The sequence below is a fragment of the Dendrobates tinctorius genome, unplaced genomic scaffold (genome assembly GCF_039654945.1).
Source record: "Dendrobates tinctorius isolate UK_male_01 unplaced genomic scaffold, ASM3965494v1 ptg000045l, whole genome shotgun sequence".
Taxonomy (NCBI): domain Eukaryota; kingdom Metazoa; phylum Chordata; class Amphibia; order Anura; family Dendrobatidae; genus Dendrobates; species Dendrobates tinctorius.
The window spans coordinates 14,832,501-15,800,000 of NW_027361713.1; the positions used below are offsets into that span (position 1 = coordinate 14,832,501).

The following is a 967,500-nucleotide window of genomic DNA, read 5'->3' on the forward strand; positions in this document are numbered from 1 at the left end:
TCATTAGTTTATAGAATAAAAGAGCAATTTACATTTTACTCAAAAATGTACCTATAAAGAGAAAAATCAGACAAACTAAAAATTTTGCAGTGGTCTCCTAATTTTTACCACAGCTGTATATACCAGGTTGATGGATATTAGTACAGAACTGGGAACTGTCATAATCCAGTCCAGAGTATGTTTTCTGCTGTCTTCTCTCTGGACTGGTCATGCGGAGGTTAATCCCCTCTGCCTCGTTCTGGAGCTCGCTGGGCTATTTCATTCCTCTGCAGTGTGCGGGCCAGCATCAGCTATACTGCATGCTTCCAAGTTAGTGCCTCTGACCTGTATTCCTTTAGTGTCCCTGATTACCTGGACTTGGTGTATGACTTGGCTTGATCTCTGGACTCTGCTTCTGGTTTTTCCGATTCTCATACATAGTAACATAGCAACATGGTAACATAGTTTTGAAGGCTGAAGGAAGACCTTATGTCCATCTTGTTCAGCCTATTTTTAGTGCAGCTGTTCTGCATTGTTGATCCTGGGGAAGGCAAAAAACCCACAGAGTAGAAGCCAATTTTCTCCATAGGGAAAAAAATTCCTTCCTCTAAGCTGGGTCAACCATCTACCTATAATATTATGCTATTCGTAACCTTCTATACTGTTACTCACAAGAAAAGCATCCATTCCTTTCTTAAATTCATTCAGTAAGTTGGCCATCACCACTTCCTCAGGAAGAGAATTCCAGAGCCTCACTGCTCTTACCATGAAGAACCCTCTTCTATGCTGGTGCAGAAATTGTCTTTCCTCCAAACGAAGAGAATGCCCCTTTGTTCTTGTCACAGTCCTTGGTACAAACAGTTCATTGGAGAGATCTCTGTATTGCCCTCTGATATACTTGTACATATATATTAGGTCTCCCCTAAGTCTTCTCTTTTCTAGAGTAAATAGACCTAATTTTGATACCATGCTTCGTGACTGGCTTTTGACCCTCTGGCTTGTACCCTGACTACGGCTTACGTCTTGCGTTTCTGATACCATGTTCCCGGTAGGCCCTGACTTCTTGGTTGTCCCAGACTACACACTTGCTGTCTCCCTTGGTACTTCTGCTCCTCACAGTTGCTGACTTCGGCTAGTCTGCCGACTCTTTTGTTACCTGTGACAACTGTGCTGCTGCTCTGTTACTACACTGTGTGTGTGTTTGTAACCACTCTTCCCTCACCAGCACCCCCTGGTGGAGGTTGCATTGTACTGCACTGCAGCAGCACGTTACAGGAACATTACCCTTGTAACAGTGTCAGCAGCAGATCCCCCCATAACAGTGCTTCATGACCACATATTTTGTTTTTTTTTTTAATTTTCCTCCTCGAAAAAGCTAGGTGCATTGTTGTGAACTCATTTTCTGGTCTGCTTCTGGTGAGGGTGGTGGAGCTGGTTGTGTTGACAGAGGAGTCGTGAGTTTTCTTTCCGGGCTCCCTCTGGTGGTGGCATGAGGTAATGAAGCTGATCTAATTAACAGAGACCTGCCACCTTATAATGAGGACGAGGATAGGACATCCGGAGTCTCTGACTGGATTTAAGACAGCCGACTCCCTCTTTCCATGCTGGTGATTTTTTTCTGCCTCCTGAGGTCCTAGTTTCCAGTTCAGTTCCTGCCTTCTCAAGCTAAGTGTTCTCTGCTATTGTTCACATTTGATTTGGTTTGGTCTATTGAGTGTTTTTTGTGTGGTCAGCCAGCCCCGGCTGTGCTGAATTTCCATTCTTATGTCACTGTTTGTGCCAGTTTGCTTTTGTCCCTTATTAGATTGGCCTCTTTTTGCTCTGTTTTCAGAATATGCCAGAGTGCTGATATAGTGGGTGAAGTCTAGTGACTTCAGGGTTTTTTTTGCTATCAGAAGTGTTGTACATTTTTGCAGGGTTTTTTGGCGTGATTGCAGACAGTATCTTTCCTTTACTGTCCTTTCTAGTTAGTGTGGGCCCCATCGTTTTCTCAGCCTATTTTCCTACCTGTGTTTGTGTTTTCATCTTGTCTCACCGTCAATACATGTTTGGGGGCTGTCTATTCCTTTGGGGTCTGCTCTGGGGCAGTTTAGATTTCCCCTGTCTTGCTTTACGCTTATTTAGTCCTCCGGCTGTGTCAAGGCGTAGGTACGCTCCACGGCTACTGCTAGTTGTGTGGTTAGGATCAGGGGTCTGCAATCTGCTTAGTTACCAACCTCTCTGGTTTTCTGTGGCTTAGTAATAAAAAAGAAGAAGCGGGCGGCACCGCTGTTACCGTGCTAGGATCCGTGGCTTGCAGCAGGCGGTGAGCTCACATGGAGGATTCCCGGGTGCTTGACCTCATAACAAATCACTTGTGGTTTCCAAAGTAAAAAGGTCGCACTCTGCGAGATAATAGTGAAGATTTATTGACACATAATTACATGTCACGTCGGGGATGTGATAACAAGAGTGTCAAATGGCTGACAACGGCCGTTTCGCGCTACTCGAGCGCTTCCACGGGTCCCTTTTGGCATTGCTGTGTGAAAAAGTTCCCACGCAGCATTTGCCATAAAGTGAGACCAGGGACTATTTTTTTATAGTGGCGGAGGAATACAGTGCGGAAGGATACCTACCTCCTGACACTGGATTCCTGAGCCCCGTAGAGAGCGGTCGCATCAGCTGATGCTGCTGCTCTCCACGGGAGATCGGTGTGGGACACTCACTCGTGGATTTCTGCGGATCAGGGAGTATTTGGTGGTTTGTTATTTTCATATTTTTCCTTAGATGACACTGGCTTCGGGGATCAAATAGACAAGTAATGGTGAGTATGTACTCTGTTATATGTACTGTATGTCTATGTATGTATTGTATGACTGTATTGTATGCAGTATGTATGTTGTATGTCTGTAGCATGTTGTATGTATGTATGTAGTATATATGTATGTTGTATGTCTGTAGCATGTTGTATGTAGTATGTAGTATGTTGTATGTAGTATATATGTATGTTGTATGAATGTAGTATATATGTAGCATGTATGTAGTATATATGTACTATGTATGTATGTTGTATGTAGTATGTATGTTGTATGAATGTAGTATATATGAAGCATGTATGTTGTATGTAGTATGTATGTTGTATGAATGTAGTATATATGAAGCATGTATGTAGTATGTATGTTGTATGAATGTAGTATACATGTAGCATGTATGTAGTATGTAGTATATATGTATGTTGTATGAATGTGGTATATATGAAGCATGTATGTAGTATGTAGTATGTATGTTGCATGTAGTATATATGTAGTATATATGTATGTTGTATGAATGTAGTATATATGTAGCATGTATGTAGTATGTAGTATATATGTATGTTGTATGAATGTAGCATGTCTGTATGTAAGTTGTATGAATGTTGTATATATGTAGTATGTATGTAGCATGTATGTAGTATGTATGTATGTTGTATGTAGTATATATGTAGTATGTAGTATATATGTATGTTGTGTGAATGTAGTATATATGTAGCATGTATGTAGTATGTAGTATATATGTATGTTGTATATATGTAGCATGTATGTATGAATGTTGTATATATGTAGCATGTATGTAGCATGTATGTAGTATGTATATATGTAGTATGTATGTTGTATGTATGTAGTATATATGTAGTATGTATGTAGTATGCATGTAGTATGTATATATGTAGTATGTATGTAGTATGTATGTATGTGGTATGTATGTAGTATGTATGCAGTATGTTTTTTTTTTTTACATTCAACACATTAGCCGGATGATGGGACTACTACTGTCCCATCATTGGCTGTGTCAATCACTGTCAGTGTAGCAGGCATCGCCCAATGGGACTTGTAGTCCCATCGGACAATGCCTGCACACACACAAGACCCCCGGCAGGCCCGTACGGACCACCGACAGCCGGCAAAGGCCCCCGAGAGGCCCATACAGACCACCGGCAGCCGGCACAGGCCCCCGGCAGGCTGGCACAGGCCCCCGAGAGGCCCATACAGACCACCGGCAGCCGGCACAGGCCCCCGGCAGGCCGGCACAGGCCCCTGGCAGGCCCGCACAGACCACCGACAGCCGCACAGGCCCCTGAGAGGCCCGTACAGACCACCGAGAGGCCCGCACAGACCCCGCCCTCACACACAGACACGCACAGTGTCCGCCCTCGCACCGCCCACACTCTTCCCCCCTCCTGAACAGGCTGTACAAGGCAAGAGGGTTTTTTCAATTCCGATATTTCTGTTCCATTGACTTGAATGGGACTTCCGGGATCGGAATCGGCGATACCCGATACTTTTTTTTAGATCGGCCGATCCATTCCGATACGGTATTTTTCAGTATCGGCTGGTATCGCTCAACACTACTTATAATAGTTTTTATTCATTGCACCACTTGCATATTGGGTTCACACATCACAAACTACTCATATATTTGGCACATACTGTCTGGTTTTTGGCTGCAGTTCATCAATATTCCATTAGGGCAGACGCACACTGACAAAATAGTAAAAGTTGCTGCTGACGAGCAGATCCTCATTGGCTGCAACCAGTACGTGACACAACGTCACGTCACTACTGGGAACAGCAACGTCGATATCACTGGAAAGGCGATTCTGTGGGATATATGTAGAAACTGTTTTTACTTTAGTCAGAGTTCTAAAATGACTAAGCTAGGTTGTCCAGTAGTGGAAACTCCTTCAATTATTCACAGGATTCCATATTAACTATGTATTCCACTTTATGGAGCAGACAAACAAAAGTCCTAAATGGACATGTGAGCTTATCATAACAGAACTCTGATGTCTGTATATGTCCTCTCTGCTCTCTCCAGCTGGACTGAAAATGAAACTGGATAGACTACTATGGCAATTGTCTACTGATAAGATAAAATAAAACACCCCCACCCTTTAGGATAAGAGCTCAAAGTAAAGCAAACACACTTTTCGGACAGAATTTATTAGTACTCTTCAAGTCAGCATTTCACAGAAATTAGATCAGGGAACACAAGTAAAAAAAGAGAATATGTTCATTAACAATATGAAATGTTGAGAACTGAATTGAACTATTTTACATGAACAGCAGGGTAAAAATATTTGGCGCATAGCTATACTGGAAGGTAATTCATCAGCAGTATTGTAATGAGAAAATTTATGTATGTGTAAATCTGCATGGACCAAAAAGGACCTAAATAAATTGATAAATAGTAGTAGATGTAATATATAGTCCAAAATGAAATTATAGCTCCTTTATTTAAATCATAAAATGGCTGGAGATCACTATAAAAGACTATCGGTCATTTTTGACCGAACAGTACAAGCGTATAAAAAATTGTGGAGCTAAAAGAAAACAAAAAAAAATACCCATAGTAAGAACCCTTCAAATGAGGAAAAGTCAATCAACCACAAGTTTCAGAACCGCATCTTGAATATTTTAAAAAATATTAAAGTTCAAAATCGGTCGATTTTGACCGAACATAACAGCAGGGTTAAACACATACTTTGGCATACAAACTGCTAACTTATCAGACACACGCTTCACACATACCATGTCAGCTAAACACATCATAAACATCACTAAATCTCATTTAAATACTTTACTGCATAGATCTTCACTTTTGTGGCAGTAGGTCCATTGCCCTGCCCACTTACCAGCAAAGCATGGCTCTGCCTGTAATCCTATGCTGGTCATGCTCCTTTCATTACATTTTTAATTTGGCCACAGTGTACTGACTGCCCTACTGACTGTTCTTCTGCTTAGGCAAAAGTGACAAACTAATTAGTATACTGCCCATAAAGTAGCTAGAAAAGATGAAACAATGCTCAAAATTAGATTATTATGAAAAATATAGACATATGCCCCGATTAATCATTGCTGTTTCTTCAGTTTTCTGGAGTAATTTGCTCCAGTTTAGTGGCTTCAGTATTTGATATTAAGGCTGGAAACAGACTAGCGTATGACATTCCATGTGAGGGCTTTGGATGCGATATGCTAATGACTAGTGTTGAGCGATACCTTCCGATATCATGAAATATTGGATCGAATTGGATCGGACTGATACCCAAAAAGTATCGGATATCGCCGATTCCGATACAGGAAACCAATGCAAGTCAATGGGACAGAAATATCGGAATTAAAATAAACCCTTTCTTTCCTTGTAGGTTAATTCTACATGGAGGAAAACAACTAAGAATAATGTAGAATGTATTGGGGGAGGTGGAGGAGACATTAAAGGCATAGAGGTTTAGCCCAATCAAATGGAATAGCAGGAATTATTTTTTTTTTTAAGACATTCGGAGTTATAAAGATATTGACTATGTTAACCTTTGTTATATTTTGTCAGATATGTAAGTTTCACTACTTCCTTGCTCTTCACCTTCTTTTTTACTTCTCCCACACTTTCTCCTTCATGATCCTCAGCAGCAGCATCTTTTTCATCAACTTCTTCTTCACCTTATTCATCTTCTTCTTCACCTTCTTCCTATTATTCTTTTTTTTACATTCTTCATATTCTTCTTATTCAACTATTATGCTTCTTCATATTCTACTTCTTTATCTTATTCCTATTTTTCTTCTTCATCATATTCTTATTTGTGACAGGCATTCCTGTAGTTGTTATCTATAAAAGTTTGAAGATTACACCTTCTATTCTGCCTGTCACAAAAGATTTACAACAGGATTTGTCCGCGTTCAGTTTGGCCTGCAGCAGCAGGCATTTTCCAGGGGCACCACGAGGAGGAGCGGACTCACCCCCATACACGTCTTAGTCTTCTTCTGCTTATAATTTAGATAATATATTTTGCTCTGATTTTTAGTCTTATGCTTAATGTTCTTCTGCTTTTTGTTCTTCTGCTTCTTGGTCTTCTGTCTCTTGTTCTGTATCTTGGCGGTTGTCTTCATGTTCTTTGTCCTCTTGGTCATCTTCTTCAGGGTCATCTTTTTGGTCTTCTTTGGGGTGGTCTTCAGGGTCGTCGTCAGTGAGATCCAGAGTGATTACCAAAAACCATTTCAAAAAGCTTGAACTTGGAAATGTAGCAGAAGGTAAAAGAAGGCTGAGGAACTGCCGAGAATCAGCTGACGGTACTGGAACCCGGATGGGTAGCAGAAGGAAGAAGAGCCAATGGAACTACCGAGGACAAGCTGATGGTACTGGAACCTGGTTACTAAGCAGGAGGTAACTGTGCCAGAAAGCACTACCAAGGACCAGCAGATGTTGCTGGAACTCGGATACCGAGATAAAGGCACCTAAGCCAAAGGCACTGCCGAGAACCAGCTGACAGTGCTGGAACCCGGAGGGGCAGCAGAAGGAACAAGAGCCAATGGAACTACCGAGGACCAGTTGATGGTGCTGAAACCAGGAGGGGCAGCAGAAGGAACAAGAGCCAATGGCACTACTGAGGACCAGCTGACGGTACTGGAACCCGGTTACTAAGCAGGAGGTACCTGGGACCAGCAGACGTTGCTGGAACTCGGATACCTAGATGAAGGCACCTAAGCCAAAGGCACTGCCGAGAACCAGCTGACGGTACTGGAACCCGGATGGGTAGCAGAAGGTACCCATGAAAAACAAAGTTGCAAGGCCGCGAGCTGGCTGCAGTTACCGAAACCCACTGTCGTACAGGGGGTGCTTGTCCTATTGGCACTACGGAACCAGCCTTTATTGCCAGATCCCGCAGCCCACATAGGAAGCACCTAAACTGCAGGCACCATAGAGTCGGCTAACCCGACCGCAACACGACAGGACAACGTATTGTGGCCAAAGTGACGTTGACACTACCCGGAAACAACTGGCGTGCTGGAACCAGGCTGGGCAGGAGGGAGTACCCGTGCCAAAGACACTGCCGATAACCAGCTGACGGTGCTGGAACCCGGACGGGTAGCAGAAGCTACAAGAGCAAATGGCACCACCGAGGACCAGCTGACGGTACTGGAACCCGGTTACTAAGCAGGAGGTACCTGTGCTAGAAAGCACTACCAAGGACCAGCAGACGTTGCTGGAACTCGGATACCGAGATGGAGGTACCTAAGCCAAAGGCACTGCCGAGAACCAGCTGACGTTACTGGAACCCAGATGGGTGGCAGAAGGTACCCCTGAAAAACAACGTTGCAAGGCCGCGAGCCGGCCGCAGTTACCAAAACCCACAGTCCTACAGGGGGTGCTTGTCCTATTGGCACTACAAAACCAGCTTTTATTGCCAGATCCCGCAGCCCTCATAGGAAGCACCTAAACTGTAGGCACCGTAGAGTCAGCTAACACGACCGCAACATGACAGGACAACATATTGTTGCCAAAGTGACGTTGACACTACCCGGAAACAGCTGGCATGCTGGAACCAGGCTGGGCAGGAGGGAGTACTTGTGCCAAAGACACTTCTGAGCAGCAACTGGCGGTGTTGGAGCCCAGGGATTACAGGGATTACAGTAGAAACAGAGTATAGCCAGAGGCCTAATTGGAGCAAGTTTTAAATCTGTAGTTGTGTAAGTGTGGACAGAGCATGAGAAATTGCCGGACACATAGCAGGGGAGCAGCTGACATTACTGAACCCCAATAACACTGGAGCATATGTTGACTGTGCAGCCGGCACTTCTGAGTAGCAACTGGCGGTGTTGGAGCCCAGGGATTACAGTAGAAACAGAGTGTAGCCAGAGGCCTAATTGGAGCAAGTTTTATATCTGTAGTAGTGTGAATGTGTACAGAGCAGACAAAACTGCCGGAAACACAGCAGGGGATCAGCTGACATTACTGAACCCCACTAACACAGGAGCATATGTTGACTGTGCAGACGGCACTTCTGATCAGCAACTGGCGGTGTTGGAGCCCAGGGATTACAGTAGAAACAAAGTGTAGCAAGAGGCCTAATTGGAGCAAGTTTTAAATCTGTAGTTGTGTAAGTGTGGACAGAGCATGAGAAATTGCCGGACACACAGCAGGGGAGCAGCTGACATTACTGAACCCCACTTACACAGGAGCTAGTGTTTCTCTCTGTGCAGATGGCAATTCCGAGCAACAACTGGCGGTGTTGGAGCACAGGGTCAATCATGGTGTAGGCTGAGGCCTAATTGGAGCAAGTATAATATCTGATGTTGGGTGAATTTTGAGGGAGCAGGTGAAATTGACGGACACACAGCCAGGGGATCAGCTGACGTTACTGAACCCCAATAACACAGAAGCAAGTGTTGACTGTGCAGACGGCACTTCTGAGCAGCAACTGGCGGTGTTGGAGCCCAGGGTCAATCATGGAGTAGGCTGAGGCCTAATTGGAGCAAGTTTAATATCTGATGCGGGGTGAATGTGGAGGGAGCAGGAGACATTGCCGGACACACAGCAGGGGAGCAGCTGGCGTTACTGAACCCCACTAACACAGGAGCTAGTGTTTTTCTCTGTGCAGAAGGCACTTCTGAGCAACAACTGGCAGTGTTGGAGCACAGGGTCAATCATGGAGTACGCTGAGGCCTAATTGGAGCAAGTTTAAAATCAGTTGTAGTGTGAATGTGGAGGGAGCAGGAGATATTGACGGACACACAGCAGGGGAGCAGCTGACATTACTGAACCCCACTAACACAGGAGCTAGTGCTTTTCTCTGTGCAGATGGCACTTCTGAGCAACAACTGGCGGTGTTGGAGCACAGGGTCAATCATGGAGTAGGCTGAGGCCTAATTGGAGCAAGTTTAAAATCAGTTATAGTGTGAATGTGGAGGGAGCAGGAGATATTGCCTGGCACACAGCAGGGGAGCAGCTGGGTTTACTGAACCCCACTAACACAGGAGCTAGTGTTTTTCCCTGTGCAGACGGCACTTCTGAGCAACAACTGGTGGTGTTGGAGCACAGGGTCAAACATGGAGATGGCTGAGGCATAATTGGAGCAAGTTTAATATCTTATGCGCGGTGAATGTGGAGGGAGCAGGAGACATTGCTGGACATACAGCAGGGGAGCAGCTGGCGTTACTGAACCCCACTAACACAGGAGCTAGTGTTTTTCTCTGTTCAGAAGGCACTTCTGAGTAACAACTGGCAGTGTTGGAGCACAGGGTCAATCATGGAGTAGGCTGAGGCCTAATTGGAGCAAGTTTAATATCTGATGTTGGGTGAATTTTGAGGGAGCAGGCGAAATTGACGGACACACAGCAGGGGATCAGCTGACGTTACTGAACCCCAATAACACAGGAGCAAGTGTTGACTGTGCAGACGGCACTTCTGAGCAGCAACTGGCGGTGTTGGAGCCCAGGGATTACAGTTCAGGTGGTAGAAACATGAACACAACATGAGACCTGGATACTGTTCCCAACCAATTATTTAATCTGGAAGAGGACTAGCAAATTCCGGCGAGATCCAGGCCTTGTTCATTTTCAGAAAAGTAAGCCGGTCAACGATATCGGAAGATAGTCGCATGCGACGGTCTGTTAGTATACCACCTGCGGCACTAAAGACGCGTTCCGATAATACACTTGCAGCAGGGCAAGCCAGCACCTCCAATGCATACTGGCTAAGCTCTGGCCATGTATCCAGCTTAGAGACCCAAAACTTGAAGGGGGAAGAGCCATCTGGGATTACACTGAGAGTGCAAGACATGTAGTCTGTCATCATTTGACAGAAACGTTGCCTCCTGCTGACTGGAGCTGTCTGTGATGATGTAGACATTTGTGGCGGGCACACAAAACTTTGCCACATTTGGGCCATACTGGTCTTGCCTTGTGCTGTGGCGCTGCCTCTGCTCCCTCTTTGTGCAGAGCTTCCTCCACTGCCTCAACGCACAGAGCTGCTTTGTAAAGCACTAGCAGCACTGCTCTCGGGTGGAATGGAGAACATGATGGAATGCACCAGTGTGTCTTGGTACTCCCGCATTTTACCCTCCCCGTTCAACGGTGTTATGAGGCTTTGTAAGTTGTCCCGGTAGCGAGGATCTAGGAGGGTGTACACCCAATAATCAGCCGTGTTGAGAATGTGGGCGATGCGGCGGTCGTTTCTCAGGCACTGCAGCATGAAATCAACCATGTGCTGCAGACTCCCAACTGGCCAAGAAACGCTGTCCCCTGCTTGAGTCGTCATCTCTGCCTGCTCTGCATCACCCCACCCTCGCTCTACATACTGACTACTAGAGCATTGCGTACCTTCCTCCTCTGGAGAGAGGTCTTCCTCCTCCATTGACTCCTCCTCATCCTCCTCACAAAGTGTGCCCTGCCTAGGCCTTTGTGAGGAACCATGTTGTGCAGACTGTCCAGAAGCAGATGGCATTTGTGACTCCTCATCCTCCACCTCTTCCAAAACCTCCTCCCTTAGTGCTTGCAGTGTTTTTTGAAGCAGGCAGATAAGGGGGACAGTCATGCTGACTAGTGCATCTCTGCACTCGCCATCCGCGTGGAATCATCGAAGGCACGCAAAACGTGGCAGATGTCCTTCATAGAGGCCCACTCAGTGGTGGTGAAGTGTGAAAGGTGCGCAGTGCGACTTGTTTGCGCCTGATGCAGCTGGTACTCCATTACTGCTGGCTGCTGCTCAAACAACCATTCCAACATATGTAACGTTGAATTCCACTTAGTGGGTACGTAACATATGATGCGATGTTCCGGAAGGCGGAATCTCCGCTGCAGAGATGCAATGCGTGATCTTGCCATGCTGGAACGCCGCAAGTGAGCGCACTCTATGAGGACCTTGTGCAGCAGTGCATCAAGATCCGGATAGTCCCTCAAAAAACTCTGCACGACCAAGTTGAGCACATGTGCCAGACATGGGATGTGAGTGAGGTTGCCTAGGCCCAGAGCTGCCACCAGATTTCGGGCCATTGTCACACACTACCAGCCTGGCTGGAGATTCGCTGGCACAAACCACACGTCGCTTTCCTGCTTGATGGCATTCCAGAGCTCCTGCACTGTGTGGCTTCGATTCCCCAAAGAAATTAATTTCAGTACGGCCTGTTGACGTTTGGCCACGGCTGTGCTCATATCGGTCGTAACAGGCTCCTGCTGCGCTGTTTCAGAGGAACTGGAGTAGGAGTAGGAGTCAATATGTACAGACTGGATTCCTGCAATCCGTGGAGTTGGCAGAACAAGTACAGTGCCACTCTCAAGATCCGTACCTGGCTCCACAACATTTACCCAATGGGCAGTGAGGGAAAGGTATCGTCCCTGTCCATGGTTACTGGTCCACGCATCGGTGGTCAGATGGACCTTGCTACTGACGGCGTTTAGTAGCGCATGTTTAATTTTTCCCTCCACATGCTTTTGCAGGGCAGGGACGGCTTGCCTGCTGAAATAAAAGTGGCTGGGCACATTGTTTTGTGGGACTGCCAATGCCATGAAGTTATGGAAGGTGTCAGTCTCCACCAGCCTGAATGAGAGCATTTCAAGGGCCAGTAGTTTTGCAATGCCAGCATTCAGAGCCTGTGCTCGGGGATGGTTTGCCGAGTATGGCCGCCTTTTCTCCCATGCCTGTGCTAACGATGGCTGTAGAGTGGCCTGGGAGTGTGAGGATGATAGGGAACGTGATGCTGTGGGTGGAATGTCACTGGGTCTCTGTACAACAGTGCCAGAGGTTCTTCCATGGTGATCCTGTGGGGAAGCCGAACCAGCTGTGTGTGAGCTGGCGGAAGAGGCTACAACATGAGCTGAAGAGGTGGTAGGAGGTGCTGTAGGTTGGCCTACTTCTTCAGTGTGTCTTTTTAACTCCACCAGGTGCTTGGTCCGCACATTTCCACATATTTGTGGTATTGAGGTTGCTGACACTTTTCCCTCTTTTGACTTTCTGATTACACAGCTTGCATTTGACAAAGCAAATGTCATCTGCAACTGTGTCAAAAAAGGACCACGCACTGCAAGTTCTGGGAGCGCCCGTTTTGGGTTTTGGAAGAGGAATGCTCCTAATGGGTGCCGAAGTGGAGGCTACAGGCAACCAAGTCAGCCCCCTCCCTCTCCCTCCTGTCTTGGCCGTTCGGGGAATCTCTTCCTCAGAGCTGCTCCCACCACCTTCCTGTTCCTCACGCCATGATGGGTCAAGGACCTCATCATCTACACTACACTCTTCAAACACCTGCTTCTCCTGGGTAGTCTCGCCAGCACCGTACGCACCAGAAAGTGGCACCTGAGTCTCATCATCAGATGCGTACTGAGGTGTGCTGACCATTGGCACTGGCCCACCCGGCTCTTCAGATTCAGAGAGACAAAGCTGTTGCGCATCACTGCATACTCCATCTTCTTCACATTCTAGAATGCTGCTTGGCTGTCCCCCTCTTTACAAGCCAACAGATTCAGAGAACAGAACTAGAGAATGAGATGGCTCCTGTCCAGGGCTCTCTGACAGCCTGGGCAATTTGGCAGGTGGTGAAGAGACAGATTGTTGCTCTTCAGTGCTCTGGACCTGAGAGGATGTAGAAGTAATTGAAGTCGATGCGTTAGCTGCCATCCATCCGACAACGGCTTCAATTTGTTCCTCCCGCAGCAGTGGGGTACGGCGAGCTCCTACAAAGCTACGCATAAAGGACTGTTCCCTGTTAAAACTGGGGGATGCTGAGTCACTGGTGCCCGCAGCAGGCAAAGAATCCCCACGTCCTCTCCCTGCTGAAACTCCACGCCTGCGACCACGTGTCTTACTCCCTGCCTTCTTCATCTTGGTAGACTGATAAAGATAGGCAGAAAAGTACTAAGGGCTTTGTGTGTTTATTCCTGAACAGCTGCTAACAGGTATAAGAAACACTAATTTTATAAAGTGTTTGGACTACACTTTAATATGAGCTAATGTGGCCTACACAACGGTAAAGTGGAGGATTTGGTGAACTTTATTTACGTGTGTTTTTCAAAAAAACAAATAGGATGTGACCAAAGATGTAAAAGCGATAGTATCACAAACTTTTTGGAGCTATTACAATGCAGGAAGGTAACCTACAATGCAATAGATGAGGCTCCAAAAATAGGCTAATACTAATCTGGCTGGGGCTGCAGGGCACAAGCCAGCAAAAAGGTTCCTTTATCTACTCCTATATAGTGTTTGCAACCAATCTAGCTGGATACGGATGGAAGCACACTAATAGGAGAAATTCAGGAAAAATAAGCAGCACTACAGCAAAAAAGGACAATGTATGAGGCAGTGACTAGAGTTGAGCGAAACGGGTCGAAAAATTTCAAAAGTCGCCGACTTTTGGCAAAGTCGGGTTTCATGAAACGAAACCCGACCCTAGGATGAGGTCGGCCACGAGGTCGGCGACTTACGCGCCAAAGTCGCGTTTCAAAAGTTTGTTTTGCGCTCTTTTTCAGCCAATCAGGATCCACGGACACTGTGGGCAACGTGATGACATAGGCAGGGGTCACCACCATCTTTCAGAAGGGCATGCAAGTGATTGGCTTGCTTTGGTGGGCATCACAGGGGGTATAAAAGGGCGTGCACGCCGACCGCCATCTTACTTCTGCCGATCTTAGCATAGGGAGAGGTTGCTGCTGCTGATTCTGTAGGGAGAGCGTTAGGCAGGGAAGAAAAAAAAACTACTTCTGCTGCTAGCGATTTTGCCTGTACAACACACCAGTCACTGTGTGTGCAGTGCAAGGGGAGGCTATATTTTGCTGGATCAGCGGTGTTGGTTGTTAGGCTGCCTTCTAAGGCTTCCTGACGGCTGCATTGCTGTTTACCCACTGCTCTGCAAACTGCTTTTTTAAAAGCAATCCCAATTTTTTTTTTTGTCCTGCTGAGGTACTGAGCGTGCATTTTTTCACACCATACAGCGGTGCACACTCCTCACACAGTACCGTGTAACGGCTGTTATCACAGCCACAGTGAAGCTATCTGTGTGTCACTCTGTGAGAATAAGTCGAGGACATGTTCAGTTCTTACAGACCTGCACCTTCTAGTTTTGTCTAGCTTTCAAACAGTTAAATATATTTGCTGTTTGATCACATTCAAAACTATAGAGAGACAGCGAGTGTCAGTCCGTATACTTAAATAACACGGAGCTTGACAATTTTACGTACACCGGACAGCCGTGTATGTGCACGCTCCTCTCATTACCGTGTAACGGCTGTTATCACGGCCACAGTGAAGCTATCTGTGTGTCACTCTGTGAGAATAAGTCGAGGACATGTTCCGTTCTTACAGACCTGCACCTTCTAGTTTTGTCTAGATTTCAAACAGTTAAATATATTTGCTGTTTGATCACATTCAAAACTATAGAGAGACAGCGTGTGTCAGTCCCTATACTTAAAAAACACGGAGCTTGACAATTTTACGTACACCGGACAGCCGTGTACGTGCACGCTCCTCTCAGTACCGTGTAACGGCTGTTATCACGGCCACAGTGAAGCGATAAGTGGAGGACTTGTTCCGTTCTTACAGACCTACACTCTAGGGAGATTCCTATTCTGCCCAATTCTATATACACCTTGTAGTTTGTGATACACTAGCCAATTTCTGCCTGTGACATAGCGCTGTGATATTCAGTGGGCCTCACACAATCCAAAAGTGTCCAGTGTCCACTAGTGTGTACAGAAATTAAAAATCTCCGTGATCCTGTAGTGACTTTTTTCAAACCTGTGACATCGAGCCTGTGACATAGCGCTCTGATATTCAGTGGGCCTCACACAATCCATAAGTGTCCAGTGTCCACAAGTGTGTGCAGAAATTCAAAATCTCCGTGATCCTATAGTCACTTTTTTCACACCTGTGCCATCGAGCCTGTGACATAGCGCTCTGATATTCAGTGGGCCTCACACAATCCATAAGTGTCCAGTGTCCACAAGTGTGTGCAGAAATTCAAAATCTCCGTGATCCTATAGTCACTTTTTTCACACCTATGCCATCGAGCCTGTGACATAGCGCTCTGATATTCAGTGGGCCTCACACAATCCATAAGTGTCCAGTGTCCACAAGTGTGTGCAGAAATTCAAAATCTCCCCTGTCCTATAGACACCTTGTACCTTGTTTTACATTACTATATAGTTTGTTGGATTTTGTCTACATTTCTACCAAAAATGAGGAAGGCTGGTGGAAGAGGCCGTGGAATTGGGCGGGGGTTGGCAGCTGGTAATGATGGTGTTGGTGGTGGATCTGATGGTAGTGGCAAAAGCAAAATAGGACCGAATGCAGGAGGTGTTGAGCCTGCGTCATCGTCTGGCTCCACAAGGCCTCGAAGGCTTACTTTTCTAGGAGTTGGCAAACCGCTTTTAAAGCCAGAGCTGCAGGAAAAAGTTTTGGCTTACATTGCTGACTCAGCCTCCAGCTCTATCGCCTCCTCTTCTGAAGTTGTAAAAAGTAAATGCACTGAGTCATCATTGGAGGCTCATGTTCATGAACCACACCTTTCCTTGTGTCCTTCACCCCAACCAAGATTGAAGGATGACGCAGGCCATACTACTGATTACTCCATGGAGCTGTTTTCACATACCATGCCTGGATTATCAAGTGAAATGGTGAATTACCCAGGCCAAGATGAATCTGACATGGAGTGCACTGATGCACAGCTGCTGATAGATGATTCTGCTGGTACATTCACTCAGAGCACTACATTGTCCTCGCAGTGTACAGAGCCAGATTCTGACCCTGATGAGACTCAGGTGCCCCTTCCCGCACACTATACCACCATACACGGTGACACAGAGGAAGGTGCACATGACATTGAAGAGGAGGTGACAGATGACCCAGTTGTTGACCCAGATTGGCATCCATTGGGGGAAGAGGGTGCTGCTTCCAATAGCTCAGATGAGGAGCATCCACAGCAGACATCGACATCGCAACAGCTGTTATCTGGCAGGCCCGGAGCACTCCAAAGACAGGTTCCAAAAATCAAAAGAGTTGCTGGACAGCTTGTCCAGAGGGTCAAAATATCACAGCGTGCTAGGTCGCAAAATGTCTGCCAAAGTAGGAAGAGTGCAGTGTGGCACTTTTTTGAACAAAATCCTCATGATCAGGCCAAGGTTATCTGTAAGAAGTGCGCAAAGACCTTTAGCCGAGGGAAAAATCTGAAAAATTTGAATACCAGTTGCATGCTTAGACATTTAACCACCATGCACTTGCAAGCATGGACACAACACCAAACCTCAAGTACCACATGTGCAACTGATCACAAAGAAGGTAGTCAGCAACGCTACATTGTTTCCCCCACTGTAAGCCCACCGGTTAGCACAGCAGCAAATGTTGAGGTGTCGTTGCAAGGCCACAGCTATCAGGGAATCCCACTGTTATATCAACGAAAGACTGATTCTAGGCCATCAGAAAGAACACCAACTCCATCACCATCATCAACCCTCTCTCAGTCCACCCTGTCCACCGCTACTTCCACCATATGCAGCTCTCAAGTCCAGCTCACCCTCCCAGACACTATGAGTAGGTCAAGAAAGTACTCAGTCTCTCATCCGCGTACACTGGGTTTGAACGCCCACATTGCCAAACTAATCTCGTTTAAGATGATGCCCTATCGGTTGGTGGAAAGCGCAGCTTTCCGCAAACTCATGGCCTATGCAGTACCACGCTATGACCTACCCAGTCGCCACTTCTTCTCTCGCAAAGCCATCCCAGCCCTCCACCATCATGTGAAAGACCGCATTGTCCATGCACTCAAGCAGTCAGTGAGTGGAAAGGTGCACCTCAAAACTGATGCATGGTCCAGTTGGCATGGCCAGGGCCGTTACGTGTCCATCACTGCGCACTGGGTTAATGTGGTGGATGCAGGGTCCACAGGGGACAGTGGTGGTGGGACAGTGCTGCCTAGCCCACGGTATAGGAAACAGTTGGCTGTAGGCGTTCGACCCTCCTCCTCCTCCTCCTCCTCCAGAAGCGAAAGCTCGTCCACAGAGCGCAGTCGTACGAGCACTCCATCTGCAGCTGCTACTGTTGCACACGAGGTGTCCCCCTATCGAGCAGCTATTAGAAAGCGTCAGCAGGCTGTGTTGCAGATGATGTGTTTGGGCGACAGACACACCGCCGAGGTGCTGGCCGAGTACTTGAAGCGACAAACTGAGTCATGGCTGGGCAGTGTACATCTTGAGGCAGGCAAGGTAGTTAGTGATAACGGCCGTAATTTTGTGGCAGCCATAGCCCTTTCAAAACTCAGCCACATACCTGTCTTGGCTCACACCTTGAACCTGGTGGTGCAGTGCTTCCTCAATAATTATCCGGAGTTAACAGCCCTGCTCCAGAAGGTGCGAAGACTGTGCGCGCACATCCGCCGGTCGCCTGTACACTCTGTTCGTATGCAGAAGCTGCAGCGATTGCTCCACCTTCCCAACCACCACCTCATTATCGACATTGCAACAAGGTGGAACTCCACCCTGCACATGGTTGAGCGGCTGTGCGAGCAGGGGCAGGCCATAATGCATTTGTGGGAGGATACACGGCCAGGCACTTTGAGAGCAGACATGGAGTTGACAGGTGTGCAGTGGTCGAAGCTGAAAGACCTCTGTAAAGTCCTTCAGTGTTTTGAGGAATGCACACGGCTGGTAAGCGCAGACGACGCCATCCTAAGCATGAGCATCCCACTTATGCGTCTGCTCATGCAAACTTTGACGCACCTTAAGGAGTAGGCGTCTGCAGCCAATGTTGACGAGGAGGGAATCCTTGATGACATTCAGCCATTGTCTGCTCAGGGACCTCTCCTGGACGAGGTGGAGGAAGAAGAGGAGGAGGATGATGATGGGGATGATTACTTAGGGGAGGAGGATGCATCTCGTGGGGCAAGTGAAAATGTTGGCGTGGCAAGGTCTGGTACAGGATTTGTGCGTGACTGGAGGGATGTGGATTTGCCAGAAAGTGCTCCTCCAACCAGCACTCGCAGTGCATCATTGACACCGGGAACATTGGCCCACATGTCAGATTATGCCTTGCAGATCCTAAAAAGGGACCCCCGCATTGCCAAAATGATGAATGATGACGACTACTGGTTGGCCAGCATCCTGGATCCACGCTATAAAGGCAAATTACAAAACATCATGCCACAGGAGAACCTTGACCTAATATTGGCTAATAAACAAGCAACTCTGGAAAATCGGTTGCTTGAGGCATTCCCAGCACACAGCAGCGGTGATGGTTCTCACACGAGCCGTACGGGCCGGGGGCAGCTTGGCAGAGGTGTTCGTGGTGCACACAGCAGAAGTGGCGTTGGAGACAGTGGTTTCATGACAATGTTGTGGACTGATTTTTCAAGTACCGCTCACACAACTGGTAATACTGCATCGATGGAAAGTGACAGGAGACAGCAGTTGTCAACTATGGTTACAAACTACTTTTCCTCCCATATCGATGTTCTCCCACACAGGTCATTCCCCTTTGATTATTGGGCCGCTAAACTGGACACCTGGCCTGAATTGGCACAATATGCCTTACAGGAGCTCGCTTGCCCAGCTGCAAGTGTGCTATCGGAAAGAGTCTTCAGTGCAGCTGGATCAATCCTGACAGAAAAAAGGACCCGTCTGTCAACCCAAAATGTAGATGATCTAACCTTCATTAAAATGAACCATGCATGGGTTTCCAAGGATTTTGTCCCACCTTCCCCTGATGACACATAGGGTGACAGAAAAATGGCTTGCTTTGGTCTACCTCTTCCTGGGACTTGACCTATTTCGCCTTTTGCATCAGCTGAATGTCCAACATCAACATATGCCACTTTCTAAAACTCCCTAACTGTGCTGCCTCCCCCCCATGGCCGGGGTCACCACCTAGCGCACGACACCGTGCGAGTGACGTTGCCCTGGACAGGTGGGTAGGCCGACTCTTGGGCGCGGGCACTGGCACAGGGTCCCTCATAGTGCAATCAAGTGTCTCTGACGGTGGTGGTGCACACCCGCCGTCAGACACACCGCCGTACTATGAGGGGCCCAGTGCCAGTACCGACGCCCACGAGTGGGCCCCCCTTGCTTGGGCAGGGCCCCAGCATTTGCAATCTTTACCTCTCCCTGCTCCTCCGCTGTGTAGTCTGGGCCGTCAAATCCATACTGTGCCTGACACCGTTTGAGCCTGCCTCCTGATGTATAGACATATATTTTGAATGTGTACACTATGCTATCCATACATGTTATCCGGGGATACGGTACCCTTTCTCACCTTTGTGCAATCACGTGTAATCCATACTGGGCCTAACACCGTCTGAGCCTGCCTCCTGATGTATAGACATATATTTTGAATGTGTACACTATGCTATCCATACATGTTATCCGGGGATACGGTACCCTTTCTCACCTTTGTGCAATCACGTGCAATCCATACTGGGCCTGAGAACGGCTGGCGAGCTGTTAAGCAAGCTACAGCACCTGTGGTTTGCACACGTAAGTTTTTCATTTTTTCAGGAATGACGGTTAGGCCTAATTCCGGAACTGCGGTTGACCTGCACTTACTGGGAAATCATCGTTCGCGGGTAATAATTGTAATCACAGATCCCCATCACTAACGTTGTTCAGTGGGTTATTTGCACCTGTAAGCGACAAACGCTGGCCTTTTCAGTGTAGCACACATGCAGCCACGGACATGTAAGGGCATGACACACCAGTTATTGGCCAATCTCATGTGCCAGAGCCTCACGTGTCCCTCTAGTAAGCCGGACTCGGACCGCGGGGCATGACGGAGTCTCGTTCGTTAACGGAATTAAGCTTGCAATGTGTGCATCTTTTCTGTAGCTGGCATGGTTGAGGTTTCCAAGGTGGAGTCGAATTAAACCGTAGGCTCCACTCCTGGTGGTGCCCTTCTGGACATTCCTTTAAGGTTCAGCTTTGCAACCATACTGCCCACGTAAAACAAACACTTTGCCTTCATGAACGCTGTTTGGAGGGTCATGACTCGTGGGAATAACGCCGCCCAATCAGTTAACCTGCTAGAGAGATCCTTCGTTGCTCCCAAGCATGACATCACACTCCCTAGGAGGAAGGTAATGCCACTGTGGCGACCGTACTGCTGGGGGCGACACAAGTGCACTGATGCCCAGCCACTGCTCGATGAATCTGCTGGTACATTGACCCAGACCACTACATTCCCCTCGCATGCTACACGGCCTGAATCTGACCCTGATGAAACTCAGGTTACCCTTCCCATATACAGTTCCATCTTACACGGTGACAAAGAGGAAGCTGCAGATGAAAGTGCAGGTTCGGCCCACCCGCCATCAGACACACCACCGTACTATCAGGGGCCCTGTGCCAGTGCCGTTGCCAACGAGTGGGCCCCCCCTGCTTGCTCAGGATCACAGCACTTGCAAGGTTGAAATACTTTGCAGTGAGATGGAAGATGGGAACGACGAGGAGTTCAGACTAGTACAGGGATTCCCTAGCGAGGAGACTTATTTCATTGTTTTCAATGTTGGGACAGCAATTTTTGGGGAGCACTATACTCTGGAGAATGATAGATGGGGCCCACCATACACTGGAACATTCCAAAGGTGGACATCAGACACTGGAGCAGCATTTACAGGGCCCATTATACACTAGAGCATTAGAAATGGGGCCCATTATGTTTGGAGCATTATTTGGGCCCATAAGACAGTGGAGCTTCATCCATGGGGACCAACATATACTGTAGCATTATGTGGAGCTCATCATATACTGTTTCAAACATTATATGGGACCAATGATTCTGTATGGAGAAATAGATGGGCCTTGTCATGAGATGTAAAAAGTGAAGTATTTTTCATTGTACTATACCGCTATTTCTCTGCCGTATCGGAGCATGATGAATTGTGGTATGTGTTAAAGGGGCGCTCTTTCGCCCAGGGCACATGAAAACCTGGATCCAGCCCTACCCCCCCACAACTTTAGCCAAATAACCCCCATTTTTCAGTGCGTAACTTGTATTATGAAGTTAATTAAGGTTGACAAGCTTAAGTAAGAAGAATTGATGCTTTTGGCATTCAAATGGGCACTGTAGGTGTGTTTCCTGTCCTCCTCTCACTGCCGACTTTTATTCCCCATTGACTTACATTGGGTTTCGTGTTTCTGGACGACCCCGACTTTTCCCTATAGTCGGCCGATCTTGCTCGACCCGACTTTTGGAAAAGTCGGGTTTCACGAAACGAAACTCGACCCTAAAAAACCAAAAGTCGCTCAACTCTAGCAGTGACGCACGCTGAGCGGACTACAACCAGAGGTGGCTGCAGAACACACTACAGCGTGAGCTGCACTCACACACAGAGACCTCACAGACAGCCGTGAACAGTGCAGAGAACTGTGCACTAGCACTGAAAGGCTGCAGAAAGGCTCCGCTATCTACTCCTATATAGTGTTTGCAACCAATGTAGATGGATATGGATGCACACTAATAGTAGAAATCAGTAAAAATGAGCAGCAATAAAAAAAAAAAATATGTATGAGGCAGTGACACACGCTGAGCGGCCTACAACCAGAGGTGGCTGCAGAACACACTACAGCGTGAGCTGCACTTACACAGACCTTGCAGACAGCTGTGGACAGCGCTGCAAAGCAAAAGAAAGCTTCACACAGGGGTTGCTAAAGTAGCCTGGGTAAAGCACAATATAGCAAATCGATATCTCTAACTGTCCCTCAGAGTCAGAAGAGCAGCGTCCTGTCCCTAACTGAATTCACAGCAGAGTGAACCCAAAATGGCGGCGGCGGCTTTTATAGTGCATCATGACATCATTTCAGCAGCCAATCACAGCCATGCCAGTAGTTAACATGCCTACATGCCTAGCAGGATGTGCCCACACTTCTTAGGATTCCTCATTGGCTGAATCAAATCAAACTGGCTCATAGCATTATGGGAACTTCCGATTCCGGTATTCGATATGCAAAAAGTATCGGAACTCAGTATCGGAATTCCGATACCATGAATATCGGCCGATACCCGATATTTGCAGTATCGGAATGCTGAACACTACTAATGACCCTTGCTCCAGCTCTGCTGTGACAAGCTGAGTGTTATGATCCTGTCGCATGACTGAATCGCAGCACAGGTGCGGAGGAGATGGAGAAAGTAATTTCTCCATGTCCTCCATTGCCTGTTTTGGCATATATCGGACTGCATTAGGTTAACATCCAATTGCAGTTCGATGTCTCACTCACACCCATAGACTTGTATGGGAGAAAGTGAGTCGAATTTCGCTGCCATCGTTCTCACATGCTGAATCGGCCAAAGAAAATAATCGCATATCTGAGCTGAACCGTGGAATAACACTGGTCCGAGTGCTATGTAATGTTTTATCGCATAGCACTCGGCCATGTTATATGGTAGTGTGATATTGGCTTTATTCTCTTTATGATATGTGCCACTTTTTGAGTTGTCTTTCTTTTTTATATCTTTTTTTTCCCTTGACAACTTTGCTAAATAAAATGTTTTATAGTCACCCCCGACCTTCTGTCTCTTCCCCACTATCCCATAGAATGTAAGTCCGCAAGGACAGGGTCCTCTCCCCTCTGCACCAGTCTGTCATTGTAAATTTGTTTACTGTAAACGATATCTATAACTTTGTATGTAACCCCCTTTCTCACGTACAGCACTATGGAAATAAATGGAATGAATAAATAATAATAATAATATTTTGTGGAATGGAATGACCATGATTTTTAATCACAGCTTTCATGCGTCTTGGCATGCTTTCCACCAGTCTTTCACACTGCTTTGGGTGACCTTATGCCACTCCTGGTACAAAAATGTAAGCAGTTCTTTGTTTGATGGCTTGTAACTATCCATCCTCCTCTTGATTACATTCCAGAGGTTTTCACTGTGGTTCAGGTCTGGAGATTTGGATGGCCATGACAGGGATTTGGGGTGGTGGTCCTTCATCCACACATTGATTGATCTAGCTGTGTGGCATCGCGCATTGTCCTGCTGCAAAAAACAGTCCTCATAGTTGGGGAACATTGCCTGAGCAGAAGGAATCAACTGTTTTTCCATGAAAAACTTGTATGCAGCTGGATTCATACGTCCTTCGCAAAGATTAACATGCCCAATTCCAGCCTTGCTGAAGCATCCCCAGATCATCACCGATTCTCTACTAAATTTCACAGTGGGTGCAAGATACTGTGGCTTGTACGCCTCTCCAGGTCTCCGTCTTACCATTAGACGACCTGGTGCTGGGCGAAGCTGAAAATTAGACTCATCAGAGAAGACTACCTTACTCCAGTCCTCTATCTTCCAATCCTTATGGTCTATGGCAAACTTCAGCCAGGCTCTCCTTTGCTTCTCATTGATGAAAGGCTTTTTTCTAGCTTTACTTGACTATGAATTGTTCTGGCCCAGGGGTGAACCTAGCCTCTCTGCTGCCTGAGGCGAGCAGCAAAATGACACCCCCCCCTCGCACACAAAGTAAATTTAATTTTCATATCTATCCTGTAAAACTGAGTACAATAGTGGACATTTTGATTTAGATAAATAGAAAAAAAAAGGTGTCCAAACACAAGGATGTCAGCACCATCACATGCACATACAAGAACAACACAGAAGTATCCAGAACAAGGGTCATTAATGGCAATGGTAGGCCTGGCACAGGGCCGGACTGGGACAAAAATGCAGCCCTGCCACACAAATCCCACCAGCCCACAAACTATAGCACTCATCATCCCGATCAGTGAATTTTTGCTATACTTTATCACTCTCTTTAGCGAGTTATTTGAAGAGCCACATGCGAATGGCACCACAGTGCGTATGATTGACCACAGCTCCATTTACATGGTGCTCCAAAGCTATGTTACCTAGGATCATGGGGGTCCCAGAGGTCAGGTCCAGAACAAACAAAGTCATCCCCAATCCCCACATAATGCTCCATACAGTATTATGGGCCCCATATAATACTGCATACAGTATAATGGGCACCATATACTACTTCATACAGTGTAATGGACCCCATATATTACTGCATACAGCATAATGGGCCCCATATAATGCCCCATACAGTATAATGGGCCCCATATATTATTTCATACAGTATAATGGTCCCCATATTTTACTTCATACAGCATAATGGGCCCCATATATTACTTCATACAATGTAATGGGCCCCATATAATTCTTCTCCCCAAAACCCGCTGCTCTGGTCTCCTCAGTATATTCTGATCCTCCGCACTGCTTAGCACAGGGACAGCATTACCTTTACGTATATAATTGTCCACTTGGACTGATAGTAATAGTGATTTGTTTGTACCCTGTTGTCTGGGGCTGGCCCTCTTTATGGGGGTGCTCAGGGCATATGATTATACACCAATAAAAAGTATGAGAGGCTCAAAGTGACCAGTGCCACCTAGTTTCCTACCCCCCTTATTCTACTGGTACTGTGGGCACGCTGACTGGTACTGAGGAAAAGAAAGAAAGAACAGAGAGAAAAAAGAAAACAGAGAGAAAGAAAGAACAGAGAGAGAGAAAGAAAGAGGGGAAAGAAAGAACAGAGAAAGAAAAGAAGAACGAACAGAGAAAGAAAGAAAAGAAAGAAGAAAGAAAGAACAGAGAGTGAAAGAAAAAAAGAATGATTAGAGAGATAAAGAAAGATTCTATAAAGATACTATAGCAGCCCAGCTCCCACTGTAGTGCCCACCTGAGCCTCCCGATGCAGGACATATCATGATCCGCTCACATGGCCGGCATCCCCGAGTTCAAGGCGATCCTGCTATCCGCGCTGTTGGAGGAGGACACTGTGATGGATCTGAAGCATTCCCTGAAGTGCCTTCATGGTTCCGTTACAATCTCCTCCCGAAATTACCTCATTTCCAGTCAGCTTCTAGCATGTCACTTCTGGTGGAACGTCACATGCGAATTTTAAAATGCTCCTCGGGGCTCCACCGTGTACTCCTGTGTCCACGGGAAAAGTAAGCTCCCAGCCGGGGCAGTATCTCTCTCAAAATCGGGACTGTCCCGCTGGGAGGAATGAATGCTCCCCACCATACATCTTGTACATGTATGGCTCCGCATACATCCTACACACACTGTTCCACTTTTTATGCCTCGTACACACGGCTCCGTTCTGTACACCTCGCACACACACGGCTCCACTCAGTACACACATGGCTCCACTCCGTAAACCTCGTACACCTTATACGCACGTGGCCACGCTCTGTAAACTTTGTACACAAATGGCTCCACTCCGTAAACCTTATGCACATGCGGTTCCGCTCCATACACCTCACACACACGCGGCGCCGCTCCATACACACACGTGCGACTCCGCTCTGTACACCTCGTACACGTGCGGCTCCGCTCCGTACAACTCACACACTCGCGGCTCTGCTCCGTACATCTCGCACACACGGCTCTGCTACATCCACACTGTAAACCCTCCCTGACCCCACACATAAACTTCACCTCATCCAGGACGATGAGAACCAGCACAGACAGCAGAGTACTGCATAAACCAAGGGCTGATACTGGGTGCTGGGGGAACATTATACTGTGTGGGGGGGTGACGGTAGTGGGGAACATTATACTGCGTGTGGGGGATGGCGGTACTTGGGGAACATTATACTGTGTATGGGGGGATGGCGATACTGGAGGAACATTATAATGTGTGGGGGATGGCAGTACTGTGAGAATATTATACTGTGTGGGGGGGTGACGGTTGTGGGGAACATTATACTGCGTGTAGGGACAGGAAAGGGACATTGCAATATGTGTTTCGTTACTTCCTGTTTTCCATACTTGGGTCATATGTATCTATCAGAGGAAAAGGAACAAAATGCTATGATTCTTAGAAAGTGACAACGAAAAAGCACGAAGATAGTCTCATCTCTGAAAAGGTTACTTCCCCCTGTGCCCAGTAATGGGGAGCCTCCGGCACCGACCTCCACCCGCAGAGCCACACTCCACATAGAGAATAATGGAGCCTCCAGCACCGACCTCCACCCACAGAGCCCCACTCCACATAGAGAATAATAGGGCCTCCAGCACCGACCTCCACCCGCAGAGCTGCACTCCACATAGAGAATAATGGAGCCTCCAGCACCGACCTCCACCCGCAGAGCCGCACTCCACATAGAGAATAATGGAGCCTCCGGGACCGACCTCCACCTGCAGAGCCGCACTCCACATAGAGAATAATGGAGCCTCCGGCACAGACCTCCACCCGCAGAGCCGCACTCCACATAGAAAATAATGGAGCCTCCGGCACCGACCTCCACCAGCAGAACCGCACTCCACATAGAGAATAATGGAGCCTCCGGCACCGACCTCCACCCACAGAGCCGCACTCCACATAGAGAATAATGGAGCCTCCAGCACCGACCTCCACCCGCAGAACCGCACTCCACATAGAGAATAATGGAGCCTCCAGCACCGACCTCCACCCGCAGAGCCGCACTCCACATAGAGAATAATGGGGCCTCCAGCACCGACCTCTACCCGCAGAGCTGCACTCCACATAGAGAATAATGGGGCCTCCAGCACAGACCTCCACTCGCAGAGCCGCACTCCACATAGAGAATAATGGAGCCTCCAGCACCGACCTCCACCCGCAGAGCCGCACTCCACATAGAGAATAATGGAGCCTCCAGCACCGACCTCCACCCGCAGAACCGCACTCCACATAGAGAATAATGGAGCCTCCAGCACCGACCTCCACCCGCAGAGCCGCACTCCACATAGAGAATAATGGGGCCTCCAGCACCGACCTCTACCCGCAGAGCCGCACTCCACATAGAGAATAATGGGGCCTCCAGCACAGACCTCCACTCGCAGAGCCACACTCCACATAGAGAATAATGGGGCCTCCGGCACCGACCTCCACCCGCAGAGCCCCACTCCACATAGAGAATAATGGAGCCTCCAGCACCAACCTCCACCCGCAGAGCCGCACTCCACATAGAAAATAATGGAGCCTCCGGCACAGACCTCCACCTGCAGAGCCCCACTCCACATAGAGAATAATAGGGCCTCCGGCATCGACCTCCACCCGTAGAGCCCCACTCCACATAGAGAATAATGGAGCCTCCAGCACCGACCTCCACCCGCAGAGCCACACTCCACATAGAGAATAATGGAGCCTCCGGCATTGACCTCCACCCGCAGAGGAACACTGTCTCCACATAGAGAATAATGGAGCCTCCGGCACCGACCTCCACCCGCAGAGCCGCACTCCACATAGAGAATAATGGAGCCTCCGGCACAGACCTCCACCTGCAGAGCCCCATTCCACATAGAGAATAATAGGGCCTCCGGCACCGACCTCCACCCGCAGAGCCCCACTCCACATAGAGAATAATGGAGCCTCCGGCACAGACCTCCACCCGCAGAGCCACACTCCACATAGAGAATAATGGGGCCTCCAGCACCGACCTCCACCCGCAGAGCACCACTCCACATAGAGAATAATGGGGCCTCCAGCACCGACCTCAACCCGCAGAGCCGCACTAGAGAATAATGGAGCCTTCGGCACCGACCTCGACCCGCAGAGCCGCACTCCACATAGAGAATAATGGAGCCTCCGGCACAGACCTCCACCCGCAGAACCGCACTCCACATAGAGAATAATGGAGCCTCCAGCACCGACCTCCACCCGCAGAGCCGCACTCCACATAGAGAGTAATGGGGCCTCCAGCACCGACCTCTACCCGCAGAGCCGCACTCCACATAGAGAATAATGGGGCCTCCAGCACAGACCTCCACTCGCAGAGCCACACTCCACATAGAGAATAATGGAGCCTCCAGCACCGACCTCCACCCGCAGAGCCGCACTCCACATAGAGAATAATGGAGCCTCCAGCACCGACCTCCACCCGCAGAACCGCACTCCACATAGAGAATAATGGAGCCTCCAGCACCGACCTCCACCCGCAGAGCCGCACTCCACATAGAGAATAATGGGGCCTCCAGCACCGACCTCTACCCGCAGAGCCGCACTCCACATAGAGAATAATAGGGCCTCCAGCACAGACCTCCACTCGCAGAGCCACACTCCACATAGAGAATAATGGGGCCTCCGGCACCAACCTCCACACGCAGAGCCCCACTCCACATAGAGAATAATGGAGCCTCCAGCACCGACCTCAACCCGCAGAGCCGCACTCCACATAGAAAATAATGGAGCCTCCGGCACAGACCTCCACCTGCAGAGCCCCACTCCACATAGAGAATAATAGGGCCTCCGGCACCGACCTCCACCCGCAGAGCCCCACTCCACATAGAGAATAATGGAGCCTCCAGCACCGACCTCCACCCGCAGAGCCACACTCCACATAGAGAATAATGGAGCCTCCGGCACCGACCTCCACCCGCAGAGCACCACTCCACATAGAGAATAATGGGGCCTCCAGCACCGACCTCCACCCGCAGAGCCGCACTAGAGAATAATGGAGCCTTCGGCACCGACCTCCACCCGCAGAGCCGCATTCCACATAGAGAATAATGGAGCCTCCGGCACAGACCTCCACCCGCAGAGCCGCACTCCACATAGAGAATAATGGAGCCTCCGGCACAGACCTCCACCCGCAGAGCCGCACTCCACATAGAGAATAATGGAGCCTCCGGCACCGACCTCCACCCACAGAGCCCCACTCCACATAGAGAATAATGGAGCCTCCAGCTCCGACCTCCACCCGCAGAGCCCCACTCCACATAGAGAATAATGGAGCCTCCAGCACCTACCTCCACCCGCAGAGCCGCACTCCACATAGAGAATAATGGGGCCTCCAGCTCCGACCTCCACCCGCAGAGCCCCATTCCACATAGAGAATAATGGGGCCTCCAGCACCGACCTCCACCCGCAGAGCCGCACTCCACATAGAGAATAATGGAGCCTCCAGCACCGACCTCCACTCGCAGAGCCACACTCCACATAGAGAATAATGGATCCTCCAGCACCGACCTCCACCTGCAGAGCCGCACTCCACATATATGGCTGCTCTGTGCGCACAGGACCTGGGATGAGGTCACAGGAGGGGAGGAGTCAGGGGTCAAATGATCAGGGGGCCATTACTACTTCCCTCCTGTCATTGTGACCATCAATTATAGCCTCTTGCACGATCGGCCGCAGCACCAGCGTGCAGACTCAGAGGCTAAATTGTAGGTGCTGCAGGTAGAAGAGCACATAATGCCGCCCCCTGCTGCCTGCCGCTTCAGCAAGTCGCTCAACTTGGCTCATTATAGCTGCGGCCCTGTTCTTGCCATGCACTTCACCCCAGCTGCTGTTTGCCGTTCCTTTTGTAGGTCACTCGATGTCATCCTGCAGTTGCTAAGTGACATTCGAATAAAATGACAGTCATCCCAGTCAGTGGAGAGTCGTTTTCACCCTTTGCATGGTCTGTAGCTTTGTTGTCCCCAATGTCTTCTGCTTGATATTGTTGTAATGGACTGCCGTCTTAGAAATTTTAAAGATGGTGGCAACATTTTCAACTCCTTTTGCATGGCTAAAAGTTATTTTTTCATTCCTATTACTTTTGGGATATTACTAGCATTTGTTTTGCCATCCAGCTTGTCTTATTGCAAGAGGATTGTGAACACCACAGCAGGGTTTTTTTATACTTTCCTTCGATAAATAAGATTTGGTTCAGGTGATCACCTAATCAGAAGCACATTAAGTAGAATGGGGTGTACTCTAGTTTAAAAGTAAACTGATACTGGAATGGAATTGCTGTCAGATATGTAGAGAAGCTGATTTTTTTTATAAAACTGTGCAGTGGTCTCTTAGTTTTTGTCAGAGCTGTATATATATATATATATGTGTGTGTGTGCGCTTACATATATATGGTTGTGTATATATATAATGTTTATTTGATAGTAATTGACATATTAGTGAGACAATAAATAAGGGTTAACATATCTCATTTCTTTTTTGGGGGGAGCAGAAGGAAGAACGTCCTCCATCGCCTGTGATTGATTTGGATAATCTGGAAGAATTTGTCCTTCGCCCAGCACCACAAGGTTTAACTATCAAATGTAAGGTTACAAGAGATAAAAGAGGAATGGACAGAGGTTGGTATCCAACCTATTATGTTCATCTTGATAATGAGAAGAAGGTAAGGAACATTATGTGGTACTAAAGACTGTAGAAATGATTATATTTGATATACACTCACTGGCCACTTTATTAGGTACACCATGCTAGTAACGGGTTGGACCCCCTTTTGCCTTCAGAACTGCCTCAATTCTTCGTGGCAGAGATTCAACAAGGTGCTGGAAGCATTCCTCAGAGATTTTGGACCATATTGACATGATGGCATCACACAGTTGGCGCAGATTTGTCGGCTGCACATCCCTGATGCGAATCTCCCGTTCCACCACATCCCAAAGATGCTCTATTGGATTGAGATCTGGTGACTGAGGAGGCCATTTGAGTACAGTGAACTCATTGTCATGTTCAAGAAACCAATCTGAGATGATTCGAGCTTTATGACATGGCGCATTATCCTGCTGAAAGTAGCCATCAGATGCCTGTTCTTAGCTGAGAGGAGTGGTACCCAGTGTGGTCTTCTGCTGCTGTAGCCCATCTGCCTCAAAGTTCGACGCACTGTGCGTTCAGAGATGCTCTTCTGCCTACCTTGGTTGTAACGGGTGGCAATTTGAGTCACTGTTGCCTTTCTATCAGCTCGAACCAGTATGCCCATTCTCCTCTGACCTCTGGCATCAACAAGGCATTTCCGGCCACAGAACTGCCGCTCACTGGATTTTTTTTCTTTTTCGGACCATTCTCTGTAAACCCTAGAGATGGTTGTGCGTGAAAATCCCAGTAGATCAGCAGTTTCTGAAATACTCAGACCAGCCCTTCTGGCACCAACAATCATGCCACGTTCAAAGGCACTCAAATCACCTTTCTTCCCCATACTGATGCTCGGTTTGAACTGCAGGAGATTGTCTTGACCATGTCTACATGCCTAAATGCACTGAGTTGCCGCCATGTGATTGGCTGATTAGAAATTAAGTCTTAACACACAGTTGGACAGGTGTACCTAATAAAGTGGCCAGTGAGTGTATATGTTGCCTAAACTTAATAACCCCCTTATCAGTAGGTTTTCTCATCAGAAATAATCTGAAATTGGAACCTCTGACAATTAGTAGATTTTATAACGAATAACCTCCGACAAGCATTTTAGTTCTATATGTATTACAAAGTTTTACACGGTGGTCACTTAGATGAATGGCTATTGCAATACAAGGATGGCTCAACTCTGCAATAAGAGATACTATATATCTGACTTCTAGTAGACATCAATTGAGTTACCCCCTATAATCTCCAAATGGTCTAAAAGGACATATATGGACAATGGCTGTCTTTACTAGATAGCTCTTATAATGTCTTCCCTTACAATATTATAGATATAACTTTTATATGTTCATTTATGACTATTTTCCTGCCTTCAAGATTTTCTTATTGGCTGGAAGAAAAAGAAAGAAGAGTAAAACTTCCAATTACTTAATTTCAATAGATGCTACAGATTTGTCGCGTGGTGGAGAGAATTTCATTGGAAAATTGAGGTATGTAAATGTTTTTTTTCAACGTACTTTAAACATTTTAACTCAGGGTGTAAATTATAAAAACATTGGCCTATACATTTGTTTGTTTTTCAATATTACAATAAAAATTTGCTTTGCAGGTCCAATCTAATGGGGACAAAATTTACAGTATTTGACAATGGTGCAAATCCTGAAAAAGCCAATTCAGACTGGTCTAATGTACGTCAAGAACTTGCAGCAATTGTATATGTAAGTTAAAAAAAATAACTGATGATTTTATGGTAGATTTACATAATCATAATAAAAAGAAGTGACAGGAATATGTTGTATGAATACAAACATGCACATTTATAGTCAAAACTTTTCAAGGACTTTAACAACTAAAATTGTTTTCAATTTGGTTTATTTAGATTGCTTCTTTTCAGTCTTAGCAGGGCTGGTTTTAGGCAAAGTGGGGCCCTAGGCAGAGTTTAAAATGGAGCCCAAAATGCTAACATATTGCACCATCACACAGAAGCATTTCAATTATATTTACATGCGCTGAGTTCAGGCCGCTAAATGAGTGTGATCGACAATATTGAAGTTGTTCAACACTTGTTTCCAGGCCTCTTTCCACCGTCTGAGAAAGAATGATGGGGACAGAATGATCACTAATGGATCTCTAACAGATCACCATACATTATCCTGTTATCAGCAGCACATCTACAGTTTACACCCAATAGTCCTCCATATAATATAATGTGCCCCATAGTCATCCATACAGTATAATACACTCCCTATAGCCCTCCATATAGTATAATACACTCCCCATAGTCCTCCTTATAGTATAATACACTCCTCTTAGTCATCCATATAGTATAATACACTCCCCATAGCCCTCAATATATTAAAATTCACTGCTCTGTCCTCCATATAGTATAATACACTCCTCATAGTGCTCCATATAGTATAATACACTGCCAGTCATCCATGTAGTGCAATTCACTTCCTATAGTATAATGCACCCTATGGTTCTTCATATATTATAATGTATTCCCCATAGTCCTTGATGCAATATAATGCAGCCCACATGTATTATAATGCAGCCACCCCATAGAGCATAATGCAGCCTCCCCACAGAGAATAAGGCAGCCACCACAGAGTATAATGCAGCCACCAGAGTATAATGCAGCCACCAGAGTATAATGCAGCCTCGCCATACAATATAATGTAAGCCCCCGTAGAATATAATGCAGCTCCCCTCTTATAGTATAATGCAGCCCCTCCATAGAACATATGGCAGCCCCCTCAGAGTATAATGCAGCCCCCAATAGAATGTAATGCAGCCCCTTACATAGTATAATGTAGCCCCTCCAAAGAATACAATGTAGCCCCCTCATAAAGTATAATGAAGCCCCCATACAATATAATCTAGCCCCCATAGAATACAATGTATCCTCCTCATATAGTATAATGTAGCCCCCTCAGAGTAAGATGCATTCACCCCCTTAGAATATCTAATATATAAAGCTCAGGTGTGTGTATGTATGTATGTAAGTGTGTATGTCCAGGATTGGCATCCGAACCGTCGCAGCTACAGCCACAAAATTTGGCACAGTCACACGTCTGGACCCCGAGAGTGTCCTAGGCTATGTTGTGAGGCGAAATTTTAACCCCGCACGTTCCAATTCACCAAACAATTTTGCCCCTATCTGCATAATAGGGAAAAAGTGTGTGTATCTAGCCCGCCCCTCGTTATGATGTCATAATGGTTGCCATGGCGATGCTGATGTCATCATAGGTTGCAAGCCCCGCCGCTCATTATGATGTCATAATGGTTGACTATGGGATGGAGGATGTGTGATGGGTATATGGGCACTGGACTATCGGATGGAGGATATGTATGACGGGTATATGGGCACGGGATTTTGGGATGGAGGATGTGTGATGAGTATATGGGCACTGGACTATGAGATGGAGGATATGTATGACGGGTATATGGGCCCGGGACTGTGGGATGGAGGATATGTAAGATGGGTATATGGGCATGGGACTATGGGATGGCGGATATGTATGATGGGTATATGGGCATGGGACTATGAGATGAAGGATGTATGATGGGTATATGGGCACGGGACTATGGGATGGAGAATATGTATTATGGGTATATGGGCATGGGACTATGAAATGAAGGATGTGTGATGGGTATATGGGCACTCGACTATGGGATGGCGAATATGTATGATGGGTATATGGCCATGGGACTATGGGATGGAGGATGTGTGATGGGTATATGGGCATGGGACTATGGGATGGAGGATGTGTGATGGGTATATGGGCACACGACTATGGGATGGAGGATATGTATGATGGGTATATGGGCACGGGCCTATGGGATCGTGGATATGTATGATGGGTATATGGGCACGGGACTATGGGATGGAGAATATGTATTATGGGTATATGGGCATGGGACTATGAGATGAAGGATGTGTGATGGGTATATGGGCACTCGACTATGGGATGGCGAATATGTATGATGGGTATATGGGCATGGGACTATGGGATGGAGAATATGTATGATGGGTATATGGGCATGGGACTATGGGATGGAGGATTTGTGATGGGTATATGGGCACTCGACTATGGGATGGTGGATATGTATGATGGGTATATGGGCATGGGACTATGGGATGGAGGATAATTATAATTTGTTATAACTAACCACAGTTAGTTACTATGCCCGGGCAGCGCCGGGCTCTTCAGCTAGTAATAAATATAATACAGCCCCCCATCTAATATATAAAGCTCAAAGTGTGTATGTATTTATGTATGTATGTGTGTATGTATGTGTGTATGTCCGGGATAGGCATCCGCACCGTCGCAGCTACAGACACAAAATTTGCACAGTCACACGTCTGGACCCCGAGAGCGTCCTAAGCTATGTTGTGAGGTGAAATTTTAACCCCGCGCGTTCCAATTCACCAAACAATTTTGCCCCTATCTACATACTGGGGAAAAAGTGTGTGCGTGTCAAGCCCCGCCCCTCATTATGATGTCATAATGCCCCTATTTGCATAATGGGGAAACAGTGTGTGCGTATCAAGCCCCGTCCCTCATTATGATGTCATAATTGTTGCCATGGCGACGCTGATGTCATCATAGATTGCAAGCCCCGCCGCTCATTATGATGTCATAATGGTTGACTATGGGATGGAGGATGTGTGATGGGTATATGGGCACTGGACTATGGGATGGAGGATATGTATGACGGGTATATGGGCACGGGACTTTGGGATGGAGGATGTGTGATGAGTATATGGGCACTGGACTATGAGATGGAGGATATGTATGATGGGTATATGGGCCCGGGACTGTGGGATGGAGGATATGTAAGATGGGTATATGGGCATGGGACTATGGGATGGCGGATATGTATGATGGGTATATGGGCATGGGACTATGAGATGAAGGATGTATGATGGGTATATGGGCACGGGACTATGGGATGGAGAATATGTATAATGGTTATATGGGCATGGGACTATGAAATGAAGGATGTGTGATGGGTATATGGGCACTTGACTATGGGATGGCGAATATGTATGATGGGTATATGGGCATGGGACTATGGGATGGAGGATGTGTGATGGGTATATGGGCATGGGACTATGGGATGGAGGATGTGTGATGGGTATATGGGCACACGACTATGGGATTGAGGATATGTATGATGGGTATATGGGCACGGGCCTATGGGATCGTGGATATGTATGATGGGTATATGGACACGGGACTATGGGATGGAGGATATGTATGATGGGTATATGGGCATGGGACTATGAGATGAAGGATGTGTGATGGGTATATGGGCACTCGACTATGGGATGGCGAATATGTATGATGGGTATATGGGCATGGGACTATGGGATGGAGAATATGTATGATGGGTATATGGGCATGGGACTTTGGGATGGAGGATTTGTGATGGGTATATGGGCACTCGACTATGGGATGGTGGATATGTATGATGGGTATATGGGCATGGGACTATGGGATGGAGGATAATTATAATTTGTTATAACTAAACACAGTTAGTTACTATGCCCGGGCAGCGCCGGGCTCTTCAGCTAGTAATAAATATAATACAGCCCCCATCTAATATATAAAGCTCAAAGTGTGTATGTATGTATGTGTGTATGTATGTGTGTATGTCCGGGATAGGCATCCGCACCGTCGCAGCTACAGACACAAAATTTGCACAGTCACACGTCTGGACCCCGAGAGCGTCCTAAGCTATGTTGTGAGGTGAAATTTTAACCCCGCGCGTTCCAATTCACCAAACAATTTTGCCCCTATCTACATACTGGGGAAAAAGTGTGTGCGTGTCAAGCCCCGCCCCTCATTATGATGTCATAATGCCCCTATTTGCATAATGGGGAAACAGTGTGTGCGTATCAAGCCCCGTCCCTCATTATGATGTCATAATTGTTGCCATGGCGACGCTGATGTCATCATAGATTGCAAGCCCCGCCGCTCATTATGATGTCATAATGGTTGACTATGGGATGGAGGAGGTGTGATGGGTATATGGGCACTGGACTATGGGATGGCGGATATGTATGATAGGTATATGGGCACGGGACTATGGGATGGAGGATATGTATGATGGGTATATGGGCATGGGACTATGGGATGGAGGATATGTATGATGGGTATATGGGCACGGGCCTATGGGATGGAGGATGTGTGATGGGTATATGGGCACTGGACTATGGGATGGCGGATATGTATATGGGCACGGGACTATGGGATGGAGGATGTGTGATGGGTATATTGGCACTGGACTATGGGATGGAGGATATGTATGATGGGTATATGGGCATGGGACTATGAGATGAAGGATGTGTGATGGGTATATGGGCACTCGACTATGGGATGGCGAATTTGTATGATGGGTATATGGGCATGGGACTATGGGATGGAGGATATGTATGATGGGTATATGGGCATGGGACTATGGGATGGAGGATATGTATGATGGGTATATGGGTACGGGCCTATGGGATGGAGGATGTTTGATGGGTATATGGGCACGGGAATATGGGATGGCGGATATGTATATGGGCACGGGACTATGGGATGGAGGATGTGTGATGGGTATATGGGCACTGGACTATGGGATGGAGGATATGTATGATGTATGGGCACGGGACTATGGGATGGAGGATATGTATGATGGGTATATGGGCATGGGGCTATGGGATGGAGGATGTGTGATGGGTATATGGGCACGGGACTATGGGATGGAGGATAATTATAATTTGTTATAACTAACCACAGTTAGTTACTATGCCCGGGCAGCGCCGGGCTCTTCAGCTAGTACACTATAATGTAGCTCCGAATAGAATAGAATACAGCCCACCTTCCAATAGAATATAATGTAGCCCCCCATATTATATAACACAGCCTCCCCCATAGAATATAATGTATAATGTAACCCCCATGGTATATAACACAGCCACATAGTATATAGCACAACCCACATAGTGTTTAGCACAGCACCACATGGTATATAGCACAGCACCACATGGTATATAGCACAGCACCACATGATATATAGCACAGTACCATGTTATATAGCACAGCACCACATGGTGTATAGCACAGCCCACATGGAATACAGCACAGCACAACATGGTATATAGCACAGCCCCATATGGTATATAGCATAGCACCACATGGTATATAGCACAGCTCCACGGGGTATATAGCACAGCACCACATGGTATATGTCATGATGACGTGTGGCTGGACACAGCACCTCCAGCAGGGCGGATTCAGATGACATGCGTGACCCTGGATACACTGCCTCCAGTTGGGCGAATTTAAATAATAAAACTTACAGCTGGATACGCCACCTCCAACAGGTGAATTTTGGAAATACACGTATGTCTGGAAACCCCGCCTCCAGTAAGGCGAATTTAAACAATAAAAGGGAAAACCTGGGTAACAATTACAATGGTGGCCCTGCGATAGGGAACAGGGATGTGGAGACCTCCTGCACTGCCCTGAGTCAGTGTCCCTTACACTCCTAATGTTCCCTATGCCGGTTCCGCATCGGGCGCCGATCAGGAACCTAAAACCTTGACTCGCCCTGAACCTAAACCCTCACTAGTGAAGTGGACGGTGCGGAAACTAATCCCACCACTGCACTAAAACACACATAAGGAAAAGAGACAAAACAGGGAAACACCACTTAGCTTTGCTCTGTTGCTTACGATCCCAGCAACAGAGCCCACCACCTGCGTGCATCTTTTCCTCCGACCGGATCCAACACCATAGTGCAGCCTTGGAGCAAACAGAGTCCACCACCTGCGTGCAGCTGTCCAGAAACAGAGTCCAGTATATGAGTCCAGCTTTCCAGCAAAAGAGTCCAACATCTTGAGTCCAGCTTTCCAGCAACCGATTCCAGCATCATGAGTGCAGCTCTACACCATAGCTGCCACTTCACCAAGCCATGCAAGAACTCCTTGCTGACACCATAGCTGCAACTCCACCAAGCCATGCCAGCCCTCCTCGCAGACACCATAGCTGCCACTCCAGGACTCTCACTAAGCTGCCCGGGACTCTCCTTCAGCTCCATCCTTCACCCAGGCTTGCTTCTAACTGAGGACTATCAGCAACAGTGATTGACACACCTGACACTCTTTTATAGAGCAATCACACCTGTTACATAATCACGTGCACAAAACTAAAGTAACCAAAGTGCAATGACCCTAATGACCACTGGGGGGAAACTAGAACTGAAACCACCACAGTGCAATGTTCCTAATGGCCACCGGGGGCAAAAATCAAACTTTAGCACACAGCTAAAGGATAAAAAAAGGTTACTTTGTGCATTTAATCTGTCAGATCCAACCTGGATTATGACAGTATATAGCACAGCACCACATAGCATATAGCACCCCCCTCCCTAGAGTGGCCTCATAGTCTAGTACTCACTGTTACATTAAAAAAAACACACTAATCACCTCTCCTCGTGCCTGTGCTGCTCCCGGCTGTCTCCTGGTTCAGCCTGCTCTGCCTGGCACACAGTGAGTGTGCGATGATGTCATCGCACACCCGCTGTGTCAGAGGCAGAGCGAGGAATGATGGGAGAGAGAGCATCAGCTGATGCTCTCTCCTCCATCATTGCTTTGAACTGTACCAGCGTCATAGACACCGGTATAGTTCAATGCGGCGGCAGTGGGAGTTGGCGCTGGCGGCAGACAGCAGGCGGGCCCGCCTGCCTCATTGGCCCCATAGCGGCTGTGTTATGTGCCACTAGCTGGGGGCCCCGGGGGGCAGGGGCCCTAGGCAGCTGCCTGGTCTGCCTGACCCTGACGCCAGCCCTGAGTCTTAGGCTATAGTCACACTATCAATATTTGGTCAATATTTCATATCAGTATTTGCAAGCCAAAACCAGGAGTGGGTCAAAAATGCAGAAGTGATGCATATGTTTATATTATACAGTACTTTTTCTCTGATTGCTCCTCACCTGGTTTTGGCCTGCAAATATTGATGTAAAATACTGGCCAAATACTGGTTGTGTGACCATAGCCTTAAGAAGCCAATAAATCTTTGTTAGGCGTTGTTCACACATTCCGTATTTGGTCAGTATTTTACATCAGTATGTGTAAGTCAAATTTAGCCTTGTAACTATCAGAGGAAAAGTGTAATTACAACGTGTTCTGTGGTCCCATTTCTATGACTCTACTGGGTGGGCCATTTATATGGATACACCTAAATAAAATGGGAATGGTGAGTGATAGAGTTGAGCGAAACGGATCGAAAAATTTCAAAAGTCGCCGACTTTTGGCAAAGTCGGGTTTCATGAAACGAAAGCCGACCCTAGGATGAGGTTGGCCACGAGGTCGGCGACTTATACGCCAAAGTCGCGTTTCAAAAGTTTGTTTTGCGCTCTTTTTCAGCCAATCAGGATCCACGGACACTGTGGGCAACGTGATGACATAGGCAGGGGTCACCACCATTTTTCAGAAGGGCATGCAAGTGATTGGCTTGCTTTGGTGGGCGTCACAGGGGGTATAAAAGGGCGTGCACGCCGACCGCCATGTTCCTCATGCTGATCTCAGAATAGGGAGAGCTGCTGCTGATTCTGTAGGGAGAGCGTTAGGCAGGGAAGAAGACACCAAAAACTGCTTCTGCTGCTAGCGATTTTGCCTGTACAACACACCAGTCACTGTGTGTGCAGTGCAAGGGGAGGCTATATTTTGCTGGATCAGCGGTGTTGGTTGTTAGGCTGCCTTCTAAGGCTTCCTGACGGCTGCATTGCTGTTTACCCACTGCTCTGCAAACTGCTTTTTTAAAAGCAATCACAATTTTTTTTTTGTCCTGCTGAGGTACTGAGCGTGCATTTTTTCACACCATACAGCGGTGCACACTCCTCACACAGTACCTTGTAACGGCTGTTATCACAGCCACAGTGAAGCTATCTGTGTGTCACTCTGTAAGAATAAGTCGAGGACATGTTCCGTTCTTACAGACCTGCAGCTTCTAGTTTTGTCTAGCTTTCAAACAGTTAAATATATTTGCTGTTTGATCACATTCAAAACTATAGAGAGACAGCGTGTGTCAGTCCGTATACTTAAAAAACACGGAGTTTGACAATTTTACGTACACCGGACAGTCGTGTACGTGCACGCTCCTCTCAGTACCGTGTAACGGCTGTTATCACGGCCACAGTGAAGCTATCTGTGTGTCACTCTGTAAGAATAAGTCGAGGACATGTTCCGTTCTTACAGACCTGCACCTTCTAGTTTTGTCTAGCTTTCAAACAGTTAAATATATTTGCTGTTTGATCACATTCAAAACTATAGAGAGACAGCGTGTGTCAGTCCGTATACTTAAAAAACACGGAGCTTGACAATTTTACGTACACCGGACAGCCGTGTACGTGCACGCTCCTCTCAGTACCATGTAACGGCTGTTATCACGGCCACAGTGAAGCTATCTGTGTGTCACTCTGGAAGGATAAGTGGAGGACTTGTTCCATACTTACAGACCTACACTCTAGGGAGATTCCTATTCTGCCCAATTCTATATACACCTTGTAGTTTGTGATACACTAGCCAATTTCTGCCTGTGACATAGTGCTGTGATATTCAGTGGGCCTCACACAATCCAAAAGTGTCCAGTGTCCACTAGTGTGTGCAGAACTTCAAAATCTCCGTTATCCTGTAGTCACTTTTTTCACACCTGTGCCATCGAGCCTGTGACATAGCGCTGTGATATTCAGTGGGCCTCACACAATCCATAAGTGTCCAGTGTCCACAAGTGTGTGCAGAAATTCAAAATCTCCCTTATCCTGTAGTCACTTTTTTCACACCTGTGCCATCGAGCCTGTGACATAGCGCTGTGATATTCAGTGGGCCTCACACAATCCATAAGTGTCCAGTGTCCACTAGTGTGTGCAGAAATTCAAAATCTCCCTTATCCTGTAGTCACTTTTTTCACACCTGTGCCATCGAGCCTGTGACATAGCGCTGTGATATTCAGTGGGCCTCACACAATCCATAAGTGTCCAGTGTCCACAAGTGTGTGCAGAAATTCAAAATCTCCCTTATCCTGTAGTCACTTTTTTCACACCTGTGCCATCGAGCCTGTGACATAGCGCTGTGATATTCAGTGGGCCTCACACAGTCCATAAGTGTCCAGTGTCCACAAGTGTGTGCAGAAATTCAAAATCTCCCTTATCCTGTAGTCACTTTTTTCACACCTGTGCCATCGAGCCTGTGACATAGCGCTGTGATATTCAGTGGGCCTCACACAATCCATAAGTGTCCAGTGTCCACTAGTGTGTGCAGAAATTCAAAATCTCCCTTATCCTGTAGTCACTTTTTTCACACCTGTGCCATCGAGCCTGTGACATAGCGCTGTGATATTCAGTGGGCCTCACACAATCCAAAAGTGTCCAGTGTCCACAAGTGTGTGCAGAAATTCAAAATCTCCCCTGTCCTATAGACACCTTGTACCTTGTTTTACATTACTATATAGTTTGTTGGATTTTGTCTACATTTCTACCAAAAATAAGAAAGGCTGGTGGAAGAGGCCGTGGAATTGGGCGGGGGTTGGCAGCTGGTAATGATGGTGTTGGTGTTGGATCTGATGGTAGTGGCAAAAGCAAAATAGGACCGAATGCAGGAGGTGTTGAGCCTGTGTCATCGTCTGGCTCCACAAGGCCTCGAAGGCTTACTTTTCTAGGAGTTGGCAAACCGCTTTTAAAGCCAGAGCTGCAGGAAAACGTTTTGGCTTACATTGCTGACTCAGCCTCCAGCTCTATCGCCTCCTCTTCTGAAGTTGTAAAAAATTAAAGCACTGAGTCGTTATTGGAGGCTCATGTTCATGAACCACACCTTTCCTTGTGTCCTTCATCCCAACCAAGATTGAAGGATGACGCAGGCCATACTACTGATTACTCCATGGAGCTGTTTTCACATACCATGCCTGGATTATCAAGTCAAATGGTGAATTACCCAGGCCAAGATGAATCTGACATGGAGTGCACTGATGCACAGCCACTGATAGATGATTCTGCTGGTACATTCACTCAGAGCACTACATTGTCCTCGCAGTGTACAGAGCCAGATTCTGACCCTGATGAGACTCAGGTGCCCCTTTCCGCACACTATACCACCATACACGGTGACACAGAGGAAGGTGCACATGACATTGAAGAGGAGGTGATGGATGACCCAGTTGTTGACCCAGATTGGCATCCATTGGGGGAAGAGGGTGCTGCTTCCAATAGCTCAGATGAGGAGCATCCACAGCAGACATCGACATCGCAACAGCTGTTATCTGGCAGGCACGGAGCACTCCAAAGACAGGTTCCAAAAATCAAAAGAGTTGCTGGACAGCTTGTCCAGAGAGTCAAAATATCACAGCGTGCTAGGCCGCAAAATGTCTGCCAAAGTAGGAAGAGTGCAGTGTGGCACTTTTTTGAACAAAATCCTTATGATCAGGCCAAGGTTATCTGTAAGAAGTGCGCAAAGACCTTTAGCCAAGGGAAAAATCTGAAAAATTTGAATACCAGTTGCATGCTTAGACATTTAACCACCATGCACTTGCAAGCGTGGACACAACACCAAACCTCAAGTACCACATGTGCAACTGATCACAAAGAAGGTAGTCAGCAATGCTTCATTGTTTCCCCCACTGTAAGCCCACCGGTTAGCACAGCAGCAAATGTTGAGGTGTTGTTGCAAGGCCACAGCAGTCAGGGAATCCCACTGTTATATCAACGAAAGACTGAATCTAGGCCATCAGAAAGAACACCAATTCCATCACCATCATCAACCCTCTCTCAGTCCGCCCTGTCCAACGCTACTTCCACCATATGCAGCTCTCAAGTCCAGCTCACCCTCCCAGATACTATGAGTAGGTCAAGAAAGTACTCAGTCTCTCATCCGCGTACACTGGGGTTGAACGCCCACATTGCCAAACTAATCTCGTTTGAGATGATGCCCTATCGGTTGGTGGAAAGCGCAGCTTTCCGCGAACTCATGGCCTATGCAGTACCACGCTATGACCTACCCAGTCACCACTTCTTCTCTCGCAAAGCCATCCCAGCCCTCCACCATCATGTGAAAGACCGCATTGTCCATGCACTCAAGCAGTCAGTGAGTGAAAAGGTGCACCTCACAACTGATGCATGGTCCAGTCGGCATGGCCAGGGCCATTACGTGTCCATCACTGCGCACTGGGTTAATGTGGTGGATGCAGGGTCCACAGGGGACAGCGGTGGTGGGACAGTGCTGCCTAGCCCACGGTATAGGAAACATTTGGCTGTAGGCGTTCGACCCTCCTCCTCCTCCTCCAGAAGCGAAAGCTCGTCCACAGAGCGCAGTCGTACGAGCACTCCATCTGCAGCTGCCACTGTTGCACACGAGGTGTCCCCCTAACGAGCAGCTAGTGGAAAGCGTCAGCAGGCTGTGTTGCAGATGATGTGTTTGGGCGACAGACACACCGCCGAGGTGCTGGCCGAGTACTTCCAGCGACAAACTGAGTCATGGCTGGGCAGTGTACATCTTGAGGCAGGCAAGGTAGTTAGTGATAACGGCCGTAATTTTGTGGCAGCCATAGCCCTTTCAAAACTCAGCCACATACCTTGCTTGGCTCACACCTTGAACCTGGTGGTGCAGTGCTTCCTCAATAATTATCCGGAGTTAACAGCCCTGCTCCAGAAGGTGCGAAGACTGTGCGCGCACATCCGCCGGTCGCCTGTACACTCCATTCGTATGCAGAAGCTGCAGCGATTGCTCCACCTTCCCAACCACCGCCTCATTATCGACATTGCAGCAAGGTGGAACTCCACCCTGCACATGGTTGAGCGGCTGTGCGAGCAGAGGCAGGCCATAATGCATTTGTGGGAGGATACACGGCCAGGCACTTTGAGAGCAGACATGGAGTTGACAGGTGTGCAGTGGTCGAAGCTGAAAGACCTCTGTAAAGTCCTTCAGTGTTTTGAGGAATGCACACGGCTGGTAAGCGCAGACGACGCCATCCTAAGCATGAGCATCCCACTTATGCGTCTGCTCATGCAAACTTTGGCGCACCTTAAGGAGCAGGCGTCTGCAGCCAATGTTGACGAGGAGGGAATCCTTGATGACATTCAGCCATTGTCTGCTCAGGGACCTCTCCTGGACGAGGTGGAGGAAGAAGAGGAGGAGGAGGATGATGATGGGGATGATTACTTAGGGGAGGAGGATGCATCTCGTGGGGCAAGTGAAAATGTTGGCGTGGCAAGGTCTGGTACAGGGTTTGTGCGTGACTGGAGGGATGTCGATTTGCCAGAAAGTGCTCCTCCAACCAGCACTCGCAGTGCATCATTGACACCGGGAACATTGGCCCACATGTCAGATTATGCCTTGCAGATCCTAAAAAGGGACCCCCGCATTGCCAAAATGATGAACGATGACGACTACTGGTTGGCCAGCATCCTGGATCCACGCTATAAAGGCAAATTACAAAACATCATGCCACAGGAGAACCTTGACCTAATATTGGCTAATAAACAAGCAACTCTGGTAAATCGGTTGCTTGAGGCATTCCCAGCACACAGCAGCGGTGATGGTTCTCACACGAGCCGTACGGGCCGGGGGGCAGCTTGGCAGAGGTGTTCGTGGTGCACACAGAAGAAGTGGCGTTGGAGACAGGGGTTTCATGACAATGTTGTGGACTGATTTTTCAAGTACCGCTCACACAACTGGTAATACTGCATCGATGGAAAGTGACAGGAGACAGCAGTTGTCAACTATGGTTACAAACTACTTTTCCTCCCATATCGATGTTCTCCCACACAGGTCATTCCCCTTTGACTATTGGGCCGCTAAACTGGACACCTGGCCTGAATTGGCACAATATGCCTTACAGGAGCTCGCTTGCCCAGCTGCAAGTGTGCTATCGGAAAGAGTCTTCAGTGCAGCTGGATCAATCCTGACAGAAAAAAGAACCCGTATGTCAACCCAAAATGTGGATGATCAAACCTTCATTAAAATGAACCATGCATGGGTTTCCAAGGATTTTGTCCCACCTTCCCTTGATGACACATAGGTTGCCAGAAAAATGGCTTGCTTTGGTTATCCTCCTATTCCGCGAACTTGATCTATTTCGCCTTTTGCAGCAGCTGAATGTCCCACATCAACATATGCCACTTTGTAAACCTCCCTAACTGGGCTGCCCCCCCCAATGGCCGGGGTCACCACCTAGCGCCTGAAACCGTGCAAGTGCCGTTGCCCTGGACAGGTGGGTGGGCCGACTCTTGGGCGCGGGCACTGGCACAGGGTCCCTCATAGTGCAATCAAGTGTCTCTGACGGTGGTGGTGCACACCCACCGTCAGACACACCGACATACTATGAGGGGCCCAGTGCCAGTACCGACGCCCACGAGTGTGCCCCCCTTGCTTGGGCAGGGCCCCAGCAATTGAAATGTTTACCTCTCCCTGCTCCTCCGCTGTGTAGTCTGGGCTGTCAAATCCTTCACTGGGACTGCCACTACAAATTGATTGAACTGAAAGATGATGGTTAAGATGTAGCTATGCCCTGTCCTGCTGTCTGGGCTCTAGCTCCAGATGATCAATGGCTTTCATTTCTTATGGACGTCGACTCACAATGACATGCAGTGGTGGTTTATCATGAGCTTTCACATTTTTCCTACTCACAAACGTGTGACATTCTGGCGCACATTTTAAAATCTGCCCTCTCATGCCAATCAAATAGAATCGCCTACGGCCTGTGGCTTCTGTCTTTTGCACTCCAAAGTTACGTGACAGATCATGATAGCCAGTGAGCACCATGTTTACATCACTCCCTGTGATAAAAATGTGATTGAGATGAGTAACAGTGATGGAATCAATGGAAGTGCGATACAGCAAGACTTTATTCACAAAAAAATGTTTTCACTGTCTCAACACACAAATTAATTGAGGGTCAGCATCGCCTATGAGAATTGTGACGGAGGTTTTTCCCGTGAATAATAATTCCTAGATTTCTGCAATCAATAGCCTTTATGTCACTAATTGTATGCATCTCATTTCCTATTGCGGAGAGGCTGGACTGTATTACTGAGACAGAAATATCTATGAAGATTTAAAAATAACACCAAAAGTATATAGTTGTGTACGCCTCCAATGCATTTCCTTTTTCCCACTTTTTAGATTGCTGTGTAATCCATACTGAGAACACGGAGATTTTACATGTTTAAACTATGCTATATATACCTGCTATCCAGTGATAAAGTACCCTTTCTCAACTTTGTACAATCTGGTTAAATCCATACTGGGCCTGAGAACATCTGAGTCTGCCTCCTGATCTATAGACATATGTTTTTAATGTGTAAACTAGGCTACATATATACGTGTTATCCGGTGAAACTGTACCCTTTATCAACTTTCTACAATGTTGTTGAATCCATACTGGGCCTGAGAACGGCTGCCGAGCTGTTAAGCAAGCTAGAGCACCTGTGGTTTGGACACATAATTTTTTCAGGAATGACGGTTAGGCCTAACTCCGGAATTGCGGTTGACCTGAACTTACTGGGAAATCATCGTTCGCAGGGAATAATCTGAAGCCCAGATCCCCATCACTAACGGAGTTCAGCAGGTTATCTGCACCTGTAAGCGACAAAAGCTGGTCCTTTCAGTGTAGCGTGCATGCAGCCCCGGACATGTAAGGGCATGATAGACCTGTTATTGCTCGATCTAACGTGCCACAGCCTCGCGTATCCCTCTAGTAAGCTTGACGCGTACCGTGGCGCCATGCCGGAGTCTCGGTCGTTAACGGAATAAAGCTTAGAAATCGCTAGCACAACTACAAACACACATACCACACCACACACAGAATCGACAAAGCTTTCAAAGTGTGCATCTTTTCTTTAGGTGGCATGGTTGTGGTTTCCCGGGTGGAGTCCAATTAAGCCACAGGCTCCACTCCTGGTGGTGCCCTTTTGGACATTCCTTTAAGGTTCAGCTTTGCAATCATTCTGCCCCCGGAAACCAAAAACTTTGCCTTCATGGACGCTGTTTGGAGGTTCGTGGGAATAACGCCGCCCGATCAGCAGTCGGCATATGGGTCGCCCTCCCAGGGCTGTGGGGTACTCGGTACCGGGCCGGTGTCAGTGGGATGTGTCACAGCAGCGGTGACCCGGACGGTGGCCCTGGGCCCACGAAAACCTGGAGCCAGCCCTCCCCCCCCACAACTGTAGCCAAATAACCCCCATTTTTCAGTGCGTAACTAGTATTATGAAGTAAATTAAGGTTGACAAGCTTAAGTAATAAGAATTGATGCTTTTGGCATTCAAATGGGCACTGTAGGTGTGTTTCCTGTCCTCTCACTGCTGACTTTTATTCCCCATTGACTTACATTGGGTTTCGTGTTTCGGGACGACCCCGACTTTTCCCTATAGTCGGCCGATCTTGCTCGACCCAACTTTTGGAAAAGTCGGGTTTCACGAAACGAAACTCGACCCTAAAAAACCAAAAGTCGCTCAACTCTAGTGAGTGATATCAACTTTCTGTTTGTGGCACATTAGTATATGGGAGGGGGAAAACTTTTCAAGATGTCAATGTGGGGCATCAAACGGTACAAGGAAGCAGGGCCTGTGAACCATGTAGTGTCTTAAGATGACTTGGAGCAATGGATCTAGTCGCATGGTCCACAGGATTGAGGTGAGTAGGCACATAGTGCCACTGATTATGGCAGGTGGATCTTCTTGTCCTCAGTACCTGGTTGCTGATGTAGACATAAAAGCATCAAATTTCGTTGCAGATGTATGTACTAGGGTACCACCTTGCTATCGGTGTAGAACTCTGCATCTTTGCTCTCCAGATTCATAACATCTGAGATAAGCTCGGCCAACTCAACTGTGAGGACATCATCACAGAGTTCCAGTCTGGGTAACGTGTGTTCACGGAGTGGTGCCAGTTTAGTCTGGCTCATCAGAAACCCGATGTGGCTCTGTTCATTCATGTCTATGGTTTTGAGGTATACTACTGCTGCGATCGCTTTGACTGATGCGTCACAGAAGATACAAAGTCCTTGTGTCTTGACTTCTGTGGATGGCACAGGAGCATACGGTTGTTTTACGCGAAGGTCGGTCAAGGCCTCGAGAGAACTCCTCCACTCTTCCCACAGGTCTGCATTTTCTGTTGGAAGTGGATCATCCCAATCAGACGTGTTTTGGGTGAAGTCTCTTAGCATCATTTTCCCTTGGATAGTTACTGTTAGGCGTCGGGTTCCTGTTGCTGCACAGCGGGAATCCCGAGTCCTGCTCCTGGCGGACTCCCATTCCTCCCCAGCTGCAGAGGAGGTTGCTCAGCAAACTAGTCGGCCCCGGTGCTCTGCCCAGACCAGCTCTGTGGGTTTGCTCGCTGCTGCCACCTCTGGCACAGCTATGGCAATGCATGCTGCTCAGCAGCGAGTTTCTCCAGGGACTAAGTCCCCATGTCGGGCTACTGAGCATGCCCGTGGAGTGATCTCCCATTGGAGATCAAAGGTCACATGCTCAGGTCCTGCGCGTGTTCGGATTGGCCCATCCGAGAAGCCAAGAAGGTCCCGGACGCGTGCAGCTGTAAAAGGTTCGCATGGCCGCTCGGCCATGTGCTAGGATAGACTGTAATTTCAGACTATGAGGAGTGAGTGGTGTATGCACGTATGAATGTCTCTGGTAACTGACTCATTATGAAACCCCTACCCTTGGTACGCATGTGTTGTGCAGCCTAGCCTGCTAGCACCCAGGCTTAGGTGTAGGTAGGTCAGAGTCTGAGTCAGGCATTAGGCCTCATCAGTGACTTAGCACACCTCAGTGCACGTGCTCCACACTCCATTGCCAGTGTCTATAGCAGCGTTCGTGGCAGCGACGCCCCGCGCTCAGAGGGCCTAGAGGGACTCTAACCCCGTGTTCTTGGGGTAGAGTTCTGTGGCCGCTTTCTGTGCGCTCCTTGGCCGGGCTCTGTGAGGTAAACAGGCCCCGGCATTTATGTTCAGCGGTATTGCGGCTCTGTGAGTTAACAGAGTTCGCTCCTGTTCACACGGGGTGACGTAACTCATGTGTGACCTTTCCACCCCACTTTATACTTCCGCCATTACCTAGCAGCAGTGTACCACCTCTGCACAGTGAACCCCGGGCTGCGAACACACCTACTATTATTTTATAATTTGGTGCGTACCGCCAGCCCTAACATTATCCTAGCGCCAGGGTCTGGCTAGTAATGGCGGACGAACAGCGACTGCTGCAGTACATCTGGCAGCTGCAGGGCAGGTTGGCGGCTCTCGAGCATTCAGCCTCAGCTGCGAATGGTACTGCGGTCGCTGTTCAGGCAGCCACAGAGGCTGTCTCCCGTGTGACCACTGCCATCCCTGCCCCAACTTTGTCCCGCCTCCCGCTGCCCGAGAAGTTTTCGGGTGATAGTGCCTCTTGTAGGGGTTTCGTGAGCCAGTGTTCGATACAGCTGGAGCTGCTGGCAGCACGATTCCCCTCCGAGCGGGCCAAAGTGGGATTTATTATTTCCCTCTTGTTGGGCAGGGCTTTAGAGTGGGCCACACCGCTGTGGGAGCGGGGTGATCATATGGTGCAGATTGCTTCACGGTTCTTGGACACTCTGAAGCATGTCTTCCTGGGACCGCAAGTCACCCATGACACCGCGCTCTGGCTGCTGGCATTGTCACAGGGCTCGTCCATGGTCAGTCAATTTACCATTCAGTTCCGGACGCTGGCCTCGGAGTTAGAGTGGCCAGATAAGGTCCTCATTCCGGCCTTCTGGAGCGGTTTGGCTGGCCATGTGAAGGACGCTCTGGCCACCAGGGAGATTCCTGCTACACTGGAGGAGCTTATCACCGTCTCCACCCATATAGACCTTCGCTTTGCTGAGCGAAGGTTGGAGCGGCCCCAGTGTAGGCAGAGGTTTAGGTTGGCACCCAGTTTTGCTAAACCTCTGGAATCTCTCGATCGTGCGTCCGAGCGTCAGGAGGCTTCCCCCAAGGGATCCAGGCCCCAGCCCGCTCGAGCTCCTGTGATTTGTCGTGGTTGCTGGCAGTCCGGTCACTTTGCCAACCAGTGCCCACAGCGGCTGGGAAGACGCTCGCCCCTAATGGCCGTAGGAGGCGGCTCACTAGAATCCTCCAAGTTGTCCTTTAAGGGGACACTTGGGTTTGATTCTTCCACTCTGGCGCTGGAGGTTTGCGTGGATTCCGGAGTGGAGGGCAATTTTATGTCATCTGCCTTCGCTCAACGGCACGCGATACCACTGCTTATGATGTCCAAGCCAGTCACCGTCAGAGTAGTGAATGGCGCGACTCTGCCCTCACAGATTACCCACCAAACCGCTCCACTGTTACTCTCGGTGTCTCCATCTCATCAGGAGACGATATCCCTCCTCGTCATGCCCGAGGGTATCGACCAGGTCCTTCTAGGGGTCCCCTGGTTGCGGTATCACTCTCCCCATATAGAGTGGTCTTCGGGGAGAATTCTTGGTTTGAGTAAGTCATGTGAGGGTAGATGTCTGAGGGAATGCATCCTGGTTGCCTCCACCGAGGTCCCCGCAGATCTTTCCTCGCTTCCCAAACACTATCGACAGTATACGGACGTGTTCTCCATAAAGGCGGCGGAGACACTTCCACCGTATCGCCCCTATGACTGTCCTATTGACCTCTTACCTGGTGCTGAGCCTCCCCGGGGTCGAGTCTATCCCCTATCTCTCCCGGAGACAGTGGCCATGTCTCAATACATCAGGGAGAATCTGGCAAGAGGAAGTCAGTGTCACCAGCGGTGGCGGGGTTCTTCTTCGTCCAGAAGAAGAGTGGGTAACTACGTCCTTGCATCGATTACAGGGGTTTTAACGCCATCACCGTTAAGAATAAGTATCCTCTACCCTTGATATCGGAGCTGTTTGATAGGCTACGGGGAGCGAGAGTGTTTACCAAACTTGATCTGCGGGGGGATTACAACCTGATTCGCATCCGTGATGGGGACGAACAGAAGATGGCATTTAACACCAGTGATGGGCACTATGTATAACTGGTGATGCCCTTTGGGCTCTGTAATGCCCCAGCCATCTTCCAAGACTTTGTGAATGATATCTTCTGGGATATGCTTACCACCTCGGTAGTAGTCTATCTGGATGATATTCTCATCTACTCTCCAGATATTGACTCCCACCGGAGAGATGTTTGCAAAGTTTTCGACCTCCTGCGGGCAAACTCTCTCTATGCCAAGTTGTAGAAGTGTGTGTTTGAGCAGGAGTCCTTGCCTTTCTTGGGCTATTTCATCTCTGCCCAGTGTTTGGCCATGGATCCTGCCAAGCTACAGGCGGTGATGGATTGGCAGGAGCCCCATTCTCTCAAAGCGGTGCAGCGCTTTATGGGGTTCATAAATTACTATCGCCAATTCATTTCCCACTTCTCAACTTTGGTAGCGCCTAGAGTTGAGCGAAACGGGTCGAAAAAATTCAAAAGTCGCCGACTTTTGGCAAAGTCGGGTTTCATGAAACGAAACCCGACCCTAGGATGAGGTCGGCCACGAGGTCGGCGACTTACGCGCCAAAGTCGCGTTTCAAAAGTTTGTTTTGCGCTCTTTTTCAGCCAATCAGGATCCACGGACACTGTGGACAACGTGATGACATAGGCACGGGTCACCACCATCTTTCAGAAGGGCATGCAAGTGATTGGCTTGCTTTGGTGGGCGTCACAGGGGGTATAAAAGGGAGTGCACGCCGACCGCCATCTTACTTCTGCCGATCTTAGTATAGGGAGAGGTTGCTGCTGATTCTGTAGGGAGAGCGTTAGGCAGGGAAGAAGACAAAAGAACTGCTTCTGCTGCTAGCGATTTGGCCTGCACAACACACAAGTCACTGTGTGTGCAGTGCAAGGGGAGGCTATATTGTGGTGTATCAGTGGTGTTGGTTGTTGGGCTGCCTTCTAAGGCTTCCTGACACGCTGGCATTGCTGTTTACCCACTGCTCCGCAAACTGCTTTTTTAAAAGCAATCCAATCTCCCTTATCCTCTAGTCACTTTTGTCACAGCTGTGCCATCGAGCGTGTCACATAGCGCTCAGATATCAGTGGGCCTCACACAATCTACAAGTGTCCAGTGTCCAAAAGTGTACGCAGAGATTCAAAATCTCCATTATCCTCTTGTCACTTTGGTCACAGGCAGCTGTGCCATCGAGCATGTCACATAGCGCTCAGATATCAGTGGGCCTCACACAATCTACAAGTGTCCAGTGTCCAAAAGTGTACGCAGAGATTCAAAATCTCCATTATCCTCTCGTCACTTTGGTCACAGGCAGCTGTGCCATCGAGCGTGTCACATAGTGCTCAGATATCAGTGGGCCTCACACAATGTACAAGTGTCCAGTGTCCAAAAGTGTACGCAGAGAATCAAAATCTCCATTATCCTCTCGTCACTTTGGTCACAGGCAGCTGTGCCATCGAGCGTGTCACATAGCGCTCAGATATCAGTGGGCCTCACACAATCCACAAGTGTCCAGTGTCCAAAAGTGTACGCAGAGATTCAAAATCTCCATTATCCTCTCGTCACTTTGGTCACAGGCAGCTGTGCCATCGAGCGTGTCACATAGCGCTCAGATATCAGTGGGCCTCACACAATCTACAAGTGTCCAGTGTCCAAAAGTGTACGCAGAGATTCAAAATCTCCATTATCCTCTCGTCACTTTGGTCACAGGCAGCTGTGCCATCGAGCGTGTCACATAGCGCTCAGATATCAGTAGGCCTCACACAATCTACAAGTGTCCAGTGTCCAAAAGTGTACGCAGAGATTCAAAATCTCCATTATCCTCTCGTCACTTTGGTCACAGGCAGCTGTGCCATCGAGCGTGTCACATAGCGCTCAGATATCAGTAGGCCTCACACAATCTACAAGTGTCCAGTGTCCAAAAGTGTACGCAGAGATTCAAAATCTCCATTATCCTCTCGTCACTTTGGTCACAGGCAGCTGTGCCATCGAGCGTGTCACATAGCGCTCAGATATCAGTAGGCCTCACACAATCTACAAGTGTCCAGTGTCCAAAAGTGTACGCAGAGATTCAAAATCTCCATTATCCTCTCGTCACTTTGGTCACAGGCAGCTGTGCCATCGAGCGTGTCACAAAGCGCTCAGATATCAGTAGGCCTCACACAATCTACAAGTGTCCAGTGTCCAAAAGTGTACGCAGAGATTCAAAATCTCCATTATCCTCTCGTCACTTTGGTCACAGGCAGCTGTGCCATCGAGCGTGTCACATAGCGCTCAGATATCAGTAGGCCTCACACAATCTACAAGTGTCCAGTGTCCAAAAGTGTACGCAGAGATTCAAAATCTCCATTATCCTCTCGTCACTTTGGTCACAGGCAGCTGTGCCATCGAGCGTGTCACATAGCGCTCAGATATCAGTAGGCCTCACACAATCTACAAGTGTCAAGTGTCCAAAAGTGTACGCAGAGATTCAAAATCTCCATTATCCTCTCGTCACTTTGGTCACAGGCAGCTGTGCCATCGAGCGTGTCACATAGCGCTCAGATATCAGTAGGCCTCACACAATCTACAAGTGTCCAGTGTCCAAAAGTGTACGCAGAGATTCAAAATCTCCATTATCCTCTCATCACTTTGGTCACAGGCAGCTGTGCCATCGAGCGTGTCACATAGCGCTCAGATATCAGTAGGCCTCACACAATCTACAAGTGTCAAGTGTCCAAAAGTGTACGCAGAGATTCAAAATCTCCATTATCCTCTCGTCACTTTGGTCACAGGCAGCTGTGCCATCGAGCGTGTCACATAGCGCTCAGATATCAGTAGGCCTCACACAATCTACAAGTGTCCAGTGTCCAAAAGTGTACGCAGAGATTCAAAATCTCCATTATCCTCTCGTCACTTTGGTCACAGGCAGCTGTGCCATCGAGCGTGTCACATAGCGCTGAGATATCAGTAGGCCTCACACAATCTACAAGTGTCAAGTATCCAAAAGTGTACGCAGAGATTCAAAATCTCCATTATCCTCTCGTCACTTTGGTCACAGGCAGCTGTGCCATCGAGCGTGTCACATAGCGCTCAGATATCAGTAGGCCTCACACAATCTACAAGTGTCCAGTGTCCAAAAGTGTACGCAGAGATTCAAAATCTCCATTATCCTCTCGTCACTTTGGTCACAGGCAGCTGTGCCATCGAGCGTGTCACATAGCGCTCAGATATCAGTAGGCCTCACACAATCTACAAGTGTCCAGTGTCCAAAAGTGTACGCAGAGATTCAAAATCTCCATTATCCTCTCGTCACTTTGGTCACAGGCAGCTGTGCCATCGAGCGTGTCACATAGCGCTCAGATATCAGTAGGCCTCACACAATCTACAAGTGTCCAGTGTCCAAAAGTGTACGCAGAGATTCAAAATCTCCATTATCCTCTCGTCACTTTGGTCACAGGAAGCTGTGCCATCGAGCGTGTCACATAGCGCTCAGATATCAGTAGGCCTCACACAATCTACAAGTGTCCAGTGTCCAAAAGTGTACGCAGAGATTCAAAATCTCCATTATCCTCTCGTCACTTTGGTCACAGGCAGCTGTGCCATCGAGCGTGTCACATAGCGCTCAGATATCAGTAGGCCTCACACAATCTACAAGTGTCCAGTGTCCAAAAGTGTACGCAGAGATTCAAAATCTCCATTATCCTCTCGTCACTTTGGTTACAGGCAGCTGTGCCATCGAGCGTGTCACATAGCGCTCAGATATCAGTGGGCCTCACACAATCCAAAAGTGTCCACTGTCCACAAGTGTGTGCAGAAATTCTAAATCTCCCCTGTCCTATAGACACCTTTTACCTTGTTTTACATTACTATATAGTTTGTTGGATTTTGTCTACATTTCTACCAAAAATGAGGAAGGCTGGTGGAAGAGGCCGTGGAATTGGGCGGGGGTTGGCAGCTGGTAATGATGGTGTTGGTGGTGGATCTGATGGTAGTGGCAAGAGCAAAATAGGACCGAATGCAGGAGGTGCTGACCCTGCGTCATCGTCTGGCTACATAAGGTCTCGAACGCTTAGTTTTCTAGGAGTTGGCAAACCGCTTTTAAAGGCAGAGCATCAGGAAAAAGTTTTGTCTTACATTGCTGACTCAGCCTCCAGCTCTATCGCCTCCTCTTCTTCAGTTGTAAAAAGTAAAAGCACTGAGTCGTCATTGGAGGCTCATGTTCATGAACCACACCTTTCCTTGTGTCCTTCACCCCAACCAAGATTGAAGGATGACGCAGGCCATCCTACTGATTACTCCATGGAGCTGTTTTCACATACCATGCCTGGATTATCAAGTCAAATGGTGAATTACCCAGGCCAAGATGAATCTGACATGGAGTGCACTGATGCACAGCCGCTGATGGATGATTCTGCTGGTACATTCACTCAGAGCACTACATTGTCCTCGCAGTGTACAGAGCCAGATTTTGACCCTGATGAGACTCAGGTGCCCCTTCCCGCACACTATACCACCATACACGGTGACACAGAGAAAGGTGCACATGACATAGAAGAGGAGGTGATGGATGACCCAGTTGTTGACCCAGATTGGCATCCATTGGGGGAAGAGGGTGCTGCTTCCAATAGCTCAGATGAGGAGCATCCACAGCAGACATCGACATCGCAACAACTGTTGTCTGGCAGGCCCGGAGCACTCCAAAGACAGGTTCCAAACATCAAAAGAGTTGCTGGACAGCTTGTCCAGAGGGTCAAAAGATCACAGCGTGCTAGGCCGCAAAATGTCTGCCAAAGTAGGAAGAGTGCAGTGTGGCACTTTTTTGAACAAAATCCTCATGATCAGGCCAAGGTTATCTGTAAGAAGTGCGCAAAGACCTTTAGCCGAGGGAAAAATCTGAAAAATTTGAATACCAGTTGCATGCTTAGACATTTAACCAGCATGCACTTGCAAGCATGGACACAACACCAAACCTCAAGTGCCACATGTGCAACTGATCACAACGAAGGTAGTCAGCAACGCTACATTGTTTCCCCCACTGTAAGCCCACCGGTTAGCACAGCAGCAAATGTTGAGGTGTCGTTGCAAGGCCACAGCAGTCAGGGAATCCCACTGTTATATCAACGAAAGACTGATTCTAGGCCATCAGAAAGAACACCAACTCCATCACCATCATCAACCCTCTCTCAGTCCGCCCTGTCCATCGCTACTTCCACCATATGCAGCTCTCAAGTCCAGCTCACCCTCCCAGACACTATGAGTAGGTCAAGAAAGTACTCAGTCTCTCATCCGCGTACACTGGGTTTGAACGCCCACATTGCCAAACTAATCTCGTTTGAGATGATGCCCTTTCGGTTGGTGGAAAGCACAGCTTTCCGCGAACTCATGGCCTATGCAGTACCACGCTATGACCTACCCAGTCGCCACTTCTTCTCTCGCAAAGCCATCCCAGCCCTCCACCATCATGTGAAAGACCGCATTGTCCATGCACTCAAGCAGTCAGTGAGCGGAAAGGTGCACCTCACAACTGATGCATGGTCCAGTCGGCATGGCCAGGGCCGCTACGTGTCCATCACTGCGCACTGGGTTAATGTGGTGGATGCAGGGTCCACAGGGGACAGCGGTGGTGGGACAGTGCTGCCTAGCCCACGGTATAGGAAACAGTTGGCTGTAGGCGTTCGACCCTCCTCCTCCTCCACCTCCTCCAGAAGCGAAAGCTCGTCCACAGAGCGCAGTCGTACGAGCACTCCATCTGCAGCTGCCACTGTTGCACACGATGTGTCCCCCTATCGAGCAGCTAGTGGAAAGCGTCAGCAGGCTGTGTTGCAGATGATGTGTTTGGGCGACAGACACACCGCCGAGGTGCTGGCCGAGTACTTGAAGCGACAAACTGAGTCATGGCTGGGGAGTGTACATCTTGAGGCAGGCAAGGTAGTTAGTGATAACGGCCGTAATTTTGTGGCAGCCATAGCCCTTTCAAAACTCAGCCACATACCTTGCTTGGCTCACACCTTGAACCTGGTGGTGCAGTGCTTCCTCAAAAATTATCCGGAGTTAACAGCCCTGCTCCAGAAGGTGCGAAGACTGTGCGCGCACATCCGCCGGTCGCCTGTACACTCCGTTCGTATGCAGAAGCTGCAGCGATTGCTCCACCTTCCCAACCACCGCCTCATTATCGACATTGCTACAAGGTGGAACTCCACCCTGCACATGGTGGAGCGGCTGTGCGAGCAGAGGCAGGCCATAATGCATTTGTGGGAGGATACACGGCCAGGCACTTTGAGAGCAGACATGGAGTTGACAGGCGTGCAGTGGTCGAAGCTGAAAGACCTTTGTAAAGTCCTTCAGTGTTTTGAGGAATGCACACGGCTGGTAAGCGCAGACGACGCCATGCTAAGCATGAGCATCCCACTTATGCGTCTGCTCATGCAAACTTTGACGCACCTTAAGGAGCAGGCGTCTACAGCCAATGTTGATGAGGAGGAAGAGGAGGAGGGAATCCTTGATGACATTCAGCCATTGTCTGCTCAGGGACCTCTCCTGGACGAAGTGGAGGAAGAAGAGGAGGAGGAGGAGGAGGATGATGGGGATGATTACTTAGGGGAGGAGGATGCATCTCGTGGGGCAAGTGAAAATGTTGGCGTGGCAAGGTCTGGTACAGGGTTTGTGCGTGACTGGAGGGATGTGGATTTGCCAGAAAGTGCTCCTCCACCCAGCACTCGCAGTGCATCATTGACACCGGGAACATTGGCCCACATGTCAGATTATGCCTTGCGGATCCTAAAAAGGGACCCCCGCATTGCCAAAATGATGAACGATGACGACTACTGGTTGGCCAGCATCCTGGATCCACGCTATAAAGGCAAATTACAAAACATCATACCACAGGAGAACCTTGACCTAATATTGGCTAATAAACAAGCAACTCTGGTAAATCGGTTGCTTGAGGCAATCCCAGCACACAGCAGCGGTGATGGTTCTCACACGGGCCGGGGGCAGCTTGGCAGAGGTGTTCGTGGTGCACACAGCAGAAGTGGCGTTGGAGACAGGGGTTTCATGACAATGTCGTGGACTGATTTTTCAAATACCGCTCACACAACTGGTAATACTGCATCGATGGAAAGTGACAGGAGACAGCAGTTGTCAACTATGGTTATAAACTACTTTTCCTCCCATATCGATGTTCTCCCACACAGGTCATTCCCCTTTGACTATTGGGCCGCTAAACTGGACACCTGGCCTGAATTGGCCCAAAATGCCTTACAGGAGCTCGCTTGCCCAGCTGCAAGTGTGCTATCGGAAAGAGTCTTCAGTGCAGCTGGATCAATCCTGACAGAAAAAAGGACCCGTCTGTCAACCCAAAATGTGGATGATCTAACCTTCATTAAAATGAACCACGCATGGGTTTCCAAGGATTTTGTCCCACCTTCCCCTGATGACACATAGGGTGACAGAAAAATGGCTTGCTTTGGTCCACCTCTTCCTGGTACTTCACCTATTTCGCCTTTTGCATCAGCTGAATGTCCAACATCAACATATGCCACTTTCTAAAACTCCCTAACTGTGCTGCCTCCCCCCCCATGGCCGGGGTCACCACCTACCGCACGACACCGTGCGAGTGCCGTTGCCCTGGACAGGTGGGTAGGCCGACTCTTGGGCGCGGGCACTGGCACAGGGTCCCTCATAGTGCAATCAAGTGTCTCTGACGGCGGTGGTGCACACCCGCCGTCAGACACACCGCTGTACTATGAGGGGCCCAGTGCCAGTACCGACGCCCACGAGTGGGCCCCCCTTGCTTGGGCAGGGCCCCAGCATTTGCAATCTTTACCTCTCCCTGCTCCTCCTCTGTGTAATCTGGGCCGTCAAATCCATACTGTGCCTGACACCGTCTGAGCCTGCCTCCTGAGACATATATTTTGAATGTGTACGCTATCCATACATGTTATCCGGGGATACGGTACCCTTTCTAACCTTTGTGCAATGACGTGCAATCCATACTGGGCCTAACACCGTCTGAGCCTGCCTCATGCTGTATAGACATATATTTTGAATGTGTACGCTATCCATACATGTTATCCGGGGATACGGTACCCTTTCTAACCTTTGTGCAATGACGTGCAATCCATACTGGGCCTAACACCGTCTGAGCCTGCCTCATGCTGTATAGACATATATTTTGAATGTGTACGCTATCCATACATGTTATCCGGGGATACGGTACCCTTTCTAACCTTTGTGCAATGACGTGCAATCCATACTGGGCCTAACACCGTCTGAGCCTGCCTCATGCTGTATAGACATATATTTTGAATGTGTACGCTATCCATACATGTTATCCGGGGATACGGTACCCTTTCTAACTTTTGTGCAATGACGTGCAATCCATACTGGGCCTAACACCGTCTGAGCCTGCCTCATGCTGTATAGACATATATTTTGAATGTGTACGCTATCCATACATGTTATCCGGGGATACGGTACCCTTTCTAACCTTTGTGCAATCACGTGCAATCCATACTGTGCCTGACACCATCTGAGCCTGCCTCCTGAGACATATATTTTGAATGTGTACGCTATCCATACATGTTATCCAGGGATACGGTACCCTTTCTAACCTTTGTGCAATCACGTGCAATCCATACTGGGCCTGACACCGTCTGAGCCTGCCTCCTGAGACATATATTTTGAATGTGTACGCTATCCATACATGTTATCCAGGGATACGGTACCCTTTCTAACCTTTGTGCAATCACGTGCAATCCATACTGGGCGTGAGAACGGCTGGCGAGCTGTTAAGCAAGCTACAGCACCTGTCCAGACAAGTACAGGGATTCCCTAGCGAGGAGACTTATTTGATTGTTTTCAATGTTGGGACAGCAATTTTTGGGGAGCACTATACTCTGGAGAATGATAGATGGGGCCCACCATACACTGGAACATTCCAAAGGTGGACATCAGACACTGGAGCAGCATTTACAGGGCCCATTATACACTAGAGCATTAGAAATGGGGCCCATTATGTTTGGAGCATTATTTGGGCCCATAAGACAGTGGAGCTTCATCCATGGGGACCAACATATACTGTATCATTATGTGGAGCTCATCATATACTGTTTCAAACATTATATGGGACCAATGATTCTGTATGGAGAAATAGATGGGCCTCGTCATGAGATGTAAAAAGTGAGGTATTTTTCATTGTACTATACCACTATTTCTCTGCCGTATCGGAGCATGATGAGTTGTGGTATGTGTTAAAGGGGCGCTCTTTCGCCCAGGGCACATGAAAACCTGGAGCCAGCCCTCCCCCCCCACAGTTTGTAGCCAAATAACCCCCATTTTTCAGTGCGTAACTTGTAATATGAAGTTAATTAAGGTTGACAAGCTTAAGAAAGAAGAATTGATGCTTTTGGCATTCAAATGGGCACTGTAGGTGTGTTTCCTGTCCTCCTCTCACTGCCGACTTTTATTCCCCATTGACTTACATTGGGTTTCGTGTTTCGGGACGACCCCAACTTTTCCCTATAATCGGACGATCTTGCTCGACCCGACTTTTGGAAAAGTCGGGTTTCACGTAACGAAACGCGACCCTAAAAAACCAAAAGTCGCTCAACTCTAGTAGCGCCCTTGGTAGCCCTCACCAAGAAGGGTGCAAACCCCAAGTTGTGGTCAGAACCTGTATCCAAGGCCTTCTCCTCTGTTAAATCCCATTTTGCTAGCGCTCCCATTCTACATCGCCCCGATGTGGATAAACCCTTCATTCTGGAGGTGGATGCCTCTTCCGTTGGTGCTGGGGTGGTCTTGTTCCAGAAGGACTCGCAAGGTCGGAAGCACCCATGCCTCTTCTTCTCCAAGACCTTCACTCCGGCGGAGAGGAATTATTCCATCGGGGACATGGAGTTGCTAGCAATGAAGTTGGCCTTTTCAGAATGGAGACACCTCCTGGAGGGGGCCCGCCACCCTTTCCAGGTGTTCACCGACCACAAGAATTTGGTCTATTTACAAACAGCCCAGCGGCTGAATTCTCGCCAGGCCAGATGGTCCTTGTTCTTCTCCCGATTTCACTTCACCCTGCATTTTCTCTCTGGGGAGAAGAACGTCCGGGCCAATGCTCTGTCCCGCTCCGTGGTGTCATCAGAGGAGGAGGAGCCTCGGCTGATAGTCCCATCTGAGAGCCTGAGGACCGTGGCTCTGGTTGCCCTCGAGTCTGTACCTCCAGGCAAGACTTTTGTCCCTGCTCATCTGCGACAGGAGGTCCTCTCTTGGGCTCATTCGGCCAGGGTGGGTGGACATTTTGGGACCAAACGGACCTCTGAGCTTCTGGCGAGGATGTACTGGTGGCTGCATATGGCCCGTGATGTCAGGGACTATATTCAGGCGTGCGTCTCTTGCGCCCAGAATCAGTCCTCTCGGCAGCGGCCCGCTGGGTTACTCTATCCCCTGCCGGTAGTGGGCAGGCCCTGGGGGATGGTCGGTATGGACTTTGTGGTGGGTCTGCCCAAGTCCAGTGGCAGCACCGTCATTTGGGTGGTCACCTATCATTTCTCCAAGATGGTGCATCTGGTGCCACTCTCGCGGCTACCTTCTGCATGGGGCCTGGCTGCACGGCATGCCGGATAAGATTGTCAGCGACCGGGATCCTAAATTTGCGTCTCGGTTCTGGAGAGAGCTCTGTTCTCTGCTCAACATCGAGCTAAATCTCTCCTCGACCTATCATCCCAAGACGAACGGGTTGGTTGAGAGAGCCAACCAGACCCTGGTGACATATCTGCGACATTTTGTCTCGGCCAGGCAGGCTGACTGGGCATCCTGGCTGCCGTGGGCAGAGTTCGCTTTGAACAACGCTGTGGCCGACTCCACTGGTCAGACCCCATTCCTCTTAAATTACGGCCAGCATCCGCGCGTCCCCGTGCCCATGCCCGTGTCATCCACCGACTCTAGGGTGGCAGACTGGGCGGTGGAGGCACATGACATTTGGGATCGCAAGCAGGATGCTATATGGGCCTCCAAGGAGAGAATGAGGGCCTCCGCTGACGCACACAGGTGTCCTGCTCTGACCTTCGCCCCTGGCGACTTAGCATGGCTTTCTGCCCGAAACATCAGGCTGCGGGCTGAATCTGCTAAGTTCACACCACGCTATATTGGTCCTTTCAAGATCCTTGAGCAGATCAATTCTGTGGTCTACCACCTGGCCATTCCACCACACTTGGCTATTTTTGACACGTTTCATGTGTCCCTCCTTAAGCCGGTTCATAAGTCCCGGTTTTCTGAGCCATCTGCCGGGACATCAGACCTGTCGTCTGACGAGTTTTAGGTCAAAGCCATTGTGGGATGCAAGATGATGCGGGGCAAAATGTTTTATTTGGTGGATTGGAAGTGTCATGGTCCAGAGGCTCGGTCCTGGGAGCCGGTGGAGAACATCCACGCTCCACTTCTCATTGCGGAATTTGAGCGGAGTGAGGCTCAGAGGGGGGCAATATTAGGCATCGGGTTCCTGTTGCTGCACAGCGGGAATCCCGAGCCCTGCTCCCGGCGGTCTCCCATTCCTCCCCAGCCGCAGAGGAGGTTGCTCAGCAAAATCGTCGGTCCCGGCACTCTGCCCAGACCAGCTCTGTGGGTTTGCTTGCTGCTGCCACCTCTGGCACAGCTATGGCAATGCATGCTGCTCAGCAGTGAGTTTCTCCAGGGATTAAGTCCCCATGTCGGGCCACTGAGCATGCCCGTGGAGTGATCTCCCATTGGAGATCGAAGGTCACGTGATCAGGTCCTGCGTGTGTTCAGATTGGCCCATCCGAGAAGCCAGGAAGGTCCCAGATGCGCGCGGCTATAAAAGGTTCGCATGGCCACCCGGCCATGCGCTAGGATAGACTGTAATTTCAGACTATGAGGAGTGAGTGGTGTATGCACGTATGAATGTCTCTGGTGTCTGACTCATTATGAAACCCGTACCCTTGGTAAGCATGTGTTGTGCAGCCTAGCCTGCTAGCACCCAGGCTTAGGTGTAGGTAGGTCAGAGTCAGGCATTAGACCTCATCAGTGACTTAGCACGCCTCAGTGCACGTGCTCCACACTCCATTGCCAGCATCTATAGCGGCGCTCGTGGCAGCGACGCCACATGCTCAGAGGGCCTAGAGGGACTCTAACCCCGTGTCCTTGGGGTAGAGTTCTGTGGCCGCTTTCTGTGCGCTCCTTGGCCGGGTTCTGTGAGGTAAACAGGCCCCAGCATTTATGTTCAGTGGTATTGCGGCTCTGTGAGTTAACACGGGGTGACGTAACCCACGTGTGACCTTTCCACACCGCTTTATACTTCCACCATTACCTAGCAGCAGTGTACCACCTCTTCACGGTGTACCCCGGGCTGCGAATGCACCTACTATTATTTTATAATTTGGTACGTTCCTCCAGCCCTAACAGTTACTGGAGCTACGAATCCCAGGGGGTCGTATAGAGACTATTCACAAAAGACTCCTCTGCGCATGAAGGGTATCTCCTCTTTGCTGATCTGGAAAGTGAAGGCATCTGTCTTCAGATGACAAAGCAATCCAAGGCTCCGCTGCATTGGAAGGGAGTCGATGCTTAGGTCTAGGTCCTTTAGATCACTGGAATAGTCTTGAGTGGGAAAGGCTTTCATCAACTCTTGGCTGTTGGAGGAAATCTTGTGTAACCTTAGATTGTAACCTTAGACTGGGCGAGCATTTCTTGAGCCCTTTTTAGTAGACTGATTGCAGCCTCATTTGTGGACTTCAAACAGTTGTCTACGTAGAAGTCCTTTTCTATGAAGGATCTGACATCTGACCCATACTTTTCTTTGCCCTCTTTGGAGGAATTTCAGAGGTCATAGATAGCGACTGCTGGGGAAGGGCTGTTCCCGAAGATGTGTACCCTCATCCAGTATTCTGTGACATCTTTGTCCGGATTGTTGTCACCAAAAGAATCTCAAGTAGTTTCTGTGTTCCTCTTTGACCAGAAAACAGTGGAACATCTGTTGTATGTCAGCCACAAATGCCACCATATCTCTGTGGAAAGATAATAGTACCTCCAGAAGTCTGTTGTTGAGGTCTGGACCCGACAGTAGGACGTCATTCAGCAAAACATCTTCGCATTTGGCGCTTAAGTCGAATACCACTCGTATCTGACCTGGCTTCTTAGGATGGTATACTCCGAAGATGGGCAGGTACCAACACTCCTCTGAGGGCCGAAGTGCAGGTGCAATCTCTGCCTGGTTGTTTTGGAATATCTTCCCCATGAAGGTAAAGAAGTGTTTCTTCATCTCAGGTGACTTCTGAAGCTTGTGCCTCAGGGAGATGAATCGGCTGTAGACCAGTTCTCTGTTGTTGGGTAGGCGCCTTCTCTGAGGCTGAAATGGTAAAGGTGAGACCCAACTGTTTGATTCGTCTTTGACTATTTGTGTATCCATAATGTCCAGGAACATCCTATCTTCTATGGACATCACTACCTTGTCATCCTCCTTTGTCCTGTGGAAGACCGTACATCCCATGTGGTCTTGTTCACCTTCACAGGCGTGGTCTTCATTGGTAGGTGCTGAGAAAGGGCAAGGTAGTGGAGTGCTGTTTGGCAATTCCTTCACCAGCAGACTATCGTGACATGGCCGGAAGAGAGACGGACGTCCATTTTCTAGTGTGCTGGTAAGCATACTGTTGACTGAGGCCGGCTTGTGTGCTCCTCCTAGACAGACGTCTCCTATGATGACCCATCCATGGTCGATCCTCTGTGCATAGGGGGCGTTCTGGGTAGTATATCTCTTCCCAGGAGTAGAGCTATTGGGGTTCCTGGATCCATCTCAGGTATCAGGTGGGCTATACGCTTTAGATGGGGGTGATGTGTCGCCCGTGAAGGTATCTCTGACCTCTTGTCAGGAATCTGGTTGCACTCCAGGATGGTCGGTAACGATAGGCAGGTTTGGCCATCTATGGACTCCACTTTGTATCCAGTTGCTTTTTTCCCCACCGTCTCAACTGTACCTGAACACGTCCTCAGGGTGTAGGGAGAACCATGGCCTACAATGCTGAAGTTGTCAAAGAAGATGGATCTGGCTAGAGACCTGTTACTTTGATCATCCAGGATTTCATAAATCTTGAAGGCTTTGTCCTTGTGGCCTGCAGGATAGATTCAGACAAGGCAGATTTTTGAACAGGACCTTCCTCCTGTGAGTCCCTTACAGATCTCCGTACATTGAGAGTTGACCATAGGTATGTCTTCGTCAGTGTCTTCCAGCTTCCCATCTTGCTTCTCTGCTTGCGACAACGCTCATGGAGGTGATCCATGGTGCAAGGCTTTGTTGTTATCCATGCTGCTGCATTCTGCACATTTCACGCTAGCTTCACAATTCCTGGCAAAGTGAGAGGTTGTGGCACAACATTTGAAGCAGATGTTGTTCTCCTTGAGGAAACCTTTGCGATCCTCTAAAGACTTCTCCCTGAAGGCTCTGCATTTTAGCAGAGGATATGGTTTCTTGTGTAGAGGACAATGTTTACTGACATCCTGAGGCTTGCTCTCATCTTGAGAGGGTTTATTCACCTTGTGAGGAGGGCCTGTGGAAACAATTTTAGTTTTGTGGACTGCCACGGATGTCTTACCGGGTTTGACACCAGGGGCAGTGGAACATGATAGAGTAAAGTCAAAACTAGGGTCATTTCTAATCCTAGATTGTTTGGTGACAAAATCAACAAATACAGTCAAAGGAGGGAATGATACATTATGATTTTGTTTATATGCTGAACCACATGTTATCCACTTTTCTTGTAGGTTGTAAGGAAGTTTCTGTCTAAGAATGCCAATCCATGCAAGTCTCCTTCCTCCTGGGCAACCTGCAACTCATTCAATAAATCACTCAGTTCTCTAAGCTTTAGATAACTTTAAGGTCCTATCTTAGGAAAATCATCAATTCTTTTATATAAAGCGTTCTCTATTACTTCTACTGTCCCATAGCATTCATCAAGTCTTTCCCACACTTTATCTAGACCTGTGCAAGGATGCTTTACATTAATGTCTCTCAGTCTTTTGGCATGCTCGACTGACTCACTTATGAGCCACTTTACCAGGAGATCTACCTCCTCACTACAAAAAAGGTCAAGACCATGAATGGCTCGCCATGACCGATAGTTCTCAAGTTTGTCAGTGAACTTTACAAGTCCTTTTGTAACCAGTTCTCGGCGGACAAAGAACTTTGCAAAGTCAATTGTGACTCCTTCAGTGCTGGCACGAGCCGGAGTGTTATAGTCTTGTCTAGTGTGTGGTGTATCACCATACCTGTAAGTCGCTTCTGACGCCGGATAGTCTGTGCTGTACCTTCTCGGTGAAGAAGGTGTCTCTTTAAGGCGGAATGGGAGCTGTACCTTCTTCTCAGTGGAACGGTAGCTGTGGTCAACATCTCTGTGCTGGACGTCTCCTCGCTTATGGTAGTGAAGCTCAGGGTTGGATCGCTGGTAATCGGCATGGTCTGATCGATATGATGCTTCGGGGCTGTCATCCACGCCGGAATGTTGACGGACGTACTCTGCGATGCGCTGCGCTGGATCTTGCTGCTCTATATCTGGTCCGAGAATGCTGCTGCATCTCTTAGAATTGGGATACTTCATAGCTTCCAAACACGTAACCTTAGCTATTGCAGCCGCTGTCTCTTTGTTTGCAGCAAGTCTTTCTATTTCTGCCTGCAGGCGTGCGATTTCGGCCTCTCTCTCTGCTTGCAGATGTGCGGTTTCGGCTTGGGACATGCGGTTTCAGCCTCTCTCTCTGCTAGCAGACCTGCAGTTTTGGCTTGCAGACATGCGGTTTCTGCATCTTGATCTGTTTGTCTCAGCTTTAGATGCATCTCTTGTTTGGCAAAGGAGGATCTTGCTTTGGCTGCTTCGGCCTCGGCACGAGCGACAGCAGCGAGCTCTGCTATTGATGACCTGCGAGAACTTGCTTGTGCCCTCATTTTGAGTGAGGATGTGCTTTTTTGAGACATTGCGCGTTTAGCTGAGTACTGCTGAGTATATTGGAGGGAAACTGAGTCTATATGTGGTGCGCTTCCACGTGGCAGGAAAGATGTAGCACTTCTTGGCGGGCTCCAGTAGCATTCTGCGGCTGTATGGCAGCTGCTGTGGTACCCATATGCGGAGCAGTGTGGGTGTTAGCGGTCTCGTACAGTCTATGCAATTAGCGTGTGTGACCAGCGGTCCTTTACTGAGCCCTTGGCTCTTATTCCCTGCGGCTGTATGGCGGCTGCTGTAGTATCCATGTGCGGAGCAGTGTGGGTGTTAGCGGTCCCGTACAGTCTATGCAATCACTGCGTGCGACCAGCGGTCCTTTACTGAGCCCTGGGCTCTTATTCCCTGCGGCTGTATGGTGGCTGCTGTAGTACCCTATGCGGAGCAATTTGGGTGATAGCGGCTCTGTAAAGCCTGTGTAACCACCACGTGCGACCAGCAGTCCGTTTTTACTGTTTTGCCTTCTTCCATGCATGACGCTGTGTGAATTACAGCATACGGCTTAACCTTTCATCCACTCCCAGAAACAAGACTGTATGGTATGGGTGCTTAAGTCTATATTTATTGGGAGGATATGGACATCAATGGGAGATGATAACAGATGGTATAGTAGAACACCGTAGTAGATGAGATCAGGAGGAGTTGTACAAAGTTGTAGATGATATCAGAGATTGTTGAACACAGTTATGGATGATTCAGATATTGTTGTGCACAATGTGGATGATTCAGCAGATTGTTGTACACAATGTGGATGATTCAGATATTGTTGTACACAACGTGGATGATTCAGCAGATTGTTGTACAAAATGTGGATGATTCAGGTAAAAACTATAAGAGACAGATAATGCAGCATATTAGTACTGGTAGATAATATACAATACACAAATACTGGCAGGTAATCACAGCAATACAAGGTACTGTCACAACAGTAGCAATGATACAGGATCCTGTTATATCGGCAGCATGCATTATATAGAAGCTGAGCAATACAACATACACAGCAGCAAAGGAGAAAGATGTCTAAAACAACTAATGGCTGCAAGCTTTGCACTCACTGAACAGAGGAAGCTGAACATGCATTGCAAACATTATGGAGGGCTGCATTATGCCTGCTAACACAGATGCATAACTCATAATTGCATTAACCATACCGGAATCCGTTTGTTATAAGCAATGGTTGTGCAGAGAGCTGAGCAGGTGTGAGCTACTCAGGAGATGGCTGAAAATGGTTACATGTTGTTGACCAGGGCAGGAAGAAGGGGCGGTTCTGAACAGTTAACCATTTAGGAAAGCAGACGATTCCAAACACATGAATAAGAAAGAGAAGGGCAACTTATGATACCTACTGGCGATAGCTGGAACAGCACTTAAAATGTCTTGCTGCACAGAATCTGCAGAACAAAGTGCGACATCCCGTACCTCTTATGTGGATATGGTGAAATGGGAGGGAGTATGAATCCCCACCATCAACCTACCACACATTGACACAATGGACCCAAATCCCTTAATATAACTAAAAAAGCCTCCTTTTTAATAATGGTACTTAATAAGATTTTATAAATTGTATAGAGCTGTCCAATAGTTCTCACTACTGTATATTAATAACCTTATAGATATATCAGTCATCACATAATTAAAGAAAAATAAAAAAAAACAGAGTAAAAAAAATCACAGACGAGCTCAATGAAAAAATTACAATAAAAAATAAAAAACATCAAAACAAGTGAGTGTCAGCTCCAGAAGATGAGAGACCTAAAAACAAAAATAAAAGAATGTCATAAAACACATATTCATTATCAATAAACACTAATATGATGAAGATACTTCATTACGTGATCTGATTAAGTTTAGAGTCAACATTAAGACTACAAGGTCTTAAAGTATTATGCCTTACAATTCATTCAAGTTCCTTTTTCTTTAAAATATGGGTACAATCCCCTCCCCTCCTCATTACACTGGTCAACGCAATTTTTCTAGCAAAAGGTTTTAAAACATATTTTAAGTGAATTTTGGCTGCTGATTACGAATATGAACTCCGTTTTTGGCTATCACATCAGGATTTCGAGATATTTTCAAATTTTGATGAAAATTACTCCTATCAAACGTTTTTTTATGATAAAAACACATGATTTTCGGTACTACATTTTGTATATTTTTAATCAAGTAATAACAAAGATTATAAAGTCTATGTACAGCAAATCAAATATACTTACAGAATTAAACTACAAAATATAAAAATACAAATATATATGGCACACAGATGAATGGCAAATTGCAGTTATTTGAACTTTCTTTTCTTGGCTGATCTGTGATGTGCAGCTTCTGGGTTGTCTCTTATCAAGCTCCAACAATAGTCATAGAATCATAGAATCATAGAATCGTAGAGTTGGAAGGGACCTCCTGGGCCATCTGGTCCAACCCCCTGCTCAAGCAGGATTCGCTAAATCATCCCAGTCAGATGTCTGTCCAGCCTCTGTTTGAAGACTTCCATTGAAGGAGAACACACCACTTCTCGTGGCAGCTTGTTCCACTCATTGATCACTCTAACTGTCAAAAAGTTTTTTCTAATATCTAATCTGTGTCTCCTCCCATTCAGTTTCATCCCATTGCTTCTAGTCTTTCCTTGTGCAAATGAGAATAAAGTTTATCCTTCTACAATGTGACAGCCCTTTAGATTTTTAGTCAGCCATCATATGTGAGTCCCACCGGCCTTGATACTGTTCTTCCATTATTTTAATATTCTGATGAAAACGCTCCCCTTGTTCCTCGCTCACATCCCCAAGGTTCTCAGGAAAAAAGTCCAAATGGCTGTGTAAATAGTGAATCTTGATACTCATTCTACATCCAAGATTTCGCAGACTCATTAGTAGCTCTTCCACAATCTCTTCATAGTTGTCTGCTTTCTTATTCCTTAGAAAATTCTGCACCACATTACAAAATGCATTCCAAGCTCTTTCTTCTGTCTCATTCATTGATGTGATAAAATTTGGGTCTCTCATAAGTGTTCTTATTTGAGGTCCATCAAATATTCCAACCTTTTTCTTCTCTTCACTAAGACCAGGAAAAGTTGAATATATATAGTTAAAGCACACAACTGTTGTGAACGTTGAAAACTGTTTGTTTACTTTCTTATCATAACAAATGGGAATTATGCATGTTCAAAGAAAGCAAAGATATTCTCACATTTATTGGGAAACTAAATGAAAACTAAATTTACCTTAGTGAACCGTATAAACCGGCACTTTTCATACACTACTTATATTTTTCATGGAATTCATGAAAATGGGCTATATACCTATAGCACAAAAACGTGATGTGATAGAGAAATTATAAGATCAGATTTGAATTCAGCACCCTTATATTAGTCTAAAACTGTTCTTAAAGTCCATGTCAGAAAAAAATTTGTTTCTCGGTATGGGATTTCTCAGCAAAATGTTTAGAGACCAGTAAGTCCAACCTCTTCTTCCTTACAGTATGCCGATGTTAATTGATCCTAGTCTTAAAATCACATGTTGGTTCACCGACATACCATAAGGAACAAGGACAATTCAAAAGATAAATGACATAATCAGAGTCACATGCCAAGAAATGTTTGATACTAAACTCTTCGTGTATTATAGGATGAGAAAATTTAGAACCCTTATATATAGATAGATGAATGGATAGATGGATGGATGGATGGATGGATAGACAGACAGACAGACAGACAGACAGACAGACAGACAGACAGATAGATAGATAGATAGATAGATAGATAGATAGATAGATAGAATGCACATGTTTGGGATTATAACTATTTTGGGCATTATTTTTGATAGTGACTTCATCAGTTTTTGGCATTATTTCAGTTATAGTTGTATTTTAGTTTAGTTGTACTTTTGTGTACTCTTTCCATGTATTGTAATGCAAAGAACATAAACTTGTATATAAATATTATGAAGGTTTTTAGTAATTATAATAGCAACTCTTTCTAAAATATAATCATCTACTCAGCGGTTAAAACATAAGCTCATTGTGGTTGCATTTTGTGTAATTTTTAATATAATGCAATGTTGTCATTATAAAAACGAGTTCAGTTAAAAATTGATTGTAAATCATTGTACATTGGTACAGGAAACAAATGTCTTGGGATTTAAAGGTCCTCGGAAGATGACAGTGCTTATACCAGGAATGAATGAAGACTGTGAAAGAGTTCCAATCCATCCACGAAATGTGAGTTAATTAGACTTCATTGCTTAAAGAGGTTGTCCACTTCTTTATCATTGATGACTTATCATTAGGATAGATCATCAATTTATGATAGGCCGGAGCTCGATACCCAGATTCCCTGCTGATCAGCTATATTCAGCGTCAGCGATGGTGGCCGCAAGCAGTAAATTCTCAAGTGTGCAGCTGCTCCATCTCTGATAGTGGCTCGTAGTTGAGCATTTCTGGACGGCGGCTGCGCCGCTGACACCAAATGCGACTAGTCGGCAGTAGTGCTTTGTATCGGAACCCGAACGGGTTCTAGTGATGAGCAAGCACTAAAATGCTTGGGTGCTCATTGCTTGGGTGGAGCAAATTCGAATACTCGGGTTCTCCACCCAAGCAATGAGCCCAATGTAAGTCTATGGGAAACCCAAGCTTTTTTGCCGCTGTAATGTTAAGCAAGATATGTCTGTAAAGTATGATTTTGCTGGAACATTCTAGAATCTCCCATTGCACTCTACTGATGACATTGTAGCCTGTCATAGCTGCAGCATCCCCTCTTGCCCCCTCTTTAGCAGCTGTGTGTGTGTCCTCTCTGCCTACAGCTCTGTCTGCATTGGTAATAGGACACCGACCATTTCCTGTGTAGCTAAGGAATGTTGATTAGCTAAGTGAAAAAATGTCTTTGTTTGAAGCTTCAGATATCAAAGAAACAATTTTCGGATTTAAACGTGCGCTGCTAGACAAAACGACTCCTTTCCAGATTGTGTACTTGTATACTTTTATTTTCCCAACGCGTTTCGAAGTCTCAAACTTCTTCCTCAGGGGATGACATGTACATGTCATCCCCTGAGGAAGAAGTTTGAGACTTCGAAACGCGTTGGGAAAATAAAAGTATACAAGTACACAATCTGGAAAGGAGTCGTTTTGTCTAGCAGCGCACGTTTAAATCCGAAAATTGTTTCTTTGATATCTGATGATCTGTGGTCACGGCGTGGCCATTTGGATGTGCAGCAGCTTTGACCTCTATTCCTTTATGCCTCTAACTCTCCTGCTATTGGTGAGTATAATAGCTTGAACTGTATCTCTTTTACCTGGGTAAGACCCTATTGCGCTCTTTCTCTTTTAGTTTTAACCACTTTGTTTGAAGCTTGCATGGCAAGCATATGAATGAGAGATATTAAAGCAAGCCTAGCGTGGGCTCCGGTCGAGACAGAAAAATGAAACGGACATTTCTGTGATCTGCGCGGACCCAGCTTCGCTACAGTGGCTCTTATGAAGATCTAACTCCCCCAGAAACGGAGATATGGAATACTCCCAAATGGTGTAATGGAGCTACTGCATGTTTGGTTTTTAATTATTGTATAAACTGGGAAAAATGATACCACTGCGTGTTTATATGAGCTTTCCTCATCGAGATATAGTTAGTATAAGTTTTTAGTTAGATTGCAACTTAGAGAAAAGGGGGCTGAACCTCTCCAGCCAACCCCTTCTGTGATGTCACACAGTAGAGGCCATAAGGCATGCCAGTGAACAAACCAGTCAGTTCCAGCTGCAGAGTCCATGCTGAAAGGACCAACCAGATGTCTGGGGATGTATGGCTGCTGCCCATCCCCCTGCCACATGGCTTGCCTAAAGAACATTAAGCAACTGTAAGTTTCATTTCTGCTTTTCATCCCTGTAATTTTATATTTGCAATGTACATATCTGATGTCTCAGCTTTGTAACAACTTTTTATCTATATAATCACTGCCCGCCTTTGGGGAATAAGTCATAAAATTATCAGTCTGTTTTCATGCTCTAAGAAACGAACACGTGCCTTTAAATAATTATGCTACTGAATTGGGTTGGCTTCAAACCCCTCTATTAAGTCTATAACTTAAGCAGAGAAACCAGGAGCTGGTGGCGGCATGGTGTGTTTGGTTGGTTGGGCTAGCTGGCAGTACACAAGGGTCTAATATGCTGATTGGGTGGCTGAGGCCAGAGCATTGATAATTCCCTTACTACAGTGGTCTAATCGCCTGTGCACAACAAGCAGCCTGTCCAGCGACTAATTATCCTAGAAGAAGTTTCCTGACTGACCTGAGGATAAGGGGGCGCCAGAGAGATGCGAGTTCCAAAGTGGAACTGAGAAAGTGGGATATACCGTTGTGGCCAAAAGTATTGACACCCCTGCAATTCTGTCAGATAATACTCAGTTTCTTCCTGAAAATGATTGCAAACACAAATTCTTTGGTATTATTATCTTCATTTAATTTGTCTTAAATGAAAAAACACAAAAGAGAATGAAGCAAAAAGCAAAACATTGATCATCTCACACAAAACTCCAAAAATGGGCCAGACAAAAGTATTGGCACCCTCAGCCTAATACTTGGTTGCACAACCTTTAGCCAAAATAACTGCAACCAACCGCTTCTGGTAACCATCAATGAGTTTCTTACAATGCTCTGCTGGAATTTTAGACCATTCTTCTTTGGCAAACTGCTCCAGGTCCCTGATATTTGAAGGGTGCCTTCTCCAGACTGCCATTTTTAGATCTCTCCACAGGTGTTCTATGGGATTCAGGTCTGGACTCATTGCTGGCCACCTTAGAAGTCTCCAGTGCTTTCTCTCAAACCATTTTCTAGTGCTTTTTGAAGTGTGTTTTGGGTAATTGTCCTGCTGGAAGACCCATGACCTCTGAGGGAGACCCAGCTTTCTCACACTGGGCCCTACATTATGCTGCAAAGTTTGTTGGTAGTCTTCTGACTTCATAATACCATGCACACGGTCAAGCAGTCCAGTGCCAGAGGCAGCAAAGCAACCCCAAAACATCAGGGAACCTCCGCCATGTTTGACTGTAGGGACCGTGTTCTTTTCTTTGAATGCCTCTTTTTTTCTCCTGTAAACTCTATGTTGATGTCTTTTCCCAAAAAGCTCTACTTTTGTCTCATCTGACCAGAGAACATTCTTCCAAAACGTTTTAGGCTTTTTCAGGTAAGTTTTGGCAAACTCCAGCCTGGCTTTTTTATGTCTCGGGTAAGAAGTGGGGTCTTCCTGGGTCTCCTACCATACAGTCCCTTTTCATTCAGATGCCGATGGATAGTATGGCTTGACACTGTTGTACCCTCGGACTGCTGGGCAGCTTCAACTTGTTTGGATGTTAGTCGAGGTTCTTTATCCAACATCCGCTCAATCTTGCGCTGAAATCTCTTGTCAGTTTTTCTATTCCGTCCACATCTAGGGAGGTTAGCCACAGTGCCACGGGCTTTAAACTTCTTGATGACACTGCGCACGGTAGACACAGGAACATTCAGGTCTTTGGAGATGGATTTGTAGCCTTGAGATTGCTCATGCTTCCTCACAATTTGGTTTCTCAAGTCCTCAGACAGTTCTTTGGTCTTCTTTCTTTTCTCCATGCTCAATGTGGTACACACAAGGACACAGGACAGAGGTTAAGTCAACTTTAATCCATGTCAACTGGCTGCAAGTGTGATTTAGTTATTGCCAACACCTGTTAGGTGCCACAGGTAAGTTACAGGTGCTGTTAATTACACAAATTAGAGAAGCTTCACATGATTTTTCGAACAGTGCCAATACTTTTGTCCACCCTCTTTTTAATGTTTGGTGTGGAAATATATCCAATTGGCTTTAGGACAATTCTTTTTGTGTTTTTTCATTTAAGACAAATTAAATGAAGATAATAATACCAAAGAATTGGTGTTTGCAATCATTTTCAGGAAGAAACTGAGTATTATCTGACAGAATTGCAGGGGTGTCAATACTTTTGGCCACAACTGTACATAAATCCCCGCAGTTCTTGGAAGGTTGTTAGCAGTGGTGGGGCATTCAAAATAAGCCCCCTGCGATAAATTGTTAGGGCAAGACTAGCTTGCTATATTTTTGTCACATGGTGCCAGTGGTGGGATACCTAAGATAAGCCCCCACTGTACCTGTGATAGCCATGTGCTGGCAGTGCGTCGCATTCCCCCGTCCGTGACATACCGGTGTCAGCGGTGGGATCATGACATATTGGTGGCAGCATGGTGGGATAATCATAGAGCATTAGTGATCTAGTTTGAGCAATCATCCCTCTCACTAAAAACCTGCACTGTTCCTGCGGGAATCCTGCGTCATAGGTTTTGGAGAACAGACTCAGTGGTTATTAGTCCTGAGACATTTTTATGTATGTGTGAGTATTCCCTCCCTTCTCTTTATTTTTCTTTTCTATCTTTTATTTTGCAACCATGGCTAAGCGGGGAGAATCCTATTATAAGCAGCTTAATAGGGACACCCTGAGGGCCCTGTGCATGGCAAACCAGATCGACGCCACGGACGAAACCAGAGCCCAGTTGATCGCGGATCTGGTGCAATGGGAGGCAAGCCTGGACCCGGTGGATGCAGAAGGCAGCCCCAGTGCCGATGGGGCGGCTGCAGAGGTCCAGATGGTTCTGGTCGGCAAATGGCTCTACAGCAGCTCCCTGCCGAAGACCATGATGGATGTCTGAAGCTGATCCAGCAAGCTCAGGAAAGATCGGAGCACCAAGCACAGGCCGAAAGAGAGGCTGAGAGAGCCGAGAGGGAAGCCCAGAGAGCCCATGAACTTGATATGCTCCGGCAGGGGGAACATCCTCCATAGCCCGCAGAAGTGAGCACAGCAGTGCCCAGAGTCCTAAACCCAGGCCAGAGCATTTTCCCATGATGGAAAAGGACGGGGACTTGGAAATGTTTCTGCGAGCCTCTGAGAAAGCCTGGAGACAGTACCAGCTGCCTAGCGGACAATGAGCCAGTTACTTGACCGCAGGGGTAAATGGCAAAGCTGTGGAGGCGTTTGCTTCTCTTCCGCTAGAAGAAGACAACAAATATGACACCATAAAGCAGGCTCTGATCACCAAATACCGGCTGACACCTGAGGTATACCGAAAGAAGTTCCGGAACCTCCAACGTGGCCCACACAATAGCTATAACGATGTGATGCAAGGACTCAGGACTCACTTTGACCAATGGATCCATGGACTGTCCGTTGATTCCTTTGAGCTGCTACGGGACCTACTGATCAAAGACCAGTTCCTGCATCTTTGCCCAGCTGAGGTCCGACAGTTCATCCTGGACCGCGAACCAACGAATGTGGACAAAGCGGCGCAGATCGCTGACAACTATGAGGCCAACCGGAAGCCAGAGACGCGGAGGCCAGTCACCATCAGCTGGAGAGGGGGGTAAGCCTGCAACCAACCTCAGTGCCCCAGCTAGCCGTCCCTCCGGAGGCCCTGACCCTGTTGCCAAAACCAGGCCTACTACTGACAGTCGCAACTGTTTCAACTGCAATCGGACTGGTCACATCAGTGTCACCTGTCCAGAAAGGCCGAAGAACCCCCCAGCCAAGGCCTCTGGGCCCAACGCCTCTGTTCTTTTGGTGAGAGGTGTGGTTGGGAGGATTGATGACAACCTTCAACCCATCCAGGTGGGGGCCCGTCTTGCTAAAGGCCTCAAGGACACCGGGGCTGAACGAACCCTCATCCGTCCTGGACTGGCGGCCCCTGAAGAGTTTGTGGAGGGGAAAACCCTGACTGTCACCGGGATCGGGGGTACCCACTGTCCCTTGCCAGAGGCCTGGGTATTCCTTGATTGGGGTGCTGAGAGCGGGGTGAGGGAAGTGGGAGTGTCTGAAAACCTACTGATGTTTTATCGGGGACTGACTTGGGGAGGATGGTTGCATACTACGTCCCTGACACCCCTCCCCAATCTGATAATAAGGGTAACATCAACCCTGATGATGATGATGATGATGATGATGATGATGGGAAACTGAATGTGTTACCTGCTAATGCCTTGATGAGTAATGATGCAAGTAATAACCATTCTTTTCCCAGAAATGATGCTGATGGTGATGTAACTGTACCAAAGAAATCTGATAACTATTCTTTTCCTAGGAATGATGATAATGATGTATCTGTGCTGACTGAACCTGTTAACCATTTCTTTGAAATGGTAGATGTGTCCACAGGTACCGAAGTGCTCAGTCCCGTCACTTTGCGGAGTAATAGTAATAGAGGATGGTGTGCACTCAGGTCATTCAAAGAGGAGAGGTGCTGGTGGATTTGACCGGATAGGCCCTAAATATAGGTAAAGAATATAATCCACCGCACACAAAGACTTGATACTTTGCAAAAATTAGTGAATTTTTATTCAAAAAGCATCCAGTCTAGACAAAAAAGTGCCAAAATTTCAATTGCAGTATACACACATTGGTTCTCCAGTAAGCTACCCAACGTTTCGATCCTCCCGGATCTTACTCATGAGGTACTACAAGATAAGGAAAACAATACATAAAAATGGACATCATACAATGAGGGCAAAGGGAAAAACAACACATAAAACACAAAGAGGTCATATACAAAAGGGCAATACTTAGATAATGTAGACTGGCAGTAGGATAAGGGAAAAATTACAAACATTGATTACAATATATCAAACCAGGAATAGAATGACACGTGCCACATATAGATAAATTATAGAAAAAATATTAAAAAAAATACAAAAAATACAAAACTATTGTCCATAAAAGGAGAAAGAACACAGGAGTTCAGAGAGAAAAAAAGACCTATAAAGTTTTTACCTTGGTAACATGAGTGTCAGTATAAGGCACTTCAATGCAATCAAACTAAAGGAACAAAAAGCGCAATAGGGTCTTATCCGGGTAATTGTTAGAAGAATAAATTAGAATCTACTCACCCTTTTCAGGAGAGGTTCAGGCATGTAAGATCCGTAGTCAGCTTGCTGCACGTCCAAAGGTCAGCTCTGTGACGTAAAACTTCAGATTCCTTGGAATAGATTCATGGACTTCAGTGCGCTGCTAGACAAATTCACTAATCCAGGTTGTGAGAAAGATTAACTGTTTATTTCCCAACGCGTTTCAAAGTGTATACCACTTCTTCATCAGGGGATGACATATGATATGTCATCCCCTGATGAAGAAGTGGTATACACTTTGAAACGCGTTGGGAAATAAACAGTTAATCTTTCTCACAACCTGGATTAGTGAATTTGTCTAGCAGCGCACTGAAGTCCATGAATCTATTCCAAGGAATCTGAAGTATAAGGCACTTGAAAGAAAAAAGTGGTCCCCCTTTAAGGTGATCCCAGGTATTGTGTTGTGTGTAAGCAGTTGTAGACAGGTTGCGTCCGTGGCTGCATAAACTTAAAGAAAGGTGTCAACATGAATAATAGGTGAGAATGGTATAAACAGAGTAACCGGATATTTGTAGTATACCTTAGATTTCTATCCAGAATAAAGCAAGGGCTGTGGCAGCAGTCATATAGAATTATGGACCTTATGCAGTCCTTGGGGACAGAGTAAGGATTTTGCTGGCCGTCACTGGCGGCAGACCTATAGAACAATTAGTAACCCAGTAAAAATCATATTGCTGGTGATTGGCAAGGAAACTACTAGTCCATGAAAGGGTCTATACCTTGTAAATGCAGCCGGAGCAGAACAAATGTTATTCTGGCCGTCTCTGGCGGCAAACCTAGGGAGTAAGTGGCACAATGTTAAGGATCCCAATTCTGGCAGTTGGTCTGGTTGCAGAGAGGGAAGTAATTAGAATTACCTGGGAAGTTCCTGGAAGAAGGATTAGAGCCTAGGGTCTGGGCGGCGCTCCCCCGCCTTGCCCTGTTTGTCCGGGTGTGCCAGTGTGACACTGAGCAGCTGAGCGGGGTTAAAATAGGGCGCCACGCACCACCCGACCGGAAGTGCGTCATCCGGCCCGGAAGTGATGCGGCGCCATGTTGTGGTTGGTATCGCGCAGCCGCGGTAGCGGCTAAAGCCGCCAAGTTGGTTGAATTACATCATAATGACGCGGTTAGACATCGCGCATGCGTGGTAGCGGTGACGTCCGCCATGATGGTTGAATAACGCCATCGTGGAGAAGGAGGCGTGTTTAAGGGCTATAGAGGCGTACTTAATGGAAAAATAGTCCACGTAGATGACTATAATTTATCTATATATGGCACGTATCATTCTATTCCTGGTTTGATATATTGTCATCAATGTTTGTAATTTTTCCCTTATCCTACTGCCAGTCTACATTATCTAAGTATTGCCCTTTTGTATATGACCTCTTTGTGTTTTATGTGTTGTTTTTCCCTTTTCCCTCTTTGTATGATCTCCATTTTTATGTATTGTTTTCCTTATCTTGTAGTACCTCATGAGTAAGATCCGGGAGGATCGAAACGTTGGGTAGCTTACTGGAGAACCAATGTGTGTATACTGCAATTGAAATTTTGGCCCTTTTTTTGTCTAGACTGGATGTTTTTTGAATAAAAATTCACAAATTTTTGCAAAGTATCAAGTCTTTGTGTGCGGTGGATTATATTCTTTACTCTGTGGAGTGAGACGGCTGAGCAAAGTTGCTCAAGGAAATGGGGAGGTGCATAGGAACCATGAGGAAGGTAATGCATTGCAACTGACCAGTGCCCCCGAGGAAGGTAACTGGCCCATGAGTAGTACTGCTCCTGTGTTGGGGGTGGATGGGGAGATAGAGCCCATGGCAGCGCCGGCTGGTGGTTCTGTAGAAATCCCTGGGGAAACAGCATACATAGCAGCTGTCACACGCAGTCAGAGTGCCCAGATCGCAGGTAGCACCCTGCCTTCTGGACTCTCTTCTGCTACAAGAGAGACCGAACCAGAGGTGAACCCAGAGCAGGTCCCAGAGGGTCCCAGTGAGGAAGGGACCCTGAAGTCACTTCTGCCTGCCTCCAGCCAGGAGGTCCAGGCTGCTCTGCACTCAGATGCGAGCCTGGAGAAATTGAGAGATCTCCCCGAGACGCCCACCTCCAAGTCTGATAAGGAGAGGGTGTTCTGGGAATGAGGAAGGTTGTACCGGGAGACAGTACCCGGAGAATCCCAAAAGGAGTGGTTGAGGGAAAGATAGCTGGTCGTCCCCTATCAGTTCAGAACTGAGTTGTTGTGGATTGCCCATGAGATTCCACTCGCTGGACACTTGGGGATCAGCAAAACAAAGGCATGGCTGTCTCAACACTTCTATTGGCCCAAGATGGGGACAGATGTAACGCACTACTGCCGCACCTATAACACCTGTCAAAGAGTGGGTAAGGCGGGGCCTGTTCTTAAGGCTCCCCTTATCCCATTGCCGGTGATAGAGGAGCCTTTCCAGAGAATCGTGGTGGACATTGAAGGCCCGCTGGCCGTCACCAGCAGCTCTGAAACGCAATACATTCTCACCGTGGTAGACTACGCTACCCGGTACCCAAAGGCAGTAGCTCTGTCTTCAACAAGGGTGGATAAGGTGGCTGATGCACAGGTGACAATCTTTTCAAGAGTAGGATTTCCCTGGGAGATGCTTACTGATCAAGGGACCCAATTCATGTCTTGCCTAATGGAGGCTCTCTGTAAGAAAATGCAGGTGCAGCCCCTGGTATCGAGTGCGTATCACCCACAGACCAATGGTTTGTGTGAATGCTTCAATGGTACCCTCAAACAGTTATCCCTGTTTGTTATATTTTTCCTTGTGTGTGTTTTAGTGCAGTGGTGGGATTAGTTTCTGCACCGTCTAATGCACTAGTAAGAGATAGGTGCAGGGCGAGCTAGGGATTGAGGTATCCAGCTCAGCGACAGGTGAGGAACCTATATAGGGATCGTTAGGAGTTTAGGGACACTGCCTCAGGGGAGTGCAGAAGATCTCCACGTCCCCGTTCCCTATTGCAGGGCCCACCATTGTAACTGTTTCCCTGGTGTTCCCCTTTTGTCTAAAGTCCCCCAGCCCTGGAGGCGGTGTATCCAGGTTACATGTGTGATTATCGAAATTCGCCCTGCTGGAGGTGGTGTATCCAGCTACACTTGACATTATCACCAACCAAACATTTTTTTCTGGTGAGCCATGGGCCAAATACAGACCTGTGACCAATTGCTGCAGGGCCTCACTGAGGTGAGTGAGGAGCTGCATGGTGTGTTGAAGCAGTTCCAACAGCAGTTATCAGGGTCTGGGGCCTCCCCTCTGGCTCAACCAGAGATCCAATTTGCGGCTTTGGCGAATATGCCCCCTGCAGTTCCTGCTCAGGACTTGCTCATACGCGTGGACGTGCCCAGGCAGGTGGGAGGAGTTGGTGTCCCCATGGTGCTGCCTGGTGTTCCCCGAGGTGAAGGGGTACGTCCCTGTAGTGAGCAGACTGTTGATTTGGTCCTTGGGGCTCATGCCAAAACTTCTGTTGCAGCTCAGAAGCCGCGCCCCCCTGGTCGTGTGGAGGAAGACGACCAGGGAGTGTATATTTCCTCCTCATCCTCAGACGGTACTTTGTCAGCAGAAGTGGTGGTTGGTGAGGTACCTGAGGGCATACCGGTGTTTGTGGACAGTGGAGCAGAAGTCAGTGTGGTGGATGCTCGGTTTGTCCAGACTCATGGTCTGAGGTGTAAGACGCTGGACAAACCCATAAGCGTCCAGGCCATTAACTCTGTCCCACTGAGCCAGAGGGGTTGAACCAAGTCGTAGAAGACATTCAGCTGGGTATCAGACATCATGATGAGTCCCTGTCCTGCTACATCTTGGAGGGAAAGCCAGCAACTATCGTTTTGGGCCCCCCTTGGTCTAAAAAACACAACCCGGTCTTAGATTGGCAGACTAGGGAAGTAGTCAGTTGGGAGCAGTCATGTGAGGGCTGCTGCTTAGGAGCTACTATCTCTGCCGTCTCTACAACAGTCCCCTTCCTCTCCAGTGGGGGCAGCAGAGGTGATGCTGAAGAGTAGAGGCAAGTCTCAACCCTCGCTATTAGCCAACCCTGAGAGGTGCAGACCTCGTAGTAGGATGGGTTGGAGGGTGGTGTTTCCCTTGAATTGCGGGGGTGTGAATGTGGTGACACAGGGGGACGCCTCTGTTGTCAGTTCCAGAAAGAGTTCACTGTATTGTGACAAACAAATGTGTGGCAATAACGTTCAGGTCTGGACCTGTGTGTGAACAAGTATGTATGGGTGGCCACCAAAAACATCCAGTGGAAGTGCGTTGCGAGGGTCTGGAATTCTCAGGTGATTGGGCCGTATCTGGTGTCAGCCATCCTCGGCCTGGAGACTTACCAGCTGGAGTTACCCCCAAACTTGCCCATACACAACTCATTCTCCAGGTCGGCGCTTTGGAGATGGGTGGTTGTTATGATTGAGTCACCGTAGGAGGCAAAAACAGAAATGCTAGCTAAGTCCAGAAAACCAGAGAAGTTGGCAGCTATCGGATTGCAGACCCCTGAAATTATCAACACAACTAGCAGTAGCCGTGGGGGGGTTCCTACGATGCCCTAGACCCCTCGATCACAGCCGGAGAAATAAATAGGCCTAAAGAAAGAAAGGGGAAATCTAAACTGCCCCAGAGCAGACCCCAAAGCAATAGGCAGCCCCCCACAAATAATGACTGTGAAGCAAGAAGAAAACACTAACACAGACAGAAAGATAGGCTGAGCAAAGACGGGGCCCAAACTAACTACATAGGAAAGGACAGGAAGGCTGCTGTCTGCAATCTGTGAAAAACCCTATGAAAATAAGAGCCAACAGACTGACAATGAAAAAGGCCCTGAAGACTCTAGGCTTCAAAAAGCTATGTCAGTACTCAGGCATATACTGAAGACAGAGCTATAGGCACAAGGGGAAACAGCTCACCCCAGCAGGGAATGGCAGAATCCAGAAAAGCAAGGAAAACAAAAACAAAACACAAATGCAGAAAGCAAAGCAAAAAACTTAGCTTTAGGAGAGCAGGAATCAGACTGGTGTCCTAGAAGTCCACAGAGAAATCACCCGCAGGGCAGAAGGGCGTCGTCCGCCTTATATCCAGTCAGAGACTCCACTCAGCCAGTCATCATCATTAGTCTCAGATGCCTGATAATCAGGCTCACTACCCTTCCTTACCAGAAGAGGGAGTTCCTCGGGCCTCAGTGTTGAAGGGAAAAATGAACTCACAACAGTACCTCCCCCTTGAGGAGGGGTCACCGAACCCTCAACCACGCCACCAGGGCGATCAGGGTGAGCCCGATGAAAGGCACGCACCAATCTTTTGGCATGAATATCAGAGGCAGGGACCCAGGAATTATCCTCCTGACCATAACCCTTCCACTTAACCAAATACTGGAGTCTCCGTCTAGCCAGACGGGAATCCAGTACTTTCTCTACCTCATATTCCATGTTACCTTCAACCAATACAGGATTTGGAGGTGCCACCCCCGGAACAACAGGTTCAACAAACCTCTTCAACAAAGACTTATGGAACACATTATGGATTTTAAATGTGACAGGAAGAGCCAAACGAAAAGAGACCGGATTAATAATCTCCAAAATCTTGTAAGGTCCAATAAATCTAGGCTTAAACTTAGGAGAAGCCACCTTCACAGCAATATTTTTTGATGATAACCACACCATATCACCAACCTTAAACTGGGGACCAATGGTCCTATGTCGGTTGGAAAACCGCTGGGCCTTTTCCTGGGAGAGAGATAACTTATCCACCACTTGGTCCCAGATCTGGTGCATTGTCTCCACCACAGTGTCAACACCTTGGCAGGCAGAGGGCTCCACCTGCCCTGAAGAAAATCGAGGATGAAACCCAAAGTTACAAAAAAAAGGTGACATCAAAGTGGCAGAACTAGCTCTATTATTTAAAGCAAATTCGGCCAAGGGCAAAAATGAAACCCAATCATCCTGATCAGCGGAAATAAAACATCTCAAATATGACTCCAAGGTCTGGTTTGTTCTCTCTGTCTGCCCATTGGTCTGAGGGTGAAACGCAGAGGAGAAGGACAACTGAATTCCCAGCTTGGAACAGAAAGTTCTCCAAAATCTAGACACAAACTGAACTCCTCTGTCAGATACAATGTTCTCAGGAATCCCGTGCAAGCGAACCACCTGTTGAAAAAACAGGGGCACCAACTCAGAGGAAGACGGCAACTTAGGGAGTGGTACAAGATGAACCATCTTAGAGAACCTATCACAAATCACCCAAATAACAGTCATCCTTTGAGAGACAGGCATATCAGAGATGAAATCCATTGAAATATGGGTCCATGGCCTCTTGGGGACAGGCAAAGGCATCAACAACCCACTAGAGCGAGAGCACGATTTAGACCGGGAGCACGTCCCACAGGACTGCACAAAATTCCTGACATCACGAGACAAGGAGGGCCACCAAAAGGACCGACTCACCAGATCTCTAGTACCAAAAATACCTGGATGACCAGCCAAAGCAGAGCAATGAACTTCAGACATCACTCTCTTCTTCCACTGGTCAGGAACATACAACTTTCCACTGGGACAACGCTCAGGTTTGTCCTCCTGGAACTCCTCCAGAGCACATCTCAAATCGGGCGAGATGGCAGAAAGAACCACCCCTTCGCCTAAGATGGTAGCAGGCTTGGTCACCACAGGAGAATCAGCAAAGAAGCTCCTAGAGAGGGCGTCAGCCTTGACATTCTTAGTTCCAGGAAGAAAAGAAACCACAAAATCAAAACGTGTAAAAAATAAGGCCCACCTAGCCTGTCTAGGGTTCAAGCGCTTAGCCGACTCTAGGTAAATCAAATTCTTGTGGTCAGTGAGGACCACGACTTGATGCTTAGCTCCCTCCAACCAATGTCTCCACTCCTCAAATGCCCATTTCATGGCCAACAGTTCCCGATTCCCCACATCATAGTTACGTTCAGATGGAGAGAACTTTCAGGAAAAGAAAGCACAGGGATTCATTTTAGATGTTACGGGATCCTTTTGGGACAAAACAGCTCCTGCACCAATCTCAGAAGCATCCACCTCTACCTGGAACGGAAGTGAGACATCAGGCTGCCGCAAAACCGGGGCGGAGGTGAATCTTCGCTTCAGCTCCTGAAAGGAAGAAACAGCCTCCGGAGACCAATTTAACACATCAGCACCCTTCTTAGTCAAATCAGTTAATGGCTTGGCAATACTAGAAAATTTTGCTATAAATTTCCGATAAAAATTAGCAAAACCCAAAAACTTCTGGAGGGCCTTCAAAGAAGTGGGCTGAACCCAATCGTAAATGGCCTGTACCTTGGCCGGGTCCATTTCAATAGTTGACGGAGACAAAATAAATCCCAAAAAAGAAATCCTCTGTACTCCAAAAAGGCATTTAGATCCTTTGACATACAGGGAATTCTCCCTCAAGATCCGGAAAACACAGTCCGAATATGTTCCACATGAGAATCCCAATCCTTGGAGAAAATCAAAATATCATCCAGATAGATAATCAAAAATTTATCGACAAAATCTCGGAAAATATCGTTCATGAAACACTGGAAGACAGAAGGGGCATTAGTGAGCCCAAAAGGCATCACCAGGTACACAAAATGTCCCTCCGGAGTATTAAACGCCGTCTTCCATTCATCCCCATGCTTAATGCGAATAAGATTATACGTCCCTCTGAGGTCAAGCTTGGTAAACCAGCAAGCACCTTTAACTCTAGAGAATAGATCCGAAATCAGGGGTATCGGATGCTGATATTTCACAGTAATTTTGTTGAGGGCACGATAATCAATACAAGGTCTTAATGATCCATCCTTTTTGGCTACAAAAAAAAAACCGGCACCTAAGGGTGACGAGGATGGTCTAATGTGACCCTTCTCCAACGCCTCCTTAATATAGGATCGCATAGCCTCGTGCTCGGGTACAGATAAATTGAAGAGCCGACCCTTGGGAAATTTACACCCCGGGCTCAGCTCAATTGCACAGTCATAACTCCTATGAGGAGGCAGAGACGCAGACTCATTCTCACTAAATACATCATAAAAGTCCGCCAAATAATCAGGAACATCATGCGACTGAGGAGAGGTGGAAAACACCGGAGCCTCATTAAAGGCACACCGACAACCCCAACTCACCACAGACACAGATTTCCAATCCAAAACTGGATTATGAATTTGTAACCAGGGAAACCCCAGAACAATGGTATCATGCAGATTATGCAACACCAAAAACCTGCAATTTTCTTGATGGTCTGGGGCGACCCGCATTACCACCTGGGTCCAAAACTGAGGTTTATTTTTAGCCAAAGGAGTAGCATCAATCCCCCTCAAAGGGATAGGCGTCTGCAGAGGTGTCATCGGAAATCCACAACGTTTAGCAAAATCCAAGACCATTAGATTTAGGGCTGCCCCCGAATCCACAAAAGCCTTGGCGGAAAATGTGGACAGGGAGCAGATCAGAGTAATAGCAAGAAGAAACTTAGGTTGAACACCACCAACAGAAAACATGTGTGCAAAGCGTTTCTCTCGTTTAGGACAGACAGAAATAATATGCGAGGCATCTCCACAGAAAAAACACAACTTATTACGCTTTCTGAACTCCTGACGCTGCTCTCTGGACAAAACTCTATCACATTGCATAGGTTCAGACATTTGTTCAACAGTTGGCAACACCTCTCGTGCAGTTTTGCGTTCGCGCAAACGCCGATCAACCTGAATGGCTAATGACATAGAATCGTCCAGACCAGAGGGAACAGGAAATCCCACCATAGTATCTTTTACGGCTTCTGACAAACCCTTCCGAAAGAGAGCAGCCAAGGCATTATCATTCCAGGTAGTAAGTACCGCCCACTTTTGGAATTTTTGACAGTACAATTCTGCAGAATCTCGACCCTGGTTCAATGCCAGCAGGGTCTTTTCAGCCTGATCAATGGCATTAGGTTCGTCATACAACAACCCCAAGGCTTGAAAGAATGCGTTCACATTAGTCAGAATAGGATCATCTGGTTTCAAAGAAAACGCCCAATCCTGGGGATCGCCACGCAGCAAAGAGATGACAATTTTAACCTGCTGCGCAGAGCTCCCTGACGAGTTGGGCTTCAAGGCAAAAAATAGTTTACAATTATTTTTGAAATTCAAAAATTTAGATCGATCCCCAAAAAATACATCAGGTGTAGGAATCTTTGGTTCAGCAGCATGTGAATGAGCAAGGTAGGCGGAAATTCCCCGCACTTCCGCAGCGAGCTGCTCCACACGATCAGACAATTGCTTTATCTCCATTGAGAGAAAAAAAAATTCCCCCTACGGCCTCAGAGATATAGAGGAAAAAATACACACACTTTTTTTTTTTTTTACAATTCTTTCCTGCTATTGAGTACCCTAGGATCTGCGGTACGGCGGGTGATTCTGTTATGATTGAGTCACCGTAGGAGGCAAAAACAAAAATGCTAGCTAAGTCCAGAAAACCAGAGAAGTTGGCAGCTATCGGATTGCAGACCCCTGAACTTATCAACACAACTAGCAGTAGCCATGGGGGGTTCCTACGATGCCCTAGACCCCTCGATCACAGCCGGAGAAATAAATAGGCCTAAAGAAAGAAAGGGGAAATCTAAACTGCCCCAGAGCAGACCCCAAAGCAATAGGCAGCCCCCCACAAATAATGACTGTGAAGCAAGAAGAAAACACTAACACAGACAGAAAGATAGGCTGAGCAAAGACGGGGCCCAAACTAACTACATAGGAAAGGACAGGAAGGCTGCTTTCTGCAATCCGTGAAAAACCCTATGAAAATAAGAGCCAACAGACTGACAGTGAAAAAGGCCCTGAAGACGCTAGGCTTCAAAAAGCTATGTCAGTACTCAGGCATATACTGAAGACAGAGCTATAGGCACAAGGGGAAACAGCTCACCCCAGCAGGGAATGGCAGAATCCAGAAAAGCAAGGAAAACAAAAACAAAACACAAATGCAACAGGCAAAGCAAAAAACTTAGCTTTAGGAGAGCAGGAATCAGACTGGTGTCCTAGAAGTCCACAGAGAAATCACCCGCAGGGCAGAAGGGCGTCATCCGCCTTATATCCAGTCAGAGACTCCACTCAGCCAGTCACCATCATTAGTCTCAGATGCCTGATAATCAGGCTCACTACCCTTCCTTACCAGAAGAGGGAGTTCCTCGGGCCTCAGTGTTGAAGGGAAAAATGAACTCACAACAGGTGGTGCCTCCGGAACATAAATTGCCTACACCAGCGGTGCTCGTTTGTCATAAACCTGAAGCTCATGTAGTTGCTGGGGTGAACTCTGGATCTGGGCATTCTCACTGTAGGTGGTTTTTTGGTGAGGAGCGGTCTTGAGGGTCCAGAGGCCCCTCATTGAGGGAGGGTACTGTCATGATCCATTTTGGATTGTGATAAATTTTGCACAAGTAACCTTTTTTTACTTCCTTTAAGCCTTTGGCTTAAGGTTAGTTTTGTCCCCGGTGGCCGCTGGGGCTATTACACTGTAGTTGCCTTAGTTCTAGTTTTGCCCCACCGGTGGCCGCTGGAGTTATTACACTGTAGTTGCTTTAGTTCTAGTTTTGCCCCAGGTAGCCGCTAGCGTTATTACACGTAATTACCAAGCAGGTATAAAGGAGTGGCAGCTGGTCTCAATCACCGTTGGTGATATTGTTCATTTCCAACCAACTTTGGTGAAGGAAGGAGCTACAGAGAGGAGTTCCTTGCAGCTCAGTCAGAGATCTGGTGTAGTAGCTTCAGGTGGAAGCTGAATTCGGGTGTCGTACTCTGTTGCTGGGAGCAATAGCAACAGAGCAAAGCTAAGTGGTGTTTTCCCTGTTTGTTATATTTTTCCGTGTGTGTGTTTTAGTGCAGTGGTGGGATTAGTTTCTGCACCGTCCAATGCACTAGTAAGGGATAGGTGCAGGGCGAGCTAGGGATTGAGGTATCCAGCTCGGCGACAGGTGAGGAAACTGTATAGGGATTGTTAGGAGTTTAGGGACACTGCCTCAGGGGAGTGCAGGAGGTCTCCACATCCCCGTTCCCTATTGCAGGGCCCACCATTGTAGCTGTTTCCCCGGTGTTCCCCTTTTGTCTAGATTCGCCCAGCCCTGGAGGCGGTGTATCCAGATTACATGTGTGATTATCAAAATTTGCCCTGCTGGAGGCGGTGTATCCAGCTGCACGTGACAAGGGGGAGGTGTAATGTTACAGTAAGTAAGATATGTCTGTAAAGTATGATTTTGCTGGAACATTCTAGAATCTCCCATTGCACTCTACTGATGACATTGCAGACTGTCACAGTTGCAGCATCCCCACTTGCCCCCTCCTAAGCAGCTGTGTGTGTGTCCTCTCTGCCTACAGCTCTGTGTCTGCATTGGTAATAGGACACCGACCATTTCTTGTGTAGCTAAGGAATGTTGATTAGCTAAGTGAAAGAATGTCTTTGTTTGAACCATGCGGGGCAAGCATATGAATGAGAAATATTAAAATAAGCCCAGCGCGGGCTCCGGTCGCGACAGAAAAATGAAACAGACATTTCTGTGATCTGTGCGGACCCAGCTTCGCTACGGTGGCTCTTACGAAGTTCTAACTCCCCCAGAAACGAAGATATGGATTACTCCCAAATGGTGTAATGGAGCTACTGCATGTTTGGTTTTTAATTATTGTATTCGATAAACTGCAAAAAATGATACCATCTGCGTGTTTATACAAGCTTTCCTCGTCGAGATATAGTTAGTACAAGTTTTTAGTTAGATTGCAACTTAGAGAAAAGGGGGGCTGAACCTCTCCAGCCAACCCCTTCTGTGATGTCACACAGCAGAAGCCATAAGGCATGCCAGTGAACAAACCAGTCAGTTCCAACTGCAAAGTCCATGCTGAAAGGACCAATCAGATTTCTGGGGATGTATGACTGCTGTTGTGAGTTTATTTTCCCCTTCACTACTGAGGCCCGATGAACTCCCTCTTCTGGTAAGGAAAGGTAGTGAGCCTGATTATCAGGCACCTGAGCCTAATGATGATGACTGGCTGAGTGGAGTTACGGACTGGATATAAGGCTGCCGACGCCCTCCTGCCCTGCGGGTGATTTCTCTGTGGGATCCTTGGAGACCAGTCTGAATTCCTCCTCTTCTAATGCTAAGTTTTTCTGCGCTGCTTTTTGCATTTGTGCTTTGACTTTGTTTGCTTTGTTTTTTCTGGATTTCTGCCATTCCCTGCTGGGGTGAGCTGAATTCCTTTAGCTCTGTCTTCTGAAAATACCGTAGTGCTGATATAGTTTTTGAAGCCTAGCTGCTTCAGGGTCTTTTTCCATATCAGCTGTTGGCTTATGTCTTTGATAGGGTTTTTGGCAGATTGCAGACAGCAACCATCCTTTCCTGTCCTGTTTAGTTTAGCTTGGGCCCCATCGTTTGCTCAGCCTATCTTTCTATCTGTGTGAGTGTTTTTTCATCTTGCTTCACCGTCATTATATGTTGGGGGCTGCCTTTTACTTTGGGGTCTGCTCTGGGGCAGTTTAGATTTCCTTTTCTGTCTTTAGGCTATTTAGCTCTCCGGCTGTGATCGAGGGGTCTAGGGCACCGTAGGAACCCCCCATGGCTACTACTAGTTGTGTTGATAGGTTCAGGGGTCTGCAATCTGATAGTTGCCAACTTCTCTGGTTTTCTGGATGTAGCTTCTATTTTTGTGCCTGCCTCCTACAGTGACTCATTCGTAACAGAATCACCAGCCATACCGCAGATCCTAGGGTACTCAATAGCAGGAAAGAATTGTAAAAAAAAAAAAAAGTGTGTATATTTTTTCCTCTATATCTCTGAGGGCGTAGGGGGAATTTTTTTTTCTCTCAATGGAGATAAAGCAATTGTCTGATCGTGTGGAGCAGCTCGCTGCGGAAGTGCGGGGAATTTCCGCCCACCTTGCTCATTCACATGCTGCTGAACCAAAGATTCCTACACCTGATGTATTTTTTGGGGATCGATCTAAATTTTTGAATTTCAAAAATAATTGTAAATTATTTTTTGCCTTGAAACCTAACTCGTCAGGGAGCTCTGCGCAGCAGGTTAAAATTGTCATCTCTTTGCTGCGTGGCGATCCCCAGGATTGGGCGTTTTCTTTGAAACCAGAAGATCCTATTCTGACTAATGTGAACGCATTTTTTCAAGCCTTGGGGTTGTTGTATGACGAACCTAATGCCATTGATCAGGCTGAAAAGACCCTGCTGGCATTGAACCAGGGTCGGGATTCTGCAGAATTGTACTGTCAAAAATTCCGAAAGTGGGCGGTACTTACTACCTGGAATGATAATGCCTTGGCTGCTCTCTTTCGGAAGGGTTTGTCAGAAGCCGTAAAAGATACTATGGTGGGATTTCCTGTTCCCTCTGGTCTGGACGATTCTATGTCATTAACCATTCAGGTTGATCGGCGTTTCCGTGAACGCAGGATTGCACGAACGCAGGATTGCACGAGAGGTGTTGCCACCAGTTGAACAGGTGTCTGAACCTATGCAATGTGATAGAGTTTTGTCCAGAGAGCAGCGTCAGGAGTTCAGAAGGCGTAATAAGTTGTGTTTTTTCTGTGGAGATGCCTCGCATATTATTTCTGTCTGTCCTAAACGAGAGAAACGCTTTGCACACACGTTTTCTGTTGGTGGTGTTCAACCTAAGTTTCTTTTAGCTATTACTCTGATCTGCTCCCTGTCCACATTTTCCGCCAAGGCTTTTGTGGATTCGGGAGCAGCCCTAAACCTAATGGACTTGGATTTTGCTAAACGTTGTGGATTTCCAATGACACCTCTGCAGACGCCTATCCCTTTGAGGGGGATTGATGCTACTCCTTTGGCTAAAAATAAACCTCAGTTTTGGACCCAGGTGGTAATGCGGGTCGCCCCAGACCATCAAGAAAATTGCAGATTTTTGGTGTTGCATAATCTGCATGATACCATTGTTCTGGGGTTTCCTTGGTTACAAATTCATAATCCAGTTTTGGATTGGAAATCTGCCATGCTATGTCTGTGTCTGTGGTGAGTTGGGGTTGTCGGTGTGCCTTTAGTGAGGCTCCGGTGTTTTCCACCTCTCCTCAGTCGCATGATGTTCCTGATTATTTGGCGGACTTTTATGATGTATTTAGTGAGAATGAGTCTGCGTCTCTGCCTCCTCATAGGAGATATGACTGTGCAATTGAACTGAGCCCGGGGAGTAAATTTCCCAAGGGTCGGCTCTTCAATTTATCTGTACCCGAGCACGAGGCTATGCGATCCTATATTAAGGAGGCGTTGGAGAAGGGTCATATTAGACCATCCTCGTCACCCTTAGGTGCTGGGTTTTTTTTTTGTAGCCAAAAAGGATGGATCATTAAGACCTTGTATTGATTATCGTGCCCTCAACAAAATTACTGTGAAATATCAGTATCCGTTACCCCTGATTTCGGATCTATTCTCTAGAGTTAAAGGTGCTTGCTGGTTTACCAAGCTTGACCTCAGGGGGGCGTATAATCTTATTCGCATTAAGCAGGGGGCTGAATGGAAGACGGCGTTTAATACTCCGGAGGGACATTTTGAGTACCTGGTGATGCCTTTTGGGCTCACTAATGCCCCTTCTGTCTTCCAGTGCTTCATGAACGATATTTTCCGAGATTTTGTCGATAAATTTTTGATTATCTATCTGGATGATATTTTGATATTCTCCAAGGATTGGGATTCTCATGTGGAACATATACGGACTGTGTTCCGGATCTTGAGGGAGAATTCCCTGTATGTCAAAGGATCTAAATGCCTTTTTGGAGTACAGAGGATATCTTTTTTGGGATTTATTTTGTCTCCGTCAACTATTGAAATGGACCCGGCCAAGGTACAGGCCATTTACGATTGGGCTCAGCCCACTTCTTTGAAGGCTCTCCAGAAGTTTTTGGGTTTTGCTAATTTTTATCGGAAATTTATAGCAAAATTTTCTAGTATTGCCAAGCCATTGACTGATTTGACTAAGAAGGGTGCTGATGTGTTAAATTGGTCTCCGGAGGCTGTTTCTTCCTTTCAGGAGCTGAAGCGAAGATTCACCTCCGCCCCGGTTTTGCGGCAACCTGATGTCTCACTTCCGTTCCAGGTAGAGGTGGATGCTTCTGAGATTGGTGCAGGAGCTGTTTTGTCCCAAAAGGATCCTGTAACATCTAAAATGAATCCCTGTGCTTTCTTTTCCCGAAAGTTCTCTCCATCTGAACGTAACTATGATGTGGGGAATCGGGAACTGTTGGCCATGAAATGGGCATTTGAGGAGTGGAGACATTGGTTGGAGGGAGCTAATCATCAAGTCGTGGTCCTCACTGACCACAAGAATTTGATTTACCTAGAGTCGGCTAAGCGCTTGAACCCTAGACAGGCTATGTGGGCCTTGTTTTTTACACGTTTTGATTTTGTGGTTTCTTTTCTTCCTGGAACTAAGAATGTCAAGGCTGACGCCCTCTCTAGGAGCTTCTTTGCTGATTCTCCTGTGGTGACCAAGCCTGCTACCATCTTAGGCGAAGGGGTAGTTCTTTCTGCCATCTCGCCCGATTTGAGACGTGCTCTGGAAGAGTTCCAGGAGGACAAACCTGAGCGTTGTCCCAGTGGAAAGTTGTATGTTCCTGACCAGTGGAAGAAGAGAGTGATGTCTGAAGTTCATTGCTCTGCTTTGGCTGGTCATCCAGGTATTTTTGGTACTAGAGATCTGGTGAGTCGGTCCTTTTGGTGGCCCTCCTTGTCTCGTGATGTCAGGAATTTTGTGCAGTCCTGTGGGACGTGCTCCCGGTCTAAATCGTGTTCTCGCTCTAGTGGGTTGTTGATGCCTTTGCCTGTCCCCAACAGGCCATGGACCCATATTTCAATGGATTTCATCTCTGATATGCCTGTCTCTCAAAGGATGACTGTTATTTGGGTGATTTGTGATAGGTCCTCTAAGATGGTTCACCTTGTACCACTCCCTAAGTTGCCGTCTTCCTCTGAGTTGGTGCCCCTGTTTTTTCAACAGGTGGTTCGCTTGCACGGGATTCCTGAGAACATTGTATCTGACAGAGGAGTTCAGTTTGTGTCTAGATTTTGGAGAACTTTCTGTTCCAAGCTGGGAATTCAGTTGTCCTTCTCCTCTGCTTTTCACCCTCAGACCAATGGGCAGACAGAGAGAACAAACCAGACCTTGGAGTCATATTTGAGATGCTTTATTTCCGCTGATCAGGATGATTGGGTTTCATTTTTGCCCTTGGCCGAATTTGCTTTACATAATAGAGCTAGTTCTGCCACTTTGATGTCACCTTTTTTTTGTAACTTTGGGTTTCATCCTCGATTCTCTTCAGGGCAGGTGGAGCCCTCTGCCTGCCCAGGTGTTGACACTGTGGTGGAGAGAATGCACCGGATCTGGGACCAAGCGGTAGATAAGTTATCTCTCTCCCAGGAAAAGGCCCAGCGGTTTTCCAACCGACATAGGACCATTGGTCCTCAGTTTAAAGTTGGTGATATGGTGTGATTATCATCAAAAAATATTGCTATGAAGGTGGCTTCTCCTAAGTTTAAGCCTAGATTTATTGGAACTTACAAGATTTTGGAGATTATTAATCCGGTCTCTTTTCGTTTGGCTCTTCCTGTCACATTTAAAATCCATAATGTGTTTCATTAGTCCTTGTTGAAGAGGTTTGTTGAACCTGTTGTTCCGGGGGTGGCACCTCCGGACCCTGTATTGGTTGAAGTTAACATGGAATATGAGGTAGAGAAAGTACTGGATTTTCGTCTGGCTAGACGGAGACTCCAGTATTTGGTTAAGTGGAAGGGTTATGGTCAGGAGGATAATTCCTGGGTCTCTTCCTCTGATATTCATGCCAAAAGATTGGTGCGTGCCTTCCATCGGGCTCACCCTGATAGCCCTGGTGGCGTGGTTGAGGGTTCGGTGACCCCTCCTCAAGGGGGAGGTACTGTTGTGAGTTCATTTTCCCCTTCACTACTGAGGCCCGATGAACTCCCTCTTCTGGTAAGGAAAGGTAGTGAGCCTGATTATCAGGCACCTGAGCCTAATGATGATGACTGGCTGAGTGGAGTTACGGACTGGATGTAAGGCTGCCGACGCCCTCCTGCCCTGCGGGTGATTTCTCTGTGGGATCTTTGGAGACCAGTCTGAATTCCTGCTCTTCTAAAGCTAAGTTTTTCTGTGCTGCTCTTTGCATTTGTGCTTTGACTTTGTTTGCTTTGTTTTTTCTGGATTTCTGCCATTCCCTGCTGGGGTGAGCTGAATTCCTTTAGCTCTGTCTTCTGAAAATACCAGAGTGCTGATATAGTTTTTGAAGCCTAGCTGCTTCAGGGTCTTTTTCCATATCAGCTGTTGGCTTATGTCTTTGATAGGGTTTTTGGCAGATTGCAGACAGCAACCGTCCTTTCCTGTCCTGTTTAGTTTAGCTTGGGCCCCATCGTTTGCTCAGCCTATCTTTCTATCTGTGTGAGTGTTTTTTCATCTTGCTTCACCGTCATTATATGTTGGGGGCTGCCTTTTACTTTGGGGTCTGCTCTGGGGCAGTTTAGATTTCCTTTTCTGTCTTTAGGCTATTTAGCTCTCCGGCTGTGATCGAGGGGTCTAGGGCACCGTAGGAACCCCCCATGGCTACTGCTAGTTGTGTTGATAGGTTCAGGGGTCTGCAATCTGATAGTTGCCAACTTCTCTGGTTTTCTGGACGTAGCTTCTATTTTTGTGTCTGCCTCCTACGGTGACTCATTCATAACAGACTGCTCCCCATCCCCCGCCACATGGCTTGCCTAAAGAACATTAAGCAACTGTAAATTTAATTTCTGCTTTTCATCCCTGTTATTTTATATTTGCAATGTACATATCTGATGTTTCAACTTTGTAACAACTTTTTATCTATTTAATCACTGCCCACCTTTGGGGAATATATCATAAAATTATCAGTCTGTCTTCATGCTCTAAGAAACGAACACGTGCGTTTAGATAATTGTGCTACTGAAATGGGTTGGCTTCGAACCCCTCTATTAAGTCTATAACTTACGCAGAGAAACCAGGAGCTGGTGGCGGCATGGTGTGTTTGGTTGGTTGGGCTAGCTGGCAGTACGGAAGGGTCTTATATGCTGATTGGGTAGCTGAGGCCTGAGCATTGATAATTCCCTTACTGCAGTGGTCTAATCGCCTGTGCACAACAAGCAGCCTGTCCGGCGACTAATTATCCTAGGTGTAGTTCCCTGACTGACCTGAGGATAAGGGGGGGCGCGGGAGAGCTGCGAGTTCCAAAGTGGAACTGAGAAAGTGGGATATACATAAATCGCCGCAGTTCTTGGAAGGTTGTTAGCAGTGGTGGGGCATCCAAAATAATCCCCTTGCGATAAATTGTTGGGGCAAGACTAGCTTGCTGTATTCTAGTCACATGGTGCCAGTGGTGGGATAACTAAAATAATCCCCCACTGTGCCTGTGATAGCCATGTGCCACCAATATGTCACGATCCCACCGCTGACACCGATATGTCACGGACGGGGGAATGCGATGCACTGCCGGCACACGGCATGTACATGCACAGCTCCTCTTCGTACATGCGCGGCTCTGCTCTGTACATCTCGTACACACAAGGATCTGCTTCGTACACCTCGTACACATGCGGCTCTGCACCATACATCTCGTACACACATGGCTCTGCTCCATACACCTCATACACATGCGACTGCTCTCAATACACCTCGTACACACGTGGCTCTGCTCCATACACCTCCTACACACGCGGCTCTGCTCCGTACACCTCATACACATGCAGCTCCTCTCCGTACACCTCGTACACACGCTGCTCTGCTCCATACACCTCATACACACACGGCTCCTCTCCGTACACCTCATACACATGCGGCTCTGCTCCGTACATATCGTATACACACGGCTTTGCTCCATACACCTTATACACTTGCATCTCTGCTCCATACATCTAGTACACACACGGCTCTGCTCCATACACCTCGTACACACACGGCTCCTCTCTGTACACCTCACACACACACGGCTCTGCTCCGTACGCTTTGTAAACATGTGGTTCCTCTCCGTACACCTCGTACACATGCGGCTCCTCTCCATACACCTCATACACACGCTGCGCTGCTCCGTACACCTCATACAAACGCGTTTCCTCTCCGTACACCTCATACACATGCGGCTCTGCTCTGTACATGTCGTACACACACGGCTTTGCTCCATACACCTTGTACACACACGGCTCCTCTCTGTACACCTCATACACATGCGGCTCTGCTCCATACATCTAGTACACACACGGCTCTGCTCCATACACCTTGTACACAAACGGCTCCTCTCTGTACACCTCGTTCACACACGGCTCTGCTCCGTATGCTTCGTACACATGTGGATCCTCTCCGTACACCTCATACACATGCAGCTCCGCTCTGTACACCTCGTACACACTTGGCTCGGCTCCGTACATCTCATACACACACGGCTCCACTCCGTACACTTCATACACACACGGCTCCGCTCCGTCCAAAATTGTGCACACACAGCTCTGCTACATCCACCCTGTAAACCCCTCCTGACCCCACACAGAACCTTACCTCATCCAGCACCTTGACAACTAGCACAGCAGAGTCCTGCAGACAATGAGGCTCCTGATCCTCTGACCCCTGACTCCTCCCCTCCAGGTTCTGTGCGCACAGAAAGGAACAGCCTAGAACGTCATTGCAGGCTGTGGGGTGCTGCGGTGGGTCTATTTGGGAGGGCGAGGATGGGGTGCATGGGGGGAGTGGCAGCTCAGTGCAGTGCAGGAAGAATAGACTCCCGGGCGGGACAAAAATGGGACTGTCCCGCGAGAATCGGGACAGTTGGGAGATATCATGGTCTTACCTGCCGGGCCCCTGACTTCCCCTGGGCCCGGTTGTAGTGACAACTGCTGCGACCGTGGTAGTTACGCATCCAGGTAGATGACCACATAACGCCCATTAGGTCAGAGAAAATAACACTAATGAAATTTTGAAAAACGGCAGTAGCGTTAGTGAGACCAAAGGACATAACTAAGTTTTCAAAGAGCCCCTCAGTCGTCAGGGACGATGTTTTACATTCATCCCCTTCCCGGACCCTTATAGGATTAGCCCCTCGTAAATCGAGCTTAGAGAACCATTTGTCCCACGTGAGTTGGTTACATAAATCGGGTATCAGGGGAAGAGAGTACTTGTTTTTTACCGTAATTTTGTTCAGTTCCCAAAAGTTGAGGGATGGCTGCAAACCACCATCTTTCTTTTTTACGAAAAAAACCCTGCTGCCACAGGTGAAACAGAAGGTCAAATATGCTCCTTGTGAAGACTCTCTGCTATGTACTCCGTCATGGCTTGATGCTCAGGCCCGGACAAATTAAACAGGTGAGCCTTGGGTAACTTGGCTCCCGGGACTAAGTCAATGGCACAATCGAAAGGTCTCTGTGGTGGAAGTGCCTCAGCCTCACTTTCGGAACACACATCTTCAAAGTCCTTCAGGTATTCCGGAATACCCTCAAGACCGACAGACGACACAGATACAGATTATACAGAGGTGACAAGAGGTACCAGGTTACAACATATACCATTACCCTTACATCCCCACTGAGTGATCTCCCCCGTCACCCAATCAATGATAGGATTATGGCGTTGAAGCCAAGGCATCCCTTGTACTAGTCAAACAGGCAAATTATCTATAATAAACAACTTAATTTTTCCACATGAGTAGAGCCCACTTTCAGAGATAAAACTTCAGACATGAAACAAATTCCGTCCCGGGTGAGAGGAGACAAGTCAATAGCCACAATTTTAACAGGATCCTTAAGCCTGACTGTCCCTATCTTATTAAGAGTCACCACCCGGGCATCGATCAGGTTAATGGTAGAACCGCAGTCAACAAAGGCGGTGGTCATGATAGGACCGCCAGCAAATTCCAGTGCCATCAGGAGGAAAATTTTAGCAAGTGAGGACAAATGTACATGGTAGTCTGGGTAACCTCCTCGATCATTACCCAGACTTAGGCGTTTCCCGATGGCTTAGAAGGACAATAGGAACAGTCTCTTTTCCAATGTCCAGAGGCTCCACAGTCAAAGCATAGTTGGTTGTCTCTGCGTTGTCTTCTCTCTCTTTCCATCATTAAGATAGCCCCAACCTCCATGGGTTCAGGGACAGACATACTGTCACACAGGTTGGAGTATAATGAGGTCTTCTGCTGCATCACTCCTCTAGCATGGAACCTCCGGTCCATACGGACCGCCTGCATCATTTTGTCCTCCAGGATATCGAGGTGCGAATGTAATGCCAGAGCGTCCTGTAAACGGTCAGACAGGCCACTGCGGAACAACCCCCTCAGGGCAGCGTCATTCCAGGATACTTCAGTGGCCCAGCGTCTAAATTCAGAATTGGCTGAGTGTCTCCCCTGTGTCACACTCATCACCTTATCCTCTGCCAGGCGCACTCTATCAGGCTTGTCATAAATGTGCCCCAAAGCCTAAAAGGACAGGTTCACCAAAATATGTTCAGAAGTAGACGGAGAGAGAGAGAAAGTCCATGCCTGTGGAGCCCCCCTTAATAAGGACATAACGATCCCCACCTTCTGTCTTTCTTTACTAGGAGCTCAGGGACGTAACTCAAAAAACAACTTACTTCCCTCTTTAAAAACCCTAAACGATATTTTATCCCGCCACATCTCTCTGCACCTGTTGTTGCGAGTGAACCAGGCTTGTTGCTCCATGGACAGCTTGTGCATAAGTTGGGAGAAGTTATTAACCTGCTCTGTGAGAGCCCATACCAGATCCTTAATAAACTAACACCCCAACACCAGGGAAGAGACTGTATGGTCAGTTATAATGTCAAGAGCCAGACAGTGTGTGTGGTGCATTCACACTAGAGAGAGAGAAGACAGCACTAAAGAAGACAGTGTATACCGAGCACAATCTCCAGAGGGGGAGGGAAGGAGAAAGTAGTAGGCAGAAGCAGCGGTGTGCAGAGACACGGACAAGGACATAGAGTGTCACATGACCAGAGCAGGAAGGTCTTAAAGGCTAGAACTAGTACTCGTGCGAAATCAGGAGCACAAGACTGAAAGTAAGAACCCGCATTGCCGGGAGCGGGGTCAGACTAGCCAAGGTCAGTATCAGGAGGACACCACAGGAGAAACGGAGTGAGACAAAAACATAGGAGACAAGCCAAAGTCATTTACCAAAAGAGCCAAACAACAAGGTACAGAATCAACAGGCAATAGCAAAGTAAGGGACAGACCGGATCAGAACCAGGGAACAACATACATACAGTGCAGGCACAAGGCACAAACACACAAAACACCAGGGTCAACTTAACTCAGACGAGGGCAGGAGTATAACTTACAGAGAATCCTAGTCCAGCTTGGGTATAAATATCCCTCCCAGATCTAAAAGGAGGTCACAACAATTAACCCTGAGAGGGCAGGGCATTAACCCTGTCCAAACAATGACAGGGTCAGCTGCTCAGCCGAAGAACGGAAGTATCACTGACAAAGTGCCCGACTCAACAGTAGGTTAATAATATAGCCCTCACCAAACCAAAAAGAGTCCATACAAAGTTAACCCCAACAAATCCAAGATGGGGAAGGACATCCTGTCCTGAACCATGAAAGAAGAAAGTGTGTCTCCCATAGTGTTTGCCTATCCATTGAATGCAAAGCCTGCCCTGCACCAAAGTGACACGCACCCCAATAAGCCTTTCAACAGACATAATTGAGGGCTTCATGACACAAATGTTCCCATTAGAAGGTTTTCTGGATGGTCACAGGAAAACCCACTTCACATTATTCATTTGGCACTCCAATACTGTTTGCTTATGCATTGAATGCAAGGCTTGCCCTGCACCAAAGTAGCACGCACCACAATAAGCATTTCAATAGACGTACTTGCGGGCCTCATGTCACAAATGTTCCCATTAGAAAAAAGTGTGACTCCCATAGTGTTTGCCTAAGCATTGAATGCAAGGCCTGCCCTGCCACAAAGTTACATGCACCCCAATAAGCATTTGAAGCCAAGTACCAGATGGCCACATGAAACAAAAGTTCCCATTTTTTCATTTGGGACTGCCATACTGTTAGCCTATACATTGAATGCAAGGCCCGCCCTGCCACAAAGTCACATGCATCCCAATAGGCCTTTGAACTCTCATACTGGATGGCCACAGGAAAACCAAGTTTACATTTTTCATTTGTTTCTGCCATTCTGTTAGCCTATGCATTGAATGCAAAGCCTGCCCTGCCACACACTCACATGCACCCCAATAAGCCATTTGTAACAACCCTGCTGGCATCACTGCATGGCGTCCCTTCCCCCGCTCACCAACTTACTCACTGCTCCGGGTCATGCTGTGAATTCTGTTTGCTGCCAGTCCTATGCTCTGTGCTCTGTGTCTCTGTTCTCCTGTATGCTTCCTGGCTATGTGTGTATAGGGGGGTGGCGCCAGAACTCTCTGGTTCTTATGCAGTCAGGGTGCACCTGTTCAATCTGTCCCTGACCAATTACCTAGAGCCCTAGACTATTTAGACCCACCACACCCACTGAACATTGTCTGTGCAATGTCTATACTCAGTTAGTATCTTGCTGCTGAGGAAGCCAGGCCCTGTTCTGTGTATCTCCTTCTCTGTAGATATACTTTTAGCCTTACCTTGTGTTCTTTGTCTGCCCTCCAGGAGGCTGCATATCCTGGTCTCTGTGTCTTGGTCCTAACTTTGCGTTTACTTGTCCTTCCACCTGCCAGGAGGCAGAATATCTTGGTCCTTGAGTCTTTGTCCCTGTACCGTGTCTGAACTCTGTCCTACCCCTGCTTCCTTGTCTTTGGCTTCCTTCACTGCTGTGTCTTTCCTTGTGTCCTCCCTGTCTGAGCCTCTGCACCCTTGCAACTCTGTCTGAGCATCTGCACCCTTGCAGCTCTGTCTGAGCCTCTGCACCCTTGCAGCTCTGCCTGTGCTGCTGCACCCTTGCAGCTCTGCCTGCTCCTCTCCTGCTGCTGCAGAACCACTTGCTGCAGCTTTTCTCCACAGACCTTGAGGTTCAGCTTTGCTCTGCTGCTGCAGAACCTCTTGCTGCAGCTTCTCTCCACAGACCTTGTGGTTCAGCTTTGCTCCTCTCCTGCTGCTGCAGAACCTCTTGCTGCAGCTTCTCTCCACAGACCTTGAGGTTCAGCTTTGCTCTGCTGCTGCAGAACCTCTTGCTGCAGCTTCTCTCTGCAGACCTTGTGGTTCACCTTACTCCGCACTCCTACGGCTCCGCCTACTACGCACTCCTGCCTATTCCATACCTGCATCTCCTGTGTGAACAGGTCCAAACCAGTTCCTTCATATTCCACTCCTTCCTGCCTGTATCCATACCTGCACCTCCTGTGTGAACATGTCCAAACCTGTTCCTTCATATTCCACTCCTTCCTGCCTGTATCAGTACTGGTACCCGCTGTGTGAACAGGTCTCTACATGTTCCCTCATATACCACTCCTGCTTGCCCTGTGTCTCCAAGCCGTGCCTGCTTGCCCTGTGTCTCCAAGCTGTGCCTGCTTGCCCTGTGTCTCCAAGCTGTGCCTGCTTGCCCTGTGTCTCCAAGCCATGCCTGCTTGCCCTGTGTCTCTAAGCCGTGCCTGCCTGCCAGTGTACCAAGCTGTGCCTGCTTGCCCTGTGTCTCAGCCGTGCCTGCTTGCCCTGTGTCTCAGCCATGTCTGCTTGCCCTGTGTCTCAGCCTGCCCGTTAGTCACACCTGTCCAAGTGACTTGTCCCTGAGTGGGATCAGCAGCCACAGCCAGACACCCCCCTGGATCGGCACCCGACAGCTATCTGATGCACAAGCCTGACCTCACCATCAGAGGCTCCAGCGAAGACTGAGGTAGCTGTCGTAGTCACGCCCCATCCAGGGTAGTCTGGTTTGTGGCACAGTGGGGCCACAACCCCCCAGCTCACGCCATTCAGCCAAGGCGTGAGCGTGGCACCTTTGAACACACGTATTGGATGGCCACAGGAAAACCAAGTTCACAATATTCATTTGTTTTTGCCATACTGTTAGCCTATGCATGGGCTGACAAACATTTCCCCCTGTGGGGTACATATTTTTTTACATTTTTTTGATGTGCATCATAAACACACTTTCAAAAAACTTGAGTGGCTGTAGTAGCACGGAACAGGGTCACCCTCGTGTTATAGTGGTGGTGGTCTGGTGGATGATGAGAAGGAGGAGGATGACATCAAAATAGGCAAAATCAGGAAGTGTATACCCATGTGTGGGTGGGAAGAGGTGCATGGGAGTACACTTCCCAAAAAAAGACACTGTATTGGATTAGTTATGATTCGCTGTTATCATTCGGTGGTGTAGAGAAGTCTGGCACAATCCAGCCCTTGCTCATTTTTATAAGAGTCAGCCTGTCTGCATTTTCAGTTGACAGGCGATTGCGCTTATCAATTATAATTCCACCAGCGGCACTTAAAACCCACTCTGACAAAACTCTAGCAGCAGGGCAAGCCAGGATCTCCAAGGCGTAAAGAGACATTTCATGCCACGGGTCCAGCTTGGATGCGCAATAATTAAAAGGCACAGAGGACTCACGGAGGTCATTAGTACTGTCAGCAAGGTAGTCCATCAGCATCTTCCAATTCATTCTATTCCCTGTGACATTACCCCATGCCCCTGGGTCAGGGCGATGGGAGGGTCTGAGAAAACTCTCCTAGAACTTTGCCAGTGTTTATTTTGTGTTGGAATAGAGTTGTGTTTCTCTCTAGCCTGTACTCCTTGGTTGTCCAGCAAACTGTCACGTCTGCCGCCAGTGTTTTCAGATGGGATTTTTTTTAATAATTCCGCAACGAGGGCCCTCTGGCACTGCACTATTTTAATAGACCTGTCTGCCTCTGGAAGCTGAGATTGAAAGTTCTCCCTGTAGCATGGGTCTAGAAGTGTCACCAACCAGTCATGAATGTCACCATAAATTTTCATAATATGAGGGTCTCGGGAAAGGCAGCACAACATAAAGTCAGTCATGCATGCCTGACTGGTAACAAGCAAGCCTTCGTGTCCTCACCAAGTTGCTGCCATGTGTCTGATCATGCTGGTGGTGGTCAGGCTGTTAGTTTTGCCACCCCTTGTGATGTGGGCATGGCAGGTGGTGCAAATGTCCTGTTTGGGGAGAATCTTTAATAAAGCAACCAGACTCAGGAAGACCTAACAGTTGTACTGCCATCTTCCGTTGGGCTGGTGTTACGAGGAATGGTTGCCCACCTTCTGTCTGCGGCCACCACACTGCTTTTCCTGCCTGTTGGGGTGCTATGCCTCCCTCCCCCTGTGTGCTGCTGTCCTCGCTCTGCATGTCCTCCTCCCAAGTTGGGTCAGTTACTACATCATCCACCACCTCGGATTCCACTTGCACACCCTGGTCCTCCTCCTGACTTGCTGGTGTCATGATCCAGGATGGGGTTTGTCTTTGGCCTGTCCTGGTCAGACAAGGGTTAATTGTTTCTGCCTCTCTCTGACAGAGGGCGGCTATTTAGTGCTCACTCGACCTAGGCCCAGTGTCAGTTATACTCCTGCCCTCGGCTGAGTTAGTTGACCTCTTGCGTACGTGTGCCTTGTGCCTGATAACTTGTTGCTTGTTTGGTTTTGATCCGGTTCTGTCCCTGTTACGAGTTCTGCCTGTTCCTCTTGTACTGCGCAACCTCTCTGTGTATGACTCTCTGCCTGTGACTTGACTATTCTCTGCTCGTCCCTCTGGTACCGCACAGCCCTCACCGTGTATGACCCTCGCTTGTTTGACCTGCGTTTTCCTCTCCTCTACTACAGTTGCCCTGCAGTAGGTACATTACATCATCTGCAGCAGTAGGACGCTAAGCCCCGCCCCCTGCAGTCACATGATCGTAGGTCCTGGGACTCCTTACTATTTTCAGTGCCGCAGGTCCTGTCTGCTTGAACCATCTGTTAGGAGTCAGATTTCTGCCCTGACTATGCAGGAATCTAGACCCTCACATCCTGCATTCTCCTGCTCTCTGTCCACTGCAGAAGAGTTTGCTGAGGAGATGGCTTTGCAGCAATTCTCTCCGGAGGCTAAGTCCTTCATCCCATCCTCTGAGCATGCTCGTGGGACGATCTCCCATTGGAGTTCGGGAGTCAGGTGCTCAGGTCCTGCTCCTGATTCCATTGGTCTAGCTCAGAGTTCTGGAGACTTCCGGAAGGTGCCGTTTGCTATAAAAAGTGCGAATGGCTGTTCCGCCAAGCGCTAGTATAGTCATACTTGCTGCAGTGTGTATGTTGATGGATGCTTTGACTGGTGAATGACTCATTTGAAACCCCCTTCCTTGGTTATTACGTCTGTGTGAGGGAATGAGCCATAGCCAGTATTAGCGCCAGCGCCAGCGTGCCTTTGCTCCATTATTGCCTGCTAGCGTCTAACATCACGCCTGCGTTTAGCGGTGTCTCTCTGCGGCACTATCCTCGCCGCGCTGCAGTTGCAGCTTATTTATGCGTTCGCGGTTGCGACGCTTTACTCACAAGTTTATACGGTAGGTCCTTGCGGTTGTAGCGCAGTTAACTAACTACTCCGTTGCTCATCTACCGCTTGTGTGTTGCTGAGTACCTGTGCGTTTAACAGGCTCAGCACTATTGTAGTTATTATTTACTACTTGCAGCTCTGTGACTTCAACAGAGCTTGCTTTGTGCACTCGGGTGTTAGTTAACCCCATGCACAATACCGCCTTAGTGCTCTGTCTTCATCTAGCTGCGGTTTTTCCATCTACCGCACGGTGGACCCCGAGCGGCGAACACGCTTTATTTATATTTTTATTTAGCGTGTTCCGCCGTTCATAACATTATACTAGCGCCAGGGTCTGGCTAGAGATAGCAGAACGGCAGCAACTCCTGCAGTGTGTGCAGCAGCTTGAGGGTCGCTTGGCCACTCTTGAGAGGGCTCTCACAGCTGCGCAGGCCACTGATGCTGCTGTACAGGCACTCACAGACGCAGTAGGGCATATGTCCATGTCCTCCCTTGCACCGACAGTTACCCGCCTCCCGTTGCCCGATAAATACTCTGGGGATGGCGCCTCCTGCAGGGGTTTCATCAGCCAGTGCTCAATCCACCTGGAGCTGCTGGCTGCACAATTCCCTACAGAACGGGCCAAGGTGGCCTTTATTATTTCCCTACTGTCGGGCAAGGCGTTGGAATGGGCTATGCCTTTATGGGAGCGTGGTGACCACGAGATTCGGAACGCTGCTCACTTGCTAGCAGCCATCAAGCAAGTCTTCCTCGGTCCACAGGTCACACACGACACCTCTCTGCAGCTGCTTGCCTTGTCTCAGGGATCCCTCTCGGTTAGCCAATACGCCGTCCGTTTTCGGACAGTGGCGTCCAAGCTGGAGTGGTCCGATAGGGCCCTCATCCCCGCTTTTTGGCAAGGTTTGGCAGAGCACGTTAAGGATGCTCTCTCTACAAGAGAGATCTCTACCACTCTGGAGGAGTTAATTTCCGTCTCCACCCGCATTGACCTCCATTTTTCGGAGCGCGGTATGGAGCGTGCTCACTCCAAGTGGAGAGGTACTCCGGCTCCCAACTTTTTTGAGCCTTTGGAGCCGCCCGAGCCAGAGGTTCTTCCCCCAGAGCCCATGGAGGTGTCTCGCGCCCTTTTTGAGACACGGCCAGCTCAAGTGTCCATTTGTGGTTATCACCATCCCCAGGAAGACAGCGCCCCGCAATGGTCTGACTGTGAGTCGGTCGGCGAGACTTTTGTTCCTCCTCACTTGCGGTCTAAGATCCTCGCGTGGGCACACGCGTCCAATGCGGACGGCCATCATGGCTATATGCAGACCACAAAGTCTCTAGCCGGATCATATTGGTGGCAGCACAGGGCTCAGGACGTGAAAAAGTTTATTCGGGCATGCACCTTATGTGCGCGGGAAAGTCTTCCCAGACGGAGTGTGGCGACGGCCGTCGATACACGGCGGCATTCGCCTGAATCTCCCGCTCCCATTATCTCCCGGGTCTCCCTTCTGAAACCTGGCAACCTGGCCTCCACTGGTGCCGTCCGTGTGTCTCGGTTTTCCGTTTCACCTACCAGGACATCAGGCTCATCCTTGGACGAGTCTGGGACCTGTGCCACTGTCGGGCACAGGCTGGTGGATCGGAAGGTTCAGGGAGGGGGGCTCTAGGAGGGGGGGTAATGTTAGGAGTCAGATTTCTGCCATGACTATGCAGGAATCTAGACCCTCATCCTGCATTCTCCTGCTCTCTGTCCACTGCAGAAGAGATTGCTGAGGAGATGACTTTGCAGCAACTCTCTCCGGAGGCTAAGTCCTTCATCCCATCCTCTGAGCATGCTCGTGGGACGATCTCCCATTGGAGTTCGGGAGTCAGGTGCTCAGGTCCTGCTCCTGATTCCATTGGTCTAGCTCAGAGTTCTGGAGACTTCCGGAAGGTCCCGTTTGCTATAAAAAGTGCGCATGGCTGTTCCGCCATGCGCCAGTATAGTCATACTTGCTGCAGTGTGTACTGTATGTTGATGGATGCTTGGACTGGTGAATGACTCATTTGAAACCCCCTTCCTTGGTTATTACGTCTGTGTGAGGGAATGAGCCATAGCCAGTATTAGCGCCAGCGCGCCTTTGCTCCATTGTCACCTGCTAGCGTCTAACATTGCGCCTGCGTTTAGCGGTGTCTCTCTGCGGCACTATCCTCGCCGCGCTGCAGTTGCAGCTTATTTGTGTGTTCGCGGTTGTGACGCTTTACTCACAAGTTTATATGGTAGGTCCTTGCGGTTGTAGTACAGTTAAATAACTTCTCCGTTGTTCATCTACCACTTGTGTGTTGCTGAATACCTGTGCGTTTAACAGGCTCAGCACTATTGTAGTTATTATTTACTACTTGCAGCTCTGTGACTTCAACAGAGCTTGCTTTGTGCACTTGGGTGTTAGTTAACCCCGTGCACATTACCGCCTTAGTGCTCTGTCTTCATCTAGCTGCGGTTTCTCCATCTACCGCACGGTGGACCCCGAGCAGCGAACACGCTTTATTTATATTTTTATTTAGCGTGTTCCGCCGTTCATAACACCATCACTACAGTATTGGACCCCGTGCTCTCCCGTAGTGTGGGTAAGTCACCCTGCTCAGCGTGGCAGTTTGCCGACGCTGACAGGGTCCTGACATTAGGGTCCTGACATTATAACTGACCATTACCTTTTTTTTCTCCCCTTCTCCTGTGTGTGATGGATCCTATGCGCGCTCTTTCTGAGCAGGTAAAGCACCTGACTCAGATGTCTCAGAAACTCCTGGGGGAACAACTAGCCCTGGCTCAGTCTCAGCAGCTGATCGCAGACACTGTGCAGGGGGTTTTATCATCGGGGGCTCAGGATGTTACATTAGTTTCCCCTGAGATTCCGGTTAAGTTACCGGATACCTTTTCTGGAGATAAAAAAGAATTCAAAGTTTTCAAGGAGGGCTGTAAACTTTTCATTGAGACCGCACTCTTCTGGGGATGAAAGTCAGAGAGTGGGGGTCATTATGTCTCTGTTAAGGGGAGCCCCCCCAGGCTTGGGCTTTCTCCCTTCCGACCACTGCCCCTGAGCGTATGACTGTGGATGCATTTTTTGAGGCCCTGGGGCATATTTATGATGAGCCTGATCGGATGCGTATGGCTGAGGACATGGTGATGAGTGTGTGTCAGGGGAAGCATTCAGCCGAGTGATTTTGCTCAGAGTTCAGATGCTGGGCTGCTGAGGTCTGCTGGGATGATGCCACCCTCCGGGGCTTGTTCCGTAAAGGTCTGTCTGAACATCTGAAAGATGCCTTGGCTCTCCACCCTCCACCTGATTCCCTGGAGGAGGCTATGACACAAGCCGTCCGAATGGATCGCAGGCTACGGGCGAGGGGAGTGATGCAGATTGAGACCCCGTTATTCTCCCAAGGAAGGGGAGCCAGTTCTACATTGGAAACCATGGAGATGGGAACGATCGACCTCAAGGAGAAAGAAAGGAGACGACGGCGCTTTGGAAAATTGTGTTTTCCCTGTGGTGATTCTGGACATTGGAAAAAGGACTGCCCCTCCTGTCCACTGACCAACAAGCGGCTGAGCCAGGGTGATTGTCGTGGAGGTCACCTTGGCTCTCAATGTTGTTGCAAGTGGAACTTTGTTGTGGGAGTGTCTCCACATCCACTTCTGCCTTCATGGATTGCGGATCGTCGTTGAACTTTATTGACTCTGACTTGGTGTCCAGGTGTAAGTTAGGGACAGTTAGGCTGGAGACTCCTATCTGTTATGAATGAGTCACCGTAGGAGGCAAAAACAGAAATACTAGCTAAGCCCAGAAAACCAGAGAAGTTGGCAGCTATCGGGTTGCAGACCCCTGAACCTATCAACAACAACTAGCAGTAGCCGTGGGGGGTTCCTACGGTGCCCTAGACCCCTCGATCACAGCCGGAGAACTACATAGCCTAAAGGCAGAAAGGGAAATCTAAACTGCCCCAGAGCAGACCCCAAAGCAACAGGCAGCCCCCAACATATAATGATGGTGAAGCAAGATGAAAAAACACTCACACAGATAGAAAGATAGGCTGAGCAAATGATGGGGCCCAAGCTAACTAGATAGGACAGGAAAGAAAAGCTGCTGTCTGTAATCCGCCAAAACCCTATCAAAACAAGAGCCAACTTTGAGCTGATAGGGAAAAAAGCCCTGAAGACGCTAGGCTTTAAAAAGACTATATCAGTACTCAGGTATTTTCTGAAGACAGAGCAAAAAGGAATTCAACTCACCCCAGCAGGGAATGGCAGAAATCAAGGAAAAACAATGCAAAACAGAACCAAAACACAAATGCAAAAAGTAGAGCAGAAAACTTAGCTTTTGAAGAGCAGGAATCAGACTGGTCTCCTAGAATCCCTCAGAGAGATCACCAGCAAGGCAGAAGGGCGTCGGCTTCCTTATATCCAGTCAGTTACTCCCGTCACCCAGTCATCATCATCCTGCCCAGGTGCTTGGTAATCAGCCTCACTACCTTCCTTCACCAGAAGAGGGAGTTCATCAGACCTCAATGGTGAAGGGGAAAATAAACTCACAACAGTACCTCCCCCTTGAGGAGGGGTCACCGAACCCTCATCCACGCCACCAGGGCGATCAGGGTGAGCCCGATGAAAGGCATGCACCAATCTTTTGGCATGAATATCAGAGGCAGAGACCCAGGAATTATCCTCCTGACCATAACCCTTCCACTTAACCAAATACTGGAGTCTGCGTCTAGCCAGACGGGAATCCAGTATCTTCTCTACCTCATATTCCATGTTACCTTCAACCAATACAGGGTCCGGAGGTGACACCCCAGGAACTACTGGTTCAACAAACCTCTTCAACAAGGACTTATGAAACACACTATGGATTTTAAATGTAACAGGAAGAGCCAAACGAAAAGAGACCGGATTAATAATCTCCAAAATCTTGTAAGGTCCAATAAATCTAGGCTTAAACTTAGGAGAAGCCACCTTCATAGCGATATTTTTTGATGATAACCAAACCATATCACCCACCTTAAACTGGGGACCAATGGTCCTATGTCGGTTGGAAAACCGCTGGGCCTTTTCCTGGGAGAGAGATAACTTATCCACCACTTGGTCCCAGATCTGGTGCATTCTCTCCACCACAGTGTCAACACCTGGGCAGGCAGAAGGCTCCACCTGCCCTGAAGTAAATCGAGGATGAAACCCAAAGTTACAAAAAAATGGTGACATCAAAGTGGCAGAACTAGTTCTATTATTTAAAACAAATTCGGCCAAGGGCAAAAATGAAACCCAATCATCCTGATCAGCGGAAATAAAACATCTCAAATACGACTCCAAGGTCTGGCTTGTTCTCTCCGTCTGCCCATTGGTCTGAGGGTGAAAAGCAGAGGAGAAGGACAACTGAATTCCCAGCTTGGAACAGAAAGTCCTCCAAAATCTAGACACAAACTGAACTCCTCTGTCAGATACAATGTTCTCAGGAATCCCGTGCAAGCGAACCACCTGTTGCAAAAACAGGGGCACCAACTCAGAGGAAGATGGCAACTTAGGGAGTGGTACAAGATGAAACATCTTAGAGAACCTATCACAAATCACCCAAATAACAGTCATTCTCTGAGAGACAGGCATATCAGAGATGAAATCCATTGAAATATGGGTCCATGGCCTCCTGGGAACCGGCAAAGGCATCAACAACCCACTAGAGTGAGAACAAGGTTTAGACCGGGAGCAAGTCCCACAGGACTGCACAAAATTCCTTGAAAAGAGGCGGATGAATGACCTCATGGAGATCAACATCCGACACTGTGGAGACACCATCACGTGTTTCTCAACGCAGTGATTCTAGAGCACTGCTCCCATCCCTTATGGGAAATATGTAAAACATGCAAATACTTGAGCCGCGGAGCCACCATCACATGTTTCTCAACGCAGGCAGTGACTAGCCAGGTCTTTCACCGGGAAGGAACAACCACGGGAAGGGCAGTCTCCAGTGAAGGAAACCACCTATGCCAAAACATGGTATCCATCCACAGACAGCTGTTTCGGGGTATTGCCCCTCATCAGTGTGGAGTAGGAAACTGGCTAGTGGGAGCAATGCCTAGTAACAGACCATGAAAAGAGGAGGATGAATGACCTCATGGAGATCAACATCCGACACTGCGGAGACACCATCACGTGTTTCTCAACGCAGTGATTCTAGAGCACTGCTCCCATCCCTTATGGGAAATATGTAAAACATGCAAATATATGAGCCGCACAGACACCATCACATGTTTCTCAACGCAGGCAGTGACTAGCCAGGTCTTTCACCGGGAAGGAACAACCACGGGAAGGGCAGTCTCCAGTGAAGGAAACCACCTATGCCAAAACATGGTATCCATCCACAGACAGCTGTTTCGGGGTATTGCCCCTCATCAGTGTGGAGTAGGAAACTGGCTAGTGGGAGCAATGCCTAGTAACAGACTATGAAAAGAGGAGGATGAATGACCTCATGGAGATCAACATCCGACACTGCGGAGACACCATCACGTGTTTCTCAACGCAGTGATTCTAGAGCACTGCTCCCATCCCTTATGGGAAATATGTAAAACATGCAAATATATGAGCCGCGGAGACACCATCACATGTTTCTCAACGCAGGCAGTGACTAGCCAGGTCTTTCACCGGGAAGGAACAACCACGGGAAGGGCAGTCTCCAGTGAAGGAAACCACCTATGGCAAAACATGGTATCCATCCACAGACAGCTGTTTCGGGGTATTGCCCCTCATCAGTGTGGAGTAGGAAACTGGCTAGTGGGAGCAATACCTAGTAACAGACCATGAAAAGAGGAGGATGAATGACCTCATGGAGATCAACATCCGACACTGCGTGTCATGATCTGAAGTGATCTGACAGTTTTAAAAGCACTGAGTGAACTTTTTTTCCTTTTGGCAAGTTGCCAAGGTGACTTGACTGTCCCCGGTGGTGGTTAGTGGTATCGCACCTTAGGTTTTCAGTTTAAAGTTCTCTGTAATTATGATTCAGGTGTGGGGCTCTATAAATGAGTCTCAGGGTGTGTAATCACGGCTGGTGATATTCATTCTTTCATGGATTCTGAGTTGGTGAGAGCCTGGTGGAAGGATGGAGCTGAGGAGGAGTCCTGCGCAGCTTAGCCAGGGGGGACGTGTGTCAGCTATGGTGTCTGGACGAAGGGCTGGCATGGCGTGGTGGGGTCGCAGTGATGGTGTCGGCAGGAAGTGTCTGCATGGACTGGTGGAGTGGCGACTATGGAGAGTGGCACTCACCATGTGGGACTTGGCTGCTGAGCTGGACTCAAGCATGCTTGACTTCGTGTCAGAAGCTGAACTCATCTTTGGGACTCTGTTACTAAGCAGCAGCAACTGGTGGTGGACTCTGCTCCAAGGCTGCACTATGGTGAAGGATCCTGTTATGGTGATGGATCCGGGTGGAGGAGAAGACGCACGCAGGTGGAGGGCTCTGTTGCAGGAGCATAAGCACAGAGCATAAAGCTAAGTGGTGTCCCCCTGTATTGTCCCTTTCCCTCATGTGTGTTGTTAGTGCAGTGGTGGGATTAGTTTCCGCACCGACCTATTCCCTAGTGAGGGTTTAGGGTCAGGGCGAGCAAGGGCGTTGAGGTACGCGTGCGGCGCCCGGTGCGGAACCGGCATAGGGAACGTTAGGAGTGCAGGGACACTGGCTCAGGGGAGCTCAGGAGGTCTCCACTTCCCTTTTCCCTATCGCAGGGCCCACCATTGTTAATGTTTCCCAGGTCCCCCTTATTATTTAAATTCGCCGTACTGGAGGCGGGGTTTCCAGAATTTATATTAACGTGTAATACCTAAATTCGCCAGGTGGAGGCGGTGTATCCATCTGCACGTTTTATTATTTAAATTCGCCCCACTGGAGGCGCTGTATCCAGGGTCACGTGTGTTATGGGTTCGCCTTGCGGTAACATCTGCGTCCAGACACACAGTGACCGTGACATTATCACCAGCCTTACCTTTTTTCTGGTGAGCTTTTGGCCATGTGGAGACCTGTGAGCAATTGCTGCTGGGCTTCACTGAGGTGAGTGAGGAGCTGCATGGTGTTGAAGCAGCTGCGGCAGCAATAATCAGGGTCTGCGGCCCTTCCTTTGGCTCAACCAGAAAATCAAAATGGCGGCTGTGATCTGGCTAAAAGCCCCTAGAGTCGCTGCTGGGGAGCGGGACTTGCTCATGCACGCGGGCGTACCCAGGCAGGTGGGAGGAATGGTGCCCCACGGAGCTGCTTGGTATTCCCCGAGGTGAAGGGGTACGTTCCAGTGATGAGCAGACTGGTGTAGAGTCCGCGGGGTTTACGCCAAATCATCAATACCACCAAAGAAGCCGCCCCCTCCTGGTCATTTGGAGGTAGGCGACCAGCGAGTGTATATTTCCTCCATATTCCGGTGCCCTTCTCCTCCAGGTGTGAGCGGCAGGTGTGCTGCGGGGGAGTAGGGACAAATCTTACCCCTCGCTATTAACCAACCCTGAGAGGCGGAGATCTCATGGTGAAATGGTTGGAGGGTGGTGTCCCTTGGTGAATAGCGGGGGTGTGAGTGTGGTGACAGCAGGGGGATGCCTCTGTTGTCGAGTCCAGAATGAGTTCACCAAAATATGACAAACGAATGTGTGCAATAAACGTTCAGGTCCGGACCTGTGTGTGAACGAGCATGTATGGTGGCCACCAAAAATCATCTGGTGGAAGTGTGTTGTGGAGTCTGATCAGCTCATAGCAAACATATACATACATAACCTCGTTCCCCAGGTCGGCACTGTGGAGATGAGTGGTGCCTCCAGAACGAACATCATTGCCAATTCCAGCGGTGCGTTTGTCATTAACCTGAAGTGTCAGGTAGTGGTGGGGTGAACTCAGGATCTTGGCGTCCCCGCTGTAGGTGTTTCCCTAATGAGGAGTGGTCTTGAGGGTCCAGAGGCCCCTCATTAAGGAGGGGGTACTGTCATGATCTGAAGTGATCTGACAGTTTTAAAAGCACTGAGTGAACTTTTTTCCTTTTGGCAAGTTGCCAAGGTGACTTGACTGTCCCCGGTGGTGGTTAGTGGTATCGCACCTTAGGTTTTCAGTTTAAAGTTCTCTGTAATTATGATTCAGGTGTGGGGCTCTATAAATGAGTCTCAGGGTGTGTAATCACGGCTGGTGATATTCATTCTTTCATGGATTCTGAGTTGGTGAGAGCCTGGTGGAAGGATGGAGCTGAGGAGGAGTCCTGCGCAGCTTAGCCAGGGGGGACGTGTGTCAGCTATGGTGTCTGGACGAAGGGCTGGCATGGCGTGGTGGGGTCGCAGTGATGGTGTCGGCAGGAAGTGTCTGCATGGACTGGTGGAGTGGCGACTATGGAGAGTGGCACTCACCATGTGGGACTTGGCTGCTGAGCTGGACTCAAGCATGCTTGACTTCGTGTCAGAAGCTGAACTCATCTTTGGGACTCTGTTACTAAGCAGCAGCAACTGGTGGTGGACTCTGCTCCAAGGCTGCACTATGGTGAAGGATCCTGTTATGGTGATGGATCCGGGTGGAGGAGAAGACGCACGCAGGTGGAGGGCTCTGTTGCAGGAGCATAAAGCACAGAGCATAAAGCTAAGTGGTGTCCCCCTGTATTGTCCCTTTCCCTCATGTGTGTTGTTAGTGCAGTGGTGGGATTAGTTTCCGCACCGACCTATTCCCTAGTGAGGGTTTAGGGTCAGGGCGAGCAAGGGCGTTGAGGTACGCGTGCGGCGCCCGGTGCGGAACCGGCATAGGGAACGTTAGGAGTGCAGGGACACTGGCTCAGGGGAGCTCAGGAGGTCTCCACTTCCCTTTTCCCTATCGCAGGGCCCACCATTGTTAATGTTTCCCAGGTCCCCCTTATTATTTAAATTCGCCATACTGGAGGCGGGGTTTCCAGAATTTATATTAACGTGTAATACCTAAATTCGCCAGGTGGAGGCGGTGTATCCATCTGCACGTTTTATTATTTAAATTCGCCCCACTGGAGGCGCTGTATCCAGGGTCACGTGTGTTATGGGTTCGCCTTGCGGTAACATCTGCGTCCAGACACACAGTGACCGTGACACAGCGGAGACACCATCACGTGTTTCTCAACGCAGTGATTCTAGAGCACTGCTCCCATCCCTTATGGAAAATATGTAAAACATGCAAATATATGAGCCGCGGAGACACCATCACGTTTCTCAACGCAGGCAGTGACTAGCCAGGTCTTTCACCGGGAAGGAACAACCACGGGAAGGGCAGTCTCCAGTGAAGGAAACCACCTATGCCAAAACATGGTATCCATCCACAGACAGCTGTTTCGGGGTATTGCCCCGACCTGGCTAGTCACTGCCTGCGTTGAGAAACATGTGATGGTGTCTCCGCGGCTCATATATTTGCATGTTTTACATATTTCCCATAAGGGATGGGAGTAGTGCTCTAGAATCACTGCGTTGAGAAACACGTGATGGTGTCTCCGCAGTGTCAGATGTTGATCTCCATGAGGTCATTCATCCTCCTCTTTTCATGGTCTGTTACTAGGCATTGCTCCCACTAGCCAGTTTCCTACTCCACACTGATGAGGGTCAATACCCCGAAACAGCTGTCTGTGGATGGATACCATGTTTTGGCATAGGTGGTTTCCTTCACTGGAGACTGCCCTTCCCGTGGTTGTTCCTTCCCGGTGAAAGACCTGGCTAGTCACTGCCTGCGTTGAGAAACATGTGATGGTGTCTCCGCGGCTCATATATTTGCATGCACAAAATTCCTGACATCACGAGACAAGGTGGGCCACCAAAAAGACCGACTCACCAGATCTCTAGTACCAAAAATACCTGGATGACCAGCCAATGCAGAGCAATGAACTTCAGACATCACTCTCCTCTTCCACTGGTCAGGAACATACAACTTTCCACTGGGACAACGCTCAGGTTTGTCCTCCTGGAACTCTTCCAGAGCACGTCTCAAATCGGGCGAGATGGCAGAAAGAACTACCCCTTCACCTAAGATGGTAGCAGGCTTGGTCACCACAGGAGAATCAGCAAAGAAGCTCCTAGAGAGAGCGTCAGCCTTGACATTCTTAATGCCAGGAAGAAAAGAGACCACAAAATCAAAACGTGTAAAAAACAAGGCCCACCTAGCCTGTCTAGGGTTCAAGCATTTGGCCGACTCCAGGTAAATCAAATTCTTGTGGTCAGTGAGGACCACTACTTGATGTTTAGCTCTCTCCAACCAATGTCTCCACTCCTCAAATGCCCATTTCATGGCTAACAGTTCCCGATTCCCCACAACATAGTTACGTTCAGATGGAGAGAAATTTCTGGAAAAGAAAGCACAGGGATTCATTTTAGATGTTACAGGATCCTTTTTGGACAAAACAGCTCCTGCACCAATCTCAGAAGCGTCCACCTCTACTTGGAACGGGAGTGAGACATCAGGTTGCCGCAAAACCGGGGCAGAAGTGAATCTTCGCTTCAGCTCCTGAAAGGAAGAAACAGCCTCCGGAGACCAATTCAACACATCAGCACCCTTCTAAGTCAGATCTGTCAATGGCTTGGCAATACTAGAAAATTTTGCTATAAATTTCCGATAAAAGTTAGCAAAACCCAAAAACTTCTGGAGGGCCTTCAAAGAAGTGGGCTGAACCCAATCATAAATGGCCTGTACCTTGGCCGGGTCCATTTCAATAGTCGACGGAGACAAAATAAATCCCAAAAAAGGAATCCTCTGTACCCCAAAAAGGTATTTTGATCCTTTGACATACAGAGAATTCTCCCTCAAGATCCGGAACACAGTCCGAACATGTTCCACATGAGAATCCCAATCCTTGGAGAAGATCAAAATATCATCCAGATAGATAATCAAAAATGTATCCACAAGGTCTCGGAAAATATCGTTCATGAAGCACTGGAAGACAGAAGGGGCATTAGTGAGCCCAAAAGGCATCACCAGGTACTCAAAATGTCCCTCTGGAGTATTAAACGCCGTCTTCCATTCATCCCCATGCTTAATGCGGATAGATTATACGCCCCCTGAGGTCAAGCTTGGTAAACCAGCAAGCACCTTTAACTCTGGAGAATAGATCCGAAATCAGGGGTAACAGATACTGATATTTAATAGTAATTTTGTTGAGGGCACGATAATCAATACAAGGCCTTAATGAACCATCCTTTTTGGCCACGAAAAAAAAACCCAGCACCTAAGGGTGAAGAGGATGGTCTAATATGACCCTTCTCCAACACCTCCTTAATATAGGATCGCATAGCCTCGTGCTCGGGTACAGATAAATTGAAGAGCCGACCCTTGGGAAATTTACACCCCGGGCTCAGTTCAATTGCACAGTCATAACTCTTATGAGGAGGCAAAGACGCAGACTCATTCTCACTTAATACATCATAAAAATCCACCAAATAGTCAGGAACATCATGCGACTGAGGAGAGGTGGAAAAAAATGGAGCCTCACAAAGGGCACACCGACAACCCCAACTCACCACAGACACAGATTTCCAATCCAAAACTGGATTATGAATTTGCAACCAGGGAATCCCCAGAACAATGGTATCATGCAAATTATGCAACACCAAAAATCTGCAATTTTCTTGATTGTCTGGGGCGACCCGCATTACCACCTGGGTCCAAAACTGAGGTTTATTTTTCGCCAAAGGAGTAGCATCAATTCCCCTCAAAGGGATAGGCGTCCGCAGAGGTGTCATAGGAAATCCACAACGTTTAGCAAAATCCAAGTCCATTAGGTTCAGGGCTGCTCCTGAATCCACAAAAGCCTTGGCGGAAAATGTGGACAGGGAGCAGATCAGAGTAATTGCCAGAAGAAACTTAGGTTGAACACCACCCACAGAAAATGTGTGTGCAAATCGTTTCTCTCGTTTAGGACAGACAGAAATAATATGCGAGGCATCTCCACAAAAAAAACACAGCTTATTATGCCTTCTGAACTCCTGACGTTGCTCCCTGGACAAAACTCTATCACATTGCATTTGTTCAATAGGTGGCAACACCTCTCGTGCAGTCCTGCGTTCACGTAAACGCCGATCAACCTGAATGGCTAATGACATAGAATCGTCAAGACCAGAGGGAACAGGAAATCCCACCATAGTATCTTTTACGGCTTCTGACAAACCCTTCCGAAAGAGAGCTGCCAATGCATTATCATTCCAGGTAGTAAGGACCGCCCACTTTTGGAATTTTTGACAGTACAATTCTGCAGAATCTCGACCCTGGCTCAATGCCAACAGGATCTTTTCAGCCTGATCAATAGCATTAGGTTCGTCATACAACAACCCCAAGGCTTGAAAAAATGCGTTCACATTAGTCAGAATAGGATCATCTGGTTTCAAAGAAAACGCCCAATCCTGGGAATCGCCACGCAGAAAAGAGATGACAATTTTAATCTGCTGCGCGGAACTCCCTGACGAGTTAGGCTTCAAGGCAAAAAATAATTTACAATTATTTTTGAAATTTAAAAATTTAGAGGATCTTTAGTTCAGCAGCATGTGAATGAGCAAGGTAGGTGGAAATTTCCCGCACTTCCGCAGCGAGCTGCTCCACATGATCAGACAATTGCTTTATCTCCGTTGAGAGAAAAAAAAAATTCCCCCTACGGCCTCAGAGATATAGAGGAAAAAATATACAAACTTTTTTTTTTTTTCTTTTTTTTACAATTCTTTCCTGCTATTGAGTACCCTAGGATCTGCTGTATGGCTGGTGATTCTGTTATGAATGAGTCACAGTAGGAGGCAAAGCCAGAAATACTAGCTCCAGAAAACCAGAGAAGTTGGCAGCTATCGGATTGCAGACCCCTGAACCTATCAACAACAACTAGCAGTAGCCGTGGGGGGTTCCTACGGTGCCCTAGACCCCTCGATCACAGCCGGAAAACTACATAGCCTAAAGACAGAAAGGGAAATCTAAACTGCCCCAGAGCAGACCCCAAAGCAATAGGCAGCCCCCAACATATAATGACGGTGAAGCAAGATGAAAAAACACTCACACAGATAGAAAGATAGGCTGAGCAAATCATGGGGCCCAAGCTAACTAGATAGGACAGGAAAGAAAAGCTGCTGTCTGTAATCCGCCAAAACCCTATCAAAACAAGAGCCAACAGCTGATAGGGAAAAAAGCCCTGAAGACGCTAGGCTTCAAAAAGACTATATCAGTACTCAGGTATTTTCTGAAGACAGAGCAAAAAGGAATTCAGCTCACCCCAGCAGGGAATGGCAGAAATCAAGGAAAAACAATGCAAAACAGAACCAAAACACAAATGAAAAAAGTAGAGCAGAAAACTTAGCTTTTGAGGAGCAGGAATCAGACTGGTCTCCTTGAATCCCTCAGAGAGATCACCAGCAAGGCAGAAGGGCTTCGGCTGCCTTATATCCAGTCAGTAATTCCCGTCACCCAGTCATCATCATCCTGCCCAGGTGCTCGGTAATCAGCCTCACTACCTTCCTTCACCAGAAGAGGAAGTTCATCAGACCTCAATGGTGAAAGGGAAAATGAACTCACAACACCTATCCATGTTGTTGCCATTGACAAAACACCACTGGCTAAGAATGACATCATATTTCTGACAGAGGAGTTTCTCCTTAAAGTGAGTTCCTTGCACCAGGAACGTATTTCATGCTTTGTTATGGACAACCTGCCTGCGGGACTGGTGTTGGGGTTCCCCTGGTTACAATTACATAATCCTGTGATTAATTGGGAATCTCGGGACATTGTTAAATGGGGTCCCAATTGTTCTGAAAGAAGTCTTGCTACTGTGTCTGTGTCGTCCGTTGGTCTGGAAGGTATTCCGGAGTACCTAAAGGACTATACGGACGTTTTCTTCAAAAAAGAGGCTGAAGTTTTACCACCACACCGCCCATTTGATTGTGCCATTGACCTGGTCCCAGGTGCTAAATTGCCCAAGGCCCGCTTGTATAACCTTTCGGGTCCCGAGTGGGCTGCTTTGAAGGAATACCTTTCTGAGAGTCTCCGTAAGGGACACATTCGTCCTTCTGTCTCTCCCGTGGTGGCGGGGTTCTTTTTCGTAAAGAAAAAAGACGGTGGTTTGCGCCCATGCCTTGATTTTCGAGAGTTAAATAAGATAACTGTGAGAAATACGTATCCCCTCCCACTTATTCCTGATTTGTACAACCAGTTGTCCGGAGCTAAGTGGTTTTCGAAATTAGATCTACGGGGAGCGTATAACCTTATCCGGGTCTGGGAAGGAGATGAGTGGAAAACTGCTTTTCTCACTACTGAAGGGTTGTTTGACAATTTGGTCATGCCTTTCGGTCTGACCAATGCTCCAGCGGTCTTCCAAAATTTCATCAATCACGTGTTCTCTGATTTGATTGGACATTTTAGGGTTGTGTATTTGGATGACATACTGATCTACTCACCTGATAAACAGGCTCACATTGGTCATATTCGGACAGTTCTCCAAAGGCTTCGGGAGAAATGTCTCTGCTAAACTAGAGAAATGTTTATTTTTTGTTCAAGAACTGTCTTTTCTGGGATTCATTGTGTCTGCTGAGGGGTATTGCATGGATCATAATAATTTGCAGGCCATTGTCGATTGGGTTCAACCTTGTGATTTGAAAGCTCTGCAGCGTTTCCTAGGATTCGCCAATTATTATCGCAAATTTATAAGGGGGTTCTCACTGGTGGTTAAACCCCTCACAGACATGACTCAAAAGGGGTCCGATATCAAGAATTGATAGCGGTGTTTCAGTTTTTAAAAAAATGTTCCATGTCTGCTCCAGTTCTTATTCAACCAGACCCGTCTGAACCATTTATTGCTGAGATGGATGCCTCAGAGGTGGGGGTGGGGGCGGTGTTGTCCCAAGGACCCGCCACTTTGACTAATTTGAGACCCTGTGCCTTTTTCTCGAAGAAATTCTCCCCTGCGGAGAGAAACTATGATGTTGGGAATCGAGAACTGGCCGTAAAGTTGGCCTTTGAAGAGCAGAGGCATTTTTTGGAGGGGGCTGTCCATCCTATAACCATAATTACGGACAATAAAAACCTAGCTTACATTGAGTCAGCTAAAAGGTTGACTCCTAGACAGGCTAGATGGTCACTGTTTTCTTCACCGATTCCACTTCTCTATCACTTTTCAGCCAGGATCCAAAAATGTCAGAGCTGATGCCTTGTCACGCAGTCTAGATCCGGTGTCCCCCCCCGAACCTCCATCCTCCATTCTTCAGCTTGGGGTGGTGGAGGCAGGTATTTCTAATATGTTGGAATGGGAGATTCGGGAAGCCCAGTTTCTTGCACCTCCGGCTAAGCCGGTGGATAAACTTTTCGTACCAGCTCAATTTTGTCTCAAGGTCCTCCGGGAGTTCCACGACTCAGTTCTGGATGGACATCCAGGGATCTCGGCTACCCGGAAGGCCATCGTTAGAATATTTTGGTGGTCTTCTTTAGCCTCTGATGTTGAGGAATTTGTGTCTGCCTGTGATGTTTGTGCCCGTGCGAAAACCCCCCATAACCGGCCGGCCGGGGAAATGGTACCACTGCCAATTCCTGAGAGACCATGGACCCATTTGTCCATGGATTTCATCACCAACCTTCCCCCTTCCAAGGGTAATACCGTTGTTTGGGTTGTGGTAGACAGGTTTAGCAAGCAGGCACATTTTGTACCCTTGGCGGCTCTACCTAATGCGGAAACGTTGTCCAGATTGTTTGTTGAGCATGTGGTGCGGTTGCGTGGGGTACCCTTGAATGTGGTGTCTGATAGGGGAGTACAATTTGTTTCCAGATTTTGGAGGGTATTTTGCAAGAGGTTGGATATTGGTCTGTCCTTTTCATCTGCTTACCATCCAGAGACTAATGGGCAGACTGAGCGGACCAATCAGTCTCTGGAGCAAATTCTGCATGGCTTGACCTCAGCCCGACAGGATGATTGGTGTACTGCGTTACCTTTGGCCGAGTTTGCATTTAACAACCGCATTAACCAGTCTACGGGTACATCTCCCTTTTTCTGCAACTATAGGTTTCATCCTCATTTTGGAGAGTTTTCCCGTTTGGGCTCTGGGTGTCCTGGGGCGGATGAGAATATCCAGCGGTTGGGGGAGGTATGGCGGGAGGTCCAGAGTAACATTACGAAGGCCCAGGCTAAATATAAGTTTTTTGCAGACAAAAAACGGTCCGGTGTTCCAGGTTGGGGATAAGGTATGGTTATCTACCAAGAATATAAGGCTCAAGGTCCCCTCTGCGAAGCTTGGACCTAAATTTATTGGTCCCTATGAAATTGCTGAAGCGGTTAACCGGTGGCTTTTTGGTTGCATCTCTCGCCATCTCTATGGATCCCCAATGTTTTCCATAGGGCCCTTTTGAAACCTGTGGGGATCCTGTGAGGAGGGATCATCGTCTTCCCCGCCAACAGTTTTGGTAGACGGGCAGTCTGAGTACATAGTAACATAGTTTTGAAGGCTGAAGGAAGACCTTATGTCCATCTAGTTCAGCCTATTTTTAGTGCAGCTGTTCTGCATTGTTGATCCTGGGGGAAGCAAAAAACCCATAGAGTAGAAGCCAATTTTCTCCATAGGGAAAAAAATTCCTTCCCCTAAGCTGGGTCACCATCTACCTATAATATTCTGATATTCGTAACCTTCTATACTGTTACTCACAAGAAAAGCATCCATTCCCTTCCTAAATTCATTCAGTGAGTTGGACATCACCACTTCCTCAGGAAGAGAATTCCAGAGCCTCACTGCTCTTACCATGAAGAACCCTCTTCTATGCTGGTGCAGAAATTGTCTTTCCTCCAAACGAAGAGAATGCCCCCTTGTTCTTGTCACAGTCCTTGGTACAAACAGTTCATTGGAGAGATCTCTGTGTTGCCCTCTGATATACTTGCACATATATATTAAGTCTCCCCTAAGTCTTCTCTTTTCTAGAGTAAATAGACCTAATTTTGATAACTTTTCTGGGTATTGTAGTGAACCAACTCCATTTATCATTTTAGTAGCCCGCCTTTGAACCCTTTCAAGTTCAGTAATGTCTTTCTTGAGCACCGGCGTCCAAAATTGCACACAATACTCCAAGTGTGGTCTGACGAGTGATTTGTACAGAGGGAGAATTATGTTTTCATCTCGTGTCCCCAGACATCTTCTAATGCATCCCATGACCCTATTTGCTTTGGTGGCAGCTGCCTGACACTGGGCACTCCAATTTAGCTTCTTATTGACTAAGATGTCTAAGTCTTTTTCCATGTCTGATTTCCCCAGCAGTTTCCCATTTAGCAAGTAATTATAGCATCTGTTTCTCCTTCCCATGTGCATAACCTTACACTTATCTGTGTTAAGCCTCATTTGCCATTTTTCAGCCCAATTCTCCAATTTACTCAAATCGGTCTGTAGTTGCAAACTGTCCTCCTTTGTGTTAACTACCTTACATAGTTTTGTATCATCTGCAAATACTTATATTTTACTGTGTAAGCCATCCACTTGATCATTAATAAATACCGTATTTTTCGGACCATAAGACGCACTTTTTTCCCCAAAAATTTTGGGGGACGGCGCATGCGCAGCTTCAGATCTCGTGCCGAGATCTCGGGGGACGAGATTCAAATCTCGGCAACGAGATCTCATCCCCCGAGATCTCGGCACGAGATCTGAAGCTGCGCCTGCGCCGTCCCTGGACCGGCGGCCATCTTGCAGGCGTCCATGCTCCCGGAGGCCACCGCAACATGGCGGCGCCCAGCAAGGGGTGTGCGGGGGCCTCAGGGCTGCGAAGAAATGCCGGCGGAGCCGCCGCCCCTGCACCGGAGCACAGCCCGCTGCCACCACCGCAGAGCCCACCTGCCCCTGCCACAGCTGCCCCTGCACAGCTGCCCCTGCCACAGCTGCCCCTGCCACAGCTGCCCCTGCCCCAGCACAGCTGCCCCTGCTGCCCCTGCCACAGCTTCCCCTGCCACAGCTGCCCCTGCCACAGCACAGCTGCCCCTGCCACAGCTGCCCCTGCCCCTGCCCCAGCACAGCTGCCCCTGCCCCAGCACAGCTGCCCCTGCCACAGCTGCCCCTGCCCCAGCACAGCTGCCCCTGCTCAGCTGCCCCTGCCCCAGCACAGCTGCCCCTGCCCCTGCTGCCCCTGCTGCCCCTGCCACAGCTGCCCCTGCCACAGCTGCCCCTGCCACAGCCCACCTGCCCCTCCCACAGCTGCCCCTGCCACAGCTGCCCCTGCCACAGCTGCCCCTACCCCAGCACAGCTGCCCCTACCCCAGCACAGCTTTCCCAGCACAGCCCACCCTCCCCAGCGCAGCTGCCCCAGCACAGAGCCGCCACCACCGCACGAGCCTGGACCACTGAATGACCCCTGTGACTACTTCTCCACCTGTGCCGGATCACTTCCCAGGTAAGCTGAATTCGGACTGTAAGACGGACCCCCATTTGACACATTATTATTTTTTTCCCTATTTTCCTTCTGAAAATAAGGGTGCGTCTTATGGTCCGGTGCGTCTTATAGTCCGAAAAATGCGGTATATTAAATAGTTGGGGGCCCAATACAGAACCATGTGGTACCACACTAGTAACCCTGGCCCAATCTGAGTATGCACCATTAATAACCACTCTTTGTTTTCTATCACTAAGCCAGCTACCCACCCATCTACACACATTTTCCCCTAGCCCAAGCTTTCTCATCTTACTTACCAATCTTCTATGTGGGACAGTGTCAAATGCTTTAGAGAAGTCGAGATAAATGACATCCAATGATTCTCCTTGGTCCATTTGAGAGCTTACATCCTCATAGAAGCTGATCAGGTTAGTTTGACAGAGCGATCCTTCATAAATCCATGTTGATATGGAGTTAAACATTTATTAACATTGAGATATTCCATAATGGTATCCCTTAGAAACCCTTCCAAACTTTTACCCACAACAAATGTTAAGCTTACCGGCCTATAGTTTCCAGGTTCCCTTTTACACCCCTTTTTGAATATTGGTACCACATTTGCTTGCCGCCAATCAAAAGGAACAGACCCTGTTTCTATAGAGTCTTTAAATATAAGGAATAGAGGCCTGTCTATCACATTATTTAACTCCCATAATACCCGAGGGTGAATGCCATCGGGGCCTGGTGATTTGTCAATTTTAATCTTACTAAGGCGGTTCTGCACTTCTTCCTGGGTTAGGCAGGTAATACTTAATGGGGAGTTTACATTATCACTCTGCATTTCCCCTGGCAAATCCTTTTCCTGTGTGAACACTGTTGAGAAAGTCTTAGTTACTCACCGGTTAACGGTGTTTTTCGGAGTCCATGAGAGCACCACCTGAGAGAGGGGATCCGCCCTTCAGGAACAGGAAACCTACAGATACAAAAGGGCGGCACCTCTCCCACGCATCAGTTGGATTACAGAGCACAAGAGGACCACAATGGTTAATAGCAAAATTTATACACAGTGTTTTTTATACAACTATTCCTTACTAGTGTACATATAAGAGAAAGAAGTGCATATCCAAAATTAAACTACAAAAAGGGAGGGAATATACGGGTGCTGTCATGGACTCCGAAAAACACCGTTAACCGGTGAGTAACTAAGACTTTATCGGTCGTCCATGACAGCACCACCTGAGAGAATTACAGAGAGTAATAACTATTTAGGGAGGGACTACAGCCTGCAGTACCCTTATACCAAAAGAGAGGTCTGTGGAAGCACCCAAGTCTAGCCTATAATGATTATAAAAGGTGCTCGGAGAGGACCAAGTAGCCGCCTTACATATCTGGTCAATGGAGACTTCTGATCTCTCGGCCCACGAGGACGCCATGGCTCTGGTGGAATGCGCCCTCAGGTTTGCAGGTGCCGGTCTGCCCTTTGAGGTGTATGCAATTGAAATAGCCTCTCTAATCCACCTAGCTAGAGTATTTTTTGACACTCTACAGCCTTTCCTGGGACCCTGATGGGAGATAAATAGGGCATTTTCCTTTTTCCAGGGGTCAGTAACCGCCAGATATTCTTTAAGGCATTCTCTAACATCTAAGGTGTGTAATTTTTCTTCCTTCTCATTAGCTGGATTAGGGAGGAAGGATGGAAGGACTATTTCCTGTGTTCTATGAAAGCTAGAAACTACCTTCGGTAAGTACGCCGGGTCAGGTCTGAGTATTACCCTATCGTCCATAAACTGTAAATAAGGAGGACGCCTAGATAATGCCTGGATGTCGCTTACTCTACGAGCTGAGGTTAGAGCTACCAGGAAGGCTACCTTGAGGGACAGGTTTTTTATAGAGGCTGATGAGATGGGTTCGAATGGAGCTTCTGTCATGGCCGTAAGGACTAGGTTCAAGTCCCAAGGCATGAATCTATCCTTCACCACTGGCCTGGATCTACCTGCTGCTTTGATGAATCTACTGACCCAGTAATTACCCGCGATGTTGCAGCTAAAGAGGGCCCCCAAGGCTGAAGCTTGTACTTTGAGGGTACTAGTGGAGAGCCCCATTTCTAGACCTTTCTGAAGAAATTCTAAGATTTGATTTATAGGAGCCGAACCCCCAGCGACTACTCTAGAGTTCTTTAGGAATCTCTTCCAAATTCTGACATAGATCTTGGTAGTAGTGATCTTTCTACTTTTAAGTAGAGTGTCAACCAGGTCTGGGGAGAAGCCTTTATCTTTCAGCAGTGTCCGTTCAAACTCCACGCCGTCAGATGTAGGCCAGCCACCTGAGGATGAAAGACTGGGCCCTGGGATAGGAGATCCGGGATCTCCGGGAGGACCCAAGGATCGGACACTGACATGGTCCTGAGGCATGAGAACCAAGCCCTCCTGGGCCAAAACGGAGCGATCACTATAACTTTCGCTCTGTCTCTCCTGATTTTCCTCACCACTAGAGGTAATAGCGATAGGGGAGGGAAGGCGTAGGCTAGCCCGAAATCCCACTTTATCAGCAAGGAGTCTACCGCCAGGAGGTCTTCTCTGGGATTTAGTGAGCAAAATTGTCTTACTTTCTTGTTTTCTCTGGTGGCGAAGAGATCTATCTCTGGCAGTCCCCACCTCTGAACAATCAGGTCGAAGATAGAGTTTTTTAGGGACCATTCTCCTTGCCTTAAGAGATTGCGGCTCAGGAAATCTGCCGTGGTGTTGTCTTTCCCCTTTATATGTAGAGCTGTTAATGATAGGAAATGCTGCTCTGCTAGCTGGAACAGCCGTTCTGCTACATTCATCAGGGATTTGGAACGGGTCCCGCCTTGGTGGTTGATATACGCTACGGTGACCAGATTGTCAGAAAACACTCGCACATGATGGCCCTGTAGATACACAAGCAGTTCTTTAGCCGCCAGCTCTACTGCTGTCAATTCTTTCAAGTTGGATGACATCTCTATCTGATGAAGCTCCCATAGGCCCTGGACCAGAAATTCCCCCATATGAGCCCCCCAACCGGAAGGGCTAGCATCCGTGGTGATTATGCGGGATATGTCATATTCCCAGGGAACCCCTCTGGATAAATTATTCTCATCTAGCCACCATTCTAGGGACTCCCTTGTGTTTCGGGACAAGGTTAGCTGGCCCTCTAAGTAACCCCCAAGGATTTTTTGATGCCTTAAGACCTCGCCCTGTAGAGTTCTTGAATGAAACTGGGCCCACTGGACCGCCGGGATACAGGAGGAAAGTGAACCTAGAAGGGACATGGCTTTCCTGAGGGACATGGTTGGGTTTTTGGAAGCGTTCAGGACCTGACAGTGTAGGCGAACTAGCTTCTCCGGGGGCAGACGGCATTCCTGTTTTACGGAATCTAGGATGAGGCCCAAGAATTGTTGGATTCTCATCGGCTGTAATCGAGATTTTTTAATGTTAAGCAGCCATCCTAACCGTTCTAGGGCAGACATTGCCCTTTGTAGCTGTTCCAAACAATGGTTAGCCGTTTTCCCTACAATCAAGAAGTCATCTAAGTAGGGGACTACTAAAATGTCTGATTCACGTAGATGGGCCATAACTTCCGCTACTACTTTCGTAAACACACGGGGAGCGACTGCTACCCCAAAGGGGAGGGCCGCATACTGGAAATGTTGAACTGACCCATCTAACTGCACTGCCACTCTGAGAAAACTCTGATGATCTGCATGAATGGGTATATGGTAGTAAGCATCTTTCAAATCTAACACCACCATGAAGCAGTTTTGAAACAGTAATTTTATTGTTGAATTAATTGTTTCCATCTTAAATGGACGTGTGACCAGGAAATCATTAAGGGATTTAAGATTTATTATGGTCCTAAAGGAACTGTCTGGCTTGCGGACCAGGAACAAAGGGGAGTAGAAACCTTTCCCCCTTTCTTCAACTGGAACTGTAGTTAGGACCTTTTTACGGCAAAGATCCCGAACTTCAGCTTCCAGGGCAGACTGTTCTGATGAGGATGACCTAAGAGGAGTGACCTTAAAACGATCTTGGGGAACCCGGGAGAATTCTAGTCGTAGGCCCGCAGTTACCACCTCCAGTATCCAGTTGCTATTAGAGATTAATGCCCAGGCCGGGTAGAAGGCAGCTAGTCTCCCCCCTACCGGAGCAACTAGTCATTGGGGCGGCTTTTTAGTGTCCCGTGCTGGACCTTCCTGGCGCCCCCCTCCTCCGAACATGAATCCAGTACCTCTCCTTCTCTTGTCGTCCCATCTGCCCTGATCCCTGGACGGCCTCCTACGGAAATATCCTTTCCTAGTAAAGGGGCGTCTAAAAGAGGGGTTCGGCAGACTGGGGAACTTCTTTTTATCGTCCCCGGCCTTCTCTAAAAGTTCATCCAGGACGGGCCCAAACAGGTATTCGCCCTCACAAGGAATGGAACAGAGTCGAGATCTGGCCTGGATGTCTCCTGGCCAGCATTTTAACCAGAGAGCCCTTCGAGCTGCGTTGGATAAACCTGCGGTTCTAGCCGCCATCCTCGCAGAATCTGCTGACGCATCAGCCAGAAAAGCAGCAGCACTTTGGATAACTGGTAAGGCTTTTCGAATGTATGCTCTTGAAGTTCCATCCTTCAACTGGGAATCCAGCTGATCCAGCCAGACCATCAAGGATCTGGCCGTACATGTGGCCGCTACCGCTGGTCTCAATGCACCCGCTGACGTCTCCCATGTTCCTTTCAGAAAAGAATCCGCTTTTTTGTCTAGCGGGTCTTTTAAGGAGGCCATATCATCGAAAGGTATGGAGGATTTTTTGGAGGCTTTGGCCACTGCCGCGTCCAGCTTAGGGGCCTTGTCCCATTTGGTTACCACTGGGTCATCAAACGGGTACCTTCGTTTGAAGGCAGGTGGCAAAGAACCTCTTTTTTCAGGCTTTTTCCATTCTCTATTTATTAGGTTCTGGACTTTATCATTCAACGGGAAGGATCTACGCTTTCTGGGATCTAAGCCTCCGAACATCACATCCTGTACTGAAAGTTCCGGTTTTGTGTCTGCTACCCCCATAGTAGACCTTACTGCTTTAACTAACTTATCCATCTGGTCTAAGGGAAAGCAGAAACGGCTCGAGTCTTCCTCTGAAGATGATGAAGTGGAGGCCGGGGAATCTGAGGAGATATCGATTCCAGGTGCGGCCGAGGACTCTGAACCAGAGAGGTTAACATCTCTTCCCTTAGAGGAGTCTTTTTTAGATAGGGCCTTCATTTCTGTCCTGATTATTTCCCTCAGGCTTGTGGTGAAGTCCGGTGTTTCTTCCGCCACCTGTATGGACGGGGAAGAGTGTAAGGGCCTGTCAATCTACCCCTAGGGTACCCCTATCCAACCCCTACCGTTTGTCGCACGCATGGCTGACACAACTTTTTAGGGTGGCCGTCTGGCAAAGGGCAATTACAGAGGGCACATTCCCTGTGCTTCTGCTTCCCCGTAGCTTTCCTTGCCTGCGAAGGAACAAAAATAAAACACTGCATCAGGGTACATTCACGGAGATCTCTTACCCATGCAGATGAGGCAGGTACCGGGTCACGGAGGGAGGCAGGAGGGTCCTTTAGCCTGGAGGAACTTCTGTGGCTCTGTTCGCCCGTCCGTCTCTTCTTCTGCTGGCCACTCGCCTGTGAAATCACAGTGGCCTGTTTCTCTGGGCGCTCCTGCGCCTCGTCCTGCTGCTCTGTGGGGGCTTCTGTCGAATCCATTGCTGGGCCTTCAGAAGCACCCCAGCAGCGTCACCTCCTGTCTTTTAATGCCTCCCATCAGTGTCCGGATTAGCAGGGCTGTGGCGCGGCACCTCCCCCCCGGGTCCTCCCCCCCCGCGACTCCCCCCCCCACATGCTCCGTTCCTCCCCCCCCCTCCCCGGGTACCGCGCGCCGCCCCAGACCGCCGAGCAGCGGCGGCGCCACCTGGAAAGCCGGCCGGCATCCGACTTCCGGTTTCGGCGTTCCCGGCCCCGCCCCTTCCGCTGCGTCACTTCCGCAGCGCGATCATGAGCGCGGGAGCGCGCGGAAAGGAGCCGGCACGGCGCCCCCGGCTCCGGAATGCCCGCCGCCCCCCATGCGCCGACCTGCGCCCGCAGCACAGGCGCGACCGCCAGCCCCCGGAGAGAGAGAGAGAGAGAGAGAGGACCAAGCGGAGACCGGGTGGATGCCACAGGAGGGGTTCCAGGGGTCATACATACCTCGTGCCGGCCCTATGGAGACGGTTGTCCACCGGACCCTCTGCTCCGCCTGCTCCAACCACCGTCGTGGAGACCTACCCGGCCCCACCGTGGCGCATCCAGGGACCCGAGCTTGACCGAGGTAGGAGACCCCCCCGCTACCTGGGTCGGTCAGCCGGCCTGGGAATCCCTCGACGACTCCATGATGGACCATCTGTAGGAAGTCCCGTCCTATAGGAACAGGAAACCAACTGATGCGTGGGAGAGGTGCCGCCCTTTTGTATCTGTAGGTTTCCTGTTCCTGAAGGGCGGATCCCCTCTCTCAGGTGGTGCTGTCATGGACGACCGATAAAAAGTATTTAAAACATTTGCTTTTCCCACATCGCTCTCTATGATTTCACCCTCATTGCTCTTTAAAGGGCCGACACCATCAATTTTAATCTTTTTACTGTTTATATAATTAAAGCATAGTTTGGGATTTGTTTTACTTTCCTTAGCAATGAGTCTCTCAGTTTCCACTTTTGCTAAATGTATTTGTTTTTTACACATTTTATTTTTTTCTCTATAACTTTTTAATGTAAGAGGTGGAACGAATTGTTGACTCTAGGTTGGTCCGTCGTGCCCTTCAATATCTGGTACATTGGAAAGGCTATGGTCTGGGCCTTTCACGCCAAGTATCCTGAGAGACCCGGGGGTCCAGTGGCCCCCCGTTGAGAGGGGGGTACTGTCATGATCCAGGATGGGGTTTGTCTTTGACCCGTCCTGGTCAGACAGGGGTTAATTGTTTCTGCCTCTCTCTGACAGAGGCCGGCTATTTAGTGCTCACTCGACCTAGGTCCGGTGTCAGTTATACTCCTGCCCTTGGCTGAGTTAGTTGACCTCTTGCGTACGTGTGCCTTGTGCCTGATAACTTGTTGCTTGTTTGGTTTTGATCTGGTTCTGTCCCTGTTATGATTTCTGCCTGTCCCTCTTGTACTGCACTACCTCTCTGTGTATGACTTCTGCCTGTGACTTGACTATTCTCTGCTCGTCCCTCTGGTACCGCACAGCCCTCTCCGTGTACGACCCTCGCTTGTTTGACCTGCGTTTTCCTCTTCTCTACTACAGTTGCCCTGCAGTAGGTACATTACATCATCTGCAGCAGTAGGACGCTAAGCCCCGCCCCCTACAGTCACATGATTGAAGGTCCTGGGACTCCTTACTATTTTCAGTGCCGCAGGTCCGGTCTGCTTGAACTATCACTACAGTATTGGACTTCGTGCTCTCCCGTAGTGTGGGTAAGTCACCCTGCTCAGCGTGGCAGTTTGCTGATGCTGACAGGGTCCTGACATTAGGGTCCTGACAGCTGGCAATTGTGTCTCATCATTATCCACCTCTTGTGACACGTTCCCACCACTGCCTTTGTGTGTCCGTGGCTGCTCAAATATTTGGGCATTGCTACATGTGATCTCCTCTTGTCCCGCTTCAAGTGGACCAGGCGTGAGGCCCGAATCTATAAATGGAAAAGTGAACAGCGCTTCAGAATGTCCAAGTGTGGGATCAGTTGACTCCGAGTACTCGGCATGGCGGGAGGAAGGAGGATCAGGGTGGGGAATATGCGGTCTAGACTCACGACTACTCAGACTTCACCGTGTGAAAGACATTCTGTCTGCTGGTGGTGGTGGAAAAGTGAGTGGAAACATTATCCGCTATCCAACCAACAACCTTTTGACATTGCTCTCGTTTCAATAGTGCTGTTCTTTGGTCCCCTATGAATTCGAACAGGAAGGTCATGCTTGAAGATGTCGGTGTTTGTTGTGGCACAATTTCAGCTCGCCTAGGGCCTCTGCATGCACCATCACGTCCACTTCTGCGTCCTTTGCCACACACCTTGCCCATTTTAAATGGACTACAATATTTTCCACATTCACTACAAATGGCTGAATTGGTAGCGAACTTGTATGTGAACGGTCTGTGGGAAAAACACACTTTAAAATATCTGAATTGTAGGTAAAAATGTATTTTTGGTTATCGAACTGGTGTCAATATCTAGGGTAAGACACAGCAAAAACAGTAGAATTCAGGCCTGGAATGCCATAGTTTGTAGCCCACATGTGTCTGACCGAGATACCACACTATTCAATATGTCGTCTGGAATTATTTCTTTTTTACCCCAAAACAGAGTATAAACCTAGGGTAACAGACAGCAAATACAGTAGAATGGAGGCCTGAAATGACACAATGTGTAGTCCACAGATAGATCAGGCATCTGACGGAGATACCAGACAGTTCAATATGTGGCCAGTATGTTTGTTTTTTTACAGAAAAATACTGTATAGAATTATGGTAAGACACAGCCAAAAAAGGAGAATGTAGACCTGAGATGCCACAATTTGTAGCCCACAGATAGATCAGACGTCTGACGGAGACGCAAAAAGGAAAATATCCTGCTCAACGATGTAGTGAAACCAATATTTTATTCACCATGCAAAGTGACAGATTGAGGATAAAAGCATCAGCATAATTTAAGATGGAAATGCGATATCAACGCGTTTCTGGTGGACTAGCACCCTTAATCATGATTAAGGGTGCTAGTCCACCAGAAACGCATTGATATCGCATTTCCATCTTGAATTATGCTGATGCTTTTATCCCCAATCTGTCACTTTGCACGGTGAATAAAATATTGGTTTCACTACATCGTTGAGCTGGATATTTTCCTTTTCGCATTGCTGCACATCTAACACAACGAATCCGTGCTCCAATCATCAAGATGCTTGTAACGGTGAGCTGAACTTTTTCTAATCTGACGGAGATACCACATTGTTCAATATGTGGCCAGGATTTATTTATTTTTTACCCCAAAATAGTGTAGAAACCTAGGGTAATAGACAGCAAATACAGTAGAATGGAGGTCTGAAATGCCACAATTTGTAGCCCACAGATAGATCAGGCGTTGGATGGAGATACCACACTGTTCAATATGTGGCCTGTTTGTTTGACTTTTACAGAAAAATATTGTATAAAATTATGATATGAAACAGTTAGAAAAGGTGAAGGCAGGCCTGAAATGCCAAAATTTGTAGCCCTGAGATAGATCAGGCGTCTGACGGAGATAGCACTCTGTTACCGTAAATATGTTGTCTGTATTTTTTTTTGCCACCAAAATTGTTTCAATAAATAGGCTATGACACTACCAAAAAAAATTATTTGGAGGCCTGAAATTGTAAAATATTTTGCTCAATGATATGCGATGTGTGTGGCTGACAAAACACAGTGCTAAATTGATGAACTGTAGCTAAATTTTTTTTGGAATTTATTTCTTTATTATTCTTTATTAGAGAAAAATAACAGCGGCAATACAGCTGAAGAATACATTTTCAGATTAACATTGACTGTAGGGTACACAGTGTATTTCAAGAGAAATAAATTCGACAAACCGTGTCGAACCAGGAGTTACAACAAAAAACATAACGAATTCAACAATGTTATATACCATGCAGTGGGGTGGAGAAGTATAAAGGGAAGAGAATGGTTGTCATATTAATTGAAAACCGAAAGAATCATGTGAGACAATAGTGTTGTTGGTAAGAGATATGATATGTGAAGGTGAGTGACATCCATAAAAGGAGGGGTAGAAATCCGCTGTAGGGATGTCATTGATAGGAAGAGAAGGCCGGAGGAACCCAGGGGTCTGAAAGACTAAGTGAGGGCAAATTTTTCCCTCCAGGAGGTCCAAGCCCTCAGAAAAAGGGTGTGTGAGTGGGTTTCCCAACTAGAGAGTTCCTCCATTCTGTAAATTAGTTTGATTTTTTCAAACCATTCTGAGAGGAGGGGAGAAGATGAACTCTTCCAATGGGACGAAATTAAATGTTTTGCTGCACTCAACATTAGGGCCAAAGGACCGTGTTTTGTTAGCCTGCAGTCTGAAGTGGGGCAAGAAAGTAATACTTCCCTAGGAGAGAGGTTTCTGGATATTAACTTTAGATTCATGAGCGTTTTGTTGACCCCTGGCCAAAAATCTTTCAGCAGGGGACAGGTCCAAAAGATGTTTGACATGTTGCCTAATCCCAAGCCGCATCTCCAACACAATTTAGACTCAATTAATCCAAGATGATGCAGAAACTCGGGTGTCCTATACCATCTTGTGAGGATTTTGTAGTCGTTTTCCTGTAATAAGGTGCATCTGGAGAACCCTTTTGAGTTTGCTAGAACCCTATGTACTTCTGAGTCTGATAATGTAATTCCCAACTCTTTCTCCCATGAAAGTAAGCAAACTGGTTTTGCTGGACTAGAAGGAAACAATATTTTTGCATATTCTAGAGAGCAACCCCGGGATAGGCATAGGTAGTTTCAAGAGCACGTCCTTCCAGGACCAGCCCCTGATCTTCGTAAATTTAGCATTGAATTTTGATAATAGTTCAGAGGCATGGGCCACTTGTATGAAGTTCTTCGGGAACCTACTGGCGTCTTCAGGCCAAATATCTGATAAAGAAACCTTTCCCAATTCTAGTTGAGAAATGGGTTGATTTAGGAGGCAGCACCACATATCAAAAATGTCATCATAGTTGGGATTTAGGAGGTAAGGTATAATATTGGTAGGTGCTAGTGCGGGTAACCCTTCAGCTGTCATACAAGTTTTACTTAGGTCAGCTTAAATTTTTAAAGTGGTCTGGGTAGTCGGGTCCATTTTTAAATGTGCGGAGGGAGATAAGTCATTCCAGATATACTGGTGTATATTCTTCCCCAGGAGGAGTAGCTCTAGATTATCATGGTTCGCAGATTGGTAGGCCCGAGCGAGTCCGAGCCACCTTTTGATGTGAATAGCTTTATGTTTAATCCTCCATATGAGGTTGGGAGAGTAAGAAATCGATGGGAAAATCTTGATTTTTTGAACTTCCAGACATATTGTGAGATAGCTCTCTTCAGAGATGAAAAGAAAGTTTTAGGGAGCGGAATAGGCACCATGGACATTGTGTATATTAGCTTAGGTGCGATGTACATTTTTATTATGTTTATCCTTCCCAACCAGGAGAGGTATGGGTGGTCAAAAGACTTTAGTTGTACCCCGATTGCATTGATCAGTTTTTCAAAATTTTCCTTGTATAGGTCTGGGGGATTCTTGGTGAGAAAAAATCCTAAGTATTTAATGTGGTGTGTCGGCCACTTGAACGGTGTCGTGCTCTTAAGGAAGAGGATGTCCTCTTCCGGGGCAGATATATTTAATGCCTCCGATTTGTCCCAGTTGATTTTAAAGTCAGATAATTCGCTGAATTTGTGGAAAAGCTCAATTAAGTGCTGCATAGCTACTTTGGGGTTAGTGACAAGGATAAGCAGATCATCAGCAAAGGCTGCACATTTCTGCTCAATGTGTTTAACTGTTAATCCCTTGATGTCTGGGTTTTGACATACTGCTTGTATTAGTGTTTCTATTACTAATATAAAAAGAGCGGGTGAGAGTGGGCAGGCCTGTCGAGTGCCGTTTCTAATGTCAAAGGGCTGAGGGTATATTCCATTAATTTTTACCTTAGCAGACGGGTCTGAATATAAGGAAAATATAGCTTTAACAAAATTGTTGGGAACCCCAAACTTTTCCAGTGTCTTTTCCATAAAGTGCCAATTTACACGATCGAAGGCTTTTTCGGCATCCGTCGATAAAAGAATTAAGGGAGTTTTTGTTTTGACAACATGGTTAATGGAGTGGAGGATCCTGGCTGTGTTGTCCTTCCCTTCCCTCCAAGCCTTTACAAATCCAGTTTGGTCAGGGTGGACCAGTTTGGGTATAAGGTCGCTTAGCCTGGTGGCCAGGATTTTTGCCCAGAGTTTGACATCAGTATTCAACAGGGAGATTGGGCGGTAGCTGCTGCACAGCTCAGGACTCTTCCCGTCCTTAGGAATAATAGATATGAAATCTTCCAATGCTTGTTTGGGGAGAGGGGTGCCTTTTAACCCCTTTCTGCCATGTGACGTACTATCCCGTCCATGTGCCCTGGGACTTAATTCCCAGGGACGGGATAGTACTTCACAGCGATCAGCGGCGCCCACGTGGTGAGCGCCGCTGATTGCGGCAGGGTGTCAGCTGATTATCACAGCTGACACCCGGCACAATGTATCAGGGGCGGTCACTGACCGCCCGCGACACATTAACCCCTTGCACACCACAAGCACGATCGCGGTGTAGCGGGGGTTAAAGGGAAGCATCGGCAGGGAGGGGGCTCCCTCCGTGCTTCCCTGAGCCCCCCACAGCAGCGCAATGTGCAGCGCTGCTGTGGGGGGCTCCATCCCTGCAGGTCCCTGAATCCAAGATGGCGATGAGGACCTTCGGGGGCCTGCAGGGAGCTGGCTTCCTCAATGCCTGCAAAGCGCAGGCACGAGGAAGCCTTGTGCAGTGCCTGTGACAGATCGCTGATCTGTCACAGTGATCTGTGATGTGACAGATCAGCGATCTGTCACAGGACAGTGATGTTCCACCTGGGACAATGTAATAAAGTTGAAAAAAAGTGTAAAAATAATTTTAAAAAAATCGCTAAAAAAAATATTCCCTAATAAATTCATTTTTTGGAAATAAAAAAAACAAAAACAATGAAAGTACACATATTTGGTATCGTCGCATCCACAACGACCCGCCCTATAAAACTGTCCCATTAGTTAACCCCTTTAGCGAACCCCTTAAAAAATAAAAATGAAAAACGAAGCAAAAAATAATGATTAATTATCATACCGCCGAACAAAAAGTGCAATAACGCGCGATCAAAAAGACGCATATAAATATCCATGGTACCGCTGAAAACGACATCTTGTGCCGCAAAAAAACGAGCTGCGATACAGCATCACCAGCAAAAAAATAAAAGTTATAGCTCGCAGAATAAAGCGATGCAAAAATAATTATTTTTTATATAAAATTGTTTTCGTTGCATAAAAGCGCCAAAACATAAAAAAACAACATAAATGAGGTATCGCTGTAACCATACTGACCTGAAGAATAAAAGCGCTTTAACAATCTTACTGCAGGTGGAACGGTGTAAACGCACTCCCCAAAAGAAATTCATGAAACGCTGGTTTTTATTCATTCTGCGTCCCAAAAATCGGAATAAAAGCGATCAAAAGATGTCACGTGTTCGAACATGATACCAATAATGTCAGCTCGTCCCGCAAAAAATAAGACCTCACATGACTCGGTGGGTCAAAATATGGAAAAATTATAGCTCTCAATATGTGGTGATGCAAAAACTATTTTTACAATAAAAAGCGTCTTTTAGCGTGCGACAGCTGCCAAACATAAAAACCGCCATAAATAGTAAATCAAACCCCCCGTCATCACCCCCTTAGTTAGGGAAAAATAATAAAATTCAAAGAAAATGTATTTATTTCCAATTTCCCATTAGGGCTAGGGTTAGGGTTAGGGCTAGGGTTAGGGCTAGAGATAGGGCTGAGATTAGGTTTAGGGGCGTGTTGGGGTTAGGGTTGGAGTTATAATTGGGGGTTTCCACTGTTTGGGCACATCAGGTGCTCTCCAAATGCAACATGGCGTCTGATCTCAATTCCAGCCAATTCTGAGTTGAAAAAGTCAAATGGTGCTCCTTCCCTTCCAAGCTCTGCCATGTGCCCAAACAGTGTTTTACCCCCACATATAGGGTATCAGCGTACTCAGGACAAATTGCAAAACAACTTTTGGGGTCCAATTTCTCCTGTTACCCTTAGGAAAATAAAAAATTGGGGGCAAAAATATCATTTTTGCGGAAAAAAATGATTTTTTTATTTTCACGACCAGGCGTTATAAACTTCCGTGAACCACTTGGGGGTTCAAAGTGCTCACCACACATCTAGATAAGTTCTGTGGGGGGTCTAGTTTCCAAAATGGGGTCACTTTTGGGGAGTTTCAATAGTTTAGGTACATCAGGGGCTCTCCAGGGACTAGTTTGTGGAAAAAATACAATTTTTTTATTTTCACGCCCGGGCGTTATAAACTTCTGTGAAGCACTGGGGGGTTCAAAGTGCTCACCACACATCTAGATAAGTTCCTTGGGGGGGTCTAGTTTCCAAAATGGTGTCATATGTGGGGGGCTTCCACTGTTTTGGTACATCAGTTGTTTTCCAATCGCGACATGGTGTCCGATCTCAATTCCAGCCAAAAAAGTCAAATGGCGCTGCTTCCCTTCTGAGCTCTGCCATGCGCCCAAATAGTCGTTTACACCCATATATGGGGTATCAGCGTACTCAGGATAAATTGCACAATACCTTTTAGGGTCCTGTTACCCTTGGGAATATAAAAATTGGGGGTGAAAAGATCATTTTTGTGCAAAAAAGATGATTTTTTTAATTGTACCGCTGTACGTTATAAACTTCTGTGAAGCCCTTGTGGGTTTAAAGTTCTCACCACATATCTAGATAAGTTCTTTGGGGGATCTAGTTTCCAAAATGGGGTCACTTGTGGGGGGTTTCCACTGTTTTGGTACATCAGGGGCTCTCCAAACGTGACATGGCGTCCGATCTGAATTCCAGACAATTTTGCATTGAAAAAGTCAAACGGCGCTCCTTCCCTTCTGAGCTCTGCCATGCGCCAAAACATTGGTTCACCCCCACATATCAGGTATCAGAGTACTCAGGAGAATTTGTACAATAACTTTTGCAGTCCAATTTCTCCTGTTACCCTTGGTAAAATAAAAAAATTGAACCTGAATTATTTTTTTTGTGAAAAAAAGTTAAATGTTCATTTTAAATATTCAAAAAATTCCTGTGACACACCTAAAGGGTTAATAAACTTCTTGAATGTGGTTTTGAGCACCATAAGGGGTGCAGTTTTAATAATGGTGTCACTTTTGGGCATTTTCTATCATATAGACCCTTCAAAGTGGCTTCAAATGTGATGTGGTCCGTAAAAATAAAATGGTGTTGCAAAAATGAGAAATCGCTGGTCAACTTTTAACCCTTATAACTTCCTAACAAAAAAAAATTTTGGTTCCAAAATTGTGCTGCTTTAAAGTAAACATGTGGGAAATTTTACTTATTAAGTTTTTTGTGTGCCGTATCTCTGTGATTTAAGGGCATAAATATTCAAAGTTGGAAAATTGTGAAATTTTAAAAAATTTTGCCAAATTTCTGTTTTTTTCACAAATAAACGCGAGTTATTTGAATGAAATTTTTCCACTAACATGAAGTACAATATGTCACGAGAAAACAGTGTCAGAATCATCAGGATCCATTTAAGCGTTTCATTGTTATTACCTCATAAAGGGACAGTGGTCAGAATTGTAAAAATTGGCCCGTCATGAACGTGCAAACCACCCTTGGGGGTTAAGGGGTTAAAAGTTCATTAAATAGGTTAGCTAAGTGTGGGGCTCCCGAGGATGAGTCTAAGGCCGGGATCACACACAGCGAGATACGGCCGAGTCTCGCAGGTTAAAACCAAGCTCTGGCGCCGGCACTCTGGAGCAGAGCGTGCAGCCGCACAGCAATACATGGAGCTGCACGCTCCGCTCCGGAGTGCCGGTGCCAGAGCTTGGTTTTAACCTGCGAGACTCGGCCGTATCTCGCTGTAGTGTGACTCCGGCCTAAAGAGGAATTTAGAGTAACATTGAGGTCTCCCCCTATTATAAGTAAGCCTTCTTTAAATAGGGATAGTATCTCTAGAGTTTTGGACAGCCACAGGTCTTGCCGCTTATTGGGGGCATAGAGGTTGCACAAGGTTACCATTGTATTGGCCAGTAAGCATTTTACTATACTGTAGCAGCCCTCTGGATCTGAGAGCGTGTCTTTCCATTGGAACGGAAGATTTTTAGATAAAGCAATACTGACCCCTTTAGAAGCAGAAGAGCTGTTGCTGTTGAACCAAATGTTGAAGAGAGAACGGGATGTGTCAGGGGCACGGCCTGTTTTAAAATGCGTCTCTTGGAGGAAGGCAATTTTCGTATTACTTTTCTTTAGGAGGTGCATAATCTGGCTCCTCTTGGCTGGGGAGTTCAAACCCTTCACATTAAAGGAGGCTATTATCATACTATCTACTATGAACCGATCAGTCATTAGGTAGGGTGTGTATGAAACCTGATATAGATGACAAAGATAGTGCCAATGCATGAATTTCGAAATAACAGTGAACACATCACACAAACAAATATTAACAAAAAGGATCTTATCTGCAGCAGGGGGGGACCCAGCTTCAATACGAAAGCAGACAAGACAGTCCATAAGGAGGGTGAACAGAGTGTCCAGCGGTGATCTTCTGCATAACCTAGAAGACTGGATAAAAAACTTAGTTATGAAAGAAATATAAGTGTGATTTGTAAAAAAGGGAACTTCAGAAAAGAAGCGAAAAGAACAGTAACAAAGGAGCAAAAGCCGGCCAGGCCAAAGGGGGATAGGGTGACCTTTCAAAATCCGGGGACAAGGGATGTCCATCCCTCCCCATCTCCCCTCCCATCGGAGGCCAGCCAGCATCATTTCAGCAAGTGGACAGTCATGAGATCAGGCTGCAGAGCGTCCTTGATTTTGCTTCTTGGATTTGAGAGAACTTGTCTTCCTCTGTGTGGACCAGTTCTCCATTTTTTGCAGCTGCGGGTAAGAATAACTCGCATCTAAGGGCATCCAGGAGGAGACTTCAACCGGGGGAATCTTCAGGATCTCCCAGACTTTCTGTAGGTCATCCGGAGAACAGACGGCGATCTGTCTTCCATCTTTTATGATTGAGATGCCAAAGGGAAACAGCCTTCTGTAAGGAAGCTTATGAGATCTCAGTGTGTCCAGCAGGGGTTTCATCAGCCTTCTCTTAGCCAGGATTGAAGGAGCTATGTCTTGGAAAATCTGAAAGGGAGAGTTGTCATAGAGGAGGGGAGCCATTTCCCTTGCCTTGGTGAGGATAGCATTCGTGTCTACAAAGCTGAGTAGACCACATATAATGTCTCTAGGAGGGTCCGGCGGTTTTGGTTTGGGTTTTAATGCTCGGTGGACTCTTTCAATGACTATCTTCTCCATTCTGTCTTGGCCCACCAAGGATGAGAAACTTTCTCTTGTGACTTTTTCAAGGGCTTCTGTGGCATATGTTTCAGAGATGCCTTTAATTCTGACATTCTTTCTCCTACTTATGTTTTCTTGGTCTTCAATCGCCAATAGGGTATTGTTTAATTGTTGTTGGTGGTAGGAAACTTGTTCCTTTAGAGTGTTGGCGTGTTCTACCAGTTCCATTTGGGCAGTTTCAAGTGACTCCACTCAGCCCCCTATGTGTTTTAGGTTGGATCTAATTCCTGCTATTTCCTGTAGCAGAGGCTTCATCGCCTGGGTCAAGGATTTCTTGAGAAATGACCTGGATATGGGGGTACTATCCCGGGGGCGAGATTAAATGTCCGAGCTGTTTTCGCTCGAATCTAAGGTATCAGAGTCTGGTTGATCTGCCATTTGGGTGGTCTGTTTTTTCAGAGAAGGATTCTGAACAGGAGGTTTTTCTTTAGGTATTTGTCAAGGTACACTTGTTTGTGGGTTTTGTTACTGTCAGGAAGCACTTTGGCACGCTCCTCAATTGTTTTAACCATATCGGAATTATGAGCGTGTTTTCATTAAATCACCACTGGAACATCAGCTCAGTTAATGAATCATTATCTGAAGTAGCATGTTTGTCATTAAGAGAACAGAGGTGATGGTTTGAGTAGTTGAAAAACAAGTGTAGTGACTTTAGTCAGCCAGCAAATGGCACAGTCTCACTGCTTTTTAGAAAATGCACGTGGACAACAACAAGATCAAGTTCTTTTTCTTTTGCAAAATAAGTGTAGAGGAAAGAAGCATTTGTTTAGCTTCTTAAATATAAAAAGAAGAAGGTATATGCAGTTATGGGGAGATTTTCTCCTGGGTAGTTGTACGGCCAATGGGGCTGCTGAAGGAGAGAGAGCAGGGCGTCCAACAAGCTCTCTGTTAACTCCTCTCTGAGAGGCAAGAAAGAAGATGGCGTCCCGTCTCCCCAGGCAGTGAGGTATCTGGCGACCAAAAATTAGACCCAAATTAATAAAGAAATTGTCCCACCTTATTTGCTGCTGCTGCTGAGGGGAACCAGAGAGAAGGGGCCGCGGCAATTATTGGTTTTAAAGTCCCAGTTCTGCACTTGTGTGGAGCTTATGGAGTTAATGGCGGTTCTCAGGGTCCACCCCGGGCTTCTGAGACCGTGTCTCCTGCTTCTCTCTGCCGCGTTCCCAGCAGTCCGCCCGCTAGTGCACCAGCCTCCCTCCTCAGCTGAACCCTCCCGGGAGCTTATTAACCCCCGCCGCCGTTAGTACAAGGCAAGCGAGGGGAGCGGGGCCACCGGACTCCCCGCATCTAACCTGCGAGATGGAGGAGCCCGCTGCAGATGGTTCCATCTCCTGTGCGCTCCTCGAGTGCCTGCCTCTCAGCCCGGAGACACTGGCGCTCCCGACTCCCCTCTTCCCCGCCCGTCGAAGGAACTCTGTATATAGGCGACGACTCCCCGTTCAAGGAGGCCCCATCAGATGCGTCCCGGCGGCAGCCTGCACCGCGTCTCCCCTCCATCCAGGCCTCTCCCAGCCCAAGGTCAGCAAGCAGCTCTTCAGGGGGGCCTTTTTCGATGACAGGGTCGTGCCAAGAGGATTCAGGCACACTTCTGGTAGAAGCAGATGAATTTCCAATTAAATTTAATGCTTGTTTTTGTGGTCTAGGGCAGGAGAACTACTCCACGTCCTCTCCCGTTCGTGCCTAGGCCACGCCCCCTGTAGCTAAATATTTTTTTGCCAGCTAAATATTTTTTTTGCCAGCTAAATAAATATTTTTTTGGCAGCTAAATATTTTTTGAGCAGCTAAATATTTTTTTGGCAGCTAATTTTTTTTTGGCAGCTAATTTTTTTTTGGCAGCTAAACATTTCTTGGGCAGCTAAATATTTTTTTGGCAGCAAAATGGTGTCAAAAAATGTTATAAGCAAAAAAAAACCCTGTTTGGGAGAGAATATTCAAATCGCGGCACCCTATGTGCGTAAACACAATATTGTAGTCTTTAAAGGGTGCACAATTTTATGCACTCACCTGATAGAAGACTAATATGACTTTAGATTGTGTATCCTCAAAAATCCTTCCTTCTGGGATACTTCTCAATAGACAGGGCTTGCAGTTTGCCTTGGAACTAAATTTTATACTACTAGGATTTGTACTGTGTTTTTATGATACCTGATGAAGGATATACACTGTATCCGAAACGTGTTGTATCTCCTTTTTTTAACCTATCAAATAAAAAAACATGAAATATCATCTTTGGATGTGAGTCCTGGGAAGCGCTGCCATTCATGGGCTGGATGTGCCTTTCTTGATTTTAAAAATGTTATAAGTCACTTCAAAAAATAATACAGTACCGCAAAAAATGCCAGAATTTTCTGCGCACTCAGATTTGATGTCTGGGATGGGCAAAGTCATTTCAAATTGCTGGATTTTCATGCTGTGGTATTAAAAGGATCCGGCTGTAGTCTGCAGTGTCAACAAGCAAATGGAGAAAAAAAGGGGCTCTGGATTGCTTTGGAATAAAATGATCAGGATTAAAGTGCAAAAAAAATTATTCCTAGCCACTGATACCTGGAGCTAGGTACATATGTAATAGGCAGCAGCAGACAATAATGTACCCTTGTGATGTATGCAATGATATCTATCTACCCACATACAGTGTTTGCATGCCTTGCACTGATGTGTATATACACACAAACACTCCCTGCCTAACTAGCACTGCAATCCATATACCACGTAATTAGCCCTTAGAAGGACTGTTGGTTTAGCTGGATCTGTGGATTCAACGATGGTATACCCACACTAAGTAATAAAAGCACAAATCTCTCCCTATCTCAGCAGCAGCTCTCCCTACATTGTCTGATTCCGGACGTGACTGGGTCGAGCAGGGCGGCAGCAGGTCTCTTATAGACCTGATAATGCTGTGAGGCCAGCCAATCACTGTAATACCACAACAAAGATGACTGCGGCATTACAGTGCGTGGCAGACAATCCCTGCATGTTGATTGGTGCTCTAAAGAGTGCCAAACTTGCAGAGCGGAGACCCGAGCTCCTGCGAAATAATCCCGGAAAAGCTTGGTGCTCATCGGGTATCGCAAGTATAGCGATACTAGTGCGAGTACCGAGAAGTGGGTAACATGTTCGCTCATCACTAATTGTTACCTATATAGTTATGATTTGAAATAGTGCTGACTGCTTGGTGCAAGTGTGTTCTATCTGTGGCACCCAGGAGTATGGTTGCCACAGTGGCCTTACCTCCTTCCAAGTGGGAGTGATGTCATGCCTGGAGGCAAAGAAGGGATCTCTTTATCAGGTAGTTCCAGCACACAACACAGTTCCAGCTCCAGGTCAGCAGAGGGATCTCTAAACCTGATATCTGGGGGGCTGCTCTCTAGAGAGTTAGTGCACAAGCAGGGAAGAGAGAGGATGTGGGAAGAAGCGCTTGGGAGAGGAGCATAGCAGAGCTCATCCCCAAGCTTGAGCACCAGAGACCGAGTGCCGGAGTCCGAGGCTGTGTGGAGTAGAGTTGAGCGACTTTGCCTTTTCTTGGGTCGAGTCGGGTTTCATGAAACCCGACTTTCGCAAAAGTCGGGTCGAACAAAATCGGCCGATTTTTGTGAGAAGTCGAAGGCCAACTAAAACACGAAACCCAATGCAAGTCAATGGGGAAGCAAAGTCGGCAGGGAGTGGAGGCCAGGAAACACACCTACAGTGCCCTTTTGAATGCCAAAAACATCAAATCTTATTACTGAAGCTTTTCAACCTTAATTTACCATATACTAGTTACGCACTGAAAAATGGGGGTTATTTGGCTAAATTTGTGGGGGGGGTAGGGCTGGCTCCAGGTTTTCATGTGACCTGAGCCAAAGAGCGCCCCTTTAACACATACCACAACTCATGATGCTCCGATACGGCAGAGAAATAGCGGTATAGTACAATGAAAAATACTTCACTTTTTACATCTCATGACTGATATCCATTTTAAATTCTCCAATAGCTCCAAAAACGGACAGTATCTTACTCCATACAGTATTATGGCCACCGCATAGTGTGCTATACAGAGTAATGAGGCCCATATATTTCACCATACAGAATCATTGGTCCCATATAATGTTTGAAACAGTATGATGAGCTCCACATAATGCTAATGTTGGTCCCCATGGAAGAAGCTGCACTGTCTTATGGGCCCAAATAATGCGCTATATATAATGGGCCCCATTTCTAATGCTCTAGTGTATAATGGGCCCTGTAAATGCTACTCCAGTGTCTGATGTCCACCTTTGGAATGCTCTAGTGTATGGTGGGCCCCATATATCATTCTCCAGAGTATAGTGCTCCCCAAAAATTGCTGTCCCAACATTGAAAACAATTAAATAAGTCTCCTCAAATAAGTCTCCTCGCTAGGGAATCCCTGTACTAGTCTGGGTGTACAGACGTGATGTCATTGCGCTCTCTGATCAGAATATCACTGTCAGGAAGCGCGGAAGACGTCATGGCGGTGGAGCAGGGAGAGGTAAGTATTTCAACTTTGCAATTGCTGTGATCCAGAGCAAGCAGGGGGGGCCCACTCGTTGGTGACGGCACTGGCACAGGGCCCCTCATAGTACGGCGGTGTGTCTGACGGCGGGTGGGCCGAACTTGCACTTTCAGCTGCACCTTCCTTTTTGTCACCGTGTAAGGTGGTACAGTATATGGGAAGGGTAACCTGAGTTTCATCTGGGACACATTCAGGCTGTGTAGAGTGCGAGGGGAATGTAGTGTCTGGGTCAATGTACCAGCAGAATCATCTAGCAGTGGCTGGGCCTCAGTGCACTTGTGGCTCCCCCAGGAGTACGGTCGCCACAGTGGCATTACCTTTCTCCTAGGGAGTGTGATGTCATGCTTGGGAGCAACGAAGGATCTCTCTAGCAGTTAAACCAACACCCAACACATATCCCACTCCAGGCCAGCAGGGAGACCTCTGAACCTGACTGCTGAGGAGCTGCTGTCTGTGGTCGGGAGGAGGTAAGTTAGGGCAGTTTGTGAAGGGAAGGGGAAGTGTGTGGACGTGAGAAGGGGAGCTGGAGGATGAGCAGAGTTAAGGCTCACTCCTAGCTTGAGCACATGGTCTGGATTCCGGTCTCCGAGTTTGTAGGGACACTGACGTTCCTGCAGCAGAAACCGGAGGAAGTAGCAGCTGTAAATGCTCTGTACCCAACTAAGGCTCGGAGACCCCAGCATCGACGTGTGGGAGCCAGAAGGAAAAGGCTACGGCTGCCTGCCATACGAGAAAGTTCCAAGAGAGAGTCAACAGGGGGAACTTCATTAAACTCAGCACTGGAGTACCTCAGATAAGTGCTAGAATGGAGGCCACACTACCTATCTGCAGAGAAAGAATTCCAAATTGGCTTCCAGGCTGACCAACTCCTTCTCCATCTGTACTCTGAGTCCTGGACGGCATTTACCAAGTACAGGTAAAGGAACTGCACGACTGTGTCTGTCCTCTTTCTCCTGCGCCTGGCGCACGGCTCTGCTACATCCTGCACTGCATACCATCTACCAACTCTTTCATGTGCCCTGCGACAATGGCCATACCTGTGCAGGGCTTCTACATCTTAGCTGCACCACAACTTCGGTCCCAGAGAAGCGCCACTGCAGTGCTGGTCAATCTACTCAGAAACCACAGGTGGAGTCACGTATCATTCACCTATAAACGTAATTCACCCCTTTGCATGGACGCCCAGGGCCACGGAACGGGTCACCACCACTGTGACACATCCCAGGGATACACCGTCCCGGTACCGATTAACCCCACTGACCTGCCTGGCCACCCACACTCCATGTCAGATTCATCTTGGACTGGGGAATTCACGATTTGACTTGATAACCCATGCATGGTATGATAGAAAGAGCTACATGGACTAATGTGAAGTGTGGCCTGCTGCATCATTCACTTTGGGTGGGGGTGCAGGAGACAAGGAAAGGGGTTCTTCCTGACCAGGAGCCAGCACTTGACGACTCAGTGCTTGCATTTTTTGAAACTTCAGAAGAGGAGGGCATGTTTGCTGGAGTCTGTTTCGGGCAATGCAAGCCCAAACCAGTTCCTCATGCTCCGGCTTTAAAAACGGTTAACCTACTCCCAGAAAAGGTAGCCTTCCAGGCGTTCCGTAGACAATGATGCAGGCTCAACACCTCCTGCCTTAGCTGCTATTGTGCTTTTGCCACTACCAGCAGATGCACCACCACCATCAGCACCAGCTGGCCCCCCCACGTCTGCGGCCTCTTCAACCAAACTTCCAAATTTATCACAAAATAGACACAAAATAACATCACATATATGGTACTGTATCAGAAGCGTACAGCTCTATTCAGTCAAAGGATAATTGTCAATCTCCATATATATTCCATCAGTCACACAGAGACACTTCCAGGCTCAGTATGGATTAGACAAGAATATAAAAAGTAGACAAGGTGTACAGTATCATGAGATAGCAGGTATATATAGCATAGTTTAAACATTAACAATGTACGTCTATATATCATGAGTAGTGTTGAGCCACCCCGCTAGTGTTTTGGTTTGTTGCACAGGAGGCAAGTTCGTCGAATGTTCGTCGAACCACACTGAAAACAATGGCAGGGAAACACAAACAAATTACTAACACATACAAAACAATTACAAAACACCTTAAAAGGTTTCCCAAAGCCGAAAAAATGCTCAGAAGCCAAAAATAACATATGGAAAAGGGCAACTACATTTACAAAAGAGGTGGAGGAGTAAAAGGAGGAGGTGGAGGAGACACAGATCTAGGCTTGTCATGCCCTTATGAAGTCAAGAAAGTCTGGACTAAAAATGTAAAAACCAAACCCAAAAAAACAAAATCTGAAAACGAACACGATCATATACCGTCGTACTTCCCACCAATAAATTATGGCAACTGGCGATCGGGTGGCGTTATTCCCATGAACCTCCAAACATCGTCCATGAAGCCAAAGTGTTTGCTTTCCGGGGGCAGTATGATTGCAAAGCTGAACCTTAAAAGAATGTCCAAAAGGGCACCACCAGGAGTGGAGCCTGCGGCTTAATTGGACTCCACCCGGGAAACCACAACCATGCAACCTCAAAAAAAGATGCACACATTGAAAGCTTTGTCGATTGTGTGTGTGTGATGTGGTATGTCCGTTTGTAGTTGTGCTAGTGATTTGTCAGCTTTATTCCGTTAACGAACGAGACTCCGGCATGCCCCTGCGGTACGCGTAAAGCTTACTAGAGGGATACGCGAGGCTCTGGCACATGCGATCGAGCAATAACAGAGCTTTCATGGCCTTCTATGTCCGGGGCTACATGCGCGCTACACTGAAAGGACCATCTGTTGTCGCTTACAGGTGCAGATAACACGCTGAACACCGTTAGTGATGGGGATCTGGGATTCCAATAATTCGCCGTGAATGATGATTTCCCAGTAAGTGCAGGTGAACAGCAATTCCTGATTTCGACCTAACCGCCATTCCAGAAAAAATGCCAAACATTACGTGTCCAAACCACAGGTGCTGTAGCTTGCTTAACAGCTCTGCAGCCGTTCTCAGGCCCAGTATGGATTCTACAAGATTCGAGAAAGTTGAAGTGTACAGTTTCACCGGATAACACGTATAACTCGTATGTTGCATAGTTTACACATTAAAAACCTATGTGTATCGATCAGGAGGCAGGCTCAGACGGTCTCAGGCCCAGTATGGATTAGACCAGATTGTACAAAGTTGAGATAGGGTACATTATCACTGGATAGCAGATATATAGAGCATAGTTTAAACATTTAAAATCTCCGTGTTCTCTGCATGGATTACACAACAATCTAAAAACTAGAAAAAAGGAAATGTATTTCAAGCGTACACCATGATACACTTTTGGTGGTATTTTTAAATCTTCAATTATATTTCTGTCTCAGTAAGACAGCCCAGACTCTATTCACGGGAACAACTTCCGTCACAATTCTCAGAGGCGATGCTGACCCTCAATTAATTAGTGTGTGGACACAGCAAAAACCTTTCTTTGTGAAGAAAGTGTTGCTGTATAGCAGTACCGTTTATCCCATCGCCGTTACTCATATCCATCCAATTTTGATCACAGGGAGAGATGTAAACATGGTGCTCACTGACTATCATGATCTGTCACGTAACTTTGGAGTGCAAAACACAGAAGCCACAGGCCGTAGGCGATTCAATTGGATTGGCATGAGAGGGAGGGCACATTTAAAAATGTGCGCTGGAATGTCACACGTCTGTGGGTAGGAAAACTGTTAAAGCTGATGAGAAACCACCACTGCATCTCATTGTGAGTCAACGTCCATAAGAAATGTAAGCCATTGATCATCTGAAGCTGGATCCCGGCCAGCGGGACAGGGCATAGCTACGTCTTAACCATCATCTTCTATCAGTTCACCAAATTTGAAGTGCCAGTCCCAGTGATGGATTTGACAGCCCAGACTACACAGCGGAGGAGCAGGGAGAGGTAAACATTGCAAATGCTGGGGCCCTGCTGTTGTGAGTTCATTTTCCCCTTCACTACTGAGGCCCGATGAACTCCCTCTTCTGGTAAAGAAAGGTAGTGAGCCTGATTATCAAACACCTGAGCCTAATGATGATGACTGGCTGAGTGGAGTTACTGACTGGATATAAGGCTGCCAATGCCCTTCTGCCCTGCGGGTGATTTCTCTGTGGGATCCTTGGAGACCAGTCTGAATTCCTGCTCTTCTAAAGCTAAGTTTTCTGGTCGGCCTTTTGCATTTGTGCTTTGTCTTTGTTTTGCTTTGTTTTTCTGGATTTCTGCCATTCCCTGCTGGGGTGAGCTGAATTCCTTTAGTTCTGTCTTCTGAAAATACCTGAGTGCTGATTTAGTTTTTGAAGCCTAGCTGCTTCAGGGTCTTTTTCCATATCAGCTTGTTGGCTTATGTCTTTGATAGGGTTTTGGCAGATTGCAGACAGCAACCTTCCTTTCCTGTTCTGTTTAGTTAGCTTGGGCCCCATCGTTTGCTCAGTCTATCTTTCTATCTGTGTGAGTGTTTTTTCATCTTGCTTCACCGTCATTATATGTTGGGGGCTGCCTTTTACTTTGGGGTCTGCTCTGGGGCAGTTTAGATTTCCTTTTCTGTCTTTAGGCTATTTAGCTCTCCGGCTGTGATCGAGGGGTCTAGGGCACCGTAGGAACCCCCCACGGCTACTGCTAGTTGTGTTGATAGGTTCAGGGGTCTGCAATCTGATAGTTGCCAACTTCTCTGGTTTTCTGGATGTAGCTTCTATTTTTGTGTCTGCCTCCTACGGTGACTCGTTCATAACAGAATCACCAGCCATACCGCAGATCCTAGGGTACTCAATAGCAGGAAAGAATTGTAAAAAAAAAAAAAAAGTGTGTATATTTTTTCCTCTATATCTCTGAGGCCGTAGGGGGAATTTATTTTTTCTCTCAATGGAGATAAAGCAATTGTCTGATTGTGTGGAGCAGCTCGCTGCGGAAGTGCGGGGAATTTTCGCCTACCTTGCTCATTCACATGCTGCTGAACCAAAGATTCCTACACCTGATGTATTTTTTGGGGATCGGTCTAAATTTTTGAATTTCAAAAATAATTGTAAATTATTTTTTGCCTTGAAGTCTAACTCGTCAGGGAGCTCCACGCAGCGGGTTAAAATTGTCATCTCTTTGCTGCGTGGCGATCCCCAGGATTGGGCGTTTTTTCCTTTGAAACCAGATGATCCTATTCTGACTAATGTGAATGCATTTTTTCAAGCCTTAGGGTTGTTGTATGACGAACCTAATGGCATTGATCAGGCTGAAAAGACCCTGCTGGCATTGAACCAGGGTCGAGATTCTGCAGAATTGTACTGTCAAAAATTCCGAAAGTGGGCGGTACTTACTACCTGGAATGATAATGCCTTGGCTGCTCTCTTTCGGAAGGGGTTGTCAGAAGCCGTAAAAGATACTATGGTGGGATTTCCTGTTCCCTCTGGTCTTGACGATTCTATGTCATTAGCCATTCAGGTTGATCGGCGTTTGCGCGAACGTAAAACTGCACGAGAATTGTTGCCACCTGTTGAACAAATGTCTGAACCTATGCAATGTGATAGAGTTTTGTCCAGAGAGCAGCGTCAGGAGTTCAGAAGGCGTAATAAGTTGTGTTTTTTCTGTGGAGATGCCTCGCATATTATTTCTGTCTGTCCTAAACGAGAGAAACGCTTTGCACACACGTTTTCTGTTGGTGGTGTTCAACCTAAGTTTCTTCTGGCTATTACTCTGATCTGCTCCCTGTCCACATTTTCCGCCAAGGCTTTTGTGGATTCGGGAGCAGCCCTAAACCTAATGGACTTGGATTTTGCTAAACGTTGTGGATTTCCGATGACACCTCTGCAGACGCCTATCCCTTTGAGGGGGATTGATGCTACTCCTTTGGCTAAAAATGAACCTCAGTTTTGGACCCAGGTGGTAATGCGGGTCGCCTCAGACCATCAAGAAAATTGCAGATTTTTGGTGTTGCATAATCTGCATGATACTATTGTTCTGGGGTTTCCCTGGTTACAAATTCATAATCCAGTTTTGGATTGGAAATCTGTGTCTGTGGTGAGTTGGGGTTGTCGGTGTGCCTTTAGTGAGGCTCCGGTGTTTTCCACCTCTCCTCAGTCGCATGATGCTCCTGATTATTTGGCGGACTTTTATGATGTATTTAGTGAGAATGAGTCTGCATCTCTGCCTCCTCATAGGAGTTATGACTGTGCAATTGAACTTAGCCCGGGGTGTAAATTTCCCAAGGGTCGGCTCTTCAATTTATCTGTACCCGAGCACGAGGCTATGCGATCCTATATTAAGGAGGCGTTGGAGAAGGGTCATATTAGACCATCCTCGTCACCCTTAGGTGCCGTTTTTTTTTTTGTAGCCAAAAAGGATGGATCATTAAGACCTTGTATTGATTATCGTGCCCTCAACAAAATTACTGTTAAATATCAGTATCCGTTACCCCTGATTTCTGATCTATTCTCCAGAGTTAAAGGTGCTTGCTGGTTTGCCAAGCTTGACCTCAGGGGGGCGTATAATCTTATTCGCATTAAGCATGGGGATGAATGGAAGACGGCGTTTAATACTCCGGAGGGACATTTTGAGTACCTGGTGATGCCTTTTAGGCTCACTAATGCCCCTTCTGTCTTCCAGTGCTTCATGAACGATATTTTCCGAGATTTTGTCGATAAATTTTTGATTATCTATCTGGATGATATTTTGATCTTCTCCAAGGATTGGGATTCTCATGTGGAACATATTCGGACTGTGTTCCAGATCTTGAGGGAGAATTCCCTGTATGTCAAAGGATCTAAATGCCTTTTTGGAGTACAGAGGATTTCTTTTTTGGGATTTATTTTGTCTCCGTCAACTATTGAAATGGACCCGGCCAAGGTACAGGCCATTTACTATTGGGTTCAGCCCACTTCTTTGAAGGCCCTCCAGAAGTTTTTGGGTTTTGCTAATTTTTATCGGAAATTTATAGCAAAATTTTCTAGTATTGCCAAGCCATTGACTGATTTGACTAAGAAGGGTGCTGATGTGTTAAATTGGTCTCCGGAGGCTGTTTCTTCCTTTCAGTAGCTGAAGCGAAGATTCACCTCCGCCCCAGTTTTGCGGCAACCTGATGTCTCACTTCCGTTCCAGGTAGAGGTGGATGCTTCTGAGATTGGTGCAGGAGCTGTTTTGTCCCAAAAGGATCCTGTAACATCTAAAATGAATCCCTGTGCTTTCTTTTCCCGAAAGTTCTCTCCATCTGAACGTAACTATGATGTGGGGAATCGGGAACTGTTGGCCATGAAATGGGCACTTGAGGAGTGGAGACATTGGTTGGAGGGAGCTAAGCATCAAGTCATGGTCCTCACTGACCACAAGAATTTGATTTACCTAGAGTCGGCTAAGCACTTGAACCCTAGACAGGCTAGGTGGGCCTTGTTTTTTACACGTTTTGATTTTGTGGTTTCTTTTCTTCCTGGAACTAAGAATGTCAAGGCAGACGCCCTCTCTAGGAGCTTCTTTGCTGATTCTCCTGTGGTGACCAAGCCTGCTACCATCTTAGGCGAAGGGGTAGTTCTTTCTGCCATCTCGCCCGATTTGAGACGTGCTCTGGAAGAGTTCCAGGAGGACAAACCTGAGCGTTGTCCCAGTGGAAAGTTGTATGTTCCTGACCAGTGGAAGAAGAGAGTGATGTCTGAAGTTCATTGCTCTGCTTTGGCTGGTCATCCAGGTATTTTTGGTACTAGAGATCTGGTGAGTCGGTCTTTTTGGTGGCCCTCCTTGTCTCGTGATGTCAGGAATTTTGTACAGTCCTGTGGGACGTGCTCCCGGTCTAAATCGTGTTCTCGCTCTAGTGGGTTGTTGATGCCTTTGCCTGTCCCCAAGAGGCCATGGACCCATATTTCAATGGATTTCATCTCTGATATGCCTGCCTCTCAAAGGATGACTGTTATTTGGGTGATTTGTGATAGGTTCTCTAAGATGGTTCATCTTGTACCACTCCCTAAGTTGCCGTCTTCCTCTGAGTTGGTGCCCCTGTTTTGCAACAGGTGGTTCGCTTGCACGGGATTCCTGAGAACATTGTATCTGACAGAGTTCAGTTTGTGTCTAGATTTTGGAGAACTTTCTGTTCCAAGCTGGGAATTCAGTTGTCCTTCTCCTCTGCTTTTCACCCTCAGACCAATGGGCAGACAGAGAGAACAAACCAGACCTTGGAGTCATATTTGAGATGTTTGGCCGAATTTGCTTTAAATAATAGAGCTAGTTCTGCCACTTTGATGTCACCTTTTTTTTGTAACTTTGGGTTTCATCCTCGATTTTCTTCAGGGCAGGTGGAGCCCTCTGCCTGCCCAGGTGTTGACACTGTGGTGGAGAGAATGCACCAGATCTGGTACCAAGTGGTGGATACGTTATCTCTCTCCCAGGAAAAGGCCCAGCGGTTTTCCAACCGACATAGGACCATTGGTCCCCAGTTTAAGTTTGGTGATATGGTGTGGTTATCATCAAAAAATATTGCTATGAAGGTGGCTTCTCCTAAGTTTAAGCCTAGATTTATTGGACCTTACAAGATTTTGGAGATTATTAATCCGGTCTCTTTTCGTTTGGCTCTTCCTGTCACATTTAAAATCCATAATTTGTTCCATAAATCTTTGTTGAAGAGGTTTGTTGAACCTGTTGTTCCGGGGGTGGCACCTCCAGACCCTGTATTGGTTGAAGGTAACATGGAATATGAGGTAGAGAAAGTACTGGATTCCCGTCTGGCTAGACGGAGACTCCAGTTTTTGGTTAAGTGGAAGGGTTATGGTCAGGAGGATAATTCCTGGGTCTCTGCCTCTGATATTCATGCCAAAAGATTGGTGCGTGCCTTTCATCGGGCTCACCCTGATCGCCCTGGTGGCGTGGTTGAGGGTTCGGTGACCCCTCCTCAAGGGGGAGGTACTGTTGTGAGTTCATTTTCCCCTTCACTACTGAGGCCCGATGAACTCCCTCTTCTGGTAAAGAAAGGTAGTGAGCCTGATTATCAAACACCTGAGCCTAATGATGATGACTGGCTGAGTGGAGTTACTGACTGGATATAAGGCTGCCAACGCCCTTCTGCCCTGCGGGTGATTTCTCTGTGGGATCCTTGGAGACCAGTCTGAATTCCTGCTCTTCTAAAGCTAAGTTTTCTGCTTGGCCTTTTGCATTTGTGCTTTGTCTTTGTTTTGCTTTGTTTTTCTGGATTTCTGCCATTCCCTGCTGAGGTGAGCTGAATTCCTTTAGCTCTGTCTTCTGAAAATACCTGAGTGCTGATTTAGTTTTTGAAGCCTAGCTGCTTCAGGGTCTTTTTCCATATCAGCTTGTTGGCTTATGTCTTTGATAGGGTTTTGGCAGATTGCAGACAGCAACCTTCCTTTCCTGTTCTGTTTAGTTAGCTTGGGCCCCATCGTTTGCTCAGCCTATCTTTCTATCTGTGTGAGTGTTTTTTCATCTTGCTTCACCATCATTATATGTTGGAGGCTGCCTTTTACTTTGGGGTCTGCTCTGGGGCAGTTTAGATTTCCTTTTCTGCTTTAGGCTATTTAGCTCTCCGGCTGTGATCGAGGGGTCTAGGGCACCGTAGGAACCTCCCACGGCTACTGCTAGTTGTGTTGATAGGTTCAGGGGTCTGCAATCTGATAGTTGCCAACTTCTCTGGTTTTCTGGACGTAGCTTCTATTTTTGTGTCTGCCTCCTACGGTGACTCGTTCATAACACCCTGCCCAAGCAAGGGGGGCACACTCGTGGGTGTCGGTACTGGCACTGAGCCCCTCATAGTACAGCGGTGTGTCTGACGGCGGGTGTGCACCACCACCGTCAGAGACACTTGATTGCACTATGAGGGACCCTGTGCCAGCACCCACGAGTCGGCCCACCTGTCCAGGGCAATGGCACTCGCACGGTTGCGTGCGCTCAGTGGTGACCCCGGCCATTAGGGGGAGGAGGCTGTCCAGTTAGGGAGGTTTACAAAATGGCATTTGTTCATGTGGGACATTCACCTGCTGCTAAAGGTGAAATTGGTCAAGTCCCAGGAACAGGCGGACCAAAGAAAACAATTTTTCTGGCAACCTATGTGGTAAGGTGGGACAAAATCCTTGGAAACCCATGCATGGTTCATTTTAATGAAGGTTAGATTATCCACATTTTGGGTCGACAGACGGGTCCTTTTTTCTGTCAGTATTGATCCAGCAGCACTGAAGACTCTTTCCGATAGCACACTTGCAGCTGGGCATGCGAGCTCCTGTAAGGCATATTGTGCCAATTCAGGCCAGGTGTCCAGTTTAGCTGCCTCAAATGGGAATGACCTGTGAGGGAGAACATCGATATGGGAGGAAAAGTAGTTTGTAACCATACTTGACAAGTGCTGTCTCCTGTCACTTTCAATCGATGCAGTATTACCAGTCGTGTGAGCGGGACTTGAAAAATCAGTCCACAACATGGTCATGAAAGCCCTGTCTCCAATGCCACTTCTGATGTGTCCACCACCAACACCGCTTCCAAGTTGCCCCCGGCCCCTACGGCTCGTGTGAGAACCATCACCGGTGCTGTGTGCTGGGAATGCCTCAACCAACCGGTTTACCAGAGTAGCTTGTTTGTTAGCCAATATTAGGTCAAGGTTCTCCTGTGGCATGATGTTTTGTAATTTCCCTTTATAGCATGGATCCAGGATGCTGGCCAACCAGTATTCATCATCGTTCATCATTTTGGCAATGCGGGGGTCCCTTTTTAGGATCTGCAAGGCATAATCTGACATGTGGGCCAATGTTCCCGGTGTCAATGATGCACTGCGAGTGCTGGGTGGAGGAGCACTTTCTGGCAAATCCACATCCCTCCAGTCACGCACAAACCCTGTACCAGACCTTGCAAAGCCAACATTTTCTCTTGCCCCACGAGAAGCATCCTCTTCCCGTAAATAATCATCGCCATCATCATCCTCCTCCTCTTCCTCTTCTTCCTCCACCTCGTCCACGACAGTTCCCTGACCAGACAATGGCTGACTGTCATCAAGGCTTCCCTCCTCCTCTTCCTCCTCATCAACCTCGGCTGCAGACGCCTGCTCCTTAATGTGCGTCAAAGTTTGCATGAGCAGACGCATAAGTGGGAGGCTCATGCTTATGATGGCATCGTCTGCGCTTACCAGCCGTGTGCATTCCTCAAAACACTGAAGGACTTTACAGAGGTCTTTCAGCTTTGACCACTGCACACCTGTCAACTCCATGTCTGCCCTCACAGTGCCTGTCCATGTATCCTCCCACAAATGCATTACGGCCTGCCTTTGTTTGCACAGCCGCTCAACCATGTGCAGGGTGGAGTTCCACCTTGTTGCAACGTCGATAATTAGGCGGTGCTTGGGAAGGTGGAGCAATCGCTGCAGCTTCTGCATACGACTGGAGTGTACCGGCGACCGGCAGATGTGCGAGCACAGTCTTCGAACCTTGAGGAGCAGGCCTGTTAAATCCGGATAATTAGTGAGGAAGCACTGCACCACCAGGTTCAAGGTGTGAGCCAAGCAAAGTATGTGTCTGAGTTTTGAAAGGGCTATGACTGCCACAAAATTCCGGCCGTTATCACTAACTACCTTGCCTGCCTCAAGATGTAGACTGCCCAGCCATGACTCAGTTTGTCCCTGAAAGTAGTCGGCCAGTACCTCTGCGGTGTGTCTGTCGCCTAAACACATCATCTGCAAGACAGCCTGCTGATGCTTTCCACTAGCTGATCGATAGGGGGACACCTCGTTTGCAACACTGTCAACTGCGGATGCAGTGCTCATGCGACTGCGCTCTGTGGACCAGCTTTCGCTTCTGGAGGAGGAGGAGGAGGGTCGAACGCCTACAGCCAACTGTTTCCTATACCGTGGGCTAGGCAGCACTGTGCCACCACCGCTGTCCCCTGTGGACCCTGCATCCACCACATTAACCCAGTGCGCAGTGATGGACACGTAACGGCCCTGGCCATGCCTACTGGACCATGCATCAGTTGTGAGGTGCACCTTTCCACTCACTGACAGCTTGAGTGCATGGACAATGCGGTCTTTCACATGAAGGTGGAGGGCTGGGATGGCTTTGCGAGAAAAGAAGTGGCGACTGGGTAGTTCATAGCGTGGAACTGCGTAGGCCATTAGTTCGCGTAAAACTGCGCTTTCAACGAACCGATAGGGCATCATCTCTAACGAGATTAGTTTGGCAATGTGGGTGTTCAAAGCCAGTGTACGCGGATGAGAGGATGAGTACTTTTTTGTCCTACTCATAGTCTCTGGTAGGGTGAGCTGGACTTGAGAGCTGGATATGGTGGAAGTAGCGGTGGACATGGCGGACTGAGAGAGGGTTGATGATGGTGATGGAGTTGGTGTTCTTTCTGATGGCCTAGATTCAGTCTTTCATTGCAATAACAGTGTGATTCCCTGAATGATTTGCCCTCGCGAAGACAACTCAACATTTGCTGCTGGTGGTGTGCTAACCGGTGGACTTACAGTGGGGGAAACAATGTTGCGTTGCTGACTACCTTCTTTGGGAGAAGTAGCACATGTGGTACATAAGTTTTGGTAGTCCATCCACGCTTGCAAGTGCATGGTGGTTAAATGTCTTAGCATGCAACTGGTATTCAAATTTCTCAGATTTTTCCCTCGGCTAAAGGTCTTTGTGCACTTCTTACAGATTACCTTTGCCTGATCATTAGGATTTTGTTCAAAAAAGTGCCACACTGCACTCTTCCTACTAGGGAAGACAGTTTGAGGCCTTGCATGCTGTGCTTTTTTGACCGTCTGGCCAAGCTGTCCTGCAATTTTTTGGGTTTTTGTAACCCGTTTTTGGACTGCTCCGGGTCTGCCAGATAACAACTGTTGCGATGTCGATGCCCGCTGCGAATGCTCCTCCTCCTCTTCTGAGCTATTGGCAGCGGCACACTCTACCCCCAATGGATGCCAATCTGGGTCAACAACTGGGTCATTCATCACCTCCTCTTCAATGTCATGTGCAACTTCCTCTGTGTCACCGTGTATGGTGGTATAGTATGCGGGAGGGGGCAACTGAGTTTCATCAGGGTCAGATTCTGGCTCAGTACACTGCGAGGACAATGTAGTGCTCTGAGTGAATGTACCAGCAGATAAATCTAGCAGTGGCTGTGCATCAGTGCACTCCATGTCAGATTCATCTTGGCCTGAGTAATTCACGATTTGACTTGATAACCCAGGCATGGTATGTGAAAACAGCTCCATGGAGTAATCTGTAGTGTGGCCTACCGCATCCTTCAATTTTGGTAGGGGTGAACGACACAAGGAAAGTTGTGGTTCATAACCATGAGTCTCCAATGACGACTCAGTGCTTTTATTTTTTAAAACTTCAGAAGAGGAGGCGATAGAGCTGGAGGCTGAGTCAGCAATGTAAGCCAAAACTTGTTCTTGAAGCTCCGGCTTTAGAAGCGGTTTACCTACTCCCAAAAAAGGGAGCCTTCGAGGCCTTGTGGAGCCAGACGATGACGCAGCCTCAACACCTCCAGTATTAGGTGCTATTTTGCTTTTGCCACTACCAGCAGATCCACCACCAACACCAACACCATCATTACCAGCTGCCAACCCCCGCCCACTTCCACAGACTCTTCCACCACACTTCCTCATTTTTTGGAAAAATTTACCCAAATTTACACCAACTCTCTGGTACTGTAAAACAAGGTACAAGGTGGCATCAGTCATCTTCTTTGGTGTGGCGTGCTGGGGTAGTGGCATATCAACCAGGGACAGGAATAGGCTCGACAAACTGATTAGAAGGGCCAGCTCTGTCCTGGGATGCCCCCTTGATCTGGTTCAGGAAGTAGGCGACAGGAGGATACTGGCCAAGGTGAGCTACATGGTGCAGAATGATTCCCATCCCATGCATGAGACCGTGACAAAGATGTGCAGTACTGTCAGTGACCGGCTACTTCATCCTAAATGTGAGAGGGAGCGCTATCGAAAGTCCTTCCTTCCTGCTGCAGTTAGGCTGTATAACCAGCACTGTCCAAAACGGAGAATGACCCAAACAGTGAACTGATAGATCCAAAGTTGTGATAGTCCGGTTATATCTTTTTTTTCGTATATGTACCTACCGTCAATGTAATGCCTTTATGCATCTGTATCTGTACTTGTTCCTGCCTTGCTGCTGTAATGCTCTGAATTTCCCCATGGTGGGACGATTAAAGGATTATCTTATCTTATATAGTACTGGGGAGAATTGGAATGTCTCTACACTTCAGGACACTGTGGGATTTAGTCAGGCCCTGTTTATTTAACACTGCAATATGACAGTCAGATTCTCTATGCTGTTAGAAAGGTTTATAGAGGACTGAGGAGAATTGGAATGTCTCTACACTTCAGGACACTGTGGGATTCAGTCAGGCCCTGTTTATTTAACACCGCAATATGACAGGCAGATTCTCTATGCTGTTAGAAGGGTGTATAGAGGACTGTGTAGAATTGGAATGTCTCTACACTTCAGGACACTGTGGGATTCAGTCAGGCCCTGTTTATTTAACACTGCAATATGACAGGCAGATTCTCTATGCTGTTAGAAGGGTGTATAGAGGACTGTGGAGAATTGGAATGTCTCTACACTTCAGGACACTGTGGGATTCAGTCAGGCCCTGTTTATTAGACACCGCAATATGACAGGCAGATTCCCTATGCTGATAGAAAGGTGTATAGAGAACTGTGTAGAATTGGAATGTCTCTACACTTCAGGACACTGTAGGATTCAATCAGGCCCTGTTTATTTAACACTGCAATATGACAGGCCGATTCTCTATGCTGTTAGAAGGGTGTATAGAGGACTGTGGAGAATTGGAATGTCGCTACACTTCAGGACACTGTGGGATTCAGTCAGGCCCTGTTTATTTAACACTGCAATATGACAGGCAGATTCTCTATGCTGTTAGAAAGGTGTATAGAGGACTGTGGAGAATTGGAATGTCTCTACACTTCAGGACACTGTGGGATTCAGTCAGGCCCTGTTTATTTAACACCGCAATGTGACGGGCAGAAATTGCCTAGTGTAAGACAAACTACAAGGTGTATATAGAATTGGGCAGAACTGGAATCTCCCTACAGTGTAGGTCTGTAAGAATGGAACAACTCCTCGACTTATCCTTACAGAGTCACACACAGCTTCACTGCGGCAGTGATAGCAGTCGCTACACGGTACTGAGAGAGGAGCGTGCACGTATACCGCTGTCCAGTGTATGTAAAATTGTCAAGCTCCGTGTTTTAGTATACGGACTCACACACGCTGTCTCTCTATAGTTTTGAATGTAATCAAACAGCAAATATACTAAACTGTTTGAAAACCAGACAAAACTATAAGGTGGAGGTCTGTAAGAACTGAACAACTCCTCGACTTATCCTTACAGAGTCACACACAGATAGCTTCACTGTGGCCGTGATAACAGCCGTTACATGGTACTGAGAGAGGAGCGTGCACGTACATCACTGTCCAGTGTATGTAAATTGTCAAGCTCCGTGTTTTAGTATACGGACTGACACACGCTGTCTCTCTATAGTTTTGAATGTAATCAAACAGCAAATATACTAAACTGTTTGAAAACCAGACAAAACTATAAGGTGGAGGTCTGTAAGAACGGAACAACTCCTCGACTTATCCTTACAGAGTCACACACAGATAGCTTCACTGTGGCCGTGATAACAGCCGTTACATGGTACTGAGAGAGGAGCGTGCACGTACACCGCTGTCCAGTGTATGTAAAATTGTCAAGCTCCGTGTTTTAGTATACGGACTGACACACGCTGTCTCTCTATAGTTTTGAATGTAATCAAACAGCAAATATACTAAACTGTTTGAAAACCAGACAAAACTATAAGGTGGAGGTCTGTAAGAATGTAACAACTCCTCGACTTATCCTTACAGAGTCACACACAGATAGCTTCACTGTGGCCGTGATAACAGCCGTTACACGGTACTGAGAGAGAGGAGCGTACACCGCTGTACGGTGTGTGAAAAATGAATGCTCAGTAACTCACAAGGACAAATTAATAAAATCTGGATTGCTTTGAAAAAAGCAGTTTGCTCAGCAGTGGGCACACAGCAATGCAGCTACCAGGTAGCCTTTAAAGGCAGCCTAATAACCAACAGAGCTGATGCACCATAATATAGCCTCCCCTTGCACTGCACAGTGACTGGTGTGTTGTACATGCAAAATCGCTAGCAGCAGAATCAGTTTTTGGTATCTTCTTCCCTGCCTAACACTCTCCCTACAGAATCAGCAGCAGGTCTCCCTATTCTGAGATCACCAAGAGTAGCATGGCGGTCGGCGTCCCTGCCCTTTTATACCCCCTGTAACACCCCAAAAAGCAAGCCAATCACTTGCATGCCCTTCTCCAAGATGGTGGTGACCGCTGCCTATGTCATCACGTTGCCCACAGTGTCCGTTCTTCCTGATTGGCTGCAAAAAGGGCGTTCAAGCATCTTTTGAAACGCGACTTTGGCGCTAAAGTCGCCGACCTCGTGGCCGTCCTCACGCTAAGGTCGGGTTTCGTTTCATGAATCCCGACTTTGGCGAAAGTCGGCGACTTTTCAATTTTTTTGACCCATTTCGTCAACTCTAGTGTGGAGGCTAAAGGTCCCACAGCAGAATCCGGAGGACAAGAGGCTGTAGATCCTCTGTTCCTAAGTGAAACTCGATGACACAGCAGCACGTGTGAGCCGAAGACTAGAGTTGAGCGACTTTTGGTTTTTTAGGGTCGAGTTTCGTTTCGTGAAACCCGACTTTTCCAAAAGTCGGGTCAAGCAAGATCGTCCGATTATAGGGAAATGTCAGGGTCGTCCCGAAACACGAAACCCAATGTAAGTCAATGGGGAATAAAAGTCGGCAGTGAGAGGAGGACAGGAAACACACCTACAGTGCCCATTTGAATGCCAAAAGCATCAATTCTGCTTACTTAAGCTTGTCAACCTTAATTAACTTCATAATACAAGTTACGCACTGAAAAATGGGGGTTATTTGGCTACAGTTGTGGGGGGGGGAGGGCTGGCTCCAGGTTTTCATGTGCCCTGGGCGAAAGAGCGCCCCTTTAACACATACCACAACTCATCATGCTCCGATACGGCAGAGAAATAGCGGTATAGTACAATGAAAAATACTTCACTTTTTACATCTCATGACGAGGCCCATCTGTTTCTCCATACAGAATCATTGGTCCCATATAATGTTTGAAACAGTATATGATGATCTCCACATAATGCTACAGTATATGTTGGTCCCCATGGATGAAGCTCCACTGTCTTATGGGCCCAAATAATACTCCAAACATAATGGGCCCCATTTCTAATGCTCTAGTGTATAATGGGCCCTGTAAATGCTGCTCCAGTGTCTGATGTCCACCTTTGGAATGTTCCAGTGTATGGTGGGCCCCATCTATCATTCTCCAGAGTATAGTGCTCCCCAAAAATTGCTGTCCCAACATTGAAAACAATCAAATAAGTCTCCTCACTAGGGAATCCCTGTACTTGTCTGGACTCCTCGTCGTCCCCATCTTCCATCTCACTGCACAGTATTTCAACCTTGCAAGTGCTCTGATCCTTAGCAAGCAGGGGGGGCCCACTCGTTGGCGGCGGCACTGGCACAGGGCCCCTGATAGTACGGTGGTGTGTCTGATGGCGGGTGGGCCGAACCTGCACTTTCATCTGCAGCTTCCTCTTTGTCACCGTGTAAGATGGAACTGTATATGGGAAGGGTAACCTGAGTTTCATCAGGGTCAGATTCAGGCCGTGTAGCATGCGAGGGGAATGTAGTGGTCTGGGTCAATGTACCAGCAGATTCATCGAGCAGTGGCTGGGCATCAGTGCACTTGTGTCGCCCCCAGGAGTACGGTCGCCACAGTGGCATTACCTTCCTCCTAGGGAGTGTGATGTCATGCTTGGGAGCAACGAACGATCTCTCTAGCAGGTTAACTGATTGGGAATAACGCCGCCCACGAGTCATGACCCTCCAAACAGCGTTCATGAAGGCAAAGTGTTTGTTTTACGTGGGCAGTATGGTTGCAAAGCTGAACCTTAAAGGAATGTCCAGAAGGGCACCACCAGGAGTGGAGCCTACGGTTAAATTCGACTCCACCTGGGAAACCTCAACCATGCCAGCTACAGAAAAGATGCACACATTGCAAGCTTAATTCCGTTAACGAACGAGACTCCGTCATGCCCCGCAGTCCGAGTCCGGCTTACTAGAGGGACACGTGAGGCTCTGGCACATGAGATTGGCCAATAACTGGTGTGTCATGCCCTTACATGTCCGTGGCTGCATGTGCGCTACACTGAAAAGGCCAGCGTTTGTCGCTTACAGGTGCAGATAACCCGCTGAACAACGTTAGTGATGGGGATCACTGATTACAAATATTACCCGCGAACAATGATTTCCCAGTAAGTGCAGGTCAACCGCAGTTCCGGAATTAGGCCTAACCGTCATTCCTGAAAACATGAAAAACTTACGTGTGCAAACCACAGGTGCTGTAGCTTGCTTAACAGCTCGCCAGCCGTTCTCACACCCAGTATGGATTACACGTGATTGCACAAAGGTGAGAAAGAGTACCGTATCCCCAGATAACATGTATGGATAGCGTACACATTCAAAATATATGTCTATACATCAGGAGGCAGGCTCAGACGGTGTTAGGCCCAGTATGGCTTGCACGTGATTGCACAAAGGTGAGAAAGGGTACCGTATCCCCAGATAACATGTATGGATAGCGTACACATTCAAAATATATGTCTATACAGCAGGAGGCAGGCTCAGACGGTGTCAGGCACAGTATGGATTTGACGGCCCAGACTACACAGCGGAGGAGCAGGGAGAGGTAAAGATTGCAAATGCTGGGGCCCTGCCCAAGCAAGGGGGGCCCACTCGTGGGCATCGGTACTAGCACTGGGCCCCTCATAGTACGGAGTTGTGTCTGACGGCGGGTGTGCACCACCACCGTCAGAGACACTTGATTGCACTATGAGGGACCCTGTGCCAGTGCCTGCGCCCAAGAGTCGGCCTACCCACCTGTCCAGGGCAATGGCACTCGCACGGTGTCGTGCGCTAGGTGGTGACCACGGCCATGGGGGGGGAGGCAGCACAGTTAGGGAGTTTTTGAAAGTGGCATATGTTGATGTTGGACATTCAGCTGATGCAAAAGGCGAAATAGGTCATGTCCCAGGAAGAGGTGGACCAAAGCAAGCCATTTTTCTGTCACCCTATGTGTCATCAGGGGAAGGTGGGACAAAATCCTTGGAAACCCATGCATGGTTCATTTTAATGAAGGTTAGATCATCCACATTTTGGGTTGACAGACGGGTCCTTTTTTCTGTCAGGATTGATCCTGCACTGAAGACTTTCCGATAGCACACTTGCAGCTGGACAAGCGAGCTCCTGTAAGGCATATTGTGCCAATTCAGGCCAGGTGTCCAGTTTAGCGGCCCAATAGTCAAAGGGGAATGACCTGTGTGGGAGAACATCGATATGGGAGGAAAAGTAGTTTGTAACCATAGTTGACAACTGCTGTCTCCTGTCACTTTCCATCGATGCAGTATACCAGTTGTGTGAGCAGTACTTGAAAAATCAGTCCACAACATTGTCATGAAACCCCTGTCTCCAACGCCACTTCTGCTGTGTGCACCACGAACACCTCTGCCAAGCTGCACCCGGCCCGTACGGCTCGTGTGAGAACCATCACCGCTGCTGTGTGCTGGGAATGCCTCAAGCAACCGATTTACCAGAGTTGCTTGTTTATTAGCCAATATTAGGTCAAGGTTCTCCTGTGGCATGATGTTTTGTAATTTGCCTTTATAGCGTGGATCCAGGATGCTGGCCAACCAGTAGTCGTCATCGTTCATCATTTTGGCAATGCGGGGGTCCCTTTTTAGGATCTGCAAGGCATAATCTGACATGTGGGCCAGTGTTCCCGGTGTCAATGATGCACTGCGAGTGCTGGTTGGAGGAGCACTTTCTGGCAAATCCACATCCCTCCAGTCACGCACAAACCCTGTACCAGACCTTGCCACGCCAACATTTTCACTTGCCCCACGAGATGCATCCTCCTCCCCTAAGTAATCATCCCCATCATCCTCCTCCTCTTCTTCCTCCACCTCGTCCAGGAGAGGTCCCTGAGCAGACAATGGCTGAATGTCATCAAGGATTCCCTCCTCCTCTTCCTCCTCATCAACATTGGCTGCAGAAGCCTGCTCCTTAAGGTGCGTCAAAGTTTGCATGAGCAGACGCATAAGTGGGATGCTCATGCTTAGGATGGCGTCGTCTGCGCTTACCAGCCGTGTGCATTCCTCAAAACACTGAAGGACTTTACAGAGGTCTTTCAGCTTCGACCACTGCACACCTGTCAACTCCATGTCTGCTCTCAAAGTGCCTGGCCGTGTATCCTCCCACAAATGCATTATGGCCTGCCTCTGCTCGCACAGCCGCTCCACCATGTGCAGGGTGGAGTTCCACCTTGTTGCAATGTCGATAATGAGGCGGTGGTTGGGAAGGTGGAGCAATCGCTGCAGCTTCTGCATACGAACGGAGTGTACAGGCGACCGGCGGATGTGCGCGCACAGTCTTCGCACCTTCTGGAGCAGGGCTGTTAACTACGGATAATTTTTGAGGAAGCACTGCACCACCAGGTTCAAGGTGTGAGCCAAGCAAGGTATGTGTCTGAGTTTTGAAAGGGCTATGGCTGCCACAAAATTACGGGCGTTATCACTAACTACCTTGCCTGCCTCAAGATGTACACTGCCCAGCCATGACTCAGTTTGTCGCTTCAAGTACTCGGCCAGCACCTCGGCGGTGTGTCTGTCGCCCAAACACATCATGTGCAACACAGCCTGCTGACGCTTTCCACTAGCTGCTCGATAGGGGGACACCTCGTGTGCAATAGTGGCAGCTGCAGATGGAGTGCTCGTACGACTGCGCTCTGTGGACGAGCTTTCGCTTCTGGAGGAGGAGGAGGAGGAGGAGGGTCGAACGCCTACAGCCAACTGTTTCCTATACCGTGGGCTAGGCAGCACTGTCCCACCACCGCTGTCCCCTGTGGACCCTGCATCCACCACATTAACCAAGTGCGCAGTGATGGACACGTAACGGCCCTGGCCATGCCGACTGGACCATGCATCAGTTGTGAGGTGCACCTTTCCGCTCACTGACTGCTTGAGTGCATGGACAATGCGGTCTTTCACATGATGGTGGAGGGCTGGGATGGCTTTGCGAGAGAAGAAGTGGCGACTGGGTAGGTCATAGCGTGGTACTGCATAGGCCATGAGTTCGCGGAAAGCTGCGCTTTCCACCAACCGAAAGGGCATCATCTCAAACGAGATTAGTTTGGCAATGTGGGCGTTCAAACCCAGTGTACGCGGATGAGAGACTGAGTACTTTCTTGACCTACTCATAGTGTCTGGGAGGGTGAGCTGGACTTGAGAGATGCATATGGTGGAAGTAGGGGTGGACAGGGCGGACTGAGAGAGGGTTGATGATGGTGATGGAGTTGGTGTTCTTTCTGATGGCCTAGAATCAGTCTTTCGTTGATATAACAGTGGGATTCCCTGACTGCTGTGGCCTTTCAACGACACCTCAACATTTGCTGCTGTGCTAACCGGTGGGCTTACAGTGGGGGAAACAATGTAGCGTTGCTGACTACCTTCATTGTGATCAGTTGCACATGTGGCACTTGAGGTTTGGTGTTGTGTCCACGCTTGCAAGTGCATGGTGGTTAAATGTCTAAGCATGCAACTGGTATTCAAATTTTTCAGATTTTTCCCTCGGCTAAAGGTCTTTGCGCACTTCTTACAGATAACCTTGGCCTGATCATGAGGATTTTGTTCAAAAAAGTGCCACACTGCACTCTTCCTACTTTGGCAGACATTTTGCGGCCTAGCACGCTGTGATCTTTTGACCCTCTGGACAAGCTGTCCAGCAACTCTTTTGATTTTTGGAACCTGTCTTTGGAGTGCTCCGTGCCTGCCAGATAACAGCTGTTGCGATGTCGATGTCTGCTGTGGATGCTCCTCATCTGAGCTATTGGAAGCAGCACCCTCTTCCCCCAATGGATGCCAATCTGGGTCAACAACTGGGTCATCCATCACCTCCTCTTCAATGTCATGTGCACCTTCCTCTGTGTCACCGTGTATGGTGGTATAGTGTGCGGGAAGGGGCACCTGAGTCTCATCAGGGTCAGAATCTGGCTCTGTACACTGCGAGGACAATGTAGTGCTCTGAGTGAATGTACCAGCAGAATCATCTATCAGCGGCTATGCATCAGTGCACTCCATGTCAGATTAATCTTGGCCTGGGTAATTCACCATTTCACTTGATAATCCAGGCATGGTATGTGAAAACAGCTCCATGGAGTAATCAGTAGTATGGCCTGCGTCATCCTTCAATCTTGGTTGGGGTGAAGGACACAAGGAAAGGTGTGGTTCATGAACATGAGCCTCCAATGACGACTCAGTGCTTTTACTTTTTACAACTTCAGAAGAGGAGGCGATAGAGCTGGAGGCTGAGTCAGCAATGTAAGACAAAACTTTTTCCTGATGCTCTGGCTTTAAAAGCGGTTTGCCAACTCCTAGAAAACTAAGCCTTTGAAGCCTTATGGAGCCAGACGATGACGCAGGCTCAACACCTCCCGCATTCGGTCCTATTTTGCTCTTGCCACTACCATCAGATCCACCACCAACACCATCATTACCAGCTGCCAACCCCCGCCCAATTCCACGGCCTCTTCCACCAGCCTTCCCCATTTTTTGTAGAAATGTAGACAAAATCCAACAAACTATATAGTAATGTAAAACAACGTACAAGGTGTCTATAGGACAGGGGAGATTTTGAATTTCTGCACACACTAGTGGACACTGGACACTTTTGGATTGTGTGAGCCCCACTGAATATCAGAGCGCTATGTCACAGGCTCGATGGCACAGGTGTGAACAAAGTAACTAGAGGATAAGGGAGATTTTGAATTTCTGCACACACTAGTGGACACTGGACACTTTTGGATTGTGTGAGGCCCACTTAATATCTGAGCGCTATGTCACAGGCTCGATGGCACAGGTTCTGAACAAAGTGACTAGAGGATAAGGGAGATTTTGAATTTCTGCACACACTAGTGGACACTGGACACTTTTGGATTGTGTGAGGCCCACTTAATATCTGAGCGCTATGTCACAGGCTCGATGGCACAGGTGTGAACAAAGTGACTAGAGGATAAGGGAGATTTTGAATTTCTGCACATACTAGTGGACACTGGACACTTTTGGATTGTGTGAGGCCCACTTAATATCTGAGCGCTATGTCACAGGCTCGATGGCACAGGTGTGAACAAAGTGACTAGAGGATAAGGGAGATTTTGAATTTCTGCACACACTAGTGGACACTGGACACTTTTGGATTGTGTGAGGCCCACTTAATATCTGAGCGCTATGTCACAGGCTCGATGGCACAGGTGTGAACAAAGTGACTAGAGGATAAGGGAGATTTTGAATTTCTGCACACACTAGTGGACACTGGACACTTTTGGATTGTGTGAGGCCCACTTAATATCTGAGCGCTATGTCACAGGCTCGATGGCACAGGTGTGAACTAAGTGACTAGAGGATAAGGGAGATTTTGAATTTCTGCACACACTAGTGGACAATGGACACTTTTGGATTGTGTGAGGCCCACTTAATATCTGAGCGCTATGTCACAGGCTCGATGGCACAGGTGTGAACAAAGTGACTAGAGGATAAGGGAGATTTTGAATTTCTGCACACACTAGTGGACAATGGACACTTTTGGATTGTGTGAGGCCCACTTAATATCTGAGCGCTATGTCACAGGCTCGATGGCACAGGTGTCAACAAAGTGACTAGAGGATAACGGAGATTTTGAATTTCTGCACTCACACTAGTGGACAATGGACACTTTTGGATTGTGTGAGGCCCACTGAATATCACAGCGCTATGTCACAGGCAGAAATTGGCTAGTGTATCACAAACTACAAGGTGTATGTAGAATTGGGCAGAATAGGAATCTCCCTAGAGTGTAGGTCTGTAAGAACGGAACAAGTCCTCCACTTATCCTTCCACAGTGACACACAGATAGCTTCACTGTGGCCGTGATAACAGCCGTTACGCGGTACTGAGAGGAGCGTGCACGTACACGGCTGTCCGGTGTACGTTAAATTGTCAAGCTCCGTGTTTTTTAAGTATACGGACTGACACACGCTGTCTCTCTATAGTTTTGAATGCGATCAAACAGCAAATATATTTAACTGTTTGAAAGCTAGACAAAACTAGTAGGTGCAGGTCTGTAAGAACGGAACATGTCCTCGACTTATTCTCACAGAGTGACACACAGATAGCTTCACTGTGGCTGTGATAACAGCCATTACACGGTACTGTGTTAGGAGCGTACACTGCTGTATGGTGTGAAAAAATGCACACTCAGTACCTCAGCAGGACAAAAAAAAAAATTGTGATTGCTTTTAAAAAAGCAGTTTGCAGAGCAGTGGGTAAACAGCAATGCAGCTGTCAGGAAGCCTTAGAAGGCAGCCCAACAACCAACACCACTGATACACCACAATATAGTCTCCCCTTGCACTGCACACACATTGACTGGTGTGTTGTACAGGCAAAATCGCTAGCAGCAGAAGCAGTTTTTTTTCTTCTTCCCTGCCTAACGCTCTCCCTACAGAATCAGCAGCAACCTCTCCCTATGCTAAGATCGGCAGAAGTAAGATGGCGGTCGGCGTGCACGCCCTTTTATACCCCCTGTGACGCCCACCAAAGCAAGCCAATCACTTGCATGCCCTTCTGAAAGATGGTGGTGACCCGTGCCTATGTCATCACATTGCCCACAGTGTCCGTGGATCCTGATTGGCTGAAAAAGAGCGCAAAACAAACTTTTGAAACGCGACTTTGGCGCGCAAGTCGCCGACCTCGTGGCCGACCTCATCCTAGGGTCGGGTTTCATTTCATGAAACCCGACTTTGCCAAAAGTCGGCGACTTTTGAAATTTTTCGACCCGTTTCGCTCAACTCTACCGGATACCCCATATAGAGTCAGTTCCTGAAGGAGAATACAGCTGCCTGTCATGCGAGTGGAGTTCTAACTAAGTAACAGACAGAAAGAGAAACTTGAGTGGAGTTCACAACAGCAAGTACCTCAGAGAATAGCGCTAGAGAGGAGACCTCACAACCTACCTGCATAAGAAAATTTCCAAATTGCTTTCATGCTGACCGACTCCAGTACTATCTGTAACTTGAGCCCTGGATGGTACTTACACAGCACAGTAAAAGGTTAAAGGAAACTTCACTCTGTTGTGTCCTTTGAATTCTTTCTGCAACACCTTCTCAGCACTGCTACATCTCTTGCTAAATACTTCATCACCATCTTCCTCCACATCTTTCATATGCCCTGGGACTAAGCTCTGCCTGTGGAGAGCTATTCCAACTCTGCTGCATCACACCATCAGTCCCAGAGGAGCAGATACCACAGGTGGCCTCGCAAACACTTTACAAACTATTTATTTTTTCCCCTGTAAATATCCCCCTTTTATTGGATGCCCAGGGCCACGGACCAGGTCACTGCCAATATGACACAGCCTCTTTAAGAAGCGGCCCGGTACCGAGTACCCCACTGCCCTGGGGGGCCATCCAACTTGGCTTCACGAACAGGATATCGAAGCCCGGTATCACCGGGTACTGTGTGCCATAGACTGTATTGAACTGTGTGATTGCCGCCATTACCACGCCACACGAGAAGCAAGAAATAGGACTTGCTGTCCTGGGCGGAGCCTGAGAAAGAGCACGAAGAGAAATGCTGCACTTGAGGACATCAGCTGGCAGAGAGAGCAGGGAGCAGGGAACTGAGCCCTGGAATCCCGGTGCACACCATTCATTCCACCTTCAGAGCAACAGCCTGGTAAGCCAGTGGAAAGTCAGAGCCTGGCTAAGATTAACTAACTAGGGGGGAAGGAAATGTCAGACGCAGGAGAAAATTTAGTGGCGGACGCCACCACAGCCCCTATAGCACACCAGATTCCAGCAGCCGGCAGAGCCCCCAGAGCACAGCAAGATCAGGCGACCGCTGCTGCAGTTCCTATAATGCCACTATCAATGCAATTTATACCGAGAGTGGCCAGGCTACCGCAATACTCAAGGGAGTCACATACAGTTGTGGCCAAAAGTATTGACACCCCTGCAATTTTGTCAGATAATACTCAGTTTCTTCCTGAAAATGATTGCAAACACAAATGCTTTGGTATTGTCATGATCCAGGACGGGATTTCGCTTTGGCCCGTCCTGGTTAGACTATGGGTTAATTGTGCTGCCTCTCTCTGCGCAGAAGGAGGCTATTTAATGCTCAGTGGACCTAGATCCGGTGTCAGTTATACTCCTGCCCTCGGCTGAGTTAGTTGACCTTGTGCATACGTGTGCCTTGTGCCTGATATTTTGCTTGCTTGTGTGGTTTTGATCCGGTTCTGTCCCTGTTACGAATTCTGCCTTTCCCTCTTGTACTGCGCTACCTCTCGTGTATGACTCTCTGCTTGTGACCCGACTTCTCTCTGCTCGTCCCCTTGGTACCACGTCGCCCTCTTGTGTATGACCTTTGGCTTTGTCTGACTACCCGTCTGGTTGTCCCTCCTGTACCTCGTTTGCCCGTACTGTTGTGACCTCCATTTTGCCTGACTCTGAGTTGTTGTATGGTGTTCTGTCATATCAGTAAGCAGGACGCTAAGCCCCGCCCCCTTGCAGTCACCTGACCATAGGTCCTGTGCCAGCTTGCTAGCTTCAGTGTCCGCAGGTCCTGTGCTTCTGTACTCTCCAGCTGTTACTGTTCCCGGTACCTCTACAGCACTGGTGAGTCCCTGCTCAGCTGAGGCTGCATGCCGGCGCTGTCAGGAACCTGATATTATAACTGACCCATACCATTTTTTTTTCTCTGCTCCCATTCACCTGTGTGGGTGATGGATCCTATGCACGCTCTTTCTGAGCAGGTTAAGCACCTGACAGAGATGTCTCAGAAACTCCTGGGAAAACAACGAGTCCTGGCTCAGTCTCAGCAGCTGATCGCCGACACTGTGCAGGGGGTTTTTTCATCGGAAGCTCGGCATGTTACATTAATTTCACCGGAGTCTCCGGTTAAATTACCGGATACCTTTTCTGGAGATAAAAATGAATTCAGAGTTTTCAAGGAGGGATGTAAGCTTTTTTTTTCCTTAAGACCACACTCTTCTGGGGATGAAAGTCAGAGAGTGGGGGTCATTATGTCTCTGTTAAGGGGAGCCCCCCAAGCTTGGGCTTTCTCCCTTCCTACCAAGGCCCCTGAGCGTATTACTGTGGATGCATTTTTTGAGGCCCTGGGGCATATTTATGATGAGCCTGATCGGATGCGTATGGCTGAGGACATGCTGATGAGTGTTTGCCAGGGGAAGCACTCAGCCGAGTGGTTTTGCTCCGAGTTCAGACTCTGGGCTGCTGAGGTCTGCTGGAATGATGCAGAACTCCGGGGGTTGTTCCGTAGAGGCCTGTCTGAGCATCTGAAAGACGCCTTGGCTCTCCACCCCCGCCTGATTCCCTGGAGGAGGCTATGACACAGGCCATCCGAATGGATCGCAGGTTATGGGCGAGGGGAGTGATGCAAGCAGAGACATCATTATTCTCCCAAGGAAGGGGAGCCAGTCCTACATTGGAAACCATGGAGATGGGAACCATCGACCTCAAAGAGAATGAAAGGAGACAACGGCGCGTGGGAAAATGTTGTTTTCACAGTGGCGATTCTGGACATTGGAAAAAGGATTGCCCCTCCCTTCCACTAACCAACAAGCGACTGAGCCCGGGTGATTATCGTGGAGGTCACCCAGGCTCTCAGGTACCCTTTTCTGCCTTCTCTAAAATGTTGTTGCAAGTGGAACTTTGTTGTGGGAGTGTCTCCACATCCACTTCTGCCTTCGTGAATTGCGGATCATCATTGAACTTTATTGACTCTGAATTAGTGTCCAGGTGTAAGTTAGGGACAGTTAGGTTGGAGACTCCTATTCACATTGTTTCCATGGACAAAACACCACTGGTTAAGAATGACATTATGCTTCGTACTGAAGAGTTTCTCCTTAAAGTGAGTTCTTTGCACCAGGAACGTATTTCATGTTTTGTAATGAACAACCTGCCTGCAGGACTGGTGTTGGGGTTCCCCTGGTTACATTTGCATAATCCTGTGATTAATTGGGAATCTCGGGACATTGTTAAATGGGGTCCCTATTGCTCTGAGAAATGTCTTGTTTCTGTGTCTGTGTCGTCCGTGGGTCTGGATGGTATTCCGGAGTGCCTGATAGACTATACGGACATTTTTTCCGAAAAAGAGGCAGAGGTTTTACCACCACACCGCCCATTTGATTGTGCCATTGACCTAGTTCCTGATGCTAAATTGCCGAAAGCCTGCTTGTATAACCTCTCGGGTCCGGAACGGGCTGCGATGAAGGAATATATTTCCGAGAGTCTCCGTAAGGGACATATTCGTCCTTCTGTTTCTCCTGTGGAGGCGGGGTTCTTTTTTGTAAAGAAAAAAGACGGTGGTATATGCCCATGCCTCGATTTTCGTGAGTTAAATAAAATAACTGTGATGAATACGTATCCCCTTCCACTTATTCCTGATTTATACAATCAGTTGTCCGGAGCTAAGTGGTTTTTGAAATTAGATCTACGGGGAGCGTATAACCTTATCCGAGTCCGGGACGGAGATGAGTGGAAAACCGCTTTTCTCACTACTGAAGGGTTGTTTGAAAATTTGGTCATGCCTTTCGGCCTGACCAATGCTCCAGCGGTCTTCCAAAATTTAATAAATCATGTGTTCTCTGATTTGCTTGGACGTTTTATGGTGGTGTATTTGGATGACATTTTAATCTACTCTCCTGATAAACAGGCTCACATTGGTCATGTTCGGGCAGTTCTCCAAAGGCTCCGGGAGAACTGTCTTTTTGCTAAAACTTGAAAATTGTTTATTTTTTGTTCAGGAACTGTCCTTTCTGGGGTTCATCATGTCTGCTGAAGGGTATCGCATGGATCCTAATAAGGTGCAGGCCATTGTCGAGTGGGTTCAACCTTGTGATTTGAAAGCCCTGCAGTGTTTCCTAGGATTCGCTAATTCCTATCGTAAATTCATAAGGGGGTTCTCACAGGTGGTTAAACCCCTCACAGACATGACTCAAAAGGGGGCTGATATCAAGAATTGGTCAACCGCAGCGGTAGCAGCATTTCAGTTTTTGAAAAAATGTTTCATGTCTGCCCCGGTTCTTATTCAACCGGACCCGTCTGAACTATTTAATGTTGAGGTAGACGCCTCAGAGGTGGGGATGGGGACGGAATTGTCCCAGGGACCTGCCACTTTGACCAATTTAAGACTTTTTCTCAAAGAAATTCTCCCCTGCAGAGAGAAACTATGATGTGGGGAATCGGGAACTTCTGGCCGTAAAATTGGCCTTTGAAGAATGGAGGCATTTTTTGGAGGGGGCTGTCCATCCTATAACTGTAATCACGGACCACAAAAACCTAGCTTACATTGAGTCAGCTAAAAGGTTAACTCCCAGACAGGCTAGATGGTCACTTTTTTTTTCCCGATTCAACTTCTCGATCACTTTTCGGCCAGGATACAAGAATGTCAGAGCGGATGCGTTGTCACGCAGTCTAGATCCGGTGTCCCCCCCAGAACCTCCATCCTCCATTCTTCAGCCTGGGGTGGTGGTGGCAGGTGTTTCTAATGTGTTGCAACGGGAGATTCGGGAAGCCCAGTCTCTTGCACCTCCAGCTAAGCTGGTGGATAAACTTTTTGTGCCAGCTCAGTTTCGTCTCAAGGTCCTCCAGGAGTTCCATGACTCAGTTCTGGGTGGACATCCAGGGATCTCGGCCACCCGGAAGGCCATTGCTAGAATATTCTGGTGGTCTTCTTTAGCCTCTGATGTTGGGGAGTATGTGTCTGCGTGTGAGGTTTGTGCCCGTGCTAAAACTCCCCATAACCGGCCGGCCGGGGAATTGGTACCACTGCCAATTCCTGAGAGACCATGGACTCATCTGTCCATGGATTTCATCACCAACCTTCCCCCCTCCAAGGGTAATACCGTTGTCTGGGTTGTAGTGGACAGGTTTAGTAAGCAGGCACATTTTGTACCTTTGGCAGCTCTACCTAATGCAGAAACATTGTCCAGATTGTTTGTTGAGCATGTGGTGCGGTTGCATGGGATACCCTTGAATGTGGTGTCTGATAGGGGAGTGCAATTTGTGTCCAGATTTTGGAGAGCTTTTTGTAAGAGGTTGGGTATTGGTCTGTCCTTTTCATCCGCCTACCATCCAGAGACTAATGGGCAGACTGAGCGGACCAATCAGTCTCTGGAGCAAATTCTGCGTTGCTTGACCTCAGCCCGACAGGATGATTGGTGTTCTGTGTTACCGTTGGCTGAGTTTGCATTTAACAACCGCATTAACCAGTCTACGGGTACATCTCAATTTTTCTGCAATTATGGGTTTCATCCTCATTTTGGAGAATTTTCCCGTTTGAATTCTGGGTGTCCTGGGGCGGATGAAATGATCCAGCGGTTGGGGGAGGTATGGCGGGAGGTCCAGAATAACATTACCAAGGCCCAGGACAGATTTAAATTTTTTGCGACAAAAAACGATCCGTGGGTCCAGTGTTTCAGATCGGGGATAAGGTATGGTTATCCACCAAGAATATAAGGCTCAAGGTCCCCTCTGCGAAGCTTGGACCCAAGTTTATAGGTCCCTATGAAATTACCAAAGCGGTTAACCCGGTGGCTTTTTGGTTGAGTCTCCCGCCATCTCTACGGATCCCTAATGTTTTCCATAAGGCCCCTTTGAAACCTGTGAGGTCCGGTGGGGAGGGATCATCAGCTTCCCCGCCACCAGTTTTGGTAGACGGGCAGTCGGAGTACGAGGTGGAACGAATTGTCGACTCCAGGTTGGTCCGTCGTGCCCTTCAATATCTGATATATTGGATGGGCTATGGTCCTGAAGAACGCTCATGTGTTCCTGCTCGATTGGTTCATGCGGATCGGTTGATCCGAGCCTTTCACGCCAAGTACCCTGAGAGACCTGGGGATCCAGTGGCCCCCCATTGAGAGGAGGGTACTGTCATGATCCAGGACGGGATTTCGCTTTGGCCCGTCCTGGTTAGACTATGGGTTAATTGTGCTGCCTCTCTCTGGCAGAAGGAGGCTATGTAATGCTCACTGGACCTAGATCCGGTGTCAGTTATACTCCTGCCCTCGGCTGAGTTAGTTGACCTTGTGTGTACGTGTGCCTTGTGCCTGATATCTTGCTTGCTTGTGTGGTTTTGATCCGGTTCTGTCCCTGTTACGAGTTCTGCCTGTCCCTCTTGTACTGCGCTACCTATCGTGTATGACTCTCTGCTTGTGACCCGACTTCTCTCTGCTCGTCCCCTTGGTACCATGTCGCCCTCTTGTGTATGACCTTTGGCTTTGTCTGACTACCCGTCTGGTTGTCCCTCCTGTGCCTCCTTTGCCCGTACTGTTGTGACCTCCGTTTTGCCTGACTCTGAGTTGTTGTATGGTGTTCTGTCATATCAGTAAGCAGGACGCTAAGCCCTGCCCCCTTGCAGTCACCTGACCATAGGTCCTGTGCCAGCTTGCTAGCTTCAGTGTCCGCAGGTCCTGTGCGTCTGTATTCTCCAGCTGTTACTGTTCCCGGGACCCCTACAGCACTGGTGAGTCCCTGCTCAGCGAAGGCTGTATGCCGGCGCTGTCAGGAACCTGATAGGTATTATTATCTTCATTTAATTTGTCTTAAATGAAAAAACACAAAAGAGAATGAAGCAAAACATTGATCATTTCACACAAAACTCCAAAAATGGGCCAGACAAAAGTATTGGCACCCTCAGCCTAATACTTGGTTGCACAACCTTTAGCCAAAATAACTGCGACAACCGCTTCCGGTAACCATCAATGAGTTTCTTACAATGCTCTGCTGGAATTTTAGACCCTGATAATAAAAGTGTGCCTTCTCCAAACTTCCATTTTTAGATCTCTCCACAGGTGTTCTATGGGATTCAGGTCAGGACTCATTGCTGGCCACCTTAGAAGTCTCCAGTGCTTTCTCTCAAACCATTTTCTAGTGCTTTTTGAAGTATGTTTTGGGTCATTGTCCTGCTGGAAGACCCATGACCTCTGAGGGAGACCCAGCTTTCTCACACTGGGCCCTACATTATGCTGCAAAATTTGTTGGTAGTCTTCTGACTTCATAATGCCATGCACACGGTCAAGCAGTCCAGTGCCAGAGGCAGCAAAGCAACCCCAAAACATCAGGGAACCTCCGCCATGTTTGACTGTAGGGACCGTGTTCTTTTCTTTGAATGCCTCTTTTTTTCTCCTGTAAACTCTATGTTGATGCCTTTGCCCAAAAAGCTCTACTTTTGTCTCATCTGACCAGAGAACATTCTTCCAAAACGTTTTAGGCTTTTTCAGGTAAGTTTTGGCAAACTCCAGCCTGGCTTTTTTTATGTCTCGGGGTAAGAAGTGGGGTCTTCCTAGGTCTCCTACCATACAGTCCCTTTTCATTCAGACGCCGACGGATAGTATGGGTTGACACTGTTGTACCCTCGGACTGCAGGGCAGCTTGAACTTGTTTGGATGTTAGTCATAGTTCTTTATCCAACATCCGCACAATCTTGCGTTGTAATCTCTTGTCAACTTTTCTTTTCCGTCCACATCTAGGGAGGTTAGCCACAGTGCAATGGGCTTTAAACTTCTTGATGACACTGCGCACGGTAGACACAGGAACATTCAGGTCTTTGGAGATGGACTTGTAGCCTTGAGATTGCTCATGCTTCCTCACAATTTGGTTTCTCAAGTCCTCAGACAGTTCTTTGGTCTTCTTTCTGTCAGAGACACCGCACTGAACTTGCTCACTGAGCCAGTGCGCGTGCCCTGAGTAAAGTGAAAGCGTGCTCAAAGCTACCTGTGGAGCGGGCAGCAACCGAATAGATGCGTACTTCAGAGCCGCAGGACCTGAAGCACGTGACTGCTAGAGGCGTGGCCTAAACTCCACAGAGCTAGGAGCTGCAAGACAATTCCTAGCAGAGTAACTGCGAGACAAAGTTACCAAGGGGCATAGACAGGGAGAATAGTCAGGACGTAGCCAATGAGTCACACACCAGAGGGGCGAGCAGAGAGTAGTCAGGTCACAGGCAATGAGTCATACACAGATAGCTGCAAGGTACAAGAGGGGCGAGCAGAGAGTAGTCAGGTCAAAGGCAATGAGTCATACACAGATAATAACGCAGTACAAAAACAACAGGCAAACTCACAACGGGAAACTGAATCGGGTCAGAACCATATAAACAAGCTATAGCAACAAACAGGCACACGGGGGTCAGCACACTAGGCCAAAGGCAAAAGTATAACTGGCAGGGATTGAAGCTACCCAGAGGTTTATGAAGCTCTCCCAGAACCAGAAAGAGGCCACAATCATTAACCCCAAGTGTGCAGGTCAAAACCTGCACAGAGCTCCAGACATTAACCCCCGGTGTGCAGCTCAAAAACCTGCACTGGGATCATGACAGTACCCCCCTCTCAACGGGGTGCCTCTGGACCCCCAGGCTTCCCCGGGTACTTGGCATGGAATGCCTGAACCAAGCGATCTGCATTTACCGAACGAGCAGGGACCCATGAGCGCTCTTCTGGTCCATATCCCTTCCAGTGGACCAGGTACTGCAAAGAGCGGCGCACCCGCCGAGAGTCCACAATATGTCCGACCTCATACTCCAATTGACCCTCCACCAGCACTGGAGGAACAACAGTCTCAGAGTTCTCTTTGACAGATCCTGCTGGTTTCAACAGAGACTTATGGAACACATTAGATATTTTTAAGGAGGCAGGGAGACGCAACCTATATGCCACAGGGTTGACTATCTCCATAATCTCGTACGGACCAATGAAATTTGGTCCCAACTTAACTGATGTTAACTTTAAGTTGATGTTACGCGTGGAGAGCCAAACCTTCTCTCCCACCTGAAACATGTCTCCCGAGGCTCTCTTTTGTCCGCAAAATATTTGTATCTCCCCTGGGCCCGAGAGATATTATGCCGGACTTCAGCCCAGAGGTTTTTTTTAACCGTTGAATGAACCCCTCTGCTCCTGGACAACCGGAATCCACCCGAGAAAACTCCCCAAAATGCGGATTAAAGCCGTAGTTAATCAGGAATGGGGACATGTTGGTGGACTGACTCACCCGGTTGTTAAAAGCGAATTCAGCCAACGGTAATGCATCACACCAATCCTCCTGTCTGGCGGAGGTCAGACACCTGAGAATTTGTTCCAGGGATTGATTGGTGCATTCCGTCTGACCATTGCTCTCCGGGTAATACGCCGACGAGAAGGAGAGTGAGATGCCCAATTTCATACAGAACGCCCTCCAAAATTTGGCCACAAACTGCACACCTCTGTCAGACACAACATTCAGGGGTACCCCATGCAATCGGACCACATGCTGCACAAACAACCTTGACAATGTTTCTGCTGAAGGTAATGCTGCCAAGGGAATGAAATGGGCCTGTTTAGAAAACCTGTCCACCACCACCCAGATCACGGTATTGCCCCAGGAAGGTGGAAGACCGGTAATAAAATCCATGGAAAGATGAGTCCATGGCCTATCAGGAACCAGTAAAGGTATGAGTTCCCCAGCCGGTCGGTTATGCGAGCTTTTGGAACGGGCACACATGCCACAAGCAGAAACAAATTCCTTGACATCGGACCTTAATGAAGGCCACCAAAAACCCCTGGTTACTGCCTCTCTAGTGGCCGTGATACCTGGATGAGCACTCAGCCTAGAATCATGAAACTCCTGCAGAAGTCTAGGCCGCAATGAATCTGGAACTAACAGTTTATCGCTTGGCCTGGTTGCCGGAGCTAGGGCCTAAGCCATTAGGATTTCTTGCTCCAACTCAGTTGAGACCCCCGCCACTACCACCCCTGGGGGAAGAATGGAGGACGGCGGCTCAGGGGGAGACACTGGATCAAAACTTCTGGACAGGGCATTCGCTTTAACATTTTTGGATCCCGGTCGAAAAGTAATTGAGAACTGAAATCGTGAAAAAAAAGTGACCAACGGGCCTGTCTAGGAGTAAGCCTCTTAGCAGATTCAAGGTATGCCAAATTTTTGTGATCCGTGACAACCGTGATAGGGTGATCCGCCCCTTCCAAAAAGTGCCTCCATTCCTCAAATGCCAGCTTGACCGCAAGAAGTTCTCTATTGCCTACATCATAGTTTTTCTCAGCTGAAGAGAACTTCTTGGAGAAGAAGGCACAGGGTTTGAGACTGGTAAGGGTGGATGGACCCTGGGACAGCACAGCCCCCACTTCAGAAGCATCCACCTCCACAATGAATGGTTTGGACGGGTCAGGTTGCACCAACACCGGGGCAGACATAAAACATTTCTTAATTGCTGAGAAGGATTCCTTAGCGAGTACAGACCAATTTTTTACATCAGCTCCCTTCTGGGTAAGATCCGTGAGTGGTTTAACCACTTGTGAGAAACCTTTAATGAATCTCCGGTAATAGTTCACAAATCTTAAGAAGCGCTGGAGCCCCTTGAGATCTCGAGGCTGAACCCAGTCAGCGATCACCAACACCTTCTTAGGCTACTTTCACACATCAGGTTTTCGGCATCAGGCGCGATCCGGCGTCGTGCCGGAATGCCGGATCCGGCAAATGTTTTGTAAAACCTGAAGTGCCGGATCCGGTTTTCTGCCGGATCCGTCTTGTTCTTGACAGACAAAACCGGATCCGTCTCATCCGGTTTTCGACGGATTACGCCGGATCCGGTTTTTAAAATTGACCCTTGTGGCCTTCCGAACGGGATTGGCTACTGGAAAACTAGATATAGCCTGTTCCTACAGCCCTTCTTTGACAGGTTGTAGAGAAGAAAGTGCAGGTTGGAGAGAAGAGCAAGTTACTGGCGAAGATGGATGTTGTCATTGGAAATATTACCACTAGAAGTTCTGTGACGGTTTCAGGGACAATTTTCCACTATACTTTATGTCACCTCAAGGCAGAGTACACTGGGATGACAGAGTGTGAAAGATTTGTGCCCTAAACTTGTGTACCTTCTGGACCAACAGTATATACCTTTGCCAACCAAAGTTGGCTATCTTGTCATGGTCTTACTATTTTTACCTTTAGGCCACAGGTATGTACCTGGTTGTGTTTTATGCAAAGTATTTCACCTGTTAACAAAAGTTGTGTACATTGGTAGGAAATCACCAACAATAAACACAACTTTTTAGGTGAAATACTTTGCTTCAAACACAACCAGGAACACAACTGTGGCAAAAAGCTAAAATTTACCCACAGTTATATACCTGGTTTTGAATACCTTTTTACCTTTGAAATACCCTGTATTTAACCTTTTTTTAAAACATAGTTCGCCGCAGAAAGAAATGACAGACAACCATTGTGAAACGATAATTTAACTTTTATTTAAATTTTTTTTTTTTTTTGTAAAATGTTTTTAAAGTGCAAAAAACTTTTTTAATAAAGGTTTTAAACCCAATGGGCATTTTTATTACAAAAAACACACATTACAAATCTGTGTACTGTGGGGTGGAAATACTGCTGGAGGGGCTGCGGGACACTTCGACACTGGGTATGTGGAGAGAGGACTGGGATCGTGGTGGGGAAGGAACAGTTAGAGGTGAAGGTGTGGAAAAAGATACAGAATGGGTGGACATGTGGGAGGCAGAAGAGGTGGTGGGCGGTGGAGTGGAGGGTTGGGCAGGGACTGTAGGAGCAGATGATGTTGATGGAAAGTTGTATGGGGAAGGAGTTTGGTACGGGGAAGGAGTTTGGTACGGGGAAGGAGTTTGGTACGGGGCAGGTTGCTGGAAGTGGGGAGATGTCTGGTACTGGGGAGGTTGCTGGTACTGGTGAGGTTGCTGGTATGTAATAGGAGGGGGAGGATGGAAAGTGGCTGGAGGGGGTGCAGATGTAATAGGAGGGGGAGGATGGAAAGTGGCTGGAGGGGGTGCAGATGTAATAGGAGGGGGAGGATGGAAAGTGGCTGGAGGGGGTGCAGGTGGAGGAACTACAGTGGTGGGAGGTGGAGGTTGGGAGGTAACCTGCTGTAGAGCACCGTGGCACGAATGCATTACATGCATCTGCTGGGTAGGAGATAGCGTTTCCATGCGCTCCACAACAGACCTGAAAAAGGTGTGGTTTGGCGAAGATCTTGCTTCTGAATGCATGGTTTGCAGAAGTGTCTTCACCTCCAGAATGCTGGAGTTGATCTGCTGAAAGCCTGCGGAGATTTGCTCTGACAAGACTTTGAGACAGTTCTGGAAAGATGCATTCAGATGCAAGAACTCTTGCGCATAACTCTTTTCCTGACCCCTCTGCCGCTGCCGCCCAGTACCCGCAGGTGTACTAGAGGTGGCAGGGGCAGAAGGGTGGGGTAAAGGGAAAGCGATCTCCTCACCAGCAGCTTCATGTAATGTAGGCGGCCACGATGCTCCTGTGCTGGTGGATGGGACAGATGGGTCGAATGTGTGGGAAGGCTGGGAAGGTGCAGATGTACCGGGGCGGTCGAAGTGTCCCTCGGTGCCGGTCTCCTCAGGGATCGCCTCAGAAGGGTCCAATCGTGCAGGCTCCCGAGTGCTGCTCACCGTGCTGTGTAATAAAGAGAAAAAAAAACAATTAAAATACTGACATGGTATGGCCCTGGCTGAAAAAAAAAGTTACATCTAACATTTTTTTCACATGTGGTGTGTAATATTTACCTTCTGGTGAGCATTGTTTCCCGGAGGAATGACAGGGCTTGTGCGTACTTGTACTTGCTCCTGCGTCCTCCAGATCCACTCGGGGCCCGCATCTCTTTATTGAACTCCTTCTTGAAACGATCCCTCACAGACCGCCACCGATTCACAATTCTGTTCCCTGAAACGAGAAAGGAGTGGTTAGTATACAACATCAGTGTTTCACAAACTCCAGTCCTCATGGTCCCCAGGGGTCATGTTTTCAGGATTTCCATAGTAAATAGAAATCCTGAACACATGATCCGTGGGGACCACGAGGACTGGAGTTCGGGAAACACTGGTTTACATCAAGCAACCGGTACTGTATATACTTACGCTCTTTAATCTGGGCCCGAGCTTCGAGGTCCTCCCAGCGGCCCACAAGGAGAGAACAGATTTCCTCCCAGAGTCGTCGGGTAACGATCAGGTCAGCGTGGCGGCGGTCAGCCATATTCCAGAGCGGCTCCCTTTCTCTGACGAGATCGATGAGGCGGTCCACATCAATCCCTCCATCCTCACCGTCAGAGTCGGGAGCACGCTGTGAAGGCTGTTAAAGAAAAAGACAAAAATAACATAATTAGCCTCCACAAAAGAAATGAAATAAAAAGTGCAAAAAAACAAAGCAAAAATATTTATACTTACACGCTGGTGACCGCCGCGTTGCTGTCGCCGACGACCCTGGGAGGCACTGCGAGGACCTCTTGGCCGAGCACCAGATTGGGAAGACTAGAGAAGAAAACAAAAAATGTTATGTCTTTGGATGTAGGCATTTGTTTGCTGTGTGTGGTCTGCAGAACATTGTTTTCTATGTGTTGTGTGTAGTGTGATGTTGTGTTTCTGCGTTTGATGCAAAAAACTTACCAATTGTGAGCCCACTCCAGGTGTCTGTCCACCCCTTCCTTCTTCTTCTGGGAGCTCCTCTTCATCTTGTGATTCCTGTTTTGAAATAAAAGGCAATGAATAGACATATATTACAGAGATGATGGATTTTGGAAATAAAAACTTACCATCAAACGCTGACGATGCGAGGGAGGGCTCCCAGAAGAAGATGTGCTGTCCTGTTGATGGCCAGACTCCATGGCTGTGGGTATTGCTGCTGCTGTTGCTGCTGCCAGTGATGCCATTTCTGCTGCTGCTGCTGCTGCATCTCTTTGGCGGCTGTTGAATAAAGAAAAACAAAGGGCCAATGAATATCTTGATATTCCATGGCCCTAGTTTGGAGGAATGGGGGATTTGATAATTACCGTCTCTCATCTGCTTCTGGACTCCCCTCCTCAGCATGTTCCATTTGCTGCTCCATTTGGGGTGGTGGTGGTGCTGATGGTGCTGCAGATGTCTGCTGCCTTCTCCTGGTTCTTGGCTTGGGTGGCATGTTGGGTGTGGCTGTGGGTCCCACTGTCTTGCTTTTATATATGTCTTGTGGGCAGAGCTACTGAGCATGCTCAGACCAAAAAAACCGGATCCGGCGCATTGCGGCGCTCATAGGCTTTCATTGTGTGAAAAAGCCGGACGCGCCGGATCCGGCGTGTCCGGCTTTTTCGCCGGAGACAAAAAACGTTACAGTAGATGTTTTTTCCAGACGCCGGATCGCGACACATTGCCGGATCCGGCGAAAACCGGATGAAACGCATGGCCATCCGGCGCGATCCGGCGCAAATGCAAGTCAATGGGGGGGAAACCGGATCCGGCATTGCATTTCGCCGGATCCGGTTTCTGTCAAAAGCGCCGGATCGCGCCTGACGGCGAAAACCTGATGTGTGAAAGAGGCCTTAGGATCCATACGAAACCCCTCACAGGACACAATCAACCCCAAAAAAGACAGCTCCTGTACAAAAAACGAACATTTTTCCAATTTGGCGAACAATTGGTTCTCCCTGAGTCTCTGGAGAACAGTCTTTAGATGTTGCAAGTGAGATTGACTGTCCGGGGAATACACCAAAATATCATCCAAATAAATAATAACAAAACGGCCTATCAGATCAGAAAACACAACATTGATGAAATTTTGGAAAATAGCGGGTGCATTAGTTAACCCAAATGGCATTACCAGGTCCTCGAAGAGTCCTTCTGATGTGAGGAATGCCGTTTTCCACTCATCCCCTTCCCGAACCCTTATCAGATTGTAGGCCCCCCACAGATCCAACTTGGAGAACCATTGGGCCCCAGCTAACTGGCTACATAAGTCTGGGATGAGGGGAAGCGGGTAAGAGTTCCTAACCGTTATCTTGTTCAGTTCCCGAAAGTCGAGGCACGGCCGCAAACCACCATCTTTTTTCTTCACAAAGAAGAACCCTGCTGCCACAGGTGACACAGAAGGCCTGATATGCCCTTTGCGGAGACTCTCAGCTATGTACTCCTTCATGGCTAGGCGCTCAGGCCCAGACAAATTGAACAATCGAGCCTTAGGTAACTTGGCTCCGGGTACTAAATCAATGGCACAATCATAGGGTCTATGTGGTGGCAGCGCCTCAGCCTCACTTTCAGAAAAAACATCTTCGAAATCTTTCAGGTACTCCGGAATACCTTACCGATCGACAGACGACACAGACACTGATTTAACAGCGTTAACAAGATGTCCCCGGTTACCACATTTACTATTGCATCCCCATTGAGTGATTTCCCCTGTAACCCAATCAATGGTAGGATTATGGCGTTGAAGCCAAGGCATCCCCAGTACTAGTCCTGCAGGCAAGTTATCTACCACCAGACAACTTAGTTTCTCCACATGAGTGGAACCCACTTTTAGAGAAAAAAGCTCAGACCTGCAACAGATACCGTCTTGGGTAAGAGGAGATGAGTCAATTGCCACAAGTTTAACAGGATCGTGAAGCCTGACTGTCCCTATCTTATAAAGAGTCATAACCTTGGTATCAATCAGGTTCACAGCCGAACCGCAGTCAATAAAAGCAGTAGTCTGAACAGGACCATAACCAAGTTCCAGTTCCACCTGCAGCACCATTTTTGCACATGAGGAAAATTGTACCTGAAGGTCAGGGTAGCCTCCTCGATTACTACCCAGACCTAGTTGTTTCCCGCCATCTTGGAGGATGATGGACAGGAGGGGCAGTCCTTCTTCCAATGTCCAGATTTCCCACAATAGAAGCACAACTGCTTTTCCCGGCGGCGTCTTCTTTCCTTTCCCTCACAGGTGACAGCGTTCCCCTCCATAGCCATAGGAAGAGACTGGGTCTCATCTCCACTGAAGAATAAGGGCGTTTCCCGTTGCATAATGCCTCTAGCCCGCACCCTGCGATCCATGCGAACCGCTTGGACCATGGCATCCTCCAGGGAGTCAGGCGGAGGATGAAGTGCCAAAGCATCCTTCAGACGTTCACACAGGCCTCTGTGGAACAGCCCCCGCAGGGCAGCGTCACTCCAGGAAATCTCCGCTGCCCAACGTCTGAATTCAGTACAGAACCATTCGGCCGAGTGCTCCCCCTGACAGACACTCATCAGGCTCATCATAAATAAGCCCTAAGGCTTCAAAAAATGCATCTACAGACATTCTCTCAGGGGCAGAAGAGGAAAGCGAGAATGCCCAGGCTTGTGGAGACCCCCTAAGCAGGGACATCACCACCCCCACCCTCTGTTTCTTGTCCCCAGAGAAGCGGGGTCTCAAAGAAAAAAAAAAGCTTACAGCCCTCCTTAAATGCCCTGAAATCATCCTTGTTACCAGAAAACATATCTGGTAATTTAACCGGGGATTCAGGTGGGACTAAAATGACATCTCTATTCCCCACCTGCTGGAAGCCAGCGGAAAGTACCCCCTGAACTGAGTCCTCAACCCGCCGTTGGGACTGGGTCAGAGCTTGGTGTTCCAAACTAAGTTCTGCAGTGACTGAGTCAAGCTTTTCACCTGCTCAGATAAAGCACACATTGGGTCCATGCTGCATAAGTGAGGAGAGAAAAAAAAAAATTGTTGGCCAGTTATAATGTCAGAGACACCGCACTGAACTTGCTCACTGAGCCAGTGCGCGTGCCCTGAGTAAAGCGAAAGTGTGCTCAAAGCTACCTGTGGAGCGGGCAGCAACCGAATAGATGCGTACTTCAGAGCCGCAGGACCTGAAGCACGTGACTGCTAGAGGCGTGGCCTAAACTCCACAGAGCTAGGAGCTGCAAGACAATTCCTAGCAGAGTAACTGCGAGACAAAGTTACCAAGGGGCATAGACAGGGAGAATAGTCAGGACGTAGCCAATGAGTCACACACAGAGATAGCTGCAAGGTACCAGAGGGGCGAGCAGAGAGTAGTCAGGTCACAGGCAATGAGTCATACACAGATAGCTGCAAGGTACAAGAGGGGCGAGCAGAGAGTATTCAGGTCACAGGCAATGAGTCATACACAGATAATAACGCAGTACAAAAACAACAGGCAAACTCACAACGGGAAGCAGAATCGGGTCAGAACCATATAAACAAGCTATAGCAACAAACAGGCACATGGGGGTCAGCACACTAGGCCAAAGGCAAAAGTATAACTGGCAGGGATTGAAGCTACCCAGAGGTTTATGAAGCTCTCCCAGAACCAGAAAGAGGCCACAATCATTAACCCCAAGTGTGCAGGTCAAAAACCTGCACTGGGATCATGACACTTTCTTTTCTCCATGCTCAATGTGGTACACACAAGGACACAGGACAGAGGTTGAGTCAACTTTAATCCATGTCAACTGGCTGCAAGTGTGATTTAGTTATTGCCAACACCTGTTAGGTGCCACAGGTAAGTTACAGGTGCTGTTAATCACACAAATTAGAGAAGCATCATATGATTTTTTGAACAGTGCCATTACTTTTGTCCACCCTCTTTTTTATGTTTGGTGTGGAATTATATCCAATTTGGCTTTAGGACAATTCTTTTTGTGTTTTTTCACTTAAGACAAATTAAATGAAGATAATAATACCAAATATTTTGTGTTTGCAATCATTTTCAGAAAGAAACTGAGTATTATCTGACAAAATTGCAGGGGTGTCAATACTTTTGGCCACAACTGTACCCTGAGTGATTTCAAGGAGAGACTGTGCAGTTTATTTGAAGTGTACCCCCTGTCTGAAAGCCAAAAAGTAAATATTCTCCTTGGACTGTTAACTGGTGTGGCTTAAAGAGAATTAAAGTCCAGGCAGGACACTGATAAAGAGACTGTTAAACAAGTTCTGGCTAAGCTGAGGAGTACCTTTGACACTCGCACTGAAGCAGAAATAAAATTGAGGTTCTTTGGGTGCAAGGAAAGGATGCAAGAAAGTATACGGGACTATGCTGTTAACCTCTAGGAGGCATTGCGGGCCATAAAGCAGATCGACCCAGACAGCGTGCGGGATGGAGACAAATTGGTGAAGGAGCAATTTTTTGAGGGACTCCTATCCAGCACCCACAGAACACAGCTGTGCATCATAGCCCTAAAGAACCCTGATCTGAACTTTGCAGACTTTAAAGACAGGGCTATCTGGGTGCTGCATGAACCAAATGTCAGCCGCCAAGCGCCCCCTAGGCGCCCAGCAATTACATACCACCAAGAGGCAGCATCCTTCCCTCAGAGCCCTGTTGAGGCTGATGCACAGACTCTGGATAATGATCCATCTGCAGAGCTACGTCTTCAGATCCAGGAGCTGACCAAAAGTGTGGCTGCCCTAGCCAAAACCGGGAAGTCCATGCAAGCGCCCCCAAAGGAGAAGATCCAGCTGGCTTCCAGTCTAGATGACATCCCGTGGCGATGGCAGAAGAGCATCCCACTGATCAGAGGGAGAGACAACTATCGCTACGACCTGAACGGACGACCCATCTGTCACCACTGCAGCAAAGCAGACCACATTGCAAGATTCTGCCATTTAAACGAGCAACCCCTGGAGCAGAAGGCCAACCCTCAGGAGTAGGACAACCAGGCCCACAAAACTGGTGAGCCAAGTACATTGGAGGGTGACCGGTCCTACCAGTGGTGATTGATGGCATCCCCATGAACGCTTTACTGGACAATTATGCCATATATTCTTTGCAAACGGTATTGGGCTGACTCTGAACTTACTCGCAGCCCTGGTGATGAGCTGACAGTAGTAGCCTGCAATGGTCAGCCTTTGCCACAAGTGTGGTGTAAGGAGGTGACCATTAAGGTGGGGCGAGTAGAGTTAAAAAAACCAAGGTCTGATAATTGTAGATATTGATCGACGAGAATGTAACCCAATAGTGACCTTAGGCACTAATGTGATGGAAAATTGTTTTGCAGAAGTTATTGTTTTATTACAACAGGTAGCCAAAACTCCAGTGAGCAACGGGTCCTATGTGGCGCCCCTGAGGGTTCAGTCGCCACAGAGGTACTGCACCTCCTCCTGAGGTGTGGTACACCCACCATCCAGGTAAGGTGGAGACACAGGACCACACTCCATCACCTGCATCCCACACAACATTGTAGTGTAGCAAAGCACCCTTTGGTGGCTCCCTGCTTGGAACACGAAGCATGCTGGGAGGTGGGTGGAGCGGAGTCTGCACCAAACAGTGGGAAAAGATAGGATTCAGGAGTAGTTGTTCTGAGGAGATCCCCGGAGTGGGATGGAGGAATGAAGTGCTGCAGCCGATCTCAGTGACCTGGGTCCACTGGCAAAGGAAAGAGACTTTGATAAAAAGCCTGATTCTCCATAACAAAGAAGGATTAGTACGGAACGTAAGGAGGAGAGGAGGACTAAGGATTAGGGTTAGAAGAGAACCCTTCCCAAGTTCACAGCGCAAGGCCAGGGTCCAGTCCCCGAGGTTGTATGGATACTAATGGTCCTGCAGCAGACACCGGAGGAATAGAAGTTGTCACCACTTTATTCCCACACAAGACTTGGGGGCACAACAGCATCGTGAGTGAGCCGGGACTAGGTAGTAGGGAGTCCCCGAAGCAGGCTACAGCTGTCTGCCGTACAAGTAGAGTTCATAGGAACATCTGACAGGAGGAACTCCAGTGTAACTCAGTACTGGTAGTACTTCACATAGGCGCAAGAAGGGAGACGTTCAGAAAAGTCATATGTTGGCGGAGTGTTGGAAAGCAGTACTTCATTTTGCCTGGAAGTTGGCTGGGCTCCTGACCCAGAGAATACGGCACGGATGCGGACCCCTGTACTACAACAGACTGTGAGTAAAGTTTTGGAACTACATGCCCTGGTGTCCTCCACTTATTCCCGCGTCAACCAACTCAGCACTGCTACATCTCCGCGCCTGACACTGCACCATCTACATCTCCCCTCACCGTCACCTCACCTACTCTGCCCTGGGACTGCAGCCCTACCTGTGGAGGGCCACACCATCATTGCTGCACTACACCATCTGTCCCAGAGGATCTGCATGCAGCGTCGGCTTGAAACCTCCCTTGCCGAACACCACAGGTGGCGTCAAGAATCATTCATTTACAAACTTTAATTATCACCCACAAGCTCCACACTATAACGCCCTTTTGTATAATGGGCGCCCAGGGCCACGGGCCGGGTCACAGCTGCCGCGACATCTCCCCATGAAACCAACGGACCCGGTACCGAGTACCCCACAGCCCTGGGAGGGCGACCCAACTTGGCGTCACGAACAGGATGACGAAGCTCGGTGCCACCGGGTTCTGTGTGCAGAGGATTTATTGGATTTAAACATTGCTGAAAATGTGCAGAATAACCAAATTGATAGACTGCAAAATAGAAAAATGGCCGCCGGCGCGGTGAAGAAGGGCGTGACAACATGGGTGGTCCTAAGAAAAGACCGTGAACTGTCCTGGGCCTCCCCTGCCTGAACTTCTATGCAACTGCAACATGGCCCACCCCCCGAGGGGTTCATATACTGGCTTGGTATGGAGGAGTAGGAAGAAGACGCTGCACTCAGAAGGAGGAGAGAACGCCGGTGGCGGGAAAAGAGCCCAGGAAGGAGGAAGAATGCCAGAACGCCATGATGGAAGGAAGACAGGGCCCGGGAGAATGTGATGAAGGGAAACCACCTGCCCCCAGGCAGCTCCCGTGGGGCATACGGCCGCTGCGGTACCATCTGCAACGCCACCTCCACCTCCCTCCAAGCCGATGCTGCCACTGGATGCGGCCTGCCAGAAGAAGGTACATGAGAGACCCAGAGCAAGCCGTGGAGCAGGGACTGAGGCCCTACCCGGACCTGGCACAGCCGCACGGGCCCACCCTGGAGGCCCCGGTACCAGCCCGGACCACACTGCCGCCAATTCACGAGGCAGCTCCGGAGTTGGCGTCAGCCATTGTTCGCCACCTTGTACCTGCGCAGGAGCTGGAACATCATCAGGGAGCGCCAGGTATGGTCACTGCTTCTGCCATGATCCTGGTGCTAGGAACTGTACCTGTGGACAGGAATGGTCCTGTGTTGGCCCACACATCAAGCGGCAGCCTCCAAGTTGCACCATGCCAGCAACGCCTGACAGCAGTACCGCTGGTGGACATACTGCCTGAAGCTGAAGAGCAGCAGCCAGTAGTGCAGGCTACAACCCCTGCAGAACCCCAGGCAGCGGTTCCATCAGCCACCATCCCATCTGCGCAGGCAACGTCAGCTACCAGCCTAACTCCTTGGGAGCAAGAATACCTGCAATTTGTGGATAGCCAGCAGGAAGCGGAAAATCAGTTCTTCCCTGGAAGCAGCCCAAGCAACCCGCTTCCACCACCCCAGGAGGGGACCAACACTAAAGTTACAGAATAACTAACTGTTACCCAGGAGGGTATTAGCACCGTTATGCCTACTTCATTTTTGTCCATCATGTTGTTTTTCTGTTGATTCCAGTTTGCCCAGTTTCATTGGCAGCCTTCATATTTGAACTGTAGAGATCATGGACAATGAATGATCCAGAACTGTCCTGTAAATAGTTGCACCTCTTTAGGTGCCCTCTCTTGGTTTTACATAGGTCTTCTATATTTAAGGACTACCTCAATAATTGGCATTTTGCTCTTAGAATAAGGACATTTCAAGACATCTTGGCTGGATCAGTGTCTACTTTACATAATAGCACTTAATAATAATGTTTAGCCTTTTGATAGAAAAAGTAAATAGTGATAGTGTTTAATAAAGACAGATTTTATATAGGATATAGTTGGTAGTGAGAATCTGACTAATAGTGAATGCTTTACAGAGTTTAGACTCTTGCTAAAGTTTGAATAAAGATGTAAAATTTGAATAAAGATTTGAAAATGCAGGTGACGAACCAGGCTTCAGCGGTTGTCACTTAAGGTCTAAAAGTCATAGTAGAAAGTGGAAAATGTGAAAGGAAAAGAAAATGTGATGAAAGAAATGTGTTAATGATAATACTTGAACTGGTAGTGACTTTACTGCCAATAGCACTTTAAATTAGGTACTATATTAAGGCATAGGTAATTAGTTAAAAATTGTTTGTAACGTTCAAGAGTCAGTACCTCCCACATTGGGAAGTTTAGATAGGAACTGTTATGAAGCATTTAAAATTTTATCTGTTCCTTATTTTTGTCTATCTTTGTTTCTCTTGCAGCCTGCGGATGTGCTGTGTTTAACGGGGGGTATGTGGCGCCCCTCAGGGTTCAGTCGCCACAGAGGTACTGCACCTCCTCCTGAGGTGTGGTACCCCACCATCCAGGTAAGGTGGAGACACCTGACCACACTCCAACACCTATATCCCACACAACATAGTAGTGTAGCAAAGCACCCTTTGGTGGCTCCCTGCTTGGAACACGAAGCGTGCTGGGAGGTGGGTGGAGCAGAGTCTGCACCAAACAGCGGGAGAAGATAGGATTCAGGAGTAGTTGTTCTGAGGAGATCCCCGGAGTGGGATGGATCAAGGAAGTGCTGCAGCTGATCTCAGTGACCTGGGTCCGCTGGCACAGGAAAGAGACATTGATAGAAAGCCTGATTCTCCATAAGAAAGAAGGATTAGCACGGAACGTAAGGAGGAGAGGAGGACTAAGGATTAGGGTTAGAAGAGAACCCTTCCCAAGTTCACAGCGCAAGGCCGGGGTCCAGTCCCCGAGGTTGTATGGATACTAATGGTCCTGCAGCAGACACCGGAGGAATAGAAGTTGTCACCACTTTATTCCCACACAAGACTTGGGGGCACAACAGCATCGTGAGTGAGCCGGGACTAGGTAGTAAGGAGTCCCCGAAGCAGGCTACAGCTGTCTGCCGTACAAATAGATTTCATAGGAACATCTGACAGGAGGAACTCCAGTGTAACTCAGTACTGGTAGTACTTCACATAGGCGCAAGAAGGGAGACTTTCAGAAAAGGCATATGTTGGCGAAGTGTTGGAAAGGAGTACTTCATCTTGCCTGGAAGATGGCTGGGCTCCTGACCCGGAGGACACGGCACGGATGCGGGCCCCTGTACCACAACAGACTGTGAGTAAAGCTTTGGAACTACATGCCCTGGTGCCCTCCACTTATTCCCGCATCAACCAACTCAGCACTGCTACATCTCCGTGCCTGACACTGCACCATCTACATCTCCCCTCACCGTCACCTCACCTAGTCTTCCCTGGGACTACAGCCCTACCTGTGGAGGGCCACACCATCATTGCTGCACTACACCATCTGTCCCAGAGGATCTGCTTGCAGCGTCGGCTTAACACCTCCCTTGCCGAACACCACAGATGGCGTCACGAATCATTCATTTACAAACTTTAATTATCACCCACAAGCTCCATACTATAACCCCCTTTTGTACAATGGGCGCCCAGGGCTACGGGCCGGGTCACAGCTGCTGTGACATCTCCCCATGAAACCAACGGGCCCGGTACCGAGTACCCCACGGCCCTGGGAGGGCGACCCACCTGCAAAAGGAGATCAAGGCCCTGATGCAAAGACAGCAGGTAGAGCTATCTGGCGGTGAAGTGGGCAGTGTCAGAGTGAGTGATTCTTTCCCCATTGCAATACCGCCAAGGAGTGAAATGTTAATTTGGTGTCGGGCAGCCATAGGCCTCAGATGAAGAGACCCCAAGAACTGGTAGAACCAGTGTATTCTGATAGTAGGCCCACTGTCCTGACAGCCCGAGGGGTGGTTGATGTCCGCAAGGGGAGGGTACCTGTACGCATCTTAAATTGTGGGAAGGAGGAGGCCACACTACCTCAGTATGCCACAGTTGCTAAGCTGTTCACTGTCAATAACAATGTAGTTCAGACAGCAGAACCCATGGTCTCATCCGACCAGGTGGTGGACAATGGCTCTGCAAAACAGCTGGAGGATTGGTGTCAGCACCTGCACAGAGGCACTGACTCCATCCTTCCGAACCAAAAGAGTGGGGTTTACCGAGTAGTACAAGAGTATGAATGGGTAATCAGCAAACACCTTTAGACTTTGGCCAGGTAAAAGGGGTCCAACATCATATCCCCACTGGAAATCATCCACCCATTAAAAAGATGTACCGGTCTGTACCCCCAGCTCACTATCAATGTGCCAAGAGTATGTTACGAGTAGTGTTGAGCGATACCACCCGATACTGAAAAATATCGTATCGGAATGGATCGGCTGATCTAAAAAAAAGTATCGGGTATCGCCGATTCCGATCCCGGAAGTCCCATTCAAGTCAATGGAACAGAAATATCGGAATTAAAAAACCCCTTTCTTTCCCTGTTGGTTAATTCTACATGGAGAAAAACAACTAATAATAATGTAGAATGTATTGTGGGAGGTATAGGAGACATTAAAGCCATAGAGCTTTAGCCCAATCAAATGGAATCGCAGTATTTTTTTTTTTAAAGACGTTCGTAGTTACAAAGATATTGACAATGTTAAAGTCTCTAATTTTTTTGTCAGATATGTATGTTTCACTACTTCCATGCTCTTCACCTTCTTTTTTTACTTCTCCCACACTTTCTCCTTCATCATCTTCAGCAGCAGCAGTACCTTCTTCTTCTTCTTCTTCTTTTATTCTTCTTCATATTCTACTTCTTCATCTTCTGCCTATTCTTCTTCATCATATTCTTATTTGTGTCAGGCATTCCTGTAGTTGTTATCTATAAAAGTTTGAAGATTACACCTTCCGTTCAGCCTGTCACAAAAGATTTACAACAGGATTTGTCCGCGTTCAGTTTGGCCTGCAGCAGGCCTTTTCCAGGGGCACCACGAGGAGCAACGGACTCACCCCCATACACTGCTTAGTCTTCTTCTGCTTATAAATTAGATAATATCATTTGCTCTGATTGTTAGTCTTATGTTTCATGTTCTTCTGCTTTTGGTTTTTATGCTTTTTGGTCTTCTGTCTCTTGTTGTTCTGCATCTTGGTGGTTGTCTTGAGGTTCTTTGTCCTCTTGGTCATCTTCTTCAGGGTCATCTTTTAGGTATTCTTCCGTGTGGTCTTCAGGGTCGTCGTCTTCAGGGTCATTGTCAGGGAGATCCAGAGTGAGAATCAAAAACCATTTCCACAAACTTGAACTTGGAAAAGTAGCAGAAGGTACAAGAAGGCTGAGGAACTGCCGAGAACCAGCTGACGGTACTGGAACCCGGAGGGCCACAGAATGAACAAGAGCCAATGGCACAACCGTGGACCAGCTGACGTTGCTGGAACATGGTTACTAAGCAGGAGGTACCTGTGCTACAAAGCACTACCAAGGACCAGCAGACGTTGCTGGAACTCGGATACCAAGAAGGAGGCACCGAGGCCAAAGGCACAGCCGAGAACCAGCTGACGGTGCTGGAACCCGTATGGGTAGCAGAAGCTTCAAGAGCAAATGACACTAGCGAGGACCAGCTGACAGTGCTGGAACCCGGTGGGGCAGCAGAAGGAACAAGAGCCAATGGGAGAACCGTGGAGCAGCTGACAGTGCTGTAACACGGTTTCTAAGCAGGAGGTACCTGTGCTACAAAGCACTACCAAGGACCAGCAGACGTTGCTGGAACTCGGATACCAAGAAGGAGGCACCTAGGCCAAAGGCTCTGCCGAGAACCAGCTGACGATGCTGGAACCTGGATGGGTAGCAGAAGGTACCCAGGAAAAAAACAAAGTTGCAAGGCCGTGAGCCGGCCGCAGTTACCGAAACCCACAGTCCTACAGGGGGTGCTTGTCCTATTGGCACTACGGAACCAGCCTTTATTACCAGAACCCGCAGCCCACATAGGAAGCACCGAAACTGCAGGCACCATAGACTCGGCTAATCCGACCGCAACACGACAGGACAACGTATCGGTGGCAAAGTGACGTTGACACTACCCGGAAACAGCAGGCGTGCTGGAACCAGGCTGGGCAGGAGGGAGTGCCCGGGCCAAAGACACTTCCGAGAACCAGCTGACGGTGCTGGAACCTGGATGGGTAGCATTAGCTACAAGAGTCAATGGAACTACCGAGAACCAGCTGACGGTGCTGGAACCCGGAGGGGCAGCAGAAGGAACAAGACCCAATGGGACAACCGTGGACCAGCTGACGGTGCTAGAACACGGTTTCTAAGCAGGAGGTACCTGTGCTCCAAAGCACTACCAAGGACCAGCAGACGTTGCTGGAACTCGGATACCGAGAAGGAGGTACATAGGCCAAAGGCTCTACTGAGAGCCAGCTGATGGTGCTGAAACCCGGATGGGTAGCAGAAGCTGCAAGAGCAAATGACACTAGCGAGGACCAGCTGACGGTGCTGGAACCCGGAGGGGCAGCAGAAGGAACAAGAGCCAATGGGACAACCGTGGACCAGCTGACAGTGCTAGAACACGGTTTCTAAGCAGGAGGTACCTGTGCTCCAAAGCACTACCAAGGACCAGCAGACGTTGCTGGAACTCGGATACCAAGAAGGAGGCACCTAGTCCAAAGGCACTGCCGAGAACCAGCTGACGGTGCTGGAACCCGGATGGGTAGCAGAAGGTACCCATGAAAAACAAAGTTGCAAGGCCGCGAGCCGGCCGCAGTTACCGAAACCCACAGTCCTACAGGGAGTGCTTGTCCTATTGGCACTATGGAACCAGCCTTTGTTACCAGAACCTGAAGCCCACATAGGAAGCACCGAAACTGCGGGCACCATAGACTCGGCTAACCCGACCGCAACACGACAGGACAACGTATCAGTGGCAAAGTGACGTCGACATTACCCGGAAACAGCAGGCGTGCTGTAACCAGGCTGGGCAGGAGGGTGTACCCGTGCCAAAGACACTGCCGAGAACCAGCTGACGGTGCTGGAACCCGGAGGGGCAGCAAAAGGAACAAGAGCCAATGGCACAACCATGGACCAGCTGACGGTGCTGGAACATGGTTTCTAAGCAGGAGGTACCTGTGCTAAAAAGCACTACCAAGGACCAGCAGACGTTGCTGGAAGTCGGATACCATGAAGGAGGCACCTAGGCCAAAGGCTCTGCCGAGAAACAGCTGACGTTGCTGGAACCCGGCTGGGCAGGAGGGAGTACCCATGGCAAACACACTTCTGAGCAGCAACATGCGATGTTGAAGCCCAGGGGTCAATCAGGCAGCAGGCTGAGGCCAACTTTGAGCGAGTTTTATATTGGTTGTACACAACTACTGATTGTAACCGTGATCCACTTTGGCCTCTGGCTCTACTGTCTCTAGTATTTCCCATGGCCTCCAACCACGGCAGTTGCTGCTCTGCAGAGTTGTCTGCACAATCCACACTTGTTCCTGAGTTAATGGGGCTCAGTCACGTCAGTTGATCCCCTGATGTGTGTCCGGCAAGGTGTCCTGCTCTGTCCACATTCCCACAACTATTAATGGGAATGGGGACAGAGCAGGAGACATTGCCGGACACACCACAGGGATCAACTGACGTGACTGAGCCCCAGTAACACAGGAACAAGTGTGGATTGTGCAGACGGCAAATCAGAGCAGCGACTGGCAGGGCTGGAGGCCTGGGGAAATACTAGAAACAGTACAGCCAGAGGCCTAAGTGGACCACGGTTAAAAGTCAGTACAGAGCAGCAACTGGCGGGGCTGGAGGCCTGGGGAAATACTAGAGACAGTACAGCCAGAGGCCTAAGTGGACCACGGTTAAAAGTCAGTAGTAGTGTGATGTTGGAGGCAGCAGGAGACTTTGCCATCCGCACAGCAGGGGAACAGCTGGCGTTACTGAACCCCACAGACACAGGAGCGAGTGTTTCTATCTGTGCGGACGGCACTTCCAGGCTACAACTGGCTGTGTTGTAGCCCAGGATCAATGCTCCGAGCAGGCTGAGGCCTACTTGGAGCAAGGAGAAAAAGCGTTGCAGTGTGAGTTTGGAGGCAGCTGGAGACTTTGCCGTCCACACAGCAGGGGAACAGCTGGCGTTACTGAACCCCACTAACACAGGAGCGAGTGTTTCTATCTGTGCGGACGGCACTTCCAGGCTACAACTGGCTGTGTTGTAGCCCAGGATGAAGCATGCAGCAGGCGGAGGACAACTTGCAGCTGGTTTTATAGAGGTTGTAGACTACTACTGATTGTCACCATGCTCCACTATGGCCTCCGGCTCCACTGTCTCTAGTATTTCCCCAGGCCAACAACCCCACCAGCTAAAGCTGTGAAGTGGCGTCTGCACAATCCACACTTGTTCCTGTTGCTCAGTCCCGTCTGTTGATCCCCTGATGTGTGTCTGGCAAGCTCTCCTGCTCAGTCCTCATTCACACTACTAGTAATGTGAATGTGGACAGAGCAGGAGACCTTGCCGGACACACATCAGGGGATCAATTGACGGGACTGAGCCACAGTAACTCAGGAACAAGTGTGGATTGTGCAGATGCCACTTCACAGCTGTAACTGGCGTGGTTGTTGGCCAGGGGAAATACTAGAGACAGTGGAGCCAGAGGCCTAAGTTGACCAAAGTTACAAATCTGTAGTAGTTTGCATGTGGAGGCAGCAGGAGACTTTGCCGTCTACACAGCAGGGGAACAGCTGGCATTACTGAACCCCCCAGACACAGGAGCTAGTGTGTTTTTCTCTGCGGAGACGGCACTTCTGAACACCAACTGACGTTGTTGGAGCCCAGGATCAAGCATGGAGCAGGCTGAGGCCTGCTGTTTTTTGAATGTGGAGGCAGCAGGAGACATTGCTGTCCACACAGCAGGGGAACAGCTGACGTTACTGAACCCCACTAACACAGGAGCTAGTGTGTTTTTCTCTGTGAACACGGCACTTCTGAACACCAACTGACGTTGTTGGAGCCCAGGATGAGGCATGGAGCTGGCTGAGGCCAACTTGCAGCACGTTTTATAGAGGTAGTAGACTACAACTGATTGTAACCGTGCTCCACTATGGCCTCCGGCTCCACTGTCTCTAGTATTTCCCCTGGCCTCCAACCCCGCCAGTGACAGCTCTGAAGAGGCATCAGCACAATCCACACTTGTTCCTGTGTTACTTGGGCTCAGTCCCGTCAGTTGATCCCCTGATGTGTGTCCAGCAAGGTCTCCTGCTCTGTCCTCATTCACACTACTAGTAATGGGAATGTGGACAGAGCAGGAGACCTTGCCGGACACACATCAGGGGATCAACTGACGTGACTGAGGCCAAATAACACTGGAACAAGTGTGGATTATGCAGACGCCACTTAAGAGCTGTCACTGGCGGGGTTGGAGGCCAGGGGAAATACTAGAGACAGTGGAGCCAGAGGTATAAGTGGAGCAGGGTTAAAAATCAGTAGTAGTTTGAATGTGGATGGAGCAGGAGACTTTGCCGTCCACACAGCAGGGGAGCAGCTGGCGTTACTGAACCCCACTAACACAGAAGCTAGTGTTTTTCTCTGTGCAGACGACACATCTGAGCAACAACTGGCTGTGTTGAAGCCCAGGGATTATAGTTCAGGTGGTAGAAACATGAACACAACAGGAGACCCGGATACAGTTGCCAACCAATAATTTAGTCGGGAAGAGGACTGGCAAATTCTGGGGAGATCCAGGCCTTGTTCATTTTCAGAAAAGTAAGCCGGTCGACGTTATTGGAAGAAAGTCGCGTGCGATGGTCTGTTAGTACACCACCTGCGGCACTAAAGACGCGTTCCGATAATACACTGGCAGCAGGGCAAGCCAGCACCTCCAATGCATACTGGCTAAGCTCTGGCCATGTATCCAGCTTAGAGACCCAAAACTTGAAGGGGGAAGAGCTATCTGGGAGTACACTCACAGGGCAAGACATGTAGTCTGTCACCATCTGACGGAAACGTTGCCGCCTGCTGACTGGAGCCGTCAGTGATGGTGTAGACAATTATGGCGGACACACAAAACTTTGCCACATTTGGGCCATAGTGGTCTTGCCTTGTGCTGAGGCGCTGCCTCTGCTCCCTCTTTGTGCCGAGTTTCCTCCACTGGGTCGACGCACAGAGGTGCTTTGCAAAGCACTAGCACCACTGCTGTCGGGTGGAATGGAAAACATGATGGACTGCACCAGTGTCTTGGTACTCCCGCAGTTTACGCTCCCGGTTCAACGTTGGTATGAGGGTTTGCAAGTTGTCCCGGTAGCGAGGATCTAGGAGGGTGTACACCCAATAATCAGCCGTGTAGAGAATGTTGGCGATGTGGCGGTCGTTTCCCAGGCACTGCAGCATGAAGTCAACCATGTGCTGCAGACTCCCAACTGCCAAAGAACCGCTGTCCCCTGCTTGAGGCGTGATCTCTGCCTGCTCTGCATCACCCCACCCTTGCTGTACATACTGACTACAGCTTTGTGAACCTCCCTCCTGTAGAGAGATGTCTTCCTCCTCCATTGACTCCTCCTCACAAAGTGTCCCCTGCCTAGGCCTTTGTGAGGAAGCACGTAGCGCAGACTGTCCAGAAGCAGATGGCATTTGGGACTCCTCATCCTCCACCTCTTACAAAACCTCATCCATTAGTGCTTGCAGTGTTTTTTGAAGCATGCAGATAAGGGGGACAGTCATGCTGACTAGTGCATCATCTGCACTCACCATCCGCGTGGAATCATCGAAGGCATGCAAAGCGAAGCAGATGTCCTTCATAGAGGCCCACTCAGTGGTGCTGAAGTGTGACTGGCGCACATTGTGACTTGTTGGCGCCTGATGCAGCTGGTACTCCATGACTGCTGCCTGCTGCTCACACAACGGCTCCAACATATGTAACGTTGAATTCCACCTGGTGGGTAGGTCATATATGATGCGATGTTCCGGAAGGCGTAATCGGCGCTGCAGAGCAGCAAGGCGCGATCTTGCCGTGCTGGAACGCCGCAAGTAAGCGCACTCTATGCGGACCTTGTGCAGCAGTGCATCAAGATCCGGATAGTCCCTCAGAAAGCTCTGCACGACCAAGTTGAGCACATGTGCCAGACATGGGATGTGAGTGAGGTTGCCAAGGCCAAGAGCTGCCACCAGATTTCGGCCATTGTCACATACTACCAGGCCCGGCTGGAGATTCACTGGCAGAAACCACACGTCGCTCTCCTGCTTGATGGCATTCCAGAGCTCCTGCGCTGTGTGGCTTCGATTCCCCAATTAAATTAATTTCAGTATGGCCTGTTGACGTTTGGCCACGGCTGTGCTCATATCGGTCGTAACAGGCTCCTGCTGCGCTGTTTCAGAGGAACTGGAGTAGGAAGAGGAGTCAATGTGTACAGACTGGATTCCTGCAATCCGTGGAGTTGGCAGAACACGTAGAGCGCCACTCTCCAGATCTGTACCCGGCTCCACAACATTGACCCAATGGGTAGTGAGGGAAAGGTATCGTCCCTGTCCATGGTTACTGGTCCACGCATCGGTGGTCAGGTGGACCTTGCTACTGACGGCGTTTAGTAGCGCATGTTTTATGTTTGCCTCCACATGTTTCTGCAGGGCAGGGACGGCTCGCCTGCTGAAATAAAAGCGGCTGAGCACAGTGTATTGTGGGACTGCCAATGCCATGAAGTCCCGGAAGGTGTCAGTTTCCACCAGCCTGAATGACAGCATTTCAAGGGCCAATAGTTTCGCAATGCCAGCATTCAGAGCCTGTGCTCGGGGATGGTTTGTCGAGTATGGCCGCCTTTTCTCCCATGCCTGTGCTACCGATGGCTGCCGAGTGGCCTGGGAGTGTGAGGATGACTTGGAACGTGGTGCTGTGGGTGGAATGTCACAGGGTCTCCGGACAACAGTGCCAGAGGTTCTTCCTTGGCGATCCTGTGAGGAAGCCGAACCAGCTGTGTGTGAGCTGGAGGAAGAGGCCCCAACACGAGCTGAAGAGGTGGTAGGTGGTGCTGTACGTTGGCCTACATCTTCACTGTGTCTGTGTAACTCCAGCTCGTGCTTGGTCCGCACATGTTTCCACATATTAGTGGTATTGAGGTTGCTGACATTTTTCCCTCTTTTGACTCTCTGATGACACAGCTTGCATTTGACAAAGCAAATGTCATCTGCAACTGTGTCAAAAAAGGACCACGCACTGCAAGTCTTGGGAGCGCCCTTTTTGCCTTTTGAAAGTGGAATGCTCCTTACGGGTGCCGAAGTGGAGGCTACAGGCAACCAAGTCTGCCCCCTCCCTCTCCTTCCGGTTTTGGCCGTTCGGGGAATCTCTTCCTCAGAGCTGCTCCCACCACCGTCCTGTTCCTCACGCCATGATGGGTCAAGGACCTCATCATCTACACTCCCCTCTTCAAACACCTGCTTCTCCTGGGTTGTCTCGCCAGCACCGTACGCACCAGAAAGTGGTAACTGAGTCTCGTCATCATCTGATGCGTACTGAGGTGTGCTGACCATAAGCACTGGCCCACCCGCCTCTTCAGATTCAGAGGGACGAAGAAGTTGCACATCACTGCATACTCCCTCTTCTTCACATTCTGGAATGCTGCTTGGCTGGCCCCCTCTTTCCAAACCAACAGATTCCGAGAACAGAAGTAGAGACTGTGATGGCTCCTGTCCAGGGGTCTCTGACTGCCTGGGCACTTTGGCAGGTGGTGAAGAGACAGATGGTTGCTCTTCGGTGCTCTGGACCTGAGAGGATGTGGAAGTAATTGAAGTCGATGCGTTAGCTGCCATCCATCCGACAACGGCTTCAATTTGTTCCTCCCCGCAGCAGTGGGGTACGGTGAGGTCCTACAAAGCTGCGCATAAAGGACTGTTGCCTGCTAAAACTGGGGGATGCTGACTCACTGGTGCCAACAGCAGGCACAGAATCCCCACGTCCTCTCCCTGCAGAATCCCCACGTCCTCTCCCTGCAGAATCCCCACGTCCTCTCCCTGCTGAAACTCCACGCCCACGGCCATGTGCCTTACTCCCTGCCTTTTTCATCTTGCTAGACTGAGAAAGATAGGCAGAAAAGTACAAAGGGGGGCCTTAGTGTGCTTATTCCTGAACAGCTGGTGTGTCGACTACACTTTAATGGGAGCTAATGTGGCCTACACAACTTTCAAATGTAGTGTTTGGTGAACTTTGTTGTTTTTTTGGGGGGAAAATAAACTAAAAGGATGTGACCAAAGATTTGAAAGTTAGAGTATCACCAACTTTCTGAAGCTATTACAATGCAGGCAGGTAACCTACAATGCAAAAGATGAGGCTCCAAAAAAATTGGGTAATACTAATCTGGCTGCAGCTGAAGGGCACAAGCCAGAAAAAAGGCTCCTCTATCTACTCCTATATAGTGTTTGCAACCAACCAATGTAGATGGATATAGATGGATGCACACTAATAGGAGAAGAAAAAATGAGCTGCAATTAAAGAAATATATGTGTGAGGCAGTGACGCACGCTGAGCAGCCTACAACCAGACGTAGCTGCAGGACACACTACTCAGCGTGAGCTGCACTCACATACAGTCAGAGACCTCTCAGACAGCCGTGAACAGTGCAGCTAAGTGGGCACTGTCTACTACTAGTGTTTGCAACCAACGTATATGGATATGGATGGAAGCACACTAGATAGAATTTTTTCAAAATAAGCAGCTCAAAAAGAAAAATATGTATGAGGCAGCAGTGAGGCACACTGGGCGGCCTACAACCAGACGTGGCTGCAGGACCCACTCCATAGCGTGAGCTGCACTCACACAGCCCTTGCAGACAGCTGTGAACACTGCTGCTAGGGAAAAGCAAGCTACAGTGGTGGTTTATGTAGCCTGGGTAAAGCACAATATTGTTTTGAGAATCGCTATTTCTAACTGTCCCTCACAGTCTTCAACAGCAGCCTGTCCCTAACTGAATTCACAGCAGAGTGACCAGAAATGGTGGCGGCAGTGGCTTTTATAGTGCATCATGACATCATTTCAGCAGCCAATCACAGCCATGCCAATAGTTAACATGCCTACATGCCTAACAGGATGTGCCCACACTTCTGAGGAATCCCATTGGCTGAATCAAAGCGAGCGGGCTGATAGCATTATGGGAACTTCCGATTCCGGTATCCGATATGAAAAAAGTATCGGAAGTCAGTATCGGAATTCCGATACAGCTAATATCGGCCGATACCCGATACTTGCGGTATCGGAAAGCTCAACACTAGTTACAAGAGATGAAGGAGGCTGGGGTGATCAGAGACAGTTGTAGCCCCTGGGCAGCTCCGCTAGTCCTTGTAAGAAAGAAATATGGTACAATGAGGATGTGTGTTGATAACAGGAAAATTTACAGCATTACCCAGAAGGATGCCTATCCGTTACCTAGGATAGAGGAATCACTAGCTGCATTGAGAACCACTATTTCTCTACCTTAGATCTCACGATTGGGTATTGGCAGGTTTCTGTGGCAGAGGCAGAGAGAAGACCACCTTCACAACACCAATGGGCCTCTCAGAATTCAACTACATGCCATTCGGGCTTTGCAATGTGCCAGGAATGTTCCAGAGGTTGATGGAGTGCTGTCTTGGACACGAGAACTTCGGGACAGTTCTGTTGTACCTTGATGATGTCATTGTCTTCTCCAACACATATGAAAACCACTTGTAGCACCTGGCTGAGATGTTCGAAGCCCTGTCCAACTCTGGCCTGAAAGTGAAGCCGTCCAAATGCCACCTCCTGAAGCCCAAGGTGCAGTACCTGGACCACGTAGTGAGCGTGTGGCACCTGACCCCGACAAAGTCACCGTCATTCGGGACTGGCAGAGGCCCAGCAACATCCATGAAAATACGTCAATTCCTTGGGTTGGTAGGCTACAACCTAAGGTTCATCAAGGGCTTTACTGAAATAGCCACATCCCTGCAAAACCTTCTCGTGGGCCAGCCCAAGAAGGCCAAAGAGAAGAGTCCTACATTTGACTGGAATGATGAAATGGAAAGGTCCTTCACTCTGTTGAAGTTGGCTCTCATGGGAGATGAAGTTCTGGCCTACCCAGACTATGACCAACCATTTGTCCTTTATACTGAAGCCAGCAACGTGGGACTGGGAGCAGTACTGTCACAGGTACAGAAAGGCAAAGAAAGAGTGATCTCCTGCACCAGCAGGAAGCTTCATCCCTCCTAAAGGAACCCTGACAACTACAGCTCCTTTAAACTGGAGTTCCTTGCCATAGTCTGGGCTGTGACTGAGCGATTCAAACACTACCTAGCTGAGGCAAAGTTTACCATCTTCATGGACAACAATCTACTGACTTACTTGGAAACCGCAAAGCTAAGTACGCCAAAGCAGCGATGGATGGCCCGGCTGTCCAACTACGAGTTTACCATCAAGTATCGAGCGGGACATAAGAACGCCAATGCTAATGCACTGTCCAGAATGCCCAACTTTACAGATGGGGGAGAAGATCCAGAAGCACTCGAAGAAATTGAGTTACCTGCCTTTCACTGGCCAATTGCGGCCCAATGCGCCCAAGGAGTGAAAAACAAGCGTAACCTCATGAAAGAGGCCACGCTAAACCCATTGCCTCACCATAAGTTGGCAGAGACACAGGATAGCGACCCAGCAGTCCGCCTGGTAAAGGAAGTACTGAAGCAAGCTGACTCGCGTCCTGGTCCATATGCTCCACAAGAGTTGTGGAAGGAAAGGGGCAGGCTGTTCATCTATGAGCGAAAGCTGTGTCGGAGGAGTGTCAACTCTCGAACTCACGAACTGGTCTGGCAGGTGGAAGCGAGATGCGTCAATGGTCTTGGAAGCATACCACGATGGAGCAGGACACTTCGGATGGAAGAAGTTGGAGGCCCTACTCCGAGAGAGATTCTACTGGGCTGGTACGAGGAAGGCCACTGAAGATTGGTGCCGAGAGTGTGGACCATGCAACCTGCGCAGGAAGGACCATAACCCTCAGCAAGCCCCATTACAGCCAATAATCACCAAGCAGCTGCTTGAGTTGGTAGCCTTAGACCATGTGAAGCTGGACCTAAGCCGTTCAGGCTATGTCTACGCCCTCACCATCATTGACCATTACTCAAGGTTCCTGGTAGTCGTGCCTGTCAAGGATCAAACAGCAAAGACAGCTGCCAGAGCATTTCAACAACACTTTTGTTGACCGCATGGTTACCCTGAATGAGTGCTTACCGACCAAGGCCCAGCCTTTGAAGTAGAAGTGTTCCAGGAGTTCTGTAATTTGTACGGCTGCAAGAAAATCAGGACAACTCCGTATCATCCACAGGCCAATGGCATGTGTGAGAAAATGAACCAAGTGGTAATTGACCTCTTGAAGACCTTGCCCTTTTAAAAGAGAAATCTGTTGTCAGAGAGGTTGCCAGATCTGGTAGATCTCTACAATCAGATACCTGTAAACTCCACCAACTGTACTCCAGCCTACTTGATAACTTGATGAGAGCAAGACCTGGCAAGTCGCCCATTGACTTGGATATGGGAGTCCAGATACCTGAGGTAACATCGCCAGATGGAGATTGGGATACAGAGTGGCAGCAACAGTACTGCCAAGTGCAAGAGTGTGTAGAACGAAGCTTGTCTCAAGCAAGACAGAAGCAGGAAAGAAACTACAGTCAGGATGCCCCTGCAGTTCCCTTGTCGCCTGGAGAACAAGTACTCAAAAGGAAGAGACGAGTACACAAACTTGATGATCAATGGGAAGCTTAACCATATACCATCATGCCTTCTAACTTTGACAATGCCAAGGTGTGCCTTATCAGCAAAGATGGAGGAGAAAACTCCACAGCAGTGTCAAGGGATCACCTAAAAGAAGAAAAGGTCAGCGCTGTACTCGGTGAGTTCCTTTCAATTTGGACAAGAGTGAATCAGGCCATGGTAGTACCCTTCTTGACCTTTCCCCAAGTAGTAGTGCCAGAAAGAGATTTGACTCAAGACCAACCTGAAAATCAACAAGCTCAGGCAGCAAATGCCACACCAGCAGGAGAGCAAGAGAATCCTCACCCTGCCAGCAGTGAATCTGCGGTGAATCTGCCATGCCCACAGTGAGCAGAAGTGGTCCTAGAAAATCAGGTATACCTGTACTTCGTAGAGTGACCCGTAGCATAGCCAGAAAATAGCGCACTAGACCAGTGATAGTTAGCACATTGAATCCAGTAAGGTCACCACCATCACCAGTGCTACGTAGGTCTGTCCGTTCTTCCAAAGCCCAACCCCCTATTAGGTTCTGTATAAAAGTAAACTATGTCAATGGGAAATTTAAATAAGTTAATAATATTTATAACTGCAACCATTAATTATAAGAGCCTACAGAGACTACTATAAGAACTTTTGAGCATTCTTATGGACGATTTGGTCACTGGACTCGTAGTGACCAGGACAATGCTTGTAAATAGTTAGCACTAGAGTTAAGCGACTTTTGGTTTTTTAGGGTCGAGTTTCGTTTCGTGAAACCCGACTTTTCCAAAAGTCGGGTCGAGCAAGATCGGCTGACTATAGGGAAAAGTCGGGGTCATCCCAAAACACGAAACCCAATGTAAGTCAATGGGGAATAAAAGTCGGCAGTGAGAGGAGGACAGGAAACACACCTACAGTGCCCATTTGAATGCCAAAAGCATCAATTCTTATTACTTAAGCTTGTCAACCTTAATTTACGTCATAATACTAGTTATGCACTGAAAAATGGGGGTTATTTGGCTACAGTTGTGGGGGGGGAGGGATAGCTCCAGGTTTTCGTGGGCCCAGGGCCACCGTCCGGGTCACCGCTGCTGTGACACATCCCACTGACACCGGCCCGGTACCGAGTACCCCACAGCCATGGGAGGGCGACCCATATGCCGACTGCTGATCAGGCGGCGTTATTCCCATGAACCTCCAAACAGCGTCCATGAAGGCAAAGTTTTTGGTTTCCGGGGGCAGTATGATTGCAAAGCTGAACCTTAAAGGAATGTCCAAAAGGGCACCACCAGGAGTGGAGCCTGTGGCTTAATTGGACTGCACCCGGGAAACCACTACCATACAAGCTACAGAGAAGATGGACAGATTGTAAGCTTTGTCGATTCTGTGTGTCATGTTGTATGTCCGTTTGTAGTTGTGCTAGCGATTTCTCAGCTTTATTCCGTTAACGACCGAGACTCCGGCATGGCCCCGCGGTACTCGTCAAGCTTACTAGAGGGATACGCGAGGCTGTGGCACGTTGGATCGAGCAATAACAGGTCTAGCATTCCCGTACATGTCCGGGGCTGCATGCACGCTACACTGAAAGGACCAGCTTTTGTCGCTTACAGGTGCAGATAACCTGCTGAACTCCGTTAGTGATGGGGATCTGGGCTTCAGATTATTCCCCGCGAACGATGATTTCCCAGTAAGTTCAGGTCAACCGCAATTCCGGAGTTAGGCCTAACCGTCATTCCTGAAAAAATTACGTGTCCAAACCACAGGTGCTCTAGCTTGCTTAACAGCTCGGCAGCCGTTCTCAGGCCCAGTATGGATTCAACAACATTGTAGAAAGTTGATAAAGGGTACAGTTTCACCGGATAACACGTATATATGTAGTCTAGTTTACATATTAAAAACATATGACTATAGATCAGGAGGCAGACTCAGATGTTCTCAGGCCCAGTATGGATTTAACCAGATTGTACAAAGTTGAGAAAGGGTACTTTATCACTGGATAGCAGGTATATATAGCATAGTTTAAACATGTAAAATCTCCGTGTTCTCAGTATGGATTACACAGCAATCTAAAAAGTGGGAAAAAAAGGAAATGCATTGGAGGCGTACACAACTATATACTTTTGGTGTTATTTTTAAATCTTCATAGATATTTCTTTCTCAGTAATACATTCCAGCCTCTCCGCAATAGGAAATGAGATGCATACAATTAGTGACATAAAGGCTATTGATTGCAGAAATCTAGGAATTATTATTCACGGGAAAAACCTCCGTCACAATTCTCATAGGCGATGCTGACCCTCAATTAATTTGTGTGTTGAGACAGTGAAAACATTTTTTTGTGAATAAAGTCTTGCTGTATCGCACTTCCGTTGATTCCATCACTGTTACTCATCTCAATCACATTTTTATCACAGGGAGCGATGTAAACATGGTGCTCACTGGCTATCATGATCTGTCACGTAACTTTGGAGTGCAAAAGACAGAAGCCACAGGCCGTAGGCGATTCTATTTGATTGGCATGAGAGGGCAGATTTTAAATTGTGCGCCAGAATGTCACACGTTTGTGAGTAGGAAAGATGTGAAAGCTGATGATAAACCACCACTGCATGTCATTGTGAGTCGACGTGCATAAGAAATGGAAGCCATTGATCATCTGGAGCTAGAGCCCGGACAGCAGGACAGGGCATAGCTACATCTTAACCATCATCTTTCAGTTCAATCAATTTGTAGTGGCAGTCCCAGTGAAGGATATGACAGCCCAGACTACACAGCGGAGGAGCAGGGAGAGGTAAACATTGCAATTGCTGGGGCCCTGCCCAAGCAAGGGGGGCACACTCGTGGGCGTCGGTACTGGCACTGGGCCCCTCATATTATGGCGGTGTGTCTGACGGCGGGTGTGCACCACCACCATCAGAGACTCTTGATTGCACTATGAGGGACCCTGTGCCAGTGCCCGCGCCCAAGAGTCGGCCCACCCACCTGTCCAGGGCAACGGCACTTGCACGGTTTCAGGCGCTAGGTGGTGACCCCGGCCATTGGGGGGGGCAGCCCAGTTAGGGAGGTTTACAAAGTGGCATATGTTGATGTGGGACATTCAGCTGCTGCAAAAGGCAAAATAGATCAAGTTCGCGGAATAGGAGGATAACCAAAGCAAGCCATTTTTCTGGCAACCTATGTGTCATCAAGGGAAGGTGGGACAAAATCCTTGGAAACCCATGCATGGTTCATTTTAATGAAGGTTAGATCATCCACATTTTTGGTTGACAGACGGGTCCTTTTTTCTGTCAGGATTGATCCAGCTGCACTGAAGACTCTTTCCGATAGCACACTTGCAGCTGGGCAAGCGAGCTCCTGTAAGGCATATTGGGCCAATTCAGGCCAGGTGTCCAGTTTAGCGGCCCAATAGTCAAAGGGGAATGACCTGTGTGGGAGAACATCGATATGGGAGGAAAAGTAGTTTGTAACCATAGTTGACAACTGCTGTCTCCTGTCACTTTCCATCGATGCAGTATTACCAGTTGTGTGAGCGGTACTTGAAAAATCAGTCCACAACATTGTCATGAAACCCCTGTCTCCAACGCCACTTCTGCTGTGTGCACCACGAACACCTCTGCCAAGCTGCCCCCGGCCCGTACAGCTCGTGTGAGAACCATCACCGCTGCTGTGTGCTGGGAATGCCTCAAGCAACCGATTTACCAGAGTTGCTTGTTTATTAGCCAATATTAGGTCAAGGTTCTCCTGTGGCATGATGTTTTGTAATTTGCCTTTATAGCATGGATCCAGGATGCTGGCCAACCAGTAGTCGTCATCGTTCATCATTTTGGCAGTGCGTGGGTCCCTTTTTAGGATCTGCAAGGCATAATCTGACATGTGGGCCAATGTTCCCGGTGTCAATGATGCACTGCGAGTGCTGGTTGGAGGAGCACTTTCTGGCAAATCCACATCCCTCCAGTCACGCACAAACCCTGTACTAGACCTTGCCACGCCAACATTTTCACTTGCCCCACGAGATGCATCCTCCTCCCCTAAGTAATCATCCCCATCATCATCCTCCTCCTCCTCTTCTTCCTCCACCTCGTCCAGGAGAGGTCCCTGAGCAGACAATGGCTGAATGTCATCAAGGATTCCCTCCTCGTCAACACTGGCTGCAGACGCCTGCTCCTTAAGGTGCGTCAAAGTTTGCATGAGCAGACGCATAAGTGGGATGCTCATGCTTAGGATGGCGTCGTCTGCGCTTACCAGCCGTGTGCATTCCTCAAAACACTGAAGGACTTTACAGAGGTCTTTCAGCTTCGACCACTGCACACCTGTCAACTCCATGTCTGCTCTGAAAGTGCCTGGCCGTGTATCCTCCCACAAATGCATTATGGCCTGCCTCTGCTCGCACAGCCGCTCTACCATGTGCAGGGTGGAGTTCCACCTTGTTGCAATGTCGATAATGAGGCGGTGGTTGGGAAGGTGGAGCAATCGCTGCAGCTTCTGCATACGAATGGAGTGTACAGGCGACCGGCGGGTGTGCGCGCACAGTCTTCGCACCTTCTGGAGCAGGGCTGTTAACTCCGGATAATTATTGAGGAAGCACTGCACCACCAGGTTCAAGGTGTGAGCCAAGCAAGGTATGTGGCTGAGTTTTGAAAGGGCTATGGCTGCCACAAAATTACGGCCGTTATCACTAACTACCTTGCCTGCCTCAAGATGTACACTGCCCAGCCATGACTCAGTTTGTCGCTGGAAGTACTCGGCCAGCACCTCGGCGGTGTGTCTGTCGCCCAAACACATCATCTGCAACACAGCCTGCTGACGCTTTCCACTAGCTGCTCGATAGGGGGACACCTCGTGTGCAACAGTGCCAGCAGCAGATGGAGTGCTCGTACGACTGCGCTCTGTGGACGAGCTTTCGCTTCTGGAGGAGGCGGAGGAGGGTCGAACGCCTACAGCCAACTGTTTCCTATACCGTGGGCTAGGCAGCACTGTCCCACCACCGCTGTCCCCTGTGGACCCTGCATCCACCACATTAACCCAGTGCGCAGTGATGGACACGTAACGGCCCTGGCCATGCCGACTGGACCATGCATCAGTTGTGAGGTGCACCTTTCCACTCACTGACTGCTTAAGTGCATGGACAATGCGGTCTTTCACATGATGGTGGAGGGCTGGGATGGCTTTGCGAGAAAAGAAGTGGCGACTGGGTAGGTCATAGCGTGGTACTGCATAGGCCATGAGTTCGCGGAAAGCTGCGCTTTCCACCAACCGATAGGGCATCATCTTAAACGAGATTAGTTTGGCAATGTGGGCGTTCAAACCCAGTGTACGCGGATGAGAGACTGAGTACTTTCTTGACCTACTCATAGTGTCTGGGAGGGTGAGCTGGACTTGAGAGCTGCATAAGGTGGAAGTAGCGGTGGACAGGGCGGACTGAGAGAGGGTTGATGATGGTGATGGAGTTGGTGTTCTTTCTGATGGCCTAGAATCAGTCTTTCGTTGATATAACAGTGGGATTCCCTGACTGCTGTGGCCTTGCAATGACACCTCAACATTTGCTGCTGTGCTAACCGGTGGGCTTACAGTGGGGGAAACAATGTAGCATTGCTGACTACCTTCTTTGTGATCAGTTGCACGCTTGCAAGTGTATGGTGGTTAAATGTCTATGCATGCAACTGGTATTCAAATTTTTCAGATTTTTCCCTCGGCTAAAGGTCTTTGCGCACTTCTTACAGATAACCTTGGCCTGATCATGAGGATTTTGTTCAAAAAAGTGCCACACTGCACTCTTCCTACTTTGGCAGACATTTTGCGGCCTAGCACGCTGTGATATTTTGACCCTCTGGACAAGCTGTCCAGCAACTCTTTTGATTTTTGGAACCTGTCTTTGGAGTGCTCCGTGCCTGCCAGATAACAGCTGTTGCGATGTCGATGTCTGCTGTGGATGCTCCTCATCTGAGCTATTGGAAGCAGCACCCTCTTCCCCCAATGGATGCCAATCTGGGTCAACAACTGGGTCATCCATCACCTCCTCTTCAATGTCATGTGCACCTTCCTCTGTGTCACCGTGTATGGTGGTATAGTGTGTGGGAAGGGGCACCTGAGTCTCATCAGGGTCAGAATCTGGCTCTCTACACTGCGAGGACAATGTAGTGCTCTGAGTGAATGTACCAGCAGAATCATCCATCAGCGGCTGTGCATCAGTGCACTCCATGTCAGATTCATCTTGGCCTGGGTAATTCACCATTTCACTTGATAATCCAGGCATGGTATGTGAAAACAGCTCCATGGAGTAATCAGTAGTATGGCCTGCGTCATCCTTCAATCTTGGTTGGGGTGAAGGACACAAGGAAAGGTGTGGTTCATGAACATGAGCCTCCAATGACGACTCAGTGCTTTTATTTTTTACAACTTCAGAAGAGGAGGCGATAGAGCTGGAGGCTGAGTCAGCAATGTAAGCCAAAACTTTTTCCTGCAGCTCTGGCATTAAAAGCGGTTTGCCAACTCCTAGAAAAGTAAGAATTCGAGGCCTTGTGGAGCCAGACGATGACACAGGCTCAACACCTCCTGCATTCGGTCCTATTTTGCTTTTGCCACTACCATCAGATCCACCACCAACACCATCATTACCAGCTGCCAACCCCCGCCCAATTCCACGGCCTCTTCCACCAGCCTTCCTCATTTTTTGTAGAAATGTAGACAAAATCCAACAAACTATATAGTAATGTAAAACAAGGTACAAGGTGTCTATAGGACAGGGGAGATTTTGAATTTCTGCACACACTTGTGGACACTGGACACTTTTGGATTGTGTGATGCCCACTGAATATCACAGCGCTATGTCACAGGCTCGATGGCACAGGTGTGAAAAAAGTGACTACAGGATAAGGGAGATTTTGAATTTCTGCACACACTTGTGGACACTGGACACTTATGGATTGTGTGAGGCCCACTGAATATCACAGCGCTATGTCACAGGCTCGATGGCACAGGTGTGAAAAAAGTGACTACAGGATAAGGGAGATTTTGAATTTCTGCACACACTAGTGGACACTGGACACTTTTGGATTGTGTGAGGCCCACTGAATATCACAGTGCTATGTCACAGGCTCGATGGCACAGGTGTGAAAAAAGTGACTACAGGATAAGGGAGATTTTGAATTTCTGCACACACTTGTGGACACTGGACACTTTTGGATTGTGTGAGGCCCACTGAATATCACAGCGCTATGTCACAGGCTCGATGGCACAGGTTTGAAAAAAGTGACTACAGGATAACGGAGATTTTGAATTTCTGCACACACTAGTGGACACTGGACACTTTTGGATTGTGTGAGGCCCACTGAATATCACAGCGCTATGTCACAGGCAGAAATTGGCTAGTGTATCACAAACTACAAGGTGTATATAGAATTGGGCAGAATAGGAATCTCCCTAGAGTGTAGGTCTGTAAGAATGGAACAAGTCCTCCACTTATCCTTCCAGAGTGACACACAGATAGCTTCACTGTGGCCGTGATAACAGCCGTTACACGGTACTGAGAGGAGCGTGCACGTACACGGCTGTCCGGTGTACGTAAAATTGTCAAACTCCATGTTTTTTAAGTATACGGACTGACACACGCTGTCTCTCTATAGTTTTGAATGTGATCAAACAGCAAATATATTTAACGGTTTGAAAGCTAGACAAAACTAGAAGGTGCAGGTCTGTAAGAACAGAACATGTCCTCGACTTATTCTTACAGAGTGACACACAGATAGCTTCAATGTGGCTGTGATAACAGCCGTTACACGGTACTGTGTGAGGAGTGTGCACCGCTGTATGGTGTGAAAAAATGCACGCTCAGTACCTCAGCAGGACAAAAAAAAAAAAAAATTGGGATTGCTTTTTAAAAAGCAGTTTGCAGAGCAGTGGGTAAACAGCAATGCAGCCGTCAGGAAGCCTTAGAAGGCAGCCTAACAACCAACACCGCTGATCCAGCAAAATATAGCCTCCCCTTGCACTGCACACACAGTGACTGGTGTGTTGTACAGGCAAAATCGCTAGCAGCAGAAGCAGTTTTTGGTGTCTTCTTCCCTGCCTAACGCTCTCCCTACAGAATCAGCAGCAGCTCTCCCTATTCTGAGATGAGATCAGCATGAGTAACATGGCGGTCGGCGTGCACGCCCTTTTATACCCCCCTGTGACGCCCACCAAAGCAAGCCAATCACTTGCATGCCCTTCTGAAAGATGGTGGTGACCCCTGCCTATGTCATCACGTTGCCCACAGTGTCCGTGGATCCTGATTGGCTGAAAAAGAGCGCAAAACAAACTTTTGAAATGCGACTTTGGCGCGTAAGTCGCCGACCTCGTGGCCGACTTCATCCTAGGGTCGGGTTTCGTTTCATGAAACCCGACTTTGCTAAAAGTCGGCGACTTTTGAAATTTTTCGATCCGTTTCGCTCAACTCTAGTTAGCACTAATGACCACAGAACAAAAACTCTCAGGAGTGGACGAAGATGTGGACCAAAAGGGAGACCAGCCATGCCTTGTTGCCCGCCCAAGGCCTACGTTGAGGGATTGAGACGGGTTCCCTCACATTGTACTAGTAGAGTGAAAAGGACACCCAATTTAAGGACTTCGCGAAAATGTATATGTTTTTTATTAAAATCTTTTAAATAGTTATGCTTTATTTCTCTTTTCCTCAGGAAGATATTGAAAAAGAGCCTGAGGCAATGAGAGATCACCTATATCACAATAGAAAAAGCCCCACGTGAATCGCTGGTGAAGTTGCACCACAGCGATATGCGTGGGGCTTTCCCACACCCCCTTCTCCTTAGACCCCAGGTGCCCATTGTTCTCCGTGGCACCTCTTTCACACAGGTGCCTCTGTCTTTGGCACGCTATATGCTTGGCCCCAGCCTGGTTTACCTTATTGACTGCCCTCCTTCCGGGAGCTTAGGTATTTCTATTGTAATATAGGTGATCTCTTATTGCCTCAGGCTCTTGTTCAATATCTTCCTGGACTCATTTATACACCCAGGAGACTCTCATTTTATTACCTCAAGGGTACTATTTCTATCTGGCTCCTCGGGATCGTTTATTATTTGTGGGGACGCCCACTATATACATATTGTGCACTTTATGCTATTTTTGCACACTTTTTGCCTAGGTACTTATAGCCTCCACTCTACATATATTGTACAAGATTATTGTAGATCATGCATTAGTGATTATATGGCCATGTGTTTTTTGTGTGCTTCCATCATACATATTGCATAGGCTATTGGATATTATTGTGTTATACAACTGATTGTCTATTTTCCAATTTGCGCAGTGTATTGACCATATGTATTCTTCTGGGGTGCATTACTTGTAATTCAATTATCTTACTGTATTTTCATATCTAGACAGGGGTTTGCCACTTGGTTTTAAATGTGAAGTGGCGGGATGGCTTGTACATTATTTTGATCAAAATTATTTTTACTAAATACCCTTATTATTATTACTTTTATGCATTATTTGTAGTTTATTTTTTACTTTTTATTTTAGGATATTTGTGCTTTTTACATTTTCAAAAATGTATTGGCAGACACCAACAAAGTGGCATCAATTTCACCACAGTAGAAATAATATAATAGGGACCGACATCATCCACTACACCCAATTTAGCAGATGGACATTCTAACAGGAATGTTGAGATTTCCAAAAATAAGTGGCAGACACCAACAAAGTGGCATCAATTTAACCACAGTGGAAGTATTAAAATAGGGACCGACAGGTCTTCCACTACACCCAATTCAGCAGATGGACAGTTTGACACTGTCACAGTCCCACCGCTGACACCGCTATGTCATGGACGGAGGGATGTGACCCACTGCCGACATACGGCTATCACAGGCGCAGGGGGGATTATCTTAGTTATCCCACCGCCGGCACCATGTGACAAAAAAAACCCAGTAAGCTAGTCTTACCCTACCAATTTATCACAGGGGGGTTATTTTGGATGTCCCACCACTGCTAACAATCTTCCATGAAATTTTTCAGTTCCACTTTGGAACTTGCAGCTCTCCGGCACCCCCCTTACCCTCAGGTCAGTCAGGGAACTACACCTTGGATAATTGGTCACTTAGTCAATGAGTTAATTAAGAGGGTCCCTAGCAATCCTCCAACTTAGTAGCAATTATCTTAAAGGCACGTGTACGTTCGTTCTTGGAGCATGAAGACAGATTAATACATTTTTGTAGTTTATTCCCCAAAAGGGGGGCAGTGATTACACAGATAAAAGATGTTATAAAGTTGAGACATTAGATATGTACAATGCAAATATAAAATAAAAGGGATTAACAGCAGAAATTAAACTTACAGTTGCTTAGATGGTCTGTAGGCTACCATGTGGGGAGGGGGAGGGGCAGCAGCCACACATCGCCCTGCATCTGGGGGGTCCTTTAGGCATGAAAACCTCCAGCTTGTATGAATGATTTTTGGCAGGGGATGCCTTAAAGCTTTGCCTTTGTGACCTCACGAAAGGGGCAGTCTGGAGAGGGTCAGCCCCCTACTCTTGGAGTTATAATCTAACTACAAAACTTAAAATAACTCTCTCGTAGAGGGTGCCTCATATAAACTCGCACATGGTATCATTCTTTTTAGCCGGCCAAATACAATAATTCAAAATCAAACATGCAATTGTTATGTTACACCGTAATGGAGAAATCCAGTCCTCTGTTTCTGCTGAGGTTAGAACTTCTCAAGAGCCACTGTAGTGAATGTTATGAGCTCATTTTCTCCTTCACCTTTGATGTCCGATGAACTCCCTCTGCTGGTGAAAGGAGGTAGTGAAATTGATTTGGATGGGAAAAACCTGTCATCTGAACAGGTGGAGTGTGATTGGACATCCGGAATCTCTGAGTGGATATAAGGCCGCCGACGCCCTGCTGGGTTGCTGGTGATCCTCTCAGCTCTGAGCTCTGGCCTCCAGTTTAGTCCTGTCTACTAAAGCTAAGTTTTTGCTCTGCTTTTTGTTCCATGAGATTTTGTCTGGTTTACTTAGTGTTTGTGTTCAGCCAGCCCTGGTTGGGACTGGCTGAACTCCATTTTTGTCTCTGATCAGTTGATCTCTTTGCTTTGTTTTCAGAATTTACCTGAGTGCTGATATAGTGATTTTGAAGTTTAGTGACTTCAGGGCCTTTTCTATCAGACATGTTGGACATTATTTTTGGCAGGGTTTTTGCGTGATTGCAGACAGTTGCTTTTCTTTCCTGTATTATCTAGTTAGTGAGGGCCCCATCATTTACTCAGCCTGTCTTTCTGTCTGTGTTTGTGTTTTCCTCTGTTTTCACCGTCAATACATGTTGGGGCTGTCTATTGCTTTGGGGTTTGCTCTGGGGCAGTTTAGATTTCCCCTTTCTTTCTTTAGGTTTATTTAGTTCTCCGTCTGTGAACGCGGTGTCTAGGACCACCGTAGGAGCACCCCACGGCTACTGTTAGTTGTTGTGAATAGGATCAGGGGTCTGCAATACGCTAGCTACCAACCTCTCCGGTTTTCTGGACTTACCTTGTATTTTTGTTTTTTCCTCCTCCGGTGACTCATTCATAACAAGTGAAGCTGGGTCAGCGCATATCACAAAAATGTCTGTTTCATTTTTCTGCCGCGAACGGAGTGCACACTAGGGCTTCTTTTAATATTCCCCATAGCCGAATTGGCCTCATGGCTAAAAACAAAAGAAATCCTTTCACTTAGCTAATCAACATTCCTTAGCTGGAGAGAATGTCTGTACAGGAAATGGCTGGTGTCCTATTACAGATGCAGGCGAAGCAGTGGGTGAATAAGGGGGGATTGCAGCTGTGACAGACCGATTTCTCATCTGTAGTGTAGAGGAATGGAAGATTCTGGAGTGTTCCAGAAGTCATATCTTACTTAACATTACACCTCCCCCCTTTTGAGTGCGCTACGGAGGCATATCCTGATGGTATGCCGCCATACGCACCTCAGCAGATTCGCCCATGCAGGACAACCCATCGGCATTCCCATGCTTGCTGCCCTTTTTGTGTTGGATGGTAAAGTCGTACTGCTGGAGGTCAGGGCTCCAGCGTAGCAACCTTCCGTTGGTTCCAGACACTGTGTGCAGCCAGCTCAGAGGGTTGTGGTCAGTTACCACAGTGAAGGTGCGCCCGTATAGGTAAGGCTGCAAACATTGCAGAACCCACACCATGGCCAGGCACTCCTTCTCGATGGTGGAGTATGCCACTTCCCTCAGCAAAAGTTTCCGGCTCAGGTACAACACGCGGTGCTCCTGGTTCCCCGAGTCGACCTGGCTGAGCACAGCACCAAGGCCAAACTCGCTGGCATCGGTCTGTACCAGGAACAGGCGACTGATGTCGACTGCTTTAAACACTGGAGAGTTACACAGGGCTGTTTTCAAAGCTTGGAAGGCTGCCTCGCAGCCGGCCATCCAGTTAACTGTTTGGGTTGCCTCTGTTTGGTGAGGTCGGTCAAGGGTTTTGCAAGGGCGCTATAGTCCTGTACAATCCACTTTTAGTACCCTGCAGTGCCCAAGAAGGACTTCATCTGTTTCTTGGTCGTGGCGGTGGGCCAGGACATGATTGTGTCCACTTTCTCCAGCTCCTGACTCATGGAAACCCGCCTACCCGGTGCTCCAGGTTGTGGACCTTGCTCATGCCCATCTGGCACTTTCCCAGCTTGATGGTCAGTCCTGCCTAGTGAAGACGCTTGAGCACCTCCTGGAGATGCTGAAGGTGTTCCTCCCAGGTGGAACTGTAGATGGCAATGTCATCCAGGTACGCCACCGCGTACTCCTCCTGTCCCCGGAGCAGGTGGTTGACCATCCGCTGGAAAGTGGCAGGGACATTTTTCATGCCAAAGGGCATGACTGTGGAATCGTACAGTCCAAAGGGGGTGATAATGGTGGATTTCTCCTGTGCCTCAGGGCTCAATGGAATCTGCCAGTATCCCCAACACAAATCCATGATGGATATGCATTTTGCTTTTGTCAACCGCTCAAGCAGATCCTTGATGCGTGGCATCAGGTGTGCATCAGAGGTTGTGATGGCGTTGAGCCCCCTGTAGTCTACGCAGATCCGGGTGGTCCAATCCTTTTTGGGCACGACAACTACAGGCGAGGCCCACTTGCTTTTGGACCGTCGAATCACCACCAGCTGTAACATCTCATGGATCTCTTGGCGCATGACCTGTTGCACCTCCTCAGAGATCCGATAAGGTGTTCACCCTAGTGGGGCGTGATTCCCGGTTTCCACCTCATGAACCGCTAACTCCGTCCTCCCCAGTTGGTTGGTGAACACGGCCCAGAAGGGTTCCAAGGAGGCCAACAACTGCGACCGCTGGGGTACGGTTAACAAATCACTTATCTCCATGTCCTCAATGGACCCATTGGCCTTGGCTTGGGACAACATGTCCAGGAGGGAATCTTCCTCCTCATCCTCGGGCAGGTTGCAGACCGGTAGGACACAGGCTTCACGTTCGTGGTGCGCCTTCAGCATGTTGACGTGAAAGGCCTTGCTGTTATGAATGAGTCACCGAAGGAGGAAAAAACAAAAATACAAGCTAAGTCCAGAAAACCGGAGAGGTTGGAAGCTATCGGATTGCAGACCCCTGATCCTATCCCGAACAACTAACAGTAGCCGTGGGGGGTTCCTACGATGCCCTAGACCCCTCGATCACAGTCGGAGAACTAAATAGGCCTAAAGAAAGAAAGGGGAAATCTAAACTGCCCCAGAGCAGACCCCAACGCAATAGGCAGCCCCCAACATATAATGACGGTGAAGCAAGATGAAAACACTAACACAGATAGAAAGATAGGTTGAGCAAACGATGGGGCCCAAGCTAACTAAAAAGGACAGGATAGAAAAGCTGCTGTCTGCAATCCGTAAAAAACCCTACCAAAAAATGTCCCAACCGTGTGATAGGAAAACCAGGCCCTGAAGTCGCTAGGACTTCAAAAAGACTATATCAGCACTCAGGCAAATTCTGAAGACAGAGCAAAGAGACAAACTGACTGAACAGAGACAAAAATGGAACTCAGCACACCCCCGACCGGGGATGGCTGAACTCCAAAATACAAGGTAAACAAAACAAAACTAATAAGTTCAATAGCAGAGCAAAAACTTATCTTTGGGAAGCAGGAATCAGACTGGTCTCCAAGAATCCAGCAGAGAAATCACCAGCGACTCAGAAGGGCGTCGGCTGCCTTATATCCAGTCAGAATTTCCTGTTACCCAGTCATCATCTACCAGATCAGGTGTTTGGTAATCAGCCTCACTACCTTCCTTCACCAGAAGAGGGAGTTCATCAGACATCGACAGTGAAGGGGAAAATGAACTCACAACACCTTGCGCCTACCCTGAGCATGGTCAAGCGTGACCACGTAGGTGACCGGGTTGAGCTGTTGGTGGATGATGTTTGGGCCTTCCCAGGCTGACTGAAGCTTATTTGTTGGTACGGGGACCAGCACCCACACTTTTTGACCCACCTGGTAGGTTCGCTCCCGGGTGTTCTGGTCATACCAGTGCTTTTGGTCAGCCTGAGCCTGCGTCATGTTGTCACGCACCAACTGCGTCAAGGTCTGCATCTTGTCACGGAAGCGCATGACATAATCCACGATGGACAATTCTGTGGGGTTCGGTTCATCTTCCCAGGATTCTCTTATCAACCCAAGGGGTCCCCGGACTCACCTGCCACACAGGAGCTCGAAGGGGAAGAACCGCGTTGAAGCCTGCGGAACTTCTCTGTAAGTGAAAAGCAGGTGTGGGAGGTACCGCTCCCAGTCGCGCCATTGGGTCTCAACCAGCGTGCGGAGCATCTGTTTGAGGGTACCGTTGAAGCGTTCACACAAACCATTGGTCTGTGGGTGATATGCACTCGATAACAGGTGCTTCACCTGCATTTTCTCACAGAGAGCCTCCATTAGGCGAGACATGAATTGGGTCCCTTGATCGGTAAGCATCTCCCAGGGAAATCCTATCCTTGAAAAGATGGTCATCAGTGCATCAGCCACCTTATCCACCCTGGTTGAAGACAGAGCTACTGCCTCTGGGTACCGGGTAGCGTAGTCTACCACGGTGAGAATGTATTGCTTTCCAGAGCTGCTGAGGATGGCCAGTGGGCCCACAATGTCCACCATGATTCTCTGGAAAGGCTCCTCTATCACTGGCAAAGGGATAAGGGGAGCCTTAAGAGCAGGCCCTGCCTTACCCACTCTTTGACAGGTGGTACAGGTGCGGCAGTAGTTTGTTACATCTGTCCCCATCTTGGGCAATAGAAGTGTTGAGACAGCCGTGTCTTAGTTTTGCTGACCCCCCAAGTGTCCAGCGAGTGGAATCTCATGGGCAATCTGTAAAAACTCAGTTCTGAAATTATATGGATAGTAAAGATGGTTAGCACTCGACTAAATGATGTAGATATACGGTGCTAGTGAGAAGGGAACTGATAGTCCCGTAAGCACAAATTTGATATAGAGTCACTGCACACGTGAAGTTTGCTCAAGTGGAATATTTTTATTTGTATTTGACGGTGAAGAAGCGACAGCTGACGTTTTGGCCTCACAACGGCCTTTATCATATAGTCGCTGACAAAATAAAATATATACAGTGAAAATCAAAGAAATATATACATAATAATTACAACATACAGAATATAGAACAAGTATCTCACAAAAATGCATATTAAATGAATCACATGCCGTATGATCATTTGGGAACATAGTGTCATGGTGTGTTTTGGGTAGGTGGTGAAGGAGTTAAATCTGAGAGCTTCTCTGTGGATCTGGGGAGGGTTTTTATAGCTTCAGGGGAGAGCCGTCCCCTGTCACTTATACACCTATCCGAGTGTGCTCGACCCTGCTCTGTCCGTGCATCACGCCAATCATTGTCCGTCTGCCTGGTATTCTGACCCTCTTTGTTACGGTTTACGTCTCTGGTTTGCTGACTGCACCTGCTTTGCCTCTGCTGTGAATGACCCTTGGCTTTGTCTGACCTCCCTCCTGAATATCCCTCCTGTACCGCGCTTGCCCGTACTGTGTATGACCTTTGGCTTTGTCTGACCTCTCATCTGTATATTCCTCCTGTACCTCGCTTGCCCGTACTGTGTATGACCTCCGTTTTGCCTGACTCGGAGTTTTAGTATAGTGTCCTGCCATCTCTGAAAGCAGGACGCTAAGCCCCGCCCCCTTGCAGTCACATGACCGTAGGTCCTGTGACTGCTTGCTAACTTCAGCTTCCACAGGTCCTGTGCATCTGTACTTTCCGGCTGTACCTGACCCCGGGCCCCCTACAGTGCGGGTGAGTCCCTGCTCAGCGAAGGCTGCACGCCGGCGCTGTCAGGATCCTGACACATAGAGACACTTTTTAGACAAAAAAAAAAGAGGAGAAAGAAGGCATGGCGGTAGAAAGAGCGCAACTACATAGAGACAATATTGAAGTCATACCCCTTTATAAAAGAGAGGTTGTAGTCACCGGGTAAATAGTTTCACTGCTAGGCAATTTTTCTGCAGTTCATCCTGTAGGTTTGGGTTTGATGGAAGCATAGTTAGATGGGCACCAAAATTGCATATTAATTTTCAAGAGGTATGGTATTCAGATTGCAATGCAAAGAGACATGTAGTATCTCATTATTAGGAGAGACAAAGGTTATAGCTATAACTCATGTAAGCCATACAGTATGAAAAGTGCAGTACAATTTCCTCAAAAAGATATAGTTAATCCTATGGTTATAGCAATAGGAAAAAATGAGATCCATGAGAAGGGTTAAATACCTCAAAGATTAATGGTCCGGATTCTGGAACCCCAAAATTGTTGAGGTGTGACAAAGTTGCATTGAAAAGTAATGTCCGTATGGGGACAAGAAAGGGGAAGCGATATTGATGGTATAGTAGTTGTTCTTATGAGGCATCTATAGTACAGTATATAGAGTGTAGTATATTCTCTCAAATTGATATAGTATCACATATGGCTCTAGCAATGCCTTAATGTATATATAGAAAAAAGGTGAGATCAGTGGAAACAATTGTTAAATACCTCTATGGCCAGTAGTCCAGATTCCAGAGTTATGCAAGTGTGCCAAAAAACTACCATGAAAGAGAAAAAATGCCCATAAATATGCAGGAAGAGAGGGGCTATGTTGGTGGTATAGCGGTGGTTCCTTTAAGGCATATTACTTACGATCATTGCTGGCAGTGGGAGGTGCAGGTACCGCCGTGCCTGTGCAGTGAGTGAGTGCTGTGTCTGTATCAGCACTCTTATCAATGCCCGGGCCGGTCACCTGACCGGAAGTGACATCAGACGCCGGCGCGTGCTCTGTAAAATGAAGCCATGTCGCCCCATATGGGGGAACCACCAAGAAGATGGCGCGGAAAGACCGCACATGCGCAGTAGCGCCTGATGGAAATGCTTCCTATAAAGAGGGGACGTCAAGGGGCGGGAATATCTTTGTACTGATTGCGCTATGAGCGAGCATGTCTGAGAGTGATGCAGGCTCTGTGTGGAGAAGATAATGCCCGCAACTATATTGTGATACATACAATAATGAGGCATATAAGATTAGACATGCAGTATAGTTACAGCAATCTGTTGCCTAATGTACATACATAATAAAAGAGACATTGATCTATTGTAGGAGTCCAAACTGAAAATAAAGGGAGAAAGAGAGGAGAATAGAGTAGAAGATATGAGAATAGAGTAGATGATATATTTTATTGAGTAGAAAGAAATAAAATAGGGGGATAAAAGAAACCTGTGTTTTAACCTGTTGGAAAAAAAATTATTTCTAAAAAGACTGGTAAATGTCGGAAAATGAGGGGAAGAAAAGACTATCATGAGGGAGGTAAAAAATGAATGAAAATAAAAATAAGAGATAAAATAAGAAATAAAAAATAATACTGGAAAAAATTTTTAGAAATAAAATAAAATGAAAAATAAAGTAAAAAATAAAAATGGAGTGATGCATAATGGAGAAGATATATGTAAAAATGAATGAAAGAAAAGAAAAAATGAAACAATAAGGAAAAATTCCTTAAAAGAAGAAAAAGTAGTTAATTATCTTAACGCCATGGAAGGTATCAAAAGAGACTCATGTGAGCAAACGATCAATGGGTCTGAGGGGAAAAAAAGGGGGGTTATCAGATTAGTCAATCAATTTCACGATTGAGACCTTTGGGATGTAGGGTGTCCAGAATATAAATCCAATACATCTCACGTTGCTTAAGTATGCGGACATGGTTACCGCCCCTCTTGGGCCTAGGTACTCTTTCTATGATTTGGTACCTCAGCTGGGACAAATTATGTCGGGCTTCTTTGAAGTGGGCAGGGAGTGGGAGCCATATTTTTTCGCACCTGATGGTCGACTTATGGCTGGAGATTCGGTCTCTAATGGCTTGGGTAGTTTCACCCCCGTACAGTAACCCACAGGGACATTTAATGATGTAAACGACAAAATTGGATTCACAGGTAAAATACTCCCTAATTGGGTACGATTTGCCTGTACGTGGGTGAACAACTTCATTGCCCTTTATGATGTTGGAACAGCTCATGCAGTTGAAGCACGGGAAAGTCCCTGTTCTTTTCTGCCCAGTCAGTGTACGTGAAGTAGCCTGATTTGAATGTCCTAAGTCTGCCCTAACCAACTTGTCATTGATGATTTGTGGCCTTTGTAGACACATTAGAGGTGGGGATTTAAAGATTTCGATTTTCGGGTAAGCTTTGGTGAGTAAAGACCAGTGTTTGTGAATGAGATTATGGACTCTCTGCATGGATGGATGATGGCCTTGGACAAACGGGAGTTTGGGTGGTTTTGGTGTGGTACTTCTGGTACTGTCAGGGTCAGTGAATACTTTCGTCATCTCTGAAGCCAAGAGCATAGAAGGGTAGTGTCTTGCTTCAAATTTCTTAGACATTTCCCGTAGTCTTAACTTTCTAGTTGCGGGGTCTGACACATTTCTGGTGACTCTCTTAAACTGACCGGGGGAGACTGTTACAGGTGGAATTTGGGTGACGGCTGTCATATAAAAGGAGATTATTGCAATCGGTGGGTTTATTGTAAATATCAGAGGTGAGCCTTCCGTTTGGATCCTTGTGTATTGTAGTGTCCAGAAAGGTAATATATTCCGAGTTATGTGAGATTGTAAATTTCCGTTCCTGTCTGACGCTGTTGATTGTGTCGTAAAAAGTGGATAGGCTGGTGGAGTCACCTCACCAAATGCAGAAAATGTCGTCAATATAACGATACTAGATAACTGCAAATTGTTGAAACAGTGTATTGGAGTAAATGTGGTCCCGTTCAAATTTGTCCATGTAGAGATTTGCATATGCGAGGGCTATGTTAAAGCCCATCGCAGTCCCGCATACCTGGACAAAGAAATTATCTTCAAAACGAAAGAAATTTTCACGTAAGACTAGATTTAAAAGGTCCAAACATAACTCTCGTATACCTGGGTCAATGCAGGCTTCATCTAGCGTCAATGAGACTGCCTCAATTCCTTTGTCGTGTGCAATTGATGTATACAAACTGTTGACATCGAATGTACAAAGGATATTATTGGGTGAAACAGAATTGATAGTACGGATTTTGTTGAGAAAATTTCCTGTGTCTAAAATGAAAGATTTGGTAATATGGGTATATGGTGTTAGTAATTTTTCCAAAAAGATGGATAATGGATTAAGAATTGAATCTGTTGAGGCAACAATGGGACGTCCGGGTGGGTTGTGTAGGTCCTTATGAATTTTAGGAAGAGTGTAAAGAACCAGAGTTACTGGATGTTGATCGGTCAGAAATGTTTTAGTTTTTGTATCTATAGTCCTGAGTTGCATATGTTTGTTAAGGATACAGTCGATCTTCCTACGTATGTGATATGTAGGATCACTTTGAATTCTTTTGTAGGTGTTAGTATCAGAGAGCTGTCTCCTAATCTCAGTCACATACTGGCTTTTGTTCATGACAACGATTGCGCCCACTTTGTCTTCAGGTTTAATGATGATGTTTAAATTCTCTTTTAAGGAAGCTATCGCTTGTTTCTCTGCTGCTCGTAAATTATGGCGGACAGGGAGTAGGCCCAAACGTTGTTCATGAATGGTTTGCTTGATGTCTCTGTCAACTAGGTTCACAAAAGTCTCGACAGCGTGGTTCGTCTTGGGTGACATGAAACTACTTGGAGTTCGTAATCCTAAGGAGTCAATGGAGATAGAAGGGCTAATGTCACGACTCGGGGCTATACCTGCGAAGTTGGTCATTTGCGATGATGTACCCTCAAAGTGTACCTTTAGTCTAATGCTCCGATAGAACTGTTGTAGGTCTTTTTCTAGCTGAAAGGCGTCCCATCTAGGTGTTGGGCAAAATGAGAGGCCCAAATTGAGTACTTTAAGTTCTAAGTGAGAAAGAGAATAGTCAGAGATATTAACGACTACAGTAGGTTTGGACTCTTACCTGTTGTGATCAGAGGATCATCTGACGAGTCTGTTCTCCTCCTCTTTGACCGCCTTGTTGGCCTGTTCTTTGGCCTAAAAAAGGAACTCTTGAAAGGGATGTTCCACCAGCATCGCTCCCGGAACCACATGATGAACCTCCAACCAGAGAGGATCCCTCGGAGGCCGTGTAACCCCCTGGTTGGTGACGGTTTCTTGACCGGAAGCGTCTTGGTGCTGAGTCTTCCCATTTATAGACTCTGTTGTTCAAATAGTCTTCTGTATCGCGTTGGAACTTAGACCTTTTTCTTTCCTCTAGGGTTTTTTGGTGTGTTAGTAGAGCAGCGTCCACTTTGTTCTTTAGAGTGTTGAATTCAGTGCTGTTAAGCGTAGAGGATAATTGAGTCTCTATGGTAATTATTTTATCCTCAGTTTCCTTTATGGCTTCTTGAAGATATTCGATTGTGAGTAATATTATATCAAATGAGCATTTATTCAGGATTTTCTGAAAGGTAGCGCAATATTTGGTGTTGTCTGAGAAGAGGGTGGGTCTCAGATGACTGCGAAGACCACGGGGTATTTTCCCTTGTCTGTGATATTCTCCCAAAGTTGCACAGTGTAGATCGTAAGCTATGAGTCTCTTCCTTTCTTTTTCCCAATCTCTTATCTTGATGTCTCTGCTGGGAATATGAAGGAAATCTGCACCAGATCTAATTTTGGATAAAATCGTTGATCCAAGGGCATCATCGTACATGTAGGTTTCTGAAGTCATGGATACTGGGTCGGTACTGATAACCAAAGATCAGATATAATGGATAGTAAAGATGGTTAGCACTCGACTAAATGATGTAGATATACGGTGCTAGTGAGAAGGGAACCGATAGTCCCATAAGCACAAATTTGATATAGAGTCACTGCACACGTGAAGTTTGCTCAAGTGGAATATTTTTATTTGTGTTTGACTGTGAAGAAGCGACAGCTGACGTTTCGACCTCACAACGGCCTTTATCATATAGTCGCTGAAAAAAAAATATATACAGTGAAAATCAAAGAAATATATGCATAATAATTACAACATACAGAATATAGAACAAGTATCTCACAAAAGTGCATATTAAATGAATCACATGCCATATGATCATTTGGGAACATAGAGACACTTTTTAGACAAAAAAAAGAGGAGAAAGAAGGCATGGCAGTAGACAGAGCACAATTACATAGAGACAATATTGAAGTCATACCCCTTTATAGAAGAGAGGTTGCAGTCATCGGGTAAATAGTTTCACTGCTAGGCAATTTTTCTACAGTCTGTAGTTCGTCCTGTAGGTGGGCGTTTGATGGAAGCATAGTTAGATGGGCACCAAAATTGCATATTAATTTTCAAGAGGTATGGAATTCGGATTGCAATGCAAAGAGACATGTAGTATCTCATTATTAGGAAAGACAAAGGTTATAGCTAAAACTTATGTAAGCCATACAGTATGAAAAGTGCAGTACAATTTCTTCAAAAAGATATAGTTAATCCTATGGTTATAGCAATAGGAAAAAATGAGATCCATGAGAAGGGTTAAATACCTAAAAGATTAGTGGTCCTGATTCTGGAAACGCCAAAATTGTTGAGGTGTGACAAAGTTGCATTGAAAAGTAATGTCCCTATGGGGACAAAAAAGGGGAAGCTATATTGATGGTATAGTAGTTGTTCTTATGAGGCATCTATAGTGTATAGAGGGTAGTACATTCTCTCAAATTAATATAGTATCACATATGGCTTTAGCAATGCCATAATGTATATATAGAAAAAAGGTGAGATCAGTGGAAACAATTGTTAAATACCTCTATGGCCAGTAGTCCAGATTCCAGAGTTATGCAAGTGTGCCAAAAAACTACCTTGAAAGAGAAAAAATGCCCATAAATATGCAGGAAGAGAGGGGCTACGTTGGTGGTATAGCGGTGGTTCCTTTAAGGCATATTACTTACGATCATTGCTGGCAGTGGGAGGTGCAGGCACCGCCGTGCCTGTGCAGTGAGTGAGCGCTGTGTCTGTATCAGCGCTCTTATCAATGCCCGGGCCGGTCACGTGACGGGAAATGATGTCAGACGCCGGCACGTGCTCTGTAAAATGAAGCCATGTCGCCCCATATGGGGGAACCACCAAGAAGATGGCGCGGAAAGACCGCACATGAGCAGTAGCGCCTGATGGAAATGCTTCCTATAAAGAGGGGACGTCAAGGGGCGGGAATATCTTTGTGCTATGAGCGAGCATGTCTGAGAGTGATGCAGGCTCTGTGTGGAGAAGATAATGCCCGCAACTATATTGTGATACATACAATAATGAGGCATATAAGATTAGACATGCAATATAGTTACAGCAATCTGTTGCATAATGTACATATATAATAAAAGAGACATTGATCTATTGTAGGAGTCTAAACTGAAAATAAAGGGACAAAGAAAGGAGAATAGAGTAGAAGATATGACAATATAGTAGATGATATCTTTTATTGAGTAGAAAGGAGAAATAAAATAGGGGGATAAAAGAAACCTGTGTTTTAACCTGTTGGAAAAAAAATTATTTCTAAAAAGACTGGTAAATGTCGGAAAATGAGGGGAAAAAAATTATCATAAGGGAGGTAAAAAATGAACGAAAATAAAAAATAAGAGATAAAATAAGAAATAAAAAATACTGGAAAAAAATTTAGAAATAAAATGAAAAATAAAATAAAAAATAAAAATGGAGTGATGCCTAATGGAGAAGATATATGGAAAAATGAATGAAAGAAAAGAAAAAAATGAAACAATAAGGAAAAGTTCCTTAAAAGAAGAAAAAGTAGTTAATTATCTTACCGCCATGGAAGATGTCAAAAGAGACTCATGTGAGCAAATGATCAATGGGTCTGAGGGGAAAAAAAGGGGGTGTTATAAGATTAGCCAATCAATTTCACAATTGAGACCTTTGGGATGTAGGGTGTCCAGAATATAAATCCAATACGTCTCACGTTGCTTAAGTATGCGGACATGGTTACCGCCCCTCTTGGGCCTAGGTACTCTTTCTATGATTTGGTACCTCAGCTGGGACACATTATGTCGGGCTTCTTTGAAGTGGGCAGGGAGTGGGAGCCATGTTTTTTCGCACCTGATGGTCGACTTATGGCTGGAGATTCGGTCTCTAATGGCTTGGGTAGTTTCACCCCCGTACAGTAACCCACAGGGACATTTAATGATGTAAACGACAAAATTGGATTCACAGGTAAAATACTCCCTAATTGGGTACGATTTGCCTGTACGTGAGTGAACAGCTTCTTTGCCCTTTATGATGTTGGAACAGCTCATGCAGTTGAGGCACGGGAAAGTCCCTGTTCTTTTGTGCCCAGTCAGTGTACGTGAAGTAGCCTGATTTGAATGTCCTAAGTCTGCCCTAACCAACTTGTCCTTGATGTTTTGTGGCCTTCGTAGACACATTAGAGGTGGGGATTTAAAGATTTCGATTTTCGGGTAAGCTTTGGTGAGTAAATCTTTCATTTTAGACACAGGAGATTTTCTCAACAAAATCTGACCTATCGAATTCTGTTTCACCCAATAGTATCCCTTGTACATTCGATGTCAACAGGTTGTATACATCAATTGCACACGACAAAGGAATTGAGGCAGTCTCATTGACCCTTGATGAAGCCGGCATTGACCCAGGTATACGAGAGTTATGTTTGGACCTTTTAAACCTAGTCTTACGTGAAAATTTCTTTCGTTTTGAAGATAATTTCTTTGTCCAGGTATGCGGGACTGTGATGGGCTCTAACGTAGCCCCCGCATATGCAAATCTCTACATGGACAAATTTAAATGGGACCACATATACTCCAATACACTGTTTCAACAATTTGCAGTTATCTGGTATCGTTATATTGACGACATTTTCTGCATTTGGTGAGGTGACTCCACCAGCCTATCCACTTTTTACGACACAATCAACAGCGTCAGACAGGAACGGAAATTTACAATCTCACATAGCTCGGAATCTATTAACTTTCTGGACACTACAATTCACAAGGATCCAAACGGAAGGCTTACCTCTGATATTTACACTAAACCCACCGATTGCAATAATCTCCTTTTATATGACAGCTGTCACCCAAATTCCACCCGTAACAGTCTCCCCCGGTCACAGTTTAAGAGAGTCTTCAGAATTGTGTCAGACCCCGCAACTAGAGAATTAAGATTACGGGAAATGTCTAAGAAATTTAAAACAAGACACTACCCTTCTACGCTCTTGGCTTCAGAGATGACGAAAGTACTCACTGACCCTGACAGTACCAGAAGTACCACACCAAAACCACCCAGACTCCCGTTTGTCCATGGCCATCACCCATCCATGCAGAGAGTCCATAATCTCCTTCAAAAACACTGGTATTTACTCACTAAAGCTTACCCGAAAATCGAAATCTTTAAATTCCCACCTCTAATGTGTCTACGAAGGCCCCAAAACATCAATGACAAGTTGGTTAAGGCAGACTTAGGACATTCAAATCAGGCTACTTCACGTACACTGACTGGGCACAAAAGAACAGGGACTTTCCCGTGCCTCAACTGCATGAGCTGTTCCAACATCATAAAGGGCAATGAAGTTGTTCACCCATTAAGTTGTTAAGCCATTAGAGACCGAATCTCCAGCCATAAGTCGACCATCAGGTGCGAAAAAACATGGCTCCCACTCCCTGCCCACTTCAAAGAAGCCCGACATAATGTGTCCCAGCTGAGGTACCAAATCATAGAAAGAGTACCTAGGCCCAAGATGGGCGGTAACCATGTCCGCATACTTAAGCAACGTGAGACGTATTGGATTTATATTCTGGACACCCTACATCTCAAAGGTCTCAATCGTCGAATTGATTAGCTAATCTGATAACCCCCCTTTTTTTCCCCCCTTAGACCCATTGATCGTTTGCTCACATGAGTCTCTTTTGACATCTTCCATGGCGGTAAGATAATTAACTACTTTTTCTTCTTTTAAGGAATTTTTCCTTATGGTTTCATTTTTTCTTTTTTCTTTTCTTTCATTCATTTTTACATATATCTTCTCCATTATGCATCACTCCATTTTTATTTTATATTTTATTTCTAAATTTTTTTCCAGTATTATTTTTTATTTCTTATTTTATCTCTTATTTTCATTCATTTTTTTTACCTCCCTCATGATAATCTTTTTTCCCCTCATTTTCCAACATTTACCAGTCATTTTAGAAATAATTTCTTTTTCCAACAGGTTAAAACACAGGTTTCTTATCCCCCCATTTTATTTCTCCTTTCTACTCAATAAAATATATCATCTACTCTATTCTCATATCTTCTACTCTATTCTCCTCTCTTTCTCCCTTTATTTTCAGTTTGGACTCCTACAATAGATCAATGTCTCTTTTATTATGTATGTATATTAGGCAACAGATTGCTGTAACTATATTGCATGTCTAATCTTATATGCCTCTTTATTGTATGTATCACGATATAGTTGCGGGCATTATCTTCTCCACACGGAGCCTGCATCACTCTCAGACATGCTCGCTCATAGCGCAATCAGTACAAAGATATTCCCGCCCCTTGACGTCCCCTCTTTATAGGAAGCATTTCCATCAGGCGCTACTGTGCATGTGTGGTCTTTTCCGTGCCAGCTTCTTGGTGGTTCCCCCATATGGGGCGACATGGCTTCATTTTACAGCGCACGCACCGGCGTCTGACATCACTTCCGGTCAGGTGACCGGCCCGGGCATTGATAAGAGCGCTGATAAAGACACAGCACTCACTCACTTCACAGGCACAGCGGTGCCTGCACCTCCAACTGCCACCAATGATCATAAGTAATATGCCTTAAAGGAACCACCGCTATACCACCAACGTAGTCTCTCTCTTCCTGCATATTTATGGGCATTTTTTCTCTTTCAAGGTAGTTTTTTGGCACACTTGCATAACTCTGGAATCTGGACTACTGGCCATAGAGGTATTTAACAATTGTTTCCACTGATCTCACCTTTTTTCTATATATACATTAAGGCATTGCTAAAGCCATATGTGATACTATATCAATTTGAGAGAATGTGCTACACTCTATATAATATAGATGCCTCATAAGAACAACTACTATACCATTAATATCGCTTCCCCTTTCTTGTCCCCATACGGACATTACTTTTCAATGCAACTTTGTCACACCTCAACAATTTTGGCGTTTCCAGAATCAGGACCACTAATCTTTGAGGTATTTAATGCTTCTCTGGATCTCATTTTTTCCTATTGCTATAACCATAGGATTAACTATATCTTTTGAGGAAATTGTACTGCACTTTTCATACTGTATGGCTTACATAAGTTTTAGCTATAACCTTTGTCTCTCCTAATAATGAGATACTACATGTCTCTTTGCATTGCAATCTGAATACCATACCTCTTGAAAATTAATATGCAATTTTGGTGCCCATCTAACTATGCTTCCATCAAACCCCTACCTACAGGACGAACTACAGACTGTAGAAAAATTGCCTAGCAGTGAACTTATTTACCCGGTGACTACAATCTCCCTTCTATAAAGGGGTATGACTTCAATATTGTCTCTATGTAGTTGTGCTCCTTCTACCGCCATGCCTTCTTTCTCCTCTTTTTTTTGTGTAAAAAGTGTCTCTATGTTCCCAAATGATCATACGGCATGTGATTAATTTAATATGCACTTTTGTGAGATACTTGTTCTATATTCTGTATGTTGTAATTATTATGTATATATTTCTTTGATTTTCACTGTATATATTTTATTTTTTCAGCGACTATATGATAAAGGCCGTTGTGAGGTCGAAACGTCAGCTGTCGCTTCTTCACTGTCAAATACAAATAAAAATATTCCACTTGAGCAAACTTCACGTGTGCAGTGACTCTATATCAAATCTCTACTGGTATGGGACGACCAGCTGTCTTTCCCTCAACCACTCCTTTTGATATTCTCTGGGTACTGTCTCCCGGTACAACCATCCTCATTCCCAGAACACCCTCTCCTTATCAGACTCGGAGGTGGGCGTCTTGGTGAGGTCTCTCAATTTCTCCAGGCTCACATCTGAGTGCAGAGCTGCCTGCAACTCCTGGCTGGAGGCAGCCAGAAGTGACGTCAGGGTCCCTTCATCACTGGGACCCTCTGGAACCTGCTCTGGGTTCACCTCTGGTTCATTCTCTCTCATAGCAGAAGAGGGTCCAGAAGGCAGGGTGCTACCAGCGATCTGGGCACTCTGACTGTGTGTGACAGCTGCTATGTATGCTGTTTCCCTGGGGATATCTACAGACCCACCAGTCGGCGCTGCTAAGGGCTCTACCTCCCCATCCACCCCCAACACTTTAGGAGCAGTGCTACTCATGGGCCAGTTACCTTCCTCGGTGGCACTGGTCAGTTGCAGGGCATCACCTTCCTCACAGTTCCCATGCACCTCCCCATTTCTTTGAGCACCGACGCTTGCTCCTGTTAGGGGTTCCTCAGCCGTCTCAATCCGCAGAGCGACATGGCTGAGCACTTCGGTACCTGTGGACACATCTACTGTTTTAAAGAAATGGTTAACAGGTTCAGTCGGCACAGATACATCATCATCAGCATCATTCCTAGGAAAAGAAAGGTTATCTGAGTTCTTTGGTACATTTACACCACCATCAGTATCTTTCCTGGGGAGAGAATGGTTATTAGTTGCATCATTACTCATCAAGGCATTAGCAGGGAACACATTCAGTTTCCCATCATCATCATCATGGTTAACGTCCCCCTTATTATCAGATTGGGGAGGGGAGTCAGGGACGTAGTATGCAACCATCCTCCCCAAGTCAGGCCCCAATAAAACATCAGTGGGCAGGTTTTTGGACACTCCCACTTCCCTCACCCCGGTCCCAGCACCCCAATCAAGAAATACCCTTGCCACTGGCAAGGGACAGCGGGTACCCCCGATCCCGGTGACAGTCAGGGTTCTCCCCTCAATAAACTCTTCAGGGGCTGCCAGTCCAGGACGGATGAGGGTTCATTCAGCCCCGGTGTCCTTGAGGCCTGTAGCAAAATGGGCCCCCACCTGGATGGGTTGAACGTTGTCGTCAATCCTCCCAACCACACCTCCACCAAAAGATCAGAGGCGTTGGGCCCAGAGGCCTTGGCTGGGGGATTCTTCTTCTTTTCCCGGACAGGTGACACGGATATGACCAGTCCGATTGCAGTTGTAACACTGGCGACTGTCAGTAGTAGGCCTTGTTTTGGCAACAGGGACAGGGCCTCTGGAGGGACGGCTGGTAGAGGCATTGGGGTTGGTTGCAGGCTTACCCCCTCTCCAGCTGGCAGTGACTGGCCTCCGTGTCTCTGGCCTCCAGTTGACCTCATAGTTATCGGCGATCTGCGCAGCTTTGTCCGCATTCGTTGGTTCTCGGTCCAGAATTAACTGTCGGACCTCAGCTGGGCAGGGATGTAGGAACTGGTCTTTGATCATCAGGTCCCATAGCAGCTCAAAGGAATCAACTGACAGTCCATGGATCCATTGGTCAAAGTGGGTCCTGAATCCTTGCACCACATCGCTATAACTATCGTGTGGGCCACGTTAGAGGTTCCGGAACTTCTTTCGGTATACCTCAGGTGTCAGCCGGTATTTGGCGATGAGAGCCTGCTTTATGGCGTCATAGGTGTTATCTTTTTCTAGCCAGAGAGAAACAAACGCCTCCATGGCTTTGCCTTTTAGCCCTGGAGTCAAGTACCTGGCCCATTGTTCCGTAGGCAGCTGGTACTGTCTGCAGGCTTTCTCAAAGGCCCGCAGAAACGTGTCCAAGTCCCCATCCTTTTCCATCATGGGAAAATGCTCTGGCCGGGGCTTCGGGCTCTGAGTGCAGTTGGGCTCACTGCTCCGGGCTGTAGAGAGCATTTCCCTCAACCGGGCCAGCTGCAGTTCATGGGTTCTCTGAGCTTGGGCCTCTGCTTGGCGCTCGGCTCTCTTGAGCTTGCTGGATCAGCTGCAGACGTCCCACATGGTCTTTGGCAGGGAGCTGCTGTAGGGCCATTTGCAGATAGCGGTCCATGACTTCCTGGCTACCGGTCAGGCCGACCTGCACCAGCTGGACCTCCATGACTGCACCGTCGGCACTGGGGTTGCCTCCTTCATCCACCGGGTACAGGATTGCCTCCCATTGCACCAGATCCACGATCAACTGGGCTCTGGTTTTGTCGGCGGCGTCAATCTGGTTTGCCGTGCATAGGGCCCTCAGGGTGTCCTTATTAAGCTGCTTATAATAGGATTCTCCCCGCGTAGCCATGGTTGCCGAATAAAAGATAGAATAGAAAAACGAAGGGAAGTGATACTTGCAAGTACACACACTTGTCTCAGGACTAGTAAACACTGAGTCTGTTCTCCAAAACCTTTGACGCAGGATTCCCGCTGGAACCATGCAGGTTTTTAGTGAGAAGAATGATTGCTCAAACCAGATCACTAATGCTCTATGATTATCCCACCGCTGCCACCAATATGTCACAGACCCACCGCTGACACCAGTATGTCACGGACGGAGGGATGTGACGCATTGCCGACATACGGCTATCACAGGTGCAGGGGGGCTTATCTTAGTTATCCCACTGCCGGCACCATGTGACAAAAAAAAACCAGCAAGCTAGTCTTGCCCTACCAATTTATCGCAGGGGGGTTATTTTGGATGTCCCTCCACTGCTAACAATCTTCCACGAATCTTTTCAGTTCCACTTTGGAACTTGCAGCTCTCCGGCACCCCCCTTACCCTCAGGTCAGTCAGGGAACTACACCTGGGATAATTGGTCACCAGCCGGCTGCTTCAATGAGGTCTGGCCACCTGGCATGCTGCAGTAAGGGAATTATAAATGCTCTGGCCGCAGCCACCCAATTAGCATATAAGATCCCTTTCCATCACAGCCAGCAGTACCCGGGGCCCAGATCACATTTCACTGCCACCAGCTACGATTCACTTAATCAATGAGTCAATTAAGAGGGTCCGTAGCAAACTCCCAAATTAGTAGCAATTATCTTAAAGGCACGTGTACGTTCGTTCTTAGAGCATGATGACAGACTAATAAATTTTGTAGTTTATTCCCCAAAAGGGAGCAGTGATTACACACATAAAAGATGTTATAAAGTTTAGACATTAGATATGTACAATGCAACAGCAGAAATTAAACTTACAGTTGCTTAGATGGTCTGTAGGCTACTATGTGGGGAGGAGGAGGGGCAACAGCCACACGTCGCCCTGCATCTGGGGGGTCCTTTTGGCATGAAAACCTCCAGCTCGTCTGAATGATTTTTGGCAGGGGATTCCTTAAAGCTTTGCCTTTGTGACCTCACGAAAGGGGCAGTCTGGAGAGGGTCAGACCCCTACTCTTGGAGTTATAATCTAACTACAAAACTTACAATAACTATCACGTAGAGGGTGCCTCATATAAACTCACACATGGTATCATTCTTTTTAGCGGCCAAATACAATAATTCAAAATCAAACATGCAGTAGTTATGTTACACCGTAATGGAGAAATCCAGTCCTCCGTTTCTGCTGAGGTTAGAACTTCGCAAGAGCTACCGTAGTGAAGCCGGGTCAGCACATATCACAGAAATGTCCGTTTCATTTTTCTGCTGTGAACGAGTGCACGCTAGGGCTTCTTTTAATATTCCCCATAGCTGAATTGGCCTCATGGCTAAAAATAAAAGAAATCCATTCACTTAGCTAATCAACATCCCTTAGCTGGAGAGAATGTCTGTACAGGAAATGGCTGGTGTCCTATTACAGATGCAGGCAAAGCAGTGGGTGAATAAGGGGGGGTTGCAGCTGTGACAGACTGATTTCTCATCTGTAGTGTAGAGGAATGGAAGATTCTGGAGTATTCCAGAAGTCATATCTTACTTAACATTACAGACACCCAACCAGGAGTGCTCATATTTCAAACAACTAGTGGCAGGCACCACCAAAGTGGCATCAATTTCATCCCCTTCCCCATTTAGACCTTGAACACTGAACCTAATCACCCTTCCACCACGACCTCTCTTTTTCCCAGTCATGTTGCTCAGATGGTGTGCTATGAGAACAGTATTAGCAACTGAAAATTAGATTTTTTACTCTGCACCACCTCTGCACAGCTGAATTTCAGTGGCACTAAATGAAAAGATGAAATATGGCGTGCTGAATCGAGTTAGTCACAGAAAAAAAAAAATTGTGTGGATGAGGCCTGTATGACAAAGAAGATGTGCTCCAAACAATTTAAAAGTGACATGTCCCCTGCTGTATGAGGTTACTAGCAGAAGAATATTTTGGTCCTGTCGATAAGGCCTGAATAAGATTGAGTAGATGCTACAAACAATTTCAAAGTGACATGTCCCCTGCTATATAACGTTAGTAACAGACGAATATTTTGGGCCTGTCGATAAAGCCCGAATAAGATTGAGTAGAAGTTACAAACAATTTAAAAATGACATGTCCCCTGCAATATGACGTTAGTAACAAAAGAATATTTTGGGCCTGTCGATAAGTTGAGATGTTCCAAACAATTTAAAAGTGACATGTCAGCTGATATGTGATGTTAGTAACAGAAGAATATTTGGGGGCCTGTCGATAAGGCCTGTATAAGATTGAGTGGATGCTCCTAACAAATTAAACGTGACATGTCCCCTGCTATATGACATTAGTAACAGAAGAATTTTGGGGGGCCTGTCAATAAAGCCTATATAAGATTCAGTGGATGCTCAAAACAGTTTAAAAGAGACATATCCCCTACTGTATGACGTTAGTAACATAAGAATTTATGTAGGCGGGAATGGGAACGTACAACAGGATCAATAACCGGGCGGCTATGGGAAGTACAAGATCCAGCCTACAACAACTACTCATATATCCAACACCAATTACCAGAGAGCGTTTGATGCTCTTTCAAAGACACTGTAGATATAACAGAAGCGTGTCTCTAGCTAGGTATAAAAGAGATGCCAACGAGAAATTGGATGCCAAAGAAGCACATATTCTAGAAGATAGGCTCAAAACAATTTCAAACTCAGATCTCGCCTGCTGTGTCACAAGTGTAAAAAAATTAAAATAAATTAATTTTAATGTGCAACAGCTCTGCACACAGAACAATTTCAATGCCGCTAAATGAAAAGGTTGGATATAGCGAGTTGTATCACAATTGTCAAGAGAAAATATTAGATTTTTTTTAATGCGCGGTAAGTGTGCAGACAAGTTCGTATCACCGCCACAACATGGCAATGTGGGATTCAACGGGCAGGGCTGGCGTTAGGGGCAGGCAGATCAGGCAGCTGCCTAGGGCCTCTGCTCCCCCAGGGGCCCTCAGCTAGTGGTACACCACGCAGCCGCTATGGGGCCCTCGTGAGGCCCGTCTGCCCCAAGCGCCGACTCCCCCCGCTGCCACATTGAACTGTATCGGCATAGACGCCAGTACAGTTCAAAGCAATGATGGAGGAGAGAGCGTCAGCTGACTCTCCCTTTCCCATTATTCCCCGCTCTGCCTCTAACACAGCGGGTGCGCGACGATGTCATCGCGCACTCACTGTGTACTTGGCAGACCAGGAGACAGAAGCTGGGAGAAGCCAGCAGCGCGGGCACGAGGAGAAGGTGAGGAGTGTGTGTTTTTTTTTTTTTTTTTAATTTATCAGTGTGAGTGCAGATGGTGGGGACTTTCTCGGGGGGCGCTATATACCGGGCTGTGCTGATATATACCATGGTGGGCTGTGCTGATATATACCATGGTGGGCTGTACTGCTATATACCAGGTTTTGTTGCTATATACCATGGTGGGCTGTGTTGCTATATGCCAAGGTGGGCTGTGCTACTATATATCATGGTGGGCTGTGTTGCTATATACCATGGTGGGCTGTGCTGCTATATTCCATGGTGTGCTGTGTTGCTATATAACAAGGTGGGCTGTGCTGATATATATCATGGTGGGCTGTGCTGATATATACCATGGTGGGCTGTGCTGATATATACCATGGTGGGCTGTGCTGATATATACCATGGTGGGCTGTGCTGATATATACCATGGTGGGCTGTGCTGATATATACCATGGTGGGCTGTGCTGATATACACCATGGTGGGCTGTGCTGATATACGCCATGGTGGGCTGTGCTGATATACGCCATGGTGGGCTGTGCTACTATATATCATGGTGGGCTGTGCTGCTATATACCATGGTGGGCTGTGCTGCTATATACCATGGTGGGCTGTGCTGCTATACACCATGGTGGGCTGTGCTGCTATACACCGGTCTGTGTTGCTATATTCCATGGTGTGCTGTGTTGCTGTATACCATGGTGGGCTGTGTTGCTCTATACCATGGTGGGCTGTGTTGCTCTATACCATGGTGGGCTGTGTTGCTCTATACCATGGTGGGCTGTGTTGCTCTATACCATGGTGGGCTGTGCTGCTAAGTACCATGGTGGGCTGTGCTGCTAAGTACCATGGTGGGCTGTGCTGCTAAGTACCATGGTGGGCTGTGCTGCTAAGTACCATGGTGGGCTGTGCTGCTATATACCGGTCTGTGTTGCTATATTCCATGGTGTGCTGTGTTGCTGTATACCATGGTGGGCTGTGTTGCTCTATACCATGGTGGGCTGTGCTGCTAAGTACCATGGTGGGCTGTGCTGCTAAGTACCATGGTGGGCTGTGCTGCTAAGTACCATGGTGGGCTGTGCTGCTAAGTACCATGGTGGGCTGTGCTGCTAAGTACCATGGTGGGATGTGCTGCTATATACCAGGCTTTGTTGCTATATACCATGGTGGGCTGTGTTGCTATATGCCAAGGTGGGCTGTGCTACTATATATCATGGTGGGCTGTGTTGCTATATACCATGGTGGGCTGTGCTGCTATATACCATGGTGGGCTGTGCTGCTATATACCGGTCTGTGTTGCTATATTCCATGGTGTGCTGTGTTGCTATATAACAAGGTGGGCTGTGCTGATATATATCATGGTGGGCTGTGTTGCTATATACCATGGTGGGCTGTGCTGATATATACCATGGTGGGCTGTGCTGATATATACCATGGTGGGCTGTGCTGATATATACCATGGTGGGCTGTGCTGATATATACCATGGTGGGATGTGCTGATATATACCATGGTGGGCTGTACTGCTATATACCAGGCTTTGTTGCTATATACCATGGTGGGCTGTGTTGCTATATGCCAAGGTGGGCTGTGCTACTATATATCATGGTGGGCTGTGCTACTATATACCATGGTGGGCTGTGCTGCTATATACCATGGTGGGCTGTGCTGCTATATACCATGGTGGGCTGTGCTGCTATATAACAAGGTGGGCTGTGCTGCTAAGTACCATGGTGGGATGTGCTGCTATATACCGGTCTGTGTTGCTATATTCCATGGTGTGCTGTGTTGCTGTATACCATGGTGGGCTGTGTTGCTCTATACCATGGTGGGCTGTGCTGCTAAGTACCATGGTGGGCTGTGCTGCTAAGTACCATGGTGGGCTGTGCTGCTAAGTACCATGGTGGGCTGTGCTGCTAAGTACCATGGTGGGCTGTGCTGCTAAGTACCAGGCTTTGTTGCTATATACCATGGTGGGCTGTGTTGCTATATGCCAAGGTGGGCTGTGCTACTATATATCATGGTGGGCTGTGTTGCTATATACCATGGTGGGCTGTGCTGCTATATACCATGGTGGGCTGTGCTGCTATATACCGGTCTGTGTTGCTATATTCCATGGTGTGCTGTGTTGCTATATAACAAGGTGGGCTGTGCTGATATATATCATGGTGGGCTGTGTTGCTATATACCATGGTGGGCTGTGCTGATATATACCATGGTGGGCTGTGCTGATATATACCATGGTGGGCTGTGCTGATATATACCATGGTGGGCTGTGCTGCTAAGTACCATGGTGGGCTGTGCTGCTAAGTACCATGGTGGGCTGTGCTGCTATATACCAGGCTTTGTTGCTATATACCATGGTGGGCTGTGTTGCTATATGCCAAGGTGGGCTGTGCTACTATATATCATGGTGGGCTGTGCTGATATATATCATGGTGGGCTGTGCTGATATATACCATGGTGGGCTGTGCTGATATATACCATGGTGGGCTGTGCTGATATATACCATGGTGGGCTGTGCTGATAAATACCATGGGGGGTACATTTTACGTTATATTCTATGGGGGAGGCTGTGTTATATAATATGAGGGCCTACATTATATTCTATGGGGAGGTGGGCTGCATTATATTCTATTTGGGGCTACATTATATTCTATGAGGGGCTGTATTATATTTATTATATTCTATGGGGGTGATTGCATCATACTCTATGAGGAGGCTACATTATATTCTATGTGGGGCAGCATTATATTGTATGGGGGCTTCATTATACTTTATGAGGGGGCTACATTATATTCTACAGGGGCTGCATTATACTATATGAGGAGGGCTACATTGTATTCTATGGAGGGGCTACATTATACTATATGAGGGGAGGCTGCATTAATATTCTATGGGGGTTACATTATACTATAAGATGGTGGCTGCATTATACTCTGTGGTGTGGCTGCACTATGCTCAATGGGGTGGCTGCATTATACTATATGTGGGCTGCATTATACTGTATTGAGGACCATGGGAAATACATTATATGAAGAACTATGGGGAGCATTATACTATGGGAAGTGAATTGTACCACATGGATGACTATGGCAGTGCATTATACTATATGGAGCACTATGAGTGTATTATACTATATGGAGGACTGAGCAGTGTATTTTAATATATGGAGGACTATGAGGAGTGTATTATACAATAAGAAGAACTATGGGGCACCTTATATGCGCTGTTACAGTGTCAAAATGGCGCTAAAACAAGATGTCCACTGTGGAGAAACAGGGTCACTGGGTGCTCTCGTCCGCTGGCCCGGCTGCCTTTAGCAAGACTGCATGGACCACGGCTCATACCACTGAACGCCAACTCTATCTCCCTGTGGGCAGAACACTACACAGACAACACAGGGTTAGGGTAAAACAGTGTGGCCAAGCTTTATTGAACCACAACACCCAGTAGCAAACAGAACTATCCCAGCAATTACCCCAAGATGGTGCACATTACAAGGTCTCTCCCCTCTGCTGGCTCATAGGGATGCTAGTGGATGTTATGTTAGAGCTCCCAGGGTCGCTATTCCACCTGTGATAACACACAGAGAGGAGGTCACAAGCGTAGGGAGATAACCGAGAGCAGTCCTGTGTTCTTTCAGCCGGGTCTGACATACCCTCAGCTGGGATCCTGAACAGTTTCTTGTCCGCTAAGTGTTTAGCAGAATGTCCGAGTAGTAGCTCTATGTGATGACATGAGACCCCATCTTTCTGTCTCAGGGTCTTTAATACCCAAGGCAGGTAAGCAAATTTTAGAATTACCCAGTGTCCTTCAGTACACCCTCACAGCCTTCCCTAGCTACATTCAAGTCAACAAACTGATTCAAGAATATAAACAGACATCAGATAAGCACACACTATGTTACATCGTATATCATTGTGCAAGTCAACCTTCTTGACCCACCAGAATCCACACTTAAATCCACAAGCCAAATATACAGACAAAAAGTCAATTCCTCCAGGCCTGGTAGAACATAGCCGTCTGGGCAATTAAGATATACTCTGGTTTCTTCTCATTGCTCCCCCATCTTAATTAACCTGACGTGATAGGCTTCCGGTCATCTTTCTCTACTTGTCTGGACAGTCCGTTAACATGTCTTTAAACAGAGACACGAATGTAAGAGGTCTCACGTTTATGAGAACAAAACTTTGTATCTTCCAATTTCCTCAAAGCATATTCCATTTCGTCCTTGCGAACAAACTCCACAATCCCTGTGCCATCCTTGTGCACATCAGCATAGCAGACATCTCCAGCTTTTCTCATATGATCTTTTAGATCCTGCCAACTTCTCGAGGGGGTAAGCTCTGAGACGAGGACTCTGTATTCAGTTCGCTGAGAAAGTAACCCGCTCCTCCAGCGGAGTTGTCACGTAGACGTCAGACTCAGGGCCTGCTGTTCCGGCTTTAGTCACTAGGAGGCGCCGGACTGGCACGTCGCCGCCAGACTTGGGGCCTGCTGTTCTGGCCTAGGTCACTAGGAGGCGCCGGTCGGTCACGTCGCCGTCAGACTTGGGGCCTGCTGTTCCGGTCGCAGCCACTAGGAGGTGCCGGACCGCCATTTCACCGTCAGACTCAGGGACGGCTGTTCCTGCCTCGGCCACTGGGAATCACCGTGGTTCGCCTGTGAGTGATAGTGGTGACAGAGAAGGGGCTTCTGCGCAGGCATTTGGTGGGCGCAGGCTCTGCCCCTCTGTCAGTCGTCAGGGGGTTACTGCATCACCATCTGGCCTAGTCCTGGGGGCGGTCCTAATGACATCATCAGTCCGGGAACCTGTGAGAGATGACCTGATCCCTCAAATACCTTGGGACTGGTCTTGCAAGCCGCCTGATATATTCTTGGTTCCCCTGTGTGCTACTGTGTAATTTGCTATAGTTAACTCTGACCTCAGCCTGGATTCCTGACCCTTCTATTGCCTGCCGTTTGCATTTCTCCTGATTTTTGACGCTGACCTTGGCTTGGATTCCTGACCCTTCTATTGCCTGCCGTTTTTGTACCTTTGCCTTTCTCCCGATTTTTGACGCTGACCTTGACTTGGATTCCTGACCCTTCTTCTGCCTGCTGTTTTTGTACTTCTGCTTTCCGTCGACCTCCGACTCCTGTCTCCGGACCATTATTACGGGTTTTAGTTTTAACCCCTTGACGACCGTTCTGCTCTGGTCCACTGCGCCCCTAGACAGCTACCCCCTGGGCCTTGCTGCAATTCCAGATCCCTGTATAGGGGTTAAGGGTCTCGGGGTTACTCGGGGCGCTGTCCTACTGCAGCCCAGATTCGCTGACGGTCGTCACATTATATCCGGCCCAAAAAAGGCTGCTTTTGTGTGTATGTCCATCATACATAAAAGCAGTCTCCTGAACTTTTTTTTTTCCTTCTTCTCCTGCCTGAGCTGATTTCTTGCCCTAACACCTGCTTCAGTGCACAGCCTGAAGGAACACTCCCATCTTCCTATACCAGCATGCTGCAGCCTGGAGACTTCAAGGGAAATGCTGGGCGTCAGAAATCCACATTCCTGGGACATCGGCCCCTTGGCAGCTCTGGTCAAAACTTCCCTGGGGCTCAGGTATTGCCCGTAAATGCGGGAAAAGTTTTGTTACCCGTCTCTCTCTCGTTTTCTAAGAAATTTCTGTGTGTAAAAGCTTATGTGGATTGTGGTTCTGCAGGCAACTTTATGGATTTTTTACTTGCAAGGAGTCTTGGTGTACCTCTGCTAAGGCTTAATTCCCCTGTTCAAACCACTGCGATTACTGGTACATCTATTATAAAGGGTGGAGTGGAATTTGTCACTGCAGAAATTGCTATGTCAGTAGGGACATTACACACCGAACAGATGTCATTTTTTGTTATTCACAATTTATCACATGCAGTGGTGATAGGTATGCCATGGTTGCACCAGCATAATCCTGTTATTGACTGGCACCTAGGCGATATCGTGCGCTGGAGTCTACAGTGTCAGAGTAACTGTATGTCGCTGTCAGTGAACCAAATTGAACTTAAAACACCCTTTATACCATATGCATTCGGAGACTATGAGGATGTCTTTTCCATAGTGGAGTCTGAGAAATTACCTCCTCATAGAGAGTATGACTGTCCTATAGACTTGGTCCCAGGTTCCCGTCTCCCCAAGGGTATGTGCACACGCTGCGGATTCCGCTGCGTTTCCGCAGCGGTTTTGGCCGCTGCGAACCCGCAGCAGTTTTAGCTGCGGTGTACAGTACCATTCAAATGAATGGTAAAAAAAAACCGCTGTGTAGACGTTGCGGAAAAATCTGCGCAGATTTGCTGCGGTTTTGAAACCGCAGAAAGAAGTGACATGTCAATTCTTTCTGCGGAATCCGCAGTGGGTTCCTATCTCCACCATTGTGGAGATGGTGAATCCGCAGGACCAAACCGCAGGCAAAACCGCAGATAATCCGCAGGTCTTTTGACCTGCGGTTTTTGCAAAATCTGTACGGATTAATCCGCAGCGGATTCCGCAGCGTCTGCACACACCCTTGGGGGAGAATATTTAACCTCTCTGGTCCAGAGCGTGTAGCCATGAATGACTTACATAGCAGACAGCCTACGAAAAGGCTTTATTAGACTATCCACCTCACCTGCAGGGGCTGGGTTTTTCTTTGAAGAAAAAAAAGATGATGAACTCAGACCATGCATTGATTATTGTGAGCTGAACGCTATTACTGTAAAGAATCAATAAGGAGCATCTAATACCATATGCAAATAGTATTTTATTGAATGGGGCTGCTTGGTGTGACCGGTTACAAAGATATTTTTTGGTGAGACCTTTTATACTATTCAGATTGTTCTAATAGATTGTGTGTGGATACTAGTTTGGCATATGCTATATGTATATATATATATATATATATATGTATATCTAAAGTGGCATAAATGATTCTATACAGACATGGTAATATTGGTATATATGAAGATATTATAAGGTTGTCTCCCTGATCTGTAATTATAGTATCTGTGTCGGACCATATGTCTTGTGTCCTTCACATTTTTAAATAAATAAAATTTTTATATAAATAATAAATAAAAATCTTTTTTTGGAACTTTTGAATATATTCAATAAAATACTATTTGCATATGGTATTAGATGCTCCTTATTCTTTCTTTTTTGTTTACAAGTTTTATTGGTGTATACCTTTTATTATATTTTTATAATCTAGTTTTAACTCCTTTTTCTGGGATTTTTTAAATTACTGTAAAGAATCAGTATCAGCTTCCACTCATCCCTGATCTTTTTAATCAGCTACTGGGAGCCCGTTGGTTTACCAAGCTTAATCTCCGGGGAGCTTACAATCTTGTCCGCATAAGAGATGGAGATGAGTGGAAAACCGCGTTTAACACACCCCTTGGTCATTTTGAGTATCTTGTTATGCCGTTCGGGCTAAGTAACACACCTGCCGTGTTCCAAAACTTTGTGAATGATATCTTCAGGGATATCTGTGGGTTATATGTAGTGGTTTATTTAGATGACATTCTGATTTACTCCGCTGATGTTCTTACACACGCGCAACATGTTCGTACTGTGCTCCAGAGACTTCGAGAACATTCTCTATTTGCCAAGCTGGAAAAGTGTGTTTTTATGGCTGAGGAGGTACATTTTTTGGGGTACATGATTTCCACTAAGGGGTTCCACATGGATCCTGCCAAGATTCGACCCATTAGAGAATGGGTGCAACCCAAAACCCTAAAAGCACTGCAGCGATTCTTGGGGTTTACAAATTACTACCGTAAATTTATCAAAGGCTTCTCGGAGATCGCCAAACCACTCACGGACCTGACCCGGAAGGGGGCAGCCGTGGTTAATTTGAAGCCTGAGGCACTTCAGGCATTTTCTGTTTCAAAGGATTGTTTTTCTGCCAACCCGATATTAATCCAGCCTGATCTAGACCGCCACTTTGTGGTAGAGGTCGATGCCTCTGAGGTTGGAGTAGGGGCAGTGCTTTCCCAAGGCACTGTCTCTCACACTAAACTCCGTGCATACGCCTTCTTTTCCCGAAAATTCTCTTCTACTGAGAAAAATTATGACATAGGGAATCGGGAATTGTTGGCCATAAAATAGGCCTTCAAGGAATGGCGCCACTTCCTCGAAGGTGCTAAACACAAGATTACAGTAGTCACAGATCGCAAGAAACTGACCTACTTGGAGTCAGCTAAATGACTGAATTCTAGGCAGGCTAGGTGGGCTTTATGCTTTTCAAGGTTTAATTTTGCGATCACGTTTCGTCCAGGGACTAAAAATGTAAGGGCTGAAGCCTTATCTCGAAGTTTCTGCCCCTCACAGGCCAAGGACTCGGAACCAGTTTCAATACTGGCCAATGGGATCGTTGCGTCGGCAGTGTCTCTGGACCTTCTGAAGGAGATCCGTAGGTCCTCAGAACCAGCCCCTGACACGACACCCCCCAGAAATTGTTCGTTCCAACCTGTTTCTTCTACAAGTTCTGAAGGAGTCGCATGACTCTGTCCTGGCAAGCCACCCTGGTGTCTATAATACTGCCAGACTATTGACTAGGAGCTTTTGGTGGCGACGGTAGTTAAGGACTGTAAAGATTACTTACTAGCTTGCGAAATATGTGCTCGCGCCAAGTCCCCCCATAATCGGCCTGCCGGCTGGCTCCGGTCCTTGCCCGCTCCAGAGAGTCCATGGACCCACATCTCCATGGACTTCATTACTGACCTGCCGCCCTCATGTATCTGGGTGGTGGTGGACAGGTTCAGTAAGCAATGTCATTTTATTTCCCTTTCTGAACTACCTAATTCAGAAACTTTGAGTAAGTTGTTCATTATTCATGTAATACGACTGCATGGCGCTCTGGTGAATATCGTGTCCGACTGAGGCACCCAGTTTGTTTCTAAATTCTGGAGGGCATTCTGCAAACGCATTGGCGTTGAATTATCCTTCTCCTCCGCTTACCACCCTGAGACCAATGGTCAAACTGAGCGCACCAACCAGTTTCTAGAGCAGTATCTCCGCTGCTACGTCTCGGAACATCAGTCCGATTGGGTGGAACATCTCCAGTTAGCAGAATTCGCCCTAAATAACCAATACCAGGAATCCATCAAAAACACCCCATTCTTCTGCAATCATGGTTTGCACCCACGTTTTGGTTCATTTTTGGCCAAGATGTCGGACCTCCCGGGGGTAGAGAATTCCATACTGTCATGATCCAAGGTGCATCTGTCAAGTAAATGGACAAAGTGAACTTTTTTCCTTTGACTTGGTGCCAAAGTGGGTTGATTGCCCCCGGTGGCCATTAGAATTATTACACGTGGTGTCATTTGTTCTAATTTGCCCGGTGGTAGTGAGTGGTTATTACACTTTAGTTTTAATGTGCACGTATTACAAATCAGGTGTGAGGCTCTATAAAAGAGTTTCAGGGGTGTTCAAAGATTGTTGGTGATAGCTAGTCATTTACAAGGAAGCCTGGGTGAAAGATGGAGTTGAGCAAGAGTCCTGAGCAGCCCAGCCAGAGGGGACGAGTGGCAGCTTTGGAGTCTGCAAGGAGTGCTGGCATGGATTGGTGGAGTTCAACGTTGGTGTCTGCAAGAAGGGCTGGCATGGCGTGGTGGAGTCGCTGTTTATGGTGTCAGCAGGAAGTGCTTGCATGGCTTGGTGGAGTGGCGACTATGGTGAGAGTTGCACTCAGCATGCTGGACTTGGTTGCTGAAAACTGGACTCAAGCATGCTGGACTTTTTGGCAGAAGCTGGACTCATATTTGGGACTTTGTTTACTGGGCAGCTGCAACTGGTGGTGGACTCTGCTCCAAGGCTGCACTATGGTGATGGATCCGGTTATGGTGATGGATCCGGTTGAAGGAGAAGATGCACGCAGGTGGTGGGCTCTGTTGCTGGGAGCGTAAGCAACAGAGAAAAGCTAAGTGGTGTCCCCCTGTTTTGTCATTTTCCCTTATGTGTGTTTAGTGCAGTGGTGGGATTAGTTTCCACACCGACCAATTCCCTAGTGAGGGTTTAGGTGCAGGGCGAGTCAGGGTTTGAGGTACACATGCGTCGCCCAGTGTGGAACCGGCATAGGGAACGTTAGGAGTGCAGGGACACTGGCTCAGGGGAGTATAGGAGGTCTCCATGTACCTATTCCCTATCGCAGGGCCCACTATTGTTATTGTTACCCAGGTTTCCCCTTTATTATTTAAATTCGCCTTACTGGAGGCGGGGTTTCCAGACTACTGTATATATCACGTGTATTACCTAAATTCGCCAGTTGGAGGCGGTGTATCCAGCTGCACGTTTTATTATTTAAACTCGCCCTACTGGAGGCGGTGTATCCAGGGTCACGCGTGTCATGTGTTCGCCTTGCGGTACTCGCTGCGTTCAGACACACGTGACCGTGACATTATCACCAACCCTACATTTTTTTCTTTTCTGGTCAGCCTTGGCCATGTGAGACCTGTGAGTAGATTTGAGCGAAACGGGTCGAAAAATTTCAAAAGTCGCCGACTTTTGGCAAAGTCGGGTTTCATGAAACGAAACCCGACCCTAGGATGAGGTCGGCCACGAGGTCGGCGACTTACGCGCCAAAGTCGCATTTCAAAAGTTTGTTTTGCGCTCTTTTTCAGCCAATCAGGATCCACGGACACTGTGGGCAACGTGATGACATAGGCACGGGTCACCACCATCTTTTAGAAGGGCATGCAAGTGATTGGCTTGCTTTGGTGGGCGTCACAGGGGGTATAAAAGGGCGTGCACGCCGACCGCCATCTTACTTCTGCCGATCTTAGCATAGGGAGAGGTTGCTGATTCTGTAGGGAGAGCGTTAGGCAGGGAAGAAGAAAAAAAAACTGCTTATGCTGCTAGCGATTGTGCCTGTACAACACACCAGTCACTGTGTGTGCAGTGCAAGGGGAGGCTATATTGTGGTGTATCAGTGGTGTTGGTTGTTGGGCTGCCTTCTAAGGCTTCCTGACAGCTGCATTGCTGTTTACCCACTGCTCTGCAAACTGCTTTTTTAAAAGCAATCCCAATTTTTTTTTTGTCCTGCTGAGGTACTGAGCTGCAAACTGCTTTTTTAAAAGCAATCCCAATTTTTTTTTTTTGTCCTGCTGAGGTACTGAGCGTGCATTTTTTCACACCATACAGCGGTGTACGCTCCTCACACAGTACCGTGTAACGGCTGTTATCACAGCCACAGTGAAGCTATCTGTGTCACTCTGTGAGAATAAGTCGAGGACATGTTTCCGTTCTTACAGACCTGCACTCTAGGGAGATTCCTATTCTGCCCAATTCTGCATACACCTTGTAGTTTGTGATACACTAGCCAATTTCTGCCTGTGACATAGCGCTGTGATATTCAGTGGGCCTCACACAATCCAAAAGTGTCCAGTGTCCACAAGTGTCTGCAGAAATTCAAAATCTCCCTTATCCTCTAGTCACTTTGGTCACAGCTGTGCCATCGAGCCTGTCACATAGCGCTCAGATATTCATTGGGCCTCACACAATCCAAAAGTGTCCAGTGTCTGCAGAAATTCAAAATCTCACTTATCCTCTAGTCACTTTGGTCACAGCTGTGCCATCGAGCCTGTCACATAGCGCTCAGATATTCAGTGGGCCTCACACAATCCAAAAGGTGGTATTTCCTGAAGAAGAGGTTGCAAAAAACCTTGAAACGCGTAGAATAAACCACTGTCAAACTTTATTAACCTTCTGGAATTTCATCATTTGGGCAGCGTGGACGAAATCCACGTATTCCTTTGCAGAGCTCTGTTTCAGATAGTCGTGACCGACTTGTGGATCTGCAGCAGCCCTTATCTATACATGCTTTGAATACCTACTACCAGGTGAGCAGTTTTCTGTCAAACTGTTTACTTTATTTGTGGGATAAGACCCTATATTGCGCTTGTGTCTCCCTCTTTCCTCACAATACTAATTGTCCACTAGTGTGAGCAGAAATTCAAACTCTCCCTTATCCTCTAGTCACTTTTGTCACAGCTGTGCCATCGAGCCTGTGACATAGCGCTCAGCTATTCAGTGGGCCTCACACAATCCAAAAGTGTCCAGTGTCCACTAGTGTGTGCAGAAATTCAAAATCTCACTTATCCTCTAGTCACTTTGGTCACAGCTGTGCCATCGAGCCTGTGACATAGCGCTCAGATATTCAGTGGGCCTCACACAATCCTAAAGTGTCCAGTGTCCACAAGTGTCTGCAGAAATTCAAAATCTCACTTATCCTCTAGTCACTTTGGTCACAGCTGTGCCATCGAGCCTGTGACATAGCACTCAGATATTCAGTGGGCCTCACACAATCCAAAAGTGTCCAGTGTCCACAAGTGTCTGCAGAAATTCAAAATCTCACTTATCCTCTAGTCACTTTGGTCACAGCTGTGCCATCGAGCCTGTGACATAGCGCTCAGATATTCAGTGGGCCTCACACAATCCAAAAGTGTCCAGTGTCCACTAGCAGCGTCGGACTGGCCCACCGGAGAACCGGAGGATTCTCCGGTGGGCCCTGGCATCTGGTGGGCCCTGGCACCTGCTGGCATACAGGGCCAGCAGTTGCCTAGGGCCCCCGCTGCTCCAGGGGCCCCCAGCCAGCGGAGCAGCAGTGGGTTTCAGGAGGCAGGAGCCCCTGTCCCCGCTGCTAAAGAGAAATGAATATTCACTGCGAAGCAGTGAATATCATTTCAGGTCTCCACACCCCCAGAGGCCCCGCCCCCAGCCCAGTAAGCTGCTCTGCAGACTACAGCTGTAAATCAGGGCCGGCGCCACCCTCAGTCCTCTCTGCTCCTGGCTCACAGCCAGTGCGCGATGACGTCACTACATCGCGCACCCGCTGTGTGTCTGGCAGAGGGGGCAGCTCCTGACACTGAAGCCGGCTGCCGGAATCAGCATGAGAGCGAGGAGGAGAGGTGAGTATTGTGGTTTTTTTTTTATATATCTCTTTATCTATCTATATATCTCTCTATCTTTCTATCTATCTCTATATCTCTACATCTATCTATCTATCTATATCTACCATCTATATCTCTATCTCTATACCTATCTATCCGTTATCTATCTCTATATCTTTTCATCTATCTATCTCTATATCTATATCTCTCGCTATATCTCTATATCTATCTCTCTATATCTATCTCTATATTTATTATCTATCTCTCTATTACTACCCTAGCCAAATTATCAATAGTAATGCTCACCACAAATGAGTACAAAAATCCAAGATCACCTCCAATTGGAGTACAGATCAACATCCGAGCATTTCAAATGGTAAAATATAATTACTTTTATTAATACAAGTATCAAAACATTAAAAGACATACAAGTTTCCAAGATCAGTGCAAAAAGAGAGGGACCTGCAACTCCCATTATATGTATTTTTCTGCTGCATGGTATAGAACCTCATAGCTACTAAGCAATCAGTTGATGTATGCTCCTGGAAAGCTATACTATAAATGTCTGCTGTTTACTCAAACATGCAGAGTATAATGACTACACAGCACAAGCTCATCGGTTCAGATAAACCAAAGTTATGAAATAACATCCATGGTATACCTATGTAAACTAGTTAGCATTAGAGCTACTGAGGCCATTACCTGAATCCTGGCAGCGTTAATAGAAGTCCCCTGGGAGAAAAATCCCTCCACCCCGACATGCACGTTTCGCTCCCAGCTTCCTCGGGGGGCATGTCTAAGCAATGGGTGTGTTGAGTTTAAATACCAGCCTCAGCCAATCAGAAAGAATCTGTCTTCCATGCTTCAGCCAATGAATCAAACCCTTTCAAAAAGCAATATAGGGATGGTTGTATGGCGCATGTGCCGATCGCGCTCCACTCCACTTCACTAAAAGACATCCTGCCGCGGTCATAATGAACAGCCTCCTATCCCCCATCATCCAGTTGACGATGAGGGACGAACACCGTCAGTGTAACTGCCCACGGCATGCATGTCAGGAGGGTGCCGAACCGCACAACGGTTGAAGCGAAATTCAGTATATTAGTCATTATAAAGCCTAAATGATCATTGTGCGTAAACATAATCACTATAATAACCTGAGCAAAGGGATTTCACAATATGAAAGTATTTGATATAAAAATATGTTGTTAAATGTCGCGGAAATACCCACTAACTCTTCTCACAAAATTCGAAAGGACTAATATACATGCATAACACTTCAAAATGTCCATCAAAATATGCCCCATACTAAATGTGCATAATTATTACAAAGAATGTACAAAATTATCAATCACCAAACTACCGACAAAAAATGCCTGGAAATCCCAAAATACTATATTCTGAACCAAACCGTTGTGAAAAAAATGATCAAAGTCCACCACATATAAAAAGCAGGAAGAAATCCTACATAGATGATTCTGTATAAATCCGTTTTCAATATAGCTGCACTCGGATGGATTCCGATATCTTGCTTATAGATTTTTCCCAGACTCTTCTTACGTCATGGATAAAGCTCAGATAAAAGCAGGAAGAAATTCTGTGTAGATGATCCTGTATAAATGCCGTTTTTAGTATGGCTGCACTCGGATGACTTCCGATATCTTGCTTATTGGTTTTAACCCCAAACTCTTCTTTCATCATGGATGAGGCTCATATCAAAGCAGGAAGAAATTCTGCATAGATGATCCTGTTTAAATGCCGTTTTTAGCATGGCTGCACTCGGATGGATTCCGATATCTTGCTTATTGGTTTTAACCCCAAACTCTTCTTTCGTCATGGATGAGGCTCATACCATTTATAGTATAGCTTTCCAGGAGCATACATCAACTGATTGCTTAGTAGCTATGAGGTTCTATACCATGCAGCAGAAAAATACATATAATGGGAGTTGCAGGTCCCTCTCTTTTTGCACTGATCTTGGAAACTTGTATGTCTTTTAATGTTTTGATACTTGTATTAATAAAAGTAATTATATTTTACCATTTGAAATGCTCGGATGTTGATCTGTACTCCAATTGGAGGTGATCTATCTCTCTATCTATTTATCGATCTCTGTATCTATCTCTCTATCTCTATCTATCTCTATATCTATCTATTATCTCTATATCTATCTAACTATCTATCTCTATATCTATCTCTATATCTATATCTGTTTCTCTCTATATCTATCTCTATATCTCTCTATAGCTATCTATATATTATCTCTATATCCATCTATCTATCTATCTATATCTATCTATCTCTATATCTATCTATATATCTACCTGTTATCTCTATATCTATCTGTTATCTCTATATCCATATCTATCTCTATATCTATCTATCTCTATATCTATCTATCTATCTATCTATATATCTCTATATCTATCTTTCTATCTAACACTATATCTCTATATCTATCTCTATATCTCATTATCTATCTATCTATCTCTATCTCTATCTCTCTCTTTATCTATCTATCTATTGATCTATCCATCTATCTATTATATCTATCTATTATCTCTATTATCTATATCTATCTTTCCATCTATCTATCTAGCTACAGTGGGGAAAAAAAGTATTTAGTCAGTCAGCAATAGTGCAAGTTCCACCACTTAAAAAGATGAGAGGCGTCTGTAATTTACATCATAGGTAGACCTCAACTATGGGAGACAAACTGAGAAAAAAAAATCCAGAAAATCACATTGTCTGGTTTTTTTTTTCATTTTATTTGCATTAGTTGAGGTCTACCTATGATGTAAATTACAGACGCCTCTCATCTTTTTAAGTGGTGGAACTTGCACTATTGCTGACTGACTAAATACTTTTTTTCCCCACTGTATCTCTATCTATCTCTATATCTCTCTCTATATCTATCTATCTTTCTAACTCTATATCTATCTATCTCTATACATATCTCTATATCTAGCTATTATCTCTATATCTATCTCTATATCTATCTTTCTATATCTATCTGTCTCTATATCTATCTCTATATCTATTATCTCTATATCTATCTATCTCTATATATATCTCTATATCTATTTTTATTTATAGCCATCTATATATATTTATCTCTATATCTATCTATATATGTCTATATTATTATTATTATTATTATTATTATTGTTATATCTGTATATCTCTATCTCTATCTATTATCTATCTCTATCTATTATCTATCTCTATCTATATATCTATCTATCTCTATATCTTTCTATCTATAGCTATCTATCTCTATATCTATCTATCTATCTATCCATTATCTATTTTCTATCTATCTCTATATCTATCTACCTATCGATCTATCTATCTATATTTCTTTCTATATCTATCTTTATATCTATCTCTATCTATCTCTATCTATCTCTATGAATCTTTCTATCTATATCTATCCATTATCTACTTTCTATCCATTATCTACTATCTATCTCTATATCTATCTATTTCTACATCTATCTTTCTATCTATATCTATCTAACTCTATATCTATATAGCATTATACCCTATGAGGGGGTGCATTATTCCTTATGAGGGGGGCAGCATTATACCCTATGAGGGGGCAGCATTATACCCTATGAGGAGGCAGCATTATACCCTATGAGGAGGCAGCATTATACCCTATGAGGAGGCAGCATTATACCCTATGAGGAGGCAGCATTATACCCTATGAGGAGGGCAGCATTATTCCCTATGAGGGGGTGCATTATTCCCTATGAGGGAGGCAGTATTATACCCTATGAGGGGGGCAGCATTATACCCTATGAGGGGGCAGCATTATACCCTATGAGGGGGTGCATTATACCCTATGAGGGGGGCAGTATTATACCCTATGAGGGGGGCAGTATTATACCCTATGAGGGGGGCAGTATTATACCCTATGAGGGGGGCAGTATTATACCCTATGAGGGGGGCAGTATTATACCCTATGAGGGGGTGCATTATACCCTATGAGGGGGTGCATTATACCCTATGAGGGGGTGCATTATTCCCTATGACGGGGGCAGTATTATACCCTATGAGGGGGGCAGTATTATATTCTATGAGATGGCTGCATTATATTCTATGAGATGGCTACATTATACTATGTGAGGGGGCTGCCTTATATTCTATGAGGGGGCTACCCCAACTCCTGCTACATAATTAAGACATGTACAACCTTATATTATACCCGGATATTAGCGTGTTTTACCGCATAATTGGTGGTCTGGTATTTAACTCTATGCAGCTACATAGTGGGCCCCAAGAATGATTTTCTCTGGTGGGCCCAAGGTGTTCCAGTCCGACGCTGTCCACTAGTGTGAGCAGAAATTCAAAATCTCACTTATCCTCTAGTCACTTTGGTCACAGCTGTGCCATCGAGCCTGTGACATAGCGCTCAGATATTCAGTGGGCCTCACACAATCCAAAAGTGTCCAGTGTCCACAAGTGTCTGCAGAAATTCAAAATCTCCCCTGTCCTATAGACACCTTGTACCTTGTTTTACATTACTATATAGTTTGTTGGATTTTGTCTACATTTCTACCAAAAATGAGGAAGGCTGGTGGAAGAGGCCGTGGAATTGGGCGGGGGTTGGCAGCTGGTAATGATGGTGTTGGTGGTGGATCTGATGGTAGCGGCAAGAGCAAAATAGGACCGAATGCAGGAGGTGTTGAGCCTGCGTCATCGTCTGGCTCCATAAGGCTTCGAAGGCTTAGTTTTCTAGGAGTTGGCAAACCGCTTTTAAAGCCAGAGCATCAGGAAAAAGTTTTGTCTTACATTGCTGACTCAGCCTCCAGCTCTATCGCCTCCTCTTCTTCAGTTGTAAAAAGTAAAAGCACTGAGTCGTCATTGGAGGCTCATGTTCATGAACCACACCTTTCCTTGTGTCCTTCACCCCAACCAAGATTGAAGGATGATGCAGGCCATACTACTGATTACTCCATGGAGCTGTTTTCACATACCATGCCTGGATTATCAAGTCAAATGGTGAATTACCCAGGCCAAGATGAATCTGACATGGAGTGCACTGATGCACAGCCGCTGATGGATGATTCTGCTGGTACATTCACTCAGAGCACTACATTGTCCTCGCAGTGTACAGAGCCAGATTCTGACCCTGATGAGACTCAGGTGCCCCTTCCCGCACACTATACCACCATACACGGTGACACAGAGGAAGGTGCACATGACATTGAAGAGGAGGTGATGGATGACCCAGTTGTTGACCCAGATTGGCATCCATTGGGGGAAGAGGGTGCTGCTTCCAATAGCTCAGATGAGAAGCATCCACAGCAGACATCGACATCGCAACAGCTGTTATCTGGCAGGCCCGGAGCACTCCAAAGACAGGTTCCAAAAATCAAAAGAGTTGCTGGACAGCTTGTCCAGAGGGTCAAAAGATCACAGCGTGCTAGGCCACAAAATGTCTGCCAAAGTAGGAAGAGTGCAGTGTGGCACTTTTTTGAACAAAATCCTCATGATCAGGCCAAGGTTATCTGTAAGAAGTGCGCAAAGACCTTTAGCCGAGGAAAAAATCTGAAAAATTTGAATACCAGTTGCATGCTTAGACATTTAACCACCATGCACTTGCAAGCGTGGACACAACACCAAACCTCAAGTGCCACATGTGCAACTGATCACAACGAAGGTAGTCAGCAACGCTACATTGTTTCCCCCACTGTAAGCTCACCGGTTAGCACAGCAGCAAATGTTGAGGTGTCGTTGCAAGGCCACAGCAGTCAGGGAATCCCACTGTTATATCAACGAAAGACTGATTCTAGGCCATCAGAAAGAACACCAACTCCATCACCATCATCAACCCTCTCTCAGTCCGCCCTGTCCACCGCTACTTCCACCATATGCAGCTCTCAAGTCCAGCTCACCCTCCCAGACACTATGAGTAGGTCAAGAAAGTACTCAGTCTCTCATCCGCGTACACTGGGTTTGAACGCCCACATTGCCAAACTAATCTCGTTTAAGATGATGCCCTTTCGGTTGGTGGAAAGCGCAGCTTTCCGCGAACTCATGGCCTATGCAGTACCACGCTATGACCTACCCAGTCGCCACTTCTTCTCTCGCAAAGCCATCCCAGCCCTCCACCATCATGTGAAAGACCGCATTGTCCATGCACTCAAGCAGTCAGTGAGCGGAAAGGTGCACCTCACAACTGATGCATGGTCCAGTCGGCATGGCCAGGGCCGTTACGTGTCCATCACTGCGCACTGGGTTAATGTGGTGGATGCAGGGTCCACAGGGGACAGCGGTGGTGGGACAGTACTGCCTAGCCCACGGTATAGGAAACAGTTGGCTGTAGGCGTTCGACCCTCCTCCTCCTCCTCCTCCTCCAGAAGCGAAAGCTCGTCCACAGAGCGCAGTCATACGAGCACTCCATCTGCAGCTGCCACTGTTGCACACGAGGTGTCCCCCTATCGAGCAGCTAGTGGAAAGCGTCAGCAGGCTGTGTTGCAGATGATGTGTTTGGGCGACAGACACACCGCCGAGGTGCTGGCCGAGTACTTGAAGCGACAAACTGAGTCATGGCTGGGCAGTGTACATCTTGAGGCAGGCAAGGTAGTTAGTGATAACGGCCGTAATTTTGTGGCAGCCCTATAGCCCTTTCAAAACTCAACCACATACCTTGCTTGGCTCACACCTTGAACCTGGTGGTGCAGTGCTTCCTCAAAAATTATCCGGAGTTAACAGCCCTGCTCCAGAAGGTGCGAAGACTGTGCGCGCACATCCGCCGGTCGCCTGTACACTCCGTTCGTATGCAGAAGCTGCAGCGATTGCTCCACCTTCCCAACCACCGCCTCATTATCGACATTGCAACAAGGTGGAACTCCACCCTGCACATGGTGGAGCGGCTGTGCAAGCAGAGGCAGGCCATAATGCATTTGTGGGAGGATACACGGCCAGGCACTTTGAGAGCAGACATGGAGTTGACAGGTGTGCAGTGGTCGAAGCTGAAAGACCTCTGTAAAGTCCTTCAGTGTTTTGAGGAATGCACACGGCTGGTAAGTGCAGACGACGCCATTCTAAGCATGAGCATCCCACTTATGCGTCTGCTCATGCAAACTTTGACGCACCTTAAGGAGCAGGCTTCTGCAGCCAATGTTGATGAGGAGGAAGAGGAGGAGGGAATCCTTGATGACATTCAGCCATTGTCTGCTCAGGGACCTCTCCTGGACGAGGTGGAGGAAGAAGAGGAGGAGGAGGAGGAGGATGATGGGGATGATTACTTAGGGGAGGAGGATGCATCTCGTGGGGCAAGTGAAAATGTTGGCGTGGCAAGGTCTGGTACAGGGTTTGTGCGTGACTGGAGGGATGTGGATTTGCCAGAAAGTGCTCCTCCAACCAGCACTCGCAGTGCATCATTGACACCGGGAACATTGGCCCACATGTCAGATTATGCCTTGCAGATCCTAAAAAGGGACCCCCGCATTGCCAAAATGATGAATGATGACGACTACTGGTTGGCCAGCATCCTGGATCCACGCTATAAAGGCAAATTACAAAACATCATGCCACAGGAGAACCTTGACCTAATATTGGCTAATAAACAAGCAACTCTGGTAAATCGGTTGCTTGAGGCATTCCCAGCACACAGCAGCGGTGATGGTTCTCACACGAGCCGTGCGGGCCGGGGTCAGCTTGGCAGAGGTGTTCGTGGTGCATACAGCAGAAGTGGCGTTGGAGACAGGGGTTTCATGACAATGTTGTGGACTGATTTTTCAAGTACCGCTCACACAACTGGTAATACTGCATCGATGGAAAGTGACAGGAGACCGCAGTTGTCAACTATGGTTACAAACTACTTTTCCTCCCATATCGATGTTCTCCCACACAGGTCATTCCCCTTTGACTATTGGGCCACTAAACTGGACACCTGGCCTGAATTGGCACAATATGCCTTACAGGAGCTCGCTTGCCCAGCTGCAAGTGTGCTATCGGAAAGAGTCTTCAGTGCAGCTGGATCAATCCTGACAGAAAAAAGGACCCGTCTGTCAACCCAAAATGTGGATGATCTAACCTTCATTAAAATGAACCACGCATGGGTTTCCAAGGATTTTGTCCCACCTTCCCCTGTTGACACATAGGGTGACAGAAAAATGGCTTGCTTTGGTCCACCTCTTCCTGGGACTTGACCTATTTCACCTTTTGCATCAGCTGAATGTCCAACATCAACATATGACACTTTCTAAAACTCCCTAACTGTGCTGCCTCCCCCCCCCATGGCCGGGGTCACCACCTAGCACACGACACCGTGCGAGTGCCGTTGCCCTGGACAGGTGGGTAGGCCGACTCTTGGGCGCAGGCACTGGCACAGGGTCCCTCATAGTGCAATCAAGTGTCTCTGACGGTGGTGGTGCACACCCGCTGTCAGACACACCGCCGTACTATGAGGGGCCCAGTGCCAGTACCGACGCCCACGAGTGGGCCCCCCTTGCTTGGGCAGGGCCCCAGCATTTGCAATCTTTACCTCTCCCTGCTCCTCCGCTGTGTAGTCTGGGCCGTCAAATCCATACTGTGCCTGACACCATTTGAGCCTGCCTCCTGATGTATAGACATATATTTTGAATGTGTACGCTATCCATACATGTTATCTGGGGATACGGTACCCTTTCTAACCTTTGTGCGATCACGTGCAATCCATACTGGGCCTAATACCGTCTGAGCCTGCCTCCTGATGTATAGACATATATTTTGAATGTGTACGCTATCCATACATGTTATCTGGGGATACGGTACCCTTTCTAACCTTTGTGCAATCACGTGCAATCCATACTGGGCCTAACACCGTCTGAGCCTGCCTCCTGATGTATAGACATATATTTTGAATGTGTACGCTATCCATACATGTTATCTTGGGATATGGTACCCTTTCTCACCTTTGTGCAATCACGTGTAATCCATACTGGGCGTGAGAACGGCTGGCGAGCTGTTAAGCAAGCTACAGCACCTGTGGTTTGCACACGTAAGTTTTTCATTTTTTCAGGAATGACGGTTAGGCCTAATTCCGAAACTGCAGTTGACCTGCACTTACTGGGAAATCATTGTTCGCGGGTAATAATTGTAATCAGTGATCCCCATCACTAACGTTGTTCAGCGGGTTGTCTGCACCTGTAAGCGACAAATGCTGTGTCATGGTTAGGACATGGTTAATGTCCTGTTCTGACAGGGTTAACATTGCCGGCCTCTCTTTGGATCTGGGAGGGGTATTTATGCTCACTCCATACTGGCATTCTCTGTCAGTTATACTGCTATACTGGTGTGTCTGACCCCTGGTGTGTGTGTACTCTGCATTGTTTGTTTGCTTCCTGTGTATGACCCGGCTTGTTCCTTCACTCTGAACTCCGTCTCTCGTTTTTGGTACCATTGTCTTTTCTAGTTCTGACCTCCTGGCTTGGCTATCGTTACGCCGTTACAGTTTACCCCTATTGTACCGTCTAATACCTGTTCTGGTTTTCTGATCTATTGCTACGTCCTGACTATTCTTTCTGTCTAATCCCTTTGGTACTGTCCTGCTATCTCGTGCTTTGACCCGGCTTGATCTGGTGTCTGTCTCTGTCTATGCTCCTTGGTAACATTGTCCTGTAGTTACCCTTCTAGGAGTTTCCCTGCAGCTCCTAGCTCTGTGGAGCTTAGGCCACACCCCCAGCAGTCACGTGATTCAGGTCCTGGAGCATGCATTGTCACCACTGCTGCTCGCTCCGCAGGTATCTTTGTGCACAGTCTTTGTACTCAGGACACGCGCCCTGGCTTAGTGAGCAAGTGCAGTGCGGTGTTCCTGACATTATAACTGACCGTTTCAGTTTTTTTTTCCTCTGAAGGAAAAAAAAAAAAAAAGTGTGTGTTTATCCTCATGGATCCCATACAAGCCTTGGCTGATCAGGTCAAGCACCTGACCCAAATGTTCCATAAACTCAATGTGGAACAGTGCACGATGGCCCATACCCAGCAACAGTTGGTGGTTACTGTGCAGGGGGCTGTCGATGCAGGGGCTTCTAGTTCTGGGGGTAGGGATTTGTCATTAGCGTCCCCCGAATCTCCAGTCAAATTGCCCGATCCCTTCTCAGGGGATAAAAAGGAGTTCAGGTCTTTCAGAGAAGGATGCAAGCCTTTTTTTTCTCTAAGGCCCCGCTCCTCCGGGGATGAGTTTCAGAGGGTGGGGGTCATTATTTCCCTACTTCGGGGGGCTCCGCAAGCATGGGCTTTCTCTCTGTCTTCCTCTGCTCCTGAACGTATGTCAGTGAACTTGTTCTTTGAGGCTCTGGGGCACATTTATGATGAGCCTGATAGAGTGCGTCTGGCAGAGGATATGGTGATGAGTGACACAGGGAAGGCACTCTGCTGAATGGTTCTGCTCTGAGTTTAGACGTTGGACCGCCGAAGTATCCTGGAATGACGCCGCCCTGAGGGGGTTGTTTCGCAGGGGCCTTTCTGACCGTCTGCAGGACGCTCTGGCATTACATCCGCCTCCTGATACCCTGGAGGACGCCATGATGCAGGCGGTCCGTATGGACCGGAGACTCCGTGCTAGAGGAATGATGCAACAAGAGTCTCCCTTGTACCCCAAATTGTGTGACACTTCACCCGTATCTGAGCCCATGAATGTTGGGTCAGTCTCGGTTAAGGAGAAAGAGAGAAGGCACCGCAGAGACAACCTACTATGTTTTTACTGTGGAGCCTCTGGACATTGGAAAAGGAATTGTCCCTCCTGCCCTTCTTCAGAGAAACCTTCAGAGAAACGACTGAGTCTGGGCAACAATCGAGGAGGTTGTCCAGACTCCCAGGTACATTTTTTTCTCACGTATAAAAATGGTCCTCCAGGTTGAATTGGAAATTGCTGGCGGTCCTGTTATGACCACCGCCTTTGTTGACTGTGGTTCCTCCATTAATCTGATTGATGCCCAAGTTGTGACTCTTAATAAGATAGGGACAGTCAGGTTAAAAGACCCTGTTAAAATTGTGGCTGTGGATTCATCCCCTCTTATCCGGGATGGAATTTGTTTTATGTCTGAAGTTTTTTCTATGAAAGTGGGTTCCACTCATGTGGAAAATTTAAGTTGTTTCGTTATGAATAATCTGCCTGCAGGACTGGTATTGGGAATGCCCTGGTTGCAACGCCACAATCCTCTTATTGATTGGGTGAAGGAGGAGATCACCCGTTGGGGATGTAATGATAATGGTCTGTGTTGTAACCCGGTTCCTTTTGTCAACCCGATAAAATCTGTATCTGTGTCATCTGTCGGTCTGGAGGGTATTCCGGAGTACCTGAGAGACCTTAAAGATGTGTTTTCCGAAAGCGAGGCCGAGGCGCTCCCACCACATAGACCATATGATTGTGCTATCGATTTAGTACCTGGAGCCAAATTACCCAAGGCTCGTTTGTTTAATTTGTCCGGGCCTGAGCGCCAAGCTATGAAAGAGTACATTAAAGAAAGCCTTTGCAAGGGGCATATTCGGCCCTCGGTCTCACCCGTGGCAGCGGGGTTTTTCTTTGTAAAGAAAAAAGATGGTGGGTTGCGACCGTGCCTCGACTTTCGAGAACTGAACAAAATTACTGTTAAGAACACGTACCCTCTCCCGTTGATTCCTGATCTATGCAATCAACTCACGGGGGCCAAATGGTTTTCTAAGCTCGATCTACGAGGGGCTTATAACCTTATAAGGATCCGGGAGGGGGACGAATGGAAAACAGCGTTCCTGACAACTGAGGGGCTGTTTGAAAACCTGGTTATGCCCTTCGGCCTCACTAATGCTCCTGCGGTTTTTCAGAACTTTATTAATGTTGTTTTTTCTGACTTGATTGGACGTTATGTAGTCATTTACCTGGATGACATCTTGATTTACTCTGAAGACAGTCAGTCACACTTGCATCATCTGCGTACGGTGCTTATGAGACTCCGGGAGAACCATTTGTATGCTAAGCTAGAGAAGTGCTCATTTTTTATGCAAGAACTGTCTTTTCTGGGTGTAATTGTATCCGGGGAGGGATTCCGCATGGATCCAGGGAAGGTTCAGGCCATTACAGATTGGGTGCAGCCTCATGACCTGAAGGGGTTGCAGCGATTTCTGGGCTTCGCTAATTATTATAGGAAGTTCATTAAAGGGTTCTCGCAGGTGGTAAAACCCTTGACGGACCTCACTCTTAAAGGGGCAGATGTAAAAACTTGGTCTGTGGCCGCAAAAAATTCCTTCCTGGCATTAAAGAAGTGTTTTACTACAGCCCCTGTGTTGGTACAACCCGATTCGTCAAGACCTTTTATCGTCGAGGTCGACGCTTCGGAGGTGGGGGTGGGGGCAGTATTGTCACAGGGCCCCTCTACCCTGACTAACCTCAAGCCCTGTGCCTTTTTCTCTAAGAAGTTCTCGTCGGCCGAGAGAAACTATGATGTCAGTAACAGGGAACTGTTAGCAGTTAAATTGGCCTTTGAAGAATGGAGGCATTTTTTGGAGGGGGCCGCTCATCCCATTACGGTCGTCACTGATCATAAAAACCTGGCCTATATCGAGTCTGCTAAGAGATTGACCCCCAGACAAGCTCGGTGGGCACTTTTTTTTTCTCGCTTTCAATTTACCATCACGTTCCGACCAGGGTCTAAAAATGTAAAGGCAGATGCCTTATCCCGAAGTTTTGATTCTGTGTCCCCTCCAGAACCTCCTTCCTCCATTCTTCAACCGGGAGTGGTTGTAGCCGAAATCTCCTCTGAGTTACAGAGAGAGATTCTGGAAGCACAAGCCCACAGGAATAAACCCCCAGGTAAATTGTTTGTACCCGAACAATTCCGTCCCACACTCCTTCAAGAATTTCATGACTCTATGTTAAGTGCACACCCTGGTATTACAGCTACTCGGGGGGCAGTAGCTAGGGGTTTTTGGTGGCCCTCTATGGGTACTTATATAAAAAGGTTTGTGAATACTTGTGGGGTGTGCGCGCGCTCTAAAAGCTCTCAGGTCCGGCCGGCCGGGGAATTGGTGCCTTTGCCAATTCCGGATAAACTATGGCCACACCTGTCCATGGACATTATCACTAACCTTCCACCTTCCAAGGGCAACTCAGTGGTATGGGTAGTGGCTGATAGATTTTCTAAGCAAGCCCACTTTGTGCCATTACCTGCGTTACCATCTGCTGAAACCTTGGCTCGTTTGTTTATACAGCACATTGTTCGACTGCATGGAGTGCCTGTGAACGTGGTGTCGGACAGGGGTGTGCAATTTGTGGCCAGGTTTTGGAGAGCGTTTTGTATGAAGTTGGGGGTCACGTTGTCATTCTCCTCTGCCTATCACCCGGAATCTAATGGACAAACGGAATGCACCAACCAGTCATTGGAGCAGATTCTGAGATGCCTGGCCTCCTCCAGACAGGAAGACTGGTGTGAGGTATTGCCCATGGCAGAATTTGCATTCAACTGTCGGGTTAATCAGTCTACCGGAAAGCCTCCCTTTCTGGTCAATTATGGGTTTGTTCCGCAGTTTGGGGAATTCTCCCGTATGGATTCGGATTGCCCTGGTGCCGAGGGGATGGTACAACAATTAAAAACCCTCTGGAAGGAGGTACAGGGGAACATCTCCAAAGCCCAGAAGAAGTATGGGGTATTTATGCTCACTCCATACTGGCATTCTCTGTCAGTTATACTGCTATTCTGGTGTATCTGACCCCTGGTGTGTGTGTACTCTGCATTGTTTGTTTCCTTCCTGTGTATGACCCGGCTTGTTCCTTCACTCTGAACTCCGTCTCTCGTTTTTGGTACCATTGTCTTTTCTGGTTCTGACCTCCTGGCTTGGCTATCGTTACTCCGTTACAGTTTACCCCTATTGTACCGTCTAATACCTGTTCTGGTTTTCTGATCTATTGCTACGTCCTGACTATTCTTTCTGTCTAATCCCTTTGGTACTGTCCTGCTATCTCGTGCTTTGACCCAGCTTGATCTGGTGTCTGTCTCTGTCTATGCTCCTTGGTAACATTGTCCTGTAGTTACCCTTCTAGGAGTTTCCCTGCAGCTCCTAGCTCTGTGGAGCTTAGGCCACACCCCCAGCAGTCACGTGATTCAGGTCCTGGAGCATGCATTGTCACCACTGCTGCTCGCTCCGCAGGTATCTTTGTGCACAGTCTTTGTACTCAGGACACGCGCCCTGGCTTAGTGAGCAAGTGCGGTGCGGTGTTCCTGACACGCTGGCCTTTTCAGTGTAGCGCACATGCAGCCACGGACATGTAAGGGCATGACACACCAGTTATTGGCCAATCTCATGTGCCAGAGCCTCACGTGTCCCTCTAGTAAGCCGGACTCGGACTGCGGGGCATGACGGAGTCTCGTTCGTTAACGGAATTAAGCTTGCAATGTGTGCATCTGTTCTGTAGCTGGCATGGTTGAGGTTTCCCAGGTGGAGTCGAATTTAACCGTAGGCTCCACTCCTGGTGGTGCCCTTCTGGACATTCCTTTAAGGTTCAGCTTTGCAACCATACTGCCCACGTAAAACAAACACTTTGCCTTCATGAACGCTGTTTGGAGGGTCATGACTCGTGGGAATAACGCCGCCCAATCAGTTAACCTGCTAGAGAGATCGTTGGTTGCTCCCAAGCATGACATCACACTCCCTAGGAGGAAGGTAATGCCACTGTGGTGACCGTACTCCTGGGGGCGACACAAGTGCACTGATGCCCAGCCACTGCTCGATGAATCTGCTGGTACATTGACCCAGACCACTACATTCCCCTCGCACGCTACACGGCCTGAATCTGACCCTGATGAAACTCAGGTTACCCTTCCCATATACAGTTCCATCTTACACGGTGACAAAGAGGAAGCTGCAGATGAAAGTGCAGGTTCGGCCCACCTGCCATCAGACACACCACCGTACTATCAGGGGCCCTGTGCCAGTGCCGTCGCCAACGAGTGGGCCCCCCCTGCTTGCTCAGGATCACAGCACTTGCAAAGTTGAAATACTGTGCAGTGAGATGGAAGATGGGGATGACGAGGAGTCCAGACAAGTACAGGGATTCCCTAGCGAGGAGACTTATTTGATTGTTTTCAATGTTGGGACAGCAATTTTTGGGGAGCACTATACTCTGGAGAATGATAGATGGGGCCCACCATACACTGGAACATTCCAAAGGTGGACATCAGACACTGGAGCAGCATTTACAGGGCCCATTATACACTAGAGCATTAGAAATGGGGCCCATTATGTTTGGAGCATTATTTGGGCCCATAAGACAGTGGAGCTTCATCCATGGGGACCAACATATACTGTAGCATTATGTGGAGCTCATCATATACTGTTTCAAACATTATATGGGACCAATGATTCTGTATGGAGAAATAGATGGGCCTCGTCATGAGATGTAAAAAGTGAAGTATTTTTCATTGTACTATACCGCTATTTCTCTTCCGTATCGGAGCATGATGAGTTGTGGTATGTGTTAAAGGGGCGCTCTTTCGCCCAGGGCACATTAAAACCTGGAGCCAGCCCCCCCCACAACTGTAGCCAAATAACCCCCATTTTTCAGTGCGTAACTTGTATTATGAAGTTAATTAAGGTTGACAAGCTTAAGTAAGAAGAATTGATGCTTTTGGCATTCAAATGGGCACTGTTGGTGTGTTTCCTGTCCTCCTCTCACTGCCGACTTTTATTCCCCATTGACTTACATTGGGTTTCGTGTTTCGGGACGACCCCGACTTTTCCCTATAATCGAACGATCTTGCTCGACCCGACTTTTGGAAAAGTCGGGTTTCACGAAACGAAACGCGACCCTAAAAAACCAAAAGTCGCTCAACTCTACTTGTGAGTATTTGCTGCTGGACCTCACTGAGGTGTGTGAGAAGCTGCATGGTGTGAAGCAGTATTCAGGGTCTGGGGCCTTTCCTTGGGCTCAACCAGAAAATCAAATGGCGGCTGCGGTCTGGCAAAAAGTCCCTAGAGTCGCTGCTGGGGAGCGGGACTTTATCATGTATGCGGAGGTACCCAGGCAGGTGGGAAGAGTTGGTGCCCCACGGAGCTGCCTGGTATTCCCCGAGGTGAAGGGGTACATCCCTGTGGTGAGCAGACTGGTGTATAGTCCGCGGGGCTCACGCCAAATCTTCCATACCATTGAAGAAGCCGCCCCCTCCTGGTTGTGTGGAGGCAACCAGAGAGTGTATTTTTCCTCCATATTCCTGCGACTCTGGCAAAGTGCCCCCTAGAGTCGCTGCTGGGGAGCGGGACTTGTTCATACAGGTGGACGTACCCAGACAGGTGGGTGGAGTTGGTGATCCCCATGGTGTTGTCTGGGGTTCCCCGAGATGAAGGGGTACGTACCTGTAGTGAGCAGACTGGTGTTATAGTCCACGGGGCTGACACCAAATCTTCGATACCACCGAAGAGGCTGCCCCCTCCTGGTAGTTTGGAGGAAGGCGACCAGCGAGTGTATATTTCCTCCATATTCCTGTCCCCTTCTCCTCCAGGTGTGAGCGGCGGGTGTGCTGCAGGGGAGTAGGGACAAATCTCACCCCTCGCCATTAACCAACCCTGGGAGGCGCAGACCTCATGGTGAAAGGGTTGGAGGGTGGTGTCCCTTGGTGAATAGCGGGGGTGTGAGTGTGGTGACACAGGGGGACGCCTCTGTTGTCGAGTCCAGAATGAGTTCACCAAAATATGACAAACGAATGTGTGGCAAAAAATGTTCAGGTCCGGACCTGTGTGTGAACGAGCATGTATGGGTGGCCACCAAAAAACATCTTGTGGAAGTGTGTTGTGGAGTCTGATCAGCTCATAGCAAACATACACATACATAAACTCGTTCCCCAGGTCGGCGTTGTGGAGATGAGTGGTGCCTCCAGAACATGTATTGCCAATACCAGCGGTGCGTTTGTCATAAACCTGAAGTTTCAGGTGGTGGTGGGGTGAACCCAGGATCTGGGCGTCCCCGCTGTAGGTGTTTCCCTTATGAGGATTGGTCTTGAGGGTCCAGAGGCCCCTCATTAAGGAGGGGGTACTGTCATGATCCAAGGTGGATCTGACAATGGACAAAGTGAACGTTTTTTCCTGTGGCTTGGTGCCAAAGTGGGTTGATTGCCCCCGGTGGCCATTAGAATTATTACACGTGGTGTCGTTTGTTCTAAGTTGCACCGGTGGTGGTGAGTGGTATTACACTTTAGTTTTAATGTGCACGTATTACAAATCAGGTGTGAGGCTCTATAAAAGAGTTTCAGGGGTGTTTGATGATTGTTGGTGATAGTTAGTCATTTACAAGGAAGCCTGGGTGAAAGATGGAGCTGAGCAAGAGTCCTGGGCAGCCCAGCCAGAGGGGATGAGTGGCAGCTTTGGAGTCTGCAAGGAGTGCTGGCATGGATTGGTGGAGTCCAACGATGTGGTCTGCAAGAAGGGCTGGCATGGCGTGGTGGAGTCGCAGTTATTGGTGTCAGCAGGAAGTGCTTGCATGGCTTGGTGAAGTGGCGACTATGGTGAGAGTTGTACTCAGCATCGTCATAACCGGATCCATCACCATAGTGCAGCCTTGGAGCAGAGTCCACCACCAGTTGCAGCTGCCCAGTAAACAGAGTCCCAAAGATGAGTCCAGCTTCTGCCAAAAAGTCCAGCATGCTTGAGTCCAACCTTTCTGCTGGACTTGGTTGCTGAAAACTGGACTCAAGCATGCTGGACTTATTGGCAGAAAGGTTGGACTCAAGCATGCTGGACTTTTTGGCAGAAGCTGGACTCATATTTGGGACTCTGTTTACTGGGCAGCTGCAACTGGTGGTGGACTCTGCTCCAAGGCTGCACTATGGTGATGGATCCGGTTATGACGATGGATCCGGTTGAAGGAGAAGATGCACGCAGGTGGTGGGCTCTGTTGCTGGGAGCGTAAGCAACAGAGCAAAACCAAGTGGTGTCCCCCTGTTTTGTCATATTCCCTTATGTGTGTTTAGTGCAGTGGTGGGATTAGTTTCCACACCGACCAATTCCCTAGTGAGGGTTTAGGTGCAGGGCGAGTCAGGGTTTGAGGTACGCGTGCGTCGCCCGGTGCAGAACCGGCATAGGGAACGTTAGGAGTGCAGGGACACTGGCTCAGGGGAGTACAGGAGGTCTTCACGTCCCTATTCCCTATCGCAGGGCCCACCACTGTTATTGTTACTCAGGTTTCCCCTTTATTATTTAAATTCCCCTTACTGGAGGCGGGGTTTCCAGACTACTGTATATATAACGTGTATTACCTAAATTCGCCAGTTGGAGGCGGTGTATCCAGCTGCACATTTTATTATTTAAATTCGCCCTACTGGAGGCGGTGTATCCAGTGTCACGTGTATCATGGGTTCGCCTTGCGGTACTCGCTGCATCCAGACACACGTGACCGTGACACATACGTCACTTATGGACAATCTGGTCGGAGGTGAACACAAACTTGAAAGGGTCCGAGGTCAGGCAGGCTTCGGCCGCAAATAAACGTCGGTCCATGGGGCCGCACCTAGAAGTTGGGGACAAAGTTTGGCTGTCTACCAAGAACATTAAGCTTAAGGTGCCATCTACCAAACTGGGTCCCAGGTTTATTGGTCCCTATGAGATATTAGAGGTGATTAACCCAGTAGCCTTTCGTTTAAAGCTCCCTCAGTCCTTCAAAATACCCAATGTTTTCCACAAATCCCTCCTCAAGATGTACCGCTCCCCAATTCATCCCGTCCATTCCCCTCCTCCTCCAGTTTTTGTCAAGTGTGCCTTGGAGTACGAAGTCCAGGGTATCCTTGATTCCCGTTTGGTGAGAAGGTCCGTGTAATATTTGATGCATTGGAAGGGCTATGATCCAGAGGAGAGGTCCTGAGTCCCCGCTAGTGACATCCATGCCAAGGTTAATTAGAAGGTTTCACCTCCTTCACCCTGACAAACCAGGTTTTGAGGGTCCGGAGGCCCCTCTTGGAGGGGGGTACTGTCACGTCGCCGTCAGACTCAGGGCCTGCTGTTCCAGCTTTAGTCACTAGGAGGCGCAGGACTGGCACATTGCCGCCAGACTTGGGGCCTGCTATTCCGGCCTTGGTCACTAGGAGGCGCCGGTCGGCCACGTCGCCGTCAGACTTGGGGCCTGCTGTTCCGGTCGCAGCCACTAGGAGGCGCCGGACCGCCACTTCACCATAAGACTCAGGGACGGCTGTTCCTGCCTCGGCCACTGGGAGTCACCGTGGTTTGCCCGTGAGTGATGGTGGTGACAGAGAAGGGGCTTCTGTGCAGGCATCTGGTGGGCACAGGCTCCGCCCCTCTGTTAGTCATCAGGGGGTTACTGCATCACCATCTGGCCTAGTCCTGGGGGCCGTCCTAATGACATCATCAGTCCGGGAACCTGTGAGGGATGACCTGATCCCTCAAATACCTTGGGACTGGTGTTGCAAGCCACCGGATATATTCTTGGTTCCCCTGCGTGCTACTGTGTGATTTGCTATAGTTAACTCTGACCTCAGCCTGTATTCCTGACCCTTCTATTGCCTGCCGTTTTTGTACCTTTGCCTTTCTCCTGATTTTTGACGCTGACCTTGGCTTGGATTCCTGACCATTCTATTGCCTGCCGTTTTTGTACCTTTGCCTTTCTCCCGATTTTTGACGCTGACCTTGGCTTGGATTCCTGACCATTCTATTGCCTGCCGTTTTTGTACCTTTGCCTTTCTCCCGATTTTTGACACTGACCTTGGCTTGGATTCCTGACCATTCTATTGCCTGCCGTTTTTGTACCTTTGCCTTTCTCCCGATTTTTGACACTGACCTTGGCTTGGATTCCTGACCCTTCTGCCTGCTGTTTTTGTACTTCTGCTTTCCGCCGACCTCCGACTCCTGTCTCCGGACCACTACGGGTTTTAGTTTTAACCCCTTGACAACCATTCTGCTCTGGTCCACTGCGCCCCTAGACAGCTACCCCCTGGGCCTTGCTACAATTCCAGATTCCTGTATAGGGGTTAAGGGTCTCGGGGTTACTCGGGGCACTGTCCTACTGCAGCCCAGATTCCCAGTCGGTCGTCACAGGAGTCCACCATAACCTCCCCCTGCTCTCCTGCATGACCTGGCAAACTCCACACGTAAACAACAAGAGCAAAATTTGTACCCATTGCTTCCACTCACAGCATTTTCCGCCTCCTGTGGATCCTGGAAGGTGATGAAGGCGAATGATGGGGACCTGCCTCCCCCATGATTCTTCAGCTTGATGGAACGGATCCTCCCATACCTATGGAACAACTCCTCCAGCTCCTTCTCTTGTTCATTGGCCAGTAAATTGCCCACAAAAATACACACATTTCACAAGTGTCAGCACCCCCAGTCCTGGAGAAGGCCCCTTGGCAGTCTGGTAAATGGAGTTCTGGTGGTACAATATCTGGGCTGGTTAGGGTGATGGAAGACCCAGTGCTCCGAGGTCCCTGGGCCTCGATATCACTGACCTTGACTAGCTGACAGTGGCTATGGAGGTTGGCTGGTGTAGAGTGGTAAACCTGCCATATAGTGTGAACAGGTTATATCACTTCATCCTTTGTTGGTGTTTCCCGGGGGTAGTGACCCTCAGACCCTGGTGGCTTGTCTTGACAGACATTGACTGGATTTGCCAGCAGAGGGGCTCCAGGCATGGGGCCCTGGCCTTGGAAGCAATCTTTGGCAATGTGTCCAAGGCATGTATAGCAGTGCCGTGGGTTGGGCAACTCACGGGTGCTGCTGGTAATCCTTTGGCCTGATAGTCGGTCAAATCCTTGGTTTAAGGGTCTTCTTGGATTGGTGGGCATTCTCATTTCTCCAGTGGGGTCGGTTGGCTGTAAACTCGTCAGCCCATCGGGCTGCGTGCTCTGGGGTGTCGGGTTTCCGGTCAGCTACCCACTCTCGAATTTCAGGGTCCATCTTCTCCAAAAGTTGCTCAAGCATGATCACATCCCAAAGGGCAGCAGCAGAGTGGGCAGCCCTACCGTCAAGCCAGCGGTTGCAGTTTCTCCGGAGTTGACTGCCAAATTCTACATAGGAGACAGCCTGGAGAGACAATGTCCGGAACTTTGTGCGATATCTCTCAGGTGTAATGGTAAAAAGTGCCAGCAGGGTGTCTTTAATAGTTTCATAATCCTGGCAGTATTGAGGCCCAAGTGACTGGGCAGCATCCCGTGCCCGACCAGTCAAACTAGTCCACAGGTATTTAGCCCAATCAGCTATGGGCACCTGGTGCATCAGCATTAGAGTCTCAAAATCTTGCAGATGTTCATCGACTTCAGTGTTTGACTCATTAAACACTGGCACATCTCTGTAGCGGAGCTGCATTCCTTGTTGGGGAAGTACATTGGGGGTAGAGTTCGATGCTGGCTGTAGGGGTACTGGAACTCCCAAGACTAATTCCATAACACAAGCTCTTTCACCAATTGAGGCTCCAGGTCCCAATGCAACCAACAACTCTTGGATTCGGGCTGCAGGTGTCTGGGTAGATTCCAGACTGGCACAGGGTCCTGGTTCTGGCAATTCCTCTGAGTACATCTCAGCAGAGTTTTCATCCTCCACAACGTTCTGGGTATCCCAACGAACTAATTCCATGATCAAATCCGAACGAGTGTCCGTGGTCCGGTATTCAATACGTCGTAGCTGGCACAGCTCTTATAGTTGTCGTTTTTTGCTACAGCTATACATCCACTCCGGTCCTCTTCCCAAGGTTGAGTTGGTGGGGTTGGACATGGTGCAGTCTGAAACCTACTGTGTATGCCTCATCAATGGCCTGCTGGGTCTGTCTGTATGCCTCCCTGGTTGTGAAGCCCTGAACAGTGTCTACGAACACCAGTCCCCTGCAGCTCCCCCGATTCCGCCGGGCTGAGTAGTATCCCACCGCTGCCACCAAGTGTGGAGAAACGGGGTCAGTGGGTGCTCTCGTCCGCTGGCCCGGCTGCCTTTAGCAAGACTGCATGGACCATGGCTCATACCACTGAACGCCGGCTCTATCTCCCCGTGGGCAGAACACTACACAGACATCACAGGGTTAGGGTAAAACAGTGTGGCCAAGCTTTATTGAACCAGAACACCCAGTAGCAAACAGAACAATCCCAGAAATTACCCCAAGATGGTGCACATTACAAGGTCTCTCCCCTCTGCTGGCTCATAGGGATGCTAGTGGATGTTATGTTAGAGCTCCCAGGGTCGCTATTCCACCTGTGATAACACACAGAGAGGAGGTCACGACAAGCATAGGGAGAAAACCGAGAGCAGTCCTGTGTTCTTTCAGCCGGGTCTGACATACCCTCAGCTGGGATCCTGAACAGTTTCTTGTCCGCTAAGTGTTTAGCAGAATGTTCGGCTAGTAGCTCTATGTGATGAGATGAGACCCCGTCTTTCTGTCTCAGGGTCTTTTATACCCAAGGCAGGTAAGCTATTTTTAAGAATTACCCAGTGTCCTTCAGTACTTCACAGCCTTCCCTAGCTACATTCAAGTCAACAAACTGATTCAAGAATATAAACAAACATCAGATAAGCACACACTATGTTACATCGTATATCATTGTGCAAGTCAGCCTTCTAGACCCACCAGAATCCACACTTAAATCCACAAGCCAAATATACAGACAAAAAGTCAATATCTCCAGGCCTGGTAAAACATAGCATTCTGGGCAATTAAGATATACTCTGGTTTCTTCACATCCACTATTTATATTGAGAGGGGTATGTGATTTCAGCAGCCAATGACACAAGCCGTAGTTTCAGGACATTGTGGGTGTTTCCTGCGCATTGGCTATCCGCAATGTGTACACATAAAGTTAGGGGGGAAAAAATGACTGCCATGCTGTGTTTCCAAGAACGCCGTGCCTCTGTGCTCTTCAAACCTCCTCCCCTCATCAAACACGTGCCAAACGCTCATGATACTCCACCATTATCGTTGCTAAAGTGTTGAAAATATTTTTGTGGCAACGAAAATATTTTCCCGCACTTTCACTGAATCTTACCGATTTTTACCGATTTTTATAAAATTCTGCTCGGGTTTCCAATCACGAATCCGAATGTGCCATATTCGTGCCGAATTTATGTTTGGCAATCGTTTTCCGAACAAATTCGCTCATCATTGCTGCAGACCTTCCCGCTGGGAAGTGATGTGTCGGCTAGTTCCACTGCGGATGAGGAGGAGTAGAGGAAGGAACTGGAATATGAGGAGACTGAAACCTTGATGGAAGTTGGGCCCACTATTCTTGGTGTGGGTAAGATGTGTGATGTCCCAGCCTTAGACTCTGTCCCAGACTCCTCCAGGTTTATCCAGTGTACCATTTGGGAAATGTAGCATCCCTGTCCACAAGAAATTGTCCACGTGTCTGTAGTTAGGTGGACCTTCCCTGTGACTGCGTTGGCCAGATCACAGTTGTTATTGTGTAACACATGCTTATGTAATGCACTGAAAAAAAAGTGTGGTGGCTGGGAATCGAAAATCGTGGGGTTGCCACCGCCAAAAGGACATGGAAAGACTTGGTTCCCACAAGCCGAAATGGTGACATTTCCAGGGCAAGCAATCTGGGTGTTTAGCGTTTGAGCCTGTGGGTGGGTAGATATTTCTGCTTCCTGTGAAATTTCTGGGGAAAGAACAACTGAACGCTACGCTGAGACAATGAACTGAACGTGGTTACTGACTGTTGTGTCTGTGCAACCGAAGGTTGTGATCAGGAGGCTTCAGCACCTGCTTTCTGGACAGCAGATTGGGAAGGCCATAGCACAGGGGAAGGGGCAGTGCTTTCACCCTCAGACACAGATATTGCACCCAGGCATTCTGCCTGCCTTCTGGGGCGCTAGGCTGCCAAGTGCTTCTGCGTGCTGGTGGTGCTCAGGTTGGCAGTGTTCTTGCCTCTTCTCAGCTTGGTATGGCAGATGCTGCAAATTACAGTTGTTTTGTATGATGGACTTTCAGTAAAAAACCGCCATACAGGGAAGCAACGCAACTGTCCCGCTCACGCCCTGACTGGTGGGTGTGAGCCAGGGGGTTGTAGCCCCACTGTGCCACAAAGCAGTCTACCCTGGAAGGGGTGTGACTATAGCAGCTGCCTTGGTTTTCACTGGAACCTCTGATAGTGAGGCCAGGTTTGTGCGGAAAGCAGCTGCCAGGTGCCACTCCAGGGTGGTGTCTGTCTGTGGCTGCTGATCCCACTTGGGGAGACATTAGCATGGCTGAGATACTGGCAGGCGGACATGGCAGAGACACGGGCAGGCAGGCATGACTTGAGACACTGGCAAGCGGGCATGGCTTGAGACACTGGCAAGCGGGCATGGCTTGAGACACTGGCAAGCGGGCATGGCTTGAGACACTGGCAAGCGGGCATGGCTTGAGACACTGGCAAGCGGGCACGGATTGAGACACAGGGCAGACAGTCACGGCTTAAGACACGGGGCAGACAGGCATGGCTTGAGACACAGGGCAGACAGGCATGGTTTGAGACACAGGGCAGACAGGCACAACTTGAGACACAGGGCAGACAGGCACAGCTGGAGCACAGGGCAGACAGGCACGGCTTGAGACACAGGGCAGACAGGCACGGCAGGGACACTGGGCAGGCACAGCTGGGACACTGGGCAGGCAGGCACGGCTGGGACACTGGGCAGGCAGGCACGGCTGGGACACTGGGCAGGCAGGCACGGCTGGGACACAGGACTGGCAGGCACGGCTGGGACACAGGGCAGGCAGGTGTGGTGTAAGAAGGAACAGGTAGAGACCTGTTCACACAGCGGGTGCTGGTACTGGAATAGACAGAAGAGAGTGGAGTATGATGGAACAGGTTTGGACCTGTTCAAACAGGAGGTGCAGGTACGGGTACTGACAGGAGGGAGTGGAGAATGAAGGAACAGGTTTGGACCTGTTCACACAGGAGGTGCAGGTAAGGATACAGGCAGGAAGGAGTGGAGAATGAAGGAACAGGTTTAGACCTGTTCACACAGGAAGAGCAGGTACGAGTACAGACAGGAAAGTGTGGAGAATGACGGAACAGGTCTGGACCTGTTCACACAGGAGGTGGAGAACCGCAAGGTTGCGGTGAGGAGCTGCGGTTAACAGCAAGAGTCTCTGCAGCAGCAGAAGCAGAACCGCAAGAGTGTGGAGTAGAGTTGAGCAAAACGGGTCGGTAAATTTTAAAAATCTCCGACTTTCACCAAAGTCGGGTTTCATGAAACGAAACCCGACCATAGCATGAGGTCGGCCATGATGTCGGCGACCCGAGCGCCAAAGTTGCGTTTCAAATGATGCTTCCAGCGTCTTTTTTCAGCCAATGATAGAGGACGCACACTGTGGGCAATGCGATGACACAGGCAGCGGCCAGCACCATCTTAGAGAAGGGCATTGAAGTGATTGGCTGGCTTTGTGTGGCATCGCAGTGGGTATAAAGGCTGTGAACGCCTACCGCCATCTTACTTCTGCCGATCTTACAATAGGGAGAGGTGCTGCTGCTGATTCTGAACAGGGAGAGCGTTAGGCAGGGAAGAAGAAAAAAAAAAACTGCTTCTGCTGATAACGCTTTTCACTGTACAGTTAGTGTGCAGTGAAAGGGGAGGATTTTTGTTGTGTGCAGCAGTACTGGTGGTGATTAGGCTGCCTTTTAAGGCTACCTGCTAGCTGCATTGCTGTGTACACACTGCTGTCCAAACTGCTTTTTTCAAAGCACTCCAAATTTTATTATTTTGTCCTGGTGAGTTACTGAGCGTCTATTTTTTCACACATCGTCTAGCGGTGTACGCTCCTCACACACTACCGTGTATTCCGGCTGGTATCACGGAGAAATAGAAGCTCTCTGGGTGTGACTCTGGAAGAAAAAGCCGAGGAGTTTATCATGTTTTTCCAGACCTACACCTTAGAGTTGTGTCCGTTTTTCAAACAGTTTCGTGTATCTGCTGTTTGATTACAGTCAAAGCTAGACAGTGACAGCGTGTGTCAGTCCGTACACAAATACACGGAGCTTGACAATGTTCCATACAGACACCGTCTAGCGGTGTACGCTCCACACACACTACCGTATATTCCGGCTGGTATCACGGACAAAAAGAAGCTATCGGGGTGTGACTCTGGAAGAAAAAGCCGAGGAGATTGTCCGTTTTTCCAGACCTACACCTTAGAGTTGTGTCCGTTTTTCAAACAGTTTCATATATCTGCTGTTTGATTACAGTCAAAACTTTGACAAAGACAGCGTGTGTCAGTCCGTATACAAATACACGGAGCTTGACAATTTTACATACACACCGTACAGCGGTGTACGCTCCTCACACACTACTGTGTATTCCGGCTGGTATCACGTACAAATAGAAGCTACCTGTGTGTGACTCTGGAAAAGAAAACCGAGGAGTTTGTCCGTTTTTCCACACCTACACCTTAGAGTCGTGTCCGTTTTTCCAACAGTTCCGTATATCTGCTTGTTGGATTACGGTCCAATGCAGACTGTGAGAGCATCTGTGACTAACATAATATATACGTTTATTTAATTTGTTTAATACACCTTACACAGCTGGACGCTCCTCATACACTACCATCTCTCTGCTGGTATTTTGGTTACATTTTCCCAAACATGAGGAAGTATGGTGGAACAGGCCGTAGACGTGGGCAGGGGTGTGCGGCTGGTACTGATGGTGGTGGTGCATCGGCTGGTTCTGGCAAAAGCACAATAGCAGCTAAGGCAGGAGGTGTTGAGCCTGCGTCATCCTCTGGCTCAAGAAGGCCTGTAAGGTTGCCTTTTCTTGGAGTAGGAAAACCGCTTTTAAAGGTGGAGCATAAGGAACAGGTTTTGGCGTACATTGCCGAAACAGCCACCAGCTTTATTGCCTCCTCTTCTGAACGGTCGAAACCTGCAAGCACGGAGTCGTCAGTGCAGGGTTCTGGTCATAAAAAACCCCTTTCCTTGTGTCCTTCACCCCCACCAAAAGTTAAGGATGCGGCAGCCCACACTGCAGATTACTCTATGGAGCTCTTTTCACATACCATGCCTGGGTTATCCAGTCAAATCCTGAATTCCCCAGTCCAAGATGAATCTTACATGGACTGCACTGATGCACAGCCACTGCTAGATGATTCTGCTGGTACATTGACCCACAGCACTACATTGCCCTCGCAGTCTATTGAGCCAGAATGTGACCCTGATGAAACCCAGGTGCCCCTTCCCGTATACCATACCACCTTACACGGTGACACAGAGAGAAGGTAAAGAGGAAGGTGCAGACGACTTTGAAGAGGAGGTGATGGATGACCCAGTTCTTGACCCGGATTGGCATCCATTGGGGGAGGAGGGTGGCGCTGGCAATAGTTCAGATAAGGAGAAGGATCCGCAGCAGGCATTGACATCACAGCAGCGGTAATCTAGCAGGCCCGTAGCTGTCCTAAAACGTGGAACAAAAACTAAAAGAGTTGCAGGACAGCTTGACCAGACAGTCAACTTAGCATAGCGTGCAAGACCAGAAAATGTTTACCATAGTAGGAAGAGTGCAGTGTGGCACTTCTTTGTCCAAAATCCTACTGATGAGGCAAAGGTTACCTGTAAGAAGTGCGGAAGGACCTTTAGCCGAGGTAAACAACTCAGAAATTTGAATACCAGTTGCATGCTTAGACATTTAATCAACATGCACTTGCAAGCGTGGACACACTACAAAACCTCAGGTAGCACATGTGCACCTGCTCCGACTGAAGGTGGCCAACAACGCTCCATTGCTACCCCCACTGTAAGACCACCGCCACCATTAAGCACACCTCCTCTTCCTCCTCTTCCTCGGACTTGCCCAATTACGAGCTTTGCAGCAGCTGAATGTCCAGCCAACACATCTACATACGCCAATTTTTAAACCTCCCTAACTGGGCTGCCCACCCCTCCCCCAATGGCTGGGGTCAAGACCTGGCGCACCCCGGCAAGTGTCGTTGCTGTGAACAGGTGGATGGGCCCACTGTTGGCCGCGGGCAATAGCACAGGGTCCCTCATAGTACAATACAGTGTCTCAGACGGTGGGAGGGCCCACTCGCCGTCAGACACACCAGCGTACTATGAGGGGCCCTGTGACTGTACTGTCGACCACGATTGTGCCCCCCCGCTTGGTCATGGCCACAGCACTTGCAAGTTGCAATACTTAGCTCTCCCTGCTCCACCATTGAGTAGTCTGGGCAGTTAAATCCTTCACAGGGACGGCCACTCGAAATTTGGTGTATTGATCAATGATGGTTAAGATTTAGCTATGGCCTGTCCTGCTGGCCTCTACCTTCAGATGATCAATGGCTACCATTTGAAATGGACGTCAACTTACAAGTGGATGCAGTGGTGGTTTATGATCACCTTTCACAGTTGTGATAGTCACAGACGTGTGACATTCCTGCCACCATTTTTCAATGTCTCCTCTCATGCAAATCCTGTAGAATCGCCTACGGCCTGTGGCTTCTGTCTTTTGCACTCCAAAATGACCAGACACATCATGATAGGAAGTGAGGAACATGGGTACATCTCTCCCTGTGATCACAATTTGATGGAGACGAGTAACGGTGATGTGATCCACGCTACTGCGATAAAGCAATCCTTTCTTCACAAAGAACCTTTTTCACTTTCTCCACAGACACAGTAATTGAGGGTCTGCATCGCCTCTGCAACATATACCGAGAGGTTTCCCCGCGATGATTAATTCAAAAATTTCTGCTAACACTCGACTTTGCGTCTATACTTGTATCCATGTAGTTTCCAGTATCGGAGATACTTGACTGGTTTACTGAGATTGAAATGTATATGAAGATTTAAAGTATCACAACACTGTATACTGATGTACGCTATGAATACCTTTCCCTTATTCTACTTTTTTAATTCTGGTGTAATACATAGTGAGCCTGTGAGTGTCTGTGTTTGATTCCAGAAGTATAGACGGAAATTTAACCCTAGACTGGACACACCTGGTATGTGCTGATACAGTACCTTGTTTCAAAAATTTGTATTAAGGTATCATCTGTAGCGTAACCTACTGTGGGGGGGACCCTCTTCTTGCCGCAGACAAATACGAGACTGAGACAGAGTTTGTATTGAACAGGTCCGTTTTTAAGTGCACATCCTTCTGTCAACAACAGCAATTCACCTCAGCCATTTCACATTTCTCTGTACACAGGCCCCGGTACCTTCACTTCCTTTGTAACTATAATCGTGGCGTCCTCTGAGGCTCTTCCACTGTGGCTGGCCTAGGCCCAACCACCACAGCGCTGCACCAGTCTGAGCACACCGTCAGTATGATAGCCCCAGGCCGTCTTCGTCTGCGGCTACCGTTCTCTGGGCCACCCCCCATGACCGACTCAACTGTCAGTCCTCTCTGGAGCCTTTCCACTGTCTCTATTTCCTCAGCAGAACTTCCTCTTTACTGTGCTCCCTTCGCTGACTGACTCTTCCAGAACCTTCCCTCAGCCTTTTATACTTCCAGTTCTGGTAACTCCGCCCACCATCACCTAACAGTTTCTCTGACCAATGGCAGTTATTCAGTCCCACTCCTACACTCTCCACTGCCCTCCAATGGGCAAGCTATAACACTGCACCCTTTCTCTTTATCTTAGCGGTTTCACACCTACCCTGCGCTACACCTCTGCTTCTCACTACAGGCTGGTTTGTCTGTCAGTCCACCTTCCCTACATCATCCATAGTGAGTGAGCGTGTGTGGGTTACGCCTTCTATATATACCGTGAATAGGAGAAACAAATATTTACACTATACTCGATACAGCTTGTATCTTGTTATACAGTACCTTTGTTTTACATTTAGCATTACGGTCCAATCCATACTGTGTAAGCCTCTGAGAGTGACTACGGGACTATTTATATGGAGATTTCAATTGTCCCCTAAAAATATATACTTGCTATCTTGTTATCCAGGAACTTTTTTACAACATTTTTTATTATGGTCAAAACCAAACTGAGTGAGCGTCTGAGAGTGACTACGGAAATATATACCGATATTTTCAATTTGGCCAACACTGTATACAGTACAACACTTCCGATACAGTAACCTTTTTAGCTATTTAGATTCTGGTGTAAGGCTGAGTTCACACGTGGCTTTTTTTTGCGTTTCCGTGGCGGGTTTAGCCGCGCGATTTTGCAGCGAAAACGTGAAAAATAAGCATCCCATGCATTCCTATGGGATTCCGCAATGCTGTGCTAATGCTGCGGTTTTTACCGCGGCGGAATCGCTTCGCGGTAAAAACCGCAGCATGCTCATTAATTTTGCGGAATCGCAGCGATCCCGCACCCATAGGAATGCATTGTTCCGCTTACTTCCCGCATGTGGCTGTAAGTAAGCAGAACATCTGCGGATGGTACCCACGGTCCGGAGGAGAGGAGACTGTCCTCCGGGCTTTGGGTACCATATCCCTGTAAAAAATAGAATTTAAAATAAAAAATATTGTTATTCTTACCTTCCGGCGTCCCGCGCAGCCTTCCCGCTTCTCTCCACGCTCTCGTTCCCAGTAATCCTTTGCAAAAATGCCCGAGATGACGTCCGTTCTCACGGGATCGCGAAGTCTCGCAGTCATTCTCGCGACCTCATCACGAATTAACGCGAGACATCGCGATCCCGCGAGAACGGACGTCATCGTGGGCATTTTCGCAAAGGATTACTGGGAACAGCTGCGCGGGACGTCGGAAGGTAAGAATAACACCATTTTTTTTTTTTTTTTTTTTGCATTTTATCTTTTACTACTGATGCTGCATAGGCGGCCTCAGTAGTAAAAAGTTGGTCACACTCGTCAAACACTATGTTTGACGAGTGTGACCAACCTGTCAATCAGTTCTCCAGGCGATGCTACAGACCGCTTGGAAAACGCTAGCATTTTGCAAGCTAAATACGCTTGGAAAATGCTAGTTTTTCTGCGGGAAAATCACGGGAATTTAAAATGCGATTTTTCCCGCGGAATGGAATTCCGGAATTCTCGCGGTAATTTCCGCAAGAGTTTCGGTATGTGTGCACTTAGCCTTATCCATAATGAACCTGTAAACGTCTGTCTGTTACTCCGGCAATATATTTGGAACTTTAAGATTACCCCAACACTGTATACAGCTGTACGCTTGTGTTACATAACCCATTTACAGCTTTTCATATTCTTGTGTAATCCATACTGGGCCTGAGAGCGTTTGTGTCTGCCTCCTGAAATGTATACGGAGAATCAGAATGTTTACACTATACTATATATACCTTGTATCTGGTGATACTGTACCCTTTTTCAACTTGTTATTTTATTGGGTAATCCATACTGAGCCTGTGAGCGTCTGTGTATGCCTCATGAAATATATACGGATATTTACTGTTATCCATAGACTGTATAGAGATGTACGCTTAAGATACAGTACCATATATCTGCTGGTAGTTTGGGTCCATTTTCAAAAACATGAGGAAGTATGGTGGAAGAGGACGCAGATGTGGGCGTGGAGGGCCACCTGGTACTGATGGTGCATCTGCTGGTAGTGCCAAAAACACAATAGCAGCTAAGGCAGGAGGTGTTGAGCCAGTGTCATGGAGTAGCTCTGGAAGGCCTGTAAGGCTCCCTTTTCTGGGAGTAGGTAGACTGCTATTAAAGCCGGAGTATCAGGAACTGTTTGTGGCTTACATTGCTGAAACAGGCTCCAGCTCTATCGACTCCTCTTCTGAAGTTGTAAAAAATTCAAGCACTGAGTCATAACTGCAGGCTTCTGGTCAGGAGCAACCCCTTTCCTTGTGTCCTTCACCCACACCAAAAGTGAAGGATGTGGAAGCACACACCTCAGATTACTCCATGGAGCTCTTTTCACATACCATGCCTGGGTTAATTAAAAATAGGGCCCATCAGGTACTGGAGCAATGTAAATGGGGCAGATCAGACACTGGAGCAGCATCTAAGGGGTCCATTATACACTGGAGCATTACAAATGGGGCCCATTATATATGGAGCATTATTAGAGGCCATCATAAACTGGAGCATCATCCATGAGGCCGATCATGTACTGGAGCAATGTAAATGGGGCAGATCACACACTGGAGCAGCATCTAAGGGGCCCATTATACACTGGAGCATTACAAATGGGGCCCATTATATATGGAGCATTATTAGAGCCCATCATACACTGGAGCATCATCCATGAGGCCCATCATGTACTGGAGCAATGTAAATGGGGCAGATCAGACACTGGAGCAGCATCTAAGGGGAACATTATACACTGGAGCATTACAAATCTGGCCCATAATATATGGAGCCTTATTAGAGCCCATCATACACTGGAGCATCATCCATAAGGCCCATCATGTACTGGAGCAATGTAAATGGGGCAGATCAGACACTGGAGCAGCATTTAAGTGGCACATTATACACTGGAGCATTACAACTGTGGCCCATTATATATGAAGCATTATGTGGAGCTCATCAGATACTGTATGGAACATTTTATGTGACTAATTATTTGGTATGGAGAAATATATGGGGCTCATTATTCTGTATGGTGCACAATGTGGTGGCCATAACACTGTATGGAGTAATATACTGTCCTGTTTTTGAGCTATTGTACAATTTAAAATAGATCAGTCATGTCATGTAAGCAGTGAAGTATGTGTCATTGTACTATACCTATATTTCTGTGGTGTATCGGAGCATCATGAGTTGTAGTATGTGTTAAAGGGGCGCACTGACACTCATTGGCCCAGGGCAAACGAAAACCTGGAGCCAGCCCAACCCCCCCCACAACTTTAGCCAAATAACCTCCAGTTTTCAATGCGTAACTATTATTAGGAAGTAAATTAAGGTTGACAAGCTTCAGTTATAAGAATTGATGTTTTTGCCATTGAAATGGGCACTGTAGGTTTGTTTACTGTCCTCCACTCCCTGCTGACTTTGCTTCCCCATTGACTTGCATTGGGTTTCGTGTTTCAGTCGGCTTCCGACTTTTCCCTATAGTCGGCCGATTTCGTTCGACCCGACTTTTGCGAAAGTCAGGTTTCATGAAACCCGACTTGACCCGAAATAAGGCAATGTCGCTCATCTCTAGTGTGGAGCACAAGCAGGGCCACAAGAGTGCAGAGTACAGGCAAAGCCTAAAGGGTACAGAGCAGACAGAGTCAAAAGAGAGAGGAGTACGGGCAGAGCCGCAACACTGAGGAACACAAGTAGACAGGGAGGACACAAAGAAAAACAGCAGGGAAAGAAGCCAAAGGCAAGGAGACTGACAGACAGAGGTAGGACAGAGTTCAGAAAAGGTAATAGTGCAAGACAAGGAACAGGACCAAGGACTAGTGTTGAGCATTCCGATACTGCAATATCGGGTATCGGACGATGTTCGCGGTATCGGAGTTCCTATACTGAGTTCCGATACTTTTAGAACATCGAATACCGGAATCGGAAGTTCCCATAATGCAATGAGCCAGTTTGATTTTATTCAGCCAATGAGGAATCCTAAGAAGTGTGGGCACATCCTGTTATGCATGTTAGGCATGTTAACTAATGGCATGGCTGTGACTGGCTGCGAGGAGACCACCCAGCTGCTCCTCCCCCAGACACACGCTGAGCAGTGATCTATGGAAAGTGAAACTAGTGAGGGAGGAGGAAACGACCAGTTCTCATTTCAGTGCTAGAACACCCCCCCCCCCCCGGACGTTTATCTCAGAAGCAAGAGATGATATCTTGGAAACCGTGCAGACTAGCCACAGAAGGTAAATTACTTATTGTCAGCATTCTGCAGTCCAGATATGCACTGAGATTATATGAAAAGCCCGGACAACCTGTTCTGTTATGTATTTCTGCCAAGTTGGATCGCCTGCCAGGGCTGATGGGGTAATCGGTACCGGGCCCATTGGTTTCAATGGGAGATGTCACGGTAGCTGTCAATAGTATAACGTGGCACAGCTGTGTCGGTGCACAAAAGAAGGTTCCCACACCAGTATAGAATAATCAAAAAAATTTTGGCACTCAACTCTTTGCAAAGATTAAGAATTTTTATTTGCAGTCATAAATATAGACGTTTCGGCTGTATCAACTAGCCTTCATCAGTAAACAAGACTGCTCCTATCGCTATAATTTTCTGGACATTATATTGTATGACCAATAGTAAATTAGGTGCTATTGGAAGTGATACCATCCACCATGTAAGAACTGGTATATAAACCTGTAGATTTCAAAGAGAAGGGGTGCTAGAGAAATATTCCAAACGAGATCATATACAGGATTATTAGATCTGTGACTTTGAAAAGCTCCAAAGGTTGCACCAACCAGAAGTTGGCATAATCAACCTGCCACACCAGCGGCGGATGCTGCGTTTCAACAGGTCCTGCTGCCACCCACCAATGACAGACATTTGAAACTACAGCCAGCTGCTGTTCTTACTGCTCGAAATTGGGGTTTTCTATGAATCACAGGATTTAACAATCCCACAAGTAATCCCCTTTGGGACAATTCCCTTCAGGCATAGCCATAGGATGTTTATGCCAACTTCTGGTTGGTGCAACCTTTGGAGCTTTTCAAAGTCACAGATCTAATAATTCTGTATATGATCTCGTTTGAAATATTTCTCTACTACCCCTTCTCTTTGAAATCTACAGGTTTATATACCAGTTCTTACATGGTGGATGGTATCACTTCCAATAGCACCTAATTTACTATTGGTCATACAATATAATGTCCAGAAAATTATAGAGATAGGAGCAGTCTTGTTTACTGATGAAGGCTAGTTGAAACATCTATATTTGTGACTGAAAATAAAAATTCTTCATCTTTGCAGCGAGTTGAGTGCAAAAATTTTTTGGTCACGGTTGCTGTGACCCGGTCCGTGGCCCTGGGCGTCCATTGTAAAAGGGAAATGTTGAACGTGTGGATGATGATTAAAGTTTATGAGTGAATGATTCGTGACGCCACCTGTGGTGTTCGGCAATGAAGATGTTAAGCCGACGCTGCAGACAGATCCTCTGGGACAGATGGTGTGATGCAGCTTTGATGCTGTGGCCCTCCACAGGTAGGGCTGTAGTCCCAGGGCAGTGTAGATGGAGAGGTAGTGAAAAGACGTAGATGGTGCAGTGCCAGGCACAGAGATGTAGCAGTGCTGAGTGTGTTGGCGCAGGAATAACTGGAGGACACCAGGGCATGTAGTTCCAAAGCTTTACTCAGTCTGTTGTGCATACAGGTGCCCGCATCCGTGCCGTGTCCTCCGGGTCAGGGGCTCAGTCAACCTCCAAGCTAGATGAAGCACTCCGTTCCAACACTCCGCCAACATGTGCCTTTTCTGAACGTCTCCCTCTATTGCTACACAACCCCTTTAACATAGTCAATATCTTTGTAACTCCGAACGTCTTAAAAAAAATTTAATTCCTGCTATTCCATTTGATTGGGCTAAACCTCTATGCCTTTAATGTCTCCTCCACCTCCCCCAATACATTCTACATTATTCTTAGTTGTTTTCCTCCATGTAGAATTAACCTACAAGGAAAGTAAGGGTTTATTTTCATTCCGATATTTGTGTCCCATTGACTTGCATTGGTTTCCAGTATCGGAATCGGCGCTATCCGATATTTTTGGGGTATCTGTCTGATCCAATCCGATCCGATATTTCCCGATATCGGGAGGTATCACTCAACACTACCAAGGACACAGAGACCAGAGTAAACACAGATACTAAGCAAGGCTAGAAACTACAGCACAGGGACCAGGAAATAGTGCCTCCTGGAGAGCGGCAAGATACGTACAAGACAAAGCTAGGACAAAGACAAAGAGACTAGGATATTCTTCCTCCTGGAGGGCAGATAGAGAGAACCAAGCAGGGCTAGGAGTAAGACCTCCAGAGAAGGAGATACATAGAACAAGACCTGGCAGCTCAGTAACAAGACAATAACTGAGTTCACACATTGCACAGGCAAGGTTCCAGTGGGTGGATCAGCCCTAAATACTAGAGGGCTCTTGATAATTGGTCAGGGACACATTAGACAGGTGCACCCTGACTCGATAAGAACCAGAGAGTTCTGGCACTGCCCCCCTCTGCACAGAGCCAGGAAAAATGCACAGAGCAGACAGGAGACAGAGCATGGAGCTCTCAACAGACAAAAATCACAGCATGGCCTGGAGCAGTGAGAAAGTTGGTGAGTGGGGAATGGGAGGTCATGCAGCAATGCCAGCAGGGTTGTTACAGTACCCTTCGCCTGTTATCTCCACCTCTTCAGACATGAACTGACCTTTCCCGACCTGGCTTTCTCCTGCCAGTGGGTGCTCAAATGTTTTTCATTATTGCACTCCACCTCCTGTTTATCCTCTTTAATGGTGCACAGTGTGAGGCCAGAATAATTACAAGGGAACGTAAACAGTTCCTCAGATTGGCCAGTATTGGAGTCATATTTGACCTGTGACTCTTGATGGGGGGAGCAAGGAGGACCAGGTTGAGGATTGTGAGGCCCAGCCTCTTGGCTACTGGGACTGGACCATGTAGAAGACTTGGTGGTGATGCTTCTCAACACACTGGATCCTTTGCCTGTTATCCAACCCACAATATCCTCACACTTGTCTGGAGGTTCCCCTTAGGTGGACCGCTGTCAATGAAAGGAGGTGCCTTTCAGCCCAGAAAAATATTCGTCCTGAAATAGACTTTAGGCCGTTGAATTTTGTGACCCCCTGGTGTTTCAGGTGAGCTACCTCAGACATATTGTTGGAGTATATCTTGACATGATGACCCTGGACTAGATCTGTTGCTGTCAGGAGGGCCTCCTTCATGGCCTTTAGCTCCCTGAAGTTGGAAGATCTTGAACTTACTTCCTGACTCCATAGCCCCTGGAATGGGGTCCGGGATACCATTGCTCCCCAGCCCTTTTTTGCTGGCATCTGTCGTCACTGTGACTAGGGGGGATTGAGACCAACTCACACCTTTGCTCAGATTCCTGGGGTCTATCCACCAAGCCAAGGAAGCTCTTATTCTTCCTGGAGTCAGAACTCTTCTGTTCAAAGAGCAATGGTGTCCATTCCAGCTCCCCAGGATGTGGGACTGAAGCACTCTGGAATGAGCCTGCACCCAAGACACTGATTGTATGCAGGACGTTATTGACCCCAGAACTGACATGGCTGACCAGGGGGTCGGGGACCTCTGTTTTCTGAAGTCCAGGATTTTTGAAATTATAGAATTCTGATGATCTTCCGGAAGGAAGGACATCTGTCTTCTTGAGTTTAACAGTACTCCCAGAAGTCTTCTCCTTTGAGAGTGTTGGATCTGGGATTTTTTTATATTCGGAATCCAGCCTAAAGACCGAAGAATGTCCAGAGCCTGAGTTACCTGGCTCACCATGGCCTGGTAGGAGGTACCTATTATCAGCAGGTTGTCTAAGTAAGGCACAATGCAGATGCCCTGATTCTGAATATGGGACACGGCTTCCGCTATTACCTTCGAGTATATATGTGGGGCAGAGGATATGCCAAAGGGGAGCATGATGTATTGGAAGTGCTTTGTCTCTAGACCCTCTTGAACTGCAAACCTTAGATATCCCTATTCATCCTGGCCACAGGAGGTATGAAAATATGCATCCTTGAGGTCTATGGTGGCCATGAAGGAGTGAGGGCCTATCAAAGGAATGGCGGTTTTTACAGATTCCATTTTGAACCTTCGGTATGTGATGTGTCGATTGAGGTCCTTTAGATTTATTATTATTCTTGCCTCTCCTGTGGGCTTTTTCACCAGAAATAGCCTGGAATAATGGCCCTTTCCTTGTTCTTCCACAGGAACTTGGGAAATGGTGTTTGCTTGTAATAGGGCCTATATGCCCGATTTTAGAGCTGTCTGAGCCTCCCGAGATGGCAGGGAGGTGACTCTCAGACCCCGGGGGGAGACTTGAACTCTAAGAGAAGGCCCTATTTGATGACGTTGAGGACCCAAAGGCAGCTGGACACCGACTGCCAAGTGTGGAAGAAATTTGAGAGTCTCCCCCCCCACCAGGTCGGAGTCATTTGTTTCTCCTGTTGCTGTTGCTGCTGCCGGGGGACAAGGATATTGTTACCACTCCCCGTAGCATAGCTCCATCTTCCTGTTTTCCTCTTCCCTCATGATTGGGAAGTCTGACTCTGGGGGGCTCGAAAAAAATTTCTTCCTGGGGGTCTTTTGTTCAGGGAGAGCCATCTTCTTATCTGTGGCCTTTTCAATAATTTAGTCTAGAGCTGGTCCAAAGACGTGTTCACCCTTGAAGGGGATGGAGCAGAGTCTAACCTTAGAGGTAACATCCCCACTCCACATCTTAAGCCGGAGCACTCGTCTGGCAGAGTTAGATTGAACTAGAGACCTGGCAGAAGCACAAATCATCTCCATGGATGCCAGGAACCCTGTAGCTTTCTGGAGTATGGGAAGGGAATCAAGGAGCTCACCCCTTGAGGTCCCCTGGGAAATATGACTCTCTAGCTCCTCAAGCCACTGGAAGAGGGATCTGGAGACACAAGTTGTGGCGATACCCGACTTTAACACCAAGGCAGAGGTCTCCCAAGCCTTCCTTAGAAGGCTCTCTATTTTACGGTCCATCAGATCCTTAGCTGGGATGCGTCATCAAAGGGAAGGACTGTCCTTTTTACTACCCTTGCCACCTGGACGTCCACCTTCGGGATGTCCCATTTATATGCATTGCCCTCCAGGGGGAACCTGTGCCAAAGTTCCGATCGAGAGAATAGCGCTCCTCTGGGTATTCCCATTCCTGGGAGATCATATCCACTATGCTTTATGCACAGGGAACCCCGCCTGTTTAGCCCACTCCAGTCCTCCAAACATCCTATCTTGGGCAGACTGAGGTACTGGCTCATCTTCTAGCCCCATAGTGGCACGAACTGCACTAAACAGCTCCTCCACGCATTCTGAGGACAAAAAAAGATATCTTCTAGCCTCAGGGATTTTAGGGGCTACCGACTCTTCCCATCTTTCAGAGCATGAGTCATATGAGTGTTCTGACTCAGAAGCTGAGTCTTCTGGCTGAAATCTCCATTTTTTTTGAGGGAGATAGGCCCATTGATGGAGGAGGAGGGGGGAGGAGGGGAAAAGGCGGCTAAGGAGACTTGAACCTCCTGTTTCACCAAGCTGCGGATTTCATCAATCAAGGAGGGGTGCTCGGCTCTGACCACTCTATCCGTGCATGCCTGGCACCACTTCTTTTTCCATGATGTTGAAAGTCTTTTATTACAAATGGCGCATTTGACCGCTTTTTTGGTGGTGCCTTTATGGGAAGACTTGTCTCCCTATAAGAGAGGAGAGAAGTAGTTGGGAATTAGTAATCCCCCCTCAGGCCACCGCCACCAGGACCCACCCCATTAACTCTCACTGTGGCTGGGGCAGCGCTGGGCTCTGCAGATGCAGGGCAGGAAGAGCTCTCCATGCTGACAGGGGATTTTCGTTTTACCTGTCGGCGCCTTCTGGCGGGATTCTGAGGAGTTAAAGCTGTCCTCAGCGCTTGTTCCATTTTCCCCCTCCCCGGGTCCGGAGCAGGCATGGGGTCTTCCGGTGTGCTCTGCACGCTGTCAGCTCTCCAGGGGCCGCCATAGGTCGAAACCTGGAAGTCCCTGCGTTCCAGCAGTGGAACGCATACCCCAGAAGTGACCGTGCATCTGTGACGTCACTTCCTGGATGCCGACAGCGTGCATCAGGAGGAGGAGAGACCGGAGGGCTGCGGGAGGCCTCCGGTCAGGGATCACTGGCCCTCTTTACCTCCCGAGGGGGCGCAGGTGGGTCAGGAAGGTCCCGAGTTCCAAGAAGACTGGAGCAGCACGGAGGAGGGGAGGCAGAACCACTGACCACCACTGCCCGGCATTCAAAATTGACAAGTACACTGCAGCAGCCGGCCACACAGCATACCCCTAACCTCTCCATGCCCCATGGGGGACAGGAAAGACACTGGTGAGTGGGAGGTGGGAGGGACCTTTTTAACCTCCTGTGCTTCCTGTCCCCCATTAGGGCATGGAGACAAACTCCTTTGCTGTCAAGGAAGGTTGCTAGAAAACTATCAGTTCTTTCCTAGCTGTCTGGCTGTGTCAGCAGGCTGCACAGGAACAGTGAGAGGGCTGGATGTGGCCCGCGGGCCACAGTTTGCCCAGGCCTGCTCTAGATTATAGTAATGCTGGGTGCAAGGGTCCTAGAAAACAATGCCCACATTTTGTCCCCTAAAAAGTAATATTGACTTGTGTGTGTGCCCCTTTGAGTCACAGCATCATGAGTTCCCCTATAACAATAAGTGCCCACATTACATTTAGTTATGTCCAGAGACTCCCCTTGTACAGCTCCCCTATCCACAGTATGATGCTCTTATGCACCGTATAATGCCCCCTCACTGTATATATACTGACCCTTTAATATACCCCAAACTATTTAATGTCCCCCAACACCGTATGATGGCCCGGTCTCTCTAATCTCCTACCGTATGTAAAACACCAGATAGTCCTCAATAAAGTATAATGCACTCCCCATAGGCAGACTCTATATTGTATAATGCATTCCCCATAGGCAAACTCTATATTGTATAATGAACTCCCTATAGTCCTCCATATAGTATAATGCACTCCCCATAGGTCTCCATTAAGTATAATGCACTCCCCATAGGTCTCCATATAGTATACTGAACTCTCCATAGGCATACTCTATAGTATAATGTACCCCCGTAGACAGACTCTATAGTATAATGCACTCCCCATAGACAGACTCCATAGTGTATTGCACCCCCTAATATATTGCACCCCCATCGGCAGCCTCTATAATATAATGCAGCCTCAGATATAATGCACTCACCAAAGACAGACTCTATAGAATAATGCACCACTCATAGGCAGACTCAATAGTATAATGCAGCCCTTAATGTAATGCACCCCCATAGGCAGCCTCTATAGTGTAATGCAGCCCCTAATAAAATGCACCCCACAGGCAGCCTCTATAGTATAATGCAGCCCCTAATATAATGCATCCATATACACAGCCTACATAGCTAAATGCAGCCCCATAGGCAGCCTTTATAGCAAAATGCACCCCCATAGGCAGCATCTATTGCATAATGCAGCCCCTAATATAATGCACCCCCATAGACAACCTCTATGGTATAACGCAACCCCTAATATAATGCATCCCCATAGGCAGCCTCTATAGTAAAATGCAGTCCCATAAGCAGCTTTTATAGCAAAATGCACTCCACAACCAGTCTCTATAGTATAATGCAGCCCCTAATATAATGCACCCCCAAAGCAGCCTCTAGAGCATAATGCACCCCCATAGGCAACCTCTATAGTAAAATGCATCCACATAGGCAGACTATAGTATAATGCAACCCCCATAGGAAGACTCTATAGTATAATGCACCCCCATATGCAGCCTCTATAGCATAATGCACCCTCATAGGCAGCCTATATAGCATAATGCACACCCATAGGCAGACTCTATAGTGTAATTCAGCCCACATGGGCAGCCTCTATAGAATAACGCACCCTATAGGCAGACTCTAAATCATAATGCATCCCCATAGGCAGACTACAGCATAATGCACCCCTATAGGCAGACTGTATACTGTATAATGCAGACCTTAATATGATGCACCCTCATAGGCAGCCTCAATAGTGTAATGCAGTTCCTAATATAATGCACTACGCAGGCAGCCTCTATAGTTTAATGCAGCCACTAATATAAGATACCCCATAGGCAGCCTCTATAGTATAATGCACCCCCATAGACAGCCTATATAGCATAATGCACCCCCCATAGGCAGCAGCTATAGCATAATGCACCTGCATATGCAGCGTACATAGCATAATGCACTCCCTGGCAGACTCTAGAATAATTCACCTCCCTTAGGCAGCCTCTATAGCATAATGCAGACTCTATATAGGCAGACTCTATATATGCAGACTCTATAACATAATGCACACACATTGGCAGACTCTATAGCATAATGCACACCTATAGGTACTCTATAGCAATATGCACCCCCATAGGCAGACTCTATAGCATAATGCACACCCATATGTATCCTCTACAGCATAATGCACCCCATAGGCAGCCTATATAGTATAATGCACCCTCAGACTTTATAGTATAATTCAGCCCACATAGGCAGCTTCTATAACATAACACTCCCACATAGGCAGACTCAATAGCATAAAGCACCCCCATAGGCAGATGCTATTACATAATGCACCCACATTGCCAGAGTCTATATCATAATGCACCCCCATAGGCTGACTATAGCATAATGCATCTATATTGGCAGACTCTATAGTAAAACGCACCCCCATAGTCAGACTCTATAGCAAAATGCACCCCTGTAAGCAGACTCTATAGCATAATGCACCCCCATAGGCTGACTCTATTATGTAATGCACCCCATTGGTAGACTCTATAGCATAACGCACCCCCATAGGCAGACTCTATAGCATGGTCCCTTAGATAGCCTCCATATAGCATAATACACCAGATAGTACTCAATATAGTATAATGCACTCCCCATAGGCAGACTCTAAATTGTATATTGCATTCCTCATAGGCAGACTCTATTGTATAATGCACTCCCTATGGGCCTCCATGTAGTATAATGCACTCCCCATAGGTCTCCATATAGTATAATGCACTCCCCATAGGCAGACTCTTTATTTTATAATGCATTCCCCATAGGCAAACTCTATTTATTAGAATCAATAGAAAAAGATCCAATAATATGGTGCTCACCAATACATATAACCCTGTCTGAAATCCCTATGCACTCAAAATTAAGAGTGACATAGGGTAATCAGAAAAAGCACAACTAACACAAACATAAAGAATTCAATATCCAAACTTATTTATAGTCACAATATAAGACAAAAAAAGGTGCCTCAAATATGAGGGACATGGTAATTATGGACCCTATTAAACATCCATTGCCTACAAAGCAGCATGAATATTGTCAATCCATACTCGTATAACCAGGAAAATTATATTATCAAAAGGCTAAAAATACTGCCATTATAAAGTGCTAGTGCATTAATAGACAAACATTAGACAAGCTAAACATGAGTAAATAGATATAAAAGGGCTACATGACCATATACCCTATAAAGTTATAAGATCATAATGCATAATAACTAGAATAGAAGTAGGCTGTAGCTAACTAGCTCAAATGTTAACTGCTGCAATGTGATAAACATAGGCACAAAGCCCTATGTAGGCAACTTACTGTACGATGCAGGGTCCAAGCCGTGTTCCTCCACCCCGACATGAGTTTCGTCAACAGGGGGCATGTCAGTGAAGCGTGAAACCAGACCTTTTAACCTCATGTGGACCAATGGCTAAGGCCTGTTTCACACATCCGTTTGTGACCATCAGTCAAAATCTGCCGTTTTGGAAAAAAAACCCCATCGACTTTAATTATCGGCGGATTATGACTGATGGCCGTCCGTAGCATCCGCATTTTTGCGGATTCCCCAATATTTTGGTGTCCGCTGACCTGACCAAACGGACCCTGTAATGTTTTTTCTCCCAACGGATCCGCTATTCTGTTTTAACCCGCAATTCTGTCTGACTGCTGGATGAAAAAAAATCTCTTTCTCCTTACCTGCCTCCTCCATTTGTCGCACGATCTCCTCGCATTGCTCCTCTCGGCGATCTCCTCCCTCATGCCATCGCGCGATTGCCACTGCGCGATCTCCTCCCTCATGCCATCGCGCGATTGCCACTGCGCAATCTCCTCCCTCATGCCATGCCATCGCGCGATCGCTACTGCGCGATCTCCTCCCTCATGCGATCGCTACTGCGCGATCTCCTCCCTCATGCCATGCCATCGCGCGATCGCTACTGCGCGATCTCCTCCCTCATGCCATCGCTACTCACCCGCATCCCGCGACATCGCTCACCGCAGATGCCCGTGGATACCACTACATCGCCCAGTATTAATTTTTGATTTTTTTTTTTTCTTTATTCCCAGCCACGGTTCCTTTAAATTTTTAACATCGGCGGATCCGTACATCCGCCGATCCGCTGTCCGTTTCTGTCAGTCCGCCTGCGGATCCGTTTTCCGCTATTTTGGTGGATTTAGACTGACAGAAAAAACTGATGTCTGAAACAGGCCTAAAGTGTAGTGTGTCCTAAGTGTGACCACTGCCGGGGATACGTCATGGCGCACTACGTCATCGGAGCTCTCTTCCGGAAGTGAACTTGTCACCTCCAGCGCATGGAACGCATGCCAGCAAGCGGCCCAGGTAACGGCCGCTATATGTGCCAGCCGATCCAAAATTGCCGGTGATGCAGCAAGTTCGAGAGAGATCAGAACTGACAGGTGCGCACATCCACAGCAGAGTGACTAATGTCACGGTCACGTGTGTCTGGATCAGTGGCGGATTATAATGAGGTCAATTTGGGCAGTTGCCCCGGGCCCAGTGGGGTTAAGGGGCCCACAGCCCAGGCCAGTAAATTCCCCCATTATAATCCGCCACCGCGCAGGGCCGGATTAAAGGCAGGGCAGACGGGGCTTCAGCCCCGGGGCCCCCACCACAAGAGCTGCTAAGGGGGCCCCCACCACATTCCTGCTGGCTGCTGCAATGGCACTCCATCTTCTCCCCACCTAAAAGTGAGTGACCGTGGGGGCGGCATTATGTGCTCTGCTACCAGCAGCATTTACAAGTAGCATGAACGCTGATGCTGCTGGTAGCGTGCAAAGGCTTGTGATGAGATCACAGGAGGTAAGGTGTCAGGGCCCCCGATCATGTGACCCCTGTCTCCTCCCCTCCTGTGACCTCATCACAGGTCCTGTGCGCACAGCACAGAGCACTGAGAGCAGCCATGTATGTGGAGTGCGGCTCTGCGGGTGGAGGTCGGTGCTGGAGGCCCCATTATTCTCTATGTCTAGTGCGGCTCTGCGGGTGGAGGTCGGTGCTGGAGGCCCCATTATTCTCTATGTGGAGTGCGGCTCTGCGGGTGGAGGTCTGTGCCGGAGGCTCCATTATTCTCTATGTGGAGTGTGGCTCTGCGGGTGGAGGTTGCTGCTGGAGGCCCCATTATTCTCTATGTGGAGTGGGGCTCTGCGGGTGGAGGTCGGTGCTGGAGGCCCCATTATTCTCTATGTGGAGTGCGGCTCTGCGGGTGGAGGTCGGTGCTGGAGGCCCCATTATTCTCTATGTAGAGTGTGGCTCTACGATTCGTGACCCCCGTCACGTGACGAGGGGGGCCCACAGAGTCTGAACTGCCCCGGGCCCTGGCTACCCTTAATCCACCCCTGGTCTGGATGCAGCGAGTACCGCAAGGCGAACCCATGTGACGCACGTGACCCTGGATACACCGTCTCCAGTGGGGCGAATTTAAATAATAAACACGTGCAGCTGGATACACCGCCTCCAACTGGCGAATTTAGACATTACACGTATATACAAGTCTGGAAACCCCACCTCCAGTAAGGCGAATTTAAATAATAAGGGAAACCTGGGAAACATTAACAACGGTGGGCCCTGCAATAGGTAATAGGGAAGTGGAGACCTCCTGAGCTCCCCTGAGCCAGTGTCCCTGCACTCCTAACGTTCCCTATGCCGGTTCCGCACTGAGCGCGCAACAGGAACCTAAAAACCCTAGCTCGTCCTGACCTAAACCCTCACTAGGGAATTGGTCAGTGCGGAAACTAATCCCACCACTGCACTAAAACACACGAGGAAAGATGACAAAACAGGGGAAACACCACTTAGCTTTGCTCTGTTGCATACGCTCCTAGCAACAGAGCCCACCACCTGAGTGCATCTTCTACTCCACCCGGATCCATCACCATTACTGGATCCTTCACCATAGTGCAACCTTGGAGCAGAGTCCACCACCAGTTGCAGCTGTCCAGTAACAGAGTCCCAAAGATGAGTTCAGGTCCTGCCCAAGAAGTCCAGCATGCTTGAGTCCAGCTCTCCGCAACCAAGTCCCGCATGCTGAGTGCAACTCTCTCCATAGTCGTCACTCCACCAAGCCATGCAAGCACTTCCTTCCACCACCATAAACTGGGACTCCACCACGCCATGCCAGCCCTTCTTGCAGACCACCTAGCTGCCACTCGTCCCCTCTGGCTGGGCTGCGCAGGACTCATGTTCAGCTCCTTCATTCACCCAGGCTTCCTTGTGAAATGAACATACAATCAATATCACCCTCCTCATCGAAGGGGTTGTAGCTCCTGGACATGGCAACGAGTCTGCACGGTAACTGCACCGGAGCACGAGCACACAACACCCCGAAGTTCTGCCCCCACCGCTCACCTCCACCAGGCAACTTAGAATGAAACACCATGTGTAATAATTCTAAAGGCCACCGGGGGCAATCACATCACTTTGGCACCTAGCCAAAGGAAAAAAAGTTCAACTTTGTCCATTTAAACTGTCAGATCCAGCCTGGATCATGACACTATAAAGCAATGTATGTATATCTATAAAACGACAGTCTAAACTAATTAATAAGAACTAATTGATCTCTCAAAATACATCACTACCAAGTGAATACAAATATAAACAGTGACTAAGTGCAGAGTGCCTGTAATGGGAGGTAATAATGGTGTAAATAAATACAAATAGATTAATAAATAGATAAAATAAGTGAACTCATTGATCTATCAAAGTACATCACAATCAAGTGGATACAAATGTAAACAAAGACAAAGTGCAAAGTGCTTATGAAGTGCTACAAAATTCCTGACAATAAATATATTTATACATATACATATGTATATGTATATGTATAAATATACTATATATATAATAATATATATAATATAGGTGAATCAAGTGAAGTGATTATGTCCATATAAACTTGTATAATTCTCTCCCTTGTGTCCAATCCACGGCAGCATTCTTCCTTAGATGAATCCATAACAGGGACCCCAAATTCATATTTTCACTCGACATAAAAGCCATATATAGTGAAGACTGCAGCAAGGATAAAAAAGCCAGGAAAAGCAGAGATGAAATAGATAAAGAAAATGAAACCAATAAATTTAAAATTGTCACAAAGTAATAAAAAAATTTTTTTTTAACAAATCCCTGATTAAAAACCTTAATCCCCTAAAAAATACCACTTTATAAAATGGCACTAAAGCCCAGATTTTCATTGAGCTCATAAGAAGCTATGCTTCCCAACCTGTAGATCCACTTGCTTTTAACCTCTGACAAGTTTTTTGCAAGGTTACCACCTCTAAAACCCATGGAAACGGGAAACAATCTCAATCCCTTTGACTTTTAATAAACTGGAATCACAATTGTGATGTAGAAAAAAATGTTTAGGTATTGTTTTGAGTATAGATGGATCCTCAACATTTACGCTCTTTTCAATATCTCGTACATGCTCCCTTGTACGGATTCTAAGTTACCGTGTGGTGAGGCCAATATATAATGTCCCACAGGGACATTCCACACAATAAATAACTCCTTTTAGAGGAGCAAGAAATGAACTGCAGGATGGAATAAATTTTATCACCTGAGTTATTGCGAAAGGTCTTGCTTTTGACCATATTCTCACATGCTTTGCAATTGTAGAGGGAGGGTTAAATTAATACTTCACGGTTGACCAGGTGATTTCCAAATCAATCCACAAGGCGATGCTAGCAAGTGAAATGACCAGACTGAGATGTGTCTCTGTATCGGAGGATCAAAGGAGATCGCTAAGCCCGTTTATTATATCACCTCTTTTTATAGTATTTTGCTTAATTATGCAAAGTACATAGCTACCAATAACATCGTCGTAATACATTTACTTTATAAGCCAATAGTATTGCAAGAAAATCGGAATATGTCCCTAGTTACGTGACATAGAAAATAGAACAATAGCACATTCTTCAGGGTCTCATATCTCATATCTTATACACTCTGGAACAGTCTGGTTTCATAACAACCGTGAACTTTCATCTAGTTAAGTTACAAAATTTAACTCGTAAACAACAAAATGGCATCGCAAGCACAAAAATAGAGTCTTTGAGAACAAGATGTCCCGTACATCTGAATACTGTACTTCACACAATGTCCGCAGGGAAAGAAACCTTGCATATCAAGCCATGTCTTATTACATTTTCTGATGGCTCATAGTGACTATGCAACAAGATATCCTTCAAGTTCTTAGATCTTCTGGCCATAATCAGAGGAACCACCGGTAAACATTTCTTCAAAATGGGATTTGTCAGTAGAATTGGCCAATGTTTAATGATAATCTGGCGAAAGTCTGACCACTGACTATTGTATGTGGCAATCAGACAAATTTGATTATCACACTCCTCTTTGTAGTTGCTTGTTTCCATACAAAAGTGTTTTTTTTTTTTGTAGTATGTTAGCCTTTTGATATCCTCTGGTGATCATTTTATGACTATAGCCCCTATTTTTGAATCTTTGGCTAATATCCTTGGATTGTAAATCAAATGATTGTGAATTTGAACAAATACGTTTGGCTCTTAAAAATTGTCCTGTAGGGATGACTCTTATAGTTGAAATAGGATGACAAGACATAGCGTGGAGTAGAGTATTAGTTGCCGTTGGTTTTCTGTATATGTCTGTTGAAAGATTACTACTAGATAGAGTATTAATTTGTATATCACGGAAGTCAAGCTTTTTACCAACCTTGTAAGTCAATTTAATTTTCAAATTGTTATTTAATCTCTCCATAAGCAAATCCAAATCCTGTCTTGGGCCATCCCAGATAAACCACATATCATCAATGTATCGCATCCAGTGGTGTACATTTTCCATGCCCAAGACTGGATTACTGATGAATATTTCTCTCTCCCATGCCCCTAGAAAAAGGTTGGCATAAGATGGAGCACAGGACACCCCCACTGTGGTGCCTTGCCACTGGACATAAACTTGTTTATTAAAGATGAAGCTATTATGCGTGAGTATAAACTTCAAAAGTATCAACAATAGATCTACTAATTGTGGTTCAAAATTACTCGTTCTTAGAAACCATGCGGTGGCTGCCAAACCATCCTTATGTCTTATAGACGTATAGAGTGATTCAACGTTGGCGGTAACCATCAATATATCCTCTGATAGATGCATTTTATCCAATCTATCTAATGTTGCAGTAGTATCTTTAATAAAGAAGGGAAGGCAAGCCACCAATAGTTCAAAAAATGATCTAGGCTGTAACAAATAATCTCACACAGACCTATGTTGCCAGCCACAATGAGTCTCCCTGAAGGATTCTTAGGGTTTTTGTGAATTTTTGGTAAAAGGTAGATGGTTGGACGTTTGGGTTCTAGTTTACGGATATACTCTAACAATTGTTTAGGGGCAGTCCCTTCTGATACTGATTTTTCCAAGATTAAAATAAGTTCACTTTGATAAGCAGGGAGAGGATTTGAGGGCAATCTGCGATAACATGTAATGTCATCCAACAATTTTTTGGCCTCTGATTCATACATCTCTATTGGACATAAAACCAAATTGCCCCCCTTATCCGCTGCCTTAAAAACAATGTCTTTCCACCCTTGCATTTCTTTGAGAGCCATTTGTTGATCTCTAGTGAGGTTGTGAGTGTTATGCTTGGTAAATGCAATTGTTCAACATCACTAGTGACCAATTTTGTGAACACATCCACAGCCGGGCAAATGCTCAATGCTGGAAAATTTTTGGATTTGATGTACAATCTCAAAGGAAATATGCTTACCTCTGGGAGATCCTCATTATTATCTGCTAGAGATTCCAAAATAAGTAAAGCTTCCTGCTCTTCAGCAGTTTTGAACATCTCTTGTGAAGATGATCTAGAATGTAATTTTTTCTGGATAACTTTCCTAGCAAAAGTCACATACTCATGTTTGGTTTGTCTAATGTTTGTCTATAATGCACTTGCACTTTATAATGGCATCATTTTTAGCCTTTTGATAATATAATTTTCCTGTTTATACCAGTATGGATTGACAGTATTCATGCTGCTCTATAAGCAATGGATGTTTAATAGGGTCCATAATTACCATGTCCATCGTATTTGAGGCACTTTTTTTGTCTTATTTTGTGACTATTAATAAATTTGGACATTGAATTCTTTGTTTGTGTTAGTTGTGCTTTTTCTGGTTACCCTATGTCACTCTTAATTTTGAGTGCTTAGGGATTTCATACTGGGTTATATATTATTATTATTTATTTATATAGCACTAATTCCATAGTGCTGTACATGAGAAGGGAGTTACATACAAAGTTATAGATATCGTTAACAGTAAACAAATTTACAAAGACAGACTGGTGCAGAGGAGAGAGGACCCTGTCCTTGCGAACTTACATTCTCTATTTATTGTATAATGCACTCTCCATAGGCCTCCATAAAGTGTAATGCACTCCCCATAGGTCTCTATATAGTATACTGAACTCCACATAGGCAGAGTCTATAGTATCATGCACTTCCTATAGGCTGACTCCATAGTGCAATGCAGCTTCTAATATAATACACTCCCATCGGCAGCCTCTATAGTATAATGCAGCTCCTAATGTAATGCACCCACCATAGGCAGACTATATAGTATAAAGTACCCTCATAGGCAGCCTCTCTAGTATAATGCAGCCCGTAATATACACTACCGATCAAAAGCTTAGGGTCACTTAGAAATTTCCTTATTTTTGAAAGAAAAGCACAGTTTTTTCCAATGAAGCTAACATTAAAGGATTCAGAAATACACTCTATACATTGTTAATGTGGTAAATCACTATTCTATCTGCAAACGTTTGGTTTGTAATGCAATATCTTCATAGGTATATAGAGGCCCATTTCCAACAACCATCACTCCAGTGTTCTTATGGTACTTTGTGTTTGCTAATTGTGTAAGAAGGCTAATGGATGGATAGAATACCCTTGAAAACCCTTGTGCAAGTATGTTAGCACAGCTGAAAACAGTTTGGCTGATTAGAGAAGTTATAATCCTGACCTTCCTTTGCGCTAGTTGAGAATCTGGAGCATTATATTTGTTGGTTCCATTAAACTCCCAAAATGGCCATAAAAAAATAACTTTCATGTGAAACTCGACAGTCTATTCTTGTTCTTAGAAATGAAGGCTATTCTATGCGAGAAACTGCCAAGAAACTGAAGATTTCCTACAACAGTGTGTACTACTCCCTTCAGAGGAGAGCACAAATAGGCTCTAACCAGAGTAGAAAGAGAAGTGGGAGGCCCCGCTGCACAACTTGGCAACAAGACAAATACATTAGAGTCTGTAGTTTGAGAAATCGACGCCTCACAGGTCCTTTATTGGCAGCCTCATTAAATAGTACATGCAAAAAGCCAGTGTCAATGTCTACAGTGAAGAGGCAACTCCTGGATGCTGACCTTCAGGGCAGAGTGGCAAAGAAAAAGCCATATCTGAGACTGGCTTATTAGGCTTATTATTGTTACTGGCTTATTAAAGGAAAAGATTAATATGGGCAAAAGAACACAGACATTGGACAGAGGAAGATTGGAAAAAAGTGTTATGGATAGATAAATCCAAGTTTGAGGTGTTTGGATCACACTGGAGAACATTTGTGAGACGCAGAACAGCTGAAAAGATGCTGGAAGAGTGCCTGACGCCATCTGTCAAGCATGGAGGAGGTAATGTGATGGCCTGGGGTTGCTTTGGTGCTGGTAAAGTAGGAGATTTGTACAAGGTAAAAGAGATTTTGAATAAAGGAAGGTTATCACTCCATTTTGCAACGCCATGCCATACCCTGTGGACAGTGCTGATTGGAGCCAATTTCATCCTATAACAGGACAATGACCCAAAGCACACCTCCAAATTATGCAAGAACTATTTAGGGAAGAAGCAGGCTGCTGGTTTTCTTTCTGTAAAGGAGTGGCCAGTGCAGTCACCAGATCTCAACCCCATTCAGCTTTTGTGGGAGCAGCTTGACCGTATGGTACGCAAAAAGTGCCCATCAAGCCAAGCCAATGTGTGGGAGGGGCTTCTGGAAGCATGGGGTGAAATATCTCCAGATTACCTCAGCAAATTAACTGCTAGAATGCCAAAGCTCTGCAATGCTGTAATTGCTGCAAAGGGAGCATTCTTTGACGAAAGCAAAGTTTGAAGGAGAAAATTATTATTTCAAATAAAATTCTTTTTTTCGAACCTTGTCAATGTCTGGACTAGATTTTAAATTAATTTGGAAACTCATTTGATTAATAAAAGTATGAGTTTTCATGAAAAACACAATTATGTGGGCAACCCCAAACTTTTGAACGGTAGTGTAATGTACCCCCATATACAGCCTATATAGCATAATCCACCCCCATAGGCAGCCGCTATATCATAATGCACCTACATAGGCAGCCTGCATAGTATAATGCATCCCCCGGCAGACTCTATAGTATAATTAAGCCCCCATAGGCAGCCTCTATAGCATAAAGCACCCCCATAGGCAAACTCTATAGCATAATGCACCCCCATAGGCAGCCTCTATACCATTACGCACCCCCATAGGCAGACTCTATAGCATAATGCACCCCCATAGGCAGACACTATAGAATAATGCACCCCGATAGGCAGACACTATAGCATAATGGACACCCATAGGCATCCTCTACAGCATAATGCACCCCCATATGCAGTCTCTATACCATGGCCTCCTAGTCATCAACATAGTAAAATGTACTCCACATAGGCAGACTCTAAATCGCATATTGCATTCCCCTTAGGCAGAATCTATATTGTATAATGCACACCCTATGGGACTCCATATAGTGTAATGCACTTCCTGTAGGCAGACGATATATTGAATAATGCATTCCCCATAGGCAGACTCTATTTATTGTATAATGCACTCCCCATAGGCCTCATTATAGTTTAATGCATTCCCCATAGATCTCCATATAGCATACTGAACTCCCCATAGGCAGACTCTATAGTATAATGCACTTCCCATAGGCAGACTCCATAGTGTATTGCAGCCTCTAATATAATGCACCCTCTATAGTATAATGCAGCCCCTAATGTAATGCACCCACCATTGGCAGACTCTATAGAATAATGCACCACACATAGGAAGACTGTATAGTTTAATGCAGCCCTTAATATAATGCACCCTAATAGGCAGCCTCAATAGTGTAATGCAGCCCCTAATATAATGCACCACACAGGAAGCCTCTATAGTATAATGCAGCCACTAATATAAGGTACCAAATAGGCAGCCTCTATAGTATAATGCACCCCTATAGACAGCCTCTATAGCATAATGCACCCCCATAGGCAGCCTGTTAGGGCTGGCGGAACGCACCAAATTATAAAGTAGTAGTAGGTGCGTTCGCAGCCCGGGGTCCACAGTGCAGAGGTGGTACACTGCTGCTAGACAATGGCGGAAGAATAGAGCGGCGTGAAAACAGTCACACGTGGGTTACGTCACCCAGTGTGAACAGGAGCGGACTCTGTTAATTCACAGAGCCGCACAGCCGCTGAACGTGGATGCCGGAGCCTGTTTAGCTCACAGAGCCCGGTCAAAGAGCGCACAGCAAGCGGCCACAGAACTCTACCCCCAAGGACACGGGGTTAGAGTCCCTACAGTCTAGATCACGTGAAGTCATTATTTCCCTCTACTCCTCTTTGGTCAGACCTCATCTGGAATATTGTGTCCAGTTTTGAGCATCACATTTTAAAAAAGACATCAACAAACTGGAGCAAGTTCAGAAAAGAGGAACCAGAATGGTGACCGGACTGCAAACCCTGTCTTATGAGGAAAGGCTGCAGAATTTGGGATTGTTTAGTTTGCAAAAGAGAAGACTGCGAGGAGACTTAATAGCTGTCTACAAATATCTAAAGGGCTGTCACATTGTAGAAGGATCAACTTTATTCTCATTTTCACAAGGAAAGACTAGAAGCAATGGGATGAAACTGAATGGGAGGAGACACAGATTAGATATTAGAAAAAACTTTTGACAGTTAGCGTGATCAATGAGTGGAACAAGCTGCCACGAGAAGTGGTGAGTTCTCCTTCAATGGAAGTCTTCAAACAGAGGCTGGACAGACATCTGACTGGGATGATTTAGCGAATCCTGCTTTGAGCAGGGGGTTGGACAAGAAGGCCCAGGAGGTCCCTTCCAACTCTACGATTCTATGATTCTAGGCCCACTGAGCGCACGGCGTCACTGCCACGAACACTGCTAAAGACGCTGGCTGTAGAGTGTGGAGCACTTGCACTGAGGCGTGCCGAGTCACTGATGATGACTAATGCCTGACAGACTCTGACCTACCTACGCCTAAGCCTGGGTGCTAGAAGGCTAGGCTGCACAACACATGCGTACCAAGGGTTGGGGTTTCATAATGAGTCAGTCACCAGAGACATTCATACGTGCATTCATCACTCACTCCTTATAGTCTGAAAATACAGTCTATCCTAGTGCATGGCCGAGCGGCCATGCAAACCTTTTATAGCCGCGAGCGTCCGGGACCTTCCTGGCTTCTCGGATGGGCCAATCCGAACAGGAGCAGGACCTGAGCACGTGACCTTTGATCTCCAATGGGAGATCACGCCACGGGCATGCTCAGTGGACCGACATGGGGACGTAGTCCCTGGAGAATCTCGCTGCTGAGCAGCATGTACTGCCATAGCTGTGCCAGAGGTGGCAGCAGCAAGCACACCCACGGAGCTGGTCTGGGCAGAGCGCCGGAACCGACAAGTTTGCTGTGTAACCTCCTCTGCGGCTGGAGAGGAATGGGAGACCGCCAGAAGTAAGGCTTGGGATTCCTGCTGTGCAGTGACAGGAACCCGACGCCTAACACCTGTATAGCATAATGCACCCACATAGGCAGACTCTATAGTACAATGCAGCCGCCATAGGGAGACTATAGTATAATGTATCCCCATTGGCAGCCTCTGTAGCATAATGAACATCCATAGGCAGCCTATATAGCATAATGCACCCCCATAGGCAAACTGTTGTGAACTCTCTTAATCCGACTTTTGAGGCAGGGCTCCCTCTGGTGGATACTGCTGGTAGTGGAGCTGGTCAACATGATGTTAATCCAACAACTGCAGAGGATGATTGGAGAAGTGAGGATAGTGACTGGGAGTACATAAGCGAGTAAGCTTCTCTCAGTGGCTGCCGGTGATACTCCTGTCTGTCATAGTGAGGATATCTAAATAAGGAAATGGTTGCACTCAATTGCATTAAGGCATATCAAATATGAAATATATGAAATGTGAATAGCATAATGGCTTTTGGAATTTAGAAAAAACATATGAGATACTTAGCACAAAATCTGGCCAAAAGATGTGAGCCCATTTACCAACGTCAAGGTGATCTCATTGAACGGGTCCCTATTCTAACTGCCTCATGTGAACTACTGGCTAATAACAAGATAAAGCCTATATTTATAGGAAGATAGGAACCAAAAAGTGATTGGATGTAATCAAAATCACAGCTTGATGAAGGGCGGAGTGCTCAGTCAGAAAGCTAACATACAAATAACAGAAAAAATTGACTGCACATCCTAGTCTGAATAGGTGCATACCAAAAAACAGCTTACATATCAAAATAAGGAAATGGTTGCACTCAATTGCATTAAGGCATATCAAATATGAAATATGAAATGTGAACAGCATAATGACTTTTGGAATTTAGAAAAAACATATTAACTAACTGTTTCCGCAGCCAGTATGTCACGTTTTAAGCTGGCGTGATGTTAAGCCAATATAAATTTTAGGACAACCACAGGTCGCATAGTATATCACCTGTGTAGTAGTACAGGTGATATGTTGTTTGACTGAAAAAGTTTGAGTGCCATCTGCCAAAATAAAAGAGAAGGTTCATGAAATATTTTTGCAGGCAACAGAATTGCCACAGGGAAAACATCCCTCTCCTGTGGTGGACCGTGAAAGTTAAATGGGTTTTTGATGACAGGGGCATAATGGCTACGGACAAATATGTCACCTAAGTTTTGGCTCCTTCTAGAGGTCATAAGAGGATTTCTAAGTAGGAATTTTCCTAGCGTGGGTTCAGTTTGCAAGATGTTCCAGTGTCGTTGGAGGCATTCCCTCATCACAGACCATTCCCCATTATAGATAGATGTAAACCTAATTTGATCTTGCAGTTTCTTATTTTCATATGGGGAGTGTAGGATTGTTTCTCGGTTACTTTTCTTGACCCTAATGTAACCCTGCTTGATGCACCTATTATTATAACCTTGCATTTGGAATTTCTCCTTGAGATGATCTGCCTGTTGTTGAAATTTCTGATCTGATTAACAAATTCATCTCTTCCTCAAAAATCCTGACTGACTACGTGATCGGTTGAGCCAGGCATCTATGAAGGGACACATGGTCCGTTAAGCCATGCCCCCTGAGGAAGCAACACCAGCGAAATGTGCGTCTGGGTCAGTGGCTCCAGGCAAACATTTCTGTCCATAAACCTCCCTTCTTACTTTTATGTTTGTTTGGCCTTTGACAAAAAAGTTTAGAGCACTGCAATGCTGAGGCCACAGTGCAGGATTTCATTTGGGAAACCACATCCCACCTTACATATGACATCATGATACCACCACTATATGAGGGATTTGGATGCATATTATTTCCCTGTTTGCCATAGACCCATGTGATACAAGACATACTATAAGCATACTGCACCAAGTCTATTTACTTACTCTTTATTTTGGATGGATAACTGTACATACTGCATTTCCAATACATTCTGCTCCAACATCAGTGCTGAGAACCGCTCTAGTTTTGGGTTTATTGTCACTAATTTTATCCTGATCTGTACTTTCCTGCTCAAGTGTCTCATGCATCTGTGTTTACTGTTTAAATAAAAATTAATATTTTGTTAATGTAGCATTGTTCTCTTCATGTGGTAGATACAGATATGCTATTTATTTAACCAATATAATTTTTTTTTGTTTTTCTATATTGCCTTTATTACACATACCAACAGCAGACTAAGGGAAATTACTGGTAAATAGTGACGTTTGCGTAGCTCAGCAGATTTGCACCAGTTGCTCAACTGCTAGATAAATATTCGCTATTTCAGCAATAAGCGAGGAATATTATTTAGCAATTAGCTATGGGCATGAATTTCAGAAACGATTTATTATTTATTTTTTTATATTACTTTTTTTGCAACATAGATTGTGATCGCTTACATTTTGTGAATTAATTTATTTACATTAATTATTTAATATAATAATAATAATAATCTTTTATTTATATACCGACAATATATTCCACAGCGCTTTACAGTTTGCACACATTATAATCACTGTCCCCGATGGGGCTCGCAATCTAAATTCCCTATCAGTATGTCTGAAATGTAGGAGGAAACCCATGCAAACACAGGGAGAACATACAAACTTTTTGCAGATGTTTCCCTTCATGTGATTTAAACCCAGGATTCCAGCGCTGCAAGGTTGAAGTGCTAACCACTGAGCCACCATGTTGCTTCAATGAGCCCCCCACTTAGAGTTTGATATAGGGCATTGATCCCAACCTTTTTTTTCTTTATTTTTCTTTCTTGCAATTATAAACACGTCTAAATTGTTGGTACCCCTCATTTAATGTCAGAAAAAAACACAATGGTCACAGAAATAACTTGAATCTGACAAAAGTAATAATAAATTAAAAATTTATGAAAATGAAAGTCAGACATTGCTTTTCAACCATGCTTCCACAAAATTAAAAAAATAAATAAAACTGGAGCAGTTTGCTCTTGAGGAGTGGGCCAAAATGTCTGCAGGAATCGTTTGATTGCAATGATTGCCTCAAAAGGTTGTGCAACAAAAATATTAAGTTAAGGGTACCATCATTTCTGTCCAGACCTACTTCATGAATTTTATTTTTTTTTAAATTCTGTGGAAGCATGGTTGAAAAGCAATGTCTGTCTTTCATTTGTTCATTTTCATAGATTTTTGATTTATTATTACTTTTGTCAGATTCAAGTTATTTCTGTGACCATTGTGTGTTTTTCTGTCATTAAATGAGGGGTACCAACAATTTTGACCACATGTGTACATATTGATTTCAGTACACCATTAGTGTTCAGGTGTATCCTCATGTGGTTTCCCTGTTAAACGCATTTTCACCATGTAAGTCCATAATATGATTGTTTGTTTGTGCTTTAACTCCTTCATCCCGAAGCCTGTTTTTATCTTCCTGACCAGGCCAATTTTTACAATTCTGACCACTGTCAAATTATGAGGTCATAGAGTAACTCTGGAACTCTTCAATGGATCCCAGTGATTCTGAGACTGTTTTGTTGTGACATATTGTACTTCATGACAGGGCTAAAATTTCTGTGATATAACTTTATTTGTGAAAAAAAATGGAAATGTGGTGAAAATTTTTAAAATTTTGCAATTTCCAAACTTTTCATTTTTATGCCCTTAAATCAGCGATTCATATGTCACAAAATGGATAATAAATAACATATTCCACATGTCTACTTTACATTCAACACAAATTTGAAACACAAAATTTTTTTTTGTTAGGAAGTTATAAAGGTTAAAATGAGCGATTTCTCATTTTTACAAAATTTTTAGGGACCACCTCACATTTGATGTGACTTTGAGGCTATTTTTTTACATTCGCAAGGGCAACAGGAGAAAGTGGACCATACAGTTTGTTGTGCAATTTCTCCTGAGCATGCCAATACCCCATATGTGGGGGAAATCTACTGTTTGGGCACACGGCAAGGCTTGGAAGGGAAGGAGCGCCATTTCACTTTTTTAATGTAAAACAGTGGAAACCCCCAAAAAGTGACACCATTTTGGATACTAGACCCCTTAGGGCACCTTGAACCCACAGATCCTTCACAGAAGTTTATAACGTTGAGTTGTGAAAATAAAAAAAAATCAAATTTTTCCCAGGTAAATCTTTTTTAGCTTCAAATTTTGCATTTTCACAAGGGTAACAGGAGAAAATGCTCCATACAATTTGTTGTGCAATTTTTCCTGAGTACACAAACACCCAATATATGGAGGAAAACCACTGTTTAGGTGTACGGCAGGGCTTGAAAGTGAAGGAGCACCATTTGACTTTTTCAATTTAAAATTTGCTGGAATAATTAGCGGATGCCATGTCGCAGTTGGAGAGCCCCTGATGTGCCTAAATAGTGTAAACTCCCCACAAGTGACTCTATTTTGGAAACTAGAAGCCTTTGAGAACTTATCTAGATGTGTATTGAACACCTTAATCCCCTAGGTGCTTCACAGAAGTTTATAACATTAAGTCAAGAAAATGAAAAAAATCACATTTTCCCCGTAAAAATCGGGACAACCTTTTTTAGCTCCAAATTTTGCACTTTCACAAGGGTAACAGGAGAAAATGAACCCCAGTATTTTTTTTTCAATTTCTCCTGAGCTCCATGGTATCCCATTTGCGGTCAAAAACTACTTTTGAGGCACAGTGCAAATCTCAGAAGGGAAGTAGCACCATATTACAGTGCAGATTTTACTGCACTGGTTTGAGGGTGCCATGTCATATTGGCAGAGCTCCTGAGGTGCCAGAACAGCAGAACCCTCCATAAGTGACCCCATTTTATGAACAAACGACACCAATATTTGTTCCACAATTTCTGCTGAATGAAGAAATACCCCTTATGTGGCTGTACAGTACTGCTTAACCATACGGAGAGAATCAGGAGGAAAGGAGGGTTATTTGCCTCCAGGAGCGCAGATTTCCTAGAATAGCTTGTGGACTCCACATACAGAGCTCCAAAATGCTAGAAAAGCAGAATCCACCCTCAAGTGTCCCTTGTCACGACCGACATGTGTAGATCCACTAGACGACACAACAACCACCAAGAACGGGATAAAAATAGGGAGAGGAAGGGACAGGAAGGCCTTAACAGTAGGGATCAAGGGACTTGGCACCTCCTAACCAAAACCTGTGCTTATCCCTAAGCTCCCCTAATGCCCTATGGTGGTCTTTCACCCCGTCGCTGTCACTTGCCTAGTCCCTAGCTGTCATCTCACTATACCCTGGCTAGTGCACTAGGCGGCAAGGACGCTAGTCTCACCACTGCAGATGGTATAAACACAGAGGGCAGTGACAAGCACGAGACAGACAAAGATAGGGAACAAAAAACTTAGCTCCAGCATCCGCTGCCAAGCTCCACACAACAGAGGATGCAGAATCAGGAAATCGAACTCCACAGAAGTAGCAGATAAACCGCTAATACTAGAGAGCTCCAAACTGCTAGGCTGTTCTTCATAGAATAACACTATTACCAACAGTCAGCTGATGTGTCATGTGACTACTTAAAGGATGGAGGGAGTGGTCACCACCCACATTAGGTGACCAGCAACAAAACAACTGCCTGCAAGGAAACTGACATTAATTCTTGCGGGCCTAAAAAGTAAAAAAGACACATTTAAATTATAGCAGAACCAGAGCTGCCATGAAACCAAAAATGAATTGTGACATCCCCATTTTGGAAATTATAGCCGTTTGGGAATTTATCTACAGGTGTAGTGATGACTTTGACTCCATGGGTGTTTTCCAGAAACAAGCAGTAATGGATGTTGCTGACTGAAAATTGCAAGCTGCCATTGTAGTGACCAGTACATTGCAGTCACCAGTATGTTATGCCCAGCCCGTGCTTCTGGAGACATGCAATTATAAATTAGGTGGGCTTTCATCACTACAGAAATGCCAAACATGTGGGCGCTATATGTAGTTTAGACACACTGTGGCTCAGAAGTGAGTGGGGCATTTGGATTTGAGAGTGCAGAATTTACTGGATTTCTTTTGTAGGGTGAGGGCCATTTCACATTTCCAGAGCCTTTTTACTGCCAGTGGCATGGAAGCCCCCTACATTTCCATTAACAGATGACAGACCTGAGTGAGACTCGCTTTTCTTGTGGATTGAATTGGAGCTTTTTTGGGAGCATTTTGCAAAGCATTTCGGGTCACATTTATCCGGCGCGCTACGCTAAGCACTTATTTTGTGGTTTCCATCTAAATCTCTGAGTAACATGATTCAGATGAAACCCCGAGGGATCCATTCACTATAATGAAGCAGCAGAGTTATTCTGGACTCCCTCTGGCCTCTGTTCAGCGTTGTTCTTCTTTTATGCAATCCTGAAAATACGGACACCGCTGTAATTAATAAAGGTTACATTTTATTTTATAAAACTACTCCAATTAGATTAGGAAGAGTTTTGACAATTTATTTTTGGAGATATCGATTCGACCACATATCAGTGAGACATCGGTCTTATGGCGTCCACAGTCAGTGCCTTCATCTGCCTCATTATGGGGAATCTTCCGCCGATGGTTCCATCTGAATCAGAGATTTACACAAAAACCCCGATGTAAGAGCTCAACGCAGAGCACAGGATAAATGTGCGTCAAGCCTTACTGCAATCTTTGAGAGGCAGAATGAAAAAATCAACAACGGGTGAAGAATTGGTTTTATTTATTTTTACACCATTCCTTGGGCAGTATAAATGATTAGGCGACTATTTTTCAGGTCTGTGCGATTAAAGCGATACCAGATTTATATTTTTTTATGTCTTGGTGCTTTTAGACAATAAAAACTATTTTATAGTTTTAAAGAATGACTGTAACTTTTTGCTTTTCTGCTGATAGAGCTGTATGAGGGCTTGTTATTTTCTGGACAAGATGACGTTTTCAGCGGTACCTTTTTTATTCACATTCGTCTTTTTTATTGTGTTTTATTGTACTTTTTGTTCGGCGGTATGATGATAAAGTATTATTTTTTTGTGTCATTTTATATGGTGTTTACTGAAGGAGATAACCAGTGGGAAAATTTTATAGAGCGAGTCATTATGGATGCGGCAATACTAAATATGTGAACTTTTATTCTTTTTTTTTTTTTTACATAAATAAATGTATCTATTGGAAAAATATTTATTTCTTTTTTTTTGTTATTTGGGGATTTTTTAAAAATATATTTACACCTTTTAATATTTTTTTTTACATTTTAACATTGTCCCAGGATAGGATATTACTGTATAGGATCAGATCGCTGCAATGAATCTGCACTGCAGAACATTGGAGCAGCGTCTGACAGGCCAGGAAGTAGGCATCTCAGGTTCTTTTTTTGAGCAGACACTGACATGCCACCTTCCCTGAAGGAGCACATGGATATCTTGTAGCCAGGGGTCTCCATGGAGACCATCGGGACAACGCAAACCCATTCCCCATTGAATTCTCCTCTATGTTGCTGGGCGTTGCTGCGGGGTGTCAACTCTCACACAGTGCTGACAACAGCACCCGATCGCCGGATTGCTCAGCATGAGGCCACGCGATCGTGCTGCCGTACATTTACTGCTGTTTGCGGGAACACAGCTCCCGCAAAGCAGTATATGTAGGGCACATGTCGGGAAGGGGTTGAATAAGATAATTGTAATACAAGTGTTATACCATAATTAAGGGCGAGTGACTCGCAAGAAAGAAATCGGTTTTAAATCCCTTGTTTGTCATTTTAATGTATACAGTTTAAAGAATTGACTTTTATTTACTTTAGATGTACCGGCACTTCCACCTTCCCCCTGGTTCATCATTGCTGTGCTGCACCAGTCTGAGACATGGCACCTTTTGGTCCGATACTCTTGTCTACATTTGAACTAGCCTAATCAAACTCCTTCATCCCCTTCTTTTCCTACATTGTTGCAATACAGCTGAGCTGTGAGAGCTGAAAAAAATGTGTTTGTAAATGGACAGAGTTCAGTTATGTAATATTGTGTCTCACACTGGTAATGTCCCCTTTTATATAAGGAGTTAGTAATAAACTTTTAATCTCCTATATTTATTATATATGATAGCATATGTGAAAATGGATAAAATCATATGAAACCCAACATTTGTGGTATGGAGCAAACATTCATTATGAGAGCCATATTTTAAAAAAGCAAAACTTTTGCAAGGTTAAGCAACCCACAATGCAACATAATAATTAAAATCCAGTTAATGTGATCCATCACATATGATAGCATAATAATCAGTAGAAAGGAGGAAAAGAAGGGACAGTATTAATCCTTTACTTGACATTTCTAACAGCAAATGCTAAACATAATCTCAACAAGTTCATTTTTTACCAAAGTCCGTTATAAACAATAAAAAGAGAGGTTACAGTATAATACATACATGTAAGCTGCAAAAAAAGTTATAACTTATTTGAAACAATCCAAAAATGTAATCAGATTTTTTCTTGGCTGGGTATTTTCTAACAGGATAATAATGGACTACTCCAACGATGGCAGAACAAGAATGTGGAGAATGTAATAGAATTACATAACAAGAGCCCAGTGTGGAATGATGAAACACAATCTTATGTTCTGAACTTTCATGGACGGGTCACACACCCTTCCATCAAGAACTTTCAAATTGTCCACTCTGATGATCGTAAGTGAAAAGCCATAGCCTTAGTCATATATGAAATTTAGTAGTATTAGGCTAAGTTCACACTTACATTTGGGTAGAGTGCGTAGGGCTCCGTACATCTTCCCTTAAGCTCCACCTACGTACGCACTTCTTCCCTTAAGCTCCGCCTACTTCTGCATGAGTCCTGCGCACTTATCTTTAACATTGGGTACGCAGGGACATGCGTGGTATGTGGATGCATCCATGTGTGTCATTTTGATGTGCCTGAAGAATGCATGGGGACCCCTCTATTTTCATAACCAGCCTTGCTAATGCTGACAGCTGAAGATTGCAGCCCGCAGCTATCAGTTTTGTCTGGCTGGTTATTACATAGTAACATAGTTAGTAAGGCCGAAAAAAAGACATTAGTCCATCCAGTTCAACCTATAAAATTCTGTCAGAATAATTCACCAGATCTACATCCTTCTAAAGAACCTAACAATAACTGTAAGATACAATATTGTTATGTTCCAGGAAGACATCCAGGCCTCTCTTGAACCCTTCGACTGAGTTCGCCATCACCACCTCCTCAGGCAGGGAATTCCAGATTGTCACTGCCCTAACAGTAAAGAATCCTCTTCTATGTTGGTGGAAAAACCTTTTCTCGTCCAGACGCAGAGAATGCCCACTTGTGACCGTCACCTTCCTTGGTATAAACAGATCCTCGGAGAGATATTTGTATTGTCCCCTTATATACTTATACATGGTTATTAGATCGCCCCTGAGTCGTCTTTTTTGTAGACAAAATAATCCTAATCTTGCTAATCTCTCTGGGTATTGAAGTTCCCCCATCCCCTTTATTAATTTTGTAGCCCTCCTATGTACCCACTCTAGTTCAATTATATCCTTCCTGAGCACCGGTGCCCAAAACTGTGCACAGTACTCCATGTGCGGTCTAACCAGAGATTTGTACAGAGGCAGTATAATGCTCTCATCATGTGTATCTAGACCTCTATTAATGCACCCCATGATCCTGTTTGCCTTGGCAGCCACTGCCTGGCACTGGCTGCTTCAGGTAAGTTTATCATTAACTAGGATCCCCAAGTCCTTCTCCATGTCAGATTTACCCAGTGGATTAGCGTTCAGTGTGTAATGGTGATATTGATTCCTTCTTCCCATGTGTATAACCTTACATTTATCATTGTTAAACTGCATCTGCCACCTTTTGGGCCAAGTTCCCAACTTATCCAGATCCATCTGTAGCAGAATACTATCTTCTCTTGTATTGACTGCTTTACATAGTTTTGTATCATCTGCAAATATCGATATTTTACTGTGCAAACCTTCTACCAGATCGTTAATAACTATGTTGAAGAGAATAGGTCCCAACACCAACCCCTGCGGTACCCCACTGGTCACAGCGACCCAGTTAGAGAATATACCATTTATAACCACCCTCTGCTTTCTATCACTAAGCCAGTTACTTACCCATTTACACACATTTTCCCCCAGACCCAGCATTCTCATTTTGTGTACCAACCTCTTGTGTGGCACGGTATCAAACGCTTTGGAAAAATCAAGATATACCACATCCAATGGCTCACCTTGGTCAAGTCTATAGCTTACCTCTTCATAAAAACTGATTAGATTTGTTTGACAGGAGCGATTCCTCATAAACCCATGCTGATATGGCGTTAAACACGTTATTCTCATTGAGATAATCCAGAATAACATCCCTCAGAAACCCTTCAAATATTTTACCAACAATAGAGGTTAGACTTACTGGCCTATAATTTCCAGGTTCACTTTTAGAGCCCTTTTTGAATATTGGTACCACATTTGCTATGCGCCAGTCCTGTGGAACAGACCCCCGTCGCTATAGAGTCTCTGAATATAAGAAATAATAGTTTGTCTATTACATTACTTAGGTCTCTTAGTACTCGTGGGTGTATGCCATCCGGACCCAGAGATTTATCTATTTTAATCTTATTTAGCTGGATTTGCACCTCTTCTTGGATTAGATTGGTGACCTTAATATAGTGTTTTCTTTGTCTCTCGGCATTTCTCCTAGCATTTCATTTTCCACCGTGAATACCGTGGAGAAGAAGGTGTTTAATATATTCGCTTTTTCCTCATCATCTACAACCATACTTTCCTTGCAATTTTTTTATGGGCCTACACTTTCACTTTTGATTCTTTTACTATTGATATAGTTGAAGAACAGCTTGGGATTAGTTTTACTCTCCTTAGCAATGTGCTTCTCTGTTTCCTTTTTGGCAGCTTTAATTATTTTTTTAGATAAAGAATTTTTCTCCTTATAGTTTTTTAGAGCTTAAACGGTGCCATCCTGCTTTAGTAGTTTAAATGCTTTCTTTTTACTGTTAATTGCCCCTCTTACTTCTTTGTTTAGCCACATTGGGTTTTTCCTATTTCTTGTCCTTTTATTCCTACAAGGTATAAACTGCTTACAGTGCCTATTAAGGATGTTCTTAAACATTTCCCATTTATTTTCTGTATTCTTATTTCTGAGGACATTGTCCCAGTCAACCAGATTAAGGGCATCTCTAAGCTGGTGAAACTTTGCCTTTCTAAATTTCAGTGTTTTTGTGACTCCCTGACATGTCTCCCTAGCGAAAGACAAGTGAAATTGTACAATATTGTGGTCGCTATTTCCTAGATGCCCAACAACCTGCAGATTTCTTATTCTTTCAGGTCTGTTAGATAGTATTAGGTCTAAAAGTGCTGCTCCTCTGGTTGGATTCTGCACCAATTGTGAAAGATAATTATTCTTGGCTATTAGCAGAAATCTGTTGCCTTTATGGCTTTCGCAGGTCTCTGTTTCCCAGTTAATATCCAGGTAGTTAAAGTCCCCCATAACAAGGACCTCATTATGGGTTGCAGCTTCATCTATCTGCCTTAGTAGTAAACTTTCCATGATTTCTGTTATATTTGGGGGTTTGTAACAGACCCCAAAGAGAATTTTGTTACTACTTTTCCCTCCATGTATTTCGACCCATATGGACTCGACATCCTCATTCCCTTCGCTAATATCTTACCTTAAAGTGGACTTTAGACAAGACTTTACATAAAGACAAACCTCTCCTCCTCTAAAAATGAGAAACTAGGTCTGAGCTGAAAAAGTAAATGTGTATGAAAAATGTAAATGCATATAAACACATGACCTTTACACAGAGAAAACCAAAAACAAAACAAATATCCTAAAATAAAAAAGTAAAAAATAAATTGCAAATATTGCATGAAGGTAGTAATAATAATAAGGGTATTTAGTAAACATAATTTTGATCAAAAGAATGTACAAGCCATCTCGCCATGTCAAGGCAACCCTTGTGCGACAGTCAAACTCTTGTATTTAAAACCTTTCCACTTGTCAAGTGACGTAAATGTGAATAAGGCCGGGGTCACACTAACTGACGCAAAATACGGTCCGTAGTTTACATGCGTAATACGGATGAATGACCCCTAAATAGTGCTTCGTATGTCATCCGTAAGCAAGGTGTGGTTGCGTATTTTGCACATGTCAGCATCCGTATGTAATCCGTATGGCAGCCGTATGCAATCCGTATGGCGAGATTTTCTCGCAGGTTTGCAAAATGGACATATAATGGATCCCTATGACAGGGTTTCACACATAGAATGCATATATATATATATATATATATATATATATATATATACACACACACAAGTCATTGAGACAAATATATATATATATATATATATATATATATATATATATTTATATTTCACTGAGTTCTTCATAGCAAAATAGCCGCTAATTCAATTGCCGGCTTCTATCAAATCATTCCCCAACCCGACTTGAAATGACACATGGTTTGCATTCAGTAAATCATTTCATTTCATGTTTTTTATATGTCCCTGACTAATAATTAGATGAGGGTTTGTGTGCAAAATTTTGGAGGTGTAGTTGTTATTTTAAGGGGTTAAGGCCGGTTTCACATTTGCACTTCAGGGCGCAGCGACGGCCTGCGCACGGCCGCCGCTAAGCCCCGCCCCCTGCCGCGCCTCCGCCGGTAGCTCCGCCTCCGGGTGCATGACACTGCATGCGTCATGCGTCCCCTATCTTTATCACTGAGGACGCAGGTGCTACTGAGCTAGGGAGAGATTTACTCATTTCTTAATTAGTGTAGGTATACCACAATATATTATACACATATCCATCTCAACTAACAGTCCTTCTGAGGACCAATCCACCTGCATAGATATCAGTGCTCGGCAGGTAGGCACTGTATGTATGTGTTAGACTCCAGTGCATATAACAAGAGGGTCCATTACAGTTTTGTCCGCTGCTGTTCCTTTGACAGATATTTCTAGACATAGCCCCAGGTATCAGGGGCCAAGAATATTTTTTTTTGGATCTTAATCCTGATTATTCGCTTAAAAAGCAATACAGAGAATACTGTTTTTCTGCTCCATTTGCTTGGTGGCGCTGCAGAATACACCCACATCCTTTCCATATTACAGCGCTAAGAATCCATCTATTTAAAACTGTGGTTTGTCTGTCACACATATCACATATACTGTAAGTGCTCAAAATTCGGCCATTTCTGGCCTTCATTTAAAATTTGTCGCAGTGTGTTAGCGAAGTTATTGACACCAGTTTGCTGCTAAAAATACTGTAGTTACCTACAGGCCAGCTATTTAAAACTGTGGTTTGCCCACCACATAGATCACATATAAGTTCGCTCCAAATTCAGCCATTTGTAATGAAAGTGGAAAATATTCTCCTCCATTTAAAATGGGCAAAGCACGTGGCAAGGGATTTGGAAATGTGTCATGCCCTCAGCTGCAGGCCAGTCTCCGCTACGCAGGGTGCCTATCTCACAGCTCCACTGGCACTACTCACCCTGTCCGTGGCTCCAGATGATCAGCGGCTCTTTTCTCTGCTTAGAACCTGCATCCTCTTGGCAGGTCTCCTGGTAAAGCTCTTAGAAACCGCGCCCCACTTCCTGCACAAACTTAAAACAGCAGGGCACCTGTTCTCTATTAGGGTTGTCTGTGCTGTGATGTTCTGTGCATAAAAGGCATCCTCTTCTTAAACAAAGTGTTTATTCTGTAGGATTGTTGCTTCCCATTCAGGCCACACTCTGTTGAGCTCTGCATGCTAACCCTAATGTTGCCTTTTAACTAATAACTATGTCTCCTCAGAATCCTCTGCTGGCAGTTCCCTGTCCTGGATCCTTCTGGACACTCCAGTTTCTACCCCAAGCTGACCAAGGCTCTCCTCTCGGAACCATCCAGATATCACTGCCTGCTAAATCAGCCTTTCTAAGATTACACAGAGCTTCCGGGATTCACGCCACCTCCTCTATATGGTCTGTACGGGTCATCCTTCTGGTCCGGGAATCATGGCATTAAGGTCACCTGGTGTTGCGACGGAGGAATCCCTGTATAGGCGTACACCTTGCCCGGTGCTCCACTACGTGGTTCTGGTCCAGAGGGTTCTTCCCTCAGGCACCTTTTCCGTTTGTTTGCTTCCTTTAATAAACATCCTTGGTTTTTTGAAGCTCATTCACCTGTCTCTTGTGTATCAAGTATACAGCTACCATTGCCCCATCAGTGGACTAGTGAGCCCACTATACATCTTCATGCCCTGTGGGCGTAACAGTTTGTTCAGGCCCTGGACTCCACTAATACCCGATACTAAGGCCAGAGAGAGTCACTATCAGCTAGTGGCTTTTATGCAAACCTTGGATACCCACCTGTCTACTCTACAGGCTGCCGAGTCCACCAACGCAACCCAACTAGCAGAGCTCCATCTGGAACTCAATCACCAACTAGAGATGCAGACCCGTCTGTTGGATTACATGACCTCTGTGGAGGACCAGTTAACTAAAGTACTGCTGGTTGCTGCTTCCCCAGTCCTTCAGCCTCCTACACTGCATCCGATGGTTGTGCCCACTACAGGATCATGTCCTCGTCTCTGCAAGCCTCCTCGTTATGATGGTGACCCCAAGTTGTGCAGAAGATTTCTCAACCAATGCTTGCTGCATTTTCATTTTTTGCCTGCATTTTCATTTTTTGCCTCAGCATTATCTGACAGACATGGCCAAGGTGGCTTTCCTTGCCTATCACCTGGAGGGAGAGGCTTTAGCTTGGCTCAACCCCCTAAAGGAGCGGAATGATCCCATCATGTCTGATCTGCAGGTGTTCATGAACACCTTCCGCAAGATATTCGATGAACCTGGCCGTGCCACATCTGCCATGGAGGCTTTCTTCAATTTGCAACAGGCCTCTCTCTCTGTCGGTCAGTATGCTATCCATTTCCGCACCCTGGCTTCGGAGCTCCAGTCCACCAATGAGCTTTTGGTTGGAGCCTTCTGGCGAGGATTATCCAGAAGAATCAAGGATGATTTGGCAGTCAGAGACCTACCTGAAACCCTGGATGATCTCATATCCCTCACCATTCGAATTGACCTGCTTCCCTAGGAGTGCTCCAGAGAGAGGATTCCCGAGAAGCAATTTCCTCGTCCAGCATATTCTTCACCAAAACTTCGGTTTCTGCCTTGTCCCGCTTCGGTCTCTAAGGATGAACCAATGGAGCTTGACTGCGTTAAGGTGAAGAAGAATCGGCAGGAGGAGATGCCCGCTAGGAATCCGCATCGTTATGGCGGATGCTCTGCTCCCAGTCTACGCAATGGAATGGAGAGGCCGGAGAAGCTCTTCCACCTGGGACACGTAAGTCCTCCTCTCCAGCTGGAGCTGGGTTCTTCTTCATCAAGAAGAAAGATGAGTCTCTTTGTCCATGTTTTGAGTACCATGGTCTTAATCTAATAACTGTAAAGAACAGATATCCTCATCCCTTAATTCCAGAATTTTTTGATCATCTCGAGGTTCCAAGGTTTTTAGCAAGTTGGATCTCCATGGGGCTTACAAGCTCATCAGGATACGATCTGGGGATGAGTGGAAAACCACCTTCAACACACAAGATGATCACTACGAATATCAGGTGATGCCCTTAGAGTTAAGCAATGCACCAGCCATCTTCCAGAGATCTTTACCATTTCTTGGCTTTATCATTTCCGATACAGGTCTCGAGATGGATCCAGAGAAGGTTTCCACCGTGCTCACACAGAAGCTGTCTACCGGAAAGATGGTGACCTGTGGTTTCTTTTCCAAGGCATTCTCGCCCTGCGAACATAACTACTCAATTAGGAATAGAGTTACTGGCAATTAATTAATTACGGGCCATAGAACGTAATGGCGTATACGGCGCATGCGCAATAATGATTTTATGCTTTGCACACAGTTGGGCAAAGCTTACTGCGCACACGCAGGAGGACAATTAATGTGCACGCACTAAATCTATGTGAATGCAGGAATTACACCAAATAAATGCGTAGAGCAAACCAGAAGGGGGGGGGGACGAATAAGCCCCGCATATCGGACTGGACCGAGGAGATATCTAAAGGGCTGTCACATTGTAGAAGGATCAACTTTATTCTCATTTGCACAAGGAAAGACTAGAAGCAATGGGATGAAACTGAATGGGAGGAGACACAGATTAGATATTAGAAAAAACTTTTTGACAGTTAGAGTGATCAATGAGTGGAACAGGCTGCCACGAGAAGTGGTGAGTTCTCCTTCAATGGAAGTCTTCAAACAGAGGCTGGACAGACATCTGACTGGGATGATTCAGCGAATCCTGCTTTGAGCAGGGGGTTGGACCAGATGGCCCAGGAGGTCCCTTCCAACTCTACGATTCTATGATTCTATGATTTACATACACTGTGGAAGGAATATAAAAGGTATTTATTGATCAAAGGTGGGGAGTCAAGGGATGAAAAGTACTGGTATAATGCATAGTTGACACTGAATCCAATCATATTTTTAATTGATATACAAAAAAAGTGGTGACAGATTCCCTTTAAGCCAGTACATGTCTAGGCCTGTCTGAAGTTTGCTAGAGAGCATTTGGATTATCCAGAAGAGTATTGGGAAAACGTCATATGGTCTGATGAAACCAAAGTAGAACTGTTTGGTAGAAACAAAACTCGTTGTGTTGGGAGGAGACAGAATGCTGAGTTGCATCCAAAGAACACCATAGCTACTGTAAAGCATGGGGGTGGCAACATCATGCTCTGGGGCTGTTTCTCTGCAAAGGGACCATGACGACTGATCCATGTACTTGAAAGAATGAATGGGGCCATGTATCGTGAGATTTTAGTGCAAACCTCCTTCCATCAACAAGGGCATTGAAAATTAAACGTGGATGGGTCTTTCAGCATGATAATGATCACAAACACACCGCAAAGGGCAATGAAGGAGTGGCTTTGTAAGAAGCATATGAAGGTCCTGGAGTGGCCTAGCCAGTCTCAAGGTCTCAACCCCATAGAAAAGCTTTGGCGGGAGTTGAAAGTCTGTGTTGCCCAGTAACAGGCCGAAAACATCACTGCTCTAGAGGAGATCTGCATGGAGGAATGGGCCAACATACCACCAATAGTTCGTGCCAACCTTGTAAAGACTTACAGAAAATGTTTGTCATTGCCAACAAAAGATATATAATAAAACATTGAGATGAACTTTTGTTAATGACCAAATACTTATTTTACACCATAATTTGAAAAATAAGTCTTGCCAAATCAGACAAGGTGATTTTCTGGATTTTTTTCTCAATTTTGACTCTCATAGTTGTGGTCTACCTATGATGTCAATTACAGGCCTCTCTCATCTTCTTAAGTGGGAGAACTTGCACAATTGATGGCTGACTAAATACTTTTTTTCTCCACTGTAGGTGAGTTGTGTGAACAGCAACATAGTGTCAATAACTAGGCTAAGACACAGCAAAAAAATTCAATGGAGCTCTTAAATGGCACAATTTCTCTCTCACTCATGACAGCACCACGGAGAGAGGGGATCCACCCTTCAGGGACAGGAACCTACAGATAAAAGGGCGGTACCTTTCCTCCGCCTTCAGTTGGGTTCCTGTCCCTGACGGGGGAACCACAGTACGGTACCTTTCGTGTGTCCAGGATCCGGGCCGGCCTGACCGGTGATGGCAACGGGGAGGCCCCTGCCTCGGGAAGGTGCGGTGCCCGAAGCCGCCACAGCTGGGGCCAATGCGGGCTGCCGGGTGAGCGGGTGGGAGAGACGCCGGAGCCGCCGCTCCGGAGAGGAAGTCGGAGCTCGTGGGGACCTGGCAAACATACGGGAGGCGCCGGGGTACAGAGGTGTACCAAGATGGCGGGTCCCGAGAACCGGCGCATGCGCAGGAGCGCTCTCCCGGGGACCACGGTGCAGGATGGGAGCAGCGACGTCACGTGGGGCGGCAAAATTTAAAATGGTGGATTCACAACTCCTGGCTGGAAGCGATCCTGATAATGGGGGATAGCGACCAGTAACAGGAGCAGTATGCCAGGCTGCAGCCCAAGCAGCAGCAGCACCACCAACACCACCACCGGCAGAAGGAACGAGACAAAGATGGCCGTTCCAGCAGTCACTCCATGCGGCGCAGTACATCAGCGGCAAGGAGCAAATCGCCACCAGGCCAGGAGATCAGCCTATACAGGTCCTGACTCCATCTCCCTAACTGGTACCTGCAGCCGCGCACCTTTGGGGGTAAGTGATCTTCGTGAATGTTCACCCTTGTAATACATTCCTCTCCCTTATTAGGGAAAGAAGAAGGGGAAAAAGAAGAACAGGGAATGCCCCACTTGTACTAGAGCCCTACCTGTATCATGGGAGAAAAAACTATGTGAGTCTTGCACAAAAGAAATTCTTTGTCAGGAGACTCCAGATTTCGCATCCGACCTAAGGGCCACAATTAAATCAGAGGTTCAGATTGCCCTCGTATCCCTTAAGCATAGGGATAAAACGAGGAAGAAAGACACTATAGAAACCTCCCAGTCAGACTCTTCCACGTCGGGAGAAATCACATCTAAAACCTCGGAATCCGGCTCCTCATCCTCAGACGAGGAAACAGGAGGGCGTCGCTATTTTCCCCTAGAAGAGGTAGACAGACTATTAAAAGCTGTAAGGTCTACCATGGGGGTATTGGACCCTAGGCCAGATAAAACAGTCCAGGACATAATGTTCGGGGGACTAGGCCAGAAAAAACGGAGAGTATTTCCGCTTAGCAAAATTGTCAAGGGCCTAATCAAAAAAGAATGGGACAAGCCAGACAGGAAAAATACTACAGTCCCTTCCCTTAAACGAAAATATCCCTTTGAGGAGGAGGCATCTACGTCTTGGGATAAAGCCCCGAAACTCGATGTAGCAGTCGCTAAAGCCTCAAAGAAATTCGCCCTTCCCTTTGAGGACATGGGCACCCTCAGGGGCCCCCTAGATAAAAAGGCAGATACCTTTCTAAAGGGGGCATGGGAGTCAAAGGGCGGTAACCTCAGGCCAGCAATAGCGGCGACATGTACCTCAAGAGCCCTAATGGTATGGGTGGACCAACTTGAGAAACAGCTGAGGGAAGGGACACCAAGAGATAAGATCTTAGATTCTATCCCAGTAATAAGGGGAGAAGCTGCATTCCTAGCGGACTCATCGGCCGATTCAGTCAGGCTATCGTCCAAAACAGCAGCACTTTCAAACGCGGCCCGAAGGACACTATGGCTTAAAAGTTGGCCAGGGGATCTACAGACCAAAATTAAATTATGTTCAATCCCCTGTGAAGGGAAATTCCTTTTTGTGGAGACGTTAGATGACATCCTCCAGAAAGCAGGGGACAAGAAGAAAGGATTCCCAAATTTGGGGCCAGCAGCAATTAAGAGGCCCTTTCGGAATAGGAGGTTTTTACAGAGGAGACCACTGAGGGAACAAAAGTGGGATGACAAAAGAAGAGATAGAGGGTTCTTCTTTAATAACTCTCCCCGAGACAAAAAGCCCTCCAAGTGACAGTACGCCCAGGGTGGGGGGAAGGTTAACCCTTTTTCTTCCAGCCTGGAGGACAATTTCAAACAACCCATGGATAGTAAACATAATCCAGGAGGGCCTAAGAATAAACTTTCTCGTACTTCCACCTCAAAAGTATGTAACAACGCCGCTGAGATCCAGTGCGCGAGAACAGGAAGCGCTAGAAAGCGAGGTCCTAGGCCTAGTAAAAAAAGGAGTCCTCCAGGAGGTTCCCCTGCAGGATATGGGCAGAGGGTTCTACGCCCCTCTTTTTCTAGTAACCAAACCGGACGGCACCTTTCGTACGATTATAAATCTGAAAAAGCTAAACGAATACGTCAGGAATCAGAGCTTCAAAATGGAGTCGATCAGGTCCACCACCAAAGTCCTGTTCCCAAACTGCTACATGACGGTGTTAGATCTCAGCGACGCCTATTATCACGTCCCTATCCACAAAGACTCCAGAAAATATCTCAGGTTAGCTGTCTCAATATAGGGCAAGGTGAAAGAATTCCAGTACAGAGCCCTGCCGTTCGGAATATCGATAGCCCCGCGGGTATTCACCAAAATAATAGCAGAAATGATGGCTCATATAAGGGAACAAGACATAGTAATAATCCCACATCTAGACGATTTCCTAATAGCAGGCAGCTCGGCTCAAAAATGCAGAGAACAGAGGGACAGGGTGATGGACACTCTAAAAAAATCAAGATTGAAGCCCAGCAGGGTACAAGAATTCTTGGGCCTAACACTAGACTCAAACATTCAGGAGTGTTGCCTCCCAGACCACAAAAAGGAGAAAATCGCTCAAATTACAGAAAGAGCAATCCAAAATCCCTCTATGACACTAAGGAAGGCTATGTCACTGCTGGGTTCCCTATCCGCCTGCCTGCCAGCAGTTCAATGGGCTCAGTTACACAAGAGAGATCTCCAGTAGGACAGATTAGCCAACCAGGCAGCAATAGGGGGACACCTAGAGGGTCGTATTACCCTAAATTCAAGAACTATTCATTCCCTAGCTTGGTGGGGAAACCAGGTAAATCTGTCCAAAGGGATCTCCTGGGTAACAAAGATAACACACATAGTGACATCGGATGCCAGTCCCACAGGATGGGGAGTACACATGAACAGCGAGGTGACTCAGGATGTATGGGGAGATCAAGAACTAAAAGCCTCCTCAAATCAAAGAGCTTCTAGCAGTAGGCTATGCACTGACACACTTCCTACCCCTGCTCCAGAATCACCATGTTCGCATTCTTTCGGACAATCGAGTCACAGTGGCCTATATAAATCATCAGGGGGGAACCAGGTCCCAAGCCCTAATGGACACATCCGCCAGAATCCTCAAACTGGCAGAGGCAAACCTGCTATCTCTGTCAGCCCTACACATCCGGGGTACAGAGAATCAAAGGGAAGACTTTCTGAGCCGCACCCAATTACGACAGGGGGAATGGGTACTAAAGTGGTCCATTTTTCGGCAGATTGTAACAATGTGGGGGACCCCAGACATAGATCTGTTTGCCGATTTCAAAAACAAAAAAGTAGACACCTTCTGCTCCCTAGATCCCAGGGGGAATCCTCTAACTCTTGACGCGTTTATGCTCCCATGGACACAGAGTCTAACATGTGCCTTTCCCCGAATCATGCTCATTACAGCGGTCCTAAGGAAAGTCAGGGAGGACGGGGCACGAATGATACTGATAGCCCCTTTCTGGCCCAAAAGAACCTGGTTTTCCTGGCTAAGAATGCTCTCCGTAACCAACCCATGGATCCTACCGGATCTCCCGGACCTGCTATCACAGGGCCCAGTGTTACATCCTCAGGCACTGAACCTCCATTTAACAGCATGGAATTTGAGAGGTCACTGATGAGGGACAGGGGATTTTCAGAGAACCTGATAACTACACTACAAAAAAGTAGGAAACCGGTTACGATGAGAGCTTACGGCAGAACATGGAAAAAATTCCTATCCACTTCTAGGGCAAAGGTTCAGGACGGGGTTCAGATTGATAAGATCCTAGAATTTCTACAAAAGGGCCAAGAACAGGGTCTGGTGGTCAACACATTAAAAGTACAAATAGCGGCGTTAGGCGCCCTCTATAACCATGATGTGGCAGGTGACCCTTGGGTAGCACAGTTTATTAAGGCCGCAACCAGAACTAGGCCAATAGCTAGTCAAAGGTTACCGTCATGGGACCTGAATCTTGTACTTTCAACACTGACATGCCCTCCGTTCGAACCAATTTACTCGGCACCCCTAAAAATCCTATCACTTAAAACGGTGCTTTGGTGGCACTAACATCAGCTCGAAGAGTGAGCAATATTCAAGCCTTATCAGCAGGGCCAACTTTTACAAAAATTCTAGAGGATAGAGTCATCCTAAAGCCTGACCCAGCCTATCTACCTAAAGTATCATCACATTTCCACAGGTCCCAAGAGGTCCTTCCTTCCTTCTGCCCAAATCCAGAAAATAAGGGGGAAGAAAAATTCCACACTTTACATGTTAAAAGGTGCCTAGTACAGTACTTAGAGGCCACCAAAAAATGTAGGAAGGAAGGCTCTCTCTTTGTATGTTTCCAGGGTCTTCGGAAGGGGCTCTAGGCATCCAAGAGTACCCTGGCAAGGTGGATAAGGGATGCGATTGCCCTGGCATACTCATCCAGTGGAAATACCATCCCGGAGGGGCTGAGAGCTCATTCCACAAGGGCAATGGTGACCTCATAGGCTGAAAGATCTGAGGTATCAATAGAACAAATCTGTAAGGTGGCCATCTGGTCATCACCTTCGACCTTTTTCAGGCACTATAGATTAGATCTAGCCTCTACGTCTGACCTGACCGTCGGGAGAAGGGTCCTTCAGGCGGTTGACCCTCCCTCAGCTACCAATCTCTGCAATTCTCTCCGTGGTGCTGTCATGGGTGAGAGAGAATAGCTTAGTTACTCACTGATAACGGTGTTTCTCGGAACCCATGACAGCACCCACTTATTCCCCTCCCCTTCACGTGTGGTGAGCACGTTTTACTGTTAGTAGAGTGTTTCCGTTTAGGCACGGTGCTTTTGATAAATAAGCAGTATTATAATATTGTGTATATATTTCTGTTCTCTAACTAACCTGGAGACCCTCTGATGCTCTGTAACCAACTGAAGGCGGAGGAGAGATAACGCCCTTTTATCTGTTGGTTCCTGTCCCTGAAGGGCGGATCCCCTCTCTCCGTGGTGCTGTAATGGGTTCCGAGAAACACCGTTATCGGTGAGTAACTAAGCTATTTTAGGCGACAGATAGATGAGGCGTGTGATGAAGATACTCCACTTTCAAATACCTGGCCTGTATTTTTTTTAAACAGCAAACTTGTGTCAATACGTAGGCTAAAGGTACTGTCACACTTGGCGATGCACCAGCAATCCCGACCAGCGATATGACGCTGTCAGGATCGCTGGTGCATCACTAAGTGGTAGCTAGTGAGCTGCCACACCGGCAGATCTCACCAGCGACATCGCAGGGGTCGGGGGTCCTGACGTCCTCCCGCCCGCGTCCACGCGTCGCTCGTCTCCACAGCAGGAAGCCCAGCAGGAAGCTGACGATGAGAAACGGTCCAGGACATTCTCACGCGATCTGCGATAACCAGCAGGTGAGCGGTCGGAGGAAAGTATCAGACATAGAGATATCGCTAGCAATATCGCTGCTACGTCACAAAAACCAGTGACGTTATAGCGATATTGCTAGCGATATCGCTTAGTGTGACAGGCCCTTTAGACACAGCATAAAAAATTCAATGGAGCCCAAAAAATGCCCCAATTTTTATCCCACAGATAGTTGAGGTGTGTGATGGAGATAACTCACTTTCATATATCTGCCTGGTATGTATTTTTTCACAGCAAAACAGTGTCAATAACTAGGAGACACAGCAAAAAAAAATTTAACGGAGGGCTGAAATGGCACAATTTTTAGACCACAGATAGATGAGGCGAGTCAAGCAGATACCCCACTTTAAAATATCTGGCTTGTATTTTTTTGGCAGCAAAATGGTTTCAATAACTAGTCTCGTACACAACAAAATACAGTAATCAATGGAGGGGTGAAACGTCACAATTTTGAGCACAATGATAGGCGATCCGTGTGACGGACAAAACACAATGTAAAATATCTGCCCTGTAGTTAAATCTTTTTTTGTAAGAAAACTGGTGTCAAGAACTTGTAGAAGACACTCCAACAAAATTTTACAGTACCACAAAAATGGCAGAATTTTCTGCGCACTCACATGTGAACTGTATTTACTCTCCCTCTAATCTCCAAATGACTGTCATATACCGACCACCGGGCTCAGCCACTGCCTTCATCGACCAATTCTCCACCTGGCTCCTCCACTTTCTATCTTCTGACATCCCCACCATCATCATGGGGGACTTCAACATCCCCATTGACACCCACCAGCCAGCAGCATCCAAACTCCTGTCACTTACCTCATCCTTTGGACTTACTCAGTGGTCCTCCACAGCCACCCACACAGATGGACATACATTAGACCTCATCTTCACTCGCCTCTGCTCCCTATCCAATCTCACAACCTCTCCCTTCCTCCTATCTGACAACCACCTACTCACCTTCTCATCCTTGTCCTCCTCACCTGCCCCCCATGTCCAGCCACTAGCATATCCTCACAGAAACCTCACACACCTAGACATCCACAGACTCTCTTCTACCTCTGTCCTCCATATCTTCACTCCACAGCAAGGACAGTGCCACCGCTTTCTACAACGCCACCCTCACATCAGCCATAGACTCAGTCGCTCCTCTCATGCATGGCAAAGAGCGACAAACCAATAGGCAACCCTGGCACAAAAACCTCACCAAAAAACTTTGACAAGCATCCAGGGTCGCGGAGCAGCGTTGGAAGAAAACACGCCTGCCAGACGACTTCACTGCTTTCAAACAAGCTACACTTGCCTATAAATCAGCCCTCACCTCTGCTAAACGGACCTATTTCACAAATCTTGTATGTTCATTATCCCACAACTCAAAACAACTGTTCAGCACATTTAACTCTCTCCTCCGCCCACCACTGCCACCTCCAACTCCCCTCATCTCTGCTGAGAACTTTGCCACCTACTTCAAAAACAAGATTGGCCAAACAAGGCAAACCTTTACAGTTCCACCACCCCAACCGCTACACATACCAGACCTCTGCCCTTCCCTAATAACCTGCCTCTCCAACATCACTGAAGGAGAGCTTACTCATCTCCTTTCCAAATCACGCCTCACCACCTATGCACTTGACCCCATCCCTTCCCACCTGCTCACCAACCTCACTAACATGATCATTCCAGCCCTAACCCATCTCTTCAACCTATCCCTAACTTCTGGTACCTTCTCATCTACCTTCAAACATGCCACCATAACACCCATCCTCAAAAAATCAAACCTTGACCCAACTGCTATGCCCAGCTATCACCCCATATCACTGCTCCCGTTTGCTCCAAACTCCTCGAACAGCATGTCCATGCTCATCTTTCCTCCCACCTCTCATCTAACTCCCTCCTTGTCATCCTGCAATCTGGCTTCTGCCCCCACCACTCCACTGAAACTGCCCTGACCAAAATTACTAATGACTTACTCACAGCCAAAGCTAACAGACAGTTCTCCATCCTCCTCCTTCTTGACCTGTCCTCTGCCTTTGACACAGTTGACCACTGCCTACTGCTACAGACTTTCTTCCCTTGGCATAAAAGACCTTGCCCTGTCCTGGATTTCCTCACACCTTTCTGACCGCACATTCAGCGTTTCCCACTCCCACACTACCTCCTCATCCCGCCCCCTCTCTGTTGGAGTCCCCCAAGGCTCTGTCCTGGGGCCCATACTTTTTTCCATCTATACTCTTGGCCTAGGACAACTCATAAAGTCCCATGGCTTCCAGTACCACCTGTATGCAGATGACACTCAGATCTACCTCTCTGACCCAGATGTCACCTCTCTGCTGTCCAGAATCCCGGAGTGTCTATCAGCCATATCCTCCTTTTTCACCTCTTGCTTCCTAAAACTCAACGTAGACAAAACTGAACTCATTATCTTTCCTCCATCTCACGTATCTTCCCTACCCGATCTATTATGGAAAACGGCATTGCACGCTCTCCCGCACCTGAAATCCACTGCCTCAGAGTAACTCTCGATTCTGCCCTGTCCTTCAAACCACACGTCCAAACTCTTGCCACCTCCTGTCTCCTCCAACTCAAAAATATTTCCAGAATCCGTCCCTTCCTCAGTCCTCAATCTACTAAAACTCTTGTACATGCCCTCATCATCTCCCGCCTTGACTACTGCAACACTCTCCTCTGTGGCCTCCCTGCTAATTCTCTTGCACCACTCCAGTCTGTCCTCAATTCTGCTGCCCAACTAATCCACCTCTCTCCTCGCTACTCCCCTGTGTCTCCCCTCTGCAAATCCCTCCATTGGCTCCCAATTCCCCAACAAATCCAGTTCAAACTACTAACACTGACCTACAAAGCCATCCACAACCTTTCCCCTCCCTATATCTCTGAACTAATCTCCCAATATCTTCCCTCACGTAATCTTCGATCCTGCCAAGACCTCCTACTCTCCTCCACACTTATTCGTTCCTCACACAACCTCCCCCAAGATTTCTTCCGAATATCCCCTATCCTCTGGAATACCATGCCTCAACACGTCCGATTATCCACCACCCTCGGATCCTTCAAACGGAACCTGAAAACCCATCTTTTCAGGAAAGCTTACAGCCTGCAATAACCATTCTGCCGCCTCACCACCGCGCCTGAGCTGCTGCACTCCCGACCTTCTATCTCTTCCCCCACTATCCCGTAGAATGTAAGTCCGCAAGGACAGGGTCCTCTCCCCTCTGTACCAGTCCGTCATTGTAAATTTGTTTACTGTTAACGATATCTATAACTTTGTATGTAACGATATCTATAACTTTGTATGTAGCCCCCCTTCCCATGTACAGCACCATGGAATTAATGGCACTATATAAATAAATAATAATAATAATAATAATAAAAGTGATCACTGTGACAGCCAAACCCCTGTTTAACCCCTTACCGACATAGGGCGTAATAGTACGCCAATGTCGGTATCCCTCCCGTTAATGTGGGCTCCAGTAGTGAGCCCACATCTTTCCTGGGACATGTCAGCTGTTTTAAACAGCTGACATGTGCCCGCAGTAGCTGCAGGTGGAATCGCAATCCACCCGCCCGTTATAAACTAGTTAAATGCCGCTTTCAAGCGCTGACAGAAGCTTTTAAAAGTACCAAAAATACGCACACCGGTGACCTGCGTCACGTGATCGCGGGTCACCAGTGAGTCGGCATGACAACCTGAGGTCTCTTGGAGACCTCTATGGTTTTCAGTGCGGGATTGCTGTGAGCGCCACCCAGTGGTCAGCACCCATAGCAAGTCAGCAATTCTACTACGCAGAGGCGATCTGACCATCGCCTCTATGTAGCAGAGCCGATTGGGCTATGGCAGCTTCTAGTCTCCTAGAAAGACTATTGTAGCATGTCAAAAGTAAAAAAAAGTGTTTAAAAATTAAAAAAATTAAAAAATATAAAAGTTCAAATCACCCCCCTTTCGCCCCATTCAAAATAAAACAATAAAAATAAAATCAAACATACACATATTTGGTGTTGCCGCTTTCAGAACCACCCAATCTATTAATAAAAAAGATATTAACGTGATCGCTGAACGGCGTAGCGAGAAAAAACGTCAAAACGCCAGAATTGCGTTTTTTTGGTCGCCGCGACATTGCATTAAAATGCAGTAACGGGTGAACAAAAGATCATATCTGCACCAAAATAGTATCATTAAAAACGTCAGCCTGGCAGCAAAAAAAAGAGGTCACCCAACCCGAATCGCGACGGGTATCGAAAATAGTGCAATATTTTTTTTTAGCAAAGTTTGGAATTTTTTTTCACCACTTACATAAAAAAGAACCTAGGCATGTTTGGTGTCTATGAAATCATAATGACCTGGAGAATCATAAAGGCAGGTAATTTTTAGCATTTAGTGAACCTAGCAAAAAAGACAAACAAAAAACAAGTGTGGAATTGCACTTTTTTTGCAATTTCACCTCACTTGGAATTTTTTTCCCGTTTTCTGGTACACGACATGATAAAACCAATGGTGTCATTCAAAAGTACATCTCGTTCCACAAAAAATAAGCAAGCCCTCACATGGCCTTATTAATGGAAAAATAAAAAAGTTATGGCTTTGGGAAGGAGGGTTGCAAAAATCAAAAACGCAAAAAAGCTCTGGTCATGAAGTGACTAGCGGTGACGACACTCATGCTGCGCTGCCTCACAGCCTGACCCGCACTGAACTCTTGAGTGTGGGAAAATGCCAGTTCATTCTCCCATGCTGCAGAGCTGCAACGCAGGTCAGGCCGGCAGGGAGGGCAGACTCAGTGACGTGAGCGCTTGTCTCATCTTATTCATTCAGCAGTAGTTTACAGCCGGGACGGTCGCATTTAGCACGGCTCCTGGTTGTAAACTGTACATGGCCCAGATATGGATTACGGCGTGGGACTGAATGCCGGACAGGTATGGTATATTGTTTGTTTTTTATTTCTTAAAGAAGAATGAGAGCATCACTTGGATTAGCAGAACAATAAAGATGGCAAACTGAGTTTATTGTTTTATTTCATTAAAAGACTCTATTCTGGCTGTGTGTCTTTATTTAACCCTTTCACTACTATAGGATTAGTAATGGATAGGTGTCTTTTTGACCCCTCTCCATTACTAAGTCGGGCTTGATGTCACCTTTAGTGTTGAGCTTTCCGATACCGCAAGTATCGGGTATCGGCCGATATTAGCTGTATTGGAATTCCGATACTGACTTCCGATACTTTTTTCGTATCGGATACCGGAATCGGAAGTTCCCATAAAGCTATCAGCCTGCTCGATTTGATTCAGCCAATGGGAATCCTCAGAAGTGTGGGCACATCCTGTTAGGCATGTTAACTATTGGCATGGCTGTGATTGGCTGCTGAAATGACGTCATCATGATGCGCCGTCTGTGCGCATCATGATGCGCGGTCTGTGCCGACTGCGGGGGGGTCTGTGCCGACAGTCGTGGGTCGGTATGGGCCTGCCGGGTGCCTGTGCCGGCTGCCGGTGGTCTGTGCTGGCCTCTCGGGGGTCTGTGCCGGCTGCCGGTGGTCTGTGCGGGCGATGCCTGCTACACTGACAGTGATTGACACATTAGCCAATGATGGGACAGTAGTTGTCCCATCATCCGGATAATGTGTTGAATGTAAAAAAAAAAAAAAATACTACATACATACATACAACATACATATATACTACATACATACTACATACATGCTACATATATACATGCTGCATACATACTACATACATACTACATACACACTACATACATATATACTACATACATATTACATACATGCCACATATATACGTACATATTACATACTACATACATACTACATATATACTACATTCATACAACATACATATATACTACATACATACTACATACATGCTACATATATACATACTACATACATACTATATACATACTACATACATACTACATATATACTACATTCATACAACATACATAAATACTACATACATACTACATACATGCTACATACATACTACATATATACAACATGCTACATATATACAACATACATATATACTACATACATGCTACATACATGCTACATACATGCTACATACATGCTACATACATGCTACATATATACATGCTACATACATACTACATACATACTACATATATACATACTACATACATACTACATACATACTACATACATACTACATACATACTACATACATGCTACATATATACATACATATTACATACATACTACATACAACATACATATATACTACATACATACTACATACATGCTACATATATACATACTACATACATACTACATACATACTACATACATACTACATATATACTACATTCATACAACATACATAAATACTACATACATACTACATATATACAACATACATATATACTACATACATACTACATACATGCTACATATATACATACTATATACATACTACATACATACTACATATATACTACATTCATACAAAATACATAAATACTACATACATACTACATACATGCTACATACATACTACATATATACAACATTCATACAACATACATGCTACATATATACAACATACATATATACTACATACATGCTACATACATGCTACATACATGCTACATACATGCTACATATATACATGCTACATACATGCTACATATATACATGCTACATACATACTACATATATACATACTATATACATACTACATACATATATACTACATACATACTACATACATGCTACATATATACATACATATTACATACATATTACATACATACTACATATATACTACATTCAAACAACATACATATATACTACATACATACTACATACATGCTACATATATACATACTATATACATACTATATACATACTACATACATACTACATATATACTACATTCATACAACATACATAAATACTACACACATACTACATACATACTACATATATACAACATTCATACAACATACATGCTACATATATACAACATATATATATACTATATACAACATACATGCTACATATATACTACATTCATACAACATACATATATATTACATACTACATATATACTACATACAACATACATGCTTCATATATACTACATTCATACAACATACATATATACTACATACATGCTTTATATATACTACATTCATACAACATACATATATACTACATACTACATACATGCTTCATATACTACATTCATACAACATACATACTGCATACAACATACATACATAGTACATACATAGTGCATACATACTACATTCATGCTGCATATATACTACATTCATACAACATACATACATACTACATACATGCTACATATATACTACATTCATACATACATACTACATATATGCTTCATATATACTACATTCATACAACATACATAATACATACATGCTACATATATACTACATTCATACATACATACTACATACATGCTACATATGTACTACATTCATACAACATACATATATACTACATACATACTACATACATGCTACATATATACATACTACATACATACTACATACATACTACATACATACTACATATATACTACATTCATACAACATACATAAATACTACATACATACTACATACATGCTACATACATACTACATATATACAACATTCATACAACATACATGCTACATATATACAACATACATATTTACTACATATATACTACATACATGCTACATACATGCTACATATATACATGCAACATATATACATGCTACATACATGCTACATACATGCTACATACATGCTACATACATACTACATATATACATACTATATACATTCTACATACATATATACTACATACATACTACATACATGCTACATATATACATACATATTACATACATACTACATACATACTACATATATACTACATTCATACAACATACATATATACTACATACATACTACATACATGCTACATATATACATACTACATACATACTACATACATACTACATACATACTACATATATACTACATTCATACAACATACATAAATACTACATACATGCTACATTCATACTACATATATACAACATTCATACAACATACATGCTACATATATACAACATACATATATACTACATACATGCTACATACATGCTACATACATGCTACATACATGCTACATACATACTACATATATACATACTATATACATACTACATACATACTACATACATATATACTACATACATACTACATACATGCTACATATATACATACATATTACATACATACTACATACATGCTACATATATACTACATTCATACAACATACATATATACTACATACATTATACATACTATATACATACTACATACATACTACATATATACTACATTCATACAACATACATAAATACTACATACATACTACATACATACTACATATATACAACATACATATATACTACATGCATACTACATACATGCTACATATATACATACTACATACATATATACTACATTCATACAACATACATAAATACTACATACATACTACATACATGCTACATACATACTACATATATACAACATTCATACAACATACATGCTACATATATACAACATACATATATACTACATACATGCTACATATATACATGCTACATACATACTACATACATACTACATATATACATACTATATACATACTACATACATATATACTACATACATGCTACATATATACATACATATTACATACATACTACATACATACTACATATATACTACATTCATACAACATACATATATACTACATACATACTACATACATGCTACATATATACATACTACATACATACTATATACATACTACATACATACTACATTCATACAACATACATAAATACTACATATATACAACATTCATACAACATACATGCTACATATATACAACATACATATATACTACATACAACATACATGCTACATATATACTACATTCATACAACATACATATATACTACATACAACATACATACTACATATATTATTATTATTATTATTATTATTATTATTATTATTTATTGTTATAGCGCCATTTATTCCATGGCGCTTTACATGTGAGGGGGGTATACATAAAAACAAGTACAATAGTCTTAAACAATACAAGTCATAACTGGTACAGGAGGAGAGAGGACCCTGCCCGCGAGGGCTCACAATCTTCAAGGGATGGGTGATAATACAGTAGGCGAGGGTAGAGCTGGTCGTGCAGCGGTTTGGTCGATCGGTGGTTACTGCAGGTTATAGGCTTGTCGGAAGAGGTGGGTCTTCAGGCTCTTTTTGAAGGTTTCGATGGTAGGTGAGAGTCTGATATGTTGTGGTAGAGAGTTCCAGAGTAGGGGTGATGCGCGAGAGAAATCTTGTATGCGATTGTGGGAAGAGGAGATAAGAGGGGAGTAGAGAAGGAGATCTTGTGAGGATCGGAGGTTGCGTGCAGGAAAGTACCGGGAGACGAGGTCACAGATGTATGGAGGAGACAAGTTGTGGATGGCTTTGTATGTCATGGTTAGGGTTTTGTAATGGAGTCTCTGGGCAATTGGGAGCCAGTGAAGGGATTGACAGAGGGGAGAAGCTGGGGAATAGCGGGGGGACAGGTGGATTAGTCGGGCAGCAGAGTTTAGAATAGATTGGAGGGGTGCGAGAGTGTTTGAGGGGAGGCCGCAGAGCATGAGGTTGCAGTAGTCAAGGCGAGAGATGATGAGGGCATGGACTAGGGTTTTTGCAGATTCTTGGGTGAGGAATGAACGGATGCGTGAAATATTTTTGAGTTGAAGTCGGCAGGAAGTGGAAAGGGTTTGGATATGTGGTTTGAAGGAGAGATCAGCATCAAGGATTACTCCGAGGCAGCGAGCTTGTGGGACTGGGGAGAGTGGGCAGTCATTTACTGTAATTGATAGGTTCGTAGGGGGGGTCACGTGAGATGGGGGAAAGATGATGAATTCTGTTTTGTCCATGTTGAGTTTCAGATATCTAGTGGAGAAGAAGGATGAAATAGTGGACAGACATTGAGGGATTCTGGTTAGTAGGGAGGTGATATCTGGTCCAGAGATGTAGATCTGTGTGTCATCAGCATAAAGATGATACTGAAAGCCATGAGATTCTATGAGCTGTCCCAGGCCAAAGGTGTAAATAGAGAACAGCAGGGGCCCTAGGACTGAACCTTGTGGGACTCCGACAGATAGGGGGCGAGGTGAGGAGGTGGTGTGTGAGTGGGAGACGCTGAATGTCCGGTCTGTTAGGTATGATGAGATCCAGGAGAGGGCCAAGTCTGTGATGCCGAGGGATGAGAGGGTCTGTAATAATAGGGAATGGTCCACTGTGTCAAAGGCAGCCGACAGGTCCAGGAGGAGGAGGACAGAGTAGTGTCGCTTGCTCTTGGCAGTTAAGAGGTCATTGGTGACCTTAGTAAGGGCAGTTTCAGTGGAGTGGTGTGACCGGAAGCCAGATTGTAAGCGGTCGAAGAGGGAGCAAGAAGAGAGATGGGAGGACAGTTCAAGGTAGACGTGTTGTTCCAGTAGCTTGGAGGCGTATGGGAGAAGTGATATAGGGCGATAGCTAGATACAGAGGATGGGTCAAGAGAGGGCTTTTTGAGGATAGGTGTGATGGAGGCATGTTTAAAGCTTGAGGGGAAAACACCAGTTGTTAGTGATATATATACTACATACAACATACATGCTTCATATATACTACATTCATACAACATACATATATACTACATACATGCTTTATATATACTACATTCATACAACATACATACTGCATACAACATACATACATAGTACATACATAGTGCATAGATACTACATACATGCTGCATATATACTACATTCATACAACATACATACATGCTACATATATACTACATTCATACATACATACTACATATATGCTTCATATATACTACATTCATACAACATACATACTACATACATGCTACATATATACTACATTCATACATACATACTACATACATGCTACATATATACTACATTCATACAACATACATATATACTACATACATACTACATACATGCTACATATATACATACTACATACATACTATATACATACTACATATATACTACATTCATACAACATACATAAATACTACATACATACTACATACATACTACATATATACAACATACATATATACTACATACATACTACATACATGCTACATATATACATACTACATACATACTATATACATACTACATATATACATACATACTACATATATACATACATACATTCATACAATACATACATACTGCATACAATACATTCATACATTTATACAATACATACATACTACATACAATACATTCATACAATACATACATAGACATACAGTACATATAACACAGAGTACATACTCACCAATACTTGTCACATTGTTCCCCAAAGCCAGTGTCATCTAAGGAAAAATATGAAAATAACAAACAAGCCATATACTCCCTGATCCGCAGAAATCCATGCGTGTCCCACGCCGATCTCCGGTGGAGAGCAGCAGCATTAGCTGATGCGACCGCTCTCTAGGGGCTCAAGGAATCCAGTGTCGGGAGGTAGGTATCCTTCCGCACTGTATTCCTCCGCCACTGTAAAAAAATAGTCCCTAGTCTCACTTTTGGCATTGCTGTGTGAAAAAGTTCCCACACAGCATTTGCCATAAAGTGAGACCAGGGACTATTTTTTTACAGTGGCGGAGGAATACAGTGTGGAAGGATACCTACCTCCCGACACTGGATTCCTTGAGCCCCTAGAGAGCGGTCGCATCAGCTGATGCTGCTGCTCTCCACAGAAGATCGGCATGGGACACTCACTCGTGGATTTCTGCGGATCAGGGAGTATTTGGTGGTTTGTTATTTTCATATTTTTCCTTAGATGACACTGGCTTCGGGGATCAAAGTGACAAGTAATGGTGAGTATGTACTCTATGTTGTATGTACTGTATGTCTATATGTATGTATTGTATGAATGTATTGTATGTAGTATGTATGTTGTATGTCTGTAGCATGTTGTATGTATGTAGTATATGTATGTTGTATGAATGTAGTATATATGTAGCATGTATGTAGTATGTATATATGTAGTATGTATGTAGTATGTATATACAGTGGGGAAAAAAAGTATTTAGTCAGTCAGCAATAGTGCAAGTTCCACCACTTAAAAAGATGAGAGGCGTCTGTAATTTACATTATAGTTAGACCTCAACTATGGGAGACAAACTGAGAAAAAAAAAAAATCCAGAAAATCACATTGTCTGTTTTTTTTTCATTTTATTTGCATATTATGGTGGAAAATAAGTATTTGGTCAGAAACAAGCAATCAAGATTTCTGGCTCTCACAGACCTGTAACTTCTTCTTTAAGAGTCTCCTCTTTCCTCCACTCATTACCTGTAGTAATGGCACCTGTTTAAACTTGTTATCAGTATAAAAAGACACCTGTGCACACCCTCAAACAGTCTGACTCCAAACTCCACTATGGTGAAGACCAAAGAGCTGTCAAAGGACACCAGAAACAAAATTGTAGCCCTGCACCAGGCTGGGAAGACTGAATCTGCAATAGCCAACCAGCTTGGAGTGAAGAAATCAACTGTGGGAGCAATAATTAGAAAATGGAAGACATACAAGACCACTGATAATCTCCCCCGATCTGGTGCTCCACGCAAAATCCCACCCTGTGGGGTCAGAATGATCACAAGAACGGTGAGCAAAAATCCCAGAACCACGCGGGGGGACCTAGTGAATGAACTGCAGAGAGCTGGGACCAATGTAACAAGGCCTACCATAAGTAACACACTACGCCACCATGGACTCAGATCCTGCAGTGCCAGACGTGTCCCACTGCTTAAGCCTGTACATGTCCGGGCCCGTCTGAAGTTTGCTAGAGAGCATTTGGATGATCCAGAGGAGTTTTGGGAGAATGTCCTATGGTCTGATGAAACCAAACTGGAACTGTTTGGTAGAAACACAACTTGTCGTGTTTGGAGGAAAAAGAATACTGAGTTGCATCCATCAAACACCATACCTACTGTAAAGCATGGTGGTGGAAACATCATGCTTTGGGGCTGTTTCACTGCAAAGGGGCCAGGACGACTGATCCGGGTACATGAAAGAATGAATGGGGCCATGTATCGTGAGATTTTGAGTGCAAACCTCCTTCCATCAGCAAGGGCATTGAAGATGAAACGTGGCTGGGTCTTTCAACATGACAATGATCCAAAGCACACCGCCAGGGCAACGAAGGAGTGGCTTCGTAAGAAGCATTTCAAGGTCCTGGAGTGGCCTAGCCAGTCTCCAGATCTCAACCCTATAGAAAACCTTTGGAGGGAGTTGAAAGTCCGTGTTGCCAAGCGAAAAGCCAAAAACATCACTGCTCTAGAGGAGATCTGCATGGAGGAATGGGCCAACATACCAACAACAGTGTGTGGCAACCTTGTGAAGACTTACAGAAAACGTTTTACCTCTGTCATTGCCAACAAAGGATATATCACAAAGTATTGAGATGAAATTTTGTTTGTGACCAAATACTTATTTTCCACCATAATATGCAAATAAAATGAAAAAAAAAACAGACAATGTGATTTTCTGGATTTTTTTTTCTCAGTTTGTCTCCCATAGTTGAGGTCTACCTATGATGTAAATTACAGACGCCTCTCATCTTTTTAAGTGGTGGAACTTGCACTATTGCTGACTGACTAAATACTTTTTTTCCCCACTGTATGTAGTATGTATGTAGTATGTTTTGTTTTTTTTTTACATTCAACACATAGCCGGATGATGGGACTACTACTGTCCCATCATTGGCTAATGTGTCAATCACCGTCATGGTAGCAGGCATAGCCCGATGGGACTTGTAGTCCCATCGGACGATGCCTGCACAGACCCCCGCAGCCTGCACAGTCTTCCGGCAGGCCAGCACAGCCCCCCGGCAGTCAGCACAGACCCCCGGGCAGTCTGCACAGTCCCCCGGCTGGCCGGCACAGACCCCTGGAAGGTCCGTACACACCCCCGAGAGGCTGTACAAGGACAGAAAAGGGTTTTTCTTATTCCGATACCGGAAGTCCCATAGACTTGAATGGGACTTCCGGTATCGGAATCGGCGATACCCGATACTTTTTTTTAGATCGGCCGATCCATTCCGATACAATATTTTTCAGTATCGGCTGGTATCACTCAACACTAGTCACCTTACAAAAGAGGTGGCCTCAACTTTCAAGTTTTACCCCATATGTCACCTCTACAGGACAGTGGGAAGAGAGAGGCTAAGTGCCAGAATTGACGCATCTTAGGCCTGTTTCACACTTCCGTTTTTTCAAATCCGTCAAAATCCGTTGGTTTCCGTAAAAAAACGGATCCGCCATTTTTTTCAGGATCCGTTTTTTTTGTCCCATAGACTTCCATTAGCGGTTACCGCGGATCCGTCAAAAAAACGGATCCGTTTTTAAAAAAAACGGATCCGTTTGCATCAGTTTCTGTCAAAAAAACGGAAACGGATCCGTTTGGCGGACACAAAAACGGAAGTGTGAAACAGGCCTTAGAGATGCACGATTTCTGGGGCGGCTGGGGGCAGATGTTTGTAACCAGGGGGGCCAATAACCAAGGTCCCTTCCTAGGCTATGAATATCTGCCCCAGTCAATGGCTTTCCCTCTCTGGCGCAGAAAATTGCGCAGGAGCCCACGCCATTTTTTTCCCCGAAAATAATCTTTCATTAAATACTTACATGGCCGCTAATTTGCAAACACTATACTAACTGTATTGCTCACAGACATCTACAATGCCTTGCGAAAGTATTTGGCCCCTTGGAACTTTTAAACCTTTTCCCACATATCCTGCTTCAAACATAAAGATACCAAATGTAAATTTTTGGTGAAGAATCAACAAGTGGAACACAATTGTGAAGTTGGACGAAATTTATTAGTCATTTTAAATTTTTGTGGAAAGTCAAAAACTGAAAAGTGGGGCATGTAATATTATTCGGCCCCTTTACTTTCAGTGCAGCAAACTTACTCCTGAAGTTCATTGTGGATCTCTGAATGATCCAATGTTGTCCTAAATGACTAATGATGATAAATATAATCCACCTGTGTGTAATCAAGTCTCTGCATAAATGCATCTGCTCTGTGATAGTCTCAGGGTTCTGTTTGAAGCACAGAGAACATTATGAAGACCAAGGAACACAACAGGCAGGTCCGTGATACTGTTGTGGAGAAATTTAAACCCAGGTTTAGATACAAAATGATTTCCAAAACTTTAAACATCCCAAGGAGCACTGTGCAAGCGATCATATTGAAATGGAAGGAGTATCATACCACTGCAAATCTACCAAGATCCGGCTGTCCATCTAAACTTTCATCTTAAACAAGGAGAAGACTGATCAGAGATGCAGCCAAGAGGCCCATGATCACTCTGGATGAACTGCAGAGATCCACAGCTGAGGTGGGACAGTCTGTCCATAGGACAACAATCAGTCGTACACTGCATAAATCTGGCCTTTATGGAAGAGTGGCAAGAAGAAAGCCATTTCTCAAAGATATCCATAAAAAATGTAATTTAAAGTGTGCAACAAGCCATCTGGGAGACACACCAAACATGTGGAAGAAGGTGCTCTGGTCAGATGAAACAAAAATCGAACTTTCTGACAACAATACCAAACGATATGTTTGGCGTAAAGGCAACGCAGCTCATCACCCTGAACACGCCATCCCCACTGTCAAACATGGTGGTGGCAGCATCATGGTTTGGGCCTGCTTTTCTTCAGCAGGGACAGGGAAGATGGTTAAAATTAAAGGGAAGATGGATGGAGCCAAATACAGGACCATTCTCGAAGAAAACCTGTTGGAGTCTGCAAAAGACCTGAGACAGGGACGGAGATTTGTCTTCCAACAAGTCAATGATCCCAAACATAAAGCAAAATCTACAATGGAATGGTTCACAATTAAACGTATCCAGGTATTAGAATGGCCAAGTCAAAGTCCAGACCTGAATCCAATCGGGAATCTGTGGAAAGAGCTGAAAACTGCTGTTCACAAACAATCTCCATCAAACCTCACTGAGCTCGAGCTGTTTGACAAGGATGAATGGGCAAGAATTTCAGTCTCTCAATGTACACAACTTCACGAAACAATCACTGACCTCAGGGAGACCAGTCAAAGAAAACACTGCGGCAGCCGGCAAAGGCGCTCAAATGCAGTGAAATCCTAGGTGCAATGCTCCCTGGGAAATACGAATATACAAATAAAGTCAGTGGAGCCTCATTTAAGAGCCTCAAACACGGGACTAGCCAGATCTTCCTCCAGGGAAGGACCCAGCCAAGGAGTGGCTCCTTTCGGAAACCACCATTACCACCATATTAAGTGGCCCTTTAAGTCAATATCCAGCTCTTTACGAGTTTACAGATATGACAAGGGAAATACCAAGGCCAGGTATCCATCCACAGACAGCTGTTTCGGGATGTTGCCCCTCATCAGTGTGGAGTAGGATTCTGGCTAGGTGGGAGCAATGCCTAGTAGACCAACATCACGAAACAATCACTGACCTCAGGGAGACCAGTCAAAGAAAACACTGCGGCAGTCGGGAAAAGGCGCTCAAACACAGTGAAATCCTAGGTGCAATGCTCCCTTTTGCCCCTCCACACTGATGACTTTAAATGTACACAACTGATAGAGACATAACCCAAGCGACTTGCAGCTGTAATCACAGCAAAAGGTGGTGCAACAAAGTATTAAGTTAAAGGGGCCGAATAATATTGCACGCCCCACTTCAGTTTTTGACTTTCCACAAAATTTTAAAATAACCAATAAATTTCGTTCAACTTCACAATTGTGTTCCACTTGTTGATTCTTCACCAAAAATTTACATTTGGTATCTTTAGGTTTGAAGCATGATATGTGGGAAAAGGTTGAAAAGTTCCAGGGGCCGAATACTTTCGCAAGACACTGTATATATCTAACTATTCTGCATTTGTTTACTGTATGTAAACCATGTCTTCTTGATTTTACAGAAGCCGACAAATGAATTAATGGCTATTCTTCTATATAACTCTGTATGAAATATATATATATATATACACACTATGTGTCACTGACATATATCAGGTGTATATATATATATATATATATATATATATATAAAAAGTAAAAAAAATAGGCAGCACTCAAATTAAATGTGAAAAAAAAGTGGATACTTTACTGATCCTCAAGTGGCAAAAGTATCCACTTTTTTTTCACATTTAATTTGAGTGCTGCCTATTTTTTTTACTTTTGTTAATTTGGCTGTTTGGACACTGCTGAATAGGTTTTGCACCAACTATTTAATTTTGGTAGTGCTGCCCTTTTTTTGATTTATATATATATACACTCACTGGCCACTTTATTAGGTACACCATGCTAGTAACGGGTTGGACCCCCTTTTGCCTTCAGAACTGCCTCAATTCTTCGTGGCAGAGATTCAACAAGGTGCTGGAAGCATTCCTCAGAGATTTTGGACCATATTGACATGATGGCATCACACAGTTGGCGCAGATTTGTCGGCTGCACATCCCTGATGCGAATCTCCCGTTCCACCACATCCCAAAGATGCTCTATTGGATTGAGATCTGGTGACTGAGGAGGCCATTTGAGTACAGTGAACTCATTGTCATGGTCAAGAAACCAATCTGAGATGATTCGAGCTTTATGACATGGCGCATTATCCTGCTGAAAGTAGCCATCAGATGTTGGGTACATTGTGGTCATAAAGGGATGGACATGGTCAGCAACAATACTCAGGTAGGCTGTGGCGTTGCAACGATGCTCAATTGGTACCAAGGGGCCCAAAGAGTGCCAAGAAAAAATTCCCCACACCATGACACCACCACCACCAGCCTGAACCGTTGATACAAGGCTGGATGGATCCATGCTTTCATGTTGTTTACGCCAAATTCTGACCCTACCATCCGAATGTCGCAGCAGAAATCGAGACTCATCAGACCAGGCAACGTTTTTCCAATCTTCTACTGTCCAATTTCGATGAGCTTGTGCAAATTGTAGCCTCAGTTTCCTGTTCTTAGCTGAGAGGAGTGGTACCCAGTGTGGTCTTCTGCTGCTGTAGCCCATCTGCCTCAAAGTTCGACGCACTGTGCGTTCAGAGATGCTCTTCTGCCTACCTTGGTTGTAACGGGTGGCAATTTGAGTCACTGTTGCCTTTCTATCAGCTCGAACCAGTATGCCCATTCTCCTCTGACCTCTGGCATCAACAAGGCATTTCCGCCCACAGAACTGCCGCTCACTGGATTTTTTTTTCTTTTTCGGACCATTCTCTGTAAACCCTAGAGATGGTTGTGCGTGAAAATCCCAGTAGATCAGCAGTTTCTGAAATACTCAGACCAGCCCTTCTGGCACCAACAATCATGCCACGTTCAAAGGCACTCAAATCACCTTTCTTCCCCATACTGATGCTCGGTTTGAACTGCAGGAGATTGTCTTGACCATGTCTACATGCCTAAATGCACTGAGTTGCCGCCATGTGATTGGCTGATTAGAAATTAAGTCTTAACACACAGTTGGACAGGTGTACCTAATAAAGTGGCCAGTGAGTGTATATATATATATATATATATATATATATATATATCTATTTTACGTGTATATAGCAATTTTTTATCGCATATCACTCATTCGTATTCCTCGCTGGTGTGACTCCGGCCTTAGAAGGACTGTTAGTTTAGCTTAGTTGTGTATTCAATAACGGTATACCCACACTAACTGATACACCACCTATTCTGTCCCTATCACTGCAGCAACTCTCCCTACACTGGTGATTCCGGAGCTAACTGTGACAAGCTGGGCGGCGCCAGGTCTGATATAGATCTGATGACGCTCTGTGGCCAGCAAATCACTGTAATGCCACAACCAACATGGCTGCGGCATTATAATGCGTGGCAGACAATCTCTGCATGTTGAGAGGCGCTCTAAAGAGCACCAAACATGCAGGGTGGTGACACAAACTCCTGCTGAGAAACCCTGGAAATGCTCGCCACTTGCCAAGCGTCGCAAGCACTGCAATGCTCAGGTCAGCACTAGTGTTGAGCGATACAATCCGATGCCCTAAAATATCGGATCGGATGGTATCGGCCCGATACGAAAAAAGTATCGGTTATCGCCGATTCCAATACCGGAAGTCCCATTCAAGTCTATGGGACTTCCGGTATCGGAATAAGAAAAACCCTTTTCTGTCCTTGTACAGCCTCTCGGGGGGGGGGGTGTACGGACCTTCCGGGGGTCTGTGCGGACTGCCGGGGGTCTGTACCGGCCTGCCGGTGGTCTGTACCGACTGTCTGGGGGTCTGAGCGGACTGCCGGAGGTCTGTGCAGGCTGCGGGGGGGCTGTGCCGGCCTGCCGGTGGTCTGTACCGACTGTCCGGGGGTCTGTGCAGGCTGCGGGTGTCTGTACCGGCCTGCCGGGGGCTGTGCCGGCCTGCCGGTGGTCTGTGCAGGCTGCGGGGGTCTGTGCAGGAATGTCCGATGGGACTACAAGTCCCATCGGGCGATGCCTGCTACCATGACGGTGATTGACACATTAGCCAATGATGGGACAGTAGTAGTCCCATCATCCGGCTAATGTGTTGAATGTACAAAAAAAAACCATACTACATACATGCTACATACATACATACTACATACATGCTACAATCATACAACATACATACATACTACATACATGCTACATACACGCAACATACATACTACATATATACCACATGCATGCAACATACATACAACATATATACTACATGCATGCAACATACATACAACATATATACTACATACATGCATATATACAACATATATACTACATGCAGCATACATACTACATATATACTACATGCATGTAACATACATATATACTACATATATACTACATGTAACATGAATACTACATATATACTACATGCATGCAACATACATATTACATATATACTACATGCATGCAACATGCATACTACATATATACCACATATATACTACATGCATGCAACATACATATATACTACATATATACTACATGCAACATGCATACTACATATATACTACATGCATGCAACATACATACTACATATATACCACATGCATGCAACATGCATACTACATATATACCACATATATACTACATGCATGCAACATACATATATACTACATATATACTACATGCATGCAACATGCATACTACATATATACTACATATATACTACATGCATGCAACATGCATACATATATATCACATATATACTACATGCATACTACATATATACCACATGCATGCAACATGCATACTACATATATACCACATATATACTACATGCATGCAACATACATATATACTACATATATACTACATGCAACATACATACTACATATATACCACATAGTGTTGAGCATTCCGATACTGCAAATATCGGGTATCGGACGATATTCGCTGTATCGGAATTCCGATACCGAGTACCGATATTTTTTCAATATCGGAATCGGAAGTTCCCATAATTCAAAGAGCCACTGCTGTGGCTCTGATTGGCTGCCGAAATGATGTCATCATGATGCGCGGTCTGTGCGCATCATGATGCGCCGTCAGTTCGGGCCTTCCGGGGGGTCTGTGCCGACTGTCCGGGGGTCTGTACCGGCCTGCCGGGGGTCTGTGCCGACTGCCCGGGGGTCTGTATCGGCCTGCCGGGGGGCTGTGCCGGCCTGACGGTGATCTGTAGCGACTGTCCGGGGTTCTGTGCAGGCTGCCGGGGTCTGTACCGGCCTGCCGGGGGGCTGTGCCGGCCTGCCGGTGGTCTGTACCGACTGTCCGGGGGTCGGAGCGGACTGCCGGGGGTCTGTACTGGCCTGCCGGTGGTCTGTGCCGACTGTCCGGGGGTCTGTGCAGGCTGCGGGGGTCTGTGCAGGCATCGTCCGATGGGACTACAAGTCCCATCGGGCGATGCCTGCTACCATGACGGTGATTGACACATTAGCCAATGATGGGACAGTAGTAGTCCCATCATCCGGCCTATGTGTTGAATGTAAAAAAAAAAAAATACATACTACATGCATGCTACATGCTACATACATACTACATGCATGCAACATACATATATACTGCATATATACCACATATATACTACATGCATACTACATATATACCACATGCATGCAACATGCATACTACATATATACCACATATATACTACATGCATGCAACATGCATACTACATATATACCACATATATACTACATGCATGCAACATGCATACTACATATATACCACATATATACTACATGCATGCAACATACATACTGTATATACTACATATATATTCCATGCAACATACATACTACATATATACTACATAGTGTTGAGCATTCCGATACTGCAAATATCGGGTATCGGCCGATATTCGCTGTATCGGAATTCCGATACCGAGTACCGATATTTTTTCAATATCGGATATTGGAATCGGAAGTTCCCATAATGCAGAGAGCCACTGCTGTGGCTCTGATTGGTTGCCGAAATGACGTCATCATGATGCGCGGTCTGTGCGCATCATGATGCGCCGTTAGTTCGGGCCTTCCGGGGGGTCTGTGCCGACAGCCCGGGGGTCTGTGCCGACAGCCCGGGGGTCTGTGCCGACAGCCCGGGGGTCTGTGCGGACTGCCGGGGGTCTGTGCGGACTGCCGGGGGTCTGTGCCAACAGCCCGGGGGTCTGTGCGGACTGCCAGGGGTCTGTACCGGCCTGCCGGGGGGCTGTGCCAGCCTGCCGGTGATCTGTACCGACTGTCCGGGGGTCTGTGCAGGCAGCGGGGGTCTGTACCGGCCTGCCGGGGGGCTGTGCCGGCCTGCCGGTGGTCTGTACCGACTGTCCGGGGGTCTGTGCAGGCTGCGGGGGTCTGTACCGGCCTGCCACGGGGCTGTGCCGGCCTGCCGGTGGTCTGTGCCGACTGACCGGGGGTCTGTGCAGGCTGCGGGGGTCTGTGCAGGCATCATCCGATGGGACTACAAGTCCCATCGGGCAATGCCTGCTACCATGACGGTGATTGACACATTAGCCAATGATGGGACAGTAGTAGTCCCATCATCCGGCCTATGTGTTGAATGTAAAAAAAATAAATACATACTACATGCTACATACATACTACATACATGCTACATGCATACTACATGCATGCAACATGCATACTACATGCATGCAACATACATACTACATATATACCACATGCATGCAACATGCATACTACACATATACCACAAATATACTACATGCATGCAACATACATACAACATATATAATACATGCATGCAACATGCATACTACATATATACTACTTGCATGCAACATACATACATACTACATGCAACATGCATACTACATATATACTACATGCATGCAACATACATACATACTACATATATACCACATGCATGCAACAGGCAAACTACATTTATACCACATATATACTACATGCATACTACATATATACCACATGCATGCAACATGCATACTACATATATACCACAAATATACTACATGCATGCAACATACATACAACATATATACTACATGCATGCAACATGCATACTACATGCATGCAACATACATATATACTACATGCAACATGCATACTACATATATACTACATGCATGCAACATACATACTACAGATATACAACATGCATGCAACATGCATACTACATATATACCACACATATACTACATGCATGCAACATACATATATACTACATATATACTACATGCAACATACATACTACATATATACTACATGCATGCAACATACATACATACTACATATATACCATATGCATGCAACATACATATTACATATATACTACATGCATGCAACATACATACCACATATGTACTACATGCATGCAACATACATACAACATATATACTACATGCATACTACATATATACTACATACATGCAACATACATACTACATGCAACATGCATACTACATATATACTACATGCATGCAACATACATACATACTACATATATACCACATGCATACTACATATATAGCACAAGCATGCAACATACATATATACAACATATATACTACATGCAACATACATACTACATATATACTACATGCATGCAACATGCATACTACATGCATGCAACATACATATCTACTAAATGCAACATGCATACTACATGTATACTACATGCATGCAACATGCATACATACTACATATATAAAACAAACATGCAACATGCATACTACATATATACCACACATATACTACATGCATGCAACATACATATATACTACATATATACTACATGCAACATACATACTACATATATACTACATGCATGCAACATACTACATATATACTACATGCATGCAACATGCATACTACATATATACTACATGCATGCAACATACTACATGCAAAATGCATACTACATATATACTACATGCATGCAACATACATACATACTACATATATACCACATGCATGCAACATGCAAACTACATATATACCACATATATACTACATGCATACAACATATATACCACAAGCATGCAACATACATATATACTACATGCAACATACATACTACATATATACTACATGCATGCAACATGCATACTACATGCATGCAACATACATATCTACTAAATGCAACATGCATACTACATATATACTACATGCATGCAACATGCATACATACTACATATATAAAACAAACATGCAACATGCATACTACATATATACCACACATATACTACATGCATGCAACATACATATATACTACATATATACTACATGCAACATTCATACTACATATATACTACATGCATGCAACATACTACATATATACCACATGCATGCAACATGCATACTACATACAGTGGGGCAAAAAAGTATTTAGTCAGTCCGCAATAGTGCAAGTTCCACCACTTAAAAAGATGAGAGGCGTCTGTAATTTACATCATATGTAGACCTCAACTATGGGAGACAAACTGAGAAAAAAAAATCCAGAAAATCACATTGTCTGTTTTTTTTTCATTTTATTTGCATATTATGGTGGAAAATAAGTATTTGGTCAGAAACAAATTTCATCTCAATACTTTGTGATATATCCTTTGTTGGCAATGACAGAGGTCAAACGTTTTCTGTAAGTCTTCACAAGGTTGCCACACACTGTTGTTGGTATGTTGGCCCATTCCTCCATGCAGATCTCCTCTAGAGCAGTGATGTTTTTGGCTTTTCGCTTGGCAACACGGACTTTCAACTCCCTCCAAAGGTTTTCTATAGGGTTGAGATCTGGAGACTGGCTAGGCCACTCCAGGACCTTGAAATGCTTCTTACGAAGCCACTCCTTCGTTGCCCTGGCGGTGTGCTTTGGATCATTGTCATGTTGAAAGACCCAGCCACGTTTCATCTTCAATGCCCTTGCTGATGGAAGGAGGTTTGCACTCAAAATCTCACGATACATGGCCCTATTCATTCTTTCATGTACCCGGATCAGTCGTCCTGGCCCCTTTGCAGAGAAACAGCCCCAAAGCATGATGTTTCCACCACCATGCTTTACAGTAGGTATGGTGTTTGATGGATGCAACTCAGTATTCTTTTTCCTCCAAACACGACAAGTTGTGTTTCTACCAAACAGTTCCAGTTTGGTTTCATCAGACCATAGGACATTCTCCCAAAACTCCTCTGGATCATCCAAATGCTCTCTAGCAAACTTCAGACGGGCCCGGACATGTACAGGCTTAAGCAGTGGGACACGTCTGGCACTGCAGGATCTGAGTCCATGGTGGCGTAGTGTGTTACTTATGGTAGGCCTTGTTACATTGGTCCCAGCTCTCTGCAGTTCATTCACTAGGTCCCCCCGCGTGGTTCTGGGATTTTTGCTCACCGTTCTTGTGATCATTCTGACCCCACGGGGTGGAATTTTGCGTGGAGCACCAGATCGAGGGAGATTATCAGTGGTCTTGTATGTCTTCCATTTTCTAATTATTGCTCCCACAGTTGATTTCTTCACTCCAAGCTGGTTGGCTATTGCAGGCTAGGAAGACTGAATAGTCTTCCCAGCCTGGTGCAGGGCTACAATTTTGTTTCTGGTGTCCTTTGACAGCTCTTTGGTCTTCACCATAGTGGAGTTTGGAGTCAGACTGTTTGAGGGTGTGCACAGGTGTCTTTTTATACTGATAACAAGTTTAAACAGGTGCCATTACTACAGGTAATGAGTGGAGGAAAGAGGAGACTCTTAAAGAAGAAGTTACAGGTCTGTGAGAGCCAGAAATCTTGATTGCTTGTTTCTGACCAAATACTTATTTTCCACCATAATATGCAAATAAAATGAAAAAAAAACAGACAATGTGATTTTCTGGATTTTTTTTTCTCAGTTTGTCTCCCATAGTTGAGGTCTACCTATGATGTAAATTACAGACGCCTCTCATCTTTTTAAGTGGTGGAACTTGCACTATTGCTGACTGACTAAATACTTTTTTGCCCCACTGTATATACCACATATATACTATATGCATGCAACATACATACAACATATATACTACATGCATGCAACATACATATATACTACATGCATGCAACATGGATACTACATATATACTACATGCATGCAACATGCAAACTACATATATACCACATATACTGCATGCATACTACATATATACCACATGCATGCAACATACATATATACAACATATACTACATGCAACATACATACTACATATATACTACATGCATGCAACATATATACTACATGCATGTAACATGCATACTACATGCATGTAACATACATATATACTACATGCAACATGCATGCTACATATATACTACATGCATGCAACATACTACATATATACCACATGCATGCATTATGCATACTACATATATACCACATATATACTACATGCATGCAACATACATACAACATATATACTACATGCATGCAACATGCATACTACATATATATTACATGCATGCAACATACATATATACTACATGCAACATGCATACTACATATATACTACATATATACCACATGCATGCAACATGCATATATACAACATATATACTACATGCAACATACATACTACATATATACTACATGCATGCAACATACATATATATACTAAATGCAACATACATACTACATATATACTACATGCATACTACATATATACCACATGCATGCAACATGCATACTACATATATACCACATATATACTACATGCATGCAACATACATATGTACTACATATATACTACATGCAACATGCATACTACATATATACTACATACATGCAACATACATACATACTACATATATACCACATGCATGCAACATGCATACTACATATATACCACATATATACTACATGCATGCAACATACAACATATATACTACATGCATGCAACATGCATACTACATATACACAACATATATACTACATGCATGCAACATACATATATACAACATATATACTACATGCAACATACATACTACATATACTACATGCATGCAACTTACATATATACTACATGCAACATGCATACTACATGCATGCAGCATACATACATACTACATATATACCACATGCATGCAACATGCATAGTACATATATACCACATATATGCTACATGCATGCAGCATATATATACTACATACAATACATTTATACAATACATACATATAGACATACAGTACATATAACATAGAGTACATACTCACCATCACTTGTCACTTTGATCCCCGAAGCCATTGTCATATGTGGAATAAATATTAAAATAACAAACCACCAATATACTTACCCCTGATCCGCAGAAGTCCACGAGTGTCCCACGATGATCTTGTGTGGTGAACAGCAGCATCAGCTGATGCTACCGTTCTCTACGGGCTCCAGGAAACCAGTGTTATTTTCCACCATAATATGCAAATAAAATGAAAAAAAAACAGACAATGTGATTTTCTGGATTTTTTTTCTCGGTTTGTCTCCCATAGTTGAGGTCTACCTATGATGTAAATTACAGACGCCTCTCATCTTTTTAAGTGGTGGAACTTGCACTATTGCTGACTGACTAAATACTTTTTTGCCCCACTGTATGTAGTATGCATGTATGTTGCATGCATGTAGTATATATGTAGTATGTATCTTTCATGTAGTATATATGTAGTATATATGTATGTTGCATGCATGTGGTATATATGTAGTATGCATGTAGTATATATGTGGTATATATGTAGTATGCATGTTGCATGCATGTAGTATATATGTTGTATGTATGTTGCATGCATGTAGTATGTATGTTGCATGTAGTATATATGTTGTATATATGTATGTTGCATGCATGTGGTATATATGTAGTATGCATGTAGTATATATGTAGTTTGCATGTTGCATGCATGTGGTATATATGTAGTATGTATGTTGCATGCATGTAGTATATATGTAGTATGCATGTTGCATGTAGTATATATGTATGTTGCATGCATGTAGTATATATGTAGTAGGCATGTTGCATGCATGTAGAATATATGTTGTATGTATGTTGCATGCATGTAGTATATATGTTGTATGTATGTTGCATGCATGTAGTATATATGTGGTATATATGTAGTATGCATGTTGCATGCATGTGGTATATATGTAGTATGTATGTATGTTGCATGCATGTAGTATATATGTAGTATGTATGTTGCATGTAGTATATATGTAGTATATACAGTATGTATGTTGCATGCATGTAGTATATATGTGGTATATATGTAGTATGCATTTTGCATGCATGTGGTATATATGTAGTATGTTGCATGCATGTAGTATATATGTAGTATGCATGTTGCATGTAGTAGATATGTATGTTGCATGCATGTAGTATATATGTAGTTTGCATGTAGTATATATGTTGTATGTATGTTGCATGCATGTAGTATGTATGTATGTTGCATGTAGTATGTATGTTGCATATATGTATGTTGCATGCATGTGGTATATATGTAGTATGCATGTAGTATATATGTGGTATATATGTAGTTTGCATGTTGCATGCATGTAGTATATATGTGGTATATATGTAGTTTGCATGTTGCATGCATGTAGTATATATGTAGTATGTATGTTGCATGCATGTAGTATGCATGTTGCATGTAGTATATATGTATGTTGCATGTAGTATATATGTTGTATGTTGCATGCATGTAGTATATATGTAGTATGTATGTTGCATGCATGTAGTATATATGTAGTATGTATGTTGCATGTAGTATATATGTAGTATATATGTATGTTGCATGCATGTAGTATATATGTGTTATATATGTAGTATGCATGTTGCATGCATGTGGTATATAAGTAGTATGCATGTTGCATGTAGTATATATGTATGTTGCATGCATGTAGTATATATGTAGTATGCATGTTGCATGTAGTATATATGTATGTTGCATGCATGTAGTATATATGTAGTATGCATGTTGCATGCATGTAGCATATATATGGTATATGTAGTATGTATGTTGCATGCATGTAGTATGTATGTAGCATGTAGCATGTATGTAGCATGTAGTATGTATGTAGTAGGTATTTTTTTTTTATTTTTTACATTCAACACATAGGCCGGATGATGGGACTTCTACTGTCCATCATTGGCTAATGTGTCAATCACCGTCATGGTAGCAGGCATCGCCCGATGGGACTTGTAGTCCCATCGGACAATGCCTGCACAGACCCCCGCAGCCTGCACTGACCCCCGGACAGTCGGTACAGACCACCGGCAGGCCGGCACAGACCACCGGCAGGCCGGTACAGACCCCCGGCAGTCCGCACAGACCCCCGGGCAGTCGGCACAGACCCCCGGCAGGCCGGTACAGACCCCCGGGTAGTCGGCACAGACCCCCCGGAAGGCCCGAACTGACTGCGCAGCCAATCAGAGGCACAGCAGTGGCTCTTTGCATTATGGGAACTTCCGATTCCGATATTGAAAAAATATCGGTACTCGGTATCGGAATTCCGATACAGCGAATATCGGCCGATACCCGATATTTGCAGTATCGGAATGCTCAACACTATGTAGTATATATGTAGTATGTATGTTGCATGTAGTATATATGTAGTATATATGTATGTTGCATTCATGTAGTATATATATGGTATATATATAGTATGTATGTAGCATGTAGTATGTATGTAGTATGTATTTTTTTTTTTTTTTACATTCAACACATAGGCCGGATGATGGGACTACTACTGTCCCATCATTGGCTAATGTGTCAATCACCGTCATGGTAGCAGGCATCGCCCGATGGGACTTGTAGTCCCATCGGACGATGCCTGCACAGACCCCAGCAGCCTGCACAGACCCCCGGACAGTCGGCACAGACCACCGGCAGGCCGGCACAGCCCCCGGCAGGCCGGTACAGCCCCCCGGCAGTCCGATCAGACCCCTGGACAGTCGGTACAGACCACCGGCAGGCCGGCACAGCCCCCCGGCAGGCCGGTACAGACCCCCGGCAGTCCTCTCAGATCCCCGGACAGTCGGTCCAGACCACCGGCAGGCCGGTACAGACCCCCGCAGCCTGCACAGACCCCCGGACAGTCGGTACAGACCACCGGCAGGCCGGCACAGCCCCCCGGCAGGCCGGTACAGACCCCCGGCAGTCCGCTCAGACCCCCGGACAGTCGGTACAGACCACTGGCAGGCCGTCACAGCCCCCTGGCAGGCCGGTACAGACCCCTGGCAGTCCACTCAGACCCCCGGACAGTCGGTACAGACCACCGGCAGGCCGGCACAGACCCCCGGGCAGTCGGCACAGACCCCCGGCAGGCCGGTACAAACCCCCAGGCAGTCGGCACAGACCCCCCCGGAAGGACCGAATTGACGGTGCATCATGATGCGCACAGACCGCGCATCATGATGACGTCATTTCGGTAGCCAATCAGAGCCACAGCAGTGGCTCTTTGCATTATGGGAACTTCCGATTCCGATATCCGATATTGAAAAAGTATTGGTACTCGGTATCGGAATTCCGATACAGCGAATATCGGCCGATACCCGATATTTGCAGTATCGGAATGCTCAACACTAGTCAGCACCAAGCATGCTCGCTCATCACTAATTTTAAACTTTGCACCACCTCTGCAAACAGCTCAATTTCAGTGACAGTAAATTCCAAGTTGAAATATGGCGAGCTGAATCGTGTTAGTCACAGAAGAAAGAATCGTTTGAGTGTGGATGAGGCCTGTATGACAAAGAAGATATGCTACAAACTATTTGAAATTCAGAAGTCCCCTACTGTATGACGTTAGGAAGACAAGAATTTTTAGGTGGCCTCTGGATCAGGCCTCTATAACACACTAGATGCTACAAACTATTTTAAAATCTGGTCACTTACTGTATGACACAAGGAATGGAAGAATTTTTTTTGTGGCCTTTGGATCAGACCTCTATAAACTAGTAGATGCTACAAACTATTTTAAGGTCAGGTCCCCTGCTGTATGACAATAGGAACATAAGAATTTTTCACTGGCCTCTGGATCAAACCTCTACAGCTTAATTTCAACCCAACAAAATGACAAAATGTGATAAGGTGGGCTGTCCAACTTTTTGCAACTGAAAAATTATATTTTAATGTGTCTTAGGTCTGCAGACAGTTTCAAATCAACACAGCACTAAATGACAAGTTGGGATACATCAGGCTGTTTCACATTTAGTTATTGAAAAAATATTCAGAATGCTATTCTCATGCATGGCGCACAATAGAGGCGGTGCACAACACACTTGTAGGACATGTGCTCCACTGGCTTTGTCTGTGGACCTCTGTACTGGCAAAAAATATGCTTGAAGGTAGATTTAATAGCCACACTGGACACTAGCTAACTACACTATTTGACTCATATACAACAGTCTAGCTAACTAGCTAAAATCTTGCTGCTAACAGTGCCAGCATCAGGAGCAGCCTCTCTGCACTGTTACAGTGTCAAAAAGGCGCTAAAAGAAGATGTCGGCTCTCTTTTGGAGAGGGATATGTGATTTCAGCAGCAAAGACACAAGCCGTTGTGTCAGGAGATTGTGGGTGTTTCCTGCGCCCCGATAGGCTAGCCGCAATGTGCACACATAAAGTTAGGGGAAATAAATTACTGTTTGCAAGAATGCCGCGCCTCTGAGCTCTGCAAACCCCCTTCCTTCGTCAAACACGTGCCAAACCCTCATGATACACCACCATTGTCGTTGCTAAAGTGATGAAAATACTTTTGTGGCAACGCAAATATTTTCCCGCACTTTTTACCGAATGTTACCGATTTTATAAATTTTTGCTTGTGTTTACGATTACGAATCTGAATGTGCCATATTCATGCCGAATATATGTTTCGCGATCCTTTTCCGATCAAATTCACTCATCACTAGTCACAAGCCAATTTTTGTAGTTCTTTTGGGTGCGGTTGAGTTTAATGGTGAATTATGCTCAGAGAAGTGTGGGCTATACATAAAAAGGACTTTGATTAGGGAACGTGATAGGCCACCCTAAACAGGTTTGTTTTTAGAGCACGTCCAATACTGTGTAAGTTTGGGGTTAGTTCTCATTTCTTGGAGTAGAGAGGGGAAGAGGTGAGTTATCTTGGTAGGAGCAGAACTGGACAAAGACCAGATCAAGGGTGTTACCATCTTTGTGTGTCTCAGAGGTTGAAAGTTGTATGACAGGCCAAGAGAAGTGGTTAGAGATAGAAGAAGGGATGGAAGAGCCTGATGATTTGGACCTCAAAAGAATTATGGCATCCAATTGGCCTGGATTTTTTTTGTTTACAAAAAAAAGAGTTGGTGATGGCATCGAGTAGTGTGGAGTTATTATGGAGTTATCAGTGATCGTACCGTGAGATATACACATACTAGACAAAAATTTCTACAAAATCCCAAAACTGGCACTTTCCCATGTCTTCAGTGTCACAAATGTAGTAACATATAACCTTATACCATCTATACATGGCAAACAAATATATAAGAGAATAGCTGAAGAGCCTGGCATTGCCCGGGCATAGTAACTATCCACGGTTAGTTATAACAAATTATAATGATTATATCTATATATATTAAGCTGAGAGTAGAGCCCCGCCCACTCCGCATAGCCACATTCACTATAATATCCCATATTATCCCATCAGCCAGAGCTACCGGACTACTACCCCTAATATCTTACATCATACCATCAGCCAGAGCCACTGGACTACTACCACTAATATCCCACATCGTCCCGTCAGCCAGAGCTACCGGACTACTACCCCTAATATCCCACTTCATCCCGTCAGCCAGAGCCACCGTACTACTACCACTAATATCCCACATCATCTCATCAGTCAGAGCCACCGGATTACTACCACTAATATCCCACATCATCCCATCAAAGCCACCGGACTACTACCTCTAATATCCCACATCATCCCGTCAGCCAGAGCCACCGGACAACTACCACTAATATCCCACATCATCCCGTCAGAGCCACCGGACTACTACCCTTAATATCCCACATCATCCCATCAAAGCCACTGGACTACTACCCCTAATATCCCACATCATCCCGTCAGCCATAGCCACCAGACCACTACCACTAATATCCCACATCATCCCGTCACAGCCACCGGACTATTCCCACTAATATCCCACATTATCCTGTCAGAGCCACCGGACTACTACCCCTAATATCCCACATCATCCTGTCAGCCAGAGCCACCGGACTACTACCCCTAATATCCCACATCATTCTGTCAGCCAGAGCCACTGGACTACTCTCCTTAATATCCCACATCATCCCATTATGAATCCAAAGGGAGTTTGTAGCTATATTCCGCGCTGCCGCTTTAGACAAATTCCAGGAGAATGCTGTATGATTGCAGTGGTTTTATTCTGCGCGTTTCAGGGGTCTCATGCCCCCTTCATCAGGAAATACCACGGTATTCCACTGGTGGTATTTCCTGATGAAGGGGGCATGAGACCCCTGAAACACGTAGAATAAAACTACTGCAATCATACAGCATTCTCCTGGAATTTGTCTAAAGCGGCAGCGCGGAATATAGCTACAAACCCTTTGGATTCATCATTTCTTTGGTCGCTGAAGACCTGTGGATCTGCAGCAGCCGCTACCTACACGCTCTTATCTCATCCTAACTAGGTGAGCATATTTCATGATATACTGTCTTTTGTAACGTGGATAAGACCCTATTGCGCTTTTTTGTCTCCCCCTTTTTTTTGCAATAAACATCATCCCATTAGTCAGAGCCACCAGACTACTACCCCTAATATCCCACATTTTCCCATCAGCCGGGGATCCGAACCAGAGCGCTGAGTGGAACGGTCCTAACTTCCATACTGGGGATCCCTTTAAGAGAGGCCTGGCATCATAACCAGAGTGCTGAGTGGATTTGCCCTGACTTACATACCAATGATCTATTAAAAGAAGCCTGGGGTGAGAATCAGAGCACTGAGGGATTTACCCTAACTTCCATACCGAGATCCCTTTAAGAGAGGCCTGGGGTCAGTACCAAAGTGCAGAGTGGATTTGCCCTCACTTCCATACAGGGGATCCCTTTAAGAGGGGCCTGGGGGGAGAATGAGAGTGCAGAGTGTATGTGCCCTATCTTCCATACCAATGATCCCTTTAAGAGGGGTCTGGGGTCAGAACCAGAGTGCTTAGTGCAATTGCCCTATCTTCTATACCAATGATCCCTTTAAGAGAACCTGGGGACAGAACCACAGAGCTGAGTGGAAAGGTCCTAACTTCCATACCGGGGAGGCCTGAGGTCAGAACCAGAGCGCTTAGTGGAATTGCCCTAACTTCCATACCAATGATCCCTTTAAGAGACCCTGGGGTCAAAACCATAGCGCTGAGTGGAACGGTCCTAACTTTCATACCGGGGATCCCTTTAAGAGAGGCCTTGGGTCAAAACCAAAGCCCTGGATGGATTTGCCCTGACTTCCATACCAATGATCCCTTTAAGAGAAGCCTGCGGTCAGAATCAGAGCGCTGAGGGATTTGCCTTGACTTCCATACCGGAGATCCCTTTAAGAGGGAAGATGTGCCTATGGGATGGAGGATGTGTAATGGGGATATGAGCACGGGAGATGAGATTCATTTCTGTCATGTGCTCTCTGCTCCTTTCTGGGGGGCAGACAACGGCTAGGAGCTTATGATCCCGGGGATGCTAGATTTCTTCCACCCGTTCAGTGTCTGCTGAGGTGTTGTCGTGGAGTGGGAAAACTGTTGCTCATAGCAACCAGTCACCGCTCACCTTCTTTTAAACAGCTCTGATGAAATGAAAGATGCTTTATGATTGGTTGGTGATACACACATACATTCATTTTTATATACTGTATATAGATTACACCACCGGTGACTCCTTGTTTGTCGTCTATCTCATCAAATGCCCATGTGGGCTTTTGTACAATGGAGAGACTATGCAACCGATCAAGGACAGCATATCCAAACCCCAGTCCACCGTTAGATGCAAAAACTTTCTATTACCCCTACCACACCATTTTATAACAGCAGGACATAACGTTACTCAATTGAAATTTCAAATCATTTAACATAGTCCTCCCCCTAGACAAGTAGGTGACTGTATATGTCTGCTCAAATGTAGGGAAGCCTTTTGGATCCACAAATTAAACTCTCTGCCTCCAAAAGGCTTAAATAGGTAATATGATATTCAATCTTTCATGTGAATGCATGATTTGTGTTATGATCTGTTTAACTAATTTGTAATAATATTTAACGTGGTGGTCACTCACATCTGTTTAAAGAATTACAAGTGGCGTTCATTAAAGATTTCCCCTGACCCACTTCTATTTATCATAGGACGCTGAAATTGCACATTTGTTCTTTTTATCTTTTCCTTATAACACACTAGTAGAATGTCCGCGGTTTCACTCACGGAAAATATGTTAAATTGTTGGTTATGGTAGCTAAAGTAAAATTTTCAGTGTCACCCTGAAATTTACATTTTCAGAGTGCTACAGTAATTTTTTTTCCACTTTAAATTTTTACTATTTTGGCATTTTTACAACCAATTTGTTGTAACATTGATGTGAACAACTTTTTTTAAAATTTCAACATTTTTATTGGTTTTACATATTAGATGCATATTATGTAGTATAAACTATTGCAACTATTTTTTGAACTATTTTTTTTCAAAAATGAACTTGTCCAATTGATGGTTGTTTTTTGGGCAGCATTTTAAAAAACAGTCCTTAGTATTATGACCCTTTAGTATTCATCTGACATTGATAAAAGATGTAATAGGATGAATAGTAATTACAGAGCAGCCCTCACACAGTATTACTATGTCCTGAAGGAGCTCACATCTCAGTAATGAAAACCACCTCACAGTTGTCCATAGCAACCAATCAGAGCTCAGCTTTCAATTTACCTCAGCAGCTTCAGTGATGAAAGCTTCCTGTATAGTAAGCAATAATGACAATCTTACTATGAGGTATTTTTCTCCTGAAAAATATTGCTGCTCAGTAATGTTCGTCCGTGTGCGTAGGGTGCATCCATCTGACTGTGTTTGCATGCATATGTCATCCTTGCGTGCGTATGTGTGTGGTGTGCATGTGGTATTTATGAGGTGGTGCTGTGGTATTTTTGGGGTGGTGTTTGTGTTGTGTGTGTCTAGAGTTGTCTGGTGTTAGGGGTCAAGTTCCTGCTACTGCACAGCAGGAATCCAGTGCCTTGCACTCAGCAGTCCCGCATTCTCCTTCGGCCGCAGTGGAGCCTGCTCAGCAGACTCGTCGGTCCTGGTGCTCTGCCCAGACCAGCAGTGTGGGATCGGTTGCTGCTGCCACCTCTGGTTCAGGTATTACAATGCAGCCTGGCCAACAGCAAAAGACTCCTGAATCTAAGTCCTTCCATCACTCCACTGAGCATGCTCATGGGACGATTCCTCATTGGGGATCGGGAGTAACATTCTCAGGTTCTTCTCCAGTTCTGATTGGTCCATCAGGGGGATCTGGAAGGTTCCGGAAGGTCTTGGCTATAAAAAACTCGCATGGCTGCTCGGCCATGCGCTAGTATAGACTCTAGTTGCTATGTGTGTGGATGATGACGGATGCATGTACCTGGTGAATGACTTAGTAAGATTCCCCTCCCTTGGATATTACGCATGTGGTTAGGGTATTAGTATTAGAGTCAGTGCCAGTCAGTGGCTAAGCCAGTGTTTCTCAACTCCAGTCCTCAAGACCAACCAACAGGTCAAGTTTTCAGGATATCCTTAGCATTACACAGGTGATTTCAACACCTGCTCAAGCATTAATTCCATCCCCTGTGCAATACTAAGGAAATCCTGAAAACATGACCTGTTTGTGGGTCTTGAGGACTGGAGTTGAGAAACACTGGGCTAAGCTATAAGCCACAGTGCACATCAGTCCACAGCACTAGCGTCCGATGGTGTCACCTGCTATAGGGCACTATCGTACCGTGGCAGTAACTGTCGCTCCGCTGCAGTCAGCCTCAGTTAGCGGCGTTCGCGGTTGCGACACTGCACGCTCGGTAGGTCTAGAGGGATGCTGGCCCTGTGTCCTTGGGCCTGAGTCCTGTGACCATATACTGAGCGCTTATCTCCTCAAGCTCTGTGAGCTTTAACAGGCTCGGTATTTGTGTTTAGCGGTAGTGCGGCTCTGTGGAGCAATAGAGTTTGCCCTGTGCACACCGTATGACGTTTAACCCGAGTGTGTTCCGTCATTGTACCGCCATATATAGCGTACGTAGCAGCAGTGTACCCCCTCTGCACGGTGGACCCCGGGCTGCGAACGCACCTACTATTATTTCATAATTTGGTGCATTCCGCCAGCCCTAACATCTGGTGTTTGTGTGGTGTGTTGTGGCATTTGTGTGGTGTTGTCCTTGTGGGTTGGTGTATGTGTGCTGTCTGTGTGATGTTTGTATGGTGTTTGTGAAATGTTTGTGTGTTGTGTGTGGTGGTGCGGCCCCTTTAGCAGCGACTCTTTGGCGCCGTCGCTATAATCCGTCTCTGTCAGTCACAACTGCTGTTTTCCCTTCAGCACTTTTACTTTCACCTTCACATTTCTGCATTATACAGTATGTATAGGGCCTATCTTTGGAGGCCCCAATCTCATGACGGGGGATGCTAACAAGATTTAATGTGTGCACTATTCTGCTCCTGTGGGTGAAGAGGGGACATGCCCAATTTCACCCAAATCAGGCAAGAACTGTGGATTTGTATAGAACGGGCTACTACAGATTTTGTGTTATATATATATATATATATATATATATATATATATATATATATATATATATATATATATATATATATACATATAGACTAGTAGAATACCTGCTGCTTCGCTCGTGCTCAGAGTGGTACAGTAAAAAGAATTTCACACTTTAGATTTTTAATATTTTGGCATTTTGCTAATTTGTCGTAACATTGATATGATCAACAACTTTTTTTTATTTCAAATATTTTTTGATTTTGCATATTCAATACATATTATGTAGTTTAAACTATTACAACTATTTTATATCAAAAATAAAAACTTATGCACCTTACACAAACATATAAAGCATTTACAGTTGTGGCCAAAAGTATTGACACCCCTGCAATTCTGTCAGATAATACTCAGTTTCTTCCTGAAAATGATTGCAAACACAAATTCTTTGGTATTATTATCTTCATTTAATTTGTCTTAAATGAAAAAACACAAAAAGAATTGTTCTAAAGCCAAATTGGATATAATTCCACACCAAACATATAAAAGGGCACATACAAAAGTATTGGCACTGTTCAAAAAATCATGTGATGCTTCTCTAATTTTTGTAATTAACAGCACCTGTAACTTACCTGTGGCACCTAACAGGTGTTGGCAATAACTAAATCACACTTGCAGCCAGTTGACATGGATGAAAGTTGACTCAACCTCTGTCCTGTGTCCTTGAGTGTACCACATTGAGCATGGAGAAAAGAAAGAAGACCAAAGAACTGTCTGCGGACTTGAGAAACCAAATTGTGAGGAAGCATGCGCAATCTCAAGGCTACAAGTCCATCTCCAAAGACCTGAATGTTCCTGTGCCTACCGTGCGCAGTGTCATCAAGAAGTTTAAAGCTCATGGCACTGTGGATAACCTCCCTAGATGTGGACGGAAAAGAAAAATTGACAAGAGATTTCAATGCAAGATTGTGCGGATGTTGGATAAAGAACCTTGACTAACATCCAAACAAGTTCAAGCTGCCCTGCAGTCCGAGGGTACAACAGTGTCAACCCGTACTATCCGTCGGCGTCTGAATGAAAAGGGACTGTATGGTAGGAGACCCAGGAAGACCCCACTTCTTACCCCAAGACATAAAAAAGCCAGGCTGGAGTTTGCCAAAACTTACCTGAAAAAGCCTAAAATGTTTTGGAAGAATGTTCTCTGGTCAGATGAGACAAAAGTAGAGCTTTTTGGGCAAAGGCATCAACATAGAGTTTACAGGAGAAAAAAGAGGCATTCATAGAAAAAAACACGGTCCTACAGTCAAACATGGCGGAGGTTCCCTGATGTTTTGGGGTTGCTTTGCTGCCTCTGGCACTGGACTGCTTGACCGTGTGCATGGCATTATGAAGTCAGAAGACTACCAACAAATTTTGCAGCATAATGTAGGGCCCAGTGTGAGAAAGCTGGGTCTCCCTCAGAGGTCATGGGTCTTCCAGCAGGACAATGACCCAAAACACACTTCAAAAAGCACTAGAAAATGGTTTGAGAGAAAACACTGGAGACTTCTAAGGTGGCCAGCAATGAGTCCAGACCTGAATCCCATAGAACACCTGTGGAGAGATCTAAAAATGGCAGTTTGGAGAAGGCACCCTTCAAATATCAGGAACCTGGAGCAGTTTGCCAAAGAAGAATGGTCTAAAATTCCAGCAGAGCATTGTAAGAAACTCATTGATGGTTACCGGAAGCAGTTGGTCGCAGTTATTTTGGCTAAAGGTTGTGCAACCAAGTATTAGACTGAGGGTGCCAATACTTTTGTCTGGACCATTTTTGGAGTTTTGTGTGAAATGATCAATGTTTTGCTTTTTGCTTCATTCTCTTTTGTGTTTTTTCATTTAAGACAAATTAAATGAAGATAATAATACCAAAGAATTTGTGTTTGCAATCATTTTCAGGAAGAAACTGAGTATTATCTGACAGAATTTCAGGGGTGTCAATACTTTTGGCCACAACTGTACACCCACTTAACAACATAGTGCAACCTCTCCTCCTTCCCTCCAGTGTAAACTATAAGTAGTTCACGGACAAAAGAGTAAAATTGGTTTACAGTTAAACAACTATCTATTGTAGTGCTTTTTGGTAAACAATGTTTCTGGTTTTACCTTCAGGTGCATATATGAAAAGATTTTGGGGGTTACCCACTCTAGAGCAAGCAACATATAACTGTCCATGTGAAAAACACTGGCTCTCCAAATTAATATTGGCTACTTTAAGTGATTGACATTGTGCTTTGTTAACCCCTTTCTGCCATTGGACGTACTATCCCGACCATGTGCCCTGGGACTTAATTAATGCCCATGGACAGGATAGTACGTCATAGTGATCAGCGGCGCTCAAGGGGGAGTGCGGCTGATCATGGCCGGGTGTCAGCTGATTATCACAGCTGAAACATGGCACTATGTGTCTGGGGCAGTCACGGACCGCCCCCGGCATGTTAACCCCTGGCACACTGCGATCAAACATGATCGTAGTGTACCGGGGGTTTAGAGATGCATCGGCAGGGAGGGGGCTCCCTCGGTGCTTCCCTGCGATCCCCAGCACAGCGCGATGTGCTGCGCTGCTCTGGGGGCCTCCTTCCCGGCAGGTCCCCGGATCTAATATGGCCACGGGGGCCTACAGGGGCCTGCAGGGAGGTGGCTTTCTCAGTGCCTGCAGAGCGCAGGCATGAGGAAGCCTGCTGCACCGCTTGTCAGATCGCTGATCTGACACAGCGCTGTGTGACATGTCAGATCAGCGATCTGACACATGACAGTGATGTTTCCCCCTGGGACAATGTAATAAAGTAAAAAAAAAAAAGGGTGAAAATAATTTATAAAAAAAATTGCTAAGGCTGGTTTCACATTAGCGCTTTTTAAGCGCATGCACGGCTGGGGGTAGCTCCGCCCCCGAGCCGGCTCTCTGCCCGGCGTGCCCGCCCCTTGCTTGTAGCGCCGCCTCCTAGCGCACAGCGGCGCCTGCGATCGGCGCACCCTATCTTTAGCATAGGGTGCGCAGATCGTGCGCAGGCCGTGCGCTAGTTGCGCTTTGACCTGCGCTGCGCACTTTTGACGGTGCGCCGTGCGCGCCAAAATCAAACTTTTCGGATTTTGGCGCGCACGGCGCACCGTCAAAAGTGCGCAGCACAGGTCAAAGCGCAACTAGCGCACGGCCTGCGCACGATCTGCGCACCCTATGCTAAAGATAGGGTGCGCCGATCGCAGGCGCCGCTGTGCGCTAGGAGGCGGCGCTACAAGCAAGGGGCGGGCACGCCAGGCAGAGAGCCGGCTCGGGGGCGGAGCTACCCCCGGCCATGCGTGCGCTTAAAAAGCGCTAATGTGAAACCAGCCTAAGTAAAATAAAAAAAAAAATATTCCCTAATAAATTCATTTTTTGGAAATAAAAAAAACAAACATAAAAGTACACATATTTAGAATCGCCGTGTCCGTAATGACCCGCCCTATGACACTGTCCCATTAGTTAACCCCTTTAGCGAACCACTTAAAAAATAAAAATAAAAAACAAAGCAAAAAACAATGCTTTATTATCATAACCCCAAACAAAAAGTGCAATAACGCGCGATCAAAAAGACAGATATAAATAACCATGGTACCACTGAAAACGTCATCTTGTCCCGCAAAAAACGAACTGCCATACAGTGTCATCAGTGAAAAAATAAAAAAGTTATAGCTCGCAGAATAAAGCGATGCAAAAATTATTATTTTTTTATATAAAATTGTTTTCATTGCATAAAAATGCCTAAACATAAAAAAGACATAAATGAGGTATTGCTGTAATCGTACTGACCCGAAGAATAAAAACACTTTATCAATTTTACGACACGCGGAACAGTGTAAACGCACCCCCAAAAGAAATTCATGAAATGCTGGTTTTTGTTCATTCTGCGCCCCAAAAATCGGAATAAAAAGCGATCAAAATATGTCACGTGCCCGAAAATGGTGCCAATAAAAACGCCAACTCGTCCCGCAAAAAATGAGACCTAACATGACTTGGTGGGTCAAAATATGGAAAAATTATTGCTCTCAAAATGTGGTGATGCAAAAAGTAATTTTACAATAAAAAGAGTCTTTTAGCGTATAACAGCTGCCAGACATAATAACCCGCCATAAATAGTAAATCAAACCCCCCTTTATTCACCCCCTTAGTTATGGAAAAATAATAAAATTAAAATAATGTATTGATTTCCATTTTCCCATTAGGGCTAGGGTTAGGGTTAAGGCTAGGGCTAGGGTTAGGGCTGAGATTAGTGTTAGGGGTGTGTTGGGGTTAGGGTTGGAGTTAGAATTGGGGAGGTTTCCACTGTTTAGGCACATAAAGTGCTCTCCAAATGCAACATGGCGTCTGCTCTCAATTCCAGACAATTCTGCGTTGAAAAAGTCAAACGGTGCTCCTTCCCTTCCAAGCTCTGCCATGCGCCCAAACAGTGTTTTACCCCCACATATGGGGTATCAGCCTACTCAGGACAAATTGCAAAACAACTTTTGGGGTCCAATTTCTCCTGCTACCCTTGGCAAAATAAAAAAATGGAGACTAAAAGATCATGTTTGTGGAAAAAATATGATTTTTTTATTTTTACGCCCGGGCATTATAAACTTCTGTGAAGCACTGGGGGGTTCAAAGTGCTCACCACACATCTAGATTAGTTCCTTGTGGGGTTTAGTTTCCAAAATGGAGTCACTTGTGGGGGGTTTCAACAGTTTAGGCACATCAGAGGCTCTCCAAAGGCAACATGACACCCGCAGACTAGAGTTGAGCGAAACGGATCGGTCAAATTCATAAGTCGCCGATTTTCGCTAAAGTCGGGTTTCACCATTCGAAACCCAACCATAGTGTGAGGTCGGCCATGAGGTCGCCGACCCGCATGCCAAAGTTGCGATTCCCATGATGCTTCCAGCGCCTTTTCTCAGCCAATCATCAAGGACGCACACTGTGGGCAACCCGATGACATCGGCAACGGCCACCGCCATCTTAGAGCAGGGCATTCGTGTGATTGGCTTGCTTTATGTGGCATCACACTGGCTATAAAAGCCCTGACCACTGACCGCCATTTTACTTTTGCCGATTTTAGCATAGGGAGAGGTTGCTGCCGCTGATTCTCAATAGGGAGAGCGTTAGGCAACAAAGAACAAAAAATGTGCTTCTTCTGATAGCGATTTCAACTGTACAGTTAGTGTGCAGTGACAGGGGAGGATTTTTATGTGTGCATCAGCGCTGGTGGTTATTAGGCTGCCTTATAAGGCTACCTGATAGCTGCATTGCTGTGTGCACACTGCTGTGCAGACTGCTTTTTTAAAAGCAAAAAAACTTTTATTCTGATTATCTGCACAGCTACAGAGCGTTCATTTTTTCACACACCGTATAGAGGTGTACGCTCCTCACACACTACCGTGTACCGGCTGGTATCACGGACAAATACATGCTATCTGTGTTTGACTCCGTAAAAAAACAGACGGAGATTTTAAATTTTCCATCCATACACCATATAGAGCTGTGCGCTTGTCAAACAGTATCGTATATCTGCTGTTTGGATACGGTCCAATCTATACAGAGACAGCGCGTGTGTGTATCAGTCCGTAAAACGAAAAAAGTGGTTTGGTACCGTGTTAGCCAGTAGAAAAAAATATATATAAAGTGCTCTCAGTGAGAGAAACAAAATAGGAATCTTGTGGGTATGAAGATGCAAAACCTGCATTCATATAGAGACCAAAGACAAAATCCAAATTCCCAACACACAGCAGGACTATAAGATCCCAGGGACATTCACATGTTCCTCTTCCAATGTGGTGTATTTAATTCTATGCAATATATGTCCTGTGGGTGGCCTGTATGTTGGAGAAACAGGACAGAGACTGAGAGCAAGGATGAGGTCTCATCGTCATACAATTACAGACAAAAAAACCCATTTACCTGTGGCTAAACATTTCTGTGGTCCAGGACACAACATAGGCAATATGAAAGTTGTCATTTTAAAAGGCAATTTTAAATCGCTGACACATCGGAGAGTGTGGGAGCATAAATTCATTACTATCTTTGATTCTATTCACACAGGACTCAATTTGTCAGAAGGTTTTATGACCCATTACCATATCTGAGCTATCTACTCCAAGTAGCCCTTTGATCTTCAGAACTTTTCATACTACCTATCTGATCTTACCTAATTAAGGATTCTCTCTTCAAGCTCATTGTTTGTTTATTGAAATGTTGTGCTTTAAACTGTATATAAATAAGGTTTCTTCAAATATTTTGTCATATCAGCCTGATGAAGGGACATAAGCAGTCCCGAAAGCTTGCTTTGTAACAACATTCACTATTATTTGTTAGCCATTAAAAGGTATCATACCCACAAGATTCCTATTTTGTTTCTCTCACTGAGAGCACTTTATATATATTATTTTCAGTCCGTAAATACATAGACAGACATTTCCATTTTTCTATACACCATATAGAGCTGTCCGCTTCTCTAACAGTATTGTATATCTGCTGTTGACTCCATCAAAAAACAGACGGAGATTTAAAATTTTCCATACATACATCGTATAGAGCTGTCCGCTTCTCAAACAGTATTGTATATCTGGCGTTTGTCTTACTGTCCAATCTATGCAGAGACAGCATGTGTGTGTGACTCCATTAAAAAATAGAGATTTAAAATGTTCCATACATACACCGTATAGAGCTGTACACTCCTCACACACTACCGTGTACCGGCTGGCATCACGGACAAATACGTGCTATCTGGGTGTGACTCTGTAAAAAAATAGACGGATATTTTCATTTTTCCATACATACACCATATAGAGCTGTCTGCTTCTGATACAGTACCGTGTATCTGCTGGTTGGATTACGGTCAAATACATACTGGGAGAGCGTATGTGACTAAGGAAATATATACAGAGATTTACATTTTTACCTACACCTTATACAGCTGTACGCTCCTCATACAGTACCATATATCTGCTGGTATTTTAGTTACATTTTCACAAACATGAGGAAGTATGGTGGAAGAGGCCGTGAACGTGGGAGGGGGGGCAGCTGGTACTGATGGTGGTGGTGGTGCATCTGCTGGTAGTGACAAAAGCACAACAGCAGCTAAGGCAGGAGGTGTTGAGCCTGCGTCATTGTCTGGCACAAGAAGGCCTGTAAGGTTCCCTTTTCTGGGAGTAGGAAAACTGCTTTTAAAGCCGGAGCATCAGGACCAGGTTTTGACTTACATTGCCGAAACAGCCTCCAGGTCTATTGCCTCCTCTTCTGAACTTTCAAAACCTGCAAGCACTGAGTCGGCAGTGCAGGGTTCTGGTCAGGAAAAACACCTTTCCTTGTGTCCTTCACCCCCATCAAAAGTGAAGGATGCGGCAGCCCACACTTCAGGTTACGCCATGGAGCTCTTTTCACATACCATGCCTAGGTAATCCAGTCAAATCCTGAATTCCCCAGTCCAAGATGAATCTGACATGGAGTGCACTGATGCACAGCCACTGCTAGATGATTCTGCTGGTACATTGACCCACAGCACTACATTGCTCTTGCAGTCTACTGAGCCAGAATCTGACCCTGATTAAACTCAGGTGCCCCTACCCATATACTATACCACCTTACCCGGTGACACAGAGGAAGGTGCAGATGAAATTGAAGAGGAGGTGATGGATGACCCAATTGTTGACCCGGATTGGCATCCATTGGGGGAAGAGGGTGCCGCTAGCAATAGCTTAGATGACGAGAAAGATCCGCAGCAGGCATCGACATCACAGCAGCGGTTATCTGGCAGGCCCGTAGCTGTCCAAAAACGTGGAACAAAAACCAAAAGAGGTGCAGGACAGCTTGGTCACATGGTCAAATTAGCACAGCGTGCAAACCCTAACAATTTGTACCATAGTAGGAAGAGTGCAGTGTGGCACTTCTTTGTCCAAAATCCCACTGATGAGGCAAAGGTTATCTCTAAGAAATGCGGTAGGGCCTTTTGCCGAGGGAAAAATCTCCGAAATTTGAATACCAGTTGCATGCTTAGACATTTAACCACCATGCACTTGCAAGCGTGGACGGACTACAAAACCTCAGGTACCACATGTGCACCTGCTCCGACTGAAGGTAGCCAGCAACGATCCATCGTTTCCCCCACTGTAAGACCACCGCCACCGGTAAGCACAACACCAGCAGTAAATGTTGAGGTGTCGTCGCAAGGCCAAAGCAGTCAGGGAATCACAATGGTTTTGCAACGAAGCACTGAATCTAGGCCATCACCACCAACACCATCACCATCACCAACCCCCTCTCAGTCCGTCCAGGCCACCGCTAGTTCCCCCATACACAGCTCTCAAGTCCAGCTCACCCTAGCAGACACTCTGAGATGGACAAGAAAGTACTCATCCTCTCATCTGCGTACACTGGCTTTGAATGGCTACATAGCCAAACTAATCTTATTAGAGATGATGCCCTTCCGTTTCGTTGAAAGCGAAGCTTTCTGAGAGCTCATGGCCTACGCTGTCCCATGATATGACCTACCCAGTCGGCACTTCTTTTCTCGAAAAGCCATCCCTGCCCTCCACCTGCATGTGAAAGACCGCATTGTCCATGCAATCAAACAATCAGTGAGTGGAAAGGTGCACCTCACAGCAGATGCATGCTCCAGTAGGTATAGCCAGGGCCGTTACGTGTCCATCACTGCGCACTGGGTTAATGTGGTGGATGTAGGCTCCACAAGGGACAGCGGCGGTGGAACAGTGCTGCCCAGCCCACGGTATAGGAAACAGTTAGCTGTAGGCATTCGACCCTCCTCCTCCTCCTCCAGAAGCGAAAGCTCATCGACAGAGCGCAGTCACACGAGCACTCCATCCGCAGCTGCCAGTGTTGCACACGAGGTGTCCCACTAACAAACAGCTAGTGGTAAGCGGCAGCAGGCTGTTTTAAAGATGATGTCTTTGGGCAACAACAGACACAACGCGGAGGTGCTGGCCGACTACTTGCAGCGACAAACTGAGTCATGGCTGGGCATTCTACTTCTTAAGCCAGGCAAGGTAGTCAGTGATAACGGCCGTAATTTTGTTGCAGCCAAAACCCTTGCAAAACTCAGACATATACCTTGCCTGGCTCACACTTTGAACCTGGTGGTGCAGTGCTTCCTAAATAATTATCCTGAGTTAACATCCCTGCTCCAAAAGGTGTGAAGACTGTGCTCGCACATCCGTCGCTCGCCCGTACACTCCAGTCGTATGCAGAAGCTACAGCGATTGCTCCACCTCCCCAAGCACCGCCTAATCATAGACGTTGCAACAAGGTGGAACTCAACCCTGCACATGGTTGAGAGGCTGTGCGAACAGAGGCAGGCTGTAATGCATTTGTGGGAGGATACACGGACAGGCAGTTTGAGGGCAGACATGCAGTGGTCAAAGCTGAAAGACCTCTGTAAAGTCCTTCAGTGTTTTGAGGAATGCACACGGCTGGTAAGCGCAGACGACGCCATCATAAGCATGAGCATCCCACTTATGCGTCTGCTCATGCAAAGTTTGACGCACATTAAGGATCAGGCATCTGCAGCGGAGGAGGAACAGGAGGAGGAGGAGGAGGGAAGCCTTGATGACAGTCAGCCATTGTCTGGTCAGGGAACTGTCCTGAACGAGGTGGAGGAAGAAGAGGAAGATGAGGATGAGGGGGATGATTATTTTGGGGAGGAGGATGCTTCTCTGGGGGCAAGAGAAAATGTTGGTGTGGCAAGGTCAGGTACAGGGTTTGTGCGTGACATTAGGGATGTGGATTTGCCAGAAAGTGCTCCTCCACCCACCACTGCCAGTGCATCATTGACACCTGGAAAATTGGCCCACATGTGTGATTATGCCTTGCGGATCCTAAAAAGGGACCCACGCATTGCCAAAATGATGAAGGATGATGACTACTGGTTGGCCAGCTTCCTCGATCCACGCTATAAAGGCAAATTACACAACATCATGCCACAGGAGAACCTAGAGCTAATATTGGCTAACAAACAAGCAACTCTGGTAAACCGTTTGATTGAGGCATTCCCAGCACACAGCAGCGGTGCTGGTTCTCCCACGAGCCGAAGTGGGCAACATGGAAGAGGTGTTCGTGGTGCACACAGCCGAAGTGGTGTTGGAGACAGGGGTTTCATGACCATATTGTGGACTTATTTCTCAAGTACCGCTCACACGACTGGTAATACTGCATCGATTGCAAGTGACAGGAGACAGCAGTTGTCAACTAACGTTACAAACTACTTTTCCTCCCATATCGACGTTCTCCCTCACAGGTCATTCCCCTTTGACTATTGGACCTGTAAACTGGACACCTGGCCTGAATTGGCACAATATGCCTTACAGGAGCTCGCTTGCCCTGCTGCTAGTGTGCTATCTGAAACAGTCTTCAGTGCTGCTGGATCAATTCTGACAGAAAAAAGGACCCGTCTGTCGACCTAAAATGTTGATAATCTAACCTTCATTAAAATGAACCATGCATAGGTTTCAAAGGATTTTGTCCCACCTTCCCCTGATGACACATAGGTTGTCAGAAAACTGCCTCGCTTTTGTCCTCCTCTTCCTCGGACTTGTCAAATTCCTCCATTTGCAGCTGCTGAATGTACAGCCTACACATCAACATATGCCATTTTTTAAACCTCCTTAACTGGGCTGCCCCCCCAAGGGCTGGGGTCACCACCTGGCGCACCCGGGCAAGTTCCGTTGCTCTGAACAGGTGGGTGGGCCCACTCTTGGCCGACGGCACTGGCACAGGGCCTCTCATAGTACAATACAGTGTCTCTGATGGTGGGGGGGCCCACTCGCCGTCAGACACACCGGCGTACTATGAGTGGCCCTGTGCCAGTACCGTCATCCACGAGTGGGCCCCACCTGCTTGCTCATGGCCACAGCACTTGCAAGTTGCAATACTTACCTCTCCCTGCTACACCGCTGTGTAGTCTGGGCAGTTAAATCCTTCACAGGGACGGCCACTACAAATTTGGTGAACTGATCGATGATAGTTAAGATGTAGCTATGGCCTGTCCTGCTGGCCTCTACCTTCAGATGATCAATGGCTACCATTTGTAATGGTCGTCAACTCACAATCGGATTCAGTGGTGCTTTACGATCAGCTTTCACAGTTTTCCCAGTCACAGACGAGTGACATTCCTGCCACCATTTTTCAATGTCTCCTCTCATGCCAATCCAATAGAATCGCCTATGGCCTGTGGCTTCTGTCTTTTGCACTCCAAAGTGACCAGACAGATCATGATAGACAGTGAGGATCATGTCTACAGCTCTCCCTGTGATCACAATTTGATAGAGACGAGTAACGGTGATGGGATCTACGCTACTGTGATACAGCAATCCTTTCTTTACAAATAACCGTTTTCGATGTCTCCACAGACAAAGTAATTGAGGGTCAGCATCGCCTCTGCGAAATCTACCGGGAGGTTTTCCCGCGATTAGTAATTCCCAAATTTCTGCAAACACTCGACTTTCCATCTGTACTTGTATCCATCTAGTTTCCAGTAGCGGAGAGTCTGGACTGGCTTACTGAGACTGAAATATATATACGAAGATTTAAAAGTACCCCAACAATGTATACTGGTGTATGCTTCGAATACATTTCACTTTTTCTACTTTTTATATTCTGGTTTAGTACATACTGAGCCTGTGAGTGTCTGTGTCTGACTCTGGAAATATAGACAGAAATTTACAATTACACCTAGACTGGATACACTTGGTATCTGCTGATACAGTACCTTTGTTCTAAATTTTTTATTACGGTATAATCCATACTGAGTGAGCATGTGTGGTTTCCTCCTTCTATATATACGGAGATAAAAATTTTACCCTATACTATATACAACTTCTATCTTGTTATACAGTACCTTTGTTCGACATGTTGTACTACAGTCAAATCCATACTGACTTAGCGTCTGAGGGTGACTACGGGAATATCTATATGGAGATTTAAATTGTATCCTATAATATATATACTTGCTATCTTGTTATCAGTACCTTTTTTTCAACATTTTGTATTATGGTCAAATCCAGACTGAGTGAGTGTCCAACACTGTATACAGCTCTACGCTTCTGATACTACTGCTATTTTGATTCTGGTGTAATCCATAATGAGCCTGTGAACGTCTGTCTGTTACTCCGGAAATATATTTGGAGATTTAAGATTACACCAACACTGTATACAGCTGTACCCTTGTGATACATTACCCATTTACTGCTTTTTATATTGTTGTCTAATCCATACTGGGCCTGAGAGCGTTTGTGTCTGACTCCTGAATATACAGAGATTCAGAATGTTTAAACTATACTATATATACCTTGTATCTGGTGATACTGTACCCTTTTTCAACTTTTTATATTATTGTGTAATCCATACTGAGCCTGTGAGCATCTGTGTATGACTCATTGCAAAAAAAGGGGGGGGGACGAAAACCGCAATAGGGTCTTATCCACGTTACAAAGGACAGTATATCTTGAAATATGCTCACCTGGTTAGGATGAGATAAGAGCGTGTAGGTAGCGGCTGCTGCAGATCCACAGGTCTTCAGTGACCAGAAGAAATGATAAATCCAAAGGGAGTTCGTAGCTATATTCCGCGCTGCCGCTTTAGACAAATTCCAGGAGAGTGCTGTATGATTGCAGTGGTTTTATTCTACGCGTTTCAGGGGTCACATGCCCCCTTCCTCAGGAAATACCACAAAATACATACAGGTATCACAGACATAAATAGATTTGAAAGGACGCTGGATTTAAAATAAATGAGCGCCAACAAGTCAGATGATGCAGTGTCAAAGTTCAATGGTTAACAGTTCACCTAGGATATATTACAAAAGTATGCGTATTTTAAAAGATTTTTTGATTAAATTTACATTTCCAAAAAAAGATAATAAAGTCAAATTTATGATTTTAACATGGAAAAAAAGAAAAACTGAAAAAAGGAAAAAAAAAAAAGGAACCGGACATCTGTTCAGGTGGACACGAACCTGCAAAAAAAAAGGTAGGGGGGAGGTTTATTCCTGTTCAGAGGTGGATGCCTTACAAGTGGACTACCGTATACAGCAAGCTACTTTTTCTCAAGGAAAGCATTGCAATCTTTATAAAAAAAAGGGAGAAAATAAAAGCATAATTTTATTCTTTACCAATAAAAAATATAATATAATTTTAGTTGAACTCTGAAAAATTAAATATAAAGTTATTTTTAAGTATAAAAGGAAGAAAATGGGTTTAAAGGATATAAAATAAAAAGATGCTAGATGCAGCAACACATGAGAAACTGTACAGCAGCCAGCTGCTGCTCAGAATGAGAACGCAGGACAAGCCGACAAAATAGATTCATTGCTTCCTTGATACAAGGATCGTGGGCAAATTTTATATTTTAGTATGAGGCACATAAAAAAGGTTAACATATATATATTTGTGTATGACTCATGAAATATATATGGAGATTTACAATTATCCCTAGACTGTATAGAGCTGTACGCTTCTTATACAGTACCATATATCTGCTGGTATTTTGGGTACATTTTCACAAAAATAAGTAAGTATGGAGGAAGAGGCCGTGGATGTGGACGTGGGGGGCCAGCTGGTACTGATGGTGGTGGTGGTGCATCTGCTGGTAGTGACAAAAGCACAACAGCAGCTAAGGCAGGAGGTGTTGAGCCTGCGTCATGGTCTGGCTCTGGAAGGCCTGTAAGGCTCCCTTTTCTGTGAGTAGGTAAACTGCTTTTAAAGCCGGAGCATCAGGAACTGATTTTGCCTTATATTGCTGAAGCAGCCTCCAGCTCTATCGCCTCCTCTTCTGAAGTTTCAAAAAATGCAAGCACTGAGTCGTCAGTGCAGGCTTCTGGTCAGGAGCAACCCCTTTCCTTGGGTCCTTCACCCACACCAAAAGTGAAGGATGCGGCAGCCCACACTTCAGAATACTCCATGGAGCGCTTTTCACATACCATGCCTGGGTTCATTCTAAATGAGACACATTATATATGGAGCATTATTTGGGCCCATAACACAATGCAGCATCATCCATGGGCCCCATCATATACTGGAGCATTCTAAATGGGGCAGATCAGACACTGGAGCAGCATCTATGGGGCCCATTATACAGTGGAGCGTTAGAAATGAGGCTCATTATATATGGAGTATTATTTGGACCCATCATACACTGGAGCATCATCCATGAGGCCCATCATATACTGGAGCATTCCAAATGGGGGACATCAGACACTCGAGCAGCATCTATGGGGCCCATTATACACTGGATCATTAGAAATGGGGCCCATTATATATTGAGCATTATTTGGGCCCATAACACAATGGAGCATCATCCATGGGGCCCATCATATACTGGAGCATTCTAAATGGGGCAGATTATATATGGAGCATTATTTGGGCCCATCATACACTGGATCATCATCCATGAGGCCCATCATATACTGGAGCATTCCAAATGGGGGACATCAGACACTGGATCAGCATTTACGGGGCCCATTATACACTGGAGCATTACAAATGGGGCTCATTATATATGGAGCATTATTTGGGCCCATTATACACTGGAGCATCATCCATGAGGCCCATCATATACTGGAGCATTCCAAATGGGGGACATCAGACACTGGAGCAGCATCTTTGGGGCCCATTATACACTGGAGTATTAGAAATGGGGCCCATTATTTGGGCCCATAACACACTGGAGCATCATCCATGGAGACCATCATATACTGTAGCATTATGTGGAGCTCATCCATATACTGTATGGAACATTATATGGGACCAATTATTCTGTAGAATTTAAAATAGATATCAGTCATGTCATGTAAGAAGTGAAGTATTTTTCATTGTACTATACTCGTACCTATATTTCTGTGCCATATCAGAGCATCATGAATTGTGGTATGTGTTGAAGGGGCGCACTGACACTCTTTGGCCCGGGGCACGCAAAAACCTGGAGCTAGCCCTACCCCCCACAACTTTAGACAAATAACCCCCTGTTTTCAATGCTTAACTATTATTATAAAGTAAATTAAGGTTGACAAGCTTAAATAATAAGATTTGATGTTGGCATTGAAATGGGCACTGTAGGTGTGTTTACTGTCCTTCACTCCCTGCCAACTTTGTATCAGGATCCTGTCAGCGCCGGCGGACTGCCGCGGCTGAGCAGGGTCACTGACCCAGACTACGGGAGGGCCCAGGGTCCGGAACTGCAGGGAAAGTTCTAAGCACAGGACCTGCGACACTAAAGGAAGTATAGAGTACCAGGACCTACAATCATGTGACCACAGGGGGCGTGGCTTAGCATCCTGCTGCTGTAGATGACTGTAGGATTCTATTACAGGAATCCTGGAGTGAAGATTAGGGGAACTCAGGTCAGACAAGCGGGGGGTCATACACAGAGAGGGCAGAGTGGTACCAGAGGAGCAAGCAGAGAATAGTCAGAACGTAAGCAATGAGTCATACACAGAGATAGCAACGCAGTACAAAAGGAACAGGCAGAACTCGTAACAGGGACAGAACCGGATCAAAACCAAACAAGCATAAAGTATCACAGTCACAAAGCACACCAGGGTCACAAACACTCGAACAAGGATCTGAGTGTAAGCGACGAGGAATGAGTCCACAATGAGGCTATAAAAAGCCTCCCAGAATCTCAGAATGAGGCCGTCCAGATTAGCCTCTGAACTACCTAATCCCATGAACTAAGCAGATCATGACACTTTGCTTCCCCATTGACTTGCATTGGGTTTCGGGTTTCAGTTGGATCTCGACTTTTCCCTATAGTCGGCCGATTTTGTTCGACTCGACTTTTGAGAAAGTCGGTTGCTGACTCGATCCTAAAATAGGCAAAGTCGCTCATCTCTACCGCAGACCATTCCATCAAAGTCTGCATTCCAACATGTCACTACTTCCCTTCTGAGCCTCAAAGTGTGCGCATACAGTAGTTTTCTCCCACATATGGGGTTTCAGCGTACTCAGGACAAATTGGACAACAATTTTTGGAGTCCAATTTCTCCTTTTACCCTTGGGAAAATAAAAAAATTGGGGACTAAAAGATCATGTTTGTGGAAAAAATATGATTTTGTTCTTTACACACCCGGCGTTATAAACTTCTGTGAAGCTTTGGGGGGTTCAAAGTGCTCACTACACATCTAGATAAGTTCCTTGGGGGATCTAGCTTCCAAAATGTTTTCATTTGTGGGGGCTTTCCAAAAGTGGCATGGCGTCATATCCCAATTCCAGCCAAAAAAGTCAAATGGCGCTGCTTACCTTCTGAGCTTTGCCATGCGCCCAAATAGTGGGTTACCCCCATATATGGGGTATCAGCATACTCAGGACAAATTGCACAATAACATTTGGGGTCATGTTACCCTTGGAAAAATAAAAAATGAGGGTGAAAAGATCAATTTTGTGGAAAAATTTTTTTAATTGTACGGCTGTACGTTATAAACTTCTGTGAAGCTCTTGGGGGTTCAAAGTTCTCACCACAAATCTAGATAAGTTCCTTGGGGTGTCTAGTTTCCAAAATGGGGTTACTTGTGGGGGGTTGCCACTGTTTAGGCACATCAGGGCCTCTCCAAACATGACACGGCATCCGATCTCAATTTCAGCCAATTTTGCATTGAAAAAGTTAAACGGCGCTCCTTCCCTTCTGAGCTCTTCCATGCGTCGAAACAGTGGTTCCCCCCACATATCAGGTATCAGCGTACTCAGGACAAATTGCACAATAACTTTTGCAGTCCAATTTCTCCTGTTACCCTTGGTAAAATAAAAAAAATTGGACCTAAAGTAATTTTTTGTGAAAAAAAGTTAATTGTTCAATTTTTTTTAAACATTCAAAAAATTCCTGTGAAGCACCTGAAGGGTTAATAGTGGAAGATTAAAGAAATAGGGAGCACTACTTAAGGATATATATAAAATAGAATCTAATACGTATAGGGGTGCTGCACAATGCACAGAGAGTAGCGTGCAATGAAGAAGAGAAAAAGATCCATGCATATAAAGGCGCACACCCAAAAATAGACATATATACAGTACATACAAATATGTGTATATATATATTGAAATTTTATTGGTAGACAAAAAGACCACTATAAAATCATTTAAAAAAGGTCAAAACACATCACTATAAGTCCCATGGAACAACAATATGTCAAAATACAATACCACATAGAAAAGGTATATACATGTGGGAAAACAGTCCCTAGAAAATAGCAGTGTATATAAACAGTCTCCTAATGCATGAGTATAATGCCGACCTGGGCGTCCCAGGGGGTTGTGAGGAAAGGAACCCTGTATAAAGCGTCAGAAAGCCCATAGAGTGCTATGGGAAAGAAAATGTATGTTTGGAAAGATGTCCCTAAAGCAAAGGGAGGTCTCCCTAACGTGCAGAGACAAAAGTAAACTGCAATAGAGATAACGCCAATAGATAAATGAAGGCTCAAATAGCCAGCAAGTCACCAAACAGAGCAATCCATGTCAGAGCATCAGGGATGTCAGGACAAAAGGAGCAATGGTCCCAATACAAAAGTGATGTGGGGAGCCCCATGCGTATCACTGCTAGCCGCAGCTTCGTCAGGGGAAGTGTCAAAGGGAGACCTCCCTTTGCTTTAGGGATCCATGGAAGCGTTCCAGAGTTATTACCTCAAGAAGGGACAGTGGTCAGAATTGTACAAATTGGCCCGGTCATTAACTTCCATACCACCCTTGGAGGTAAAGGGGTTAATAGTCATAGCAAATACAAGTCGGATTGGGAACTGCAGATGCTTAAAATTGAAGGGCATGTCGTTTGGTAGCAAAGGAATACGCAGAATGAAAACATTTGCTCCCTTAGTTTCCCATAAGAATAGTGGCTTCAATAACATTGGGGATGAGACTCTTAATGCACAATCTTGTGCCGTTACACATTTTTGGTGGGTCAAGGTTCCGAAGCAAAATTATTGTGGCTCCTATTTTTAAAGTGAGTTTATGCGGTGGCATTCCAAGTGGTTCCAAAGAATTCAGGAACTCCGATGGATACATTACGGTTTGTTCACTCTCCATGACTGAATCAATGGACAAGTATGTGGTCACTAGACCAGGCAGCCTTCCCTGAATTAGTAGATTTATGGAGCTGACACTATCATTTTTAGGTGCTAGGATTGAACGTTCACAAAGCCACTGATGGTTGTTAAAATTGTTACAAATATCAGGGAAAACTTGGTCAACAAGTTCCATTACCGAAGATGTCATTTAACAAAAATCTTCCAGAAAGGAAAGAAAGACCAGTAGTGGAATCAGTAGGGAACCTGTCATTTCCGAGGCATGGTAGCTGGTGTGTAAATTTGGCCATAGTTATATTTCCCATCAAATGAGCCTGCAAGTTAGTAGTAAGAGTTTGCTTTTGAACATGTATCCACAGATAAGAAGATTTTAAACAGGCATTCAGTTCATCCGCTGGTGTTGCTCCCTTAAGAACAGGTAATGTCTGGCAGAAGTCACCTGCAAAAATTACAACAATTCCCCCCTTTAAACAATCAGTTCCCCGCAGATATTTCAAGGTGTGATCAAGGGCCTCGACTGCTTTCTTGTTAACCATGGTACATTCATCCCAAGCAATTGCTTTGCAAGTTTGTAATACCTTAGTTTTCCCAGAGCCCTTACTGATATTACAGACAGGAGTTTCTGACAGCGCTAGATTAAAGGGCAATCCTAATGCTGATTGAGCTGTGCGTCCTACATCTAAAAGAGTGGCCGTAATCCCAGATGATACCACAGCCAAAGCAATGTGTCACATGTACCTGTCCTGTGTGACACGACCCGCAGGTCGGTAACTGAATCAACAAGACAAAAGGGGAACACCGGGGAAATAGTTACAACGGTGGGCCCTGCAATAGGGAACGGGGACGTGGAGAACTCCTGCACTCCCCTGAGGCAGAGTCCCTGAACACTCCTAACGTTCCCTATACAGGCTCTTCACCTGTCGCCGAGCAGGATACCTGAATCCCTGCTATCCCTGCACCTATCCCTTGCTAGGGAACTGGATAGTGTGGACACTGGTCCCACCGCTGCACTAATACACACAAAGGAAAAAGGGGAAAATACCAAAACATCTTTCTCTGCTGCAGTCGCAGAGTGCAGCACCAGATCAGCTTTCAGCAGTGGCTCGACACCTCAGAGCCAGCTGCTACTTTCACCATCTTTCTCTGCTGCAGTCACCAGGCTGCAGAGTTCTGCACCAGTTTCAGCAGTGGCTCGACACCCCAGAGACAGTTGCTAGCTTCACCAGGTTTCAGCAGTGGCTCAACACCTCAGAGCCAGCTGCTCACTTCACCGTGGTTGGAATCCAAAAAGGAACTGCTATAACCAACACCTGCTGATACACCATGTGACCTTATAAAGGAAAAGGGAGTGGTCACATGAGCAGGGAAAACAAAAGACATGTAATTACACTTGTGGCCACCGGGGGCAGAAAACCCATATTAAGTCCCCAAAGGCCTGAAAGGAAAAAAAGGATTTAAATGAGTCCAGAATCTGACACAGATCCAAGAATTTGACTGTGACTAGAGATGAGCGACTTTTCCTTTTTTTTCGGGTCGAGTCGGGTTTCATGAAACCTGGCTTTCTAAAAAGTCGGGTCGAACGAAATCAGCAGACTATAGTCGGGGGTCCGACTGAAACACGAAACCCAATGCAAGTCAATGGGGAAGCAACGTCGGCAGGGAGTGGAGGACAGTAAACACACCTACAGTGCCCATTTCAATGCCAACGACATCAATTCTTATTACTTAAGCTTGGCAACCTTAATTTACTTTATAATAATAGTTACGCATTGAAAACTGGGGGATATTTGGCTAAAGTTGTGGGGGGTAGGGCTGGCGCTAGGTTTTTGTGTGCCCTGGGCCAAAGAGTGTCAGTGCGCCCTTTTAACACATTCCACAATTCATAATGCTCCGATACGCCACAGAAATATAGGTATAGTACAATGAAAAATACTTCACTGCTTACATGATATGACTGATATCTATTTTAAATTCTACAATAGCTCAAAAACCGGACAGTATATTACTCCATACAGTATTATGGCCACCACCTAGTGCGCCATACAGAATAATGAGCCCCATATATTTCTCAATACAGAATAATTGGTCCCATATAATGTTCCATACAGTATATGATGAGCTTCACATAATGCTACAGTATATGTTGGTCCCCATCGATGATAATACACTGTCTTATGGGCCCAAAAAATGCTCCATATATAATGGGCCCCATTTCTAATGCTCCAGTGTATAACGTGCCGCGTAAATGCTGCTCCAGTGTCTGACGTCCCCCATTTGGAATGCTCCAGTATATGTTGGTCCCCATAGACGATGCTCCAGTGTGTTATGGGCCCAAATAATGCTCCATATATAATGGGGCCCATTTCTAAAGCTCCAGTGTATAATAGACCCCGTAAATGCTGCTCCAGTGTCTGATGTTCCCCTTTTGGAATGCTCCAGTATATTTGGTCCCCATGGACGATGCTCCAGTGTGTTATGGCCCAAATAATGCTCCATATATAATGGGCCCCATTTCTAATGCTCCAGTGTATAATGGGCCCCATAAATGCTGCTCCATTGTCTGATGTCCCCCATTTGGAATGCTCCAGTATATGATGGGCCAAATGGATGGTGCTCCAGTGTATGATGGGCCCCATATATCATTCTCCAGTGTATATTGCTCCCCAAAAAATGCTCCCATCATTTAAAAAAATTAAATACCTCTCCTCGCTGGGCACTGCTCTACTCTGGACTCCTCAGCATTGCCATTTTAAAGCTCTCTGCAATTGTACTGTTTTGGTAAAGGGCATACAGATGTGATGTCATCGCGCTCTGTAACCTGAATGTCACTGTCAGGAAAGGCGGAAGACGTCACGGTGGTGGAGCAGGGAGAGGTAAGTATTGCAAGTGCTGCAGCCCTGAGCAAGCATGGGGGGCCCACTCGTGGGCTACGGCACTGGCACAGGGCCCCTCATAGTACGACGGTACCTGAAGGTAGTGGAGAAATACAGGGCTCAGCTAGAAAGACGGAGGCTGAGGTAACTTTAAGTGCCTCAGTTGCAGCCACATTCAATACTCAAAAAGACAGCAGTTGGAATAAAGGACCCCAAAGCCTGACCCACGTCGCCCGGTGTGATCCGTGGCTGCCAGGTTGGGACACTGTTTGCGAAGGCCCACAGCAGGAAGGAAGGGAGAGATCAGCGCAGAGAAACGGCCTAGAAAGGATACACAAGGAGGAGTCTTGAACAGATGTTCCTGATCTACCTTTGAGTTTGCCGGACCCCTCCCTCAGATGACACAGTACCAATCGGGTCATCTTGTGCACAAAACTTTTTAGGAAAAACTCAGAAACTGTGCTCAACTGCATCCTTGGTGGCTTTTACAACTCACCTGCTACACTCACTATGTTAGGCATCTGATTCCTGCAGCTGCTTACCAGGAATCCAGAGCCATACATCCAGCAGTCTCTCATTCTTTTCTGACCGCTCAGCGACCTGCACAGCAATCTCAGTGATCCAGGCACCCTGCTCAGACCAGCTCTCTGGGTCGGGATGTTGCTGCCACCTCTGGACCAGCAATGGTAGGGCAACCTGCTTTGCAGGAAACTACTCCAGAGGCTAAGTCCTCTCGCCGCACTACTGGGCATGCTCACGAGACGATCTCCCAGTGGAGATCGGGGGTCACGTGTTCAGGTCCGTCTCCTGATCTGATTGGCCCATCTCAGAGGTCTGGAAGGTCCCGGAAGCGCATGGCTAAAAAAGGCCCGCATGTCCGCTCGGCCATGCGCTAGTATAGACTATACTTGCTATGTGTGAATGGTGACGGATGTATGATTCTGGTGACTGACTCATTTGAAACCCCTTCCCTCTGATATTACGTATGTGGTTAGGGAGTTAGAGTTATAGTCACCGCCAGTCAGTGGCAAGCCATACGCCACAGTGCATACCACACCGCTACACTAGCGTCCGATAGTGTTATGCCTCACGGCACTGTCGTACAGCGGCAGTAGTGACCGCTGCGCTGCAGTTAGCAGCACTTAACGGCGTCCGCGGTAGGTCAAGACGGACACCGACCTCTGCCGTAGGCCGTGTCCTGTGACCATATACCATGTGTGCACGCCAGCTGAGACCTGTGAAGCAAACAGGCTCGGCGTTTATGCTTTATTTATACTAAAGAGCCTCTGTGAGTTTAACAGTCCACTCTGCGCACCTCGGGTGACGTTTAACCCGAGCGCAGTATACCGCCATATAGCGAGTCTGCCATTACTCAGCAGCGGTTGTTACACCTACAGCACGGTGGACCCCGGGCGGCGAACGCACTTCCTATTATTTATATTTAGTGCGTTCCGCCGTCCCTAAGATTATGCTAGCGCCAGGGTCCGGCTAGTAATGGCGGACCTGCAGCAGCTGCTGCGGTACATTCGGCAGCTGGAGAGCTGGTTGGTGGCTATCGAGAGCTCCACCTCAGCCGCGAATGCTATGGTAGCCACTGCTCAGGCAGTCGCAGAGGCTGTCTCACGCGTGCCCACACTCACGTCTATGCCGACAATATCTTGCCTCCTGCTCCCCGACAAGTTTTCGGATGACAGCGCCACTTGTAGGGGATTCGTGAGTTAGCGCTCGATCCAGCTTGAGATACTGGCTGCACGGTTCCCTACAGAGTGGGCTAAGGTGGGTTTTTTTGTTTCTCTTTTATCTGGCAGGGCATTAGAGTGGGCTACGTCATTGTGGAGCGTGATGATCCCGTGGTTCAGAGCGCTGCTCAGTTCCTCGCGGCTCTGAAGCATGTATTTTTGGGACCACGGATCACACACGACACCTCTCTCCAATTATTGGCCCTAACGCAGGGGTCTCTCTCGGTCAGCCATTATGCCGTCTGATTCCGGACATTGGCTTCCGAACTAGAGTGGCCTGATAAAGCACTCATCCCTGTGTTTTGGAGAGGGCTAGTAGAGTATGTCAAAGATACTCTAGCAACCAGAAAGATCCCCAAAAGTCTGGAGGAAGTGATTGCCATCTCCACCCGCATTGATCTCCAGTTTACAGAGCGCGGGCTGGAACATGCGCAATCCAGACGAAGGGTTAACTTGGCTTCCACCTTCACTGAGCCGCTAAGATCTCCCGCCCAGGAGCTTACACCCTCCAAAACTATGGAGGTGTCTCGCGCCGGCCCCAAGCCACGTCCGGTACGAAGCTCCGCACGTTGTTACCAATGTCGGCAGTTTGGTCACTCAGTTAGCATGTGTCCTCTGCGGTCGGAAAAACGATCACGTCCAGTGGTCATAGGTGGTGGTCAGACAAATATGAAACCCTTTTCTCCCAAACCGGTATTCCGAGGGACCTTAGATAGCGGGGCCTCCACCTGGGAGGTAGAGGTTACCATGGATTCCGGGGCTGAGGGGAACTTTATGTCCTCAACCTTCACCCAGAAACACGCTATTCCACTGGTGTTACTGTCCCAACCTCTGACCATCAGGGTGGTTAATGGTGCACCTTTACCATCTCAGGTGACCCACCAGACAGCACCACTCGGGCTCTCAATCTCACCCTCTCATCTTGAGATTCTGTCCTTGCTCATTTTGCCAGATGGCATCGACCAGGTGCTTCTCGGAGTTCCCTTGCTCCGTTGTCACTCCCCTCATATTGATTGGGCTTCGGGGAATATACTGGGTTGGAGCAAGGACTGTGAGGGAAGGTGCCTGAGGGGCAGTGTTCAGGTAGCATCCACTGAAGTGCCCGCAGATCTCTCCGCACTTCCTAAACCTTACCACCAGTACGCGGACGTCTTCTCTAAAAAAATCTGCGGAGACGCTCCCGCCGTACCGCCCTTACGATTGCCCGATAGATCTTCTGCCAGGCACGGAACCTCCTAGAGGCTGTGTGTATCCGCTGTCACTCCCTGAGACAGGGCTATGTCTCAATATATCCGGGAGAACCTGGCTAGAGGTTTTATCAGAAAGTCGGTGTCACTGGCTGGTGCAGGGTTCTTCGTGCAGAAGAAGAGCGGAGAGTTATGTCCCTGCATTGACTACAGAGGTCTCAACGCCATACCAGTTAAAAACAAATACCCTCTCCCGCTGATCTCTGAGCTATTTGACAGGTTGCGAGGGGCCCGGATATTTATGAAATTAGATCTACGGGGGGCGTACAACCTGATCCGCATTCGCGAAGGAGACGAGTGGAAGACAGCCTTTAACACCAGGGATGGCCACTAAGAATATCTGGTCATGCCCTTCGGCCTTTGTAATGCGCCTGCTGTCTTCCAGGATTTCGTCAACGACGTCTTCCGCGATATGCTCTTCACCTCAGTGGTGGACTATCTGGATGACATCCTTATCTTCTCACCAGATTTGACCTCCCACCGGAGAGACGTCTGCAGGGTCTTCGACCGTCTGCGGGCGAACTCTCTTTTCGCCAAGCTGGAGAAGTGCCAGTTTGAGCAGGAGTCCTTGCCGTTCCTGGGCTACATCATCTCGGCCCAGGGGTTGGCTATGGATCTGTCCAAACTGCAAGCGGTAATGGACTGGCAGGAACCACACTCACTCAAAGCGGTGCAGCGTTTCCTAGGGTTCGTCAACTATTACCGCCAGTTCATACCTCACTTCTCCACACTGGTAGCTCCTTTGATTGCTCTCACAAAGAAAGGGGCTAATCCTAACGCTTGGTCAGAACAGGTCTCCAAGGCCTTCTCGTCTCTAAAATCCCATTTTGCTGGCGCTCCCATCTTACACCGTCCCAATGTGGATAAACCATTTATCCTGGAGGTAGATGCCTCTTCCGTCGGTGCAGGAGCAGTCCTTTTCCAGAAGGATGCTCAAGGTCGAAAGCATCCTTGCTTCTTCCTCTCTAAGACCTTCTCACCGGCGGAGAAGAATTACTCCATCGGGGACAGGGAGCTGCTAGCAATGAAGTTGGCCTTTTCCGAGTGGAGACATCTCCTGGAGGGAGCCCGGTTTCCCTTCCAGGTGTATACAGACCATAAAAATCTGGTCTATTTACAAACGGCCCAGCGCTTGAACTCTCGTCAAGCTAGGTGGTCGCTCTTCTTCTCCTGCATCCGCTTCACCTTGCACTATCTCTCTGGAGAGAAGAACGTCCGTGCGGATGCTCTCTCGCACTCGGTGGTCTCAGCGGAGGAAGGGGAGGCTGAGCCATGGCTAATTCTCCCTTCGGAGAGTTTTACGACCGTGGCTCCAGTTGCTCTCGAGTCAGTGCCACCGGGCAAGACCTTTGTGCCTCCTCAGCTACGGCCGGAGGTTCTCGCCTGGGCACACGCGTCCAGGTTTTGGTGGTCACTTTGGCAATAAGCGGACCACAGAACTCCTGGCAAGGTCGTATTAGTGGCCGCACATGGCTCGAGACACTAAGGAATACATACAAGCATGCGTTTCATGTGCACGGAACAGGACCTCTAGACAGAGGCCGGCTGGGTTATTGTATCCTCTGCCGGTGGCTGATAGACCTTGGGATATGGTTGGCATGGATTTTGTGTTTGGCCTGCCCAAGTCTGGTGGCAGTACGGTCATCTGGGTGATAACCGACCATTTTTCTAAAATGGTGCATCTGGTGCCACTTGCACGGTTGCCTTTCACTCATGGTCTTGCCACACTGTTCATAAAACATTTATTCCGTCTGCATGGCATGCCGGACAAAATTGGTAGTGATCGAGGTCCACAGTTCGCGTCCCGGTTTTGGAGGGAGCTCTGCAGCCTACTCAGCATTGAGCTAAACCTGTCCTCCGCTTACTATCCCGAGACGAACGGCTTGGTTGAGAGAGCCAACCAAACCTTGGTCACGTACTTGCGGCATTTCGTCTCTGCCAGGCAGGATGACTAGGCATCCTTGCTACGGTGGGCTGAATTTGCCCTGAATAATGCAGTGGCTGATTCCACTGGTCAGATGCCGTTCCTTCTAAATTACGGCCAACATCCACGTGTCCCTGTCCCGATGCCAGTGTCCTCCGCTGACTCCAGGGTGGCAGACTGGGCAGTGGAGGCTCGCGACATTTGGGATCGCACTCAGGATGCTATTTGTGCCTCTAAAGAAAGAATGAGGGCATCCGCCGACACAACACACATCGGCGACCCGCTCCAACCTTTTCCCCAGGCGACTTGGTGTGGCTCTCTGCTCGAAACATCAAGCTGCGGGCCGAGTCAACCAAGTTCGCGTCGCGATACATCGGACCTTTTAAGGTTCTCGAGTGAATCTACCGCCTGGCTCTTCCTCCACATTTAGCCATTTTTGACGTTCTCCACGTGTCCCTTCTCAAACCGGTTCTCTGAGTCATCTGCCGGGTCATCAGACTTATCTTCGGATGAATTTGAGGTTAACGCCATTGTGGGACGCAGGATTGTGAGTGACAAAAAGTTTTATTTGGTGGACTGGAAGGGTCATGGTCCAGAGGCCTGGACCTGGGAGCCAGTGGAGAACATCCACGCTCCGCTCCTGATCGCTGCCTTTGAGCGTAGCGAGGCTCAGAGGGGGGGCAATTTAGGCGTCAGATTCCTGCAGCTGCACAGCAGGAATCCAGAGCCATACATCCAGCAGTCTCCCATTCCTTTCCAACCGCTCAGGGACCTGCACAGCAATTGTGGCAATCCAGGCGCCCTGCTCAGACCAGCTCTCTGGGTCTGGATGTTGCTGCCACCTCTGGACCAGCAATGGTAGCGCAACCTGCTTTGCAGGAAGCCACTCCAGAGGCTAAGTCCTATCACCGGACTACTGGGCATGCCCACGAGACGATCTCCCAGTGGAGATCGGGGGGTCACGTGCTCAGGTCCATCTCCTGATCTGATTGGTCCATCTCAGAGGTCTGGAAGGTCCCGGAAGCGCATGGCTATAAAAGGCCCGCATGGCCGCTCGGCCATGCACTAGTATAGACTGTACTTGCTATGTGTGAATGGTGACGGAAGTATGATTCTGGTGACTGACTCATTTGAAACCCCTTCCCTCTGATATTACGTATTACGTATGTGGTTAGGGAGTTAGAGTTATAGTCAGCGCCAGTCAGTGGCAAGCCATATGCCACAGTGCATACCGCATCGCTACACTAGTGTCCCATAGTGTTATGCCTCACGGCACTGTCGTACAGCAGCAGTAGTGACCGCCGCGCTGCAGTTAGCAGCACTTACCGTCGTCCGCGCTAGCGACGTTGCACACACGGTAGATTAAGACGGACACCGACCTCTGCCTTGGGTTGTGTCCTGTGACCATATACCGTGTGTGCACGCCAGCTGAGACCTGTGAAGCTAACAGGCTCGGCGTTTATGCTTTATTTATACTAAAGCGCCTCTGTGAGTTTAACAGAGTCCGCTCTGCGCACCTCGGGTGACGTTTAACCCGAGCGCAGTATACCGCCATATAGCGAGTCTGCCATTACTCAGCAGCGGTTGTTACACCTACAGCACGTTGGACCCCGGGCGGCGAACGCACTTCCTATTATTTATATTTAGTGCGTTCCGCCATCTCTAACACACCATTACCGTCAACGGCTCACAAACACCATCTCAACTGCCCCGGGATACAGCTCTGCCCGTGGAGAGCTTCATCATCTTGTCTGCTTTAACACCGGCACAGAGGATCTGCATTGCAGCGTCGGCTACCCTAGCCGAGTACCACGGGTGGCATCACGATCCCCCTTTTCCAAATTAATTATTATACCATATTCCCCCTCATCTGAACTGTCATATCCTTTATTGCACACCCAGGGCCACTGACCGGGTCCCAATCACCACTGTGACATACTTCCCCTTTAAAAGAGCCTGAAAGGCCCGGTACTGAGTAACCCCCATCCCTGTGTGGCATTTCAATTTAACACCAGATAACAGGGATATATTGTATAGTTTCAATATTATAAATCTACGTATATATTTGTGGAGGCAGACACAGACGCTGTCATGGCCAGTATGGATTCGACAACAAACTAAAAAGTAGAGAAAGGGTACAGTATCACCAGATCCAAGGTATATATAGTATAGTTTCAACATTCAAAATCTCCGTATTTATTTCAGGAGGCAGAGACAGATGCTCTGAGGCCCAGTATGGATTACACAACAATATAAAAAGCAGGAAAAGGGGAATGGATCCCAAGCCTACTGCTGTATTCAGTGTTGGGGTCATTTGGCAATCTACATATATATTTCAAGAGTATCACACAGCCTCTCACAGGCTCAGTATGGATCACACCATAATATAAAAAGAAGATCCGCAAGAAATAATCACACATGTGTGCAAATGTTCCAGGTGTCAATGATGCACTTTGAGTGGTGGGTGGAGGATGAATTTTGGGCACGAAGGGTACTGGGTCAACAGATACAAGGTATATATAGTCTACTTAAAATACAAAAAAAATTCCATATGTATTTCAGGAGGCAGACACATAGGCTCACACGCTCAGTATGGATTTTACAATAATGTAACAAGTTGAAAAAGGGTACAGTATGACCAGATACAAGGTATACAGTATATAGTATAGTTTAAACATTCTAAATCTCCGTAGACATTTCATGAGGCAGACACAGATGCTCTCAGTCCCAGTATGCATTAGCCAAGAATATAAAAAGTATAAAAAGGTTACTGTATCACCAGATACAAGGTACATATATTAGTGTTTAAACATTATAAATCTCATTATTTTTTTCAGGAGGCAGACACAGATGCTCTCAGGGTCAGTATGGATTACACAATATAAAAAGCAGTAAAAGGGTAATGGATCAGAAGCGTACAGCTGCATACAGTGTTGGGGTAATTGTAAATCTCAGTAGATATTTCCAGAGTCAGAAACAGACTCTCACTGGCCCAGTATGTATTAGACCACTATATAAAAAGCAGTAAATGGGTAAGGTATCACGAGCATACAGCTGTATACAGTGTTGGGTTAATCTTAAATCTACAAATATATTTCTGGAGTTACAAACAGACGTTCACAGGCTCAGTATGGATTACACAAGAATATAAAAACTTGAAAAAGGGTAATGTTTTGCAATCGGTCAGCTGAACACAGTGTTGGTGTCATTTTAAATCTCCTTATATTTTACCAGAGTAAGACACAAACTCTCACAGGCTCAGTATGGATTACACCCGAAAATAAAAATGAGAAAAAGGGAAAGGTATTCGAAACGTACACCAGTGTACAGTGTTGGAGCACTTTGAAATCTTCGTTTATATTTCAGTGTCAGTCTGCCAGTCCAGACTCTCCACTAGAGGAAGGTAGATGGATAAAAGTTCAGAGGTAAAGTCGAGTGATTTTAGATGTTTTGGAATTTGTAATCACGGGAAAACCTCCCGGGAGAATTCACAGAGGCGATGCTGACCCTCATTAACTTTAACTGTGGATACAGCTAAAACGCAAATTAGAGAAGAAAGGGTTGCTGTATCGCAGTTGCGTCGATCCCATCACCGTAACTCGTCTCCATCAAATTGTGATCACAGGGAGAGCTGTAGACATGGTCCTCACTGCCTATCATGATCTGTCTGGTAACTTTGGAGTGCAAAACACACAAGCCACAGGCCGTAGGGGATTCTATTGGATTGCCATGACAGGAAACATTGAAAAATGGTGGCAGGAATGTCACATGTCTGTGACAGTGGAAAATTTGAAAGTTGATCATAAAGCACCATTGCATCCGATTGGGAGTTGATGTCCATTACAAATGGTAGCCATTGGTAATCTGAAGGTAGAGGCCAGCAGGACAGGACATAGCTACATCTTAACCATCATCGATCAGTTCATCAAATTTGTAGTGGCCGTCCCTGTGACGAATTTAACTGGCCAGACTACGCAGCGGTGGAGCAGGGAGAGGTAAGTATTGCAAGTGCTGTGTCCCTGAGCAAGCAGGGGGACCCACTCGTGGGCGCCGGTACTGGCACAGGGCCCCTCATAGTACGCCAGTGTGTCTGACGGCGAGTGGGCCCCCCCACCATCAGAGACACTTTATTGTAATAAGAGAGGCCCTGTGCCAGTGCACAAGGGTTGGGCCACACACCTGTTCAGGGCAACAGCACTTGCCTGGGTGCGGCAGGTGTTGACCCTGGGCCTGGGGTGGGGGGGCAGTCCATTTTGGGTGGTTTAAAAAATGGCATATGTTGAGGTGTTGGCTGGACTTTCAGCTGCTGCAAATGGAGGAATTGGAGAAGTCAGAGGAAGAGGAGGACAAAAGCGAGCCTTTTTTCTGGCAACCTATGTGTTATCAGGGGAGGTTGGGACAAAATCTTTTGAAACCCATGCTTGGTTCATTTTAATGAAGGTTAGATCATCAACATTTAGGGTCAACAGACAGGTCCTTTTTTCTGTCAGGATTGATCCAGCAGCACTGAAGACTCTTTCAGATAGCACACTACCAGCAGGGCAAGCGAGCTCCTGTTAGGCATATTGTGCCAATTCAGGCCATGTGTCCAGTTTTGAGGCCCTATAATCAAAGGGGAATGAACTGTGAGGGAGAACCTTGATATGGGAGAAGTAGTTTGTAACCATAGTTGACAACTGCTGTCACTTTCAATCGATTCTGTATTAGCTGTTGGGTGCGCGGGACTTGAGAAATCAGACCTGGTCAGGAAACATGGTCAGGAAACCCCTGTCTCCAACGCCAGCTCGGCTGTGTGCACCACGAACACCTCTTCCATTTTGCCCACTACGGCACGTGGGAGAACCAGCTCCACTGCTGTTTGCTGGGAATGCCTCAAACAACCTGTTTACCAGAGTTGCTTGTTTGTTAGCCAATATTAGCTCTAGGTTCTCCTGTGGCATGATGTTGTGTCATTTGCCTTTATAGCATGGATCGAGGATGCTGGCCAACCAGTAGTCGTCATCCCTCATCATTTTGGCAATGTGGGGGTCCCTTTTTAGGATCCGCAAGGCATAGTAACACATGTGGGCCAATGTTCCAGGTGTCAATGCTGCACTGCCAGTGGTGGGTGGAGGAGCACTTTCTGGCAAATCCATATGCCTACAGTCACAAACAAACCCTGTACCTGACCTTGGCACGCCCACATGTTCTCTTGCTCCCTGAGACGCATCCTCCTCCCCAAAATAATCATCCCCCTCATCCTCCTCCTCATCTTCCTCCCCCTCGTCCACGACAGTTCCCTGACCAGACAATGGCTGACTGTCATCAAGGCTTCCCTCCTCCTCCTCCTGTTGCTCCTCAGCTGCAGACACCTGATCCTTGATGTGCGTCAAAGTTTGCATGAGCAGACGCATAAGTGGTATGCTCATGCTTATGATGGCATTGTAGGGTTCAGCAGGTTCGCAGGATGCAGTGACGAGACACGAGACTGAGTGTGGAATAAACTTTTATAAACTGTAGCCGCTAGGGCTATATTGAGCAAACAAAAGGTGTTAACAACAACCAGTCCATGCAGGGACTCAACAATCTTAACAACACTTTCTTATTGTAAATGCGACAAACCCGGTTTGCCTGGGTGCTATAGGCCACGTATGACCAAACTAGGGGTCCTTATCTCCTATAGTAAACTTATTCTTCCAGTGGTCTGTCAGGATCACAAGCGTGGCCGTGTAGAGGTCGCTGATGCGGCTGCCCTGGCGCTCCGGTATCCAGGGGTGGGTGGGCCTGACAGGCCCTGAAGGATCGTTGCCATTGGGGCACAGCGGGCCCTGAAGAATCTGTGCTGTTTGGGCACAACAGGCCCTGAAGGATCTGTGCTTTTGGGGCGCAACAGGCCCTGAAGATCTGGGCTGTTGGGGCACAACAGGCCCTGGAAGATCTGTGCCGTTGGGGCACAACAGGCCCTGAAGAATCTGTACTGGCTCTCGTCCACAGAGCGCAGATGTGACGCAGTTTCTAAGGTGACGGTTGGTCGGGCTCTGCTCAGGGTCCCTTTGTAGACGGGAACGTAGGCCTCTACTGCCGCCTATGGCGAGATGGTGTCCACTGATAGTCGGTGATGGACGGGCCGCAGCCATGGGCGGAGACAGGGAGGCAGTGTCCAGGCCGCTGCAGCGTGTGGATGCGCAGTGACAGCAGCGGCGGGGGGTGGCGGACCAGCCGCGGATGAGTGAGGTGCAGCCAGCACGGCTGTGGCTGAACGTGGACGGCGGGTGGCCCCCGGTCGGGATCGAGCATCCGTAAATAATCCTTGGGTGGATCGCTTACCCCTCACAGACTCCTGAAAGTCTCTCAACTTCACCGCGTCCGTTACATCACCTCTATCTATCTCACACGGGCTCTTGTCTCTTGTCAGTCTCCCTGCCAACTGACTCCTGAGCGTGCCCCCTCCTCCTCTTATCCTCGCCCTGCCCCCTTATGCGGTCCCCCTGGATCCGGCCCAGTCACTTTATGGGAGTCCCCCGCCGTACTCTCCCCCACCCTGTAAGCTCGCCAGTCCTCGGGCGAGGGCCTTAGTCTTTTGAGATTGGTCTGTAGGGGTATCAATGCTCATTGCTATACGAACTGGTCTTGTTCGTATCGTTCAAGGGCTTTACCGACTGTTGACCGCTCGGAGGATCTTAGTTCGACTGGGGTGGAGTTTTCTGGGGTGGTGGACATTGGTGGGCAGATTGGTGCAGACGGGCTAATTGTGTCAGCTGGCTCATTATTGAGTGAAGGGCCTCAGGGTTCTGAAGGAAAATCTTCATCGTCGTCTGGGTCCCAACACATGGACGACGGTTCAGAGGTTGAAGGGGTGAAGGGGTAGGTTACGGTTGCTTCGGGTTGGTGGAAATACACGGGCGTAACATATTACGATGCGCAATGCGGGTGGGCAGTGTTTCATCCTCCTCAGGTTGTATTTCATACACAGGTCCTTACGGGTGGATACCGCGTAGAACCCGATAAGGACTCTCTTCCCAATGCGGCTCCAGTTTATTCTGGGGGCATTGATCTAGTACAAGCACATGGTCCCCGCTTTGGAGGTGAGGAGGTGGAGTTTTATTCTTCCCTGGGTGTTCCCATTCTCGGAGCTTTGTGTGTACGATTCGGTGAAGAGTTTGCAGCCTGTGGCGATGATTTCGGACCCAGGACGACACTCCGGTCCAGGGCTGAGGCTCTTCGGGGTCCAACTCCACCTCTGTGATCCCTTTACCCTCTCGTCCAAACAGCAGGGAATAAGGGGTATAGCCAGTAACTCGATGCACCATTCCAATTCAGAAACATATTCGGGCCAACGAGCCTTCTTGTCACTCGCCAGAGTACGCAACATTTGAATCAATGTCCGATTAAATCATTCACAAGCCCCATTTCCTTGCGGGTGATATGGCTTGGTCCGAGATTTGTTAATCCCATAGAGATGATGTAGTTCCTCCATAACTTTTCCCAAAAGACATGCTCCCTGATCGGAATGTATACGTTGAGGACAGCCGTACACCTGTATAAAGTTTCTTCAAATTGCAGAGGCAGCCGACTCTGCAGTCTGGTCTCGAGTAGGGGTGACAACAGCAAACTTGGTGAAATGATCCACCATGACGAGGCAGTGTTTGTTTCCCTGGAATGCGGGACCAATGGTCAGGTAATCCACTGTCAGGAGCTCAAGGGGTGCTGAGGTTACAATTGTCTGTGTCGCGGCTCACTGAGTGGGTGGTTTAGCTAATTCACAAAAGCGGCAGGTCCGGCAAATTTTGTCCACAACAGCCGGCAAGCGGGGGTGGTAGGCTTTCTGTTGCAACCATTGCAAGGTCTTTTTAACTCCGAAGTGGGCCCCTTTTTCGTGAGCCTCTCGAGCCAGTTCGTGGAGTTGGGCTCCGGGCGTAACCACCTGCCACACTGTCATTGAGGTTGTTTGCGATGTTATTTTACGATACAATAGTCCCTTTCGGATAACCAGCCTCTCCCATTGTCGCAGCATCAGCGACAGGTCTTGAGTCAAAGTTTGTCATTGAGAATCAGAGGGTAATTGACCAGCGGCGACCCACATCCGGAGAAGGCCAACTTCTTCGTCTTCTTGTTGTCACTTATCCCGGGATTGTTCCAATATGCCCCTTGGGGTCTCGGGGGAAGATACTTTTTGATTGGCAGTTGTGAGCACGGCAGCAGTGAGGGCGAACGGTATTTCCTCTCCTTCTAATTCTTCATCTCGATTCTGCCCCGGAGATGTATGTCGAATCCTGGAGAGGGCGTCCGCATGGACATTCTCGGCCCCTCTTTTGTAAATAATTTTATAATTGAACTTCGCCATCCGGGCCACCCACCGCTGTTCCAGAGCCCCCAATTTGGCGTTTTCCAAATGAGCCAGCGGGTTGTTGTCAGTTCGTACCACCACCTCGGAACCCGCTAGGTACTCTGCGAATCTCTCCGTCATGGCCCACACCACTGCGAGGAGCTCGAGCTTGAAGGAGCTGTAATTGTCAGGGTGCGCTCAGAGTCATGGAGTGAGCGGCTTCCATATGTGATCACTCTCTCCCGGCCGTATTGAACTTGTGAAAACACAGCCCCCTGCCCGTGAAGACCCCCGTCAGTGTGCAAGATGAACGGTTGCGAGAAGTCCGCATAAGCCAACACGGGGGCATCCGAGAGCGCAGCCTTGAGATCTCGGAATGCCTCTTCTTGAGGGTGTTGCCACTGGATTCTTAGTCCATTTGCCCCAGCGGGAGCCCCCTTTAGCAGGTCGTGCAGGGCTCGAGCCCGACATGCAAAATTCTTTACAAAACGACGGTAATATCCGGCTAACCCCAGAAAAGCCCACACATCTTTTACCGTCTCGGGGGTAGGCCATTCCTGGATAGCAGCCACCTTCTCCCGGGTGGCCTTACACCCTCTGCCGAAACAACATGACCCAGATACTCAATCTGGGAGCAAAATAGATGGCATTTCTGAGGCTTTACCTTCAACCCGTACTTTTGCAACCGGCTGAGTACCTGTCCCAACCGCTTTAGGTGGTCCTCAAATGTGGCGGCATAGACGATGATATCATCCTAGTAGATCAACGTGGCCTCAAAATTGAGATCTCCCAGACACCGCTCCATCAACCGCTGAAAGGTCCCGGGGGCGTTGGCCAGTCCAAACGGCATTCGATTAAACTCAAATAGTCCCATGGGCAATATGAACGCCGTCTTGGCTCTATCTTCTTCTGAAATGGGCACCTGCCAGTACCCACTGGACAAGTCCAGGGTTGAAAAATATGTTGCCTTCCCCAAGGTGGACAAGGATTCTTCTATGCGGGGCAGAGGGTATGAGTCTTTAATAGTACAAGCATTCAGTTTCCGATAATCCACACAGAATCGTAGTGTACCATCTTTCTCCCGGACCAACACGATTGGAGCCACCAAGGGGCTTTGGCTTTACCGTATTACCCCTTTTCGCAGCATCTGGGCCAGCAAAGTTTTTACCTCTTGGTAGAGTTGTGGAGGGATTTGTCGATAACTTTCCCTGATAGGGGCGGCTCCTGCTGTGGGGATTTCATGAGTGATGGCGGTGGTACACCCAAAATCTTCGTGACTAGCAAATACTTCATGGTACTGTCCAAGCAATGTTTTTATCTGTGAGAGTTGGGCTGAAGTTAACCCGGAAAGCTCGGCCCGCATCTGCTCCAGAATATTTCGACCCTTCTCCTGAGCCGAGACTTCGGTGGCCTGTAGGGTTCGAATCGTTACTTCCCAAGGATCCTTGGGGTGCACTCGCAATTGAACCGCAGGGGCTGGCAGCACCTCCTCTAAAGGCCTTACTAGTTTGGCCAGTTCAGTCCGTGCTATCAGAACGGTGTCTCGGTCTTCAAGGTTAACGCAGCGCACCAGGACAGTTCCTTTTTGCACGGTAGAAAAGGAAAGGGCCACCAGTATGCCAGGAGGTAAGTGCTCCGAGAGACACGGTTCGACCTGCACCTCCAAGCCCTCCAGGGGTATCGGGGCTCGAATGGGCAGGGCCACCACAGTCTGTCCAGGAGGTAACACAAGAAAGGGAGTCGCTGGCGTGATGACTTTACCCAGAGCCTCGCCTTCCTGGCGGTCCTGATGTACCCGTGCTCCCCGCACCGGCAACTGGGACCGGCAGTTGGTTGGCAGCTACTAGTCTGATCATGGGCCCCCACTGAGGCCTTGCTGCCTCCGGGAAGTTCTGTTGATAGTACGTTGCGGGCATAGTGGTTACTTGTGACCCCGTGTCCACCAGGCACCGGATGGCCCGGCCCTCCACTTCTGCCCAAACCACGGGACATTTTGCTCCAAATCTTCGGGACTTCCACCACCCCTAGTTGGGGTTTTCGGTTCCGAGCGGCGTCCCCCCAGCCCGGAACCCTTTAGTTTAATGGCCGCCAGAGTCGGTATCTCCCATGCCGCGGACATTCTCGGGCGAAGTGGCCTGGTACTCCACACTCATAACACAGGGCCTGTGCAGACTGACCACCCCGCGGGGAGCCTGATCCCCATGGGCCAGGGATAAAATTAGGTCTTCCATTCCCGGTCTCGGTTCTTCTCTTTACTTTGGCCAACTCGCCCTTAATATTCTTCAACTCTTGTTTCATTTCTTCCACCCACTGAGGCTCCTCGACTGTGTTCACGGAGGCCTCCACACCTCGGACCTTCCCCATGGGGACTGCCATCCCGTTCTTGCTCTCAAGCCTGTGCCTGACTTCCCACCTCTGAAAAGTCTATTCATGGATTCATCCTGATCTGCTCCCTTAATGCCTGTTTGATTAGTGGATCTCGCAGTCCAGTCACCAGTAGGTCGCGTAGGGTAATGTCAATAGGTCCTACCCCTACCCCATCCTTTCTTACAATAGCCGTATGCAATTCTTGGAGGACATTCATATACTGTGTGATCGTCTCTCACTCCCCCTGCATCCGACTGAACAACCGGGTCCGTCTGTTCTACTATCTGTAAGACCTTTTCAAAAGTGTTGCTGTGTCCTGGAGGTTTCAACATCACTGACCTCCGCACCTCCCCGTCTAGTGCCATGAGAGCTACTTCGGCTTCCAGATCAGGGGTCATAGGATTCATCCAGAAGATCCCCCGCATCCACTCTGTCCAGCCCCATAGCATAGTATTGGAGCCAGAAAATCTAGGCAGGTTGTTCAGCATGGCCCCCAATGATATGTTGGAACGGGGACCCTCATTATTTGTAGAGTTTACAGCTCTACCCTGATCTGGGGCACCATTGTCTGTGCTCGGAGACTGCATCCTGCCGACTACGCCAAGTGTAGGGTTCAGCAGGTTCGCAGGATGCAGTGACGAGACACAAGACTGAGTGTGGAATAAACTTTTATAAACTGTAGCCGCTAGGGCTATATTGAGCAAGCAAAAGGTGTTAACAACAACCAGTCCATGCAGGGACTCAACAATCTTAACAACACTTTCTTATTGTAAATGCGACTAACCCGGTTTGCCCGGGTGCTATAGGCCACGTATGACCAAACTAGGGGTCCTTATCTCCTATAGTAAACTTATCCTTCCAGGGGTCTGTCAGGATCACAAGCGTGGCCATGTAGAGGTCGCTGATGCGGCTGCCCTGGCGCTCCGATATCCAGGGATGGGTGGGCCTGACAGGTCCTGAAGGATCGTTGCCATTGGGGCACAACGGGCCCTGAAGAATCTGTACTGTTGGGACACAACAGGCCCTGAAGGATCTATGCTGTTGGGGCGCAACAGGCCCTGAAGGATCTGTGCTGTTGGGGCACAACAGGCCCTGAAGAATCTGTGCTGTTGGGGCACAACAGGCCCTGAAGGATCTGTGCTGTTGGGGCACAACAGGCCATGGAAGATCTGTGCCGTTGGGGCGCAACAGGCCCTGAAGATCTGTACTGTTGGGGCACAACAGGCCCTGAAGATCTGTGCTGTTGGGGCACAACAGGCCCTGGAAGATCTGTGCCGTTGGGGTGCAACAGGCCCTGAAGAATCTGTACTGACTCTCGTCCACAGAGCGCTCATGTGATGCAGTTTCTAAGGTGACGGTTGGTCAGGCTCTGCTCAGGGTCCCTTTGTAGACGGGAACGTAGGCCCCTACTGCCGCCTATGGCGAGATGGCGTCCACTGAGGTCGGTGATGGACAGGCCGCAGCCGCGGGTGGAGACAGGGAGGCAGTGTCCAGGCCGCTGCAGCATGTGGATGCGCAGTGACAGCAGCGGCGGGGGGTGGCGGACCAGCCGCGGAGAAGCGAGGTGCAGCCGGCATGGCTGTGGCTGAACGTGGATGGAGGGCGGCCCCCGGTCGGGATCGAGCACCCGTAAATAATCCATGGGTGGATCGCTTACCCCTCACAGACTCCTGAAAGTCTCTCAACTTCTCCGCGTCCGATACATCACCTCTATCTATCATACGGGCTCTTGTCTCTTGTCAGTCTCCCTGCCAACTGACTCCTGAGCTCGCCCCCTCCTCCTCTTATCCTCGCCTCACCCCCTGTTGCCTTGACAGCCTCAGTCGTGTCTCTCCCTTCATTGCCCCCCTGGTGCTGTTCCCTCAGGAACTCTGATGGCGGTCCCCCTGGTTCCGGCCCAGTCACTTTATGGGAGTCCTCCTCCCTACAGCGTCGTCTGCGCTTACCAGCCGTGTGCATTCCTCTAAACACTGAAGGACTTTACAGAGGTCTTTCAGCTTTGACCACTGCACACCCAACAATTCCATGTCTGCCCTCAAACTGCCTGCCCGTGTATCCTCCCACAAATGCATTACAGCCTGCCTCTGTTCACACAGCCTCTCAACCATGTGCATGGTGGAGTTCCATCTTGTAGCAACATCTTAGGCGGTGCTTGGGGAGGTTGAGTGATCGCTGCAGCTTCTGCATATGACTGGAGTGGACGTTTGCGCGATGGATGTGCGAGCAGTCTTCGCACCTTATGGAGCAGGGCTGTTAACACCGGATAATTATTTAGGAAGGTATGTGTGTGAGTTTTGAAAGGGCTATGGCTGCCACAAAATTCCACCCATTATCACTGACTACCTTGCCTGGCTCAAGATGTAGACTGCCCAGCCATGACTCAGTTTGTCGATGCAAGTACTCGGCCAGTACCTCCGTGGTGTGTCTACTGTCGCCCAAAGACATAATTTTTAAAACAGCCTGCTGCCGCTTATCACTAACTGTTCGATAGTGGGACACCTCGTGTGCCACACTGACAGATGTGGATGGAGTGCTCGTGCGACTGCACTCTGTCAGCGAGCTTTCGCTTCTGGAGGAGGAGAAGGAGGGTCGATCGCCTACACCCAACTATTTCCTATACCGTGGGCTAGGCAGCACTGTTCCTCTGCGGCTGTCCCCTGTGGAGCCTGCGTCCACCACATTAACCCAGTGCGCAGTGACGGACATGTAACGGCCCTGGCCATACCTACTGGTCCATGCATCTGTTGTGAGTTGCACCTTTCCACTCACTGATTGTTTTAGTGCATGGACAATGCGGTTTTCACATGCCGGTGGAGGGCAGGGATGGCTTTTCAAGAATAGAAATGCCGACTGGGTAGGTCATAGCGTGGGACAGCGTAGGCCATGAGCTCTCGGAAAGCTTCACTTTCTACCAAACGGAAGGGCATCATCCCTAATGAGATCAGTTTGGCAATGTAGGCGTTCAAATGCAGTGTACGCGGATGAGAGGATGAGTACTTTCTTGTCCTACTCAGAGTGTCTGGTAGGGTGAGCTGGACTTGAGAGCTGCATATGGAGGAACTAGCATTGCACATGACGGACTGAGAAGGGGTTGGTGATGGTGAGGGTGTTGATGGTCTAGATTCAGTGTTTCCTCGCAAAAATATTGTGTTTGCATGACTGGTTTGGCCTAGCGACGACACCTCAACATTTCTTGATGGTGGTGTGCTTAGCGGTGGCCTTTACAGTGGGGGAAACGATGAAGCATTGCCGGCTAACCTGAGTCGGAGCAGGTGCACATGTGCTACCTGAGCTTTTGTAGTCCGTCCACGCTTGCAAGTGCATGTTGGTTAAATGTCTAAGCATGCAACTGGTATTCAAATTTCTTAGATTTTTCCCTCTGCTAAAGGTCCTTTGGCACTTCTTACAGATACCTAGTGTTGAGCGATACCATCCAATATTGAGAAATATCGGATCGGATTGGATCAGCCGATACCCAAAAAGTATCGGGTATCGCCAATTCCGATACCGGAAGTCCCATTCAAGTCAATGGGACAGAAATATCAGAATTAAAAAAAACCCTTTCTTTACTTGTACATCCAGTTTGGGAGGGGGGGGAGAGTGTGGGCGGTGCGTGGGCAGATACTGTGCGTGTCTGTGTGTGCGGGCGGGGTCTGTACGGGCCTCTCGTGGGTCTGTACGGGCCTGCTGGGGGTCTGTGCGGCCCTGCCGGGGGCTTGTGCGGGCTGTCGGGGGTCTGTGCGGGCCTGCCGGGGGTCTGTGCGGGCTGCCGGGGGTCTGTGCAGGCTGTCAGGGGTCTGTGCGGGCCGTCAGGGGTCTGTGCGGGCCGTCAGGGGTCTGTGCGGGCCTGCCGGGGGTCTGTGCGGGCTGTCGGGGTTCTGTGCGGGCCTGCCGGGGGTCTGTACGGGCCTGCCGGGGGGCTGTGCGGCCTGCCGGGGGGCTGTGCGGGCTGCCGGGGGTCTGTGCGGGCCTTCCGGGGGTTGTGTGTTTGTGCAGGCATTGTCAAATGGGACTACAAGTCCCATCGGGCTATGCCTGCTACAATGACATTGATTGACACATTATCCAATGATAGGACAGTAGTAGTCCCATCATCCGGCTAATGTGTTGAATGTAAAAAAAAACAAAAAACATACATACTACATACATACTACATATATACAACATTCATACAACATACATACATACATACTACATATATACTACATTCATACAACATACATACATACTACATATATACTACATTCATACAACATACATACATACTACATACATACTGTACTTTATATATACTACATTCATACAAAATACATACATACTACATTCATACAACATACATACAGTACATACTACATATAGACTACAGATATACTACATTCATACAACATACATACATACTACATACATACTTCATATATACTACATTCATACAACATACATACATACTACATACATACTACATATATACTACATTCATACTACATATATAGTACATTCATACAACATACATACATACTACAGTACATACATACTACATATATACTACATTCATACAACATACATACTACATACATACTTCATATATACTACAGTCATACAACATAGATACATACTACATACATACTTCATATATACTACATTCATACAACATACATACTACATACATACTTCATATATACTACATTCATACAACATACATACATACTACATACACACTACATATATACTACATATATACTACATTCATAAAACATACATACATACTACATACATACTTCATATATACTACATTCATACAACATACATACATACTACACACATCTAATATATAAAGCTCAAAGTGTGTATGTATGTATGTATGTGTGTATGTATGTGTGTATGACTGGGATAGGCATCCGCACCGTCCCAGCTACAGCCACAAAATTTGGCACAGTCACACGTCTGGACCCCGAGAGCGTCCTAAGCTATGTTGTGAGGCGAAATTTTAACCCCGCGCATTCCAATTCACCAAACAATTTTGCCCCTATCTACATACTGGGGAAAAGTGTGTGCGTGTCAAGCCCCGCCCCTCATTATGTTGTCATAATGCCCCTATTTGCATACTGGGGAAACAGTGTGTGCGTATCAAGCCCCGCCCCTCATTATGATGCCACTATTGTTTCCATGGCGACGCTGATGTCATCATAGGTTGCAAGCCCTGCCGCCGCTCATTATGATGTCATAATGGTTGACTATGGGATGGAGGACGTGTGATGGGTATATGGGCACTGGACTATGGGTTGGAGGATATGTATGACGGGTATATGGGCACTCGACTATGGGATGGCGAATATGTATGATGGGTATATGGGCATGGGACTATGGGATGGAGAATATGTATGATGGGTATATGGGCATGGGACTATGGGATGGAGAATATGTATGATGGGTATATGGGCATGGGACTATGGGATGGAGGATATGTATGATGGGTATATTAGCACGGGACTATGGGATCGTGGATATGTATGATGGGTATATGGTCACCGGACTATGGAATGGAGGATAATTATAATTTGCTATAACTAACCACAGTTAGTTACTATGCCCGGGCAGCGCTGGGCTCTTCAGCTAGTACTACATATATACTACATTCATACTACATATATACTACATTCATACTACATACATACTACATACATACTACATATATACTACATTCATACAACATACATACATAGTACGTACTACATACTACATACATACAACATACATAAAACATGCTACAGACATACAACATACATACTACATACAATACATTCATACATTCATACAATACATACATATAGACAAACAGTACATATAACATAGAGTACATACTCACCATCACTTGTCACTTTGTTCCCCGAAGCCAGTGTCATCTTTAAAAAATATTAAAATAACAAACAAGCGATATACTCCCTGATCCACAGAAATCCTCGAGTGTCCCACGACGATCTCCCGTGGAGAACAGCAGCATCAGCTGATGCCACCGCTCTCTAGGGGCCCTAGGGATACAATGACAGGAGGTAGGTATCCTTCCGCACTGTATTCCTCCACCACTGTAAAAAAATAGTCCCTAGTCTCACTTTTTGCATTGATGTGTGAGAAAGTTCCCACGCAGCTTTTGCCATAAAGTGAGACCAGTGAACTATAGTAACCTCTCAGTGATGCAGTGCAGGAGATCGTTGTGGGACACTCGTGGATTTCTGCGGATCAGGCAGTATATCGCTTGTTTGTTTTTTTAATATTTTTTAAAGATGACACTGGCTTTGGGGAACAAAGTGATAAGTGATGGTTAGTATGTACTCTATGTTATATGTACTGTATGTCTATGTATGTATTGTATGAATGTATGAATGTATTGTATGTAGTATGTATGTGGTATTTATGTAGTATGTATGCTGTATGAATGTAGTATATATGTAGTATGTATGTAGTATGTATGTTGTATGAATGTAGTATATATGTAGCATGTATGTATGTTCTATGAATGTAGTATATATGTAGTATGTATGTATGTTGTATGAATGTAGTATATATGTAGTATGTATGTTGTATGAATACAGTATATATGTAGTATGTATGTATGTTGTATGAATATAGTATATATGTAGTATGTATGTTGTATGAATGTAGTATATATGTAGTATGTATATATGTATGTTGTATGAATGTAGTATATATGTAGTATGTATATATGTATGTTGTTTGAATGTAGTATATATGTAGTATTTATGTTGTATGAATGTAGTATGTATGTATGTTGTATGAATGTAGTATATATGTAGTATGTATGTAGTATGTATGTATGTATGTTGTATGAATGTTGTATATATGTAGTATGTATGTAGTATGTATGTTTTTTTTCTACATTCAACACATTAGCAGTATAATGGGACTACTACTGTCCCATCATTGGCTAATGTGTCAATCACTGTCATTGTAGCAGGCATAGCCCGATGGGCCTTGTAGACCCATCGGACGATGCCTGCACACACACAACCCCCGGCAGGCCCGTACAGACCCCCGGCAGCCCGCACAGACCCCCGGCAGGCCCGTACAGACCTCCGGCAGCCCACACAGACCCCCGGCAGGCCCACACAGAGTTCGGCAGCCCGCACAGACCCCCGGCAGGCCCGTAGAGACCCCCGGCAGCCCGCACAGACCCCCGGCAGGCCCATACAGACCCTCCGGCAGACCCGCACAGACCCCCGGCAGGCCCACACAGACCCCCGGCACGCCCGCACAGACCCCGGCAGGCCCGCACAAACCGCGCATCATGATGCGCACAGACCGCGCATCATGATGACATCATTTCAGCAGCCAATCGCAGCCACAACACTGGCTCATTGCATTATGGGAACTTCCGATTCCGGTATCCGATAGTGTAAAAATATCGGTACTCGGTATCGGAATTCCGATACAGCGAATATCGGCCGATACCCGATATTTGCAGTATCGGAATGCTCAACACTACAGATAACTTTTACGTCATCAGTAGGATTTTGTTCAAAAAAGTGCCACACTGCACTCTTCCTACTATGGTACAAGCTTTCAGGGCTTGCACACTGTGCTAATTTTACCGTCTGGCCAAGCTGTACTGCAACTCTTTTAGTTTTCTTGCCAAGTTTTTTGACAGCTACGGGCCTGCCAGATAACCGCTGCTGCGATGACGATGCCTGCTGTGGATCCTTCTCCTGTTCTGACCTATTGTCACCAGCACCCTCTTCCCCCAATGGATGCCAATCCGGGTCAACAACTGGGTCATCCATGACCTCGTCTTCAATGTCATCTGCACCTTCCTCTGTACCTTCCTCTGTGTCACCGTGTGAGGTGGTATAGTATGCGGGAAGGGGCACCTGAGTTTCATCAGGGTCTGATTCAGGCTCAGTAGACTGCGAGGGCAATGTAGTGCTGTGGGTGAATGTACCAGCAGATTCGTCTTGCAGTGGCTGTGCATCAGTGCACTCCATGTCAGATTCATCTTGGACTGGGGAATTCAGGATTTGACTTGATAACCCAGGAATGGTATGTGAAAAGAGCTCCATGGAGTAATCTGAAGTGTGTGCTGCAGCATCCTTCACTTTTGATGTGGGTGAAGGACACAACGAAAGGTGTTGTTCCTGACCAGAGGCCTGCACTGATGACTCTGTGCTTGCAGTTTTTGTAACTTCAGAAGAGGAGACAATAGACCTGGAGGCTGTTTTGGCAATGTAAGCCAAAACCTGTTCCTCATGCTCCGGCTTTAAAAGCGGTTTACCTACTCCCAGAAAAGGGAACCTTAAAGGCCTGCTTGTTCCAGATGATGATGCAGGCTCAACACCTCCTGCCTTAGCTGCTATTGTGATTTTGCCAGAACCAGCCAATGCACCACCACTATCAGTACCAGCTGTGCCCCCCCGCCCACGTCCATGGCCTCTTCCACCAGACTTCCTCATGTTTGGGAAAATGTACCAAAAATACCAGCAGAGAAATGGTACTGTATGAGTAGCGTACAGCTGTGTAAGGTGTATGTAAGAAGTGAAATTTCCGTATATATTTTGTGAGTCACAGATGCTCACCCTGTATGTATTTCACCGTAATCCAATAAGCAGATATACCGTACTGTATCAGAGGTTACAGCTGTATACGTTGTTGGTGAAACTGTCAATCTCCATATATGTATTTACGGAATGTCACATACACACGCTGACTCTGTGTAGATGTGACAGTAATAAGAACACCAGATATCCGATACTGTTTGAGAATCGGACAGCTAAATACGGTGTATAGAGAAATGGATATGTCCGTATATCTATTTATGGAGCGTCTCACACACACACGCTGACTCTGTGTAGATGTGACAGTAATAAGAACACCAGATATCCGATACTGTTTGACAATCGGACTGCTCAATATGGTGTATAAACAAATGGAAATATCCGTATATGTATTTAAAGAGTGTCACACACATGCTGACTCTGTGTAGATGTGACAGTAATAAGAACACCAGATATCCGATACTGTTTGACAATCGGACTGCTCAATATGGTGTATAAACAAATGGAAATATCCGTATATGTATTTAAAGAGTGTCACACACACATGCTGACTCTGTGTAGATGTGACAGTAATAAGAACACCAGATATCCGATACTGTTTGACAATCGGACTGCTCAATACGGTGTATAAAGAAATGGAAATGTCCGTATATGTATTTAAGGAGTGTCACACACAAACGCTGACTCTGGGTAGATGTGACAGCAATAAGAACACCAGATATCCAATACTGATTGATAATCGGACACCTCTATACAGTTTATGTATGGAAAAATTTTAATCTCCGTGTATTTTTTTACGGAGTCACACACATATAGCATGTATTTGTCTGTGATACCAGCCGGTACACGTTAGTATGTGAGGAGCGTACACCTCTATACGGTGTGTGAAAAAATGTATGCTCAGTATCTGCTGTGCAGAAAAAAAAGGAATAAAATGATTTTTGCTTTTAAAAAAGCAGTCTGCACAGTAGTGTGCAAACAGCAATGCAGCTATCAGGGAGCCTATAAGGCAGCCTAATCACCAACAGGGCTGCTGCACAAAAAAGTGAGAAAAAATGAAGGATTGGTAAGGCTGGTTTCACATTTGCGTTTTTTAGCGCTGGAAAAAAACGCATACCTGCGCATGCGGTTTTTCCCCTATATTTAACATGGGTGCGCATACCTGCGCGCTGGCATGCGCATGTATGCGATTTTCATGCGCTGCGTTTTTTTGGGGTGTGCGTTGGTATTTTCCAGACGCAGCATGTTGCATTTTTTGGCCCTGCAAAAAAGCGCATGCGCACATATGCGCACGTTTTGCGCTAAAAATGGCCATTATAGCCTATGGGTGCGCATATGTGCGCATTGGCATGCTTATGTATGCGTTTTTTTTGCACAAGCGTTTTTTTTTTTTAAACATGGAATTTAGGGGTTTGGGTTAGAGTTAGGGTTAGTTAAAGGGGTTTAGGGTTAGGGTTAGGGTCAGGGTCAGGGTTAGGGTTGGGGTTAGGGTCAGGGTTAGGGTTAAGTATGGTTTGGTTAAGGGTTAGGGTCAGGGTTAGGGTTAGGGTCAGGGTTAGGGTTAAGTATGGTTTGGTTAAGGGTTAGGGTCAGGGTTAGGGTCAGGGTCAGGGTTAGGGTTAGGGTTAGTTAGGGTTTAGGGTTTGGGTTAGGGTTAAGTATGGTTTGGTTAAGGGTTAGGGTTAGGGTTAGGGTTAGTTAGGGTTAGGGTTAGGGTTAGGGTTGGTTAGGGTTAGGGTTAGGGTTAGGGTCAGGGTTAGGGTTAGGGTTAGTTAGGGTTTAGGGTTTGGGTTAGGGTTAAGTATGGTTTGGTTAAGGGTTAGGGTCAGGGTTAGGGTTAGGGTTAGTTAGGGTTAGGGTCAGGGTTAGGGTCAGGGTTAGGGTTAGGGTTAGGGTTAGGGTTATGGTTAGGGTTAGGGTTAGGGTTAGGGTTAGTAAAGTCATGGTTTGGGTTAGTGTGAGGGGCCACCTAATGTTGGAAAAAACCGCAAACGCGGTAAAAACGCACTAAAAACGCATACAAACGCATAAAAACCCTGCTTTTTTTTCATGCATGCTCATAAAAATGCTTGAAAAAAACGCAGCAGTTGTATGCTTTTGTATGCGTTTTTTTAATGCGTTTTTTTGTGGGAAAAACGCGCTGCAAAAAAAAGCAAGTGTGAAACTAGCCTTACTGGGCAGAAAAAAGGAATAAGAATATTTTTGCTTTTAAAAAAGCACTCTGCACAGCAGTGTGCAAACAGCAATGCAGCTCTCAGGGAGCCTTATAAGGCAGCCTAATAACCAACAGAGCTGCTGCACACAAATATCTCCTCCCCTGTCACTGCACACTATACAGTTGTGTTTTACAGTGACATTCGCTATCAGCACAAGCAATTTTTTTTTCTTTTTCCCTGCCTAAACACTCTCCCTATTGAGAACGAGCAGCAGCAACCTCTCCCTATGCTAAGATCGGCAGAAGTAAGATGGCGGTCGGCGATCATGGCCTTTTATAGGCACTGTGATGCCACACAAAGCCAGCCAATCACTTGCATGCCATTCTCTAACATGGTGGGGGCCGCTGCCGAAGTAATCGCGTTGCCCACAGTGTGCATCCTTCATCATTGGCTGAAAATAGGCGCTGGAAGGATTGTGGGAAACACGACTTTGGCGCGCAAGTCGGTGACCTCATGGCCGACCTCACGCTATGGTCGGGTTTCGATCAGCAAAGCCCGACTTTAGCAGAAGTCGGCGGATTCTGAATTTGGTAGACCCGTTTCGCTCAACTCTAACTGTGACACAATGTCTTTGTTTTAGCGAATTTCTGCAAGCAGTAAATTAATTAAAAATGTTTTACCAGTACCTCCTGATGCATCTAGGAAAAATAGTCACCCATTTCCACTGGAAATCTGATCCATAATTGCCATATAGGTCGATCTTTGGTCATCAACCAAAAGAGGCTTATTTAATGACAAATTCTTTACATTTTAGCAAATCATAGCTTTTTCTTGCAGAATATCTCTGTTCATAATATCAAAGTGTAATGGGGTCTACCCAGGCTGGGGTACCTCTTTCAGTACCACCCCATGTTTTCGGAGGTCCGCTCTGCGTTAGCTGGAGTCTGAATGAATGACGCTGGCTGGAATTCCTTGGTTACATGGGCGTATATAAAAGATCACTGCTTCTCCATGTATTTCCAGTCTGACAACACTTTACTCACAGGACACAGAATATATCACACAGATACAGAGGGCCGGCCAATAGAAAAGCGGCAGGCTAGACATACATTACAAAAGCCGCAGATGGCCGTAGCCTGCCGATGTTTACTATGGGAATTACAAAGGTGGGGGGAGGGCGGACAAAAGGAGAATATCGTGTCCCCTCTGCCCAGGGGCGCAGCATGTGGGCTGATGCATTAGGGACATGCATCTCACATAGAACCAATTATACATACATATACTGTAACTGCACAACATATTCTGGGTGCTGAGTGGTTCTGTAACACGTAACACAAAGTTTTGGAGAAAGAAAGCTGTCAATGTTGTATTGGGTGGTCGAGCAGCTCTTTCCTCTGCATTGTTGGGAGTAAAATAAATTTGTTGTCCATTTTCAAGATGGACACTGAGATGAACTACAGTCGGAAGTCTTTCATGGATGGGAAAATTTACATTTAGCCTATCCCATGCATTTTTTTTCAAGCCGCGAGTCACATTGTTCACTTGTCTCAGCTCTTTGGCACAATTTTGCTTTCTTAGCTTTTGGATGAACTTGCCCAATAGATGGTCGTTTTTTGGGCGGCATTTTAAAAAACAGTTCTTAGTATTATGACCCTTTAGTATTCACCTGAAACTGATAAAAGATGTAGTAGGATGAATAGTAAATACAGAGCAGCCCTCACACAGTATTACTATGACCAGAAGGAGCTCACATCTCAGTAATAAAAACTGCCTCGCATGCAGACTTGCCTGATTGTCAATAGCAATCAATCAGAGCTCAGCTTTCACTTTACCTCAGCAGCTTCAGTGATGAAAGCTCCCTGTATAGTAAGCAATAATGACAATCTTACTATGAGGCATTTTTTGCCTGACCAATACTCCTGCTCATTAATGTTTGTCCGTGTGCATAGGGTGCATTCATATGAGTGTGTTTGCATGCACATGTGTGTGTGTGTGGTGTGCATGTGGTATTTATGGGGTGGTGTTGTGGTATTTGTGGGGTGGTGTTTGTGTTGTGTGTGTCTACAGTGGACTGGTGTTTGTGTGGTGTGTTGTGGCATTTGTGTGGTGTTGTGCTTGTGGGTTGGTGTACAGTATGTGTGCTGTCTGTGTGATGTTTGTGAAATGTTTGTGTGTTGTGTGTGGTGGTGCAGCCATTTTAGCAGCGACTGTTTGGCGCTGTCGCTATAATCCGTCCCTGTCAGTCACAACTGTTGTTTTCCCCTCCGCACTTTTACTTTCACCTTCACATTTCTCCATTATATGTATAGGGCATAACTTCAGGGGCCCCAATCTCATGACGGGGGGACGCTAGTGAGATTTAACATGTGCAGTATTCTGCTACTGTAGGTATAGAGGGGACGTGCCAAATTTCACCCAAATCAAGCGATAACTGTGGGTTTGTATAGAGTGGGCTATTACAGATTTCACATTTCCCCATTATATGATTAGGGCCTAACTTCGGGGGCCCCAATCTAATAACGGGGGGGGGACGCTAGCGAGATGTAACGTGCGCAGTATTCTGCTCCTGTGGATGGAGAGGGGGAGGAGTTGTAATCCGAAAGTGTATATGCCGTAAGCTCACTGTTAGTTTTCTGGTAACTAATTTTTAGTGATGAGTGAGAATACTCGGTAATGCTCGGTACTCGATTGAGCATCGCTCTACTCTTGGTGCTCGGCGTGCGCCGAGCATTTCTGGGTCTATTTGGCGGAAGCTCGGGTCCCCGCCCTGCATGTTTGGTGCCCTTTAGAAAATCTGCATTAGGAACAGATTAGGAATATTTTACTTTCAACTTACAACTTCAACTTACAAAATTTATTTCTACTTCAATTAAGTACTGTTGCTTTAAAAAGCACAAATCTCCTAGCGAGTATTACACCAAGGACAGAAATACAGAGAATTCTCACGCAGCTCCATACCCCCTCCCATCAGGTACTTAGTGGAGATAAGAACTCAGTGTTTTTCACACAGAAAGGGAAAACTCACATGCAGCTAGCTGCGTAGAAAAACCTTCATCCTCTGGGATCCAAACAATCTCACTACATGGGCAGATCACTGCATGATTTGAATAATCTCATCCTGACCATGTCTGTCCAAACACATAAAGGAACTTGTCCAATGTCAAACCATATATAGAAAACGGGCTTCATTGTTACTCAATCTCAAATGTAGATTAAAATATCTATAACACATCCGTCCTAAACTCTAAAGGGGGTTTTACACATAGCAATATCGCTAGCAATATCGCTAAAGCATCACCGATTTAGTGACGCAGCAGCGATATTGCTAGCGATATCGCTATATGTGATACTTACCTCCGACCAGCTCCCCCGCTGTCTGTCGCTGATCGCGCAGCTCCATTTCTCGTCGGGTGCTTCCTGCTGGGCTTCCTGTGGTGCCGATGAGCGACGCGTGGACGCGGGCAGGAGGACGTCTTCATCGCTGCGTCTGAAAGGTATGTAACGACCGCTGCTGCGTCGCTACATCGCTGTGAGATATGCCTGTGTGGCAGCTCACTAGCAACCATTTAGCGATGCACCAGCTATCCTGACCAGGTCGTATCGTGGTCGGGATCACTGGTGCATCACTAAATGTAAAGGGGCCATAAGTAATAATTGGATGAGTAATGATACTGTGTGATGATTCATTCAGGGATTTTTTCTCCTTTCACTTTTCTCCGATCAGTTGATTTTTACAAAAGAAGAGAACAAAATCCCTTATTCTCAATCACTTCATCTGATTTAACTTAATGTGAGTTGAATAATGTCCTCTGTCACATACAAAGGACCACACCTAACGGAACCCCTCATCTTATTTATGTCCCTTATACTCAATCACTCATGTCACTCAGAAGTTCTCATAGACATTAATTCAAGGATTTACACAGCCTGCCTATTGCACCTTGGAAATAACACAACTTATGAAACTGCAGCAATGTCCACTGACACTCTGAGAACACCAAAGCCAACTACATAAACATAAACCACAGAAAATATAACCCTATACAGTATACTGTCACCAAAATGACCAAAGGACCAAAACAACAACACTGCACAGAGTCTGTCTCAGCCCTGCACTACACAATACACAACCAGTTAGTATACTGACAGATAATACAGATAACAATGATCATCTTATTACTCTATTATTCAACTCTGATATGGATTCAAACAGACAAAACACAAACTCACTGGTGATGTAGGTTCTTTGAACCATGTTTACAGCCTTTACCCAGAGATATGGAAAGATTCAGAGAGATTGCAAGTGCAAAACAAAGTGTAAGAATAAAATTTCTCACTTTGCTGCAGCTGGATTTGCATGTCCAATCTCCCAGGAAGCAACCACATATGGATTCCAAATAGGCTGGCTACCACGGTCCCACGTTCGGGCGCCAAAAACTGTTGTAGTTGTTTGCGTTCTGACACAAAGTCAGATATGCCAGATCACCAGTGAGGCCAAATTAGGAGGTTACGGCCTTCAATGACAAGCGCTTAGAGAAAAAGGAAACTGCACACAGGTTGTGAGCAAGTCACTTTGTCTGATATAATGAAAAACAAGGTAGTATTTTATATAATTTACAACAAATGTAATTCAATGAAACTCATACAGCCATTACCCAGGGTCATACTTTATTTACCATGTACCCAGAACATGTTGCTGACTATTGAAAACATATAAGAAGTAGTCCCCTTGAATAGTAGACTACAAGACTACTTGCATAACCACACAAATTTTAACAAATTCTAGCAATTAAAGGCAAGAGGCAAATTAAAGGCAAAATATTAACCCTTCTATATCATCTGCCACACACTGCAATGCCAAAGCCATGTTGGTTGTGGCATTACAGTAATTGACTGGTCGCACAGCGTCATCAGGTCTATATCAGACCTGCCACCGCCCTGCTTGGCACAGTCAGCTCCAGAATCACCAGTGTAGGGAGAGTTGCTGCAGTGATAGGGACAGAATAGGTGGGCTATACAGTTAGTGTGGGTATACCATAATTGATTACACAAATTCAGCTAAACCAACAGTCCTTCTAAGGACTAATTACAGGGTATACAGATTGCCGTGGTTGGTAGGCAGGAAGTGTATAAATATCAGTAACAGGTGGCATACTTTATTGCATACATCAAGATGGTCCATTCCTGTCACGGATTGACTGGCCCAGTGACATGGCCCAATGGTTGGTCGGTCACCAAACGGCACAACAACACAACGCCGATGGAATAGGGGAGAGGAAGGCCCTGACAATAAGGAATCAGGGACAGTCACCTCCTGAGCTCTAACCTGAGCCAATTCCTGTTTTCACGTAACACCCTATGCATGTGATTCTCCCTGCCGACGTCAGGTTACCGTGTCCCTATTTGTCACCTAGATCTGCCCTGGCTAGTGCACTGGCCGGCAAAGAGAACTAGCCTCACCTCTGCATATAACACACACAGGGGGAAGTGACAGACACCAAAGGGACAAGGTAACAAAAATACAACTTAGCTTTCTCTGCTGTAAAGCACTGCACAGCAGAATGAGGGACCAGAAAAGCGAACTCAGCAAAGCACCACTGGACCCAAAGAGCTCCTTCCTCCAGCTTGGTCACTGTGGAATGCTCTAACACCGACAGTCAGCTGATGTATCAGGTGACCTCTTGAAGGATGGTGGGAGTGGTCACCACCCACATCAGCTGACCCAGCAGCAATGCAATTACACCAGCAGACCAGCGGGGAAAAAACTGAGTTTAATTCCCCGATGGCCTGAAATGAAAAAGTTTTAGGCTGTGTGCCCATGTAGCGATTTTTAAGCGTTTTTGCCGCGATTTTCGGCGCGAAAACGCTGCGAAAACGTTTAAAAATCGTGTACAGAACGCCCCCCATGCACTCCTATGGCATTCCACACATGCTGTGCTAATGCTGCGCTTTTTTCCGCGGTGGAATCGCATCGCGGAAAGAATCGCAGCATGCTCATTCTTTTGTGCGGAATCGCAAAGAATTGCCGCGATTCCTCACCCATAGGAATGCATGAGAATCGCTTACTTCCCGCATGTGGCTATGCCCACCATGCGGGAAGTTAAGCGTCTCATGTGCGGTTGGTACCCACGGTGTGGAGGAGAGGAGACTGTCCTCCAGGCCCTGGGTACCATACCCCTGTAAAAAAGAATAAAAAATAAAAAATCGGGGTATATTTACCTTCCGGTGTCCCGCGCTGCATTCCCGGCCTAAGCGTTCCCAGTAATGCCTTGCGGCAAGGCCCTGTAATGACGTAGTCTTGCGTGACTCTAGCGGTCTTGCGAGATCGCTATAGCAACGTGAGACTACGTCATCACAGGTCTCGCAAGGCATTACTGGGAACGCTGTGGCCCGGGAATGCAGCGCGGGACGCCGGAAGGTAAATATACCCCGATTTTTTTTATTTTTTTTAGCATTTTAACATCCTATCTTTTACTATTGATGCCGCATAGGCGGCCTCAATATTAAAAACCTGGTCACACTCGTCAAACACTATGTTTGACGAGTGTGACCAACCTGTCAATCACTTTCTAAGCGATGCTTCAAATCGCTTGGAAAGTGCTTGAATATCGCACATGAAAATCGCGGCAAAATCGCGATCATAATCGCGGTGAAATCGCGCGGAAAAAAACGAGCGATTTCTGGGAAGGAGTCCCGTTTTTAGTGAGCGTTTTAAAACGCTACGTGGGCACATAGCCTAAATCTGAGAAGCCAGATCTGCCACAGATCCAAAAATGGATCATGACAATTCTATTACTGTCTGCTGCTGCTGTCTATTTCATATATTGACCATATATACATAGCCCCAGGTATCATTGGCCATGAATAATTTTTTTGCAACTTAATCCTGTTTATTTAATTCCAAAGCAATCCAGAGCCCATGTTTTTTTTCTCCATTTGTTTGTTGGGACTGCAGAATACAGCAAGATCCTTTTCATAGTACAGCGTGAAAATCCAGCTATTTTAAACGGGTTTGCCCATCCCAGCAGTCCCATCTGAGTGCGCATAAAATTCTGCCATCTTTGTGGTACTGTAATATTTTTTTTGGAGTGTCTTATACAATTTCTTGACAGCATTTTGCTGCCAAAAAATATTAGCTGACAAAAAATATTTAGCTAAAGGGCAGATATTTTACACTGGGTTTTGTCCCCCACACAGATCGCATATCATTGTGGTCAAAATTGTGCCATTTCAGGCCGCCATAGAATTGTTTTTGTCTTATTCTATTTATTGACTCAATTTTGCTGGCCAAAAAAAAATACAGGCTAGATATTTGAAAGCGGGCTATCTCCGTCAGATGCCTCATCTATCTGTGGGCTACAAATTGTGGAATATCAGGCCTCCATTCAACTGTTTTGCTGTGTGTTACTCCAATTATTAACACTATTTTGCTGTAAAAAATAAAAATACAGGCCACAGTCTAGCATCTCCGTCACACGCCTCATCTATGTGTGGGCTAAAAATTGTGGCATTTCAGGCCTCCAATCAATTGTTTTTGCTGTGTGTTTCCCTAGTTAATGACACTATTTTCCTGTAGGAAAATAAAAATACAGGCCACAGTCTGGTATCTCCATCACATGCTTCCTCTATCTGTGGGCTAAAAATTGTGGCATTTCAAGCCTCCATTCAACTGTTTTTTCTGTGTGTTACCCTAGTTCTTGACACTATTTTCCTGAAAGAAAATAAAGACCACATATTTTATAGTCCGGTATCTCCATCACATGCTTCATCTATCTGTGGGCTAAAAATTGTGGCATTACAGGTCTCCATTCAACTGTTTATTCTGTGTGTTACCCTAGTTCTTGACACTATTTTCCTGTAAGAAAATAAAAATACAGGTCACATCTTTTACAGTCTGGTATCTCCATCACATGCCTCATCTATCTGTGTGCTCCAAGTTGTGGCATTTGAGGCCTCCGTTACACTTTTTTTGCTTTGTCTTACCCTAGTTATTGACACTATTTTGCTGTAAAAAAAAATAAAAATACAAGCCACATATTTTACAGTCTGGTATCTCCGTCACATGCCTCTTCTAACTGTTGGTTACAAATTGTGGCATTTGAGGCCTCCATTAAAGTGTTTTTCCGGTGTCTTAGCCTAATTATTGACACCAGTTTGCTGAAAAAAAAATTGTTAGCTACAGGACAGATATTTTAAACTGTGGTTTTCCCACACACGGATCACATATAAGTTCGCTTCAAATTCAGCCATTTGTAGTGAACGTGGAAAATATTGTAGTCCATTTAAAATAGGCAAGGTGCGTGGCAAGGAACGGGGAAGTGGACGCGATGGTGATGGTGCATGCAGAGGGTGAGGTGGTCAAGCTGAAATTGGGTCACAACAAACACCCACATCTTCGCGTCCGACCTTAATGTCCGAATTACTAGGGGACCGCAGAACACCACTATTAAACCCAGAGCATTGTAAAAAGGTTGTTGGTTGGATAGCGGATAATGCTTCCAGTCACTTTGCCACCACTACCACCTTGTCTTCCACGTGGTCAAGTCTGAGTAGCCATGAGTCTGGACCGTCTATTCTGCACACTGATCCTCCTTCCTCCCACCATCCAAATGCCCGGAGACAACTGATCCCACACTTGGACACTCCAAAGAGCTGTTCACTTTTCCATTTGTAGATTCGGGCCTCTCGCCCAGTTCACTTGAAGTGGGGCAAGATGACATCGCATGTAGCGATGACCAAAAATTTGTGCAGCCACGGACACATGAAGGCTATGATGGGAACGTGTCACAAGAAGTGGACAATGATGAGAGACAATTGACAGAAAGTCAGGAGGAGGACCAGGGTGTGGAAGTGGAAGACGAGGTGGTGGATGATATAGTAGCTGACCCAACCTGGCAGGAGGACATGGAGAACGAGGACAGCAGCACATAGCGGGAGGGAGGCATAGCACCTCAACAGGCAGGAAGAAGCAGTGTGGTGGTCAAAGATAGAAGGCGGGCAACTGTTCCTCGTTACACCAACATGATGGAAGCTTGCAGTATAACTGTTAGGTCTTCCTGAGTCTGGTTGTTTTTTAAAGACTCTGCTGATAACCCCAAACACGTCATTTGCACCACCTGCCATGCCCTCATCAGCAGGGTAGCAAAACTGTCAGCCTGACCACCACCAGCATGATCAGGCACTTGGCAGCAAAGCACCTGACATTGTGGGCCGAACCCCAGGCTCCAGGAACAGTGTCTGGGGTGGCACCACTGCTTCTTCCACTGTTTGTGCATGCAAGCCAATCCCCTGTCCACGGTGTATGCAATGATGCCTCCGGCCCTGCACCTGTCATTGCCAACACTCAACTAGCACCATCATCAAGCACGTCCACAACTTTGTCACAGCGCATCCTTCAGTTGTCCATACCCCAGTCATCGGAACGCAAGCGAAAATATGCAGCCAATGCCCCCACAGGCCACAGTACTAAATTCATACATTTATCATCTGCTTGCGCTTGAAATGTTGCCTTTTAGGCTTGTGGAGACGGAAGCTTTCCACAACCTGTTGGCGGCGGCCATCCCAAGGTACTCTGTCCCCAGCCGCACGTGTCCCACAACATCACCCGTGCCCTCAACAATGCTGTTACTGGGAAAGTCCATCTAACCACAGACATGTGAACATGTGCTTGTGGGCAGGGATGGAATATCTTGCTGATGTCACACTGGGTTAACACAGCAGAAGCCGAGACCCAGTTGGACCTTGGGATGGAACACATCCTCCCAATGCCGAGGATTGCGAGCCCTACATCAATCAGGGCTGTACCCACAGTCTACAGCTCCTGCACCTCCTCCTCCTCTTCAGCCTGCATCTCTGAAATGACCACATCAGTCACAAGCTGGAAGCATTGCAGCACTGCCTCAGCCAAGCAGGAACAGGCTATGCTGAAGCTAATATGCTTAGGTGACAAACCACACAATGCTGAAGAGTTGTGGACAGCTCTGAAAGAGCAGACAGATCTTTGGCTGAAACCGCTGAACCCACAGTTAGTCATGGTCATATGTGACAATGGCTGGAACCTGGTGGCTGCTCTGATGCAAAGCGAGTTCACACACGTATCATGCCTGGCCCATGTGCTTAACCTCATTGTTCAACTGTTTCTCAAAAGCTACCCGGAGCTGACAGATCTGCTTTTCAGTATGCTGACTGTGTGACCATTTTAGAAAGACAGCTCCAGCTTCTGCCACCCTTGCCATGCTTCAACAGCATTTGCACCTTTCGTCTCACCGACTGGTGTGTGATGTCCCCATGCGTTGGAAAGCTACACTGCATATGTTGGAAAGGATTTGTGAGCAGAAGAGGGCAGTTGTTGACTACCAACAACAACAAGTCCATCGGTATTCAGTTCAGACTCCACACATAAGAACTCAGGAGTGGACATGGATATCAGACCATCCTACAAAACTTTGAGGAATCCACCAAGATGGTGAGCGTTGATGATGCCATAATTAGCATCACCATCCCGCTTTTCTGTATTCTGAAAAGCTCTCTGCTCACAATAAAAGAGGATGCATTGCAGACAGAGCACGATGAGATGGAGCAAGGAACCATACAGGGTGATTACACACAGCCCAGCCTTATCTCATCCCAATGTGGATTGTGAGACAATGAGGAAGCGGAGGAGGAGGAGGAAGAACAGGAGCTAGTTTCAATTTTCATGCGCTATAGATGGTACTAAAAGCACAACTGTCATACCATCTGTTCAGCATGGATGGCCTGAGAACAGGGAGGAGGAGGAGGACAGCATGGTCAGTCATCCTCTTTGGGAGGACACGGAAGTCTTGCCTATTAGCAGTCTGGCATGCATGGCTGATATTATGTTGCCCTGCCTTTCCCATGACCCTTGCATTCTCAAAATTTTGGGAGACACTCATTACTGGTTCGTGACACTTCTAGACCTATGCTACAAGGAGAACTTTCAATCTCTTATTCCAGAGGCAGACAGGTCTACTAAAATGGGCAGTACCAGATACCAGAGGGCCCTTGTTGTGGAATTATTAAAAAAATTCCTATCTGAAAACGTTGGTGGCAGAGGTCACAGTTCATTGGACAAACAAAGAGTACAGGCGAGAGAGACACAACTCCAATCTAATAGAGGCAGGGGAACTCTGGCAAAGTTATCGGAGAGTTTTCTCAAACCCTTCTATCGCACTGTAACCCAGAAAAATAGGAGAAAATCAATACACTAAAAGGATATATATAGATATATATATATAGATTTCAAGCAGACACCATAGAATCCAGAACCAAAAGACTACTTGAAAAGAAAAATAAATAATTAGAAATGATTTATTTATCACTGAATATATTCCAAATTTATTTTATTATATATAGACACCAGCATGGAAAAAGATTAAAAAGTTTTTTGACAAGATAAACAAGAAAACCTGAGGGGAGAAGGTCAACATACACAGCAAGGAATTGAAGGGTTAAGATCCCAACAATATGAGGTGTCAGGGATAAAGGAGAGAAGTGCAAAAGTAATAAATTTAATCAATATAAAGTGCAGGGCATATGTGCTATTTAATAATATTAATTTTAAATCTGCTTTTCCTATTATCCCAAAAACCCATACAAAAAATATATAATCTAATGTAAAAAATCAAAGTGAAAAAGCATGATCAGTAAAGAAAGTGCAAAGTGCACAGTGCAAATTTCATTGTGTAAGTGACCCAGCCATTGGGCTAAAAAAGAATTAATACAGATCAGAACTCATGCTGTATATGCTGGCACCGCCACCCCACACGCTAACGCGCATTTCACACGTTTCTTCGTCAGGGAGTGATGGGGTGGGTGGACCAAGCACTGCTTTAAATAATAACTATCATGAGGCATAAACCAATCATAAGCAACTTACTATGGTGTACTCCGGCGCATTGCAAACTGCCGCGGTCATGGCGCTCCCGCCGAAGGTCTCACGTAACTTCACCAGAAGGCGCGGCCGCGCCATCCACGACTTCAAAAGCGAGGCCCTAGATCGAGCATGCGCAAGCAGCGGAGGTGAGTGATGCGCACAACCTGAGGTGAAGCCATGATTGCTGAAGGCAAACCGGGTGTTTTTCGAGCTGTCATCTGCATGATAGCCTGAGAAACACCGGTGACTATGATCGGCAGTAACATTATAACCTTCTATCAGGGTGATGGCAGTGTGACCCAGCAGCTGCGACAGTTCATCCGAACCCGCCGGCCCCGAACATCCAAGGGTTCACACATTATTACCCCCATGACGACAAGTCCAGGGGCACTGCTGTTAGAAATAACATCCACCTTAATGCTGTATTTTATCCATGACTTACCTCCTATGTCCAAGGTCGGGAAATTAGGGATGAGCGAACATATTCATGGGTATTCGGTACTCGGCGAGTAATGCAGTACTCGCAGTACTCGGTACATCGCGAGTATTTCACTACTCGCCTCTCACTATTCGGTTCTCCCGCCCAGCAGTTGCCAATCACAGTAATGCGCGCCCTTCTTGGTTGTGGGCGGCATTACTATGATTGGCTGGTGTAGTGTTAGGCACAGAGATGTAGCAGTGCTGAGTAGGTTGGCGTAGGAACAAGGCAATGACACAGCTGAGTGCAGTTCCAATTCTTTTGCTCACGTTTCTAGCACAGACAGGTGCCCGCTTCAATGCTGCAGCTTCCAGGCGAGGGACTCAGGGACTGGGCCATTGGAAAGCTTCCAATTGTCCGTGCGCCAGATGTATGAAAGGATGCGGAAATACCAAGCCACGCACCCACAAGCGGAAATACCAAGCCACGCACCCACAAGCACAAATACTGAACGCGCACAAGTTGCTAGACGTGGAGATGTTGCCGTTTAGTCTTGTGAGGACACTGTCTTTCCATGATCTTTTGGCTGTGGCTGCCCCACGATGCTCGGTTCCCAGCCAGCACTATTTTTCCTGGTGTGCCATCCTCGCATTACACCAGCACGTCTTAAACAATCTAAAGCATGCTCTCACCAACGCCGTAACTGGGAAGATCCATCTTACAACAGACACATGGACAAGTACTTGTGGCCAGGGATGATACATCTCTGTCACGGCACAATGGCTCAACCTGGTGGAGGGTGGGACAAATCTCAAACTGGACCATTAACACATATCCTACCCACGCCACGAATAGCGGACCCAACCTCAATAAGGGTTTCCGCCTCATCATATACTTCCATTCTTCCCTCTTCCTCCTCCTCTGCCTTGTCATCCTATGCTGAATTACCCTTCACATCACTTCCAAGTTGGGGGCTGTGCAGCAGCGCATCGGCAAAGCGGAAAAACGCTCTGCTGAAGCTGATCTGCTTAGGTGAAACACCACAGACTGCAGCAGAGCTGTGGCAAGGAATAAAACAACAGACCGATCAGTGGCTCTCCCCACTGCAACTCCAACCTGGTCTGGTTGTCTGCGACAATGGGTGAAACCTGGTGGTGGCTTTAGGCTATGTGCACACACTGCGGATTAGTCTGTGGATTTTTTTATGCAGACCCGCATGTAAAACCGCAGGTAAAATACCTGCGGTTTTGCCCTGCGGTTTGCCACCTGGACAATGGAATAGGTGGCAAACCGCAGCAGAATCCGCAGAAATAATTGTTTCTGCGGATTTAAAACCGCAGCTTTTCCGCAGTTAAAAATCTGCAGCGTGTGCACAGCAGAATGTTAATCCCATAGGATAACATGTTACTGTACACTGTCTGCAGAACTGCTGCAGTTCTGCTGCGGCCAAAACCGCAGCAGAACCGCAGCAAAAACTACAGCGTGTGCACATAGCCTTAAAGCTCGGGAAGCTGGTACACATGCCATGCATGACTCACATGCTGAACCTGGTGGTGCAGAAATTTATAAAAACATACCCTGACTTGCCGTACCTACTTGAGAAGGTGCGCCGTAATTGCGCCCACTTCCGCCACTCCTCAACTGCTGTTGCTGGTCTTGCAGCGCTTCAAAAGCAATTTAATTTGCCAAACCACAGACTCATTTGCGACATGCCAACACGGTAGAACTCAACATATCATATGTTGGCAAGGGTAAGTGAGCAGCAGAGGGCACTTTCTGAATACCAGCTTAAACATGCCCGTCACACTGAGACTCAGCCAAGACATATAACAACTGTCGAGTGGGTGTGGATCACTGATATTTGTGAGGTGCTTGATAACTTTGAGTACTGCACCAAGCTTGTGAGCGGTGATCAGGCTATTATCAGTGTAACCATCCCAATGCTATGTTTGCTGAAAAAATCGCTGCAGAATCAAAAAATGGAATCTTTACGTGCCCAGCAGCTGGGTAAGGAGCAAGATTTCACAATGGGTGATCCTGCCCAGCCCAGCCAATATCATCAGGTGACATTGGGGGATGAAGATGATGATGAAAATGAGGAGGGAGAGGATGTCTTTTCAGTGGTACCGCGGGGACACCTCATGCTACAGAGGGGAATTCCAACCCCAGCTTCATATCTGTCCAGCATGGGTGGGCTGAAGAGGAGGAGGTGGAGGAGGAGAGTCAGTGTGAGGAGAGGATGGGTATTGTTCCTCCTTCAGGGGTCACAGAACTTTTGCCTTTTTGCAGCTTGGCACACATGGCACACTTCATATCTGACTGTCTGTGCCAAGACCCTTGCGTAATCCACATTTTCAATAGCAACCTATACTGGTTGGCCACCTTTCTAGACCCACGGTACAAGGACAAATTTCCTTCGCTACTGTTGCAGTCACCAAGGGGTTTCACATTGGAATCCTTCAAGAAGGCCGTTGTCGATCATTTGATGGCAACAGCACCCTCAGGCACCACTGCTAGCAGAGATACCAGCTCTGTGCAACAGCATGCATTAATGGGGAGAGATACGCCAAGCAAGTCCAAAAGAGGTGGTGGTAAAATGTCCACAAACTGGGCCATCTTCTTTAAACCGGCTCATCACCAAGGACTAGCTGTAATAGTAGCAATGTCAAGAAGGGAGAAGTTGAACAAGATGGTCAACGACTATCCAAGTGACCATATCTGCGTCCTTCCTGACGCTTCTGTACCATTTAATTACTGGGTATCCAAGCTGCATAGTTGGCCCGACCTCTCCTTCTATGCCTTGGAGGTGCTGGCCTGCCCTGCTGCTAGTGTGATGTCAGAGCGTATTTTCAGTGCCGCTGGGGCAATCATCACAGATACACGCACACGGTTGACAACAGAGAATGCAGACAGGCTGACTTTGATAAAATTTATCAAGGACTGGATTTTGCAACAGTATTTAAGCCCTTCAGATGACAGTATCTCAACCTAAAGTCACCCAACACGTTTTATTTTTTAAATTGGTCATCACATCCATCACTTCCCATACAAGCCCCTTTTCTTCATCTTACACATGTTTTCAAAACCTGCTTCTGACACATGTACCTCATGGTCAATAAGCTAAAAACAATGTTACAATAATTAATATTTCCCATTGGAGGCACTTGTGATGAGAGTGAGACCCTTCTTCCTTCGTCAACCATGGTATCATGCCCCTTGGGCTAATTTTTGGAGACATTATGGCTATGCCTGGACACTGGGCACAGCCACCTCTATGCTAGTAGTCCTAGCTTCATCATAATTGTTTGTCCCTTCAGACCTGCCTTGCTTCCTTCATCAACCATGATACAGCCCCTTAGGCTAATTTTTGGAGACACTATTGCTATGCCTGGACACTGGGCACGGCCACCTCTATGCTAGCAGACCTGGCTTTATCATAATTGTTTGGCCCTTCAAACCTGCCTTGCTTCCTTCATCAACCATGATACAGCTCCTAGGGCTAATGTTTTGATGACACTATATCTATGTCTACACATTGGGCAGTGGCACAGCAAGGACAGTAGTCCAAGCTTTATAATTGTTTATCCCTTGTGATGATGATGATGGGTGGCTTCTACCTGCATTAATCATAACACAGCCCCTTGGGTAGATTGCTCTCCTTACACACTTACACACTCAGCTGTCAGAAGATCGCCTCCATCATCACTCGCTCTTACGGCACTTCTGATATCTCACTGGCACTGCGTAAGTGGCGTACGAGTCCCGCTCTTCCGGCAAAAAACCACAGGACTTCAAATAGTGTTTGAACATTCTAGTGAAGCAGTGGGGTAAAAACAATCGTGCAGCCCCTGACCAGGTGTCCCCATGTTATATACATTTGTTTACAGCATACGCTTTTTAACATTTACATATTTTTTAGCCTTTTCCTCAGCCCCCAGACCGCTTTGTGAGGTCCAGCAGACAATTACTCGCATTTTCCATTGACTATCATTGGACTCGCTATTCGTACCGAATACCCGAGTATTAAGGTATACTCGGTACGAATATAGCGAGTCCGAATACTTCAGTACTCGCTCATCCCTACGAGAAATCATTCCTTTCCATGATATACAGAGTATGTCCAAGGTCACAAAGTTGTTAAATGCACACCTGAAGAAATACACCAAAGCTAACATGCAAGCTACAGAAAACAAAAAGTGTAAGGTTATTGTGTTTTCTCTTGTTGCCACTGTGAATACAGGAATATTTTATGAATTTTTTTGTGTGGACAGTCACATAAAGTACATCAATGTGCAAAAATATATTTTATATTGGAACACAATATATCTGGTAATTTTCTTTAAAACGTAACAACAAAAAATTGGCTAATTTTCTGGAAAGTCATTTTTTACTTCAATTCTATAGAAAATCTGTTGACTGCTATGAAATGCACAGCATAAGACTATTAAATAAAATTATAAAATGCAGCATACTGACTTTTTTTGTTCTTGCTTCACAGTTGATTATATCATCATGCAATTTGGTCGCATAGCAGATGATGCATTCACCATGGACTATAAGTATCCTATGTGTGCAGTTCAAGCATTTGCGATTGCACTATCTAGCTTCGATGGAAAGTTGGCATGTGAATGATATTACTGAGGATTTTCCACTAAATTAAATAAACTCTCAATACATGAAAAAAATATCCATAATAAAACAAAGTCATACGTGTCATTTTTTGTACATTTGTCACAGGACCTAATACAAATAACTAGAGATAGGCGAACCCGAGCGGTAAAGTTAGGGGTTCATATCGAATACCTACTGTTCGGGCATGGACCGTGAACATAGACTTCTCCAGGAAGTACGTATTACTGTTTGGGTTCGGCACCCTAAGCACAGGGTGTTTCTCGCACTGTCATCTGCATAACATGGCACGAAACACCGGCGGTTCTGATCGGTGGTAAGATTGTTACCACCGGTCAGAGCATTGCAGTTCCCAGAGCCTGCAGAAAGTGACCAGAGGTAAAAAGATTAGGCCAAACAGGAAAAAATAGGTGGCACTCCGTGATGCAACAATCCTTTCTTTATTCAATGCTAGTAGTACATGGATGCAGGGGAGTGTGATGTACAATGTCTACAAGATACGTTTTCTGTTGCACTGTGCTAAAAAATCCTCCATTTTGTAAGAAGCTGCCTGCCAGTGTCTCAGTTACATTGCACCCTGCAGCAGCTTCCCTTCCCCCCCCAGGTGATTATAAATCAATTTCCTGCCACACCATTTGGCTTCTCTCAGCCTCAGCTGAAAGAGAAAAAAAAGTGCGGGAAATAAACTCTTTGTTTGAAATCAGGAATCAGAAGTAAACCTTTAAGAGCCTGACCTGCGAAAACCATATACCCTAGAGATATAAAAATTATATTTTTGTAATCCGGGCGGTCACAGCGTCGCTGCCGTGGTTCTTGCGAAGCCTAATCCTTTCAGAACCTGAGATATGTGTTCCAGCTAAACGTTGTATCAGAACTACTGCATATTTGGTCTTGAATTATTGTACTCAACAATATGATTAGTATAAGTTTTCTAGTGTAATTCTAAATCCAAAAGGGAGAGGTGGGATTAACCCAGCATGCATCTCTCCGTGATGTCACATAGCAAGTCTATAAAGCATTTCCTGGACAAAACCAGAGCAGAACAGCTCAAGTCGTCGTGCTAGAAAGATCCCCAGATGAGCGGAGACGTGCAGCTCCGCCTCCACCCCCCTTAAAGCCACATGGGATGCCAACTGACCACATGTGAGTGTGACTTTCTATCCTTTTAATCCTTTTATTTTATATCTGTACTGTACCTATTTTATGTCTCAATTTTATAGCAACTTTTATCTGTAATCACTGTCCTCTTTCGGAAAATAAATGAAATAATTATTTAGATCTGTCTCCATGCTCTAAGAATCGAACTATACGCCTTTGATAGATAATCGCTACTAATTCAAGGGGTTTGCCACGGACCCTCTTAATTTAACACTGTGAATTAAGTAACCGTGACTGGTGGCACCGCGTTGTGCACGGCTATTGCGGCTTGCTGGCAGTCCAGAAGGGTCTTATATTGCTGAATAGGGGTCTGTGGCCACAGCATTGATAATTCCCTTACTGCAGAAGCCTAATTGCCGGTTCACAACAGGCAGCCCGTCCGGCGACCAATTATCCTAGGTGCAGTTCCCTGACTGACCTGAGGGTAAGGGGGGCGCCGGAGAGCTGCGAGTTCCAAAGTGCAACTGAGAAAGTGGGATATACATAAATCCCCGCAGTACTTGGAAGGTTGATAGCAGTGGTGGGGCATCCAAAATAAAACCCCCCCTGCAGCAAATTGTAGAGCGAGAGTAGCTTGCTGGATATTTTGGTCACATGGTGCCAGTGGTGGGATAACTAAGATAAGCCCCAACTGTGCCTGTGATAGCCATGTGCCGGCAGTGTGTCTCGTCCCTCCGTCCGCTGATACACCCGTGTCAGTGGTGGGACTGTGACATAGTGGTGACACAGGGTCCGCTGTCCATCGCATATTGGTGGCAGCGGATACTGGCAGATTCCCCTGAGCCCTGAGGCGCAGGAGAAATCCGCCTTTATCACCCCCTTTGGACTGTACGAGTCCACGGTCATGCCCTTCGGCATGAAGAATGCCCCTGCCACTTTCCAGCGGATGGTCAACCACCTGCTTCGGGGACTGGAGGAGTACGCGATGGCGTACTTAGACGATATTGCCGTCTTCAGTTCCACCTGGGAGGAACACCTTCAGCACCTCCAGGAGGTGCTCAAGCGTCTTCACCAGGCAGGCCTGACCATCAAGCCGGGGAAGTGCCAGATAGGCATGCGCAAGGTCCACTACCTGGGGCACCGGGTAGGCAGGGGTTCCATGAGTCCGGAGCCAGAAAAAGTGGACGCAATCGTGTCCTGGCCCACCCCCAGGACCAAGAAACAGGTGAAGTCCTTCTTGGGCACTGCAGGGTACTACAGGCGGTTCGTACAGGACTATAGTGCCCTTGCCAAACCCTTGACTGACCTCACCAAGCAGAGGCTACCCCAAACAGTCAACTGGACAGATGACTGTGAGGCGGCTTTCCAAGCTTTGAAAGCAGCCCTGTGCAACTCTCCAGTGTTGAGAGCAGTCAACAGCAGTTGCCCGTTTCTGGTACAGACCGACGCCAGCGAGTTTGGCCTTGGTGCTGTGCTTAGCCAGGTCGATTCGGGGGACCAAGAGCACCCCGTGTTGTATCTGAGCCGGAAACTTTTGCCGAGGGAAGTGGCATACTAGACCATCGAGAAGGAGTATCTGGCCATGGTGTGGGCACTGCAGCGTTTGCAGCCCTACTTGTACGGGCGCGCCTTCACGGTGGTAACTGACCACAACCCTCTGAGCTGGTTGCACACAGTGTCCGGAACCAATGGAAGGTTGCTCCGCTGGAGCCTTGCCCTTCAACAGTACGACTTCACTGTAAAACACAGGAAGGGCAGTGAAAACGGCAATGCCGATGGGTTGTCCCGCCGGGGCGAACCCGCGGAGGTGCGCATGGCCGATTACCGAGAGGTAATGCCTCCTTAGCGCCCTCTTAAGGGGGGAGGTGTGATGTACAATGTCTACAAGATATGTTTTCTGTTGCACTGTGCTAAAAAATCCTCCATTTTGTAAGAAGCTGCCTGCCAGTGTCTCAGTTACATTGCACCCTGCAGCAGCTTCCCTTCCCCCCCAGGTGATTATAAATCAATTTCCTGCCACACCATTTGGCTTCTCTCAGCCTCAGCTGAAAGAGAAAAAAAAGTGCGGGAAATAAACTCTTTGTTTGAAATCAAGAATCAGAAGTAAACCTTTAAGAGCCTGACCTGCGAAAACCATATACCCTAGAGATATAAAAATCATATTTTTGTAATCCGGGCGGTCACAGCGTCGCTGCCGTGGTTCTTGCGAAGCCTAATCCTTTCAGAACCTGAGATATGTGTTCCAGCTAAACGGTGTATCAGAACTACTGCATATTTGGTCTTGAATTATTGTACTCAACAAATCACAACCAATGATGCCCTATATGTGTCTGTGCGGGCTGCCCCCACAGAGTTATGATTAGTATAAGTTTTCTAGTGTAATTCTAAATCCAAAAGGGAGAGGTGGAATTAACCCAGCATGCATCTCTCCGTGATGTCACATAGCAAGTCTATAAAGCATTTCCTGGACAAAACCAGAGCAGAACAGCTCAAGTCGTCGTGCTAGAAAGATCCCCAGATGAGCGGAGACGTGCAGCTCCGCCTCCACCCCCCTTAAAGCCACATGGGATGCCAACTGACCACATGTGAGTGTGACTTTCTATCCTTTTAATCCTTTTATTTTATATCTGTACTGTACCTATTTTATGTCTCAATTTTATAGCAACTTTTATCTGTAATCACTGTCCTCTTTCGGAAAATAAATGAAATAATTATTTAGATCTGTCTCCATGCTCTAAGAATCGAACTATACGCCTTTGATAGATAATCGCTACTAATTCAAGGGGTTTGCCACGGACCCTCTTAATTTAACACTGTGAATTAAGTAACCGTGACTGGTGGCACCGCGTTGTGCACGGCTATTGCGGCTTGCTGGCAGTCCAGAAGGGTCTTATATTGCTGAATAGGGGTCTGCGGCCACAGCATTGATAATTCCCTTACTGCAGAAGCCTAATTGCCGGTTCACAACAGGCAGCCCGTCCGGCGACCAATTATCCTAGGTGCAGTTCCCTGACTGACCTGAGGGTAAGGGGGGTGCCGGAGAGCTGCGAGTTCCAAAGTGGAACTGAGAAAGTGGGATATACATAAATCCCCGCAGTACTTGGAAGGTTGATAGCAGTGGTGGGGCATCCAAAATAAAACCCCCCCCTGCGGCAAATTGTAGAGCGAGAGTAGCTTGCTGGATATTTTGGTCACATGGTGCCAGTGGTGGGATAACTAAGATAAGCCCCAACTGTGCCTGTGATAGCCGTGTGCCGGCAGTGTGTCTCGTCCCTCCGTCCGCTGATACACCCGTGTCAGTGGTGGGACTGTGACATAGTGGTGACACAGGGTCCGCTGTCCGTCGCATATTGGTGGCAGCGGGACCCCCCGTTAGTCGCCCGTATTTGGACGAACGGCCGTGGGCTGTTCGTCACAGGGAGCAGATGCAGTGAAGGATAATGGCCGTTTCATGTAGATAGGATGCTTCAACGGGTCCAGGTACTTGACCTGTTGAAACGTCTGATCTATGTGAAACGGCCATCGTCCTTCGCTGCACCTGCTCCCTGCATCCATGTACTACTTGCATTGAATAAAGAAAGAATTGTTTTACTGAATCATGGAGTGCCCCCCATTTTTTCCTCTTTGGCCTGGACATTATACGACGCTCATCGTTTTAGGTGTTGCACCCGGGATTTTGCATACCATACACTGCTGGTCCAGCGAGTAAGCTTAAAAAAGTATGTTTTAAATTGTTTGGTGATGGTTTTTCTCATTTTCCACAAGAGTTAAAGAGTTTACCTTCTGTCACAGGTGTCGGCTGATGGGACTACTATTCGACTGCTGGCACCTAAACTATAAATAAGTGAATACATTTTTTTTAAAAAAATGATGTGGTTTCCGCTCTATTTTTGATAACCAGCATGGCAAAACTGACAGCTGTAAGCTGGTAAGGAGCCATTGATATTGATCCTCCAGCCTAAAAATAGCAGCTTGCAGCCAACTCAGAAAAGGTGCATCTAGGGCTTTGTCTGGCTATTTCCACTTGCACTTTTGAAGTGGCAAGTGGGTTAATATTTGTGGGGTTGATGTCACCTTTGTATTGTCAGGTGACATCAAGATCATGGGTTAGTAATGGAGAGGTTTCTATAAGACGTCTTTCCATTACTAATCATATATTTATAGTGTAAATAAACACACAGCCACAATAAAGTCCTTTATTTGAAATAAAAATACACATTGTTTTATTTTTTATTTTAAAATAGCAATTACAGTTATGCTCACTTTACACAGATTTTTTTCTCACAGTGCTATCGGTGAGGTCTCTGCAGTTCATAGGCCCAGCTGGGAACGCAGCCTCAGCGACCTGCGGCAACCTTGATGTCACTGCTAGTCACTGAAGCTGCACTTGCAACAGTTCATTCTCCTGTGGTTTTCAGCCTGGAGAGTCGCATCATGGCACCGTCCAGTGTGAAAACCATTTTTTGGAGACATGGATTACAGCGTGGTACAAAAATGTTGGACAGGTGAGGGATATGGTTGTTTTTTTCTTTCTTTACAGGAGACCAGGACTTCAATGCAGTGGTCAATAGGTGAGTATATGTGTTAGGCATTTGTTATTTTTAAATAAAAATGTAAAACTGTGTGTCTTTTTATTTTAAAATAAAGCACTTTATTCATGCTGTGTGATTATTTACATTATGACTATGGGGTTACTAAAGATAGGTGTCTTTTAGATGCCTCTACATTACTAACAATACAAATACGACATCAACCCCACAACTATTACCCCTCTTGCCATCACCACAGGGCATGTGGAAAGAGCCAGGCAAAGCGCCAGAAGCGGCGCATCTCCTTTTCTGAGGCGGGCTGCTATTTTTAGGCAGTGGGGTAATATCCATGGTTCCATACAAGCCTTAGAATACCAGTTCCCTGCTGACTGCTTTAGATTGGCTGGTTGTAAAAGATGCTAATTAAAGAAAGGTGTGGTGACACCTCTGTTCTTTATAACCAGCCATGATAAAGATGACAGCTGAGGGTTGCAGTGATCACAAGTGATCACAAAACAATAAGTTTTAATATATCTTTTAATAAGATGTACAGTAGAATTGTTGCCAGGAGACTCAACTTCAGGAAGAACCACAAAGAAGAAAAAAACGAAATGGGTCCAATAATAAATAATATCCTTTATTGATAATACAAATTGTATAATAAATAAAACAGAAAGGTGGGGAAACAATAAGGCACAACACAGGGGACACCAATAATATCAAAGTATTGCAACCCAGTGGAAAAAAGAATATTGGCTATAATCAATATATCATAGATAAGATTACTAACACTATAAAGGTGCCACTACAATGGGTACATGAAGTGCAATGCAGAAAAGTGTCGTGTGCAGAGTAAAGTGCTGAATGATAATCACAACACAAATTGCAAAGGTAATCCAGGAGAGGCCCAAAACGATGCAATGTAAAAAAAATAATAATACGGATCACTGATATCCTGACTCCGCAGTCCCTAATTGTGCATGTATGTACAGAGATAGCCCTAATCACAGACTACGAAATGGAAACTCAGACCTCACTGCCTAAAAGGCCATCAAATTGCTTCACATTCCTCCTAAAAAACTGGAGTGTGAATTGCCTACAAGAGGAGAAGTGCGCCGAACAAAGGAAAACATCAGAGTGGATAAAATAAAAAATGAAATACCATAAAAGAATGAACTAAGTGCTGATAACAAATATACTGCCTACTTCCTAAAGGTAAACAGAAAACAGGTGTAAGGTAAAGAAGCAGAAAAGAAAAAACACTTAGCTCAAAAAACACAGACTTGCTCTAAACATCATCAGAATGTCAGAACATCCAAAAGAATCTACCACCAGCAAGAAACACCAGCAGAGGGACAAAATAAATAGCTGCTCCCATACAGTGATAGGTAAAGAATGAAAACACCAGTGTTAAATAGACAGACTGCAGCCAGAATAGCAGAAGCCAAAGAGAAAAGGTGTGTCTCCTAGGGCTCAGCAGAAAGAAAAGCTGATAACAGAACACAAACTCAAGGAATTGAATCGAGGGGCATGACAGTACCTCTACGAGTGTCCATTGGATCCAAAGACATCCCCAACCGCTGACAGAACTCCCTCAATAGGTGACCAACATGTAAATTTTTTGTGTCAATCCCGGCAACATCCTCTGGATCGAAACCTTTCCCTTTAATGTAATAGTGATGAATGAACACTAAAATGCTCGGGTTGAGCAAATTGGAATAATCGGGTGCTCGGTGCTTGCCAAGTACCACGAGTACAGAAATACTCGGGAGAGTAAGGAATAGTGATGGCATGTTCGCTCATCACTAGGTAGGAAGTGTCCACTGCTTTCTTTAGTGCCTTAATCATTAATTAGTGAAATGCTACACAGGCATAACATTATCACCAACCCACTCCTTTTTTGTTTTTGCTAAGAAGCCATCAGGAATGCTGTGGACTCCTTAACTACGTAATTGCGTTCCTTTTTATTAGAAGTGGTAGATATCAAGCAGCATTTTCAGCACAAGTTAACTGCAAGTTCTACAACACCTAAAACCTCCTTCTAAAGCAAAGGTAGATTTGTCAGATTTTTTTTAATGTGGACCGAAGTAAGTTTTTTACTTGTCTGTCTTCATGTAAATTGTTTTTTCATCATCAGGAAGTGAGAGTCAACGTGTGGGTACAGTACTATTGTTGCTCAGTTGAGAATAGATCCTCAGGTTTTGGCATTTTTTCTGTCTGAGGATTCTCAAATGCTTTTTTCAGTTATTTTTTTCTCTGCTCTGGGGCTTATTTATAACAATCCCAATAAAGTGGTGGTTGCTAAATCAATGATCGGCAGGTTGCTTCAGGGAAAAGGTAGTGATAGAGCTACTAATCTGTGTTCAGATGCTGGGCAGTGGGTGACCTCCTAGAATGACCCAGCTCTCTGCAGTCAATTTTGCTAGTGTCTTTCTACTAGATATGAGATATAATGGTTTATAGTCCCTCCCCATTTTCCCTGAATGATACCATGTCACTGGCAGTGGTTTTGGATGGACATCTTCTGAATAAGAAAACATTCTAGAGTGTTTTTGTGACTTCTCCCTCTCATCCTATTGAGGCAGGAGATTGAGGCCTTCAGAGCTTCCAAGGTGGGAGTAAAACTTTAAACACCTGCTCTTTTCTGTCTATATTGAGGTAGAACAGATCAAGAAATAATTCAATGCTTCAGATTCAATAATGAATTTCGTAAAACTAAGGAGAAGGATAGAAAAGAGTCACTAATATGTAATGACACTAATTCTAAAGAATTGAGGTTATATCAAAATGAGACTACTGGTTATTTTTATACAAATGTCTTTGGTTACCAAGTCTGTTTTAGTTAACTCTGCATTTGTTGACTCTGGTTCTGCCTTAAATCTCATTGACAGTCATTTTGCGCTGAGTGTGGGTATACAGTTGCAACACCTGGTTATCCTGTTTATGTAGCCGCAATTGATAGTTCTCACCTTACTAAGACTCATGTAACTTTTAAGTCTGAGAATGCATGCATGAAAGTGGGTGTGTTACTTACAGAATCTATTTTATTCATGGTTCTTTCTTTTTTACCAGCTAAAATTGTTTTGGGTATGCCTTGGTTGCTGGAACACAATCTTACCATGAATTGGGAGACTCGCAAGGTTAAGTCTTGGGGGGGATAACTTTTTTCCAATTGTTTATCTAAATCCCTGTCATTTTTGAGATCTCCTTCTCCCGATTTGGATCAAGATCCTGTGGATGTTTTTTTTTAGACTGAGGGTGAAGTTCTTACCCCACATAGGTCTTATAATTATGCTCAGATAGATCCCATTAATGTACAAGCCATCCATGATGCACACCCATCCAAGAAAAAAGTATAGTGCACTATAATAGAGAATCTATATATGGAAGAGGTGATTTTAATAATCCTGTACTAATATGGGCTAAAAATGCATCAGAAAAACAAGGTAAGTATACTCAGATGTTGCAATAAAGCTTATAAATTCCAAAAAAAAGGGAATTCATATACACAGATCCTATACATATACACTCACTGGCCACTTTATTAGGTACACCATGCTAGTAACGGGTTGGACCCCCTTTTGCCTTCAGAACTGCCTCAATTCTTCGTGGCAGAGATTCAACAAGGTGCTGGAAGCATTCCTCAGAGATTTTGGACCATATTGACATGATGGCATCACACAGTTGGCGCAGATTTGTCGGCTGCACATCCCTGATGCGAATCTCCCGTTCCACCACATCCCAAAGATGCTCTATTGGATTGAGATCTGGTGACTGAGGAGGCCATTTGAGTACAGTGAACTCATTGTCATGTTCAAGAAACCAATCTGAGATGATTCGAGCTTTATGACATGGCGCATTATCCTGCTGAAAGTAGCCATCAGATGTTGGGTACATTGTGGTCATAAAGGGATGGACATGGTCAGCAACAATACTCAGGTAGGCTGTGGCGTTGCAACGATGCTCAATTGGTACCAAGGGGCCCAAAGAGTGCCAAGAAAAAATTCCCCACACCATGACACCACCACCACCAGCCTGAACCGTTGATACAAGGCAGGATGGATCCATGCTTTCATGTTGTTTACGCCAAATTCTGACCCTACCATCCGAATGTCGCAGCAGAAATCGAGACTCATCAGACCAGGCAACGTTTTTCCAATCTTCTACTGTCCAATTTCGATGAGCTTGTGCAAATTGTAGCCTCAGTTTCCTGTTCTTAGCTGAGAGGAGTGGTACCCGGTGTGGTCTTCTGCTGCTGTAGCCCATCTGCCTCAAAGTTCGACGCACTGTGCGTTCAGAGATGCTCTTCTGCCTACCTTGGTTGTAACGGGTGGCAATTTGAGTCACTGTTGCCTTTCTATCAGCTCGAACCAGTCTGCCCATTCTCCTCTGACCTCTGGCATCAACAAGGCATTTCCGGCCACAGAACTGCCGCTCACTGGATTTTTTTTCTTTTTCGGACCATTCTCTGTAAACCCTAGAGATAGTTGTGCGTGAAAATCCCAGTAGATCAGCAGTTTCTGAAATACTCAGACCAGCCCTTCTGGCACCAACAATCATGCCACGTTCAAAGGCACTCAAATCACCTTTCTTCCCCATACTGATGCTCGGTTTGAACTGCAGGAGATTGTCTTGACCATGTCTACATGCCTAAATGCACTGAGTTGCCGCCATGTGATTGGCTGATTAGAAATTAAGTCTTAACACACAGTTGGACAGGTGTACCTAATAAAGTGGCCAGTGAGTGTATATCTATTACACAAATCACATGGACATAACACAAAGAGTTCAATGGATGAAGCTATCACCGTGTTGAATATAAATGAATTAGAATGCCTCTTGGTACCATCCCTGCCATTCGTATAGAGTCCAAAAAAGAGGAATTCAAGAAACAAATAAATTCTGTATGTTGTTTTTTTCTTTTTTCCATACAGGATTTGTGATATAGAAATTCAACTGTATTAAGAGCACATGAATGGTGAGTTGTTCATGAAGATGCTAAAAGGAGATACTCAACATCAAGGACACATTTTGGAAACATATAGATGTCATAGATAGATGTTAGTAATTGTTAGTCACTAAAAGAAAGGGACAAGACACAATAAGAACACCATATTAAAAACAGAAAGTAAAATAAAAGCCATAAAATGATCAGATAACAGGAAGGCTTCTACTGGTCAGATGATCAGGGAAGCCAGACATAAATATTGGGACATTTGACAATCTAAGCCATGCCCCCTGAGAACAGAAAACTTACTGAAACATGCGTTGGGATTGAATCTCTGGGCACAAGCCAGGCACTATGATGGGTATTGACCATTTTTTTTACCTTCATTAGCTGTTTTTCACTGAGTCACCAATGGTGGGTGGTACTTAGAGACCTGCTACACTGTGGCCACAGTGCAAATATATGTATTGGGGATTATTGGCACCCATGTGTAAAAATGCCTCTATAATTGGGAGCTCATCATATCCTCAACTCTATTTCCGTCCCACATGTATCTTTATTTGTGTCTGATTTAAGACAGCATATCAGTACTATACAATTATATCGCTATTTTTCCCCTGTGCTTTAACATTGTGCCTGTCACTCATAGTATTCTTTTGGATTTTGTTGTCACAAACTTTCACTGTTGTTTGTATTTATATTATTGTCTGCTCTAGCATGCCTCTTTTAATTCTATAAATGAATGTTTTCTATCTGATTGAAATAAAATTTATATACACTGCTCAAAAAAATAAAGGGAACACTTAAACAACAGAATATAACTCCAATTAGATCAAACTTCTGTGTAATCAAACTGTCCACTTAGGAAGCAACACTGAATGACAATCAATTTCACATGCTGTTGTGCAAATGGAATAGACAACAGATGGAAATTATTGGCAATTATCAAGACACCCTCAATAAAGGAGTGGTTCTGCAGGTGGGGACCACAGACCACATATCAATACCAATGCTTTCTGGCTGATGATTTGGTCCCTTTTGAATGTTGGTTGTGCTTTCACACTCGAGGTAGCATGAGACGGACTCTGCAACCCACACAAGTGTCTCAGGTAGTGCAGCTCATCCAGGATGGAACATCAATGCGAGCTGTGGCATGAACGTTTGCTGTGTCTGTCAGCGTAGTGTCCAGAGGCTGGAGGCGCTACCAGGAGACAGGCCAGTACACCAGGAGATGTGGAGGGGGCCATAGGAGGGCAACAACCCAGCAGCAGGACCGCTACCTCTCCCATTGTGCAAAGAGGAACAGGAGGAGCACTGCCAGAGCCCTGCAAAATGACATCCAGCAGGCCACAAATGTGCATGTGTCTGCACAACCAATTCCATGAGGATGGTCTGAGGGCCCAATGTCCACAGATGGGGGTTGTGCTCAAAGCCCAACACCTTGCAGGACGATTGGTATTTGCCACAGAACACCAGGATTGGCAAATTCGCCACTGGTGCCCTGTGCTCTTCACAGATGAAAGCAGGTTCACACTGAGTACATGTGACAGATGTGACAGTCTTGAGACGCCGTGGAGAGCGATCTGCTGCCTGCAACATCCTTCGGCATGACCGATTTGGCAGTGGGTCAGTAATGGTGTGGGGTGGCATTTCTTTGAAGGTCCGCACAGCCTTCTATATGCTTGCCAGAGGTAGCCAGACTGCCATTAGGTACTGAGATGAGATCCTCAGACCCCTTGTGTGACCATATGCTGGTGCGGTTGGCCCTGGGTTCCTCGTAATGCAGGACAATGCCAGACCTCATGTGGCTGGAGTGTGTTAGCAGTTCTTGCAAGATGAAAGCATTGAAGCTATTGACTGGCCTGCCCATTCCCCAGACCTGAATCTGATTGAGCACATCTGGGACATCATGTCTCGCTCCATCCACCAACGTCACATTGAACTACATACTGTCCAGGAGTTAGCGGATGCTTTAGTACAGGTCAGGAAGGAGATCCCTCAAAAGACCATCCGTCGCCTCGTCAGGAGCATGCCCAGGCATTGTACAGTAGGGAGGTCATAAAGGCACGTGGAGGCCACACACAATACTGAGCATCTTTTCCTTGTCATGAGGCACTTCCACTGAAGTTGGGTCAGCCTGTAATTTGATTTTCCACTTTTGACACTTTTGAGTGTCATTCCAAATCCAGACCTCCATGGTATATTCATTTTGACTTATATTGATAATTGTTATGTTTTATTGTTCTGAACACATTCCATTATGCAACGAATAAAAATTTGCAACTGGAATATTTCATTCAGAGATATCGAGGATGTGGTATTTTAGTGTTCCCTTTATTTTTTTGAGCAATGTAGTTTTTGATATAAAGCATTGACTCAAATTTTTTCTCATTATGTAATATCAATTATATGTATATTTGATTTTTTTTGTTTTATTTTGAATGGGGCAAAAGAGGGGTGATTTGAGCTTTTATACTTTTTTATTTTTGTAATATTTTTTAATTTTTTTGTATGCTTCTATAGTGTCCGTGGGAGACTAGAAGCTGCAGTTGTCTGATTGGCTCTGCTACATACAGGCAATGATAAGATTGCCTGTATTTAGCAGAAATGCTCACTTGCTGTGAGCGCGGACCACCAGGCAGCGCTCAGAGTGATCTTGCTATTACAACCATAGATGTCTGCTGGAGATCTCTAGTTGTCATGTGATGGGATCACGATGGGAAGGTTTGGTGACGCGCTTCCAGTCGGCGCATGTTTAATGCCTCTGTCAGGGACTGGCAGTGGCATTTTACTAGTTAACAGCCGTGGGTGGATCACGATTCCACCCGCGGCTGTTGCGGGCACATGTCAGCTGTATATATCAGCTGTCATGTTCCCGGAAAGGTGCAGGCTCTGGCACTGAGACCGCACCAAACACGGGGAGTTGGACATCTGCGTACTATTACACCCGATGTTGGAAACGGGTTAAAAAAATTCTGGTGGCACTGAGGGAGAAGGATGTGCACACACATCTCTTATGACACTAGACCCTGTATACGTTTACCTTCCTTCATATTTATTCAAGCAAAATCCCACCTGCGTGATTTCCAGTACTACAGGAGTCCATAAAGACCCCACTGAAATGTCTAAACCAGGACTAAAGAAGAAACCAGCTGTACTGCAGCAAGCCTGAGATCTTCTGAGTATGTGATCTCTCCCCCACTCCCTGCTGGATTAGATGAGCCAGAGGTACACAGGAGACAAAGTTCCTCTCTCTGCCTGTAATCTTTCTGTGTGAGCCCCTGCATAAGTAAGAGAGAGAGGGGATTCCCCCAGGTGATGTGGCCAGCAGCTGTGAGAAGGAGAGGGCTCCTGGTGTGGCTGAGAAACCACCCAGAAAGAGAAACACAGGAGGGAAGAAAGGCTGAGAAATCACAGTGATGCAAGCCTCCCAACCATCCCGGATCCAGCGGGACAGTCCCAATTTTCACAGCGTGCCCCACTGTCCCAGCTGTGGGTTTCCTGTTCCCGCACTGCACTGATAAGCCGCCATGCCCCCCCCATGCACCAACCCCATCCATTCCTGGCCCCCCAGAGAAACCCACCGCAGCCCCTCACTGCTAATAAATGCAAGCAATGACATCACTAGGCTGCTCTGTGTGCACAGGACCTGTGATGAGGTCACAGGAGGGGAGGATATGTCCTGCACCGGGAGGCTCAGGTGGCCACTACAATGGGAGCTAGGCTGCTATAGTATCTTTATAGAATCTTTCTTTCTCTCTCTGTTTCTTTCTCTCTCTCTGTTCTTTCTTTCACTCTCTAATATTTCTTTCTCTCTCTTATCTTTTTTTCTTTCTCTCTCTCTGTTCTTTCTCTCTCTCTATTCTTTCTTTCCCATCTTTCTTTCTCTCTGTTCTTTCTTTCTTTCTCTTCTCCGTTCTTTCTTTCTCTTTCTTTATCTCTCTCTGTTCTTTCTTTCCCCTCTTTCTCTCTGTTTTTCTTTCTTTCCCCTTTCTTTCTTTCTTTCTTTCTGTCACGGTCCCCGTGCCTCCTGTGCCTCCAGACGCTCACCTTCCCGGGCCTTCCTCCTCCGCGCGCGCTCGCGCTGACACCACACTGCAGCCTCTCCTCCCTCTGCTCCGGCGTCGGCATCCTCCTCTGTCCGGTCCCTGGCCGGTGACGTCATTATGGGCTCTGCGCCTGCGCAGTAGGTCGCGCCCGAGCCTCCATCTCTAATGTCATCACCGGCGGTGCCCTGACCCGGTAGCACTGCCGGACCAATGGGGGCACAGCTACATGCATATCAGACCACCCTCCCATAATGGAGGCGCCTGATCATTGTTATACAGCAGCTCTAGGTTCCGATCCTGTCTTGCACTGAGCCTGCTTCCCCCTGATGGTTCTGTTTCCTTGCAGCCTCTTCCTCTGTCTCCAGCCCTGCCTGCCTGTGTCCATACCCGCTACCTGACTCCAGTCCTGCCTGCCTGTGTCCATGCCCGCTCCCCGACGCCAGCCAGTCCTGCCTGCCTGTGTCTGTGCCCGCTACTCGACACCAGCCAGTCCTGCCTGCCTGTGTCCGTATCTGCTACCTGACTCCCGTCCTGCCTGCCTGTGTCCGTATCCTCTATCCGACTCCAGTCCTGCCTGCCTGTGTCCATATCCGCTACCCGACTCCAGCTCTGCCTGCCTGTGTCTGTACCAGCTGTCTGACTCCGATCCAGTCCTCCTGTGTCCGCACCTGCTTTCTGACTCTAGTCCTGCCTTCCTGTGTTAGCTCTTGTACCCATTCCGAGCCGCCCCTCTTGGTTCCGGCTGCCGTGGCATTCGAACCCCTGGACCTGCTCCTAATGGTCCCTGTATAGGGGTCGGGTCCACCTGGTTGCTCATCCGGGGTCCCTCGGTGCCACGGTCCAGAGGGTCCACTCCGGGATTTCACCTTATCCAGCATGCTTACACTTTCTTTCTTTCTCTCTCTGCTCTTTCTTTCCCCTCTTTATTTCTCTCTTTGTGTTCTTTCTTTCTTTTGTTCTTTCTTTCTCTCTCTGTTCTTTTTTTCTGTCCCCTCTTTCATTCTCTCTCTGTTCTTTCTTTCTTTCTCCTTTCTTTCTTTCTTTCTTTCTTTCTTTCTTTCTCTCTATTCTTTCTTTATTTCTTTCTCTCTCTATTCTTTTTTCTTTCCCCTCTTTCTTTCTTTCTCTCTCTGTTCTTTCTTTCTCTCTCTGTTCTTTCTTTCCTTTTTTCTCTCTCTGTTTGTTCTTTATTTCCCCTCTTTCTCTCTCTCTGTCCTTTGTTTGCTTCTTTCTTTCTCTCTGTTCTTTCTTTGCCCTCTTTCTTTCTCTCTCTCTTCTTGCTTTCTTTCTCCTCTTTCTCTCTCTATCTCTATTTTTCCTTTCTTTTGCTCTGTTCTTTCCTTTTTTTCTGTTACACTCTCTCTCTGTTCTTTCTTTGCCATCTTTCTTTCTCTCTCTGTTCTTTCTTTTTCTCTCTGTTCTTTCTTATTTTCCCCTCTTTCTTTCTCTCTCTGTTCTTTCTTTCTTTCTCTCTCCTTTCTTTTTCTCTCTGTTTTCTTTTTTCTCTCTCACTTTCTTTCTTTTCCTCAGTACCAGTCAGTGTGCCCACAGTACCAGACACTTTTCAGCATTATTGTGTCTGGACACAGTGGTAGTTAAGTTATAATCTTAACCTTACGTTTTTACCTCATTGAAAATATGGGACTTATCCTGTCCTATTTCTTCCATCTATCACACTAGGTTAGCAGCATTTCTATGTGGTATTATTTCCCTGTGCAATGCTGAATTTTTGTGGCCAGTGGTTATATATTGTTGATTACTATATTCTGAATCTTGTGGATCTTTCATGTCCTATCCTTTGGGATTTTTAACATGTTTTCAACTTGTGTGTTTTTTCTGTTTTTGTAATAATAAAGACTTTTTGTGCATCTCTTTGAATTTTGTGGTTTTGCAAAAAAAAACCCTATTTGGGAGAGGAGACCAGACAAATTGCGGCGCCCTAAGTGCGTAAACACAATATTGTAGTCTTTAATGGGTGCACAATTTTATGCACTCACCTGATAGAAGACTAATATGGCTTTAGATTGTGTATCCTCAAAAATCCTTCCTTCTGGGATACTTCTCAATAGACAGGGCTTGCAGCTTGCCTCGGGTGGATCCAAGTGAAAGAGCCAAATTCAGGCTCACGGCAGCGCTTCCCAGGACTCACATCCAAAGATGATATTTCATATTTTTTTATTTGATAGGTTAAAAAAGAGGAGATTCAACGCATTTTGGATACAGTGTATATCCTTCATCAGGTATCATAAAAACACAGTACAAATCCTAATAGTATAAAATTCAGTTACACTTATATATAGCAGCAACCTTTTATCCCAGTCTCAGAAACTTAATTTAGGGTGTGGACCAAGTTCAGGAACACACCCACTGATTGATCCAACCTTGACAACATAGCTGCAAGAAGAAGAAAAGAAAAAAAACCCAGAGTAAAAAAACTCAGAGGGAAAAAAAAAAGACCCAGAGAAAAAAAACCCAGAAAAAAAAAAAAGGCAACGTTCAAACTCTCTCTATGATATCATTCAATCCATTTGGATATAATGTTCCCAGACGATATATCCAAAATGTTTCCTTCCGGTTCAAAAGAGCATTCCTATTTGCAACACCAGAGGGTATCTGTTCCACCGGAGTTAATAATAATAATAATAATGATAAATTTTATTTCTATAGCGCCGACATATTCCGCAGCACTTTACATTTCAGAGGGGATTTTGTATTCCAAAGAATTGGTGCAGCACGTGTAAAGTCTTGGAGACGGGAGTGGGAGGTTCTGATTATTGAGGATGCTAACCTCAGGTCATCAGCAGAACGGAGGGCGCGGGTAGGGTGGTATACTGAAACAAGGGAGGAGATGTAGAGTGGTGCTGAGCCATGGAGAGCTTTGTGGGTGAGGGTAATAAGTTTGTACTGGATTCTGGAGTGGAAGGGTAGCCAGTGTAATGACTGGCACAAGGTAGAGGCATCGGTGTAACGATTGGCGAGGAATATGATCCTTGCTGCAGCATTCCAGACAGATTGGAGAGGAGAGAGTTTGGTAAGAGGGAGACCGATTAGAAGAGAGTTACATATGTCGAGACGAGAATGAATAAGAGAAACAGTAAGAGTTTTTGCGGAGTCAAAAGTAAGAAAAGGTCGAATTCTAGAAATGTTTTTGAGGTGCAGATGACAAGAGCAAGCCAGTGATTGAATGTGGGGGACAAAGGAAAGCTCGGAGTCAAGTATGACCCCAAGACAGCAGGCATGTTGCTGGGGAATAATAGTGGAACCACTAGTGGAAAATGTTATAACGAATGTAAAACGCATGAAATAAAGCGACATAATGTAATATGCACCGATCCCGCCCCCCGTATAATGCGCCATTAATGAGAATAACTGTAAGATACACAAATATATAAAGACTTCACCCAAAAGCTTCCTGTAATCTGCACTAAAATTCGACCACCATCACCAGGAACCAACCAGGGGCCTCACAATTCTGCTTTGTACTTGAATTTTCTGAGCGGTCATTTTATTCCAGGATTAGACTAAATAATAATCAGATTATTGTATACGGCCGGTTCCTATACAATCACACACAATGAAAGGAAGTAATGACAGATAAAAGGTGAGATTCTTCAGTCCACAAGGATGGAGGCAGAAGACGTCTCTCGTCCGGATCATTAGGCGTTGGCCGGGTTATTGGAGTCGGAGGATGTGTCCGAAGTGGAGGTTGTCTTGTATCTGGCTTTTCTTCTTCTATAGAAGATAAATCCACCAATGCCAAGAACAGCGACGACCACCACAGCGATGGCCACAGCAATGACCCAGACACTGGACTTCTCTTGTTCCCACACAATGTTCAGAGCCTCTTCCAGGCTGCGGTGATCCACATAACAGGAGTATTTGTCGTCATCTTTGGGGGTCACTTCCGCGCTGACCCTGATCTGATAAGTGTCGTCAGGATTGGGGAGGACGTGTGTGGTCTCATATGAGTGAACCTCGTCCTCCTTGTTCATCCACTTCACATCCACAGCTCGGGGGTGAGATCCGTACACCTGGCAGTGAAGCTTCACGGTGTCACCTTTCTCCTGACCGGACACCTTCACCTGGGGCTGAACTCTCCTCTCCAGATCTTCTCTCCCCTTCTCCACATGTTTCTTCAGAAACTCAATACATTCATTCTCTATATAATTCTTGTTTCTCTCCCCCACTTGTAGATCTGGACTGTTCCATCTCTGTGTGGAGATCTGAGCCTGAGCCATGGTGGGGACATATGTCCACGTCTGTGTGTCCAGGGCAATAAACTCTCTCCCATCATATCCGACCTGCTGGTACCCAGTGACCCCGCTGTCATCTCTCAGCTCACAGCCGAACATCCTCTGCACAATATGGAAACCTCCCCTCTGGTTGAATCGCTCCATCACTATTCTCACATTATGTCTGAATGTCGCCTCATTCCTTTTAGCGATTTGTGTATTCCACTCACAGTATTCATCCTCCATTTTCTCCATCCACTGGACCTTGGGTCGGTATCTACCGCTCTCTGAGTTATAATTCACAATCTCTCGATCATCCACATATCCGACTGATGAGTATTTCGGCAGCCCGGACCCCAGAGCTGAGACCCCCGTCTGATAGTACCGCAGAGAGTGGAGTTACTTTTATGTTAAAAATTTTGTTATGTTTAATTAGCAGATGCCTTGAGAGACTATGTTTTAAAAAGCCATTTTTTGCTCTTTTTCTGTGACCATTAATGCGGGACCGCAGTGTCTGCACAGTGGGTCCCACATATTGCAAACCGCAACTGCATGTGATGACATATACAACAAAATCACTGCTACAGACTCAAAGACCTCACCAGTACTGTTACATTTGATAGTTTTAGCCCCGTGATCTAGGATCCCACAGGTACAACATTTTTTAGAGGTGCATTTAAAAACTCCGGTTCCTTGAGAAACACCACAAAAAATTTGATTAGTACTTTTTTTTTATGTTTTTTCCCTTTGAGTCCAACTGTTTTTTTAATTTACTGGGGACCACAAAATTTTTCAAAGTTTTCCCCCTTCTATACAATCCCTACAATCCCTGGTTTATCAGGGAGATGTTTTCCCAAAACAGGGTCACGCTTCAAGATATACCAATATTTTGAAAGCACAGTTCTTATGACCAATGGTCAAATTATCCCCCTTCCTATTTTTTCCTTTTAAACATTCCTCCTGCGTTTTTACTTTGTTATCCCTATATGCACTATTAATCAAATTTTTTGGGTATCTTTTTTCCTTAAATTTTCTTTTTAGAATTTTAGACTGAGCTACATAATCAGATTCTCTCGTACAATTCTTTCTTATACGAAAAAATTGGCTGTGGGGTATATTAACCTTACACTTCTTGTAATGTGCACTGTTGAAATCTAAAAAGCCATTTGAATCCACCTTTTTAAAGTGGGTTTTTGTAATAATTTTTTGCCCACTATAGCTGATCTCTAGATCAAGAAACACCATTTTTTCTTTATTAATTTGTTTTGCAAAGGTAATCCCCCAGGTGTTATTATTGAGTTCCTTTATTAACTGTGCCGCTTCCTCCTCTGTCCCCTTCCATATAATAATCAGATCATCAATGAAGCACTTATAAAGCCTCATTTTGTCATTGAAAACAGGATTAGAGAGTGACAATGAGGACTGTGTACTGTGCTTTTATGATACCTGATGAAGGATATACACTGTATCCGAAATGCATTGTATCTCCTCTTTTTTAACCTATCAAATAAAAAAAATATGAAATATCATCTTCGGATGTGAGTCCTGGGAAGCTCTGCCATTCATGGGCTGAATGTGCCTCTTTGTGGTTTTGTACATATTTTACATGCAGTAAAGTGATTCTATTAGTATTTCTAATATTATTGTTTGATGGTGCCCACTTGACTTTCTATATACGCATTGTTGTTTGCTTATCTTTAGTGAGCATTTCCTACAAGTGGAGGCACATCCTGGTTGTATTAGTATGGATTTGATTGCCAGACAGGTGGCCCGGCAGGAACAGGTTAAAGAGATTTTTGGTTCGGCAGGAGATACCGCAGCTGCAAGCGGGAGTGGTGATGATGGTTTTCAGAACCTGACTTCAGACTTGACTAACCTGCACAAAAAAACTGGCTAAGACATGATGGAACATCAAAAGCCTAGAGGAGTATAAAAAACTTGGTCTTATACCCTGTGGTCTTAGGGTACAAATTTTCCCAGCTTGGGAGGTTGACCAAGATTTTAAGAATGCATGGGAAAATGGTTTAAAAAAATACTCATACATAATTATTTATATGTTAAGTGAGCAGGACAGGCTGTTTTTATCTAAAATCAGGGAGGACATCAAGGATAGAGTCCAAATTGGACACCTTTGACAAAAAGACACAGGTAGATTCTTTCAAAATTCATTTTAAGGAATTGGTAGTTCATTATGAGAAAGACATTATTAGGGGTAAAAAGAGCAAGTTCCAACGTGACAGGACTGATCTTGACAAACAAAGAGTATTTAAGTGGTCTCACCAGGAAACATGAGGAAACAGACTATCAAAGTTTCCGATAGTAAGACCAATGAGGCAGTTAATGGGTCAGCTACTGTCTTGAGTAGTGATTTTTTATCAACGGATATGAGCGACTGAGAAAGCAGCATAGAAGGGGGCGAAGAAAATCCAAGAAACCATGTAAAAAGAAACTGGAACTTCCGGGCCTGGACTCCGAGCTCGAAAAGAGAAATACGGTTCAACAATTGGAGATGGTATTAAGTACAAACTCCCCCCCCAAGCTATCTAGGCCTGGGTACAGGTGAGCTGCGTATTATCAATCTCTTGTTACATGAACTATCTGAGATTGAGACCAATTTACTCACAAAGGGACTTTCCTTTTCACCTATGAGTGGTCTAGATAAATTTGAGTTGACCAAAGACTTGTACCTTTTTTTGCAGACAACTGACATTTAAGGTGTTATATCATCAGCCGTCACTAATTGATGAACTTCCAGACCAGGATAGGCAAATTTTTCGTGATTAGTTAGATCTATTAACTGAAAGTGAAAATCTTCAAGCCAGAAGAAGATTTAATGGCAGACTACCCTCACAGGCGACCCCTAAATTTTCAATATTTCCAGCTATCCAAATATTTTTCGAAAAAACCTGCAGGGATATTAAGAGTTTAAAAAGTGGACAAACATTTTCAAGATAATCTGACAAAGGATGAAAGACTGGCTTTAAGCGGACTCAAAAACAATGATCTATTTGAGATTAAAGAAGCAGACAAAGGTGGAAATATCATCCTTTGGCCCAAAATCATGTACTGCCTTGAAGCTAAACGACAGCTCAGCAATGTTCAACATTACCAATTGTTACCGTCTGATCCCACCTCAACCTTTAAGGGACAATTGGATAGATTATTATTAAGGGCACATTCATGTGGCATTATTAATAAAAAAGAATTGGACTTCTTGACATCCAGTCATCCTGTGGTTCCAACCCTATATGTTACCAAAAGTGCAAAAATCTGTCACCAAGCCCCTAGGTAGACCGATTATTTCTGGGTTGGGAGGTTTGTAAGAGAAACCATGTTCTTATCTGGATTATTTCTTGCAGCCCATGGTACAGACTTTGGAGTCAAATGTGTGAGATTCATCACACCTTATACTTTTGCTGGAGACATTGGAGATACTGGACAATGCCATTTTGGCCACCCTTGATGTGGAGGCACTGTACACCAGCATCGAACACAAACTAGGTGAAGAAGAAACGGAGAGTGGTGGTCATGGGGGATTCCCTGTTGAGAGGAACAGAGGCCGCTATCTGCAGACCGGATATAACTTCAAGAGAAATGTGCTGTCTTCCAGGTGCAAAAATTAAAGATGTGTCTGACAGGATATCAGGACTCTTCAGACCTACAGATGACTACCCATTCCTGCTACTACATGTGGGGACAAATGACACCGCAAGAAACGACCTGGAAACCATCTGCAGAGACTTTGAAGACTTAGGCAAGAAAGTGAAAGAACTGGGAGCGCAGGTGGTCTTCTCTTCCATCCTCCCAGTGGATGGCCATGGAACAAGGAGGTGGAATAAGATTCTGCAGGTGAGCAACTGGCTACGTCGATGGTGCCGTCAGCAACGATTTGGATTTCTGGATCACGGAGTGAACTACTTATATGATGGACTACTTGCTAGAGATGGGGTGCACCTTACGAAGACTGGAAAACATGTATTTGGAAGTCGCCTTGCTACACTTGTAAGGAGAGCTTTAAACTAGAACAACATGGGAAGGGAAGCAAAAGACCAGAAAAAGCCATACACCTGACAAATGCTATTGAGAACTCTGCTATTAGAAGTGGAAAGGAAGAACAAAGACAAAAGAATCTAATTAATAAAAATATTGGAGAATGAGAAACCAATCACAAACTAAAATGTTTCTATACTAATGCACAAAGCATGGGCAACAAACAAGGAGAATTGAAACTACTAACACAGGAAAAGAAATATGATGTCATTGGAATCACTGAAACTTGGTGGGACAATACACATGATTGGAATACAAGACTAGAAGGATACAACTTATTTGCAAGAAACAGACTTGATAAACGAGGAGGAGGTGTTGCATTGTATGTTAGAAACGCGTATATCTGCACAGAGATTGAAGCTTCAGAGACTGGGAGTTCTGTGGAAACTGTTTGGGTAAGAATACAAGGACAGAACAATGGAAAGGACACCATTGTAGGCATTTACTACAGGCCGCCTGTGCAAGCTGAAGATATGGATGAACTCTTTATGCATCAAATGGCCAAGTTCTCCAAAAAATATGACATAGTTGTCATGGGAGATTTCAACTATCCAGACATTTGTTGGGAATCTCTCTCAGGCAAAACTAACAGGTCAAGGAAATTCTTATCCTCTCTTGCTGACAACTTTATCTTCCAAAAGGTAAGGGAGAAAACAAGGGGAACTGCTACCTTGGATCTCATCCTTATAAACAGGGAGGAAATGGTTGAGGAGGTAAAAGTGGCTGGGACCCTAGGAGGTAGCGACCATGCTATTTTAGAATTTTGGATAACTAGAGGCGGAAGACCTGTGAAGACTCAGACGTCAAGGTTAGATTTCAGAAAGGCAGATTTTAAGGGATTCAGAAAGAGAATTGGAGGGATCCAATGGCTGGATATCCTTAAAGACAAAAATGTCCAGGAAGGATGGGAAATCTTGAAAAATGAAATTCTCAAAGCACAGTTGTTAACAATTCCGAAAAGAGGGAAGAATAGGAAACATTTAAGGAAACCAGGATGGATGAACACAGAGCTTAAGCACATGCTAAAAAGGAAGAAAAAAATGTTTATAAAATGGAAAGAGGGAGGCATATCTAAAGAAGAATATAATGCTGTCTGCAGAACCTGCAGGGCACAAATCATATTATCTAAAGCTGAAAATGAATTGAGGCTTGCAAGAGATGTCAAAAGCAATAATAAAAGGATTTTGGGGATATGTCAAAAGTAAAAGAAAAGTCAAAGATGCTATAGGATTTTTACAGGATGAAAATGATGAAATGGTAAGACAGGATGTTGAGAAGGCTGAACTTTTAAATTCCTATTTTGCATCTGTTTTCTCTCAGAAAGGAAATGTAACATCAACTGTTATTCACTGTCCTATTAAGGGAATAGAAGAATCCAGGATATCTATAAACAGAAAGATAGTGAGGAAACACTTAGCTAACCTAAATGATTTCAAGTCTCCAGGTCCAGATGAATTACACCCCAGAGTACTGAAGGAGATAGCAGAAGAAATTTTTGAACCCCTCTCCATAATCTTTGAAAATTCTTGGAGAACAGGAGAAGTGCCAGAAGACTGGAGAAGAGCAAATGTTGTTCCTATCTTCAAAAAGGGGAAGAAGGTGGACCCAGGCAACTATAGGCCGGTGAGTCTGACTTCTATACCAGCAAAGATCTTTGAACAAATTATTAAACAACATGTATGTCAATACCTGGATAAGAATGAAGTGATTAAACAGAGTCAGCATGGGTTTGTAACTAATAAGTCATGTCAGGCTAACTTAATTTCCTTCTATGACGGTATCACTGATTGGGTGGATCAAGGAAATGCTGTAGATATAGTATATCTTGACTTCAGCAAAGCATTTGACAAAGTCTCTCATACAATCCTTATTGAAAAAATGACTAAGTATGGAATGGACAAGGCAACTGTTAGGTGGATTCATAACTGGCTTAGTGATCGGACCCAAAGAGTGGTCGTAAATGGCTGCACATCCAGTTGGAAGAATGTCTCAAGTGGGGTACCACAGGGCTCTGTCCTGGGCCCTGTATTGTTCAACATCTTTATCAACGATTTAGATGAAGGAATTGAGGGTAAACTGATTAAATTTGCTGATGACACAAAGCTAGGAGGGATAGCTAATACTAGAGAAGAGAGAGAGAGGATTCAAAAAGATTTAAATAAACTGGAGAAGTGGGCAGCAACTAACAGAATGGTTTTTAACAGGGAGAAATGCAAAGTACTACATCTGGGCAATAAAAATGAAAAAAGCATATATAGAATGGGAGGAATAGGGCTAAGTGACAGCACATGTGAAAAAGACTTGGGTATACTAATAGATCACAGACTGAATATGAGTCAACAGTGTGATGCAGCAGCAAAAAAGGCAAATGCAATTCTAGGATGTATTAACAGAAGCATACAGTCTAGATCACGTGAAGTCATTATTTCCCTCTACTCCTCTTTGGTCAGACCTCATCTGGAATATTGTGTCCAGTTTTGGGCACCACATTTTAATAAAGACATCAACAAACTGGAGCAAGTTCAGAAAAGAGCGACCAGAATGGTGACCGGTCTGCAAACCCTGTCTTATGAGGAAAGGTTGCAGGATTTGGGAATGTTTAGTTTGCAAAAGAGAAGACTGAGAGGAGACTTAATAGCTGTCTACAAATATCTAAAGGCCTGTCACATTGTAGAAGGATCAACTTTATTCTCATTTGCACAAGGAAAGACTAGAAGCAATGGGATGAAACTGAATGGGAGGAGACACAGATTAGATATTAGAAAAAACTTTTTGACAGTTAGAGTGATCAATGAGTGGAACAGGCTGCCACAAGAAGTGGTGAGTTCTCCTTCAATGGAAGTCTTCAAACAGAGGCTGGACAGACATCTGACTGGGATGATTTAGCGAATCCTGCTTTGAGCAGGGGGTTGGACCAGATGGCCCAGGAGGTCCCTTCCAACTCTACGATTCTATGATTCTATGATTCTAGGTATGGGGGCGGTTTCCCATTTCTTGGAACAATGCTTCATGGGGGATAAGGGTTATGATGCCTTTCTTGCGACTTAGGAGGAACTGCAGTCGCACGGAAGACTTTATTAATGAGTCTCATCACCACACTAATAGGCTTTGTGAACGGGGATACCCAAAGAAAATCATATCGGGAGCCTTTGAATTTTCAATGAACAAATCGAGAAAGGATGTCTTGAAACCACTGGTAAGATCAACACCAAATAGGAGCAATTTGATTGCAAGGTTTAATAACCAGTGGAGTGATATATATCGGATCCTTGGTGATAATTGGGGAATCTTATTGAGTGAACCAAAATTACGACCCTTCATTGGTGAACAGCCCAAAGTGGTGGCTAAGGAGGGCCAAGAACTTAAAGGACTATTTATCTAATAGTCATTTTAGACGCCCCACCACAAAGAACAGGCCATGCCAATAGAGGTTCATTTCCCTGTGGGGGTTGCTCTGTTTGTCCTTTGATAATTTCAAATCGGGGTGTCTCATTGAATTATTTGCCCATACAGCTACAGTCGAAAGCATACTTAAATTGTTGATCCCATAATCTGGTTTACGCTCTGATCTGTGGATGTAAGAAAATCTACGTTGGGCAGACGACGCAAGAACTATGGCGTAGAACACAACAGCATCTATCGAACATATCTACAGCCAGATCTGATAGGTCCAAAGGTACAGTGGGGAAAAAAAGTATTTAGTCAGTCAGCAATAGTGCAAGTTCCACCACTTAAAAAGATGAGAGGCGTCTGTAATTTACATCATAGGTAGACCTCAACTATGGGAGACAAACTGAGAAAAAAAAATCCAGAAAATCACATTGTCTGTTTTTTTTTCATTTTATTTGCATATTATGGTGGAAAATAAGTATTTGGTCAGAAACAAAATTTCATCTCAATACTTTGTGATATATCCTTTGTTGGCAATGACAGAGGTCAAACGTTTTCTGTAAGGCTTCACAAGGTTGCCACACACTGTTGTTGGTATGTTGGCCCATTCCTCCATGCAGATCTCCTCTAGAGCAGTGATGTTTTTGGCTTTTCGCTTGGCAACACGGACTTTCAACTCCCTCCAAAGGTTTTCTATAGGGTTGAGATCTGGAGACTGGCTAGGCCACTCCAGGACCTTGAAATGCTTCTTACGAAGCCACTCCTTCGTTGCCCTGGCGGTGTGCTTTGGATCATTGTCATGTTGAAAGACCCAGCCACGTTTCATCTTCAATGCCCTTGCTGATGGAAGGAGGTTTGCACTCAAAATCTCACGATACATGGCCCCATTCATTCTTTCATGTACCCGGATCAGTCGTCCTGGCCCCTTTGCAGAGAAACAGCCCCAAAGCATGATGTTTCCACCACCATGCTTTACAGTAGGTATGGTGTTTGATGGATGCAACTCAGTATTCTTTTTCCTCCAAACACGACAAGTTGTGTTTCTACCAAACAGTTCCAGTTTGGTTTCATCAGACCATAGGACATTCTCCCAAAACTCCTCTGGATCATCCAAATGCTCTCTAGCAAACTTCAGATGGGCCCGGACATGTACAGGCTTAAGCAGTGGGACACGTCTGGCACTGCAGGATCTGAGTCCATTGTGGCGTAGTGTGTTACTTATGGTAGGCCTTTTTACATTGGTCCCAGCTCTCTGCAGTTCATTCACTAGGTCCCCCCGCATGGTTCTGGGATTTTTGCTCACCGTTCTTGTGATCATTCTGACCCCACGGGGTGGGATTTTGCGTGGAGCACCAGATCGAGGGAGATTATCAGTGGTCTTGTATGCCTTCCATTTTCTAATTATTGCTCCCACAGTTGATTTCTTCACTCCAAGCTGGTTGGCTATTGCAGATTCAGTCTTCCCAGCCTGGTGCAGGGCTACAATTTTGTTTCTGGTGTCCTTTGACAGCTCTTTGGTCTTCACCATAGTGGAGTTTGGAGTCAGACTGTTTGAGGGTGTGCACAGGTGTCTTTTTATACTGATAACAAGTTTAAACAGGTGCCATTACTACAGGTAATGAGTGGAGGAAAGAGGAGACTCTTAAAGAAGAAGTTACAGGTCTGTGAGAGCCAGAAATCTTGATTGCTTGTTTCTGACCAAATACTTATTTTCCACCATAATATGCAAATAAAATGAAAAAAAAACAGACAATGTGATCTTCTGGATTTTTTTTTCTCAGTTTGTCTCCCATAGTTGAGGTCTACCTATGATGTAAATTACAGACGCCTCTCATCTTTTTAAGTGGTGGAACTTGCACTATTGCTGACTGACTAAATACTTTTTTTCCCCACTGTAAATCTATTGCCTCAGTGGCTGCCCATTTTTTAGATATTCACGGTGGCTCTGCTGACTTCCTTAGAGTTATGGGGTTGAAGGGGGTCTATACTAATATAAGGGGTGGCAATATCACGGATGAGCTTCTACGACCAGAAGCCAGATGGATGACTTGGGTTGCCTTTCACCTGATGGTCTCAATGAGGAGTTGCTGTACACTGGTTTCTACAGGAAGACATAGTTTTACACTGAGGTCCTCCTGTCGGCTTTTTGTACAGCAACTCGGTCTGTATTTTATTTCATTTCACTAATACAGTTTTTTCTTTCCGTTTTTCCTTTAGGGACATCTACTAATCTCCATCAAGCTGCAGCATTGAACTAAGATCCTTATGGTGGGATTTCTCCATATGAAGAAGGGGCTATTTCTGCTTTTTCGTCTCTATTCCAAAGTTGACATACACCCTACTACAAGGGGTCATGTATATACAGTATATACCCTTTGAGCCCAGATTTATTCCAGATAAGAGAGTTTAAAAATCAGCATCTCTTGCAGACTTTGTCTTTATCTGCTTATTGTACATCACCATAATATTGTACTGGTCAAGAGATATTTTTCTCCCTTCTTATAGGGCCACAGTTATATAGATATGCTGCTAACATATTGTCCCTTTATTTGTTATTCTTGATAACAGGCTGCTGTATTTAATATAGACTATTTCCCCCAACGCCTGGGGCTACCTAAGATCATTAACATCTTCAACACATGCCTTAACTACTATACACACGCTGTCTTAGTTTGGGATAGATTATCCCCAGGTTTTGTTAGTCCCTAAGGGGCTTTTTTGAATGATCATCTATGTGATTTTGTTTATTATTATCACACATTTTTGTTTGTTTATTGTTATGAAAGAGTTACCGTAGGAGGCAGACACAAAAATAGAAGCTACGTCCAGAAAACCAGAGAAGTTGGCAACTATCAGATTGCAGACCCCTGAACCTATCAACACAACTAGCAGGAGCCGTGGGGGGTTCCTACGGTGCCCTAGACCCCTCGATCACAGCCGGAGAGCTAAATAGCCTAAAGACAGAAAAGGAAATCTAAACTGCTCCAGAGCAGACCCCAAAGTAAAAGGCAGCCCCCAACATATAATGACGGTGAAGCAAGATGAAAAAACACTCACACAGATAGAAAGATAGGCTGAGCAAACGATGGGGCCCAAGCTAACTAAACAGGACAGGAAAGGAAGGTTGCTGTCTGCAATCTGCCAAAACCCTATCAAAGACATAAGCCAACAGGCTGATATGGAAAAAGACCCTGAAGCAGCTAGGCTTCAAAAACTATATCAGCACTCAGGTATTTTCTGAAGACAGAGCTAAAGGAATTCAGCTCACCCCAGCAGGGAATGGCAGAAATCCAGAAAAACAAAGCAAAACACAGTCAAAGCACAAATGCAAAAAGCAGAGCAGAAAACTTAGCTTTAGAAGAGCAGGAATTCAGACTGATCTCCAAGAATCCCTCAGAGAAATCACCCGCAGGGCAGAAGGGCGTTGGCGGCCTTATATCCAGTCAGTAACTCCACTCAGCCAGTCATCATCATTAGTCTCAGGTGCTTGATAATCAGGCTCACTACCTTTCTTTACCAGAAGAAGGAGTTCATCGGGCCTCAGTGGTGAAGGGGAAAATGAACTCACAACAGTTTATACTTTACTTCCATACAGATCCTTTCTGTATATACATGTAAGCCATTAGGGGTCTTTTTTGCTTCTCAGCTCTACTTTTTGTGCAACCTAACCAAATTTTTCCCCACTCCCTCTTCCCCTTACATTTTTCCACCCTTTTGGGTTATTTGTATTATGACAAATAAGATAAGTATAAACTATTAGCTCACCTTTACTAAAGCCACATTGTCTTTAAGTATTTGAATCTTGGGCAAATGATAATGTGGCGCCCCTGAGGCTTCAGTCGCCACAGAGGTACTGCACCTCCTCCTGAGGTGTGGTACCCCACCATCCAGGTAAGGTGGAGACTCCTGACCACACTCCAACAACTGCACCCCACACCACAAAGTAGTGTAGCAAAGCACCTTCGGCGGCTCCCTGCTTGGAGTATAGCAAAGCACCCATTGGTGGCTCCCTGCTTGGAACACGAAACGTGCTGGGAGGCGGGTTGAGTTAGTATATATTAAAAGAGCGGGAAGGTTTAGGATCTTTTGGTAGTCCGAGTCAGTGAGTGAGTAGTCAGCCAGCGAGAGAGGCTGAGCAAATCCCCAGAGAGAGGGATGGATGGATGGAAGTGCTGCAGCAGATCCCAGTGACCTGGGTCTGCTGGCACAGGAAAGGAAGAGAGAGAGAGTGACATAGACAGAAAGCCTGATTCTCCATCAGAAGGAAAGATTAGTACGGAACGTGAGGAGTAGAAGAGAACAGAGGACGTGGGTTAGAGGAGGACCCTTCCTAGAAGTTCTAGGCGCAAGGCCGGGGCCCAGTCCCCAAGGTTGTATGGATAATAATAATAATAATAATAATAAAATTTTATTTTTATAGCGCCGACATATTCCGCAGCACTTTACATTTCAGAGGGGATTTGTACAGACAATAGACATTACAGCATAACAATAATCACATACAGTAGATTATAACAAATAACAAGAGGAGTGAGGGCCCTGCTCGCAAGCTTACAGTCTATGAGGAAAGAGGTAGACACGAAAGGTGGGTGGTAACAGTTGCTCTGATTGTATGGACCAGCCATAATGTTAAGTGTGTAACAGTACAGACACAGAGGGCTAATGGATGCATAAAGCATGTGGGAACATGATGCTGGGAACCTGGTTATGGTAAAACTTTTGGCTCTGCCACACAGGGATAGGTTAGGTTAATGTGTTGAGGCGATAGGCCAGTCTGAATAAATGCGTTTTCAGGACAAGCGTAAAATTGTGGGGATTGGGGACTAATCGTATTGACCTGGGAAGTGCATTCCAAAGAATTGGCGCGGCACGTGTAAAGTCTTGGAGACGGGAGTGGGAGGTTCTGACTATTGAGGATACTAACCCCAGGTCATCAGCAGAACGGAGGGCGCGGGTAGGGTGGTATACTGAGACAAGGGAGGAGATGTAGGGTGGTGTTGAGCCATGGAGGGCTTTGTGGGTGAGGGTAATAAGTTTATACTGAATTCTGGAGTGGATGGGTAGCCAGTGTAATGACTGGCACAAGGTAGAGGCATCGGTGTAACGATTGGTGAGGAATATGATCCTGGCTGCAGCATTCAAGACAGATTGGAGAGGGGAGAGTTTGGTAAGAGGTAGACCGATTAGAAGAGAGTTACAATAGTCGAGACGAGAATGAATAAGAGAAACAGTAAGAGTTTTTGCAGAGTCAAAAGTAAGAAAAGGTCGAATTCTAGAAATGTTTTTGAGGTGCAGATGACAAGAGCGAGCCAGTGATCGAATGTGGGGGGCAAAGGAAAGCTCGGAATCAAGTATGACCCCAAGACAGCGGGCATGTTGCTGGGGAGTAATAGTGGAACCACACACAGAAATAGCAATGTCGGGTATAGGTACATTAGTAGCGGGAGGAAACACCAGGAGTTCAGTCTTTGACAGGTTCAGTTTCAGATATAGTGAGGACATGATATTAGACACAGCGTTTAGACAATCGCCAGTGTTTTCTAGAAAGGCTGGCGTGATGTCAGGAGAAGAAGCGTATAATTGGGTGTCATCAGCATAGAGATGGTACTGGAAACCAAATCTACTGATTGTTTGACCAATAGGGGCAGTGTACAAGGAGAAGAGGAGGGGGCCTAGAACCGATCCTTGAGGAACCCCAACAGTAAGGGGAAGGTGAGAGGAGGAGGAACCGGCAAAAGAAACAGTAAAGGAGCGGTCGAAGAGATAGGAGGAGAACCAGGAGAGAACGGTGTCCTTGAGGCCAATGGAATGGAGCATAGTGAGGAGGAGCTGATGATCCACAGTGTCGAATGCTGCAGAGAGATCCAAGAGAATTAGCATGGAGTAATGACCATTTGATTTAGCTGTTAGCAGATCATTAGAGACTTTAGTGAGGGCAGTTTCGGTGGAGTGTAAAGAGCGGAAACCGGATTGGAGAGGGTCGAGAACAGAGTTTTCTGAGAGATAGCGGATAAGACGGGAGTGGACCAGGCGTTCCAGGAGTTTAGAGATGAAGGGAAGATTAGAGACAGGTCTATAGTTAGCGGCACAGTTTTGGTCGAGGGATGGTTTTTTAAGTAGTGGATGTATGATGGCATGCTTAAATGAGGAGGGAAAAATACCAGAAGAGAGAGAGAGGTTAAATATTTTAGTTAGGTGAGGGGTGACAGCAGGGGAAAGGGACTGGAGGAGATGTGACGGAAATGGGTCACTGGTGCAAGTAGTTGGGCGAGAAGATGCAAGGAGCCTGCTTACTTCTTCTTCTGTGACTGGTTCAAAATCAGAGAGTGAGTTAGATGCAGTGGGGGAGGGAGGACAGTGCATGGTATGAGGGGATTTGGAGATAATTTCCTGTCGGATCTGGTCAATTTTTTCTTTGAAGTAATTGGTCAGATCGTCAGCTCGGAGCTCCGTGGTTGGGGCCTGTACTCTTGGATTGAGTAGAGAATGAAAAGTGTCAAAGAGACGTTTCGGGTTGTTGGACAGTGAGGTGATGAGGGTGTTGAAATAGGTTTGTTTGGAGAGGTGAAGGGCAGTGTTGTATGTTCTAAGCATAAACTTAAAATGGATGAAATCTTCGTGTAGATTGGATTTTCTCCACAGACGTTCGGCGCACCTGGAGCACCGCTGCAGGAAACGTGTTTGCACCGTGTGCCAGGGTTGTCGCCGTCTGTGTTGTGGTGTTCTATTTATAGGGGGTGCAAATTCATCCAGGGCACTTTGAAGTGTTTCATTGTAATGCTTCAATGCAGAATCAGGACATGAGAGGGAGGAGATAGAGGCCAATGAAGACTGCAAGTTCTTCAGAAGTTTCTGGGTGTTAATGGCCTGTATGTTTCTATAAGTCTGGACAGTGGGGGTGACCTGAGCAGCCTGGCAGTTCTTTATAGAGAATGAAAGAAGATTGTGGTCAGAGAGCGGGAGAGGGGAGTTTGCAAAATCATCCACTGCACAAAGCCGAGAGAAGACCAAGTCGAGGGAGTTTCCGTCTTCATGCGTTGGAGAATTAGTAAGCTGCGAAAGGCCAAATGAGGAGGTTAGAGATAAAAGGTGAGTAGCAGATGGGGAGAGGGGAAGAGCAATGGGGATGTTGAAATCTCCCATGATGAGGGTAGGGATGTCACAGGAGAGAAAATGTGGAAGCCAAGTGGCAAAATGATCCAGGAACTGATGGGAGGGGCCGGGAGGACGATACACCACCGCCACTTGCATGGAGAAAGGGGTGTAGAGTCTGACGGCATGGACCTCAAAAGAAGGAAAGACAAGTGAGGATACTACTAATGGTTCTGCAGCAGACACCGGAGGAATAGAAGTTGTCACCACTTTATTCCCACACAAGACTTGAGGGCACAACAGCAACGTGAATGAGCCGGGACTAAGTAGCAAGAAGTCCCCGAAGCAGGCTACAGCTGTCTGCCATACAAGTAGAGTTCATAGGAACATCTGACAGGAGGCACTCCAGTGTAACTCAGTACTGGGAGTACTTCATTCTTAGGCGCTATAAGAGGGGACGTTCAGAGAAGGCACATGTTGGCGGAGTGTTGGAACGGAGTGCTTCATCTGGCCTGGAGGTTCACTGAGTCCCTGACCCGGAGGACACGGCACGGAGGCCGGCACCTGTATGCACAACAGACTGTGAGTAAAGCTTTGGAACTACATGCCCTGGTGTCCTCCACTTATTCCTGCATCAACACACTCAGCACGGCAACATCTGTGTACTGAACCCTGCGGCACCTGAGCCTTTCCTGGTTCTCCCCATCTACTCTGCCCTGGGACTACAGCTCCACCTTTGGGGAGTTTCAACATCTTTGCTGCACCACACCATCAGTCCCAGAGGATCTGCATGCAGCGTCGGCTTAACACCTCCCTTGCCGAACACCACAGGTGGCGTCACGAATCATTCATCTAAAAACTTTATTCTCCTTTTTACAATGGAGCCCCAGGGCCACGGACCAGGTCACAGCTGCCGTGACATTCCCCATTGAAAGCGACGGGCCCGGTACCGAGTACCCCATTGCCATGGCGACTGAGGGCGCTCAAAATTTCTGGCATCACAAACAGGATGACGAGACCCGATGCCATCGGGTTCTGTGTGCCTAAGATTTGTTGGACTTAAAACTTTTGGAAATGTGCAGAAGACCCAATTTAATAAACTGTAAAATGAACGCTAAAAATGTCTGCCGGCGCGGTGAAGAAGGGCGTGACAACATGGGTAGTCCTAAGAAAAGAGCGCGGACTGTCCTGGGCCTCCCCTGTCTAAACTTCTATGCAACAGCAACATGGCCCACCCCCCGAGGGGTTCGTATACTGGCCTGGTATGGAGGAGTTGGAAGAAGACGCCGCCCCCAGAAGGAGGAGCGGGAGACAGTGGCGGGAAAAGAGCCCAGGTAGGAAGAAGAACGCCGGAACGCCATATTGGAAGAAGAAGGGAGGAGGCCTGCGGAGCGCGAGGAGGTTGAGCTGAATCTCCCCGGCGCAATGGCTGAAGGCTCCGACCCGGCTTCCAGAATGAACCGCCAGCAGCTGGAGGACGAGATTGCCCAGCTGACGCACTTTCTGTGGCTGAGGCAGGAAGCCTTATGGACCCTGAACCTGCAGCGCGTCCAGGAGGGACCTACACCCGCGGTACCCGCATCACCGGTACCTGCCACCGCTACACCGGATCTCCCCCAGGAAGACCCTGTAGCGCCTGAGACTGCTGCAATGTCACCGGCAGCATCTATCATCTCTCCATTGCCACCACTGCTGTATGAAGTTATGGGAGTCGAAGCAGAGGAAGAGGAACTCCCGCCTGGACCTAGCGCCACCACGCCGGCCCCACCGGAGACCCCCGCAGACCAGGTGCCACCATTTGTTCCACCGCCGTCTCCGGTATCTAAGCGGACAGCCACAACTACCACCAGGACCTGCACCGTGCCTGCACCGGACCCGAGACCGCACCGCCAGGAGGCACCAGGTACGCCTGTCACCCCTGAAGTTGGGGAAGTCACTGGGTGCCCGCCGGCTACGGCGGCCGGACAGGTAGTGCTGGACTTGGTTTGGGACCGGGATATCAGTCCCCGGGGGGAAACACCGGAACCCCTAACAGTGGTGCCACGGTCCACGGTGGGCAGAGGTCGGTCCCGGGAAGAAGTGGAAGATGATACGTTGGTCAAGTGTCAGGAAACCATACGTCAGCTGGCAGCTGAGAAGCGGAAGAGGGAACAGCGAAGGTTAGCCATGCTGGGCCCTGACCTGGACCGCAAGGAGAAAGCCCGTGCTGGTCACTATGGTCCCCGGGACTCGGCAGGATGGGGCCAGGTTCTCAATGTGAACCACGTGCGGGGGTTCGGTTTCATCTCAGACCCCAAATAAATCTCCGACCTCTTTTTCAACCAGAGGGACGTGGAGTCACACCTGAAGAAGGGGCATCCTGCAAGAGACCTGCAACCAGGGGCTTACGTGACTTTCACCCAGCATGAGGGGCTAAGGGGATGGTACGCTCTAAACATACACCGCATCCCGGAGGATTTCATCGCGGCCCACAGGCAGGAGAAACCTGCTGTTCCTCCACCCACAGTAATTACAAAGACTGTGTTTGTGCCTACCCCAATGAGCCAGGCTACGTCAACACCGGTCCCGCAGCCTAAAGTACAAGTCACCACCCCTGCTGTACCTCAGGCAGCAGCTGTTTCCAGGATTTCTACTGAGGATCAGCAATTCATCGACCCATCTGGACACCAAGAGCATCTCCCCTGGAAGCAGCCCAAGCAACCAACTTCCAGAACCCCAGGAGGGGATAACTAGTCATGATGTTGACTTAAACTAACTTTCGTTACCCAGGAGGGCATTTGCACCTTTGTGCCTGTTTCTCTATTTTTGGTTATCATGTTTTTGCTTTTCTTGTTTTTCTCAGTTCTTGCCCAGTTTTATTGGCAGCCTTTGCACTTGAACTGTGGAGATCATGGACGCCGAGTGATCCAGAACTGTTATTGTAAATAGTTTGCACCTCTTTAGGTGCTTTCTCTTGGTTTTACATAGGAACTTCTCCTTGGAATAAGGGCTACCTCGTTATAAGGACATTTCCAGACATGTTGGCCGGACGAGTGTCTACTATTGCACTTACTAATAATGCTTAATATGTTTGAACAGAAGCTAGATAGTGATAGTGTGTAATAAAAGAAATAGTGACAGATTCTATAGGGTTTCCTTGAGAAAGAAATAATGTGTCACAATGTTTGAATAAAGATTGGATAAAGATGATGCAGATGATGAACCAGACACCAGCAGTTGTCACTTAAGGTTAAGAAGAAGAAAAGTAGAAAATGTGAAAGATGAGAGAAGAGAAATGTGTTGATAGAAAATGTGTTACTTGAATTGGTAGTGAGTTTGCTTCCATAGCACTTTAAGTTAGGTAGCATAACTTTGAATTTAGATAGATCGTTAAAATTGTTTGCAATGTTCAAGAAACTGTGCCTCCCACATTGGGAAGTTTAGTTTAAGACATGTTCATTATGCAATATAAAATTTTGTATGTTCCTGTATTGTCAACTTTGCTTTTCTTGCAGCTCGCGGATGTTCTGTGTTTAACGGGGGGGTATGTGGCACCCCTGAGGCTTCAGTCGCCACAGAGGTACTGCACCTCCTCCTGAGGTGTGGTACCCCACCATTCAGGTAAGGTGGAGACTCCTGACCACACTCCAACACCTGCACCCCACACCACAAAGTAGTGTAGCAAAGCACCTTCGGTGGCTCCCTGCTTGGAGTATAGCAAAGCACCCATTGGTGGCTCCCTGCTTGGAACACGAAACATGCTGGGAGGCGGGTTGAGTTAGTATATATTAAAAGAGCGGGAAGGTTTAGGATCTTTTGGTAGTCTGAGTCATTGAGTGAGTAGTCAGCCAGCGTGAGAGGCTGAGCAGATCCCCAGAGAGAGGGATGGATGGATGGAAGTGCTGCAGCAGATCCCAGTGTCCTAGGACTGCTGGCACAGGAAAGGAAGAGAGAGAGAGTGACATAGACAGAAAGCCTGATTCTCCATCAGAAGGAAAGATTAGTACGGAACGTGAGGAGTAGAAGAGAACAGAGGACGTGGGTTAGAGGAGGACCCTTCCTAGAAGTTCTAGGCGCAAGGCCGGGGCCCGGTCCCCGAGTTTGTTTGGATACTAATGGTCCTGCAGCAGACACCGGAGGAATAGAAGTTGTCACCATTTTATTCCCACACAAGACTTGGGGGCACAACAGCAACGTGAATGAGCCGGGACTAAGTAGCAAGAAGTCCCCGAAGCAGGCTACAGCTGTCTGCCGTACAAGTAGAGATCATAGGAACATCTGACAGGAGGCACTCCAGTGTAACTCAGTACTGGGAGTACATCATTCTTAGGCGCTATAAGAGGGGACGTTCAGAGAAGGCACATGTTGGCGGAGTGTTGGAATGGAGTGCTTCATCTGGCATGGAGGTTGACTGAGTCCCTGACCCGGAGGACACAGCACGGAGGCAGGCACCTGTATGCACAACAGACTGTGAGTAAAGCTTTGGAACTACATGCCTTGGTCTCCTCCACTTATTCCTGCACCAACACACTCAGCACGGCGACATCAGTGTACTGAACCCTGCGGCACCTGAGCCTTCCCTGGTTCTCCCCATCTACTCTGCCCTGGGACTACAGCTCCACCTTTGGGGAGCTTCAACATCTTTGCTGCACCACATCATCAGTCCCAGAGGATCTGCATGCAGCGTCGTCTTAACACCTCCCTTGCCGAACACCACAGGTGGCGTCACGAATCATTCATCTAAAAACTTTAGTCTCCTTTTTACAATAGAGCCTCAGGGCCACGGACCGGGTCACAGCTGCAGTGACATTCCCCATTGAAATCGACGGGCCCGGTACCGATTACCCCATTGCCATGGCGACTGAGGGCGCTGCAATAATACTGATTATACATGCGCTGTAATAGCGCGGTATACATGTGGGGTTGTGTTAGGCGCTTTGCGGCCTCTGTATTTTCATCCTGCATTGTGCATTCTGGGTCAAAACTGCACATGCGTAATGTTTACTTATAAATGTGTGTTCCACATGTGGTGCTTTTGCACCTTATAACACACAAGGAATGCTTATATATAGTCTTCTATTTCAATAGCGCTGCGCCTGCGCTTTGCTCATCTTGAATATGGGTCATTTTTAACATGTGCAAATTGTTGCTTGTTTGTGCCGGGTACTTGATATGTGACACGCGCATGCACTTTAACAACTTGATCCGCTGTAATTTTACCCTCTGCTATTGGGGGCAATTACTGCACACGTGCCAGATCTTTATTTGTGACTTCCGTTTGATACAGGACACGCGCATGCACATTAACAAATTGACTTGCCATATCATTGCCCCCTGTCTGTGTGGGCAAACCAATGCGGACACGTTGGACCTCCATTTGTGACTTCCGTTTGATACAGGATGCACGCAAACGCACTAACAATTAGACCTGCGCCTTTGTTTGTTTGTAACATGCCACCGGGACATAGCATCCTTATTCCTGCCGCCGGCCACCAGCTGGTAAGAATTCTAGTTAATTACATAGCTTTAAATAAGCGGTTACTGCAGAACCAGGCATACTCACCTTCAAAAAGACACTTTGAGTGTCGGAACGCGTGGGTCTTCTCACGCCATTTGTCTACATGGCTGCTTTCTAGATTATGGGGCGACTACTTTCTTTTCCTGTTTGGACTGTTTAGGGTGATGTATTAGCTCGCCTGACTACATCTTTTCCAACAGTTTCCCCACTGTATCTGCATGCTATTACTTTTCAGCATTACTATGTCTGGACACAGTGGTAGTTATGTTATAATCTTAACCCTATGTTTTTGCCTCATTGAAAATATGAGACATATCCTGTCCTATTTCTTCCATCTATGACACTAGGTTAGCAGCATTTCTATGTGGTATTATTTCCCTGTGCAATACTGAATTTTTGTGGCCAGTGGTTATATATTGTTGAATATTATATTCTGAATCTTGTGGATTTCACATGTCCTATCCTTTGGGATTTTTAACATGTGTTTAACTTGTATGTTTTTTTCTGGTTTTGTAATAATAAAGAGTTTTTGTGCATCTCTTTGTATTTTGTGGTGATCCTGAACATATGCATGGTCTTTTCTCTTGGTGGTTTTGTACGTATTTTACATGCAGTAAAGTGATCCCATTAGTAGTATTTCTAATATTATTGTTTGATGGTGCTCACTTGACTTTCTATATACACAGTACCAGCCACTGTGCCCATAATGCCAGCCAGCCACTGTGCCCTCTGTACCAGTCAGTGTGATCAGCAGTGCTAAATGGGTGCGATTGTGGCATGGACATGGGTGTGACTAGTTGTGAAATGGGTGTGGTCATGGCGTGGCCTAAAATTTGCCACAGCCTTTGTCCATTTTGTCCTTCTTCTATATTTGGGAGGTATGGTGCATGCTTTAGATGTCCTACAAATCTCCCCTGTAGAAGTCCCTTCCTGGATGCCACTGTATGTTTTTGAATATCCTCAACTAAAAAAAGCTGAAGAAGGGTCCATACTCCTGAATTCTTCATCACCTAAAGCCAAGAACCAAATGAAAGGACACAATCCTCCTTGAGACCCGATAAACGTTTCCTTTTTCCCCCTTCTCCAAGATTTCGGTCCTCTGAACACACTGATGCACTTTACCACTCCCGCCCCCTCCTCTTTCCTTCTAAGATTTTTCTCTTCCTTTTAACTCTTTCTCTTTTCCGGTCACCTAATCTAGCTGTTTATTGCATGCCTTACTATTGTCTAGATCACTAGTGGGTTTTTTTCTAAGATGTCAAGGAAGACTCACCACTTGGACTATCTTTTCTGTCTTCCACTAGGATGTTACGACGCCCCCCCCTCGTTGCAGATAAGACATATGTTGTTAATAATTGTTTGTTATTTATGTTTCTTGTTATTTCTAGGTACAAAATTACTCTTTAATTGCACACACTTCCAACTCTTATGGCTGACACAGCAACTCCTGACTCCATTACAGTCGCTTCATTTAACGTGAAGGGCATTAACTCCCTTACCAAGCGCAACCAGATCTTGTCCCTATTGAGGAAAAATAATACAAAAATTGCTTTTCTACAGACTTCTCGCATTCCATTTTCCTGATTTGGTTTCATAGTTGCAGTTCTACTTCCTCTAAAGGAGTAAGTATTGCTATCTGTAAAGGTCTACATGTCGCATTGAAGGATTTACTCTCTGACCCAGAGAGGAGATACAGCTTTGTGAAGGGTTTTATAGCCAATGCTCTGGTTACATTTACACCCGAAACCAAGGGCAGGTCGACATGGATCACCATAACTCTGGAATTTTTAGCTCTTTTTAAGGAAGGATTGCCAGTAATGGGAGGTGACCTCAACACCCCGCTAAACCCATTCTTAGACACATCTACAGGACAATAAATTTAATAAGGAATGCATAGGGAAGACTGCTTCCAAAAATATCAAAATCATCACCCCTCGAGAAAGCCTACGCGAAACGCACATCGGGGTTCCCAGCCTGCACTTTAAGGTAATGTGCCATTGTTTATCCACCTGCCTTTTCTATAGAATGAGCTGCATATGCCTTCTATGAGATACCATCGTTTCCTGCCTTCATTCTGGGCATACCTGCTACCCTGTACCTGTGGAGAGCTTACTACCATTCAATTGCACTTTTGCACAAACTTTGCATTAATTCACTATAGTGCTGCATCATTTTTATATGATTATATTCTATGTATTTTGACTTGAACGTCATTTATTTTTATAACGTTGATTTATTGGTATATGTGTGGTTCTCTTAAAATTTGGACAATAAATAGGAGGCTACTTATTAACCCCTTGTATGTCCACCCCTACATATGCTGATATGCACTTTTTTCAAATGCTCGCTTTCTAGGCGTGCTTTCTACTGATTCTTTGCACCTTACTGTCAGGGTCTGGCCTGTATTGTTATAGTGTCTGCATTTTATCTTTATCTTTGTGATTCCTCACGGTTCATTTATTGTTCTTTTAAAATGGATCTAATAAAATTTGTTATATTTTAGACAAAGACGTCTACAGGACAGTCTCAAAAGGCCCTTAGTAAAATCCAACTTGCCCTAAACTCACTACTAGTGTTGAGCGATACCATCCGATATCGTGAAATATCGGATCGGAGTGGATCGGACCAATACCCAAAAAGTATCGGGTATCGCCGATTCCGATCCCGGAAGCCCCTTCAAGTCAATGGGACAGAAATATCGGAATTAAAAAAAACCCTTTCTTTCCTTGTAGGTTAATTCTACATGAAGAAAAACAACTAAGAATAATGTAGAATGTATTGGGGGAGGTGGAGGAGACATTAAAGGCATAGAGGTTTAGCCCAATCAAATGGAATAGCAGGAATAATTTTTTTTTTAAAGACGTTCGGAGTTACAAAGATATTGACTATGTTAACCTTTTTTATATTTGATCAGATATGTATGTTTCACTACTTCCATGCTCTTCACCTTCTTTTTTACTTCTCACACACTTTATCCTTCATGATCCTCAGCAGCAGCAGCATCTTTTTCATCAACTTCTTCACCTTATTCATCTTCTTCTTCTTCACCTTCTTCCTATTATTCTTTTTTTGTACATTATTCATATTCTTCTTATTCAATGATTATTCTTCTTCATATTCTACTTCTTCATCTTCTTCCTATTCTTCTTCTTCATCATATTCTTATTTGTGACAGGCATTCCTGTAGTTGATATCTATAAAAGTTTGAAGATTACACCTTCCGTTCTGCCTGTCACAAAAGATTTACAACAGGATTTGTCTGCGTTCAGTTTGGCCTGCAGCAGCAGGCATTTTCCAGGGGCACCACGAGGAGGAACGGACTCACCCCCATACACTGCTTAGTCTTCTTCTGCTTATAATTTAGATAATATCTTTAACTCTGATTTTTAGTCCAGCTGACGGTGCTGGAACCCGGAGGGGCAGCAGAAGGAACAAGAGCCAATGGCACAACCGTGGACCAGCTGACAGTACTGGAACACAGTTACTAAGCAGGAGGTACCTGTGCTAGAAAGCACGACCAAGGACCAGCAGACGTTGCTGGAACTCAGATACCGAGAAGGAAGCACCTAGGCCAAAGGCACTGCCGAGAACCAGCTGACGGTGCTGGAACCCAAATGGGTAGCAGAAGCTGCAAGAGCAAAAGGAACTAGCGAGGACCAGCTGACGGTGCTGGAACCCGGAGGGGCAGCAGAAGGAACAAGAGCCAATGGCACAACCGTGGACCAGCTGACGGTGCTGGAACACAGTTACTAAGCAGGAGGTACCTGTGCTAGAAAGCACTACCAAGGACCAGCAGACATTGCTGGAACTCGGATACCGAGAAGGAAGCACCTAGGCCAAAGGCACTGCCGAGAACCAGCTGACGGTGCTGGAACCCGGATGGGTAGCAGAAGCTGCAAGAGCCAATGGCACAACCGTGGACCAGCTGACAGTGCTGGAACACGGTTACTAAGCAGGAGGTACCTGTGCTACAAAGCACTACCAAGGACCAGCAGACGTTGCTGGAACTCGGATACCGAGAAGGAGGCACCTCAGCCAAAGGCACTGCCGAGAACCAGCTGACGGTACTGGAACCCGGATGGGTAGCAGAAGGTACCCATGAAAAACAAAGTTGCAAGGCCGCGAGCCAGCCGCAGTTACCGAAACCCACAGTCCTACAGGGGGTGCTTGTCCTATTGGCACTACGGAACCAGCAGGGGCGTAACTACCGGGGTAGCAGCCAAAGCGGTTGCTTTGGGGCCCGGCCCATTTAGGGGCCCGGGTCCCCAGCTCCCGACCACGTTGGCAGCCCGGTCCGCGCAAGGGCCCCCCTACATTTTATTCAGGCGTCTGATCTGCAGCTTTATTTTCAATGTATACCCAGTGCCTGCCGGGCCCCCCCCACACCATGGTCCAGCCAGCTTTTCAATCCCCCCCGCACCATGGTCCAGCCACAGCACCGCCCTCACCTGACGTCACACACTGCTCTGCTCCACTTCCTTATTCGGTCAATGTGTGCCACGTGGGACTGGGAGAGGGACGGCCAGGTAACAAGAATTTTTTTTTTTGAGAGCGGCGATCTGGGGGACCTGGGTCAGACTGTGAGGTGGGGCAGACTGCTGGGGGCCTGGGCCAGAATGCTGGACATGGGGCAGAATGCTGGGCACGATGGGGCAGATTGCTTGTTATGATGGGGCAGATTGCTGGGCATGATGGGGCAGATTGCTGGACACGATGGGGCAGATTGCTGGACAAGATGGGGCAGATTGCTGGTCACGATGGGGCAGATTGCTGGACACGATGGGGCAGATTGCTGGTCATGATGGGGGCAGAATGCTGGGCACGATGGGGCAGATTGCTGGTCATGATGGGGGAAGATTGCTGGTCATGATGGGGGCAGAATGCTGGGCACGATGGGGCAGATTGCTGGTCATGATGGGGGCAGAATGCTGGGCACGATGGGGCAGATTGCTGGCCGTGATTGGGGCAGAATGCGGGGCACGATGGGGCAGATTGCTGGACACGATGGGGCAGATTGCTGGTCATGATGGGGGCAGAATGCTGGACACGATGGGGCAGATTGCTGGGCACGATGGGGCAGATTGCTGGTCATGATGGGGGCAGAATGCTGGGCACGATGGGGCAGATTGCTGGCCGTGATTGGGGCAGAATGCTGGGCACGATGGGGCAGATTGCTGGACACGATGGGGCAGATTGCTGGTCATGATGGGGGCAGAATGCTGGACACGATGGGGCAGATTTCTTGTCATGATGGGGGCAGAATGCTGGGCACAATGGGGCAGATTGCTGGGCACGATGGGGCAGATTGCTGGACACGATGGGGCAGATTGTTGGACACGATGGGACAGATTGCTGGTCATGATTGGGGCAGAATGCTGGGCATGATGGGGCAGATTGCTGCGCACGATGGGGCAGATTGCTGGTCATGATTGGGGCAGATTGCTGGTCATGATTGGGGCAGATTACTGGTCATGATTGGGGCAGAATGCTGGGCACGATGGGGCAGATTGCTGGGCACGATGGGGCAGATTGCTGGACATGATGGGGCAGATTGCTGGTCATGATGTGGGCAGAATGCTGGACACGATGGGACAGATTGCTGGTCATGATGGGGGCAGAATGCTGGGCACGATGGGGCAGATTGCTGGGCACGATGGGGCAGATTGCTGGACACGATGGGGCAGATTGCTGGACACGATGGGGCAGATTGCTGGTCATGATTGGGGCAGAATGCTGGGCACGATGGGGCAGATTGCTGGGCACGATGGGGCAGATTGCTGGACACGAAAGGGGCAGATTGCTGGTCATGATGGGGGCAGAATGCTGGACATGATGGGGAAGATTGCTGGTCATGATGGGGGGAGAATGCTGGGCGCGATGGGGCAGATCGCTGGACACGATGGGGCAGATTGCTGGTCATGATTGGGGTAGAATGCTGGACACGATGGGGCAGATTGCTGGTCATGATTGGGGTAGAATGCTGGGCACGATGGGGAAGATTGCTTGTCATGATGGGGCAGATTGCTGGGCATGATGGGGCAGATTGCTGGACACGATGGGGCAGATTGCTGGACAAGATGGGGCAGATTGCTGGTCACGATGGGGCAGAATGCTGGGCACGATGGGGCAGATTGCTGGTCATGATGGGGGCAGAATGCTGGGCACGATGGGGCAGATTGCTGGGCACGATGGGGTAGATTGCTGGTCATGATGGGGGCAGAATGCTGGGCACGATGGGAAAAGATTGCTGGCCGTGATTGGGGCAGAATGCTGGGCACGATGGGGCAGATTGCTGGGCACGATGGGGTAGATTGCTGGTCATGATGGGGCAGATTGCTGGACACGATGGGGCAGATTGCTGGATACGATGGGGCAGATTGCAGGTCATGATTGGGGCAGAATGCTGGGCATGATGGGGCAGATTGCTGGGCACGATGGGGCAGATTGCTGGTCATGATTGGGGCAGATTGCTGGTCATGATTGGGGCAGAATGCTGGGCACGATGGGGCAGTTTGCTGGGCACGGTAGGGCAGAATGCTGGGCACGATGGGGCAGATTGCTGGCCGTGATTGGGGCAGAATGCTGGGCACGATGGGGCAGATTGCTGGACACGATGGGGCAGATTGCTGGTCATGATGGGGGCAGAATGCTGGACACGATGGGGCAGATTGCTGGGCACGATGGGGCAGATTGCTGGGCACGATGGGGCAGATTGCTGGTCATGATGGGGCAGAATGCTGGGCACGATGGGGCAGATTGCTGGCCGTGATTGGGGCAGAATGCTGGGCACGATGGGGCAGATTGCTGGACACGATGGGGCAGATTGCTGGTCATGATGGGGGCAGAATGCTGGACACGATGGGGCAGATTTCTTGTCATGATGGGGGCAGAATGCTGGGCACAATGGGGCAGATTGCTGGGCACGATGGGGCAGATTGCTGGACACGATGGGGCAGATTGTTGGACACGATGGGGCAGATTGCTGGTCATGATTGGGGCAGAATGCTGGGCATGATGGGGCAGATTGCTGAGCACGATGGGGCAGATTGCTGGTCATGATTGGGGCAGATTGCTGGTCATGATTGGGGCAGATTGCTGGTCATGATTGGGGCAGAATGCTGGGCACGATGGGGCAGATTGCTGGGCACGATGGGGCAGATTGCTGGACATGATGGGGCAGATTGCTGGTCATGATGTGGGCAGAATGCTGGACACGATGGGACAGATTGCTGGTCATGATGGGGGCAGAATGCTGGGCACGATGGGGCAGATTGCTGGGCACGATGGGGCAGATTGCTGGACATGATGGGGCAGATTGCTGGACACGATGGGGCAGATTGCTGGTCATGATTGGGGCAGAATGCTGGGCACGATGGGGCAGATTGCTGGGCACGATGGGGCAGATTGCTGGGCACGAAAGGGGCAGATTGCTGGTCATGATGGGGGCAGAATTCTGGACATGATGGGGCAGATTGCTGGTCATGATGGGGGGAGAATGCTGGGCACGATGGGGCAGATTGCTGGACACGATGGGGCAGATTGCTGGTCATGATTGGGGTAGAATGCTGGACACGATGGGGCAGATTGCTGGTCATGATTGGGGTAGAATGCTGGGCACGATGGGGCAGATTGCTTGTCATGATGGGGCAGATTGCTGGGCATGATGGGGCAGATTGCTGGGCATGATGGGGCAGATTGCTGGACACGATGGGGCAGATTGCTGGACAAGATGGGGCAGATTGCTGGTCACGATGGGGCAGAATGCTGGGCACGATGGGGCAGATTGCTGGTCATGATGGGGGCAGAATGCTGGGCACGATGGGGCAGATTGCTGGGCACGATGGGGTAGATTGCTGGTCATGATGGGGGCAGAATGCTGGGCACGATGGGAAAAGATTGCTGGCCGTGATTGGGGCAGAATGCTGGGCACGATGGGGCAGATTGCTGGGCACGATGGGGTAGATTGCTGGTCATGATGGGGCAGATTGCTGGACACGATGGGGCAGATTGCTGGATACGATGGGGCAGATTGCTGGTCATGATTGGGACAGAATGCTGGGCATGATGGGGCAGATTGCTGGGCACGATGGGGCACATTGCTGGTCATGATTGGGGCAGATTGCTGGTCATGATTGAGGCAGAATGCTGGGCACGATGGGGCAGATTGCTGTCCGTGATTGGGGCAGAATGCTGGGCACGATGGGGCAGATTGCTGGACACGATGGGGCAGATTGCTGGTCATGATGGGGGCAGAATGCTGGACACGATGGAGCAGATTTCTTGTCATGATGGGGGCAGAATGCTGGGCACAATGGGGCAGATTGCTGGGCACAATGGGGCAGATTGCTGGACACGATGGGGCATATTGCTGGATACGATGGGGCAGATTGCTGGTCATGATTGGGGCAGAATGCTGGGCATGATGGGGCAGATTGCTGGGCACGATGGGGCAGATTGCTGGTCATGATTGGGGCAGATTGCTGGTCATGATTGGGGCAGAATGCTCGGCACGATGGGGCAGATTGCTGGGCACGATGGGGCAGATTGCTGGACACGATGGGGCAGATTGCTGGTCATGATGTGGGCAGAATGCTGGACACGATGGGACAGATTGCTGGTCATGATGGGGGCAGAATGCTGGGCACGATGGGGCAGATTGCTGGGCACGATGGGGCAGATTGCTGGACACGATGGGGCAGATTGCTGGACATGATGGGGCAGATTGCTGGTCATGATTGGGGCAGAATTCTGGGCACGATGGGGCAGATTGCTGGACACTTTGGGACAGATTGCTGGACACGAAGGGGCAGATTGCTGGTCATGTTGGGGGCAGAATGCTGGACACGATGGGGCAGATTGCTGGTCATGATGGGGGTAGAATGCTGGGCACGATGGGGCAGATTGCTGGACATGATGGGGCAGATTGCTGGTCATGATTGGGGCAGAATGCTGGGCACGATGGGGCAGATTGCTGGGCACGATGGGGCAGATTGCTTGTCATGATGGGGCAGATTTCTGGGCATGATGGGGCAGATTGCTGGACATGATGGGGCAGATTGCTGGACAAGATGGGGCAGATTGCTGGTCACGATGGGGCAGATTGCTGGACACGATGGGGCAGATTGCTGGTCATGATGGGGGCAGAATGCTGGGCACGATGGGGCAGATTGCTGGTCATGATGGGGGCAGAATGCTGGGCACGATGGGGCAGATTGCTGGTCATGATGGGGGCAGAATGCTGGGCACGATGGGGCAGATTCCTGGGCACGATGGGGCAGATTGCTGGTCATGATGGGGGCAGAATGCTGGGCACGATGGGGCAGATTGCTGGCCGTGATTGGGGCAGAATGCTGGGCACGATGGGGCAGATTGCTGGACACGATGGGGCAGATTGCTGGTCATGATGGGGGCAGAATGCTGGACACGATGGGGCAGATTTCTTGTCATGATGGGGGCAGAATGCTGGGTACAATGGGGCAGATTGCTGGGCATGATGGGGCAGATTGCTGGACACGATGGGGCAGATTGCTGGATACGATGGGGCAGATTGCTGGTCATTATTGGGGCAGAATGCTGGGCATGATGGGGCAGATTGCTGGGCACGATGGGGCAGATTGCTGGTCATGATTGGGGCAGATTGCTGGTCATGATTGGGGCAGAATGCTGGGCACGATGGGGCAGATTGCTGAGCACGATGGGGCAGATTGCTGGACACGATGGGGCAGATTGCTGGTCATGATGGGGGCAGAATGCTGGACACGATGGGGCAGATTGCTGGTCATGATGGGGGGAGAATGCTGGGCATGATGGGGCAGATTGCTGGACACGATGGGGCAGATTGCTGGTCATGATTGGGGCAGAATGCTGGGCACGATGGGGCTGATTGCTGGACACGATGGGGCAGATTGCTAGAGATGATGGGGGCAGAATGCTGGACACGATGGGGGCAGAATGTGACAGTGAGACACAGGAGGGGACTGAATGGACACGGGGCAGAATGTGACAGTGAGACACAGGAGGGGGCAGAATGTGAGGCACGGGGGCAGAATGTGACAGTGAGACACAGGAAGGGGCACAATGTGATACAGGGCATGATTGGAGACACAGGGGGCAGGATCAAAGACATGGGGGCATGACTGGAGACACTGGGGGCAGGATTGGAGACAGATAGGGCAGGGTTGGAGACAGATCGTGCAGGATCATGGGGCAGGATGGATACGGTGGAGACAGATGGGGTAGGATGGGGAGATCATGTGGGGCAGAATGAATACTTATGAGGGCGGGATGGGAGATTGGGCTGAAGCCAGGAATGAGACACACGGGGGTCAGGATGGGGGATATTATTACCACAGGGTCTAATTAAGGGATATTATTACTGCAGTGATGTATTTATTTTATTTTTTGAGTATACTGTTTTAAATGGGGGGGCGGTCCTGTTACTGTGTAGAGTGACACTATGTCGCCTTTTTTTCTTCATGTGATGTAATGTAGAAGTTGGGAAAAATAAGTAATGTGTTATTTCCTGCAGAGACGAGCACTGGCTGGAAGACGTGATGGCGATCTGTGATGGATGAAAGATGAAAAACAAAGATTAAGGACTTCACCTAGAGATGTCCCTGGTGAGTTAGTGTGTTACCTGTACACTGACACTATACACTGTATAGAGGCCCTGTGTATAATGTCATTGATCACTGTATTACCTGTACACAGACACTGCATACTAAGTACAGATCTCCTGTGTATAATGGCACTTATGGTGATAGTATCGTGTTTTTTTTATTACTGATCAGTATTGTAGTATTCAGTCACTGTGGTGGTAATATGTGGTCTGGTCATGGTGCGGTGGTGTTCCTTGTATGTGATATTATTCGGTCACTGTGGTGGTAATATGTGGTCTGGGCATGGTCTGGCGGTATTTGTTCCTTGTGTGTGGTATTATAGGTCACTATGTGGTCTGGGCGTGGTGTGGCGGTATTTTTCCCTTGTATGTGATATTATTGGTCATTTTAAAAATTGAAAAATAAAAAAAACCTAAATTGTATCACATATTTTAACAAATTTTTAATAGGTTACAATAGAGTAGGGCTCGGCCAAAAGAGTCTACCGTGTTATGGTGGCGGCTTAAAAAATCTTTTGGCCAAAACAAAAGCTGCCGGCTATATGTGTGATTGGTGAGAAGTGGAGTTTTTCCAAGAGAGAGCGGTGGGGCTTTGGACAGTTCGAGGGGTGGAGGTGAGGCAGGGGTGGAGCCTGGGTGGAGTCTCAAGGGAGCCCTGAAAATTTTACCAGTATGGGACCCCAAAATTCCTAGTGGCAGCCCTGAGTGCAATTAAGTACATTACTGCGGTGCTCCAGCGGGTGCTGTGGCCAACGCTGTCTTGGGGGCCCGCCGGCCCTGTACGTGTAGGGGATCCGGGGCCCCGGCGGAAAAAATGTACACTATGATTTCGCAGCCTACGCTGCATTTCTGTGCCTGCTGTGAGGAGCGAAGCAAATATTGGGCCCGCCTCCCTGCCTGCAGCCAGTGTATTGCTTCAGTTCAGTCCCGCCCCTTCCCTGAGCCCTCGCGTCTTGAAGGGGGTGTGTCTTGAAGGGGGTGTGTCTTGAAGGGGGTGTGTCTTTGAGGGGACGCCGTTTAAAAGTTTGCTATGGGGCCCAATCAGTTCTAGTTACGCCCCTGGGAACCAGCCTTTATTACCAGAACCCGCAGCCCACATAGGAAGCACCTAAACTGCAGGAACTATAGACTCGGCTAACCCGACCGCAACACGACAGGACAACGTATTGGTGGCAAAGTGACGTTGACACTTCCCGGAAACAGCAGGCGTGCTGGAACCAGGCTGGGCAGGAGGGAGTACCCGTGCCAAAGACACTTCTGAGCAGCAACTGGCGATGTTGAATGCCAGGGTCAATCAGGGTGTAGGCTGAGGCCTAATTTAGTCAAGTTTAATATCTGTTGTAGACTACTACTGATTTTAAACGTGCTCCAACTAGGCCTCTGGCTCCACTCTGTCTCTAGTATTTACCCTGGCCTCCAACACTGCAAGTTGCTGCTCAGAAGTGGCGTCTGCACAATCAACACTTGTTCCTGTGTTACTGGGGTTCAGTAACGTCTGCTGATCCCCTGATGTGTGTCCGGCAATGTCTCCTGCTCTGTCCACTTTCCCACTACTATTGCCACCAATACGTTGTCCTGTCGTGTTGCGGTCGGGTTAGCCGAGTCTAAGTTTGAGATCAGTAGTAGTGTGAATGTGGAGGCAGCAGTAGACATTGCCGTCCACACAGCAGGGGAGCAGCAGGCATTACTGAACCCCACTAACACTGGAGCATGTGTTTTTCTCTGTGCAGACGGCACTTCCGAGCAACAACTGGCTGTGTTGGAGCCCAGGGTCAATCATGGAGTAGGCTGAGGCCTAATTGCACCAAGTTTTATATGTGATGTAGTTTGAATGTGGAGGCAGCAGGAGACTTTGCTGTCCACACAGCAGGGGAGCAGCAGGCATTACTGAACCCCACTAACACTGGAGCATGTGTTTTTCTCTGTGCAGACGGCACTTCCGAGCAACAACTGGCTGTGTTGAAGCCCAGGATCAATCATGGAGCAGGCTGAGGCCTAATTGAAGCAAGTTTTATATCTGATCTAGTTTGAATGTGGAGGCAGCAGGACATATTGCCGTACACACCGCAGGGGAGCAGCTGGCATTACTGAACCCCACTAACACTGGAGCATGGGTTTTTCTCTGTGCGGACGGCACTTCCGAGCAACAACTGGCGATGTTGAAGCCCAGGATCAATCATGGAGCAGACTAAGGCCTACTTGGAGCAAGTAGAAAATCAGATGTAGTTTGAATGTGGAGGCAGCAGAAGACTTTGCCATCCACACAGCAAGGGAGCAGCTGGCGCTACTGAACCCCACTAACGCAGGAGCTAGTGTTTTTCTCTGTGCAGACGGCACTTCTGAGCAACAACTGGCTGTGTTGAAGCCCAGGGATTACAGTTCAGGTGGTAGAAACATGAACACAACAGGAAACCTGGATACTGTTGCCAACCAATTATTTAGTCGGGAAGAGGACTGGCAAATTCTGGCGAGATCCAGGCCTTGTTCATTTTCAGAAAAGTAAGCCGGTCAACGGTATCGGAGGATAGTCGCGTGCGACGGTCTGTTAGTACACCACCTGCGGCACTAAAGACGCGTTCCGATAATACACTGGCAGCAGGGCAAGCCAGCACCTCCAATGCATACTGGCTAAGCTCTGGCCATGTAGCCAGCTTAGAGATCCAAAACTTGAAGGGGGAAGAGCAGTCTGGGAGTACACTGACAGGGCAAGACATGTAGTCTGTCTGTCTTGGTCACGTGTGTCTGGACACAGCGAGTACCGCAAGGTGAACCCATGACACGCGTGACCCTGGATACACCGCCTCCAGTAGGGCGAATTTAAATAATAAAGCGTGCAGCTGGATAACACCGCCTCCATCTGGCGAATTTAGATATTACACGTATATATATAAAAGTCTGGAAACCCTGCCTCCAGTAAGGCAAATTTAAATAATAAAGGGTAAACCTGGGTAACAATAACAATGGAACCTAAAAACCCTAGCTTGCCCTGCACCTAAACCCTCCCTAGGGAATTGGTCGGTGCGGAAACTAATCACACCACTGCACTAAACACACATGAGGAAAGATTACAAAATAGGGGAAACACCACTTAGCTTTGCTCTGTTGCGTACGCTCCTAGCAACAGAGCCCACCACCTGCGTGCATCTTCTCCTCCACCCGGATCCATCACCATAACCAGATCCATCACCATAGTGCAGCCTTGGAGCAGAGTCCACCATCAGTTGCAGCTGCCCAGTAAACAGAGTCCCAAAGATGAGTCCAGCTTCTGCCAAAAAGTCCAGCATGCTTGAGTCCAACTTTTCTGCCAATAAGTCCAGCATGTTTGAGTCCAGTTTTCAGCAACCAAGTCCAGTATGCTGAGTGCAACTCTCATCATAGACGCCACTCCACCAAGCCATGCAAGCACTTCCTGCTGACACCATAAACTGCGACTCCACCTCGCCATGCCAGCCCTTCCTGCAGACCACATCGTTGGACTCCACCAATCCATGCCAGCACTCCCTGCAGACTCCATAGCTGGCACTCGTCCCCTCTGGCTGGGCTGCCTAGGACTCCTGTTCAGCTCCATCATTCACCCAGGCTTACTTATGAAAGACTAACTATCACCAACAGTGATTGAACACACCTGAAACTCTTTTATAGAGCCTCACACCTGATTTGTAATACGTGCACATTAAAACTAAAGTGTAATACCACTCACCACCACCGGGGCAACTTAGAACAAATGACAACACGTGTAATAATTCTAATGGCCACCGGGGGCAATCAACCCACTTTGGCACCAAGCCAAAGAAAAATGTTCACTTTGTCCATTTACTTGTCAGATCCACCTTGGATCATGACACTGTCACCATCTGACGGAAACGTCTCCTGCTGACTGGAGCCGTCTGTGATGGTGTAGACATTTGTGGCGGGCACACAAAACTTTGCCACATTTGGGCCATACTGGTCTTGCCTTGTGCTGAGGCGCTGCCTCTGCTCCCTCTTTGTGCAGAGCTTCCTCCACTGCCTCGACGCACAGAGCTGCTTTGTAAAGCACTAGCAGCACTGCTCTCGGGTGGAATGGAGAACATGATGGAATGCACCAGTGTCTCTTGGTACTCCCGCATTTTACACTCCTGGTTCAACGGTGTTATGAGGCTTTGTAAGTTGTCCCAGTAGCGAGGATCTAGGAGGGTGTACACCCAATAATCAGCTGTGTTGAGAATGTGGGCGATGTGGCGGTCATTTCTCAGGCTCTGCAGCATGAAATCAACCATGTGCTGCAGACTCCCAACTGCCCAAGAAGCACTGTCCCCTGCTTAAGGCATCATCTCTGCCTGCTCTGCATCACCCCACTCTCGCTGTACATACTGACTAGAGCATTGTGTACCTCCCTCCTCTGGAGAGATGTCTTCCTCCTCCATTGACTCCTCCTCATCCTCCTCACAAAGTGTCCCCTGCCTAGGCCTTTGTGAGGAACCACGTAGCGCAGACTGTCCAGAAGCAGATGGCATTTGGGACTCCTCATCCTCCTCCTCTTCCAAAACCTCCTCCCTTAGCGCTTGCAGTGTTTTTTGAAGCAGGCAGATAAGGGGGACAGTCATGCTGACTAGTGCATCATCTGCACTCGCCATCCGCGTGGAATCATCGAAGGCACGCAAAACGTGGCAGATGTCCTTCATAGAGACCCACTCAGTGGTGCTGAAGTGTGACCGGCGCACAGTGCGACTTGTTTGTGCCTGATGCAGCTGGTACTCCATTACTGCTGCCTGCTGCTCACACAACCGCTCCAACATATGTAACATTGAATTCCACCTGGTGGGTAGGTCACATATGATGCGATGTTCCGGAAGGCGTAATCGGCGCTGCAGAGCTGCAATGCGCGATCTTGCCATGCTGGAACGCCGCAAGTGAGCGCACTCTATGCGGACCTTGTGCAGCAGTGCATCAAGATCCAGCTAGTCCCTCAGAAAGCGCTGCACAACCAAGTTGAGCATATGTGCCAGACATGGGATGTGAGTGAGGTTGCCTAGGCCAAGAGCTGCCACCAGATTTCGGCCATTGTCACACACTACCAAGCCTGGCTGGAGATTCGCTGGCAGAAACCACACATCGCTCTCCTGCTTGATGGCATTCCAGAGCTCCTGCGCTGTGTGGCTTCGATTTCCCAAGGAAATTAATTTCAATACGGCCTGTTGACATTTGGCCACGGCTTTGCTCATATCAGTCGCAACAGGCTCCTGCAGCGCTGATTCTGAGAACTGGAGTATGAGGAGGAGTCAATGTGTACAGACTGGATTCCTGCAATCCTTGGAGTTGGCAGAACACGTACAGTGCCACTCTCAAGATCTGTACCCAGCTCCACAACATTGACCCAATAGGCAGTGAGGGAAAAGTATCGTCCCTGTCCATGGGTACTGGTCCACGCATCGGTGGTCAGGTGGACCTTGCTACTGACGGCGTTTAGTAGGGCATGTTTAATTTTTCCCTCCACATGCTTTTGCAGGGCAGGGACGGCATGCCTGCTGAAATAAAAGCGGCTGGGCACGGTGTATTGTGGGCCAATGCCATGAAGTTCCGGAAGGTGTCAGTCTCCACCAGCCTGAATGAGAGCATTTCAAGGGCCAGTAATTTGGCAATGCCAGCATTCAGAGCCCGTGCTCAGGGATGGTTTGCCGAGTATGGCAGCCTTTTCTCCCATGCCTGTGCTACCAATGGCTGTAGAGTGGCCTGGGTGTGTGAGAATGTACGGGAACGTGGTGCTGTGGGTGGAATGTCATTGGGTCTCGGGACAACAGTGCCAGAGGTTCTTCCATGGCGATCCTGGGAGGAAGCCGAACCAGCTGTGTGTGAGCTGGAGGAAGAAGCTACAACACGAGCTGAAGAGGTGGTAGGTGGTGCTGTAGGTTGGCCTACGTCTTCAGTGTGTCTTTGTAACTCCACCACATGCTTGGTCCGCACATATTTCCACATATTTGTGGTATTGAGGTTGCTGACACTTTTCCCTCTTTTGACTTTCTGATGACACAGCTTGCATTTGGCAAAGCAAATGTCATCTGCAACTGTGTCAAAAAAGGACCACGCACTGCAAGTCTTGGGAGCGCCCGTTTTGGCTTTCGGAAGAGGAGTGCTCCTAATGGGTGCCGAAGTGGAGGCTACAGGCAACCAAGTCTGCCCCCTCCCTCTCCCTCCTGTTTTGGCCGTTCGGGGAATCTCTTCCTCAGAGCTGCTCCCACCACCTTCCTGTTCCTCGTGCCATGATGGGTCAAGGACCTCATCATCTACACTCCCCTCTTCAAACACCTGCTTCTCCTGGGTAGTCTCGCCAGCACCGTACGCACCAGAAAGTGGCACCTGAGTCTCGTCATCATCTGATGCGTACTGAGGTGTGCTGACCATAGGCACTGGCCCACCCGCCTCTTCAGATTCAGAGGGACAAAGCAGTAGCGCATCACTGCATACTCCCTCTTCTTCACATTCTTGAATGCTGCTTGGCTGGCCTCCTCTTTCCAAGCCAACAGATTCAGTGAACAGAAGTAGAGACTGTGATGGCTCCTGTACAGGGCTCTCTGACTGCCTGGGCAATTTGGCAGGTGGTGAAGAGACAGATGGTTGCTCTTCAGTGCTCTGGCCCTGAGAGGACGTGGAAGTCATTGAAGTCGATGCGTTAGCTGCCATCCATCCGACAACGGCTTCCATTTGTTCCTCCCGCAGCAGTGGGGTACGGCGAGGTCCTACAAAGCTGCGCATAAAGGACTGTTGCCTGGTAAAACTGGGGGATGCTGACTCACTGGTGCCCGCAGCAGGCCCAGAATCCCCACATCCTCTCCCTGCAGAATCCCCACGTCCTCTCCCTGCTGAAACTCCTCACCCACATGCCTTATTCCCTGCCTTCTTCATCTTGGTAGACTGATAAAGATAGGCAGAAAAGTACAAAGGGGGGCTTAGTGTGCTTATTCCTGAACAGCTGCTAACAGGTATAAGAAACACTAATTTTATACAGTGTGTGGACTACACTTTAATATGAGCTAATGTGGCCTACACAACTGTCAAATGTAGTATTTGGTGAAATTTATTTTGTTTTTTTTTTTTCAAAAAAACAAATAGGATGTGACCAAAGATTTGAAAGTGATAGTATCACAAACTTTTTGGAGCTATTACAATGCAGGAAGGTAACCTACAATGCAAAAGATGAGGCTCCAAAAAATAGGGTAATACTAATCTGGCTGCGGCTGAAGGGCACAAGCCAGAAGCCTCCTCTATCTACTCCAATATAGTGTTTGCAACCAACCAATGTAGATGGATACGGATGGATGCACACTAATAGGAGAATGAAAAATGAGCTGCAATAAAAGAAAAATATGTATGAGGCAGTGACGCATGCTGAGCGGCCTACAACCAGACGTAGCTGCAGGACACACTACAGCGTGAGCTGCACTCACACACAGAGACCTCTCAGACAGCCGTGAACAGTGGAGATAACTGGGCACTAGCACTGAAAGGCTGCAGAAAGGCTCTGCTGTCTACTCCTATAGTGTTTGCAACCAACGTATATGGATACGGATGGATGCACACTAATAGGAGAATGAAAAATGAGCTGCAATAAAAGAAAAATATGTATGAGGCAGTGACGCATGCTGAGCGGCCTACAACCAGACGTAGCTGCAGGACACACTACAGCGTGAGCTGCACTCACACACAGAGACCTCTCAGACAGCCGTGAACAGTGCAGATAACTGGGCACTAGCACTGAAAGGCTGCAGAAAGGCTCTGCTGTCAACTCCTATAGTGTTTGCAACCAACGTATATGGATGCGGATGATGCACACTAATAGGAGAATGAAAAATGAGCAGCAATAAAAGAAAAATATGTATGAGGCAGTGACGCACGCTGAGCGGCCTACAACCAGACGTAGCTGCAGGACACACTACAGCGTGAGCTGCACTCACACACAGAGACCTCTCAGACAGCTGTGAACAGTGCAGATAACTGGGCACTAGCACTGAAAGGCTGCAGAAAGGCTCCGCTGTCAACTCCTATAGTGTTTGCAACCAACGTATATGGATGTGGATGATGCACACTAATAGGAGAATGAAAAATGAGCAGCAATAAAAGAAAAATATGTATGAGGCAGTGACGCACGCTGAGCGGCCTACAACCAGACGTGGCTGCAGGACACACTACACAGCGTGAGCTGCACTCACACAGACCTTGCAGACAGCTGTGAACACTGCTGCAAGGCAAAAGAAAGCTACAGTGGTTGATTATGTAGCTTGGGTAAAGCACAATATGATTTGGAAAATCACTATCTCTAACTGTCCCTCAGAGTCTTGAACAGCAGCCTGTCCCTAACTGAATTCACAGCAGAGTGAACCCGAAATGGCGGCGGCTTTTATAGTGCATCATGACATCATTTCAGCAGCCAATCACAACCATGCCATTACTTAACATGCCTACATGCCTAACAGGATGTGCCCACACTTCTGAGGATTGTCATTGGCTGAATCAAATCAAACTGGCTTATAGCATTATGGGTACTTCCGATTCCGGTATTCGATATGCTAAAAGTATCGGAACTCCGATACCGCGAATATCGGCCTATACCCGACCTTCCTGTATGTTATCCGGGGTGTAGGTGGAATGACATCTCTTGACACCCCTGCAATTCTGTCAGATAATACTCAGTTTCTTCCTGAAAATGATTGCAAACACAAATTCTTTGGTATTATTATCTTCATTTAATTTGTCTTAAATGAAAAAACACAAAAGAGAATGAAGCAAAAAGCAAAACATTGATCATTTCACACAAAACTCCAAAAATGGGCCAGACAAAAGTATTGGAACCCTCAGCCTAATACTTGGTTGCACAACCTTTAGCCAAAATAACTGCGACCAACCACTTCCGGTAACCATCAATGAGTTTCTTACAATGCTCTGCTGGAATTTTAGACCATTCTTCTTTGGCAAACTGCTCCAGGTCCCTGATATTTGAAGGGTGCCTTCTCCTAACTGCCATTTTTAGATCTCTCCACAGGTGTTCTATGGGATTCAGGTCTGGACTCATTGCTGGCCACCTTAGAAGTCTCCAGTGTTTTCTCTCAAACCATTTTCTAGTGCTTTTTGAAGTGTGTTTTGGGTCATTGTCCTGCTGGAAGACCCATGACCTCTGAGGGAGACCCAGCTTTCTCACACTGGGCCCTACATTATGCTGCAAAATTTGTTGGTAGTCTTCTGACTTCATAATGCCATGCACACGGTCAAGCAGTCCAGTGCCAGAGGCAGCAAAGCAACCCCAAAACATCAGGGAACCTCCGCCATGTTTGAATGTAGGGACCGTGTTTTTTTCTTTGAATGCCTCTTTTTTTCTCCTGTAAACTCTATGCTGATGCCTTTGCCCAAAAAGCTCTACTTTTGTCTCATCTGACCAGAGATGATTCTTCCATAACGTTTTAGGCTTTTTCAGGTAAGTTTTGGCAAACTCCTGCCTGGCTTTTTTATGTCTCGGGGTAAGAAGTGGGGTCTTCCTGGGTCTCCTACCATACAGTCCCTTTTCATTCAGACGCTGACGGATAGTACGGGTTGACACTGTTGTACCCTCGTACTGCAGGGCAGCTTGAACTTGTTTGGATGTTAGTCGAGGTTCTTTATCCAACATCCGCACAATCTTGCATTGAAATCTCTTGTCAATTTTTCTTTTCCGTCCACATCTAGGGAGGTTAGCCACAGTGCCATGGTCTTTAAACTTCTTGATGACACTGCGCACGGTAGACACAGGAACATTCAGGTCTTTGGAGATGGACTTGTAGCCTTGAGATTGCTCATGCTTCCTCACAATTTGGTTTCTCAAGTCCTCAGACAGTACTTTGGTCTTCTTTCTTTTCTCCATGCTCAATGTGGTACACACAAGGACACAGGACAGAGGTTGAGTCAACTTTCATCCATGTCAACTGGCTGCAAGTGTGATTTAGTTATTTCCAACACCTGTTAGGTGCCACAGGTAAGTTACAGCTGCTGTTAATTACACAAATTAGAGAAGCATCACATGATTTTTCGAACAGTGCCAATACTTTTGTCCACCCTCGTTTTTATGTTTGGTGTGGAATTGTATCCAATTTGGCTTTAGGACAATTCTTTTTGTGATTTTTCATTTAAGACAAATTAAATGAAGATAATAATACCAAAGAATTTGTGTTTGCAATCATTTTCAGGAAGAAACTGAGTATTATCTGACAGAATTGCAGGGGTGTCAATACTTTTGGCCACAACTGTATATATACTTCATATACATAACATAGTGGTTTTGGGAAAGGGCATAATTTGCTACAAATTTATATGTAACTGGTTCTACTGTGTGTGAGTGTTATGCATCTATTCAGACTGTCTGGACTTTCTACCTTTCCTCACATGCATATATGATTGTATAAATCTACTTTACTGCATTCATGAAGATATTCTAAGCAAATCTGTCGTCTTATAGGAGATTAGGGATAGCCATCGCATGAGCGGGGGCGCCATTCTCGTATTTCTTAGGGTGCCAACCTCCGCACCTAGGTAGGTGTTCAGATAGTCATTTTGCATAGGGCCAGGTCACTCTTTTCTTCACATCGGCTGAGTGAAATTGAAATTGTTATCAGATGGTAGCACGTATTATCAATTTTTATACATCTTCTTTATGTCCATTTCCCCTTTTTTTCCGTTTTTTGAGGTTTTTGGGCTATAATAGTATTGTGCAGTTTTTAACTGCTATGATTCAGGTTTTTCTGACCACATGATTGGACTGGCAGATTCAGCTGGTTAGATTTGGTTTGACTGCTATACCTTATCTCTTTCCAGCAATACAATAGCCCATTTTTTACTAGGCTTTATAATAGGGGACATCTGTGCAATTTTATATTGTTATTTTTGTACTTAATAAAAGTTATATTTTAATAGGTTTTTTTTCAGTTGGCTTTTGAAAATATGCACAAAAAATCAGTTGCGAAAGGTGTTCGGAACGATCTCTCCAAGTTGAAAAACAAACAGACATCCTAAATATTCATTCGGCAAAACTTTATCAGAGGTGTAAACAAAAATTCTATATGCATGGCAACAAGGGAACTAAAATTACCTTCTCCCAATTGAAAAGAAAGGTCTTTTATCAATCAAATTTTGACCAATAAAAAGACTTTAACTGACAAAACAGAAGATATAGCAAACTCCTTTAACCCCTTTCCTACATTAGATGTACTATTCCGTCCATGTGACCTGGGACCTAAGTCCCAAGGATGGAATAGTACGTAATAGCGACCAGAGGCGCCCCTGTGGGGAGCGCCGCTGAACGCGGCCGGGTGTCAGCTTCTTATCACAACTGACACCCGGCACTATGTGTCAGGGGCAGTCACGGACCACCCCCGGCACATTAACCCCCGGCACACTGCGATCAAATATGATCGCAGTGTACCAGAGGTTTAGGGAAGCATCGGCAGGGAGGGGGCTCCCTCCGTGCTTTCTTGAGACCCCCGGAGCCACGCAATGTGCTGCGCTGCTCCGGGGGCCTCCTTTCCTGCAGGTCTCCGGATCCAATATGGACCTTCGGGGGCCTGCAGGGAGCCAGCTTCCTCACTGCCTGCAGAGCGCAGGCATGAGGAAGCCTGTGCAGCGCCTGTGTCAGATCGCTGATCTGTCACAGCGATCTGTGATGTGTCAGATCAGCGATCTGTCACATGACAGTGATGTCCCCCCTGGGACAGTGTAGTAAAGTAAAAAAAAAAGTTCAAAAATAATTTATAACAAATTGCTAAATAATGTAAGAAAAAAAATATTCCCTAATAAATTCATTTTTTGAAAATAAAAAAAAAACAATAAAAGTACACATATTTGGTATCGCCGTGTCCGTAACGACCCGCCCTATAAAACTGTCCCATTAGTTAACCCCTTTAGCGAACCCCTTAATAAAAATAAAAAAATGAAGCAAAAAATAATGCTTTATCATCATACCGCCAAACAAAAACTGCAATAATGCGCAATCAAAAAGACGGATATAAATAACCATGGTACCGCTGAAAACGTAATCTTGTCCCGCAAAAAATGAACTGCCACACAGCGTCATCAGCAAAAAAAAAGAAAAGTTATAGCGATGCAAAAATAATTATTTTTTATATAAAATTGTTTTCATTGCATAAAAGCACCAAAACATAAAAAAAGATATAAATGAGGTATCACAGTAACCTTACTGACCCAAAGAATAAAATCGCCTTATCAATTTTACCACATGCGGAATGGTGTAAACGCACCCCCCAAAAGAAATTCATGAAATGCTGGTTTTTGTTCATTCTTCGTCCCAAAAATTGCAATAAAAAGTGATCAAAAAAGTCACATGCCCGAAAATGGTACCAATAGAAACATCAACTCGTCCCGCAAAAAATAAGACCCCACATGACTCAGTGGGTCAAAATATGGAAAAATTATAGCTGTCAAAATGTGGTGATGCAAAAACTATTATTACAATAAAAAGCGTCTTTTAGCGTGCGACAGCTGCCAAATATAAAAACCCACCATAAATAGTAAATCAAACCCCCCTTTACCACCCCCTTAGTTGGGGTTAAATAATAAAATAAAAAAAAATGTATTTATTTCCATTTTCCCTTAGGGTTAATGCTAGGGCTATGGTTAGTGCTAGGGTTAGGGCTAGGGTTAGGGCTAGGGCTGAGATTAGGGTTAGGGGTGTGTTGGGGTTAGGGTTGGAGTTAGAATTGGGGGATTTCCACTGTTTTGGCACATCAGGAGCTCTCCAAACATGACGTGGCATCCGATCTTAATTCCAGCCAACTTTGCAGTGAAAAAGTCAAACGGCACTCCTTCCCTTCCGGGCTCTGCCATGCGCCCAAACAGTGGTTCCCCCCCACATATCGGGTATCGGCATACAAATTGCACAATATCTTTTCCTGTTTAATTTCTCCTGTTACCCTTGGTAAAATAAAAAAATTGTACCTGAAATAATTTTTTTTGTGAAAAAAAGTTAAATTTTCATTTTTTTAAACATTCAAAAAATTCCTGTGAAGCACCTGAAGGGTTAATAAACTTCTTGAATCTGGTTGTGAGTACCTTGAGGGGTGCAGCTTTTAGAATGTCACTTTTGGGTATATTCTATCATATAGACCCCTCAAAGTGACTTCAAACGTGATGTGGTCCCTAAGAATAAAATGGTGAGGTAAAAATGGGAAATCGCTGGTCAACTTTTAACCCTTATAGCTTTCTAACAAAAAAAAATTTTGGTTCCCAAATTATGCTGATGTAAAGTAAACATGTGGGAAATGTTATTTATTAAGTTTTTTGAGTGCCATGTCTCTGTGATTTAAGAGCATAAAAATTCAAAGTTGGAAAATTGCAAAATTTTAAAAATTTTCCATTTTTTTCAAAAATAAATGCAAGTTATATGAATATGAAAGTTATATGAATGAAATTTTACCACTAACATGACGCACAATATGTCACGAGAAAACAATGTCAGAATCACCAGGATCCATGGAAGCGTTCCAGAGTTATTACCTCATAAAGGGACAATGGTCAGAATTGTAAAAATTGGCCCAGGCATTAACATGCAAACCACCCTTGGGAGTAAAGGGGTTAAACTCTTCCATGAAAATCTCCATAATTTAGAGACCCCATCTGCAATGCAAAACCCAATAGATGCACAATTTAAAATAAAAGACTTCTTAAATTCATTGTCTCTAACTACGCATATGTTAGGGGGTTTCAGGGATGTTATTATTTCCCACACTCGTGCCGGTTCTAAATGTGTTACTCTGTATATAGTGTTTTGTACTTATTTGCTGTTGTATGTATACTGTTGCTTAGGGAAAGTGTAGTACCTCAGTGTGGACACTAAATGGGGGTACATTAGCGTACATACTTTACTTAGGAGGAGTCAACTGTGGGTAACCCAGGAGCATTTTCTGATGTTAGTCAATAGGGCCAGGAGCCCAAAGAGTCCTGATGGGCTTTAGAGCCCAGGACAGAACAGTGACCCCACAACATTCAAGTGAAGAGCCCAGTTTGCTCAGCACCTGATAGTGGCAAAAGGTTGCAGCAGGAAAGCGATGCAAAATCAAAATAAAAAAAAGAACAATATACCATACCTGTCTGCCGTCCTGTCATGTTCCACACTGCAATCTGAAGGGATTAAATAGTTTACAACTGGGAGTGGTGCTTATGCAACCGGCCTGGCTGTAAACCACAGAGGAATGAAGGAAAAGCTGCCTGCGCAGCCTCCCCGCTTGACTAGAGATGAACTGATTAGCATGGGAAAGTTTCTGAACATTTTCACATGCTGTCAGTTCACCGCGGGCCAGGCAGGGAGTCTGTGCAGCCTCAGAGACTACCGCTGACATCACTTAGGCTGCACTGACTCCCCACCTGACCCGCAGTGAATTGACAGTGTGGGAAAATGTTCAGAAACTTTCCCACACTAATCAGTTCATCTCCGCTCAGTGCAGGCAGCTTTTCCTTCATTCCTCTGTTGCATTAGCGCCGCTCCCGGTTGTAAACTATTTATCCCCTGCAGATGGATTGCAGCGTGGGACTTGACTGTACGGCGGAGAGGTATGGGATATTGTTGATTTTTTACAGGAGAACGATGGCTTTGATTGGATTGGGATTTAAATAAAGATGGAAAAAATGTGTGTTTATTTATTTCATTAAAAGTCTTTATTCTTAATGTATGTGTTTTATTAATCCTTTCAGACTAGTGGATTAATAATGGAGAGGTGTCTTATTGACACCTCTCCATTATTAACCAGGCTTAGTGTCACCTTACAATATTAACCCCTTATTACCCCATATGCCACCTGCTGCAGGGCAATGGGAAGAGAGAGGGTAAGTGCCAGAATTGGCACATTTTACAGATGCGCCTTTTTTGGGGTGGCTGGGGGCAGATTTTTATAGGCAGGGGGAGCCCAAAAACAATGGTCCCTCTCTAGGCTATTAATTTCTGCACTCAGTCAATGGCTTGCCCTCTCTGGTGGAGAAGATTGCGCGTGAGCCCACACCAGTTTTTTCCGTGAATTAATCCTTTAATTTAACACCTACAGCTCCAAAACTTTACACACACACACTGCTAACATTTTTAGTGAGGGACATATATAACTCTAACTGATATGCAATGGTTTACTGTATTTAAACCATGTCTCATATCCTGTCGGGTTCTGTAATGATTTTACAGAAGCCGACAATTGAAGTAATGGCTATTCTGCTATCTAGCTATGTATGAAATATAAATAAATAAATATATATATATATATATATATATATATATATAGACTGTATTTATGTTTTCACGAATATTTGAGGCTATGGATCCATTATATGTCCATCTTGCAAGCCGGCGAGAAAATCTTGCCAAAATGATGCCATACGGATGTCACAGGGATGCTTAGATGTGAGAAAATCACATCCTTGCATTGCACAAGGATGACATACGGATAACTGTTCGGGGAACAGGAACATGGAACAGCCCCTGCATCAGGCATATATTTTCCTAAGCGCAACGAGCGCAGCTTCTGAAAAAGACAATATTCAGCGGCGGACGTTCCTGTCCGTCGCATCCAGAGCTGAATCCCGTTGCCGGTGGCTACCATTGTGCGACTCTGCAGCTTCAGAATCGCAAGACATCCAAGGGCGAGGTGCAGCGCGGGATGCAGATGGTGGTGGAGGGGCAGCCTGCTCCAGCTGTGGAAATAGCCCCCTGTCATCCTCACTTAGGAGGGTCACCGCGACCGCATAATACCACCGCAGACAGTCCTCTTTGAAAAAGGACCCTTCATCGCCCTCATCCAGTGCCTTGCCAAACTTTATTGAGGCCACATTAACATTGACCTTCGCGTTGGTCCCGTGTTCTCTTATGAAGCCATACCCCCCCCTCAATGTCCACATATGTCAGCTGACCACAGGTACGCCGACCTGCCAGGGCGCTTCTACCTCGCCGCAGCTCGGACCACACCTCCTTTTAACGCTGCTTCTTTTTTAGTATTACATCTTCCACCAAGGTCGCCTGCCTGTGGGTGGGGATGGGTCTCTCCGGTGCTTAGGAGAAGTGGGGAGCGCCCAGGCCCAAAATGGTGGAGGTTACTGAGGAGGCCACCGGGTATGCATATGCGGCTGCACCCCCTTTGGGGACATGTGGTTCGGCAACAGCAGCTGAGTAAGGGGGTGGTGAGCGGGACCATCCCTCAGGGGTAAGGGATCGAGACTCACTCACCCTCTCAGGAGACTGGACAGTGACTGTGCCCATGCCGGGCCCGCTGGCTCTTTTCGTCACCATTTCTCCATCTGGTGTCAGCTCCGCCAGCCTCCATTTTTGAGGCTGCGGCTCCTCTTGGGTGGACGCGGTTTCCGGTCCCCGACAAATCAACGGAGAGGGTTCTGACACATAGGGTTCTTCCTGTCGGCGTCGGCCCGGGGGCTCCGCATGTTGTTCTGCCATCCAGCTCCGTCCAGCTGGGAACTCCACACTCTGGGGATCCGTGGTCTTCTCCGACCGCTGACTTTGCGGCCGGTACAGCTCCATGGTATGTTCCGCCAAGGCCTCCGTCAGTTCATCCCAGGGCCTGCTGGTCCGTCTCTTCCCTTCTTCCTACCTCCAGCGCCATTCCATTCAGCTCACGCCGTGACAGCTCCGAGTGCAGGAGTGCTCCATCGTGCCTGATTCGCCATCGTCTACTGGCACCGCACCAATACTTCCAGAATCTTCTGGGAGGACACACCCATTTCCAGATGGCCACTCCCCGGTCATCTCCACCCAGGTGATGGAATTCTGTAGGGGAGGGGAGGCTTTCTTCTCTTCAGCCGCTCCCACCATGGGAGGGCCAGGGTGCAATGACTGACGACTTTTGGCGCCAAGTGGGCACAGAAACACCCACGAAGGGTAAGGGCTAAGTCATCTTCTTCACCTGCAGCACCATTTCCCACCAACTCCATGGCCGCCATCTTGGTCAATACAACTTCGGGTTGAGGTACAGTGTCAGTCCCATCCAATAGGTCAATCACATCTGATAAGGCACAACTCTGCATGTTTTCTTCCTTATTAAACTTCAGGGGCACGACTTCCATCCCCACATCACACTTCATCTTTCTCTTCGTGGGTTCTCTGCTCTCCATGTCTCATCCGTAGAAAACGGACCGTATTTTTAAGTGTGACTCCAGCCTAAGAGTTATATCAGACCGTCCTCATCTCCCATTGCTGCAGGGTTCTTTTTTGTCAAGAAAAAAGATAAGGGGTTACGTCCTTGCCTGGATTTCCGGGAACTCAATGCGATCACTGTCCGTAATCTGTATCTGCTTCCCCTAGTCCCTGACCTCTTTAATCAAAGATGGACCTCAGGGGGGTACAACTTCATCTGCATTAAAGAGGGGGATGAATGGAAGACTACGTTCAATACGCCAGAAGAACACTATAAGAATCTGGTGATGCCTTTTGGGCTGACAAATGTCCCCCACCATCTTTCAGCACTTTATTATTGACATCTTTAGTCACCTGGAAGGCAGGTTCATTGTGATCTACCTGGATGATATTCTTATCTATTCACCTGACCTTGAGTCGCACCAGGGACATGTCAGGCAGATCTTACACATACTACATGACAATAAATTGCATATCAAACCCAAGAAGTGTATATTCTCAGTTGAGGTGATCCATTTCCTTGGATATGTATTGTCTGCCACCGGTTTTCGCATGGATTCAGCAAAAGTCCGGGCGGTATTGGAGTGGCATCGTCCTGAGGATTTAGGATTTGAAGGTGTTACAAAGATCCTTGGGTTTTGCCAACTACTACCGTAAATTCATAAAAAAACTTTTCGGTAGTAGCCAATCCTCTCACAGATATGACCAAGAAAGGGACAGACTTCTCCAAGTAGTCCAGTCCTGCCAGGGAGGCGTTTGACATATTGAAAAAGTGTTTTGCTTCTGTGCTCATTCTTATCCAATCTGATGTCTCTCAGCCTTTCAATGTGGAGGTTGATGCGTCCGAGGTAGGTCTGGGGGCTGTATTGTCGCAGGGTGTGTCTCCTGGTAAATGGCAGCCATGTGTTTTCTTTTCTAAGCAACTGTCACCAGCTGAGAGAAATTACAATATTGGTAATATGGAACTCTTAGCTATCAAGTGGACATTTGAGGAGTGGCATCATTTTTTGGAGGTAACTGTTCACCCAGTGATGGTTATCACACATTGTAAAAATCGGGTATATTTGGAGTCAGCGAAACATCTTACACCATGACAGGCAAGATGGGCATTATTCTTTAACAGGTTTAACTTTTTTTACTTTTAGGCCGGGGAGCAGAAACGTTAAGGCAGATGCCTTGTCCCGTTTCTTTCCAGCAGATAAGTGCAAACCAGTTCCTATTCTCCAAAAAGGGGTAGTTATGGCATCTATATGCCCCAGTCTTGAAAGAGAGGTTGCTGACACTCTGGGGAATGCCCCTGCTACCTGTCCACTTGGTAAACTGTTCATTCCAGTCATTCTCCATCTTAGGATCCTCAGTTAACATCATGATATGGTGTTGGCTGGACATCCTGGAAGGCCATCGCGGATCTACTTACTCTTCGTTTTTGGTGGCCAGGTGCTCATAACGATGTTCGGGATTACGTGGCCGCCTGTCATATCTGTGTGCATTCAAAAACCTCCCATACTCATCCGTCAGGAGCTCTCCAACCATTGGAGATTCCCAGCAGACCTTGGACTCATTTGACAGTCAATTTTATTGCGTACCTACCCATGTCTGCCGGGAACACTGTAATCCTGGTGGTCGTGGACAGGTTCAGTAAAATGTTTCATTTTATTGCTTTACCAGCTTTGCCTAACGCCAAATCTCTGGCGCAAATTTTCATCAGGGAAATAATTAAACAGCATGGGATTCCTACTGATACGGTTTCTGATCGGGGGATGCAGTTAATCTCCAAATTTTGGAGGGCAATTTTCCCCCATTTGAGAATCCATTTGTCTTTTTCTTCTGTTTTCAACTGCAGCCTAACAGGCAAACTGAATGGGTTAATCAGAATTTATAGACATATCTCAGATGTTTTGTGTCTGAGAAGCAGGAGAACTGAGTTACCTATTTACCGTTGGCTGAATTTGTGGTAAATAATCATTGTCAGGAATCATCCAGTATGTCCCCATTTTTTGGGGCATATGGGTTCTATCCACAGTTTAGTTGTTTCAATGGTAATTGCCCTTAAGGATTACTGGAGGAAGAACGGTTTTCATCTCCCATTTCTACCATATGGCAGGAGGTGACTAATAATTTGCGAAAGATTGGTTCAAAATAAAAATGTGGCTGATCGAAGATGTTTGGTGGGTCCGGACTTGTGTGTTGACTTGTAGGTAACAGCAGGTTCGCAGGATGCAGTGACGAGACATGAGACTGAGTGTTGTTTTGGAAAATAACGTTTATGAACTGGAGCCGCTAGGGCTATACTGAGCAACCAAAAAGGGGTAACACTAATTGTCCTCGCAGGGACTCAACAACAATAACAACAATTTTCTTTAACGAGAATGTGACTGACCCAGCAAGGCCAGCTATTATGGGGCCATGAAAGGGCCAACTACGGGTCCTTATTTCCTAAAGTCAACTTATCCTTCCTGACGTCCCTCGGTGTCGCTGGTGTGGCTGCTTTGGTGTCGCTGATGTGGCTGCTTTGATGTTGCTGATGTGGCTGCTTTGATGTCGCAGCTGCTGGGCCCAGCTGTTGAGGAAATGTTGTAGTCTTCAGGTGTCCAGCACCCAGGAGAAGTTGGGGCACAACAGGCCCTAAGGGAGTCTTTCGTTGCGGTAATCCCCTGTAGCCACAGCAGGGTCCCGTTTGTTAGTGAGTCCACGGGGACTCCAGTCCCCCAAGCAGGGTAGTGACGTAGTCTGGAAGAGTGGCGGTTGGTAGGCCATGCGCACGGACTGGGCCTGTGCAAAGAGTCTCTCCGTAGCCGAGGAGCAGGCCCCAACTGCCAACTGTAGCAGGGTAATGGCAGCCCTGGGCGGTGATGCACAGGCCACAACTGCAGACTGTAGTGGGGCGGCAGCGGTCAGACCGCCACTGCAGGCAGGATTGAAGCATCAGAGGCCGTGGGAGACAGCGGACAGGCCGCAATGGGCTGAAGCACAGCGGTACCGGCTGCGGACGACCGTGGGCAGGTCGTGTCCCCGACTTGGCGGTGGGTGACAGTCTCTGGTCAGTAAGTTCTGTACCTCCTCTCTTACGGACACTGAGAATCTCCTCTCTGCTGCCATTCTCCCCTCTGGTCACCGTCAGCCGCTCTAGCTCTCTCACAGTCCAACAGCCTCTTGTTCAGTGTCTGGCGTACCACCAACTGTCTCCCCTGCACGCTCCCTGCTCCTTTTATACTCGCCCCTCCCCTTGCTGCCCAGTCACGCTCAGTCATCTGCTCTCCTCCTTTGTTCCCCGGGTACTGTGTTCCTAGGAACCCAGATGGCGGTCCCCCTGGTTCCGGCCCAGACAACCTATGGGGGTCCTTCTCCCTACACTCCCCCCACCCTGTAAGCTCACCAGTCCACAGGCGAGGGCTTCACTGTACTTGAGTTGACCTGCGGAGGTGCCAGTTTTTGTTGCCATATGAACTGGTCTTGTTCGTATCGTTCGGGGGGCTTGATGGCTGTTGATTGCTCTGAGCATCTTAATTCGACTGGGGTGGAGTCTTCTGGGGTGGTGGACGGTGGCGAGTTAACTTGTTTGGGCAGGTTAATTGTTTCAGTTGGTTCATCATTGAGTAGAGAGCCCCTGGTTATTGGGAAAAAGTCTTCTTCGTCGTTCGGGTCCCAGAACACAGGCAACGGTTCAGAGACCGGAGGGGCAAGTTCAGGTTGTTCCGGGTCGATCAAGATACATGGACGTAACATATTACGGTGCACAATGCGAGTAGGCAGCATTCCATCTTTCTCAGGTTGTATTTTGTACACATGTCCCTCAAGATTTATACGGCATAGGACCCGATAGGGACTCTCTTCCCAGCATGGCTCTAATTTATTCTGGGGGGCGTTGATCTAGTACGAGTACTCGGTCTCCGCTTTGGAGGTTGAGAGGTGAAGTTGTATTCTTTCCTGGATGTTCTAAGTCTTGGAGTTTGGTATGTACGATTCGATGAAGAGTTTGCAGCCGGTGTCGATGATTTCGGACCCATGAAGATACACCGGTCCAGGGCTGGGGCTCCTCCGGGTCCAACTCTACCTCCGTGATCCCTTTGCCCTCTCGTCCGAACAACAGAGAGTAGGGGGTGTAGCCGGTAACTCTATGTACTCGGTTGTTATAGACCCATACTAATTCAGGGACATATTAGGGTCAACGGGCCTTCTTGTCACTCTCCAGAGTATGCAACATTTGGATTAATGTCCGATTAAATCGTTCGCAGGCCCCGCTTCCGTGATCCGTGATTTGTCAATACCATAGAGACGGTGTAGTTCCTCTATAACTTTTCCCAAAAAGCATACTCCTTGATCTGAATGTATCCGTCGAGGACAGCCTTAAACTTGTATGAAGTTTCTGCAAATTGCGGAGGCGGCCGACTCCGCGATCTGATCTCGAGTGGGGGTGACCACAGCGAACTTAGTGAAATGATCCACCATGACGAGGCAGTGTTCGTACCCCTGGAATGCAGGACCAATGGTCAGGTAGTCCACCGTCAGAAGCTCGAGGGGCGCTGAGGTCACAATTGTTTGTACTGAGGTTCACTGTGCAGGCGGTTTAGCTAATTCACATGAGCGACAGGTCCAGCAAGTCTCGTCCACAACAGCCTGTAAGCGTGGATGGTAAATTTTCTGTTGTAACCATTGCAAAGTCTTTTGAGCCCCGAAATGAGCCCCTTTTTCGTGGGCTTCTCAAGCCAGTTTGTGGAGTAGGGCTCCGGGCGTAACTACATGCCAGATTGTCATATAGGTTGTTCGTGATATCTTTTTACGATACAATAGTCCCTTTCAGATTACCAGCCTCTCCCATTGTCGTAACATCAGCGATATGTCCTGAGTCAAAGTTTGTCTCTGGGGGTCAGTGGACAAATTTGCCAGTGGCGACCCACGTCCGGAGAAGTCTAATTTCTTCGTCTTCTTTCTGCTGCTGGATCTACTCGTTCCAATATGCCTTTTTGGGTCTCCGCGGGAGATACTTTCTGGGTGGCAGCTGTGAGCACGGCAGCGGTGAGGGTGAACGGTATCTCTTCCCCTTCTGGTTCGTCATCTCGACTCATCCCTGGGGTGGTATGTCGAATTCTGGAGAAGGCATCAGCATGTACTTTCTCGGCCCCTCTTTTATAGATTATTTTATAGTTGAATTTCGCCATCCGGGCCACCCATCTTTGTTCCAGAGCTCCCAGTTTGGCATTTTCCAAATGAGCCAGTGGGTTATTGTCGGTCCGCACCACTACTTCGAAGCCCGCCAGGTACTCTGCGAACCGCTCCATCATGGCCCACACCACTGCGAGGAGCTCAAGCTTAAAGGAGCTGTAATTGTCAGGGTTGCCCTCGGAATCATGGAGTGAACGGCTTCTATACGCAATCACTCTCTCCCGGCCGTCTTGAACCTGTGACAACACAGCCCCCAGCCCATGAAGACTCCCGTCAGTGTGTAGGATGAACGGTAGCGAGAAATCCACATACGCCAGCACCGGGGCATCCGAGAGTGCAGCCTTAAGGTCTTGGAAGGCCTCTTCTTGAGGTTGTTGCCACTGGATTTTTCATCCATTTGCCCCAGCAGGGAGCCCCCTTCAGTAGGTCGTGCAGGGCTTAAGCTCGAGATGCAAAATTTTTTTACGAACTGACGGTAGTATCCGGCCAACCCCAGGAAGGCCCGCACATCTTTTATCGTCTCGGGGTAGGCCATCCCTGAATAACAGCTACCTTTTCCCAGGACAGCCTCACGCCCTCTGCCGAGATGACATGGCCCAGATACTCAATCTGGGAGCGAAATAGGTGGCATTTGGGGGGTTTTACCTTCAACCCGTACTTTTGCAACCGGCCGAGCACCTGCCCCAACCGCTTTAGGTGGTCCTCGAATGTGGCAGCATAGACGATGATATCATCCAGGTATATCAACGTGGCCTCAAAATTGAGATCTCCCAGACACCGCTCCATAAAATGCTGAAAAGTCCCCGGGGCGTTGGCCAGTCCGAATGGCATTCGATCGAACTCAAATAGTCCCATAGGCAGTATGAATGCCATCTTGGCCCTATCTTCTTCTGACATGGGCACCTACCAGTACCCACTGGCCAGGTCCAAAGTAGAAAAGTACGTCGCCTTCCCCAGGGCGGACAAGGACTCTTCTATGCAGGGCAGTGGGTATGAGTCTTTAATAGTACAAGCATTCAGCTTTCGATAATCCACACATCGTAAGGTACCATCCTTTTTACGGACCAACACAATGGGGGCCGCCCAGGGGCTTTGGCTTTCCCGTATCACCCCTTTTGCAACATTTGGGCCAACAGAGTTTTCACCTCTTGGTAGAGTTGTGGAGGATTCTGTCGATATCGTTCTCGGATGGGGGCCGCCACTGCCGTTGGAATTTCATGAGTGATGGCGGTGGTACATCAAAAATCTTCCTCGTGACTAGCAAATACTTCATGGTACTGTCCGAGCAGTGTTTTTATCTGGGAAAGCTGAGCTGGTGTTAGTCCAGAGAGCTCGGCCCGCATCTGTTCAAGGATGTTTTGACCCTTCTCCTGAGCCGAGATTTCGGTGGCATGCAGAGTTCGAATCGTTACTTCCCAAGGATCCTCGGATTGCACTCTCAATTGAACCCCAGGAGCCGGCAGGACTTCATCAAAAGGCCTTACTAGCTTTGCCAGTTCGGTCCGAGCTTTCAGGACGATGTCTCGGTCTTCGAGGTTGACGCAGCACACCAGGACGGACCCTTTTTGCACTGTAGTTAGGGAACGGGCCACCAGTATGCCAGGAGGTAAGCACTCTGAGAAGCATGGCTCCACCTGCATCTCTACGCCCTCCAAGGGCATCGAGGCTCGAATTGGCAGGGCCATCACCGTCTGCCCAGGAGGCAGTACAAGCAGGGGAGCCGCTGGGGCGAAGACTTTGCCCAGAACCTCACCTTCCCGGCAGACCTAATGTACTCGCGCCTCCCAAACCAACTGCTGGAATACCTGTCCCTGGGCTGTGCGGGAACCCCACTGCTTCAGGATCTTATGCGTGGGATCATTGAGGAGCAGATTGCCGAACTTTTGTAGTATGTTCATGCCCAGATTAACTGGGTGCTGCTTATTGGTTTCTCCTTGCGTCAGTACCACTCCTCTGCGACCGAGGGATTTACCGCACAACATTACCTGCACCCAGACCACCCCGGCAACAGGGACCGGTAGTTGATTGGCGGCTACTAGTCTGATCATGGGTCCCCACTGGGGTCTCGCTGCCTCGGAGAAATTTTGCCAGAAATAAGTTGCAGGCATAGTTGCCACTTGTGACCCCGTGTCCACCAGGCACCGGACGGCCTGGCACTCCACTTCTGCCCAAACCACCAGACATTTTGCGACCAAATCTTTGGGACTTCCACGACCCCTAGTTGTGGTTTTTGGCTCCGAGCGGCGTCCCCCCAGCCCAGAGTCCTCTAGTTTAATGGCCACTGGGGTGGGTATTTCCCACGCCGCGGACACTCTCGGGCGAAGTGGCCTGGCTCTCCGCACTCATAACACCGGGCCTGCGCAGACCGACTGCCCTGCAGGGAGCTGGACCCCCTGGGACCGGGATTAAAACTAGGCCATCCAGTCCTGGACTCGGTCCTTCTCTTCACTTCGGCTAACTCGCCCTTAATGTTCTTCAACTCTTGTTTCATCTCTTCCACCCATTGAGACTCCTCGACTGCGTTCACAGAAGCCTCCACACTCCGGACCTTCCCCATGGGAACCGCCATCCCCTGCTCTTGCTCTCGATCCCATGCTTGACTTCCCACCTCTGAAAAGTCTATGCAGGGATTCATTCTGATCTGCTCCCGTAATGCCTGTTTTATTAACTGGTCTCGCAGTCCAGTCACCAGTAGGTCACGTAGGGTAATGTCAATAAGTCCTACCCCTACTCCGTCCTTTCTTTCAATAGCCGTATGCAATTCTTGGAGGACATTCATATACTGGGTGATAGTCTCCCCCTCTCCCTGCATTCGACTGAACAACCGGGTCCTTAATTCTCCCATATTAGTTGGGTTCCCATGGGTATGTTCTACTATCTGCAAAACTTTATCAAAGATGTTGCAGTGTCCCGGGGGCCTCAACATCACTGACCTCCGAACCTCCCCGTCTAATGCCATGAGAGCTACTTCGGCAGGTTGCTCAGCAAAGCCCCCAACGAAATGCTGGAACGGGGGCCCTCATTATCTGAAGAGTTCACAGCCCTGCCCTGGTCTGGGGCACCATTGTCCGCGCTCGGAGACTGCATCCTGCTGAATACGCCAAATGTAGGTAACAGCAGGTTCGCAGTATGCAGAGACGAGACACGAGACTGAGTGTTGTTTTGGAAAATAACGTTTATGAACTGGAGCCGCTAGGGATATACTGAGCAACCAAAAAGGGGTAACACTAATTGACCTCGCAGGGACTCAACAACAATAACAACACTTTTCTTTAACGAGAATGTGACTGACCCAGCAAGGCCAGCTATTATGGGACCACGAAACGGCCAACTATGGTCCTTATTTCCTAAAGTCAACTTATCCTTCCTGACATCCCTCGGTGTCGCTGGTGTGGCTGCTTTGGTGTCGCTGATGTGGCTGCTTTGATGTCGCTGATGTGGCTGCTTTGATGTCGCAGCCGCTGGGCCCAGCTGTTGAGGAACTGTCATAGTCTTCAGGTGTCCAGCACCCAGGAGAAGTTGGGGCACAACAGGCCCTAAGGGAGTCTTTCGTTGCAGTAACCCCCTGTAGCCACAACAGGGTCCCGTTCGTTAGCGAGTCCACGGGGACTCCAGTCCCCCCAAGCAGGGTAGTGACGTAAAGAAAACCAAGATAGCAACAGGAAAAATGATCCCTAAAACTTCACTTTTAATCAATATTTAAAATCTGGACAATCCCAGTTCATAGGGACTAGGGTAATATTTAAACAAACACCAGACAAAAAATAATAAATACTCCGGGCCACTAAACTCTCCCTAATAGGCCCTAGTAGTCCCTGCCTAACCGCGGAGGTTGCCACCCTAATTGTAGACGATAGTGGAGCCCCCGCTCAACGTCGGTGACCCTAATACACCCTAAGAGACCCTAGTCCACGACGAGGATACACAGAAAAACACAAACACACAATAAACACCCGAAAAAAACCCTGGTGGAGAGACTGTATAACGTCTCTAAGATATTTGACTTATCTCGTACTAGAATCATGGGCATATAAACCCACCCTGAATAATATCTCGTAGTAAAAAATACTGATATATAGCAGCTTTTGATGACTTATCTCGTAATAAAAAAGGCTTATGCTGCAAAAAATGACAGACCAGATATAGCCCGCCAAAAAAAAAGAAAAAGAAAAAAACGTTTATACAGTAAAAAATGCAGCCACAATAATGCACAATCCAAGCACTTCAGGTTAAATAACCACAAAAAAATATCCACCAGATGGAAATTAGTGGCATGAAAATAATATACAAAACGCTTCTTAAGTCATGAATAGTGGACATAATAGTCCTACATGTAAACAATGACGGCAATAAAAAAACATTCCCTGATTAACAGGTTGCCCTAATACAAAAACATTTTGCCATCCATCAAACAATAGGTCTATCAGCGTTATGAGATTATTGATACTTATCAGCCATCAGAAGATAAGTATCTGATCTGAGCTGTCATCAATCCGGTAGCACTCTGCCTTGCTTTACCACCTACCTTTAAAATACATAAAGTTTTTCACAGTTCACTTCTCAAGAAGTACATAGCATCTGCAGTACCTTCGCCTCAACCACCTTTTCCTGTCATTATCGATGGTAATCTAGAGTTCCAGATAACAAAGGTCTTAGACTCTCCTCTTGTTTGTCGCTTCAATATATGGTACATTGGAAGGGGTACGGTCCTGAGGAGAGGTTGTAGATACCAGTTTCTGGTGTCCATGCGGCCAGACTGGTTCTGGCCTTTCATGTTGCACACGCGGATTAACCTGGCTACGGAGGTCCCTTGTAAAAGAGTGAATACTGTCATGGGGTTACCGCAACAGAGCGGAGCAAGAAGACCGCAGTATCTGATGGCTCCTACTCCGCTGCCGAGAGGAAGCACTTCTCCAGTGTACTAAACGTGTTTATTTCTTTCAACAGAACAGGGGGTAATTGACCATGTTGGAAATTCCTGCATTCAGCTGTGCTTGTTTAGCCTCTCCTTTCCCCTATAAAATCTGGGCTCAATTACCAAATCCTTGTCTAAGTTAGCAATTGCTGCAAGACATAGGAGTGGGAGAAGTAGTTTTGTGAAGGAGTGCTGAAGGAGTATATTAGCGACTGTTGTCTGGTTTGTACGCTGGGTAATTCCTCATCCTTCCCTGTTTTGCTTTTTTCCCCTCCCTACACACCCTGGTTAGGGATGAGCGAGTACTGAAGTATTCAGACTCGCTTATACTCGTACCGAGTATACCTTAATACTCAGATATTCGGTACGAATAGCGAGTTCAATGATAGTCAATGGAAAATGCGAGTAATTGTCTGCTGGACATTACAAAGAAGTCTGGGGGCTGAGGAAAAGGTTAAAAAATGTGTAAATGTTAAAAAAAGTATGCTGTAAACAAATGTATATAACAAGGAGGCACCAGGTCAGGGGCTCCACAATTGTTTTTCCACCACTGCTTCACTAGAATGTACAAACACTATTTGAAGTCCTGTGGTTTTTTGCCAGAAGAGCGGGACTTGTACGCCTCTTACGCAGTGCCAGTGATATATCAGAAGTGCCGTAAGAGCGAGTGATAAAGGAGGTGATCTTCTGACAGCTAAGTGTGTAAGTGGTGTAAGGAGAGCAATCTGCCCTAGGGGCTGTGTTATGTTTAACGCAGGAAGAAGACACCCATCAACAATCATCATCACAAGGGATTCACAATTATAAAGCTTGGACTACTGTCCTTGTTGTGCCACTGCCCAATGTGTAGGCATAGATATAGTGTCTTCAAAACATTAGCCCTAGGGGCTGTATCATGGTTGATGAAGGAAGCAAGGCAGGTCTGAAGGGCCAAACAATTATGATATAGCCAGGTCTACTAGCATAGAGGTGGCTGTGCCCAGTGTCCAGGCATAGCCATAGTGTCTCCAAAAATTAGCCCAAGGGGCTGTATAATAGTTCATGAAGGAAGCAAGACAGGTCTGAAAGGCCAAACAATTATGATAAAACTAGGACTACTAGCATAGAGGTGGCCGTGCCCAGTGTCCAGGCATAGCCATAGTGTCTCCAAAATTTAGCCCAAGGGGCTGTATGATACCTGTATCATAGTTGATGAAGGAAGCAAGACAGGTCTGAAGGGCCAAACAATTATGATGAAGCGAGTTGAGCGACTAGTAGGATCGGGTTTCATGAAACAAAATTTGCTTCAGATGAAACTCGTCAGACTAGGGCAAAAAAATTCGGAGTTTCGTCCAAAACCCGACCCCAATGCAAGTCAATGGGGAATAAAAGTCGGCATTGAGCGGATGAATGTCATCCGCTCAATGCCGACTTTTATTCCCCATTGACTTGCATTGGGGTCGGGTTTCGGACGACACTCTGACTTTTTTTGCCCTAGTCGGACCAGTTTCATCTGAAACAAATTTTGTTTCATGAAACCCGATCCGACTAAAGTCGCTCAACTCTAGCTAGGACTACTAGCATAGAGGTGGCAGTGCCCAGTGTCCAGGCATAGCCATAGTGTAAACACACATATAAAAAGTGGGCTGAAAAAAAGCCCTAGCCAGCTCACCAACCACAGCCACAGCATGGAACCTCATCTGGATCCAAGCGAAAGTTGATTGTAGACAGGAAAGAAGAAAAGTTCCAGCTTCCAGGATAATAAATTTTTATTCCAAAATATAGATATAAAATTCCATACACAGCTTTCTCACCATATGCAAATGGATGTGTGTCGGGCACTGAATTAGCTACGCGTTTCGATCCTTTGTGGATCTTTTTCACAGCTGAAAAATTAGTGACATGATGCAATTCTTATATTTTTCAAGGACCAATAGAAATGACAACTGATGTCACATGATTAAATTGACAGGTCCTGCACGCATTTGTCTACATAATGCAAGATTGCGTTATACAAATTCATTAAAATACAAAACAGAAACAAATTTAACATATACTAAAATACAGAAATAATTAATAATAATACATTATTTTGTTTCTTTTGTTGCAACCGCTGAGATATCTAGAGCCTAAATATAGGGTCCAGAATGCTTCTCTTGTGAGAATCCTTTTTTTTATCTCCTCCACGCTTGGAGCTTTTAACACATTCTATTCCAACAATTGACATAGTTTCTAAATTACCATTATGTTGTGTCAGGAAATGTTTAGAGGCCATGGATATATTGCGCATATTTGTATTATTGTTTTCTATGTCCCTAATATGCTCTAAAATACGAATTTTTAACTTTCTTGTTGTGCAACCTATATATGATAAATTGCATTTATCACAATGTATTTTATATACCACATTTTCTGTGTTGCAGTTAATAAACTGTTTAATGCTAAATGTTTGATTAATGTCTGAATTATTAAACTTATTTGTTTTATGTGCATATTTGCACATTTTGCACTTTTCTGAACCACACTTAAAAAAACCTGTAGTTTTCAATCAGTTATTTATAACAGGTGCTGGTGAGAAAAAACTCGGAGAAACCAAATTCCCAATAGTGGGAGCACGTCTAGCAATGACATTAGTACCCGATTCTAAAATTTTTGACAAAATGTCATCCTCGTATAGAATTGGTAAATTTTTGAAAAACATTTTTTTTTATTTTGTCAAATTGAAGGCTATATTCCAGACTAAGAAAGGTTTTTTTTATTTATATCACTTTTATTTTCATGATTTTCTTTTGGTTCTAATAAGTCTGGTCTGTCCTTTTTCTCTGCAATCCTCTCCGCTCTTATCAACATCCAGTTAGGATAACCAAGTTTTTTTTCATTTTTTATGCAATTCAGCAAATTCTTTATTTTTAGTTTGATTATCCGTGCAGTTTCTTTTTAATCTTATATGTTCACCTGTGGGAATAGACCTGATTACATGTTTAGGATGTCCACTGCATGCATACAATATTGTATTTCCTGAGATGGGTTTGCAGTACGTATTGGACATAATATTTTGTCCTTCAATTCCCCATAATTCTAGATCTAAAAAAGATATATGTGTTTTATCCGTTTTATAAGTAAATGTTATGTTATATGTGTTAGAATTGAGATATTCCACAAAAACTGGTATGGTAGACACATCCCCCTCCCAAATGATCAGGGTATCATCAATGTATCTACCATATCAGTTAATGCTCTGCACAAATGGATTTTCCACCGAATATATAAATTGTTTTTCCCAATACGCCATTGTTAAATTGGCGAGCGATGGGGAGTATTTCGCCCCCATAGGAACTCCTAATTTCTGCAAATAAATTGTACCATCAAATGAAAAAAAATATGTTTCAAAAGAAAATAAACCACCTGTAACAGAAAATTGATAAGATCTTCCGAATAATTACTCAAATGGACTAGAGAAAACTTTAACGCTTCCATGGCTAAACTGTGCGGAATTCAAGTATACAGCGATATGACTTCGCAACTTAGCCACATATAGTTATCATGCCACATTTTTTTCAAAAAAGTGGCCAAAACATCTCTGAAATCTTTAACCCCTTAAGCCCCAAGGGTGGTTTGCACGTTCATGACCGGGCCAATTTATACAATTCTGACCACTGTCCCTTTATGAGGTTATAACTCTGAAACGCTTCCATGGATCCCGGTGATTCTGACAATGTTTTCTCGTGACATATTGTACTTCATGTTAGTGGTAAAATTTCATTCATATAACTTGCAGTTATTGGTGAAAAAAACAGAAATTTGGTGAAAATTTTGAAAATTTCGCAATTTTCCAAATTTGAATTTTTATGCCCTTAAATCACAGAGATACGGCACACAAAAAACTTAATAAATAACATTTCCCACATGTTTACTTTACATCAGCACAATTTTGGAACCAACATTGTTTTTGTTAGGAAGTTATAAGGGTTAAAAATTGACCAACGATTTCTCATTTTTGCAACACTATTTTATTTTTACGGACCACATCACATTTGAAGCCACTTTGAGGGATCTATATGATAGAAAATACCCAAAAGTGACACCATTCTAAAAACTGCACCCCTTAAGGTGCTCAAAACCACATTCAAGAAGTTTATTAACCCTTTAGGTGCGTCACAGGAATTTTTTGAATATTTAAAAAAAAAATGAGCATTTAACATTTTTTCACAAAAAAAAAATTTCAGGTTCAATTTTTTTTATTTTACCAAGGGTAACAGGAGAAATTGGACTGCAAATGCTATTGCGCAATTTGTCCTGAGTACACTGATACCTGATATGTGGGGCGGGAACCACTGTTTCGTCGCATGGCAGACCTCAGAAGGGAAGGAGCGCCGTTTGACTTTTTCAATGCAAAATTGGCTGGAATTCAGATCGGACGCCATGTCACGTTTGGAGAGCCCCTGATGTACCTAAACAGTGGAAACCCCCCACAAGTGACCCCATTTTGGAAACTAGACCCCCCAAGGAACTTATCTAGATATGTGGTGAGAACTTTGAACCCACAAGGGCTTCACAAAAGTTTATAACGTACAGCGGTACAATTAAAAAATCATATTTTTTCCACAAAAATGATCTTTTCACCCCCAATTTTTATTTTCCCAAGGGCAACAGGACACTAAAAGTTATTGTGCAATTTGTCCTGAGTACGCTGATACCCCATATGTGGGTGTAAATGACTATTTGGGCGCATGGCAGAGCTCGGAAGGGAAGCAGCGCCATTTGACGTTTTTGGCTGGAATTGAGATCAGACACCATGTCGCGATTGGAAAACCCCTGATGTACCAAAACAGTGGAAACCCCCCACAAATGACACCATTTTGGAAACTACACCCCCAAAGGAACTTATCTAGATGTGTGGTGAGAACTTTGAACCCCCAAGGGCTTCACAGAAGTTTATAATATACAGCCGTACAATTAAAAAATCATATTTTTTCCAAAAAAATTATCTTTTCATCCTCAATTCTTATTTTTCCAAGGATAACAGGACCCTAAAAGATATTGTGCAATTTGTCCTGAGTGCGCTGATACCCCACATGTGGGGGTAAACCACTATTTGGGCGCATGGCAGAGCTCGGAAGGGAAGCAGCGCCATTTGACGTTTTTGGTTTGAATTGAGATCGGACACCATGTCGCATTTGGAAAGCCCCTGATGTACGAAAACAGTAGAAACCCCCCACAAATGACACCATTTTGGAAACTAGACCCCCCAAGGAACTTATCTAGATGTGTGGTGAGCACTTTGAACCCCTCAGTGCGTCACAGCAGTTTATAACGCCCGGGCGTGAAAATAAAAAAATCGTATTTTTTCCACAAACATGATCTTTTAGTCACCAATTTTTTTATTTTCCCAAGGGTGGGAGAAAACTACTGTATGGGCACACGTTGGGGCTTGGAAGGGAAGTAGTGACGTTTTGGAATGCAGACTTTGATGGAATGGTCTGCGGGTATCATGTTGCTTTTGGAGAGCCTAAACAGTGGAAACCCCCCACAAGTGACCCCATTTTGGAAACTAGACCCCCTACGGAACTTATCTAGATGTGGTGGTGCTTCACAGAAGTTTATAACGACCGGGTGTGAAAATAAAAATATCGTATTTTTTCAGCAAACATCATCTTTTAGTCCCCATTTTTTTATTTTCCCAATGGTAACAGGAGAAATTGGACCCCAAAAGTTGTTGTCCAATTTGTCCTGAGTACCCTGATACCTCATATGTGGGAGAAAACTACTGTATGGGGACACGCTGGGGCTCGGAAGGGAAGTAGTGACGTTTTGGAATGCAGACTTTGATGGATTGGTCTGCGGGTGTCATGTGTGTTTGGAGAGCCCCTGATGTACCTAAACTATTGAAACTCCCCACAAGTGACCCCATTTTGGAAAGTAGACCCCCCACGGAACTTATCTAGATGTGTGGTGAGCACTTTGAACCCCCAAGTGCTTCACAGAAGTTTATAACGCCCGGGCGTGAAAATAAAAAAATCATTTTTTTTCCACAAAAATGATATTTTTGCCCCCAATTTTTTATTTTCCTAAGGGTAACAGGAGAAATTGGACCCCAAAAGTTGTTTTGCAATTTGTCCTGAGTATGCTGATACCCTATATGTGGGGGTAAAACACTGTTTGGGCGCATGGCAGAGCTTGGAAGGGAAGGAGCACCATTTGACTTTTTCAATGCAGAATTGGCTGGAATTGAGATCAGACGCCATGTTGCATTTGGAGAGCCCCTGATGTGCCCAAACAGTGGAAACCCCCCAATTATAACTCCAACCCTAACCCCAACACACCCCTAACCTTAATCTCAGCCCTAACCTTAGCCCTAACCCTAGCCCCAGCCCTAACCCTAACCCTAGCCTTAGCCCCAGCCCTAACCATAACCCTAGCCCTTACCCTAGCCCTAACTCTAATGGAAAAATGGAAATAAATACATTTTTTTTATTTTATTATTTTTCCCTAACTAAGGGGGTGATAACGGGGGGTTTGATTTACTATTTATGGCGGTTTTTATGTTTGGCAGCTGTCACACGCTAAAAGACGCTTTTTATTGTAAAAATAGTTTTTGCATCACCACATATTGAGAGCTATAATTTTTCCGTATTTTGACCCACCGAGTCATGTGAGGTCTTATTCTTTGCGGGACGAGTTGTTGTTTTTATTGGTACCATTTTTGGGCACGTGACATTTTCTGATCGCTTTTTATTCCGATTTTTGGGACGCAGAATGAACAAAAACCAGCGTTTCATGAATTTCTTTTGGGGGGGTGCGGTTACACCATTCCGCATGCGGTAAAATTGATAGAGCGGTTTTATTCTTCGGGTCAGTACGGTTACAGCGATACCTCATTTAGGTCGTTTGTTTATGTTTTGGCGGTTTTATGCAATGAAAACTATTTTATATAAAAAATAATTATTTTTGCATCGCTTTATTCTGCGAGCTATAACTTTTTTATTTTTTTGCAGATGATGCTGTATGGCAGCTCGTTTTTTGCTGGACAAGCGGACGTTTTCAGCGGTACCATGGATATTTATATGCGTCTTTTTGATCGCGCGTTATTGCACTTTTTTGTTCGGTGGTATGATAATAAATCATTATTTTTCGTTTCGTTTTTTATTTTTATTTTTTAAGAGGTTCGCTAAAGGGGTTAACTAATGGGACAGTTTTATAGGGCGGGTCGTTACGGACGCGGCGATACCAAATATGTGTACTTTTATTGTTTTTTTGTTTTATTTTTTCAAAAAATGAATTTATTGGGGAATAATTTTTTTTTTTTTACTAATTTATTTAGCGATTTTTTTAAAATTATTTTTACACTTTTTTTTTTTTAACTTTATTATATTGTCCCAGGTGGGACATCACTGTCCTGTGACAGATCGTTGATCTGTCACATCACAGATCACTGTGACAGATCAGCGATCTGTCACATGCACTGCTGCAGACTTCTTCATGCCTGCGCTTTGTAGGCAGTGAGGAAGTCAGCTCCCTACAGGCCCCCGAAGGTCCCCATCGCCATCTTGGATCCGGGGGCCTGTAGGGAAAGAGCCCCCCGCAGCAGCGCTGCACATTGCGCTGCCGTGGGGGGCTCAGGGAAGCATGGAGGGAGCCCCATCCCTGCCGATGCTTCCCTTTAACCCCCGGTACACCACGATCATGTTTGATGGTGGTGTACAAGGGGTTAACGTGTCGGGGACGGTCCGTGACCACCCCTGACACATTGTGCCGGGTGTCAGCTGTGATAATCAGCTGACACCCGGCCGCGATCAGCGGCGCTCACCACGTGGGCGCTGCTGATCTCTATGACGTACTATCCCGTCCCTGGGAATTAAGTCCCAGGGCACATGGACGGGATAGTACGTCTCATGGCAGAAAGGGGTTAAGGTAACCTGGTAAATCCCGTATTAAAGGTTGGAGCAGAGAATCTGCCCATTCACAGAGATGCTCGTTTGATGAGCCAATTTCTGACACTATTGGTCTCATTGGAGGATTTTTTCAGCTTTGTGGATTTTTGGCAGACCATAAATAATTGGTAAGACTGGATTTTTTACCACTAAATATTCTGCTTGCTTTTTATTTAATATGCCCAAATTCAGACCCTCCAGAATCATCTCCTCAGCTTTCTGACTATAGATTTTTGTAGGATTTTATTGTAATTTTTCATAGACATCCCTGTCTGATAATAGCTCAACCATTTTATTATTACAGTCAGCAGCATTCAAAACTACCACCATACCACCTTTATCGCTGCGTTTTACTACTATATCCATCATGTGTCTCCAAAAATTAGCCCAAGGGGCATGATACCATGGTTGATGAAGGAAGAAGGGTCTCACTCTCATCACAAGTGCCTCCGATGGGAAATATTAATTAACGCAACATTGTTTTTAGCTTATTGACTATGAGGTACATGTGTCAGAAGCAGATTTTGAAAACATGTGTAAGAAGAAGAAAAGGGGCTTGCATGGGAAGGGATGGATGTGATCACCAATTAAGAAAAAAAAAAACGTGTTGGGTGAATTTAAGTTGGGATACTGTCATCTGGAGGACTTAAATACTGTTGCAAAATCTAGTCCTTGTTAAATTTTATCAGAGTCAGCCTGACTGTATTCTCTGATGTCAACCGTGTTCGTGTATCTGTGATGATTGCCCCAGCGGCACTGAATACACGCTCTGACATTACACTAGCAACAGGGCAGGCCAGCACCTCCAAGGCATAGAAGGAGAGGTCGGGCCAACTATGCAGCTTGGATACCCAGTAATTAAACGGTACAGAAGCGTCAGGAATGACGCAGATATGGTCACTTAGATAGTCGTTGATCATCTTGTTCAACTTCTCCCTCCTTGACATTGCTACTGTTACAGCTAGTCCTTGGTGATGAGCCGGTTTATTGAAGATGGCCCAGTTTGTGGACATTTTACCACAACCTCTTTTGGACCTGCTTGGCGTATCTCTCCCCATTAATTCATGCTGTTGCACAGAGCTGGTATCCCTGCTAGCAGTGGTGTCTCAGGGTGCTGCTGCCATCAAATGATCAACAACAGCCTTCTTGAAGGATTCCATTATGAAACCCCTTGGTGAATGCAACAGTAGCGAAGGAAATTTGTCCTTGTACCGTGGGTCTAGAAAGGTGGCCAACCAGTATAGGTTGCTATTGAAAATGTGGATTATGCGAGGGTCTTGGCACAGACAGTCAGATATGAAGTGTGCCATGTGTGCCAAGCTGCAAAGAGGCAAATGTTCTGTGACCCCTGAAGGAGGAACAATACCCATCCTCTCCTCACACTGACTCTCCTCCTCCACCTCCTCCTCTTCAGCCCACCCATGCTGGACAGACATGAAGCTGGGGTTGGGATTCCCCTCTGTAGCATGAGGTGTCCCCTCGGTACCACTGAAAAAGAAGTCCTCTCCCTCCTCATTTTCATCATCATCTTCATCCCCCAATGTTACCTGATGATATTGGCGGCACTGGGTAGGATCAACCATTGTGAAATCTTGCTCCATACACAGCTGCTGGGCATGCAAAGATTCCATTTTTTAACTCTATACACACAATTGCCAAATTCATGCAAAGTTACCTCAAAAAACAATAATAGAAGTCCACCATCTGGTAGCCACATTAAAGCCCCAAATCACATGAGCATGTCACCAAATGTACTGATATAAATCAAGTTTATAATCCAATAAAAAATTGTTACGTAAATGAATTATAATGTAACACAGAGCACAGGAACAAAAAAAGAAAATGACGTACTGACTCCACCACAAGTTACATGTGTTGCTGCATGGTAAGTGACTAAGCACTCAAAAGACTATAAAAATGAAAACAAAATATAGTACTGAATGATTTCACTAGGAATATGTATTGCCTTGTAAACACAATAGCCTAATAGAACACCTTAGAGAATCATAACATACAAAAAGCACTTTCCCTATTTAGGCCCATGTCACTGACCGCTGAAAAAAACTTCTCACAGAGGTATACATAGTGTAAATTTGCAGACATTGCCAGAGAAATAGCGCCATTACCAAAATTAATCACATATAATATACATCATATTGAGTAGCCAAGGACACTTTACCTGGATCCTAGCAGCATTAGAAAAATAGAGTGGGAGTCCTGTCATTCGACCCCAACGCGCACGTTTCGCCCTGCTTCCTCGGGGGGTGCGTACTCGATTCTGCAGCGATTTTTTTCAGCAGACATAGCATAGGGATGGTTACGCTGATAATAGCCTGATCACCGCTCGCAAGCTTGGTGCAGTACTGAAAGTTATCAAGCACCTCACAAATATCAGCAATCTACACCCACTCAACAGTTGGTATGTGTCTTGGCTGAGTCTCAGAATGACGGGAATGTTTAAGCTGGTATTCAGAAAGTGCCCTCTGCTGCTCACTTACCCTTGCCAACATATGATATGTTGAGTTCCACGGTAATGGCAGGTTGCAAATGAGTCTGTGGTTTGGTAAATTAAATTGTTTTTGAAGCGCTGCAAGACCGACAACAGTGGTTGAGGAGTGGCGGAAGTGGGCGCAAATACGGCGCACTTTCTCAAGTAGGTACGGCAAGTCAGGGTATGTTTTTATAAATTTCTGCACCACCAGGAGCCATGCATGGCACATGTACCAGCTTCCCGAGCTTTAAAGCCGCCACCAGGTTACGCCCATTGTCGCAGACAACCAGACCAGGTTGGAGTTGCAGTGGGGAGAGCCACTGATCGGTCTGTTATTTTATTCCTTGCCACAGCTCTGTTGCAGTGTGTGGTGTTTCACCTAAGCAGATCAGCTTAGCCAGAGCGTTTTGCCGCTTTGCCGATGCGCTGCTGCACAGCTCCCAACTTGGGAGTGATGTGGAGTGTAATTCAGTATAGGATGACGAGGCGGTGGAGGAGGAAGAGGGGAGAATGGACGTATATGATGAGGTGGAAACCCTGATTGAGGTTGGGCCCGCTATTCGTGGCGTGGGTAGGATATGTGTTGATGGTCCAGTTTGAGACTTTGTCCCACCCTCCACCAGGTGGAGCCAGTGTGCCGTGACAGAGATGTATCGTCCCTGGCCACAAGTACTTGTCCACGTGTCTGTTGTAAGATGGACCTTCCCGGTTACAGCGTTGGTGAGAGCACACTTTGGATTGTTTAATTCATGCTGGTGTAAAGCGGGGATGGCACACCGGGAAAAATAGTGCCGGCTGGGAACCGAGTATCGTGGGGCAGTCAAAGCCAAAAGATCATGGAAAGACTGTGTCCGCACAAGCCTAAAAGGCAACCTCTCCACAGTTAGCAACTTGGCAATGTGCGCGTTCAGTATTTGTGCTTGTGGGTGCGTGGCTTGGTATTTACACGTCCTTTCATACATCTAGGGCATGGACAATTGGACGCTTTCCAGGGACAAACAAGTGGATGAGCTTGTTGTGGCCTGTGTCTGTGCAACCGCAGCTTGTAAGCAAGAGGTATGATGATCACCTGCTTCCTGCCCAGCAGATTGGAAAGGACGTATCACAGGCAACATGGCAGTGGTTTGACCCGCAGTCGCAGACACTGATTTACGCCTGGGAAAGGAATCAGTTTTTCGACCACACTTCGTTGCTCACACTTTGCTGTACCACCTTGGTTGTTACACCTGCTTTTCTGGAGAAGTACTGTGTTACCAATCATATGCTGTATGTCTGGACTTCCAAACAAACAAGTCTGGGCTTCACAATCCCTGGTGTGCATCATCTCTCCGGACACCGAACAGCATTGGTCCTGTCTGCTCTGCATTGAGGAAACGGAAGGTAGGAATCTCTCCCAGCCCCAATCAACTACACCTACATTCACCACATGTGAGGACAGAACAGGAACTAAGGAATTTAAATCCAACACCACAGATACCAGTTTTAAAATGATCTGCCACGTTAATTGTCAATCTATATTTGTGATATACTTAATAGAGTGTACCTGTGGTCTACAATATGTTGGGATGTACCATTCAGTCTATGCGCGCACGTCTAAATAAGCACCGTCAGAACATCCGCAATGGATTCCCACTGCATAACCTGTCAAAATATTTTTCTTCATTAGACTAGAAAGATCCTAGACAATTAAGGCTTATTATTATTGACCAGATACCTGATAATGTCTCTAACCATTTTAAGAGTCTGGTGAATAGGGAGAGCTTCTGGATATTTAAATTGGGCACACTTGTTCCAGAAGGTCTGAATCTCACTATTGAGAATATTATGAAGAAATTTTTTATTATGATTTTATTGCTATTGATTTCTATTGATCTTAATTGCTTTTATATTGTTTTTATATGATTTTTATATGATTTTAGATGGTTTTATTTTATTTCCACCATTGTGACTGTTTCAGTGAAATTGATTGGCAGATGTGTTCTGTATTTTTCTTGGTTTATTTTACTTTAAATACCCCCCATTTTTGATCCTAATCATGTTATCACCTGATGAAGACGGCTGCGACCGTCAAAACGGATTGTGGAATAAAGCTAGAAAACCCTAAAATTGTGATTGCCTTCTTGAGCGCTCCTCTAACCATGTTTCACCTTTTCCTTTGTTTACTTATCAGCTTAGTAATGAGGGTGTCCGACTGACACCTTTTCATTACTAACCCTAGAGGTACGTGTCAATGACAGCTACTGCCCTAATCCCATTACCCTGATGCCACATGGCATCAGCATAAAAAGATGGTGTTTAGTGATGAGCGAGCACTAAAATGCTCGGGTGCTCATTGCTTGGGTCGAGCAAATTGGAATACTTGGGTACTCGGACAGAACAACGAGCCCAATGTAAGTCTATGGGAGACCCGAGCATTTTTAATGCGATCTCCCCCCGGGGGTCCTTTCAGGCTGTGTGCACACAATGCAGATTTGCAGCGGATCCACAGCGGATTTTACCGCGCAGAAACGTTGCATATCCGCATTGTGATGTACAGTAGCCTTAAAATCAATGGAAAAAAAAAAACGCTGTGCAGACGCTGCGGATTTTTCCGCGCGGTTTTCCTGCGGTACAAAATCCGCAGCATGTTACTTCTTTTGTGCGGTTTCCTATCTCCCCTATCACCAAATCCGCAGGGGGAAAACCACAGTGGAAAACCGCACAAAAACCGCAATAAAACCGCAGGAAAAATGCATGTCATTTGACCATCGGATTTCTTCCATTCTGCGCGGAAAAATCTGCAGGGCTAAAAAATCCGTCGGCACTCAGCCTCAAGGTCTAATAACATCAGAAAATGATGGAAACACAGCTCAAATTACACGGGAACATCATTGGCAACTGCCCCTGGAAGCATTTCTCACTCCAATGTCACAGCTCTAAACAATGTTGTCAGAGTTTCACGCCCTTTTTACAGGCGCACCAAAAAACCTACAAAAACGAAACCAAAATGGATTTTGCTGGGAAATAAGTTAAGGAACATCCTTTCCAGGTTGATGACTTTTATCTAAGCCAAAATAGTTAACCCAAAACAAAAATGTACCTCCACCACTTGGGCTATGTTCACGCAGTGTTTTTGAAGTGTTTTGCAACTTTAGCATTGCTTTCAATCAATAGAAATGCATTCACTGGGAAATATCATTGTAAAGGTACTGTCACACTTAGCGATGTACCAGCGATCCCGACCAGCGATATGATGCTGTCAGGATCGCTGGTACATCGCTAAGTGGTCGCTTAGCTGTGAGCTGCCACACAGGCAGATCTCACTAGCGACATCGCTGGGGACGGGGGTCGCTACTTACCTGTCACACTAGGCGATCCTGCGTCCTCCCGCCCGGCTCCACGCGTCGCTCGTCGTCACAGCAGGAAGCGCCGCAGGAAGCTGACGACGAGAAACAGTCCAGCCTGTTCTCGCGCGATCAGCAATAACCAGCGGGGGAGCCGGTTGTAGGTAAGTATCAGACACGGCGATATCGCTAGCAATATCGCTATAACGTCACTAGTTATAGCGATATTGCTAGCGATATCTCTTAGTGTGACATGCACTTAACATTTAACAACCTTAGCTGGCCATGTAGTGTGTGTGACACATAAGCAGACACATCTTGTTTCATTTTTGAAGTAGGGATTCTTAAAGTCACAGAGCCTATTTCTACAGGGGCATCAGGCAGCATTCATCTTCATAAAGGGCCATTATTAAACAGTGGGTCTTCTATGCTTTTATTGCCTATGCAGGGAGTGGATGGACTACCAAGAATTACGACACACTCCAATACCCCGAGATGTACAGGAGGGCTTCCTGAAAAAATGTTGCATTGAATGCAAGGCCTGGCCTGCCCCCAAAGTTACATGCACCCCCAATAAGCTTTTGAAGCCACGTACTGGAAGGACACAGTAAAATCCACTTCACATTATTCATTGTGTACTCCCAAACTCTTTTCTTATTCATTGACTGCAAGGCCTGCCCTGCTACCAAGTCACATGCACCTCAATAAGGCTTTGAACCCCTGTACTGGATGGGCACAGGAAAATCCACTTCACATTCTTTAGTTGGTCCTGCCATACTGTTTTTTTATGCATTGCCTGCAAGGCCTGCCCCGCTACCAAATCATATACACCCTAATAAGCCTTTGAACCCATGTACTGGATGGGCACAGGAAAATCCACTTCACATTCTTTAGTTGGTCCTGCCATACTCTTTCCTTATGCATTGAATGCAAGGGCCGCCTTGACCCAAAGTTACATGCACCCCAATCCCCGCTTGGAAGAAACAAGGAGGAGGGCCTCATAGAAAAAAAGTCCCATTACAAAGGAGCAGGTGTCCTAGACTTGTAATGCCCATATGCTAATTGTATGGACTGGCAAACATTTTCCCCTGTAGGGTACACCTCAATCTTTTTCATAACAATTATTTTACGGCCAGCATGACCACACACCCTTGTTAAGAATTCAACACTGGCTGTAGCAGCATGGAACAGGTTAACCCTAGTGATGTAGTGGCAGTGGATGATGAGATGTGGAGGAGCGGCTCATTAAAAAATATGCCCAATTTAAAGGAGAGGGTCTCCTAGCCTTGTAATGCTCATACACTAAGTGTATGAGTTGGCAAACATTTTCCCCTGAGGGGTACTCCTCAACCTTTTTCTTAACAATTATTTTACGACCAGCATAACCACCTACCCTTGTAAAGAAATCGACACTGGCTGTTGCAGCACGGAACACATTAACCCTGGTGATCTAGTGACGGTGGATGACGAGATGTGGAGGAGCGGCTCATTAAAAAATACGCCCAAGTTAAAGGAGCGGGTCTCGTAGACTTGTAATGCCCATACACTAAGTGTATGGGCTGGCAAACAATTTCCCCTGGGGGGGTACATTTTTTTTACATTTGGTGATGGGCATCATAACACCCTTGACAAAAAATAGAGTGGCTGGAGCATGATGGAATACGTTCACCCTGGTGTTCTAGTGGTGGTGGATGGTGAGGATGAGGAGAAGGAGGAGGAGGACACCAAATAGCCAAAATCAGGTAGCGTATACCCATGTGTGGGTGTGAAGAGGTGCATGGGAACACACCTCCCAAAAAGACACTGTATTGTAGGTTATGTTTCGCTCTCATCATTTGGTGTTGTCAAGAAGTATAACCCAATCCAGCCCTTGTTCATTTTTATAAAAGTTAGCCTGTCCGCATTTTCCGTTGACAGGCAAATGCGCTTATCTGTGATAATTTCACCAGCGGCACTAAAAACACACCTTAACAAAACGCTAGCGGCAGGGCAGGCCAGGACCTCCAAGGCGTAAAGAGCCAGTTCATGCCTTGTGTCAAGCTTGGATACCCAATAATTAAAAAGCACAGAAGACTCACAGAGGACGTTGGTACGGTGAGCAAGGTACTCACTCAGCATGGTAGAAAACATTCCATTCCTTGTGACATTACCCCGCACCTCAGTGCCAGGGTGATGGGAGGGTCTGAGAAAACTGTCCTAGAACTTTGCCAGTGTTCCCCTGCCTCTGCTGGATTTGAGTTGTGTCTCTCTCGCCTGTATTCCTTGGATGACCAACAAACTGTTATGTCTGCCGCCAGCGTTTTGAGAGGGGAATTTTTTTAATAATTCTGCAACAATGGCCCTCTGGTACTGCACCATTTTAGTACACCTGTCTGCCTCTGGAACAAGAGACTGAAACTCTCCTTGTAGCATGGGTCTAAAAGTGTCACTACCCAGTAATGACTGTCACCCAAAATTTTTACAATACGAGGGTCACGGGAAAGGCAGCACAACATAAAGTCAGCCATGCATACCAGACTGGTAACAGGCAACCCTTCTGTGTCCTCAGCAACAGGACGACTGACCAAGGTGTCCTCCTCTTCCTCCCTGTCCTCAGGTCATCCATGCTGAACAGATGGAATGACAGCTGTGCTTGTATTACCATCTATAGAGCATGGTAGTAGCTCCAGTTCTTCCTCCTCCTCCTCTTCCTCATTGTCAACCAATCCACTTTGGGATGACATGAGACTGGACTGTGTGTGATCACCCTGTATCAGTAGCATAGCTACCAGGGGGGGCCCTTGCTCTGAGGAGGTCCACCCACACTCAAAGCTTCTGCCACTGTTAGCCATGTCAGCGTGCACAGCTTACTGATGTAGTTAAGCTTCACTGCAGTGCAGGGAGACTATACCTTTAAGCTGCCTCCAGCAAACTGCAGACACGCCCACATTTCACCCTGTGTGTCTGCAGGAGAGACATTACCATGTAGCCTTCAGAGCAAGACAAGACGGTGCTGTGAGTAAGAACTCGGGGGGCCCTGAGTTGTCTATGCAATGAGGAGGGGCAGGACGCTGCTCCCTCCTGACAAGCCCTGGACTGTTTATTTTTTGTGTTTGTGGTCTTGTATCTGAGGCACAGTAGGTTTATGGCGGCTACTTGAACTTTTAAACAGATCAGAAGGTGTCTCTGTCAATGCAAATCAGCTGCCATAAATCTCCTTGTGCCTCAGAGCGACTGACATGAGTAGTCAGTATCATGCTCTGCCCTGATGGAAGTCACCTCGGCTGCAGGACAGCACAGACAGAATATGTATATATATATATATAATATATATTGTAAGGTAGCGCTTGTCATTCAGGTAGGGGATTATCGCTAGGCAGCCGATAAATCAGGTCTTGCACAGGTTTCTCAACATAAACTCAGTCCATTCAGTTTATTATGCAGCATAAACCATAAACAGCAACAGAAAGTTCATATTAAATCAGCATAGCGTCCATGACAGAGCTCCCCTCTGTTAACCCCGTGGTCACACAGGCTTTGTTATCTCCGGTACGCAGGCTCTCTAGCCTCACAGTTATATCACCTGTCTGGGTTACCTCATAGCTGCTTCTCAGTCCTGACGTTCATTCCCGCTCCTGGGAATTCTAAGTTTGCTTTTAAGTGCATTAACCTCATGGTTCATTGCACCTGTTGTCTCTGTAGCATCCTCCAGTTCACGCTGTAACTACGGTGTAATGTATTGGCACGTTGAGCCTCTTTCTCTGCTTCTTCCACCTGGCGCTTCAGCTGTTTCAGACGAACATTATTTCCCTCTGCCTGGCCTTTGTACTGCTCAGAATTATGCCTTTCATCATCCATTTGCATTAGTACATCCTTCAGTTTTTTCTCTGTACGCCATACTTGTTTGCTTGCAGATTGTCGCTTTTTAGTTTCAGCATCAAGTTGTTCCTCCAGTTGTGCAACCTTTGCTTTTAAGTCCTTATTCTGGTGATCTAATTGCTGACGGGCATTCTCGTTCTTCTGAGCATTACTACGTTCTGCATTCAGATCAGCATTCATCTGGTCAACCTGAAGTGTGGCCTTTCTCAGCCTGTCATTAGCTTCTTCAACGTTGCCTTGTTCTTCCTCCAATTCTACTTCAAGCTGTGCAATGCAAGACTCTAAATGCCTCTTTTCTTCCAAAGCCAGAGCACCTTTACCACTGTTGTTGGCAATTACATCGGCCAGTTCATCTCTTTCCTGCTGTGCTTGCCTTTTAGCACACTCGGCAGCAGCAAGCTCCTCCTGCAAACGAATCATCTCTGCTTCCATATTTTCCAGTTTCTTCTGGTCTTCACTGTGTTCCTCACTCGGGCTTGGCCGCTGTGAGTCTTCATCCCACTTCTCCCGCAGAAGACCTCTTACAGTTTCTGTGAGTACTCCTACCTCTTCTCTGAGGGACTTATTCAGACCTTGCCACGATGCCAGGTGATCTTTGAGCTCAGAGACTTCCTTCTCTAGCTCTTCTAGTCTGTGCTCCCTTTCTCTCTCAGAGCCACAGTCACCCCGAGAGACTGAGTCATGCCGATCATCTGAGTGAACCCTCCAGTTACCCTCTGACCATGTGTCTGCTCCAGTCTTCTCATCTCCCAGCCCTCCATCCGTCATGTCACGAGACATCAGGTCCGTAAGTTGGGCAGATGTATCCCTTCTTCCGGTCACTTCTACAACTGACTTGTCCACTCTAACAAGCATTACCGTCTCAACGTCTGCTAGCCCAGCAGTAGAAATGTCTCCATCCCCTTGCTGTAGAGGAACTCCCCTCTCCCACAAGCCAGAGAACAGTCTAGAATCCCGGCCTATAACCACTGAACAGGACAGATTTGGGACTATCGCGACATCCTGTCCGGCAATGTCCCAAACTGTCTCAAAGACTACCCTGGCAACAGGCCAACTCTTAGTACCCCCGTGGTTGCAAGTGACCCCCACCTTTCTGCCGGGTATCTCAGGAGAAACCCGCACTAGGGTCACCGGCCTCCCAGGGTTGACCAGACCAACTATATCTTCATTATCTATCTGGAGGCCACGCCCCCCACACCCCCGCAGCATCTTGCCAGCTGGGTAGTTCACCAGGCAGATAGGACAGACATAGGACATTTGCTCCTGGCAACAGTTCATCTGTACCAGCCTTTTTACATCGGGATGCTCCGCCCCCATTCGCCAGGACTCCACTTCCTTTTGGGTGACTATCCCTTTTGGGCTACCATCCTGATTTTGGTCACCGCCCCCCTCTGGGACTCCACCCCTTTTTGGGTTACCACCCCAATTTGGGTCACCGCCTCCTTTCGGGATTTCCCCATGTCCTTTCTACAGGTCTCCTTAGAGCACAGTTAACACAAACAGTTTGTCCCTTGGGCCCGTACTGGCCCTTTAAGTACAATACCAAACATGTTCTTGCTTGCACCACCACAGCTTCTGCTGTTACCAATCACCAACACCTCCGGCTGCCGCTCACACACAGCTGCTGGTGTCACCTTCGTAACCCCGCTGAGTTACAGCAAGCCGCTTGTCACCTTCTTAACCCCACTGAGCCACCGCAAGCTGACTTGAGAGGGAAAAGAAAAAAACACACACACAACACAAAACTCACGTGTCCTGTCTGTGTGCTATTCAGGACGTCCGTCTCCTCCTGAGACCGTCCAACACACAGGGCGCACCGGGTGCTATTCAGGGAGCCTACCCTCCTCCCAGGGTTTCCCAACACACCGGCCTCACCAGGTCCAGGGGCTCAGCGGGTGCTATTCAGGACATCTGTCTCCGCCTGAGACTGTCCAACACTCACGCCTCACCAGGTCCAAAGTCACAGCACGTGCTCCAGGGATCCGATTCTTCTCCCAGAACCTCCCAACACCGACCCTCCAGGTTACTTGCACAGTGAACCCACCAGGTACACAGTCTTTCTCACTGACCCCGGTCAGTACAACACGGACACCTGTCCATTACCTGTGTTGGCCACACAGGTTCTCGCGTACCTCTTATCCACAGCGGGACACTAGCAATCCACAGTCTCTTTCTCTGACCCTGGTCAGTATACCACACGGTTTTCACAACCATCACCTGCCGGCCATGCAGGTTCTCGGACCCCTCTACCACAGAGGTGTCTTATAAGTCTCTTCCACTGACCTTGGTCAGCACATCACACGGTTTTCAAGACCGTCCGCCCTCCTGGCTCAGCGTTGCCAGCACTGCAACATGTGCTTTTGGAAACCGCTGCCGTTAGCAACCGAATTTTGCAGACATCGTCTGTTGCCCCTAGCAACAAGGCTACAACACTACCCTTTGCATTCTCCACCAATTGTAAGGTAGCGCTTGTCATTCAGGTAGGGGATACTCGCTAGGCAGCCGATAAATCAGGTCTGGCACAGGTTTCTCAACATATACTCAGTCCATTCGGTTTATTATGTAGCATGAACCATGAACAGCAACAGAAAGTTCATATTAAATCAGCATAGCGTCCATGACAGAGCTCCCCTCTGTTAACCCCGTGGTCACACAGGCTTTGTTATCTCCGGTACGCAGGCTCTCTAGCCTCACAGTTATATCCCCTGTCCGGGTTACCTCATAGCTGCTTCTCAGTCCTGGCGTTCATTCCCTCTCCTGGGAATTCTCAGGCATGCGCAGCCATGCTGCACAGGTTCTCCACGTGCACTCAGGAAGGCACACACATCTTCCTGGCAGTCAGACAAGACCTTTCATACGGACCAACTGGGTCAAAGCATTCACTATGGACCTACCCTGGCCAGCTTATATGGTCCATAGCCACGCCCACCGGATCACATGGCTATGACCTCATCACAGGTCCTTCAACCATTCATACACATACTTTACTATGGCGTTTTAGACACCCGTCCCTAGGTGGGTTTGTAGGTGATTGATCCCACCGGTCTCATCAATCACCTGAAGGCTTCCCCCTAACACATTGGAACAAAAGATCAGCACATAATCAAGCCTTCATCCCAAGGCCACCCACCTTGGGATACATAACGGTCATTTAGGACCCTGCTCCTGTTAATACTCTGGACATGGCTATCCGTCCGTCCTGGGACACCCACACAGTGCCCCCTAGCAGACACAGTGGTCACTACACCACTATATATATATATATATATATATATATATATATATATATATACACACACACACCCTGTAACTTGGTCCTGTAGCCGGGGAGAGGGTCCTATCATCTCATATTGTAAATCCAGGGTGGCCAGTGTGAAAACCCAATTACGGTAAATAACTTTTTATTAAAAAAAATAATCCCCACAAAGTTGAGGATGAATATACAGTATATGATAACGAGCCAAATAGAAGAAAATATAAACAGCAAGTAGGTGCATATAGATGATCACATATAAACCCCTTGAATGTATACTCAGTCTGGACAAGAACCCCCCAAAGGCAGAAAAGGGAATAAAAGAGATGACGCACCAGCGGGCACAGTTTCTTCTTCATGTGAGTAATATTTTACCTCCCTTGCTTCTAATTCCCTCTTTCTTCCCAGTTCACTCTTTGGGGTCTTGTCCAGACAAGAGTATTTCTTTTAGAGTTACCTGGGTACATTCAGGGAGCTATACCCATACGCTGGCCTCTATACACACCCACTATCTGTTTCTATTTTCTTCTATTTAGTTCTTTGTCTTATATGTCAGAGCTGTGCAAGTTGTAGCCCACAGACAGGGACCGACAAAGACCAGCAGGGGCCATTATACAGTGTTAGAGCTAATTCAGGGGTCATTATACAGTGGATGAGCTAATGCAGTGGCCATTATACAGCCTTGGAGTTAATGCAGGGGCCAGTATACGGCATGAGAGCTAATGCAGGGGCCAGTATACAGTATAGGAGCTAATCTGGGGCCAGTATACAGCGTGAGAGCTAATGCAGGGATCATTATACAGTTTGAGAGTTAATGCAGGGGTCATTATACTGTATGGGAGCTAATGCAGGGGCCAGTACACAGCGTGAGAGCTAATGCAGGGGCCAGTATACAGTAAAGGAGCTAATGCGGGGCCAGTATACAACATGAAAGCTAATGCAGGGGTCATTATTCAGTATGGGGGCTAATGCAGGGGCCAGTATACAGCGTGAGAACTAATGCGGGGCCAGTATACAGTATGGGAGCTAATGCAGGGCCAGTATACAGTATGGGAGCTAATGCGGGGCCAGTATACAGCGTGAGAGCTAATGCAGGTGTAAAGGGGAGGCATTGCTATGGACCGTAGAGACAAGCTGCCACTTTAAGAGACAGCACCCCCTTGTTTAGAGCAGTGGGACATTCTGCGCTTCCCTGCTGTAAAGACTGTTTGGTTTCGTCTGCCAGACTAGAGAGGGGAGGGGCTGCCTTTCTGTGTGATGAGAGACCCGAGATTTCTGCAGGAAGGAGATGTGCCCTGGAGCTGTGAGGAAAAGAACATTTAGTCTGCGACTGTGACTTTGTAAACTATTCAGGGGATTAAAAAGTGTCTTTCCTGTCTTGCCGTGAGAAGCCACGAAGAAAAGACAAGAAAGGGATCCAGAGGAGGAATCCACCATTCCTAGGAGCATCATTGAATATGCACATAAGAAAAAGATCACATTGCACAGAGCTTCCAGGAAAGACGTGCGCACTATCTTGCAAAACTTCAGGGGTCCCCAGGAATGGACTGAGATACCAAAGCTACTGTGAGTGTTAACCTCTTCTGTGCACATGCTAGAGTTTAGGATAGGCTGCAATAGATAGAGAACGGCAGTCGTGTGGCCAGGTAAGAAAAGGCCAGATAGGTTATAGTTAGTGTAGCATCATACATTACTTTACTGTGTTGTCTTGCCAGTTAGATAAATACACTGAGCTGTGATAGTTGGTGCTCCATGCTGTTTGACGGCCCAGCTAGAGAATATTATCCTTGTAAATTGTCTGTTTTCATTGCATACCCCTGTTTCTGCATTTTCCTACACACTGCATTCCTTGCCTGTAAATAAATTAACCCTTTGTCTTGTGTACCATAGTCTCCCTGCATTGTGGTGGTCCCCCGGCCATCGCGTCAAGTGGCGCTGCGAGCAGGGTTACTGTCACCAAGATGCAGGCAGCAGGCGGCAATGGCGAGAGTGCTAGTGTTAGTGAGGATGCTGTTGGCAATGGTGGAACCCCTGCAAGGACACTCCCTATGGGAACAATATTTAGTGTGCTTCCAAAGTTTGACGGCAATAATATGCCCATCTGATTGGGTGTCCCAGCTGCAAAGCACCCTGAAGATTTATAACATCAGCACAGTTCTTGAAGTGGACATTGCTTTGACTGCCTTGGAGGAAGAGGCCCGTAAAAATGTATGTCTACAGCTGAACTCACCCGTAGTACCCTGAAGGAGCTAGTGAAATTCTTGGAAGAGATCTACGGAGAGACTGCTAGCACGGGACACCTTCGCGCCAAATTTTTTCTAGACTGCAGCAGAAGGGGAAGGGATCTCCTAGTATGCGACAGCACTGCAAGAAGTGTTGGCAGAAGTGCAGAGGAAAGAGATGGATGGGATCAGTGGCATGGGCTCTAAAGACCGGATGCTATGGGAACAATTCAATCTGGGACTGCACAACACATCCTTGAGGAGAGCACTGTCAGAATGGGTCCATGCAGATCCGGCTCTTTCATTCTTTCAAATCCTGGCAGAAGCAGTGGCCCGAAGCAAGGAAGATAGTTACGCGTCTGGTGTGATGCGTGTCCAGGGTGCCAATACCAGAGGGGACCCAAATCATCAGGAGGTGCTGGTCCAGGTTGTGCAAGACTTGCAGCGGTCTCTTGTCAGTATGCAAGACAAATTAACCCGGATGGAGCAAAGAATGGGAGAACAACAGTCTGACCCACCACTCTTCGGCCCGACCCATAAGGGATCAGTGGGTGTAGGCTCCCTCCCCTCAGACATCGGAGACACGAAGACAGGCTCGGTGTGCCCCTCAGCAGAGAGGAGGTATCCAATGCTGGGAATGTGGAGGGCAAGGGCACCTTTCCAGAGACTGCCGGAATTATGCTCAAAGCCAGCCACAGCCACCGTTAAACTACCAACCCCCCAGTAACGCGGCACTCTGCAGGGGAGGCAAAAAGAGAAACCGCTCCTTATCATAATGAACATTTAATTGCTGGGAGTCCCATCCTGCATACCAAATTTGAGGGTGTTCCAGGGGATTTCTTAATAGATACCGGGTCACAAGTGACAACGATGACAGAATCATATTTCAAACAACATTTTCAGGCCCTGGCTAAGCCAGAGAGGAAGACATTGATCCGGTTTTTTGCTGCCAATCAACAGCCGATCCCAGTCACAGGGGTCGTGTGGATGAATATTCGAATTTGTGGCCAAGACTTAGGGAAAAAAGGGATCCTGCTAGTCCCTGAGCTCATCAAATGAATATCCTATGAGAAATCGATCAGATAATGTTCACCAAACGGGGACCCAGTTATTGGAAGAAGGCTGCCACACACAAGCCTACTCAAGAAGCCCTTCAGCGATTGATCCGCGTCTGTGGGACGCAGAAGAGTGTGCCATCTTATCAGGTAGTAGGGGTCATCAGGGCCCCTGGGAAGGAGTCTGTTATCCTGCCTCCTGAGTGAGAAAGTATATTACACCTTCCAGTGGGGACTCATCGCAGCCTTGTCGGGCTGGAGGTAATAGTTCAGCCTGTGTTAGGCGGAGGAGCGGACCAAGAAGTCATTATAGCTCATACAATAGTTGTGGTCCAGCGAGGACACGTCCCCATAAGAGCTTTGAACGTGGGCCCCGGGGAGGTCACCTTGCCACGGGTGACAGATCTGGCCCGGGTGTACCTACACAAGGCCGAAGTGGTGAGCCAGAAGGAGATGTCTTTATTGCCTGGCAGTCGCTGCGGGCCCGAAGAGAAGCCATCCACGGAGTGTAATGGGCGGGTCATCCTTGATCAAATGGAAGTGGATGTGAAGGCTCTTGGCCCTGAGCATGTGCGGGTGATAGAAACTATGCTGTGGGAAAATCAGGCCGCATTCGCCCATCACGCCGAAGATTTTGGCTGTACCGAAGCGATCACACATACGATACCGACCTGGGATGCTCGTTCAATTTGAGAACGATACCGGCAAATCCCACCCAAGATGAACCAGGAGGTAAAGACATTACTGAGGCAGATGCTGGATTCAGGGGTAGTGCAGAATAGTCAGAGCCTTTGGGCGGCCCCGGTGGTGCTCGTCAAGAAGAAGGATGGGACCATCCGGTTCTGTGTAGATTACAGGAAACTCAATGCCTGCACTGTGTGAGACTCATATCCATTACCCCGCATCGAGGAATCCTTGACTGCGTTGGGGAAAGCCAAGTACTTCTCCACCTTGGACCTAGCAAGCGGATAATGGCAAGTGGCCGTGGCAGAGAAAGACAAGGAAAAAACTGCCTTCATCCTCCCTATGGGATTGTTCGAGTTTAACCGGATGCCCTTCAGGCTCTCCAATGCTCCGGGCACGTTTCAGTGGCTGATGGAAAAGTGTTTGGGAGACTTAAATTTTGAGGCTACCCTGATCTACCTGGATGACATCATTGTGTTCTCTGCCTCGTTCGAAGACCATCTAGCCCGGCTTGGACAGGTACTCAGAAGACTACGGGCTCATAACCTGAAGGTGAAGCCAAAGAAGTGCCACCTCTTCAAGGAAGAGATCGAGTACCAGGCCACATAGAGTCACAAGATGGAGTTCTGCCTTCACCAGAAAAAGTGGCTGCTATCCAGAAGTGGCCAGTTCCTCGAACCGCGCAGGAACTCCAGGCCTTCCTTGGACTTGCCGGGTACTACCGATGGTTTGTCAAAGATTTCGCAAAGGTGGTGGGTCCTCTGAATGAACTGCTGAGGGGGACCGCCGGAGTGCCGAAGACCCAGTGCATCCCCTGGGACCAGAGGCGAGATGAGGCCTTCCAGGCTATAAAGAATGCTCTTCAGCCCCAATTTTGGCCTATGCAGATTTTGATCAACCGTTCCTGTTGTATACAGACAGTAGCCTTCATGGACTCGGTGCAGTATTTTCCCAAATACAGGATGGAAATTAGAGAGTCATCGGGTATGCCAGTAGGTCCCTGCGAGATAGTGAAAGAAACCCCCATAATCACAGCTCTTTCTGGTTAGCGCTCATGGTCCTCATGTGGGCCATGACAGAAAAGTTTGCGGGCTTCCTGGCAGGGACTAAGATTCATGTCCGAACGGACAATAATCCCCTGGCCCATCTTGAGAATGCTAAATTGGTGGCCTTAGAACAACGGTGGGTGGCTTGCCTGGCCAAGTTTGACTTTACCGTGCATTATCGCTCTGCTACTGAAAAAGCAAATGCCAATGGCCTTTCACGAATGACGGTGGAAACTTCAGTGGGGAATCTCGATGAACAACTTGAAGAGGAAGAAACCCCAGACTTCCTTAAGTTCAGGATCCCAGTGTTTGCGGTCCAGTCAAGTAGGGAGGCCTGCGCACTATCCCGATCTCTGCAGAGAACCAATGAAGTATGGGGAAATGTTCAAGATGAAGACGGAGGACTGAGACAGATGAAATGCTGGGTAGCGCAGAAGCGGAAGCCAGGCAAACAAGAGAGAGAGATAGTTTGAACACTGAGATGAAGAGTGTCTTACACCAGTGGGATAGGCTGGAGGTGCGAGAATCAGTGCTATATCGCAAGAGGCAACAGCTGAAAGATACTGAAGTAAGGTGGCAGGTGGTGTTAGGGCTGGCGGAATGCACCAAATATTAAAAGATGGTAATAAGGTGCGTTTGCAGCCCGGGGTCCACCGTGCAGGGGTAGCAAACTGCTGCTCAGTAATGGCGGACGCTATATGGCGGTATAATAGAAAAACACACGCGGGTTAGCATCACCCGGTGTGTACAGGGGCAGATTCTGTTGCTTCACAGAGCCACACTATCGCAGAACATAAATGCCGGAGCCTGTTTAAAGCTCACTGAACTCGGCAAGGGAGCGCACAGAATGCGGTCACAGAACTCTACCCCAAGGACACGGGGTAAGAGTTCCTCTAGACCTTCTGGGCACGTGGCGTCGCACCGGCGGATGTCACTATAGACGCTGACTATGATGGAGTGTCGAACACATGCACCGTGGCGTGCAGAGCCAGCGGTGGACACTAATGCCAGTCTCAGACTCTGCCTCTACCTACACCTAAGCCTGGGCGCTTAACAGGCTAGGCTGCCCAGCACATGCGTACCAAGGGTAGGGGTTTCTTAATGAGTCATTCACCAGAGACATTCATACATGCATACAACACTCACTCCTCATAGTCTAGTAATGCAGTCTATACTAGCACATGGCCGAGCGGCCATGCGAACCTTTTATAGCAGCGTCCTTCCAGGACCTTCCTGACCTTTCTGATGATCCAATCCAAGCTGGAGAAGGACCTGAGCATGTGACCTCCGATCTCCAATGAGAGATCGTCCCACAGGCAAGCTCAGTGGACCGAAAGGAGGATTTAGTCTCTGGAGTAGCTCACTGCTGACCAGCATGCGTTGCTATAGCTGGACCAGAGGTGGCAGCAGCAACCAAACCCACAGAGCTGGTCTGAGCAGAGCGCCGGGATCGACACGAGTCTGCTGAGCAGCCTCCTCTGTGGCCGGAGAGGAATGGGAGACTGCCGAATGCAAGGCTTGGGATTCCTGCTGTGCAGTGACAGGAACCCAATGCCTAACATTACCCCCTCCTCTCTGAGCCTCGCTACTCTCAAATGCCGCAATGAGAAGTGGAGCGCGGATGTTCTCCACTGGCTCCCAGGTCGGAGCCTCTGGACCATGACCCTTCCAGTCCACCAAATAAAATTTTTTACCACGCACCACCCTGCATCCCATGATCGCATTAACCTCAAACTCATCCGAGGACAGGTCAGATGTCCCTGCAGATGACTCGGAGAACCGGGACATGATGACAGGCTTAAGGAGGGACGCATGGAAGGTGGCAGAGATAGCCAAATTTGGTGGAAGGGCCAGATGGTAGACCACAGGGTTGATCTGCTCAAGGACATTGAAGGGGCCAATGTAGCGAGGTGCGATTTTTGTGGACTCGACCCACAGCCTGATGTTACGGGAGGAGAGTCACACCAAGTCGCCAGGAACAAAGGTCGGAGTGGGGTGCATGTCGGCGGAGGCCCTCATTCTCTCCTTGGAGGCCGGGTAGCATCCTGAGTGCGATCCCAAATGTCATGTGCCTCCACCGCCCAGTCTGCCACCCTAGAATTGGTGGACGACACGAGCATGGGCACAGGGACGCGTGGATGCTGGCCATAATTTAGGAGGAATGGGGTCTGGCCGGTGGAGTCGGCCACAGCGTTGTTCAAAGTGAACTTCTCCCACAGCAGCAAGGATGCCCAGTCATCCTGCCTGGCCGAGACAAAATGTCATAGATATGTGACCATGGTCTGGTTGGCTCGCTCTACAAACCCGTTTGTCTCGGGATGATAGGCCGAGGAAAGATTTAGCTCAATGCTGAGCAGGCTGCAGAGCTCTCTCCAGAACTGAGGCTCAAACTGGGGACCCCGGTTGCTGACAATCTTGCCCGGCATGCCGTGTTGGCGGAAAACGTGCTTAATGAACAACGCTGCCAGACCCCGTGCAGAATGTAACTGGGAGAGAGATACCAGGTGCACCATCTTGGAGAAATGGTCGGTGACAACCCAAATGACCGTGCTGCCACTGGACTTGGGTAGCCCCACCACAAAGTCCATACCGACCATCTCCCAGGGCCTGTCCATTACCGGCAGGGGGTAAAGTAGCCCAGCGGGCCACTGCCGAGAGGACCTATTCTGGGCGCAAGAGACGCACGCCTGAATATAGTCCCTGATGTCACGGGCCATATGTGGCCACCAGTATGTCCTCGCCAGAAGCTCAGACATCCGTTATGTCCCAAAATGTCCACCCACCCTGGATGAATGAGCCCAAGAGAGGACCTCCGGAGGTGTCTTGCCCGGAGGTACTGACTCAAGGGCGACCGGAGCCACTGTCCTCAGGCTCTTGGATGGGACGATCAGCCGACTCGCCTCCTCTTCCTCCGATGACACCATGGAGCGGGAGAGAGCATCGGCCCGGACGTTCTTCTCCACGGAGAGAAAATGGAGGGTGAAGTGGATCCGGGAGAAGAACAAGGACCATCTGGCCTGGCGAGAATTTAGCCGCTGGGCTGTTTGCAAATACACCAAGGTCTTGTGGTCGGTGAACACCTGGAAATGGTGGCGAGCCCCCAACAGGAGGTGTCTTCACTCCGAGAAGGCCAACTTCATCGCCAGCAACTCCCTGTCCCCGATGGAATAATTCCTTTCTGCCGGTGTGAAGGTCTTGGAGAAAAAGAAGCATGGGTGCTTCCGACCTTGCGTGTCCTTCTGAAACAGGACCGCTCCAGCACCGACGGAAGAGGCATCCACTTCCAGAATGGAGGGTTTATCTACATCGGGGCGATGTAGAATGGGAGCGCTAGTGAAATGGGACTTAATGGAGAAGGCCTTGGAGACAGGTTCCGACCACAACTTGGGATTTGCACCCTTCTTGGTGAGGGCCACCAAGGGGGCTTCCAATGTCGAGAAGTGAGGGATGAATTGGCGGTAATAATTTATGAACCTCATAAAGCGCTGCACCACTTTGAGAGAATGGGGCTCCTGGCAATCCATCACAGCCTGTAGCTTGGCAGGATCCATGGCCAATCCCTGAGCAGAGATGATATAGCCAAGGAAAGGCAAGGACTTCTGCTCAAACACACACTTCTCCAACTTGGCGTAGAGGGAGTTTGCCCATAGGAGGTCGAAAACTTTGCAAACATCTCTCTGATGAGAGTCAATATCTGGAGAGTAGATGAGGATATCATCCAGATAGACTACAAGTGAGGTGGTGAGCATACCCCGGAAGATGTCCTTTACAAAGTCTTAGAAGACAGCTGGAGCATTACAGAGCCCGAAGGGCATCACCAGGTATTCATAGTGCCCATCCCTGGTGTTAAAAGCTGTCTTCCATTCGTCCTCCTCACGGATGCGAATCAGGTTATAAGCCCCCCGCAAATCAAGCTTAGTAAACACTCTCGCTCCCCGTAGCCTATCGAACAGTTCCAATATCAGGGGCAGAGGATATTTATTCTTAACGGTGATGACGTTAAGACTCCTGTAATCGATGCAGGGACGTAATTCTCCATTCTTCTTCTGGACGAAGAAGAATCCCGCCCCTGCTGGTGACACCGACTTCCTAATGAATCCTCTTGACAGATTCTCCCTGATATACTGAGACATGGCCTCTGTCTCCGGGAGAGATAGGGGATAGACTCGACCCCGGGGAGGCTCAGCACCAGGCAATAGGTCAATAGGACAGTCGTAGGGGTGGTGAGGCGGAAGGATCTCCGCAGCCTACTTGGAGAATACATCTGCATACTGTCGATAACATTTGGGGAGAGAGGAAAGATCTGCGGGGACTTCATTGGAGGCAACCTGAAAATGGTATTACTAGGAGCAACCAGATTCCATAGTGTACATTTTTTTCTAAAGATTGTATGAGGCTGGGCAGGGAGATGTTTAGAAAGGATAGGGTCACCCTTCAAAATGATCCAGTATTTTTTAAGGTCACAAATGACTGTGTGGGACTGATTAAAAGTAGTCACAAGGCTCCATTTGCCAAAATCTGAGGTAGTAGCATTAGTATTTGCATTAGATTTAATTTTATTAATACAATCTGTTTGTGAAATTTTTTGAGAAAAGCGTTATGAATTAGTTTTTTAGGGTACCCTTTATTTTGAAACCGTTCTTTCAAAATAGATGCTTCTTTATAAAAATCATTATCGTGAGTACAATTAATCCTAATCCTCCAGTATTGTCCATAGGGAATATTTAAAATCCATTTAGGGAGGTGACCACTGTTAAAACTCAAATTACTATTTACATCTACATTTTTTAAATGCATGGAGGTGAAGAGTTTGCCCGTAGAGTCAAACGTTGAGCGAGGCATCCGGACAAAAAGAAAGGCCATGGTGAAGGAGAGGTTTTTGATCAATGTTAAGGGTATAATCACATAAATTAAAAATATTGAAGCCATCAGTGCTAGAATTTAAACCTCTTTCGTTCTCTTCTCTTCCCTGAAGAATTTTTATTGAAGACCATCAAATTCATTCTAAATAACAATGTTTTTTCTTTTGAGAATTTTTTATTTCGTCGGATAAAAGGCTGCGCGATGGGGACAAGATTCGCCCCCAGTTATGCAAATCTTTTTATGGGGGCAATTGAATCCGTCTTCATCACGCAATCTTCCCTATCAATAGGTAAAATAGCCCTTTATTGTCGGTTCATCAACGATTTATTCATTATTTGGACAGGATCCCTTCAAGAAGTCTGAATTCATTCAAACATTAAAGGGAATTTAAGGAATTTAAATCCAACACCACAGGTACCAGTTTAAAATTACCGTAACTGCCATGTTAATTGTCAATCTATATTTGTGATATACTTAATAGAGTGTACCTGTGGTCTACAATATGTTGGATGTACCATTCAGACAATGCGCGCACGTCTAAATAAGCACCGTCAGAACATCCGCAATGGAATCCCACTGCATAACCTGTCAAAATATTTTTCCTCCGTACACCAGAAAAATCCTAGACAATTAAGGCTTATTATTATTGACCAGATACCTGATACTGTCCCTGACTGTTTTAAGAATCTGGTGAATAGAAAGAGCTTCTGGATATTTAAATTGGGCACACTTGCTCCAGAAGGTCTGAATCTCACTATTGAGAATATTATGAAATAATTTTTTATTATGGTTTTACTGCTATTGATTTCATTTCTAGAGAAATGAAGAGGTGGAGTCTCTATGGGTGGAGATACAAGGAGGGAAAAGTAATAAAATCCTCATAGGGGTTTGTTATAAGCCACCAAGTATAATAGAAACCACTGAAAATGTATTATTGAAACAAATAGACAAAGCAGCAAATCACAATGAGGTGATTATTATGGGGGACTTCAACTACCCCGACATAGAATGGGAAACTGAAACCTGTGTATCTCAGAAAGGAAACCAATTTCTATCAGTGACCAAGGATAATTATCTGTCACAACTTGTGCAGGGCCCAACTAGAGGGACAGCCCTTGTGGACTTAATTTTAAGCAACAGGCCAGATAGAATAACAGAAGTACGAGTCGATGGGCACCTAGGGAACAGTGACCACAATATAATACAATTCCACTTGGCCATCAGTAAGGTGCCCTGGAAGGGGGTTACAAAAATGCTGAATTTCAGGAAAGCAAAGTTTGATCAGCTTAGAGAGGACCTTCGCCGAATTGATTGGGACAATGTCCTCAAAAATAGCACAGAAAATAAATGGGAAATAGTTAAATCAGTTTTACACACCCACTGCGAGCTAGACGTACCATACAGAAATAAAAGGGCTAGGAACAGGAGAACACCAATGTGGCTAAATAAGGATGTAAAAAGGGCAATAAATAACAAGAACAAGGCATTTAAGAAGCTAAAACAAGAAGGCAATGAAGAAGCATTAAAAAGTTATAGAGAAAAAAATAAAATGTGTAAAAAACAAATGTATTTAGCAAAAGTGGAAACTGAGAGACTCATTGCTAAGGAAAGTAAAACAAACCTCAAACTATTCTTTAGTTATATAAACAGTAAAATGATTAAAATTGATGGTGTCGGCCCTTTAAAGAACAATGAGGGTGAAATCATAGAGAGCGATGTGGGAAAAGCAAATGTTTTAAATACTTTTTTCTCAACAGTGTTCACACAGGAAAAGGATTTGCCAGGGGAAATGCAGAGTGATAATGTAAACTCCCCATTAAGTATTACCTGCCTAACATAGGAAGAAGTGCAGAACCGCCTTAGTAAGATTAAAATTGACAAATCACCAGGCCCTGACGGCATTCACCCTCAGGTTTTAAGGGAGTTAAGTAATGTGATAGACAGGCCTCTATTCCTTATATTTAAAGACTCTATAGAAACAGGGTCTGTTCCTTTTGATTGGCGGCAAGCAAATGTGGTACCAATATTCAAAAAGGGTTGTAAAAGGGAAACTGGAAACTATAGGCCGGTAAGCTTAACATCTGTTGTGGGTAAAATTTTTGAAGGGTTTCTAAGGGATACCATTATGAAATATCTCAATGTTAATAAATGTTTACCTCCATATCAACATGGATTTATGAAGGATCGCTCCTGTCAAACTAACCTGATCAGCTTCTATGAGGATGTAAGCTCTCAAATGGACCAAGCAGAATCATTGGATGTCATTTATCTCAACTTCTCTAAAGCATTTGACACTGTCCCACATAAAAGATTGGTAAGTAAGATGAGAAAGCTTGGGCTAGGGGAAAATGTGTGTAGATGGGTAGGTAGCTGGCTTAGTGATAGAAAACAAAGAGTGGTTATTAATGGTGCATACTCAGATTGGGCCAGGGTTACTAGTGGGGTACCACAGGGTTCTGTATTGGGCCCCCCTACTATTTAATATATTTATTAATGACCTAGTGGATGGCTTACACAGTAAAGTATCAGTATTTGCAGATGATACAAAACTATGTAAGGTAGTTAACACAAAGGAGGACAGTTTGCAACTACAGACAGATTTGAGTAAATTGGAGAATTGGGCTGAAAAATAGCAAATGAGGTTTAACACAGATAAGTGTAAGGTTATGCACATGGGAAGGAGAAACAGATGCTACAATTACTTACTAAATGGAAACTGCTGGGGAAATCAGACATGGAAAAAGACTTAGGCATCTTAGCAATAAGAAGATAAATTTAAGTGCCCAGTGTCAGGCAGCTGCCACCAAAGCAAATAGGGTCATGGGATGCATTAGAAGAGGTCTAGGGTCACGAGATGAAAACATAATTCTCCCTCTGTACAAATCACTCGTCAGACCACACTTGGAGTATTGTGTGCAATTTTGGACGCCGGTGCTCAAGAAAGACATTACTGAACTTGAAAGGGTTCAAAGGCGGGCTAAGGCGGGCTACTAAAATGATAAATGGAGTTGATTCACTACAATACCCAGAAAGGTTATCAAAATTAGGTCTATTTACTCTAGAAAAGAGAAGACTTAGGGGAGACCTATTCTGATATAGGTCTCCCCTAAGTCTTCTCTTTTCTAGAGTAAATAGACCTAATTTTGATACAATACAATACAGAGATCTTTCCAATGAACTGTTTGTACCAAGGACTGTGACAAGAATAAGGGGGCATTCTCTTCGTTTGGAGGAAAGACAATTTCTGCACCAGCATAGAAGAGGGTTCTTCATGGTAAGAGCAGTGAGTCTCTGGAATTCTCTTCCTGAGGAAGTGGTGATGGCCAACTCACTTAATGAATTTAAGAAAGGAATGGATGCTTTTCTTGTGAGTAACAGTATAGAAGGTTACGAATAACATAATATTATAGGTAGATGGTTGACCCAGTTTAGGGGAAGGAATTTTTTTTCCCTATGGACAAAATTGGCTTCCACTCTGTGGGTTTTTTGCCTTCCCCAGGATCAACAATGCAGAGCAGCTGCACTGTCTTCCTTCAGCCTTCAAAATTATGTTATTATGTATTGATCTTAATTGCTTTTATATTGTTTTTTATATGTTTTTATATGATTTTACATGGTTTTATTTCATTTCTATCATTGTGACTGTTTCAGTGAAATTGATTGGCAAATGTGTTCTGGACTTTTATTGGTTTATTTTACTTTAAATACCTCCTCCCTTTTTGGTCCTAATCATGTTACCACCTGATGAAGACGGCTTCTGACCATCGAAAAGCATTGTGGAATAAAGCAAGAAAACCCTGAAATTGTGATTGCCTTCTTGAGCGCTCCTCTGACCGTGTTTTACCTTTTCCTGCACTTCTGTCCCTCTGTTGAGGATACCCGGCTGAAGCTGCTACGGCGCCAACGGTCCTATATTTCTAAAAATCCCCAGTGGTCTGTTCCTCAGCGCTCCCTAGTGACCGCTTTTTACCCGGATAAGTGAACACAGACACACACAAACAAACACACATTTTTCACCAGCTTATGTAGGAGCGTTAACAGAACGAAGGTACATTGGCTGTAACCAGAAAGCAACTGTAAAATTGTGTGGGCTCGCGTGTAATTTTAATAAGCAACAGAGGGAAAGCCGACAGCTGGGGGCAGATGTTTATAGCCTGGGAAGGGGGTAATACCCATGGAGTTTCCCCTGCTATTAATATCAGCTCACAGCCGTACACTAAGCCTTTACTGGCCATTAAAGTGGGGCCCACCAAAAAAAATGATGTGGAGTACCCCTATAATCAATAACCAGCAAAGGCAATGCAGACAGCTGCAGGCTGATATTAATAGCCTAGGAAGGGACCATTGATATAGGTCCATCCCAGACTAAAAACATTAGATCTCTAAGATGCACCAATTCTGGCACTTAGCCTCGCTCTTCCCACTTGCCCTGTAGCGGTGGCAAATGGGGTTCATATTTGTGCAGTTGATGTCACCTTTGTATTGTCGGGTGACATCAAGCCCACAGGTTAGTAATCGAGAGGCGTCTGTAAAACACCTATCCATTACTAACCCCATAGTGAAAAACACACACACCCAGAACAAAGTCCTTTAATTGAAATAATGACACAGACTCCTTTAATGAATCTTAATTAAACCATACCTACCTAATGCCTAATCCATCAACGCCAAAGTCTCCTGCAACCAAAATAAAATAATAAGCCACAATATTCCTCACCTGTCAGCAGAGAAGATAATCCATAATGTCTCACGATAGTCCTGATTAGAGATGAGCGACTTTGCCTTTTTTAGGGTCGAGTCGGGTTTCCTGAAACCCGACTTTCGCAAAAGTCGGGTCGAACAAAATCGGTCAACTATAGGGAAAAGTCAGAGGCCGACTGAAACACGAAACCCAATGCAAGTCAATGGGAAAGCAAAGTCGGCAGGGAGTGGAAGACAGTAAACACACCTACAGTGCCCATTTCAATGCCAAAAACATCAATTCTTATAACTGAAGCTTGTCAACCTAAATTTACTTCCAAATAATAGTTACGCATTGAAAACTGGGAGTTATTTGGCTAAAGTTGAGGGGGGGGGGCTGGCTCCAGGTTTTCGTCTGCCCTGGGCAAAAGAGTTTCAGTGCGCCCCTTTAAAACATACAACAACTCATGATGCTCCTATGCGCCACAGAAATATAGGTATTGTACAATGACACATACTTCACTGCTTACTAGTGTTGAGCATTCCGATACCGCAAGTATCGGGTATCGGCCAATATTCACTGTATCGGAATTCCGATACTAAGTTCCGATACTTTTAGCATATCGAATACCGGAATCGGAAGTTCCCATAATGCTATGAGCCAGTTTGATTTGATTCAGCCAATGACAATCCTCAGAAGTGTGGGCACATCCTGTTAGGCATGTAGGCATCTTAACTAATGGCATGGCTGTGATTGGCTGCTGAAATGATGTCATGATGCACTATAAAAGCCGCTGCAGCCACCATTTCTGGTTCACTCTGCTGTGAATTCAGTTAGGGACAGGCTGCTGTTCAAGACTGTGAGGGACAGTTAGAGATAGCGATTTTCACAATCATAGTGTGCTTTACCCAGGCTACATAATCCACCACTGTAGCTTTCCTTTGCCTTGCAGCAGTGTTCACAGCTGTCTGCAAGGTCTGTGTGAGTGCAGCTCACGCTGAGTAGTGTGTCCTGCAGCCACGTCTGGTTGTAGGACGCTCAGCGTGTCACTGCCTCATACATATTTTTATTTTTTTGCTGCTCATTTTTCATTCTCCTATTAGTGTGCATCCATCCATATCCATATACGGTGGTTGCAAACACTATAGGAGTAGACAGCGGAGCCTCTCTGCAGCCTTTCAGTGCTAGTGCACAGTTTGCTGCACTGTTCACAGCTGTCTGAGAGGTCTCTGTGTGTGAGTGCAGCTCACGCTGAGTAGTGTGTCCTTCAGCTACGTCTGGTTGTAGGCCGCTCAGCGTGCGTCACTGCCTCACACATATTTTTCTTTTATTGCAGCTCATTTTTCATTCTCCTATTAGTGTGCATCCATCCATATCCATATACGCTGGTTGCAAACACTATAGGAGTAGACAGCGGAGCCTCTCTGCAGTCTTTCAGTGCTAGTGCCCAGTTTGCTGCACTGTTCACGGCTGTCTGAGAGGTCTCTGTGTGTGAGTGCAGCTCACGCTGAGTAGTGTGTCCTTCAGCTACGTCTGGTTGTAGGCCGCTCAGCGTGCGTCACTGCCTCACACATATTTTTCTTTTATTGCAGCTCATTTTTTATTCTCCTATTAGTGTGCATCCATCCGTATCCATCTACATTGGTTGGTTGCAAACACTATATAGGAGTAGATAGAGGAGACTTTTTTCTGGCTTGTGCCCTTCAGCTGCAGCCAGATTAGTATTACCCTATTTTTTGGAGCCTCATCTTTTGCATTGTAGGTTACCTTCATGCAATGTAATAGCTCCAAAAAGTTAGTGATACTATCGCTTTCAAATCTTTGGTCACATCCTTTTAGTTTTTTTAAAAAACAAAAACAAAATAAAGTTCACCAAACACTCCATTTGACAGTTGTGTAGGCCACATTAGCTCCTATTAAAGTGTAGTCCACACACACACTTCATAAAATTAGAGTGTTTCTTATACCTGTTACCAGCTGTTCAGGAATAAGCACACTAAGCCCCCCTTTGTACTTTTCTGCCTATCTTTATCAGTCTACCAAGATGAAGAAGGCAGGGAGTAAGGCACGTGGGCGTGGGCGTGGAGTTTCAGCAGGGAGAGGACGTGGGGATTCTGCTGGGAGAGGACGTGGGGATTCTGTGCCTGCTGCGGGCACCAGTGAGTCAGCAGCCCCCAGTTTTAGCAGCCAACAGTTCTTTATGCGCAGCTTTGTAGGACCTCGCCGTACCCTACTGCTGCGGGAGGAACAAATTGAAGCCGTTGTCGGATGGATGGCAGCAAACGCATCGACTTCAATGACTTCCACGTCCTCTCAGGGCCAGAGCACTGAAGAGCAACCATCTGTCTCTTCACCACCTGCCAAAGTGCCCAGGCAGTCAGAGAGCCCTGGACAGGAGCCATCACAGTCTCTACTTCTGTTCTCTGAATCTGTTGGCTTGGAAAGAGGGGGACAGCTAAGCAGCATTCAAGAATGTGAAGAAGAGGGAGTATGCAGTGATGCGCAACTTCTTTGTCCCTCTGAATCTGAAGAGGCGGGTGGGCCAGTGCCTATGGTCAGCACACCTCAGTACGCATCAGATGATGACGAGACTCAGGTGCCACTTTCTGGTGCGTACAGTGCTGGCGAGACAACCCTGGAGAAGCAGGTGTTTGAAGAGGGGAGTGTAGATGATGAGTTCCTTGACCCATCATGGCGTGAGGAACAGGAAGGTGGTGGGAGCAGCTCTGAGGAAGAGATTCCCCGAACGGCCAAAACAGGAGGGAGAGGGAGGGGGCAGACTTGGTTGCCTGTAGCCTCCACTTCTGCACCCGTTAGGAGCATTCCTCTTTCAAAAGCCAAAACGGGCGCTCCCAAGACTTGCAGTGCATGGTCCTTTTTTGACACAGTTGCAGATGACATTTGCTTTGTCAAATGCAAGCTGTGTCATCAGAAAGTCAAAAGAGGTAAAAATGTCAGCAACCTCAATACCACAAATATGTGGAAACATGTGCGGACCAAGCACGAGGTGGAGTTACACAGACACACTGAAGACGTAGACCAAAGTACAGCACCACCTACCACCTCTTCAGCTCATGTTGGGGCCTCTTCCTCCAGCTCACACACAGCTGGTTCGGCTTCCTCACAGGATCGCCAAGGAAGAACCTCTGGCACTGTTGTCCGGAGACCCAGTGACATTCCACCCACAGCACCACGTTCCCAGTCATCCTCACACTCCCAGGCCACTCTACAGCCATCGGTAGCACTGGCATGGGATAAAAGGCGGCCATACTCAGCAAACCATCCCCGAGCACAGGCTCTGAATGCTGGCATTGCCAAACTACTGGCCCTTTAAATGCTCTCATTCAGGCTGGTGGAGACTGACACCTTTCGGAACTTCATGGCATTGGCAGTCCTACAATACACCGTGCCCAGCTGCTTTTATTTCAGCAGGCAAGCCGTCCCTACCCTGCAAAAACATGTGGAGGGAAAAATAAAACATGCGCTACTAAACGCCGTCAGTAGCAAGGTCCACCTGACCACCGATGCGTGGACCAGTAACCATGGACAGGGACGATACCTTTCCCTCACTGCCCATTGGGTCAATGTTGTGGAGCCGGGTACAGATCTGGAGAGTGGCGCTGTACGTGTTCTGCCAACTCCACGGATTGCAGGAATCCAGTCTGTACACATTGACTCCTCTTCCTACTCAAGTTCCTCAGAAACAGCGCTGCAGGAGCCTGTTACGACCGATATGAGCACAGCCGTGGCCAAACATCAACAGGCCGTACTGAAATTAATTTCTTTGGGGAATCGAAGCCACACAGCGCAGGAGCTCTGGAATGCCATCAAGCAGGAGAGCGACGTGTGGTTTGTGCCAGCGAATATCCAGCCGGGCTTGGTAGTGTGTGACAATGGCCGAAATCTGGTGGCAGCTCTGGGCCTAGGCAACCTCACTCACATCCCATGTCTGGCACATGTGCTGAACTTGGTCGTGCAGAGCTTTCTGAGGGACTGTCCGGATCTTGATGCACTGCTGCACAAGGTCCGCATAGAGTGCGCTCACTTGCGGCGTTCCAGCACGTCAAGATGGCGCCTTGCTGCTCTGCAGCGCCGATTACGCCTTCCGGAACATCGCATCATATGTGACCTACCCACCACGTGGAATGGAACATTACATATGTTGGAGCGGTTGTGTGAGCAGCAGGCAGCAGTCATGGAGTACCAGCTGCATCAGGCGCAAACAAGTCGCACTGTACGCCGGTCACACTTCAGCACCACTGAGTGGGCCTCTATGAAGGACATCTGCCTCGTTTTGCGTGCCTTCGATGATTCCACGTGGATGGCGAGTGCAGATGATGCACTAGTCAGCATGACTGTCCCCCTTATCTGCCTGCTTCAAAAAACACTGCAAGCACTAAGGGATGAGGTTTTGGAAGAGGTGGAGGATGAGGAGTCCCAAATGCCATCTGCTTCTGGACAGTCTGCGCTACGTGGTTCCTCACAAAGGCCTAGGCAGGGGACACTTTGTGAGCAGGATGAGGAGGAGTCAATGGAGGAGGAAGACATCTCTCCAGAGGAGGGAGGTACACAATGCTCTAGTCAGTATGTACAGCGAGGGTGGGGTGATGCAGAGCAGGCAGAGATGACGACTCAAGCAGGGGACAGCGTTTCTTTGGCAGTTGGGAGTCTGCAGCACATGGTTGATTTCATGCTGCAGTGCCTGAGAAACGCATCGCCCACATTCTCAACACGACTGATTATTGGGTGTACACCCTCCTAGATCCTTGCTACCGGGACAACTTACAAAGCCTCATATCACCTTTGAACAGGGAGTGTAAACAGCGGGAGTACCAAGACACACTAGTGCAGTGCATCATGTTCTCCACTCCACCCGACAGCAGTGCTGCTAGTGCTTTACAAAGCAGCTCTGTGCGTCGAGGCAGTGGAGGATGCTCGGCACAAAGAGGGAGCAGAGGCAGCGCCTCAGCACAAGGCAAGACCACTATGGCCCAAATGTGGCAAAGTTTTGTGTGTCTGCCACAAATGTCTATTACTAGTAGTGGGAATGTGGACAGAGCAGGAGACCTTGCCGGACACATATCAGGGGATCAACTGACGTGACTGAGCCCCAGTAACACAGGAACAAGTGTGGATTGTGCAGACGCCACTTCAGAGCAGCAACTGGCAGGGTTGGAGGCCAGGGGAAATACTAGAGACAGTGGAGCCAGAGGTCATAGTGGAGCATGGTTACAATCAGTAGTAGTCTACAAACTACCTCAAACTTGCTGCAAGTTGGCCTCCGCCTGCTGCATGATTGATCCTGGGCTTCAACACAGCCAGTTGTCGCTCGAAAGTGCTGTCCGCACAGAGAAAAACAATAGCTCCTGTGTTAGTGGGGTTCAGTAACGTCAGCTGTTCCCCTGCTGTGTGGACGACAAAGTCTCCTGCTGCCTCCACATTCAAAAACCATCAGGCCTCAGCCTGCTCCATGCTTGATCCTGGGCTCCAACAACGCCAGTTGGTGTTCAGAAGTGCCATCTTCACAGAGAATATCATGAGCTCCTGTGTTAGTGGGTTTCAGCAACGTCAGCTGTTCCCCTGCTGTGTGGACGACAAAGTCTCCTGCTGCCTCCACATTCAAAAACCATCAGGCCTCAGCCTGCTCCATGCTTGATCCTGGGCTCCAACAACGCCAGTTGGTGTTCAGAAGTGCCGTCTTCACAGAGAAAAACACTAGCTCCTGTGTTAGTGGGGTTCAGTAGTGGGAATGTGGACAGAGCAGGAGACCTTGCCGGATACACATCAGGGGATCAACTGACGTGACTGAGCCCCTGTATCCCAGGAACAAGTGTGGATTGTGCAGACGCCACTTCAGAGCAGCAACTGGCGGGGTTGGAGGCAAAGGGAAAAGCTAGAGACAGTAGAGCCAGAGGCCTAAGTGGAGCACGGTTACAATCAGTAGTAGTGTACAACCGATATAAAACTTGATTCAAGTAGGCCTCAGCCTGCTGCATGATTGATCCTGGGCTTCAACACATTGCTTGAAAGTGCTGTCTGCACAGAGAAAAACACATGCTCCAGTGTGGGGTTCAGTAACGCCAGCTGCTCCCCTGCTGTGTGGACGACAAAGTCTCCTGCTTCCTCCAAAATCACACTAAATCTTATTTACTACTCGCTCCAAGTAGGCCTCAGCCTGCTGCATGATTGACCCTGGGCTCCAACATCGCCAGTTGCTGCTCAGAAGTGTCTTTGGCATGGGTACTCCCTCCTGCCCAGCCTGGTTCCAGCACGCCTGCTGTTTCCGGGGATTGTCAACGTCACTTTGCCACCAAAACGTTGTCCAGTCGTGTTGCGGTCGGGTTAGCTGAGTCCATGGTGCCTGCAGTTTAGGTGCTTCCTATGTGGGCTGCGGGTTCTGGTAATAAAGGCTGGTTCCGTAGTGCAATTAGGACAAGCACCCCCTGTAGGACTGTGGGTCTCGGTAACTGCGGCCGGCTCGCGGCCTTGCAACATTGTTTTTCAGGGGTAGCTTCTGCTACCCATCCGGGTTCCAGTACCGTCAGCTGTTTCTCGGCAGAGCCTTTGGCCGAGGTGCCTCCTTCTCGGTATCCGAGTTCCAGCAACGTCTGCTGGTCCTTGGTAGTGCTTTGTAGCACAGGTACCTCCTGCTTAGTAACCGGGTTCCAGCACCGTCAGCTGGTCCACGGTTGTGCATTGGCTCTTGTTCCTTCTGCTGCCCCTCTGGGTTCCAGCACCGTCAGCTGGTCCTCGCTAGTTCCATTTGCTCTTGTTCCTTCTGCTACCCATCCGGGTTCCAGCACCGTTAGCTGGTTCTCGGCAGTGCCTTTGGCCTAGGTGCCTCCTTCTCGGTATCCGAGTTCCAACAACGTCTGCTGGTCCTTGGTAGTGCTTTGTAGCACAGGTACCTCCTGCTTAGTAACCGGGTTCCAGCACCGTCAGCTGGTCCACGGTTGTGCCATTGGCTCTTGTTCCTTCTGCTGCCCCTCCGGGTTCCAGCACCGTCAGCTGGTCCTCGCTAGTTCCATTTGCTCTTGTTCCTTCTGCTACCCATCCGGGTTCCAGTACCGTCAGCTGGTTTTCGGCAGTGCCTTTGGCCTAGGTGCCTCCTTCTCGGCATCCGAGTTCCAGCAACGTCTGCTGGTCCTTGGTAGTGCTTTGTAGCACAGGTACTTCCTGCTTAGTAACCGTGTTCCAGCACCATCAGCTGGTCCACGGTTGTGCCATTGGCTCTTGTTCCTTCTGCTGCCACTCTGGGTACCAGCACCGTCAGCTGTTTCTCGGTAGTTCCATTGACTCTTGTAGCTTCTGCTACCCATCCGGGTTCCAGCACCGTCAGCTGGTTCTCGGCAGTGCCTTTGGCCTAGGTGCCTCCTTCTCGGTATTCAAGTTCCAGCAACATCTGCTGGTCCTTGGTAGTGCTTTGTAGCACAGGTACCTCCTGCTTAGTAACGGTGCTCCAGCACCGTCAGCTGGTCCACAGTTGTGCCATTGGCTCTTGTTCCTTCTGCTGCCTCTCTGGGTACCAGCACCATCAGCTGGTTCTCGGTAATTCCATTGACTCTTGTAGCTTCTGCTACCCATCCGGGTTCCTGCACCGTCAGCTGGTTCTCGGCAGTGCGTTTGGCCTAGGTGCCTCCTCGGTATCCGAGTTCCAGCAACGTCTGCTGGTCCTTGGTAGTGCTTTGTAGCACAGGTACCTCCTGCTTAGTAACCGTGTTCCAGCACCGTCAGCTGGTCCACGGTTGTGCCATTGACTCTTGTTCCTTCTGCTGCCCATCCGGGTTCCAGTACCATCAGCTGGTTCTCTGCAGTTCCTCAGACTTCTTGTACCTTCTGCTACTTTTCAAAATTCACGCTTGTGGAAATGGTTTTTGGTTCTCACTCTGGATCTCCCTGACAACGACCCTGAAGACCACACCGAAGAAGACCAAAAAGATGACCCTGAAGAAGATGACCAAGAGGACAAAGAACATGAAGACAACCACCAAGATGCAGAACAACAAGAGACAGAAGACCAAGAAGCAGAAGAACAAAAAGCAGATGGACCAAAAGCAGAAGAACATCAAGCATAAGACTAAAAATCAGAGCAAAATATATTATCTAAATTATAAGCAGAAGAAGACTAAGCAGTGTATGGGGGTGAGTCCGTTCCCCCTCGCGGTGCCCCTGGAAAATGCCTGCTGCTGCAGGCCAAACTGAACACGGACAAATCCTGTTGTAAATCTTTTGTGACAGGCAGAATGGAAGGTGTTATCTTCAAACTTTTATAGATAACAACTACAGGAATGCCTGTCACAAATAAGAATATGATGAAGAAGAAGAATAGGAAGAAGATGAATAAGAAGAATATGAAGAATGTACAAAAAAAGAATAATAGGAAGAAGATGAAGAATGTAAAAAAAAAGAATAATAGGAAGAAGGTGAAGAAGAAGAAGATGAATAAGGTGAAGAAGAAGTTGATGAAAAAGATGCTGCTGCTGCTGAGAATGATGAAGGAGAAAGTGTTGGAGAAGTAAAAAAGAAGGTGAAGAGCATGGAAGTAGTGAAACATACATATCTAACAAAATATACAAAAGGCTAACAGAGTCAATATCTTTGTAACTCCGAACATCTTTAAAAAAAAATTTATTCCTGCTATTCCATTTGATTAGTCTAAACCTCTATGCCTTTAATGTCTCCTCCACCTCCACCAATACATTCTACATTATTCTTAGTTGTTTTTCTTCATGTAGAATTAAACTACAAGGAAAGAAAGGGTTTTTTTTAATTCCGATATTTCTGTTCCATTGACTTGAATGGGACTTCGGGATCGGAATCGGCGATACCCGATACTTTTTTAATATCGGCCGATCCAATCCGATCCGATATTTTTCAATATCGGGTGGTATCGCTCAACACTACTGCTTACATGACATGACTGATCTATTTTAAATTGTACAATAGCTCAAAAACAGGACAGTATATTACTCCATACAGTGCTATGGCCACCACATTGTGCGCCATACAGAATAATGAGCCCCATATATTTCTCCATACCAAATAATTAGTCACATATAATGTTCCATACAGTATCTGATGAGCTCTACAATAATGCTCCATATATAATGGGCCCCATTTGTAATGCTACAGTGTATAATGTGCCCCTTAGATGCTGCTCCAGTGTCTGATCTGCCCCATTTACATTGCTCCAGTACATGATGGGCCTCATGGATTCATGGATGATGCTCCAGTGTATGATGGGCTCCAATAATGCTCCATATATAATGGGCCCCATTTGTAATGCTCCAGTGTATAATGTGCCCCTTAGATGCTGCTCCAGTGTGTGATCTGCCCCATTTACATTGCTCCAGTACATGATGGGCCCTATTTTTAATTAACCCAGGCATGGTATGTGAAAAGAGCTCCATGGAGTAATCTGAGGTGTGTGCTTCCACATCCTTCACTTTTGGTGTGGGTGAAGGACACAAGGAAAGGGGTTGCTCCTGACTAGAAGCCTGCAGTTACGACTCAGTGCTTGCATTTTTTACAACTTCAGAAGAGGAGTCGATAGAGCTGGAGCCTGTTTCAGCAATGTAAGCCACAAACATTTCCTGATACTCCGGCTTTAAAAGCAGTCTACCTACTCCCAGAAAAGGGAGTCTTACAGGCCTTCCAGAGCTACTCCATGACACTGACTCAACACCTCCTGCCTTAGCTGCTATTGTGTTTATGGCACTACCAGCAGATGCACCACCACCACCATCAGTACCAGGTGGCCCTCCATGCCCACATCTGCGTCCTCTTCCACCATACTTCCTCATGTTTTTGAAAATGGACCCAAAATACCAGCAGATATATGGTACTGTATCAGAAGCTATACAGTCTATGGATAACAGTAAATCTCCATATATATTTCATGAGGCATACACAGAGGCTCACAGGCTCAGTATGGATTACCCAATAAAATAACAAGTTGAAAAAGGTACAGTATCACCAGATACAAGGTATATATAGTATAGTGTAAACATTCTGATTCTCCGTATACATTTCAGGAGGCAGACAAAAACGCTCTCAGGCCCAGTATGGATTACACAAGAATATGAAAAGCTGTAAATGGGTTATGTAACACAAGCGTACAGCTGTATACAGTGTTGGGGTAATCTTAAAGTTCCAAATATATTGCCGGAGTAACAGACAGACGTTTACAGGCTCAATATGGATTACACCAGAATCTAAATAGCTAAAAAGATTACTGTATCAGAAGCGTTCTGCTGTATACAGTGTTGGCCAAATTGAAAATATCGGTATATATTTCCGTAGTCACCCTCAGGCGCTCACTCAGTTTGATTTTGACCATAATAAAAAATGTTGTAAAAAAGGTCCTGGATAACAAGATAGCAAGTATATATTTTTTAGGGTACAGTTGAAATCTCCGTATAAATAGTCCCTTAGTCACTCTCAGAAGCTTACACAGTATAAATTTGACCGTAATGCTAAATGTCGAACAAAGGTACTGTATAACAAGATACAAGCTGTATCGAGTATAGTGTAAAAATTTGTTTCTCCAATTCACCGTATATAGAAGGCGTAACCCACACACGCTCACTCACTATGGATGATGTAGAGAAGGTGGACTGATAGACAAACCAGCCTATAGTGAGAAGCAGAGGTGTAGCGCAGTGTAGGTGTGAAACCGCTAAAATAAAGGGAAAGGGTGCAGTGTTTTAGCTTGCCCATTGGAGGGCACTGGAGAGAGTAGGAGTGGGACTGAATAACTGCCATTGGTCAGAGAAACTGTTAGGTGATGGTGGGTGGAGTTACCAGAACTGTAAGTATAAAAGGCTGAGGGAAGGTTCTGGAAGAGTCAGTCAGCGAACGGAGCACAGTAAAGAGGAAGTTCTGCTGAGGAAATAGAGACAGTGGAAAGGCTCCAGAGAGGACTGACAGTTGAGTCGGTCATGGGGGGTGGCCCAGAGAACGGTAGCCGCAGACGAAGACGGCCTGGGGCTATCATACTGACGGTGTGCTCAGCCTGGTGCAGCGCTGTGGTGGTTGGGCCTAGGCCAGCCACAGTGGAAGAGCCACATAGGATGCCACAATTATAGTTACAAAGGAAGTGAAGGTACCGCGGCCTGTGTACAGAGAATTGTGAAACGGCTGTGATGAATTCTGTCGACAGAAGGATGGGCACTAAAAACGGACATGTTCAATACACACTCTGTCTCAGTCTCGTGTTTGTCTGCGGCAAGAAGAGGGTCCCCCCCCACAGTTGGTTATCCTACAGATGATACCTTAATACAAATTTTTGAAACAAGGTACTATATCAGCAAATACCAGGTGTGTCCAGTCTAAGGATAAATTTCCATCTATACTTCCAGAATCAGACACAGACACTCACAGGCTCACTATTTATTACACCAGAATTAAAAAAGTAGAAAAAGGGAAAGGTATTCATAGAGTACACCAGTATACAGTGTTGTGGTACTTTTAAATCTTCATATATATTTCAATCTCAGTAAGCCAGTCAAGAATTTCTGCTACTTGAAACTACATGGATAGAAGTATAGACGCAAAGTCGAGTGTTAGTAGAAATTTTGGAATTACTCATCACGGGAAAATCTTCTGCAGAGGTGATGCAGACCCTCAATTACTGTGTCTGTGGAGAAAGCGAAAAAGGTTCTTTGTGAAGAAAGGATTGCTTTATCGTAGTAGCATGGATCACATCACTGTTACTCGTCTCCAACAAATTGTGATCACAGGGAGAGATGTACCCATGGTCCTCACTGCGTATCATGATGTGTCTGGTCATTTTGGAGTGCAAAAGACAGAAGCCACAGGCCGTAGGCGATTCTATTGGATTGGCATGAGAGGAGACATTGAAAAATGGTGGCAGGAATGTCACACATCTGTGACTATCACAACTGTGAAAGGTCCCACCACTGCATCCGCTTGTAAGTTGACGTCCATTTCAAATGGTAGCCATTGATTATCTAAAGGTAGAGGCCAGCAGGACAGGCCATAGCTACATCTTAACCATCATTGATCAATACACCAAATTTCTAGTGGCTGTCCCTGTGAAGACTACACAGCGGTGGAGCAGGGAGAGGTAAGTATTGCAACTTGCAAGTGCTGTGGCCATGACCAAGCAGGGGGGCACAATCATGGTCGACGGTACTGGCACAGGGCCCCTCATAGTATGCTGGTGTGTCTGATGGCGAGTGGGCCCTCCCACCGTCTGAGACACTGTATTGTACTATAAAGGGCCCTGTTCCATTGCCGTCTGCCATCAGTGGGCCCATCCACCTGTTCAGAGCCCAGGTGCACCAGGTCTTGACCCCAGCTGTTGGGGGAGGGGTGGGCTGCCCTGTTAGGGAGGTTTAAAAATTGGCATATGTAGATGTGCTGGCTGGACATTCAGCTGCTGCAAAAGGTGTAATTGGGCAAGTCCGAGGAAGAGGAGGAAAAAACCGAGGCACTTTTCTTGTAACCTATGTGTCAACAGGGGAAGGTGGGACAAAATCCTTTGAAACCCATGCATGGTTCATTTTAAGGTTAGATCATCAACATTTTGGGTCGACAGACGGGTTCTTTTTTCTGTCAGGATTGATCCAGCAGCACTGAAGACCCTTTCAGATAACACACTAGCAGCAGGGCAAGCGAGCTCCTGTAAGGCATATTGTGCCAATTCAGGCCAGGCATCTAGTTTAGAGGCCCAATAGTCAAAGGGGAATGACCTGTGAGGGAGAACATTGATATTCTCTTCATACAGGTAACCAGCTTTTCCAATCTCTGCTCTGAATCCACTCCTGTGTCTCCATTCAATGTCAGCAAGCAGTTAATCCTGAATGCTATCTATGTGTTTTCAACTCTGCAAGCTTATATCTGGTATATAGTTTTTTTCAACTTACTCTGCTTGTCCCCTTATGTTGTGAGGTCAAGAAACTTTTCAAAGTGCTTTATGATCCATGTAGTGCTGGACATGTGTTTATTTGACCACAACATTTTATTGGGTCCTGGTGTCTCAATTTAGTGTGATTGATTAACGAGAAGAGAGAGCCAAAAAAAAAAAAAAAAAAAACTTAGCCTTAACCTCCTATATATTCAGACCTAGCTAGGGGGAGCATTTATGCACATGTAATCGAAGTACATGTATCAAAGTACTTCTGGCAGTTATAACATGGCAGTTAGACAGGGCAGGAGACAGGTAAGACATTTATATACATCTACTCTCTGTACATTTGGAGTACAACAAATATATACCATATTTATTTGTGTAATTTATATCCTGGCCGCTGCATTCACACACATCCACCGCCCTGGCATTAACTCTCCACACTCCATCCATATTGGCCCCTCGCTTCTTTCCTCTCCTATGTATAGCATTCATGCTCTTTTCACATTGTTAAATTGCACAGATCCAGGCAGTCCCACCATTCAACACCAGAGACGCTCTCACAAATCACTTAACCATCTGCTCACTCTTTCTATCCTCCTTCTCCTAGTTGCAGGAGACATTGCTCCCAACCCTGGTCCCCCATGTTATAGAAAGTCAAACCCCCCCACTGCTACACTCAGAAACCCCTCTAATCTTATTAATATTCCCTGCATGCCATCTGTCTCTCTTAATTGTGCACTTTGGAATTCTCGCTCAGTGTGTAACAAACTCTCCTTCATTCATGACTTCTTCCTTTCTAATTCTCTTAACCTCCTGACTCTTACTGAAACCTGGATCCAGCAGTCAGATACTACCGCTGCTGCTGCTCTTTCATACGGGGGGCTACACTTCTCTCATACCCCAAGATCAGACAATAGAGCTGGTGGAGGCGTTGGTCTGCTCCTATCACCAAAATGTACCTTTCAGGTTATCCCTCAAGTACCCTCACTTGTCTTCCCTTCTTTTGAGGTCCATGCCGTCAGACTCTACACCCCCTTCTCCATGCGAGAGGCGGTGGTGTATCGTCCTCCCGGCCCCTCCCATCAGTTCCTGGATCATTTTGCCACTTGGCTTCCACATTTTCTCTCCTGTGACATCCCTACCCTCATCATGGGAGATTTCAACATCCCCATTGCTCTTCCCCTCTCCCCATCTGCTACTCACCTTTTATCTCTAACCTCCTCATTTGGCCTTTCGCAGCTTACTAATTCTCCAACGCATGAAGACGGAAACTCCCTCGACTTGGTCTTCTCTCGGCTTTGTGCAGTGGATGATTTTGCAAACTCCCCTCTCCCGCTCTCTGACCACAATCTTCTTTCATTCTCTATAAAGAACTGCCAGGCTGCTCAGGTCACCCCCACTGTCCAGACTTATAGAAACATACAGGCCATTAACACCCAGAAACTTCTGAAGAACTTGCAGTCTTCATTGGCCCCTATCTCCTCCCTCTCATGTCCTGATTCTGCATTGAAGCATTACAATGAAACACTTCAAAGTGCCCTGGATGAATTTGCACCCCCTATAAATAGAACACCACAACACAGACGGCGACAACCCTGGCACACGGTGCAAACACGTTTCCTGCAGCGGTGCTCCAGGTGCGGCGAACGTCTGTGGAGAAAATCCAATCTACACGAAGATTTCATCCATTTTAAGTTTATGCTTAGAACATACAACACTGCCCTTCACCTCTCCAAACAAACCTATTTCAACACCCTCATCACCTCACTGTCCAATAACCCGAAACGTCTCTTTGACACTTTTCATTCTCTACTCAATCCAAGAGTACAGGCCCCAACCACGGAGCTCCGAGCTGACGATCTGGCCAATTACTTCAAAGAAAAAATTGACCAGATCCGACAGGAAATTATCTCCATATCCCCTCATACCATGCACTGTCCTCCCTCCCCCACTGCATCTAACTCACTCTCTGATTTTGAACCAGTCACAGAAGAAGAAGTAAGCAGGCTCCTTGCATCTTCTCGCCCAACTACTTGCACCAGTGACCCATTTCCGTCACATCTCCTCCAGTCCCTTTCCCCTGCTGTCACCCCTCACCTAACTAAAATATTTAACCTCTCTCTCTCTTCTGGTATTTTTCCCTCCTCATTTAAGCATGCCATCATACATCCACTACTTAAAAATCCATCCCTCGACCAAAACTGTGCCGCTAACTATAGACCTGTCTCTAATCTTCCCTTCATCTCTAAACTCCTGGAACGCCTGGTCCACTCCCGTCTTATCCGCTATCTCTCAGAAAACTCTGTTCTCGACCCTCTCCAATCCGGTTTCCGCTCTTTACACTCCACTGAAACTGCCCTCACTAAAGTCTCTAATGATCTGCTAACAGCTAAATCAAATGGTCATTACTCCATGCTAATTCTCTTGGATCTCTCTGCAGCATTCGACACTGTGGATCATCAGCTCCTCCTCACTATGCTCCATTCCATTGGCCTCAAGGACACCGTTCTCTCCTAGTTCTCCTCCTATCTCTCCGACCGCTCCTTTACTGTTTCTTTTGCCGGTTCCTCCTCCTCTCACCTTCCCCTTACTGTTGGGGTTCCTCAAGGATCGGTTCTAGGCCCCCTCCTCTTCTCCTTGTACACTGCCCCTATTGGTCAAACAATCAGTAGATTTGGTTTCCAGTACCATCTCTATGCTGATGACACCCAATTATACGCTTCTTCTCCTGACATCACGCCAGCCTTTCTAGAAAACACTGGCGATTGTCTAAACGCTGTGTCTAATATCATGTCCTCACTATATCTGAAACTGAACCTGTCAAAGACTGAACTCCTGGTGTTTCCTCCCGCTACTAATGTACCTACACCCGACATTGCCATTTCCGTGTGTGGTTCCACTATTACTCCCCAGCAACATGCCCGCTGTCTTGGGGTCATACTTGATTCCGAGCTTTCCTTTGCCCCCCACATTCGATCACTGGCTCGCTCTTGTCATCTGCACCTCAAAAACATTTCTAGAATTCGACCTTTTCTTACTTTTGACTCTGCAAAAACTCTTACTGTTTCTCTTATTCATTCTCGTCTCAACTATTGTAACTCTCTTCTAATCGGTCTCCCTCTTACCAAACTCTCCCCTCTCCAATCTGTCTTGAATGCTGCAGCCAGGATCATATTCCTCACCAATCGTTACACCGATGCCTCTACCTTGTGCCAGTCATTACACTGGCTACCCATCCACTCCAGAATTCAGTATAAACTTATTACCCTCACCCACAAAGCCCTCCATGGCTCAGCACCACCCTACATCTCCTCCCTTGTTTCAGTATACCACCCTACCCGCGCCCTCCGTTCTGCTGATGACCTGAGGTTAGTATCCTCAATAGTCAGAACCTCCCACTCCCGTCTCCAAGACTTTACACGTGCCGCGCCAATTCTTTGGAATGCACTTCCCAGGTCAATACGATTAGTCCCCAATCCCCACAATTTTAAGCGTGTCCTGAAAACGCATTTATTCAGACTGGCCTATCGCCTCAACACATTAACCTAACCTATCCCTGTGTGGCAGAGCCAAAAGTTTTACCATAACCAGGTTCCCAGCATCATGTTCCCACATGCTTTATGCATCCATTAGCCCTCTGTGTCTGTACTGTTACACACTTAACATTATGGCTGGTCCATACAATCAGAGCAACTGTTACCACCCACCTTTCGTGTCTCCCTCTTTCCTCATAGACTGTAAGCTTGCGAGCAGGGCCCTCACTCCTCTTGGTATTTGTTATAATCTACTGTATGTGATTATTGTTATGCTGTAATGTCTATTGTCTGTACAAATCCCCTCTGAAATGTAAAGTGCTGCGGAATATGTCGGCGCTATAAAAATAAAATTTATTATTATTATTATTATGGGAGGAAAAGTAGTTTGCAACCATATTTGACAACTACTGCCTCCTGTCACTTTTAATCGATTCAGTATTAGCAGTCGTGTGAGCGGTACTTGAGAAATCATTCCACAACATGGTCATTAAACCCCTGTCTCCAATGCCACTTCTGCTATGTGCACCACAAACACCTCTTCCATTGTGCCCACTGTGGCTCGTGGGAGAACCAGCACCGCTGCTGTGTGCTGGTAAAGCCTCAAACAAATGGTTTACCAGAGTTGCTTGTTTGTTTGCCAATATTATCTCTAGGTTCTCCTGTGGCATGAGGTTGTGTAATTTGCCTTTGTAGCGTGGATCGAGGATGCTGGCCAGCCAGTAGCCGTCATCCCTCATCATTTTGGCAATGCGGGGTCCCTTTCTAGGATCCGCCAGGCATAATCGCACATGTGGGCCAATGTTCCAGGTGTCAATGATGCACTGCCCGTGGTGGGTGGAGGAGCAGTTTCAGGCAAATCCACATCCCTACAGTTACGCACAAACACTGTCCCTGAACTTTGAACGCCAACATTTTCTCTTGCCCCCTGAGAAACATCCTCCTGCCCAAAATAATCATCCCCCTCATCCTCCTCTTCCTCTTCTTCCTCCACCCCGTCCAGGACAGTTCCCTGACCAGACAATGGCTGACTGTCATCAAGGCTTCCCTCCTCCTCCTCCGCAGACGCCTGATCCTTAATGTGTGTAAAACTTTGCATGAGCAGACGCATAGGTGGGATGCTCATGCTTATGATGGCGTTGTCTGCACTTACCAGCCGTGTGCATTCCTCAAAACACTGAAGGACTTTACAGAGGTCTTTCAGCTTTGACCACTGCACACCCGACAATTCCATGTCTTCCCTCAAACTGCCTGCCCATGTATCCTCCCACAAATGCATTACAGCCTGCCTCTGTTCGCACAGCCTCTCAATCATGTGCAGGGTGGAGTTCCACCTTGTTGCAACGTCTATGATTAGGCGGTGCTTGGGGAGGTTGTAGCAATCGCTGCAGATTCTGCATACGACTGGAGTGAACGGCCGAGCGACAGATGTGCGAGCACAGTCTTCGCACCTTATGGAGCAGGGATGTTAACTCTGGATAATTATTAAGGAAGCACTGCACCACCAGTTTCAAAGTGTGAGCCAGGCAAGGTATGTGTGTGAGTTTTGCACGGGCTATGGCTGCCACAAAATTACAGCCGTTATCACTGACTACCTTGCCTGCCTCAAGATGTAGACTGAACAGCAATGACTCTGTTGCTGCAAGTAGTCAGCCAGTATCTCCGCGGTGTGTCTGTTGTCACCCAAAGACATCATCTTTAACACAGCCTGCTGATGCTTACCACTAGCTGTTCGATAGTGGGACACCTCGTGTGCAACCCTGCCAGCTGCGGATGTAGTGCTCGTGCGACTGCGCTCTGTGGACAAGCTTTTGCTGATAGACGAGGAGGAGGAGGAGCAAAAGACAACAGCCAACTGTTTCCTTTACCGTGGGCTAGGCAGCACTGTTCCACCGCCGCTGACCCCAGTGGAGCCTGCTTCCACCACATTAACCCAGTGCGCAGTGAGGGACACGTAACGGCCCTGGCCATGCCTACTGGTCCATGCATCCGTTGTGAGGTGCACCTTACCACTCACTGACTGTTTAAGTGCATGGACAATGCGGTCTTTCACATGCCGGTGGAGGACAGGGATGGCTTTTCGAGAAAAGAACTGCCGACTGGGTAGGTCATAGCGTGGGACAGCATAGGCCATGAGCTTGCAGAAAGCTTCACTTTCAACCAAACGGTAGGGCATCATCTCTAATGAGATTAGTTTGGCAATGTAGGCGTTCAAACACGGTGTACACGGATGAGAGCATGAGTACTTTCTTGTCCTACTCAGAGTGTCTGGTAGGGTGAGCTAGACTGGAGAGCTGCATATGGGGGAAGTAGCGGTGGACCGGATAGAGTGAGAGGGGGTTGGTGATGGTATTGGTGGTGATGGCCTAGATTCAGTGTTGTGTTGCAAAACCATTGTGATTCCCTGAGTGCTTTGGCCTTGCGACGACACCTCCACATTTAGTGCTGGTGGTGTGCTTAATGGTGGCGGTGGTCTTACAGTGGGGGTAGCGATGGAGCGTTGTTGGCTACCTTCAGTCGGAGCAGGTGCACATGTGCTACCTGAGGTTTTGTAGTTTGTCCACGCTTGCAAGTGCATGTTGATTAAATGTGTAAGCATGCAACTGGTATTCAAATTTCTGAGTTGTTTACCTCGGCTAAAGGTCCTTCCGCACTTCTTACAGGTAACCTTTGCCTCATCAGTAGGATTTTGGACAAAGAAGTGCCACACTGCACTCTTCCTACTATGGTATACATTTTTTGGCCTTGCACGCTGCGCTAAGTTGACCGTCTGGTCAAGCTGTCCTGCAACTCTTTTAGTTTTTGTTCCGCGGTTTAGGACAGCTATGGGCCTGCTAGATAACCGCTGCTGCAATGTCAATGTCTGCTGCGGATCCTTCTCCTTACCTGAACTATTGCCAGCACCACCCTCCTCCCCCAATGGATGCCAATCCGGGTCCAGAACTGGGTCATCCATCACCTCCTCTTCAAAGTCATCTGCACCTTCCTCTTTACCTTCCTCTGTGTCACCGTGTAAGGTGATATAGTATGCGGGAAGAGGCACCTGGGTTTCATCAGGGTTAGATTCTGGCTCAATAGACTGCGAGGGCAATGTAGTGCCGTGGGTCAATGTACCAGCAGAATCATCTAGCAGTGGCTGTGCATCAGTGCACTCCATGTAAGATTCATCTTGGACTGGGGAATTCAGGATTTGACTGGATAACCCAGGCATGGTATGTGAAAAGCGCTCCATAGAGTAATCTGAAGTGTGGGCTGCTGCATCCTTAACTTTTGGTGGGGGTGAGGGACACAAAGAATGGGGTTTTTTATGACCAGAACCCTGCACTGACGACTCCGTGCTTGCAGGTTTCGACCGTTCAGAAGAGGAGGCAATAGAGCTGGTGGCTGTTTCGGCAATGTACGCCAAAACCTGTTCCTGATGCTCCGGCTTTAAAAGCGGTTTTCCTACTTCAAATAAAGTGAACCTTACAGGCCTTCTTGGGCCAGAGGATGACGCAGGCTCAACACCTCCTGCCTCAGCTGCTATTGTGCTTTTGCCAGAACCAGCCGATGCACCACCACCATCAGTACCAGCTGCATCCCCCGGCCACTTCCGCGGCCTCTTCCACCATACTTCCTCATGTTTGGGAAAATGTACCAAAAATACCAGCAGAGAGATGGTAATGTATAAGGAGCGTCCTGCTGTGTAAGGTGTATTAAACAAATTAAATCAACGTATATATTATGTTAGTCACAGACGCTCTCACAGTATGTATTGGACCGTAATCCAACAAGCAGATATACGGAACTGTATTAGAGGTGTACAGCTGTATACGATTTTTGTGCAACTATCAATCTCCGTATATTTATTTACGGAGTGTCACACACACACGCTGACTAGGTATACAAGTGACTGTAATGCGAACGGCAGATGTACAATACTGTTGGAGAATCGGACAGCTCTATACGATTTGTGTAAGGAAAATTGTCAAGCTCCGTGTATTTGTATACAGACTGACACACGCTGTCTCTGTCTAGTTTTGACCGTTATCAAGCTGCAGATATACGAAACTGTTTGAAAAACGGACATGACTCTAAGGTGTAGGTCTGGAAAAATGGAATAACTCCTCATTTTTTTTCCAGAGTCACACACAGGTAGCTTCTATTTGTCCGTCCTAGAAGGCGGTACACGGTAGTGTGTGAGGAGCATACACCGCTGTACATTGTGTGTATGTAAAATTGTCAAGCTCCTAGTATTTATATACGGAATGACACATGCTGTCTCTGTCTAGTTTAGACCGTAATCAAACAGCAGATATACGAAACTGTTTGAAAAATGGACACGACTCTAAGATGTAGGTCTGGAAAAACGGAAAAACTCCTCAGTTTTTTTCCATAGTCACACACAGGTAGCTTCTATTTGTCCGTGCTAGAAGGCGTTACACGGTAATGTGTGAGGAGCGCACACCGCTGTACGGTGTGTGTATGTAAGATTGTCAAGCTCCGTGTATTTCTATACGGACTGACACATGCTGTCTCTGTCTAGTTTTGACCGTTATCAAACAGCAGATATACGAAACTGTTTGAAAAATAGACACGACTCTAAGGTCTAGGTCTGGAAAACCGGAAAAACTCCTCTGCTTTTTTTTCCAGAGTTACACACAGGTAGCTTCTATTTGTCAGTGCTAGAAGGCGGTACACGGTAGTGTGTGAGGAGCGTACACCGCTAGACGGTGTGTGTATGTAAAATTTTCAAGCTCCGTGTATTTGTATACGGAATGACACATGCTCTCTGTCTAGTTTTGACCGTGATCAAACAGCAGATATACAAAACTGTTTGAAAAATGGACACGACTCTAAGGTGTAGGTCTGGAAAAATGGACAAACTCCGCGGCTTTTTCTTCCAGAGTCACACCCAGATAGCTTCTATTTGTCCGTGATACCAGCCAGTACACGGTAGTGTGTGAGGAGCGTACACCGCTAGACGTTGTGTGAGGAGCGTACACCGCTAGACAGTGTGTGAAAAAATGAATGCTCAGTAACTCACCTGGACAAAATAATAAAATTTGAAGTGCTTTGAAAAAAGCAGTTTGAACAGCAGTGTGCACACAGCAATGCAGCTAGCAGGTAGCCTTAAAAGGCAGCCTAATCACCACCAGCGCTGCTGCACACAACAAAAATCCTCCCCTTTCACTGCACACTAACTGTACAGTGAAAAGCGCTATCAGCAGAAGCAGTTTTTTTTTTCTTCTTCCCAGCCTAACGCTCTCCCTGTTCAGAATCAGCAGCAGCACCTCTCCCTATTGTAAGATTGGCAGAAGTAAGATGGCGGTCGGCGTTCACAGCGTTTTATACCCACTGTGACGCCACACAAAGCCAGCCAATCACTTCAATGCCCTTCTCTAAGATGGTGCTGGCCGCTGCGCATTTCATCGCGTTGCCCACAGTGTGCGTCCTCCATCATTGGGTGAGAAAAGGTGCTGAAAGCATAATTTGAAACGCGACTTTGGCGCGCTGATCGGCGACTTCATGGCCGACCTCACGCTAGGGTCGGATTTCGATCGGCGAAACCCGACTTTGGCGAAAGTCTACGATTTTTGAATCTGACCAGCCTGTTTCGCTCTACTCTAGTCCTGATCACTTTGAGAGCATGTGACTGCTCTCAAAGACAGCCGGCAATACACTGCCAGGAGGTAATCGCTCCTGCAGTGTATCACTGAGCTATCGTGACAGTTCACCAGAGTTCAGCTGATCAGCTGAGGTGATCGATAATGTGTGCAAAATGTAAATGATTATTATCTCCATTACGGCCCTACTGCATTCTCATGCAGTGGTACGGTATGTGAGAGCACTGGAGCTGATGAACTCCACTGAACTCTCACAGCAGCTCAGTGATACACTGACAGGAGGTAAGTGTTCCTACAGAGTATTGCCGGCGGCAGGGTAGAGCGGTCATATCTCCTGAAGTGACTGTTCTACATGTGAGATCGCCGTGGGACACTCGGGATTATGTGGACTACAGCGGACAGGTGAGTATACGTTGGTTTATTATTTTACATTATTTTTAGGAGACGAGGGTGTCGGTGATTGGGTGTTAAGGTTAGTATAATTTTTTTTTAATGTGAATTTGTATGTAATTTTACTTTTAACTGTGAGCACAGGCGCCGGCAGGTGATACTACTTCTTTCATCACACACTGTCACTGTTATCACTGACAGCAAACATAGCCCAATTGGAGCAGCAGTCTCATGCCAGCTTTTTACCTCAGGTTACCGCTGTGGGTCACAGTCATCTGCGGGATCACGCTGACATCTGACAGAATGATCCCTCAGTGCTCTGACCGACAGTCTGCATTTTCATTACCGCGAGTGACAGTCACAGATGCGGAGTCACACTGACACCTGACAGCAGCTCTCTGATAGACGGTTTTACCGGCGGTGGTATTGCCACTAGTGTTGAGCATTCCGATACCGCAAGTATCAGATATCGGCCGATATTAGCTGTATCGGAATTCCAATACTGACTTCCGATACTTTTTTCATATCGGATACTGGAATCGGAAGTTCCCATAATGCTATGAGCCCGCTCGCTTTGATTCAGCCAATGGGAATCCTCAGAAGTGTGGGCACATCCTGTTAGGCATGTAGGCATGTTAACTATTGGCATGGCTGTGATTGGCTGCTGAAATGATGTCATAATGCACTATAAAAGCCGCCGCCGCCACCACCATTTCTGGTCGCTCTGCTGTGAATTCAGTTAGGGACAGGCTGCTGTTGAAGACTGTGAGGGACAGTTAGAAATAGCGATTCTACAAAACATATTGTGCTTTAACCAGGCTACATAAACCACCACTGTAGCTTTCTTTTCCCTAGCAGCAGTGTTCACAGCTGTCTGCAAGGGCTGTGTGAGTGCAGCTCACGCTGTGGAGTGGGTCCTGCAGCCACGTCTGGTTGTAGGCCGCCCAGCGTGCATCACTGCTGCCTCATACATATTTTTCTTTTTGAGCTGCTTATTTTTCAAAAATTCTATCTAGTGTGCTGCCATCCATATCCATATACATTGGTTGCAAACACTAGTAGTAGACAGCGGAGCCTTTCTGCAGCCTTTCAGTGCTAGTGCCCACTTAGCTGCACTGTTCACGGCTGTCTGAGAGGTCTCTGACTGTGTGTGAGTGCAGCTCACGCTGAGTAGCGTGTCCTGCAGCTACGTCTGGTTGTAGGCTGCTCAGCGTGCGGCACTGCCTCACACATATTTTTCTTTAATTGCAGCTCATTTTTTCATCTCCTATTAGTGTGCATCCATCCGTATCCATCTACATTGGTTGGCTGCAAACACTATATAGGAGTAGATAGAGGAGCCTTTTTTCTGGCTTGTGCCCTTCATCTGCAGCCAGATTAGTATTACCCAATTATTTTGGAGCCTCATCTTTTGCATTGTAGGTTACCTGCCTGCATTGTAATAGCTCCAAAAAGTTGGTGATACTTTCAAATCTTTGGTCACATCCTTTCAGTTTTTTTTCACAAAAAAAACAATAAAGTTCACCAAACACTACATTTGAAAGTTGTGTAGGCCATATTAGCAACTATTAAAGTGTAGTCCACACACACACTTCATAAAATTAGTGTTTCTTCTACCTGTAACCAGCTGTTCAGGAATAAGCACACTAAGCCCCCCCTTTGTACTTTTCTGCCTATCTTTATCAGTCTAGCAAGATGAAGAAGGCAGGGAGTAAGGCACGTGGGCGTGGGCATGGGGTTTCAGCAGGGAGAGGACGTGGGGATTCTGCAGGGAGAGGACGTGGGGATTCTGTGCCTGCTGCGGGCACCAGTGAGTCAGCAGCCCCCAGTTTTAGCAGGCAACAGTCCTTTATGCGCAGTTTTGTAGGACCTCGCCGTACCCTACTGCTGCGGGAGGAACAAATTGAAGCCGTTGTCGGATGGATGGCAGCTAACGCATCGACTTCAAAGACTTCCACATCCTCTCAGGGCCAGAGCACCGAAGAGCAACCATCTGTCTCTTCACCACCTGCCAAAGTGCCCAGGTAGTCAGAGAGCCCTGGACAGGAGCCATCACAGTCTCTACTTCTGTTCTCTGAATCTGTTGGCTTGGAAAGAGGGGGCCAGCCAAGCAGCATTCCAGAATGTCAAGAAGAGGGAGTATGCAGTGATGCGCAACTTCTTTGTCCCTCTGAATCTGAAGAGGCGGGTGGGCCAGTGCCTATGGTCAGTACAACTCAGTACGCATCAGATGATGACGAGACACAGGTGCCACTTTCTGGTGCGTACGGTGCTGGCGAGACAACCCAGGAGAAGCAGGTATTTGAAGAGGGGAGTGTAGATGATGAGGTCCTTGACCCATCATGGCGTGTAGGAACAGGAAGGTGGTGGGGGCAGCTCTGAGGAAGAGATTCCCCGAATGGCCAAAACAGGAGGGAGAGGGAGGGGGCAGACTTGGTTGCCTGTAGCCTCCACTTCGGCACCCGTTAGGTGCATTCCTCTTTCAAAAGGCAAAACGGGCGCTCCCAAGACTTGCAGTGTGTGGTCCTTTTTTGACACAGTTGCAGATGACATTTGCTTTGTCAAATGCAAGCTGTGTCATCAGAGAGTCAAAAGAGGGAAAAATGTCAGCAACCTCAATACCACTAATATGTGGAAACATGTGCGGACCAAGCACGAGGTGGAGTTACACAGACACACTGAAGAAGTAGGCCAACGTACAGCACCACCTACCACCTCTTCAACTCGTGTTGGGGCCTCTTCCTCCAGCTCACACACAGCTGGTTCGGCTTCCTCACAGGATCACCAAGGAAGAACCTCTAGCACTGTTGTCCAGAGACCCTGTGACATTCCACCCACAGCACCACGTTCCCAGTCATCCTCACACTCCCAGGCCACTCGACAGCCATCGGTAGCACAGGCATGGGATAAAAGGCGGCCATACTCGGCAAACCATCCACGAGCACAGGCTCTGAATGCTGGCATTGCCAAACTACTGGTACTTGAAATGCTTTCATTCAGGCTGGTGGAGACTGACACCTTCCGGGACTTCATGGCATTGGCAGTCCCACAATACACCGTGCTCAGCCGCTTTTATTTCAGCAGGCGAGCTGTCCCTGCCCTGCAGAAACATGTGGAGGGAAAAATAAAACACGCGCTACTAAACGCCGTTAGTAGCAAGGTCCACCTGACCACCGATGCGTGGACCAGTAACCATGGACAGGGACGATACCTTTCCCTCACTGCCCATTGGGTCAATGTTGTGGAGCCGGGTACAGATCTGGAGAGTGGCGCTGTACGTGTTCTGCCAACTCCACGGATTGCAGGAATCCAGTCTGTACACATAGACTCCTCCTCCTACTCAAGTTCCTCAGAAATAGCGCAGCAGGAGCCTGTTACGACCAATATGAGCACAGCCGTGGCCAAACGTCAACAGGCTGTACTCAAATTAATTTCTTTGGGGAATCGAAGCCACACAGCGCAGGAACTCTGGAATGCCATCAAGCAGGAGAGCGACGTGTGGTTTGTGCCAGCGAATATCCAGCCGGGCTTGGTAGTGTGTGACAATGGCCGAAATCTGGTGGCAGCTCTGGGCCTAGGCAACCTCACTCACATTCCATGTCTGGCACATGTGCTCAACTTGGTCGTGCAGAGCTTTCTGAGGGACTATTCGGATCTTGATGCACTGCTGCACAAGGTCCGCATAGAGTGCGCTCACTTGCGGCGTTCCAGCACGGCAAGATGGCGCCTTGCTGCTCTGCAGCGCCGATTACGCCTTCCGGAACATCGCATCATATGTGACCTACCCACCAGGTGGAATTCAACGTTACATATGTTAGAGCGGTTGTGTGAGCAGCAGGCAGCAGTCATGGAGTACCAGCTGCATCAGGCGCAAACAAGTTGCACTGTGCGCCGGTCACACTTCAGCACCACTGAGTGGACCTCTATGAAGGACATCTGCCTCGTTTTGCGTGCCTTCGATGATTCCACGCGGATGGCGAGTGCAGATGATGCACTAGTCAGCTTGACTGTCCCCCTTATCTGCCTGCTTCAAAAAACACTGCAAGCACTAAGGGATGAGGTTTTGGAAGAGGTGGAGGATGAGGAGTCCCAAATGCCATCTGCTTCTGGACAGTCTGTGCTACGTGGTTCCTCACAAAGGCCTAGGCAGGGGACACTTTGTGAGGAGGATGAGGAGGAGTCGATGGAGGAGGAAGACATCTCTCCAGAGGAGGGAGGTACACAAAGCTCTAGTCAGTATGTACAGCGAGGGTGGGGTGATGCAGAGCAGGCAGAGATCACGCCTCAAGCAGGGGACAGCGGTTCTTTGGCAGTTGGGAGTCTGCAGCACATGGTTGATTTCATGCTGCAGCGCCTGAGAAACGACCGCCGCATAGTCCACATTCTCTACACGGCTGATTATTGGGTGTACACCCTCCTAGATCCTCGCTACCGGGACAACTTACAAAGCCTCATACCAACGTTGAACCGGGAGCGTAAACTGCGGGAGTACCAAGACACACTGGTGCAGTCCATCATGTTTTCCATTCCACCCGACAGCAGTGGTGCTAGTGCATTACAAAGCAGCTCTGTGCGTCGAGGCAGTGGAGGAAACTCGGTGCAAAGAGGGAGCAGAGGCAGCGCCTCAGCACAAGGCAAGACCACTATGGCCCAAATGTGGCAAAGTTTTGTGTGTCCGCCAAAATTGTCTACACCATCACAGACGGCTCCAGTCAGCAGGAGGCAACGTTTCCGTCAGATGGTGACAGACTACATGTCTTGCCCTGTCAGTGTACTCCCAGATGGATCTTACCCCTTCAAGTTTTGGGTCTCTAAGCTGGATACATGGCCAGAGCTTAGCCAGTATGCATTGGAGGTGCTGGCTTGCCCTGCTGGCAGTGTGTTATCGGAACGCGTCTTTAGTGCCGCAGGTGGTGTACTAACAGACCGTCACACACGACTATCTTCTGATAACGTCGGCCGGCTTACTTTTCTGAAAATGAACAAGGCCTAGATCTCTCCAGAATTTGCCAGTCCTCTTCCCGACTAAATAATTGGTTGGCAACTGTATCCAGGTCTCCTGTTGTGTTCATGTTTCTACCACCTGAACTATAATCCCTGGGCTTCAACACAGCCAGTTGTCGCTCAGATGTGTCGTCTGCACAGAGAAAAATATGCTAGCTCCTGTGTTAGTGGGGTTCAGTAATGCCAGCTGATCCCCTGCTGTGGGGACGGCAAAGTCTCCTGCTCCATCCACATTCAAACTCCTACTGATTTTTAACCGTGCCCCACTTAGGCCTCTGGCTCCACTGTCTCTAGTATTTCCCCTGGCCTCCAACCCCGCCTGTTACAGCTCTGAAGTGGCGTCTGCACAATCCACACTTGTTCCTGTGTTACTTGGGCTCAGTCACGTCAGTTGATCCCCTGATGTGTGTCCTGCAAGGTCTCCTGCTCTGTCCACATTCCCATTACTAGTAGTGTAAATGAGGACAGAGCAGGAGACCTTGCCGGACACACATCAGGGGATCAACTGATGGGACTGAGCCCAAGTAACACAGGAACAAGTGTGGATTGTGCTGACGCCACTTCAGAGCTGTAACTGGCGGGGTTGGAGGCCAGGGGAAATACTAGAGGCAGTGGAGCCAGAGGCCTAAGTGGAGCACGGTTACAATCAGTTGTAGTCTACAACCTCTATAAAACCAGCTGCAAGTTGGCCTCCTCCTGCTGCATGCCTCATCCTGGGCTCCAACAACGCCAGTTGGTTTTCAGAAGTGCCGTCTTCACAGAGAAAAACACACTAGCTCCTGCGTTAGTGGGGTTCAGTAATGCCAGCTGTTCCCCTGCTGTGTAGACGGCAATGTCTCCTGCTGACTCCACATGCCCAAAACATCAGGCCTCAGCCTGCTCCATGCCTCAACCTGGGCTCCAACAACGCCAGTTGGTGTTCAGAAGTGTCGTCTTCCTAGAGAAAAACACACTAGCTCCTGCGTTAGTGGGGTTCAGTAACGCCAGCTGTTCCCCTGCTGTGTAGACGGCAATGTCTCCTGCTGACTCCACATGCCCAAAACATCAGGCCTCAGCCTGCTCCATGCCTCAACCTGGGCTCCAACAACACCAGTTGGTGTTCAGAAGTGTCGTCTTCCCAGAGAAAACACACTAGCTCTTGTTTTAGTGGGGTTCAGTAATGCCAGCTGTTCCCCTGCTGTGTAGATGGGAAAGTCTCCTGCTGCCTCCACATGCCAACAACATCAGGCCTCAGCCTGCTCCATGCCTAATCCTGGGCTCCAACAACGCCAGTTGGTGTTCAGAAGTGCCATCTTCACAGAGAAAAACACACTAGCTCCTGTGTTCGTGGGGTTCAGTAATGCCAGCTGTTCCCCTGCTGTGTAGACGGCAGTCTCCTGCTGCCTCCACATGCCAACAACATCAGGCCTCAGCCTGCTCCATGCCTCATCCTGGGCTCCAACAACGCCAGTTGGTGTTCAGAAGTGCTGTCTTCACAGAGAAAAACACACTAGCTCCTGTGTTAGTGGGGTTCAGTAATGCCAGCTGTTCCCCTGCTGTGTAGATGGCAGAGTCTCCTGCTGCCTCCAAAATCACGCAACATCTTATTTTCTACTTGCTCCAAGTAGGCCTCAGCCTGCTCGGAGCAATGATCCTGGGCTCCAACACAGTCAGTTGTAGCTTGGAAGTGCCGTCCGCACAGATAGAAACACTCGCTCCTGTGTCTGTGGGGTTCAGTAACGCCAGCTGTTCCCCTGCTGTGCAGATGGCAAAGTCTCCTGCTGCCTCCAAAATCACGCAACATCTTATTTTCTACTTGCTCCAAGTAGGCCTCAGCCTGCTCGGAATATTGATCCTGGGCTACAACACAGCCAGTTGTAGCTTGGAAGTGCCGTCCGCACAGATAGAAACACTCGCTCCTGTGTCTGTGGGGTTCAGTAAAGCCAGCTGCTCCCCTGCTGTGTGAATGGCAAAGTCACCTGCTGCCTACACCGTCACACTACTACTGATTTTTAACCGTGGTCCACTTCGGCCTCTGGCTCTACTGTCTCTAGTATTTCCCCTGGTCTCCAACCCCGCCAGTCGCTGCTCTGAAGTGTCGTCTGCACAATCCACACTTGTTCCTGTGTTACTGGGGCTCAGTCACGTCAGTTGATCCCTTGATGTGTGTCCGGCAATGTCTCCTGCTCTGTCCCCATTCCCATTACTAGTAGTGGGAATGTGGACAGAGCAGGAGACCTTGCCGGACACACATCATGGGATCAACTGACGTGACTGAACCCCTGTAACCCTGGAACAAGTGTGGATTGTGCAGACGACACTTCAGAGCAGCAACTGGCGGGGTTGGAGGCCAGGGGAAATACTAGAGAAAGTAGAGCCAGAGGCCGAAGTGGAGCACGTTTACAATCATTAGTTGTGTACAACCAATATAAAACTTGCTCCAAGTAGGCCTCATCCTGCTGCATGATTGACCCCTGGGCTCCAACATCGCCAGTTGCTGCTCAGAAGTGTCTTTGGCACAGGTACTCCCTCCTGTCCAGCCTGGTTCCAGCACGCCTGCTGTTTCCGGGTAGTGTCAACGTCACTTTGCCACCGATACGTTGTCCTGTCGTGTTGCGGTCGTGTTAGCCGAGTCTATGGTGCCTACAGTTTCGGTGCTTCCTATGTGGGCTGCGGGTTCTGGTACTAAAGGCTGGTTTCCGTAGTGACAATAGGACCAGCACCCCCTGTTGGACTGTGGGATTCGGTAACTGCGTCCTGCTCGCGGCCTTGCAACTTTGTTGATTTTGGGTACCATCTGCTACCCCTCCGGGTTCCAGCACCGTCAGCTGGTTCTTGGCAGTGTCTTTGGCACGGGTACTCCCTCCTGCCCAGCCGGGTTCCAGCACCGTCAGCTGTTTCTCGGCAGAGCCTTTGGCCGAGGTGCCTCCTTCTCGGTGTCCGATTTCCAGCAACGTCTGCTGGTTCTTGGTAGTGCTTTAAAGCACAGGTACCTCCTGCTTAGAAACTGTGTTCCAGCACCGTCAGCTGGTCCACAGTTGTGCCATTGGCTCTTGTTTCTTCTGCTACCCATCCGGGTTCCAGCACCGTCAGCTGGTTCTCGGCAGTGTCTTTGGCACGGGTACTCCCTCCTGCCCAGCCGGGTTCCAGCACCGTCAGCTGTTTCTCGGCAGAGCCTTTGGCCGAGGTGCCTCCTTCTCGGTGTCCGATTTCCAGCAACGTCTGCTGGTTCTTGGTAGTGCTTTAAAGCACAGGTACCTCCTGCTTAGAAACCGTGTTCCAGCACCGTCAGCTGGTCCACAGTTGTGCCATTGGCTCTTGTTTCTTCTGCTACCCATCCGGGTTCCAGCACCGTCAGCTGGTTCTCGGCAGTGTCTTGGCACGGGTACTCCCTCCTGCCCAGCCTGGTTCCAGCACGCCTGCTGTTTCTGGGTAGTGTCAACGTCACTTTGCCACCAATACGTTGTCCTGTCCTGTTGCGGTCGGGTTAGCCAAGTCTATGGTGCCTGCAGTTTCGGTGATTCCTATGTGGGCTGTGGGTTCTGGTACTAAAGGCTGGTTCCGTAGTGCCAATAGGACAAGCACCCCCTGTTGGACTGTGGGATTCGGTAACTGCGTCCTGCTCGCAGCCTTGCAACTTTGTTGATTATGGGTACCTTCTGCTACCCATCCGGGTTCCAGCACCGTCAGCTGGTTCTCAGCAGAGCCTTGGGCCTAGGTGCCTCCTTCTCGGTATCCGAGTTCCAGCAACGTCTGCTGGTCCTTGGTAGTGCTTTGTAGCACAGGTACCTCCTGCTTAGTAACCGGGTTCCAGCACCGTCAGCTGGTCCACAGTTGTGCCATTGGCTCTTGTTCATTCTGCTGCCCCTCCGGGTTCCAGCACCATCAGCTGGTCATTGCTAGTTCCATTTGCTATTGTTCCTTCTGCTACCCATCCGGGTTCCAGTACTGTCAGCTGGTTCTCGGCAGTTCCTCAGCCTTCTTGTACCTTCTGCTACTTTTCCAAGTTCAAGCTTGTGGAAATGGTTTTTGATTCTCACTCTGGATCTCCCTGACAATGACCCTGAAGACGACGACCCTGAAGACCACAGAAGAATACCTAAAAGATGACCCTGAAGAAGATGACCAAGAGGACAAAGAACCTCAAGACAACCACCAAGATGCAGAACAACAAGAGACAGAAGAACAAGAAGCATAAAAACCAAAAGCAGAAGAACATTAAGCATAAGACTAAAAATCTGAGCAAATGATATTATCTAATTTATAAGCAGAAGACGACTAAGCAGTGTATGGGGGTGAGTCCGTTCCCCCTCGTGGTGCCCCTGGAAAAGGCCTGCTGCTGCAGGCCAAAACGAACTTGTGACAGGCTGAACGGAAGGTGTAATCTTCAAACTTTTATAGATTACAATTACAGGAATGCCTGACACAAATAAGAATATGATGAAGAAGAATAGGAAGAAGATGAAGTAGAATATGAAGAAGAATAATAGTTGAATAAGAAGAATATGAAGAATGTAAAAAAAAAAAAATAGGAAGAAGAAGAAGATGAATAAGGTGAAGAAGTTGATGAAAAAGATGCTGCTGAGGATGATGAAGGAGAAAGTGTGGGAGAAGTAAAAAAGAAGGTGAAGAGCATGGAAGTAGTGAAACATACATATCTGACAAAATATTAAAGACTTTAACATAGTCAATATCTTTGTAACTACGAACGTCTTTTAAAAAAAAAATTACTGCTATTCCATTTGATTGGGCTAAACCTCTATGGCTTTAATGTCTCCTACACCTCCCACAATACAATCTACATTATTATTAGTTATTTTTCTTCATGTAGAATTAACCTACAGGGAAAAAAAGGTTTTTTTTTTAATTCCGATATTTCTGTTCCATTGACTTGAATGGGACTTCCGGGATCGGAATCGGCGATACGCGATACTTTTTTTAGATCGGCCGATCCATTCCGATCCGATATTTTTCAGTATCGGGTGGTATCGCTCAACACTAGTTACCACTGATGAGGACCACCGTGCCGGTGTTTCCCATGCTGTCACACAGATGACAGCATGGGAAACACCATAGAAAGATTGTAAAATGCAATACAAAAACTCAGCAGATCCACAAACATGACTGACTCAATTTAAGTCAATGGGTGCCGGAAACACTGTAGAAACACAAAAAGAATTGACAGAAAAAGACGCACTGCAAATACGCATGGAAACTTACTGATCATGTGCAAAACACTTCAGGATTGTCATTACCTTGCATAAGGATTCCAATGTGTTTTTGGACCATTTCTGCTCGGAAAAAAACGCTGTGAAACGCATTAAAAACGCATTGTGTGCACATAGCCTTAGGCTATTTGTGCACGTTGAGTATTTGCTTGTAGAAATTTCTGCAAGTTTTCAGGATCTCTTGGCAGCAAAAGCGCTGTGGCAAAAACACGTGTTTTGCTGTGTTTTTGTCACAGATAGCTGCTACTGCGCAAGTGCTATTTGAAAATGTATTTTTTTCATCTATCTATATAACATCAACCACATTTACTATTGGAACAGTAAACATGCGCTTATGCCACAACACCTGCCTGCAGAAGGTTTTTATTTCTTCAGTATATACAAATATTCATTATGCAAACAAGGGGGCAGGTCACTGAGGGATCAGTAACCTTGTCAGCAGTCTGCATTATGAATATCTAAGCAGAGCACCACATGAAAGGCCCACCCCAAAACAGGGGCATATCATTAATACAAAACTGAAAATAAAGATTAAAAAACAACCACAAGACTGATTTCATCAACCAAGATATCATTTTAATCAATATATTGGTGCCAAACTGACACTGTGTGTAGGTTACTGTGTACAATTCTGCTGACAGGTTCCTTTTAACCCCTTCCCATCATGTGCCATTACATATACTGCTCTGCAGGAGCTGCTCTGCAGAAACTGCTTTTACACAGACAACAGTGTATGTACTGCGCGGCCTCACGCTGAGCACTGTGGCAACTGAGTGAGGGCGTCAGCTCTGTGTGAGAGCTGACACGCCGCAGCAATGCCCACAATTGGTGCTAGCACAGATCGTGGGCATTTAACCTCTCTGATACCGCTGTCAGTAGTGACAGCGACATAGAGGAGAATCGCTCAGGGAATTCCCTGCGCGCTTCCAATGCAATCGCATTGTCCTAATTGTCTCCATGGAGATCCCCAGCCCCAAGATGGCCTTGGGGTCCTGCAGGGAAGGTGGCTTGTGGGAGCCTTCTGAAACCAGGCATTGACATGTCTCCTTCCCTGCCTGTCAGATACTGATGTGCAGAGTATCAGATCAGCAATCTGACACCATACAGTCATGTCCCAGGATGGGACAATGTAAAAAATATTAAGTGTAAAAAAATTGTAAAAAAAATCCATAAATAAAGAAAAATATTTTTTCGATAGATATGTTTATATGAGTAAAAAAATGAACAATAAAAGTACACATATTTGTTATTGCCGGGTCTGTAATGACCCACTCTATAAAAAACTGTCCGCTAGTTAACCCCTTCAAGTGAGCATAGTAAAAAATAAACAAGACAAAAAACAATGTTTTATCATCATACCGCTGAACAAAAAGTGCACTAAAACGCGATCAAAAAGATGGATGTAAATAAAAACGGTATCGCTGAAAACGTCATCTTGTCCTGCAAAAAAACAAGCCGCCATATAGCTCAATCAGCAGAAAAATAAAGTTATAGCTCACAGAATAAAGCGATGCAAAAATAATTCTTCTTTCTATAAAATAGTTTTTATTGTGTAAAAGCGTCAAAACATAAAAAAAAGATAAAAGTGAGGTATTGCTGTAATCGTACAGACTCGAAGAATAAAGCTGCCTTACCAATTTCACCACACACAGAACGGTATGCAAAAAAAAAGGAATTCCTAAATTGTAACTAATTGGACCTTGCAGCTGCACAACTATAGTAGGCCTAATGGTTTTTATGTGGAAGTCTGGCCTTCTGATTTGGCACTGAAACAAAGTTTTAGCACAAATGACTTAGAGTAGCTAATTGGGCCTCGTGGCTGCAACACTATAGTAGGCCTAATGTTTTTTACATGGAAATCTGGACTTCTGATTAGCCACTGAAAAACAGTTGTGGCACAAATGATTTGGAGTAGCTAATTGGGCTTCGTGGCTGCACCACTATAGTAGGTATGGTAGTTCACAACTCACTTGGCCGTACACGGAGGTAGAAAACAGGAACACTGTCCCTTCAAATTTTTGGTCGATTTACTTTATGGCGGCATAAGCAAACAAGAAGTGGAAAGTAAGCACAGCCCTCCAGGCAAAAACAGGAAAACAAAGAAAACAAAATGCTGTAACACAGTCCATACCTTTGTGGGTAGCAGCCCGCTCTAGAGCAACACAGGTTAAGTTTTTCCTCCTCAGGACACAAACTGTTATAATAATTGTAATTAATTGTCTTCTTTTATGTGCATGTATATATATATATATATATATATATATAGTGAGGTAGCGCTGTCATTCACATAGGGGATCACTCGCTTGCAGCCACAAAAACCAGATCCGGCACGGGTTTTCCATAAAACAATCATAGTCCCTTCGGTTTATTCAGCATCATAAACGGTCAAAGCAACAGGAAACAGCATATAGTCAGCATAGCGTACATTACAGAGTTCAGCTCTGTTATCCTGTAGTCATACAAGTTATGCACTGTTCAATGCGCAGGCTTTCTAGCCACCAAGTTATCTCACCCTGTCAGGGTTTCCTCATGCTGCTTCACCATGCTGCACACGTTCATTCCCTCCAGGGAACTAACAGGCACACGTCACCATTACTCACAGCCACTTCACAGGCTGTTAGCCAGGAAGCCCCAACTCAGTGGGACCTTCCACACTGGACCAACCAGGTCTTAGCATTCACCACATGTGACCTACCCTGGCCACCTTATATTGTCCGTAGCCACGCCCACCGGGTCACATGGCTATGACCTCATCACAGGTCCTTGAATCATTCAAAGACACTTTGGAATAGCGTTCTTAAACACACCCCCTGGGTGGGTTTGTAGGTAACTGGGTCCGCCCATCTCCCCAGTTAGGGCAGCACGGTGGCTCAGTGGTTAGCGCTGCAGCCTTGCAGCGCTGGAGTCCTGGGTTCGATTCCCACCAAGGACAACATCTGCAAGGAGTTTGTATGTTCTCCCTGTGTTTGCGTGGGTTTCCTCCGGGCACTCCGGTTTCCTCCCACACTCCAAAGACATACTGATAGGGAATTTAGATTGTGAGCCCCATCAGGGACAGTGATGAAAATGTGTGCAAAACTGTAAAGCGCTGCGGAATATGTTAGCGCTATATAAAAATAAAGATTATTATTATTATTATTATTACCTGGAGACTTCTCCCTGACACATTGACACAACACGTCAGCAGTATCACTGCTGATCACCAAACACATCAGTCTCCATCTCAAGGACACCCACCTTGGGATACATAATGGTCATTCATGACTCTGCCATTCATCCTCTCTCCTGGGACATCCACACAGTGCCCCCTAGCGGACACAGTGGTCATTACACCACATAATATATATATGTATACGTGTATGTGTGTGAGTATATATATATATTATATATAAAGCTCAATGTGTGTATGTCTGGGATTGGCATCTGCACCGTCGCAGCTACAGCCACAAAATTTTGCAGAGTCACACATCTGGACCCCGAGAGCGTCATAGGCTATGTTGTTAGGCGAAATTTTAACCATGCGCATTCCAATTCACCAAACAATTTTGCCCCTAGGTACATAATAAAGAAAAAGTGTATGTATGTATGTATGTGTGTATGTACGGGATTGGCATGTGCACCGTCGCAGCTACAGCAACAAAATTTTGCACAGTCACACTTCTGGACCCCGGGAGCGTCAGAGGCTATGTTGTGAGGCGAAATTTTAACCCCTCGCATTCCAATTCACCAAACAATTTTGCCTATTATTCTTATCATTTCTATGGTGTTATTGTCCTTCTGTAAAGCTGGAAATAACACAATTTATTACCGTGCCAACACAGACCACCCTCTGGCACAGACTGCAGGGGGAGCCCAGTATCACACAGGATAGGATTAGATACACGGCTCAGCAGTCAGTATCACACAGTATTGTATTAGATACACAGCTCAGCAGTCAGTATCACACAGGAGAGGATTAGACACATGGCTCAGCAGTCAGTATCACACAGGATAGGATTAGATACACAGCTCAGCAGTCAGTATCACACAGGATTGGATTAGATACACAGCTCAGCAGTCAGTATCACACAGGATAGGATTAGATACACAGCTCAGCACACAGTATCACACAGAATGGTATTAGATAGACGGATCAGCAGTCAGTATCACACAGAATAGGATTAGATACACGGCTGAGCAGTCAGTAACACACATGATAGGAGTAGGTACACGGCTCAGCAGTCAGTATCACACAGGATAGGGTTAGATATATGGCTCAGCAGATGGTATCACACAGGATAGGATTAGATACACTGCTCAGCAGTCAGTATCACACAGGATAGGATTAGATACACAGCTGAGCAGTCAGTAATACACGATAGGATTAGATACACAGCTCAGCAGAAAGTATCACACAGGAGAGGATTAGGTACACAGCTCAGCAGACATCACATAGGATAGGGTTAGATACAAAGCTCCGAAACAGGATGTGCCAAAGGAGAGGACATTTTCATTCCAAGAATTCCACTCATTCCATCTGATTTGTTTTTTAATTTTAAACGCCTCCAGTTTCCAGTTCAAACAGAATAGGATTAGATACACGGCTCAGCAGTCAGTATCACACAGGATAGGATTAGATACACGGCTCAGAAGTCAGTATCACACAGGATAGGATTAGATACACGGCTGAGCAGTCAGTAACACATGACAGGATTAGACACACAGCTCAGCAGAAAGTATCACACAGGAGAGGTTTAGGTACGCAGGTCAGCAGACATTATCACACAGGATAGGGTTAGATACACAGCTCAGAAACAGGATGTGCCAAAGGAGAGGACATTTTCATTCCAAGAATTCCACTCATTCCATCTGATTTGTTTCTTTATTTTAAACACCTCCAGTTTCCAGTTCAACTGCTATTTGCAATGTCCATTAACAATGCTCAGGGACAGTCCTTGAAAGTACAGTTGTAGGGATCGATTTAAGTAGTAGGGATCGATTTGCAATCTCCATGCTTTTCTCATGGTCAAATTTGCGTGATCTGTTCAAGAGTTGGAACTGCCAAAAATCTGTTCATTTTTGCACCGAAAGGAAAAACCAAAAATGTTGTTTAACAAAAGGCTCTTGAATGAGTTGAAAATAAAATACTATCAATACTTGGGTAATCGTTTAGTTAATTTGTGTTGCAAATCTGTAGTGTTGAATATATGGTGTGAAAAGTTTTTATGTGCAATATAATCATTATAATTTGTCATAACTAGCCACAGTTGGTTACTATGCCCAGGCAACGCCGGGCTCTTCAGCTAATATATATATATATATATATATATATATATATATATATATAGTGGTGTAGTAACCACTGAGTCTGCTAGGGGGCACTGTCCCAGGAGAAAGGATGAATGGCAGAATACTGAATGGCCGTTATGTATCTCAAAGTGAGTGGCTTTGGGATGGAGACTTATGTGTTGATCAGCAGTGATACTGCTGAGGTGTTGTTTCAAAATGTAAGGGAGAAGTCTCCAGATAACTAAAGAGATGGGCGGGCCTGGTTATCTACAAACCCACCCAGGGGGTGTGTTTAAAGCACTGTTGTCAAGAGTGTGTAAATGCTTGAAGGACCTGTGATGAGGTCAGAGTCATGTGACCCGGTGGGCATGGCTATGGACCATATAATGTGGCCAGGGTAGGTCACATGGGGGTGAATGCTTGTACCCGGTTGGTCCAGTGTGGAAGGTCCCGCTGAGATGGGGCTTCCTGCTTGACAGCACGTGTGGACGCTGTGTTTAATGGCTGCAAGTGCCTGAGAGTTCCCTGGAGGGAATGAATGTCTGCAGTATGGAGAAGCAGCCATGAGAGAACCCTGACAGAGTGAGATATAACTGTGAGGCTGAAAAGCCTGCGTATTGGACATTGCTAACATAGTGAAGCTCTGTCATGGACGCTATGCCGTTTATATATTGCTGGTCATGGTTTATGATGTTTAATAACCCGCATGGACCGTTCTGAGTTTATGAAAAACTTGTGCCGGATCTGATTTTGTGGCTGCCAAGTGAGTGATCCCCTACTTAAATGACAGCGCTACCTCACAATTGGTGGAGAATTGCAAAGGGCAATATTGTAGCCTTATTGCTAGGGGCAACGGAAAAGGACTGCAAAGTCGGTTGCTAAGGGCAACGCTGAACCAGGAGGGCTGACGGTATGGAAAGCCATGTGATATGCTGACTGGCGGCAGTGGAAAAGACTTATAGGATACCTCTGCGGTAGAGGGGTCAAAGAACCTGCGCGGCCAGCAGGTGACGGTCATGAAAACCGTGCTGTACTGACCAGGGTCAGTGAGGAAGAGACTGGTGATTGCTATAGGGTGCCTCTGTGGAGAAGAGGTATCCGAGGACCTGTGTGGCCGACACAGGCAACGTACTGGTGTTCGTGTGGTACTGTCCTGGGTCAGTGATAAAGACTGTGTACCTGGAGGTTTCAGTGAGCAAGGTCCTGGAGGGTCAGTGTTGGGAGGTTCTGGGAGAAGTATCAGATCCCTGGAGCACGTGGTATGACCTTGGACCTGGTGAGGCGTGAGTGTTGGGCAGTCTCAGCTGGAGACGGATGTCCTGAATAGCACCCGCCGAGCCCCTGGACCTGGTGAGGCCGGTGTGTTGGGAAACCCTGGGAGGAGCGCCGCTCCCTGAATAGCACCCGATGCGCCCTGTGTGTTGGTATGTCCTGAATAGCACACAGACAGGACACGTGAGTTTTTGTGTGGTGTGTCTTTTTTCTTCTTTTCTCAATTCAGCCTGCAGTGGCTCAGTGGGAGTCAAGAAGGTGACAAGTGGCTTGCTGTAACTCGGCGGGGTTACAAAGGGGACAAGCGGCTTCCGGTAACTCGGCGGGGTTATGAAGGGGACAAGCGGCTTCCGGTGGATCGGCGGGTCCACGAAGACGGCACAGCAGGAGCTGTGGGAGCGCCAGAAGGAACTGGTGTGGTGTTGGTGATCGGTGACAGCAGGAGCTGTGGTGGTGCCAGCAAGGACTTGTGTGGTATCGTAAGAGACACAAACTGTGTGGTGTGAACTGGGGTCTGAGAAGAACGGTATAACGGACATGGGGAAATCCCGAAAGGGGGCGGTGGCCCAAATCAGGGGTGGTAGCCCAAAAGGGGTGGAGTCCCAGAAGGGGGTGGTAACCCCAAAAAAAGTGGAGTCCCAGAGGGGGCGGTGACCCAAATTGGGGTGATACACCAAAAAGGGTGGAGTCCCGGGAGGGGGCGGTGACCCAAATTGGAGTGGTTCAGGAAATGGCAGCACTGGTTGACTCAGTGGGTATGTCTGGGGAACCGCAGTGTGTCTGTATAAGTTTTGAGAAGTGCGGCATGTATTTTCCGGATAATGACGGGCCACAGGTGTGTACCGTGATGCTGCACTGGGAAGGAGTCTCTGGTAGACTGGACTCAGAGAATCAGGTGACTCTGACAGGAACTCGGCTCGTTTTATCTCTGACCGAGAAAAACGCCAGAGCTCGCTGTAAACATGGGGTCACGGTGAACTTTGCAGTAGACCGAGTAATGTTTGAGGGGACCAAAGGTAGTGTGTACCAAGGGGGCGGGATACCACGAGACTTAGTCTATGCCTTGGAGAGGTGCCGGGACATTGTGTTGTTTGATGACATATGGTCGGATGATGGAGACGTTTCGACTGTGGGGCAAGCGAACGCTGAGATGGTGACGCCTCCAAGTGGATAGGTCAGAGGTAGAACTGACCGGGAAAAGAAGTAGATCTGCCCAACTGACAGACCTGACATCTCATGACAAGAGAGATGGTGGGCTGGGAGATGAGGTGACTGGAGTGGACACACGGTCAGAGGGTAACTGGAGGGTTGACTTGGATGATCGGCTTGACTCAGACTCTAGGGGTGACTGTGGCTCTGAGAGAGAAAGGGAGCACAGACTGGATGAGCTAGAGAAAGAAGTCTTCGAGCTAAAAGGTCTCCTGGCATCGTGGTAAGGTCTGAATAAGTCCCTCAGAGAGAAGAGGTGGGAGTACTAACAGAAACTAAAATGTCTTCTGCGGGAGAAGAAGTGGGACGAAAACTTACAGCGGCCAGGCCTGAGTGAGGAACAGTGTGAAGACAAGAAGAAACTGAAAAGTATGGAAGCAGAGGTGATTCGTTTGCAGATGGAGCTTGCTGCTGCAGAATGTGCTAAAAGACAAGTACAGCAGGAAAAAGATGAACTGGCTGATGTGATTGCCAACAACAGAGGTGAAGGTGCTCTGGCTTTGGAAGAAAAGAGGCGATTAGAATCTCGCATTGTTCAGTTTGAAGAAGAAGTGGAGGAAGAACACGGCAACATTGAATTAGCCAATGACAAGCTGAGAGAGGCCACACTTCAGGTTGACCAGATGGATGCTGATCTGAAGACAGAACGTAGTAATGCTCAGAAGAAAGAGAATGCCCGTCAGCAATTAGTTCGCCAGAATAAGGACTTAAAAGCAAAGGTTGCACTACTGGAGGAACAGCTTGATGCAGAAATTAAAGTGCGACAATCTGCTAGCAAACAAGTGCGTTGTACAGAGAAAAAACTGAAGGTTGTATTAAGGCAAGTGGATGATGAAAGGCGTAATTCTGAGCAGTACCAAGACCTGGCGGAGGGAAATGATGTCCGTCTGAAACAGTTGAAACGCCAGGTGGAAGAAGCAGAGAAAGAGGCTCAATGTGCCAATACGTTGCACCATAGATTACAGTGTGAACTGGAGGTGGCTACAGAGACAGCAGATGCAAAGAACTGTGAGGTTAATGCACTGAAAAGTAAACTTAGATGTGGTGGGGTACCATTTGTTATAAGATGCTTAGATAGAGAAAGGATGGTGACTAACCAGTGTCTGACGACGCAGACAGACCGTGACTGGAGAGTCAAAGCCAATGACCGATATTCTGACCGCTGGAGGCGGGGGAGGGCTAACGTAGGAACGAGGCCGTATGACAGATGGAAACGGTTCTCTCGACATGTGGGGCAAGGTGTAGTGAGTGCCTGGTCGCAAGACCCTGGTGTAATGTTGTGTGTTCAACCCCACAAGTTTGAACAGAGGGGGGACGTATGTGGTGTAGTAACCACTGAGTCCGCTAGGGGGCGCTGTGTGGATGTCCCAGGAGAAAGGATGAATGGCAGAATACTGAATGACCGTTATGTATCTCAAAGTGGGTGGCTTTGGGATGGAGACATATGTGTTGATCAGCAGTGATACTGCTGAGGTGTTGTTTTAATGCATAAGGGAGAAGTCTCCAGGTAACTAGAGAGATTGGTGGGCCTGGTTACCTACAAACCCACCCAGGGGGTGTGTTTAAAGCACTGTTGTCAAGAGTGTGTAAATGCTTGAAGGACCTGTGATGAGGTCAGAGTCATGTGACCCGGTGGGCATGGCTATGGACCATATACACTCACTGGCCACTTTATTAGGTACACCTGTCCAACTGTGTGTTAAGACTTAATTTCTAATCAGCCAATCACATGGCGGCAACTCAGTGCATTTAGGCATGTAGACATGGTCAAGACAATCTCCTGCAGTTCAAACCGAGCATCAGTATGGGGAAGAAAGGTGATTTGAGTGCCTTTGAACGTGGCATGATTGTTGGTGCCAGAAGGGCTGGTCTGAGTATTTCAGAAACTGCTGATCTACTGGGATTTTCACGCACAACCATCTCTAGGGTTTACAGAGAATGGTCCGAAAAAGAAAAAAAATCCAGTGAGCGGCAGTTCTGTGGCCGGAAATGCCTTGTTGATGCCAGAGGTCAGAGGAGAATGGGCAGACTGGTTCGAGCTGATAGAAAGGCAACAGTGACTCAGATTGCCACCCGTTACAACCAAGGTAGGCAGAAGAGCATCTCTGAACGCACAGTGCGTCGAACTTTGAGGCAGATGGGCTACAGCAGCAGATGACCACACTGGGTACCACTCCTCTCAGCTAAGAACAGGCATCTGATGGCTACTTTCAGCAGGATAATGCGTCATGTCATAAAGCTCGAATCATCTCAGATTGGTTTCTTGAACATGACAATGAGTTCACTGTACTCAAATGGCCTCCTCAGTCACCAGATCTCAATCCAATAGAGCATCTTTGGGATGTGGTGGAACGGGAGATTCGCATCAGGGATGTGCAGCCGACAAATCTGCGCCAACTGTGTGATGCCATCATGTCAATATGGTCCAAAATCTCTGAGGAATGCTTCCAGCACCTTGTTGAATCTCTGCCACGAAGAATTGAGGCAGTTCTGAAGGCAAAAGGGGGTCCAACCCGTTACTAGCATGGTGTACCTAATAAAGTGGCCAGTGAGTGTAATGTGGCCAGGGTAGGTCACATGGGGGTGAATGCTTGTACCCGGTTGGTCCAGTGTGGAAGGTCCCGCTGAGATGGGGCTTCCTGCCTGACAGCACGTGTGGATGCTATGTTTAATGGCTGCAAGTGCCTGAGAGTTCCCTGGAGGGAATGAAAGTCTGCAGTATGGAGAAGCAGCCATGAGAGAACCCTGACAGGGTTAGTTATAACTGTGAAGCTGAAAAGCCTGCGTATTGGACATTGCTAACATAGTGAAGCTCTGTCATGGACGCTATGCCGTTTATATATTGCTGGTCATGGTATATGATGTTTAATAACCCGCATGGACCGTTCTGAGTTTATGAAAAACTTGTGCCGGATCTGATTTTGTGGCTGCCAAGTGAGTGATCCCCTACTTAAATGACAGCACTACCTCACAATTGGTGGAGAATTGCAAAGGGCAATATTGTAGCCTTATTGGTAGGGGCAACGGACAAGGACTGCAAAGTCGGTTGCTAAGGGCAACGCTGAACCAGGAGGGCTGACGGTATGGAAAGCCATGTGATATGCTGACTGGCGGCAGTGGAAAAGACTTATAGGATATCTCTGCGGTAGAGGGGTCCAAGAACCTACGCGACCAGCAGGTGACGGTCATGAAAACCGTGCTGTACTGACCAGGGTCAGTGAGGAAGAGACTGGTGATTGCTATAGGGTGCCTCTGTGGAGAAGAGGTATCCGAGGACCTTTGTGGTTGACACAGGCAACGGACTGGTGTTCGTGTGGTACTGTCCTGGGTCAGTGATAAAGACTGTGTACCTGGAGGGTTCAGTGAGCAAGGTCCTGGAGGGTCAGTGTTGGGAGGTTCTGGGAGAAGAATCAGATCCCTGGAGCACATGATATGACCTTGGACCTGGTGAGGCGTGAGTGTTGGGCAGTCTCAGCTGGAGACGGATGTCCTGAATAGCACCCGCCGAGCCCCTGGACCTGGTGAGGCCGGTGTGTTGGGAAACCCTGGGAGGAGCGCCACTCCCTGAATAGCACCCGATGCACCCTGTGTGTTGGTATGTCCTGAATAGCACACAGACAGGACACGTGAGTTTTTGTGTGGTGTGTCTTTTTTCTTCTTTTCTCAATTCAGCCTGCAGTGGCTCAGTGGGAGTCAAGAAGGTGACAAGCGGCTTGCTGTAACTCGGCGGGGTTACAAAGGGGACAAGCGGCTTCCGGTAACTCGGCGGGGTTACGAAGGGGACAAGCGGCTTCCGGTGGATCGGCGGGTCCACGAAGAAGGCGCAGCAGGAGCTGTGGGAGCGCCAGAAGGAACTGGTGTGGTGTTGGTGATCGGTGACAGCAGGAGCTGTGGTGGTGCCAGCAAGGACTTGTGTGGTATCGTAAGAGACACAAACTGTGTGGTGTGAACTGGGGTCTGAGAAGAACGGTATAACGGACATGGGGAAATCCCGAAAGGGGGCGGCGGCCAAATTCGGGCTGGTAGCCCAAAAGGGGGTGGAGTCCCAGAAGGGGGTGGTAACCCCCAAAAAAGTGGAGTCCCAGAGGGGGCGGTGACCCAAATTGGGGTGATACCCCAAAAGGGGTGGAGTCCCGGGAGGGGGCGGTGACCCAAATTGGAGTGGTTCAGGAAATGGCAGCACTGGTTGACTCAGTGGGTATGTCTGGGGAACCGGAGTGTGTCTGTATAAGTTTTGAGGAGTGCGGCATGTATTTTCCGGATAATGACGGGCCACAGGTGTGTACCGTGATGCTGCACTGGGAAGGAGTCTCTGGTAGACTGGACTCGGAGAATCAGGTGACTCTGACAGGAACTCTGCTCGTTTTATCTCTGACCGAGAAAAACGCCAGAGTTCGCTGTAAACATGGGGTCACGGTGAACTTTGCAGTAGACCGAGTAATGTTTGAGGGGACCAAAGGTGGTGTGTACCAAGGGGGCGGGATACCACGAGACTTAGTCTATGCCTTGGAGAGGGGCTGGGACATTGTGTTGTTTGATGATATATGGTCGGATGATGGAGACGTTTCGACTGTGGGGCAAGCGGATGCTGAGATGGTGATGCCTCCAAGTGGATAGGTCAGAGGTAGAACTGACCGGGAAAAGAAGTACATCTGCCCAACTGACAGACCTGACGTCTCATGACAAGAGAGATGGTGGGCTGGGAGATGAGGTGACTGGAGTGGACACACGGTCAGAGGGTAACTGGAGGATTGACTTGGATGATCGGCTTGACTCAGGCTCTAGGGGTGACTGTGGCTCTGAGAGAGAAAGGGAGCACAGACTGGATGAGCTAGAGAAAGAAGTCTTCGAGCTAAAAGGTCTCCTGGCATCGTGGTAAGGTCTGAATAAGTCCCTCAGAGAAGAGGTGGGAGTACTAACAGAAACTAAAATGTCTTCTGCGGGAGAAGAAGTGGGACGAAAACTTACAGCGGCCAGGCCTGAGTGAGGAACAGTGTGAAGACAAGAAGAAACTGAAAAGTATGGAAGCAGAGGTGATTCGTTTGCAGATGGAGCTTGCTGCTGCAGAATGTGCTAAAAGACAAGTACAGCAGGAAAAAGATGAACTGGCTGATGTGATTGCCAACAACAGAGGTGAAGGTGCTCTGGCTTTGGAAGAAAAGAGGGGGTTAGAATCTCGCATTGTTCAGTTTGAAGAAGAAGTGGAGGAAGAACACGGCAACGTTGAATTAGCCAATGACAAGCTGAGAAAGGCCACACTTCAGGTTGACCAGATGGATGCTGATCTGAAGACAGAACGTAGTAATGCTCAGAAGAAAGAGAATGCCCGTCAGCAATTAGTTCGCCAGAATAAGGATTTAAAAGCAAAGGTTGCACTACTGGAGGAACAGCTTGATGCAGAAATTAAAGTGCGACAATCTGCTAGCAAACAAGTACGTCGTACGGAGAAAAAACTGAAGGTTGTATTAAGGCAAATGGATGATGAAAGGCGTAATTCTGAGCAGTACCAAGACCTGGCGGAGGGAAATGATGTCCGTCTGAAACAGTTGAAACGCCAGGTGGAAGAAGCAGAGAAAGAGGCTCAATGTGCCAATACGTTGCACCATAGATTACAGTGTGAACTGGAGGTGGCTACAGAGACAGCAGATGCAAAGAACTGTGAAGTTAATGCACTGAAAAGTAAACTTAGATGTGGTGGGGTACCATTTGTTATAAGATGCTTAGATAGAGAAAGGATGGTGACTAACCAGTGTCTGACGACGCAGACAGACCGTGACTGGAGAGTCAAAGCCAATGACCGATATTCTGACCGCTGGAGGTGGGGGAGGTCTAACGTAGGAACGAGGCCGTATGACAGATGGAAACGGTTCTCTCGACATGTGGGGCAAGGTGTAGTGAGTGCCTGGTCGCAAGACCCTGGTGTAATGTTGTGTGTTCAACCCCACAAGTTTGAACAGAGTGGGGAGGTATGTGGTGTAGTAACCACTGAGTCCGCTAGGGGGCGCTGTGTGGATGTCCCAGGAGAAAGGATGAATGGCAGAATACTGAATGACCGTTATGTATCTCAAAGTGGGTGGCTTTGGGATGGAGACATATGTGTTGATCAGCAGTGATACTGCTGAGGTGTTGTTTTAATGCATAAGGGAGAAGTCTCCAGGTAACTAGAGAGATTGGTGGGCCTGGTTACCTACAAACCCACCCAGGGGGTGTGTTTAAAGCACTGTTGTCAAGAGTGTGTAGATGCTTGAAGGACCTGTGATGAGGTCAGAGTCATGTGACCCGGTGGGCGAGGCTATGGACCATATAATGTGGCCAGGGAAGGACACATGGGGGTGAATGCTTGGACCAGGTTGGTCCAGTGTGGAAGGCCCCGCTGAGATGGGGCTTCCTGCCTGACAGCACGTGTGGACGCTGTGTTTAATGGCTGCAAGTGCCTGAGAGTTCCCTGGAGGGAATGAATGTCTGCAGTATGGAAAAGCAGCCATGAGAGAACCCTGACAGAGTGAGATATAACTGTGAGGCTGAAAAGCCTGCGTATTGGACATTGCTAACATAGTGAAGCTCTGTCATGGACGCTATGCCGTTTATGTATTGCTGGTCATGGTTTATGATGTTTAGTAAACCGCATGGACCGTTCTGAGTTTATGAAAAACCTGTGCCGGATCTGATTTTGTGGCTGCCAAGCGAGTGATCCCCTACTTAAATGACAGCGCTACCTCATAATATATATATATATATATATATACATATACATGATTGCATATATGCCATTATTATGCCTAGACTTAGAAACTCTTTTCAGCTGATGTAATACATGGGTGTAATGCTTAGTTTGCAATCCTTATCTAACATACAAATATAAATTGTCATTGCTTTACTTCTCTGGTAACGTAGATAAGGATTGCTGACAGCTAAGTAGATTCCAACATATGTACTATTTTTGCAAGCTTTGTATTTTAAACGCCCTTTCTGTTCTTATATTTAAACTCTAAGGCTATGTGCACACACTGCGGTTTTTGCTGCGGATCCACTACGGTTTTGGCCGCTGCGGATTTGCAGCAGTTCTGCAGACAGTGAACAGTAGCTATGTGATTTACAATCTGCTGTGCACATGCTGCAGATTTTTAACTGCGGAAAAGCTGCGTTTTGAATCCACAGAAAGAAATCACATGTCACTTCTTTTCTGCAGATTCTGCTGCGGTTTACCATCTCCTCCATTGTAGAGGTGATAAACCCCAGGGAAAACCGCAGGCCAATCCACAGGTAAAACCGCAGGTCATTTTACCTGCTATTCCGCAGATACAAATCCGCAGACAAATCCGCAGCGTGTGCACATAGTCTTAGAATATGTATTGAGTCAGACAGGTGACTGCTCACATCTGGTGTGGCCGTCATTCTCTCTCCATGCTGGCATGATCAATAAAGAATCATCTTACTTATTATTCAGGTCTGGACGATTTCTAATTGGAAGACTAAAACTCCACTGACATTTGGTGCATTGGCCAGGAAACCCGACGTCTTTCCCTCATCGGTGAGTACTGAAAACCGTGCACGGGGAAGTCTGGAACTCCTTAAGTAAGTCCTTCGCCTTAACATTAGGCGTCAACAGGGGCATTATCAGTTATCCCCGACTGAGGGAAAGTGAAGGATTACGTATCGTCTAAGGATCTCTGGAAATCATCTGTATCTGAATACAGGTAAGAACATTATTTTATATAATTTTCATTATATTTTGTAACCTTGTTAATTCAGTATTAATGTTATTCTCAGAATTGAATGGGGACTGTAAATGTGGATCTTTCCAATTGGGGTTTGTAGGCTCCTGATATAGATGGGAGAATCGAGGGAGATTCTCGTCAGATTAAGGAATCCGGTGTAAGATTAATTACTGCCGGTAGAGATGAGCGAAACGGGTCGGTCAAATTCAAAAGTCACCGACTTTAGCTAAAGTCGGGTTTCGCCGATCGAAACCCGACCATAGCGTGAGGTCGGCCATGAGGTCGCCGAGCGCCAAAGTCGCGTTTCAAATAATGCTTCCTGCGCCTTTTCTCAGCCAATGATGGAGGACGCACACTGTGGGCAACGCGATGACATTGGCAGCGGCCACCACCATCTTAGAGAAGGGCACTGAAGTGATTGGCTGGCTTTGTGTGGCATCACAGTGGCTATAAAAGGCCGTGACTGCCGACCGCCATGTTACTTCTGCCGATCTTAGAATATGCAGAGGTGCTGCTGCTGATTCTGAATAGGGAGAGCGTTAGGCAGGGAAGAAGAAAAAAAAAATTGCTTCTACTGATAGCGCTTTTCACTGTACAGTTAGTTTGCAGTGAAAGGGGAGGATTTTTGTGGTGTGCAGCAGCGTTGGTGGTGATTAGGCTGCCTTTTAAGGCTACCTGTTAGCTGCATTGCTGTGTGCACACTACTGTTCAAGCTGCTTTTATCAAAGCACTCCAACTTTTATTATTTTGTTCTGGTGAGTTACTGAGCGTTCATTTTTTCAGACACCGTATAGCAGTGTACGCTCCTCACACACTGCCGTGTACCGGCTGGTATCACAGACAAATACAAGCTATCTGTGTGTGACTCTGAAAAAACAAACCGAGGAGATTTTCCATTTTTCCAGACCTACACCTTATAGAGCTGTCTGCTTTTCAAACAGTTTCGTATATCTACTGTTTGATAATGGTCAAAACTATACAGAGACAGCGTGTGTCACTCCGTATAAAAATAGACTGAGATTTACAATTTTCCATACAGACACCGTATAGAGCTGTCCGATTCTCAAACAGTATTGTATATCTGCCGTTCGCTAATGCCAGTCATATCTATACAGAGTCAGCATGTGTGTGACACTCCGTAAATACATATACGGAGATTGTTAGTTACACAAAAAACGTATACAGCTGTATTCTTCTGATACAGTTCCATATATCTGGTTGTTGGATTACGGTCAAATACATACTGGGAGAGCATCTGTGACTAACAAAATATATACGTAGATTTAAATTTTTTAATACACCTTACACAGCTGGATGCTCCTCATACAGTACCATCTCTCTGCTGGTATTTTTGGTACATTTTCCCAAACATGAGGAGGTATGGTGGAAGAGGCCGAGGACGTGGGCAGGGGTCGCAGCTGGTACTGATGGTGGTGGTGCATCGGCTGGTTCTGGCAAAAGCACAATAGCAGTTAAGGCAGGAGGTGTTGAGCCTGCGTCATCGTCTGGCCCAAGAAGGCCTGTAAGGTTCACTTTATTTGAAGTAGGAAAACCGCTTTTAAAGACGGACCATCAGGAACAGGTTTTGGCGTATATTGCCGAAACAGCCACCAGCTCTATTGCCTCCTCTTCTGAACGTTCGAAACCTGCAAGCACGGAGTCGTCAGTGCAGGGTTCTGGTCAGGAAAAACACCTTTCCTTGTGTCCTTAACCCCACCAAAAGTTAAGGATGTGGCAGCCCACACTTCAGATTATTCTATGGAGCTCTTTTCACATACCATGCCTGGGTTATCCAGTCAAATCCTGAATTCCGCAGTCCAAGATGAATCTGACATGGAGTGCACTGATGCACAGCCACTGCTAGATGATTCTGCTGGTACATTGACTCAGAGCACTATATTGCCCTCGCAGTCTACCGAGCCAGAATATGACCCTGATGAAACTCTGGTGCCCCTTCCCGCATACTATACCACCTTACACGGTGACACAGAGGAAGGTGCAAATGACTTTGAAGAGGAGGTGATGGATGACCCAGTTCTTGACCCAGATTGGCATCCAATGGGGGAGGAGGGTGGCGATGGCAATAGTTCAGATAAGGAGAAGGATCCGCAGCAGGCATTGACATCGCAGCAGAGGTTATCTGGCAGGCCCGTAGCTGTCCAAAAACGTGGACCAAAAACTAAAAGAGTTGCAGGACAGCTTGGCCAGATGGTCAACTTAGCACAGCGTGCAAGGCCAGAAAATGTATACCATAGTAGGAAGAGTGCAGTGTGGCACTTCTTTGTCCAAAATCCTACTGATGAGGCAAAGATTACCTGTAAGAAGTGCGGAAGGACCTTTAGCTGAGGTAAACAACTCAGAAATTTGAATACCAGTTGCATGCTTAGACATTTAATCAACATGCACTTGCAAGCATGGACGGACCACAAAACCTCAGGTAGCACATGTGCAACTGCTCCGACTGAATGTAGCCAGCAACGCTCCATCGCTTCCCCCACTGTAAGACGATCGCCACCGTTAAGCACACCACCAGCACTAAATGTTGAGGTGCCGTCACAAGGCCAAAGCACTCAGGGAATCACAATGGTTTTGCAACACAACACTGAATCTAGGCCATCACCACCAATACCATCACCAACCGCCTCTCACTCCATCTAGTCCACCGCTACTTCCCCCATATGCAGCCCAGCGCAGCCCAGCTCACCCTACCAGACACACTCAGTAGGACAAGAAAGTACTCATCCTCTCATTCGTGTACACTGTGTTTGAACGCCTACATTGCCAAACTTATCTCATTAGAGATGATGCCCTACCGTTTGGTTGAAAGCGAAGCTTTCCGCAAGCTCATGGCCTACGCAGTCCCACGCTATGACCTACCCAGTCGGCACTTCTTTTCTCGAAATGCCATCCCAGCCATACACCTGCATGTGAAAGACCGCATTGTCCATGCACTCAAGCAATCAGTGAGTGGAAAGGTGCACCTCACAACAGATGCATGGTCCAGTAGGCATGGCCAGGGCCGTTACGTGTCCATCACTGCGCACTGGGTTAATGTGGTGGATGCAGGCTCCACAGGGGACGGTGGCAGTGGAACAGCGCTGCCTAGCCCACGGTATAGGAAACAGTTGGCTGCAGGCTTTCGACCCTCCTCCTCCATAAACGAAAGCTCATCCACAGAGCGCAGTCGCATGAGCACTCCATTCGCAGCTGGCAGTGTTGCACACGAGGTGTCCCAATATCGAACACCTAGTGGTAAGCATCAGCAGGCTGTGTTAAAGATGATGTCTTTGGGTGACAACAGACACACCGCGGAGGTACTGGCCGACTACTTGCAGCGACAAACTGAGTCATGGCTTGGCAGTCTACATCTTGAGCCAGGCAAGGTAGTCAGTGATGACGGCCATAATTTTGTGGCAGCCATAGCCCATGCAAAACTCACACACATACCTTGCCTGGCTCACACTTTGAACCTGGTGGTGCAGTGCTTCCTTAATAATTATCCGGAGTTAACATCCCTGTTCCATAAGGTGCAAAGACTGTGCTCGCACATCCGTCGCACAAACGTCCACTCCACTCGTATGCAGAATCTGCAGCGATTGCTCCACCTCCCCAAGCACCGCCTAATCATAAACGTTGCAACAAGGTAGAACTCCACCCTGCACATGGTTGAGAGGCTGTGCAAACAGAGGCAGACTGTAATGCATTTGTGGGAGGATACACGGGCAGGCAGTTTGAGGGAAGACATGGAATTGTCGGGTGCGCAGTGGTCAAAGCTGAAAGACCTCTGTAAAGTCCTTCAGTGTTTTGAGGAATGCACACGGCTGGTAATCGCAGATGACGCCATCATAAGCATGAGCATCCCACTTATGCATTTGTTCATGCAAAGTTTGACACACATTTACGATCTGGCGTCTGCAGTGGAGGAGGAACAGGAGGAGGAGGAGGGAAGCCTTGCTAACAGTCAGCCATTGTCTGGTCAGTGAACTGTCCTGGATGAGTTGGAGGAAGAAGAGGAGGATGAGAGGGATGATTATTTTGGGCAGGAGGATGCTTCTCAGGGGGCAACAGAAAATGTTGGCGTTTCAAGGTCAGGTACAGTGTTTGTGCATGACTGTAGGGATGTGGATTTGCCAGAAGCTGCTCCTCCACCCAGCAGTGGCAGTGCATTATTGACACCTGGAGCATTGGCCCACATGTGCGATTATGCCTTGAGGATCCTAAAAAGGGACCCCCGCATTGCCAAAATGATGAAGGATGATGACTACTGACTGGCCAGCATCCTCGATCCATGCTACAAAGGCAAATTACACAAAATCATGCCACAGGAGAACCTAGAGATAATATTAGCTAACAAACAAGCAACACTGGTAAACCGTTTGTTTGAGGCCTTCCCACGAGCCGTAGTGGGCACAATGGAAGAGGTCTTTGTGGTGCATACAGCCGAAGTGGCGTTGGAGACAGGGGTTTAATGACCATGTTGTGGAATGATTTCTCAAGTACCGCTCATACGACTGCTAATACTGCATCAATTAAAAGTGACAGGAGACAGCAGTTGTCAACTATGGTTACAAACTACTTCTCCCATATCAAGGTTCTCCCTCACAGGTCATTTCCCTTTGACTATTGGGCCTCTAAACTGGACACCTGGCCTGAATTGGCACAATATGCCTTACCGGAGCTCGCTTACCCTGCTGCTAGTGTGTTATCTGAAAGAGTCTTCAGTGCTGCTGGATCAATCCTGACAGAAAAAAGGACCCATCTGTCGATCCAAAATGTTGATGATCTAACTTTCATTAAAAAGAACCATGCATGGGTTTCAATGGATTTTGTCCCACCTTCCCCTGATGACACATAGGTTGCCAGAAAACTGCCTCGCTTTTGTCCTCCTCTTCCTCGGACTTGCCCAATTCCGACATTTGCAGCAGCTGAATGTCCAGTGTACACATCAACATATGCCATTTTTTAAACCTCCCTAACTGGGATGCCCACCCCCCAAGGGCTGGGGTCAACACCTGGCGCACCCGGGCAAGTGCCGTTGCTCTGAACAGGTGGATGGGCCCACTGATGGCCGTCGGCACTGGCACAGGGCCCCTCATTGTACAATACAGTGTCTCTGATGGTGGGGGGGTCCACTCGCCATCAGACACACCAGCGTACTATTAGGGGCCCTGTGCCAGTACCATTGCCCACGAGTGTGCCCCCCCCGCTTGGTCATGGCCACAGCACTTGCAAGTTGCAATACTTACCTCTCCCTGCTCCACCGCTGTGTAGTCTGGGCAGTTAAATCCTTCACAGGGACGGCCACTAGAAATTTGGTGTATTGATCGATGATGGTTAAGGTGTAGCTATGGCCTGTCCTGCTGGCCTCTACCTTCAGATGATCAATGCCTACCATTTGTAATGGACGTCAACTTACAAGCGGATGCAGTGGTGCTTTATGATCACCTTTCACAGTTGTGATAGTCACAGACGTGTGACATTCCTGCCACCATTTTTCAATGTCTCCTCTCATGCCAATCCAATAGAATCGCCTGCGGCCTGTGGCTTCTGTCTTTTGCACTCTAAAATAACCAGACACATCATGATAGGCAGTGAGGACCATGTCTACATCTCTCCCTGTGATCACAATTTGGTGGAGACGAGTAACGGTGATGTGATCCACGCTACTGCGATAAAGCAGTTCTTTCTTCACAAAGAACCATTTTCGCTGTCTCCACAGACACAGTAATTGAGGGTCTGCATCACCTCTGCAACATCTACCGGGAGATTTTCCCACGATGAGTAATTCCCAAATTTCTGCTAACACTCGACTTTCCATCTGTACTTGTATCCATGTAGTTTCCAGTAGCAGAGAGTCTGGACTGGCTTACTGAGATTGAAATATATACGAAGATTTAAAAGTACCAGAACACTGTGCACTGTTGTACGCTTCGAATACCTCTCCCTTTTTCTACTTTTTAAATTCTGGTGTAATACATAGTGAGCCTGTGAGTGTCTGTGTCTGACTCCAAAAGTATAGATGGAAATTTACAATTACCCCTAGACTGGATACACCTGGTATGTGCTGATACAGTACCTTTGTTCAAATTTTTTTATTACGGTATCATCCATAGTGAGTGAGCGAGTGTGATTTACGCCTTCTATATATACGGTGAATCGGAGATACCAATTTTTACCCTATACTCGATACAGCTTGCATCTTGTTATACAGTACCTTTGTTCGACATTTAGTATTACGGTCCAATCCATACTGAGTAAGCGTCTGAGAGTGACTACGGGACTAAGTATATGGAGATTTCAATTGTACCCTATAATATATATACTCGCTATCTTGTTATCCAGGACCTTTTTTACAACATTTTTTATTATAGTCAAATCCAGACTAAGTGAGCATCTGAGGGTGACTCTGGAAATATATACAGAGATTTCACATTTGGCCAACACTGTATACAGCTGTATGTTTCTGATACAGTAACCTTTTTTGCTATTTAGATTCTGGTGTCATCCATAATGAGCCTGTGAACATCTGTCTGTTACTCTGGAAATATATTTGGAGATTTAAGATTACCCTAACACTGTTTACAGCTGTATGCGTGTGTTACATTACCCATTTACAACTTTTCATATTCTTGTGTAATCCATACTGGACCTGAGAGCATTTGTGTCTGCCTCCTGAAATATATGCGGAGATTCAGAAAGTTTACACTATACTATATATACCTTGTATCTGGTGATACTGTACCCTTTTTCAACTTTTTATTTTATTGTGTAATCCATACTGAGCCTGTGAGCGTCTGTGTGTGACTCATGACACATATACAGAGATTTAGTGTTATCCCTAGACTGTATAGAGCTGTACGCTTCTGATACAGTACTATATATCTGCTGGTATTTTGGGTCCATTTTCCAAAACATAAGGAAGTATGGCGGAAGAGGACGCAGATGTAGGTGTGGAGGGCCAACTGGTACTGATGGTGGTGGTGTATCTGCTGGTAGTGCCAAAAACACAATAGCAGCTAAGACAGGAGATGTTGAGCCTGCGTCATGGTGTAGCTCTGGAAGGCCTGTAAGGCTCCCTTTTCTGGGAGTAGGTAGACTGCTTTTAAAGCCGGAGCATCAGGAACTGTTTTTGGCTTACATTGCTGAAACAGCCTCCTGCTCTATCGCCTCCTCTTCTGAAGTTTATAAAAAATGCAAGCACTGAGTCGAAAGTGCAGGCTTCTGGTCAGGAGCATCACCTTTCCTTGTGTCGTTCACCCACACCAAAAGTGAAGGATGCGGCAGCACACACTTCAGATTACTCCATGGAGCTCTTTTCACATACCATGCCTGGGTTAATTATAAATGGGGCCCATCATATACTGGAGCATTCCAAATGGAGCCCATTATATACAGAGCATTATTTGGGCCCATAAGACACTGGAGCATCATCCATGGGGCCCATCATATACTGGAGCATTCTAAATGGGGCAGATCAGACACTGGAGCAGCATCTATGGGGCAGATTATACACTGGAGCATTAGAAATGGGACCCATTATATATGGAGCATTATTAGGGCCCATCATACACTGGAGCATCATCCATGAGGCCCATCATTTACTGGAGCATTCCAGATTGGGGACATCAGGCCCTGGAGTAGCATTTACAGGGCCCATTATACACTGGAGCATTAGAAATGGAGCCCATTATGTATGGAGCATTATTTAAGCCCATAACACACTGGAGCGTCATCCATGGGGACCTTCTTATGCTGTAACATTATGTGGAGTTCATCATATACTGTATGGAACATTATATGTGACCAATTATTCTGTGTAGGGAAATATATGGGGCTCATTATTCTGTATGGCGCATAATGTAGTGGCCATAATACTGTATGGAGTAATATACTGTCCTTTTTTGAGCTATTGTACAATTTAAAATAGATCAGTCATGTCATGTAAGCAGTGAAGTATTTGTCATTGTACTATACCTATATTTCTGTGCCATATCGGAGCATCATGAGTTGTGGTATGTGTTAAAGGGGCGCCCTGACACTCTTTGGCCCAGGGCACACGAAAACCTGGAGCCACCCCTGCCCTACCCCCCCATAACTTTAGCCAAATAACCACCAGTTTTCAATGCGTAACTATTATTATGCAGTAAATTAAGCTTGACAAGTTTCAGTAATAAGAATTGATGTTTTTGGCATTGAAATGGGCACTGTAGGTGTGTTTACTGTTCTCCACTCCCTGCCGACTTTGCTTCCCCATTGACCTGCATTGGGTTTCGTTTTTCAGTCGGCCTCCGACTTTTCCCTATAGTCGGCCGATTTTGTTCGACCTGACTTTCATGAAACCCGACTCGACCCTAAAAAAGGCAGTCGCTCATCTCTAATTGCCGGTATTGTTTGTCTTCTGTACTTTGTTGAATGTTGTTTTCTGGCTACAATCGCTCTGATTGGCTGTTAAAAGTTAAACAGCCAATCAGAGCGATAGTAATATTTCATCAATGAAAACTGATGTAATATTACAATCCAGCCATGTCCGATGCTGCTGTAGCATCGGACATGGCTGGTGACAGTGATCTGAACCCCCCACCCGTTAACGGGGGCGATCTGCCCCCACCACTGATTGACAGCGGCGATGTGCCGCCGCTGTCATCATCTCCCCCCGCCTTCCCTCCGCTCCCCCCGGCTTCCGATCGCCCCCCCTCCCACCCCCCGGTACTCACCGAGTGCCGCTATGGCTCCCGATGTCCCGCGGTCCCGGACCATGGGCGCCGCCATATTGGAAAATGGTGGGCGCATGCGCAGTGCGCCCGCCTGCTGCAATTTCCTTTCATTCATTTTGATCACTGTGATAAACTCTCACAGTGATCAAAATAGAATGAAAAGTAAATAAACCCCCCGATTATCACCCCTATACGCAGGAACAACTATTAAAATAAAGAAATTATTTTTATTTTTCCATTAGGGTTAGGGTTGGAAAGAGGGATAGGGTTGGAACGAGGGTTAGGGTTAGGGTTGGAACGAGGGTTAGGGTTGGAAAGAGGGTTAGGGTTAGGGTTGGAAAGAGGGTTGGAATTAGAGTTAGAATTAGGGTTAGGGTTGGAATTAGGGTTAGGGTTGGAATTAGGGTTAGGCTTGTGGTTAGGGTTATGGTTAGGGTTGGGATTAGGGTTAGGGGTGTGTTGGGGTTAGGGTTATGGTTAGGGTTGGGATTAGGGTTAGGGATGTGTTATGAATGGGTCACCGAGGAGAAAAAAAAACAAAACAAGCTAAGCCACAGAAAACCAGAGAAGTTGGTAACTATGCAGAATGCAGATCCCTGATCTTACCACACAACTAGCAGTAACCGTGGAGCGTGCTTAGACCGATCCCCAAAAAACACATCAGGAGTAGGGATCCTTGGTTCAGCAGCATGTGAATGAGCGAGATAGGCGGAAATTCCCCGCACTTCAGCAGTGAGCTGCTCCACACGATCAGACAATTGCTTAATCTCTATTAAAAAAAAAAATCATCCTATGGCCCCAGAGAAAAAGAGGAAAAAATATACATGTAAAAAAAAAAAAATTCTGACACTTTATTTTTTTTTTTTTCTTACAATTCGTTCCTGCTTTTCAGTACCCTAGAATCTCCAGTATGGCTGGTGATTCTGTTATGAATGGGTCACCGAGGAGAAAAAAAAACAAAACAAGCTAAGCCACAGAAAACCAGAGAAGTTGGTAACTATGCAGATTGTAGATCCCTGATCTTACCACACAACTAGCAGTAGCCGTGGAGCGTGCCTATGATATTCCTAGACGCCTCGTCACGGCCAGAGGACTACATAAGCCTAAAGCAAGAAAAGGGAAAACTAACTGCCCCAGAGCAGACCCCAAAGGAATAGATAGCCCCCACACATGTATTGACGGTGAAACAAGATGAAGGCACAAACACAGGCAGGAAAATAGGCTGAGCAAATGATGGGGCCCAAACTAACTAGACAGGAAAGGAAAGGCAAGTCACTGTCTGCAACCTGCAAAAAACCCTACAAAAATAATGTCCAACACTTCTGATAGCAAAATTAACCCTGAAGTCACTAGACTTCTCCCACTATATCAGCACTCTGGAATATTCTGAGACAGAGCAAAAAGAGACCGAACTAGTAAGGGACAAAAAGCAAATTGGCAAAATACTGATAAATAAGAGTGGAAATTCAGCTCAGCCCCCGGCCAGGGCTGGCAGACCACACAAAAAACTGAATAGACCAACAAAATCAAGTGTGAACATTAGCAGAAAAACTTAGCTTTAGATGACTGGAACAGAGCTGAAAACCAAGAGCTGACAAGCCAGAAGGAATCACCAGCAACTGAATAGGGCATCAGCTGTCTTAAATCCAATCTGAGAATCCTGAGATCCAATCGTCATCCTCATTCTCAGGTGGCAGATCTCCACCGATCAAACCAGCCGCACCACCTCCCGTCACCACTAGAGGGAGTCCAGAAGGGGAACTCACAACTGGTGAGAATGAACTCACAACAGTACCCCCCCTTGAGGAGGGGTCAACGAACCCTCATCCACGCCACCAGGCCGATCAGGATGGGCCCGGTGAAAACCAATCTATTGGCATGAATATCGGAGGCAGAGACCCAAGAATTATCCTCCTGATCATAACCCTTCCATTTGACCAAATATTGGAGTCTAACCAAACGAGAATCGAATATTTTCTCTACCTCATATTCCACATTGTCTTTGACCAACACAGGGTCAGGAGGTGCTGCCATAGGAACCACTGGCTCAACAAACCTCTTCAACAGAAATTTGTGAAATACGTTATGGATCTTGAACGTAACTGGAAGAGCCAATCGAAACGAAACAGGATTAAGAATTTCCAAAATCTTATAAGGACCAATAAATCTTGGCTTAAATTTAGGAGATGCAACCTTCATAGGAATATTCTTAGACGACAACCAAACCATATCACCCACTTTAAACCGGGGACCAATGGTCCTATGCCGGCTGGAAAATCGCTGGGCCTTTTCCTGAGAAAGTGACAATTTATCCACCACTTGGTCCCATATCTGCTGCATTCTCTTAACCACAGTGTCCACACCTGGGCAGGACGAAGATTCCACTTGCCCTGAAGAGAACCGAGGATGAAACCCAAAATTACAGAAAAAGGGTGACATCAAAGTGGCAGAACTAGCTCTATTGTTCAGGGCGAATTCGGCCAAGGGCAAAAATGAGACCCAATCATCCTGATCAGCAGATATAAAACATCTCAAATAAGACTCCAAGGTCTGGTTTGTTCTCTCAGTCTGTCCATTGGTCTGGGGATGAAACGCGGAAGAGAAGGATAACTGAATTCCCAGATTGGAACAAAAGGCTTTCCAGAATCTGGAAACAAACTGGACTCCTCTGTCGGACACAATATTCTCAGGAATCCCATGTAACCGAACCACCTGTTGTAAAAACAAGGGCACCAACTCAGCAGAAGATGGCAACTTTGGGAGTGGTAGAAGATGGACCATCTTCGAAAATCTATCACAAATCACCCAGATAACAGTCATTCTCTGAGAGACAGGAAGATCAGAAATAAAATCAATTGAGATATGGGTCCATGGCCTCTTCTGCACCGGCAAGGGCATCAGCAACCCACTAGAATGAGAACAGGGTTTAGACCGAGAACAAGTCCCACAGGACTGTACAAAATTCCTGACGTCATGAGATAAGGCAGGCCACCAAAAGGACCGACTCACCAAATCTCTGGTACCAAAAATACCTGGATGACCAGCCAATGCGGACCAATGAATTTCAGACATCACTCTCTTTCTCCACTGGTCAGGAACATACAATTTTCCCATAGGGCAACACTTAGGTTTATCCTCCTGAAATTCCTCCAGGGCGTGTCTCAAATCGGGCAAAATGGCAGAAAGAACTACCCCCTCACCTAGGATGGTAGTAGACTCGGTCACACTAAGAGAATTGGCAAAGAAACTCCTAGAAAGGGTGTCTGCCTTAACATTCTTAGTGCCCGGAAGAAAAGAGACCGCAAAATTAAAATGCGTGAAAAACAAGGCCCATATAGCCTGTCTAGGATTCAAGCGTTTGGCCGACTCCAGATAAATCAAATTCTTGTGATCGGTGAGGACCACAACTTGATGTCTAGCTCCCTCCAACCAATGTCTCCACTCCTCCAATGCCCACTTCATGGCCAACAATTCCCGATTCCCCACGTCATAGTTGCATTCAGATGGGGAGAACTTTTGAGAAAAGAAGGCACAGGGATTCATCTTAGAACTCACAGAGTCTTTTTGGGACAAAACAGCTCCTGCACCAATCTCAGAAGCATCTACCTCCACCTGAAATGGAAGTGAGACATCAGGTTGCCGTAAAACTGGAGCTGAAGTAAATCTCTGCTTAAGCTCCTGAAATGCTGAGATAGCCTCAGGAGACCAATTCAGCATATCAGCACCATTCTTGGTCAGATCAGTCAGTGGTTTGACAATACCAGAAAAATTACCTATAAATTTACGATAGAAATTAGCAAAACCCAAAAACTTCTGGAGGGCCTTCAAAGAAGTAGGCTGAACCCAATCATAAATGGCCTGTACCTTGGCCGGGTCCATTTCAATAGTCGATGGAGATAAGATAAATCCCAAAAATGAAATCCTCTGTACACCAAAGAGGCATTTCGATCCCTTAACAAACAGGGAATTCTCTCTCAAAATCCGGAACACAGTCTGGACGTGTTCCACATGAGAAACCCAATCACTAGAAAAGATCAAAATATCATCCAGATAGATGATCAAAAACATCCACAAAGTCACCGAAAATATCATTCATAAAGGACTGGAAGACAGAAGGGGCATTAGTGAGCCCAAAAGGCATCACCAGGTACTCAAAATGTCCCTCTGGAGTATTAAACGCCGTCTTCCATTCATCCCCGTGCTTGATGCGAATAAGTTTATACGCCCCCTGAGGTCAAGCTTAGTAAACCAGCAGGCACTCTTAACTCAGGAGAATAAATCAGACATCAGAGGTAACGGGTACAGATATTTAACCGTCATCTTGTTAAGGGAACGATAATCAATACACGGTCTTAATGAACCATCTTTCTTGGCCACAAAAAAAACAGCACCTAAAGGTGACGAGGATGGTCTAATATGACCCTTCTCCAATGACTCCGTAATATAGGATCGCATAGCATCATGTTCGGGTACTTATAAGTTGAAAAACCGACCCTTGGGAAATTTACACCCAGGCATCAACTCAATTGCACAGTCATAACTCCTATGAGGAGGCAAAGACGCAGACTTGCTCTCACTAAATACATCAGAAAAATCGGCTAGATAATCAGGAATATCATGAGACTGAGGAGAGGTGGAGAAAACAGGAACGTCCCTAAGAACACACTGACAACCCCAACTCACCACAGACCCAGATTTCCAATCCAAAACTGGATTATGAGTTTGCAACCAAGGAAAACCCAGAACAATAGTATCATGAAAATTATGTAGCACCAAAAACTTACAATTTTCTTGGTGGTCTGGGGCAACCTGGGTCCAAAACTGAGGTTTATTCTCCGCCAAAGGAGTAGCATCAATACCCCTCAAAGGAATAGGCGTCCGCAGAGGCGTCATGGAAAAACCACAACGTTTAGCAAAGTCCAAATCCATCAGATTCAACGCTGCTCCTGGATCCACGAAAGCCTTCGTGGAAAATGTGGATAAGGAGCAGATCAGTGTAATTGCCAAAATAAACTTAGGTTGTGTACTGCCCACAGCAAATGTGTGTGCAAAACGTTTCTCTCATTTTGGGCAGACAGAAATAATATGAGAGACGTCTCCACAGAAAAAACACAGCTTATTACGCCTTCTAAACTCCTGACGTTGCGCCCTAGACAAAACTATCACATTACATAGGTTCAGACATTTGTCCAAAAGGTGGCAATTCCTCTCACGTAGTTTTGCGTTCATGTAAACGCCGATCAATTTGAAAGGCTAATGACATAGAATCGTCAAGACCAGAGGGAACAGGAAATCCCACAATAGTATCTTTTACGGTTTCGGACAGACCCTTCTGAATGAGAGCTGCCAAGGCACCATCATTCCAGGTAGTAAGGACCGCCCACTTTTGGAATTTTTGACAGTATAACTCTGCAGAATCCTGACCCTGGTTCAATGCTGGTTCAGGGCTTTCTCAGCTTGATCAATAGCATTAGGTTCATCATACAACAACCCCAAGGCTTGAAAAAATGCATCCACATTAGTCAGAATAGGATCTTCAGGTGTCAAAGAAAATGCCCAATCCTGGGGATCGCCGCTCAGCAAAGAGATGACAATTTTAACCTGCTGCACAGAGCTCCCCGATGAATTAGGCTTCAAGGCAAGAAATAATTTACAATTATTCTTAAAATTCAAAAATTTAGACCAATCACCAAAAAACACATCAGGAGTAGGGATCCTTGGTTCAGCAGCATGTGAGTGAGCGAGATAGGCGGATATTCCTCGCACTTCAGCAGTGAGCTGCTCCACACGATCAGACAATTGCTTAATCTCTATTAAAAAAAAATAAATCCTCCTACGGCCCCAGAGAAAAAGAGGAAAAAATATACATATAAAAAAAAAATTCTGACACTTTATTTTTGTTTTTTTCTTACAATTCTTTCCTGCTTTTCAGTACCCTAGAATCTGCGGTATGGCTGGTGATTCTGTTATGAATGGGTCACCGAGGAGAAAAAAAAACAAAACAAGTTAAGCCACAGAAAACCAGAGAAGTTGGTAACTATGCAGATTGTAGATCCCTGATCTTACCACACAACTAGCAGTAGCCGTGGAGTGTGCCTAAATGTTCCTAGACGCCTCGTCACGGCCAGAGGACTACATAAGCCTAAAGCAAGAAAAGGGAAAACTAACTGCCCCAGAGCAGACCCCAAAGGAATAGATAGCCCCCACACATGTATTGAAGGTGAAACAAGATGAAGGCACAAACACAGGCAGGAAAATAGGCTGAGCAAATGATGGGGCCCAAACTAACTAGACAGGAAAGGAAAGGCAAGTCACTGTCTGCAACCTGCAAAAAACCCTACAAAAATAATGTCCAACACTTCTGATAGCAAAATTAACCCTGAAGTCACTAGACTTCTCCCACTATATCAGCACTCTGGAATATTCTGAGACAGAGCAAAAAGAGACCGAACTAGTAAGGGACAAAAAGCCAATTGGCAAAATACTGATAAATAAGAGTGGAAATTCAGCTCAGCCCCCAGCCGGGGCTGGCAGACCACACAAAAAACTGAATTAGACCAACAAAATCAAGTGTGAACATTAGCAGAAAAACTTAGCTTTAGATGACTGGAACAGAGCTGAAAACCAAGAGCTGACAAGCCAGAAGGAATCACCAGCAACTGAAAAGGGCGTCGGCTGTCTTAAATCCAATCTGAGAATCCTGAGATCCAATCATCATCCTCATTCTCAGGTGGCAGATCTCCACCGATCAAACCAGCCACACCACCTCCCGTCACCACCAGAGGGAGTCCAGAAGGGGAACTCACAACTGGTGAGAATGAACTCACAACAGGGATGTGTTGGGGTTAGGGCTGTGGTTAGGGATGTGTTGGGGTTAGGGTTGAAGTTAGAATTGAGGGGTTTCCACTGTTTAGGCACATCACAGGGGTCTCCAAACGTGACATGGTGCAACCTCCCTTCCAAACCCCGATGTGTGCCCAAACAGTGGTTTACCCCAACATATGGGGTATCAGCGTACTCAGGAAAAATTGCACAACAACTTTGGGGGTCTAATTTCTCCTGGTACCCTTGGGAAAAAAAATTGGGGGCTAAAATATTATTTTTGTGGAAAGTTTTTTTTTTTTTTCACGTCTCTGCGTTATAAACTTCTGTGAAGCACTTGGGGGTTCAAATTGCTCACCAGGCATCTAGATAAGTTCCTTGGGAGATCTAGTTTCCAAAATGGGGTCACTTGTGGGGAGGTTTCACAGTTTAGGTACATCAGCGGCTCTGCAAATGTAACATGATGCCCGCAGACCATTCCATCAAAGTCAGCATTTCATAATGTCACTACTTCCCTTCCGAGCCCCGACGTGTGCCCAAACAGTGGTCCCCACCCACATATGGGGTACCAGCGTACTCAGGACAAACTGGACAACAACTTTTGGGGTCCAATTTATCCTGCTACCCTTGTGAAAAAAAAATTGCTGGCTAAAAATCATTTTTTTTGAGGAAAAAAAATATTTTTTATTTTCACGACTATGCGTTAAAAACTTCTGTGAAGCGCTTGGGGGTTCAAGGTGCTCACCACACATCTAGATAAGTTCCTTGGGGGGTCTAGTTTCCAAAATGGGGTCACTTTTGGGGGGTTCCACAGTTTAGGTACATCAGGGGCTCTGCAAATGTAACATGATGCCCGCAGACAATTCCATCAAAGTCAGCATTTCATAATGTCACTACTTCCCTTCCGAGCCCCGACGTGTACCCAATCAGTGGTCCCCACCCACATATGGGGTACCAGCGTACTCAGGACAAACTGGACAACAACTTTTGGGGTCCAATTTATCCTGGTACCCTTGTGATATAACGGCTCTGCGTTATAAACTTTTGTTAAGCACTTGGGGGTTCAAAGTGCTCACTATGCATCTAGATAAGTTCCTTAGGAGGTCTAGTTTCCAAAATGGGGTCATTTGTGTGGGAGCTCCAATGTTTAGGTGCACAGGGGCTCTCCAAACGCGACATGGTGTCCGATAACAATTGGAGCTAATTTTCCATTCAAAAAGCCAAATGGTGCTCCTTCCCTTCCGGACCCTGCCATACGCCCAAACAGTGGTTTATGACCACATTTGAGATATCGGTGTACTCAGGAGAAATTGACCAACAAATTTTAGGATCCCATTTTATCCTGTTGCCCATGCGAAAATGAAAAAACTGAGGCTAAAAGAAAATTTTTGTGAAAAAAAAGTACTTTTCTTTTTTACAGATCAATTTGTGAAGCACCTGGGGATTCAAAGTGATCATTATGCATCTAGATAAGTTCCTTGGGGGGTCTAGTTTCCAAAATGGGGTCACTTGCGGGGGAGCTCCAATGTTTAGGCACACAGGGGCTCTCCAAACGCGACATGGCAATCGCTAAATATTCCAGCATATTTTCCATTTAAAAAGTTAAACGGCACTCCTTCCCTTCTGAGCCCTGACGTGCACCCAAACAGTGGTTTATGACCACATATGAGGTATATATGTACTCAGGAGAAATTGCCCAACAAATTTTAGGATCCATTTTATCCTGTTGCCCATGTGAAAATGAAAAAATTGATGCTAAAAGAAAATTTTTGTTGGAAAAATTAAAATGTCCATTTTTTCTTTCCACGTTGCTTTAGTTCCTGTGAAACACCCGAAGGGTTAATAATCTTCTTGACTGTAGTTTTGAGTAGCTTGAGGGGTGCAGTTTTTAGAATGGTGTCGCTTTTGGGTATTTTCTGCCATATAGACCCCTCAAAGTGACTTCAAATGTGAGGTGGTCCCTAAAAAAAATGGTTTTGTAAATTTTGTTGTAAAAATGAGAAATCGCTGGTCAACTTTTAACCCTTATAACTTCCTAACAAAAAAATATTTTGTCTCCAAAATTGTGCTGATGTAAAGTAGGCATGTGGGAAATGTTATATAGTAACTATTTTGTGTGACATAACTCTCTGGTTTAACAGAATAAAAATTCAAAATTTGAAAATTGCAAAATTTTCTAAATTTTTGCCAAATTTCTGATTTTTTCACAAATAAACGCAAAAATTATCGACCTAAATTTACCACTATCATGAAGCCCAATATGTCATAAAAAAACAGTCTCAGAATCGCTAGGATCCGTTCCTGAGTTATTACCTCATAAAGGGACACTGGTCAGAATTGCAAAAAACGGCCTGGACATTAAGGTCAAAATAGGCTTGGTCATGAAGGGGTTAATCTCTTGTCTTATATGTCTCTGTGTATGTGTGTATGTCCAGTTCCTAACTGTGAAAATCGTTGTTTGTACTGTTCAGAAGTCCTTGTGAGCATATGTATCTTTGTCACATCAGTAACCATAGTCCTTGGGGAACTTTGTTGTTTTTTACATTGTGTTGTCACACTTGCCCCTTACAGGCCTTCATTGGATGGAGGTGGCAAGATTTAGAGATACAAGCTAGTAAATACCTAGGAGATAGTGTGATCAGTAAGGATTATTTAGATCCTGAATATTAGTAACAGTAATTGAATTGTTGCTATTGGTTTCTTATCTTCTTGTTGACATATGAATTTCACTGATATTTGTTAGATTTCTTACAAGTGGGTGAAATCCATTGTACTCGAGGATTTATATTTTCTATAGTCCTCATTTTGTTTGTCTTTTTGTGTTTAAGAATTTCAAATAGAGTATATACAATCACTGCCCTCGTGCAGTGATTGTATATACTCTACTGTTTATGGGACCATTGGCCCCGTTCACTAGCACCGTCATATCTACAAGAGTCGAGTGCTAGCCTTCTGCTTTCCTAAGAAATTCATGTAACATCCTTATGGAACCTTGTCCCATAGCTATATTTTAAGGTCTTGTCCTCATTGTAAGGCAGGATTGTTATTGACTATTTCATCTGAAAGCTGGAAAGTTATTAAGATTGTACAAAGAGGGTATCCCTGGAATGAAACTGGATATGGTCCTTTTTCATCAGGTACCCAGAGATAACAGTCTTCAGATCAAATGTGCAATGTGTCCTTATTAGAGTTGAGCGATACCGTCCGATACTTCAAAGTATCGGATCGGAATGGATCGGCCGATCTTAAAAAAAAGTATCGGTATCGCCGATTCCAATACCGGAAGTCCCATTCAAGTCTATGGGACTTCCGGTATCGGAATAAGAAAAATCCTGTTTTTCCCTTGTACAGCCTCTCTGGGGTCTGTACGGGCCTTTCGGGGGGCTGTGCCGGCCTGCCAGGGGGTCTGTGCAGGCTCCGGTGGTCTGTGCCGGCCTGCCGGGGGGCTGTGCCGGCCTGCTGGGGGGCTGTGCAGGCTCCGGTGGGCTGTGCCGGCCTGCCGGGGGGCTGTGCCGGCCTGCCAGGGGGTCTGTGCAGGCTCCGGTGGTCTGTGCCGGCCTGCCAGGGGGTCTGTGCAGGCTCCGGTGGTCTGTGCCGGCCTGCCGGGGGGCTGTGCACCCTGTGGGGGTCTGTACCGGCCTGCCGGGGGGGGGCTGTGCCGGCCTGCCGGGGGGCTGTGCTGATGTCCGGGGGTCTGTGCAAGCATCGTCCGATGGGACTATAAGTCCCATCTGGCGATGCCTGCTACCATGACAGTGATTGACATATTAGCCAATGATGGGACAGTAGTAGTCCCATCATCCGGCTAATGTGTTAAATGTTAAAAAAAAAAAAATACTACATACATACTACATACATACTACATACTACATACATACTACATGCATGCTACATACATACTACATACATACATACTACATACATACTTCATGCATGCTACATACATACTACATGCTACATACATACTACATATATACTACATGCATGCTACATACATACTACATGCTACATACATACTACATATATACTACATGCATACTACATACATACTACATGCATGCTACATGCATACTACATGCTACATACATACTACATATATACTACATGCATGCTACATACATACTGCATGCTACATACATACTACATACATACTACATACATACTACATACATACTACATATATACCACATATATACTACATACAATACATTCATACAATACATACATAGACATACAGTACATATAACATAGAGTAACATACTTACCAATACTTGTCACATTGTTCCCCGAAGCCATTGTCTTTTACGGAATAAATATTAACATAACAAACCACAAAAATACTCACCCACGATCCAAAGCAGTCCACGAGTGTGTCCCACGACGATCTTGGGTAGAGAACTGCAGCATCAGCTGTTGCTGCCGTTCTCTACGGGCTGCAGGAATCCAATGACGGAAGGTAGGTATCCTTCCGCACTGTATTCCTCCGCCACTTAAAAAAAAAAAGTCCCTAGTCTCACTTTATGCCATTGCTGCGTGAATTTCCCACGCAGCAATGGCATAAAGTGAGACTAGGGACTTTTTTTTTTTAAGTGGCGGAGGAATACAGTGCGGAAGGATACCTACCTTCCGTCATTGGATTCCTGCAGCCCGTAGAGAACGGCAGCAACAGCTGATGCTGCAGTTCTCTACCCAAGATCGTCGTGGGACACACTCGTGGACTGCTTCGGATCGTGGGTGAGTATTTTTGTGGTTTGTTATGTTAATATTTATTCCGTAAAAGACAATGGCTTCGGGGAACAATGTGACAAGTATTGGTAAGTATGTTACTCTATGTTATATGTACTGTATGTCTATGTATGTATTGTATGAATGTATTGTATGTAGTATATATGTGGTATGTATGTAGTATGTATGTAGTATGTATGTAGCATGCAGTATGTATGTAGCATGTATGTAGTATGTATGTAGTATATATGTAGTATGTATGTATCATGTAGTATGTATGTAGCATGCATGTAGTATATATGTAGTATGTATGTAGCATGCATGTAGTATGTATGTAGCATGCATGTAGTATGTATGTAGCATGCATGTAGTATGTATGTAGCATGCATGTAGTATGTATGTAGTATATATGTGGTATGTATGTAGTATGTATGTAGTATGTATGTAGTATGTATGTAGTATGTATGTAGCATGCAGTATGTATGTAGCATGCATGTAGTATATATGTAGTATGTATGTAGCATGTAGTATGTATGTAGCATGCATGTAGTATGTATGTAGTATGTATGTATGTAGTATGTATGTAGCATGCATGTAGTATACACTCACTGGCCACTTTATTAGGTACACCATGCTAGTAACGGGTTGGACCCCCTTTTGCCTTCAGAACTGCCTCAATTCTTCGTGGCAGAGATTCAACAAGGTGCTGGAAGCATTCCTCAGAGATTTTGGACCATATTGACATGATGGCATCACACAGTTGGCGCAGATTTGTCGGCTGCACATCCCTGATGCGAATCTCCCGTTCCACCACATCCCAAAGATGCTCTATTGGATTGAGATCTGGTGACTGAGGAGGCCATTTGAGTACAGTGAACTCATTGTCATGTTCAAGAAACCAATCTGAGATGATTCGAGCTTTATGACATGGCGCATTATCCTGCTGAAAGTAGCCATCAGATGTTGGGTACATTGTGGTCATAAAGGGATGGACATGGTCAGCAACAATACTCAGGTAGGCTGTGGCGTTGCAACGATGCTCAATTGGTACCAAGGGGCCCAAAGAGTGCCAAGAAAAAATTCCCCACACCATGACACCACCACCACCAGCCTGAACCGTTGATACAAGGCAGGATGGATCCATGCTTTCATGTTGTTTACGCCAAATTCTGACCCTACCATCCGAATGTCGCAGCAGAAATCGAGACTCATCAGACCAGGCAACGTTTTTCCAATCTTCTACTGTCCAATTTCGATGAGCTTGTGCAAATTGTAGCCTCAGTTTCCTGTTCTTAGCTGGGAGGAGTGGTACCCAGTGTGGTCTTCTGCTGCTGTAGCCCATCTGCCTCAAAGTTCGACGCACTGTGCATTCAGAGATGCTCTTCTGCCTACCTTGGTTGTAACGGGTGGCAATTTGAGTCACTGTTGCCTTTCTATCAGCTCGAACCAGTCTGCCCATTCTCCTCTGACCTCTGGCATCAACAAGGCATTTCCGGCCACAGAACTGCCGCTCACTGGATTTTTTTTCTTTTTCGGACCATTCTCTGTAAACCCTAGAGATGGTTGTGCGTGAAAATACCAGTAGATCAGCAGTTTCTGAAATACTCAGACCAGCCCTTCTGGCACCAACAATCATGCCACGTTCAAAGGCACTCAAATCACCTTTCTTCCCCATACTGATGCTCGGTTTGAACTGCAGGAGATTGTCTTGACCATGTCTACATGCCTAAATGCACTGAGTTGCCGCCATGTGATTGGCTGATTAGAAATTAAGTCTTAACACACAGTTGGACAGGTGTACCTAATAAAGTGGCCAGTGAGTGTATATGTAGTATGTATGTAGTATGTATGTAGTATGTATGTAGTATTTTTTTTTTTTTTTTTTTTTAACATTTAACACATTAGCCGGATGATGGGACTACTACTGTCCCATCATTGGCTAATGTGTCAATCACTGTCATGGTAGCAGGCATCGCCAGATGGGACTTATAGTCCCATCGGACGATGCTTGCACAGACCCCCGGACATCAGCACAGCCCCCCGGCAGGCCGGCACAGCCCCCCGGCAGGCCGGTACAGACCCCCACAGGGTGCACAGACCACCGGCAGGCCGGCACAGCCCCCCGGCAGGCCGGTACAGACCCCGGGCAGTCCACACAGCCCCCCGGCAGGCCGGCACAGCCCCCCGGCAGGCCGGCAGAGACCCCCGGAAGGCCCGAAATGACGGCGCATCATGATGCGCACACACCGCGCATCATGATGACGTCAGGCTATCAATCAACTTTGAACTTCCGATTCCGATGCCGACTTCCGATATTGAAAAAATATCGGAAGTCGGTATCGGAATTCCGATACAGCAAGTATCGGCCGATACCCGATACTTGCGGTATCGGAATGCTCAACACTAGTCCTTATTGGTAACTTATAGGCCTAACTCTTTGATATTATAACAAATAATGAGTACAAATTGTATATCCCTGACGATGTCTTTTTAATCTTGAAAGGAGAAGGTACCACCCAGAGCAAACAGTCTTGAGGTGGTGAGATAAGCTGTGAACATGAGAAATGTTTTGGAATGTGGTTGTTTGTGGTTTTAAGATAAGAAGGGACCACTAGAAGACCCTGAGTATGTCCCTTGACAGATGGGTTGTATTTGATGGAAAACTTTGCTAAAATGTAAATATTTTTTACAAGAAATGGAAAAGTGTAATGAGAGGAAAAATTTAATTTGACTAAAGTAGAAATAAATTTATAAAACGCTGTATTTCCAGAAGTAACCGTCCTTGTGGGAAACCATAAGGTCACTTTTCTTGTTGATTCAGGAGCCACTAGAACCTTGGTACATCCAGAAGAGATACCCACTATTGGACTGTCTGCTGCCTGCATTAGTGGTAAAAGGAGCAAGTGGTAAGACACACAGCACCATTGTCTACGCCTGTGGAGATACGGGACTCCGGCACACGTAAAAGTGCAGTTGCACAAATTATATTCAACTGTGTGGGAGGGATTTGATGCAAGCCCTGAGCCTGGGAATAATTCCTACTGCTGCAGGACTATAGGTAAAATCCATGGCTGAGATAATGGTGCTCCAGGGGTATGGAGAATCTAGATATTATTATAGTCTAGATCTAATAACTGCAGGACTATCCTTTATTACTGAGTCCTTCATCAAGGAAACAAGAGCTAAAGGTATACAAATGTAGTTTTTTCACACACCTGAAGAACTACACTGCACCATGTACTATAGGTATTTTAGGGGTCCTGATGTAAAATATGAGAATTTTCATGCTCTAGAATGTTCTTTGCACATCATATACTGGAATTATAAAGGGAACTGTGTTGCCAGTTGTAAACTTTCAGAACAAAATAATTGTTGTTTTTTGCTTTTTAGAGGTACTGTGCCACATATTTCCGTCTCCAGATGTAAAGGTAAATCACGGAAATTCCTTGGTGATTTTGTTGAAGCGTGTAAGGAAAGTAACAATGGGAGGCCTTGGGTGATGGCTCATTTTACAATGCCAGACTGCAGGCATATTCAAAAGTACTAAAGTGGGACACCATTGTCCACCTGAAGCAAGGAAGGGGAATGAGTGGAGAAATGTTGATCCTTTCCCAGAATAAGAGGAACAACTGACCACTTACCCAGAATCTTTGTGGTCCTCATGACCTGCAGATGTGGGATTGATAAAAGAGGTGATTATTCCCTGTCCAACTCACCTTGTAACACAACCTTGTTTCCAGTAGGAAGGGCACCCCCATCTGTAAACAAGGCTGTGATTCCAAGAGTCCCCACAGTGCCAGACCCCCATACTCTGCTGAATGACTGGAGGCTGGAAAACAAGGTCTTTACAGTGATAGATATCAGTAATGTCTCCTTCAGCATCCTGGTACATCCAGATAGCCAGTTTTGGTTTGTATTCACCAGAATCCCACAAGGGTACTGTGAATTACCTACTATTTTTTCCCAGGTAATGTAGGCTAACCTAGCTCAATGTGAGTCACCAGAAGATAGCCAGATACTCTTATATGTGGATATTCTGTCCCCGGGACCTGTGGCTGCAAATATGGCTCTGTGAGATGCTAGATCTCTTTACCTTACTTACAATTGGCAATGGTCACAGATAGCTTAATTCAGCTGCTGGCACACATGTTATGAAGAATCCAGAAGAGACTTTGATTTCTTAAAGAATTTTTGTTGAATGCATTCAAACAGCAGCAGGTAAAAAAGATTTTCTTCAGACAGGCTGAAAGCACATATGCCTCTAATGAAGCCAAGATGGAGACTGAGACACAGGGGGAAGAAGGAAGTAACATCACATCCAGAAGAGGGAGACAGGGAGACAGAAGAGGCAAACTTCAAGGAAAGGGAGAATTTCAGCTATGCAAAACACAGGAACACAATAGCAACAATAAAACAACATGAGAGACGGCAATACAGCATGTAAAATGTACAAGACAGTCTGTAAAATATCTCATTCATGGGACAAAACACTCCCCATCTGAAATCTATAGATTTCATAATTTTTATGATGTCCTCTGGAGATGTCACTGTAGACCTGAAACACAAAGGGAAAACAAGTATGCAAGTAATAACAACATCAACAGTTGTAGTCCAATTGCCATGGTCCAATCTTCAGTTGGAGGCATGAAGTCCTCAACAGCGGAATAGACCGAGTCCAAACGTAAACCCATCTTCAGATTGGGGAATTGCAATGTGCAAACACTTTCACCAACCTAATAATCCGCTGGAGAAAGTTCAAATGTTAGAATGTTCCAACACAGCTGGAGGAATATATGGCAGTAGGCTCCCTGCCGTGAGCTGTGTCCATAGACAACGACTTTCATGTGATGTCCTCCTTCAGCAATCCGTGATGATCGATCACTTGGTCCAATTCAAACAGAGAACTGTTCTTAGACAGGCTAGTACCCCTTGTGATACTGTCAATCTCGTGACCATATTCTTCTTGTTGCTCACATCGGATGATGAATTGCTTGGCATGTCTGATATCAAAGTGTATACCAGAAAGCACAAAAGAAAAAACCCCTAAAATATAGCTTTTAATTCAATCATTAAAAAACACACTAAATGTGAAATCACTGGATACCAGGGGGTCCAAAATCAATAAAGCAGCACAATTATATATTTCGTTTTCAGAATATGAGTATATCAGAGGGGCAATACGCTATCATGCCCTAATAGACCCTGGTTCGGCCCTTCCTGACTGTGGAGGTTGGCACCCTAGTTGTAGATGACAAGGCGCCCCCGCTCAAGGTCAGCATCCCTAATAACGCCCTAGACCACCCTACGTATACAAAAAAGGACACAAAAAAGAAAAACACACTCACACCTATGATACCGAAAAACAATGCTTTCAAAAAGTGCTGTAGTGCTGTAAACTTATCTTGTAGGATAAATACCCCAACAATGAAATCTTATCTCGGAGTCAAGCAAAGGTATAAAAAAATGCAGCTTTATGACACTTATCTCGTAGTCAAAAAATACTGACAGCGGCTAGTATGCAGACCATTAAGTAAATACCCCTTTCAAAAAATTAAAAAAAGTCTTACAGTAGAATTAAATGGATATACAATAATTATCTCATAATATAAGTACCCAAATAATGAAATCTTATCTCGGAGTCAAATAAGGGTATACAGAGTGCAGCTTCATAACACTTATCTCGCAGTCAAAAAATACTGACAGCTGCAAGTTAGACCAGAGAGTAAATACCCCCTTATAAAATTCAAAAAGTGTCTTACAAAGAAATATACAATAGTCAGCACTTAAGGAAAGTGTCCAGCAATTCCGGACAACCTGTAAAAATATACTGCACAGTAACAGGCAGAATGGTGAAAAAATACATTCCACATGTGATATCTGACAAAGGAATAATAATCCTAAATCACATAAGGCAAAAGCAAAAGTGTCATATCCCTGTGAGGCATCTAAAAGATGATAATCAGATTTTGAATTTATCTTCCTATACATTGTATGATGTGGAAACGAGGGTTCTTGAGAGAGGTCTCTCGTTTTTTCCAACCACCAGGTTTGACCCCTTTGAATGGATTAAGGACATTAATTTATTTACATGTAAACGTAAATGGAAATTTTTTTTTGCCTTGAATGACAGAAATAAATGTCAAGAACTTGGAATCTCAGAGAATGAGCTTCCTGATGTAATGCTTTTGGCCGATATGGCCAAGGAAGGGCATAGAGCAATTGGGGAGGGACCCTTCTCTAATTTAAAACCTAAAAGTAAAAAAATGCCTCCGGTAGGGGAAGTAAGTAGTATTGAGATTTTTTTACAATTGGTCTCTGATGAGATTAGTAAGATTGATCCAAAAGCAGAAGAGGGCCTTACCAAATCTCCCCTTCCGTGAAAGAAAAGCATTAGAGGGACTCGGTAAAATGATCAGATTGTACTGAAACCCTCAGACAAAGGGGGAAATACGGTTATTCTCAACAGAGATAGATATGTTCAAATGTGTTTGACTATTCTGACTGATAGATCCACCTATGAGGTATTGAAGGGTGATCCCACAAAGGACTATAGTCATAAATTGTCTGTGTTGTTAAAGAGTGCACTGGAATCTAGACTGATCTCAAAAAATGAATATAACTACCTGTTACCTAAATGGCCAGTGACAGCGACATTCTACTCCCTGCCCAAAATACACAAGGACATTAACCCTCTCAAGGGTAGAGCAATCGTATCAGGGATTGATGCCCTCTGTCAGAACTCGAGTGTCTACTTGGATAAACTGTTGAGACCTTTTGTGCTTTCCCTCCCCTCCTATCTTAGGGATACAATGGACCTTCTCAATAAACTTGAAGGAGTAACTGTGGACCCAGGCACTATACTGGCTTCCATTGATGTTGAAGCACTGTATAGTAGTATCAGACACACTGAAGGCCTGAAAGCTGTTAAATATTTCCTTAAAGGGAGGGGAGTACATTTTGGAGCACATAATATTTTTCTATTAGAACTCCTCGAGTTCGTACTATGCCACAACTATTTTCTGTTCAATGGTAGGTACTACCACCAACTCAGGGGCACAGCTATGGGGAGCCCTTGTGCCCCCACTTATGCTAACCTGCTCCTGGGTTGGTGGGAGAATACTGTGGTTTTTGGTGACGTGGATGTCGTCTGGTCCCGAAGGATCTTATTCTGGGGACGTTACATCGACGACATCCTCGTCCTTTGGGAAGGAAGTGGGGAATCTTTTGGGTACTTTGTGAATGCCCTAAATAAAAATTAGATGGGTCTCTTCTTCACTTATGAGGTGGGGGGAGATCAGATCATCTTCCTGGATATGAATATTTCTATTTCCAGGGAAGGCTCTTTGAAAACTTGTTTATACAGGAAACCGACCTCGACTATTAGTCTTTTGAAATGGGAAAGCTACCCGCCCCACTTAAACGTGGGATCCCAAGGGGGCAGTTCCTTAGAGTCCGAAGGAACTGCTCAGATTGGGGTGATTTTGAGTCACAATCTAAAGATCTGTGGGGGAGATTTAGGAACAGGGGATATCCCACAAGAATCATTGAACCTGCCTATAAACATGCTAAACAAGTAAGGCATCCCTTTTAGTCCGTAGAGAGAAGGAGGACCCAAATAATCTAACCAGGCTGATAAGCACCTTTGATGACCAGTCCGACAAAGTCTTGGATATACTTAAAAGACACTGGGGAATTCTAAACACTGATCGAGATATATGTAATTATATTACCCCAAAACCCTCAGTCATGTATAAGAAGGGTAAGTCAATCAAAGACCGGGTGGTAAGGTGTCACCTGGAACCCTGCAAGAAAGAGGGTACAGTAGAGCTACTGGTACATTTAGATGTGGACACTGCAGTTTTTGTAAATATATTTGTGAAGAAACCAGAGTATATCTTAATTACCCAGATGGCTATGTTTTACCAGGCCTGGAGGAATTTACTTTTTGTCTGTATATTTGGCTTGTGGATTTAAGTGTGGATTCTGGTTGGTCAAGAAGGCTGACTTGCACAATGATATACCATGTAACACAGTGTGTGCTTATCTGATGTTTGTTTATATTCTGGAATCAGTTTTTTGACTTGATTTTAGATAGGGAAAGGGTGAGGGGTACTGAATGACACTGGGTAATTCAAACAATAGCTTACCTGCCTTGGGTATAAAAGGCCCTGAGACAGAGAGATGGTGTGTCATCTCACCACTTGGAGCTACTAGACGGACCTCCTGCTAAACACTTAACGGACAAGAAACTCTTCAGGATCCCAGCAGAGGGTACGTTAAACCCAGCTGAAAGAACACTGGACTGCTCTTGGTCATCTCCCTATGCTTGTCGTGACCTCCTCTCTGTGTGTTAACACAGATGGAATAGCAACCCTGGGAGCTCTGACATAACATCCACTAGCATCTCGGTGAGTCAGCGGAGGGGTGAGACCCTGTGGTGTGCATCATTTTGGGTAATTGCTGAAATTGTTCTGTTTGCTAATGGGTGTTGTGGTTCCATAAAGCTTGGCCACACTGTTTTACCCTAACCCTGTGTTGTCTGTGTAGTGGTTTGCCCACAAGGAGATAGAGTGGGCATTCAGTGGTATGAGCCCTGGTCCATGCAGTCTTTCTAAAGGCAGCCAGGCCAGCGGACGAGAGCACCCACTGACCCCGTTTCTCCACAATATTTGTCCATCACAGACATTCTGCACTGCATACACTAAAAGAACATACACTATGAAATCATTTGCCAATTGCAAAACTTCAGGAGTCATATACCTGTGTACCTGCTCGTGTCCCCTTGACAATGTGGAGAAAACTAAACGTGAGCTAAGAGTCCGTATAGGTGAACATCTTGGAGATATCAGACATTGTAGAGAACCCCCCTTGCACGTCATGTCAACCTGGAACATGGGGGCGATGTGAAACAGATTTATTTTCGTGTGATTGAGAGAGTTCAGCCCGCAGTGAGACAGGGAGATTGGGACAGGAAGATCATACAGCAAGAAACATGCTGGATCTTCTGGCTTGAATCACAGAGCCCTAAAGGTTTAAATGAACAATTCAATTTTACTAGTTATTTATGATCATGGAGGTCCTGTATAGTTCCAGTATATCTCCCTAGGCTCCTTGTGAGCTGTATGACAATTATGTCCATATTTAATACTAAATACTATTATTATTTCTATTTCTTGGATACATATAGTTTGCTCTTTGTCTTCATATTGGGATATGTGTCTTTATTTTGGGCATGGTAAATTCAAATGAATTAGTGTGTATTCCACCATATGCGTCATATGGTTCCTGTATTGAAATTTATCTTGTCTATATGCGCGATAGTATGTGATTAAAAGGGCTATTTTCAGTAAATAGGATCCTATTGAATTTGTGATAAAAGTTTGCGCTATAATATTACCTAGCAACCCGGGTATATTCCTGGTTGCTTTGTTCCGGTCACTATTGAACATATGATGCTTCTGCTGTGCACTTTATTAGATGGGTGCTTTACTCTGATGCCTTGATTTCCTTTACCGGCGTCATTCAGTATCGTTGGCCCCTCCCCTCTATGACACACTTCCGGCTTTGTGGAACGCAGACTGCGCTCCATTTGGAATCCATCATGATACATAGACCGGAAGTGGGCGGTCTATATCGGCTCTAAATCTTCAAATAATAGCGCCGGACGCGCCCGGAGCAAGCCGCACACTGCATTTGTCTTTCGGCCAGGGGGTAATGAGACCCCGTTTTTTGACCCCTGATGAACCCCCGTCAACTTAGAGGGGGAAACGCATTGGGTTATGCTGTCACCAATGGCTGATAAGTATTTTTTCTGTTACATACTGCATTTGGCAGACCATTATATCGAATGATTAACTGTGATCTAGGCAACCGTGGTAGCCTCATGAAACTGTGCTCTATTGAAAACTGATTATGCTACAGGGAGGCTTGCATACTATATGAAATCCCTGTGAGCAATTTTTGTGCCGGTTATCGTCTGGTGAGGTGGATATAGCCTCTTGCCTCACAGGGATATGACACTTTTGCTTTTGCCTTATGTGATTTAGGATTATTATTCCTTTGTCAGATATCACATGTGGAATGTATTTTTTCACCATTCTGCCTGTTACTGTGCAGTATATTTTTACAGGTTGTCCGGAATTGCTGGACACTTTCCTTAAGTGCTGACTATTGTATATTTCTTTGTAAGACACTTTTTGAATTTTATAAGGGGGTATTTACTCTCCGGTCTAACTAGCAGCTGTCAGTATTTTTTGACTATGAGATAAGTGTTATGAAGCTGCACTCTGTATACCCTTTATTTGACTCCAAGATAAGATTTCATTATTTGGGTACTTATATTATGAGATAATTATTGTATATCCATTTCATTCTACTGTAAGATGTTTTTTGAATTTTTTGAAAGGGGTATTTACTTACTGGTTTGCATACTAGCAGCTGTCAGTATTTTTTGACTACGAGATGTGTCATAAAGCTGCATTTTTTTATACCCTTGCTTGACTCCGAGATAAGATTTCATTGTTGGGGTATTTATCCTACGAGACAAGTTTACAGCACCACAGCACTTTTTGTTTTTCTTTTTTGTGTCCTTTTTTGTATACGTAGGGTGGTCTAGGGCGTGCCGACCTTGAGCGGGGGCGCTATGTCGTCTACAACTAAGGTGCCAACCTCCGCAGTCAGGAAGGGCCGAACTAGGGTCTTTTAGGGCATGATAGCATATTGCCCCTCTGATATACTCATATTCTGAAAACGAAATATATAATTGTGCTGCTTTATTGATTTTGAACACCCTGGTATCCAGTGAGTTCACATTCAGTTTGATTTTTAATGATTGAATTAAAAGCTATATTTTAGGGGTTGTGAGAATCATGTGGGAATAGTGGATGAGGGCAGGTATATCTCGCCCAGATACCTTTCCTATGTGGCCTAGTCTAGTCAGTATCGCACCTTGTTACTAATGAATAATGGGAGGCGGATATAAAAGGATGCCAGGTGGTTGTGTGAGTGTCTCAGCCTGGGAACACAGAGAGCCTGTCTGTGTGAGAGACATACGTGAGTGGAAGCAGTGCCCACTGCAACTGTGGTTTGGCTGGACGGGAGAAGCCCGCCAGTTGGTAGTTAGGCTGTACCTTGTTTAGTTAGTGCCGGACAGGCAAGGATTTGTTTTATGTTTTATTTCCTTTATGCATTGCTTTCACCGTTAATAAACCTGACCCAGTGTCAGATATACCCGAATCCTAGCTCTGCGCCTGAGTTTCATGCTGAACGCACGTGACCTTTGACCCCAGCAAAGGCGATCCCGGAGTGTGGTGGAGAATGCGGGCATCACGTGGGAAGCCTGAGCATGGAGGACGTGGTGAAAGCGCTGGTACAGTCCACCGCCGTCCAGCAAGAAGCTAATCGGGTGATGATGGCCCAGCTGAAGGAGTTGGTGGACATGACAGTTACAGATCGTTCGCTTCTCCAGCAGGTGGCGCAGCGCTTGGCAAGCTTACCTGAGGTTAACCTGGAAGCCGAGTCGAGAGTGATTCACGTGAGTCGGTACTGGCAAAGATGACTACCGAAGATGACGTCGAGGCATACCTGACCACGTTTGAACGGACGGCGGTGCGAGAAAAATGGCCGAAGGCACGATGGGCCGGCCTGATTGCCCCATTTCTTTCCGGTGAGGCCCAAAAGGCTTATTATGACTTAGAGCCTGAAGCTGCGCAGGACTTTGACAAACTGAAAGCCGAGATCTTGGCCCGGCTGGGAGTGACAACCACTGTCCGTGCACAGAGAGTGCATCAATGGACTTATCAGCCGGATAAACCACCGTGGTCACAGATGTTCGACCTGATCCACGTGACGAAGAAGTGGCTACAACCCGAGGTGTTGACAGCGCCAGAGATAATCCAGAGAGTCGTCATGGACAAGTACCTGAGAGCTCTACCGCCAGCCCTGAGGAAGTGGGTAAGCCATGGAAATCCTACGACGGCAGATCAACTGGTGGATCTGGTTGAACATTACTCCGTGGCGGAAGGACTCCGAGACGATGCAACCCCACCTCGTTCTTCATCGTCTCCACGTGGAACCGGTAAGACTGTTCCAGGGAGTAGGGGAAAAGGAAAAATCCCTAAGACAGTGGGGGAGGAAAACGGGACTGCCCGCACTGCGAGGCTGAGAGTAACGAACTATGGTCTAAGCAAGGGGCCCGTTAGGTGTTTCCGCTGCCAAGAGATGGGACACATTGTTGCGAACTGTCCACTCACGACTGAACCCATGCAGTGCGACGTCACAGACTCTAAAAACCGCATCTCTATGGTTGCACGGGTAGTGAGTGTGAATGCTGGTCAAAAGGATGTGGAGAAACACTTGTGTGATTTAAATGTTGATGGAAAAAATGTGGTGGCATTGTTAGACTCGGGAAGTGTGGTGACTCTGGTGAAGGCCAGTCTGGTGTCAGCCCCGACTAGACCATCAGACAAATTTTCTGTAACGTGTGTGCATGGAGACACCTGTTCGTACCTCACCACGGTCATATGCATTACTACTTCCTATGGGTCTGTGTAACATAAAGTGGGACTCGTCCCGGCGTTATTGCATGATGTTATCCTGGGCTGGGATTTTCCCCACTTCTGGCAATTGTGGGAGAATCAGTTGATACCCCAGGGTAATAGTGTACATGATTCTTCTCCCAGGGCGTGTGTGGGTCCCGAACCCCTGGAAGAGGTCTCCCCGGAAGACTCGGGGGAAGAGTCTGCTGGAAATGACCTGCAGTTCCCGTTTTCAGTCATGGCGGGTGATACGGAGGAGACCGGGGAAGAGGAGGAGGCCGACAGCCGTCCACCTCCCCGTTTGCCGGATTTAGAAGTTCAGAAAGATGACTTCCAAAGCGAACAAATAAAGGATCCTACCCTTTCTCAGGCTAGGACAAATGTAAAAGTGATAAATGGGGTACCCGTAGAACCTGGCTCTAGGCTGGCATATCCTTACATGGTTCTGGAGAATGATTTACTCTATCAGATAGAGAAAAAGGGGGAAGACACGGTGCAACTATTAATCTTGCCAAAACCCTACCGGCGGCAGGTGCTGGACCTGGCCCATGGACATGTGATGGGAGGTCACCTGGGAGTCCAGAAAACCACCGAAAGGATATTACACTGTTTTGTTTGGCCAGGCATGCATCACGATATTCGTGTATATTGTGAGTCTTGTCCTGACTGCCAAGCCTCTGCACCTAAGCCCCGGTTCTGTAGCCCTTTGGTACCCCTACCTATTATTGAAGTCCCATTTGAGAGGATTGGGATGGATTTAGTTGGGCCCCTTCCACGGTCTGCACGTGGACACCAACATATCCTGGTCATCTTGGATTATGCCACTCGTTACCCGGAGGCCATCCCTTTGCGTAACACGGCCACCAAGACGATTGCCAAGGAACTGGTGCATGTGTTTAGTCGGGTCGGTATACCAAAACAGATACTCACCGACCAGGGGACCCCCTTTATGTCCAGGGTAATGAAGGAGCTCTGCCGATTGTTACAAATCGAACCGTTACGCCGTGTATCACCCTCAAACAGACGGGTTGGTCGAACGGTTCAATAAAACTCTGAAGCAGATGCTGAGAAAGGTGATAGACAAGGATGGGAAGAACTGGGACTATTTACTTCCGTATTTGCTTTTTGCCATCAGGGAAGTACCCCAGTCTTCCACGGGATTCTCGCCTTTCGAGTTATTGTACGCCCGACGACCTCGCGGACTGTTAGACGTTGCAAAAGAAACCTGGGAGGGTCAGGTCACTCCGTTTAAAACGGTAATAGATCACGTCACACAAATGCAGGGCCATATTGCGGCTGTTATGCCTATCGTCAAAGAACACATGATGCAGGCTCAAGGAGCCCAAAAAAGAATCTATGATAGGGGCGCCAAGATCCGTACGTTTGCACCCAGAGATAGGGTGTTGATCCTGGTCCCCACGGTAGACAGTAAGTTCCTGGCAAAGTGGCAGGGCCCCTTTGAGATTAAGGAAAGAGTTGGTGAAGTAAACTACAAAGTATACCAGGCAGGTAAACGGAAACCTGAACAGATTTATCATGTAAATCTGATAAAACCCTGGAAAGATCGGTCTGCCTTGTCAGCGGAGCTGGCCCATCCTGTCTGCTCACATACCGTACTGGAGGTACGGGTTGCAGAGACTCTCTCGGAGCGGCAAAAGACTGAGGTCAGGCAGTTTCTACTTCACAACCAAAAGTTTTTCTCAGAAAAACCCAGGCAGACTACGCTAATGAAACATGACATCGTAACGGAACCTGGTGTCACAGTTCACGAAAAACCCTACCGAATCCCGGAAGCGCGCCGTGAAGCCGTTTCCCGAGAAGTGAAGGCAATGTTAGAGTTAGGTGTCATTGAGGAATCGCACAGTGCTTGGTCCAGCCCGATTGTGCTAATTCCTAAACCGGACGGCACCATCCGGTTCTGCAATGACTTCAGGAAACTGAATGCGGTCTCAAAATTTGATGCCTACCCTATGCCCCGGGTCGACGAATTAATAGATCGGTTAGGATAAGCCCGGTATATTACGACCCTAGATCTAACAAAGGGGTATTGGTAGATCCCCCTGGCTGAGGCTGCCAGAGAAAAGACGGCATTTGCTACGCCGGAAGGTTTATTTCAGTATGTGTATATGCCGTTTGGACTGCATGGGGCACCGGCGACCTTCCAGAGACTGATGGATCGAGTCCTGAGGCCACATAGGCGGTACGCTTCAGCCTATTTGGATGACATTGTCATTTACAGCTTGGACTGGGAGACTCATCTCCAGAAAGTACAAGCTGTGATTGACGACCTGTGGGAGGCAGGTCTAACCGCGAACCCCAAGAAATGTCACATCGGGCTAGAACAAGCCCGGTATTTGGGGTATGTAATTGGGAGGGGTATTGTTAAACCCCAGCTCGATAAGATTCAGGCGGTTCAGGACTGGCCACAACCTGTCAACAAGAAGCAGGTGCAAGCCTTTCTGGGGATCGCCGGCTATTATCGCCGGTTCATACCCAATTTTGCAGCCATCGCTACCCCCCTGACGGGTCTTACAAAAGGGAAAGACTCCGTCATGATTAAATGGAGTTTAGCGGCTGAAGAAGCCTTCCATAGCCTAAAACGGGCACTTTGCTCTCAACCAGTACTGGTGACTCCGGACTTCTGCAGCGAGTTTGTGGTACAAACGGATGCCTCTGATACCGGTATCGGGGCCGTACTGTCACAAGTGAGGGACGGAGTGGAACACCCAGTCCTCTACCTCAGCAGGAAGCTGAACAAACATGCGCAAAAGTATGCAGTCATAGAAAAAGAGTGACTAGCCATTAAGTGGGCTCTAGAGGCCCTCAAATATTACCTGTTGGGCCGAAAGTTCAGGCTGATCACTGACCATGCCCCTCTCAAGTGGATGCACTTGAACAAGGAACGGAATAGCCGGGTGACCCGGTGGTTCCTTGCCCTGCAGGCCTACACTTTTACGGTGGAGCACCGCCCAGGGGTACAGATGGAGAATGCAGATGCCCTGTCCCGAGTGCACTGTTTGGCAGGTGTCATTGCTCGACCGGAGTGGTCTGAGCAGAGGGGGGGATATGTGAGAATCATGTGGGAATAGTGGATGTGGGCAGGTATATCTCGCCCTGATACCTTTCCTATGTGGCCTAGTCTGGTCAGTATCGCACCTGGTTACTAATGAATAATGGGAGGCAGATATAAAAGGATGCCAGGTGGTTGTGTGAGTGTCTCAGCCTGGGAACACAGAGAGCCTGTCTGTGTGAGAGATACACGTGAGTGGAAGCAGTGCCCACTGCAACTGTGGTTTGGCTGGACGGGAGAAGCCCGCCAGTTGGTAGTTAGGTTGTACCTTGTTTAGTTAGTGCCGGACAGGCAAGGATTTGTTTTATGTTTTATTTCCTTTATGCATTGCTTTCACTGTTAATAAACCTGACCCAGTGTCAGATATACCCGAATCCCAGCTCTGCGCCTGAGTTTCATGCTGAACGCACGTGACCTTTGACCCCAGCAAAGGCGATCCCGGAGTGTTTTATCACAGGGCTTTTTCTTTTGTGCTTTCTGGTATACACTTTGATTTTTGAACCCCAAACTATTTATTTGTTGAGGTCTATAGCATGTCTGATATCAGCAACAGTAGGGTGTCCTCTACACATATGCCAACCACAACACTCTGATGTCTTGTTACCAACAAAGGACTGGGTGATGTGAATAAGACGAGCTATGGCCCGCATGACAGCTGACCATCTAGAGAAGCGCTCAAAGCGGAGAGATCTCAGTTTCAATTTTGGCAACACAGAAGTGTAGTGAGTAGAAATGATTGGTCTGATCTCTGTGTCAGACACTGGTTTCACCAGCTCGTAAATGTTGTTGAAGTCCCTTGAACTGGAATCCTCGTACAGGAGCCTTGGAGGTGACACCCATATGTTGTCATTGAGTTTAGACGCGGCTGTGAGTCTCATCCCTCGGTCAGCTGGATTCATGTCAGTAGGGACGTAGTACCACTTGTCAGGGGTAGAAAAGCTTCTGATATGCTCTACACTATTGCTGATGTAGACATAAAATTGTTTTGTTTCAATATAGATGTATCCAAGTACCACTATACTATCTGTGTAGAAGGTAAATGAATCAATAGCAATGTCCATTTCATCCTTTATAGCTTCAGCTAACTCAACTGCCAGAACGGCGGCACAAAGTTCGAGTCTTGGAACAGAATAAGCAGGTTTCGGGGTTAGTTTTGCCTTACCGAGGATGAATCCACAATGCACCTTGTTACCTTCTTCCAAAGTCTTCAGGTAGGCTACGGCAGCTATAGCCTCTGTAGAAGCGTAGGAGAAAATGTGGACTTCTCTTCTGATGGTTGCTGAATGGGTGCCTGGGGAATAACAATATGGGACTTGGAAATGCTCTAAGACCTTCAGCGACTTCTTCCACGCCTCTCACCTTTGTTGTTTCTGGGATGGTAGCAGAGTGTCCCAATCCGTTCTCTCGGCGGTCAACTGTCTCAACAGTTTCTTGCCTATCCTCAGATGGAAATGCTTTCATTACCTTTTCACTGTTGGAGATGATTTTGTGGAGTCTAAGGTTTGCTGTTGACAGCATTTCCTGAGTCCTAGAGAGCAGATCGATAGTCTCTTCATTTGTGGGAAGAGACTTAAGCCCATCATCTACGTAGAAGTTTCTTTCCACAACTAGACGAGCATCAGACCAATACTCTCTCACCTTCCCGTGCTGTCTGTCTTAGTCCATAGATGACCACTGCAGGCAAGGGGCTGTTCCCGAAGAGGTGCACCTTCATCCTGTAGTCTATGACCTTGTTGCGGACGTCGTTGTCTTTGTGCCATAGGAATCTGAGGTAGTTTCTGCTGTCTTCTCTCACAATAAAGCAATGAAATATTTGTTGAATGTCAGCTATTATTGCAACAGATTCTTGCCTGAAGCGAATCAGTATTCCTATAAGGCTGTTGTTTAGATTAGGCCCAGTGAGGAGCAGGCTATTTAGGGAGATGCCTTCATACTGAGCACTGGAGTCAAACACCACTCTAATTTGGTCGGGTTTGAGAGGATGGTAGACACCAAAGGATGGAAGATACCAGCATTCTTCACCTTCTTTGAGCAGGGGTGCTGGTTCCGCATGACCTCTATCGAAGATATTCTGCATGAATTCGACAAAATGTTTCTCCATCTCCGGCTTTCTCTTTAAGGTGCATTTTAGAGATGGAAACCTTGCCGTTGCTTGTTGCAGATTATCAGGTAGCCTTGTTCTTAGACAACAAAAAGGTAAAGGTGCTACCCAGCTATTTGAATCGTCTTGGGCGAATTCCTTTTCCATAATCTTTATAAATTCTTTGTCTTCCCTTGCAGGTGCTAGCTGGCTGTCTTCTCTTGTAGAGTTGAACACTGTTGACCCGAGGTCATCATTACGGGACAGGAATATGTTCGTGTCGCCAGAGGTTTCTTTCTTCCACTTGTTGTCGCTTATCTTCTCTTTCACCCAGTAATGGTGTGGGCATGGTTGAAAGTGCTGCGATCATTTGGTAGGACGCGAGTCTTAAATGAGGAAATCCTTGTGGGTCTCTTCATCTTTCCTATACAGACATTGCCTATGATAACCCAGCCTAGGTCAAGGTGTTGAGCAAATGGAGTGTCGTGTGGCCCGTTGATTTGATTTGCTGACGTACCTTGTGAAGTCGCAGAATGTCTCTGCCAAGCAGGATCAGGATGTTTGCGCTATTGTCGAGAGCTGGTATCTTGCCAGCCAAAGTCCTTAGATGAGGGTGATGGAGTGCAGCCTCTGGAGTTGGGATTTCCTCTCTGATGGATGGTATCTGGTTGCATTCGACTAGCGTGGGTAAGGGTAAGGGTATCTCCACATTGTTCTCAAGAGAAGACAGCATGAGCACATTGGCTCTTCTCCCAGAGACCTCCGTAACACCGCTGCAGGTGCCCAGAGTGTAGGGGTGAGAGTTTTCCTTTAAATCAAACATGTCAAAGAGTTCTGACCTTGCAAGTGACCGGTTGCTCTGATCGTCCAGGATAACATACACCCTTGCGGTTTTCTCTGGTCGACCCTTAGGATACACATTCACCAGGCAAATCTTCGCACACGACTTGTCCCAGAGGCCTCCTCAGCAGACTTCTGAGCATGAAGAAGATATTGAGATAGAACTCACTGTTTAAACAGCATCCTCCCCGCCTTACCTTGTGGTGGGGGAAGGCGTAAGCTGTACAGTGTTAGATTGGGATGGATGGAGCGCTTGCACATGCTCCTCGCTGTCACACTCCAAACACTTAATAGATGTTTTGCAGTCCTTATCAAAGTGTTCAGTAGAAGCACAGCACCTGTAACATATCCCAAAGTTCTTCAGAAGCGCTTTGCGTTCCTGGAGTGGTTTCTTTCTGAAGTCGATGCACTTCTTTAAGGGTTGAGGTTTCTTGTGAATGGGACACATACGATTAGGATTCCCAACCTTCTCACCTTTGTCGCTCTTATCTTGAGAAGGTGTGGGAAGAACATCAGTCTTCTTGACGGACATTGGAGCTCGGCAGTTCCTGTAGTTAAGACGTGGACTGTCATGTTTAGGAGATGAAACAGGGTTGCTGTGTTTGCCATAGGAAAAACTTGGATCGGTCTTACACTCTGCAATATTTTTGATGAACTCGCAGAAGTAGGAAAATGGAGGGAAGGAGACTTGGTTTTCCATTTTGTATTGTGATCCAAGCTTGGCCCACTTATTTTGGATTTTGGACGGCAGCTTGGAAAGTATTGGGGTTACCCCATGAGCAGTGTCCTGGTTGCTGAGGCCAGTAAGGTACAGATCTGCTTTGGCCAGCTGAAGCTCTAACAGGAGGTTGCTGAGCTCTTGGAACCTTGTACTCTCCTTACTAGATACCTTTGGAAAATCCTCTAGTCGCTTGAACAGGGCCTTTTCTATGGCCTCAGGACTGCCATAGCTTCTTTCTAGCCTCTTCCATGCAGCGGTGAGACCCGCAATGGGATTACTGATGTGGACGGATTTAAGTCTCTTGCCTCGATCCGTGGATTGTGGCCCAAGCCACCTGATTAGCAGGTCTAGCTCTTCAGTGGTGGTGATGCCAAAGTCACTGTTTGTGGTTTTAAAGGTACACTTCCAACCCCTGTAGTTCTCAGGTTTATCGTCAAACTCTGTAAGACCGGTCTTAGTTAGATCACGCCGAATCATATACCTTGCAAGGCCAGTCATATCAGCATTCTCCGATTTTGGAAGGACCGATGCTGGCTGGATAGCATTGTTCATACAGTCTATGCTTTGACCTGGGAATGCTGGTACATATGGGGCAGCGTAGACGTTCAGTCCATTAACTGGCTTAATGAGCTTAGTTTCTGCCTCACATGCACAGAGGAGGATCAGGATGCAAGGTTGGCAGCGTATTGTACTGACCTTGGGTGCAGGATGTGGGTAAACACTTTGTGTCTTGTTGTCTCAGGGAAGCATCTGTGCAGTCAGGAAGGATTGCAGGAGCAGGGGTAGCGCTGTATTGGCTTTGTACATAGTCTCTACTACGCTTAAGAGGGTCTTCAGTATCAAAATCACTTAAACTGATGCTGTCTCTTTGGCTCCCACTGATGGCTTGTTCCAGGACCTTTAACTTTGCCATGGCTATGGTGTGTTCGCGTTCCTTCTCTAGGGCCTCTATTTTCATCTCAGTTTCCTTTTGAGCGAAGGCAGCTTGTAATTTAGTGGCCTCGGCTTCTGCACGTACTTTTACGAGTTGTTCGCTGAGGGTTGGGGATTTTGAAGAGCGTGACTTAGATGATCGCTTTAACTGTCTGGCTGAGCGAGAAATGCTAGATGACATCTCGGCTATTAGCGCGATTCTTGCCTCTGTCTTGGCTTTTATATCGCGCACCATGCTTTCTCTCTCAGAGTTAAGTTGTTGGAAAGCTTTCAGCTCTTTGCAGGGAACTGATGGGTTAAGTCTCTTTAACACTGAGATATACTTATCTGCTATTTCTGCATACCGTTGATAATCTGAACACAGTTGTGCAAGGGTTCCCTCTGGTGGTTGTTCAAGAGAAGCAGGCTGAGACAGGCTGTCTATGTGACTCAGTAGTTTTTGCCAGAGCTCTGCTATAGCATGGAGAAGATCATGTTTACTGGATTCTAGATTCTCCCTTACTTTCCATGTAGGCTTTGTGGGACATCTAGCCTTCTCACTAGATGGTGGATCAAGTTCTATGCACTCTTCCTCTAACAATGCGTCTGGCAGAGACCATGTAGTCATTCTTTCAGCCATCCTGATTCACAGGGAGAAGCGGAGCTGTATAGTCTCTTATATGATGAGAGTGTGTGCTCTGAAGGAAGTTCTGTAGCTTTATAGAAGCTGGGAAGGCTTTACAGATGAATCTGGTGAGTCTTTTTTTACTATTTTGTCCCAGGGGCCTGTGGCTGCAAGTATGGCTCTGTGAGATGCTGGATCTCTTCACCTTACTTACAATTGGTGACGGTCGCAGATAGCTTAACTCAGCTGCAGGCACACATGTTATGAAGAATCCAGAAGAGACTGTCATGATACCAGTGCTGGGTGACCGGCACTGCTGGGGTTAATGTTCTGACCTCAGTGCAGACTCTCACCTGCACACCTGGGACCTATTATGGTGGCCTCTCATTGGTTCTGGGGATGCTTCTTATAGCCTCAGGAAGCGCCCATCCCCCGTCAGTTATACTTTCGCCCTTGGCATTGTTTGGTGACCCCTGAGTGTGTTAGTGCTGTGTTCTGGTTGCTTGATTCTCTGTGTACGACTCAGTCTGTTCTCTGGATTTTGCTTTGGATTCTGCCTGGTACCTTCTACGTCTGTTTGGTTTTGATCTCTGCTTGGCCCTGACTATCCGTTCTGTCTCATCCCTCGTACTTTACTGATATCTTGTGTATGACCTTTGGCTTTGTCTGACCTCCCGTCTGTTTATCCCTCCTGTACCTCGCTTGCCTGTACTGTGCATGACCCCCGCTTTGCCCGACTTTGAGTTTTCTACCCTCTTTGAAAGCAGGACGCTAAGCCCCGCTCCCTTGCAGTCACATGAACGTTCACATGACCGTAGGTCCTGTGCTGGCTTGCTAAACTTCTACATTCAGGTCCTGTGCATCTTTATTTTCCAGCTGTTCTTGTCCCCAGGGGTCCCTACGGTGCGGGTGAGTCCCTGCTTAGCGGAGGCTGTTCGCCGGCGCTGTCAGGACCCTGACATTATAACTGACCATTAAGTTTTTGGGGTTTTTTTTATGCAGAGAGTTATGGATCCCATACAGTCTCTGGCTGACCAGATAAAAGTCTGAGTCAGATGTTTCAGGGTTTATCTCTGGAGCAGCAAGCTCTGGCTTGTTCTCAGCAGCAGGAGCTCTAGCTGCTGGGTCTCTGGGGGCTGGGGCGAGTGATGTTGTTTTGGTGTCCCCAGAACCACCTGTTAAACTGCCTGACTTTTTTTCTGGAAACAAAAAGGAGTTCAGGGTCTTCATGGAGGGGTGCAAACTTTTTTTAGTTTGAGACCACGTTCCTCTGGGACGAAAGTCAGAAGGTTGGGGTCATTATGTCTCTGTTAAGAGGGTCCCCACAAGCTTGGGCTTTCTCCCTTCCTCCTACTGCCCCTGAGAGAGTGTCTGTGAATGCATTCTTTGAGGCCCTCGGGCACATTTATGATGAGCCTGACCAAGTGCGATTGGCAGAGGACATGGTGATGAGCGTCTGTCAGGGGAAACACTCAGCTGAGTGGTTTGTACTGAATTCCGCCACTGGGCCGCAGAGGTCTCTTGGAACGACGCCGCACTCCGAGGACTCTTTCGCAGAGGCTTGTCCGAGCGGCTGCGGGATGCCTTGGCGTTACATCCCCCACCTAACTCTCTCGAGGACGCCATGACCCAGGCCGTCTGGATGGACCGCAGGCTGCGGGCCAGAGGGGTGATGCAGGTGGAAACTCCATTGTTCCCCAGTGGAAAAGAGACTGTGTTATGAATGAGTCACCGGAGGAGGAAAAAACAAAAACACAAGCTAAGTCCAGAAAACCGGAGAGGTTGGTAGCTAGCGGATTGCAGACCCCTGATCCTATTCACCACAACTAACAGTAGCCATGGGGGGTTCCTACGGTGCCCTAGACCTCTCGTCACAGCCGGAGAGCTAAATAAGCCTAAAGAAAGAAAGGGGAAATCTAAACTGCCCCAGAGCAGACCCCAAAGCAATAGACAGCCCCCAACATGTATTGTCGGTGAAAAACAGATGAAAACACAAACACAGACAGAAAGACAGGCTGATCAAACGATGGGGCCCAACTAACTAGATAGGAAAGGACAGAAAAGATGCTGGCTGCAATCTGCAAAAAACCCTGCCAAAAATAATGTCCAACACGTCTGATAGAAAAGGCCCTGAAGTCACTAGACTTCAAAATCACTATATCCGCACTCAGGTATATTCTGAAGACAGAGCAAAGAGATCAACTGATCAGAGACAAAAATGGAGTTCAGCCCGTCCCAACCAGGGCAGGCTGAACACAAACACTAAGTAAACAGACAAAATCTCATGGAAAAATAGCAGAGCAAAAACTTAGCTTTTAGTAGACAGGAACTAAACTGGATGAAACAGCTCAGAGCAGAAAGGATCACCAGCAACCCTGCAGGGCGTCGGCTGCCTTATATCCACTCAGAAATTCCGGATGTCCAATCACACTCCACCTGTTCAGATGACAGGTTCTTCCCATCCAGATCAATTTCACTACCTCCTTTCACCAGCAGAGGGAGTTCATCAGACATCAGAGGTGAAGGAGAAAATGAACTCAGTACCTCCCCCTTGAGGAGGGGTCACCGAACCCTCATCCACGCCACCAGGGCGATCAGGATGGGCCCGATGAAAAGCACGAACCAATCTTTCGGCATGAATATCAGATGCAGAGACCCAAGAATTATCCTCCTGGCCATAACCCTTCCATTTAACCAAATACTGGAGTCTCCGTCTAGCCAGACGAGAATCCAGTATCTTCTCAACCTCATATTCCACATTACCTTCAACCAATACAGGGTCAGGAGGTGCCACCACAGGAACTACTGGCTCAACAAACCTCTTTAACAGAGACTTATGAAACACGTTATGGATCTTGAATGTAACAGGAAGAGCCAATCGAAAAGAGACTGGATTAAGAATCTCCAAAATCTTGTAAGGTCCAATAAATCTAGGTTTAAACTTTGGAGAAGCCACCTTCATAGAGATAATAATAATAATAATAATAATAATCTTTATTTATATAGCGCCAACATATTCCGCAGCCCTTTACAGTTTAACAGTTTCAAAACACAAGTCATAAGTAACAACGCTAACAATACAATAATTAAAGCAAAATAAGACGAAATAAGACGACCCTGCTCGTGAGAGCTTACAATCTACAATGAGGTGAGGGAGATACAGAGTACAGGTGTGTATTTACAATGGTGTATTTACAATGAAGGTCCAGCCATCTTGCGGGAGTGAAGGATGGATGGAGATAGTGAATGGGCTACACACGCACACTTACACAGAGAATGACTTTGATTAGTGAATGTGATAGGCCGCTCTGAACAGGTGTGTTTTGAGGGAGCGCCTAAAACTATGCAAAATGTGGATAGTCCTGATTTCTTGGGGTAGAGCATTCCAGAGGATAGGAGCAGCACGGGAGAAGTCTTGGAGTCGGGAGTGGGAGGTACGGATTAGTGCAGAGGTTAGTCGAAAGTCGTTTGCAGAGCGCAGCGATCGGCTAGGCCGATAGACAGAAATGAGAGAAGAGATGTAAGGGGGTGCCGCACTGTGGAGAGCTTTGTGGGTGAGAACAAGTACTTTGAATTGGATCCTATAATGAATGGGCAGCCAATGTAAGGACTGGCGAAGAGAGGACGCGTCCGAGTACCGATTACCCAGATGGACGATCCTGGCCGCTGCATTAAGTATGGACTGGAGAGGGGATAGTCGAGTGACCGGGAGGCCAATTAATAGAGCGTTGCAGTAATCCAGGCGAGAGTGGATCAATGCAACAGTGAGGGTTTTTGTTGTTTCCATAGTGAGAAAAGGGCGGATTCTAGAGATGTTCTTTAGGTGTAAGCGGCAAGAGCGGGCAAGGGATTGTATATGGGATGTGAAGGAGAGATTGGTGTCAAACATAACACCCAGACAGCGCGCCTGCTGCCGGGGTGTTATTGTGGTACCACCCATGGAGAGGGAAATGTCAGATTTAGGAAGGTTAGTAGACGGCGGGAGCAGAAGAAGTTCAGTTTTGGAGAGGTTGAGTTTCAGATAGAGAGCGGACATGATATTGGAGACTGCGGACAGACAGTTACTGGCGTTCTGTAGTACAGCGGGGGTAAGGTCGGGGGAAGACGTGTATAGTTGTGTGTCATCAGCATAAAGATGGTACTGAAAGCCAAATCTGCTGATGGTCTGTCCAATTGGGGCCGTGTAGAGAGAGAAAAGAAGGGGGCCAAGGACTGAGCCCTGAGGTACCCCGACAGCAAGAGGAAGAGGAGATGACGTGGAGCCAGAGAACAAAACACTGAAGGAGCGGTCAGAGAGATAGGAAGAGAACCAGGAGAGTGCAGTGTCCTTAATGCCTAGTGACTGGAGCCTAGAGAGTAGGAGATGGTGGTCAACAGAATTGAAAGCTGCAGATAGGTCAAGAAGAATGAGCAGAGAGTGGTCACCGTTACGTTTTGCTGTCAGAAGGTCATTGGTCACTTTGATGAGTGCAGTTTCAGTCGAATGTAGGGGGCAGAAGCCGGACTGTGAAGGGTCTAGAAGGGAGTGAATGGAGAGGTAACGGGTAAGGCGGGAGTAAACTAGGCGTTCCAAAAGTTTAGAGATGAAGGGGAGATTGGAGACTGGTCTGTAGTTGTTTGTGCAGGATGGGTCGAGAGCAGGTTTCTTTAGTAATGGAGTAACGATGGCGTGTTTGAAGGAGGATGGGAAAATGCCCGAGGAGAGGGAGAGATTAAAGATTGTAGTTAGGTGGGTTGTGACGACTGGAGAGAGAGACTGGAGGAGATGTGAGGGAATGGGGTCAGTAGTGCATGTAGTCGGACGAGAAGCAGAGAGGAGTCTGGAGACTTCTTCTTCTGTGATGGGATCAAATGTGGAGAGTGAGCCAGGGGAGATGCAGGAAGGGATGGGAGTCACAGCACTTGGTGGTTGGGAGCAGATATCTTGACGGATATTATCTATTTTTTCTGTAAAGTGGGAGGCCAGGTCATCAGCACAAATGTCTGTGATAGGGGCTTGTGCTTTTGGCCTGAGGAGGGAGTGAAAAGTGTCAAAAAGTTTCTTGGGGTTGTTGGCTAGTGAGGAGATCAGGGTGGTGAAGTAGGTCTGTTTGGCAAGGTGAAGGGCAGCGTTATAGGTTCTTAACATAAATTTGAAGTGTATGAAGTCTTCTGGTGTGCGGGTTTTTCTCCATAGGCGTTCAGCACTCCTGGAGCATCGCTGGAGAAGTTGAGTTTGCGATGTGAGCCAGGGATGTTTTACTCTGTGTTTGGAGGTTCTGAGGGTGAGGGGAGCTACTTGGTCAAGGGTGCTTCTAAGAGTGTCATTGTAGTGATGAACAGCCAGATTAGGACAGGAAAGAGAGGAGATTGGGGACAGAGATGAGTGTAGGGAATCTGAAAGTGTCTGAGGGTTAATAGCTTGTAGATTTCTGACTGTGTGGTAGGTAGGAATGAGCTGGGGTGGGCGAGGATTTGTGAGCGTGAAGGAGAGAATGTTGTGGTCAGAGAGTGGAAGTGGTGAGTTGTTTAGGTGGGAGATTGAACAGAGCCGGCAGAAGACCAGATCAAGGGTGTTACCGTCCTTATGTGTCTCAGAGGTTGAAAGCTGTGAGAGGCCTAGAGAGGTGGTTAGTGATAGAAGCTGGGATGCAGATGTGGAATTAGGGCTGTTAATGGGGATATTGAAGTCTCCCAGGATGAGGGTTGGTAGTTCTGAGGACATGAAGTGTGGCAGCCAGGCTGAAAAGTGGTCAAGGAAGTGGGTGGGTGAGCCTGGGGGCCGGTATATGACCGCTACCCTGAGGGAGAGGGGACGGAAAAGCCTGATGGTGTGGACCTCAAAAGAAGGGAATAAGAGTGATGGGACTGGGGGGATGACCTGGAAAGTGCATTGTGGGGACAGGAGTATGCCAACTCCACCACCAGGTCTGTTTGTGGGTCTCGGGGAGTGAGAGAATTGTAAGACACCGTAGGAAATGGCAGCAGGAGAGACAGTGTCAGAATCCTGAATCCAGGTTTCAGTGAGGGCCAACAGATTAAGAGAGTTGTTCAGAAAGTAGTTGTGTAGGAAAGGAAGCTTGTTACAAGCAGACCGTGGATTCCAGAGGGCACAATTAAAAGATTGAGATGAGGGAGTGCAAGTAATGTTAATCAGATTATTGTGGTTTCGATATGAGGTAGGGTAAGGGTTGAGGTTGGGGGATGGTGGACCAGGGTTGGGGGAGATGTCCCCTGAAATCAGTAGGAGAAGGAAGATAAAGAGCCAATAGTTGTTGGAATTGTAAGTAGTTTTTTTCTGCGATGTGTTTGGGCAAGATGGGCTGAGGTTTCTCAGGAAGGTGAGGAGTGTGTGGGAGCTGTACATGGGAGAAGGAAGTATAGAGGGGCTGATGTGTATGAGTCGTGATGGAGGGGGGATAGGGTGATGAATGTGGATGGCAAGGGAACACAGGAGGATAAAAATAAAGCACATGGTTAAAGGGGAAGGCAAAGTGTGGGTTACCTGACTCCTGCCCTGACTAACTGCCATGTATAACTGCCGTTTTGCTGGATGCTTATCTTCTGTGATGCTTTGCTTATGGGATGCTTGCGTGCTGTACCCCACACTGCGTGCTTCCCCTTAGCAACTACTACATATATAGGCCATACTACAGGGTCAGGAGAGAGGGATTGTGGGAGCTGGTTGGGTATAATTTGGCAGCTGGGGCCAGCACACCAGGGGATGGTTAGATGATCAAAGGCACTAGACCAAGATGTGGCAATATGCTATAGCACCTTCCACCTGATAAGATCTAGAAAGGCCCCAGTCACAGATCTAAAGCTGTAAGTATTACATACAGTGCAACAAATGAACTATACCAAAGCTTTAGCAAGCACATTTAAATATGCAGCAAAATGGTAAAGCAGCAGAAGTATGGAGTTGTACCATTTGGATATATTACAGCAGAGAATAGAGGCAGCAGAGGTGGGAAGTTGTATCATTCAGGCTGCTTGCTAGCAGTGAATGGAGTAAATACATGTAGGGTGGCTCAGTTGATTACCTGTGTGAAGAGAGAAGATGAATGTTAATTCCATGCCATGTATAACTGCCGTTTTGCTGGATGCTTATCTTCTGTGATGCTTTGCTTATGGGATGCTTGCGTGCTGTACCCCACACTGCGTAGAGATATTCTTTGATGACAACCAAACCATATCACCCACCTTAAACCGGGGACCAATGGTCCTATGCCGGTTGGAAAACCGCTGGGCCTTTTCCTGGGAGAGAGACAACTTATCCACCACTTGGTCCCAGATCTGGTGCATTCTCTCCACCACAGTGTCAACACCTGGGCAGACAGAAGACTCCACCTGCCCTGAAGAGAATCGAGGATGAAACCCAAAGTTACAAAAAAAGGTGACATCAAAGTGGCAGAACTAGCTCTATTATTTAAAGCAAATTCGGCCAAGGGCAAAAATGAAACCCAATCATCCTGATCAGCAGAAATAAAACATCTCAAATACGACTCCAAAGTCTGGTTTGTTCTCTCCGTCTGCCCATTGGTCTGAGGGTGAAACGCAGAGGAGAAGGACAACTGAATTCCCAGCTTGAAACAGAAAGTCCTCCAAAATCTAGAAACAAACTGAACTCCTCTGAATCATAGAATCATAGAATCGTAGAGTTGGAAGGGACCTCCTGGGCCATCTGGTCCAACCCCCTGCTCAAAGCAGGATTCGCTAAATCATCCCAGTCAGATGTTGTCCAGCCTCTGTTTGAAGACTTCCATTGAAGGAGAACTCACCACTTCTTGTGGCAGCCTGTTCCACTCATTGATCACTCTAACTGTCAAAAAGTTTTTTCTAATATCTAATCTGTGTCTCCTCCCATTCAGTTTCATCCCATTGCTTCTAGTCTTTCCTTGTGCAAATGAGAATAAAGTTGATCCTTCTACAATGTGACAGCCCTTTAGATATTTGTAGACAGCTATTAAGTCTCCTCTCAGTCTTCTCTTTTGCAAACTAAACATTCCCAAATCCTGCAACCTTTCCTCATAAGACAGGGTTTGCAGACCGGTCATCATTCTGGTCGCTCTTTTCTGAACTTGCTCCAGTTTGTTGATGTCTTTTTTAAAATGTGGTGCCCAAAACTGGACACAATATTCCAGATGAGGTCTGACCAAAGAGGAGTAGAGGGAAATAATGACTTCACGTGATCTAGACTGTATGCTTCTGTTAATACATCCTAGAATTGCATTTGCCTTTTTTGCTGCTGCATCACACTGTTGACTCATATTCAGTCTGTGATCTATTAGTATACCCAAGTCTTTTTCACATGTGCTGTCACTTAGCCCTATTCCTCCCATTCTATATATGCTTTTTTCATTTTTATTGCCCAGATGTAGTACTTTGCATTTCTCCCTGTTAAAAACCATTGTGTTCTGTCAGATACAATGTTCTCAGGGATACCGTGCAAGCGAACCACCTGTTGCAAAAACAAGGGCACCAACTCTGAGGAAGATGGCAACTTAGGGAGTGGTACAAGATGGACCATCTTAGAGAATCTATCACAAATCACCCAAATAACAGTCATTCTCTGAGAGACAGGCATATCAGAGATAAAATCCATTGAAATATGGGTCCATGGCCTCCTGGGCACCGGCAAAGGCATCAACAACCCACTAGAGCGAGAACAAGGTTTTGACTGGGAGCAAGTCCCACAGGACTGCACAAAATTCCTGACATCACGAGACAAGGCGGGCCACCAAAAAGACCGACTCACCAAATCTCTAGTACCAAAAATACCTGGATGACCAGCCAATGCGGAGCAATGAACTTCAGACATTACTCTCTTCCTCCACTGGTCAGGAACATACAATTTTCCAATGGGACAACGCTCAGGTTTGTCCTCCTGAAACTCTTCCAGAGCACGTCTCAAATCGGGCGAGATGGCAGAAAGAACTACCCCCTCACCTAAGATGGTAGCAGGCTTGGTCACAATAGGAGAATCACCAAAGAAACTCCAAGAGAGGGCGTCTGCCTTGACATTCTTAGTGCCTGAAAGAAAAGAGACCACAAAATCAAAACGTGTGAAAAACAAGGCCCACCTAGCCTGTCTAGGATTCAAGCGTTTGGCCAACTCCAGGTAAATCAAATTCTTGTGGTCAGTAAGGACCACGACTTGATGTTTAGCTCCCTCCAACCAATGTCTCCACTCCTCAAATGCCCATTTCATGGCTAACAGTTCCCGATTCCCCACATCATAGTTACGTTTGGATGGGGAGAACTTTCGGGAAAAGAAAGCACAGGGATTCATTTTAGATGTTACAGGATCTTTTTGGGACAAAACAGCTCCTGCACCAATCTCAGAAGCGTCCACCTCTACCTGAAACGGGAGTGAGACATCAGGTTGCCGCAAAACCGGAGCAGAAGTGAACCTTCGCTTCAGCTCCTGAAAGGAAGAAAGGGGAAATCTAAACTACCCCAGAGCAGACCCCAAAGCAATAGACAGCCCCCAACATGTATTGACGGTGAAAAACAGATGAAAACACAAACACAGACAGAAAGACAGGCTGAGCAAACGATGGGGCCCAACTAACTAGATAGGAAAGGACAGAAAAGATGCTGGCTGCAATCCGCAAAAAACCCTGCCAAAAATAATGTCCAACACGTCTGATAGAAAAGGCCCTGAAGTCACTAGACTTCAAAATCACTATATCAGCACTCAGGTATATTCTGAAGACAGAGCAAAGAGATCAACTGATCAGAGACAAAAATGGAGTTCAGCCCATCCCAACCAGGGCAGGCTGAACACAAACACTAAGTAAACAGACAAAATCTCATGGAAAAACAGCAGAGCAAAAACTTAGCTTTTAGTAGACAGGAACTAAACTGGATGCCAGAGCTCAGAGCAGAAAGGATCACCAGCAACCCTGCAGGGCGTCGGCTGCCTTATATCCACTCAGAAATTCCGGATGTCCAATCACACTCCACCTGTTCAGATGACAGGTTCTTCCCATCCAGATCAATTTCACTACCTCCTTTCACCAGCAGAGGGAGTTCATCAGACATCAGAGGTGAAGGAGAAAATGAACTCATAACAAGACTGCCCCTGAGCTCATGGATGTAGGCGCCCTCTCCCTGAAGGATACGTAGAGGAAACGCCGGAAGGGCATGCAGTTATGCTTTTACTGCGGTAAAACGGGACATTGGAAAAGGGAGTGTCCTGATTGCCCGTCTTCAACCCGGTCGGCGGGAAGCGACTAAGTCTGGGTAGTCAACGGGGAGACTACCCAGACCCTCAGGTACCCTTTCCTCTTTTTCTAAAGTGTTACTGCATGTGGAACTGTTTGTGGATGGTAGTTCTTTTTCCTCTACAGCCTTCGTGGACTGCGGATCATCGATTAACCTCATTGACTCCCAATTGGTCACACACTGTAAGATAGGGACAGTTAGGCTCAAGGTTCCGATCAAGGTGATGGCCATTGACTCCCCTCCCCTCACTAAGGAGGGAATTCTCTTTATGTCTGACTTGCTTTCGCTCAGAGTGGGCGCTACTCATGTGGAAAACCTAAGTTGTTTTGTTCTGGACAATCTACCTGCAGGGTTGGTGTTGGGCATGCCCTGGTTACAATGTCATAACCCAGTTATTAACTGGAAAACGGGGGAGATTGTCCAGTGGGGGTTTAATGATTTTAAGTTATGTGATAAATCCACACTGCTGGTTGAACCTGTTAAATCTGTGTCTGTATCATCTGTCGAGCTGGAAGGTATTCTGGAATGCCTGAAGGACTTCGAAGATGTATTCTCCGAAAGCGAGGCCGAGACGTTACCGCCACATAGACCCTTTGACTGCGCTATTGAGCTGGTCCCGGGGGCTAAATTACCTAAAGCCCGTCTGTTTAATTTGTCCGGTCCTGAGCGCTTGGCTATGAAGGAGTACATTGCTGAAAGTCTGCGCAAAGGACACATACGTCCTTCAGTCTCACCTGTGGCGGCAGGTTTCTTTTTTGCAAAGAAAAAAGATGGCGGGTTACGTCCCTGTCTCGATTTTCGGGAGCTTAATCAGATTATGGTACGCAATGCGTACCTCCTTCTGTTGATTCCCGATTTGTGTAACCAACTATCAGGGGCAAAGTGGTTTTCTAAACTGGATTTTCGGGGGGCATATAATTTGATAAGGGTCCGAGAGGGGGATGAATGGAAAACCGCGTTCCTCACGACCGAGGGACTGTTTGAAAATTTAGCCATACCGTTTGGTCTTACCAACGCCCCCGCCATATTTCAGAATTTCATCAACGTGGTATTCTCGGATCTCATTGGTCGTTTTGTCGTTATCTACTTAGATGATATTTTGATATACTCCTCCGACAAGCATTCTGATTTGGAACATGTACGAACTGTTTTCTAAAGACTGAGAGAAAATCATCTGTATGCCAAATTGGAGAAATGTGTATTCTGTGTGCAAGAATTGTCTTTTTTGGGAAAAATATTCAGGATTGAGAGTCCTCAGTAGTTGATACCTTTTAATGGCTAACTGAAAAGATGGTAACACATTGCAAGCTTTCGAGACTACTCAGGTCTCTTCATCAGGCTAGACTAATACAAAATCTGAAGAGTCACATATTTATGCACAATACAGCCTAGAAAAAATGCAATAGATAAGACAAGTGACGTGAAGCAGAACTATCAATATGGGAGAGGGAGAAACATAAATATAAACATTGGACCAGTTCATAGATAAGGAGTCCAGATGTTTTATGGTCCTCTGATTGGGGTCTAGTTCTGTGTTGTGATGCCCCCACACGGTTTTAAAAGGAAATTCCTTAATTGATGTAAAAAGACATAAATCCATGCGACACATTCATTCCAGCACTGAGAGTGTCAAAGTTCGGCATAAATTTGTACTCCCAAACTCGTCTCTCTCTCTGAGAATTGAAGTTACCTTTCAATACCAGTAATTTCATATCCACGCTGCTGTGATCAGGGATACAGAAATGTTTTGCCACAGGTAGATCCATTCTTTTTTCTCTTATTGTGTGACGATGAGCATTCATCCTTGTTCTAAGCTTTTGCCCTGTCTCCCCCACATACATACCCCCAGTTGGACATTTAGTACAAATAATTAAGTACACCACATTAGATGTAATGCAGTTGAAAGTACCTGCGATCTTGTAGTCCTGATGTGAGTTGGGGATCTTTATCTTGTCCGTGGTCATTATAAATGGACAGGTTTTACATTTTTTCTGGTTGCAAGGAAAGGTTCCTGCAGTTGTTGTAGAGGACAGGGAGCTTCTCACAATGATGCTTCTTAAATTTGGGGGCTGCCTAAAACACAGCAGTGGGGGGGTCTGGAAAAATGGATTTCAATCGGGCATCTTTTTGTAGTAAAGGTTGTAATTTCCGTGCAGCTCCCCTTAGCACCTCCAGATTTGGGTTGTAGGTGACTACTAGAGGCACTCAGTTATTTTCTTCTTTAGCTTTGTAATTTAGCAGGTGATTCCTTGACAATCTGGTGGCTCTTGTAATTTGGTTTTCAATTGTTCTTGGATGGTAACCTTGATTCAAAAAGGTCTTTTTGAGGCGACCAAGGTGTTTGTCTCTGTCCATGGGTTTGGAACATATACGATTGTATCTGATGGCTTGGCTATAGATAATAGAGTTCTTTATGTGTTTTGGATGGAAACTGTCCCATTTAAGGTATGTTGGACGGTCGATTGGCTTCTGATACAGGGATGTCTCTATTTCATTGTTTTTTAGCTTAATGATGGTGTCCAAAAAATTAATCTCAGTACTGGAGTAGTTGAGTGTTAAATTGATGGTGGGATGAAATTGATTAAACTGTTCGTGGAACGTCTTTAGCTGTTGCTCAGACTCCGTCCAGATGATTAAAATATCATCAATGAAGCGGTAGTAGGCCAGGGGCCTGATGGGGCATGAGGACAAAAAGTCGCTTTCAAGCTTTGCCATGAAAAGATTTGCATACTGTGGAGCCATTTTACTTCCCATAGCTGTGCCAGTCTCCTGTAGATAGATCCTGTTGTCAAATTCAAAGTAATTGTGGGTGAGGATGAATTTTATAAGTTTCACCACAGCATCAGCATCAGTCCCTGTTTTCCATGAAGAATTTGCAGGCATTTAAACCATCTTGGTGTGGGATATTAGAGTACAAAGATTCCACATCCATGGTGGCCAGGATGGTTCCTTCTGGTAGAGGACCTATTGCTGCTAGTTTATTCAATAGGTCAGTTGTGTCCTGAATGTAGCTGGATGTATGCTTCACCAGTGGTTTAAGAATACCCTCTACCCATCCAGATACCTGCTCAGTGAGGGTGCCCACACATGAAATAATTGGTCTTCCTGGATTTCCAGATTTGTGGATTTTGGGAAGCATGTAGAATGTCCCTATTCTTGGAGTCTCTGGTATCAGGTCATCGCCAGCTCTTATGGACTGGTCAGGCAGACAAGAAACCAACTTGTTTAGTTCCTTGTAATAGTCCTGTGTAGGATCCGACTCCAATTTTCTATAGTAGCGTGTGTCCATAAGTTGCCTGTTTGCTTCCTTCATGTAGTCTGACGTATTCATCATGACTATTGCACCTCCCTTGTCAGCAGGTTTAATGATGATTTCTTTGTTGGTTTTTAAAGACTGTATGGCCTTTCTCTCCTGGGCACTGATGTTGGATGCTTGTCTCCTGTTAGTGTCTATGATTGTGGATTTTATCAAATGTCTGAAGGAGTCTATATATTTATCCAAATGAGGGTTGCGTCCAGGTGGAGGTGTCCAGTCTGACCTTTTCCTAGTTGTTACGATCCCTTTTCCTTCGGTCTGAGTGTTTTCTGAATCTTCTGTATCATTGAAATATTCCCTCAGGCGCAGTCTCCTGAAATACTGTTCCATATCACTGCAGAGTTCAGTTTTATCTAGGGCCTTAGTGGGACAAAATGAGAGTCCTCTAGAAAGCATGGCCAGTTCCACTTTGTTGGGTTTATAATCTGAGAGATTGATGACACAGTTAGATTCTTTTGTGTCTGGAGTGGAGTGGTTGTCCAAGTTGTCAGGTTTTGGATTTGTTTTGTATCTGTTTGTATAGAGTCCTGAATTGAGACGCAGTCTGTGCAGTTTCTTTTCCTTGTTATGAACCAGAAAGGTCCGTAGTTTGTTGTAGTATTGTTGTAATTTTTGCTCTGTGCTTTCTGTAAGTGTTTTCCTCAGAGTTTCAAATTGCCCCTGGACTTTACTCCTTATGCTGTAGCAGACATGTAAAAGGTGGTTCCTTAGTCTCTCAGAAGTCCTGTGACAAAGGTTTTGTGCATAATGGGTATTGTAGGTATGAAGAATTGGGTTTGTAATCCAGAGTCCTTTGGGAATTAGATTCTCCTTTTTGCATTTAGATAAGAAAAAAATGTCGCTGTCCATTTGTGCACGTTTCTTCAGAAGTGGTTTTAGTTCCATAAAGATGCGGTACATTCTGGTATCCTCCATTTTGATACAGGGAAGATGTATATCTTTGTACCGTGTTAGCCAGTAGATAGAAAAATATTCAGGATTGAGAGTCCTCAGTAGTTGATACCTTTTAATGGCTAACTGAAAAGATGGTAACACATTGCAAGCTTTCGAGACTACTCAGGTCTCTTCATCAGGCTAGACTAATACAAAATCTGAAGAGTCACATATTTATGCACAATACAGCCTAGAAAAAATGCAATAGATAAGACAAGTGACGTGAAGCAGAACTATCAATATGGGAGAGGGAGAAACATAAATATAAACATTGGACCCGTTCATAGATAAGGAGTCCGGATGTTTTATGGTCCTCTGATTGGGGTCTAGTTCTGTGTTGTGATGCCCCCACACGGTTTTAAAAGGAAATTCCTTAATTGATGTAAAAAGACATAAATCCATGCGACACATTCATTCCAGCACTGAGAGTGTCAAAGTTCGTCATAAATTTGTACTCCCAAACTCGTCTCTCTCTCTGAGAATTGAAGTTACCTTTCAATACCAGTAATTTCATATCCACGCTGCTGTGATCAGGGATACAGAAATGTTTTGCCACAGGTAGATCCATTCTTTTTTCTCTTATTGTGTGACGATGAGCATTCATCCTTGTTCTAAGCTTTTGCCCTGTCTCCCCCACATACATACCCCCAGTTGGACATTTAGTACAAATAATTAAGTACACCACATTAGATGTAATGCAGCTGAAACTACGGACCTTTCTGGTTCATAACAAGGAAAAGAAACTGCACAGACTGCGTCTCAATTCAGGACTCTATACAAACAGATACAAAACAAATCCAAAACCTGACAACTTGGACAACCACTCCACTCCAGACACAAAAGAATCTAACTGTGTCATCAATCTCTCAGATTATAAACCCAACAAAGTGGAACTGGCCGTGCTTCTAGAGGACTCTCATTTTGTCCCACTAAGGCCCTAGATAAAACTGAACTCTGCAGTGATATGGAACAGTATTTCAGGAGACTGCGCCTGAGGGAATATTTCAATGATACAGAAGATTCAGAAAACACTCAGACCGAAGGAAAAGGGATCGTAACAACTAGGAAAAGGTCAGACTGGACACCTCCACCTGGACGCAACCCTCATTTGGATAAATATATAGACTCCTTCAGACATTTGATAAAATCCACAATCATAGACACTAACAGGAGACAAGCATCCAACATCAGTGCCCAGGAGAGAAAGGCCATACAGTCTTTAAAAACCAACAAAGAAATCATCATTAAACCTGCTGACAAGGGAGGTGCAATAGTCATGATGAATACGTCAGACTACATGAAGGAAGCAAACAGGCAACTTATGGACACACGCTACTATAGAAAATTGGAGTCGGATCCTACACAGGACTATTACAAGGAACTAAACAAGTTGGTTTCTTGTCTGCCTGACCAGTCCATAAGAGCTGGCGATGACCTGATACCAGAGACTCCAAGAATAGGGACATTCTACATGCTTCCCAAAATCCACAAATCTGGAAATCCAGGAAGACCAATTATTTCATGTGTGGGCACCCTCACTGAGCAGGTATCTGGATGGGTAGAGGGTATTCTTAAACCACTGGTGAAGCATACATCCAGCTACATTCAGGACACAACTGACCTATTGAATAAACTAGCAGCAATAGGTCCTCTACCAGAAGGAACCATCCTGGCCACCATGGATGTGGAATCTTTGTACTCTAATATCCCACACCAAGATGGTTTAAATGCCTGCAAATTCTTCATGGAAAACACAGGGACTGATGCTGATGCTGTGGTGAAACTTATAAAATTCATCCTCACCCACAATTACTTTGAATTTGACAACAGGATCTATCTACAGGAGACTGGCACAGTTATGGGAAGTAAAATGGCTCCACAGTATGCAAATCTTTTCATGGCAAAGCTTGAAAGCGACTTTTTGTCCTCATGCCCCATCAGGCCCCTGGCCTACTACCGCTTCATTGATGATATTTTAATCATCTGGACGGAGTCTGAGCAACAGCTAAAGACGTTCCACGAACAGTTTAATCAATTTCATCCCACCATCAATTTAACACTCAACTACTCCAGTACTGAGATTAATTTTTTGGACACCATCATTAAGCTAAAAAACAATGAAATAGAGACATCCCTGTATCAGAAGCCAATCGACCGTCCAACATACCTTAAATGGGACAGTTTCCATCCAAAACACATAAAGAACTCTATTATCTATAGCCAAGCCATCAGATACAATCGTATATGTTCCAACCCCATGGACAGAGACAAACACCTTGGTCACCTCAAAAAGACCTTTTTGAATCAAGGTTACCATCCAAGAACAATTGAAAACCAAATTACAAGAGCCACCAGATTGTCAAGGAATCACCTGCTAAATTACAAAGCTAAAGAAGAAAATAACCGAGTGCCTCTAGTAGTCACCTACAACCCAAATCTGGAGGTGCTAAGGGGAGCTGCACGGAAATTACAACCTTTACTACAAAAAGATGCCCGATTGAAATCCATTTTTCCAGACCCCCCACTGCTGTGTTTTAGGCAGCCCCCAAATTTAAGAAGCATCATTGTCAGAAGCTCCCTGTCCTCTACAACAACTGCAGGAACCTTTCCTTGCAACCAGAAAAAATGTAAAACCTGTCCATTTATAATGACCACGGACAAGATAAAGATCCCCAACTCACATCAGGACTACAAGATCGCAGGTACTTTCAGCAGCATTACATCTAATGTGGTGTACTTAATTATTTGTACTAAATGTCCAACTGGGGGTATGTATGTGGGGGAGACAGGGCAAAAGCTTAGAACAAGGATGAATGCTCATCGTCACACAATAAGAGAAAAAAGAATGGATCTACCTGTGGCAAAACATTTCTGTATCCCTGATCACAGCAGCGTGGATATGAAATTACTGGTATTGAAAGGTAACTTCAATTCTCAGAGAGAGAGACGAGTTTGGGAGTACAAATTTATGACGAACTTTGACACTCTCAGTGCTGGAATGAATGTGTCGCATGGATTTATGTCTTTTTACATCAATTAAGGAATTTCCTTTTAAAACCGTGTGGGGGCATCACAACACAGAACTAGACCCCAATCAGAGGACCATAAAACATCCGGACTCCTTATCTATGAACGGGTCCAATGTTTATATTTATGTTTCTCCCTCTCCCATATTGATAGTTCTGCTTCACGTCACTTGTCTTATCTATTGCATTTTTTCTATGCTGTATTGTGCATAAATATGTGACTCTTCAGATTTTGTATTAGTCTAGCCTGATGAAGAGACCTGAGTAGTCTCGAAAGCTTGCAATGTGTTACCATCTTTTCAGTTAGCCATTAAAAGGTATCAACTACTGAGGACTCTCAATCCTGAATATTTTTCTATCTACTGGCTAACACGGTACAAAGATATACATCTTCCCTGTATCTTTTTTGGGATTAATTGTATCCAGTGAGGGTTTTCGCATGGACCCCAAGAAGGTGCAACCCCGAGATCTTAAGGGTCTTCAGTGCTTCTTGGGGTTCGCCAATTATTACCGCAAATTTATCCGGGGGTTTTCGCAAGTGGTCAAACCTCTCACGGATCTAACATGCAAAGGTGCGGATGTGAGAAATTGGTCCTCACTCGCAAAAGAGGCCTTTGCGACGCTGAAAAAATGTTTTATGTCTGCTCCTGTCTTGGTACAGCCAGATCCTTCCAAACCATTTGTGGTGGAGGTGGATGCCTCCGAGGTGGGGGTGGGGGCAGTGTTATCCCAAGGGTCTGCCACTCTAACCAACCTCAGGCCATGTGCTTTCTTTTCCAGGAAGTTCTCTGCTGCTGAAAGAAATTATGATGTAGGCAATAGAGAGCTTCTTGCGGTCAAGTTGATGTTTGAGGAATGGAGGCACTTTTTGGAGGGGGCCAGGCACCCGGTTACTGTGATCACTGATCACAAAAATTTGTCATACATTGAGTCTGCTAAAAGATTAACGCCCAGACAGGCCCGTTGGTCACTTTTTTTCTCGTTTCCAGTTTACTATTACATTCCGTCCACGGTCAAAGAATGTCAAGGCTGACGCCTTATCTCATAGTTTTCACCCTGTGTCTGCCCCTGAGCCACCGTCCTCCATCCTGCACCCTGGGGTTGTGATAGCAGGGATCTCGTCTGAATTGGAACGGGAAATTGAGGGGGCCCAGTCGCTGGCTCCTGCGGCCAAGCCAGGGGGCAAGTTGTTTGTCCCAGAGCAACTTTGCCTTAAACTCTTGCAAGAGTTCCACGAATCTAAAGGGCCTGTCACACTAAGAGATATCGCTAGCAATATTGCTATAACTTGTGACGTTATAGCGATATTGCTAGCGATATCGCTATGTCTGATACTTACCTACAACCCGCTCCCCCGCTGGTTATCGCTGATCGCGCGAGAACGGGCTGGACTGTTTCTCGTTGTCATCTTCCTGCTGGGGCTTCCAGCTGTGATGACGAGCGATGCGTGGAGCCGGGCGGGAGGACGCAGGATCGCCTGGTGTGACAGGTAAGTAGTGACCCCTGTCCCCAGCAATGTCGCTAGAGAGATCTGCCTGTGTGGCAGCTCATTAGCGACCACTTAGCGATGCACCAGCGATCCTGACCACGTCATATCGCTGGTCGGGATCGCTGGTACATCGCTAAGTGTGACAGTACCTTAAGTTGTGTGCTCACCCTGGTATATCAGCCACGCGACTGACGGTGGCTAGGATCTTCTGGTGGCCTACTCTTGGTTCTGATATAAAGAAGTTCATTTCTGGTTGTGGGGTCTGCACTCATTCTAAAAGCTCCCATAGCCGGCCAGCGGGGGAGAAGATGCCTTTGGAAGTTCCCGAAAGACCGTGGACCCATCTGTCCATGGATTTTAGTACCAATCTTCCCTCTTCCAGGGGTAATACGGTGGTATGGGTAGTGGTGGACAGATTTTCAAAGCAGGCTCATTTTGTACCCTTGTCCGCATTACCTTCTGCTGAGACCTTATCCAGATTGTTTGTGCAGCATGTGGTCCGCTTGCATGGGGTACCCCTGAATGTGGTGTCTGATCATGGTGTGCAGTTTGTGACTAAGTTTTGGCGTGCTTTCTGCAAAAAATTAGGGATATCTCTGTCCTTTTCGTCTGCATACCATCCTGAGAGTAATGGTCAGACGGAACGCACTAATCAGTCTCTGGAACAGATCCTCAGATGTCTGACTTCTGCTAGACAGAATGACTGGTGTGATATACTGCCATTGGCTGAATTTGCCTTCAATAGTTGGGTGAGTCAATCCACTGGTATGTCCCCTTTCTTGATCAACTATGGGTTCAGTCCTCATTTTGGTGAGTTTTCTCGCCTGGATACAGGGTGCCCCGTGGCTGAGGACTCTGTTCAGCGGTAAAAAGATACATGGGCAGAAGTCCAGCAGCGTATATCTAGGTCTCAAGGGAGGTATAAGTTTTTCGCGGACAGGAAACGAACACCTGGTCCCATGTTTCAGGTTGGAGAGAAAGTTTGGCTCTCCACGCGAAACATTAAGTTAAAGATTCCATCAGCCAAGTTGGTCCCCAAATTCATTGGCCCGTACAAGATTGTGGAAAAAATCAACCCAGTAGCGTACAGGCTGTGCCTTCCACCCTCTGTCAAGATCCCTAACATCTTCCATAGATCTCTACTGAAACCGTTTGAAGCAGTCCGGGGAGAATCCGAGTCCGCTGCTCCTCCGGTTTCGGTTGAGGGACATGTGGAATATGACATTGGTCACATCGTAGATTCTAGGTTGGTACGGTGGTCAGTACAGTACCTAGTTCATTGGAAGGGGTATGGGCCGGAGGAAAGGTCCTGGGTGCTGGCCCGGTTGATGCATGCGGATCGTCTGGTTCGGGCTTTCCATGCTAGATACCCGGGCAAGCCTGGGGGTCCAGAGGCCCCCCGTTGAAAGGGGGGTACTGTCATGATACCAGTGCTGGGTGACTGGCACTGATGGGGTTAAGGTTCTGACCTCAGTGCAGACTCTCACCTGCACACCTGGGACCTATTATGGTGGCCTCTGATTGGTTCTGGGGAGACTTCTTATAGCCTCAGGAAGCGCCCATCCCCCATCAGTTATACTTTCGCCTTTGGCATTGTGTGGTGACCCTTGAGTGTGTTAGTGCTGTGTTCTGGTTGCTTGATTCTCTGTGTACTAGAGTTGAGCGAAACAGGTCGAAAAATTTCAAAAGTCGCCGACTTTTGGCAAAGTCGGGTTTCATGAAACAAAACCCGACCCTAGGATGAGGTCGGCCACGAGGTCGGCGACTTAAGCGCCAAAGTCGCGTTTCAAAAGTTTGTTTTGCGCTCTTTTTCAGCCAATCAGGATCCATGGACACTGTGGGCAACGTGATGACATAGGCAGGGGTCACCACCATCTTTCAGAAGGGCATGCAAGTGATTGGCTTGCTTTGGTGGGCGTCACAGGGGGTATAAAAGGGCGTGCACGCCGACCGCCATGTTACTCATGCTGATCTCAGAATAAGGAGAGCTGCTGCTGCTGCTGATTTTGTAGGGAGAGTGTTAGGCAGGGAAGAAGACACCAAAAACTGCTTCTGCTGCTAGCGATTTTGCCTGTACAACACACCAGTCACTGTGTGTGCAGTGCAAGGGGAGGCTATATTTTGCTGGATCAGCGGTGTTGGTTGTTAGGCTGCCTTCTAAGGCTTCCTGACGGCTGCATTGCTGTTTACCCACTGCTCAGCAAACTGCTTTTTTAAAAGCATTCACAATTTTTTTTTTGTCCTGGTGAGGTACTGAGCGTGCATTTTTTCACACCATACAGCGGTGCACGCTCCTCACACAGTACGGTGTAACGGCTGTTATCACAGCCACAGTGAAGCTATCTGTGTGTCACTCTGTAAGGATAAGTCGAGGACATGTTCTGTTCTTACAGACCTGCACCTTCTAGTTTTGTCTAGTTTTCAAACAGTTAAATATATTTGCTGTTTGATCACATTCAAAACTATAGAGAGACAGCGTGTGTCAGTCCGTATACTTAAAAAACACGGAGCTTGACAATTTTACGTACACCGGACAGCTGTGTACGTGCACGCTCCTCTCTCAGTACCGTGTAACAGCTGTTATCACGGCCACAGTGAAGCTATCTGTGTGTCGCTCTGTAAGGATAAGTCGAGGACATGTTTCGTTCTTACAGACCTGCACCTTCTAGTTTTGTCTAGCTTTCAAACAGTTAAATATTAAATATATTTGCTGTTTGATCACATTCAAAACTATAGAGAGACAGCGTGTGTCAGACCGTATACTTAAAAAACACGGAGTTTGACAATTTTACGTACACCGGACAGCCGTGTACGTGCACGCTCCTCTCTCAGTACCGTATAACGGCTGTTATCACGGCCACAGTGAAGCTGTGTGTCGGTCTGTAAGGATAAGTCGAGGACTTGTTCCGTTCTTACAGACCTACACTCTAGAGAGATTCCTATTCTGCCCAATTCTATATACACCTTGTAGTTTGTCATACACTAGCCAATTTCTGCCTGTGACATAGCGCTGTGATATTCACTGGGCCTCACACAATCCAAAAGTGTCCAGTGTCCACAAGTGTGTGCTGAAATTCAAAATCTCCGTTATCCTCTAGTCACATTTTTCACACCTGCGACATCAAGCCTGTGACATAGCGCTGTGATATTCAGTGGGCCTCACACAATCCAAAAGTGTCCAGTGTCCACAAGTCTGTGCAGAAATTCAAAATCTCCGTTATCCTCTAGTGACATTTTTCACACCTGCGACATCGAGCCTGTGACATAGCGTTGTGATATTCAGTGGGCCTCACACAATCCAAAAGTGTCCAGTGTCCACAAGTGTGTGCAGAAATTCAAAATCTCCGTTATCCTCTAGTGACATTTTTCACACCTGCGACATCGAGCCTGTGACATAGCGTTGTGATATTCAGTGGGCCTCACACAATGCAAAAGTGTCCAGTGTCCACAAGTGTGTGCATAAATTCAAAATCTCCGTTATCCTCTAGTGACATTTTTCACACCAGCGACATCGAGCCTGTGACATAGCGCTGTGATATTCAGTGGGCCTCACACAATCCAAAAGTGTCCAGTGTCCACAAGTGTGTGCAGAAATTCAAAATCTCCGTTATCCTCTAATGACATTTTTCACACCTGCGACATCGAGCCTGTGACATAGCGCTGTGATATTCAGTGGGCCTCACACAATCCAAAAGTGTCCAGTGTCCACAAGTGTGTGCAGAAATTCAAAATCTCCGTTATCCTCTAGTGACATTTTTCACACCTGCGACATCGAGCCTGTGACATAGCGCTGTGATATTCAGTGGGCCTCACACAATCCAAAAGTGTCCAGTGTCCACAAGTGTGTGCAGAAATTCAAAATCTCCCCTGTCCTATAGACACCTTGTACCTTGTTTTGCATTACTATATAGTTTGTTGGATTTTGTCTACATTTCTACCAAAAATGAGGAAGGCTGGTGGAAGAGGCCGTGGAATTGGGCGGGGGTTGGCAGCTGGTAATGATGGTGTTGGTGGTGGATCTGATGGTAGTGGCAAAAGCAAAATAGGACCGAATGCAGGAGGTATTGAGCCTGCGTCATCGTCTGGCTCCACAAGGCCTCGAAGGCTTAGTTTTCTAGGAGTTGGCAAACCGCTTTTAAAGCCAGAGCTTCAGGAAAAAGATTTGTCTTACATTGCTGACTCAGCCTCCAGCTCTATCGCCTCCTCTTCTGAAGTTGTAAAAAATAAAAGCACTGAGTCATCATTGGAGGCTCATGTTCATGAACCACACCTTTCCTTGTGTCCTTCACCCCAACCAAGATTGAAGGATGACGCAGGCCATACTACTGATTACTCCATGGAGCTGTTTTCACATACCATGCCTGGATTATCAATTGAAATGGTGAATTACCCAGGCCAAGATGAATCTGACATGGAGTGCACTGATGTACAGCCACTGATAGATGATTCTGCTGGTACATTCACTCAGAGCACTACATTCTCCTCGCAGTGTACAGAGCCAGATTCTGACCCTGATGAGACTCAGGTGCCCCTTCCGGCACACTATACCACCATACACGGTGACACAGAGGAAGGTGCACATGACATTGAAGAGGAGGTGATGGATGACCCAGTTGTTGACCTAGATTGGCATCCATTGGGGGAAGAGGGTGCTGCTTCCAATAGCTCAGATGAGGAGGAGGAGCATCCACAGCAAACATCGACATCGCAACAGCTGTTATCTGGCAAGCTCGGAGCACTCCAAAGACAGGTTCCAAAAATCAAAAGAGCTGCTGGACAGCTTGTCCAGAGGGTCAAAATATCACAGCGTGCTAGGCCACAAAATGTCGGCCAAAGTAGGAAGAGTGCAGTGTGGCACTTTTTTGAACAAAATCCTCATGATCAGGCCAAGGTTATCTGTGAGAAGTGCGCAAAGACCTTTAGCCGAGGGAAAAATCTGAAAAATTTGAATACCAGTTGCATGCTTAGACATTTAACCAGCATGCACTTGCAAGCGTGGACACAACACCAAACCTCAAATACCACATGTGCAACTGATCACAAAGAAGGTAGTCAGCAACGCTACATCGTTTCCCCCACTGTAAGCCCACCGGTTAGCACAGCAGCAAATGTTGAGGTGTCGTTGCAAGGCCACAGCAGTCAGGGAATCCCACTGTTATATCAACGAAAGACTGAATCTAGGCCATCAGAAAGAACACCAACTCCATCACCATCATCAACCCTCTCTCAGTCCGCCCTGTCCACCGCTACTTCCACCATATGCAGCTCTCAAGTCCAGCTCACCCTCCCAAACACTATGAGTAGGTCAAGAAAGTACTCAGTCTCTCATCCGCGTACACTGGGTTTGAACGCCCACATTGCCAAACTAATCTCGTTAGAGATGATGCCCTATCGGTTGGTGGAAAGCGCAGCTTTCCGCGAACTCATGGCCTATGCAGTACCACGCTATGACCTACCCATTCGCCACTTCTTCTCTCGCAAAGCCATCCCAGCCCTCAACCATCATGTGAAAGACCGCATTGTCCATGCACTCAAGCAGTCAGTGAGTGGAAAGGTGCACCTCACAACTGATGCCTGGTCCAGTTGGCATGGCCAGGGCCGTTACGTGTCCATCACTGCGCACTGGGTTAATGTGGTGGATGCAGGGTCCACAGGGGACAGCGGTGGTGGGACAGTACTGCCTAGCCCACGGTACAGGAAACAGTTGGCTGTAGGCGTTCAACCCTCCTCCTCCTCCTCCTCCAGAAGCGAAAGCTCGTCCACAGAGCGCAGTCGTACGAGCACTCCATCTGCAGCTGCCACTGTTGCACACGAGGTGTCCCCCTATCGAGCAGCTAGTGGAAAGCGTCAGCAGGCTGTGTTGCAGATGATGTGTTTGGGCGACAGACACACCGCCGAGGTGATGGCCGAGTACTTTCAGCGACAAACTGAGTCATGGCTGGGCAGTGTACATCTTGAGGCAGGCAAGGTAGTTAGTGATAACGGCCATAATTTTGTGGCAGCCATAGCCCTTTCAAAACTCAGCCACATACCTTGCTTGGCTCACACCTTGAACCTGGTGGTGCAGTGCTTCCTCAAAAATTATCCGGAGTTAACAGCCCTGCTCCAGAAGGTGCGAAGACTGTGCGCGCACATCCGCCGGTCGCCTGTACACTCCATTCGTATGCAGAAGCTGCAGCGATTGCTCCACCTTCCCAACCACCGCCTCATTATCGACATTGCAACAAGGTGGAACTCCACCCTGCACATGGTTGAGCGGCTGTGCGAGCAGAGACAGGCCATAATGCATTTGTGGGAGGATACACGGCCAGGCACTTTGAGAGCAGACATGGAGTTGACAGGTGTGCAGTGGTCGAAGCTGAAAGACCTCTGTAAAGTCCTTCAGTGTTTTGAGGAATGCACATGGCTGGTAAGCGCAGACGACGCCATCCTAAGCATGAGCATCCCACTTATGCGTCTGCTCATGCAAACTTTGACGCACCTTAAGGAGCAGGCGTCTGCAGCCAATGTTGATGAGGAGGAAGAGATGGAGGGAATCCTTGATGACATTCAGCAATTGTCTGCTCAGGGACCTCTCCTGGACGAGGTGGAGGAAGAAGAGGAGCAGGAGGATGATGATGGGGATGATTACTTAGGGGAGGAGGATGCATCTCGTAGGGCAAGTGAAAATGTTGGCGTGGCAAGGTCTGGTACAGGGTTTGTGCATGACTGGAGGGATGTGGATTTGCCAGAAAGTGCTCCTCCACCCAGCACTCGCAGTGCTTCATTGACACCGGGAACATTGGCCCACATGTCAGATTATGCCTTGCAGATCCTAAAAAGGGACCCACGCATTGCCAAAATGATGAACGATGACGACTACTGGTTGGCCAGCATCCTGGATCCACGCTATAAAGGCAAATTACAAAACATCATGCCACAGGAGAACCTTGACCTAATATTGGCTACTAAACAAGCAACTCTGGTTAACCGGTTGGTTGAGGCATTCCCAGCACACAGCAGCGGTGATGGTTCTCACACAAGCCGTACGGGCCAGGGGCAGCTTGGCAGAGGTGTTCGTGGTGCACACAGCAGAAGTGGCGTTGGAGACAGGGGTTTCATGACAATGTTGTGGACTGATTTTTCACGGACCGCTCACACAACTGGTAATACTGCATCGATGGAAAGTGACAGGAGACAGCAGTTGTCAACTATGGTTAACAACTACTTTTCCTCCCATATCGATGTTCTCCCGCACAGGTCATTCCCCTTTGACTATTGGGCCGCTAAACTGGACACCTGGCCTGAATTGGCACAATATGCCTTACAGGAGCTCGCTTGCCCAGCTGCAAGTGTGCTATCGGAAAGAGTCTTCAGTGCAGCTGGATCAATCCTGACAGAAGAAAGGACCCGTCTGTCAACCCAAAATGTGGATGATCTAACCTTCATTAAAATGAACCATGCATGGGTTTCCAAGGATTTTGTCCCACCTTCCCTTGATGACACATAGGTTGCCAGAAAAATGGCTTGCTTTGGTCCTCCTCCTATTCCGCGAACTTGACCTATTTCGCCTTTTGCAGCAGCTGAATGACCCACATTTACATATGCCACTTTGTAAACCTCCCTAAGTGGGCGGCCCCCCCATGGCCGGGGTCACCACCTAGCGAGTGCCGTTGCCCTGGACAGGTGGGTAGGCCGACTCTTGGGCGCGGGCACTGGCATAGGGTCCCTCATAGTGCAATCAAGTGTCTCTGACAGTGGTGGTGCACAAGCGCCGTCAGACACGCCGCCGTACTATGAGGGGCCCAGTGCCAGTACCGACGCCCACGAGTGTGCCCCCCTTGCTTGGGCAGGGCCCCAGCATTTGCAATGTTTACCTCTCCCTGCTCCTCCGCTGTGTAGTCTGGGCTGTCAAATCCTTCACTGGGACTGCCACTACAAATTGATTGAACTGAAAGATGATGGTTAAGATGTAGCTATGCCCTGTCCTGCTGGCCAGGCTCTAGCTCCAGATGATCAGTGGCTTCCATTTCTTATGTACGTCGACTCACAATTACAAGCAGTGGTGGTTTATCATCTTTCACAGTTTTCCTACTCACAAACGTGTGACTTTCCGGCGCACATTTCAAAATGTGCCCTCTCATGCCAATCAAATAGAATCGCCTACGGCCTGTGGCTTCTGTCTTTTCCACTCCAAAGTTACGTGACAGATCATGATAGCCAGTGAGCACCATGTTTACATCGCTCCCTGTGATAAAAATTGGATTGAGATGAGTAACAGTGATGGAATCAACGGAAGTGCGATACAGCAAGACTTTTTTCACAAAAAAATGTTTTCACTGTCTCAACACACAAATTAATTGAGGGTCAGCATCGCCTATGAGAATTGTGACGGAAGTTTTTCCCGTGAATAATAATTCCTAGATTTCTGCAATCAATAGCCTTTATGTCACTAATTGTATGCATCTCATTTCCTATTGCGGAGAGGCTGGACTGTATTACTGAGACAGAAATATATATGAAGATTTAAAAATAACACCAAAAGTATATAGTTGTGTACGCCTCAAATGCATTTCCTTTTTTCCACTTTTTAGATTGCTGTGTAAGCCATACTGAGAACACGGAGATTTTACATGTATAAACTATGCTATATATACCTGCTATCCAGTGATAAAGTACCCTTTCTCAACTTTGTACAATCTGGTCAAATCCATACTGGGCCTGAGAACATCTAAGTCTGCCTCCTGATCTATAGACATATATTTTTAATGTGTAAACTAGGCTACATATATACGTGTTATCCGGTGAAACTGTACCCTTTATCAACTTTCTACAATGTTGTTGAATCCATACTGGGCCTGAGAACGGCTGCCGAGCTGTTAAGCAAGCTACAGCACCTGTGGTTTGGACACGTAATTTTTTCAGGAATGACGGTTAAGCCTAACTCCGGAATTGCGGTTGACCTGAACTTACTGGGAAATCATCGTTCGTTCACGGGGAATAATCTGAATCCCAGATCCCCATCACTAACGGAGTTCAGCAGGTTATCTGCACCTGTAAGCGACAAAAGCTGGTCCTTTCAGTGTAGCGTGCATGCAGCCCCGGACATGTACTGGAATGCTAGACCTGTTATTGCTCGATCCCACGTGCCACAGCCTCGCGTATCCCTCTAGTAAGCTTGACGCGTACCGCGGGGCCATGCCGGAGTCTCGGTCGTTAACGGAATAAAGCTGAGAAATCGCTAGCACAACTACAAACGGGCATACCACACCACACACAGAATTGACAAAGCTTGCAATCTGTCCATCTTTTCTGTAGCTTGTATGGTAGTGGTTTCCCGGGTGCAGTCCAGTTAAGCCACAGGCTCCACTCCTGGTGGTGCCCTTTTGGACATTCCTTTAAGGTTCAGCTTTGCAATCATACTGCCCCCGGAAACCAAAAACTTTGCCTGCAGGGACGCTGTTTGGAGGTTTGTGGGAATAACGCCACCCGATCAGCAGTCGGCATATGGGTCGCCCTCCCAGGGCTGTGGGGTACTCGGTACCGGGCCGGTGTCAGTGGGATGTGTCACAGCAGCGGTGACCCGGATGGTGGCCCTGGGCGCCCATGTAAATGGCGTGGTATAATGGTAAAGAGTTTATATAGATAGTTTGACGCCACCTGTGGTGTTCGGCAACATAGATGTTAGGCCGACGCTGCATGCAGATCCTCTGGGACTGATGGTGTTGTGCAGCAAAGATGGTGAAGCTCCCCACAGGTGGAGCTGGAGTCCCAGGGAAGTGTAGATGTAGTGATGGGGGAAAGGCACAGGTGGTGTAGGTGCTGGTACCCAGATGTAGCGGTGCTGGAATAACTGTAGGACACCAGAGCGTGCAGTTCCAAAGCTTTACTCACAGTCTGCAGGTTACACAGATGCCTGCCTCCGTGCTGTGTCTGAGACTATAGGTATAAGCATTATGGCTACACAGATTTTAAAGCCTGATTCTCCATTAAGAAAAAGGAGATCCTCTTGCACAAATAAGAATAATTGTAATCAGCTACCGATAACTTTAAAAACCCTAAGATGAGGGATCAAAGGTTATAAGAGCTGATATATCAGGAACAGACCCAATAGGACATTTCTACATAGAAGTTCAGAATAATTCCAAACCAAGATCCAAGGAAGGTATGTCAGAAAAAACCCTAGTAGAGTCTATAGGGTCCATAGTTAAATTTTCTAACCTAACTTATGAAGATAAACTAGCTCTAGAGAGAGGCTGTGAGAAGAATAAATGGTTAGAATGGCTTAAATACATTGCAAAAAGCTTAAAAAATTAAGTTACAGTCATATGTAAAAGTTTGGGCACCCCTATTAATGTTAACCTTTTTTCTTTATAACAATTTTGGTTTTTGCAACAGCTATTTCAGTTTCTTATATCTAATAACTGATGGACTCAGTTATATTTCTGGATTCAAATGAGGTTTATTGTACTAACAGAAAATGTGCAATCTGCATTTAAACAAAATTTGACCGGTGCAAAAGTATGGGCACCCCTATCATTATCTTGATTTGAACACTCCTAACTACTTTTTACTGACTTCCTGAAGCACTAAATTGGTTTTGTAACCTCATTGAGCTTTGATCTTCATAGCCAGGTGTATCAAATCACGAGAAAAGGTATTTAAGGTGGCCACTTGCAAGTAGTTCTCCTATTTGATTCTCCTATGAAGAGTGGCATCATGGGCTCCTCAAAACAACTTTCAAATGATCTTAAAACAAAGATTATTCAACATAGCTTTTCAGGGGAAGGATACAAAAAGTTGTCTCAGAGATTTAACCTGTCAGTTTCCACTGTGAGGAACATAGTAAGGAAATGGAAGAACACAGGTACAGTTCTTGTTAAGCCCAGAAGTGGCAGGCCAAGAAAAATATCAGAAAGGCAGAGAAGAATGGTGAGAACAGTCAAGGACAATCCACAGACCACCTCCAAAGACCTGCAGCATCATCTTGCTGCAGATGGTGTCACTGTGCATCGGTCAACAATACAGCGCACTTTGCACAAGGAGAAGCTGTATGGGAGAGTGATGCGAAAGAAGCCGTTTCTGCAAGCACGCCACAAACAGAGTCGCCTGAGGTATGCAAAAGCACATTTGGACAAGCCAGTTACATTTTGGAAGAAGGTCCTGTGGACTGACGAAACAAAGATTGAGTTGTTTGGTCATACAAAAAGGCGTTATGCATGGAGGCTAAAAAACACAGCATTCCAGGAAAAACACTTGCTACCCACAGTAAAATTTGGTGGAGGTTCCATCATGCTTTGGGGCTGTGTGGCCAATGCCGGCACCGGGAATCTTGTTAAAGTTGAGGGTCGCATGGATTCCACTCAGTATCAGCAGATTCTTGACAATAATGTGCAAGAATCAGTGACGAAGTTGAAGTTACGCAGGGGATGGATATTTCAGCAAGACAATGATCCAAAACACCGCTCCAAATCTACTCAGGCATTCATGCAGAGGAAAAATTACAATGTTCTGGAATGGCTATCCCAGTCCCCAGACCTGAATATCATTGAACATCTGTGGGATGATTTGAAGCGGGCTGTCCATGCTCGGCGACCATCAAACTTAACTGAACTGGAATTGTTTTGTAAACAGGATGGTCACAAATAACTTCATCCAGGATCCAGGAACTCATTAATAGCTACAGGAAGCGACTAGAGGCTGTTATTTTTGCAAAAGGAGGATCTACGAAATATCAATGTCACTTTTATGTTGAGGTGCCCATACTTTTGCACCGGTCAAATTTTGTTTAAATGCAGATTGCACATTTTCTGTTAGTACAATAAACCTCATTTGAATCCAGAAATATAACTGAGTCCATCAGTTATTAGATATATGAAACTGAAATAGCTATTGCAAAAACCAAAACTATTATAAAGAAAAAAGGTGAACATTAATAGGGGTGCCCAAACTTTAACATATGACTGTATATAGTAAGACTTATGTCCCCTCAGAAAGGGAAGGAAAATGTAAAATGTTACCATTTTTATTTCCCCCACTTGAGAAACTGGATATCCCACCACAGGTGATTGTTTTTCTGGGTAACTATACTTGTTTTAGTTTTCCAGAGCATGGGCACGACTTCAGGAGAGCTCCAAGGCGACTCTAGTAGAGAATGGATCATTGTCTCCCACACGGCCAATTATTCAGCCAGACTACCCTGAGAGCGGATATATGGTGGTTATGCGGTGATAAAAAGATAAGAGCCTGACTACCACATGGTTCCTGAGGGGATAGTGCGGTGGTCCAGCTAATCATGCCGTTCCACCTGTTGTCAACAGGGATATGGCCAAAGGTACGTAGTGGGAAGAGACAGAAGCATGAAACTCTGCAAGGATCCTTCCATTCTAGTATCTACAGAGATGACATTGGAGTTCCCAGGGGAGTGTCCAACGAGTAGAAGGCTAGGAACGAGGTAGCAGCCGGGTGGGAATCCATAATTTGGTGGGTGATTATAAAAAAGAATGTAGATTGGATAAATTACTTATACTACAACCAGCAGAGATTTATTAATTATACCCGAGATGCAGTTAAATGAGTAATTAGGACCAACTTCTCTCATGGCTTGGTAGAATAGTATGGCATTAGACAAGCTCTTAGCAGAAAAGGGAGGTGTATATAAAATGTTTAGAGGATTTTGTTGCACGTTTATCCCTAATACTCTTGATGGACTGACTGCCCTGTCTAATGAATTAGCTGAAAACTCTGGATATGATGATATATTCACTTCCTGGACCGAAGGATGGTTTACCCAGTTCACCGAAGACCCCTGCCTCCCACATGTTATCAGGTCAGTATATCGGCATCTCCTGGCGCTCCTTCCTCCTTATACCTTTTGCATAATCACCATGTCTGTTTTTCCACAGCCCCTATTGGGACTTTGAAAAAAAATCTCTATCTTCCACTCTGAAACTCCTACTTAAGGATAGTACTTGCAATACCTTTTTTTTTTTCCCTGCCTCTTTATGACCGCAGCTCACCTCCACAACCCCTTGTCTCTCTACAGCATTCATTGTTTAGCAAATGCAACAAAAAAAACTTTTTTGCCAATAGTCTAAATGCCCTCTCTGTTTATTCAATTAAACACATTATGCTGTCTTGGATGTTTTAGTGATCCCTATGTTGTCCTTTTCCTATGTATATAGATGTGTGCAATATCTTCAGGGCCCCCCTTCTTCTGATTTTATCTGTACATAGCTATGTTTAATATGTTCATTGTTTTTCTGACATTGTGTTTATCCTGTCCATCTTTTGTAATTATTTCCCATATTTAGTTTTACAATATGGTTTGAGAAAGACCTATGGTTAGGTCGAAACGTAGCCATATAGAATACATTTCTGGGATATTTTCTTGTAACTGCAGTGAAACACTATCTGGTGAATTGAAAAATGAAAAAAGAATAAAAACATTTTTTTTACAATAACAAGTCATTGTGAGTGCGACTGTCTATTTTCGTGACTATTATTTGTGGATTATCCACACTCAGTCTGCACCTAACCAGCTAGAGTGTGCGTCTTTTTTCCTTTCTCCCTGAAATATAACGTCACCCATCCCCAAGCAAACTTCACAGCCAATAGAATGCAGTCCAGCAGGTAATGTTCTCTTGGCATTCACCAAATCCTGACTCCACTATCAGACTGCCGGATAGTGTGTGATTTATCTCTTTATGGACTATGCATCCACCCTCCAGTGTCCAGTGATTTATATCACTTCATCCAACACGTGGCATTTTGCTTGGTGATTCAAGTCTTGCATGCAGCTTCATGGTCATGTAGGCCCATGTGGTGAATCTCCTGGCATGGACACACATTTTGTGCTGATGATCATGTCAGTTTAAATTTGAGTCCCTGCACATCTTTGGTGACTTCTATGCACCTCATCATACAACAAGCCCGCTCTGTAAATGACATGGTCTAACTCTTCATAGCTCAATTGCTGTGGTTCAGAAACGCTTTGACTTCTCAGTAATATCACTCACAGTGAATCAAGGAATACTTAGGCAGGAAGACATTTCATGTACACTACAGGCGTCATTTTTCTCAAATGTTAGTAAAAGCAGACTGACAACATGGCTAGTGGCTGGATTTTATACACCATGTCAATGGACTGAAAGAAAAGCCTGAATTCAATGACTTTCTCTAGAGTTGAGCGAAACGGGTCGAAAAATTTCAAAAGTCGCCGACTTTTGGCAAAGTCGGGTTTCATGAAACGAAACCCGACCCTAGGATGAGGTCGGCCACGAGGTCGGCAACTTACGCGCCAAAGTCGCTTTTCAAAAGTTTGTTTTGCGCTCTTTTTCAGCCAATCAGGATCCACGGACACTGTGGGCAACGTGATGACATAGGCAGGGGTCACCACCATCTTTCAGAAGGGCATGCAAGTGATTGGCTTGCTTTGGTGGGCGTCACAGGGGGTATAAAAGGGCGTGCACGCCGACCGCCATCTTACTTCAGCCGATCTCAGTATAGGGAGAGGTTGCTGCTGATTCTGTAGGGAGAGCGTTAGGCAGGGAAGAAGACAAAAAAACTGCTTCTGCTGCTAGCGATTTGGCCTGCAGAACACACCAGTCACTGTGTGTGCAGTGCAAGGGGAGGCTATATAGTGGTGTATCAGTGGTGTTGGTTGTTGGGCTGCCTTCTAAGGCTTCCTGACATTCCTGCATTGCTGTTTACCCACTGCTCCGCAAACTGCTTTTTTAAAAGCAATCCCAATTTTTTTTTTTGTCCTGCTGAGAAGAAAAAAAAACTGCTTCTGCTGCTAGCAATTTGGCCTGCACAACACACCAGTCACTGTGTGTGCAGTGCAAGGGGAGGCTATATTGTGGTGTATCAGTGGTGTTGGTTGTTGGGCTGCCTTTTAAGGCTTCCTGACAGGCTGGCATTGCTGTTTACCCACTGCTCTGCAAACTGCTTTTTTAAAAGCAATCCAATCTCCCTTATCCTCTAGTCACTTTTGTCACAGCTGTGCCATCGAGCCTGTCACATAGCGCTCAGATATTCATTGGGCCTCACACAATCCAAAAGTGTCCAGTGTCCAAAAGTGTGTGCAGAGATTCAAAATCTCCCTTATCCTCTAGTCACTTTTGTCACAGCTGTGCCATCGAGCCTGTCACATAGCGCTCAGATATTCATTGGGCCTCACACAATCCAAAATTGTCCAGTGTCCAAAAGTGTGTGCAGAGATTCAAAATCTCCCTTATCCTCTAGTCACTTTTGTCACAGCTGTGCCATCGAGCCTGTCACATAGCGCTCAGATATTCATTGGGCCTCACACAATCCAAAAGTGTCCTGTGTCCAAAAGTGTGTGCAGAGATTCAAAATCTCCCTTATCCTCTAGTCACTTTTGTCACAGCTGTGCCATCGAGCCTGTCACATAGCGCTCAGATATTCATTGGGCCTCACACAATCCAAAAGTGTCCAGTGTCCACAAGTGTGTGCAGAAATTCAAAATCTCCCCTGTCCTATAGACACCTTGTACCTTGTTTTACATTACTATATAGTTTGTTGGATTTTGTCTACATTTCTACCAAAAATGAGGAAGGCTGGTGGAAGAGGCCGTGGAATTGGGCGGGGGTTGGCAGCTGGTAATGATGGTGTTGGTGCTGGATCTGATGGTAGTGGCAAGAGCAAAATAGGACCGAATGCAGGAGGTGTTGAGCCTGCGTCATCGTCTGGCTACATAAGGCCTCGAACGCTTAGTTTTCTAGGAGTTGGCAAACCGCTTTTAAAGCCAGAGCATCAGGAAAAAGTTTTGTCTTACATTGCTGACTCAGCCTCCAGCTCTATCGCCTCCTCTTCTTCAGTTGTAAAAAGTAAAAGCACTGAGTCGTCATTGGAGGCTCATGTTCATGAACCACACCTTTCCTTGTGTCCTTCACCCCAACCAAGATTGAAGGATGACGCAGGCCATACTACTGATTACTCCATGGAGCTGTTTTCACATACCATGCCTGGATTATCAAGTCAAATGGTGAATTACCCAGGCCAAGATGAATCTGACATGGAGTGCACTGATGCACAGCCGCTGATGGATGATTCTGCTGGTACATTCACTCAGAGCACTACATTGTCCTCGCAGTGTACAGAGCCAGATTCTGACCCTGATGAGACTCAGGTGCCCCTTCCCACACACTATACCACCATACACGGTGACACAGAGGAAGGTGCACATGACATAGAAGAGGAGGTGATGGATGACCCAGTTGTTGACCCAGATTGGCATCCATTGGGGGAAGAGGGTGCTGCTTCCAATAGCTCAGATGAGGAGCATCCACAGCAGACATCGACATCGCAACAGCTGTTATCTGGCAGGCCCAGAGCACTCCAAAGACAGGTTCCAAACATCAAAAGAGTTGCTGGACAGCTTGTCCAGAGGGTCAAAAGATCACAGCGTGCTAGGCCACAAAATGTCGGCCAAAGTAGGAAGAGTGCAGTGTGGCACTTTTTTGAACAAAATCCTCATGATCAGGCCAAGGTTATCTGTAAGAAGTGCGCAAAGACCTTTAGCCGAGGGAAAAATCTGAAAAATTTGAATACCAGTTGCATGCTTAGACATTTAACCAGCATGCACTTGCAAGCGTGGACACAACACCAAACCTCAAGTGCCACATGTGCAACTGATCACAATGAAGGTAGTCAGCAACGCTACATTGTTTCCCCCACTGTAAGCCCACCGGTTAGCACAGCAGCAAATGTTGAGGTGTCGTTGCAAGGTCACAGCAGTCAGGGAATCCCACTGTTATATCAACGAAAGACTGATTCTAGGCCATCAGAAAGAACACCAACTCCATCACCATCATTAACCCTCTCTCAGTCCGCCCTGTCCACCGCTACTTCCACCATATGCAGCTCTCAAGTCCAGCTCACCCTCCCAGACACTATGAGTAGGTCAAGAAAGTACTCAGTCTCTCATCCGCGTACACTGGGTTTGAACGCCCACATTGCCAAACTAATCTCGTTTGAGATGATGCCCTTTCGGTTGGTGGAAAGCACAGCTTTCCGCGAACTCATGGCCTATGCAGTACCACGCTATGACCTACCCAGTCGCCACTTCTTCTCTCACAAAGCCATCCCAGCCCTCCACCATCATGTGAAAGACCGCATTGTCCATGCACTCAAGCAGTCAGTGAGCGGAAAGGTGCACCTCACAACTGATGCATGGTCCAGTCGGCACTGGGTTAATGTGGTGGATGCAGGGTCCACAGGGGACAGCAGTGGTGGGACAGTGCTGCCTAGCCCACGGTATAGGAAACAGTTGGCTGTAGGCGTTCGACCCTCCTCCTCCAGAAGCGAAAGCTCGTCCACAGAGCGCAGTCGTACGAGCACTCCATCTGCAGCTGCCACTGTTGCACACGATGTGTCCCCCTATCGAGCAGCTAGTGGAAAGCGTCAGCAGGCTGTGTTGCAGATGATGTGTTTGGGAAACAGACACACCGCCGAGGTGCTGGCCGAGTACTTGAAGCGACAAACTGAGTCATGGCTGGGCAGTGTACATCTTGAGGCAGGCAAGGTAGTTAGTGATAACGGCCGTAATTTTGTGGCAGCCATAGCCCTTTCAAAACTCAGCCATATACCTTGCTTGGCTCACACCTTGAACCTGGTGGTGCAGTGCTTCCTCAAAAATTATCCGGAGTTAACAGCCCTGCTCCAGAAGGTGCGAAGACTGTGCGCGCACATCCGTCGGTCGCCTGTACACTCCGTTCGTATGCAGAAGCTGCAGCGATTGCTCCACCTTCCCAACCACCGCCTCATTATCGACATTGCAACAAGGTGGAACTCCACCCTGCACATGGTGGAGCGGCTGTGCGAGCAGAGGCAGGCCATAATGCATTTGTGGGAGGATACGCGGCCAGGCACTTTGAGAGCAGACATGGAGTTGACAGGTGTGCAGTGGTCGAAGCTGAAAGACCTCTGTAAAGTCCTTCAGTGTTTTGAGGAATGCACACGGCTGGTAAGCGCAGACGACGCCATCCTAAGCATGAGCATCCCACTTATGCGTCTGCTCATGCAAACTTTGACGCACCTTAAGGAGCAGGCGTCTGCAGCCAATGTTGATGAGGAGGAAGAGGAGGAGGGAATCCTTGATGACATTCAGCCATTGTCTGCTCAGGGACCTCTCCTGGACGAGGTGGAGGAAGAAGAGGAGGAGGAGGAGGATGATGGGGATGATTACTTAGGGGAGGAGGATGCATCTCGTGGGGCAAGTGAAAATGTTGGCGTGGCAAGGTCTGGTACAGGGTTTGTGCGTGACTGGAGGGATGTGGATGTGCCAGAAAGTGCTCCTCCAACCAGCACTCGCAGTGCATCATTGACACCGGAAACATTGGCCCACATGTCAGATTATGCCTTGCAGATCCTAAAAAGGGACCCCCGCATTGCCAAAATGATGAACGATGACGACTACTGGTTGGCCAGCATCCTGGATCCACGCTATAAAGGCAAATTACAAAACATCATGCCACAGGAGAACCTTGACCTAATATTGGCTAATAAACAAGCAACTCTGGTAAATCGGTTGCTTGAGGCATTCCCAGCACACAGCAGCGGTGATGGTTCTCACACGAGCCGTACGGGCCGGGGTCAGCTTGGCAGAGGTGTTCGTGGTGCACACAGCAGAAGTGGCGTTGGAGACAGGGGTTTCATGACAATGTTGTGGACTGATTTTTCAAGTACCGCTCACACAACTGGTAATACTGCATCGATGGAAAGTGACAGGAGACAGCAGTTGTCAACTATGGTTACAAACTACTTTTCCTCCCATATCGATGTTCTCCCACACAGGTCATTCCCCTTTGACTATTGGGCCGCTAAACTGGACACCTGGCCTGAATTGGCACAATATGCCTTACAGGAGCTCGCTTGCCCAGCTGCAAGTGTGCTATCGGAAAGAGTCTTCAGTGCAGCTGGATCAATCCTGACAGAAAAAAGGACCCGTCTGTCAACCCAAAATGTGGATGATCTAACCTTCATTAAAATGAACCACGCATGGGTTTCCAAGGATTTTGTCCCACCTTCCTCTGATGACACATAGGGTGACAGAAAAATGTCTTGCTTTGGTCCACCTCTTCCTGGGACTTGACCTATTTCACCTTTTGAATCAGCTGAATATCCAACATCAACATATGCCACTTTCTAAAACTCCCTAACTGTGCTGCCTCCCCCCCCCATGGCCGGGGTCACCACCTAGCGCACGACACCGTGCGAGTGCCGTTGCCCTGGACAGGTGGGTAGGCCGACTCTTGGGCGCGGGCACTGGTACAGGGTCCTTCATAGTGCAATCAAGTGTCTCTGACGGTGGTGGTGCACACCCGCCGTCAGACACACCGCCGTACTATGAGGGGCCCAGTGCCAGTACCGACGCCCACGAGTGGGCCCCCCTTGCTTGGGCAGGGCCCCAGCATTTGCAATCTTTACCTCTCCCTGCTCCTCCGCTGTGTAGTCTGGGCCGTCAAATCCATACTGTGCCTGACACCGTCTGAGCCTGCCTCCTGAGACATATATTTTGAATGTGTACGCTATCCATACATGTTATCCGGGGAAACGGTACCCTTTCTAACCTTTGTGCAATCACGTGCAATCCATACTGGGCCTAACACCGTCTGAGCCTGCCTCCTGAGACATATATTTTGAATGTGTACGCTATCCATACATGTTATCCGGGGAAACGGTACCCTTTCTAACCTTTGTGCAATCACGTGCAATCCATACTGGGCCTAACACCGTCTGAGCCTGCCTCCTGAGACATATATTTTGAATGTGTACGCTATCCATACATGTTATCCGGGGATACGGTACCCTTTCTAACCTTTGTGCAATCACGTGCAATCCATACTGGGCCTAACACCGTCTGAGCCTGCCTCCTGAGACATATATTTTGAATGTGTACGCTATCCATACATGTTATCTGGGGATACGGTACCCTTTCTAACCTTTGTGCAATCACGTGCAATCCATACTGGGCCTAACACCGTCTGAGCCTGCCTCCTGAGACATATATTTTGAATGTGTACGCTATCCATACATGTTATCCGGGGATACGGTACCCTTTCTAACCTTTGTGCAATCACGTGCAATCCATACTGGGCCTAACACCGTCTGAGCCTGCCTCCTGAGACATATATTTTGAATGTGTACGCTATCCATACATGTTATCCGGGGATACGGTACCCTTTCTAACCTTTGTGCAATCACGTGCAATCCATACTGGGCCTAACACCGTCTGAGCCTGCCTCCTGAGACATATATTTTGAATGTGTACGCTATCCATACATGTTATCCGGGGATACGGTACCCTTTCTAACCTTTGTGCAATCACGTGCAATCCATACTGGGCCTAACACCGTCTGAGCCTGCCTCCTGAGACATATATTTTGAATGTGTACGCTATCCATACATGTTATCCGGGGATACGGTACCCTTTCTAACCTTTGTGCAATCACGTGCAATCCATACTGGGCCTAACACCGTCTGAGCCTGCCTCCTGAGACATATATTTTGAATGTGTACGCTATCCATACATGTTATCCGGGGATACGGTACCCTTTCTAACCTTTGTGCAATCACGTGCAATCCATACTGGGCCTAACACCGTCTGAGCCTGCCTCCTGAGACATATATTTTGAATGTGTACGCTATCCATACATGTTATCTGGGGATACGGTACCCTTTCTCACCTTTGTGCAATCACGTGTAATCCATACTGGGCGTGAGAACGGCTGGCGAGCTGTTAAGCAAGCTACAGCACCTGTGGTTTGCACACGTAAGTTTTTCATTTTTTCAGGAATGACGGTTAGGCCTAATTCCGGAACTGCGGTTAACCTGCACTTACTGGGAAATCATTGTTCGCGGGTAATAATTGTAATCAGTGATCCCCGTCACTAACGTTGTTCAGCGGGTTATCTGCACCTGTAAGCGACAAACGCTGGCCTTTTCAGTGTAGCGCACATGCAGCCACGGACATGTAAGGGCATGACACACCAGTTATTGGCCAATCTCATGTGCCAGAGCCTCACGTGTCCCTCTAGTAAGCCGGACTCGGACCGCGGGGCATGACGGAGTCTCGTTCGTTAACGGAATTAAGCTTGCAATGTGTGCATCTGTTCTGTAGCTGGCATGGTTGAGGTTTCCCAGGTGGAGTCGAATTTAACCGTAGTCTCCACTCCTGGTGGTGCCCTTCTGGACATTCCTTTAAGGTTCAGCTTTGCAACCATACTGCCCACGTAAAACAAACACTTTGCCTTCATGAACGCTGTTTGGAGGGTCATGACTCGTGGGAATAACGCCGCCCAATCAGTTAACCTGCTAGAGAGATCCTTCGTTGCTCCCAAGCATGACATCACACTCCCTAGGAAGAAGGTAATGCCACTGTGGCGACCGTACTCCTGGGGGCGACACAAGTGCACTGATGCCCAGCCACTGCTCGATGAATCTGCTGGTACATTGACCCAGACCACTACATTCCCCTCACATGCTACACGACCTGAATCTGACCCTGATGAAACTCAGGTTACCCTTCCCATATACAGTTCCATCTTACACGGTGACAAAGAGGAAGCTGCAGATGAAAGTGCAGGTTCAGCCCACCCGCCATCAGACACACCACCGTACTATCAGGGGCCCTGTGCCAGTGCCGTCGCCAACGAGTGGGCCCCCCCCGCTTGCTCAGGATCACAGCACTTGCAAAGTTGAAATACTGTGCAGTGAGATGGAAGATGGGGACGACGAGGAATCCAGACAAGTACAGGGATTCCCTAGGGAGGAGACTTATTTGATTGTTTTCAATGTTGGGACAGCAATTTTTGGGGAGCACTATACTCTGGAGAATGATAGATGGGGCCCACCATACACTGGAACATTCCAAAGGTGGACATCAGACACTGGAGCAGCATTTACAGGGCCCATTATACACTAGAGCATTAGAAATGGGGCCCATTATGTTTGGAGCATTATTTGGGCCCATAAGACAGTGGAGCTTCATCCATGGGGACCAACATATACTGTAGCATTATGTGGAGCTCATCATATACTGTTTCAAACATTATATGGGACCAATGATTCTGTATGGAGAAATAGATGGGCCTCGTCATGAGATGTAAAAAGTGAGGTATTTTTCATTGTACTATACCGCTATTTCTCTGCCGTATCGGAGCATGATGAGTTGTGGTATGTGTTAAAGGGGCGCTCTTTCGCCCAGGGCACATGAAAACCTGCAGCCAGCCCTCCCCCCCCACAACTTTAGCCAAATAACCCCCATTTTTCAGTGCGTAACTTGTATTATGAAGTTAATTAAGGTTGACATGCTTAAGTAAGAAGAATTGATGCTTTTGGCATTCAAATGGGCACTGTAGGTGTGTTTCCTGTCCTCCTCTCACTGCCAACTTTTATTCCCCATTGACTTACATTGGGTTTCGTGTTTCGGGACGACCCCGACTTTTCCCTATAATCGGACGATCTTGCTCGACCCGACTTTTGGAAAAGTCGGGTTTCACGAAACGAAACGCGACCCTAAAAAATCAAAAGTCGCTCAACTCTAACTTTCTCAATATGTTTGTTCATACAATGTATATTGGTTACTTTCTAAGATATCCCGTTTGTAATGTGTGTTTTATCTGTTTTTATCTGTAGTCTAGAGTTTACAGTAGAAGAAAAAAAACAGTTTGTTTCTTCCATTGCATCATATGCGAACAAATTGGCGGCTTTCATTCATCCATAACAGATCCTACAAAAAGACATATGTTATTATGCGGACAAGTGGGCGGATCTCATACATCCACAACAGATCTTACAAAGAGACATGTGTTATTATGCAGACAAGTGGGCGGATCTCATACAACCGTAACAGTCTTATAAAAAGACATTTGTTATTATGCAGACAAGTGGGCGGATCTCATACATCCACAACAGATCTTACAAAAAGACATGTGTTATTATGCAGACAAGTGGGCGGATCTCATACAACCGTAACAGTCTTATAAAAAGACATTTGTTATTATGCAGACAAGTGGGCGGATCTCATGCATCCACAACAGATCACAACAGTGATATGTACTATCTCTTAGACCACGATATATGCACAGCTGGTAGTACATGACGTCACATGCTTGCACTAAGGCCTGTCAGCTATGGTTTACGTGTAATGAGAAACTGCTGATCTGCAGGTATGTTTGGACATTAACCCTACATTGGCTAGCAAGGACACAGCTGCTCCCTATTTTTTAATTAGATAAGCCTATATAACAAATGTAAGCAATTATGGAGGGTACCACTGCATTCACCTCTAAGAGAATTGCAGAGAGTGAGCTTGATATGGTGGATAGGTTATAATTCCTGTTCCCTGAAATACCCCTATACAATTTGAAACCTCACCAACATAGCACACTTAGGTCAAGGGGAAAGGCACCAAAACTTTTGCACATGACAAATATTATATATATGCTTATATATATATATAAACATATATATATACTTTATATATATATATATATATATATATATATATATAGAATCATAGAATCGTAGAGTTGGAAGGGACCTCCTGGGCCATCTGGTCCAACCCCCTGCTCAAAGCAGGATTCGCTAAATCATCCCAGTCAGATGTCTGTCCAGCCTCTGTTTGAAGACTTCCATTGAAGGAGAACTCACCACTTCTCGTGGCAGCTTGTTCCACTCATTGATCACTCTAACTGTCAAAAAGTATTTTCTAATATCTAATCTGTGTCTCCTCCCATTCAGTTTCATCTCATTGCTTCTAGTCTTTCCTTGTGCAAATGAGAATAAAGTTGATCCTTCTACAATGTGACAGCCCTTTAGATATTTGTAGACAGCTATTAAGTCTCCTCTCAGTCTTCTCTTTTGCAAACTAAACATTCCCAAATCCTGCAACCTTTCCTCATAAGACAGGGTTTGCAGACCGGTCACCATTCTGGTCGCTCTTTTCTGAACTTGCTCCAGTTTGTTGATATATATATATTTATTAAGGATTGTACTCACTCAGCTAAAGAAGGAGGAGAAACATGAGGCGTGCTTCTTTCAAATGGTCCATGAGGGTTTACCGTATATACTCGAGTATAAGCCGGCCCCCCTTATTTTGCCACAAAAAACTGGGAGAACTTATTGACTCGAGCATAAGCCTAGGGTGGGAAATGCTCCATAGATTATTCCCCCATATGGTGTCCCCATAAGAAGCTCCATAGATTGTTCCCCCATATGCTGCCCCCCATAAGAAGGCTGCCCCCCATAAGAAGCTCCATAGATTGTTCCCCCATATGCTGACCCCAGAAGAAGCTCCAGATTATTCCCGCATATGCTGCCCCCATAAGAAGCTCCATAGATTGTTCCCCCATATGCTGACCCCAGAAGAAGCTCCAGATTATTCCCCCATATGCTGCCCCCATAAGAAGCTCCATAGATTGTTCCCCCATATGCTGACCCCAGAAGCTCCAGATTACCGTATTCCCCCATATGCTGCCCCCATAAGAAGCTCCATAGATTGTTCCCCCATATGCTTCCCCCATGCTGCTGCTGCTGCATGTAAAAATAAAAAAAAAGACATACTCACCTCTCCGTCGCTGGGTGTCAGGTGCCGGTGTCACTGCTGGAACCTGAGATACTCATGTGTCCTGCGTCCATGGCTGCTCACCGCTATCTGCCACGTCAGTGACGTTCAGACTGCAGGGGGCGCGGCGCGCACTAACCACGTCACCGCGCCCTCTGCTGTCTGAAGTCACTGACCGATGACAGACAGCAGCAAGCAGCCATGGACGCAGGACAGGTGAGTATCGCTATACTTACCCGTCCTGACGCTGTGTCTTGAGCCCCCAGCTTCTCCGCGCTCTCTCTTCCTGCCTTCAGCGGTCATGTGCTACCGCTCATTAAAACTCATGAATATGCGCATATTCATGAGTTTTAATGAGCGGCACCACGTGACCGCTGAAGGCAGGAAGAGAGAGCACGGGGAGAAGCTGGGGGCTCAAGACACAGCGTCAGGACGGGTAAGTATGACCTGACACCCCCGCCCCCCTCCCCCTCTGACCCCCTTTGTATATGACTCGAATATAAGACGAGAGGGGGACTTTCAGCCCAATTTTTTGGGCTGAAAATCTCGGCTTATATTCGAGTATATACGGTATTTGCTCAATATCCCCAGCAGCACAAACACAAGGTTTCCAGCCTTCACAACAGGCACAAGCAACACAAAAACAGTTCTTAGCTGGACTTTGTTCCCTCAGGTCCTGTGAGCTCACAGGCTAGGGCAATGTTCAGCCCGGAGGCGCCGTCTTGAGCCATCCACACAGGAGGCCTGCTACCTCCCAAGTCACAGCCCATGTGCTAAACCACAGCCTCCATTATGTGGGCTGTAACCACACTCACAGGTGAGGTATGGCTCACATGGGCTGGTCACATGGTCATGACCTCACAGCAGGTCCTGAAGGAAAACAGGGGTACAGTCAGCATGCTCACCCAGAGGTGAGGTAATTTGGGTAGCCAGACCCTCCCATCTCTCATAGCTACCCGCAACCAGGACACAGTGGACTAAATGGCATTAGTGGTCACGTGCGCTAAAGACAAAATACTCTGGGTTGCATCGTAGGGAGCATCCATCCCTGTGACATATACCTCCCATTAACTATGCGACCACCAGTCACGCCACAATATATATAATTAATATTATGTACTTTTTATTAAATTAAGCCAGTAATGGTGCAGGGAAATGGTATAACTAAATACAGTTAATGTATATTCTTACCATTTCTGCACTACTTGTGTTCATTTATCTTTTCATGTAATCAGCTTCAGGGTGTTCAAACTTATGCAGAATCCTGTATATTGAAATTACCATAAAGCCATTGGATTTAAAGCATTAACTGGGTAGTTGATAAAGTATTACAGCGTATGTGGCCCAAGAACAACTCTAATGCCCAATAATTACACATGTGAAAATGATAGGATCGTTATAAGGAATTCTTCTGTTATAGATGGCACTGGGGTGCAGATGGCCTCTGTAAAATAAATTCTCAGCCCACAGGTCTTGTCTGGACATTAATCCTGCTGCCTAACATTTGAGTCAAATTGGAGGAGCGGGTCCTGTGTGGCCGGCGAAGTGTCTCCAACCTCCTAATCACCTCTAGATGCTGAGAGCAATTTACCCTAACCGAGCGTGGCAAGCAGGCACTTATCACTAAAGCTGTCCTGGCACTCGCCACATTTCACTGCACATAGTTAACCTTTAGTGCTGGGAGAAAGTGATGAGTTTTTAAATGCGGCATTTCGTCCATAGAGCGGTGGAAACATTTCTAGCACATGAATATCCTATCATCATTTCATCATCTTTGCAGATCTAAAACATACATGAAAAATGGCTGCGACCTACCGAGCCGCCCTCTCCTTTCCTCCACTGAGCTACATGTCTCATTTCCCTTTATTGATCTGTTTTGTTTATTTATGGTGACTTAAATTACCTCCATACCTATGCGTAAAGGGGTTTTCAGTCTATATATTTATATAAAAAAATTCTATAATGGAAAGTTCTGTAATATCACTATTTTCTAGACTGTTGCCTTCTGTCAGCTTCTCACTGAAAGCTTGCCACCATAGTGTCCAGTTTTAGGCTACTGTAGGTTCACACTCGTACCGGGCTCTCTGCTGAGCCCTAAGTCAGGGGGCAGTTTTTTGGATGGGTTCCAGACTGCATCACTCAGTTCAATGAACCTGACGTCGTCCATGTGGACACAGTCTCTTCCCTGTCCTTGGCAGTATTCGTCTTTTTCAGACAAGCACAAGAAAACATTGCTGACTCCATCGGTGTCAATAAAGTGAATGTGGGTACTGACGCTTGATATAGAAGAGTTAATGGTTTGCTTTTATATCCCTTTAAATGCCTTTAAGACTTCAATTGCCTTTTGCCTTATTATTGCTAGCATTATTCTTATGTAGACTAGTAGTCTCTGTCTTCAAGGAAACTATACTTGTTATCATATTTGTTCTCAACAACGTGTCCTGGGTTCATTGTAAACAAGGTATGACCCTGAGGTGATGGTGGGGGCCAAATGAGCTCCATAGAGTCACATATTGTTGTAAATGGTATAAAAACATGTCTTGTATTTCATTACGTCAGATAAAGTGATTTGACCACGGCTTGTGTGTTGAAGTCTCTTTGTCTCCAAGCGCTTGCAACAGAAAGGGCGAAAAACCTCACAATTCGGACTCACTGGTGATCTGGACAGCTGACGCTTGTTCAGAACAAAAGCACCTACGACAGTTTTTGATGCCCAATGGGGACCGTGGAAACCAGCCTATTCGGAATCCGTATGTGGGAGCTTCCTGGGAGGTTGAAAATGCAGAATCCAGGCTGCAGCAGGTGAGAACATTTATTCTTACATTGATTCTGCATCTGCAACCTTTCTAAGGATGTCTACATATCTCTGGGTAAGACTGTACAAACACGGTTCAAAAGAACCCACATCACCAGTGAGTGGTGAGTATGTCTGTATGAGAGTTGAATAATAGAGTAATAAGATAATAATTGTCATTTGTATTATCTGTTAAACTGTTCTGGCAATATACTAATATACTAACTGGTTGTGTACTGGTGTACTGTGTAGCACAAACAAAGTCTGGGATAGACTCTGTGCAGTTGTTGTTGTTTTTGATTGGCAGTAAATCATATGAGGCTGTATTTTGTATAGGGCTGTGGTTTTTGGTTGTTTTGGACCGTCTGACGTTGGTTTGGTTTTCATTGATTCTTGTTGTTTAAAGAAGTTGGCTTTGGTGTTCTCGGAGTGTCAGTGGACACTGCTGTAGGTTAAAGTGTCAATCAAATCCAAAGTGCAAGATAGTCAGGCTGTGTGAATCCTTGTATATATGTCTATGAGAACCTCTGAATAAGATGAGAGATGAGTAATTGAGTATAAATATATCCCTGAATGAGCACGTATGAATGAATCATCACACATCATTTTTGTGTCAAGAGATTTGTTACCTTTCTAGTTGTGGTGGAATCCCGGACAGATGTGTTATAGATATTTCAAATCTACATCTGAGACTGAATGAATTGAGTAATGATATAGCTCGTGTTATATGTGGCATTACATTGTAAAGTTTCCTGAATGCATTGGGCCAGAAAAAGGGCAAGGCATGGTTAATCTCATTATACAGTTATCTGCTCTTACAGTGAAATCCCGTGATTTTGAGTTTCTTTGTAGAAATTGATTTTGATAAGTCTAAAGAACTACGGAATTCTGTGAAGGACGACGCTGCATTCTGATGGGAGGGGGGAATGATGCCGCTGCGCAGTTTTTCTTCTCCCTTCGCTCTTATCTCTGCTGAGTGTGAGCTGTGCTCAAAATTCTCTGTAATTCTATCCGTAAGGTACGCGCTGAAAGATTTGTGCATTTTAAAGCAACAGTACTTAATTGAAGTTGGAAGTTAAAAGTAAAATATGGTGCCTAATTTAGAAGGAAATTGTAAGTGATTGTTTGGTCATTGTAAGTGATTGTTTGGTCATTAATGTGTTTGAACCTGCTTCTAGTTGTGTGATTGATTTGTATAGCAAATTGTGTATCAACAGAGGAGATAGCCGACTGTACGGCTGATAAAGTAGGTCAGAGGCCTATCACACCTGGGCCTTCTTACTTTAGTCAGCGGGTTTTTTGTTGTGGGTAAGAGGCGAGGGCGAGGAGCCCTCTGGATATACCTTGGCAGGCTCACTCTGACTTGCTATGTGTGGGCTGTAAGACAGAGGTCCAGACACACAGAAGGGCATTTCAGAAGAAAGGTGAGCTGTCTAAGTTGAAGTAGCCTTCCCACAATCCATGGAGCTGGGCTAGAAGGAAAAAGGCCTATTCCTATCTAGTCAGCTGATCTAGCGGGTGAGAGGCAGAGAGCCTTTCCGTTACATCCTGTAGGTCTACCGGGTGAGAGGCAAGGAGCCTTCCCGCTACACCTTGGCAGGCTCTCTCTGACTTGCTAAGTGTGGCCTGTAAGACAGAGGTCCAGGCACACTGGGAGGGCATTTCAGAAGAAAGGTGAGCTGTCGGCAGAAAAAGGTTGAAGCCATGGCAACTTTTTCTGTGTACAGTCGGTGCCCCCAATGAGATCCAAGACAGCTATGCAAATTGTAAAAGACAGAGAAGAAAGGAAGCAGTGAAACAGGTTGGACCAATATTTAAAAAGGCAAAAATACCAGAGTGTGAATGTTTGGATGTACAAAAAGTATTGTGAGGAAAGAGGGAGACACAAGCGCAATATAGGGTCTAATCCCACAAATAAAGTAAGCGGTTTGACAAAAAACTGCTCACCTGGTAGTAGGTATTCAAAGCATGTATAGATAAGGGCTGCTGCAGATCCACAAGTCGGTCACCGACTATCTGAAACAGAGCTCTGCAAAGGAATACGTGGATTTGGTCCGCGCTGCCCAAATGATGAAATTCCAGAAGGTTAATAAAGTTTGACAGCGGTTTATTGTACGCGTTTCAAGGTTTTTTGCAACCTCTTCTTCAGGGAATACCACATGAAGCATACAACTGATGTATGCTTCATGTGGTATTTCCTGAAGAAGAGGTTGCAAAAAACCTTGAAACGCGTAGAATAAACCACTGTCAAACTTAATTAACCTTCTGGAATTTCATCATTTGGGCAGCGCGGACGAAATCCACGTATTCCTTTGCAGAGCTCTGGATGTACAAAAAGGCACAGACAAGGGAAGAAAATAGCAAGTGAATAAATGATGCTTGAGAATGAATGTGCAGCAGTATGGAAGGTGTATTATGAATGTTTTGATTGACAAAATTTAACCAGTGACCCAGACAAATCAGATGGACTTGTAAACACTGTGATCAGACTCAGACAAACCCAGACTGAATAGCTACATGTGTGACCTGTGCTTCTGACCTAAGCGAGTTGCACTAAATCCTGTCCAGACAAGATCATAAGAAGCTGACATAATAGTGTGGATAGTGGGTAGTGGGGACATTGACCTTCGAGGAATAAGCTGACAGTAGACATCAGACGACCAACCCCATCAGGACCTAGAAGTGCGACTAGAATAAGAAAGATGCAGGTGTATTATCCCTGGAGCCCCTCTGACCAGCTAGCTTTGTTGAAGCAGTTGCCTGACCCTGAAGACCAATCATTCCCATTTTACAGACACATAAAGGAAATACAGCAGACATATAAGTGTACCTGGGCAGACCTAGAGAGGTTGGTGAGTTTAAAGGCAGGTGACGCACTAGGACATATAATTAAGACACATACAGATGTGACAAAGAATCAGGCTTGGGGCATGGATGATAAATATGCACGGTCTGGGGAGACGTACTGTGAGTCACTAAGACAATGGGCTACAGTGGAACAATCAGAGCAGTCCGTATTCCTGACTAATGTGACACAGCAAAAAGGAGAGAGTGTAGAGATGTACTTTGGACGGTTACAGCTGAAATGGGCAGACATGGGGTACATTTGCATAAACCCACTTGATGTTAGAATACTGGTGAATGCATTCATTGACGGTATGAACAAAGACTTACGAGACGCAGTACAGGCAGCCAGACCTGAATGGAGATATGTAGATCCGAAAGACCTCCTTAAGGTAGCTAAAGAAGTTGAGCAAACAAGGACGATAAGACGACCTGTCATGTATGCTGAAGCACAAGGAAAAAAGTGGAGACGTAATAAGGGACCTAAGGACCTAGAAACAGTGAGGTGCTGGAATTGTGGTACTTACAAAACTTATTGTTAGTGCCAATACCCCTATGAATTTAATGGAAGCAGATGTGCTGAGTGCGATCCCGGCCATCATGCAGTACTCTCCTGAGGGTATTACAGTCACAAGTCCCCTCTCAGATAAACATTTGTGTAAGATTGCGGCAATGGTGTATATGACAAAAGCGGTGAAACTAACACCTGACACCAAAATGCCTGAGGATGAAGAAATGGGACAGGGGCCCGACACTGTTTGGGCAAGGGGGGAAAAATGATGTGGGTCGGCTGCCCATTCCCCCTGTCATGATTAAATTGAAAAAAAAAAAAGGAACCACTCCTCCTTGTTTTAAGCAATACCCCTTGAGCCTAGCCAAATCAATTGCCCCGAGCAGAGATATTAGAGAGTATGTTAAGGCAGGGGTTCTGGTGCAAGGAACACCCCCCCCCCGGACTGCAAAGATCTTCATGAACGTGTGCTGACACTTACAGAAAGGTTCATGACTTAAGGGCTATTAATGATGATACAGTGAGTGTAACCTCAATTGTCCCTAACACACACAATACTGTCACCGATCCCAGTAATGTCAAAATGTTTCACAGTCATTGATTTAGCAGGTGCATTTTTCTCTGTACCCCTGCACCCTGACTGTCAGTATCTTTTTCCTTTACTCATAAAGATGAACAATATTGTTGGACAGTCCTCCCACAAAGGGGGAAAGAAATCCCCTGCCATCTATTCAGCAGCAATGGCAGGGATCCTTGAGTAGTGGCATTCACCTCATCCGCTGATTGTACTATTGCAGTACGTGGATGACCCTAAGGGCCTAAGGGTTGCAAGTAGAGTTGAGCGAAACGGGTCGAAAAATTTCAAAAGTCGCCGACTTTTGGCAAAGTCGGGTTTCATGAAACGAAACCCGACCCTAGGATGAGGTCGGCCACGAGGTCGGCGACTTACGCGCCAAAGTCGCGTTTCAAAAGTTTGTTTTGCGCTCTTTTTCAGCCAATCAGTATCCACAGACACTGTGGGCAACGTGATGACATAGGAAGGGATCACCACCATCTTTCAGAAGGGCATGCAAGTGATTGGCTTGCTTTGGTGGGCGTCACAGGGGGTATAAAAGGGCGTGCACGCCGACCGCCATCTTACATCTGCCGATCTCAGTATAGGGAGAGGTTGCTGCTGATTCGGTAGGGAGAGCGTTAGGCAGGGAAGACGACAAAAAAGCTGCTTCTGCTGCTAGCGATTTGGCCTGCACAACACACCAGTCACTGTGTGTGCAATGCAAGGGGAGGCTATATAGTGGTGTATCAGTGGTGTTGGTTGTTGGACTGCCTTCTAAGGCTTCCTGACATTCCTGCATTGCTGTTTACTCACTGCTCCGCAAACTGCTTTTTTAAAAGCAATCCCAATTTTTTTTTTTGTCCTGCTGAGAAGAAAAAAAAACTGCTTCTGCTGCTAGCGATTTGGCCTGCACAACACACCAGTCACTGTGTGTGCAGTGCAAGGGGAGGCTATATTGTGGTGTATCAGTGGTGTTGGTTGTTGGGCTGCCTTTTAAGGCTTCCTGACAGGCTGGCATTGCTGTTTACCCACTGCTCCGCAAACTGCTTTTTTAAAAGCAATCCAATCTCCATTATCCTCTTTCTGAAGAGGCAATTTGCATATTATTTTCCCAGAGGAGCATTGCACGGCGAATAAGTCTCCTTACCTTGACAAGCCACAGCTGGCATGTCACTCTCCGCAAGGAGAAACCTTACTTCTTAGACCCTAGTCCAGAGCCTCTCACCTTGCCAAATCAGATCTCATACTTTGCACTGACGAGAGCCAACAGCTCGAAACACCGTGTCTGCAAATTGAGATTCTGATTTGGCTTGTATCCTAAGTCATACTACAAGACTCGTTAAAGGGTTGATTGTGACTTGTAGGATCGCTACTACCAATAGGTGGCGCTGTAGAGTAAAAGTCCTCTTTCTTTCTGAAGAGGCAATTTGCACATTATCCTCTAGTCACTTTTGTCACAGCTGTGCCATCAAGCCTGTGACATAGCACTCAGATATCAGTGGGCCTCACACAATCCAAAAGTGTCCAGTGTCCACAAGTGTGTGCAGAAATTCAAAATCTCCTTTATCCTCTAGTCACTTTGGTCACAGCTGTGCCATCGAGCCTGTCACATAGCGCTCAGATATTCATTGGGCCTCACACAATCCAAAAGTGTCCAGTGTCCACAAGTGTGTGCAGAAATTCAAAATCTCCTTTATCCTCTAGTCACTTTGGTCACAGCTGTGCCATCGAGCCTGTCACATAGCGCTCAGATATTCATTGGGCCTCACACAATCCAAAAGTGTCCAGTGTCCAGAAGTGTGTGCAGAAATTCAAAATCTCCTTTATCCTCTAGTCACTTTGGTCACAGCTGTGCCATCGAGCCTGTCACATAGCGCTCAGATATTCATTGGGCCTCACACAATCCAAAAGTGTCCAGTGTCCACAAGTGTGTGCAGAAATTCAAAATCTCCTTTATCCTCTAGTCACTTTGGTCACAGCTGTGCCATCGAGCCTGTCACATAGCGCTCAGATATTCATTGGGCCTCACACAATCCAAAAGTGTCCAGTGTCCACAAGTGTCTGCAGAAATTCAAAATCTCCCTTATCCTCTTGTCACTTTTGACACAGCTGTGCCATCGAGCCTGTCACATAGCGCTCAGATATTCATTGGGCCTCACACAATCCAAAAGTGTCCAGTGTCCACAAGTGTGTGCATAAATTCAAAATCTCCTTTATCCTCTAGTCACTTTGGTCACAGCTGTGCCATCGAGCCTGTCACATAGCGCTCAGATATCAGTGGCCCTCACACAATCCAAAAGTGTCCAGTGTCCACAAGTGTCTGCAGAAATTCAAAATCTCCCTTATCCTCTCGTCACTTTTGTCACAGCTGTGACATCGAGCCTGTCACATAGCGCTCAGATATCAGTGGGCCTCACACAATCCAAAAGTGTCCAGTGTCCACAAGTGTCTGCAGAAATTCAAAATCTCCCTTATCCTCTCGTCACTTTTGTCACAGCTGTGCCATCGAGCCTGTGACATAGCGCTCAGATATCAGTGGGCCTCACACAATCCAAAAGTGTCCAGTGTCCACAAGTGTCTGCAGAAATTCAAAATCTCCCCTGTCCTATAGACACCTTGTACCTTGTTTTACATTACTATATAGTTTGTTGGATTTTGTCTACATTTCTACCAAAAATGAGGAAGGCTGGTGGAAGAGGCCGTGGAATTGGGCGGGGGTTGGCAGCTGGTAATGATGGTGTTGGTGCTGGATCTGATGGTAGTGGCAAGAGCAAAATAGGACCGAATGCAGGAGGTGTTGAGCCTGCGTCATCGTCTGGCTACATAAGGCCTCGAACGCTTAGTTTTCTAGGAGTTGGCAAACCGCTTTTAAAGCCAGAGCATCAGAAAAAAGTTTTGTCTTACATTGCTGACTCAGCCTCCAGCTCTATCGCCTCCTCTTCTGAAGTTGTAAAAAGTAAAAGCACTGAGTCGTCATTGGAGGCTCATGTTCATGAACCACACCTTTCCTTGTGTCCTTCACCCCAACCAAGATTGAAGGATGATGCAGGCCATGCTACTGATTACTCCATGGAGCTGTTTTCACATACCATGCCTGGATTATCAAGTCAAATGGTGAATTACCCAGGCCAAGATGAATCTGACATGGAGTGCACTGATGCACAGCCGCTGATGGATGATTCTGCTGGTACATTCACTCAGAGCACTACATTGTCCTCGCAGTGTACAGAGCCAGATTCTGACCCTGATGTGACTCAGGTGCCCCTTCCCGCACACTATACCACCATACACGGTGACACAGAGGAAGGTGCACATGACATAGAAGAGGAGGTGATGGATGACCCAGTTGTTGACCCAGATTGGCATCCATTGGGGGAAGAGGGTGCTGCTTCCAATAGCTCAGATGAGGAGCATCCACAGCAGACATCGACATCGCAACAGCTGTTATCTGGCAGGCCCGGAGCACTCCAAAGACAGGTTCCAAACATCAAAAGAGTTGCTGGACAGCTTGTCCAGAGGGTCAAAAGATCACAGCGTGCTAGGCCGCAAAATGTCGGCCAAAGTAGGAAGAGTGCAGTGTGGCACTTTTTTGACCAAAATCCTCATGATCAGGCCAAGGTTATCTGTAAGAAGTGCGCAAAGACCTTTAGCCGAGGGAAAAATCTGAAAAATTTGAATACCAGTTGCATGCTTAGACATTTAACCAGCATGCACTTGCAAGCGTGGACACAACACCAAACCTCAAGTGCCACATGTGCAACTGATCACAGCGAAGGTAGTCAGCAACGCTACATTGTTTCCCCCACTGTAAGCCCACCGGTTAGCACAGCAGCAAATGTTGAGGTGTCGTTGCAAGGCCACAGCAGTCAGGGAATCCCACTGTTATATCAACGAAAGACTGATTCTAGGCCATCAGAAAGAACACCAACTCCATCACCATCATCAACCCTCTCTCAGTCCGCCCTGTCCACCGCTACTTCCACCATATGCAGCTCTCAAGTCCAGCTCACCCTCCCAGACACTATGAGTAGGTCAAGAAAGTACTCAGTCTCTCATCCGCGTACACTGGGTTTGAATGCCCACATTGCCAAACTAATCTTGTTTGAGATGATGCCCTTTCGGTTGGTGGAAAGCACAGCTTTCCGCGAACTCATGGCCTATGCAGTACCACGCTATGACCTACCCAGTCGCCACTTCTTCTCTCGCAAAGCCATCCCAGCCCTCCACCATCATGTGAAAGACCGCATTGTCCATGCACTCAAGCAGTCAGTGAGCGGAAAGGTGCACCTCACAACTGATGCATGGTCCAGTCGGCATGGCCAGGGCCGTTACGTGTCCATCACTGCGCACTGGGTTAATGTGGTGGATGCAGGGTCCACCGGGGACAGTGCTGCCTAGCCCACGGTATAGGAAACAGTTGGCTGTAGGCGTTCGACCCTCCTCCTCCTCCAGAAGCGAAAGCTCGTCCACAGAGCGCAGTCGTACGAGCACTCCATCTGCAGCTGCCACTGTTGCACACGATGTGTCCCCCTATCGAGCAGCTTGTGGAAAGCGTCAGCAGGCTGTGTTGCAGATGATGTGTTTGGGCAACAGACACACCGCCGAGGTGCTGGCCGAGTACTTGAAGCGACAAACTGAGTCATGGCTGGGCAGTGTACATCTTGAGGCAGGCAAGGTAGTTAGTGATAACGGCCGTAATTTTGTGGCAGCCATAGCCCTTTCAAAACTCAGCCATATACCTTGCTTGGCTCACACCTTGAACCTGGTGGTGCAGTGCTTCCTCAAAAATTATCCGGAGTTAACAGCCCTGCTCCAGAAGGTGCGAAGACTGTGCGCGCACATCCGTCGGTCGCCTGTACACTCCGTTCGTATGCAGAAGCTGCAGCGATTGCTCCACCTTCCCAACCACCGCCTCATTATCGACATTGCAACAAGGTGGAACTCCACCCTGCACATGGTGGAGCGGCTGTGCGAGCAGAGGCAGGCCATAATGCATTTGTGGGAGGATACACGGCCAGGCACTTTGAGAGCAGACATGGAGTTGACAGGTGTGCAGTGGTCGAAGCTGAAAGACCTCTGTAAAGTCCTTCAGTGTTTTGAGGAATGCACACGGCTGGTAAGCGCAGACGACGCCATCCTAAGCATGAGCATCCCACTTATGCGTCTGCTCATGCAAACTTTGACGCACCTTAAGGAGCAGGCGTCTGCAGCCAATGTTGATGAGGAGGAAGAGGAGGAGGGAATCCTTGATGACATTCAGCCATTGTCTGCTCAGGGACCTCTCCTGGACGAGGTGGAGGAAGAAGAGGAGGAGGAGGAGGATGATGGGATGATTACTTAGGGGAGGAGGATGCATCTCGTGGGGCAAGTGAAAATGTTGGCGTGGCAAGGTCTGGTACAGGGTTTGTGCGTGACTGGAGGGATGTGGATTTGCCAGAAAGTGCTCCTCCAACCAGCACTCGCAGTGCATCATTGACACCGGGAACATTGGCCCACATGTCAGATTATGCCTTGCAGATCCTAAAAGGGACCCACGCATTGCCAAAATGATGAACGATGACGACTACTGGTTGGCCAGCATCCTGGATCCACGCTATAAAGGCAAATTACAAAACATCATGCCACAGGAGAACCTTGACCTAATATTGGCTAATAAACAAGCAACTCTGGTAAATCGGTTGCTTGAGGCATTCCCAGCACACAGCAGCGGTGATGGTTCTCACACGAGCCGTACGGGCCGGGGGCAGCTTGGCAGAGGTGTTCGTGGTGCACACAGCAGAAGTGGCGTTGGAGACAGGGGTTTCATGACAATGTTGTGGACTGATTTTTCAAGTACCGCTCACACAACTGGACACCTGGCCTGAATTGGCCCAATATGCCTTACAGGAGCACGCTTGCCCAGCTGCAAGTGTGCTATCGGAAAGAGTCTTCAGTGCAGCTGGATCAATCCTGACAGAAAAAAGGACCCGTCTGTCAACCCAAAATGTGGATGATCTAACCTTCATTAAAATGAACCATGCATGGGTTTCCAAGGATTTTGTCCCACCTTCCCCTGATGACACATGGGGTGACAGAAAAATGGCTTGCTTTGGTCCACCTCTTCCTGGGACTTGACCTATTTCGCCTTTTGCATCAGCTGAATGTCCAACATCAACATATGCCACTTTCTAAAACTCCCTAACTGTGCTGCCTCCCCCCCATGGCCGGGGTCACCACCTAGCGCACGACACCGTGCGAGTGCCGTTGCCCTGGACAGGTGGGTAGGCCAACTCTTGGGCGCGGGCACTGGCACAGGGTCCCTCATAGTGCAATCAAGTGTCTCTGATGGTGGTGGTGCACACCCGCCGTCAGACACACCGCCGTACTATGAGGGGCCCAGTGCCAGTACCGACGCCCACGAGTGGGCCCCCCTTGCTTGGGCAGGGCCCCAGCATTTGCAATCTTTACCTCTCCCTGCTCCTCCGCTGTGTAATCTGGGCCGTCAAATCCATACTGTGCCTGACACCGTCTGAGCCTGCCTCCTGATGTACAGACATATATTTTGAATGTGTACGCTATTCATACATGTTATCTGGGGATACGGTACCCTTTCTAACCTTTGTGCAATCACGTGCAATCCATACTGGGCCTAACACCGTCTGAGCCTGCCTCCTGATGTACAGACATATATTTTGAATGTGTACGCTATTCATACATGTTATCCGGGGATACGGTACCCTTTCTAACCTTTGTGCAATCATGTGCAATCCATACTGGGCCTAACACCGTCTGAGCCTGCCTCCTGATGTACAGACATATATTTTGAATGTGTACGCTATTCATACATGTTATCCGGGGATACGGTACCCTTTCTAACCTTTGTGCAATCACGTGCAATCCATACTGGGCCTAACACCGTCTCAGCCTGCCTCCTGATGTACAGACATATATTTTGAATGTGTACGCTATCCATACATGTTATCCGGGGATACGGTACCCTTTCTAACCTTTGTGCAATCACGTGCAATCCATACTGGGCCTAACACCGTCTGAGCCTGCCTCCTGGTGTACAGACATATATTTTGAATGTGTACGCTATTCATACATGTTATCCGGGGATACGGTACCCTTTCTAACCTTTGTGCAATCACGTGCAATCCATACTGGGCCTAACAACGTCTGAGCCTGCCTCCTGATGTACAGACATATATTTTGAATGTGTACGCTATTCATACATGTTATCCAGGGATACGGTACCCTTTCTAACCTTTGTGCAATCACGTGCAATCCATACTGGGCCTAACACCGTCTGAGCCTGCCTCCTGATGTACAGACATATATTTTGAATGTGTACGCTATTCATACATGTTATCCGGGGATACGGTACCCTTTCTAACCTTTGTGCAATCACGTGCAATCCATACTGGGCCTAACACCGTCTGAGCCTGCCTCCTGATGTACAGACATATATTTTGAATGTGTACGCTATTCATACATGTTATCCGGGGATACGGTACCCTTTCTAACCTTTGTGCAATCACGTGCAATCCATACTGGGCCTAACACCGTCTGAGCCTGCCTCCTGATGTACAGACATATATTTTGAATGTGTACGCTATCCATACATGTTATCCGGGGATACGGTACCCTTTCTAACCTTTGTGCAATCACGTGCAATCCATACTGGGCCTAACACCGTCTGAGCCTGCCTCCTGATGTACAGACATATATTTTGAATGTGTACGCTATTCATACATGTTATCCGGGGATACGGTACCCTTTCTAACCTTTGTGCAATCACGTGCAATCCATACTGGGCCTAACACCGTCTGAACCTGCCTCCTGATGTACAGACATTTATTTTGAATGTGTACGCTATCCATACATGTTATCCGGGGATACGGTACCCTTTCTAACCTTTGTGCAATCACGTGCAATCCATACTGGGCGTGAGAACGGCTGGCGAGCTGTTAAGCAAGCTGCAGCACCTGTGGTTTGCACACGTAAGTTTTTCATTTTTTCAGGAATGACGGTTAGGCCTAATTCCGGAACTGCGGTTGACCTGCACTTACTGGGAAATCATTGTTCGCGGGTAATAATTGTCATCAGTGATCCCCATCACTAACGTTGTTCAGCGGGTTATCTGCACCTGTAAGCGACAAACGCTGGCCTTTTCAGTGTAGCGCACATGCAGCCACGGACATGTAATGGCATGGCACACCAGTTATTGGCCAATGTCATGTGCCAGAGCCTCACGTGTCCCTCTAGTAAGCCGGACTTGGACCGCGGGGCATGACGGAGTCTCGTTCGTTAACGGAATTAATCTTGCAATGTGTGCATCTGTTCTGTAGCTGGCATGGTTGAGGTTTCCCAGGTGGAGTCGAATTTAACCGTAGGCTCCACTCCTGGTGGTGCCCTTCTGGACATTCCTTTAAGGTTCAGCTTTGCAACCATACTGCCCACGTAAAACAAACACTTTGCCTTCATGAACGCTGTTTGGAGGGTCATGACTCGTGGGAATAACGCCGCCCAATCAGTTAACCTGCTAGAGAGATCCTTCGTTGCTCCCAAGCATGACATCACACTCCCTAGGAAGAAGGTAATGCCACTGTGGCGACCGTACTCCTGGGGGCGACACAAGTGCACTGATGCCCAGCCACTGCTCGATGAATCTGCTGGTACATTGACCCAGACCACTACATTCCCCTCGCATGCTACACGACCTGAATCTGACCCTGATGAAACTCAGGTTACCCTTCCCATATACAGTTCCATCTTACACGGTGACAATGATTCTGTATGGAGAAATAGATGGGCCTCGTCATGAGATGTAAAAAGTGAAGTATTTTTCATTGTACTATACCGCTATTTCTCTGCCGTATCGAAGCATGATGAGTTGTGGTATGTGTTAAAGGGGCGCTCTTTGGCCCAGGGCACATGAAAACCTGGAGCCAGCCCTACCCCCCCCACAACTTCAGCCAAATAACCCCCATTTTTCAGTGCGTAACTTGTATTATGAAGTTAATTAAGGTTGACAAGCTTAAGTAAGAAGAATTGATGCTTTTGGCATTCAAATGGGCACTGTAGGTGTGTTTCCTGTCCTCCTCTCACTGCCGACTTTTATTCCCCATTGACTTACATTGGGTTTCGTGTTTCGGGACGACCCCGACTTTTCCCTATAATCGGACGATATTGCTCGACCCGACTTTTGGAAAAGTCGGGTTTCACGAAACGAAACGCGACCCTAAAAAACAAAAGTCGCTCAACTCTATTTGCAAGGTCTCACGTGACAAATTACAGTATTACAAACAAAAGGTGACATTTGTTGGGACATTGTATTGCCGAAGGTACCAGACACCTGACAGGAAACAGGCAATTCAAAATCTCCCTCTACCCAGGTCACATCAGCATCTATGCACCTTCCTAGGTTTAGTGACCTACAGTAGGCCTTGGATAAGGTCCACTTCACAAATATTCCAACCACTTTATGACTGCTTGTCATCAGACCCGGGACCTCACACAAAATTGATTGTGTCTGTGCGGTAGGTGCAGCTGCACTACTACTAGGAAAGGCATGTGAGATCTCACTGGCGTTTCTTTTGACAATCTATTCCCCACATGACATCCATGCCATACTCGTACAAGTTCAACCAAAACATCTGTCTATGGCCAGACAGCTCCGACTTGAGTGTGCTCTACTAATTCCTGAGTATGTCACCCTCAAAAGATGTAACGTTCTGAATCCAGCCACATTCCTGCCTGTGGATTCAGAAAAGGGGGAATTTTCTGGTGACCGTATTAGCGAGTGAGGAAGGATACTTTGACATGACACATGAACATGTCTGCATAGAACTGATGAGTCAGGAGACAGTTGGGTTTGCACATGTTCATGAAAAACCTGTTCCTATATCAGATTTTTTTTTTTTTTTTTTTTTAGATGGCCCCAGATACCACCAGGATGGACGATTCTACACTGGATATGCAGTAGTATCCTCACATGAGGTAATCCGAGCGGAACCACTCTCTCCTCACATGTCGGCGCAGGAGGCAGAGTTGAAGGCACTCACTGAGGCGTGTAGAGCCGCAGCAGGTAAAGTCGCTAATATTTTCACAGATTCGAAGCCCATTAAAAATGCAGAGCTGGTGAAACAATTGATGGAGGCATTGATGTTACCAGTCCAGGTTGGCATTGTCAAGGTAAAAGCACACACAAAGGTGACTCCATGGAGGTAGAGGGCAATAGAAGGGCGAACGAGGCTGCTAAAATAGCACAAGGCGGCCTAGAGAGAGCAGTGGACGGTGGCGGGGAGTCAGCGTATTCCAGCCACATGGAGTCTAGATGTCCTGAAATCCCTCCGGCAAAAGGCTGCCCAAACAGAGAAGGTACACGGGGGGAGACTGGGAGCTGAGCTGAACTCAAATGGAGTATGGGAGAATAAGGATAAAATGTGACCACCAAAGTCCCTGTTCCCAATCATGGCGCAAGCAGCACATGGCCCCACTCACACCTCAAAAAGTCACATGTGTGCCATGGTAGATGCCTTCTGGATCGCTCCTGGTTTCAGTTACGCAGCCGCGAAACTTGTACAATCATGCCTCATCTGTGCACAGCACAAGCCAGGTAAAACAGTAAAAGTCCCTAAGAAAGCGACATCTAGGCCTCTCTACCCGTTTCAGAGACTGCAGATTGACGACATACAGCTACCAAGGTAGGAGTGTATGCAAATATCCTAGTATGTGTAGATCTCTTCTCTGGTTGGCCGGAAGCCTAGCCGGTAAAATGTGCAAGTACTAAAACGACTGCAGACAAACTGATGAAAGAACTTATCTGCAGGTATAGTGTCCCAGAAGCCACAGAAACAGATAGGGGTACTCACTTCACGGGAGAAATAATGAGGGAAGTCATGCAGGCCCCGGGTGTACAGCAAACATTTCATACACCATATAGGCCACAAAGTAGTGGGAAAGTGGAAAGACTAAATGGGACACTTAAACTGAAAATTCAAAAGGCCATGGCAGACACAGGAAAGAGCTGGGTAGAGTGCTTGCCTCTTGCACTCTTTTCAGTCAGACACACTCCAAATAGAAAGACAGGCTTGTCTCCGTTTGAAGTCCTGTTTGGTAGTGCACCAAAGACTGGTCTGTACTTCCCACAGGTGCTACAAATGCAACATGGTTCTATGACAGCCCACGTCCAGGCCTTGCAGGAAAGACTTAATGTGGTGCATAAACATGTGTTCTCATCCATTCCAGATCCTAATGTCAGTGCAGATGTGCACCAGCTGAATCCAGGTGATTGGGTGGTTATACGCAGACATGTGAGAATGAGCCTGGACCCACGATTTGACGGCCCCTTCCAAGTCCAGCTGACCACATCCACCTCAGTAAAACTTGAGGGAAAGCCCACCTGGATCCACGCCAGTCACTGCAAGAAGGTCCTGTCAACAGCAGAATGACTGTTCTCCTCATCACCTTGCTGGCAGTGACAGGGTTACTGCACTCTACAGAGACACAGGACAAACTCTTAAATGCTGATTGGGACAACAAACTTATTCGGCATCATGCTCTTCTTATAAAGGACATGGAAGGACAGAAACCGAAAGACTGTTGGATCTGTACACACAGCCCAGTATCTGCGAGGACTATGCCATACTTGGCCTTACCTCTGGAGCCATGGGAGGTATTAACCCCACACTGCATACACAATGAGACTTGGACTCTATCTAGGTGTGTCCCATGATATATCTGCCTCATTGGCTCTAGTCGAATGGGCCGCTAATCCCTGGTTTCAGTTTAATATAATGCGGCCTAAAGGTACAAATGTGGTGGCGGGAATATGACTCAGATGTCGGAAATATGGTCGCCAGGAGGAGGACTGAAATCCCTCACTCAGACCCTATTCCCAATGATGGACTGTAGTTCAGTCTTCAACACACTGGAGCAGACACCTGTGGTGAGGACAATAAATGCTTCCGCATATACACTCGCGATCAAACACAGGTTAATGATACGGTGTACCAAGATGGTGTTGAAGGCTGTAAATCATCTACGGGTAAAATAATAAGGAAAGAAAGGGGTAAATGTACATCTGGTATAAGTGGAAAACAAATGAATAATACTTGGTGTGCCCATAAGCCTACAGTAGGTCAGGACTTTTGAGTTTATACCAATATATACAGACCCCTGGTCACGTATGTGTTCTCCCTGAGGGAGTATTCTTGGTTTGCGGACATCGCGCCTACAGGTGGGTGAGCCCGGACATAAGAGGGGTTTGCACTCTTGCTAAACTAACACAAGCCACTTTCATAGTTCCTCATAGGAAAATAGACACTGCAGCAGTTCCAATTCATACCTTGTATAGAAGGGCTGCAGACAATAAACCAAATGGTAGGCTGCATCTAGTAGAAATGGGGATAACAAATAAAATATTCCGTAGTATGCTAATATACCCCTTCATAACACAACTGTGGGATAAATTAGTGGAAGCTACCGACTACCTGGACGATCAGATTTTCCAGATTCTTGAAGTTCTTGATGAAACTAATACAATACAGAGACAATTAATCATAGTTACTAACCAACATACTATAGTACTAGATTACCTGACCGCAAAAGAAGGAGGAATGTGTCAAACAATTGGTCCCACCTGTTGTAATTATATCGACCCTGCTGGCAATCTCCCGATCAGGGCCAGTATAGACAAAATAGGTGAACTTAGAGACCAATGGTTAAAACAACACAGTGAAAGCAGAGACTCCTGGTGAGGTAACACATTCTCTTTTCTAAATCCAGCAAATTGGTTTAATGGCCTTGCAGGATAGATTTTTTATTTTTTTTTGGCATTATATAGACTTGTATGCAAAGTTTGTTGTTTTGCTTATTGTTTTATGTAGCCGTAAAAGCGCTAATATATGTATTACTTAAGCTACTGAATAATGTATGCATAAAAAAATAATCTAAGGCTGAACCCTCTGTAGTGTATCATAGACCCCAGGTAGCCATTGCTGATGGGGAAAGTGAGTGTCCACACTGAGGGTGGATGGGCGAAGCAAGTAGGAAGCCCCCTTATGGGTACTAGACCCATGAGACAGTAGCTCCTTTATGGACATCAGCTGACCCTGTGGCAAAGGTTATACCATTTACAAAAGGGGGAATTGATATAGAAGAGTTAATGGTTTGCTTTTATATCCCTTTAAATGCCTTTAAGACTTCAATTGCCTTTTGCCTTATTATTGCTAGAATTATTCTTATGTAGACTAGTAGTCTCTGTCTTCAAGGAAACTATACTTGTTATCATATTTGTTCTCAACAACGTGTTCTGGGTTCATTGTAAACAAGGTACGACCCTGAGGTGATGGTGGGGGCCAAATAAGCTCCATAGAGTCACATATTGTTGTAAATGGTATAAAAACATGTCTTGTATTTCATTACGTCAGATAAAGTGATTTGACCACGGCTTGTGTGTTGAAGTCTCTTTGTCTCCAAGCGCTTGCAACAGAAAGGGCGAAAAACCTCACAATTCGGACTCACTGGTGATCTGAAAAGCTGACGCTTGGTCAGAACAAAAGCAGCTACGACACGCTCATAGTTGATTGGCCAGATTCAGTACAGCATATAAAAGAGCTTGTAAGCACCGCACGTGTTCGACCACTGCTGCGGTTGGTCCCCTTGGCAACGCCAAGTAAACATTGTCAAAAAAAGTATAGATTTGGGAAAAATGGGGCAACATTTTTATCCTAAATTGCTAAGTTGTTTGTTTTCACAAGCACCTTGCCCATTTACCAATTTTAGAAAATGGATATAACCCTTTAAGGGTGTGTGCACACGCTGCGGAATCCGCTGCGGATTAATCCGCACGGATTTTGCAAAAACCGCAGATAATCCGCAGGTCAAAAGACCTGCGGATTATCTGCGGTTTTGCCTGCGGTTTGGTCCTGCGGATTCACTATCTCCACAATGGTGGAGATAGGAACCCGCAGCGGTTTCCGCAGAAAGAATTGACATGCAATTCTTTCTGCGGATTCAAAACCGCAGCAAATCCGCGCTGATTTTTCCGCAGCGTCGGCACAGCGGGTTTTTTTTCCCATTCATTTGAATGGTACTGTACACCGCAGCTAAAGCTGCTGCGGGTCCGCAGCAGCCAAAACCGCTGCGGAAATGCAGCGGATTCCGCAGCGTGTGCACACACCCTAAGTATTAATGTTGTTAGCTATTTACAAAATTCTAAAAGTATGATAAATCTGATCTACACCCAAAACTGATTCTTTTAACATTATTATCATGAAAGTTAAATATTTTCTTGTAAAATTAGTTTATATATAAACCGTAGCTCTATCCCCCAAAAAATAATTACCGTAAACAAACTGCTCCATAAAGTGCCTCCGGGAGTTTACTGCCTTCTGATCTGATATCGGCTTGTAGAGATACAGTTGCACGCTGGGCGACAGTAATCGAGGCAAATGTCTGACGTCCAGCAAATATTGCGCAGGGGTTGTATTATTCATATAAGACCCTGGCATCAGAATTGAGAATGAGACCTTATATCCGATCAGGTAGGAGAGTAGCCCTGGAGGAGCAGTTAATTTCATATGTTCTCCAGTAATCTGAACCCTGAGGTATAAGAAGAGAGATGAGTCAGTCCCCATTGTTAGTTTGCTTTGAAGGTGACTATTAGGGTATGTAAACACATGGAGTATTTGCAGCAGATTTTTCCTTTGGCACAAAAGTGCAGCTTAAAGTAAGCACATTTTTTACACCTTTTTACCCCATTCATTTGAATAAATGAAAACCACTGAAAAAAATGACACTTCAGATTGGGAAAAGAAAAACTTTTGTTCAAATTTGCAAGGAAAAATTTACTGCATGTGCATGTGATTTCAGAAATGTAATTCGCTTTGGTGAAATGCTTGGGAAGAAACTTGGCATATGAACAAGCAGTTAACCCCTTAACCCCCAAGGGTGGTTTGCACGTTCATGACCGGGCCAATTTTTACCATTCTGACCACTGTCCATTTATGAGGTAATAACTCTGAAACGCTTCCATGGATCCTGGTGATTCTGACATTGTTTTCTCATGACATATTGTACTTCATGTTAGTGGTAAAATTTCATTCAAATAACTTGCGTTTATTTGTGAAAAAAACGGAAATTTGGCGAAAATTTTTAAAATTTCGCAGTTTTCCAACTTTGAATTTTTGAATCACAGCACACAAAAAACTTAATAAGTAACATTTCCCACATGTTTACTATACATCAGCACAATTTTGGAACCAACATTTTTTTTTGTTAGGAAGTTATAAGGGTTAAAAGTTGGCCAGCGATTTCTCATTTTTGCAACACCATTTTATTTTTACGGACCACATCACATTTGAAGTCACTTTGAGGGGTCTATATGATAGAAAATACCCAAAACTGACACCATTCTAAAAACTGCACCCCTTAAGGTGCTCAAAACCACATTCAAGAAGTTTATTAAGCCTTCAGGTGCTTCACAGGAATTTTTTGAATATTTAAAAGAAATGAACATTTAACTTTTTTTCACAAAAAAATACTTCAGGTTCAATTTTTTTTATTTTACCAAGGGTAACAGGAGAAATTGGACTGCAAAAGTTATTGTGCAGTTTGTCCTGAGTGCGCTGATACCTGATATGTGGGGGGAACCACTGTTTCGGCGCATGGCAGTGCTCAGAAGGGAAGGAGCGCCGTTTGACTTTTTCAATGCAAAATTGGCTGGAATTCAGATCGGACGCCATGTCACATTTGGAGAGCCCCTGATGTACCTAAACAGTGGAAACCCCCCACAAGTGACCCCATTTTGGAAACTAGACCCCCCATGGAACTTATCTAGATATGTGGTGAGAACTTTGAACCCACATGGGCTTCACAGAAGTTTATAACGTTCAGCGGTACAATTAAAAAATCATATTTTTTCCACAAAAATGATCTTTTCACCCCCAATTTTTATTTTCCTAAGGGTAACAGGACCCTAAAAGTTATTGTGCAATTTGTCTTGAGTACGCTGATACCCCATATGTGGGTGTAAACGACTATTTGAGCGCATGGCAGAGTTTAGAAGGGAAGCAGCGCCATTTAACTTTTTTGGCTGGAATTGAGATCGGACACCATGTCGCGATTGGAAAACCCCTGATATACCAAAACCGTGGAAACCCCCCACAAATGACACCATTTTGGAAACTAGACCCCCCAAGGAACTTATCTAGATGTGTGGTGAGCACTTTGAACCCCCAAGTGCTTCACAGAAGTTTATAACGCCCGGGCGTGAGAATAAAAAAATCATTTTTTTCCACAAAAATGATATTTTTGCCCCCAATTTTTTATTTTACTACAGGTAACAGGAGAAATTGGACCCAAAAAGTTGTTTTGCAATTTGTCCTGAGTAGGCTGATACCTCATATGTGGATGTAAAACACTGTTTGGGCGCATGGCGGAGCTTGGAAGGGAAGGAGCACCATTTGACTTTTTCAACGCAGAATTGGCTGGAATTGAGATCAGATGCCATGTTGCATTTGGAGAGCACCTGATGTGCCCAAACAGTGGAAACCCCCCCAATTATAACTCCAACCCTAACCCCAACACACCCCTAACCCTAATCTCAGCCCTAACTCTAGCCCTAACCCTAGCCCTAATGGGAAAATGGAAATAAATACATTTTCTTTTAATTTGATCATTTTTCCCTAACTAAGGGGGTGATAACAGGGGGTTTGATTTACTATTTATGGCGGTTTTTAAATTTAGCAGCTGTCGCACGCTAAAAGATGCTTTTTATTGTAAAAATAGTTTTTGCATCACCACATATTGAGAGCTATAATTTTTCCATATTTTGACCCACCGAGTCATGTGAGGTCTTATTTTTTGCGGGACGAGTTGACGTTTCTATTGGTATAATTTTCGGGCGCGTGACATCTTTTGATTGCTTTTTATTCCGATTTTTGGGACGCAGAATGAACAAAAGCCAGTGTTTCATGAATTTCTTTTGGGGTGCGTTTACACCATTCCGCGTGCGGTGAAATTGATAAGACGGTTTTATTCTTCGGGTCGGTACGGTTACAGCGATACCTCATTTAGGTCTTTTTTATGTTTTGGCGCTTTTATGCAATGAAAACAATTTTATATAAAAAATAATTATTTTTGCATCGCTTTACTCTGCGAGCTATAACTTTTTTATTTTTTCGCTGATGATGTTGTATGGCGGCTCGTCTTTTGCGGGACAAGATGATGTTTTCAGCGGTACCATGGATGTTTATATGCATCTTTTTGATCGCGCGTTATTGCACTTTTGGTTCCGCGGTATGATAATAAATTATTATTTTTTGCTTCGTTTTTTATTTTTTAAGGGGTTCGCTAAAGGAGTTAACTAATGGGAAAGTTTTATAGGGCGGGTCGTTACGGACGCGGCGATACCAAATATGTGTACTTTTATTGTTTTTTTTTTTATTTCCAAAAAATGAATTTATTAGGGAATATTTTTTTTTAAAATTTATTTAGCGATTTTTTTAAAATTATCTTTACAATTTTTTTTTAACTTTATTACATTGTCCCAGGGGGGACATAACTGTCATGTGACAGATCGCTGATCTGTCACATCACAGATCACTGTGACAGATCAGCGATCTGTCACAGGCACTGCACTTGGCTTCCTCGTGCCTGCGCTTTGCAGGCACTGAGGAAGCCAGCTCCCTGCAGGCCCCCAAAGGTCCCCGTCGCCATCTTGAATTCGGGGACCTGCAGGGATGGAGCCCCCCGCAGCAGCGCTGCACATTGCGCTGCTGTGGGGGGCTCAGGGAAGCACGGAGGAAGCCCCCTCCCTGCCGATGCTTCCCTTTAACCCCCGGTACACCGCGATCGTGTTTGATCGCGGTGTGCAAGGGGTTAACGTGTTGGGGGCGGTCCGTGACCGCCCCTGACACATTGTGCCGCATGTCAGCTGTGATAATTAGCTGACACCCGGCCGCGATCAGTGGCGCTCACCACGTGGCGCCACTGATCGCTGTGACGTACTATCCCGTCCCTGAGAATTAAGTCCCAGGGCACATGGACGGGATAGTGCGTCACATGGCAGAAAGGGGTTAAAGGGGTTTTCTCACAAACAAAAGTTAATTTGAATCAACATTTTAATCAATAGATCTTGGAATATTAATAAGTTCCTCAATTGGATGTGTTTAAAAAAATAATGTTCCTGTGCTGAGATAATCTTATAAATGTGCCCCTGTGTATGTACTGTGTAATGGCCGTGTCTCACCATACAGGGACATGGTCTGATCATACCACATCTCCTGGGCAGGGGAGGGCGCAGAAGCATGTACAGATATTAGAGCACAGTATCACAGCTGATTCTTTCTTTTTGGAAAAACATTGATAAAAAACAGGCAGGAATGTTTCGAATCGGAATCAGCTGTGATCCTGTGCTGTCCTGTCTGTATACTCTTTTGCTTCCTCCCCTCCCCAAGAGCTGTGGTATGATCAGACCATGTTCCTGTACTGTCAGACACAGATATCACACAGTACACAGCAGGGGCACATTATAAGATTGTCTCAGCACAGGAACATTGTATTTAAACACATCCAATTGTGAAAGTTATTATTATTCCTGGATCCAATGAATTAAAAAGTACTTTCTGTTAGATTGGAAAACCCTTTAAAAGAAGATGCAGCAAGCAACGCGAGATGAATATTGTGGAGGAACGCACACAGACCCACTCCTCCCACGTCACCACCGTGACGTAACTACACAGGCACAGCTCTCCGGCGCCCCCTTTGTCTCAGTTCAGTAAGGGAACTGCACCTAGAGCAAATGGTTGCCGGGGAGGAGGTCCTGTTACCCGCTGGGGGTTCTAAGATTCGTGATCAGAGTAAAAGCATCAGCCCAAGATTAAGTTTATAGTTTAATTGCCTTAAGGGCGCACTAGATAATTACAGAAATATACAGTAAATTTGCAGTCAGAGAAAAGATGAAAAGATATAACAATAAGGGTACAAGACTTAAGATATTAAGCTGGAGGTCAATTTACCAGATTGTAGGGTCATGTGGCTGCTGGGGAGCTCTGCAGTCCACAGGTACAAGAATCTTAGCTGCCGGACAGACCCCCAAAGCATGGGCCGCTGCTCCCCTCGGCAGGTCTGTCCCCAGGTCCTTCTTAGATTGTCATCGTCCGGATCTTCTGTGTGAAAGAATGAATGTCTGCCAGGGGCTACCAATCCTTAAACACGCTAGGTTCCTCCCCCTGTGTCAGAGGGTGGGCTAATAATCCATGCTCCTAGGATGGAGCCAAAGCATCTGGGACACACAAAGGATGTATATTCCTGCGTCTGCTCGCAGGTACTGTACATTCTAATTGAAGCCCTAGGCTTTTTTCTGGCCCCCTGCTGGCACGGCTCCGTACCTGAGCTTTGAAGCTCTGTTTTGGGCCTATCCTCATTATCACACCAATGGCCCTGGCTATTTAGCATTGGAACACTAAATCCTGCTTGTATTTACAAAGTACACAGCACCTGGAGGTATAGAAGCCGTTAGCTGCCTGTAATTCCTGAACTTAGACCAAAATGGATGCCAAGCTCAGACATGTGGCCCCATATCTAAGATGGCGGCTGCTCCTTCATCACACCTCCCTGCTTTAGAGGGCGCTAGGGGGTATCACATTCCTGTGATGCCCCATGCGCCCTTCCGCACCCTCTCCGTGCCGGGACAGCCCATCAGTGTTACCATGGTCCCTGCCTCTTTTGTGGCGAATGGTGAAGTGATACTGTTGGAGAGAGAGGCTCCAGCGTAGCAACCTCCCATTCGTCCCAGAGACCGTGTGTAACCAGCTGAGGGGGTTGTGGTCTGTTTCCACGGTGAATTGGTGTCCGTACAAGTATGGCTGCAGACCCTGCAGGGCCCACACAATTGCCAGACATTCCTTCTCCATCGTGGAATAGGCCACTTCCCTCGGCAGGAGCTTCCGGCTCAGGTACAGAACGGGGTGTTCATGGCCCATAGTGTCGACTTGGTTGAGCACAGCACCGAGGCCGAAGTCACTGGCGTCGGTCTGCACTACGAACGGCCGCGTGAAGTCGGCTGCCTGTAGTACAGGAGAACTAGAAAGGGCAGTCTTGAGTGCCTGGAAAACTCTCGCAGGCGACTGTACAGTCGACTGCGACGGGCAGCCTCTTCTTGGTGAGGTCCGTCAGGGGCTTGGCCAGGGCACTATAGTGTGGAACAAACCTCCTATAGTACCCGGCAGTCCCCAAGAAGGACATCACCTGCTTCTTGGTCCTGGGGGTGGGCCAGGATGCGATGGCATCCACCTTCCCGGGCTCTGGCTTCAGAGCTCCCCCACCTACCCGGTGCCCCAGGTAGTGGACCTCACTCATACCCAGCTGGCACTTTCCGGGCTTAATGGTCAAGCCTGCTCGCTGGATCCACCCGAGCACCTGCGCCAGGTGCTCTAGGTGATCTTCCCAGGTGGGACTGAAGATAGCGATGTCGTCTAGGTACGCGGTCGCATATCCTTCCAGTCCCTCGAGCAGTGTGTTGACCATCCTCTGAAAAGTGGCAGGGGCATTCTTCATGCCGAATGGCATCACCGTGGACTCGTACAGTCCAAATGGGGTGATAAAGGCAGAGCGTTCCCGTGCCCCCGGGGTCAGGAGAATCTGCCAACACCCCCTGCTCAGATCCATGATGGTCAGGTACTTGGCCCCGGCCAGCCGATCGAGCAGGTCATCGATGCGCGGCATTGGGTAATGCATTGGTGACTGTCACAGCGTTGAGCCCCCGGTAGTCCACGCAGAACCGCGTAGTTCGGTCCTTTTTAGGGACGAGGACTACAGGCGAAGCCCACGCGCTATTGGACACTTGGATCACCCCCAGCTTCAGCATCTCGTCTATCTCTTGGCGCATGTGCTGCTGCACCTCAAGAGAGACCTGATATGCTGAACACCGGATCGGGGGGTGATTGCCGGTGTCCACGTCATGGACGGCTGTCTCAGTCCTTTCGGGCAGGCTGCTGAACAGCTCCCGAAAGGGGTGTAGGATGACCCTCAGCTGGGAACGTTGTTCCTCCGAGAGCTGGTGGCCAACCCCCACATCCTCGATGGATCCACCCACCTTGGCTTGGGTGAGCAGATCCAGGAGGGTTTCTACCTCTCCTTCCTCGGGAAGGTTGCACACTGGGTGGGCACAAGCCTCCCGCTCATGATGGGCCTTCATCATGTTCACGTGGAAGGACTTCCTCCTTCCATGGGCGGCGTCCAGGGTGACCAGATAGGTGACAGCGTTGAGCCGCTGGTGGACAAGGTATGGACCCTCTCAGGCCACCTGAAGCTTGTTTTGAGGTACGGGGACCAGTACCCACACCTTTTGACCCACCTCGTAGGTCCGTTCACAAGAATTCTGGTCGTACCACCACTTCTGGTCAGCCTGGGCTTGGGCCATCTTGTCATGCACCAGCCGTGTCAAGGCCATCATTCTGTCCCGGAAGCGCACGACATACTCAATGACCGACACTCCAGGGGTAGCCAAATCCCCTTCCCATGCTTCCTTCACCAGAGCAAGGGGCCCCCGTACACGTCGCCCGTACAGGAGCTCAAAGGGGGAGAACCCTGTTGAGGCCTGTGGGACCTCTCGGTATGCAAACAGCAGGTGTGGGAGATACCACTCCCAGTCTCTCCCATGGGAGTCGACCAACATCTTCAGCATCTGCTTTAAGGTGCCATTGAACCGCTCAGACAGGCTATTGGTCTGTGGGTGGTACGGGCTGGCTACCAGATGTTGCACCTGTACCTGCTTACAGAGAGACTCCATCAGCTGCGACATGAACTGGGTCCCTCGGTCGGTGAGCATTTCCTGGGGAAACCCCACTCTGGAGAAAATCTCCAGTAAGGCAGTGGCCACTTTGTTGGCCCGAATGGATGACAAAGCTACCGCCTCCGGGTACCGGGTGGCATAGTCCACTACCGTTAGTATGAAGCATTTCCCGGAGTGGCTGGGAGTGGACAGAGGTCCAATGAGATCCACAGCCACCCTCGAGAAAGGCTCTTCAATGATGGGCAGAGTTACCAGTGGGGCTTTGGGGCGCCGCCCCGCCTTCCCCACGCTCTCACAGGTGTCACACGAACGGCAGTAGGCAATCACCTCGGTCATCATTCCTGGCCAGTAGAAATGCTGAGCTAGCCTGGCCCTGGTTTTAGCGATCCCTAGGAGTCCGGCCATGGGAATCTCGTGTGCGATCCGCAGCAATTCTGCCCTGAACGGATAGGGTACCACTAACTGTCGGTCCCTGGGCCACGCCTCCGGTGAACCCTGCTGGACCGTTACCCGGTACAGCCGTCCCTGGTCCCAGACCACTCGCTCGCGGTCAGACTCCAGAGGAGGCTGTGGCGCCTGCTCCTTGAGAGCTTTCAGGCTAGCGTCAGATTCCAACGCTGCCTGAAATCCCTGACTCGATGTGGCAAGAATTGACGAAACTGCCACCTCCTGTCAGCTCCCCGGGATCTGTCTCCTGGCCGCTGTCTGACTCGGCAGCCACTTGGTCGGAGAGAGGGGAACCGTCGGACCTCCGCGAGGCTCCTTTGGCTCCGGCGCTCCTACTCCTATTAACAGCGGCCACGACCGCTGAGACCACAGGTAGCGCCTGCTTCCCCTCTGTCCCCGACCAAGTCGCCGGGTCAGGCAGACTTCCCTGGCCTCCTGACATCCCGGATGTGGGGAACTCCTGCCCTGGGGTCTTACCTGGTGGCTCCTCTCCTGGGACGCTCCCTCCCCCCATGGCCTGTTCCTCTTTCTGCAGAGGCCCTTAACTCAGCAGGCTGGATTCACTTAGGGGCCCTACACTGCCCATAGCAGCCCCTCCCTCCACCTCTGAGCTCTCCCCTGCAGGCTTCTCACCTGTCCTCACTGTGAGCCCTGTGTGTGTAGTGTCAGTGCATGGCTTACCATCAGGTTTCACTCCCTCCTCCACTGTTGGAGGCACATTCAACATTAGCATTCACAGTAGAGTAATGACATTCTTGGGGAGCCAGACTTGGGGGTTCAGTGGTCACCCACTGAGTCACTAGCCGCCCCAAATCGGTCCCAAGCAACACATTGGCAGGAAAATTTGGCATTACTCCCACCTCCATTGTTGGAGGCACATTCAATACATTAGCATTGGCAGTCACAGTAGGGTCATGACATTCTTGGGGAGCCAGACTTGGGGGTTCAGTGGCCACATACTGAGACACTAGCCACCCGAAATCGGTCCCAAGCAACACATTGACAGGAATAATTGGCGTTACTCCCACCTCTCGCATTCCCCTCCCAGCACCCCAGTCCAAAAACACCTTGGCGACAGGCAGCGCCGGTTCAACACCTCCAATTTTGGAGATGGAAAGGGTTTTCCCAGGCACCAAGTCTTGAGGGGACACCACCTCAGGACGTACCAGGGTTCGCTCAGCGCCTGTGTCCCGCAGTCCCATGAACGCTGATCGGCCGATGGTGATGGGTTGGTAATTGTCCAGAGACCTCCCACCACCCCCTCCCACACACAAAACAGTGGACGGTTTCTGGGACAGGGATGGGGCCTTATGGCGCTGGGGACACGCAGCCTTAAAGTGTCCCGGCTGGTTGCAATGATGACAACGTCTGGGTTCTGCTCCTGGCCTGGAGAGGGCAGCAGGGGGTACACCCCTTGCACTCTGCCTTCTGAGGGCTGGGGGGACAGGGGCAGGACTGGGCTTACCCCCTCTCCAGGTGCTGCTGGCAGGCTTCTTTGGCTCAGGAGCCCTGTTGTTGGCATACTCGTCTGCCAGGGCGGCTGTAGCAGAAGCCCCCTTTGGTTTCCGGTCACGGAGGAACTGCTGGAGGTCCTCTGGGCAGTTCCACAAGAACTGCTTCATGACAAACAGTTCCTGGACCTCCTCGCGGGTGGTGAGCTCTAGACCCGAGGTCCAGTGCTCTGCAGCTCTCTGCAGTGCCCGCATGTGGTCGGTCCAGGTGTCCTTGGAGCCCCGCTGCAGGCTCCGGAACTTCCTGCGGTACGACTCCGAGGTGAGATTGTAGTGCTGGATCAGGGCCCGCTTGATGCTGTTGTAGTCCTGCTCCTCCCCGGCAGGTAAGTCCCCCAAAACTTCCAGGGACTTACCCCTCAAACGGGGGGTCAGGTACCTTGCCCACTGATCCAGGGCCAGATGGTGTTGGAGGCAGGTTCTTTCAAAGGCCAGCAGAAAAGAATCCAGGTCTCCATCCTTTTCAAGCAGGGGGAAGTCCTCTGCCCGGACCTTGGAAGCCTTAGTCCCTGGTGGGGCTGGAGCGTCCAGCGGGAGCCCGTGCTGAGCCATCTCCAGTCGGTGCCGGCGCTCCGCAGCTTCACGGCGTTCAGTATGCTCATGCTCCGCTGCTCTCTCGGCCGCCGCTTGCTCACGCTCCGCTGCTTTCTCTGCTCCCGCTAGGAGTCTGTCATGGGTGGCGTCATTACCAGCCTCGAGCTGTGCCATAGCCGTTTGGAAAAGGGCCTCCGATCTGGACAGGCTGGGGTGGGCAGGTGGTGGGCAGTCCACTGCGGGACTGAGCACGGGGGTCTGGCTCCTTGGGGAGCCCTGGCTGAGCTCCCCTTCGCCTTCATTGGTATTGTCCTCCACCACCTCCTCATAGACCATAGCATTGGCCTCCCCCTTTGTCCTACTCCTGGTGCCTTCCGCCATCTTGGGAACCTCTGGTTACTGACACAGCTGCAACCCTGGCCTCGCACACAACTTATTATATTTGCACTCTGACCGTCTAGTGCTGGGCTGACCTTAAGACCCCAGCAGTGAAAGTTACCGCTTGTAGTCTCTAGTGTTTGGGAGTAGGGGTCCCACGCACACTACACTGTGTTCCAAATTATTATGCAAATTATATTTTTCTATGATTTTCCTAAATAGTCAGTACAAATGACAGTCAGTCTAATAAAAGTCATCACCCGTTAGAGTATACATCAAATTTTATTGAAGAAACCTCCCAATGATAGCAGTATAATCTCCAAAATGAATAAAAACTCAAATTGCACTGTTCCAAATTATTAGGCACAGTAGAATTTCTAAACATTTGATCTGTTTTAAAGAACTGAAAATGTTCTTTTGTGGAATTTGCAGCATTAGGAGGTCACATTCACTGAACAAAAAAGCTATTTAACTCCAAAACATCCTAACAGGCCAAGTTCCATGCTATCATAGGAACCCTTCTGTGACATCACCTTCACAATTCTTGCATCCATTGAACTTGTGAGTTTTTGGAGAGTTTCTGCTTGGATTTCTTTGCATGAAGTCGGAATAGCCTCCCAGAGTTGCTGTTTTGATGTGAACTGCCTCCCTCATAGATCTTTTGCTTGATGATACTCCAAAGGTTCTCTACAGGGTTGAGGTCAGGGGAAGATGGTGTCCACACCATGAGTTTATCTCCTTCTATGCCTATAGCAGTCAATGACTCAGAGGTATTCTTTGCAGCATGAGATGGAGCATTGTCATGCATGAAGAGTATTTTGCTCCTGAAGGCACATTTCTGCTTTTTATACCATGGAAGACAGCTGTCAGTCAGAAACTCTATATACAGTACTTTGCAGAGGTCATTTTCACACCTTCGGGATCCTTAAAGAGCCCTACCAGCTGTTTCCCCATGATTCCGGCCCAAAACATGACTCCTCCACCTCCTTGCTGACGTCGCAGCCTTGTTGGGACATAGTGGCCATCCACCAACCATCCACTACTCCATCCATCTGGACCATCCAGGGTTGCTCGACACTAATCAGTAAACAAGACTGTATGAAAAATTGTCTTCATGTATGTCTGGACCCACTGCTACAATTTCTGCTTGTGAACACCTTTTAGGGGTGGCCGAATAGTAGATTTATGCACCACAGCAAGCCTTTGAAGGATCCTACACCATGCGGTGTGAAATTCGTAAAACTCCCTGATGTCCATTAAAAGTGATGTTTGAGATTTTCTGTAATTGTAGGTGCCCATATAAATGATTAATACTAGTCTCAGGCTGGGGTATATTAACCCCTTACCCCAAGGGTGGTTTGCACGTTCATGACCGGGCTAATTTTTACCATTCTGACCACTGTCCCTTTATGAGGTAATAACTCTGAAATGCTTCCATGTATCCCAGTGATTCTGACATTGTTTTCTCGTGACATATTGTACTTCATGTTAGTAGTAAAATTTCATTCAAATAACTTGCGTTTATTTGTGAAAAAACAGAAATTTGGCGAAAATTTTTAAAATTTCACAATTTTCCAACTTTGAATTTTTATGCCCTTAAATCACAGAGATACGGCACACAAAAAACTTGATAATTAACATTTCCCACATGTTTACTTTACATCAGCACAATTTTGGATCCAAAATTTTTTGTTGTTAGGAAGTTATAAGGGTTAAAAATTGACCAGTGATTTCTCATTTTTGCAACACCATTTTATTTTTACGGACCACAACACATTTGAAGCCACTTTGAGGGGTCTATATGATAGAAAATACCCAAAAGTGACACCATTCTAAAAACTCCACCCCTTAAGGTGCTCAAAACCACATTCAAGAAGTTTATTAACCCTTTAGGTGCATCACAGGAATTTTTTGAATATTTAAAAAAAAATGAACATTTAACTTTTTTTCACAAAAAAAATAATTCAGGTTCAATTTTTTTTATTTTACCAAGGGTAACAGGAGAAATTGGACTGCAAAAGTTATTGTGAAATTTGTCCTGAGTACGCTGATACCTGATATGTGGGGGGGAACCACTGTTTCAGCGCATGGCTGAGCTCAGAAGGGAAGGAGCGCCGTTTGACTTTTTCTATGCAAAATTGGCTGGAATTCAGATCGGACGCCATGTCACATTTGGAGAGCCCCTGATGTACCTAAACAGTGGAAACCCCCCACAAGTGACTCCATTTTGGAAACTAGACCCCCCAAGGAACTTATCTAGATATGTGGTGAGAACTTTGAACCCACAAGGGCTTCACAGAAGTTTATAACGTACAGCGGTACAATTAAAAAATCATATTTTCCCACAAAAATGATCTTTTCACCCCCAATTTTTATTTTCCCAAGGGTAACAGGACCCTACAAGTTATTGTACAATTCGTCCTGAGTGCGCTGATACCCCACATGTGGGGGTAAACCACTATTTGGGCACATGGCAGAGCTCGGAAGGGAAGCAGCGCCATTTGACGTTTTTGGCTGGAATTGAGATCGGACACCATGTCGCGATTGGAAAACCCCTGATGTACCAAAACAGTGCAATCCCCCCACAAATGACACCATTTTGGAAACTAGACCCCCCAAGGAACTTATCTAGATATGTGGTGAGAACTTTAAACCCACAAGGGCTTCATTCACAGAAGTTTATAACGTACAGCGGTACAATTAAAAAATCATATTTTTTCCACAAAACTGATCTTTTCACCCTCATTTCTTATTTTTCCAAGGGTAACAGGACCCTAAAAGTTATTGTGCAATTTGTCCTGAGTACGCTGACACCCTATATGTGGGGGTAGACCACTATTTGGGCGCATGGCAGAGCTCGGAAGGGAAGCAGCGCCATTTGACGTTTTTGGCTGGAATTGAGATCGGACACCATGTCGCGTTTGGAGATCCCCTGATGTACCAAAACAGTGGAAACCCCTCACAAATGACACCATTTTGGAAACTAGACCCCCCAAGGAACTTATCTAGATGTGTGGTGAGCACTTTGACCCCTCCAGTGCTTCACAGAAGTTTATAACGCCCGGGCGTGAAAATAAAAAAATCGTATTTTTTCCACAAACTTGATCTTTTAGTCACCAATTTTTTTATTTTCCCAAGGGTACCAGGAGAAATTGGACCCCAAAAGTTGTTGTCCAATTTGTCCTGAGTACGCTGATACCCCATATGTGGGAGAAAACTACTGTATGGGCACACGTCGGGTCTCGGAAGGGAAGTAGTGACGTTTTGGAATACAGACTTTGATGGAATAGTCTGCAGGTGTCATGTGCGTTTGGAGAGCCCCTGATGTACCTAAACTATTGAAACTCCCCACAAGTGACCCTATTTTGGAAACTAGACCCCCCACGGAACTTATCTAGATGTGTGGTGAGCACTTTGAACCTCCAAGTGCTTCACAGAAGTTTATAACGCCCGGGCGTGAAAATAAAAAAATCATTTTTTTCCACAAAAATGATATTTTTGCCCCCAATTTTTTATTTTCCTAAGGGTAACAGGAGAAATTGAACCCCAAAAGTTGTTTTGCAATTTGTCCTGAGTAGGCTGATACCCATATGTGGGGGTAAAACATTGTTTGGGCGCATGGCAGAGCTTGGAAGGGAAGGACCACCATTTGACTTTTTCAACTCAGAATTGGCTGGAATTGAGATCAGACGCCATGTTGCATTTGGAGAGCACCTGATGTGCCCAAACAGTGGAAACCCCCAATTCTAACTCCAACCCTAACCCCAACACACCCCTACCCTAATCTCAGCCCTAACCCTAGCCCTTACCCTAATGGGAAAATGGAAATAAATACATTTTCTTTTAATTGTATTATTTTTCCCTAACTAAGGGGGTGATAACGGGGGGTTTGATATACTATTTGTAGCGGGTTTTTATGTTTGGCATCTGTCATAGGCTAAAAGACGCTTTTTACTGTAAAAATAGTTTTTGCATCACCACATATTGAGAGCTATAATTTTTCCGTATTTTGACCCACCGAGTCATGTGAGGTCTTATTTTTTGCGGGACGAGTTGACGTTTTTATTGGTACCACGTGACATTTTTTGATCGCTTTTTATTCCGATTTTTGAGACGCAGAATGAACAAAAACCAGCGTTTCATGAATTTCTTTTGGGGGGTGCGTTTACACCGTTCCGCGTGCGGTAAAATTGATAAAGCGGTTTTATTCTTTGGGTCAGTACGGTTACAGCGATACCTCATTTAGGTCATTTTTTTATGTTTTGTCGGTTTTATGCAATGAAAACTATTTTATATAAAAAATAATTATCTTTGCATCGCTTTATTCTGCGTGCTATATCTTTTTTATTTTTTCGCTGACGATGCTGTATTGCAGCTCTTTTTTTGCGGGACAAGATGATGTTTTCAGCGGTACCATGGATATTTATATGCGTCTTTTTGATCGCGCGTTATTGCACTTTTTATTCGGCGGTATGATAATAAATCATTATTTTTTGCTTCGTTTTTTATTTTTATTTTTTAAGGGGTTTGCTATAGGGGTTAACTAATGAGACAGTTTTATAGGGCAGGTCGTTACGGACGCGGCGATACCAAATATGTGTACTTTTGTTTTGTTTTCTTTATTTCCAAAAAATGAATTTATAGGGGGAATATTTTTTTTTTCTAATTTATTTGGCGATTTTTTTAAATTATTTTAACACTTTTTTTTTTTTTTACTTTATTACATTGTTCCAGGTGTGACATCACTGTCCTGTGACAGATCGCTGATCTGTCACATCACAGATCACTGTGACAGATCAGTGATCTGTCACAGGCAGTGCAGCAGGCTTCCTCGTGCCGGGTGTCAGCTGTGATAATTAGCTGACACCCGGCGGCGATCAGCGGCGCTCACCACGTGGGCGCCGCTGATCGCTATGATGTACTATCCCGTCCCTGGGAATTAAGTCCCAGGGCACTTGGACGGGATAGTACTTCATATGGGATTAAGGGGTTAAACTTGCTTTGATGTGTCTTAGGATTTAATTAGAGCACAGCACTTTTGTGCTCTCCATATATTTTGGTTTTGTTCAAGTCTATGTTTCTTGATATAATATTTCTGCTATCAGATCTCTACATACATCCCAACGTTATGGAAGGCGGTAGCATGTGGCGATGAAAAATTCCCGAATCGCCGTAGAAACAGGAATATGGGGCAGCGGCCTTGCCTGAAGTCTCAAAGGGCTTTCCTGATGCTAAATGGTGAAAATCAAAACCAAGGCGATGTGCTGCTTGATCTGCCGTAAGTAATACTTATAACATCACCATTTTTCTGCTTTGGGGGACAGCGTCTGACCTGACACATCACAAAGTGACTGGCCCTGTGTGACACGACCCAACAAGTGGTCGGTCTCTAAATGACAAACAAACAAGGGAACACAATTACAACGGTGGGTCCTGCGATAGGGAATGGGGAAATGGACACCTCCTGCACTCTCCTGAGGCTGTGCCCTGGTCTATCCTGGCGTCCCTATACGGCTTCTTTCAAACCGTCGACGAGCAGGATAGCTTAGCCCTCACTTGCCCTGCACCTATCCCTCAATAGAGAATTGGCAAGTGCGGACACTGGTCCTCCCACCACTGCACTAATATAACACTAAGGGAAGATATACAAACGAGGTAAGACAAACAACACCTAGCTTTGTCTGCTGCAATACACTGCACAGCAGAGTTAAGCACCAGATCACAGCATTCAGCTGAAACACCACAGCACAAAGCCAGCTCCTGACTCCAGCTTGGATGGGCTCCAAAGAGCTAGTGTGTCACCAACAGTTAGCTGAAGCATCAGGTGACCTTTTAAAGGAAGGTGGGAGTGGTCACCACCTGCATCAGCAAATTGACCAGCCACATAATTACACCAGCGACCACCGGGAGGGGGGGGACTTATGTTAACCCCCGATGGCCTGAAAGGAAAAAAGCTTATATGAGAATCCTAGATCTGACACAGATCCAAAAATGGATCGTGACAGTACCCCTCTTTCAATGAGGGGCCTCTAGACCCTCAACACCGCAACTCACCAGAAAATAACCTACAATGAGGACGCCTCATTGTAGCGCAGGCGCCGGGCATGTAACAGGAACACAGGAGGTGGCGCACAGATGCAAGAGAGAGATGATTGACGGCTCTGAGGTGATTGACACAGGGGGAGATAACATACCTCCAGGACACAAAAGAGGTATGGCTGGCAATTTATAAAAGTCTGTATTTCAGCGTTCCTACGGATAAGAAACATTAGAGCCACCTTCACAGAATGCAGCCTTAGTGCTGATGAAGGTGGCTCTTTTACCTAAAAGGGCCCTGGGGGGGGGGGGGGGTGACAGGTTCCCTTTAAAGGAGAAAGCATTTTTCCCCATAGTAGCAAAGTATGAAATTCATGATGTATTCTACACAAGTTAGCAGATTTCTCATCCATTTGATTGGTACTATGTTATGCTGCATATTCTCTACATACAAATCTGCAAACAGAATCCATGGCTTTGTATACAATATGTAAATATCCTTTTAAATCCGCTAACATTCTGTATCCTGAGCAAGGTAATACACTTTGTGCAATATGCAGCATTTTCTGTATTCTGCACAGAAAAGCTCCATCTAGCCCTACTGATTGCCCATCCCTGCAAAAATCATAGTTTTAGTGTACAGGGTGGGCCATTTATATGGATGCACCTAAATAAAATGGGAATGGTTGGTGACCCAGATCGGTGCGCTGAATTTGCAGAATGGGCAAAACAAAAATTGGACCAGGAATAATAATAATAATAAGTTTATTTCTATAGCGCTGACATATTCTGCAGCACTTTACCTTATAGAGGGGACTTCTACAGACAATAGACATTACAGCAGACCAATAAATACATAGATTAAAACAGATACCAAGAGGAATGAGAGCCCTGCTCATAAGCTTACAATCTATAAGGAAAAAGGGGAGACACGAAAGATGAATGTTAACAATTGCTTTTATTGTTCGGACCAGTCATAGTGTAAGAATCGGGTGTTCCTGTGATGCTGCATGAACTATATAACAGTCTAAATACAAAATAGAACAGACAGAGGGTTATTAAATGCATAAAGCACGTGAGAACATGATCCAAGGAACCTGGTTATGGTAACAAATTTTGAATGGGCCACACAGGAATAGTTAGGTTAATGCGTTGAGGCGATAGGCCAGTCTGAACAAATGCGTTTTTAAGGCACGCTTAAAACTGTGGGGATTTGGGATTAATCGTATTAACCTGGTCAGTGCATTCCAAAGAATTGGCGCAGCACGTGAAAAGTCTTGGAGATGGGAGTGGGAGGTTCTGATTATTGAGGATGTTAACCTCAGGTCATTAGCAGAATGGACGGCACAGGTAAGGTGGCAGGCTGAGACGAGGGAGGAAATGTAGGGTGGTACTGAGTCATTGAGTGCTTTGTGGGTGAGGGTAATAAGTTTATACAGAATTCTGGAGTGGATAGGTAACCAGTGTAAGGACTGGCACAAGGTAGAGGCATCGGTATAACAATTGGTGAGGAATATGATCCTGGTTGCAGCATTCAAGACAGATTGGAGAGGGGAGAGTTTGGTAAGAGGGAGACCGATTAGTAGAGAGTTACAATAGTCCAGACGAGAATGAATAAGAGAAACAGTAAGAGTTTTTGCAGAGTCGAAAGTAAGAAAGGGTCAAATTCTAGAAATGTTTTTGAGGTGCAGATAACAAGAGTGAGTCAGTGATCGGATGTGGGGTGTGAATGAAAGCTCGAAATCAAGTATGACCCCAAGACAGCAGGCATGTTGCTGGGGAGTAATGGTGGAACCACACACGGAAATGGCAATGTCGGGCATAGGTAGGTTAGTAGAGGGGGAAAAACGAGGAGTTCAGTTTTTGACAGGTTCAATTTCAGATAAAGGGAGGACATGATGTTAGAGACAGCGGCAAGACAATCACTGGTGTTTTCCAAAAAGGCAGGAGTGATATCAGGAGTAGAGGTATATAATTGGGTGTCATCAGCATAGAGCTGGTACTGAAACCCAAATCTACTAATTGCTTGACCAATAGGGGCAGTATGCAAAGAAAAGAGGAGGGGTCTAGAACCAATCCTTGAGGAACCCCAACAGTAAGGGGAAGATGAGAGGAGGAGCCAGCAAAAGATACAGTAAAGGAGAGGTCAGAAAGAGAATGGGGGAGAACCAGGAGAGAACGGTGTCCTTGAGGCCGAAGGAGCAGAGCATAGTGAGGAGCTAATGATCCCGTGAAGAATGCTGCGGAGATCCAAGAGAATTAGCATGGAGTAGTGACCATTAGATTTAGCTGTTAGAAGATCATTAGAGACTTTAGTGAGGGCAGTTTCAGTAGAGTGTAGAGAGCGGAAACCGGATTGTAGAGGGTCGAGAAGAGAGTTATCTGAGATAGCAGATAAGTCGGGCGTGAACCAGGCGTTCCAGGAGTTTAGTGATGAAGGGAAGAATAGAGACAGGTCTATAGTTAGCGGCACAGTTTTGGTCAAGGAATGGTTTTTTAAGTAATGGCTGAATGATGGCATGCTTAAATGAGGGAAAGATACCGGAAGAGAGGTTGAATATTTTTGTTAGGTGAGTGGTGACAGCAGGGGAAAGGGACTGGAGAAGATGTGATGTAATGGGGTCTTTGGTGGAAGTAGTAGGGTGAGAAGATGCAAGGAGCCTAGTCACTTCTTCTGTTACTGATTCAAAATCAGAGTGAGCTAGATGCAGTGGGGGAGGGAGGACAGTGAGTGGTATGAGGTGATTGGGAGATAATTTCCTGTCGGATATGGTCAATCCCTCAGTTTACATAAAACATGTTCAGTGATGAGGCAAACTTTTTTGGGTGGGCGATTTATATAAAATGGGAATGTTGACAGTTTTCTTGTGTGGGGTGTCTTGCATTGAAATCTGCTGCAGTGACCCGGGTACGGAGTTTACCAGACATTGACACAATTTCTATCCGCTCCGCACGTGTTAACCTCTGTGACATGTCAATAGCTGTAAACAAAGAGAAACTTGTAAATAACTCATGAAAGAATAAAGTTACCGTATATACTCACGTATAAGCCGAGATTTTCAGGCCATTTTTTGGGCTGAAAGTCCCCCTCTCGGCTTATACGCGAGTCATATACGCCATTGGGTCGGCGTGGGAGCGGGGGACATCTCTGCAGCCGCTTCTCCAATGGTCTCAGGCGCATGCCTTCAGCGGTCATGTGGTACTGCTCATTTAAGTCATGAATAAGCGCATATTCATGACTAATGAGCGGTATCACATCACCACTGAAGGCAGGCGACGAAGACCGTGGGAGAACTGGGCTGCAGAGACCACGCCAGGAGGGGGTAAGTATATGCAATATTCACCTGTCCCTGTTCCAACGCTGCTTGCCACTGTCTGCCGCGTCCTGTCTGTGACGTTCAGGCAGCAGAGGGCACGATGACGTGGTTAGTGCACGCCGCGTCCTCTGCCTGAACAGTCACTGACACAGGGACCGGCAAACAGCGGCAAGCAGCTGTGGATCGGGGACAGGTGAATATCTCAGGTGCTGAGTCCTGAGCCAGCAGGGACACCGGCACCTGGCCCCCATAGTGCGCCGGTGTCTCTGCCTGTTCAGCACACCGGTACCTGGCCCCCAGCAATGAGAGGTATGTCATTTTTCTTTTTTATTTGCTGCGGCATAATCTATGGAGCATCTTATGGGGCAGCATATGGGGCCTATTCTATGGGGCAGCATATGGGGGCATAATCTATGGAGCATCTTATGGGGCAGCATATGGGGGCATAATCTATGGAACATCTTATGGGGCAGCATATGGGGCCTATTCTATGGAGCATCTTATGAGGCCTATTCTATGGAGCATCCTATGGGGCAGCATGTTGCCTATTCTATGGAGCATCTTATGGGGCAACATATGGGGCCTATTCTATGGAGCATCTTATGAGACAGCATATGGGGCATATTCTATGGAGCATCTTATGGAGCCTATTCTACAGAGCATCTTATGGGGCAGCTTATGGGGCCTATTCTACGGCGCATCTTATGGGGCCTATTCTATGGAGCATCTTGTGGGGCAGCATATGGGGCCTATTCTATGGAGCATCTTACGGGGAAGCATATGGGGCATAATCTATGAAGCATCTTATGGGGCCATAACCTTTATGGAGCAGCATATGGGGCATATTATTCTATGGAGCTTCTTATGGGGCCTTTAACCTTTGTGCAGCATTATATGGGGCATAATCTATGGAGCATCTTATGGGGCCATAACCTTAATGGAGCAGCATATGGGGCATATTATTCTATGGAGCATCCTATGGGGCCATTATTAACCTTTGTACAGCATTATATGGGATGTATTTTGTATGGAGCAACTTATGGGGCCATCATATGGGGCTCCTGATTCAATATGGATATTCAAAAACATTTAACCTACTGATGTCTCAATTAATTTTACTTTTATTAGTATCTATTTTTATTTTTGAAATTTACCAGTAGCTTCTGCATTTTCCACCGTAGGTTTATATGTGAGTCAATAAGTTTTCCCAGTTTTTTGTGGCAAAATTAGGGGGTTGGCTTATACACGAGTATATATGGTACAGTAAAACCAAGCACACCATTGTTTTTCTTGTGAAATTCTCAATAAGTTTGATGTATCACATGACCCTCTTCCCATTGAAAAAAATAAAGTTGGATTCATAATGGCCGACTTCAAAATAGCCGCCATGGTCACCACCCATCTTGAAAAGTTTCTCCCCTCCCATATACTAATGTGCCACAAACAGAAAGTTGATCTCACCAACCATTCCGATTTTATTTAGGTGTATCCATATAAATGGCCCACCCTGTATTTTGCTGTGGAATTTTTAGAAAATACAGGCACATCCTGAATGTGTAAACTCAACTTTAAAGGGGTAATCCAGCTCTGCTCACTTCCACATTGGTTGGGCCGGTGATGGCACATCGGCGGGTATCTGCTAGCTCACGAGCGCAGGCGACAGGTATTGTATACTTGTCCTATTATTCCCAATGCGGAAGTATGCGGTAAATATTGATTTGTATGTGGCAGTAAGATGAAATCTCCTATTTATCCATAGTTTTATAGTCATAGGTAAAGCATTTTGTATTTATTTAATCTTTACATATATTAGTGTATTATTTTCGTTTCCTTCTGGATATTAATTTTTAAGCTTGTAAAGAATGAATGAGAGCTAAAGAAACCCTTAGGGTATGTGCACACGCTGCGGATTTTGGTGCGGTTCCGCAACAGTATTAGTCCTGCGGAACCGCAGCAGTTCCGCAGACAGTGTACATTGCCATGTTACTCTATGGGTTTGCAAAGCCGCTGTGCACACGCTGCGGAAAAAAACGTGCGGAAAAGCACCTTTTTTTTTTCCGCAGCATGTCAATTATTTCTGCGGTTCTGCAGCGGTTTTGCACCCATAGACTTGAATTGAGTCACTGTATTCCGCAGCAAAAACCGCAGATGTAAAAAGATCTGCGGTTTTTGCTGCGGTTTGGGGTGTAAAAACCACAGGATAAGGAAGTGAGGGGGCGGAAGAGGAAGTGTGTGGGAGGAGGGAAGAAGACGTCGCCATGGCCTACCGTCGCATGGACATTGATATGGGGCGTCTGATAGATCTGGTATGTATGTTTGTGTGTGCGTCTGTCTGTGTGTGTGTCTGTCTGTGTGTCAGTCTGTGTGTGTCCGGAGAGTGTCCATGCGGCGGTAGGCCCCCTATTGTGCTCGATCGCCGCATGGGACTGCTGCTCCCATCCGCCTATAGGATGGGAGAGTAGTCCCTGGGGCGACCGAGCACAAAGTGTTAAAACATGTAACAAAAAACACAAACATGACATACAACATAGAATACATGTATACATGACAGACATGACATACAACATAGAATACATACTCACCACATACAGCACATTTTGTTCCCCGAAGCCCTTGATCACCTAGGGAAAAAATAAAATAAAAAAACACAAAATACTCCCTGTCCGCAGAAATCCAAAAATAGCGTGTCCCGCGGTGATATCAGCAGTCCTCGGGCGATACACTAGCAGGAGCGGTGCTCCTGCAGTGTATCGCGAGTTTTCCGGTGTTCGGCCGCTCTGGGACCTCGCTTTACGGCTCTTCTGCTGCGTTTGACCTTTCCCATGCAGCAGTGCCGTAAAGGAGGTTACCCGAGTCACTGAACTCAGGTAAACTCTTGGCACATGCGCAGTAACACACTGCAGGAACAGAGCTCCTGTCAGTGTGTTTCTGCAGGCATGGAGAATGGTCACATCACCTGATGTGACTGTTCTCCATGTCAGATCGTCGTGGGACACTCGTTGAATGGACTGCGACGGAACGGTAGGTATAGAATTGTTTTTTGTTTTTTTTTCTTCTTCTTAGGTGATCGAGGGCGTCGCAGAGGATTGAGGGTACAATAAAAAAATTAGTCAAAAACAATGTTTTTTTTATTTCAATAAAAATGTTTTTGTTTGTGTGTTTTTTAAAAAAAAAATGGTTTCTATGGGCTTAATAATGGATCGGCGTCTTATTGACACCTCTCCATTATTAACCGGGGTTAATGTCACCTGTCAATCAAAGGTGGCATTAACCCCTTTATTACCCCCACATCCCGCTGCAGCGGAGCGGGAGTGGGAAGAGAGGGGCTAAGTGCCGGAATTGGTGCATCTTATAGATGCGCCATTTCTGGGACGGCTGCAGGCTCATATTTGTAGCCGGGGGGGACAATGTCCATGACCCCTTCCTAGGCTATGAATATGAGCCCGCAGCTGTCTGCATAGCCTTTCTGGCCCTAACATATGGGGGACCCCCACGTCATTTTTTTTTGGGGGTGGGTCTCCCTTTTTTTTTTAGAGCCAGAGAGGCTACGCAGACAGCTGCGGGCTCATATTCGTAGCCTGGGAAAGGGGACATGGATATTAACCCCTTCTCAGGTTGGAAATATCAGCTCGCACTTGTCTGCTTAGCCTTTCTGGCCCTAAAATATGGGGGACCCCCACGTCATTATTTTGATTTTTGAGGCCCTGGTTTTTACAGCCAGTTAAGCTACGGGAAAAGGGGACCTGGATATTAACCCCTATCCCAGGTGGTACATATCATGCTGCGCAACTGTCTGCGTAGCTTATCTGGCTGTTAAAACCAGGGCCTCAAAAATCAAAATAATGACCTGGGGGTCACCCATATTTTAGGGCCACAAAGCCTATGCAGAACGCTGCGGCCTGATTAGGACAACCTGAGAAAGGGGACATGTATATTAACCCAATTTCCCAGGTTGTCCTAATCAGACTGCAGCGGGCTGCATAGGCTTTGTGGGCCAAAAATATTGGGGGGAACCCTTGTCAAACTACTTTATTTTTGGCCTACACTTTAACTTTATAAGCTCAATGTGTGTGTATGTATGTATGTGTGTGTGTATGACTGGGATTGCCATCTGCACCGTCGCCGCTACAGCCACAAAATTTAGCGCAGTCACACGTCTAGACACTCAGAGCGTGACAGGCTATGCTATAATCTTAAATTTAAACCCTTCTTCTAGTTCCAATTCACAAACCTAATGTGCAATAGGTTTATGGCTGTATTCTGATTAGGCTTTTAATATAAGAAGATTTTGCGTGTTTGATATAGTAAGTAATAAAAATTATATAAATTGTAGGTCCGTGACTATCCCACAATATGGGACCAGGCCGAGGAGAGTTTCAAAGATCGCTACTTCAAAGAGATCTGCTGGAACAAGATCTTAGTGGAACTGTACCCACAATGGCATTCCTTCCCAAGTGTCAAGCAGGGGGAAATCGGTAATGATAATGATATTCTACACATTTGATTCCATTTGTTAAGAAAGGGATAGTGAATTAATTTCGGTTTTCTTTTTCTCTTTTTGCAGCGAAAGATGTGAAGCAGAGGTGGCGGTCCGTTCGGGATCGATTTAATAAATATATCGCAACCTTGGATAAAAGTGGATCTTCACCGCCAAGGAGGCACAGTTTTCCTTTCTATGAGGAGCTGCAGTTTCTTTTCACTAGCCGGACATTGAGGAGGTAAAAATTTTTTTTTTTAGGCGTATAAACTGTTGGTCATAATCAGCTTTGAAAAATGTTTATTTGGTTTTCTTTCAACAGGACTGATGGGAACATGTGTCCGGCTGACGAAGAGTCTGAAGATGGGGCAGATTCCTCTGGAGCTGTCGACATATCTTCGCCAGCAGTAGCAACTGCTTCTGCTGGGACAAATTCTTCATCTGCTGATGGCCCATCTGCAGCTGCTGGCCCATCTGTCTCCGCAGAAGCAGTTGCTACTGGAAGGACTGCCTATCCGGTGAGAGGTGAGCGAACCAATAAAAAACAAAAAAAAAAAAAAATTGAAGATAAAACTGTGAAAGCTGCAACCGAAACCCTGGAGTTGTTAAATAAAAGCACTTCAGAGGATATGTTTGATTTTTTTTTAATTAACAATAGCAAATAAGGCTCGCTTGCTGACGCCGGATAGGCAGTCCATTTTTATGAGCCTGGCCCAGATGAGTCTGACAGCTTTGGAGGACCCTGCCCCAATCGCACCGTACAATACCATACTCATGGGTCTTTTCGGACTCTTCCTGCCCACCCAAGCACCCCAGCAGCCCTCAAGCTTTGGGTTCACCCAAGCACCCCAGCAGCCCTCAAACTTTGGGCCCACCCAAAGTAATGGACCAGCGACACCAGCCCCATTACAATCCGATCAGTCACCATATTCGTATGGATACAGCCCAGACTATCATTACTTGTGATATGTTTTTTAGACACCCTGTTGGTTTGTTACAGTTTCTACCTTGTTACTGCAAAAAATAGACATATTTTGAAGACTCGCTGAGCACTTTGGCAGGAGCGCTGATATAGTTGAAGGCTCCAATTAGAGAATATCCTAGGTTATGACAATGTAAAAGAGGTCTCACATCTCTCATAAATGCCCTGTATGGATGAAAATAAAATTCTATTGAATGATTGCACTCAAAAAATGTATTATATGCAGATATATAAAATATTTGTCCCCTAATTTATGTATCCATTATTAATACATTACTATGCTTTTCAGGCTATTTTGTTAATAAATGTTTTGGATATGTTCTACTTTCTTGTCAGGGCATTGACTTTGCTGTGTCCGCCTGTTGTGACTCATTCGTGAACGCCTAAAGTGTTTCCCTCCTTTCAGAGCCTCAGCCTGACCATCTAGGCAGGGCCCCATACGTGCTCTGTGCTTCGTTGAATCCACGCTGTGTCCGCACTGTGCATTGTGTGTCCTCTTGTCACGCATAGGCCCTCTCCTGTACTCTGGCGTGCCGCCTAACATGCGCAGGCCCTTGCCATAGCCAGAACACTGGCGTATCCCTTATCACGCTCCTTTACTTGGACCATGGTGTAACCCCATCCACACAAACCCTGGCTGGAAACTTGCCTTGTACCTTGGCGTGTATTGTAATATGCACCCTGTGTTGAAATATGTTGTGCCTCCTTGCCTCAACCCTGGATTACCTTACAGATGCCCGAAGCATGCTGTTCGCTTCCTGAGCTCCAGAGCCTGATGACTGCGGCCTGATGTCCGGAGTTGTTGCCCTCAAACTGATGTCCAGATACTAAAGACAGTTGCCAGATGTCCGTAACCTAATCCCGTATAGCCCTTGTTGAAACACTGGTGTGCCACCTGCCACGGACCATGCCTTGTACCTAGTTGTGCCCCTGCACTGTGTAAAGTTCAAAATTGGAACCAACCCAGTCCATTAAAAACATAACACACCGGAAATTCAAATGTAAAAATATTTTATTAAAACAAACTACAAAGTGAAATTCAATTTAGAAACCAAAGTCAACAAAATGAAGGGTACTTCTTTGTTGTTGCTCCATCTTCTTCCATCCTTCACTGCTGTTCAGGCCGCTCAACACCGGCACAGGAGTATTGCCAGTGCACGGCACCTTCAGGACTCAGAAAATAGTCAGCAAAAGTTTCTCTCACACGCACACCCAAGTTGAATGGCCTTCCTGCATTGAGCACTGGATTAAATTGTGGCTGCTGGTACTCCACATCTACGTTAGTACTGTACTCCCGAGTGTAGTTGTGGAGTACACAGCAGGCCTTAATCACAGTGTCAATGGTGTCAGGATCCAACTGGATGGCAGTGTGAAAGCTCCTCCACTGACTACTCATGATCCCGAAGGTGCATTCCACATATCTGCGTGCACGACTCAGCCGATAATTAAAAATCCTCCGCCGGTCATCCAGTCTCCTCCGTGGGTATGGGCGCAGCAGGGTTGTCGTTAAGGGAAACGCCTCATCCGATACCATCACAAAGGGCACTGGATGTGTGGAACCCTGCAAAGGTCTTGGGGCTGGGAGCGTTCCGCCATCTCGAAGAATTTGCTGACCAATCTGTGATGTTCGCAACACCCGAGAATCCCCAGTACTGCCGTAGGTGCCAACGTCAATGGCAACAAATTTGTAATGTGCATCAGCCACCGCCATCAGGACCACCGAAAAATACTTCTTATAATTAAAGAAGCGTGATCCTGATCGTGGTGGCTTCTGCACTCTTACATGTTTACCATCAACTGCACCTATGCAGTTTGGGAAATTGCCACACACTGAAAGCCTGCTGCCACCTGCAGCCAAGTCTCCTCGGTTGGGGAAGGCATCACCATGGGCTGCAACTTCTGCCAGATGACGGCACATGTGCACCTCACAATTTGAGAGGTGGATTTACCAACTCTAAATTGGAGGTGTAGGGATGTGTAGCTCTCTCCTGTGGCTAAAAGTCTGTAAAGAAACAAAAAATAAATATTAGAAATTTCACACAAAAATGTAATGGAACCTGGCAGCATTTATGGGCGCAATAAGATCTGGCCAAAATGCAGACAGGTTATGTTATTTCACAAAAACACCAGGATATGTCCAGTACAGCAAAACACTGTACCAAAGATATCCATGTCAGTGTGTCTGGGTGTGTACGGCACGTATGTGGCAGCCATGTGCTGCACCATTCAAACACGAATGGCTTGCTGTGAAAAAGCGCTCAAGAAAAGTTTGTACACAGTGGCAGGTGGTGAAAACAAAGCCCATTCTTCCATGATGGCGGTTAAATCCTGCAGACCAGGGGAGAATGAAGCCACCATGTTCAGCACCTGCCACCAGGTAACTGCGCTTCCTGTAGTGCGTCTTCACTAGTGTCAGCAGTTCATGTGAAAACTGTCATGACACATACCAGACACACTGACGTGTGAAAGAGGCCTAATGAATGACATACAAAACAATAAAAATTTACTTACCGCAAGGTGATGAGCAGCCTTTCTTCAGCAGTGATGGCCTTCCTCATAACCGTATGTGAGAACGTAAGCTGGGGTCCGACTATTTCAAGGAGTCGGTCAAATGCCGGGATGCTTAGCCTGCAGAAGGCTATGAATTTGTCCGGAAATCTGGAAATTGAACAGAAAAAACATAAAAAAAAAAAAGGATTAGTGTTTTACAGACACATTATAATGTGGATGTAGAAATTTGGATACTTACCTCTTCAAATCATTGTAGATCACATAAAAATGTCCCTTTTCTGTCCGCTCCACTACGATTGGGTGAACTCACATTTTTCTTGATCGTTTTCTTCTCTGCTGCTGCGCCGAAAAAAAAAATCAAGTGTTTAGTACACAAAACAGTGATAAACCAAAGGCTGTGTTCACATTTCATTAAAGGTGTGCATTTAACGCATCCATTACATAGCGCCATTACTGCTATGTAACAGATGCGTTTACGCACCAATATGCTGCCATAGTCAAGCGTTAGCTTGACATAATTTGGCTAGGTTTACATTGCATTATGGCAGTCCTTTCAATGCATGCGTCAAAATGACTGCGCTAACACAACTTCTTTATGATTGCATTACGCAATCACGTTAGCAGTGACGGCACATTGAACGCTACAGCCCACATCCAAGGATCCGTGACAGAATGACAGCACATCGCCAATTATGACATGCGTTAGCAATGCGCTTGTCTACAGCAGTCTATGTGTGTGTTAACGTATATGTCACAATGTAACTGACGCGTAAAACGCACACCCCAATGTGAACCCAACAATTGCAATATTCTGTCATTCTGGGCCGAACCATGGTCTGCAGCATCTGAGGGTCCATGTCATTGATGTTGCACATGCTGCATCTGCACTAGTGGAATCACACGCACATAAAAACTTTTGCTTACTTGCTGTGTGTGGCGGTTGAAGATATTGAGCAAGGACTCAAGAATACGAATTCTATCAGCCCTGCGGAGCCGTATCAGGGCACTGTGCTCTGCTGTTCAGTGCGCTGGGCACTCTGCTCCTGATTTTCCCATTGACTCATTTTGTTCGTCAAGATGGAAATTGGAAGAAGGGGCTGGACAAGGAAGTGACATCATTTTTTTTTTTCTCCAGTGTTGTTTGTATAACTTTATGGGTATCATTCCCTCAAAAAACGCAGACAAAACTGCAGGTAAAAACCGCAGCAAAACCGCAGAAGGGAGAGACCTGCGGTTTATGCCAACAGCTGCGGTTTTGGGTCAGAAAAAACCCGCAGATAAATCTGCACTGTGTGCACATAGCCTTATAGCGACCATCCGTGTGTGGACAATAAGTTAGGTATCCGGTGCTTAGCTGGAGAAAGCATATACAGTGCCTACAAGTAGTATTCAACCCCCTGCAGATTTAGCAGGTTTACATATTTGGAATTAACTTGGCATTGTGACATTTGGACTGTAGATCAGCCTGGAAGTGTGAAATGCACTGCAGCAAAAAAGAATGTTATTTCTTTGTTTAATTTATTTTTAAATTGTGAAAAGTTTATTCAGAGAGTCATTTATTATTCAACCCCTCAAACCACCAGAATTCTGTTTGGTTCCCCTAAAGTATTAAGAAGTATTTCAGGCACAAAGAACAATGAGCTTCACGTTTGGATTAATTATCTCTTTTTCCAGCCTTTTCTGACTATTTAAGACCCTCCCCAAACTTGTGAACAGCACTCATACATGGTCAACATGGGAAAGACAAAGGAGCATTCCAAGGCCATCAGAGACAAGATCGTGGAGGGTCACAAGGCTGGCAAGGGGTACAAAACCCTTTCCAAGGAGTTGGGCCTACCTGTCTCCACTGTTGGGAGCATCATCCGGAAGTGGAAGGCTTATGGAACTACTGTTAGCCTTCCACGGCCTGGACAGCCTTTGAAAGTTTCCTCCCGTGCCGAGGCCATGCTTGTCCGAAGAGTCAAGGCTAACCCAAGGACAGCAAGGAAGGAGCTCCGGGAAGATCTCATGGCAGTGGGGACATTGGTTTCAGTCAATACCATAAGTAACGTACTCCACCGCAATGGTCTCCGTTCCAGACGAGCCCGTAAGGTACCTTTACTTTCAAAGCGTCATGTCAAGGCTCGTCTACAGTTTGCTCATGATCACTTGGAGGACTCTGAGACAGACTGGTTCAAGGTTCTCTGGTCTGATGAGACCAAGATCGAGATCTTTGGTGCCAACCACACACGTGACGTTTGGAGACTGGATGGCACTGCATACGACCCCCCCAAGAATACCATCCCTACAGTCAAGCATGGTGGTGGCAGCATCATGCTATGGGGCTGTTTCTCAGCCAAGGGGCCTGGCCATCTGGTCCGCATCCATGGGAAGATGGATAGCACGGCCTACATGGAGATTTTGGCCAAGAACCTCCGCTCCTCCATCAAGGATCTTAAGATGGGTCGTCATTTCATCTTCCAACAAGACAACGACCCAAAGCACACAGCCAACAAAACCAAGGCCTGGTTCAAGAGGCAAAAAATCAAGGTGTTGGAGTGGCCTAGTCAGTCTCCTGACCTTAACCCAATTGAAAACTTGTGGAAGGAGCTCAAGATTAAAGTCCACATGAGACACCCAAAGAACCTAGATAACTTGGAGAAGATCTGCATGGAGGAGTGGGCCAAGATAACTCCAGAGACCTGTGCCGGCCTGATCAGGTCTTATAAAAGACGATTATTAGCTGTAATTGCAAACAAGGGTTATTCCACAAAATATTAAACCTAGGGGTTGAATAATAATTGACCCACACTTTTATGTTTAAAATTTATTAAAATTTAACTGAGCAACATAACTTTTTGGTTTGTAAGATTTATGCATCTGTTAATAAATCCTGCTCTTGTGTGAAGTTTGAAGGCTCTAACTTATTTGCATCTTATCAAACCTGCTAAATCTTCAGGGGGTTGAATACTACTTGTAGGCACTGTACATGGTTTCAGGTGTGGATCTGCCAGATGTGTCTGACTTGCACATTCTTTACTAATTAAGATCTTCAGGCAAGACATGTAATAGAATAAATCAATGCCTCTCCATCAGCAGGATGTAAGGTGGCATCATAGCTTACAGGTGTGGAACTATTCAGATTCTTCCCAGGATACATATCTCCGAACCCTTCATGACGCTAAACTAATATCCATGCCTGCAGGTGCGTGTTTGTGGGAGAACAATCCTGGAGAAATTTTACACAGCTTTCAGTAGTCAAGTGAATGCAGGGTCCCAGGTTATGTGTCAAACCTGGTAATTTATTGTTTAACCCCCTCCAGTCTGAAAAGTTTTTTTTTCCTTGAGCTTTATTTACAAATTCGGATAAAACGTGTGCAATAGGAACGATATAAAAGTTGCCCATAGTGACCCCATTTTGGTTCTCACTTTTCATTGACAAGTTTAGATAAAAAGTAGAACCTGGGACTATTGCTGTGGGCACCGGCTTCAGTTTCAAAGATTTTTGCATTAACAAGAGCATGCAGCATCAGAACCTGTTTTTGTACTGTTATTTTACAATAGACCTGTGGGTGAAAAATGAATTCTTGTAATTGCTTAGTAGGTAGCGTTGAGCATTCCGATACTGCAAATATCGGGTATCGGCCGATATACGCTGTATCGGAATTCCGATACCGCGTACCGATATTTTTACAATATCGGATATTGGAAGTTCCCATAATGCAATGAGCCAGGGTTGTGGCTGTGATTGGCTTCTGAAATGATGTCATCATGATGCGCGGTCTGTGCGCATCATGATGTGCGGGCCTGCCGGGGGTCTGTGCGGGTGTGCAGGCATCGTCTGATGGGACTACAAGTCCCATCGGGCTATGCCTGCTACACTGACAGTGATTGACACATTAGCCAATGATGAGACAGTAGTAGTCCCATCAACCGCTTGTGTGGTGAAAGTAAAAAAACAAAAACATACGTACTACATTCATACAACATATATACTACCTACATACATACATACATACTACCTACATACTTCATATATACTACATACATACTTCGTATATACTACATTCATACATGCATACTTCATATATACTACATTCATACAACATACATACATAGTACATATATACTACATTCATGCAACATACATACTTCATATATACTACATTCATACAACATACATATATACTACATTCATACAACATACTACATATATACTATTCATACAACATACATACATGCTACATACATACTACATATACTACATTCATACAACATACATACATAGTACATGCTACATACATACTAGACATACTACATACAATACATTCATACAATACATACATATAGACATACAGTACTTTTAACAGGACATACTCACAATCACTTGTCACTTTGATCCCCGAAGCGTGTCATCTTTAAAAAATATTAAAATAACAAACAACCGATGTACTCCCTGATCTGCAGAAATCCACGAGTGTCCCACAACGATCTCCCGTGGAGAACAGCAGCATCAGCTGATGCCACCGCTCTCTAGGGGCCCCAGAAATACAATGACTGGAGGTAGGTATCCTTCCGCACTGTATTCCTCCGCCACTGTAAAAAAAAAATAGTCCCTAGTCTCACTTTTGGCATTGCTGTGTGAGAAAGTTCCCACGCAGCTTTTGCCATAAAGTGAGACCAGTGAACTATAGTAACCTCAGTGATGCACTGCAGGAGATCGTCGTGGGACACTCGTGGATTTCTGCGGATCAGGGAGTATATTGCTTGTTATTTTAATATTTTTTACAGTGAGATGACACTGGCTTCGGGGATCAAAGTGACAAGTGATGGTGAGTATGTACTCTTATGTTATATGTACTGTATATCTATATGCATGTATTGTATGTAGTATGTATATGTTGTATGAATGTAGTATATATGTAGTATGTATATATGTTGTATGAATGTAGTATATATGTAGTATGTATGTTGTATGACTGTAGTATATATGTAGTATGTATGTTGTATGAATGTAGTATATATGTCGTATGTATGAATGTAGTATGTTGTATGAATGTAGTATATATGTAGTATGAATGTTGTATGTATGTACTACATTCATACAACATACTACATTCATACATACTACATACATACTACATTCATACATACTACATATATACATTCATACAACATATATACTACATTCATACAACATACATACTACATATATACTACATACATACTAGTCATACAACATACATACTACATATATACTAGTCATACAACATACATACTACATATATACTAGTCATACAACATACATACTACATATATACTACATTCATACAACATACATATATACATACTACTTTTGATACCATTGTTTTTGTTAGAGGGCTAGTCTGATTTGGATTGTTAGGCGAGACATGCAGCCGCGGGGAATCGAACTTATTATTCGAACACGCCGAAGACACTCGGTTAACAAACGAGCATGCGCAGGTAACACCTTATCCATGCACGTTCGCTTATCACTAGTACTTAGCAATTAATAGGGCATGATCCCGTGAGCCCAGTAAATAGATACAGCAGTGATGAGCAATGTCAGTGTGACATCAGCGCTGCAGCCAAAATGCCGAGATGCTGGCAGCGACAGGGAACCTGCTCTAGACCTGAATAGGGCACGTACCTGCCATGTTTGTTACTTTAGATATCCAGAACACATGGGGTCCACTTTCCTGAAAGTGGAAAATCTCTTTAACCCGCCATTGGACGTACTATCCCGTCCATGTGCCCTGGGACTTACTGCCTATGGACAGGATATGTCTTGAAGCTGATTGCAGCCGGGTGTCAGCTGATTCTCACAGTTGACACCTGGCACCAAGTGCCATGAGTGGTCATGACCGCTCCCGGCACTTTAACTACTGGAACACTGCAATCAAACATGATCGCAGCGTTCCAGAGCCAGCAGAGGGGCTAATAACCCCTCTTCCTTTGGATTGGAGACCCTGCGGCATGATGCGGGGTCCAGATTGCTGCAATGGAGACCTGATGTCGTCATGAATTGAGGGGTTTCCACTATTTAGGCACATCAGGGGCTCTCCAAGCACTTCGGGGTTGAAAGTGCTCACCTCACAGCTAGAGAAGTTCCTTAGGGGGTCTAGTTTCCAAAAAGGTGTCACTTGTGTGTGTGTGGGGGGCGGGGGTTTCCACTGTTTAGGCACATCAGGGGCTCTCCAAATGCGACATGGTGTCGAATCTCAATTTCAGCCAGTTTTGCAATGAAAGTCAAGGGCGCTCATTCCCTTATGAGCTTTGCTAGTGTTTTACTTGCATATATGGGTTATCAGCGTACTTAGGACCAATTGTACAACTTTTGGGGTCCAATTTCTCCTGTTACCCTTGGTAAAATAGACCAAATTGGATCCGAAGTTAATTTTGTGTGAAAAAGTTAAATGTTAATTTTTTTTTAAACATTCCAAAATTTCCTGTGAAGCACCTGAAGGGTTAATAAACTTCTTGAATGTGGTTTTGAGCCCCTTGAGGGGTGAAGTTTTTAGAATGGTGTCACTTTTGGGTATTTTCTATCATATAGACCCCTCAAAGTGACTTCAAATGTGATGTGGTCCCTAAAAAAAAAAAAAAAAAAAAATATATGGTGTTGTAAAAATGAGAAATTGCTGGTCATCTTTTAACCCATATAACTTCCTAACAAGACTTGTGAGAAATGTTACTTATTATTTCGTGTGACATCTCTGTGATTTAAGGGCATGAAAATTAAAATTTCTGTTTTTTTCACAAACGCAAGTCATATCAAAGAAATTTTACCACTGTCATGAAGTACAATATGTCAAGAGAAAACAACGTGCGAATCACCAGGATCCATGGAAGTGTTCCAGAGTTATTACCTCATAAAGGGACAGTGGTCAGCGCTGCAGCCAAAATGCAGAGATGCTGGCAGCGACAGGGAACCTGCTCTAGACCTGGATAGGGCACGTACCTGCCATGTTTGTTACTTTAGATATCCAGAACACATGGGGTCCACTTTCCTGAAAGTAGAAAATCCCTTTAACCCGCCATTGGACGTACTATCCCGTCCATGTGCCCTGGGACTTACTGCCTATGGACAGGATAGTACGTCTTGAAGCTGATTGCAGCCGGGTGTCAGCTGATTCTCACAGCTGATCATTAACCTGGTCATACCTGGTCATTAACATGCAAATTGCAAACCACCCTTGGGGGTAAAGAGAACCTTTTATCAGTTTTATAGTATGTTAATTTGGCCACGTTGTTGAAGAGTGGCTGCCGAGCTGAAAAAAAAACTTTATTCTTTCATTTCGCCTTTTCGTTGGGAAGATGTTTTTAAAATGTAGGTTACACTTTATAAGTTGATATCTCCTGTACGAGATCTAATGACATATCCTTGTTTCAGCCTTTATCTTTGCACCTAATGGGTAAAGAGCGGATTGTGATTACAAACACCTCCAACAGCATTCATCTCACAGCAGTTAGGCTGTGTGCACACGCTGCGGATTAGGTGCGGTTTCATCCGCGCGGATTATGTAAAATCCGCAGGTGAAAATACCTGCGGTTTTAGCTGCGGATTTGCATCTCCTCAATGGAGATGGCAAACCGCAGCGGAATCCGCAGAAAGACATGTCAATTCTTTCTGCGGATTGAAAACCGCAGATAATCAGCGCGGAAAATTCAGCACCGTCTGCATTGCGGTTTTTGATTCCCATAGGGAATCATGGTACTGTACACCGCAGCAAAAACTGCTGCGGGTCCGCAGCGGCCGGAACCGCAGCAAAATCCAAAATCCGCAGCGTGTGCACACAGCCTTAGTGTGGGGGTAGGAAGAGTAAAGCTGAGGTATGCATCATTGCGGTAACCAGCGATCAGCCTCGATAGGTTCTTGTTAGATGTGTATCAGTTTCTATGGAATCACTACACATTGCATTTACAAATGCCAATCGACGGTGTGCCTTTCTACTTGGCTGGTCTTCACCGGCCTGATTTATCCTGTTATGGATGGACGTATGTCTGTGATATGGTTTATAATGTTATTTGTCTAATCTTTATTTTTACATAGCGCTAACATATTCCGCAGCGCTTTACAATTTGCACACATTATCATCACTGTCCCCGATGTGGCTCACAATATAAATTCCCTATCTGTATGTCTTTAGAATGTGGGAGAAAACCCACGCAAACACAGGGAGAACGTAGAAACTCCTTGCAGATGTTCTTGGTGGGATTCGAACCCAGGACTCCAGCACTGCAAGGCTACAGTGCTATCCACTGAGCCACCATACTGCCCATGTTATGAATAGGGATGAGCTTTCTGATATTGAAATATCGGAAATCGGCCCGATATTTGCGATATCAGAACTCCGATTCCCGAATCCGATTTTTTTCACATCGGAAATCCCATAATCCTTCAGCCTCTGAGCGCTCCGTGGAGCCATGTCAGTCAAAGGGCATATTGACACCACCACCGGCAGTTTTAATAATGTAAAATCACTAACCCTACTAACCATAAGCATAACCCTAACCATAACCCCTAACCCTACCCCAACTAATCCTAACCCAAAGAAAAAACACCGCTGTTAAGAAGATGGCGACCAGTTTTCCTGCTACAGCTTTCGCTCTGTGCATTGTTCTAGCTCCTCTGCAAACTCCTTCCCCCATTATCCTGAGGTGTTTCCCCTCCACTTTATCCATGATATAGCACTGTAGTGGTCATTTTGTAATTCCGATTTTTTTCTCCCATTGACTTGCATTAATATCAGAAATTGGAAATTCCGATATTTTCCAATATCGGAAATCCGATACGATATTGGGCAATATCGCTCATCCCTAGTTATTTATGAAATAAAAATTTCCTTGATAAAAAAAAAAAAAAAAAGGCAATAAACCAACTGATGTTTAGAGGTGCAGCTTTTTTATTTCATGCTTCCTGTCCTTGGGTGGGCAGATAAAAATTGGCCAAAAAATGTGAGCCCATTCACCAACGTCAAGTTAATCTCATGGATCCCTGACCTAACTGCCTAGTGTGAACACTTACCTTTGGCTAATAACTTGGTAAAGCCTATATTTATAGGAAGGTCGGAACCAATTGTGATTGGATGTAATTAAAACCATGGCATGGTGAAGGGTGGAGTGCTCAGTCAGAAAACTAGCAAATTTTGTGCCAAGCATCTCATGCATTTTTCCTAATTTTCAAAAGCCATTACGCTATTCACACTTCATGTATTTCACATTGACATGCCTTAATGCAATTGAGTGCAGCCATTTCCTCGTTTTGATAAACAAGCTGTTTGGTATGCACTTGTTCAGACTAGTTCTTGATGTGCCATTTGTTTTCTGTTTGTAAGGCTAGCTTCACACTAGCGTTTTGCGCCACAGCGCACGGCCGCCGCTAAGCCCCCTCTGGTCATCTCCACCTAGTATCGCACACGCCTGCATGTGATCTGCACATCCTATCTTTAGCATAGGGTGCGCAGACCGTGCGCTAGTAGAATTTTGAATGTGCAGCGCCCTTTTGACGGTGCACCGAACACACCATGGTGCATTTTGGTGCGCTCAGAGCACCGTCAAAAGGGCGCAGCGCACGCAAAATTCTACTAGGGCACCCTATGCTAAAGATAGGGTGTGCAGATCACACGCAGCAGTGTGTAATTACTAGGTGGAGAGGACCGGAGGGGGCGGGCAGTGATCAGGGCTTAGCGGCGGCCATGCGCTGCGGCCCAAAACGCTAGTGTGAAGCTAGCCTTATTCACACACCATATTGAAGAGGAAGCTGCATATGTGAGAACAAGCACTGCTGTGCAAACAGAGCTGTTAACTAGAGAGGAGTGAATTTTTTTCAGGTCCCTGCTTATTCGGCAAGCTATAGCTCCTACCAAATAAGCTTCATCGGAAACCCGGCTTCCTGGATCACTCCGGCTGATCAGCTCCGCAGCTGCATGACAGTCACGACACATGCATGAAGAACCTGTTTGTTGGGCTCTCCATAAATGTGTCGTGCTGGAGGCTGGGCATAATGTCAGCTGTGACTTTAACTTCAGCCAGAGAAGACTAGTTGGGCTGTGACCAGCTCCTCCAGAATCAAGAAAGGACCATGACCCCATACCAAAGCGTGGTACCTAGGAAACAGTGCAAATGGCAGTACATTACAAACTGTTAACATTCCCCAGCCTAAGTGCACACACTGAAGACAGATTAGTCAACATTTTTTTACATGTTCGGCATCTCTGTAAAGACTTGGTAGAATCATATTACCAGGTCAATTTTACCACACCATGAAGAGTAAAACTAAGCCCCAAAAACCAACTGTATTTGCTTTTAACACAATTTCACCCCATTCATGAACAGGCTACATGGACATTGAAGACAAAACCAATGGACAAAAGTTTATTTTTAGAAATTAGTACAGACGCTGTGGTTTGCCCATTGTGCTCTTAATATAAAGAGCCCTTACATTCTGCCAATTCTTTTTCAGCAAAGATACCAAGAAGTTAATTGCCAGGTGGATATTATAGACCAGCTCTTCCTCAGACATCTTCACATGGCCAACTGCAACAGCCAGACACAGGACCTAAGGATAAGAGACTTTTTTTAATTTTTGAGTGGTACAATATTAACCTGCAAGCCCAGTGATCATGCTGTGTGAGGATTATGTGAACACATTCATTATTTGAAACACATTTCAGGACAAAAACTGTTTTGGATGGGTGTGGGACTACACGGTGTCAGAGAAAGTTGGTTTTACACAGCAATTTCCCGCTTTCGTTTGAAAAACTATTTTAAAGGGAACCTGTCAACAGAAAGCACCATTAACGTGCAGATACGTTGACAATCTGCAGGTTAATAGTGTTACTAGCCTGCTTAGCACCCATACTGAGACAAACGCTGCAGGGAGAAAAGAAACTGTATTCCCCCTACAGTGTTCCAGCTTTAGGCCGGGACCACACATGTGAGGAATACGGCCGAGTCTCAAATGTTAATACCCGGCACTCGGGAGCAGAGTGTGCGGCCGCATAGCAATACATGGAGCTGCACGCTCCGCTCCTCAGTGCCGGGTATTACCATGCGTGACTCAGCCGTATTCCTCACATGTGTGATCCCAGCCTTAGTCACCCACTCTGAAAATACAGACCAGCCACTGAAACAGTGCCCCTGACTGACACTCTGCATTGGGTGCAGAACAGGTCACTGAACCAGCACTGGCATCCCCCCCCCCCCTCCAACTTAAAACAGAATGCTGCAAGGGGGAATAAAAGTTATTTTCATCCCGCAGCGTTCAGCTAAGCACAGGTAGGTTAGCAATGATACTAACCTGCACATTAATCCTTTATCTGCATGTTTTTATTGTTTATTAATGACAGGTTCCCTTTAAGTTTGCAAAGCAGCAGCATGTCCGTGATATTTCAGAAATCTCATTCATTTTAGTGCTACAGTAAAAGGCTAAAGGTTTTGCAGCAAAACTGTCAGCAAGCCCTAAGAGCGTGAAAAAAATAAAAATAAAGACTTCTGAATTCTTGTGCATATGCTGCCAATTTTCTTTTAAGATTTGAAGCCGTTTCAATATGAAGCATTAGCATGCCCTAAGAATATGTGGTTGTCGTGTGACCATTTGGATACAGAAACCTATAGATGTAAAACAACTAATAAAATTTTATTGTTATATTCATAAAAACAAAATACAGTACTGGATAGAACTCTCAGCAGGAAGAAAAAGTGGAGGTGGTTATGGGGAGGGTAACAATTCATTTAAAGGTAATAGTAGATCATATAGCAGCATAAAAATAAAAATTGATGTGGTACTACCCGGATTTAATCCAAACTCTGCTACACTGTGCAGAATTATTAGGCAAGTTGTATTTGAGAGGATTCTTTTTATTATTGAATAACTTCTCAATCAACCCAAAAGACTCAAAATATCAAAGCTTAATATTTTTGAAAGTTGTTTTTTTTTTTTAGATTTGGCCATCTTAGGCGGATATCTGTTTGTGCAGGCAACTATTACTGTGCAGATTAGGCAACTTAAAAACCAGGTATATACCAATCTCACTTGTTTATTTTCACCACGTAAACCAATGTAACACAAAATGTAGAAATAAACATTTTTGACAATAAAAAAAAAAAAAAAAAAATCAGTGACCAATATAGCCACCTTTCTTTACGATGACACTCAAAAGCCTTCCATCCATAGATTCTGTCAGTTGCTTGATCTGTTTTCGATCAACATTGCGTGCAGCAGCCACCACAGCCTCCCAGACACTGTTCCAAGAGGTATACTGTTTTCTCTCCCTGTAGAGCTCACATTTTATGAGGGACCACAGGTTCCCTATGGGGTTCAGAACAGGTGAACAAGGGGGCCTGTCATTTTTTCTTCTTTTAGACCTTTACTGGCCAGCCACGCTGGGTGGAGTATTTGGATGCATGTGATGGAGCATTGCCCTGCATGAAAATCATGTTTTTCTTGAATGATACAGACTTCTTCCTGTACCACTGCTTGAAGGTGTCTTCCAGAAACTGGCCGTAGGTCTGGGAGTTGAGCTTCACTCCATCCTCAGCCTGAAAAGTTCCCGCAAGTTCATCTTTGATGATAGCAGCTCATACCATTACCCCACCTCAACCTTGCTAGTCTTGAGTCGAGTGGAGCTCTCTGCCCTTTACTGATCCAGTCTCGGGCCCATCAAGAGTCACTCATTTCATCAGTCCATAAAACCTTAGAAAAATGATAATTACTTACCGGTAATTTGATTTTCCAGAGCCATGACAGCACCGCACATGAGAGAAGGTACCTGCCCCCAGGAAACTTGTAGCAGAGACATAAGAAGGGGGGCGGCACCTCTCCCCTCAGTTTGTTTCAGAGTATGCAAGGTAACCGCCTTATTAGTTTACATACACGTTATATGACAGCGCTACTAATATTCCCCTTTCCTTTTAAATACATGTCTATATACATATATCTACACATCCAGATATAATTTTTAAAAACCTCTGGTGCACCACACAACCATCACCAAGATAGGGCGGGAACAATGCGGTGCTGTCATGGCTCTGGAAAATCAAATTACCGGTAAGTAATTATCATTTTTTCCCTTCCCCATGACAGCACCGCACACGAGAGGAAAGATAGAATAGACTCCTAGGGTGGGACAACAGCAGACAACACTTTTCTCCCAAAGGCCAGATTTGAGGGCCCTAGGTCTAGTCTATAGTGTCGGAAGAAAGTGGATGGTGATGACCATACTGCTGCCTTACAGATCTGCTCAACTGAAGCATTTGCCCTTTCAGCCCAGGACGTGGCTATGGCTCTTGTAGAGTGAGCTGTTACACCCAGTGGGGGAGTCTGGTTTGAAGAGTAAGCTAGTGCAATACCCATACGAAGCCATCGTGCAATCGTTGACTTTGAAGCTTTTTTACCCGTTTGTCCCCTGAAAGGAGACAAAAAGGGCTGAAGACTGTCGCCATGGTTTTTAGGCTTCTATATATTGAAGCAGGCAACGTCTGACATCTAAACAATGGAAGGTTTCCTCTCCCTGGGATTTGGGTTTCGAACAAAACAAGGGCAAAATTATCTCCTGCTCCCTGTGGAATTTGGAATTTACCTTTGGTAGGAAGGCTGGATCAGTTTTTATGATCACTCTATCATCCAAAAAGGTGGTATATGGTGGATTTACAGATATCGCCTGCAGCTCGCAAACACGACTGAGGTTAGGGCCACCAGGAGTACTGTTTTTAGTGTCAGCGCTTTTATTGGAACGGAAGCAATCTGTTCGAATGGAGATGCTGTCAGTGCCCTTAATACTAAATTTAGATCCCAGGGAGCTACCTTAGGTGTTAATTTTGTGGGCCTGGATGTGAAGGAGGCCCGAATGAATCTATAGATCCATGGGTGATCTGCCAGTTTTTGATCAAACAAGGCACCCAGGGCCGATACCTGCACTTTTAAGGTGCTTGTGGATAGTCCTTTTTCCAGCCCTTTCTGGAGGAACTCTAGGATCTCCTTTATTGGTATTTTCTGGGCTGTTCTAGTCAATTGTCGGCCCGTGAACTGTAAGAATTTTTCCCAAATTTTTTGGTATTTTCGTGACGTTACCTCCTTCCTGCTAGCGAGCAGGGTGGTTACTAACGGGACTGAGAACCCTTTTGCTAGAAGGAGTCCCCTCAAGTTCCACGCAGTGAGGTGCAGCCCGTGAACTCTGGGGTGTTCCACTGGGCCCTGGTATAGCGGATTCGGGGTATCTGGGAGGATCCATGGGTCCGAGATAGACATGCGTCTGAGCCATCTGAACCATGCCCTTTTCGGCCAGAAGGGCGCAATCAGGATTATTCGAGCTTTTTCCTGCCGGATCTTTTTTAAGACTACTGGAATCAATGCCAACGGGGGGGGGGGGGGGACGCATATGCCAGGTGAAATTTCCACCGGTGTAGTAGCGAATCCACCCCTCTGGCCGCTCTCTTGGATTTAGGGAGTAGAACCTGTCCACTTTCCGATTTTCCCTGGTGGCAAACAAGGCAGCGCAGATTTCCCCAAATATTTTTTGACTTGGGGACCATTCTCCCTGGTGTAGTACATGACGGCTTAAATAATCGGCCAGATAATTGTCTGCCCCCTTTAAATGTGTACCTGATAAGGATAGAATATTGTTTTCTGCCCAAGCGAATAATTCCCTGGCCTCTGCCATAAGGGTTGCAGACCTTGTACCCCTTGTCCGTTTCTGTATGCTATGACCGTGCTGTTGTCGGATAATATGGTGACATGTTTCCCTTGTACTTTTTGCTTTACCAGGGGAAGGGCTCGCCTTACGGCCGCCAGTTTTTAGATTTGAGGATGCCTCCCTCATTCCGGGTTCCCACTGGCCCTGTAGGGTTTGTTTCCCCATGTGTGCCCCCTAACCACTCGGACTTGCATCCGTGGTCAATACCACAGAGTTTTGAGTCATCCAGGGCACTGCTCTGTTTAGGTTTTCAGTGCTCAGCCACCATTTTAGGGACTCCTGCACTTGAGGGGAGAGGATAATCTCCCGATCTAAATTAGAAGGACTCTTCTCCTGCTCGGACAGGATCTGCCATTGTAGTTCTCTCGTATGGCTTTGTGCCCACCGGACCACTGGAATTGTCGCTGTTAACGTGCCCAGGAGCGACATTGCCTCTCTTACTGGTATGGCTCGACCAGACTGTATCCGTTGTATTTTTTTGTGGATAGCTCCAATTTTCCTTCCTGGAAGGCTGCACTGTTTTAATGAGTTCAACTGAATTCCCAGGAATTCTTGTGACTCTACTGGAGTTAATTTGGATTTTTTCAGATTGATCATCCAGCCTAACCTGGTTAATATCTCCAGGACCCTTGTAACTGCATTTTTGCAGTTTTCCCTGCTGTTTGCTATAACCAGGAAATCGTCCAGATAAGGTACTAACAGGATATTTTCCCTTCTTATAAAGGACGCTGATTTTCGTAAATATACGCGGGGCTACTGATACCCCGAAGGGTAGGCACCGGTACTGTAGATGAGTGGGGATTTGAGCAATCTCTACTACCAGTCTCAGATATTGTTGGTGTTCTTCCCATATTGGGACATGGTAATAGGCATCGGTAAGATCTATTACTGCCAAGTAGCAACCTGGGTCGAGTAGTTTTACTGCTGACCCCAAGGTCTCCATTTTGAATTTTTCTGTTCTGATATATTGGTTCAGGGCTTTGAGATTGAATATTGTTCTTAGTGACCCATTTGGTTTTGGCGTGAGGAACAGAGTACTGTAAAACCCTTTCCCTTTCTGATGAGATGGTACTTTTATAAGTACCTCTTTTTGAATGAGGAGCTGGATCTCCTTTTCTAATGTAGCCTGATTCTTCTTGGCTACCGGGTCACTTTTAGTCTTTGAGGAGGAAGGGTTAGAAAACTGAGTCGTAGGCCCTCGGCCAACAGGTTGGTTACCCACTTTGAGGTGGGCAATGCTACCCACTGATGGACAAAGAATCAAAGCCTTCCCCCAACCGCCCTGGCGTCATTGCTTGGTATCGGGTCGGTTCTACTAAAGAGGAAACCTCTCTCCTTCCCCTCCAAGGCCTACCCCGCGTGGTTCTATCGTCTGGTCGCCCTCAGCTCCCTCTATTCCCTGTTCCACGAAAGGACGAGTGAGCCTCAGTCCACCGACGCCTAGGGAAGGGGGTTGGAAACAGTGTTTTCTTATCTGATGCTTTTTCCAAAATTTCGTCCAGTGCTTTTCCAAATAAGTATTGGCCCTCACAGGGGACGGCACAGAGTTTAACCTTTGACTGGAAATCTGCCGACCAGTTTTTTAACCAAAGTGCTCTGCGGCCTGAATTAGAAAGGGCGCATGCACAGGCGGCACCTCGGACGGAATCTACTGCGGCGTCAGCCAGGAATCCTGCTGCTTTCTGTAGGAAAGGTATTGCCTCCAGCAGTGTCTCCCTTGGGCATTTATTCTTAATTTGGTCACTTAATTCGTCTAACCACCTGACCATAGCACGTGCCGTACAAGTGGCAGCCACCCCTGGTTTAAACGACCAAGCTGATGCTACCCAAGCAGCTTTTAGAAAAGTCTGCTCTCTTGTCAAGGGGGTCTTTTAGAGCGCCCATATCTTCAAATGGCAATGCTATCCCTTTGGATGTACTAGCAATGGCGGCATCTAGTCTGGGCGCCTTTTCCCATTTATCGCATACCTCCTCATCAAATGGGTATTTTCGTTTGAGCGCCTGCGGTATGGACATTTTTTTGTTGGGTTTTTTCCACTCTCTCTTGATTAAATTTAGCAGGTTATCATGGAAGGGAAAAACCCTTCGCTTTTTCCCCCTCAAGATTGCTAAATAAAGCATCTTGAATTGATTTAGGCTCTTTTGGTGTCTCAAGTCCCATTGTGGACCTTACAAGTGTTAGCAATTTCCCAATGTCCTCAGATAGAAAATATGGACGCCCCTTTTCCTCGTCCGAGGAGTCTAGGTCTGAATCCGAGGCCCCCCATCTCCCCTTGCTCTTCCTCAGACTAAATATCAGTAGTTATCTCTGTGGGAGGCAGGGGTGAGGCAGGCGTTATATTGGTGCTATGTGTGGCTTGCTCTTTTATTTCCTCTTTCACCGTCGACTTTACTTGATCCCGGATCATAGCTTTAATGCTTTGGAGCAGGGATGGTGACTCTTCGGCCACTGTCTTTTTAATGCACCAGCGACAGAGTCGCTTGTCATACGTTTTAGCTAGGGCCTTTTTACATAACGCACATTCTTTGTTCTTTTGTTTGGATGTGGCCTTTCCCTACAGAAAACCTACACAGGGCCTTTGTTAATATATTGTGCTGCCTTACAAAGGCACTCACCCAGCCCTCTGGGTACCCCGGCAGCTGGTGGCTTTTCCTCCTGTACTTGCTCTCCAACTTCAGGATCCATTCCGTTCTGCTGCTGGCTATACGTGGAGCCTGTGTGCAGCCTCTCTGGGACCAGTGGCGTCTGCCGTGACTCCCTTCTTATGGAGGAGCGGTGCGCGCTTCTGGGACTGCTCCCACCCGGAAGTGCCCAGTACACCGCACTTCCGGTGCGACTCCGGAAGCCGTCGCCACTCAATCGGCGCCAGCGTCATGGTGGCCACGCCTCCCCCGGCCCTGCCTCCCAACGGAGCGGCCGCCGGGGAGTCACAGGAGGAGGACGCCATTTGCAGCGCCCACAAGCTGGGCTGACAGGCGCGCGCCCTGCCGCTCTCTCCCCCCGGACCTCGGCCTCCCGACCGGATCATCAGAGGGGGATCCCTCCAAGGTACCGCTCTGCCCCAGGCACCCGCCTGCAAGAAACAGGAAACCAAACTGAGGGGAGAGGTGCCGCCCCCCTTCTTATGTCTCTGCTACAGGTTTCCTGGGGGCGGGTACCTTCTCTCATGTGCGGTGCTGTCATGGGGAAGGGAAAAAAAAAATAAAAAAATCTTAAGATATTTCTTGGCCCAGTCCTGAGGTTTTATCTTATGTTTCTTGTTCAAAGGTGGTCGTTTTTCAGCCTTCCTAACCTTGGCCATGTCCCTGAGTATGGCACACCTTGTGCTTTTTGATACTCCAGTAACGTTGCAGCTCTGAACTATGGCAAAACTGGTGGCAAATGGCATCTTGGCAGCTTCACGCTTGATTTTCCTCAATTCATGGGCATTTATTTTGCGCCTTTTTTTTTTTTTATCAACACACTTCTTGCGACCCTGTTGGATATTTACCATGAAACGCTTGATTGCTCAGTGATCACGCTTCAAAAGTTTGGCAATTTCAAGACTGCTGCATCCCTCTGCAAGACATCTCACAATTTTTTACTTTTCAGAGTCTGTCAAGTCTCTCGTCTGACCCATTTTGTCAAAGGAAAGGAAGTTGCCTAATAATTAAAGCACACCTTATATAGGGGTTTGATGTCATTAGACCACACCCCTCATTATAGAGATGCAAATCACCTGATTCACAAAGATAACAGTATGTGAATGAATGATAAGTTATATATCAACAGATGAATTGGATGAAATGGGAGCAGGTGACACAGGACACCCCTAAAATGCACATTGGCTACAGCTGTGAGAGTGGGTAAGGAGCAGTTATTTTCCACCTCCTTGACACTCTCCTTCCTTTCCCTTAGCACTAGTCACTTCATTGCTTATCTGCCATGCTGCTAGGAAATTGCTATTGGATGCAATACTATTGAAAGCATTGTTGTTAGAGTGTCATTGTAGACCATTCCACTCTTACTCCATCATTTATTAATCATTCATCCACATACTGTTATCTATTTTCCCCACTAGCAGAGTTTGGAATAAATACAGGTAGCCTCACCTCAATTTTATTTTTATGCTACTATATGAGCTAATGTTACCTTTATGAATGAATGTATCACCCCCCACCGCCAGCATTTTTCTTCCTGTTGAGCGTTCTATCCAGTACTACATTTATGTTTTTATGAATATAACAATAAAATATACTGCTCAACAAAATTAAGGGAACACTATTCCATTTGCAACAGGCTGTTTGTGTTCCCTTTGTTTCTTTGAGCAGTATATTTAAATTTTATTTATCATTAGTGTTTCACATCTATAGGTTTCGCTTTCAATCTGAAGAATGTAAAATTTTGGTGTTTTTTCACCCAAATTGATAAAATGTGTCAGGAAAGCTGCATAACATTTTTGACAAGAGATGAGTTTTATGAATTTCTGCTGCACATTCCCCCTTAGCTAGAACATTCATTTTGATAATCTAAAGCATCCATGCATTATTCAATGTTAAACTTTAATCATCTTGGTGGAGAGTTATCTGCAATATTTTAAGCTTACTTTATACAACACAATATTGCAGTATACCACGTTGAGTGATTTCCTATGAGTGCCTAAGAGGGAATATTTTGCCTTATGGAGCGTGTAAGATTTCAAAGCCATGCAAAGGCCCTCTGGAAAATTAAATCTGAAAATAGCCTATTCAAAGAGTAAAAGGCCAAGAATACTAGCACCGCCTTCTGGATTTAGAAATCTTACAAGACAATATCCATCTTTTCACGAGCCATGCCACATTACTAGGTTAGGAAGCAAAACCGTACACATTTGCAGGCGTTTCAGAGTGCAAGCCTCTCAGTGCAAAGTAGGAGTTCCACTTTACCTACAATTCTTTTTACATGGATTTCACTAACCACAAGGAGAAAATCCCCTTCAGGTCTTTCAACCGGCCAAATGAACATCTGCTTTGCACAGAGTATCAAAACGGCAAAGGGAGTACCTGTGTTTGCTTTCTTATACCAACTCATACAGCATGGATCATTTAAGTAGATATTGAATTTTAGGATGACTACAATTAATAGGTGGTGCAAGAGTTAAAGTCCTTTTTTCTCTAAAAAGACCATTTGCATATTTGTTCTGCTTTGAAGCAGTCATTGGGTGGGAATAAGAGTGAGCCTGCTGTGGACTACTCCTGAGCGCACTTTACATATTTAGAACCTAGCTCAGATCTACAGTAACATCCATATGTGTCAAGACATTTGAAGAGGATCCTTGAGCTATGGATAACCCTTTTCAGTGTTTTCCCCTTAAAATAACACATATACTCTCCTCCAGTGCTATCACTGCCAGGGCTGTGGCATCAGAGTCCATTTTGGTGGATTCGGTGTTGGGAGTCGGTATAAAGTGGGCTGACTCAGTCTCCTAAAATAAATAAATTGGGTACTGTAGTTCAACGCAGTTTGTGGGGAATATTTTTCATATGAACCTTTAAAGTTATGAAATGTCCTATAAAGGGTCTATCCTATTCCTGATCTAAGGTTTAGACTTTAAACCAAGATGAATTTGTGCTGCAGTTTATGTTCATGATAGTAGTGAAGCTCCTCCTCTACAGATAAGGGGAAAAAAAAAAAACAAAAAAAAAAAAAAAAAAAAAAGGAATGCCTGCATTCATTTCAGAACTTCTGGTGTGAACAGGACAGCAGGACTGAGGCAAGTAATTCTTAAAGGATATCTAAACTTTCAGTAAACTGTGCATAAATCAATAGTCCAGTATATGTTGTCTCTGTATGCTTGATGTGTTAGTTTTTCCTCTTCGCTCCTGTTTGTAGAAATTAGCTGCTCTGATGACTTATAAACACTATACATCTATAATAATAAATGCCCTAAGCAGCTTCCGGTTGTAACAACTTCCGTCCAGTTGTAACCGGTGACGTCACCACACACACACACACACATGTTAACCCTCAACACATCACACCGCCTCAACACACACTCCTCTCACCTTTCACCTCCACTCACTCTTTCACTCCACATACGTTCCTTTCTCTCACTCCGTTTCTCATACTCACACCGTCATCGTCGCTGCCCCGACATCTTCCTCCGCCGCCGCGATCCTGGATCCAGACGTTCTCCAGGCCGCCGACATGTTCTTGCGGCGACGCCATCTTGGATTTCGTGAAATCCCGCGAGATTCAAGATGGCGTCGCCGCAAGAACATGTCGCTGGCGTGGACGACTCGGGATCCAAAAAGATGTCGTCTGCGAAATCTCGCGAGATTACGCCAACGCCATTTTGGATCCCGATGTCGTCCACGCCGGCGACATGTTCTTGCGGCGACGCCATTTTGGATCGGCGAAATCCCGCGATAGTCAAGATGGCGTCGCCGCAAGAACATGTCGCCGGCGAGGACGACGTAGGGATCCAAAATGGTGTTGGCGAAAACTCGCGAGATTTCGCCGACGCCATTTTGGATCCCTACGCGGGATTTCACGATACTCAAGATGGCGTCGCCGCAAGAACATGTCGCCGGCGTGGACAACGTCTGGATCCAGGATGGCGCCGGCGGAAGAAGATGTCGGGGATCGTGGAGCAGCGGCGATGACGGCGTGAGTATGAGACGGAGTGAGAGAAGGGGTCGTATGTGGAGTGAAAGAGTGAGTGGAGATGGTGAAAGGTGAGAGGAGTGTGTGTTGAGGGTTAACATGGCAAGAGGTGTGATGCTATCGCATCCTCCCGATGAGATAGCATCGGGCCATAATCTAGTAGAATATAAGGGGAAAAACAGTTTTCTAACATCTCACATTCAGAAACCACCATGGTTACTTACCGGTAGCAGTTTTTTCCGGAACCCATGACAGCACCACATGAGAGGGATCCGCCCCGCCAGGACAGGAACCTACTGAAACATAAGGGGCGGCACCTCTCCCCCGCTTCAGTTGGATTACAGAGCATTTGAGAGGACTTCCCGGTTAGTTACATATTTATCCAACACCACATCACACAAATACACCCGACTATTGTGCACACCCAAACGGTGAAAAAAAGGGGGGGGAAATATACGGGTGCTGTCATGGGTTCTGGAAAAACTGGCTACCGGTAAGTAACCATGGTGGTTTTCCCTTCACCCATGACAGCACCACATGAGAGATTCTGGAGACTTCGAACACCTTAGGGAGGGACCACCGCTTGCAGCACCCTTCTACCAAAGGTCAAGTCAGCAGAGGAGGATAGATTTAGTCTATAGTGTCTAAAGAAAGTTGAGGGTGAGGCCCAGGTAGCGGCCTTACAAATTTGCTCTATTGACACCTCTGCTTTCTCAGCCCAGGAGGTCGCCACGGCTCTGGTGGAATGAGCCTTGATGCCGTCAGGAACCGGGATACCACTAGCTGAATAGGCTAGACTAATGGCCTCCCTAATCCATCGGGCAATAGTTCCCTTTGACACTCTATAACCTTTCCTAGCACCCTGGAAGGCTACGAATAGGGACTGGGACCTCCTCCACTGGCTGGTTATAGACATATACTCTACTAGGGTTCTTTTAACGTCTAGGCTATGAAATTTCTCCTCCCCTGGGTTTTTCGGATTCTCGCAGAAGGAAGGGAGGACAATTTCTTGGTTTCGGTGAAAGTTAGTTACTACTTTCGGCAAGTAAGCAGGGTCTGTTCTCATAACCACCCTATCCTGGTATAGCTGGGTATATGGTGGGTTGACTGAGAGGGCCTGCAAGTCACTAACTCTACGTGCCGACGTTAGAGCTAACCAAATGATGGTTTTTAGGGTGAGATTTTTAGTTGAAATCTGCTGTATGGGTTCAAATGGCTCCTTCGTAAGGGCTTCCAGCACCAGATTTAGATCCCATGGAGCTATTTTTGGTAAGGAAACTGGCCTAGATCTGTGGCAAGATTTTATGAACCTGGCTACCCATCTGTTTGCCGCTATATTGCAATTGTATAATGCACCCAGCGCTGAAACCTGCACCTTGAGGGTATTAACCGCCAGGCCTAGCTGTAGACCTGCCTGCAAGAACTCCAAGATGGACTCGATTGGGGGTTCTTGGCCTAACGGTTTTCCCAGGAATTGTAGAAATTTCTTCCACGTCCTGCCATATATATTGGTTGTTATTGGTTTTCTATTTTTAGTAGTCACCAACCCCGGGGAAAACCCTTTATCTCTCAAAAGTGCCCTCTCAAATTCCACGCCGTCAGATGGAACCCCTTGACTTGTTTGTGGAATATCGGCCCCTGAGCTAATAAATCTGGAATTTCTGGCAGTACCCACGGGTCCGAGAGAGACATCATTTGCAGTAGTGAAAACCACGGTCTTTTTGGCCAGAACGGGGCTATGAGGATTACTCTGGCTTGCTCGTCTCTTATCTTTTTTACCACTGCCGGGATTAATGCTACTGGGGGAAAGGCATAGCTCAGTTTGAACAGCCACGGGATTTGCAGAGCGTCTACTGCCCACGGGTTTTCCCCTGGGTTTAATGAGCAGAACCTCCTCACCTGTTGGTTGTTTTTGGTGGCAAAGAGGTCGATCACTGGCTGCCCCCATAACTGTACTATCCTCTGGAATATTACACGATTTAAGGCCCACTCTCCCTGTTTTAACTTGTTGCGGCTTAGAAAGTCAGCTTGAACATTTTCTGTCCCTTTGATGTGTAGGGCCGTCAGGGAGGTTAGATGTTGTTCTGCTTTGAGAAAGATTCTTTTGGCTTCGTCCATTAGGGAGTTTGACCTTGTCCCTCCCTGGTGGTTGACATACGCCACTGCCACCCTGTTGTCTGACATAATTCGGACATTTTGACCCTGTAACATGGGAATGAATGTCTCCAAGGCTCTGTTTACCGCTCTTAACTCTCTCAAGTTGGAGGAAGCCTTCTGCTCTAGATGACCCCAGGACCCTTGGGCTATTTGTTCTCTCAGGTGTGCCCCCCATCCCAAGGAGCTTGCGTCCGTCAATATTATATCGGACACGGGCCTGTGCCACAAAGTTCCCCCTGCTAAATTTGTGCTGTCTAGCCACCAAGTGAGAGACTTTTTCCCCTTTTCGGAAAGTTCCAGCTTCCCTTCTAAACGCCCTTTCAATCGTTTCTGGGCTGACAAGATTTCCGCCTGCAGTTGTCGGGTATGAAACTGTGCCCAGTTGACCGCAGGGATACAGGCTGTTAGCGTGCCCAACAGGGACATTGCCCTTCTTAGGGTCATGTGAGGTTGTTGTATTGCTGTAAGGGTCATTTCTCTCACTTTCTTTAGTTTTTTCTCTGGCAAGAGACAACCTTGACGGTCGGAGTCCCAAGATGAAACCGAGAAATGTTTGTTTCCTTAGGGGTTGAAGTTTTGATTTCTTTAAGTTTACCATCCAACCCAGTCTTTGCAGGGTTTCTGTTATTTTCTCTACTTGATGTGCGCAGTGATGTTCTGAATTGCCAATGACCAAAAAATTGTCCAAGTAAGGCACCATAATCACATTGTGGATTCGAAGGAAAGCTGACATTTCCACTATTACTTTCGTAAAAATCCTTGGCGCTATGGAGATGCCAAACGGAAGAGCTGTAAATTGAAAATGCCTGAGGTCGCCCTGGATGTATAGGGCTACCCTCAGGTATTTCTGGTATTCTGGGTGCATCGGGATGTGGTAATAGGCATCCTTCAAATCTATTACGGCCATGAAGCAGTTGTGGTGTAACAGCTTTATGGCCGAAGTCACTGATTCCATTTTGAATGTTTGGTTCATGATCCATTGATTGAGGCGCCTGAGATTTATTATCGTTCTGAAGGAGAGGTCTGGTTTTTTTATTAGGAAGAGGGGAGAATAGAACCCCCTTCTCTCTTGATCTTTTGGGACCTCTATCAGAACTTGTTTCTCCAACAGTCCTAAGATTTCTGTTTCTATGGCTGATTGCTCTCCTGGTTCCTTTCTGACGGGGGTCACCACAAATGAAGCTCTTGGATGCTGGAAGAAAGGGATTTTTAGGCCATTCTTTATAATGCTCAGAATCCAATTGTTGGCTGATATTTTCTCCCATTCTTGGGAAAAGAGCCTCAATCTTCCCCCCACAGGAGGGCTGGTGTCATTGCGGGGATTTTTTGGCGGTTGAGGTAGTTCCCCCCAAACATGAACCCTGGTTCTTTTTTCCTCTTGTCGTCCCACCTTTTCCGCTCTCCCGGGGGACGGCCCCGATTGAACCTTCCCCTCCGAAAGGGCGGTCTCCTTTGATCACCCATGAATCTGGGGAAGCCCTTTTTATCACCGGCTTTCTCCAGGATGTCATCCAGGTTTTTTCCAAACAGGAACTGCCCATCACATGGTAACGAGCATAATTTCGCTTTAGATTGAATGTCCCCAGGGCAGCCTTTGAACCATAACGCCCGTCTTGCGGCGTTCGATAGCCCCGCTGCTCTTGCCGTTAACCTCATCGAGTCGGCGGAGGTGTCAGCCAAGAAGGCGGCAGCTCCGTGTAGCAGGTACATTTCTCCTAATATTTTCTCTCTTGGTACTTTGGAGACTAATTTTTCTTCAAGTTGTTGCAACCAGACCATTAATGACCGGGCTGTGCAGGTGCTGGCTATTGCTGGTTTCAGACCCCCTGCCGCTGCCTCCCAAGTGTGCCTTAGGTATGAGTCCGCTTTTTTATCCAAGGGATCTCTCAAAACCACTGAATCCTCCAGGGGCAGGGCCGACTTCTTGGAAGACCTAGACACTGCTGCGTCAATCTTTGGGACCTTGTCCCAGACGTCCGTGTCTTTAGCCTCAAAGGGGTATCTTCGCTTTGAAGAGGAGGGAAGGCTACCTGACTTCTCCGGTTTCTTCCACTCTCTCTCGATTAGGGCCTGAACCTTGTCATTGACCAGAAAGGTACGCTTCTTCCTTTCTTGCAGGCCGCCAAACATTACATCCTCCAGTGATCTCTCTACCTTCTCCTCCTGCAGGCCCATAGTGGACCTGATGGCTTTAAGGAGAGCGTCCGTATCTTCTACGGGAAAGCAAGGTCTGCCCCCCGTATCACTGTCTGAGGATGAAGATGACCCGTGCTCAACTTGATACTCCGAAGAGGAGGAGCCTGACGAGGAACTCGGGGAGGCTTTCCTACTCTTACTCTTTAATAATTTTTTTAAGTGAGCCCTGTACCTCAGATTTTATTATCGATCTGAGGTTTGTTGCCAGGCTCGGCACCTCTTCAGCCATAGTCCGCTGGATACAGCTGACACAAGTCCTTTTGGTAGTCTTTTGCTAAAGGGCTGTGGCATATGGCACATTCTCTATTTTTCTTTTTGCTTATAGCTTTTTTGCCTCCCTAATAAAAAAAAAAAAAAAAAGACATAGGAAGGCCTATTATAATATTGTCTAACTTTCACGGAGATCACTCACCACCCAGGAAAGACGGATACCGGGCTCTGGGGCTGCGAAGGAGCGTGCGCTCTGCGCTCTTTTGACCTCGAGGAATCCCTCGATCGGTGACTTGGACGGCTGCTGCTTTTGCCGCTCGAGCGGCTCTTGCGACCAGAAGCTTGCGATGGGGGCAGGGACAATGGGGACGGTGAGCGATCCTCCTGAGACGCCATTGTCACCCCTGCAGCCGCTTCTGCTCCTTTTACCAGTGAGTGAGCCCCTCATTACCCCTCCCCCCAGCGACCGCCAGCCGCTTCTCCTGGCCAGCGCCATGACCGTCGCGTCCTGATGACGTCAGCGGTCGCGCTCCCAGAATCCTCTGTGCCGCTGACGTCAGTCGCCGGTCTCCTCCCCCGGCTTCCCCTGCATGCAGGCGAAGGAACGGGCGCGCGTGCAGGGGGAGGGCAGCACAGGGAGGAACCTCCGAAGGGAGGACATCGGGACGTGCCCGCACGAACCCGGGGCCCGAATCAGGCAAAACCCAGGGGACTGCGCTACCAGCTGCCGACGTCGCAGGTAAGCCAGCCCTGCAATTTTTACACGCTGGGACGGCCCTGGGTCTTTTCATCCTGACAGGCACCGCCGCTGTCAGAGGGATTCCTTTCCAGGACAGGAACCCAACTGAAGCGGGGGAGAGGTGCCGCCCCTTATGTTTCAGTAGGTTCCTGTCCTGGCGGGGCGGATCCCTCTCTCATGTGGTGCTGTCATGGGTGAAGGGAAAATACAGCAACAGGATCGATGAGGACATATATTTGTGTGTATGTGTTCTGGAATATGATTCAGCACAAACCTACTCCCTAATACACTGGGAAGAAATACGATGAAGCATTTAGTGAGCTGTACAGAGACAAGCCTGACATTTAAAGTTCAGAGTAAAGCCATCGAACATATTTTACAAACGTTATACTTATCTGTCCTATTGATTTATGCAAAAATGGTTTTATTTCTATCCTAGATTATACAGTGCATGATTCCCTATTCTTGCAAGAATTACAATATACCTTTTTTACAGGACAATTTAGAGCGAATTTACATAATTACAAAATGTCAAGTTAGCTGTATTTGAGCATTTCATAGTGACTCAAGATAAACATTGTGTGTCAGTGTATAAGTGATCCAGATGAAAACAAATGCTGCGATGCCAAAAATCAGTGCATACTCAGGCAGTGATAAAAATGTTCCTTTAAGAGCTACCAATCTAAAAAAGACATTTACAAAGCTGCCACCCAGAAGTTTACAAAGCTGTGATTGAAAAAGATCAAAGCAGCACCAAGAAAACAGCCCAGAACTTCCAGCCAGGCAAAGGAGGAGTAAAGAGAGTCTCAAACATTACAGTTACAAGATATTTTGCAAATGACAAAGTTACTGTAATGACAGCAGATGTGTTTAAAAGACAGCTCATCGAGCTTTGTTGTGAAGGACAGTGTACCATTATTATTTGCACAACCTGCTTTTACACCTCTTAATGGAGAAATGGCCCACAAACTTGGTGTTTCTCTGGAAAGAGAAAGTATTAGAAAGTTTGTGATTGAACAATCCCTTAACCAAAAGCAACATCTTAAAAAGACTCGAGAGATGCTTTGTGTTTCTTAAAATGGATGCCTGCACATGTCAGAGTGAACTACTTTGCCATCAACTTTCGATGTTTGTGACAACAAAAAAAAACTGTTACCAAGACGCTGGCAGTAAAAGATACAGCTCATCACAGCAGCAAGTTTCTCCAGACCATAGCAGGAAAAGTTCTGCAAGATTATGAACTCAAAAAAGAACAGGTTCTTGCTATTGTAACTGATAATGCTTCCAACATAAAAGTATAATTAAACTGATGAATGAGAATAATGAAGGTGAACAGCAAGCAGCTAGATCATTTCACTTTCACATTCAGTATGTTAGAGATGGAAGGCCACAGTCCTGTTCCTATAACTGAGAACAAACAGATATTACTACAAAAGAACAGCAAAATGATTCTTTTACAATTAGATCTTCTTAAAGCTGCTTCACACCGCTTTCCTATTCATCACACGCACTGTGTTATGCACACGCTGCAGCCTCTCGTAAGATCTAGCCAAGAGGGACATGCTGGAACTCTGATTAGCAAAGTGAGGAAGTTGGCCATCACTGCCCGAACCCATAAAATTGATTCCATCTTGAAGAGATCCAATTGTGGATCAAGTCATTCAGTGGGGCAACACCAATTTAATGATTGAGCGATTGCTTGAGCAGAAACCCTTCCTTGTATATATAGCCAACCCTCAGGTAACACTACATGAAGGTCAATGGACACAGGTGGCTGATTTGAAGGAATGGTTTCATCACCCATTTACAGTGACTAAAATGTTACAAGCTGAGGATTTAACTCCTGGCATTATTATAAAGGAGTGGAAGAACTCGTTTTGCCTGTCCCAAAAAGGAGATTCAATTGCAGATGGTATTGCTGCTTCATTGCTGATGACACCCAATTATACACTTCTTCCCCTGACATCAACCCTACCCCAATTCAAAATACCAAGGATTGTCTGTTTGCTGTCTAACATCATGTCCTCCCTCTATCTGAAACTAAATCTCTCCAAAACTGAACTTCTTGTGTTTCTCCCCTCTACCTTACACCGAAATAACCCTGGAGGGTTCAACCATAACTCCCAAGCAGTATGCCCGCTGTCTTGGGGTCATATTAAGACACCGAACTTTCTTTTATTCCCTATATCCCATCACTCACTCGCTCTTGTCACCTGCATCTTAAAAACATCTCCAGAATCCGACCTTTTCTCACCTTTGAAACTGCCAAGACTCTTACTGTCACTCTTATTCATTCTTGTATGGACTACTGCAACTCTTCTGATCGGTCTTCTCCCTCTTTCAAAACTTTCTCCTCTCCAATCCATCTTGAATGCGGCAGCCAGGGTCATATTTCTGTCCAGCCGCTTCACCGATGCTTCCATCTTGTGCCAGTCATTACACTGGCTACCTTTTCGCTACAGGGTCCAGTATAAACTCTCTCACAAAGCTCTCCACAGTTCTGCACCGCCTTATATCTCCTCTCTCATCTGTCTATCGCCCTACACGTGCCCTCAGTTCTACAAATGACCTAAGACTAACATCCCCCGTAAGCCGAACCTCACACCTCCATCTCCCAAGACTTCTCTCGTGCTGCGCCAGCTCTCCGGAATGCACTTCCCCCGACGATCAGACAGATACCTAGCCCAGAACTATTCAAGCACGCTTTGAAAACCCATCTCTTCAAACAAGCCTACCACATCAACTACTCAGTAAACTAACTTTGCCCTGTTCCCTCCATCCAAATATTATTCTGAATCAGCACCCTACTATTCATCTGTCTCCACATCATCCATGCACATAACTGCACTTGATACATGACTATTGCACTTAAACACACGGGCTGATGACAGGATCATGCAGCTTAATATATTTATACATTTATTATAATTGCCAGACCTGAAACAACAAGCAATTTTCACCTACTGTGTCCCCCCCCCCTATTTCCTTGCAGATTGTAAGCTTGCGAGCAGGGACCTCACTCCTAATGTCACTGTTTAAATTGTCTTAACTTGTATTGAATTTATTGTCTGTACATGCCCCCGTTTTATTGTAAAGTGCTGCGGAACATGTTAGCGCTATATAATTAAGAAATTATAATTATTCAATGAAAGACGGAGAGAGTTACTGCTATTAGAAAATAAAATTCTTCTGGTAGCTGTTTATGTGGACCTGAGTCATCGTATATTGCAGGATGATCAACAGATTACTAAATGAAAAGAAACTCTGAGGTAGCAGTTAGGATGAGTTGGCTACAGGACAGCCAAGAGCAAGAGGACTCAGGTCCTGCCAGTGCTGCTGCTGCCAGCCTATCCTTCATCCTCAGCAGGAGTTTGATTTCGGAAAGTATTTGGTCGACAGGGAGCAGGCAAAGTGTTGCCGCAGGGAAAAAGATTCCACTCCCATAGAAAACAGATTGGCCATATTTCAGCAACATTTTTCACTTCTCTCAAAGTAGTAGAAGAGTTCAATAAACTGACTGCACAAGGCAATTCCTTTATACCCTGAAATTGTTAGGATATGTGCACACGTTAGATTTGTTTGCGGATCTGGCCCTGCAGAACTGCAGCAGTTTTCCAAGGGATCTACAGTACCATGTTATCCTATGGAAAACAAACCGCTGTGCACATGCTGTGGAAAATTCAGTGGAAACGCAGCGGTTGAATTTCCGCAGCATGTCAATTTTCTGTGCGGATTCCGCATCGTTTTTTACACCTATTCCATTCTAGAAATCTGCAGGTGTAAAAGCAGGCGAAATCCACACTAAATTTGCTAGAAATCTGCAGGTAAAACGCAGGCATTTTGACCTGCGGATTCTGCAGATTCCTTGCGGAAAAATCTGCAGATGATTCCGCAACGTGTGCACATACCCTTAAGGGATGTTTCCCATGTGGTTACCGCTTTGCCACCCATCCAAGTTAGTGTAGAGATATTGTACTCTAGCCTTAAAATAATTACGTCAGATTTGAGGTCATCAATGAAGGAGGATCTGATGGAGAGAATATTTCTCAGAGCAAATTCATAGACTGCACAAATGTTATTCAATACGTTTTTGTTGAAAATGGTTTCCCCCCCCCCCCACTTACTGCATGGTGTGTAATACATTGTAAATATGCAAAAGTTTTTTTTGCTCTAAAGTTGTATTTCAATAAACATATTTTATGTTCTAGCTAAATGACTTGATTGTATAATTTTTATATAGCACTAACATTCTGCAGCGCTTTACAGTTTGCACACATTAACACCAATAATGATTAAAAGCTTGATGTTCGCATTTTACTACAGTAAATTTAACACTTAAACATGAGCCATGTATGAGAGAGTCAGAGTCATTGAAATTGAGGAGTCAGGGGTTTGGTTTACTGACTCCACAGCCCCGACACTGCTACGAAAAGTCAGAATTGGCATGGGAGACATGGTTCATGTCACACCGTCATGTCAAGTGATCCCCATGGCCAATCAGTGGACACTTCACCACCCCTGCCTTCAGACAAATCAGGCATCTGGAGGAATTGAGCAGTTGCAGCCCTCACTTCCTCTGGATGTCAATTACAGCAAAAGTGGGGGGAGAAGATTGCATGATCATTGCAGAGCATGACAGGGATCGCATGACCAGTGCAGACATCGCTGGAACCACCAAGAGTGTGCCATTTTACAAGGGAAAAACAATGATTGAAAAGGTGTTGTCCAAGTAGTGGACAACCTTTTTAATAAATCACCACAAAGCCTAACAGTAAACCCACTCTACCTTTTTCATCTGGAATTTGATGGTGGACTTGACTTCATCGACTTTTGCCACCATGTTTTCATTGTGTGTTAGCAAGGAAGGAAATTTGCCAGCTTTGTTCAAACCAGGTCCTAAGATACGAGGAATCTGCTTGATCAATGATTCAGATGCTAAAAATGCATCGTATTTCTTCGCTGTGAAGAAAAAGGGTTATAGCCATTAAGTCTGAATGACTCATAACGGTTTTTAACTCAAAACCTTAAATCACTTGACCAATATAAATATCATTGCCAATAAAAAGTAATATGATCACACACCCAGCTTTTTCACCATTTTTTTGTTCTTATTCAGCTTCTTAAGGGCTTCTATGTCCATGTGGGGCAATTCAACTGCCTTTGCCTCATCACAGTGCTGCTGATCTCCCAAAACACAAACTGAAAATTTGGGTCTTGGTGTAGACTTTAGCCTGAAGATACAGTAAGATTAGAGAACTCCTTGTTTAAAGCATACAATCATTTTCAAAACTTGATCAGAAAAGAGAGAAAATCCTACTGGTAGTGATACTTGAGAACTAGGACTTCGTCACAGAGTGGGGGACAATGTCCCTTTAGCTTCCAGTTGTGATCATACACCTTCGGCCTGGAACAGCTCATAGAAACTCATGGCTTTCAGCATCACCACCTCTATGCTGCTGACACACAGATCTACCTCTCTGGACCACATATCAGCACCCTACGAACCAGAATCCCACAAGGTCTGTCTGCCATTTCATCCTTCTCCAGTAGATTTTTAAACTTAATATGGACAAAACAGATTTCATCCCCACCCCCCTCGAACACTCCCAAAGGACCTATTTGTCTATATAGCACCATTGATTCCATGGTGCTGTACATAAGAAGGGGTTACATACAAATTACAGATATAACTTTCCGTAAACAAACTTACAATGACAGACTGATACAGAGGGGAGAGGACCCTGCCCTTTCGGGCTTACATGCTACAGGATGGTGGGGAAGGAGACAGTAGGTTGGAGGGTTGCAGCAGCTCCAGTGATGGTGAGGCGGTAGTGGGGTCATTGCAGGCTGTAGGCTTTCTTGAAGAGGTGGGTTTTCAAGTTCCGTCTGAAGGATCCGAATGTGGTCGATAGTCGGACATGTTGGGGCAAAGAATTCCAGAGGATGGGGGCTATTCGGGAGAAGTCTTGGAGGCGGTTGGGTGAGAAGCAAATAAGTGTGGAGGAGAGAAGGAGGTCTTGGGAGGATCGGAGATTACGTGAGGAAGGTATTGAGAGATTAGATCGGAGACATATGGGGGAAGACAAGTTATAGATGGCCTTGTAGGTCAGTATTACTAATTTGAACTGGATACACTGAGGGAATGGGAGCCAGTGAAGAGATTTGCAGAGGGGAGAAGCGGAGGAGTAGCGAGGAGATGAATTAGTCAAGCAGCAAAGTTAAGGATGGACTGGAGAGGTGAGAGGGTGTTAGCAGGGAGACCACAGAAAAGCATGTTGCCGTAGTCGAGGCGGGAGATGAGGGCGTGCACAAGCATTTTAGTAGATTGAGGGTTGAGGAAAGGATGGATTCTGGAAATATTTTTGAGCTGGAGGCAACAGGATGTAGAAAGAGCTTGGATGTGTGGTTTGAAGGACAGGGCAGAGTCAAAAGGGTTACTCCGAGGAAGCTGACTTCCGGTACTGGGGAAAGCGTGAGGCCATTACAGGGGTTGTCCGGGCTTTTCACATAATCTCTGTGCATATCTCGGCTGCAGAATGGTGAAAATAAGTAATTTACCTTCTGTCACCAGTTTGCACTGTTTTGTAGATCTCTTCAGATGCTTCTGAACAGAACGTCCGGGGGGGGGGGGGGGGTGTTCTGGCACTGAAATGAGAACTGGTAGTTTCCACCTACTATACTAAAATCCTGCCCTCTATAGCAACAACCCCACCCTCCATAGCAACAGGCCCTCCCCGACCACATGGAACAAACCTCCTCACACAGTAACAAATCCTCCCCCAGCCTCAGTGCAGAGAGCAGAACCACCCAGCTGCTCCTCCCCCAGACACACGCTGAACAGTGATCTATGGAAAGTGAAACTAGTGAGGAGGAAACGACCAGTTCTCATTTCAATGTCAGAACACCCCCCCCCCCCCCGGACGTTCTGAAGATAACTACAAAACCGTGCAAACTGGTGACAGAAGGTAAATTACTTATTGTCAACATTCTGCAGCCCAGATATGCACTGAGATTATGTGAAAAGCCCGGACAACCCCTTTAATTGTGATAGATAGGTCAGGTAAGGAAGATCTGTGAGATGGAGTAAAGAGGAGTCCACATTGAGCTTGAGGAAGCGAGAGGAGAAGGAGGATATGGCTGATAGACACTCCGGGATTCTGGACAGTAGAGAGGTAGATCTGAGTGTCGTCAGCATAAAGGTGGTACTGGAATCCATGGGACTTTATGAGTTGCCCCAGGCCAAGTGTATAGATTGAGAAGAGTAGGGGTCATAGAACAGAGCCTTGGGGGACTCCAACAGAGAGGGTGGGATGAGGAGGTAGTGTGGGAGACGCTGAACGTGCAGTTTGAGAGGTATGAGAAGATCCAGGATAGGGCGAAGTCTTTGATGCCAAAGGAGGAGAGGATCTGTAGTAGGAGGCAGTGGTCAACTGTGTCAAATGCAGAGGACAGGTCTAGAAGCAGGAGTATACAGTATTGTCCGTTTGCTTTGGCTGTAAGTAGGTCGTTAGTAAATTTGGTCAGGGCTGTCTCAGTGGAGTGATGGGGCGGAAACCAGATTGTAGACCAGTTAGGCTATGTGTACACGTTGCAGATTCTGCTGCGGATCCGCAGCGTTTCGGGCTCTGCGGGTCCGCAGCAGATTTAGCCGCGTTGTACAGTACCATTGTTTTCAACGGTAAACTGAAAAACACTGTGCACATGCTGCGGATTTTTCCGCGGGTTCAAATCCGCAGCATGTCAATTCTTTGTGCGGAATCTGCAGCAGTTTCACACCTTCTCCATTGTAGAGGTGTGAAACCGCAGGGCTAAACTGCAAGCTAATCCACTGGTCTCCATGCAAAGAGAAAAGGTCGCACTCATCGAGATGGAAGTTTCACTGATTTATTGACATATCATGAACATGTCAAGTCGGGGGAGTGACATAAGGAGTGCAAGAAAGGCCGACAACGGACCCGTTGAAGCACTCGAGCAGCGCTAAACGGCCGTTGTCAGCCTTTCTTGCACTCCTTATGTCACTCCCCCGACTTGACATGTTCATGATATGTCAATAAATCAGTGAAACTTCCATTTCGATGAGTGCGACCTTTTCTCTTTGCATGGATTCCCAGGATTGACTGTTTCCAGGTCTGGCACCCGTGATTCCCAGCTGCTGGGCTTCTGCATGCCGCACATCATTTGAAGTTACACGGTAACAGCGGTGCCGTCCGCTTTTTATCTTGAATCCACTGGTCTTTTGACCTGTGGATTTACCTGCAGATTTTTCCAAATCCGCGTGGTAAAATCCATAGCACCTAAAACTAGTGTGCACATAGCCTTAGATGAGAGGTGGGAGGAAAGTTCAGTGTGGACGTGCAGCTCCAGGAGTTTGGAAGCAAATGGCAGCAGTGATATTGGGCAGTAGCTGGCTTTTTAAGGACAGGCGTGATTGTGGCATGTTTAAAAGCAGAAGGGAAGGTACCGGACATTAGCGATAGGTTGAAGAGGTGGGTTAGGGATGGGATAAGTGTGGTGGTGAGGAAGTGGGATGGGGTCAAGTGCACAGGTTGTGAGGTGCGATTTGAAGAGGCGACCTATCCATTAAAGTAAATGGCTGCTCACTCTCCCCAGTCCCACAAGCTCGCTGCCTCAGAGTAATCCTCGACTCCGATCTCTCCTTCAAACCACATATCCAAGTCCTTTACTCTTCAGCTCAAAAATACTTCCCGGTTCTGTACATTCTTCATCCAAGAATCTGCAAAAACCCTAGTCCATGCCCTCCTCTCCCGCCTTGACTACTGCAACCACTTGCTCTGTAGCCTCCCCTAGAACACTCCAATCTATTCTAAACTCTGCTGCCGGACTAATCCACCTGTCCCTCTGCTATTCCCCAGCCTCTCCCCTATGTCAATCCCTTCACTAGCTCCCAATTACCCAAAAAGACTCCAGATCAAAATCTTAAGACACAAAGCCATCCAGAACCTGTGCCTGCTATATATGCGACCTTGTCTCCCTGTACTTAGCTGTTCGCAACCTCCTATCCTCAAGAGATCTCCTTCTCAACTCCCCTCTTATCTCCTCTTCCCACAATTGCATACAAAATTTCTCTTGCGCATCCCCCTTACTCTGGAGCCCTCTACAACTTATTAGACTCTTGCCTACCATGGAAACCGTCAAAAGGAACCTGAAGACCTACCTCTTGAGACAAGCCGATCCACCAAACCACTGTACGACCAGCTCTACCCTTACCTCTTTCTTTGTAGATTGTGAGCCCTCACAGGCAGTGACCTCCTTCTGTACCAGTCTTGACTTGTATTGTTTAGATTACTGTTCTTGTTTTTTTATTATGTATACCCCTCCTCACATGTAAAACCATGGAATAAATAGTGCTATAGTAAATAATCATAGCTTCTTTGAATGGCAATAGCACTCAAGTCTTACTACTTTTTTTTTTTTTTTTCACATTATAGTGCCATAAACATGCGCTGCTGATGCCACTATACAAAATAACCTTTCAATAGCATCCAGAGTACAGTGGCAATGAAGCTGACTAGCATTATCCACAGAGTGCACCCCAGCTATTCCAAATCAGCTTCAGTGCTTAGAAGCTCTACTCAAGGTAGAAACAGATTTAAAAGACAAAACGTTCTCTGTACTCTAGCACGTAGCAAACGCTTTAGGGTACTAGAAAAAAAAAAAAAGATACAAGAAGTTACATCTAGTACAAACCTTGCATAATACCAAAGTATTATTCGGTGTGTGTTTGATGACAAAAAAAAAAAAAAAAACACAACACACCTTCCCTCGTATTTTAAGACCCAGGGTGGGGGTCCGTCCAGCCAGCCTTTTGATCAAGGTAACTGAACTACCCATGTTTGCCAAAATGACTCCTCAAAAGGAAAAAAAAAAAAAATAAAAAAAAAAAAATAGGAGGTATATGAAAGGCAAAATCTGGGTGAGATTAGGAGTGTCCAAACCTGACTGTTCCAGAGAAACGCTTGTCTTTCTGAGGGTCGTAGTTTTTAAGGCTGATCTGAAGCTCCACAGTCTGCAGAAACCTAGTGAAGACAGTAAGGCTGGAATGAGCAACGTAGCTATTGCACACAACACCGACATGTTCATCACAACCCCCCCCACAGTGCACATCTGACATTTTTGGCATTTAAAATAATGTAAAGTTTCAAGAGAAAGTGCACAATCCTTATAACAGCCCCTTGTGATACAAGTCAAAGTACATTCAGAGCTCCTAAAGAATGACAGTTCAGACCAGTGGCATGACAACACCGCTGACTGAACTGAGCACTTTAACAGGCCGCTTTGCCTTTGCAGCTTGGCAAAAATGCAGGGGGAGGGGGTTGGTTGGACCCTATGATCTAGCCATCCTCCAAGCAAGCTCAAGCATACATACAGCCTTTGCTAGTGGTATGTGCTTCTTATCAACATGATCAGCTACTGAAACAGTGGGAGTGGCCAGGCAATGAGTTGTTCACCTTCGTAAAAATTCACACTACTCAGGGACTTTAATACAGTTAAATGTTTTGCAGTTCACAACTTGGACCATTTAATAGCCTAAGCCAAACATACACACACATACAGTACAGACCAAAAGTTTGGACACACCTTCTCAAAAGAGTTTTCTTTATTTTTATGACTATGAAAACAGAATTAGACTTACCGGTAATTAGGTTTCTAGGAACCTTCCACGACAGCCACCTTGGAGGTTGTCTCCCCGCCCTAATAGGGGACAGGAACACAAAGGTTAAATAACCCTCCCCTTCCTACTACCTCAGTGTTTTTTCTGAACATACTAGCATGAATAGTTACCGCCAGTAGAGCAGGAATCAGGTAAATACATCATATCGGGAGGGAAATTAGTGCTGTCGTGGAAGATTCCTAGAAACCGAATTACCGGGAAGTCCAATTCTATTTTCTCTAGTCACCTTCCACGACAGCCACCTTGGAGTCATGCCAACGTTAATTTACTAAGGAGGGACTACGGCTTGCAAGACGCGTCTGCCGAATGTCAGATCCCTATTGAAATCCAGTCTATAGTGTCTAGTAAAGGTGTGCACAGAGGACCAGGTGGCCGCTCTGCAGATCTGCTCTGAAGACGCATTTCCTCTTGCTGCCCATGACGTAGCGACTGATCGAGTGAAATGGGCTTTTAACGACTCTGGAGGAGAGAGAGGTCTTGAATATGCCAGAGAGATGGACTGCTTGATCCAGCCCGCTATCGTGTTCTTTGCCGCTTTCTTCCCCTTATTTCTTCCTGAATACTGAAGGAACAGGTTCTGATCGATTCTCAAATCCCTGGTTGCTTCGAGGTAACGGAGAACCACCCTGCGGACACCCAGGGTATGAAACTTTCCTTCCTTCGGGTTAGAAGGATTTAAGCAAAATGAGGGCAACACGATATCCTGGCTTCTGTGAAAGTCTGAAAACACCTTGGGCATAAAGGAGGGGGGTCTAGGCGTAGTACTGTCTGAATTGAGTAGGAGGTAAGGTTCCTGTACCGAAAGGGCCTGTAGCTCCCCCACCCGTGTAGCTGATGCGATTGCCACAAGAAACACTGTTTTGAGTGTAAGCATTTTAAATGGGATCTCCGACAGGGGCTCAAACGGGGCCTGTGTTAGGCTATTGAATACTAAATTAAGATCCCAGGGAGGAACCCGATTAGGGAGTGAAGGGCGAATTCTGCCTGCCGCTGTCATGAACCACTTGACCCAGCGGCGTTTGGCTAGGTCTTGGTCAAAAAAAGGAACTAAGGGCAGACACCTGAACTTTAAACATGCTTGGAGTAAGCCCTAGATCCAACCCTTTCTGCAGGAAATCTAGTATTTGGGCAATATTTGGATGGGTGGGGTCAGGGGCCACCGGAATGCACCAGGAGGAAAATTTTTTCCATATTTTGCCGTAAATTGCATTCGTTACCGGCTTTCTGCTTTTTTGAAGGGTCCGGATTACCTCATCCGACAACCCTTTGGCTCTCAGAATGTTGGCCTCAATAACCAAGCTGCTAGACATAGCTTGGTTGGGTTCGGGTGTAGTAATGGACCCTGAAAAAGGAGGTCGGTCTTCTGGGGTAGAAGCCAGGGACCTTCCTGGGCCATGTCCAACAGAGCGCTGTACCAGCTTCGTCCTGGCCACATGGGAGCCACCAGGATTGTCGTGACCCCGTCCGCTCTGATCTTTTGTAATGTTTTTGCCAGCATCGGGATTGGTGGAAAGGCGTAGGCCAGTCTGAAGACCCATGGATGGGCAAAAGCATCCGTCCCCTGGGCGCCATACGTGGGACTGAGGGAGAAATGGGTCGCTGCTTTTGTATTTTGCGCATTCGCAAATAGGTAGACCTCTGGGTCTCCCCATCTCGAGGCTAGAGCCTGGAAGACTGCTTGGTTTAGACACCATTCTCCTGGATGGACGTCCTTCCTGCTCAGGAAGTCTGCCTGGATGTTTTCCGAGCCCTTCAGGTGTACTGCAGAAATGGATAACAGGTGATTCTCCGCCCAGAGGAAGATCCTTGCTGCCACCTTCTTTAGACTGGTGTACCTTGTGCCCCACTGGTGTCTGAGGTATGCCACCGTGGTCACGTTGTCGGAGTATACCCGAACATGATGGTTCCTGACAAGGGTTGATGCGGCCTTCAGTGACTCTTCCACCGCCGTCAATTCCCTTAGGTTCGAAGATCTGGATCTTATGTTCTGGGGCCACTGCCCCTGGAAGTATGAATCCTCGACCACAGCTCCCCAGCCTCTCAGACTGGCGTCGGTACATAATTTTCTTAGGGGAAGCTGATCCCAGCTTACTCCTCGGTTCAGGTTTCGGTAGTTCAGCCACCACCAGAGGGTCGCTTTTACGTGTAGCGGAAGTAGAACCCTTTTTGACAGGTTGTTTGGATATTTTTTCATGTTTATCAGGACATACGACTGGAAGACTCGCGTAAGAGCTTGTGCCCAGGACACCGCCTGAATGCACGCTGTCAGGGAACCCAGGATGGACATGGCGTCCCTCACCATCGGTGCCCTTTGGGCTCTAAATCGGATTATCTTCTGCCGAAGAGGTCTTTTTGACGATCTTCGGGAAGAAAGGACGTCCTCTTTTCTGAATCCAAGAGAATCCCCAAGAATTTTTTCCTCGGGGAAGGATAGAGGGCCGACTTCTGGGGATTTGGTATCCACCCTAGGGTTTCGAGTATCTGTAGGGTTCTTGATACGTCCTGGTTCAGCCGGTTTACTGAAGGGGCGACGATCAGCAGATGGTCTAGACACGGTACAATGCATATCCCCTGAAGCCAAATGGAGATGACTGCTTCCTTCATGATCTTCGTGAACACCCTTGGTGCTGGGGATACCCCAAACAAGCAGGGCATTGAACTGAAGGTGGCTGATCCCTCGGTCGTGGGCAACCACAAACCTCAAACTTCCGGTGGTCTGGATGAATGGGAACATGATAATACGCGTCCTTTAGATCTATTGCCGCCATCTGCCAGGCTCATCCAATAAGAGGAATTGCTGATCTCACTGACTCCATCTTTAACCTTCGGTACTTGATGAAGTGGTTCAGGGGCTTTAGATTTATTATGAGCCTGTATTTTCCTGAGGGTCTCTATCAGGAACAGGCGAGAATAATGTCCCCTGCCCTCCTCTTGTGAAGGTACATACGAGACCACTTCTTCCCGTAGCAGTTCTTCTATCTGAAGCCACAGAATTTTTTGCAGACTTGGGGATTGCGTTGTGGTAATCTTTAGGGTATGTGGGGGGGGGGGGGGGGTGCTCGAACTCCAGTTTCAGCCCAAATTGTATAGTGTGCAGGACCCACTGGTTCGAGGTCGTGGCCTGCCATTGGGAGAAAAACTGGGTGAGTCAACCCCCTACCCGGGGAGTCACTGCTTCTCCGGGGGCTGCTGCTGTTGGGGCACAAGGATGTTTCTTCCTTTAGCCCCTTTCGGGTAGCTCCAGCGACCCGTTTTGCCCTTTCCTCTGAATGTCCTTTGAGAGATCTGTTCCCTTGAGGGACCAAAAAACTGCCTTTTGGTGGGTTTCTGTTCCAGTAGTGACATTCTTGTCAGAAGCCTTCTTAAGGATATCATCCAGGACCGGCCCGAACACGTGGCGTCCCTGGAAGGGGATGGCACATAGTTTCATCTTGGAGGTGATGTCGCCTCCCCATGACTTCAGCCATAAGGCTCTCCTGGCCGAGTTTGAAATGACTAGGGACCTTGCTGCCACCCGTACCGTTTCTCCTGAAGCGTCAGTTAAATAGCCTGTTGCCTTCTGGAGGATTGACAGGGAGTCTAAGATTTCCTCTCTTGGGGTACCCCCCGACAGGTGGTCTTCCAACATACGTAGCCAGAGAAACAAAGATCTGGCTACACAGGTGGATGCAATATTTGCTTTGAGCAGGTTCGTAGAAGCTTCCCAGGATTTTTTAAGATGGCTTTCTATTTTGCGATCCATCGGATCCTTCAGTTGGGAGGCATCCTCAAAGGGCAAGGATGTCTTCTTAGTGACTTTAGACACTTGGACGTCTATCTTAGGGATCTCCCAAATGGAACTATCACCTTCTAGGGGAAACCGATTTCTTAGCCCAGAGGGCACCGTAAGTGCTTTCTCAGGGGAGGACCACTCCTGTGCTATTAAATCCTGTTTAACCCCATGAACCGGGAAACCCTTTCTACCTCTGGGCTTCAACCCTCCAAACAACTCATCCTGGACTGAGCGCCTGACTTCTTCCTCCTCCTCCAATCCCATGGTATTTCATACCATGGAGACCAACTCTTCCATATCCTCAGAGGAGAAATAGTATTTTTTTGCATCATGACTGGAGGTGGACGTGGAGCCCTCATTTTCCCAAATATCCTCCGACCGCGAGGAACGGGCCTCTCCCGAGTCTGAGTCGGCTTCTATAGGTGCCCTCTTCCTCTTTTTTGGGGCAGGGCCCTGGGCCGGGGTTTGGGCCGCTATGGAGGTCTGAACCTCCTGTCTAATGAGAGTCTTTATGCTGTCAGAGAGGGTTGCTCGGTACGCAGGATATTTTGCGTACAAGACTGGCATAACTGGAAACCTGGCACCACATATACCACACTTGCGGGGGTTTTTAGGGGCAGAGGCCTGGTCTTCCTGCAAGAAGAGAAGGCTTTACTCATACCTGTGCCACCAATTTGTTTGACAAGCCAGGGACCGGCCCTGCTACTCACTGTAGGAGGGGGAACGCTGGGCTCCGCAGATGCTGCAGCTGAGGGCTTCTCACCGTCCATATCTGCACACACAGACACACTGCACTTACCTGGAGCTGCTCCACCCTTTTAAGGGTGGTGTGGCGTTCATTCACTGGGTGCTCCTCCCCCGGGGAGGATTGTTGCTCAATCCCCGTTGCCATTGTATTCGTTTCCCGGGTCTCCCCGGGTGCCGGCGCGCGTTTCCCCTATACAGGACGCCGGAGGCCGCAAACTGGAAGTGCGCATCACCGCTACTTCCGGTCGACTGCCCGCCCCCTCTGACATGCGCGCAGCCCAATGCAGTGCTGGGAGGAAGCCGGGGAGCTTGTGCAGGATCCCGGCAGGCACCATACCGCCCCGCTTTACCCCGGAGGGCGCAGGAGGGGCGGCCACGTCCCGAGTCACACCAGCGGTGGAGACGGGAGCAGCACAGAGGAGGAGAGGTGAACCCCCCGACCTCGGCTGCCCAGCTTCTGTGAGTACCTAGGGGCTCCGCTCGCTGGCCACAGCAGCCCCTTGTGACCTCTTCATGCCCCGATTGGGGACAGGAAAAACACTGAGGTAGCAGGAAGGGGAGGGTTATTTAACCTCTTTGTGTTCCTGTCCCCTATTAGGGCGGGGAGACAACCTCCAAGGTGGCTGTCGTGGAAGGTGACTAGAGAAAATTGTAGATTCACTCTGAAGGCATCAAAACTATGAATTAACACACGTGGAATTACATAATTAACAGAAGTGTGAAACAACTGAAAATACTGTATGTCTTATATTCAGGTTCTTCAAAGTAGTGTCTTATCTATTGCGTTATTTCTGTGCTGTTTTATGTATAAATATGTGATTCTTCAGATGTTGTATTAGTCTAACCTGATGGAGACCTGAGTAGTCTCGAAAGCTTGCAGTTTGTCACCATCTTTTCAGTCAGCCATTAAAAGTTATCAACGACTGAGGACTCAATTCTAAATATTCTTTTTATTTTCACCACAAATTTTGATAACTTCTGAAAAAGCCCCTATAGCTGAAAGACTTTAAGGCCATTATTTGACTGTGAACTGCCATGGCTAACATCAGGGTGCTGATAGGGTTAAAGAGGGAGCCACCACCGTTAACCATCTAGATGCCATAATCACTATTGACAGAATTTAAGGGGTTAAACCATAATCTGTGCCATCATTTATCGTGGCTGATGCAGCAAGTTGTCAGCTATAGTGTACATCTGACAGCTACAGGATTGACACCCATCAGGGGATGCTAGTCTCTTATCACAGGTCAGTAAATAGATGTATCGCTGTCACTAAGGGGTTAAACAAGCCTATCGCCTCAACTCACTAACCTAACTTCCATGCTACCTCCTAAACATTATTCAGAATCTGCTCCCTCCCATTCATCTGTCTCCACACCCTCCATGCACATAACTGCATCTGATAATTGCACTTAAACATACTGGCTGATAACTGGATCACGCAGCTTTATATGAAAATCCCCAAAACAATTGCTGGGCTTTTTCCCTATTGTGCCCCCCCCCCCCAAAACAATTGCTGGACTTTTTCCCTATTGTGCCCCCCCCCCCCCATTTCCTGGTAGAATGCAAGCAAGGCCCTCACTCCTAATGTAACATTGTCTGTATATGTCCCAGTTCAATTGCAAAGTGCGGCAGAATTTTGGCACTTTATAAAATAATTTATTATGCCGCAGTCAATCACCGACAGTGGCAATTAGATTGAGCATTTGCTGATTGCACCAGCTCTTATTGGCAATCCTGTGATTATGTGGTGTCGAGTTACCATGGTAGCTAAGTGGAGCGTTGAGGGGAAATGCTAAAGAAACTGCCCTTATGACACTAGAAACTACTATTTTTCGGACAAAGATGCACCCCAAATTTTCAGAAGGAAAATAGGGGAAAAAAATTAATGCGTCAAATGGGAATCAGTCTAGGTTCGAATTCAGCTTACCGGTGGTGGGGGTGGGTGGGGAGGGATAGGTAACGCTGGGGGTCACCGAAAGATCTCAATCTGCACATGTGCTGCTTCCGGCCACCATTTTCCTGGAGGCCATCACACTGCAGCAATGGGGGGCTCCGGGCTTTCTCAAAATGTCGGCGGAGCCCCCCTGCATCACAGAAACAGGTCTGGGATGGGAGTCAGATCATCGCCCTGCAGCGCCCTCTACCCAGCAGAATTGCCTGACCCTTGGCAAGTACATTTGGACAATAAGATGCACCCCCTTTATTGTTATTTTCGCAATAATTACTTAGTTTTGTGTTGATTGTGCCATGCGATCTTTTTTGGGTGGCCGACTTTTTATTTGACACCGTTTTGAGGTAGATACTATTACTTTTTTTTGGAGTGTTGCAAATGATGAAATAGTGAGCATTTCTGCTACACAGAGCAGGGCTGATCGCAACTTCTAGTCTCCCATGGAGACCAATTTAGTAAGTGAAAAGTAAAAGTTTTAAAAAATAAAATACAACTTTAAGTCTATCCCCCCTCCCCATTCAAAATAAAACCATAAAAAAAAAAACAAAAAAAAAACAAAAAAAAAAAACACACATTTGGTATCGCTGAGTTCAGAATTGCCTGATCAATATATAAAAAATAATCCGGAGTAACGAGAAAAAGGCAAGACTACAGAATTACAATTTTTTTGTTGCCGCAACATTACATTAAAATGCAATAATGGGCGATCAAAACATTGTATCTACACCAAAACCATATCAATAAAGTCAGCTCATCATGCAAAAAATAACCCACCCAGCTACAGATCACAAAAGAATTTAACACTATGGGTCTCGGAACATGGCGCAATTTTTTTTTTTTTTTTTTTTAAACTTTGGATTTTTTAGTACTTAAAAAAAAAAAAAAATTACACATGTTTGGTATCTATGAGTAATGACCTGTCATAATGGCAGGTCAATTTTAACATTTAGTGAACATGCTGGAAATAAAAAAAACAAAACTGGAATTTCACTGCATTTGTTTTTTTTGTGGATGTTCTTGTGCGGATAAATGTGCACTTGCTGTGTAATGTCTAGTGGCTGTGTCTGACCGTGCAGGTATACGGTCTGATCCTACTAGATCTCCTGTGCAGGGGAGGAAGCGGTGTAATAGACAGGACAGAAGGGAGTCACAGCTGATTATTGTTTCAAACAAGCAGGGAAAAATATAATACCTCAAAGAAAGAATCAGCTGTGAACCCATTCTGCAATATCTGTATACTTTTGCTTCTTCCCATGCCCAGGAGATGTGGTATATCACATTACATTGGGGCACATTTATAGGACCTTAGTATAAGAATTAGAAAATAAAACATTCAATTGTGGAGTATTTTTATTTCAATATCTGTTTATTGAAATATGCTTTTGTTTGTTGCACAACTCCATAACCCCTTAGTGGCAGAGCCAGTTTGGTACTTCACCCTTTGCTGACCAGAGGTTATTTTTGCATTTAGATTTTTTTTTTTCTCACCACTTTGGTAAAAAAAAAAAAAAAAAAAAAAAAAAAAAAAAAAAAAACCTAGACATGCTTGTTGTCTGAAATCGTAATGACCTGGAGAATCATAATGGCAGGTCAGTTTTAGCATTTAATGAACCTAGTAAAAAAGCCAAACATAAAACAAGTGTGGGATTGCACTTTTTTTTGCAATTTCACCGCACTTGGAATTTTTTTCCCCCGTTTTCTAGTACACAACATAGTAAAACCAATGTCTTCGTTCAAAAGTGCAACTTGTTCTGCAAAGAAGCCCTTACATTGCCATTTTGACCAAAAAAAAAAAATTATGGCTCTGGGAAGAAGGGGAGCAAAAGATGAAAAACCAAAAATACCTCTGTCGTTAAGGGGTTAATAGTCTCCATGGGAGACTAGAAGCTGCCATAACTCGATCAGCTCAGCTACATACAGGCGATGATCGGTTTGCCTATATGTAGCCGAATTACTCACTTGCTGAGCGCCGACCATTGGGTGGCGCTCACAGCAAGCCAGCAGTGACAACCATAGTAGAGGTCTCCAGGTTGTCATACCAACCCACCGGTGATAAGTGATGGGGGACACCGGTGGGCGGATTCCCAGAACGATTGCCGAAAGCACAAGCTAAATGCTGCTGTCAGCATTTGACAGCATTTATCGGGTTAGGCTAAGTGCACACGTACCGGAACTCTCGCGGAAATTACAGCGAGAATTCCGGAATTCCAGTCCGCAGGAAAATCGCATTTTAAATTCCCGCGATTTTCCCGCGGAAAAACTAGCATTTTGCAAGCGTATTTAGCTTGCAAAATGCTAGCGTTTTCCAAGCGATCTGTAGCATCGCTTGGAGAACTGATTGACAGGTTGGTCACACTCGTCAAACATAGTGTTTGACGAGTGTGACCAACTTTTTACTACTGAGGCCGCCTATGCAGCATCAGTAGTAAAAGATAGAATGTAAAAAAAAAATAAAAAACGGTGTTATTCTCACCCTCCGACATCCCGCGCATCCGTTCCCAGTAATCCTTTGCGAAAATGCCCGCGATGACGTCAGTTCTCGCGGGATCGCGACAATTCGCGATGACGTCGCGCGAATGAACGCGAGACTTTGCGATCCCGCGAGAAGGGACGTCATCGCAAGCATTTTTGCAAAGGACTACTGGGAACGAGAGCGTGGAGAGAAGCGGGAAGACTGCGCGGGACGTCGGAGGGTGAGAATAACAATATTTTTTATTTTAAATTCTATTTTTTACAGGGATATGGTACCCAAAGCCCGGAGGACAGTCTCCTCCGGACCATGGGTACCATCCGCAATTGTTCTGCTTACTTTCCGCATGGTGTGCACAGCCACATGCGGGAAGCAAGCGGAACAATGCATTCCTATGGGTGCGGGATCGCCGCGATTCCGCAAATTAATGAGCATGCTGCGGTTTTTACCGCGAAGCGATTCCGCCGCGGTAAAAACCGCAGCATTAGCACAGCATTGCGGAATCCCATAGGAATGCATGGGATGCTTATTTTTCGCGTTTTCGCAGCAAAATCGCGCGGTTAAAACCGCCGCGGAAACGCGAAAAAAACGCCACGTGTGAACTCAGCCTTAATAGCAGAGGGTGGATCGCAATTCCACCTGCGACTGTGCTGGGCACATGTCAGCTGTTCAAGCAGATAACATGTGCCTGAAAAGGTGAAGGCTCTCCGCCGGAGCCCACAACAAACGGTAGACATCCAAAGACAGATAAATCAGTCAATGGTCGTTAAGGAGTTAATGACCAAGCAAATTTTTATCATTCGGACCACTGGTACTTTATGAGGTCATAGATCTGGAACGATTCAATGTATCCCACAGATTGATTGTTTTCAGGGATCGCAACACTGGGGCCAGTAAAAACTGACCTGAATCAAGCTCTACAGGGTTTCAGCTACCCCCTGTACCAGAGACCCTGAAGAAATTGCAAAGCTGGGGGCACTATACACACTTATTTCTCAGCGCCGTTAAAAAGCGGCGCTAAGGCCTGTTTCACACTTCCGTTTTTTTGTGTCAGTTAAAATCCGCCAAAATGGCGGAAAGTGGATCCGTTGTTAACTGATGTGAACGGATGCTACTGGACCGTTTTGACAGACACACACACACAGACACACACACACACAGACACACACACACAGACACACACACACAGACACACACACACAGACACACACACACAGACACACACACACAGACACACACACACAGACACACAGACACAGACACACAGACACAGACACAGACACACACACAGACACACACACAGACACACACACAGACACACACACAGACACAGACACAGACACACAGACACACACACAGACACACACACAGACACACACACAGACAGACACAGACACACAGACACAGACACACAGACACACACACAGACACACACACAGACAGACACACAGACACACACACAGACAGACACACAGACACACACACAGACACAGACACACAGACACAGACACACAGACAGACACACACAGACAGACACAGACACACAGACACACACACAGACACACACACAGACACAGACACACAGACACACACACAGACACACACACAGACACACACACAGACACACACACAGACACACACACAGACAGACACACAGACAGACACACAGACAGACACAGACACACACAGACACACACAGACAGACACACAGACAGACACAGACACACACAGACACACACAGACACACACAGACACACACAGACACACACAGACACACACAGACACACACAGACACACACAGACACACACAGACACACACAGACACACACAGACACACACAGACACACACAGACACACACAGACACACACAGACACACACAGACACACACAGACACACACAGACACACACAGACACACACAGACACACACAGACACACCTGTTTTTCTGCAAAAATGGCGGATTTTGACTGATGGTGTGAAACAGGCCTAAGGCACAAGCGCATCAGCGGTCGTTAAGGGGTTCAGAAACAGTGTTAATTGTACCAGTCTGTCATTGCTAGTTTGTTTACTGTAAGTGATTTGAGTTTTGATGTAATCCAATCCCATTTACACAGCACCATGGAATTAATGGGGCTATATAAAATACTAATACTAATAAGAACATCCAAGAAGGGATTGATAATTAAAAGATTTCCCGAGGTTTCTTACCATGTTCTAATATATTTTTCAACAGAGAAAGATTTTAGTTATATCCTGGATGGACATGCCAATATACTTTTCCTCCGCACACGACTACTTACTTTCTTTTCTTCCGCTTCGCTCCGACCAGTACTTCCTTCACTGCTTCATACAGCGTATCACGAGAAACTTTACTACTATTTAAAAAAAAACAAAAAAAACAGAACATTCGTTTTCTTGTTTTATAACATCATTACTTATACTCACAGCTGTCCTAGTCTTTAAAGCACGGACGTCTCATTGCCTCACTGCAGCCAGTGAGCTGAGCAAATCATGCAATGTATGTTACTGTTGGGAGTCAGTGCTGCAGACAAACCAAGAGCTGGGACCAAGTACAGGCAGAAGTTGGGGGGGTTGAGAGTAGGAACAGTTGTGGCGTTATGTGTACCCAATACTTCCATCTCTACCCACACCACTCCCGTGTACTGTTAGCCATGAGAGCCTGATTCCCAAGTAACTGATGTGCCTGACAAATGTATTTAGAACTTTGCAGCACAGTGAATGATGGTGTAGGTACACCACCAGTGAGAACTAAGCATACATTATTGCGACTCATAATCCCTTAAAATTTGTAAATTTTACAAGTTACTTCTAAAAAAAACAAACCACCCAGTGTGTAAGACCAAACAATGTTGAAATACACAAAAATACTAATAGATGTACAGACTGATAATGTCCATGGAATAACCCAACAGGTCCCTGGTTTAACCCCATCTGATCACTACCTAGCTGTGGATAGATATTGGCACCCTAAGGCTATGTGCACACGTTGCAAATTCGCAGGTTTTTCCGCACGGATTAGCACCAAATTCACAGAGGGAGCTCAGGCAATCTTAAGGGCATGTCACACTAAGAGATATCGCTAGCAATATCGCTATAACTAGTGACGTTATAGCGATATTGCTAGCAATATCTCTGTCTGATACCTACGACCGGCTCCCCCGCTGGTTATCGCTGATCGCGCGAGAACGTTCAGGACTGTTTCTCGTCGTCAGCTTCCTGTGGCGCTTCCTGTGGAGGGACGAGCGACGCGTGGAGCCGGGCGGGAGGACGCAGGATCGCCTGGTGTGACAGGTAAGTAGCGATCCCCGTCCCCAGCGATGTCGCTAGTGAGATCTGCCTGTGTGGCAGCTCACTAGCGACCACTTAGCGATGTACCAGCGATCCTGACAGCGTCGCATCGCTGGTTGGGATCGCTGGTACTTCGCTAAGTGTGACAGTACCTTAAGTCAGTGGAAATCCAGAATTATTGTGCATGCTTCCAAAAAAAAACTCTGAATCAGGACAGAGTTATTTTCCACAGCATGTCATTTCTTTGTGCGGATCTGCAGCACTTCTGCACCCATTGACTTACATTGAGTCAGTCAAATCCGCAGGTGCAAAAAGGTCTGTGGATTAACTGCGGATTTGCATGCCAAAAACACTACGGAAAGGAGGAGGGTGTATGTAACGGTCTGCCTGTGTGTAACTGTCTCGGGTCAGCACCCCACCGACGGCCCTCACTGCCGGGCCAGCACCCCACCGACGGCCCTCACTGCCGGGCCAGCACCCCACCGACGGCCCTCACTGCCGGGCCAGCACCCCACCGACGGCCCTCACTGCCGGGCCAGCACCCCACCGACGGACGGACGGCCCTCACTGCCGGGCCAGCACCCCACGGACGGACGGCCCTCACTGCCGGGCCAGCACCCCACGGACGGCCCTCACTGCCGGGCCAGCACCCCACGGACGGCCCTCACTGCCGGGCCAGCACCCCACCGACGGACGGACGGCCCTCACTGCCAAGCCAGCAGACAAGAGAGGCGAGAACGCACTGCTGGGATATACTAGGCCACAATATTGGCGGCCATGGCTGCCGTCGCCGGCAGCAGACTGCCCATGTCCGCACAGGCCTCCATCCTCCGAGCTTACAAGCCGCCGCATCTTCCCTCACAACACGAAGCTCGGCAGAACCGTACCCCTTTCGCCACTAAACACAGACGTTAGAAGAGTAACGGCGGCCCAGAACCCGTGGATGGCAACCGATCCAATTACGCTGCACATACCTCATGGTGCACACAGGAAAGGCTCAGCCACGGGAAAGGGCGGCTCCTTCCGTGCGCGTGCTTAAGAAGCTCATAGTCTCGCGGTACTTGTATGCAGCCATGTCTGTGGAGTCCGAGATTACAGTCCATAGGCAGCCTCCTGTAATAATTTGTGTTGTGTCTGGAGAACGCAGGCGTCGGTTCTATGAGGGCGTTCTTCCTTCCGGGAGCTCCACAATTGGCTGCCAATAATAAGCATCTCAGGGAGCCGCTTCCCGGTAGAGAGTCCGCTGCGGCACCGCCACATCAGGAGCGCCTCAGACCCGCCATGCTAGAATGGAGCGTCTGCAGGGAGGACCTGTCAGCCCCCCAGGGCCTTTTTAAGTAAAAGAGCCACTTTCCACAGCACTAAGGCTGCATTCTATGAAGGTGGCTCTTATGTTTCTGATCCCTAGTAACGCTGAAATCCATACTTTTATAAATCCTCCAGCATACCTCTTTTGTGTAAGGGAGTGATGTTTTCTCTCCTTTAAGCCTATTTTGACCTTAATGACCAGGCCATTTTTAGCAATTCTGACCAGTGGCCCTTTATGAGGTAATAACTCTGGAACGCTTCAACGGATCCTAGCGATTCTGAGACTGTTTTTTCGTGACATATTGGGCTTCATGTTAGTGGTAAGTTTAGGTCGATAATTTTTGCGTTTGTGAAAATATCAGAAATTTGGCAAAAATTTTGCAATTTTTATTCTGTTACACCAGAGTTTGTGACACAAAATAGTTACTAAATAACATTTCACATATGTCTATATTACATCAGCACAATTTTGGGAGCAAAATTTTTTTTTGTTAGGAAGTTATAAGGGTTAAAAGTTGACCAGCGATTTCTCATTTTTACAACACCATTTTTTTTTTAGGGACCACCTCACATTTGAAGTCACTTTGAGGGGTCTATATGGCAGAAAACACCCAAAAGTGACACCATTCTAAAAACTGCACCCCTCAAGCTCCTCAAAACTACATTCAAGAAGATTATTAACCCTTCAGGTGCTTCACAGGAACTAATGCAACGTGGAAGAAAAAAATGGACATTTTAATTTTTCCAACAAAAATTTTCTTTTATCATCAATTTTTTCATTTTCACATGGGCAACAGGATAAAATGGACCCTAAAGTTTGTTGGTCAATTTCTCCTGAGTACACCGAAAACTCATATGTGGCCATAAACCACTGTTTGAGCGCACGGCAGGGCTCAGAAGGGAAGGAGCGCCATTTGGCTTTTTGAATGGAAAATTTGCTGGAATATTTAGCGGTTGCCATGTCGCATTTGGAGAGTCCCTGTGTGCCTAAACATTAGAGCTCCCCCACAAGTGACCCCATTTTGGAAACTAAACCCCCCAAGGAACTTATCTAGATGCATAGAGATCACTTTGAACCCCCAGGTGCTTCACAAATTGATCCGTAAAAAAAAGTACTTTTTTTTCACAACAATTTTCTTTTAGCCTCAGTTTTTTCATTTTCACATGGGCAACAGGATAAAATGGATCCTAAAATTTGTGGGGCAATTTCTTCTGAGTACACCAATACGTCATATGTGGTCATAAACCACTGTTTGGGCGCAAGGCAGGGTCCGGAAGGAAAGGAGCGCCATTTTACTTTTTGAATGGAAAATTAGCTCCAATCGTTATCGGACACCATGTCGCATTTGGAGAGCCCCTGTGTGCCTAAACAATGAAACCCCCCCCCACAAGTGACCCCATTTTGGAAACTAGACCCCTTAAGGAACTTACCGATGTGTAGTGAGCACTTTGAACCTCCAAGTGCTTCACAAAAGTTTATAAAGCAGAGCAGTGAAAATAAAAAAAATATCTTTTTTTTCCACAAAAAAGATTTTTTAGCACGCTATTTTTTATTTTCACATGGCTAACATGAGAAATTGGACCACAAAAGTTGTCCAGTTTGTCCTGAGTATGCTGGTACCCTGTAGAATGTAAGTCTGCAAAGACAGGGTCCCCTCCCCTCTGTACCAGTCTGTCATTGTAAATTTGTTTACTGTTAACGATATCTATAACTTTTGTAAGGATTCGCTCTGGTAGGCAATAGCTGGGCAGCAGTAACGAGGCAACACACAGGCATAAAGTCCAATTTCAGTGGTTTTAATGTCACTCAGTAACCAGCAGCTTAACAAAACATAAGGGAAATCAAGCACATACTCCAGCTTGGAGAACCACTGGTCCCAGACTCACCCCTTGCACGGGACGGGCGTAACTAAGCGGCTGCCAGGTCCTGCGGCATCCGCCAGGTGCCATTCCCGCGGTTCTTCCGAGTCTTGCTGTGATAGTGCTGCAGCACGGGAATCCTATATACAAGTTTCAGGCACACACAAGTTCCTGTAGCTTCCAGAAACACACTCACACTGTGGCATTTACCAACCTCCATTACATAGGGCCTAACCCCTCCCACCAGTGAGGTAGACATCACATGGGCTGATCACATGACCCTGACATCATTGCAGGTCCCATCTTTAAGGAAAAAGCCGGCCAAACATTAATCTGCTAGGAGAAACATATCTTCCATCCAGTAAAACACCCTTTACTGTACCACACTTTGTATGTAACCCCCCTTCTCATGTACAGCACCATGGAATTAATGGCGCTATATTAATAAACAATAATAATAATGTGGGGGGAACCACTGTTTGGGCGCACGGCAGGGCTCAGAAGTGAAGGAGCGCCATTTTGACTTTTTGAAAGGAAAATTAATTCCAATCGTTAGCAGACACCATGTCGTGTTTGGAGAGCCCCTGTGTGCCTAAACTGTGGATATCCCCCACAAATGACCCCATTTTGGAAATTAGACCCCGTAAGGAACTTATCTAGATGCATAGTGAGCACTTAGAACCCCCAGGTGCTTCACAGAAGTTTATAAAGCAGAGCCATGAAAATAAAAAATATTTTTTTTTTCCTCAAAATATTTTTTTAGTCCGCAATTTTTTATTTTCACAAGGGTAACAGGATAAATTGGGCCCCTAAAGTTGTCCAGTTTGTCCTGAGTACGCTGGTACCCCATATGTGGGGGGGAACCACTGTTTGGGTGCACGTCGGGGCTCGGAAGGGAAGTAGTGATATTTTGAAATGCTGACTTTGATGGAATGGTCTGCGGGCGTCATGTTACATTTGCAGAGCCTCTGATTTACCTAAACTGATTTACCCTCCACAAGTGACCCCATTTTGGAAACTAGACCCCCCCCAAGGAACTTATCTAGATGTGTGGTGAGCACCTTGAACCCCCAAGTGCTTCACAGAAGTTTATAACGCAAAGCTGTGAAAATAAAAAATCAATTTTTTCCTCCAAAAAATTATTATTTTTTCCACAAGGGTAACAGGATAAATTGGACCCCAAAAGTTGTTGTCCAGTTTGTCCTGAATACGCTGATACCCCATATGTGGGGGAGGACCACTGTTTGGGCACACGCCGGGGCTTGGAAGGGAGGGAGCACCATTTGACTTTTTGAACGCAAAATTGGCTGGAATCAATGGTGGCACCATGTCACGTTTGGATACCCCCTGATGTGCCTAAACAGTGAAAACCCCTCGATTCTAACTCCAAACCTAACCTCAACACACCCCTAACCACAACCCTAACTCCACCATAACCCTAACCACAAGCCTAACCCTAATTACAACCCCAACCGTAATTCCAACCTAACCCTAATTTTAACCCCAATTCCACCCTAACCCTAATTCCACCCTAACCCTAATTCCAACCCTAACCCTAATTCCACCCTAACCCTACCCCTAATTCCAACCCTAGCCCTAACCCTAATGGAAAAATAAAACTATTTTCTTTATTTTATTATTTGTTTCTACCTATGGGGGTGATAAATGGGGGGTTTATTTACTTTTCATTTCATTTTGATCACTGTGAGAGTTTATCACAGTGATCAAAATGAATGAATGGCATCTGCACCGGCGGGCTCCATTTACCAAGATGGCGGCGCCCATGATCCGGGACCGCGGGACACCTGGAGCGACAGCAGCACTCGCAAGGTACCAGGGTGGTGGTTGGGGGGATGATCGGAAGCTGGGGGGGAGCGGAGGGAAGGTGGGGGAGCAGAAGATGACAGCGGCGGCATATTGCCGCTGTCATTCAGTGGCGGGGGCTAATCGCCCCCGCCAGCCGGTGTGTGGGGGGATCAGATAACAGTCTCTAGCCATGTCCGATGCTCCTGCAGTATCAGTCATGGGTGGTTTGTAATATTTCATCAATTTTCATTGATGAAATATTACTATCGCTCTGATGGGCTGTTTCACTTCTAACAGCCAATCAGAGCGATTGTAGCCACATGGGGGTGAAGCCACGGCCCCTGTGGTGAAGTACAAAGCCCCCTGTATCTGCAGGTCGGGTGACCTTTCATTGACCCCGGTCACCCGACCCGCAGGGGGGCTTTAAACTCATGACACAGCATATGCGTCATTGGTCGGATTGGCATCGACTTTCATGATGCATACGCTGTGTCACTGGTCGGAAAGTGGTTAAGGCTAGTTTCACATTTGCATCTTTGTACGCAGCGCATCGTGCGCAAGTAAAAACGCACATGCGTTTTTGCATGCGTTTGCATTTTTTATGCGTATGTGTTTTAACCAGTTTCTAGACATGTTTACTCTTATAAACATAGACTAGTCCCATAGACTAATGCGTTGTTCCATGCGCAAGCGTACGCATGCGGTTTTTTGACGCCTTTGGGCAGACCCAAAAATGCCACATGTTGCGTTTGGCGCGTCTAGACGCACAACTGGAAAAACCGCATGCACACGAAAACGCAGACGAACGCATGCAAACACAAGACCATGCGTACGCCATGTTAAACAGGTATACATGATGGATGCGCACGATGTGCTGTGCACAGTAACGCTAATGTGAAACCAGCCTAACATACAGTGGGGAAAAAAAGTATTTAGTCAGTCAGCAATAGTGCAAATTCCACCACTTAAAAAGATGAGAGGCGTCTGTAATTTACATCATAGGTAGACCTCAACTATGGGAGACAAACTGAGAAAAAAAATTCCAGAAAATCACATTGTCTGTTTTTTTTTTCATTTTATTTGCATATTATGGTGGAAAATAAGTATTTGGTCAGAAACAAAATTTCATCTCAATACTTTGTGATATATCCTTTGTTGGCAATGACAGAGGTCAAACGTTTTCTGTAAGTCTTCACAAGGTTGCCACACACTGTTGTTGGTATGTTGGCCCATTCCTCCATGCAGATCTCCTCTAGAGCAGTGATGTTTTTGGCTTTTCGCTTGGCAACACGGACTTTCAACTCCCTCCAAAGGTTTTCTATAGGGTTGAGATCTGGAGACTGGCTAGGCCACTCCAGGACCTTGAAATGCTTCTTACGAAGCCACTCCTTCGTTGCCCTGGCGGTGTGCTTTGGATCATTGTCATGTTGAAAGACCCAGCCACGTTTCATCTTCAATGCCCTTGCTGATGGAAGGAGGTTTGCACTCAAAATCTCACGATACATGGCCCCATTCATTCTTTCATGTACCCGGATCAGTCGTCCTGGCCCCTTTGCAGAGAAACAGCCCCAAAGCATGATGTTTCCACCACCATGCTTTACAGTAGGTATGGTGTTTGATGGATGCAACTCAGTATTCTTTTTCCTCCAAACACGACAAGTTGTGTTTCTACCAAACAGTTCCAGTTTGGTTTCATCAGACCATAGGACATTCTCCCAAAACTCCTCTGGATCATCCAAATGCTCTCTAGCAAACTTCAGATGGGCCCGGACATGTACAGGCTTAAGCAGTGGGACACATCTGGCACTGCAGGATCTGAGTCCATGGTGGCGTAGTGTGTTACTTATGGTAGGCCTTGTTACATTGGTCCCAGCTCTCTGCAGTTCATTCACTAGGTCCCCCCGCGTGGTTCTGGGATTTTTGCTCACCGTTCTTGTGATCATTCTGACCCCACGGGGTGGGATTTTGCGTCGAGCACCAGATCGAGGGAGATTATCAGTGGTCTTGTATGTCTTCCATTTTCTAATTATTGCTCCCACAGTTGATTTCTTCACTCCAAGCTGGTTGGCTATTGCAGATTCAGTCTTCCCAGCCTGGTGCAGGGCTACAATTTTGTTTCTGGTGTCCTTTGACAGCTCTTTGGTCTTCACCATAGTGGAGTTTGGAGTCAGACTGTTTGAGGGTGTGCACAGGTGTCTTTTTATACTGATAACAAGTTTAAACAGGTGCCATTACTACAGGTAATGAGTGGAGGAAAGAGGAGACTCTTAAAGAAGAAGTTACAGGTCTGTGAGAGCCAGAAATCTTGATTGCTTGTTTCTGACCAAATACTTATTTTCCACCATAATATGCAAATAAAATGAAAAAAAAACAGACAATGTGATTTTCTGGATTTTTTTTTCTCAGTTTGTCTCCCACAGTTGAGGTCTACCTATGATGTAAATTACAGACGCCTCTCATCTTTTTATGTGGTGGAACTTGCACTATTGCTGACTGACTAAATACTTTTTTTCCCCACTGTATCAGTTTTTTGCCATCAGTCCGTCGAATTTTGAAAATAACAGATCCAGCTACTGATGCCGCTGGATACGTTTTTTTCTCATTGACTTGTTTTATTGACAGATGGCCACACAATTCATCCGTCGGAAATTCTTTATCCATCGGCTGGAGACAACAGACATAAGAATGTTTTTTGTCTCCGTCGAAACGTCGGACAGCGACGGATCCGTCCATCGTCCGCTAGAATGGACGCCTATGGGTAACGGATCCATCGTAGTCCGTCACATGACGGATTCCGTTTTTTTAACTGAGCATGCTCAGTTTACCTCTGGTCACTGGTGTCAGCTGATGGGACAACTGATCCCATCATCCCACACCTACTACTACGAATTGCAGTGAAAGCGAGAGTGGCGGATGGGAGTATTCATCTGCCGCTCCTGCGCTGAATATAAATAAATAATAATAAAAAAAAGGCCTGGGTCTCCCCCAATGGGCTCATAATCACTTGCAAGAGACTCACACTCTTCTCTTGCAAGTCCCTCACATGAAAACCTGGCACTGCTACATGCATAGAAATGCATGTAGCGCACGCTTCGGTCTGAGTGCCGGCAGTAGTGCCAGGTTTTCACGTGAGTCGCAAGTGAGTATGAGCCCTATTTTTGATAACCAACCAGACGAAACTCACAGCTGGGGGCTGAAACCCTCAGCTGTCAGCTTCAGCAAGGCTAGTTATCAAGAATAGAGGGGTTCCCACGATTTTTTTTTTAATTATTTAAATAAATAATTTTAAAAAACGGTGTGGGGTCCCTCCCATTTTTGACAACCAGCCATGCTAAAGCAGAGAGCTGGGGCTGATATTCTAAGGCTGGTAAGGGGCCATTGATTTTTGCCTCCCACAGCCTAAAAATAGCAGCTCGTAGCTGCCCAGAAGAGGCGCATCTATTAGATGCACCAATTCTGGCGCTTTGACCATCTCTTCCCACTTGCCCTGTAGTGGTGGCAAGTGGGGTAATAAGGGGTTAATCTCACCTTGCTATCGAAAGGTGACATTAAACCGGGTTAATAATGGAGAGGTGTCAATAAGATGCGCCATTTCTAGGGCGGCTGCGGGCTGGTATTTGTAGCTGGGGGCAATATCCATGGCCCCTTCCTAGGCTATAAATATTAGCCCACAGCTGTGTGCGTAGCCATTCTGGCTATAAAATATAGGGGAACCCCAAGTCATTTTTTTGGGGGGTCCCCTATTTTAATAGCCAGTAAAGGCTATGCAGACAGCTGCAGGCTGATATTCATAGCCTTGGAAGGGGCCATTGATATTGGCTCCCCTGGCTACAAATATTGGCCCCCGGCCGTCAGCTTTCCCACTCTGGCGCAGAAAATTGCGCGGGAGCCCACACCATTTTTTTAAAATATATGTGACTATATATTGATATATCTATAGATACAGTATATCCATAGATATATATCCATAGATTAGATATATTAATAGATATAGCTATAGATATATAGCCATAGATATATCTATGGATATATCTATAGATATATCTATGGATATATCTATGTGTTCTATCTATCCCATATCTATCTATGCATAGATCTGTCTGTGTGTTTTTAAAAACGGATCTGTCAAGAAAAGGATGAAAAAACAGATGCAACGGATCGTCACATCAATTTTTCACAATCTGCGACCGATCCGTCGATTGTGACTGTCGCCAAAAGGCTGTGTGCACACACTGCGGATTCTGCTGTGGATCCGCAGCGGTTTTGGTACAGTACCATTAAAATCAATGCAAAATGAAAAGCGCTGTGCAGACAGTGCGGATTTTTCTGCGCGGATTTGCTGCGGCTTCAAAACCGCAGCATGTCAATTCTTTGTGCGGGTTCCGCTGCGATTTGGCACCTGCTCCATAGCAGGTGTCAAACCGCAGGAAAACTGCAGATAAACCGCAGGTCTTTTGACCTGCGGATTTACCTGCGGTTTTTGACAAATCTGCGCGGAAAAATCTGAAGGACAATCCACAGCGTGTGCACACAGCCAAAAACTGATGTGTGAAAGAGGTCTTAGAGCTGTCAATCATTTACTTTTTGCGTTGTTGCGCTGCCTCCTCTGCTCCTTACATGCACGGCGCCTGCGCTCTGCCAACAGTTCTCGGGCATGCACCGTGCGCGCTGCCCGGGAACTGACATCAGGCCTTGATGTAATGCTCTCTCGCTGCGAGGCCCCAGATCCCGCCCAGTGTGTGTTATGATGTATTCACACTGCGGGGCTGGGTATCTGGATCCTGCGTGTGGGGAGCTCAGCTCACTAGACGCTGCTAAGGGAGGAAACAGGAGGAGGGGGGAGATGGGGACAGGCGCAGAGATAAATGCTCACTGCGCAGGTGCCAAATACCCAGTCCCACAGTGTGAGTACATCATAACACACAGCAAACTAGGGGGCAGGTCACTGAGGGATGCCTGACCGGTCAGCAGTCTGAATTATGAATATCTAATCAAAGCACCACATACACTAACCCCACCTTAGGGGATGAGAATCTCATTAACACAAAACTGCAAAACTGAAAATAAAGATTAAAGAACAGCCACAAGATGGATTTCATCAAACAAGGTATCATTTTATTCAGTGCTAGATGGAGGCCCAATGCTGTCTCATCGGGAGGGCGGTAATGTCACGATGGGGGCAGGCTTTGCATCGTTGAGAATCTCTCCCCCATGTGCTTACCCACCTACAGTTAGGTCCATATATATTTGGACAGAGACAACATTTTTCTAATTTTGGTTCTAGACATTACCACAATGAATTTTAACCGGTTCCCGACCTGTGACGCAGAGTATGCGTCATGAAAGTCCCTGCGGGTCGGGTGACCGGGGTCAATGAAAGGTCACCTGACCCGCAGATACAGGGGCTTTGTAATTCACCACAGGGGGCGTGGCTTCGCCCCCACGTGGCTACGATTGCTCTGATTGGCTGTTAAAAGTGAAACAGCCAATCAGAGCGATAGTAATATTTCATCAATGAAAATTGATGAAATACTACAATCCAGCCATGGCCGATGCTGCAGTAGCATCGGACATGGCTGGAGACACCGATTCGACCCCCCCACCGGCGATCGCCCCCCCGCAACTGAATGACAGCGGCGATCTGCCGCTGCTGTCATCATCTGCCCCCCCTCCCATTCCCTCCGCTCCCCGCCAGCTTCCGATAACCCCCTCACCCACTCTCACCACCCCCGCAACCTTCTAAGTCCCCCCGTCGCTCCCGATGTCCGGCGGGTCCGGTTCATGGGCGCCACCATCTTAGAAAATGGCGGGCGCATGCGCAGTGCGCCCGCCCGAATCTGCCGGCTGCAGATTCCATTATTTCATTTTGATCACTCTCACAGTGATCAAAATGAAATAAAAAGTAAATGAACCCCCCCGATTATCACCCCCATAGGTAGGCATAACTAATAAAATAAAGAAAATATTTTTATGTTTTTTTCCATTAGGGTTAGGGTTAGGGTTGGAAAGAGGGTTAGGGTTAGGGTTGGAAAGAGGGTTAGGGTTGGAAAGAGGGTTAGGGTTGGAAAGAGGGTTAGGGTTAGGGTTGGAAAGAGGGTTAGGGTTAGGGTTGGAAAGAGGGTTAGGGTTGGAATTAGGGTTAGGGTTGGAATTAGGGTTAGAATTAGGGTTAAGGTTGGAATTAGGGTTAGGGTTAGAATTAGGGTTAGGCTTGTGGTTAGTGTTATGGTTAGTGTTGGGGTTAGGGGTTTGTTGGGGTTAGGGTTATGGATAGGGTTGGTATTGGGGTCAGGGAGGTGTTGGGGTTAGGACTGTGGTTAGGGATGTGTTGGGGTTAGGGTTGAAGTTAGAATTGTGGGGTTTGCACTGTTTAGGCACATCAGGGGGTCTCCAAACGCGACATGGTGCAACCATTGATTCCAGCCAATTTTGCATTCAAAAAGTCAAACGGTGATCCCTCCCTTCCAAGCCCCGACGTGTGCCCAAACAATGGTTTACCCCCACATATGGGGTATCGGCGTACTCAGGAAAAAACTTTTGGGGACTAATTTCTCCTATTACCCTTGGGAAAATAAAAATTGGGGGCTAAAAAATTATTTTTGAGGAAAAAAATGTTTTTTTCATTTTCACGTCTCTGCATTATAAACTTCTGTGAAGCACTTGGGGGTTGAAAGTGTTCACCATACATCTGCATAAGTTCCTTGGAAGGTCTAGTTTCCAAAATGGGGTCACTTGTGGGGGGTTTCCACTGTTTAGGCACATCAGGGGCTCTGCAAACGTAATGACGACCGCAGACTATTCCATCAAAGTCTGCATTTCAAAACGTCACTACTTCCATTCCGAGCCCTGACGTGTGCCCAAACAATGGTCCCTCCCCACATATTGGGTACCAGCGTACTCAGGACAAACTGGACAACAACTTTTGGGGTCCAATTTCTCCTGTTACCATTGTGAAAATAAAAAATTGCGGGCTAAATAATCATTTTTTGAGGAAAAAAAAGATTATATTTTCACGGTTCTGCGTTATAAACTTCTGTGAAGCACTTGGGGGTTCAAAGTGCTGCTCACCACACATCTAGATAAATTCCTTGGGTGGTCTAGTTTCCAAAATGGGGTCACTTGTGGGGGTTTCCACTGTTTACGCACATCAGAGGCTCTGCAAACGTAACATGATGCCCGCAGACCATTCGATCAAGTCGGTATTTCAAAACGTCACTACTTCCCTTCCGAGCCCCGACGTGTGCCCAAAGAGTGGTCCCTCCCCACATATGGGGTATCAGCGTACTCAGGACAAACTGGACAACAACTTTTGGGGTCCAATTTCTCCTGTTACCCTTGTGAAAATAAAAAGTTGCGAGCTAAAAATTCATTTTTTGAGGAAAAAAGATTTTTTATTTTCATGGCTCTGCGTTACAATCTTCTGTGAAGCACTTTGGGGTTCAAGGTGCTCACCACACATCTAGGCAAGTTCCTTATGGGGTCTAGTTTCCAAAATGGGGTCACTTGTGGGGGGTTTCCACAGTTTAGGTACATCAAGGGCTCTGCAAATGTAACATGATGCCCGCAGACCATTCCATCAAAGTCTGCATACCAAAACGTCACTACTTCCCTTTCGAGCCCTGACGTGTGCCCATACAGTGGTCAGCCCCCACATATGGAGTATCAGCGTACTCAGGACAAACTGGACAACAACTTTTGGGGTCCAATTTATCCTGTTACCCTTGTGAAAATAAAAATTGCGTGCTAAAAATCATTTTTTTTGAGGGAAAAAAATGATTTTTTATTTTCACGGCTCTGCGTTATAAACTTCTGTGAAGCACTTGGGGGTTCAAGGTGCTCAACACACATCTAGATAAGTTCCTTGGGGGGTCTAGTTTCCAAAATGGGGTCACTTGTGGGGGGTTTCTACTGTTTAGGCACACAGGGGCTCAGCAAATGTAACATGACGCCCGCAGACTATTCCATCAAAGTCAGCATTTCAAAATGTCACTACTTCCCTGCTGAGCCCCAACGTGTGCCCAAACAGTGGTTCCCCCCCACATATGGGGTACCAGCGTACTCAGGACAATCTGGACAACAACTTTTGGGGTCCAATTTATCCTAGTACCCTTGTGAAAATAAAAAATTGCCAACTAAAAAATTTTTTTTTAGGAAAAAAAGATTTTTTATTTTCACTGCTCTGCAGTGAATCACTGAATCAGTGAATCAGTGCTGTGAATCACCTGGGGGTTCAAAGTGCTCACTATGCATCTAGATAAGATCCTTAGGGGGTTTAGTTTCCAAAATGGGGTCATTTGTGGGGGAGCTCCAAAGTTTAGGCACACAGGGGCTCTCCAAACACGACATGGTGTCCGCTAACGATTGGAGCTAATTTTCATTTCAAAAAGTCAAATGGCGCTCATTCCCTTCTGCGCCCTGCCGTGCACCCAAACAGTGCCCCCCCCCCACATATGGGGTACCAGCGTACTCAGGACAATCTGGACAACAACTTTTGGGGTCCAATTTATCCTAGTACCCTTGTGAAAATAAAAAATTGCCAACTAAAAATTTTTTTTTTAGGAAAAAAAGATTTTTTATTTTCACTGCTCTGCATTATAAACTTCTGTGAATCACCTGGGGGTTCAAAGTGCTCACTATGCATCTAGATAAGTTCCTTAGGGGGTTTAGTTTCCAAAATGGGGTCATTTGTGGGGGAGCTCCAAAGTTTAGGCACACAGGGGCTCTCCAAACACGACATGGTGTCCACTAACGATTGGAGCTAATTTTCATTTCAAAAAGTCAAATGGCGCTCATTCCCTTCTGCGCCCTGCCGTGCACCCAAACAGTGGCCCCCCCCACATATGGGGTACCAGCGTACTCAGGACAATCTGGACAACAACTTTTGTGGTCCAATTTCTCCTGTTACCCTTGTGAAAATAAAAAATAGCGTGTTAAAAAATCATTTTTGAGGAAAAAAATGATTTTTTATTTTCACTGCTCTGCATTATAAACTTCTGTGAATCACCTGGGGGTTCAAAGTGCTCACTATGCATCTAGATAAGTTCCTTAGGGGGTCTAGTTTCCAAAATGGGGTCATTTGTGGGGGAGCTCCAAAGTTTAGGCACACAGGGGCTCTCCAAACACGACATGGTGTCCACTAACGATTGGAGCTCATTTTCATTTCAAAAAGTCAAATGGCGCTCATTCCCTTCTGCGCCCTGCCGTGCACCCAAACAGTGCCCCCCCCACATATGGGGTACCAGCGTACTCAGGACAATCTGGACAACAACTTTTGTGGTCCAATTTCTCCTGTTACCCTTGTGAAAATAAAAAATAGCGTGCTAAAAAATCATTTTTGAGGAAAAAAAATGATTTTTTATTTTCACTGCTCTATGTTATAAACTTTCGTGAAGCACTTGGGGGTTCAAAGTGCTCACTACACATCTAAATAAGTTCCTTAAGGGGTCTAGTTTCCAAAATGGTATCACTTGTGGGGGAGCTCCAATGTTTAGGCACACAGGGGCTCTCCAAACGCGACATGGTGTCCGATAACGATTGGAGCTAATTTTCCATTCAAAAAGTCAAATGGCGCTCCTTCCCTTCCGGGCCCTGCCGTGCACCCAAACAGTGGTTTATGACCACATATGAGGTATCGGTGTACTCAGGAGAAATTGCCCAACAAATTTTAGGATCCATTTTATCCTGTTGCCCATGTGAAAATGAAAAAACTGAGGCTAAAAGATAATTTTTGTGAAAAAAAGTACTTTTTTTTTTTTACGGATCAATTTGAGAAGCACCTGGGGGTTCAAAGTGATCACTATGCATCTAGATAAGTTCCTTGGGGGGTCTAGTTTCCAAAATGGGGTCACTTGTGGGGGAGCTCCAGTGTTTAGGCGCACAGGGGCTCTCCAAACACGACATGGCAAGCGCTAAATATTCCAGCATATTTTCCATTCAAAAAGTCAAATGGCGCTCCTTCCCTTCTGAGCCCTGCCATGCGCCCAAACAGTGGTTTATGACCACATATGAGGTATCGGTGTACTCAGGGGAAATTGCCCAACAAATTTTAGGATCCATTTTATCCTGTTGCCCATGTGAAAATGAAAAAATTAATGCTGAAAGAAAATTTGTGTTGGAAAAATTAAAATGTCCATTTTTTCCTTCCACATTGCTTTAGCTGCTGTGAAACACCTGAAGGGTTAATAATCTTCTTGAATGTGGTTTTGAGTAGCTTGAGGGGTTCAGTTTTTAGAATGGTGTCACTTTTGGGTATTTTCTGCCATATAGACCCCTCAAAGTGACTTCAAATGTGAGGTGGTCCCTAAAAAAAATGGTTTTGCAAATTTTGTTGTAAAAATGAGAAATCACTGGTCAACTTTTAACCCTTATAACTTCCTAACAAAAAAATATTTTGCTTCCAAAATTGTGCTGATGTAAAGTAGACATGTGGGAAATGTTATTTAGTAACTATTTTGTGTCACATAACTCTCTAGTTTAACAGAATAAAAATTCAAAATTTGAAAATTGCGAAATTTTCAAAATGTTCACCAAATTTCTGATTTTTTCACAAATAAACGCAAAAATTATCGACCTAAATTTACCACTAACATGAAGCCCAATATGTCACGAAAAAACAGTCTCAGAATCGCTAGGATGAGTTGAAGCGTTCCAGAGTTATTACCTCATAAAGGGGCACTGGTCAGAATTGCAAAAAATGGCCAGGTCATTAAGGTCAAAATAGGCTGGGTCATGAAGGGGTTAAAGAAAACAATTCAGATTCAGTTGAAGTTCAGACTTTTAGCTTTCATATTGGAGGGTATCCACATTAAAATTCGATGAAGGATTTAGGAGTTTCAGCTCCTTAACATGTGCCACCCTGTTTTTAAAGGGACCAAAAGTAATTGGACATTTGACTCCAAGGCTATTTCATGGACAGGTGTGGGCAATCCCTTCGTTATGTCATTCTCAATTAAGCAGATAAAAGACCTGGAGTTGATTTGAGGTGTGGTGCTTGCATTTGGAAGGTTTTACTGTGAAGGAAACATGCAGTCAAAGGAGCTCTCCATGCAGGTGAAATAAGCCATCCTTAAGCTGCAAAAACAGAAAAAACCCATCCAAGAAATTGCTACAACATTAGGAGTGGCAAAAACCAAAGGTTTGGTACATCCTGAGAAAGAAAGAAAGCACTGGTGAACTCATCAATGCAAAAAGACCTGGGCACCCACAAAAGAGAACAGTGGTGGATAATCGCAGAATAGTCTCCATGGTGAAGAGAAACCCCTTCACAACAGCCAACCAAGTGAACAACACTCTCCAGGAGGTAGGCGTATCAATATCCAAATCAACCATAAAGAGAAGACTGCATGAAAGTAAATACAGAGGGTTCACTGCACGGTGCAAGCCACTCATAAGCATCAAGAATCAAAAGGCTAGACTGGACTTTGCTAAAAAACATGTAAAAAAGCCAGCACAGTTCTAGAAGAACATTCTTTGGACAGATGAAACCAAGATCAACCTCTACCAGAATGATGGAAAGAGAAAAGTTTGGTGAAGGCGTGGTACAGCTCATGATCCAAAGCATACCACATCATCTGTAAAACACGGCGGAGGCAGTGTGCTGGCTTGGGCATGCATGGCTGCCAGTGGCACTGGGTCACTAGTGTTTATTGATAATGTGACACAGGACAGAAGCAGCCGAATGAATTCAGAGGTATTCAGAACCATACTGTGTGCTCAGATCCAGCTAAATGCAACTGATTGGTCGTCGTTTCATACTACAGGTGGACAATGACCCAAAACATAAAGCCAAAGCAACCCAGGAGTTTATTAAAGGAAAGAAGTGGAATATTCTTGAATGGCCAAGTCAGTCACCTGATCTCAACCCAATTGAGCATGCATTTCACTTGTTAACGACTAAACTTCAGACAGAAAGGCCCACAAACAAACAGCAACTGAAAACCACCGCAGTGATGGCCTGGCAGATCATCAAAAAGGAGGAAACACAGCGTCTGGTGATGTCCATGAGTTCAAGACTTCAGGCAGTCATTGCCAACAAAGGGTTTTCAACCAAGTACTAGAAATGAACATTTTATTTACAATTATTTAATCAGTCCAATTACTTTTGGTCCCTTTAGAAACAGGGTGGCACATGTTAAGGAGCGGAAACTCCTAAACCCTTCATCCAATTTTAATGTGGATACCCTCAAATGAAAGCTGAAAGTCTGAACTTCAACTGCATCTGAATTGTTTTGTTTAAAATTCATTGTGGTGAAGTCTAGAACCAAAATTAGAAAAATGTTGTTGCCTCTGTCCAAATATATATGGACCTAACTGTATCCACTCTCTCTTTCCCCATGTGCTGACTTCTCCCATCTGTGCTCTCTTCTTTGACCTGTCTACCCCATGTGCTATCCCCCTTGTCATGTTTCTGCGGTAACTTGAATATCCGTCCTTTTCTTTGATGGTATATTCTTGGTATTTTTTTGATGTTGGCATTGATATTTGCTTCCCACGAATGAAAGTTCATTTTAAAAATTGTCTCTGACCGTTTGCAGAATATACCACAGCTCCTGGGCAGGGGAGGAAGCAAAAGACAATACTGACATTACAGCAGGAGATCACAGACAATACATTTTGTAAAAACAGTCAGTGAAATATTGTACCTCACAAAATGAATCCTCTGTTATTCCCTTCTGTAATGTCAGTATTGTCTTTTGCTTCCTCCCCTGCCCAGGAGATGTGGTATGCTCCATACACGGTCAGACACAGACAATTTTTAAAATGAACTTTCGTTCGTGGGAAAACCCCTTTAATATGACCGGCTTCCTCAGCCTGTAGACACGTCGCGCATCTGCCGCTGGGATCAGCCGAATGATTTACTGCGCCTGCTCGGAATTCATGCAGGCGCCGTAAATCAGACCACCGCCATCTTTGTGCAGACAGTGCAGTCATATTAAAACTGTGCATGTGCTCCTCCTGTGCAAAGATGGCGGCCGTCAGTGAATCATTCGGCTGATCCCAACGGCGGCGTGTTCCCGACGGTGTTTCGCTGGTGGTACTGCACAAGAGGCTGCGTACGGCGTATACAGTGTGTGTGTGGTGTGTACGGCGTATACAGTGTGTGCGTGGTGCGTACGGCATATACAATGTGTGTGGTGCGTACAGCGTATACAGTGTGTGTGCGGTGGTGCGTACGGCGTATACAGTGTGTGTGGTGCGTGCGGCTTATACAGTGTGTGTGTGGTGGTGCGTGCAGTGTATACAGTGTGTTATGTATACAGTGTGTGGTGCGTACAGCGTATACAGTGTGTGTGTGGTGCGTATGGCGTATACAGTGTGTGTGTGTACGGCGTATACAGTGTGTGTGTGGTCATACGGTGTATACAGTGTGTGTGTATGGTGTATACAGTGTGTTTGTGGTGCGTACGGCGTGTACAGTGTGTGTTTGGTGCGTACAGTGTATGCAGTGTGTGTGGTGTGTACGTCGTATACAGTGTGTGTTTGTGGTGCGTACGGCGTATACAGTGTGTGTGGTGCGTACAGCGTATACAGTGTGTGTGGTGCGTACGGCGTGTACAGTGTGTGTGTGTGTGTGTATGTGGTGCGTACGGCGTATACAGTGTGTGTGTGTGGTGCGTACGGCATATACTGTGTATGTGCGTGTGGTGCCGCCTACGGCGTATACAGTGTGTGTGTGTGTGGTGCGACAGTGTTCCACTGGTGGTACCGTTCAAGAGGCTGGTACCAACAGTGGTTTCCATATTGAGACACTCATCACTTGGGTGTCCCAATATGGCGGTCAGTGAACTCCCACCACTTGGAATTCTGGGATCCGGACACATTTGCACGGAACAAGATGTGAAGACATTATAAGGTAAGTATATATTAGATAACAGTGCCGACCTGACACTGTGTGTGTGTAGGTTACTGTGCACAATCCTGCTGACAGGTTCCCTTTAAGAAATTTTATAAGGCCTCTTTCACACATCGGTTTTTTGCCATCAGTGACAATCCGTACTTTTTTAAAAAAAACTGATCCACCGAATGATGCCACTGGATCCGGTTTTTTTCTCGTAGACTTGTATTAGCAATTGCTACGGATAGCCGTCCGTTTCATCCATCATTTGACGTATCCAACATAAATTCTTTGTCCGTCGGCCGGAGACAATGGACAAAGTAACGTTTTTTGTGTACGTCGAAAAGTCGGCCAGCGACGGATCCAGCGCCGTCTGTCTTTGGCTATAATGGAAGCCTATGGGTGCAGGATCCGCCGCTGGATTCCATTTTTTGTAACTGTTTTTTGTATCTCGCTATCTCAATTTCTGTTCCTTTAAAATTCCTACAACTGTTGCTTCAACGGATCTGTCAAAAAATGGATCCGATGCATCCGTTTTTTACAATCTGCACAGGATCCGTTTTTTCAACATTTTAACGGATTGTGACTGATTCTAAAAGACTGTTGTGTGAAAGAGGCCTTATTTTTATATACTGAAATCCTATTTCTGGGCCACGTATACGGACTTCCTGTATAAGCTCACTGGTGAGTCTGTATTACCTGTATAATGGCACTTATGGTGATCTTAGTATTGTTTGCTAATGATCAGTATTGTAGTGTTCGGTCACTATGTGGCAGTATTTGTCCCTTGTATGTGGTATTATTTAAAAAAATATGTATGTGACACATTACCTTAACCCCTTCACCCCATGATCCTATTTTCACCTTCCTGACCAAACCAATTTTTACAATTCTGAACACTGTCACTTTATGATGTTAAAACTCTGGAATGCTTCTATGGATCCTGCTGATTCTGAGACTGTTTTTTCGTGACACATTGTAGTTCATGATAGTGGTAAAGTTTCTTCGATATGACTTGTGTTTATTTGTGGAAAAAAAGAAAAATTGATGAAAATTATGCAGTTTTCAAATTTTTAATTTTTATGCCTTTTATTTCAGAGATATGTCACACAAAATAGCCAATAAATACCATTTCCCACATTTCTAACTTTACATGAGCACAGTTTTTGAATCGTAATATGGGAAGTTATAAGGGTTAAAAGGTGATCACCAATTTCTAATTTTTCCAACAAAATTTACAAAACAATTTTTTTGTTTTAGGGACCACATCACATTTGAAGTCACTTTGAGGGTTCTGTATGATAGAAAATACCCAAAAGTGACACCATTCTAAAAACTGCACTCCTCAAGGGGCTCAAAACCACATTCAAGAAGTTTATTAACCCTTTACGTGCTTCACAGGAATTTTTCAAATGTGGAAGGAAAAAATGAACATTTAACTTTGTCACAAAAATGTTACTTTAGACTCTTTTATTTTCACAAGGGTAACAGGAAAAATAGACCTCAAGTTTTCTCATGCAATTTATCCCAAGCATCCCGATACACGAGATTTGTGAAAAAAAACACTGTTTGGGTGCAGGACAGGGCTAGGAAAGGAAGGAGCGCCATTTGACTTTTTTGAAGGCAAAAAACCTGCCCACAAATGACCACTTTGGAAACTAGATCTCTCAGGGAACTTATCTAGATGTGTGTATTGAGCACGTTGAACCCCCAGGTGCATCACAGGAGTCTATAACGTTGAGCCATGAAAATAAAAAAAACACATTTTCCCCACAAAAATGTTTAGACCCAAGTTTTGCATTTTCACAAGAGCAACAGGAGAAAAACTGCACCATGCAATTTGTTGTGCAATTTCTCTTGAGAACGCCGACACCCCATATGTGGCACAAGTGACACCATTTTGGAAGCTAAGAAAGAGAAGAAGCCAACAGCACATCAATCCCAGGATGCACACTCCAGATCCAATTGGAAATAAAATAGTCCAGGAAAGGAACAGCATCCAGTTAAGGTGATGAAAAAAGAAAAAAACCTTTATTCCGCCATGATTCGATGTTTCGACCAATATTGGGCTTTATCAAGTATCCACAATACATAAAATGGCTGCCTCCTGTAGTGTGGAGGCACATGCCCACCAGTCACTAGCAAGGTACTGCCCACTCAGAATTAATACAAAAAAAATACAAAAATATCACATAATATACAAAAATACACATTCGTTAGATATAGTGTAGGTATCTTATAAATTAAATGAAAAATAAAGAAGAATATCAATAATAAAGAAATACATCTGCATAGCGTCTGCATCATAGCTTGCTATGATGCAGGGACATCATAGCAAGCCAGTCATGGTAAAACATCGTAGTAGTTATAGGGACCACAGTCCAGTCCCGTCCTCCGGTTCATAAAGGACACATAAGCAAAAAACCCAACCAATGTGTGCGTGCAATAGCGTCTGCGCTCAATTTGCAAAGTCCATCAGCTAATCACAAATACACTGCTGTAATACACCCAGAATGCACCACTATTCGCTCATCCGCCACCAGCCGCCAAGCACCGCAGGCGCATGTGCACCAGATCAGCTGTACAGGAGCACAATCACATGTCACAGTCACGCGACCCCACTCACAGGCATCAGTACCCAACGCGCACAGGCACCCGGTTAGCAGCCGAAGGCGGAAGAACGATAGTGTCTGGCCATATCCATGGCAACAGGGATACGCTTAGAGTGAGAGAAATTAACTATTTAGCTTCTCTATAAAACTTAAACGGGCAAAGGCAAATAAAATAATGGGATGCATTAAAAGAGGCATAGATGCTCATGAGGAGAACATAATTTTACCTCTATATAAGTCACTAGTGCGACCACACTTAGAATACTGTGTACAGTTCTGGTCTCTGGTGTATAAGAAAGACATAGCTGAACTGGAGCGGGTGCAGAGAAGAGCGACCAAGGTTATTAGGGAACTAGGGGGTCTGCAATACCAAGACAGGTTATTACATTTGGGGTTATTTAGTTTGGAGAATCGAAGGCTTAGGGGTGATCTTATTACAATGTATAAATATATGCGGGGACAATACCAAGAGCTTTCTAATTTCTATTTTACTCTTAGACCTGTGACGGGGACAAGGGGGCATCCTCTACGTCTGGAGGAAAGAAGGTTTAAGCATACTCACAGACGCGGATTCTTTACTGTAAGAGCAGTGAGACTATGGAACTCTCTGCCATATGATGTTGTAATGAGTGATTCCCTACTAAAATTTAAGAAGGGACTGGATGCCTTTCTTGAAAAGTATAATATTACAGGGTATATACACTAGTTTCCTTAATATTGCGTTGATCCAGGGAGCAAGTCTGATTGCCGTATGTGGAGTCAGGAAGGAATTTTTTTCCCCAATGTGAAGCTTACTTGTTGCCACATGGGGTTTTTTTGCCTTCCTCTGGATCATCATGTTAGGGCAAGTTAAGATAGGATATGGGTTGAACTAGATGGACTTAAAGTCTCCCTTCAACCTTAATAACTATGTTACTATGTTACTAACTTGGTCATAATTCTGCATTGCACTTAATCCAGTATTCCAAACCCCTAACCTATATAGGTCAGTTAGTAAGCAGATCTGATTTATTAAACCATTGACGCACAATTAAACCAGGGACAAAATATCCATGTACACCATACACCACATGACATTAGGGGAAGAGTAGAGGGTATGGGGAATAATTAAGAAAATTAAAAAAGCCCTGTGTATATATCATGTCATCGATATGTTATCAATCCTCCTGAACATTATAAGGTATGCAGGATCTCACGTGGTTTGCGACCACATTTGCGACCTACTTTATCGGGCAATGTACAATTCTGTACTAAGTTTGAATGGATCACTAATAAATTCTTGTTTGATCTTATGCTCCTCAACATTGAGTTTCTACACTTGGAGATGGAGATAGGAAGAATAGGAAGAACATTTCTGATCTGGAGGTTCAATTGACAGCCCGGTTGACATCACAAGAGGTGGATTCGTGTAAGACCCAATTGGAGAAATTTTATAAAGTGTCGTGGAGACATTGAAATTGATCAATATTTCTCTGTTGATGCCAATTTATTTTCTTAACCTAAACCACATTTCGGAGGGTTTCAGCTTTCAAAAGAATAATTTATACAACCAATGGATGAATTTAACGTCAAGTTATAAGCTTTCATTTACATAACAAGGATAAGTGACATAACTTCTGACGGAGTGTATATTCAATTTGCGGAGAAGATGTTGAACGATTGAGGTATAAGTTTTGGGGTACTGGAGGATCTGCTGCTCCCCGGTCCGGCGCCTCTGTCTTACCTGCTCCAGTGTCCAGACATGCTGCTGCCGCAGTCCCCTGCCTGGCACCTCTCACTCAGCTCTGGTGTGCTGCTGGTCAGAGTCTTCACCAGGTCTCTCGGGCTCTTCCTGTTCCGCCGTCGGCTCCTGGGTCCCAGTGCCCGCATGCGCCCCCTAGCCATCTAAGGTCGCGGCCGCGCTCAGCTTCACTAATTCATCCAGCTGACGTCTTCTAACTGGGTGATGCCACTCAGCCAATAGCTGTGACATGCTTTGGTATATCAGGCACCTTCCTCATTAGGAGGTGCCTGATTGTTGTGTTAAGGTCCTCTTTGACACTCAGTTCTTTCTTGTGTCGTGTTGCATACCAGCCTCGTACTAGCCTTATCTTGTTTTGCCTTTGTTTTCTCCCCACTGCCTGTGTCCTCCTGTGGTCTCCAGATCCTGCTTCATCCGTCCAGCTTCTATTAATCTCAGTATTCTTCCCACACTTCTCTGTTCTCCCAGCTCTCCCGTTCCTTAGGTATTAGTTTCTGTTTTGCTTATTATTTCCCTGGACCTTCCTTGCCTGTCCCAATGAGCTGCCCTCTTGGTACCGGCTGCCGTGGTATTTGAGTCCCATGGGCTTGCCCCTGACGGTCCCTGTATAGGGGTCGGTCCCACTAGGTTCAGCTCACCCAGGGGAGGTTCGATACCACAGCCCAGAGGGTCCACTCTAGGACGCTCTCCTCTTAAAGTCGTTACAGAACAATCAGGCCATGGACCCTGCTGGTGCCTCGTTCTCTGCTCAAAAGGAGTTGGCTTATCTATGTGAGAATCAAAATCGCATTATGACTTTCATGCACTTTATGGAGTGTCGACTGACTTCACTGCAGGCCTCTGATCAGGTAAATGCTATGCAGCTTGCTAATCTACAGCAGGAACTTACCCAGCAGTGTGACACGCAGTCTTGCATGGTGAGTTATATAGCCTCTGAATGATTGCATAACCTTCAGTCCGCCGCTACAGGCTCAAGCCAGGCCTTATCCCGTGATCAAGATTCTGTCCCCGTACCGAATGCTCCGCCCCGCCTAGGAAAGCCCCCTAGGTATAATAGTGACCCCAAGCTTTGTAGAGGTTTCTTGAACCAGTGTCGCCTACACTTTGAACTCTTACCCCAGCAATATCCCATTGACGTGGCTAAAGTGGCTTTTTTGGTCTCCCACTTGGAGGGAGAGGCTTTGGCTTGGGTTAAACCACTTTGGGAGCATGATGATCCCATTGTATACCATATGCCGACCTTTCTGGAGACCTTTCGCAGGGCTTTTGAGAAGCCACGCTGGGTGGCCTCCGCGGCCGAGTCTCTCTTCAACCTCCTCCAGGGTATGCTCACGGTTGAACAATATGCTATTCGTTTTCTTACTTTGTCCTCCGAGTTGGGATGGAACAATGAGGCACTGGTTGGAGCCTTCTTGCGTGGTTTGTCGAGCAGAATTAAAGATGAACTTGCAGGTCAGGATACTCCCACCTCTCTAGAAGATCTAATCTCTCTTGCCACGCGTATTGACCTGAGTTTTCAGGAGCGCTCTCACGAATTGGTCCAGGAGAGGAGATCCATTTAACCTTCCTCTTCTTCCCACAGGCCGATTATCCCTTGACTTGCAGTATCTAACTCTTCCACAGCGCCTGAACCTATGCAAGTAGATCGGCTCAAAATGGCAGAACAGCGTCGGAGAGAAAAACTCGCACAGGGCTTGTGCTTTTATTGTGGAAGCTCCGTTTTTGTCCTGAGAAGCCAGGAAACTCTTCCACCTAGGACAGGTAAGAGAGGCCTCCCTATGCGAGAATGATTCCTCTCTACCCCTCACTTTGTCCATCCAAGTGATCCTTTGTCAGAGAAGCAACTCTGAGGTGGCTTATGTGGATTCGGGTGCGGCAGGAAATTTCATGAGGCTTGAAAAGGTTAACAAGTACCGAATTCCTGTCATATCCTTTGAGAATCCATGTCTTATTGCGTCAGTGGAAGGTAGACCCTTGCAGGAGTCTATCACCATGGTTACTGAGAATCCTCACACGCACTCCTCTGTCTTCCTTGGCTAAGGAAACATGAACCTATCCCCTATTGGCGCTAGGGTGACGTGCTTCGATGGGGACAGTTCTGCCAAGAGCGGTGTCTGCTGTCTTTCCGACCGACTGGTTGTCCTCAGCCTTCTGCTCCCGCTGGGCTCCCATCTGCCTATTGGCCTTTTGCAGATGTTTTTAACAAAACGGAGGCGGAAAGCCTTCCACCACATTGGCCATAAGACTGCCCAATTGAACTAATTCCAGGTTCTACACCCCCCAGGGGAAGAATCTATCCTCTATCCCCTGCCGAGACTCAGGCTATGTCTGAATATATTTCAGAGAATCTGGCTAAAGGATTGATTTGGAAATCCTCCTTCCCTGCAGGCGCAGGATTCTTCTTTGTTAAAAAGGACGGCTCCCTTCGTTCCTGTATAGATTATAGGGGCCTGAATCTTATCACTGTCAAGAACAAGTATCCACTGCCGCTTATCCCTAGCTCTTTGATCATTTAAGAGGAGCTCGGATTTTCACTAAGCTAGATCTTCGTGGCGCCTACAACCTGATCCATATTCTATCGAGGGAAGAGTGGAAGACTGCCTTCAACACTTGGGATGGACATTACGAATATTTGGTCAAACCCTTTGGCCTCTGCAATGCTCCCGCAGTAATCCAGTAGTTCGTCAATGACATTTTTCAGGATTTCTTATATTCCTGCATCGTGGTGTATCTGGATGACATCCTCATCTACTCTCCAGATTTACCGTCCCATAGGAGGAATATTTGTCAAGTATTGCAGCGTTTAACCCTGCTGTTTTGTTTGGGTCAATATGACCCGAAATGAAATTTGAGACCCTGCAGATTTTTTATTATGCGAATCTGAAACTTGTGATTAATTGACTCGAGCATGCTGGACTTTTTGGCAGAAGCTGGACTCATCTTTGGGACTCTGTTTACTGGGCAGCTGCAACTGGTGGTGGACTCTGCTCCAAGGCTGCACTAGGGTGATGGATCCAGTTATGGTGATGGATCCGGTTGGAGGAGAAGATGCACGCAAGTGGTGGGCTCTGTTGCTAGGAGCATACGCAACAGAGCAAAGCTAAGTGGTGTTCCCCCTGTATTGTCATTTTCCCTTATGTGTGTTTAGTTCAGTGGTGGGATTAGTTTCCGCACCGACCAATTCCCTAGTGAGGGTTTAGGTGCAGGGCGAGTCAGGGTTTGAGGTGCGCGTGCATCGCCCGGTGCGGAACCGGCATAGGGAACATTAGGAGTGCAGGGACACTGGCCCAGGGGAGTACAGGAGGTCTCCACATCCCTATTCCCTATCGCAGGGCCCACCATTGTTTTTGTTACCCAGGTTTCCCTTTTATTATTTAAATTCGCCTTACTGGAGGCGGGGTTTCCAGACTACTGTATATATAACGTGTATTACCTAAATTCGCCAGTTGGAGGCGGTGTATACAGCTGCACGTTTTATTATTTAAATTCGCCCTACTGGAGGCGGTGTATCCAGGGTCACGCGTGTCATGGGTTCGCCTTGCAGTACTCGCTGCGTCCAGACACACGTGACCGTGACATTTACACTTGTACTGTTCGGGTCAATATGACACGATAAACATTAACTAATTTTTTCTCCCTGCAAAATGTATTTGTTTTCCTGTGTACTTCATCTCATTATTCAAAAGGGTGGAGGTTTCACTGTTCTTTCAATTCTGTGAGATAGGACACTGAGCTGTAAATGCACATCTTTACCGGTATGTAGCATATAGGATATGATTTTCTTCCCATATGCAATTCTGTTCTTTAGAATGCATGTTGTAAAGCCATTTTTGATTACTGACTGTGTCATGATGTAAGCTTCATTTTTCATTTGATTATGATCAACCATGTTCACATACAGTTTAATAATGAAATAGGTATTCAAATAAAACACAGTAGTCAAATTCAAGCTTTTTAATATGTCGGGTCATATTGTATATTAAATGCAAGCAGAACAGCAGGCTTAAGAGACAACCGTCTGTATGCCAAGTTCGAGAAGTGTATTTTTGAACAAACTTTCTTACCCTTTTTGGGGTATATTATCTCTGACTCTGGTTTAAAAATGGACCCAGAGAAAGTATCCGCCATTCTCAACTGGCTGCAACCTCTTGGAATTAGGGCCATCCAACGGTTCCTTGGTTTTGCAAACTATTACAGGCAGTTCATTCCTCACTTTTCCTCGTTAACCATCTCTCATTTGGAAGGGAGCTAATACTAAAGTCTGGTCTCCCGAGGCCGAGAACGCCTTTCTGATCCTGAAGCAGTCCTTTGTGGCAGCCCGGTGCTACATCATCCTGAGGTTAGCAGACAATTCATTCTCAAAGTGGAGGCCTCCTCCATTGGAGCTAGTGTAGTACTCTCCCAGAAGTCTTCTTCAGGCCTTTGTCGCCTGCGATTTTTTTCTCCAAAGCGTTTTCTACTTCTGAAAGCAATTACTCTGTTAGAGAACGTGAGTTGTTGGCCATTAAGTTGGCTTTAAAAGGGTGACGTTACCTACTCAAGGGAGCCGTACAGGTCCTAACTTCCTATCTTCGAAATTTCTCTAATGCTCATCAGAACGACTGGGTCAGCCTTCTTCCTTGGATGGAATTTGCATACAATAATCATTCCAGTGAGTCTTCCACCAAGTCTCCCTTTCTCAATGTCTTCGGGCAACATCCTGGTATGCCTCTTCCAGTCTCCCCGGTCTCGGATGTTCCAGCAGCTGACTCTCTGTCATTGGAGTTTTCTAAAATATGGGAGGAGAATAAAACTGCTCTTGAAAAAGCTTCTGCTAGGATGATGAAACATGTGGATAAGAAGCACTAACTTATCTTCCTGGTGATAAAGTTGGCTCTTATCCAAGTACATTAGACTAAAGATTCCTTCTTACAAGTTGGATCCACGTTATATTGGCCCCTTCAAGATCTCAAGTCGCATCAATGACGTTGCCTATAAATTGAAGTTGCCTGCCTCGCTCCACATCCCCAATGCATTTCATGTGTCTCTCCTTAAACCTGTGGTAATGTCATGGTCACGCGTGGCTGGACACAGCGCCTCCAGCAGGGCGGATTTAGATGACACGCGTGACCCTGGATACACTGCCTCCAGTGGGGCGAATTTAAATAATAAAACGTGCAGCTGGATACGCCGCCTCCAACAGGCGAATTTAGGTAATACACGTAAGTCTGGAAAACCCACCTCCAGTAAGGCAAATTTAAACAATAAGGGAAAACCTGGGTAACAATAACAATGGTGGCCCTGCGATAGGGAACAGGGACGTGGAGACCTTCTGCACTCCCCTGCGTCAGTGTCTCTACACTCCTAACGTTCCCTATTCCGGTTCCACACCGGGCGCCGATCAGGAACCTAAAAACCCTGACTCGCCCTGCACGTAAACCCTCACTAGTGAAGTGGACGGTGCGGAAACTAATCCCACCACTGCACTAAAACACACATAAGGAAAAGAGACAAAACAGGGAAACACCACTTAGATTTGCTCTGTTGCTTACGCTCCCAGCAACAGAGCCCACCACCCGCGTGCATCTTTTCCTCCAACCGGATCCAACACCATAGTGCAGCCTTGGAGCAAACAGAGTCCACCACCTGCGTGCAGCTGTCCAGAAACAGAGTCCAGCATATGAGTCCAGCTTTCCAGCAAAAGAGTCCAGCATGTTGAGTCCAGCTTTCCAGCAACCGAGTCCAGCATCATGAGTGCAGCTCTCCAGCACACAGAGTCCAGCATCATGAGTGCAGCCTTACACCATAACTGCCACTCCACCAAGCTCCTAACTGTTGCTCTCCAACATAGCTGCCACTCCACCAAGCCATGCAAGAACTCCTTGCTGACACCATAGCTGCAACTCCACCAAGCCATGCCATCCCTCCTCGCAGACATCATAGCTGCCACTCCAGGACTCTCTCTGAGCTTCCCGGGACTCTCCTTCAGCTCCATCCTTCACCCAGGCTTAATTGCAAATGAGGAACTATCACCAACAGTGATTGACACACCTGACACTCTTTTATAGAGCAATCACACCTGTTACATAATCACGTGCACTAAACCAAAGAAACCAGCGTGCAATGTCCCTAATGGCCACCGGGGGGAAATTAGAACTGAAACCACCACAGTGCAGTGACCCTAATGGCCACCGGGGGCAAAAACCACCTTTGGCACACAGCCAAAGGTAAAAAAAAGGTTACTTTGTGCATTTAACCCCTTCATGACCCAGCCTATTTTGACCTTAATGACCTGGCCATTTTTTGCATTTCTGACCAGTGTCCCTTTATGAGGTAATAACTCAGGAACGCTTCAACGCATCTTAGCGATTCTGAGATTGTTTTTTCGTGACATATTGGGCTTCATGTTAGTGGTAAATTTAGGTTGAAAATGTTTGCGTTTATTTGTGAAAAAATGGAAATTTAGCGAAAATTTTGAAAATTTTGCAATTTTCAATTTTTTAATTTTTATTCTGTTAAACCAGAGAGTTATGTGACACAAACTAGTTAATAAATAACATTTCCAACATGTCTACTTTACATCAGCACAATTTTGGAAACAACATTTTTTTTTGTTAGGAAGTTATAAGGGTTAAAAGTTAACCAGTGATTTCTCATTTTTACAACAAAATTAACAAGACCATTTTTTTAGGGACCACATCACATTTAAAATCACTTTGAGGGGTCTATATGGCAGAAAATACCCAAAAGTGACACCATTCTAAAAACTGCACCCCTCAAGCTACTCAAAACTACATTTAAGAAGATTATTAACCCTTCAGGTGCTTCACAGGAACTAAAGCAACGTGGAAGAAAAAAAGGACATTTTAATTTTTCCAACAAAATTTTTTTTTTAGCATCAATGTTTTCATTTTCACCTGGGCAACAGGATAAAATGGATCCTAAAATTTGTTGAGCAATTTCTCCTGAGTACACTGATACCTCATATGTAGTCATAAACCACTGTTTGGGCGCACGGCAGGGCCCTGAAGGGAAGGAGCGCCATTTGACTTTTGGAATGGAAAATTAGCTCCAATAGTTAGCGGACACCATGTCGTGTTTGGACTGCCCCTGTGTGCCTAAACAATGGAGTACCACCACAAGTGACCCCATTTTGGAAACTAGACACCCAAAGGAACTTATCTAGATACATAGTGAGCACTTTGAACCCCCAGGTACTTCACAAATTGATCAGTAAAAATGAAAAAGTACTTTTTTTTTCACCAAAAATTTCTTTTTGCCTACATTTTTTCATCTTTTCATGGGCAACAGGATAAAATGGATCCTAAAATTTGTTGGGCAATTTCTCCTGAGTACACTGATACCTCATATGTAGTCATAAACCACTGTTTGGGCGCACGGCAGGGCCCTGGAGGGAAGGAGTGCCATTTGACTTTTGGAATGGAAAATTAGCTCCAATAGTTAGCGGACACCATGTCGTGTTTGGACTGCCCCTGTGTGCCTAAACATTGGAGTACCCCCACAAGTGACCCCATTTTGGAAACTAGACACCCCAACGAACTTATCTAGATGCATAGTGAGCACTTTGAACCCCCAGGTAATTCACAAATTGATCTGTAAAAATGAAAAAGTACTTTTTTTTTCACAAAAAAATTCTTTTTGCCTACATTTTTTCATTTTTTCATGGGCAACAGGATTAAATGGATCCTAAAATTTGTTGGGCAATTTCTCCTGAGTACACTGATACCTCATATGTAGTCATAAACCACTGTTTGGGCGCACGGCAGGGCCCTGGAGGGAAGGAGCGCCATTTGACTTTTTGAATGGAAAGTTAGCTCCAATCATTAGCGGACACCAGGTCGCTTATGGAAAGTATGTAGTGTACGTCAGGTTGGTGTGTGTGGTAGGGTATGCACCACACACCCACAAACCTGACGTACACTACGCCACACACACACACACCAACCTGACGTACACTTCGCCACACATACCAACCTGACACTACATCAGGTTGGTGTGTGTGGCGTAGTGTGCGTCAGGTTGGTGTGTGGTGTGGTGTAGTGTAGTGTACGTCAGGTTGTTGTGTTTGTTATAGTATACACCACACACACACCAACCTGACATACACTACGCCACACACACACACACCAACCTGACGTACACTTCGCCACACATACCAACCTGACACTACATCAGGTTGGTGTGTGTGGCGTAGTGTACGTCAGGTTGGTGTGTGGTGTAGTGTACGTCAGGTTGGTGTGTGTGGTGTAGTACACACCACACACACATACACCAACCTGACGTACACTACGCCACACACACACCAACCTGACGTACACTACGCCACACATACCAACCTGACACTACATCAGGTTGGTGTGTGTGGCGTAGTGTACGTCAGGTTGGTGTGCGGTGTGGTGTAGTGTACGTCAGGTTGGTGTGTGTGGTATAGTATACACCACACACCAACCTGACGTACACTATGCCACACACACACAACAACCTGACGTACACTACCCCACACATACCAACCTGACACTACATCAGGTTGGTGTGTGTGGCGTAGTGTACATCAGGTTGGTGTGTGGTGTGGTGTACGTCAGGTTGGTGTGTGTGGTATAGTATACACCACACACACACCAACCTGACGTAGACTATGCCACACACACACACCAACCTGACGTACACTACGCCACACATACCAATCTGATACATCAGGTTGGTGTGTGTGGCGTAGTGTACGTCAGGTTGGTGTGTGGTGTAGTGTACGTCAGGTTGGTGTGTGTGGTGTAGTACACACCACACACACACACCAACCTGATGTACACTACGCCACACACACACACCAACCTGACGTACACTACGCCACACATACCAACCTGATACTACATCAGGTTGGTGTGTGTGGCGTAGTGTACGTCAGGTTGGTGTGTGGTGTGGTGTAGTGTAGTGTACGTCAGGTTGCTGTGTGTGGTATAGTATACACCACACACCAACTTGACGTACACTATGCCACACACACACACAACAACCTGACGTACACTACGCCACACATACCAACCTGATACTACATCAGGTTGGTGTGTGTGGTGTAGTGTACGTCAGGTTGGTGTGTGTGGTGTGGTGTACGTCAGGTTGGTGTGTGTGGTGTGGTGTTGTGTATGTCAGGCTGGTGTGGGTGAGTTCTGTAGTGGAGTGTCAGGATGTGTTTAGTCCATGGACGTGTGATGAATTCTGAAGCATTCATTCAAACACAGTCCAGGTTTGTCGGGACACGTTTCACATTGGAAACGAGTTTCCCTTCTTGTCCCCCTTTTATAGCATACCCGGCACCGTTTTTTTTTTCTCTCCTCACGGGGAAAATGTTGCCCTGGTACCATACGGGAAACTTGAGTTCCAGGGGTGCTGGGGCGCGCTCCGTCCTCCTCTCCAAAAATCATGGCCTTTATCACCGCCTCCTGGAAATCAAGGAAGGAGTGGTTCTGGCCTGCACATCGTGATAGCACGCATGCGTTATACAGTGCCATTTGTACGAGGTACACAGCCAGTTTTTTGTACCACACCTTCGTTTTCCGCATGGCACTATAGGGCTGGAGGACTTGATCAGAAAGATCAACCCCCCCATGTGATGGTTGTACGCCAGGACACAGTCCGGTTTGTGGACCGGTACTGGGGTACCTCGAATGGTGGTGGCCGTGGTGCCGGGACCATGGATTGTGGTCAAGACAAAAACATCTCTTTTGTCTTTGAACTTGACCACAAGCATGTTGCCGCTACATTGGGCTCGAGTCTCACCCTTTCGGAGATGCTGCTCAATTAGCGGCAAAGGGAGACCCCTCTGGTTTCTGCGCACGGTACCGCAAGCGACGGTAGCTCTGGCAGAGAGGGATTGAAATAGTGTGATGCTTGTATAAAAGTTATCAACGTACAGATGGTAACCTTTATCAAGCAGAGGGTGGACCAAATCCCACACTATTTTCCCACTCATCCCCAAAGCAAGTGGACATTCTGGGGGCTGGATCCTACTGTCCTTTCCTTGGTAAACTCTAAAGCTGAGAGTGTACCCTGAGGTACTCTCACACAGCTTGTAGAGTTTCATCCCGTACCTTGCCCTTTTGCTGGGCAGGTACTGACGGAACTGAAGCCTCCCTTTGAAGTGGATGAGGGATTCATCCACACAAATTTCCCTTTCGGGAATGTACACTTCAGCAAACTTGTTGTTGAAGTGTTCGACGACTGGCCGAATTTTGAACAGTCTATCAAAATTCGGGTCATCGCGGGGAAGGATTTCAGTGTTGTCCCTGAAATGAAGAAATTTATGAATAGCCTCAAACCGTTTCCGAGTCATCACCATGCCAAATACTGGAGTTTGATATAAAATATCAGTACTCCAGTATTGGCGAATTTCTGGTTTCTTCACAATCCCCATGTGAAGGACCAGTCCCCAATATTTAATCATTTCTACAGAGTCCACAGGACTCCAAGTAGAGAATGAAGAAATTGGGTGTTCCGCCAAAAATTGTTGGGCATACAAGTTTGTTTGCTCCACCATGAGACTGACGATTGACTCCGAGAAAAAGACTTTGAAAAAGTCTATTTCCCTGAAGTTGGCAGTCTCAAACTGGATTCCTGATTGGGGAACAAAATCAGGAATCCGTGGAGCAAAATTTTCAGGGACGGGGGTCCAGGAGGGAGCACTAGTGCTAGGTTGGGCGTCACTAGCACTAGGTTGGGGGAAACTCACACTTGGCTGTGAGACTTCCTCCAAGATACCCGACTCTTCCTCTAAGGCCTCCGACTCTTCCTCCCTGGGCTCCGGACGATTTCTCGTCCTGCGACATCTCGGTGGTGGCAAGTCTGTGTCGCTGGAAGAGGAAGCGTGGGAGGAATAGAGAAAGGTGGGGTCATCTCTCTCACTATCAGTATCAGAGGCAATAATTTCATATGCCTCCTCAACTGAGTAGACCCTTTGGGACTGGGATGAGCGGGACATTGTGCGTGTGGTGTGTGCGTGTGTAAAAATCCTTTATTATAGTGTGCATGTGCGTGTGTATGTGCGAGTGTTTGGTGAAACTTTTTACTGGAGAATGGGCTGTCAGGAGGGGACTGTCAGGCGTGCAGGGGGCAGGAGGGGACTGTCAGGTGCGCGGGGGGCAGGAGGGGACTGTCAGGTGCGCGGGGGGTAGGAGGGGACTGTCAGGCGCGCGGGGGGCAGGAGGGGAGGAGGGGACTGTCAGGCGCGTGGGGGCAGAAAGGGGCTGTCAGGTACAGGAGGGCGCTGAGGAGAATTAGGTGGAGATGGAACCAGCGGCGGCAGCAACAGTGGGGGTGATCAGGGGTGCTGGGGGGTGATGAGGGGTGCTGGGGGGTGATAAGGGGTGCTGGGGGGTGATCAGGGGCAGAGGGGGGCTGTCAGGCACCGGGGGGCAGGAGGTGGCTGAGGAGATAAGGAAATAAAAAACCTGCAGCAGCAGGGGATAATCAGGGGTTAATCAGGGGGGCAGGGGTTAATCAGGGGGGGCAGAGGTTAATCAGGGGGGGCAGAGGTTAATGAGGGTGATCACTGGGACACAGGAGGGGGCTCTCAGACACAGGAGGCAGTAGGCGGCTGAGGAGCTCGCAGATGTGGATCAGCAGGTGGATGATCGGGGTGCTGGGGGAGATCGGGGGTGCTGGGGGAGGATCAAGGGTGCTGGGGGATGATCAGGGGTGCTGGGGGATGATCAGGGGTGATGGGGGATCACCAGGGGCAGAGGGGGGCTGTCAGGCACCGGGGGGGGCAGAAGGTGGCGGAGGAGATAAAGAAATAAAAGAACCTGCAGCAGCAGGGGTTAATCAGGGGGGCAGGGGTTAATCAGGGGGGCAGGGGTTAATTGGGGGGCAGGGGTTAATCGGGGGGCAGGGGTTAATGAGGGTGATTACTGGGGCTCTCAGTCACAGGAGGCAGTAGGCGGCTGAGGAGCGCAGAAGAAGTAACGGCAGGTGGATGATCGGGAGTGCTGGGGGAGATCGGGGGGTGCTGGGGGAGATCGGGGGGTGCTGGGGAGATCGGGGGTGCTGAGGGAGGATCAAGGGTGCTGGGGGATGATCAGGGGTGCTGGGGGATCACCAGGGGCAGAGGGGGGCTGTCAGGCACCGGGGGGCAGGAGGTGGCGGAGGAGATAAAGAATTAAAAGAACCTGCAGCAGCAGGGGTTAATCAGGGGGGCAGGGATTAATCAGGGGGGCAGGGGTTAATTGGGGGGGCAGGGGTTAATCGGGGGCAGGGGTTAATGAGGGTGATTACTGGGGCTCTCAGTCACAGGAGGCAGTAGGCGGCTGAGGAGCGCAGAAGAGGTAACAGCAGGTGGATGATCGGGAGTGCTGGGGGAGATCGGGGGTGCTGGGGGAGATCAGGGGTGCTGGGGGGAGATCGGGGGTGCTGGGGGGAGAGCGGGGGTGCTGGGGGGAGATCGGGGGTGCTGGGGGAGGATCAGGGGGCAGGGGTGAGTGAGCGGAGGTGGGAGGGGCTGGAATTAGGCGGTGGAGGGGAAGTTATACTACCGGAAGGCAGTGGTGGCAGCGGCAGCGGCGATGACAGCGGTGACAGCGGCGGCGGCGATCGCAGGTCAGGGCGGCAGTCTGGCACCTCGTTCCTCAGCTTCCACGGACAGGATGAAGTTGAGGAACGAGGCAGTCATGATTTTACCCCGCCCCTCCACATCTGATTGGAGGGCTAGAGTCACATGGACGCTAGCTCCAATCAGATGCGAGGGGGGTGACAAAAAGGTCACTGGGAGTGATCGTATCCCCGGGGGGGCGAAGCCACCCCCCCTGGGGTCAAGTCTAGGTCCCCCTGTACCGGCAGGTCGGGTGAACTTTCATTGAACCCGCTCACCCGACCCGCAGGAGGGAGATCTTTTCATGACGCTGCATAGGCGTCATGGGTCGTTTTGCCACGACTTTTCATGACGCCTACGTGGCGTCAAAGGTCGTGAAGGGGTTAATCTGTCAGATCAAACATGGATCATGACAGTTACTTTGTGCATTTAATCTGTCAGATCCAACCTGGATCATGACAGGTACTTAATTGTTTTCATTCTTCTTCCTGTACTACTTTTCAACCAATCAGCACCGAGAATGTCTTTGAGGTGAGGTATGTGCTTGCCATGAAGAAGGTCTGAGGGAGAACTTTCTTCTTAATTAACTGGAAGAGTTTGGGTGCCTCGGGAGAACATTAATGCACCCCGTATTCTGGGGAGGTTTCTTTTCAGCCTTAGGAAAAGAGGGTGTAAGGGGGTACTGTTATGTCCTCTGCTGCTCCCCAGTCCGGTGCCTCTGTCTCACCTGCTCTGGTGTTCCGTCATGCTGCTGTCATATCTTCCGCAGTCCTCCAGTCTGGCGCCTCTCACTCTGCTTCGGTGTCCCAGCGTGCTGCTGGTCGGGTCTTCGCCATGTCTCTCGTGCTCTTCCTGTTCCAACATTAGCTCCTGGGTCGCAGTGCTCTCAGGTGCCCCCTAGCCATCTTAGGACGCATACGTGAGCTCCACTAATTCATCCAGCTGACGTCTCCTAACTGGGTGATGCCGCTCAGCCAATAGCTGCGACGTCCTTGGTATATTAGACAGCTTCCTCTTTAGGAAGTGCCTGATTGTTGTGTTAAGGTCCTCTTTGACACTCAGGTCTTTCTTATGTCATGTTGTACACCAGCCACATACTAGCCTTATCCTGTATTGCCTTTGTTTTCTCCCCACTGCCTGTGTCATCCTGTGATCTCCAGATCCTGCTTCGTCCATCCATCTTCTATTAATACCAGTATTCTTCCCACACTTCTCTGTTCTCCCGGCTCTCCTGTTCCTTAGGTCTCAGTTTCTGTTTTGCTTTTTACTTCCCTGAACCTTCCTTGCCTGTCCCAACGAGCTGCCCTCTCGATACCGGCTGTCATGGTATTTGAGTCCTCTGGGCTTGCCCCTGATGGTCCCTGTATAGGGGTCGGTCCCACTAGGTTCATCTCAGCAAGGGGAGGTTCAGTACCACAGCCCAAAGGATCCACTCTAGGGCGCTCTCCTCTTAAAGTCGTTACAGACGCAATATTACAAGTGTTGAAAAAAAAGGATTTAATCGATCTATCTAACAATACTGCTTTCACCATTAAACCGGCCAACAAAGGCAGGGTGGTGGTTATGATGGATAGTAATAAGTATAAAGCTGAGATTTTTGGCCACCTTGCTGATCAACTGGTATATAATAAATTATCTTGTAATGTAAAACTTAGAGGAACTCCTGGGGTGGACCCGCTGGACCGTGGCAACGAACCTCCCGGGGGCGAGCTGACCAGGTGGACCACCCCCTATACAGGGAGTGTTTGGGGCAGGCCCACGGGTAACTATCACCACGGCAGCTGGTACCCAGGGAAGAGTGCAGAAGGGCCGGCGACAGGCCGGGGATGCTGACGGGGAACCTCCTCTGGAACAGGAAGACGGATGACGGTCAGGTCAGGGGCACAGGCGAGACGGAGGGGAGCAGGCACGATCAGCAGGACTCAGCTGTGGGACCAGGACTGGACGGAGCACGGCACCGGACCTCCAGATCCTAGGAGAGAGGACAGTGGAGAAGGGGGATGAGCTACAGACAGACAAGACGCAGGAGCGCACATAGAGCAACGGGCCAGAATCACTATCAATGCACAAGTGATAATCAGGCACCGCCATCCGGAAGAGGCGGCCTGATATAGCAGAGGCTTCCGGGTCGTGACCTCTCAAGTGCAAGGGAGGAGAGCGCACGGCCTCAGGAGGGATAGGAGGCGCGCGTGCTCCCGAGTATAGTGTGTGCGCGCGCCCGCCGTGGAGGAGGAGGCTGGGCAGAGGCGCGCACCAGGCGAGATCCAGGAGACCGGGTAGACGTGGTCGCCGGGTGAAGGAGAGAGGGCAGAAGAGATCGCTGGGAAGCCCAAGGCAGCCGAGACCGTGATGAGGAGGCCACCAGTGAGTGGGTAAGCTGCGGTCGGGGAGAAGGGATAGGCGGAGGGCGCGGCTGCAGCCGCGTGACAGTACCCCCCCTTACGCGCCCCCCTCCGCAGACTGGAAAAAAAATTAGCCAAAATTCAAGGAGCCTGGATATTGTCCCGAGGCTCCCAGGACCTCTCCTCGGGACCAAAGCCTTTCCAATCAACTAGAAAAAAGGTTCTCCCCTTTTGCCTCCTCATGGCCAAAATATCTTTAACCTCAAACTCATCGTCCGCGGAGACAGGCGGAGGCGACTGAGGGACCATGGAAAGGAAGCGATTGAGGGTGACCGGTTTTAGAAGGGACACATGAAAAGCATTAGGAATGCGGAGTGAGGCGGGGAGCCGTAGTTTGTAGGAGACGTCGTTAATACAGGTCAAGACCTCAAAAGGTCCAATATAGCGGGGACCCAGTTTATGGGAAGGGATCTTGAGGTGAATGAACTTGGAGGACAGCCAAACTTTATCACCTGGGTGATATGGCGGGACATCCAGACGCCTTTTGTCTGCGTGTCTTTTTACCCTGTCACGAACCAACTCGAGAGCGGCCATGGTCTCCTGCCAGATCCTGGAGAAATCACCGGACAGAAGATCAGCCGCCAGTACACCCGAGGCAGGGGGAACCGGTAGAGGTACACCCGAATGTTGCCCGTAGACAACAAAGAAAGGAGATTTGCCAGAAGACTCGCTGACGTGGTTGTTATAGGCAAATTCAGCCCATGGGAGTAAATCAGACCAGTTGTCCTGGTGGACATTAGAAAAGTGCCAGAGATAGTTCACCAAATTCTGGTTAGTCCGTTCCGCTTGACCGTTGGACTGAGGATGGTAAGATGAGGAGAAGTCAAGTGTGACATCCATCGACCTGCATAGAGCTCTCCAGAATCGAGAGGTGAACTGGACTCCTCTGTCTGAAACAATATGTTGGGGCAGTCCATGGAGATGGAAAACATGCTGAATGAAAATTTTCGCCAAGGCTGGTGCTGATGGTAACCCGGGAAGAGAGATGAAATGTGCCATCTTAGAGAACCTATCTACCACCACTAGGACGACAGTACAGTTGGCAGACCGGCGTAGGTCGGTAATAAAGTCCATGGCAATGTGTTGCCAAGGGGACGAGGGTACTGGAAGCGGATGTAGAAGACCAGAAGGCAACTGCCTAGGCACCTTGGTTTTAGCACAGGATAGACAGGAAGCGACGAAATCTTGGACATCCCGGAGAAGAGTTGGCCACCAGTAATAGCGGGACACAAGGACAAGTGTCTTTTTAAGACCAACATGACCAGCTAGTTTGGAAGCATGTCCCCAGTGTAGAATCCGTCTTCGGTCCTTCTCTGGCACTAGAGTCTTGCCAGGTGGGGGCGAGACGAGAGAAAGAGGTGCCACCGTGATGAGCCTGGACGGATCCAAGATATGCGTGGGTTCCTCCTCCCCATCTGCGGAAAGAAAGGACCTGGACAGAGCGTCAGGCTTGAGATTTTTATTGCCTGGACGAAAATGCAGATCAAAATCGAATCAGCCGATGAACAGGGACCACCTGGCCTGTCGTGGATTGAGTCTCTGTGCAGAACGAATGTAATCCAGGTTTTTATGGTCTGTGTAGATTGTAAAGGGATGTACGGCACCCTCTAATAAGTACCTCCACTCCTCCAGAGCTAACTTGATGGCAAGCAATTCTCGGTCTCCAATGGAATAGTTCCGCTCCGGAGCGGAGAAGGACTTGGAAACAAAACCGCACGTAACAAGCCTACCAGAGGGAGATAGAACTGCTTCGGCCCCGGTTGCAGACGCATCCACTTCGAGGACGAAAGGCTTGTTGGCCTCAGGACGATGGAGCACGGGTGCCGTGGCAAATGCTTGTTTTAGAGACAGGAAGGCGTTCTCCACTTCAGGGGACCAGGCGTGTGGGTTGGCTCCTTTACAGATCAAAGAGGAGATAGGACCAGCCAAAGAGGAAAAATGAGCTGCCGGTAGTAATTTGCGAAGCCAAGAAATCGCTGAATGGCTTTCACCCCATGGGGACGTGGCCAGTTAAGCACGGCAGACACCTTCTCCGGATCCATACGCAAGCCAGATTCGGAGATGATATAGCCTAAAAATGGAAGGGAAGACTGTTCAAAGGCGCATTTCTCCAACTTAGTGTACAGGCGATTCTCCCTCAAGCGTAACAGTACCCGGCGGACGTCTCTTCAGTGGGTGGACAGATCGGGAGAGAAGACGAGGATATGACCACACAGGAGTACAGAAGGTCTCGGAAAATGTCATTTACAAATTCCTGAAAGACTGCGGGAGCGTTGCACAAACCGAAGGGCATGACGAGATACTCGTAGTGTCCGTCCCTGGTGTTGAAGGCGGTCTTCCATTCATCTCCTGAGTGAATACGGATGAGATTATAGGCTCCACGAAGATCCAGTTTAGAGAAGATTCGCGCCCCTCGCAGCCGGTCGAACAACTCGGGGATGAGAGGTAGGGGGTATCTGTTTTTGATAGTAATCTCGTTAAGACCCCGATAATCGATACAGGAGCGGAGAGACCCATCCTTCTTCTTGACAAAAAGAAGCCTGCTCTGGCGGGTGAAGATGACTTCCGGATGAAGCCTCTGGCCAAATTCTCCTGCACGTACTCAGTCATGGCCTGGGACTCGAGCGGACACAAAGGATAGATTCGCCCCCGGGGCGGGGTTGAACCGGGAATAAGCTCGATCAGGCAATCATATTGCCGATGCGGAGGAAGAACCTCTGCCAACTTCTTGTCAAAGATGTCAGCAAAGGCCCAGTAGGCCGAGGGCAGATCCGGAGGACCCGAGGCAGGTAATGAGCTCTTGAGGGTGTGGCGGTTTCCACTCGCTCAGGTGCAGCGGGAGACAATTATGAGGCAGGTTCTTCCCAAAGTCCATGAGGTTTATTTGCTTCATAAACCATAAATCAGCCTACCACCAAAATAGCCTCTAGCTTAGGCTCAAAAGAACATAAACATCCGTGGCTTCAGACTCGGACCGAGAGTCTCAGCACATGCTGGGAGGTGTAGTCCTCCCCATATACAACTAATACACCGGCCAGGGCAATGTCCCGAGCAGCGCTCTCTCTGCAGCCGCAGACACAGAAAAGGCTTCTCCTTACTTAGCACACCGGCCGCTCTCTGTAGTGTCCCACCTGGACACAGGGAAGTCTGTCCACACTCTGACAGACTCCCTCTCACTCTCTCACATGTGCCAAACACCTCAATTACATAGCCCTGTAACCGCACCCACAGGTGATCACATGGCTATGACATCACTGACATCACTGACACAGTGTAACAGAAATATCAGCAGTACCTCTGCTGATCAATACACCCTGGAGCCTGCATCCCAAGGCCACCCACCTTGAGACCCATAATGGTCATTTAGGACCCTGCTTCTGTTACCACACTGAATGTGCCTGTACACCCATCCTGGGACACCCACACAGCGCCCCCTAGCGGACATAGTGGTCACTACACCACATACCTCCCCCCTCTGTTCAAACTTGTGGGGTTGAACACATGACATCACCCAGGGATCTTGAGACCGGGCACCCATGTCACCTTGCCCTACAAGTCGAGAGGACCATCTCCGTCTGTTTCGGTAGTCATACTGCATTATATTTACGTTAGGCCTCCCACGCCCCCAGTGGTCAGTATCTCGGCCTTGGGCTTTGGCCTTCCCGTCAACATCCGTCAGTGTGACCAGACACTCTTTAGTCCCAACCTGTCTGCAGTGCGTTCCGTCACCCGACTTTTCTCTCACTGGCCGGCTCTCCCAGTTCGTACGGTCATGAGTCCCACGTCCAGTTGGGCTAACTGGCTGGTCTGAGTCTGACCCTCTATCGCTATGTCCACCACCGGGTCTCTTGCCTATGTCACTAAGATTAGAACGGCCACTTGCGGACTCTCGACGTTCTTGCCTTCGACTACCTGTCCTTCCATTCCTTGGAGAATCCCTTCGGGTACTTACACCTTGGGTTGGAGGTGGATGTCACCTGACGTTCTGTATCTGCTTATTCACCTGCAGTCGATCCTGTCTTAGCTGCTCAATCTCCTTCAGGTACGCTACCCGATATTCCAGGAGCATGCAAAGCTTCCCAATGCTTTCCACCGAACCAACCACAATGACAGGAACCATGTCATCTTCAACAGCGACTTGGATTTCACCAGCAGGGGGGATCCTCACTCTCTTCACACTGGATCGATTCACCATCTCCTGCATCACCTTTCCAAGTCTGCCAACGACTTTCCCCACCAGATTTCTGGGTACCGGAATTATGTCTTCCACAAAGACCAGCCGACTTTGAGCTTCCCTTGCAAGCTCCAGACGTCGAGCGGCTTTCCTATTACGCTCCACGAGCATCTGTTTTGTGCGCGAGACATTGTAGGTGCATCTCCTTCAGGACAGCCACCCTTCTCTCTGTGTCTTCCGTTTCTGCCAGTATCACCAACTGGCGAGTCCCAGGTGCCCAGTGCACCTCACACGCCTTGACCGCCTCTTTGAAAGCCTCATGTACACCTTCCTCCGCACAGGCATCTTGCATGTCTTCTGAAACGTCAATCACAGTGTTGAAGGACGTGGTCTTGCTCTCTTCCAGGCCAGGAGGCTCTGGCCTTACCACAGACACTTCCCTCAAGGTATCTGCCAAGACCGGGTGACTGTCTTGTGCAGCTCTTGGCTCACCATCTTCCTGAGATTTACAGTCTTCAGGACCCTTTTCTAAGATGGCTACTGGCAGTTCTGTCTTATTCTCACTTGCGCTCACCCGCGGTAAGTCTTCGTCCAATTTCTCCCGCAGAAGACTTTTTACTACTCCTCTGAGTTCCTCCATCTCTTCCTTGAGGTTCTTGTTCACACTTTGCCAGGTGGACAGGTAACCTCTGAGCTCCAAGATCTCTTTCTTGAGCTCCTCAACCCTGTGCTCAGCCGTTTGTCTCAGGACTCTTTCTCGTTTGACACACTCATCCATCTCCTCTCTGAGGGCCTTATTCAGTCCTTGCCACGTTACCATGTGGCCTTTGAGCTCAGAAACTTCTTTCTCTAGCCCTTCTATTCTGTGCTCCCTTTCTTTCTCAGAGCCACAGTCACCCCCCGAGATTGAGTCCTCCCTCCAGTCACTCACTAACCGTGTGACTATTTCAGCCGTCTTACCCATCAGGTCAGCGTCAGTTTTGTCATGAGATTCAGTCAGCACAGCACTAGATTCTGTCCCAGTGGTGGCTACTGGCAACAACACATCACAGTCACCCCACATCTTACGGTGAACCCCCAAGACACTCTCTATCTGTTGTTTACCACACTATTCTCATTCACTCTGGGGTACCCTTCAGGTGACGTCAGGTCAGTAAATTGATTTAACGCAATTCTTTCTCCGGTCGCCCCTACGTCTGGCCTGTCCACATTAGGAGGCGTCAGCGTCTTCGTACTGGTTAGTCCAACAGTAGGAATGTCTCCACCCTCATGGCATATATCATCAAACCTGACAAAGTCCCGGCCCCACTCCAAGGCATACACTAAGTCTGATGGGATACTACCCCCTTGGCACTCACTGCCTCCAAGCCCCTCAAACATTATTATGTCTACTGCATAGTTCACTGTGACCCCATGTGCACAGCGAACCTGGACCATTTTCTCAGTCAGACAGAAAGTGAGAGGAGTTCCTACCAGCGTCACCTGACTCTTTGAGTCTAACCGTCCGGATATCCCTTCCCGGTGTAGCATCACGGTACACACTTGCAGCCAGTCATCACTTGGAAAGAATATCCCACATTCTGGAAATGACATACATGAACACTGCAGTTTCCCAGACATACCCACTGAGCCAACCAGTGCTGCCATTTCTTCAAACTCGACCCTTTTCTGGACCACCACCCCAGTTTGGATCACCGCCCCCTTTTGGGACTCCACCCCCTTTCGGGTTACCACCCCAATTTGGGACTCCACCCCTTTTTGGGCTACCACCCCGGTTTGGGTCACCGCCCCCTTTTGGGACTCCACCCCCTTTCGGGATTTCCCCATGACTGTTCTGCAGAACTTCTTATGCCATAGTTCACACAGTACAGTTTTTTCCTTCAGGCTCGTACTGGCCCTTTAAGCACAACACCACACCAGTTCCTTCTGGTACTGCCACAGCTCCTGCTGTCACCGATCACCGACACCACCGGCTGCTGTTCACACGCACAGCGGCTGGTGTCACTGCAGCTCCTGCTGCGCCATCTTCGTGGACCCGCCGGTCCACCGGAAGCCGCTTGTCCCTTTCGTAACCCCGCCGGGTTACTGGAAGCTGCATGTCACCCTCAAAGACAAAAAAACCACAAAAGCGCGCCCATAGGGCCTTACCAGTGCAGGTATAATGGGTACAAAGAAATAATACAGGGTACTCACCCTTAATAGTTGTGTAAAGCCACAACTACTGTATCCGCTTAGTTACACTCAATAAAGCTGCAGCAGGATGGTGTAGACAGACAGCGTCTGCTACCAATGCTCCCAGGGCAGATCCCAAAAAGAAAACACCAGGTCCCTGTGCTGCGAGACCTTCGTGACCCCACTGAGCCACAGCAAGCACCTTCAGGTTTTGCAGAGGAAAACGGAAAAAAAACACATGCACGAAAAACTCCAAAAAAAACCTCACGTGTCCTGTCTGTTACCTGTGTCGGCCACACAGGTTCCTGGACGCCTCTTCTCTTCAGAGGCATCCCACAAATTTTAATACAGTCACTTTCTCTGACCTCAGTCAGTATTACTCACGGTTGTCAGACCGTCTGCTCTCCTGGCTCAGAATCGCCAGCACTGCCACACGTGCTTCTGGGAATCGCTGCCCGCATTCTCCGCCAATTGTAGGGGTTTCGACTCGCTCAGGTGCAGCGGGAGACAATTATGAGGCAGGTTCTTCCCAAAGTCCATGAGGTTTATTTGCTTCATAAACCATAAATCAGCCTACCACCAAAATAGCTTCTAGCTTAGGCTCAAAAGAACATAAACGTCCGTGGCTTCAGACTCGGACCGAGAGTCTCAGCACATGCTGGGAGGTGTAGTCCTCCCCATATGCAACTAATACACCGGCCAGGGCAATGTCCCGAGCAGCACTCTCTCTGCAGCCGCAGACACAGAAAAGGCTTCTCCTTACTTAGCACACCGGCCGCTCTCTGTAGTGTCCCACCTGGACACAGGGAAGTCTGTCCACACTCTGACAGACTCCCTCTCACTCTCTCACATGTGCCAAACACCTCAATTCCTTAGCCCTGTAACCACACCCACAGGTGATCACATGGCTATGACATCACTAAAGGTTCTATTGCACATAGACACACACAGGCTTCCCTGACACAGTGTAACAGAAATATCAGCAGTACCTCTGCTGATCAATACACCCTGGAGCCTGCATCCCAAGGCCACCCACCTTGAGACCCATAATGGTCATTTAGGACCCTGCTTCTGTTACCACACTGAATGTGCCTGTACACCCGTCCTGGGACACCCACACAGCGCCCCCTAGCGGACATAGTGGTCACTACACCACAAGGGGTTGTACTGGACGGAGACATTTAGTCTGGCAGACGCGGCCCCAGCGAAGAATATCTCCAGACTGCCAATCCAGGACGGGTTCGTGCATCCTCAACCACGTAAGACCCAGGAGCAAGGTGTGGGACAGTGACGGCAGCACGAAGAAGGCTATTCTCTCTCGGTGCAGGACCCCGATCTGTAACTCCAGCTCTTCAGTGACCAACGTCACGGTCTCACGCAGGGGAACGCCGTCGACTGAAGCTAACTGCCAGGGAATCTCCTAGGACCTGACAGGTATCCGCAATCTTTTCACTGCCTCGAGTTGGATGAAATTGCCTGCAGCCCCAGAGTCAATATAGGCTACCTCAGAAAAATGTTTGGAACCCAGGACAAACAAAACAGAAAGAGTCAAGGGTAGAGAGGTATCAGTGACACCTAGGGAGGTGTGAGGTTCTGAGCCATGTTTCTGTTCTGCTTGACTTTGCCCTTAATTTTGCCCTTATCAAAGATGGAGTGAGTAGCTTCACAAGGGGCCGTCTTGTTCCTGTTTGACTTTTCCTGTTTCCTGCCTGCTGTGTACTAAAGGGACTCTGCACATTATACCTGTGCTTGTGTATCTGGATCTTCACCTGCTGCCAAGCTTGGAGAACTTGCATTGTGCCTGCTTCTTCTAAACCTCGGGATTCCCCATTTGTTACTTACCTGCCGTCCTGCCTGACCGCCTCTCCTGTCCGGATCTGCTCTGCTTCTGTCATCTCTGCGGCCTGCTCTCTGCTTGGAGGCCGGTCCAGTCTCAGGACCTTAGGACTGTGTGCGCCTGGACCTCAGACTCTCGCCAGTTGGTTCGTACACACTGTACCTCTTGCCAGAACTTATATCTACGTACCGTGCAATACCGAAGCCTGTTTACTGTAATACCCTGAACTACATCTGCATAGTACTGAGACCTGTTGTTATAATACATACAATACTGAACCTTTGAACATATACTGTGTTTGTCTTCTCTGACCCATGCCACCGAGTTCCATAGAACCTATAGTACTAATTTGACAGGAGGCCTCTCTTACCTGTCCTAGGCGGAGGCATTTCCCGGCCTCACTGGACAGGAACGTAGAAGATGGGAGGCACTGCCACAATAGAGACAAAGACCATGAGTAAATCTCTCCTGGCGGCGCAGCTCCGCTGGTCTGAGTCGGTCCACTTGCATGGGCTCTGGGGCTGACACAGTGGTGGAGGGTCGCGGACGGGGAGGACTGCATGTTGAAGGAGAAAAACGAGTGGGCCTTCTCTCCCTGGCGGACTCGCGGGAGCGCTCCTGGAAATGCAGATCAATTCGCGTTGCCAGCGAGATGAGATCCTCCAAAGTCGTAGGTGTGTCCCTGCCCGCCAACTCGTCTTTTATTCGAGCCGACAAGCTGCGCCAAAAAGCCCCCACTAGGGCCTCGTTGTTCCATCCAAGCTCGGGGGACAACGTACGGAACTGGATGGCATATTGCCCCACAGAGAAAGTACCCTGGCGGAGGCAAAACAAGGACTCGGTGGCGGAGACCAGGCGGCCAGGCTCATCAAAGACCTTACGAAAGGTCTCCAAGAAGGTCGCAAGCTGGGAGACTATCGGGTCATCACGCTCCCACAAGGGGTTTACCCAAGCCAACGCCTCACCCTCCGAATGGGATACCATAAAGGCCACCTTGGCCCGGTCGGTAGGGTACTGCAAGGGCGTCAACTCGAAATGCAACTGGCACTGGTTAATGAACCCTCGACAGAGTTTGGGATCACCGCTATAATGCGGGGGTGTAGCCAAACGGGGGGAAGGATGAGGAGCTGCTACCTGCACAGGGGCAGCGGCCGCAGTCTGAAGAGCCAGTAGGCGGTTATCCACCGAGGCCATATAGTTCAGGATGTGGGCCTGGGTGTCGCGCTGCTGGGCAAGTTCCTGCTGGAGGCCGGAGATCTGAGAGGCAACCCCAGGATCGGAGGTTTGCAAAGAAGAAAGACGGGACTCCATTGATTTGAGGAACGACATGATCCTCGCTTGATTCTCGCGAAGGAACAAAAGTTCCTTTTGGGTCGGGGTCAGGGTTCCAGCGGGATCCATGACATGATTATTCTGTGATGTAAAACTTAGAGGAACTCCTGGGGTGGACCCGCTGGACTGTGGCAACGAACCTCCCGGGGGCGAGCTGACCAGGTGGACCACCCCCTATACAGGGAGTGTTTGGGGCAGGCCCGCGGATAACTATCACCACGGCAGCTGGTACCCAGGGAAGAGTGCAGAAGGACCGGCGACAGGCTGGGGATGCTGACGGGGAACCTCCTCTGGAACAGGAGGACGGATGACGGTCAGGTCAGGAGCACAAGCGAGATGGAGGGGAGCAGGCACGATCAGCAGGACTCAGCTGCGGGACCAGGACTGGACGGAGCACGGCACCGGACCTCTAGATCCTAGGAGAGAGGACAGTGGAGAAGGGGGATGAGCTACAGACAGACAAGACGCAGGAGCGCACATAGAGCAAGGGGCTAGAATCACTATCAATGCACAAGTGATAATCAGGCACCACCATCCGGAAGAGGCGGCCTTATATAGCAGAGGCTTCCGGGTCGTGACCTCTCCAGTGCAAGGGAGGAGAGCGCGCGGCCTCAGGAGGGATAGGAGGCGCGCGTGCTCCCGAGTATAGTGTGTGCCCGCGCCCGCCGAGGAGGAGGAGGCTAGGCAGAGGCGCGCACCAGGCGAGATCCAGGAGACCGGGTAGACGTGGTCGCCGGGTGAAGGAGAGAGGGCAGAGGAGATCACGGGGAAGCCCGAGGCAGCCGAGACCGCGATGAGGAGGCCACCAGTGAGTGGGTAAGCTGCGGTTGGGGAGAAGGGATAGGCGGAGGGCGCGGCTGCAGCCGCGTGACATATCTGTTAATCCAACTGCTCGCTTTCAGAGGGAGCTACACCTCCTAATCAATGACTCCTTACTTGATGGACTCATTGATGAGAAGCTATAAGAATATCTTCTGGTCGATGCTCCTGTGGTACTGATACTGTATACCCTATCAAAAATACACAAACACTTGTTGAATCCCCCTGGATACCTTATAGTGTTAGGGAGGGGCTCCTTTTTTAACAAGATAGCTATTTTTTTGGATATGGTTTTGCATGGTTATGCTATATCTGCAAAATCTTACATTGAGGAAACTAATGATTTTTTGAATAAGATCGGCGATATTAACATTACTGAAACTACTTTGTTGGCGTCATTCGATGTCGTTTCGCTGTATATGTCAATCGAACATGATAGAGGTCTTCAGGCTGTTGATGTGGTGCTATCGGGCTTGGACGTGGCCCCAGATCATGCCCGGCTGGCCCTCACAATCCTCTTTGGGGATGACTACTACCTGCAGTTACGGGGTACTGCCATGGGGTCCAATGTGGCTCCTATGTATGCTAACATCTACAGTATATGGCCAGCATGTGTACAAATCCATCTTGTGGCGCCATGTCCGAGCCTGGTGATGCTACATAGATGATATTTTTGTTATATGGGAAGGTGGATGGGATCACCTCCTCAATTTTCAGGTGGAGCTCAATGATGTATTTCCTGAGTTGAAGTTTATTCTAACCTATTAAACTGAACAGATACAATTTTTGGACACCATGGTATATAAAAGAGGGGATACTTTGGGGATGGACTTATTTACTAAGGAGATCGATAGGAATAGTCTGCTCCTTTATAGTAGTACCCACCCTAGGAAGATGATAGACTCTCTAACTTGGACTCAGATGATTTGTGTACGAAGGATAATTTCCGATGAGGAGAGACTCGATTCAAGACTTGAAGGCATGTGTAATAAGTTCCTTAGAAGGGGTTACCTGAAAAGAGAAGTGACACAATATAGAGACAAAGTGGTGGGTTTGATACGAGAGGAAATACGTTTAAAGAAAGATAGTCCTATCTCTAAACAGGTACGATTTGTTTCCACCTATGGTCCGGCTACTGGACATATTGGGAACATTCTGAGGAAACATTGGAAGTTACTCCAGGAAGGCCTACCACATATATCTGAATTTGCCTCTCATCCTATCCTATCATATAGACATGGTCACAATCTAAAGGATAAACTTGTTAAAACTGATGTGGGGACCTGAAAAATTTCTGTGCAGAGAACGCTATGCCCTCCCAGACAGGGAAATTTTCCCTGCCTGGGCTGTGCATGTTGTGGGAATATGTTAAAAGGTGATTGCTTTTATCACCCACATACTGAGAAGAAATTCTTTAGGAATATACCTGCACCTCGAGCTTTGTCATCTATATGCTTATGTGCACATGTGGGCTGATGTATGTGGGTGAGACTTCTATTACTTGATCAATTGACCAGTACCTAAGCATTTTTTTGAGTGTAGGCATTCAGTTAACCAACTTAGGTTTAGGGTTATAGATAGTGTCCCTATACAGAGGAGGGGAGGGGATAGATTCAAGATCCTTAGAAGAAAGAAATTAAATGGATCTCAACCCTGGGCATGTTACAACCCAGGGGACTTAATGTCGATTACAATTTACAAATTTGTGTGACTTGACCCTCCGGACCTTCTGTTATGGCATCTGATTGGTGTATTGTTTTCAATTTTTAACTCCTTTTTATATGCTTTTTTTATATGATTTTTCTTTTTTTCTTTATAATATAGGAATTGACAACAGTGAGCGACCTGAGAATATGGGGAATGGGAATCTGGAGGATCGATGACATAATATACACTGTGTTTTTTTTTAATTTTCTTGATTATTCCCCATACCCTCTACTCTCTCCCCTAATGTCATGTGGTGTATGGTGTACATGGATATTTTTTCCCTGGTTTAATTGTGTGTCAATAATTTAATAAATCAGAGCTGCTTACTAACTGACCTATATTGGTTAGGGTTTTGGTTCTTTGATTGGAATCCTGGCTTAAGTGTAATGCAGAATTATGGCCAAGTTGCCCGTTTAAGTTTTATAGGGAAGCTAATTAGTTAATTTCTCTCACTCCACTCTAAGCGTAACCCTGTTGCCATTGATATGGCCAGAAACTATCGTTTTTCCGCCTTCGGCTGCGAGCCAGGTGCGCGTGCGAGCTGGGTACTGATGCATGTGAGTGGGGTCGCATTACTGTGTCATGTGATTGCGCTCCTGTGCGGCTGATCTGGTGCGCATGCGCTGGCAGGTGCTTGCATTACCATGACTGGTTTGCTATGATGCAGGGGGCCGACGTATGTAGATGTATTTCTTTATTATTGATATTCTTCTTTATTTTTCATTTAATTTATAAGAAATCTACACTTTATCTAATAAATATTTGTATTATTGTATATTATGTGATATTTTTGAATTTTTTTTGTATTAATTCTGAGTGGGCAGTACCTTGCTAGTGATTGATGGGCATGTACCTCCACACTATATAAGGCTGCCATTTAATGTATTGTGTATACTTGATAAAGACGAATATTAGTCAAAACATCATATCATCTCGGAATAAAGGTTTTTTTCTAGCGAATCCTGCTTTTAGCAGGGGGTTGGACCAGATGGCCCAGGAGGTCCCTTCCAACTCTACGATTCTATGATTCTATGATTCTATGATTCTTTTTTCATCACCTGGACTGAATGCTGTTCCTTCATTTTCTGGACCACTTTGGAAGATAGACACCACAAGGAATGTTTGTAGATGTGTGTTGAGCATCATGAACCCCCAGATGCTTCACAGAACTTTATAACATAAAGCCATAAAAATAAAAAAAATCAAATTTTTCCAATAAAAATTTTATTTTAGCCCCAATTTTTTTATTTTCCAAGAACAGCAGGAGAAAATGGACCCCAACATTTGATGTGCAATTTCACCTGAATACACCAATACCCCATATGTAGTCGAAAACTACTTTTGAGGCACAGTGCAAAGCTCGGAAGGGAAGAAGCGCTATATTGGAGTTCACATTTTTCTTCACTGGTTTGAGGGTGTCATGTCACATTAATCAGAGTCCCTGAGGTGCTAGAACAGCAGAACCCCCCCCAATAAGAGACCTCATTTTACAACTTACACCTTTCAATGAATTCATCTAGGGGTGCATTTATCATATTGTCACCACAGGTGGGTCACAGAATTTTATACCATTGGGCAATGAAGAAAAAAATAATTACATTTTTACCACCAAAATTTTGTTTTTGTCCCAGATTTAAAATTTTCACACCTGGACTGTATCAGTCCTGACTTGTATTGATAATATTACTGTACTTGTTTTTTATTATGTACACCCCTCCTCACATGTAAAGTGCCATGGAAAAAAGGCGCAATAATAATAAATACTAATCATAGTAAAAAATGGCACCAAAATTTGTCCCACAATTTCTGCTGAATGTAGAAATACCCCATATTTGGCTGTACAGTACTGCTTAGCCATTGTTAGGGACGGAGCGGTATTGCCGTATGGATAAGCAGTACTGTTATACAGGATGCATCCTGGAGCGAAGAATTTTCTATAATTTCATGTGGACGCCATGTACAGAGTCCCTAATTGCTAGAAGAGCAGAATTCTCCCCTCAAGTGACCCCATTTTGGAAATTATACCATTTTGGGAATTTATCTACAGGTGTAGTGATGATTTTGACTCCATGGGTGTTTTCCAGAAACAAGCAGCAGTGGATGTTGTGGATTAAAAATTGCAAACTGACGTTGTAGTGACCAGGGCTGTGGAGTCGGTAAGCCAAACCTGCAACTCTGACTCCTCAATTTCCCTTACACCCACTCCAACTCCACGACTCCGACTCCCACATATATTGCTTATATTTAAGTGAAAAATTTATTGTAGTACAATGTGAACATCAGACATTTAATCATTTTTATGATACAATAATCAAGATATTTAGATATAAACACTATGTAATAAACTATGTAAGTGGCAAAAACAGTTTTCAACAAAAACATACTAAATAACATTTGTGCAGTATATGAATTTGTTCTAAGAAATAGAATTGCCTCCATGAGATCCTCCTTCATAGATGACCTCAAATCTGACCTAATAATTTTAAGGCAAGAGAACATCCTCTCTACACTAACTTGGGTTGGAGGCAAAGCTGTAACCACATGGGCAACATCTCTGGGTATAAAGGAATTGCCTCATGCACAGTCAGTTTTGATGAACGGTTGAATTTTTCTATTTCTTTGAGAGCAAGAGAAACATTTTGCTGAAATATGGTCAATCTGCTTGCTATAGGAGACGGAATGAAATCTTTTTCCTTGCGGCAACACTTTGCCTGCTCCATCTAATCCAAATACATGTCAAAGTCAAACTCCTCATCTGATGAGGATGAAGATATGGCAGCAGTAGCGCTGTCAGGACCCAAGTCCTCTTGCGCCTGGCAGTCCTCCTGTAGGCCACTCATCCTAACTGCTACCTCAGTCAGAGCTTCTTTTCCTTTAGTAAGCCGTTGATCATCAAGCAGTATAAGATGACTTGGGTCCACATAAACAACTGCCAGAAAAATTTTATTTTCCAATAGCTGTGTCTCTCTCCATTTCATTGAAGCAGAAATGCCATCTGTGATTAAACCTCCTCTTTGGGACAGGCAAAATAGCAAGTTCTTCCACTCCCTTATGAAAATGCCAGGAGTTAAATCCTCAGCTTGTAATTTTTTAGTCACCGGTAAATGGGTGATTAAGCAATTCCTTCAATTCAGCCACCTGTGTCCATTGACCTTCATTTAGGGTTACCTGAGGGTTCGCCATATCTATAAGAAATGGTTTTAGTTCAAGCAATCGCTCAATCATTAAATAAGTGCTGCCCCACCGAGTGGCTTGATAGACAATTGCCCCTTTCCCAGCACGTCTCTTCAAGATGGAATCAATTTTAGGGGTTCTGGCGGCAATAACCAATTTCCTCACTTTTCCAATCAGATTTCCAGCACGTCCCTCTTGCAGACAATCTCTTATTGTCAGCTGCAGCGTGTGCACAGCACAGCGCATGTGATGAAGTGTTTTGAAGCAGCTTCAACAAGATCATCTATTTCTACAGTATAATTTTGCTGTTCTTCTGTTGTAATATCTGTTTGTTCCTCAGTTACATGAACAGCACTGTGGCCTTCCCTCTCAAACATACTGAATCCTAAATTTTCTTCTAGCTGTTGTTCATTACTATAATTCATCAGTTTAATTGTACTTATGTTTGAAGCATTGTCGGTTACAATAGCAAGAACCTGTTCTTTTTTGAGTTCGTAATCTTGCAGAACTTTTTCCACTAAGGCCTGGAGAAACTGGCTACTGTGAGGAGCTTTAGTATCTTTTACTGCCAGTGTCTTGGTAACAATTTCTTTGTTGTCACAAACATATCGAACATTGATGGCAAAACAGTTCACTCTGTGACGTGTGCAGGCATCCATTTTAAGAAACATGAAGCGTCTTTTGAGAGTCTTTTTAAGATCTTCCTTTTGTTTAAGGGCTTCTTCAATCACTAATTTTCTAATACTTTCTCTCTCCAGAGAAACACCAATGGATAGATAGATAGAGCAGATTTCTAATCTGCTTTTGCTATTGAAAACATTATCTATGAGCTCAAAAACCTTTCAGGTGATGCGTTTTTTTAAAAAGCTAATCTGCTTTTGCAGCTGAAAACCGTATCCTCAAAAAACGCAGCAAAAATGCTATGTGTGAATGTAGCCTTGAATCAGGAATAGAACAGCCATTTATAGGACATTTCATAACTTTCCCAAATTCCTATGAAAAAATATTCAGCACATTCTGCATTGATCTACTGTACCCAATTTATTATATATTTTAGGAGTCGGAGTCGGTCCACTTTATACCAACTCTGACTCCACCAAAATGAGCTCCGAGTCCGACTCCGACTCCAATGCCACAGCCCTGGTAGTGACCAGTATGCTGTATTGACCAGTACGTTGCAGTCACCAGTACGTTATGCGCAACCTATGCTTCTGGATACATTCACTCATAAATTAGGTGGTCCCATGATCCAGGTCGGGGTTTCCTTTCTGCTTTCCGACCTGGTCAGGCGGGGGTTAATCTCTGCCTCTCTCTGGTGTGTGGGTGGCTATTTCCCTGCGCTGTGGCTGGCAACTGATGTCAGTGATAGTTCATGTCTTCGGCGAGAGCAGCTGACCTAGCATATCCTGAGTGTGTCTTTTGCTTCCTGTCTGCCTGTATTTGCCCAATTCCCTACCTCTGACCTAGTGTTTTCAGTGTTACTGCTCACCCCAGTATATGACTCGGCTTGACTTCTGACCTGCTCATCCATCTTCTGTTCCTCTTTTGGATTGTTCCATGTGGTTCTGACCTTTGGCGTGTTTCTGGCTGTGCTTTCGTCTGGTCCTCTTGTTACCGCACTCCCAACTGGCTTTTTGACCTCTGGCTTGCTTCAGACCTTGCATCTGCCTTTCCCTCTGACACTGCATTCCTGGCTGATGCTCACTTGGCTTGTATGACCTCTCTACTGCCCCTTAATTGTGTTTGCTCAGCTCTACAGGTTTTCGCTTGAGGTGAGCTCCTGTTACCTCTCTTCCTCGCCCGCTGGTGGTTGACCCTGTATTGCATGACAGGTGGGCTCTCATCGATACAGTAATGCCAAACATGTGGATGCTATATGTGGTTTAGGCATACTGGGTCTCAAAAGGAAGTGGGGAATTTGGATTTGGGAGCACAGAATTTGCCGAATTTCATTTTGGGAGCAAGGGCCATTTTGCTTTTATAGAGCCTTTGTGGTACCAGTATTGTGGAAGTTCCCTATATTTCCAATCAGATGAAGCACCTGAGCGAGGACTTGCTTTTTTTGTGGATTGAGTTGAAGCTTTTATTGGGAATGTTTTGCATAATTTTGGGATTACATTTATCCAGTGCTCTACCCTGAGCACTTACATCGGGGTTTACTTCTAAATCTCCAAGTGATGTGATTCAGATGAAACCCCCGAGGGAGGCACTCAGTATAATGAGGCAGCAGAGTAACTCTGGACTCCTTCTGGCCATTGTTCAGTGGTGTCCTTTTTTTCAGAGGTGCACAAAACTGTTGTCAATGACACTTTTATGCACTCCTAATAAAAAGACGGACACAGCTGGATCACAGGTCAAACAGCGCCACAGTGACTGCACCTGCCTCATTATAGGGAATATTCCGCTGGACGTTCCATCTGTATCAGGTATTTCAGAGATTTACACAGAAATCTCAGTGTAAGCACTCAGCGTAGAGCGCAGGATAAATATAAGCCGAGCCTTATTGCAATCTTTGGGAGGCAGAATGGAAAAGTCAACAGCAGGTGAAGAATTGGTTTTACGTTATTTTTTTACGCTATTCCTCGTGTGGTATCAGTGAATAGATGACTTTATTCTTCGAGTCGGTGCAATTACAGTGATTCCATATATATATATATATATCAGGTTTTTATATTTGGCTGCTGTCACACACTAAAATGTGCTTTAGTTTTTTTCAAAAACAAGTTTGCATCACCATATTTTTTAAGAGCTAGAATTTTTCCATATCTTGGCCAACAGAGTCATGTGACAACTTGTTTTTTTGTGGGACATGTTGATGTTTTATTGGTACGATTTTCGGGCTCGTAACATTTTTTGAGAACTTTCCATTGCAGTTTTTGGGAGGCAGAATGAACAAACACCAGCAATTCAGGAATTGTTTTTTGGGCGTTTTTTTATGCTGTTCCACATGTGATAAAATTAATAAGGCATCTTTATTCTTCAGGTCAGTATGACTACAGAAACACTCCATTTTATATCTTTTTCATGTTTTGATGTTTTACACAATTAAAACTTTTACAGAAAAAATATTTTTTTTACATCGCTGTATTCTGAGAGCTATAACTTTTTTATTTTTCTGCTGATGGAGCTGTGTGTTGCCTTTTTATTTTTGTGGGACAAGATTATTCAGTGATAATATTTTTATTCTGTCTTAATATTTTTTATTACTCTTTTTGATCACGTTTTATTCCATTTTCTGTTTGTCGATATGAGGATATCGTCGTTTTTTGCCTCTGTTTTTTTTTTAGTTTTTTACAATGTTCACTAAAGGGGTTAACAAGTGGGACAGTTTTATAGGTCAGGTTGTTCCGGATGCAGCGATCCTGAATATGTGTACTTTTATTGTTTACATTTTTTTCATAATATTTATTTATGGTTACAATGTATTTTTTTTAATTTTGTGATTTTTAAAACTATTTTTACAACTTTTTTTTACTTATTCCCACTATGTGACTTTCACTTTCTGCAGTCTGATCTTAGTTATAAGGTATAGAAATGCAGGAGCAGCATTTACATTACATAGGAGACACTGAGACTGCTATTTACATCACATAGTAGACACTAAGACTACCATATTCATCACATAGGATACATAGGGCTGGAGAATAAAGCACTTGGGAGACACTGGGGTTGAAGCATGCAGCACATATGATACATTGGGGCTGAAGCATGTATAACATATAGTAGATGCTGGGGTTTCAGCATATACATCACATAGGAGATGCTGGGCCAAGACCACATACATCACATAGAAGATGATGGGGCAGAAGTATATACATCACATAGATACAGTAAGGCTGGAGCATACAGTACTGAGGAGACGCTTTGACTGGAGTATGTGCATCACTTAGGAATCACTGAGGCTGCATCATATACATTACATTGGACCCAACTACACTGTTATTTACATCACATGGGACACACCGAGACTGTTATATACAATGCATAGAATAAACTGGGTCTGGAGTATAAAGCACATACAAGGCACTGGGACTGGTGTACATAAAGCACCTAGGAGAAACTGGGCCTGGAGTATTACATAGGAGACACTGGGGTTGGAGAATAGACTTCACATAGTAATCACTGGGGCTGGTTTATATACATGAAATGGGGCAGAAGCATATACATCACATAGGAGACACAGGGAATGTATCATATACCTCACATAGGAGTCACTCGGGCTGGACTATATACATCACATAGGAGATGCTGGGGTGGCAGCATATACAGCACATAAGAGATACGGAGACAGTTGTATATACAGTGAAGAGCGAACACGATTTCCCAAGAAAAGAGAAACAGCATCATTCAGTTTATTGATAGAGGTCTTTTGGCCCAAAAAATTGCCAAACTGCATTATGTGAGTGGAACACCCCCAGGGCAAGTGGGTTTACTTGATACTGGGCCGGTGTCTTAAAGGAAAGTGTTGCGGTGGCTGTGACCCGGTCTGTGGCCCTGAGTGTCCATGTAAAATAAGAGGATTGATGCTGAATAAAGTTTATGTATAGATAAGTTCGTGACACCTCCTGTGGTATCTGGTCAGAAAGGGGACCAGCGCTGCAGTGCAGATCCTCGGGGACAGATGGTATGATGCAGCAGAGGTGTAATAGTTCTCCACAGGCAGAGCTGTAGTCCCAGGGCAGTTGTAGTAGATGTTGAGGTAGATGGTGCAGTGTTCAAGTAAAGAGATGTAGCAGTGCTGAGGGGTGACGCAGGAAGAAGGCAGAGACACAGCTGAATGCTGTTCCAAAGCTTCACTCACATTTCTGGCATACACAGGTGCCCTCTTCCGTGCCGTGCCTCCAGGTGAGGGGCTCAGCCAACTCCCAGGCAGATGAAGCTGTTATGAAAGAGTCACCGTAGGAGGCAGACACAAAAATAGAAGCTACGTCCAGAAATCCAGAGAAGTTGGCAACTATCAGATTGCAGACCCCTGAACCTATCAACACAACTAGCAGTAGCCGTGGGGGGTTCCTACGGTGCCCTAGACCCCTCGATCACAGCCGGAGAGCTAAATAGCCTAAAGACAGAAAAGGAAATCTAAACTGCCCCAGAGCAGACCCCAAAGTAAAAGGCAGCCCCCAACATATAATGACGGTGAAGCAAGATGAAAAAACACACACACACAGATAGAAAGATAGGCTGAGCAAACGATGGGGCCCAAGCTAACTAAACAGGACAGGAAAGGAAGGTTGCTGTCTGCAATCTGCCAAAACCCTATCAAAGACATAAGCCAACAGGCTGATATGGAAAAAGACCCTGAAGCAGCTAGGCTTCAAAAACTATATCAGCACTCAGGTATTTTCTGAAGACAGAGCTAAAGGAATTCAGCTCACCCCAGCAGGGAATGGCAGAAATCCAGAAAAACAAAGCAAAACAAAATCAAAGCACAAATGCAAAAAGCAGAGCAGAAAACTTAGCTTTAGAAGAGCAGGAATTCAGACTGATCTCCAAGAATCCCTCAGAGAAATCACCCGCAGGGCAGAAGGGCGTTGGCGGCTTTATATCCAGTCAGTAACTCCACTCAGCCAGTCATCATCATTAGTCTCAGGTGCTTGATAATCAGGCTCACTACCTTTCTTTACCAGAAGAGGGAGTTCATCGGGCCTCAGTGGTGAAGGGGAAAATGAACTCACAACAGTACCTCCCCCTTGAGGAGGGGTCACCGAACCCTCAACCACACCACCAGGGCGATCAGGGTGAGCCCGATGAAAGGCACGCACCAATCTTTTGGCATGAATATCACAGGCAGAGACCCAGGAATTATCCTCCTGACCATAACCCTTCCACTTAACCAAATACTGGAGTCTCCGTCTAGCCAGACGGGAATCCAGTATTTTCTCTACCTCATATTCCATGTTACCTTCAACCAATACAGGGTCTGGAGGTGCCACCCCAGGAACAACTGGTTCAACAAACCTCTTCAACAAAGACTTATGGAACACATTATGGATTTTAAATGTGACAGAAAGAGCCAAACGAAAAGAGACCGGATTAATAATCTCCAAAATCTTGTAAGGTCCAATAAATCTAGGCTTAAACTTAGGAGAAGCCACCTTCATAGCAATATTTTTTGATGATAACCACACCATATCACCAACCTTAAACTGGGGACCAATGGTCCTATGTCGGTTGGAAAACCGCTGGGCCTTTTCCTGGGAGAAAGATAACTTATCCACCACTTGGTCCCAGATCTGGTGCATTCTCTCCACCACTGTGGCAACACCTGGGCAGGCAGAGGGCTCCACCTGCCCTGAAGAAAATCGAGGATGAAACCCAAAGTTACAAAAAAAGGTGACATCAAAGTGGCAGAACTACCTCTATTATTTAAAGCAAATTCGGCCAAGGGCAAAAATGAAACCCAATCATCCTGATCAGCGGAAATAAAACATCTCAAATACGACTCCAAGGTCTGGTTTGTTCTCTCTGTCTGCCCATTGGTCTGAGGGTGAAAAGCAGAGGAGAAGGACAACTGAATTCCCAGCTTGGAACAGAAAGTTCTCCAAAATCTAGACACAAACTGAACTCCTCTGTCAGATACAATGTTCTCAGGAATCCCGTGCAAGCGAACCACCTGTTGCAAAAACAGGGGCACCAACTCAGAGGAAGACGGCAATTTAGGGAGTGGTACAAGATGAACCATCTTAGAGAACCTATCACAAATCACCCAAATAACAGTCATCCTTTGAGAGACAGGCATATCAGAGATGAAATCCATTGAAATATGGGTCCATGGCCTCTTGGGGACTGGCAAAGGCATCATCAATCCACTAGAGCGAGAACACGATTTAGACCGGGAGCAAGTCCCACAGGACTGCACAAAATTCCTGACATCACGAGACAAGGAGGGCCACCAAAAAGACCGACTCACAAGATCTCTAGTACCAAAAATACCTGGATGACCAGCCAAAGCAGAGCAATGAACTTCAGACATCACTCTCTTCTTCCACTGGTCAGGAACATACAACTTTCCACTGGGACAATGCTCAGGTTTGTCCTCTTGGAACTGTTCTAGAGCACGTCTCAAATCGGGCGAGATGGCAGAAAGAACTACCCCTTCGCCTAAGATGGTAGCAGGCTTGGTCACCACAGGAGAATCAGCAAAGAAGCTCCTAGAGAGGGCGTCTGCCTTGACATTCTTAGTTCTAGGAAGAAAAGAAACCACAAAATCAAAACGTGTAAAAAACAAGGCCCACCTAGCCTGTCTAGGGTTCAAGCTCTTAGCCGACTCTAGGTAAATCAAATTCTTGTGGTCAGTGACGACCACGACTTGATGTTTAGCTCCCTCCAACCAATGTCTCCACTCCTCAAATGCCCATTTCATGGCCAACAGTTCCCGATTCCCCACATCATAGTTACGTTCAGATGGAGAGAACTTTCGGGAAAAGAAAGCACAGGGATTCATTTTAGATGTTACAGGATCCCTTTGGGACAAAACAGCTCCTGCACCAATCTCAGAAGCATCCACCTCTACCTGGAACGGAAGTGAGACATCAGGTTGCCGCAAAACCCGGGTGGAGGTGAATCTTCGCTTCAGCTCCTGAAAGGAAGAAACAGCCTCCGGAGACCAATTTAACACATCAGCACCCTTCTTAGTCAAATCAGTCAATGGCTTGGCAATACTAGAAAATTTTGCTATAAATTTCCGATAAAAATTAGCAAAACCCAAAAACTTCTGGAGGGCCTTCAAAGAAGTGGGCTGAACCCAATCGTAAATGGCCTGTACCTTGGCTGGGTCCATTTCAATAGTTCACGGAGACAAAATAAATCCCAAAAAAGAAATCCTCTGTACTCCAAAAAGGCATTTAGATCCTTTGACATACAGGGAATTCTCCCTCAAGATCCGGAACACAGTCCGAATATGTTCCACATGAGAATCCCAATCCTTGGAGAAGATCAAAATATCATCCAGATAGATAATCAAAAATTTATCGAAAAAATCTCGGAAAATATCGTTCATGAAGCACTGGAAGACAGAAGGGGCATTAGTGAGCCCAAAAGGCATCACCAGGTACTCAAAATGTCCCTCCGGAGTATTAAACGCCGTCTTCCATTCATCCCCATGCTTAATGCGAATAAGATTATACGCCCCCCTGAGGTCAAGCTTGGTAAACCAGCAAGCACCTTTAACTCTAGATAATAGATCCGAAATCAGGGGTAACGGATACTGATATTTAACAGTAATTTTGTTGAGGGCACGATAATCAATACAAGGTCTTAATGATCCATCCTTTTTGGCTACAAAAAAAAAAACGGCACCTAAGGGTGACGAGGATGGTCTAATATGACCCTTCTCTAACGCCTCCTTAATATAGGATCGCATAGCCTCGTGCTCGGGTACAGATAAATTGAAGAGCCGACCCTTGGGAAATTTACACCCCGGGCTCAGTTCAATTGCACAGTCATAACTCCTATGAGGAGGCAGAGACGCAGACTCATTCTCACTAAATACATCATAAAAGTCCGCCAAATAGTCAGGAACATCATGCGACTGAGGAGAGGTGGAAAACACCGGAGCCTCACTAAAGGCACACCGACAACCCCAACTCACCACAGACATAGATTTCCAATCCAAAACTGGATTATGAATTTGTAACCAGGGAAACCCCAGAACAATGGTATCATGCAGATTATGCAACACCAAAAATCTGCAATTTTCTTGATGGTCTGGGGCGACCCGCATTACCACCTGGGTCCAAAACTAAGGTTTATTTTTCGCCAAAGGAGTAGCATCAATCCCCCTAAAAAGGGATAGGCGTCTGCAGAGGTGTCATCGGAAATCCACAATGTTTAGCAAAATCCAAGTCCATTAGGTTTAGGGCTGCTCCCGAATCCACAAAAGCCTTGGCGGAAAATGTGGACAGGGAGCAGATCAGAGTAATAGACAGAAGAAACTTAGGTTGAACACCACCAACAGAAAACGTGTGTGCAAAGCGTTTCTCTCGTTTAGGACAGACAGAAATAATATGCGAGGCATCTCCACAGAAAAAACACAACTTATTACGCCTTCTGAACTCCTGACGCTGCTCTCTGGACAAAACTCTATCACATTGCATAGGTTCAGACACCTGTTCAACTGGTGGCAACACCTCTCGTGCAATCCTGCGTTCGTGCAATCCTGCGTTCACGGAAACGCCGATCAACCTGAATGGCTAATGACATAGAATCGTCCAGACCAGAGGGAACAGGAAATCCCACCATAGTATCTTTTACGGCTTCTGACAAACCCTTCCGAAAGAGAGCAGCCAAGGCATTATCATTCCAGGTAGTAAGAACCGCCCACTTTCGGAATTTTTGACAGTGCAATTCTGCAGAATCTCGACCCTGGTTCAATGCCAGCAGGGTCTTTTCAGCCTGATCAATAGCATTAGGTTCGTCATACAACAACCCCAAGGCTTGAAAAAATGCATTCACATTAGTTAGAATAGGATCATCTGGTTTCAAAGAAAATGCCCAATCCTGGGGATCGCCACGCAGCAAAGAGATGACAATTTTAACCTGCTGCGCGGAGCTCCCTGACGAGTTAGGCTTCAAGGCAAAAAATAAGTTACAATTATTTTTGAAATTCAAAAATTTAGACCGATCCCCAAAAAATACATCAGGTGTAGGAATCTTTGGTTCAGCAGCATGTGAATGAGCAAGGTAGGCGGAAATTCCCCGCACTTCCGCAGCGAGCTGCTCCACACGATTAGACAATTGCTTTATCTCCATTGAGAGAAAAAAAAATTCCCCCTACGGCCTCAGAGATATAGAGGAAAAAATATACACACTTTTTTTTTTTTTTTTTTACAATTCTTTCCTGCTATTGAGTACCCTAGGATCTGCGGTATGGCGGGTGATTCTGTTATGAAAGAGTCACCGTAGGAGGCAGACACAAAAATAGAAGCTACGTCCAGAAAACCAGAGAAGTTGGCAACTATCAGATTGCAGACCCCTGAACCTATCAACACAACTAGCAGTAGCCGTGGGGGGTTCCTACGGTGCCCTAGACACCTCGATCACAGCCGGAGAGCTAAATAGCCTAAAGACAGAAAAGGAAATCTAAACTGCCCCAGAGCAGACCCCAAAGTAAAAGGCAGCCCCCAACATGTAATGACGGTGAAGCAAGATGAAAAAACACACACACACAGATAGAAAGATAGGCTGAGCAAACGATGGGGCCCAAGCTAACTAAACAGGACAGGAAAGGAAGGTTGCTGTCTGCAATCTGCCAAAACCCTATCAAAGACATAAGCCAACAGGCTGATATGGAAAAAGATCCTGAAGCAGCTAGGCTTCAAAAACTATATCAGCACTCAGGTATTTTCTGAAGACAGAGCTAAAGGAATTCAGCTCACCCCAGCAGGGAATGGCAGAAATCCAGAAAAACAAAGCAAAACACAGTCAAAGCACAAATGCAAAAAGCAGAGCAGAAAACTTAGCTTTAGAAGAGCAGGAATTCAGACTGATCTCCAAGAATCCCTCAGAGAAATCACCAGCAGGGCAGAAGGGCGTTGGCGGCCTTATATCCAGTCAGTAACTCCACTCAGCCAGTCATCATCATTAGTCTCAGGTGCTTGATAATCAGGCTCACTACCTTTCTTTACCAGAAGAGGGAGTTCATCGGGCCTCAGTGGTGAAGGGGAAAATGAACTCACAACATAAAGCACACCTTTCCAGCACTCCTGTCCGTATGTGCCTTTACTGGACGTCTCCTTACTAGCGCTAATCTGAAGTACTTGCAGTTATGAATTACACTCAAGTTCCTCTTTCTTGCTGTTACTTAGAACTCCACTTGCATGCCAGGCAGCTGTAGCTTACTTCAGGGACTCCTTACAATCATGTCTCGGCTCACACACATTGCTGCGGTGTCTTCGAGTCTTAGTTGAGAATAAAGTGTTCACAGCTTCTATGCCTCTGGTTTCTGCTGTAGGATCCGTAGCATCCACACAGCCTCGGATACCGGCACCCGGCCTCTGGTGCTTAAACTTAGGGAAGGGCTCTACTCTAGCCCCAGTCCCCAGCTCTCCTACACACGTCCCGTCCTTTTCTTTCCTTCTGCAGAACTCTCCCTCTGTTCCTTTCCTCGCCAGCAGCTCCAACTCACAGGCGGTTGCTGCATATACGTCCTCTCACTCCATCCCTCTCGGGAACTGCCCTGACTTCCTATAGTTCTCCCGCTCTCTAGTGCAACCTAAGCTCCACCCACCTCCCAGCACCCTTCATGAACCAAGCAGGGGCCATATAGGGTGCTCTGCTGTTCTAAGGTGTCTGTGCTGGGTGCAGGTGTTGGAGTGTGGTCAGGTGTCTCCATCTTACCTGGTAATGGGATACTACACCTCAAGAGGAGGTGCAGTACCTCTGTGGTGACTGAACCCTCAGGGGCACCAAATGAGTGCCATGACAGTTGGAAGAATGCGAAATTAAGTTCATCCATTAATTCAGAAGCCAAAAGGTGGAAATCCAGGCAAAATATCAGAGTCAACAAGTCAGCTCATCCCAAGGTCTATCAGTTTGGGCACAACAAGTACGACAGTGGAGGTGGCTTGTAAGCTTCATATTAGTGAGATAATAGACTTCGATGTAAGCACCGTGCGACCCACATTACACAAGTCTGGAATGGTGGCCCGAAAAAAGGTGAAGTAGCCTCAACTTCAATATTGTCAAAAGAAGCATCGGTTCGAGTTTGCAAACAAGTGCAAAAAGTGGGCATTTATAGATTTGAAATGGGTGATTTGGAGCGATGACACAAAAGTCAACAGACTAGGATATGATAGGTGCAAATGGGTCTGAAAGAAACAATGGAAAAGGGGCTAACAGATTGAGAAATGGAAAGTGTGATGAAGGAGCGGCCGCCATCTTAGATGTGGGGCCACATATCTGAGCTTGGCATCCATTTTGGTCTAAGTTCAGAAATTACAGGCAGCTAAAGGCTTCTATACCCCCAGGCGCTGTGTACTTAGTGAATACAATCAGGATTTAGTGTTCCAATGCTAAATAGCCAGGGCATTGGTGTGATAATGAGGATAGGCCCAAAACAGAGCTTCAAAGCCCAGGTACGGAGCCGTGCCAGCAGGGGGCCAGATAAAGCCTGAGGGCTTCAATTAGAATGTGCCTGCTAGCAGACGCAGGAATATGCATCCTTTGTGTGTCCCAGACACTGTGGCTCCATCCTATGAACACGAATTATGAACTCATCTTTCGAGTTATGGACACATGAAAATATCCGAGTGACCCTGAGGGAATTATGCATCTCGCAGTGTGACTCCCTAGTCGATGAGAGCACTGATTCCTGAGATATAGAGATTGGCCCTCTACAGTGACCCAATAGGGCCATGTTTGCACTCCACATGACCGGCAAAGCAAACCGCATTCACTGGTACCTCTCATGTTCTGATTCGATCATGCTGTAGAAAGTTATCCCCTTTCTTAGATATTGGAAATAAGTTCTGCAAAGAGCTAAAGGGTGGAGATTATTATCCCACCCTCTGACACAGGGGGAGGAACCCAGCGTGTTTAAGGGCTGGCAGCCCCTGGCATTCAGTCATTCACAAAGAAGATCCAGACGATGATGATCTAAGAAGGACCTGGGGACAGACCTGCCGAGGGGAGCAGCGGCCCATGCTTTGGGGGTCTGTCCAGCAGCTAAGATTCTTGTACCTGTGGACTGCAGAACTCCCCGGCAACCGCATGCACCCTACAATACAATCTGGTAAATTGACCTCCAGCTTAATATCTCTAAGCCTTGTACCCTATTGTTATATCTTTTCTCTGACTGCAAATTTACTGTATATTTCTGTAATTATCTAGTGCGCCCTTAAGGCAATTAAACTATAAACTTAATCTTGGGCTGATGCTTTTACTCTGCTCACGAATCTTAGAACCCCCAGCGGGTAACAGGACCTCCTTCCCCCGGCGACCATTTGCTCTAGGTGCAGTTCCCTTACTGACCTGAGAGACAAAGGGGGCGCAGGAGAGCTGTGCCTGTGTAGTTACGTCACGGTGGTGACGTGGGAGGAACGGGTCCGTGTGTGTGTTCCTCCACAATTGGTGGCAGCGGTGGGATCAGAGTAATAGTGTGCGTGGGACCCCTACTCCCAGACACTAGAGACTACCAGCGGTAACTTTCACTGCTGGGGTCTTAAGGTCAGCCCAGCACTAGACGGTCAGAGTGCAGATATAATAAGTTGTGTGCGAGGCCAGGGTTGCAGCTGTGTCAGTAACCAGTGGTGCCCAAGATGGCGGAAGGCAAAGGGGGAGGCCAATACTATGGTCTATGAGGAGGTGGTGGGGAGCTCAGCCAGGGCTCCCCAAGGAGCCAGATCCCCATGCTCAGTCCCACAGTGGACTGCCCACCACCTGCCCGCCCCAGCCTGTCCAGATCAGAGGCCCTGTTCCAAGCGGCTATGGCACAGCTCGAGGCTGGTAACGACGCCGCCCATGACAGACTCCTGGTGGCGGCAGAGAAAGCAGCAGAGCGTGAACATGCCGAACGTGTGCTGCAGGCGGCAGAAAGCCGTGAAGCTGCGGAGCGCCGGCACCGACTGGAGATGGCTCAGCACGGGCTCCCGCTGGACGCACCAGCCCCACCGGGGACCAAGGCTTCCAAGGTCCGGGTGGAGGACTTTCCCCTGCTTGAAAAGGATGGAGACCTGGATTCCTTTCTGCTGGCCTTTGAGAGAAGGTGCCTCCAACAGTGGAGGTGGGAGTAACGCCTAATATTCCTGCCAATGTGTTGCTTGGGACCGATTTGGGGCGGCTAGTGTCTCAGTATGTGGCCACTGAACCCCCAAGTCCGGCTCCCCAAGAATGTCATGTCTCTACTGTGAATGCTAATGTTAATGTGTTGAATGTGCCTCCAACAGTGGAGGAGGGGGTGAAACCTGATGGTAAGCCATGCACTGACACTACACACACAGGGCTCACAGTGAGGACAGGTGAGAAGACTGCAGGGTGGAGCTCAGAGGTGGAGGGAGGGGCTGCTATGGGCAGTATAGGGCCCCTAAGTGAATCCAGCCTGCTGAGTCTAGGTCCTCTGCAGGAGGAACAGGCCATGGGGGGAGGGGGCGTCCCGGGAGAGGAGCCACCAGGTAAGACCCCAGGGCAGGAGTTCCCCACATCTGGGATGTCAGGAGGCCAGGGAAGTCTGCCTGACCCGGAGACTTGGTCGGGGGCCGAGGGGAAGCAGGTGCTACCTGTGGTCTCAGCGGTCGTGGCCGCTGTTACCAGGAGTAGGAGCGCCGGAGCCCAAGGAGCCTCGCGGAGGTCCGACGGTTCCCCTCTCTCCGACCAAGTGGCTGCCGAGTCAGACAGCGGCCAGGGGACAGATCCCGGGGAGCTGACAGAGGAGGTGGCAGTTTCGTCAATTCTTGCCACATCGAGTCAGGGATTTCAGGCAGCGTTGGAAGCTGACGCTAGCCTGAAAGCTCTCAAGGAGCAGGCGGCACAGCCTCCCCTGGACTCCGACCGTGAGCGAGTGGTCTGGGACCAGGGACGGCTGTACCGGGTAACGGTCCAGCAGGGTTCACCGGAGGCGTGGCCCAGGGACCGACAGTTAGTGGTACCCTATCCGTTCAGGGCAGAATTGTTGCGGATCGCACACGAGAGTCCCATGGCCGGACACCTAGGGATCACTAAAACCAGGGCCAGGCTAGCTCAGCATTTCTACTGGCCAGGAATGAGGACCGAGGTGATTGCCTACTGCCGTTCGTGTGACACCTGTCAGAGGGTGGGGAAGGCGGGGCGGCGCCCCAAAGCCCCACTGGTAACTCTGCCCATCATCGAAGAGCCTTTCTCGAGGGTGGCTGTGGATCTCATTGGACCTCTGTCCACTCCCAGCCGCTCCGGGAAATGCTTCATACTAACGGTAGTGGACTATGCCACCCGGTACCCGGTGGCGGTAGCTTTGTCGTCCATTCGGGCCGACAAAGTGGCCACTGCCTTACTGGAGATTTTCTCCAGAGTGGGGTTTCCCCAGGAAATGCTCACCGACCGAGGGACCCAGTTCATGTCGCAGCTGATGGAATCACTCTGTAAGCAGGTACAGGTGCAACATCTGGTAGCCAGCCCGTACCACCCACAGACCAATGGCCTGTGTGAGCGGTTCAATGGCACCTTAAAGCAGATGCTGAAGATGTTGGTCGACTCCCACGGGAGAGACTGGGAGCGTTATCTCCCACACCTGCTGTTTGCCTACCGAGAGGTCCCACAGGCCTCAACAGGGTTCTCCCCCTTTGAGCTCCTGTACGGGCGACGTGTACGGGGCCCCTAGCTCTGGTGAAGGAAGCATGGGAAGGGGATTTGGCTACCCCTGGAATGTCGGTCAGTGAGTATGTCGTGCGTTTCCGGGACAGAATGATGGCCTTGACACGGCTGGTGCATGACAATATGGCCCAACCTCAGGCTGACCAGAAGCGGTGGTACGACCAGAATGCTTGTGAGCGGACCTACGAGGTGGGTCAAAAGGTGTGGGTACTGGTCCCCGTACCCCAAAACAAGCTTCAGGCAGCCTGGGAGGGTCCATACCTCGTGCACCAGCGGCTCAACGCTGTCACCTATCTGGTCACCCTGGACCACGCCCGTGGAAGGAGGAAGGCCTTCCATGTGAACATGATGAAGGCCCATCATGAGCGGGAGGCTTGTGCCCACCCAGTGTGCAACCTTCCCGATGAAGGAGAGGTAGAATCCCTCCTGGATCTGCTCACCCAAGCCAAGGTGGGTGGATCCATCGAGGATGTGGGGGTTGGCCACCAGCTCTCATAGAACCAACGTTCCCAGCTGAGGGTCACCCTACACCCCTTTCGGGAGCTGTTCAGCAGCCTGCCCGGAAGGACTGAGACAGCCGTCCATGACGTGGACACCGGCAACCACCCCCCGATCCGGCGTTCAGCATATCGGGTCTCTCTTGAGGTGCAGCAGCACATGCGCCAAGAGATAGACGAGATGCTGAAGCTGGGGGTGATCCAAGTGTCCAACAGCGCGTGGGCTTCGCCTGTAGTCCTCGTTCCTAAAAAGGACCGAACTACGCGGTTCTGCGTGGACTACCGGGGGCTCAACGCTGTGACGGTCACCGATGCGTACCCAATGCCGCGCATCGATGACCTGCTCGATCGGCTGGCCAGGGCCAAGTACCTGACCATCATGGATCTGAGCAGGGGGTATTGGCAGATTCCCCTGACCCCGGGGGCACGGGAACGCTCTGCCTTTATCACCCCATTCGGACTGTACGAGTCCACGGTGATGCCATTCGGCATGAAGTTTGCCCCTGCCACTTTTCAGAGGATGGTCAACACACTGCTCGAGGGACTGGAAGGATATGCGACCGCGTACCTAGACGACATCGCTATCTTCAGTCCCACCTGGGAAGATCACCTAGAGCACCTGGCGCAGGTGCTCGGGCGGATCCAGCGAGCAGGCTTGACCATTAAGCCCGAAAAGTGCCAGCTGGGTATGAGTGAGGTCCACTACCTGGGGCACCGGGTAGGTGGGGGAGCTCTGAAGCCAGAGCCCGGGAAGGTGGATGCCATCGCATCCTGGCCCACCCCCAGGACCAAGAAGCAGGTGATGTGTTGTGAGTTCATTTTTCCCTTCACCATTGAGGTCTGATGAACTCCCTCCTCTGGTGAAGGAAGGTAGTGAGGCTGATTACCAAACACATGGGCAGCTAGATGATGACTGGGTGGCTGGAATTGAGGATAGTTTAGATTTCCCTTTCTGTCTTTAGGCTATATAGTTCTCCGGCTGTGATCGAGGGGTCTAGGGCACCGTAGGAACCCCCCACGGCTACTGCTAGTTGTTGTGGATAGGTCCAGGGGTCTGCAATCCGATAGCTGCCAACCTCTCTGGTTTTTCTGGACTTAGCTGGTATTTTGTTTTTTCCTCCTTCGTTGATTCATCATAACAGAATCACCAGCCATACCGCAGATCCTAGGGTACTCAGTAGCAGGAGAGAATTGTAAAAAAGAAAAAAAAAAAAAAAAGTGTCAGAATTTTTTTTTTTTGTGTGTGCATATTTTTTCCTCTATATCTCTGAGGCCGTAGGAGGAATTTTTCTCTCAATGGAGATGAAGCAATTGCCTGATCGTGTGGAGCAGCTCGCTGCTGAAGTGCGGGGAATTTCCGCCTATCTTGCTCATTCACATGCTGCTGAACCAAAGATTCCTACTCCTGAGGTATTTTTGGGGGGATCGGTCTAAATTCTTGAATTTCAAGAATAATTGTAAATTATTTTTTGCCTTGAAGCCTAACTCATCGGGGAACTCCGCGCAGCAGGTTAAAATTGTCATCTCTTTGCTGCGCGGCGATCCCCAGGATTGGGCGTTTTCTTTGAAACATGATGATCCTATTCTGAATAATGTGAACGCACTTTTTCAAGCCTTGGGGTTGTTGTATGATGAACCTAATGCTATTGATCAGGCTGAAAAGACCCTGTTTGCATTAAGCCAGGGTCGGGATTCGGCAGAGTTGTACTGTCAAAAATTACTGTCAAAAGTGAGCGGTCCTTACAACCTGGAATGATGGTGCCTTGGCAGCCCTCTTTCGGAAGGGTTTGTCAGAAGCTGTAAAAGATACTATGGTGGGATTTCCTGTTCCCTCTGGTCTTGACGATTCTATGTCATTAGCCATTCAGGTGGATCGGCGTTTACGTGAACGCAAAACTACACGAGAGATGTTGCCACCTGTTGAACAAATGTCTGAACCTATGCAATGTGATAGAGTTTTGTCTAGGGCGCAACGTCAGGAGTTCAGAAGGCATAATAAGCTGTGTTTTTTTTGTGGAGATGCCTCGCATATTATTTCTGTCTGCCCTAAACGAGAGAAACGTTGTGCACACACGTTTTCTGTGGGTGGTGTTCAACCCAAGTTTCTTCTGGCAATTACTCTGATCTGCTCCCTGTCCACATTTTCCGCCAAGGCTTTTGTGGATTCAGGAGCAGCTCTTAACCTGATGGATTTGGATTTTGCTAAACGTTGTGGATTTCCTATGACACCTCTGCGGACGCCTATCTTTTTGAGGGGTATTGATGCTACTCCTTTGGCGAAGAATAAACCTCAGTTTTGGACCCAGGTGGTAATGCGGGTCGCCCCAGACCATCAAGAAAATTGCAGATTTTTGGTGTTGCATAATTTGCATGATACCATTGTTCTGGGGTTTCCCTGGTTGCAAATTCATAATCCAGTTCTGGATTGGAAATCTTTGTCTGTGGTGAGTTGGGGTTGTCGGTGTGCCCTTAGTGATGCTCCTGTTTTCTCCACCTCTCCCCAGTCGCATGATGTTCCTGACTATTTGGCTGACTTTTATGATGTATTTAGTGAGAATGAGTCTGCGTCTTTGCCTCCTCATAGGAGTTATGACTGTGCAATTGAGCTGAACCCGGGGTGTAAATTCCCCAAGGGTCGCCTTTTCAATTTATCTGTACCCGAGCACGAGGCTATGCGATCCTATGTTAAGGAGGCATTGGAGAAGGGTCATATTAGACCATCCTCTTCACCCTTAGGTGCTGGGTTTTTTTTCGTGGCCAAAAAGGATGGTTCACTGAGGCCTTGTATTGACTATCGTGCCAAAATCGAACTTTTCGGATTTTGGCGTGCACGGCGCACCGTCAAAAGTGCGCAGCGCAGGTCAAAGCGCAACTAGCGCACGGCCTGCGCACGATCTGCGCACCCTATGCTAAAGATAGGGTGCGCCGATCGCAGGCGCCGCTGTCCGCTAGGAGGCGGCGCTACAAGCAAGGGGCGGGCACGCCGGGCAGAGAGCCGGCTCTGGGGCGGAGCTACCCCCGGCCGTGCGTGCGCTTAAAAAGCGCTAATGTGAAACCACCCTTAAAGGTGCTTGCTGGTTTACCAAGCTTGACCTCAGGGGGGCGTATAATCTTATTCGCATTAAGCATGGGGATGAATGGAAGACGGAGTTTAATACTCCGGAGGGACATTTTGAGTACCTGGTGATGCCTTTTGGGCTCACTAATGCCCCTTCTGTCTTCCAGTGCTTCATGAATGATATATTCCGAGACTTTGTGGATAAATTTTTGATTATCTATCTGGATGATATTTTGATCTTCTCCAAGAATTGGGACTCTCATGTGGAACATGTTCGGACTGTGTTCCGGATTTTGAGGGAGAATTCCCTGTATGTCAAAGGATTGAAATGCCTTTTTGGGGTACAGAGGATTTCATTTTTGGGATTTATTTTGTCTCTGTCAACTATTGAAATGGACCCGGCCAAGGTACATTCCATTTATGATTGGGTTCAGCCCACTTCTTTGAAGGCCCTCCAGAAGTTTTTGGGTTTTGCCAATTTTTATCGGAAATTTATAGCTAATTTTTCTGGTATTGCCAAGCCATTGACGGATTTGACTAGGAAGGGTGCTGATGTGCTGAATTGGTCTCCGGAGGCTGTTTCTTCCTTTCAGGAGCTGAAGCGAAGATTCACTTCTGCTCCGGTTTTGCGGCAACCTGATGTCTCAATCCCGTTTCAGGTGGAGGTGGACGCTTCTGAGATTGGTGCAGGAGCGGTGTTGTCCCAAAAAGATCCTGTGACATCTAAAATGAATCCTTGTGCTTTCTTTTCCCGAAAGTTCTCCCCATCCGAACGTAACTATGATGTGGGGAATCGGGAACTGTTGGCCATGAAGTGGGCATTTGAGGAGTGGAGACATTGGTTGGAGGGAGCCAAACACCAAGTCGTGGTCCTTACTGACCACAAGAATTTGATTTACCTGGAGTCGGCCAAGCGCTTGAATCCTAGACAGGCTAGGTGGGCCTTGTTTTTCACACGTTTTGATTTTGTGGTCTCTTTCCTTCCGGGCACTAAGAATGTCAAGGCAGACGCCCTCTCTAGGAGTTTCCTTGCTGATTCTCCTGTTGTGACTAAGCCTGCTACCATCTTAGGCGAGGGGGTAGTTCTTTCTGCCATCTCGCCCGATTTGAGACGTGCCCTTGAAGAGTTTCAGGAGGACAAACCTGAGCGTTGTCCCAGTGGAAAGTTGTTTGTTCCTGACCAGTGGAGGAAGAGAGTGATGTCTGAAGTTCATTGCTCTGCATTGGCTGGTCATCCAGGTATTTTTGGTACTAGAGATCTGGTGAGTCAGTCTTTTTGGTGGCCCGCCTTGTCTCATGATGTCAGGAATTTTGTGCAGTCCTGTGGGACTTGCTCCCGGTCTAAACCTTGTTCTCGCTCTAGTGGCTTGTTGATGCCTTTGCCGGTGCCCAGGAGGCCATGGACCCATATTTCAATGGATTTTTTCTCTGATATGCCTGTCTCTCAGAGAATGACTGTTATTTGAGTGATTTGTGATAGATTCTCTAAGATGGTCCATCTTGTACCACTCCCTAAGTTGCCATCTTCCTCTGAGTTGGTGCCCTTGTTTTTGCAACAGGTGGTTCGCTTGCACGTGATTCCTGAGAACATTGTATCTGACAGAGGAGTGCAGTTTGTGTCTAGATTTTGGAGGACTGTCTGTTCCAAGCTGGGAATTCAGTTGTCCTTCTCCTCTGCGTTTCACCCTCAGACCAATGGGCAGATGGAGAGAACAAACCAGACTTTGGAGTCGTATTTGAGATGTTTTATTTCTGCCGATCAGGACGATTGGGTTTCATTTTTGCCTTTGGCCGAATTTGCTTTAAATAATAGAGCTAGTTCTGCCACTTTGATGTCACCTTTTTTTTGTAACTTTGGTTTTCACCCTCGATTTTCTTCAGGGCAGGTGGAGCCTTCTGCCTGCCCAGGTGTTGACACTGTGGTGGAGAGAATGCATCAGATCTGGGACCAAGTGGTGGATAAGTTGTCTCTCTCCCAGGAAAAGGCCCAGCGGTTTTCCAACCGGCATAGGACCGTTGGTCCCCAGTTTAAGGTGGATGATATGGTTTGGTTGTCATCAAAAAATATCGCTATGAAGGTGGCTTCTCCTAAGTTTAAGCCTAAATTTATTGGACCTTACAAGATTTTGGAGATTATTAATCCAGTCTCTTTTCGGTTGGCTCTTCCTGTCACATTTAAAATTCATAATGTGTTTCATAAGTCCTTGTTGAAGAGGTTTGTTGAACCAGTAGTTCCTGTGGTGGCACCTCCTGACCCTATATTGGTTGAAGGTAACATGGAATATGAGGTAGAGAAGATACTGGATTCCCATCTGGCTAGACGGAGACTCCAGTATTTGGTTAAGTGGAAGGGTTATGGTCAGGAGGATAATTCCTGGGTCTCTGCCTCTGATATTCATGCCGAAAGATTGGTGCGTGCCTTTCATCGGGCTCACCCGGATCGCCCTGGTGGCATGGATGAGGGTTCGGTGACCCCTCCTCAAGGGGGAGGTACTGTTGTGAGTTCATTTTTCCCTTCACCATTGAGGTCTGATGAACTCCCTCCTCTGGTGAAGGAAGGTAGTGAGGCTAATTACCAAACACATGGGCAGCTAGATGATGACTGGGTGGCTGGAATTGAGGACTGGATATAAGGCTGCCGACGCCCTTCTTCCTGGCTGGTGATTTTTCCTGCTGGATTCTTGGAGACCAGTCTGATTCCTGCATCTCAAAGCTAAGTTTTTCTGCTCTGCTTTGTACTCTTCAGTTTTGTTTTTGTTTTGCCTTGTTTTTTGGGAGTTCTGCCATCCCCGGCCGGGGGTGAGCTGAACTCCATTTTTGTCTCTGATCTGTTGATATTTTGCTCTGTCTTCATAATATACCTGAGTGCTGAAATAGTCTTTTGAAGCCTAGCGACTTCAGGGCCTGTTTTTCCTATCAGTCGGTTGGCTCATTTTGATAGGGTTTTTGCGGATGGCAGACAGCAGCTTTCCTATCCTGTCCAATGTAGTTAGCTTGGGCCCCATCATTTGCTCAACCTATCTTTCTATCTGTGTTAGTGTTTTCATCTTGCTTCACCGTCATTATATGTTGGGGGCTGCCTATTGCTTTGGGGTCTGGTCTGGGGCAGTTTAGTTTTTCCCCTTTCTGTCTTTAGGCTATATAGTTCTCCGGCTGTGATCGAGGGGTCTAGGGCACCGTAGGAACCCCCCACGGCTACTGCTAGTTGTTGTGGATAGGTTCAGGGGTCTGCAATCCGATAGCTGCAAACCTCTCTGGTTTTTCTGGACTTAGCTGGTATTTTGTTTTTTCCTCCTTCGGTGACTCATCATAACAGTGATGTCCTTCTTGGGGACTGCTGGGTACTATAGGAGGTTTGTTCCACACTATAGTGCCCTGGCCAAGCCCCTGACGGACCTCACCAAGAAGAGGCTGCCCGTCGCAGTCGACTGGACAGTCGCCTGCGAGACAGCTTTCCAGGCGCTCAAGACCGCCCTTTCTATTTCTCCTGTACTACAGGCAGCCGACTTCACGCGGCCGTTCGTAGTGCAGACCGACACCAGTGACTTCGGCCTCGGTGCTGGGCTCAGCCAGGTCGACACTACGGGCCATGAACACCCCGTTCTGTACCTGAGCCGGAAGCTCCTGCCAAGGGAAGTGGCCTATTCCACGATGGAGAAGGAATGGCTGGCAATTGTGTGGGCCCTGCAGCGTCTGCAGCCATACTTGTACAGACGCCAATTCACCGTGGAAACAGACCACAACCCCCTCAGCTGGTTACACACGGTCTCTGGGACGAATGGGAGGTTGCTACGCTGGAGCCTCTCTCTCCAACAGTATCACTTCACCATTCGCCACAAAAGAGGCAGGGACCATGGTAACGCTGATGGGCTGTCCCGGCAAGGAGAGGGTGTGGAAGGGCGCATGGGGGATCACAGGAATGTGATACCCCCTAGCGCCCTCTAAAGCAGGGAGGTGTGATGAAGGAGTGGCCGCCATCTTAGATGTGGGGCCACATATCTGAGCTTGGCATCCATTTTGGTCTAAGTTCAGAAATTACAGGCAGCTAAAGGCTACCCAGGCGCTGTGTACTTAGTGAATACAAGCAGGATTTGGTGTTCCAATGCTACATAGCCAGGGCATTGGTGTGATAATGAGGATAGGCCCAAAACAGAGCTTCAAAGCCCAGGTACGGAGCCGTGCCAGCAGGGGGCCAGATAAAGCCTGAGGGCTTCAATTAGAATGTGCCTGCTAGCAGACGCAGGAATATGCATCCTTTGTGTGTCCCAGACACTGTGGCTCCATCCTATGAACACGAATTACGAACTCATCTTTCGAGTTATGGACACATGAAAATATCCGAGTGACCCTGAGGGAATCGTGCATCTGGCAGTGTGACTCCCGAGTCGATGAGAGCACTGATTCCTGAGATATAGAGATTGGCTCTCTACAGTGACCCAATAGGGCCATGTTTGCACTCCACATGACCGGCAAAGCAAACCGCATTCACTGGTACCTCTCATGTTCTGATTCGATCATGCTGTAGAAAGTTATCCCCTTTCTTAGATATTGGAAATAAGTTCTGCAAAGAGCTAAAGGGTGGAGATTATTATCCCACCCTCTGACACAGGGGGAGGAACCCAGCGTGTTTAAGGGCTGGCAGCCCCTGGCATTCAGTCATTCACAAAGAAGATCCAGACGATGATGATCTAAGAAGGACCTGGGGACAGACCTGCCGAGGGGAGCAGCGGCCCATGCTTTGGGGGTCTGTCCAGCAACTAAGATTCTTGTACCTGTGGACTGCAGAGCTCCCCGGCAACCGCATTCACCCTACAATACAATCTGGTAAATTGACCTCCAGCTTAATATCTCTAAGCCTTGTACCCTATTGTTATATCTTTTCTCTGACTGCAAATTTACTGTATATTTCTGTAATTATCTAGTGCGCCCTTAAGGCAATTAAACTATAAACTTAATCTTGGGCTGATGCTTTTACTCTGATCACGAATCTTAGAACCCCCAGCGGGTAACAGGACCTCCTCCCCCCCGGCGACCATTTGCTCTAGGTGCAGTTCCCTTACTGACCTGAGAGACAAAGGGGGGCACCGGAGAGCTGTGCCTGTGTAGTTACGTCACGGTGGTGACGTGGGAGGAACGGGTCCGTGTGTGTTCCTCCACAGAAAGAAATGTTAAATTCTATGGAGGAAGCCTGCTGATATGGGATTGTTTCACAGCTAAACAGGATAGAAATCCACACTCATGGTACATATTCACAAGGTGTACAGCACCAATTAAGTTGGTTTCACATTTGCATTTCGGTGCGCAGCGTATGATCCTCATAGATCCGCATGCCTCATGCGTACAGATCTTTAACATGGTGTACGCAGGGATACACAGGAACATGCGTTTTTATGCGTTCACATGCGGATGCGTTCGCATGCATCATTTCATGGTGTGTGGCGTGGCACGGTGAACGCAACATGTTGCATTTTTGAGGTGTCAAAAATGCATCAAATATGCACATGCATGCAGATAAGTGCGTCAAAACAACGCATTACTGTCTATGGGAACGCATTGGAACGCAAAGACATGCGTATGCATGCGTTCAAAATGCACGCGTACTTCAGACTGAACCTGTCCAAGAAGTTGTTTTCAGCCACACCTCCAACAAGCTCCAGCACAGCATCAGTGGCAGAATCCACCAGCACCTTTCCCAACATCACAAGGACTTGGATACCAGTCTGCTTACCAAGTGACCTATCCACCACCACAACCACTGCTGGACATTAGGACTGTTCCAACAGTACCCAGCTACACCATGCAGCCGAGTGCAGCAGCCCAGCCTTCCACTTCCACCACACAGCCGGATGCAGCAGCCCAGCCTTCCACTTCCACTACACAGCCGAGTGCAGGAGCCCAGCCTTCCACTTCCACCATGCAGCTGAGTGCAGCAGCCCAGGAACAGGAAAAAAAGGCAAGGAACCAGCAAAACAAAGGCCAAGAAAAGAAAAGCAGCGACAAAACATTACCCACCCCTCCACCCTCACCTCTGAATGTGTCCCCATTGCCAAGTCTCTCCCCACCTTCCCTTGGTTCTATCCCATCCAATGTGTCAATCCCTTCCAACTTGTATTCCACTCCTAATGTGTCGTCTTTCCCCAATGTGTCCTCTGCCAATGTTTCTGACCCAGTCCTCAAATTGACTGCCACTTCCCCTGTAACAACTTCCCCAGCCACTCTTAACCTACCTTCACAGCCTGTCACCCCCCAGGTCCACAATATAACTCCCTCCTGCAGACCTTATGGGGTCTTTTAAGCCCTTTTTCCTTTTTTTGTTATTTATTTGTCAAATTTCCTCTTGGTGTTATGTTTGTTAATAAAAATTATTTTGGTTCACAATACCTGTAACCCTGTGATTTCTTTATCTCTTTATTTAAAGGTGTGTATTGTTGGGTGCTACAGTAAAGGTGTTTATTATTAAAACTACAGTCATGGTGTTAGTATTAAAGTCAGTAAACATTACAGGTACATAATGTGATGGTGTGATATGTTATGTGGGTATCATTTTGTGTCTATTTATATTTTATGGATTTCCATAGTGTTCTCTTGTTGCCCTGTATCATTCTGTGTATTCCACATACTGTCTAGAGTCTAAATTACCTTCCAAAAGTCTGATAATTGAATTAGCTCACTTACTGTCTGCAGCCTGACTGTATCTATGCCTCTTGATGAACCCCCTGTAGTGCCTTAATCCCCAAGGCATCTTTGTCAGGTCTGGGATGCCTGAAAACCGCCCCAACCTGTCTGACTACCCATGGACATAAGGAGGGGGCTGGGGAGGACAGGAGCTGTACAAGTCAGACGCCGCATGGTGATGATCGTGTGAAGACGGCACATCACAGAGAAGGGGAAGCATATGGACCCATTTTATCCTCTGTCTGCTGGATTATTGGACTCATCTCTTTGGAGATTCATCCTGTTACTGATGTACAATTCATGTTCTGGACTATTGTATCCTCAGTGTGGTGGATTGTTTTTGGACCTTTTAGTTTTGCCTATAATAAAGGTCTTGGGATTGGACACACTTCCCTCCCTCTATTAATTGTGTGGTATCGGAGAAGGACCCCGTGACACATAACATTACAGGTACATAACTTTACAAATACATAACATTACAGATACATTTTACTTAGCAGCTTAAACCATTTTGTCTTGCCATGCCACACATCCAATATCTGAAACAAAGTAGGCAGCAAATTTATCCCTCATTTGGACAATGTAACGATCAGGGTGTGACCTTTGGCCGCATGTGGCTATCACATATGCAGGGGGGCTTATCTTAGTTATCCCTCCACTGCCACAGCTTAGTTTTGCTGATCCCCAAGTGTCCAGCAAGTGGAATCTCATGGGCAATCCGTAACATCTCAGCCCTAAACCGATAGGGGACTACCAGCTGTCTTTCCCTCAACCACTCCTTTTGGGATTCTCCGGATACTGTCTCCCGGTACAACCTTCCTCGTTCCCAGAACAACCTCTCCTTTTCAGTCATGGAGGAGGGCATCTCGGCGAGGTGTCTCAATTTCTCCAGGCTCCCCTCTGAGCGCTGAGCGGCCTGGAACTCCTGGCCAGAGGCAGCCAGAAGTGATGTCAGGGTCCCCTCCTCACTGGGACCCTTTGGAATCTGCTCTGGGTTCACTTCTGGTTCAGTCTCTCTTGTAGCAGAGGAGGGTCCAGAAGGCAGGGCGCTACCTGCGATCCGGGCACTCTGACTGCGGGTGACAGCAGCTGTCTCCCCGGGGATTACTACAGACCCATCAGTTGGCACTGCTATGGGCACTACCTCCCCATCCACCCCCCAACACTTCAGGAGCAGTGCTACTTATGGGCCAGTTACCTTTCTCGGTGGCACTGGTCAATGGTATGGCATCACCTTCCTCACGGTTCCCATGCACCTCCCCATTTCCTGTAGCACCGACGCTTGCTCCTGCTAGGGGTTCCTCAGCCACCTCACTCCGCAGAGCGACAGGACTGAGCACTCCTGTACCTGTGGACACATCAACCTTTGCAGGAAAATGGTTATCAGGTTCAGTTGGTACATTTACATCACTATCGGCATCATTCCTAGGGAAAGAATGGTTATCAGAGGCATCATTACTCGATAAAGCATTGTCAAGAAACACATTCAGTTTCCCATCATCATCATCAGGGTTAACGTTACCCTTATTATCAGATTGGGGAGGGGTGTCAAGGACGTAGTATGCAGCCATCCTCCCCAAATCAGTCCTCAATAAAACATCAGTGGGCAGGTTTTCGGACACCCCCATTTCCCGGCACCCCAATCAAGAAAAACCCGGGCCATCGGCAAGGGGCATTGAATGCCCCCAATCCCGGTGACAGTTAGAGTTTTCCCATCAATCATCTCTTCACGGGTCACCAGTTTGGGTCGGATGAGGGTTCGTTCAGCCCCGTGTCCTTGAAGCCTGTAGCAAGATGGGCCCCCACCCAAACAGGCTGCACGTTGTCATCGATCCTTCCAACTACCCCACCCACCAAAGGAACAAAGGCATTGGGCCCAGAGGCCTTGGATGGGGGGTTCTTCTGCCTCTCTGGACAGGTGGCCCTGAGATGACCTGTCCGATTGCAGGAAAAACACCTGCGAGTGTCTGAAGTAGGCCTGAGGTTGGCAAAAGAGACAAGGCCTCCAGAGGGATGGCTGGCAGGGGCACTGGGGTTGGTTGCAGGCTTACCCCCTCTCCAGCTGGCGGCGACTGGCCTCCATGACTCTGGTTTCCAGTTGGCCTTATAGGTGTCGGCGATCTTCATTGCTTTGTCCGCATTCGTTGGCTCTCAGTCCAGTATGAACTGTCGGACCTCAGCTGGGCAAAGATGTAAGAACTGGTCTTTGATCATCAGGTCCTTTAGCTGCTCGAAGGTGTCCACTGACAGTCCGTGGATCCACCAGTCAAAGTGGGTCCCGAGTCATTGCACCACATTGCTATAACTGTCGTGCAGGCCACGTTGGAGGTTCTGGAACTTCGTGCAGTATATCTCTGGGGTCAGCCAGTATTTAGCGATCAGGGCCTGCTTGATGGCGTCATAGTTGTTATCTTGGTCTTGCGGGAGAGAGCAAACGCCTCCAGGGCTTTGCTTTTTAACCCTGGGGTCAAATACCTGGCCCATTGTTCCACAGGCAGCTGGTACTGTCTGCAGGCTTTCTCAAAAGCCCAAAGAAAAGTGTCCAAGTCCCCGTCCTTTTCCATCATGGGAAAATGCTCTGGCCGGGGCTTCGGTATCTGAGTGCTGCTGGGCTCCCCGCTCCAGGCTGTGGAGGGTATTTCCCTCAGCCGGGCCAGCTGCAGTTCATGGGCCCTCTCAGCCTCCCGCTCGGCGCTCAGCTCTCTCTTGAGCTGGCTGCATCATCTGCAGACGTCCAACATGGTCTTCAGCAGGGAGTTGTAAGGCCATTTGCAGATAGCGGTCCACGACTTCCTGGCTGCCGGACTGGCCGGCCTGCACCAGCTGGACTTCTGCGGCGGCACCATCGACACTGGTGCTGCCTTCTGTGCCCTGGCTCTCCTCCCATTGCACCGGAGCCACGACCAACTGGGCTTTGATTTTGTCGGCGGTGTCAATCTGGTTTGCCATGCACAGGGCTCTAAGGGCATCCTTATTAAGCTGCTTATAATGAGACTCTTCCCCGTAGCCATGGTTGCCAAATAAAAGATAGGATAGAAAAACAAAGAGAAGGGAGGCGGTAATCGCAAGTACACAAAATTGTCTCAGAACTACTAAACACTGAGTGTCACTCTCCACAACTTTTGCTGCAGGGTCCTCGGAAGAACCGTGCAAGTCTTTTGTGAGAGGAATGATTGCTCAAACCAGATCACTAATGCTCTATGATCCCACCACTCTGCCACCAATATGTCACGATCAGGGAGTGACATTGGCCTCACACGGCTATCACATATGCTGGGGGCTTATCTTAGTTATCCCTCCACTGCAACACTGTGATGAAAAAACAGCAAGATAATCTTGCCCTAACAATTTACCGCAGGGGCTTAATGTAATCCCACTGCTGCCACAATATGTTACAAGCTGCCGGGATTTATGTATATCCCACTTTCCAGTTCGACTTTGGAACTTGCAGCTCTCCGGCTTCCCCCCTTACCCTCAGGTCAGTCCGGGAACTCCTCCTAGAATAATTAGTCACCAGACGGGCTGCTTCAATGTGGACTGGCTTCCAGGTGTGCTGCAGAGAGGGAATTATAACTAGTCCTAGCCGCAGCCAGACAAATCAGCTTATAAAACCCCTTCCATCACTGCCAGCAGTACCCACCAGCCCAGAACACACTTCGCCGCCACCAGCTCCGATTTCTATATTAATATCACTCAATTAATAATAATTAATAAAGGGGTCCAAAGCCAACCCTAATTAGTAGCATAATTACTTCAGGCACGTGAAAGGTAGGCAGTGTTTACAGAAGGTATAAGAAGGATTTTACAAAATGAGATAATTAAAATATGTACAATGCAAATACAAATAAAAAAAGGATTAACAGAAGAAAAGAGGCACTCACATGTTACTTAGATCATTTCAGGCAGAACCATGCAGGGGAAGGAGCCATACATCACAATGCATTTGAGGTCTTATTGCAGCAGTTTTCCAGGCAAGAATGAGGGCTGTACTTAGTTGCATTGCCTTATACCTCTGGCTTGTGACATCACTAAAGGGGCTGAGTTATAGCCACCCTCCCCTTGCTTTCAGAGGGACAATCTGGCTAAAAAACTTATAATAATCATAACTTGGCTTGAGAACCTAGCAGAATAACGGCAGACACATCACTCAGCTTATCTTTAAATCAGCTTTCTGATGACTTCTAACACTGGCTGTCTGTTCCCCTCGGTTCAGTAGAAATCCATTTATCTGGCTCTGTCGATGCTATAATTTAGTAAAAGGCGCTATAATGAAGCTCCATCAGAGCACATTCAAAATATGTATCTGTCATTTTTCTATCACAACCTGGCGTCACTTTATGACTAAATTATTACATTTTCATTATTGTCTATGGGATGTCCTCACATGGTGGAAAGACAAAGACATTCCTTGCACTGAGGAGGGGGTTAGGAAGGAGTGAGTGAGCTGTAGTCTCATGTTACAGTGAAAAATCATACATGATATTTTACATTATCGTTACATCAACTTCCACTGTTGTCCTCAGAGCGTGATCTTGGTAATCCTGCAATGTTGTATTAACAGGTTCCTCAAGTTTTAAGTTGGATTGCTCTTTTGCCAGGATGTAATTGTGCAGGACAACACACGCTTTCACAACCTCAACAATTGTCTCAATTTTTAGATTGCTGGCTGTTGCCAAAATGCGCCATTTAGATACCAGCAATCCAAATGCACACTCCACAGTCCTTCGTGCTCTTGTCAGTCGGTAGTTGTAAATCCTTTTGGTGTGATTCTAGTCCCAACTTGAGTACGGTTTTATGAGTTTGGCACACATTTAAAATGCCTCATCTCCAACCACAACAAACGGCATTGGTGGTCCTTCAGTGTTCGGAAGACGTCATGGCTGTGGAAACTTGAAATTATTCCCATGCAAGCATTGGCCCCTGTCAGAGTTTTTGAAAGTCTGTGATTCGTTTCCTCGTCCAAATGAGTCAACATCCACGGCGACAAATCGACATTCATCATCTGCAATCGCCATGAGAACAATGGAAAAGTATTTTTTGTAATTGAAATACACGGATCTCCTTCCAGCAGGTTTCATAATCCGAATGTGTTTGCTGTCCACAGCCCACAAGCAGTTATCAAAATTACAAATTTCCTGGAATTTTGCAGTATTTTCCAGCCAGAGTTCAGTTGTGGGTTGGGGAGGAATTCTTAATGCAGAACGTCACATAAAGCACATCAGGTGTCTCCAACAATCCCAGAAAGCGTGGACACTCCAATCCAGAACTGAAAATTTAGAGATGATAAGGTCTCTCCGGTAGCCAGGAATCAACTGAACAGACAATGGAAAAAAAAATAAGTACATGGCTCTTATAACAATAATAACGACATGTGTTTGTTTGTTTTTCAAAATTACGTACCTCAGGGTCACCAACAGATGTTCTTCATCAGGAATTGCTCAATGTAGCTGTGTGTCCTTCCTAGTGATGGATCCTTGGACACGTAGCAACAAATCATTGAAGCTCTGTCTGACATTCTCGTGTACTCGATATACTTCTCAGGAGTGGTAGGCTCCACGGCTCTCTCGGACTTCAGCGATGGGGTTTTGCCAATAGCGACAACGTCTTCTCCATCTTTCTCTTCTTTTTTCATCACAAGCAAAAGCAAGAGCCAATTTAAATGACAAATCAAGATGAAGAAGGAAGCTCTCCATGCTAAGATCCATCTTGAAGCTGGATACAGCAGCAAAAGACAAGGATTTCATCTGTGCAGTGAGTCTATATATAGAAATCTCATGAGACACGCCCATTGGGTGCCTGGTGTCATATCGAACGCATGCGCATAAACAATACAAACACATGCAAAAATGCAAACAAACGCAGTGTTTTGTTCGTCATACGTGAGATGATGCGAATGAAAAACGCTGTGTAAACATGCATTTTGCATGCGTTTGTGCAAGAGGATGATACGCTGCAGACTCAAATGCTGATGTGAACCTAGCCTTAGATACGGAAGGGAGGAAAGGGGAAAATGAATTTAATTTTATTTTAACTTTATTAATCATATATACAATTATTATTTAAATGATAATGTGCATACGATGTATATTGAATCATAGTGTGTGGTTCGTTATAATATAAACACCACTATGATCCATTAATTCCCCAATGATAGATCACAGAAAAATTATTATAAATAGTATCACAGCTTTGACCCTAAATAATATGCTGGATTATGGGAAACTGCTGGGGAAATCAGACATGGAAAAATACTTAGGCATCTTAGTCAATAAGAAGCTAAATTAGAGTGCCCAATGTCAGGCAGCTGCCACCAAAGCAAATAGGGTCATGGGATGCATTAGAAGAGGTCTGGGGACACGAGATGAAAACATAATTCTCCCTCTGTACAAATCACTCGTCAAACCACACTTGGAGTATTGTGTGCAATTTTGGACGCTGGTGCTCAAGAAAGACATTACTGAACTTGAAAGGGTTCAAAGGCGGGCTACTAAAATGATAAATGGAGTTGGTTCGCTACAATACCCAGAAAGGTTATCAAAATCAGGTCTATTTCTCTTTTCTAGAAAAGAGAAGACTTAGGGGAGACTTAATATATATGTACAAGTATATCAGAGGGCAATACAGAGATCTCTTCAATGAACTGTTTGTACCAAGGACTGTGACAAGAACAAGGGGGCATTCTCTTCGTTTGGAGGAAAGACAATTTCTGCACCAGCATAGAAGAGGGTTCTTCACGGTAAGAGCAGGAAGTGGTGATGGCCAACTCACTGAATGAATTTAAGAAAGGAATGGATGCTTTTCTTGTGAGTAACAGTATAGAAGGTTATGAATAACAGAATATTATAGGTAGATGGTTGACCCAGCTTAGGGGAAGGAATTTTTTTCCCTATGGAGAAAATTGGCTTCTACTCTGTGGGTTTTTTTGCCTTCCCCAGGATCAACAATGTAGCTGCACTAAAAATAGGCTTAACTAGATGGACATAAGGTCTTCCTTCAGCCTTCAAAATTATGTTACTATGTTACCATGTATTTCAATTTATTGCACTAAAAATAAATGGCTACCATTATATTTGTCCACTTTATTATATGGACAAACGGAATGCGATACCGCATTCCTATTACCACATACAGTGTGCAAATATAAGTATAGACTGTATAGTAATTAAGTGCTGGTAATTTCCTCCTCATTGATTGTAGGAATATCAGCAATATGACCATATTAATAAAACATAGCCAATGAATGGAATGCAAGCTGCCCTAAACAAAAGCGCTGCATGTAGTAAATCACTGCCGGGAGTCTCTGGTCAGCTACTGCACATAAATCAAGGAGACATAGGGTAAGGTGCCTCAGAGCACTGTGTAAATTGTGCTAACACACATTGAAGCGGATCAATGAACACGACCCTCAGTGAATGTGTTTAACGGAAGGCAGAGTGAGCTAGCATTCCACACATACGGAGACCATGCGCAGGGCCACCATCAGGGCATTACTGCCCTGACTGGCGTATGGGGCTCGGTGGGCAGATGGGGCCCGCATCAGGCCCGGTCTCCTCTGCTCACCAGGCCCCTACTGGCAGGTAAACCGGGCCTTTAGCGCAGTGCTGCGGGCGGCAGCTAAACGATATTGACATGGGGGCCCGCCAGCCCGCACGTCAATATTTAACAGCCGCCAGCCAATCGGAGGCTGGTAGCTGACGTCAGCCGCAGCGCGCATATTGCCGGCATCTGACGTCACTGTCAGTCACCGGCTAGAGCGTGCTTCTGCTTCAGCAGCGTGGAGGGACGGCGCCTCACCCACCGCTGGAGCGCGGCCAGGTAAGAAGAACTTGTTGTTTTTTTTTTGAGCAGCGATCCGGGGGCCAGGGGGCAGAATGCTAGAGATTGGGGGAGAAGGCTGGACTGGGGCAGAATACTGGAGACTGGGGTAGAATGCTGGACACTAGGGCAGAATGCTGGACATGGGGAGGAATACTGGAGACTGGGGCAGAATACTGGAGACTGGGGCAGAATGCTGGACGCTGGGGGCAGAGTGCTGGACATGAGGCAGAATGCTGGAGACTGGGGCAGAATACTGGAGACTGGGGCAGAATGCTGGACTTATGGCAGAATGCTGGACGCTGGGGGCAGAATGCTGGAGACTTGGGCAGAATGTTGGACATGGGGCAGAATGCTGGACATGGGGCAGAATGCTGGAGACTGGGGCAGAATGCTGGACATGGGGCAGAATACTGGAGACGGGCAGAATGCTGGACATGGGGCAGAATGCTGGACTGTGGCAGAATACTGGAGACTGGGGCAGAATGCTGGACTGGGGCAGAATGCTGGAGACTGGGGTGGAATGCTGGACATGGGACAGAATACTGGAGACTGGGGTAGAATGCTGGACATGGGGCAGAATACTGGAGACTGGGGCAAAATTCTGGACAGGGGCAGAATGCTGGACATGGGGCAGAATACTGGAGACAGGGGCAGAATGCTGGACATGGGGCAGAATACTGGAGACAGGGGCAGAATGCTGGACATGGGGCAGAATACTGGAGACTGGGGCAGAATACTGGAGACTGGGGCAGAATACTGGAGACTGAGGCAGAATGCTGGACATGGGGCAGAATGCTGGAGACTGGTGCAGAATGCTGGAGACTGGGGGCAAAATTCTGGACATGGGACAGAATGCTGGAGACTGGGGGTAGAATGCTGGACACTGGGGGCAGAATGCTGGATGCTGGGGGTAGAATGCTGGACATGCGGCATGATTGGAGACACTTGGCAGAATGGAGATACGGGGCATGATTGGAGACAGATGGGGCAGGGTTGGAGACAGATCGCACAGGATCATGGGGCAGGATGGATAAAATGGAGATCATATGGGGAAGAATGGATACTCATGAGGGTGGGATGGGTGAACATATGACTAAAGCCAGGAATGAGACACATGGGGGTTAGGATGGGGGATATTATTACCATAGGGGCTAATTAAGGGATATTATTACTGCAGTGATGTATTTAATTTTTTGAGGATACTGTTTTAAATGGGGGGGCGGTCCTGTTACTGTGCAGAGCAACACTATGTTGCCTTTTTTTCTTCATGTGATGTAATGTAGAAGTTGGGAAAAAATAAGTAATGTGTTCTGCAAGCGGAGCTCTAGATAACTGTGTTATTTCCTGCAGAGACGAGTCCTGGCTGGAAGACGTGATGGCAATATGTGCTGGATGAATGAAAAGCAAGGATGAAGGACTTCACCTAGAGACATCACTGGTGAGTTAGTGTGTTGCCTATACACTGACACTATACATTGTATACTATATACAGAGGTCCTGTGTATAATGTCACCAGAGATCACTGTGTTACCTGTACATTATATACAGAGCTCCTATGTATAATGTCATTGATCACTATATTACCTGTACACAGACGCTGCATACTAAATACAAATCTCCTGTGTATAATGCCACGTATGGTGATAGAATTATGTTTTTTAATTAATGATCAGTATTGTAGTATTCAGTCACCATGTGGTGGTAATATGTGGTCTGGGCATGGTGCGGTGGTATTTGTCCCTTGTATGTACTATTATTTGGTTCCTTTGTGGTGGTAATATGTGGTCTGGTCATGGTGCGGTGGTATTTGTTCCTTGTATGTGATATTATTCGGTCACTATGGTAGTAATATGTGGTCTGGTCATGGTGTGGCGGTATTTGTTCCTTGTATGTGGTATTATAGGTCACTATGTGGTGGTAATATGTGGACTGGACATGGTGCGGTGGTATTTGTCCCTTTGGATGTGATATTATTGGTCATTTTAAAAATTGAAAAATAAATAAAAATGTACCTAAATTGTATTGCATATTTTAACAAATATTTAATAGGTTACAGTAGAGCAGAGCCCGGCCAAAAGTGTCTACCCTGTTATGGTGGCGGCTTAAAAAGATCTTTTGTCCAAAGCAAAAGCTGCCGGCTATATGTGTGATCTGGTGATGGGAACTGTTAATGTGTGATAGGTGAGAAGTGGAGTTTTTCCAAGAGAGAGCGGTGGGACTGTGGACAGTTTGAGGGGTGGAGGCGGGGCTGGGTGGAGCCTGGGTGGAGTCTCAAGGGGGCCCCGAAAATTTTGCCAGTATGGGGCCCCGAAATTCCTAGTGGCAGTCCTGACCATGCTGCAGTGAGAATACATACGATCCCTGTTAGGTAAGGTTCATATTTGCGGTTGAGTCCGCTGTGTATTGTCCACAATCATGAACGCATGCAAAAACGCATGCAAACACCTAAAAACACAGTGGTTTCTAGACGCATCCTGTTAGGCAAGACGTAAAAAAGGCGGCGTTTTTATGCATTTGTATTCGTTTTTGCATGCGTTTGCGTTTTTTATGCACAAGCTTCCTATTTGGAATTTTTTTCCCAGGAGATATTCTGGGGCACAAGCCACGCCCAATGGGCGTGTCACATGGAATTTCATTATATAGACCCTTGTAGTGCTGAAAACAGCAGATTTTGAGGCTGTATCCTGCGTCACGATGGATATTTCTTGTTTAAACTATATATTAAATTGGCTCTTGCCTTTGCCTATGCTTATGACCAAGAAAGGGAAAGAGAAAGAAGGAGAAGAAGATGGCGTCGGCGCTTTTGGCAACACCCATTCTTGAAGTCCGGGAGAGCATTGGAGCAAACCACTACTTATTCAGGGAGCTCCGTGAAAACCCGGACAAATATTTTGACTACATGAGGATGTCTAAACAGAGTGTGGTGTAGTGACCACTGTGTCCGCTAGGGGGCTCTGTATGGATGAATGGGAAGATACTGAATGACCGTTATGTATCTCAAGGTGGGTGGCCTTGAGATGGAGATTTATGTATGTGTTAATCAGCAGTGATACTGCTGAGGTGCTGGCTCAATGTGTCAAGAACTAGTTTCCTACAAACCCACCCAGGGGGGTGTTTATTAACGCTGTTGTAAAGAGTGTGAGTGATTGAAGGACCTGTGATGAGGTCATAGTCATGTGACCCGGTGGGCGTGGCTATGGACCATATAATGTGGCCAGGGTAGGTCACATGGGGTGAATGCTGGGACCTGGTTCGTCCAGTGTGGAAGGTCCCGCTGAGATGGGGCTTCCTGCCTGACAGCACGTGTGGACGCTGTGTTTAATGGCTGCAAGTGCCTGAGAGTTCCCTGGAGGGAATGAATGTCTGCAGTATGGATAAGCAGCCATGAGAGAACCCTGACGGGGTGAGATATAACTGTGAGGCTGAAAAGCCTGCGTATTGGACATTCCTAACAGAGTGAAGCTTTGTCATGGACGCTATGCCGTTTATATATTGCTGGTCATGGTTTATGATGTTTAATAAACCGCATGGACCGTTCTGAGTTTATGAAAAACCTGTTCCGGACCTGATTTTGTGGCTGCCAAGCGAGTGATCCCCTACTTAAATGACAGTGCTACCTCACATTTGGTGGAGAATTGCAAAGGGCAATATTGTAGCCTTGTTGCTAAATGACAGCGCTACCTCACAAGAGCTACGAGGAATTGCTGGGTCATGTACAAGGAGCCATCAGCAGACAGGACACCCAGCTCCGTAGAGCTATTCCAGCTGAGTAACATCTGCTTGTGACACTAAGGAACATAATATTTAAAAATAAACGCACGCCTTTCATAATTAGTATTGTTCTGCAATGTCCTTTTTTTTTTCAAAACCCCTTGAAGTTAATATTATTATTCCTAAAAAATTTTTCTTTCTCTGTTTAAGAAAAGAAGAAGACAGTCAGTTAGGAGTGCCAGCCATGCGTGAATTAGGGTATGAGCTGCAGCTCCAGCCGGGTGCCTCAGAAGAGGAAAAAAAAAAAAGGGTTGCAGAGCTTGGTGACCCGGTCCAAAGGAGGGGGATGAGAATATTAGCAATTCTTATTTTTATTAGATAGTCCACCTGAGGAAGACAGAACTTGTCTGTCAAAATGCATTGTGGAATTCCTAATATTCTCATCCCCCTTGTTTTGCGCTCCTTTGGAATGGGTCACCAAGCTCTGCAATCCTTTTTATTCTTTCTCTGTTTGGCAGATTCCTGGCTACCGGAGAGAGCCTATCATTGCTTCATTTCCAGTTCTGGATAGGCCTTTCCACCCTTTCTGGGATTGTTGTGGACACTTGCCGGGCTTTGTGGGACATGCTTTGTCAGGAATTTATCCCCCTACCCAACACGGAAATCTGGCTGGAAAATGTGGAAAAATTCTGAGAAATTTGTAATTTCCACAACTGTGTGGGAGCAGTGGATGGGAAACATATTAGGTAACCAAACTGGATTGAAGTGGATCAGAGTACTTTAACTACAAAAAATACTTCTCTACAGTGCACATGGCCATAGACAGTTTCATTGCTGTCGACATTGGTTCTTTTTGCTGTGGAAATGACTTCCAAACCTATAAAAACTCGGACATGGGCCAACGCTTGTATACCAATACTTTTAATTTCCCCCTCCCATGACCTCTTCACAACACTGACTGCCCGCCAATGCCATTTGTTGTTGTAGGGGATGAGGCTTTTCAGATGTGTGGAAACCTACTGAAGCCATACTCCAGTCGGGACTTGAACCACACAAAAAGAATTTTTAATTACCGACTGACCAGGGCCCGCAGAACTGTTGAGTGTGCCTTTGGTATTCTTGTCTCAAAATGGCGCATCCTAGGGAGAAATCAATACAGTCTTTGAAGACAATAAAGTCTACGAGACAAGGGTGAGAGGTAAAAAGAAGGGGGGCGCAGATCTAAGTGCAGAGTTTTAATTATGTCAGTGTATTGTCAAGTTTTTAACACTAAGGTTCAGATACGACTTTAAAGAAGGCTACTGCTTGCGATATAATACAACTTTATTTCAAGGTACAAAATTAAAGGAATAGTATGATTGGATAGTATGAGTGTGTACACGTTTGTATATTTTAAGATACAAAGGTTAAGTACATATAAAGATTGAATAAATATAATGATTAAGTCTATATAAAGGTTAACTATATACAATATACTCACATCATCAATCACCAAGAGGCTTTTAAACATCATCCATCTGGAATATCAGAGAAGCAACGCCAAGACAGAGAACCCCTGGAAGATTCACAACACTGCATGGGCGTCCCCAATTATGCAGGTATCAACACTGTACATGTGTACTGGTATCCAAGTTGTGCTTCTGTCTTAATCATGTTTCCCTGGAGTTATATACTAAGTTACATTTATGTGTAACTTGCTTCACCCAACTCTTCCAGTGGCCAGCCTTCAAGGTTGGATGAAACAGACAACATGGCATCATCAGACAATGGGGTCGTAAACCCTTACAATATAAAAGCCACATGGTTTTAGATAAAACCACCACAGACAGAGGTTAAATAAACCTTAATGTTTTACAATGACAAGTATAGAAACTTAGAACTATTTGTGAAGCAACCGTTCTCAAGATTGTGTCACTTGGGAGCATTGTCTGTCACATCAGAAATGCAGCTATCCAATGGTCTGATAAACCCACCACAGACAGAGATTATGTCATTGTCTCGGTCTGTAACTGTTTGACCAGCTCTGTCATGGGCTGAATGCATTTTGTATATTTCAATATATGGACTCAAAATAGCCATTTTTATATTCGCACTACAATCCACCCTTGGCTATTTTGAGCCAAACAGTATCTATACAAGGTACCATAGCCTAAGAGACAGTTCTAGTGAATGATTGGCATAAGGATAATAATGGAAGTGTACACTGTATACAACAACACAAAGTAATACATGCACAAATTATAGCAAAAATTGCTATTGTATATGGCGTTTTGAGTCACATCTTCTTCTTGTATGTCTTCATCTTGAATAGATACCAGCTTTGTCCATAACTGTAAAGGGGTTGGTACCGCCACCAGACAAGTTTCTAATATATTGCTAGCAGTAGTAGTCTTTGTCATACCAAAATGACTAGTGTTCATCAGCTAAGCCAAGTAACTCCATAGATTCTGCTTGGTTTTCCAGAAAGCTCTATTTTCCACGGTTGCTCTCTCGGTTTTTCATCTGAAAATCTCTTGGGTAGTGGCAGAAGTTGAAAGGACCATGGTGGCTGCAATGATGCACCATTTCCAGATTCTGATCTAAAGGGAAAAATATATATATTATTCTCTGAGATAACACCTGTCAGTCGGGACGTGTTCCCACTTCTTTTGCCCAGGTTTCAAAACTATCAGCACTTTATCTTTATCCCCGGAAGAAGCAGTAGGGCGAAACGAGCGTAGGGGGGCAGGGTTCAGCAGCGGGACACTATATATCGGCACCTGTTAAGGTAAAAACAACATTTATGCCCCCTTTTTTTGTCTGGGACTTTGTTTCTAACATAAATGCTGTGGCGCTGTTAATGGTAGTTTTAGTTTCGTCCACACAACTGTATAAGGACAATGACTTACAAACAGAGCGCTTTATTTAGGAGCTGAATTTTCCGCCCTGGTATTAACTGTGTAGTAAGAAACAAGATTGTTTTTGTCCCTATAATTATATTTAGACAAATTTATATAGTTAATTTGCTGAGAAATGCTCAGTTTAATATAAAGTATAAGCAATATCGCTAGCTTGATTTTGCATAGTCATTTCTTGGCATCTTGTCAAACATTAGGGCAAGTTCATATATTTTTCAGTGTGCTGATTATAGCAATAATTTATGATGCTTTTTTGCACTTGAAAAAGTTTTTTTTATAAATTAATTGGAATTATATCTGTGAATGAATATGTAATTAATTCTTGTTCTTGCTGCTGTCCTCTTGTGGGTAATTTTCTATGGATTTATATATATGTGGCCATTTTTAAATATTTGTTAATTTTTCAATAAAAAAGGAAATTTTTAATTTAATTAAATGGTTCGCTTTTTTGTGGTTGATGCATTGAATTGTTGCCACTTTGTTTGTTGAAATATATAGTTTGAAGTGCCATATGGTAATGTTTGGACGTATTGTGTTTATACTTTATCAAATCTAACCTGATGGGCAACCCTCTGGTCTGTGCCCATTGGTAAGCAGCTATTTCTCCCAGGTGTCCATATTTCTGGTGTGCCCACTGAGTCAATCTGAGCAGTCCCTCAGTGATGTCAGTCTTTGAACTGGATTCAGCAACTGATATTTTGGAATGTTCCTCTGCTAAGGCTGTGTTCACACACAGCGTTTTTTTAGCGGTTTTTACCGCGGTTTTCACTATAAAACCGCTATAAAACCGCTAAAAATAAGGTGCACAGTCATTTCTATGCATTTTGCACTTTTTGTGCACATTGATGCGTCTTTTACCGCGAAAAAAACGCATCGCGGTAAAAACCGCAGCATGCACATTAATTTTGCGTTTTTTTCCGCGGTTTAGGCTTCTCCCATGCTTTTAGAAACCGCTGCGGTAAAAAACGCATAAAAAATGCATCAAAACCGCGCAAAAAACGCACAAAAACCGCCGCGGAAAAATAGGTGCGGTTTCTGGGAAGGGATTCAGGTTTTTGTGCAGAAATTTTCTGCAACGTGTGCACTTAGCCTTATAAGTTGAAGAGTCTTTCCAGTGTTCCTGAAGCACAATATTAAACACAGTCACTTTAATTCTTTGTACAATTGACCAGATATCTTGCCACAACTCTTTCTCCACACACAGGATTGTTCCATTCAGTAGTAGTAGGCACAAGCACACCAGTCTCCTCCTAATACTGTAATTATAACCTTGTGTCCACTGAATTGTTTTGGATTTTATTTAAATCAAACTGGCCTCCGCCCTCCACCCTTGTATCTACCAAAGCATTATCATGTTGGCTGTTTTTATTGTTCAGTTAATCACCAAATCTACATGGGGGCGTCTATCCTTTTGTGGGGCATGGCCATCAAGTCAATAACTCTTATCTTTTTCCCCCCATTGATCCTCCATTTTAGATGATAACATCTTGGAAGGATAAAATGATAACCTCTTTATATGGGCTTTGATTTCCTGTATCAAGGATTTCATTTCAGCATAAAGATCCTCAATCCTCGGTGCTGTGGGTTTTGATGAAGATGGAAAGGGAGTGGGCCCTCTCTCTCCCCATATCTTGTCTCGCCCCTGCTGTGGAGATTCAGAATCTTTTTCTGTAACCTCTCTATTATGTGAAACATCTGGCTTTTTATTAATTCCTCTCTTTTGATACAGTTTCCACATCTCTCCAGTACCAATCCCGTCTATTTTATCCCTGTGGATGCCATCCTTTATTAAGGCCCTAAACATATATTTCCGGGTAATACGGGGTCTAGAATTGAAATGACTAGTGTTGAGCGATACCTTCCGATATCATGAAATATCGTATCGGATCGGACCGATACCCAAAAAGTATCGGATATCACCGATTCCGATTCCGGAAACCAATGCAAGTCAATGGGACAGAAATATCGGAATTAAAATAAACCCTTTCTTTCCTTGTAGGTTAATTCTACATGAAGAAAAACAACTAATAATAATGTAGTATGTATTGGGGGAGGTGGAGGAGACATTAAAGGCATAGAGGTTTAGCCCAATCAAATGGAATAGCAGGAATATTTTTTTTTTTTTTAAGACGTTCGGAGTTATAAAGATATTGACTATGTTAACCTTTGTTATATTTTGTCAGATATGTATGTTTCACTACTTCCATGCTCTTCACTTTCTTTTTTACTTCTCCCACACTTTCTCCTTCATGATCCTCAGCAGCAGGAGCATCTTTTTCATCAACTTCTTCTTCACCTTATTCATCTTCTTCTTCTTCACCTTCTTCCTATAATTCTTTTTTTTTACATTCTTTATATTCTTCTTATTCAACTATTATTCTTCTTCATATTCTACTTCTTCATCTTCTTCCTATTCTTCTTCTTCTTCATCATATTCTTATTTGTCAAAGGCATTCCTGTAGTTGTTATCTATAAAAGTTTGAAGATTACACCTGCAGTTCTGCCTGTCACAAAAGATTTACAACAGGATTTGTCCGCGTTCAGTTTGGCCTGCAGCAGCAGGCATTTTCCAGGGGCACCACGAGGAGGAACGGACTCACCCATACACTGCTTAGTCTTCTTCTGCTTATAATTTAGATAATATCTTTTGCTCTGATTTTTAATCTTATGCTTAATGTTCTTCTGCTTTTTGTTCTTCTGCTTTTTGTTCTTCTGCTTCTTAGTCTTCTGTCTCTTGTTGTTCTGTATCTTGGTGGTTGTCTTCATGTTCTTTGTCCTCTTGGTCATCTTCTTCAGGGTCATCTTTTTGGTCTTCTTTGGGGTGGTCTTCAGGGTCATCGTCAGGGAGATCCAGAGTGATTACCAAAAAGTTTAAACCATTTCAAAAAGTTTGAACTTGGAAATGTAGCAGAAGATGCAAGAAGGTTGAGGAACTGCTGAGAACCAGCTGACGGTACTGGAACCCTGAGGGGCAGCAGAAGGAACAAGAGCCAATGGCACTACCGAGGACCAGCTGACGGTACTGGAACCCGGTTACTAAGCAGGAGGTACCTGTGCTAGAAAGCACTACCAAGGACCAGTAGACGTTGCTGGAACTTGGATACCAAGAAGGAGGCACCTAAGCCAAAGGCACTGCCGAGAACCAGCTGACGGTGCTGGAACCCGGATGGGCAGCAGAAGGAACAAGAGGCAATGGCACTACCGAGGACCAGCTGACGGTACTGGAACCCGGATGGGTAGCAGAAGCTACAAGAGCCAATGGCACTACCGAGGACCAGCTGACGGTACTGGAACCCGGTTACTAAGCAGGAGGTACCTGTGCTAGAAAGCACTACCAAGGACCAGCAGACATTGCTGGAACTCGGACACCCAGATGGAGGCACCTAAGCCAAAGGCACTGCCGAGAACCAGCTGACGGTGCTGGAACCCAGAGTGATAGCAGAAGGTACCCATGAAAGCCATAGTTGCAAGGCCGCGAGCCGGCCGCAATTACCGAAATCGACAGTCCTACAGGGGGTACTTGTCCTATTGGCACTATGGAACCAGCCTTTACTGTCAGAACCCACAGCCCACATAGGAAGCAGCTAAACTGCAGGCACCATAGAGTCGGCTAACCCGACCGCAACACGACAGGACAATGTATTGGTGCCAAAGTGACGTTAACACTTCTGAGAACCAGCTGACGGTGCTGGAACCCGGAGGGGCAGCAGAAGGAACAAGAGCCAATGGCACTACCGAGGACCAGCTGACGGTACTGAAACCCGGTAAGTAATCAGGAGGTACCTGTGCTAGAAAGCACTACCAAAGACCAGCAGACGTTGCTGGAACTCGGATACTGAGATGGAGGCACCTAAGCCAAAGGCACTGCCAAGAACCAGCTGATGGTGCTGGAACCCGGATGGGTAGCAGAAGGTACCCATGAAAACCAAAGTTGCAAGGCCGCGAGCCAGCCGCAGTTACCGAAACCCACAGTCCTACAGGGGGTGCTTGTCCTATTGGCACTATGGAACCAGCTTTTATTGCCAGAACCCGCAGCCCACATAGGAAGCACCTAAACTGCAGGCACCATAGAGTCAGCTAACCGACAGGACAATGTATTGGTGCCAAAGTGACGTTGACACTTCCGAGAACCAGCTGACGGTACTGGAACCTGGTTAGTAAGCAGGAGGTACCTGTGCTAGAAAGCACTACCAAGGACCAGCAGACGTTGCTGGAACTCAGATACCGAGAAGGAGGCACCTAAGCCAAAGGCACTGCCGAGAACCAGCTGACGGTGCTGGAACAAGAGGCAATGGAACTACTGAGGACCAGATGACAGTGCTGGAACCCGGATGGGTAGCAGAAGCTACAAGAGCCAATGGCACTACCGAAGACTAGCTGACGGTACTGGAACCCGGTGACTAAGCAGAAGGTACCTGTACTAGAAAGCACTACCAAGGACCAGCAGACGTTGCTGGAACTCGGATACCGAGAAGGAGGCACCTAAGCCAAAGGCACTGCCGAGAACCAGCTGATGGTGCTGGAACCCAGAGGGACAGCAGAGGGAACAAGAGCCAATGGCACTACCGAGGACCAGCTGACAGTACAGGAACTCGGTTAGTAAGCAGGAGGTACCTGTGCTAGAAAGCACTACCAAGGACCAGCAGATGTTGCTGGAACTCAGATACCGAGATGGAGGCACCTAAGCCAAAGGCACTGCTGATAACCAGCTGACGGTGCTGGAACCCGGATGGGTAGCACAAGGTACCCATGAAAACCAAAGTTGCAAGGCCGCGAGCCGGCCGCAATTACCAAAACCCACAGTCCTACAGTGGGTTCTTGTCCTATTGGCACTATGGAACCAGCCTTTTTTGCCAGAACCCGCAGTCCACATAGGAAGAACCTAAACTGCAGGCACCATAGAGTCAGCTAACCTGACTGCAACATGACAGGACAACGTATTGGTGACAAAGTGACATTGACACTTGCCGGAAACAGCAGGCATGCTGGAACCAGGCTGGGCAGGAGGGAGTACCTGTGCCAAAGACACTTCTGAGCTGCAACTGGTGGTGTTGGAGCCCAGGGATTACAGTACAAACAGAGTGGAGGTAGAGTCCTAATTGGAGCAAGTTTAAAATCTGTAGTTGTGTGAGTGTGGACAGAGCAGGCGAAATTGCCGGACACACAGCTGGGGATCATCTGACATTACTGAACCCCAATAACACTGGAGCATATGTTGACTGTGCAGACGGCACTTCTGAGCAGCAACTGGCGGTGTTGGAGCCCAGGGATTACAGTACAAACAGAGTGTTGCCAGAGGCATAATTGGAGCAAGTTTTATATCTGTAGTAGGATGAATGTGGACAGAGCAGGTGACATTGCCGGACACACAGCAGGGGATCAGCTGACATTACTGAACCCCAATAACACTGGAGCATATGTTGACTGTGCAGACAGCACTTCTGAGCAGCAACTGGCGGTGATGGAGCCCAGGGATTACAGTTCAAACAGAGTGGAGGAAGAGTCCTAATTGCAGCAAGTTTTAAATCTGTAGTAGTGAGAATGTGGAGGGAGCAGGAGATATTGTCGGACACACAGCAGGGAGCAGCTGACACTACTGAACCCCACTTACACAGGAGCTAGTGTTTTTTTCTGTGCAGACGGCACTTCCGAGCAGTAACTGGCGGTGTTGGAGCCCAGGGTCAATCATGGAGTAGGTTGAGGCCTAATTGGAGCAAGTTTAATATCTGATGTGGGGTGAATGTGGAGGGAGCAGTAGATATTGCCGGACACACAGCAGGGGAGCAGCTGACATTACTGAACCTCACTTACACAGGAGCTAGTGTTTTTTTCTGTGCAGATGGCACTTCTGAGCAACAACTGGCAGTGTTGGAGCCCAGGGTCAATCATGGAGTAGGCTGAGGCCTAATTGGAGCAAGTTTAATATCTGATGCAGGGTGAATGTGGAGGGTGCAGGAGATATTGCCGGACACACAGCAGGGGAGCAGCTGACATTACTGAACCCCACTTACACAGGAGCTAGTGTTTTTCTCTGTGCAGATGGCACTTCTGAGCAACAACTGGCGCTGTTGGAGCCCAGGATCAATCATGGTGTAGGCTGAGGCCTACTTGGAGCAAGTTTAATATCTGATGTAGTTTTAATGTGGAGGGAGCAGGAGACATTGCCGTACACACAGCAGGGGAGCAGCTGATGTTACTGAACCCCACTAACACAGGAGCTAGTGTTCTTCTTCTGAGCAGCAACTGGTGGTGTTGGAGCCCAGGGATTACAATTCAGGTGGTAGAAACATGAACACAACAGGAGACCTGGATACTGTTGCCAACCAATTATTTAATCTGGAAGAGGACTGGCAAATTCCGGCGAAATCCAGGCCTTGTTCATTTTCAGAAAAGTAAGCCGGTCAAAGTTATCGGAGGATAGTCGCATGTGACGGTCTGTTAGTACACCACTTGCGGCACTAAAGACGCGTTCCGATAATACACTAGCAGCAGGGCAAGCCAGCACCTCCAATGCATACTGGCTAAACTCTGCCAGGTATCCAGCTTAGAGACCCAAAACTTGAAGGGGGAAGAGCTGTCTGGGAGTACATTGAGAGGGCAAGACATGTAGTCTGTCACCCTGATGGAAACGTTGCCTCCTGCTGACTGGAGCCGTCTGTGATGGTGTAGACATTTGTGGCGGGCACACAAAACTTTGCCACATTTTGGCCATACTGGTCTTGCCTTGAGCTGAGGCGCTGCTTCTGCTCCCTCTTAGTGCAGAGCTTCCTCCACTGCCTCATCGCACAGAGCTGCTTTGTAAAGCACTAGCAGCACTGTTCTTGGGTGGAATGGAGAACATGATGGAATGCTCCAGTGTGTCTTGGTACTCCCGCATTTTACGCTCCCGGTTCAACGGTGTTATGAGGCTTTGTAAGTTGTCCCGGTAGCGAGGATCTAGGAGGGTTTACACCCAATAACCAGCCATGTTGAGAATGTGGGCGATGTGGCTGTCGTTTCTCAGGCACTGCAGCATGAAATCAACCATATGCTGCAGACTCCCAACTTGCCAAGAAACGCTGTCCCCTGCTTGAGGTGTCATCTCTGCCTGCTCTGCATCACCCCACCCTCGCTGTACATACTGACTACTATAGCATTATGTACCTCCCTCCTCTGGAGAGATGTCTTCCTCCTCCATTGAGTCCTCCACATCCTCCTCACAAAGTGTCCCCTGCCTATGCCTTTGTGAGGAACCACGTTGGGCAGACCGTCCAGAAGCAGATGGCATTTGTGACTCTTCATCCTCCACCTCTTCCAAAACCTCCTCCCTTAGTGCTTGCAGTGTTTTTTGAAGCAAGCAGATAAGGGGGACAGTCATGCTGACTAGTGCATCATCTGCACTCGCCATCCACGTGGAATCATCGAAGGCACGCAAAACGTGGCAGATGTCCTTCATAGAGGCCCACTCAGTGGTGGTGAAGTGTGACTGGCGCGCAGTGCGACTTGTTTGCGCCTGATGCAGCTGGTACTCCACTACTGCTGCCTGCTGCTCACACAACCGCTCCAACATATGTAACGTTGAATTCCACCTGGTGGGTAGGTCACATATGATGCGATGTTCCGGAAGGCAGAATCGGCACTGCAGAGCTGCAATGCGCGATCTTGCCATGCTGGAACGCCGCAAGTGAGCGCACTCTATGCGGACCTTGTGCAGCAGTTCATCAAGATCCGGATAGTCCCTCAGAAAGCTCTGCACAATCAAGTTGAGCACATGTGCCAAACATGGGATGTGGGTGAGGTTGCCTAGGCCTAGAACTGCCACCAGTTTTCGGCCATTGTCACACACTACCAAGCCTGGCTGGAGATTCGCTGGCACAAACCACACGTCGCTCTCCTGCTTGATGGCATTCCAGAGCTCCTGCGCTGTGTGGCTTCGATTCCCCAAAGAAATTAATTTCAGTACGGTCTGTTGACGTTTGGCCACGGCTGTGCTTATATCGGTCGTAACAGGCTCCTGCAGCGCTGATTCTGAGGAACTGGAGTATGAGGAGGAGTCAATGTGTACAGACTGGATTCCTGCAATCCTTGGAGTTAGCAGAACACGTACAGCGCCATTCTCAAGATCTGTACCTGGCTCCACAACATTGACCCAATGGGCAGTGAGGGAAAGGTATCGTCCCTGTCCATTGTTACTGGTCCACGCATCGGTGGTCAGGTGGACCTTGCTAATGACAGCGTTTAGTAGCGAATGTTTAATTTTTCCCTCCACATGCTTTTGCATGGCAGGGATGGCTTGCCTGCTGTAATAAAAGCGGCTGGGCATGGTGTATTGTGGGACTGCCAATGCCATGAAGTTATGGAAGGTGTCAGTCTCCACCAGCCTGAATGAGAGCATTTCAAGGGCCAGTAGTTTAGCAATGCCAGCATTCAGAGCGTGTGTTCGGGGATGGTTTGCCGAGTATGGCCACCTTTTCTCCCATGCCTGTGCTACCGATGGCTGTAGAGTGGCCTGGGAGTGTGAGGATGATAGGGAACGTGGTGCTGTGGGTGGAATGTCACTGGGTCTCTGGACAACAGTGCCAGAGGTTCTTCCATGGCGATCCTGTGAGGAAGCCGAACCAGCTGTGTGTGAGCTGGAGGAAGAGGCTACAACACGAGCTGAAGAGGTGGTAGGTGGTGCTGTAGGTTGGCCTACATCTTCAGTGTGTCTTTGTAGCTCCACCACGTGCTTGGTCCGCACATGTTTCCACATATTTGCTGATACTTTTCCCTCTTTTGACTTTCTGATGACACAGCTTGCATTTGAAAAAGCAAATGTCATCTGCAACTGTGTCAAAAAAGGACCACACACTGCAAGTTCTGGGCGCGCCCGTTTTGGGTTTTGGAAGAGGAATGCTTCTAATGGGTGCCGAAGTGGAGGCTACAGGCAACCAAGTCTGCCCCCTCCCTCTCCCTCCTGTTTTAGCCGTTCGGGGAATTTCTTCCTCAGTGCTGCTCCCACCACCTTCCTGTTCCTCACGCCATGATGGGTCAAGGACCTCATCATCTACACTCCCCTCTTCAAACACCTGCTTCTCCTGGGTAGTCTCGCCAGCACACTACGCACCAGAAAGTGGCACCTGAGTCTCATCATCTGATGCGTACTGAGGTGTGCTAACCATAGGCACTGGCCAAACTGCCTCTTCAGATTCAGAGGGACAAAGCAGTTGCGCATCACTGCATACTCCCTCTTCTTCACCTTCTAGAATGCTGCTTGGCTGGCCCCCTGTTTCCAAGCCAAGAGATTCAGAGAACAGAAGGATAGATGGCTCCTGTCCAGGGCTCTCTGACTGCCTGGGCAATTTGGCAGGTGGTGAAGAGACAGATGGTTGCTCTTCAGTGCTCTGGCCCTGAGAGGATGTGGAAGTAATTGAAGTCGATGCGTTAGCTGCCATCCATCCGACCACGGATTCAATTTGTTCGTCCCGCAGCAGTGGGGTACGGCGAGGTCCTACATAGCTGTGCATAAATGACTGTTCCCTGGTAAAACTGGGGGATGCTGAGTCACTGGTGCCCGCAGCTGGCACAGAATCCCCACGTCCTCTCCTTGCTGAAACTCCACGCCCACGACCACGTGCCTTACTCCCTGCCTTCTTCATCTTGGTAGACTGATAAAGATAGGCAGAAAAGTACTAAGGGGGGCTTAGTGTGCTTATTCCCGAACAGCTGCTAACAGGTGTAAGAAACACTAATTTTATAAAGTGTGTGGACTACACTTTAATATGAGCTAATGTGGCCTACCTAACAGTCAAGTGGAGTGTTTGGTGAACTTTATTTACGTGTTTTTTTTTAAAAAAAAACCAAAAAGGATGTGACCAAAGATGTAAAAGCGATAGTATCACAAACTTTTTGGCGCTATTACAATGCAGGAAGGTAACCTACAATGCAATAGATGAGGCTCCAAAAAATAGGCTAATACTAATTTGGCTGGGGCTGCAGGGCACAAGCCAGAAAAAAGGCTCCTCTATCTACTCCTAAATAGTGTTTGCAACCAATCTAGCTGGATACAGATGGAAGCACACTAATAGGAGAAATTCAGGAAAAATAAGCAGCACTACACTACACTACAATGTATGAGGCAGTGACAACGCTGAGCGGACTACAACCAGAGGTGGCTGCAGAACACACTACAGCGTGAGCTGCACTCACACACAGAGACCTCGCAGACAGCCGTAAACAGTGTAGAGAACTGTGCACTAGCACTGAAAGGCTGCAGAAAGGCTCCGCTGTCTACTCCTATATAGTGTTTGCAACCAATGTAGATGGATACGGATGGATGCACACTAATAGGAGAATTAATGAAAAATGAGCAGCAATAAAAAAAAAAAAAATATGTATGAGGCAGTGATGCACCCTGAGCGGCCTACAACCAGAGGTGGCTGCAGAACATACTACAGCGTGAGCTGCACTCACACAGACCTTTCAGACAGCTGTGAACAGCGCTGCAAGGCAAAAGAAAGATTCTCACAGGGGTTGCTAAACTAGCCTGGGTAAAGCACAATCTAGCAAATCGATATTTCTAACTGTCCCTCAGAGTCACAAGAGCAGCGTCCTGTCCCTAACTGAATTCACAGCAGAGTGAACTCAAAATGGCGGCGGCGGCTTTTATAGTGCATCATGACATCTTTTCAGCAGCCAATCACAGCCGTGCCATTAGTTAACATGCCTACATGCCTAGCAGGATGTGCCCACACTTCTTAGGATTCCTCATTGGCTGAATCAAATCAAACTGGCTCATAGCATTATGGGAACTTCCGATTCTGGTATTCGATATGCAAAAAATATCGGAACTCAGTATCGGAATTCCGATACCGCGAATATTGGCCGATACCCGATATTTGCGGTATCGGAATGCTCAACACTAGTAATAACTTTTCACACTGTAATGCTGCTCTTCAGAGGGAAAATTACCTTTTTGTTTGGGACCCCAGTCTCCCAGATCCCTTAACTCTCGAATTGCCTCCAATGTATTAGCAATTGTTTTCCCAGTCTGATTTACCATTAGCGTCATCATGATATGTTTATAAGCTGGAGGGGCATTTCTAATGATACGATTTCTAACAGATACACTTACACCAACTTGCATATAATCATCATAGGTGTTTGCTGAAATAGCATTTTTCATTACCTCCTCTGAGCACAATCTTTTAACGTAAACCATGGTTTTTCATTGGGTGGCCAGTCCGCCTCAGATGGGTATTTTTGTTGCAAAGCCATAGCCACAACATCCAACATGTGGTTGCTGGATTATCAAGGTACGGAATACCTCCTTCACTACAGGCTCATGACTGAGCTGGACAAATTTTGTGCCATCCACAGAATCCACCTGTACTTCATGAGCCCCCTTTCTCCCATAATCTGACTGCCCAAGCTACCAGGGATTCATTTGACTTTTGAGAATAACAATCATGAAGATCATTAAGCTCCTGCTGACTGTAATCCTCTACCGCATTCTCATTCCGTTTACCTGTAGCGGTCTGTACAATCCATCTCCAATATATAGGATGAACTTTCACTGGGTTAAGAGGAGGAACAATTTCCCTCTTTCCATGGAAATGTTCATCTTCAGACTCGGGATCAGTGATGTTTTCAGAGTCAGTTGAATTCCACTCATCACCATCCCACTGATCAGGGTTCCACTCTATCCCTGCTTTGGCTATGGCCAAAGCTACTTTCTTTTTATTCACCTTGCCTTTCCTCTTTCTGTATTTATACTCTGCTACACGTACAGCTGCCTTTTCTGCAACATGCTGATATCCATCACATGTATCCATTAATAACTTATTCTGACATTGTGCTATAACTAGAGTTGAGCGAAACGGGTTGGTCAAATTCTAAAGTCGCTGACTTTCGCTAAAGTCGAGTTTCAGCGATCGAAACCCAACCATAGCGTGAGGTCAGCCATTAGGTCGCCGACTCGAGCGCCAAAGTCGCGTTTCAAATAATGCTTCCAGCACCTTTTCTCAGCCAATGATCAAGGATGCACACTGTGGGCAACGTGATGACATGGGGAGCGGCCACCACCATCTTAGAGAAGGGCATTGCAGTGATTGGCTGGCTTTGTGTGGTGTCACAGTGGCTTATAAAAGCCCTGAACGCCGACCGCCATCTCACTTCTGCCAATCTTAGCATAGGGAGAGGTTGCTGCTGCTCGTTCTCAATAGGGAGAGTGTTTAGGCAGGAAAAAATAAATGTGCTTCTGCTGATAGCGATTTTCACTGTACAACACAACACTTAGTGTGCAGTGACAGGGGAGGATATTTTTGTATGAAGCAGCTCTGGTGGTTATTAGGCTGCCTTATAAGGCTCCCTGATAGCTGCTTTGCTGTTTGCACACTGCTATGCAGAGTGCTTTTTTCAAAGCAAAAATAATTTTATTCCTTTTGTCTGCACAGTTACCGAGCGTTCATTTTTTCACACTTTTGTGTGCAGCAGCGCTGGTGGTTATTAGGCTGCCTTATAAGGCTACCTGATAGCTGCACTGTTATGTGCACACTGCTTTTTTCAAAGCAAAAAAACTTGTATTCCTTTTGTCTGCACAGTTAGTGAGCGTTCATTTTTTCATACACCGTATAGAGGTGTACGCTCCTCACACACTACCGTGTACCGGCTGGTATCACGGACAAATACATGCCATCTGTGTGTGACTCCGTAAAAAGATAGATGGAAATTTTCATTTTTCCATACATACACTGTATAGAGCTGTCCGCTTATCAAACAGTATTGTATATCTGCTGTTTGTATTGCGGTCAAATCTATACAGAGACAGCGTGTGTGTGAGACTCCGTAAATACATATATGGAAATTTCAATTTTTACATACACCGTATAGAGCTGTCCACTTGTCAAACAGTATCCTATAGCTGCTGTTTGATTACGGTCAATTTTATACAGAGACAGCGTGTGTGTGTGACTCCGTTAAAAAATAGACAGAGAATTAAAATTTTTCCATACATTTTTGCTCACACACTACCGTGTACCGGCTGGTATCACGGACAAATACATGCTATCTGTGTGTGACTCCGTAAAAAGATAGACGGAGAATTTCATTTTCCCATACAGACACCATATAGATGTCACGTGTATCTGGGTAAACCGCCTCCAGCTGGGCAAATTTAACAGAGTAAAGGGGAACACCGGGGAAACAGTTACAGTGGTGGGCCCTGAAACAGGGAACGGGGACGTGGAGACCTCCTGCACTCCCCTGAGGCAGTGTCCCTAAACTCCTAACGATCCCTATACAGGTTCCTCACCTGTCGCCGAGCCGGATACCTCAATCCCTAGCTCTACCTGCACCTATCCCTAACTAGTGAACTGGATGGTGCAGAAACTTATCCCACCACTGCACTAATACACACAAGGAAAATACAACAAACAGGGAAAAACACCACTTAGCTTTGTTCTGTTGCTATTGCTCCCAGCAACAGAGTACAGCACCCAAATTCAGCTTCCACCTGAAGCTATTACACCAAAGCTCTGACTGAGCTGCAAGGAACTCCTCTCTCTAGCTCCTTCCTTTACCAAACTTGGTTGGAAATGACCAATATCACCAAAGTCATTGAGACCACCTGCCACTCCTTTATAGGTAGGAGCCATGTTAATCACCTGCTTGGTAATTACGTGTAATAACACTAGCGGCCACCGGGGGCAAAACTAGAACTAAAGCAACTACAGTGTAATGACACCAGCAGCCACCGGGGGGAAAACTAGAGCTAAAGAAACCACAGTGTAATGACCCTAACGGCCACCGGGGGCAAAACTAAGTTTAAGCCAACAGCTTAAAGGAACAAAAGGTTATTTGTGCAAAATCTGTCACAATCCAACCTGGTTCGTGACAATAGAGCTGTCCGCTTGTCAAACAATATCGTATATCTAAAAACATATATGTGACATGCACAAGTGTGAACAAGTCAGTCAGACTATGCTCACACCACCCAATGGCTGAAACACAACAACAAAACTCAAAATGACAAATTTGCAAAAATACTCTGCAGTAAAAAACATGATAATAATCAGCAAGTGCTGTATAACAAATACAGGGTATTTAGTCGATACATTTTTTGCTAAGCATGGTTTGGGAGACCCCACCCCTCTCCTGTGTGACATGCACATAAATGAGTTGTCTTACACCACAAGCCCATATACTAGGAGGCGCCTGTCTGTATCCTGTTCATTTAGACACTGTTCAGGTTTTAAATACATTAGATAGGGACTGCTTCGTGAAGGGTTACCGTGACGTGGTGAAGCAGCTTGGTATACATTTTTTGCAAAAAACGTATCGACTAAATACCCTGTATTTGTTATACAGCACTTGCTGATTATTATCATGTTTTTTACTGCAGAGTATTTTTGCAAATTTGTCATTTTGTGTTTTCTTGTTGTGTTTCAGCCATTGGGTGGTGTGAGCATTGTCTGACCGACTTGTTCACACTTGTGCATGTCACATATATGTTTTAATCCGTTTTTTCCTTGCTAAGCATGGTTTGGGAGACCCCACCCCTCTCCTGTGTGACATGCACATAAATGAGCTGTCTTACACCACAAGCCCATATACTAGGAGGCGCCTGTCTGTATCCTGTTCATTTAGACACTGTTCACATGTTCAGGTTTTAAATACATTAGATAGGGACTGCTTCGTGAAGGGTTACCGTGATGTGGTGAAGTGGCTTGGTATACATTTTTTGCAAAAAACGTATCGACTAAATACCCTGTATTTATTATACAGCACTTGCTGATTATTATCATGTTTTTTACTGCAGAGTATTTTTGCAAATTTGTCATTTTGTGTTTTCTTATTGAATATCATATATCTGCTGTTTGATTACGGTCACATCTATACACAGACAGCGTGTGTGTGTGTCACTCCGTTAAAAAATAGACGGAGAATTAAAATTTTCCATACAAACACCGTATTGAGCTGTCCGCTTGTCAAACTGTAGACTTATATCTGCTGTTTGATTATGGTCAAATCTATACAGAGACAGCATGTGTGTGTGACTGCGAAAAAAATAGAAGTAGATTTTCATTTTTCCATACCTACACCGTATAGAGCTGTACACTCCTCACACGCTGCCGTGTACTGGCTGGTATCACGGAGAAATACATGCTATCTGTGTTTGACTTAGTAAAAAAATAGACGGAGATTTAAAATTATATGTATATACCAATGGCGCTAAAGCGTACACTAACAGAACACAAAGCAGCAAGTAATAAGACAACACACCTCTCAAGTTGTCTCCATAAAATAATAATAATAAATAAACCTGATAGAAACTTGCGCTAATTGAATGTGTCTTGGTTAAATAAAGATATCTTATGAAGAAATCTATTACCTTTACTGAAGCTAAAAACTGGCGAGGCAGGGAAAAAGGTCTTCAGAGTGCAGGGTGGATTTCCAGGTCCTTTCCCAATGATACTCCCCGACACAGGTATATAAAAAGTTACTGGAGCTAAAGGGTGCTACCTCCTAGCATGCCGCCGTCCCGGCCGGTGACTGGCGCGCAGCTGGAGGTGTATATCGGCAGGCTGTAAGAGTACCAGCCGCCGCTTGCAAAAGCAGGCCTGCAAGGTCCGAAAAAGCTGAAGGACCTTGCGTGACGTCACAGTCACGTGATAGATCACATGACAGGCAAGAAAGCCCTATGGGGCGCTGATGGGGCCAGAAAGCAATGGCAAATCTTACGCGTTGTGGAATTCACTGATTCCTTCTTCAGGGATGGCCCCCTAGAGCAAGAGGAACCCTTATATAGCCTCCAGTATATAGCAATGGAGCATTATACTATGCATTAAAAGCAAATAGCTCAATCTCGCTATTTAAACCGTTTGGGATCAGAGTATTCAATTCAAATATCCATTTACTTTCCACCCTGGACATCTGATGGATAAAATTACCTTTCCTGATACTTCTTTTAACTATTTGAATCCCAGTCACTTTAGTGTCCCTAAGGCTACTTTCACACATCAGGTTTTCGGCGTCAGGCGCGATCCGGCGTCGTGCCGGAACGCCGGATCCGGCAAATGTTTTGTAAAACCTGATGTGCCGGATCCGGTTTTCTGCCGGATCCGTCTTGCTCTTGACAGACAAAACCGGATCCGTCTCATCCGGTTCATCCGTTTTTCTATCCGTTTTTCGACGGATTACGCCGGATCCGGTTTTTAAAATTGACCCTTGTGGCCTTCCGAACAGGATTGGCTACTGGAAAACTATGTATAGGGTGTTCCTACAGCCCTTCTTTGACAGGTTGTAGAGGAGAAAGTGCAGGTTGGAGAGAAGAGCAAGTTGGCGAAGATGGATGTTGTGATTGGAAATATTTTGAAGAATTTGGCGGATTTTATAGCGGAGGCGAATCGTTTGAGGGTGATTGTTCTGGAGAAGGAGAGAGCGAGACAGCAGCGCATCAGGAATCGTAGACGACGTTTGTGGATCCACCCCATCACAGCCAAGAGAATGACGCGTGGGGTCTGTTCTACACTCTGCATGGACCTTCGACGAAACCCGGATAAATTTTTTGGATATGTTCGGATGAAAATGGAGAATTTTGATTACTTGGTGGAGCGCATTGCACACCTCATAAGAAAAGCGGACACCTATTGCCGCTTCTCTGTTTCACCCGCAGAGCGTCTGATGGTGACTTTAAGGTAAGCCACATTTATTGGATGTGATCGCATCAGAGCACACTTTCACTGCAATCTTGTTGGTGGTAGTTTGTATCTCCAAGTGTTATAGCTGAGTTTTGGTATGTAATGCTGTGATTTAAAACTAATTGATTGTTTTTTAATTCCCCACAGATTTCTTGCAACTGGAGAATCCCTTTCGTCACTGCATTTCCAGTACAGACTCGGGATTTCCACCATATCTGGAATAGTGAAGTACACATGCCGTGCACTGTGGGACTCCTTAGCTGAAGAGTTTTTACCAGAGCCCACAACAGAGAGGTGGATTGAAATTGCTGACAAGTTTCAACAGATATGTCAGTTTCCCAACTGCTTGGGCGCTGTGGACAGGAAACATATCCGCATTGTAAAGCCAGCCGGATCGGAATATTTCAATTACAAGAAATATTTTTCAATTGTCCTCATGGCTATCGCTGACGCGGAATACAAATTTATTGCTGTTGATATTGGGGCCTATGGCCGCTCCAATGACTCTCAAGTTTTCAAACTGTCTGCCATGGGGCATAAACTGTATGGAAACACCTTCCAGTTCCCACCACCTAGACCGCTGCCGCAAACATCTGGTCCACCTATGCCATTTATCTGTGTAGGGGATGAAGCCTTCCAGCTGTCAGAACACCTTTTGAAACCGTACTCTAGCAGAGGATTGACAAGACCAAAACGCATTTTTAATTACCGCCTCACAAGAGCAAGAAGAATGGTTGAATGTACCTTTGGTATTCTGACAGCCAAATGGCAGGTCCTATTGACTGCGATCAACCTCAAGACAGAAACTGTTGACGAGGTGATCAAAGCTTGCGTGGTACTCCACAATTTTGTTATCTGCAAGGAACCCATTTCCATTGAGGACACCTCTGAAGAAACCACCTTGCAAGATTACCAGGACATTACCACTAGAAGTTCTGTGACGGTTTCAGTAATGAGGGACAATTTTGCACTATACTTTATGTCACCTCAAGGCAGAGTACACTGGCAGGATGACAGAGTGTGAAAGATTTGTGCCCTAACCAAACTTGTGTACCTTCTTTACCAACAGTATATACCTTTGCCAACCAAAGTTGGCTATCTTGTCATGGTCTCTATTTTTAGCTTTAGGCCACAGGTGTGTACCTGGTTGTGTTTTATGCAAAGTATTTCACCTTTTAACAAAAGTTGTGTACATTGTTAGGAAATCACCAACAATAAACACAACTTTTTAGGTGAAATACTTTGCTTCAAACACAACCAGGAACACAACTGTGGCAAAAAGCTAAAATTTACCCACAGTTATATACCTGGTTTTGAATACCTTTTTACCTTTTAAATACCCTGTATTTAACCTTTTTTTTAAACATATTTCGCCGCAGAAAGAAATGACAGACAACCAGTGTAAACAATAATTTAACTTTTATCTAAAATATTTTTTTTTGTAAACTGTTTTTAACCCCTTACCTACAATTGACGTAATATTCCGTCCATGTCACCATGGACCTAATTACCATGGACGGAATATTACGTCATCGCGATCAGCGGCGCCCACGTGGTGAGCGCCGCTGATCGCGGCCGAGTGTCAGCTAATTATCATAGCTGACACCCGGCACAATGTGTCAGGGGCGGTCACGGACCGCCCCCGACACGTTAACCCCTTGCACACCGCGATCAAACGCGATCGCGGTGTACCGGGGGTTAAAGGGAAGCATCGGCAGGGAGGGGGCTCCCTCCGTGCTTCCCTAAGCCCCCCACGGCAGCGGAATGTGCAGCGCTGCTGCGGGGGGCTCCTTTCCTCCAGGCCCCCGAATCCAAGATGGCGACGGGGGCCTTCAGGGGCCTGAGGAAGCTGGCTTCCTCAGTGCCTGCAAAGCGCAGGCATGAGGAAGCCTTCAGCAGTGCCTGTGTCAGATCGCTGATCTGTCACAGTGATCTGTGATGTGACAGATCAGCAATCTGTCACAGGACAGTGATGTCCCACCTGGGACAAGGTAATAAAGTAAAAAAAAAAAAAAAAAGTGTTAAACATAATTAAAAAAAAATCGCTAAATAAATTAGTAAAAAAAAAAAAAAATATTCCCCAATAAATCCATTTTTTCAAAATAAAAAAAAAAAAAACAATAAAAGTACACATATTTGGTATCGCCGCGTCCGTAATGACCTGCCCTATAAAACTGTCCCATTAGTTAACCCCTTTAGTGAACCCCTTAAAAAATAAAAATAAAAAACAAAGCAAAAAATAATGATTTATTATCATACCACCGAACAAAAAGTGCAATAACGCGCGATCAAAAAGGCAGATATAAATATGCATGGTATCGCTGAAAACGTCATCTTGTCCCGCAAAAAACGAGCTGCCATACAGCATCATCCACAAAAAAATAAAAAAGTTATAGCTCGCAGAATAAAGCGATACAAAAATAATTATTTTTTATATAAAATTGTTTTCATTGCAAAAAACCGACAAAACATAAAAAACGACCTAAATGAGGTATCGCTGTAACCGTACTGACCCGAAGAATAAAAACGCGTTATCAATTTTACCGCACGCGGAACGGTGTAAACGCACCCCCCCAAAAGAAATTCATGAAACGCTGGTTTTTGTTCATTCTGCTCCCCAAAAATCGGAATAAAAACCGATCAAAAAATGTCACGTGCCCGAAAATGGTACCAATAAAAACGTCAACTCGTCCCGCAAAAAATAAGACCTCACATGACTCGGTGGGTCAAAATACGGAAAAATTATAGCTCACAATATGTGGTGATGCAAAAACTATTTTTACAATAAAAAGCGTCTTTTAGCGTGCGACAGCCGCCAAACATAAAAACCGCCATAAATCGTAAATCAAACCCCTCGTTATCACCCCCTTAGTTAGGGAAAAATAATAAAACTAAAAGAAAATGTATTTATTTCCATTTTCCCGCTAGGGTTAGGGTTAGGGTAGGGTTAGGGCTAGGGTTAGGGTTAGGGCTAGGGTTAGGGCTAGGGTTAGGGCTAGGGTTAGGGTTAGGGCTAGGGCTAGGGTTAGGGTTAGGGCTAGGGTTAGGGCTAGGGCTCAAATTAGGGTTAGGGGTGTGTTGAGGTTAGGGTTGGAGTTATAATTGGGGGTTTCCACTGTTTGGGCACATCAGGTGCTCTCCAAAGGCAACATGGCGTCTGATCTCAATTCCAGCCAATTCTGCGTTGAAAAAGTCAAATGGTGCTCCTTCCCTTCCAAGCTTTGCCATGTGCCCAAACAGTGTTTTACCCCCACATGTAGGGTATCAGCCTACTCAGGACAAATTACAAAACAACTTTTGGGGTCCAATTTCTCCTGTTACCCTTAGGAAAATAAAAAATTGGGGGCAAAAATATAATTTTGCGGAAAAAAATGTTTTTTTTATTTTCACGCCCAGGCGTTATAAACTTCTGTGAAGCACTTTGGGGTTCAAAGTGCTCTCCACACATCTAGATAAGCTCCGTGGGGGGTCTAGTTTCCAAAATGGGGTCATTTGTGGGGAGTTTCAATAGTTTAGGTACATCAGGGGCTCTCCAAACGCACATGACACCCGCATACCAATCCATCAAAGTCTGCATTCCAAAACGTCACTACTTCCCTTCCGAGCCCCGACGTGTGCCCATACAGTAGTTTTCTCCCACATATGAGGTATCAGCGTACTCAGGACAAATTGGACAACAACTTTTGGGGTCCAATTTCTCCTGTTACCCTTGGGAAAATAAAAAAATGGGGACTAAAAGATGATGTTTGTTGAAAAAATACGATATTTTTATTTTCACGCCCGGTCGTTATAAACTTCTGTGAAGCACTGGGGGGTTCAAAGTGCTCACCACACATCTAGATAAGTTCATTAGGGGGTCTAGTTTCCAAAATGGGGTCACTTGTGGGGGGTTTCCACTGTTTAGGTACATCAGGGGCTCTCCAAACGCACATGACACCCGCAGACCAATCCATCAAAGTCTGCATTCCAAAACGTCACTACTTCCCTTCCGAGCCCCGACGTGTGCCCATACAGTAGTTTTCTCCCACATATGAGGTATCAGCGTACTCAGGACAAATTGGACAACAACTTTTGGGGTCCAATTTCTCCTGTTACCCTTGGGAAAATAAAAAAATGGGGACTAAAATATCATGTTTGTGGAAAAAATACGATTTTTTTATTTTCACGCCAGGACGTTATAAACTTCAGTGAAGCACTGGGGGGTTCAAAGTGCTCACCACACATCTAGGTAAGTTCCTTGGGGGGTCTAGTTTCCAAAATGGTGTCATTTGTGGGGGGTTTCTACTGTTTTGGTACATCAGGGGCTTTCCTAACGCGACATGGTGTCCGATCTCAATTCCAGCCAAAAACGTCAAATGGCGCTGCTTCCCTTCCGAGCTCTGCCATGTGCCCAAATAGTGGTTTACACCCACATGTGGGGTATCAGCGTACTCAGAATAAATTGCACAATATCTTTTAGGGTCCTGTTACTTTTGGAAAATTAAGAATTGAGGTTGAAAAGATCATTTTTGTGGAAAAAATATGATTTTTTAATTGTACTGCTGTACGTTATAAACTTCTGTGAAGCCCTTGGGGGTTCAAAGTTCTCACCACACATCTAGATAAGTTCCTTGGGGGGTCTAGATTCCAAAATGGTGTCATTTGTGGGGGGTTTCCACTGTTTTGGTACATCAGGGGTTTTCCAATCGCGACATGGTGTCCGATCTCAATTCTAGCCAAAAACGTCAAATGGCGCTGCTTCCCTTCCGAGCTCTGCTATGCGCCCAAATAGTCATTTACACCCACATATGGGGTATCAGCGTACTCAGGACAAATTGCACAATAACTTTTAGGGTCCTGTTACCCTTGGAAAAATAAAAATTGGGGGTGAAAAGATCATTTTTGTGGAAAAAATATGATTTTTTAATTGTACCGCTGTACGTTATAAACTTCTGTGAAGCCCTTGTGGGTTCAAAGTTCTCACCACATATCTAGATAAGTTCCTTGGGGGGTCTAGTTTCCAAAATGGGGTCACTTGGGGGGTTTCCACTGTTTAGGTACATCAGGGGCTCTCCAAACGCGACATGGCGTCCGATCTGAATTCCAGCCAATTTTGCATTGAAAAAGTCAAACAGCGCTCCTTCCCTACTGAGGTCTGCCATGCGCCGAAACAGTGGTTCCCCCCCACATATCAGGTATCAGCGTACTCAGGACAAATTGCACAATAACTTTTGCAGTCCAATTTCTCCTGTTACCCTTGGTAAAATAAAGAAAATTGAACCTGAATTATTTTTTTTGTGAAAAAAAGTTAAATGTTCATTTTTTTTTTAATATTCAAAAAATTCCTGTGACGCACCTAAAGGGTTAATAAACTTCTTGAATGTGGTTTTAAGCACCTTAAGGGGTGCAGTTTTTAGAATAGTGTCACTTTTGGGTATTTTCTATCATATAGACCCCTCAAAGTGGCTTCAAATGTGAAGTGGTCCCTAAAAATAAAATGGTGTTGCAAAAATGAGAAATCGCTGGTCAATTTTTAACCCTTATAACTTCCTAACAAAAAAAAACTTTGGTTCCAAAATTGTGCTGATGTAAAGTAAACATGTGGGAAATGTTATGTATTAAGTTTTTTGTGTGCCGTATCGCTGTGATTTAAGGGCATAAAAATTCAAAGTTGGAAAATTGCGAAATTTTCAAAATTTTCGCCAAATTTCCGTTTTTTTCACAAATAAACGCAAGTTATTTGAATGTAATTTTACCACTACCATGAAGTACAATATGTCACGAGAAAACAATGTCAGAATCACCGGGATACATGAAAGCGTTCCAGAGTTATGACCTCATAAAGGTACAGTGGTCAGAATTGTAAAAATTGGCCCGGGAGTTAACGTGCAAACCTTGCAGGGGCAGAAGGGTGGGGTAAAGGGAAAGCGATCTCCTCACCAGCAGCTTCATGTAATGTAGGCGGCCATGATGCTCCTGTGCTGGTGGATGGGACAGATGGGTCGAATGTGTGGGAAGGCTGGGAAGGTGCAGATGTACCGGGGCGGTCGAAGTGTCCCTCGGTGCCGGTCTCCTCAGGGATCGCCTCAGAAGGGTCCAATCGTGCAGGCTCCCAAGTGCTGCTCACCGTGCTGTGGAATAAAGAGAAAAAAAACCAATTAAAATAGTGACATGGTATGGCCCTGGCTGAAAAAAAAAAGTTACATCTAAACTTTTTTTGTCACATGTGGTGTGTAATATTTACCTTCTGGTGAGCATTGTCTCCCGGAGGAACGACAGGGCTCGTGCGTACTTGTACTTGCTCCTGCGTCCTCCAGATCCACTCGGGGCCCGCATCTCTTTATTGAACTCCTTCTTGAAACGATCCCTCACAGACCGCCACCGCTTCACAATTCTCTCCCCTGAAACGAGAAAGGACAAAGTGGTTAGTATACAACATCAGTGTTTCCCAAACTCCAGTCCTCATGGTCCCCAGGGGTCATGTTTTCAGAATTTCCAAAGTAAATAGAAATCCTGAACACATGATCCGTGGGGACCACGAGGACTGGAGTTCGGGAAACACTGGTTTAAATCAAGCAACCGGTACTGTATATACTTACGCTCTTTAATCTGGGCCCGAGCTTCGAGGTCCTCCCAGCGGTCCACATGGAGCGAACAGATTTCCTCCCAGAGTCGTCGGGTAACGATAAGGTCAGCGTGGCGGCGGTCAGCCATATTCCAGAGCGGCTCCCTTTCTCTGACGAGATCGATGAGGTGGTCCACATCAATCCCTCCATCCTCACCGTCAGAGTCGGGAGCATGCTGTGAAGGCTGTTAAAGAAAAAGACAAAAATAACATAATTAGCCTCCACAAAAGAAATGAAATAAAAAGTGCAAAAAAAACAAAGCAAAAATATTTATACTTACACGCTGGTGACCGCCGCGTTGCTGTCGCCAACGACCCTGGGAGGCACTGCGAGGACCTCTTGGCCGAGCACCAGATTGGGAAGACTAGAGAAGAAAACAAAAAATGTTATGTCTTTGGATGTAGGCATTTGTTTGCTGTGTGTGGTCTGCAGAACATTGTTTTCTATGTGTTGTGTGTAGTGTGATGTTGTGTTTCTGCGTTTGATGCAAAAAACTTACCAATTGTGAGCCCACTCCAAGTGTCTGTCCACCCCTTCCTTCTTCTTCTGGGAGCTCCTCTTCATCTTGTGATTCCTGTTTTGAAATAAAAGGCAATGAATAGACATATATTACAGAGATGATGGATTTTGGAAATAAAAACTTACCGTAAAACGCTGACGATGCAAGGGAGGGCTCCCAGAAGAAGATGTGCTGTCTTCCTCATGGCCAGACTCCATGGCTGTGGGTGGTGTTCCTGCTGCTGCCATTGCTGCTGCTGCTGCATCTATTGGGCGGCTGTTGAATAAAGCCCTAGTTTGGAGGAATGGGGGATTTGATAATTACCGTCTCTCATCTGCTGCTGGACTCCCCTCCCGTTGTTCAGCATGCTGCTCCATTTGGGGTGGTGCTGATGGTGCTGCTGCAGATGTCTGCTGCCTTCTCCTTGCTCCTGGTTCTTGGCTTGGGTGGCATGTTGGGTGTGGCTGAGGGTCCCACTGTCTTGCTTTTATATATGTCTTGTGGGCAGAGCTACTGAGCATGCTCAGACCAAAAAAACCGGATCCGGCCACCGGATCCGGCTGTCGCCTGATCAGGCGCATTGCGGCGCTCATAGGCTTTCATTGTATGAAAAAGCCGGACACGCCGGATCCGGCGTGTCCGGCTTTTTCGCCGGAGACAAAAAACGTTACAGTAGCCATTTTTTCCAGATGCCGGATCGCGTCACATTGCCGGATCCGGCGAAAATCGGATGAAACGCATGGCCATCCGGCTCGATCAATGCAAGTCAATGGGGGGGAAACCAGATCCGGCATTGCATTTCGCCGGATCCGGTTTTTGTCAAAAGCGCCGGATCGCGCCTGACGGCGAAAACCTGATGTGTGAAAGAGGCCTAGGGAGCTCCCATGATGTGTAAGATAATGATTAGAGAGGGGGTGACCTGTGAATTTCTTTCAAATATTCCGTAAATGTTCCCCAATTCTGACATTTAAGGGACGTATCGTTCGACCTATATATAATTTATCACATGGACATGTGATACAATATATCACCCCCTTCGTGTCACAGGTGATAAAATCCCCTTCTATTTCAATATCTAAAAAAGGCCCCAATTCTCATTCACAACAGCAATTAAAAGGTTTTTTTCCCTGCAAAAAATGTGTATCTTGCAGAAAATTAGGCAGTAAGAAACAATTCTCTACTATAAATAAATCCATGGAGATTCAGATCCGTGATATTTGAATTGAATACTCTGATCCCAAACGGTTTAAATAGCGAGATTGAGCTATTTGCTTTTAATGCATAGTATAATGCTCCATTGCTATATACTGGAGGCTATATAAGGGTTCCTCTTGCTCTAGGGGGCCATCCCTGAAGAAGGAATCAGTGAATTCCGCAACGCGTAGGATTTGCCATTGCTTTCTGGCCCCATCAGCGCCCCATAGGGCTTTCTTGCCTGTCACGTGATCTATCACGTGACTGTGACGTCACGCAAGGTCCTTCAGCTTTTTCGGACCTTGCAGGCCTGCTTTTGCAAGCGGCGGCTGGTACTCTTACAGCCTGCCGATATACACCTCCAGCTGCGCGCCAGTCACTGGCCGGGACGGCGGCATGCTAGGAGGTAGCACCCTTTAGCTCCAGTAACTTTTTATATACCTGTGTCGGGGAGTATCATTGGGAAAGGACCTGGAAATCCACCCTGCACTCTGAAGACCTTTTTCCCTGCCTCGCCAGTTTTTAGCTTCAGTAAAGGTAATAGATTTCTTCATAAGATATCTTTATTTAACCAAGACACATTCAATTAGCGCAAGTTTCTATCAGGAGATTTAAAATTGTACATACATACACCGTATACAGCTGTCCGCTCCTCAAACAGTATCGTATATCTGCTGTTTTGATTACGGTCCAATCTGTACAGAGACAGTGCCTCTGTGTGTGAGTCCATAAATACATAGACGGACATTTCCATTTTTGCATACATCGTATAGAGCTGTCCGTCTGCTTCTGTAGTAGTATTGTATATCTGCTGTTCGCTTTACGGTCACACCTATACAGAGTCATCATGTGTGTGTGAGACTCCGTAAATACATATAGGGACATTTCTGTTGTGAGTTCATTTTCCCCTTCACCTTTGATGTCTGATGAACTCCCTCTGCTGGTGAAGAGAGGTAGTGAAATTGATTGGGATGGGAAGAACCTGTTATCTGAACAGGCGGAGTGTGATTGGACATCTGGAATTTCTGAGTGGATATAAGGCAGCCGACGCCCTGCAGGGTTTGCTGGTGATCCTTTCTGCTCTGAGCTCTGGCATCCAGTTTTAGTTCCTGTCTACTAAAAGCTGAGTCTTTGCCCTACTATTATTCCATGAGATTTTGTCTGGTTTCCTTAGTGTTTGTATTCAGCCAGTCCTGGTTGGGACTGGCTGAATTCCATTTTTGTCTCTGATCAGTTGATCTCTTTGCTCTGTTTTCAGAATATACCTGAGTGCTGATATAGTGATTTTGAAGTCTAGCGACTTCTGGGCCTTTTTTCCTATCAGACGGTTGGGACATTTTTGTAGGGTTTTTTGCGGATTGCAGCCAGATCTTTTCTGTCCTGTCCTATCTAGTTAGTTGGGCTCCATCGCTTGCTCATCCTGTCTTTCTGTCTGTGTTTGTGTTTTCATCTGTTTTTCACCAACAATACTTGTTGGGGGCTGTCTATTGCTTTGGGGTCTGCTCTGGGGCAGTTAGATTTCCCCTTTCTTTAGGCTTATTTAGTTCTCCGGCTGTGACGAGGGGTCTAGGGCACCGTAGGAACCCCCCACGGCTACTGTTAGTTGTGGTGAATAGGATCAGGGGTCTGCAATCCGATAGCTACCAACCTCTCCGGTTTTCTGGACTTAGCTTGTATTTTTGCTTTCTCCTCCTCCAGTGACTCATTCATAACAGAATCACCAGCCATACCGCAGATTCTAGGGTACTCAATAGCAGGAAAGAATTGTAAAAAAAAAAAAAAGTGTCAGAATTTTTTTTTTGTGTATATTTTTTCCTCTATTTCTCTGAGGCCGTAGGAGGAATTTTTTCTCAATGGAGATTGAGCAATTGTCTGATCGTGTGGAGCAGCTTGCTGCTGAATTGCGGGGAATTTCCGCCTACCTTGCTCATTCACATGCTGCTGAACCAAAGATCCCTACTCCTGATGTGTTTTTTGGGGATCGGTCAAAATTTCTGAATTTTAAGAATAATTGTAAATTATTTTTTGCCTTGAAGCCTAACTCATCGGGGAGCTCCGTGCAGCAGGTTAAAATTGTCATCTCTTTGCTGCACGGCGATCCTCAGGATTGGGCATTTTCTTTGAAACCTGATGATCCTATTCTGACTGATGTGAATGCATTTTTTCAGGCCTTGGGGTTGTTGTATGATGAACCTAATGCTATTGATCAGGCTGAAAAGGCCCTGTTGGCATTGAGCCAGGGTCAGGATTCTGCAGAGTTGTACTGTCAAAAATTCCAAAAGTGGGCGGTCCTTACTACCTGGAATGCTGGTGCCTTGGCAGCTCTCTCTCTTTTTTTTTTATCAATCAATCAATCAAATTTATTATCGCCAAGTACATATTACATATATACAAGGAATTCTTTGTGGCAAAGAGGCAACATAATATATAACAACAGATACAACAAGTAACATCTAACAAGACAGATACAGTATATGGTCTACACATGACGATTTAATTGTTGAACAGAGAGTGGATAGAAGCTGTTCATATGGCGGTTGGTGCTGCATTTGGGGACTCTGAAGCGACATCCTGAAGGGAGTAGTTGGAATGAGGAGTGTCCCGGGTGAGAGGGATCGGATGAAATTTTCAATGCGTGGGATCGAATACTCTTATCATAAAGATCCTGGATTTTAGGCAGGGGGGAACCTATAATTCTCTCTGCTGTTCTGAAAGTCCTTAGTAAGCGGAGTTTGTCATGCGCAGTGGCTCCCCCATACCAGACTATCAGAGAGGAACAAATCACAGACCTGATGACAGCATTAAAGAATAAGATCAGCAGATTCTTAGACAAACCATATCTTTTCAGCTGACGCAGGAAGAACATCCTCTGTTGGGCTTTTCTTATAACAGCATCCACCTTTCAGTAGGTGGATTTCAGAACCCTTTCAGAAGGGTTTGTCAGAAAAGATACTATGGTGGGATTTCCTGTTCCCTCTGGTCTTGACGATTCTATGTCATTAGCCATTCAGGTTGATCGGCGTTGGCATGATCGCAAAACTGTACGAGAGGTGTTGCCACCTGTTGAACAAATGTCTGAACCTATGCAATGTGATAGAGTTTTGTCTAGGGCGCAACGTCAGGAGTTCAGAAGGCGTAATAAGCTGTGTTTTTTCTGTGGAGATGCCTCTCATATGATTTCTGTCTGCCCTAAACGAGAGAAACGTTTTGCACACACATTTGCTGTGGGTGGTGTTCAACCTAAGTTTCTTCTGGCAATTACTCTGATCTGCTCCCTGTCCACATTTTCCGCCAAGGCTTTTGTGGATTCGGGAGCAGCTCTGAACCTGATGGACTTGGATTTTGCTAAACGTTGTGGGTTTCCTATGACACCTCTGCAGACGCCTATCCCTTTGAGGGGTATTGATGCTACTCCTTTGGCGAAGAATAAACCTCAGTTTTGGACCCAGGTGGTAATGGGGGTCGCCCCAGACCATCAAGAAAATTGCAGATTTTTGGTGTTGCATAATTTGCATGATACCATCGTTCTGGGGTTTCCCTGGTTGCAAATCCGTAATCCAGTTTTGAATTGGAAATCTGTGTCTGTGGTGAGTTGGGGTTGTCATTGTGCCCTTAGTGATGCTCCTGTTTTCTCCACTTCTCCCCAGTCGCATGATGTTCCTGACTATTTGGCTGATTTTTATGATGTATTTAGTGAGAATGAGTCTGCGTCTTTGCCTCCTCATAGGAGTTATGACTGTGCAATTGAGCTGAGCCCTGGGTGTAAATTTCCCAAGGGTCGACTTTTCAATTTATCTGTACTCGAGCACGAGGCTATGCGATCCTATATTAAGGAGTCGTTGGAGAAGGGTCATATTAGACCATCCTCTTCACCCTTAGGTGCTGTTTTTTTTGTGGCCAAGAAAGATGGTTCATTAAGGCCTTGTATTGACTATCGTTCCCTCAGCAAAATTACTGTTAAAAATCAGTATCCGTTACCCCTGATTTCTGATCTATTCTCCAGAGTTAAAGGTGCTTGCTGGTTTACCAAGCTTGACCTCAGGGGGGCGTATAATCTTATTCGCATTAAGCAGGGGCATGAATGGAAGACGGCATTTAATACTGCGGAGGGACATTTTGAGTACCTGGTGATGCCTTTTGGGCTCACTAATGCCCCTTCTGTCTTCCAGTGCTTCATGAATGATATATTCCGAGATTTTGTGGATACATTTTTGATCATCTATCTGGATGATATTTTGATCTTTTCCAAGGATTGGGACTCTCATGTGGAACATGTTCGGACTGTGTTCCGGATTTTGAGGGAGAATTCCCTGTATGTCAAGGGATCGAAATGCCTTTTTGGTGTACAGAGGATTTCATTTTTGCGATTTATTTTGTCTCCGTCAACTATTGAAATGGACCCGGCCAAGGTACAGGCCATTTATGATTGGGTTCAGCCCACTTCTTTGAAGGCCCTCCTGATGTTTTTGGGTTTTGCTAATTTTTATCGTAAATTTATAGCTAATTTTTCTGGTATTGCCAAACCATTGACTGATTTGACTAAGAAGGGTGCTGATTTGGTCTCTGGAGGCTGTTTCTTCCTTTCAGGAGCTGAAGCGAAGGTTCACTTCTGCCCCGGTTTTGCGGCAACCTGATGTCTCACTCCCATTCCAGGTAGAGGTGGATGCTTCTGAGATTGGTGCAGGAGCTGTTTTGTCCCAAAAAGATCCTGTAACATCTAAAATTAATCCCTGTGCTTTATTTTCCCGAAAGTTCTCCCCATCCGAACGTAACTATGATGTGGGGAATCGGGAACTGTTAGCCATGAAATGGGCATTTGAGGAGTGGACACATTGGTTGGAGGGAGCTAAACATCAAGTCGTGGTCCTTACTGACCACAAGAATTTGATTTACCTGGAGTCGGCCAAACGCTTGAATCCTAGACAGGCTAGGTGGGCCTTGTTTTTCACACGTTTTGATTTTGTGGTCTCTTTTCTTCCGGGCACTAAGAATGTCAAGGCAGATGCCCTCTCTAGGAGTTTCTCTGCTGATTCTCCTATTGTGACCAAGCCTGCTACCATCTTAGGTGAGGGGGTAGTTCTTTCTGCCATCTCGCCCAATTTGAGACGTGCTCTGGAAGAGTTTCAGGAAGACAAACCTGAGCGTTGTCCCATTGGAAAATTGTATGTTCCTGACCAGTGGAGGAAGAGAGTGATGTCTGAGGTTCATTGCTCCACATTGGCTGGTCATCCAGGTATTTTTGGTACTAGAGATTTGGTGAGTCGGTCTTTTTGGTGGCCCGCCTTGTCTCGTGATGTCAGGAATTTTGTGCAGTCCTGTGGGACTTGCTCCCGGTCTAAACCTTGTTCTCGCTCTAGTGGGTTGTTGATGCCTTTGCCGGAGCCCAGGAGGCCATGGACCCATATTTCAATGGATTTTATCTCTGATATGCCTGTCTCTCAGAGAATGACTGTTATTTGGGTGATTTGTGATAGATTCTCTAAGATGGTCCATCTCGTACCACTCCCTAAGTTGCCATCTTCCTCTGAGTTGGTGCCCTTGTTTTTGCAACAGGTGGTTCGCTTGCACGGGATTCCTGAGAACATTGTATCTGACAGAGGAGTTCAGTTTGTTTCTAGATTTTGGAGGCCTTTCTGTTCCAAGCTGGGAATTCAGTTGTCCTTCTGCTCTGCGTTTCACCCTCAGACCAATGGGCAGACGGAGAGAACAAACCAGACTTTGGAGTCGTATTTGAAATGTTTTATTTCTGCTGATCAGGATGACTGGGTTTCATTTTAGCCCTTGGCCGAATTTGCTTTAAATAATAGAGCTAGTTCTGCCACTTTGATGTCACCTTTTTTTTGTAACTTTGGGTTTTATCCTCGATTCTCTTCAGGGCAGGTGGAGTCTTCTGCCTGCCCTGGTGTTGACACTGTGGTGGAGAGAATGCACCAGATCTGGGACCAAGTGGTGGATAAGTTGTCTCTCTCCCAGGAAAAGGCCCAGCGGTTTTCCAACCGGCATAGGACCGTTGGTCCCCGGTTTAAGGTGGGTGATATGGTTTGGTTGTCATCAAAGAATATCTCTATGAAGGTGGCTTCTCCAAAGTTTAAACCTAGATTTATTGGACCTTACAAGATTTTGGAGATTCTTAATCCGGTCTCTTTTCGATTGGCTCTTCCTGTTACATTCAAGATCCATAACGTGTTTCATAAGTCTCTGTTAAAGAGGTTTGTTGAGCCAGTAGTTCCTGTGGTGGCACCTCCTGACCCTGTATTGGTTGAAGGTAATGTGGAATATGAGGATGAGAAGATACTGGATTCTCGTCTGGTTAGACGGAGACTCCAGTATTTGGTTAAATGGAAGGGTTATAGCCAGGAGGATAATTCTTGGGTCCCTGCATCCGATATTCATGCCGAAAGATTGGTTCGTGCTTTTCATCGGGCCCATCCTGATCGCCCTGGTGGCGTGGATGAGGGTTCGGTGACTCCTCCTCAAGGGGGAGGTACTGTTGTGAGTTCATTTTCCCCTTTACCTTTGATGTCTGATGAACTCCCTCTGCTGGTGAAGAGAGGTAGTGAAATTGATTGGGATGGGAAGAACCTGTTATCTGAACAGGCGGAGTGTGATTGGACATCTGGAATTTCTGAGTGGATATAAGGCAGCCGACGCCCTGCAGGGTTTGCTGGTGATCCTTTCTGCTCTGAGCTCTGGCATCCAGTTTTAGTTCCTGTCTACTAAAAGCTGAGTCTTTGCCCTACTATTATTCCATGAGATTTTGTCTGGTTTCCTTAGTGTTTGTATTCAGCCAGTCCTGGTTGGGACTGGCTGAATTCCATTTTTGTCTCTGATCAGTTGATCTCTTTGCTCTGTTTTCAGAATATACCTGAGTGCTGATATAGTGATTTTGAAGTCTAGCGACTTCTGGGCCTTTTTTCCTATCAGACGGTTGGGACATTTTTGTAGGGTTTTTTGCGGATTGCAGCCAGCATCTTTTCTGTCCTGTCCTATCTAGTTAGTTGGGCCCCATCGTTTGCTCAACCTGTCTTTCTGTCTGTGTTTGTGTTTTCATCTGTTTTTCACCGACAATACTTGTTGGGGGCTGTCTATTGCTTTGGGGTCTGCTCTGGGGCAGTTTAGATTTCCCCTTTCTTTCTTTAGGCTTATGTAGTTCTCCGGCTGTGACGAGGGGTCTAGGACACCGTAGGAACCCCCCCACGGCTACTGTTCTTGTGGTGAATAGGATCAGGGGTCTGCAATCCGATAGCTACCAACCTCTCCAGTTTTCTGGACTTAGCTTGTATTTTTGCTTTCTCCTCCTCCGGTGATTCATTCATAACACATTTCCATTTCTCCATACACCGTATTGAGCTGTCCGCTTCTCAAACAGTATCGTATATCTGCTGTTCGCTTTACGGTCACATCTATACAGAGTCATCGTGTGTGTGTGAGACTCCGTAAATACATATACGGACATTTCCATTTCTCCATACACCGTATTGAGCTGTCCGCTTCTCAAACAGTATCGTATATCTGCTGTTCGCATTACGGTCACATCTATACAGACACAGCATGGGTGTGTGAGACTTCAGAAATACATATACGGACATTTCCATTTTTCAATACACCGTATAGAGCTGTCCGCTTCTCAGACAGTACCGTATATCTGCTGGTTGGATTACGGTAAAATACATACTGGGGGAGCGTCTGTGAGTAACAAAATATATACGGAGATTGAAATTTTTACATACACCATATACAGCTGTACGCTCCTCATATAGTACCATATCTCTGCTGGTATTTTTGGTACAGCTTCCCAAAAATGAGGAGTTATGGTGGAAGAGGCTGCGTACGTGGGCGTGGGGGCGCAGCTGGTACTGATGGTGGTGGTGGATCTGCTGGTTATGGCAAAAGCACAATAGCAGCTAAGGCAGGAAGTGTTGAGCCTGCATCATCATCTGGCACAAGAAGGCCTTCAAGGTTCCCTTTTCTGGGAGTAGGTAAACCGCTTTTAAATCCGGAGCATCAGGAACAGGTTTTGGCTTACATTGCCGAATCAGCCTCCGGCTCTATTGCCTCCTCTTCTGAAGTTACAAATACTGCAAGCACAGAGTTGTCAGTGCAGGCTTCTGGTCAGGAACAACACATTTCCTTGTGTCCTTCACCCACACCAAAAGTGAAGGATGCCGCAGCACACACTTCAGATTACTCCATGGAGCTCTTTTCACATACCATGCCAGGGTTATCAAGTCAAATCCTGAATTCCCCAGTCAAAGATGAATCTGACATGGAGTGCACTGATGCACAGCCACTGATAGATGATTCTGCTGTTACATTCACCCACAGCACTACATTCCCCTCGCACTCTGAAGAGCGAGAATCTGACTCTGATGAAACTCAGGTGCCCCTTCCCGCATACTATACCACCTTACACGGTGACACAGAGGAAGGTACAGATGAAATTGAAGAGGAGGTGATGGATGACCCAGTTGTTGACCCAGATTGGCATCCATTGGGGGAAGAGAGTGCCGCTGGCAATAGCTCAGAAGAGGAGAAGGATCCGCAGCAGGCATCGACATCGCAGCAGCGGTTATCTGGCAGGGCCGTAGCTGTACCAAAACTAGTTAAAAAAGTAAAAGAGTTTATCAATGGGTCTTCACGAGAGTTATTTTAAACTGTTAAATAGGTTGTACTATACCCCGACAAGGTTATCACATTTTAACACAGAATTAGCTTCCTTGTGCTGGAGAGGTTGTGGACATCAAGGGAACCTCTACCATATATTTTGGGGTTGTTCAAAGATCAAAAACCTTTGGTTCCAGGTCACACAGCACATTAACCTCATTGCTAAGGACTTCACAATTACGCCTGAAAGAGCACTTCTTTCATTAGACATGGAACAATTTGATGATTCGGTAAGACATATTATCATCCACATCCTCTTAGTGACTAAGACCATGTTAGCACAATGGTGGAAGAAAGTCGAGGTTCCTAAGTTTTCGGACATACTTGATAAAATAGGCCAACACAGTGATTTAGAACTCAGATTTGCGATTAACAACAATCACATCCCCAAATATGCAAAAAAATGGAAGACTTGGAACAACAAATTCCATATCAAATACACCTATTAAGAGGTATTATAATTTGAGGCCTAAACATGGCCGTTGTAGTTCCGTGATGTCGTATCTCCTTCCAAGAATGTTACCCCATAATAAGGATTGTCGATTTTATTTTCCTTTTTTGTTGTTATTTGCTATATGCTATTTAATGCCTATTTGTGGGTTCTCTAGTTTTAAATTTTTTCCCTACCTGTACAAGGTTCTTTACTTCCCATTCCCTTTCCTCCTTTCCTACCTTCCTTCCCTTACCTTGTTTAATGACTGAAAACCAATAAAATATTTGAAAAGAAAAAAAAAAAACTAAAAAAGAGTTGCAGGACAGCTTGGCCACACGGTCAAATTTGCACACCGTGCAAGCCCTGAAAATTTATACCATAGTAGGAAGAGTGCAGTGTGGCACTTTTTTGACTAAAATCCTTTTGATGAGCCAAAGGTTATCTGTAAGAAGTGCGGAAGGACCTTCAGTAGAGGTAAAAATCTCCGAAATTTAAACACCAGTTGCATGCTTAGACATTTAACCATCATGCACTTGCAAGCGTGGACAGACTGCAAAACCTCAGGTAGCACATGTGCACCTGCTCCAACTGAAGGTAGCCAGCCACTCTCCATTGCTTCACCCACTGAAAGGCCACCGCTAAGCACCCCACCAGCAAGAAATGTTGAGGTGTCGTCGCAAGGCCAAAGCAGTCAGGGAATCACAATGTTTTTGCAAAACAACACTGAATCTAGGCCATCACCGTCACCACCATCACCATCACGATCATCAACCCCCTCTCAGTCCTTAATGTCCACCGCTAGTTCCCCCTATGCAGCTCTCAAGTCCAGCTCACCCTACCAGACACTCTGAGTAGGACAAGAAAGTACTCATCCTCTCGTCCGCGTACACTGGCTTTGAATGGCTACATAGCCAAACTGATCTTATTAGAGATGATGCCCTTCCGTTTGGTTGAAAGCGAAGCTTTCCGAGAGCTCATGGCCTACACTGTCCCACGTTATGACCTACCCAGTCGGCACTTCTTTTCTCGAAAAGCCATCCTTGCCCTCCATCTGCATGTGAAAGACCGCATTGTCCATGCACTCAAACAATCAGTGAGCGGAAAGGTGCACCTCACAACAGATGCATGGGCTAGTAGACATGGCTAGGGCCATTACGTGTCCATCACTGCGCACTGGGTTAATGTGGTGGATACTGGCTCCACAGGGGACAGCGGCGGTGGAACAGTGCTTCCTAGCCCATGGTATAGGAAATAGTTGGCTGTAGGCGTTCGACCCGCCTCCTCCTCCTCCAGAAGCGAAAGCTCGTTGACAGAGCGCAGTCACACGAGCACTCCATCCGCAGCTGCCAGTGTTGCACACGAGGTGCCCACTATCAAACAGCTAGTGGTAAGTGGAAGCAGGCTGTTTTAAAGATGATGTGTTTGGGCGACAAAAGACACACTGCGGAGGTACTGGCCGACTACTTGCATCGACAAACTGAGTCATGGCTGGGCAGTCTACAAGGCAAGGTAGTCAGTGATAATGGCAGGAATTTTGTGGCAGCCATAGCCCTTGCAAAACTCAGACACATACCTTGCCTGGCTCACACCTTGAACCTGGTGGTGCACTGCTTCCTAAATAATTGTCTGGAGTTAACAGCCCTGCTCATTAAGGTGCGAAGACTGTGCTCGCACATCCGTCGCTCGCCTGTACTCTCCAGTTGTATGCAGAAGCTGCAGCGATCGCTACACCTCCCCAAGCACCGCCTAATCATAGACGTTGCAACAAGGTGGAACTCTACCATGCACATGGTTAAGAGGCTGTGCGAACAGAGGCAGGCTGTAATGCATTTGTGGGAGGATACATGGGCAGGCAGTTAGAGGGAAGACATGGAATTGTCGGGTGTGCAGTGGTCAAAGCTGAAAGACCTCTGTAAAGTCCTTCAGTGTTTTGAGGAATGCACAAGGCTGGTAAGCACAGACGACGCCATCGTAAGCATGAGTATACCACTTATGCGTCTGCTCATGCAAACTTTGATGCACATTAAGGATCATGCATCTGCAGCAGAAGAGGAGGAGGGAAGCCTTGATGACAGTCAGCCATTGTCAGCGAGGGAAACTGACCTGAACAAGGTGGAGGAAGAAGAGGAAGAGGAGGATGAGGAGGATGATTTTTTTGGGGAGGAGGATGCTTCTCAGGGGGCAAGAGATAATATTGGCGCGCCAAGGTGAGGTCCAGGGTTTGTGCGTGACTGGAGGGATGTGGATTTCCAAGAAAGTGATCCTCCACCCACCACTGGCAGTGCATTACTGACACCTGGAACATTGGCCCACATTTGTGATTATGCCTTGCGGATCCTAAAAAGGGACCCCCGCATTGCCAAAATGATGAAAGATGACGACTACTGGTTGGCCAGCATCCTGAACCCACGCTATAAAGACAAATTACAGAACATCATGCCACAGGAGAACCTAGAGATAATATTGGCTAACAAACAAGCAACTCTGGTAAACCATTTGTTGGAGGCATTCCCAGCACACAGCAGCGGTGCTGGTTCTCCCACGAGCCGTAGAGGTCAAAATGGAAGAGGTGTTCCTGATGCACACAGCCAAAGTGGTGTTGGAGACAGGGGTTTCATGACCATGTTGTGGACTGATTTTTCAAGTACCGCTCACACGACTGCTAATACAGAATCGATTGCAAGTGACAGGAGACAGCAGTTGTCAACTATGGTTACAAACTACTTCTCCTCCCATATCGATGTTCTCCCTTACAGGGCATTCCCCTTTGACTATTGGGCCTGTGAACTGGACACCTGGCCTGAATTGGCACAATATGCCCTACAGGAGCTCGCTTGCCCTGCTGCTAGTGTGTTATCTGAAAGAGTCTTCAGTGCTGCTGGATCAATCCTCACAGAAAAAAGGACCTATCTGTCGACCCAAAATGTTGATGATCTAACCTTCATTAAAATGAACCATGCATGGGTTTCAAAGGGTTTTGTCCCACCTTCCCCTGATGACACATAGGTGGCAATAAAAATGTCTCGCTTTTGTCCTCCTCTTCCCCGTACTTCTCCACTTTCTCCATTTGCAGTGGTTTCCTTTTGGAAGTGCATTGAGCAGCAAGGTGGTGTGCTGGTAAAAGGGGGAAAAAAAAAAAAACTCTTTTAAATCTTCTGCCTGAGCGAGTGTGAATGAGCTGAGTGTGACCTGAGCGTAAGTGCGAACTGTGGTAAGTGTGTGACTTGAGATTCAGTGACTTTAGATTCAGGGAGTTTCCAAGGGAGGACTTACTGAATTGCTGTTATATTATATTAACACTTTTTTTTTTTTTCTTTTTTTAAATTTATTTTTGCTTATCTTATTGTCTGGTGCAATCCCCATTAGGATGTGCTCCACTATTGCCAATGCCATCCAGTGCACGTCTTGCCGCATGTATGAAATCCTTGAACAGCGGTCGAGGGTGCATACTGCAGTGCAAGATGTGAGCACGTTGTGCATTTGGAAGCCCAGATACTGGATCTAAATGTGCAGCTGGCAACACTGAGATCCATAGACAATATGGAAAGGAGTCTTCTGCTCACTGAGCAGACGCTCAATGGGATAGATGAGGGGGGGATGCTAGGTTGGAGCTGCAGGACAATGAAGCAGCTAGCTGGGTGACAGTTAGAAGGCGGGGTAGAGGGAAGAGCACCAGGGAGGCTAGTCCTGATCTCGCACACCCCAATAAGTTTGCTAAGTTGGCAGATGAGGGGAGTGTTAGTTCAGGAGTAGCACTGCTGCAGCAAGGCATGTCCTCTGAAAGCCGGAGGAGTGTCTGCTCCAGTAAGGGGGGAAAGAGGAGAGCAGGGCAGGCCAGACAGGTTCTGGTAGTGGGAGACTCAATTATTAGGGGAACAGATAGGGCAATATGTCACAAAGACAGGGATCGTCGAACGGTGTGCTGCCTACCTGGCGCTCGAGTCCGACACATCGCTGATCGGGTTGACAGATTACTGGGAGGGGCTGGTGAGGATCCAGTGGTCATGGTGCACATTGGCACAAATGACAAAGTTAGAGGTAGGTGGAAGGTCCTTAAAGATGATTTCAGGGAATTAGGCTGTAAGCTTAAAGCAAGGACCTCCAAGGTGGTATTTTCGGAAATACTTCCTGTACCACGTGCCACGCCAGAGAGGCAACGGGAGATTAGGGAGGTTAATAAGTGGCTCCGGAATTGGTGTAGGAAGGAGGGGTTTGGGTTCCTGCAGAACTGGGCCGACTTCTCAGTTGGCTACAGGTTCTACGCTAGGGACGGGCTGCACCTCAATGGGGAGGGTGCAGCTGTGCTGGGGGAGAAAATGGCTAGAAGGTTGGAGGAGTGTTTAAACTAGGGATGGGGGGAGGGTATTCCTTTTATAGGAGGGGAAGACAGTGCAGATAGAGACCTGGGCACAAATAATGACATTGGGGGTGGGGGTGGCATGGGGGGTGGGGTTAGAACAGTTAATAATTTAAGAAAGAATAGAAGTACAGAGAGATACATAAAGTGCATGTATACTAATGCCAGAAGCCTCGCCAACAAAATGGAGGAATTGGAGATAATGTTGTTGGAACATAATTATGACATGGTGGGGATATCTGAGACATGGCTGGATGAGAGCCACGACTGGGCGGTTAATTTACAGGGCTATAGTCTGTTCAGAAATGACCGAACAAATAAGCGAGGGGGAGGTGTGTGTTTATATGTAAAATCATCCTTAAAACCCATCCATCGTGATAATATATATGAATCTAATGAAAATGTAGAGTCCCTGTGGGTAGAGATAAGGGGAGGGGGGAAAAATAATAAATTACTGATAGGGGTTTGTTATAAGTCTCCAAAAATAATGGAAGCAACAGAGAATATCCTCATAAAGCAAATAGATGAAGCTGCGACTCAAGGAGAAGTCATTATTATGGGGGACTTCAACTACCCTGAAATACATTGGGGAACCGAAACCTGCAGTTCCAGCAAAGGTAATAGGATTTTGACTACTATGAGAGACAATTACCTTTCACAACTGGTTCAGGACCCAACAAGGGGGGGGCACTGCTAGACCTAATATTAACCAACAAGCCAGACCGCATATCAAATGTAAGGGTTGAGGGTCACTTGGGTAATAGTGATCATGAATTAATAAGTTTTCATGTATCCTTTAATAAGATGTGTAGTAGAGGGGTTACAAGGACACTAAACTTCAGGAAGGCAAATTTCCAACGGATGAGAGATGATCTTGGTGCAAATAACTGGGACGATATCCTGAGACATAAAAATACACAAAGAAAATGGGAGACGTTTATTAGCATCCTGAATAGGACCTGTGCACAATATATACAGTACCATATGGGAATAAACATGCTAGAAATAGGAGGAAACCACTATGGCTAAATAGAGCTGTAAGGGGCGCAATAAGAGATAAAAATAAAGCATTTAGAGAATTAAAGCAAGTAGGTAGTGATGAGGCATTAAATAAATACAGAAAATTAAATAAATTCTGTAAAAAGCAAATCAAGACAGCAAAGATTGAGACAGAGAGACTCATTGCCAGAGAAAGTAAAAATAATCCCAAAATATACTTTAACTACATAAATAGTAAGAAGCTAAAAAATGATAGTGTTGGTCCCCTTAAAAATAGTCTTGGTGAAATGGTGGATGAGGATGAGGAAAAAGCCAATATGCTAAATGACTTTTTTTTCAACAGTATTTACACAAGAAAATCCCATGACGGATAACGTGATCAGGGATAAAAATTCTCCGTTAAATGTCACCTGCTTAACCCAGCAGGAAGTACGGCGGCGTCTAAAAATCACTAAAATTGACAAATCCCCGGGCCCGGATGGGATACACCCCCGAGTACTGCAGGAATTAAGCACAGTCATAGATAGACCATTATTTTTAATCTTTAAAGTCCATAATAACAGGGTCTGTACCACAGGACTGGCGTATAGCAAATGTGGTGCCAATATTCAAAAAGGGGACAAAAACTGAACTTGGAAATTATAGGCCAGTAAGTTTAACCTCAACTGTGGGTAAAATCCTGGAGGGTTTTCTAAGAGATACTATACTGGAGTATCTGGAGAAGAATAACCTTGTGACCCAATATCAACATGGGTTTACAAGGGACCGTTCCTGTCAGACTAATCTGATAAGCTTTTATGAAGAGGTAAGTTCCGGACTGGACCAAGGGAATGCAGTGGACGTGGTGTACATGGACTTTTCAAAAGCTTTTGATACGGTGCCACACAAAAGGTTGATACATAAAATGAGAACAATGGGGATAGGGGAAAATATGTGTAGGTGGGTTAAGAGCTGGCTCAGGGATAGGAAAGAAAGGGTGGTTATTAATGGAGCACACTCGGACTGGGTCACAGTTAGCAGTGGGGTATCACAGGGGTCAGTATTGGGCCTGCTTTTTTTAACATATTTATTAATGGCCTTGTAAGGGGCATAGAGAGTAGAATTTCAATATTTGCAGATGACACTAAACTCTGCAGGGTAATCAATACAGAGGAGGACAATTTTATATTACAGGAGGATTTATGTAAACTAGAAGCTTGGGCTGATAAATGGCAAATGAGCTTTAATGGGGATAAATGTAAGGTCATGCACTTGGGTAGAACGAACAAGATGTATAATTATGTGCTTAATTGTAAAACACTGGGTAAAACAGTCACTGAAAAAGACCTGGGTGTATGGGTGGACGACAAACTCACATTTAGCGGCCAGTGTCAGGCAGCTGCTGCAAAGGCAAATAAAATAATGGGATGCATTAAAAGAGGCATAGATGCCCATGAGGAGAACATAATTTTACCTCTATATAAGTCACTAGTGCAACCACCGTTAGAATACTGTGTACAGTTCTGGTCTCCGGTGTATAAGAAAGACATAGCTGAACTGGAGCGGGTGCAGAGAAGAGCGACCAAGGTTATTAGGGAACTAGGAGGTCTGCAATACCAAGACAGGTTATTACACTTGGGGTTATTTAGTTTGGAGAATCGAAGGCTTAGGGGTGATCTTATTACAATGTATAAATATATGCGGGGACAATACCAAGACCTTTCTAATGATCTTTTTACTCTTAGACCTGTGACAGGGACAAGGGGGCTGTGGAGGAACACACACGCGGACCCGTTCCTCCCACGTCACCACCGTGACGTAACTACACAGGCACAGCTCTCCGGCGCCCCCTTTGTCTCTCAGGTCAGTAAGGGAACTGCACCTAGAGCAAATGGTCGCCGGGGAGGAGGTCCTGTTACCCGCTGGGGGTTCTAAGATTCGTGATCAGAGTAAAAGCATCAGCCCAAGATTAAGTTTATAGTTTAATTGCCTTAAGGGCGCACTAGATAATTACAGAAATATACAGTAAATTTGCAGTCAGAGAAAAGATATAACAATAAGGGTACAAGGCTTAGAGATATTAAGCTGGAGGTCAATTTACCAGATTGTGTGGTAGGGTGCATGCGGTTGCCGGGGAGCTCTGCAGTCCACAGGTACAAGAATCTTAGTTGCTGGACAGACCCCCAAAGCATGGGCCGCTGCTCCCCTTGGCAGGTCTGTCCCCAGGTCCTTCTTAGATCATCATCGTCTGGATCTTCTTTGTGAATGACTGAATGCCAGGGGCTGCCAGCCCTTAAACACGCTAGGTTCCTCCCCCTGTGTCAGAGGGTGGGATAATAATCTCCACCCTTTAGCTCTTTGCAAAACTTATTTCCAATATCTAAGAAATGGGATAACTTTCTACAGCATGATCGAATCAGAACATGAGAGGTACCAGTGAATGCGGTTTGTTTTGCCGGTCATGTGGAGTGCAAACATGGCCCTATTGGGTCACTGTAGAGGGCCAATCTCTATATCTCAGGAATCGGTGCTCTCATCGACTCGGGAGTCACACTGCCAGATGCACGATTCCCTCAGGGTCACTCAGATATTTTCATGTGTCCATAACTCGAAAGATGAGCTCATAATTCGTGTTCATAGGATGGAGCCACAGTTTCTGGGACACACAAAGGATGCATATTCCTGTGTCTGCTAGCAGGCACATTCTAATTGAAGCCCTCAGGCTTTATCTGGCCCCCTGCTGGCACGGCTCCGTACCTGGGCTTTGAAGCTCTGTTTTGGGCCTAACCTCATTATCACACCAATGCCCTGGCTATTTAGCATTGGAACACTAAATCCTGCTTGTATTCACTAAGTACACAGCACCTGGGGGTATAGAAGCCTTTAGCTGCCTGTAATTTCTGAACTTAGACGAAAATGGATGCCAAGCTCAGATATGTGGCCCCACATCTAAGATGGCGGCCGCTCCTTCATCACACCTCCCTGCTTTAGAGGGCGCAAGGGGGTATCACATTCCTGTGATCCCCCATGCGCCCTTCCGCACCCTCTCCTTGCCGGGACAGCCCATCAGCGTTACCATGGTCCCTGTCTCTTTTGTGGCGAATGGTGAAGCGATACTGTTGGAGAGAGAGGCTCCAGCGTAGCAACCTCCCATTCATCCCAGAGACCGTGTGTAACCAGCTGAGGGGGTTGTGGTCTGTTTCCACGGTGAATTGGCGTCCGTAGAAGTATGGCTGCAGACGCTGCAGGGCCCACACAATTGCCAGCCATTCCTTCTCCATCGTGGAATAGGCCACTTCCCTCGGCAGGAGCTTCCGGCTCAGGTACAGAACGGGGTGTTCATGGCCCGTAGTGTCGACCTGGCTGAGCACAGCACCGATGCCGAAGTCACTGGCATCGGTCTGCACTACGAATGGCCGTGTGAAGTCGGCTGCCTGTAGTACAGGAGAACTAGAAAGGGCGGTCTTGAGCGCCTGGAAAACTGTCTCGCAGGCGACTGTCCAGTCGACTGCGACGGGCAGCCTCTTCTTGGTGAGGTCCGTCAGGGGCTTGGCCAGGGCACTATGGTGTGGAACAAACCTCCTATAGTACCCGGCAGTCCCCAAGAAGGACATCACCTGCTTCTTGGTCCTGGGGGTGGGCCAGGATGCGATGGCATCCACCTTCCCGGGCTCTGGCTTCAGAGCTCCCCCACCTACCCGGTGCCCCAGGTAGTGGACCTCACTCATACCCAGCTGGCACTTTTCGGGCTTAATGGTCAAGCCTGCTCGCTGGATCCACCCGAGCACCTGCACCAGGTGCTCTAGGTGATCTTCCCAGGTGGGACTGAAAATAGCGATGTCGTCTAGGTACGTGGTCGCATATCCTTCCAGTCCCTCGAGCAGTGTGTTGACCATCCTCTGAAAAGTGGCAAGGGCATTCTTCATGCCGAATGGCATCACCGTGGACTCGTACAGTCCAAATGGGGTGATAAAGGCAGTGCGTTCCCGTGCCCCCGGGGTCAGGGGAATCTGCCAACACCCCCTGCTCAGATCCATGATGGTCAGGTACTTGGCCCCGGCCAGCTGATCGAGCAGGTCATCGATGCGCAGCATTGGGTACGCATCGGTGACCGTCACAGCGTTGAGCCCCCGGTAGTCCACGCAGATCCGCGTAGTTCGGTCCTTTTTAGGGACGAGGACTACAGGCGAAGCCCACGCGCTGTTGGACACTTGGATCACCCCCAGCTTCAGCATCTCGTCTATCTCTTGGCGCATGTGCTGCTGCACCTCAAGAGAGACCCGATATGCTGAACGCCGGATCGGGGGGTGGTTGCCGGTGTCCATGTCATGGACGGCTGTCTCTGTCCTTCCGGGCAGGCTGCTGAACAGCTCCCGAAAGGGGTGTAGGGTGACCCTCAGCTGGGAACGTTGGTCCTCTGAGAGCTGGTGGCCAACCCCCACATCCTCGATGGATCCACCCGCCTTGGCTTGGGTGAGCAGATCCAGGAGGGTTTCTACCTCTCCTTCATCGGGAAGGTTGCTCACTGGGTGGGCACAAACCTCCCGCTCATGATGGGCCTTCATCATGTTCAGAGGAAGGCCTTCCTCCTTCCACGGGCGTGGTCCAGGGTGACCAGATAGGTGACAGCGTTGAGCCGATGGTGCACGAGGTATGGACCCTCCCAGGCCGCCTGAAGCTTGTTTTGGGGTACGGGGACCAGTACCCACACCTTTTGACCCACCTCATAGGTCCGCTCACAAGCATTCTGGTCGTACCACCGCTTCTGGTCAGCCTGAGCTTGGGCCATATTGTCATGCACCAGCCGTGTCAAGGCCATCATTCTGTCCCGGAAGCGCACGACATACTCGATGACCGACACTCCAGGGGTAGCCAAATCCCCTTCCCATGCTTCCTTCACCAGAGCAAGGGGCCCCGTACACGTCGCCCGTACAGGAGCTCAAAGGGGGAGAACCCTGTTGAGGCCTGTGGGACCTCTCGGTAGGCAAACAGCAGGTGTGGGAGATACCGCTCCCAGTCTCTCCCATGGGAGTCGACCAACATCTTCAGCATCTTCTTTAAGGTGCCATTGAACCGCTCACACAGGCCATTGGTCTGTGGGTGGTACGGGCTGGCTACCAGATGTTGCACCTGTACCTGCTTACAGAGAGATTCCATCAGCTGCGACATGAACTGGGTCCCTCAGTCGGTGAGCATTTCCTGGGGAAACCCCACTCTGGAGAAAATCTCCAGTAAGGCAGTGGCCACTTTGTCGGCCCGAATGGACGACAAAGCTACCGCCTCCGGGTACCGGGTGGCATAGTCCACTACCGTTAGTATGAAGCATTTCCCGGAGCGGCTGGAAGTGGACAGAGGTCCAATGAGATCCACAGCCACCCTCGAGAAAGGCTCTTCGATGATGGGCAGAGTTACCAGTGGGGCTTTGGGGCGCCGCCCCGCCTTCCCCACCCTCTGACAGGTGTCACACGAACGGCAGTAGGCAGTCACCTCGGTCCTCATTCCTGGCCAGTAGAAATGCTGAGCTAGCCTGGCCCTGGTTTTAGCGATCCCTAGGTGTCCAGCCATGAGAATCTCGTGTGCGATCCGCAACAATTCTGCCCTGAACGGATAGGGTACCACTAACTGTCGGTCCCTGGGCCACGCCTCCGGTGAACCCTGCTGGACCGTTACCCGGTACAGCCGTCCCTGGTCCCAGACCACTCGCTCACGGTCGGAGTCCAGGGGAGGCTGTGCCGCCTGCTCCTTGAGAGCTTTCAGGCTAGCGTCAGCTTCCAACGCTGCCTGAAATCCCTGACTCGATGTGGCAAGAATTGACGAAACTGCCACCTCCTCTGTCAGCTCCCCGGGATCTGTCTCCTGGCCGCTGTCTGACTCGGCAGCCACTTGGTCGGAGAGAGGGGAACCGTCGGGCCTCCGCGAGGCTCCTTGGGCTCCTACTCCTGGTAACAGCGGCCACGACCGCTGAGACCACAGGTAGCACCTGCTTCCCCTCGGCCCCCGACCAAGTCGCCGGGTCAGGCAGACTTCCCTGGCCTCCTGACATCCCGGATGTGGGGAACTCCTGCCCTGGGGTCTTACCTGGTGGCTCCTCTCCCGGGACGCCCCCTCCCCCCATGGCCTGCTCCTCCTTCTGCAGAGGACCTAGACTCAGCAGGCTGGATTCACTTAGGGGCCCTATACTGCCCATAGCAGCCCCTCCCTCCACCTCTGAGCTCCACCCTGCAGTCTTCTCACCTGTCCTCACTGTGAGCCCTGTGTGTGTAGTTTCAGTGCATGGCTTACCATCAAGTTTCACCCCCTCCTCCACTGTTGGAGGCACATTCATCACATTAACATTAGCAGTCACAGTAGAGTCATGACATTCTTGGGGAGCCGGACTTGGGAGTTCAGTGGCCACATACTGAGACACTAGCCGCCCCAAATCGGTCCCAAGCAACACATTAGCAGGAATATTTGGCGTTACTCCCACCTCTCGCATTCCCCTCCCGGCGCCCCAGTCCAAAAACACCTTGGCGACGGGCAGCGCCGGTTCAACACCTCCAATTCTGGAGATGGAAAGGGTTTTCCCAGGCACCAAGTCTTGAGGGGACTCCACCTCAGGACGTACCATGTTTCGTTCAGCGCCTGTGTCCCGCAGTCCCATGACCGCTGAGCGGCCGATGGTGATGGGTTGGTAATTGTCCAGGGACCTCCCACCACCCCCTCCCACACACAAAACAGTGGACGGTTTCTGGGACAGGGATGGGGCCTTATGGCGCTGGGGACACGCAGCCTTAAAGTGTCCCGGCTGGTTGCAATGATGACAACGTCTGGGTTCTGCTCCTGGCCTGGAGAGGGCAGCAGGGGGGTACATCCCTTGCACTCTGGGGGCTGGGGGAACAGGGGCAGGACTGGGCTTACCCCCTCTCCAGGTGCTGGTGGCAGGCTTCTTCGGCTCAGGGGCCCTGTTGTTGGCATACTCGTCTGCCAGGGCGGCTGTAGCAGAAGCCCCCTTTGGTTTCCGGTCACAGAGGAACTGCTGGAGGTCCTCTGGGCAGTTCCACAAGAACTGCTTCATGACAAACAGTTCCTGGACCTCCTGGCGGGTGGTGAGCTCTAGACCCGAGGTCCAGTGCTCCGCAGCTCTCAGCAGGGCCCGCATGTGGTCGGTCCAGGTGTCCTTGGAGCCCCGCTGCAGGCTCCGGAACTTCCTGTGGTACGACTCCGGGGTGAGGTTGTAGTGCTGGATCAGGGCCCGCTTGATGCTGTTGTAGTCCTGCTCCTCCCCGGCAGGTAAGTCCCCCAAAACTTCCAGGGACTTACCCCCTCAAACGGGGGGTCAGGTACCTTGCCCACTGATCCAGGGCCAGATGGTGTTGGAGGCAGGTTCTCTCAAAGGCCAGCAGAAAGGAATCCAGGTCTCCATCCTTTTCAAGCAGGGGAAGTCCTCCGCCCGGACCTTTGGAAGACTTGGTCCCCGGTTGGGCTGGTGCGTCCAGCGGGAGCCCGTGCTGAGCCATCTCCAGTTGGTGCCGGTGCTCCGCAGTTTCACGGCGTTCTGCCGCCTGCAGCACACGTTCGGCATGCTCACGCTCTGCTGCTTTCTCCGCCGCCACCAGGAGTCTGTCATGGGCGGTGTCGTTACCAGCCTCGAGCTGTGCCATAGCCGCTTGGAACAGGGCCTCTGATCTGGACAGGCTGGGGCGGGCAGGTGGTGGGCAGTCCACTGTGGGACTGAGCACGGGGGTCTGGCTCCTTGGGGAGCCCTGGCTGAGCTCCCCCTCGCCTTCATTGGTATTGTCCAACACCACCTCCTCATAGACCATAGCATTGGCCTCCCCCTCTGCTTTACTCCTGGTGTCTTCCGCCATCTTGGGCACCACTGGTTACTGACACAGCTGCAACCCTGGCCTCGCACACAACTTATTATATTTGCACTCTGACCGTCTAGTGCTGGGCTGACCTTAAGACCCCAGCAGTGAAAGTTACCGCTGGTAGTCTCTAGTGTCTGGGAGTAAGGGTCCCACGCACACTATTACTCTGATCCCACTTCTGACACCAATTGTGGAGGAACACACACGCGGACCCGTTCCTCCCAAGACACCACTGTGACGTAACTACACAGGCACAGCTCTCCGGCGCCCCCCTTTGTCTCTCAGGTCAGTAAGGGAACTGCACCTAGAGCAAATGGTCGCCGGGGAGGAGGTCCTGTTACCCGCTGGGGGTTCTAATATTCGTGAGCAGAGTAAAAGCATCAGCCCAAGATTAAGTTTATAGTTTAATTGCCTTAAGGGCGCACTAGATAATTACAGAAATATACAGTAAATTTGCAGTCAGAGAAAAGATATAACAATAGGGTACAAGGCTTAGAGATATTAAGCTGGAGGTCAATTTACCAGATTGTATTGTAGGGTGCATGCGGTTGCCGGGGAGCTCTGCAGTCCACAGGTACAAGAATCTTAGTTGCTGGACAGACCCCCAAAGCATGGGCCGCTGCTCCCCTCGGCAGGTCTGTCCCCAGGTCCTTCTTAGATCATCATCGTCTGGATCTTCTTTGTGAATGACTGAATGCCAGGGGCTGCCAGCCCTTAAACACGCTGGGTTCCTCCCCCTGTGTCAGAGGGTGGGATAATAATCTCCACCCTTTAGCTCTTTGCAGAACTTATTTCCAATATCTAAGAAATGGGATAACTTTCTACAGCATGATCGAATCAGAACATGAGAGGTACCAGTGAATGCGGTTTGCTTTGCCGGTCATGTGGAGTGCAAACATGGCCCTATTGGGTCACTGTAGAGGGCCAATCTCTATATCTCAGGAATCAGTGCTCTCATCGACTCGGGAGTCACACTGCCAGATGCACGATTCCCTCAGGGTCACTCAGATATTTTCATGTGTCCATAACTCGAAAGATGAGTTCATAATTCGTGTTCATAGGATGGAGCCACAGTGTCTGGGACACACAAAGGATGCATATTCCTGTGTCTGCTAGCAGGCACATTCTAATTGAAGCCCTCAGGCTTTATCTGGCCCCCTGCTGGCACAGCTCCCTACCTGGGCTTTGAAGCTCTGTTTTGGGCCTATCCTCATTATCACACCAATGCCCTGGCTATTTAGCATTGGAACACTAAATCCTGCTTGTATTCACTAAGTACACAGCGCCTGGGGGTATAGAAGCCTTTAGCTGCCTGTAATTTCTGAACTTAGACCAAAATGGATGCCAAGCTCAGATATGTGGCCCCACATCTAAGATGGCGGCCGCTCCTTCATCACAGGGGCATCCTCTACGTCTGGAGGAAAGAAGGTTTAAGCATACTCACAGACGTGGATTCTTTACTGTAAGAGCAGTGAGACTATGGAACTCTCTGCTATATGATGTTGTAATGCGTGATTCCCTACTAAAATTTAAGAAGGGACTGGATACCTTTCTTGAAAAGTATATTACAGGGTATATACACTAGTTTCCTTAATATTGCGTTGATCCAGGGAGCTAGTCTGATTGCCGTATGTGGAGTCGGGAAGGAATTTTTTTCCCCAATGTGAAGCTTACTGTTGCCACATGGGGTTTTTATGCCTTCCTCTGGATCAACATGTTAGGGCAAGTTAGGATAGGATATGGGTTGAACTTGATGGACTTAAAGTCTCCCTTCAACCTTAATAACTATGTTACTATGTTACTATGTTACTATGTTACAGCCTACACATCAACAGTTTTCCTAGTCACAGGCGTGTGACCTTCCTGACACCATTTTTCAATGTCTCCCCTGATGGCAATCCAATAGAATCGCCTACGGTCTGTGGCTTCTGTCTTTTGCACTCCAAAGTGAACAGACAGATCATGATAGGCAGTGAGGACAATGTGTACATCTCTTGCTGTCATCACAATTTGATGGAGACGAGTAACGTTGATGGGATCCACGCTACTGCGATACAGCAACCCTTTATTCACAAAGAACCGTTTTCGCAGTCTTCACAGACAAATTCATTGAGGGTCAGCATAGCCTCTGCAAATTCTCCCGGGAGGTTTTCCCGTGATTTGTAATTTCCAAAATTTCAGCAATCTCTCGACTTTGCTTCTGGACTTTTATCCATCTAGTTTCCCGTAGCGGAGAGTCTGTACTGGCTTACTGACACTGAAATATATACGAATATTTAAAATTACCACAGCAATATATACTGTTGTACGCTTTTAATACATTTCCCTTTTTCTAATTTTTAGATTTTGCTGTAATCCATACTGAGCCTGTGACAGTTTGTGTCTGACTCTGCAAAACTATAAGGAGATTTAAAATGACACCAACACTGTATGCAGCTGTACGCTTGTAATATATTACCCTTTTTGAACATTTTATATTTTTGTCCAATCTATACTGAGCCTGGGAGTGTATTTTTCTGACTCTGGAAATATAGACGGATATTTCCAATTACCCCTGGACTGGATACACCTTGTATTTGCTGATACAGTACCTTTTTTCAACTTGTTTGAGGACGTTTAAATCCATACTGACTGAGTGAGCAGGTGTGGTTGACTCATTAAATCTGGTGGTTGGAAAAAAAAATGGAAACACATGGAAACATCAACCAAACTTAGGTTAATATGGTGTAGGCCCACCTTTTGCGGCGATTACAGCCTCGATTATCCGAGGTATGGATTCATACAAGGTGTGGTTTCCAAAGGAATTGTAGCCCATTCTTCAGTTAAAGCACCAAACAGTTTTTTGAGCGACAATGGTGATGGAAATCGATGTATACCTTGAATCTAAAAAATCTGCCATAAATGATCAATAATGTGGAGGTCTGGGGATTGTGGGGGACATAGGAGATGCTCAACTTCATTAAAGTGTTACTCGTGCCATACTTTAACGATTCTAGCTGTATGAATTGGTGTATTATCATCCTGAAAGATGGCGTTCCCCTCCGGGAACAGTGATTGATCCACAGGATGCACTTGGTTGCCCAAAATGCCTAAATAATCGTGGCTGTTACTTCTACAATTAAGGGATGTCATTGGCCCGGCATATGTCCACGAAATATCACCCCAGATCATCACAGAACATCCACCATGTGCTACAGTTGCGAGAAGGCAGTCTGGATTGAATGTTTCTTTAGGCTATCTACAAATGTACACCCGGCCGGAGGTCGTAAATAGGGTAAACGATGATTCGTCTGAGAATATAAAATGTTTTCACAGCTCGTGAGACCTATTCTGGAGGTTTCTACACCACTCTAAACGCATGGAAACATTTATCATTGAGAGAAGTGTTTTTACAATTGCAGCGATTAAGTGGAATCCAGATTTGTGCAGCTCGCGACAAACTTTTTTCGTGGAAACTGTGTTCTGTAGGTATTCATTGAGCTCTGCATTGTTTTTCCGAGCAGTGGTCTTGCGATCCTCTATCCAAATTTGCTTTACAGTCCGACAGTAACTCTCTCAGTCTATTTCGGCTTTCGGCCTGACCTGTGCTTTGCTACGGACGTTTTTCCTTCTCTTTCAAACACAGTCATTAATTTGGAGACAGTACCACTTGACATGCCAAGCATACGGTCACGTTCTGTTACACTAGTGCCTGGCATAGCAGCATCAACAATTTGGGCTCTTTGAAAATCAGAGAGGTCTGCAAATGGTATAAGTTTTTCCTCAATGTTCTTAGAATTAAAACAAACATTTAATTTACATACACATATCACATGACACAAATAATCAACTACAAAACATTAACATATGGCACCGTTTGCATGTTTATAACATGTTTGAAGATTATGATGACAACACGTTAGGTGTTTGGTTGCAATATTTGGTCCAACCCCTGTATATACGAAGTGTGTATAAAAGCCCTCACCGCCGACCGCCATTTTTCTTTTGCCCATCTTTACAGTAGGGAGAGTTCAAAGAGATTTAGGCCTAGATAGATGGCCCTTCCAACACTGCTATCATCCAAAAAGATTACGGAAGCATGTAGCCATAAAATACTACCATTTTATTAAAGTCAATGCAAAAGACACAAGACACAAACATGTACAATATAAAAGGAGATGAATATCCAATTAACCCCTTATTGGCATCAGACGTATTATCCCGTCCATGTGCCCTGGGACTTAATTCCCAGGGACGGGATAGTAAGTCATAGCAATCAGCGGCTCCCACGTGGTGAGCGCCGCTGATCGCGGCCGGGTGTCAGCTGATTATCACAGCTGACACCCGGCACAATGTGTCAGGGGCGGTCACGGACCGCCCCCGACACGTTAACCCCTTGTACACCGCGATCAAACACGATCGCGGTGTACCGGGGGTTAAAGGGAAGCATCGGCAGGGAGGGGGCTCACTCCGTGCTTCCCTGAGACCCCCACGGCAGCGCAATGTGCAGCGCTGCTGCGGGGGGCTCTTTCCCTACAGGCCCCCAGATCCAAGATGGTGACAGGGACCTTCGAGGGCCTGTAGGGAGCTGACTTCCTCACTGCCTGCAAAGCGCAGGCATGAGGAAGTCTGCAGCAGTGCCTGTGACAGATCGCTGATCTGTCACAGTGATCTGTGATGTGACAGATCAGCGATCTGTCACAGGACAGTGATGTCCCACCTGGGACAATGTAATAAAGTTAAAAAATAAAAAAAAAGTGTAAAAATAATTTTAAAAAAATCTCTAAATAAATTAGTAAAAAAAAAAAAAATATTCCCCAATAAATTCTTTTTTTGAAAATTAAAAAAACAATAAAAGTACACATATTTGGTATCGCCGCGTCCGTAACGACCCACCCTATAAAACTGTCCCATTAGTTAACCCCTTTAACGAACCCCTTAAAAATAAAAAACGAAGCAAAAAATAATGATTTATTATCATACCACCGAGCAAAAAGTGCAATAATGCGCGATCAAAAAGACGCATATAAATATCCATGGTACCGCTGAAAATGTCAGCTTGTCCCACAAAAAACGAGCTGCCATACAGCATCATCCACAAAAAAGTAAAAAAGTTATAGCTCGCAGAATAAAGCAATGCAAAAATAATTATTTTTTATATAAAATAGTTTTCATTGCATAAAACTGATAAAACATAAAAAAACGACCTAAATGAGGTATCGCTGTAACCGTACTGACCCAAAGAATAAAAGCGCTTTATCAATTTTACCGCAGGCGAAACGGTGTAAACGCACCCCCCCAAAAGAAATTCATGAAACGCTGGTTTTAGTTCATTCTGCGTCCCAAAAATCGGAATAAAAAGCGATCAAAAAATGTCACGTGCCCGAAAATGGTACCAATAGGGTTAGGGGTGTGTTGGTGTTAGGGTTGGAGTTATAATTGGGGGGTTTCCACTGTTTGGGCACATCAGGTGCTCTCCAAACGCAACATGGCGTCTGATCTCAATTCCAGCCAATTCTGAGTTGAAAAAGTCAAATGGTGCTCCTTCCCTTCCAAGCTCTGCCATGTGCCCAAACAGTGTTTTACCCCCACATGTAGGGTATCAGCCTACTCAGGACAAATTGCAAAACAACTTGTGGGGTCCAATTTCTCCTGTTACCCTTAGGAAAATAAAAAATTGGGGGCAAAAATATCATTTTTGTGGAAAAAAATAATTTTTTTATTTTCACGCCTAGGCGTTATAAACTTCTGTGAAGCACTTTGGGGTTCAAAGAGCTCACCACACATCTAGATAAGTTCCGTGGGGGGTCTAATTTCCAAAATGGGGTCACTTGTGGGGAGTTTCAATAGTTTACACAAAAGGAAATTTTCTGCTCACCCCTCTTCACTCCTTATCACACCTGCGACGCACGGAAACACCCTGACCCGGGTGTATAGTGCATGCACAACATAGAAAAACGTCTTTCCGTTTGTTGTAATGCAATCAATTCCCACCATTTGATAACATGCTACGTACAAATTGTCCGCAAATTATAAGATCCTTGTTATAACGCTATCAGAGTACATTATGGCTTCCTTTAAATACCTATATGGTTTTTTAACTGCTTTATATGTGATATATCAAGTAAGAAAAATTTCTTTATAAAATATATATATTTTTTTTTTCTTCCTTGATCTGTTTATTATTATACCCTTCGTATGTGTTGGTTTCCATGCATTGTACACTTTTTTCAAATTTGGTTTTGTCTATGTTAAATGTAATGGGTGTGTTTTTCACCTAATTGAATCACCTGTTTCCTTGACATGTTTTGCACTTAAATATCTGTTTGGAGACCTTCTTTACGCATTCCATGATTAAGCCCTTTCAGGGTGAAACGCGTAGGAAAGTGCTCCCCTCCATATGCCTCTTTATGTTGTTTTTACTTGATGGGAAGAAGATTTTATATTTTCAATAAAGCAATTGTTATTTTATCTCCTGGAGACGCTGGAAAATCTTTTTCTATGTTGTGCAGTTTCAATAGTTTAGGTACATCAGGGGCTCTCCAAACGCACATGACACCCGCAGACCAATCCATCAAAGTCTGCATTCCAAAACGTCACTACTTCCCTTCCGAGCCCCGACGTGTGCCCATACAGTAGTTTTCTCCCACATATGAGGTATCAGCGTACTCAGGACAAATTGGACAACAACTTTTGGGTGCAATTTCTCCTGCTACCCTTGGGAAAATAAAAAAAATTGAAGACTAATTGATCATGTTTGTGGAAAAAATACGATTTTTTTATTTTCATGCCTGGGCATTATAAACTTCTGTGAAGCCCTTGGGGGTTCAAAGTGCTCACCACACATCTAGATAAGTTCCTTAGGGGGTCTAGTTTCCAAAATTGGGTCATTTGTGGGGGGTTTCCACTGTTTAGGTATATTAGGGGCTCTCCAAAGGCAACATGACATCTGCAGACCATTCCATCAAAGTCTGCATTCCAAAACGTCACTACTTCCCTTCCGAGCCCCGACGTGTGCCCATACAGTAGTTTTCTGCCACATATGGGGTGTCAGTGTACTCAGGACAAATTGGACAACAACTTTTGGGGTCCAATTTCTCCTGTTACGCTTGGGAAAATAAAAAAATGGGGACTAAAAGATGATGTTTGTTGAAAAAATATGATATTTTTATTTTCACGCCAGGTCGTTATAAACTTCTGTGAAGCACTGGGGGGGTTCAAAGTGCTCACCACACATCTAGATAAGTTCCTTAGGGGTCTAGTTTCCAAAATGGGGTCACTTGTGGGGGGTTTACACTGTTTAGGTACATCAGGGGCTCTCCAAAAGCAAAATGACACCCGCAGACCATTCCATCAAAGTCTGCATTCCAAAACGTCACTATTTCCCTTCCGAGCCCCGACGCTCACCACACATCTAGATATGTTCCTTGGGGGGTCTAGTTTCCAAAATGGTGTCATTTGTGGGGGTTTCTACTGTACATCAGGGGCTTTCCAAATGTGACATGGTGTCCGATCTCAATTCCAGCCAAAAGCGTCAAATGGCGCTGCTTCCCTTCCGAGCTCTGCCATGCGCCCAAATAGTGGTTTACCCCCACATGTGGGGTATCAGCGCACTCAGGACAAATTGCACAATAACTTTTAGGGTCCTGTTACCCTTGGAAAAATAAAAATTGGGGGTGAAAAGATCATTTTTGTGGAAACAATATGATTTTTTAATTGTACCGCTGTACGTTATAAACTTCTGTGAAGCCCTTGTGGGTTCAAAGTTCTCACCACATATCTAGATAAGTTCCTTGGGGGGTCTAGTTTCCAAAATGGGGTCAATTGTGGGGGGTTTCCACTGTTTAGGTAAATCAGGGGCTCTCCAAACACGACATGGCGTCCGATCTGAATTCCAGCCTATTTTGCATTGAAAAAGTCAAACGGCGCTCCTTCCCTTCTGAGGTCTGCCATGCACCGAAACAGTGGTTCCCCCCACATATCAGGTATCAGCGTACTCAGGACAAATTGCACAATAACTTTTGCAGTCCAATTTCTCCTGTTACCCTTGGTAAAATAAAAAAAATTGAACCTGAAATATTTTTTTTGTGAAAAAAAGTTAAATGTTCATTTTTTTAAAAATATTCAAAAAATTCCTGTGACGCACCTAAAGGGTTAATAAACTTCTTGAATGTGGTTTTGAGCACCTTAAGGGGTGCAGTTTTTAGAATGGTGTCACTTTTGGGTATTTTCTATCATATAGATCCCTCAAAGTGGCTTCAAATGTGATGTGGTCCGTAAAAATAAAATGGTGTTGCAAAAATGAGAAATCGCTGGTCAATTATTAAACCTTATAACTTCCTAACAAAAAAAAATTTTGGTTCCAAAATTGTGCTGATGTAAAGTAAACATGTGAGAAATGTTATTTATTAAGTTTTTGTGTGCCGTATCTCTATGATTTAAGGGCATAAAAATTCAAATTTGGAAAATTGCAAAATTTTCAAAATTTTCACCAAATTTCCATTTTTTTCACAAATAAACGCAAGTTATATGAATGAAATTTTACCAATAACATGAAGTACAATATGTCACGAGAAAACAATGTCAGAATCACCGGGATCCATGGAAGCATTTCAGAGTTATAACCTCATAAAGGGACAGTGGTCAGAATTGTAAAAATTGGCCCGGTCATGAACGTGCCAACCATCCTTGGGGATTAAGGGGTTAAACACCGCAAGGTACATATGCAAAAAATGGTATACTCCGTGCCAATACTATACACGACACCTGAGAGACATTCTATATCAAAATTATTTAAGGGGTGACTGCAATGCAGCTAGATCACATCAATGCAAAGCCCATATAATAGCATTACATATCTCCACCAAAAAATGGGTGGGCAGAGCTGGTACAATACACACATACATTGGAGCAATATAAAATGCTGAGTGATGGTTGTATCCGTACATTAATGCCTGAATGTTAGTAAATCATAAGTAAAGTCTAATTCTTAAGGCAGATTCCCAAACCACCAACACATGTCCCTGTATAATACAGAGGTAGCTTCATAGTGAACCAAAATTGCTCCTGCAAAGAGTATATGAAAGATAACAGCTCAGAAGGGTGATATAGGAATGGAGCATACGACCTGGAGGTGTTGTAATCCCTGACGTGCGTTTCGCGTGAGCTTCGTCCTGGGGGGAAAGTGTATCTGGCTATGTGGATAACCTGACCTTATATAGGAAATCCCTAATACGTGTGTCCCCAGCACCTGTGCATAATCGGAGCCGCAGCTCCCAGCGTGTGACGTCACTCCCGGTCTCACCCCCCAGCCGTCCAGTCACCCCCCCATCCAGCACGTCACACTGGAGAGGTGGCTAGGGCGCGCCATGAAAGGCGTGCAACCAAGGTAACAATCAAAAAAAGCCGACGTCACCTCAGCTCTCGCCGCCCAGCCACCACCCCATGCAGCGCGTCACGAGAGGAAGCGGTCAGGACACGTCAGAGGGGGCGCGTTACCAGGGTGATGGCCAGCGTTGTGCTGTGCTGTCTCAATAGATGGGTTGCATCCTTATACAGTATAGGGGCCCATAATAGGTGGGCATATACACAGAATGAACAAAATAACCTGGTATGCAGCGCTGACCACGATCGCGCCGTCCCAGATACCAAGTCACTCCCCCACCAAACATGTCATGGTGAGGAAGAGACTTGAGCATACCGGGGGGAACGCATATCGGGGGCATCGCGCGACACCATGCCATGTCATCACAGACTGCTTGTCGGCACCTCGTGTCACGGGGTTTACTAGGAGAGTAAAGGTTAAGTAGATGGATACTTCCGCTAAAGGGGGTACTGTAAAGTGATGCAACACCAAACAATAAAGAGAAATGCTATGTACATGATTAAACATACAGTGCAGCCAAAATTTTCAAATAGAGTCAAAACATGCAGTATAAAGTGTTGCCCTACAAGATGAAAGGGGCTGTACACGTCACATTGCCATGGCATTTAATATAGCAAGATGCACAGGTATGGAGAGCAATGTGAGGACAACTGGGAAAATCTAGGAGGGGCAAACCTACAAGAGAAGAAAAGGAAAAAAGGGGGCGAGACAAATAAGGGCTACTGATACAGTACACACTACATGAAGGAACATGTTACTAAAATGAGATCCATATTGAAAAGAGGATCAAATAGACTCCTTGACTGGTCAAACACATATGTCTATCATGGAGAAAACCTCAGAGGAGAAAAACCTTAAACATCTATCCTAACGTAGAATTGTTTGTGAAATCGGTCACGGATGAATTCGAACGGATACCTAAGCACGTTGCCCACAGTAATCTCACCTTTGTCCAATGGCAGGCACTTAAAGAGCTAGGCAGCCTCAAAGAGGTAGTCATCAAGCCTGCAGACAAAGGTGGGAATGTAGTGATATGGCCTACGGTGCTTTACGAGAAGGAGGCTTTTAGACAACTAAGAGATAGCAGTTGCTATCAAAGGATGACTTACAATCCTACCTCAGCATATCTAAAAGAGCTCGGGGAGATTTTAGAACAGGCCTATCTGGATGGTGTCATTACAAAAGAACTTAGGGATAATCTAGTGCCAACATATCCCCATGTGTCAGGTATATATTTTATCCCTAAAATACATAAAAATAGTATGGCCCCACCAGGACGGCCTATTGTATCGGGCAATGGCAGCCTATGTGAAACCATCTCTAAATACCTAGATTTTCACTTAAAACCTCTTGTCTGTGACCTTCCATCATTTGTAAAGGATACAAGTGATGTTCTTCGGAAAATTGAAGGCATCCCTGTTGACGATGACATGTGGCTAGTATGCCTCGATATCGAATCACTTTACACATCTATACAACATAGGGATGGTATGCAGGCTACTAAATCATACTTGATGAGGTCTAGTTGGATGAGATGCATGTCAACTTCCTGATGGCAATACTCAAATATGCCCTAGAACATAATTATTTTATGTTTAAAGAAACCATCTATTTACAAAAACAGGGCACGGCTATGGGGGCGGCGTTTGCCCCCTCATATGCCAACTTATTTTTGGGCATGTGGGAACATACTATTTTTTACACCCACCCCATTGCAATTATTGAGAAGGTCCTGTTCTGGGTCCGCTATATAGATGACATTTTCATGATATGGCAGGGCTCAGAGCAGGACCTTCTTACTTTTCTTGATATACTCAATGGTAATTCCATCAATGTCAGATTGACGTGCAAGCGCAGCCAGACTGACAGACTTTTTGGACATCAAAATTGTCAGGGGTGCCAATGGGATTCTCTATACCGATGTGTTCAGGAAGGAAACGGCTGTGAATTCTATTTTGCACGCTTCATCATCACATCCCATACCCTTGGTGGAGGGAATTCCGACAGGCCAGTTCCTTAGGGCCAAATGGATATGTTCGAGTGATGAAGCCTTTCAGGGACAAGTGGTAAACCTTACACAGAGATTTTTATCTAGGGGGTATTCAAAACGGAGTATAAAGAAAGGAATGAGGAAAGCAGAACAGGTCAAATGGATGGATTTACATATACCTAGGAAAAAACCTAAGGGGACAAATCAAGTAAGATTTATCTCGTCCTTCAATGACAGATGGTATGAGGTGAGAAGGGCACTCGAAAAATATTGGCCGATTCTGATGACTGACAAAACATTGGAGAACTTTGTTCCCAATTACCCTTCTATCACGTACAGAAGATCCAATAATCTCAGGAATAGGCTGGTTCACAGCTATCATGGTGGGTTAAGACCTGAGAAAGCGTTTGGATCAAAAGGCCCAAAATGGGTTTTTTTTCCCTGTAAGGAATGTATATCATGTCCCAACATGACACAGGCATCTACTTTCTCCTCTAGTGATGCTAGGAAACCCTATAAGATCACGCAACACATCACATGCAACTCATTTGGGGTAGTGTATCATATGCCCTTGTGAGAAAATATATGTTGGTATGACTTCCAGACCTTTAAAAATGAGAGTGAGAGAACATTATAGAGATATAAAAAATTCTTTGGAAGCGGATGATGAAAGTACTCTCAAACCAATCCCCAAGCATTTTAAGAGATATCATGGAAGTGACCCCAAACTCTTGAAGGTAATGGGAATTGACAAGGTCTTTACTGACCAACGGGGAGGCAATTTGAGAAGGAAATTGGCTCAAATAGAAGCTGAATGGATTTATAGGCTGAATACTGTACAGCCTTGGGGACTTAATGAGGTTTTAAGTTTTGCCCCCTTCCTGTAAGTGTTTGTTTGGTTATGTTTTTATGATTAGTTTTATTAACCACATTTTTTTTTTAGTTTTTAGCATTCATAATTCCTTGGTGAATTTTCCTTGTGTACCATGACCCCTCTCTTGAAGAACTGTGATGTGGTGATGCGAGTGCTACAGATGATGACCTCTACAATCAAATTTCCAGCTGCTCAGGGATGATAAAGAAGCTACCTTTGGGAGTGACTGATGCAATTGATGGGATAATTAGATCAACTGGGACTTTTCAGCGTTGCTATAATATGTGTGAATATGTACCACTGAGGTTTTCTCCATGATAGACATATGTGTTTGACCGGTCAAGGAGTCTATTTGATCCTCTTTTCATTATGGACCTCATTTTAGTAACATGTTCCTTCATGTAGTGTGTACTGTATCAGTAGCCCTTATTTGTCTCGCCCCCTTTTTTCCTTTTCTTCTCTTGTAGGTTTGCCCCTCCTAGATTTTCCCAGTTGTCATCACATTGCTCTCCATGCCTGTGCATCTTGCTATATTAAATGCCATGGCAATGTGACGTGCACAGCCCCTTTCATCTAGTAGGGCAACACTTTATACTGCATGTTTTGACTCTATTTGAAAATTTTGGCTGCACTGTATGTTTAATCATGTGCATAGTTTTTCTCTTTATAGTTTGGTGTTGCATCACTTTACAGTACCCTCTTTAGCGGAGGTATCCATCTACTTAACCTTTACTCTCCTGGTAAACCCCGTGACACATACGTTCGCAGTCGTTGCGGGTTTGGCATCCTTGTCCTGACACGTCGGACGAGGTGCTTTTTGTTGATTGTTACCTTGGTTGCGCGCCTTTCCTGGCACGCCCTAGCCGCCTCCCCAGTATGACGTGCTGGATGGGGGAGTGACCGGACGGCTGGGGGGTGAGACCGGGAGTGACGTCACACGCTGGGAGCTGCGGCTCCGATTATGCACAGGTGCTGGGGACACACATACTAGGGATTTCCTAAATAAGGTCAGGTTATCCACATAGCCAGATACACTTACCCCCCAGGACGAAGCTCACGCGAAACGCGCGTCGGGGATTACAACACCTCCAGGTCGTATGCTCCATTCCTATATCACCTGTTATGAAAAAGTCACCGTAGGAGGCAAACACAAAAATAGTAGCTACGTCCAGAAAACCAGAGAGGTTGGCAGCTATCGGATTGCAGACCCCTGAACCTATCCACAACAACTAGCAGTAGCCGTGGGGGGTTCCTACGGAGCCCTAGACCCCTCGATCACAGCCGGAGAACTATATAGCCTAAAGACAGAAAGGGGAAAAACTAAACTGCCCCAGAGCAGACCCCAAAGCAATAGGCAGCCCCCAACATATAATGACGGTGAAGCAAGATGAGAACACTAACACAGATAGAAAGATAGGTTGAGCAAATGATGGGGCCCAAGCTAACTACATAGGACAGGATAGGAAAGCTGCTGTCTGCCATCCGCAAAAACCCTATCAAAATGAGCCAACCGACTGATAGGAAAAACAGGCCCTGAAGACGCTAGGCTTCAAAAATACTATATCAGTACTCAGGTATTTTCTGAAGACAGAGCAAAAAGGAATTCAGCTCACCCAGCAGGCAATGGCAGAAATCCAGAAAAACAAAGTAAAACAAGGTCAAAACACAAATGCAAAAGAAGAGCAGAAAACTTAGCTTTAGAGGAGCAGGACTTCAGACTGGTCTCTAAGAATCCCTCAGAGAAATCACCCGCAGGGCAGAAGGGCGTCGGCAGCCTTATATCCAGTCCGTAACTCCACCCAGCCAGTCATCCTCATTAGGCTCAGGTGCTTGATAATCAGGCTCACTACCTTCCTCTACCAGAAGAGGGAGTTCACCAGACCTCAGTAGCAAAGGGGAAAATGAACTCACAACAATCACCCTTCTGAGCTGTTATCTTTCATATACTTTTTGCAGGAGCAATTTTGCTTCACTATGAAGCTACCTCTGTATTATACAGGGACATGTGTTGGTGGTTTGGGAATATGCCTTATGCATTAGACTTTACTTATGATTTACTATCATTCAGGCATTAAAGTCCGGATGCAACCATCACTCAGCATTTTATATTGCTCTAATGTATGTGTGTATTGTACCAGCTCTGCCCACCCATTTTTTGGTGGAGATATGTAATGCTATTATATGGGCTTTGCATTGATGTGATCTAGCTGCATTTGCAGTCACCCCTTAAATAATTTTGATATAGAATGTCTCTCAGGTGTCGTGTATAGTATTGGCACTGAGTATACCATTTTTTGCATATGTACCTTGTGGTGTTTAATTGGATATTCATCTCCTTTTATCTTGTACATGTTTGTGTCTTGTGTCTTTTGCATTGACTTTAATAAAATGTTAGTATTTTATGGCTACATGCTTCTGGATTTTCAGTAGGGAGAGGTTGCTGACGCTGTTTATGATTTGGGAGACACTTAGGCCTGTAAACAGAAGTTGTTATGTGCTTGCGCTGAATGCAATTGTTGTGTTCTGTTTGTGTGCAGTGACAGGGGAGGATTTCTGGTGTGCAGCAGCGCTAGGCAATAGGGTGCCTGCCAGTGACAGGGACCATTTTCTTGTGTGCAGCAGCGCTGATTATTAGCCTGCCTTATTGCAGTATTGCTGTGTGGACACTGCTGTGCAGACTGCTTTTTACACTGGCATATAATAACTATTTGCGCTAGCAAGATAAACCAGGGAAGAGGTCTGAACATACGGCTAAGTGCACACGTAACGGAACTCTCGCGGAAATTACCGCGAGAATTCCGGAATTCCAGTCCGCGGGAAAATCGCATTTTAAATTCCCGCGATTTTCCCGCGGAAAAACTAGCATTTTGCACGCGTAATTAGCTTGCAGAATGCTAGCGTTTTCCAAGCGATCTGGAGCATCGCTTGGAGAACTGATTGACAGGTTGGTCACACTCGTCAAACATAGTGTTTGACAGTGTGACCAACTTTTTACTACTGAGGCCGCCTATGCGGCATCAGTAGTAAAAGATAGAATGTAAAAAAAAATAAAAAATAGTGTTATTTTTACCTTCCGACGTCCCGCACAGCCGTTCCCAGTAGTCCTTTGCGAAAATGTCCGCGATGACGTCAGTTCTCGCGGGATCGCGACGTCTCGCGGTAATTCGCGATGACGTCGCGCGAATGACCGCGAGACTTCGCGATCCCGCGAGAACGGACGTCATCGCGAGCATTTTCGCAAAGGACTACTGGGAACGAGAGCGTGGAGAGAAGCGGGAAAGCTGCGCGGGACGCCGGAGGGTGAGAATAACAATATTTTTTATTTTTAAATTCTTTTTTTTACAGGAATATGGTACCCAAAGCCCGGAGGACAGTCTCCTCTCCTCCGGACCGTGGGTACCATCCGCAATTGTTCTGCTTACTTTCCGCATGGTGTGCACAGCCACATGCGGGAAATAAGCGGAACAATGCATTCCTATGGGTGCGGGATCGCCGCGATTCCGCAAATTAATGAGCATGCTGCGGTTTTTACCGCGAAGCGATTCCGCCGCGGTAAAAACCGCAGCATTAGCACAGCATTGCGGAATCCCATAGGAATGCATGGGATGCTTATTTTTCGCGTTTTCGCGGCAAAATCGCGCGGTTAAAACCGCCGCGGAAACGCGAAAAAAACGCTACGTGTGAACTCAGCCTAAAAGTGCGTATATATAGTAGTGAATACACCCTCCTCTTCTTGCAGGGAAATGTTGCCAACCAGCAAGTGATTAAAAGCAGTAGCGATAAAGTAAATCTCAATACACACAGAACGGTACCTTCATTCCAGCAGAGTATAGGGTGGTGGAGAAATCCTAGCTCCAAAAGGTCCCAGTGTAGAGGCAACAGTACAGACGGCAGTCCCGATAAGGATGCAGGATTCCAAGTCCTTGGCACGCAGGTGGATACCGTGAGTATTGGACGCTGTCCCGGCCGGTGACAGACGTCCACCTAACCGCATGGCAGCCGCTAGTAGGCGGCGGTAGAAGCGATGCGTGTAGGCTAAGAGCCAGCAAGTTGCAACGGAGCCCCGCAGGACCTTGCATGACATCACGGTCACGTGTAGAGTCACGTGACTGGCTTGAAAGCGCTGAATAGACCACAAAGCTATCTTATGCGTTTCAGAATCATCGGATTCCTTCCTCAGAGATGTCCATAGAGATTAGATTATGTGTGAGCACTGTGTCTCTAATGACACAAATACTGATGGGACGAGCCTGTCCAATCAGCAGCTGTAACAGTGTGAAGTGTTGGGGCGGGTATGTATGTATTGTGCTGCTTTCACAAATACAGGATCACTGCTGTGTTCTTTCCAATGCTGGAATGATGATAAAGATGAGTGTCAGAGTTCCGACTTTGGCGCGCGCATCCCGGCGCGTCCTCGGGTCCCGGCGCGTCACCGCTCCCAGCTTCCGGGTTTCCCGGCGTCGGGCACCCGTGCACTGTAGAGATCCCGGCGCTCTGCCCCCTGGGTAGGATGACGCGGTTGGCGCCGCCCCCAACATGGCGGCACTCACCGGCTATTTAAGATTGGGGCTTTGTCATGTAAGGTGCCTGACTGTCAACCTCGGTGACGCTGTCTCCTGCAGCGGTCACTCTGACTCTGGCCCCCTTTGTGTCTGCGCCTCCTGCGCTCTCTCCTTGTCAGTCTCTATTCGTCTCTGCTCTGGTTCTGCTACTGTGTGTTCCTCTGTCTGTTTGCCTCTTGCCATGTCCCCCTATCCTGCCTCAGCCATTGTCTCCTCTCCGTAACACTCTTGTCTGTGCCGTCCTCTGAGCCCGCCTCGCTGTCCCTCCTCCACAGTTCCAAGGTCCATCGCCACTCGGTATATCTGTGTATCCTCTCCTAGCTTACCCAGTCGCCCCTTTGGTTCCGGCCGTCACGGTTCTACCCTCCGTGGGCCTGCCCCTAACACTCCCTGTACAGGGGGTGGTCATCACCTGGGCCGCTCGCCCTCGGGGGCTCTGGAGCCATGACCCAGAGGGTCCACTTCCGGGTTGTTCTCTAGCTTCCCCGTAACAGCAACTGTAACAGTACAGTCAGGCCATGGACCCCGCTGGAGCCTCGGCTGCGCAAAAAGAATTGATTTTCCTTCGTGAGAATCAGACGAGCATAATGTCCTGCATGAAAACTATGGACTCGCGTCTGTCCGCCCTCCAATCCTCTGACCCTGGTAACGCCGCCCAGTTGGCGGGCTTACAACAAGAATTTACGCAGCAGCGTGATACTCAGACCCACATTCTCACTTACATGGCGTCGGTAGACGCCCGATTACTCTCCCTACAGTCGTCCGCCTCTGTCTCCACTCCTGTTTCTCATTCTCCTCCGCGCTTAGCCAAACCACCCCGGTATAATGGGGATGTTAAATTATGCCGAGGGTTTTTAAACCAGTGCCACCTTCACTTTGAATTGCTGCCCCAGCAGTATCCAACTGACCGGGCCAAGGTGGCCTTCATCATCTCCCATTTGGAGGGGGACGCCTTGGCTTGGGTCAATCCCCTCTGGGAGCGGGACGACCCGGTGGTCACTCAGTTATCAGTATTTGTGGACACTTTTCGGCGAGTTTTTGACGAACCAGGTCGTCTCGCCTCCACCACGGAGGCACTGTTTAACCTTTGCCAAGGTTCCCAGCCGGTGGGTCAGTACGCCATACAGTTCAGAACCTTGTCGTCTGACTTAGGCTGGAATAACGAGGCACTGGTGGGCGCCTTTTGGCGAGGTCTCTCGGGCCGTATCAAGGACGAGCTGGCTGGTCGTGATACCCCAACAGTTTTGGAAGATCTAATTTCCCTGGCCACCAGAATTGATCTCCGGTTCCAGGAACGAACCAGGGAGAGAAGGGTATCCCGTCCTATTTCTTCTGTTCACAGACCGCCCAGTCCTCGACTAAGGACCTCCGCTCCGGTCTCCGTACCCGAACCCATGCAGGTGGACCGCCTTAAGCTCTCTGACCAATGTCGTAGGGAGAGAGGTCTTCAGGGCCTGTGTTTCTATTGCGGTAGCAGCTCCCACCTACTTCGATCTTGTCCTGAGCGTCCGGAAAACTTCTTCGCCTAGGCCAGGTAAGAGAGGCCTCCCTAGGCGCATGTGAAACCTCTCAACCCCTCACCCTGTCTGTCCTCCTGCGTACGGGTGGGAAGCGGGCTTCCCTCACGGCCTATCTGGACTCGGGCGCCGCCGGAAATTTTATTAGACTTGAGGAGTTTAATAAATTTTCAGTCCCCGTGAGGGTCCTGGAGAACCCCCTGGTTCTTGCGTCCATTGACGGCCGCCCCCTACAGGAGGCCGTGACTCATGTTACTCTAGAGGTAGAATTGCAGATAGGGGCCCTGCACAGGGAGAAAATTATATTTTTTGTTTTAGCAGGGATCTCCCATCCTATCCTCCTCGGTCTCCCGTGGTTGCGGCTCCACGAACCCACGTTGGATTGGCATACGGGCAACGTTTTGCGCTGGGGGGAGTCCTGTCGGGCTCGGTGTCTGCTGTCGGTGCGTCCCATAGGTAATCCCTCTCCTTCCCCAGTCCCCGCCGGGTTGCCATTGGCCTACGCTGCTTTTTCGGATGTTTTCGACAAGAGAGAGGCTGAGACTCTCCCTCCGCACCGTCCCTACGATTGTCCTATCGAGCTGGTTCCTGGAACCACTCCGCCTCGCGGTAGAATTTATCCCCTCTCGTCAGCAGAGACTCAAGCCATGTCGGAATACATTCAAGACAACCTAGCCAGAGGTTTTATTCGAAAGTCCTCTTCCCCTGCTGGAGCAGGCTTCTTTTTTGTGAAAAAGAAGGATGGATCACTACGTCCTTGCATCGACTACCGTGGCTTGAATCGCATCACGATCAAGAACAAATATCCCCTGCCGCTCATCTCTGAGCTCTTCGATCGCCTGAGGGGAGCGCGAGTGTTCACCAAACTCGATTTACGCGGAGCCTACAATCTCGTACGCATACGCTCTGGGGATGAGTGGAAGACCGCGTTCAATACGCGAGACGGGCACTATGAATATTTGGTTATGCCGTTTGGCCTCTGCAACGCCCCTGCAGTGTTCCAGGAACTCGTTAACGACATCTTTCGGGACCTCCTTTACTCTTGTGTCGTAGTCTACCTGGACGATATCTTGGTCTACTCCCCCGATATGGCCACACATCGTCGTGATGTTCGCCAAGTCCTTCAACTTCTCCGAGAGAACCACCTTTTCGCCAAGTTGGAGAAATGCATTTTTGAGCAAACTTCATTGCCTTTTCTGGGATACACCGCCTCGAGCTCGGGGTTGGCAATGGACCCTGAGAAAGTCTCTGCAATCCTCAAATGGCCACGTCCTCTTGGTGTAAAGGCCATTCAACGTTTTTTGGGGTTTGCCAATTATTATAGGCAATTCATTCCCCACTTCTCGTCTCTGACTAAACCTATCACTGCGCTTGTCCGCAAAGGTGTCAACCCCAACCTTTGGCCTCCGGAAGCCCAAGATGCTTTTGAAGCTTTCAAACAAGAATTCGCTAAGTCACCAGTACTTCATCGCCCGGATACCAACAAGCCGTTTATTCTCGAAGTCGACGCATCCTCAGTGGGAGCTGGAGCTGTCCTGATGCAAAAGTCTTCTTCCGGCCGAACTCTCACCTGCGGATTCTTTTCCAAAGCCTTCTCCGCTCCCGAACGAAACTATGCTATCGGAGATAGAGAACTGTTGGCCATAAAGTTGGGTCTTGAAGAATGGCGTCATCTACTTGAAGGAGCCATACATCCGTTCACTATCTTCACGGATCATAAGAATTTGGCTTACCTTCACTCCGCTCAAAGGCTTAACCCTCGGCAAGCCAGATGGTAGCTGTTCTTCGAACGTTTTGACTTCGAACTCCACTTCCGGCCCGGGGACAAGAACATCAAGGCCGATGCCTTATCGCGGTCGTTCTTATCAGTGGATAAGGAGGAGGGTCCTGCACATCTTATCGACCCTGCCAAAATCCTTACTGTGGCTCCACTAAACATAGTGTCCCCACCGTCCAGTAAAACCCTTGTTCGAAGTAAAGACAAACTGAAGGTTCTGCGTTGGAGCCATTCGTCTAGATTCTCGGGACATGCAGGTGTTAAAAAAACTCTCTCTCGTCTCCCGTCATTATTGGTGGCCTTCTCTTCGCAAGGACGTCTTGGAATTCATCGCCTCGTGTCCCTCCTGCGCCCGAAATAAGGTCCCTCGACAGCTCCCCTCGGGTCTCCTGCATCCTCTGCCTGTGCCTGCTAAACCATGGACTCATGTCGCGATGGATTTTGTCACCGATTTGCCTCCATCTTCCGGATGTACGGTGATATTAGTGGTCGTGGATCGATTTTCTAAGATGGCCCATTTTATAGCCTTACCAAGCCTACCCACTGCTCCCGAGTTGGCGAAGATCTTCCTACAGCATGTTTTTCGCCTCCATGGCTTTCCTCAGCACATCGTCTCGGATCGGGGGGTGCAATTTACCTCTCGTTTTTGGCGAGCACTCTGCGGATTGTTAAAGATAAGTCTGGATTTTTCCTCCGCCTATCACCCCCAGTCTAATGGCCAAGTGGAACGAGTCAACCAGGCACTCACGGCATACCTTCGGCATTTCTCCAATGCTCACCAGGACGACTGGGTCTCGCTGCTTCCTTGGGCAGAGTTCGCCTATAACAACCACACTGGCGAGGCTTGCTCCAAATCTCCTTTTTTTGTGGTTTTTGGCCAACATCCCGGCATCCCTCTCCCTGTTTTCCCTACCTCGGGCGTGCCGGCAGCAGATTCCTTGTCCACGGACTTTTCCCAGATTTGGAGGGAGACTAAAATTGCCCTCGAAAAGGCCAGCCTCCAGATGAAGAGGCACGCCGACAAAAAACGGTTAGACGTTCCCCCGTACAAACCTGGAGATAGGGTTTGGTTATCCTCTTGGCATATCAGGCTAAAGATTCCTTCCTATAAGTTAGGTCCACGGTACATTGGTCCCTTCGAGATCCTGAGTCGTATCAATGACGTAGCCTATAAGCTAAAGTTGCCCCTCTCTCTGAAAATTCCCAATTCCTTTCATGTCTCCCTCCTCAAGCCTGCAATATTTAATCATTTTCACTCGGCCTCAGCTCTGACTTCCCAACCTTGTAGTTCAGATAACGTTTTTGAGGTGCGGGACATTTTGGCCATGAAGACGGTTAAAGGAAAAACTTTATTTCTGGTTGATTGGAAAGGTTTCGGCCTGGAAGAGAGATCTTGGGAACCCCGGGAGAATATTAATGCCCCTCTTATTATGAAGCGATTTTTCTTCAACCTTGGGAGGGAGGGGAGTAAGAGGGGGGTTACTGTCAGAGTTCCGACTTCGGCGCGCGCCTCCTGGCGCGTCCTCGGGTCCCTGCGCGTCACCGCTCCCAGCTTCCGGGTTTCCCGGCGTCGGGCACCCGCGCACTGTGGAGATCCCGGCGCTCTGCCCCCTGGGTAGGATGACGCGGTTGGCGCCACCCCCAACATGGCGGCGCCCACCGGCTATTTAAGATTGGGGCTTTGTCAGGTAAGGTGCCTGACTGTCAACCTCGGTGACGCTGTCTCCTGCAGCGGTCACTCTGACTCTGGCCCCCTTTGTGTCTGCGCCTCCTGCGCTCTCTCCTTGTCAGTCTCTATTTGTCTCTGCTCTGGTTCTGCTACTGTGTGTTCCTCTGTCTGTTTGCCTCTTGCCGTGTCCCCCTATCCTGCCTCAGCCATTGTCTCCTCTCCGTAACACTCTCGTCTGTGCCGTCCTCTGAGCCCGCCTCGCTGTCCCTCCTCCACAGTTCCAAGGTCCATCGCCACTCGGTATATCTGTGTATCCTCTCCTAGCTTACCCCAGTCGCCCCTTTGGTTCCGGCCGTCACGGTTCTACCCTCCATGGGCCTGCCCCTAACACTCCCTGTACAGGGGGTGGTCATCACCTGGGCCGCTCGCCCTCGGGGGCTCTGGAGCCATGACCCAGAGGGTCCACTTCCGGGTTGTTCTCTAGCTTCCCCGTAACAGCAACTGTAACAATGAGTGCTGGTGCAGTTTACTGCCAGCCAATGAGTGGGCAGTGGGTGGTGCTGGTCACTGGAGCTTGCTGGGAGTTTGGTGGAGCTTCACACATACACTGCACCAAATCTGCTGCTGTGTGAAGACATCAGTGACACAGAGCTGTCTCATTCACACAGCAGAGGCTTTGCCACACAACAGATTACATCAGTGACTGCCATCTGCTGTGCAGATTAGAAGCTGCAAACCCCCATCACTGGCCATCACAAAGTCTGTTCTCACTGCTGCCAGCAGCCTGGGACAGTGAGGGAAGGAATTACTGATAATGAGTTATGTATTGTAATCATGGAGTGGCCCAGATTACAGGACGATTTTCACTCCTCACTAGTTTCACTTTCCATAGATAACTGTTCAGTGTGTGTCTGGGGGAGTAACAGCTCTCTGCTCTCTGCACTGAGGCTGCTGAAGAGGAAGAATTCGTTACTGTGTGATAAGGGCTGCTTCATGTGGACGGGGAGGGCCTGTAGCTATGGAGGGTGGGGTTGTTGCTATAGAGGGCATGCTTGGAGTAGAGTAAGAGGTTACGACTAGTTCTCAATTCAATGCCATAACACCCCCCCTTGGACGTTCTGTTCAGAATATCTAGAAAACCGTGCAAACTAGTGAAAGAAAGTAAATTACTTATTGTCATAATTCTGCAGCCCAGATATGTACTGAGATTATGTGAAAAGCCCAGACAACCCCTTTAAACATCTTGTTTGTTCTACCCAAGTGCATGACCTTACATTTATCCCCATTAAAGCTCATTTCCCATTTATCAGCCCAAGCTTCTAGTTTACATAAATCCTCCTGTAATATAAAATTGTCCTCCTCAGTATTGATTACCCTGCAGAGTTTAGTGTCATCTGCAAATATTGAAATTCTACTCTCTATGCCCCTTACAAGGCCATTAATAAATATGTTAAAAAAAGCAGGCCCAATACTGACCCCTGTGATACCCCACTGCTAACCGTGACCCAGTCCGAGTGTGCTCCATTAATAACCACCCTTTGTTTCCTATCCCTGAGCCAGCTCTTAACCCACTAAGGCTGGTTTCACATTTGCGTTTTTTAGCGCTGGAAAAAAACGCTAACCTGCGCATGCGTTTTTTCCCCTATATTTAACATGGGTGCGCATACATGCGCGCTTGTAAGCGCATGTATGCGATTTTCATGCGCTGCGTTTTTTGGGGGTGTGCGATTGGATTTTCCAGACGCAGCATGTTGCATTTTTGGGCCCTGCAAAAAAGCGCATGCGCACATATGCGCACGTTTTGCGCTAAAAATGGCCATTATAGCCTATGGATGCGCATATGTGCGCACTGGCATGCTCATGTAAGCGTTTTTTTGCATATGCGTTTTTTTTTTTTAACCATGGAATTTAGGGGTTTGGGTTAGAGTTAGGGTTAGTTAAGGGGGTTTAGGGTTAGGGTTAGGGTCAGGGTCAGGGTTAGGGTTGGGTTTTGGGTCAGGGTTAGGGTTAAGTATGGTTTGGTTAAGGGTTAGGGTCATGGTTAGGGTCAGGATTAGGGTTAAATATGGTTTTGTTAAGGGTTAGGGTCAGGGTTAGGGTTAGGGTTAGGGTTAGGGTCAGGGTTAGGGTTAGGGTTAGGGTCAGGGTTAGGGTTAGGGTCAGGGTTAGGGTTAAGTATGGTTTTGTTAAGGATTAGGGTCAGGGTTAGGGTCAGGATTAGGGTTAAGTATGGTTTTGTTAAGGGTTAGGGTCAGGGTTAGGGTTAGGGTTAGGGTCAGGGTTAGGGTTAGGGTTAGGGTCAGGGTTAGGGTTAGGGTCAGGGTTAGGGTTAAGTATGGTTTTGTTAAGGATTAGGGTCAGGGTTAGGGTCAGGATTAGGGTTAAGTATGGTTTTGTTAAGGGTTAGGGTCAGGGTTAGGGTTAGGGTTAGGGTTAGGGTCAGGGTTAGGGTTAGGGTTAGGGTCAGGGTTAGGGTTAGGGTCAGGGTTAGGGTTAGGGTCAGGGTTAGGGTTAAGTATGGTTTTGTTAAGGGTTAGGGTCAGGGTTAGGGTTAGGGTTAGGGTCAGGGTTAGGGTTAGGGTTAGGGTTAGGGTTAGTTAGGGTTTAGGGTTTGGGTTAGGGTTAAGTATGATTTGGTTAAGGGTTAGGGTCAGGGTTAGGGTTAGGGTTAGGGTCAGGGTTAGGGTTAGGGTCAGGGTTAGGGTTAGTAAAGTCATGGTTTGGGTAGTGTGAGGGGCCACCTAAAAATGTTGGAAAAAAATGCAAACGCGGTAAAAACGCACTAAAAACGCATACAAACGCTTAAAAACGCTGGGTTTTTTTCATGCATGCTCATAAAAATGCTTGAAAAAAACGCAGCAGTTGTATGCTTTTGTATGCGTTTTTTCAATGCGTTTTTTTGCGGGAAAAACGCGCTGCAAAAAAAAGCAAGTGTGAAACTAGCCTAACACATATTTTCCCCTATCCCCATTGTTCTCATTTTATGTATCAACCTTTTGTGTGGCACCGTATCAAAAGCTTTTGAAAAGTCCATGTACACCACGTTCACTGCATTGCCTTGGTCCAGTCCGGTACTTACCTCTTCATAAAAGCTTATCCGATTAGTCTGACAGGAACGGTCCCTCGTAAACCCATGTTGATATTGGGTCATGAGGTTATTCTTCTTCAGATACTCCAGTATAGTATCTCTTAGAAAACCCTCCAGGATTTTACTCACAGTTGAGGTTAAACTTACTGGCCTATAATTTCCAAGTTCAGTTTTTGTCCCCTTTTTGAATTTTGGAACCACATTTGCTATACGCCAGTCCTGTGGTACAGACCCTGTTATTATGGAATCTTTAAAGATTAAAAATTATGGTCTATTTATGACTGTACTTAATTCTTGCAGTACTCGGGGGTGTATCCCATCCGGGCCCGGGGATTTGTCAATTTTAGTGATTTGTAGACGCTGCTGTACATCCTGCTGGGTTAAGCAGGTGACATTTAATGGAGAATTTTTATCACTGATCATGTCATCCGTCATGGGATTTTCTTGTGTAAATACTGTTGAAAAAAGTCATTTAGAATATTGGCTTTTTCCTCATCCTCATCTACCATTTCACCCAGACTATTTTTAAGGGGACCAACACTATCATTTTTTAGTTTCTTACTATTTATATAATTAAAGAATATTTTGGGATTATTTTTACTTTCTCTGGCAATGAGCCTCTCTGTCTAAATCTTTGCTGTCTTGATTTGCTTTTTACAGAATTTATTTAATTTTCTGTATTTATTTAATGCCTCATCACTACCTACTTGCTTTATTTCTCTAAATGCTTTCTTTTTGTCCCTTATTGCGCCCCTTACAGCTCTATTTAGCCATAATGGTTTCTTCCTAGTTCTCGCATGTTTATTCCCATACGGTATATATTATGCACAGGTCCTATTCAGGATGCTAATAAACGTCTCCCATTTTCTTTGTGTATTTTTATGTCTCAGGATATCGTCCCAGTTAATTGCACCAAGATCATCTCTCATCCGTTGGAAACTTGCTTTCCTGAAGTTTAGTGTCCTTGTAACCCCTCTACTACACGTCTTATTAAAGGATACATGAAAACTTATTATTTTGTGATCACTATTAAACAAGTGACCCTCAACCCTTATATTTGATATGCGGTCTGGCCTGTTGGTTAATATTAGGTCTAGCAGTGCCCCCCCCTCTTGTTGGGTCCTGAACCAGTTGTGAAAGATAATTGTCTCTCATAGTTGTCAAAAACCCATTACCTTTGCTGGAACTGCAGGTTTCGGTTCCCCAATATATTTCAGGGTAGTTGAAGTCCCCCATAATAATGACTTCTCCTTGAGTCGCTGCTTCATCTGTTTGCTTTATGAGGATATTCTCTGTTGCTTCCATTATTTTTGGAGACTTATAACAAACCCCTATCAGTAATTTATTATTCTTCCCCCTCCCATTATCCCCACCCACAGGGACTCTACATTTTCATTAGATTCATATATATTATCACGCTGGATGGGTTTTAAGGATGATTTTACATATAAACAAACGCCTGCCCCTCGCTTATTTGTACGGTAATTTCTGAACAGACTATATCCCTGTAAATTAGTCGCCCAGTCATGGCTCTCGTCCAGCCACATCTCAGATATCCCCACCATATCATAATTATGTTCCCACAAAATTAATTCTAATTCCTCCATTTTGTTAGCGAGGCTTCTTGCATTAGTATACATGCATTTTATGTATCTCTCTGTGCCTCTATTCTTTCTTAAATTATTAACTGTTCTAACCCCACCCCCCATGCCACCCCCACCCCCAATTTCATTATTTGTGCCCAGGTCTCTATCTTCACTGTCTTCCCCTCCTATAAAAGGAATACCCTCCCCCCATTCCCTAGTTTAAACACTCCTCCAACCTTCTAGCCATTTTCTCCCCCAGCACAGCTGCACCCTCCCCATTGAGGTGCAGCCCATCCCTAGCATAGAACCTGTAGCCAACTGAGAAGTCGGCCCAGTTCTCCAGGAACCCAAACCCTTCCTTCCTACACCAATTCCTGAGCCACTTATTAACCTCCCTAATCTCCCGTTGCCTCTCTGGCGTGGCACATGGTACAGGAAGTATTTCCTAAAATACCACCTTGGAGGTCCTTGCTTTAAGCTTGCAGCCTAATTCCCTGAAATCATCTTTAAGGACCTTCCACCTACCTCTAACTTTGTCATTTGTGCAAATGTGCACCATGACCGCTGGATCTTCACCAGCCCCTCCCAGTAATCTGTCAACCCGATCAGCGATGTGTCGCACTCGAGCGCCAGGTAGGCAGCACACCGTACGACGATCCCTGTCTTTGTGACAGATTGCCCTATCTGTTCCCCTAATAATTGAGTCCCCCACTACCAGCACCTGTCTGGCCTGCCCTGCTCTCCTAGTTCCCCATTACTGGAGCAGACATTCCTCCGGCTTTCAGAGGACATGTCTTGCTGCAGCAGTGCTACCCCTGCGCTGACACTCCCCTCATCTGCCAACTTAGCAAACTTATTGGGATGTGCGAGATCAGGACTAGCCTCCCTGGCGCACTTCCCTTTACCCCGCCTTCTAACTGTCACCCAGCTGGCTACTTCAATGTCCTGAGGCTCCAAACTAGCATCCCCCCTTCATCTATCCCATTGAGCGTCTGCTCAGTGAGCAGAAGACTCCTTTCCATATTGTCTATGGATCTCATTGTTGCCTGCTGCGCATTTAGATCCAGTATCTGGGCTTCCAAATGCACAACGTGCTCACATCTCGCACAGCATTATGCACCCTCGACCTGCTGGTCAAGGATTTCATACATGCGGCAAGACGTACACTGGTTGGCATTGGCAATATTGGAGCACATCCTAATGGGGATTGCACCAGACAGAAAAAATGAGTAAATAAATATATAAATAAATAAAAAGTATTAATAAAATATAACAGTAATTCAGTAATACCTCCCTTGTAAACTCCCTGAATCCAAAGTCACTGAATCACAAGTCACACACTTACCACAGATCGCACTTACGCTCCGGTCACACTCAGCTCGTTCACACTCGCTCAGGCAGAAGATTTAAAGAGGTTTTTTTTCCCCTTCAACAGCAAACCACCCTGCTGGTCAATGCACTTCCAAATTGTCTGTCTATTACTCCGTAAATATATTTGTAGATTTACGATTAGCACAACACTTTATACAGCTGTAAGCTTGTGATACATTAACCATTTACTGCTGTTTATATTCCGGTCTAATGCATACAGAGCCAGTGAGAGTCTGTTTATGACTTTGGAAATATATACAGAGATTTACATTGACCCCTACACTGTATACAGCTGTACGCTTCAGATCCATTACCCTTTTACTGCTTTTTACATTGTGATATAATCCTTAATGAGCCAGAGAGCGTCTGTGTCTGCCTCCTGAAATATGTACGTACATTTATAAAGTTTAATCTATACCATATATATACCTGGTATCTGGTGTTACTGTACCCTTTCTCAACTATTTATATTACTGTGTAATCCATAATGAGGCTGTGAGTGTCTGTGTCTGACTCCTGTAATATATATATATAGATTTACAATTATCCCTAGACTGTAGACTGCTGTATGCAACTCATACAGTACCATATACAGTATGTGGTGGTATTTTGGGTTTTTTTTTAAACACAAATTTGGAACTATGGTGGAAGGGGCCGTGGACGTGGGCATGGGGGCCAGCTGGTACTGATGGTGGTGGTGGTGCATCTGCTGGTATGGCCAAAAGCACAACAGCAGCTAAGGCAGGAGGTGTTGAGACTGCGCCATGGTCTGGCTCAGGAAGGCCTGGAAGGCTACCTTTTCATGGATTGGGTAAACTGCTTTTATTTCCAAAATTTGATATTACATTAAAAAATTTAAGAGGAAAGTAAAGGAAAGAAAGCAGGGTTAGGATTAGGAATGAAAACCCCCTGTGAAGACAGGGAGCCCCCCAGATGGTGGATAGACAGGTAGACATACAAAGGAATGACATAATTACATAAACGATAATGTAATGTGGCACCCCTGAGGATTCAGTTGCCACAGAGGTACTGCACCTCCTCCTGAGGTGTGGTACCCCACCATCCAGGTAGGTTGGAGGCTCCTGACCACGCTCCAACACCTGCATCCCACACAACACAGTAGTTCAGCAAAGCCACATTGCGGCTCCCTGCTTGGAGTGTAGCAGGGCACCTTTGGTGGCTCCCTGCTTGGAACACGAAACGTGCTGGGAGGCGGGTGGAGTTAGAATACATAAAAGAGCGGGAAGGTTTAGAATTTCAGTCAGTGAGGAGTCAGTCAGTCAGAGGGAGAGGAGAGAGGAAAGAAGATCCCTGGGAGAGGGATGGAGGAAGGAGGTGCTGCAGCATATCTCAGTGACCTGGGTCTGCTGGCACGGGAAAGGAAAGAAGGAGAAAGACATTGAACAGAAACCAGATCTTCCATAAGAAGGAGAGACTAGTACGGAACGAAGGAGTAAAAGGGAACAGAGGACGTGGGTTAGGAGAGAACCCTGACTAGAAGTTCTAAGCGCAAGGCTGGGGCCCGGTCCCTGAGGTTGTATGGGTACTAAGGGTCCTACAGCAGACACCGGTGGAGTAGTGAGCTGTAAATGCACTACTCCCATCTCAGACTTGAGGGCACAACAGCAACTTGGATAGTGAGCCGGGACTTAGGAGTAAGGAGTCCCCGAAGCAGGCTACAGCTGTCTGCCGTACAAGTATAGTTCTTGGGAACATCTGTCAGGAGGAACTCCAGTGTAACTCAGCACTCGGAGTACTTCACACAAAAGGCGCTGTAAGAGGAGACGATCAGAAAGGCACATGTTGGCGGAGTGTTGGAAGGGAGCATTCCACCTTGTTTGGAGGTTGGCTGAGTCCCTGACCCGGAGGACACAGCATGGAGGCAGGCATCAGTGTGTACTACAGACTGTGAGTAAAGCTTTGGAACTACAAGCCCTGGTGTCCTCCACTTATTCTGGCGCTAACCTGCCCAGCACTGCTACATCCCTTGCGCCTGACACTACACCATCTACGTGTCACTTCACCTACTCAGCCCTGGGACTACAGCCCTACCTGTGGAGGGCTATAACATCACTGCTGCACCACACCATCTGTCCCAGAGGATCTGTCTGCAACGTCGGCTTACATCTTCATTGCCGAACACCACACGTGGCGTCACGACTTACACATTGACACTGAACATTTACAATGGGCGCCCAGGGCCACAGGCCAGGTTCCTGCTGCCGTGACATCTCCTATTGAGGACCATCGGGCCCGGTACCGAGTACCCCACTGCCCTGGGTGTGAGGGCGACCCATTTTTGGCATCACGAACAGGATGACGAGACACGATGCCATCGGGTTCTTTTTGCCTAAGACTTAAAATTTTGGAGATGTGCAGAAGACCCAGTTTAATAGACTGTGAAATGAATGTTAAAAATGGCCGCTGGTGCGGTGAAGAAGGACGTGACAACATGGGAGGTCCTAAGAAAAGACCGCAAACTGTCCTGGGCCTCCCCTGCCTGAATTACTATGCGATAACAACATGGCCCACCCCCCGAGGGGTTCGTATACTGGCTTGGTATGGAGGAGCTGGAAGGAGACGCCGCCCCAAGAAAGTGGAGCGGAAGCCTGAGGCGGGAAGAGCTCAGACAGGAAGAAGAACGCCAGAACGCCATCTTGGAAGGAGAAGGGAGGAGGCCTGCGGAGCGCGAGGAGGTTATGCTGGATCTCCCCGGCGCCATGGCTGAAGGCTCCAACCCAGTGTCCGAGATGAACCGTCAGCAGCTGGAGGATGAAATAGCCCAGCTGACGTGCTGCCTGCAACTGAGACAGGAAGTGCTATGGACCTTGAATCTGCAGTGCTCCCAGGAGGGGCCTGCACCTGCGGTACCCGCGACACCGGTACCTGCTGCTGCTGCACTGGATTTTTTCCAGGCAGACCTTGTGGAGCCTGCAACCGCTGCCATGCCACCGGCAGCGTATATTGTTCCCTCTCTGCCACCACCGGAGGAGTTGTACAAGGCCCTGGGAGCCGAAGCGGAGGAAGAAGAGCTCCCGTCCGGACCTGACGCGGCCACCCAGGTCCCTCCAGAGACCCCTGCGGACCCGGAGACGCCATTGGCTCCACCACCATCCCCGGAATCCCACCAAACAGCACCCGTTGCCACCATGCCTGCACCGGACCAGAGACCAAACCGCCAGGAGGCTCCAGGTACGTCTGATGCCCCTACACCTGGGAAGGCCCTGGGGTGTACCGCGGTCGCAGCGGATGGTGTTATGAACTGGGGACCAATGGTCCTATGTCGGTTGGAAAACCGCTGGGCCTTTTCCTGGGAGAGAGATAACTTATCCACCACTTGGTCCCAGATCTGGTGCATTCTCTCCACTACAGTGTCAACACCTGGGCAGGCAGAAGGCTCCACCTACCCTGAAGAAAATCGAGGATGAAACCCAAAGTTACAAAAAAAGGTGACATCAAAGTGGCAGAACTAGCTCTATTATTTAAAGCAAATTCAGCCAAATTCAGCCAAAAAACCCAATCATCCTGATCAGCGGAAATAAAACATCTCAAATACGACTCCAAGGTCTGGTTTGTTCTCTCCGTCTGCCCATTGGTCTGAGGGTGAAAAGCAGAGGAGAAGGACAACTGAATTCCCAGCTTGGAACAGAAAGTCCTCCAAAATCTAGACACAAACTGAACTCCTCTGTCAGATACAATGTTCTCAGGAATCCCGTGCAAGCGAACCACCTGTTGCAAAAACAGGGGCACCAACTCAGAGGAAGATGGCAACTTAGGGAGTGGTACAAGATGAACCATCTTAGAGAACCTATCACAAATAACCCAAATAACAGTCATTCTCTGAGAGACAGGCATATCAGAGATGAAATCCATTGAAATATGGGTCCATGGCCTCCTGGGGACCGGCAAAGGCATCAACAACCCACTTGAGCGAGAACAAGGTTTAGACCGGGAGCAAGTCCCACAGGACTGCACAAAATTCCTGACATCACGAGACAAGGCGGGCCACCAAAAATACCGACTCACCAGATCTCTAGTACCTAAAATACCTGGATGACCAGCCAATGCAGAGCAATGAACTTCAGACATCACTCTCTTCTTCCACTGGTCAGGAACATACAACTTTCCACTGGGACAACGCTCAGGTTTGCCCTCCTGGAGCTCTTCCAGAGCACGTCTCAAATCGGGCGAGATGGCAGAAAGAACTACCCCTTCGCCTAAGATGGTAGCAGGCTTGGTCACCACAGGAGAATCAGCAAAGAAGCTCCTAGAGAGGGCGTCTGCCTTGACATTCTTAGTGCCAGGAAACAGACCACAAAATAAAAACGTGTAAAAAACAAGGCCCACCTAGCCTGTCTAGTGTTCAAGCGTTTGGCCGACTCCAGGTAAATCAAATTCTTGTGGTCAGTGAGGACCACGACTTGATGTTTAGCTCCCTCCAACCAATGTCTCCACTCCTCAAATGCCCATTTCATGGCTAACAGTTCCCGATTCCCCACATCATAGTTATGTTCAGATGGAGAGAACTTTCGGGAAAAGAAAGCACAGGGATTCATTTTAGATGTTACAGGATCCTTTTGGGACAAAACAGCTCCTGCACCATTCTCAGAAGCGTCCACCTCTACCTGGAACGGGAGTGAGACATCAGGTTGCTGCAAAACCGGGGCAGAAGTGAATCTTCGCTTCAGCTCCTGAAAGGAAGAAACAGCCTCCAGAGACCAATTCAACACATCAGCACCCTTCTTAGTCAGATCAGTCAATGGCTTGGCAATACTCGAAAATTTTGCTATAAATTTCCGATAAAAATTAGCAAAACCCAAAAACTTCTGGAGGGCCTTCAAAGAAGTGGGCTGAACCCAATCATAAATGGCCTGTACCTTGGCCGGGTCCATTTCAATAGTTGACGGAGACAAAATAAATCCCAAAAATGAAATCCTCTGTACCCCAAAAAGGCATTTTGATCCTTTGACATACAGGGAATTCTCCCTCAAGATCCGGAACACAGTCCGAACATGTTCCACATGAGAATCCCAATCCTTGGAGAAGATCAAAATTTCATCCAGATAGATAATCTAAAATTTATCCACAAAGTCTCGGAAAATGTCGTTCATGAAGCACTGGAAGACAGAAGGGGCATTAGTGAGCCCAAAAGGCATCACCAGGTACTCAAAATGTCCCTCCGGAGTATTAAACGCCATCTTCCATTCATCCCCATGCTTAATGCGGATAAGATTATACGCCCCCCTGAGGTCAAGCTTGGTAAACCAGCAAGCACCTTTAACTCTGGAGAATAGATCCGAAATCAGGGGTAACGGATACTGATATTTAATAGTAATTTTGTTGAGGGCACGATAATCAATACAAGGCCTTAATGAACCATCCTTATTGGCCACGAAAAAAAAAATGGCACCTAAGGGTGAAGAGGATGGTCTAATATGACCCTTCTCCAACGCCTCCTTAATATAGGATCGCATAGCCTCGTGCTCGGGTACAGATAAATTGAAGAGCCGACCCTTGGGAAATTTACACCCCGGGCTCAGTTCAATTGCACAGTCATAACTCCTATGAGGAGGCAAAGACGCAGACTCATTCTCACTAAATACATCATAAAAGTCCGCCAAATAGTCAGGAACATCATGCGACTGAGGAGAGGTGGAAAAAACCGGAGCCTCACTAAGGGCACATCGACAACCCCAACTCACCACAGACACAGATTTCCAATCCAAAACTGGATTATGAATTTGCAACCAGGGAATCCCCAGAACAATGGTATCATGCAAATTATGCAACACCAAAAATCTGCATTTTTCTTGATGGTCTAGGGCGACCCGCATTACCACCTGGGTCCAAAACTGAGGTTTATTTTTCGCCAAAGGAGTAGCATCAATCCCCCAAAGGGATAGGCGTCCGCAGAGGTGTCATCGGAAATCCACAACGTTTAGCAAAATCCAAGCCCATTAGGTTCAGGGCTGCTCCCGAATCCACAAAAGCCTTGACGGAAAATGTGGACAGGGAGCAGATCAGAGTAATTGCCAGAAGAAACTTAGGTTGAACACCACCCACAGAAAACGTGTGTGCAAAACGTTTCTCTCGTTTAGGACAGACAGAAATAATATGCGAGGCATCTCTACAAAAAAACACCGCTTATTACGCCTTCTGAACTCCTGACGTTGCTCCCTGGACAAAACTCTATCACATTGCATAGGTTCAGACACTTGTTCAAAAGGTGGCAACACCTCTCGTGCAGTCCTGCGTTCACGTAAACGCCGATCAACCTGAATGGCTAATGACATAGAATCGTCAAGACCAGAGGGAACAGGAAATCCCACCATAGTATCTTTTACGGCTTCTGACAAACCCTTCCGAAAGAGAGCTGCCAAGGCATTATCATTCCAGGTAGTAAGGACCGCCCACTTTCGGAATTTTTGACAGTACAATTCTGCAGAATCTCGACCCTGGCTCAATGCCAACAGGGTCTTTTCAGCCTGATCAATAGCATTAGGTTCATCATACAACAACCCCAAGGCTTGAAAAAATGCGTTCACATTAGTCAGAATAGGATCATCTGGTTTCAAAGAAAACGCCCAATCGTGGGGATCGCCACGCAGCAAAGAGATGACAATTTTAACCTGCTGCACGGAGCTCCCTGACGAGTTAGGCTTCAAGGCAAAAAATTATTTACAATTATTTTTGAAATTCAAAAATTTAGACCGATCCCCAAAAAACACATCAGAAGTAAGGTTTTTTGGTTCAGCAGCATGTGAATGAGCAAGGTAGGCGGAAATTCCCCGCACTTCCGCAGCGAGCTGCTCCACACGATCAGACAATTGCTTTATCTCCATTGAGAGAAAAAAAAAAATTCCACCTACGGCCTCAGAGATATAGAGGAAAAAATATACACACTTTTTTTTTTTTTTACAATTCTTTCCTGCTATTGACTACCCTAGAATCTGCGGTATGGCGGGTGATTCTGCTATGAATGAGTCACCGTAGGAGGCAAAAACAGAAATACTAGCTAAGTCCAGAAAACCAGAGAAGTTGGCAGCTATCGGATTGCAGACCCCTGAACCTATCAACAACAACTAGCAGTAGCCGTGGGGGGTTCCTATGGTGCCCTAGACCCCTCGATCACAGCCGGAGAACTAAATAGCCTAAAGACAGAAAGGGAAATCTAAACTGCCCCAGAGCAGACCCCAAAGCAATAGGCAGCCCCCAACATATAATGACGGTGAAGCAAGATGAAAAAACACTCACACAGATAGAAAGATAGGCTGAGCAAATGATGGGGTCCAAGCTAACTAAATAGGACAGGATAGAAAAGCTGAAACAAGAGTCAACAGACTGATAGGGAAAAAAGCCCTGAAGACGCTAGGCTACAAAAAGACTATATCAGTACTCAGGTATTTTCTGAAGACAGAGCAAAAAGGAATTCAGCTCACCCCAGCAGGGAATGGCAGAAATCCAGAAAAACAAGGCAAAACAAAACCAAAACACAAATGCAAAAAGCAGAGCAGAAAACTTAGCTTTTGAGGAGCAGGAATCAGACTGGTCTCCTAGAATCCCTCAGAGAAATCACCCACAAGGCAGAAGGGCGTTGGCTGCCTTATATCCAGTCAGCAATTCCAGTCACCCAGTCATCATCATTCTGCTCAGGTGCTTGGTAATCAGCCTCACTACCTTCCTTCACCAGAAGAGGGAGTTCATCAGACCTCAATGGTGAAGGGGAAAATGAACTCACAACAGGATGGCCAGGTTGTGTTAGATCTGGTCTGGGACTGGGATACCAGTCCCCCGGGGAAGACACTGGGACCCCAATGGTGGTGCCGTGGTACACGATGAGCCGGGATCGGTCCCGGGAAGAATGGGAAGAGGACGACAATTGGGTAACTGCCAAGCGACCATACGCCAGCTGGCAGCAGAGCAGTAAGCGAGGGAGCAGTGCAAGTTGGCTGTGCTGGGCCCTGACTTGGACCGGCAAGAGTAGGTCCGTGCCAGTCGCTACGGTCCCCGGGACTCAGCAGGTTGGGGATATATTTTAAATGTGAACCACGAGAGGGGGTTCGGCTTCATCCATGACCCCAGCCAAATCTCTGATCTTTTCTTCAATCGGAGGGATGTGGAATCACACTTGAGGAAGGGGCACCCTGCCAGAAACCTACACCCGGGAGATCATGTGACGTTTACCAGACATGAAGGATTGAGAGGCTGGTATGCGATGAATATCAGACGGGTCCCGGAGGATCTCATCAAGACCTGCAGGCAGAAACTGTCCCCTGCCCCTTCACCCCCAGTGATTACCAAAACAGTGTTTGTGCCTACCCTCATGTGCCAAGCTGGATTAACACCAGTCCTGCAGCCAAGAGTGCAGCCAGCTACAAATTTGACTCCGATGGAAGAGGATTACCTGCGGACTGCCAACGCATTTTTCTCCCCTGGAAGCTGTTCCAGTAACCAGTTTCCAGAAATCCCAGGAGGAGACAGACCACCACTAGCCAAAATAACTCTCATTACCCAGGAGGGTGTTTGCACTGTTGTGCCTTTTGTTTTCTATTGTGATCATCATGGTTTAGTTTTGTTTTTCCAGCTGTTGCCCGGTTGTATTGGCAGCTTTCACACTTGAACTGCAGAGATCAAAATCGCTGAATGGTCCAGAACTGTTATTGTACATAGTTTGCACCTCTTTAGGTGCTCTCTCTTGGTTTTACATAGGACTCTCTTCCTGAAAGAAGAATTACCTCATCATAAGGACATTTCCAGACATGTTGGCCGGACCCGTGTCTGCTCTTTGCACTTATTGATAATGGTTAATATATTTTTGAAACAAAAAGCTAGAAAATGATAATGTTTAATGACAGATTTTATAGGGTATAATTGAGAAAGGAATACAGTGAATGTTTTATAAATGTAGAAGTATAGTAGACGATATACTAAAGAAATTTTGACGTACAAGTGCCTTGAATGTGAATAAAGAATTGAAGTTACAGGTGATGAACCAAACACCAGCGGTTGTCATATAAGAAAGTAGAGAATGTGCAAGGCAATAGAAAGAAAATGTGTTGCTAGAAAATATGAATTGATATTGAGTTGCTCCCATAGCACTTTAAATTAGGTAGCATAATTTTGAATTTAGATAGCTAGTTAAAACTGTTTGTAACATTCAAGAAACCGTGCCTCCCACATTGGGAAGTTTAGTATAAGAAATGTTTATTCAGCATTATAAAACTTTTGTATGTTCCTGTGTTGTTTACTCTGTTTGGCTTGCAGCCCGTGGACGTGCTGTGTTTAACGGGGGGGAATGTGGTGACCCTGAGGATTCAGTTGCCACAGAGTTACTGCACCTCCTCCTGAGGTGTGGTACCCCACCATCCAGGTAGGTTAGAGGCTCCTGACCACGCTCCAACACCTGCATCCCACTCAACACAGTAGTTCAGCAAAGCCACATTGCGGCTCCCTGCTTGGAGTGTAGCAGAGCACCTTTGGTGGCTCCATGCTTGGAACACGAAACGTGCTGGGAAGCGGGTGGAGTTAGAATACATAAAAGAGTGGGAAGGTTTAGAATTTCAGTCAGTGAGGAGTCAGTCAGTCAGAGGGAGAGGAGTGAGGAGAGAAGATCCCTGGGAGAGGGATGGAGGAAGGAGGTGCTGCAGCAGATCTCAGTGACCTGGGTCTGCTGGCACAGGAAAGGAAAGAAGGAGAAAGACATTGAACAGAAACCTGATCTTCCATAAGAAGGAGAGACTAGTACGGAACGAAGGAGTAAAAGGGAACAGAGGATGTGGGTTAGGAGAGAACCCTGCCTAGAAGTTCTAAGCACAAGGCTGGGGCCCGGTCCCCGAGGTTGTATGGATACTAAGGGTCCTACAGCAGACACCGGTGGAGTAGTGAGCTGTAAATGCACTACTCCCATCTCAGACTTGAGGGCACAACAGCAACTTGGATAGTGAGTCGGGACTTAGGAGTAAGGAGTCCCCAAAGCAGGCTACAGCTGTCTGCCATACAAGTATAGTTCTTGGGAACATCTGTCAGGAGGAACTCCAGTGTAACTCAGTACTAGGAGTACTTCACACCAAAGGCGCTATAAGAGGAGATGTTTAGAAAGGCACATGTTGGCGGAGTGTTGGAAGGGAGCATTCCATCTTGTTTAGAGGTTGACTGAGTCCCTGACCCGGAGGACACAGCACGGAGGCAGGCAACTGTGTGTACTACAGACTTTGAGTAAAGCTTTGGAACTACAAGCCCTGGTGTCCTCCACTTATTCCGGAGCTAACCTGCCCAGCACTGCTACATCCCTTGCGCCTGACACTACACCATCTACGTGTCACTTCACCTACTCTGCCCTGGGACTACAGCCCTACCTGTGGAGGGCTATAACATCACTGCTGCACCACACCATCTGTCCCAGAGGATCTGTCTGCAGCGTCGGCTTACATCTTCATTGCTGAACACCACAGGTGACGTCACGACTTACACATTGACACTGAACATTTACAATGGGCGCCCAGGGCCACGGGCCGGGTTCCTGCTACCGTGACATCTCCCATTGAGGACCATCGGGCCTGGTACCGAGTACCCCACTGCCCTGGGTGTGAGGGCGGCCCAGTAACACTTTCTAAATTCAGTACATTAAGTTCCCTAAGATTGTTTTTGTCCACTGCTTAGTACCATCTTCTATAAATAAACAACCTGTCTCATGAGTGTGTTTGACATCCGAATACAAAGATCACAAAGCATAAAATTTCTGCTGCTTAAAACCATCAGCTATAAATAAACAAACTGTCACCTAAGCTTTATATTGTATATAGGACCTTAGAAAGCATTGTAATATAAAAAATTGTGACATAGCGCACGTACTGATTACCTATCCCAAAACTAAAAAAAAACAAAATATTCCCTAAAAATGTATGATTCCCCATCCAGTCCGTGAACACCGTTGGTGGTTCTAGGACCGATATGGAGGCAAAAGAAAAAATTGTGCATTCAAACACTGCAAAAGCAAAATAATCTTCTTTAACTCTACGTAAATATAATACTAATCAAGTGAATTATATACTGTAGTTTAGACAAAAATAGTTAACTCCTGAAGAAAGAAAAAGAAATAAAGCTGCCATTAATGTCAGAATCCTTATAATCTTCAAGTGATTTCAATTAGGGTGACGATCCGATTGAGATAGTCTAGAGAGTCCAGGAGAATTCATAGAAGATAATATTCCTGTGTTTTGCAAGAACTAAGCACCCTCCTCTGATGAGGATATACCAGTCATTTTTGATGCAAATTGGACCTGCAGAATAGAGTGTTGAGTCCAATTGTAGGGAATGCCTGCACTACGTAGTTCTTTTGTTGTAGTTTGAAATGATTTCCTTTTTATCCAAGTGTCTTGCGAAAGGTATTTGTAAAAGGATTAGTGGCTATATGGAGATGAAAGAAATGTTGGTTCCTTGGAGATTTTTAGAAGTGTGTTCCTGACCCAGTTGGGGTAGAATGAGACGCTAACGTCCATGGCTACATCAGGTGGAAGACAAGGGTGTCTAAGAATTCTAAAAGCTTTCTCAATTAGATTTCTATCTTCAATGTTTGAAATAGTGGGGTGAATCATAGAAGAAATGGAGCTTTTCAAGTGGAACGACGACACTTTTTCACGGACCATCCATAATCTTGATATTGGTTCTCCTTTTAAAAGCTTCATATGCGGTCAAACTGTTTGTAAAGGAATCTATGTCCTTTTGAATTGTCAACCCGGATTCTGTAACTGTAGCTAAAATCTTAATTACCCCAACACATAGAGACGCATATTCTGAATAAGGAGATTTAACCCTATTGTAGTCATGAGAAGGACTGTGTGACATTTCGATAGCATTCAAATGAAAATCTTCTAAAAATAGTAATAGTGTCTTTTGTAATAGATTTTTTATTAAAGCTTTGGAGGCCTTAGCTTGCTTAGAGCCTGTGTTTTTTGCTTTTAAATCAATCAGTGTTTCGGAAACATTATCTCTAATGGTTTTTTTACCCAAAAAAAAAAACATGGATTTTAACAAAGCTTTGAGCATTCTAGCCCTAAACTCCTCTGTAGGGTATTCATCTGAAGCTAGTATTTCATCAATTAATTATGTCTTAGAAGTATTATGCCTTCCATTGTTGTATGGCTTCTCATGATCCCAATAATCTATATCGATTTGGGTGGTATAGTTTTCTCATGACTCATAATCACAGTTACAGTTGTCATGTTTGACAATATCATCACAAATTGAGCCTGAGGAATTAGATTCCTCATAATCCGTGTCAGCAGATATGTCACTTCCCCCCGATTCAGGTGACCCCATACCCTCCATAACTTCTGCCGAATATATAGTATGCAAATCTTCAAGTGAATTGTAGGACTTATGAGTTATATGAGTGGTGTGATAAATTATCTTTGTTATTACGCCCTTTTAGAAGTTGAAGATTACAGGCTTATTCTTTCTCCCCTTCCCATATCCTATTATCATTCTCCCCAGTCCTCCCCGGGACAAACACCGGCGCATTGTTCATGAGCCTGCCATCAGCAATCAATTTGTGTGAAAGGGATCTGCCAGGGTTTTGTCATACAGAAATTGCGCTACGTTCATAATGATTTTCCTCTTTAAGCACTGCTAAGTCCAATATGTGACAATTCTCCCCTAAGCCAACAAATCTTGCCCAGTATGGAGGATGCAGTTTCTCCCTCCTCTAATCCACACCTTCTCTGCAACCTTGTCTCCTCTGCTGCTACGCGCTGCCTTCACTCCCCATCTCCACCGCAAACCTGAAGCCTCTCCCTGCAGCTGTCAACGATTATTCATGCACCCCTGATGAATTTACCGCCTCTTCTCCTAGATTCCCAGCCTCTCGTGCATCCGCTGATGAGTCCACGCCGCCTCTCCTGGTCTCCTGCATCCTCTGAAGAGTTCACCGCTGCATCTCCCGGTTTCCCGCCTGCACCCGCTGTCACTGGCTTTGGCTTTGAAGTGTATACCACCGCCTTCCCCAGGCTACCGCTTGCTTCCTTCCTCGCCGCTGCAGATAACACCGCTCCTCCTGACCTCCGGCTCCTTGTCCTGCCCAGCAGCAGGCTTACCACCGCTCAGGGCCAGCCCCGACAACAATGACTTTACAGCTTTAACCGGTGGTCTTCCTGAGTCGCGCCTTCCCATGGTCTCCCGATGCTGATGTCAGCATGTCTCCTCTGGCACATTTGCTGTGGCCTGCAGACTCCTCTTCGTGACCACAGCTCGGAGATTTCCCAGAGCCTCTTGAGCCGTCGGCTTCCATCTCGCTTGTTCAGACGCTGCAGCGCCAGACGGCTGTTTAAGTTGTTTTGCTCTGGTGGAGAGGAGGCCTACCTCGGATGTTCTCAGTGAGCTTTTTTGGCCATCAATAATGTTTTTCTTCATCGGATCCTGAATTTCTTCCTTCTTTCTTACTCCAGGCATGTTCCAACAAGATTTTAATTCCAAAATTTCACTTTTAGTACGCTTTTGCAGGATTAAATAGGGGAATACCAGGAGCTCGTGATAAACAGGTCTGCTCCTTTCCCCTGTAAACCAAGCTCCGTAAAACGCATTTAAAGCCAGAGCATCAGGAACTGGTTTTGGTTTACATTGGCAAAGCAGCATCCAGCTCTATCGCCTCCTCTTATGAAGCTTAAAAAAAATGCAAGCACTGAGTCGTCAGTGCAGGCTTCTGGTCAGGAACAACCCCTTTCCTTGTGTCCTTCATCCCCAACAAAAGTGAAGGATACAGCAGGCCACACTTCAGAAAACTCCATGAAGCTCTTTTCACATACCATGCCTGGGTTATCAAGTCAAATCCTGAATTCCCCAGTCCAAGATGAATCTGACATGGAGTGCACTGATGCACAGCCACTGCTAGATTATTCTGCTGGTACATTGACCCAGAGCAATACATTTCACTCAAAGTCTAGTGAGCCTGAATCAGACCCTGATGAAACTCAGGTGACCCTTCCCGCATACTATACCACCTTACACAGTGACACAGAGGAAGGTGCAGATGAAATGGAAGAGATGATGGATGACCCAGTTGTTGACCCGGATTGCCATCCATTGGGGGAAGAGGGTAACGCTGGCAATAGCTTAGAAGAGGAGAAGGATCCGCAGCAGGCATCGACATCACAGCGGCGGTTATCTGGCAGGACCGTAGCTGTACAAAAACTTGTTTAAAAAAAAAAAAAAAGTTGCAGGACAGCTTGGCCAGACGGTCAAATTAGCACAGCGTGCAAGGCCAGCAAATTTATACCATAGTAGGAAGAGTGCAGTGTGGCACTTTTTTGACCAAAATCCTATTAATGAGGCAAAAGTTATCTGTAAGAAGTGTGGAAGGAACTTTAGCCGAGGTAAAAATCTCAGAAATTTGAATACCAGTTGCATGCTTAGACATTTAACTACCATGCACTTGCAAGCGTGGACGGACTACAAAACCTCAGGTAGCACTAGAGTTCAGCGAAATGGGTCGGTCAATTTAAAAAATCGCCGACTTTCGCCAAAGTTGGGTTTCATGAAACGAAACCCGACCATACAGTAGCTTGAGGTTGGCCATGATGTCGGCGTCCCGAGCGCCAAAGTTGCATTTCAAATTATGCTTCCAGCGCCTTTTTTCAGCCAATGATGGAAGACGCACACTGTGGGCAATGCGATGACATAGGCAGCGGCCAGCACCATCTTAAAGAAGGGCATTGAAGTGATTGGCTGGCTTTGTGTGGCGTCACAGTGGGTATAAAAGGCTGTGAACGCCGACCGCCATCTTACTTCTGCCGATCTTACAATAGGGAGAGGTGCTGCTGCTGATTCTGAACAGGGAGAGTGTTAGGCAGGGAAGAAGAAAAAAAACTGCTTCTGCTGATACCATTTTTCACTGTACAGTTAGTGTGTAGTGTAAGGGGAGGATTTTTGCTGTGTGCAGCAGCGCTGGTGGTGATTATGTGGCGCCCCTGAGGCTCAGTCGCAACAGAGGTACTGCACCTTCTCCTAAGGTGTAGTGCCCCACCAACTAGGTAAGTTGGGAACTCCTTTCCACACTCTAACACTCGCACCCCACACAACAGGGTAGTTCTGCACAACCACATCGAGGTGTCTCTCTCCTCCTAGACATTAGGAGTGCCTTGGTGGTTCCCTGCATGGAACACTGGATGTGCTGGGAGGTGGGTGGAGTTGACATCCATATAAAAGGTTTGGAAGGTTTAGAATTACAGAGCAGTCTGGGAGGTGAGTCTGACGGGAGGTCAGGCGAGAGAAGGACAGTCAGTCAGGAGAGTCTGAGGACGGGTCCGAGGAGAAGGAGTTGGGCAGCTGCCTCAGTGATCTGAGCCAGCTAGCACGGGAAAGGAACAGGAGGAGAAGGATGTAGAACTGCAACCTAAGCTTCCAGAGGAAAGAGGAGTAGAGAGAACAGAGAGGAGTTGTGGGTTGGAAGAGGAACCCTGCCTATAGGTTTTCAGTGCAAGGCCGGGGCCCGGTCCCCGAGGTTGTATGGACACTTATGGTTCTGCAGCAGACACCGGTGGAGTAGTTGGCTGTAAATGCACTACTCCCATCTAAGACTTGGGGCACAACAGCAACTGAATAGAGAGCCAGGACTCCGGAGGAGGGAGTCCCTGAGAGAGGCTACAGCTGTCTGCCATACAAGTAGAGTTGTTAGGAACATCTGACAGGAGGAACTCCAGAGTACCACGGTACTGGAGGTCTTCACACCTTAAGGCGCAATAGAGGAGTCGTTCAGGAGAGGTACATGTTGGTGGAGTGTTGGAGAGGAGAATCCTGACTTGCCCGGGAGGTTGATTGAGTCTCTGCCCCGGAGGACACGGCACGGAGGCAGGCACCAGTGTGTACCACAGACTGTGAGTAAAGCTTTGGAACTGCAAGCCCTGGTGTCTGCCATTCATTTGTGCGCCAACACTGTCAGCACTGCTACATCTGGGTACCAGCATTCTCACACTGCCTGCGCCTATTCTCATCTATTGGAATTACACTGCCCTGGGGTTACAGCTTCACCTGTGGGGAGCTAAACCATCTATGCTGCAACACACCATCAGCCCCAGAGGATCTGCACGCAGCGTTGGCTTAACATCTTGCTTGCCAAACTTCATAGGTGGCGTCACAAACTATTAATCTATATCACAAACCCCCATTGATTTGGGCGCCCAGGGCCACGGACGGGGTCACCGCTGCTGTGACACCTTTCCCCCTAGCCCCGGCCCGGTACCGAGTACCCCACAGCCCTGGGAGGGCGACCCAATTAGGCTGCCTTTTAAGGCTTCCTGCTGGCTGCATTGCTGTGTGCACACTGCTGTTCAAACTGCTTGTTTCAAAGCACTCCAAATTTTATTATTTTGTCCTGATGAGTTACTGAGCGTTCATTTTTTCACACATCGTCTAGCGGTGTACGCTCCTCACACAGTACCGTGTATTCCGGCTGGTATCACGGACAAATAGAAGCTATCTGGATGTGACTCTGGAAGAAAAAGCCGAGGAGTTTGTCCGTTTTTCCAGACCTACACCTTAGAGTTGTGTCTGTTTTTCAAACAGTTTCGTATATCTGCTGTTTGATTACAGTCAAAACTAGACAGAGACAGCGTGTGTCAGTCCGTATGCAAATACACAGAGCTTGACAATTTTCCATACAGACACCATCTAACGGTGTACTCTCCTCACACACTACCGTGTATTCCGGCTGGTATCACGGACAAATAGAAGCTATCTGGGTGTGACTCTGGTAGAAAAAGCCGAGGAGTTTGTCCCTTTTTCCAGACCTACACCTTAGAGTTGTGTCCGTTTTTCAAACAGTTTCGTATATCTGCTGTTTGATTACAGTCAAAACTAGACAGAGACAGCGTGTCAGTCCATATAGAAATACACGGAGCTGGACAATTTTCCATACAGACACCGTCTAGTGGTGTTCGCTCCTCACACACTACCGTATACCGCCTTCTAGCACAGACAAATAGAAGCTATCTGTGTGTGACTCTGGGAGAAAAAAAAAAAGTTTTTCCGTTTTTCCACACCTACACCTTAGAGTCGTGTCCATTTTTCAAACAATTCCGTATATATGCTTGTTGAATTACGGTCCAATACATACTGTGAGCGTCTGTGACTAACATAATATATACGTTGATTTAATTTGTTTAATACACCTTACACAGCTGGACGCTCCTCATACAGTACCATCTCTCTGCTGGTATTTTGGTTACATTTTCCCAAACATGAGGAAGTATGGTGGAACAGGCCGCAGACATGGGCAGGGGGGCGCGGCTGGTACTGATGGTGGTGGTGCATCGGCTGGTTCAGGCAAAAGCACAATAGCAGCTAAGGCAGGAGGTGTTGAGCCTGCGTCATCCTCTGGCAAAAGAAGGCCTGTAAGGTTGCCTTTTCTTGGAGTAGGAAAATCGCTTTTAAAGGCGGAGCATCAGGAACAGGTTTTGGCATACATTGCCGAAACAGCCACCAGCTCTATTGCCTCCTCTTCTGAACGGTCGAAACCTGCAAGCACGGAGTCGTCAGTTCAGGGTTCTGGTCATAAAAAACCCTTTCCTTGTGTCCTTCACCCCCACCAAAAATTAAGGATGCGGCAGACCACACTGCAGATTACTCTATGGAGCTATTTTCACATACCATACCTGGGTTATCCAGTCAAATCCTGAATTCCCCAGTCCAAGATGAATCTTGCATGGACTGTACTGATGCAAAGCCACTGCTAGATGATTCTGCTGGTACATTGACCCACAGCACTACATTGCCCTCACAGTCTATTGAGCCAGAATGTGACCCTGATGAAACCCAGGTGCCCCTTCCCGCATACTATACCACCTTACACGGTGACACAGAGGAAGGTAAAGAGGAAGGTGCAGATGACTTTGAAGAGGAGGTGATGGATGACCCATTTCTGGACCTGGATTGGCATCCATTGGGGGAGGAGGGTGGCGCTGGCAATAGTTCAGATAAGGAGAAGGATCCGCAGCAGGAATTGACATCACAGCAGCGGTTATCTAGCAGGCCCGTACCTGTCCTAAAACGTGGAACAAAAACTAAAAGAGTTGCAGGACAGCTTGACCAGACGGTCAACTTAGCACAGCGTGCAAGGCCAGAAAATGTTTACCTATGTAGGAAGAGTGCAGTGTGGCACTGCTTTGTCCAAAATCCTACTGATGAGGCAAAGGTTACCTATAAGAAGTGCGGAAGGACCTTTAGCCGAGGTAAACAACTCAGAAATTTGAATACCAGTTGCATGCTTAGACATTTAATCAACATGCACTTGCAAGCGTGGACGCACTACAAAACCTCAGTGTCACAGGGCAGTTGGGACAAAGCAGGAGACGTGGAACCTGGGCCCCTGAACTGCCCCTCAGGCTAAGAGGGTACCCTGACTCTCCTTAACTTGGGGGTACACTTGAAGGTAGTGAGGCCCAAGTCCCCGATCTGTCCCTATCTCCTGTTTAGCCCTGAGCTAAACCACCAACCCCCTCCCCAGGAGGTGAGACAGGGAATAAAGTGTACTGCACAACACCCAAAGGAAAAAGGGAAAAACACCAAAACACTTATCTTGCTCTGCTGCAGTCATCAGGCAGCAGAGTGAATCACCGGATAAACTTTTCGCAGTGGCTCAACACCTAAGAGCCAGCTGCCACCTTCACTATCTAACTCTGCTGCGGACACCGGGCAGTCAGAGTCCACACCAGTTTCAGCAATGGCTCTTCACCTCAGAGCCCGCTGCTCACTTCACTGTGGTTTGCATCCAAAAGGAAAATGCTGCTATTACCAACACCTGCTGATAGAACCTTTTTCGCTTTCTCCACAGACACAGTAATTGAGGGTCTGCATCGCCTCTGCAACATATATAAGGAGGTTTCCCTGCGATGATTAATTCAAAAATTTCTGTTAAAACACTGGACTTTGCGTCTATACTTGTATCGATGTAGTTTCCGTAGCGGAGATTCTTGACTGGCTTACTGAGATTGAAATGTATACGAAGATTTAAAAGTACCACAACACTGTATACTGATGTACGCTATGAATACCTTTCCCTTTTTCTACTTTTAATTCTGGTGTAATACATAGTGAGCCTGTGAGTGTCTGTGTTTGACTCCGGAAGTATAGACGTAAATTTAACCCTAGACTGGACACACCTGGTATGTGCTGATACAGTACCTTGTTTCAAAAATTTGTATTAAGGTATCATCTGTAGGATAACCAACTGTGGGGGGGACCCTCTTCTTGCCGCAGACAAACACGAGACTGAGACAGAGTTTGTATTGAACAGGTCCGTTTTTAGTGCTCATCCTTCTGCCAGCATCAGCAATTCACCACAGCCGTTTCACATTTCTCTGTACACAGGCCCCAGTACCTTCACTTCCTTCGTAACTATAATCGTGGCGTCCTCTGTGGCTCTTCCACTGTGGCTGGCCTAGGCCCAACCACCACAGCGCTGCACCAGTCTGAGCACACCGTCAGTATAATAGCCCCAGGCCGTCTTCGTCTGTGGCTACCGTCCTCTGGCCCACCCCCCCGTGACCGCCTCAACTGTCAGTCCTCTCTGGAGCCTTTCCACTGTCTCTATTTCCTCAGCAGAACTTCCTCTTTGCTGTGCTCCCTTCGCTGACTGACTCTTCCAGAACCTTCCCTCAGCCTTTTATACTTACAGTTCTGGTAACTCCGCCCACCATCACCTAACAGTTTCTCTGACCAATGGCAGGTATTCAGTCCCACTCCAACACTCTCCACTGCCCTCCAATGGGCAAGCTAAAACGCTGCACCCTTTCTCTTTATCTTAGCGGTTTCACACCTACACTGCGCTACACCTCTGCTTCTCACTACAGGCTGGTTTGTCTGTCAGTCCACCTTCCCTACATCATCCATAGTGAGTGAGCATGTGTGGGTTATGCCTTCTATATATACCGTGAATCGGAGAAACAAATTTTTACATTATACTCGATACAGCTTGTATCTTGTTATACAGTACCTTTGTTCGACATTTAGCATTACGGTCCAATCCATACTGTGTAAGCGTCTGAGAGTGACTACGGGACTATTTATATGGAGATTTCAATTGTCCCCTAAAAAATATATACTTGCCATCTTGTTATCCAGGAACTTTTTTACAACATTTTTTATTATGGTCAAAACCAAACTGAGTGAGCGTCTGAAGGTGACTACGGAAATATATACCGATATTTTCAATTTGGCCAACACTGTATACAGCAGAACGCTTCTGATACAGTATCCTTTTTAGCTATTTAGATTCTGGTGTAATCCATAATGAGCCTGGAAACGTCTGTCTGTTACTCCGGCAATATATTTGGAACTTTAAGATTACCCCAAAACTGTATACAACTGTACGCTTGTGTTATAGAACACATTTACAGCTTTTCATATTCTTGTGTAATCCATACTGGGCCTGAGAGCATTTGTGTCTGCCTCCTGAAATGTGTACAGAGAATCAGAATGTTTACACTATACTATATATACCTTTTATTTGGTGATATTGTACCCTTTTTCAACTTGTTATTTTATTGGGTAATCCATACTGAGCCTGTGAGCGTCTGTGTATGCCTCATGAAATATATATGGATATTTACTGTTATGCATAGACTGTATAGAGCTGTACGCTTATGATACAGTACCATATATCTGCTGGTATTTTGGGTCCATTTCAAAAACATGAGGAAGTATGGTGGAAGAGGACGCGGATATGGACGTGGAGGGCCACCTGGTACTGATGGTGGTGGTGGTGCATCTGTGGTAGTGCCAAAAACACAATAGCAGCTAAGGCAGGAGGTGTTGTGCCAGCGTCATGGTGTAGCTCTGGAAGGCCTGTAAGGCTCCCTTTTCTGGGAGTAGGTAGACTGCTTTTAAAGCCGGAGTATCAGGAACTGTGTGTGGCTTACATTGCTGAAACAGCCTCCAGCTCTATCGCCTCCTCTTCTGAAGTTGTTGTAACGGGATCTACCAAGCTGGAGTACCTCTTTCAGTACCACCCCGTGTTTTCGGAGGTCCGCTCTGCGTTGGCTGGAGTCTGAATGAATGACGCTGGCTGGAATTCCTTGGTTGCATGGGCGCATATAAAAGCTCACTGCTTCTCCACGTATTTCCAGGCTGACAACACTTTACTCACAGGACACAGAATATATCACACAGATACAGAGGGCAGGCCAATAGAAAAGCGGCAGGCCAGAAATGCATTACAAAAGCCGCAGGTGGCCGGAGCCTGCCGATGTTTACTGTGGGAATTACAAAGGTGTGGGGAGGGCGGACAAAAGGAGAATATCGTGTCCCCTCTGCCCAGGGGCGCAGCCTGTGGGCTGATGCATTAGGAACATGCATCTCACATAGAATCTATTATACATACATATAACTGCACAACATATTCTGGGTGCTGAGTGGTTCTGTAGCACGTAACAGTTGTAAAAAATGCAAGCACTGAGTCGTAACTGCAGGCTTCTGGTCAGGAGCAACCCCTTTCCTTGTGTCCTTCACCCACACCAAAAGTGAAGGATGTGGAAGCACACACCTCAGATTATTCCATGGAGCTCTTTTCACATATTATGCCTGGGTTAATTAAAAATAGGGCCCATCATGTACTAGAGCAATGTAAATGGGGCAGATCACATACTGGAGCAGCATCTAAGGGGCACATTATACACTGGAGCATTACAAATGTGGCCTATTATATATGGAGCATTATTAGGGGCCATCATACACTGGAGCATCATCCATGAGGCCCATCATGTACTGGAGCATTGTAAGTGGGGCAGATCAGACACTGGAGCAGCATCTAAGGGGCACATTATACACTGGAGCATTACAAATGTGGCCCATTATATATGGAGCATTATTAGAGGCCATCATACACTGGAGCATCATCCATGAGGCCCATCATGTACTGGAGCAATGTAAATGGGGCAGATCACACACTGGAGCAGCATCTAAGGGGCACATTATACACTGGAGCATTACAAATGGGGCCCATTATATATGGAGCATTATGTGGAGCTCATCAGATACTGTATGGAACATTATATGTGACTAATTATTTGGTATGGAGAAATATATGGGGCACAATGTGGTGGCCATAACACTGTATGGAGTAATATACTGTCTTGTTTTTGAGCTATTGTACAATTTATAATAGATCAGTCATGTCATGTAAGCAGTGAAGTATGTGTCATTGTACTATACCTATATTTCTGTGGTGTATCGGAGCATCATGAGTTGTGGTATGTGTTAAAGGGGCGCACTGACACTCTTTGGCCCACGGCACATGAAAACCTGGAGCCAGCCCAACCCCCCCACAACTTTAGCCAAATAACCCCCAGTTTTCAATGCGTAACTATTATTAGGAAGTAAATTAAGGTTGACAAGCTTCAGTTATAAGAATTGATGTTTTTGCCATTGAAATGGGCACTGTAGGTGTGTTTACT

At 46.5% G+C, this 967,500-nt stretch overlaps 3 protein-coding genes and 1 pseudogene across 4 annotated transcripts; 1 reads left to right on the plus strand and 3 right to left on the minus strand.

Moving 5' to 3' along the window:
• Window positions 1–24,586: 24,586 nt before the first annotated feature.
• LOC141089323 (tubby protein homolog) lies at window positions 24,587–433,729 on the plus strand. The gene is made up of 7 exons (XM_073575645.1): window positions 24,587–24,601; window positions 30,648–30,821; window positions 32,165–32,277; window positions 32,397–32,505; window positions 71,848–71,946; window positions 317,565–317,736; window positions 433,572–433,729. Exons 1-7 carry the CDS (start codon window positions 24,587–24,589, stop codon window positions 433,703–433,705), a joined length of 816 nt encoding a protein of 271 aa, XP_073431746.1. The 3' UTR covers window positions 433,706–433,729.
• LOC141089319 (serine/arginine-rich splicing factor 9-like) lies at window positions 245,095–274,836 on the minus strand (the record flags this gene model as incomplete). The annotated part of the gene is made up of 4 exons (XM_073575642.1): window positions 245,095–246,056; window positions 258,583–258,605; window positions 270,271–270,282; window positions 274,587–274,836. Coding segments are annotated over 4 exons (519 nt in total), but the record flags the coding sequence as incomplete, so codon positions are not given.
• An 18,151-nt stretch (window positions 433,730–451,880) lies between the features above and the next one.
• Window positions 451,881–631,471, minus strand: LOC141089324 (class I histocompatibility antigen, F10 alpha chain-like; annotated as a pseudogene).
• A 106,053-nt stretch (window positions 631,472–737,524) lies between these two features.
• On the minus strand, window positions 737,525–777,851 carry RPL10A (ribosomal protein L10a). Of its 2 annotated transcripts, XM_073575621.1 has the most exons (6): window positions 777,704–777,850; window positions 775,721–775,795; window positions 763,741–763,821; window positions 758,867–759,015; window positions 758,571–758,743; window positions 737,525–737,722 (listed from the first exon to the last, which is right to left on the minus strand). In XM_073575621.1, exons 1-6 carry the CDS (start codon window positions 777,706–777,708, stop codon window positions 737,552–737,554), a joined length of 654 nt encoding a protein of 217 aa, XP_073431722.1. In that variant the 5' UTR covers window positions 777,709–777,850; the 3' UTR covers window positions 737,525–737,551. The 2 variants fall into 2 exon arrangements, with proteins under 2 accessions (XP_073431722.1, XP_073431723.1); XM_073575622.1 differs by lacking the exon at window positions 763,741–763,821 and having other exon boundaries at window positions 777,704–777,851.
• Between the last annotated feature and the right edge of the window lie 189,649 nt (window positions 777,852–967,500).

Coding starts and splice junctions, on each gene's coding strand:
- LOC141089323 (XM_073575645.1), top strand. Junction 32,278..32,396: donor AATTTCATTGGAAAATTGAG/GTATGTAAATGT, acceptor TTTGCTTTGCAG/GTCCAATCTAATGGGGACAA. Junction 71,947..317,564: donor TTCCAATCCATCCACGAAAT/GTGAGTTAATTA, acceptor ATTTTCTAACAG/GATAATAATGGACTACTCCA.
- RPL10A (XM_073575621.1), bottom strand. Junction 763,822..775,720: donor GCGAAGCGGAAGAAAAGAAA/GTAAGTAGTCGT, acceptor TGTCTTCACTAG/GTTTCTGCAGACTGTGGAGC. Junction 737,723..758,570: donor TCAAATTCCAGATGAAAAAG/GTAGAGTGGGTT, acceptor TCTTATCCTTAG/GTCCTGTGTCTGGCTGTTGC.